General features: G+C 46.4%; 3 protein-coding genes and 1 pseudogene across 7 annotated transcripts; 2 read left to right on the forward strand and 2 right to left on the reverse strand.

Annotated features, from left to right (window-relative positions):
- Positions 1–251,453: 251,453 nt before the first annotated feature.
- Positions 251,454–358,054, reverse strand: MRPL22 (mitochondrial ribosomal protein L22). Of its 2 annotated transcripts, none has more exons than XM_086931241.1 (7): positions 357,924–358,054; positions 317,840–317,885; positions 317,282–317,417; positions 305,490–305,555; positions 304,023–304,100; positions 254,074–254,143; positions 251,454–251,744 (listed from the first exon to the last, which is right to left on the reverse strand). In XM_086931241.1, the coding sequence occupies exons 1-7, from the start codon at positions 357,994–357,996 to the stop codon at positions 251,533–251,535; spliced, it is 681 nt and encodes a 226-aa protein (XP_086787367.1). In that variant the 5' UTR covers positions 357,997–358,054; the 3' UTR covers positions 251,454–251,532. The 2 variants fall into 2 exon arrangements, with proteins under 2 accessions (XP_086787367.1, XP_086787368.1); XM_086931242.1 differs by having other exon boundaries at positions 317,282–317,389; positions 357,924–357,966.
- A 435-nt stretch (positions 358,055–358,489) lies between these two features.
- On the forward strand, positions 358,490–858,674 carry GEMIN5 (gem nuclear organelle associated protein 5). Of its 3 annotated transcripts, none has more exons than XM_086931244.1 (30): positions 358,578–358,706; positions 367,526–367,577; positions 428,592–428,741; positions 479,107–479,261; positions 522,271–522,452; positions 526,558–526,709; positions 527,522–527,635; positions 528,116–528,248; positions 542,200–542,365; positions 553,613–553,825; positions 557,316–557,401; positions 573,180–573,262; positions 575,358–575,494; positions 576,235–576,308; positions 576,399–576,580; positions 617,949–618,088; positions 643,121–643,292; positions 654,834–655,079; positions 655,772–655,900; positions 699,533–699,655; positions 719,515–719,610; positions 719,832–719,969; positions 720,508–720,655; positions 725,360–725,479; positions 726,646–726,856; positions 739,215–739,472; positions 749,626–749,788; positions 782,288–783,479; positions 785,994–786,090; positions 858,107–858,674. In XM_086931244.1, exons 3-30 carry the CDS (start codon positions 428,597–428,599, stop codon positions 858,284–858,286), a joined length of 5,235 nt encoding a protein of 1,744 aa, XP_086787370.1. In that variant the 5' UTR covers positions 358,578–358,706; positions 367,526–367,577; positions 428,592–428,596; the 3' UTR covers positions 858,287–858,674. The 3 variants fall into 3 exon arrangements, with proteins under 3 accessions (XP_086787369.1, XP_086787370.1, XP_086787371.1); XM_086931245.1 differs by having other exon boundaries at positions 358,580–358,706; positions 367,523–367,577; XM_086931243.1 differs by lacking the exon at positions 367,526–367,577 and having other exon boundaries at positions 358,490–358,706.
- A 128,545-nt stretch (positions 858,675–987,219) lies between these two features.
- On the forward strand, positions 987,220–995,182 carry LOC147702572 (uncharacterized; annotated as a pseudogene).
- Positions 995,183–1,010,657: 15,475 nt separating this feature from the next.
- Positions 1,010,658–1,063,811, reverse strand: CNOT8 (CCR4-NOT transcription complex subunit 8). 2 transcript variants are annotated; one of them, XM_086931247.1, is made up of 7 exons: positions 1,063,691–1,063,811; positions 1,061,216–1,061,467; positions 1,057,937–1,058,130; positions 1,056,595–1,056,756; positions 1,021,124–1,021,268; positions 1,019,316–1,019,426; positions 1,010,658–1,011,925 (listed from the first exon to the last, which is right to left on the reverse strand). In XM_086931247.1, exons 2-7 carry the CDS (start codon positions 1,061,330–1,061,332, stop codon positions 1,011,785–1,011,787), a joined length of 870 nt encoding a protein of 289 aa, XP_086787373.1. In that variant the 5' UTR covers positions 1,061,333–1,061,467; positions 1,063,691–1,063,811; the 3' UTR covers positions 1,010,658–1,011,784. The 2 variants fall into 2 exon arrangements, with proteins under 2 accessions (XP_086787373.1, XP_086787372.1); XM_086931246.1 differs by having other exon boundaries at positions 1,061,150–1,061,467.
- Between the last annotated feature and the right edge of the window lie 89,622 nt (positions 1,063,812–1,153,433).

The raw sequence follows: 1,153,433 nt of genomic DNA on the forward strand, positions 1-1,153,433 counted from the left end.
ACCTCAATTTCCTTTGCTAATTGTGTTTCCATTTCTCTACATCCTTTCCCAGGGTGTGCCATTATCGCCACCACCCCCCTCCCGAGACCCATGGGGTGTGGATCTTTTAAATAACAAATGAGAATCTCGCCATTTCCTTTTTGAAAGAAAACGTGTGATTAGAGCTAATATTGTTTCATATCACCAAAAGCCCTGCATTTGGGCACATTGATCGCTGAAGCACGAGTGATGTGATAGTACCTATCCTGTAAGCCGGCAATCGTGTTTCCTTTCCTCAATGCATGCCCCGAGACTGCCTGGCTCCCAGGACATCGCTTCAGGCACTAAGATAGCATTATTTTTCACCATGGGCACGCATATTGACTAGCCCAAGCACAGTGTACTGAGATCAGTGTTTGCAAAATACGCTCCAGTCTTAATGTTAATATTATTCTTGTTGTCTTCTTTGTGTGTTCGTCATTCCCTTTCAGACCACAGGTTCCTCATATTTCGAAGGAACCCTCGCTTTTTCTGGTTTGCTCTTTTTGAACTTAATTTTACACTCAACTTTTTAACTTTCACGTCCTCTGGAATGGGTGGGCCTTAGCACGCCCACACCACCGAGGTACACAGTTACATGGTCCTGATGAAAGCCCAGTAAAATCAATGCACATAAGGGCAGAAACATGTCGACCCCACTCTAAGTGGAAAATACCCAACACATTAGTTGGTAAATTTCCCGACACATATATTTTAACCAATGCCTGGCTAGCCACAGAATAAAGTTTTTTGTCTGGTACAGCTTATTGGCATTTTTTAACTCACTTATTTTTCACACTATTGTCACAAAAAAATCAGCTCCGCAGTAATATGGTGTTGCAGCACACTAAGGAGGCATTCGGCTTCTCCTGGTGGGCCCGATGATGAAGCATGTCACCACCCAGGGTGGTGAGTGAGGGCTTCTGAAGAAATCCCTCAGTGACTCTCTTAGAGGTTGATCTCTATATTTCTTCTCATTTACTGTGCTTTGCGCAAATCTCCTCTGACGACACTCTTTTGTAATATATACAAACTTGTCCACAAATAATCGCTGACCACCCTCTACACTCAAATCCTGGCCACTGTGGTCTATAAATGTCTCTTCAAACGAGTGAAGAAATCCGAGTCACTTTCATCTTTCTTTGGCTTGCACGCGGCCAGCTTATCCCAATTTACTCGCACTGCAGGCATCATTGTCTTCATCAATTCAATTATTCTACCTGGTAGAGCCGTAATCAAATCCTCAGGCTTCGCACCGCCTACTTGATTCGCATTTGCGGCTCTAATAGCAGCCCAATCACCACCTAATTCAGCCAAGTGATTTTCCTTACGAATCCGCACCCATATACCTTGTGGAACCACATTTCCAAATAGCATATCAATGTCGGCCAAATTTATAATGCAGGCATCGACTGTTTGGGACAATTCTTTATAATATCCAGCAGGATTCTTACGGGGGTCCGGAAGAGTGTTCTTAAGCGCTAAAACTTCAGACCTCTTCCAGGGTTCGTGGACCCATATACGCTGGAAATGAGCAGCGACAGCAGGTGGACCCAGTACCGCTTCTCTCCATACAGGAGGAACCTCACGCATCGGATAATTCTTACTACCTTGTTTATTGGCAGGATTAACCTCGGAAACAGACAAGGACAAGAACATAGTGCGGAATGCAATGAGTTTATTCACTGCCTCTTCAACCTCGTTTCCTACAATAATGCCCTTATTAAAGTCCGCCTGCAACTTTAGCAATTCCAAAGGAACTGTATCTGACTCCATATTGTCCCAACCTTTAATAAGAGTTTGACACATAGCATTAAAAACGTATCTCTGCGTAGGTTCTGACCACTGATAGAAGTTACTCATAATATCTGCGGTACTATATTCTAGTCCCTGCTCAATCCATCTACGAGGTCCGTAAGAGGAAGCTGACAACGAGATTGTCATCTAGAGAAAGCTGGAGACAGATTAAAAGACCCAATGAGAGGAGAAAAGAAACTTAAAACAGCATCCGCTATCCTCCTCTGTAAAGTAGGGGAATCCTTCAAAAGAATAGGAGGCATGACAGATGTAGAAGGCAGCGGACTGAAACATAGCAGACTGAAGAGTAGGAGCAGGAGAAGACGGAGGCTGAATCACAGACTGCGAGGATGGAGCAGAAGCAGGCAAAGAAGGATTAATAGGCTGAGCCTGTTGTTGAACAATTGGCAACTGAGCAACCACTTGCTGAGCAACAGGAGGGGGTAACGGAGGTGCGGTAGCATTTTGCACATAGAGCGGAGGGGAATTCAATAAACAAGTCATTAAAGCATCTTCTTCTAATTTCTTATTTTTATCTGAAGAGGAAATAGGCAACATCGGATAGCATCTATCTATCGCCATATGATGTTGTCTCTCTGACACCTCCTTCGCACCATCTTCTTCATTATCTTTAAGCTGCTGGGCAGTCTGTAAAATCGACATGTCTTGTGCTTTCTTATCCTTTTTCGCTTGTCTAATTTCTTTCGGTTTGGCTTCTTTACGCCAAAGGCGAAAGGAGTCAAACATAGCCGGCCGGGCTTTTCTTTTAAACAAAATCGTTTCTAAATTGTCTAATATAGTAGGATCAAAGCTACCATTCTGAGGCCATCTTAAAACTCCACTATTTTACGTATATCGGACCCATGTATTGTTAAAGGTAATGGGACCAATACCATGTTTCGGATAGAGCTCATAAGTGGGGGTTCCAACTGGAGGGATCGGGCCCGATTCCTCCTACTGGGAATCCCTCGTACAACCTAAACAACAAAATCTCTTAAACTTACTCAGCCCAGGCATCGTTACTTCTCTAGACTGATCACAAACAACAAGGGGTATAGATCAGTGTAATAGTACAATCGTGCTCACCCCTTGGCTTCAGCTATTGCAATACCTGAATGTACCAAAAACAAAACAAAACAAAGGTCTGTGGGAGCGACCCACCAAATACTTAACTAAGGATCGTTCTACACCAGCGAAGGTCCGTCTATCGTCTCGCTCTACCAAACGTCATCTGAATGGTCCAAGGCAGGGCGACAGTCAGAGCAGCAGTCGTCATCAGCCGTTGGAGAGGAGTAGCCGCGCTGTCAAAGACCTTCGGTCCACTTCCGACATACAGGGGTTGATCAGGTGGTGCGCCTCCTCTGGAATTTTCTTGCGGGGCTCCTCACGACCCTCGGGCTCAACCGCTACCGCTGAAGTCGCCCCACGTTGGGCACCAGTTGGAGAACCGCAGCCTTAAGGCCCGGTGGTGCAGGGTACGCCTAAATCCCCGGAGTTCACCTGCCTTATCAAATACAGAGACACAGACTCTTCGACTGGCGTAGAAGATGGTATTTATTAGCTGCAGCTAGTACAGTGGTCTTAGAAGTCGTCAGTGCAACGAGGTTCAAAAGAGACTGCCACTTAACTCCGTGGCGCACAGGTTTATATACAGTACAATACAATGCAAAAAGGCAATAACACACGAGCATGAGCTATAGGCAAAAGTTAGAGACAATGTTTTAAGACTAAGGCAACTCAAATTCCCGGTCCCGTTTGTCACTCGACCTCTTAAGTAAATTACAAATGAATCCACATTATTCAGTTTACGAGCAGAGAAAAACACAGCTGTGTATCGTAGGAGGACAATCATGAAACAGGAGAATACAGGAGACATGTAGCGAAGGACAGCAGTAAGATACCCTAAAGAAAACAATGGTGTGAACCAACATGTAGTCCGGACGGGGATTAATCAGCTCAGACAGGAATTAGTGTACTCGGCCAGACCCTGACACTCACTAGTAAACATTAGCAGAGAAGCCACCTGACACGCAAAGGCAGAAACGACAAAAACATCGCATTCGCCAAGCTGCCTGAGTGAGGGCAGCACAAAATGGCGGCGATCACAAAATGGAGGCTGAGTATGAACAAATTCGTAATTTTCAGAACCTCAGAATGCCTTGCGCTGTGCTGCAACACATGTTGCTGCTTTTTTAATTTAGTAACTTTTGATCTGTTTGCACTAGAAAGAATTTCTTTTGTTGAAATCTATGAATTTTGCAGCAGATGATTGATTATGTGGCAAATGTGGTAAATGTGGCAAATCAATAATTGTGCAATAAACTCCACTGCCGCAGAATTGCAGAATTCCAGTGGCCCTGATTAGGAGTTTAATGGTAAATGCTGCATGGTATTACCCGATGACATCATGATGCTATACAAGTACAGGGTGTTACATGCTGCCTAGAGCATGCTAGCAGCCCTGCGGGCTTACCTGCCTAGGTTGACCACACCTCAGTAGGCCCCACTCGTTAATACGCAGGGGTGGGAGACTATTAGATGCAGAAATTCTTTGGTCGGCGCACAGGCTTTAAGTGTTCTATTTGTACTGGTGTAGTGTGCTTCAGTGGTATCACTCTCTACCTCTTAGAGTGTTAAGCATGGAAGATTTGAAGCATCCTCTGTGTAGAGGATGGCCCTCTGGGCACAGCTGATAATCCGCTGTAAAGCGTTCAAAATGTATTAAAGTATTGATCCAATAAAGGTAGAAGTTTCCAAAAGATATTTATTTGAAGGTAATTGTTGTCATTAGCTTCAGGGTTAACTTCATATTAATGAAATTCACATGTTTTTGTTTTTTTTAAATTCCACAAGTTTTTGCAAAGCGTTCCCAATGCATTTTGAGCACAAAGTGCACTTCGTTAGGGGAATCTAAACACAAAAGATTAAATGGACTCAGTATGAGGATAGCATCCTACTAAACGCGTAGGTAAACATATTTGTATCTTCCATCAAATTTAAACATGCAGTCTGGGGAGATTAGAATTGGTGACTTGATAATGAGAGATGTTAGTAAGGGTAAAATATGGCTTGATAAAAGAGAATTGAAGATTCTGAATATTTATCACCGGAGCATTATAACTCTGGATGGGTTCTATTGATTATCAGTGCGTTCGATCACAAAATGGAGGCTGAGTACGAACGAATTCGTAATTTTCAGAACTTCAGAATGCCTTGCACTGTGCAGCAACACGTGTTGCTGATTTTTTAATTTAGTAACTTTTGATATGTTTGCACTAGAAAGATTTTGTTTTGTTGAAATCTATGAATTTTGCAGCAGATGATTGATTATGTGTCAAATGTGGTAAATGTGGCAAATCAATAATTGTGCAATAAACTCGACTGCTGCAGAATTGCAGAATTCCAGTGGCCCTGATTAGGAGTTTAATGGTAAATGCTGCATGGTATTACCCGATGACATCATGATGCTATACAAGTACAGAGTGTTACATGCTGCCTAGAGCATGCTAGCAGCCCTGCGGGCTTACCTGCCTAGGTTGACCACACCTCAGTAGGCCCCACTCTTTAATACGCAGGGGTGGGAGACTATAAGATGCAGAAGTCATTAGCAGTAACATATTGTTTAGACAGCAAATGCTATTTCCACATGCCTTTTTTTTAGAAAATATAGAGTTTTAATACAAGGACAACTTACACCATGCACATTCATAGAGAAATATATCAACCCTAGCAGTGGTAAGTTACCTTAATGTCTGCAGCCCTATATGATTGTCCACCATTTGAAAGCTTTGTCTTATATGCGAGTCTCAATTTCTTCAGCAACAAGTGTGGTTTGCTGTCAATCACTTCCACTTGTATGATGCACCTACACTATGAATATCCTCATCACGCTACCAAGAGCGATTCTTTTTTTCTGAATCCTCTACATATAAATACATAAACCCTGTTTTTTTTCCACTGAAAACGTATGTATGCAGATGTGGAATTGAAATGAAATGAAATTTTGATTTGTAGAGCACTCCACTACCCGGGGGGCACTGTTCCCTCTAACGTGCACGCCTGGGCGGCTGCACACACCATATTCAATCTCCGCACAGGGGGCACACTGTAGCATGCATTTGAAAAGAGAAACCTTTAAGGTCTAAGTGGCGTGCATTTGAAAGGAGAAACCTTTAAGGAAAACAAATGGGGCTAATTTAACCTGGAGAGCAATCATTTGCATCTGGGAATTGGGTGATCTCCAACGTGTTTAGCAGCGTTCAACTTTTATTGCCACGAGTTCTGAAACAGACTAATGCATCTAAACACTATGGAGATCACCCATTCACAGATGTAAATGGATGCTTTTAAATATTTTCAGGGCTAGGATCAAACACAGGCTCTGCCCTTTAATTTGTAAGCTTACCCACCTGTACAAAACTTTGGAGTTTAATGCCATTTTTGAAAAAGGTGGCCGCAAGATTCCTCGCTGTATGCACTGAATTGGTCTGCCAAAATTTGGAGATTTATTTCCACTTCACTACATGCTACAGTGAGATATCCATTTCCACATCGTTTTTTTTAAATTTAAATGGGATGTGTCATTAAATCCCAACGTTTTGTACAGGTCAGCAAGCTAACAAATTAACGAGGAGAGACATGCAAAAGCCAAGTCCTGAACAGATTTATCAGCTAAACTCTACACCAAACATCATGTCAATATGATAACATTTCTAGAAAATTCAAAAAGGTTATTTCTTTAACTTGTGGAAGCTTTAACATTAATGCATCATGTTATAGCACTGCATTGAGAAGCACTCTAAAGAAGAACAATGTGCAAACTAAGAGGCAAAACAATTTTCATGTAAACCCTGTATGTGCCCCAGGATATAATAGGTCAATATGGTAGTTTATTAAATCAGAACGTCAAGGAAGGATTGTTTGTGCTGTTCCTCATGTAGGCATAGAAGAAGTCACTCAAGAGCTGGAAACTACTGTGTCTCAAAGAGATCTACAGTTGGAAATCCATTTGTTGGATTTTATTGCCCTCACACACCCTTTCAGATGTCATGCTTTATCATATGGGCTGCTCCTCGTTGGGTCGGCGGTGCAATACCCAATGGGCTCACCTCAAAGAGGGGCACTTTATCGGAGATCTTTTATCCAACATCCGTATTGTGAAGTGCGGGTATGGGGCCAGAAAAGTGTAGATATGATCGTTAGTGTAAAATAGGGCTGGGAGTGCTTGAATTAGACTTTTATTCTTGGGGTCTCTTGCCCTAGTTAAAAGGAGTATAACCAGCACTCATTGGAATATAATGTCTCCTGTCATGTGTCAGTTAGTGAAAAATAGTTGCAACAGTCAGCATGTTTCTCGCATACATGTCTATTGACTCGCGATTCTTCAGGACCATAAGGAATGGAACTATCTACACTAAACAATGATATGTTTTGTAAATGGGTTCATAAAAAACACAGTGCAACGTCTAGTGTGTCAATGTCCCTGCGATGAGCTGGATCTGCCTGTATTGAAGACACAAGGATGCATACATTACAGATATTTAAATTGATAAACCATGCTAGACGGTGCCTGTAGTGACTTCAAACTACTAGCACTCAGTGGTGTGTGCGCATAACATTTGAGCACAAGCAAAGTATTAAAAATTCTGGTGGTTCGATACCCACAGTGAGCTATGATGGTTTTCTATGCCCATGTGGGATATGCATGATAACATCAGAGGAATTGTATAGGACTCACCTAATAGTGTCGAGATTCCAGGCATCAACAGTACCCGTGGTCAACACATCAGGCTTTAACTCTGATGTATCTTGGGCTGTACATGGAGGGATAATTGCAATCAATAAAAAGCAAAACTAGAATAGTAATGAAACTAAAAAGAACACCACAAAGGATGGAAAAACAACTTGTTTTCTTGAATGCCTGTGTTAAAAGTTTGTGGGTATGCGTAAACCTCGGTGTCTTGGAGGAGTGGCGATCTTCGTGAGACAAGGTAAAGGTAACTCGTGTAAGAGTGGTTCTTCCAAAAGGTTTGTGCTCTCTGCCCTATATATATGTTGTTTTTAAGGCAACAGAGTGTTCAACAATTAATGTCTCCTGTGTGTCCAGCTTGGTACAAGTATTTATCTTAGCCAGAAAAGAAGGTTCTGAGGGCGTGTGGATTCAAAAATATGTTTCTCAACAAGTCATAGCTTAAATCAAATGCCTTGTAAAGCAGAGCCCCTACTTATGCAACTGCAGAATATTAAGAATATGGCTCCTGGTTTGTTCGGTCCTTGAAATAAGAATGTAGCCCTCCATGGGGGCTCTGCTTTACAAGGCGATTTGATTTAAGCTATGACTTGTTGAGCACCATATTTTTGAATCCACAAGCCCTCAGAACCTTCTTTTCTGGCTAAGATAAATACAGTAGTTTCCAGCTCCCGAGTCACTTCTTCTATACCTACATGAAGAACAGCACAAACAATCCTTCCTTGATGTTCCGACTGGGGCACAAGTTCTGTGCCGGACCTCCCACTCCTATTGAGTGGACAATGGCCCCCGTTCCCCTTATCCCTTTCTTTTGAATATAAAAGTTTATTAAATCAAACATAGGTTTTTGTACAACTGTTTTTCTGAACTCACATATTTGGAAGTGCTTTCTTATGCTATAATGAAGAAAAAAAGAGTTTGACTAAAATAAAATATTTGCCTAAGATCACACAATTTAGGCGGGGAAGCCACAATTTATTCAGGTTTCCTGGTGTCACTTGGTACATTTCAGGCAGTAAGAGTGTATCTATTTTACTTTTCTTATGTTACAGATTTGCATTTACCTCTTAGTACACTTTTCAGCAGTTTTTATATGAACACAACCCGAAGGTATTGGTGCGATTTACATGTGCACCAGTTACATTACACAAGGTCACCTTTCATTGTTAATAGGCATGGGGAGATTAAGTGATATGCCCAGAACCACAGATGTTTGAGTTTACTCTGAGACTGAAACCTGGTTTCCCTGCCCCAAAGTCAACAACTCTGGTTGTAACACAACATCCAGGGTACAGGGAGGGAGGCAGGCCGGAGGCGACATGATAGCTTGCCTCATTATGGGCTTGAGGTTCCAAAAAGACCTCAAGCTGAGCCAGAGGCAGTCTTCATGCTCGAGCCTGTCTTGAGCTTTCAGTGGCTTGCCCACCACTAAAGTTTTGTAAATATTTAATTAAAATGGAAACTACTATTCTTAGCTTAACTACCCATAAACACTGTGTATGTATATATCTAAAAATAAATAGTGCTTTAAAATAGGTACAGGTAAACATTTCATTGGCAAAAGAAGATATATATATATATATATATATATATATATATATATATATATATATATATATATATATATATATATATATATATATATATATATATTCACTGAAAAAAACCATAGGTTTCACACCAGGTATAGTTAGCCGCACATTTTACTCATACAAAATCATTGAAATCCCCCCGTTATAGTTAGTTGTACTCACTATAACTCGTGTGCCTGCAATCCACTGCTGATGATGTCACATATTACATTATTCATGACATGGTCAGTGACATCACTGATGACATCTCAAATGACATGACTGATGACATCATCCATGTGACAATCAAATACACCTCATCATACACTAGTATAATCTTTCATCACTCACTGTAAAATAGAAAGTGCCATATTTGAAACCATTGACACAACAATACAAATTTCTAAACACCCACTCAGTTATTCATAGAACTATACACACATCTAATCACTTACCTATAGATTCAGTGTTATATGCAGTGAATAATCAACAGAACACTATCAAATATTCTTGTACGCCTATTTCAACATTACACACCAGCACACATTGTATTCACTTATAAAGACATCCTTCTGACGTATGCAAAAAATTGATTATACTTACATTTACTCACCTACACATTTATACAAACACCACTTCATCTATTTATATAGATAGTAACTCACACTTAGTGTGTTATAAAATCACTATTACAAGTATACAGTTATCCATGTAGTGACTCATACAATCACTAAGTCTTAGGCACACTTAATTAGATATAACTGTCACATACACTGCCTTTTTTAAGTTTAATGGAGATGTACCATTGAGAGAAATATTTCATCACCACCACACCCATAAACATATGCACTCACTGAAACAACTGTTATAATATGTAGTCTTAACCTCATATACCTACTGAATGAACTATTCACACATTTTTTGGCAATCACACACCCCCCACCAAACCACATAGACATTCATTTATCCATACAAATAGTCAGTTAAGAAACCAATAACAATAGTCTTTAACATAGCAATTAAGACAAAGCAATAAAGACTTTCACACAGTTTAGTAACTACACATCATTATATATAGTGAGACTCTACAAATTAGTCAAGGAAACAATCAATGACACTGTTACGAAATCCACCATCCACACATTTATATTTATATATCCACTCATTCTTCAATGCAAAGTAGTGTTTTTATAATACATATTTAAATATCAAAGCAAACCGCATTCACTGGATGATGTCATCAGTGATGTCATTTGAGATGTCATCAGTGATGTCATCAGTTATGTCACTGACCATGTCATGAATGATGTAATATGTGACATCGATTCAGAAAAGGGGGTGGTGATGAACAGAGTGTCTGAATTAAGCAGACCACTCTTACCCAGTCCAAAGATCAGGGCTTGATCCATCACCGTTATTTAGCTCACTGCACCATCCCAGCTCAGAACCTGGCTATATGCAAATCAGTCTGTCCCTGGCCCAGTGCATCATGGGAACAGGGCAGACTAAACTACCAAGCCAATTCTTCACCAGAAAGGAGACAAGCTTCCGGGGAACGGTTTTTGGCATTTCAGCCATCGTCGACCCGGCTTGCTTGAATCCTGATGGTGCAGTGAGCAAGGGACTCATGTCTGAGTATACCCTGCCACACCTATAGTGGCCAAAAACGATTCAGAAAAGGGGGTGGTGATGAACAGAGTGTCTGAATTAAGCAGACCACTCTTACCCAGTCCAAAGATCAGGGCTTGATCCATCACCGTTATTTAGCTCACTGCGCCATCCCAGCTCAGAACCTGGCTATATGCAAATCAGTCTGTCCCTGGCCCAGTGCATCATGGGAACAGGGCAGACTAAACTACCAAGCCAATTCTTCACCAGAAAGGAGACAAGCTTCCGGGGACCGGTTTCTGGCATTTCAGCCGTCGTCGGCCCGGCTTGCTTGAATCCTGATGGTGCAGTGAGCAAGGGACTCATGTCTGAGTATACCCTGCCACACCTATAGTGGCCAAAAACGATTCAGAAAAGGGGGTGGTGATGAACAGAGTGTCTGAATTAAGCAGACCACTCTTACCCAGTCCAAAGATCAGGGCTTGATCCATCACCGTTATTTAGCTCACTGCACCATCCCAGCTCAGAACCTGGCTATATGCAAATCAGTCTGTCCCTGGCCCAGTGCATCATGGGAACAGGGCAGACTAAACTACCAAGCCAATTCTTCACCAGAAAGGAGACAAGCTTCCGGAGACCGGTTTCTGGCATTTCAGCCGTCGTCGGCCCGACTTGCTTGAATCCTGATGGTGCAGTGAGCAAGGGACTCATGTCTGATTATACCCTGCCACACCTATAGTTGGCAAAAACGATTCAGAAAAGGGGGTGGTGATGAACAGAGTGTCTGAATTAAGCAGACCACTCTTACCCAGTCCAAAGATCAGGGCTTGATCCATCACCGTTATTTAGCTCACTGCACCATCCCAGCTCAGAACCTGGCTATATGCAAATCAGTCTGTATCTGGCCCAGTGCATCATGGGTTCAGGGCAGACTAAACTACCAAGCCAATTCTTCACCAGAAAGGAGACAAGCTTCCGGGAACCGGTTTCTGGCATTCCAGCCGTCGTCGGCCCGGCTTGCTTGAATCCTGATGGTGCAGTGAGCAAGGGACTCATGTCTGAGTATACCCTGCCACACCTATAGTGGCCAAAAACGATTCGGAAAAGGGGGTGGTGATGAACAGAGTATCTGAATTAAGCAGACCACTCTTACCCAGTCCAAAGATCAGGGCTTGATCCATCACCGTTATTTAGCTCACTGCACCATCCCAGCTCAGAACCTGGCTATATGCAAATCAGTCTGTCCCAGGCCCAGTGCATCATGGGATCAGGGCAGACTAAACTACCAAGCCAATTCTTCACCAGAAAGGAGACAAGCTTCCGGGGACCGGTTTCTGGCATTTCAGCCGTCGTCGGCCGGGCTTGCTTGAATCCTGATGGTGCAGTGAGCAAGGGACTCATGTCTGAGTATACCCTGCCACACCTATAGTGGCCAAAAACGATTCAGAAAAGGGGGTGGAGATGAACAGAGTGTCTGAATTAAGCAGACCACTCTTACCCAGTCCAAAGATCAGGGCTTGATCCATCACCGTTATTTAGCTCACTGCACCATCCCAGCTCAGAACCTGGTTATGGATCAAGCCCTGATCTTTGGACTGGGTAAGAGTGGTCTGCTTAATTCAGACACTCTGTTCATCACCACCCCCTTTTCTGAATCGTAATATGTGACATCATCAGCAGTGGATTGAGGGCGCGCGAGTTATAGTGAGTACAACTAACTATAACAGGGGAAATTTCAATGGTTTTGTATGAGTAAAATGTCCAGCTAACTATAACTGGTGTGAAACCTATGGTTTTTCACTGAATTTCAAAGGTTTTTTAAATGCTAATTCCTAACTATAACGAGTGTGAAACCTATGGGGCCTTATTTACGAGCCCTTTGCGCCTCTGGTACGTCACTTTTTGTGACGTTCCAGTGGCGCAGAAGAACACTGAGTGATATTTATCAGGCAGGGCTAAGCCACTTTTGGTGGCGTAATCCTGCCTGATAAATATCAGTCCCTTTAACGCAGTGTCCTGCATTAAAGGGGCGTGCAATGGGTGTTGCTGGGGGCGTTCCCAGCAGCATCCATGGACTTGAGTAATTTATAGCATCCTCAAAGTCAGTCTTTCAAAAATTCCAAAGTATAGGACATGATAATCCAAATCCAAATGTTTCTCAAGAAAAGTCATAAACCGTGTCCGTGGGTCATATCTGCCCAAACGCCGATATTCCGAACGATTGAAAATGACTTGTCTTGAGAAACATTTGGATTTGGATTATCATGTCCTATACTTTGGAATTTTTGAAAGACTGACTTTGAGGATGCTATAAATTACTCAAGTCTGCCCGAATTGTGTGGGTAAAATTGATACCTAGTCACTTTGAATAAGAATGTACTTATGACTCGTCTAACATTTGGAAGAAATATCTAGTTATATGACAACAGGATACCGACATAACTTGAAGGAAATAAGAGCGCCCTGAAGAAGTTCTGTTGTACAGAATGAAACGCGTCGGCTGGCTGTGGTACATAAACTTAAGGAAAATACAAGCATTTGAATATACACCAAGATTCAGCGCTTCAATAAGGACTCTAAGTGATATATGATTTGATTGGACTTGTTGTGCAAGTGGTGCTGTGCCAAACTTTGGAATATTCTCCACTACTCTGTACTACTCACTCTCTACTACTCCACTATTCTCTAATACTCACTCTCTACTACTTATTCTCTACTACTCTACTACTCTCGACTACTCTCTCTCTACTACTCACTCCCTACTACTCTCTCTCTACTACTCATTCCCTACTACTCACTATCTACTACTCTCTACTACTCACTCTCTACTACTCACTATACTACTCACTCTACTACTCACTCTCTACTACTCACTCTCTACTACTCTCTCTACTACTCACTCTCTACTACTCTCTACTACTCACTCTTTACTACTCTCTACTACTCACTCTCTACTGCTCTCTACTACTCACTCTACTACTTACTCTCTACTACTCTCTACTCAGCGCTTCTATAAGGACTCTAAGTGATATGATTTGATTGGACTTGTTGTGCAAGTGGTGCTGTGCCAAACTTTGGAATATTCTCCACTACTCTCTACTACTCACTCTCTACTACTCCACTACTCTCTAATACTCACTCATTCTCTACTACTCTACTACTCTCTACTACTCACTCCCTACTACTCACTCCCTACTACTCACTATCTACTACTCACTCTCTACTACTCACTCTCTACTACTCTCAACTCTCCACTTCTCACTCTCTACTACTCCTCACTCTTTACTACTCACTCTCTACTACTCTCTACTACTCACTCTCTACTTCTCACTATCTACTACTCTCTACTACTCACTCTCTACTACTCTCTCTACTACTCTCTCCTACTCTCTCTATTACTCTCTACTACTCACTTTCTACTACTCACTCTCTACTACACACTCTCTACTACTCTCTCTCTACTCTCTACTACTCACTCTACTACTCACTCTCTACTACTCTCTACTATTCTCTCTCCCTGCTACTCACTCTCTACTACTCACTCTCTACTACTCTTTACTACTCACTCTCCACTACTCACTCTCTACTACTCACTCCATACTACTCTCTACTACTCACTCTTTACTACTCTCTACTACTCACTCTCTACTGCTCTCTACTACTCACTCTACTACTTACTCTCTACTACTCTCTACTACTCACTCTCTAATACTCACTCTCTACTACTCTCTACTATTCACTCTACTATTCACTCTACTACTCTCTACTACTCACTCTCTGCTACTCTCTCTACTGCTCTCTACTACTCTCTACTACTCACTCTCAACTCATTATTACTCACTCTCTACTCTCTACCTCTCTGCCTCTCTCTCCACTAGTCTCTACCTCTCTACCTCTACCTCTCTGCCTCTACCTCTCTACCTCTACACCTCTACCTCTACCTCTCTACCTCTACACCTCTACCTCTACACCTCTACCTCTCTACCTCTCTCTACACGCACACATATACACATATATATATATGCATATATATGCATATGCATTTATATATATGAATGTGTATATATATATATATATATATATATATATATATATATATATATATATATATATATATAAACATACATATATAAACATATATAATCTGCATATCTATATAAATAAAAATATAAATGCATGCATACATATACATATATGCATACATATGCAGGTTATTTACATGAAAGTTTGAAAAACACTAATAAAAGCAAAGCTAAAAAGCCACCTCATTACAAACAGAATTGCTTTAACTTAAACGAGGGCGAGATCTATTGCATTTTCAATGCTCGTTTACTTTGGTTCCCTCAAGAACGCATTCAGATGTGTCACACATTTGCCATAAATTCTGAATGTTAGTACTCTAGTTGCTCATTAGATCACTGTAGTAACGCCCTGCTCACCAGGGAAGTCTGCTGCTGGTATTCAAAGTGCATGTTTCAGTCTGCATGTCAGAATTTATTTAATGAAATAGAAAAGGTTTTGAGAAGGCAAAATGTGCCCTAATTTTTCTTTCTTCGGCACTAATCATAATGTCTATGGCAAAATGAACCCCCTCATTTTGTTCCTTTGCAAATTAAATGTTTTAAATTTTACCACTTTATTCCAATCAAGATGACTTCAGGTGTGCCATACTTTTGTCATAAGTAAGACTGTTAGCGCTCTAGTTGTTCTTTATAACACTCTGGGAAGCTGCAGTAGAGCACAAAGGAATCAATTGACAATCTCTGTCCTTGTTGGATGTACATGTTTTACTGAGAATGTCAGACTTCATTCTCACATGGCTTAGAAAAAATAATGTGAATTTACAGAAAATATGCTTTTAGTTTAGCTTATAGCCCCCCTTCCAAACCACTGTGGGAAAAGCAGGAGATAATAGTTTTCTTTCAAACATGATTCATGATATCCCAGCAGAAGGCTTTTTCACATGGTAAAATCACCTTAGAACACACCACAATTCCTAAAATGAGTATGGTACCATCAACAAATGATTTATAATGTAAATAAAGTCCTAAAATCTTCTATTAACTGCAATGCTTTTTAATGAGGTGCTATCATGTATATTGGTCCCAAGATGGCTGCCAACACTTCTTGGATGAAGTGCTGACAGCCAATCAGATCTCACGATGAGATGTGTGGTAAGGCTCCGCCCAGATATATATATTTTTTTTCTTTTGATTTTCTCAGGAACTGCTGGAGGGTTTACACCATTTAACCAAAAGCGTGATCTGCGTACCAGACCCTACCATTTTCCCAAATTTGGTGTAATTCCGTTCAGCGGTACGGGCTGTAGCTGTGTCTAATCGTCCTATGGAAATTAACATGGGGAAAACACGTTTTGGGACCCCCTTTTTTCTCGGCCCCCGCTTGACGAATCTTCCCAAGACTTTCAGGGAAGGAGCAGAGCAGAGCGGGCCATCTTCTTTGAGAAATTCGCGAAGATTCAACAACCGGCGACAAAGTTATTCCCAATAGAATGTTGCGGATTTCCTATGGAAACTATGTCCTAACTTTAACTTCCTATTGGCGACTGCCAGTAGGTAATATATATATTGAAAGGATGGGCTGCTCCGTGCCCATTGCGTGAGGCCGCTCTGAAGGGTCTTGGGCTCCAGAACGGGGGACTTGTTGTGTGTGTTAATTGAGGAGCCTGACCCACTCGTGCCCCCAACCTACCAAGGAAAAGCTAATCAGCGAAAAAGGACGGCGCGAGGAAGAGATTCAGGCAGGATGATTTCCTGCCATGATCGTGCTGCGAGATGGAGTTTTCTTTCAAGTCTGCATTGACAGAGGTACACGAAGATACTGTACCAACCCACCTGACTGTGCCAAGAATTCCCATAATAACATCAGTGCATGTGTGCAGAGGGAAAGTACCATTGAGAAAAAATATCGGAAGATTTCCACTTGAATCATGAACAATCCACACAGTGCACTATGGGACTTGAAGTAAGTTAATCCCAGTCATGTGACTTACCTTTGAAAAAGCGCGCCCTAACACACCTGCGTGTTATTGAATTCCCTCTGTGAGCAAGGCGTAGAGCCGAAACGTTAGAGACTATGGAATGCGGTGCTGCTTAAACTTGGAAAATAAACGTCATCTGCAGTATTGGGCCTCACTTTTTGTGTGCTTCATTTTGTGAAAGGATGGGCTGCTCCGTGCCCATTGCGTGAGGCCGCTCTGAAGGGTCTTGGGCTCCAGAACGGGGGACTTGTTGTGTATATATATATATATATATATATATATATATATATATATATATATATATATATATATATATATATATATATATATATATATATATATATATATATATATATATATATGTATATATATATATATATATATATATTGGCCCTAAGAATGATTCACTGCAAGAAAAAATCAAAGTGCTGGAAAAGAAATCCCGGCAGGAGCAGAGTAAATGGTGGGAATCGAAGTCCCTTCAGAGGTATATCGATGTCAACAGGATACCTCGGGGGCTTCGAATTCTTACCTCTCCCAGTTATGAGAACCCAAACCCGGACCTAATGAGGGGGTGGGCGGATAGTAAACTAGAGGCGTCTAGGCGATTGATACTTATACTAATAAAGTATACTGATGTAGACCGCGCCAAACTCCAGGAGGAAATTTCAGCACTATATGAGGAGCTGGAAACCATGGGTCCAGTGGATGAGAAGGAGAGACTAATCAATGAAATAAAAATAAGACTAAAAAAAGAGGAGGAAAAAATAATAGATCGGAAAATATATAAATTTCAAAGGGACCGAAAGGACTATGACCTCTGCCAGATTTTTACCTTCTCTAAAAGATATGACTCACTGCGCATAGGAGCTGCGGGTGGAGCACAACCCATTACACGTGGCAGGTGGACTCAAAACAAAGCCCATAGAGACCAAGTCGATTCAACACTTTCCGATTTCAGCTCAGGGGCAGGGAGTGAATCGGAGTCTGAACTAAGGAGCGCAGCATCCAATGTGGCAAAGAAAAAACCCTCCCATGGTGAGGAAATCGGTTTTTTATGTCTGGACCAACTTCAATCCCTGAGGCCTGGGACTCGAAAAAATGACAACGAAAATATAGGAACTACATCAGGAGGAAGAGGCAGAGGGCAAGGAAACGCAGGCCAGCCCAAACGACGAGGCCGGGGTCAATGGACCAAGAAATAGCAACCACAACAGGATTAACTATAGTCAATCTTACCCCCATGACACTGACTGACAGGGAGGAGGAAAAATTGAAACTGGGACTCTCCTATGCCCCTAAAACAAAACTATGTGGCAGCCCGAACTGACATCTACAGGGCCACAAGAAAATTGAAATTGAAAAAATTCCACATGATTAAAAATGCGAGCACCAGATCTGAAAACATTGGTCTTAGTCATGAGGACCAAGCAGCAACTCTGTCACAGGAAATGCTGGGTCTATGGATGACTGAGGGAGCTGAGGCAATGTCATTGGTTGACAATAGTTCTATAACTGATATGAACAGCACAGGTAAGGTGCCTTTGACACCATTTAAGTCGCCTTCAACGTTTTGTCCAATCATGCCACGCGATGGGATAGATGTGTTCCATGAGAATGTCACTACGGATTTGAAGGAACTGTTCAGAAAAACTTGTAAAGGACACTACAAACATAATCAACTGACAATGGACTATGAACAACTGGTATCCAAGCTTAATAAGGATAAAAATATTATTGTGCGCCCTAGTGATAAGGGGGGAAATGTTGTATTGTTAACTAAGGCACAGTATGATAAAGAGGCATACGCGCAACTTAACGATCGTAATCATTATGAAAGAGTGAATGCAGGTGTGGTCAAAGGGATGCAGAATGAGTTTCATTTACTCTTGGGCAGATGGAGAGCTATGAAACTACTTTCTGATTCTGAGTATGAATATCTTAAAACCGATTATCCTGTCATTCCATTGATATATTTCATACCCAAGGTACATAAGGACCTCACAAATCCACCGGGCAGACCTATAATTAGTGCCAGGGGGGGTCTTCTTGAAAAAACATCTGTGTACATAGATAATTTTTTGCAAGGCTATGTCCAGTCCCTGGATTCATTTATACAGGATTTAGGTACCTTTCTGTGCAAACTAAAGAACATCCATTGGCAGGCAGGTGATTGGATGCTGGCCCTGGATGTCACGGCCCTATATACAAGTATTCGTCATTGCGACGGAATTGAGGCCGTTAAACATTACCTTGAACGAAGGGACGCCACATCTGATCAGCAGAGTCGTATGCTGATAAAAATGTTAACATTCTGCTTGGAACACAATGTGTTCATGTTTAATAACCTCCTGTACGGACAACGACAGGGCGTAGCAATGAGGGACAGTTTTTCACCTAGCTTCGCATGTTTGCACATGGGAGCTTGGGAAGAACTGGTCCTCAGAACTTGCTTTGAGCGCGAAATGGCTAACAACATCATTGCGTGGTACTGCTTTATAGATGCTTTGTTTGTGGTGTGGAGGGGCAGTCGTGAGGAAACAGTGACATTTGTGGAAGAAATTAATGAAAATCAATATAAAATTAATTTTACTGTCACGATGAGTCAGGTACAGGTCCCCTTCCTGGATATTGAAGTGTATGCGCATAATGACAACCTGGGAAGTAGATTATTCCGAAAGAGTACGGCCAGAAATACTACATTACATGCCGGTAGTACCCATCCGGCACATCTAATAAAAAGCATCCCGTATGGGGAGATGCTGCGCCTGAGTAGGCTGTGCAGTGATGATTGGGAACTGCTAAAAGCTCAGTAGGCAAGCACTAACAGATTTTTGGAAAGGGGTTACCACATCAATACCATCAATAAGGCCAGACAGAAGTCCCTAGAGATGGACCGATCCAAGTTACTGGCCAAACATGATATCTCGGCTGAGATACCAGATCAAGAGGTATTGGCCAGTACGGGTAAGATGGAAGCAGTTGATTCCTTTCGGGTCATTATAGGCTACTGCAATCAACATCAGGAGATTCGCAAAATAATTAACAGGAATTGGCCAATAGTATGTATCACTTTCAGTAAAGCCCCAAATATGAGGGAGAGGGTGGTTGTCATTTGCCCAGAGATGCTAGACAACTCATCGTGGTTAAAAAATAATAGAGGGTTTTTCAGGTGTAAAACCTGCAAAGCGTGTACACACGGTGTAAATAAGTTGTCATACAAGGACGGATTTAGTGATCGTGACCATCAGATCAGTAAATTATTAACCTGTAAAACTGAGTTTGCCGTTTACGTCCTGGAATGCCCATGCGGGCTCAGGTATGTGGGGAGCACAAAGCTCCCCATTCACAAATGGATACTGCAGCATCTTAGGGCAATATCATCTCAGGACAACACCTAACCGGTGGCGTGCCACTTTAAGCTGTTACATCATAGTAACAACAAGGAATTAACGTATTATGTGGTTGACGCAGTTTTATCAAGCAGACGGGGGGCAACAGAGAGGCCAAATTACGCAAACTTGAAACTAATTATATCCTGAGTTTTAACAGTAAGCAGCCTGGGGGATTGAATCTCACTGAAGATCTTATTACTTGTTTATATTAGGATCTTTAAGCAAGTAAGGTGACACCCCCATGAGTACCCTGAAAGTATGAGTTCACTCATATGTATCAATTTTTTCTCTTTTAAATGCTTTTTTAAGAGTTTCTAATATTAATTATCTTGAATATTATCCTGGATTTTAATGTTTATTTATTGTAAATACGGGTACAGAAAATTTGGTATACTGCAAACTGATAGCAATGTGATTCTGATCTCTTTGGGTATTTGGTTTAGCCTACTCTGACTATGAGCTGAAATTTTCATTAATGAGTATTGGAGTGAACTGATCAAATATTGAAGAAGGGCAGGTGGCAAAAGAATTTCCATGTTCATTTATTTATTTTTTTCCCCTCCTATTGTATAAAAATCCTGAAATGAAGGAATTTGTCTAAACTTCTCTACATATGATAGAAGGTACATAAGTTTTAATGGTTCCCTTGAAGTCCTACAGGGATCTGTTTGGACCTATTTAGATTAAAGCAGTGGGGCAATTATGTATAAGCAGCTTACGTGATTGATGAGGCTGGGCTCAGTCAGACTCAATCCGATTTTTTATGTATTTTGAAATTAGAACATTATTTTTGGGTTATCACTTTTTGCATATTTGCACATATTTCTGTTTAGCCTATCTGGTGGTGGTCATTAAGATCCATTACATTAGTAAAGAGGTGGGCACTTTGTGGCCCGTTGGGGATTTAGCCCATCATTTTTATCATTGTTTTTATTGGGATTTAACCCGGCATTGTGTTCAATGAAATATGATGAAATTATCAGTACATGATGTTATTTATTCATTTGTACTTTGCACAACTATCTGGTGCAGAAATGTAATGTGATAAGCTAAAGTCTTTCTTCACTGTTGACTTAAATATTGACCCAATCAATATGTTGCACTTGCACTTTAAATATTCACTATTAGCTCTGATGCGCTGTCATGTGATCAAGGCTTCGGCCGAAACGTTATGGCGACAGCTAAATAAACAAAAGGCATCCTGATACTCTGGTCTGTGTCTGCTTCCTGGTGCGTTGTCGTGAGAGGACGAACGTGGGAGGGAAACGGAGTTTGATTATATATATATATATATATATATATATATATATATATATATATATATATATATATATATATATATACATATATATATATATATATATATATATATATATATATATATATATATATATATATATATATATATATATATATGTATGATGGTCCAGTGGAAGGCTAGGAGTAGCCTAAACGCTTAGGCCGTCCGTTATTTGATGCACGCTAACTTTGCACATGGTGTGTAAATAAAAATATTTATAAACTGACCTGTTGCTGTGCAATATATATATATATTGCACAAAGCTAAAACCCCCAAATCCTGGGTTTACCAAATGAGAGCACTCCAAGCCAATACGGCGTAGGTTCGCCAAGTCTTTTTATAACCTTCTCAGCAAAGATCAGTCTGCAAACGCGTTTCGGCGTTGCCGCCTTCGTCAGTGTAGACTGACACTGTTTTCAAAATACATTTAAAACAAAAACCGTGATTGACATAGGTCACGTGTTCTAGACAGAAATGAACATCAACATAAAAGACGGTACTTGAGGTAATTCATTCATTACTTTCACGGCGGCCATCTTTGAACGACTAATCGGCTCATTCTAATATTTACATTCAGAGGTACACTAGGAGATATATCAACATAATCATACCTGAAATTTCATTATTGCAAGTTTCTAGTGTTCTATGTTTGTTATGTATTTACAGATGACACCTATGCCGAAAGTACCTGAGTGTGTGATTTTCACAGCCAACTCTCGATGAAAATCACTTAAACAGTTCACAGTATTATAGGTCACCAGAAATCAAGACACAGTCAAACAAAGTATTTACAATCTAGCCCTGAATGGGCATAGTAATATGCCTTCAAACATTCAAAAAATTATGATTTCAAATTGTCACTGTGATTCATCCATGAAAAAAATGATAATATATGATAAATTTTACATTTGTGGTGTTGGGTCAAACTTCTCTGTGTAATAGAAAGGGGCTATGTACATAACTATATTTTCAGGTATTTAAGAAAGAAGATTAGGTAACAGGAAGGGATTGTTTAGATGTGAGTCCACATCTCTTCTTCATTATTCATCCCTCCCGGGGTCTTGGTCTGTAACTGGATAATAAATCTTGATTCTAATGTTCTTAGTTTTTTTATCCAGTTGCCCCCTCTTTCTGTTGTCACTAGTTGATCCAAGATAAAGTAGGTCAATAAATTGCTATTGCTGTCATGTACCTGCTCGAAATGGCGGGCTACTGGGTAATTTGGATCCTTTGAGGAGATAGCCCTCATATGTTCTAGGACCCTGAGTTTGGTAGGTTTCACTGTGCTCCCTATGTATCTCTTCCCGCAGGGACATGTCAGACAATAGACCGTATAGTCAGAGTTGCAATTCACCAGTTTGGTTATTTTTCCTTTTCTCTTTCTTCCTGGAATATAGTATTCCTTGACCTTTTGGGAGTTTTTACAGGCCTTGCACTTCATACAAGGAAAGAAGCCTGAAATAGTTGCTTTTCTCTTTCTTTTCTTTTCATAGTGGCTATTTACAAGCTGATCTTTGAAAGAGTTCCCCTTTCTATAAGTGATCAGAGGATAATCAGATATTGACTTTCCGATTACGGAATCTGATTTTAAAATCTTCCAGTTCTTGCGCATTATATTGAAGACTTCTGGAGATTTTTCTGAAAAATCGGTAATAAGTCTGATCTCATTATCTGAGGGCCTGAGTTTGTCAATTAACAGGTCTTTTCTTTCTACTAGTTCACTTCTCAATTCTGCTTGCTTCAGAATTCCTCTTCCATAGCCTCTCTGAGAGAATCTTGTTTTAGACTGCTCCTTGGCTCTCTCAAACTCCTGTGAGGTTGAGCAGTTGCGTTTTATTCGCAAAAACTCTCCCAAGGGGATGTTATTAATGACACTCCGGGGATGGTAGCTGCGTGAGTGCAATATGGTATTGCCCGCTGTGGGTTTTCTATAGACAGCGGTTTGTATTCTGTCATTTTCCACATAGACCCGAAGGTCCAAGTAGAATACCTCGCTTTTACTTACATTGCTTGTGAAGCTAAGATTCAAATTGTTTTTATTCAATTCAGAGATGTATTTCTCAGCCTCATTCTGTGGTCCCCGCCACACCAAAAACAAATCATCGATGTAGCGGGTCCACAGAACAATGTTCTCCATCCACCGGTTGTTTTCCCCTGCCCAGGCCACGTGCTTCTCCCACCAGCCCACGAAAAGGTTCGCGTAGCTGGGGGCGAAGCACGTGCCCATAGCGGTCCCCTGCAGTTGTAAATACAGTTTACCTGCAAACAAGAAAATATTATTTCTTAGACAAAAGTCTGTGAGTTCCAATAACATAGCATTGTGGCTTCTGTACTTAATAGGTCTGAGTTCTAGGAAGCTTTTCATTGCCATAAGGCCGTCTTCGTGTTTAATAGACGTGTATAAGCTGGCAATGTCTAATGTTATTAGGATCATATCCTCTTCCCACTTCACGTCCTGTATAATTCTCAAAAAGTCCTTCGTATCCTTAAGATACGAACTGAGGTCCTTCACGAATGGGGCAATGAAGCTATCGATGTAGCTCGAAGTTTTCTCCAATAAACTGTCTTTAGCAGACACGATTGGTCTACCAGGAGGCCAAATTTTACTCTTGTGCACCTTTGGTAGGTGATAGAATGTGGCAATCTGTGGGAAATCGCACTTCTGGTTTTTCCAGTCTCTCAAGTCAAGTATCCCTTTATCTTTCCATTTCTCAATCAAATCATTGAAGGCTTTAATACTTTCCGTATATTTGGTCCTCTTTATCTCCACGTAGTGTTCTTTATTGTTTAATTGGGACAGGGCCTCATCCTCATATGGACTGCGTTTTAGGATGACAATATTCCCCCCTTTGTCACTGGGTTTTATGATGATATTTTCGTCTTCTTTTAGATTTTGTATCACAGCCCATTCCTCCTTACTCAGATTTCTCCTGTTGTGATTGAAGCTTTCCGTTTGGAGATACTTCAATTCTTCAATGACTAATTCCTGGAAAGTATCTATTCCATCATGGGGTGTCCTCGGATTGGTTTTGGATTTGATAGTCATTCCACTTTTACAGCCTTGTTGCACAATTCCACATTCCTCCAAGGTCTGTGTGGGTTGGATATCCCAATCTTGTGAGTGGCTTGTTCTAATCATCGTTTGTGCCACCGCAATGGCCTGTAAGTCTTTACTTGTTATTATTGCCAAGGGATCAATCCCTTCAATGCTGGTTCCATCATCTACTTTGGGGTTAAGAGTGTGTATCTTCTGCAATTTTAATTTTCTAATAAATCTGAAAAGATCTATCCGTGTCTGGGTGTAATCGAATGCCGGAGTCGGACAAAAGGTTAGTCCAAGTTTTAACAATTCTTCTTCCTTTGAGGTTAGTTCTCTGTCCGACAGATTTATTATTGTGTTTTCTTTTGGATCCATCATGATCATTTCCAGGTCTTCCCTCGGGTGCTCCTTGTGACTACCGGGGTAGATCTTCCTTGGGCGCCCCCGCCTCCCCCTCCTCGTTTTCCTTTTGGTGTTTTTGGTGGGTGTGTGGTTGCTGCGGGTCGCTGTCTGAGTCCTCTGATCACTTCGTACTCCTCGAAAAAAGGATCGTCCTCTGTAGTGTCTGCTCTTGCTGTTAGGTGGTCGTCTCCACCTTCTGCGCCTCTGGATTCCCCCGTATTCTTTGCCCTGACTGACTCGTCCTCAGAAATTTCAGACTCCTCAGTACTGGCAAGGGTTCTATTTTTAAGTCTCTCTTGTTGTAATGTTTTTCTTGGGGCGTCGTATTTTCGTGCAAATGTCAATATTCTCCCATTTGCATAATCCTTTTCATCGCGGATGAACTTAGATTGTTTCCTCAATTTGATTGTATTTTCATAATCAATCAACCTTGTTTTCATCTGATCTCGCAACTCCTCGCACTTCTTTGTATCTTTGTCGTCGCTAATCTTAGCTTCAATTGCCTTAATTTCTTCTTGTAACTTGGTCCTGTCATTCCATGCATGCTTTACCAGCAGTTTGAGCATCCCTTGCATGACATCATTCATAAATTCTGACCACTCTCTTAGAAGTTCATTGTTGGGTTTTTCATAAGAAGGGACTAATAGGATTCTTAATCCCCTTGGGACTCGCCCAACTTCCAAGTATTTTTGTAGGCTGGTGGCCTCCCACCACTTGCGAATCTCTCGCTCATATGTTTTTTCAAGAGTGGCAAATAGCTTTGTAAGCGTATCGGGTGCAGCCGCCGTCTGCAATGGAGTGACTTTTTTTCGTGCCCCAGTTTGGGGAATAAACAGAGAGTCTGCCGCTTGCTCCCTTTCACTATCTGTGAACATTTCCCAAGCTGAGAGGTTGTATTGTTCTGTGCGTGGCTCTTCCTATCGCTCAGGCTGCTCGTGGTCTGCCGGATTATGCCTTAAAGGTAATATCAGCGCCGTCCACTCACCCGTTCCAGAGTTTCCCAATCGCCGAGTTTCCTCACGATCGGTCGTCCTTCTCCAGGCTGTGTCATGGAATACTGCTCGCTTTTTTGAAATTGTGCTCCTCGCACACTTCTCCGGCGGGGCCAGAAGGTAATCCAATTTTTAGGCACGCAGGTTCCACCAGCCGCCGCTCCACTCGACCACGAGTGCCTCTCTCGCACGGTGGAATGCGTTACGTATTGCACAACGCTAAAACCCACCAAATCCTGGGTTTACCAAATGAGAGCACTCCAAGCCAATACGGCGTAGGTTCGGCAAGTCTTTTTATTTAACAGAACCTTCTCAGCAAAGATCAGTCTGCAAACGCGTTTCGGCGTTGCCGCCTTCGTCAGTGTAGACTGACACTGTTTTCAAAATACATTTAAAACAAAAACCGTGATTGACATAGGTCACGTGTTCTAGACAGAAATGAACATCAACATAAAAGACGGTACTTGAGGTAATTCATTCATTACTTTCACGGCGGCCATCTTTGAACGACTAATCGGCTCATTCTAATATTTACATTCAGAGGTACACTAGGAGATATATCAACATAATCATACCTGAAATTTCATTATTGCAAGTTTCTAGTTTTCTATGTTTGTTATGTATTTACAGATGACACCTATCCCGAAAGTACCTGAGTGTGTGATTTTCACAGCCAACTCTCGATGAAAATCACTTAAACAGTTCACAGTATTATAGGTCACCAGAAATCAAGACACAGTCAAACAAAGTAAAAAGAAAATATATATATATATATATATATATATATATATATATATATATATATATATATATATATATATATATATATATATATATATATATATATATACTAGCAGCCCGCCCCAGCGTTGCCTGGGGGCAATGAGGCTTCAGGGCCATCCGCCCGCCCAGGCCCCCGCCCGCCCCGACATTGTCCGTGCCCATGCACGGACACTGACCAGGCCCCCCTCCCGCCTCCCTCCCGCCCCGACTCACTCCCGCTCCGACATTTTCGTCTGTCTGCCTCACTTCACCCCCCCGGGACGCCTCCCCCTGCATCACACAGTCTCGCACTGAGAGTTTAGGAAAAGCTCAAAAACTTTCCCTTTCCTTACCTGTGCGTCCTTTCTTAATGTTGCAAAGTGAACCAACTCCTCGCCCCTCCCTCCACCCACTTCCCGGTCTGCCATCCTGACACCAACTGTCCATCCTAATATATGTAGACTATTGTCTCTATGCGTCCCTTGTAGTTTTTGTGCAGCACCCAAATTGATAGGGTCTGTTCGGCCTTTCGATTAACACGCGCATTTCGGACACGCGCGTATTGTAATCCCACGTTGTGTATATATATAAACACGTGCTCAATCGAATCCAACGTTGTGTCAAAGTTTCAAATCAATCGGTGAAGAACTTTCGGAGAGTTAAGATTTTGTACAAAGGAACATTGACATTTTTATGTGTCTGTACTGGCTTTCGATTAAAAACATGCGCGTATTCGACAGACGTGTATTGGAATCATTTACATTTTCATTTATATATATATATATATATATATATATATATATATATATATATATATATATATATATATATATATATATATATATATATATATATATATATATATATATATATACTACTATTATGAAGAGAGCACTTGCACCTTTTGGCCAGGTAAACTCGGGAACCACAGCGCCAATCTACACACCCGATACATCTATGAAAATGTCAGGGTGTGTAGATGGACATAGGTTATATACATTTTTTTTAAAGTAAATTAAAAAAATTAAGTTTGAAAACAAAGTAGTCCCCTGAAAGTAGCGCCGGCCGGGACCTAGCGCTGGCCGCGACTTGCGTGATGACCGCGACGCGACGTGCGTGATGACGATGAAGGAGGAGCGGCGGTGCAGTGACGAGCAGCTGTGCAGTGAAGAGCGGCAACACAGGTAAGGTAAGGGAAAGTTTTCGAGCTTTTCCTAAACTGTCAGTGCGAGACTGTGTGATGCAGGGGGAGGCGTCCCAAGGGTGGGTGAAGTGAGGCAGACAGACGAAAATGTCAGAGCGGGAGTGAGTCGGGCGGGAGGGGGGCGGGAGGGGGGCCTGGTCCGTGTCCGTGCATGGGCATGCACGGACAATGTCGGGGCGGGCGGGGGCCTGGGTGGGCGGTTGGCCCTGAAGCCTCATTGCCCCCAGGCAATGCTCGGGCGAGCTGCTAGTATATATATATATATTATATACACATACATTAATAACATTTTCTTTCCCTTCTCATGACAATCATTTACCTGTATTCAGATTTAAATGTTGCCATTTATCCTCATGTTATTTCCTTTTTGTAAATATCGTATATCTCTATTTGTTTTTTGCCAGTCTCTTTGTGAAGCGTTCTTATACCTGTTGAGCATTTTAGTTTGCTACACAAAACTACGACGAGGATGCAGTACTTCTGCCTGCTCCCAGGATTGGCGCTTTTGAAGCTGGGCACGCTAGCGCAGCAAGACGATCCTTCCATCCACTTGGAATGAATTAATTATTTTATTTTGGGACTGTAAACACATCCACTGTGATACAAGATTGGCACACCACAAGTACCAGAAAACCTCGCGTGTGGCCACGCCCACTGGGCAGGTATCACCGCAAGCTGTGCCGTGAATCTCGTGCTTGCAGTCCTTCCCCGCCGCAGATGAAGGGAAATGGATTCCCGAAACGCGTCCGGCGTTTTTGACTCTGAGAAGGTTTCTACTGTGATTAGCGGCTGATAGCGCGATGCCAATTAAATCCTCTGACTAAAGTTGCTGCTGTGGGTCTTTCTAAGTTTGAGTGACTGCTTTGGTTGGATATATTGCGGCCGGCCCTGGTCGCGGAAAGACCCCATGTCATTCAACGTTTCCTGCCTGAATACTGATGGTGTTTGGACATTGAGGAAAGCAGCAGGGGCAGGACGAGGATGCAGTACTTCTGCCTGCTCCCAGGATTGGCGCTTTTGAAGCTGGGCACGCTAGCGCAGCAAGACGATCCTTCCATCCACTTGGAATGAATTAATTATTTTATTTTGGGACTGTAAACACATCCACTGTGATACAAGATTGGCACACCACAAGTACCAGAAAACCTCGCGTGTGGCCACGCCCACTGGGCAGGTATCACCGCAAGCTGTGCCGTGAATCTCGTGCTTGCAGTCCTTCCCCGCCGCAGATGAAGGGAAGTGGATTCCCGAAACGCGTCCGGCGTTTTTGACTCTGAGAAGGTTTCTACTGTGATTAGCGGCTGATAGCGCGATGCCAATTAAATCCTCTGACTAAAGTTGCTGCTGTGGGTCTTTCTAAGTTTGAGTGACTGCTTTGTTTGGATATATATATATATATATATATATATATATATATATATATATATATATATATATATATATATATATATATATATATATATATATATATATATATATATATATATATATATATATATATATACTACTATTATGAAGAGAGCACTTGCACCTTTTGGCCAGGTAAACTCGGGAACCACAGCGCCAATCTACACACCCGATACATCTATGAAAATGTCAGGGTGTGTAGATGGACATAGGCTATATAAATTTTTTAAAAAAGTAAATTAAAAAAATTAAGTTTGAAAACAAAGTAGTCCCCTGAAAGTAGCGCCGGCCGGGACCTAGCGCTGGCCGCGACGTGCGTGATGACCGCGACGCGACGTGCGTGATGACGATGAAGGAGGAGCGGTGGTGCAGTGACGAGCAGCTGTGCAGTGAAGAGCGGCAACACAGGTAAGGTAAGGGAAAGTTTTCGAGCTTTTCCTAAACTGTCAGTGCGAGACTGTGTGATGCAGGGGGAGGTGTCCCAAGGGGGGGTGAAGTGAGGCAGACAGACGAAAATGTCAGAGCGGGAGTGAGTCGGGCGGGAGGGGGGCGGGAGGGGGGCCTGGTCCGTGTCCGTGCATGGGCATGCACGGACAATGTCGGGGCGGGCGGGGGCCTGGGTGGGTGGTTGGCCCTGAAGCCTCATTGCCCCCAGGCAATGCTGGGGCGAGCTGCTAGTATATATATATATATTATATACACATACATTAATAACATTTTCTTTCCCTTCTCATGACAATCATTTACCTGTATTCAGATTTAAATGTTGCCATTTATCCTCATGTTATTTCCTTTTTGTAAATATCGTATATCTCTATTTGTTTTTTGCCAGTCTCTTTGTGAAGCGTTCTTATACCTGTTGAGCATTTTAGTTTGCTACACAAAACTACAGAAATAAAAACATGCAGTTTTTTAGACCAAACAAAAAAATCACGAATGGAGCATTGAATTCTACATAACGTCATCACCTGAAATCTTTAGGATAGGAAGGATAGTAGCTTCTAAAGCGCTCGAATGCTGAGGCGTCTTGGCGCTGGGTGTGTGAGCAGGGCAACAACTGTGCAGTAGACTCAGGGGTTATAGTTTACCGGGAACAACCAGGTCTTCAACGATTTCCTGAAAAGCATCCAATTTGGCGGAAGTCGCAGGTTGATCGGTATTTGGTTCCAGAGTTTTGCCGCGCAGTGTGATAGGCTTGACCAGCCCATTTAGCTCTGCATATTTTTGGAATGTTAACAAGGCCGGAGTTAGAGGATCTAAGGGCTCTGGAAGGGGAGTACCCGGAGAACAGCCTTTGGACCTCAGCCGACTCGCCTCCATAGAGCGCCTTGTGCACCATGCAGAGGGCCTTAAATGCGACTCGTTGCTGGACAGGGAGCCAGTGGAGTGACCTTATGGCAGCTGAGGTGGAGTGGCCTTTTGTTATGTTCATCAATAGTCGAGCTGCCACATTTTGCAGTGACTGAAGTTTGGTTTTCTGAGCCTTGTCGATGCCCATGAACAGGGCATTGCAGTAGTCTAGTTTTGAGAGAAAGAGCCCTACTACAACCATTTTTTGAAGCTTCTGGGGAATGAATGAATGAATGGGAAGATCTTATGGAGACTTTTCAGGAAGTAAAAACAAGAGGAGGTTAGGCGGTTGACCTGGGTTGAGAAATTAAGTTTATTGTCAAAGATTATACAGAGGTTCCTCACCTTGTTGGTGGGGAAAGGAAAGTCACCTGCCTGTGTTGGCCACCGGGTATTGTTCCATATTGAATTGATTGTGAATTTGAATGTAACATTGAGTTTTCAGTGCTCTAATGGCACATCTCCACATATGTTTAACAGTATCCACATCTTCTTCATTGACATTTTTTTCTAAAAAACTTTGGAGAGGGAGAGAATGTATAAGTATTTGTGTGACTCAGTTTGGTATTACATATTATGACACTCCGAACATTTCCATTGCGGATCAAAGTCTGATTTCATTTTGGAGAGTTATGCTATCAGTAGCATGAGGGTGTCAGTTTTTATTCAATGAGATTTTTGGTAACTGGGTGAGACAGGAGTTCCATACCAAATTTGATGTGGATGCCCATTGCCCAGCAAATTATGGGTGTTGCAGTTAGCTGACAATAGCAAGTGCTATTGGATTAAAGTATGACTGATTCTGCCTAAGCGAAATAATGAGTAAAATAATATAGTAAGTTGAAAAGTGAAGACGAGGGAGAGCCTTATTATTACACTTTTGCGCTAATGATAATGTTCTGACCCATAATTACCATTTGTGGGGGGGGTGGTAAGTAGCAGGTGTACAATTTGCACCCAATTAGGAGTTGCAGTTCTCAGAATAAGGAACAAATGCAAATTGCACATGATTTCACCCAGTCTGAGGTGTGCAAGCATTATTTTTCACTCTAACCCCCCAATTTGTGCAAGATTTTCCTTGGCATAAACAAATGGTTTATGCCACACAGTTTGCATCAGAACTGTAAACCCAGTTCAGGGACAAATCAAAATTTGCAAATGAAACCGCATAAGATGCCCTATGGTAATCAGAGCCTGAGTGAGCAAACAACTAAAAGACCATGGGTAATTTTGAATCCATTACAGTGTTATTGAGAATACAGAAAGCAGACAAGAGAGATTTAGAATAAGTAAAAGACAGAATCTAAGTAAAATTAGAGGCATGTCAGAGAGCTAGCGAACTAAGGTAGCTCTAAAAGATTATAGGAGTACCATCACCAATTTTGAACAGGTTCAGCACCAAGATCACACGTGCATCTCAGCAGTATCTAATCTGAGTTGGTGGTGGCCAGTGTGCACTGCTGCCATTTATTTATGGGGATTAGGACACTTTAAGTTTGTCCTGCAGGTAGTGGTCCAGATTGTTACATATTAAACATATTTTGCTAGTTTGGCGAGAACCAAAATTCTGAGAGCTGCCCATTAGTCTGCATTGGGTTGATATGCATGTGTGCATTCCACTGAAAAAACAAATACCATGAACCAAGCTGCACTGGTGTCTTATTTTCTCTCAGAGGCCCAGACCAAGACCCCCCTCCAAAATGGGAACACAAAGGTGCCCTTTAACATTATCTTTGTGAGCATACATTGCTTTGGTAAATATTTGTCAAAATTGGGTTTAAGGTGCACTATTAAACACTATGTTTTCAAAAGTATCTTGGAGCTAACTTTGTTAAGGAAGGCAGGCTCACTTGGTTTGTTTGATGAAATCCAGTTTTGGGCTTTGCCCATGCAGGCAGCAAGCAGTGCCAGTGGGATAAGTAGTCTGGCATGGCATCTAGGGTTGAGTTGGGACCCTGGAGGTGCTGCCCAAAGTTATTACCTTTTCAGAAAAGTGTAGAAATATTGTCCTTAAATTTAAGGAATATCTGTTAGCAATTGCAGACTGAATGACAGCCAACTGCTTGCAGCTTAATGCTGCTAGGTCTGAAATTCTTGTGTTGGGGAGAGACAGTGCTCTTTGGTCAGAACAGTGGTGGCCAGATAAACTCAAACCAGCGCCACCACCCAAAGAGGCGGTTAGGAATCTAGGCTTTTGTATAGATAGGGATCTTTCTTTTGATACCCTAAAGTTCTTGCAGGGGTTTGTTTGGACTCCTCAGGGGGTTAAAACCTTTGCTTGGATATTTTGAACCAAATATCCGCCAAACTATTCCCCAGGCTAAAATTTTAGCCAGGTTGAATTATGGCAAATCTCTTTATCTAGGCGCTTACAAATCTTGTATTTTACGCCTCCAAAGACTTGAGAATGCTGTGGCCCGTGCTTTGTTGGCGCTACCTAAGTTTTGTTTGGTAACCAATCTTTTACCTAAGCTTCATTGTTTGCCAATAGCCTAAAGAATTCAGTATAAGTCCTTGTGTGTAGCGCATAAAATTCTGTCACAACAAGGCCCTCCAATTTTAGCGGATTTGCTAGTTCAGTATATCCCGAATCACCCCTTATGCTCTGCCAACTTGGGATTGGTGTGTACCCCCCCATTTCAAAAAGCCAGAGTTGGCGGTCGATCTTTCAAGGTCCAAGCGGCCCAACTTTGGAATTCCCTCCCAATGTCTATCAGAGGACTCCAGAATCATTTGACCTTTCGAAAGGCTTTAAAGACCTGGCTCTTTCCGTTGTAACTGTTTGTGTTTGTTAGAGTGGTATATCTGCACCTGTTCTTTGGGTAGCACTGGGACGCCTCGTTGCTGATGCAGCTATGCGCTATATAAATCTATAAAAACAAACAAAACAACCTTGGTTGGTAGACAGTGTAGAGGATTATTCAGAGAAGAGCATGAGAAGCTGAACCCGCACTCTGGGTGTGTCGGCAGAAAGAAGCCTGGGCAGGGGACAAGCTGCAGTGAACTAGGAAAGGCGCATGTTAAGGAGCTTATGTTGGACTGGCAAGATTGGATGTGGTTGCAGGAGCTGCACCACATCCTCTCCAAAATGTCCCCACTACCTATTTGCCTTTAGACAATGCAGTTTGAATAATAACATTTAAAAACATCATTTACCATTCAGTTTATTTGTGTAAAAAGGTAAACTGTTTTTCAACTGATCACCATCGAGGTAGCAGGCTCGCTGGCAAAATGGCTCATGGTAAGTTCCATTTGCGGACACAACGCAAAATAGTGTGCACAAAGACACTGCATTGCCGCTCACCAAACAAAAAATGAGAGGGAACATAGCCCGGAGAGGGGGGTCTAGGCACTGTAGCGCTAGGGGAAGAAATAAGCTGAACTAAAGCTATAGAGGAAGAAAAGACTAAAACTAAAACTATTTGTTAAAAAGCCAGGTTTTGGAACAAGATCTGGATCAGGTCGTTAAAAATCTGCAGATCTGCATCCACCACTCAATCTATGTTTTTTCTGTACCATACATTGTTTTTTACTCCTATCTTCATTGCTATTTTTACACACTCTGATAACAAAACTTGCTGGCCCTGTGACCACCCATTAGCTGATTTATATCACCTCCTCTTTTCTTGTCCTAACGTAGCCTCATTTTGGTCACAAATTTGGTCTAGGGTCTCAACTATTTTTAATCTCCATACTCCCGTATCGCATACCATTCTCTTCATAGGCAGTCTATCAGAGTCACTTAGGCTACTGTCTCATGAGCGGGGACTCTTCGACCTCATGTTAGCCTTAGCCTTTCAATAGATTACACTTAATTGGAAATGCTCAAACAAACTCTCAGTCAAATCCTGGTGGAACACTCCCATGGGTTGGATACTGCTTTCGCATCCTGTCATAATCCACAGAGAAATAGAGATATATTTTGGTTACCACTAACTGTTTATTTGAGTAAAATCTCCATTGTTCAGATATCCTGTAATTGTTCAGAACATTTCCAAGCTCCATGATTTTCTGTTGTACTTCTTTGCGCTTTTTTCTCTTCTCTTTTTAAAATATTTATTATTATAAATCTATTTGCACATATCCACCTATATTCAATTTGTTCTGATATATATTTATTGGTATTTGATCCTCAGTTGTTGAGCATATCTTATTTCTCCCCTCTTTATCCCTCGCTCGCCCTATTTCTGTTTTCCTTATAAATCCTAAAAATGTGTAAACAGCTTTCTATTATGTTTCATGGCATATTTCATTCCATATAATCTAATTATCCTTGAATATTGTTCTGGTTTTTGCCCAATGTTGTACGATGAATTTTATCTTAATAAAGCTTATTTAACATATAAAAGCCAGGTTTTAACAGCCTTATGGAAAGAGGGAAGCTCAGATTTATTCTTAAAGTCTGACGCCATGGAATTCCATAACCTGGCGGTACATGCTAGAAAGCTTCTTCCACCCCAATTAGCTCTTCTGACTCTGGGGACCACAAGATTGAATACAGATGAGGATCTTAGCGATCTAGAAGGACATACCGCTGAACGTCATGTTTGAAATAAGCGGGTCCCGAACTGTGTAATGCTTTCAAAGCAATGCAGAGGACCTTAAAATCAATACGCTTTTTTATAGGGAGCCAGTGCAGTAAGCGAAGAGCATAGGCTACTAACTGATGTTTAGGGATAACCAGAAGAAGATGGGCAGCTGTGTTCTGAATAGTCTTAAGTTTATTTAAAACACTTTTTGGAATATTGGAGAAAAGTGCGCTGCAGTAATCAATTTTCAACATTATGAGAGTGGACAGAATGAATTTCTGTAAATCGCATGGAATAAAAGGAAACATTTTCCTGACTGTTTTTAGAATGAAGAAACCCGGATGAGTTAGAGTCAGCATGGCCTTCAAAAGAGAGCTTGTTGTCAAAGTAAACTCTGAGGTTTTCTACCTTAGCAACTGGGATAAGAACCTCCCCCAGCTCCTGGGGTCACCACTTTGGAGAGCAGAAAGACACATTTCTGCCAAACAGCAAGACCTTGGTCTTGGAAGAATTTAATTTCAAGCAGTTGCTTGACATTCATTTTCCAATATGGTGCATGCAGTTCTGAAATCTAGAAGTTGTATCCTCTGGATTGCCAGCCACAGACACCACTATTTAAGTGCTGTCACCATAGGGCACTACTGCAAACCCAAAGGACTTAATTAGATTGGCCAAAGGGGTAATGTACAGATTAAAAAGGGTCGGAATCAAGGAGTAGCCTTGAGGGACCCCACGAGCTAAAGAACAGGGGGATTTTAAGCCATTAAACTCAACAAACTGTTCTCTATCTGAGGGAAAAGATTTAAGAAGCATGAGAGCCTTACCCCTGATGCCAATGGTAAAGAGTCGGTCAATAAAAAGACTGTGATTGACCGTGTCGAAAGCTGCAGAGAGGTCTTAATGCAGCATTTCCACCAGTGTCCAACATGTGCCTCATTTCCTCAGAGTCAATGATCAAGGCTAGTTCAGTGCTGTGTTGGCTTCTAAAGCCATATTTTGTATCATTTAAAGGTGCATGGTTACCGAAGAAAGATGTGAGCTCTGCATTGATAGCCTTCTCTACCATTTTGGCAGGGAAGGGATGCAGAGATATATGCCTAGAGTTCTTTGGGTTACTGCTATCCAGGTTGGATATTTTACAACTGGAATAATTGAGGCCATCTTCTATTCTATTGGAAAATGGCATTCCCTGAAAATCTTGTTAAAGATGTCCCTCAGGTGTCTAGCAATGGCATCCGGTGGCAGCTGGAGGATATTAGGAGGGCAGGGATCAAGGGGGGATTCAGATTTAATTTGGCTGAGTAGAGCCTGAACATTTTCTTCTGAAAGAGGGTTAAATGACTGCAAGCAGAGTGTGTGCATGTTTTAACTGTTTCTCACAATAGTGACATCCTCAAATTATTTGGGAATGCATGTTAGGCAAGTATCTTTGTCCAGACGAAGGCTGTATGATCCTGACATGTAACTAAAGTCAACTACAGGCTTATGATTTTGGAGTAATTATTATCTCTACGCGTCACCTCTCTTTCTGACCTTATCAGAGGACCCCACCAATTGTTGGGGATTCCTACTTAGTAATTTTATTATTTCCATGTATGTTCTCTCCTCCTTGTAATATCAAGTGCTCCCTTCAAGTTTCAGCCCACAAAGATGCATTGTCATGCTGGGTGTAAGACTCTATGATGAAGCAGGCTACAAAACGTGGGTGAGAGCCATTTTAAACCACATGGCGACTTTTAGTAGGTGTTTCTATATTCTGGATTAATGTATCAAGTTCCTTTAGATTGGCTATATCTTTGTGGTATGTACATGTATTAGGACGGGAAGGTTATGCAGCCATTGATAAGCCTTCCAGCACCCTTATCTGTGGGACTGAATGATAACACCACATCATTAACAAGGTAAATATGTGTCCTTCATTACGACCTACAAATGATAGTGGTAGACTACAATGCCCTTCTACACTATATATTGGTGAAAATATAGTATAAAATTCTCAAATAGTCTGTCCACTGTCCTCACACTCTCTGGCTAAATGTATTTTGCCCCTGTGGTACACTTGCACTTTGAGTAGCAGTTTCAATATTCACAATTACAGAGAGGTGGTGTTTATGGTCAGGACCTCCACTCTTATTTTATTTATTATTTTATTTATGCGTTTTTATATAGCGTGGACTTTATCCGAAGGTGTCAGAGCGCTTCACAAAAGGAACAGAACTGATACAAGAGAACATTACAAGTGAACAAATTACAAAAGCAAAAGTTACATTACATGAGGCAAAAGTGACAATCGTGAGTGAACAAAATACAAGAGGTAGAAAACGGTGCATTACAGGAGGAAAAAGTGACATGTGTGCAGGTTACAAAAGCGTACAAAGTACAAGTAGACATATAATACTGCAATAAATGGAGGACACTCAAACACAAGAACAAACATTACGTAGGCAATGGTGGCACTTGTGCAAGTATCGAAAGCAAACAAAAAGTAAGAGGTAGCAAACAGTGTGTTACAAGAGAAAAGTGACGTGTGCATGTTACAAAAGAGTACCAAACACAGGTAAAAGGGTAGTACTGCAAAAAATGGTTGTCTCTCAAACCACAAGAACACACTGGGAAGGCACTTCCATAGTCATGGACAATAGAAATTTTCTATACTAAAAGGTCTTCCTTCAGATAATAGAGGGCATGAATTAACTTTGGAAGTGTCTTGAAGGGGGAGAACTTTGAGGTCAGTTTTGAAGGCCTGGGAAGAGGTGGTGGTCCGAAGCTGAGGCAGAAGTGAGTTCCAGATTCTCACTGCGTTGCCTGAAAAGGATTGGGCCATTGATCTTTCCTTCTTGAAAGTGGGAGGTTCAAGCAGTAGATTTTCCGCATTTGTGATGGTCTAGAGCCTCCAGAGAATTTCAGTTTATTCGCCAGATAGCGAGGAGAGGAGGAGTGCAAGGCTTTGTGGGTGATGCAGGCAGTCTTGTAGATAGATCTTGCCTCGATGGGAAGTCAGCGGAGGGTGGTTAACATGGGTGTGATGTGGTTGCTTCTTTTGGCCCCATAAATGACACGAGCTGCTGAATGGAGAACAGACTTAAAGGGGGACAGGTGGGATTTGGGGAGACTAGTAAGAAGAGAATTGCAGTAGTCCAGTCTGGAGAGGACCAGCGATTGGACCAGGGTTTAAAGGTCATGCTCCGGGAAGAAGCGAGGAATCCCAAAAAAAAGGCGCAGTTGGTATCGAGCAGACTTTGCAATTGAATTAATGTGGGAGAGTAGACTGAGTTTAGTGTCGAGTATGACACCAAGGGATTTTGCGCTGTCGACAATGATGGGTTTATTGTTCAGTAGATTCATCTGATCCATCCATGATTGAACCGGGGGAGGAGAAAGTGAGGAGGAGAGGAGGAAGAATTCAGTTTTGGAGGGATTAGGAATCAGTTGATGTGTTGACATCCAGTTTTGAGTGGAGTCCAGAGTAGAGCTTAGGACAGAAAGATCGTGAGTTATTCCACCACCACTGAAGGCAGGAGGTGGTAGCCAGTAGCGATTCGACCTTAGGTGGCGCCAGGGCATCGATCCACCTCCTTCCTCGGTCACTAATTATTTGGCATGTACAGTTTATACATAAAAACATACAATCTCATGGATCATTTGTTTTCATGACAAATCTGTAATTTCACCTTCCCAGCAGAAGACGGCTCCAGTGGTTGTATTGCACATGTGTCAGGTGGGGGCTCAGCCTCACACAGACACAATACATATTGGAGATGCTGCACTAGCATTACACAGTGCAGCATATCAGATAATGAAGCTTCAGGGCTTGTCAATCATGCACCCTCTTGCCCTATCAGAAGTCGGAAAAGAGAAAAAAGGTGTGTCTAGGTACCTCCAACCCTATTCCACCTTCTGATTAGGTGGAAGGTTGTGGGCCTGGCTCTTGTGTGCTGTCACCAAGAGTTGGGGGCTGGAGGGTTGGGGGAGTTGGGATGGCCTGCCCAGCAGATAAAGAGAGCGCATGCTCATTTTGAAGAGGAGCAGGTAAGTTTTGTGTTTAGCAGCCTCCAACTTTGCATGAGCGTGTATTTGTCTGTGTTCCGGCGGATGCATGTGTATGTTTTTGCGACTGTCTTAGTATATGCGTGCCTGAGACTGTATGTGAATGTAAGTTTGTAAGCACAGGCGTGTTTAAATGTAGGTTTCTGGTTGCAATTTGAAAGCCTGTAGGGTGGGAGGTAATGGGCGTGGGGTTTAGAAAGGGCGGGCGACCAAGTAGCTAACAGTAGGCACATATGGGCACTGCTCCTGACAGTGTTGATAGCACTGTAAAACAACAATGCTTTTAGGAAAATTATCAAGTGAGCAGCTTTCTCTCTTCTATACTCTCGCAATACATTTTGCCCCATTAGGGTAACCCGTCAAAAGTGAACAGGGCCGGCGTTAGGATGGTGCGACGAGTAGGGGGGTAGGGATTGGGGTGGGGGCAGGTCGATGTGTGTAACAATAACATAGGTTCTAGAACAGGCCTGGTTCTAGAGGGTGGGCCGGGTGGGCCAGGCCCACCCAAACATGAGCCTGGCCCACCCAAACATGATGTGAGACGTTTTTTTTTACCCCCATCTGATTTCAGGCTGGCTCTCCTGATCCGATTCAAGAGGCTGCTGCAGCCTCTGCGCAGCCCAGCACAGATTATCACGGCCCATTGTCACATATCGAATGACAATGGGCCAAAGCCAGCAGGCACAGCATGTGGTGGGAGCACCTACCCTGGCCTTAGGACGGAGGTCTTCAAACTGTGGGTCAGTGGCGGCAGTCCCAGGAGGGTGCAAATGCCTCTTTAAGTACTGAAGAATGAAGATGGCCTGGAAGAGCAACTTTATTTTTTTGTTGCATTTCTAGGCTGTCTTCATTTAAAGTCAACAGCTTTGCTTAAAAACAACACAATATTTGATAAGTATTTTGTTGTATTTTCACGTTCAGCAACTGCACTTAAAATAATGCTCACGCCTACAAGTGAGTAAAGAGGTGTTAAATAAATGCACATTAAACTAATTGATGGGACACACACATCATGAAACTTGGTTAATGTGATACCCGAAAATGTCTGTATGAGAACAGTCACAAAATTGAATCCAGGATGGTGGAGTGCATAATAGTGACGTGTATTTATATAGTTTTGCTGTCCCAGCATGTAACAGAAAGCAATGTGAATATGTAGGGCATTATTCTAGAATTGTAATAAACACTGTATAACATAGGTTGCCACACAATGATTATGTGATCAGGGCCAATGGAATTATGTGGAATGGGAGCACCATAGACAAATTATGCAGTATAATGCAGCACATTGTTTACTAGTATAACTTAATTATTTAAATTTTTTAGATTTCGACCTGGCGAGGGCACGCAGTGCCCCTCCCAGATCGAAAACTTTTGTCAACAGTATGGATGTTCGGACCGCCTCTGTTTCCCATTGGCTAGCTCCATAAATGGAGGCTAGCCATTGGGAGACAGAGGCTGTCAATCACGCTTTCTCGGGAAAACGCGATTCGGGGGCGTTTCTCGGGCTTTTTTTAAGTCCCGCCCCTTTGTCTCGGGCCGCGCTGTGATTGGCTGCCGGCCCGGGACTTGTAGGCAAAGCTGTCCCGGCAAATTTCAATAAATGAAGCTCATGTCCCAGTTTTTAGAGGGTCAGCTGGAAACGGTGGGACGGTGGGAAGTATCTGTTAGCTGCTGTTATAAGTCAATTTAATTAACAGGCATGCTACTGGCTTTAAAAAAAAAAAGCATTTTATGTACGTTTTTACTTCTGTATTTCTCTGCTAAGGAGCAATTCTGTGCGCTGTGTGCAAGTAAAATTGTAGTCCTTGTATTTTTGGGAAATGTCCCGGATTTTAGCTTTAACATTCTGGTCACCCTACCCGGTGCCCTCTCCCTTCAGGTGCACCACTGATCTCCGCCGGGCCCCGGGCAGCCGCGGCCGAGAGCTCCATCCACTCCCTGCCATTTTCGGCGAAAAAGAAAAGCTTTCCCGAGGAGCCGGTCCGGACCCTCCTCCCGCCTCAGACAGCAGCAGCAGGCCGGGCGGGTGGGGGAGGGGAGGAGAGCGGGCTGCGCTTGACTGCACCGCGGCGTCGGCTGCAGGAGGAGGAGGCGGGGTGGCCCCGGGACTCTGACTGGCCGCCCAGGGAGTGTGGGGCCTGCTGGAGAGAACCGAGCTCCGTCTGCTGGACCGGAGAGCGCCGATCTGGGGCTGTGAGGAGCTAGGGACGAGGGATCCGAGCGGCGGCCGGAGGACGGGACTTTTGTGCGCCTTCCGCCTGGGGTTCCCTGCCCTGCCTGGCCGTTGTTCACCCTCAGCGCTGCCCCCGGGGAGACGGGACTGTCCCGTGGTGTGAGGTGAGTGATCGAGGCCCAGCCCCCCCTCCAGGGGTCCAGCGGTAGAGATCCGAGGATTCACCCCTTTGGCTGGTAAAGCTCCCCTGACTCCTCTCCCCTTGTCCTGTGCACACCACTGCCCCTTGGACATCCCCACCCACTGTTGTGGGGCCTCCCCGGGCAGAGCAGGGCTGCTTCTGCCTGGCACCGCCGCGGGCAGGAACCGCAGAAATGGCTGCAGGCTTGGAGCTGGTGACCGAGACACGACCATATTTCAGTGCACAGAAAATTGTACGAAAACTGAGGAAACGAAGTGCTGAAACCGGGTTTTGATGACTATATTTGTTCAAAGGTGTAAACTATGCCGGACACTAAAGTGTTCCGTAAACTTGGTCGGCAGGCAGGACGTTGTTTGTGCGTTCTTTGAAGTGGAGACCGGACAGCACGTTTCGTCCCCCTGCGTTTTGTCCTGTCTGGATACACTTCCATCTCACTGTGCATTCTCCTTTTAGTATAATGCGTGCCTCCTCCATGTTTCCTTTCACTTTTATATCTTAATTATCTTCCGGCGTTATCAATTCCTATTCTGCTGACCTTACCCTTTCAGCATTCGCCTGTCCTCTTCTGGCTCCAAAGCTGCCCTTGCCTCCTGGGCTTTCAGGTGCCCTTACTTTGTGTCTCCTGCAGCCCTTACCCTTTCTGCCGACGTTAACCTTTGTGTATTCTACTGCACTTACCCTGTGTCTTCTGCTGCCTTCGCCCTTTGTGCCTTCTGCTGCCCATACCCTGTTTGTCTTGATGCCCTTAACCTGTTTGTCTTTGCTGTCCTTACCGTGTGTGTCTTCTGCTGCCCTTACCGTGTGTGTCTTCTGCTGCCCTTACCGTGTGTGTCTTCTGCTGCCCTTACCGTGTGTGTCTTCTGCTGCCCTTACCGTGTGTGCCTTCTGCTGCCCTTGGTGTCTTCTAGTTCAATTAACCTATGTGTCTTCTGCTTCCCTTGCTCTATGTGTCTTCTGCTTCCCTTGCCCTATGTGTCTTCTGCTTCCCTTGCCCTATGTGTCTTCTGCTGTCCTTGCCCTATGTGCCTTCTGCTGCTCTCACCCCGTGTCTTCTGCTGCTCTCACCCTCTGTGTGTGTCTTCTGCTGCTCTCACCCCGTGTCTTCTGCTGCTCTCACCCCGTGTCTTCTGCTGCTCTCACCTCGTGTCTTCTGCTGCTCCCACCCTCTGTGTGTGTCTTCTGCTGCTCTCACCCCGTGTCTTCTGCTGCTCTCACCCTCTGTGTGTCTTCTGCTGCTCTCACCCTCTGTGTGTCTTCTGCTGCTCTCACCCCGTGTCTTCTGCTGCTCTCACCCCGTGTCTTCTGCTGCTCTCACCCTCTGTGTGTGTCTTCTGCTGCTCTCACCCCGTGTCTTCTGCTGCTCTCACCCCGTGTCTTCTGCTGCTCTCACCCTCTGTGTGTGTCTTCTGCTGCTCTCACCCTGTGTCTTCTGCTGCTCTCACCCTGTGTCTTCTGCTGCTCTCACCCTGTGTGTGTGTGTGTGTCTTCTGCTGGTCTCACCCTGTGTGTGTGTGTGTGTCTTCTGCTGCTCTCACCCTGTATGTGTGTGTCTTCTGTTGCTCTCACCCTGCGTGTGTGCCTTCTGTTGTTCTCACCCTGCGTGTGTGCGCCTTCTGTTGCTCTCACCCTGAGTGTGTGCCTTCTGTTGCTCTCACCCTGTGTTATTTAATTGTACCTATTGTAGGTATTTGTCATTTAATTGTACCTATTGTAGGTATTTGCTATCCTTGAATGTTTTAGGTCTTATAAATTAGATAGGAGTAATTTATTACTGTGCTGATTTTTGAAAAATGGCTGATTTTGGAAAACATGACGATTTGTGTTACACTTTGGATTTCCTCATTTGACTTGCTTTCATTTGTTTAACATTCTGCAAGAAGTCTTTCACCCACTCAAATACAAAATCCTGCTGTGATCATTCAAACCCTGCCAAAATAGTCTAATAAAAAAAGTAGAATTGGATAAATACAGTAGCATACGATTAAAAATATGCACTTGTTTTGATCTGCATATATATACGAATTTAGAGTAGATAAAACGGTGCGGTATATCAACCATTTGGCCTCCTGAGATAGATATGTAGACAAAATATTTATCTGATGGGAATATATATAACACCCACCTGTTCATCATAGTAACTTGTGCCAGGAATGAAAAAGCCAGCGTATGGAACATCTCTTCGTGTTCGGCTTGGGTGCAGTTATCTCATAAATGAGATGCATGAAGGAGGGTATTTTTCATCTGGAAACATATTTTTGAAATAGTGATGTACCGTTTGTCTACTAAAATTACTGAGTGTACCTGGGGTGTAAAGTAAACCCTCACGTCAAGAGTATTGCCCTCTCCAGTCCACGTGTTTTTTCCCTTGAATTCTGGGACGTGTACTCCTGGTTTTGTAATGGTATGAACAAGACAAGAAGTCCCAGATTCAAAGAAAAAACTGGAATGCGCATTGTCCTGGGGAAACTTGGCTGGGCTGTAAAACGTGCCAGGCAGAAAAGTATGAATGCATATTTATTAGTAAACTAAATGTAAAAATATACAATTTTACGGCTCAATTTATTCTCAAAATACAAAATAAATATGGGTAAATACCAAAAAGGTGTTTAAAAAATAAATACACCAGTTTTGTGTGTGCCTCTGTTGCCTGCTTGCGACCCGTTTTTGTGTGTGTCTCTGTTGCCTGCTTGTGACCTGGTTTTGTGTGTGTGTGTGTGTGTGGGTGCAAATGCAATAGGTGTCGCATTTGCGAGAGATTAGGCTATTGGCTTTGTAAATGACTGCCATTTATTTATGTTTTCAAAGCCAACACATAAATAAAAATGTTGTCATTTACAATGCCAATAGCTCTAACTTTTCACAAGGCGAAACCGTTGCATTGTAAATGCTTGTTTTTACTTGGTAGAACTGTCTGGGTAAAGATTTCACCCCATTAGTACCAATTTAACAGCCAAATACAGAAATAAGCTACTGAAAGTTGGCAAGTTACCCTTTGAAAAGGGCTTCCAATGCGCGCAAACACGTCACCATGTTTTGTAGTAACTTTTGATCCATTTGAGCTTCAATTGTTTTCTAAATCTGCATGTTATACTGCACGTGGTGGATTATGTGGCAAATACATAATTATGTGAAAAATGTCACAGATGCAGAATCGCATAATTCCAGCAGCCCTGTATCAGATAAAACAAGTGCTTTAGCAGCAGTAATAGCTAACCAGACTGTACCTATTGCGGACATTTTTTATGACCATTAAAAGTACACGTTTAAAAACTCAACAACCTTACATTGCCTCTAAAAAAAATGTTTTCTTTGTCATCATGATGCTTCAAATTATTCCATAAATGAAATCACATTAGACCCCCTCCTTGAACTCACACACAGAGGTACCTCCAGGTACCCATTAACACATCTGGGATGGTTGTTTTTACCAAAGGGTATGGGAAGTCTTTGCAAAATGGGCGCCTTAGTCCCCATACCTCAGCCAACTTGGCCTCTGTTTACATGCAGATGTCCTTTCAGGTGAGTTGAGAGGGTACACGGGAAGAGACCCTGCATTCAGAAGTTTGTGGGTTGAGTGGTGCTGTACGCGGTGGGGATTGAGTGACGCTGTAGGCATTGCGGGTTGAGTGGTGATGTAGGCGTTGCAGGTTGAGTGGTGCTGTACGCGGTGGGGGTTGAACAGTGCTGTAGGCGTTGGGAGTTGAGCGGTGCTGTACGGGGTGGGGATTGAGTGGTGATGTAGGCGTAGGGGGTTGAGTGGTGTTGTAGGAGGTGCACGTTTTCAGCAGGCACACTCCTTCAGCCGTCAGTGCACACTTTCCCCAGGCACACACCACTATCCGTCACTGCACGCTATCACCAGACATACACACCACCAGTTGTCAGTGCACGCTTTCACCGGGCACAAACACCACCAGCCGTCAGTGCACGCTTTCACCGGGCACAAACATCACAACACCTCAGTGCACTCTTCCACCAGGCACACACTCCACCAGCCGACAGTGCACGCTTTCACCAGGCACACTTCCACCAGCCAGCAGTACACACTTCCACCAGGTACACACACCACCAGCCGTCAGTGCACGCTTCCACCAGGCACACACACCACCAGACGTCACTACACGCTTTCACCAGGCACACACACACTACCAGCCATCAGTGCACAATTTCTACAGGCACCTACACCACCAGCCGTTAGTGCACCCATAATTTGTTAACGCATCCACAATTAACTATTGTAGCAATCGCAGTATGGCGCACTTTACTTTTAAACATATTCATCTAAAGCGCAGCATGCCACCATTGCTACAAAAATACATACACATTTTTTTGGCCTACAATTTATTGACTTTTGTTGCAATTGGTGTTGCAATATTTAGCAATGCCAATAGCTCAAATTTAATTATCCTGAGACCTATTGCATTGTAAATGCTTGTTATCATTATATTGACCATGGATGCAAGGCAACAATAAAAATGTCCAGATAACTGATGATTACTGATCCTGCTGGAGAGCAATCCTTTGTTGGTAGTTTTGAAATGCAGATCAACTGTATTTTATGTGGATAGCTCAGTGGGTTACTGTCTTTGTCACAGTGATTCTTGTTTTACTTGCAGCTCAGAAGTTACAATCCTAACATAGAACAGTGACCTATGAACTGTCATCAAAGAGCTGCATACAAACCTGAATGTTTTAGTTAGAACTTCACATTTTGTTTGTGTTGAGATATAGTTAGAACTTCCTCAGTCTTTCATTATTCTAATGTTGCTAAAAAGAGTTAGCGTGGGCAGATATACATTTTTATTAGTATAGCCAACCCACCAACCATTAGGGTATGCTTTAAATCCTGAGTTTGTGCTTCTCCAGACCATACCCTCTTAGAATATATTGCCCACCAGTATGGATGACACGAGTGCTACACTTTCTAATCCTCATTGGTTTATGCGACATTCCGTATAGACTGATTTACCTACTTGCATCATTCATTATTTCTGTATAATGTGTGTGTGATGTGAAGTACTGTGACACCCTACACTGATAGGAGTAGCGCTATATAACAAATGAAATGCATATGAGAGAGGGGCTACAGAGGTATGAAGGGCACTGTTGAAGAGTGGTAGTAATGGTATCTACGGATGAAGAGGTCAATGGTCGGGCGCCAAACAAGACTTTCGCATTAGTGCTAAAGCCGGCCCTGTCATGCCCTTTCGGTTTTTGTTTATTTAATTAGCTGTCAGGTCATGAGTGCACAGACTGTTTGGTCGGCCCTCTAGGGCTGCCCAAACTAGTCATGCCCACTCTGTCTTTCTCCATGCAGGCTGCATTGGCTGCAATGCAGCCTGCATAGAGAACATGGCCTCCACATAAGGCCCTGGCTGGGCGGTGTCCCGACCAATCACAACATTGCTTGCATCTTTGTGATTGGCTTTGGGGAGGGAGCCAGGCTACCTGCATCTTGTTCCTACCAGAGGCAGGAGAGCAGGAGCCGAGAAGACGTGGGTCCCAGCCAACGGAAAGGTAAGCTATATTTTTTAATAATAATTATTATTAAATTAAACACCACCCCGCGTGCCCCCACCCCGCGTGAACCCCCTGCCCCGTCTCTCTTGCCCCACGAGTCATGCCGACTGCAAGTGCCGCAGTGGCCCACCCTAATGCACCATTGGCCCACCCAACTAAAAATTCCTGGAGCCGGGCCTGTTCTAGAAGCACCTACTACAGAGTTCCTTGTGGGTCCAGCTTTCAGGCAGCAATAAAATGGTATGATAACTCTTCTTGTGATTAATGGTCCTGCTAGAGAGAGAGAGAACGTAGTTTTGTCTAGTGGCAGTTTTGACGCGCCATAAAGTAGTGCAGAGGGTTAACGTACATGCTGCAAAGAACATCTGTATTTTATGTGGATAGCGGGATGGATTAATAACGCCAGCCTTTACTAGTGATCAAGTGAAATGTATTAGAGAGAAGGGCTGTGGAGAGATGAGGGGCACAATTGCAGGGTGGTAATGAGAGAATCCAAGAAGGAGGTCATATTGGGGGGTACCAAAAAAGGGTTGTCGCACCAGGCTCCACCAGCGCTAAAACCAGCCCTGAAGTACAGTGCTCACGAGAGAGGCAGAGCACGCACGTGCTCACAACACCAGCCGGCCTTCCCTCGCGCAGTCTCCTCACACTGAAGAACAGATCTGTCCTCGCGAGCCCCAGGCTTCGGCTCACAGGAGCCCAAGCGTCACATTGTCTTTGGACTCAGAGCGTATTGATCCCCTTGTCTTTGCCATTCAATTACCTTAATTAGCGCACATTTTCTGTGGCCTGGAGCCATTCCCTTTATCGACACGAAGAGCAGATATCAAAAGGTCTCCTATTATTTGTCCATTAATAATTTCTTGCAACTCTTGATGTCCTACAGCGTTTTCTCAGAAAAAGAACATTAGGTCTCATTACTTACAGCTGGTGCTAATGAACGGTGACGTCCAGAACATCAGTTTAATGCAGTGAAAGGTGTCACATAACAACAGTAATACGGCAAAGAGGCGTGTATTTAATAATCAGTCCTGGTATCGGCAGTGCAGGCGCCCTTACAAACAAGTGACAAAAAATACACACCTCTCCCGGGTGTACGCACCCCCAGTAGCCATGGGCCCTGGTGCAAGCAGGGAAATTGTCCCCTTTGACTGCTATCCGGGTAGTAAAATACAGTACAGTCAGGATTCAAGGGGCATCTCAGGCTTAAGTGTCCCGGTGCCACTGCGCCTGCTTCACTAGTGGTAGCAACGCCCCTGCACACCTACCTGCCGCAGGAACAGCACAGGCAGAAGAGAGTGCGGCACATAGAGCTTCAGTGCCTGCATCCATCTCTTAGCGCTAGGGACAACAGCGCAGCGCTCTCTCACACACAGAACAGGCACAGTAGATCCAACAGCTGAACTTGAATTAGGAGGAATGCGTACTGGCACTTCTCACCTCTTAACCCTTTAATACAGCAATGACCAGTGTGCCACATCAGCCTCGTCCGAAGGCCCCCCTGCTGTTTTCTCTATTCAGACTGGTGCCAGTGAAGATTCAACACATCCTTTGGGGACCCAGCTGCAGAACTCAACATTGACTTTTCTACCGTTCAACATCCTCAGTGGCCCTAAAATTGAGGCTGTTGGGGGCCCACCTCCAGAATTACTTATCAGCAGGGAAGGAAGCTGGCCAAGCCTTGACGCGATCCATTCTGGTGCACTTGGCAGGTGAGGAGGTTCCTAACCTATTCTTTACTCTCCCATGCACAGCTGATGCGTGTGGCTCAGAAGTAGCTGCCAGTAATAGACAATACAGGGCACGGTCTAACCTAGAATAATAAAGGACCATCCTGCAACAAATGAAATAAGATTCAAACAAACGCCTCAATGTCTTCTATGCTCACCGATATGACCTGACCGGGAAGCGTAAGTTTACTTGGAGAAGGAGATTTGTGCACTGATAATTCAAGGCTGTACTTGTGAGCAGTGGAGGAGGTTGATCCTCAGGAGACCACACATAACAATGTCAACTATGCTCATCATAGGCCTTCTTATGCAAAGCATGAAACTCATCACATATGTAAGCCATATGGGTTACCCATCCTGCAAAGTCTAAACTGGTTAATTCGATGAGGAAAGTCAGCGCTGGCTGGAAAAGCGTGAGAGAAATGCGGCATCCAAGTCACGTCACTGCAAAGGTGGCACCTCACCAGGTGGAGAGCTGCATAGATTCTCTTTTTCATGGCATTCACCTTCAGCACCCACACCTAAAAACCTAAAGATATGCTACAAGAATACTCAGACCTTTTCAAGGAAGATTGTTGCCAGAAAAGCAATTCTGTCAAACTCCACATAGATGCCTCCATCCAATCCATTGCCCTGTGACACCGGAGGATCATAACACATGTACAATACTAAGTAGAAACAGAACTTGTGAAACTCGAGGATGTGGCCGCATTGAGAAGGGGGATCATCCTATAAACTCGGCTTCGCCAACACTTATTTCCCACCATCCCAGACAGCCAAGAATCGATGTCCAAAATAGCGATCAAAAGAGAAAGTCACATGGCCACCACTGTTGACACCATGGTGGCCAAAGTACATATATTGAGGTGGTCCCTAAAGAGTGATCTTAAGGCTGGCAAGCACCAGATTATGCTACATAAATCTTCAAGATAAACTACACCCTCTTCCACACATGTAGATTTCCTGCTCCAGGCATATTAAGTGCAGCAGAAGTATTTCTAAAATTGCATAAGGGGGGTTCGTCAGACCTATGAGGCATAATCAACATCAGTGACAATATATTAGTTCAGGACGACTCCACTGACGGGAAACGGCCACTACAACGCGTCCATTTCTACGCATAACTTAACCACGCATGAATTACAACGCATGCCTGGTTACCACAAATAGGTTTTACCACACATACTTTTTCTCAGAGATACGTAGTAATGGTATGTGTGTTAAAGGCTAAAAATAAACAAGCATTTGCAATGCAATCGGTCTCGCCTTTGGGACCTAATAAGTATTTTTCTTTGCAACACGGTATTGTGGGTACAGCAACATTTACTGCTGTACTGTGCATGAAGCAGTGAAAGGTTGCAGTACCTCAGGCTGTCACTATGTGTCCCTTGGAACCTCTTTTGGCCACATTAGGTACTGCACCCTGGAACATGGTTAGAGACTGCCAGACAGAGCGAAAATTGCTTGTGTTCAATTGAGTGAATTATCCTTGCATGAATAGAAAGGGTGCACCTGTCAGGCCGTGGTGTGCAAGAGCACCCTTTTAAGCAAAGCAGTTTGCATAAAAGCTTCTAACACACAGAGCCATCTAAAAAAACGAGATGCCCTGTTTTGTTGCATGTTATTAACACACATCCATTCAATAAAGTGCAAAAGGAACTGAATCTGTGTTCCTGAGAAGGAGAGAACTCTCTTTGTACGTCAGATCACCAAATACCAAGGTAGCGGAAGTGATGTCACGCAGTTATTATCTTCCTTGTCCCTGCCTTGCCATGCAATTGTCTCCTTTTGCTGCTGGGGTACTGCGGGAAGTACCTAGAGTGGAATCAAGAGAGGAAGTAAACACGGCTCTTCAAGGTTTGTTTTCTTTCTGCTTTTGCCAGTCTCTTCAGGACCCCTTGAGACACGGGGCAGAAAGGGTTTTGTTAAAGTACTAAATGGCTAGAAGCTGCTAGGTCTGATGGCCCCCCAATTTCACTTCATTCCCTTCCCATGTCAAGGTGGGTGGAGACATTAATGGTCCATTGATGACACACTTCTTCATAGTACCACCCACCCAGGAATAAACATGTGCCAATCAACTGAGCTAGCTGTGCACTGGAGAAAACCGCACCACCTTTAACAATTCAAAGAATGAGAAGAACGGCTCAACATAGATAAAAAATAATATTTTTAATTAAGGATAAGAAATCAATCCAGCGATCTTTGGGGTGGGGGCGGGCAGGCAGTGTGGTGCGAGGGAGGCAGCGTAATGAAGATTAAATGAGAGCACTACACTGCAAATCATGTGAAAACGAAGAACCAGACGGGGTGTAGGAAGGAGATTAGGAAAAAGCCTTTGAAGGTCCTCACACTTTACAATGTGTTGTGCTGTTCTCAGAAACATGCAGCTTTCTCGCTTTACAGAAGCAAAATTAATTAATGCATACAAATAATTAAAGGGTCTTCAACAGGGAAGGTTGTGAAAACAGTTCACTTTTCTACTCAGCGGGTTCAACAACCAGCTGTTTGTAGTTAAAAGCAACAAGAGGATTACTGCCATCAGTTTACAGAAAAGACACCAAAGAATGGGATAAAAGGCTAACATCCTCCCCCAAATGTAGGAAAAATAACTAACTAAATAAAACAGGACTTCGAGGCATCAATTCCTCTCGCTTTAATGTGAATACTGTGGAAGCAGGTTCAGCTGAAAGGTGGACTCCAAATTAAAAAGAACATATTACCACTAGGGTTAAAGGAAATAAAAGTCACACTCAAACAGCCAGTCATTGCGCATAAGAAAACAATAGTTCTGTAACACACACTTCATCAATCCTCCATAACGTAATGCAATCTTCTACTGTCCATTGTGAAACAGAATACACCATGATGTACAAAGTCAATAAAGATCAAAAGACAACAATATTTGACACACTTTGCACTGCTTGTGTGGTTAACAGTCCAAACCTTGTGTGTTTTGAGGACAAAATGAGTTTGCAGATATATTTGTTGTATCATTTTGGCTGGCCACTTCATAGTCACAAAACATTGCAGCCAGAGATTCAGCATATTTCAGCAGCAATTCAAAAGTAACCGTGTGGAGGTCTTCTGCTAATAGACGCACCAACTCCAGCCTCTCTGGTCAAAATCCCCCCCTTCTTACTTATTTAAGTTATTTATTCAGTAGACATCTTGAACAAGTACTAAAGAAAAGTAGTGGTGCCCAGCATAGAAGGCAGATGGGTGGTTTACAAGCACCGACGTTAGTTATAGTTTAAGATCATTGGTCTGTAGTGTAACCATAGACAGAAAAGGCACGCACACTTCTTAATATATAACATTAGCTAATATGAAACATCGGACGAAATCGGTACATTTACAATATTTGGAGCTTATGCCAGGGGCTAATTATCCTTTGTCTTCCAGTACCAGGAGATAAATCTTGAGCACTGTTTTAGACCTACTTTGACAGTGCAGCAGTCTGCTGACCTACTGTTACCAATTCTTTAACATGTAGATAGAAATGACTTTGGCTCAGCCCAGAGGATTGACTCGTTAGGAGGCTGCCCACAATGACACAATGGCAGCTTATTGTACGATCATTTCACAAGCTGAGCAAATTAAAATGCCATGGACCTATGTCCACAAATCATGTCTCACAGGAAGTGTAGTGCTATTTTCGACTACCATTATGTCACAGGATGTGGTTTTGTCCTCTATTGCTAATATTTTAGAGGGCAGCAAGTGTACTGTCGCTACTTTTTGTTGGAATTATTTTATGGGACATTACAGGCTGCCTTCTCAAGGAACTTAATATCTGCCAATGAACACATTTGGGAATTCACACATGTGGCTACAGTGCTTGGGTGCTCATTTGTATTTGATTTGTAAACCCTCAGATAAAAGACCTACAACATACTAATATTAGTGCAAAGCCTTAAAAAGGGCTCCGTTTTCCAGTAAAAATAATAAAGAATGTGGTCACCGCGCAGTTTTAATAATTTTTTATTCAACTTTCTATGGCCAGCCTTTTGGTGGTGGTGATGTGGCAAAGTTTGTTCATGCCAGGGTGTAGTGGTACAATATGAAGACAGAGTCTTCGGGAAGAACCAACAAAGTCCTGTGCAGCATAAGACGCAGAATGCATGACAGATGATAGGCGCCTGACCTGTAGCATAGATTGCTCATGAAACGATAGACAATTGTGAGCTGGTTTCGGCGCTTACAGCCTTGCAAAGTTAAAGGTAGTTGTTCTCTAGCCTGAGTTGGAATGGTAAAGAGTTCCACAAGGATAGGTTTTGTACGTGGTGTGTTCGGCCTCTTCAACCAGAGCTGCTGTGAACGAAACTGTCATCTTCTTCGATCTGTAGCTAGTTTGAATATTGATTATTGCAATGTGGTGCTTCAATTCCCAAAGACATTGACCGTGGTTTTTATCTAATCAATCAGTATCCCCTAGGCCCCAGGGCATGCAGACAAGCTAAATTGACACGAAATCGAAAGGGTGCTCTGTATAGGAGTGTGTTGTGACTGCGTGCACTAGGGCCAGACAGTCCAGAGCTACCTACAGTCTGGACTGTGTAATGGAGGCCATGTTCATTTACATCATTAAGCAAGGCCAACCATGAAAGAGAGAAACAATTTGCTTTTTATCAAGTTCTGCAACACTGACAGACACCAATAGGCATTCCAGAACGTACCTTTATTTGATTATGTCAGCTTGGGTTTCCGGCCATTGTTACCTCATTCACTAGATGGCCCATTTAAATTCAGACAGCATGCAATGCCACTGAGCCTCTACCTGAGAACCTAGAACAGGGTCCTGTATGCAAGCATCCTGCCATTGACATACATTAAGGCTCTGCAGCATAAAATGCCACCCTGAGAGCAAACGTGCAAGGCGGTCATGTCTAAGAGCATTGTGCCATCTAAGTGCATTAGGGTCGCACGCCACATAGAGGCAATCCTAGTAGGAAAAGCACTGTGGGCTCCTGGATATGAGGAGTGTGCTTTCTTTATACATTACTGTCTGGCAGCGCCAACCTTTGGAAAGATTGTACAAGTGGAGTTTTCAGATGCTCTTTGTCATGTACATACATTAGGGCTGGGCACAGCACCTAGTCTAATGTGCCTACAGTCACATTTGTGTAATTGGAATGTATTTCTGTGCGCTAATTTATCCCCTTGTGCCCGAGTTGTGACGAGGATGCGTCATCAGAGCGTGCTAAGAATATGTTCTTATAAGAGGCCGTGGTCGGGCTACATATTATGCCTGTTCTATGGGGTAATGGGGCTAATCAGCTCTAGCGCACTCCCTGGCAGCGCTCTGCCACTGTGCAGCTCGCTCGATTTAAAAAACCCCCGTTTTTAGTCTCTTGTGTTATTTTCTGTTAGCACACTATTTTCCCCTGTTTTTAATTCTGCTGGCCACTCTTACCTGCACGCTGCCATCCCCACTTGCACTATAATCGGAAAATCACCGCATTTCGCGGGTCCCTCGCCAGTGTCTCGATGGCGGCCATATTGGGTGAGGGGTGAGTTTCAGCGCGGTCTAGTCCTCATTTAGGAGGCGCGACCAGCTTATATTGCAGCCATGCAGACGCGCAGCGGCATCGCGCAGCGGGTTCGCCGGACTTCCGCCGGAGTTACGCCTGAGTTCAGCCCGTCTGCGCCTGTCCGCGCTGAGGACGGGCTGCAGGTCGGGCTGGCCGCTGCCTTTACCGCTCTTCCACCCTCTGAGGCAAGTAGGCAATACTCCATTTCTGACATCCTCCTACTGAAACCTAGCTTTCAACCCTGTTTTCATCGTTTCACACCTGAAGGGATACTGCTCTCACCCTGTTGCAGGACATGCTCTATCTCTTTTCATCCCTCATCCACTGAGCCTATTAAACCATCTTCTCCTCAAACTAAGCCACCCACACCCCCAAGATCCGGCTTTCTTATAAATGCGCGTTCACTTATTAAGCATAATGTGGCCTTTCACGATTTCGTGGATGAGCGACAACTGGACTGGGTGTTTATTACGGAGACTTGGGCCTCTGACACCTCCGGTCACGATTTGCTCATGGCCATTCCTGATGGCTATTCTTTGCATAGGCAGGACAGACTGCTCCGCAGAGGAGGAGGTATTGCGATTCTTTCAAAATCATCCCTTCCTTGCAAAACCAAACTTTTATCTATGCCTCAAGATCGATTTGAGGCTCTGTACTTTTGCATTACATGTACCCCATCGGCTTCTTTCACAGGAATCTTGATTTATAGGCATCCAGGTCCTAGATCTTGCTTTTCTGCGGACTTATTGAGAATTCTTGAACCCTACTTTGGTAAGCCCTGCTTTACCATTCTAGGCGATCTCAATTTTCATCTTGATGAAGCTAATTCAAAAGATACTGTATCACTAGTTGAGTCTCTTGGAGCCTGTGACTTCCGTCAACTCGTGAATAGCCCCACCCATAAGGCTGGACACATACTTGACGGGGTATTTACTAATGACCTTAGACTTTCTACTGGCCCCCCCTGCCGCTCGTTTGGACAGACCACTTTGCAGTTCCGCTGGAATTTGCTATCCCTGCTTTTTATTCCGGTATCCAGACTACCTCCTCACGCACTCTTAGGAGGAACCTTAGGAACATTACTGATGAGACGCTTGCCCCTCTTGTCTCCCCTGTTGACTCTATTTCCCAAAAAAACGCAGCGGAGGCAGCACATGACCTGATGGATTCCATTTCGAATGCTGTGGATAAGCTTGCCCCTGCCTCCCTTCGCTATGTAGCCCGGCGGAAGCCTACGGCACCCTGGTTCTCTGACCAGCTGAGACTTCTTAGGCAGGGATGCAGTAGCACAGAGAGAAGTTGGAGGAAATCTTGGGACTCTAAAGATCGAGAGGCTCACAAGTCTGCATTGCGGGAGTATAAACAGAGAGTGGTAATGGAGAAGCAGAAATACTTTTCCAATCTTACCAGCTCTCTTACATCTTCTAGGGAGCTGTTTAAAATCGCGGATTCGCTATGCTCCCTTCAACTCCCTGACCCTGTAGTTAGTTCACAGGAACTATGCAATAATATCTCAGACTTTTTTCATAAGAAGATCCTGGATATCCATGTTTCTCTGGAAGCCGATTGCCACTCTTTGGATCAGAATATCTTTCCTGTCATATCCAATCTTGACTCCTTATGTAAAGATCCTCCTAAGTCACTTATGGAGTTTCCCCCCCTGTCTCTGGAGGGACTGAATCTTTTATTGGACAGGACCAAATCCGCTTCCCCCATGGATCCTCTACCTCTTAAAAAGCTCAAAGAGTGTAGAAGTAGTCTTCTTCCTCCCATGCTCATAGCCATGAATAAAGCTATTGCCCAGGGCTCTTTTCCAGCGGTATGGAAGAAGGCTATTGTGAAGCCTCTACTTAAAAAACCGTCCCTCGACCCAGGCCTTCTTAAAAACTTCAGGCCTATCTCCATTCTCCCTGCCCCTGCAAAAATATTGGAGGCGCATCTTAACCTCCACCTGTCCTCCTTTCTTGATGAGTCGGAATACCTGGATAACACACAACATGGATTCAGAAAACACCACAGCACAGAGTCTGCCCTGACACTTGTGGCCGACAACATCCGGCGCAAAGTGGACTCTGGCCAAACTACTGTCCTGGTCCTGCTGGACCTCACAGCTGCATTCGACACCCTGTCTCCAGCCATTCTAATATCTCGGCTTAGGGAGGCAGGGGTCACTGGATCAGCCCTGAGTCTTCTGAATTCCTTTCTCCTGGAAAGGGAGCAGAGAGTAATGCTCGGGAACCACCTCTCCCCTGCCAAGTCTTTGCAATGTGGGGTGCCACAAGGGTCGGCATTGAGTCCGACCCTGTTTAACATCTATGTGGCCCCCCTTGCTAGACTAGTAAGATCGCAGGGGATGGAGGTGGTGTCCTACGCCGACGACACCCAGATTATGGTGTCTCTGGTGCATTCCTCTGTCATGACAACCGCCTCTAGCTTCAGGGTATGCATGCAGTATGTGGCAGACTGGATGACTATCAATTCCCTCAAGCTTAACGGCGAAAAAACAGAGGTACTGGTCTTTGGAAAAGACCAGTATGTCTGGTCAAGTGAGTGGTGGCCTTCTTCGCTGGGCACCTGCCCCACTCCTTCCCAATCTGCCAGAAATCTTGGTGTTATCTTCGACACCTCACTCTCTTTGTCCCTGCAGGTCAACAGGACCGTGGCCACATGCTGGGGTGTGATTAGGATTCTTAATAGAATCCGTGGTTATCTGTCCCCCCAGGCGCGCAAACAAGTTGCAGTCGCTCTTGCTGGCTCCAGGTTGGATTATTGCAACTCTCTATACATGGAGACCAACAAGAGCCTCATACAACGATTGCAAATTGTGCAGAACGCTGCGGCACGCTTTGTTTTGGCCCTTCCCAAGTCATCTTCCGCTACCAAGGCCAGGAAAGACCTCCATTGGCTTCCGGTGCAGCACAGAATTTCTTTCAAAATTCTTTGTTTGGCTTATAGAGCACTAGCAGAGGGATCAACGAATGCTATTAGCTCTTTACTCACTCATTATGTTCCTACCAGAGGTCTCCGGTCCGCTGGACTTTTCCAACTTGTCGTGCCTCGTTTTAGGTTGACCAGATGGGGAGCCAGGGCCTCTTCAGTTGTTGCTCCTCAACTTTGGAATTCCATCCCAATTGAGATAAAAACTTTACCCCCAATTGACCTGTTCAAAAAGGAACTTAAAACCTGGTTCTTCAGGAGGGCCTACCAATGAGGGAAGGCTGCAGGTGGTGACGAGCTGTTATTTTGAAGTAGGCGCCTTGACGCCCATTGGGCAAAGTTTGCGCATAATAAGAATCTCTTCATTCATAATGCAGGACGGGCTGCACTCCAGAGGAGCTGTGCCCACTGGACACAACTGCAGCCAGGCCCAGCGTCTGGTGGGAATGTATAACGACGGTCATACCTGGTAGCACCGGTACTTTTGCATACATTAGTGCCAGGCAACAAGTGTAAATAAACCCTGTGAGGGGATGTTAAATGACAGCTCCATCTAGGAGCCCGGGGCTGTCTGCATATGCAGCGGCGTGCAGCCTACAGTGGTAAACCTAGGAGAGATGGATAGATGCTGATTAACTAAAGAATCCAAACACCAGGCGCGGTTCGTCCATTGGGGCGTGGGGGCGTAGCCCCCCCCTGCCCAACGCCGCCCACAGCTCCCTCATGACAATCATGGCAATGAATCAACATGACGTCAGACTGCCGGGCGGGCGTCATGTTGATTCATTGACATGATAATGTACAGACGGCAACACAAGTACGCATGCGTGGGGACGGAGGGTGAATTTTTACCCGTGCCCACGCAAGCGCACTTGTGTTTTGGCGGTGTTGCGCATGCCCATCAGGAGCCCTAATGGGCATGCTGCAGGCGAGAGGGTACCTGTGCCCCTGGCGCCAGGATTGGCCAGGGGCGCTGTGAGCCTGTGACGTGTGCAGGACCGGCAGCAAGGTAAGAGTCTGTTTTTCGGTGTTTAGCTTGCACAAATGACTTGCGATAGTTCCGTGTGTTAAAGCATCTGCTGCAGAAATGTGTAAATACATGAATGATGGATGGATGCATGGTGGGTGCATTAATGATTGTTCGGTGGATGGGTGGGTGGATGGGTGCATGGATGGATGCATGCATGATGGGTGGATGGATGCATGAATGATGGATGCAGGATGGATGGGTGGGTGTGAGGAAAACGAAATATCTAACGGCGCTAAGGCCTTCGTGTCCCCTGCATGTACCCTCGCCATTTTGTGTAAACCTGTTCCTCCATTTTAGTGCCCAGCCTCTGCTGTAAGTTTCTCTCCTTCAGATACCCTGGGGGCTGCAGTTGCATTCCTCTGACCTTCCATATTTGTGGTTGAGCCGATTCTAAGAAGAGGCCCAGCCTGGGGGGACAAGATAGCAGTGTGCAAAAGAGCTATCTGCTGACCTGACAAACTACAGTTGGGCTTCGAGCAGGAGGCCCACAGAAATGCATCTGCAGAGATAGGGCCCAGCCTTCCTGCCACCACTTAGAGATAAGCAGAGCTCACGGCAAGGGAAACCTCCAAGGCAGCTACACAAAGGACGAACAGGAAGGGCCTAGCCGACCCGCCCCACCAGTTCACTGGTATGAAGCAACCATTCTCCTACAGATAAGAGCCATCTGGGTCATGCCCCAGGCTAGAGATAAAACCAGACATACTGGTCACCCTGACACCCAAGGCCCCCTCCTAACAGATAGGTAGAATGCAGCCCTCCAGGAAAGCTCAGATAAGTTGCGCAAACAGGCAGAGCGAGTTTAGCTGACCACGCAGCCCCCACTATGCACCCACCCACCTATGACTCATTAAAGTGAACTCCTACATGCTCATATCTTTTTTTCTCTTCTGCTTGGAGGGCTCCTCCCTATGTATGCAAAGAATGTATAAATATTGCACTCTGTGAATAAAGTTCAGACCACTCCTGAACCCGCTTGGTGAAGGAGCTCTCCCTTAACTCGAGTTAATGAAATAAAGCCCATTGACTCTAACACCACGGACTCTGCTCCTCATTTATGCTTGACCCTTTTGGTATTTATAGAAATTATGATAGTGTAAATAATTTATTTACCACAATTCTGGCGCCCGAACAGGGACGCATCCCCTTCCCCACGCGCCGGTGATGTAGGTCTGGCCTTGCCCCCTTCCACAACCTAGATGGACTTCAAGTGTACACGCCAGCGGGATTTCCCGCCTACTCCCTCAGACCCACGGAGGAGGCGGACTGCGACCAGACACGAGGCGGTGAGGAAGATTGCGGAGCGTCCTGGCCCAGAGCCCAACCAGTGAGATTGCCGAGTCCAAGGTATTCAGAGATCCGCCATTCCTGCGCAAGCGTCAAGTGTCCGATGACCAGGTCTTCAAGTTCTGCTTCCCGGTGAGTACCACTGAGAACGCATAAAGACGGGTTCATTTAATGAACACGGTAAAGACGTGTCTCCTTCACGAGACCGGTATAGTTGTACTGTATTCCAGTGCATAAGGATATGTCATTTATGTTTTGAGTTTGAAATTGTTTTAATTAGATTTTCAGCATGCCGCTGTTTTCAAAGTTGCGTAAGATAGGCACTAAAAAGGGAAAGTTGGAAGAGCCAGTTAATGTCCCGCCAAGAGATACCCCCGGCCATTTCATGTATAACAAACATGGCCTAGACGCCATTCTTTATTTAGATCTCTGGGTAGATTACACAAAGGATCTAGAGGCGATGCATAGATGGCCTGCTACTGGCACATGGGATTCGGAATGTATTATGAGAGTAGAGGAACAATTATGGAAAAGGAAGTCGAGACCCTCGCAAAAAGAGGCCATTGAATTATGGCGCAAAGAGGCTAATAGGAGGGCCATGAAAGAACTTAACCAAGTCGAGAAAAGCAGGAAAATGTCAGAACAGGCAAAAGAAAGAGTTACTAGAGGAGGGTGAACGGGTTCGAGCTGAGCAAATGGATAGGGAGAGAAATGCTCTTGTTGCTGGTATTTACCCCGTCCTCTCAGAAGAAGTTACAGAGGTAGCTTCCCAAGATGTACCCCCTAAAACTAAACCCACGGCACCTGATGCGTTCCTTTCTACATACCTAGTAGAACATCCCCCAGCTTATATTGATCTGCCATTTCCCCCACCCCCACCAGATGTCATGCTCCCGCCGGCCCAGGATCACCAACAACATAGCGGAGGGGCAGAAGGAGGGGGAAATAAGGAAATAAAGGATGACGTCGAACTCCCTAGATGTATATACGATTTGCAACCAGGTACTACTGATCAAATGCGTGCCATATCAATACGACTAAGGCAAGCCATCGCAGAACTAGATGGACTACCAGATATAAATACGCATTTAGATGCCTTGTACGAGTTCATCAGAACAGGGCAGAACCATGAATGCGTAGCTAGAGCCATGACAAATAGAAAAGTAAAGGCTAGGAACAACATCCTCCGTTTTATTACCATCTGTCTGATCAGGGAACTTGATGAGGGTTATGGGGACGAGGAGGTTACTTTGATAGAATGGAGCGACAGCATCAATAACGGTAAACATGATAAGGGAGCGCAGACAGAAGAAATGACGAACCAGATTAAAAAGAAAATACTAGCTATACGTGAAGCCAAGAATGATGTCAGGGATGGTGCGCCAGAGGAGGGGGATGACAACGAGATGATAGACAAAATGAATTTCCAGGGTATAGCACGGCACAGTAGTGTTGCAAGGTGCCCCCGTCCTCAGAAAAAGAGATTAGTCAAAGAACAGGGTTGTTCCCCTGAGGACCTATTCCAAAGAACTGAAAAGGCACTAGACAATTGGATAGATGACGAGCCACCCCTCACGTCACAAGAGAAAGAGTTGGCCCGGTCCGCAACCCAGTGGATGTCCCAACCATATGTATATAATCCTGACATACTGTCCCAAATGTTTTTGAATCTCACCCCTCTCGAACAACGTCTGGCCAGTATCTACATGGTCCAGCACCTGATCACTATGTATGAGAGTCATTACCACCACCCTGGTAAATTATACAAACTCTTGGAAAATGTGATACTGGACAGATGGATGACACAGGGCCCGGAATTGATTAACATCATTTTGGACCTGCGTCATCGTTATGAACAATTCCTGTCCCCTTCAGTACTACCACAAGACACTCATCCCAGAGGCTCGCATTCTGTTCAGTACCCTTTGCGAGAGGTTCACCCCATAAAAAAGACAGATGGCTCTTTCCAGCGGGTATATGTTTACACCCCTTTGACAAAGTTAGAAATATTGGAAATGAAGAAGCTGTTACCTTCCCATGATAAAGATCCGGGGGGGTTCCATCGCCAAATAAAAGACATCCTCCGCATAGGAGACTATACATATCCTGACATCATAAAGCTACTAAAGGTACTGTTACCAGTAGGCATTTACGAGAAACTTAAAGAGAAAGACTGGGAAGTAGGAGATAAAATACTGAAATGGACAGAGTTGGAAGCGGAAGATACAGGTAGGGCCCCAGGGGAAGGTCTTGGTGATAAAGCTAAGGAACTCCCCGAACTCCTTATACAAATTTTACCAAGACTGTTGATGACTAAAAAGGAAGATTGGGATGCAATTTCAGCGTGTAAACAGAAACAAGAGGAAGACACGAGCGATTACTACACAAGGTTGGAGAAATGCTTCTCTGTCAACAGTGGTTTAAAACACGGTAGTGAGGCATATCCCCACCTTTTTGTGACAAAATTGGTAGATAACGCCCTTCCTCAGATTAGGAATAGAGTGCTGAAGGTTGAAAGTACTTGGCAAGCAAATAGCCCCTCACAAATGTTACAAATGTTGCAATACCACCAAAATAGAATAAGGGAAGAGCAGGAACAAGAAAAGAAGCGCATGAAGGATACAAAAATGAAAGTCCTAGTTGCCCAAACAGTACCTGCAAACACGAACAAGAATGGTACCGCACCCAATAAAGGGACTTGCAATTATTGTAAACAACAGGGTCACTTTGTAAAGGAATGCCCCGTTCTAAAGCACAATATAGCCACAGGCAAAACGAAGGAACGGCCCTATACACCCAGACAGAACAACACTCAACAGACACAAGCCCCCACCCCACAGCAGGTCCAGACGCCCGCTGCTGCTGCACCTCAAATGTATCAGTACACACAGTCAGACTACCCAGAATACCAATATTTTTCATGAAACAGCCTCGAGAGGGTAGATGGCTTGCCCCTTATCCCAGTTCCAGTGGACCAAGAGGGTCCCTATGTACAAGCTCAGTTATTGGGACAGGACAGAAAGTTTCTAATTGACACAGGGGCAAGCAGGACTACAATCAGTCATGATGAGGTCCCAGGGGTACCTCTCTCGGGCTCACAGAATATATCCCTGGGATATTCTGGTAAGCCGATTATTAACAAAGTATCAGAACCAGTCTCAATTGGGGTGGGTCCACTGACACGCATCACAGACCTACTACTGACTAAAACATGTCCAGAAAATTTGCTCGGTATAAAGACACTAAAGGAACTGGGAGCAGTTATCTGTTGCTCACCAGAAGGAGTCAGACTGTTTCTGCGTGATTTTAAAGGACACTTTACAGTAAGAGATTTTGATCCCAGGCTTAAGAACGTCCCACAGCATCTAGGGGCACAAGGTTTGACTGACGTAGGTTACATGAACATCACACCACACCAGGTCACTCTCAAGGCAGGAGTAGTCTTACCCCGGATACGACAGTACAGGATCCCACCTGAGGCCGAAACAGCCTTATTGAAAATAATACAAGAACTCATTGAGCAGAGGGTGGTGGTGGAGACAGACTCAAATGTGTGTAACTCACCCGTCCTTCCTGTCCTTAAACACACAGACCCTCAAGCACCCCCAGTTTATAGACTAGTGGTTGACCTTCGGGAATTGAACAAATGTGTGGTCCCACAATACCCAGTGGTCCCAGACATTTCTTCACTGTTGAATGCTATTGATGCTGAGGCAACATTCTTTACGGTCATTGACCTGAAGAATGCATTCTTCAGTATTCCTATACATCCTGACAGCCAATACCTTTTCGGATTCAGTCTAAAAGGTCGAAGCTTTAAATTCACGAGAGCACCCCAAGGTTTTACAGAAAGTCCAAGTGTTTACAGTCAGGCATTGAAGAGACAACTTGACAGTATTAGTATGCCTACCAACACAGCATTAATACAATACGTGGATGACATTCTCATCACAGCAAGATCAGAATCTGACTGCGAAAAGGCATCCCTCACAGTCTTACATTTTCTGGCTGACAAGGGGCACATAGTGTCCCCTTCAAAGTTGCAATTCTGTGAACAGCAAGTGGCTTACTTAGGGCACTTGCTATCCAAGGAGGGTAGGCAGCTAACACAAGAACGTATTCAATTGATTTCCAACCTTTCACAGCCCAAGACACAGAAGGAAGTACGCGCATTCATTGGCCTCACCTCCTATTGCAGGCAATGGATTCCCCAGTATGCTCACATAGCCAAGCCCCTCATACAGTTGACTATACATGAGGCAGCCACTTCTACTGTCCTCCCTTGGACACCAGAGCACACCCTGGCATTTGAAGAATTGAAGCGGGCCTTATGTCAAGCGCCAGTTTTAGCCACTCCTGATTACAATAAAAAGTTTACCCTGTTCGTGACTGAGCAGGATGGAACAGCATTATCTGTCCTCACACAAGACCAAGCAGGAAAACACAAGCCCTGTGCTTATTTTTCTAGTACATTGGACCCGGTAGCCCAGGCTTTGCCTGCATGTCTGAAATCAGTTGCGGCCACAGCCTTGGCAATAAGACAAAGTGACTCGATAGTGCTGGGACACCCCCTGACAGTACAAGTACCACACGCAGTGGAAGTTCTCCTGAATAGGACAAAGACGCAACACCTGACTGTAGCAAGACTGACAGGATACAAGCTGACACTATTCCAACCACACATAGAGATCAGAAGATGCAACATACTCAATCCTGCGACTCTTTTACCTTCAAACACAGATGACACCTCACCGCATGACTGTGTGGAAGTAATAAATATAGTGACAAAACCAAGACAAGACCTGACAGACGTTGCACTCCCAGACCCTGACATAACGTTTTATGTAGATGGATCATGCATGAGGACAGGGGCGGGAGAACTGGTGGCAGCATATGCCGTGACTACTGACCATGAGATCATAGAGACACAAAGAATAGATATCCTGTCAGCGCAAGCAGCAGAACTCATTGCTTTGACGCAAGCCTGTAAATGAGCAAAACAGTTAAAGGTTGACATTTACACCGATTCACAATATGCTTTCGGTGTTGTCCACGACTTCGGAGTGCTATGGAGGGAGAGAGGTTTCTTGACCTCGCACGGGGCCAAGATACAGCATGGCCCTCTCATACAGGCCCTGTTAGAAGCTATACATCTACCAGCAGCCATAGCTATCCTGAAATGCAAAGCACACACCAAAGCTACTGATATCATTTCCCAAGGCAATGACCTGGCAGACCGAACTGCGAAACAGACAGCTCAGACCCCAATTGACACAACACACTCACAGGCATCATTACCGACTACCACTATGGCAGTCAGGGATCCCTCCAAAGATGTACACGACATACAGACCCATGCAACACCAGATGAAATAAAGAAATGGACTGAACAAGGAGGGGTCCAGACTGACCAGGGTTGGATGACAAAAAGCAAAGCCACATGGTTTCTCCCTGATTCTATGGTACAGGTGATAATAGATACAGCGCATAGCCCAGCTCACCTGGGAGAGAAGGGAATGTTGGACAGCCTGCAGAAAATATGGTTCAACAAAAACTTACGTGCTGCAGCAAAACAAAAAGTAAAGACATGTATGATATGCTGTCAGTTCAATCCAGGAAAGGGTACCCCAGTGGAGCAAGGTGGATTCCACCCCCCTGACCACCCTTTCGAGGTTCTCCAGATGGATTACATCCCAATGGACAGATGCAGAGGTTACAAGTACGTCCTGGTAGTGGTGTGTGCCCTAACTCGATGGACAGAAGCTTACCCCGTCCCAGATTACACCGCAGTAACAACTGCCAAACAGTTGGTAAGGGAATTTTTCCCACGATACGGGTTACCCCGTGTCATTTACTCAGACAATGGCCAGCCCTTCTCTTCCGAACTCATGAAGCAGGTGTCCCTTCTGTTAGGATATTCCTGGAAGTTCCATTGTGTGAGGCACCCACAAGCAGCAGGTCTGGTAGAGAGACACAACCAGACACTCAAGACAAAATTAGCCAAGATCTGTGCAGACAAGGGCGTGGATTGGATGGTGGCCTTACCGGTTGCCCTCTTCTACAGGCATATGGTAGCTCATTCTAGAACTGGCCTATCCCCATATGAGGTGGTTTTTGGCAGACCCCCGAATGTGTGGGGTACGCCGATGCCTAAGAAAATAACTGATGTTGACAGTAATATGCTTACAGATTACCTGGCTTCCTTGATGTCTGCACTACTCTCTTGCCGTTCGCAGGTTGCCGCTGCCTTCCCTGACAACACCAAGGTCGAGGACCATGCCATAGCCCCAGGGGACTGGGTGCTAGTGAGGAACTTCGACCGGACGAGCCCTCTGGACCCCAGGTGGAAGGCGCCAAAGTTAGTCCTGCTGACGACTAGGACTGCCGTCAAAGTCGAGGGAAGAAAAGGGTGGCTACACGCGAGTCACTGTAAAAAGTACTTTGGAGATACTGGAACTTTTTCCAAAAACAAAGACAGTACAGACTTTGAGCCCCCTTTGCTAGAAAACACTACCCAACAAGAGTATACCTCTAAACTAAGAGCTAAGAAGTCGGTTAATGTTTGATTGTCTAAGTCCACCCGGTGGTGAAACGGTTGAACATGATTACTGACTTACAATGGGTCATGAACAGTACGAGCAAAAAGACTAAGATGAAACAAAAATATTGCAAAATACTGCGTGGCAGATATATAGTATTCCTGATCTTTCTGTCTTTATTTTGTATTGTGATGGCTGGATACTGCATATTGTTTTTCCTCCTGCTGTTTCACCTGTGCATTCCTCACTTAATGATACCAAAGATCACACACATAGTGATTTGCCACCTCATGAACTGATATATCGGCTGGCCCTGCGCAACAATTCTTTCATACAGATGCTGCATTATTTCCACCAAACTAGCAATGCGACCAACTGCTGGATATGTGGCCGACTCCCACCTCATCAAAAGGTGAAGGGAGGTATGCCCCTCTTTCCCCTCCCATTCTCTTATAATGGGGCATGTGAAGCTTGGACTGCCCTAAGAAGTGCAGGACTCTATAATTTCACGTCCACAGTCTGTCCCAAAGATAATAAGTTGTGTAAAGGGGAGTGGCCGTGGGGAAACCTGAATATGGTCCTGAATGAGGCTTGTTGCCCAGATGATGAAGGAGACCCACAAGGGAGAGGGACCACCCTTGAAAGTGAAGAGTACGAACAAGGAAATGCGTCCCTCCATTATGCAATGCTGAATGTCAAGCCTAAGAAAAATGTGGGTCTAACTTCTATCTCGGTCCTACCGGTGAAGGGTAACTTGTGTGTACGGAAAAAGGGTACAGTCCAGGTGGGACACAGCGAATGTCACGATGTAGTGGATTTTAAGGATAAAGGAAAATCCTCTTTCCAAGCATCTCGCCATACCTATTTTATTTGCGGACAGACGGCCTATGTGCGTCTGCCTTTAAATTGGGGGGGAGGGGGAACATGTTATATAGCGTTCCTGTTACCACCTGTCTTCTTGGCCCCATCCACCTATCATCGAGATCTACAAGTAGCCCATATCAGGCATAAGAGGGGGGTCGACACCTCCGGGGTTGATCAGACTGAGACTACCTGGGAACAATACACAGACTTCAACAAAGGATTTTTCTTCTTCATAGGCCCCGTCCAGAACAGTAAGCTCATACGCAGGTTGACAAGGACTCTGGAGGCTGTGGTGAATCAGACGGCATCTGCCCTAGGGAACTTAACCCAGGAACAGGCTGCTATAAGGCTGGTTGCCCTTCAGAATCGCCTTGTCCTTGACGTCATCCTGGCTGATAGAGGCTGGGCCTGTAGGGTGATTGGCTCTAGTTGCTGCGTTTTCATTCCGGATAATTCTCCCTCCGTATATGCAGCCATAACTAAGCTCCATAAGATTGCCGAAAATTTGCACCAAGATCCTGGCACTTGGACCTGGTCCAGCTGGTTCTGGGGATTGATATCAGCATGGGGATGGAAAATATTGACCGCCCTAGGGTTGATATTGCTTATCATCTTCAGCTGCTGCTTATGTCTTCAGTGTGGCCCGGCCATCTGTGGCTTGTGTGCCACTGTTTGCGTTCCCCGCCCACATATTCAGAGTAGAGAAAATGAGAAAATTATGGTGCAAGATCACATCGATAGCCTCATGAGAATGGACTTGACTTAGAGGGTACACTAGGGGACAAGGAGGGAATGAGGAAAACGAAATATCTAACAGCGCTAAGGCCTTCTTGTCCCCTGCATGTACCCTCGCCATTTTGTGTAAACCTGTTCCTCCATTTTAGTGCCCAGCCTCTGCTGTAAGTTTCTCTCCTTCAGATACCCTGGGGGCTGCAGTTGCATTCCTCTGACCTTGCATATTTGTGGTTGAGCCGATTCTAAGAAGAGGCCCAGCCTGGGGTGACAAGATAGCAGTGTGCAAAAGAGCTATCTGCTGACCTGACAAACTACAGTTGGGCTTCGAGCAGGAGGCCCACAGAAATGCATCTGCAGAGATAGGGCCCATAAGCAGAGAGTGGATGCATGATGGATGGATGGATGGGTGGGTGCATGAATGAATGATGTATGGATGCAGGATGGGTGGGTGGATAGATGGGTGGATGCATGAATGATGTATGGATGGATGCATGCATGATGGGTGGATGCATGATGGATGGATGGGTGGATGGATGGGTGCATGAATGAATGATGTATGGATGCAGGATGGTTGAGTGGATGGATGGATAGGTGGATGCATGAATGATGTATGGATGGATGCATGCATGATGGGTGGATGCATGATGGATGGATGGATGGGTGGATGCATGAATGATGGATGGATGGGTGGGTGAATGGATGGATGCATGAATGATGTATGGATGGATGCTTGCATGATGGGTGGATGCATGATGGATGGATGGGTGGATGTGAGGTAATATGAATTTTTATGGTCAATTATGTCCCCTAACGTAGACCCCAACGGCTCCATGTACGTACTTCAAGTACATGTATGTTCCCTCCACAACCAGCTATGAAGACGCAAATACATTTGCGTCCAACGTTAACATGTCCTCTTTCAGATCCACCATGAATGGGTCGAATATTCAGTTCCTGAGTATGCCTTGCCACCGTCTTTACATGGTGCACTTTCACGTTTCCCTGGCTCTGGTGAGTTAGGCCCTGATTCCTGCCATCGAGCCCTTTCTGCATTCTGTCTCTGAAAGCTGCAGCCTGCCGCTTCCATGACCCTTGCCTTACTCCCTGTGCGGCGAGCGGTGCCTGGCTCAGCCTGCTTGCCTGCCAAGACTGTATTTTGCCTTCAAGTTATCTGCTCCGCTCCTCGAAAATACATTCCTGTCTAGTGATTTAGGAAAACATCTCTCCAGCTGCAGAGCAAAGGGCCCAGCCTCACTGTCTCCATGCAAGTAATTCACTGCTTCTGTTACCATGGTAGGCCCATGGCCACTCGCACTACATGCAGACACATAGACGCTTATGCACGCCTTAGCAGTCAGTATAGAATAGCCTCTGCCCGAGAGACCTTTACTTCTAGATAATACAGTTCCTCAAATACAAGATATTAGATATGATTTGGGTTTAGGTTGTTCTGACACACCAGACTTCTGTCTCCTCATGTAGGGCTAAATGTCAAGTCCCCTTCACCCTCCAGTTCCACGTCAATCATACGTCATGCTGCTGCGCGCGCATCTCTGCCATGTATTTCTGCTGACACTGCAGGATTCCTCTATGGATCCACCTACCTGTGACACTCTCATGTGACGTTGTCTAGCACACACCTCCGTGTACGCCCTTGTGCACGCCTTCTGTTAGGGACATGTGTTCTTATCTCTTTTCTCTCAGCTGTTACGCCTTCTGTACCCATCACCATTAAATGCATTTACTATATATATTGTAATCTGTTAATAAAGTATTGTCTATCCCTTCCTGAACCTTCGTGGTGATGGAACATGATACCTGGTTCGAACCAATTCCATTTTATGGAATAAAACCCTTATAAACTCAGATACCACGGACTCTGCCTCTCATTTTGGATTGAGCTATTTTATTGAACTTTACCGCATAAATTCCGCATAGGTAATTTTAATTTACCACATAATTGGCGCCCGAACAGGGACCCTCCCCCACCTTACGCGCCGGTGGTGCGTTGCAGGCCTGGTCCCCTGCCACAGCTGTGACGGACAATTACGCGTACCTGCAGCATTTCCTGTATCTCCCTCAGGCCAACGGAGGTGACTGCGGCTGCGATCGACACCCAGACGAGGCGGTGAGGAGTGCGGAGGATCCCGACCAGAGCCCAGCCGAGAGAGCAAGGTCCGAGGTGTTCAGAGGCCCACCAAGTTCCGAAGTTCCGAAGTATCTACGTCACGAGTCGAGTCCAGTCCGGTCCAGTCCAGTGTCGAGTTTCCGAGGCCTTCCGTTCCGTGCTTCCCGGTGAGTACCGTTGCTGGGGACGCATCTAGACGGATGCATTAATTTGTGTCCGGTCAAGACGGGTTTGGGTACACAGACCCGGTCTGCACTGTTTAGCAGTGTATCTGTACTGTCTAGCAGTATATCGAGTATTCAACTATCAAGTTAGTGTTCGTTTTTTCGAAATGTTTAAATGTGTTTTAATGTCGTGGTATGAGTGATTGTTTGATCTTCATTATTGTGTTTATTGTATTAATTGTGTTCAAGTTCGAGTAAGTATCAAGTATCTAGGTGCAGAATGCCTTTATTCTCCAAACTACGACAGATAGGAACTAGAAAAGGGATACTAGAGGAAGCTGTTCCCATTCCACCCAGGGACACTCCAGGGTATTTTATGTACCACAAGCACAGCTTAGATGCCGTATTATACCTCGACTTGTGGGTGGACTACACCAAAGATTTAGCAGAGAATCAGAAATGGCCCGCTACTGGGACATGGGATGCCGAGTGCATCATGAGAGTAGAGGAAGCCTTATGGAAAAAGAAAGCCAGGCAGTCACAGAAAGATGCCATTGAATTATGGCGTAAAGAATCACATAGACGAACGGAGAAAGCGCTCAGAAAAGCAGAGAAAAGTAAAGAGGATTCCGAAAAAGCCAAAGAAAAAGAATTACTAGAAGAAGGAGAACGAGTCAGAATAGAACAACACGACAGAAAGAGTAATGCTATTATGACAGGACTGTATCCAGTCCTGGCCGAGGGCCTGCCCAAGGCGACCCCGGAAATACCGAAAAATCTGCCCCCTCCATTGGTTCCGACTAAATTACGTCACAAGACCGCAGCAGACATTTTTCTTTCCTCCTATTTAGACGATGTAGCTCCCGAATATACCAATGTTCCACCTGCACCTATACCACCCACTAACCGCCTTCCCCAACGACAGGCCACTCCTCCACCACTTCCTGCACCCCCTATTAATCCGCTTAATCCTTTCGGGCCTGACACGGCCCTACCGACAGAACATGCTCAAGCCTCCGCTTCAGGAGGTGCATCAGGAGGTGCATCAGGAGGTTACCAGACCCCGCCACCAGTACACCGATTAAATACTAGAGAATTAGCAATGCAACGTACTCCGAAACCGATTACAACTGAAAAGGCGAAAGAACTTATCACATACTGTAGATATGATCCCATACCAGGCAAAGACGGTTGCATGTTATTAGCATCAATACGCATAAGACGTGCTGCAGATTTTTTAGTTCTGTTTCCAGGAATGATAGCTAATCTAGACAGGATATATCATTTTGTTCAGACGGGGGAGGGTCAGGAATGTATTCAGGAGGCCATGGCGCATCAGAAAGTAGACATTCAGAGCCTACTATTAAGATTCCTCATAAACTGTTTCATAAGAGAACGAGACCGGCCTGGTGTAAATAAAGAAGAGATGAAGGTACTAACTGCATGGGGTCAGAATATTTCAGACGGAAAACATGATAAACAAAATTGTATAGAGACCATGTACAGAAAAATTCGTAAAGAAATAGTAATATTCCATGAAAAGGAGAAAGCTGAAAGGGAAGCAGAATCAGATGCAAATAAATCCTCAGAGGAGGAGGAGCCAGAAGATAGAGGAACGATAGCATACGTAGGAAAGGGTAGATCCTTTAATAAAGCGATACGCCCAGAAAGCAAGAGACTTTTCCACGCTGCCATGTCAAACCCGAAGACTCCTGAACATTTGTTTCAGGCTACCGATAAAATACTTCAAGAACGAATGGGGTACCATGTACTCGATTCCATGGATGAACAAGAATTAGCCAGGTCAGCAGTACAATGGGCTGACAATTCTGACAAATATAATGATGACGCAGTAGCGTAAACCTTTTTGAGTCTTTCCCCAGACGAACAGCGACTAGCTGGTATGTACATGATACAGCACCTTCTTATAATATATAAAAGCCAACACTCTGATCCTGGTCCCCTACCTGATATATTAATAGAGCTACTCATGAATAAATGGAGAGGCCTAGGTACCGACTTAATTAAAGTGATTCTAGAACACCGACACAGGTATAGTGCTTTTCTGAATCCACAGTGTGTTCCAGCTCCACCCCCAGAAAGAAAAATGTATTACATAGACAGACAGAATCCCTTACGAGAAGTACACCCAGTCAGGAATGATGATAATACCCTTAGACGTGTATTTGTGTACACGCCCATAACTAAAATGGAATTATTGGAAATGAAGAAAATAGTGCCTAGCCATGATAAAGACCCTGCAGGTTTTCACCGTGAAATAAAAGACATGTTACTCATGGGAGATTACACCTATCCCGACATTATGAAAATTTTAAAAGTATTACTGCCTGCTGGTATTTACGAGAAACTCAAAGAAAAAGAATGGGAGGTGGGAGACAAAAAGATAGATTGGGCTGCATTGGAAAATGAAGAAGAGACTCGAACCCCAGGTCTAGGTCTTGGGGATAAAACAAAGGCATTACCAGGATTGTTAGTACAGGTCCTGCCACGTTTGTTAGCAACTAAAAAGGAGGACTGGGATGCAATCTCAGCCTGCAAACAGAAACCCGATGAAGACACCAGTGATTTTTATTCCCGATTTGAGAAATGTTTTATTATCAATAGTGGCCTGAAAGCAAGTAGTGAGTCATATCCGCATCTTTTTGTATCCAAATTAGTCGAGAATTCATTGCCCCAAGTTAAGAATCGTGTACTGAAAGTCGAGAGCACATGGCAAGCAAACACGCCTTCACAAATGTTACAAATGTTACAGTACCACCAGAATAGAATTAGAGAAGAACATGATCACGAACAAAGACGTATGAAAGACACAAAAATGAAAATGCTAGTTGCTCAGTCAGTTCCAACTGATGGTAATAAAAAGGGTATGACACAGCCCAGTAATTCGGCAGTTCCCGTGAAAGGGACATGCAACTATTGTAAACAGCCAGGTCACTATATAAACGACTGTGCAGTTTTGAAACACAATATAGCCACAGGCAAAACTAAAGCGAGACCCCGTCCACCTAGACAAGTCCAGGTCCAACAACAAGTACCACAGAATACACAGTCTATGCATGCTCCACAACAGACAGTACAGACCGTAGCGGTACCACCGCCACAACCTATTGCCGCAACACAACATGCGTCACAACAGATGTACCAATATGCACAAACTGACTACCCCGACTATCAGCGATACACATGAAACAGCCTAGAGAGGGAGGTTGGCTTGCCTCTTATTGAGGTTCCTGTAGATCAAGAGGGTCCTTATGTACATAGCCAAGTATTAGGGAAAGATAGAAAGTTTTTGATTGATACAGGGGCAAGCAGGACGACAATAAGTCACGACGAGGTTCCAGGGGCACCCCTCTCAGGCTCACAGAATGTTTCCCTTGGATTTTCAGGCAAGCCTATTGTAAATGAAGTATCGAAACCAGTACCCCTTTCAGTTGGTCCGTTGTCCCGCACTACAGATCTATTACTCACGAAATCATGTCCAGAAAACCTATTGGGTATCAAGACATTGAAAGCTCTAGGAGCTGTGATATGTTGTTCTCCGGAAGGAGTAAGACTGTTCTTGCGTGACTTTAAGGGTCACTATGTGTTGAGAGATATCGATCCCAGATTACAGAATGTTCCTGCACATCTATGGGCACAAGGCCCCACTGATGTAGGTTGTATGCACATCACTCCATACCGTGTCACACTCAAGCCAGGAGTAGTATTACCACGAATCCGACAATACAAGTTACCTCCAGATGCTGTAGTGGCTTTGCTGAAAATAATTGACGAGCTCATTGCACAAGGAGTGGTTGTAGAAACAGACTCGAATCTATGTAACTCCCCTATCATTCCAATTCTTAAACGTACTGACCCAAATGCACCCCCAGTTTATCGATTAGTGATCGATTTACGAGAATTGAATAAATGCATTGTACCACAATATCCCGTGGTCCCAGATATTTCGTCTCTATTGACTGCCATTGATTCCGAAGCAACGTTCTTTACTGTAATTGATCTGAAGAACGCCTTCTTTAGTGTCCCAATTGATCCGGAAAGCCAATATCTTTTCGGATTCTGTTTAAGTGGTCGAAGCTTCAAATTTGCACGCGCACCTCAAGGATTCACAGAAAGCCCCAGCATCTATAGCCAAGCACTGAAAAGACAACTAGACAGTATACACATGCCTGACAACACTGCCCTGCTACAGTATGTCGATGATCTACTGATCACCGCCCGCAGCGAACCTGAATGTGAGCAAGCATCACTGACGGTTTTGCATTTCCTGGCTGACAAGGGACACAAGGTGTCTCCTTCGAAGCTGCAATTCTGTGTTCAGCAAGTGGTTTACCTTGGGCACTTGCTGTCCAAAGGGGGGAGACAGCTAACGCCTGACCGTATCCAGTTAATTGTAAACATGTCACAACCCAAGACACAAAAGGAGGTACGAGCCTTTATAGGCCTCACTTCTTACTGTAGACAATGGATCCCTCAGTATGCATTTCTAGCCAAACCACTCATACAATTGACAAACCAGGAGGCAGCGACATCGACTGTCCTCCCTTGGACTCAGGAACATACACAAGCTTTTGACGAATTAAAGAAAGCCTTATGTCAAGCACCAGTTTTAGCGACACCATGTTACAGCAAGCCTTTTACACTTTTTGTCACAGAACGTGAAGGTACTGCATTGTCAGTACTCACTCAGGATCAAGCAGGTTCATACAAACCGTGTGCTTATTTTTCTAGTACATTAGACCCAGTAGCCCAGGCTCTGCCTGCGTGCTTGAAATCTGTAGCAGCAACAGCTCTAGCAATCAGACAAAGTGATTCCATAGTGTTAGGACACCAGTTGACAGTACAAGTTCCACATTCCGTGGAAGTTCTTTTAAACCGAACACAGACTCAGCACTTGACTATAGCACGACTGACAGGTTATGTATTGACATTGTTTCAGCCACACATAGAAATTAGACGTTGCAATACGTTGAACCCTGCTACACTTCTGCCATTAAGTGAGACAGACCCTTTGGCACATGATTGTATTGAAGTCATTACCATTACGACGAAACCCAGACAAGACTTGACAGACACTGCATTACCAGATCCAGACCTGACACTTTATGTGGATGGTTCATGTATGAGAACAAGCACAGGAGAGTTAGTGGCCGCCTACGCAGTCACAACAGAAACTGAAGTCATAGAAACACATCGTATTGACACACTGTCAGCTCAAGCAGCAGAGCTCATCACTCTGACTCAAGCCTGTATTCGAGCTAAGAACAAGAGAGTTAACATATACACAGATTCCCGTTATGCATTCGGAGTCGTACACGACTTCGGTGTACTCTGGCGAGAGAGAGGTTTCTTGACCTCCCACGGGGCCAAAATCCAGCACGGTCCCCTCATTCAAGCTCTGTTAGACGCAATACATCTGCCTACAGCGATATCCATCATGAAGTGCAAGGCACATACGAAAGTCACAGATACAATTTCCCAGGGTAACGACCTGGCAGATCGAACAGCCAAACATACAGCTCAGACTCAGACTCACGCAACTGACCTGACAAAGACAATAGTCCCGACACCGACACATTGCATGACAGTTAGGGATCCCGCCCTAGATGTAATTGATATACAGACACATGCTACACCAGACGAAATCAAGAAATGGATTGAACTAGGAGGGATCCAAACAGAACAAGGATGGATGACGAAGGGGAAAGCCACATAGTTTCTCCCCGACTCTATGGTTCAAGTTGTCATTAACACAGTACACAGTCCTGAACACTTAGGAGAAAAGGCCATGTTAAACAGTATTCAAAACATTTGGTTCAATAAACATTTACGAGCAGCAGCCAAACAGAAAGTGCGTACTTGCATGATCTGTTGTCAGTTCAACCCAGGTAAAAGCATTCCCGTAGAGCAAGGTGGATTTCATCCTCCCGATCACCCTTTTGAAGTCCTCCAGATGGATTATATCCAGATGGAACGTTGTCGAGGATTCAAATATGTCCTCGTAGTTGTATGTGCACTCTCCCGTTGGACAGAAGCATATCCAGTCCCAGATTACACTGCTCTGACCACTGCCAAGCAGCTGGTACGTGAATTCTTCCCCAGGTATGGCTTGCCCCGTATCGTATACTCAGATAACGGTCAGCCATTTTCGTCTGAGCTTATGAAGCAGGTATCTCTCCTGCTAGGTTATGAATGGAAATTCCACTGTGTCCGACATCCCGAGGCAGCAGGTCTCGTGGAACGTCATAATCAGACCCTGAAAATACGTCTTGCCAAGATCTGTAGAGAGAAAGGTGTTGACTGGATAGTAGCTTTACCAGTTGCACTCTTTTACATGAGAATGATAGCGCACTCAAGAACAGGGCTATCCCCGTATGAGGTGGTCTTTGGTAGGCCACCGAATATGTGGGGGACGCCTCTGCCTCATAAAATTACTGATGTTGACTGTACTATGCTGACAGATTACCTTGCTTCCTTGATGTCTGCACTACAATCATGTCGTTCACAGGTCGCTGCAGCCTTTCCCGACAATACCGAGGTGAAGCCACACGCGATTGTTCCGGGGGACCTGGTTCTCGTGAGGAACTTCGACAGGAGGAGCCCGCTGGAGCCCCGCTGGCAAGCACCGAAGCTCGTGTTATTGACAACAAGGACCGCGGTCAAAGTGGAGGGCCGCAAGGGCTGGCTTCACTCGACACATGTTAAAAAACATTATGGACTGCCTCCGAAACTAGACTCCCAGCCCTGCCCCCTTCCAGAGACTGATACAAAGCTCCCTCTGGTAGAGAAAACTCCCTCCCAGACATTTCGTATGAAGTTGAGGTCTAGCAAGTCAGACAGTTTAATTGTTTAAGTCCTCCCCTAGGTGAATCGGTTAGACAAGTTTCTGACATGTATCCCCGAGACCCCAATAGAGAGAGAGATAGACAGAAACGGATCAAGAAACATGAGTATTGTAAATCTCTCCGTAGTCAATGTATCGTGACATTATTGATTATGTTTTTTCTGAGTCTTCTGATTATTGCTGCAAGTATACTGTTACACATATATTATCCTATTTTCAAGCGTGCACATTCTTCCTCAAATGTCACTGCCGAGCATACTTTCAGTGAACTGCGCCCACACGAGTTATCTTACAGACTTGCGCTGCACAACAATACATTCATCAGCATGTTACATCATTCCCATCAGACCAGCCATGCTACCAATTGTTGGATATGTGGCCGACTACCTCCCTATCAGAAATACAAGGGAGTTCTGCCCCTCTTTCCGTACCCGTTCACACACAATGGTTCCTGTGGTGCATGGTTTAGTTTAATGAACTCTTTAGATTCCAATTCCGTAGTTTACCAGGGTAATTGGGTATGGGGAAATCTGAACACCGTTCTGCATAAAGTATGTTTCCCTGACAAGGAGGGTCTTCCCCAAAGGACAGGGACTGATCTAGAAAACGAAGTATATGGATTAGGTAACTTTACACTTAACCTCATGATTCTGAATGTTGAATCCGAAACCGAACCAGTCTTGCCCGCTATGTCAGTATTACCAGTCAAAGGTGAATTATGTGTCAGAAAGAATGGTTCTGTACATCTAGGTCATAGTAAATGTACTACTGTGATCGAATTCAGTGATAAGGGCAAGTCTACATTTAAAGCTTCCCGTCATTCCTATTTCATTTGTGGTCATACAGCATATATACGTTTACCTCTAGATTGGGATGGTACTTGTTACATAGCATTCCTTCTGCTACCTGTTTTCCTAGCCCCTCCTGATTATCATAGGGACTCCCATCTAGTACACATTAGACCACAGAGAGATCTCCCGATTGTCGACTATACTGAAACGGCATGGGAGCAGTATACAGATTTCAATAAAGGTTTCTTTCCCTATTTAGGTGCTGTCTTTAATAGTAAACTGATACGTAAATTAACCAGAACCCTCGAAGCAGTAGTGAATGAAACTACTTCCGCCCTAGGCAACTTAAAGGAGGAGCAGTCTGCTATGCGGATTGTTGTTCTTCAAAATCGTCTTGTCCTTGACGTCATCCTGGCCGATAGGGGCGGAGCTTGTAGAGTCATCGGATCGAGTTGCTGTGTTTTCATTCCAGAAAACGCGCCATCAGTATATAGAGCCATAACCCGTCTCCACAAGATTGCAAGTCAGATACATCAGAATCCAGGCACCTGGACTTGGTCCGGTTGGTTCTGGAGTGTGTTATCAGCCTGGGGATGGAAGGTCCTATCCTTCCTCGGAATAGCCCTTCTCATAGTATTCAGTTGTTGCCTATGTTTACAATGTGGGCCAGCGATTTGCGGCTTGTGCGCCACATCATGTATTCCCCATTCAAGTCCACGTTCAAAATCTCGTCAGAAAAAAGAAGAGCAAATGATGTTATATGAACAAATTGATAGACTAATGAAGATCGATATCTCATGAAGGGTCCGTAGGGGACAAGGAGGGAATGAGGTAATATGAATTTTTATGGTCAATTATGTCCCCTAACGTAGACCCCAACGGCTCCATGTACGTACTTCAAGTACATGTATGTTCCCTCCACAACCAGCTATGAAGACGCAAATACATTTGCGTCCAACGTTAACATGTCCTCTTTCAGATCCACCATGAATGGGTCGAATATTCAGTTCCTGAGTATGCCTTGCCACCGTCTTTACATGGTGCACTTTCACGTTTCCCTGGCTCTGGTGAGTTAGGCCCTGATTCCTGCCATCGAGCCCTTTCTGCATTCTGTCTCTGAAAGCTGCAGCCTGCCGCTTCCATGACCCTTGCCTTACTCCCTGTGCGGCGAGCGGTGCCTGGCTCAGCCTGCTTGCCTGCCAAGACTGTATTTTGCCTTCAAGGTATCTGCTCCGCTCCTCGAAAATACATTCCTGTCTAGTGATTTAGGAAAACATCTCCCCAGCTGCAGAGCAAAGGGCCCGGCCTCACTGTCTCCATGCAAGTAATTCACTGCTCCTGTTACCATGGTAGGCCCATGGCCACTCGCACTACATGCAGACACATAGACGCTTATGCACGCCTTAGCAGTCAGTATAGAATAGCCTCTGCCCGAGAGACCTTTACTTCTAGATAATATAGTTCCTCAAACACAAGATATTAGATATGATTTGGGTTTAGGTTGTTCTGACACACCAGACTTCTGTCTCCTCATGTAGGGCTAAATGTCAAGTCCCCTTCACCCTCCAGTTCCACGTCAATCATACGTCATGCTGCTGCGCGCGCATCTCTGCCATGTATTTCTGCTGACACTGCAGGATTCCTCTATGGATCCACCTACCTGTGACACTCTCATGTGACGTTGTCTAGCACACACCTCCGTGTACACCCTTGTGCACGCCTTCTGTTACGTACATGTGTTCTTATCTCTTTTCTCTCAGCTGTTACGCCTTCTGTACCCATCACCATTAAATGCATTTACTATATATATTGTAATCTGTTAATAAAGTATTGTCTATCCCTTCCTGAACCTTCGTGGTGATGGAACATGATACCTGGTTCGAACCAATTCCATTTTATGGAATAAAACCCTTATAAACTCAGATACCACGGACTCTGCCTCTCATTTTGGATTGAGCTATTTTATTGAACTTTACCGCATAAATTCCGCATAGGTAATTTTAATTTACCACAGATGGATGGGTGGGTGCATGAATGAATGATGGATGAATGCAGGATGGGTGGGTGGATGGATGGGTGGGTGCATGAATGATATATGGATGCAGGATGGTTGGGTGGATGGATAGGTGGATGCATGAATGATGTATGGATGCATGCATGCATGATGGGTGGATGCATGATGGATGGATGGGTGGATGGATGGGTGCATGAATGAATGATGTATGGATGCAGGATGGTTGAGTGGATGGATGGATAGGTGGATGCATGAATGATGTATGGATGGATGCATGCATGATGGGTGGATGCATGATGGATGGATGGGTGGATGCATGAATGATGGATGGATGGGTGGGTGAATGGATGGATGCATGAATGATGTATGGATGGATGCTTGCATGATGGGTGGATGCATGATGGATGGATGGGTGGATGGATGGGTGGGTGCATGAATGAATGATGGATGAATGCAGGATGGGTGGGTGGATGGATGGGTGGATGGATGGGTGGGTGCATGAATGATATATGGATGCAGGATGGTTGGGTGGATGGATGGGTGGATGCATGAATGATGTATGGATGCATGCATGCATGATGGGCGGATGCATGATGGATGGATGGGTGGATGCATGAATGAATGATGTATGCAGGGTGGGTGGGTGGATGGATGGGTGGATGCATGAATGATGTATGGATGGATGCAAGGTGGTTCGGGCTCGCTCACTGCGCTCGATCGCTGCGGTGCAATATGCAAATTAGTTTACTCCCCACCACTTTCAAATGTCACCAGCCGCCCCTGCCAAACACCCAACCTCAGTCTTCATAATATAAAATCATATCCGATAAACACACCTCAGGGTCATGTGGGTCCTTATTCAAAGGTGGGCGGGAACAAATCATTCACTAGAGGTTCACTGATGTCCTGTTCGCCCACCTCGTGGTTTCCGTGCCTCTATGAAGGTGGGGAACCAGAATCAAGTACCGCGAGAGGCTCAAACTTTCTGTGATTCTGGGCACATCACAATCTCCCCGTGTCTAAAAAGAAAATTAATATGCCCTGATGTAGGACAACTGGTGCTCATGTATAGCGCTCTAAAACCTTCGGGACAAGTTTGCGCTATATGAAACTACAACAACAAAAAATTTATTCTGCTGCCAACTCCACTACCTATAAACCCTCGAATGCAGGCAAATGCTCAAGGAAAGGCCACATTCCCCACACTATGATATTAAACTCCCAGAGCATAACGGGAATACATGTTTTTTCTTTTTTAAATGCGCGTCAGGTCAAACACTGGGGACTGGAACGCACAAGCTGTATATGTTCTCTTTGGCCCGCGTGCTGTTAGTCCAGTGTTGCTGGTTTGCATGGGCAGGTACGATAGGCTATGGATTGGTGGTAGGTGTGTGGGCAAAGCATGTGTGGCAGAAGTCTACACTCCGGTCTCAATGAGTTTAGCTCCTAAATTACCTTGTTACCATAAAAATACTGTATAAATACAGTTTAGGAAACATTTTACATAGAGCACACTCTTATATAGTATTCCTTGAAAAATCCCCACTGATCACTCCTTAGCTTGCCTCCCAACAGTGCACTCCGAGCAAAAAGGCCGACTGACCCTGTCAGGACCTAGCAAAGTCTAACAGGTCCAGCACCGCCGCTTCTGCAGAGACCAAGGTGGGAAGACACAGGGGGTCAGACGGGCCAGCAAATGGAGGTGGCTCCAGGAATAGAATGGCTGCAGTGCCCTGAAGGTGCCCACCCGCAGGAGGCACATAAACTGGGAGCTGTAAAAGTGGAATAAGCGTGGAGTGCTGGACGTGCTACAGTGCGCACCTACTCCGGCGCATGCAGTACTGCACATCCCGTTGGGGTCCATTTAAGAATCAGGCAAATAACTCCCATTGCGACTACGCAAGTAGCTTTAAATGCATTAAAATATTTATTTGCCTGCGAGCACGAAGCGTGTGCTTTTCTGCACTGCTGCAAATCCATTTTGGGGCACACCAGTAGGTGGTGAGGGGGAAGCACTGACACAGACACCAAAATAGTGTGATAAAGGCTGCTTTATTGGAATAAGGTGCACCTAAACAACACCCACCTGGCCTGTGCCGAACAAAACTACTGCTCACTAAATAGCAACTGCCTGACAGCCCCCCACCCCCACCCCTAAAGTTATCCCCAACATTGCAACTGAAATACAAACATCCGCTCAGCAACCTACCCCCCTACCCACCGACTGAATGACCACAGTGACCTCAATGACCTCAACCCCCCACCTACCAATACAGCCCCAGGCCTCCTGCAAATACCCCCCTATCTTCTTAGGAAAGCACCACCAAGACCAGCACCTGTTCCAGCGACACCACAACTCTTAACACCCTAACATCCCAGTGCACCATCCTCCAACAAAGCCCCTCTCAAAACCCCAAGAGCACCCCCACCGGAAAAAACCCCTGGGGACAACCACCCACCCCACGGGGAAAAAACAGGGAGGGTGGGCGGGACAACATTTTTCCACAGACCACCCGGCTGCTGTGTCACTGCACCACAAACGGTGGGCAGTGACACAAAATGTTTGGTTTTAAACAGGACAAGCCCAAAAGGAGCCCAAAGGGAGCCCAACCAGCCCAACCAGCCCAACTACGGCAACCCGCAGTGCTCTCTTATTCCCCCCCACCTGCTGCCCCAAACTTCCCAGGGGGGCAAGCCTCCCGCTGGTCGGCTGCCCCCCCAAATCCCCATTGGGGCACACCAGTAGGTGGGGGAAGCACTGACACAGACACCAAAATAGTGTGATAAAGGCTGCTTTATTGGAATCAGGTGCACCTAAACAACACCCACCTGGCCTGTGCCGAACAAAACTACTGCTCACTAAATAGCAACTGCCTGACAGCCCCCCACCCCCACCCCTAAAGTTATCCCCAACATTGCAACTGAAATACAAACATCCGCTCAGCAACCTATCCCCCTACCCACCGACTGAATGACCACAGGGACCTCAATGACCTCAACCCCCCACCTACCAATACAGCCCCAGGCCTCCTGCAAATACCCCCCTATCTTCTTAGGAAAGCGCCACTCAGAAGTTGCTTACGACTTTCGACCCCTCCCTCCCTAGGACTCCTGCCTACTGGGATATCTGAGCACCCTCAATGCTCCATCCAACGCCTCGTTCAACTGCACCATGTACAATTCCATTCCATACCTAGAGAGGTGGACCCCATCCTCCCTGAAAAAATACACTGCTCCGTAGCACAAATTCGGATGCTCCATCCTCCCCACCCCTTCTTTGGCGCAAAAGTCCCTCATCTCACGGTAAATCTTCCTCCGGGCCCTGTCTATAGCTCCTGGGCACTCCGCTCCCCTCCACACCCGCCTGGGAATAAACTCGGACCAGATCACATGACTGCCCGCCCATTGCTTCTTGATTTCCCTCAGGTCCCTCTTCATTTGTTTGACCAATGCCAGCCCATTACACTGCACCAAGTCATTTTCGCCCAGATGAATCACCACCACATCCGGGCACACCCCCCCCTGACCACCGTATTCAACAAGGGCAACAACTCATGCCAATGCCTACCCCCTTTTCCCCTCCAGTGACAACGGTACAACCCTTCGTCCAATCCCAAATTGAGTGTCCGATGTCTGTCCCACTCCGCCTGTTCTGCCCGCTTGACAAATGAGTGTCCCACAATATACACATTCAAAACAGCCACCTCCGGCCTCGGCACAGCACCTGTAAAGACACACATATCAAATTCGGGAATCAATGTAACAACACCCCATCAGCCTCCCGCAACCTCACGTACGCCCAGTAACAATCTGACTTCCACCATCCCAGCCTCTATATCTCCTCCTTCCTCCAACCTCTCCGTGCCGCCTCCGTCGCCACCCCGATCCGGAAGGAATGCGTCCCGAAAGCAAGTGGGTCCTCACCCATGTACCGCAGGGCCTGCCGCAGAACCCACAATGCCTGAGCCGCCGTCACTCTTTTACCCCCATCTCGACCAAAAACCTCCCCCTCCTTCTCGCCCCAGCTCGCCATCAGCCTCCTCCCCCACGCCGCGAGACACACCTCCTCCCGACCGCCTGGGCCCAACACCACCCAGGTCCCGACCCCCCGTTTGTCCGTCTTTGAGCGACACAAACGCACCGCCACCTCCTTTGTTCGCAACTCCACATCCTCCCACAACACCCCCGCCCCCCTCTCGCGCCCAGCAACTCCGACACTCGAAACGCTCCCAAGAACAGCCAGGACATCAGGGTAGAAAACCGAACCGCCTCGCCCCCATCCCTGCACACCGCCGGCAGCTCACCAATAACTCCCTCCAGCAACTCCACTGTGATGGGACGTCACAACCGCACCTTTACGCCCTTCTCCCTCGCCCACCCCTCCAGCGGCCGGGTCCCTAGTTCCCCCGCCGACGGGGAGAAACCCCACCACAACTTTCCCATGAACGCCACCGCCGACAACTTGCCCGCAATCGTCACCCGCGACAGCCATTTATCCATGAGCGCCAGCATGAACCTTACCACCTGCTCCTCGCACAACCACCGGTCCCCTCGCCTTACCGTGCCAGACAGCAGGAATTCCTCCCAGGCTTGCTCGTGCGCCTTCCATGTCGACACCGCTACGGACGCTTTCACCAGCTGAAAGACCTGGCCTCGCCCACCGACCACAGCTCTTCCGGCACCGGCGTCCTGACCTCTTCCGCCGCCGTGGCTAGCCCATGGAACCACTGTGAATGAGACAAAGCATCCGCAATGTCATTGTCCACTCCTGGGATGTGGCGCACCTGAAACAGGATGTAATTCTCTAAGCAACGCAAAACAAACACCCTCATCAACTTCAGCACCTGCGGGTCCCGGGCCGACTGCCTGTTCACCACCTGCACGACGGCCATGTTGTCCACCCGAAACAACACACGCTTGTGCACCAGCACCCCCGACCACACCGTGACCGCCACCACCAACGGGAACAACTCCAAAAACGCAATGCTCTGCCCTTCTGCTTGCCATTGCGCCGGCCACTGCTCCGCGCTCCATTTGCCATTCCAGTACAGACCGAAACCACCAACGCCCGCCGCGTCAGAGTACATGGTGACATCCCACTCCCAGTCCTCCGCAGGCGCCATGGGTACTCCATTGAACCGTTCCAGGAACGCCAGCCACATGCGCAGGTCCTCCTTCATCCCCGCCGAGAGGCGCACATGGTGATGAGGCAAGGTGAAACTGGACCACGCCAAACCCAAACGCCGGCAAAACGTTCGGCCCGCCCGCACCACGTGACACACAAAATTCAAATGCCCCAACAGCACTTGCACCTCCCTCACCGTCACCTTCCTTTTTGCCAGCATTCCATCCACCAAAGCCAGCATCGCTGACCTCTTTTCTTCTGGTAGGCGTGCTTCCATGGCGACCGAGTCAAGCTCAATACCCAGAAAGGACAACACCATACTGGGACCGTACATCTTCTTTGGTGCCAGGGGAACACCAAAATTCCCCATCAACCCGGCCAAACCGTCCAGCTGCCGCTGGCAGTCCGCCGCTCCGGGCCGCCCCACCAGGAAAAAGTCATCCAGGTAGTGCGTCACTGACTCCGAGCCTGTGCCCCTGGAAAAAACCCACTGCAGGAATGAACTGAAACGCTCAAATAGCTCGCACGAAATGGAGCACCCCCATCGGCAGCGCCTTGTCCACAAAAATGAGTCCCTCGAACTGAATCCCCAGCAACTGGTGATCCGCCGGGTGGACTGCAAGGAGTCGGAAAGCCGACTTGACATCGCATTTTGCCATCAGCGCGCCCCTCCCCGCCGCCGAGACGAGCCTCCGCGCCACGTCGACCGAAGAGTAAGTCACCGACGCCAAGTCCGCCGAAATGTAGGTATTGACCGACTCCCCCTCCGGCCAAGACAAGTGCCCCTCCTCTTTCTTGGGCACCACCCCGATGGGGGAGATGATCAAGCCCGGCTCACAACGCCCTTGTGCACGTTCACTGACTTCAGATTGTCCGCCCAGCGAGCAATCCGATGGCCCTCATAGCCCAGCGAAACCCCTCTCGAAAACCTCGACGCAGCACCGCAGCATCCTCCGCCCGCGGATATGCCGCTAACCAGGGCGCCATCTGCTCTATCTTAACCGGCGTACGAGCCTTTGCCCAAAGTTTCGGCTCCCGCCACCCTGCCCCCCCCGGATTGTGCACCTCCTTGAGCGGGCTGCTGTCCCGGTGGGCCCCCAAGCCCCCAGCAACGCAGCACTGGGTGACGCCGCCCGCATTTCAAGCACTCGTGCAGGAAACGGCATGCAGCCCGCCTGCACGCTCCTCTATCGACGTCCCAGCAGGCCCCGACTGTGGCCTGGCCGCTAGACTCCCCCTTCCCCCCCCCCCCCCACGGGCGGGGGGGTGGGGCAGGCCGCAAACGGGGGCGGCACCAGGGGCAAACCGCTGGCCATGTAGATGGTGCGGCCGAACTTGGCCCCGCCCATCGTCTGCTGGTATAAATCCGAATCCAGCTCCCCCCATTGCACCTCCGGGTCAGCCGCCATGCGCGCCCGGAACTCCTCGTCATAGTGTGACCACGCACACCCGCCGTAGGTCACCTGTGCTCTCCGCACCACATCCATGTATTTGAAAAGCGCGACGGACCGGTCCGGAAACTTCTCACAATACACACTCGCGTATATGAAGAAAGCCGCTGACTAGTTGTCTAGCGTCAGCGGCACCTTTGGGCGCCTAGCCAACTCCTGCTCTTCCTCCTTCGATCCCTCTTAGACGTCAACTCCCTGTGGAGAAGCTTCAAGATATCAATGTACTCCCCTTTCCATATCTTCTCCTTTGTTGCCAACGAAAGGTGCGCCCCCAGCGGCTTAGTCAGCCGCATGTTCGGCAACTTACGCACCGGCACCAAACAACTCTCTTTCCCCCCACCTGCTGAGTCCTTTCCGCCGACGACCCACCACACCCGCCTGACCCGTCGCCACCTGTCGCCGCACCGTCCATGCCCACTCCTGCGTCCTGCACGTACCGTCCCCGAACCAGCCGCTATCCGTCTTCCCCCTCGCCCCCAGTCCCCACCGAGACTTGCACACAGCGCCGCTTGCCACTCCCCGCTCCGTCTCCCACCTTACCTGGCGTCAAGGTCGGCATCCTTGTCGGATCCCGCCGCCTAACCAGTGGAGCTGAGGGGGCCGTCACTCTGGGCACATCTCGCCTTGCTGGAACCTGTAATACACTGCCAACAACATTACTCGCCCCCCTCCTCCCGAATCTCTCCTTCCTCCTCCGACTCTCCATCAGCCGGCTCCACACACCCCCGGCCCCTCCTTGGGGGTTCCAGCCGGCTCAACCCCGCCCTCTCCTGACACACCCGCATCAGGTCAACCAAGTCCACATTCCCAGGCCCGTCCATCACACTCGCATCAAAACCAGAAGTATGTGCATCCATCCTCACACCCCTATCCCTGGCGGCCGTAACAACCCTTCGGGGAGCGGCCGGCGGAGACGACTCCCGCCTCCACTCGCTGCAGTCAGTAGCCAGGTCCCTCGCTGGAGCTCGGCCGCCTGCACCAGACAGAGCCGGCCCATCCTCTCGGTGGTGTGGAGCCGCATGCTGCTCACCCGAGCATCTCGCGAACAGCTCCTGCCAAGGAAAAAAGGTGGAGTCCAGCATGCCAGGTGGAAAAACCCGCCGCCCCCCCGCACCCCCTCCTCCCTCCACGCCACCACTCCCCCATCCCAGCGTCGCCCCACACCCCCACCCTGCTGAGTGGCCTCGGCGCCGCGTCGGAATCCCCCGCCACCCAGGCCCCAGCCCCCCTCCCATTCCCAGCCCCCCGGCCCTCTCCAACCCCCAGAACCTGAACTTGGCCCTGCACCCCCCGCGCACCCCCCCCACAGGCCCCACCCGATGCACCCCCGCGCACCCCCCCCCGTTGCCGCCACCCACCCCGCCCTCCCCCACTCCCCCCACCTCACCTCCACTACCCCAACCGTCCCCCCACTCCACCCTGGCCCACCTCTCCCCCCCACCGCTCCCCCGCTTCCCCACCCTTCTCCACCATTCCCTCCTGGCACGCCAGTCCCCCCCGCCTGGCCCCTTCCACCACCCCTCCCCCGCAGCCCCCGCCCCGGCGACGAATGCCTACGCGGGCCCACCAGGCCCCCTCCCTCCTCCTCCTCCGACGACGAACTCCAATCCAGTTCCGTGTCCTCCCCCTCCCCCCTCCACCTCCGTGTCCTCCCCCTTCCCCCCTCCACCTCCGTGTCCTCAATCAATAGTGGGGAGCCATCCCACCCCCCGTCCCCACCCCCCCTGCCAGCAGCCCCCCCTGCTCCACACGCTGTGCCACAGCTTCCCCCCCACGTCCCGCCCCCCCGCGTCAGCCCCGGCACCACCCCCCACCCCCAAGCCCCCTGCCTCACTCCCCGCATCTACCTCTACTGCCACCACCTGCTCCCCCGAGCCTGCCCCCACCCCTTCACGCCCTCCCAACTCTGTGTCTGTCTCGCGGGCCGCCCTCCCCCCCCAACCCCCCCAGGCACCTCTTCCCTCCCCACCACCCCCTCTACAAACTCCAGCGCCTGTTTCCTCCCTCTCCGCCCGGCCCTCCCAGCCCCTCTCCGCGCCTTCCTACGCAGCGCTGCATCCTCGCGATGCCCACCGCCCCTCCCCCTCCTGCCCCCCCTCCCGCCTCGCAGAGCCGGCCGCGACCGCGGTGGCTCACACGCCAGTACAGCTGCAGCGGCGCCGTTGGCAGCGCGCCGCTGCGGCCTTACCTGGATGTCGGGCCGCACTATGTCCATGCGGCCCGCCTCTTCTAACAGCCGCAATGCCTCGGCCACCCTGGGGTCCTGGAAAGCCGCCATAACTCCCGCAAATACCGCCGCACAGCATTGCACACGCCTGTCGACAACACCAGCCGATCACGCCCGCCACGCACGCCTCAGGCCTAAACCACAACCAGTGTCACAGTACAACATTTTTCCACAGACCACCCGACTGCTGTGTCACTGCACCACAAACGATGGGCAGTGACACAAAATGTCTGGTTTTAAACAGGACTAGCCCAAAAGGAGCCCAAAGGGAGCCCAACCAGCCCAACCACCCCACCTACGGCAACCCGCACTGCTCTCTTATTCCCCCCCCCTCTGCTGCCCCAAACTTCCCCGGGGGGCAAGCCTCCCACTGGTCAGCTGCCCCCCAAATCCCCATTGAGTCCAACTGTCCGGCCCCGGTGGATATGAATGGGGTCTCACTCTGACCCATTGCTGTTTCAGCCATGGTGAGCTGTGCGGTGCCGGGAGCTGGAAGAGGCGAGGCGGTGTCCGGGCGCGGGAGTAGAGGCAGAGATAGAGAGGCGGTGCGGGCGGAAGGGGCAGTGATGTGATGTCAAACATCGTGCGCATGTCAAATGTAAATGACTGCGCACTATTTAACAAGCACCTGCAATGCAATGGAACTCGTGTTTATGCAAGTTCTATTGCATTTAAAACAAGAGTGCGGCTGGGCAAAAAGGCACGAACGGGAGTAGGGGGAGGTGGAGTAATGGGCCGAGAAGTCATGGCTTGCGGGAGGGTAGTGGGGAAGCCAGGGGAACAAAAGAGTTTTAAAAGTAATAGGGCCAGTAGCTATGGAAGTATACATATGACGACCTGGCCATGAGGAGGAGGGACTAAGAAGATCAAAACCAATTGGAAGGCTGCATTTAAGACCTAAGCCAATGAAAAAGATGGGCTGGAGAGTGGGCGGAACTTCCACAAAGCTTCCACACTATAGTGTATTCTGCATGTCTCGCAAAGAGATGGCAGCACATTCGTGCTGTAACGCTAGCGAGACCTAAAAAGGGGGCTTGGGGAGTCTCCCCCCCCCCCCAAAAAAAAATGTGTGCAAAAAAAAGAGGGCTTGGGGGGAGTTCCCCCCCAAAAAACGCACCTGTTTAAGAAGTGATGTGGAGGCAATAGGCGTTGTTAGAGGAAACGAAAAGACACTTCCATTTCCTCTTTACGAAGTGCAACGTTGTAACAACCGGATTCTCGAACCAGATGGGATCAGCTCCTGAGAGCCCCTCCAACCCAGTCGGAACGTAATCACCTCCCTCCTTAGAACGTATTTACAATAGGTATATGTATATATATATGTACCTCTCGTACCTAAGGATGGGGAAAATAGCAATACACATGCATAGATTTTCTACAATATCCCATTCATACCAGCTAGTCTAACGGCCACTCAGGCCCAGACTAATCTACCCTAGGGCAGTTCTGATTATGTACCATTACACACTGATCACCATCAGTGCTCACTCGACACGCAATCCGGCGTGCCATACACACTGAGCTGCAGCCCCAGTGCTCTCTCTCTTTATCCGGTCCACAATCCGGCAGACCTAACAACTGGTTTCCCTCCCAGTGCTCGCTTACTTACAACCCGATCCGCAATCCGGCGGATCTACGCACCAGTCTCCCACCTGGTGTTCTCATTAACGACGCTTACCAACGACGATCACTCTCCTATGAATACCTTTGGAAGGAATCTCTCATTGGCTACTCGGGATGATACTACAATAACAGGAATTAGCACAGCTTGCCAAATTGAATTATGTACCTTCTGCTCTCAGCATCAAATGGTCCCTCTCTCCCTCATTATTCAGTCACCTCTTACCTGACCGGGATTTACATCCGTTCATGAAAACGATGTCTGACTAGAAGACCAGGTTACCCTGATTGAACAAGAATACAAGGCACATGTTGATTCACTAAGAACTGGGGTATTTTATTACAATAATTATAAACACAGCACTATACTATAACATATATCCTGCAAAGAAAAGTGAAAGGTTAGAATGTGCACATTATAGGACAGAGATCACCTTGTGAGCACGAAGTTGGGGTTCAACAGTCATCTAGGTTCCCTTCTCGTCTGTGCCTTGGCTCGTCTCGGAATCACACCTCAGCAGTCACGAGTACACATCTGCACCGCTATGCTCTGTCGTTTCTACTTTTCTCCAAGTCACTGGAACCTTCCTCTTTATTAGCTGCTGTCTCTCTCTGTCTCCACTCGCTCTGCGCTACTTCTCCTTCTCCTTCAATCTTTCTCAGAGAGTATCAGCTTCATGATCTTTCTCGGACTTCAAGATGGCGACTGTCTGCCTGGAAATAATTAATGGCATAGATGCTAACGGCTAGCTGCCGCCTACAGACTGACTGACTCACTACCTAACACTTTCGCTAATATGGAAGCTTGTCCTTTCATGGAAAGTTACGGCCAGTAACCTGCCGCCCACCGAATTCTTGTACCTCCCCGTACCAAGGACACGTTCCCAGCCGGCCGGCCTGATGTTGTGTCTTCGGAGTGGAGAAAAATACAGTCTTTCGATAAGGGCCAGCCTGAGCCGGTTCTCTCCAAGCGAACAACACTTCGAAACTAAAACATTACACTTGGCCTAGAAGCATCTCAAGCTGCCGGGCCAGAAAGCAAGATGGAGTCTCTCCCGTTTGAGGCCTACAAGGCCCGAAATAAGCATAACTCCATAGAAGGTATACTAACACTCTTGCAAAAGGACGGATTATCACTAAAACTAATGAATCTATCCCCTAGCTTAAGTTGATAAGCCCTGATCTAAGGAAAAGGGTACGAAAATGCATTACTATGCCTTATGAATAGGCCCTGTCTGTAGTTCTAATCCCTGCACTAGAAGGGTAATAGGCTGGAGTCACCTTCAATCATTCTCCCTCAAAGGAGGGCCGAAAAAGTCGGTCAGAACAAACGTCAAGACGGAAGATCATAGATAAGAGACGACGTGGAGAGGTTAGGGGAATTTTAGATTTTAAAAAAACGCAGGGGTCCGATTTTAGGTTTGAGGGCAGGGGAGGGGTATTTGGGGGGAATAACCTTTAACAAGAGTATGCCCTCACCATGCATGAATTTACAACGAAAATCGTTGTAAAAGTATGCGTGGTAAAGGAATATTCGTGGTAAAGGTTATGCGTGGGAATGGCATTCGCGTTGTAAAGCATTCGTGGTAAAGGCATGCGTTGCAACGGAATGCGTTGAAACGTCATACAACCTCGACTGCCCAGCATCAAACTCATCTAGTAGCTGTCTGCCAGAATCAAAGATATTTAACTGACACTTCATCATAGTAAGTGAGAAATTCTAAAGTCAGAGATTGAATTCTTTGGGTACAACTTCTCTGCTGAAGATGTTTGTCCGAACCAAAGAAAGTCCATAATTTGAAGAACTGCCTCTCTACTACAAAACCTCCCTGAAATTGACTGTTTCTTGAGGATGGTGACATATTGCAGATATGTATCCATTCCTTAACAAAACATTTCAGATGCCACATGGATGTGGTCAGATGAAGAGGAAGCTGCATTCCAAATTACCAAGGTCGCACTAACAGCAGACATTACCATGAAGGTCTACAATCAGTCATGACCCACAAAACAATCTGTTGACACTACTGGCCTAGGAGCTGTCATTCTCCAATGATCAGTGGGCTCCAGCTGCATACGTGAGCCATTTGCTCCATAAACGCAAACAACAATACTATCATATTGCAAAAAGAAGAAAACGCAATCAGATTGAGTTGTCCCCATTTTCACTTCTGCCTTTATGGCAAACAATTCCAAGGTTACACCTCCAAGCCACCACCTCCATTTGAGAAGTGGACCATACAATGCAGGAGTTACATTGCAGGAGTACATTCATGGCAATTTACTGGGCTCAGATGTGACAACCTAGCTGGCTGCCTGTTGCATCATCCAAAGAGGGGTGACTGCCAAGGAAGCTGAAACAGTAGCTCTCGCCATCAAAGAGGAATGCTTTACCATCACCAAGGCAGAAAAAGATAGTAACAAATAGTGAAATGATCTGCAACAACACTCATACCACAAAGACAAATCCAAGAAGATTATGCAAGCCCTGTAAATATGGAGGAAAATCTATCTGTCACTGAAAAGAACTGTGCTCTGAGGTGGCCACATTGTGGTTCCATCAGCCCTGGTGCCCCAGATTCTGAAGTTCAGGCCAACTCAAGTCAATAATTTTATCCAGTCATAAAAATATGAATCACAAAAGTAAAATAAAAACAAATGCTACAAGACACAAATTACAAAAAATGGTAAAATAACTTGATTTCATGTTGACATTATTAAAAAATGCGGACTATTATCCCCCCTCAATACATTTAAAAGTTCTAAAGGACAAAGATCTCAATGTGCACAGACTACAATAACGTTTAACTCGGAAGCCTACCTAGACAATTTTTCAGCATTCGGATCAAGCCCTGGAAAAATATAAACAGACAACACAGTTTCATCTAAGGCCAAGGATCACAAAATGTGCAGTGTTTCAATGCAATTGTGCAGAAACATATCAATCTTTAAATCTTATCCAAGCAATTTCTTTTCCTTAATCACCAGCCTCAGGAAAGTATACACTGTCAACACAATTTCCTCTGAGGCCAGGGATTACAGAAAGTCCAGTGCTTCAGTGCAATGACGCAAGGAATGTTTAATCAATAGGTGCTTTATAGTATGGAAACTGCAGTTTGAATAAAAAGTGCAAAACACATGATATGCAAAGTACTCTGTGCTGATTTCTGAACTCACAGGCAGGGTAAAAGATCATGGGCCAGATGTATCAAAATTGGATTTTGCGAGTCTATAAAAGCGAATTTTTTCAATTCGCTATTATAGACTCGCAAAATGCAATGTATGTAGGTTTCAGCAATTTTTTTGCCATTCCTACACATTCCTTATTTGCGAGTCGCAAATTGCGAGTCGCAAATAAGAAATAGTTTCCCATTCATTCATATGGGCCTGTAGGCCCATAGGAATGAATGGGAATTGCATGCACAATTTGCGAGTACCCAATAGGCACTTGCAAATTGCGCATGCTATTTCAAGGCTGCAAGGGGGCCAAAAGGCCACCCTGATGCACCCCTGAAATATGCATGTGTGCACATGTGGCGCACATAGATGCCCTATGTGTGCCACATGGCACTTAGAAAAAAGCAAAATTGTGCATTTTTCTAAGAATTTGCAATTTACCACCAATTTAAAGTTGGTGGTAAATTGCGATTCCTTAAATCAGGGTCACAATTTAAAAAGCGCTTCCTGTATTGCATTTAGAGAATTGCAAATTGCGATTCTATAAATGCATTAGCAAAATAGGAAATCGCAAATATTGCGTTTTCCCGTCTGCAAACGGGCCGATTCACAGAATCAGCCCGTTTACGAACAGGAAATCGCTTGATACATCTGGCCCCATCCGTCCAGTCTTTACACCGAGGAAAAGTGACTAGCCTGTGAAATAGGCTAAGCCGAAACCTGAGAAGTAAAAAGTTCTGATAGTGCTGTGCATCATTTCACAAAAAATGTTAAATGTTCCCCTAAGTGGATTAAGCTGCATATATGAGGTGACAGAAGGGGACTCAGTTACTTTTATCCACCTCTTATCTTCCCAATAGGTGTAGCATATGGCCTTAAGCATCGTTTTACCCACCAAAATTAAATACTAAAACTAAATCTTAAAACAAATCCGGCCTGCCTAAGGCTAAAGCCATATCCCTAATTCCCCCTGAACCAGGGAACCTGTAATCCTAGGGTCAGAGACAAACAATTCTCGATTACCATTCTGTTCACTGATAGAGCCTCATTGGTACAAACCTTTATTGGGCTTGTCCTTAGAATGTCCTCAAGGTATAGTAACCCTAACTCCCAATGAAAAATAAAAGGGGTACACAGGGGAAGAGCTAATAGGTGACAGATATATTCATTTTCCATTCCTTGCACGGACAGGGCAGCCGGTATACCCCAGCCTCATAGGATCCCATGTTAGTACATTTTGCCTGATAGATGATCAACATGAGTGCAATCAGTCTTGGCTGCAAAGGAGAAAAGAGCATTAATACTCCTCGCTAGCTGATTGTTTCCATCTTCCAACTGAGGATGTCACTAGCCTCTACAATTAAAGGTTTACCCTACATAACTGAAATTGCATGTTTGTTTTAATGGGCTAGCGTGTAGCTTAAAGTATGATTTCATTTTACTTTTATATCCACGGGACATTACAAATGACTTGGTTGTATTCATTCTGAGATCTAGCCCCGCCATGAAGGAGAAAAGGCATTAAGTAGTAGCTGCAGGGCAACAGGAGTGCGGCCCACGGAGACAGCATCATCAGCATATATTAATGCTGGTATGAGACGCCGTCCAATCTGGGGCAAGGCCTTCACCTTAACACTAACTCTCTCTTGGTATGGTTGATATAAAGGGAGAAGAGGAAAGGCACAAGGACACACCCTTGCCTAACACCTCTGCTTTCTACAAACATCTCGAACATTCTTACCCCAACCTAAACCTGACTACAGCTCTTGAATCGCTATTAATTTCCCTAATGGTGGGGATAATGGGTCTGTCAATGCCGAGATCTTCTATTAGATCCTACAATTTAGTGTGAGATACACAGTGAAAGGCACTAGACAGATCCATAAAACCCACGAACGGGGAGCCGCGCTTAGCAAATGTATTTCCACATTAAGAGGGAAAGAGTGAGACATTGATCCCCGGCCCCATCCCTCTCCTGAACCCATACTGGATGTCTGAGAAAGTACCTGTCTCCTCAACCCATGCCTCAAGGCGGGAGATTAACACATGGCCCAAGACCTTTACCGTACTGCACTGGCTTCCCGTCAACAAGAGGATCACCTTCAAGCTCCTCGCCCACGCACACAAAGCTCTCTACAACACTGGACCAGCATACCTCAACAAACGGATCAGCTTCTACACCCCGAACCGCCAGCTCCGCTCCACCGACCTCACCCTCTCCACCGTCCCCCGCATCAGGAGAGCGACCACCGGAAGCAGATCAATCTCCTACCTCGCCGCCAAGTCCTGGAACACCCTCCCAATCCTCCTACTGCAAAACGAAGACCTACTAACCTTCAGAAGGCTACTCAAGACCTGGCTGTTCAAGCAGTAGCAGCACCTCCTACCCCTTCCCCCAGCTCCTTTAGACCCTCACGGGTGAGTAGCACGCTTTACAAATGTATTGATTGATTGATTTACCGTAGAGTGCAGGAGAGAGATTGGGCAGTAATAGCTAAAGTCCCCTCGTTTTATTTTCTTAATGATCAGGACAATTAACAAGTAGGGCCATGATGGGATGTTGACAGAGAAGCCTACTGCCCTAAAAACGTTGGTCAATACAATGGGGCCTCATCGGGGCCAGATTTCCCACTATGGCAGCATCTTGTAGCCAACACAATGAGATGATGGACGGAACTCTGAAACTTTTCAGTCACTCAACCCCAGTCACAGATCTGGGTTGAATCTATCATTGTTCTTTTGCTCACTTCGCTACCCCAGTTCAGACACAGCTATATGCAAATTAGTTTTGACCCTGTGCCTCGTGGGAACAGTCCAGCCCGAACTGCCAAGCCATGTCTTCCCTGGACTGAAAACAAGCATCCTGGGACCGGTTTTGGGCTAACAGCCCTTATCAGCCAGGCTAGTTTGAATCCAGTGGCAAAGTGAACAAGGGACCCATGTCTTGGCATACCCTCCCAACGTAGTGCGAACAAAGCAAACACAAGGAGAGGATGGACGGAGCGCTGAAACTTTTCAGACACTCACACCCAGTCACAGATCTGAGTTTAATCCATCATCGTTCTTTAGCTCACTTCACCACCCCAGTTCAGACACAGCTATATATGCAAATGAGACTAGACCCTGTGCCTCACTTCTTCCAAGAATTGGCAATATTTGGGGAGGAAGTGCTACTTTACTGCACAAGATGAATCCCTAACTCCTCTCACTCATTTGCTGAATGAAAAAACCTTCCTATAAAAGGTGGCCCATCCGTGAGTGGATACGGCTGTTTCCATAATGGGTTTTTCACGCTCTTTAAGGATCAGTTGGTTTATAACACTCCAAAAAGCTTTCTGATCATTCTCTTTTTTATTTATTTTTTATTCTTTTTATTAACTTTGCTCATGAACTCATTAATTGTACCGCATTGTCCATATGGCTTGTAAGAGAACAACATTGCATCATACCTCTCTGATCATTCTTGAGGCTAGCCTCCAATACATATTCCCAAGCTTCTACTCCAAGTGCATTTTTCCTATTCACAGTTGCCCTCTTTAAGGCCTTCCTGCAACTTGCAACTTCAGGGTCAGACCTAGGTTTTTTATGAAGAAGAGAGGCCAGTAATGCATTGTGGGACCTGGAGCATATTGAATCAAGCCATCCTCTTCTCTTCTTTAAACCCCTGCCTGTTAACATGCATAGTGCTCCCTTTACTGCCTCCGAGTCCGATAAAGTGATGAATGCACTTTTTATATCGGCCACATCAGCCTCTGCATCTAAACAATGCGGTTCCTTTGACCGGCTGGGACAATAATATTTTGACATTAACAAACTCCCATTTATTGCAAAGACCTTTTTTTTTCTTTTGTGCCAAAATATCGGTGACTCGCCTATTTGGACAGCTCACCACGTGTCAGCTGGGAATGTCTAAAAGTAAGCCTTGAGGTTATATTCCAGATGACCTTAGTGACTGAATTGGCAGACAATAATATAAAGTCAATACCTGAATCCTTACCTTTACCCACAAAAGTAATAGGAAAAAAACATTCACAGTATCATATTCATTGCGAAACTCATATTGAATTTCATCAACAGATGGGAGAAATGAAACATAGAATTCCCATTGACATCCATAAAGCCACAGGAGTCCTGGTAGACAGTGGGGCAAAGATGGGCATTGAAGTCGTCCCCCACAACAGACCCTGCTCATTGCCACCTTAGGTTTAAGGGAGTTCTAATCAAAATCCAGCTTTGACAAAACTTAGCCTCTACCTGCTTTAGGAATGTTGTTGTCCAAATTCACAATGCCCAAACGTAAGCCGCTGACACATCATTTCCACGTATCTGGCAAAATGGTGTGTCAGCTTTGTAAAGGAAGGGGTCGATGTTGACCATGGCTGAATTGTATATTGCCTGACCCCACATAGGCCAACCACAGGGAGAAGGAATAGATGCCACTTGGAATGTTTTAAAACCGTTGAAGTGTAAAGGCAGTAAAGCCCATGATTCCTGCAACCAGAGTACCACAAAAGAGCACACAAAGTCAGACCATGTCTAGTTCCCAATTTACCCCCTTATACCTGCCACATTCCAGACCAAGAGTGAACATTTAGAAATGTGCTGATGTTATTAACATGGTCAGGCAGAGAATCAAAGCATCGGGGACAATAGTATGATACATTGTTTTACTTTGCTAGTACCAGCCTTGTGTCAAGTTGCTGGTTCCTCTGGATATGAGGGATATCTAGGGCTTGCTGGGAAAGATGTATAATGGGCGTGCCACACTTAGTTCCTTGTGCCAAGTCTGGGGTTTTGCACAGTGATGAACAAAGTCCAGATGACGCGTAAATCCTTTTTTTTTTAATAAGTACTTTATTAACTTTTTCAAAATGATCAAGAGATTCTGATTCCTTCCGTATAACAATTTCAATTACATATGAAAATCGTACAACATATCTCACATTACTACAGTTCAGCAGGCAGTTTATATCAGATGACATCATGTTTTTGGTCTACACCCCCTACCGCCCCTGTCTCTACATCGCATTTCTACGTGTACCTGCAATTAGATCCTGGAGTAGATTAACAAGTTCTTCCCCCTCTGTGCCAGTACGCATCCATTGGAGCAAGCTAAAAAGGCCAAACCAGACCACATGAGTCTATTCTTTAGGGCTGTTCACCCTCACCGCTTGATCAACAGCGGCGACTGGCACAGTATCGCTGTCCCTGGTTGCCATATATGTTTTGTACAGTGCCCAGATGTTCTTAGGTCTGCTACGTGGTGGAAGCAAGTTCTCGGTTTGTGTGCTGCAATAAATCATGTCTCTCGATCACTGAGCCATACTTAGGGATCGGGCCGTGCAACCAACATATCGCTACCCTGCGCCTAGCAAGTAGCAAGCCAATGTCTACTAACCTTCGGGCTCCTTTTGGCATCAACTTAGAATAGCCCAGCAGGGCCAGCGCAGGTTCTGGGGAAAGTGTCAAATTCGTTACTTGTCCCAATTCTTTGAAAACTAGGTCCCAAAAACTGGATTTCCCGAGGCTGAGCCTGGCTAAGTAGAAGAAATCAGCCTGCTGAGCACTACAGCGTTCGCAATCAGCCGCATCCCTCAATCCATACCGACATAGTGTCTCTGAGGTATAGTAAACCCTGTTTAGATACTTGAAGTGAATCAATCTGTGATGACGCGTTATTCCTGTACCAAGTTTATAGCAAAAGGTGGTGTTGTGCTCATGGATTTGTACTTTCTGTTTCCCACAGGGATTTCATGCACAAACAGACAATTGCATAATTCCCATCCATGAACCTTCCCAATTGGCCTGGTATATTTGAGTATGCACACTGATGACCTCCAAGGGTGCAGGTAAATGCCTTTGGAAATCAGAGCCAATGGATCCTTTCAAGATCCCAACACCTGGAGCATTGAGGATACTAGTGCTTGGTGACAACATGCTAGGATTGCGAGGTGGGAGCACTTGCAACAACTCGATGCCCATGAGAAGAATTTGTCCTTAAGCTGCCACGCAAGGTTGGCTAACCAGGTGGTTATAGTAATATCTCTTCCTCTCAGATTTGGATTTACCTTCAACTCTATTGCCTCCAGATGTGTTGTGTTAGTGTGCCTGGAGCTCTCCAATGTCCCAAGCAGTTTTAGTATTGTGCTCCTATTTAGAATACCGTGCTTATCTTTGGATGCATAATGCCGAATAAACTCTAGCTTTTTGGTTGGAAAAACGAAACTGGATTTAGACTCTTGTCTTGCTGCATATACTGCCCAAATTGTATTTCCGTGATTCTTGCTGGTTTTATCATACTCCTGCCTGTGAGAGGATAGGTCATTGACAGGATAAACCATTGATGATTCAACATGCAGATTGAATAACACAGACTCAACAGTAGGTTGATCTAGTTGACGCCAGTTGACTGGTTTCTGGCATCGCCACTTGAGCCTATAGCTCCTGCATTGGCAGATGGATGGGGGAAAGTAGTGAATCTTCATCCAATGCGGTGAGCCCGTTAAGTCTTAAGGGGCAACACAAGGGCTCTTAGGGTTTCCTTTAACAGGGTGCCTATTTGGAGTTAGCATGTCAATAGCAGACAATAATGGCGAGCCACAAACAGCAGGCTAACTATTCTGTGGCTCTAGTTTTCTACCACTGTCGCTGTCAGTGTTTTGTTTTGGCTTCCATGCTGTGTTGCAGTGAAAGATCGAATACGTTTTTTTTCCCGAGCCTAGCGTTGCAGTCACAGCACTGCTCGCACAGCGCAAGACATCCTGTACGGGCTTCAGAAAGCTCACCACACGCTAGTGCGTGTGGTTGTGCTTTTACAGGCTGCATTTGATTGTAGCGTGCTTTTTAAAAAAAATACAGCACGCACTTGGGCAAAGGCGGGCGCATGTCCCGCCTTTGCTCCGCCTATTCCCACCGGTGTCTAACACGTGCAGCTACACGCGTTCGCCTCGCTGCCGCGCTCCCTTGCCCCCGCTCCTCGGTGGTGCGCGCGCACCACTGGTTTCGAGTCCTGCGTCGGCTCCTCTGTGGTGGGCGCGCACCACAGGTTTCGATTCCATGCTTGTTATTTGTACTTGTTTAAAGTATTGTACACCTCGATGCAGTGTCATGAAGATTTATCTTGCTTGACGGAGGGAGCCTCGAAGTCCTTAACAAGCGCAAATCCAGCACAGACCTAGCACCAAATCCCCCAATCCCTCCTCCTCAGTAGCCTCAGACTTCCCAGCCACAAGAGGACTACCTGTCGTCCCTTCCACTCACCAGTACTCACCCAGCTTCTCACGTGAGATCAACACAGTGGCAGTGGCAGCACCAGCGGCATCAATGGATGATTGGATTGTGAGTAATGAGCAGGTATTTTACAGGTCGGGCCAGTGTGACCAGCGAGTCCTGGTGCAGGCAATTGTGTCTTGGGAGCGCAAGCAGCAGGCAAAAGCAACAATTTTCACAGACCCCCAATGTTGGGGGGTTGGAGAGGGGATAGTGACCCCTCTCTTAGTGCACCAAATCTACTGGTAGCTCCATGGTTATCCAATGGATCTAGCACGCTACACCATCTGGACCATCACAGCGTGTGACATGCAGGCAAATGGGCGTGTAGGTGGGCAAAGGCAACAGGGGAGGGGCAGCAAAAACAGCCTTCAATATATTGTTTTTGCATGGCCAATAAGTTGAGCAAGTATCTTCCATGTTGTTCTTGGTCTTGTCTGGAAACCATGTTGAACTCTGCTTTGGTACATGATGGTATGGTCCCTGCTGGGGTGACCTTCCATTTCATTGTGTGCCACATGCTCTATTTGCATTAAACTGGTGGACGACACAACCTCAACATAATCTCCTACGCCGACGACACCCAGCTGATCCTCTCCCTCACCAAGGACACCCTCATCTCCAAATCCAACTTGCACCAGGGTATGAAAGCCGCCGCCGATTGGATGGAGGCAAGCAGGCTGAAACTGAACGCGGAAAAGACGGAGATCCTCATCCTTGGGACCAACCCCTCAGCATGGGACGACTCCTGGTGGCCAACATCACTGGGAACCACCCCGGCACCTACAAACCACACACGCAACCTAGGGGTCATCCTCGATTCCAAGCTCAGCATTTCCAACCAAGTCAACGCAGTCTCCTCCTCATGCATCCACACCCTTTGTATTCTCCGCAAGATCTACAGGTGGATCCCGACGAACACATGGAAAACCGTCACCCACGTCCTCGTCAGCAGCCTACTCGACTACGGAAACACCCTCTATGCCGGAGCCCCGTCCAAACTCATCAACAGACTCCAAAGAATCCAGAACACCTCCGCACGCCTGATCCTAGACGTCCCGCGCCGAGACCTCATCACCCCCACCAGAGAGACCTGCACTGGCTCCCCGTCGACAAAAGAATCACATTCAAACTCATGATCCACGCACACAAGGCACTCCACAACACTGGCCCAGCCTACCTCAACGACACACCCAACAGGAAACTCCGCTCCGCCGACCTGTCCCTGGCCGCCATCCCACGCATCCACAGAACCACCTCCGGGGGCAGGTCCTTCTCCCATTACGCCGCCAAGACATGGAACTCCCTCCCTCTCTTCCTACGACAGACCACAGACCTCCCGGCCTTCAGAAGACTGCTCAAGACCTGGCTTTTCGACCACTAACTGCAGCTCCCCCCCCCCACCCCAGCGCCTTGAGACCCTAGCGGGTAAGTAGAGCACTTTACAAATCCCTGATTGATTGATTGATTGACGAGAGAGGATCTAGATGAGATAATGGTGGGTTGATTATTTTATTTCTGTGATTTCTTTCCATTTATTCCTCATCTCTTTATTTTTCGTCTGTTCCTTGAGCTGGCCTCTACTTGGGAATATTTCAAATAAGCCCCCCACCCTTGATTTATCATAATTGCTATATGCGCACCAGATAGCAACAACTTTGATATACACAACTGATTAACCTTATGTTCTCGTTAGATATCAAAAGAATCATGTGTAACTGGAGATCGATGAACAAGATATTAATACACACTTTGTGGGAATGGTTGTTCTTCATTAGAAGCACTGCAACAATGTAAGTGGCTAAGCACAGCACAGCACATGGGAGATAAAGTATATACCTAGAGAAAATCAAACTCCCTAACATCTGACGTAAATACACACTTTACCCAAAATACCCTTTAGGTTACTTTGATTCTCTCCCTAGCCTCACCTTCCATTCAACTATCTTTAATAAGACCTTTCTGGTTTTATAAATCATACTTATAATTATTATTTATTCTCGTATTATTAATTTTGTTTCATAAGGATTATCCTTTAAATTATTTTCCCCTTGGGGAGGAGCCAAGATGGCGACCGGAGCAGAGGTGTAGGCTCCCGGCTCCGCCAGCCCTTGATTCCCGCACCGAAATCCTGATTTCTATCCTGTTGTTGTGCTGCAGCGGGTTGTCGGTGAAGATGCGCTGACACCGCTAGCGTTCTCCCGAGGTCTCTGCCTGCCTTGTGCCCGGAGATAATTGCTAAGTCGTCTGGTGGCCTCCGCAGCCCTGGAACCGGGACCTGTGCCACAGTGCGCCGCCGGACTCTGATTGATCAACAGCGGCCAGATTGTCCCTGGCGGTGCTAGCTGTTGGGAAGCTTTGCCTCTTGCAGGAGAAATGGACCGGACTTCGTTGCTTCGACATTGTTCTACGCGCAGCGCGGCCGAAGCACGCTTGTGAGGAGGGGGCTCACTGTGAACACATCTTCTTTGTTGAGCGCTGGAGGTGTGCCGTGCAGACTCCATTACTGCTCTTGCCCGGCATCTGTGGACCACTCCTGCTTTGGCCCCAGCCCCACGTCGGAGATGAGATGGCTCTCTGTGAGAGTCGCTTAATGACAATGGGCCGTGCTAACGCCAGGGACTCGGACTGCAGCTTGCCTATGCCGCTCTCGCCCCCGATTTCCCGTTACTTTTCCGATGGAATGGACGTGCCCGATGGCTCCCAGATTGGGAAAGAACGCTTAATCCTGCCCCGGGAATGTAACAACTTGTCTGGTGTTGAGCTGTGGGACGGATTGCGTGAGACCTCTCATGAAACTGAGATGGGGGGTCCACAGTCTGTACTATCCTGTGGTGTTATCCTAGCTGCCCTTTGTGATCTACGGTCTGCGCTGGAGGATGGTTCCCTTGTACTGGGTAAGAAGTTTGATGCCATCGCGTTCGCACTGGGACGGACACGGCTGGCCGGCTCCCAGCAACGTACAGATTTGCCTTCGCCGGTGATTGAAGGGGCTACTGTGCTTCCACATGTTTGCAAGGGGGAGCGGATTGTCTCTGATTATACTGACGCCCGCGGACGGCCGTCCGCCAGCTCTAACTGCGCTACAATGTTTCTTCCTATTCCGAGTAATGAGTCTTTGTTCATTTCACCACCACTATTGACTCCGGCACCGTCTATGCAGCTACTGGTCCCTTCGCCTACCTTCCTTTTGTGTATTCCGCTCTCCCTGCCGTGGAACTTGTGTCATCGGGCGAATCTGAGGGTGCTATTCTTTGAGGAAGACGGAACTATCGTTGCCTGGCGGAGTCCATTTTGTGTTTACATGCCTTTCTTCCACTGTTCGTCGCCATTTTGTCTCTTTTTTTGGCTAAGGCTGACTTTCCCCATGGGCCACATCTTGGGAGGCATCCACGATCAGGCCAGGGCTAGGTGATTCCCTTTGCGTTTGTGACTGACTGGCTGGCGGAGAATAGGGTTGGAACGCTTATGTTCTAATTTGACTGCGCAATATGTGATGACTCTCCCCATTTGTATTCGTAACTGCCATTTGCTAGTGCTGCTTCTGTTTCATGGGGTGGAGGATGTATACGTGGCTGGGGAGACCGGGAACACACATGTTTGGCCCTCCTCTCGGTTCTTATGTGATCTTTTTTCTTTTTCTTCCTTTCTTTCTCGTCTGTATTTCGGGTACTCTTTTGGGCGACAGACACACTGCAAGGGAGGGGGGGGGGGTAGGCCATAGCCTCTGCATGCGTGTAGGGTGGGGGGTGGGGGGAGGGGTTTCATTTTGTCTTCAGTTCTATGGGCCTTATTTTTCTTCCTTCTTGACTCCTGTTCTCTTCTTATTTCTCTCTTTGGATCTGTGGGGTGGTTAGGTGTGGGGGGGGGGGTAACAATCGGCACGCAGCATACTTATTCTGATTTATCCTTATAAGTTACTTTGTGCCGCCATTTTGATTGTGTTTTCGCTTGATGGATGCCCGCTGGTAGATGTTTCCCTCCCTGGCTCTCGGTGAGCTGTTTGGTCCCTGATCCTCCTTAGTTTCTATTTTTGTAATATACATCAAAATTTAAAAATGAACCTTCATACCTCCTGTTCTCTGCAGTTTAATTATATCCAGTGTAACTTGGACCGATTGTTGACTTGTATTGCGATACTGCTGAGACCTGTCTATCCTGCTAATGTGCTTCTAATGATATCGTGGCCGGCCGGATGGTTGTAGGCCCGTATTTGTTCGCTATTACTGCACAATAAAGGTTTTAAAAAATTAAAAAATATATATATATATTTTCCCTTCTCTGTCCTTTCTTTCATTAGTTACCATGACTATTCACGTGTGAATGAGTTTTATTCCATTACTCAACTGTACCGATAAGTAATTATTGCAGTTTATTCCTTGGTATCTCATTATATTGGATTCTTCAACATCTCTGGTACTATGGATTGGCTAAATTACTTTAACCTGTTTTTCTTGATAATTCATGCTGTTGTTTGCTTAGTGCTTTTATGTTAAAATGAAAAACATCTTTGCAATACTAAAACAAGCATTGTTGTGCCTTGCGCGCACTTGGACACACACAATACTGCTGTTCTTAAAATATGGGCATTGACAGGCATAAGTATACAGATTTTCAGAGTCCAACAGAAACAAGCACCAAAGCAAACGTGATATGTTACGTTAAGCAAGACAGGCTCAGGTTGATGTATTGCAAGATTCACCGAGTGAAGTGCAGCAGGGGACCTCTGAGTAATACCTCAGTAGAACACTTCTCATGTGATTGCTGTATGATGTCCCTTGTGGTGGTTGTGCATCTGGAGGAGAGCTGGAGAATAGTTTATGTACAGTTTTAGGGCATAGGTGTGCGTTGTGGGGGCATAGGTGTGTTGTGGGGGCATAGCTGTGTTATGGGGACAGAATAATGTGCAGAAGAGTGCACATTGTGTTGTACATTGAGGGGAATGTGTCGGTGTGCACCATGCTTGCTGTGCCACTGGATTCAAACTAGCCTGGGTGAAGAGGAGGTGATACCTTGTAACCAATCCCTGGATGCTTGTTTATTTTATTTTAACATATTTATGTATTTGCCTTATTTTCCCCATAATCCATCTGCTGCATAATCTGCAGAATATTTTTGGAAAACTGAAACAGATTAAAAGTTACTAAAAATTCAGCGACACGAGTGGCCACTCGGTGGAAGGCTGTTCATAAAGGTTCACTAGTCTCTTTTGTGTTGCTTATTGCCATGTTTGTGTGTTATGGAACTGTTGAGATGAGACACCGACAATTGCACAGTGTTAACATGTTTAACAAGCATTTACAATGCAATAGGTCTCGCATTTGCGAGAGTTTATGCTATTGGCATTGTAAATGACAATGCCTTTTATTTATTTTTTTCAAAAACCAACACATTAATAAAAGGCATTGTAATTTACAATGCCACTAACTCAAACTCTAGTAAATGCGAGACCTATTGCATTGCAAATGCTTGTTATTTCAGTAGTACACTGTTTATCGGATGATGGGAGTACAGCTGCGCTGTCCAGAGGGACCGCATTAAGGGAGGGAATGGACCGAGAAGGCAGTGTACTGGGATACGAATTGCTGCTGGTACTGCGATTATATCTTGGTTTTCAGAGCAGTGTTTGTTCCCTTTTGGTGGGTGACTTCACAGTAGCGGTTTGTTGCCCTGGCTGTTCTGCCACTCAATGATAAGGCTAGACGTCTTAGTATTAGTATTGCATTTACAGCAAGAAACAATGTTTTCTGGAGGATTTTCACAGTATTCGGTGTAATATTGTGAGTAACTCGTACCTTCTTGCAGCCTGGGGGGCAGTCCCTCCATACCGCCCTCTTTCTTACTGCGAGTGCTATGAAGATTGAAGATCAGAAAAAGCAGGGTGCTCAAGTGCTGTTCCCTCTGGAGCCCTAACAACCTCAGATCTAATAAGAGAGCAGGGCAGTCTCACAAGCAGTCAGCAATCAGAGGCGCTTTTTAGCAAAGAAGAGGTCTGTCTGAGCTCCAGCTTGTCCCGTCCAACTGAAGCAGGAACTGACTGTTGTGCTGCCAGTGAAACCTGTTCCAAAATAGCTTCCAGCATTTGAGGTATCCTTGCAAGAGAATCGACCGTACTAGCGCATGGACAGGTGTGGAATGAGACTGCTGGATCAGACCGAACTCTTGCTATTAGGTCATTCAAGGCCGACAGCTTTGCATCTATTCCCACGTTGTAGGCAGCCAGAGAAATAAAATGTCCACCTGCATATCAAGTTTATCCGAGTGGTACGTCAAAGATTCAGAGACGGCCTCAAAATGGGAAGTAAGGCACTCCAAATATTGACACTCACATTTTGCATAGGCTTTTCCCTAGGCTGGCTGGTGGAAGATTTATTTAGTGAGTTGCATTCTTCCCATAAAGACATAAGATCAAAAAGACCTAAAGAGCAAATTTCATAAGTATTAGGGTTTTCGTCTGCAGAAATGCGACTAGTCAGACCCTTGGCTGGACTAGTAGTTGAAATTGCATTAGTCAGCAGATTTAACTTAAATGGGCTTAATGGAGTGGAGGGGACCAAATGACAGGCAACTTTTCCTGTAGTATTATCACAATCTGGTAGCTGATCAAATGGGCTCTGAGCTAGTCTCCTGGTCTACCTTGGAGAAGTTGGTATTGTTGTTAACAGAGCAGGCCATAAGGCTTGATGAATTGCTCCTGTTGAAGTCTCTCTCTCACATTCTCAATCTCTGCTTCCAGCGGAGGAGAAAAAGAATGGTCAAAAACGGCCTAAAAATGTATATACTGCCACCCAAATGGTGAGTGGCTGATGCATGAACCTGGGCAGAGATGGCTAGGGTTGTGCAGTGCAAATCAAATGGGATAGTGCCCTGCTCAAAGCTTTCATCACCTAAAGTCGATGGGAAGGAGTCAAAACCATCTTATTACAGCTTGAGTTGCTTGACTTTCCATGATCTTAGACTGATTAGGTGCGTGGGGGGGGGGGGGCAGCGCAAGACAGAGATGTAGGCAGAGGGAAAGGCAGATAAAAATGCTGATGTAATCAAAGCCTCACCTACCAGTTCATCGGTGGAGCTGAACATGTATTTTTTTTACCAGGGTTCCTGTCAGGGTTTCTTCCTCCCCCTTCTTGTTGTAATCGCCTGACCCCCAAATTCTCCCTGAACGCATCGTAGTTAAGTTGGTCAAAGATCAAAGGTCGAAAAATTCCTTGCCAAGGTATGCACAATAATGTTTTTAGATTCCAGTGACAGTTGCCACAAGCAGGAGGCGAAAAAGAGGCTAAAACAGTAATAAAATCAGTGATGAGTGGGGTAGGAGGCAGAAAGCTCACCAAATGCCACAGCCGCACCAGAGACTGCCCTGAGCAGGCCTCCGAGGGAACCTCAAGATGGGTCCGAGTTACAACGGTGGCAATACTTATAACCACTGCTCTCTCCTCTCTTCCCTCGGCTCCACTTCTTACTCGGTAAGGTGTTACCCAGGAACACGGCAGCATATACTGCAAACACTGCACAGTCAGGCTTAAAGGTCCACAATTATAAATCCGCACCGACCTAACACCAGCCAGTTCTGCACCACTTGGGATATCTGTGGCATAGGCCCTGCCAGCACAGAGTCACCACCACTCTCCAGCCGAGCGGGAGCCTTCGGGAGCCAACGCCGACACCCAGGCAAGGCTACGGGACTGACCTGCTACAGCCACAAAAAACTCCAGCACTCTTTTGTGTCCTACCACAAGCACCGCCTCACCCCCCTTTGTGTAGTACACAAGAATAAAAAGAGTTCAGGGAAGGGGCACAAACACGCTAGAGTACCCTACGCAGGAGAAAAAGTAAAACTCTTTTCCAAATTTGAAAGTCTTTCAAGCAGCTCTTGTAATTTGCCTGGTCTTGACATTGTCATGCCAAGGACAGGGACACTAGGACCCTGGGCAGAAGGGCAGAGGCCAAGGGACATCGGACACTGTTTCCGGTCCAGGGGAGGGCACAGGAAGGGACAGGGCATTCAGAAGAGGACCTCGAGGCGAGAGGTCATGGGACACTGTATCTGCAACGATAACATAATAAGAGTACCTGGTACCATCATTGTGTCCTGCGTGTTCCTGGGATACGACAACTGGTGACGAGGCGGTGCATCTAGTGCCCAGGAGTGACGAAAAATGAAGAGCTGCCGAGCGTCGACATTACGACCAAGCGTAGACATCAACGAGAACAGGAGCCCACCCTGTCTCGTGCTGCACAAGTGAAAAACGGTGCGGGAGCCCACCCCGACGATTGCGGGAAGAGAAAGAAGCATCCGACATCGGGGACGGTAAGAACCGAATGATGCGAGTAATCGCGCAAATAGAATAAACTTGAGCGCAACATCTCGCGAGAGGAGAGGCGGCCATCTTAGAGCCAGGCGCGAGGACCAATCAGAAAGAAGAAAAGTTGAGTGGCCATTTTGTTAAGTCAGGCAACGACCAGATTGGTCGCGAAATCTCGCGAGACTTCGGCGGCCATTTTGGAGTCAGGCGACTCGACGAATCAGAAGAAAGAACAGCGTGGCGGCCATTTTAAGGTCCGGAAGCAACCGGGAAAAGGGCAGAAGAGTACCAGCACCGGCAAAAAGAAAAGAAAAAGCACTGGCAAAAGCAAATTAACAGATAAAAGAGGTACCAAAGTAATAAAAGAGTGCCAGAAGACACCAAAGAAACAAAAGAGTGCCAGAAAGAAAACAAAGCACAAGCAAAGGCAAAAGAAAAGAAATAGCAAAAGAGTGCCAGCAAAAGCAGAAAAGAAGACAGAAAAGCACAAGCAAAGAAAGGATGGCAGATCCTAAACCGGAAAGGCAAAGTGCACAATATAGAAGACCACTCCCATTCAATTTATCTGAGCCACAAGTAGGAATTTGATGGGAAAAATGGATCAGACGTTTCGAGAGATACATGGAAGCGACTGATGTGACCGATGCAAAATGACTAGGTTTATTCCTAAACTTCGTAGGTGATGATGTTGAAGACCTATTAGTGACACTGCCAAAGGAGGAAACTGCCACCTACGACAAACTAAAAAAGTGCCTAACAGACAAGTTTGACCCACAGAGAAATGTTGACTTCGAGCGTTACACCTTCGCAATCGCGTTTCAAGAACCGGATGAAACGCTAGTTGACTTTGCAACAAGACTGAGAAAGCTTATAACACACTGTGAGTTCGACAAATTCGACAATGAGCAAGCAATCAGACTGCGTATCATTGAGGGCTGCCGTGACACGGCGTTCCGTGCAAGGATTTTAAAGGAACCAACAACATTAGAAAATATCTTCTCACTGGCAAGAGCAGAAGCAAGAGCGATAGCACACGCAAAGGAAATGGAGCGAGGAAAAGAAAAAAGAGTGGAACAAGCACACCGCATGACAAATAACAATCACGCAGGCGGCTGGAAAAATGAGAGAATGAACAGACAGCAAAGAAGCAACCTGAAGGAACATTCTACAGGTGTGGACTTGAATTTCCACATCGAGGCCCATGCCCAGCATTTGGCCAGACATGCAGGAAATGCAATGGGAGAAATCGCTATGCCAGTGTGTGTCGAGGAATGCAGCTCAGGAACGACAGAGGAAGAACAGGAAGACCACAGGTGTCGACAAGCAGGCACGTCAGACATGTTGAAACAGGAACTAGGAGCTCATCACTAGAGTCAGGTGAAGAGGAGGAAGAGGAAAATACCGAACGACTCTATCTTATGTCAGATGTCACTACAGAATCAACTGATGAGGGTGAAAAAGAAGAAAGAATATGCCTGGTAGATAAGAGTAAAATAAAAAAGACAGAGTCTGTGACCATAGGTGTAGGGCCACACAAAACAAAGTTTGTCCTGGACAGCGGTGCGACATGCAATATTATGTGTGTGTCGGAATACGAAAAGATGAAGATGAGGCCGTCCCGAGTGGAAGTCTTCACCTGAGGATCCCGGAAACCAGTGACAAACATGGAGAAATTTACAGAAGAACTGACATACAAAGACCAAAAGACAAAAGAGGAAATTCATGTGCTGAAAGGTGACATCCCAGCACCATGCCTATTGAGCAACATCACGGCTCAGATGATGGGTCTCATGGCCATGGCTTACAACATGTCAGAGAAAAGAAGCATCCTGAAGGAATACCCCAAGCTACTGCAGGGACTAGGAAAACTGAAAGGGCGGCAAATGACACTGCACATTGACGAAACAGTCAGGCCAATAGCGCAACATCACCGGAGAGTGCCAATACACCTGCAGCCACAAGTAGGAGAAGAACTTGAAGCACTCCTCAAGCAAGACATCATAGAACCAGCAGAAGGACCAACGCCGTGGGTGTCACCAATCGTGGCCGTACCATGGAAGGACACGTCAAAAATAAGAATATGTGTCGACATGAGGATACCAAACAAGGCAATTGAACGTGAGAGGCATCCTGGACCACACCTTGATGATATGATCAGCTGCCTAACAGGCACAAGGCGTTTCTCCAAACTAGACTTATGCAAGGGATACCACCAGCTAGAACTAGATCCTCAGTCACGGTACATCACAACGTTTTCCACACACCTAGGTCTCTTCAGGTATAAACATTTGAGCTTTGGAATATCGCCCGCTGCGGAGATATTTCAGGAAACCATACGACAGATAATAAGACCAGTGAAAAATAGTTTAAACTACAGCGATGAGATCTTAGTCTTTGGAAAATCAGACGAGGAACATGACAAAGCATTGAGAGATGTATACTCTCACCTAGAGCAGGCGGGTCTGACACTAAATGAAGACAAATGTGAGCTGGAACGGGACGAATTAGTGTTCTTTGGCCACATCTTCTTCAAGAAAGGAATGCGGCCAGATCGCAACAAAGTAAGGAAACTGGAAAAAGCGAATGAACCAAGAAACGTGGCAGAAGTCAGGTCATTCCTCGGCTTTGCCAGCTACTGCGCAAGATACATTAAAGACTTTGCCACTGTAAGCGCACCACTGAGGGAATTGACGAAACAGGGACAAAACTTCACATGGACTGAAGATTGCAGTAAAGCCTTTAAAGAGATCAGACATGCTGTGACGGCAGTAGACCACCTAGCCTATTTTGACCCGAGGCTATGCACTGAGCTGACTGTAGATGCCAGCCCAGTAGGACTAGGAGCAATACTGGCACAACACCAACAAGGAAAAGACTCCCCAAGACACGTAGTAGCATACGGAAGCAAAAGTCTATCGGACGTGGAAAAAGGATACTCCCAGTCGGAAAAAGAGAGTCTGGCGGTAGTGTGGGCATGTGAACACTATCACATGTTCATCTACGGGAAACCATTCACAATAATAACAGATCACCAAGCACTGATAACAATATACGGGAATCCAAACGCAAAAATACCACCCAGGATAGAGAGGCGGGGGATAAGACTAATGGACTACAACTTCAAGATAATACACAAACCAGGGAAGGATCACAATCCGGCTGACTATGTATCAAGGCACCCCCTGCCACACGCATCCCAAGTGACAACTATGGCAGAGGAATATCTAAACTTTGCACTCAAACACAACACATCGGCAACCATAACAATGGAAGAGCTAGAACAGGAGACAAAGCAAGACCTCACCATGCAAACAATAATGAAAGTGACAAAGTAACAAAGGTGGAGGCACGTAAACAACAACAGCAGCTGGGAAGAGGGGGTAATAAAAGAAGGGCTGTTGGTGTTCAAAATGATCAGTGAAGAACTATCAGAAAGTGAGAACGGAATAGTGATGAGAGGCACCCGGATAGTAATGCCCGAACGCTGAGGAGAAGGACGGTAGAACCAGCACATGAGTCACATCGAGGGATTGTAGCAACAACAAAAAATGCTGCGAGAAAAAGTATGGCTCCCGGGACTAGACAACATGGTAGAAGAGACTGTGATGCACTGCCACATCTGCCAAATAACAGGGTCCCCATCAAAGCCAGAGCCACTGCAAATGTCCACACTTCTAAAGGCAGTGTGGACAGAACTGGCAGCTGATTTCTATGGGCCTCTGGAGACAGGAAATTACCTGCTGGTAATAATAGATGAGTTCTCCAGGTTCCCAATAGTGAGACAAGTAGCATCGACATCAGCAACCGCAACTCTGCCAGTCCTGGATGACATATTCGCAGGCTGGGGCTCACCACAGACACTGAAGACAGACAATGGTCCACCATTTTCTGGGGAAGAATTCAAAAGATTCTTTGAATACCTTGGGATCCACCATCCAAGAATAACGCCTCTGTGGCCACAAGCCAACGGAATGGCCGAACGTTTCATGGGAACGATCAAAAAGGCCATACAGAGGGCAAAGCTAACGCAAATATCCATTGGACAAGCACTGTGCCAAGTGCTGAGAGACTATCGGAACACCCCTCACAGTTCCACAGGAAGGTGCCCTGCTGAACTGGTGTTGGGGGCGATCAAGCAGAACAAGGTTGCCACAAGTGAAAACTGGAAAGGGTGGAACACAAAGAAATAGCTGTAAGAGATTAAGAAGCGAAAACAAAAATGAAGGAATATGCTGATCGGAGGAGACATGCGACAGACGCCAAACTGAAAGAAGGGGACACCGTGGTAGTCCGGCAAAGGCAATCACGGAAATCCGACAGTGCATTCTCACGGGACCCATTGACGGTGACAGAGGTGAAGGGGCCAATGATAACTGCGTCAGCAGGACAATATCACATCACCCGAAACAGCTCGCACTTCAGGGAACTGAAAACAAAAGAAGACGAGCTGCAGACGCGTGGGCTGAAAGAAGACACCGAAGAGGAAGCAGCCCAAGTGGACATCAGAGAACAACGACCAAGAAGAGAATGTAAGAAGACCAAAAGACTGATTGAAGAGATGTAAGGAGACGGAAGCCTGTGGAGACTTTTTCTCATCATCCACATCTCTCTCTCTCTCTTTCTCTCTCTCTCTCTCTCTCTCTCTCTCTCTCTCTCTCTCTCTCTATCTCTCTCTCTCTCTCTCTCTCTCTCTATTTTTTCTCTCTCTCTAACCACAGGCCGCCTCAGACGAAATATTGGTTTGCAACAAAGGGGGAGATGTCATGCCCAGGACAGGGACACTAGGACCCTGGGCAGAAGGGCAGAGGCCAAGACACCGGACACCATTTCCGGTCCAGGGAAGGGCACAGGAAGGGACAGGGCATTCAGAAGAGGACCTCGAGGTGAGAGGTTATGGGACACTATCTGCAATGATAACATAATAAAGAGTACCTGGTACCATCATTGTGTCCTGCCTGTTCCTGGGATACGACAGACATCAGGCGCCAAACAAGGCTAGACGGAACATTTAAGCGCCTTGTAGTTAATAGGTAGCGCGGACAGTACAAGCAGAACAGCCAAAAGGTAGCCAAGGCAACAGAGGACCGAGCAACAGTGCAACAGTGCAGCAGGCGATGGACAATCAGGCAGTGATGCAGTATGGCAGCAGTGATGACAGGCAAATGGCAATGAATAGGTCCTTAGGAAGTGTAGCATCCGATGAGTGGGTGATGAGTGGGTGAACAGCAAGCTGGGACCGTATTACACAAGTGCTCCCGGGGTTAGGGTGACCATCTGGCATGGGTGCAAATTCAGGACGGTGAGTGTAAAAATTCAGGACAAAAGGGCAAAATTCAAGACAAAAAATTGGGACGAAAGATACGTTTTATAGAAACAGCAGAGGAGATTGCGCAATAATATATAAGTAAATAGACAACCGACATAAGTGCCATTCAAAATTGAATATATATAGGGTATTAGGTAAACAAAAGCTCTAACTTGTACAAATGCGTGACCGATTGCATATGCTTGCTTTTAAAAGTAACTGGACAATGTTATTTCCAGCTAATTTGTTAAAAAAAAAATCCTTGCCTTCAGGACCACCACATGCTTAATTGCCCAGACTGGCCCATTGTCATTCTGTATGCCACAATCAGCTGGTAGACAGAAGGACAATGGGTCTATCACAGTCTATGAGAGGCTAGGGAGGGGCTGCACTTGAGCACAGAGGAGTGTGAGTTCTCAGAAATCTGAGGCATTTCAAAGGTGGGCAGTACAGGTCACTGTAACCCCCAAATTACGGACAAATGGCGTCCGTAAGAGAGATCATCACAGACAACGGACGTGACTTCCAATTAAAGGACGGTCCGTGAAATGTATGTACGGTTGGTCACCCTACCCGGGGTGTAACGGGCATATGTACCTGCTTTGCGTGCCACAGTGGCATTCTAATATTACATAAAGTGCTGCACATGCTTGGGTGACCCTTACTGTAATACATATAGTTCTGGTACGCATATTGCGCCAGCGCTGTCATTAGACAGCATTCCCTCATTTGCATGAGCAAATCTCTTTGCCTTTGCACCTTAAGTGTGCACAGGCAGGGCTCGAGTCGGGGTACCACGTGGGTGGACAGCGTCCCCCCACTTATTTTACCGGGGGACGCCATCCCCCCTGCCAAACAGCTGGACTTCACTCTTTGGCCTCTCTGGGACGAGGAGCTCGGCACCTTTCGGAACGTCACTTCCTGTTGTGATGTCACTTCCTGTGACAGCGTCCCCCCACTTCTTTTTTTACGACTTGTGCCCTGTGCAATGGGGAAAACATGTCTTTAAAAGGCGCAAAAAATGTGACGCACTTCCAGTGCGCCTTCTAAATGCAGCCCTCCCAGACATCCCCTTGCAGGCGGGTGCAGACACTCACTGCACCCGCCTGCAAGGAGATCTCTAATTCCTTTTAAAGGTGCAGGTGGGTTGCCGCCTGCACAGAGAAACATGGAGCAGCTTTAAAACAGCTGCTCCGTATTTCTCTTGAATGGGCAGCACGAGTTCGCGACTGCCCCGAGGGCAGCACATTCTTCCTGATATGGCACACTTTCCATGTTTGCACCTGTCACATCAGCTTTAAGGTGCGCCGTGCCTCACTCAAACATGAAATGTGTGCCCTATATGTAATACGGGACCAGGTGCACGCGAGTGGGGCAGATTCCTGAAGAGGGCACAGGCCGCACCGGCCTAACGCTGGCTACCTCCTTGTCGCGAGAGGAGCCTGCAGGCATACACCCCTTTCTAATGTCCGCTAGCTGACTGTGCAAAGGGCCAACCTGGACACGCTCAACGCGGCTCAAGAAGTGGCTTTGGCTCAGCTCCGGCACATGGCGGCCAGCACTCGGGAGATGAAGCAGGACAAGGGAGGGCTCACTGTTCCATTTTCGCCGCGCTCACTGCCTGACCACCCACCTGCCGCCTACCTGCCTCCCGCTGCCATCGCTGTAGACATTGATCAGTAAGTAGATTGCCTGTTATTAAGCTGTCTTCTGTGCTAAGCAACACGACTGAGTATCACTCCTGGTCTCCCTTGAGACTTCATCTAGATCCCCGTGTGTTATGTGCTCAAAAATAGAAACCATTAATAACAAGTATACCCCACTGACCATAGATAAAACTAGATACATTTTATGGACCAGGTTACAAAGCTTAGTCCTGCTCTGTAATAGTTATTCAGGACAATAATAATTATATTAATTTTCTATACACTACTCCTTTCGTTACAACACCTAAACGCAAACTCTTGTAGTAAAAGAAAATGATTCCATTGTTATACAAAGCAAAAAAATCACAATCACGATCCTGCTTATATATCACAGTTAGTAAGGCAACACCTGATGGGGCAAAGACTCTCCTTCACCAAAACCATTTATGAACACGCATAGAAACAGTGTAAAAATGAGGGTCTAGATTAAGGAATAGCACATTTAATTTTCATTTCAACAAAGGACCCGTTATTTTCAAATACCAGATAAGGCCAAAAATTGAACTTTAATATTTTGGTCAGCCGTGCATTAAAAATGTCATTGTGTTTTTTTACAGGTAGTACAGAGAGCAGACACTAGTAAAGTCAGTACAGTATCTTAAAGTTCGGTAGGTTTTCCTGTAGTGCCACATTGATCGCACGGAATGTGGGGTTTATCGTGGGTGCTTCCTCTGTACATTTGTCAGCTCATTTCGACCCTTTGGTAGTTGTTCCAGGGTCTTTTTCAGAACTGAAGTTCGCTTGCTACTATATTTGGAAATGATTCACGTAGCTTGTCTATTCTCGTGAAATACTTAGAGGTGGATTCTTGGTTGAAAGATCTCAGTGCCAGGTCTGTTGCTGCAGTTCTATTCTGTAGTATAGTTCAGCAGCTTGAGGAAGGGGTGCCTAAACAGACTGTGTTCTCCTCTCGCAAACATAAATTAGGGGATAGACAACCTACATGAACAATGTCCCTATTCAGCACCAAGGGGATCACGTACCGAAGGAAATCTGTACATACCATGGCCCACCATCCCAGAGGAGTAAGTTTGCCTCTCACCTCTCTTTTCTCCTCATCACTCACCACAAGAGAATACCACGGTGGCCGCAAGTAAATGGGGACTATAAACAGTATTTTACACATAGCTGAATTGGAACATAACAATACCGAGGAGGCCACCTGTAAATTCCTGTAAAAATATCACAACACTCCTCATGCATCCACCCAGAACACCCAGGCCATGATGCTGCTGGGTCACCAGACTGGAGACACTGTTGCCACACAACCCAAGTGGCCATTGGCTGTACCAGGTTCTGACAGCATAGAGGAACATCACAGACCAAGGAGGGCCCAGATGAGCAACATGCAACAAAGAATGAAAATAACATTATAGAGGGGATACGGATCTTTTGCATGATTGTTTTCCGCTGAGCAAATTTAGAGCCCCCACGCTGGACTGTGGTTTTACGGAGGGGGATGATATCCATGGAATGTCATGATTAGGTAGTCATGTGAAATGTGTCTATTTTTCAAGAAGTTTGATGGTAAACCATTCATTCACTGAGATTTGATAGTGGAGGATTATTTTGGTGAATATGACTCTGAGGGCCAGCTGTCTTCCTCTTAACCACTAATGCACTATGGTACCAAGGCTTATCAAACCCCTGAAACAATTGTGTCTCCTGGACCTCAACCATCAACACCCACTGACAATCTTGGGACATATGGTTCAGTGTTTAGATGTTCCATGAGGCCCCATTCCCCACCATCTCAGAAATACCATGCTTTTGTTCTGTAGTCATGCACTGTGGCAAAAAGCCTATCGGTATTCCATTTTGTATTGTTAGTTCCATAAGGAATTCGTTGGCAACCCATGTTGGGGATGATTGTGGTTCCCATGATGCTGAGAGAGATGCTCCAAGGTTCAGACATAACCCACCCTGAGATTACTTTTGCAATAAATAGCAGTGGCATGGGTTTCAGTGTCCATGTTAACCACAGAAGCTGCTGTGTGTGTAGCCCTGCCTCTGATCACCAACACAGTACTGGTCCCAAGCAGTTTGGCCTGAATCAACAATACTCTCCCGCCACAATTCTGGAATTCTACGGCTCTGTTTAGGATACTGTCGGGGGCAGAGATGACCCTCAGATGCTCTCCTAGAACCTTACTGGCTTACAAAATGGTCTTAATGGGATTTTGATCAGTTGTGCAACATGAATCAGATCTTTTGTTTCAATTAAATATGAGATGCGTTATCTACACGTTGTGGCCTAGATATGAGGGTTTGTTGAAAGTCAAAGGTGGCCCAAAGGTGAGCTTGATCATTTTTGTTATATATTCTGCGGTGCCCTGTGCCTCAAGAGAGGCACTCGCCTCTGATCTCTTTGTTCTTTTGAAAGGGGGTAGCCCCATCTTGAAGGAATGTATATTGATGAATCAGTTTATCACTAACAAGCTCGACATCCGAGGTAGAGTCGTCCGCAATATTGAGCCATCTAGATATCCATCATCTAATCTTCCTAATAGTTTTGTCTGGCAATTTAAATTCCAGAATGGATGAAGAAAGTGGGAGTTCAGACAACCACTTGGGCCAGCACCCCTAGTTAATATCCCACACATGGATAGAAAATCTGATAAACAAATGTGGGGCCAAGCTGACCAGTCTATTCCATCAAAGTGAGCGAATCTGTCTGGGCAAAAGGGCATGGTTCAAAATCCAGGCTCAGCCAGGGCACATGGCATTTTTTTAATGCCATTGCAGGTTTTAATTTATGGGAGGTGATAAAGCACCTCCATGGTCATAAATGGATATCTAAATGATAACGTCACACTAATCATTGTGCATGGAAGGATGGCCAAAGGGCTCAAATCCATAAAGATGATGAGGGCTTTCATGGAAGTGATTCTATTGCATTCAGATAGCCTGAGGGTTTATGAGGTGCCTCCAGAAGCTCTTTCATTGTGCTTGGATCCTATAACTCAGGATTTATTATTGTGTCTAAGTTAGTGCCAATGAAAGCGGGAATATTAACTTTAATATTCAGTGGCATTGCTTTCTTATGATCCATAGAACATCTTTACGGCAGTGATAAAGGATGTCGTTTCACAAACACTGCCTCAAGGCAGACTCAAGGTTGAGACAGACGTTATGGCAGTGCGTTAACAGAGACACAGTAAAAACTACTGTTATGTACATGAATCCACCAAGGTTGACTATCCTGCCAGGCTACAATATTAAAAAAAACTCTATTGGGAGGAGAGCCAGGCAACAATGCAGTCAGACAAGGTATGCTATTTGTGATGCTTCATCACTAATGGTGCCAGGGACCCTGGAAGGAGGGGTGCGGGGATGCTGAGGCACCCCTAAAGTATCCATGCTGGAGTTCAGAGAGTGAATGACCAATAAAAATGTCTCTAAATTTCATTTTCATCTTGTCACATTTACAATCGTTTCAAGAATGGGGGTCAAATGTCAGCCCATGTCTTCTGACAAATTGCCACTTACTCTTTTAACCCCTTCACTGCGGCGGCTATTCCGCCGCAGTGCTAAGGGGACCGGGCGGAATAGCGGCGGGCGCATGCTGGTGACGGAACCGCTCCGTCACCAGCGTCGGTTGCGCTGTGCGTATGACGGAGCGGTTCCGTCATGGCCCCGCCCGCTCAATAGAACGCTCAGCGCAGGCGCGGAATTCGCGCTGCGCATGAGCGGCGGGCGGGCCATGACGGAACTGCTCCGTCATCAGCTCAGCGCCACCGCAGCTGATGACTGAGCGGTTCCGTCATCAGCACACAAGGGGTTAAAAGGGATATTAGTGTTTACTGTTGTTTGACTGCTCAGTGAGAAGATTTTGTAAAGACAACAATGTGGCAATCTTGCTGGGGTACATTAACCCCTTCGGCGCTTATGACGGAACCGCTCCGTCACGCGCCTCGGGTGAGCTGTGCTAGTGACGGAACGGTTCCGTCACAGCATGCTCGACGCGCCTGCGCGGCGCGTTCTATTGAGCGGGCGCGTTCGTGACGGAACCGTTCCGTCACTAGCACAGCTCACCCGAGGCGCGTGACGGAGCGGTTCCGTCACAAGCGCAGGTGAGCCGTGCGACCCCCCCTACCCCCTAGCACTGCGGCGGAATTACCGCCGCAGTGAAGGGGTTAAGTCGGTAATTAATGACTATAGGATGTAATTTTTTCGAACACACCACATTTGAGTACATCCTAAACTGTACACATTTCAAAATATTTCAGCTGCAAGGACAGAACAAATGAGGCACATTTTTTATTCTGAAATTTAATGGAATCAAAGATTTTAACGATCTAAATGAATGTGACACGACTTGGTGATGTGCCACGGATAACTATTTGCTGAAACCTGGTTTCCCCACATTATCAGTTTGGCGGCTTCAATGGAAAATGTATTGCCTATAAATGACACTGCACTACCAATCATGCTTTAGTAATATGTTTGCAACAGTGTGCTCCAAAATGCACCACTGGACCTCTACTACCCTAACCTGCTGAATTGGTGTGGATTTTTTGCTATACTTGTTCTTTGTGTGAAGCTTACATTTTTCACAATCCCTGTGACTTCAATTATTTAACATTGCTGACAGCAACCCCACTCTGATAATTGTTCCAGCACCACTGAATGCTGCTGTAAATGCTAAAGACAACAGCCCTGCTCCCCGCAGGCAAGAATGGGAGTAAAAAAATGGTTTAGCTAAATACACTCCACTTCCAATGGTAGAATCAACTCTTTCCTCAGACTGGCCAGATATGCACTGGGTGAGTGAGTTGGAGTGGCATCTGAAGGGAGTCACGGTCTTTAAGGTAGCACCTTTTACCATGGAGAAGCGTATACAAGGCCCAAAGAGTACCCCAACAATAGTGGCCAACCATACAGTCGGGCCATTGAAGAAGTGCTTGTCAACAGGCTTGAGTCCTTCAAGCTGGAAAGGTAGCTCCATATTTCGTTTACATATGACGGGTGAATCACTGACAAAATATAGAAGGTCAAAAAATCAACCTACAAAAATATGGGAGCAACAATATCGATGTCAAAAATCTCGACATCCTATCTACAACATTGTAAGTACAAAAATATTAAAAATAAAATATTGATGTTAAAAATATAGTTATTAAAAATACAGTTTTTTTGTTAAAAAAAGATGTAAAATAAACTAAATAATACTTATAAATAAAATAAACATAGTTAAAAATATTTAATAATGTTTAAAATTAATAAGTAATACATTTATAATAATAAAACATTATTAAACACATACATATAATATATAATATGCTCTCTTAAGTCAAAGTCTCTCAAACACGCTCTCAGGACAAAAACGAGGTAATCACCAAATCCACAACAGTGCTGTTTATTCCACAACGCGTTTCGCCAAAAAACAGCTTGATCACGTGGAAGAACGCTTGAAAGACATTGGTTTAAATCTTCGTAGGTACATGACATAAACAGAGGACTCACACAATGCTATAAGTTATATGCACATGATTGCAATGTATATATACATAAAACTGTAAATGAGAAAATACATGAAGTCCCATTATCTCATAGACATTCCTAATGTCACAGTAAATAAAGTCTCTGTTAAACACAACAAATTATAATAATAAATTGCATAAATCAAATTCAAGCATTACGATGAATGCAATGAAAAGAAAGAACAGTATGCACAGAATAGGAACGGAACCACCCGCACGTGCGCACAGACTCGGTAATGACCGTGCTAGTGTAACCTACTTTGAACAGATTGTAATCCAACATGCCCACCAATCAGAACACATAACCACGGAGTATGCCGTAACTCCACCCTAACTCACGCAAAATGCGTGTAAGATGGCATGTTGTCACGGGGTGTCAATAAAGCTTGCGGGTCAAAGTAAAAACCCCACAAAGTGACTGGCAATAAATTAATTGCAAGTGCCCAGGAGCTCAAAGATAGTCCATGATAACAGAGACACAGAACAAACGGAGTGTGGTAATCGCAAGTGCTCAAATTCATGATTTAATTAGATTACCGTCCTTTAAGCTTTTCAGCTGCCAGTCTTTCAAGCATGCGAGTGCCCATGTGATAAGGAGATAGAGAAGAGGAGAGATCCCGTGAAGTGAAGTGCTGGTAAAGTGGGCCCCCTCTCTTGCTCCTGAAACATAAACAAATACATAAAAGGTTAAAAACATGTCAACGATGGCACAATCTCTCCATCCCTACATTTGTTAGACATAGGACTCAAACATCTATAAGGTATGGAAGAATAATGAAAAACACATGTACATCATACATATATTAATTCATTCTTTAAATGTACGGCTAATTCCTCATCTGTATTAAGGCCTCCAGGGACCTTACTCTGGAAATCTATGATTAATCTAGACTCCCTCTGGCGCAGTTTAAGAACCCTGTTGCCCCCTCTCGGGTTCTTGGGTATCTGTTCCAAAATGATAAAGCTCAGGTACTTAACATTAGAGAAATGTTGTTCTCTAAAATGTCGTGCAACTGGATATTTGGGGGTCGAAGTTGGTAATGGCTCTGGTGTGTTCCAGAATCCGTTTTTTAGCCATACATGTTGTGCTGCCTATGTACCATTTGTTGCATGTGCAAACAATTGCATAAACGACAAACGTGGAACTGCATGTAAGAAAAGACATGATTTTCTTGTTTACTCCATTGTATGTGACTTCTTTACATGATTTGCTATTGGCACAGGCCTTGCAATGCCCACACGGAAAGAAACCCTCTAGGCCCTGTTCGCTCGCAGAAGGATATGCTGTGATATCACTGCGAACTAACATGTCCCTGATGTTTTTCCCACGTCTGTATGTAATGCTGGGTCTTTTGGGTAATTCCTTGCCAATGACATTATCTGTTTTTAGTACAATTTTTTGTTATTATTCTTTTAATGGCTTGGGAATCCGTACTGTATGTGAGAATGAGTCTAGTGACATTCTCCTCTTCCTCAACTACGTTGGGTTTATCACAGATGGTGTCAGACCTTTTGATGGTATTCGCTCTCTCCCTGGCTTTCTTGAGCACCCAATTGGGGTATCCTCTTGTTTTAAATCTGCTCAATATGGTTTCACTTTCTTCCATATAGGCTTTGTCATTGTTGCAATTGCGTTTGGCCCGCAGCAGTTCCCCAAACGGAATACTCCATTTAAGGTTATCTGGATGACTGCTGAGGGCGTGCAATATGCTGTTACCAGCAGTGGCTTTGCGGAAAAGTTTGGTATGCACCTTGTTGTTAGTAATCTCAATTTTGACATCAAGATAGTCTATGTCTGTACTGCTCTTGGTGCCACTGAGAACAATGTTCAAGGCATTCTGGTTAAGTCTGTCAATGAACATGTCCGCCTCCTCCATGGTGCCACTCCAAACAATGAAGAGGTCATCAATGTACCTCAGCCACATTGATACCCTTTCAAAATCCTGTTGGAAAGTGGGATCAGAACGAATGTCTTTTTCCCATTTACCAAGGAACAAATTGGCAAAACTAGGTGAAAAGCATGAGCCCATAGCTGAGCCGCTGACTTGTCTGCATAACTCACCATTGAATAAAAAGATGTTATTTTTTAAGCAGTATTTAACCATGTCTAAAAGCATGCGTGTATGTTCCCCATACTTTATGGGCCTCTCCTTAAGGAACTCCACACACGCCTCCAAACCTTGGTCATGGTCAATTATGGTGTAAAGGCTCTGACCATCCAGGTTTATCAAAACACAACCCGCCTCCCACTGTAAGTTCTCGATCTTTTTCAAAAAGTCTTTAGTGTCTTTCACGTAACTTTCCAATTTCATAACAAACTCCCTCAGGAAATGATCAATATATTTGGAAACTTTTTCTGATACACTGCCCCGTGAGGACACTATAGGTTTCCCTGGAGGTCTAGTGGCATTCTTGTGTATCTTTGGCAATAGGTAGAGCACCGGGAGAACTGGATAGTCACATTTGAGATATTCAAATTCCTCCCATGTAAGGATACCCTTTTCCTTCCATTCAAACAAAGAATCCCATACTATTCTTTCTTTTCATTGCATTCATCGTAATGCTTGAATTTGATTTATGCAATTTATTATTATAATTTGTTGTGTTTAACAGAGACTTTATTTACTGTGACATTAGGAATGTCTATGAGATAATGGGACTTCATGTATTTTCGCATTTACAGTTTGATGTATATATACATTGCAATCATGTGCATATAACTTATAGCATTGTGTGAGTTCTCTGCTTATGTCCATGTACCCACGAAGATTTAAACCAATGTCTTTCAAGCGTTCTTCCACGTGATCAAGCCGTTTCTCGGCGAAACGCGTTGTGGAATAAACAGCACTGATGTGGATTTGGTGATTACCTCGTTTTTGTCCTGAGAGCGTGTGTGAGAGACTTTGACTTAAGAGAGCAGAATTTTGTCGGCTTTCCTCCGCCGGCGTGCACGCCACCTTTCACGGGTCGCGGAGATCCAGAAGGAGTTGCTAACTTTCATGGATAATATATAATATATATACTTACTTAATAATCAGTTTTAATAAATATTTTATTAACTTATAAATAACTTATATTATAAATTACAAGTACATCTATACACATAACATAAAACAATAACAGAAATAAAAATTAACTAATTATGTGTAATACATTTAAAAATGTAAATTTACTTTGAATATTTTTAAAATTAATTATATACTACATTAGCTAAAATAATACAAAAATATTAAATAGAGGAGGGAATAAAAGTACTATTCCAACAAAAAAAAAATAACAGTTATGAAATTGTAGGGCTTAAAATTAGTATTCCCACTCCAAAGAGTGCAACAGTCGGGAAAGTGTTGGATAGCATAGGGGTAAAAATTACTATTCCAGGTCGAGAGAGTGCTACAGTAGGGAAAACGTTGGATAGCGGGAGGATAAAAATTACTATTCCAACTCCAGAGAGTGCAACAGTAGGGAAAGTGTTGGATAGTGTAGGGGTAAAAATTACTATTTCCACTCCAGAGAGTGCAACAGTAGGGAAAGTGTTGGATAGCGTGGGGGTAAAAATTACTAGTCCCACTCCGGAGAGTACAACAGTAGGGAAAGCGTTGGATAGCTGGAGGGTAAAAATTACTATTCCAACTCCAGAGAGTGCAACAGTAGGGAAAGCGTTGGATAGTGGGAGAGTAAAAATTACTATTCCAACTCCAGAGAGTGCGACAGTAGGGAAAGTGTTGGATAGTGCAGGGGTAAAAATTACTTATCCCACTCCAGTGAGTGCAACAGTAGAGAAAGTGTTGAATAGTGTAGGGGTAAAACCTACTATTCCCACTGCAGAGAGTGCAACAGTAGGGAAAGTGTTGGATAGCCTAGGGGTACAAATTACTATTCCCACTCCAGTTAGTGCAACAGTAGGGAAAGTGTTGGATAGCGTAGGGGTAAAAATTACTATTCCCACTCCAGAGAGTGCAACAGTTGGGAAAGTGTTGGATAGCGTAGAAGTTAAATATAGCATACTTATAAATATTTTTTTTATTTAAAATAGTTAATGATTTAATTTTTAAATCACTCTAAATTATTTACAAATACCCATTAATAATTATTAACAACAAAATTACCAATGAATAATTAATTAACAATAAATTAATAATAAATACCAATAAATATTAATTATTCAATATTAATTACCAATACATATCAAATAAACTATTTTTCATAACAAAAACATATTCATTATTAAAAAGTAATTTATAAAATATTGAACAATTAAAACAAATATACCCAAAATAATAGTTATTAAACATTAATTACCAATTATTAATGGCTTTTAATATACTAATTAAACACATCAATAAATAATATTCAATAATATTGAATTACCAATTAATGATTAATCAACAATAAATTACTTTTCATAACCAAAAAATTATAATGTAAAATATTTACCAATTAATGATTAATGTCCAATAAATTAATTATCAATACCCAACAATACATTTTATTACTTAATTAGATTTCAATTACTTCCAACACTATTCCCCTATAAACAAATAATACACGCCAATAATAAAAACATTCACTTAACATAATTATCAATTAATAAAAGTTCATTACCAATTAATTCAAATTAATTACCAATTAATAAAAAATAATTACCAATTAGAAAAATGTATTACCAATTAATAATTAATTAACAATAATACAATTAGCAATACCAATAAATAAAAATAAATCATTACTTAATTACAATTAAATTACTTCCCACCCAATTCCCCCATAAACCCACAACCGCTACAGAATTTAAATAAAAAAATTAATAAAAATGAATTTATAATTCCTAAAAATTAATCATTAATTTAGTATAATTAAATTACTTCCCACCCTATTCCTCTATAAACCCAGAAGCCGCTCCGGTACTAAAACACAAAATTGACTTAAAAAAACATTATTTAACATGTAAAAATAGTATACATGTAATTTAAAACCAGTAGAACACTTAACAAAAAACATATAACACATGCATATTAAATACATAATAAAATACATAACAATAATATAAATACCGATATTAGTAACATCGAAATTAGCAACATCAATATATTTGATATTGATATTACTAACTTTGATATTATTTACATCGATATAAAAATTCGATATTACTTACCTCAGGTTCGATATTCTGTCCATCAATATTCTTATTTTTTTATAATAACTCTTTTTATTAGTGTGGGTAATCTCTGTGGTCGGTCCGTATATAAAAACAGTATTATTACAGTGGCATCGGCAGGAGCACATACAAAATACCATTATAAAGTCATAGGAGCACAAGATGGAAACATTGTACACCATGTTAGGGGGTAAGTGTTTCATCAAGGGAAGGGATCAGGGGGGTTCGCATAGATTCCCACGGAATTTGTTTCACTTTGACCAGATCACTATCCATTTCCGGGGGCAGCCCAGAGCTACATAGACTGTCTTTTCCTGCAACATACACCAGTCTATGTCCTTTTTCCATGCACCAAGCTTTGGAGGTGTTGCCGCCCCCCACATTCGAGCTATGTTGCGCTTAGCTATCATCAGGCCAAGATTCACCCCGGTTCTGCCTTTCGCTGTCAGGTCTGTGGGCTCCCAGATGTTTATGAGAGTCCACCCCCAGACAGCCCTCATACATTGATGGACTTGCTTCTAGTAGGCTTGTATCAGAAGACACTCCCATATGATGTGGGCGAATAAACCCATCTCTCCTCACTGCCTTCTGTAGAGCCCTTCCGTGCTTCTGCCCATTAATACCAGGGGAGGAGAGCGCTTCCCTCCATTCCTCGTTGTCGATCTCTAGACCATCGTTTTCCCATTTCCGCCTGAGTTCGAGTAGGGGGTCAGGTGTGTGGTGTATGAGTTTTTTGTATGTGAGGGAGATGGGCTTGTCCTGTAAGAGACCTTTCAGCAGTCTGTCCTCCAGGGGAGAGGATTCGAGAAGTGACGTTCCGGGTGGAATGTTTGCAAGGAGCGAGTGTCATACTTGCGCATATCAGAAAAACTCATCTTGTCTGCTGCAGTGAGGCAAATTATACCATCCCTTTTGGTCCCCATAAATCCTTGATGCAGGAGATCCCTATCAGGTCCCAGTTTCTGAACCCTTTGGTGCGACCCAGTGTGCCTAGCTTCTCCGAAACCCAGAGCGGAGTGGCCAGTGTTTTGTGGGCCCAGTGATGGGGCATTTATTGGGTGCGGAGTAAAGAACTGTCTCGAAATTCCCACCCCGGAGAAGCCATCTATCCTTCCCGTAGTTAGGGTCGTCCCCACCGCAGTAAGTGCTCTGGTTTATAGCCGAGAGGTGGGCCGCCCAATAATATTTTCTGATATTAGGAAGTGCTATTCCCCCCCTCATACCACCCCAGTGTAAGCTTATGGAGTGAGATATGTGGTGTTCCCGCCCACAATAGATCCTTCTGGGTGGTCTCGATTTCCTTGAAGTACTTGTTCAAGACTAGGTCCGGGTAGTTCTAGAGGGCGTATAAGAAACATGGCAAGGTCATCATTTTAAAAAGAGCTGCCCGGCCCAGTAGGGACAGCGGGAGCTTCTTCCAGGTGGCAGTGTCCCTTTTGAACCTCTGTAGAGGGGGTAGGAGATTTCTCTCATATTGAGCCGTCAAGTCGGTGGTGATAAAGACCCCTAGATATTTAAAACCCTCTGTGACTGTTTTGATCGGACAATCTCGCGGTACCGTAGGGGGAGTGCCGTGTAAAACGTAGAGCAAAGATTTCCCCCAGTTAATACTGTAGCCAGATTTTCTCCCGAAACTAGTAAAGATGTCTAAGACCACCCTGAGGGATTTGTACGGGGAGGCAAGGGAAAGGAGGATGTTGTCCACGTATAGCGAAATCCGGTCCTCCCACCCCTCAGCCCACTTAAACCCTTGTATTGAGCGATCCTGTTGAAGCCACGAGCGGCTCCAGGGAGAGGGCAAATAGCAGAGGAGAGAGGGGGAAACCATGTTGTATCCCTCTCTCTAACCTGAATACATCTGAGATCTTATTGTTGGTTACCACCTGGGCTAATGGCTCAGCATAGAGGAGTCCCACCCATCCGATGAAATTTGGGCCAAATCCCAGCTTTTTAACGACCACCCTCAGGTATGGCCATTCAAGTGTGCCAAATCCCATTGTGGCCTCTAGTGAGACCACCACTGCATCTTCCTGGATCATGTTTGAGCGTCCCAGTACCTCATGGAGACGTCGTAGGTTAAGAGCGGTATTGCAGTGTGGCATAAAGCCTGACTGGTCCAGGTGAATCAATTTAGTAAGAACCGGTTGGACCCTATTTGCGAGCAATTTTGCGAGGATCTTGGGTTTGGCGTTGAGCAGTAAGATCGGCCTGTAAGAGGCACACAGCTCTTTGGGTTTCCCCTCCTTCAGGATAGCCACTATTGTGGCTATACGCTTGTCTCTCGGCAGTTTCCATAGTGCTTTGCTGTCCTTAAACATACGCTTGAGGTGAGGACCCAGACTGTCGGATTTGAGCTTATACAGCTCAATCAGACGAACGTTAGGCCCCAGGGTCTTTCCAGACCTGAGGTCAGTGATCGTCTTGGTCAGCTCTTCCGCAGAGAGCGCACCCTCCAAGGCCTCCCGATCTGCATCGGAGAGGATAGGCATCTCAATGATGGCAAGGAGAGCGGAGGAGACCTCCTCTGGGAGTTCCAACCCTCTCTGATAAACCTTCCTGAAGTGTGATGCGAATTCTCGCACTATCTAGTGAGGCTCCGACAGGAGGGCACCCGACTCGTCCCTGAGCTCCGCCACCACCCTCTGCGCTTTCTGTTTTTTGTCCAGCCAGGCTATTAATTTACCTGCTTTATCACCCTGATCATACAGACAGCCATCTCTCTAGGCTCCTAGCGGCATCTGTGGCGAGTGCCCTGTACTCAGCCACCTTGAGCTGCATCTGGTGCAGAGCTGCCAGTTCATCCGCTACCTGGGCAATCTCCTCCAGTGCGAGGAGGTCACGCTCAAGAATGAGCATTTACTTTTCTTTTTACCTGCGCTTCCCCGCGATTGCGGAGAGGGCTTCTCCCCTCAGTACAGCGATAAAGGCCTCCCACAGGGTTGTAGGGGAATCCACCGTCCCTTCATTATCTTGGAAATATTGGTCAATCGAACGAGTCATCTTCTTTTTGGTCTCTGGGTTGTGGAGGAACCAAGGATTTATGGGCACCACACTGCCGACCTTTTGTTCCCTGATAGTGAGATGAGCCCATATGTGGGAGTGGTCCGATATACACCGGGGCAAGTGTTCAATCTCTTGGATGTTAGTGTCGTGCTGTAGAGGCATGAGGATGTAATCTAATCTGGAGAAGGTGCTGTGTGAGCCCGAAAAGAAGGTGTACTGTTGTAAGTTTGGGTGGTGCACTCGCCACAGATCTGCCAAACCAAATGCTTCCAGAAGGTTGGACAGCAACATTTGCCCTGTGCTGATGTCTCGAGGTGGGTCTCTATCTAGTTTCCCCGATACTACAGCATTAAAGTCTCCCCCCAGCAGTAGCTGTCCCTCGGGGATGGAAAGGAGACGTTTGCCCAGATCGAGGTATGATTGAGATTGAAGACCGGGTGGGAAATACACTGTCACTAAGTTTAGCATTCGTCCCTCCCATTTCCCGGATAGTACTGCAAAGCGTCCTAGAGGGTCTGTCTCTGTGTGTTCAATGGCGAGTGGGAAGTTCCGGCGCATCAGAATGCCCACCCCTTGGGATCCTGAAGTAAAACCGGCATGTGCCACCATATTGTATCCCCACCTATTGAGAGTGTGACAGTTATTACCAGTAAGGTGTGTTTCCTGTAATAGGACTAAACAACACGAATCCACCTAACTGGGCGTTGTGTTCCCTACAATGGTGGGGAGCACAGAATGTGGGGAACACAAAGTGTTTGTAAAATACCCCTCACACACCAAAAGGACCCTTGGTGTCATGCTTCATCATTGGGGTCTTCGCACCCCTCTACGGGATGCGGCGTGCTACGACCTACGGCTACGCGGGAGCACTATCTCGTGTAGACTATGTGTGGTGTGTGTGAGGGTTCGGTGTGAGTATGTGGTGAGGTAATTAGAGTGAGTGAGTGATTTATTAAAAAGGTACCTGGCTCGTGGGGTGAATCAGAACTACTTTAATGAGCCTCCGGGCTGGTACTGTTAAAAAGGGTGCAGGTTGAAGTGGTTATGTGATATTAAGCACATCGCCTCTCGGGTGCGTCGACATGTTTTGGGGTAAGACCCCTTCTTCAGGACAGGGTGCACCACACCCCACCTTACTCACGTTTTTCTAAATAAAAAATTATTTTTACACAAAAGTAAAGTGCTGTAATATGACTACACAGTTCATCTAGTTCTTTGCTAATATGCAATAAACTTGGTGTTCAATAGTACAATGCCTCATGAGCCTCCGAACGTTGGGGGAGAGTTTGGGTTCACTGGCCCGGGTTACTGCACTGGTAACGTCCTTCTGCCCCTGAACGCGGCTCCGCTGTGAATCAGGACGACATCTGGGAGGTGGCGTTTAACAAATTGTAGGACTATACCCCTTTTAAGCTTGTCCCCCAACCCTTTGACGTTCCAGCTGAGAACCTTTAAACTCTTATCCCACCTTGTAGCCATCTTCGGAAGAAATTTCTTTGCACGCTCCATGACACCTGCAACACCGTACCATATCACAATTACATTTTCTGCCCAACCTACCCACCTCCCCGCCCCTCTCCCCCCACAAATTACCAAACACAAGTGAACAACAACGGAACTGTTGAGCCCCCTGCCTTCCCCCCACCCTGCCACCCTGCCAGGTAGGTTTAGAACGACCCACATTTCCAACCAGCAGAGCGCCTTTTGCCCCAAGAAAAAAAAGGGAAAGAGGAAGAGAGTCCCCTTCCTCCCCGGAACTATAAGTTGGGGAAGTGCATAGGAGCAACCTCCGGCCTTTGGAGGCCCGTCCCCATAAAGAAAGTGTCCTGCCAGGCATGTGCATTATCTCTGCGGAAAGTGTAGTGCAGTGCCCATCACCACATTCGGTTTCAAGTGGGTTAAGATCAAGTCCTCGAGAAAGAGGTCCATGCTGGGCCCTTCGGACCCCTCCGGAACACCCACCACTCCAATGTTGTTCCTGCCGGCCCTAGCCTCCTGGTCCTCGAGCCGCAGGGCTACTTGGCGGTGTTGGTGCACCAGTTCATTGACCCTCTTTTCCAGCTTTTTAGAGGAGGCCTGAAGTTCCCAGATGTTGGACTCATTGGTTCGGGTCTTGTGTGAGGTTTTGGTGAGGTCGGCCCGTATTAATTTCATTTCAATGGACATTTTATCAATTTTGGTCTTGAGGGTGGTCCTCAAGGTTTGGATGGCCGCCAGAATTGAGGTCAATGAGGGCTTGTTTTGCGCCACTTGGTCTCCAGACGTCCCAACCACTTGCGGGCCCACCATTTTGACTGCTTATTTGTCCAGCTTGTAAGTTTGGGTGGTCGCAGGGCCCTTTGGCTTCATGGTAGCCTGTTTCGTCTGGTTCTTTGCCCACTAGGCTTCCTGCCAATTGGTGTGAGGGCCGAGGGCTGGGTCTGTCTCCTACGCCCTCTGCAGCCCGCCTCAATCTTCTCACCGCCTAGCCCCCCCCAGTCTCCGGCTGCGCCAGGCCTCTCCTTCCTGCGCAGTGTCGCTCACTCCCAGGGCTCTTTGCAGCACTCAATCATGTAGGCCACCCCGCGCTCACGCAGGTTCAAGGGCCACCACAACCACCGAGACCGGCCCCATCGCGTGGGCTCAGTGCGCCCCGCCCAGTCTGCAGGCCTTTCTTCGGTCCTCCGGAATTCAGAGAGGTGACCCCTCGACATCCGCCGGGCATATGTCCACCTTACCCACCAGGAGCAGTCGATCGTGCAGGTCTTGGGAGAGCAGTGTAGCCCCCCTCCACGCAGGGGGTGGGTACCGGTCTCAGATGTCACCGCCTAGGGCCCGCCAAGCCTGCCAGCCTCTTCCCTTGCTGGAGCAGGCCAGCTCACTCCTACGCTATTCAGGCCGCACCCCTGTTCCACCTGGGTCGGGCCCCTCTACTCCCCAGCTCTCCATGGGGTCAATCCATCCTGCAGCCACAGGGGTTCTCACTGCCGCCTCTCAGTGCTTCCCAGGGCCAGTGGGCTTGATTGCCAGTTGCACAGTGTGCTGCAGCCTAGTTGGTGAGGGTCCTCCGCTACCGGCCCTCGCCCAGCAGTTCAAAGGCCACACAGGCCCCGGCAGTCCTCCTGCGCCAGCCGCACCAGTGTTCGTGCCCGCGGCGGCAGCGGTGGCGCCGCTAGAGGCAGGGGGCAGAGCGATGATCGTGCCGAAGCGGGGGTCCCTCACTCACTGCAGGCTCCTCGCAGGCCGCAAAGCCGGGCCGTCACGTAGGTGAGGAAGGGGAGTGGCCGCTCTCCGATGCTCGGATCATACCAGTCACCGCCTGGGGCTCCGATGTTCTGCTGCCACGGAGGTTGCACGGAGCCACTTGCGCACGATGTTTGGTGCTGCACACTTTCTTCCGACGTTCACCAGCATTCGTGAACACTGCCTGTCGGATTATAGACGGATGTAATGGAATTTTTGGGCTCGTTCCGGCGGGGGTCTGTTCTGAGGCGGCCATCATCGTTGGCGCCAAGCCATGCTCCCCGTCCATCGATATCCTTGACCTCGATATTCTGTACCTTCGATATTACCAACTCGATATTTGTGTAGGTCGATATTTAGGATTCGATATTTAGACTGTGCACCATGTCGGGTGCCTCGATGACCCCACCTGGTTGGGTTGGTAGCACTTTAAGAAATGGGGGCCTAATATTTAGCCAACTGGTGTCCCAGTATACGCTGAACACACATCATAACATTTCTGAGTGCTTTTCTTCCTACTTATCCAAGCTCCCCCAGGGTTCTGTCTTGTCTTTAGTCATCTTCTTCCTCTAATAGGAGCTTCTTGTGGCTCTACTCACTAATAACAGTCTTATGCACTAACGACAAACAACTCTACTTTCCGCTGCTCCAAGCATTTAACACCTCAAACACTGCTTGTACCTCGCCTAGACTTATATGTCCATCACATACTTGAAGCTCAACCTCATCACAGCAGAATTACTACTGTTCGCCAAGAACATCAAGCTACGACTTGTCCACATTGCTCAACATTATGAATCTCAATGTATTCAAATCCTAACTTTCAACTTGGAGATTCAACTTGGAGAAACACATCGCCAGCGAAACACAAGACAGCCTGGTTACAACTCTCTCTACATAAGAAGGTAAAACTATTCCTGCCAGAAAGAGACTTCCGAATTGCTGTTTAAGCCCTAGTACTTTCATATCAGGATGTTGGCCACTTCTGCTTTCTCTAAGGCTTCCCAGGCTCCACATTAGCTCCAGTATGTCGTGTGCCTCATTATGAAACTGAAGAAATATGACTGTATCACCCCACCTTGATGCAGCTCCACTTGTAGACTGCATGCCTTCAAAACCAGTTGCATCATCTACAAAGCCATCACAACCAGCATCCCACTTGTCTGGTTGATAAGCTCTTCACCTGCCGTGACTCCTGGCATACCAACAGGCAGGAAATAAGACTGGAGATAAAGAAGTGCAAAAAAGAAAACACAAGGCAACAGGCCTTCTCTGATCATGCACAAGTATCTGAAACAACATCTGAGTATCCACCCGCATCACCCCAACACTAATTTAATTTTTGAAAGAGATGAAGACACACCTCTTTAAAAAACACTACAACTTAATGAAGTGATGTAACAACCCACTTCTTCTCTGCCCATCCCCATGGGCACATAATGCTGCCACACCCTAAATTGTGATATTGATAAACAAATCAGAAGCTATGCTCCTTTTAAATGTCCAAAAGATAAAGCTTTACTATTCTCATGCATAATTATGGCCCCATCCCTCAAATTCATCCTCTGCCTAGAACCCTCTTGGATATTGCAAGATTAGTCTAATTTTAACCACTCTGTATTTTGTCGAATGTAAAGCATAGAATGTACTGGTTGACATGTGTTGTGAGTTTTGTCTGGCATTGCTTCTTTAATTGTCTGTGTTCTCTAAGCATGTGATCGAAATATAACTCTTTCTCAGGCATCGCTTGCTGGGAATTCCAGATTCCAGAGTCAGTTGGCAACGGAGGCTGGGATGGCCCGTGGTAGATGCCGTGTGCTGCTATACTGGTGAGTAAATCATTTTGACCTTACACAACTTTTCCTGTCCTTCGTGATACAACACGATAACATGCCTCTTGACTGGACTGGATTATGTGTAATCACTCACGTCACTCAACCAATTAACCTGATAAAAATTGACATTGTTTCCATGGCTAAAAGAAGACATTAACAGCAATTTTTCATAAAATAGCCAACTCTGCACAGATATTGCCCATATCACTCCCAACATTAACTGGTAGCAAGAAATGCCTCTTATAAAAACACAACAAAAGACAGAAAACTTCACATATCCTCAGCACAGGATGGGTGTAAATCCTTGCCAGGGCCACTGACGGGCAAACCATGATATTGTAACGACAGCTGCTTGTGCATAAATATGAATTTGGGTAAATAGCTGTTCACACTTTCTTTACCTTCCTTTTCTTCTTGAAAGAGGTAAGGTAAGGGCAACTTTCGTCAGAAGTCTCACCGCTGTCCTCCAGATTCACTGAGAGGAATGTGAAGAGACACCATGAAAGGCACCTAATAGAGTTGAGCAAGATAGCAAAGGAAACAGATCTATTTAAAAGGGGAAAAATCAAAACAATTGTAAAAAAAAGATACAAATACACAATCAAAAATAGAAAAACATAAACAAACAAAATAATCCTATCACAAGAATTCTAACTAGAACTTAGAAGAAAACACTGACAAATATTTTAACACAAAAGTTCAACCTAGAACACTGCAAGCAGAAACAAGGAAATGTGGTGATGTGAGCTAAGAACACTACAAAGACAGATTCTTGAACGGTGAGATGCATGGAGCATCACACTTTGAGCCCCTGTAAGGGTAAGCAGTGCTGAAACGAAACCTCTTCGAATGATCCAGGAAACGGAGTACTACCTTCTTATATTTGAAAGACAAATAGAATACCATTACACTTCCTATTACTGAGAATCATTTTGGGTTTTCCACCAACCACTAGATGTACATGTCTGCTATCTGTATGTATCTAGCAACTAACAATAAGTGACATTTAGTGCAAGCCTCTTTCAACGCCAATTCAATTTCTAACACAGAATAGTTATATTTACAAGTAGCTAAGGAACGTGAAAACAAGACGAAGATGTTCTTCAAAGTTAGCCTGTGTAGTAGCACAGCAAGGATTACACTATCCAAAGCATCAGTTTTAATAATTAATTGAACTAGAGGTCTGATACAAAGGTCTCTTTTAAATATTTAAAGGCATTATTCACAGCCTAATCCCACATAAAGTCTGACCTTTCTTCAAAAGTCCTATGATAGGTTGCGTGAGTTGAGAAAAATTCTTCATAAATTGCCTATAAAAGTTTGCAAAGGCAAGGAAACGTTCAATCTCCTTGACATTAGCAGGTTCTGTCCAATCTATAACAACAGGTGATTTCTTTGCATCCATAGAAATTCATTCTGCATGAAGAATGTATCCTAACTATTACACTTTGGGAACTTCAAAAATACATTTCTGAGGTTTCCATGCTACATGAGGGGTTCTTAAAACTGAAATGCCTCTCTAACACGTAAATCATGTTGTTTAGGGTCAGACAAAATATTTATTTCTTTATTTATTTATTTATAAATAGATTTATAACGTGCATGGCTGCCTCAGCGACGAGGCGTCCCAGCGCAACCAGAAAACCAAGGAAAGAACAGGGAAACCCAAAAGCGACTAAACATCAGATAGTAGGAAACAGCCAGGTTTTTAGAGACTTACGAAACATCAGAAGATCAGGGATGTCACGAATGTGCGCTGGAAGGGAGTTCCAAAGTTTGGTCGCCAAGAGGCCGAACGAACGGCCCCCAGCCCTCGCTCTCCAGACTCGGGGGACACAGACAAGCCCACGATTGGCAGGTCTGAGAGCACGCCTGGGCTTATAGTGCGTCAATAAGCCAAATAGCCCAGTAGGTGCTTGGTGCATCAAGATTTTATGAGAGATGCACAGCACCTTGAACTGAATACGTTCTTCAATGGGCAGCAAGTGCAGCCTGGGCAGCACATGTGCCACCGACTGAGATCTTGGTAGAGCCACTAACATACGTGCTACCACGTTCCGAACCCTCTGCAGGTGTTTAATACTAGCTTTGTTGTCACCCAGATATAAGGAATTACCATAATCAAGCCTAGCAAGAATAGAGGCCTGCACAATGGTTTGGCACACTCTGTGAGGAAAAAAGCCAAGCAAGAGCCTCAATCCTCTCAAGAGCCCAAAAGCAGACAGCAGCAACAACTCTTGTCTGTTTCTCAAATGTCAGTCCAGTATCGAGCCAGACACCCAAGTTCTTTACAGCCTCCTTGGGTGACGGGGCGGGTTTAAGATGGTCAGGCCACCATTGTTCGGACCAGAGCTCCTGGTCCTTACCAAACAATAGGATCTCAGACTTGCTGGCATTTAATTGAAGACAATTAGTCTTCGTCCAGTCCGAGATGACTGACAGATCCTCCTTAAACTTCTCCAGATTGGTGCAGCAGTTTTAAAAGAAGGCGATCTCCAGCTGGGTGTCGTCTACGTACGACACCAAGGACAACCAAAATATTGTCTAAGCAGACGATTACAAAATAATTCAATAGTATGGAGAAGATGGCATACACACTTTTTTAAGACAGCAGGGGCATTGCAAAGTCTGAAAGGCATCACTCAGTATTCATAATGCCCAAAAGGAGTATGAAACGCCATCTTCAACTCTTCAACCTATTATATTCTTGGCAGATGATAGGCAACCCTTAAATCTAGCTTGATAAAATTTTTGGCATCATGACTAGGCTCTAGAATATATTGGATTAATGGCAGGGGCTACAGGGGCTAAGGGTCCTTAACTCCGAAGAGTCCTCAGGACAATCCTTCTAAGCTGCAAAAATGAAACCACTCCTGCTGGAGAGCAAAACTTAGTAATAAATCCAGTCTGAAGATTTTCATCTACACTCTCTTAATGTCTTCTTTTCCAGTTCTGATTAAGGATGCATCTTGCCAAATTGAATAATAGCATTAGAACCTAAATTAATGTAACAAAGGTATTCCTTTGATGGCGGAATGACTCTGGCAACTCGATCCATAAACACCTCCTGAAAATCAAGATAGTATTCAGAAATATTTGATAGTTTTGCTACTATCTCAGAGGAAAACCCAGGAGACCAAATATGAACAGATCGTACACAATGAGACGCACAAAATTCTGAGGATAAAATCACTTCTCTATTGGTCCAATTAATATAATGATTTATTTGATGACTAAGCCATGGAATTACTAACATAATAAGGAGATGAGGAGAGATTATTAAATTGAAAATAACACATTTCTATAGATTTGCCTATGGACACTTACAGCAATACAGTTCTCTCAGTCAGGGTACTAGAACTTAAAATAGACCCAGCTACTGCTTAAACTATATCAGACGGTTCTTATAGGGCTATAAGAATCTGGCATTGATTATCCCTTACCTTGTCCATAAATAATCTTGTAGCTCCACAGTCTATCATGATAGAAGAGCAGGATAGAGTATCATGTACTAGTAAGGAAGTATTGACAGTGGAAACATTACCAGTTTTATTGACTATTGGTAGCAGTAATTGATTTGAAGTACCCACACACTGCCCTTCCTAAAAGTGCATATTGGAGTTTCCCTGCCTCTTATGGTTAGTTGGACGTATACGTATATGACCCTTTTGAGTACAGTATGAACAAAAATCAGTCAAAATGTGAAATATATTGGTGAGGCATTTAAAATTTCTTAAGCAGCCTCCAGCAGTCCAGCAGTATTACAGTGTTTCAGCAATATTCAGCACCTAGCAATTTGGCAGGTGGCAGGTGGTAGGTCGCGGCAGCGGCTCCCTAAAGGCCATCCGCGTGCCATGCCCCCTCCTGGTGCACATGGAATAATTATCCCAGGAGGGGTTGTGGCGGCACTGGATACCTTGCTCCGCAGCCAGAGCTATAGAACAAGCACCAACTTTACACAGAGGAACAGCTGCTCTCATTTTCTACAAATATCAGTTATAATTGAGAAGTAATTTTTAATAAATACATTTTAGCAAATACTCCAGTGAACTTTTGTGATTGTTATAGTATACCTGATATGCGCATGAGGAGCTCGCTACTACTGAAGTCCCATTCAACCAGAGTAACAAGAGCAGCAGGGGCAAGGGTCATCTCTAGCAAAAGAAAACAAGGAGGACTTCCCACCCACAAACAAGGTGTGGAGACATCATTCCTAAGATATCAAACTATGGAGACCCCGGCAACCCCTTGGTGGGAATTAGGAAATATTATAAAGCAAAAAGAACCACATTGTCAGATCCTGAAAGTGGTTCCCCTTTTTCAGGACTTCCTAATGTAGATCACAACTGCAAGGCCTAGCCAGCCGCTCCCAATCTGGAGGTCAACAATGGACTACCCCATCCAGCATCTGGCAAGAACCATGGGCCTCATCCAGAAGAGAGAAGTGTGCCAGCTCTTTACTCCCTCAGAAGGAAATAACATTTCACACCATGCAAAGGAAGAGGTCGCCGGACTCTCCAGAAGAAAAATACCTCATAGTCCCATTTGGCCAGGTATTGATTATAGCACACCCCTCAGGTGGCAGGACAGGCAGCAGAGGGCCCCCTCCAAATCCTCATTTGACCCTTACCCCTGACATCATAACACTTGCTTAAACAGTAGTCCCTCACAACAAGGATATAGCATTAGATCAATGTAGAGATACAATGAAATCTATATAGAGCTGTCCAACTGGACAAAAGATTTGTATGATTTCTTTTAAACAAGACTTTCAAGTGGGAACACATACACCATAAAAAAATGTTTTTTAAAGAAGAAGAATTCAGGCATTTACAGTAGCTTGGTCAAACATGTATGTACTTAATATGCCAGGCAGGAACGCATCACAACACCATAGCACAATACAATAGATAATTTTAAGTGGTTGTGCCAAGGTGTAAACAGGCGATGACGTTTCGATCCTTAAGATGCGAGTTACTGGGAAAGTCATTAGGATATAAGAATAAAATGCCTGAGACTCATGTCTGTGGGTTTAAAAGGGGAGGGGAGAACAAGTTAGAGACAAATCAAAAATAAGCGATTAGACAGAGCCAGACAGGAAGCTCAACTAGATTCCAAATGAGAGGAGTAATACTTGGCTGTGTACTAAATGAATCACGTATGGTTTGATTTCATGCATCAAAAAGCAGATAGCTGAGGATCAAAACATATCCAGAACAGTGGTCATGAAGGTGAGATACGGGTGCTGGGCGAGAATTAGAAATCAAGCATATGTCTCTATGGTTATTAACCTTCCCTCTCGGGTTGTAACCGGCAGTGATCAAGCTTAGGGCATGTAATAAACAGATAGTTTTATCGCCATAGACGCAAACGCGAGAATTGGGATGGCGCGAGGGAACAGCGTATGAAAAGTGCTTCAAACAAGGTGCAAGGTGAGCTGAGTGTAATAATAGCTTACCGCTCAATTTATAGACTTCATGTGGGCAAGTCCTTCATACGTTGACAAGTGATCATAGAAAGCAAACTTGTAATCTCCTTAGGGATGTACCAGACTGCCACAACTTCAATGGTACAGAAGAGGGCACTTGCAGGCTGCTAAGAATAAAATGGGCAACAAATCCATCATTAGCAGCCTTGGAGGAGATGAGAGAACTCCTGCACACGAAGCCAGGAAATTTCCTCTGTCACCTGCAAACTGGCTGAATTCACTCAAAAAGCTTACTGACTGATTCAGTAACAAGGCCCAAAAGGCAGGAAATTCACCGACCCACGTAGGATCTTCGCAACCCGGCGCTCAGATCTCTCAAGCGAGAACTAAATCAACTTCCGAGATCAGCATGAAAAAGCAGCAATACCCCCTTACAAGTGGTCGAAATCCAGAAGGCAAGGAAGACATATTGATCCAAAGCCTGGGAAATCTCTCTGTGTATATTTAAATCAACCCTCAGTAATTGGGCAGCCCCGCTCAGCCTGCTTTTCAAAAAGTGCATGTGGGGGAATGCAGTGCCTGACACTTGGAGAGGTGCCATACTTAAGCCAATTCTCAAAAAAGGTCCATGTGACAACCCTTCTAACTTCCGGCTCATTGCCCTCCTTGACATGGAGGTCAAATGGTTTGCAAAAATCTTAAACAATGAGTTAGGAAAATGGTCCAGCTCCAAATCCCTAATACCCATTACTCAATCATGCTCAGGCGCAGGCACGGCACTGAAGACAAACTGATCATGTTCTCTTCCTTGATTTAAGCTGCTAACATCAAAAGCCCCTCTTTATATTGTATCTATCGATTTTACAGCCGCCTTTGATAAAGTCGACAGGGGGAAACTGTGGCAGAAGCTATCTAACTGAGGCATCTTGAAAATTCTACTAAGAGCAATCTGAAGCCTATATACCGGAACTAGGGTAAAGGTAAAAATCACAACCAATAGAGTACCAACCCATACAATTTGGACCATGTCAGAGGTAAAACAAGGTTGCATTCTTGCACCACTATTGTTCAGTATCTAAAGCTCTGGTGTGTGCGCGTGCTTTTCCTCCTAAATTTTCCTGCACTCAAATTAATTGCCTTCAGTACGCCGACGACACTTTACTATTTGGCCATACAGCGGTAGGGATGCAGAGATCATTGCCGGCCCTCTCGCTATATTTGTGCACAAAAAAAATTAGACATCAATCATGCTAAAAATAAAATTATGCAAAAACAACAATTGATGGACAGAATGCAGAACAATGGGGTGGTGTGGGGTGCAAAAAAAACGATGGATTTAGGCCCAGATCTCTGTACTGGGGTGAATGTATGACATTGTTCTGCATTCTGTCCATCAACTGTGGTTTTTGCTTTGTCACTCCGAGTGGGATGGGTAAGCTCAGACGTGAGTCCCATGCTCTCCACACCACTGGATTCAAGCAAGCCTGGCTGAAGACTGCTGGAATGCCAGAAACCGGTCCTCGGAAGCTTGTTTCCGGCCCACGGAAGGCATGGCTTGGCAGTTCGGGCTGGGCTGTTCCCATGAGGCACAGGGTCAGATTGATTTGCATACGACCATGTCTGAACTGGGGTGGTGTGGACTGCAAAAAAACGATGGATTTAGGCCCAGATCTCTGTACTGGGGTGAATGTATGACATTGTTCTGCATTCTGTCCATCAACTGTGGTTTTTGCTTTGTCACTCCGAGTGGGATGGGTAAGCTCAGACGTGAGTCCCATGCTCTCCACACCACTGGATTCCAGCAAGCCTGGCTGAAGATGGCTGGAATGCCAGAAACCGTTCCTCAGAAGCTTGTTTCCGGTCCACGGGAGGCATGGCTTGGCAGTTCGGGCTGGACTGTTCCCATGAGGCACAGGGTCAGACTGATTTGCATATTTCCATGTCTGAACTGGGGTGGTGTGGACGGCAAAAAAACGATGGATTTAGGCCCAGATCTCTGTACTGGGGTGAATGTATGACATTGTTCTGCATTCTGCCCATCAACTGTGGTTTTTGCATTTGTCACCCCGAGTGGTATGGGTATGCTCAGACGTGAGTCCCGTGCTCTCCACACCACTGGATTCAAGCAAGCCGGGCTGAAAACGGCTGGAATGCCAGAAACCGGTCCTCGGAAGCTTGATTCTGGTTCAGGGAAGACATGGCTTGGCAGTTCGGGCTGGACTGTTCCCATAAGGCACAGGGTCAGACTGATTTGCATATGGCCATGTCTGAACTGGGGTGGTGTGGAGTGCAAAACAACGATGGATTTAGGCCCAGATCTCTGTACTGGGGTGAATGTATGACATTGTTCTGCATTCGGCCCATCAACTGTGGTTTTTGCAAAAATAAAATTATGGCATGTGGAGTCAAAAAATTACGTACTGCCAGATTTAACTTTACAATGAACAATGTGGCTCTGGATCAAGTGACAAGCTTAAATATCAGTACAAATTGGTCCATAAGAGCTAGCCGGTGGCAGTGGCAGGCTCCCTCCGCTTGTGTGTTAACTGGCCATTTCACTTGTACGCTAATCAATAGCATTCCAATACTGCACTGGATTTTTAAAATTGTAGTGTGCGCTGATGTAGAGCGCTTTTTAATCAATAGAAACGCCTGCTTGTGTGTTTTAACTGTTACGCTTACAGCGTTGCTTGCTAACTTACCTGCACGATTTCTGGGGCTGATATACTAGTCCGGGGGGGTCACTAACCTCCTGCACTCCCGCCCTGTTCCGCCGCGCCGAGTGTGGGCGTTTGCTGCGGAGGGTGAGGAGGAGCCCAGCACTTCCGGGCTCAACGCAGGGAGGTCAGCGCTCTAGTGCGCTGTATGTATTTCCTCTATTTAAAGCAGGTGAGAAAGTGGCCACTTGTGGAGAAGAGCTAGCCGGTGGCAGTGGCAGGCTCCCTCCGCTTGTGTGTTAACTGGCCATTTCACTTGTACGCTAATCAATAGCATTTTAATACTGCACTGAATTTTTTAAATTGTAGTGTGCACTGATGTAGAGCGCTTTTTAATCAATAGAAACGCCTGCTTGTGTGTTTTAACTGTTACGCTTACAGCGTTGCTTGCTAACTTACCTGCACGATTTCTGGGGCTGATATACTAGTCCGGGGGGGTCACTAACCTCCTGCACTCCCGCCCCGTTCCGCCGCGCCCAGTGTGGGCGTTTGCTGCGGAGGGTGAGGAGGAGTCCAGCACTTCCGGGCTCAACGCAGGGAGGTCAGCGCTCTAGCTGCCCCTCCCTCCTAATTTCCGTCTGCCTACTTATGTGTGTGGGACCACGACCGCGCAGTGGACGCGTGCAGCGGGCGCGACGAAGGCGCGCCAAAGTTGCTCCTAAGTTAAGCCCGTCTGCGCCCGTCCGCGGCCGGTCGGGGCTAGGGGCCACAATCCCTGCCCATTTTGGGCGAGTCCCCATCCACTATGATAGTCAGGAGCTTCGTGACCTATGCCCACCACTAAAAAACCCCTGCAGACGATCTATGGAGGCGATTGCGCTTCATGATTGTCCCTACTGCTCCTTTAAATGCATTAGGGAACCCGCCGGCTTTGCTGATGAGCGGAGAGTTAAAGGATGCCTATTGAACTGTCGATCTCTGAGTAAGCACTGCATTCAAATATGGGATCTCCTGTTGGATGAGAAGCTAGACATTCTTTTTCTAATGGAGACGTGGTTGGGCGAACACTCGGACCCGGACATTATCAACGCGGTCCCTCCAGGATATTCCATAGCCAGAATTGACAGGGGAGGAGGAAGAGGTGGGGGGATTGCTATTATTGTAAAGGCCCCATTTGAATGCACTCTACTCCCGACTAAAATAGACAGTAGCGAAGCTGGTACGTTCAATCTGAAGCTTAGTCCACAGGATCCTATATCCAGGATCCTCTTATATTGACCCCCAGGCAGCTACGGAAACTTCAGGTCTAGTATCATTGAGGGCGTCGCTCACCTAGCTATTAGACGGAGCAAACTGTTAGTTTTAGGTGACATAAACATGCATTTAGAAGATACTCAATTGAAAGAAGACCTTTGTAGCAATTTCAGGAACTTTAACTTGAGCTGAAAAACGACTCCCCTACGCATATACTCGGTCACCTATTAGATCCGGTGTTCGCTAGCTGGGATGATGTGACTGTGGATACCCCAATCCCGATTCCATGGTCAGATCACTATTTAGTTCCCTTCGAGATAATTAGCCAAGTATATGAGAACAACATAGCTGACACAAAAAAAATGTTGTATCGCAAATGGAAGCAGTTCTCCCAGAATAGTTTTAATATGCGTATACTAAGCGGGGGTCCGCTGGATGGCACGGATATTGAGAGTGCGAACTCTAAGCTTGATGGGCGCATTCTAAATGCCTTAAACTCCACGGCGCCACTAAGCAGCTCTAAGTCTTGTAGTAAAAGAAGCAGGACCGCCCCCTGGTTTACTCCAGAGTTACAGCTGGCTAAATCTGAGTGTAAGAGGCTGGAGCGCAGCTGGCGGCTGACATCCTGCTGTGGGAGTAAGGATGGCTACAAGTTAGCGATGAGGAAATATCAAAGGCAAGTGCGAGGGGCCAAGGCCGCATATTACCACACGCGGATAGAAGAGGCAGAGCACTTCGCGAAGGAGTTTTTTTAAAAAAATTTAAGAAATATCCCAGGTACCGAGCCTAAACGCCCCGTCTACCGATTCGGTGGCAGAGTGTAACCGGGTGGCTGAATTCTTTGCTGGGAAAGTCAAGAATATTTATGCTTCCTTTTCTGAACAACCTGCTAGTGGCCTTGAGTTTATTGAACCACTGGGGCGGGGAGGGTTGACGGTGAGATTGGAGCATTTCGTTATCCCCCCGTTGGAAGACCTTCGCAGTATCTGCCGCAGTGTAAAATCAGGCTCCCCGCGCGACCCTGCGCCTCCCAGGGTGCTGGCTGAGGGTTTGGAGGTACTTGAACCACTGCTTAGGCAGGTGTTTCACGTTTCCTTCACCTCCCAACAGCTCCCGGCAGACTGGAAGAAGGCTATTGTCCTGCCAATCAGGAAAAAGCCATATGTGGGTATGGAGGTTCTTGAAAATCTGAGACCTATATCTCTGTTTCCCTATTCGGCCAAAGTGGCAGAGAAGGTCGTAAATCGTCAACTGGTGGATCACCTGGAGAGGGCTGAGATTCTTCGCTCCTCTCAGTCGGGCTTCCGGGCAGGCTTCTCGACGGAGACGGCCCTTCTGAGAGCCACTGAAACATTGAGACAGGGAGCGGATGCTGGGCACACCATGGCCCTGATGATGCTTGATCTCAGTGCCGCTTTTGACACTGTAGCACACTCCATCTTGCTGCAGTGTCTTAGCGATGGTGGTGTAACCGGGGCTGCCTTGGGATGGCTAAAGTCATTCCTCACGGGCCGTTTCTTCCAAGTCCAAGTGGGGTCTGCCCGCTCTTCTGAAATGGCACTGGACCAGGGGGTGCCTCGGGGCTCTGCCCTGAGCCCCACCTTATTTAACCTATATATGGCCCCCCTGGCCGGGATCGTTCAGGCGTATGGAGTGGAATTAGTATCATATGCCGACGACACCCAACTGCTGTTATCTCTGTCCCAAGCCCCTGCAATGACAGCATCCAACTTTAAGGCCTGTATGCAGGCTCTGGCTTATTGGATGGACTCCCACTGCTTAAAATTGAATGGCTCTAAAACGGAGGTGTTGATAGTGGGTGGAGATAGTCTTAGTTGGTCATCAGAGTGGTGGCCGCCATGTCTGGGTCCCACCCCGGTACCATGTGAGGAAGCAAAAAACCTAGGGGTGTGGGTTAATCCCACCCTGTCTTATGAGGGACATATCTGACGACTAGTCGGTAAATGCTTTGGTGTTCTAAAAACACTGAATAAAACACTGGACCTACTCCCCCTGCCAGCCAGACGGACCTTGATTCAGGTGCTGGTTACTTCCCGGATGGATTATGGGAATGTGCTATTCCTGGGGGCCACGGAGAATAGTTTGGGGCGATTACAAGTCCTACAAAATTCGGCCGCACGTCTGGTTCTGAGACGACCTAGGAGAGCGGCCTCCAGTCTGGCTCTGGACACCCTTCACTGGCTGCCGGTTAAGAAAAGAGTCCAATATAAATGCCTCCTGATGTGCCATCGTATTGTATGGAAGAGGGCCCCTTCTTATTTGGATAACCTAGTGTGCAGATATGAACCCTCGAGGGCTCTTCGCTCGGGAGGCTCGGGTCAGTTAGTGGTCCCGCGGGCTAATAAATCAAGAATGGGAGGGCGCTCCTTTAGTGTAATGGCTGCCCGCAGCTGGAATAAGCTCCCTCTGGAGATGAGACTAGAGAGCGCGGAAGTCAAGTTTAGAGCATTACTGAAAACTCATCTGTATAGGCAATAGGGGCACGTTGGGGCGGGCAGTCTATGCTAAAGTGTCTAGCTCTTCCTTACTAGCGCGGGGACACACCAGGAAGGTGTTACCAGGCACTTTATAAACTATCTATTATCTTTATTATTATTATAAAAGACGCACCACTAAATTTCCCCCCCCTCAGTACTGGCGAATACATGTCCTTCCAGAAACAGGTCACTGAATTTAGTCATGGAATAAGATGCCAATGTGCACTGGACTAGTTTCTCCTCAGTGATGAGAAGCTATGGATTATTAGCAAAATCCAGTGCACCAAACCATTCCCTTTCATATGGTAAAATCTAACTCTAAAGTTCACTACAAAATTGTTGGTTAAAATGGCCACAATACAATCGGGATTGATAATAAACAAGATCTTTCTCAAAAAACCCATGCCAATCAATGTGAGACCGTGTACCAAGATTTGGGAAAGCATCATATATAGCCAGCCCCATGAAACTGGCCTTTGAAACACTCAAAATGGACTTCCCACATGACATTGCATTAGTATGTGATCTTATTAAATCCTACATTTGTATTCAGTCATTAGCTTCACCAAAGAGATGTCCACCAGATCTTACTGCATTTGGCACTTTTCCAATTTTTATTTATTTGGATCTGTCTTTGATCGTCTGCCTGTAATCAGATTATTACAGTACAGCCATAATGGACGTCTGCCATCTTGTTGCATTTTTACTTTACCTTGATCAAACTTTAAATTTGCACTTCAGCCATTGGCTTCACTGCAGTGATGCCTGCCAGCTCTTACTGCACTATGCACTCTTCCAATTTTAATCTGGCCGGGTCTGTTTTAGATCACTGTCCCTTCACCTCAAGAGAACAAGACTAATAAAGCTCAGACAAAATGGACATCTTGCTACACTTGCACTTTACCTTAATAGAACCATAATATTTACACTCAGTCTCCAGCCTCGCTGTAGAATGCCTGCCAGTCTGCACCAAACTGGACACTTTTCCAATATCAATATGTTCTTTGATCTCGTTCCTTCTATAGAACCCCCTGGCTTATAAGACACTTGCTGTCCAAATAAGATCCCCTAGGGCTCCCGACACCTAACTTGTTACGCACATGCACGGTCGTCACTTGCGTTATATTCACTGGATTATCTAATTCCAGCACGGCTATCTTGGAAGATAACATTGACCCTGTTATGGCAGCTGAAGTTGCACTAATTAACCGTTTTTATCTGCCTGGTTCGTTGTAGGTCATTTCAGCTGCTCTGCATTAGTCTCTAACTTAGAACCCATGACTTTGTAGTCCCGGGCCAGAAGTGTGATGTATCACCTCACGACTTGTACTTTATCAGATCATGGTCTCAACTGGGTGCATTGTGTTTCACTATGATAGACTGGCTGACCATGGCTTTTAGAGGAAAGATGTATGCATGAAGTGAAGTGCCTAGGGTATATTATGTCTTCTCTCCATTTTTATCATTTTAAGAACACTGTTGTCTTATATTGTGATCGTTTAAAATAACTGGTAACAATACATAGCTATTTATCTATCTTTCTATCCATCTAACTTAAGCTGATTTGGGCACCCATCATATTTGTTTTTGGCTATTGCAGCTAGAGGAGGGTCTAGCATATTTGGACTCCTGGCAGCTATTGTATAGTCTAAAGTAGCATTCTCTTCTGTCCAAGATTGACTCTCTGTTTGAGAGATTAAAAAGCCACAAGTAAATCCTGCATTTGATCCATTTTGAAGTAAAATGACTCTTGCAGCCTTTGGCTGCTCAACCTATCAATGGCATTACACACTTACTTAACCTTCTCAAGAGGGAAGATAAGGGTAACCTCCCACAGAATTCTCACCAAGGTTCTCCAAATTTACTGAGAGGAAGGTGAAGAGATACGAGGCTTAGCATCAAAAAAGTTGTGTAAGATGGCGACATAGAGATACCAAGGCGAGTAAAAAGCAAACAAGTTGACGAACATCTCAAAAGATACACAATCAAAATTAAACAAAAATAAACAAAATCCTAAAACAGGAATTCTTACTAGACCTCAGAAGAGAATACCAGCAAAAATCCTAACACAAGAGTCCTAAGAAGAACACGGATAACATAAACAAGACTATGAATTGTAGTGGCCGAAGAATTCAACAAAGATGGATTCTAGAATTTTGACAGGCACAGAGGATCAGACTTTGAGCTCTTGTCAAGGAAAACAGTACTGACAACTCCGCCAATGATCAGGAAAGAGAATGTCACTTTCTTGTATTTGCAAGCCATATAGAATAGTATTATACTTCGTAATATTGAGAATCATGTTGTGTTGCCCTCTGACCACTAGGTTTCCAAGACTTTGTAAACATAGCATTTGCTTTTCTCCTTTTCCGTTGTTTTCAAGAAGTGTGGCCTGAAGAAATAGGAGTGTTGCCTGCAGGTAAGAATGCCGCGTTTCCTCAAAGTCTTGTGTTTCTTGGCTGTGGTTCTTGGAAGCACGTAGGCTCTATGGTTCCTACTGCTCGAGGCAATGAAGGCTCATAAGTTCCGTCCTGTAAGGCATAACATTTTGCTGTATTTTCAACATAATTTAACACCTGCGAAAATGTGCTTTCTCAAACAGATCGAAAGATATTCACATTTCTGAATACTGGATGCAATGGTCAATCTAACGTTGCAAAGTTTAACTGTCCACCTCTCACCAGTTACTTACAGTATTCCTGGATTCAAAGAGGTGAGAAATTTGATCAGACTGCATAGACATCGGCAATTGATGGACCAGGGTAGGGCTTTCATCTGCAGCAGGACACAAAAAAGTACCTAAATGTAATGCACACATAAGAAAGTGTGACTACTTTGTTGTTCAAATTCACTATTCATACAAATTCATGTTTACATCACAAATACTGTTCTCCAGGGAGCTGTTATATGAAGAAAACACTACAATTTCAGAAGACCCATAAATATGTTGCTTGCCTTTACAAAGTCTGATGGTTTGATTTCTTAAGTGCTTTCTAGTTAGACATGTTTACATAAAAGTGCCCTCTGCAGTTCTGCAAGCCTGCTTCTTGAGAGAAAAAGTTGCTTCCTGAGGTCTTGTAGTAAGAACACTGAGTAAACCTGATGAAGGTTTTAAAACATGACTGAGAAGGAACCAGCACATGAGACAGACAGGGCTAGTTTCCTGCTGAGTGCAACATCGTTCATCTTCCGCACATTCTATTTCATTCCTTGCAGTAGACAGTAAGGGCCATATGTATCAAGGCAAAATGGGTTCGCAAACGCCGAAATTCGCAGAATTCCGGCGTTTGCAAACCCCTTTTCGCTAAATGGTATGTATGAAACATTTTTGTTGCAAATTAAGGAATCGTTAAATTTGCCATTCCTTATTTTGCGATTGCATTTAAGGAATTGCAAATTTTGTGATTCCTTAAATGCAATGTATGAAGGAAATAAACATTCCAAAATGCCATTAAGGAATCGCAAATGACCACCAACTTCTAGTTGGTGGTAAGTTGCGAATTCTTTTAAAAAAAACATTTTTTTTTAAATCAAAAGGTGCCATGTGACGCTCATACATGCCCTTAGGGCATGTATGTATGCCATATGTGCACACATGTCATTTTCAGGGGTGCAGCAGGGTGTTCTTGAGACACCCGTTCACTCTTGAAAATATTCACAATTTGCGATTAGCAAATTGCGATTCGCAATTTCCCCTTCATTCCTATGGGCCTCCTGGCCCATAGAAATGAATGGGAAATTATTCCTTAATTGCGATTAGCAATTTGCTAATCGCAATTATGGAATTTTAAGGAATCGCTAAAAAGAAGCGATTTTCTACATACATACCATTTTGCGATTTCTAAATAGCGATTCCTTGAAAATCGCTATTTAGGAATCGCAAAACGGAATGTTGATACATATGGCCCTAAGTGTGTAAAAAATGGCCGACTGAGCTTCCATGCAAGAAGAGACATTCATTGTGGGCGAATAGCGTGTTCAATGGGATGGGCGGAATGTCTTAAAAACCTGTGTGGTTTTAACCTGGAAATATCTGTGCATTATTGAGAGATAAAATATCAATACCGCTAGATAATTACACCACGGTCTGTTCCGCCTAATTCTCTTTATTGACATATTGTAAAGCAAAATTTGGCTTTCTACCCTGCATATTTTGACTTTTTTGTTACAACATAATTTAATCAAACGTGAAACATACTTTGGGCATTCATTGCTGCAAATTTTTAATTACCTCGCTTTGAGCCTGCTTTCAGCAGTGCTGGCTAGTAGATATGCCTCATTTAAACATGCCGATACCAAAGGGGGTAATGGACGGAGCGTTTGAGCAAATCAAACACTCACCCCCAGTCAACTGATCTGGGTTTAATCCATCATCATTCTTTAGCTCACTCCACCACCCCAGTTCAGACATGGCCATATGCAAATCAGTCTGATCCTGTGCCTCATGGGAACAGTCCAGCCCATTCTGCCAAGCCAGGTCTTCCCTGGACCGGAAACAAGCATCCTGGGACCGGTTTCTGGCTAATCAGCCATCATCAGCCAGGTGGTTTCTGGTGCTCCGCACCAGAACTGAATTGTCAGCACTAGGGCCTGTGACAGTTTTCCACAAGGTGGCGCTGTCTGGCTAATTTAGAGATGACCAAAACAGTTAATTATTAACTCAATATATATTAAAAAAGAATATTACCTGCTACCCAATCCATTCTTATAGCTTTGGGGGCCTGAAATAGTCTGAATTCTCACACTTGTAAGAGTGTGAATGTCGGTAGTAGTGTTGTCGCTATTATTGGCGGCACTGGCCGGGTCAATGTGTGGTACAATGTACAGTGGCCTCCTGACGAGAACAGGGGCACTTATTTTTTTTTTTGCAAATTAAGCACTGGCTAAGAGACCATACAAATGACAGACTGGGCACTTTACAAGTGCTAGTACCATTATAACATGTGCAATAGGTATGCATGCTTGCGGGTGAGAGTGTGTTTATGTGCACGAGAGTGTATGAATATGCTAGTCTGTGTAAGCATGTGTGTGTGAGTCAAAGTAAAGGTCAAATGGCAATCAATGGCGCTTCCGCTATCCCTGGCATTTTGGTGAATTGACTTTCATGATGTTGTACAGGTTCAATATGGGCAGGATTGGCATGAGCCTCCCTCACAAACACACATGATTGGTTCACCATGGGGAGCAGCAGTACAAGGCTCCTTTACACATCAAATATGTATAACACATACAGAACTGTAAGCAGTTCTTCAAATAGAAATAGGAAAGCGCAGGTACTCACTACCGTAGTGTATCTGCTTGCTACTGAGAAGTGTGATACTCTCCCATTGGCTACCTGCATTGTCCACAGGGCAACAGAGGCTTAGTGCCACATTTCCCTGCCCTTTTCCCACACCGCTCCCCCTATAACCTTCCACCATGGGGTAGATTTCTCTAGGTTACCGGGGACTTGGGATTCTCCTGAGGTCCCTTCCTGGGTGTGGTCGGCAGCAGGGAGAGAGAGATTTATATCCCTTCAGCCACAAGGATTCTTCCTCTTTGGTGGTCTCTCTTTTGGAGCAGAGGCGGGATCTGATCCCTGTTAGATCATTTGTCCTGCCATCGCTGGCCACCGTTGGATCGCCCGTAAGTTAACGCCCTCACCTTGCCTGCTTCAAATAAACCTGCTGGAATGTTTCCCCAAAAATAATGGTTGTGATCTCGTTTTGAGGTCTTGTGGTCTTTTCTTTCTGATGGCTATGCATTCAATTAACAGTATCAGCGTGTTTGGGTGGGCAATGTGATATCAGCACTAAGCACCAGTGCTGAGAAATGTAAGTATTCTCCCTTTCAAAATAAAGAAGCACAGGTACTCAGAATCTGACAGTGCCTGCCAGTTTAAAGCACTGGGTGCAAGCCTTGTTCATAAACACAAGAAAAGGTGCGTACCAGACAGCCATTGCAGAAGCCCTGCCCACGCAGAATGGTGGCATCCCGGTCAGCAGGGCAAGCTTCCATCACACAGATGACAAACACAGAAGTAAAGGTAGGCGAACCACTGAAAACTAGAGCCAGGCATGAGCAAGATGTCTGGCTCTGGCTCAGCTCGAAGCCCTCTTGGAACCTCGAACCCATAATAGCTGAACTTTTGAAGTTGGGACATGTAGCCCAGTGGGTGTAGCTGCTGACCCCTGAACACTAAGAAGGGTCAAATCTCAGCCTCTGGTCGAATTCCTATGTATCCACACAAATCACTTGTGAATCCTCATTCTTAAAAAAATGGGGGATAACGTGTTCTGTAAGCTGTGACTGTTTTGAAGCGCTTGTATGTCCTTTTTTAAACGTATTGTATTGCATTTATGGAAAGGTGAGCACAAAAATTACATGAAATAGCAACATTTTGCAATTATCGACTGAGAAGTAATAGCTACTACAGGTACAAGCATGTTGCAACTAGGTTTTGGACGCTGTAAAAACATATATTATACTCGTGGACCTGGTAGCATGTCAATTGATCGAATGATACAGAAAAAGAAAACATAAATATCAACAACAAAAATGAAGGGCCGCAAAGCAAAAGGGGGCTTGGGGGGGTGGACGACCGCAGGGAGTTCCCCCCCCCCCCCCGGGCTGTTTGGGAGGGGCGGGGTGAGGTTCTAGGTCTTAGGTGTTTTTTTGTATTGGGCTTGTTTTTTATAGCCCAAAAGTAGCCCAACGCATAAATACGTTGGGCTACTGCTTCCAGCCACCATTTTGTCGTTGGTGACCTGGTCGTGAACTAGTATTTTTTCTGTGAGGTATTGTGGTAATTTAGGTGGTAGTTGAGGTTAGTGGCGTGCCGTTGTTTGCATTCTTGACATGGCAGCAGGTATTTTGGGGGACCATGTCCGCAGAAGACGTACGAGTGCTTGAGGCCCTGCGCCTCCTGAGCAAAGCGGGGAGCCTGGATCTGGTCCTCGGCAACGTGGCTGGATCGTCGCGCCCGGCCCGGCAGTCATCCAAGGGGGTGGCCGCAGCACCTCCCCCAAAAAGCTCAGGATGACGCCGACCTCGGATCGGGGCCTCCCGCGTTCGCGGAAGTCGGCCCCGGGTCGGAGAGTGCAGCCGGAAGAGGAAGCCGGCCCGGCAGAGGTGAGCCAGGGGAGGCGGGAGGGAGGAATGATTGGGGCCGGCGGGAGTGAGGAATGATTAGGGCCGGCGGGAGTGCTTCTGTTGTGCAGGCAACGGCCGTTACTGACACGTTGATTGAGGATTCCATGAATCTCACATTGTTTTTCTTGTCACAGGTTCTGTGGCGGGCCCTCGCTCTCCGGAATTGACCATTTGGATAGAGGGGCACTCTTTCATTAAATGGGCCCTAGTGCAAGCTGGCAGTTCTTATTTTGGGAGATTGTTGAGGTTCAATGAGCGGTTGTTTAAAATTGTTTGGAAGGGGAAAGGGGGGATGTTGTGAAAGGAGCTGGTTCCGTCTTTGAATAAGTGGTTGGTTGGGGGACAGTGCCCGGATGTTTTGTTAATTCATCTGGGAGAGAATGATCTTTGTGGGGTGAAAGGTGTAGTTTTGTTACGGGCAATGAAAATAGATTTGGCGCTTTTGCAGGAGCAGCGGTCTGGTTGCCATGATTTGTGGACAGAGCGTGTGCCGCGCAGGACTTGGAGGGGCGCTTGGAATCCTAGGGCAATCGATAGGGCCCGGAAGAAGGTCAACCTCGATATTTCCAGGTTTTGCAGTAGTCTAGGGTTTGGGAGAGTGTGCCATAGAGACATTCGTTTCGACTCAGTTGAATTTTTCCGGAGTGATGGAGTTCATTTATCCCGGTTGGGTATGGACCCGTTTTTGTTGGAGGTTAGGGAGGTTTTGTCCTGGTGTCTCAATGTACAAGAGTGTGCGAAGGAGGCATGAAGGGTTGTTTCTTTTAGGGTGGGGCAGAAAGGGGGGTGTAGTCTCCTCTACCCCAGCTTTCTGGGTGGCGGGGATTAGTGGAAGTTGGCCAGGGTTGGCAGAGTTTTTGGTGTTTAGTTTAAAGTTGGGTCATTGGCTGGGATTGTTTGGGCAGGTTGTTTGTCGGGGTACTCACAGGGTTTGGGTGATCGTAAGTGGTGAAGGGGCAGGCAGGGGAGTTTTGGAGTGATAGATGTTTTTAGATTTATAAGCCTATGTTTATGCATTGAATTATAGTTTGTAATTAATGTAATGTTGTAATGCTTGGGTGGGGGCGGATCCGTAAAATGTTTAGGGGCGGGGAGGGGGCCGGGGGTAGGTAAGTGTTTTATTTAGTGAGGTTTAGTTTTGTAAGGCATTGGCCGGGGAGTTTATAATGTTATGTGCACCTGTTCCAATAAAGCAGCCTTTTTCACACAAAAAAATCTGGTGTGGTCTTGTTTCCCCCCCCCCCCTCCCAACCCTCCCTCCCAATGGGGGAAGATGCGTGAGCACAGAGCTCCGTGCTGCCCCGGGCAAAATCCTGATGCGGGAGGCTGAATCGAGCCCCCGAAAGGCTGCACGGGTGTTGCTTAGGGCCAGGAATTGAAGTGGCGCCTGCGGCAAACATCCGGACATCGAGGCCCTGGCAATCTCTGTGCTGAAGGAGAGGCAAGGTGGCGATCGGGTCGGTGCAGTAGTGGAGGGGGGAGACAAATGTGAGGCTGTAGTGGGGACTCCGGAGGATGTCGGGTCACGCATTGTTGTGTCCCATTGATATCCCTAATTTATAAGCATGGTGGCTATTTCACTGGTGCGGAGCCCGCTGCGCTGCTGATAACGTGCACACAGATCGGGGCTGCCTCTGCGACTCCGGAGGTGAGGAGGAGCAGGATGAGGCTACTGGAGCAGAAGGCGAAACAGCGAGCCGGTGAGCGGGGGGGGGGGGGCACTCCCGTTCGTGGAACCAGCTGGGAGGCTTGTGGCGCTAATCAGCCTCGGCTCGAGGTGCAGATTGACAAGGAGAGCCGCCACTCTAGGTGCTGGGATAGAAGGCAGAGCAGTGGGGGCGGCGGATGGCATCGCTGGTTCAAAATGAGGCGGGATGGTGACCGGAGGCGGCAGGCTGGCGGCGAAGCACTGCTACAGCACTGAGGGGCAGTGGGGCATTATGCGACTAACGGAGCCCTGCCTGTGAGGCACGTATTATTGTGAAGAGGGACAGAAGGTGGCAGAATAGCCTGGTGAGCTGTGGCTTTCTTGTGCTTGGCTTTGTGAGGCTTGATGCACGAATCTGGTGCAGGGGACAGGGCAGCGGGGTTGCACATGACTGGGCTGATGAGGACAAGCTCCCAACGTTCTCCCCAGTAATAGTAGGCTGGGGGTGGGATTCAGGGGCGCAAAGAGAGATATTGCGGCCTGGGAGGCGGTGCTTGAGAGTGAACCCTTACTAATAAGCACTGAGCTGAATGCAAGCAAACATAAAGACCCGATCTGGTGTGCCCGGAGATGCAGCGAGGGAGCACCTGAGCGCAAGAAAGGCGGCCGGTCTGAGGAAGCACCAAAGATGGGCGAGGACCAACTGGAAGGAGCAGTGCATTTCTGGTAGTCCAGGGGAAGGGATAGTGGCGGGGGCACTTTGTGAGAATCCCAGGAGCGGACTGCCATAGCGGCATGGACATCTGGATCATTCCCTCGGACCTGGGGTGCGCGTTCCTGATGTCCACCGGAAGTGAGGGCTCCTAGGGTGCTCCCGGGGGTGCTACTGAGTGGCTGGTCGGTGTTGGCGGCTGGAAAATGCGATTTGCGGAGCATGGCACGGGCCTTGGCTGGGGGTGACTGAGGCGGCGGCCCGGCGAGGTACCCACCTGTGAGGCGTGAGGAGAAAATTGCGGCGGGGGAACAGTCATTGGGTTGATAGAACCCCGAAGTCATTCGGTGGACTGTGCATATCACCGGGCACTGGATGGAGGCCGGACTTGGTAATAGAATTCGCACAGCAAGTAATTTTGGGGAAGCCAAGAGGAAAACAGATGGGAGCGCCTCCCGAGCAAGAAGAGGAAACGGGAATCCAGGACAAGCAGAAGGAACATCAGCAGCCATCTGAAGGGATGCTGCAACAACAGGTGGATCAAATCCTCAAAGCCATCTCTGACACCAGAGAGGTGCTGCAACTGGACATTGCACATGTGGCGCAAGGGTTAGGGTCCGTGGTGACCACGATAAATTGGTTGACAGGGTGAAACAGACAGAGGCCACTTTGGAGACCCTGGAGCCTGCCCGAATGGCAATGGAAGCTCAAATGACAGATGTCCAGTGCAGACTTCAGGTGCTGGAACAGAGAGCGGAGAATGCTGAAGGGAGGAATAGAAGGAATAACATTTGTGTGGTTGGATTGCCGGAAAGAGTGGCGGGAACCAGCATGGAGGTGGCACCTGAGGGCCTCTCCCCGTTTTACACTCTGGAACAAGCGCATAGAGTCCTGGCACGCCTGTTAGCTTCTGGGAGGCCGCCTAGACAAGTGGTGGCCACATTTCTGCACTGTAAAGACAGGTATCTCTTGCTACACAAAGCTCGTACTGCAGGTCCATACAAGGTGGGAAACGGCTGTTTCCGGACTACACACTCGAAGTACAGCGCAGACGAACATCGTTCCTGGAAGTCAAAAAGGCACTGCGAGACAAGGGCATACAATATACCCTAATGTTCCCAGCACGGCTAAAGATAATACTGTATGGTCAGACATACTTCCACGACAGCCCGGAGGAGGCCTGGGACTGGCTGGAACTGTACAGGTCTGGAGCCGGTAAAGCAGGACGGGCAGGGGGACGCCGGAGGAGGGACAGCGACAGCGACGATTGTGACAAATCCGACGTCGCCGCTCGGAGGCATCGAAAGCCACTGACAGAGAAGGAACACTCAGCTGCTTTACAGGCTGTAGCGGCCATTTCGCAAGAGACAGGCACAGGCACGGTGGCAGAGGAGGCATCACACTCTGAGAAGGAATCAGCGGGGTCGGGTACCGAGGATTCAGACACAGGAAGTGTTCCTCTGCCACATGTGACAGCTGGAACGGGAGACGAGATGGTGGATGCATAGTGCCGGGACTTGGCTTTGGGGGCTGCTGTGTTGGGGAGGGCCCTAGTGCTGGGATGGGGGCATTTACTAGGGGTTTGAATGACGTCTGAGTGATGGTGGTAAGAGGAGTCGGTGTGGCCCGGGGAGTCAGTAATGTGGTGCTCCTGCCTAATTCTCGCCCTGGACGGGGCTGACTAGTTCTACTGGGGACACTGCGCAAGCTGCTGCAGATATAGAAAGTCGACCCTCTGAGGCTTTGAGACCTCCCCCCCTAAATTTGTGTGAGTGGATTCCTTAGGTTTTTACTATAGGACCGGTTTCAGTGGGAGTTTGGATGGGTACTAATGTTGTAGTGCCTGTCCTGGGGAGGGTAGTTGGGGAGAGTTTTGGGGACTGGTTGGGGTAAGTACATCTACCAGTGTGTTTCAATATGTGGGGCAGTGTTTTATGAGAAACCGGTTTCTGTATGGGTTCGCTGCATGATTTGAAATGTATTACCTGGAATGTACGGGGGATCCATTCGATGCTTATACGCCACAAAGTACATGATTATTTGGTACGACGGGGGACCAACATAGCCTTTCTACAAGAGACGCATATTACTAAATCTGAAGGGCTAGCACTGAAACGTAGATGGAGGGGGCAATTATTTTACACAACTTATTCAGCATTTGCTAGGGGGGTGTAAATATGGGTTAGGGCGGGAATTCCATTCCAGCCGACTCAACAATTGATTGACCCAGAGGGGAGGTTTGTGGTGGTGACCGGCTGCCTCAATGGCACCGATGTGACACTGGGCAGCATATATGCCCCTAACGTGGACCAGGCTTCCTTTTTTGGACATTTGTCAAGTAAGTTTGCGCCATATTAGACTGGTTCGACATTGATGGGGGGAGACTTTAATTCCATTGCGGATGTAGGTATGGACAGGTATCACCCCCTGCTGCCGGATGCCCTGATCCATAGACTCTCTAAGGCTAAAAGGGGGTGGCAGAATGATTGGGGATTGGTCGACACCTGGTGGGAGCATTACTTGGAAGAGCGAGATTACTCTTACTATTACTCTTACTATTCCAGCATCCTTGATTTGCACGTGCGGTTGGACTCAGTATTATGCACGCTGGATATGCATGCCAAAGTCAGTCATAGTGGATACCTAGGTAGGACAATATCGGACCATAATCCGCTACTAGTGCAGATCCGATGGGTCCAAGAGAGAGCGGTGATACCGACTTGGCGATTGAGACCAGAGGCCTTAGACGATCCGGCCTTTTGTGCCGATCTCGAAACAGGTATAACCCAATATTTTGCTGCGAATTAGGGCACAGCGACATCGGTGACGGTTGAGTGGGTTGCCTTTAAGACAGTAGTTAGGGGATTATGTATTGCTAAGACGGCGGGAGTGCGGAAAAAGTTATTGAACAATATAGAGGTGGCAGAGTATAGGCTGCGCAAAGCTTAGAGGGCTCGTCCTGAAGATAAGATCATATACAGGGAGGTTATGGAGGCGGTGTGTATCACTTACAACGCAACTTTTACGTCGTAATGCTGTTACAACGCAGCTATTACAACGCAGGATCCATTACATCGGATGCCATTACAACGCATGGCATTACATAGCAGATGGTATTACAACGCATACCATTACATCGTAAGTATTGGTAAGTATATCATTTTTTTTTATTTTATTTAATATTATATAATTGATTTAATTATTATTAATTATAAATAAAAATAAATAAAAATATTTATTTATGTTTTTAAATATTATAAATTAAATTTATTAATTTAAGTAATTTTTTAAATAAGTATGAGTATAGGAGTATATGTTTTTAGGTACTGAGGTATATGTTTTGGGGTGTTTGGGTATTTTTAGGTTTTAGGGCAGGGTTTGGGTTTTGGGGTACAGGGGTGTTTTTAGGTTTTAGGGCAGGGTTTGGGTTTTGGGGTACAGGGGTGTTTTTAGGTTTTAGGGCAGGGTTTGGGTTTTGGGGTACAGGGGTGTTTTTAGGTTTTAGGGCAGGGTTTGGGTTTTGGGGTACAGGGGTGTTTTTAGGTTTTAGGGCAGGGTTTGGGTTTTGGGGTACAGGGGTGTTTTTAGGTTTTAGGGCAGGGTTTGGGTTTTGGGGTACAGGGGTGTTTTTAGGTTTTAGGGCAGGGTTTGGGTTTTGGGGTACAGGGGTGTTTTTAGGTGTTAGGGCAGGGTTTGGGTTTTGGGGTACAGGGGTGTTTTTAGGTTTTAGGGCAGGGTTTGGGTTTTGGGGTACAGGGGTGTTTTTAGGGCAGGGTTTGGGTTTTGGGGTACAGGGGTGTTTTTAGGTTTTAGGGCAGGGTTTGGGTTTTGGGGTACAGGGGTGTTTTTAGGTGTTAGGGCAGGGTTTGGGTTTTGGGGTACAGGGGTGTTTTTAGGTTTTAGGGCAGGGTTTGGGTTTTGAGGTACAGGGGTTTGTGTTTTGGGTTAATTAAATTATATTTACCATTTTTAAATTAATTAAAATATATTTAATAAATTAAATTAATTTTATTTCATTAATTACATTTTTAAATTAAATTAATTAAATTAAATAAATTATTTCAATTAATTTAATTTAATATCAATTATAAAAATATGTACATTAAGTTAATTTTATTATTTTAATTAAATTAAATTATTCCCATTTTTTATTAAAATTACATTTATTAAATAGATATTATTTTATTAAATTAAATTAATGGCTATTTTAAATTGTATTTTATTTAAATTAATTAAATTAAATTAATTAAATTAACTTAATAACATTTTTAAAAAAAGGTATACTTACCTATACTTACGATGTAATGCCATGCGTTGTAATACCATCTGCTATGTAATGCCATGCGTTGTAATGGCATCCGATGTAATGGATCCTGCGTTGTAAAAATTCCGTTGTAACGGAATGCGATGTAAAAATCCGCGTTGTACTGACACCAATCCTATGGAGGCTAGAGAAGCAGTGGCGGCTCAGGTGGAAATGCTACGCTCCTTTGATTATAAGTCATATCAGGCAAAGGTGCATGCGGAGGGAGATAAATCAGGCACGCTGTTAGCGTGGTTAGCTAATCCGTATGTCCGGGGCACGCCTATATTAGGAATAACGGCGCCAACAGGGAACTTGGTGTATACGCAGCAAGGGATAAATAGCCTGTTTTTAGACTATTATACTGCACTTTATCGTAGCCAACTACAACAGGATGGGGACGCCACAGAAGAGTTTCTCTCTGAATTGATATTGCCTAGGTTGGAGAAGGAACAAGAGGATATGTTAGGGCAGGCGGTCACGCTAGGTGAAATTAGGGGTGCGATTAAGAGTATGGCGCACAACAAAACACCAGGGGTAGATGGTCCGCCCATAGAATTTTATGCTACTTACGTCGATTGCTTAGCACCACGATTATTAGCGATGTATCAGGCAGCATGGAAGGAAGGGAGGCTACCAGTAACCACTCGAGAAGCTATTATCATCCCATTATTTAAGCCCGGGAGAGACTCAACCAACTTTTCAGCGTACCGCCCATTGTCAATGCTGACCACTGATTACAAAATACTGAGTAGAATTCTTGCAACCAGACTCCTCCCGTATATGACGCAGCTGGTCCACTCGGACTTCATTCCTACGCGAAACATGGCTATAAATGTAAGGCGACTGCTATGTATCTTGGAGGGGAATCACAGCTCGGCTACTGTGGCTGCGGTCCTCTCCGTAGACATTGAAAAGGCTTTTGATAGTTTAGAGTGGCCATTTTTATTTCAGGTTATGCGAATGATGGGCCTAGGAGAGATTTCGTGAAGTGGACCCGAATCCTTTATCACACAGCAACTGCTCGGGTGAGGACGGGGAGGATGGTATCACTACCATGCTCTGTGGGGCGGGGAACGAGGCGGGGGTGTTCTTTGTCACCGCTGCTGTTCGCACTAGCAATTGAGCCACTAGCGGCGCACGCCAGAACGGGGAACTATTATATTGGCCTGGACCTGAGAGGAGATATGCAGTACATCTCGCTTTATGCAGATGATTTCCTCATGTACCTGGCTAACTCTGCAGAATCCTTGATAGGGGAGATGACGCTGCTGCTCGGGTTTGGCGAGGCGTCAGGGCTTCAGGTGAATTGGGCAAAGACCTGCCTGTTCCCTGTGAGACAGATGGCGGAGAACCTTCATCAAGTGGGAGGTATACGATGGGAATCACGCTGTTTACCGTATCTGGGGACCCACATTTACCATAAGCAAGAGGATTTGTTGGAGAGTAATGTGAATAGAGCATTTAGAGGGATTAAGGGGAGTGTGGCATTTTGGAGCACATTACCACTATCAGTGGCGGGCCGAGTGGCATTGTTGAAGATGGTGGCGCTGCCTCGGTTATTATACTACTTCAGAACACTACCGATATGGATACCAGGTTCATTATTCAAAAGGCTCAGGTCCTTAATGGGGGAGTATATATGGGGGAATGGCAGGCCGCGAGTGGCCTTGACCACAATGATGCGACTGAGAGCGGAGGGAGGATGGGCGGTCCCGGATTTTTTGCAATATTACTTGGCAGCTCAGCTGCAGTGGCTCTCCCAGGCAGTGGGAATTCAGGGGTCCAGATGGACAGGAGGGTTTATGGATACCTCGTCATGTCTTATAGTTTGTTATACTTGGTCAGCGACTGCGGCTTGACACGTTAACGCATGAAGAGTGGACGCTGAGATTATGTTGCCACCGCCGCCAGAAGAGAAGTGGTGTTCTACGACCATATGCGCCGGAGATACCTCTGGGCATGTGCACAGCACTTCCGCATGGGGGAGATTGGTCTGCATTAGCTGCATGGGAAGATCAGGGAGTACAAATGGTAGGGGACCTGTATGGAGAAGGCGTTCTTTTGCCTTTCCAGACGCTGCAAGACCGATACGGACTACCCAGGGGTGCTTTCCTGCTGCATTCAGCCCTCACAGTGGCAATACAATGTAGGTGGGGGGAGGGTTAACTGAGCCACAGACATCTCTAACGTACCAGTATATAGTGATGACGGCAGGGACCTTTAAGGTGATAACGTGCTTATACAGGAGGTTGGGGGAGGACGGGAGACAGCTGCTGAGACAATTGCATGGGAAGTGGGAAGCGGATCTGGGTAAAGAAATCCCTGACACAACCTGGTTGAGCATAGTAGAAAGGGCATAGAAGAGTAGGCGCAATGGCAGGGTTCGGCTTATTAATTTCTATATATTGCACAGGGCGTACTTAACCCCGGCGCGAATTAATAAATATTTTAATGTAGACACAGCCAAATGCCCACGGTGCAACTCGGAAGAAGCTGAATTTATTCACATGATGTGGAGTTGCCCGCAATTAGGGACATATTGGGAGGAAGTGGTTGAGGTCTTATGTGGGGTGACAGATAGGGAGATAGATCCAAACATGGGAGCATGCATGCTGCACTGGTTTCCTCATACAAACAAGAAAAAAGTCACGAATAAGTTCCTGGACCTAGGGCTGATACTAGCTAAAAGCGAATTAACGAAGAATTGGAAATACAGGCAAGGACCTAGCGCTGAGCGCTGGAATGTGGAGTTAACAAGGTGGGCAGCAAGCGAGAGCATGGTAAGGTTCCAGCTAGCTAGGAGATCCAAATGTGAGAAGGCATTGGAGGCTGCCCAAGCATGGGAAGCTCTGGTGGCACCGTTGCTGATACCTGAACCAGAGTTGGAAGAGGAATCGTTAGATACGCCAGTGGGGACGCAATGAATAGGGAGACTGTATTGGGGTACCTCATCATTCCAGGAGACATATTAGCGGAATTAGGAAAGACGGCGACTTGGTTGGATACACAGGTGAGAGAGCTATATGCCCGTTACCAACTTGCATACTGCATGACCTTAGCAGGATGGAAATGTCGAACACACCGGTGGAGAGGGTTAGGGAAGATAAAGGGGTGGGCATGTTTCGTGATTAGAAGGGAACCTTTATTGAACGAGCTGATGGCACATGGATTCACAGAGGGAGCATACCTGACTATAGTTGTCAATTGGACGCTGTGTATCAGAAGGGGATATGTATGCAAGAAAAAGGGTTGACAATGGAACTGAGATGTACCTGTATGCCATGCCAGAGAAATGCGATCTTAAAAATCAAGAAGTGTTCTCATGTACTGTTTTGAGACCAATGTAAGTTGTTGAGTGAAAATCAATAAAACATTAAAAAAAAAAATTAAGCACCCGCCCCTCCCCAACCCGTCTGCCTTGTTGTGTCGTGTACTATTATCGTAAAGTTTTTATGAATAAGATGTGAACGCCCCCACATTTTAATTGTTGTTGGAGGTTGTGTGACATGTCAGTGTCAGGTAAAAAGTCAAACATCAGGGGCGGTGGACCCATACATGTCTGCTGTAGTTGCTTGTCTTGCAATTATTCTGTGTTTGAGCATGGCATCCCAGGTCATGGTTATGGGTTGCTTACGTAGTCTGTGGTATCCCTCTCTGCAGAGTGCTAAGCTCTCAGTAGAGCCCAAATGCCACACTTCTTCACGCTAATCTGCTGCTAAGGGGGGGTGGGGGGGGGGGGGGGGTCCAGTGTCTAGATATTTGCCTCTAAGCGCTTGTCAGTCTTTGAGACAGGTTCGCTCCACAAAAAAGTAGAATTTGGCTTACAAGTGCCGCCTGTGCACTAACGTTAAACGTGATGATCCGCAGACTTTTTATTCTAAGTAATGGGGTGGGCCGGAAGACAAAGCATGATCCTTTCCATTCATGCATACCTCTTCCCGAAGCGCAGCCTACACTCAGTCCCAAGCATGTTTTCCATAAATCTTATTATTGTATCTCTACAAATATTCTACACCTCATTTCAAAGATCACTGCCTCTTGTTGAAAAGTCATACCACTGCAACTTAATACCTAATCTACTATGGTTAATCTTTTAATACCATCAACCAATGCATGAATTCACTTATCCTCCTGTTCTACTGAAGTGTGGATCTAACCACTATTAATGTAATCTACCACATAAAAACTGAACTTACAGCATGGCATAGCTTCCTTAAGAGAGCAAGACTAAACCCAATAATCAATAATAAGCCAAAAAAGAAACCTACCAGCCCTGGATTCCTGAGCAGCGTGCTGCCTAACATAAAGCGCTACAATACTTCTTCAGGGGTAGCAACTGCTATATTAATGCAATTACAATACAATACCGTATATAATACACACTAATGCCATAGCACTCAGAGGTTTGGAAGTTGACTGAAGTTCATACAGACTACATAATAATATCCTTATACTGCTTGACACAAATGCATAACACAAAACTGCTTTGGGTCATGTCCATCACCAGTACTGCACCAGTTCACAGCAATACACCACCCATCACAAACTGAACAGGCATGGAACAACTGAAGAGATCTGCCACATGCTGCTCGCCACCGGAGGACTTTAATTTACTATACCACTGCAGGTCCCAACTAGTTACATGCTACAACCACCTTTTGACATCCCACAATGGCAATTCCACATGGAATGATCGTAACAAAGTCCATCCCAGCAGATCTCTGATCCATGTCTTCCTCCAACGTACGCCTGCTCAGGTTCAAAACTGCAAACAAAATATTTCAGAACGGACAGCCCCCTGCAGTAAGCAGCTAAGTGGACTATGAAAAGAAGAAATACCACAAAGGGCCCTGCAGAGCCGTCAAAGCTGCCATTTTATTGAAAACCATAAACTGCACACCTGTCTCTCACTCTTTCTCATGCAAAACACTTCTAAGCGCTGCGCCCCATTACATGATAATAGCACATCAGTGGTTCTCATGGGCGACATAGAAACACTTCCCACACAGGATCAAAACAAAGGCAATACTCTCAACAGTGTAGCACCATACCCATGTAGGCAAGGGCTTCAGCACCCCACATAGGGGTAGTAAGCACCATATAGATGCTTCAATACAATACAATACAAATGTTGATATGAGAAAGAGATACTCATGGAGTAGTTAAATTGTATAGGCAGGGTGAAACGAGAAAGGTGGCGTCCCTGCTTGACCGACTGAGTGATCGTAGGCAGATTTCACCAAGCCTCCATTTTTCATTGTTGCATACGAGAGCACCTTGAAATACGTGAGTTCAAGATGAGCACTATACAAAAGTCTCTTTTACTCCATCAATTATAAGAATCTAGGCTACTTGTAGGGTGAACCTGAAAGTGACTTCCCTCTTAGTTCACTAATAGCGTTGCCATGCCGCAGGGAGGAACGTTTTCAAGTTCCTATATAAAACTCTAACTTTTAATAAATACTTCTCAATGCAGTAATATACTCTGATGAAATAAAGGTAAACGCTTCAGTAAAGAAACACACATTTTATTAATTTTGAGGAGACTTTATCATATTTTTACATGGTGCTTTTGCTTGATTTACACGCCAAATATTTTCACAGCTGAGGTTGTGCACTGGCTCTTAGAGCAAAGCCAGGCCTCTGACTCGGCGCTGGTTCTCCATGTTAATTTGATGATGTCTCGTCCACCTCTGCGCAGCAGCAGCAGCGACGCAAAAGGTCCCCGCGCTTACAGCATCTCGGTTTGCTGAGGAAATGTTTTGTTTCAGATTCATTGCTTTAGTTTTCACTTACTGCGCGTTTTCTCATCTAAGCCAAAGACAGCTTCTGAAAACTGACATAATTCACCGAAAGACCCGTCGCCTCTGGTGGATGCATCCCTTTGACGAAGAAAGAACATAAGAACCTATTGTTTTTAATTAATCACACGCAGAAGCGTTGGGCTGATGGTGTGCGGGGGGCAGTAAATCATCACCACGCGCCATTGATCTACGAGGCGCTACTTTTATTCCGGAGTTGTTAAAAAAGATTTGATCTATTCAAGTGAAAATTCAATTAGTGCCCCCGTCCCCCCCGCCTGGTGCGAGCGCGAGGCAGCGCGCCCAGTATGCCCCACCTTGCTGCCTGTGTGCTGCACCCACAGTTTGATAAATTAGCCTAATTAACACATTCTTGTGTAAGCAGAACACATCAGACCGGGCCCAGACGGCACCAGCGCCGAGCAGCTGCACTTCTCTCCGCTTTCATGTGGTGGTTTTGATGCTCCTCACCTGAGCTCGCATAAAACGAGCATTTGCAATGCAATAGGTCTCCAGAGTTTGAGCTATTGTCACTGTAAACAACAAAGCCTTTTATTTATGTGTAATCTTTAAAACAGAAGGCAGTTGAGCTGACCATGAAACTTGCTGTTATTTTTCTCAAGAACTGTAAAACATGGAGTAAAACAACATTTTATACTTTTCCTGTCAAGCTACAGGAGCAGCAAGCCATCTAACAGCGAGAGTAGTCACCCTGCCTGATGGACAATACCTTTAATAGCTGACAAATCATTCTGAAACTCCGCCTAAGAGAATAAGTGCCAGTAAACCACTGGTCCAGAGGTGGTCGTTGCTATCTAGAGAATTTGAAGAATATTTATAGCACCTGTAAATGCAACATTGTTTTCAATCGCTACTTACTGGTACTTGTAATGTTCATAGAAAAGCTTGAAAAAAAAGCAACAATACGGCAGCCAGATTCCTTCAAGAGCACAGGGAAGCAATTCACATAACTACTAGGTGCTCTATGACCCCGTAGTCTTTTCTTGAGAAACCATGTTTAGCTATAGATGCCAGTAAACACATCTTGGACAACCAACCATTTAAATATCTCAAACCAGAGCTCAAACACTAATCTGAGATTGACATCCATGGAGCAAAACATTAAAGTCTTTAGAAGCTAGACCACCACCATTGCATGCAAAGATGATGGTGACCACCCCATACATGCAAACGTGACCAGTTTAAGAGGTAGTATGTTGTACCCTGTACAAGTAGACACAGGTAGCCATGTAGTATTTCCAAGTCTTGTTTATTGGTTCCATGTCCAGTTAACATCTTTCTTAGTCCAGCCAGCTCTGGTTACTTCTTTTTCAGTAGCACTACTGCCTATTGATTTGTGCCTGTGACCGAGAGCATTTCATGAAGCTAAGGCATGCATTGGCAATTCCCTCCCTCCAGCCTTAACAAAAAAAAATCACACGAAAATAAGACACAGAGCAGCTACAAGTTAAATGGCCTTGAGACAACTTTGGAAAACTTGCCATGTGAACGTGTAAGTACAGGCTAATTAACTTGCATGCTCTTTGCACTGAAGATGGGGTCTGTGAAAGTAGAAACCCATAGGGGACACAGGGCTAAGACAGCAGACCTTACTTTTTGCTTGTTTCTAACTTCAAATAATATGCGGTTCTGTATCAGGGCGACAAGGTTGCCTTAGCGGGAGGTAAGCTCTTCAAGCTGCTCACCTAGCTATTCTGCAGAGGCACCTTCTGATGAGGGAAGATGATGGACGGCATGTAAGCACTTGGTGTGCAAAAGTAATGCCTTTCAGTGTAGATCTGAGAGAGTAACCGGTCCTGGCACAGAAAGCTTGTATATTCAGGCTTAGTACTACTTTAAAGATGCAGAGCAATAATTTCCAGTGACATCATCATTATGGCCAGGGACTTCTCTGGAGCGAGCAGAAGGCAGCTCAAAGAAATGTTAAAAGAACATGTTTTTATTTATTTTACCTCTTGTAAATCATGTTCTTTTTGAAACACCAAGGGTACTTTACTTTAGAAAATGACTAAGTGACATTTTGAAAATTATTTCTTTGTCACATTCAAAAACGAGGGTTGGTGTATATTTTGTAATGTAAATGTTTTCGAATTATATATTTGATTCCTGCTGTTACTTTTAATAACATAAAACGAAAATATCACTTTTTCAACATTATTAAGCAGTGAAAGAGTCCATCCTGGACAGATCCTCTCTTAGTTAACGCCAACCTAGGCTCTTCTCGAGGAGAAGGTAAATGTTGCATGGTGGGTGAAAACACTGTGCACCAATTGCAAGTATTGTATTGAATTGTGATTGCATTTATACAGCGCTTACTATCCTGACAAGGAGTTGAGGCTTTACGTCAGGTCACCCACTGTCTGAATTCCAAAGTTGATGGTTAGTCCACAAGCTATAAGTCAATGTTGGTTATTTGGATTAATACTGTGCACTCAGGCTCAGGAAACGGTTCCATGCATATTCTCATGTTTCTTTGAAGTGCATTAAGTTAACCGGAGTTAGTAATTGTACTTTAATACGAGTTAGGTTAGATAAGGGTGTATGTCAAAGAAATATTGCAGAGAAGGACTGTTTGTGAGTACACACTAAGGCATACGTGTGCCCTTGGGAATAGTAATGAACATGTTAAGGTGACTGCACGGATATTAAAAAACAAATAATTATTTTTAAAAAGGAAGACCTCTGAGGTTTCTTCAGCATCAGGCAAAGGGGGACAGCCCACCTTAACAATTATGAAGCGGATCTCTAATTTCCCTCGACTTGTTCCCTGAGCCTCCCTCAGTTTAAGTGACGTAACTGAAAACAATGGGCTTTAAAAGAAACGAGATTTTATGTGGCTCTGCCTCCCTCTACTCGAGATCTGATGTTATAGTCAGAGCAGCCGACTATAAGGAATACTTGGCCTTGAGTAATGTAACTGTAGTGTCTTGATAGGAATAACGACAGACACTACATTGCATGTACATCAGGGAGCTTTATTGATTGCTGCTTCCCTCGTCCTGGTCCCTACTCTAACTGCCCTAAGCTCGTCCCTTTAGCCCCTCCTGTTCCTGTTCCTCCCCCTAGCTCCACCCTAACCACTAGACTGCATCCCAACATTACATCTCCCCCCTTGTTAACAAAATAAGTTTAGCATCCACCATATCTGTAGGTCTTCGATCAGCCACGCGGGTCTGCAGGCCACCCGTTTAAGCTATGAAGACACATATCCAGTTCCATGGTGTGGCTTTCTATTGCCTTGACAAAAGTCTCTGTGACTACAGGGATGCATCTTTGAAATTGCGAAATGTCTCGTGTGATCTTCGTGTTCTCAGATTCATGGCGGTTTCCGATAGGGTTCTGGGTTATCCACTCATCTTCAGTCTCCGGGGCGATCACGATTGCCCTTCGTGAGGTGACCATGAAGGGCTCCGCGTGATGGCGGCAGTCTGTCTTCCTTTGGGGCTCTTGTTCGATTGACGCTTGATCTCCTTCATGGGAGGATGTTGTTCTGGTTCACTTCCGAGCACCGGCATATACCTTTACTTCCTTTTGTCTTCTCCAGTCGAGGGCAGCACTGTCTTCCTGCCCAACGTCATGCATACCAGATGGTGATACACCGTTTGGAAAGATCATCCGGGTTTGGTCCGGGGACTCATTTGCTGCCGCTGGTTGATTCACCCACTCCCACTCGCGTTTGGGACTGGTGAATCCTTTGACTGTCTGAACACGTGCATGTTTCCCTCTCCGCTGATGATGATTTGTCTCTGTCAACACGTCAAGTGTTTCTTGCGGAGTGACTGGATAGTCCTTTCTCATCCGGTGTGTAATGTCCCTTGTACCTGTTTTCATGCGGTAGGCCCTTTGAGTCAGCCTCGCTGACCCCATCAGGGGTGACGGTATATTCTTTATGTATCGACATACCTGTGACTGACATGACAGGTTGTCTTGTGATGTGATGTTGTCTTCAGAGACATTGGTGTGAGATGTTTTTCCCTTGATGGGAAGAATATCCTTTGGTTCGATGGCGTGTTCGGGTGATTGAGGCCATGGACGTTGTCGGAACCATGACTTGGTCGACCAGAGGGATCGAGCAGACATGCTTTCTGAATCGGACGAGTCTTTTGCTGATTTCCTTCGAGAACGTTCCTTTGGGTGTGTCTTGAATGGTAGATTTCTGACACAGGTAGACCGTGACAGGCTGCTCGTAGCGTCGGAGTTCTCTTGGGGATGCTTCTCTAGGTACCTTTCTTGCAGTGGCTTCGGTGCCATCTCACTGGAGAAGTTGTTTGATAGCCACATGCTTATTGCTGGTGTTTGATCCCAGGGTACTTCGTCTCTGCCTCTCTCATATAATGATAATGGTCTCCTCCCAGTTTCCTCGTTGTCTCGGGTGTCATGAGTGTGTTTGTCTTTGCCTCTCCGGTGTCTGAGTGAAACACTCCGCATTATGTGGTTTGCTACTTCTTCTTCTCGTTTGTTTGGTGCACTGGCATCCATGCCATGGGGGTGATGTGTCCCACTGCTTGATGCCTCCTCGGACTCATCTACAGAATTTGGCAAATAGTGGGATGCTCGGGGTTGTTTGTGCACCGAATTCCAGTGTTGACATGATTGGTCCAATCGTTTATAGTTTGTCTTTCTCACCCGCTTGTTGTGCAGGCGGTCATCGTGTCCATGGGTGTGATCTGTCCTACTTGATGCTTTGTCCTCTTCAGAATAGTTTGTGCCATACTTTGAATGACTCCTTGAGGGTGAACATCTCCTTGAGGTTGTCTTTCGTATCGTTGACTCGGAGTATTCCATGTCTCTGTCGGAGTATTCCTGACTTTGTCTCTCCCGCTGTCTTATCTCTGGTCTGCCTTTACTCTCCCTCTTTCTGGTTTTGTTTGTTACTTGAGCTTTATTCCCGGACATGAGGGATGTCTCTTTCCGGGTATCTTGTTGTCTTGCATTCGGGTGCACTTCCCTTGATCCGTCTCTTGCTTTGACCCGCGCTCCAACTTCGGCCTTCCTGAGGATTTCTTTTAGCGACCAATGCCCTCGAAGGATCTTGCGCTTTGTGGTAGACCTTGAACAGCCTTCGATTATCCGGAGTCAAACTGCTTCCTCATTTGTAAGTGTGTTGAAGTGGCAGCATTGTACCAGCCTCTGCAAGCGGTTGATGAATTTTGGCAGTGGTTCTCCTGGTTCCTGCCGTGCTGTGTTGAAGGTAATGCGATCATGATCCACGTCTGTCTGTGCATGGAAATGAGCACGTAGCTTCTCTTGGAGTCTCTCATAGGTCTCGGTGTCCTTTTCAGGAAATGTTCTGACTAAGCGTCGGCCCTCATGACCTACTAGCTGGAGGAGTAGTATCAGACATTTTCCATCTCTTCGTTCACCGATTGCGTCAAGAAAATCGTCCAGTGAATCCAGCCACCGGTTCCATTTGGGACCCAAGCTCTGACTGTCAGTCTGTGTCACTGGGGGTGGTACTTCAATGCAAGGATTGGGCCGGTGGGTTGCTTTTACCACCGCCATGAGGGAGGAGTGTTTTCGTCTGCTACCGTTGCAGGATTGTTCGCTTTGCTTCCCGTCTTGTTTGCTGACTTTCTTCGGCCGAGATCCTGTGTCTAGCCGCCTCCTTTGATTTTGGGCAGGTTCACCACTCCTGGATGACTACTGTATTCTGTCCGCCCTTAGCACGACTGTCTCGGTAGGCTTCAATGAGTTAGGCTTGGATTTCCTGATTTCAAAAATGGCCACCACTCAGCTGGTCCATACATGACGCTTGGCTCAGCACCTTCCCACTTTTGTTAGGGTGGCCTGCTAGCTGCAGGTAATTTGGGGCTCTTTTTCTGTTGATCATTTATCTTCGCGTGGTGCGGGAAGTTTACTTCTGTACTTGCTTTTGCTCGTGTTTGTTACGTTCCAGATCTGTTTTTGCTTGGTGCATTCAGGTTGTGCACTTGCCTGTGCTTGCTGACTTCAGGACTTGTATTTGTCCGTGCTTGGTATGTTCCGGTCTGTATTGGCTCGTGCTTGTAGCGTTCTGGATTTGCATTTGCTTGTTTTAGTTCCATTCGGGATTTGTGTGGGTTTATGCTTGTTTACATCGAGGCTTGCATTTGCTCAGGTTTGTTTATACTTGAAGCATGTGCATGCTTGTGCTTGTTCTCAGTGCATCTCCTGCACTTGCCAGTGCTTGTTGTGTTTACCGTTGTCTTTATTTGTATCTTGCATTTACTTATGCTCGTTTTGTTACTCGTCTTGCGTTCGCTTATGCTTGTTCTAATGCACTTCTTGCATTTGCTTGTGCTTGTTTGGCTTTATTATTGCTTTTGCTCGTGCTTATTTTTCTGTTTGCTACTGCCAGTGCTTGTTCATTGTTGGTTACTTGCATTTATCAGTGCTTGTTTATTATGTGCGCCAATGCTTGTTTCCTATGTTCGCCATTGCTTGTTTTATTATGTGCGCCAATGCTTGTTGCTTGTCTTTGTCAATGCTTATTCCCAAACTCTGCTTGCCTGACTTAAAGATGGCCGCTCCCGATTTTCACAGGGATGTCCCATTGGCTTGCCTGACTCCAATATGGCCGCCACTCTCAAACTCTTATGCTTCACGAGACTTGGCTCTTCTTTAGTTTCCCTTTTCAATCAGGCACTCACCCGGCAGTCGCGCACTACGCAGGGCCTGGAAATCTCCCTCAGACGTCCGGTGTCGACGCTATTCACCCAGGAGTGTTCTCCGCTGCAGGTAGGACCGGGGTGGGCTCCCGACGTCCTGACTTCACTCGCCGCGCGACCACGCATCAGGGAGTGAGCACCCGGACTCAGCGCTCGGCAGCGCTTTCACTATCGCGCTCCACGTGGTTTCCAGCCACGGAGTTGCAGACAGGTACCGCTGGCCGCTTCACTCTCGGTGGCGGTTTCTTCAATTAGGCTCCACGCGACCAACCAGCCACGGAGCTACCGGCATCCACCGCTGGCCACTGTAGTTTCAGCGGCGGTGGGTCCCGCGCTCACTTGGCGACACCTTGCCGAATCTCACGCATCGGGGGTGAGATCCCGATGTCATGTGCCACTCGAGCTCCGTTTCGTGCAACGCTCGATGGCACTGGTCAGTAGGCCTTCTTGGGGCAGGGCCCACTAGCAGGGGCAATTCTTTACAACTTGAGGTGGCAGGCAGAGTCGGAGTTGGCTCCCGACCTCTGCTCTTTCAGCGCGTGCCGACTTGCGCGCATCAGGCGTGAGTCGCGTTTTTGGCGCGATCGAGCGCTTCTCTTCTCAAACGCCCCAGCGCTTGTTGCTTCGGCTCCTCTTGGGCTCCACACAGTCGCCAGACTGGGAAATGGGGTCACCTGCTGCTGGCCTCTCGATTCAGGCGCCAGCCTCACTCTTCTGCAGCACTTCTCTACTTCTCTTTTCGGACGCTGCTCAGGACAGGACGCTCCTGCAGGGTTCTGTGGGTGGTAGACTCACCAATCCCACCTTCGTCGCCAGTTGTAGTGTCTTGGTAGGAATAACGACAGACACTACATTGCATGTACATCAGGGAGCTTTATTGATTGCTGCTTCCCTCGTCCTGGTCCCTACTCTAACTGCCCTAAGCTCGTCCCCTTAGCCCCTCCTGTTCCTGTTCTTCCCCTAGCTCCACCCTAACTACTAGACTGCATCCTAACATTACAGTAACTGGTACACCTGTAAAGTAGCAGCTGAACTCTTCAATAGAGAGTTTTCCCAGAACTGTTCCATTGAGCAGAGCGTGCTTGCATGTGGAGAGGCGTCACTGTAGAAACACTTCAGCTCAAAATGCCTGGTCAAAAACATACGGGCCTCAGAGAAGATATTTTTGCAGCTTGTTACTGATGACAGCAGCTACCATACATAAAGTGAAAGTGCGCCAAAAGATCCTTAACAGGAAGCCTCGTAGTAGCTGAACTCTTCAATAAAGAGTTTTCTCAGAAGTGTTCTGTTGAGCGGCGTGTGCCTGCATGTGGAGAGACCTCACTGTAGAAACACTTCAGGTGAAAACTCCCGCTCAAAAATAAATGGGCCTTAGAGATGATATTTTTGCAGCCCGCTAATGATGGAGGCAGCTACCATACTTAAATGTGAAAGTGCACCGTGCCACAAACTAATTAAAAACAAGCATTTACAATCCAACGGTCTTGCCTTTGCAAAAGTTAGAGCTATTGGCATTGTAAATGACAACATTTTTATTTATGTGTTGGTTTTGAAAACAGATAAATAAATGGAATTGTCATTTACAATGCCAATAGTTTAATATGTCGCAAATGCGAGACCTATTGCATTTGCACACACACACAGAGCCACACACATGCACAGAGCCACACACACGCACACAGAGCCACACACACGCACACAGAGCCACACACACGCACACAGAGCCACACACACACGCAGAGCCACACACACACACAGAGCCACACACACACACAGAGCCACACACACACACAGAGCCACACACACACACAGAGCCACACACACACAGAGCCACACACACACACACACAGAGCCACACACACACACACACAGAGCCACACACACACACAGAGCCACACACACACAGAGCCACACACACACACAGAGTCACACACACAGGTGGGGCGAGGCTATGCGGCGGTCACTCAGTCTGAGGAGAGGATGGGGGTTCCGGGTGATGCAGCAGGTGCTGTAACACCAAGGCCTGGGAGCGTGTGAGGAGCGTGTGAGGACCTACTGCAATACGATTGTGGGTGTTTTGCCTTCCCACTCACAGTGCTCGGAGGCCATTTTCCTTGCATTATGGGTTATGCTATCGTACTTAAGAGCAGTGCCGGCTACTCTACATTTCATTTATTTTTTGGCAATTTTATACAGCGCAAACTCGAAAGTTTCAGAGCGCTTTACACAAGTGCCAGTTGCACTACAGAGGGAAACATTAATTTTTTTGTATATTATGTTTCTTGTAGGCACAAGGAGATTAATTGATTTGGCCAGAATGACAGGATGTCTGAGTCTCCCGCCAGACTCGAACCTGGTTCCCCAGCATCACCGTCAGCCACTGTAGCCCTTAATCCACTGCCTGCTTCACCTTACAGAGCAGGCGAGCTTTGTTATTAACCCTACCTCCTAGAGGAGCTCATTTCCCTGGAAACCTCCGTCTGAGAAGGCCCTCTTCGTCTAGCGCCGACTTCTAGGTTAGCACGCTATATCTGTCAGCCACTCAAGGAGAAGCACGCTGTACTGCACTCTAATCCCTATGGCAGCAACGCTGTCCCCGGCACCTCGTTCCTAGAGCAACATACCGTGACCCTATGACTGCTCCCTAGTTCCTAGGGATGTACACTTTTCCTGGTTCCTTCTTCCTAGACCACTCGCGGCGCGTTCTACATAGGATTTAATTAAAATGGAATGCGATTTTATATAGCACGAACATTACCCGAAGGTGTCAGAGCGCTTTACAAAAGAACCAGTTGCGTTACATAAGGACTTTGGAATACATGAGTTCCATAAGAGATACAAACAGGAAAAAAAATTAAATATACAAGTGGAGTGAAAGGAGGGAAAATTTTCAAATGTACAAGATGGCACTCCTTTCAAAGGGTAGCACCGGGCCCTGAACTCCTGCTTATAGGGCTGCACGCCACCCCTGGCCCCTCTTTCGTAGGGCAGTACGGCATGTCTCTGTTCTCTGGCCACAAGCTGCTTGAGAGAATCACTGTATTGTCCTGGCTTCTTGCTTCAGCTGCGCGGCGTGTGAGGGGAAGAAAGAATGGAAAGTTCTGATAAACAGGAAGAGTACTCGGGGGCTGCGGCTACAGCCCCCTCTGTTTGGGATCGCGGTTAGTTGCCGCAGGTGGAATTCCCTTGACGAGGAGAAGCCACCGTGCTCTTTGCAAGATGGCTCTGCTGCAGCGCTAGAGCTGACCGGACACCTCCCTCCTCCACATCCCCATCTGGGCACGTTCTTTCGAAGCGGACAGAAACCCACCCACAGGGCTGTCCGGAGCAAGAGCCGGTCAGAGGGGGGACTGTGGTGTATACAAACACATGTATTAGGCTTCTGCGGGGACAGTGTTAACCCCCCTCATTCAGATGTTTGCAGCCAGTAGGAAAGATAACTAGAAAACGCCATGTAAAGCACACGCCTTACACTTTCACCCACGTCCAGAAAAACGCTTATTTTCTGTGAGAACCCCTCTGGCGTACTCCACATGCTGGTCAGTAGAGAGTCGATAAACAGCTGAAAGATGGTCAGTCAGCCTTTGTGAATTGGTTACAACTTTGCAGAAACAACTCACCATCCCACCATTATTCGCCCGATAGAACGCGGCACTTACCCCCACAGTACTGAGGCCACAGAGTGTACAGCTTAAAATATTATTGTACATATAGCCTCAATATATCGCTGCCCTTACTACTACAGGGCCGATCTCCGCAGGGCCATGCATTTTGCAGTCCCTCCCACCCTATATAACGCTGCTGTTGCATCCACTGTGCTCTTCCGGCGGACCATAGAGTGTGTAGACTTCACCTGCATCCCATCTAGCACCCTCTATTATAACGCTGCCCTTCCTTCCACAGTGCTATCTCCACAGGGCGGTGCAATGTGACCAAACCACTCGCCCCCTAAATAACGTTGCTCCTACAAGCACGTCACATATCTCCAGCAGGGCCATAGCGTGTGGAACTCCAGCCACCAGCACCACTATGCCGCCCCTGATATAACGCGACCCTTACTTTCACTGTGCGGATCTCACGTAGATGCAAAATGCAGACAGACACCCCCTCTGATATAACGTTGCCATGCACTGTGCTGACCTCCCGCAGGGCCATACAGTGCGCAGACATCGCCTTATAACGCCCCTTGATGTAACGCTGGCCTTACATTCGCCGTGCAAATATAGTTCATACAGTGTGCATACAGTACCCCTCCATATAACGCACTATATAAATCTGCCCTTACCTCCACAGTGCGGATCTCCCGAGACCCACCCCGCTGCACATAGCTGTCCAGATGTAACGCTGACCTTGCCCCCACAGTGCGGATCAGAGAAGGATTATGCATATAGCGCTGTCCTTACATCCATCACAGATCTCCTGCAGGACCACAGTGTGTGGAATCCCCCTCCCCACCTGTCACGGCCTGGGTATACCGCTATCCTTACATCCATACTGCATATGTGTCACAGGGTCATACGTAGTGCAGCCTTCACTCCTCCGAATAACACCCCTGGTATAACGCTGCCCTTACATCCATACGGCGTATGTCTCGCAGGGTCACACAAAGTGCAGACCTCACCCCTCCATATAACGCTCCTGGTGTAATGCTAATGCTGCCCTTGCTCCATACTGCGCGGATCTTTCACAAGCTCCTACAGTGTGCAAACTTCGTCCCTCCATATAATGCCCAATCCCATCGTGAACTAAAACAATTCTGCATCGAACTAGGTATCGCTACCACCGGACTAAGTACCAAAGACGATTTTAAGCATGCCCTAGAATCTTGGGCAGAAACCGGGGCTGCCGGAACCCCCGATCAAAGCACCGCAGCAAAAACCACCACGGCCCCTGAAGAGCGAAGAACGGGTCTCTCGCAAGACGAGATCCAGGAAAGAGAAAAAACCCGACTACACGAGCTGGAAATGGCCCGACTCAAAATGGACGTTGAACTTAAGTTGGCCGAACAAAAAATCAACTTAGAGCACCTGCGTCTCCGAGAAGAAAGAGAGGAGAAACAGAGACAAAGGGAGCTCGAGGAAAAGAAACTGACGTACGAACACGAGCGGAACCTAGCTGAGATCAACCTACGCAAGCAGAATAAAGGAGTAGGGGTGCCCGAGCAACCCCACACCCCAGGGACAACAGAGAAAAAGGTACACATCCCCAAGGATGTCGTCCGAGAATACTTCCGAGAGGACGACATCCAGCAATGGTTTAAGGCCTATGAAATCGCTATGACTGCACACCGGATCGATAGAAGCGATTGGGGAGCCGGTCTATGGGGGAGATTCCTCAATGAGGGCCGCGATGCCCTGCTACAGCTCCCGGACCACCAGATGACCTCCTATGACCATATGAAAGCTGCACTCCTCACCCGCTATGGCCTCACACCCGAGATGTACCGTCAGAGGTTCCGAGACTGCACCCGCATCCCGGGTACAACTTGGGTGGACTATGTCAACTACTTTAGCCGAGCCTTCGAGGGCTGGATCAAAGGAAGCAACGTCACAACCTACGAACAACTGTTCAATCTTATGGTATGGGAGCATCTGTCGAACAATTGCTTCATTGAACTCCGCCAGCACCTCCTCGACAGCAAGTTAACGGATCCCCGGCAGCTCGCAGCCGAAGCTGACCGGTGGGAGATCACCAGAGTGGGCCGGAAGGGGTCCTACGAACAGAACCGGAACAACAATGGTCAGCACCGACCCAGAGGAGGAGGAGGGGGCCAAGGACGCGGAAGAGACAACGGCCCGGTCGCCCCCGCTACCAACACCACCCCCCCGGCCAACCGGGGCAGCACCCCGGCGCGACCGGGATACCGAGCCAATGTTACGTGCCATCGATGCCAACGAGTCGGCCACTATGCAAACGACCCAAACTGCCCCCAGTACCAGAGCCCAAGGCCCCGCCAAGTAGCCGCTGCTGCTCTAGGGGAGGAACAGATCACAGAGGAACAAGAGGAATATGAACAAGAGCATCAAGAATGGGAGCCAGCTGCCATGGCTCTAGCATGCTTAGGGGGGAAAGACATGATCCCGCGGGTCCCCCTACCCGCTAACACCCAGAAGTACAGCCAATGGGTGAGCATCAATGGACGCCGGGCCGAAGCCCTCCGTGACACCGGGGCCAGTGTAACAGCCGTCCGCTGTCACCTGGTGACCCCAGAACAGTATCTACCGAACATTCTCTGCCCTGTACGTTCAGCCGATAACTCAGAAAGTCTGTGTCGGATGGCCTGCGTCCCCTTCGAATGGGGAGGGGTCTCCGGCATGTTGAAAGTAACGGTCCGAGACGATGCCCCCGTAGATTGCCTCCTGGGGAATGACCTTGAAAGCTCTCCGTGGGCAGCCGTAGAACGAAGAGAACACCTGGGGATGTTAGGCGTCCCGGACTGGGCGTGCGTCACCACCCGGTCCATGGCCGCCCGTGCCAACCACCGCCCAGAAGAACCCGAATGGCCGGCGCCACCGCCTCCGGTCGCCCCAGCCGAAACCACCGACCGTGACGTCCCCCCCGAACCAGCTCAACCTTCCGACCTCGCTAACCTCGACCAGTGGCCTCAAGAGGGAGGGCCCACGCAAGAACAATTTCGCCAAGAACAGAAGACCTGTCCCTCCCTCGAGGGACTCCGCCAGCAAGCGCTCGCCCAAAGCGCAGGGGATACCTCCGGAACTCACTGGGTCTACTGGGACAATGATCTGCTGTACAGTGAGCAAAGAATCGCAGAGCTGGGGGCCAGCCGAGTCCTAGTGGTACCACTCCGTTTTAGAGACTTTCTGCTAAACCTGGCCCACGATGTCCCCCTGGCAGGACACCTGGGACAAGATAAAACCTACAGTCGCCTAGTGTCCCACTTCTTCTGGCCCAAAATGAGGAACGATGTACACCAGCATTGCCGATCTTGCCCCACGTGCCAAGCCAGTGGAAAGAGCGGCCGCAAACTAAAGGCCCCCCTGCAACCTTTTCCCGTGGTCACCACCCCGTTCGAGAGGGTCGGGATAGACATCGTGGGGCCCCTGGACCCGCGCACAAAACAAGGCCATCGATTCATCTTGGTGCTAGTGGACCACGCCACCCGCTACCCTGAGGCTGTTCCCCTGCGGACTGTGACAGCCCCGGTAGTCGGCCGGGCTCTGATGGGGATCTTCTCCCGTGTGGGCTTCCCCCGAGAAGTCGTCAGCGACAGAGGCACGAACTTTATTTCTAGATATATGAAATCCCTCTGGCAACAGTGCGGGGTTACCTACCGATTCACGACCCCCTATCACCCTCAAGGGAACGGACTCGTTGAGCGGTTCAATCGCACGCTAAAAGGGATGATCGGGGGGTTGGAAGAGCCCCTCCGTCGCCAGTGGGATGTGCTGCTGCCGTGCCTCCTCTTCGCCTATCGGGAGGTCCCCCAGAAATCCCTGGGCTTCAGCCCGTTTGAACTGCTATATGGACACCCAGTGCGGGGGCCGCTCAGCCTAGTCAAAGAAGGCTGGGAGATGCCTCCGCTAAAGAACCCTCCAGATGTCTTCCGGTACCTCCTAACCCTCCGCAACCAGACCCGGCGGTTCAGGGAGCTGGCAAAAGCTAACCTAGAGGCCAGTCAAGAGGACATGAAAAAGTGGTATGACCGGAATGCCTCATCCATTGAATTTGAACCTGGCCAACAGGTATGGGTGATGTCCCCCACCGAGCCATGCGCCCTGCAAGACAAATGGACGGGGCCCTTCAAAGTAGTCGAGCGCAAGGGCCCTGCCACCTATCTCATCGACATGGAATCTTCCCGGAACCCCCTCCGGGTCCTCCACGCTAACAGACTGAAGCCCCACTTTGTGCGTACAGAACTTAGCCTCCTGATGGCCACAGACAATGGGGCTGAAGAAGACTCCGAGCCCCTCCCTGACCTCCTACGGACTCGGGAGCAAGACGGCTCCGTGGATGGGGTCCGACTCTCGGAGGCCCTCACCAGAGAGCAACGCCAGGAGTGTCGAGTCCTCCTGTCACAGTTCGCCAGCCTGTTCTCCCTCACCCCAGGTGTCACTTCCTGGTGTGTGCACGATGTGGACACGGGGGACAGCCCCCCTATCCGCCACCGGGCCTACCGCGTGCCAGATCGGGTACGGGCCTGCATCCAGGAAGAAGTAGCCAAGATGCTCACGCTCGGGGTCATCGAGCCCTCAGACAGCCCCTGGGCCAGCCCTGTAGTACTGGTCCCCAAAGCAGCTGCCCCCGGCACCACACCAGAACTCCGGTTCTGCATCGACTACCGGGGCTTGAATGCGGTCACCAGAACAGACGCACATCCCATCCCCCGGGCAGATGAACTAATCGACCGCATGGGAGCTGCCCGCTACCTCAGTATCTTCGACCTGACGGCGGGCTACTGGCAAATCGGCCTCACGCCCCGGGCGCAAGAACGTTCTGCCTTTTCCACCCCCGATGGCCATTACCATTTCACAGTCATGCCCTTCGGCATGAAGAATGCCCCAGCAACATTCCAACGGCTCGTCAATCAGGTCCTGGCGGGGCTCGAAGGATTCAGCTCCGCCTACCTAGACGACATCGCTGTATACAGCCACCATTGGTCTCAGCACCTCCACCACCTCCGAGCAGTGCTGCAAGCCCTTCAGCGAGCTGGCCTCACGATCAAGGCCAGCAAGTGTCAAATTGGGCAAGGGTCTGTAACCTACCTCGGGCACCAGGTGGGAAGCGGCCTGGTGGCCCCTCTGCAGCTAAAAATTGCCGCCATCCAGTCCTGGCAGCCCCCCATCACCCAGACCGAGGTACGAGCCTTCCTGGGCCTCACGGGCTATTACCGAAGGTTCGTGAAAGACTATGGTACTATAGTGGGGCCCCTCACAGAACTCACGTCAAAAAATCAGCCCAAGAAAGTCAACTGGACCCCAGAGTGTCAAGCTGCATTTGAACAATTGAAAGCCGCCATGTGCTCCGCCCCTGTGCTCCAGGCCCCCGACTACAGCCGGGAGTTCGTCGTCCAGACGGATGCCTCCGACCATGGCATTGGGGCAGTCCTGTCTCAAGTGAACACCGAAGGCCTTGATCAACCGGTGGCCTTCATCAGCCGGCGACTCCTACCACGGGAACAACGCTGGAGCACCATAGAGAGGGAGGCCTTCGCTGTGGTATGGGCCCTCAAGAAGCTCCGGCCCTACCTTTTCGGCACACACTTTCGGGTACAGACCGACCACCGACCCCTGCAGTGGCTGATGCAGATGCGGGGGGAAAACCCGAAGTTACTACGCTGGTCCATCTCCCTACAAGGTATGGACTTCACAGTTGAACACCGGCCTGGGCCAGATCACGCCAACGCGGATGGCCTGTCCCGGTTCTTCCGCCTCGACGAGGAGAGTCCCCAAGAGGATGGGTAACTCTCCCCGCCTTCAGCTGGGGGGGACGCATGTTGGACAGGCCACATGAAGGGCCGCTCTCCCCCGGCCCAACCAGGCCCGAGCCCGGTCACGCAAGTACCACACACCACCATTGCACGCAAGTACCACACACCACCATTGCACGTCCTCCGTCCCCCCAGGGACCCCTGCCCTCGAGCATGTCGACCTCGTGGGTCCGATCCACTGCCGGCCCACGCGCCCATCCTGGGGCGCCATCTTGGACACTCCACCACGAGGCCGCCTGGCCCCCGATCGACCTCAACCCTGGGCCTGGCCCGGCCTCAGACACCCCGGCACCACCATCCACCCAGGAGGTGAGCGGGCTACTTGGCAAGTCAATGGGAGAAGGAGGTGTCGATGGCTCTCCCCCGCCAAGTGCCGCTCGCCCATCGCCTCCCCGGGCGCTGGCTCCACCCCCCTGCTGGGTGTCTGGACTCCCTCATCCCGGACCTCCCGACCTCCAAGTGCGAGGGTCCGGACATCAAAGCACACCAGCCCTATAACTGGGGCAGCTCCAGAGCAGGAAGGCAGTTGTATCTTGGAGTCGAGAGACGCAAAGAGGAACTCATCCTAGACGGACTACTGGCGCTGCCGTAGCTCTGTCTTGTGCACCATCATCCTGCCTGCCGGCGCTGCCGCAACCTTCGCAACCTTCATATCCTTCATCGTCGTCGGGACCTGCTGGCGTGGCCGCGGACCGTTTGTAACCGTCATCTTCACCGGGACCTGCTGGCTCCGCCGCGGACCGTCGTTTCCTTCGTCCATCTCGGGACCTGCTGGCTCCGCCGCGGCCCGATCATCTAGAACGCCGAGCTCGAGGATTGAGAGCTATATTCATCTTTTGGTAACAAGACTGTCCCGCTACCCCTTTTCCCAAACCAGAGACCAGAATCGAGGGGACCCCTGAGTCCAGACCTCCTTGTATCATTTCATCGTAACTTAAAGAATTGCCTATAAAGTCTCGTTGAACTTTAACCTTGTGTGGTGTCCGTCTGTGGGGGGGAAGTTACTTGTCTGTACGATCGCTGGAGACGGCTCTCTCCGGAGACCTCTCCCCTTATTCTCGGCCGACCCTCCCGGTCCGTCTAACATACCTCCATAGTGCGGATCTCCCCTCCACCAGCCCGCTCTACAAACCTTCCCCGATATAACGCAGCTCTTTCCTCCACAGTGTTGTCTGCTCTCCAAACAGCCCACTCCAAACATCTCCCCCGATATAGCGCCGCTCTTACCTCCAACAGTGTGGATCTGCCCTCCACCCAGCCTGCTCAAACCTCCCCCGATATAGCACCGCTCTTAACTCCACGGTGCGGATCTCCCGCTGGGTCAGGTTGTTGGAGGCAGCGCGATGGGTGCTGAGCCCCCGCAGTTGGAGATGGGGATGTCGATCATGTTCTGTAAGACCTCGTAGTGCTGCAGTGCTGCCCCCAGAGCCCCCCGACATCGAACCCTGCCCACCATTCCTGCACCCTGCCTCGGCCACAGCGGGAACCGGCAGCGCCCTACTTTCGCCGCTATACCATCTCCACGGCCCTATCCATCGCTCGGCTTCAGGAAACACCGAGAAAGTCTTCCTTTTGTGCAAAAATGGAGAGGCAGGAAACTGCCAATTACGCTTGATCACAGGTTACAAAGTGTGTCCTGAAAAAGTCTATGTTGCGCTGCTTAAAGAACTCTGCTGCTGCCCAGCCCTGCAGCACGGGGGGCAGGCAGAAACAAGCAACGCCAGGCAAGGAAAAGCCGTCTGCAGCGCGAGGCTGTTTTCAAAATACGGGCGAGTTTACCTAATGATGCCGCGGCGAGCGTCCGTTTCAGGGGGGGAATGAAGCAGCTTTTGTGCCAAGTCAAGTCAAGTCAATCCTTCTCGAGGCTTGCACGGCTTTAAAAAACAAGCAACGCCAGGCACAGCTATGGCACGAGGGGGCCAGGCTCCCGATCGAACTCGCGACCCGCCCGCCCCAGCTCCATGAAAAAATAGCGGCCGCAAACATCCTGAAGAAAAAAAAAAAGGAAACACCCACAATGGGCCCACCTCTTCATGACGGCAAAAAGGGGGCGGTGCTTAAAAAAAAACACAGAAACGCCCACGGGTCTGCTCCGAGAATGATTGACATTATTCTCTTCCAATGGCTAGCCTCCATATGGAGCTAGCCAATGGAAGAGAGAGGCGGGTTCAACCCCAGTAACTGTAAAACAAAATTTCTCGAGCTGCGCGACACTGCTGCGCAGTGTACGCCAGTCGAGACCTAAAAAATTGATAGTGCGCCGTGCCACACACAAATTAAAAACTAGTGAAGCCATACTTCAAAGCGCGCTGCATGTAAACTAAAGCAAGAGGCAGTGAAACAGCTACCATGCTTGGAGTGAAAGTGCGCTGCACGTAAACAAAACCAAGCGCAGCTATCATAATTAAAGTGAAAGCGCGCCATTCCACACATTATCATGAAATTAAACAAGTAGTCCTAAAAGACCACACAACACTTAGGAGTGTAGGGAAACTGTAATATACCGGTGCTCCTTGCGTAAAACCAGGAATGATGTATTGGAGTACTAACAAATAAAATGTCAGGAAATAAAAGTAACGGAGGAGTAAACCAATTGCAACAGGAGGCGGGATTACACCCAGAACAAGGATTACAGCAGGTCTTGCAGACAGCACATGCTCGCTGATGAACGACCTTAAAAACAATTTTGGGTCAAAGTGTGCAAGATCGCCCAATTTCCATTAAAATGTGCGAAATTATGCTTTTGCATGAAAGGTGGTTTGCCAGTATCTTGCGTCACTTTTGTACCCGAGTGGCCACCTCGTGTAAAAAAAAGTCTAGAGCATTACCTCTACATCCCTCACTCGCCCTACATCATAACAAGTGAGGCAGTCCCTGCCGCTCCAGACAGCAACTGCATGACTAACCCATAAATAAAAGCCCTTCCCCCCACTCCTCCTACTCAGACCACAGAACAAAATCAACTCAGTTGTTCGGCCCTTCTGGGAACTAAAAGTGAGGGAGTAGGACTCAGAGTAATACAATTGCTGGTAAGTAATAGAGCAATATTGGCACAAGCCTGGTTCAAACTGAAAATAAATCATAGCGAGATGTTTTTTGGTGCAAATTAATCTCCTGCTGCTGTCTCGCAGGACTGTTTTGACTGGGGGTAGCATCGGGTACAGAAGTTATGCAAAATTAGGTAACGTTATATTTTGATAAAATATTTTAATGTTGTCTGAGATAAAATTAATTATTTCACAAAATCCACAAGCAAAATTAAAAAACTGGCCAGGCCTATTGTTGACACAAACAGCGGCGGCCGCCATAACCAAAGGGTGGTGGAGCGGGAGGGGTCGTGTGGAGGGTGTGGGGGCTTGAAATACTTTATTATTGAGAATATTTAAAAATATTACCTTTTGTTGCCAGCCGCAATAGAGTTGCATCGTGTTGGCTGGCTCTCCTCTTCCTGGGTCCCAGCAGCCCCTGGGACCCAGAATCCCATCCAATCCCCGTGCAGCAGAGCAGCGCGGGGATTGGTCTGGGCAGGCAGAAAAGACGCCCTGCTCAGACTAGGGAGTCTGTGGGGTTTCTCCAGCTGGACTGCTCACTGCAGCTGGGCTGGAGTAAACCTATGTGCGCCTGTGTGTTTTGGGCAGCCTGAGACGGCCGGCCATAACACCTATGCGCACTTAGGGAGTGGAGTGCACGTAGCACTCCTCCTCTGCCTCTCATGACTAGGCCCACCCTTCCCATTACCGCTGGCTAAGAGTCGGCAAATGCTTTGAACCAGGCCGTGGGGCAACGCTCCTCCGCCATTGCAGAGGAGCCTCCTCTGGACACAAACCACAACAAAACAAACGTACCCCAGCTAATATGGCTCTCACCTATGGGAACCAAATATCCTTCATTGGTGAGCCCTTTAATCAATTCAAGATGATTCGAGTCCCAATAACTCCAATAACTAGAGATAGGACCACGGGAAGTTTCCAAAACAGAACGGATGGCCTCACACACCCCCTGGGTGTCTTACTTCATCATTGGCGATACCTCGCTCGCCAGAGAATGATCTAGTGGAAAGCGGCCCTTGTTGAGAATAGAGGGACTATTCAGGGATGATCCTAGGAGTGAGGGATCCTGGCAACTAAAAATCCTGTGCACCTACCCATACTGTCTTCTGTTTTTGTTCTTATAAATGCTAACAAAATTGATTATCAAAAAGAAATGTACAACAATGTTGCATTTGATAGAACAGTACATTGTACTACACACCAGTAGTTGGGACATGTAATACTTAAAATAAAAGGAGAGACCAACCGGCTGTTTGGCGGCCTTGTGAGAATCAGCCATGCCACTTGTGGGGAAGCATAACCGCTTTGTAGAAAAGATGTGCATGCAGTCTTACTTGTAAAAGATGCAAATGGGCGTGGTTAAGATGACGACCGGGTAAGAAGTGCCATCCCGTCTCTCCGTCCAGCCAACCGGGCTCATTTGCCCACGCCTTAAGTTGCTGGACCAGGGGGCCTCCATATCGCAGGGCCTGATACGAGCCACCAGCTGGCGCACCTAAATGATGCTTCATATGGCAGATGCCATGGGACGACAGCAGATTGACTGAGCTGGCAGGCCCGGGCCAAGCATCACGCCGAGAGGCCTGCGAGAAGGCCTGAGGACCCCGGCCTGGGGGTGAAATCTGCACCGGAGCAGTTGAGGCTGCGCCAGACTGCATCCACCCTCCGGGCCTCCTGTTCATACCCCGTCTGCCCATGATGCTGTCCGAGGGTGCCGTCCATGCGGAGCCGCTCCCGTTGCCCCTGGGATGGGGTGTCAGCTGCCGGAGTCGACTTGGGGTGAGGGGAGGAGGTCAACCGGGGCTGGTGGTACCAGGCCCTCTCGGAGCGTGGCTGCAGGTGCCCTGTGCTGCATCCCTCGGCAGGACAGTGGTCCACCTGTGCTGATCTGGGGTGGCCCCCACTGATGAGTGGTCCTGTTCTCATCGGGGCAATTGGAGCACCCTGCCACGCCTACCTTTGCTCCCTGCTCGCCTCTGTCTGCCGGTGCCATGGCGGATCGCCCCCAGCGGCCCGATCCTTGCAGGGGCCTGTAGACCACAGCTCTTGTCTTCTGGACTCTCTGCTGGGCTGCCTGGGAGACCGTGCCACTGGGGAGGTAAGTGTGGCCAATGACAATCCCCTGGGGCCCGCTCCACTCGATCTCCAGCCTGGAAATACCACACCTGCTGCTTCGGGCTGCAGGCCCGGCTCCAGGAATTTTTATTTGGGTGGGCCAAGGGTGCATTTGGGTGGGCCACTGCGGGCTCGATTTGTTGCATATATTTCTGGGCAGGCCTCCTTCAGGGCCCTCCTTTGTCTCTTCTTAGTCTTGCAAGGCCCAGTAAAACGCACTCTTTTCCAAATCTCTTTCTAAATATTATCACTCTCAAAAAGTGTTTTTTCCATGTAATGTTCCTTTGATGGGAAGAGGAGGTTTCTGAGGTGGGAGTATCAGGCAAGTGACACTTCTCGGGCTCCCTCTGTGCGAGCCTTCAGGGAGAATCCCTCTTCGTTACTACCTCCACCTGACCCCAGACTCTGCAACACACTCCCTTACAGGCTTTAATATCCACTACTCCTCTCCAGTGCACATTATGTCACAGCTGACCTCGGGCCGCAGCCCCATATCAGGCACCATTGGGCTCCACTTTCATTTTGCCCGGTAAAAACATTAGAAAAATCACCTTCAAACTTAAAACATTGAACATATCAGTAAATGTAATTAGCACACTCTTTAAATTATGTTCCACAGTAGCCCTTATGACCTGACTGCTAATTAAATAAACAAAAACAGAAAGGCCATGACAGGCCCGCCTTTATCGCTGATGCGAAAGTCTTATTTGGCGCCACACCAATAACCTTTTTCTCCTTAAATACCTTTACTACCACCTTCTGAAAGTGTCCCTCATCCCTCCATGACCCCCCCTATTGACCTCCTTCTCAGATTTCCTCACTGCCTCACGCCACAAGTGCCCCTCATAGCCCCATAGCCCCTCCCCCTCATGACCGCCTCCTTGGAGACCAGTACCTCTTATCTCTCTGTAGCCCCTCTGTAACCCCTCCCACTCATGACCTCATCGTCTGACTCCCTCACTACCTCCCTCCACCAGTGCCCCTCATCTCTCCCCCTCCACCCCATGACCTCTTCCTCGGATTCCCTCACTGCCACCCTCCAAAAGTGCCCCTCATCTCTCCGTAGCAACTCCCCCTCATGACCTCCTCCTCGGACTCCCTCACTGCCACCCTCCAACAGTGCCCCTTATTGCTCCATAGCCCCTCCCACTACCCTCCAACAGTGCCCCTCATCGCTCCATAGCCCCTCCCACTACCTCCTCCTCGGATTCCCTCACTGCCACCCTCCAACTGTGCCACTCATCTTTACGTAGCCCCTCTCTCATATGCATTTCATTTGTTATATAGTGCTACTCATATCAGTGTAGTGTGTGTCAGTACTTTACACCACACACACATTATACAGAGACAATGAATCATAAAAGTATGTAAATCAGTCTACAGGGAATGTCACATAAACCAATGAGGATTACAAGGTGTATGAATCACATGTCATCCATACTGGTGGGTGGGATATTTTAAGAGGGTTTGGTCTGGGGAAACAAAACCTTAGGATTTAAAGTGTATTCCATGGGGATCAGCTTTACTGATAAAAATGTATATCTGTCCAAGCATACTCATTTTAGCAACATTAGAATAACGAAAGACTGGGGAAGTTCTAACTATATCACAAAACAAAAAATGTGAAGTACTAACTATACCATTCATGTTCGTAGGTAGCTCTTAGATGACAGTTCATAGGTCACTGTCCTATGATACGATTGTAACTTCTGAACTGCAAGGAACACATGGGTCTCTGTGACAAACGCAGTAACCCACTGAGCTATCCAGATACAATACAATTCATCTGCATTTATAAACTACTAACAGACAATTGATTGCTCCCCAGAATGTTCATTAATCACCAGCGTTATCTGGGCATTTTGTAATGTCTTATTGTTGTCCTGCACCGGCCATGATCACGATAAAAACCGTTTAAATGAAGCACACACGAAGTATGTGTCCTGCTGGGCCTGTGCAGATTTCAGAAAGAAAAAATGTACAACACATTCTCTTACCTACTCCATCAGTCAAACTTTGTGTCACAGCCTGATGTGATAAGCCACTGCAGGGGTTAGGAAAGGTGACTAAGAATAAACAAATTTCTTTTCGCCTGAGCTGTGTAGAAAAAGAACGCAGCAGGACAGTAGGCAAAGGTTAGCAGTGTCAAAGAAAGGATTCGTCACCATTCCCCATGCCGAGATGAAGGGGTGAAAAAAGTAAACAAAGCCTCGTTAACATGCTAATGGTCTTCAAAGACCTGTGAAGTACTCGGGTGCAGGGCTGCGATAACCTCTAAAACTGTCTGTGTGTGTGTGCCCGGGAAAGCTGTCTCGGCCCGGGCTGACACACACGACTTGCGCGTTGCGCGCCTGCCTTCAGCCCTCACTACTGAGGGCCAAGGCTACTGTTTGGGTGGCCAGGCTTATATTTGGGTGGGCCTGGCCCACCCGGCCCACCCGCTAGAACTGGGCCTGTCGGGCTGATAGGGCCCGCACTTTGCTTTGCCCAAAGGTGTGACCTGCCTTTTGGGGGGCCATGCAGCTATTTCCGGTGTTGCTTGATCCCCCCCCCATGCCTGGAAGTGGTGTGGGGCCTGCAGCCTTTTGCCCCTGCGCACCATTGGCGTTGGATTCCGCCCCAGCTGGAGGACCCTTGGGCCCACCTGTGAGTTCTGTATGGCCGGTTCTGAGCTGCTGGGGGCTGGCACCCCCCACCATTGCTTCTCCACACTGCACCCAAACATCCTGCTGGGGGTGCCCTATGACTTCTTGGCCTGCTTCTATGGCCTAGCGCTGGCTTAGGTGCCCTCTCTGCACTTGGATGACGAGAGGACTCTACATATCAACGGCAGAGAGCCCACACAGTGTGTGAGCCCTGGGCCCTGCTGGCTGCTGCCGTCCCCAGAGCGACCACATTGGACATACACAACTTGCTTACCTCACTGCCAGGGGTGCCACTCTGCTTGACAAAGCCACAGCATACCCTTTGCACTGCCTCACCACTACACTCCTCTCACAATGGCAGCAAGCAAGGGGAAGAAGGACCGCTCAGTAAAAGATGTGCACCTCAAGACTACCAGCTCTCATGCTGAGGGCTCTCCACAAGCCCCTGACCCGCTTGTGTTCTCAGACTTTGCTGACGCCGAAGCCCCGCTTACTCGTTTCATTTATAGAAACGCTCTTCCCTTCCCTCTGTGAAGACATACAAACCATGAAGAAGGAGCTGTACCAGGATCTCAGAGAGGTGAGGCAGGATGTGGACGTGTTGAGCGACAGGGTGGACATGCAGGAGGTGCATGGCAGGAGCAGCAACGAAGAGATCAAGCAACTCCAGCATGAGATCCTCTGCCTCAGAGACCAGCATCTGGACCTGCAGGCCCACACCAAAGATTTAGAGAACTGTTCGTGCTGCAATAACATTTGCATCAGGGGCTCCCGACTGGAGAGGAGGGCCCGGATATCGCCTCTTTTGTGGGAGACCTCTTTTGAGCGATTCTAAAGGTGCCCTACAACCTTGAGGTCAAGCTTGACCGCACCCAGGGCGCTGGTCCGAAGAGGCCTGCCCTCGCGCCCCCTGCAGACATTCCCACCTGTGTCCATGATTTCCAGCTGAAGGAGCGCTTCCTCCAACAGGCCAGGGATGGTGGTCCGATGCAGTTCCAGGGACACAACCCAACCTTGTACCTGGACATCACAAGTCTAATGCGGAGGGCATTTCGGGTGATTACTTCCCACCTTCGTTCCATCAGCATTCCCTACTCTTGGGGACACCCCTTCCACTTGATTTGTCTCTTAGATGGGAAGTTGCACCAGCTCTGATCACGCAAGGAGGCCTGTCAGCTGTTGGACATCCCATACGAATACCTGGAGCTGTCCCCGCCGGCAGGTGAGGTGAATGCAGGCCGCAGTGCTCGCAGGTGGAAGACCACGGGCTGCTCTCTTGCTCAGCTCCGTCCAGATCCAGAGACAATGGCTGGGCGGTGTTGGGATCACTCAGCAAGGTCTCCTCTGAATTGGCACAGTCCTGATCTCTGCTACTGACACATGCTTGTCCTCCCTCCACCTCTCTATCTCTATTTTCCTGAAGGAGTGGTGGGCCCGGGCAGGGTGGGGTGCCACTGGCATCTTTCATCTCTCTCTCATGGGGCGTATTGCCCATAACATCGATAATGTTTACTTTGTTGTGTTGTATATTTGTTCGGGTTTTCATCAGGATGTTTGGTCTCCTTCCACCTCTGGGCTCCGCTGGGGCGGTTCTCTCTACTGACACACCATTGAGTCACCTGCTACGTGGGGTTATGGTCTTGCCCTCTGGCCAACGAATTCCCCTCCCCACATGGCAGCTAGGTCCACTTCACAGTCCCCTCGATGACCCCGGACCTTAAGATCATCAAATTAAACGTGAAGGGTCTCAACAACCCTGTAAAGAGGCGCACTATTCTCTCTTATCTGGAACATTCCAGAGCCTATATTTGCCTTCTCCAGGAGACCCACCTTCTCGCTGGCAAAACCCAGAGGCTCCGATCTAGAGCATTCCCCCACCAGCTTTTCTCCTTCCTTCCCACCAAATCTGCTGGGGTGGCTATCCTCATCTGTTCCATCTTTCCCAGGAAGATTGGTCCAAAGCAGGCAGAAATTAGGGCATGTTATTAGCTCGCTCACTCTCGCGCACCTTTACATTGGGTTCAGTGAATGCCCCGAACGATGGTGAGGAGAGCTTTTTATGCCAGGCGGTGGCGAACTTGACAAAGTCGATCGACCGCTGTTGCTGATGGGAGGGCGACCTTAACTTAGCCTTCAACAACGCAATAAACGGCTCGGCCCAATGTCAGGTGCATTCTGGGGTGCTCACACGCGGAGGGACACCGTGGCTGGAGGAGGTGAGTCTTATAGATTTCTGGGGGGCTCTCCATCCCAATGCCCGGGATCACACTTTCTATTCCCACTCCCACAAGACATACGCGAGAATAGATTATTTCCTGGGCACATCTGGTATTGTATCCTAACACTAAGCAGCCTAAATAATGCCACGCTCACTGTCGGACCACGAGGCGGTAACTCTTATGCTTTCTCTTCCACCCACCTGTCTGCCACCTAGGATCCGGTGTCTCTTAGAAACACTCTTACACCGATCTGCTGTGGTCCAGCAGATTACCACAGCGCTATGGGACTCCATTGACACAAACGACCACCCAGAGACATTGGCCACAACTCTCTGAGAGACTCTGAAAACAGTGAATAGGGGGGAACTTCTTGTGATCGCCTCAGCGGACAATAAGATAAGTAGGGACAAGTGGGACCAACTCTCACGACAGGTCCAGGAGCTGGGGCGTATCTACAAACAGACTGGCACGCCCCAGATCTGGCGACAGTTTGAGGCTGCGTGCACTGAGTTGTCCGGCATCGACTTGGATAGGACAGAACACGCAGTGCTCCGGTTACGACATACCTTCTATGTCGGGTGACAGGTGTGTAGAACTGGGTTGCAAAGGGACCCCCAGCGGTGGAGGGCTTCACCTAAAATCTACAGGTCCACAGGCGTTTCTTTTACCAAAGAAGTGAGGCAGACTCTAGAGTGAGGAGGGAAACAAGTTATTTTATTATACAGAATATAACTCGAGTTATTGGAGAGATTCGCAGAGTCACCTAGGTGAGTCTACGGAGGCTGTGTCTTCTCCAGGGCATGCTGCAGTCTTTATAGGATGTGGAGTTCTCCTTATCAGGTTTGAGGCGTCACTGTGTCTTGGGCTGTTAGTGGGCCAAGACTGCAAGGCAGATGACTCAGGGGCTTCTGACATTGTCCAGATAATGCAATCAACCGGGGGTGGTCTCTCAAGGCTGTAAGGCAGATGACTCTGGAGCCTATGCAATGTCCAGATAACGCAATCAGCTGGAGGTCGTTTCTTATGACGCACATGGAGCCACAGATCGATTGTCCGCACATGTTGTTCTAGTCAACAGAGAGGGAGGAGTTAAGATAAGGTGGGTGCATGCAGCTTGTCCGTCATGCTCTCGTCAACAGAGAGGGGTGAGGGGAGATAAGGTGGGTGTGTGCAGCTTGTCTTCATGTGCAGGGGCCCACCACAGGCAAGGGAGGGAGAGAGTTGACGGGGCAAGGTTTCAGGGGCGAAAAATTACAGCACAACAGTCCCTCCTTTTGCCATGGCAACTTTCTCAGTTTGTTTTAATCAATGTCAATGTTCATCATATAGTCTATTTTTATTTGCACCATTATTTTCTCGTTCTCGAACTGTTGGGTCACTGAGACTGGCCTAATGGCTGACAGGCACATGGAGCAGTGGGCTGGGCCACATTGGATGCAAAGGCAGCACGAGAATAGTAGACCAGTGATGATGCAGAGGCCAGCCAGTATCTTCCAGCCCCAGGTGGCCATCAGGCCCTGAATCCAGTTGGTAAGGGACCAATTGCTTGTTTCTTCGTGGATCTCGGAGGACACTCGATGTAGGTGCTCGATAGCCTTGAAGACTGTGGGGCGTAGTCAGGAATGTAGATGCAGCAGCTGGCCCCGATCAGGCGGCACACTCCTTCACGGTCTGCCAGGACAATGTCCAGCACCATCCGGTTTTGGAGCGTCACCAACCGGACCGCTTGAAGTTCAGCCGTGTTGTTGGTCAGTACGCCAGCGGTGATGTTAATTGTAGCTTCCACAGCCCGGGACAGGTGTCTTATAGCCCGGCTGTTGATCATTGGACCCCACAGAGGAATTACGCCCTTCATAGCGTCCAGAAATTGTTCAGTGAAAGTGTCTGTTTGGTCCACTTCCAGTGACCCTTTGCTTCAATGATGACCTGGGTGAGCAGTGTAGGTGGGTGGAAAGGTAGCAGACCCGGCTCCATCCTACTGGTAACCAAGTATAGGCGTTTGTTCCGCACACAAAATAAGTGTTAGGTGAGGCCAAACGGGACGGTTGACTGGTGCTATTTAGAGCACGGATGATGGTGCAGTGGCTGATGCCCACGTCCTTTCTACCTTTACCTTCCACACAGAAGTGCCCATGGACATTGACGACTGACAGGGCCACTGTCCGTCTTTCGGACACTCTTGTCTGTAGTGCAGAAAATATTGTTTTTCCACTGTTACTGTAAATTCGCATTTCTTCTCGTTCTTGCTCAGGGATGTCTAGCTGTATTGTGTCGTTGATATGCATGTGTGGACAGAAGGGATAAGTGTTATTTCCACTCTTGTTACGCCAAAATTCGCCAGTAAATTGGGAGTGAGTGGCATCGGAAATAGTATTGTCATTGAGTGCTTCTGTTATCAACATCTTCCAGGCCAGGCATTACCCGTGAATAGAAAATGGGACGGGATGAAAGGAATTGCTCTTTCGGCAGAATGAGGCATGAGGCCACATATCCAACAGTTTGTTGTGTTTATTGCCAGGTGATGCTGATGCAACAGCTGCACAAAGGTATTGTTCCAAAATTCCCTACGTCTATTCTGCACATACGGAGGTAGTGAAGCGAATTCATGTTCAATAGGGGAGACTGTAGGTGGCGTAGCCCCATGGGATGTCAACTCAATTGTCCAAAAAATGATAGCGGATAGGAAAAATATTGTCAAAAGTACGAGCAGCAGGACGGTCCGCCCACCAAAAAGTGTCATGTGTTTCGCTTGGTCCCATTTTCTTGTTGATTGTGCTTATGTTTGTGTACTCCACGAGAACCCCCCCCTCCCTTGGTGCTGTCTGTGATTGGTGGTTGCTTCACTGGCCAGTGATTCCAGAACCCTTATTGGCGTTTTACTGGTCCGCTGGCCCAGACAATATCACAGCAGTACAGCCAAAAATATGGGGGGGGGGCACAAGAGGTGGTCAAAGATAAAGTGTCAGGTTTATTTTTTTAATCGGGGGTGGAGATTGTAGCCCCCTTCTGGTTCGTTGATCAGGTACAGTTGTGGTTCAGGATCCACCTCCTCTTCGACCGGCCTGTTCAGGGTCAGAATGTCTTGCTGTGTTTTTAGTTGGTCTTCATTCAGTTTAGACGGTCTTTTGTAGTGCGAGATGTGAATCCAATTCTTTCTCCCCTCCACATGGACTGCGGTGCGGGTCGTCAATAACACCAGAGCTGGCCCTTTCCACCTTGGCTCGAGTGTCGCTCGCCTGGAGAAGTTTTTCACGAAGACATAGTCACCGGCTCTGATGGCATGGCCCGGACCTATGATTTGTCAGGGATGGCGGCAGAGACCTGATCATGAAGAGAAGCAAGAGTATGAGTTAAAACATTCAGATAATCGCTCAATACAACTTCTGGGACATCTGTTAATTTCTCAGGCCTTGGGGTAGTCCATATGTTCATAGGTCATCCGAACACTATTTCATAGGGAGTCAACTGAGTTCGGGAATGTGGAACTGATCTGATTGATAGCAGGGCTAGAGGGAGGGCATCCAGCCACTTGAGGCCAGTGTGATCAGTTATTTTTGCTATTTTATTCTTGGGGATGCCATTGTAGCGTTCCACCAACCCGGCAGACTGTGGGTGGAAAACTGCATGGAATTTTTGTTTAACTCCCAGGCCTTCCAGAATGTGTTTGATGACCTGTCCAATACTCCCACTGTCGCTCCACAGAAGTTTGCAGAGCTCGAACCGGGGAAAGAATTCCTTAAATAATACTTTTGCTGTGGTGATGGCGGTTTTGTTTTTGACAGGGTAAGCCTCTATCCAACGAGAGAAAGCACATACCACCACTAGCACGTACTTTATCCCTCAACACCTCTCCATCTGGATGTAGTCCATTTGGAGGACTTCAAAAGGTGCCACTGGAGTGGCAAAACCAGCCTGGGGACATTTCACTCCCTTTCCAATGTTATGTCGGAGGAAGACCAGGCAGTTTGCGGTGTAATGCTTCATTGTTGATCGTAACTTAGGGTTGTCCCAGACAGGTGTTAAAAGGGAGATCATGGCACCTGCCCTAAATGGGCCGGTAAATGGACTGATTGCACCACTGGGAGGAGGTATTTGGCTGGTAACTTCCATTTTGTTCCGTCCCTTGACCGCCAGCAGCCCTCCTCGTCTCTCAACCCCTCCTCTTCCCACCTTTGTTTTTCCTCATTCGTGGCCATGCTCTGTATCTCCCGAATCTGTGACCTGCTGTCGCTCCATTTTTCTGCCTGTGACCTGGTGACATAGACAGTGGCTTCAGCCATCATGGCGGTGAACCTGGCTGTTTCGTCTGCTAAAGCTTTGCCCTTGCCCACATCATCAGTAACTCGTTTATGGGCAGCGCACTTAATCACTGCCAATTTTATAGGGAGTGTAATGGCTTCCAACAGTTGAGATATAAGAGTAGCATGTTGTATGGCTGAACCATGGAAAGTAGGAAATCCTCTCTCCTTCCAGAGTTTACCAAAACTATGGACCACTCCGAAAGCATACTGATTGTCAGTATATATGTTTACTTTGAGATCTGTAGCGAGGATGCAGGCTCTAGTGAGAGCCACAAGTTCGGCAGCTTGCGCAGAAGTCTGTATAATCCGGGCAGTTTCAATCACTGTGGTGGTCATACTTACAGCATAAGCAGCAGAAGTGGTGCCGTCTTGTCTCTTTAAACAGAACCCGTCGACCCAGAGCTGGCCGTCAGTGTCTGATGAGGCCGTGTCTGTGAGATCAACCCTGCTTTTAGTGTCAGCTTCAGTTTGTACAATGCAGTCATGCAAGGGCGGGTCACCGTTCCCAGAAGGTTGTGTCAACAGAGTGGCAGGGTTAAGGGTAGTGCATCATTTGATAGTAATGTGGGAAGAGAGGAGGGTAAACTCATATCCAGTAAGTCGGGCACTAGTGAGGTGTTGAGTGTGTGTTCTGTTAAGTAGAATGTGGACAGAGTGGGGAACAAACAGTACAAGGTCGTGGCCCAAGACTATCCTTTCTGATTGCCGAATGGAGACAGCGTTAGCTGCCACAGCTCGCAAACAAGGTGGTAAACCACATGCGACTGGGTCAAGGAAGGCAGAGAAGTAGGCACAGGGTCTTTTCGAGAGCCCATGCGTCTTGCAAAGGGCGGAAGAGGCACAGCCACCCTGTTCGTGGCAAAAAAGAAAAAAAGGTTTTGTGTAATCAGGGGTTCCTAAAACAGGGGCGGAGCACAGGACTTGAATGAGGGTGTGAAAAATCGTGGTGTGCTCGTCTGTCCACGGGAGAGGGTAGGGAGTATCATTTGTGAGAAGAGAAAGGAGGGGTTTGATGAGCTGGGAGAAGGCGGGGATCCATTGTCTGCAAAAAGAAGTGAGATCCACCAAAGCCCGGACATCCTCCTGTGTGCGTGGTATAGGGGAAGTGCGCAAAGTGTGTATTCTGTCAGGTGTCACGGATCGTCCCTCCTTAGACAGCAGGTGGTCCAAATAGGTCACCTGCGGTCTACAACATTGAAGTTTGGAACGGGAGACCTTGTGGTCCTTGAGGGCCAAGAAATGTAGCAGGGACAAAGTGGCAGAGGTACAGAGAGGGATAGAATCCGCGGCCAGGAGGAGATCATCTACATACTGGATAAGGGCCACACCAGGGGAAAAGGTGTGCTCATCTAGTTCTTTCTCGATGCCTGACTGTAGATGCTAGGACTCTCGGTGTAACCTTGAGGAGCCCGACAGAATTGATATGATCTATTCCGGATAGTAAATCCGAAAAGGTAACATGAGTCCTGATGGATGGGGATAGAAAAGAAAGCGTTTTTCAAGTCGATGACTGTGGGATCATAGTCTGTATGGTAGTAATGTCTGAGTCCACCGGGTACTCGGGAATGAATTTTTTGTTAATTTCTCGAAGGTCAATTACAAATCGATAGATCTTTTCTCCCATTGCACCCTTTTTGAGGACAGGAACCATAGGGCTGTTACAGATGTTGCTAGAGGAGTGCTGGACCACTCCGACTGCAATCAGGCCATTTATGATGTTCAATAGTGCTTGTTCTCCTTCATGAGATATTTTATATTGTGAAAGGGCGAGGTAAGGGGGCGTTTTGATGGACAGTGATGTGGACCGGTTCAATGTTCATGGTGCCAACATCAGTGTCGCTTTAAGACCAAAGGGAGGACGGGAGGCCAGAAAGGTCAATGGAGTCTTGGATGGTGATGGGCAGTTGATTAGTACCCGTTGTATTGTCAAAAAGAATCACCCGGACATTATCAGGGGAACAACGAATAGTGGCCCTAAAATGTTTCAGAAGGTCAATACCTAGAAGATTGTCGGGGCAGGCAGGGGACAGGAGAAATGAAGATTCATTGATGTCTCCCCCCAGAGTGAACGTAGTTGGAAGTGATAAAGCGTTAAGTGAAGGCTTACCATCGAAACCAGTCGATGTTATTCTTTTGCCAGAAGGGGCAGCCCGATGGACCAAATTACCCGCCAGGGCGCTCCTAGAGGCCCCGGTGTCAACCAGGAAAGTCGCCAGGGAGCCCGCCAAGTAGGCGGATACGTAGGGACCCCGAGGATCGACAGGTACTTCAAGTGGTCCGGAAACCCTCTCTTTACCGCTGTCAGGCCATATTTTACGTACATTTCTTTAGAAGGGGTACCTTCCAGAGGAGCCGGCTGACTTTCTGCCAAGGCATAGAGGTCGGGTCGACAGCAACAACAACAAAACATCCTAAATTTACTGAAAGCGGGCATTTTGAAGACAGAAAACCAACAGCGAAATATCACACCTTTATACTTCTATGTACAATTTAGTACTGATTCTATATACCCACCTTCGGTCTTTGCAAAGAACGAAAATACAGAACTACTGACTACTGCTAACAGAAATATGGGTGTCGAAAGTTCGACCTTACCAGATAATTCATGTCCGTCATTACACGGATATCTGCCTCTGTATAACAGGAATCTAGAAACCAGAACTTGGGACTCCAGTCAGGGTCAGCATAGAAGGGCCCAGAAGCAGGAAGAGGAACGGCATCAGAAGTCAGTCGGGCTATGCAGACGAGGGTATTCAATTTCGCATAGTTGCACTCCCGTCGGGGTTCCACTCGCTGGCCCCCTGAAGCCTCCCGGGCTGGACACGGACCTCTGATGGAGTCCCTGTTCAAGGCGCCAAGTGTAGAACTGGGTTCCAAAGGGACCCCCAGTGGTGGAGGGCTTCACCTAAAATATACGGGTCCACAGGCGTTTCTTTTACCAAAGAAGTGAGGCAGACTCTAGAGTGAGGAGGGAAACAAGTTATTTTATTATACAGAATATAACTCGAGTTATTGGACAGAGTCCCAGAGTCACCTAGGTGAGTCTACGGAGGCTGTGTCTTCTCCTGGGCATGCAGCAGTCTTTATAGGATGTGGAGTTCTCCTTATCAGGTTTGAGGCGTCACTGTGTATTGGGCTGTGGTGGGCCAAGGCTGCAAGGCAGATGACTCAGGGGCTTCTGACATTGTCCAGATAATGCAATCGACCGGGGATGGTCTCTCAAGGCAGTAAGGCAGATGACTCTGGAGCCTCTGCAATGTCCAGATAATGCAATCAACTAGAGGTCGTTTCTTATGACGCACATGGAGCCAAAGATCGATTGTCCGCACATGTTGTTCTATTCAACAGAGAGGGATGAGGGAAGATAAGGTGGGTGCGTGCAGCTTGTCCTTCGTGACCTCGTCAACAGAGGGGGGTGAGGGGAGATAAGGTGGGTGTGTGCAACTTGTCTTCGTGTGCAGGGGCCCACCTCAGGCAAGGGAGGGAAAGAGTTGAGGTGGCAAGGTTTCAGGGGCGAAAAATTACAGCACAACAGGTGTGGGTGGCTTCTAGGCAATAGGCAGAGACGTTTTAAGGCATGGGCAAAGTGGGCACTGGCCCATAGCCCCAACCTCTCAGGGGGCCCCCTGGTGGAGCCGAATCTGTTCTGCACACAGTCCTTTCCTGTCCTGATGACCTTAAATGATTCTTAAACATGGATAGTTTTAAATACCATTTATCTTTAATGTACTTTTCATATGGGTAATCTGTGGGAGTTTATTACAGACATTTAGCAGGGAAATGTTGTGTTTGAATGTTTCACCACAATGCAACATCCATAAAATGTTTCTTTTAGATCAAAACAAGACCTCACCTGTGAGAAACGAGAGGGGCTTCACAGAGATTATTAGCAATACCATTAGTGAGCTTCTGTAGCATTACACTATTGAAAATCCATATTACAGTTCCTGAATATAAGATGGAAACAGATTTAAAATTTAGACCAGTGAGCCTGCACACTGTCTGGGACATGGCCAAAGAGGACATGAAAGAGATGTAATCGGATCATATATTCAAAGTGGTTCCGAACAGTGGCCCACAAAGTATGTTTGGCCCAAGGCCCCAAAAGTATTTAAGATATCCCTGCCATTAGGCTGTGGGCCCAAACCGCATTCGTTTGAGTTCTTATCAGTGGTTGATATGTCTGGGGTGGAATAGACTGAGTGCCCGCATATAGTGCAGACATTCCGTCAATTCTACGCAGACTTCAATGCGGCACAGGCGCTTGCCTTGGATACCCCGCCCTGTTACCTCCAGACCAAGCTGCAAGTCTGGACTCCCTGATTTGGGTTGAGTGAGTGGTGTCTGCTATCTCCCAGCAGAAGCTACATAAATCCCCTGACCCTGATGGCTTTTCTGTGGTTTTTTATAAGTTGTTCTGCCCCATCCTGGTTTCCATACTCACTAGGGTCTACAATGCTATCAGGGTCTCTTCTGTATTCACACTGACCATGCTGGGGGCTTCTATTGTCATCATCCTAAAGCCCGGCAAGGACAAGTGGCATTTTGCCTCTTATAGGCCAATTTCCCTAGTAAATGTTGACATTAAACTGTTCACTGTGACCTTTTCTACGCAATTGACCCCGCTGTTGTCGGGTTTGATAGACCCAGACCAGGCGGAGTTTGTCCTCAATCACCAATGCTGCGTCAATACGAAACGGGTACTCCACATTATCGACAAGGCACAGCGCTTTGATACAGAATCCATGCTTCTGTCCATCGACGCAGAAAAGGAGCTTGACAGGGTTCACTGGCCCTAACTGAGAGCGACCCTTCGGCACTTTGGCTTTCCAAACCAGTTTATCCAGTGGGTCCTGAGCAGTTACCCACGGCCCTCGGCATCGGTGTGAGTGAACGGTTACTCCTCTGCCCCTCCCAATCTGTAGAGGTACGAGACAGGGCTGTCTGCTGTCTCCCCGCTTATTCGTCCTTTCTATGGAGCCCATGGCTTAAAGGACATGCAACAACTCCCTTATATCTGACATACAATTAGTCTATATGCAAATGATGTCATGGCTACTCTGGAGGATCCCATGACCTCCTTCCTGGCATTCAAGGCCGAACTCGAGCTGTTCACCCAGGTGGCGGGATTTAAGGTCAATGTCCATAAGTCCCTGATGCTCCCTAGAGTTCTATATGTGCTGCAGAATACCCTATGCCCGTTGCCCCCCCGGGTGTTCCGCACACTGAATTCGCTCCTTACATCTCTTCTCTGGGCGGGTGGTCGCAGCAGAGTTGCGTTGCGTACGGTGACGCAATGTTGGGATGCAGGAGGCCTTGAGGCCCCGAGATTTGATTTATATTACTATGCTGCACAACTTCTCCCGGCGGCCAGATGGTTTGCTGACACTGAGAACTGGGAGTTGGCAATGTTGGCGGGAGTGGCTTCGGACAGGGTGCTACAGGAAGCACTAATGCAGGGTCGGGGCGCCGACGACGCTCTGCCCTATGTCGCCAAGCATACGGCCCGCATTTGGCAGCATTTCGTTGAACATGTTTTGCGACATGCGCCATTCCATAGGGAGCTCTCCCTTTGGATCCTGGCCCCAATACTCAAGATGGAGGCGAATATGTCCTTCCGAGAGTGGCGCATGGGCGGTTGCGAGACACTTGCGGATCTCTATCCGGACGACTCGTTTGTGTCATTTGAGAGAGCGGCGGACTCGTTTGGACTGCGTGAGGGCCAGTACCTGCATTATGGATGTCTCCGGGATGTAGCCAGGACGACATGGCCCCAATTCCCAGAGGCGCCCGAGCTCACTAATACTCTGGACATCATCTTGTCCTGTGGCAGAGGTAGGAGACTGATTTCCCTTCTTTACTCGGCGATGCGCAGGGACTCGACTCCCCCATTGATGCCGGCTTGGAGGGCTTGGGAGACGGACCTGGGGATTGAACTGGATCCAGCCCAGAGGAAGCGGATAGGAATGTTGACTCGTAAAGTCTCTTGTAATGCGCGTTTCAAATTGATACATTTTAATTTCCTCCATCGCACATATATGACACCTGCCTCCCTCCACCGTATCTCCTCGGACAGGAGCCATAATTGCCCGAGGTGTAGGGCTGAACGGGCGGGATTCCTTCACCTGGCCTGGGAATGCCCCCTAGTACATGACTTTTGGGTGGAGGTGGTGGCACATATTACCCGGATTACACACCTTGCGATCCAACTGGAACCGCTTCACTGTCTGCTGGCGCTGGTGCCCAAACCCAGGAAGAAGGGTCTGTCCTACAAATTACTGCAACTCCTGTTGGTTTTGGCGCGAAGGAGGGTGGCCATTACTTGGATGGGACAGAGGGCGACTGAAATCTCTAGTTGGTTACGGGACGCTAGGGAATGGGCCCTAGCGGAGGAGACACATATGCAGAGCACACACAGGGATGGGAAACTCCAGGAGGACTTACTCGCTTGGAGGGCCATGTGTATCGAGGGGATGGAGGAGGATGACTCGGACCCTACTAGCGCGGAGCTGTTTTCCTCCGCTTCCTCGGAGTCTGATGATGGTGGGGAGGGATCCGGGGTGCAGTGTCTTGAGGTAGTGTAGCAGTCCCCTGGGCCATGCCGATGTTCCTTGTTGCGTACACTTGTTGATCATTGTGATTACCATCGACCACATTCTGCTATGAGGACCGCTCTGTAGTAGGCCCTCGCCTACCTCTCCTTATGTGATTGCATCAATGCCACAAATGCCATTCATGGGGTTCTTGTTTTTGTTATGTTTTTGTTTGGATTGGTATAGCACCATGTAAGAAAATTGGCGAAGGTATTGATATTGACCAGGGGATTCTGGGAGCACAAGAGCAAATCCCTTCATTGTTTTGCAGGTTTAACGAGGTGCCGCCCTGCCCCCGGGATGTGGGCCGCACCTGGCTGTGTACCTCCTTTTTGGATCTGACCTTCTTGGTCCGGTTGTGTTAACTGCTTTTTCATTTGTATAATTTGTGCCTCTTTATTTTCTTCGCCACCAAAAATAAAGTTTAAAAAAAAAAAATGTCCATAAGTCCCAAGCTCTAAATCTATTGCTCCGGACCTCCACGCTTTCTGAGTCACAACAATCTTACCCTATTTAATGGGCCTCGGCCTCAGCCCCCTACCGCAGGTTACATCTCACCGCAAATACTCAAAGCATGGTATCCCTTAATTATAAAAACCTGCTTTGGCAAACACAATCAAACTTGCGCTGTGCTGAGTAGCAGTGGTAAAGATGGCCATACTTCCGAAGATACTCTTCCATTATCAAGTCCTCCCGGTATAAACCACCCCTCCCTGGTCATTACGCACTCTACAACAGGAGATTGATTGCTTTATATGGGCAGATAAGAGACCTCTGTTTCAGACCCCCGAAAGAGGGAGGTCTGGGGGTGCTGAATTAGAGATGGTATTACTGGGCTATGCAGCTAAAGACCTTTGTGGAGTGGTCGCGCCCCAAAACCGAAAAGCACTGGCTTTTCATGGATAGGGCGATGGCGAGACAATCTATGTGGAAGATTCCCTTCCTCCTCAAACTGGCACGTCCCAAAAGCCTATATTTGTCCCCCATCAAGCAGGCCCCCCTTACTGCGTGGGACAAAGTATCTGAGCGAGGGGTCTTACCTCGTTCCCATCACTGCTGACACCCATAGTGCACAAACCTGATCTCACTCCGGGCCTCTGCTCAGTGGAGACAGGAGGGCCATAGATCGATTGGCCATCTCTTCGATGAGGCCGGTCCCCTGTCATTCAAGGACTTCCGCTTATGACAGGGCGTCCCTGAATCCGAACATTACTGGTACCACCTGATCAGACACTGGGTGATGCACTCAACGATTCGACCCCATGCTCAACGTCATCTCACCCTTTATGAGAGGTGGCAGCTCTCCAAAACTTGAGATATGACCCTCTTCACCCCCGCTGCCCGTTCTTAAATCTCCAGGCCAGAGAGATGGGAGTCCGAAGTGGGATGCTTCTTTACACAGCAGGAAAGGGAGGGTATTCATCACTGGGCACGCTACACTGCTCGCAACGTGGCAAGCAGAGAAACAGCAAACAAAATCAGTACTCACTGGTATCTCAACCCCACCCCCTGACTTCAAAGGGAGAACCCCTCTCGCAGCACCCTATGTTGGCGCAACTGTGGTTCGCTAGGTACCCTGACGCATTTGCTATGGGATTGCCCCAAGATCGAAGCCTACTGGGTGCAAATATTGGATAATATTGATGCCCACTTCAACACACAGCTGCTCCACTTCCCAGTCTATACTATCTTAGGCTTACCTAACGCTCTTACATTTTGCCTCAAGTCCCGCAGGGGGCGACAGATTGGCTTGGCACCAGGAGCAGTCCTTCGGAACGTCCTCTCACACTGGGGGTCGATATGCATATACACTCATTTGGGCTGGCTGCCCCGCCATTGGTACATCTTGGGCATGTAACGTCTCTCCCTCTCCTTATCAAACCAAGGGGCTTTGTTTCCAGATCTCTGGCACCCATTCCTATCACTGCTTACCACGGAAGTCTGTGAACTTTCATTCCCGAAATATTTGCGGCTTCTGCAACTCTCAGAGCCCCCACCCGCAGGACCCTAGAAGCGGCCTTGGTATCTATACTCATGACCTGAGATCGAATCGGGATGGGCGGTTGGGGTGTTTCAGGATTGTCTCCTGCCTTGTCTTGCTTTGCCTCTCTTTTGAAAAACGAGTGAAGAAATTTAAATCTAAAACATGCAACACAAGGTGACAATATGCAATTCTCACACAAACCCGAATTTCAATTCTAACCCTTACACTAAATTTGGGACAGTTAAACCTCATGGGGGACTGGGATGAGGTATTGTATTTTATTGTAATTGCATTAATAAAGCGCTTACTACCCCTGACGAGGCGTCAAAGTGCTTTTTCAGCGACTAGCACCCTAATCAGGAATCCATAAAGGATTAGTGTTGAATTAGTATAGTGAAATATGAAAGTAATTTGAGTGGTGGTTAGGTTAGTCAATTATTTTGATTCAGAAGGATAGCGGAGGGATAGAAGGGGGAAAAAGGTTTGCATTTATATAGCGCTTGTTACCCCTGATGGGATGTTAAAGTGCTTTTTTCGTAGAGTAGTACGCCACTCTGGAACCCATAAAGGATTAGTGGTGAATTAGTGTAGTGAAATATGAAAGTAATTTGAGTGGTGGATATTAATCAGTTATTTGGATTGAGAAGGAAAGCGGAGGAATAGAAGAGGGGAAGAGGTTTGCTTTTTTATAGCATTGTTACCCCTGATGGGGTGTTAAAGGCCTTTTCCGGCAAGTAGCACGCTACTCCAAAACTCATAAAGGATTAGTGGCAAATTGGTATAGTGAAATATAAAAGTAATTTGAGTGGTGGATATTAGTCAGTTATTTGGATTGAGAAGGATCGCGGAGGGATTGAAGAGGGAAAAAATGGTTACATTTATATAGTGCTTGCTACCCCTAATGAGGTGTTAAAGCACTTTTTTCGAGGAGTAGCACGCTACTCTGGAACCCATAAAGGATTAGTGGTGGATTAGTATAGTGAAATATGAAATTTGAGAAGTGGACATGCTAGACTGTTATATTGATTGAAAAGGATAATGGAGGGATAGAAGAGTGAAGGATTTAGAGGGTTTTTTTTGGAGGTCATAGCAGTAGTGGGAGGCTTGGGATGAGTAAAAAGGTATGTGGAGGGGAAGAGTCAGAGGAAAGAGTTTAGAAAGGTTTGTTTTGGTGGATCAGTATAGTAAAAGAGGGGTCAGATGGTGCAAGGAGGGGTAGAGTAGGGGAGAGTCTAGAAAGGGCTATTTTGGGGATCATAGTAGTGGTATGGGGTTTGAGATGAATGAGAGAGTTGAAGTAGAAGATATATTGAATGAGGTATTGGGTGATAAATAGGGTAGTGCATTGGATATGCTAAATTAGAAGAAAGTAATAAATGTATAGATCCATAAGTACATCGAAGTAAGTATATGTAGATTAAAGATATTGATAGAGGCATAGGGTGAGAAATAGGGTAGTGCATTGAATATGCTTTTTTTAAGGAAAGTAATAAATATATAGTTGAAGTCAAACACTTAAATAAATGGAGAAAATGTTTTGCACCGTGGGCGCAATTAATATCAGCGGGGGATTGTTTTTTCGGTAGCATAAGCGGATGAGTACAATGACACACAATTTGTCTTAGTTCGTCTGAGGTCTCTCCCTGCCATCAACACCTACTGGTACATCTCCATTCTCCCGATGTTGTAGTGTGGCGTGGCAGCTCGGTTTCGAAGACAAACACAGAAGGGACTCACATGGGCGAGGAGGGCGGTTGCATATGCAATGGCGTGACCTTCCATGAGAGCATGCTGGGAAACGCAGTCCTGTTCACAAAACACTACAAGGAGATTGGCACTGGCAGGCCCTGGGTAATTATAAGCACCGCACAAAATGCAATACAAAAAACGTTGTCTATATTCTCACTTGTCCCTGCCAAGACCGCTATGTGGGTATGACAACACAGAAGATCCGCTTGAGAATCAGTGAACATCGGAGTACAATCCACTGTAAAAAGAGTGCTACCCACATGACAAAACACTATCTGGAAAAACAGCACACAGACAAAGACATCTCATGGGTAATTCTGGAAGTGGTCCCCCATGCCCTTATACCAACATAACTAGTGTATTCCTTGAAGGGGATCAACGTTGGATGTACCATCTGAAAAGTCATATACAGGGACTTAATGACGATATAGCCTGGCTACAAATGAAGCACTGAGTTTCCTTCATTCTACACTACTCGTACGGGTAGGGAATTGGGAGATTATCCCCATACTCCTTGTAAAAAGCGATACGTCCACAATTTAGCAGATCATTCAATATTAAAAATATTTTGCCAATGGTTATGCTATGGTCTATATAATACTCTATGCCCATAAAACTACATATCCTAGACTGCAAACCATCAGGTGCCCACATTGACGGCCATGTTATGGCCAATGCGACTGTCCTCGATGCCTCTAGACTATTGCAATGGAATTTGGAGATTTCATCCTTTTTCCCACCTATACCGTCTTGTGAAAAACGATACGATCATATAGTAGCTGATTCATCTCTATTACAATCATTGTGTCAAAGTCTGTGCTATGGCGTATAAAAATGTATGCCCATGAAACTACACACCCCAGATTGCAACCATTAGGTGCACACATTGACGACCGAGACATAGTCCACGCGACCGTCCTCAATGCCCAAAGACTAGTGCAATCGGTGAGAATGTCTCCAGAACATGGACGGGACTACGTTTCCCAATATGCTCACATGGACAGCCACATCATCGCATAAATGACTGCCCCCCCTTAGCCATGTGCATCCCTTCTGTGTTTCTATCTTCAAAACCGAGCTCCCACATCACACATCAACATCAGGAAGATAGAGACGTATGAGTAGGTGCTGATGGCAGGGAGAGAACTTTAAAGAAGACAAATTGTGCATGCATACAGATCAGTATGCATGCACAATTTGTCTAAACTGCCGAAAAAAACAACCCCCGCTGATATTAATTGTGCCCACGGTGCAACAATGTTGTCTTTTTCTCCGTTTACTTAGGTGTTTGACTACAAGGCTCACCTCATCCAAGTCCTCCATGAGGTTTAACTATCCCAAATTTAGGGTAAGAGAATGCAAATTCAGGTTTGTGTGAGAGTTGCACATTGTAACATTGTGTAGCACGTTTTACGAGTGAGACCACAGACGCACATCCTTTCTACAAACCGGTTATGCTTCCCCATGAGGGTCGGTCGTGCCTTTTGTTTTAAGCATTACATGACCCAACTACTGGTGTGTTGTACAATGCACTGTTCTGTCAAATGAAACTAATGCAACAGTGTGGTACATTTTATGTGTGTGTGCTGCAACATCGTCTCCCCATTATCAAAAGCAGCAGTGCTGGGGGCCGGTTTAGTTAAGCAGCAGTGATTCGCACTTGAACCCTCGCATAACACCACCGCCCCATCCCCCCACCCCTTCACCGGGGGCTGGTCCGAGAACATGTTCTGCTTTGTGTTCTCGGTCCGGCCCTGGCACGTTTGTTTTGTTGTGGTTTGTGATAGTACAAGGGAGAGTGCAAACTTATAACCATGTAATTTCCTCTCTCAATCCCCAGCCCTATAATTGATGAGGGTAGTGTGCAAGACAGGCCTAATGCTGACCCGAAACAGTTATCAAGTGCAAAGGTTTGAATTAGAACGTGTGTCTCTTGCTTCCTTGGCCAACTTGAGAAATCATTCACAATAGGTTCTGTAGTTGTAACATACATTTACGACAACAAAATTGGATTTATGATCTGAAGTGTATACAGCATACAATGCGTTAAAATTGAAAAAATACTGTTCCCAGTGCAGATGTGAATTCGCGCCTTTACATCATTCCAGCAAGAATAATGCCAATTGTTGGGAACATATTGGGCCCAGGGATTCAGAGAATAGTGAACCTCTCATTGGCAAATGGGCAGGTGCCTAGAGAATGGAAAAGAGCGTCGGTTAGACCGATCAGGAAAAACCCTACTATCCCATGGACAGATCTGTCTAATCTACGACCAATATCTCTACTCCCTTTTATGGGAAAATTAGCGGAAAAGTCAGTGAATAGGCACCTATCTAACTTTCTTGAGCAGACCAATTGCTTGGATCGTTCTCAGTTTGGCTTTAGGCCCAAACATGGTACGGTCGGAGACCGCGTTACTATCAGTAACAGATGACCTTCATAGATACCAAGATAGAGGCTTTTCCGTTGTTCTGGTGCTGCTAGATCTGTCAGCAGCGTTCGATACTGTTTCTCACAGTATCCTACTCGAATGATCTGCTGACATTGGGCTAAAGAACATGGCTCTAGCTTGGCTAAAAAGCTTTCTATCTAACCGGACCCAAACGGTTAGCATGGGTAAATTTCGTTCCGCTGAAATGGAGATTGCCAAGGGGGTGCCACAGGGCTCTTGCTTGAGCCCGACTCTTTTCAACATCTATGTGGCCCCCCTGGCAAATATTCTGAGAGAGTTTGGTTTCATACCCGTTACTTACGCGGATGATACCCAGCTACTGTACCCAGACATCTTACGGACGAAGTGAAGGTCTCCTTTTCCAAGGGCATGAAGGCAGTAGCCAAATGGATGTCATCAAACTGCATTCAATGCAACGTAGGGAAGACAGAGGTCCTGCTTCTTGGAGAAGCTAAGATCCTGTGGACCCCGGACTGGTGGCCGCAAAGATCTTGGGCCAGTGCCTGAACCCAAACTGGTTGTGAAAAACCTGGGGGTACGCCTGGATCGAGATCTTTCTCTGAAGCAGCATGGCAACTCAGTGGTGGGCACTTGCTTTCATGTGATCGGCCTCCTTCGAAAAGTTTTCCCCTTGCTACCAGATACCACCAGAAAAACCTTGGTGCAGGCTCTGGTTCTTAGTCGATTAGACTATTACAATGGGCTCTTGCTGTCAGCCAACGAGGGAGTTAAAGCCAAACTCCAAGTTGTGCAGAATACAGCAGCAAGGCTGGTATTAAACGCCCCCCCAAGAACGCCATCCAAACCACTCTTGGATAAGTTACACTGGCTCCCTGTTCGGAAAAGGGTGATATTCAAGACCTCTTGCCTTATCCATAAGAGCCTAAATGGATTAGGGCCAACATACTGGATAGACAAATTTGTACCTTATATTCCGGTGCGATCTCTCAGGTCCAGTAACCAGCTGCTCATAACAGTGCCAGCCGCCAAGAAAGTAAGGCAGGGTGGTAGGGCTTTGTCCGTAGCCGGTCCCACCCTGTGGAATGGATTCCCCCTGCCACTTAGGAAATGCACAGAACACCTGAGTTTCAGGAAACAACTTAAGACCTTTTTGTTTCAGTCATAAATCATTTCCCCTTGGACTTGCTGACAGCGTTCTTTAAGTCACAGGCGCAGAGATACTCCTCCGGGAGTCGATTCGAGCGCGTTACAAACCTACAAATAAATAAATAAATAAATAAACTGAGAACAGTGTATTAGTGTAAGGCGGACAAACTTTTTGAAACTGCCTGCCCACATTTCATCATCGAGGCAGCAACCCGGCCTGCATTTCAAAGGGAAGCAGATATGCCCATGCAGGTGGGTGCAGTGAGCACTGCATCTACCTGCATGGAGGCGCCTGAGTGGTCCCTTTCAAGGGTGCCCCCGAGGGTCGCATTACTGTCACCACCCCAATATGTGGTACAAAGTCAATATGCCACCTAACAGCTCCATTACAGTTTGAATACACAGAATCCCCAGGACACTAGCTCCAGTGCCTAACCTTCTGCCCAACAAGAGAGGGACCTCAAAGTCACGTGCCGAAGTCAGTCCTCAAATAAGTGCTCTCCCTCACTTCATCCTGAGATCGTTGCCTAGTTGGGAGCAAAGCAATACGACTTTGGAGGAGTGCCCCTTTTTTGTTATACATTACGGGAAGGCCTACTGACTCAGCGAAGAAATCCACATGACCACTCACAGTAAAACATTTTCCCACAACTGCGGTTTTTTGGGCAAAATGTGTTGTAGGCGACCGACGACAGTCCACTGCGTGGGCCTGTATTACGCCCCTGTCGGCATCCACTGGAGGGGGTAGACAAATTTACGAATGGTCCACCACAGAGGACTTAAAGTGTACGCTAGTCGAGGGTAGCTATTGCCCTCTGGTATCATCATGCTTTGGAGAGAAAATGGTTAAGTGGCATCTGATTGTAACTAGGGGCCTTGGATTCTTTATAGTAAATTGGAAAAGGCCTATCTGCTATCCCCTATACAATCCTTCCAAACACCCATTTCTAGGGGCACAAATTTTACCCTAAGTGCGTGGACTGTAAATTATGTATGTTCATTATACCTTTCTGTGCAACGTTGGTAGTCTGTGAGCACTTTGAGCATAGTATATGATAGTCCCATCGGGGGGCGCTGTTAAGTAACTGCACAAAAGGGTTGTTCCACATTAGAATGTCTGTATCCTCCTTGAGGACAGAAATCCCTCCATTCTGCTGTCCATAGGACTCTGTCCCTGTGACAATGTAGGTGTCTGGTGTGTTAGTGAGATAAACAATCCTTTTCCTGAACGATGAGACCTGGAATGACCCACCCCTCCATCTGCGAACAGCACCCTCCCTGGCAGACCTCAGGAAGAAACTCAAGACCTAGCTCTTCTGCAGAGACGTCGCACCCACAGCGCTCAGATACTCCTAGGGGTGACAATGCTCCCCTAGACAAATGCTGATTGATTGACGAGACACATCTGTCCCACAAAAGGATTTGCGTTTCCCCACCCTTGCACTGGAAGAGGTGTTAATTAACTTCAACGCTCCTCATTCAGATAGACATAGCCTCTGGCTAGGGTAGGCGGGGAAAGTCTGACTCATGCTGGGGTATGCGTCTGAAGCTGAGACAAGCATCCAGGCAGGCAGCTCAGGTCAGGGCCCAGGTACAACTTCTAGGTTATCCAAAGTGGAGCACCTGTGGCAGCATGTGGCTCCATTTTCATGTAGCACTTGTCTGGTCTCTTCCGTGTGTTGCTCTGCAACGTACTGGCTCTAGTAGCACTACAATGAGAACAGGAGCTTTGTTTGAAGCTTTTGTGACCAAAATAGTGAGGGGTATAATTGTTATGGGTTTTGAAAGTATTTTAATGGGGGTGGTGTACCTTTTCCCGGTGGATAAAGTGAAAGACTGCATGCCTAACTACAAACTGGCAACAGCCAGAGAAAGGGACGCAACTATCGGACTATTAAAGATGGAAAGCTTTCAGGGCTCCTGTGCCCGGCAGGCTCCAGATCCTACTGGTAGCACTTTGAACTGGGCCATTGGTCTTTGCTGGACAAAGACCAAGAGGTGACAATTGTGTAGAATTAACAAAATGCAGATGGGGCAGCTCCCAACAAGAACCATGGTCTATACTCTTTACAATATTGTAAGTCCACTGTACCCTTATATACCATTTGGGAAGCATTCCTGCCACAGGACAGCAGGGGCTCCCCATTAAAATAAAATCAATCAACAGTTTGAATGCTATCTTTTATAGAACAGGGCAAATTTGAAACTCAACTGAAATGAAGAAATAATAAACTCACTTTTAAAGAATGGTCAGGTGGAGAAATGTTTTGAATATTACGAGGTTCAGATCTGCTTTACCAGTATGGTCCATTTACTTCATGAGAAGCGGAAGTGGGAGACTGTTGTTGGAAGGAGAGCTTGCAAACAGTTGGTTCACCTGGAAACATGTTACTCTAGCAATACTTAGAGAGGAAAGGTTTGATTTTTATCACTCTGCTTTTCTAACTCTTTGCACATTACTCTCATAAATGTGGCTTTACGGGTCTTACTTAGCGCAAAAAGTGATGGATGGAAAACATGAATTAATCTCAGCCAAAGTTAATCACTCCTGGCCATATTCCAGTCCATTGTTGAAGTCATCTGTGCCATTACATACAGGGACCAGGTACATACAAATTCGTCTTGGCTCTGTCTCAAAGTCCAGACCAAACTGCTAGAACATGTCTTCTCTGCATGGAAACTCAAGCAACTCTAGACTAAACGACGTGTTGGGCATCACCAGTGAGGTGTTGTTTGAGTTGAATTACACAGCGAGCTAAGGACTCATGTCTGAACCTATCCTCTCTAGCCTGGCGGAGATTCACTTGGCAGAAAAAGTTATAGATGGAATATTTGAATTGGTCTCTACCACTGGTAATCCCACTGAGCTGAACGTTTGACCCTTTTTTGTGCCATTGCAGAGAACTACCATTTGAAAATCAGTCTTGACTCTCCCACTTAAGGACAGTCTAGAGAAAACTGCTAGGCCATGCCCCTCTGAAAGGGAATGCAAGCAACACAAGGCCATCTTAGGCCTTGTTGGGCTTCATCTGTGAGCTTGAGTACTATAGCGTAGCAAGCTAATATCCCTCGTACTTAGGGACACTGAGATTGACAGCGCTAACGGTATTGATAGGATGCTTGATTAAATTTAAGCCACTTTCATTAACTCTTTGATGCATTCCAGATGCATTAATTTTTTTAGCTCATCTGTCCCAACCCTGGCAGGGACCAATCACATGCACATCAGCCTTCATCCTGCTCCAATAGGAACAGTCCAACTCGAACCATTGGGCCACATCGCCTCTCAACAAAAACAAAATGGATGGAAATGTGACCCAGAGCAATTACAGTAGTGGTCAATACTGCTGGAATGTTGGCCTGGCCACACAAACTCATCAATACCCTTGTAATGTCAAATAACATAGAATTTCTCAAATTTGTAATTGTCATTTGAAGGTTTTCCTTTTTTGACCAAATGTATTTTCAATTGTACAATGCAAAGTAATTGACAACAAAAGTATTTCTCAGGAGGCTGGCCAAAGGAAACAATGTATATCTTGACGTTTGCTAGACCCTTTGTTGGAAAGAAACTGAGCTCAAAGAAGGTGTTTCCACCAACACAGCCTCCTAACAAATCAAAAAAGAAGGGTAATTCTTCCATGGAACAAAGGAAGACATCACTGAATGTAAACGGCATGGTGACATCCTTTACTGTAGGCCTTCAGCTTAGTCATTTAATGAATATAGCGCACCACTCCAGAAACTAATTTATTTCATCTTCTACAGATGATGTTAGATTTCAGGATGAGGGTACAGATAGCATATGTTTAAATTATAGATATAATGGTAGCAGCCTGCATTGTAGCGTGCATAAAAGGCACTCAACCATGCATGCATACATGTTATTACCCAATTCACAGGCTTGTCTTTAGAGAAGATAATTTATTGGGACATGTTTATTTATAGTACATTCAACTGATGAATTGTAAATGACATTTGCAACGTTCGAAAGGGCTCGCATTGACGATAACTGCCTGAACATTTCACTCGTTGGCGGCAACCAGTCAATGGAAAAAACAGTAACAACCTATTTGTCTGCCTCCACGAACAGAAAGTTCAGCCAGTTTCTAACTTTTCTTAAACATGTGTATCTTCCTGGCACATGTGAACTCACTGTCAACCTACATTTCCGTATCGGCTTTCTGCACCAGTGCTTAGTCGAAAGATTCTGTTGTAATGTCACGCATTCACAAGTTGTAACTGGTTAAACTATGCTGCTATTCGATTTATATGCAGAATACGGTACAAAATGTATTTCTTTTAGAAATCAGAAGAAAAATATATGGCATCTTATCTTCACTTTTATTAAAAGTCAACCTAACAGCACAATCTAAGCTTCCCAAGAAACGCAGGAACCAAAAAAAAACCCACAATGAACATGTACAGCCAGTGGAGATTCACTTTCTGATGAAGAAACCTCCCATGCAAAATGTATTTATTTTATTTTGAGACTAGTTTTATATAGCGCAGGCTAGACCCGGAGGTATCAGAGCGTTTTACATAAGGTTCCACAGGAATTACAAAATTACATTATTTACACTTTACATCAGTTACTTGAAAAACATTTCAAGAGAGTAGAAGACGATATAAATGGAGCATTAGAAGGGAAAGGGGGAGGGGGAGGCCAAACATTCTTAAGTTTGATTGTCCCACTCATGGTGAACATATTGAATCCTATGTGCTGGGCCATTGGAATTATGCGATTCTGAGGCCGCTGCTTTTTTCACATTATTAGGTTATTTGTCGCATTTGCAACACAATCAATCACTTGCTGCATAATCAGAAGATTTAAACATAAAAAGTGTGTTTCTGGCTCAAACATATCAAAAGTTACTAAAAACATGGCGCAATGGAAGGACCTCCGCAATGATTAACTGGTCCTCTTTCAGTTGCTTATTTCTGTATTTGGTTTCTAAACTGGTATTCAGCAGGTAAAAACTTTGCCCAGGCATAATTACCACGTGTGAAAATTACAAAATAATGAAGCAATATTATCAACAAATTTGCTGCATTATGCAGCATAATTTAGTCAACCATGCCGCATTATTTTGTACTCTGCTGTAGGATAATTCCATTGGTCTTGTCTGTATGTACTTGGAAGGACTTTGGTGCTGCCTCTTTCAGACATTTGCTTTTTTCGCTTAGTAACCACCAGCCATTGATTTTAAACATTGTCTCACTCTGTTTCCTGTTCAGATGCATTCCACTGCCTCTATTGGAATGCATGGGGTACTATTTTACATTTGAAAAGTATGTCTTTACCACACTACATTTTCATCCATGCATTGTGAGCACAAATAAAAAAATTTTTTTTAATTGTTTGCACTACAGCAGACATTTTTCATTGCTTTTGTCAGTGTACAAGTGCAAGCGTCAAACTTTTTAGGTCTCGCAGAGAGACCTATTGCCGTCAAATCACAAAGCTGACTTCACGATGCGGATTTGGAGAAGTGCACGTGCTTGCGAACGCGCTTCTATCCCCCTTCCTTGCTCTTCAAAGGCTCCCCTTACCATTTGCTCCTGCCTCCCCGCCCACTGTTTCACACTTCACGGCTGCCAGGCCGTGACTCGCATTTCTGCCCAGCAGCTTCAAAGGGATCTGCTTTCCCGCCCAGTGCTTCACACTTCACGGCCTGGCGGCCGTGACTCGCATTTCTCCTTCCCCCTCCCCATAGCAATGCCAAGAGCTTGTTAAAGGGGCCAACTGCCATTGTCTTTAGTCTTTCATTGGGGCGAATGCGTTAACCTTTTTGAATAAACTGGCATTTCTATATTTCACTGGTTCACGGCCGTGAGGCCGTGCTCTAGCTCATTCACACTTCACACTTCATTGTTGGCTAGTTGTCCCATGCTGCCCCGAGTGTGCTGAGTGCCTTCAAACCCCACTGCTCGCAATGCTCCCACCCTCCCGCCGCCCGTGGTTTCTTGTTTAATCCCTGAATGTGTGCTTCCAGCATGAACGCATTTGCAATAAATTAAGTTTTTAAACGGCAACTCGAGCAGTTTGCTAACTTTGATGTAATGCTTTTGTACTGTATAGCAAAGTAATAACTGGCATTCAAAAATGGGAGTTAAAAAAAAAAGAATTTATCACCGAACACACAAGTCACGTTTTTAAAGGGGCCCGCGTGCCAGCTGCCATTGTCTTTAGTCTTTCATTGTTGTCCCATGCTGCCGCGAGTGTGCTGAGCGCCTTCAACTCCCACCGCTCGCAATGCTGCCCCGCCTCCCGCTGTCGATGGATTCTTGTTTAATACCTGAATGTGGGCTACCAGCATTAACGCATTTGCAATAAATTAAGTTTTTAAACGGCAACACGAGCAGTTTGCTAACTTTGATGTACTGCTTTTGTACTGTATAGCAAAGTAATAAGTGGCATTCAAAAACGGGAGTTAAAAAAAAGAAATTATCACCGAGCACACAAGTAACGTTTTTAAAGGGGCCAGCTGCCATTGTCTTTAGTCTTTCATTGGGGCGAATGCGTTAACCTTTTTGAATAAACTGGCATTTCTATATTTCACTGGTCTAGTTAATGGGTTCACTTTTCATGTACATGCTGTGTGGCATATCTGCACTATTTAAGCTCGGCTTACATCCTTTCCCCATATCAGCTAAATGCAGTGTTCAGGGGTGGGTGCCTGTCATATTGCATTGACAAGTTGAATGGGAGTAACTTGCTGAAGGCGTGCAAAATACATGCTGACTTGACGTTGCATTTATTTTACCATACCGATAGATTGGACAATGCTTAGCGTCACGTGTGTAATTTAAGCTTACCCGTTTTATTTCCAAGAAGGCCAGTGATGCCTTTACCTAAACTGCCAAATTCAACATTTTACTTAGCAGTGTACCTTTTTTTTACATTTGCCGACATGGTCGAATAATTTAGGTGTGTAATTTAGCGAGGAACCTATTTTCACTGTCCTATTTGTTGTATCACTCATAATAACCACACCGAATTTTCATTGATAGTCATTTGACCTCTTATGGCGACACTGCCTTCACTTGTGCCTTAATATATATTTTGACATTAGTGGCATTATCTAACAAAAACATGAGTTTCAAACTTTCACTAACACACAGGAACTATGAAATACACAGAGAATCCATCAGACTGTTGTACAACTTGCTGAGAAAAGCAGCAATGAATATTTCATTTTATAGTGGTATGCCACATGCCTTGGATTTTTTCTAATTGTAGAAGTAATAGGTGTGAGCGCTTCTGCATGACAGCTGCTAGGGACACATTTTGTGTAGTAAGAGTTTTTTAAAGTAGCATTTCCTCACTATTTCGCCAAAACTTTTAGTATTGTGCAAACTATCAGCTACACCACTTACTTTTATTTTTTATCCTAATGTAGATATTTTGATGCTCTCAGGCAAACCATCACTGGCCTTCTGGGGGAATGTGGGCTTCCGGGTTTACACAAACATCTTTTTTCAAAACTCCTTTGGAGCTTTTTCTGATTTCCCTTTTCGTACAATTACCACAATAAAAAAAATCTTTGGCCACTCGCTCGCACATCAAAGGCTGCTGCTCCCCCGCCACCCCACCCCAACAGCAAAACAAGCGCATCTGTTTTCACTCAGCCCTAGCTCGAGGAGTGTCAAGGAATGGTTCAGGTAGAGTTTCCAAAGGCATCTGCTTTTCAGGCAGTCATGCTGCCTTCATGCCTGCAGCACGAGCCACTGTGGCTCTCTGATTGGGCCGTGGACTCAACAGCAGTAATACCAGCATTTCTTCTAGGCTGCCTCCCGCCTCCGGCTGGTCTGTCTCTCCGTGAGTCCAGCTCTCCCCCCACTCACCCCAGCCGGGCTCTCTTTCCCACCGTCTGCCAGGAGGAGGGGGCGAGGAGGAGGAGGGCTGTAGATGAAAGGAAGCCGCTGCAGCTTATTGACACCACATTAAAAGACACCCAGTTTCCTCTCCCTTCTAAGTCACTATGTATGAAGTTTACAAAGAGCTTCTTATTCAGTGCGCTCCTCATCCAGCAAGCACATAGCGCTTCTTTTAGACCTGATGTCTGTGTATTATTAAAACAAAAGTATGATGGCCGCCAAGATGTCAGTTGATCAAGAATGGATAAAAAAAAACTAAGGCAGATGACAAAATCCAATAAGATACATTCACATTGCCACACCATGATCAAGATGTAAAGTGGGGAAAATAAATAGCTTGATTTTGCTGTCTGTGCAACCTGGGTACCACGTGTTGGAATCCAGTCATGGTTTGCTTGGCACTTAGGGGTTTGAAGGACTGTATAAGGAATATTAGTGAGCTGAGCAACAGCACCCCTCAACGCCACAGAACCCCTCAATGCCACAGCACCTCTCAACGCCACAGCACCACTCAACGACACAGCACCACTCAACGACACAGCACCACTCAGCGCACAGCATTACTAAATGCCACAGCATCACACGACGCCACAGCATCACTCAGCACCACTCAACGCCACAGCACCACTGAACGACACAGCATCACTCAGCACCACTGAATGCCACAGCATCACTCAGCACCACTACATCACTCAGCACCACTGAAGGCCACAGCATCACTCAGCACCACTGAAGGCCACAGCATCACTCAGCACCACTGAACGTCACAGCATCACTCTGTGCAACCACTCAACAACAACTGGTTCTAATATGTTCTTTCAATGTTTCAAGCTTTATTACAAATGTCACGAAAAGATGTTAATATTTCACTTCTGTTCTTGGATTTTCATCACAATAAAATACACTGAACATAATCTTCCTAAAAGTTATTTACAAAGGTTTAAGCTATTGCCATTATAAATTACAATAACTTTTATTCAAGTATTAATTATTAAAAAAAAATAAAAGGCATTGTTATTTGTAATATTAATACATCTAAGTCATGTAAATACAACACATGTTGCATTACAAATGCTATAGGTGTCACGTTTGCGAAAGTTAAAACTATTGGCATTGTAAATGACAAAGCTATTAATTTCACTATTTTCAAAACCAACACATAAATAAAAATGTGTCATTTACAACACCAATAGATCAAACTTTCCTAATGCGAGACCTATTGCATTTCAAATGCTTGTTGACTTTGCCAACATTTGTTCTTTGCTGCTCGCAATAACGTTCAGCACTATGTGCTTCTTCTCCTTTCCAATTAGCAAACTACCGAATCATCAACACAAAAGGTAACTGGAGCAATGCTTGAAATAAATCCAACCACTGGCAATTACTCAGGGTAGCAGTCAACCCCGCCGTTCTTTTGCCCACCAGGCCACCTCAGTCTGGACCTAACCATATGCAAATCAGTGGTGACCCTGCGCCAATAGACACAGTCCAGTCCGACCTACCAAGCAACCCCAACACAAGAAACTCAAGGCCAGTTTTGCACTGACTGGGGATCGTTAGTCTGTGTAACTTGGTTTCAATTGGACAGTGACCCCAGGACCCACATCTAGGCATACTTATGGCCACTTAGGGCATTACATCAAACATACAAGGTAATTTAAGGAATGCTTGCAATAAGAATACCCACTGGCAATCGCTTGGGGTAGAATTCTAATCCATCAGGGCGAAACCAGTCTTGGGTTGCTTGTGTTTTTGATGTTCCTGTCCAGGGAGGACCTGGTCTGTTGGAGCAGGAAAAAAACTAATTTGCATATGGCTAGGTCTAAATTGAGGTGGTTTGTTGGGCAAAAGAAAGATGGGTTGGAATGCTACTCGAAGAAAAAGTATGTGAATCTGTTCATTTGTTCCTTCAGTGTCATTGGCAAGGCCAAGCAAACCTGCTCACAACATCCTTTCAGTCTAATATTAGTGCAGTGATGCCTCAATAATCTGCTGTAGAATTCCAGAAGTCCACAGAGTTTGAATGATAGAACATTGTGTTATAAACTGAATGGGCTCCTCAAATGACAAGAAGTATATTTAGGGTTTCTTTGCGTATTGCATGTTATTCATGTAAACCTCCAGAGATCAAAGTGTACAGCATTCAGAGGCAATGAAACACAGTCCAAGACAATTCTGTTCTATCTCTTGAGTTGGGTAGTTATCCTCCGACATACAAGCTTAAGCTGTGTTTTGTGGCCTACTTCTATATCAAAGCATGCAGACTCTAAATTCTGACTCTTGCAGAAAGGCTGGTCTTATTCAGATGGTATTCTCTTGGACCTATGAAATAAGTTGCAGCAGTGGCTCGACTCTTTGAACACGCTATAGCACAAAAAGTTTCACTTCTCCGTAGCTAGTCTTGGAGTACGAAGCCAGCCAAGCTGGGTGAGATAGAAGAAGTAATCAGTTCTAGACTCGAGGACTAGGGTCCTTAAGGGAGTCTTTTACCAGGCAGAGATCATTTGTTTTACTCAACACTTAATAGGCACCAGGGACTTAATGTATAGATGCAAATGGTACTGCAGACATTTCAGGATTGCATAGACAACCAACTGCACCCAACTGTTTTCCAAAAACTTAGTTCTTGGTGGTTTCCTTACTCAATAAAGCTCTTTCCTTCTAATCTCAATGAGCTTTTGGCACAAATATTCAGTTGGAAACTGGATTCAGGGGCCATATTAATGAGTGCGTTTCTACATTTATGGTTCTAAGGCTTCAGTTCTACTCTTCCTCTAATCAAAAGGATTTCCCTGTCTGGATCATGTGTGCAATCAGGAGGCAACCTAGGTAGTAGTAGTTTTTGATAGTCCAAGGTGAAGTTTTTGACTCTTCCTTAATGTCCTCATTTGCCATTGAATCCACAAGGGAATTGCCACTGTTCACTTACCACAACCTGGAGTACATGGTAAGAACAAAATTCACTTTAGCAAGTCGTAGGCATTTAAGTAGGCTGCAAATGTAATCTGCCATTCATGAGCCCTGGATCTTACCAAGGCTTATAAGGCAGCATGGATGGTCTGGGGTAGTTAGTATGTGGAGGTCAACATTAATCCATTTTCAGCTGATGTTAAATATGTCTAAAATTGCTTGTACTTGATATGTTTTTTGGTAATCTAAGCAAAATACAGCCCCCAATAAGTTTTTTTTTTAGAACTTTTGGTGAAATTAAAGGCTCAATGCTAGCTTACCAGGCAGTCAACTGGGTGGACTGTAGCCCACAAACCACCATTAAACGAGGAGTTGCATCCTGGGTAACAGTATTGAGAGACTCAGCAGCATCTGTTGATACTAAGAGCCAAACGTCTTCTCACTGTGAATAGAGACACACAAGAGTACACACTAGGAAAAGCTTTAATGATTTTATGATACAACTCGCTATATCCCAGTGCACTGTATGTGCTTAGTTGTAACTATAAAACTAATGACTACAATTAATAAACAAAATATTAAAAGGAATTCCAACACTGTAATGGTATTTCAGAATTTCCCTGAATGGAAAAAATGGAAGCAGTAGCTGTTCCTAAACTCACCGCCCTATCCCTCATTCATCTAGCTAAGCGGTCTTAGCACCAAATGAGTTTCTAAGACCCTTCAAACACATACCTTAGTGGAAAAACACAAGTGTTGTTCTGTATGAAGAAGGACGTTGTTGATCACTGTAGTGATGGCGTCCCAGCAAGCCGATAAAGCCAGGCTGGTTCTGAGGCGCCTGTCTGTGGCCATTAACGAAGGATGTTTACAGCTTCTGCTTGATCGATCTCTGTCTCCTAGGAAGTCAAATATTCCTTCTTTCCCTGTACTTCTCTATACACAACTTAAATACATTTATTCTAATTATTATGAAAAGGGCAGGCCTCACGCCAACTGATGTCAAATGCAAGAATAACATATTCATCTTGTTTCACCCTCACTTAATTCAATAAAACTGTATCAGTCATGTGAACGCATATATGTGAATAACTGATACACTATCAAAATATAATAAAGCAAAGGTTGTGAGTTATACATGTGTAAACAACACTAAATGCAATATATGTTTATAAATGAGAAATCTGTAGTCAAAATAAATGTGTGTATATATAAATGTGTATATATATATATATATATATATATATATTTATATTGTAGTGAAGTAATTATAATATATACATCTACAGCCATTGATAAATAAAAACAGACTTGTGTCTAGTTTAATTATGCGACTTGGTGCAAAAACACTAATTATTCCAAAAGGGACCAAGCTAAACAAAGATTGCTTAGGAGGGCTATACAGGCATACAGAAGCAGCTTCAAGTTGTCTTTTCTCTTGTTTTTTTTTTCACAACCAAGTTTATTGAGCAAAAGAATGACAAGCATGAGGCACCTTCCCACACCAAGGTCACCACATCAAGATCAATGTATTGATTACATACATAAGAAATACTAAGCAAGTATCAATGAAGCTCAGCTGTAAAATCCCAACTACCCATCCCAACCCCAACTACACCCCCACCCGTACCCACTATCCCCCCCCCCCTTTCCACACATGTACAGAGGCAATATAAAGATGGGTCACATAAGAAAAGCAGGTATGAAGCAACCTGGGATGTGCCTTTAGGGCCAGAGACAGCGCTGCGATCAAATGTCCTCCTCCGGTTCCGCCGGGGGTTCCAAGGATAGGCCACGGTAGTCAGCCCACCGCTTCCAGATCTTGAAGTGCTTGCGTGGGCAGCCCCGTGCCTCAAAAATCGGTTTCTCAAGACCCATAAAATAGTCCAGTCCCGCCTTCCACGCCGACAGGGGGGGGGCCCTCACAGATTTCCAGGCCCGAGCCAAGTCGCGCTTAGCCACCACCAGGCCCAGAAGCAATAGATGGCGTTTATAAATGTTGCCCCCAACCCCTTCCATGACGTGCAGCAGGCCCAGCCGGTGGGTACGGGGAAGATCCCAGCCCAGGACCTCAGCCAGGCAATTCCAGACACCCCTCCAGAAGCCAGCCAGGCGACCACATGACCATACTGTGTGCAACAAGGTGCCAGGCACTTCCCCACATCGCAGGCACTCCGATGACTCAATCAAACCAGCCCTCCACAGTCGTTCACGCGTGTAATAGGCACGATGCAGATACTTGAATTGTATGAGACGGAGCCGAACCGCGATAGCGGTGCCACGTGGGGACTCCAGGGCCTCTCTCCAGTCGTCCTCGTCCAGGGCGCCCACGTCCGCCTCCCAGGCCTCCCGGAGGGAGCTGAGAGTAGACGAGCAGTGAATAACCAGAGTCTGGTAGATCCTGGAAACCTTCTTGTCTCCCAAGTCGCCCATAAAGACTTTCGCCTCAATCGGGCTAAACTCCGGAAGGGAGTCGAGGCCGGCAATGCTTGGGACAAGGGCATGTCGCAGCTGTAAGTAACGGAAGAACTGGGACTGAGGCATTTGGAATTCCACTCGGAGGTCCGCAAAGGACTTGAGGGTGGCGCCGGACACGACGTGGCCCAGTTGAGTAATCCCAATAGTCTCCCAACCCTCGAACCCAGCCAGAGTCGCTAGCTCTGGAAGCAGACCGTTGTGCCACAGCGGCGTTTCCGCCGTCAACTTGCCCCACCATCCCATGCGGCGCAAGGACTGCCACCACACAGCAAAGACCACCCTTGTCACCGATGGCAACCCACGGCGTATACGCGCCGAGTATAGAACGGTGTGGAGCGTATGGTCACCCATAAGATGCCTTTCCAGGGCATATGCCGGATCACTCCTATCCCCGTACCACCAGTCGTTAAGAACAAGTAGATGTGATGCTTGGTAGTAGGAGAGGAGATCGGACGTGGCCAAGCCACCGCAGTAGGTGGATAGAAAACACGTCTTTAGGGCCACCCTGGCCGCTCCGCCCTCCCACAGGAAGCGGCCCAGCACAGAGTTCACCTGGCGAAACCACTCCATGCCGATAGGGTGCGGGAAATGTTGGAGTTGGTACAGTAGTCTCGGCAGCGCCACCATCTTAAAGATGGCCGACCTCCCAAAGATCGTGAGCGGCATCCTGGACCACGTTTTAACATCCGTCTGAACCCGTTCCCACACCGGCAGGACACTACGCGTCCAGGCCACGGTCCGCGAAGTCGAGAGGAAAACACCCAAGTATTTCAGGCCGTCCGTCGCCACCCGTAAATCCGCAGCCCAATCGTCGGCAACCACTCCGCCATGCAAAACCCATAGGGTCGACTTAGATAGGCTAAGGGTAAGCCCGGAGACTTCGCCAAACCCCCGCATGATCTCTAGAATTCGAGGGCCAGAGCGCCGCAGATCCGTAAGGAACAGGAGGACATCGTCCGCGTAGAGTGCAATTCTATCTGTAAGAGTATCGTTCCAGACAAAGCCACGCAGCTGGGCATCTAGCCGCACCCGCGCCGCGAGGGGCTCCATGGCCAGGGCAAATAGGTATGGGGACAACGGGCAACCCTGGCGCGTACCGCGGCCGATAGGGAAGCGTCCTGAGACCGCGCCTGCCACCCGGACCGACGCCGTAACATTGGTATACAGGAGGCGGACATAGGACAAAAAGACCGGCCCGAGGTTTAGGCGGGCCAATAAGGTGAAGAGATAAGCCCAGCTCACTGAGTCAAAGGCCCGGTCCATGTCCGCAAGGAGAAGTGCGGCCTGTTCATCCCTAGCACTCATGGCGTCGATCGCTGCCTGCGCCCGCCGGATATTGTGTCGGGTGGCCCTGCGCGGCATGAACCCGGCCTGGTCGGGGTGGACCAGGTCGGCTATGAGGGGCAGAAGGCGGTTCGCCAGGGCCTTCGCCAAGATCTTGGCCTCGATGTTGAGGAGGGAGATAGGCCTGTAGGAATCATGGCGGTCAGGCGCCCTACCAGGCTTCAAAAAGACCACAATCTCAGCATGACGCCAGTCAGGTGGCAGCTCGCCCCTAGACCGCGCTGCCTCTAGCGCATTGCGAAAGTGGGGTCCCAGCTGGACGTGGAATTTTTTATAAAATTCGGCAGGGTAGCCACTAGGGCCGGGCGCCTTCCCAGTGTTCAGTTGGCCAAGGGCCTCCCCAAGCTCCTCGGACGTAAGTGGGACCTCCAGGGCCGTTCTAGTCTCCTCCGGGACTGCCTGTGGGAGTAAAGCATCCAAGTACGGGGCAATCCCGCCCTCCCTCAGCGGATCGCGAGGGGCGTATTGTGCTTCGTAGTAGCGGGCAAAGCTGGCCGCCAATCGGTCCGGGTCGGTTATGACCGAGCCATCCCCCGCCGTGAGACCGGGTAGCTCCAGGGGCTGGAAGGTCGCCTGGCAAAGTCTATGTAACATGGTGCAGGACTTATCGCCCCACTGATATACCCTACTGCGCGTGGCGAGCCACGCCTGCCGGGCCTCCTCATGTAGGACCGAGGAGTAAGTCTGCTGGGCTTGCAGGAGCTGGCGCACCACGCCCTCCTCACCCCCAAGTCGACCACGCTGCTCCAACTCCTCCACGCGGGCCGCGGCAGCCACAATGGCCTCCCGGCGCTTCCGCCGAGCGGCCGCACACCAAGTTATGTCGATGCCCCGGATCGTGGGCTTCAGCGCCTCCCACACCACAACAGCATCGGCTCCCCCCACCAAGTTCTCGCGCCAGAAGTGGTCGATTGCCTCCCGTAGGTGCGCCACATAGTCCGGCCGCTGCAACTGCCAGGCGGACATACGCCAGCGAAAAGGTTGCCTTTTAACGGGGAGGGTCAGAGGGGCCAGGACAGGGGAATGATCTGAAAGGCCCCTGGGGAGTATCGAGGCGTCCCTAACACGGCTCAGGCAGGCCCCGGGTACAAACAAGTAATCGAGCCTCGAGAATGACCCATGCACCGCCGATACATACGTGAAGGCCTGTACTGCGGGGTGGAAATGCCGCCACACATCAACCCAGCCCATACTGCGCACCGTTGCACTCAACCGGGTGGGGGCAGCCGCGGGGGGGGGGGGGTCAGACACCACACACGCACGCCGCCGGCGGTCCAGGCCCACATCCATGACTTCATTCCAATCACCCCCCACCACAGTCAGGACCTCGGGGATCTCGTCCCACAACGCAAACAGCCGTTCAGACAGTGCCCATTGCAGGGGGGGAGGGGCGTAGACACTTCCAAAAACCACCGGTTCGGAACCTAGTAGGCCTTTAACAAAAACAAATCTGCCCTGGGGGTCAATCCATTGCTTCTCGTGGACATAGGCCACCCTACGATGAATCAGTATGGCCACTCCCCGCGAGCCCCTCGTAAAGCCAGCATGATAGACCTGGTGGTAGCCGAACCTCTGGAGGCTAAGGGCTTTGGATCCCAGCATGTGCGTTTCTTGAAGCAAAAGAACATCCACCATCTCCCTTTTCCCCCACCGCAGCACGGCCCCCTGCTTAATCTTATCCAGGACACCCCGCACATTCCACGTCACCACCCGCAGGGTCTTCGAAGGAGTCACACTCGCAGCATTAGCCATTATCGACATACAGTCCAAGATCTGGCCCACCCTCCCACCCAGGTGCTACCCGCAGAACGACAAAAAGCACAGCCCCCGACATGTGTGGACCCACCCCCCCAGCCCGCAAACACAACTCCCCCGTTCCAACCCAGAGCCCCCCCAACAACAAGCGCAACACCAAAACACCCCCCCAGACCCCACCCCCACCACCCCAATACCTCAGAAAACAGTGAAGTACCTGTCGCGGCATGGAGAGGCCCGAGCCCAAAACAGAGGACTCAGGGCCCGCCATACCAATGGATCCCCAAACCCCCCCCAAGACGCACACTCACCACCCCCCCAACAACACTCACATCTGTGAGGGTCTGAGGCCCGTATACGGTACCCTCCGAGCCACACAGTGACCCCGTGTCTATAGCTGAAGTCTCCACATGGGAGCCGGCTGGTATATCAAGGACAAAATAAAACAGTCTCACCAGCCAGGGCAGAGCAAGTCCATATGCAGCAGACAGAATGTGCGGAGGCCCAACTGTGTTCAGCTGCCCGCATCGGAGTGTTCAGAGTCCCTGGTGCCACCCGATTGCGACGCACAGGCTGAAGCCGATCTTTTCTTGGAGCGAGACCTCCGATGTCGGCCCTTCTTGGGCTGGCGTTGTGTCCGCTCCGGCGACGAACCTGGAGACCTGCCCGGGTCCAGTCCCGGTTGGGCGTGGGGACGTAGCCGCACTGCCTCATCCGTCCAGCGAAACACCTCCTCTGGCGAGTCAAAGAAGTGGGTACGAGACTGGTATATGACCCGCAGGCGAGCCGGATACAGGAGCGAGTACTGGAGCTTGAGGCCCCGGAGCTTGGCCTTAGCGTCCATGAAGGAGTGCCGCTGTTGTTGCACCATTTTTGTGTAGTCCGGGAAAATCATAATGGTATGATTCTCAAAGGCGAGGGAGCCCTTGTTCCTCGCCTCCCGCAGGATAACATCGCGGTCATGATAGTTCAGCAGGCGGGCTATAACCGGCCGCGGGCGCTCACCCTCCGGCGGCCGCTGGGTCAGGGCCCTATGGGCCCTCTCGATCACGAAACACTTAGATAACGCCCCTTCAGGGAGCCAGCTCTCCAGCCACCCGGTCAGGAACCTCTCCATGCTGTCCTTCTCGCACCGCTCCGGAAAACCAATGAAGCGGAGGTTGTTGCGCCGCGCGCGCCCTTCTGCATCCTCCACGCGGGCCGCCAGTGTCTTCTGGACGCTTTCCACCTCCGCAAGGCGCTTCTTTAGGCCACTAATGTCCGCCTCAGTCTCCGTGACACGGGTTTCGACCCCAGCAATCCGCTCCACTGCATTGCGAAGGTCCTGGCGTAAGAGCGTGACATCCGCCCCGACTGCTCCTATCTTGGCATCGAGCATGTCCCGAGACTGGGTTATGGCCGCTAGGATAGCTGCATTGTCTGGCCCGGGGCCGCCGCTGCCACCGGTCGCCCCAGCGCCACCACTCGGCCCTGTGAATTTATCTATGGGTCCATGTTTGGGCGGGCCACCTCCTCTGTCCCTGGTCATGGCAAGCGCCGGGCAGGGCCAACACCACTCTCGGGCACTGTCGCAAGAACTGAAACGGGGCGGCCCAGAGGAGGCCCCAGGGAGGGACGCTGCGATCGGATGTCGCGAAAATCGAGGCCCCGGCGTCACCCCAGCAGGACAGGCCGCACCCACACTCGTCCCCACAGGCAGCCGTCCAGGATATATCAGGAAGAATCAGCGGGTCCGCGGTCTGTGGGTCGCCGTATCCAGCGGGCTTAGCCAGGGGAGGCGGATCAGGGGGGCCAGCCGACCACCAGTCCAGCCCCGGTCGCCTCCGGGCACAAGGAGTCCCGCCACCAGACTGTCGCAGGGCCCGGCCACGCCGCCACCACTCGCCAGTCGTGCAGGGGAAGAGCCGATAGGTAGGAGTCGCTGGTTTCGCCTCAAACTCCAGGCGATCGCGGGCGGAGAGATGAGCCCAGGACGGCGTGGCGGATGCCACCCGCACCCGCCAGGTCACAGCCGCCACCAGGCGTCGCGAAACTCGAGGACCCCGGTCTCCGGCCGGCCACCAGGCCGCACTCTGCCGCCGACTCCCCTCGATCACAGGAAGGGAGGAATCACAGGATCTACACACCAATGCAGACTGGAGACTTCACCAGATCGAGTACAGGCACTGGGCACCAACAGTGGGCTCGGGGGTCAGGATAAATGATCGAAGTTAGTCCGGGCCGGCGGGAGCTCTACAAAGCTGCGACCGCCATCTTCGCCCGCCAAGCCACGCCCCCCGTCTTTTCTCTTGTTTTACTGAATTTGTGTCATTATAAAAAATAGATGGAAACTTTCAAACATGCACAAACTGAGATGTTTGTGTGTTTAAGTCCCACTTGCAAATAGAACAAGCATTAAAAATGCAATAGGTTGTAGTGTGGTTGATGAGCCTCTTTTTTTGTGCATGTTAAGTTAGCATGGCTTCTTAGAAGTTTAAACGCCATTTTACCTTTTGCTGCTTTTTGCACACGACACTGCTTAGTTGTTTTTGCAACGTTAGCTTTCACGAAGTACATGAGAAAAGGTTTGTTTTTCGACATCTCTAGACATACATCGTGCCCCCAGTCTGTACAGTGAGTGCTGAGCCGTCAAGGTTATCATAACATGTGAGCCTGTTTATCAGCATGTCCGTGTAACACATACTAGACACAACATTTTGGCAGTTGCAGCCCGGGTACGATTCCGGCGCCTTTATCATAGCACACTTGCCATCATTCCACACACTTGGAAGATTCCAGGGATGTGGAGAGACTCGACAGGGCTGCAGAATCAAATCACTTGAGTAATCACACTCACGCTATGACATGCCATGCGATGCATTGGTAAGCCAAATCCGCCACCCCCCTACACGAGAGGAGATCGTTAGAGCTCATGGGTACTGCGAGACCACTAGCCCACACGCGCATTTTAGCGCAATTGCCCCTTCTTAATGCCGTGACCACATCAACTAGACGCACGGTTAGAATTTTTCTGGAGATAGCCTGTCTATGCTAAACCGTTTTTCGTTTATTCTGCACTCTCTCTCCCCCGTCGAATAGTCACGGGCTACATGATCCGCACTCGTGACCTAGAATTTTAGTACTATAAAGAACCATCACTACCTTACCAGTCGGTTCAACGCGGTATTCACCTGGCACAGTAAGCCATGCACGGTGCACGAGAAGTCACAATTTTTCCTTGTTGTTTTTATTATTTTTAGTGTTTCTATTCTAAAGTGTGTATTTTTCCTTCTTTTAGGCAAAGTAAGGTTTAATGAAAAAGGCAATATTACTGTTTGTCCTGATGATGGTTCCCATAACTCTTTAAGGGGAACCGAAACGCCGTCGACTTGCTTATGCACCCTATACAGATGATTGATTGTATAGTTTGTTGTAACGGTGCTTAATGATATTTTCTGTGCAATGTATTTGTAATACAGAAAAACGCTTGTTGTTTGCCTTCAAACCTTTCCTATCTTCACTAACGGTAATCAACCCGCGAGTGTTGGGCACAGGCTTGTGTACCACACAGGGGTTCTGTGGAAGGTATTCTTGTTCCACTTGTGCAATTCTTGTTTATTCAGTAAACTTGAAAGACCTCTGTCCGGCTGGACAAGTCTTTCCAAAATATAGGTTTGATTTCGTCTATATTTATTGTTTGTGTATATTTTTTATGCACGGGACCATTGTTGTTTTTAAAAAATAGGAGGGCTATACAGGCATACAGAAGCAGCTTCAAGTTGTCTTTTCTCTTGTTTTACTGAATTTGTGTCATTATAAAAAATAGATGGAAACTTTCAAACATGCACAAACTGAGATGTTTGTGTGTTTAAGTCCCACTTGCAAATAGAACAAGCATTAAAAATGCAATAGGTTGTAGTGTGGTTGATGAGCCTCTTTTTTTGTGCATGTTAAGTTAGCATGGCTTCTTAGAAGTTTAAACGCCATTTTACCTTTTGCTGCTTTTTGCACACGACACTGCTTAGTTGTTTTTGCAACGTTAGCTTTCACGAAGTACATGAGAAAAGGTTTGTTTTTCGACATCTCTAGACATACATCGTGCCCCCAGTCTGTACAGTGAGTGCTGAGCCGTCAAGGTTATCATAACATGTGAGCCTGTTTATCAGCATGTCCGTGTAACACATACTAGACACAACATTTTGGCAGTTGCAGCCCGGGTACGATTCCGGCGCCTTTATCATAGCACACTTGCCATCATTCCACACACTTGGAAGATTCCAGGGATGTGGAGAGACTCGACAGGGCTGCAGAATCAAATCACTTGAGTAATCACACTCACGCTATGACATGCCTTGCGATGCATTGGTAAGCCAAATCCGCCACCCCCCTACACGAGAGGAGATCGTTAGAGCTCATGGGTACTGCGAGACCACTAGCCCACACGCGCATTTTAGCGCAATTGCCCCTTATTAATGCCGTGACCACATCAACTAGACGCACGGTTAGAATTTTTCTGGAGATAGCCTGTCTATGCTAAACCGTTTTTCGTTTATTCTGCACTCTCTCTCCCCCGTCGAATAGTCACGGGCTACATGATCCGCACTCGTGACCTAGAATTTTAGTACTATAAAGAACCATCACTACCTTACCAGTCGGTTCAACGCGGTATTCACCTGGCACAGTAAGCCATGCACGGTGCACGAGAAGTCACAATTTTTCCTTGTTGTTTTTATTATTTTTAGTGTTTCTATTCTAAAGTGTGTATTTTTCCTTCTTTTAGGCAAAGTAAGGTTTAATGAAAAAGGCAATATTACTGTTTGTCCTGATGATGGTTCCCATAACTCTTTAAGGGGAACCAAAACGCCGTCGACTTGCTTATGCACCCTATACAGATGATTGATTGTATAGTTTGTTGTAACGGTGCTTAATGATATTTTCTGTGCAATGTATTTGTAATACAGAAAAACGCTTGTTGTTTGCCTTCAAACCTTTCCTATCTTCACTAACGGTAATCAACCCGCGAGTGTTGGGCACAGGCTTGTGTACCACACAGGGGTTCTGTGGAAGGTATTCTTGTTCCACTTGTGCAATTCTTGTTTATTCAGTAAACTTGAAAGACCTCTGTCCGGCTGGACAAGTCTTTCCAAAATATAGGTTTGATTTCGTCTATATTTATTGTTTGTGTATATTTTTTATGCACGGGACCATTGTTGTTTTTAAAAAATAGGAGGGCTATACAGGCATACAGAAGCAGCTTCAAGTTGTCTTTTCTCTTGTTTTACTGAATTTGTGTCATTATAAAAAATAGATGGAAACTTTCAAACATGCACAAACTGAGATGTTTGTGTGTTTAAGTCCCACTTGCAAATAGAACAAGCATTAAAAATGCAATAGGTTGTAGTGTGGTTGATGAGCCTCTTTTTTTGTGCATGTTAAGTTAGCATGGCTTCTTAGAAGTTTAAACGCCATTTTACCTTTTGCTGCTTTTTGCACACGACACTGCTTAGTTGTTTTTGCAACGTTAGCTTTCACGAAGTACATGAGAAAAGGTTTGTTTTTCGACATCTCTAGACATACATCGTGCCCCCAGTCTGTACAGTGAGTGCTGAGCCGTCAAGGTTATCATAACATGTGAGCCTGTTTATCAGCATGTCCGTGTAACACATACTAGACACAACATTTTGGCAGTTGCAGCCCGGGTACGATTCCGGCGCCTTTATCATAGCACACTTGCCATCATTTCACACACTTGGAAGATTCCAGGGATGTGGAGAGACTTGCCGATTCAGATGTAATTTACACTTACTGAGCGGACAGGTAATGGGGTCCCCCAAAACAAGCTCAAGAGACCTTCTATATAGTTTTATCATACACAGCTCCTATATAGGGAGGCAGAACTATCTTAAAACTGGCTGTAGAGCTTCAGGAACAAATACAATGTTCTAGCTTAAAGCTCCCAGCGTCAATATTGGAAATCGCTGTGGTTCAAAAGTTATTTGCAGCACAGTGTGGCGAGAACGGAATCAGGCAGCATCAAGACCACGCATGTGAAGATAGTTCTGCGGTCTGGTCATTGCAGTCACATTGATTGTGTTCGTCTACACCTACCTCTTCCAAAGAATAAAGGGCTTTTTCCTGCAATAATCAAATGTCCTGATGATGCTCTTATAGACTTATGTTGCAAAGACCGAAACGTTGAACTCTTCCTCATCTCCAAAAGAAATTTATTTGTTCAAGAGTAACGTTCTTACATTGTTGTTTTTTGTTGCTCTTTTCATTTCCAGGAGTTAATGTTTGTTATGAACTGCCTTTGTGATAATTTACTCAGACATCTGTTCATGACTTCTTGCAATTGATTCATTTTCTGTATATATATCCCCGTGAATTCATGTTTTAATATATGAAATTTTGAAATATACATTCATCCAATACAATCAGGGTCTTCCGTGTGCTTTTCATTGTTCTTTTCATTAATTGCTGTTGTCCTATGGACACATATGAGTTTGATCTTATGACTTACTCTTTGAGTTGAATCAAAAATCTAGTTCAGTTATACTCCAAATAAAATCCCTTGTAGACTCTCCTACATATTGTTCATTGCCCATACCTACAAGGGTTTATTGGGTGTCCCATTTGTTCTTGTGGTTACTAATACAGTGACTCAAATGGGCGCGCGTCAGTCATTGCATTGTCTGCGTGGCCTGTGTGCCTCCACAATCACATGACCTAAACTGTGGCAAAGGCGAGCGGAAAGCGCAAAAAAGTAAGAAAAAAAAGTGCACACAGACTAATGATGTGTACTGCCGCTGGTAAAAGATCAAATCCCGGTGGGTGGGGCTAAAAAGAGACAAGGTGGCAACAAGGAGGGACTAAGAAGCCTCCTTTTCAATCGTGAGCCAGCGTTTTGCATGCAGGATCACGCGAACAAATTAAAAAGATGGGCGGGCTTCACTCCGCCTCTGAGAGCTTTGGAATGCTTTCGCCAGCCGAGACCTACAAAGTAACATGGTAACATTGGATCATACCAAACTGACACATTTTGTGTACTTGTAAACCCCTAGTAAAGTGACACTTCCTGTGCCCAAGGCCTGTAAATTAAATTCTACTAGTGGGACTGCAGCACTGATTGTGCCACCTTCTTAAGTAGCACTTTAAACATGTCTCATGCCTGCCCTGCAGAATGTGCCTGTGCAGTTTTAAACTGTCACCTTGACCTGGCCAAATAAACCTTTTACCAGGCCCAAATCTTCCTTTTGATTACATATAAGTCACCCCTAAGGTAGGCACGGGACAGGCTGCAATGTATTTAAAAAAGTGGACATGTCTTTTGAGGTTTAAATGTCCTGGTAGTGAAAAACTCTTAAATTCGTTTTTCACTACTGCAAGGCTTACCTCTCACCTGGATTAACATTGGAGTTGCCTTATTCAAATTTATTAGTGAAATCTCCAAATGAGAGCAGATAACCAGTTCATGTTTGGTGTCTTTGGAATTGTAATAAACAATCCTAATTTATGGTGAAGTCGGATCTGAAATAACAATTTTGCAAAGGGAAGTTTTAGAAAGTTGGCATTTTCCTGCCTTTGCCATTTGGTGCCTGCAGTCTGTCTCTGGATCACATACCTGGGTTTAGCTCCAAGACAGCAAGACACAATAGGGTGATTAGGTGTGCCTGAGTGGGCCATCACTGGCAGGGTGAGAGGGAGGAGCTGGCAAAGCCCCATGTACACTTGAATAGGCTGTGTCCTACCTCCACACAAAGGGCTGCATACCCCCTGTAGTTACTCTGGAGCTAGGCCCAGGAAGGTAGGGCACATGTGCACTTCAGAGGCCTGTTTCTAGAAGCTTCCACCCACTTCAAATGCACAACTGGGTGGATATATATATATATATATATATATATATATATATTTATATATGAAATACAACTTGCCCTTTGCATTGAGAAGGCACACTGCACTGCTCTGCCATCCGGCTATAATCTGCTTCCTGCTTTCTCCTCTCTGACCAACATTAAATTTTGCCGACGCGTTTCTGGGCATCACGCCCCTTCTTCTTGGGCTGGGAGAAAGCACACACGAAATGACTGCTTGTTATTGGCTTTATTTAACAGCATCCCCACCTGAATTGATTGCAGTGCATTATGGGGGTAGAAGTTCTGCATATGGGTCGATTTCCTCGCAGTCAATTCGAGTGTGCCATAAATCTCCATGTTAAAAGTCCATTAAATACTCTGAGTGAGTTTCAGAGGAAGACAGGCAGAAATACATGCATTTGGAGTAAATGCGCTGTTTAAATGTTCGGAAAAGTTCTGAACTTTCAGCCTCTGCAGCCCGTGGGTGGCGTCTCCTCAGGCTGCCGATGGTGCTCTTCCCCACGGCCGGGTCGCCGTGCAGACATGAAATACAACTTACCCTTTGCATTGAGAAGGCACACTGCACTGCTCTGCCATCCGGCTATAATCTGCTTCCTGCTTTCTCCTCTCTGACCAACATTAAATTTTGCCGACGCGTTTCTGGGCATCATGCCCCTTCTTCTTGGGCTGGGAGAAAGCACACACGAAATGACTGCTTGTTATTGGCTTTATTTAACAGCATCCCCACCTGAATTGATTGCAGTGCATTATGGGGGTAGAAGTTCTGCATATGGGTCGATTTCCTCGCAGTCAATTCGAGTGTGCCATAAATCTCCATGTTAAAAGTCCATTAAATACTCTGAGTGAGTTTCAGAGGAAGACAGGCAGAAATACATGCATTTGGAGCAAATGCGCTGTTTAAATGTTCGGAAAAGTTCTGAACTTTCAGCCTCTGCAGCCCGTGGGTGGCGTCTCCTCAGGCTGCCGATGGTGCTCTTCCCCACGGCCGGGCCGCCGTGCAGACATGAAATACAACTTGCCCTTTGCATTGAGAAGGCACACTGCACTGCTCTGCCATCCGGCTATAATCTGCTTCCTGCTTTCTCCTCTCTGACCAACATTAAATTTTGCCGACGCGTTTCTGGGCATCACGCCCCTTCTTCTTGGGCTGGGAGAAAGCACACACGAAATGACTGCTTGTTATTGGCTTTATTTAACAGCATCCCCACCTGAATTGATTGCAGTGCATTATGGGGGTAGAAGTTCTGCATATGGGTCGATTTCCTCGCAGTCAATTCGAGTGTGCCATAAATCTCCATGTTAAAAGTCCATTAAATACTCTGAGTGAGTTTCAGAGGAAGACAGGCAGAAATACATGCATTTGGAGCAAATGCGCTGTTTAAATGTTCGGAAAAGTTCTGAACTTTCAGCCTCTGCAGCCCGTGGGTGGCGTCTCCTCAGGCTGCCGATGGTGCTCTTCCCCACGGCCGGGCCGCCGTGCAGACATGAAATACAACTTGCCCTTTGCATTGAGAAGGCACACTGCACTGCTCTGCCATCCGGCTATAATCTGCTTCCTGCTTTCTCCTCTCTGACCAACATTAAATTTTGCCGACGCGTTTCTGGGCATCACGCCCCTTCTTCTTGGGCTGGGAGAAAGCACACACGAAATGACTGCTTGTTATTGGCTTTATTTAACAGCATCCCCACCTGAATTGATTGCAGTGCATTATGGGGGTAGAAGTTCTGCATATGGGTCGATTTCCTCGCAGTCAATTCGAGTGTGCCATAAATCTCCATGTTAAAAGTCCATTAAATACTCTGAGTGAGTTTCAGAGGAAGACAGGCAGAAATACATGCATTTGGAGCAAATGCGCTGTTTAAATGTTCGGAAAAGTTCTGAACTTTCAGCCTCTGCAGCCCGTGGGTGGCGTCTCCTCAGGCTGCCGATGGTGCTCTTCCCCACGGCCGGGCCGCTGTGCAGACATGAAATACAACTTGCCCTTTGCATTGAGAAGGCACACTGCACTGCTCTGCCATCCGGCTATAATCTGCTTCCTGCTTTCTCCTCTCTGACCAACATTAAATTTTGCCGACGCGTTTCTGGGCATCACGCCCCTTCTTCTTGGGCTGGGAGAAAGCACACACGAAATGACTGCTTGTTATTGGCTTTATTTAACAGCATCCCCACCTGAATTGATTGCAGTGCATTATGGGGGTAGAAGTTCTGCATATGGGTCGATTTCCTCGCAGTCAATTCGAGTGTGCCATAAATCTCCATGTTAAAAGTCCATTAAATACTCTGAGTGAGTTTCAGAGGAAGACAGGCAGAAATACATGCATTTGGAGCAAATGCGCTGTTTAAATGTTCGGAAAAGTTCTGAACTTTCAGCCTCTGCAGCCCGTGGGTGGCGTCTCCTCAGGCTGCCGATGGTGCTCTTCCCCACGGCCGGGCCGCCGTGCAGACATGAAATACAACTTGCCCTTTGCATTGAGAAGGCACACTGCACTGCTCTGCCATCCGGCTATAATCTGCTTCCTGCTTTCTCCTCTCTGACCAACATTAAATTTTGCCGACGCGTTTCTGGGCATCACGCCCCTTCTTCTTGGGCTGGGAGAAAGCACACACGAAATGACTGCTTGTTATTGGCTTTATTTAACAGCATCCCCACCTGAATTGATTGCAGTGCATTATGGGGGTAGAAGTTCTGCATATGGGTCGATTTCCTCGCAGTCAATTCGAGTGTGCCATAAATCTCCATGTTAAAAGTCCATTAAATACTCTGAGTGAGTTTCAGAGGAAGACAGGCAGAAATACATGCATTTGGAGTAAATGCGCTGTTTAAATGTTCGGAAAAGTTCTGAACTTTCAGCCTCTGCAGCCCGTGGGTGGCGTCTCCTCAGGCTGCCGATGGTGCTCTTCCCCACGGCCGGGCCGCCGTGCAGACATGAAATACAACTTGCCCTTTGCATTGAGAAGGCACACTGCACTGCTCTGCCATCCGGCTATAATCTGCTTCCTGCTTTCTCCTCTCTGACCAACATTAAATTTTGCCGACGCGTTTCTGGGCATCACGCCCCTTCTTCTTGGGCTGGGAGAAAGCACACACGAAATGACTGCTTGTTATTGGCTTTATTTAACAGCATCCCCACCTGAATTGATTGCAGTGCATTATGGGGGTAGAAGTTCTGCATATGGGTCGATTTCCTCGCAGTCAATTCGAGTGTGCCATAAATCTCCATGTTAAAAGTCCATTAAATACTCTGAGTGAGTTTCAGAGGAAGACAGGCAGAAATACATGCATTTGGAGCAAATGCGCTGTTTAAATGTTCGGAAAAGTTCTGAACTTTCAGCCTCTGCAGCCCGTGGGTGGCGTCTCCTCAGGCTGCCGAGGGTGCTCTTCCCCACGGCCGGGCCGCCGTGCAGACATGAAATACAACTTGCCCTTTGCATTGAGAAGGCACACTGCACTGCTCTGCCATCCGGCTATAATCTGCTTCCTGCTTTCTCCTCTCTGACCAACATTAAATTTTGCCGACGCGTTTCTGGGCATCACGCCCGTTCTTCTTGGGCTGGGAGAAAGCACACACGAAATGACTGCTTGTTATTGGCTTTATTTAACAGCATCCCCACCTGAATTGATTGCAGTGCATTATGGGGGTAGAAGTTCTGCATATGGGTCGATTTCCTCGCAGTCAATTCGAGTGTGCCATAAATCTCCATGTTAAAAGTCCATTAAATACTCTGAGTGAGTTTCAGAGGAAGACAGGCAGAAATACATGCATTTGGAGCAAATGCGCTGTTTAAATGTTCGGAAAAGTTCTGAACTTTCAGCCTCTGCAGCCCGTGGGTGGCGTCTCCTCAGGCTGCCGATGGTGCTCTTCCCCACGGCCGGGTCGCCGTGCAGACATGAAATACAACTTGCCCTTTGCATTGAGAAGGCACACTGCACTGCTCTGCCATCCGGCTATAATCTGCTTCCTGCTTTCTCCTCTCTGACCAACATTAAATTTTGCCGACGCGTTTCTGGGCATCATGCCCCTTCTTCTTGGGCTGGGAGAAAGCACACACGAAATGACTGCTTGTTATTGGCTTTATTTAACAGCATCCCCACCTGAATTGATTGCAGTGCATTATGGGGGTAGAAGTTCTGCATATGGGTCGATTTCCTCGCAGTCAATTCGAGTGTGCCATAAATCTCCATGTTAAAAGTCCATTAAATACTCTGAGTGAGTTTCAGAGGAAGACAGGCAGAAATACATGCATTTGGAGCAAATGCGCTGTTTAAATGTTCGGAAAAGTTCTGAACTTTCAGCCTCTGCAGCCCGTGGGTGGCGTCTCCTCAGGCTGCCGATGGTGCTCTTCCCCACGGCTCTGAAACTCACTCAGAGTATTTAATGGACTTTTAACATGGAGATTTATGGCACACTCGAATTGACTGCGAGGAAATCGACCCATATGCAGAACTTCTACCCCCATAATGCACTGCAATCAATTCAGGTGGGGATGCTGTTAAATAAAGCCAATAACAAGCAGTCATTTCGTGTGTGCTTTCTCCCAGCCCAAGAAGAAGGGGCGTGATGCCCAGAAACGCGTCAGCAAAATTTAATGTTGGTCAGAGAGGAGAAAGCAGGAAGCAGATTATAGCCGGATGGCGGAGCAGTGCAGTGTGCCTTCTCAATGCAAAGGGCAAGTTGTATTTCATGTCTGCACGGCGGCCCGGCCGTGGGGAAGAGCACCATCGGCAGCCTGAGGAGACGCCACCCACGGGCTGTAGAGGCTGAAAGTTCAGAACTTTTCCGAACATTTAAACAGCGCATTTGCTCCAAATGCATGTATTTCTGCCTGTCTTCCTCTGAAACTCACTCAGAGTATTTAATGGACTTTTAACATGGAGATTTATGGCACACTCGAATTGACTGCGAGGAAATCGACCCATATGCAGAACTTCTACCCCTATAATGCACTGCAATCAATTCAGGTGGGGATGCTGTTAAATAAAGCCAATAACAAGCAGTCATTTCGTGTGTGCTTTCTCCCAGCCCAAGAAGAAGGGGCGTGATGCCCAGAAACGCGTCGGCAAAGTTTAATGTTGGTCAGAGAGGAGAAAGCAGGAAGCAGATTATAGCCGGATGGCAGAGCAGTGCAGTGTGCCTTCTCAATGCAAAGGGCAAGTTGTATTTCATGTCTGCACGGCGGCCCGGCCGTGGGGAAGAGCACCATCGGCAGCCTAAGGAGACGCCACCCACGGGCTGTAGAGGCTGAAAGTTCAGAACTTTTCCGAACATTTAAACAGCGCATTTGCTCCAAATGCATGTATTTCTGCCTGTCTTCCTCTGAAACTCACTCAGAGTATTTAATGGACTTTTAACATGGAGATTTATGGCACACTCGAATTGACTGCGAGGAAATCGACCCATATGCAGAACTTCTACCCCCATAATGCACTGCAATCAATTCAGGTGGGGATGCTGTTAAATAAAGCCAATAACAAGCAGTCATTTCGTGTGTGCTTTCTCCCAGCCCAAGAAGAAGGGGCGTGATGCCCAGAAACGCTTCGGCAAAATTTAATGTTGGTCAGAGAGGAGAAAGCAGGAAGCAGATTATAGCCGGATGGCAGAGCAGTGCAGTGTGCCTTCTCAATGCAAAGGGCAAGTTGTATTTCATGTCTGCACGGCGGCCCGGCCGTGGGGAAGAGCACCATCGGCAGCCTGAGGAGACACCACCCACGGGCTGTAGAGGCTGAAAGTTCAGAACTTTTCCGAACATTTAAACAGCGCATTTGCTCCAAATGCACGTATTTCTGCCTGTCTTCCTCTGAAACTCACTCAGAGTATTTAATGGACTTTTAACATGGAGATTTATGGCACACTCGAATTGACTGCGAGGAAATCGACCCATATGCAGAACTTCTACCCCCATAATGCACTGCAATCAATTCAGGTGGGGATGCTGTTAAATAAAGCCAATAACAAGCAGTCATTTCGTGTGTGCTTTCTCCCAGCCCAAGAAGAAGGGGCGTGATGCCCAGAAACGCGTCGGCAAAATTTAATGTTGGTCAGAGAGGAGAAAGCAGGAAGCAGATTATAGCCGGATGGCAGAGCAGTGCAGTGTGCCTTCTCAATGCAAAGGGCAAGTTGTATTTCATATATATATATATATATATATATATATATATATATTGCGTTCAAGAGATGCAGGCCCAGTCCTTCTCTCTAGGCTGCTACTCTGAAGGAACTGCTGCCCCGGCGTACTGACCTGCTGCCCTCTTGCCTGGGTGAGAAGGACTGGAACTGCATCTCTTGAACCCAGAATCCAGAGTGACTCCAAGGGCTAGTTGGCTGGCTACCTAATCTGAAGCCTCTGGGACATAACAGGCTTTCAACCACCTTACACCTGGACTCTGCCATCTGAGTCCACCCTGCCAGGTGGCACCACACCAGTCCTAGACCTTTGGAAGTGAGCTCAAGGTGCTCTGCCAGTTTCTGTAGATCCAGCGGAACGGACTCATCTCCTCTGCTGCGCGATGCAACCCCAAACAGAACTGACGCATCTCCGGTGCTGTGTGAATAGGACCCGTCGTAAAAGACCAGAATCATGCCCGCAGCCGGCAAAGTCTTGGTAACCACCACTGCGTGATGCATCCTAGATGCAGACCCTTGCATGCCTCAGTGACAGCAGCCTTGACCATGACATCGGACTTCGCACCGCAGCCTCACAGCTCTTTGGAACTCCTGCATTGCCCCGAATGCGCACTGCATCCTTGACGCCAGACTTTGCATCGCAAGTCCCATCGATGGGCTCTTCGGCGATGACGCAGGCCCTCACATTGCAGCCTTGCCTGATCTTGAATCGACGCCTTACTTCGGCTGTGCAATGCATCTTCGATGCAGATCCTCCGAACGCTCGCAACCAAGGATTTAAGGTACTTTGTTTAGTAGGCCTAGCTGGGTCCCTGTATCCGGCCTGCGCTCCATCCCTGTCAGCCAGAACTTGTGACTTTGTCTCAGCCCAGCGTGACCTGATATCCACAGTTGGCTCTTTGTTCTTTTTTGTGCTATTATTACTAAAATCTTTATAATTGTATATCTCCGGTTCTACCGATTGGATTTTTGTCATTTTGGTCTTGTATTTATTAAATAAATTTCTATTTTTCCAACTTGGTGTGGGATCCTTTTTGTGTGCTGTGCACTTTACTACTGTTTAAATCATTGCACAAATACTTTACACTTTGCCTTTAAGTTAAGCCTGTCTACTCTGTGACAAGCAACCGGAGGGTTAAGCAGAGGTTAATGTGAGGCTGGCTTGTGCTTTACCCCAACAAGGATTGCGGTAGCTGCTTGACCAGGGCTCACAACTCAGTTAACCAACAACTCAATTTCTTAAATGCTTTGAATATGTATAACTGCATTACATTTCAGTACACCTCATGCTCTGTGATGTTATGTTAAAATAACTTGTAAAGTGCACATATTCCAAAAAGTTGTCTTGGCAATGACTGCTCCTGGTACGGAAAAAAAGCCTACTTGTTAAATAAGTTTTAATTGTTTCCTGAAAGCAATATGTAGGGGAAGGGGTATGATCTGAGGAGGAAGAGTGTTTCATAACTTTGCAGTAGCAACCACAAAGCTTCTGTCACCCCGGTTGGTTCTATAGGTCCTGGGGATGGTTAGCAGGTTTGCCCAAAAGGAGCGCAGGGGTCTGCTGGATGTGTAGATCTTGAAGGAGTTCTTTAGAAACTCTGGCCCAGAGCTGTGAATTGCCCTATAGGCAATGCACAGTGCTTTAAATGTTATTCTGCTTCTAATTGGCAGCCAATGGAGTTGTCTGATAACCTTAGAAATAGAATTAAATTTAGGGGTGCCAGAAAGCATCCTAGCGTCTGCATTCTATACCATCTGTAGCTTCTTTAAAACCGATTCCTGGGCATTGATCAATAAACTGTTACAATAATCTACTTTGGACAACACTAAAGTGGAAATGATTGTCCTCCAAGCTTCAACTGGAGTAAAAGGTACGTTTCTTTACCATTCTAATAATATATCAGCCGGAAGAGACCAAAGAGTTGCCCTGGCACTTATAAGTCAACTTGTCATCTAAGATTACACCCACATTTTTTGCCTTGGTCACTGGGTCGGGAGGAGGCCCTAGTTTTTCTGGCCACCAGCAGGATGACCAGGCAAGGGATAAGTTTCTAAAAACAATCACCTACGTCTTTGTGGAACTCAATTTGAGGTAATATCTGGACAGCCATGAGCTGATTGCTAGCATGCCATTATGAAAGTTGACATCTGCCCCGTTTTTGTAGACGGAGAACACAATTTGGGTATTGTCTGCGTATGACGGGAGCGCTAGGGCAAAAGATTTGATTACCCATGCCAAATCGGTGACATAGATATTAAATAGAATGGGCCTGATGGAGAAGCCATGTGGTACTCCACATGGGAGTGAGAACGTGGGAGAGTCGAAGTTGCCCAAGCTCACTGATCGAGAGCGCTCAGACAAGAAGGATGTTAGCAGAGATTTGTCCCTATTCCTGATACCTAGAGAGGAGATACGGTTGATCAGGAGCCAATGATCAACCATATCAAGGGCCGCTGATAAATCTAGCAGAACAAGAACAGCTGCCCCTTTTCTGTCTAGAGCGAACCTTATCTCTTCAGTAGCTTTGATGAGTGCACTCTTGGTACTATGGCCTTTTCAGAAACCAAATTGGGTTTCGTCCAGCAACTTGTTGTCATAGCTGTATTGAGCACGTTGGACGTTAATTACTTTTCCAACCAGTTTAGCAGGCAAGGGGAGACGTGCGATGGTCCAAATTGAGTTTTTTTAGCAACGGAAGAATAGAGGCATTTTCCATTGAGTGGGATAAACACCTGTGATAAACATGGTGTTGAAAATATTTGCCAAGTTGATACCTAAAAGGTCCGGAATAAGTTTCAAGACAGATGGAGAACAACGTTCGAGTGGTGAACAAGGTTTTGCAATGCTCACCTTCTCGCCTATATGATCCGAGGCGACCGGAAAAAATTCCCTAAAAGAAAAGCTTTCCGGTAGATTGATGTTTGTATCAGACAGGCTCATGGTAGAGAAGGAAACACTAAAGCTGGAGAAGATTTTATCTAGTTTGGCCTGAAAGCTAAGGACTAAAGAGTCACAAAACGCTTGACTCACTGTGTTAGAATGGTTTCCAGATGGAGCCGCAAGTTTGGACACCACCTGAAAGAGTTGTTTGATGGAGTCCTGGGCAAACTATTTCTCGTGTAAAATAGTTGCTTTTTTCCTTTATTAGGAGGCTTCTGTAATGGGCCAGAGCTCGCTTATAGTGTGTTTTCTCTTGGCTGTCAGAATGCAGATGCCAGCGTCTCTCTTGTCTCCTACAATGCTGTTTCTCAAGCTTTAGAGCCTCAGAAAACCATGGTGCGGATGGAGTTTTCCTATTTTTTGAAATGGTCTTATAAGGAACTAGTTCAGAAAAAGTGTCTTGAAGTCAATTCATATAACTCAGAGCAGCCTGCTCAGAGTCAGGAGAAAATTCTGGTTGGTATCAGACAACCGCTGCATAAGGAGAGCACGGTCTAGGCTGTTCCAGGATCTAAATTGTTTGGAAGGCTCAGGCATTGTGTGAGAGGGTTGATGTATCAATAAATACACTTGATCAGTCACGTTACTCTCCATCAATCAACAGGAAGTCTAGCTTTCTGTTCCTACAGAATGTTCAAGATTACAATTTGAAAATAGCTTCAACACTGAAAGAGAGTCTCACCCGAGGAGGTTCACATTTATTAACACAAACTTCAGTGTGCACTTAGCTTAGCAAGCAGTTCTTATCAGAGAGTAAAGGCAGCAGCTCTGGATAATTGATATTCAGTTGGGTATGATACATTTCCATTCATGTTGACTTTTATTTCCTCAGCAAAAAAAAAGCTACATTTCACACCCCTACAATGAGAAGAGTAATTCAGAGTGTCTCTCTAATTTCTTTAATAGTCTCACAAAGTCAATGAGGAACCAGGGTCAGATGAATTAGTTTACAACTCCACCACCCTTTCAGGTAGATCTAAGTTCTGTGGCATACACTGGGACATTGAAAATCTCGTATGCTGTTCGGCCATCTAGTGCTCCTTTAGGCAAATGATTTGGTGCTCTATGAGCCCCATACAGGCTATGGAGTAATGTCAATCATATATCCAATCAGTAGTCCAGGCTTGCTTATGCGTCCTGTTGGCTCACTCAACCAGGCTGTTTGATTCCAGGCGAAAAAGGTGCAAGTATAGCAGTCATAATCCCAGAGCAGATATAAACACCTTAGCAGCGAACGCACAACCATTGTCACAATGAAATAATGAAATACTTCCATTGCTACTAGGTACTCCAAGTCTTCTATAACTGCTCGAGCAGTGGTCATCTTTTGTGACTATACCTAAATGAATTTAGAGCAAGAATTGACTTCAAACAGTTTGTACTTATATCGATTGACTATCAGTAAAGGTCCAATTTGGTGGAGGAAAACAACATTAAATGCTTTGTCAGATATCGTGAGGAGAGTAGGTGCTGGTCTTACTGTAGTTGAGTGCTTTATATGTTGCGAGAGTACACTGCTGTATGTCCTTCCATGCATTCAGGGGCAAATATGATCACCAGTAATATTACTGTAGCATTAATACAGTAGCACTGATGTCCCCATGAGCCAAAGCTATCCCTTAATGAGCTACCCTAATTAAATCTAATCTAGCTTGCTCAATAGGTATAGGTATCCCCAATCCCAGCTACAAAAACTGCAGGAACATTGTCTCTGCAGAGGCTATAAGAATATTTGGAAGGGAAACCATAAGGAGCCACTGCACATTTCAGTGTTGCTTGTAATGCCACCATAAAGTCCACACTGATCTTAGTTACTGATCAATTTACAGCAGCTAACTTAAAGGTTTTCACTGCTCTTTGCAGCAAAGTTACAGTACAGTTCCTTTTAGCGGGAATTCCTTCACTTTTATGGGCTGTGGTGTGTTGTATGTTGATCAAAGCAAGCGTGCCCCAAACAGCCCGCCTTTTCTCAATATATCTTTTGAATCACTGAATCCACTGTGGCAGCCTTAGACACAGTATGCCAAATCTGGCATGATAACAGTGGGAACTGATGGATCCGTTTTTTGAAAAGCAAGTAGTAGGGCATATATTTCTACAATCTATGCCGTGGAATCATCTAAACCTTTGGTGTGTGTACACAGTGCCTTGAAGTCGCCACCCTCATAATTTCTCTGCATTACAAGCCATGGAATATTTCTCTTTAGCATCAACTGCAGGCTGTGTAGAGCCATCTGAACAGAACAAGCTCTTGTACTTAGGAATTGGTAAAATATTTGGAGTTTCTGGAATGTTCCGTGTATACAGTAGAAATTATTGAGTCTGAAGAGTCGGATAGTATTTATTTTATTTTATTTTTATTTTACTATAGAGTTTTGTATAGCGCGAACAAGACCCTTGGGTATCAGAGCGCTTAACATAGGAGAGGTAGAAGGTTAACATATATAAAAACATTTAAAGTACAGCACTATATATTCGTAACACGTGAGGCGTTCGCGTTAAAATATGCTATGGCTAAATTAGTAACTAAAACAGGTATATATAACAGATAACCAATATGAGGTAGCTCGGTATATGTTCGTATGGGGTGCTGTTCTCGTGATCTGTCAGAGTATCCATTAGTGTTGGCCTTTAGGTTGTTCTCATATCAAAGAATATGTGTTCCTTTTAGTATTGATTATGCTTCCCTTACTAGTGCCATACAAGTTCAGTACTAAGGCATTAGTATATCAGAATCGTGAACAGTGATCTTCACTAGGTAATGTATCTATTCATCAGTAGGCTCTTCACTTCCCGCTTGAATGCAACCAGATTCTGGATCTTCCTGATATTTTGAGGGAGTGAGTTCCATATTCTGGGGGCAGCTCCTGTGAACGCTCTGTCATAGGTTTTTTTCTTTCGGAAGATGGCTGGCCGTAGCAGCAACTCCTTAGCACTCCGGGCTGGTCTGTTGCCGCCGGACAGTTGAACTTTCTTGGCTAGATACCTTGGTGTGTTGTCGTGTAGCGCTCTGTGTGTGATATATGCTATCTTCATTTGGATTCTGGCTTCATAAGGTAGCCAGTTTAAAGCTTTCAGGTGCGGGGATATATGATCATATTTCCTGGTTCTGGTGATAAGTCTTGCCGCCGCGTTAAGGCAGGCTTTTAGAGGTGCCGTAGACATTTTTGGTAAGCCAGCTAAGGTGGTGCAGCCATATTCAATCCTCGAGATAACTAAGGATTGGATTGCCAGTTTGAGGTCCGCCTCTGTGATGAATGGTTTCAATTTTCTTAAGTAGTTCAAGTGAAAGCGGGCACTTTTCGCCATTGAGTAAATGTGGGCTTTCATATCCAGATTCTCGTCTAAGGTGATTCCTAGTGATTTAGCCGAGTTGACCAGGGTAGGGGTGCAGTTCAGCGCAGTCACGACTTTCGTCCATTCCTTTATTTCTGAGTTGTTCCTTGGTGGTGAGATTAGTAGGAACTCTGTTTTATGTGCGTTCAGCTTCAGATGGTTTGTGGTTAACCATTGAAGTGCCATTTTTAGTGTCTCATTCATTAGTTCCAAGTCTTTTAGGGATGCGATCTTTAAGTATATTTGCGTGTCATCAGCATACATGTGATAGGATAGTTGAGACTTTTGGAGAATTTCTGTGAGTGGTTCGACGTATAGGTTAAAAAGATCAGGGGATAGAGTCGATCCTTGAGGGACTCCTAATGCGATCGGGCATGGCAGTGAGATTGATTGGTTAACCAGGAAGCGCTGCGTTCTGTTCTGTAGAAAGGATTCGAACCATTTCAGCACAGTTCCCGACAATCCCATCCTGTCCCGAAGCCTGGTCAGTAATGCTTCATGATTTACCGTGTCAAATGCCGATGACAGGTCAAGGAGAATCAGTAAACATGCTTGATTTTGGTCAAGAGCCTGTAGCGCATCATCAACAATATGGAGGATCGCTGTTTCCGTGCTGTGCCCTGCTCTGAATCCTGACTGGCATTCATCTAGCAAGGAGAACTTTGTGATATGTTGGCTCAGTTGGTTCTGCACACATTTCTCAGTCAGCTTGGCCAGTAAAGGGATGTTGGTCACTGGGCGAAAATTGTTTGGATCTGATGCATCCGCTGTGGGTTTTTTGATTATGGGTACGACTTGACCTGTTTTTAGGCAGTCGGGTAGGATCCCTTGTGAAAGTGAAGCATTTATTATTTCGGTCCATATTGGAATCAGGATGTGGTTGATCTCTTTTACGCATAGTACATAGTACTATTACATTAAGTACTTTTACATAGTACTTAAAGTTTACATCAGTCATATTTTGGGTCCTAGCCCAGTGCACCCCAACAAAGGTGTATGACTTGCACATAGCTTTAGTAGCTGCTTCAAGCGTAGGCATAGAGAAAACTACAAACATTTGCTCTCCATGGCAGGAGGTCGTTCCTATAAAATGGACATCTGAAGTTCTTTGTGAGCTTTTTGAGTATGAGTGAAGCATCCCTCTGCAGTCGAATATAAGTGTGATCTGTAAGCAATAGGGGTGTGGAGTCATCTGTCCCTCATTGAAACTACATATGTGCAGCCTGAAGTGCCAAGTACATTCCTACTGTATTTGTTTTTTTGTCCTAGGTCATTACGTTCTTTACCTCTAACAAGACTGCTTCCAGTCCACGTAAGATAGTTGTGTGTTTTTGTCCAATTCTTTTCACAAAACTCTGGTGTAATTAATTCATAGAAGGGCGTAGCTCACTCAACAGAATGGGGCAAGTCAGCTCTTCCGAAGTTCAGAAATACCATCTAGGTGTGCAACTTTCTCAATGAGCTTGGAGGTTGTAAAGTAGAACACTTTTGTAGTAAGTCAGGTGTCAGTCCTTTACCCTCACTGGATTATTCATATCCAAGAAAAATCACGTTAAGTTTCGCAATTTTAGTATTTTAAAGTTCATTTTGTACCTAAACTGGGTTAAGAGTGTCACTATTCTATCCATCTTATCTAAGTGTCATCATCTGTGTTGCATAAGTCATCCATGAAAGATTACACCGCTAGATCTTCTTGCAAGGTCTTAATTATTCTTGCAGGAAAGAGTCCACTGCAATTCTTGTACCTCTGGGGTAATATTATACATGTATACTAAAATCCGCCAAACAAGAAAGCTGTTGATACTTCAATTCAAACACTATATTTTGGCTAAAGAACTAGTTTGCGATCTCTAATAGCGTTTTATATTTTTTCCTAAGTTTGTCATCAGTCTAGTACTGTGAGAAGTTTGCATCACATGTGCGCATTCACATTTCTATAATGTAAAACAATTTTAAATGAATTGTCGGGCGACAACATCAGAAAAAGGGGAGTGTTTGTGGTTGAATGACAAGGCACAATTACAGCTTGATGATTTTGTAACATTAAAGGGTTTTCATGTTGTATTTAGCTTCTAACTTTAATTGGTATTGAGCCTGAATTTGGGGCTCACTACATAAGGCAATCACATGTGGAACTTATTTTTTGTCTCATTGCATTTGGATGGCATACAGTGGCTGCCCACTGCCCAGTACCAGGTCCAAACGTGCATGCCAGAAGTGGTCAGCCAGAATCTTTTTGCCCAGTCTATCCTACTAGGAAAGAGTCACCTCTAACCAGGGCAAGAGAAGTGCTTTCCCCGATTTCTGATCCTGTATCCTTTTTAGGGACACATGCAGTCCCTTGGGAAAAATCCAATTTGTTATGAGCTACCTGGAGCACATTCCATTTCTGTAGACCAGTTAAAAGGAAATCAGAACCATTGACTACATCCGTTTAGCCGGAATTGATCTTGAGTTGCCCTGGTTAAAGGATATAGGGGGACTTCAATTGCACCAGTCCTTAATTTGAGTGTCCTGTTTTGTGGAATGCACCTAAAAGTATGAAGGTCTAGTGATCACACGGTGGTGCCCCTAAACTTACAGGTCCTGAAAGAAATCAACAAGCGTTAAGATGTAGGCCCGTGTACGATTAGATCACAGGACCTCTATCAGTCTTACTGGTGAAGCAACACTCAACCAGATGTGCACATGGACAAAATTACTGTTTGATTTTTGTTGCTAGTTTAACCGGGGTTTCCTTTTGACAAATGCCATTTGGTGAGCCATGGTAAACCAGGGGCGAATTTAGGACAAGGGACTGGAAGAAATCATTTTCCAAATATCCTGTGTGCCCTTTGATTCTTTGACTGCTACAAGAAAGTGCTGGATACTGGTTCTGCGTTTATATTAATTTCTCAGTAAAAATGTGTGGCTCTTTTTGGAAAACAGAAAAGTTCCCAGGTTTACCTGTCCACTGATTGTGATCACCTGCTATTTATTTACAAAGGAGTTTAGATTTAGCACTGAGGCACACAGAAACCACCAGCATGTAAAGGTGAGGTTAACATTTGTATAACATATCTGGATGTAGCTCTGTCGCCGAAAGTGTTGGTAACTTGGAGAGCGCGAAGGACATGTTTGACTAAACTTTTATCTTTGTAAATGATTCTACATTATTTTTATAAAGACTAAATCTACCAAAACATTTGATTTTTGTTTCTATTATCAAGCCACCCTTTCACACAGTGGATATACCACCCAATCATGTTGGGCATGATTACTGCTCTATAGCGCTGTCCTTTCATAGTCAAGTTCAACTGTAAAATAAAGAGATCTTGGCACTTTTAAGTACTATCAAGACGCATAACTGATAATTCTGAAATGAGTACTGCGCCATATCCCCCATCAAAATCCCAGAACCAGGAGACAGCTTTTACCAGCGTCTACAGCTTCCTTCTTATGGGAGGATCCCGGAAATTCGTGCATTACATATGCAGACTAGGCAGTTTTCAAACTCAGGTTTATCCTTCTAGGTATCTCCAAGAACAAAAAAAACTCTTTAAGTATCAAATGTCCTCGCGTTACAACAACAACAACAACCTAAGCCCGTTCTTTGGCATCTGTGGGGGAAAAAGCAGAAAAATACAAATTTAGAACTCTAGGTATAAAAGCTTCCTTCTCATGGCAACTTCTAAAGAACATAGCAAAGTATTCATGCTAATATTGGGTAGCTCGGTTAAATGGATTACTAATGGCCAAACATACGACCTCTATCCGGGCTCATAGAGACAGGGCTTCTGAGGCTCGCTGGGTGTGTGTGACAACAAAGATATACTTCGCTCATTTAGACCACTGTATCATGCTTCGAAGATGAATTGTCTTAAAGTCCAAATTTCCTAACTTGGTAGTAGAAGAAAGTTATTATTTTACTAAAAGACACAGACACTAAAAGTTTCCAGCCCCTTCTACGTTTAGCTTGTAAAAATATTTCTGTTTCTTATTCTTTCCAACTCCTGTCGCTATCACTACCAACACTAACTGAGAAGCCTTATATCTGATGGGCTGTTATCTACCCATTGTAGTTTCTGCTTTTCCATCTATGTTAACCCCTTCAACGCTCATGAGTTACGGCTCTCGTACGCTCATGACGAGCTGAGCTCGTCATGAACCGCAGGTTTTTAAAAAAGTCCGCGCACAGCAGGAAAAACCGCTGCGCGGATGGTGTTAACTAACATGTTCTTGAGTAAAAGACAACACTTTGTTTGTAAGACCGAGTAGGTATCAGAATGGGAGATCTCGTTGGTTACCTTCGGTGGCTTTTCGTTGGCTCTTACTTGCTGGAAATCCCTGTAAAGTGTAATCCGCAATACTAATTTGACTGCTGTGAATTAAAAAGGTAAGATAAAAGACAATAATAATTGCCTTTGTTTCATTATTAAAGTCTTGACTTTCAAATGATAGCTTGTAAGTAAACATCACACTCAGAATCCTCTCTCCCCTCAGAAACTCACACCATTCAAAACAAGCATGTTGGTTTTATTTACAAATTTTGGATACTCTACATATACACAGCACAGGTGTTCAATCGGCCAAGTCAGAGCCCATGAATGATGGTGCGGTCCCTTAGCTGCTGCACATACTTCTTGGCCTGGTCAAAGCCTGTTACAGCAGGCTCCGGTGGAGGAGGGGGCCCTTCAACCAGCTTGAGGTAATAATGACAGTATACCCGGTCCATTATACCGAACATGCCCCGGCCGTGGTAGCGGATCCGCTTCAGGTATTTACCTTTATTGGCGATAGATTGATCTGTGGGAAGATGAGATTGGGAGACAGAGGAGTATCAGTCACAGATAGTAGAAACAGAAGAGAGGAACTTCAAGTGCATCAGTCAATCGAAGAACAGTTTCACAAGCAAATCCCTACAACCTTCACACTGGGGGAGGTCAGCTACCAAAAACTAAGCCTAAAAATGTCACCTCCTGGTATATAGCAGCCAACTTCAAACTAATTGTACATCACTCTGTATTTCTATCAGGCATGAATCAGGAAGGTGTAACCCCTTTCATTCCCTCTTCAAAGAAGTCCATCTTATCTGGTGTCCCAGTAGTACTAGGGAGATTCCTGCTTCCCCGTTACCGAAAGGGGTTAAGCTGCGACCGTAAACCATACGTTTATTTTATGTATGCCTTGCAATGCAGTGATCTCTGGTCAGTTTATTTACTTTGAAAGTGCTCATTTATCTCCCACTAGACTCCATCTGGGAGGCGTTGATCTCGACAACAGGAGAAAGGAGGCAAATATTCCCATGATTTTACTGTTTCGTATTATTTTGGTTACTGTCACCAAAGTAAAATGAGAACAATTATATACAAAGATATATTAGGGATAAGTGATACCAGCTAGAGAGGAGGAATAAACTATAATCAACATCAATGAACAATATGGAGCACAGATGAGCATGGTTTGTTTGCACATTAAGGGTCGTTTTCAGTACCTATACATCGCAGGTAAGCACAGTTGAAAAAGTATTTTTAATTGTCATAACGGTAGGTATATACATATATATATATATATTAAAGCCCCATTTTACCAGTGATCTCGGGGCACTCGTTGGCGGTATTCTAAACCGTTACCCCATAATTGATTGTATAAATCGTAGCAATTTTAAGTGCTTTGTTTTAAGGGCGCAGGTTGGGTAATTATGCCAGTCTTATGCCGATACACGGCAAGATCATAGTTTTGACTGGCAGTGGATGTTGGCCAATTGTGATGTTTGCATGTTCAATAGGGATCGATCCTAAACTACAACATCGCTCTCATGTACGATGAACCATTAGATAATGGCCGCCACGTTTTACCAGCGCTCTTTAACGCATTGTGATTGTATTAGAGTATAGTCCGTCTTCACTTCATTGCAGTGAAGGCGGGCACAAAAAGAGCCGCGCGCAGCGTAATGTTGACACTGAAGAAGGACTTTGTCTGAAACGCGTTTGTCTACATCACTGTTGCTGCTGGTGAAATAAATCTTTGCCACCTACTTGGAGTGCTTAAATCTTTTTCAAGAATCGAAATCGATTACTGAGCTTGCACACACACACATATATATATATATATATATATATATATAATATATATATATATATATATATCTGCAAACATGCCACTGAGATCTGGGACACCATCACCTCCCTCACCCTTGACGTCGTCCTCATCGTGACAAGGCTCACTCCGCACCCAACATCGCTACAGCCGCACCCAGCAGTTACAAGATAGCACACCGGGACCGCATTAACAAATATGGAGGTGGAATCGCCATCTTCCACAGAGAAACCATCCACTGCACCACTGCCACAGACACCCCCTCCATCATGGAACACCTGAACTTCCAACTCAAAACTGATGGCAAAACCACCATCAGTGGCACTCTTACCTACAGGTCTCCAGGACCACGCCCCAGCAGCAATGCATAAGCAGAGCCAAAAGAAACCTCTGCTCAAAAAAATCAAAATCCAGTTCCCCACCTGGCTCCTGCTTTATCCAACCTGCCTGGCCGTGAAGGAAGCTGTACAACCTATAAGGCTGTGTACTGTCTGACAAACTATCATTAGCAGTGAGAAATGTACATGCCCCAATTCATTTATTAAGAGTCCCTGAGGCTTCTCCTTAACAACATCTTCTGACTATGACAGTGATAGCACTGATGTGATTTTAAATGTGACCGGCAAGTGGAGCAGAAGCCATCTCCCACTCTAACACCGCTTCTTAAACCGCACTGTCCAACTGGATGCTTTTAGCACTCCTACCTGTTCCATAAACCCTGTCCATGCAATGCCATAGTTCATATAATTCCTCTTCCCAAACCTACAGCAGTAAGTCTCTACACAACACTTTCTTTAATTCCTATGTGATCGTCTTCCATATATAATTTAGCGACCTCTTACTTGGATCATCTGACATCTTTGCACATTACTGTAGATAGTGATACAATGGATTTATGACTGACTTCCGTAACTTGCCTTTATTCCAAGAACCTTGACATGTTGTATTGAATTCTATGAAGCCTTGAGCTTTGGCAATTAGAAATGCAGAATACCACCCGAAAGAATTTCAGTGTCTCAGGGAATAAAGACCTTACCTATGTAGAGGTTAGATTTGTACTCTACATTGTGGTTCCTCACAGCCAAGTCTTGGGCCTCTAACAGTACCTGTGGAATAAAGGACAACACGAGTAATAAGCCAAAGAGTAATAAGCCAAGGAGTAATAAGCCAAGGAGTAATGTAGGGACTATTCGACTAGGCCAGTGTGTGATTGACATAACTCCGAAAATTCAAAATGGGTGCGTTAAGCTTACATTTCACTGACAAACAAATGGAATAAATGGTTGTGAAGAGACGCACAGAGCAAACATTGTTAACAGTACACAAAGACACACATGGACTCTCAAACAGATGCACATTTTGTAGCAGCAGAAGTCTGTTGTCGGCTGAACATGATAGTTTCTTAGTGACCTGCGTAGGTGGTACTGTATTTTAACCAGTAGTCTTTTGGACGCAGCAATTGCATTGTGAGATTTCTATTGATAAATTGTCCGTCTTTTTTCAGGGGGTACCTAAAGTTCACACCTTGCAATGTATCTTTTTGATCGGAAAGGTGGACATGACACAGGGCTGCTTGGTGGCTCCAAGTCAATGGGGTTCCCCGTGATTACGTTTCTGATTATTTTTTAAATATGGTAACAAATGTAATACATTTAATTATTGGGTGGATTATTTAGTTGTCACATTCCCTGGTCGATATTTTCAACTATTAAATAACCACCGTCCGCCACTCAAATTTATTTCATATTCCACTATACTAATTCACCACTAATCCTTTTTGGGTTGCGGAGTAGCCTGCTACTCGCCGAAAAAGTGCTTCAACACCTCTTCAGGGGTAGCAATCGCTATATAAATGTAATTATAATACAATACAATACAATACAATACAATGGGACTAAGATGAGTAAGGGATTGCCAACACTTGGAGAAAGTTACAGGACGAATTGAATGATTCAGGCAGAAAATTCAAGTATAAATTGCTGTAGTGGGATTGGGGACGCTGCTCAAACACGTACAAACAGTTTTAGTGGAAGTGGAATGTGCAAGTCAGTGACACTTGTAAACAGAAGTGGGAGTGTTAAGTGCAAAGCAGTACGGACATATGTGAACTGCTGTTGTGAAACTGGATATAGAAGGCAGACCAGTTACTGATGAACAGCTGTAGAGGGACTGGTGTGTGCACAGTGGTGCAAACACTTGAGACCAGCTGCAGTGAGCCTGGGATTTGCACAGCAGTGCAATCACTTAACAGCTGTGTGGGCTGGTACTGGGAGCCTCAGCACAAGCTAATGTACCACTTCCTTCCCAATCCAGCAAGTGTGGGGTTTGTGTCACACACCCATGTCGTGATGGGAAAGGATTGTGCCTCTACGCAAGAGGTTCTCAATCGGATTTCAAATCTGGAGCCTATATTTACGGATTAATATACCAAAGTGGTAAAAGCTCAAACAGCCACAGTACCATCACTAACAGAACAGTACAAATACTAATGATAAACACGCTGTAAGGTCAACAATGCCGACAAATAGCGTAGTAATCACAGGAAGAAGAATGCTGCTGGAATCCCCTCTGCCTCCATTTTTACCCTCGTCACTCGCCCAAGGGCTCTGACAAAGGCTTGTCAGGCTTAAGGCTCATGTCCACTGACTGCTTACCAACATGTGGTTCCAACCGACCACGAAAGGAACATTATCAGTTAATATGGTTGAAGCTATTTTTTAAGACACACATCAATACTTACTCTGATGTTTCATACATAAGCACATAATCTCAAAGAACTATAAAATCATACTTTTCACAGATCAAATTATCAACACAAAAAAATTTAAAAGGGCAGAATTCAGACAGAACTGAAGACCAGTATAAGATCCAGAGTGATTTCAATTGTCTGTTAGCGAAACTACCTTTGATGCATATTTTTTCAATTTCAAGACAATTTTTGCAAAAACATGGAACTAGAACAGGATCTCCATTTTCTCGAAGTACGCCATTCTTATACGTTGATAACTTTGAGAGGCATTATGTTCTTTGTGAAGCAACGCCATCCATCACCCAGGTGAGACTGTGGTGTCCCTACATAGTTGCCAAGGCAATGAAAAGGAGCTACTACACTATATTAAGTGGATTAACACCTGTGACAATAATCTAAAGTTATGTATGTGTCATGATAGACTATGCCAATTCTTGATATTCCATAACGAACATTGAAAATAGACTGTATGCTAACTTATTTGCAAGCCCCCTGACAGAAAGTAATTGCTTCATTTTGATATGGCCCATATTGCCAAGCTTTTACAACTTGTGTAGAACTCTTCATTTTTTAAGTAATACGATAAACATGTGGTAGGTTTACAGATACAATTATTAGCAAGGGACTACCCAAGACATGTAATAACAGTAGCATGAAATAGGGTAAAATGTTATGACAGTGAAGCGCTTTTGATTCAAAAAGACATTAAAAAAAGGATGCTAAACTAATTGGTTTTGTAAAATTATGGAACCTGGTGTGACTAGCTGTAGCCAATTTATGAAGATGCCACTGGGCGATTTCAAATGTTAGTAGTAAAGACATTCTGGAATTACCATTAACTGCTTACAAAAGAAAAAGAATCCTAATAGACTATTTGGAGCATTTAAGTCTCCCAACAAAACCAAACACTGATAAAATCACTGAAAGTTGGGATATACACAAAATTGAAGGACATTTTCGCTGTGGGAACTACATGTTATGTAGGTTTACTAGTAACACAGCCAAAATATGCATCAATGGGACTCATGTTACTCAATCAGTGAACATGAATTGCATTCAAAAGATGATGTATATGTTATACATTGCCCACTTGGGCTGCCATAGATAGGACAAACTACCAGGCCACTTGCATGCATAATTATTGAACGAAGATGAAACATCAAAAATACAATATAGACAGCACCTCTTGTAAGAGAGACACTGTTACAAAACAACATTTTAAGAGTATTTACAACTGTGGATAGTTTATAAAGTGAAAGCAGATAAAATAACATGATTTGACTAAAAGAATGGTTTTAAAGTAAACCTGCTGGATTTTTGGAATCAATATTGTAAACGTCAGTCTTAATGAGGAGGTGGCCTGATGAAAAGTTATTCATGAGACAAAAAACCTATGGCTCATGTCTTGACTCTATTGGGCTAACTGCTCTAATTAAGTGGTCTACAGTCATACATATAGCAGTCAGATTAAATTTAGTATAAGAATCCTAATATTCGTGGTAAATGGTCAAAAGTGACCTTGATGTCATGGAAAAACGATCATAAAACATTATATAACAGGCAACATTAACAGGTAGTTATTATCCTGGTCACAAGAACATTTAATCACTCAACATGATAATCAGTAGAAGATTAAACCTTACATAGTATAACACAAGACATGGTATTATGGGCTCAGAAGAAGTTTACAGATTTTCGAGTATATGAAGTCCAAGTAAAGCCAATGCCATACTGCTGAATAACACTTCATTTTAATATTTGACGGCAGGTGGAGTAGCAGTCTTTTCAATATTTAAAACACTAGATATTAAAATGCTTTCATATTCCTTTGTAGTCAATTAGACATTATGAACCTATCAAACTTGTGTTCACATTGGAATAAATAAAGAAGCAGGGGAGCTCTTATGGTCCTTTCTAGAGGAGCGCTGGTTTAAATTGAGCTGATCCGTGTTCCAAGCGGCAAATAAGAAAATAGGACTTACAAGCCTCCCCAATACATCATTTTCAGGTAAAGACAGGAGAGTATGGTCCTGGCTTGACAACAAAAGGCTGCATTTATCAAAGTTATGAAAAACGTAGGATAGAATTATAAAGAGTTACCGCAATGGAATGAACGATCGCAGACATGCTGACAGCTCGGGCCTCAATCGCTGAAAGAATGACTCCCATGGAAGCTAAAATCCGCACACTTGAATTGAGAGTAAAAGATGCCGAAAATCGCACCTGCCGTAACAATATAAAAGTGGTGAGACTGCCAGAGAGGACTGAAGGCACCAACATGGTGAAATACCTAGAAAAATGGCTGAAGGAGGAGGTCACCATGGAGGGACTATCGGCCTTGAAAGTACTCACCGTGTTCCATCTAAACTGCCACTTTCAGGAAGCACCCATTCCGATTGGTGGCCTGCCTATTGTACTTCAAAGACGTGGACCACATTCTGATGCAGGCACGACACAGAGGATAGCTGCAGGTTGAAAATTCAATTGTGAGAATTTTCCCATACTTTTCAAAGAAAGCACAAAAATGGAGAGCTTCCTTCCTGGATGTGACTAGGAGGTGTGGGACTGGCTTGATCAGCAGCCGAGACCCACTGGCAGCCTATGAGAGAGGTGGCAGCATAGATACTGCTCACTGAGAGAAATCAGAGCGTAGTTCTGCTGCTCCTTCGTAAGCTGAGGTACTGTTGGAGCTAAGACAGACGATGGAGGTGGTGGTGCAGCTATGCAGCGGCGGGCACAACACCCCGATGCCTGATATGGAGAGTGTCACAAGGGATTTGGATTCTGACTACAGCTCTGGGGTGCCTCGAGTGTTTGGATGCCAAAAGTCACCCCGGGAACAGCAGACAAAATCATATAACTTTCGGAGTACCACGATGGGAGAGCGAAACAGAAGCAGGAAAAATCGATGCACTGAAGAGATGAGAGAAGTATGCACCGGACCTTCCCTAGAGCTGGGGGTCACTGATTATAACCCCCTCACTGGATGGAGAGGTCGCTGTAGGTGCGGAACGCTTGACTCGCCCCTATCAGATATCTGTGGGAATCCACCCGTACTTTGTTGTTTGTCTACTTAGTTTGGATGGGGGTAATTACTTGCTTCTCTTGGGGAGTTGAGGTATTTATTTTTTAGGAAAATGTAGGAGATCCTCGAGCTGCACTGGCATACTTGAACGTCTACCCCATACAGGGGAGGAGATGGGGGAGTGGGAAGGAACCGGGGTACCGAGCACAAGCTCTAACATGTGATTTGTTTAGTCCATGGCTGCCCCCGATCTAAAATTGCCTTTCTCAGAATAATCGAGTGATGCACATATTGCCCAAGCGCTATAAGGTGCTTTCTTACCTGAACAGGAGAGGCTTCCAAATAGCATTGTTGCAGGAAACACACCTGACCGAACAGGAGGGTAGAGCGCTTCAGCACCTTTGGAGGGGCCAAGTTTATTACATCACATACTCTTCCTATGCGAGAGGGGTCCTGGTTTGGATCAGGGCAGGAGTCCCATTTCAGTGTCTTGGCACTCTGGTAGACCCAGTGGGCAGATACATAGTTCTTTGGGGGCAGCTGGAGGGTCGGGACCTTACTATTGTGAACAATTACGCCCCAAACATAGATCAGAGCTCCTTCTTGGATTGTTTGTCGAGACAGTTAGCGCCACATCTGACTGGATCGACCATGCTGGGAGGCGACTTTAATTGCGTCGCGAATACACAGCTTGACAGGTCACACCCCCACTGAGGGACTCCCAAACCAACCACACGGCCACATCATTTCCACAATGGAAGCAGCACCGATGGCTCATCGATTCCTGGAGACAGAAGCACCCACACAAACCAGAATACTTCTTGTTCTCTGGCCTGCACGAGGTGCATGTCAGACTTGATACCTTTCTTTGCAATCCAGAAGCCCACAGATCGGTGCACTCTGTGGAGTACCTATCACGCACAATATCCAATCACAACCCCGTGTTCTTGTGTCTTCAGTGGGCTCCTCAGCACCCCTCCGTACCCACTTAGGGATTGAAACCCAAATCCCTAGAAGACCAGGTATTTCACAAAACGATTTGGACCAAACTGATCCAGTACTTTGCTGATAATGAAGGCACGGCATCCTCGCCCCAAGTTGTAGTAGTCATATGCAATTGCTCTGTAGCAGAGCCCAAGGGGTTCCGGCATACCATACAGGGGGAGATTAAGTCAGCGGAGGCCCGACTAAAAAACCTTGAAATGCAAAAACTGGGGCACCCTGAACTGCAACCTGACCTCTTGGAGGCCAAGGAAGCCCAAACAGAGGCTTAGGTGCTTCAATTTTAGACAGTATATGGACAGAAGGCACAATGATGGGGACAAGTCAGGATCTCGATTGGCCTGGCTGGCAAATCAGACTAAACAGGGAACTCCTATAATGGCACTGGAGACGGTGGGAGAGAACGCAATATACTCCCAGGATGAGATTAATGCCCACTTTGCTCATTACTACATGACCCCCTGTAAAAGTGCCATACTGCATGACTCCGCTGAGCTCCGGGCCCATCGCGGAGGCTTAAATATACAAAGCTTAGAGGAGATAGAAGCAGAGGAACTCTGAAGGGAAATAACACCGCAGGAGATAAAATGTGCCATCAGAACCATGGCCAGGAACAAACCTCCTGGAACAGATAGCTTCCTGGTGGAATTTTATGCTGCCTGCTTGGAAAGACTAACGCCTAAATTAGTGGATCTCCATGAAGCAGCTAAGGAAATTGGGCGCTTGCCAACTACCACCTGCAAAGCATTCATATAACTCATTGTGAAACCTGGGAAATTGGCAATGGATCAAACAGTGTATAGACCGCTATCAATGCTAAACATAGATTATAAAATATTCAGTCAGATACTGGCGACTAGGCTCCTGCCATACATGACTAAATTGACACACACTGACCAGGCAGGATTCATACCGGGGAGCAACACAGCTACTGTTGCGTGCTTATCTAGGTTCCTGATCGATACTGTGACCTTATGCCCCTATTCGGCTATAAATCCATTTATTCCCTATATTGGCATAACCGTTCAAGTGCGATTTTCTGAAAAGTCATCTCTGGCCTCACACGAACAGAGCCACATTCCAGCATGACTCTCTGCTACTTCCTTTGCGACCAATTAGTGCAATGACAGAGCAGCAGTCACTATCTGATATTCCTAGATAACACTCCGAGTTCTTCAACAAGATAAAAACTTAGCAAACCTGGAAATCCCCGCTTGCTATGTTTTGATTAGTAATGGAACTCTAATGAGCAACTGATAACTGTCACTTCCTAGTGACATCTTTAATTGACGTCTTATGTCCAGCAAACTTGCGTCAAACCCGGCACCTGTCAGGTATAAATATTACCAACGTTGCCTTAAGCAATGTGAGTTTGTTGCCTGTTGCTGATGCCAGCTGCCTGCATGACCCTGTGTTGGTAAATCTAGCACTCTGTCGCTGCAGCCTGCTATCCTGTGGTGGTGAAGCTGCTGATTACCATTATCGCCGCTACAGCGCGAACTATGGTGCAGTACGCTTAAGGAGCTGAAACAGTCGTCCTCTGCGAAGACATCCAGCAGATTCCAGCTGCCCGCGGACGCTGTCACCCCTCCTTCCTCGACGCGCTGAAGAGAAGCCGCTGCATTTCTCGTGCAGAGAAATCCAGTCCCGGCGCTTCCGGTCTACCCTCGCGGGTGACTGGGATATCGAGAGAGACCCCTGAAGGAGATACCAATCCTCCATCATTCTATTCAGAGGTATGGTGTTGACTAAACCCTTAGACGAGAATTCTTGAAACAAACCTTGGCAAAACCAACTTAACTTAAAGCTACTTACTTACTCCCCTTTCACGTGTTAGGCTTAGGTCAGGCACACTGGGGTAGGCGTAGTTAGAAGCACCAGTTGAGTATGTTAGCCTAATGTATATATGACTGTATATATGTTTTATTACTTTTAAACCATTGTATGGCTAAGAAACCATATCAATGCTTTTACAGTTCTATTTCGCAATACTTATCTTACTGTACGTACTTTTTATAATAACAATTATTGCAATTGTGGCAATACATTTCTCTTGTACGAGAAGAAAGACTGTTCAATAAATGTTAACCTTTATTGATACACGCCCGTCTCTCTATTCTCTACATCTCGTGAAAGTAAACTGCACTAGACTGACTGAGTGAAATCTATGTCTATTGTTTCACACGACCCTAGAGATTGACTCTTGATCTGAGGAGCAAAGTTGTCATGTTGCACGGTTGTTGGAAAACTGAATCCCTTCTTGTCTGTGCCAAGGAAGCTGATCACTTCCTATGCAGAGAAGAAAGTTTCCAGTGACCTCTGAGCTAGTTGGTAACACAACCCAATTAAGTTTAGCATAGTCAGTGGAGGCCTGGAATATAAGCAGTTCCACGTCGATACTACTGTTTATGTTATTCCAATGCGCAGGGCCTAGTGGGAAACTAGGAACTACACTACATGGCGCCCTAACGTTTGGTAAGGCGATAAACTAACGCAAGACTTGTAGAGTAACTCAGTCGTGCATATTTCACACCCCTTTCTCCCGTAAATACTCCAATAGACGTCTGGAGTGGGTGAAAGGTTAAAATCCGCCCGACCTTAGTAGGAAGAGATTCCTATGTAAAGCTCTGGTTTATTCAACGTTGAAGGATACAGTGTTCCAAAATATTGTGCATCTAATCTTTGTCTCCTTGGAGACCTACTCTGCAAAAACTGCATTTATACAATGTCAGTAGAAAACAACGGCACCTCTGGGGCCGCAGCAGATGCGACTCAGCAAGACCCGACCCGGGTGCTATTATCATCCCGGTCCAGTTAAGAAGATCTATAACTTTAAAACTTATAGAACACGGACTGACACCTCAAGGTGGTACAGTAATTTTCGTGATAGAGGCTCACGAGTATCGGCAGACAGAGGTATTCTATTCATGGATAAACTTTCCAGCGGTAAACGCTACAACACAAGAGTTTCACTATTACAAAATAGAGAAACCTCCGGAAGAGTACGCTCCTTTCGAGGAGATTGAAATTCCTCTTAAATTTCAAGAGCACCTGCTCTGGTTTAATGGCGCCCTAAAACACACTGATCACATAACTAGGCTCGGTCCACTAGGTAGACCAGGAGCCACGTGGCCGGTTCTAGCCAGCTACACACCACATCCTGACATTGCAAAAATGTCAAAAGAAGATCTCTTATTTAACATAGGAGAATTAACAAAGGCTTATAGAGAGTTAGTAAAATTATTTATTAAAAATAATTTAAACACTCCTAAAAAGAGCTGGGATGGAAATAAACAATCCACTCCAAAGGAAAAAGTTTTCCAGTCCAGAGGAAGGTCTCCTCGACGGAGGGAAAGAACTCCGACTCGAGAACGCCAGTCTCCCCAACGGGAGCCCTCTGAGAAAAGATATAACCTTAGAAATAGGGATAATCTAAAAAAACCTGATAGATATCAAAGTATTGATACACGTCCCTCTCGATCTCTTCCACAGAATTCGGAAAGAAGAGGACGGTCAGACCCAGGAGAGCACACCAAGTCCAAAGACAAGGAGCCTGCTCAAAATAAGAAATCTCAATTTCAGAGAAAGAAGGTAGCCAGTATTAGAGTAATCAACCATGCCGAGAATACTGAGGACACAGTTGAAAAACGGGGAGTGGGCATTGACAATGTTGGACAGTGCAGCAGAAATCAGTATAGCGCGCAAGATCTTGATGAGTCATCTGGAGACAGTGGACACGAATGAATTCATTCAGGTTGAAACTGCCGACGCCAGACTTAGCGAGCCCCATAAAATATACGAAATAACATTGCGTATAGAGGGTGATAAGACTAGGAAAATTAAGGGTCTATTTTGGGATAAGCTCTCAAAAGGCTATGATATTCTGTTAGCTGAAAAAGATTGGCCCCCAGAGTTTGTCAGGGAGTGCCCACGTGGCGAAGAAGTGATTATGCCTGCCTTCTCGAATCACATACCGATTCATAAAAAATACACATATGCAAGGAAATGGGCAGTAGCCCAGGCACCTGCATTATATGAAAATCATGTAGGATGGGATGAGGATTCACCGCCTCACAAAATCCAACTAAAAAGTGAACCAACTGCCCAACGGCAGTATCCCATAAAGCAAGAAGCTAAAAAACAGGTCAGGGAGATCTTAGATCAACTTGAGTACCAGGGGGTGATTGAAACATGCACCTCTCAAATGAACAATCCTTTGTTTCCTGTCTCCAAGCCAGACAATTCATATCGTCTAGTTTTGGACTACAGACATCCTAATACATGTTGCAAAACCTTTGCAGTACAAAACTCGCATAGTGCAGCCCTAATGAATAATATAGTTAGGAAAAAATATAAAACGACATTAGACATTTCTAATGGTTTCTTTTGTCAAAACATTGCACCAGAAAGCAGATATTTGACCGCTTTCTCCGCATTTGGGTCGCAGAAAAAATTCTGTCGACTCCCACAGGGGTTCAAGAACAGCCCAGGACTATTCTCAGCTAGGGTAACAGAGTTACTACAAATCTATGATGATGAAGCATTGTCTTACGTAGATGATATTTATCTCACAGACGACGACTTGGATACTCACTTGAAAAGAGTGAACACCATTATACTTGGGTTCGCAGCAGAGGGTTACAAATTCAACTTTAAAAAGTCCCGAATTGCCCATCTGACAGTACTGTTTTTAGGGTACGAATTATCAAGTGAAGGGAAAAGCCTAGCGGACAACTTCTTAGAGAAGTGCGCTGTACTCCAAGCTCCAAAAACGCTGAAGAATTTACAATCAATACTAGGTTTTCTGAATTTCGGAAGAACTTACATTCTAAATTACGCAGAGAGGGTTAAACCTCTCTACGAACTAATAAAACCTGATTTAAAACAAATCAATTGGACTCAAAAACACACAGAGATTTTGAGATCACTGCAAACAGACACGTTAGCAAAAACAAAATTAGATACACGTGACAACACGATCGATCTTGTAATCCGAGTCATCCCAGGAAGATGCGGATTCACGTACCTAACCTCTAATGAGGGAGAAAAGGTACCAATTTCAATTAAATCTCACTTGTACACACAAGCAGAAAAAACATTCAGTCACACAAAAAGAACTGTGAACGCAGTGCAAATCGCATTAGCAAATGAACGAGAACTAGCACACGGCAAACGGATTAATATCCTTACAGCGGAATCCGCCTTCGAGGCGCTATTCAGCCCAGTAAACCTGCCTACAGTGTCACTGGATCCGAAATGGATACAGTGCATAGATTCTCTAGGAGCGGAAGATGTGAAATACTATTTCGCCCCGCAATACAAAGAACTGAATGATTTAGAATATGAAGAAGAATATCCTCTGCCAATCGAAATCCTGCCTCTCCCACAATACGCCTGTATAATCTATACAGATAGCTTTGTACAGCATTTCAATGTAGAGAGTAAATCCTACGACGCAGCATGTGCGATCATTAAAGGTCGTTGGCTGTGCGGTAAATTCAGACCGAAAGTAACAAAAACTGAATCTGTAAGAAACTGTTCGGTTCAAAGAACTGAAATCAGATCTTTAAAGATGGCGCTCGAAAATGCAGAACGTGAATTCCCGACACTTATAGTGTGCGATTCTCATTTTTGCGTCAATTCTTACAACAATAAACTGCAGAGTTGGATCGAAAACGACTACAAAGATGACACAGGTGCCACAATAAAGCATAAATTGCTCTGGAACAAGGTAGGTCTTTTACACAAAGAACTACAAAAGACTCACGTGATTCACGCACAGAGTCTTCGACGTGATGGCGTTCACGTTGCAGGGAATTCATTGGCTAATACAGCCAAAGCGGAAGCAACTAAACCGGCTTCCGTAGCCACAAAAAAGCGTACAGATAAGTACATAGACGGGGAAACCATGCTGGCAGTAAAAACGACCGTAAAAGGCGACTGTGCAGCACTACCCGTAAACTATCCACTCAATTATGCATACATAATCGATGCAAACTCCGTTCCTTTTGCTCGAATCCCTGGAGTGGGGGATAGAGTAATTCCAAACACGAACAGGAGAATATTTTTAATAGCAGACGCACACATGGGTTTGGGTCTACGGCACAGAGAGATCAAGGAATCACTGACTGAATTACAATCAGTATTCTGGTGGCCGGGAATGAGTGTAGAACACCAAATATATGCAAACAACTGTGAAAACTGTAATAGGGATCGCAGTAGCGAACCTTGCTACCGGCTACCAATCAGAAAGAGCGTAACGCTGCCTACACCCCATCCTGCGTCCTATTAATAGTTAAGACGAAAAGCACTTAAAAAATTAGGCCACCAGCGCTCGGCTGACGCTAGAACGGTTATAAAAGATTTGCGAGTCAATATCGGCACATACGCAATTACCACGTTCCATTCTGACCAGGGTCCTGCTTTCAGCTCTCGAGCCTATAAGGAGGCCATGGCTAGCATGGGAATTGGGTTGCGGTATTCTTGTCCGTCGCACCCGGAAGGGAATAGTGTGGTAGAAAGAAAAAACCGTGACATAAAGCAATCTATAACAGCGAAGGTATTAGGTTCAGGCGCTGGGTGGGTCAAACATTTAATAAGTGTCCAGACTAGTCTTAACAACATGCCAAGAAATTCTCTAAAAGGTTTCAGCCCATACGAACTATTGTTCGGAATTAGAATGAACGTTCAGGACCTCGATAGTCAGATGTCAGTGGTACAAGAAGAAACAACGCAGTTTGATGTAAAAGACCGTTTGGCTGTTTTACAGGAACTGAATGAAACAAGAAAATCCTTAAGCAACATAAAGTTAAAGCAACAGCCAAGTACCACTGACGAGGCACCACCCGCAACAGCCCCAAGCAAGGCCTGTCTGGATTCCAAAGATTGGGGATCTAGTCAGAGAAAAGATCGCGGTTAAGAAGGAATTTGGGCCTTCTTACAGAAAAGCAGTACCTGTCTTAGCAGTCACCGGAACAAGATCAGTTGTGCTACCGCCCCTTGCTGGTAAAAAGGAGAACAGAGTCGTGTCCATCGATCTGGTAAAACCACAAGCATGTGGCCTATAATCAACAGTAGGCCCAGTGGACTCCCAAGAAACAACAGAATACCCAAACTTGCAACAATCCAAGAAGTTCAAACTGAAAGACTAATCACATTCGATCAGCCTGCAGTGCACAATGAAGGACTATGCAATACAGCCATGGAACTCGTGCCTCTTGAAAAACAGATTGAAACAGTTCGTCAAGAAACAACACCAGTCTACAATGATGTGGCATCAGAAAGTGCTACCGATAGACAGATTGAAAGAACAATCCCATCAATTGACAGAACTGCTTCTGGTTATTTCATCAACTTCGACAACTTCTCTGAAGATTTAAACGATCCTGAAGTGATGCCAGAAACAAAAAAGTCTTTTAAAGAAAAAGCAACGGAACTCTTTCATCAACTGAAGGAAATCTACCTCATTTCCCCTTGGCTAGAGTTCTGGTTCGGTCTAGGTGTATTTTTCCTCTTGCTTTGGCTCATCATGGTACTGTGTTTGGGAAAATTCATTGAAGGAAAATATATTACAATGGACACAGCAAGTCAGAACATCAACCTAGTCCTGAAACCACACAGATCATCACACGTGAAGAAAAGAGAACTGTCAACAGTAAATGTCACAGCAATTCCAATACCTGGTGGGGTAGTATGGGAGAAAACAGACTATGAGATATATGGTCCGGTCGAAATCCTGAATTATCCTCATCAACTAAAGGTTTCCTTAAGTGACTTTGTGACACCTAGTACATTCTCTGATGATTGGGACTTTAACAGTATTAATGACATGATGTCTGATTTAGTAATGTCAGCTAGATTCACAGATCATGATTATTTACAAGGTTCATCTAGTTATGAGCAGTTATTCTGTTACACCCATTATGGGGATCATTACTTGCATAAATCTGCACAGCCTAGAAATGTTTTTATGTATAACCAATGGGAACATTGTTCTACACCACCTAAAAGCAGTTCTAAAGCATTTTTTGAGAAATTCAAATACTTCTCAGGGTTTAACACCAGTGATGCAGAAACGTTTTATTATAAACTGTTAGATAAAACAGGAATGAAAACAATGCTGACAAATTCTAAATTGATATATTCAGAAGCATTTTATGACAAAATGATGACATTTGGTTTTGATTATTGGAAAAATAATATTGAAACGAAAACAATTTGGGGTACAAAAGATTGGCAGGTGCAAGGCATAGAAGCACTATTTAGAACCTGCATGATACCTGAACAAATGTTATTTTTAAATGACACAATACACCAAACATCTTGTCTTGGCCTAGCTAAGATCAAAGACCTTAAAACACCGTCTATACCGAAGCCAATACCTGAGAATACAACAGCTGATATTGAGTTAGACGTGTCATAAATTTTACATTTTAACAGAACACATCCTGATTGGAAAAAGTGGTTAATCTGGCCTACAGACACAAATAGCTGTCAAGATAGGTTCCTGAATAAAACACAGGGGTTAAAAATGACCAGATTAGACCCTAGATACTCCCAGAGACAACATCCAGGGATTATAACAACATACAGTGTAGGGAAACTCTGCCTTGAATGGCTAACCTCGTCCACACTGGCTGAAATTAAGCAACACTTGTCTTTATTAAAAGATGGTGCTGATTTGCGCGATTTCATTCTTGGACCACGCAAACAGCGTCAAAAGCGTTTCATAGCGACCAGTATCTATGCTGCTTACAACGAGGCTTGGAAAGTAAAGCAAATTGAAACTGCTGAAAAAATACGAGAAATTGATCGTATTAATTTGGAGAAATCACTTTCTGTGGTAGACAATGGGTTAATGACTCTGTCTTCCAGAATATATTCTTTGGACAATATTGTATCCTCTGCCTTTGATGTGATAGACAGAGATTTGCTAATGTTACAACATGGCCAGTCTCAATTACGCTCTATTATAGAATTAGGCTGGACGCTGCAAAATCTTCGTTCAGGCTATGTGCCTTGGCGTTTAATCAACACAACGTCATTATTTTCTAGTTTTAACCTTACTGATAAACAGATCAGTTTGGCACAGAAAGGAGCAGACTATACAATCCTGAGCATCGAAAAACTCGAGAGATTACCATTGACAATGTCAGAGAGTCCTGTCATTGAATGGATAATACACAGAATTATCACAATTCCGATTACAACTTTCCGATTTAAAAAGTGCCTTGAGTACATACCTGCTGGCCAATATGAACAATTGGGTAAAGGATATGTAAAATCCGAATGGAAATTACCATACACTCATTCTTGCTATAGTGACAGCGACAAAAATGTATTTCTTAGTGGTGACAACTGTAAACGCTCACTAAGCGGTATACTTTTGTGTCAGGGTATTAATTTACACGGAGCATGTGATGGAAATTCAAACAACCTTTCATGCCACCAGCTAGTCACACCTGCAACTCAGATAGAGCCCTTCTTTATGCAACTCGCAAACGGGAGTTACATTCTTAGAACGGATCAAAGATGTTGTGGCCTCGCGCCAGGGAAAAGTTATCTAGTCCAAGTAACGTCCATGGTCAAATTTTGTATGCAAGCATTGTTTCCGAGCGGGCCTCCAGACATAGTGACTCCCCTCTGGCCTCGTCTGAATCTCTATTCTATACGAATTGATACATTAAGCAAAATGAAATCTGTACTTTTACAGACAACCGTGCCTATAACGTCATCTAAAGAGACGTATGATCTTCTAGTCGCAAGGACGGCTACTGAAGTCCATGACCTTTTATCAACAAATTGCCCCGTGCATTTCGTAGAAATGTGCAGCCAACTCCTTAACATGTCTAGTGCAACAAGCATCCCAGGCATATTTAAGACAGTCTTTACGGGACTGCTAACACCCTTCCAGGCAATTTTGGAAATCTTTCCTAATTTTGTGCACTCCATTTTTGGCGGCATACCACTATTTTTGGGACTCGTTGCAGGGATTCTATTTTTGACCCTCCTGCTACGTTATGGCAAGCCTCGGCTCAGACATAGCTCCCATGGGAATGGAAGAGACAATCCTAGCAATGCGCTACCGGGACAGGATAACTAACGTCCTCGGATTGGCCAGGCTGAGAGATCTAAACATGACCTGGTTCCTTTCATTCAGACCGATATGGCAAAATTGCATTTTACCTGTGCTACGGTGTATGCTTTGCGGCGATGAATGCGTGTTGGACATCTGTCTTTCACTTCCATCAGCAGTACCAATGGACGTCGATACTTTGCTCAGTCCAATAACGGCTCACGCATTGTGTTGTCCCCAGCGGCTACCAATCCTGATGACGGCATTTGTGGAGACTCCTGTACTACAGCCAAGTGGTAACAGTGGAGCGAGTGACAAAAGCAACATCATCCAGGTACAACGTTCTGTGAGCATTGCTGGTCCCGACTTCGATGACAGCAATCATTCTCACACCTGCCAAGTTACAGCGCTATCTAATTTGGTTGAACTATCACCTGATTTTGTAGACCAATTCTTTGAGAGCCTGTCTGATACGATGTTCTCACCCATAGAGAAACAATAACTTTTGAGAAGCTTTCCGACACACAGTGTTCCCATGAACTCTGAATTCGGCCTTCAGTTTTGATCAACAAAGACTGCAATAAGCTTTGGAACTCTATGTTTCCCCGTTCAAGCATTAAAAATATTTTTTTTGAATTGGACATTTTTAATAATTCACCTTTTTTGGCACGAATAATTCTTTGCTTAACGTAAAAACTATTCTTAGAGAACAGAAGCTTCACACTTCTATTTCTAAGCACATCTAGAGACATAACAACATAACACCAGCCTCTAGCACACATGTTATTACAATGCATTTTTATGTGATGATTTATCTCGCTTTTCTTCTGTCAGAGATACTTCATGTATAATTCTTTTTGCATAATCGTTCATTGATTTCATATGCAATACTTTTTTGAATGATTACTATGCTTTAAAAAAAACGTACAGTACCTAAATTCCATGTATTACAAGTACGCCTATTTCAAATGCATTTATGTATTTTGGGGTGGGCAATGTTACACATGCATCTTATTGCTTAGTTTTAGTAATTTTGATGGACATGAAAACGTGGAGTGGGTGTTGCGTGCTTATCTAGGTTCCTGATCGATACTGTGACCTTATGCCCCTATTCGGCTATAAATCCATTTATTCCCTATATTGGCATAACCGTTCAAGTGCGATTTTCTGAAAAGTCATCTCTGGCCTCACACGAACAGAGCCACATTCCAGCATGACTCTCTGCTACTTCCTTTGCGACCAATTAGTGCAATGACAGAGCAGCAGTCACTATCTGATATTCCTAGATAACACTCCGAGTTCTTCAACAAGATAAAAACTTAGCAAACCTGGAAATCCCCGCTTGCTATGTTTTGATTAGTAATGGAACTCTAATGAGCAACTGATAACTGTCACTTCCTAGTGACATCTTTAATTGACGTCTTATGTCCAGCAAACTTGCGTCAAACCCGGCACCTGTCAGGTATAAATATTACCAACGTTGCCTTAAGCAATGTGAGTTTGTTGCCTGTTGCTGATGCCAGCTGCCTGCATGACCCTGTGTTGGTAAATCTAGCACTCTGTCGCTGCAGCCTGCTATCCTGTGGTGGTGAAGCTGCTGATTACCATTATCGCCGCTACAGCGCGAACTATGGTGCAGTACGCTTAAGGAGCTGAAACAGTCGTCCTCTGCGAAGACATCCAGCAGATTCCAGCTGCCCGCGGACGCTGTCACCCCTCCTTCCTCGACGCGCTGAAGAGAAGCCGCTGCATTTCTCGTGCAGAGAAATCCAGTCCCGGCGCTTCCGGTTTACCCTCGCGGGTGACTGGGATATCGAGAGAGACCCCTGAAGGAGATACCAATCCTCCATCATTCTATTCAGAGGTATGGTGTTGACTAAACCCTTAGACGAGAATTCTTGAAACAAACCTTGGCAAAACCAACTTAACTTAAAGCTACTTACTTACTCCCCTTTCACGTGTTAGGCTTAGGTCAGGCACACTGGGGTAGGCGTAGTTAGAAGCACCAGTTGAGTATGTTAGCCTAATGTATATATGACTGTATATATGTTTTATTACTTTTAAACCATTGTATGGCTAAGAAACCATATCAATGCTTTTACAGTTCTATTTCGCAATACTTATCTTACTGTACGTACTTTTTATAATAACAATTATTGCAATTGTGGCAATACATTTCTCTTGTACGAGAAGAAAGACTGTTCAATAAATGTTAACCTTTATTGATACACGCCCGTCTCTCTATTCTCTACATCTCGTAAAAGTAAACTGCACTAGACTGACTGAGTGAAATCTATGTCTATTGTTTCACACGACCCTAGAGATTGACTCTTGATCTGAGGAGCAAAGTTGTCATGTTGCACGGTTGTTGGAAAACTGAATCCCTTCTTGTCTGTGCCAAGGAAGCTGATCACTTCCTATGCAGAGAAGAAAGTTTCCAGTGACCTCTGAGCTAGTTGGTAACACAACCCAATTAAGTTTAGCATAGTCAGTGGAGGCCTGGAATATAAGCAGTTCCACGTCGATACTACTGTTTATGTTATTCCAATGCGCAGGGCCTAGTGGGAAACTAGGAACTACACTACACTACCAACATCAGAAGACTTCTGGCCATACTTGAAACTGGAGCGTAACACTCACCAAATGTTGCTGAATTTGCTGTCAACATAGAAAAGGCGTTCAACAGCCTGGAATGGCACAAACTTTATGAGGTGATGCTCCACATGTGCCTGGGTCCTGGATTCCTTGCCTGGGCAAGGCTACCTTATTCTGACCCAACTGCTAGAGTCCAAAACGGAAGGATTGTCTCTGAAAAGCACCCCGTGGAATGCAGGAATGCCCCTTGTCCCCTTTACTCTTTGCGCTGGTCATGGAACCACTGGCTGGTCGCGCGTGACAGGGACAAGAGTCAAGAGTACCAAGGGCTGACTGTTCGGGGTCAGCTGCATTGCATAGCACTATATGCGGATGACCTCATCCTTTTTCTTTAAGACACGGATGGGGAGCTGCAGGGGGCCCGATCTATTCTTGAGCACTTTGTGCTCCTATTGGGCTAAAAGTGAACTACTGCAAGTCTCAGCTCTTCCCGATATTGCTGCACGGTATCCCACCGGAAGGACTAGAGAGGCTGCACTGGAAACCCCAATGCCTGATGTACCTGAGGGTCAACAGCTATCATGATCGCCAAGATCTCCTAGAGGTTAACATAGGGCGGGCCATCCGTTCTCTCCGATCCCACAAGGACTTCTGGAAGACCCTCTAGCTGCCCACGGCAGGTCGGATTGCTCTTTTAAAAATGGTAGTACTTACTCGCCTTTTATATTTTTTCAATGCACTCCCGATCTGGATACAGCGGGCGACATTAATGGACCTTGACTACTTGATAGTCGCTTTCATATGGGGACCGGCTTGCAGGCAGATAGCTCTGACAACACTGCAACATTCCAAGACAGCTGGGGGGTGGGCAGTGTCTGACTTTGAGACGTATTACAGAGAGGCGCACCTACAATGACTCCTACATTGGGTGGCAGCAGAAGAGACACGACCAGACCTCAGAGCTCATGGGCGCCTCCCGTTGCAGATGTCGTCAGGATGTGTGTCAGAGTGCAGCATAAGGCAGCCGGGATACACAAGAATTCCAAGTGATCACCAGAAGCTGAAATCACTGCCTAAAAAAACTGCGTAGCAAAGGACTATAGTCCCCGGATACACCCCTTACTATGCTTAGAGAGCTTCCTCATTGCGGAGGCTGGGGGGAATGGACCAGTGGGTGGAGGCAGGGGCGACCAAGATAGGGGACTTATTCCGAGAGTCAGAGATGCTCCCATTCTAGGAGTTCCGGTGGAGTTTGTTTTGCCGCGTTTGTTTCTCCATAGGGCGATCACTACTATTTTTTGGAAGCACTGGAACATTGGCTCTACTGAGCCGAATGCGCACTGGAGATGCCAGTATATGGCCCTTTTTGTAGGCACTATAAATGCGGTCTCATGTTTGTACAGAGCGGTGCAAGAGGACCTTCAGTGCCCACTGGAGAACCTGCCCTGCTATGGGAGGCAGACCTGGGAGACCCCAGTGAGGTTAAGCAATGGAATAAGATCCTTGAAAGTTTCCAGAAACGCAAGATTCAAACTCATCAACTATTTCAACTATTATGTCCTTCACAGATTGTACTTAATCCCCGAGCACATCAAGAGGTACTTCCAGATGGCTGAAGCAGCTTGCACCAGATGCTGGAAACAGGGAGCACACTTCCTACATATGTTCTGGACGTGCCCTACACTTGGCATCTTTTGGGGGGAGGTCACGGCCACGGTGGCAACAGCTATAGGTAGAGAGGTCCCTACTCTACGGGCCACTGTCTCCTGGGATGGTTCACACACACTGCTAGAAATAGAATCACAAACCAATTCCAAGACCTGGCTTCAGCCTGGCCAAAAGAGAAGTTGCAAGGCACTGGAAAGCACCAAGTGACTCAAAATAGTCGCATGGAGGTGGGAGAAAGAGAAGTGTGCGGGCTGATAGTGTAGATTACTCTTGAGGGAAGCCAGATGAGGAGTGGGCTCTATTGATGCAGACCAAGCAAAGGGACACACTAGTGGACAGCTTTACTAACCCTGACTCTAACACTCCCTCCATATCGCCTGCAAGGTCCTTAGTAAAAACCCTTCAGAGCGACTCCTACAACTAATAAGGCTGCTTCGAGACACTACCGAAACCTAGAAGGACCCGGTTCCTGTTGGGGAGTTCCATTATCCACCCATCTTCTCTCACCAGGCAACAACACACCCAAACAGGGGGCAAAATACCAGGCATCCAAGGCAAAGTATGGGCTCAAGGGGGGCTGGGATTGTTTTGTTAACAGGGGGTGGCTTTAAAAGAGTATCATTAACTGCTGTGTTTAAAAGCTTGCTTAACATGTGGTCCCAGACAAAATTCAATTCAAATTAATTCAAAAAGAATAGATCCTTTAGAGTGCAAGGTGTTTTTATTTTCACCGCACCAAAGTCAATCAATGATCAAAGAAACTCAAAGGAGAATGTACACACAATATACACAAATTCAATATGCCCACGGGGAAAGGGGAGGATGGTACTAGGAAAAAGGGGGGGGGGTACACATTTAATGGTAGTTTAACATCACTAATCAAAGTTGTTCATGTGTATGAATCTGTATTACCATCATAAAAGTTAATAGATCCCCATACATGGAGTCAAAAAACAATATGCAAACATCAAACCAACATTTCAAATAGAAGCTCCTATTAAACTGTATACATCTTGCTTTTCATAGGAGTTCTAAATTGTAGAAAGGAGTCTACGTTTCGACCCTGGGATTGTAGGACATTAGATCCTTACTACGCGGGTCTTCATCAGGACGTGGACGGACGAAGGGAGGGAAGGGTGGAGCTGTTTCCTAAACAAAATAAAAGTATATTAAAAACGGTCTCAACAGGAGTCCCAAGAGTAAAACTAAACAGGAAGGCCTGTTACGTTCAAAGAGTCTATATTTGATTTAAATAAAGCTGCATAAAGGAGAAGGAGCTTATACTGAGGATAGAAACATGACTATCATAAAGTTACCTGGTGAGGAATCAAAAGGTGGCCTGAAAAGACGTGTCCCTTGTCGTTGTCGTACCGTACTTATGCCAATGTTAGTCCTTATCTAAAAACCATGATAGAGAATGGTGACAGGGGCGCCAATTACTAACTATTTATCGCCACAAGAACAACAAACTGACAAAAAATCGTCAGCGTTGTTTGATGTAAGACCTACCCTTGTGTGAGGGCGTGCTTGTCTCAAAGGAATCAATCACATAATTTGTCACATAGCACCTCCATCATTATGGTATAAACGGACTGTCACTCATTGCATCTAAAAATGTAAACGGTAAAAAAAGGAAGTCATGACATACATATTATGGACTGCCTCATGTAGCAGTAAAGTAGCGCTGTTAGAGCACCCACAGATAAATGCCTTAGGATCACTCACCATGGTGAAATGAATCAATCGTAATATTCTTAGTTTTCACCTGCGTCGTGGCCGGGTGAAATTGGGAAAATAGGCGTGTCACTTTAAATCTAGGAAAAAGAGGTAAAACGCCGATATCAGGGTATGCATAAACTGGCGGCTACCTTAAGCACAATGAGAGAGCGGGGGCATTGGCCCACACAGACCGCCCTTAAGGCACTCACCGTCAACTGGTTTTCTTCCGAGCGAAAAATCGTGGCGTCTTGCTCCGTCAGGCTAGCACCAGGAAGTGCTGCCTTGGTAACCAGCTAGGTTAACCCAGTTCGCGTGAAAGCAGACTCGCGTTACCATGGGGACACCGATGCGGTCGAAGAAAGACTCCCGTTTTCGGGAGAGCGCTACATAAAGTTAATATAAATAACTAACTATTGTGATCCTGCTAGTAAACAATGCTTTATAAAGCATTGTTTACTAGCAGGATCACATTTTCGCTCGGAAGAAAACCAGTTGATGGTGAGTGCCTTAAGGGCGGTCTGTGTGGGCCAATGCCCCCGCTCTCTCATTGTGCTTAAGGTAGCCGCCAGTTTATGCATACCCTGATATCGGCGTTTTACCTCTTTTTCCTAGATTTAAAGTGACACGCCTATTTTCCCAATTTCGCCCCGCCACGACGGAGGTGAAAACTAAGAATATTACGATTGATTCATTTCACCATGGTGAGTGATCCTAAGGCATTTATCTGTGGGTGCTCTAACAGCGCTACTTTACTGCTACATGAGGCAGTCCATAATATGTATGTCATGACTTCCTTTTTTTACCGTTTACATTTTTAGATGCAATGAGTGACAGTCCGTTTATACCATAATGATGGAGGTGCTATGTGACAAATTATGTGATTGATTCCTTTGAGACAAGCACGCCCTCACACAAGGGTAGGTCTTACATCAAACAACGCTGACGATTTTTTGTCAGTTTGTTGTTCTTGTGGCGATAAATAGTTAGTAATTGGCGCCCCTGTCACCATTCTCTATCATGGTTTTTAGATAAGGACTAACATTGGCATAAGTACGGTACGACAACGACAAGGGACACGTCTTTTCAGGCCACCTTTTGATTCCTCACCAGGTAACTTTATGATAGTCATGTTTCTATCCTCAGTATAACCTCCTTCTCCTTTATGCAGCTTTATTTAAATCAAATATAGACTCTTTGAACGTAACAGGCCTTCCTGTTTAGTTTTACTCTTGGGACTCCTGTTGAGACCGTTTTTAATATACTTTTATTTTGTTTAGGAAACAGCCCCACCCTTCCCTCCCTTCCTCCGTCCACGTCCTGATGAAGACCCGCGTAGTAAGGATCTAATGTCCTACCATCCCAGGGTCGAAACGTAGACTCCTTTCTACAATTTAGAACTCCTATGAAAAGCAAGATGTATACAGTTTAATAGGAGCTTCTATTTGAAATGTTGGTTTGATGTTTGCATATTGTTTTTTGACTCCATGTATGGGGATCTATTAACTTTTATGATGGTAATACAGATTCATACACATGAAAAACTTTGATTAGTGATGTTAAACTACCATTAAATGTGTACCCCCCCCCTTTTTCCTAGTACCATCCTCCCCTTTCCCCGTGGGCATATTGAATTTGTGTATATTGTGTGTACATTCTCCTTTGAGTTTCTTTGATCATTGATTGACTTTGGTGCGGTGAAAATAAAAACACCTTGCACTCTAAAGGATCTATTCTTTTTGAATTAATTTGAATTGAACTCTGTGATTCTTGGCGAATTCGTTGTGTTTTGTCTGGGACCACCATTTGTATACCTACCAATTACCCAGGTCCCACTGACTATATGGGTTTAACCCTACTTTCTATAATATGCTTAACATGTGGAGCATAAATATTACAATAGTCTGAATTGAGAAACACTTCAATAAAGCTAGTTTAGAAAAAAAAGTAGGATATAATTATAAATTAATGATTCCTATATTTTTGGAAAGAAATACACTTTTGTGTAAACACTGAGTAGTGTTCATATGTCTACATATTAAGAGAACTTGGCACTATCATATATGATGCGCTAAAATTAAGGTATTGATGATTTAACCAAATTGGACACCAGTCTAAAATCATGCGAACACCAATTTAAAGGACTCAGACATCTTTTGGAAATATGAGGAACCTTAAGTTATTTTGGACGTAGGACGTACAAGGAAACTTATGTGTTATTAATATTACAAAACATAATTCAGTGGTATGTGTAGGGGCAGATTCAAAGACACGATGAACATAATCAAAAATAGATGTACCTAATGATTATCGGATTCCTATTGAACAATAATGAATTTAATTTAGTCTAAAACAATCAAATAAGTAAGGGTTCAGTAGTTGCCCCTTGATAATTATTTGCCTAATACAGTTATGAGCTTTATAACCAATTATGTGAGACATATACATTAGAAAAATATAAGCTAGTATAAAACAATATCTTGTCCTGATACTAATGTTTGGGATTAATATACAATAAATGAATATTGAAATACAGTTCTTCGTGATGATTCATACTGGCTAGAAATGCAGTTTGATTACTGACTAAAGCAGTGCCATGAACAGTAGATTGTTATCTACTTCCGATACAAAATAAATGTGTTTTTATAGGGCCAGACGTACTATCTATTATTGCAGCCACAAACATGCCAACTCAAACTTGGAGACCGCAAGTATGATTTTTCAAATGTTCAAATCCCATTTTAGGAGTCAGTAAAGTTTTACCGTCTCCTAAAACAGGATTGCAAATGGCTACTGGTTCAATATTTGGAAGGGGAGTCTTGTAGGAAGGCACCCTTTCCAAATACTGAATTACTATGAGATGTATCAATGTTTTGTGAACGAAATTCGGTTGCAAACCATTGAAAAATTACTGGATTCCTGACTTAGGGTGGTGAGTCATTAATACAGTTTGTGACTGTTAGAGAAAACTGGGGTAAACCATTCACAAATACAGTAAAAAAATGTTTTAAGTTAGTTTGAAAGTAGGCAGTGGTCCAAATAACTCTCTCACACAAACTTTAAAAAGTTACATTTCTTTTTTAAACACAGCTTTGTTGTCACCTTTAAGGAAAATGAGCTGCATTTAAAAGATGATCACAGACATGGTGGCCTGTAGGCGAAACTAGGCTAAAATCACTGCAATGGCCGCCAATCAGAGTGAGTAGCAATTTGTGACCAACCTAATGAATGTTAATGAAGAGGCTTGGATGACGACCAGCTCGGATTTGGAATTTCATGAACTGAACTATTTGAACATAGGTCGGTTCATAAAATTAAATACTGCTCGGAAAAATACTGGTCTCAAATTGCAACCAAAATTTAGTACATCTGCCCATTAGTTCTTTATGAGTATATATATATATATATATATATATATATATATATATATATATATATATATATATATATATATATATATATATATATATATATATATATATATATATATATATATATATATATATATATATATATATATATATATATATATATATATATATATATATATATATATATATATATATAAATTCACTGAAATAACCATAGGTTTCACACCAGTTATAGTTAGCTGGAAATTTTACTCGCATAAAACCATTGAAATTCCAACGTTATAGTTAGTTGGACTCACTATAACTTGCGCGCCTGCAGTGCACTGTTGATGACGTCACATATTACATCACTCATGACATGGTCAGTGACATCACTCATGGCATCACTGATGACATCTCTAATGACATCACTCATGACATCACTGATGACACCATCCAGTGAATGTGTGTCTTTCAGTAAAATAAATATTTATATTTACATATGTATTTGTAAAGGTCGATGGAAGAATACATTTTTAAATAAGTGTCTAAATGGATGTTTTTTAAAAAAAAAAAATTATTGGTTAACTGGCTTATTAAGTGTATCTTAGTGAATACATATATTAGCGAGTAATGTTTAAATATATGTATCAGTGTTTCACTTTGTGTATAAGTGGCTGCATGGGTTAGTGAGTAGCTACTTGTGTGTGTGTATGGGTTATTAGATTTTTTTTAGTATCAGTATGAGTGTCTGTATGGTTTGGTGGGGGTATTACTTAGCACATAGATGCATCAATGACTGACTCACTGTTTGTATGTGTTTTGAAGACAGCATATGTGCAGGACTGTATGGGTGGATGAGTGTGTATATGTGTGTGTTAGTGAGTGAATGACTGTCTGACTAGTGTTTTTATCAGTAACTACATATGTTTTAATGTAGTATATGTGAGTATTGATGTATATAAGTGAGTATATGTGAGAGTGAGAGATTGTAAGAGTTCCTGTTTAAATAAGTATGTGTTTCTATAGGTGATTGTTTAAGAGAGTAAGTATGTGTAAGTTTCCTTAGAAGTAAGGTGGTAGTGAGTGTCTATAGCTGTATATGCAAATAAATGGATGTTCAATCGTTTATTTGCATGTGTCAGTATGTGTGTGAGTAACTTTTGGATGACTGTCGGTGTGTAACAGGATGTACAGGTGTATCACTACATATGATGAATGAGTATATGTATGAGTGACTATATAGAACTGTTGGTGAATGAGTGGATGTGTATATAGATGGTGGAATTACTGAATTGGTTGTTGTATCTGGTATGGGTATCTCCATTTTTTTGAAAATGTTAGTTTCTATTTTTGAATATGTGTTTCAAGGGTTACATTACACTGAAAGGCGGTCTGTCACTCTGTCACAAGGATGGTGTCATGAGTGATGTCATGAGTGATGTCAAAGACCATGTCATGAGTGATGTAATATGTGACGTCATCAGCAGTGCATTGCAGGCGCGCAAGTTATAGTGAGTCCAACTAACTATAACGTTGGAATTTCAATGGTTTTATGCGAGTAAAATTTCCAGCTAACTATAACTGGTGTGAAACCTATAGTTTTTTCAGTGAAATTAATAGGTTTTTAAAATGCTAATTCCTAACTATAGCTGGTGTGAAACCTATGGTTTTTTCAGTGAATTTCATAGGTTTTTTAAATGCTAATTCCTAACTATAACTGGTGTAAAACCTATGGTTTTTTCAGTGAATTTCATAGGTTTTTTAATAATAAATCTCTATAGGTATGAAATGTAATATTTTTTATGATGAATTTTATATTTTATAATTATGTAATACTATTTTATTTATTTTTTTAATTTGTTTGCCCCGGAGTGCTCCCGGGGCGCGTACCGATGCGCTCACCGGTGAGCGCACTGCTACGGCGCGCCCCGGGGCGCTTACCGGGGAGCGTCCCGTTAGCGCTAATGCCACGAACGAAAAAATCTTCGTGATGTTTTGCGTAGCTGCGTCCGCGGGATACGCACGGCGTAAGCGCACCCGGAAGCACCCACGCGCATACGAACGCCCTACGTAAGCACCCCCGGGCGTGCCCGGGTGCGCGTAGCGTAAGCGCGTCGGGTCATGTGACCTGAAAATAACACTTTTCATTGGTTCAGAACAGTTTTTTTTTCTCCAAATGATGAAAGTCCCCACCTTTTTTCCTCATTCTCACTTTATTCTTTGAGTGAGGAAGACCTGCTTTTTTCTTACAGATATGGCTACAGTGCTATCAGCAGCTGGAGCATCTGCCCCACCACCACCACAACCACAAGGACCACCAGAAGATCACATTGGTGGTCAAGAAGAAGAGGAGGAGGAGGAGGAAGAGGAGGAAGGGACAAGGCAGTTCCTGTATGAAGACAATCCCCCATACAAACCAAGAGAGCACTTCATATGGGAGTTTTTCAAAATCCCAAGGGGTTTTAAAAAAGTAAACGCTGCAAAGGTGACTTGCCTCATCTGTAAAGCTGTGCTATCCAGGGGGAACCCTGCTAAAAAATATTCCTTTGGGAATCATACTATGATACGACACATGCAGCGTTTACACCCTAATAACTATTCTGCAGCAGAGGTGAGGGAAATCTGCAGTAACCTACCCCAATCATCACCCAGAACCTCTACAACTCAAGAACCCACTCCATCGGGTCCAGAAGCAAGTGAAGTGATTCCAAATATACAAACAAAGTTTGGGGGATACAAAATTGTTTGTATTTATTGTAACAAAACCATTAGTGTATGGTGAAAAAAGCATTACACTAATCACTGTTGCTATGGATCACCACAAATGCCCGAGGAAACCATAATTTTTCCTGGTTTTTTTTGTGCTCCAGTTAAGCCATTTTCAATTCCCTTTTTGTTGTTTCTCCCCATAAAAAATACAAACAAAATATAAAACTGTTAAGAAAAGCCAAAAAAAGAAAAAAATGTTCCAAAAAATATTTAAAAAAATATAAAACAACAAAAAGAATTAAAAAAACAGTTATTTTTAGAACTACCTCCAATTTATTAAAAAAGGCTTCATTTTTAAAAAACTCTTTCATTCTTTTTTCCTCATGGTACGCTCCCCGGTGCGCGTACCGGGCGCTCCCCCCCGCAAATATCGAAAAAAAAAATGTTTTTGCCCCGCGGGGCCCTTTTATAGCCCCCACATCAAACCTATGGGGTCAGGGGGGGTCTACCCTGCCCCCTTTTGGTCATTTCCCCCTTTGTTTTTGCCACCTCTTGTGTCTCGATCCTACCGAGACACAAGATGGCGGCCGCTCCGAACTGTTTGGAATGTTTACAGACACCCGAGATCCAATCAGCTTTCCGCGTGCAAGTCGCGTAGCTCGCCCGGAGCGCTCCCCGGGGCACGGCCATAGATATATATATATTTTTTAACCTAAATTACTCAAAATCCACTGGAGTACATATCTTGAGACATAGCAAAGGCACATCGGGCTACCACTCCCTACAATTTTGCCAAGTTTGGTGGAAATCCATTCAGCCGTTCGGGCTAAAAGTGAGGTCGACCGCCCTATGGAAATTAACATGGGGAAAACACATTTTGGGACCCCCCTTTTATCTCGGCCCCCGCTTGACGAATCCCCCCAAACTTTCAGGGAAGGACCGGAGCGCCGCGAGGCAAATATGAGGAAATTTTCAGGCAGATTCCTCAAACGGAGCCAAAGTAGGATAAATATATATATATATATATATATATATCCAAATCAAAGAGAGTTGTCCCCTCGAGTAAGGCCACACACAGGAAAATAAATTTTCGGCGCTTTATTGAACAACAGCAACAGTCGAGGTGTCAGGGCAATTCATCATGAAGTTCAGGAGCCCGACGCGTTTCGTGCTATGACGCACTTCTTCATGGGCTTGGAATTGCTAACATCCGCGGCACAGTTTTTGGAGCACCTGATATTCCTGAAGGCACCGCCCCAGTGGGCGTGTACCGTCGCAAGGTCCGCTGGCCCTTGTAGTGCTTCTCCATCCTTCTCCAGTGAGTTAGGGCCGCGCTATTAATTTATGCAAACATGATTCCCAAGTGGGGTATGACGACAGTGTCCCGAACAACTCATTGTGCTTTCTTGCTGTTTTCGGCCTGTCTCCTGTCCATTTATGTGCCACATGCCTTCTGCATCAGCACTGGTCTGTTCTCTGCAGCAGGGCCTTTCTCACGGCAGGACGGGCCGTAAATATCCAAATCAAAGAGAGTTGTCCCCTCGAGTAAGGCCAAGGATGGAGAAGCACTACAAGGGCCAGCGGACCTTGCGACGGTACACACCCACTGGGGCGGTGCCTTCAGGAATATCAGGTGCTCCAAAAACTGTGCCGCGGATGTTAGCAATTCCAAGCCCATGAAGAAGTGCGTCATAGCACGAAACGCGTCGGGCTCCTGAACTTCATGATGAATTGCCCTGACACCTCGACTGTTGCTGTTGTTCAATAAAGCGCCGAAAATTTATTTTCCTGTTGTGGCCTTACTCGAGGGGACAACTCTCTTTGATTTGGATATTTACGGCCCGTCCTGCCGTGAGAAAGGCCCTGCTGCAGAGAACAGACCAGTGCTGATGCAGAAGGCATGTGGCACATAAATGGACAGGAGACAGGCCGAAAACAGCAAGAAAGCACAGTGAGTTGTTCGGGACACTGTCGTCATACCCCACTTGGGAATCATGTTTGCATAAATTAACAGCGGGCCCTAACTCACTGGAGAAGGATGGAGAAGCACTACAAGGGCCAGCGGACCTTGCGACGGTACACGCCCACTGGGGCGGTGCCTCCAGGAATATCAGGTGCTCCAAAAACTGTGCCGCGGATGTTAGCAATTCCAAGCCCATGAAGAAGTGCGTCATAGCACGAAACGCGTTGGGCTCCTGAACTTCATGATGAATTGCCCTGACACCTGGACTGTTGCTGTTGTTCAATAAAGCGCCGAAAATTTATTTTCCTGTGTGTGGCCTTACTCGAGGGGACAACTCTCTTTGATTTGGATATTTACGGCCCGTCCTGCCGTGAGAAAGGCCCTGCTGCAGAGAACAGACCAGTGCTGATGCAGAAGGCATGTGGCACATAAATGGACAGGAGACAGGCCGAAAACAGCAAGAAAGCACAGTGAGTTGTTCGGGACACTGTCGTCATACCCCACTTGGGAATCATGTTTGCATAAATTAACAGCGCGGCCCTAACTCACTGGAGAAGGATGGAGAAGCACTACAAGGGCCAGCGGACCTTGCGACGGTACACGCCCACTGGGGCGGTGCCTCCAGGAATATCAGGTGCTCCAAAAACTGTGCCGCGGATGTTAGCAATTCCAAGCCCATGAAGAAGTGCGTCATAGCACGAAACGCGTTGGGCTCCTGAACTTCATGATGAATTGCCCTGACACCTCGACTGTTGCTGTTGTTCAATAAAGCGCCGAAAATTTATTTTCCTGTGTGTGGCCTTACTCGAGGGGACAACTCTTTGATTTGGAGATGGAGATGGAGATGGAGATGGAGATGGAGATGGAGATATATATATATATATATATATATATATATATACACACACACACAAGAGCGCATGTTATGCCGTGTTAAAAAAGAAGAACTAACCTAGACTAATTAAGGGAAAATAATTAAGAATGCCCTTTTGGTATACGTTACCACTATTGATAATAACGGTTTACAGTGTACACCATATTTAATATTTTATGTACCATCATTTCATGCTGTTCAGGTTCGCTGGCGTGACAAACATTCTTAACATTTCCCTGCTGATTAATCTCTCACAAGGCACAACTGCCATAATCCACCTTATTCAATGAGAACTCGTAAGAAATCAGCTGCAGGTAATACCACCTAAAGACTAATACCTCCATACATGAATATTTAAATAAATGATTTGAACCTCTGCGTGTAGGCAGCTCAGCTGTATTGGCTGATGAGGATGCTGCCCGGTCTATTCAGGAGCTGGAAATCCCCCCATTAAGAAATGGGTCTCCCCTAGGAGTTCAAATAAATTCCCAAACACTAAATCATGGGCTTCTTGCTTGCAATGGCAGGTCAGTCTCTGATAAATCTAGCAACCATACGTTTAATAGGGTGAATCATACTAGTTTAATTGATTTTATAATGTTGGATATAAAATGATGGCCATTCTTGATGGATATGATAGTTCTTATCCGTTCTGATAGTGACCACAATGTCCTGATCCTCAAGTTGAGCTTGCCCATTAGTATGCAACATAATACCTTAGGGGAGCCTTTCGATAGAAGATTGAGAGCTACTAGTAATAGATGCCGGGATAAATGGAGTAGTCTAAAACACTGCCAGGAGTGTATTAGAAAGATTTATAGATTGGCCTCTATTTGTATGGAGGGTATGACACTATTGGATTTTGCAGGAGATGCTTCTGAGTCACTGAGGGCAATAGCGGAGATCCACACTTGGTCATATCAAAATCTGAGGAAACACTTTCTAATCGAAACGGTGAATACTGGAGAGGAAGCACCCCCAATCTTGGTTTAACAAATTGAGAAAAGTTTGCAAGTCCAAATTGGTCCTTGCGATTAAACAGAGAAATAGATTGCAGCTCCTCCAGACGGTCTTATAGGAAAGCGTTTACGATGGGCAAAAAAGATTGCGAGCAGGGGATATGGGAGGCCCTCCTAGCTGCAGCTAGATCCAATGGCCATTGTGCATGTTAGAACTTGGTATTCTCTGGTGGCAGGGACAGGTCCGTTCCATAGAAAAAAACATTGCAGCTAGTAATTGGGTGGCACATTTTTCAAGCCTATATATGCAGAAGAGATTGCAGCAAGATACTGCATGGAACTTATTGGGCCCTGGGCAATTACGTCAGTTGTACAGAGGTAATGGGGAGGTGGCTGTGAGCCCTATGGCCTACTCCACAGGACCTATTATATGCATTCAAGAAGTGAATGCTAAAATAATCGCATTGGAGGAACGGAGTACGGCAATCAGGGGAATTGTCCCAACAAAGCCCCGGGCCTAGACAAAATCCCAGGTGATTTGGTTCTTGAACGAGATAGACTTCTGGAGTGCTTACTTTTCAGTGGTATTTACAGCTCTTGTGAAGAGGACTCCTATTCCATCAACATGGAGAGAGCAGAAATAATCCCCATCTTCAACAAGCATTTGCAATGCAATAGGTCTCGCATTAGGAAAGTGTGAGCTATTGGTATTGTAAATGATTTTTTTTTAAAACATGGGTTGGCTTTGAAAATATCTAAATTATTAGCATTGTTATTCACAAAGCCAATAGCTTAAACTTTCCTAATGTGAGCCCTATTGGCTATGGCAATGCTTGTTGGTAGCAAGCAAGGACAGTGCTGTTGTGGTGCTGAGTGGTGATGTGGTTGGGCTGAGTGATGTGGTGGAGTCCCAGAGTGATGTGGTGGTGTCCCAGAGTGATGTGGTGGTGTGCCCAGAGTGATGTGGTGGTGTGCCCAGAGTGATGTGGTGGTGTGCCCAGAGTGATGTGGTGGTGTGCCCAGAGTGATGTGGTGGTGTGCCCAGAGTGATGTGGTGGTGTGCCCAGAGTGTTGTGGTGGTGTGCCCAGAGTGATGTGGTGGTGTGCCCAGAGTGATGTGGTGGTGTGCCAGAGTGATGTGGTGGTGTGCCCGAGTGATGTGGTGGTGTCCCTGAATGAAGTGGTGGTGCCCCTGAGTGATGTGGTGGTGCCCCTGAGTGATGTGGTGGTGTCCCCGAGTGATGTGGTGGTGCCCCTGAGTGATGTGGTGGTGTCCCTGAGTGATGTGGTGGTGTTCCTGAGTGATATGGTGGTGTTCCTGAGTGATGTGGTGGTGTCCCCGAGTGATGTGGTGGTGTCCCCGAGTGATGTGGTGGTGTCCCCGAGTGATGTGGTGGTGTCCCCGAGTGATGTGGTGGTGTCCCCGAGTGATGTGGTGGTGTCCCCGAGTGATGTGGTGGTGTCCCCGAGGGAAGTATCCTCTTAATAGACCTGTAAACAAAACCCTTGTTATGTATATAACATTGATTAACAAAACATGGGATGTGTTATGAAGAGAGACGAGTAGGCACAGATCAATACTGCAATGATTTTCCTAGCCAAGAATGGAAGTATGTCTGCGAGATGAAGAGAGGGTGGTAAATTGGATGAGGAAGATGAATGAATAGGAGACAGGAACAGTAAGCGCGGGAGAGGCGAGGGAGAGAGGAAAGAGGAGGAGGGGACAAGATCCAAGATCAGCGAGGGAGGAGGTTGGAGCTAGGCCAAAATTCATAGGAGCAAAAGCAGCGAGTAACAGAAGTGATCCTGTATGGAAGAGAAGAGCCAGGGCAAACAATATGAAACAACAAGGTTGAAAGCGAGAAAGAGGGGAAGAAACAGAGGTAAGGAGAGAGAGAGCTGGATGAAGAACAGACCAGGAAAACAAGTAAATAAAGGCTCACGAGAGCGAGGCAAGCAAGTTCGGGAGCGCATTCCTTTGAAATCTGATGGGGGGGCGTGGGGGAGCGGCTTCCTTTGAAGTCTGATGCCGAGGAACAGACAAATGGTGGTGCGCAATGTGCACGCGGGGGCGGGGAGCGGCAGCCTTTGAAGTCTGATGCGGAGGCACAGACAAATGGTGGTGTGTTATGTGGCTGGCGATGAAGTGCACGCGTATAGATCACATAAACTGTATACGATCCGCAGCAGTTTTGTTAGACTTTTCTTTTCCGCTTACTATAATCTCGCCGGAGCAATGCGCAAGCGCATTGGCTCAGGCGAGACCTAAAAAGGGCTCCTGTGATTTGCCTACAAATTACATACTTCAAAGTCTAATAGATAGTGTGCAAAAACTTTTTAGCAAGGTGTTCCTTGGGAGGCTTCAGGATTGGCTATCTACCTATGAGATTCTGACACCTCTCAAGGCGGGCTTTGGAGAGTCCACAAGTACAATCAATCAAGAGCTCGGTCCACAGATGCTGTACTCGAAGACTGTTACACTGGTTGGGGAATAACTTTATGTCGTGTTGGAGATCTGCCTTGAGCCTTTGATTTAGTACCCAGATTAACGCTTTGGCGGGTCCTTTTCGAGATGGGGTGCACAGTTATTCACTACTCATTATAGTCAGACTGTACATCAACAACTATGCGCAGGTTAGGTTTGTTACCGCAGGTGAACTAAGTGATTCCTTCGCTGTTAGCCGAGGAGTCAGGCAGTGGTGTATTTTGGGCACTAATCTGTTTATTCTTTAATTCAATGGCCTTGTAAATTTTTTAATCAATGTGACAATGATGCACCATGATTAACAAACATGTTGGTTTCTGCCCTCATGTGGCATAACACTGACTGAACATCTGAGGTGGAACCTCATATAACCCAATGAAGATTAAAAATGGAATAAGTGGCAGGAGAACTTCTAAAGAGGTCGCGTATCTCACAGTATCGCCCCATTTAGCCAGCCCTACAGATATATAACCAGCAGTCCCTTGGGTCAGCTGTCTATGGTGCCAAGTTGTGGGGAAATCTGGGTGCGACTTCATTAGCAATGGCGGAGAAATCGCTTCTTGGTAGGTGTACTCATAATTACTCCTTTGCTTCCACTTAGGCAGGACTTTGGGCTGAGAGCACTCTCTGATCAATTAGGTCTGTGCCCCTTACTTTAATGGAGGAGGATATCGGCCACCCCGGAGCTTCTACCTTATCGACAAGGGCTAGAGGGAATTCTTTCCCAAGAAGGCTCGAGTGAGATTCTATGGGTTAAGTATTTGAAGGGTACATTGACAGAAATTGGCCTGCCAACCTTATGGAGTGCCCAGGATATGGCTGGGGATATTACCAGTTGACACATGGAACATTAACAGATGCCTTTCTTGCGGTTAAGGATTCCTTTACAAAGAAGGTCTTTTTGGATGAAATAGAACCTCCATTTGCTAGGCGTTTATACCTGCAATTTCGATATGATACCCTGCGCCTCCAAATATTTGCTGCCAAGAGGGCTTGAGTGCCTCGGGCGGTCGAGCTTCAGTGCCCAGCTTGTGGTGCCACAAAGGAAACTTCGAGCAAGTTATGTTCTTCTGCCCAGCCTATGTGCATTGTAGGAGGAGCTGGATTATTGCATTATGACCTAATTTAGGCACTAGGGAGCACAAATAAGTCCTCAATATAGTAAGATATGATACTGGCAAATTGATGGTCATTGATCTTTCTAGATTCCTGATGGGTGTGTGGAGAGTAATGCAAAAATTGTGCACCATTTACATTAATATAGGAACTTCAAAGTGTTTATGGATTTTACCTTTTAGTTGCTGGTCAACTTATTTTTATGCTATTTTAAACAATTTATAGTTTGATTCAGACATACGAACAACTGGTTGTGCAATTCTATTAGACCCTGCAATATCTCTAGCCAGAGAGCTACTTCACTTTTCTTTGCTCTATTGCCTAATTTACTTTCATTCTATTGCAATGTATTTATTGTTCTAAGACCATCGGGCAGCTTAGCTTGAAATATGTATAAGTAGAGTATTCTAAATGTGACTATTTTGTCCTACACGTTTTATCTGTTTTATTACGTCTTTTTTTCTCTCCTGCTTTTATGGCTCAGTGTCGAAATAAAGTTGTCTGAATCTGAAATAAATACCGAAAATGAAAACTATAAACTGAATTAAAATTAAAAAACCATATTCCTGATAATAAAATCTCACAATACAATGGATATGAAAATAAAGAAATTGAATTACTCCATTACAAACTACATTTTTGTAATTATTAGAAATTGGTGAAATCAATTTACATTTTACTACCAGCTACTAGCCAAAAACAATGAAGCATTTGCGGTATAAGCAAGCCACACATTCTCTAGTGCACAAAATGTACTTCAGATGAAACAAAGAATTAGAAGGTAATACTGTGGTCATCGGAAAGACCAAAACGCTGTACTCTCCATAAAATGATTTTCCACAGCCCTTTGTGGAACACTACTTAGAACATAATCGGTTTCAATAGTTTCGCCCATATAACTAAACTTACTTTTCAAAAATGTTAAAGTTCTGTGATCAATTTTAGGTATGTGTGTTGTGAATGATTTTTATTTACTAAGTCTAAATAGCCTGAAAATCCTACGTTGCATATAAAGATTCACACTGCCCTCTGGTGTAAATGCATAGAACCGCACCCTTGAGATAACATCCGAATGGAAATGGAAATGGAAATATATATATATATATATATATATATATGACATCTATTGACCGTAAATTGGAAGGAAGGGTGTCTGCGGGTCTTTGGACAGGCGTGTCGCCCCTGTCTGGACAGCCCTGGATGTTTTTCCGCAGTGAGCTTAAGAATCCTGTAGTCTCACTAGAGGTGTGCTTTTTATATGCTAATTTTGGTCAAGGCAAGCTTGGCTCGGATTTTAAGGTCGCTGGAAGCGTACCCCAACTTGAAAGAGAGGGGCTATTGCCCTTTCAACCATGACTATGTAGTGAGTGGTGTTTGAGTGTGTCTAATGAACAGCAGAGGCCTTTTTAACTGAACGCCTGTGGGAGACTGCTGGCAGGCTCTCTCTTCTGTAAAAGGTATGCAGTCCCGTTAACGAAATACATCATGTCTGCGAGATATGTCGTGTCCTGTGGCATGTGCGGGTTTGAGTGTATTTAAAATCGAATTGTGAGTTGTGGGGTTTACTCGCCCCTGCATATATGGGGATGCCCATCTGCATGTACACACTCACTCCTGCTGCCCTCCCAGAGTCTAGTGTACCTGGTGAGTGGGAGGAGTTCTCCTTTCAGCCATTTCTTTTGAACCCAAGTGCAGGATTCCTCTGCCGAGGGCAAGCCTCCATCGTTTCCTGTGTAGCGGCCCTCTCCCCCGACAATGGCGCACCAGATGCAGGCTAATAAACTGCACCACCTCCAGATTTAACTAGTCTCGGTGTAACAAATCGAGAGGGCGTCTGTAAAGGTGGTCAGCAAATGCATTGGCAATGGATATGCATTTGTGGGGAAGCGAAGAACTGTAGAATAATATTGGTATAGGTTAGAGGGTAAGGTGAAAGCTGCACTGGCAAGCCAGACCTAAAAAATCCATGTAGGGGAATGACTATCCTCCTCCCGTCTGTACTGCTGCTTGAGAAGAACACCATACATGAACTAGTTACATAAGACAATTTAATAGTGTTAAAGTGTTAAGTATGTGCCCCTGAAAGATCAAGCCCAGGCAATTCGATACATAAACAAAATCATCACAGCTATGAATAGGGCAAACAATGTTTTTGTGGAAGTACACAACTTCTGCCCAATCAAAACACATTCTCCTGACTCCCAACGTGTGGGCGGACACAAAGCTCCTCTACAGGTCACTCACACATCAGAGTCTGTCAACAGCTGCGCGGTTGAGCCAGGCCATAACAACTATTCCACCCAACAGAGGAGCAGACTTCAAACGTTCTAAAGTAGCAGACCCTCTAGTTAGCTTTCGCAGCCACCATGGCTATTTCCGCTTTCTCACCCTCATGGCCTTCCATGTGTTTTTACAGGAAAAGGTGGATCTGGCCGTTGTGGAGTTCGGCATCGGGGGAGCCTATGACTGCACCAACATCATCCGGTATTGAACCTCGTACCTTCTCTGCACACGCTTCAGTCCCCGTTCATCAATGTGGGGATGTAGGCTCTTTCCTGTCACTAGCAGCAGAACCCCGATGTCCCTCCTCCTTTCTTTGTTTCTTGAGACCCGATGATGATTGAATATTTTCTAGGACTAGCCTGAATAAGTAAAATGAAGAGGAAGGTTTGTGATAACCCCGCTTTAACTAATCTCCCAGACCCCCTGATGCAGCTACTCGTAGTTAATAGTGGGCTGCAACCCTTAGTCCTCTTTAAATGGAGCTGGGCAAGCCACAACGCTCAACCCGGGTATGAGTCTACCCCGGCCTATGGCCCTCCTAAACAGTTGATGTAAAGTTGATCTTTAATGTGGTATCCAAACAAAATGTAAAATTGGACCAATGGGTCTACGCCAGTCAGGCCTTTGGCTACTAACATGCAGCCAAGTAGAATGCATGATTTTCACTGCAGCGCCTCACTTCAACATCAAAGGCCACTCTCTGGTCTGATGGAGGTTCAGGGAACGTCATAGGTTGATTAGTGCTTGTTGGCACAAGCGTGCTTCAGTGAGCTAAAAGAGCTTTCCAGTGCATGTTTACTCAATGATGGATTTGTACAGCCATCAGGTTAGCCGAGCTCCTACCTGCCACACAAGATGAGTGGCACTGAGGCCTATTTACTCTCCCCTACTTGTGTCCTTCCCAAGCACTTCACCATTCGGTGGTATCTTGTGCCCTTCCCGGGTCTGCTGTGAGTAGCTGAACCAGTCCCTGACAACATTGCCTTTAATTGTCCAAGAGATCTTGATATCAAACCACTTATGGGAATTTTTTGGGATTTTGTTGCTGACTGGTCGTTCCAAGCAGCCGCAACTCTCTCCTCATCAGTCTGGGCTACACACGGGGAGCGTGGCTAGGCACGCAATGGCGGAGGACGCACTAGGGTAGAGCTCCGTGCTAAGCTCCCCTTCCCTGAGCCGATTCTCCGCCAAATTTCGTTGTAGCCGCCCAAAACTGCAGGCGGACCTCTCCGGAGATCTCAACGGCATTCTGGCCGACTTTCGACTTGTGACTCCGACGGGGCCGACCCCGACCTATCCTGCGGCCCTCCTGCGGGACCTGCTGCCTCCCGGCCGGCGGGGCAACCAAGGGAGACCGTGGCTTGGGCCCAACACACAGGCCCCAACCTGCAGGCCGCACCACACTATCCGAGGCCCCCTGGCCGGCAGCCGCCTCACCGGGAGCAACCACCGGTGGCTCGGAAACTGCCCCGCCTCGCTACAGGACACCAGCGACAGGCCCAGACTGAGAGGGGAACGGGCGCCCACCGCCCACATCGCGGCCGTCGCGTGACTGTTGCCCCGCGAGTGGAGAGACCTCGCTGGGCTTCCTGGCGGCGTACCCGGAGTGGCCGAGGGGCGGGGATCGATCCCGGAGAGGCGCCGGAGAGGTGGCGGCCCGACTGGAGGGGGCCCTTCCCCGGGATGCCACGCTGAACCCGGAACCACCCGGTGAGTCCCTCTCGCGCCTACCGACGCAGAGGAGCCCGCGCGAAGCGGCCGCCCCCCAGCCTGGCGCCACGGGCCCGAGACCCACAGAGGGGCAGCCCGGCCCCCCAGCCTGGTCGCCACACCACTGCCGGAGAAGGACCGACCGCCCCCCCTGTACCGGGGGCACACGAAGGTGCATTCCACGCTGAACCCGCCTGCGGGCCCCCCCCACGGAGGTAGTGGCTGCCTGGGGGACAGTGAGGCGCACGTGGCGCTGTAACCCGGACCGGACCTGGTGGCCAGCTCTGCACACGACGCCCGGACCCCCTGGACCCACACACCGCGCTCGCCTCCCCGGCCCCCACTGCAACTGGGGCGGTGTGGCGGAGCTGTGCTGAGAGAGGGCGAAGACTCGCCTGACGGACCCCCCCCCCCCCCCCGGACACAACGACGACGGCCACGACCAGAGGGGCGGCTGCTGACCACCGGGCCCCCCCGCCCAGAGGGGGTGTGACCCCGGAGGTGCCGCCGGAGTGGCACAGGTGAAGACTTTGCTAGACGGGCGCCCCTGCACATGTCCGGAGGGGTGCGGACCCGCACCGGGACTGGTGGGGCCCCGCCAAAGGGGAAATCAGACAAGCTACTAAATAAAATGGCCGCCGAACAATTAGCTACGAGACTGGACAGCTTGCTGGCGGCTGTGGAACGCATGGAACAGTCACTCCAGCAGACCAGAACCTCCCTGGAGTCCAAAATAGATGGTGTCGCTGTGGACCTGACCCTCCTACGGGACGATCACAGGAAACTATCCGACTGGACCAAGACCCTGGAGGGTGCGGTGAAGGAGATTGAGCCCAAGGTTGCCCAGACAGACAGGCAGGTGCAGGACCTCCTGAACAGGGTGGAGTTCCTAGAGGACAGGGCCGAGGATGCGGAAGGGAGGGCGAGACGCAACAACATCAGACTCGTGGGGGTCCCAGAAAAATGGGAAGGGAACCACCCCGCTCAGCACGTGGGAGATTGGCTTAGGACCCTTCTACCCGAAGGCACACTATCGCCCCACTTCGTAGTGGAACGTGCACACCGAGTGCCGACGAGACCCTACACCACCGGCGCTAACCCGAGACCACTGCTCTTCAGGATACTGATCTATAGGGACCGGACGCGGTGCTGCGGGAGGCCGGAAGACTGGGCGAAATCCGCATAGACAATGCAGCGATCATGTTCTTTCCCGACTACACCATCCACGTGCAACGCCAAAGACAGGACTTCATGGAAGTAAAGCTGAGGCTACGCACCGCAGGCCTTAAATACTCCCTGCTCTTCCCAGCAAAACTGAGAGTGGTGGTGGGGGACAATACCTACTTCTTCAGCACCCCCGAGGAGGTCAGTGAGTGGCTGGACGGGGGCACGGACACGGCACCCAGACAGCCTCGAGGAGGTGAGGCAAGGCCCAGAACACGCGGGCCACGGCGCCGCCGCAGACACAAAACACAACAGTCCCAACGAATGGAGGAGGGGTCGCAACACTCTCCCCCGATGGACCAGATGCTCCAGGAACAACGCAATGCGCTCCGGAGGGTTTCCCAGCTGAGCAACCCACCTTCCCAGGAGACGATCCCCGAGGACGGCCAACAAGCAGCACCCAGCGATGAGGACGAGGCCATATATGGGATCCCGAACTCACAGATCTCAGTGGACCTGCCAGTCGTCACACCGCAAACTGCTGACCTGATTCACTGACTCCACAAGAGAAATTTGTGAAGTTTTTGCCATGGCGGGGGGGGAGGCGGCAGAAGCGGACTAGACGCTGAGGCGCGGCTGCTGCCCGACACTGCTGGGGGCGCCCTCTCCCCCCCCCCCCTACCTGCCGATTGGACAATGGACATCTGGAACAGTGAGTACTGCCTTTGTGGCACTGGTGGTCGGCGGGGATGATGGGGGCGGGGTTGTCTTTTGGCCAGTACTCATCCTTAACCACCTCTAAATGAAGGCCCAGGTGGGGGGGGGAACCCCTCTTGACAGGGGATTAGGGTACACATCGCACCTCATCGTGCCCCCCTCCTGCCGGGACCGGCATGAGCCAGGCCCCCTACGGGCAGAGTGGCGCCACACACCGGGACGCGGACAGTGGCTACCAGTTGCTTATTACATAAGGCTCAGGGACGGATCTTGATCCCCTTAATTGACTGAACATCTTATTTGCCGAGACCGTGCTTAGCGCACGCTACCCCTTAGACTAGAAAGGTTGTCCCTCTCAATCGAGATTATGGACGGTGGCCCGTTTCACCACTGCCCTTTTGGCATTTTAGTGGGGTTCACCCACAGTTGGTTATTGTTGTTCTTTGTTTTTCCCCTTCCTAATGTCTTCCTGAACATTGCTGAGTGTTCTGTGGGAGGTGGGTGCGGGAGAGCTGGGAAAAAAGATGCAAGGGTACTTGGTGGAGCTGCTGTTCGTAGACATGGTGGGGAGGAGTACACACTGCTAGAATGACTGAGATAAAGATATGCACTTGGAATATCAGGGGCATGCACACACCTGCGCGTAGATATCAAATATACTCCTACCTGAAAAGGCAACAGGTGCACATTGCACTCCTGCAAGAAACACACTTATGTGGGGCAGAGGTGGCTGCGCTGCGGCGCAGATAGAGGGGACAATTGTATGCCACAGAGTACTCCTCGTTTGCCCGTGGGGCGCTACTGTGGGTAAGGCCGGGCACTCCCTTCACAATGTCAGATGTTCTCACGGACCCGGAGGGGAGGTATGTCCTGGTGAAGGGCCGCATGGACGGGCAACCAGTAGTCCTGGCGTCCATTTACTCTCCAAACACGGACCAGGGAGGCTTCCTGACACGCATTTCGGAGAAGCTGGTGCCCTGGCACGGCGTCCCCTGGATACTGGGGGGGGGGGGGGGGGGGGGGGGACTACAACACGGTGCTGGACCCTGTGAAGGACCGCTCGGTCCCTCCCAGGCCGGACGCAACATCCTTGGGAGCCACGAGGGCACTCACACAGTGGGCGGCACAGTGGGACCTGAAAGATGCATGGCGCGCGCACAACCCCAACACCAGGATATACTCTTACTACTCAGGGGCGCACGCGCTACACGTCCGCCTTGACAGATACATGGTGTCAACGGAAATACTGCCACACATCACTGACTCTCAATATCTTGGCCGGACACACTCGGACCACAACCCGCACACGCTGCACATGGCTTGGGAACGCCCACACCCGCCCATCCCTACATGGCGATTACAACCTGCTTTACTACTGGACGCCCCCTTTAGAGATTCCCTGCAGGCCTGCGTAGCACAATACTTCACAGACAACTCGGGCACAGCGTCCTCCCCAAGAGTGGAATGGGACGCCTTCAAGGTAGTGACACGGGGACACTGTCTAGGCGCACAGGGAAGTATGCAGAAGAAATTAGAGGCAGATTTACGCAGGGTGGAAGCGGACTTACTCCGCTGGGAACAGGAAGCGGTGGGTGGAACGGGAGACCGGCTAAAAGAGGCCCGAGCGGAACATGCAGCATTGCTGGAACGACTGAGGCACATTAATTTCGCTGCCCACTCGACGCGAGTGCACCAGCACAGCGACAAACCCGGGAGATTACTGGCCTGGCTAGTCAGACAGGAGAACCGCACGGAGCCAGTGTCCGCCATTCGCACAGCTGAGGGAGAGATAGTGTACACACAAAACAAGATACATCAAGCATTTGTGGGGCACTACCAGGCCCTATACAAATCAATACTGAGGGCCTCCCCGGCATCCATTGCGGATTACCTTGTAGACATTCAACTGCCTTCCCTCACGGACGCGCAACAGGGGGATCTAGGAGCACCATTCACCCAGGAGGAAATGCGCGAGGCCATTTTCGCTCTGTCCAATGGCAAATCCCCTGGCCCGGATGGCCTACCTGCCGAATTCTTTAAGGCATGTTCAGCCACGCTGATCCCGGAGATGCTCAAGGTATATAACACCGCGATCGAGGATTCAGCGCTCCCGGACTCGCTCAATGAAGCCAACCTGGTCTCACTATTGAAGCCAGGCAGGGATGGCACATGCATGGGGTCCTACAGGCCATTAGCCATGTTGAATACCGACTATAAAATCTTCACCTCCCTGTTGGCCCGTCGCTTGGCCCTAGAGGTCCCGACCCTGGTACATAATGACCAGAATGGTTTCATGTCGGCAAGGAGCACTTCTCGTAACCTGCGCCGCCTCTTTCGAGTCCAGGAAGAAGCCACGCGGCACTGGCCGAGATCGGGGTGTCTAGTATTAGACCTTGAGAAGGTTTTGACTCCGTGGAGTGGCCCTATCTAGGGGCGGTGCTGGACAGATTTGGCGTAGGCGAGGCCTTCGCGGACATGGTCGGACTACTTTACCAGAGGCCCAGCATCCGTGTGAGGACGGGCGGGCTGCTCTCGGAGAGGGTGCAGGTACGCAGAGGCACCCGACAGGGTTGCCCCCTGTCACCCCTCCTTTTCTCTCTGGCCATTGAGCCCCTGGCGGCTCTACTACGGGACAGGGGAGCGGACTGGGGGATCCCGCTGGCTGATGGAGTGCACACAGTCTCGCTTTACGCGGACGACCTGCTGCTTTATGTGCGGGACCTTACCGCGGTACCCGGCGCGCTGTCGGACATTTTCCGGACCTTTGAGGAAGTGTCGGGTCTCAAGGTCAACTGGACCAAGTCCGGAGCATACTCGTTCAGCCCAGACCTGGGGGAGTGTGATGTGCACCTTGGGGGCACTCGGCTCACATGGTACCCGACCACATTCAAATACCTCGGGTTATACATCTACAGGGACGCGCAGAGCATAATGGAGGGCAACCTGGTGCGCGCTATCTCCTCGTTGCGAGCCCAGATGGCCTTCTGGAAGACTCTGTCATTGAATGTGCCCAGCAGGATCGCACTATACAAGATGATAGCTCTGCCCAGGCTACTATACCACTTTGCAAATATCCCACAGTATGTTCCCACAAGGATATTCCGCGACCTGGAATCAATGCTCCGCGGCTTGATCTGGAACGCAGGACGCCCCCGCGTGGCCCTGGCGAAGCTGTACTCCCCGACTGCGGAGGGAGGGCTGGCAGTCCCCAACATGGAGCTATATTACGTGGCTGCGCAGCTACAATGGGTGACGTACTGGCTCAGCAGCTCACATCTCGACGACACAGCCACCGCAGATTACCAGTGGACTCACCCACAGGTATGCGCCTTGTTTCACCCACTGACCAAGGGACCCCGCCCTCTACCCTTGCACGTGGCTGTGGCCTGTAAATGCTTCATCCGTAGCCTGAAACTGATGCAGAATGTCAGGCCGTATGCCCCTGCCCTCCCCCTGATGGGCACCCCCCGGAGGGGTGGGATGGTGACACCACGTAATCTGGAGCACTGGACCGCAGCTGGAGTGGAGACCATGGGTGACCTGCATGCAGACGGGGCCCTGCTCCCATTCGCGGAATTGTCGGAGGGCACAGGTCTGCCGGCGGGGCAATTCCTGCTCCACGCGTCTGTACTGCGGGCGTATACGGAGTCCTGGGGGGGATATCCAAGATGAGCCACCGATTCATCACCTAATACAGTACCTGCATGTTATGGGCAGAGGCTCACACATTATACACTGGCTGGCACAGGCACTCCTCATGCACACACAAAGACCCACACAACCGATCAGGGACAAATGGGCAGCCCACCGCGGGAGGGACTGGACGGATAAGGAATGGAACCTGGTTCTGGCCAGCCCTGTGAACATCCCACGCAACTCCCGCTTCCGAACCATTCAGCTGTACATACTGCACCAGTACAGACAAAGTGGTCCCAGATGAAACACAAGTCACTAAACAACAATTAAATACATACAAGGATACTTATAACAGCATTGTTTTTAATCACAACGTGTAGTTAAAAAAAATGTCATAAAATTAAATACATAGTCAATCGCATTGAATGCCCCTAAAAGAAGGAAAAGGAGAGGGATGGTGCTGGACTGGTGAAAGTATAGAAACTAGAACATTGGTCACTAAGACCGAAATGTACCAACAGCTGTGCTAAATTAACACAATGGCAAACAAATAATTTTAAACTAGATCAATTAATCATGCCTCAAATAAAATCACAAATGATAAATGTGGAAGGAGGCTGAATGCAAACAGGAAGTGTCGACGTTTCGACCCAAGTGAATGCTTCTTGGGTTAACCCGTGTTGTTTACAGTACATACTGCACCAGGCGTACTTATCGCCAGACAGAATCAATAGATACTTCATGACCAACACCGCCGCCTGCCCCAGATGCGACCTGCTAGGCGCAGACATCTTGCATATGCTCTGGCACTGCCCATCTCTGGCCACATACTGGGGGGAGGTGACATCTCTACTGACACATAGCACAGGCCCGGGGTTACCTCACACGTGGGAGGCATGTGTACTTGGGCTATACAAGAGGACTAAACTAAATAAAACGCAAGCTCGGTTCTGGGATCTGGGCCTCATCACAGCCAAACGACTGCTCACTAGGCACTGGAAGAGAAGGGAACCACCGACCCCCGCACACTGGTATGCATCCTTCACTAACTGGGCTAGAGCAGAAGGCACGGCGCTACGCCGGGAGGAGATTGCGGGCTTGAGGCAGTTCCCGATCGCACAGCTCTGGGAGGATATCCTGGGGTCCCTAAAGAGGGAGGGCACGGCTAGAGGACTCACATAGAGACCGCTAAGATGGGCGGGCACAGCAGGAGTGGCAGCTTAGTGGACAGGGCTACACATCGCATCCCCCCTCCCCCCCCCGAGCGTGTCACCAGCCCTCAGGCGCGCAGGCTATTGACACAGCCAGCTACCCACACGAGGGCTCTCTAGCATGCGTCGACTCGAAACCTGCCCCCAGCACCTCCCCTCCGACACCGATCCCACGAGTACACTCCCCCCCCACCCCCCTCTTCACTCTTCACCCCTCACGTATTCCCATGTTTACGGTTTCGGACTCCTGCTTTCCAGCTGTAGCCATAACCCCCTTCCACGCCACATTAGAAAGATGCAACTGGCCACGTGTCCGGCCGCGAGACCGGGCGCGGGCAGCATCTTCCGAAACCGCAGCTAGGCTACACCATCCGTCTGCTAAGCGCACCACACACTAGGCCGACAACCAGTGAGGCCCTACTGCACACTAAGGCTGTCCTACATCAGGTCTAAGGCAAACTGTGCACACACACCAATAGCCCCCTGCTTCACTGGCACGTCCTCAGTGATCACTGCTCCGTTCAGTGGGTCTTGGTGCCGTGCACGCCGGAAGGGCACGAGGCAGCGCAGCTACGAAAAAAAATGGGACACACCGAAACGAACTGTTCTGTTTTGTTTGCAGAGTTAACGGTTTATTTATAGAAAAAATGAAAAATAAGACGTCACTTACAGGACTAATTGTGTGCTGAACAAGTGTGATAAGACCAAAATACCTGAAGACTAGCTCACTGAAGAAAAGTAAGGTACAATGGAGCACCTTCCCCTGTAAACCCTTACCCTCAAGATCCATCGCCTTGTTGCAGACGGCCCGCAGGGTTGTAGGCTTTGCTATATGTATTGCACCTTTGAACAATAATAAACGTCTTAAAAAAAAAAAAAAAATCAGTCTGGGCTACACACTGCAGGGTCACTCTAGGATGAATGTGGTCCCCACTGCTATGCAACATTTGTGGCTCCATTGACTGTGTTCATCTAGCCGCATGGGTGCAACATTTGTATTTATGCTAATGACACCTAGATCAAACTAAAGATCTCAGGCACTCTTAATGACAGGTCATAGTCTCCTATTGGTTCTAGATTTTAGGGCTAGTGTGATTAGATAGTGTTGGGGCTAGGGTTCCCATTGGCTGAAGGGGTCACCTGATTACTAGGGCTATAAAAGGCCAGGGTTAGAACGTCTCAGCCCGGGCGTCGAGGCTAAGGGCAGAGAGGACAAGGGCAGTTGCCTGTTCGAGACTGACCAGGGCCAGAAATGCTGCCCAATATACTTACCTCCTTTATGTATCTACATACTTTCAATGTACTTATTGATCTATATATTTATCACTTTCTTCTAATTTAGCATTTCAATGCACTACCCTATTTCTCAGCCTATACTTCGCTCAATATATCTTCTAGCCCAACCTTCTGACTCATCTAAAACTTCTTTCTACTACTCTTTCCAATGCACTACCCTATCTCTCATCCTATACATCTATCAATATATCCTCTACATCCACTCTCATTTATCCCAAACCCCATACCACTACTATGATTCCCAAAATAACCCTTTCTAGACTCTACTACCTTACCCCTCCTTGCATCATCTGACACCACTTTACTATACCAATCCCCTAAAAAAAACTTTCTAAACTCTTCCCTCTTTTCTACCTCTCCCCAACCCTTCTCGATCCAAATAACTGACTAACATATCCGCTACTAAAATTACTTTCATGCTTCACTATACTAATTCTACAATAATCCTGATGGGTTCCAGAGTAGCGTGCTACTTCAGCTTCAAAACCCCATCAGGTGTAGCAAGCGCTATATAAATACAAACCTCTTTCCCTCTTCTATCCCGCCACCTACCCTTCTCTACCCAAATAACTGAATAACATACCCACTACTCAAATTACTTCATATTTCACCATATTATTTCACCACAAATCCTTTATGGGCTTCCTGAATAGTGTGTGTCAACATCCCATCAGGGGTAACAAGCGTTATATACATACAAACCTTTTTCCTCCTCTATCCTTCTGCTGTCCTTCCGAATCCAAATAACTGACTAACCTATCCACCACTTAAAATGTACATGCATGTTTCACTATACTAATTCAACGCTTGCACTGGCCTAGATAACCTAGAAAAGCAATGATAACAAAACATCCATACAGAGGACCTGCTTCCGTGCATTCAACATCAAGAATGTTGAGTATGCATCATCTCAAACCGCCCCATGGAATGCCTGTACCTAGCTACCTCCCACCGTCAAAGGAACCAGGGGAGAGTTTGCATGGGATCTGGTTCCATCAGCTGGAGGAGTTTGCTCGAATCCTAAATCATTTGAACCACTGTTTTGACTGTATGGTTCCAGAGATATTTCTAATTAACGTCTAAGTCACCCGTTCCTCCAATCTGACCAGAGGTAATTGGTGCCACTGAGACTTGCTAAGGATGTCCCAAGTACCTGGGGGCATCCCATCAGCAGGAAATGTAAACTGCAACCGGTAGATTGTAAGTTCCAGGCACCCGTAGGAAAGGCATCTTTGGAACTCGTGGTGGGAACTATATTCTACTTGTCTCCATCACAAGCAAAGGGACCAGTTGGCCCCTGAATGCGAATAAATGCCCCAGATCCCTTGAACGGGCACCAGTGACAAGACTTTGCATGACCAAGGTCCTTACCAGGAGCACCCAATACTATTCATGTGGGGAGAAGGGGAGATGTGTTGTTTTAATTAAGGGTCTTGGATCAGGGCATTTGTATTTATTTTGAAGACAGCTACTACAAAAACAACTTTGGTATCTGTATATCTGCCACTTGGGTACCAGTATATTTTCTTGAATCCCACCATTCACCTCTATACGTTTCTAAGACACATGAACGCATCCAAAATCACTTTAGTCAATCCAAAGCATACTCCATTATGATAGCACTGGCCAACAAGCTTAACATGAAGTGAAATTCCAGTGTTCGGTGGAAGGAAGTTCTAGTTATTGAGTATTATCTATTGTGGCACACAGACCTGATTCTCTACTTTAATCCCCTCCACCTCTTGGAGTAAGCATGGAATTGCTGCACTTACTGTCCTGAGAGAGTTAAGTGTGTAAAGGGAGCCCATTGGCTATCCAATTTGGAGTGCAAATATACTGAGGCAACAGGACACTTTATAAATAACTAGGTACGGCCCAGGATCCTCAGACTGCCCCAGAACCTTAACAAAATGCCTCATGCTCTGGAAGACAGAGGGTAACGAGTGAAGCAAAAACACAAAGAAGCTAGAAGGAAAACTAGCAAAGTGGAGAAGCAGTATAAGTCACAGAAGAACAAGGAAGAGAGGAAAATGAGATGAAGGAAAGAGGAGACTGAAAGACAAAAGACAGGAAGTGATGGAGTTAAACGAAATGAGGGGAGGGAGAGTCAAGAGGGTGATGAAGGCAACCAGAGAGAAAAAGGTAGAAATTGGAGAAAAAAAGCAAATATGTGATTGAAAAATAAGACTGGGTGGAGGGTAGTATAAATAGAAGAAATGAGACATAGGTGTGGGAGAGTGGAAAGACTTAAAGGGTAAGTGGAAAGATTGATAGGATGAGAAAGTATGAGGGAGTAATAAGGAATCAGGCAACAAATATATGGAGAAATACATGGGGAGAGAATAAGGTTGAGGGAGAGATGCTCTTGACCATATGAGACCGCAACAGAGGTTTGCACATTCAGGGTTGAATCGGAATACCACAGTGCACAGTCACTCAACTCTCATGATCCAGCACAGCCTGGTCGCAGTGGGCCCAATCAGAGATGATTGTAACCACTAGAATCACCCAACAGCATTACCATTTAGAGGTCAGACACTTTGGGGCTTAACCTGGACGCTTAAAGCACACCCACGACTCTATTCCTCTACTAGGAGATGGTATACAGAAGGTAACCTCTCTTCCTGATCAAGCAAAAGATAAAATGTATCCTCAAAGAGAGATCTATCAGCCACTCACCTCTCGCATGATTTTAGCCCCTTTCTTGTCATTAAACTCAAGTTGAGCGAGTGCCTGGTCAATGGACATGCCCCGAATCTGCAAATATGAGGACAAGCATTTATTAGCAAGCTATTATAAAGCAACATACCAATCTGAGCACAACTTTCATCCACACTAAAGACAATACATAGGTGTTTCACTGCAAAAAATGTAGCTCGTTTTACACAAGATGGGACCCCAAGCAAGGAGATGATCTGGCCCTCCAAGCTGCACTAGGGTTTCATGAACCGGCCTGGGCCCTACAATGATTGCCATACAACTATCGCTCACCTGCCTTTCAGGTGTCTTACGCGTCATTTATTTAGAAACCAGTCAGGCTATTTGTTGCTTCCCATGGACGCAAGGAATACAGATCTCAGGAGAGATTTTACAATTCTTAATAAAGTAAATCAATTTTCCTAAGATCGAGTAGGCAGTGTTGAGTGTGGGAACGGACACCCAACTTACTAGCCTTGAGCTAAGGAATGTACCTCACTCTACACCCCTTGCACATAGCTTCTAAGGACCACCTACTGAAGTACATGGGTGAATGTATTTTGTAGAACACACAGCAAATCTCTAGGTGTTTGAGCAGATTTTCTTTAGCAGTTTTATATAGCGCGAACTCGACCCGAAGGTATTGGAGTGCCTTACATGAGCACCAGTTACGTTAAACAAGGACACATTCAAGTGATTTGCCCAGAATCACAGGATGTTGAGCCAACACCGAGGCTTGAACCTGCTTCCCCAGCGACAAAGTCGGCAGCTCTGGCCGTTACGCCACATCATCCCCCCAGATTGTAAGGTGCATATGGTGCTGGTCAGACAGACAGAAACCACAGCAAAATAAAGCGCTCCCCAATAGTTCATGTTACATTACAGCGCCTAGCGGTTACCAGCCCTGCTCAGGAAGGTCAAGGAGCATTACAGATTCAAGGTCATTTAGTATCAATATACTCTGCAAACCCACAGACTTCAGGGGGAGGGTAGGGGGAGAAGCAAGTGTGGCATTTGGGTCAACTGGATCTCGGATAGCCTGTAAGCCAAATGGGCAAACCAGTTACATACTACCGGCCTTGCTACTTGCTCACTAACGAGGCATGCTACACCATGCAGTCTCTTTTCACTACTTGCATACACAATCGAGAAATATGCACTGTGGCCCACAAGAGTGCAGAAATGTGGTCCTCCAGAGTCCAGACCATCGCGCCTCATTTTTTATCATTCAATGCCCCTTTAAGCCCCTCCCTACAAGAAATATAAATAAATAAACCACTCAAAACATCAGACTCTCTTGACTCATAAGAAAGTCTTGATACTGCAATTAAACACAAGCACACTTTGGAACTAGGTGAGGGAGACACATTTAATGACAGGCAATACTTTATCCTACCCACAAGTGTATCACCCTGCAAACTCCTTTGAAATAGAAACACAGCATCTTACCATTTTTGCCAAGTACCACATCTTATCTTTGCTGTATTTAATTTGCTTTCGGCAATGAAATATTTCCTGGGAAGAGAAAGGAAGATATTTTGAAGATATATATAAGGCTTTCAGCTGTGTGGTTATATACACGAGTGGCGAGTGAGCATTGTTATGAGGAGTGAGTCTAGGACAATGGCAGTACGATACAAACAAAAAAACGAATTATATATACACATTATTGTACATGGACTACTAGGAGTCGGGCAGGCAGCTGATCATCGACTAGAGTAGGCTGGTCCTCTTGCTTGGAGAGGCATAGTTTAGGAGGGAGTATCCCCAGGTCACAGCGTCCTAGTGATTTGTAGAAATGGAGAGAGATACAGTAAAGAAAGGATTCTTTCTTTATTTAAGAGACCCCATCACTCACCAACCTAGTTGGTGACATGCTTCATCATCGGGGTCCACCCAAGTAGCAGAGTGCCACTTGGTTGTGCTTCGACGCCTGTAACTACAGCGGAGCTGGGTTTTTTGAAAGTGTGAAAGCATTGTAAGTGAGTGAGTTAAAAATATCTTTGTTGTACTCTCTAAAAATGTTATTTGGAGTCACAAGACACAGTTAAAACCAAGTGAGATACTTATATTGGCTTAATTGACCAGGAAGTATCAGTGCTTTCGTGAAAATATGGTCAACATGTTTCAACCTTTAAAAATAATAGCGCAAGGTTTTCTTCAGGACCAGGTTTATGAACCAGGAGGTCTGCGCACGCTAAGGCGCACCCTACCCTGATTCACCAAATTGCCAGACCGTGTACTTACGATTCCGCACCCTTACAGCCTTTTTTGCAAGCAAAATAAATTTGGGGGAAACTAACTGAAGTTTCGCCCCATGGAGACCGTGAGGGAGCTGGTTATAGATGCATTGTCATATAACTGTAGAGCCCGTCGAAATACCTTCCGTGAGGACCCACTGCAGGTATTTCGACGGGCTCTAGACCAACAGTGAGTTTGAAATCAAGGAGTACATTGGTACAGGAGCAAGGTCTGCCACAGAAATAAGCAGTTGGCTACTAGTTTTTCACTCATCATACAGAGGCTGCAGACAGATCTTTACTTTTTCTCCCAAACACACCACTCAATACATACTCCTATAAAGTCCAGAGCTGAAGAGAGTTAAGGGAGGGTCAGACATGACAATTTGGCTCAGTAACTCTTAGTTAGCACAGGGTTCTCTGGTGTTAGCTTGCAGACCATGAGAATGAATCCCCAGGTTGCCAGGAATCTCCTGCGGTGCTTTAATTTCTGATAGTATGTCTAGGTTATTGCAATTAAGAAAATATATTTACAAATAAAACAAAATGATGCATTAATAGAAAGGACAAAGACACTTCGGTGCAATACTAATGTATCTTTTTTTCAGGAAGGAAAGAAGGCAAAAAAAGATTTAAACATAATGTACCCTTACAAAAAAAACCTGACCCTTTTCCCTTATAACTCAACAGCCAAATGTTAGCTAAAGTTTTGGCATTTGAAAAAAGACAAAACTTCAGCTCTCATCTAAAACGACCAGAAACACGTGTACTGCCTGAAATGGTTAAGCTCCCCACTGTGCCTCTGCAGATAGCGTGGCAGACCTCAATTCACCATTTGTCAGGGATAACAGAACTGACAAAACTGGTGAGCCAGTCTTAGGTCAGAGGTTCAATGGCTATGATCACCTTGCCAGTGCTCTCTTGATATTGTCCATCTGAGCACAGAGATTATAGAGTGGCAAAACTCTAGGTGCTCACGATTAGTGGCTAATAGTAGCAAATCGAAGGGACACGTTTCTTGTGCTTGATTATTACCCCACCAAGTTTAGTTATGCAAATTTCTCATTACATTCTATAAAAAATAACAACTGAATTGCGATTCGAATTCTACATACTATACCAAATGGACTGCATAGGATGATCACGACTGTGGATGCACACTGGGGCTAAAGGGTGGTCAGAGTTGGCTGGAAAGGCAGGCAGGAGGAGCGTGGGGAGCATGGCCAGGAGGTTTGCGGTGTACAACTTACTCTCAAAGCAGTCAGTGGGTGAGACATTGTATGGAGATGCTATGCACAGCATGGTTTAGTATGTGTATACTAGGACTGTGTGTGTATTTCGGAGTGCGCGCACATGGTGGTTGGCATGTACAACATGCTTGAGAATGTGACTGTGTCTGGGATATTTCAGAACCCGGCCGAGTATCTCAGAATATGGCTGAGGTATCTCAACCTGCAGTGTAGGGATTGAATAGTCTGGTGGAATTATCTTATACCTCGCTGCTGGATATACCAAGCATGCTGAATGATGTAGGGAGTGTGGCAGGTGGTGCAGAATGAGGCAGAGGGGGGTGCAGGTCATGGCTGGGCATACACGGAGTGATGGAGGGCATGCAGAGTGCGATAAAGGGCGTGAAGCAAGTTGAGAAGGGTGTGCAGAGCATGGCCGGAGTTGATCAGAGCACTGCGGTTGGTGTGCTGGGAACTGTGCAGTGTGTGTGTGCAGTGTATCATGGTTAGCTTGCAGCGGAGGTGTTGCAGGTAGACAAGGCATGGCTAGAGTTCAGCAGGGTTGCATGCCTTGATTTATGTGTGTAGTGTGTATCTCAGTTATGTGTGTGAGGCGGGAGCCATGAAGGGCGGGGCTGATGGGTAGCAGCTCATAGTTAACAATGTCTGAGGGTGTGTAGAGACAGTGGAGGAGAACAGGATGACTCGCTGCATGCAACAAAAATTAATAGAGGGGTCAGCGCCTAAAAATACAGGTGCAAAGATGCCAGTGGACTACTGTTGGACTGACAAGGCATGAATAGTATGTAAGTGAAGCGGGGTGTCCAGTGTGTGTCTTATTGTTTGCAGTCTGTGGGCTGAGGCTTGCTGAGCTAGGGCTTTATATATGCCATGGCGGGTGATCCGGTGTCCAGTCAGGGGGCAGAGATTAGGACTTCCACCACTCTGGTGGAGGACAAGCGGTCATATTTAGAGATCCCCGCCTCCCTCACTGTGAAAGGAGGTACCACTGCGGGGGTTCCTTTTCACAGCAGCGGAGTTTGCCATGTTCAAAGCACCCTCTCAGCAAACCATTTTATTTTCAAGTAATAAAATCTCAAAAGGCGAGTTTGTTTCTTGAAAACAAAACTAATGTTCTTGATGCACCAGGAGCTTTTTTCGTGCACGTTGGGACCAATAGTCATTATTGCTAGCCACACAGGGACAGGGAAAATGAATGGCAGTCATCCTGCTTTAAAAAGGGAGGGATTACCTTCACTGTGACGTGACCCTGTTGTTTTGCTTCCGATGGGTCAAGAGTTGCCACCAGAAGAGCCAATGGAGGCTCTGCCGGCGACTGCTCAGCATTTTCCTGAACTCTATATAGAGTGGGGAACCCACAAGTTTTTGTCGAAGTTGGAGAACTCCAATTTTATAGCGTTGGTGAGCATGAAAGTGCACAACACAGTTAAGAACAAACAAGAGACGGATGATGCGCAAATGATGACTGCATGCTCCACCATGTGCAGTCTGTCCCTGAGGGGCTGCCTAGAATCTCAAATGTATTTTGCAAGGTGCTTGAGGGACTACGTAGAATATCAAGGGTAGTGTGTTAGGTGTGTAAAGCATCTAAGAGTGTGTAGCACATGACAAAGGAAGCGCGTTGAAAGGTGAAGTGTGACGTAGGGTAGAGGCGGTGCAGAACTTGTTAGAGATGGCAGGTGGGATGCAGAGCATGGTGGAGACCATGCAGATCATAGGGTGGGCAGAGCATGGAAGAGAGAGGGCAGAGTATGGAGTAGTGTGGGCAAAGTATGCACACAGACGAACGGCAATGTCTACAGAGACCATAGACAAGACTATATGAGGGAAAACAGCCTTTACAAAGTGGTCGGAACCACGCATTCCCTAACAATGCAGGCTTTACAATGCATGCCTTTACCACTAAAGCTTTTACAACGAGATTGCCCTTATCACGAACATTTAAGTATTTCACAGGTAAGTAGAATATATATATTATATATATATATATATATATTTATATATATATACACACACATACACATGCACACACACACACACACACACACACACATACATGCATACAGGGCACGAGTCGGGGGTACACGCGAATGGATGGTGTCCACCCACTATCTTCACAAGGTGAACACCGTCCACCCAGACAAGAATTTGGGCCTCAGTGAACTTGTCCCGGTGTAACTGCCAAACACCAGGAAACGTTCAGCAGCACCTGCCCTTTGTCTGCTTTTTATCTGCAACAAGCAATAACATGCAGGCGGGAACAGGGATTTCTTATTTAAGACTCCTGCTGGCCCCATATCAAAGGCCGAATTTGAGGGGTCATAGGGCCTCCTTTTTTTGTTCGAGTCTCCTGGCTGGAAGCAGTCAGGAGCATCACACCTGATGCAAATGAAGTGGAGGGGAAACAAAGGCTCACACCTTGTTAGCACTTTGCACATACTTAAGAGAGGCAGCTTTTCACTTTGTTCAGTCCCTGTTTAGGAGATATGCATGGACTGGAAGAATGTCAGCTGTGTTGGTCTTTCCCAGTATTTACACAAAGCAAATTGCATTTATATAGAGAACTTACCACACCTGAGGAGGGGTTGAAATAATTTAATTACCACTATTTTTTTTGTATAGCCCTACTAATCCCAATGCAGGGTGTCAGAGCGCATTTTATCAACGCGTGCATATTACATGTACAATAAAATATATACGTTTGTAAATTAATGTACAGGATGTGTTACATAAAACTGGGGGATTGCAAGGTGTAGAAGTCACATATCATCTTCCATAGCTCACAGTGCTATTATCCTCGCGATGCGCTCAAACATACACATAATAGACATGCTAAACATATATGTGAGGGCTTTAGATCTGATGTCACTTCTTGTGATGCCACTTCCTGTAAAGTCTAGCTTGTGATGCCACTTTCTAGGATGTCAATTCTTGTGATGCTATGTGTGATGTCATGCGCCGCGATGTCACGTGCATACTGCCTAGCTTGGTTAGTCCCCTGCCTAGCTTGGTTAGTCCCCCACTTCTTTTTTTAGTGGAGGGGGGGGGGGGGGTAATGGGTGTGTGTGTATATATAAGCGTTGCGATTGGTCTGAGTGCTGTGACATGGCGCTCAACCAAGGGCTGTAGGTGTGGGCATGTTCTCCATGCAGGCTGTAATGCAGCCTGCATGGAGAAGAGGAGAAGGAGAAGAGGAGAGTGTGCATGACTGTTCGGGCGGCCTGAGAGGGCCGACCAAACAGTCATTGCGCACTTGGGAGTGGGCATACCACTCCTCCCCCGCCCAGCTCCCTGACAGAGTAGCCCTACTCGCCCACAAAGGAAACATAAAATGATAATAACTTACAGTTATTATCATTTTATATTTCCTTTCCACTGCTCAAAAGCAGTGAGGCAATGGTCCTCCGCCAGAGCGGAGGAGTCGCCACTGGGGTCTAACACTCGCAGCCAGTGCTAGCCCTAGAACTGGTCGCACACGGTGCAACAGTCTTTTTGGTGCCTCCTCCACCATTTCCTCCTTTTCCATAAATTCCCTCATTACCACTCACCAACAATGCACCTCATCTCTCTTTTTCTGACAAACAGTTAATTTTCTGTGTAGCGCTACTCATAGTTTACTCACACTCAGGTCTGTGATCTGCATGGTACACATTCTTTGTAGCAGGCACACTAACCCTCTGCACTGTGTGGGTGGCAGGAGTGCCCATGTAGGTGCACGGTGAGCAATGTGACGGTGTGAGAGTAAGGTAAGAGGAGTGACTGCAGGGTGAGTGAGGTGACCATATGATTTTGGGTGCAGATGTAAGTGAAGAGTGGGACGAATTCATGCATGGTTAGTGATGGGCTTATTTGAGTGAGATTGCAGATTGATCAGTGAGGGGGACAGCTGAGTGTAGTGTCACATGAGTGCAGGGTGAGCAGTGTACTCGTGGGACTGCAGGGTGAGGTACAGGGTACACAGCGCAAGTGCTTTGTGAGTGCAGAGTGACCACTGTGAGTGCAAGGTGAGCGGGTAAAAGGTGTGAGTGCATGGTGATCAGTGTGATTGCATTGTGATCGCTGTGAGTGCAGGGTGAGCGTGAAAGTGAAGGGCGAGAATGAGGAGTGTGTCTGGGAATGCACCCTGCATTGAGACAACACAAAGTAATTCTGCATGTCATTAACGGCGGCGTAGGGTTTAAGATACATGGGCGGAGGGTCCATCTACGCTGCCTTTGTGGACCTTAAGTCCGCTTTTGATCTTGTGCCTAGGGCAAAGTTTTGGGCTGTCCTGGGTAAGTTAGGATTGCCGTCCGAACTGGTAAGATTGCACGAGGGCAATTTTGCTAAAGTGAGGTGGGGGAGACAGGGGCAGGTGACGGACAACTTTCCCGTAACGCGGGGTGTCCGCCAGGGGTGCGTTTTGGCACCGACCCTTTTCCTACTATTTATTAACCAGGTGGTGAAGTTTTTTGCAGACACCCCAACTGATGCACCCACATTGGGCGGGACTAAATCCCCATTGCTCATCTTTGCTGATGATACATTACTCCTCTCCAAGACACGTAGGGGCCTTCAAATGGCAATTAACAGATTTGAGGATTTTTGTAAATTAAATGATCTGCAAATAAATGTGAGCAAGACTAAATTCATGGTTTTAACTAAACATCGCCCCATTAAAAGCCACGTTAGCATGAATGGAGTCGACCTTGAACAGGTGGATGTCATGATCTATCTTGGAGTGACTCTAGACTATCGCCTACGCTGGAAGCCTCAGGTTGATGCTCTCCCCTTAAGATTTGTACGCCTTACGGGATGCTTAATCCAGGAGCAAAGAATGTCTTTAACCAAAAGGGTATCACCTGCACTAAAGATTTATGAAGCAAAAATTAGTTCTGCCATCTTGTATGGGGCTGACCTGTGGGGTTTTATGGACCTAACCCCCTTGGTAAGAGTCCAAAATAAATTCTTGCGCAAACTGGTAGGATTACCCCAATCCACACTAATAAAACCTCTTCTGTTGGATATGGGTTGTAAGCCGATAAATGAGATGGCACAGTACCGGCTGGTAGCATTGTGGAGACGGATTTGGACGTCGTCGGATCTAACCCTTTTTGCCAATGAACTCGCGGAAGTGAGATCAATCTTGGGTTCTGGTAATATTCCATGGCTCCGTGAGGTGAAATTAATCTTGGAAAGTATGGGACTTAGCCAATTGTGGGCTAACCCGTGGTCTACTGCTTTCCCCCCTAAACAAGAATTTAAAATGCTCTATTGGGCATCTGTTAGATACCAATCTGTTGTGCTGTCAGATGCAGCCACCCTAACGGGTAACCTCCTCCTCAGCCCGACCCGCCTCCCAGCTGAACCGCCCTCGCCCCTCCCCTTCCTCTGTCCATTAATGTCAGATGGTCCCACGCGCAGCGTCCACGCGCTACGTACACGCCGAAGGTGTGCCAAAGGTAAGCCCGTCTACGCCCGTCCGCGCCTGGACCGCGCCCAGCGCCAGACCGCCCCTCGCGCTGCCCAGCCCTCCCGCATTACCTACGATGCCACCACCCTCCTAGCCCTTAACCCCGGTCGCGCCCCCAACTGCGTCCAAGCCGCTCCTGGACACACCCATGGACCTTTCTCCTGCTACTCCTGCAAATTTAGCGGCACCGACAACATCTCCGCTACAACCACACCACAGATTCCCGACCCCAACCACCTACATTGCATCCTTCTCAACACCCGATCGGTGCACAGGCACGCCATTGACCTATGGAACCTACTAGACTGCTTCTCTCCAGACGTCGCCTTCCTAACAGAAACATGGATGAACGCTTCCTCCTCACCAGACATCACCATTGCCATCCCTGAAGACTATAAGATCACCCGCAAAGACCGTACCAGCCACACAGGAGGAGGAATCGCTATCGTTCATAAGAAATCAATCCGCATCTCAACTAGCTCTGACGCCAACCTCACCAACTCCGAACACCTTCACTTCCAGATCCACATCGACCCCAAGACCACACTCAGAGGCACTCTCCTCTACAGACCACCAGGACCTCGCGCAAAATTCAGTGAAGACATCACGGACTTCATCACCCCACACGCGCTCCCCTCCAAAGACTACATCCTTCTGGGAGACCTCAACTTTCACCTCGAAAAGACCAACGACCACAACACCGCCACCCTCGTGGACAACCTCGCCAACCTCGGACTTAAACAACTAGTCACTTCCCCCACCCACATCGCAGGTCACACACTCGACCCCATCTTCACATCCAGCAATCATGTCTCCTTCAGCCACACTACGGATCTCCTATGGACCGACCACAGCTGCGTTCACTTCACCTACAACAAGCCGAAACCCATCAACCACTCCCAACCTACCCTGCAAAGAAACTGGAACAAAATCACCACGGACCAAATCTCCGCATCGCTCCTTCGAAACTCCCCAGCCCTCTCTTCTAACGCCAACGAAGCCGCCGCCAACCTCACCCTATGGCTATCCAACACCGCCGACACCTTAGCCCCACTGAAAAAACGTCAAAGCAAACCTGGCAACAAGAAAGCCTCATGGTTCAACGATGATCTCAAGAAGTCCAAGAAACTCTGCCGCTCCCTTGAAAAGGCCTGGAAAAAAGACCCAACCACCAGCACCAAGGACGCCTTCAAAAGCGCCACCCGCACTCACCACCAACTGATCCGAAAAGCCAAGAAAACAGCATTCAAGGATCGACTTGACAACAACGCCCACAACAGCAAGGAACTTTTCAACATCGTCAAGGAATTTTCCAATCCCTCGGCCAACTCCAACGACATCACCCCCTCTCAAACCCTCTGCGACTCCCTAGCCTCTTTTTTCCACAACAAGATTGCAGACATCCACAACAGCTTCGACAACCAACCCGGAAACCAACCCACCCTACCATCCGCTGACCATCGTCCCCCCGTGAACACCCTTAACGCCTGGAACCCAATCTCCACTGAGGACACCATCCACCTGATGAACTCCATCCACTCAGGATCCCCCACAGACCCATTCCCTCACCACATCTTCAACAAAGCAGACTCCGTCATAGCACCGCACCTCCGAGACGTCATCAACTGCTCCTTCAACTCCGCCACCTTCCCGGAAGACTGGAAACACGCTGAACTCACCGCCCTTCTGAAAAAACCAACAGCCGACCCCACCGAACTCAAAAATTACCGCCCCATCTCGCTTCTTCCATTCCCGGCCAAAGTCATCGAGAAAGCCGTCAACAACCAGCTCGCCGCCTTCCTCGAAGCCAACAAATCCCTCGACCCCTCACAATCTGGCTTCCGAGCAAAACACAGCACTGAGACCGCCCTCATCGCAGCAACAGACGACATTCGAACTCTACTGGACAATGGAGACACAGTCGCCCTCATCCTCCTCGACCTCTCTGCAGCATTCGATACAGTCTGCCACAGCACCCTTCTACAACGCCTCAATAACATCGGAATCCAAGGAAAAGCACTTGAATGGATCACCTCGTTCCTCATCGGAAGAACCCAGAAAGTCCGCCTTCCTCCATTCAAGTCCGAGGCCTCTGAAGTCATCTGCGGCGTACCTCAAGGATCCTCACTCAGCCCCACCCTTTTCAACGTATACATGAGCCCCCTCGCGGCCATCGCACGCCAACACATCCTCAACATCATCTCTTACGCGGACGACACTCAACTGATCCTTTCTCTCACCAATGACCCCAGCACCGCCAAAACTAACCTACACGAAGGAATGAAAGAAGTTGCCGAATGGAAGAAACAAAGCCGTTTGAAACTGAACTCAGACAAAACAGAAGTCCTCATCTTAGGTACATCCCCCTCTGCTTGGGACGACTCCTGGTGGCCGGAAGCCCTCGGAAAAGCACCCATCCCGACAGACCACGCACGGAACCTTGGCGTCATCCTGGATTCTTCACTCTCAATGAACAGACAAGTCAGTGCCGTATCCTCTTCCTGCTTCAACATTCTCCGCATGCTCAGGAAAACATTTCGCTGGATCCCCTCCGAAACAAGGAAAACAGTCACCCACGCTCTGGTCACGAGCCGACTGGACTACGGAAACACCCTCTACGCAGGTACCACCGCTAAACTCCAGAAGAAACTCCAACGAATCCAAAACGCCTCAGCCAGGCTCATATTAGACATCCCACGCAACGAACACATCTCTGGTCACCTTAAAGACCTCCACTGGCTACCCGTCAATAAAAGGATCACTTTCCGACTGCTTACCCACGCACACAAATCACTCTACAACATCGGACCAGATTGCCTCAACTCTCGACTGTCCTTCTACACTCCCTCCCGCCAACTACGTTCTTCCAGCCAAGCCTTCGCCACTGTACCTCGCATCAACAAGACCACCATGGGAGGCAGATCCTTTTCATACCTGGCTGCTAAAACATGGAACTCACTCCCCGCTTACCTTCGCCTCACCCAGAACCACCTAGCGTTCAGAAAGCAGCTTAAAACATGGATATTTGACAAATAATCCTCCTCCCCTTCCTAAGCGCCTTGAAACCCTCTGGGTATGTAGTGCGCTATACAAATTTCATGACTTGACTTGACTTGACATTCTTGGTGCACAAACTGGATCCCCTATTGGAGAACTACTGGGATGTTATTACCAGGAGTTTGTACAAAAAATTATACCATCAGTTTAGAGTTGGGTCTCTGCCAGTAAGGTCCTTTTCCAAGAAATGGCATGGCAGTTCAACTCAGCACTGCCCCTGGTGTAATGATCAAAAGGAGAGTGTGGGTCACTTTTTCTTTGCTTGTCCTGCCTATTCAGCCCCAAGGAATAAATGGATTAGGCCCATTTGTTGTCAGATGAATATTGCAGAGGCACTGTGGGCTCTAAGAACAAATACCTCAGAGATTGTGATCATAGGTGTAGCAAAGTACCTAGGGTGGGCTTGGGTAATCAGAGCTAGACACCTTCATGTATCTTGATTATCAATTTTAATTATGGGTATTTTTTATACTGCGTCTTTAAAATCACTGTTTAATCTTTTTTTTTAAATGATGAACTGTTTTGGAAGAAAATATGATGTTTTGAATTATATGTATGTAAGATCTGGTTTTATTCCTTTTATGTAGACTGTCTTTTATGATGTAAAAATCGAAATAAAGACGTGTGAAACTGATACAAGTTAAACTATTGCTATTATGGCATTAATCAGGGATTGAGGGTGGAGGACATAAATTATGTGCTGATCCTGCAACAAACTTCCAGTCTTATGATTAGGGTTGCCAGCTCATTGCCAGACGATACAAAAAGAAACAGTCGCCTAAAGCTGTATCTTCAGCACTTATCTGTGCATACTTCGAACAGCAAATATTAATAGAAAACACTTTTAATTGTGTTCTAGGGCTGCCTGAATGATCCATGACTGATATCAAAAGGGAACAAAGACAGAAAAGTCACATTACAAATGAATATTTATCTTATATTGGAGACATATATCTCACTATCACCAATTTGGTCCATGACAATGTGACAATTCAATTGGTGCTGGTGTCGGTGTCTTGATCACCAAAAGAATTATACGCTGCACTCCAGGAGGGTAATGTATTAATTTCTATTTCTTAGTGACCCATATTGCCACCAACACACCACCACTGATGCGTTTCGACCACAAGGTGTGAGTGAGGTTTTTTTTTTTAATCAAACGTATTCTAAGGGTTTTATAGACAGCACTGTGGGACCAAAACACCCTGGTACATGGTCTACCAAATAAAGAAGGGAGCTCACCGCTGGTCTCCTGGGTTCCTCTGGAGTCTGTGGAGGGTACACTGTTTTGTTTTTCATCTCCCAGTTCCTGCTTCTCTCCACTGCAGTGCTTGTGTGAAACTGGGAAAGCTGAGAAACATTGCAGGAGGCCAATAATCTGCAAAAACAAAGCATTCACATAAATAACAGTCACAGGTCACCCATCACCAGCACAACAACTACCACCAGCAGCACAATACCAGCCTCCTTCTAGAAAGCAGAAGCTTTCCTATGGTTGAATAGGTGGTTTCAAACCCCAGAGCTGAACTTCTTCTAGACACCAGCGCACCACATTCATCAGTACCATGAAGCCCATCAGAAGAATAGTGCTACCAAAGGTTCAGTCAACAGCATAACTACAGCCACCACCAGCACAATGCCCTCGGGTCTTTCAGTAGTATGGTGCCAAAACGCTGCACAGCATTAATCACTAACATAACAACGACCATCTGGACACTGTTAAGTAGTAACATACACAAGGAAGTTGCTGGCTAAGGGAGCAGGAGAGTAAATATAGTCAAATAAAAAATTAAAACTCACCGAGACCTAGACACCCATGTCAGCATCCTATGCAGCAATGGCCATCCTGCAAGATGAAGAAACGTTTAAGCTATTCAGGTTTACATCTTCAGTGTATCCTATATTGTACAGTCTAGAGGGATCAGAGCACCAACTTGTAATACTAAAGCTCCACACCCTCAACCTTGAGAAACTAGACCCCTCATGTCCAAAGTACTATGTAAAGTAAGAAGAGAGGCAATAACCCTTTATTTGCTTTCCTGCTATCTCTCCTATCCGCCTATCATCACTGCCAACTCCATTCCTTGCTCTGCCTTTGTACTTGTCTGCTCCACATCCTGTCCAGATTCAGTCTTTTCACTCTCTAATTCAAAAGCACTTTTTTCACTTGCGAACATCACCAATAAGAAGTTGAACAGAGGAGAATTTGCAGTCCGAAAAAGGTTTTCTTTCTGACTTTCAAAGTAAGTAGAAAGTAAAAAGTGATTATTAAAAAGAACAAAGGATATGCATGTAAAATAATTGCAGTTCTAGGTCTAAACATTGGGTCTGTCCCTTCTGAGGAGGCGCAGTAGAAACAAGCATTTGCAATGTAACGGTCTCGGCTTTAGTTAAGCTTAAGCAATTCCGATTGTAATTAGGTAGCTTTTTGCTTTGCTTTTATTATTGTTTTTTTAAACGTTTATGTACATACTATGCATATGTATGTATATGTATTGATGCATTAATAGTAGTATTTATTTAAATATGCAGATGTTTATATCGGTTTGTGTGTGTGTCTATATATACATATATGCACCAGCCATTCCAACCACTTCCGTTTGTGCAGTGAAGCAGGAACTCAGACCGACCACAGCGTATTCAGGCAAGGTAAAGTTTTATTTTTGTTCTTTCACAGCCAGCAAGACGCGTTTCGGGCCCTTGATCACATATATATCATATATATATATACACATCATATATATATATATATATATGCACACACATGTATCTGCATGTTATGTACATGAAAGTTTTACAAACACTAATGAAAGTAAAGCTAAAGAGCCACCTGTTTACAAATAGAATTGCTTTAAGTGTAATAAAGATGAGACCTATTGCATTGACCCTGCAGGGCGGCTGCAACAATGCGGGCCAGAGCAACCCGTCATTAAAAACAGAAGGGCGAAATACTGAAACAATGTGCGATAGTCGGGACAGGCCTTCCCATCATGTGTTGCACTTTTCACACACTGAATCCATATCGCGATACTGCTGTGTGTTGGCGCCGCCAACCTGTTCTTCCAGACATGCCCGAAGCTGCCAAGAACTGCTGGGAGTTCAGGCAAGAAACTGTGTCCGGGTTTGAAAGGATCATGCATCGTGCACAGCTCTCGTGTGGGGCGCCTCGAGGTACATACAGAGGCACAGATTGCAGGCCCGCAGTTCTCACCACCAAGTGTGGTACCAAAGTGCAGTGCAATATTATAAAGCGCGTAGCTGCACTGCACCATAAGTACATCCATTTAGCACAGGAAACATCACCGACCCTTGAAAAAAGTCATCTTGTATAGCGCCCTGATGTACAGCAGCAAAACGTGCAGCACCCGCCATGCTACTAAGCGGTACACGTCACATCACCAAACACAAAGTGCAGCGCCACATGGCATAGAGTCTGTGCGTACCCAGCATAACTTGTAGCACAGCGGTGTTCAGCAGCTTAATACGCACCAACAAACGTTACAGCACAACAAAGTGCAGCGTAATCTTTTACAGCGCCACTGTACACCAGTGCACGGTGACACGCTACATCATTGCTGCACTGCACGTTATCCTCGTGTGCAACACAACACACCACATTCTGCAGAAGCACCAAACGCACTGCGTGCAACAACCTACCGCAGCGCCCTACAGCGGAGCAATCCCTTCAAAAAGAAAGACGCGTGTGGGGTCCCGCGGTGCACGCCCAACAATGCACAAGTGGGGCGCGAACACTGCGGCACTGCACATCAGCGAAGGCTGAAGCACGCATGGCCACCGCCCAGGCCTTTGGGCAGCGACCGTCGGTCGCCAGCGCAAGGTTCGAAACATGGCCCAAAAGGCAGGATTTCTGAAATCTTCATGTAACTGTAGTGAAAAAACGTGAAGAGGAAAAAAAGAGCGATTGACGAGTTGATAGAGGAGGAAGGAAGCTAGGCCAGAGTGAGCCCAGAGCGTCGCATCATGAAAATATGCGGAACAGCAGCAGAGTTCCAGTGAGATGGGCAACTAAATGACCTGTAACATCGCCACAAAGTCTCTGAACTATACAATAAAGCGCTATAGAGGTGAATGTTATAGGATTGACCATTAACGGACGGAGCCAGGTGAGGGTGGGAGATGCGCCCCGGTCCTAGGACAACCACAAATCAAAATATGAGGGCCAAAAAGAAACTCTTCTGTCCTAGAAGAGCCACACAAATCAGAAGCAATGCCACTTAAATTCGCCATAAAATGATTTTCAGCTACGTTGTGTCCGTCCCCCCTAATATTTATCTACATAATGCCGGAGGTCCACCCCACACAGCCGGACGCACCCGTGCTGTGCGCCTCTTCCAAGCCCGGTGCACAGCCTTCTACTGTGTGATCTGCGGCAGGAGTTCCACACTCACGCCTTGCATGAAACCCACAATTCGGTCCAGCACGCAGGGATTTCTTTTCACGAAGCTGCACACGCTCTTGTGAGCTGTTCGACAGTAGGACTGGGTCTGCTTGTTTATTGTGCAGTGGGGGTTCGAATCTTTCCCCTACTACGCTCCCTGTCCCTTACAATACACATTAGTTGCAACGCTACTCTCGATTGTCAAGCAGCAATCCAACAGCGCGCAATGGGTCAGAATCTATACTACTATTATAAAGAGAGAAATGTGTCCTTTGAGCCAGGTAAACTCGAAAAGTACACAACCAATCGCAACACCCAATACAGCGTTGGAAAGGGGGGGGGGGGTCCTGTAGATGGACATAGGCTATAAAAAAAATAAAAATAAACGTTATTTAAAAAATAAACAAAAAAAAAGTAGTCCCTAAAAAGTAGCGCCGGCTGTGTGAGCAAACAACGTGGACGTGCGTGCTGACATCATCTAGCACGGGGAGGAGCGGCGGACAGCAGCGGTGAAGTCGGGCTGAGATAGATGAAGCGCGGGGAGGAGCGGAACATGTGCGGCTGACTGAAGCAATGGGAGGAGGCGGAACGAGGAGCGGTGAAGTCGGGCTGAGATAGGTGAAGAGTGGGAGCGCTGGGAGGAGGCGGAACTTGTGCGGCTCAGTGAAGTGCTGGGAGTAGGCGGAACATGTGCGGCTAAGTGAAGCGCGGGGAGGAGTGGCCCGTTAGCGCAGGGAGGAGCGGTGAACTGTGTGCGGATGATTGGGGGCCATGAAGGTGGCGGTTCGGCTGATTGGGGGCCCTGAAGGTGGTGGTTGCGCTCCAGGGGACCCCGGGACAACGTCGGGACAGGCTGCGGCCCTGAAGCAACCTTTTGCTCCCGGACAACTTCGGGGCGGGCTGCTAGTATTGAATAAATTGTTCAAGTGGTGTATGTACCTCGTCCAAACCATGTGAGCGTGTATGCATTGTGTACAGTTCGTGTGCCCACAAAGTACTTGTTTCGACATGGACAGCTGTTTTGTGTTTTTACCAATGTAGTGAAAGGGTGTTTAAAACAGAATTATCGCAACAGGGTTATGGGAACGTTTGATGGACGCCTTTCGTTACTGATCTGCCTGCACGCAAAAACATAGCAGTACAAAAGGGGCTGGTGATGAACGGAGCATCTGAACCAAACAAACACTCACACCTAGTCAACAGATCTGGGTTTAATCCATCACCGTTCTTTAGCCCACTCTGCCACCCTAGTTCAGACATGGCCATATGCAAATCAGTCTGACCCTCATGGGAACAGTCCAGCTCGATCTGCCAAGCCATGCCTTCCCTGGACCGGAAACAAGCTTCCTAGGACCGGTTTCTGGCATTCCAGCCGTCTTCAGCCAGTCAACAGATCTGGGTTTAATCCATCACCCTTCTTTAGCCCACTCTGCCACACCCAGTTCAGACATGGCCATATGCAAATCAGTCTGACCCTGTATGCATTGTGTACAGGTCGTGTGCCCACAAATGACTTGTTTCGACATGGACAGCTGTTTTGTGTTCTTGCCAAAGTAGTGAAAGGGTGTTTAAAATGGAGCTATCGCGACAGGGTTTTGGAAACATTTAATGGCTGCCTTTCTTTACTGAACTGCCTGCGCACAGAAACATGTTGTGTAAGAATGCAGGCGAGGTTCGCCGCCCCGTGTGATCCTGTGCGCTTCCTTTCAGCACCACATCGATGATATACCCAAGCTGGATTCAGGGAGAAGCCGATCCTATCTGCCAGGTTACACCGCAGAGTCGTTTGATCAGTTTAGATAAGCTGGCACATTCCCCACAGCGCTCTGGTGCAAGTGTGGAAGATTTTACTTTTTTTTTTTAATTTTATTTTATGCGTTTTTATATAGCGCGGACTTTACCCGAAGGTGTCAGAGCGGTTCACAATAGGAACAGTAATGATACATGAGGAGAAAATTACAAGTGAACAAATTACAAAAGCAAACTTTAAGTTACAAGAGGCAAAAGTAACAATTGCGAGCAAACAAAATACAAGAGGTAGCAAACGGTACATTACAGGAGCACAAAAAGTGACGTGTGTATGTTACAAAAGCATACAAAGTAGAGGTATAATACTGCACTAAATGGCAGACACTCAAACACAAGAACAAACGTTACGTAGGACACGTTTGTAACCTTCAGTACTCCGCGTATTGTAGGCTGCAAATGAAAACACACGCTCTCCCCCATAGACCCTGTCACCCCGTCCACCTCTCGAGCCCGGCATGCCGCCAACCTGCAACTCTTCTCCCACCCCTGTGCCAAAACCAGAATCAACACCTCCAGAGCATCATATTTGTCACCCAGCGTCCTGTGCAGGCGAAGTCACTCCGAGCCCCCCTCTCCTTCCCTCGCCCACTGTACCCGGATCACCTACTAAGGACTCCAGCAATTCCCTTAATCCTCTCCCTATGTGGGCTGGATCCTACTACCCCCCATATTCCTGACCCCAGGATACAACTCCTCCTTCTGGATGCCACACCCACCAGTGCCAGGCACTGCGACCCAAAGCCTCACCTGAAAGCTGTAAATCGACTCTGTCCCGTTGACGAACTCGACTGTATTGGAGCGCTATACCTGAGCACCCGTTGCATCACACCAGGACAAATTCATTTTGGGGAACTCACGGCTGATATCGCACTGACCAGCAAGTATGTCCATGTATGCCATCCTAGCAAATTACTCCAGCGCAACTCAAACTGAGCTACAGGCCGCTCGAGAAAACCGCCCCCTTCACGAGCGGTGTCCTTGCACCAAACCCTTCTGCGTACCCCCGCTTGCGTATGCATCATTCTACCATTCTTCACCCCCTACCCCAAAAATTGTACTCGGGCTTTCCAAACCCCCCCACTTGCTCTCCCTGCGTATTTTAACTTCCCTGGACTCATCCTCGTCCGTTGTGCATGCCCTGCTATCTCCAGTATGTGCTACGGCCAACCTACCACACACTAAACCTCCATGTTCCCCCTATCTCGTACATACCTTTACTCGGACGGCCCACTTTCCTTGTAGCTAAACCCCCCACGCTGTGCACTGCGCTTTACCAAAGCCAGTGTACTACCAAATCCCAACCATTCCCCATTTAGGGAGTGGGGGTGGGGGCTAACATTTCCGCTGCCAGCACCCACCGTCCAACGCTGCACTGCAACTCCCAAACACACCCACCACTAGGCCAGCGCCCCTCTCTCTCTCCCGACCTGCAGCAGCCCTAGAACTCTCACAGAGTCCCCCCCCGCCGCCATGTCCCTCTCCTAACTGAATACCAATCTCCGCCAACCCCATATCCGCACAGCAGCAACACCCCCCCACCCCGGTTCTCACAATCTGGGAATAAAGTTCATATTAATTACTTTCTTTTGGATGCCCGCAACCCCAGTCACCTCAACCGTCCATGCCTACCCCCAATGTCCTGCGCAAGAAGGCACTCTGATCCAAACACCCTCCCCCCATCGCACCAACTGTAAACTGTACTCGTACCCCCAGAGCCCTGCTGGGATCTGTGCGAGCCGTCTGCAAGGCAATGCCGTGTGTGTTAATTACTCGACCCATCTTGTCCAGTTTTTTGCTGGACCCGTTTGATCAAGGAGAATGATGACCGGCAACGGTGGATAAACCTGCTGTTGTCAACAACCACCCCAGTGCCACTAGGCCAGGTAGACGAGGCATTATATAAACGCAGCCTACCGTCAGTGGCAGCAGCACAGGAGTGCTCCTCCCCAGCACCAGGGTTCCCACTCTGCGGTCCCACCGCCTGCACACTCCGACCAAGAGCCCCATCCACTGCAACCCCTCGTTTTTCGGAGAGAAGCGAGAACAGAGGGAGACAATGAGGGACTACCAAATTGTACCCGTATGACAGGAGAGGGGTGGGGAAGAGCAGAGAGGAAAGAAGAACCTTTCCACAAGTATAGTGCGCTGGAGTGTGGCCCGCATCCTGGCTCAGCTGCAGCCTCCCGTGCGGTCCTAGCACCCACCGCACATGATACCTGCAAAGGGCTCCCCACTTTACACAAAGAGCACATCCAACACCTTTCACCAAAGACTCAGTCAGCGCTTTTGTGCCAAGTGTTGAATGCAACGGGCCCCCGATCACCTTTACACAACGTGCCCACCCAGCACAAATTCACACCCATGAGTGAAGCCTTCTTGCAGTTAGCTGACGGCGGCCTCCTGCATACTTTGTAGCGTGGAGTCTGGCACTTTCACCAGGGCACGCACCAGCCCTCTCTGCAGCTGCAGCCTTAGAGTGCTCCCACGCCTGGTTTTGTCTGCTGGGAGCTGCGCAGTGGAGGGGGGGGGGGTTCCTAGACGGCAATTTTTTAGGGGAACCGGTCCGCGACATTCGTTTGCATTATTTGCCCTCTGGAAAGGTCCCTGACCTTCGTTTGCATTGTTTGCCCTCTGGAAAGGTCCGCTACATTCGTTTGCATTATTTTCCCCCTGGAAACCCAAATGCTCTCACCTGTAGACTAATATGTGGCCACTAGCCACGGTAACAGCATTTCAAGCAACCAACCAATACGGCAGCCTCTAACAGCACCCGGCGTCTCTTTCCAATGCCTGCCATCCCGAGAATCGCTTTCTCAGAGCCCCGCAGAATTTCCTTTCTGCCGCCAATGATGCCCCGCACTTCAAAGTCACTTCCAAATTCAATTCACGCCCACTCCACCATGTGAAGGAAGACCTTCCACTACAGAAAGGTTTCCGAGCTGAGCTGCTGCTGCCATCTCAAAAGTCCCCACAATACATGCGTTATTACTGAATCCGCAATGTGCGCTGCCAGGGAGCAAAAGCAGGCTGGTCCGTGGATGGAGGGAGTGAAGCTCCCCAGACTCGAGAGAAGTCTCCTATGGCAGGACACGCGCTGGTCATGACCGACACTTTGTAGTCCGTGACTCGGCCGGACTTCCTGCTGACGTAAAAGGTTCCTTAGCTTCTTTATGGGGCCATCTGGATCCATAAAGAAGATAAGAAACCTTTGACGTCACAATTAAGTCAAGAAACCGAGTCTGAAAAGGACGGGGCTTACAGAGAAAGAAGAACGTCACTAGGACCTCTTCTGCAATGGCTGGCCACCGTTTAGCATGAACGGTGACGCCAGCCAATGGAAAAGAGGGGCGGGGCTTAACCTCGCTAGTGAAAATCTCTCTATCTCATTAAATCTTGCCAACTTGACTGCGCATGTGCGCAGTCTTTGGCAGGCAGAGACCTAAAAACTAGCCACTGTAGGTGAATTGCATCAATCTGAGGTCAGTGGGTGAACAAGAATCCTTCATGACCTATCACCCCTGTGAGCAAAGGTCACCACTAAGCAAGAGTCGCTCATTACAAGACACTTATGTTTAATGGTGACCAACAATAAGCAATCACCATTTTAGAGTGAAAATCAATATAATAGCCAGCTAGTGCCACTGCTGCACATGTGACACCCTGTGACTGACTGTCCCTGATAACTAACTTCTAAAAATGAGTGCTATCAACTTATCACTCAGTGGAGGCAGTCTAAATGTGCCTACTCCTGTTATGCCAAACACCTTTTCACTGACGTTCTCAACCGTAAACAATTATGTTGAAGCTCATTTGACACCTCCTGTGTAAATAGCACAAACTTGCCGTCTCCGTTTTGCCCGGTCTATGAAACTGTTGACTGCAATAGATCCCAATCACCTCAGCATTACCTTTTGATCGAAAATCCTGACTCCAGGAGACAAATTGGCCTCAAGATCTGTTTTTCATGAAATGTGGGTGGTATCTTAAATTTACATTGAAATGCATTGGGCTAAAAGAATATTTTTGAGTGCCATTGAAGTCCTAATTTAATTACCCAAAATTATCTTTAATTCACCTCCACAGCCAGTATGTTGTGGACCTTACATTGACTACCTATTGAGCGCTGTGTACATTTTAAGACATTGTGCTATATGTACAAATGCCTTTCAAACACCGGACCTGTTTCTCTGAGAGACTTTGGGTCTCTGTATTTCCCCCGCATGCTCGTTGAGCTCTAGTCATAGGAGGTTGCCCGTAATTCCTAAAATGAGAGCCTCCTGCCAAGGAGGTTAAGCATTCTTTTTCCTTGGACTGAGACTCTGGAATGATCTACCTCCAACACTGTGGGAGTGTCAGGCACTCTCTAGGTTTCGCTGCTTCAACTTTTGGAATCTTTCCAACTTTGCATTTTCTCTTGATGACATTCTGGTTTGATCTATTTTCCGTAACTGAGCCTAGCGCTGGGAAACCTTTTGTAGGTAGCCATGTGCGTTACAAATTGCGCATAATAATAATAAGAGCTGTACATAAAAGAACAACGCAGAAGTAGTAGGGGTGCGCTAGGTGGAGCATGAGCAAGATGGTTGCACTGATGTGAGGCTCCTGCAGCTCGGCTCATAAATCCACCCATTAATCCTGTTCAGACAAACTGTTGCATAAAAGTTATCGCCATACGAAGATGGAAGCATATGGCATCCTCGATGAAAAACTGGAACATGTGGAGTGAATGGAGCCGCCGCTGTGACTGCATCGAGTAACTGCCGCCACCTCAGCTGAAACCGCCTGGAGCCACCGACCGGCAAAGTTCCCTGGCGGAGTGAGGCGAGGCTGTAGCTGAGTCGCCCTCGTTAACAGTAACAACAGCAGATACAGATGGTTGGCAATCGCCTATATTCACTTCGCTAACACAGAGCGCAGTCGCTGCTAATTCCTTGCTGTGCAAGGGCCTACGGGAGACCTGAAACCCGACGGGGCGTGAGCCCACCACTGCGCCATGAGGGACCAAACAAAGAGTTAACCATAACAATAGCATTCGCTGACTATTTGTGCACCTTGTGAAATGCACAGCCGCCGCTAAGGTCTTGCTCAGTTCGGGCCCACTGTAGGCCGGAGAACCAAAAGGGACGCGTGCCTGATATTGCACTTCTGTGGACCAGCCAGGGAGCCTGCGGAATGCTGGACGCCGCGGAGGTATGCGTTAGGGACACTAATCCCTGTTGCTTGACGCCCATTAGAGTGTGCCACCGGGGGAGACACGAGAAACGTAATTACTGACATCAGCCTGGCGCCTATAGCCATAGACTGGCAATGGAACTGTGAGTTGTGAGGCTCAAGTAGTACACACTATTGCAACAGGGCAATGTGCGCATACTGGATGTGGCGGGGCATGTAGTTTCACGCATACCGTAGCAGAACTGTGACCCTACAACACGCACATGAGGGAAATTGCCCGAGTTGTGGTATGGAGCAGCAGGCACCTTTAGCTCACCTCACTGAGGCTGACAAGACTTCACACAGTAAGAAGACCGATTGATCATAAACTCTGAAGGCCCAATATAGCTGCTGGAACTAGACTAGCACACCGCAACAACATGTCACAGGGAGGAGAAAATGAATGCAACGGGCCAATAATTACGCGTTAGTGCACGACAACTGACCTGACGGATCGCATTAATTCAGCACGACGAAAAGAGACCGAAGGGGTTTGAGATGATCCGCTCTCTACACTTCCAGGAGCACCCACACTGACTGGACGAGAGGAGGGGCCAACTAGGATATAGCAGGCAAGAGACACAGTCAAAATCCTACCCAGGCGATAACCAGCAGCAGCAACGGAAGGTAGGGATTGAACCCTTATCATAATGACTGTGACCAACACTGGCACTGGGATCTGTGACAGGGCGAGACACCACAGCTAGTAAACTTATGGGGAAGCCGGACGCAAGACAGCCACGGCTGACCTTTGAAATTAAAAAGAGCTCCCGACATCATCAAGAGGTACAAAATACGGCAGGGACGGAGACCACAACCAGCTCAGGGCAGGAATCCTCCAACATGTCAAGCAAGGACATGACAACCATCCTTCAGGAGGTCAGACAAGGCATTGCTGCAATAGCTGACAAAATGGATGCCATGACGACGCGACTGGATGCCATAGTCCATAAGCTGGATAGACATGAGGAAAGCATCACAAACGTCATGTTTCTGACGCAGAAGATGCAACCTCAGACCCAGACGAGCTTGACACAGATGGACAAACTTTTGAAAAAAATAGCAGCCAAAAATTAACACCTTGAAGCGCGCAGCAGGCGTAATAATATCTGCGTTCTTGGGGTCCCGGAAATCACCAACACCGGAAAAATTGAAGAATACAGCGATAAGTCTATTCGCGTCTAATCATTGGTCGCCTGCTGAATTTTAGAGATTGTGATGTTGCACTTAAAAAGACATCAACTGTGCTTCGATGGAGTTACATTCTCCATATATCCTGGCTTTACGGCAATGGTGCAGGAGGAGAGAAGGAAATTCATGTCAGCCAATCAAAAACTGAGACAGGCCCAAATAGATTATGCACTGCTGTACCCGGCACGCCTAAGAATCACGCATCAGGGGAAACAGTCATTCTTCACTAAGCCTCAACAAGTAGACGAATTTCTGAAACGCCTTAAACGTAACAAAGCATCTAACTATCCCCATGGCACATGCACGCGCTCACCATTCCCTCCACCAAAGGCTGAATTGCACTGAAAGTACAACGAAAACTACAAAAAGGACTGGGTGGTCGGCTGACCGCGACGCTTTCAGGACATGGCTCAGCATGAACTCTGCAGCGCATTAGACAATGACCACTGCAAACCAGATAAGTGACATACGGGGCTTACCTCGTGTTTGCTTCCCTCTTCTTTTCTGCTTTTACCACAAGAGAGAACCATGTACGCCAAGCACCCCCAGTCCCCCCCCCCCCCCCCCCCCCGAGATCGATTGTACCACCACCTCGGTCCGTTAAGGGCGTGGGGTCATTGTGCATTCACCTAGGGGTACCCCCCTCATGGATATTCCCCCAACAGAACTTTGCTGCATAATACAAGCAGCATGGGTTTCCTTTTTTTTGGGTGTTTGGGTGGGGGATGGGCATTATGATAGTGGCGTGTTTGGGATGCTTCAGTGGGTGGGGAATGAAGGGTAGGGGTTATTCAATACAGAAATCAACATATATATGGCACACGGAATTGGACGGAATGATAGTTACAGCCTTGTTTTAGCACTTCTTTTTGAGGCCATAGGGCCCTGTACCACGAACCAAATGGACTTATGGCTGACTTAACTTCACGTGAGAGCTTACAGCTAATTACCTGGAATGTTATAGGGTTGGGAGACCCACGAAAAAGACGCCAAATTCTGGCATATTTGGATAGGCACCAGATCCACATTGCTATGCTACAGGAAACGTACATTGACCCCCTGCACAACAATAATTTTGCGCACAGATGGGCTGAACACAGAATATTCTCTTCCTACGCCTCCTACAGCAGAGGAACAGCTATACTCATCAATAAATGCACCCACTGCGCCTTAGCAGGCGCTTCTTGGGATTCACAGGGGAGATACTATCTGGCTTGGGGTAGGCTGGGTTCAGAGTCAGTCCCACTAGCTTGCTGCTACGGCCCCAATGTTGATACACCTGAATTCTATGCCTCACTATGGGGTAAGATAGCGGAAATAGGATCCAGTCATATAGCTTGAGGGGGGTGACTGTAATGTAACATATAATCCTGCTGCAGATAGAGCGAATATATATAAAGAAGGCACACACTTCACTGCACAAGCTTCATCCTGGGCATGGTTGGATTACTGGCTATTGTCACAGGGTTTGGGACCTGCCATAACCAAAGTAACACAATTGGCAAGAACATACTCTGATCACGCTCCAGTAAGACTCACATTAATCTCACCAGGCTGTGTTCCCCCCCTCATTGCATGGAAGTTATAGCCCTCCACTTTATTGGTCGAGGTCTTTCAGACTTAACTGGGGGAGGAAATCCAGAACTTTTTCCACAGGAACAGGGGGTCGGTAGATAATGTAGAGATCATTTGGGAAGCGTTTAGAGTAACACTCAGAGGATTTTGCATATCAAAAAGCTCAGGAGTGCTTAGAGATATCACGAACACATTGCAGAGACTTGAAATAGAGCTCGAAACACTCGAGACACAGCTGTTGTCGGGGCCAGACAGTGACACCCAACAAAAAATTTGAGAGAAACTTACAGAATACACAGATATGGCTGATCGCGAGGCACGGTTCAGGGGTACATACTGGGTGGCTCGCCGTTACGGAGAAGGCGAACGGCCGGGTAAAACACTGGCAGAAACCATTCGGAAACAACGCTTCTCCAACTATATTTTGGAGCTGGCCACACCAGGGGACATACTATTTAGAGATACAGCAGACATACTAAATGCCTTTACTGCCAGCTATTCACAGCTATACACATCTATCAGATTTGAATATTTGGATCTTGAATACCTGGGAGATGTAGCATTGGGGTGGCTGGGAGATACACAAAGATAGTTCTTATGTCCTCCCTTCGAGTTGGATGAGGTACGAGAGGCCATTATGCACATGCAATCTGGTAAACCTGCCGGTATGGATGGCATACCCATAGAATTTTACAAAACGTATATAGATCAAATGGCCCCTATCCTCGGGGAGGTGTATGAGGAATCGCTGGAAGCCGGCAAACTTCCGTCATCCATGAGGGAGGCGCTTATCATGTCCCTAATCAAATCCGGAAAGTCACCTCTACATTGCGATTCATATAAACCACTGTCCCTACTCAACTGTGACACCAAAATACTGGCCAAATTAATAGCTAACCGTCTTAGTTTCCTGATGGAAAAGCTGATCCTACCCGATCAGTCGGGTTTTGTGTCCTGGAGGGCTACGTCACATAATTTACGTGCCCTTTTCACGTTCAATAATGTGGCACCCGAGTTACCTCTGGCGGCGATATTTCTAGATGCCACTAAGTCATTCGACTCTGTCGAATGGGACTACCCCCCACTATTTTTATCCTGGATCCAGATTTCGTACCAATTACCGACTGCTAAAGTTCTTATAAATGCTCATTTATCCCATGCTTTTTCAATCACAAGAGGCACCAGACAAGGGTGTTCACTTTCCCCCCTCCTTTTCACCTTGGTGGTTGAACCATTGGCGGCCAAGCTGAGACAGCACCATCAAGACAAGGCACTCTGCTGTTACCAGCGCCCGATTCTAGTATCTCTCTACGCAGATGACATTACCTTGTATATCAGAGACCCACAACAAAATTTGAATCCGGTGCTCAGGGAGTTTATTGTATTTGGAAAACTGTCTGGAGTCCAGATAAACTGGGGGAAATCCTACATCTTCCCCCTAATGGAGGCAACGTCTCGCTTCCCCTTAGACTATCCACTGGAATGGTGTGACTCGGACCTGCGTTATTTAGGCATTTGCATCACTAGGGACAGGGAGGAGATGATGCGCCCTAACTATGGCACTGCTCTGGATCGCATCAATGGTTATGTCAGGCGTTGGATCTCCTTACCACTATTGTTGGCAGGAAGAGCATCTCTAATTAAAATAGCAACACTCCCTCAACTGCTGTACCTTTTTTTAAATATCCCATATCATCCGGGAGGGTATTTCTTCAAAACACTCCGATCCGAAATGATCAAGTTGGTGTGGTGTGGGGTTGGGGGGGGGCGGAGGCAAACTGCCAAGGCTACAGTGGAGCATATTTACCCCGCCGTATTCTAAGGGTGGTTTCAACATCCCCAACTTCGAGCTATACTATATGAGTGCACAAGCTCATTATGCCTACTACTTGTTACATCCTCAGCGATATATGCCGCCGGTAGCAGCGGAGCATTGGCTGGCCGACCTATACCTATAGATGGCATGCTATACGCCATACCTTGCCTCAGGGATAAAAATCCAACCACTGTTACATGCACAATAAACGCTTGGAAGCGCATAGGCCACCTGCTGCAAAGTCCAATGCTCTGTTCCCCACTGCTCCCACTCACTTATCACCCCAGCATGCCCCTCCTCCAGGAAACAGCATTCCACAGACTTAGAGAACGGACTGAACTCACCACGTAGGGGGACCTTTATCATAATGGATAATTTCCAACATCCAAACAGCTGTTTCACGGGCTTTTGCCATCTCAATTAGAGGTAGCCCATCTCCATTAGAGGTCTTCTTATATATACGACTTCGGCAGGGCGTACGGTCAGTTACCCCAGTGTTCCCCAAGGAACCCCAGCTCTTACACCCTTACAAATGCTGCTAAGTGCCACGTCTCCAGGGCATTTAGTCTCCACCATATATCACACTGTACACTCACAAAGGGAAATACCTCCGACCAACTCACGCGCGCACTGGAATTCGGAATTGGGCTACGAATTGTCGGATGACCATTGGGATTACTGTTGCACACAAACCAAGAGCATCTCTGCCAGCAGCAGACTACTCATAACACATTTTAAATTCCTTCACCGGCTTTATTACACCCCAGTTAAGGTGCATAAATACAAGCTAAAGGACCCCGAAACATGTGATAGGTGCAAAGCCCGAGGGGCCGACTTTCTACACTTGGCTTGGGCTGCCCAGAGGTACACGAATACTGGAATCAAGTCTTTGCAGCCATACAATTAATGACAACGCATAATATTGAACGCACCCGCTGCTAGCCCTGTTGGGTTATACCTAACTAATCTCCACACCACACAGGAGATATATTGCTGCTGTACTTCTGATGGCTAAGCGGTGCATCGCATGCCGCTGGGGCAGGGGAAAGGCACCTAAATTTAAGGACTGGCTCAATGACTTGTTATTCTGCCAAGAGCAATTGTCCACTTATGCAGAGCTACTCCCGTGCACCTCCCAGCCTAGGGACATTTGGGGACCCCTTAAAAGTTACCTCATTGCCTACCCACGCGATATCCCGGACATCGACCCTGGGAAGAGCACATCTCAAAGCACTGCGGCTGCACATCAGAGCTAAGACTCAAACACCATCTGAAGGTTATTACCTTTTGCAACACACCCTTCACAAGTCGTTGTTTAATCCTGACACTCCCAACTCGAGATATACTTGATAAGATGTGCATATTACAGGACTGATTAGTAGCGGAAATATGTTACAGGTAATGTGCCTACAATGCCATAAGGGATCATAAAAGGAGCCATTGGAAGTAAAAGTCACTAGAGAAGAACAAATACGTGTTTAACTTTCCACACTGTTGAATCTCAACTGAACATTAGCACTGTAACCTTATGTACATGTACTGTGCCTAACTTGAGCTGCCTTTATTATGAATGTACTGTTCTATTGAAAAATGTATGAAAATATATATTTTTTTAAAACAACGCAGAAGTAGTAACATGTATGGTAAAAATTGTGGCAATAACCTGAGAAATCTAATCCTGCGCGCACCTCAACAGTTCTCATGTCTTGTTCATGAGGCCTTCATTTGCCATTTTCACTCTCATATTAGTCAGAAAAATACAATTCTTCTCTTGTAACACTCCAAAGCATTCGTTCCCCAATGCACTGTTACCCAATAGTATGTCCTGGGGCTAGAAAAAAAGGTAACTGAAAGCGATCAGGAGGAAAGTGGAACTAATGTCTATCAGACATGGTTGTTCAACATTTACAAAACAATGAATGATTAGATTCAGCATATACAGTGAGAGGGAGTTAATTCCAGTATATGCGGCCTATGTAATGAAAGGCGGGCCTTGCATAACTTCGAAACTGAGAACTGCATAGGATGACAGGACCACACAAGGCGAGAGGGTTGGTAGTGAATCAACTAATTTAAGATGTATTTAACTTTGACGCCCTAGTAAGTTCTGTGACAAAAGCATAGGTCTTTAAAAGGCAACATGTTTGTGGATTTGTGTTTTTCCCTCTGCTGCAGGCGATCAGGGCAACTGATTGGCCATTGCAGACTTCAATCCCCCGAGTGACGGAGCTAAGCGACGGGGCACTCATTTGAGGCTGGTACAAAATCAAAAGTCTCCCCTTCTGAAGCACTGCCACCAAAGCCTTCCGGGCCAGATGGAAAATTGCGTGCAACAGATTCGTACAGAGAGTGCGAGTGACAGGAGCCTCTTTAAGTCCCCATCTGCTGCATAACTTGAGCAAGGTAAAAGGCTCCAGGTTAACGGCACCTGCTGTCTGGTTCTGTTAGGACTTGGAAAAGATCACGGCCTGAAATTCTTCTCTTCTAACCTAAAACCAGCAAGTAAGACTCCTGCTCCCCATAATCAGTAGGTAATAATCATACATCTAGAATAGCCACTTTTGAGTACAGCAGACAGCATTCCTAGTAAAAGGATAGTCACTTCAGATATGGCCCACTATCACGCTACAAGGCGAGACTACTGGCTCCTGGCCAACCACTTGGGTACAGCCAAACCTATCCTTACAGGTCCCAAACAGTACTTACTTACTGGGTACAGTACACTTTTATTCCAGACGGTGGAGGTAGTTGATCCTGGGCACAGCCTACGGTAAAAATAGAAGAGGGGATAGGCTACAGACAGACTACAGGGTGGAGATAGATATTCCTGGGTTTAATATACAGCCACAGTAGGAAACACAGGGTGAGAGTAGTTACAACTGAACTCCAAGAGATCAACCTCCATAGATCCTCAAAGCAGGGTTAATTGGCACAGGATATTCAGACTCGCTATGCCCTGTGTACAGCCCCTTAGACCTCATGGGGGATAAATACAACTTATATTAATGGACCTCCATCGACAGAACAGCCTGCCTACAAATAAACCATGCCCCTCTATGGACCTGCCCCCCATCACCATATTCAATGCAACCTTGAAACTGCAAACCAACACCCCCATCTCCCATTACAGCCCCTTCAACCTTACCCTCCGAGTTCCTCTTCTCTCACACCAACAGGGGTCCTTATCATATAGACTTGCCCTCCAACTCCACTTAAGGCCACAGACACAACCCCTTCATAAATGATTCACACTCCCTGCACCCATCTCTACTTCAGAAGAACTCCATCACAATAAGAAGACAAGGTCAATTCAACTAAGCTGCCTGCTATTCTGCTGAGATATATGAACAACAACCATTTTAACATATTTATTTTACTCTCAAATGCAGCACTGGACCTTAGATTCATCACAGAAACATAGCTCAGCAATAATTCAGTGTCCACATACCACGAAGTCATCCTGCCTAATTACATACAGCATCGTCAAAAAAGATGTTGGCAAGATTGGAAAAGACCAACAGCCATCATCTTTAAGAAATAATTAAAAAATATCCTGCATCAATGACCTCAGCATGACCAATTGCAAATACTTGCATATAAGATGTCAACCCACTGCAAACTTCACCTTCTCCTTCCTACTGATTTACAGGTCGTCTCCCAGCAACAAAAAGTTAACGCTTTACCAGACAAAGTGTCCATGACTCTACTAAACTAACCCAACCTCGAAAACCTCAACATTTGGTTTGACAAGAACGATTTAACAACGCAACATAATTACATCAGGTATAGAGGCCTTCAACCACCAACAAACCATATTTGCCCCACTAAGACCTCCAGCAACAAATGAGATACCATATTTGCCCAACCAGCACATACCTCAGTGACTGACAACTGCCCTGACATCAGGAGTGACTACGTCATTACTGTCAAGATTTGTCTACTAATCAATAATAACAACTCAGCGCTCGTGGCAACCCTCAACAACATCTCTACATATGAACAACTCGCAAAGAGATTAAGCTACCAGCACTTAACTACCACCAGAGGTGCAATTGTTGTGCGACCACAGGAATGTATCCATCTTTTACAAATGGATTTCCTCTGGACTGGGCAACCAAACAGCACTAAAATACTCTATCTGGGTTAACCTTAAATGAAAAAAAAAAAAAAAAAAAAAAAAGACAGCTGGGCCAAAGTAACCATCAAACCTACCAAACGACATTACCTACCAAACGACATTACTACTTCAGGTGCACAAAGGATGTGGTGGACTGCGCAGCTCCACAACACTCTAGCATTATTCTGCAATACAAACCACGGAGACTCCCACATCAAGCTTTAAGTGGCAAAATCACTGTGGAACTCATCTCAAAAACCATACAACTGGAAACTACCTTTAGGACAAAACTGAGCCTCTGTCAAGACACCAATCTACAATCTCACCACAACTTGAAAGTCCCTTCTGAGGGGGAATTCTACATTATCAACACAAACAGCCATATTTCATCAGGATCACCTTCAGAACCCAACCACCTCACGACTAGAAAAAAAATCTTTAAAGCACCCTTCAGACAACCTGTGCAAAAGAAGTAGCTAGAAATACAGTAAACAAGTCACTAGAGCAAGGGTAATTCTCATACATCAAACCACTCCTCAAAGTGGAGAAACAATCTGTTTAACACAGAAAACTACTACTCAAAAGATTTTTTTTTCAGCTCTCTAACTTTACTGAGGAAAATACCTGTGAAGAGACCCACGGGAAAATAGGAGAGAAAAAACCAGGACTTTGGAAACTATGCTCTAAAAATAGAAAAAAAACTATATTGTTTTATCTACAGTTTTATTTACTACCCAAGTCTCAAAGAATATTTAGTTATCAAGTGTAAGCTCATCTGGTTTATCATTATTATAAAAGAAATTGTGCACACTATACTGAGCAATAAAAATATTCGTCATAAAATTAAAAGCAAAAAAAAACATTAGTTATTTTTATATGTAGGAACTAAAACCTGGTACTAAGTAGTCTATCCTAGTTCTGAATCCCATTTTATTTATCATGGTAACAAATAACTACCCAGAGCAAGCCAAACCCTTTAGTAACCCTTTAACAATCAATCTTCACACCATGAAAGTTGTAGGTATACAGGTATATCCACTAAGAATTCTAATTCCAAATCCTTTATAAGACTTCTTTAACCGCTCTCATTAAAAGATCCATTCTCTCACATCCTTGGCTCAAGATGTTCCATTTAAATGAGAGAATAAATGTGCCAGTGGAAGATGAAGGTTTTTTTTCAGTCTCACTTTGGCATTATTTTTTCTGTCAGAATCCGAGCAATCCTTCAGATCTCTATGCCTAGTTCTAACAAACAGGGGTTTATAAAGAGAACCCCCCTGTCTAATAAGAATACCTACACACATATCGTTGTTTCTGCGCTTATCAAAAGTAGATTGTATCAAATAAAAAATCAAGAAACATATACACAGGCTTGAACATGTAACATTTGTTTTTTGACCAATATATAACATTCTAAACTGAAGTTCCACTAACTGACCAGTTCGAACCAGACAGAACGAGCTAAGAAGACCCATCTTTACTTTTTTCTTTCCAGGGTAACTCTAGAACTTCACACATAAAACGGCATAACCAATAGGAAATCATCCAAAAATTTCGCAATGCCTTTCTTCTAAACAGACACACTTCTAAAGTAAACAAAACTATTGTCTCAGGCACTAGATGGCTCGCCTTTTGGCTAAAAGACTTCCAAAGTACTCCAAATACTGCTACTTCATTCTAAAATTGTGTCAGGAAGCATTAGGGTGTGAGCACGGTTTGTTAATGCTCTCAATGCAATAGCAGCAACAATGCTGCATGTTAAAACTATAGGCATAAAATCTAACTCAAAATTAGATGTTAATGCTAATGCTAGAGCACGAGGCTCACAGTTCGATCCCCAGCGCCAGCGGCAGCTCAGCCCAGCACCATGCAACTCTTGGCAAAAGCTTGCTTAATCTCCCCGACAGCCCACAGCGCCTGGAGACCCTTAGGGGTGATTAGTTTGCGCTTTACAAATAATGTTTGATTTTATATAGTTTTATTATGTTAATTAAAAGAAGGAACTCTCAACAGCTCCCCCTTAGAATTAAAATAATTTAGGCTAAAAAAAGTGTTACCCCTTCTGTTAATGAAAAGAAAAGGCATTGTATAGAAATGTCACAAGCCTAAATGTTAGAGTGTACTCAATAATGAATGCATGTATGAGTGCATAAAAACTGAATGAAAAAAAGAAAATCGATCTTCTTATTGTTCTTCGTCTGGCAACAATGACATCAAAAGCTGCATCAGTCTCTGTACTTTGAAAAGAAAGGCCTGAAGCAAAGCAGCAGGTTCATGGTCAAGTAGTGGTGAGATGATATATCCAGGAGCTGCGCAGCCAGTGGCGGCTGGTGACAGTTGAAAGTGGTGAGGCGTAAGCGGAGAATCATACTGCACCGTAGCGAGCGAGCGAGCCTGAACCTCTTAAGGAGGGTTCGGGGGGAATTCCCCCCGAGAAAATTTTGAAAAAATTGTGGAAAAATGGTGCATTTTCAAGCATATTTGAGAAAGCAGGAAGGTTAATAAAGCAATTGTGAAAGTGCAGGTATTACATTATTAAAGAGCTGTCATATAACATAGGCGTGAGTCAGCCAAGCTTTAGCTCATTAGGATTGGCTGATGAGTGGATCCCTCTTTATGGGTATTCTTGCAAGCATGTGTCAGCCAGCTTTAGCTCATTGAGATTGGCTGATGAGCGGATCCCTCCTTATTGGTATTCATGCAAGCGTGAGTAAGCAATGCTTTGCTCATACTATAGGGATCGGCTGAAGGTGTTTAGACATTGCCAGTATTGCATGACGTCTCACTCATACCTATCTCTAAGGTTACTAAATGGGCCTCTACAGTGCGCAGGAGGGTGTAAAGAATAAAGAACATAACAACATAACGTTAAGTACATCTCAATCAGGGCACCCAAACTTCCTATGATCCCTCTTTCAAAGCGCAGCCTGATGCAATTATATCTGCGGATTTATACCCCGGCATGTTGATTACATGAAACATAGGCCCGCCAGTAAATATTCATGATCGGCGTGTCTCGAGAAAGACTATTGCCGGAAAAGACAGCGTGTACCGCGTTTATTAACACGGAAAAGACTACTTAGGGCAGTGGTCTTCCAACTTTTTGATGCCGAGACCCCCTTGTAAAACCTTTTTAGGCGTAAGGACCCCCTTCCGACAAAAGTTTCTAGAAACTGATACTCCTCATCATCAACTTTTGACAACCATAAATGCGCCTGTTAGACCTCATCACATCCATCCATCCATCATTCATCCACCCACACTTTCACACATCCATCCATCCACCCTTTCATCCATACATCCATCCATCCAATCTTCCATCCATACATCCATCATTTACCCATCCACCCTTCCATCCATCCACCCATCTTTCATCCATCCACCTTTTCACACATCCATCCATCATTCATACATGCAACCTTTTATCCATTCATACATCCATCCACCCTTTCATCCTCCCATCCATACATCCATCCTTCATCCATCCACCCTTTCATCCTCCCATCCACACATCCATCCTTCATCCATCCACCCTTTCATCCTCCCATCCATACATCCATCCACCCTTTCATCCATACATCCACCCACCCTTTCATCCATCCATCCACCCATCATTCATCCCCCCACCTTTTCACACATCCATCCATGCATCATTCATCCATGCAACCTTTTATCCATCTATACATCCATCCACCCTTTCATCCATCCATCCTTCATCCGTCCACCCTTTCATCCTTCCATCCATACATCTATCCTTCACCAATCTATCCTTCATCCATCCACCCTTTCATCCTTCCATCCATACATCCATCATTCATCCATCCACCCATCTTTTTACACATCCATCCATTCATCCATCATTCATCCATGCAACCTTTCATCCATCCATCCATCCATCCTTCCATCTACCCTTTCATCCATCCATCCACCCTTTCATCCATCCATCCACCCTTTCATCCATCCATCCACCCTTTCATCCATCCAACCACCCTTTAATCCATCCACCCACCCTTTCATCCATCCACTCATCATTCATCCACCCACCTTTTCACACATCCACTTCAGCCTTACATCCATCCATCCACCCATCATTCATCCACCCACCTTTTCACACATCCACTTCAGCCTTACATCCATCCATCCACCCATCATTCATCCACCCACCTTTTCTGTGCCTCTCTCATGGGGGATGGGGATCAGTATCTCTCTGCTCTTCTTCCTTCTTCTTTCCATCTCTGTGCCTCCCTGCTGGGGGCGGGGGACGTGTCACGGGACCCACAGCTCCAGGCGCGCAACATCCATTGAACTCAAAGGGCTACACTACAGCCTGCTCCCCAAGCCTATCCCCCTCCGCCCCCCGCTCCCTCTCCCCAGCTCGTGTATGTGAGCCCGGCTGAAACAGCTTCAGGGACACACACACAGCCACACCTGAGTACTTGACAGGTCTTTAAAAGACCTTATACTTGTTAATGAGGTGTTGATGTTTTTCACACCTCGGTGTGAATTAGGCCTCCGCCGTGAGCACCCTCAATCAGCCCAATGCCAGGAACTGCACTCTGCAGAATCTGCGACCCCCTTCCCAGGACTCCACGACCCCCCTGGGGGTCACGCCCCACAGATTGAAGACCTCTGACTTAGGGCGAAGCATCGGGGGACCGGTTCCCCAGGAGCCATTGTACAAACACCTTACACTGGTCCGAAAAAAATAATAATTGAGCCACCATTTTTAGAGCAAAAAATATTTGTACCAGTGTAAATGTGACACAAACTGATTTGACACTGTTTGTGCTGTGTTTGTAGTTCAAGAAGTGGGGGAAATTAACGTACTCTCCTTTTCAAATGTGAATGCGGCGACTATGTTTAAGTCAAAATCATTTGTTCCATTTTTTTACTTTTTAAGCAGCCTACACAGTGTAAAATCAGTTGTTCTGTAAGTAGTGTTTATTCATTGACTTAAAGGTCTTTGAATGTTTAAATATCGTTACACATTATAGTGCACTGTTCACGACTTTCACCAGGTTACATACAGAATACTCACGCTTCACACAGGCCGTGTCTTTCACTCAATATGTCATACACATTGGTTTTCCCTTTAACCCAGCTTACTCAAACCGTGCTGACCACTGACAGTTATCTCCATGTCTTTAAACTACTATACTATATTTCAGAACACCTCAGCGCTTCTACTGGGCAACTTGTTAACACACCGGCAACTTTAAGCATACTGCCAAAGTCACATGCACCATTGCAAAGAAGACACAGAATCCATTACAAGCCCGGAGCAATATCACGTAGCATGAACTGCATGAACAGGCATGTCACCCACCACGTTGCATGAACTGCCAGCTTTAGCGAGGCATGTCACATGCAACGCTGCATGAACTGCTTTCTTTAACCACGTGTTACACAGCACATTACATGCACTGATAGCTTATAAAATGGGATCCCAGCTACGGTTCATAAACTGCCTGCTTTACAAGGCAAGTCACCTGCTACGCTGCATGGACTGCTATATCACCATGTGTCACACATCATAATACACGCGCTGACTGCTTATAAAGTGTGACACCAGCTACGGCGCATGAACTGCCTGCTTTAAACGGCATGTCACCCATCACGTTACATGAACTGCCAGCTTTTACCATGCCAGTCACTCGCCTGGTTGCATGGACTGCCAGCTTTTGTCGGGCCCTTTATCCAATGCTGCATACACTGCCTGCTTTTACCAGGGCTTTCACACTCCATGTTGCACAAATTGCCACCATGAACCATTCATTGCGTACTTGCCCCGCCACCATGTGTCTTCTTCCCTTAAACCCACGACGTTACGTGCACTGGCAGTTATTACCATACATGTTCATCTAATATGCTACATGAAATACCAGCTTCCGCCTTTTAACCACATTGTTACATATGCAACACCCCGGCAGTTTTACCTTGCCTCTAAACTCAATATGCTGCGATTTCACACCAAATCTAAGCCCACTGCACTGCCTGAGCCGACACTAGAATCCTTTCACGAACCGTACCTAGTACACATTCTGCTACTTCCTATAATTCTTCTGTTTTAGAACCTCCCACAAATATCTAGTCGAACCTTCATATCCTCATAGATGCAGCAACAGGCGCGTTTGTTTGCGTAAGTGACTGTCACCCTCTGATTGTAGTTGCAGTTTGCCTTGAACTGCACACATTTCATTGGGACCACAGTCACAGTGAGATGCCTGCTGCAGTGAGAGACCCGGATCATGCTATGTGCTCTGAAGAGAGTCATGCATTATCAGAGTACAGTAAAGGCGGACTGCATCAGACATGGCTATGCTGAAGGGGACGGGGAAATGTGAACTGCAGTGATTTTACTTGTGGCTTCTTCTGCTGCAGCTTTTAAAACGTTTACTGCGGAGTTACTGAGGGAGTAGATACTCTTCTGAAGGAAGTTGCTCAAATTACAAAAGATTTTTATGGCACGTTTCATAGATATGGTTGGATTTTAAATCATTTAACATTTGGGACAAGATATAATTGTAATGCTGCAAGCCACTACTTAACCCTCTTGAAACCTGCAAAGTCTACGTTTTTCACTTAGAAAGTGCAATATAAAAATGTGTGTTCACTCGGCTTGAATTACATTTCAGACAGACACTTTGCATTGCATTTGCAAAGACCCTGTTTAGGCTACCTCAAGATGGCATATATGACGCACGTACATCAAAACATGCATTTCATACCGGAGCACACCAATATCCGACGACGGTGGGGACTGGAGTGTATTCCTAACAGAAGCTAGCTACCATCAACCTCCAGCACCACTCAGCTGAAATCAACACGCGGAGAAGCAGGTCCGTTTAGCAAATTAGCCAAAAGGTTTGATTGTCATTTAAATACAGCTCACAGGCACAGAGGCATAGCTGCCAAGGTTTCAGATTGCTATGTGTGACATTTTCATAATTTCAGTGCAATTATGAGTGACATTTCAACGACTATGAGTGACACTTTCTCGCAAGACGACAGCATCATATAAATATCCGAAATTATACCCATTTGAGCAACGAGAAACTCTAAGATCTTACAACTGCTGCAAAGCCCTAGAACTAGAAGGGCAATGAGGGCCCAACTTTACCACATAGGATGTGAGAGGCCAAACTGCCTGCAAATTAACCTCACTGACCACAAAAACAGGATAGATCTCCCATGGGTGGACTTAATCAGAACCAGGTGCCTCATCCTCCCTCTGCAAGAACTGATCAAACTGTGCTGAGAAGCCTCAGAATGTACCAGCACAGTGTATCCACGTCCCATACCATGTGACCCTCAATGCCATTTTCTGACACATCACCTCATAAATAGCCTAAGTCCTTAATAATAATAAGTGACAACCCGGCCTGGTTTGGCTCAAATGCTGTAGCAAATTATTCTCAGTCTGCACATTCATAATCCTCCCAGTAATAAACACCTGTGTCTGACCAGGGCTGGACTAGCCTCTCTGGATTATTGCCTTTATTAACTGAAACAGTTCACAGGTATGTCCTCCTGAACTGGCCACTTACCAGTAGAGTTACCAGTAAAAACAAGAAGATGAAATCACTTTGCAATATTCTGGAGCTGCCAACTTAATGATCAATGCTAGTAATTAAAGTAAACAGACAGAAAGGTGATCTATAAAAACGAATCAACTTTATAAAACACAATTTGTATAACACTGTATATCATTTTTGACTCTTAAATCTTAAAACAAGGTGAACAAATAGCAGGTATTTATTTGTAAAAAATGTCAACCCTACTTACCTGTGGTTACTATGCTACTTAGGCTTCCACAGTACGGAAGGCAGGGGCACTATCGGAGGCTGTCCCTCACTGTCTTGGAGCACAGAACAGGTCCAACTCGCCGCAAATCATGCCCCAGAGCAGTTCACAGCTTGCTGGCCTCAGGCATTGCTGCTGGTGAGCTGCTACAGGCTGAGGGTCTCTGGCCGAGGCAGAGCGGCCCAAGTGCTGGCAGAATGGAGTCCAGTCACTGGCTCAGTGAACCTGGCAGGACCCACAAGTGTGCCTCGGCCCGGCCCCTCGCACCCTTACAAGTGGGCAGATTGTTTTCTAGGTCAGGTGGGGGAGCTGAGAACTGCCCTCCCTCCAACAAGTGGAGAGCTGGGCATATGAAATTTGCTTCCATCCATTAGGTTCAGGCCTCCTACTTGACAGTGGCGATTGTCAGTAACTCAGCATGGGAGGCCGGCTTTCACTCAGTATTTAGGACATTTTACAATAAACATGCTCGTTATCGTGTCCAATGCTGGCGAGTTTAAGTCATAAAATTTGAGCGGCAGGCAGCTGATGGCGCTGTAAGCAATAATAAGTACATTTGTAGGTTAACACGTGGCTGCAACTTTCTCACTGACATTTTTGTCATAAAGTCTGCCCATTATTTTGATTACTAAAAAGCCACACAATCTACAGACACGTGGCTGGAACTGGCAGCAGACACAGGCGGTACTTTGAACGAAGGTAAAGTTTTGTTGGACTTTCTAATTTACTCTCACTGCTACTACCTCCGCTCCTTTCATCATGCGCGGCAGGCAGAGAATACATAGTACAGATTATGCTCATCCTGCACTGCCCGGAGAGTTCGACGGTGTTGACAGTCTGTGTAAGAATTTTAGTAGATAGTACAGCACTGCAGTCTGTGCATATTAGGCTAATGTGTACATCAAGACAGTGGGGGTCGTGAGTCGTGCAGGGACTTTTGAATTCAAAGCTTTATACATCGCCAGCGCGCCGGCGAATGATTTATGCCCCTCACTGTTGAAGGCACAGCACTGCTAGCGCTATCCAGTGACATGTGTAGGTCAAGCAGCAGAGTGAGAGAGAGTTCTCACTCCAGGCTGCATTCACTTTGCTTTGAGGCGCGGGGCAATTATTTGCACAGACCGCCTCAGCACACAGTTAGTTACACTGCCGGCGGCCCTACGGCCTAAGTGGTGAACCACACGGGGTCACCAGACTCTCCCGCGATCTGGAGGATCACGATGCCTGATGCGTGGGCCCATTGCTGAGACTAGACAGTAGTGACAGTCAGTGAGGGTCGCGGCCGGGCGCCGGTAATATTTCATTTTAAATTATGCGCAGGCTGAGAGGCAGCAAGCACTCAACTCACAGGACTTCAAGCTCACCTTAGTGACATCACCCACATTGCTCCACGACTCTTTACAACATTGGTCTGATCTAAGGAGAACCCCTCGGAGCTGCTGAGTTGTGAAGCCAGAGCACATCAGTACTGCTGCGTTCGCCGTCTCGCGTGGTGATAGCATGGACGGCCCTCATGCTTCCAGACAGTGATTCATTCACTTTCATGATCTGAGCTTCAGGAAGTACAAGGCCTCACGATCCATGCCAGCAGCCAGATGTATCCTTGAATCAGGTGATGGGCGCCACGCGTGTCGGTAACTCAGCCAATCCTGGCGCAGAATAACATCGCCACTGCGCCAGGACTGGTTAAAGAGCAGGGCTAATACTGCCCATAATGAGACCCGGCTCCCCCGGGTCTCTGCCTGTGTTCGTGCTAGAGGAGGAGGAGGAGGGAAGGGGCTACTGCGTGTGTGCGCATGCGAGGGCAAGTCAAAAAAATGAATTGTCCTAAATGCGCACACATGCTGCCCTCCCTGCCACGCTGCCATCTGCCAGCCTGCAGTGCCACTCACTGTCACAGGCCCGCCCCCCACCCTTCCGCGATCGGGATGAGGTCACTACAGTTAGTGACTTCGGACCGAAAATGAATCATCATGACTGTCGGCGCTGGCCGCTCTGTGCTAGTACCGTATTTTCCGGCGTATAAGACGACCCGGCGTATAAGACGACCCCCTACTTTTCTTGACAAAATGTAGGTTTCGTGCTATACTCGCCGTATAAGACTACCCCCACTTCCTAACATCCTACAGTCCCCTTTCTATCTCCATGGACTGAGGAGATCATGTGGTACTGACGCTCCTCTCCTTCCGATGAGCGTAAGAATTACGGAAGGAGAGAGAGATCAGCACATGTGGAGGAGCGCCTCGTCTGCCTGGGGATGTGCATCTGCAGTCTAGGTAGGGCTCACGGCGCCATTTGTTTGCTTTTAAAACTTGCGCAGTGTTTGCCGGTGGATTAGAAGGTTTGCCAGGCGTACTACACTTACCACTTGATAAGTCTGTTGTGGAGGGGAGGGTGATTGCCCAGGACATGCTATGGACACAGCAGCACGTTAGCAGTTTATTTTGTAGCTGTTGCATGTAGCCATTGAATTGTTAAGTAAGTAAGTAATATAAGCTTTATTCGATTTTCTTCGAAATCATAAAAGCACAACCATTTTTTTTTTTTTTTATTGCGGCATTGATCATAGTCTGTATCTGGGCCAAGGGTGTTGGTGTGATTGAGTGGGCAAACGATGTCTCCTTAGCATAAGTGCCTATATCTTTGTCCGCAGCATGATTCCTTTCACCAGAGGGGTCCTGGAGAGACATTATTGGGTTCATGTTACTTAATTCTGGTGGACCGAGAGGAGACTCCAAGAGGTTTCCATAGGGTGAGCATAAAGAACTGAGGTGGGGGCTTGAAATGACTGTAGGACAAAAGGAGGCGTTGGTATGCTCCGATGTCGACTTAACGGCCGCGTATTTGGTGTGGCATAAGCTGTTAAGTTCCTCCAAGAAGGATGAGTTTGGAGAGGCGACGATAGACTGAGGCTGAGGGGGAGTAATGTCATTATTGGGACGGTCGATAAACAATTGATCTTGTGCTAGTCTTACTGGTTGTTGAACAGTGGACGGTGCAGTATGTATTAGGTATTGTACCATTGACCCCTTGGCCCGATCCCTAAACCCAGTATGCAGTTTCTTGGCCCCTTTACAAGACATGTTGTCAGTAGCAGCAGGCACCTGAAGGGATTTGAAAGACTTAGCACAAGAAATCTTACCTATTTCAAAGGAACGGCCAGGGGGGATGGCCCGTCCCGGCCTCCTCTGGCCTATGATGGCCTTAGATGGTCCCGCCTTGTCCCGGCCTTCTCCCGGCGCCGACCCGCGCGCGATCCCGCGACGCGGGGGGTCGGCGTGCTTTATTGCGCCTCCTGGCGCGAGTCAGAGCGGCTTCCTGCCGCTATGGACGCTGGGGACTGTAGTTCCCTGTGGCGATCTCGGGCGCCGTTTCTGCTGGGCTCTCCAACGAGCCCCCACTTTCCCCACCAAACCAGCAGGGCTCCGGGCTCTCGGTGATGTGACCCCCGCTCCACCGGGGGTAGGCGTGCTTTATTGCGCCTCCTGGCGCGAGTCAGAGCGGCTTCCTGCCGCTATGGACGCTGGGGACTGTAGTTCCCTGTGGCGATCTCGGGCGCCGTTTCTGCTGGGCTCTCCAACCAGCCCCCACTTTTCCCACCAAACCAGCAGGGCTCCGGGCTCTCGGTGATGTGACCCCCATTGAATTGTTGCTTGCTAATGATTTGTGAAATGTCACCACAGTCTCAGTTCGTACCCTTGAGTGTGCCCTAGGCCACAGCAATTTTTGATAACATAAGTGGTTACTAGCTTGTCTTATAGGAGAAGCGGTCTGACACCTTCGGGTGAAGTCCGCGCTATGTAAAACATACCGTCAATTTTGGTACCCAGCATATAAGACGACCCCCGACTTTCCAGAACATTTTAAGGGGTTAAAAAGTCGTCTTATATGCCGGAAAATGCGGTAATTTTAATTTTTGTTATGCGCTGCGCAGTGTCCGTGACGGTCGTCCATGGCTAGGGGGGCAACGCCCCAACGCCCCCCAATGGACGAACCGCCACTGTCAATGCAGCTGCATCCAAATCTAACAGGTTGTCATCGTTTTGAGCATAAGTGTTTATAGGAACCTCTGCAATCATTATTCCTGACAAAGGTCAGCCATTGCAATCACAAGTCCGTGAACCACAGCATCTCTTTCGGGAATGAGAAGTAATTATAGCGTTAATCCTTCACTTGTGTTAAACTTTAAGCTGCTGCATTGTCAATCATGTCAATTAGTATCAATTTTGAGACATTTGCAGTCACAGCACCTCTCTCAGTTGTATTCTCTGTTCGAATTCTAACTCAGGTTCCTGGTAAGAGTTTGGTTTTTTCAGCAGAGGTAGCTCCTTTTTAGGTCTCAGCTAGCGTAGGCTGCGCATGCGCACTCTCGCTGGCGAGATCTTATGTCTCAGAGTAGCGAGGCTTAAACCCGCCCCTCTTCTCCATTGGCTGGCCTCCTAAACGGCGGACAGCCATTGAAGAAGAGGTCTCTGTGACGATCTCTTTTGTCTGTAAGCCCCATCCTTTTCGGATTGAGGGGCGTGTTTTTTTCGTTTCTTTTTTTCTAACGAAAAACACGCCCCCCAATCCGAAAAGCACAGGGCTTACAGACTCCTGCTGCCCATCTGTTTTGTTTTCTAATGTGAAACCGCCCTAGACAAAGAGACACCGACGCTGCAGTCAGTCAGATGTGCATCCGGGCCAAGCCAGCGTTGTCCAACTCCTAACAAACTAAAATGTGATTTTACTCGTGACTGCGTCATTAACCGTCTCTCGTTCTCCCGAATGAGTCTTGCATGCCAGTCCGCGAGCCACTGCCAACCAAAGTGAGGTAAAAGGAAAGCGTTGTTTGTATTGAGAGGGGGTTGGGTAGCATTTTTAGGCGTAAACAGAAAAATATCATAAGTAAAACAAAAATGTAGGTGCCAGCAACGTTATGATGAACCTTTTCCGTTCACTATATGCAAAATGCTATGTTTCAGGACACGAAGTTCAGTGGCAGGTTGCGCAGCAGACTACGGGGCTACTTTCATATCTGGATTGAGTGCCCCCTGGCCCGTTTGTTGCAGCGATTGATGTTTATAGTGATGCTTCCTTCTTGCATAGCACAGTCTTGAGTAGGGAGAGGGTCTGGTATTGCAAACACATATCATGACCCGCACATACGAGGGTGCATCCGTCCCACAACCATTACCTGCACATATGACCCGCACATACGAGGCGCATCCGTCCCACGGCCATCACCTGCACATACCAGACCCGCACACAGGAGGGCGCATCGGACCACAGCCATTACCTGCACATACCATGCCCGCACACACGAGGGTGCATCCGGACCACAGCCATTACCTGCACATATGACCCGCACACACGAGGGCGCATCCGTCCCACAGCTATCACCTGCACATACCATGACCCACACACACGATGGCGCATTCGGACCACAGTCAACACCTGCACATACCATGACCCACACACACGAGTGCGCATCCGGACCACAGCCGTTACCTGCACATACCATGACCCGCACACACGAATGCCCCTGTTCCCTCATTGTGCTTGCTTTCCTGCCCCATGTTCCCTCGTTGTGCTTGCTTTTCTGCCCCCTGTTCCCTCGTTGTGCTTGCTTTCTTGCCCCCGGTTCCCTCGTTGTGCTTGCTTTCCTGCCCCCTGTTCCCTCGTTGTGCTTGCTTTTTCTGACCTCTGTTCCCTCGTTGTGATTGTTTTTTCTGGCCTCTGTTCCTCGTTGTGATCGTTTTTTCTGGCCTCTGTTCTCTGTGTGTGGCTCTCTGTGTGTGTGTGTGTGTGTGTGTGTGTCTCTGTGTCTGTGGGGGGGGGGGCTCTGTGTGTGTGTGTGTGTGGCTCTGTGTCTGGGGGGCTCTGTGTGTGTGTGGGGGGCTCTGTGTGTGTGTATGGGGCTCTGTGTGTGTGGGGGGGGCTCTGTGTGTGTGTGGGGGGGGCTCTGTGTGTGTGGGGGGCTCTGTGTGTGTGTGGAGGGGTCTGTGTGTATGTGTGGGGGGCTTTGTGTGTGTGTGGGGGGGGGGCTCTGTGTCTGTGTGTGTGGGGCTCTCTGTGTCTGTGTGTGGGTCTCTCTGTGTCTGTGTGTGGGTCTCTCTGTGTCTGTGTGTGGGGCTCTCTCTGTGTCTGTGTGTGGGGGGCTCTCTCTGTGTCTGTGTGTGGGAGGTTCTCTGTGTCTGTGTGTGTGGGTCTCTGTGTGTGTGTGGGGCTCTCTGTGTGTGTGTCTGTGTTTGGGGCTCTCTGAATCTGTGTGTGTGGGGCTCTGTGTGTGTGGCTCTCTGTATGTGTGTGGGGCTCTCTGTGTCTGTGTGAGGGGCTCTCTGTGTCTGTGTGAGGGGCCTCTCTCTGTCTGTGTGAGGGGCCTCTCTCTGTCTGTGTGAGGGGCCTCTCTGTGTCTGTGTGTGGGGCTCTGTGTGTGTGTGTGGGGCTCTGTGTGTGTGTGTGGCTCTGTGTGTGTGTGTGTGTGGCTCTCTGTGTGTGTGTGGCTCTGTGTGTGTGTATGTGTGGCTCTGTGTGTGTGTGTGTATGTGTGGCACTGTGTGTGTGTGTGGGGGGGGGCTCTGTGTGTGGGGCTCTGTGAGTGTGTGGCACTGTGTGTGTGTGTGTGTGGGGGGGCTGTTTGTGTGGGGGGCTCTGTGTGTGTGTGGGGGGCTTTGTGTGTGTGGCTCTGTGTGTGTGGGGGGCTGTGTGTGTGTGGGGGGGTGGCTCTGTGTGTGTGTGGGGGGGGGGCTTTGTGTGTGTGTGTGTGTGGCTCTGTGTGTGTGTGTGTGGGGGGGGGCTCTCTGTGTCTGGGGCTCTCTGTGTGTGTGTGGCTCTGTGTGGCTCTGTGTGTGTGTGGCTGTCTGTGTGTGTGTGTGTGTGTGGCTCTGTGTGTAGCTCTGTGTGTGTGGCTCTGTGTGTGTGTGTGTGGCACTGTGTGTGTGGCTCTGTGTGTGTGTGGGGCTCTCTGTGTCTGGGGCTCTGTGTGTGTGTGGCTCTGTGTGTGTGGCTCTGTGTGTGTGTGTGTGTGTGGCTCTGTGTGGCTCTGTGTGTGTGTGTGCGGCTCTGTGTGTGTGTGGCTCTCTGTGTCTGTGTGTGTGTATGTGTGGCTCTGTGTGTGTGTCTGTGTGTGTGGCTCTGTGTGTAGCTCTGTGTGTGTGTGTGTGGCACTGTGTGTGTGTGTGGCACTGTGTGTGTGTGGGGGGGGCTCTGTGTGTGTGTGTGAGGCTGTGTGTGTGTGTGGGGCTCTGTGTGTGTGGGGCTCTGTGTGTGTGTGGGGCTCTGTGTGTGTGTGGGGCTCTGTGTGTGTGTGGGGCTCTGTGTGTGTGTGGGGCTCTGTGTGTGTGTGGGGCTCTGTGTGTGTGTGGGGCTCTGTGTGTGTGTGGGGCTCTGTGTGTGTGGGGGGCTCTGTGTGTGTGGGGGGCTCTGTGTGTGTGGGGGCTCTGTGTGTGTGGGGGCTCTGTGTGTGTGGGGGCTCTGTGTGTGGGGGAGGCTCTGTGTGTGTGTGGGGGGACTCTGTGTGTGTGTGTGTGTGGGGGGCACTCTGTGTGTGTGGGGGGGCTCTGTGTGTGTGTCTGTGTGGCTCTGTGTGTGTGCGTGGGGCTCTCTGTGTGTGGGGCTCTGTGTGTGTGGGGCTCTGTGTGTGGGTGCAAATACAATAGGTCATTGTAAATGACAATGCCATTTATTTATATGTTTTAAAAACAAAAACATAAATAAAAATAATGTCATGAGCAATGCCAATAGCTCTAACTTTAACAATGCCGAGACCATTGCTTGTAAATGCTTGTTGTTCCATGGTTACAGACCGAAGCTCTGTTTGCCTAAAATCAGGTACTTTTTCCTTTTTTGAAGCCTTCGTCGTGATGTGGTGCCAGGATTACATCAAACTGATGTGGAAAATGTAACTCAGTTCCATTGGCACATTCAGCACTATCTTCTATGCACACCTCAAGCATAAAATACCGGTTTGCTGGTACAGTCAAAATTTTATTGAAACTCATAGCATAGAATTGGACTAAATACTGCATCCATGGCAATATGAATTATCATCCAATCCTGTCTTTGCAGTTCTCAACTGGTGGAAAGCTGTTCATTTTCTTAGAAGCAAGATATACTCTGCTAAAGTTGCGTAATTAACTTATCCATGTATTTCATGTGATCAGATAAGTCATCTGTAACGTAGACATCATCCACGTATGATAGATACTTCCTATCATACTGTAAAAGTTTAATTGTTCTTGCAGAGAACATGCCAAGATTATTTTATGCCTTCTAGGCAACCTTTACAAGGCATACTCAATTCCATTAATTGAAAACGCAGTAAGATATTACAATTCAGGAGGCATCCCTAGTATTAAAAAAAAAAAAGCTTCTCACACCACTGTCACTGGGTTGTGTCAGACCTAGCTCTGGGGGGCTATGGGGCAGGAAGGACTGGGACTCAACCATGTAGGTTGAAATCATTTGCCAAGGATTTCCAGGGGCCAGATGTAAATTGCCTCAGCAAACTGGACCAAGTACAACCCTTTGTGTACTTGACTCTCAGGCTTGCAAGGTCGAGCAGTCAAAGGCTTCTCATGTGGAGGGTGTGGGGATGCTCGAGCTTAGCACTCAACAATCAACCAAAAATCACAATTTAATTGTTGTCCAGCCCAATGCTTAGCTTTACAAGAATTAAAGTAATTGACACAGTTGCACTACACATGTCAAAGAATGCACACAAGACAGTTATCCTGGGTATTATCTCCTGCAGGCACTGCTCCCTCTTTGGTGGCCCCCTCCCCAAGGTTTTCTTCCAGGTTTTGGGTTCTTCCATGTGTAGTAATCAGGAGTAGGGTGAATCAGATTCTGGGTGGTCATTTGGTAACCAATGCACTCAGTCTTTTAGCTATATCACTCCTTCTTAGGGTTGGCATTCTCTTGAGTCCTTTCCAATGCTGCCATGTATGAGGGTTGTCCTACCGAACTATCAACGGAAGCCTCTGAGAATAAGCTAGTCATTTGGTGTTCAATGAATTGAGCATTTACCACGTTCAGCAGTGAGCCCACCCATTTTCCACTGCAGAGACCCAGTGCTGGGTCTTGCATAGCTGAGGTTGCAGATTCAGCTACGACTGTCTTTGGTGCTGTGGCTCTGCATGAGTGGGTGCAGACTGCGTATCAGGTAGTCGCCAGTCTTGAAAGGATGTAGTCCTGAGCTGAAGGAAGGTAGGTGAAATCTTTGGTGGGCCAATGGCAAATAGAAGCTGAGCACCTGTCCAAGTATACAGCAATCAGAAATATGCAGCCCCAACTGACTTAAGGGTACTCTGGCAGTTGCAACCCTCATTTGGGCCTAGAGCAGTCACAGAGTTGCAGCCCAGACCAGGCCTTCAGCAGCCATGCAGTGGAGCGGTCATAGTACCCACCAGAAACTGAAGTGTGAGACTAAGGAATCCAAGGGGACCAACACTACTTATTCCAAGGTAGCGGTACAATACACTGTGGATAATGGCACACAGCGTCGGACAATGTGGTGCACTGTTTGAAACATCCCTGATATGATGATCATAGACTACGTGTGTGGGATTTGTCAAATTGTTGACTGCTTATTTTAGGTCTCTCATGTTTTTGGATGACATCTAATGGATCAAAAGTTAGCCCAGTGATTCCCAAACTGTGCGCTGCAGCACCCCGTGCGCTGTAATGAGGTGCCTGGGGCGCAGCGCGCACACTGTGGGAAATTGCTACCAACGGCCCTCAGCCGTCCGTCATTCGGCGGACAAAGTTTGGACGGGAGTGAGACACACATAACGTGAAACTGTGAGAGAGAGCGTAAATAAAAAGGAGAGAGAGATGGAAAATAAAAAGACAAAGGCACCAAGAGATAGGTAAGTGTGACAGAGAGAGAGGCAACGACACAGAAAAACAGAGAGATCAGGACACAAATAGGGAGTGTGAGAGAAAGTCTTCGTAGAGAATATATGAGTACTAATTTGTGGAGTTTTATATAGCGCAAACTTGACCCGAAGGCATCAGAGCGCTTCACAAATTTTGCATAGAAGTAGTTATAGGTTTACAGATTAAGGTAGACCAAGAGATCAAAGCAATGGCGGTACGTGAGCAAGACGGCATGATTATCAGTATCAATATGTTTGTTATGCTGTGAGACAAGACTTAAAGATATGTTTAAGCATTGTGCTGACTTGTTTCCTGGGACAGAGAAAATCAAGTAAAATCTAAATAACTTTTAAACAATAAATGATAAACAATACATTAATTTGTACAGATACGTAGTTTTGCATACAATGCAGGTCATGAGAACGTGAACCTCAGTTTGGATCCCGATTTAAAATATAAAAGGTAAAAAAAAAATAGACTTGTGGACACCCCGGCACTGTGGAAGACATGAACCTGCTTGTTATAGGAGCGCCTAGCTCCCTCCTGAAAGGGGGGCGCTGATGGGGGGGGGGGGTCCAAAATCTGTAGGAAGGGAGGTCCATCCTGCTGAAAATGTCTGAGGATAGGGGAGAGGGGGTTATGGGTGTTAGGGTGGGGGAGGGGCTGGCTCTCCCTGACGTCTTTCCTTCTGCTCTGAGGTGGGATCAGAAGTCACCTTTCAGGTGACCTCAGCATCCCAGGACATGGTGTACAATGATGCGGTGCTTCAAATAACCCAGTGGCTTGCCACTGGGGCCTTGTTGGTTAATATAAGACTTTTACATTGGATTTGTGCCGCTGCTGGCACAAATCCTGCAGCTCTGGTGAAACAGCCTTTGTGGCACGTGGAGGGCGCCCTTGCCGCATAATTCTGCATCATCACCCGAAGCTTATTTGTTAGATTTCAAGGCCCTGTAGGCGGGGGCTTCCATAACCTGAGATCACGGCTCTACCGCAACGAGCTCTGTGATCCTCTGGTAAACGGGGGGCCTTTCAAGAGAAGCACAGGAAGCAGGCTGGAGGACTGAGCACCCATCGCCCCCTGACCACCCACAGCAAGGTGTGCCACCTGACCACCCACTGAAAAGTACACCACCTGACCACCGACAGCAAGGTGTGCCACCTGAACACCCACTGCAAAGTACACCACCTGACAACTGACCACCCACAGCAAAGTACACCACCTGACCACCCACAGCAGAGTACACCACCTGACCACCCACTTCAAGGTGCACCACCTGACCACCCACAGCAAGGTGTGCCACCTGAACACCCACTGCAAAGTACACCACCTGACCACCCACAGCAAAGTACACCACCTGACCACCCACAGCAAAGTACACCACCTGACCACCCACAGCAAGGTGCACCACCTGACCACCCACAGCAAGGTGCACCACCTGACCACCCACAGCAAGGTGCACCACCTGACCACCCACAGCAAGGTTCGCCACCTGACCACCCACAGCAAGGTACGCCACCTGACCACCTACAGCAAGGTGTGCCACCTGACCACCCACTGCAAGGTGCACCACCTGCCCAATGACCACCCACTGCAAGGTGCACCATCTGACCACCCACTGCGAGGTGCGCCACCTGACCACCCACTGCGAGGTGCGCCACCAGACCACTCACAGCAAGGGACACCACCTGACCACTCACAGCAAGGGACACCACCTGACCACCCACTGCAAAGTACACCACCTGACCACCCACTGCAAGTGGATGAGATTAATAATTCAAGCATTCCAACCATCATTGCATCCCAATTACTTTAAGGAAGACAACAGGAAGTACTCCTGAGGTCGGGCTTACATCCCCTTCATCCGCCCATCGGTAAAAAAATGGTGGCGAGCCACGGCCAAATGCCGATTATGTCAAGGGAGCCACAGGTCAAAAAAGTTTGGGAACCCCTGAGTTAGCCCAATGTTGTTGTTCAACTTGTCTTAATTAGAAGGTGGAAAACCACTTGCCTTAATATGTCCAAAGTTTTTTCCCATGGGTTTTAAAAAGTTCATAAACAATAAAAATGTTGCTGTCACTTTCGCTTAAAGAAACATTGGGTAGAGCCCGGTAGGGGTGATGCCCTTGAAACTGTGCTCTAGGGCACCAACTTACCGCTGAACAAGTACATAATGCGCCACTTGGATGTAATAGGACAAGAGGTAATCAAGGAGATCAATGAATAAATAGTGCAAAATAAAACATAGTAGACGATGATTGGCAGGAGCAATGCAGAGCCCCAGAGAAATAGCAATACGGGGCAAATTTCGATTAATCCAGTTACGAATTTTGCACAGAACATACTACTCCTGTACACTTTTATATAGGATTGAGCGTGCAGACTCAGATCAATGCGCGAGGGGTTGTGGTTTACCCGGCACGTTCTTTCACATTATATGGGAGTGTCCAGTGATACAGCGATATTGGTCAAGGGTGGCTGGTGTGATGACGGGGGTGTTGGGCATACACATACAACGAGAGGCATGCTGGCTCTTACTGGGCGTCACTGGGGAGGATAGATGGCCAACACACACAAAAAAACTGGCTAATGCTAGCGGCTGGGGTTGCTAAACGCAACATTACACGGCTGTGGAGTGCACGTATGCCTCCCAAATTATCGGACTGGATGACAGACATGGACTGATGTCGCACTGCTTAGAGGGTGGTGTATGAGAGCAGAGGCTGCCCTAAGAAGTGGGAAAAAATATGGAACCCCTGGGAGAAATACAGAGCTTAAGAATAACGGGACTAGATGTGTGAGGAGATGAATGCACAAAACGACTCTGGAGGTGATATGTTGACCCGCTCAGGATGTATAAACCTTACTGGTCTGCACACAGCAGTACCCTCCGCATATTGTACTTTGTAATTCAAATGCTGACATGATATATGCTGCTGCATATCTGACTGGAACTGTTTTCTTCTTTCTGTTCAGTAAAAATACTTTCCCTAAAAAAAATAACATAGTAAATATGCACCTTGGTGAATAAGTGGGGTATAGTGATCTCCTCAGATCGATCACTAAATTAATCTTTTGTCCTGAATTGTTACCGTCTGTCCTAAATGTTTACAGTCACTGCCCAGAATTTACCTCCATGCCAGATGGTCACCCTAATACGGGGTAGAATTACGGCATGTCACTTTCAAAAGTCATAGGGAGCAAAAGGGCAGTGCATGTGCAGAGGCAGCAGGAGCAGAGCTTTAGAAATTAAACCTGTCACACTTCTCTTCCCCCCTCCCCTGTACTTGCCCAAAACCGCCTCCTGCTGCTAGAATCTCCGAATAAACACTTTCTAAGCCCTTCCCTCTTCTAGCTCTCTGGTATGCTTTTCATTCCAACTAACAGACTCATATGTTCACCACTCAAATTGATATGGATTCCGGAGTAGCGTGCTACTCGCCAAAAAAGCTTTTTGATGCCTCATCAGGGGTGCCTAGCACTATATAAATGCAAGCCCGTCCCTCTTCTATCCCTTCACTATCAGTTTTCAATCACAATAACAGACTCACACGTCCATCACTCAAAATTATTTCATATTTCCCTATATCAATTCACCACTAATCCTTTTGGAGTTCCGAAATGGCGTTCTACTCGCCCAAAAGTGCTTCGACGCCTCATCGGGGGTAGTAAACGCTATATAATACAATTTCAATAACCACGGCTCTAAAGTCACCACGGAAGACACGGAAACACTTTTTTACCCCACATAGTAGCAAAACATAGAAAACACCTTACCATTCACACACCTCGACTGGTACAGCGTACAATCCCTCATGTATGAGTACTAGAGTATAGAAAACCACATTGGAGTAGCAAGCGCTATATAAATGTTGCTACATTTTGCAAAGCCTGCCAGTGTCACCCATTTCAGACGTGTCCTCCTAATTCTGTGACTGGTCCCCTCGTGCCACTTGTGTCCTTGACCGCCCTGTGCATGAACAAAAATCTCCTTTGGCTGCCCCCAAAATAACAAGCGAGCTTTTCTCGTTACAACTGCTTCTCACTGAGTACTCCCTGCTACTAAACTGTAGGTTCCTCGCTTGTGTGACCCTCGCTTACCCTGTGATCCTGCCATTCTCCACTCTGGTGTGCGGGATGCCTGTCTCTGCCTGGCCCACCCCCTGGAAAACATCTCCGGTCGCCATATTGGAAAGGGCAAATGCCGTAGGTCTATATTGAAAAATTGTATAAAACAGATATGGTTTCTGTTCTGATAATACCCGCGTGTACACAAAAAGGGTTAAACCTTGTGTTCTGACATGGGGCCCTGCCTGGGGTACTCCGGCTATATATCTATGAGGGAGACGGCTATGAGTAAGGACAGCTTACGAAGTGGCACGTTTTACAGTGCATCTCTCCGAGTAGTCCTTGTTGAAATGAAATCCCTCCAAATTCAAATGAAAAAACACAGGTGTTTGTTTTATTGTACACCAATGATTGAAAAGCATTTGCTCGTTTCTTGGTTTCGATTCAAAACGTCTTTAACAAAGTGAAAGCAAATCATGGTAATTGTACCGTGATTGACAGGTAGGGAGTCGAAATATTGAATTACAATAGGTTGGGTAAAAAAAGAGAAACATCCGGCCCGGAAAAGATTATTCGGCTACCCCGGAAAAGACCGCCCCATCCACACGCGGGCTGGCTGTCACTCCAGGCTCGTGCAAGGAGAGCCTAGTTTAATTGTGAGCCGCATAGTTACTCGTGGTGAATGAAGATAGCGCTCAGCAATCCAGTTACAGGCGCAGGGAACTTCACAGGTGGAGACTGCGCTTCAGACGAAACGCAGCGGGGGTTCGGCAGCATCTTTTGAGCATCCCAGAGCGGGCACAGCGAAGGGATCAGGTCAGTATGAGCTTTTGGTGCATCCTAGTTACAAGTAGCTCCATTCCTCACTCATATGGGAAACTCGTAGCCCGCGACTGATCACCTGTGCAAGTCTTATAGAACTTTTCGTTCGTGGAATTTATGCGAGATTTACATGTGAATGAAGGGTACAACCACAATCGGACCCAAATGACGAATGTTTGATCAGAAATAACGGAAGTGAAATTAGAGTTAAATCAGCTAAGATGAGACTCCCCATCCGATATTATTATCCACAACCCACAGAGTCAAATTCAATTATAATTAAATCGCAAAAGTCAACAAACGTTACAAAATAAGAGCCAGAAATGACATTCTGTAATTTGTGGGTGATAGTATAAATGAGCATGACAGTCTATTCTTTTTAAAATATTTTTAAATACTTTTATGTATACAAAAGGTATAATTAAACTATAACATATAATTATTTGTTTACAGTGTTTTGACTCAATACACCATGTTTTTTTTCCACATGTTTCTTCAATTTTCAAATTTATTTCCAGTAAAACTGTTTTTCTATGATACATTTGTTTTCCAAAAGTGCTATGCGATCTAAAAACTACATCTGGCACGTGTTCTGCAGTGCATGCTCCTATAACAACGACTTCAGGGTGTAAAATATGAGATAGTGCTTCCTTATATTCAAAGTACCTTTATTTCTGAGCATCATCAGTGGCACCTTTTTAGGTCTCGACCTCTGCCAATGCGCTTGCGCTTTGCAGATGTCGAGACATATAGAGGTGGAACAGCCAAGCTTACCAAGCGGTTTTTTCAATGCGGATTACGTGCAGTTCATGTGCTCCACTCGTGTGCACGTCAAACCCATCAGCCTGCCTTCAATGGAATGCGCTCCCAAGCTGCTCCCCCACACAGCAATGCAAGCCGCTACCAAAATTGTACATTAATGAACATAGCACACCTCCCTACATACTTACCGCAGGCCACACACAAGCCCTAAACAACTTTTTTTACTATCTCACACACTAACAAACTCCTGAGGCGGAAAGCCGGGAGCGCTGCTCATTTTACTTGTTTTTAAAATTGTATTTGCACTGCTGTGTTTGACAACTCACCGGCATCTTGCCACGATCCTTGCCTGCTTCTAGAGGTCCCAGACAGCCGATTTGAGCGCTGCCTTGGGGAATCCTCCCTCGCTGCCGCCATCGACCGCGAGCGAGTAAGCTCTGCCCACTTTGCAGGCCAAGCCCCCTTCCATCTGTTATAAGGGCGCGCTGATCACTAGCGCGTCCTACTAACAAACTCCTGAGGCGGAAAGCAGAGAGCGCTGCTTATTTCACTTGTTTTTAAAATTGTATTTGCACTGCTGTGTTTGACAACTCACCGGCATCTTGCCACGATCCTTGCCTGCTTCTAGAGGTCCCAGACAGCCGATTTGGGCGCTGCCTTGGGGAATCCTCCCTCGCTGCCGCCATCGACCGCGAGCGAGTAAGCTCCGCCCACTTTGCAGGCCACGCCCCCTTCCTTTTCCTCTCTCCTTCTGATTCCCTCATAAAAGGATGTGTTTGGGCCGGAGGCGCAGCGGACGGGCGCAGCGGGCGCGACAATTGCGCGCCGAAGGCGCGCCTAAGGCAAGCCCGTCTGCGCCCGTCCGCGACTGTCCGGGGCTAGGGGCACGTCACTCTGCCCCACTCACCACCTATACCCCCGACCATCTACGCAGCCTCCAGGGACCATGGACCCTACCAGCCTCCATCTGCTCCCGCATCTCTTCCCTCGGCCTATCTCCTACTGCTCCCCTTCACATCCCCCCTCCTCTAGTCGGCCCCCCCCACTCTCCTAGAGACAATGCTCTCCCTGCAACCTCCAAAACTCTTACGGCATTCTACCTCAACACCCGGTCTGCAGTAGCCCATGCGCATGAACTCTCGGTACTGCTAGACCTTCACGCCCCAGATCTTCTTTTTCTAACGGAAACCTGGTTCTGCGATGACTCCCTCCCTGCCCTACTAGCCACTTTACCAGCCCCATACTATGCCCTCCGGGCAGATCGCCCTACTGGCAGAGCCGGGGGCGGCGTGGCAGTCATCGCACGTACCGACCTTCCTTTCCAAACCCTGTCCCTGCCAGACATCGCGACCACCGAGTACCTTGCTATCCGCACTACCTCCATTACTTCCCCTCTTACCTGTTTTCTTATCTACCGCCCTCCTCAATCCCCTTTACCGTTTCTCTCTGACTTTCTGGAAGTTCTGGCTACAATTACTGTTAACAACTCCTCTATCCTACTTCTTGGCGACTTCAACTTCTGGCCCTCTGACCCAGCGGAATGTTCGTCTTCAAAAGAATTTTCTGAAACCCTCCAATCCCTTAACTTCACACCTCATGTTCATTCTCCTACCCACATTAAAGGTCACACGTTAGACCAGATCTGGTCCCTGAACTGTCCTGTGGAGTCCCTCTCAATTTCGCCTTGTACTTGGTCTGACCACCACCTGATCTCATTCGCCCTCCCCATTCACCCTCCAACCAAGCCCCCTCGCCCCAAAGACATCTGGGTCCGAGCCTGGGGCCGAGTTAACCCGGAAGATCTATCTTCCCTACTCATCACCTCCCTCCCTTCCCTGCATGGCCTATCCACCCTCTCCCAGGTTAAGGCCATTGAACAGTGGCTCTCCTCAGGCTGCGACTCTGTTGCCCCGCTAAAACGAATTACCTCCAAGCGTGAGAAAGACGCCAACCGGTGGTTCAACGAAGAGCTCAAGGCCACCAAACTAGCGGTACGCCGCACGGAGCGGGCTTGGAGGAGAAATTATTGCCCCGCTTTACGATTGGAGTTTATCAACACCCTGACCCAATATAAAAAATACATCTTGGAGGCCAAAACCACCTACTTCTCCTCCAAAATCCTCGCTGCAGAAAACCAGTCTAAGGAAATATTTGCGATCGTTCACAACCTGGCGTTCTCGGATAGAACTACCCTAAAGCCCGCCCCGTCCAAAGAACTCTGTCACTCCCTCAATAACTATTTTATCCAAAAAATAGCTACCATCAAAGCCAACATCCCCCCCCTCCCCCTCTTTTGTTGACCCCCCAATGTCCCCCTCCTAAGGGAGAACTCTCCACCCTCCCCCCTATAACTAAGGAATCTCTGACCTCCTTAGTACCCCTCGTCAAATCTGGTTCTCCACTAGACCCCTGTCCTGCCCATATTCTCCGCCACATCTTCATCACCTGTCCAGACCCCCCCCTTCACCTCCTCAATAGCTCCCTTTCTCAAGGCGTAGTACCGAACCCCCTAAAATCTGCGGTAATTGTGCCCATCCTGAAAAAGCCGGGTGCGGACCCCTCAACCCCTGCCAACTTCCGCCCCATCTCCCTCTTGCCATTTCTGGCAAAGGTGCTCGAGCGCCATGTCACCTGCGCTCTGAGCTCCTTTGTGGAGAAGCATGGAGCTCTTGCTCCCCGCCAGGCCGGGTTCCGCCCCGCACACTCTACGGAGTCCGCAGTCATGTCGGTCTTGGACAACCTCAGGGAGGGTATGGATACTAACCAGCCCCAGGCCTTGGTGCTCCTCGATCTCTCTGCCGCTTTTGACACGGTGGATCATACCATCTTGCTTTCCCGTGTCAGGGCGGCGGGGATCGGGGGCACCGCTCTGGTCTGGCTATCCTCCTTCCTGAGCGACCGCACCCAGGCTGTCCGCCTGGGTGACTTCACTGCGGACGTTCGGAAAGTTCAGTGCGGGGTCCCCCAAGGCTCTTCCCTTTCCCCTCTTCTGTTTAATCTTTATATCGCCCCTCTTATCTTCTCTCTGCAACAAATGGAGGTCGCCGTATTTAATTATGCGGATGACCTCCAGCTTGTTTTCAATCTGTCTTCTTCCCCCTCTTCTGTTCTAAATTTCCAATCTATCATGCTCCATATCCGGGACTGGATGAACCACAACCACCTGAAGCTCAACCCCGACAAGACTGAGCTGGTGTTGACGGGTGGTTCATCCAGTCCCTGGTCCTCTTTATTCTGGCCCCCCTCTCTTGGCCATTCACCTGTTCCCTCTACCTCAGTCAAAACTCTAGGCATAAAACTCAATTCTCAACTTACCCTTCACTCCCAGGTCAGCTCTGTGGTTTCTTCTTCTTTCTTATCACTGCGCACCATACGCAGGGTGTCCTGTTTCGTTTCCTTTACTGCTCTCAAACTTATCATTTTGGCCATGGTGGTGTCCCGCCTGGATTACGGCAACGCCCTATATGCAGGTATTCCTGCATATAGCTTACGGCGTCTGCAACAGATCCAAAACCAGGCGGCCCGCCTGGTCTTCAAACTCCCGAAATTCTACCACTCCACCCCCCTCTTGAAGTCCTTACATTGGCTCCCTGTGCGGGCTCGGGTCCAATTCAAGCTCGCCTCCATCACCTTTCTGGCTCGACTGGGCTCGGCACCGGCGTTCATCTCATCTGAGATCACCCCTTACGTTCCCACCAGGGAACTTCGCTCATCCTCCCAGTCCCTTCTCACCATCCCTCGTTACCGGAGAAAGAAATGGGGAGGCTCGAAATTTGCGACCCTTGCCCTGCTCCTCTGGAACTCCCTCCCCCTTGAACTTCGAACCCTCACTCTGTACCCACAATTTCGGAAACACCTCAAGACTCATCTGTTCATGAAGTCCTTTGACTAAAACCTTCTGCAGTTTATCCTTGTCTTTGGGCCCCGGACCTTTGTTAGCTGTAGCACCAAGAAACCGCTGGTGTATGTGCGCTTTAAAAATAATTTTAAACTCAAACTTTTAAACTCAAACTAATTTATAGCTCCTAAACACACAGATTCCCGTTTGCCCCTTGCTCGCTCCCTCCCACCTTGTACCCCGCCTCCCTACATTGTATGCCGATCTTGGTCACACCCGGCGTGGCTATACACGAATGCTGTACTGGTTTCAAGCCTTATGCTCGTTCCCTCCCACTCGCTCGCTCCCCTGCTCTCCCGCCCCCCCACACAGCAATGCAAGCCGCTACCAAAATTGTACATTAATGAACATAGCACACCTCCCTACATACTTACCGCAGGCCACACACATGCCCTAAGCAACCTTTTTTACTATCTCACGCGCTAATTTGTAGCGCCTAAACACACAGATTCCCGTTCGCCCCTTGCTTTCTCCCTCCCACCTCGTACCCCTCCTCCCTACATTGTATGCCGATCTTGGTCACACCCGGCGTGGCTATACACGAATGCTGTACTAGTTTCAAGCCGCTGGCAAAACAGTAAAAAAATATACATAGCACGCATTCTGTCACTGTACAAGCAGTTATCTTAAGGCTAGCCACAGTGCTACAATAAAGATCTTCTAATGGAGCATTATCCTAAAGGGCAGGACTACCCATATGCTAATACGCTACTGCACCTATAATTTTGCCCTTAAAAAATAATTTTACCCTCCATACTTTCCGCAGGCCAGATACATGTCCTAAGCACTTTTTTTAACTACATCACAGGTTAATTTGTAGCACCTTGCCACACAGAATCCCGTTTGCCCGTCGTTCCTTCCCTCCGCACGTCGGGCCCTCCTGCTTCCATTATATGCAGCTGCTAGTGAAAGCTAACCGTGGCTATAGACAGACGCTGTACCAGTTTCAAGTCCCTACCACAACAATACACTAATGTTCATAGCACGTGTTCTGTCACTGGACAAGCAGCCATCTTTAGCCAGCCGCAGTGCTTTAAACAATTTTTTTTCAAACGGGGCATTACCCCACGAGGTAGCGTACTACCCATTTGCTCATTCACTACTGTACCTTTAATCTTGCCCTTAATAGATCATTTAGTTGTTAATACTTTTCACAGCCCACACACAAGCACTTTTTAGGTCTCGTTGAAGCAATGCGTAAGCATTGTTGGGTCTCGTTGAAGCAATGCGTAAGCATTGTTAGGTCTTGTTGAAGCAATGCGTAAGCATTGTTCGGAGAGATTATAGTAAGCCAATCGGAAAGTCTACCCACTGCGGAAGTAAGCCATTCGGAAAGTCTACCCACTGTGGATCCCATGTAGTTCATGTGAGAAAAGCGCGTGCACAGGAATCCGCTCCCCCTCCCACCAAGCAAGACAAGCCAAGAACATCAAAGCGACCGGCCGCTTTGCTTCCATTTGCCACCAGCCACTTCACGCGCTCCGCAGGTCATAAACAGGACCATCTGCTGCTTGCCCAGCCCCCCTGGCTCATGCATTCTTTTGTCGTCTTTTTTGCTGCTCAGCTTCAACCACTGCTTGACATCGCACCCCAGTTCTACGCTCCTCACATGTATCGCCCTGCCCCACCAGAGCTCTCTCTACCACCACTGCATGACCCCAGAAACTCTGAAACCCTTTAATCCCATTTCCACCTTCTCACAACCCCTTCGAGCACTGTTATCTTAACATTTGTGTTTCTCTCTTATGATGTCTGCCCTGCCACCATTTGCGTCGTACCCTCACCCCTCCTCACCCTCAATCCTGCTCACCCTCACCCCCCCTCACACCTCCTCACCCTCACACACCCCCTCACACACCCTCAATCACCCTCACTGCCTCACCCTCCCTCACACCCACACACACCCTCACTCACCTTCACACCCCCTCTCCCACCCTCACCCCCTCATCCTCACACACCCTCTCACCCTCACAACCTCCTCACCCTCACATCCCCTCACCCTCACATCCCCTCACCCTCACACACCCACTCACCCTCACACACCTACTCACCCTCACACCCCCTCACAACCCTCTCACAACCCTCTCACACTCATACTCCTAACCCTCACACACCCTCACCAGCATAGCATAACAAAACATAGCATAGCATAGAATAACAAAACAAGGCATAGTATAACAAAACACAACAAAACATAGCAGAGCAAAGCATAGCAAAACATAACATAGCATAACAAAACACAGCACAACATAGCATAACAAAACATAGCATAACAAAACATAGCATAACAAAACATAGCATAACAAAACATAGCATAACAAAACATAGCATAACAAAACATAGCATAGCAAAACAAAGCATAGCATAGCAAAACACATCAAAACATAGCATACATAACACAACAAAACATAGCATACATACAACAAAACATAGCATAGCATAACAAAACAAAGCATAGGATAGCAAAACTAAATATAGCATAAACAACAAAGCATAGGATAGCAAAACAAACCGTAGTATAGCATAACAAAACATAGCATAACATAACATAACAAAACATAGCATAACAAAACACAACAACACATAGCATAACAAAACATAGCATAGCGTAAAAAAATAGCATAGCAAAACAAAACATATAATAGCATAGCAAAACATAGCATACCAAACACAACAAAACATAGCATAACAAAGCACAGCATAATAAAACACAACAAAACATAGCATATCATAACAAAACATAGCATTGTATAACATAGCATAACAAATCAAAGCATAGGATAGCAAAGCACAGCATAACAAAACAAAACATAGGATAGCAAAACATAGCATACAGCAGCACTCAGCTCAACCACAGCATCACTCGGGGGCACCACAGCATCACTCGGGGGCACCACAGCATCACTCAGGGGCACCACAACATCACTATGCGCTACCACAGCATCACTGAACGCCACAGCATCACTCGTTCGCCATCATGACATTACTCAGCACCACCACAGCATCAGTTTGTGCAACCATTCAACAACAACTGGTTCAAATATGTTCTCTTAATGTTTCAAGCTTTATTACAAATGTAAGAAAAATATGTTAATATTTCACTTCTGTTCTTGGATTTTCGTCACAATAAAATACACTGAACATAATCTTCACAAAAGTTATTTACAAAAGTTTAAGCTATTGCCATTATAAATTACAATAACTTTTATTTAAGTATTAATTAATAAAAAAAATTAAAAACCACTGTTATTTGTAATATCAATACATGTGAGTCACGTAAATACAACACATATTGCATTACAAATGCTATAGGTGTCACATTTTATAACTATTGGCATTGTAAATGACAAAGCTATTAATTTCGCTATTTTCAAAAATAAAACATAAATAGAACATTTGTCATACAATACTAATAGCTCAAACTTTCCTAATGCGAGACCTATTGCATTGCAAATGCTTGTTGATATTACTGTTTCCAACTAATTCTCCTTGGGCACACGTCTGTTCAACACACACTTTTATGATTCGATATGAGGGATAAGCCTTCAAATACCATCTCCCCTCAGTTGTTCAATTATTAGGCCTCTCTTCTCATAAGAGATAATGCAACCTGCGATGTGACCGAGCCCACATTTACATTCTGCACCCTGAAGAAGCAGTCCTAGTTACATGTCCCCCAATATACGTGTTGCATGTTGACTGTATTTTTTAGGCAAGTGGTTCTTAACCGTTTTACCTTTATGGACCCATACTAAATCATTGTTGGAATTCGGGAACCCTCACTGAATCATTGTTGGAATCCGGGGACCCTGGCTGAGTTATTACTGGAAGCCAGGGACCCCTGTATCACCATTTTCGATTATTTGAACCATACAAAATACACAAACAGTACAGAAACATGCATTCCCCAAACAACCGTACAAAATGATGAAATATTTTATGTAATTCACAAACAAATATATTGATATCCTTTATTCTGTTTGGTGCACTTACACTGCTCCCATGAATCAATCTGAAGATACAAACTTACATTTTAGCCTCCAATTTCAAACTCCTTAATATTTACAAAATGGTTTAAAATTTTCAATCGTACATTTTGCTTCTTTATTTATTCTCCCCTTATTAAGGTGTTATTATTTAATTTTCCAAGCAGTCGCAGATGCCCTGAGCAGGCTTCACTGACGTCCAGGGTATTCAGACCACAGGTAAGATCACTATTTTAGACCACTTCCCACTTTGGAGTTTATATGTATAATTGAGAGAAAAAATAGTTGCTTTTTGACAAGAAATAATTAAAAAATTCAAGTAACGTGGAAAGGAAAATTGGTGTGTTGATGAAAGGGACTATGAAAAAATAATTTTGTCATTATTTTATTATTACTTTTTTGAATGAATAAGAGTAAAAATATTTTTTCAAGATAATACTGGAATTGTCCTTTATACGTCTCCTGCCACCCCCCCTTCCAAAATTACAGTGTTCAATTTTTGCATTTTATTATTGTTTGATTTAGAAAGGCTATATGTCGGTTGGGTTCAGATTACGTTCAGGGTCAGTGATACACACTTCTATTAATGGATGTCATTACATAAAAAAAACGCTATTGAGTCAAATTTCGAAATTAGTTTTAAAAGTTTTCCTGAAACCCATGGAAATGTGTGGATGTTCCATAACCTTGGAGCTCAAGCTCCGAGGATCTCTGACCTCCTTCCCTCATATTTCTGATAATTGAAGACGTTTTAGGAGGTCGCATGTTTAGTAGTCTAATTGTATTGTCCTGGGAAAGCCATAGAGATGTTAACGTTTTTGTAGGTAGTACCATGTGCCCATAGCACAGTTTGCTTTGTGTGCAGCACAGAGACTCACACGTTTAATTCTTTCCTCGATGGGGCAAGTTAAGGAATTTCGGGTCATATTTCGTACGATCTTTGATATATTCCGTAATTCAAAATTTGCAAACATTCGTGACAAGAATTTTCAATTCTATTAAGGACTAGGAGGCGAGGATTATGCTTAGTCTCATTTCTTTATTGAAATGCTCAGCAGCCAAGTAAAAAACCACATTACCCAGAAACACTTGGGTAATAACCATAGAGTCTTGTTAGTATAAGTAGGTGTACAGACAATCCCACTTCCTCTTTCTTTGGTGAGGAGAGTCCAGGAAAACAGCAAACAATCCAAAAGTCAATGCAACAGCAAAGAACAGTCCATTGAAGGTAACGAAGGGAGACATCCCAAACAGCCGAAGGCAGAAAACCAGGAGACTTCTTTAGAGAAGAAAACAGGCGCTCCTACGAGGAACTGGAGGCGCATCACTTGGGATCAGAACCTGAAAAAAGATACAAAGCCGTAATAGCCATCCCAAGAATCATATATAACTTGAAGTAAGGGTGGGAGAAGAAGACAATGCAATATATACAGTTGTAACAAAGTAATGCAAATCAATTGTCAGTAATACAATGTATAATCTATGGGTGGGATAATCCTCGCCTCCTAGTCCTTAATAGAATTGAAAATTCTTGTCACGAATGTTTGCAAATTTTGAATTCTATTGCAGGACAGGAGGCTCCGATTATGCTTGTTCAAAGCTCATCCAACACCACAGACGCAACCGTAGGCACAGGCTTAAAGTAAAAAGTCTTAAACACTGAATCTGTTGACCAATCAGCAGCTTTCATAAGGTCCCCTAATGTGACCCCCAGTGAAAAGGCCTTAGAGGCCATGGCACCACGAGCAGAATGAGCTCCAAAAACAGAAACATCAATCCCTGCCTCTCCCATAAGCCACCGTACCCAGCGAGCCAACGTAGCTGTAGTAACAGGGCGGAAAGGCTTCAGCAATGCAATTAACAGTTGACCCTGCATATCAGAACGAATAAGAGAAGTACTCACCTCATAAGCTTTCAGGCATTGGACCACACAAAGGTTGGGACGCGCCGGAAAAGAAGGGTAAGAGACAATCTCAGTATCAGTCTTGGTGCGCCGGGAAAGGCGAAAAGTAACCCCTTCAGGAGTAAAACTCCGACCAGCAAGATCCAATGCGTGAACGTCAGAAATCCGTTTGCAAGAAAGCAAACATAACAACATGGTAAGCTTGGCCGAAAGTTGTTTGCGTGAAAGCAAGGAATTAACCGGCCAGGCCTCTAAAAATCGCAAAACAACCGAAACGCCCCATAAGGCCACATATTTGGGACGCGGAGGGACAGCCATACGAACGCCCTTAAGAACTTTGGACACTAAAGGATGTTCTCCTACAGGCCTACCGTCAATCGGAACATGACCTGCTGAAATAGCAGACCGGAAATTATTGATAGTACGGTACGCTAGACCAGAAGCCGAATACAGTGAGGCCAGAAAATTGACAATTAAAGAAACATCTGCTGATGTTGGATCAGCTTGCCGTTGAGCACACCAGTCACTCCAACGGTTCCAGGAACCTCTGTAACGCTTGTGGGTATTTGGTGCCCAGGCGTTGCTGAGGAGTCTGGTAGCGTCCGAAGAAAGGCCTGACACAGCCCACCGTTCCCCGAAATTCGCCACGCCAGGAGAAGGAGAGAGCCTGACTGAACTAGGGGATGCGGATTCTGAAGCGGATCTAACAGGAGATTCCGCTTCTGAGGCAGAAGATACGGCAATGCGCAAGTCATTTCCAATAGAACAGGGAACCAAGGCTGAGCTCGCCACAGAGGAGTGATCAGAATCAGCTCCGCCTGAAAACGTTACACATATGCCAGAACCCTGGGGATCATCATAAAGGGGGGAAACGCATAACACAGGGAGGTCGGCCACGGTTGAAGGAATGCATCCGTTGCCAGGGCCTCCGGGTCCGGTCTCCAGCTGAAGAACCGGGGAAGTTGTGCATTGAGCCGGGACGCAAAGAGGTCGATCTGACAAGGGCCCCAGGTCCGTAGAAGTTGTCGGAACACCCGCGGATGGAGTCTCCAGTCGCTGAAATCCCTCAGGTACCTGGAATTCCAATCCGCCACCACATTGCGACAACCCGGAAGGTATTCCGCAATAACTGTGATCCCGTTGTGCAGACAGTAATGCCAAAACTCTTTGGCTATTTCCGCTAACAACCTCGAGCGAGTCCCTCCGAGCTTGTTGATATAACGGACCGCTGATACATTGTCCATTCGGAGAAGTATACAGCAGCGGGACTGAAGGGGAGACAGACATTTGATCGCGAACGATCCCGCCAGCAACTCCAGACAATTGATGTGGAGACAGCGTTCCTGGGGGGACCAACCCCCCTCAGTCGTGACCGGACCGCAGCGGGCTCCCCAGCCCCATTGACTGGCATCCGACTCGATCACAATCTCCGGAGAGGATCCGAAGAGGGCCCTGCCGTTCCAGGCCTCCATGTGATTCTACCACCACGTCATCTCCAACTTCGCCTCCTCCGATAGAGGGATGCAATCGGAATAGCGAAGGCCTCTCTGAAGATGCTGGATCTTCAAACGCTGCAACGCACGGTAATGCAGTGGGGCCGGAAATATCGCCTGTAGAGAAGACGCTAAAAGCCCTACAACTCGAGCTAATGATCTCAACGACACCGTCGGACTCGAGACAACAGACTTCAATTCCCGTTTGATGTAACGAACTTTCTGACGAGGTAGCAGAAGTTGACAAGAAAGGGAATTGATTTGAAACCCCAATAAATCTATTACCTGAGTAGGATGAAGTACAGACTTGGGAACATTCACCAAAAACCCCAGAGACTGGAGCAGGTCTACAGTCCACGTCAGGTGAGACATAAGTTTTATCGGACAATCCGCTAACAGGAGGATGTCGTCCAAATAAATGATCAAGCGAACTCCCCGACTGCGGAGAGATTCCACGACCGGACGTAACAGTTTCGTGAAGCACCATGGTGCTGACGAAAGGCCGAATGGAAGAACCTGATATTGATACCACATCCCCAGCCACTGGAATTGAAGAAAGCGGCAATGGGGCGGAAAAATCGGAACCGAGAGGTATGCATCCTTGAGGTCTAGACGGACCATCCAATCCCGTTCCCTCAGGAGATCCCTCAACAGATGGATCCCCTCCATCTTGAAGTGGCGGTAAACCACTCCCGCATTGAAGTCCTTCAGGTTGAGGACCAACCTCGATCCCCCTCCCTTCTTCTCCACAAGGAAGATTGAGCTGACAAAGCCCTGAGGGTGGCGCACCGTCGGTACAATCGCCCCTTTGGCTTCCAGAGACCTGAGTTCCTCTGTGATGAACTCTTGACTTTGGTTTGAGAAATGGAGAGGAAAAGGAAGACGGGACTGACGCACAGGATGATAAAATTCCAGTTTGAAGCCCTGAACTGTCTCCAGCACCCATGCATCGCTGGAGATTGATCGCCAGTTCTCTAGGAACAGGCGAATCCTGCCCCCCAGAACAACACTGCATGCAGGAAGAATGCTCACCTGAAGTGGCGGAATCGTGGTAGCCGCCGGAGGATCCACCAGCACGTCCTTTTTTGAACTGGCCACGTCCTTTTCTTGAGGGGTAGAAGTTTGAACGAGGGGTATAACCCGAGTCCTGTTGACCTCCTCTCTGAGATTGGTAACCCTTCTGGGAGGACTGTTGCTGACCTCGGCCGGAAGAACGTCCTCTACTTCTACCGGCCCTGTTGAAAACCGGACGAAGGGTCCGGCGGAGAGACGCCTGAGCCTTATCCAGACCGCTGAATGTATTGACAAAGTTGGTTAGCTCCTTCAAAAAAGGTTGCCCAAAAAGAAGACCCTGAGCCGCAGGACCCGACTCAGAAGTAGCTAATTCTTGCAACTTAGGATCCAGCTTCAGCAAAATGGATCTGCGCCTCTCAGCAGAGAGCGCACAGTTGGCATTACCCAACTGGCAAATGGCGCGTTGAGCCCAATTAATCAGTTCATCTGGATCCACCATCCGGTTAGTACTTTTAGCCAGGAAACCAAGGTCCAACATTTTGGTGAGGGGACCCAGGAGATCTAACACCTTGTCCTGGCAAGCCCGCCAGGACCTATCTAGACCCTTTTTGGGGTCTTTTGCAAACTTGCGGAGGTACGTTGTCATAGTTGGATCAATCTCAGGAGTCTCCGCCAGATGATCAGCCAAGTCTGGCCGCGGGCACTCAGATCGGAGACGGGCACGTACCTCCTTTTCAAAGGGTTGGCGGATGTGCTGCTGGACGTACTCCGTCACAGCCTGGGAAGGAAGCCAAGCCGTGGACTGGGGATGAATAATGTCCTCCGGCTCGAAGGTCAGGACTGGAGGATGCGAAGACGCATCAACAAAATGCTCCTTGCATCTCTTTTTCTTGGGCGGGGGAGGAGCGGGGTCCGAGGAAGACGATGACTGCAGGTCATCGCTCTCACCTTCTTCAACAACAACGTCTGACTTGGCAGAGGATAAGGACAGCGCCAATTTTTTGAAGACAGAAGAATGTGGATTGGCAGGAGAAGACGACGACTTCTTAGCCGCAGGGACCCAACCCCGCTGTTCAGCATACTTAGTCAAGTGCCTTTTGAGAGGCGTAATAGCACGCACTAGTGCTCTATTCATTGAGTGTTGGACTCCCCGGTCCAAAGCATCCACCAAATGTTGCTCCATGGAGTCCGGAGCCTCCTCATCATACTCTTCTTCATCCTCATAAAAATATTCACTCATGATTCACAATAGATGTGAAAAGATATGCCAACAAATGAGGAATGCAAATATAAACAAGCCAAAGGCTCAATTAAGGGGGGTGAAAAACCCTCACAGCAAGCCAAAGCTGTAGAGACTACAGGTGAAAATATATATAGAGAGTGGAGGGAAGGCTTACTGTCACCAAAAACGCCACCCTAGCCAAAGCCTATGCAAAATTTTACAACCAGCGTCCTTTTTTAGACACTGGCGTTGACAGGGTCAATCCTGGAGGCTCGTGGGCGTGTACGCCGCTGGGGACGACCTTCTGAGAAGCTCCGGTGAGGCAACAACACGGAGCGCCGGAAACACCAAAACGCGCATGCGCGTTAAACCGGCCGCCTGAACAGGAAGGAGAGGAGCTCGCGCGAACAGCGCGAGGCAGCCCTGACCCCTATAAACCACTCCACAAGTAATGAAAGAACCCAGGCACAAAGCGCCCGACTTCAGGGTGGAGATGCCTCGCACCCAACCGCGCCGCCACCGAAAACACAACGCGAACGGAATGGCGAAGACAAGCGCAAGCAGCGCGATACGCGCGGAAAACAAAGCGGCAGATATGAGAAACAGGCGCCGCTTAAGCAATACAAAGTGCAAGGCAAATAACAACAATAAGGTAAGAAGCACTTAACTGGCTGCGGAGCAGCAAAGAAAGAGGAAGTGGGATTGTCTGTACACCTACTTATACTAACAAGACTCTATGGTTATTACCCAAGTGTTTCTGGGTAATGTGGTTTTTTACTTGGCTGCTGAGCATTTCAATAAAGAAATGAGACTAAGCATAATCGGAGCCTCCTGTCCTGCAATAGAATTCTATCTGCTGGTTTTGAGTATTTGCAGGCTATTGGTGAGTTAGATGATCTTGCTGTAATCCAGATGAGCCATCAACAGGGCTTTTGTCAGCTAGACTTTGAGAGTGGGATAAGTTTTCAAAGCCACGAAAGCTCCAGATTCTTGTCCTTTGTAACTTTGCATTGAGGAATGAAAGAAGCTCAGAGTCCTAAAGCGTTTCTAAATTCTTCACTTTTGCTGGGTTGGAAGTAGGTGTACTCCTCCTGCATAAGATGTAATCTCCTTTTTGGCTACGTTTATGCAAAGCAAGCTCTGTTGCCTCCAAAAGAACATGTGGTTCAGGCATCTTGGTATGCGATCATACAGAAGTTGATTTGGGTGTCATGAGTGTAAATTTGAAGTTGCATCTTGTATTTGTCTAGGAACTGAGCCATAGTGCACACATCAGTATTGAATCAAGAAAAGGACGGGGAACACCAGCATAATGTACAGTACTGCAATTTAAAAAAAGCTCATATCTTAGAGGCGAGGTTTGTAGTTCTCCAAGATAGTGATGAAGCCTCAAAGTCCCCATTATTGGGTCCTCATTTTCGCTCGCATTGGCTGAACCAGATTACTGAGTTGCATGTTGCAAGTTATTCTCTCTGTGCCATGATGTTCTGACCTGAATGGAGCAGCTGTACAGAAACACAGGCCCAGGAAAGTGTTGGAAGCGCTGATTGAGTGAGTTCCACCTCCCCACTGCATTCCGTAGAGACAACAAATGAAGTTGGTGTTAGCACACCTAGAACACCTCACAGCTCTATCATGACCTAGAATGTAGAGGTACAGCCGATTCTCCTCTGTGCCCTGCAATTGCACAATGTTCTGTTTTCCTGCATACAAAGAGGCTGAAGGGATAGCAAATGTGCCAGTGACAAATTATTTCATGAAGAGCTAAAGTCCCATACATGTCAATAACCCCGATCCAGGCAGGAGACTTCAATTTTTGAAGCCAAAAACGATTTATTTTTACTGTCTCCCACCTGAAATTGCTTCTCTGTCAATATAAATCAATGGGAGAAATACATTCCCCCTATTTTTTTTTTTTTTTTTTTTTTAAATCTTCTGCTTTCCTCGTCTAAATATTTGGAATGTATGAAGTCCCAACCCCTTTGGGGGTACTTCGGACATTGTACAGTTCATGGCTGTGCATAGCTGCCAAAGTTTCAGAATGCTTGTGTGGCATTTTCATAATTTCATTGTAATTATGAGTGACATTCAATGACTGTTGCCACCTTCTCGCAAGCAAAAATCAAGCAATGAAGGCAGGGGAAACCAATTTATATCAGAACTTGCACCCATTTGATCGACGAGAAAATCTAAGATCTTACAACTGCTGCAAAGCACCAGTAACGGGGGAACACTAACTGACATGAGAATCAGACTGCATAGCTGCCAAGTTTTCAGAGGTATTATGTGTTAGGCTTTCAAGGTTTGAGTACGTATGAATGACATTTAACCAGTAAATGTGTGACACTTAAAGTGAAACTTTTTTTTACAAGAAAAATTAAGCAATTAAGTCCATGGAAAGAGATAGACATAAGGAATTGCACTAATTTGATCAAGAACAAGCTATAAAAGAACCAGAAACTGCTGCAAAGCACCTGAATTTAAAAGGTACTATCCTACTGCCCTTTGCAAGCTGATCCTACTGTAAAACGATTGTATACCCACGATCTATTCACATCCTACTTGATTTTACACGTGTGATCACTGCAGCTGTTTGCAGAACCATGGACAAATTGCATGAACGGTGCTAAATTGCCGGACCATGTTTGGCTATGGAACACCTTATTGCTCTTAGATCTGCAGTCCAGCTCCTTTTCTCACTGTAATCAGTACCTTATTAAGTGATGTCTCCCTAAACACGAACGTCACTGACTCTAGTGCTTGCTTCGCAGTGTAACAGGCCACTTCCTAAATTTGCTGGGAAAATCCTGCCTCAGGCCAACTCTATACTTGTAGTTTCTAAGCTGCAGTTGCGAACTCACACTGCTTACAGCTTCACTGCTGGGTGCTGCTCACAGACTGTGCTCTGCTTGAGCCAATGGGGTAGTCTGTAGACCTCGGCACTTAGAATGAGGCAGAAAGGGCAAATGTTCTGAGCAGTAGAAGATGCAGTTAGTGAGCCTGTCCTTGACATGGCTTCTCATACCACGCGGTGTCTTTTAAAGATATCGCTCACTGTGACAGGAAAAAAGTTGAGATGCTTCTGGCCCTGCCAGGGTTTCACAATGTCTTTCTGGGGGCGGGCAGGACTTGTAAAAATCATCCTGGCTGGTTCTAGTCACACGCCACCATTTAACACCTGACCAGCACTGCCAACGCGTCCGGATCGCACCAGGTGGACATGAGGTGCCACTCTGGTGGCGCAGCTAGAAAAAACAAAGCTGCTGTCAACCCTGCAGTTATGCCGTATAGGAGACCCACAGTTACGCCGTATAGTAGACCCTGCAGTTATGCCGCATAGAAAAATGTGTTTATTTATGTGGGACTCGCTACTATGATGCTTCATGTGAGGCATTCGGGCTGAGTGGTGAATTGATTCAGTGCAGCCCCCAGGCTGCAGCATTGCATCATTTTATAAGTAAGTATGTATCAGCCATGGCCTTCAAAGTTGCAAATTAACTGTGTATGCAGGATCTGTCTCAGTAGCTTCACCACAGTACGCTGACAGTAGTGCACTCGAGCTGCTAATGCATCTCTTCTCATCGGTCAGTGTGCAGATGACTGACACACTCCTGAATGGCCAGTGAGAGCTGCCCCTGACACAACGCACGGCTGCGTGAAGACATAGAGCCGGCTGCCAGCCCCGCCACAGCTCTGTCCCATTCCTCCCAGCCTGCCAGTATGCAGACCATCATGGCATGCTCCTGACAATCCGGTCACAGCCGCCTGGCTACTGCAGTACAGATTCTGGCCTCTGCCATTTACTGCAGCCCACCATGGCTCTTCACCCCAGTCCTCCCTGCCTGCCCAACATTGACGCTGTTTCACAGTGTGAGTCTCGAACCGTGCCGCAGTGCAGTGCGACCGCGGCAACGCATTTGTCACAACTTTATACTACCTGCCTTTAATTTACCCAGGCTCACCGGTGAAGGTGCTGAAAATGCGAGATAATGCATTTTAATGCAGTGATGCAGACCACCACATTAAAATGCATTAGTCTAACACCTAAAGGATGGTACTTAGCAGGGCTGCAGGCTGTGTCACCTTACTGTGGCAGCAGTCAAGAGCCTGAGTTTCCCCCTGAGGTACTGGGTTTTTCAGAACCGGTACTAATCCGGTAACCCAGCGGTGTCAGGACAACACCCGAAGACCCCGGATTCCCCTGTCTTGGCAAACAGAGACACGGGATACTCCTTGATGCCGTCAAAGACAAAAGTTTATTGGTTGCAACCAGGAACAGAGATCTACGAAGTACACACGGGTAGTTCGTCAGAGACTGCACACTTAGATAAACGGAGCTCGGTCTTTTATGCCGAACATTACGCCTCTGGCAATATCACAATTTACATTTGGTGCATACAAACTGACCAATAGCAATGTAGCATTTCAAAAAGTAGCAAATGACGACAGGCAAAAACAATCCCCTTTTCCATTGTCCAGCCCACCAAAAACGATCACACACATGCTTGGTTTCCTGTTCGATCAGGCCGGACAAACCCATCATAAACCCTTCAACCCAGATCGATGATCAAGTTGTAAAGGAAAGGCAGAAACAGATGGAAAGGAGATAAAGGAGGTGGGAACGGTGTATCATAAACTCGGGCACGTCCTGCCCTTTGATCTCTATCAGGCCAGCTGCCGCACAAGGAACTGGCTCAGCGGGATTCGCCCCAGGCGAAGAGTCAGTTTGGCCAGGTCAACCAGAAGTCAGCTAAGGCGTACGTGTCAAGAACTTTCTCGGCCGCAGTCATCGGGCCTATGTTAGGGCAACCACACAAAATGGCTGCCACATACAAAATGGAACCCTGAGGTTCCGACTAAATCCTCAAACGCAGAGTGTTCTCCTATATCGATTCCTACGAAAACACTCAAACACGTTACACTCGCCATTTGCGGTCTGTCGAGACCAAAATCGTCCATTTCCGATGATCTTTATAAATCGGGTTTCAAAACTTTCGAACCCAATTCAGAACTACGGAACCACAGACCCTCCTTTTTGCCCTATCATAGGCAATAAACCCAGACCCATTTTAATCTGAATCCGGATCTATATTCATCAGATCATCGATATGCTGCTGTAGCATCATCCTATTACCAAGCATCTTTCTCTGGACAGGTTTCCGTACACACAAAGTAGCACAAAGGCCACAAATAGCAGGGGCACACTGTACACAGAGACAGAACATGAACAGAATTGCTAAGACATCCCAATGACCATCAGAATCTTCAAACCCCAAGTGGATATCAATCCCCATAACCATCCCATCAAAGACCAATCTCCTTTGTCCAAATGAACAGAATCGGAGATTTTGTGCAATTTGGAAATGGCCTGGAAGACTGATGGAGCGTTGTCTGGAATAAAAACACAGCAGCTCGATTGAATCAATCTACAGACTCCACCTCGGTCTGCCAAGATAACGTCCAGGGCAACTCTATTCTGAAGTGTCATAAGTCTATCCGACTGGAGCTCAGCAGTCAAGTTACCAAGGGCACCGGCAGTTTCAACTATAGTGGATTCAACCACTCTCGTAAGCTGACAAATATTCCTACTATTAGCCATAGGTCCCCAGAACGGCAGAAAACCCTTGACGAAATCTCCCAATTCTTGACCTGGAGTGTCTTCCTGGCTAAAGATACCTCTAGCAATTCTCGTCTTGTGGTAATCCGCCGCCGCTGTAAAAGTGGGGCTAACAGAAAGGAAACAAAACATGTGCCCGAAAAGTCAGGGGGCAACCATGTATAGGCTTTGTCGTAGCAAACAAAGTAGGTACCCTTAGCAGCTAGGAATGCTGGGGAAGACTGAGACGGAAACACATAGGTCTCAGCACAAACACTCTTCCCTAACTGAGCCTTCGGATTCTTACCATTGCCCTGCAGACAATAGTAGCCTTTATGGGGCACTACCCAAATCGGTGGAGAACTTTTCGCTCGCTGGTTAATACTCAGACTCACTCCATATCCAGTTACGTTCCAACCACTATATGGTTGCCTCTCATCTTTCGGAATAGTCTCTACTGCATTAGTCCCTTTAATCATATCGACTATGCCTCTAGCTATAGGACTATTCTTCGGATTGTCTTTCGGTGAACGTAAGGGGTCAACGCTGTGGGTATATATGAATATGGTTCTGTAAGCTCGAATCGAACCATTCAGACTGAAGGGCCAAACTAGATAAGGAATACCCTTATCGGTTGTATGGGGCATCAAACCACAAATCCAGCAGTTCGTTGTATTGATCACTAACTGATGCTGGTGCAAAAGCTGTATGAAAGAATTATTGGAGAATTCCAAACGTCTGACTACTTCATGTTCAGGCAAAGGGTGGAAAGAATGAGAAGAGATAGTAGGTGAAGGTGTAGGTTGCACAGTGGAATTAGACGTCATTTTAAAAACAAATGCTACATAGCCAGCTATGAATATCATGACGCTTAATAGCAAAAATATACACGTTATCAATAAACATTTCTTCGACATTATTTCGCATATACGTTTTCTAAAAGTCAATGTCTGCACAGGTCTCTCCAGCTCAAAGAAATCCATCCTAAACTAAGGGTGCTGCCCGCGGTGGTTGGTTGATTCTGCTTGAGAGTGCCTCTGCTGAACCCAGGAAGGTTGCCTCGGGCCAACAGAACCCTCGACCTAGTGTCTCAGGCTTACACCCCCAAGACTGGTAGCAAACGCGACCCTAGCAGCGAGAACCGGATGGCAGTTCAAGAAAAACAAAAATGAGTAGATCCTTGGTGGAGAGTTAACCTGCAAACAGGAAAAAAATCAACTTTATTAATCTTTATTTGTCCTTAATTCTCGATCTCAAATTGTATCGGTTTCTTCCAGATAATTCTTGATCGGTGAACAAGAGATGAGGCTCGGTAGTGTCCAATTGCTCTGCGGGAGGTACTGTTGCTTCTAAAAGACGATCACTCTCCTGTTCTGAGTTAGTTCCAATCAAGCGAGCATCACTGAACGGTACAAACTTCGGGATTGTCTCAGTTTCAGAATCCGCGAGACACTCCTGGACCCACTTGTCATAAGGCAAAGGCAAAGGTGCCTTTTTGGTATGGGAGCCGTGTGTCCAATGACGCTTCCCACACACTCGCACCGCAGATCTTGTAGATGGCAGCACCTGGTAGGGTCCAGTCCAGCGGGGCTGCTCGTTCTTCGTACGCTGGAAGTTTCTGACAAAGACCCAGGCACCAGGTTCAATAGCGTGGCCTGGATCTTCTGTAGCTTGGGGAAGAGTATCGTATACCTGTTGGCGTAAAACACTCATTTTAGTTGTCAATTCACGCAAATAGTCAAGCAAAACAGGGTATTCGAGGTCGCTAAACCTCGTCGGTCTTGGTACGCCCCAAACATTCGCCGGGCGACCAAACACTACCTCGTATGGACTCAAACCAATTCTCGAATGCACAGTCATTCGGGTGGACAAAAGTGCTAATGGCAGAGCATCTGGCCATTGTAAACCAGTGCTTTCCTGGATCTTTGCTAATTTTAACTTTAGAGTGCCATTGTAGCACTCGACTAAACCAGCTGATTGGGGATGATTTGCAGCGTGGAATTTCTGCCTAATTCCGAGACCATCACACACTCTCTTCATAACTTGACCCACAAACTCACTTCCGTTATCACTCCAAATGATTCTCGGCATACCAAATCTCGGGAAAAACTCTTTTATCAAAACTTTTGCTGTGGACAAGGCAGTGTTGTCCTTCAGAGGGTAAGCCTCTACCCATCTAGAAAAAGAGCAAACAACCACTAACACATACTTTAAGTTGTTGCATCTTTCCATATGGATAAAATCTAGCTGCAAAGCCTCGAACGGATACGTAGGAGGAGCAAAATGACCAGCTGGTGTTGGAGTTCCCTTACCAGGATTATGCATCAAACACACCATACAGTTCTTAACTAAATTCTCCGCACATCTGGGAATTCCTATATTCTGCCAAACCGGAGCCAACAACTTGCAAATCCCTTTCACACTAATGTGTGCCATTCCACGTGCCATTGTAACAACTGGAAGCACATATGCGTTAGGCAGCAACCATCTCTGATGTTCGGACAAATCAGTCCAACACCCATTCGAGTCTAACCTACCCTTACTTTCTCTCCATTCATCCAACTCTTTCTCTGTGGCCTCACTCTGAATAACCTTCACGCTCTCAATGGTGTCTTCCACATACTCTTCTCTGGAACCCATCTCGCCGGACCTACAACATACATTCGACTCATCATATTCCTAGCAGTTTCTTTCGCAACTTCATCCGCAAACGCATTACCACGACCAACATCATCCGTAACCTTTTTATGGGCACTGCATTTCACAATCGCCACTTGCAAAGGTAACGTAAGAGATTCAAGAAGTTCATTCACCAGTTGTCCATGCTGGATTTTCGTCCCATGCGATGTCAAAAATCCACAGTCACGCCACAATCGTCCAAAACTATGGGCCACACCAAACGCATACTGACTATCTGTATACACATTCACTCGTTTTCCTTTCGCCAACACACATGCTCTCGTAAGTGCAATCAGTTCAGCCGCTTGCGCGGAATTATGTGGGATACGTGCAGCTTCGACAACTGTATGTAAAGTCGTCACAGCATATGCTACAGTTGTATCACCATTCGGTAATTTGAAACACGAACCATCAACCCACAAAGCATCATCACAGTCAGGGAGAGGAGTATCCTTCAGATCTATTCTCCCTTTCGTCTCTTCTTCGGTTCTCAAGAAACAATCGTGTTGCTCTTCGCTATCATCGTCTGTCTCAAGCGAAATCGGCAACAATGTAGCCGGGTTTAGAGTACTGCACCTCTTAATGCGCACATGACTCGCTAACAACGTGAGCTCATACCCTGACAACCGAGCACTAGTTAAGTGCTATGTCTTCGTACGATTCAACAAGGTATCCACTGCATGTGGAACCATAACCACTAACGTATTGTCCATAACCAAACCCGCAGACTGTCGAATCGAAACAGCCGCTGTGGCTCTCAAGCAACTCGGCAACGCTCTAGCTACAGGATCTAAAGTCGACGAAAAGTACGCACATGGGCGTTGCTTCCCGCCAAACTGCTGAGTCAAAACCGATAATGCACATCCCTCTCTCTCATGGACATACAATGTGAAAGGCTTACTGTAGTCGGGTGTACCCAACACAGGAGCCGAACACAGCGCATTGCGTAATTCAGAAAAGCTCTTTCGACATTCCTCAGTCCAAGGAATAGGATGTGGAGTATCCTTAACTGTAAGAGCTATCAAAGGCTTCGCTAAATGAGAAAAATTCGGGATCCACTGTCTACAGTACGACGTAATCCCCAAAAACGCACGTACTTCTCTCTGTGTCGTAGGGACACTCATTCTCGCAATAGTCTGAATTCTCTCTGGGGTCAGTTTCCTTCCCTCCTTCGATAAGAGGTGACCTAGGTAGGTAACTTCTTGGCAACAGAATTGTAATTTCGAGAGAGAAACTTTATGATAGCAATCAGATAAATGAGACAACAAGGACACAGTGGCATCCTTACAGATGTCTTCAGTATCGGCAGCGACCAACAAATCGTCAACATACTGGATAAGAGCTGCACCGTCGGGAAAAACTAACAAGTCCAGTTGAGTCTGCTAAAGAAAGCATTCTTTAAATCTATTACCGAAAACCAAGTAGCAGAAGCAGGAATCAATGTCAGTAATGCAGTAATGTCAGGCACAACAGGAAATTGTGGAACAACAATCTTGTTCACTTCACGGAGATCGATAACAAACCTATAAACAGGAGGCTGTGAAGAATCAGTTCTCTTCAAGACAGGCAAGACTGGACTATTACACACATTACCTTGAGTCTCTTCAACAACACCTTTGTCAATCAGATCATAAATGATCGCCAAAAGTGCACGCTCACCATCACTTGAAATACGATATTGTGGAATGCGCGGTAACTTAGCATTCGCCGTCAACGTCACAACATATGGGGGAATATCTAACAGGCCCACATCATTCGGACCCGTATCCCACAATGAATCCGGTTTCGAAGACAATTCAGGTGGGAGACAATCCTTCGAAACATATATTGGAGGGATCACATTTTCACCTAGAGTAAGATGTACTCCTAACGGAGAACAGTACAACGTCGCATACAACTCTTATGGGTAGGATAGCGCTCATGAAAATGGTGGTGCTCCCCAGATTCCTCTTTCTATTCACGAACATACCTGTGGTCCTCTCCAAAGCTTTTTTCCGGCAACTTACCCAGACACTTATACGACTTGCGTGGGGGGGCAAACAGCCGAGGGTGCAATGGCAAACGCTCCTTCTTCCGTATGAGCAAGGGGGTCTTGGGGCTCCGGACCTGGAACGGTACTACAGGATCGCACAGGGGGCACATCTTCACACATGGATTCATGGGGATCCTGGCATCCCTCACGTGAAATTGGAACGCCTCTTTGCGGACCCTATCCCTCTCCCGGCCACGATATGCTATCCAGCCGATCGTAGGGTCGGTAACTTGGACTCTATCGCTGCCACGAACCATGCTTGGCATGCACTGGTAAGCTCCCGAGAGAGCGTGCTGCTGTACTCTCCCCTGCTCCGAGTGGAGTGGGCAGTATGGTTGGCCCCGCTGACGGAGAAAGGCGTCCTGAAGGCGTTGCGAGAGTTGGGCATTGTCACGATGGGAGATCTCTTCTTAAATGGCAATATGAAAACGTCGCAGCAGGCCCTCCAGTCCTGCCCTGGGGCGACGCTGTTACATAGCTTCCAGTATCATAGGGTTCGTAGAGCGGCGCTAGTCACACTGGGTCCGGACTTGGCGGAACCGCAGGAAGTGCCTGAGCTCACGTATGTAATCAAGACCCCCTCTTCTCGTAAACTGATCACGGCTCTTAAGAAACTGGGTGATGGGCAGCGGCAGTGCCCCCCCTCCAGGGCCCGGTTGGCCTGGCAAGCTGACCTTCAGACTCCTATCTCGGATGAGATGTGGCGTTATTGCTCCGCGAACACTAGGAAGATTTCGCTCAACAGTAGGCACCGCCTGATTCACTTTAAGTATCTACAGCGTGTATATTACACGCCTGAAAGACTGCACAGGTATGGGCTGCGGGAGTCGGCGGAGTGTGAGCGCTGCCACTTTCCCACGGCTGATTTTCTCCATATGGCCTGGACTTGTCCTAATATCCATAAGTATTGGATAGAGGTCTTTGCGGATCTTAGCTCTATACTAGGTAAGGAGATTTTGCCCTGCCCGGCGCTGGCATTGCTCGGGTTTTCCAAGCCGCTGCCGGTGGCATTGAGGCGGCTTGCGGACATGGCGTTGCTGGTGGCCAAGCGTCTGGTTGCATTGTGCTGGATGAGGGGGCCGGTTCCTACGAAGAAGCGCTGGGAGGCGGAATTACTTTACTGTTGCACGCAATCGGAGGTGTACAGTGAACTACTTCCACCGAAGAGTCGCCCCAAGAACTTCTGGGGGTTGTTTAAGGCGTTCCAGAGCGCGCAAGGGGACAGTGAGTCAGACCCAGAGGGGGAGGAGTTGGATGAGCTGCAGGAGAATGGGGTGGCTGTGGTTGAATCTGAGGAGAATGGTGGCTGAGTGTTCCTGAGTTGTCGGTGGGTGGGGGATCCCGCCTGAGTCTTGACTGTGCTATGTCCTGGGTGGGTGCTTGAGAAGGCTGTTCTGGGCAGTGGTTGGCGTAGTCCCTCCTGAAATTTGCTCCGCCCTCATGGGCCCTTGAGTCAGCAGCTATGGATCTCGAGTTTGACTGTGGACGTGGTGATTGGTGGGAGTGGGCGAGTGGACACGGTTTTAGGCAGTCTGGCTAGTTCGTGGGGTGGGGGGTTTGTGTTTGAGTGAGTGTTTAGTGGTTTTCTACACCTTTTCCTTTTTCCCTATCAAGAGACTTTATCCCTTGGTCTTCATGTAGTTGGTTCCATATGTTTATACTGACCGTACTATTTCTGCACACCGAACTGCGCTTTGGAGTGTCATCACCAGCGCCACTGGTTGGACTTTACTTTGCCATATTGAGGTCAGTCATCACCTGCTTCCATGATTCGATATTATTTCACATTTCTTTTCCAGCTTCCGTTGCGCCGCCAGGCCTCCGGGTTGTTGGTGTCGTGGCTGTGTGTGTTACCTCTACTCAGGGATCTGGGTGTGACCTATTGCTGCCGCCGGCCTCCGGGTTGTAGGCGATGACGGCTGTGTGCACGATTTAAAGGTGTAATAAAGTGCAAATTTAACAAAAAAAACAAAGTCGCATACAATCTCTTCAACAAGATTCAAGGCCTAGCAAGTTCTCATTACAACCTGTAGTCAAAAGAAGGGGTGCTTCAAACCTACGAGGACCAACAGAAAGAGGCAATGGAAAGGAAATCGGATATGTAACGGGGGCGCCAGAATAACCTATAGAAACATTATTAAAGCCAGACAAAGGTGGGCCAGGGAGCTTAGAACGCATAATAGAACTCTTCGTAGCACCAGTGTCTAGCAGAAAAGGCTCTGACACACCTGATGCGATCACTTCCACGTAGGGTCCACTGTGATCTACTGGAATCGAAACAACTCCCTCTCTTTGTCCATGGCTGTCCTAGCAATCATTGCCTTGCGCTGCATCACCTTCAACATAGTAATCATCTATGTAGTACTGTGTAGATCTACCAGACGAATTCTGCTGTTGGTCAAAACTATTCATTGAATTCTGCGGAGGCAAAGGGCGCGCGTTCTATCCGCGACCTCTACCTCTAGGCGCTTGTTGAGCACCTCTACCTCTCACACCAGGAGCACTATTTGCACGTTGCAACAAAACGGGACAACTATTCTTGTAATGGCCCTCTTCTCTACAATACGCACACTGATTAGGCCCATACTGAATACGCTGTTGAGGAGTCTCGTCTCTCTGCGAGTTCCTCGAATACTGTTGAGGCTGCTGATACTCGCGTTGACTATTAACACGGGGTGGATAAGCTTGTTGTAGAAGAACTTTAGTCTTCAATTCCTTAGTCTTCTTATCCGCTTTCTCTAACTCATCCTTACGCCTATTCTCGTAGTACTGAGCCGTAGCTAGAATCTGTGCCGAAGTAGAAACGGGCCAAGCACTCTCGGAATCCTTCAACTTAGTACACAACTCAGGAAGAAGATTGTGCACAAATTTATCAACGAATAATCTCTGGCCACCCTCGGTAGCCATATCCTGACCACTATGGTCGACGAACGTTTCCTCGAAACGCGAGAAAAAGTCCGAAACAGACTCATCTTTCTTCTGCTTACAAGCAGACAATTTGTCCCAATTAACACGGACCTCAGGCATCAAAGTCTTCATAAAAGTGATAATTCTCCCAGGAAGTTCAGTAATAACATTTTCAGGCTTAGCACCTCCAACTTGTCTATCATTTGCCGCTACAAGATTCACCCACGAGTCACCCAATTAATTATCATGATCCGTATGTCGAATGACATTCCAGATGGGCTGTGGAACAACGTTCCCAAACAGCATGTCTATATCTGCCAAATTCATAACGCACGAACTCACAGTTTGCGTAAGTTCTTTATAATATCCTGCTGGATTCTTCCGCGGATCAGGTAAAGTCTGCTTAAGTGCTAAAACTTCTGCACGTTTCCATGGAACATGAGCCCACACTCGCTGAAAATGCGCAAGAACAGGTGGATGAGCATTAGGATCGGCAGGTCTCCATACCGGAGGAACCTCTCGCATCGGATATTGACGCGCATGTCTCCTAACTGACGAATCTGGCTCAAACAGCCGTTCAGTAGGAACATCACTGCGAAGCGACAATAACGTCGACACCGCTTTCTCGATGTCGAGTAGACTCACAATCGTTCCTGTAGCAAACTCGGAACGCAATCGGAACAGTTCCGCAGGAACTCTACCCACTTCGTCCGTCCATTGTTCATGGAGAAAAGCACACATAAGCTCAAAAACATAACGTTGCTTTGGTGCTTCCCATTGTCGGAAAACATCCATAATACCCTCGATCGTACTGGGACTTATCCGTCACCCATCTTCGCGCCATATGATCCAAAACCACTCGCTCATCAGTATCAGGCAGTTGACTACGCAACTGTCTACGCTCACTAGCAGGAGACATACCCATTTGTCCCAACAAAGGAGTTAGAAAGTTAGAAAAGGCAGCGGTCATCCGCTGTCTAGGAGAAGGAGTAGTCGAAAGGACAAGAGGAGACGAAACAGTAGTAGAAGGATCCATAGTCGGAACAGGCATAGAAACAGTAGTAGCAGGAATAGGCAAAGGTGGCAACCCTTGAGGAGGCTGCGCATAAGGAACAACAGCCAACGAAGGAGCTGGCTGTGGAGGAATAACAGGAGGCAAAGCAACAGGCACTTGCACAGCCACAACCGGTGGCGGTGGTGCCATAGCAGTCTGCACATAAGGTGGCGGTGAATTTAACAAATGTGACATCAAAGGGTCTTTCACAAGATCCTTCTCGTCTTTCTGCTCTTTAGCCGGCAATACCGGGTAGCATCGGTCTACCGCTAACTTCTTCACACTAAGCTTCTGCTCACTTTCCTGCTCTTCTTCATTATCTCTGTATGCAACGGCAGCTTGCACCATTGACCTACACTTTCTATTTTTCTTCGCTAACTTAATTTCCTTCTGTTTGGCTTCTTTGCGCCATATGCGGAAAGAGTCAAACATCGCCGGCCGGGCTTTCTTCTTGAACAACTTCACTTCAAGGTTATCTAGGACTTCTGTCTCAAAACTACTGTAACGGGACCACTGTAGGACACTGTCACTCTTCGTGTATTTTACCCAAATCTCATTGTAGCTAATAGGACCTACACCATGTTTCACATACAACTCGTATGTAGGAGTTCCGATCGGAGGAACCGGACACGAATCCTCTAACCGGGAATCCCTCAAAGTACCACAACTGAACAAATTCCTAAGACTGCTAAAACCAGGCATCTTACTCACTAGTCTAGCTTCAAACAACAAGGGGAATCTAAAAACGATAATTTCGTGAATACACGAATCCCTTGGCTTTGGGGCCTGCAGGTACCAAATCAAAGCTATCCACTCAAGGATACAAAACAAACTAAGGACTAGGAGACGCTCCGTTCATACTTAACTGAAATGTCGATGGCGTCACCAGAAGGCCCATCAATCGTCTCGCTCTACAAACGTCTAAGGCTCCAAAACAGGGCGACAGTCACGGCAGCAGTCCTTCGTAGCCGTCGGAAAGCGGGAAACCTCGCAGCAAAGACTTTCGGACCACGGCGACATACAGGGGTTGATGAAGTGGCTGGCCTTCCTCCAGAATTTCCTCACGAAGCTTCTCACGAACCTCTGGCTTGGACCGGTACCGCTAAAGTCGCCCCACTTTGGGCGCCAATTGAGGTACTGGGTTTTTCAGAACCGGTACTAATCCGGTAACCCAGCGGTGTCAGGGCAACACCCGAAGACCCCGGATTCCCCTGTCTTGGCAAACAGAGACACGGGATACTCCTTGATGACGTCAAAGACAAAAGTTTATTGGTTGCAACCAGGAACAGAGATCTAAGAAGTACACACGGGTAGTTCGTCAGAGACTGCTCACTTAGATAAACGGAGCTCGGTCTTTTATGCCGAAAATTACGCCTCTGGCAACTTTCACAATTTACATTTGGTGCATACAAACTGACCAATAGCAATGTAGCATTTCAAAAAGTAGCAAATGACGACAGGCAAAAACAATCCCCTTTTCCGTTGTCCAGCCGACCAAAAACGATCGCACACATGCTTGGTTTCCTGTTCGATCAGGCCGGACAAACCCATCATAAACCCTTCAACCCAGATCGATGATCAAGTTGTAAAGGAAAGGCAGAAACAGATGGAAAGGAGATAAAGGAGGTGGGAACGGTGTATCATAAACTCGGGCACGTCCTGCCCTTTGATCTCTATCAGGCCAGCTGCAGCACAAGGAACTGGCTCAGCGGGATTCGCCCCAGGCGAAGAGTCAGTTTGGCCAGGTCAACCAGAAGTCGGCTAAGGCGTACGTGTCAAGGACTTTCTCGGCCGCAGTCATCGGGCCTATGTTAGGGCAACCACACAAAATGGCTGCCACATACAAAATGGAACCCGGAGGTTCCGACTAAATCCTCAAATGCAGAGTGTTCTCCTATATCAATTTATACGAAAACACTCAAACACGTTACACTCGCCATTTGCGGTCTGTCGAGACCAAAATCGTGCATTTCCGATGATCTTTATAAATCGGGTTTCGAAACTTTCGAACCCAATTCGGAACTACGGAACCACACCCCCGTCCCCTGAGGAATATTGTCTGTGATGAGTGTAGTATTCTTACCTTTCCATTCCAATAGAATTGTTATTGTATATTCCTGCTTCTACGTTCTATATGTGGGAGTTGGGTAGGCAAGGTTAGACATCTGTTGGAGGTGGTTGTTTAAGCTGTCTCTCTCTTCACTAAACTATCTACAATCAACTTCTCTGTGTATCTGGAATACATCATAATTTTGGCGACGATCGGAATGCTTTTGAAGATAGAAGAAAGAACCCATCTATTTCTTCAGAGATTTTTTTTTTTTTAATAGTTAGAAAAGAATTCGAGAGACAGCGTTCACTTTCGCAACAGAAAGGAAAAAGAAGGCATTTATTTTATCCTGTGTAGATTGATTTCACCTGCGGCAGTTTTTACTTAAGTGCTTTGATTGCACCAGCGGGAGTTAAATACTTGTTTTTGTATTATTTTCCTATCGCACATAAGGAATTTGGAAGATTTAACTGTGACGCTGATACTGTGGAGTTTGAGGCTATCTTTGTATTTTAACTATTGACATCTTTGTTGTATTTTGTTTAGTTACAACGCGTTTATTATATCCAGCAATGCATTTTACGAAACGCATCTTTTAAAATTTACTGAAGTATTAAAACAAACAATCCTTACTTGCCGTTCTCGAGTCTGGACGAATTCCACAGCGTAACCAAACAGCGTCAGCACACGTTGGCATTTCCTGGAATTGTGCATATTACGCACTACGTTCTCATGTATGTCTTTCAGTGGCCATTTTGTTTTTGCGAGTTGTTTGTTTCCATGGTAACCGGTACGACCTCCGTCAGAAACCTTCGGTAAAGTTTATTTCCTCCCGCCTTGAAATGTGGAAATATTTGTATTTCGTCTAACGAAGTGATGGTACAACATTTTCAACAATAACATTGGCAAATTACTGAAACTAATTTGCTACATTCTTCTTCGTGGCCACTACTAACAGTGGACATTACCTCTTGCATTATTTTCTATTTTTGAATGTAATTTTAATCCTATAAGCTTTTCTTTACAGGTATTTATTGTTACTAGGACTATATATATATATATATATATATATATATATATATTTATTATTATTATTATCATTATTATTATTATTATTATTATTATTATTATTTTTTTTTGCTGAGGAATACATTGCTGAACTGAATAAAAACAGTCTGAACCTTAGCTTCACAAGCAGCATTAGCAAAAGTGAGGTGTTCTACTTGGACCTTCGGGTCTATGTGGAAAATGATTCAATCCAAACCGCGGTTTACAGAAAACCTACCGCGGGCAACACAATACTACACTCACGCAGCTATCACCCCCGCAATGTCATAAATAACATCCCACTGGGAGAGTTTTTGCGGATAAAACGCAACTGCTCTACTGCACAGGAGTTTGTGAAAGCGAAGGAACAGTCGAAAGAGAGATTTTTACAGAGAGGATATGGGAGGGGGATTCTGGACCGAGCAGAAATGAGAAGTGCATTAGTTGGGAGGAAAGACCTGCTAACTGATAAACCCAGATCCCTTGATTCAAAGATCAGATTAATTACAGACTTTTCAGAAAAATCTCCTGAAATTTTCAATATAATGAGAAAAAATTGGAAAATCTTGAAATCAGATCCTGTAATCGGAAAATCCCTATCTGATTACCCTCTCATTACGTATAGAAAGGGAAACTCCCTCAAAGACCATCTAGTGAATAGTCACTATGACAAGAAGAAAAAGAAAAAGATTACTGTTTCAGGCTTCTTTCCTTGCATGAAGTGCAAGGCCTGTAAGAATTCAAAGAAAGTCAAAGAATACTCCATTCCAGGCAAGAAAACAAAGAACAAGATAACTAAACTGTTAAACTGCAATTCTGACTACACAGTGTACTGTTTGATATGTCCCTGTGGACAAAAATACATAAGGAGCACAATAAAACCGACCAAACTAAGGGTCCTCGAACACATGAGGGCGTTCACCTCAAAGGATCCCAGCTACCCTGTAGCTCGCCATTTTGAGCAGAAACACAACAGTAACAGCAATTTGTTGACATATTTCATTCTAGATCAACTAGTCAGAACCGAGAGAGGGGGTAACTGGGTCAAAAAACTGAGAACTCTAGAATCAAGATTCATTATCCAGTTACAGACCAAGACCCCGGGTGGGATGAACAATGAGGAAGAAATGTGTACCCACATCTAGTAATCCCATTTTAGAATGCACTGTTTTCTTTAAAACCTGGAGAAATTCATTAGCACATACTTAGCAATGTCTGCCTGCTTACCTTACACGAAAGTAATTTCTTTTAAGTAAAATTGTATTTTGTATATGGTGAACCAAATGAACATCTCCAGGAAGATGTTGTGTTAAGATACATGATATGAAGATCCTCATGCCCATTCAGGGCTTGATTGTATCAGATTGCAAGTAATGTGGATTGTTCAATTGTGCACCGTATAACTTGTGAACCCCTCATGTGAACTCATGAAAAAGTGGCAATGAGTTTCACATTTTAAGGCATTAGTGACATAGGCGCCACCACACAACAAAATGCATCCTGAAACCGGTTAACTAGAATGACTCAATTCTGTTCAATAATGATGATATGGCTTTCATTTAAAATGACACATCTTCAATCATATATCGGTACATAATGCAGTGTGAATAATGATTAGTATTTAGTTTTAACCATTATAAGATGGCCGCCGTGCGATCAATCAAGAAATGACTATGCATATGCCTTTCTTTATTTTTGTTGTAAATTTTGTTGGTAACATGTGACATATGGTCACCTAGGTTACATTTAAATAATGAAAAAAACGAACGCCAGTTTACACTGACGAAGGCGGCAACGCCGAAACGCGTTTGTAAACTGACCTTGAACTGCAGTTAAGTTCCGAAATAAATACTTGGCGAACCTACGCAACACTGAGTGCTCTCATTTTTTAAACAAACCCCGAGGATCGAGGGATTTTCGTGTTGTATGTGTGTATATATATATATATATTTGTCCAGAGAACAATACTGTAAAGAATCTCTACGACAATTGGAAAACTTGGAGAATTATCTTATCACCAGTGAAGAAGAATATGAATGCAGCAAGAAATTATATCATGATCTTCTGACGAAACGGAAACGGCGGAACAAATCCATGTTGGATATGGACGAATTCCTGTTTTTGCGCAATCCTGAACCCATAACTCCTACCTTTTATCAGCTTCCCAAAGTGCACAAAATCCTCCGGGACGACCTATTGTGTCATCCAAAGGCGGATTGACGGAGAATTTATCAATCTACATTGACTCTTTTCTAGCAAAATTTGTGGTCAACCTGAAATCGTATGTGAGAGATACGAAACACTTTATTGAACAGATTGCACACATCACATGGGACAACTCTTTTTTGCTCATTACTCTAGACATCACTAGCCTGTACACCTGCATAAAGCACGACATGGCGGTCAAGGCTGTCAAATATTTTCTCGATATGAGATCTGGGAAATATAGAGAGCATGGTACAATGTTAATTGAGATGCTAGAGTTCTGTCTACAAAATAACATCTTTTTGTTTCAAAACACCTTCTTTAAACAAACCTCTGGGACGGCGATGGGAACCTGCTTTGCCCCCAGCTACGCGAATATATTCGTGGGCTGGTGGGAGAAGCAGGTGGCCCTTGCCGGCGAAAACAACAAATGGGCAGAGAATATTGTGATGTGACGTCGCTATATTGACGACTTGTTTGTGGTGTGGAGGGGCTCCTCCACAGAAGCGAATAATTTTGTCAGGGATCTGAATAAAAAGGATTTACATCTGATATTCACTGCCGATAGCAGCAGCGAAGAAGTTCATTACCTACATCTAAGAGTCTTTGTGAGTGAGGACAAATTGCAAACTTCCCTTTACAGGAAACCCACGGCAGGGAACAGCATACATCATGCTAAAAGTAGTCATCCACCAAGCCTAGTAAAAAGCATACCCTATGGTGAACTTATGAGGCTAAAAAGAAATTGCTCCCGAGATGTAGATTTCAGGATAGCAGCAAATGATAGCGTGCAGAGGTTCCTTATGAGAGGATATGATAAAGATATGCTAGATCGAACCCTCAGAAAAGTGACAAGGATTCCCAGACACCAACTACTGGCATGTAACCCCAAAAGAACTGAAGACACTGAAATTGTAAATAAATTCAGGATGATTACAACATTTTCAGAGGGTGCTAATGCCCTGAGAGGTATGCTCTCCAAAAATTGGCACATACTACGCATGGATCCAGTGATTGGGTGTGATGTTCCTGATAGACCACTTATCACTTTCCGTAAATCACGATCCATAAAAGATATGGTAGTCCATAGTCACCTTACACCAACGAAAACAACTGGACAGGGCACGCTGAGAGACATGGCGGGGTTTTTCCCTTGTGGCAAATGCCGCGCATGCGAACATAGCCGAAGGGTACTCTCCTATTCCATTCCAGGTCTAACCCGACCCAAAAAGATTAAACATTTCATTACCTGCACGACACCATACGTGGTGTACTGTCTTCTATGTCCCTGTGGTCTCAAATATATAGGGAGTACAATTAATGGGGTGAAAATGCGAGTATTGGAACACCAACGGGCCATAATGAATAAAGATGTATCTTATCCTGTGGCCAGACATTTTGCCCAAGCACACCAGAGCAATCGGGAGCTACTCCAATACTTTGGCTTGGACCACGTACCATCTAATCCTAGAGGAGGGGACAGACTGACACGCCTACGCAGACTAGAATCACATCATATAATTGACATGCAGACGAAACAGCTGGGTGGGCTTAATATTGGAGAGGAACTTGGTGTACACCTGGGAAAATAACTAGCCTGATGGGGGCAGATTTTGTAAATAGATCAATGCAAGTAGATTTTCATGAATTAAGAACTGTATTCCTTGCAGATGTTTTGTCCTTAAACCTGATCTATTCTCCTTTTTGCATTATTGAACTTCTTTGCTGAAGTTTGTACTCACTTTTTTCCTTTTGTCTTTTCCTCCTTTCCTTAACAACTCTTCTTCTCTCTCTTATCTATTTTCGTTCTCTTTTCTTTCTCGTTATATGAAGTTTTGCTAATCGGATACGGGTATAAGTCTTACTTTGACTCTCTTCTGTTGTATATTGATTCATATGAGTTGAAATCTGAGGCTGTTGGGTCTATGATTTTCCTAATTTGGATTGAACCAGACTTGGCTCTGACACATGACAGTCTTTCTGAAACTGGAATTTGGGTTTTTATGAATCAATGAATTTTGGTAAAGCCGATACACGGCTTAATTATGAGTGTGCAATTTGTTATATCCCGGAAATATTCCCTTGGCATTTCCTATTGGAAGCATTAATGCATTGGTTTAGAAATGGTATAGATATTGTGAATTTGAAATATTATGCTACAAAGGTGATGGCTTTTTGTGGACTGCGATCTTGCCGATGTTGCCCCAGTCAGTGATACGCCGATACAGGGCGAGATTACATCCATTTTCACCGACTTGGGTTCAAGTCATATGTTAATGTAATAATGATGGTAACAACTTAACCCTCAGTGCAACCGGATGATGATCGTATTGTCCGAAATGGTGTATAAATTGTACATAGTGTAAATATTTTGTAAATAGGGCTATAGAGATGCCATGACACGCTGATACACAGCGAGATTATTATTATTCATTGCAATGCAGTGAAATTGGCATTAGTATAACACAGGGGTCAAAACACATTGTAAATAGTCACTTTGTGAAGTATCTGACCCACTTAGTAATGGCTGCCCTTTTGTAAATATTTGCATGATTTGTCCTTTTTTCCTTCCATCTGACAGGAAGTGAATTGTATATATTGTGCTGGGTAACGCGGCACATACGAACACTGACGAAGGACTTGAAGTCTGAAAAGCGTCTGCTTGTCTTGTCAGAAAAGCCGTAATAAATCTTTGTAAACATACCCCCGTGAGTGCGTTATATATATATATATATATATATATATATATATATATATATATATCGCTCCAAACATCCCAGGATCGTCGGTCCTTCAGGAAAGTAGCACACACAGGGGAGGTTCCACAAAGATTTTATTGCAAGAACCAACAGCAACGACGCGTTTCGCCTTGGGGCTTCGTCAAGTTGTGCAAAGAGCCGAGGCGCCCGTCTGTTTAAAAAGACGTCATGCAACTTGAAGGAAAACAAGGTAGGACTGTGCAATGTATACATGGCCGCCATCTTGGAACGGCCTTCGGTACATAGCGTCTACATGCAAGAAAGTTAAATAGCATTTTAACATTGTTAGGATCGCATGTTAAGAATTATGTGAAATACATTAATCAAGAAATGCAATTGAAAATAGCAAATAAATCTAACTCAAATGGAGTAAACACAGTCGCAAACATTGTGATAGGGCTAATCTAGCCCTGGATGGGCGTGCGTGTGGAACCATATATGAAATTCATGATACTAGATAGTAGTAATGCAGTGGGGGACTATCGCGGTGGTATTCCGCCACATGTACATGTCCCATGCATATACATTAAAGTGCATGATGCCTAAGTGAATACACAGATAAATATGGAACCACACTACAACTCTATCTCGCCCTGGATGGGCAAATGCATATTATTTCTTCAAGTTAAGCATGAATAAAACAAATTCATCCAAATGCCATCAGTACAAAAAAGTCAATTAAAAATGAATATATATGTATACAATATCACCAATATTCGTACTGACTAATCATGGTTCCAATAAAACATGGATGATTAAAGATGGGGGATAAGGAAAGATACAGTCAAAGATATCAACGGTTTCATGTAATACAGGTAATACAGAAAGTCAATGCCCAGCCAATCAGCCTAAATGTACTGATAGCTCCTCATGCATGTTAAGGCCATTAGGGTGCTTACTCTGTAGATCAATTATATATCTTGATTCAAGTCGTCTTAGCTTAAGTAGACGATCACCCCCTCTAATACTAGCTGGTACACTATCTATGCAAATATATGCTAACAGGTCCCTGTTGCTTTTATGCATTTTAGCGAAATGCCTCGCTACTGGGTAGGCATCATCCTTTTTGGCAATCGCACGCATATGCTCTAAAACTCTAAGCTTCACTGCGTCGGTAGTGCTGCCAATGTAGTTCAAGCCGCAAGGGCATGTGAGGCAGTAAATGGCATAGGGTGTGGAGCATGTCAGAAATTTCATGATTCTTTTAGGATTGGCAACGCCTGGTATCTTATAAGTAAGCGTCCGCTTACTATATTTGCAGGCCTTGCAGCGACCGCAAGGATAAAAACCATTTAGTACAGGCAAATTAGGGGTCTAATACTTGCTGGTACACTATCTATGCATATATATGCCAACAGGTCCCTGTTGCTTTTATGCATTTTAGCAAAATGCCTCGCTACTGGGTAGGCATCGTCCTTTTTGGCGATCGCACGCATATGCTCCAAAACTCTACGCTTCACTGCGTTGGTAGTGCTGCCAATGTAGTTCAAGCCGCAAGGGCATGTGAGGCAGTAAATGGCATAGGGTGTGGAGCATGTCAGAAATTTCATGATTCTTTTAGGATTGGCAACGCCTGGTATCTTATAAGTGAGCGTCCGCTTACTATATTTACAGGCCTTGCAGCGACCGCAAGGATAAAAACCATTAAGTACAGGCAAATTAGGGGTCCTTTCTGGGGCAGAGTAGTGACTGGAGACTAAGTGATCCCTTAGTGATCTGGCCTTTCTAAAGGTGACAAGGGGGTTCGGTGGTAAGTCTGCCTTGATAGTGTTATCAGACAATAAAATGTTCCAGTTCTTTTTTAGTATTTTCTTAATTTGACCGGCATTGTGGGAGAAAGTGGTGATGAGTCGGAAACTACCACTGTTCGATTTAATAATCTTTTTGGATTTAAGTAGCTCATTTCTTCTCATCTTCATAGCTCTCTCATAGGCCTTTGATAATACACTGTCACTATAGCCCCTTATTCTGAACCTTGGCATGTTGGCATGAGCCGCTTTCTGAAAGTCACCGTCATTGGAGTTGTTCCTTCTTATTCTTAATAACTCTCCATAAGGGATGCTGTCAATTAATTGACGAGGGTGACTACTGGTAGCAAAGAGCTTGGAATGCCATATAGAAACAGCCAACAATTTTGTAGAAGCTCTGAATGATAATGAGATCAATCTAAAATTTTCCGGACAAATCAGCCAGACTTCGGTAAACTACCTTGACCTCACTGTCTACATTGACAGCCATGGTAAAATGCAGACGAAATTGTTTAGGAAAGAGACGGCGGGTAACTCCACGCTCTTTGCTACCAGTAGTCACCCTCGTCAATGACGGTGACTTTCAGAAAGCGGCTCATGCCAGCATGCAAAGGTTCAGAATAAGGGGCTATAGTGACAGTGTATTATCAAAGGCCTATGAGAGAGCTATGAAGATGAGAAGAAATGAGCTACTTAAATCCAAAAAGATTATTAAATCGAACAGTGGTAGTTTCCGACTCATCACCACTTTCTCCCACAATGCCGGTCAAATTAAGAAAATACTAAAAAAGAACTGGAACATTTTATTGTCTGATAACACTATCAAGGCAGACTTACCACCGAACCCCCTTGTCACCTTTAGAAAGGCCAGATCACTAAGGGATCACTTAGTCTCCAGTCACTACTCTGCCCCAGAAAGGACCCCTAATTTGCCTGTACTTAATGGTTTTTATCCTTGCGGTCGCTGCAAGGCCTGTAAATATAGTAAGCGGACGCTCACTTATAAGATACCAGGCGTTGCCAATCCTAAAAGAATCATGAAATTTCTGACATGCTCCACACCCTATGCCATTTACATGCCATTTACTGCCTCACATGCCCTTGCGGCTTGAACTACATCGGCAGCACTACCAACGCAGTGAAGCTTAGAGTTTTAGAGCATATGCGTGCGATCGCCAAAAAGGAGGATGCCTACCCAGCAGCGAGGCATTTCGCTAAAATGCATAAAAGCAACAGGGACCTGTTAGCATATATTTGCATAGATAGTGTACCAGCTAGTATTAGAGGGGGTGATCGTCTACTTAAGCTAAGACGACTTGAATCAAGATATATAATTGATCTACAGAGTAAGCACCCTAATGGCCTTAACATGCATGAGGAGCTATCAGTACATTTAGGCTGATTGGCTGGGCATTGACTTTCTGTATTACCTGTATTACATGAAACCGTTGATATCTTTGACTGTATCTTTCCTTATCCCCCATCTTTAATCATCCATGTTTTATTGGAACCATGATTAGTCAGTACGAATATTGTTGATATTGTATACATATATATTCATTTTTAATTGACTTTTTTGTACTGATGGCATTTGGATGAATTTGTTTTATTCATGCTTAACTTGAAGAAATAATATGCATTTGCCCATCCAGGGCGAGATAGAGTTGTAGTGTGGTTCCATATTTATCTGTGTATTCACTTAGGCATCATGCACTTTAATGTATATGCATGGGACATGTACATGTGGCGGTATACCACCGCGATAGTCCCCCCCCCTGCATTACTACTATCTAGTATCATGAATTTCATATATGGTTCCACACGCACGCCCATCCAGGGCTAGATTAGCCCTATCACAATGTTTGCGACTGTGTTTACTCCATTTGAGTTAGATTTATTTGCTATTTTCAATTGCATTTCTTGATTAATGTATTTCACATAATTCTTCGCATGCGATCCTAACAATGTTAAAATGCTATTTAACTTTCTTGCATGTAGACGCTATGTACCGTAGGCCGTTCCAAGATGGCGGCCATGTATACATTGCACAGTCCTACCTTGTTTTCCTTCAAGTTGCATGACGTCTTTTTAAACAGACGGGCGCCTCGGCTCTTTGCACAACTTGACGAAGCCCCAAGGCGAAACGCGTCGTTGCTGTTGGTTCTTGCAATAAAATCTTTGTGGAACCTCTCCTGTGTGTGCTACTTTCCTGAAGGACCGACGATCCTGGGATGTTTGGAGCGTAATTTGAATACACGGGCACACCCCCGTTTTGTGTGCACCCACTCGTGTGTGCAGCCGGTTGGTGTCTGGAAGCTGTTTATATATATATATATATATATATATATATATATATATATATATATATATATATATATATATATATATATATATATATATATATATATATATATATATATATATATATATATATATATATATATATATATATATATATATATATATATTAAATGTCGAACAATATCTCTTCACCTGCGCATTTTCTGCCTGTGGCTGGTGATCCCAAGATGGAATGGGATTTATGGTATCCTACATTTTTAGCATATGTAGATGTAGTAGAAGAAGATGGGTGTTCGCCAAAAAGGAAATTGGCATTGTTAAAGAACTGTTTGGGAGGTGCAGGGCTTAAAGAATTGGAAAATTTACCTCCCATTGAAAATGTAGGTGCTGGAGATTTAAATATTTTTGAAATTGTTGTAAAACAATTAAGCATTAGATTTGGAAGGAAGATTAACCCCTTCCATGCTGATGACGAACCCCAGCCGTCATGCACTACGGTGCTCGTGTGCTGATGACGGCTGGGGTTCGTCACGGCCCGCCCCTGTTCGTGCTGTTGACAGCTCACCAGGGGAATCGCGGCCGCATGGAAGGGGTTAATACGGTCATGGAAAGATTTAAATTTTATTCCAGAGCACAAAAAGAGGTTGAGTCTATTGAAAAACTATGTGGCTGCATGTGCTTTTGAGACTATAAACTTTGAACAAGTTTTGAGGGATCAGATTATGATGCGTACAAAAAGTAAAAAGATTCAAGAACGTTTGTGGATGGGGACTGAATCTTCTCTCAGCGCAGTGTTAAACATTGCTAAAGGGATTGAACAATCTGAATTATTTGTGAGTGAAAATAGAGGTCAGGAAGTTAAAAACAAAGTAGTAATTCCTGAAGTTTCTTTAGTAAAGAATTTTATTAATTACAAAAAATCCTCTTTTCCCTCTGCTAAAAAAGAGATTGTTGGGAAAGAAAATAAAATGTTGGGGAAAAAAATCTCAAGTGGTATGTTACAGATGTGGAGGTAACGATCATGTAGGAAGCTACAGGGGTTGTCCAGCATGGAACAAAATATGTTTAAAATGTAAGAGACCAGATCATTTTAACAAAATGTGTAAATCATCACAGAAAGTAAATCTGCTGTCATACGAGGAATGTGAAAATTTTGAGCAACCTTCATAAATTAACAGTCTATTGTGTGTTGGAGATACCAAATGTAAGGGTTTTCCTAGTGATATCATTATAATCAATGGGGAAGAAATACCTATGCTCATTGATTCTTGTGCCTGGTATACTATTGTAGGTAAAAATGTTTTCAACAGACATTGGAGTACTATGAAATTGTCACCACCTGATGTACATCCAGGTGGCTATTCTGGAAAAAAATTGACTTGGAGGGGTTTTATTTGCGCTGATATTAAATTTAAAGACAGAACTACTAAGGGCAAAGTGTATATTGCTACTAATGGTGCATCAATTCTTAGTTGGCATCACCAACAGGATTTAGGTATCAAACTTGACCCTAATGCCTCACCACCAGTATATGTGGTACCACGTGAAAATGATTATTTAGTTCAAATGAAGAACAAATTTCCATCTATTTTCACTGACGACTTGGGGGTATTTGTTAACACCTTAAGTGCTGCGCCCGTTCAGCGGCCGACGGCACCACTACCTCCGTAGTGCTGCCGTCGGCCGTTGAACGTTTGAACTGCACCTGCGCAATGGAACGTCCAGCACTGGAGCTGGACGTTCCATAGCTGCTAAGGTGGTAATTTTAAACACCAAATTATTCTTAAAGAATCAGCTATTCCCATTCGACATAAGGTCAGGAACGTACCCTTAGCGTAACGTGACAAATTGAAAGTAATTTTGTCTGATCTTGTTGCTAAGAAAATTATTGAACCTACTTAATCCTCACCATGGGTTTCGCCAGTAGTTTTATCCCTTAAAAGCAACGGCGAACTCCGTTTATGTGTAGATCTTCGTAGTTTAAACAAGGAGATCTGGATTGATAGGCATCCCTTAACCCATATTCATGAACTCGTTTCCACTCTTTCAGGTGCCTGCGTATTTTCAACATTAGACTTGGCTAGTGCTTACCATCAGGTGGTTTTACATGAGGAGCAACATTTTTAACCACTTTTATTACACCTGAAGGTATGTTCCAATTCTGACGTATGCCATTTGGTTTAGCCAGCACGGCATCCCTTTTTCAAAGACTCATGAAAGCAGTTTTGGAAGGTTGTGAGGGAGCTATTGCCTTTCAAGACGATATTCTTGTTTATGGTAAAAGTTTTGAGGACCACGACAGGAATCTTGAAAGGGTTTTGGAATGTGTACAAAAAAAGGTTTGACCTTAAAATTGTCCAAATGCAAGTTCAGACAGAGCAAAGTGGAATATCTTGGTCATGAGATCTCTTCTCAAGGTATTAAACCCAAGTTTAATCATATTCAGAGTATATCAAAAGCACCATCAAGTAAGGAACAATTAGTGTCATTCTTGGGTCTCACTGAATTTTTTAGCAAATGTATTCAAGATTATGCTTCAAAAGTACATTAGTTGAGAGCTCTGCTAAAAAAAGATGTTAAGTTTGTATGGATCAATGAGCAACAATCCGCATTTAATTTTCTGAAACAAGAAGTCATTAATGCTCCTTTTTTAAGACCGTTTGAGTTGGGTAAAGAATGCATTGTATGTGTGGATGCAAGTAACGTAGGTCTGGGCTCTGTGTTAATGCAAAAGGACAGAGGCGAAGAATATGTGGTTTCTTATGCATCTAGAACCTTACGGGGTGCTGAATACAATTATTCTACTATTGAGAAGGAGTTATTGGCATGCACCTGGGCTGGTGAACATTTCAGACAATTTATTTGGGGAACAAAATTTCGGTGAAGGACAGACCACAAACCTTTAATAAACATGCTAGCAGCTGGTGGTGGTAGGACTCTAACTGCGCGTTTAGCACGTTTGGCTGCCAAATTGCAAGAATTCCAGTGCATAGTTGAGTATGTCCCTGGTCGTCTAAATGTACATGCAGACTGCATGTCCAGATTGCCTTTAGTCAATTGCATCAGTATTCACAATTTAAAAGGTGATTCTGATGTTGTTTTTAACATCGATGATGTTAATGATAGTGGTATTGGAGAGGTGTCTAATGGTATTTCTGAAGCTAAATGGAGAGAAGCTATGAGCAATGATACTGATTTATCATTTGTTGTAAGTTATTTACAACAAGGGTAGCCTCAAGAAAGAAATTTGTCAGGTGATGTATTATCTTTTTATAAGGTGAAAGATGAACTTATGTTTGATCCAGGTTTCATAATCAGAGGTGACAAAATAGTTCCTCCAGTTGCGTTGAGGGAGAAAATCATTTCTATGGCTCATGAAGGCCATATGGGAATGTCTAGTACAAAGAGCTGTATTCGTGAATTTTATTGGTGGCCTAGTATTGATAAGATGGTGGATAAATGGGTCGGTTTTTGTTCTTCTTGTGCTAAAAGTGACAAAACTGTTAAACCATTGACGGTGGGTGTTTCTCCTATTGAATTTGTCACGTGTCCCTGTAAAAAGTTAGGAATTGACATCATTGATCCTCTTGATCTGTCTACTCATAAGGATGTTTTTGCATAATTTTGATTGATTACTTTTCGAAATGGCCAGAGCTAAAAAAAATTTGACAAGATTGGTTCAACTCAGGTGATTCAGTTTCTAGATGAGGTTTTTTGTAGGGAAGGCATTCTGTCATCGGTCCTCGATCGGTCTACTCATAAGGATGTTTTTGCATTAGTTTTGATTGATTACGTTTCGAAATGGCCAGAGCTAAAAATTGTTGACAAGATTGGTTCGACTCAGGTGATTCAGTTTCTAGATGAGGTTTTTTGTAGGGAAGGCATTCCGGCAGAAATTGTGTCGGACAATGGTCCGCAGTTTATTACTAAAGAATTTGTATCTTTTCTTGAGAGGTGTGGTATAGTGCACAAGAGTGTCAAATTACAATCTGCAGGCTAATGATCAAACAGAACGCTTCAACAGAGTTGTTAAAGAATCCATTCAATTGGCTATTAAAAGTAAGTTGGATTGGAAGAAAACTTAACGTGCCACATTATTGTCTTATCGTATTTCTCCTAATTCTGTTACGGGTCTTTCTCCATTTGAGATGCTTAGGGGTAGAAAACTTGGTTCTAAGCTTCTTCCTAGATGGATGAAGGTTAAAAAATTTTGTGAGGCTGCATTTGACTCTTCCAAGGTGAGAGATAGGGTTTTGAAATACCATGAAAAGTAGTTATCTGACTTCAGGCAACCGTAGTAGCAAGATCAAGGTTGGAGACTTTGTGCGTGTTAAGTTTGGCAGGGTTTTTGGCAATAAATGGAACAAATGGTCTGATCCATGTAAGGTAACAGAATTTTTCTCCAAGGCAGTAAGAGTTGAAGGGGGTAAAATATGGAATTTTAGACGGATTTCTTTATGTAAAGCTTGGAATTTGGAAGTAGATCCACAATCTGGTTCACCCATAACCAATGATGATCCTGTGTTGGATCATGCTAAGAACAAATTAATGAGTCCAGATAAAGAAAATGATAAATCTTACTCCGCTATGCTTGATACTTTTGGGTGTGAAAATCATAATTCGGAAAATCAAAATTTGGATTGTCTCATTCCTGCAATTGATAATTCCACTCAAGATGATGTTACAAGAGCTATTAACAATGAAAGTGTTGATAATATTGTTGTGCAAAATACTGATGTTACAGATGTTGTTTTAAGGAAACGTGCCCGTGTCAAACACGTTCCTGTGAAGTTTCGTGATATTTTCATTGAGTTATTTTATTATTTTTATATTGTTTTTTTTAATTTTATTTATTTATTTATTTTCTCTTCTTGTTTTTTTCAAAGGGTGAAGGTGTGTAGTATTCTTATCTTTCCATTCCAATAGAATTGTTATTGTATATTCCTGCTTCTACGTTCTATATGTGGGAGTTGGGTAGTCCAGGTTAGACATCTGTTGGAGGTGGTTGTTTAAGCTGTCTCTCCCTTCAATAAACTATCTACAATCAACTTCTCTGTCTATCTGGAATACATCAATGAGTAGTGCTATATAACCGGCTCGAAAAATCCACTCTCATTGTCGAGCAAGATTTATTCAGGACGAGCTGTTTTTAGGGACTCTTTTAAGATGTAACGAGATAACAGTTGACCCCAAGAAAGAAGGAAAGAAATCACGTAGAGTGAGAAGTGATTGATATATTTTATGATATCTCGGCATCAGAGCTCTCTTGTACGTTAAGCATTATATGGATCGTGAGACGAAGGTGTATCATACCTCAAAGGGCGTGGTTACAGATTTCACATATACTTATAGAAGGTCCAAAACAAAAAAAGTGCAGGGAGTTTAAGATGGGATCTAAAGAGGAGTGATTTTGAGGACATTCCAGAAAAGTGTGCTTTCGCCAGTGCCTCAGATAGACCGAGCATTTGATGTTCTCTAGAGGCACAGATAGTGTGCAAAAATCCCAAACCAAGGTAATCTAGTGAAACAAGACAAAAGCGTAAGAGCATAATAGACAATATGTAATGATCATACCTATTTCCACATATACAGCGTATATTATTACTGATTCCAAATTGACAAAATCCAAGAGACAATAGTTTCAATACTCGAGGAGCAAAGTTCTTCTGGAAGTTCTGATAAGAGATATATACAAGTTGTTTGTGGCCTGATGTTATGCCATAACAGTTCATACAATGCATGCAGTTTATCACATTGAAAATCTTTGAGAAGCATGCATATGGTGAGAGGATATATAGAGTGCAGGTTAAACAGGCATTCATGTGTTAGGGCTTGGGTTTTGTTATATGTGAATACCTAAGGGCAGACCCATCATTGCTGGTATTGATTCTGTCTGCTCAAATTTGGGAGCAATTATTGACGCAGAATTGCAACCTCTAATGAGATCTCTTCCGTCCTTTATTAGGGACACAAAAGACGTACTTCAAAAACTTGAGAACATAACATGGCAAGAAGACTTCTTCTTAACTGCAATTGATATCACCAGCTTATATACCTCAATAAAACACACAGACGGTATAGCTGCCACTAGAAAATATTTGCAAACCCGATCAGTCCACCTAACGGCACGCAATAGAATGGTTCTTGATTTTCTGGAATTGCCGAGATATCATAAAATATATCAATCATTTCTCACTCTAGGTGATTTATTTCCTTCTTTCTTGGGGTCAACTGCTATCTCCTTACATCTTAAAATAATTCATCTATCTTTCCTTACAGCCTTGAGAAAGCCCCGGCGCAACTCGCCAATAGGGGGCGAAACACGTGTCGGCTGTCCATGTCTCACTATAAAATAATAAAGATGTCACACTGCAACCTGAAATAGTTCTGTCCTTTGTATGATGATTTGAAAGAACGGATATTAATCCAAACAAGTACAATTGTGTTTTCTCATGGAGTACACACTCTCCACCTTTCAAACTTGTATTTCTTTATGAAGCAGAAGAGGTCCAGAGTTTCGAGTGTGTCTCCATCCACCTACAAAAGCAGCTTATCAAAGCGTTGTTTAAACCTTGGAATCCTTGGACCTTTCCTGTCTTGCTGGTAACTGTTTTTAGGGACTACTCGCCCTTTCTGGTGATTTGAAAATCCTCTTAACTTCAGTCACAGAATAAAAAGTAAATGTAGGAAGACCAACTGACTTTTGACCTCTGTCTCTGAAAGCAGATCAAATATGACAAGATAAGAAGGTTTAAAGGCATTTGTATCTTGTCATATTTGCTGAGTTTCAGAGACAGAGGTCAAAAGTCAGTTGTCTTCCTACATTTTGTTTTCTTTCTGTGAATAAAGATAGAGGATTTCGTAAAGTGAACTGTGTGACAACTGAAGTTTGCAAAACATGTTAAAATGAAAGGCTGTGAGATGTCAGGTTTTTTTCTAACAACACTGAAAAAGCTAAGTGAACTGTTCAAACATTTTGAATATATTTCACTAGTTAAGAAGACCCTTTTTTGTAATTTTGTGGTGGAAAAAATGTTTATAGGATCAAAACAAATGAGAAAGCTTTAGTTGGTGATGTGCAAATTTTAAATATTTTTGCTGAAACCCAATTACCAAATATTGTTTATGCGCTATTGTCAGTACAACTACATATTAATAGGAAAGTTTTGTGGCCATTTCAATGGAAAATATGCTATCTGTGAATGTCAGTGGACTACCACATGATGCTTTGGTAATATATTTATGAAAAGTGAGTTTTTAAACTTGAACTGGGAATTATTACTGCTCCTGCCCAGATGACATTGCTGTTAGTGAACTAAGAGGCAAGCAAGGGATCGTGTGTACCTTATATATGGGCTAGTTTTTTTTATATATGGAGAAAACATTTAGTCTAGTAAATAAAGAGTTTTTGTACAGTAGAAATAGTGAACTTGCATATTTGAAGGTGCTCTCTTATGTGATAATAAAGAAAAAGGCGACTCCAAAAGACAAAATATTTGCCTAGGATCATACAATTTGAGACCAGTTCACGGGTCAAGTACATTGGTTAGGTCAAGTAGATTATTAAAGTTACTAAACCTGTAGGTCTAGTAACATTTTTATGATTTTTCGATCCCATACCAGGTCGGGAGGGTGAAGAAGGCCAGAACGGGTGGCAGAAGGTTCTCAATAAATGTGTCCACCTTGTGGAACTCACTGCCCCTACAACTGCGCTCGGAAGCCAGTCTTCTTCGGTTCCGTAAACTTTTCTGTTTTCTGCTTAATCCCTGCATTCTTTTGATAGTGTTATTTTCTGGTGAGCGCTGGGATGCCTACGGGTAACCAGGCGCTATACAAAACTCAGAATAATAATAATAATAATCATACCACTGCTACTGGAAAGAAATCCAAGGGAAGTGTCAATGATCACAGTGAGGAAGAGGCACATGGAACAATCTGCGTCAGCTTATCTGGTCCCATTAACTTTCTAAATGAGAGAACCTGCTCTTCAAATCTGTCAACTGTCTCCACTCCACACAAATATGATCGGAGGCCGGAGAGCAGTTTGTACAGGCCATTGAATCAACCAGGAAGAAATTTTCATGGAGAGTACTAGCTGTGGAAGACTTGTTTACTGGGCTGGAGTGGCAAACTGGTTCATTGCCATTGTGGCGGAGCACAGTGGCAATGGCTTTGCTGGAGTCTAGTGATTATAAAGACTGTATTTTGGTGAACATTTTGACATTGTGTATATCTAGAATGGGATCAAATATACTTTTATTGGAAATTGTGATCTGCCTCTCCAGTGGTGGTGGAGAAGATGATTGAAAAAAATATTGTTGCGCCTCTACGATGACACAATACATGAGTAGGTCCGTGTATCGGGAGGAGTTTGCCTTCTCCCCACCATAAGTTTAAAGTAGATGAAGAGGGTGGAGTTACAGTGATGGTGGGTGGTACAGGACCTTCATTGTGCAGTCCTGTGAAATGGAAGAAGCAACAAGTACCCTTCCTTTGAGTTGCTCTGCTTTCACTTGTTTCCTGCTTTTTGCCCTGAGATCATGAAAAGAAAGAGTGTATGCATGAGAATGAAAAAGGAAGTGATTGACATTCACATGGCAGCGACACAGGGTCACCCAATGAAATGGAAGATTTGCTTTGTAGGGACAAACTACAACACATGTCCCATTTCTTAGAGTGTTTTGTGACTGATTTTATTTGAATCACAGATTTCGGGTGCTGCTACTTTTGAATGAAGATAGAGTGTTTTTGCTTGGGTGCAGCTGCTTATCTTAGCTTGGGGACCTCTGGGATTTTCCTGCTAGAGAACAAAGCTAGGATTGTTAGGTAGCTTGCTCCCCTACGAGCTGGGATGTTGTGGGATAATTATCTTTGTCTTTCTTCTTGATTTCCTTATCCAATTTCATTCCTTCTTTGGGCACATGATATCTTAATAGTTACTTTTGGGTTCTTGTGTGTTTAGTAGTGTTTTGAAGTAAGGACAGACGGATGGTGATGGATTAGAAAGGGTAAGTAGTAAGTTGTTACTGGAACTACTGGACATGTGCCCATGTTAGTTGGATAATTTTGTCTAAAAGGGAGGGGGGACTTTGAAAAAGGAGTTAGAAATTCATAGTAGTTAGAAAGGTTTGGGATGAGTCAGAGAGAAGATGGATGGGACAAAGAATGAAAGGAGTAGATAAAAAAAACCAAATTGAAATAAACACATACAGCTGCCGCCGCCACCGCCATCACCACATGAAGTTTTAGTGGCTCAAATAGACCTCTCTGAATACATACCCATCTGTACATAGAAGAAATATTTGCATGGCCTGATATGCACATGTATCTTCCGAACTATGCAAACATTGTTTTAAACAAATAACCGAACTTATACATACATATAGACTCATGACACGTAGTAAAGTTTTATTAGCAGATATATATATATATATATATATATATATATATATATATATATATATATATATATTACGCTCGACTCTCCCAAAATCCAAAAGAAAGAGGCAGCACTCGCGGACCAAGGTCAAACCAGGGTTTAATTAGAGGGAAAAAGAAAAGCACAGACGCGTTTCGGCGTGAGCCTTCGTCGGTGTGTCATTCGTCCACATCTAACAGTCCATGTTATAAACAAACAAACAAACCATAAGCATTGTCATGGACATAGGACTACACCCCTTACGCCGCTGTGGGCGCCATCTTGGAATGGTGTTCTCTCCAAGGGTCTTTACAGATTTAAACATGAAGTGATCATGGTTAAAATAAAGCCGTGGATCGGCTTGTGTCCTATGACATATATGTACAATGCTAACATAGTCACATCAGTGCACAAAAAACACATATAAGAAGTCGCACAAATCCTCAAGCACATGAAAGCAAGAAACGAAAAGAAAAGAATTAGTACCTGGCCTATAACAGCCAATGAACCAATTATTCTGTCATAATTCATCATGGTTCCTAGGTAATGCTATTTACAGGATATATAACAGGAAAATACTCTTTTAGATTCAAGGAACTCGCAAAGGAAAGGTGTATTTACACTATTTACAGAAGTAAAGTTGGACTAAACCATATCTAAGTGTGTGTAAAAATGAAAAATATAATAGGTTGTCAAGATGGATACTTCCAGGTCACAATTTTGTGTGATTGTCCTAGTGCTGCAGTATCGGTCGTAGCAAGGGAGACAAACCTATGGTTCAAAATTATACCCTACATCCGGTTATTTACACGTACATATACAAATGGAATCCCACACTTTTCATGTATAGTGTATGTATATGTCAGTTGAGATTGAATGTCTATGGGTATATTAACACATCCATGGTAGTCCATACTCATTTTCGTCGGGGGGCAAAAGTATATAGGTATCATTATTTACATACTAGTTCAAAAAACAGATATACAAGGTATACAGAAATTCATAGGTCAGGTTCATAGATCTCATAATTGGAAGACTGCCGACAGAACAGATTGAGAGGGGTGCTGCTGATCTTACAGAGTCCACATACATATTGTCCCATGGAGCATATCTGTTCTAGTTGGATTTTCATTACAGTGTATATGACTTCCTATGGGAATGGACACTCAGCTTATCCTATGTTGTTACTTGCCCAGGTGATATGCTAATTCCTCCCCGCTGTTGAGCCCACCAGGTTGTTTCGTGGATAAATCTACAATATATCTGGACTCTAATCTGCGGAGTCGCCTCAGCCTATCGCCTCCTCTTACATTCGGTGGGACCATGTCCAATCCGAAGAATCTGAGTAGCTTACGATCTTTGCTATGCTCCTCTGCGAAGTGCCGGGCGACCGGATATGAGATGTCAACTTTCTCAATCGCCCGTTGGTGCTCCAGGATCCTCAGCTTGAGCTCCTTGATCGTGCTGCCTATGTAGCGTAAGCCGCACGGGCAGACCAAGCAATAAACCACAAACTGGGAGCTGCATGTAATGAAGTGCTTGATAGGCACTTTCTTCCCGGTATCAGGTATGTCGAATGATAGCACCCGTTTGCTGCCACTGCAAGCCTTGCAATGGCCGCAAGGAAAGAAGCCTGCCATCCGCTTCAGGGAGTTAGCTTTTGGTGTTGGTTTCTTAAGGTGGCTTGACACAAGCATATCACTGAGTGACCTACCCCTGCTAAATGTGATTAAAGGGTAGGCAGGTAGGTCGTCTGCAAGAACACTGTCGGTTTTTAAAATGTTCCAATTCTTGATTAACATGGCTTTCAGATCCCCCGCTCCTTTTGAATAAGGAGTGATGAGTTAGAATTTCTGTTCCTTCCAACTATAGGAGTTTCAATGGCCAAGAGTTGCGATCTCTGCATCTTCCTTACTTTTTTAAGGGTCTTAGTAAGTAAGGTGGTACCGTAACCCCTCATGGAAAATCTTTCTATACACTCCGAGGCAGCCGCCTCGAAATCGGAATCCTTGGAGCAGTTCCTACGGATCCTCAATAGCTCTCCGTAGGGAATGCTGTTCTTGAGTGGGGTGGGATGACTACTGCTGGCAGAGAGTGTAGAATTGCCAGCAGTGTCCTTTCTATGCAGGGTGGTATGCAACTGATTGTCTTCAATGTACACTCTCAGGTCTAGGTACTCCGCTCTCACCGGACTGACCGAGCCTGAGAAGTGCAGATTGAGATCGTTGTTGTTGAGGATCCTGATGAATTCCTCTGCCGAGTCCATCCCTCCATCCCAAACAATGAACAGATCGTCAATGTAACGATACCAGCTTTTTACCTGCCCTGTCTCCGTCCCTGCCGTGCAGCTCCTGGGTACCTGCTCCTCCCACCAGCCAACAAAGAGGTTCGCGTAGCTGGGGGCAAAGCAGGTACCCATCGCCGTCCCAGATGTTTGGATATACATCTGATCCTAGAAGAGGAAAATGTTATTTGTGAGGCAGAACTCAGTGAATTCCAAAATCATTTCGTTGTGGCATGCATATTTCATTGGACGTTGGCCTAGAGCATGCTTTATGGCTTCCAGACCCTGCCTGTGATCTATACGAGTATAGAGGCTGGTTATATCCAGCACCATGAGCAGGTATCCAGAGTTCCATGTCAGTTCCTGGATCTTAGTCAGGAAGTCTTTTGTGTCCCTTATGTAGGATTCAAGTTTTATTACTAAGGGAAACAAGATGTTATCCACGAAGCGTGACATGTTCTCGGTCAAACTCCCAATTGATGATATTATCGGTCGTCCCGGAGGTTTTTCCATGTCTTTGTGAAGTTTCGGGAGATGATAAAAAGTTGGTAACATGGGGGTGTGGTTCCTGAGACAGAGGTTTTCATCCTTCTCGAGCATATTCTGGTTGTGCCATTTCTGTACCAATATTTACAACAAGGGGTGGTGAGGGACAGAGTCTCTGAATTAAGCAGAAAGCTCTCACCCAGTCAAGAGATCAGGGCTAGATCCAACACCGTTTTTTAGCTCACTGCACCATCCCAGTTTCAGAACCTGGCTGTATGCAAATTAGTCTGTTCCTGTCCCAGTGCATGATGGGAACAGGGCAAACCAAACTACAAAAGCCAATTCTTACACTGGGAATATTTACAACAAGGGGTGGTGAGGGACAGAGTCTCTGAATTAAGCAGAAAGCTCTCACCCAGTCAAGAGATCAGGGCTAGATCCAACACCGTTTTTTAGCTCACTGCACCATCCCAGTTTCAGAACCTGGCTGTATGCAAATTAGTCTGTTCCTGTCCCAGTGCATGATGGGAACAGGGCAAACCAAACTACAAAAGCCAATTCTTACACTGGGAATATTTACAACAAGGGGTGGTGAGGGACAGAGTCTCTGAATTAAGCAGAAAGCTCTCACCCAGTCAAGAGATCAGGGCTAGATCCAACACCGTTTTTTAGCTCACTGCACCATCCCAGTTTCAGAACCTGGCTGTATGCAAATTAGTCTGTTCCTGTCCCAGTGCATGATGGGAACAGGGCAAACCAAACTACAAAAGCCAATTCTTACACTGGGAAATGCCAGAAACCGGTCCCCGGTAGCTTGTCTCCTTTCTGGTAAAGAATTGGCTTGGTAGTTTAGTCTGCCCTGTTCCCATGATGCACTGGGCCAGGGACAGACTGATTTGCATATAGCCAGATTCTGAGCTGGGATGGGGCAGTGAGATAAATAACGGTGATGGATCAAGCCCTGATCTTTGGACTGGGTAAGAGTGGTCTGCTCAATTCAGACACTCTGTTCATCACCACCCCCTTTTGTAAATCGATTTTGGCCACTATAGGTGTGGCAGGGTATACTCAGACATGAGTCCCTTTCTCACTACTCCATCAGGATTCAAGCAAGCCGGGCCGAAGAGGCTGAAATGCCAGAAACCGGTCCCCGGTAGCTTGTCTCCTTTCTGGTAAAGAATTGGCTTGGTAGTTTAGTCTGCCCTGTTCCCATGATGCACTGGGCCAGGGACAGACTGATTTGCATATAGCCAGATTCTGAGCTGGGATGGGGCAGTGAGATAAATAACGGTGATGGATCAAGCCCTGATCTTTGGACTGGGTAAGAGTGGTCTGCTCAATTCAGACACTCTGTTCATCACCACCCCCTTTTGTAAATCGATTTTGGCCACTATAGGTGTGGCAGGGTATACTCAGACATGAGTCCCTTTCTCACTGCTCCATCAGGATTCAAGCAAGCCGGGCCGAAGAGGCTGAAATGCCAGAAACCGGTCCCCGGTAGCTTGTCTCCTTTCTGGTAAAGAATTGGCTTGGTAGTTTAGTCTGCCCTGTTCCCATGATGCACTGGGCCAGGGACAGACTGATTTGCATATAGCCAGATTCTGAGCTGGGATGGGGCAGTGAGATAAATAACGGTGATGGATCAAGCCCTGATCTTTGGACTGGGTAAGAGTGGTCTGCTCAATTCAGACACTCTGTTCATCACCACCCCCTTTTGTAAATCGATTTCTGTACCAAGGCATCGTATCTCATTATGCTGCTTTGATATACTGCATTCGTGCATTCCCTGTAATAGTTGTTATCTGCAAGTTGCCTCAAAGCTTCAGCTCGGTATAGTTCTCGACTCATAAGCTTGATGACAATAGATTCCTCATTCATCAGCCCCTTCAAGGCTTGGCGTTGATCCTCGGTGATATTGTTGGTTAGGATTGACGGTTTAGATTTTCTGTAGGCGGTCAGGTCTCTTTTCATTGCCTCAGTGAAGACGTCTATTGCGTCCCAAGGTGTTTGAGGCACAAAGGTCGAAGCAGGCTTGAAAGTGCTCTCCTCTATTTCTTGTTCGACCCCTTGAAGAACTGCCCGTTGGGCAGTGGACAGGTTTGTCTATTCTTGTTGCAAATCCTGCTCCAATCGTAAGTCCTCTAGTGCCTCGATAGCTGGTAGATCTCTAGCGCTCAGTATGTCCATTTCATTAGTTTTGGGGCCCCTCTTGGTACTTCTCAAGTGTGGGCGCATTTTGAAATGTTTATGTAGCTTCAGCTTCCTTGTGAACCGAAATAAATCGATCCTGGTCTGTGTATACTCGAAGTCATTTGAGGGACAGAACATGAGACCCAGACTCAAGACTTCTAATTCAGCCTCCGTCAATCGTTTGTTGGTCAGATTCACTACAGTTAGGTTGGTTTGGTCGGTACCAGTTTGTGGATTCATAGTTCTTATTTTTTGGCTGTTTGGCGGCTCGTCCAACGGGACGCTCTTGCGCTTCCTCTGCCTGTTTTTCCCGCCGCCTGCCCTCCTCGTCCTCCTCCTCTGGCTGATGATACTGTCGCACTGGCACCTGCATCCGTGTTTGCTTCCACGTCTGGCGGTTTGTTTTTTCCGCCCCTTAGCCATGTGCTCTTGATGACCTCGTTTTCCTCCTGAAAAGGAGTCATCTCAGGTAGGGCATCTTGCGCACTTTGCCGCACGCCTTCTGAATCCTGGTCATTCTGCCTCCGTTGTTCGTCTCCTGACTCATTCTCCGTCAGGTCCGATTCTGATGTGGCGGGTTCGGTTTCCAGCCTGCTGCCTGCCGACGCTGTCAGCGTTCTCTTCTGGAGGGCTTTTCGGGGGGCATCAAACTTTTTTGCGTACGTTAGAACGCGCCCAGTTGCGTAGTCGTTGGCATCGCGCTCGTATTTTTCCTGTTTGCGCATTCTGATTTTTTGCTCGTACTTTGCCAGCCTGCCTCTCATCTGGTCTCTGTGCTGGGATATTATTGCTTTGGCCCCCCTGTCCGTTTCTGCATCAAGCTCTTCATTGATAGCGTCAATTTCCTCCAATACTTTCCCCCTATCGCTCCAGGCATACTTGACTAGAATTTTCAATGTGCCTTCGCAATAGGAAGCTGTATGGTCGAACCAGTCTGTTAGGAGTTGGGGGTCAGGATGTTCCTATGAGGGTACTGTGTGCACTCTCAGCCCCCTGGTACTCTTTTCTCCTCAATGTAATTTGTGAGGCTCGTCGCCTCCCACCACTTGCGCACTTCGCGCTCATGTAATTTCTCCAACTTGGTGAAAATGTCCTTTAATTTACGTTCCTGTGTGGATTCGGCGGGGACTGCTGTTTTATCCACCGCCTGTACTGGAGCCCCCTTGCGTTTAAACATGTCCTTTGCTGCATTCATGCGCTCTGAATCGGAAAACATTCTTCCGTGTTTTTCGACTGTAGACGGGTCTTGGTAACAAAGGGTATTGCTCAGACTGTTGCTAAGCGACCCCTGGTGCTTGTTTCCCTCGCGCCCGGCTGACCTTAATACCGCTGACGTTCTGCTGCTCGGTGCTGCTACACGCTAGGCATCATGCGTGATAAACGGAAAGAACGCAAATAGCTCACCAGCAGGTTTGTCGGTCTCAGGAGCCCTGGAGCAGTCCAGCGCTACCCAGCCACGGCGTCCTCGCCGGTTCCGACGTTATCTTTATGTTGTTGTCCAGCAGCTGCAGCGGTGCACAGCGTTACTCCTCCTCGGAACACGCTCACTTCCCACAGAAAGGCTGTGCACTCAGGAACGGGTGCTGCTAGCGGCTCGTGGGGAAACCGCTTCACATTACGCTCGACTCTCCCAAAAGAAAGAGGCAGCACTCGCGGACCAAGGTCAAACCAGGGTTTAATTAGAGGGAAAAAGAAAAGCACAGACGCGTTTCGGCGTGAGCCTTCGTCAGTGTGTCATTCGTCCACATCTAACAGTCCATGTTATAAACAAACAAACCATAAGCATTGTCATGGACATAGGACTACACCCCTTACGCCGCTGTGGGCGCCATCTTGGAATGGTGTTCTCTCCAAGGGTCTTTACAGATTTAAACATGAAGTGATCATGGTATATATATATATATATCTTAACAGGTACTTCATTCATCAGAATAAACGTCACCGACACTCAGGAAAATGCTGTGGAAAGTTGAAAGTGGAAATGTGGAAAGTTTTCCTGCCAATTAAATTTTCGTGCACAGCATTTTCCTGAGTGTCGGTGACGTTTATTCCGATGAATGAAGTACCTGCTTAGATATATCGGGTGACCGGGAGCCCCACGCCGACTCACCCGTGAATGTGACTGGTTTGGACCAGAACTTTGGCGTTGTTGTAATATACATATATATATGTATATATATGTATATGTATATATATATATATATATATATATATATATATATATATATATATATATACACACACACAGCAATATGGACACAGAAGCAGCAATATTTACATGGTCTGATAAACACATGTATCTTGTGGTATAAGATACATTTTCTCTCCTTATACTAAAGTATCTGCGTATAACAGGAAGCACATCTCCGTGTATGATTGCATGGGAATAACGGCAACCTCCTCTCCATACAGTGAGAATCATAGTTTGTAATGTTAAAATATGCTTGCATTGTCTATATCTTTACAAACACACACATGCAGAGAGGTATCTGTAGTAATTATTGACAAACTGTGACATTTGTCTATTGTTAGAAAAAGAGGTCTAAAGGTATATACACACATTCCTCCACTTATAACTTATGTAAGTAAGATGGATTCAACATGTACTATGACAAATGTATATATGTAGTGCAATATATATATATATATATATATATATATATATATATATATATATATATATATATATATTACCTACTGGCGGTCGCCAGTAGGTAGTTATAGTTAGGATTTTTTTCAATGTTAAATCTCAAAATTCTATTTGGAATAACTTTGGCACCGGTTGACGAATCTGCCTGAAAATTTCATGAAAATGGCCTCGTCGAGCTCCGGTCCTTCCCTGAAAGTTTGGGGGGGATACAATAAGCGGGGGCCGAGATAAAAGGGGGGTCCCAAAACGCGTTTTCCCCATGTTAATTTCCATAGGGCGGTCGATTTCACTTTTAGCCCGAACGGCTGAATGGATTTACACCAAACTTGGCAAAATTGTAGGGACTGGTAGCCCGATGTGCCTTTGCTATGTCTCAAGATATGTGCTCCAGTGGATTTTGAGTAATTTAGGTTCAAAAAAATATATATATCTATAGCAGCGCACCGGTGCGCGCACCAGGGAGCGCTCCGGGCGCGTGACGCGAGGTGCGCATGGAAAGCTGATTGGCTCTCGGGTGTCTGTAAACATTCCAAACAGTCCAGAGCGGTCGCCATCTTGTGTCTCGGTAAAATAGAGACATAAGAGGTGGCTAAAACAAAGTGGGAACTGACCATAAGGCGTCCGGGATAGACCCCTTTGACCCCCTAGGTTTGATGTGGGGGCTATAAAAGGGCCCCGCGGGGCATTTAAAATATTTTTTTTTTTCGTTTTGCGCGGGGGAAGCGCTCGGTGCGCGCACCAGGTAGCGCACCGGGGAGCGTAAAATGAGGGAAAAAGATGACAGAGTTTTAAAAAAATGAAGTTTTCATTTAGAAATTGGAGGTAGTTCTTAAAAGAACTTTTTTTTTTCTTCTTTTTGTTGTTTTATATTTTTTTTGTGTTTTTGGAACTTTTTGAACTTTTTTTGGCTTTTCAAAACAGTTTTATATTTTTTTTTGTATTTTTTAGGGGGAGAAACAAAAAAAGGGAATTGAAACTGGCTCAACTGGAGCAAAAAAACAAAAAACCCAAAAAATTATTTCTTTTTGGGGCACTTGTGATTATCACCTGCAAGGACGATGAGCTTAATACTTTGTTCCCCATAGGAGATAAGCTTGCCACAAGCAGTGCAAGTAATTTTAAAATCAGCAAATCTCGGCTGAATGCAAGGCATCACCTCAGATGTTTCTGGTTGCGAGGAAGTGGGTTGGTTTCTTTGGGAGGGGGTCCTTGATGACTGGGGGAGGTTACTGGCCAGTTCCCGGAACTCTGCACGAGAGTAGTTGTTTGGATGCTTTCTTGTCATGTGCCGAATCATGCTATAGTTACCAAAAGAATATTTCTTGTTTGGGTTGCCCCGTGAAAGTTCATCATTGCAGATGAGGCAAGTCACCTTGGGAGCATTCACCTTTTTTTTCCCCTCTGGAATTGAAAAAAACTGCCAAACAATGTGTGGTTTGGGTTTGTAAGGTGTATTTTCTTCTGGCAGCCATCTTCTTCTCCCCTCCTCCTCTTCCTCTTCCTCCTCCTCCTGTTCTTGACCACCAATATAATTTGGAGCTGGTCCTCTTGGTGGTGGTGGTGGTGGTGGTGGTGGGGCAGATGCACCAGCTGATGCTACTACTGAAGCCATTATTTGGAGCAAAAAAGTAGAGAGAGCAACAAACAGGTCTTCCTCAGTCAAAGGACAAAGTCAGAATAAGGAAAAAAGGTGGGGTCTTTCATCATTTAGAAAAAAAAACTGTCCTGAACCAATGAGAAGTGTTATTTTCAGGTCACAAGACCAGGGGCTTCATCATTATGAAACTAAAACTGTTATGAACCAATGAAAAGTGTTATTTTCTGCTCACATGACCCGACGCGCTTACGCTACGCGCACGGGGGCGCGCAGCGTAAGCGCGTTGGAAGTTTACGTTTTGCGATCGTATTCGCTCGAGTACTTCCGGGTGCGCTTACTCCGTGCGTATCACGCGGTCGCGGCTACGCGATACGTCACGATCATGTTTTCGTTTGCGATATTGGCGCTCACGAGACGCTCCCCGGAGCGCGCCCGGGGGCGCTTTTCAGAAATACGCTTTTCGGGGCGCACTCCGGGGCGCGCTCTGGGAGCGCTCCCCCCAAAAATTAAAAAAAAAAAAAATGGGATAATTGTAGAGACAGGTAGCCCTATTCTGAAGTGGTTTGTAAAAAAATTAACTTTATAAAAATATGTATTGTGCTACATTGGGCTTAATATATGTTAGAGCCAAAATGTAGCCCAAATGTAGCCCAAAGTAGCCCAATGTAGCCCAAAGATGGCCACCAGAGAACAAAAATTGTAAATGTAGCCCAAAATTCAACTAGATGTAGCCCAACTGTAGCCCAATGACAGAATGTACCAGAGTGTTAAAAAGAACAACTAGAGTGCTAACAGTCTTATTTATAAAGTGAAACTTATAGTTAGGAATTAGCATTAAAAAAACCTTTGAAATTCACTGAAAAAAACCATAGGTTTCACACCAGTTATAGTTAGGAATTAGCATTTAAAAAACCTATTAAATTCACTGAAAAAACCATAGGTTTCACACCAGTTATAGTTAGCTGGAAATTTTACTGATATAAAACCATTGAAATTCCCACGTTATAGTTAGTCGGACTCACTATAACTTGCGCGTGCAATGCACTGCTGATGACATCACATATTACATCACTCATGACATGGTCAGTGACATCACTCATGACATCACTGATGACACCATCCTTGTGACACAGTCACAGACCTCCTCTCAGTGTAAAGTAACCCTTGAGACACATATTCAAAAATAGAAACTGAAATTTTTAAAAAATGGACATACCTATATCAGTTACAACAAGCAATTCTGTACTTCCACTATCTATATACACATCCACTCATTCACCAACAGTTCTATATAGTCACTCATACATATACACACTCATCATATGAAGAGATACACCTATACATCCTGTTACACACCGACATTCATCCAAAAGTTACTCACACACATATTCACACGTGCAAATAAACTATTGAACAACCATTTATTTGAATATAGAGTTATACACACACTTCCACCTTACTTCTACTGAAAATTACACATATTTATTCTCTTAAACAATCACTTATAGAAACACATACTTATTTAAACAGGAAATCTTACAATCTCTTACTCTCACATATACTCACTTATATACATCAATATTCATATATACTAGATTAAAACATATGTAGTTACTGATAAAGACACTAGTGAGACAGTCATTCACTCACTAACAAACACATATAGACACTCATCCACCCATACAGTCCTGAACATATGCTGTCTTCAAAACACATACAAACAAAGAGTCAGTCACTCATGCATCTATGTGCTAAGTAATACCTCCACCAAACCATATAGACACTCATACTGATACTACTAAAAATATCAAATAACCCATATACATACGCATGTAGCTACTTATCAACACATGTAGCCACTTATACACAAAGTGAAACACTAATATATGTATTTAAATATTTAAACATAACTCACTAATATTTATTTTTCAGAAAGACACATATTCACTGGATGGTGTCATCAGTGATGTCATGAGTGATGTCACGGACCATGTCATGAGTGATGTAATATGTGATGTCATCAGCAGTGCATTGCACGCGCAAGTTATAGTGAGTCCGACTAACTATAACGTGGGAATTTCAATGGTTTTATATCAGTAAAATTTCCAGCTAACTATAACTGGTGTGAAACCTATGGTTTTTTCAGTGAATATATATATATATACACTTATATTTGTTTTTATTTTTTTTCCCCTTTTTTGCAATATATCAAATAAAATACAAATTGCATACTTGACCACCTATCTAGATCTAACGTAATTCTTTTTTTGTGCTACTGAATTTTGTATGTTATTCCTCAGTGAAGGTGGCACGCATTCACTGCCCTGTTGAATGTGCCATTGTGTGCAACATGATGCCATATGTTCCCTTGCTGTGAGAAAATGACCCCAATATACAAATGGGCTGGCAAGAGAAAAAGACAGCACACACCTTTAACACTTTGATCCCATAATGTCAATTACATTTGTTTCCCTCTCCATATAAAGCAGTTTGCTGAGTGCGGAGGGAGGAACTCCAGGTCACTGGTCTTAAGTATGAATTGAACATTACAGAACTTTTCTCAAATTGAACTCGCAGGCCAGTCCAAAATCATGAATATTAATCCTCTGGCATTCTTGTGAGTTGTTAGCTTGGTCCAGTATCCCTTTAGTCCAGAATCTGCTGCATATCAAATGTTTCATACAGTCAAATGTTTTTTGTTTCCAGCTGCTCAAAAAGAGTAGGTCTCCATTGACTTCATCTGGTTCAGGAAGAGGTTACATGAACTCAGAGTTAGTTATATACAACTTCCAAATGTATAGAATAGATCCCTAACTGCTTAACACTGATGATCCACCTGCTGAAACATGTAAACAGAGTACTGCATCATGAAATGGTATGTACCGAAATGTATCTCTAAGGTACCAAATGGAAAGAGAGCGGATATCAAATAGTAATGTATTTTACACAGTTAGTCCTCCACAGGTGAGTCTAACCGTGCAGTGTAGAATTTCCATGTAACCAATGTGTAAAGAACTGATGTGGGTCAAAGGGAATTGTTAAACCAGGGACACCACGAGTGAACCAGATCCATGGTGTGGAAATTAGAGAGCATCCACATTTCACATACCATTAATCATGAAGTACAGAAGCTAATTAGATAATACATTAAGCATAATAAGTATTGAACTGCAATAGTTAAATGAGTTCTAATGGTACAAGTAATACGATTTGACTTTTGCTAAACATAAGGATAGGTCAATATGATACATGCCTAAGTACACTGAAACGTTCAATATGGAAAAATTAACTATTAAGCATATCGGACGACTGTCTAATAGTGTGGTCTGTCGTGCGTTGTATGGTATCTGAACTCCTATAAATAATCAAGGGCAACTCACTGGAATGAGCGTATCCTCATGAACCCAGGAATTAGAAAATGCTTTCTCCTTGTGCCTTTCAGCATTTTGAAAAGACGCAATGTGTAGGACCTAAGGCACTGAATAAGAAATAACTATTGTGAGTCCAAAGCACAGTAGATATAACACAAGGGGTCAATTGTCGGTGAGTCAAAATCCTAACCAGTTATATGATAGTAAATGACTAAAATGCTCGTTCAACATCCTATTAGTTCATGGAAAGAGATGTATTCACAAGCAGTACCAACAGTGCAAGAAATAAAATCCCATCAATGCATGAAACCGGAGAGCTAAATAAGACAAAAGGTGTCAGCATAATTTATAGGACCATGCGTGTGTGGTGCACATGCCTACAAAACAACGTTGCAGTTGCATCCTAGGCTGTTTTGTATTCCATTTTAGGTTTTGCCTAGCCAATGCGTACGAAGTACGCATGTGCTAGGAAAAACCTAATGAGTATAGTATAGGGGTTGGAATCCGCCCCCGTCTTCCATTGGCTAGCTCCATAAATGGAGGCTAGCCATTGGAAGACACGTTTGTCCGTCCATGCAGGACCAGATTCGGGGGCGTTCCCGAGAATTTTTGGCTTTTGGCGACGTCAGCCGAAAGCCTGTTCTCGGGCACGCCCCCGAATCTGGTCCGGCATTGAGACGGCACCCGCCTTTCTGCTCATAGCGCTTTTCTGCCCTAGCGAGTGCTCACCTCGCTTTTTTGTAATTAAACTGTCTCCTGGCAGGCGCCCAGGGACCTTGCCGCTATTGTTTATTTTCACCTCGAGGGAGCCCACCCCTCGGTGAATTCACTCCCCGCCTGCAGTAGCTGAGACGGGCCACCGCGCTGCCCGCGACGACCCGGAAGCTGAGGGGGCGACCCGGAAGTCCCGCCCCCCCCAGCGCGGACAAGGAGAAGCAGCTGCACCCACCGGCAGGGCTCCATGGTGGAAGAGGAGCCCCGCCGCCGCCCGTGAGAGCACCCGGCCCCAAGAAGCGGGACCGGGTGAGGAAGAGCTGCAGCCTTGCAGCCCCCCACGAGCTCCCGGGACCCGAGTGAGCAGATTGAAAGGTGCGTGCCCTTGAGCGTTTGCTCCGCACCACACCTTGCCCCTGAGGCTGCGCCGCACCAGCTGACCTGCCGGTACAAGTTGTGCCCGCTACTGAGTGCCGCCGCGCCGCCTCCCCTTCTTGCCTGCTCCCCGGTATCCGGCCCGTGTCACAACGCCGGTAAAGTGTATTTACCCGACCCGCCCCAGAGGGAATCCCCGAGGCTGCGCCACACTGAGAGGAGCTGCCCTGTACAAAGGAGTACGGGCCGCTCTAAAGTGCACTTCCCGCCGAAGGATTTCCCTGCAAGCTTCGCATCGAAGAAGCCAGGACATAAACAGCGCCCCTGACAGCTCGCAGAGCCCCCCCCCCCCCCCCGAGGCCCCGCTCCAGCGCCGAACGCCGCCACGAGCCGGACTCACCTCAGGCGCCCTGATGAGACTCGACCCCACTTGCTTAATCTTCCCGACGGCCCCCAGCGACTAGGGACCCTTATGGGTAAATTGCTGCCTCTTTACAAACGTGGATTATTATTATTTGGTATGGGGTCGACTAGAAATTTCTAAAATGGTAAAGCTAAAGTAGGGGAGTTACTGTCTAGTCCAGAGTTTAGCATTCCCTCGAGACTCACCCAGAGGAGGCCCCGAGCATTTATATATAGAACACGAGGACATTGCGAGTCACGAGAGCTGTCTCCGGTAAATATTCGGCTGAGAAGATTTGGGAGCCGCAGACAGTGATAGCTACACCTTATTGTGGCAGCCGTATGACTATAGCACAGAAGTGGGGAAGTATTGACCCCCCCCTGCGATACATTTAAAAAAACAAACAAAAAAAACCCCACTTGTTTCCCATTCATGTTTTGGGAGCGAGCCTAGCGCCCCTCACCCGTCATTTCTCACAGCCATGCGCCTTCTCAATACAGGCATTCGAGACGGAGGTCGCGTGGAAGAGTGTCCCCGTGTGAGAGGACTACCCCCTCCGGCGTGGCCGGCTGATGGCAGTGCGCTGCTCTATTGTTGTAGAATGTGCTTTATTAGCCCCCAACCAGGTTTGTGCAGCACTACTTAAACACCAGCACTACACATCTGCAATGGGCAGAGATGGATTAATTAAGTGTCCGTAGCCATAGCGTGTCCAGTACAGCTGCCCTTCTAATGATGTTATGTGCACTACAGCATTTTTCACGGAAAAAAAACTACAAACGCAACAATTCAATGAATAAATAACATGCGTGGGTTGTTCATTTACATACTAAAGCTGCATTTAACAGTTCCCGTTTGTTTTTGCCGGTGTTCTAAATCTTAATGTGGCCCATGCTGGTAGGAGATAAGTTTAGGCGCTTCACCACACTGGTGGTTCAAGCAGAGGGCCTCTGAAAGAAAAATCACCACCCTGGCCGAAATCAGTCAAAGATAGGCCAGCCAGTGGGCCTTCCTGCTTGAGGTTGTAGGAGCCCTATGTGCTATTAGTTTTACTCACCGTGGTCGCCTTGCCTTTGTTTAAAATGTCACGAATTTTACAACTGTGATACTGCCACAGTAGTGGTGGATGATTAATGCAAAACTAGAACCCATCTGCCAACTGCACAAACAGTGCAGCCATGAATCTAGGCACCTCAATTAAGCACGGTGCACAAATTCCGTCGCCAGCCTGGTTACACGTGTTGAAATTCAAATTATGTTCTTCCCTGCACTGTAAACGGTGTCAAAGTCGCATAAGGTGTGACAAGGTTTTAATGAAAGGAGTAGTGTGCCAGACTTCCCAAACAAAGGCCTCCCTCAGCCACAATTGGATTTGAGTAGTGGATAGGTTATTGTTGCTATTACTTAGAAGGGGTTTTCCAACAGGAAATAGACAAATCCAGTAAGATACAAGTTTAATTTAGGAGTAGCACATTTTGAAATAATTTCAAACAAACATTTAGCTTTCTATATAGAGCTTCCTACAACACTACTGTTGTTTACAAGAGCGCTAAATAACAGCCTTTACAGTTACCTCATTTAATGATAAGAGTGTAATATTGGTATGGAATACATGTTCTATCAGGAGAGAACGTGTCGGTGGAGTGCGTGAGTGTTCTATCTGGTGAGGGATAGACAGAATACGTGTGTGGTGCTTGTGGTGTCCGTTCATGTCATCACGCATCTCAAGAGCACATCAGGGTTTAGCAGTCAGTGTCGGCCATCTTGGGGGAATAATGAAAACAAAGTAGGTGCAAAAAGAGGTATTCCATTTCATCCAAGTGCTGGTAGAGGCTCCAAATACACCATCAATTTTCACTCACAAACTATTTTTATTTTGTAGTATTATTTTTAAATATGTGAAGTTCATACCTAAAGGACCTCGGCAGGGTTTTGCCTTTTCAGGTCTCACCTACATACATCTTTACATGTTAGTACTCTAGTACCTACTAGCCACAATGCAATACAGAGTGGGCTGCGGTTCAGACACTTGGTTAGGATTGCATGGTTTTCTTGTCTATCTCGAATCCCTGATCCATATTCTACGCCTTTCTTCCCTTTTCTTATATCTGTCCGGCCCCAGGAGCAATTCTGCTTCACTGTGTTTTAAGATGGAGGACTTGCAACCTTCCACTGTTGAAGTGAGGGGATGAATATTTTTTTTTGGGTTTCAGCACTTCATGCGAGTGCATCACTTTCTCCCCCCCACATGCCCACTCACTACCACCTACTACTCTTCCAGTGCTTCCCGACACTACTGACAACCTGCTTCACTAATCTATCTATCTATCTATCTATCTATCTATCTATCTATCTATCTATCTATCTATCTATCTATCTATCTATCTTTTCAGTTTGTGCTTGAGCTTCAGTCTGGCCCAACTGAATGCGAAAAAAGGCTACTCAAATTAAAAGCAAAAAAAACAAACACTCAAGCAAGCACTTGCTCAATAGACAATCTTCTTCACAACAGACGAAGGGCGAGGGACGGGTGGGAAGAGTGTAGTGTAAGAGGAGGAGACCGTGTGGGAAAAGTACTAGGGGAGGGAATTGAAGGACGAGAGTGTGCATGAAGAGCAGTGCTTGAGGAGTGCCAGGGCATTCCCCGGTAAAGTCAACAATGAACACTGAAGCAGACCCTATGGGGCACTCTACTTCCGTCATTTGCCAGCTGAAAAACACGACCTTCTCGTATGTCACAGGCTAGTGATGCAACTCGATGTCACCACACATTCATTTCATTATTGGTACTTCTGTGAAGCGCTCTGACACCTTCGGGTAAAGTCCGCGCTATATAAAGTTGCATAAATAAATAGATAAAAACACAGGGACTGAGACAGGCGGCTACGTGTGTTTACCATTGGTGTTCCAGGGCCTAAAGCATTATTTCATGGCAACTGAATAACTAATGTACTGAAACTTTTAAATGCCTCTTGGTGTAATTGCTTGTGGTCCTACGTAAAGGTGCTATGTTTGTGGTAAATCCATGAATATTTGGGACTTGCATTTTTTAGGTTTTGCCTGGAGGGGGCTCGCAGTGTGTGGGGGGGCTCTGTGTGGGTGTGTGGGGGGCTCTGTGTGGGTGTGTGGAGGGCTGTGGGAGGGGCTCTGTGTGGGTGTGTGGAGGGCTCTGTTTGGGTGTGTGGGGGGGCTCTGTGTGGGTGTGTGGGAGGGCTCTGTGTGGGGGCTCTGTGTGGGTGTGTGGGGGGCTCGCAGTGTGTGTGGGGGCTCTGTGTGGCTGTGTGTGGGGAGCTGTGTGTGGGGGGGCCCTGTGGGTGGGAGCTCTGTGTGGAGGGGCTCTGTGTGGGTGTGTGGGGGGGGCTCTGTGTGGGTGTGTGGAGGGCTCTGTGTGGGTGTGTGGGGGGGCTCGCAGTGTGTGTGAGGGCTCTGTGTGGGTGTGTGGGGTGGCTCTGTGTGGCTGTGTGTGGGCAGCTGTGTGTGGGGGGCTCTGTGTGGGGGGCCCTGTGTCTGTGGGTGGGAGCTCTGTGTGGAGGGGCTCTGTGTGGGTGTATGTGGGTGGCATTTGCGAGAGATTAAGCTATTGGCATTGTAAATAACAATGCCATTTATTTAGCTGTTGTGCTGTAGCTATCATGGGACAGCGAACGTGATCATTTGTAGCTCGTCCATGTATTTTAGGTAGTGTGAAGTCCTTGCTCCTGTGTTCTACTGGGTGCCACCAACTCGAAGAGTGCCACTGTGTTTTCAAGGTGAAACATTATAATAGAGGCGAAAGTAGAGCTTTACGGTAACAAGTGAAATGCATGTAAAGAATGCCAACATCTATTGCTGACATTTCTGCTTACCGGCATCAGGATATCAATTAGAACTGAAGTTCCATGGGTCTCTTAAACACAAGTTCATTCACATTTTAGCCTCTTGCACTCTTACATGTAGGCACATTTTCAGAACAAAGAAAGGGGCAGTTATTTAATGAGGAGAAAAGATAATGGGCCAGAAGGTGTGTGGGGGGGCTCTGTGTGGGTGTGTGTGGGGGGCTCTGTGTGGGTGTGTGTGGGGGGCTTTGTGTGGCTGTGTGTGTGGGGGGCTTTGTGTGGCTGTGTGTGTGGGGGGCTCTGTGTGGCTGTGTGTGTGGGGGGCTCTGTGTGTGTTTGGGGGGGTTCTCTGTGGGTGTTTGTGTGTGTCATTTGCGAGAGATAAAGCTAGTGGCATTGTAAATGACAATGCCATTTATTTATGTTAAAAAAACCATAAATAAAAATGTCAAGAGCAATGCCAATAGCTCTAACTTTAACAAAGGCAAAACCATTGCATTGTAAATGTTTGTTTTTGCCATGCTGCACTGCATGGCCAAAACCATTAACAATCCAAGAAGTCCCAGAGGCCAGATCTAGTGGCTTAGCTGCCAATGCTTGTCTCATCTCGTTATAGAGACATAGCCATTTCACTAGCGCTGTACATTTTATCTTCATAAACCTGGTTTTGTAGGTCAATTGCCATATTCTTTGTACTCTAAATTATATACTGTGTATTTTGGAAGGAATGAAAACTGATAAGCACTGTCTAATTCAGATGTTTTACTTATAAAGCCACAAAACAATTTAAGAAGACGAAGGAAACCGCTTGCAAATAAAAAAATATTAAATTATACATGCTATCATTTTTTTCCTTAGATCAGGCAGTTGATTCTGTTAGCGCTTGATATCTTCATGTTATGTATTATGTTTCCATTATTTAGTTAAATATTCTTTTCTCCTTTTACATTTCAAACAATGTTCTTAAAATTCAAGGTGATTTTGAAGACCAATTACATTTTAAATCAAGCATTGGCAACGCCAATCGGTCTGGCTCTGGGAACTGGTGTGATTTTTAAAAAAATCTTTTATTTTTATTGCAATCATACATAACTTAAAAAGAACAACAAACAAGGATTTGCAATGCAATAGGTCTCGCATTTACGCGAGTTTAGCTATTGGCATTGTAAATGACAGCGCCTTTTATTTATGTTTTAAAAACGAAAACATAAGTAAAAGGCATTGTTATTTGCAATGTCAATAGCTCAAACTTGCGTAAATGCGAGACCTATTGCATTGCAAATGCTTGTTATATCCAGCAATACCCGATTTAAAGGCTGACTCCTCAGAAGGACACAAAGTCACCTCTTCCTATGTCTTATCTATTTTGCACCAGCTCATGCTGTTTTTCTATTTACCCAATGTATATTTGTTTGTGATACATTTGACCTTGTTAAGTAGCTGCTCCCCTGTATAGATAGGTAGACCTTTATTGGACAACTGAGGTCCAGACTACCGATGTGGTATTACTGCAACATGAATTATCTGTACCATGGCTATCTTTAATTCCAGGATGCATGAATATCGCAGTTTTTCAAGTAATACCTTAAACGTGTCTTTAGAAAGGATAAATTACTGGGGGATCAGAGGTAACACACTAGATTCCCATGGTAACTCTGCGTTTCGCATGTGGGAATTTGACTATATTTCTGTTACTGAAAATACAATCTGACTTGTATTTTTTAGTGCTCTCAGTAAAGGGAATTACCAGATGAATCTGGAATTCCAGCCTACTCGGATTGAGGCCCTGAGTACAGTTACACCTATGTTGTAAAATACACAGAGTTCGAGAGACGGCTGAGGGAATTTTGTATTAATCAGTCTGATTCTTGCAGATTCCTCAGTAAAATTTTGTTTTTCTTTCCTGAATGTTCTTAACAGAAAAGATGTCGCATGTTGATAAACTTTTGGGAGCTTCTCCAAACTGGTACTGCAGCCGATCCAGTGATGCTGCCAATGGCATATTTGGATTTGGAGCACGGAACTCTGTCTTCCTCGTGTATATCGCACCCCCTGAGCCGCGCCTACATGGTAAGAAATGCATGCTTACATGATTTAAGACCTGTGTACAAATACTATATACATCATACTTGTCACTCTGAGGCTACTTGCATCTTGCCTCTATCAGAGACCGAACCTATACTCACAGTAAAGCAGAGAGTAAGAAAATCATTTTCAGGCAATTGGTTTAAGAGAAACTAGAGTCCTGATGCAACCTAGTCAGTAATAAGGCAAATTAGTCCATGGGCTATAGATATTATGGTCCATACAAATATTGATCTAAATTTAGTGCAAACTTCGACTTAATGATGGAGTAGAAACGGGCATGGCCTGGCAAGATGGCCACTCAGATGCTCTGAGCCCGAGATTTGGTGCACCCAGTCTCTAATTCTCTGTAATCTTCTTGTACACACACTGAAATGCTGGTGAACCGGGTTGACTGAACGCCGGTAATATACCCTTACCCTGTGATATCTTTCCTGTAAAGCTCTGAGACCTGTCAATGGTGGGGCGGCTCTTCCGGCTCAAAGGCTGTGTGACTGGTCGAATCGCCTGCAGAGTCCAGCGGTGTTGTAGAGGGACGTGGAGGTGTCCCCGAGAGTCGGTGTGGCTATTGTGGCTGAAGGAGTGCCTACACACCAGAGGGCAGTCCCGGATCTGTGTGGTGTGTAAGTCTGCCGCAGGAAACAGCAGGGCTGGCCAGAACTTGTTGGGTTGCTGGAGGGGATATTACCAAGGCTTTCGATAATCTTGAACGGACCTACTTAATGCAGGTACTCCAGAGGATGGGGTTTGAGCCCCGTTTCATCTACTTGGTGAGGCTGCTGTACACAGCTCTTGGGGCCAGAGTGCAGAGTTTGATGGGGATACATGTCGGGGCTGCTCAATGTCCCCTCTCCATTTTGCTTTGCCGCTGGAGCCTCTGGTGGTGAGGCTTCATAGTGAGATGTGGGCCCTTGGTATCAGGGTGGGGGACTCCACTCACCTGATCTCCCTATATGCAGATAATCTTATTTTATTTCCCACAGCCCTTCGATGCGGTGCCGCTCCTACGGGCGCTGTTGGAGGTTTTTAGAGCGTTGCAGGACTGAGTATTCGCAGATGTAAATAGCTGCTTTTCCCATTGGGGCACTTATTGAGAGTCCAATGTAGTGTCTCACGACTATGTGCACCAGGACCCTGCTGTTTCGGGGGGAACTCAATGAGAGAATTTTGTAATCGTTTGGGGAGGTGTCAAGATATGGTTAGGAGAAATTGAGAAGTTCATTTGAATGGGTGAATCAAGATGTTGGTTACAAGCTCTCTGACTGGCGTGTTCATTTTGCATGCTCCCCAGCTGGGGAGGACGCTACAACGGGCAACAAGTGCGGGATTTGTGCCCCAAATAAACAAGACCGATGTCCTGAAGGTTTGCAATTCTCTGCTACAGCAAACTGCTTGTGTGTGCCACGTGTGCCTCTTCGATGAGAAACAGTTCTAAGTTGCTGTGTGTGGAATCGAAGCCCCACTTCAGCCCATATATAGCCCTCAAAAAAGTTGAAGGCCCTGCAAAGGAGTATCCTTGAAAGCACACCAGAAATTATTTGGTAAAACTGAAAGGAGAGATCCTGTACCACAGATTATCACAGAGCCATCATCAATACAAAGCGAAAAATCCAGATGGCAGCTACCACCACGTACCAAGCACGCGCTCAAGGTATTGAAAACCAGTTGCGAGATTCGCTTACCAGCGAAAACAGGAAAAGTGCTGTAAGACCTCAAGATTGGGTGAAACAACCCAAGTGCATGCAGAAGGTACAGTTCCTGTAGATGCTTATAAGGCCTTCAGGATTCTGAAGTTCTTCATTGGCTGTTGGCGGGAGTGCGAAGTATGACGCAGCTGCATTCTTGAAACCACCACGCCATTCGATGCTTCAAAAAAGCAGAATTTTGGCGTCAAATGGACCACATGGATTTAGGCCTTGGATGGTTTCATAAATGCTCTGGAAATAGTAAATGATGAGAAAGATCATTAAATATTTAAAATATGTTGCTGGTGATGGAGTAAAAGAAGTGAGAAAGAAAATCTCACAGACTGGGATAATCTTCTACCATCAAATCAAAGAAGCATTAGGAGCCAAGTTCAATCCGATAACAAATTTTGATTATGAAAGGTATATTTTTAATCAAGCGAGACAAGTTGGTGAAACAATATATGAGCTTGTCGAGAGACTTGATGTGCTTATCAAACAGTGTAAATTTAGCAATACGGAACGTGCTGACATGCAGAGGCAGTAGTTAGAGTACAATGGGGAGTGGGGGTTAATGAACCAATATTGAGGGTACTACGAGGTGTACAGGAGGACTGTACGGTATGGAGCTAGCACCTACCTCACTGGGAGTTTGGTTGTTTCAATGATTGGAGACTGATGATAACAAATTTATAGCATTAGAGGAGAAAGGAGTGAGACTGAGCGATCGGGAGGGAAGGGTCGAATCCGTGGGGCTTTCTGGAACCAGAGATTAAGTGCACACAGAGTTACTGTAACATTTGATGTATTTTTTTGGGTTATTGATGGTTGTACTGCAATTGTGTAACTGTGATTTGTGGTTATATGTGACCATGGCAGTGGACCTGCTCAGCAAAAAATAAATAGCTAATAAGAAAAGTTTAAAAACATTATGGATTAAAAAGAAAGCAACCTGAATAAATTACTGGAACTATCTAATAAAAAACATATCAACTAAATGTAACTAAATGTTGAAATGGAAAATGGCAGCAACCATGATAAAATTACTTAGACTTTCTAAGCAAAAACTGGCGAAATGCCTAAAGCATCAAAATATAGCACAGTTGTGATAAAAAATTCCTTAACCGTTTTACTAAATAAAAATCTTTTTTGTAGTCTTAAAAAAAATCTAAGTGTGAAACTGAACATGCCAATAAATCGGCATTGGGCTTCTGGGAACTCAATCAACTGAACTCTAAATAATCTGAATTTGGGGGGCGATTCAGAGATTAGTCCCTCTATTCTTCCCCAAACGCATTGGAATTTAATTTGTAGGAATGGACAAATGTACAGAGGATTTATATTTGTTAAAGACTTGACTGGGAAGGCATGTTAATGATGCTTATTTTGTGTCTGTGGTAATCTTTCTATTTGTGTAGCGAGCAGACCACGTATTCTAAGGTAGAAGGCAAAATTGTGTTTCTAATAGATGTGGTAAATGGATAATTCTTGCTTTACGAAATAGGACAAGACACTCACACAACTAACCCCTCTTGGGATGGTCAATGACTACCTTACACTGCTCGATTGGAGAGCTTTGAGAAATGGGACTGAATTGAAATCACAACCCTGGGAGATATCTGGCATGGAGGAAACTTAGAATCATTCCAGGACCTAAAACGCAAGTTCTAGCGATCATGTATGCGATCATGTATGCAATTTCACAAATGCTTGCAACTCCGACATGTCCTGTGAATTATCTTCAAAACTTCACTACACTCCCTGAGCACAGCCCTCTTGAGGCCAAGCTTCTCATAGGCTGCTTGGAGCAAGGTGCAATATCCTGCATATACCGCCATTCATACTCTGTTTTCTCCAACGGATTTATGACACTTAAACAGAAATGTAAGGAACTGACAGGCTTTCTTGAAGAAATTGACTGGTGTGATGCACAGATTGCTTCCAGAGGTGTAGTTTTTTCTTCCAAATTGTGATTGATCCAAATACACTACCGAAATACCACTGACCTTACACCTAGATGCTTGTAGCATGCCGGCAAACTTCATCAACCTACCTGCTTCTGCTGTAATTCTTTCACAAGGTATGTTCTTGCCTCAGGATAATAAACTCCTGGAAGGGACTTAAAAAGCCTTTATCTCGAAACCTAGAGCGATGTGTGATCCTGATTGTGAGAGTGGGGCTGTTAGACCTAATAGAAGACTGGGTGGCCCTCGCTGTGAACAGACAAAGGTTCAGGTGGCCACAACTGTCGCCAAACAAGATATTTCACGCAGGTGAGATCCCCTCATTCCCTACCCTAGTTGAATGGCCAGAGGTGGTAGATCGTTGCTCTGAAATGGAACAGCCTATTTATCAAGATAGGGTATGTCCATGAAAACACACTAAGATCTGGGGCAAGTGGTGGGCATTTTAAGGACTAAGAAACTATGGGTGATGGCCCTGTGGGTGAGGGTGACATGCTAAGGTGGATGTAGCTTTACAATGTGTCCAATTCTGAAGTGCACTGTGCTGATGGTTATTAAAAAAAATCATTTATCAAAAACATAATAGACAATTCTTTGTCCAGCTAACAGCTGATGGCAAGGTAAGCAAAGCTGCTACTTTTCTTTCTTGAAGTAAATGCAGTTTACCTTGATATACTAATTGTCGCAAGCTAATTAAAGCAGGCCACAATTGTAGTCTGTTCTGTGCATGCATAGTAAAAGGTCTAGAGTCTTCTGCATAAGGCAATAGTCTGTTTACTATAACGATTGCAAATAGACTATTCATTGTGACTGACAAGAGGCAAGTAACATTTCTTTTTAAATTCTATAGTATTTATTATCTTGCCTTCTGCTGTCTGTGTCAAAGTGAGCTGCAGCATAGTCCACTGGAGCCATAGTAAGAAAATGATTTTATTCTCATTTAGAGGATGATGGTTTATTTACTCCTAGAGCATATAATCAGACTACCAGTGCATAAGGAGCATGGAGGAAGATGCTAATGGAAGTCAGTGGAGTGAACGGTTTATAGATGAGAGGGAGGGCTTTAAGATTATTCCTACTCCTCTCCTAGCTAAATTTTCCCGGTAACTCTGGAGCTACAATTACCTATCGAATATTAACAGGTTTTGCAGATTCATCAAGAAACCTGCAATTATTGGTGGGTTCATCTGTTTTTCTTCTCCCTACCAATGGTCCTCTAAAGTGTATAGGAGGGTTTGCAAATTGAATACAGTAGAAGTCTGAGAACTGTACCTTCAGACACACTTGTCAACTGTTTCCCATTCAAGAAATTCTGCATGTCTTGGTCGTCAGACATTCTGGCCTTATTAGGTTGAAGTCAGCAAGGAGTGTAGGCTTAACCTGCTAGGAAAAGTTCCTTTATTTCTGGCTTTGTGGTAATGACAAAACACATCCTTTAGATTCTGTTTGAGCTTGCAACAAATAAAATTGTCCTGTACTGTACTTATTCTAACATAGCTGCGATTGATGCTAACTTATAGCCCTTCCTGTGTTTCAGGCACGGCATCTGATGGCAGTACTCTTTAACTAAATGTCATTATGCTAGTTTTTCCTTAGAAAATCTTTACTTTGAGAAGACAGTTCATACTTGCCTCGTAACTGGGTGCTAGTGTACCACATCTAGGCAATACTACTTTTTAGGCTATCAGGCACTTGGTCTCCAGTGAAGTCTTAATTCCAGTAGTAAAGGGAGGATACCTGAAAGTGCTGGATGCGAAATAAGTCAGCAGAAATATGGTGCTCAGAAAGCAGTTGCCCATAATGCAAGAAAGATGGCATACCCCATAACATTTGCCTTACGTTGGTTTAGAGCATGGACTCTCTCCAACTATTTCCCAGGGGCTAAAAAGTATAGCCTGTGGTATGACCGAGGGCCACACTGATAACAGTATGGTGGGAGTAGAGCAACGGGAGTGTTAACCGGGCATATGGAGGGTGAATTGTCTACACGGTGTGAAGTTTGAGCCATGGAGTTATTTTGAGGGTTTCATTCTATACTGCCCCTAAATTAGATCCGACTCTCTAGAAGATACTGAAAATAGATTTGACAATACTGTGTTAGGCTGTATCTGAATTGCTATCCCTCTACCACAACCTGGAGTAGGCCCTCGCGATCTCCAATTTGGCAAGTAAAGCGTACAAAGGAAGAAACTTGATTATTAAATCTAAATGAATTGCAACCTTAGGCCTCACAATCTCCTAATGCCTTTTGTTGCTTATATGTAAACATTAGGAGTACTTAAAAACAGGCAGCGAGCATTATAAAAATAAAAAAAATCTGGACTAAGACTGAATTGGGCAAACGCAAACACCTGCCCTCCTCTGCTAGATGTGGTCAGGTGGGAAAGTTTTAGCCATGGCCCTAGGAGACTTAACGTTTATTCGTGGCTTTACCACTTGGCTAAAACATGTTGGTTGTTGTGAACGCCGTTTTAAATGTCTGTCCGTGGTCCACAACACAGTGTAATGATTTTGTTGAGAGCAGTCCCTCAGTCTCAACATTGGAACTACTTACGCACCAGTTGTTGTGTAATGGCCAAGAGGGAAACTCTGTAATCTAAAGAAATGGCTTTAATTAATCCTGGTCCCCACTTCTGACAATTTGTCATAACAAACACTTTTTGAGCATGTTTCACCACGCTTTTGTTTATCAGAGATGCGAAGAACATAGCTCAAACTAAACACTGGTAGTATGTGATAAGAAAATAGGACTGTAGCCCCACAATCATTTGATTTTACCAATGGGGAGAGAACACCCAGTCTCATTGCCCACTCCTTAAAATGTGATGCAGTGAGAAAGTAATGGACCTTCAAAGGAGGGATTCTGCCTGTGGTGGTGTTATTCCTGCTTCACAAATTGTTTGATCGTGGTCTAATAATCATGTTTTTCCGATACCTCTGTGCCCTTAATTGGCATCAAGGGGTAGAGCTGGGGGAACCACTGAAGGCCTTAGCCAAGCTCAAACCAGATGTCTGGGTCTTGGTCAGCTTGAGGTCCTCTTGGATGCAAAGCACAAACTTTTTGTGTATATTGAGACAGAGAAAGAGGTTCCCATCTAATTGCCTACCAGACTGAATAGCCTTCTGGTTGTGAAATACTTCCTGGGGGACATTCTGAAAGCTGACCTAGGAATGCATTCTGCCCATTAGTTACCATTAGCTTTGTGTTTTGTCACTCACATTTGTTTGATTTATTTGTTTTAGCACCTTGAGCATGTCTTTGCTCTTCCCGTGGAGCATAGGCTTTTTACCATGGCTCTAATGGCTCCTTCTATTCTTCCACTAGTGTGCACTTTTCAGGATTTTTTTTTTTGTGCGGACCTCAATATGAGTGCATGATATTTTTTGCAGGCATGCCCGTTTTATGCTTTTCTCTTCCCTGCTCTTTCCTTTCAAGCTAAGTGTGCTTCTCTGTCCCCTCACGTCAAAATTGTGTTGCTCATGATCTTCTGTACTCCTCACCCGTATTGCTCTCTTGTGTCCTATGTGCTTCTCTGATTCCACCTGTGTTGTTTATTGTAGCAAACAGTAAACACAGGTTAATCTTGCCCAAAAAGATTTTAGGGCTAAGCTGCTGTTTCACAGGCGCACCTAATGATCATAGTCAGCTAGCTAGCTGCTGACTGTGGCTGCCTGCCATCACCCGTTTGTTTTTGTTTTTTCAAACTCTTTGGGACGCCTTTTTTATTTAAATCTGCTACTCCAGTTTGGCTCAATAATTAAAAAGATTCCTTACGGGTTTTGCACATCTGTTTTATGTGTAGTGCACATGCCTACAAAATGATATGGCCTCTGCGTCATAGCACCTTTTTGATTTGTTTCCTCTTTAGCCTAGCTGTAAACCATTTGCAAAGCCAATAGTTCCAAAAGGCGAGACCAATTGGCTTTGCCAGTGCTTGTCTTGGTTAGCATATACGAGAGCACCTTGAAATATAAGGGGTCAGCATGTGCGCTTTACCAAAGCTTCTCAAGTTTGAGTAATAGACTAGAATGTTGGCATATATAATAAATAGGCTACAAAGAGGATGCATGTGACAACTGACTTGCCTCTTGGTTCACTAATGGCATTGTCATCAGATGGGAGAAAGAATAGAAATTTGCCTAGCCTACGAGAAGGTAAGGACGCTGAGGTGAGGATTATGGTCATTCTTTCTTCGCATTTATTAACAAAATTTCAACAGCAGCTTACCACCATCTTGTAACATAAACTACATTTCCCACAAAACTAGCAAAATAAAAACAATGTCCATGACTCTCAGCCAATAAATCGTCTTGCTAATTCCTGCACTTCCACTTCCTCTTTCTTCGCTGGAGGTTCTCTCCCATGTTTACGCATTCTGTTTCGCATTTATGTTTCCTGAAAAAAACCACACCGATTAATCACGGCCTTATCACCACAGAAAAGCAAATGCAAGCAAACTGCAACTTCAATTATTATGTATAAGTCGATACTGTAAACACAAAGGCAACAACTAGCTCCACATAAAAGACTGCCAGTCTTATGTCATGAAACTCTGAAATGGAAAAATGATTACTCACATCCATGCTGACAGAGGGGAAACTGGAGGCCCTTCCGAGCCTCCTTTGAGGGTGTGGTCACGTTCACTGTGATCTTGAGTACCGTCTTAATAATGCACTGAGAAAGGAGGAACAATGAAGTGAGATGACGATATTTCACGTTGGAGTGGCACTTTATTACACAAAAACATATGGATTTCAATAAAATGTATTGCTAAAGAACACGCTTAAGAAAACCTGGCTTCACTCTGCCAGGGGTACATGCTAGATGAAGATTGCTTGCAAAATGCCGCGAGGTGATTAATTATTAAAATGCGAGATTTGATTAACTTGAAACTTTAAGAAGACATTGAAAACCAGTTCAAGACAATATTTCGTCGTCCCTTAAGTCTCCTGGAGAGAATCATTTTTGCAAGTTTAAGCATTTCAGAAAGAACAAATGCCAGAGGCTAAGATCCTTAAAAGGCATAATTGAATTTAGCTGAGTTATACAGAATACATTTTTATCAGGCCTAGTGCCTTAAAGCACCTAACTAGGAAGAGTAACCCTACAGGATCTAATGCTGCTAAGGTACCTTAAGAATATAAGGGATTGGGTGTGGATGGAAAAATCCTAGGTAAAGTCAAGAATTCTAAGAGAGATAGAGGTATTATCTTATCTGGGAAGGCATCACCTGATAGAATAGGCTTGGCAGTCCAACATCAGATAAACGGTCGACGGGAGAATCTCACCAAAGGCAGCTGGAGAGTTCTGCCTTCTGATTGTGATGCTGAATCTTTTATACCTGAAATTGCAGAACTGACACTGTCCTGACGTATTTTCTGACGCAGGTGGCTTGACCGCATTGTCCTAGGACAGTGGGGAGGCGTTCATGTGTCCTAACGGTTGGTTGGCCATGCTTGACCGCATAACATAAACAAAGAACATCTTGTCCTGTACATATTTCTAAAAATGTATGTGAGAGCTGAACTTACGCCAGGTGCTAGTATTGCAAGATGTTGCGGCTTATATTTCGTCAAGCTAAGTTTCAAAACAATATTTCAGTAAAAAGTCCCAAGATGTGCCAACTTGTACCAGCTGGGTTTGTGTACGTGTGTGGGCGTTGGTTTTGATGCTGTGGAAAATTACTGTACTTCGTGTTAGCCCAATTTACCACATTGTTTTCAGTGAACCAGAAATGCATGTTTTTTTTTAACTTTATTTTCAGTTTTAATGACACTAAAAACGTACACAGCTAATCAACCCCGCCTCCCCCCACCCCCCTAGGCATCATACATAACATTTGGTCACAGTTCGATAGGGTCCACATGGCACCATACAGGGCTGGACATCACCAGAAACAGCAAAAAAGCAATTATAGCATGAATTCAAGGAATTCAGACATTGTGAAGGTAGATTAGGCACGCCCCAAACTGTACCCGCTTCAGGCATCTTCCCCACGCTCCCCCCTACCTTCCCCCTCCGACTCAGACCCCGGGGCGGAGAACAATTCACCACTAGTTCCCTCCGAATCACTATTTGAGGAGTGTTCGTCAGTATTAAATGCCGCTATGCACATAATGCGCCATGCTAGCAGATCCTCCTGCAGTTTCTCATCCTTCCGGGTGGCCTGCATGTGCGTTTCCTCTGCCAGTGTCCACTCCCTCGCGTCCTGAAGCCAAGCGTCCACTCCAGGGGCCCTCTGCCCCATCCAAGTGATGGCCACTCTACGCCGAGCCAGCACCAACAGGAGCTGTAACAATTTAAAGGGAAGCTTCTTCCGTCTGGGTACCAAGCTCAGCAGGCAGTGCAGGGGGGACAGGTCAATGCCCGTCGCTGCCGCTATACGAACAACTACCTCCGACCAGAAACTCCCCACCAGCGGACACTCCCATGCCAGGTGTAAGAATCCCGCTGCCCCCTCTCCACATCTGGGGCAATTGTCCCTCCTGTCATTAGCAAACCGACACAGCGATTTCGGAGTAAGGTAAGTGCGGTGCATAAAGTTGAAGTGAATGAGCTTGAAGCAAGCGTTACAAGACACCCGCCGCGTCAAGAGCCCCATTTGCCTGCGTTGTCCCTGGTCCAGAGGAGCCCCTAGGTCCACCTCCCAGGCCGCCCACGCCGGCGGGACCGGAGGAGCGGAATTACGCTTCATAGCCGCATATAATAAAGTGATCAGCCTGAGTCCTTGGCCGCAGGATATGTAATGTGTTAGTCATCGGGGGTATCTCCGGGCACTGCGGCCAAACCGAGCGCACCACCGAACGCAGCCCCTGATAATGCAAGTATCTACCCCTCCCGAGGCCGAACGACTCCTCCGCCTGCTCATAGGTTAGAAAACACTCCCAGGGGTACAGGTCAGCAAGGACCTCACATCCCCCCCTCCCTCCAAGCCTGGAAGGACATGTGCTGTTCCAGTTCCACCATAGGTGCCAAGATCCAGATCGGCAAGTCCCCGTGAAACGGGGCCTTGCGCAGCACCCTTTCGATAAAGCGTTGCCAAACAGCAGCAGTCTGTCTCACCACATAGGGGAGCGCCTAGTCCGCGCCGGCCCCTCTCATCAACGCCACTCGGAGCTCCTGTACCAAGGCTCTACCCGCCAGCAATCGCGACTCCCACGTGTCCACAAACCACCGAGCCGCCGGGAGGAGCTGTGCGGCATAATAATAAAGATCAAATCGTGTGGCCTCCAGACCCCCCTCCTCAAAGGACCGCACCATGGTTCCCAGGGCCACTCTACTGCACCGCCCCGCCCAGAGGAGGGACGTGAGCAGTGTGTTCAGGGTCCGAAACCCCCTGGGGGGAAGGGGACACAGTGAGTTTTGAAGGACATACAACATCCTAGGCAGCATCACCATTTTGGCGATCGCTAGCCTCCCCATGAGTGACAGGGGTAAGGTATTCCAAAATTATATGGATTGCCGGAGGGACGCTAGCACCCTGTCTGCGTTACGAGTAAGGGATTGTTCCTCCGTCGAGGTCACATGTTACCCAGGTATCGGAAACTATTCAGTTCCCATTTTAGTCTTAGCTCCGGTAAGTCCTCCAGCTGCACTGCCCCAAAGCCGGATAACGGGAAGACGAGGGACTTCTACCGGTTGAGGCGAAGACCCGACACGTCCCCAAACTGATCCAGAAGTCGCAACAGGCTCGGCAGCGCCTCCCTAGGGGCCCTCAGGTAGAACACGTCGTCTGCATATAAGGAGAGGACATTACAGGTGTCCCCCATCTGCACGCCCCACTGCTGTAACTCTGCCCGAACCCGGACCGCAAACGGCTCCATGGCCAGGGCAAAGAGCAGCGGCGAGAGGGGGCACCCCTGTCTCTTGCCCCTACCCAACCGCCACTCCTTAGACCGAGTGCCCCCCAGATGAACCCGCGCCCTAGGGGAGCTATAGAGGATCTTGACCCAGCGCGCAAAGTTGGGCCCGAAGCCCATTGTTCGGAGAACTTCTTGCAAATAACCCCAGTCGACGGTGTCGAAGGCCTTGGCGAGGTCTATAGAGACCAAAACCGTCTGTTCCTCCCTGGTCCGTGTTTCGTGCTGGATGTGCGCCAACCTTCGTAGGTTCATCGCCGTATTGCGCCCCGGGATAAAGCTGCACTGGTCCTGGTGCACTTGGTGCATCATATGAGGTGCCAGCCGGTTCGCCAACAATTTCGTAAGAATTTTAACGTCCGAATTTATCATTGTAATAGGCCGATATGAGGAGGGATCATGTTTGTCCCCCCCCCTGGTTTAAGTATCAGACAGATTTCCCCCTGGGCCATGCTCTGTGGGAGTTCCTCACTCTCAAACGCCTCGAGGAAGACCTGTAGAAGGAGTGGGGCCAAAATGTCCCGAAATTCTTGGTAAAACTCAGCGGGATACCCGTCGCTTCCCGGGGACCTAGCACGCCGGAGACGGGCCAATTCCCCCTGAACCTCCGGCAATGTGAGACAGGCGTCCAACTCCTCCCTATCTAAATCCGAAAGAGTTGGGACAGAAGTACCTGCAGATAGGGGGAATAGGAGTCCTCAGTGACGTTCGTGTCCGCGGAGTATACCTGCTGCAGGTGGGAGCAGAGGACCCCCAGGAGGGCCCGTTCAGAGTGGACCAACTCGTCGCCACCGTCCCTGAGGGCAACTATGCGCTCGGGGGTCCGCTCTCGCTTCAAAATCCAGGCCAAGAGCCGCCCGACTTGTCTCCTTCTCTATGGAGGTGCTGCCTTTAGCGACCTAGGGTGTATTTGTCGAGTCTATCTAAGGTGTCGTGCAGTTGCGTCCGGGCGGTCTGCTCTTTCCGCCGCTGCAAATCAGTGGGGTCTACCACCTGTTGGGCGCCGGGAAGGGCATCCTCCGCCATGTGGAGATGCCGGAGTAGCTGTTTCCTAACCCCATAGGTGAGTCCCATACAGGCACCCCGCACCACCGTCTTCAGGGCATCCCATTTGGTGGCCAGGGAAATGTCACTCTGTCCCCAGTTAATAGTCCTCAATGGCCTTACCTACGTGTTCCTTCCCTACCGGGTCTTGGAGGATATCCGCCGGAAGCCTCCAAGTCCGGGGGCGGACAACTCCCGGCCCCCATTGCACCATGCAAGCCACTGGAGAATGGTCGGACAGAAAGCGGGTATGATGTGTTATGTCAACAGTCATGGCTGGGTCAGTGTTCGCTATCAATACTCTGTCCAGGCGACTGTGTGTACTGTGTGTGAGGGAGAAACATGTGTACACCTTCTGTGACGGATGCCTAAGGCGCCAGGCGTCCGATGCCTAAGGCGCCAGGCGTCCACTGCCCCTATATTTCCCATCACTTCTTTCAGCTGCTTGGTCATCCGGGGTTTAGTACCCGCCCGTGGTGGGAACCTGTCTAATTCGGGATCAAGGATGCAATTAAAATCACCGAACCAGAGCAAGGGGGTGTCCAGATCATGAACCAAGGCATTTTGCAGAGACCCATAAAAGAGCGGATCATCTTTGTTAGGTGCATAAGAATTCAAAATCACCAAGTCCCTGCCATCTAACTTGGCCCTAAGAAGCAAGTAGTGGCCCTGAATGTCCGCCTCCATATACTGGATTGAAGTTCCGGGCCCCCCAGTTTCAGGGACCGCCGCAGCCGTGAACACCATGCTCTCCGCCGTGCCTTGCAGTGTTTCCGGAACCAATACATCCTCCTGCTCCTGTGGCTTCAGAGCCTCCGGTTCGGCTCCAGCCTCCGATCCGGCCAGTATCATTCCCCACAGTGATTCTGTGGCCTCCCTCACTGTCTGCAGCTTCGGAGCGGCGTCTCCTCCTGCCCGAATGCTGCCTCGGCGGGCGGGTCCCCCAGCGCTCACGCTGTGCCCCCCTTTCACCTGGTGGGAGGTCATCACCCCTTATCTCCAGCCACTCCCACACCTCCTCCGGAGACAGAAAGAAATGCGCCTTCCCCTGGGACAGCACCTTAAGTTTGGCAGGGTACAATAGCATATATTGCAGGTGCATCTCCCGGAGCTTCCGTTTAACACCCAGGAACGATTTCCGCTGCTCTTGGACTTGTCCGGGTAAATGGAGACCCTACTATTTTCAAAGGTGAGGTTCGCCGTTTCCCTCGCCGCTTGTAGTATACAGTCTCTGTAATTTAGGATCTTAGCGACGAGGGCCTTGGCGGTGCACCCGGACGCGGCGGGGGGACCAGCGCCCGATGAGCTCTTTCTATAACAAAGACCTCAGAGAGGCCCCGCGGGCACAGCGACGTGCCTATCCAATTCTCTAGGAATCGTTCCGCGTTGCCCGCCTCTGCCTGCCTCGGCACCCCAAGGACCCTGATGTTACTGCGGCGCGCCCACCCCTCCGCGTCCTCCGCTCTTCTTTCCAGGGCTCCCGTCGCGGCCGTCAGCTGAGAGACTGTCTTCCTGAGGGAGGCCACCTCACTCTGTAGCTGTGCTATATTACCCTCAGCATCGGTGACCTTGTCCGCAACTTTACGCAGGTCCGTTCTCAAAAAGTTAACATCTATGGAGACCGTCTCTATTTGGCGCTCCAGCGCAGTGTGGGACCCTTGGATCGCCTTAAGCAACTCCGCCCTGGTGGGCTCGCCTCCGCACCCTCGTCCTGCCCCGACTGCCTCGTTATCCGCTGCGACGGTAACCGCTGGGTGGTGTATTGCGTAATTGTGTTGGACTGCGTAGTGCGGGTGTGTCCTATCTTTACGCATTGCCAGAATGCCGGGTCTCCGACCCAAAGTCCAGAGGAGTAAGTAGGGCAGGTCCTTGAACGCCTGGTCCGCGGTGGTGCAGGGAGTCAACCCAGGCCCCAGCCTCGATGCACAGCTCCTCACCTGCGTGCGCCCCTCATCTACTGAAGAACCACCACCAGCCAGAGGGCGCCCTCCAAAATAGAGTCCCAACCGCTCAGTCTCGCAACCACAACCAGGGCCCAAGCACACCGCCACGACCCCTGCCCAGGAGCGGGGGGTAAACTGTAGGATCCCTGCTTCAGCGAGCCCCTAGGCGTGAGTGCCCGTACTGCTGCTTCCCACACTTCAGGAGCGCCACCGACTGCCACCGGGGGGAGGCCTCCACTCCCAGCGCAACCCCACCTGGGCAGGAAGATGCACACAGCCAGGGGGCCCCCCCGACGGAGGCTCCCGCCAGGGTGCGAGGACGTAGTCTGTCACCTCCGGAGTCCGTGGCCGCAGAGGCCACCCAGTATGCAGGGCCCCACGTGGGCTAGGCTCTTCAGCCGCAGCTCGAGTCTGTGCCCGCACGATGTTCCTACCCGCATCCACGGGCCTCCCGGACAAGCTCCCACACCAGCTGGAAGTCCACTGGGGGCGCCCAGGCAAGCGCTCCCAAGCAAGCCGCAACGGGCCACTCGAGGGTAGGCACCTCCCGATGACCAAGGCCGCACTCACCGGGATCAATGCGTCGCCTCCAGGGGTTCAATGGCCGCAGCCCAGGATCCGCCTCCGGTGCGGGCCGCTCGCAGTGTCCCCCTCGCAGGCAACGCGGCAATCCGCTGGGGCCCCCGAGCCAGACAGGGCCCCAGCCCTCAGAACGCACCACCCGGGGCAGGCAGATACCCCTAGGAAACGGGGGGAGGGGCACCGGGAATCCAGAAATGCATGTTTAACATTATTGTGGGCCTAGTGCATTTTGTTAGCCTCAGGCATGTCTTTTTGGCCTTTGCCTTGGGTCTATAACCCCAGAATTCAGGGGACTTGTGGGATTTATTTTGCTGATCATACATAGCAAAAGGTGAGGGTTTTAAAGCATATTTCAGATTCTCCTGGGTGGGGTCATATAGCACTTTTATGCTACCAAGGTAGATAAGAAATGCTCTTTCTGGTGGTCAGTTGGTAGAGCGTGATTTTAACCCTTCATCATCTCCCCCCTCTTGTTCATTTATGGACACACTCTTAACTGAGTATATCGGTGACCCTTCAGCCAGTGGGGGTACCCAGGGCATGTCGTTAACATAACACTTAAAGCTGTCTTGTAGTGGCCCTTGTTGCCTGGCTCTTTCTCCGATTTGCCTACCTAGTATTTCGGCATAATCTGCACCTTATTCATTTAGCAGACATTCATATTGAACTGCTGCAGTATTATTCTTTAGTGTGTTTCTACCTGGGGGAAGTGGGGGAGCACTTGGTATGCCATAGTGAATGTCTGGTTGCGCTAGCTCGTCCATTTCTAAGTGTCCTCCAGTCCCATCCCCAGAAAACCTATCCATGTCTTCATACTTTGCTACCTCGTAAATCCCTGTGCTAGCATAATTCATCCCTACTGCCTTGGTACTTAATCTTTTAATACAGTGACTCCCAATCTGAAAGGCGCAACACAATCCCAACTATGGGTATCACTAATTTCAGTATTGCTGTGAGCCATGAGGGCATCCAGCCAAAATCGAACCAGTCCGCTGGAATAATGTCTGTAGGGGCACCTCCTTCAGTTGTCATTTCTTTTCCTAAGTTGATCAACTCCTCAATGGCCCTTGCTATTGATCCGTTATCCTCGTCATTTCCTGATATGAAAGTGCAGCAGGATTTTCCTATTCGATGACACAAACCACCATCTTTGGCAGTTAGCATGTCCAGGAAGTAGCGATGCTCCAGAACCATCAGTCTTAGGGGGCGTAGTTCTTCCCTAATTGCATTCAGTCCGTCCCTAGTGCTGTTGATGGCTTTCATGACCTCATAGCGTGTCACTTCCAGCCAGCGAGCATTAGCCTGGGTTTGGAACATTGGAACTACCCCGCCAAAGAAAAGCTGGGCCTCGTTGAAGAGGCGGAATTCTTCTGGAACTTTACCAAGAGCCTCTGCTGCGAAGTACTCCGCTGTTAGCCGGTGTCGGTGGAGGAATGTCACATCGCCTGACATGGGGTGTGACAGTATGTGGTAGGCATTCGATGCCGGCACAACCATATGTACTTCATGCAAAGTTACCAAAGAGCACAGTCGGAGCCACTGAGGAGGAAGCTGGAGATAGATGTATTCTCCGCACGCCCAGTAGTAGTCCATTAAAGTGGAGGTGCCGAACTGCATATCGAAATTGAAGATAGTTGTATTGCAGTCTGCGTTACGCCCAACAGATACAGAGCCGTTACCTATGAAACAAAGAGAAGGGTTTTTTAGTTTAAATCCTTTTTTATGTTCAGACCTTGCTTCCCCACCCCAGGTATATCTGCCACTTTCCTGAGTCCATATCTGTTCACAGTCCTCATCAACTTTCCAGTCAACGTCTCCCTCATAATCTGTTTCTCCAGCCCAAGGGAGACCTAAGCAGGCTGCTCTACATACTAGGCCATCAACAGGGACCCATTTGGCCTTTGTGTACACCTGTGCTGATAGTTTCAGTACCGTCCTATCGCGGCATGGACATGTGCGGTCATCATGTGGTAGGGAATCATCGCAAGTGGCTACGGGCACTGATACTGTAAACCATCCTTGTTCCAGGATGGCTGGTCATTGAAGGTTCATTTCCTCCGCATTCTTTCTATTGCCTCTTTCAAGGCAGCTGTCTCTGTGATCACCTTGTGTAAAATGGGGGTATAGTCCCACGTTGTGGCATTCGCAAACACTGTAGCTAATTCAATTTTACTGTTCTGTGTCTGTCCTTGTATGCGGCAAAGGTACAGGTGCAGAAGGCACATAGCAACTGGAGGTGGGACTTCTTTAGGGAAAATTAGGTGGTCAGCTCCTACTGCATGAGGGATGTATGAGCATACGTAGCATGATTCATTTGTTATTGTCTTCCCTACTGCTGTCATCTCCCTGTACCAGGAGTTGTCTACTAGAGAGGAGTGGACCGAATGATCTCTTACTGACGGCTGTAGGCCTAAAATGGGCCCTCGGCCTCTTTGTATGTCTACGAGATGTTGGAACGTTTTATGCCCTGCCCTCTTATTCGTAGGCTTGCGGGGGACAAGGGGCTTTGTCCTGTGAGGAGAAATAGCAAATCTGGGAACCCTGTGGTGATGAGGGGCGCTGACTGGAAACTGGCTGTGGTACAGTGAAGTTAGCAGACCTATTCCATGAACTATCCTTTTCGTCTGGGTTGAAGGGTGAGAGTTCAAGACGCACACTAGTGCATGTATTACTAGCAGTGCTACTTTCTGGGAGTTCAGGACCTAAAGTGCTGTGTGTTGTTTCCTCTGGATTGAGTGTGACCGCTGGTACAGTGGATGGAACAGTGGATAGTAAGGCATCTTGGCTACTTCTATCATTATAACTTTTTACAGCAAAAAAATAGATACACCAATTGAACGTTATGAGTGCCACTCCAACAATGGTACAAAAGGGGGTGGTGATGGACGGAGCATCTGAATCAATTGAACACTCACACCCAGTCAAAAGATCTGGGTTTAATCCATCACCGTTCTTTAGCCCACTCTGCCACCCCTGTTCAGACATGGCTATATGCAAATCAGTCTGACCCTGTGCCTCATGGGAACAGTCCAGCCCGAACTGCCAAGCTATGTCTTACCTGGACCGGAAACCAGCTTCCGAGGAACGATTTCTGGCATTCCAGCCGTCTTCAGCCCGGCTTGCTTGAATCCAGTGGCAAAGTGAGCAAGGGACTCACGTCTGAGCATACCCTGCCACACTTATGACGGCCAAAAGCGGTACAAAAGGGGGTGGTGATGGAAGGAGCATCTGAATCATTCAAACAGTCACACCCAGTCAAACGATCTGGGTTTAATCCATCAGTCTGACCCTGTGCCTCATGGACCGGAAACAAGCTTCCGAGGAGTGGTTTCTGGCAGTTCGGGCTGGACTGTTCCCATGAGGCACAGGGTCAGACTGATTTGCATATAGCCATGTCTGAACTGGGGTGGCAGAGTGGGCTAAAGAACGGTGATGGATTAAACCCAGATCTTTTGACTGGGTGTGAGTGTTTGATTGATTCAGATGCTCCGTCCATCACCACCCCCTTTTGTACCACTCCAACAATGGGACATAACATGAATGTGATAAGAACACATAACTTCGCATCACGGCTGCTGTATTCACGGAACAGCTCGGGAGTGTCTTCTTCCTCTACTTCTTCTTCGGCAGTGGACGGAAAGCCACTGTCCTCATTCAGGGGGACCATGGGCATGTCGCTTTCCTCTCTTAGTCCATTGTCTGTTGCTGCGGAAGCGCAGGATTGAGCCAGACGTCCTTCCGATGGATCCATGCCTTCCTCTCGGCTATCCGGACGGCAGTTGGAGAGGAATCAGTCACAGCAAAGGGTCCGTCAAACTTGGGGTCCTTCCAGCGCCTGACGTGCCTCCGGATGAAGATCAGAGTCCCAGGACGAATCGGTGGAAGTTCTGGATCGATGGAGCTCTTCTCCTTCCTCTTGGACACCTGGGCAGAAAGGAAATGCGTAGCGCGGGTTAGTGTGCACAAAAATTCATAGAGCTCCGCTTTAATAATTTCAGAGGATGATTCGCTATCTGTTTTGGGCCTGGTGGAGGGTACGGTTACATTTATGGATCGTCCGGTGACAAGTTGGTGGGGCGTGAGGCGGTGATCCGAGCTTGGAGAGTTTCTTAGTGAGTAGAGGGCAAGTGGGAGGCAATAGAGCAATTTTTTACCGATGGTGGTGCTAATTTTGCTTATTTTATTTTTGAGCAAGCCGTTGAGGCGCTCACAAATACCATTGCTTTGGGGGTAGTAGGCAGATGTTAGTTTGTGTCTGATGCCTAGCATTGTGGTCAGAGAGGAGAAGATGGCATTTGAAAAAGGACTTCCGTTGTCTGTCCTAATGGCGTCCGGAATTCCAAAGCGGGAAATGACGTCACGGAGTAGGAATGTGGCTGCTGCTTTGGCATCGCAGTGGACGCAAGGTCCAGCTTCGATCCAGCGCGAGAATGGGCATACCACCACAATGAGATATCGGTAATTTTGGCACCGATCAATCATGTCGACATAGTCGAGGTGGAGTTCTTTGAAGGGGCCAGATGGTTTGGGGATGGTGGAAGCGACTGTTTTGAGTGTTGGGTTTGGTGAATACTGTTGGCAAATAAGGCATTAATTAACAAAGAGTTGTATTAGCTTGTGGGCATTGGGGATGAACCAGTCTGCTTGCAACGTTGTGGACATGTTATCTCGGGAGACGTGTGGGAAGGTGGAGTTGGTCCAGTGCCACCTGCAGTAAGGCTTGTGGCATGACAGGCTTCCCGGACAAGGTCTGCCTGTAAATGAAATCAGCAGGGTCCTGCTGTACTCCCCTCTTCTTCCATAGCTCTTTCTCTTGTTGTGGTGCACTTTCTTGTATTTTTCTGAGATGCAGTTGGGCAATGGAATCGTATTGTTGTGTGTTATCTATCAGGCAGGAAGCATTTGGGTCAAGAGTCTTATTGTTGTCTGTGTAATTGTTGTCTGTGTGCTGTGCTAGAGCTACACTGTCTTCATGTGTCTTTGTCTGTTCTGCTGGTGCTACAGCTTGGGCAAGTAAGATTGGGGCTTTGTACGGATCAGGCTCAGTGAAAGGTAAGGTGGGTCTGGCTGCAGCTTTGGCTGCCCAATCTGCCAGAGCGTTACCTCTGGAGACAAAGTCCTGTCCATTCGTGTGCGCTGCACATTTGACAACTGCTACCTCAGTTGGAAGTGTCAGGGCCTCAATCAAGTCCTCCAGCAATTGCTTGTGGCACATAGGTGTTCCATCTGATTTGAGAAACCCGTGCCTCTTCCAGCGCAGGATACTTGAGTGTGTTGTAGTTGTGACATATGCAGAGTCTGAATACACTGTGATGTGGTCGTCAGCCCAGTGGTGCAAAGCGGCAATTAATGCCACTAGTTCAGCAGCTTGGGCTGAGTAGTATGGGGGCAATGCAATTTGTTGTACAATGTCTAGGGAATCGGAGGACTCATGCTGCTGGGCCCTAACCACTGCGGCTCCTGTGTACCTCATCCCTGTTTCTTGATCAATGGTAGAGGACCTCACTGCGGCTCCTGTGTACCTCATCCCCGTTTCCTGATCAATGGTAGAGGACCCATCAACAAAATATACAGTACTGTCTGGCAGGGGTCCTCTTTTGCTGCTCCTGACTCATCAGGAGGGTATGTGGCACAGTCATGCGTGTCGTCATCTGAGGCTGCAATGGGATGGGCAAAGAATGTGGCAGGATTGACAGTGTGACATTTGACAACCTTCAGTGACTGTGTAGTCAGTGTTGTCTTGGCTTTCTGAATTATAGCAAAGACAGCATGCTATGTGTACATGGTCAGCGAGGATCCCATGACAATGGGGGGCTCTTATGTACAGCAAAGGCTGTGGCAGCGGGAGCTTGTTCGCAGGGGTAATGGCCTTTCATGACTGAGTCTAGCATGCCGCTGAAGTAGGCAATGGGCTTGTGGCCCATCGGGTATTTCTGAGTAAGGAAAGCAGTCATGACCTGACCATTGAGTGAACAGGTAAAATTCTTTTGTTATGTCATCTTTGAGCTGCTTAAAGGAGGCTGTCATTTCAGGTGTCCAGTCTAATTTGTTGCTGTCCTTGGCTGCTTTGACTGCCTTCAGCAAGGGGGCAGTTATCGTGGAGAGGTCAAAGACCTATTGACAGGCATAATTGACAAGTCCAAGGAATTTCTGCATTTCTTTCACAGTTTGGGGCTCTGGGGTGTTCCTTATGGCCACAAACCCTGTCTGGTGTGACTCGTCTCCCTGATGCTGATAGTACCTGGCCTAGATAGTGTACCTCTGTTTGGCAGTACTAAAGTTTGTTTTTGTCCACTTTATAGCCTCTGTGAGCTAGTGTGGTGAGCAGAGAGATGGTGTATGTTCTGCACTGCTGTTCTGTGGTGCTCCAAAGCAAAATGTCGTCGACATATTGCAGCAGCGTGCTGTCACATTGGAAATTTGATAAGTCCTCTTTGACAACTCTGTTGAAGACGCTGGGGGACTCACAGTACCCCTGTGCCAATCTTCTGTAGCTCATTTGCACCCCTCTGAAGGAGAAAGCCAATAGGTACTGACTGTCTGGGTGGAGGGGGACACTGAAAAACGCATTTTTCAGGTCAATCACGGAAAATTATTGTGCATTCGGGGGAACATTCGTTAGGATGACAGAAGGGTCTGGGACGATGGGAAACTCTGGTACCACTATGTTATTTATTGAAAGCAGGTCGTGTACCAAACGCCATTGATTGGTCTTACCATTGTTTGTAAACAGGAAAAAGACAGGTGGTACAAGGCGATACACAGGGATATTTGACTCCCTGATCCAGTAGGGCCTGTATGGTAGGGGCAATGCCCTCCTCTGCTTCCTTGGATAGTGGGTACTGTTTAATTCTGGGTAGGAATTGCGCCTGGTTTCAGTGTTATTTTAAATGGGGTGGCAGAGCGAATAAGACCTACATCATTGGGCCCAGTAGTCCACAGGTGCGGCGGGACTTGAGCCAAGTCCGTTTCACGCACTGAATCATATTTTTGTGGGGCAGTGGGTGTTCTCTTTTCCACTGTCACCGAGAGGGATACCTCATACTCATAGGCGATCTGTTATGGGATATTCATCAGGATCACCAAACAGCTGTTCTTCTGAAATGTCCCTCATTTGGTGTCCGGGCTCGATGAATATTACACAGGCCCAGGAGCACATGTTGTCGTCTCCTGCTATGAATGCTCCGTATGTAGCAGTAACGTGAAGAGCGTGTATGACTAAGATCATGTTTCTGTCTGATGTCTGGGAGTTCTGGGACTATTGGCGGAAGAGGAACTCTTTTGGGAGCTGGACAGTGCGATTGTGCAGTTCTGGTGTGTTGGCTACAATGATGTGTACCGCAGTGGAGAACGCTTGCTCATCCACGGGGCGAGCTCTTATTTGATCCTTCAAGGAAGAGTCAATAGTGAGTGCCATCATCCTTGCTAGGGGTGAGCCTGGTATAGAACAAACCATTGTTCCATTCTCATGGAAGTGAATGGTCATGTTCAATTTTGCCATGAGGTCTCTCCCTAAAAGGTTAACTGGAGAATGTGGCGAGTAAAGCAATGGTTGCTCCAGAATCCGGTCTCCTATTCGTAGGGGTACTGGCTTGGTGAAGGGGACCCTTGTTATTGCCCCAGAGAATCCCTGTGTGTACGGTACTTGATCAGAAATAGGCAGGTGTCCGCCTGTAATGCAGGAGTATGTGGCGCCTGTGTCAATGAGGAAGCTATATGTTTTGTTATTTATCGTGACCAGGACGGTGGGGTCATCTTCACCGCTCATGATGCATGATAAAACTGGGCACACAAGAGTTGTCTGTGGGCTGTCCTAGCAAGTGTATCCTCCAGCTTGGTATTGATGGATAGTGCCTTGTGTGAGGGTATTGTTGGGGGTAATCACCACTCCTACTTGGGGTGCGGTGTTTCGGGCTTGAGGCATCATTTGGTATGTGGATACTTGCTGTTGCGGCTGCAGGGGGGCTTGCATCTGCTGGGGTTGCATAGTTTGCTGTGGGGCAGGTTGAGCATAGGCATACAATATCTGGGGCTGTTGTGAATACATCAGTCGTTGTTGTTGAAATTGTTGTGGTGCTTGCTGAATGGGGCCCATGGGTTGTTGGCCTTGCTCTCGAAGTCTAGTACGACATTATCTTAGCATGTGGCCCGGTTTGTGACAATAAAAGCAGGTGCGTGGCCCTGCCTGTAGTGGGGCCCTTTGCTGTCCATTCCATTTCCCCTTCCCTGCATGCCTGTGTTTCGGTAGATGTTTTTTCTATCATTGTTGTAGTGCTGTTGTTGGGCACTTCTGTAAGCAGGTAGTGGTGCTACGTATTGTACAGGGGGCTGTTGTACGTACTGCACTGGAGGGTGTGGTTGGGCATGTACATACTGTACTGCTTGTTGGGGTGGTGTCTGCACGTACTGTACGGCTGGCTGTGTTTGTTGTTGTGTCTGTGCCTGCACATATTGTATGGCAGGCTGCTGCACTTGTGGTGTCTGTGCCTGCACATATTGTATGGCAGGCTGCTGCCCCTGTTGCGGAGTAGACTGGGTATTGGTGGCGAGCGCGTTTTGAGCGGCCTGTGGAAAGGTGGTGACTGCCGTCATTTGGCTGACAGGTGCAGCTAACATGACATTGTCTAATGCATCTTTTTTCTTGTTAAGCTTCTGCTGTACCAGTTTTGCAGCTGCATTTTCAATAGCTAGCTGTCTACTTTTTTCCTGTTCTATTTTCTTTTTGCAGAAATGTATGATGTGGTCTTGGATCTCAGGCCATGGCTTTGCCTCCATGGCTACTACCCCATCTAGTTTTTCCTGCACGTCTTCTGGCAGTCCTCGCTTGACCATGTGGTAAAAAAGCCTGCTGTTTCCTCCAGTTGTATTCCAGGAGTCACCTAACTCCTGGTGCCATTTTCTTTCATTCTGGAAATAAAGTTAATCAGGTGTTCATTTGTTTGCATTGTCAGTGACATGAGAGACCCAATATCTGGAACATCAGGGTATTTTAGTCGCAATTTAGTCCAGACTACTGCCCTTATTTTATCGAATGGTTCTCCATCGTACTTTGTGTCGTTCATAGGTATTAACCCTCTACTGATACTTGTGAAAATTTCTTCTGCTTCCCCTCCCATGAGGGGAAGATTTGAACCCTTCATCAATACGGGGCAGGACAGTAACCAACGCGCTTGCTGGGAGGGATAATCCACGCCTCCGAGTCTTTAATAGAATTGAAACTTACTTTCTTGTAGGCTAGGCAAATTTCTATTCTGTGTCAGGACCGGAGGCGAGGATTATGCTCCTTTAAAGCTTATCCACGGCCACTTGAACCACATTCAGCTGGTCCTCCAAGCGCACACCAATGCTGAACGCCTTTGAAGCCATCGCACCCGAGCGGAATGCGCACCGAAAGCTCTCGTATTAATGCCCGCCTCTTGCATGATCCACCACACCCAGAAGGTTATAGTGGGGGAGAAAACTGCTTTGATAGGCTTCTTGAGGGCTATCAGGAATTGTCGCTCGCCCGGAGGGCGAACTTCCTCCGTGGCCACCTCATAGGCTTTTAGGCATTGTACCACTCAGAGCTTCGGTGACTCTACAAAAGCAGGATAAGAAATCGTGCGAGTATTGGATTTAGTGCGTCTACTCACAGTGAAGGTAACTCCCTCTGGGGAGAAAACCCTTGCTGTAATATCCAAAGCTCGGTCGTCTGATACTCTCCTGCACGACACCAAACATAATAACATTGCCAATTTGGCCGACAACTCCTTCCTGGAGAGGAAACAATTCAGTTGCCAGGACAACAATAAATTCTAAACGTGGTTCACGTCCCAAAGGACAGATTAGCGGGGTTCTGGAGGTAAAGATAACCTAATGCCCCTGAGCAGTTTGCAAACAAAAGGATGTTCCCCCAAAGGGGCTCCATCCACTGGAGCATGCCCTGCTGAAGTAGCCGAACGGACTGTGTTCACTGACCTATACACCAAACCTTTCTGAGCCACATCCGCTGGATAATTCAGAACATGTGTAAGATCTGCGACCATGGGATCCACTTCCCGTCGCATACACCAACATACCCATCGCGTTCAGGCCGATTTGTACCGTTTGGACGTGCTGTCAGCCCAAGATCTGGACAATAGGAGCTCAGCGTGTCTTGAAAAACTCAGCAATCTCCACCGTTGCCTGTAATCCGCCAGGCCATAAGCTAGAGTGAACCTTCCTCCACCAAGGGAGGAGTCGGATTGGAGAATCCTAAAAAAGTTCAAGTAGAACCGGAAACCAGACTTGCGACCTCCAAAATGGCGTTATCAGAACCACGAAGGCTCCCTGCCTGTGAACCCGGGCCGCCACCCGGGTGATCATGGAGAAGGGAGAAAACGCATATCCGCTCTCCTCACTCCATTCCTGGCTGAACGCATCGGATGCTACCGCCAGAGGATCCGGCCTCCAACTGAAGAACCGGGGAAGTTGCCGGTCTAGGCGACAAGCAAAGAGTTCGATGGAAAAAGGACCCCAGAATTCCTGCAGGTACCGAAAAATCACGGGATCCAGCTTCCAAACACTGGCGTCTCGGAAATAACGGGAGTGCCAATCCACCACCAAGTTCTCCCTTCCCGGACGATACTCCGCTATGACCAATATCTGATTAGAGAGGCAGAACTCCCAAAACTGCTTTGCCATGTTGACCAAGGCCTTGGACCTAGTGCCGCCCAGGTGGTTGATATACCTGACTGCTGACACATTGTTCATTTTTAGGAGAAACGAAGCTTGTACACGGTCCTTGGTCCAGCACCGGACTGCAAAGGAACCTGCCAGGAGCTCCAGACAATTGATATGAAGTTGTTGCTCTAGAGGAGACCAACTTCCGCTGGTGGAGAAATCCCCACACCGCGCTCCCCAATCTGCCCAGCTTGCATCCGACTCTATCACCAAGTCGGGAGCGGAACCGAAGATTGCTCTTCCGTTCCATGCCTCCATGTGGGAAAACCTTACGTACCTCTTACGTCAGCAGAACCACCTGAGAATACGCCAGTCCCTTCCGCAGATGGTGCGCTTTTAAGCGCTGAACAGCCCGATAATGCAGTGGACCCGGAAAGATCGCTTGAATAGAGGCCGAGACGAGACCTACCAGGCAGCTATCTGCCGTAAGGAAGTCCCCTGCTTGGCCAGGGTCTGACTGATCTCGTGACGGATCTTCGCCACCTTTCTGGAGGGCAGACTGAGCGTGGCGGAGATGGAGTCTATCACAAAACCTAGAAAAGAAGCCTTTTGGGTCGGGACCAGGAGGGATTTCTGTTTGTTGATTACGAACCCCAAATCCTGAAGCAAGGACACTGCCCTCTGTAGATGTCTCCGCAGCTGTAAAGGGCACTGGGCCAGGATTAGAATATCGTCCAAGTAGACGATCAAGCAGAGCCCTGCGCTCTCAAGTATTCCACCGCTGGCTTGAGGACCTTGGTGAAACACCACAGGCCGAAGAAAGCCAGAACGGAAGACATGGGAACTCGTAAGCCTGTCCCCACCAAAGCAACTGAAGGAACCCCCTGTGCAGTGGAAAAATCAGCACCACCAGATATGCGTCCTTAAGGTCTAGCCTCACCATCCAATCGAGTGGCAGGAGTACGTCTCTGAGCAGATGAATGCCCTCCATCTTAAAACATCTGTACACCGGCCACTTGTTGAATTCCTCAAGGTTGATGACAGGCCTCCGACCCCCGTCGTCCTTGTCCACCAAAAAGATGTTGCTGAGGAACCCCGTGGGATGAACCTCCGTCCGGCACACCGCCCCTTTGCGGAGCAACTCGGCCGCTTGCTCGTCTACCATAGCCGCATCTGCCGCACAGAAATCTATTGGACGGACACGAATGTCCTGGCAGGGAGAACCGTAAATCGATCTGAAACCCCCTTACCGTTTGAAGTACCCAATCGTCCCCAATAAGAGCTTCCCAAGAGGGGAAAAACTGCGCCAGCCTGACCCCAACTCGCGCCTGCGGGGCGGGCAAAACATTCACTGTTGACATTTCCGTTGTTGCCCCTGTAGCCTCCTTGGCCTTGGAAGCGATGCCCCCTGGTCGGGTAAAAGTTGTTAAATCACTGGTCTGTCTAGTACTGTCCACATCCGGAGCCTTGCCCCCTGCCCTGGGGGTGCTGGTTCTGAGCACGGCCGGGCGGGCGGCTCCTGCCCCGACCGGCCCGCTGAAAACCAGAGGGCTAAAACTCTCTTGATATTTGCCTGTGCCTTATCTAAGGACGTAAACTTGGCAACAAACTTTCCCAGCTCTGTAATAAAAGGTTCACCAAACAAACCCCCTTGCGCTGATGCCACCGCCTCTGAACATGCTAGATCACCAATCTTGGGATCAACTTTTATCAAAAGTGATCTACGCCTCCCATCGAGAGAACCAAGTTTTCATTTTCCATAAAGCAAATTGTGCGCTGCGCCCAAGCTGACAAGACCTCTGGGTCAATTAGGGAACCCGAGCTACGCCCCCCCTGCCATGTCCAATATCTTCATCATTGGGCCATGCCCAGCAATTTGTTGAGGCTCCTCACTTTATGGGAGCCGTGTGCTCCAAGAAAGCCTGCTTAAGGCGCTCAAAAGCATCAATGTCAACCCCCCTCCACAATTTTTCTTTGGGGGAGAGGGTCCCTCAACGTCTGTCTAGGTCGGCCCTGACTTTCCAGATGGTACCGGGGCTGCAGGGCGTGGGGGAGGCCCCACCTTCGCGCACAACTGCTCTATTTTGTCGGCCAAGCGCTGCTACATCAGGGTCATGAGTTCCGTGACTGCCCTATAAATTGATTTCTCCACCTTATTATAAAAGTCGTCATCCCATTGCAAGTATGCCAAGGAGTCCTCCTCCTCATAATATTCATGCTCCATATTGATACCAATTACTAATAATGAGCATGGACTAGTACACTGGGCAACACCAGGGATCACCCTCACGTGTAGCGCGAGGAATCAATAACTGAGGGTCTCTCTGGAATATAGAATGGCCAAAGGCACAGCTTTAATGGGCAGTCAACCCCAGGACACCACAACGCCCACAAATCCACCCGGAATCAACTGCCTGCCACAGGTGTCCGTGTGCTCCACCGGCCCAAGGCCCCACACACTCTGTTACCTACCCGTCTCACCGGGCATGAAGAGAAGAACTCTCACGGTGCACCGCACCACTACCGACCCACCAAGCGGGCGTGAAACAATACTCTGGGACAGTCCTGACCCAGGAATACTGGGCGATTTTACCTGCAGTTACAGGCGCCGACAGTATTTGGTGACCCGAGCACGTTTCACTCATTTCTGACTGAAAGGTGCTCCGACAACACAGTCGCGTCGCCCCCACAGCACCCTCTAGCGGGCGGAGGACCGCACTGCGGCCCCACCAAAAGGAAACCAAGCCGCGTAAGGAGCGCACTAGAGTTCCCGCGGCAGACAGGGGATATGTGAAGAGAAAACCCAAGGCTCACGATCCCCACCAAGCACCAATCCAAATAAGAGCAAACACTGCCTCCGAACAAGAAACAATGAAAAGCACTTAACTCTAGCTGCCGAGTAGCGAAGAAAGAGAAAGTGCAGGAAGTAGCAAGACGATTTATTGGCTGAGAGACATGGACATTGTGAAAGGACTTCATAAGAGACTGTTTTTCTTTCCCTAGTTTTGTGGGAAATCTAGTTTGTTACAAGATGGTGATGAGCTGTTGTTGAAATTTAGTTAATAAATGTGAAGAATGAATGAGCATAATCTTCGCCTCCGGTCCTGACATAGAATTAATGTTTCTAAGTTTAAAATCTACCACTTCTAGTAAATGCCTCTCAATGCAGTCATGTAGTGTGATGTATGAATGTGAAACACAAAGGAGGGTATGTCCCAACTCTGGACATAGATTACCTGTAAGGCATCTGTTCTCCACCATTACGCATGAGATATTAAGACTTCTTAAATTGTGAGACAAAAGTCTGCATGCTGCTTATGCTTTTGCACTTACTTGACTGACAGATGTTTGTCATTCGTGACAATCACAGTCAAAAGCTATGTACACCCTAGACTGAGGTGACCAAGTGCCCGATAGAACAAGCATCCTGTTACTCTGCGAGTCAGCATTGAGGGTAAATGGATCCAGGCTGAAGTACTGTATGAAAGAATCAACAACGGCCCCGTACTCTTCATCTCACTCACCCATGGCAGCCTTTCCGTACATAAGCGCTATATGTTTTTGTCACTTTCGTTACTGTTGCAGTTCTGCTTGGGTTATGCAGGCATGCTTTCTGTGTAGTAACAGGGTTTATAATATGGTATGATTGTATGACCTCACCTTATAACAGACCTACCAACCCTTTTGGACCCTAAAGTTTTCTTTGTCAACCCTTCAGCTCAAGCCTGAGTAGCTATTGGTCTTAACAGCAAGGTTTTTGCAAAGGAACAAGTGTAAAGCATTTAAATACCACCAAAACAATTGAAGAAGAAATCAGCAAGACCCTGCAGAAACCCAACACCAATTAATAAAAATAGACTGTCTTTTTAGATGCCACAACACATAGATTTACTGGAGATGTAGAATTTACAAGGTCTGATTAATCGAAGCATTTGACATAACTATGAACAAGCACTGTCAAATTAAAGGAATTTAACACTTTAAAAACGTTTTTCACTAAAAAGATTAGACTACTTGTAATATGGTCACTTTAGGTGACCAATTCCAGTAGGGAGCCAGTCGGGGAGGCCAGCAAGATCTTCAGAAACGCTTACATCAGTAGGTGAAGCAGTCTTCAGTCAGGCCCGGCACTTTTTTATCCTTTGGTGGGCTTTCCCATGAAAGCAGTCCTGATGCAAGTGATGAAGGATGTGTAGGATGCTCAAAGAAAGCTGGTGATGTGATTCAGTCGATGAGTGTCTTGCTGCGACTACTCCTCGGATGGGGTGAGGTTATCCTGGTCATATCGTAGTCATTTCGGTGCCGGCAGAAGTCCTGTCACCACTGGACTACCGGTCACCTAGTATCGCAGTCATCGGCTAAGCCGTCCTGGCTCGATAATGAATTCTTTGGAGGTCCCAGCTGCACTCTGACGACACTCCCTGGCTCAGCAAACTCTGGTGCAACTTTGTGCATTGGGTCCGTGTCCCTGGTACTCAAGGCAGCGGTTGACGGTGGGTTGAAGACTTTAAGCTACCAACGTGCCCCAACAGGCTTATTCAGCTGTTTTGTCCCTGTGCTGTGAACAGGAGGCCTGTCAGCTGGCCCTTGGTGTCTCTTGGCTTTGGCTTGGCTCTGGAGAGGACTTCTCCTTGAGCAGGGCACATCAGGCACAGTCTAGCCACCAGTTGCAGCAGGTGCAGTCCATGTCGGTGCAGCGTCTCTTTGCCGGGAACTTGGTGCATCAGGGCAATCCTTCCTTGGTACTTCTTCTAGTCCAGTTGAGATCTCAGTAAGGGGTGCCTGGGGTGCCCTACTTATGCTCAGAAAATGTCCTCAAGGCAGTATGCACTTTGTAGCAAACAAATTACCAGGTTCTCTTCCAAGTTTTACCCATTAGCCCTTCAAAAGGAGCTTTTATATTGAAGCTGACTTTTTTGGCCAACCCCCATGAGGCTTCCTGCAGAAGGGAGGTGGCACTTCCTTCGAGAGAAGATCCCTATTGTATCTTTTCCTGGGAGTTGTTCACACGTCTCCCCAGGAGGGCAGAAAGCTGTCTCAGTGGCAGGACCCAGTATGCAACTGTTATTGGAACAGGGGTCTGAATGTAACAAAGTGGCAAATTTGCTAAAGTTGCACACTGCAGCTGGTTACATTAATTTCGACTTGAAAATCAATTTGGGCTTAATGTAACGAGTTGTTTGATGGATGACTTACTTTGGTCGCACAGTTCCAGAGTTAACACAGCAAAGGGGGTAAACATGTGACCCTGTACTCGCCAATTGTGCGACCAAACCTTTTCACAGTAAAAACAACATCTTCACATGTTTACTATAGGGACATGTAAAATACATGTTCAGCCCGTTAGATATGTTCCTTCCTGTTTTCGGGCTCGATTGGAATGTTATAGGAGTGAATTACATGTATACCAGAAGAAAGTCTGACATTGAAATTATCCTAAATGGCAAAGTCTGGATAGCAGTTTTTAACTTCTCTTCCAGCCTGCAAATGTTGGGCTGGGCATCTTTTTACTCATATCACACCCAGGGTGGCACAACCTGTGCTGCAGCCCCGGGGGGTAATAACCCCTTAACTTGCATGCTATGTATACCATTTGCTAGGGACTTCTAGGCAGGTTAGTGTAGCCATTTGGGTTTGAGCATTTTGGCAGACCTCTTTAAGGGTAAGGGAACAGGCACCGAGGTCTTAGCAGGCCTTAGCGCATTCTCGGAATGGAAAACCAGCAGCATCTAAAAATTTGGGGTGACCATGATAACAGGCATTTCCTTACACTTTGCCGCCGTTGGATGTTTGGCTGTCGTACAGTGACAGTGCAGAGATTAGTGTTGCCCTTGACTTTCCCTTGAAAGTGTTAGTCATTTACTGACACCCGACATATTTTATGTTATCCTTAGACTTCATCTTTGGTTTTCATTTGCTCCTTCATTTTGAGTGGAGGTGATGCTGAAGGATTCTTTATTTTTATTTATGGTCAAAAACAATGTTATGAAAACATTGCTTCTAATATCTGTTTCCTATTGTCTGTTGCTGGTTGAAGTAACATCTGTTCTCTCTCATAGGATCTTCATTGTCATTCATAAAAATTGAATATTATTGCCCAACTTGCAATATCCCGGAACACTCTTATAACTGACAGAAAATATGTCTCTTATTACATCAAAGACGATGTGTATGTAAATGCGACATTATCTTACTATTTGCTATTATTTTTGTCTTGTCAAATGGCAACATCATGTGGAAGTCTCCTGTGTGCAAAACAGCAGTAACAGACAGATTCTAAATCTCGGAGTTAGAAGTGATGAACGTGTGCACGTATGCTGTTTAAAAGTAGGAAAATTAGACCACTTATTAAAAATTGGATAGAATAAATATCAATAATAAAATTGAAAACTTGGTTAAATGCTGAAAGCAGTTTTGCTACCTGAGCCGCTATTCATTTTCCCCTCTTCAAAAGGAAAAAAACAATGTTAATTGTTACCATAGACGTGCAGTCTGGCATATAGGAAAAACTCTTATGGTCCACCACAGTTCCAGCTTGCAGCACAGTGACAACCTTTCAGTTTTCTTTCTAGGCTATATGAGTAGGATCCCATATCATAGCAATACTTTAGAAATTTACCAGGGTGGGGGATACCTGTTGTTCCACATATCCTCAGAGTTTTGTCACCTTTGGATTATGTTATGTTGTGGGAATGGTGTTTTTCATAATCATGATGTCTCTGATGGGTAAAATGTTAACTATTGCTGGGTTGGGGGTAAGCAGCAGTTTAGGTTTTGTAACACAAGTTTTTGAGGCTAGGTGATAATAGGATCATGGAGAAGCTGTGCTACCACCCAAGTTCTTCTGGCCCGCTCTGATACCTCAAAACGGCCCCTACTATTTTTTCCCCCATTTTATTCTACCTCTCATGAAATTGACTCTTGACTTCTTATATAGGTCCTGGACATGTAGAAGGGTACTCTAGGAGTCCATGGTTCGGAGGGGAGAACTTTTGAGGATGAGAGGCTGCATTTTAAGACCAGGTTGTGGTGTGCACCTGCATTGTACAGAAAACCTTGGCACAATCTACCCAGTTAAACAAGCTAGCGGGCTACAATGTCGTTGTGCCAGTTACCTGGACTGCGAACTGTAGTGGGCACCATGTAAGGATGGAGGTGTTAGTCATCATAGAATGCCATTAAATGGCAATGCAAATAGAAGAGAGCTACAGTGAAGAACATGCCTCCACAAGGTTTGCCTCCAAAAGACCTATATCACCTAAAGGATCTTCACTGGAGGACACAATGCCAAAGTTAACACTGTTGGAGAGAGTTTTGCTACCTTGCATTTTGATGATCTGGGACCCTCATTTAGGTATTTATCCAAAGACAAGTTACTAAGGGCCCCACACACATAGCTACCACTCAGAGATGTGCAGTTATATGGCTGCATGTAGAAAACTACACCTTTTAAAGGACTGGGTTTGCAAAGGATGATCCTCAAATGACTAGATTGATTGTAGTTCAGGCTGTTTGATGACCACAATGCTAGTTAAAGAAGCAAGCAAACACAAGTCCATGCAGGGGACACCTGAACTTCCACAAAAAAACAAATGCTCAAACTCCTTCTAGGTTGAGCAGGGAGGAGATTAATTGATCCTTATGTTGCCTAAGGGGAATATGTGGTCTTCACCAGAATAAAGCTTTTCAAGTAGTAATTGCCTATATGTTTTTTCGTGTTTGGGCCAGAGAAGGAGAGGAGGTCTGATAATATTGTGTTTTCAACTAGATTGATGTATCACAGTGGAGCTCAGTATGGCAGGCCTGAAAAAGCCCAGCAGGGAGCAACAAATACTTTATTGGCAGATGGGAATGCCAAGTCTGTTTCAAGCAGACAAGTAAGGGACCCAACCAGCAGCTATATAGCACAGTACTCGGAGCGAAAGCTAATAAATAGATCCGGGGCTCTCTGGTGTGAGTCCAGCAGAGATTGCTGCAGATCAAATGATTGTCAGGAGTGAATCTCTGGAGGCTCAAGGCATCGCACTTAACATGTCCGTAAGTGAGGCAGAACTATACTGCTTCTTTAGTTACCAGACTTCAGGAGTTCAACTCCGGAAAAACCTGGGCCTGCAGACCGCTTTAAAGGACAACTGCCAGTGTGGGAAAGAAGAGTCTGATCGAAGTACCAGCATAGAGAGCAGCAATGGAAGAAGGGCCAGTGACCTAAAAATGAGGGTTCTTAGAGTGGACGTGTGCCGTACCATCCCATTCTAAGCATAACTTCCAAAAGTGTTGGCCAGGAACGTACAGATGGCAAGCAGATGGGGAGTCAAGTGCCCCCCCCTAAAGGGCATTCTGCAGTGCAGTAGTACCAAAAGACTTGCAGTTTTGGGTATGGGACTCTACCAGGCCAAGCAGCTGAATGAAACAAACACCAACCCTTTCACAAAGCAATTCTTCAAAACACATTAAAGATGCGATTATTTTAGACAAAGTGGATTTCTAACATGGACTACAAGATGTGAGACAGGACATCTATGACCTGGGAGATCAGCGACAATATCTAGATAAAACTGGGTGTTTGATTTCTGTCACTTAAGCATCTAAGAGCCTGAATCCTTTTCTTTGAGAAGCATCAACATAATCCTACAGGAAAAGCAAGAAAATGAGTCTAGAGGGAAAGCATCCACATGCGAGGATTCTTGAAAGGGCCCACGTGGAAAGACATTATGAGGTATATGCAGGCCATATTAAAACAAACAGGAAACCAGCCAATCCGGGTCAAACATGTACACTCAGTGGCTCTCATGAAACTTAAGAGCAATATCCGTCCTATTCTACCCCACAGAAAACATCCTGATAAATGCTACAAAAGCATTATTTTGAACCCACCAATGATGGAGAACAGTGGGTCACAAGTGCAGATCTTTCATGGCCTCTCCCTGGTCATAATACAGAAGAAAACCCAGAACCTGTAAGGGTGTTTGAGTGATGGATCAGTAAAATATGGGGCCACTCATTCTGTCTCATTTTTACATGAAAGGGCAAGTCACTCCAAGTCACTGGAAGAGGCATGTGATATTCTACACCTTGATAAAGGAGGTCATGCAGAAACAAAAGCTGACCTCTCGGAATATCAGCTTGGAAAAGTGACCTCTAGGCAGAAGGTATCACGCTGAAGAAATAGCAAGAGCTTGGACGACTAGGAGATACTCTGACAGCAGGACCATCATGTACCTACAAGTTAGTGAATCTGAGTTGATGACCGATGATCCCTCTTAACTGTAATAGAGGCAGGTACACGAAGAGTCAATTTAATTTTTAATTGGGTACCACACTGGTCTGTGAGTTGCTGTGGACAGATAAACCAGTCAAGTACTCTGTAGTCTGTAGTCTGTGGTCTGGGGCAGGAGCAGAGAAGACAAAGGGGTACAAAATTGATTTGTCTCTCAAGTTTCCTATTTTCGTAGGAGAGAGTGTAGGTGTATTTTAGGAGAGAGTGTAAGTGCAAAAGAGGTACTGTTTAGTAGCGGATCGGGGTGGCGGGGTAGGCCGGGATGTAAAAAAAATGTACCTCATTGCCACTCTCATCTACGTCGTCTCAGTCTCTCTTGGGCAGAACAGGAAGCAGCCAGGCTCCCTCCTCTAAGCCATTCACAATGATACTATGCAGCATTGTGATTGGTCTGAGCGCCGTGGTTTGGTGCTCAGTCAAGGAATGGGGGCCTCAGCTTGTTCTCCATGCAGGTAAAGCAGCCTGCATGGAGAACATACGAAGTGCGCATGACTTTTTGATCGGCCTTAGAGGGCTGGCCAAACAGTCAGAGAGCAGAGCAGCCCGACCCACCCCGCAAAGCTGCACAGCAGGACAAATACTGTGATTATAACTTTGAGTTATTACCATTTTATTTGTTCTTTCTTTCACTGCTTTGCAGCAGTGGGTCGACACTCCTCCACCTTAGCGGAGGAGTCACCACTTGAGTAGTTTTAGTAGTGAGCATGGTTCCAATACAGCTAACCATGTGTTTGGGTTTTTTATGACGTGGGGTTTTGACTGGGCTATTAAGAGGTGGATTAAAAGGTAAGGGGCAGGTCAGGGAAGTATGTTGCCTTTTACATTGAATTCCTGTGAATGGTATAGTGCAAGAAAAATGGATATAGAGAGGAGGTTGACTGATGCACAGCCCAGGGAGCCTATTGGCTTACTAAACAAAAATATTCATATTTGTGGCATGTGCAGCTGTAGATACGCATGCTTTGCATACTCCTGTCATATAGTGTTGGACTCAGATGTGCACAACTTCTTTTTCTTCGAAGAAGACTTGGAATCATGATGTATAGTGACTCCACCTATTACTGGTAATGGGCAACCACTCCATTGCTAGGATATTTTTGTTTCACTGTTGGGTTCGGCTCTGCTTGAACGGAGCTCTGGGTTGACGCCTCTCAGTGTTCGTCTCGGTCTCCTTCGAACTTTTCAGTACCTGTAGGGAAAGAGATACCTTTATCTGCAGAATCTTTTGTGTCACCGTGACCTTTGTTGGGATAGGCGACTGGGCTGTTCTTGACGGCCCTTTGGGGTCTGTGCCCCTCGGGGTCTTCAGCCTCCGTCTTTGATACTCAGGAATACGATCATCATAATAGAAAGGACCTCTTTCCATTACTGCCCACAGTGTAGAGTGAAGGACCCATGGACAGACCTCCATCAAGTTTGCAACCTCTCTCTGATCCCGGAGTACAACACCACCTCCTGCTAAACCTGCTTTGCCTTCCCCTCCAAAAAGAGACTGAGGTAACGAAGAGAATAGTATGTTGCTCGACGTAGCATGGATAAGCAACAAGGGGACTATACTTCTGACCTCTTCAGGGACTGCAACATGAAGGAAGGATAAAAACTAGAATACTCGGCCAAGCAGGGCGCCCACTTCAGCCCAGAGCCTAGTGTTGTGTATCGATTTAGATTCCGTATGCATTTCCCGATTCATGCCCTTATATAGGTATAATTCACATTGCCCTTATATAGGTATAGAAATCCAGACCTTATTTAGGCATAGCCCATGCTACCCAAATACAGGCATGGCTACTTACATCCGTTCATCTACGTCACAACAACTTCTTGGAAAACCAGACTCTTAAGCTGTCTTATGATTGTAGCAGTTCATATCTCTTGCATGAGAAATAAGACTGTTCAATAAACCCTTTTTATCGAAACGCCTGTCTCTCTGTTTCTGTGCAAACTCTGTAGAAACGAAGCATGCACGATTGACTGAGTGAAATAGTTATCAATTGTTTCCACGACTCTGAAGATATTGTTCCGACTCTAAGGGAAACAAAGTTGTCATGTTTATGCGGTTGTCAGAGACTAATCCCTTCTTGTTCATTCGAGAAAGTTTCTAGTGACCTTAGAGTTAGTTGGCACACAAAATTAAGTTTAATGTACTCGATGGAGACATACTGACCTTAGTCCTATGTCAAATCTATAGTGTATATTATTCCAATGCGCAGAACCTATTAGGGATATAGGAACTACACTACATGGCGCCCAACGGTTTGGTAAGGCACTAATTTAACGCTAGATACTGAAGTAACTCAGTCGTGCTTTTCTTAGAGACCCCCTACTCGTAATACTCCAATAGACGTCTGGAATGGGTAAGGGATAAATATCCGCCATAGCGGACTAGGACGAAAAATCCTATGTATTAGCTTTTTGGTTTGTTCAACGTTGAAGGATACAGTGTTCCAAAATATTGTTCACCTTATCTTTGTTTCCTTGAAACTTGCTCTGCAACTTTCATTGAAATGGCAGACCAGGATAACGCCTCGACTGCAGCTACAGGCGCCAACGCCAACAGAGTTTTAAACATTACAGGTTTTAATGAAACCGATGTGAATGCTATAATCATTCCTCCAAATTTAAGGAAAGCCACAACTATAAAACTTATAAAACATGGCCTATCATCAAGAGGTGGTAGAGCAGTTTTTGTGATAGAGGCACATGAATATCACCAGACAGAGGTATTCTATTCATGGATAGTATTCCCAGAATCAAATCCAGTAACACATTTGTTTCACTTCTACAAAGAAGATGATCCACCAGAGGAATATTCCTTTCGAGTATATTGAAATTCCACTTGCATACCAGGAGCATGATCTCTGGTTTAAAGGCGCCCTAAAACATTTAAATCACATTACCAGGCTTGGTCCACTAGGTAGACCAGGAGGAACATGGCTGGTTTTAGCTGGCTATACACCACATCCTGACATTCAAAGAGTTAATCAAAATCTACAGAATATTAGTTCAATATGTCATGCGGACTCTCACAGTCCAACCTCCAATGGTTATTCCACAACAAACCTCTCACCAGGGAAATATACTAAAAATTACACCACAGACTTTACACGCAGTCATGGGTAAATTACCCACACAACGTGAACAAATTCCGTTCTGGATAGCTCAGAAAATTACTTCAATCGAACCAGTATTTCCTAATACTAGCCCTCATGAGAAACACAGAATTTTAACAATCTGTTTACCAATGGGGATCACACCCCATCTGGAGGACTGCACCACTTGGGGTACAGTCTTCGCTGCTATCTACACTAAAACACATGGTGTTCCGTCTATGGCGGTAATACCGGACATCCTGAAACAGATTCAAAACGAATACGGGGCTGAGCCTGCTCTAAATTTAGGTATGAAATTACTGAAAATTTTTAACCAGGTCTCATTAATAATATTATCTAATATTAAAGGGGAAGCAGCATCAGTGGCAAGCTGCCAAAAATTAAGGGAATTTGATGTAACAGAAGAACCAAAAGAACTAGCCAGAATCTTTGAAAAATCCTATGAAGAATTAAGCAGAGACAATCTGGGTGGGAAACCAGTGAAACCACAACTGTCTGAATGTCCTGAAAAGGTCTTTACTAAAAAAACCTCCTACCTCCTCTTCTAAAAAGAAGTGGGAAAATAGCAAACAAACTTCCAAAGAGAAGCGTTCTCATTCCCGCGGTAGGTCTCCACAAAAGGAGCCCTCTGAAAGGAGGTACAACCTCAGGAATAGGGATAATTTGAGAAAAACCTGACCGGTATCAAGATACTGATGAAACTTTCCTCTCATATCTTTCAGACTTTATCACAGAAATCCGAAAGAAGAGGATAGACAAAAAATAAAGAATAAGGCGTGAAATCCAAAGACGATCAACATGTTCAGAAAAGTAAGCCAAAAACCTCAATTCACCAAAAAGAAGGTAGCAGGTCTAAAAATAAGACATGCCGAGGATCTTGAGGACACAACTCAAGAACGGAGAATGGGCTCGGACAATGTTGGACAGCGCAGCAGAAGTAACAATAGCTCACCAGAACCTGAAGGGACTTCTGGAGACAGTGGACTTGAATGAAGGCATTCAAGTTGAAACTGCTGATACCAGGGTTAGTTCTCCACATAGGTTATATGAAATAACGCTCCGGATGGAGGGAGACATGCCAAGAAAAGCGAAAACATCATTATGCCTGCCTTCTCTAACCATATTCCTATACATTTAAAATATACTTATGCCGGAAAATGGGCAGTTCCCCAAGCCCCAGCATTATACAAAAATCATGTAGGATGAGATAAGGACTCCCCTCACCATAACATCCAGTTAAAAAAATCAACTTACTGCACAAAGGCAGTAACCAGTTAAGCAAGAAGCTAAAAAAAAACAGGTCAGGGAGATCTTAGATCAACTTGAATATCAAGGGGTGATTGAAACTTGCACCTCATCAATGAACAATCCTTTGTTTCCTGTTTCCAAACCAGAAAATACATATTGTCTAGTTTTGGATTACAGGCACTTAAACTCATGTTGTAAAACATTTGCAGTGCAAAATGCATATTGTAAAGCATTAATGAATAACATTGTGCAGAAAAAATTTAAACCACATTAGATATTTCAAATGGTTTCTTTTGCCAAAATATTGCACCTGAAAGTAGGTATTTGACCGATTTCTCAATAATGGGGACACAGCGTCACTTCTGTCTTCTCCCTCAAGGATTTAAGAATAGTCCTGGGTTATTCTCAGCGAGGGTTACGGAGTTACTAAAAACTTACGATGACTAGGCATTGTCTTATGTCGATGATACAATGACCTGGATAGGCACTTGAACAGCGTGAGCACTGTTATATTTGGCTTCGCCTCTGAAGGGTATAAATTCAACTTAAAAAAATCAAGAATTGCCCATCTCAAAGTACTTTTTCTAGGATATGAACTATCAAGTAAAGGCAAAAGCCTGGCAGCCAACTTTTTAGAATAGAAAAATGTGTGCTGCTCCAACCTCCAAAAACGCTGAAAAACTTAGTCAATTCTAGGTTTCATAAATTTCGGAAAAACTTACATTCTTAACTACGCAGAAAGGGTTAATTCTCTCTACGAATTAATCAAACCTGATTTTAAAATCATTCATTGGAAAACAGAACACACAGAAATTATGCGTTCACTCCAAACAGACCTGTTAGCAGCTAAACATTTACAAACATGCGTAAACGTACGCAACTTAGTGATCCGAACATTCCGGGTCAATGCGGATTCACCTACTAACTTTTAATGAAGGTGAATAAGTACCAATTGCATACAAATCACATTTGTATACACAAGCAGAAATGAAATTCACTTCTACAGAAAAAATTCTGACAGCAAAAGAAAGAGCTCTAGCACAGGGGAAACGCATTATGGTCATAACTCCTGTACCTGCCTTAGAGGCAGTGACAAGCATTCTAAGTGCTAAAGATTAAAATCTGAGATGGATACAATGGGTTAATTCCCTTATTGCAACTGATGTTGAATATGTTTTTGATACATATTTGAAAACACAAGCAGTCCTGCAATACAAACACGAATGTCCTCTGCCTACTGAAATTCTGCCTCTAGACCAGTATGAATGTATAATTTATACTGGCGGATCAGCACAACCTGCTACGGGGGGTAAACAAGCTTATACTGCTGCATGCGCGATCGTTAAAGGTCGTATGGGCGATGGCAAATTCAGACCTATGGTGACAAACGCAATCTCTAGGAGATTGTATAGCTCAAGGAGCTGAACTACAAGCATTCAAAATGGCACTTGAAAATATGGATCACGAATTCCCCACACTCAGTGTGTGATTCTTTCTATTGTGTTCAATCTTATATTGAATATTTACAGAATTGGCTTCAGAACAGTTTTAAAGATGCAAAAGGTGGCACAATTAAGCATAAAATGCTTTGGGAACAAGTAGTTCAGTTACGAGAAGTACTACAAAACACTCACGTGATACACATGCTGAGTCATCAACGTGATGGCGAACACATTGAAAGGAATTCATTGGCTGATGAAGCCGCAAAGGGGGCTGTGCAATCTGGTTCCGTAGCTGCAATCACTCGTTCAAAAACGAAAATAGTCCGTGAAATAATGCTGGATGTAAATGCTACAAGCAAAGGCAGCGGTGCAGTGTTACCTAAAGGGTTTCCACTCAAATACTCATATATAACTGATACAAACAATGTTCCGTTTGCTCGAATCCCTGGAGTGGGGGATAGGGTAATTCCAAACATAGATTAGGACTAATTTTAGCAGCACATGACGTGTTCGCCTCTGCTCATGCAGGTGTTTTCGCCACAGTATCATTATTAAAACAACAATACTGTTGGCCCGGCATGAGGAAACAGACCAGAAACTATGTATTGGACTGTGAAATATGCTAAAAGATGAAAGTCTCTACTGTGAAACGTCCTGCGCAGACACCCCTGTTAATTTCAGATAAACCATTAGCTTGTGTTTATCTGGACCACTGCGGTCCCTTACAAATACGCAATTGGCACGCTACATTCTGACCAGGGTCCTGCGTTTAGCTCTAGGGCTTACAAAGAAGCCATGGCTAGTTTGGGCGTTGCATTGCGGTACCCTAGTCCATTCCATCATGAGGGAAATTCGGTTTTGGAGAGAAAAAACTGGGACCTAAAGCAATCTATAACAGCTAGATTTCGGGTGACAGGTGTGTGAAACATCTAATACGTGTCCAATGTAGTCTTAACTTGCCAAGAAGTACTCTAGGGGGTATCACTTCATATGAGGTCCTCTTTGGGACAAGAATGTTTGTCTCAGACCTTGATTGTCACACATCAGTGGTGGAACAAAAGAATTTTTGATATCAAAGATCGTTTGGCTGTTTTACAGGACTTAAATGAGCTAAGAACCAAACAAAGCAACGTGTTCCTTAAGCCAACTACCACTGGGGAAAAACCAACCGTCCCAGCAAGGCCTGTCTGAATCCCAAAGCTTGGGGATCTAGTCAGAGAAAAGATCGCGGACAAAAAGGAATTTGGGCCTTCTTACGGACAACCAGTACCTGTCCTAGCAATCCACGGATCAAGAGCAGTTTTGCTGCCGCCCCTTGCTGGTAAAAAGAGAGCAGGTTTGTGTCTATCGACCTGTTTAAACCACACTATGTGGCCGATACTAAGCATTAGGCCAAGTGGACTCCAACCAAATAGCAGACGCACTCCTCTAGCTACAATCCAAGAGGTTCAAATTGAGAGACTTGTCACCTTTGAAGAATCTGCAGTGAGAAAAGAAGGACTATGCAACAAAGCTATGGAACTTGTACCTCTTGAGACCCAAATAACAGTTCGTCATGAAACACCTGTCTACAACGAAGTAACAAGTGATTAAGTGGTTCCAGCGATTTCAACGAATCCTGATGCAATTCCAACCATTGACAGTACTGCCTCAGGCTATTTCATTAACTTTGATACGTTTTCTGAGGATCCTAGCGAACTTGAAACAACGCCAGCAAAAGGAACTTTCAAAGAACAAGCAACTGACTTTTTCCACCACCTGGAAAAGACTTACCGGGCTTCACCATGGATTGAACTTTAAATTGTGTTGGGAATATATTTCTTCTACTTTGGTTAGCTCTGGTAATAACTCTGGGTATGCTGATAAATGGAAGATATGTCAAAAGGGACACAGCAAGTAAGAACGTCAACTTACTCCTCAAACCACACAAATCATCTCATTTTAAACAAAGAGACTTGTCAGCAGGGAACATCACAGCCGTTCCTATACGTGATGGTATAGCTTGGGACAAAACAGAATATGACATTTTTGGCACATCGGAGCTGTTGAAGATTCCACCCTTATTCAGGATTTCATTGAGTGACTTTGGTTCATCTTGTACCTTTTCTGATGATTGGGACTTAGAGACTGTTAATAGTAGGATGTCAGATCTATAAATGTCTGCAGTATTCACAAATCATGAATATTTAGAAGGTTCATCAGACTATAAACAAATCTATTGTTATAACCATTATGGTCATCATTTCTTGCACAAATATGCAAGTCCTAGAAATGCATTAATTTATAACCAATGGGAACATTGTCCTACACCACCAAAGGGTAGCTCAAAAACCTTTGCTATGAAATTTTCATACTTTTCAGGGCTCAATGTATCCAATCCAGAATCATTTTACTTTAAGAATGTAAACAAAACAGGACTGAAGAGTATGTTAACTAACACCAAACAGATTTATTCTGCAGCCTTTTTTGCCCAACTGTCTAGACCAGGTTTCGACTTTTGGAAAGACAACATTGAGATAAAAACTGTCTGGGGTACAAAAGATTAGCAAGTGCAGAGGATAGAAGCTATGTTTAGAGCCTGTATCATCCCTGAGCAAATTATGTTTTTGAATGACACTGTTCAGCAGACGTCTTGCCTTGGGTTAGCCAAGATCAAAGACATGAACATCCCGTCTATACCTACACCTACACCTGAGAGTGATAGCACTTCAGAGGGGGAGGTCGACGTACATACTATTTTGCTTCACAACAAAACGGATCCAGATTAGAAAAAAATGGTTTAGCTGGCCCACAGACGCAAGCAACTGTCAAGATAGATTCCTGAACAAAACACAAGAGTTTAAAATCAATAGGCCAGACCCAAGATATGTTCAAAGACAGCATCCTGGAATAGTAACAACATACAGTGTAGGGAAGCTCTGCCTTGATTGGCTAACAAGATCTACACTTAAGGATGTAAAGCAACACTTATCTTTACTTAAAGATGGCCCAGATTTTAGGGAATTCTTGCTAGGACCAAGAAAACCGCGTCAAAACGTTTCATATTTGCCGGTATATATGCTGTATATAAAGAAATATGGAAGATTACGCAAGCAGACACTGCAGAGCGAATACAAGAAATTGATCGTATTAATTTTGTGAAATCTCTCTCTGTAGTTGACAATGGGTTAACGACTCTGTCGTTCAGGATATATTCATTGGACAGCATAGTATATTGTGCCATAGACATCATGGAACAGGACTTGGTCATGTTGCAACATGGTCAGTCGCAACTACTTTCTATCATGCTATTAGGCTAGACGTTACAAAACCTTAGTTCAGGCTATGTGCCTTGGCGTTTAATCAACAATACATCACTGTTTTCACAATTCAATCTCACTTGCACTAATGGGAGCAGACTATACGGTGCTGAGCATTGAAAAACTGGAAAGATTGCCATTCATGGTAGCAGAAAAAACAGCTACTGAATGGATAATACATGGAACAATCACTCTGCCTGTTACAATTTCTCATTTTCAGTATTGCCTAAAATACATACCAGCAGGCACATATGAAAGGTTGGGTAAAGAATACATCAAGACATCCTGAGATTTACCATACACACACACATGTTGGAGTGGGGGGCCTGAAGTGTTTCTTAGCGGTTCTAACTGTGAAAACGCACTAAGCGGTTCTATCCTTTGTCAGGGTATTAATTTACACGGGCCTGTGATGGTTCCAATAACAACTTATCCTGTCACCTGCAAGGTTCACCAGCTGCGGTGATTGATCCAATTTTTGGACAACTTTCGAATGGGAGTTTCCTTATGTTGAACGATCACAGCTGCTGGGCCATGTTGCCAGGTATACCATATCTAGTAACTGTGTCATCCATGGTAACTTGCTGTATGCAAGTATTGTTTTCACAAACCAAGACAGTCAGGGAGTTGCCTCTATGGCCTTCACTGAACATCTCTTCTATACGAATTGATACTCTAAGCAGAATGAAAGCCATTTTTTTGTTTTTTTAAAACTGCGCCACTGATCTCGGCCAAAGAGACCTATGATCTACAAGTCAAAAGGACTTCTGCCGAGATACATGCCCTTTTGAGTACAAACTGCCCTATAAATTTCTCAGAAATGTTAAGTCGTATCTTAAACATGTCTGATACGAGCGGTATTGTACATCTATTTAAGAACGTATGTTCAGGACTGTTAGCACCTTTTCAAGCAGTCCTTGGAATATTTCCCAACTTCGTGCACTCTGTGTTTGGCAGACTGCCACTACTTTTTAGACTCGTTGCAGGGATACTATTTTTGCTCCTACCTCTACGATATGGCAAGCCAAATCGCCAACGCCACTCCAAGCACCATAGAGGGAGCTCTATTGGAGATGAAGTGTCGTGAGCGCATCATTCAAATTTCAGGCTTACCTCATTAAGAGAATTAAATACCACATGGTTTCTGTCATTTAGACCAATCTGGCAAGATTGCATCGTACCTGTTCTACGCTGCCTGCTATACGGTGAAGAATGCATGCTAGACATCTGTCTAACACTCCCATCAGTCATGCCTACGAATATCGATACTCGAACCGGTAACGGCCCATGCTCTGTGTTGTCCCCAGAGGCTGCCAATTCTGATTACGGCATTCATTGATATCTCACAGACGCAAATTGCAACTGCTAAGGTACGGGAGGAAACCACAGGCACGCAGGTAACATCCGGTACGAACATTGCTGATGCGGCCAATGCTGAAGGCGATTTTTCACATCTATGTGCGGTTAATCTTCTAAACGAGGTAATCCAACTTCCCCCTACAAAGATAGACAATTTTTTGTCAACAGACATAGAAGATTTCATGTTTTCTCCAAGCCCTAACACTGACTTTTGATTTTGGCACACAGTGTTCTGAGAGACTTGAAATTTGACCTTCATTTTTCAAAAACAAGGTACTAACTTTGGAACTTTTTCCTATGATAAATTTTTTTTCCAAAATTTGTATTTTTCATTTTTGGGCACAAGTAATCTGCTTATAGTAGAACTATTCATAGAGGACAAGAATTATTTGAATACTTACAGAGACAATAAATGACCTTGTCCACAAACAAACAGTTTAATGTAATCTGACATGAAATGGTTTCGGCCCTTTTTCTTCTGTATTTACGAGCCATTTTATAAATGTATATTTTTATGATTCATTAAATTTGCATTTCAAATGTCTACATTTGATTAGAATGAAACATTGCTTTAATGTGTACAGAACCAATGCAATGTTATGCTTACAACTAGTTTTGATAGATTATTTACAATGTGTTTGAAACATGCTTTTAGCACTTCGTGTGTAGATACATTTTAGATATGTTATCATGTTTAGAATTTAGTGACGTCTTGCATACGAAAGTGGAGTGGGTGTTGTGTATTGATTTAGATTCCGTATGCATTTCCTGATTCATGCCCTTATATAGGTATAATTCACATTGCCCTTATGTAGGAATAGCAATCCAGTCCTTATTTAGGCATAGCCCATGCTACCCAAATACAGGCATGACTACTTACATCCGTTCATCTACGTCACAACGACTTCTTGTAAAACCAGACTCTTAAGCTTTAAGGACTTCTCCTTGCCTCAATATTGATTTCTCCAAGAATTCATTTACTATGCATGAACATCTGTTCCTTAGGGGATCATTCATGACGTTCAAATGCCCGACTTTTACGTCAATACTGGCATTCCTAAACACCTTCAAGGTATAAATATACCTTCACTTGCTATGACAAAGCACAGTGTGGTTCGGTGCAGTTCGACTACCTACTTGCACGACGCAACTCGCCACAGCAAGTAACGAAGGAAACCAACTCCCCAGCTGACGCACTGACCAGAAGCTGTCATCCTCCTACCGAGAATCCAGCTCCAGTGTTTCTGACTCCCCTTGCAGGGTGTTGGGAAATCGAGTCCCAGGAAAGAGATACCAACCTCTCTCATTCTAAGGTATGGAGCTGATTAGAACCTAGAGAAACCTTTGGCAATTCTTGGCAAAACTAAACTATAGCTAAGACAGCACCTCCTTTTTCCCTTGTACTAGACCTAGGTTAGGTACATTGGGGTAGGCGTATTTTAAAAGCACCAGTTGAGTATTTTAGCCTGTGTTATTTATGTATGTATTTTTATATATTCATAGCAACAGACAATGCTATTACAGTATTATTTTATATTACTGTTTACGCTGTACGCGTTATACTTTGCATTCTGTCTTACGATTGTAGCAGTTCATATCTCTTGCATGAGATAGAAGACTGTTCAATAAACCCTTTTTTATTGAAACTCCTGTCTCTCTATTTCTGTGCAAACTCTGTAGAAACGAAGCATGCACGATTGACTAAGTGAAATAGTTATCTATTGTTTCCACGACTCTGAAAATATTGTTCTGACTCTAAGGGAAACAAAGTTGTCATGTTTATGCGGTTGTCGGAGACTAATCCCTTCTTGTTCATTCAAGAACGTTTCTAGTGACCTCTGAGTTAGCTGGCACACACAATTAAGTTTAATGTACTCTATAGAGACATACTGACCCTAGTCCTATGTCAAATCTGTAGTGTATATTATTCCAATGCGCAGAGCCTATTAGGGATATATGAACTTCACTACACTAGCTTGCAATCTGAGATGGAAGAACGGCAGGTTTTTGAAGTCTTTTCGAAGAAAATGCCAATCTTGAGTACTACCAGCAAGCACTACATGCCTCAAACAGATGCGTACATGGTAAGTAACATTTTCTTTCATGTTTGTTGCCTATGTTTGAGGGTTGAATGCTCCACCAAATCACCTGGTGGTGAGATTGATGTTGGTTAGTAATTTACATTTGGGTGGTCACCGCTCACAGTGCTAGCGTTACGTGCCCTAAATAGGACTGAATGGTTTTGTCCACATGGCTGTACGTGCAATTACTAAGTGCCCGAGTGGCCCGAACTTAGTTATGTGTGCCTTACCTGATGCCAGTGACCAGTCAGAGGCTTGGAAGACTGGCCCTATTATATCAGCCTATTGATGCTTGGTGACACAGACAACCACTCAAGGTGGAATACTCATACTCTGAAATACACAAAAGCTATAGAAGGATTGACAATATCTTGCTATACAGAAGCCTCCTGATTAATAGGTCACAAGGAAAGTCTCCTACATCCTGAGAGCCTTGTATATGGACTTGCTCACACCATTCAACTTGGCACTTTCAGAGGACTACTGGCCACTGAACAAGTACTCATGTTTTCCAAGGAACAGGGGAATTGGAATTAACATAGAGAAAACATCTGATGATCTGGCTCAGTGGACTTCCATCTGTTTTTAAGAAACAAATGTGAGGTGATACCTTCTCGATAAAACAATTCCTTCTCTTTTGCTTCTGTGAGAAACTATTACTTCCTTTACCTTATTCACTAGGCTTCATAAGACTCAACTGGTCTTCAGTTTCCACTTAAGCAGCTACAAGGATAAAAACAACTACAGCTTTTCTATGCCAAATAGTTTTCATAGAAAATACGACTTCTCGTTAAGTCATCCTTACCCATTTCTTTTTACATAACTTGTTGATTCAAAATTTAAATGTACCGTGACCAGACCACATTCAAAGAATTCATACAAGCTCAATTATACCAGCCTGAATGTTTCAGACTTCCTTTCCAGAATATACACAAACGTTAACAAAATTATTCAACCATAAGTTTCATCTTTTAGCGTCTTAAGCATGACCCACCATCAAAAACTGTGAAGTGTATTATGTTCAAGTAGCTCTCAGTTCCCCTTCACAGTTACTTACAAGGCAAACTTAATTCCTTCTGCTATCTCCAAGTAGTCTGAAGAGTCTGACTGGGTAGATCCCCCAAATTCTTCTACTTCGAGACGCAACTTGGCACTTGGAATCTGGATGTGCTTGTTTAAAACACAAAGCATTTTGTTTATTTCCTGACTCTCTAACTTCCAGAAGACTCACACAAACAGAGGCATTAGATTTCCTGTACCCTCGCTAACAAGGATCGAGGCTTACCGGGGCAAGACTCTTGCTATATCCACCCATTCTTCTGATTTCAACCAGTACAACATCTGGTCATAACAGGATATTGGGGAAGTAGCGAAAGGGTTCTTGAGTCTTTCGATCATGATCCACTGTAATGTTCTCTGGATTGGGACCAGTAACCTACAGAGAGTGGCAGGGTGCATATATCTGAATAATGCTTGTTTGATAATCTTTATGAGAATGGGATCTTTTCACAAAGCTAAACGACAATGGAGTGGTGAGCCAAGTTGTAGCCTGGGATGTCAAGGCAGTGATACAGGGCCATTTCATAGAGATGGCTTCAGATCAGCATGAGGCCACTTGGAGGACCTCATGGAAGACATAGGGCAGCATAAATGCACAGTCACAAAAGGTGTAGTAATTGGTGATTATGACGATACAGACTAAAAATCCAGAAGACTGCTTAAAAAATGTATCTTAGGTGTTCAGACTTTGCTGATATGTGTTCTGCTTTAGTTCTTTTCAGCTGCCCTACCCGCTTTAGGAAGGGGTGAGTTTACTATTCCATTAAGTGTTTATGAACATTAATTAAGATTTCATGATCAAGAAAAGGGGACATTCTTAGGTGTAACACCAGTTCTGTATTGTGGGTATCAAGTAAACTTCTAAACGGCCTTTCCGCCACCCCTTAAGGATCCTTAGAAACTTGGGCATTAGATGCTACATCTTTCAGTAGACCGGCAAAATCAACTGAGGGGATAACTGTGAGTGTGCTGTGTCTAGGTTTTATTGTCATCTTTGGTTGCCTTTAAGCAAAAGTGCAATTTTTGCTATAAAAACTGCATTGTTGTGGAAGGAACATACATTCCTTTCCCCTTGTAAAAGAAAAAGGAATACATGAAACAAGTATTTAGGAGCAGAATTTGCTATATATGTTTAACCCCATTCCATCTGTTGTGATACAAATTTGAATGTTATGGATGTTTTTTATTAAACATAACATATATAAAGAGAATGTTGAATTTCCATAGGCATAGTTTTGTACATTTGTTTTCCTCTTCATTGACTAAATTTAAAAATAAATAACAAATTCCAAGATTCCGCATGTGGACTGAAATATTCAAGGTTTGTGGATTTAATAAAAACTCACATGATGGCTAACTGGTGATATTGGGAAGTAACTTTTCTTTGTTATTAATGCACTATTGTCCTTTCCTCGAGAAGATAGACAGCAGACTGGAAGATAATTTTACAACCTGCTGACATTCTGTCTCAGCAGACCCAAGCATGAGCTGAATTTTATGGAATAATGGTTCTGCTCCTTGTCTGAAGCAGAAACTGATGCAGTGTTCTTTCAAACTGACTTCGTAAATGAGCACCAGATCATTACAGAATGCTTGATCCAATTTGAGGTACTGGGTGTCCTAATGTAGAGTACATGCATTCGAACATTTAGATTTGGCACTTCGCCTGATTTAGCATCTAAATTTATTAGGCGCCACGTACAGACTGGCAGTTTGCCAATTTTAGAAACTCACTAATTTCTGTTAACAATTTCAGGAGAGTTGGTCGGCCACACTGACAGGGTGTCTGGTTTCACCTTCTGTCACTACCCTGGCCAGACCCATCTGTGCGCCAGCAGCTCTGATGATAAGAGCATTAAAATCTGGGACACAGTGACCAAGAGTGTCCTTGCAGAGCACAGCCAGCACCAGGTATGCGGACAAGTGTTTTATTAAGTGTGATTTTTCTGTGTCAGTTTCTGCGACTAACGATTGGTGACTGTGACTAGTATATTGTTCTAGTTCTCGCAAGTTGTTAGAAACACGCTTATAAACAACTGCATTGTTTATATGCATTGCATATATATATATATATATATATATATATATATACTGCTCCAAAGGTACACCGATAGCGAGTCACTCTAAAGGCGGGTGCTGTAGCACGGCGGTGTACCGCGCCAATATTCAAGCTTCAAAGGATGTCCTTGCCAGTTTCACTCCAAAGACACACAGCACTCGCGGGGTCGTAGAAGCGTTAGAACGCCAAACTTTATTTCCACAGACGCATTTCGGGAAAACTCCCTTCGTCAGTGTCATAAAGAAAACATTTTGCGGCTCCATTTTTAAAGTGCAAGGGTTGTCGGGAATAACATAAACAACGGACTTAGCCTCAGAATTTCATGCGGGCGCCATCTTAATACCCAAAACACAGCGATATTAATGTTTTGGGTATTATTTTGTTACATGTGGTAACTAAATCCCTTTTGAAATGTTTAAACAGTATGCTAACTGTATGAGATTGACACTCTCTAAGATGGCGCCCGCATGAAATTCTGAGGCTAAGTCCGTTGTTTATGTTATTCCCGACAACCCTTGCACTTTAAAAATGGAGCCGCGAAATGTTTTCTTTATGACACTGACGAATGGAGTTTTCCCGAAACGCGTCTGTTGAAATAAAGTTTGGCGTTCTAACGCTTCCACGACCCCGCGAGTGCTGTGTGTCTCTGGAGTGAAACTGGCAAGGACATCCTTTGATAGATAGATATATATATATAGATATATATATCTATATATATATAAGTCCATATGTCGGCAGGGATAATTAGCAAATTTTCAGTGTGCCAGCAAAGCATTGATAAGGATCTTGTATTCAGTATTTTGCATGTAATTTACATTTCTAATACATTGGGAACTGTTAAAAGGGTTCCAATAACTGCTGTGTTTGTTTCTCTACTTATTAGAGTTACAGTTTATTGGTCTTTCAGACTAGACAGTAGAAACTGTTGGTTTTAATAACATGAAAAATATTGCCTCTAATTTGTTTTGCTCCTCTAGATGTCTGTACAGTATGCATTCTTTATTTTGTAAAATGAGCTTTTATTTCTTAACAGGCTTATTTTAGAACAATAATCAACCTGTGTTTTTATGACACTTATGCTCAATGTTTGCAGCAGATTTCCCAAAGTGACTTTGATAGCCTAAATGTACAAAAAGCCAAAGTGGGTTACTTTTCATTTGATTGGCCTTATTATTATCGCGAAAGTCTTATTTTTATAATGGCACACTTCCTATTTGATTTATCTTCTACAACATGCAATAATTACTTTAAAAACCTGTTGTGTCGGACCCTACCTATATTTAACTGTGACGGACCCTACGGATATAGCAGCCATTAAGAATTATTTGCTTGTGGTCTCTTCCACTTGACACCCAAAAGCGTACCCCGGTGATGGTCTGCATGCATCTAAGCAATGAAAATGCTTCTTATATCATGGTTAGCTATGGAGAATATACTATTGATAGAGAGAGTAAGAGTTGGGGATAGAAAACGACAAACAGTGCTTTTTACATCAGTAAGTGCTGTGTGTGTGCATGTGTATGTATATATGTATATATAGGTGTGTGTGTGTGTATATATTTTAGACATTTCGGCAAGACTGTGCTAGAATTGGTTTGTTATGTATTTTTCCAATGCCTATTTCTGTTTCTCATTTGTGGTAATGGTTTGCCATTTAGGGCAGACCGCTACCATTTTAAACTGTTTAGCAAATTGTCATGTAATAGTATCGATTTCAGAGAACTCTGAATTAAGTTAGCATTGATTTCACAAAGCTTTTCTGTTAAAAGTCAACATACTGGAGATGATCACCTAGACAACCTCCTTCAAAATCCGGGGCAGCTGTTTTAGAGTTTAGTTGACTCCTGAGGCGGAAGACGGGAGCTGTGTTTTTGCACCTTGCAATAGGCGCTGAGCTGCTACATGCCCTCTGAGGCTGCCGGACTTAGCGAGCGGCCATCTTGGGGAGGTACGCAGGGTAGCGGGCTGGGTAGCGGGCTAGTCTTGGGATGCGCTCTGCGCCAGCATAAAAGAAGACGTCATGCCTCCGCGCAGCGGATGCGGACAGCGGACGCGCCATCTTCGCGCGGAAGGAGTGCCAAAGGAGAGCCCGTCTGCGCCCGGACGGGCCCAGGGACCAGAACCTCTGGACAAACTTCTGCAGGGAAGCTTTGTTATAGCAAGGAGCAGCTTCTGGGGAGAGTCACATGAGTTGCTCACACACCGTTTCCCTTGAAAAACGGCAGATTTCCTGTCCATGTTGTAATTTTAATATCATACCCCCTGAATCTCCCCAGGCAAGTACTCCGAAAGTAAAATCATATTGCTTATCACTTCTGAACTGTCGCTCCCTTCCCAAGCATGCGAAATGCCCTGATGTGCTTTTTCTAACGGAAACCTGGATGAATTCAGATTCAGACCCTGATGTAGTCCGGGCCTTACCTCCTAACTATGCCATTGTTAGGCAAGATCGGGAGTGTGGCCGGGCGGAGGCATCGCTATCATTTATAAAAATAATTATAGCTGCAGAACTACTAGCTGCCTCATTTCTGAGTGTGAGAGCATTTCCTTCGCTCTCAGCTTCTCACCCACCTGTACTTTGGCAGGGATTCTCCTATATCGCCCCCCCGGAGGGCACACCAATTTTTGCAATAGTCTCCCCGACATTGCTATAAATTGTGCTAGTCTCACCCCCAATTTCTTAATTCTGGGTGATTTTAATATTCACCTCGATGAACCTGATACCCCCGCGTCTGAAGGTCTCATGGCAGGCCTTGAGGTGGTCCAACTCACACAAATTGTCACAGGCCCTACTCATAAAGTAGGGCCAACATTCACTTGAAGGACTCTATTATCGTCCCTTGGTCAGATCATGCCCTTCTTTCCTTAATCTGGGCCCCGCCCGACCGGACACAGCCCGCCATAAAAACTAAGAAACTTAGTCGCATTTGGTCCAAGCTCCCGGTCGAAAACTGGGTAGTGAACCTCATTACTACCACTCCGGCATTCTGTTCAAATCCCATCCTGGCGAATGCCTCCTTTAATACCTGTCTAGAATCCTCACAGGACCTCACTCTCCCTAAAATAGAACTCTGTCACCGTACTGGCAATAACAAAAAAAAGTGGTACACCTCTGAATTAAGATCACTTAAACAAGTCTGTAAGCAGTTCGAAAGGAAATGGAGGAAGGATTTCTCCAAGGCCAGTAAGGATAATTATAGATCCGCACTTCGGACTTATAAAACTAAATTAAACACTACACAATCCAGCTACTACCAGGATAAAATAACCTCAGCTGCCAACGCCCGAGGGAAATTTTAATTTTTTTTAAATCACTGGTCACTCCCCCCGGTTCTCTCACTGAGCCACTAAACGCACAAAAACGGTGCGACGAACTGGCACTCTTCTTTGCCACTAAGGTTGCCAATATCTACTCGCTGTTCCAGCAGGTGGAGCTTACTCTGCACCCCCCCTCCCTCTCCCCATTGGACCTGCATGCCGGTTTAACAGATTTTGCTCAGCTTGATCTGCCCAAGCTGCAGCAACTTCTGGAGAATCTGAAATCAGTCTCCCCATCTGACGCCGCGCCCCCTTCCATCCTCAAGCTGGTCTCTCAGACTGTTGCCCAGTCATCAGGGTTATAATCAATTCCTCGCTTGCAGCGGGCCTTGTCCCCCAGCAATGGAAACAGGCAAAAGTGAAGGCACTTTTGAAGAAACCCAATCTTGACCCGGAGGACTGGGTTAATTATCGCCCTATCTCTCTGTTACCAGCTATTGGAAAATTGGCTGAAAAGCATGTCAACTCCGTTTTAGCAACTTTTGTTGAAACTAATAACGCCCTGCATTCCACTCAGATGGGCTTTAGATCTAAACAGATTCAGAAAAGGGGGTGGTGATGAACAGAGTGTCTGAATTAAGCAGACCACTCTTACCCAGTCCAAAGATCAGGGCTTGATCCATCACCGTTTTTTTAGCTCACTGCACCATCCCAGCTCAGAACCTGGCTACATGCAAATTAGTCTGTTCCTGTCCCAGTGCATGATGGGAACAGGGCAAACTGTCCTGTTCCCATGATGCACTGGGCCAGGGACAGACTAATTTGCATATAGCCAGGTTCTGAGCTGGGATGGTGCAGTGAACTAAATAACGGTGATGGATCAAGCCCTGATCTTTGGGCTGGGTAAGAGTGGTCTGCTTAATTCAGACACTCTGTTCATCACCACCCCCTTTTCTGAATCGTTTTTGGCCACTATAGGTGTGGCAGGGAATAATCAGACATGAGTCCCTTGCTCACTGCACCATCAGGATTCAAGCAAGCCGGGCCAACGACGGCTGAAATGCCAGAAACCGGTCCCCAGAAGCTTGTCTCCTTTCTGGTGAAGAATTGGCTTCGTAGTTTGGTCTGCCCTGTTCCCATGATGCACTGGGCCAGGGACAGACTAATTTGCATATAGCCAGGTTCTGATCTGGGATGGTGCAGTGAGCTAAATAACGGTGATGGATCAAGCCCTGATTGTTGGACTGGGTAAGAGTGGTCTGCTTAATTCAGACACTCTGTTCATCACCACCCCCTTTTTTAGATCTAAACAGGGCACTGAGACCGCCCTCATTGCGGTAGTTGAAGAAGCCAGGAAAATCATGGATTCTGGAAGCTGCGCTGCCATTATTTTATTAGACCTCAGCGCAGCTTTCGACACGGTAAACCACTCCATCATGATTCAGAGACTGAGGGATGTGGGGGTATCAGGAACAGCCCTCAAGTGGCTGAAATCCTTCCTTACGGACAGAACTTTTGCTGTGTTCGAAGATGAGGCAATCTCAAAACAGTTCCCCTTGCAGTATTGCCTCCCCCAGGGATCGTCTTTAAGCCCCACCATGTTTAACATCTACATGAGGCCTTTGGCTGAGGTGGTACTCCCCTGGGGGGTCCAACTGGTCACCTATGCCGATGACACCCAGTTGGTGGTCTCCCTTTCCCGGCATGATTCTCCTGACAACAATAACCTTACCTCCTGCCTAACTAAAGTACTAAACTCAATGGCGCCAAAACTGAAATCATGATGTTAGGACACAAGGCCCCTTCCAATTTAGATCCTTGGTGGCCTAGTTGTTTGGGACAGCCCCCCTCCCCTAAAAAGCAAATCAAAAGTCTGGGAGTCTGGATTGACCCTAAGCTTAGTTTCCTCGCACAGGCCCGTAAGGTCGCGGCCACCTGCTACAGCCTGATTAGATTGTTAAGGAAGATCCTGAGTCTTCTGCCTTTTGAAGCCAGGCGTCTTCTGGTACAATCTCTAATTTTACCGCGCCTTGATTACGCGAACGCAGTTTATCTGGGAGCACCACAGGGAACCATCGACATCGTGCAGACTGTGCAGAGCTGCGTGGCCCGGATGCTTATGGATGTTCCCAAGCGAAGTTCTGCCAAATCTGCTCTTCGCCAGCTACACTGGTTTCCGGTTCAGCAAAGGATTTGGTTTAAGGCCATGTGTACTATCCACAAATCCATGTCTGACAAGGGAACAGCCCTGATCCAGCCTATGTTTCAACCCTACCAGATCACCGGGACTCTAAGATCCAACCATAAGAAACTTCTAAACATCCCCAGGATCAAGAGAGTACGCATGGGTGGCCGCAGATTCTCATTGCATGCTGCAAAACTCTGGAATCAGCTCCCTGACTCTATTCGGAGGGAACCTAATTATCTCAGTTTCAGGAAGCTGTTGAAAACCTCCCTTTTTCCCTGAATTTTGAGGAGTGCCTAGGTGTCTTGATGCGCTGGGATGCCTCCGGGTAGCCATGCGCTATATAAATACGTACTTATTCATTAATTCATTATTTATACTCGCACAAAGTGTCCGATTTGGAATGGTGCAAATACTCTGTATTGTGTAGAAAATGTGATTTGCAAATATCAAAGTTTATATCTGTTGCAAATTTGGAATGGGTTATTGCTAAACACTTTCAATGCTAAGAATTACTACTTTACATTCAACTGTAAATTCCTATAACACAGTCATTCACTTTATTTTGACCTCCTTATTATTTGCAGCTGTGAGATTTGCTTAACTAGTTGCTCTGCAGTGGTTGCAAGAAGTCCTTCTCCTTGAAGCAGAGATATCAATGGTGATGCGAAGAGTCTGATTTTGCAGTTTTGCACAAGATAATCCGATACCTTTATTCTATATTAATTTTTCCAATTGGTTTGTAGGTGGTCTTGAATATTTAGTCATCTGCAGTATGTGATTGGCTAAGGAAAACGTTGTAAATACTCCAGTATCTTTCTATGATAATGTTACCTGCCAAGTGGGAGGTAGTGATTACTGCTTCAAATTCAAAACCGGTGTGATACAGGGATGTGTGATGTCAGTGTTGCTCTTCAACCTAGTCCTCAACTGGGTGATGCGATGCACAACAGAAGACCTACCAGAGTCCCACCCACCAAAGACGCTGAGTCCCCAGGGGCAAGATGGCGGCTGCTTAGAGGTAGAGTGCAGCACTAGCGACGCCAATCTGGGTCAACTTACGATGTGAAGACCCCTACAGGCTCGCGGAATGCGGTTAACAGTTTAAAGGACTCGGAAAATACCCTCCAGACTATCCTATGCTGGGGCCGCGGAACTCCCGTAAAAGACTTTGGGCACTTGCTACAAGAATCGGGCTCCGGATAATCAGGTGCTCCATCTCCAAGTTTTTGTCTCACCTGGTGAGCCTGGGATCTTGGAGTAGTGGCGCCGAAAGTGGCGACGAATGCCACAGGCTCCAAAGCAGCAGCAGCGGTGCGAAAGTTGCGTGGCGAGCCGGCCGCGTGCTTAGCGGTGCTGGAGCAGAGCAACCCTGAACAGGCACCGAATGACCTGCAGCAGTCGAGCAGGGGGAGAGGCGGGGCATCTGGAAAGAACCATCCAGCTGGCCCCTCGGTAGCCGACCTGTTGATGCGTGGCAAGGAACATCATACGGAGGCAGCAGGGGCGACAGCAGCTCCGACAGCAGTTCCGAATACAGAGAAGAATGCAAGAAGGAAACTGAATGAGGAGGTGAGCCCGGGCAGGTCTATTGAAGTTTTTCAAAGCTTGAAATCTAACCCAGCCACTAGGGATTCTAGTAATTCCGCTCCACCCGCTGCTGAGCTCCCACGCAGTGACAGTGATACCGGTCATGAGGGGAATGTCCTTCCAGGAGATAAGGTGGGGGGTGGCACAGTAGATCTACCCATTGTATCACTGGCCCCCTCGGGGGCAACACAGAATACAGAAGCAAACAGCAAGAGTGTAGATACTCTGGATACAGCCTCTTCTTCTGAAGGAGCAACAGATGTTAGGGGGCTACAGCAACCTGCCTCAATGCTGGGGAGTGGATCTTCTAGCAGGGGATAAGGACAGACCAGATCTGGATAAGGATAAAGAGCTCAGTGACTGTTTTTTTTCTGTCTCCGACGGGGCTGAATGGTCTGATGACAATCAGAGCTCATCATTAGGGGGCAGTAACTTGGATTCAGACCTTGAGGACAGCGATCTATACCTCCCCACATTAACTAAGAAATCTAATGTGCAGTCAGACTCACAAGACACACAAGGTCGAGGTAGAAAGGACTTGAGATGGGACTATTCATCCGCTACCCCACTTTCTGGTAAACTCCCCCGTTAACTGGCACTACCCGCCCTATGCTGGAGGTTATACATTAGGCCATCCTCTCCCACAGGGAAGAAACGCGTCAGGACAGTCGCAAGGCGCAGGCCGCCATGAGAAAAATGCAAGGGGTTTTCAGGAAGCTCTCCAAGGCCTGTTTTGATGTAGGTGAGAGAGTGACGAACCTAGAGGAAAGAATAGCTGAGGCAGAAGCAGCCAGCACATCAACCCAGGTGGAGGCTCAAAGTTCACAGATCAAGGACATCCAGTGGAAGCTGGAGGAATTCGAGAACAGGCAGAGGAGGAATAACCTTATGATATTGGGGATGCCAGAGGGAGTGGAAGGATCGGACACTAGGGTATACATAGTCGAATTGTTTAAGTCCGCCTTTCCTGAGCTGCTGGAATGGAACTGGACTGCTGAAATCCAAAGAGCACATCGTACTCCGTTTAAACTACGAGCCCCAGCAAGAGAGCGGGACAAACCACAAGCAATTCTGGTGTTCCTAGGGAATTTTCTATTGCGGCAGGCTATTTCAGAAAAGGCAAGACCAGAAGTAAAGAGATCTAGTGCGGGGGTCTAATTTTTCGTTCGCCCTGACTTCTGCCACTCAACGGTAGAGAGACGCTGGAGGCTGATACAGCTGATAAAGCCGTTCCAGGAAAATAATTTCCAGGCTTATTAACCCGGCACAACTCAAGGTGTTCTATGGGGGACAGACACACTACTTTTCTTCAGAGATAAAATCCAGAGAACATCTGGACGCTGTGGACAAATAAAGTTTGGGTGTGAAGTGAAGAAAGGGAGGTTGAAAAGATAAAAAAAAACTGGTCTTTGAGGTTCTACGGTTTAACGGGAGGATGGGTGGAGGGGGGGGGGGTGTTAAGAAACTTTAAAGTTATATATATTTTAGTTTGTGTTTTTTTTAATTTAATTGGTGTCTAAGATTTATGTTTGGTAGGATCAAGGGGGTAAGAGGAAGTCACAGTAATTAGTTTAGAAGGACCCAGATCGCTAATGCTGCATACATCACATGCACAGACCTAGGTCTGAGCGCTTCATAAGGCTGGTGGGAATGGGGGGAAGAGGGGGGTGGGAAGGATGGGGGTTGGAGGGGGTGGAGGGGGTTGGGAAGGAAGGGGGAAAAGCTGAAAAAAGGAAAAGTACCTGGTGATATTTTTATGATGATTTAGGACTTGTGGTATTTAAACAGATGTTAGGGCTGGTTCAAAAGAGATATTGCACCTCAGAAAGGTTAAATGGGGAAACTTAAGATATGTACAGTGAATATCGGGGGTTTAAATAACTGGAGGAAGAGGCAAATGATGAGGTATTTTGTAAGGTTGAATCATATTGATGTCTTATGTTTACAGGAGACCCATCTACCATGGGCAAAAAACATCTATTAAGGATAAGTGGTTTTGAGTTGCTGGCCTGTACCTCACAGACATCCACAGTTAGAGGGGTGGCAATACTGGCTATATCCACTTTGGGACGGGCTAAGCGTCATCTGGTAGATTCCCATGGGAGGAGGGCACTGGCTAAACATGATCCAGGGTTTACAATATGTACGATTTGTGGCTCCATGCAGGATGACCCCGAGATATTTGAACATCTTGAAGTGGAATTATTGAAGTGGCCGAGACCTATTATAGTATGCGGAGATCTGAATATATGCAGGGCGTAATCCCAGGGTATTCGAGCAGTGACCTCATTATGGGAATCACATGGATTGGTAGACGTCTGGGGATATAAGGAGCCTAATGACCCGGATTTTACATATTATTCATGCCCCTTCAAGAAATATACGAAGTTGGACTATTTTCTAATCTCTCCATCAGAAATCGAGAAAGTTAGTATTATTAAACTCCCTTAAGTGCTGTCTGACCACAGTCCATTAATTCTGGAGTATGAGTTAGATACTTTAAAAAATAAAGTATTTAAGGCGGACCTCTGAGAGGAAGCTATTAGCTGACCCCAGATTTTTAGAGCATCTGAGGAAGTGGGCCCAAGATTATTTTGATATGAATCGCTTTAGCTCATCCAGAAATAATGTCTGGGATGCATCCCAATAATCTCCAATTAAATATCCTTGTTAAAAGTAGTGTTCTTACCCCATTTTTTATTTTTTCACCCCCATTCACAGAGTCCCACATTGTTTAGTCCTGACGAGACCCATTATACTGTCTGGGTCGAAACGCCGTCGACTCCCCCAGAAAACGAACCTTAAAGAACAGTGCCTATGATTATTGATAGCCATTGTTACAAACCATTGTGTTCATTATTAATTGTTGGTCGTTTTCTTGTACTATTATTCCTTTTAGAAACCTTATATGTCACTCTTGTTTGTATTAGTTTTGTATAATTGTTGTACTTCCTTGGTTCTTACTTTACACTTTGGGTCACTTTGCACTTAATTTTGTAACACTAAGAATATTTATTGATTGTTGAAAAAGAAAAAATCAAACAAAGAAACATAAATTTAATGATGATATGATATCTTCCGTGTAGAGTCGTTTCTCTGTCGGATACCCTCCTTCAACCCTTTTATTGTTATTAATTAACATATACTGTATTGACTATCAGTCTTACATTTATTGTGCCGCTGGAACCGTTGTTTTCCGGTATAAAGTACTGACCCTGGTTCCTTAGTGGGTAGGGTTCCCTTGTCTCTTTTGGGATGCATTTAAGGCAGCCTTGAGAGGGGAGATGATCAGCTTCTCGGCTGGGCTAAAAACAAGAGGCTCGGCGAGAAAATGAGAGATTGGTCTGCCAACTAGTAGCGGCAGAGGGACAACATATAAAGGATATTGGGCAAATGTGCGAGGCTCCAGGGAGCCAGCAGAATATCCTTACTATTAAAGCAGAGCTGCATAAGTGGTTAGCCCAGAAAGCTGCCGATGAGTATCACACACATAGGGGCAAGATGTATGAGACTGGAGAGCAGGCAGGCAAGCTATTAGCACTCCGGATCGATCAAGAAAGCAGCAGAAATATAATATCAAAAATACAAGAGGGGGTCGGGATTCTATGGAGCCAGCTGATATATTGAAAGTTTTTAAAAATGTCTATCAAACACTGTATAAAGAAGAGGGTGGTCCAGAGGGTGTTAGTCTAGGGTTTGAAGATATAGGCCCCCAGCTGGGTATGGATAATGATCTGGTAATAGGGGAAGTGGTGGAAGCATTGCAGGAGCTAGCCGCAGGAAAGGCTGCGGGGCCGGATAGTATCCCACTTGAAGTATATAAAAGTATCTAGAATGAGATTGCCCCAATGCTACTGGATTAATTTACTGGTATGATAAGCTCCGGTCAAATCCCAGAATCTTGGAAGGAAACAAATATTATTGTGTTCCACAAGAAAGGAAAGCCTAAGGAGAACCCCTGATCATATCGTCCAATATACCTCATCAATACGGACACTAAGATTTATGCCAAGGTTCTGGCTAGAAGGCTGGGAAGGGTCATAGGCGGTCTGGTTTCCCCTTGGCAGCATGGGTTTATCCCAGGTCGAGGGACAACCGACCACATCAGGCGGGCCATTACACTTGTTGATGTGCATGGTGCCACGGGGGGCAGATGGCCATGATCCTTCTAGACGCAGAAAAGGCCTTTGAACGCATCACGTGGAAGTATTTGTGGGGGATATTAGAACAAAGGGGCTTGGCCCTAAAATAATGGGGGCTATCAAAGCTGTGTATTCCAATCCTAAGGCCAGAATTCAGATAATGGGAGGAAGCTCGGAAAAAGTTCATATTTCTAGAGGGACACGTCCGGGTTGTCCCTGCTCACCAAGTCTCTTCGCCCTGTACATAGACCCGCTGGTACGGAGATTATTAGGATGTAATGAAATCAAATCAATAGTTTTTAATCAATTTGAGACTAAACATAGGCCGATGACCTGGCCATAATTACTCAGGATCCAGATACGGCATTGACAGCTATTACAGGGATCGCCAGGGAATTTGGACAGTGTACGGGGTATCTGCTGAACGAAAGTAAAACTCAGATAATTTGTACTAATAATATCACAAGGCGAGATGTAAGATATTCTATTTCAGCTATCTATTTGGGAGTTAGGGTAGGCTCGGTAACAGATACAACTATAAAAGATAACTTTACCCCGCTCCTAAAATCAATTGCAGCAGATCCCCGGGAGGGACTCCAATTTGTAAGAAGCTCTCGGGTGAGATCCCTTATATCCTTTTTAGGTCTCGCCCTGGCGATTACAGCGCGAAGCGCTGTCTCGCCGCAAGACCTATATTTAGCGGCTCTGCTTCCCAGGAGACAAGAGATGGGCACCCGCAGCATGCTGGAATCTGATCAGGTAGCGCGTGTGAACACGCGCTCCGATTCCGGCATGCTGTTCACATTCACAATGGATCAGGACGCGCGCACACACACAGATACACACACACACACACACACACCTCCCCCCCCCCCTCCCCCCAACTCACTGGGCTCTTTCCACGTGTCCCTCTCTCCCTCGGCAGCGGGTCAGTCTCGGCAACAGGCGGGGCTCTCCACTAGCACGGGAGCCCCGCTAGCTCACACGCTCACTTCCGGCTGGCTTCACGGGTACAAAAGCGCGGGGTAGGCTCCCATCTGCTTCCTGTCTTTTTGCGGCCCGCCCCGTCCAAACACAGGTTGCCTGGCTTCCTGTCCAAGCCGGTCTGCTGCGGTGAGTTTCTCAATACCTGACTTGTTTCTTCTGTATCTACCTACGTCTGATTGTTTCTTTCTGGCCCTCACTCTCTTTCTATCTCATACTCCCCTCTTTATTATTTTCTTCTTTCCAATAGATGACCTAATTCCTCTCTTACTCTTGCCCTGTCTTTCTCACCTTGACTTCGTTCTCTCTTTCTTTACTACTTTACTTGTTGTTTCAGTGTTACTTATGGTTGTCCAGAGCAAAGTCACGTACTAAATATTTGTCGTCTGAACTGTATTTCTTCTCGTTAAACATACAATACTATCAGAACACATCAGGGGATATCGCATACCTTTCTTAAGAAGCAAAAAAAAAGCGATATATTACATCACTAAGACAACTGTTGCAGCTACGCCCCTGTGAAGGGGGGGGGGGCTATGAAATTAAAGTTTAAGGTTGGTAAATTGTGGTCTGAATAATCCTGCTTTTAAAATTTCTCGGATAGCATAACAATTTTTTTGTGTACATCTTGCTGGTTCCTAGTATTTTAAGTAATTTGTTAGGAGATAGGGTGGGGAAGCATTTCGCATCCTGTTAGACTTGTCTGCCGTTTGTGTGTAAATGGAGAAATATTATTCTGCAACCGTGCTAATGAGTCCTTTGTGGGGGATGACAGACTTGCTTATTAGGATAGTGGTTTAAGTGGCTTGCGTATTTGGGATTTTGAATGGGAACAGTACAAATGCTAAAATGTGTGCATTACTGGCAAGTGACTGGCCATTGCTTCCACACTGTCTACATGTGTTTAATGGTTGCCTCGAATCGCTGCTGGGGAGCTTGGTGTGCTCTTTTGGCGCTGATACACGAGGAAGAGTCATGCAGTTAAAAACCCATTCCATGACTAGCCATGAGAGTGGTTAGCAAGTGGAAGACAATCTGCAACAGTCGTTGGTGTTCCTGTGTGGTGTATTGCCCAGACCACTGACGTTATTAAGGCTGCAGCGTTAACAGCATAATTATGAATTTACTCTTCACGCCATATGATTCAGTTGAATGCATGGCTTGCGGACTTCAACATCGTTTCTAGCTAAAACATGACATTTTGGTTAAAACTCGTGCTACTACACAGTGGCAGGTCTTTACGAAAGCAAATTGTTTTTTAGTTCAATTGATTGCTGTATGCCTGTGTTGGACTGGTACTGATGAGGTGAACATGTTCAAACTGTATGCGTGTTAAAAATGCCACAAAGGCTAAATAATACGGTTACGAAACCTGCTCCATAGTTTGGTCCTCTTATGCTGGCTAATTCCAGTGGCTCCGATACCATGTTGTTTTTTTTTTAACTGTCGCCTGCCCAAGATCAGGAAGCAGGCATACCGAACCGGCACCTCCTCACCACTTCTTGTCAGCCAATAGCAACCCCCATGCCCAGCATACACAGAGAACTACACTGCTATGGCACAGCACTACCAACTGCCTACTTCCTGCCCCTACACTGTTACCCAGCGGTGCAGCCACAGGGCAGTGGCTACATTGCCCGTGTCTGCCCCGCAACACGTTGTTCCTGCCATGAAGGTTTCCCACAGCTGGGTGCAGTTAATAAATACAGGGACCCAAAGATATGTGGCATCGCAGGATAAGAACGGACCTGGTACAGGTAGGCTTTTTTTAAATTTATTTATTAGTTTTCACTTTTATATAGCGCAAACTTTACCCGCAGGTATCAGAGCGCTTTAAATCAGCATGCTTATAACAAGCAAGACTATCACTCTATATTACTGCTAACCATGGTTAGCATAAGCAACAGCTAACCATTCACAAACAATGTTTATATACCAATTGCAAATTAAAAAAAATAAATTATGCAAAGCATTGTCATTTACAATGCCAGTAACTCAAACTTTAATGCTGCGAGACCTTTTGCATTGTAAATGCTTGTTTTCTATATTTACTAGCCCTGATGGGTAATGGAGCGTTATTTTTACCTCTCTATGGACTTATCAGCCCAGTTTTACTATGTAATAATGAAATATTCTCTAATTTTTAACTGTTTTGGAAACTCATGCCCTAATAGATTTATTGTATAATGTACTGACTTATGTATATTGGATTCTTAGTAATATTGCAATGTAAACTGTATTTATTATCTAGTGTACCAGGTATTTTTTCACAATAACAAAAAAAAAAAAGACCAAGCCACAGGCATCAGGTGGACCTTATTCTCTGAACTGGAGGACCTTGGCGAAGCGGATGATCTATCCTTGCTCTCTCGCACATGCCAACGAATGCAGGAAAATGCATTTCACCTCAACATCTATGTACAGCAAGTGGGGCTCAAGATCAACAAGAAGAAATAAGAAGTCAGGCCACTCCGTATTCGAAGCCCTTCACTGATCAAGGTGGATAGAGAGGACCTAACCACGACTAAAGAGTTAACCTACTTAGGCAATACTATCCGGCATGCTGAATGGCAGGCAGTGACATCAAGAGCAGAATGAACCAGGCCCGGAATACCTTCAGGTTGCTGAACAATGTGTGAAGGTCATCTCGGTACATCACCAACACAAAGCTGAGGCTTTGCCATAGCTGCTTTCTGTCCACACTCTTGTATGGATCAGAATTCTGGGGGATGACGTAAAGCAATATCACAAACTGTCGGCCATCTACACCAGTAATCTTAGAAGAATCTTTTTCTGGCCACGAACCATCTCCAACCAGGAACTAGTCACCAGATGCAAGTATGAGAGCATAGGGAACCATCATTATTGGAAAAAGATGGAGATGGATAGAACATCACATCAGAAGAGAATAAGAGTCCACCACAAGAATAGTTCTCCACTGGACCCCAGAAGGAACTCTGGAGAGAAGCAGGCCAAAGAACACCTGAAGGCGATCTGTGTTAACAGAAATAAAGGCCTTGAGCCACAGCTGAGTCTCTGTACAGAAACCTGCAAAGACAGACAAATGTGGAAGTCCACCAACGATGTAATTGACTCTGGGGCTCATTGTTGTTGATTGCTGTGCCCTCTGTTTCTCCACTCGCGGCCGGGCTTGGCTCCGCCCCCTCAGCATCACGAACGACCGGCCGGGCTTTGCTCCGCAAGTCCAACGACTGCCTACAACCCCCAGGATCCCTCAGGGCAAACGCCCACGCCACCACTGATCGCGCCAGGAGGCGCATAAAGCTGCGTCAGGGGCCGAGTCCCCTGAAGTCCACCGACGCTGTAATTGACTCTGGGGCTCATTGTTGTTGATTGCTGTGCCCTCTGTTTCTCCACTCGCTGCCGGGCTTGGCTCCGCCCCCCTCAGCATCAGGAACGACCGGCCGGGCTTTGCTCCGCCGGACCAACGACTGCCTACAACCCCCAGGATCCCTCGGGGCAAACGCCCACGCCACCACTGATTGCGCCAGGAGGCGCATAAAGCTACGTCAGGGGCCGAGTCCCCTGAAGTCCACCGACGCTGTAATTGACTCTGGGGCTCATTGTTGTTGATTGCTGTGCCCTCTGTTTCTCCACTCGCGGCCGGGCTTGGCTCCTCCCCCTCAGCATCACGAACGACCGGCCGGGCTTTGCTCCGCCGGTCCAACGACTGCCTACAACCCCCAGGATCCCTCAGGGCAAACGCCCACGCCACCTCTGATCAAGCCAGGAGGCGCATTAAGCTGCGTCAGGGGCCAAGTCCCCTGAAGTCCACCGACGCTGTAATTGACTCTGGGGTTCATTGTTGTTGATTGTTGTGCGATCTGTTTCTCCACTCGCGGCCGGGCTTGGCTCCGCCCCCTCAGCATCACAAACGACCGGCCGGGCTTTGCTCCGCCGGTCCAACGACTGCCTACAACCCCCAGAATCCCTCGGGGCAAACGCCCACGCCACCACTGATCGCGCCAGGAGGCGCATAAAGCTGCGTCAGGGGCCGAGTCCCCTGAAGTCCACCGACGCTGTAATTGACTCTGGGGCTCATTGTTGTTGATTGCTGTGCCCTCTGTTTCTCCACTCGCGGCCGGGCTTGGCTCCTCCCCCTCAGCATCACGAACGACTAGCCGGACTTTGCTCCGCCGGTCCAACGACTGCCTACAACCCCCAGGATCCCTCGGGGTAAACGCCAACGCCACCACTGATCGCGCCAGGAGGCGCATAAAGCTGCGTCAGGTCCCTCGTCCCGCGAGGACGCGCCGGACGAAGCCCGGACAAAGGGCGGACAGTCTGAGACAGTCCGTGACTGTGCTGGGCCAGGATCCCTGTCTGTTGCTGCCGTGGTCTATCTCTGGTATCCCTCAAGTAAGACTTATCGTTGTCAACATATCTTTGGAACCCTTGTGTTTCTATTCAATTGGCAAACTCTATTTTATTGCCTGGCTTTGGGTTGCCAGTTCTAGCTCACTACTATCTCACTGTGTCCGACATGTCCAAACAAAGGTCTTCTTCTGTACCTAATACTATGGACAATTACCTGGTGCAGGTTGTGAGTAAAATCAATAGCACATGAAGGATATCGCTGGGCTTGAGCTCACCACCTATTATCCCTACACAGAGCTCTCTGTTAGAACCTACTGTGTTAGAAGTCCCGATACAGGTGCATTTCAGTGATACTTCAGAAATTGAGTTTTCCCCTGATGTCAATCTTGATTTAAACATATCTACTGCTGTTAATCTAGCCAATGATCCAGCTGACCAGTCAAACACGATAGAAGATAATCCCCTCCCCTGTGTCTGTGCCTGCAACTAGAGCTATTAGAGCATGCAGAAAGGGTCAGAGCAAACGTGGTGGGTTACGCTCTAGCAGGAAAAGAACAGCGTCTCCACCTAAAAATACAGCTACAATAGAGACTAATGGGGAGCAAGGTGGGAAGGAGATATTAGATGATGAACTTATTAAAAAGCTAGTGAGTATGATCGACTCCAAGATGAAATCGATAATTAAACCATTGGTAGCCAAAATTGACCTGCTAACAGCTGAGGTAAATAGGCTAGAGGGACTGATAGACAAGACAGTGGAGGAGGTGGGTAACATACCAACTTTAGTCGTTATTAGAGTTGAATCATCTACGAATATCCTTAGGGGTGGTGCAGGGGGTAGGGATGAAGTAATATCAGATCCGCCCCCTATTCAGCACCCAGTAGCCAAAGATGCTCAGGTAACAGTCAATGAAGACTTACCATCAAAATCCACAGGGATGGGTATAGATAAAGGCCCGGTTCAACTTATTGTAGAGGCCTCTCCTCTTGTTCTGGTCCTGGCCAATGTACCTCCCCTAAAACCAGGTCAAGTGGAATCTACTTCTTCCTTGATTAGCAAAGCATTTCACTGGCTATGTAATAACATGATGATATCTCCAAGGGGTAAACAGCAGCTAGCTGGGGAAATTACCATGGCAAGAAGGGTGGACTGGATAGGGAACAGTGTGAAAAAATGTAAAGGAGATTGCGTAGTTCTGCATTTTTTAAGTCCAGAAGTACTCCCTGAGCTTCTAAGAAACATATTTCCCCCACAACGTAGGAGCACTGAGATTATTCCGCTAACTTTGGATTTTTTCTATCGGAGAGGTAGTACAGTGAATCCAAACATATTAAGGACAAAGTGGAACTCGGTGACAAATAAGTGGGGTAGGGGTGTACAACCTAGCGAATGGGGAATCAGCCTTGAAAATAGATTTGCGGCACTGTCAGACCTGAATGAATGCGATTGACTTGAGAGGGCAGGCAGTGTTGTGCTTAATGATCTGGCTGAGCTAAACATAACCTATATTTCTATTGTCGAGGAATTTGGCTTCACAAATGTTACTTCCATGTCCCAAGGAAGATTAGCAGATGACATAACTTCTTTTGCAAACAGTAAGGAGTATAAATACACTGAGCTACCGTCCAATTTCACTGCGATGACTGAGCCTGAAGTGTGTGTTGTTGCTTCTATAGTAAGTCCTAACTTTGAGAATGTCTCTGAGAGGGTAGATGACACTAATGTTATTTGTCACGAAGGCATGCTAATTGGAACTGAACAATAAATTGTCAGAGGATAATTTTGTCAAACCTTTATTGATGGACCTGGATGGTATCGTGGACAATGTGGGGAAACTGTTTTCATGGAACATTGCAGGCCTGGGCTCTAAACTGGACTCTGGAGAGTGGCTTCGATTTGTTAATTCTTTTGATCTATGTATATTCCAGGAGACTTGGTCATGTGAACCATCTTTTGCGCAGGGATATTTGAACTACTCTGTGCCTGCATTAAAAGGCCCAAAAGGGAGAACAATGGGTGGCCTAACCATTTGGGTTCGACAGTCCCTAAAAGTAGATGTTAAGATAACGGAGACTAGCCACAGAGACATTCAACTAATTACAATGCATTCAGACATTCTGGGACCATTAGACATCTACAATGTCTATGTGAGGAGCACCAGGGGTGGGAGGTCAGAGGTTCTAGCGGCCTTGGGCTCCCTCCTTGATACTTACTCTCAAGATAATAATATTGTCGTTGCAGGTGACTTCAATCGAACATTTGAACCCTTAGCCACAGACGACGATTTCCTTGGGGATGAAGAGGATTGGCATTGGAGAGTCCCAAAACTAGAGTTGAAACCAGTTGTACGCTGGACCGAGGATGTGATTAGTATGAATGCCTTATGTTTTGAGAAAGGTTTAAGAGCACTAAACGGAAGGACGTTAAGTGACAAAAATGGGTCTTTAAGGTTTTCAGCTGGAATGTCGCGGGATTGCAAGAAAATTGGCTCTACCGAATTTTACTGCCTGGGTTGATGAGCACTCCTTGTGCCTCTTCCAAGAGACATGGAGCCTGGTCCCAGTCCATAGGGTGGGATTTTCTTCCTATTCCTCCCCTGCACAAGTCTCGGAAACAGGGAGAGGGCGACCTTCGGGCGGCCTTCTCATCTGGGTCGCGGCTTCTTTAGACTGCAGAGTAGTGGAGTTCCCCACAGGTTCCCCGGACATACAAAACATCACCCTAATAGATCAAAGGGGAAGAATTGTCTTAAATGTTTATAACGTTTATGCCCGGGGAACCAAGGGTGGGAGAAAGTCTCCTGTAATATCTCTCCTCGAGACCTTGCTAAATAATACCCCTCACAAAACACGTACATTGGTTGCAGGTGATATGAACTGTACGTTCGAGCCTTTGGGCTCGGACGTCTCCCTCGACCAAGACGAGGAGGATTCCAGGATGGGGATCCCGGTACTAGAAATCCCACCAATCAGAAGGTGGACAGAAGTGGCGCTCCAGTTATACTCACTGAGCCTTGAATTTAACTTAAGGGCAGCTAACGGGAGGACACCCTCGGATAGGGGGGGTGCCCACACATACAATAGACCAGGTCACACCTCTAGGCTAGATTATTTCCTAATAGATGTATTCTTATGGCCTTATGTAAGGGACATGCAGGTGGTCCCCTCGACCGAAAGTGACCACAATTCACTCTCCCTAGGTATGGTCCACTGGTGGCGCACTTTAAAGAGGGATAATATTAACCTGGTAGCCGCATCCCCGGATGAGTCTGAAGTTTCCCCCTGTGGTAGACGAATAAAATGGGCGAAACTGGTCTTATCCGAGGCAAAGGTAGGGGAAATTCAATCCCTTTTAAACCAAGCGGTAACAACCCTCGGAACCTCCCTAGAAGGGGTGGGTAGAGCGAGTGGGCTTTTTGTCTCCCTGGTAGAAGCCTTAACTAACGTGTGTGTACGTGGGGATGTGGCGGACCGGAATACCAAGCGCGGAGGCCGTATATAGTGGGCAATGTTTGGTTTATTTCTATAGTTCAGGTCACAGTAGGGTTTTTTATCAGGCTTTAATGTTCCACAAAATAAAGTCACAGCTCCTCGGATGGAAGAAGGGTCGGGGTTCGGTATCCAGCGGGTTCGGTGTCCAGCGAGTTCTCCTGGTGTTCCGGTCTTGGGGATATCCTCGGAGGTACCGGGAGGGGAAACAAAGAAACAAAGAAAGGAGCCGTTAGTCCTGCCGGACTTTCTCGTCGGATCCCTTTTGCCAACACCTGGGGCTCTGAGGGGTTATGAAAGCGAAAGTGAGGAGGGGACGGTAGGGTCGGGGTTGGTATCAAAGACAGACTGGGTAGCGAGAAGAAGTAGGGGTGTTGGGTGGTGGGGTGTGAAGGGTCGGGTTTCTTTACCAAGTGGAGAAGTGCTTCACAATATTTACACAGTGCTACGGGTGACGTTGTGAGCCTAAAGGGGGGGGGAATATCTATACAACGGGAGTTATTTACACTGCACCTTATGTGCCACAAGGGTTCCGAGTCACTCACCCGGTCCGCCGCAACTCTCCAAGTTGAGTTGCGGCCGCTCCCCAGCAACCTCCGGTGGACTCCACCAATCTTCGGACCAGTCTTCTTCCTCTTCGGTCGTCTTCTCCTTCGCTGCTCCGGTCGGGGTCTCCTGCCACAAGCTCAATCCGACGTCCGACTGTTCCCTGGTTCCGGCTTTTCCAGTGTCCGGGTCACGTGAGGGGGAGGTGCTTCCGGGGTCGGGAGGTAGCACTTCCGGGCGTCCGCCGTTCTGGATTGGGTCCTGGAATAGAGGACAGAGGGTTGGACCTTTGGTGGGGCGGGTCGTTGCTATGGACGCTCTGGCCGGGACCTCTGTCTTACGCGAAGGACTACAGTGACTGGGACCAAGACGGGTATGCGAGGACGCCGCATCACATCCCCTTCCCCTTGCTGTCCTTCTAGTACGGGTTTGAGACATGGGGTATCGGGAGAGGAAATCGGCGTTGCCCTGTTCGGTTCCTTTACGGTGAACAGTCCGGAATCTGTATGGCTGTAGGGCTAAGAACCAACGGAGGACCCGGTCATTGTGTCCTTTATTACGAGCCATCCACTCCAGAGGGGCATGGTCAGTATAGATGATGAACTCCCTCCCCTCCAGGTAATACCTTAAACTTTCAACCGCCCACTTAATGGCCAATGCTTCCTTTTCTACGACAGCATAACTGGTTTCACGGGGATACAGTTTACGGCTCAAGAACAATATAGGGTTCTCGTTCCCCTTGTCGTCTTTCTGGGACAGAACCGCCCCTAGGCCCTGTTCTGAGGCGTCTGTCTGTAAAAGGAAGGTCCGTGAATAATCCGGACTTACCAACACTGGTTTGGAGGTTAAGGCAGTCTTGAGCCGAGAGAAGGCTAGTAGTAAAACGGGAGTGGGATTCTTTAGGATGGTTTCGGTTTTGGACGACTTCTTTAAGAGGTCAGTGAGGGGAGCTGCAGTCTGGGAAAAATTGGGTATAAACCTACGATAATAACCAAGTAGGCCTAAAAAAGCCCGGAGGTCCTTTCGTGACTGGGGGAATGGAATGGACTGAATGGCCTCAACTTTCTTGACTTGGGGACGTATCATACCCTCGCCTAGGAGGTAACCAAGGTACTTCACCGATTGGGCTCCGAGAGTGGTCTTTGCGGGATTGATGGTGAATCCAAAAGCACCCAACGACGCTACAACTTTACTTAGATGATCGAGGTGTTCCTCCCAGCTATTGCTATAAATAACAATGTCGTCGAGGTAGGCCCCGGCATATCCTGCATGTGGTCTTAATACATGGTTCATCGCCCTTTGGAAGGTGGCTGGTGCACCGTGTAACCCGAAGGGTAACACTGTAAATTGGAATAAGCCATCTGGAGTGGAAAAGGCAGTTTTCTTTCGGTCCTGGGCTCTCAGTGGTATCTGCCAGTAACCTTTGCAGAGGTCTAATGTGGAAATGTATCTGGCTTTCCCTATACTTTCGACCATCTCGTCGACCCGCGGAAGGGGATAGGTGTCGAAGGTTGATATTTTGTTTACCTCTCGGAAATCTATGCAAAACCTGACTGACCCGTCTGGTTTAGGCACTAAAACAATGGGGGAATTCCATTCACTGATGGATGGTTCAATGATCCCCATACTCAGCATTTGTTCGGTTTCTTGCCTGATCACGTTCCTACGGGCTTCAGGGACCCTGTAGGGTCGTAGCCGTACAATCTTTCCAGGTTCTGTTTGTATGCTGTGTTCAGTGATGGTTGTATGACCTGGTGATGAGGAAAACACACTCTGTATGGGTTGTAACGCCTCTCGTAGACTCTGTCTCTGCCCTTTGGTCATCTCGGAGTCAAAACAGGGTTCGAAAGAGAGAGAGGGTTGCGGATCAGTGGCGGATAGGACGGGTCGGGGTCCCTCCCACTTTTTAAGAAGGTTGACATGATATACCTGCGTGGTTCCCCGAGTGGGGTCGAGCTCCAATTCATAGGTGACAGGAGTTACTTGGCGAAGGATCACATAGGGTCCTTGCCACTGCCCCAATAATTTGTGGTCAGATGACGGTCTCATCAGTAGAACCAGATCTCCATCGCTAAAAGAACGGGGTTTGGTACCCTTGTCATATTGCCGTTTCTGGCGGGCTTGGGCATTTTCCATGTTCTGGTGGACTATATCGCGCAGTTGTGAGAGATGGGTCTTTAGGTTGTCGACGTATTCTGGCAGGGGTCGAGTTCTGTCAGGTTCTGCCTCCCACGCTTCTTGGGCCATATCAAGGAGGGTGCGGGGTGGCCGACCGTAAAGCAATTCGTATGGAGAATATCCTGTGCTACTCTGGGGTTTGCAGCGTATGGCAAACAAGGCCAACGGCAACATCTCCTCCCACCTCTTTGCCTCTAAGGCCAACATTTTCTTCAGAGTCAACTTAAGGGTAGCGTTGTAGCGCTCTACCAGCCCATCCGTCTGGGGGTGGTAGGCGGAGGTGCGAATCTGCTTTATCCCCAGGTTCGAGCACACTTGTTTCATCAGGGCCGAAACAAATGGGGTGCCTTGATCCGTAAGGATCTCCCTGGGAAACCCTACTCTCGAGAATATGGAGATGAGGGCCTTGGCTATGGCTTGTGTCGTGGGTTGACGTAAGGGTACTGCCTCAGGGAAACGAGTGGCGTAGTCCACCAGAACCAGGGCGTATCGGCAGCCACTACGGGAGGGAAGTAAGGGGCCTATAATGTCCATTCCCACCCGGGTGAAGGGGATGTCAATGAGGGGTAAAGGGAGTAAGGGAGCCCTGGGAGGTCGGTATCTGCTGTTCCTCTGGCATACAGGGCACTCCCTGCAGTATTGTTTGACCTGTTGATGTACCCCCGGCCAGTAAAACTTCTCCAGGACGGACAGACTGGTTTTTTCATCACTGAAGTGGCCCCCTAGGAGATGGCTGTGGGCAAGGAAGAGTACTTTCTCTCTAAAGGGTCCGGGGATCAATAATTAGGGTGGTTGGTTAGGATTCCCTTTTCTGTATAGAAGTCCGTTCTTTTTAAAAAAATAGGGACATACGTGAAGGGGGTCTTCCTGTTCTACGGCCTTTCCCCAGGCCTCTTGCAGGACAGGATCTTCCTGTTGTGATGCCCGGAATTCCCTGTCTGTTTGCCAGGGATGCACCTCAGGAACCACAGGATAGGCGGTGGTGCGATTTCGCTTCTCTTTTCTTTTCTGGTTACGGGATTTTCGGGTTCTTATCGGTTCTTCAACAACCGGTTGTTCCCTAGAAAAGGGTGCTTCTTCCCACCATTGGTTCAGTGAGTCTGTAGTGTCCTGTACTAGTCTAGGAAGTCCAGCATAGTCACTCCCTAGGATCACCTGCTCCGGAAGATTCGGTATCAGGCCCACAGTAAGATCAGTTCCGGGATCAGCCGGGTGCCGTACACGTATCTGGGTGGTTGGGTACTTTTTGGTGTACACACTGTATGGCGACCATGCCTGTGGGTGGTCTCTGTGGAGTAGGTAAGTCCTGTGGACGTAGAACACTCTGGCGACAGCCCGTGTCAGCCAAAGCCAGGAGGGGATGTCCGTCCACATATATGGGACAACGGAACGGTGGGGGCGTTTTTCCAGGTGTTGCACATACATAGTTCTGTACCAGACCTACCTCCATGGGCTCGTCTTTCTGTGGACATACACGAGCTATGTGTCCATAGCCGCCGCAATTGTAACACTGTGGACCCGGATTGGGAGGTCTGTATAATAGCGGAGCTGGCAGTAGGGGAGGTGGATCCGCTTTCCGTGGAGGGGGGGGTCGGTGGGGTCGGACTGCGTTTAAATGTGGTCGGTGGGGATGTTCTTCTCTGCCCCGGGGTGTTTCTTGGGCTCGACTGTAGGCACTCGCGATCTCCACCGCGCTGTCCAGGGTGAGACGGGCATGTTGCCGTACCCATCTTTGAGTGGCCGGATGAAGGGAGGCCAGGAATTGTTCCAAGTACACTTTAGCCAGGATATCTTCTTTTGTGGAGGTATCTGGGCGTAACCAACGATTAGCGAGGTCCTTAATGCGGAAGGACAGGGCCCTCGGGGTTTCCTGTGGCCCTTCCTTGGCTTGGCGCAGTTTCACCCGGTAGGTCTCATCATCAATACCCAGTCTCTCTAATATACACTTCTTGATATCAGCATAGGGCGTGTCGCCCTGTATATTGGCTTGCTGATACGCGGCTTGGAGGTCTCCGGTCAGCAGGGGTCCCAAGTATTGTCCCCATCGGTCTACTGGCCATGAAGCGGCCTGGGCTAGCCTTTCGAAGTTTGTAAAAAAATAGTCCGGATCCTCCCCTGGGACGTATTTCTGTAGAACTACTGATGGTAGTGAGGTTATGGGTCGTTGTTGTTGTTGACCGAGGACGTCCGTCAATTTACCCATGGCCTGGTCGTGGGCATCCCCCTGACCCTTGAGGACGTCGTGCAGTTGTCCCTTGTCCTCCTCGGCCGTTTTCAAGAACCGTTCCATCAGCTTTCCTAACATCTCCTGGGACTCGGCCATTTTCTGTACGACGGCCTCCATGCTTCCGGATCCCACTTCTGACACCAACTGTGTACGTGGGGATGTGGCGGACCGGAATACCAAGCGCGGAGGCCGTATATAGTGGGCAATGTTTGGTTTATTTCTATAGTTCAGGTCACAGTAGGGTTTTTTATCAGGCTTTAATGTTCCACAAAATAAAGTCACAGCTCCTCGGATGGAAGAAGGGTCGGGGTTCGGTATCCAGCGGGTTCGGTGTCCAGCGAGTTCTCCTGGTGTTCCGGTCTTGGGGATATCCTCGGAGGTACCGGGAGGGGAAACAAAGAAACAAAGAAAGGAGCCGTTAGTCCTGCTGGACTTTCTCGTCGGATCCCTTTTGCCAACACCTGGGGCTGTGAGGGGTTATGAAAGCGAAAGTGAGGAGGGGACGGTAGGGTCGGGGTTGGTATCAAAGACAGACTGGGTAGCGAGAAGAAGTAGGGGTGTTGGGTGGTGGGGTGTGAAGGGTCGGGTTTCTTTACCAAGTGGAGAAGTGCTTCACAATATTTACACAGTGCTACGGGTGACGTTGTGAGCCTAAAGGGGGGGGGGAATATCTATACAACGGGAGTTATTTACACTGCACCTTATGTGCCACAAGGGTTCCGAGTCACTCACCCGGTCCGCCGCAACTCTCCAAGTTGAGTTGCGGCCGCTCCCCAGCAACCTCCGGTGGACTCCACCAATCTTCGGACCAGTCTTCTTCCTCTTCGGTCGTCTTCTCCTTCGCTGCTCCGGTCGGGGTCTCCTGCCACAAGCTCAATCCGACGTCCGACTGTTCCCTGGTTCCGGCTTTTCCAGTGTCCGGGTCACGTGAGGGGGAGGTGCTTCCGGGGTCGGGAGGTAGCACTTCCGGGCGTCCGCCGTTCTGGATTGGGTCCTGGAATAGAGGACAGAGGGTTGGACCTTTGGTGGGGCGGGTCGTTGCTATGGACGCTCTGGCCGGGACCTCTGTCTTACGCGAAGGACTACAGTGACGGGGACCAAGACGGGTATGCGAGGACGCCGCATCACAACGTGTTTTCTATGTACCCAAACAAGTCGGGTAACAAAGAATTTAAAAAACCAGTCGATGGTTGGTATACCCAAACTTGTAGGGTTCACAAGACAAGGCTAGTTGAGGCGGTTAAACTTAAGTCCCGAAGTGTGATACAGGAGGCAAGGAAGGCCTATAACAAATCCCTTAAACTTGCTAGGAGGGAGTGGGAAGATAAATTTTGGGATGACCTGCTCCAGGCTAGTAAAATCAGGGATTCAAGGGCCTTTTGGAATCTAATAAGCACACGGAATAAACCCGATGCATTTGTAAGACCATGCAACATCCCGCCCCAAAACTGGGTAAAACACTTTGGGACCCTATACCTCCCTCCTGATGGGGAACTGAACGTGGGAATCGACCTTATACGAGAAATTGAACCTCATGCCTATGATCTCTTCACTCCCCTTGAGATTGAGGGGGTTATAGGTTGGGTAGCGCCCCGTAAGGCAGCGGGCCCAGACGGCCTTCCGGGGGACCTTATGAGGGCATTCCCAGCGGAGTGGGCAAGGGTTATAGCAGCTCTTCTAAACGATATCATGATGGGAGGGGCAGTGCCAGAATCCTGGAAAGGGGCAGTGGTGGTTCCGATTTACAAAAAAGGGTGCAGGGAAACACCGGGGAACTACCGCCCTATAAGTCTGATAGACTCCACCCAAAAGATAGCTGGCAAAGCTATCCTCGGAAGGATTCTCCATTGGGTGGAGGAGAATAAAATCTTATCAGACTTTCAGGCAGGTTTTGGGGCTGGTATGGGGACAATAGAGCAGGTGTTTAGGCTGGCACTACTGGGGTGGAAGGTGGTGGAACTAGGCAAGGGTAGTCTTTATTTGGCCTTTATAGACCTGAAGACTGCCTTTGACCTGGTCCCCCGGGAAGAGCTTTGGAGGGTACTCTATGAGTTGGGACTACCCCCTTACATCTTGTCCCTTCTCATTAGCCTTCATACCCATACCTATGCACAGGTCCGCTGGGGTAAAAACGGAGAGCTCACTGAGAAGATACCAGTCTCCAGGGGCGTAAGACAGGGCTGTATCTTGGCTCCCACCCTTTTCTCACTATATGTGAACGGGGTGGTAAAACATCTTCAGCAAGAACCAGCCGACGCCCCCTGTCTCGGAGGAGTCCGCATCCCCACCCTACTCTTTGCGGACGACACGCTCCTGATTTCGAAGACCCCACAAGGCCTGCAGAAATTGCTAACGCGATTCCAGGAGTTCTGTAACGCAAAAGGGTTAATAATAAATGTGGACAAAACAAAATACCTAGTCCTAAATCCCCCTAAGAAACTGGGCCGCCCACCTACACTTAACTCGATCCCCTTAGAGAAAGTAGCCGAATTCGATTACCTCGGTATTCGGATCACGGATAGGATGTCCTGGGCAAATCATATTGATAAAATGGTCCTCAACCATAGGAGAGTAGGAGGAGCTCTCATGAGTGAATTCAGGGCCTCACCTAGGAGATCACTTACACCAGTAATCGATATCTACAAGGCCAAAGTAGTGTCATCAGCCTTGTATGGGGCAGAACTGTGGGGCCACTGCCGAATGGACGCCCTAGTGACAGCGGAGAGCAAGCTACTGAAATCCATTATCTCCATTCCACTGAGCACTCCATCTGTACCAGTGTGGTTGGACACGGGCTGTAAAAACATCAAAGACCAGGCCCAGCTTCGCCCGCTCCTGCTATGGACACGAATCTGGAGGGGTGAAGAACTAAAATCCTATGCTGATGCCCTGGGGTAAATAATGAGTCTGGGGGGTTGGGCTAAGATAAGATGGTTAAGAGAAACTAAAAAGCTTCTGGAGATGATCGGATTAGGAGATTGCTGGTCATCACGTTCAGCCCCTCCAAAAGAAGTTGTTAAGGCGCTTTATTGGAAATGGACTTCGGAGCGTCTAATTACAAACTCTAACCACTGCAAATCCACTATTGCCTTTTTACAAATTAAAGATATTGTGGCCTTTGAACCCTACCTGGACATGATCACCCACCCCCTTGACCGAGCCCTTTATTTTAAATTTAGAGTTGGATCCCTCCCGCTAGGTGCTGTGGTATCAAAATGGACATCAGCGGCCCGTACTTCCCCTAATTGTGCATGTTGCCCGAGCAGGGTTGAGTCCATTGCGCATGTCCTATTTGAATGCCCGGATTATGCAAGGCCTAGGAGCTCTTGGCTGAAACCTCTTTGTCGGAATATGGGCACACGTAACCACCTAGTAGCCTTGCGTATCTTAACCACGGACACTTCCCCCCCTATAGTGTGTGGAACAGCAAAATCTTTAAAGCAGTTTTGGCTTATTCGTTGTAAGAGATTGTCAGTAGCTGTTTAATTCATTTTTTAGCTAATTTATTAACGGGCACTTCATGTCCTTTTATCTTTTTTAATGAGTTTTATACTGGCTTCTTGTAGCAATGTTTTTCTTTTTGGAAACTGTAATGTTTGTATTCTAAATGTGCTTACAAGATATCTTGCATATCGAATAAAAGCTTATGACTGACTGACTGAAAAATGGGTCTATGACATTTGACAATGGGCGGCACAAGAGCAGAATAGATTATGTACTCTGTAGTTTGAAACTATGGCCGTTGGTATGTGACATGGAGGTTGTGTGGAGGAGCGAGAGTGACCACAACCCTCTGTGTACACAGCATAAATGGTGATCACCTCCCAACAGGACCAGCGGCCCTACTGCCCTTGTTCCACCCTTAACTGTCCCCACTAACGATATGCGTAGGTTGAGATAGATAAATGTAGCGACTAACCAACAGGCCATTTGTAACATCAATACTGAAGATGATAAAGCGATATCAGTCATGGAACATATTAATTCTTCTAGTTCTGGGTTGAGTAGCCTGGTTGAAATTCATGATACCCTCTTCTGCGTAATCAAAAACCACTTCTTGAAGCCTGTGAAGGGCAAGGGTGAGAGAGTTCCTAAGAATGCAAAATGGTATAATGCCCATTGTAGGGATGCACAAAACGCCCTAGGTACTACTCTAAAGGGTAGGGAGACCATGGCTATTCAATCTGCTAGAAAGGAATATAAAGCCAGTATAGCGAACGCAAAGAAAGCCTGGGATGAGCATCACTGGTCCGAACTAAAAAGAGCTAGTGATAAGAAAGATTCTAGACTGTTTTGGAGCATTGTCAAGTGGGGTGGTGAGGGGACACCTGATCCCCCAAATAACAATGTTCCGGAAGAAGAGTGGGTAACATTTATCAGAATTCAGTATGCCGAGGCAAAACAGGTTACATCTCCAGCGGACACACGTCATACCCACTTCAAAGATAATTCCTTCAGTCAGAAATTCTGGTGGCTTTGAGTTCCGTGAATAGCGGGCGCGCCCCTGGCATAGACTGTGTTCCTGCCGACGTCTTTATTAATGACCAAGAACGTTGGTGTAAGTACATTTATTAACAATATTGCTAAGGGTGCAGAGGTACCGACATCCTGGCAGGGAGCAGTAATTATACCAGTGTTCAAGAAAGGTGACAGATCCCAGCCCGGCAATTACAGGCCGATAAGCCTTATTGACACCATTCAAAAGATAATAGGGCGTGTGATTGTGAACAGGCTTCTTGACTGGGCTGAGGATAATGATGCGCTGTCACCATTTCAAGCGGGATTCCGTAGGTCCACAAGTACTGTGGATCAGGTTTTCCGCTTTAACTTACTCCAATGGAAGACCGTGTTGCTGGGCGGGGGCAGCCTATACGCGGCTTTTGTCGACTTACGGGCTGCCTTCGATCTAGTACCGCGGTCGAAGCTGTGGTCTGTTCTTAAGACCCTGGGTGTACCAGATGATCTATTGACACTGATAATGCGGCTCCATGAAGTAACCTTTGCTAGAATCCAGTGGGGGGGGGGCAGGGCATGGTGACAGCGGACTTCCCGGTTGAGCGGGGCGTCCGGCAAGGCTGCTCAATGGCCCCCACTCTTTTCACACTGTTCATTAACGGTGTCGTATCCCGCATGTTATCTGCAAAGTTGGACGCTCCTTCATTAGCTGGTACAAAAATACCTATTTTAATCTTCGCAGATGACGCGCTTATCCTATCAAAGACCCCAAGTGGCTTACAGCGTGCACTGTCTATCTTTGATCTATTTTGCGGTGAGCATAGCCTGGAGGTCAATGTGACCAAATCAAAACTTATGATTTTTAATCCCCATCGCAGTTTTAAATCTAAAATTATTATGAATGGTCGTCCTTTAGAAGTGGTGAACACTTTTACGTATCTGGGTATCCACATCTCAAATAAGAGCGGATGATGCCAACATATAGATATTGCTACATTGAGGCACAGGCAACTATCAGGTGCTATTAGTTCCGAGCACAGAAAGTCCCTGACGAAACCTGTAAAGCCTGCTCTGCAGGTATATGAAGCAAAGGCTCTTGGCTACGCACTATATGGTTTCGAGAAGGTGGCTGCCCTACAAATATCACAAAATAAGTTCTTCCGGGCAATAACTGGTGTCCCGAAAAATACTCCCTTGCTGCCCCTTAGTTACGATCTGGGCAGAAAAGCGGTTACAGACTTGGTCAGGCTTCGACCTATTCTGTACTGGAGAAGGCTCTTGACCACGCCTGAGCTTTCCCATTACGCTGAGGGGTTTTTAGATATCATCAAAGCGGATATATTCATAAAAACGGGTGGCTTAAATCGTTGAAAGCAATCTTGAATGAGCTTGGAATGAGTTCGCTTTGGTCAGACCCAGCTGGAGCAATATTCCCTACTAAAAGTGCTCTAAAAGAAATTTATTGGGAAAAGGTAGCCTCCCGGGGTTGGAGTAGTACTAGTTCAGGATCTATGACTGAAGGATTCTTAGAGGCTAAGTTGTATCCTTCTCTGGAACTCTACTGGGATAGTATAACTAGACCTGGTGATAGAAAACTTATTTTCCAATTAAGAGCAGGTTCACTCCCCCTTAGATTTTTGACAGCTAAATGGGAAGGTGGGTTGAGTGTTAGTTGCCCTGTTTGTGGTTCCACTAAAGAAACTACGGGCCATTTTTTATTTTCTTGCACAGCCTATTCGGACCCAAGACGTGTATGATTAAAACTGATGTGCAAGAATTTAGGGACTACCAGTAGTACAGTTGCCTTGCGTATTATATGCACTAGCAGTGAGATATGGATATCAATAGCAACTGCCAAATATCTTGGATGGGCATGGTCGATCAGACAGAGACTGCTAGTCATTTGACTATTCTCTGTCTGGGTAAACTGTCCGTATGTTTTATGTATGTTTTTATGACAAATTTGTCATACTTGGGTGTTTTTTAACTTTTTTATTATTTTTAAAAATGGTTAACTTCCGTTGTATGAAATTGTTCAAAATTGGAACTGTATATCGAGTCATAAACTGTAAATATTATGCTTTAGTTTTTTTTTTAATATAATTGATTGAAAATGTAATTGTATTTTTAAATTTAGACTGTTCTTGCATTTATGAGTGAAATCTCGAATAAAGCATATTTTGACTTGACTTGACAAATGTGGTGTTCCATTGTTGCTGCCCTACATACCAGTCGGCATAACGGGCAGTAAGTAATTAATCTGCCATCTGGTCCCATGAAGAAAAGAGGCAGACAGAAGGAAAGGGAGATAAGTATGTAGGTTTCATGAGAAAAATATTAATCATTTCACTTGGTCTTGTCATGTTCATTGTTTCCTGCTTTGGGTTCTATCAAAAAAGAACCACGCAAGAGTAGGTACAAAAGTTGAGGTTTACACGTCTACTTCAAAAGAGTCCTTTCTTTAATGAGCCCAGGTTTAAAAAATTGAATTCAGCAGACTTCTCTATCAACAAGGGAAAGCCTCTATTTGGTTTAACGTTTATTTATGATTGTCAGTCCTTAAGTGAAGGTTAACAGTTTCACTGGCTTGGATGTTTCTTAACTAAAGATAGGCTGACCAGGATTGTTGTGCTTCAGAACCATACATGTTTTTTCCACAGATGCGGGGGAAGGAGGAAGGGGTCACTGTAAGGAAGTGGGTTTCTGTTGCAGTAACCCCCCACTTTTTGCCTGATACCTGATGCACTTTTCCTTTGTGTGCCCTGGGTCCCTGCCAATCAGGTACCCAGGGCCTGTGTTCCTTCCCTAAAAACTGCAGTAAAGCCTAAACCCAATTGGCATCTCTGGCCACATGTCAGCCCCTAGTAAATGGTACCCTAGGTACCCAGGGCATTGTGACCAGAGAAGAGCCCCAAGGGCTGCAGCACTTATTGTGCCACCCTTAGGGGCCCTGTACCCTGAAACACACTGCCTTTGCAGGCTGAGTGTCCTGGTGCAGAACTAAACTAAAAGTCGACATGGCACATATCCCTGTGTGCCATGCCCACAAACCAACTGCCCTGGCATACATCAGCCACCCCTCTAGCTGGGTGCCCTATGCCAGAGGTGTGGGCACAGGTGCATACCCTGGGCCATTCCTGGGCACTGTAAGTACAGTGATGCCATTAGGAGTATATGGTGCTGGGAGGTTGTCATTATGAACTCCACAGCACCATAATGGCTACACTGAAGACTGAAAAGTTTGATATCAAACTTCTCAGCACATTAAACCCACACTGATGCCAGTGGGGAATTTAATGTAAAATGCACTACAGAGGGCATCTTAGAGATGCCCCCTGAAACCTGGTGAAGCATGACTCCGGGCTACCGCCATCTTGAGGATGGGGAACCTTACCCACTCACAGCTAGGCTCCTGCCCCCCTCCCACAGGAGAGGAGCGGGTTAGGGGGTGTTCCTGCCCTCACCCTACCTGTAACGCCCCTACATTTAGTATTTAGGGGCACCCTGAACCTTCCTTCCTCCGATCCAGATTCCGAAACAAGAAAGAAGAACAAGGAACAAGAAGACCTGCCGTGCAGCTGCAAAAAAGAGGAAGACACCAACTGATTTGGCCCCAGCCCTACCGGCCTGTTGACCTTCGAACCTGCTCCTGCTAAACCCCGGCGACTCCAGTGGTCAGCAACCTCAAAAACCCCGGAGGACCTGACTGCCTTGTGACTCTGACTACCTGGGTCTCCCGCGAGCAGTGGTACTCCCCGCAGCAAGTAACTAGCCCTGGCATCAGCCTAGAACCGCAAACCCTGCACCCTCTGCACCCGCCAAGCCTGGCCTGCGCCGAAGTGAATCAAGACCACGAGGACGTCCCCCCCGGAGACTGGGACCCGAAGTCCAGTGCCCAAAGACCCCCCGCGACGAACCAGAAAACGCCTGCAGCCTCAGAACCAGGGACCCCCTCTACCATGACCAGCTGAGGGTAAGATTTCCCGACGCCAAAAGACACCCCTGCACCCGCGCCCCACGACCTCCTGTGCCCAACTCCTGGGTGTCCACCCCTTCTCCAGCTTCCCAACTTACCTCTCGAAGTGGTGGTCGCACCTGAAGAATCTCCGTCCCCGAGCCTTCAGCCTTTGTTCATTTTCCAAGATCTCCATTGAATAACATTGAGCACCCGACGGCTCAAAAGCACCCAGCATCCAGCCGCCCGAGTGCCCCTGGGAGTGCAACCTCTATCCTATCTCACTTCCCCACTTGCCCTGAGTAAGTGACCAAGAGCCCATCTCCCGCAGCCGCGAGGCCTGCTAGCCAGCAGTCACCAACCAATGGCCCCCTGCCGTCCGTAGGATAACATTGGGCCTAACTACCTCTGCACCTGGCTACCAAGCTACCACGTTAGAGAGTAAGGTTATAGATAACTTAAGCCTCTGCCAAACCTGTGGGGTCTGTGGACTCTGTGCACACTGTACCTATTTGGGAACAGTATATACAGAGCCACTTTCTCACAGTCACCTGCCTTATAAAAAGGCTGAAATGTGTCTAGCATTTTTTATTTGGTACAGAGTGAAGGGGCCATGTTATGTATGGCTCTCTCTTACTCCTTTGCCTCCTTGTAGGCACTGAAAGAAGGATCCATACAGGGATGTTTTTCACGTTGGCATTCTGAATGTCCTCGTAGTCCATTCGAGATTCGCTCTTGTTGTTTTGATGTCGCTCAGAACCTTTCTATGAAAGACATCCCTGTAATTCACTCTTGCTCACCTATAATTCGATATGCTACGTATGGCTTTGGCAGAGACACCTAGCATGAATAACTGGATTCAAATCAAATATCTCACTGCTATGTCGTAGCAACAGTTGTTAACAAAAGCTGGAACCCATTGTTGCGACATCATAAATTCTAGCCTGCTCTGGCTGGGCTTTTTGGGAGTCATCTCAGGGAGGATGCTTTTGGCAAGCCACCGCATTGGCCACTGCAGTTGAGCTACTGCATAATATCGCTCATAGTTTGGGGCACTCAGGCCGCCATCCGACAATGTCTTGTGAAGTTTATGGAGTGCCACCCTGGCCCTTGAGTTTCCCCCTGTAAGGGAGACCAATAAGGATTCCAGATCCCTGAAAATTCTCCAAGGTAGATGGTAGGGGAGTGTATAGAAGAAATACAGGCGGCAGGGAAGGACTAGCATCTTTGAAATGGCCACCCTGCCCATAGCGGACAGGGGAAACTCCACCAAAATGGGAGAGTCGATCGGGCCCGTCTGAGGCTCCCATCCATTGTATCTGTCCCCAGATGGTAGATCTGGACCCCCAAATATTTGAAAGTGTTGAACAAGCATGTCAACGGCGTGTCTGGTGCCATTGGTCTCTGTGCCGGTGTCATTGGAGCCATTTGGAACACCACCGACTTAGTCCAGTTGACTTGAAGCCCGGAGACACTTGCATGTGTATTTGAAAGGTCCATAATCAATTGTAGTATCTCACCCCTGTCGCGCAGATATATTAACGCATCATCCTCGTACAGTGACACTATGTGCCACTGTCGATCGACCTGTAGGCCCCAGTTTCTGACCCATTGCCGCAGTCTGCACACCAATGGCTCCATGGCCAAGGCAAAAAGAATCTGTGAATAAAAAAAAACGGAGAAAAGGTGCAACCCGTCTTTACTCTGGCCTGTGGTCTAAAGTACAGCAGCCGTATCCATCGTATAAAATTGGGGCCGATACCGAACCCTGTCACTACCGCCAAAAGGTAAGCCCAGATTACAGTATCAAATGCCTTCTCAATATCTAAGGAGGCGACCCAAGGCTTCTCCGCCTCACCCTGCGCCCTGTCCAGCCATTTTGGTCCTCATGGACCTACAGGGTAACAGCAGTAATTAACCTATCCGCTAGTAGTTTTCCAAGGACCTTATAGTCGACATTCAGCATCGATAGGAAGCCATTTGGTGAGGGTTTCGGACCGGCTTGGGCAGGACCACTAGTGTTGCTTCCCTCAAAGTGGGCGCCAGCGCGCCCGTCTCGTAGGCTTCAGTGTACACCTTGGCCAGCCTGGGCGCTAGTTGAATGGAGAAAGTAGAATAAAATTCCGCTTGCCACCCATCCTTCCCCGGTGTGTTGCCCGTTGTCAATTGTCCAATTGCGTCTGATATCTTCAAGCACAATGGGGTGTTCTAGAACATCATAGTGGGCTGGCGTAACCTGTGGGAGTTGTATCCCCGTGAAAAAATCTTGAATTGAAGTGTGGTCCTGCATGGCTGGGACCGCATACAGTGCTGTAAAGTATTCATAAAATGATTGGTTAATGGCGTCTTGCGTGTTTACTAGGGTCCCAGCGGACGTGTATATGGCAGTGATAGGGGGTTGAGCTGTGTCAGATCGCAGTAGCCACGCAAGTAGTCTCACCACCTTTTCGCCCTCCCTGTGTCTGCGTGCCAGGTGCGCTTTATAATCTAACGTGCAAAGGTCATCCATCGCGTTTCTATATGCCATGCGAGCGTGGGACCAATCTGGGGGTCGGTATGGATGCTTTGCTCACAGCTCTGTATCGCTAGCTCGTGTGTGCAAAGCGCAGCGGTCAGCGTTTTGCAGGCGCCATATGTAGTCTTAATGCTATGTCCTCGGAGAACAGACTTGAAGGCATCCCACTCCACTCCTGTCGACGAGGCAATTCCCTCATTCGCCGTAAAATAGGATGCAATGGAGTCTAGGAGGGTGGCCCGGTAAGATGAGTCAGCAAGTGCATCGTTGGGTAAGCACCAGGTCGAGATCGTGGGGCGCTTCACGCCCCAGGCCAAGTTAAGTTGTAGCAGGCGTGATCGGAAAGCGCACATGCCAAATAGTCAGCATGTATTACACTGTGGAGGGCATTATCAGCGCAGAATACCATGTCTATCCGTGTGTACAAATCGTGCAATGCCGAATAGTGCGAGTAGGTGCGCGCCTGGGGATTCAGCCTGCACCATACATCGTGGACCTGCATATTAGCTAAACATTCTGACATGTGTTGTGCTAGTTTAATAGATTGCGCCTCCAGGAGAGGGGGTCCGGAACAATCCAGGTCGAGATCCTGCACGCCAATAAAATTGCCACCTCAATACATGGGGGCTGAAGGGTCTGCAAGCAAGGATGGTGTGAGTGTTTGTAAGAAGATGGACTGGCCCGTGTTTGGGGAAAAAAAGAGATACCAGTGCCAGGGGGGATCCGTTCAGGAGTCCCTCCATAGTGACAAAACAGCCCTGTGAGTCCACTCTGGAATGTTTAATTTGCAGTGGAGTCCCCGGCGCAACCCATATAAGCGCTCCTCAGGCGTATCCTAAATACGCTGTGCCCAGAATTATACCCCTCCAGCGTTTGCGAAGTGATGCAAGTGTTTGTGTAGTGAGATACGTCTCTTGTAGCAGCACAAACGTGATCCAGTGGCTGTGCAAGTATTGATAAACGTTGTGTCGCTTAGCGCAGCCCGCCTGCCCTCTCACATTCCAGGTCATTAGAGAGTAATCCCCAGGCGCCATCTACTTGGTTGTAGGGTATAAAAGTGGTGTGTAGCATACCACTGACAGATATTCTCCATCCCCCCTTGTAAACCACCGTCCCCACGTAATATGACCCAGGTGTAGCCCATACGCAGACACCATTGTTTGCAGACATACAAAGAGATCAACATAATAATCAGAGGTTCCCATCTTCCCACCCCAGGCCTGTTTGCCAACGGGAAATGGGCCATTCGCACTAAATTGCGGATCAAATAAAACATAAAACAAATATACATAAAACAAATAAGAACAAATGTTTTGGTATAGCAACTACTTATCGTTTGTTGGGGGAGGGTATTGCAGAATCGGCGTACAGTGTCCTTGCCACCTCCCGTGATTCAGCCTGACACTCAGTAGGTGTATGTAGGCCGTCCGGCCGCTGCAGTTGAAAACAACTCCGAGTTCGGAAAAACCTACCCAGTTCATTTGCAGTGTGTGGCGTGAGAGCCGGACTGCCCGACAACGCCTTAAGCTGCGAGGCCGTGATGTGCAGTGTTTGGTCCATGATCACAGCGGAGTACGAGTCCTGTCTAGGAGAAGAAGCAGGGGATCCCATGTGTTCCGCCGTCTCGTTGGCTTGTGTCCCTTCCTGGGCCGCCTGTGCTTTCGTTGGGCGGCGCAGCCGACCTCGGCCCCGGCCCCTGAGTAATTCGACTAATGTCCATGGTTTTTTTCTCCCTCGGAGTTTTATAAAGCGCGAACTCGACCTGAATCGGGTATCAGAGCACTTTACATAGCACCAGTTGCATTAAATAAGGACACATTAATTTTTATTAGGCAAGGGGAGATTAAGTGATTTGCCCAGAATCACAGGATGTTTAGCGTCATTGCCGAGACTCTAACCCAGTTCGCCAGATCCGAGGTCGACCACCCTAGCCGTTAGGCCAACTCCTCTCCCCAAGGTTGAGGGGGGGCTCGTCGATAGTGCGGGGGGCTCATGTGCCAGGCCCTATTGATTGATCAAAGTCCATGTCTCTTTGGGCGTATTGCAGAAGACTGTGCCCTCCTTGTGACGGAAGCGAAGACGCGACGGGTATTGGAGGGAATATTGAACATCGTGGTCCCTCGAGCATTTCTTGACCTCCAGATATGAGGAGCGACGGCGTTGCACAGCTGGAGTATAGTCTGGGTAGATATGAACTGTGGCGTTGTCGATTTGCTAAGGGCCCCTGGCAAGGGTGACTTGCAATATGGGATTCCTGTCACAGTAGTTGAAGAATCTAGCCACCACCGGTCTAGGAAAAGCACCCGGGTGGGGGTTTGGTACCCTGTGTGCCCGCTCAATTGAGAAGAACTTCAACATCTTACCCTGCAGGACATCTCGTTAGAACAAATCTTCAAGGAAGAGCTCCATGTTGGGGCCCTCTGCCCGCTCGGGAAGACCCACGAAGCGTACATTGTTCCAGCGTGAGCGTCCTTTCTGGTCTTCCACACGTGGTTTAAGGAAGTCCACCTCTTGTTGGAGGGATTACAATTGGGTGGTCGCTGCATTTACCGTTGGTTGCAGCGACGCCAGCGTAGACTAGGTTTCTTTCACTTGACCCTTTAATTTCTATGGTCCTTCCGCAAGTGACCCACTTCAATGCTAAGGGAGTCAATCTTCGGTCCCAGAGTGGTTTTAATATCCAGTATTGCCGCTAGCAGTTCATCAAAGCGATGTGAGTGATCACTGCGGTCTTCCCGAGCAGGATGGCGCGAAGGGTCCGCACTCCTGGCTTCCGGGGGCGCTGATTCCACTTCTGAAGGTTGTGTCTGGGTCTTCTCTGCCCTGGGTTTGCCCATTGCACCCTCTGTGGGAGGCGACGAGCTGGGTGCCGGGAATTGCAGAGGGTCCCGTAGCGGTGCCTCCGCGTGGCGCAAAGATGGGGCGCAAGAATCAGCAGTCGGGGCATCACAGGTAGCTGGATTGAGAGTATGTGCTTTATCGAGTTTAGGGTGTCTCGTGTTGCGGGCCCCAACAGCAGTAACCATCGCGTCAGTAAAATTTCCAAGGGGTTCTTCACTCTATGACGACAGGGATGTGGTCCATGCTACCAGGTTCATATGCTTGGGAGCTTGCTGGCCGTTCCTCACAATAGACATGAGTACATTCCTCATTTTTTAGATTGACCGGTATGGCATTTTTAACTAATTTAATTTCATGGGAAAACCCTTTCACCTTTCCTAATTTGTTGTTGAAAATATCACTAAATTGACTTAATACGAACTCAAAAGGTTGGGATATTGTCAAACATAAAATGGATGTATCAGTGCCAGGTTTCCCACGTATCCCTGAGGCCTCCATCCTAATAAGTGTTTTTGAGGAGAAACGTACATTTTACCTAGAAACAAATTTTGTTTAAACTGAAGGCCAGAAACCGAAAATCCAATCAAGTCAATCGTGTTCCATCAACAAGAAAAAGCCTTAATATTTAGGTCAATTAAATACACATTAACCCAGTTTTTGGCAAAAAACACACCAGAAATGACAGTGCATAGAGATCCAGAGTAAGCTACAACTGTAGTTTGCACTTTGTCAATAGAAATCTCACATTGAGGAGGAATATAAGGTTAAAAAAATCCATATTTTTCACTAAATCCAGATTGCAGTCAATAACAGAAATGTTTTTTGAAGTACTGTGGTTTTGAAACCAGTCCCCTGACTGAGTTTCTTTTTTATACAAACCTTGTCGATCACAAGTGGGGAGTATCATATTGACCGATATCTCTTTATCTTCATCATCTTGAATTAAATATTAATTTTTTCAAACCATTGTTACAAACAGATGCAAAATGTCCTTCTTCTTGCACTGCAGTCGTTCCTTCCCTACAGCTGGGTAAAGTTTAGAATAAATGAGTGTATGTTCCACATCTGTAACATTTACGTAGAGAACCAGAAGCTTTTGCAGATTCCCCACTCAATTCATTTAGACCTTTAGCTGGTTGTCTTTTGACTTATCTCCATTTTTATCAGATGGATTCTTGTGTTCGATTATGCCAACTTCTTCATTAATATTTTTGTTTTCAGACCTTTAATAGAAGGCATGGCTGTCTCAGCACATTTCACAATATCAATGGATTGTGATGGCTCTAAAGTTACTCATGAAGTTTTCTGTTGTAGCAATGTACAACAATTTGATCACTGATATACAGATCAAGAGTTCCATCAAATTCACATTGAGAAGCTACAATCCGTAGAGCTGCAACATAAGTATCAATTGGTTTATTAGATAGTTCATGATTTGTATGGAATTTGTCTTTCCATTAGTGTGTGGTTCTTTCTTGAACTGTATTTTCAACCTGTCAATTGCTTCTAAATAATCCTCGTAATCTCCAGACTATGACCCTGGGGAAGGCTGACAAGGAGGTAAATGCTCAAATATTTTTTGTGCTTCTTTCCCCAAGTAAGTTCACTAATAATGTTTTTTCTTTCTTTCCACGCGAACATTTTTACCATCCATTGAATTAAACTAATTGTCAAAAAGTTTAGCCCAAGAGGTTGATCTTGTACATGGTTCCTCAGGAATATCCAAAAACAAAAAAAGATGAAGGGCCAAAACAGACCGAAAGCTCAGGATAAAGCAGTTTGTTATTGCAGAATTTTCTAAACTGGCTGTAAGAATGTGTAGGTTACCCAAAGAAAAGCAAATACAAATATCCCACTGTACAGCTTTGTTCAGGTGGAAGAATTTGCTGAGCAAAATGATGAAATATTAAAATTCTTTTTCCATTATATTATTTGTCCAGTAGGTGGCAGTACACACAAAATTAATAATTCATCCGACGTGAACAAATGCAATTTCTTTAATGTTAATATTATCGATTGAGTCTTTATAGACAACTGATGCTTTGCAATAGTAGCTCTGATATATATATATATATATATATATATATATATATATATATATATATATATATATATATATATATATATATATATATATATATATATATATATATATATATATATATATATATATATATATATAAAATAAAAGCAACATCTTGCCTGAAGCCGTGGGGTCTGTCTCCTTCTTTCGCCGCGCCGTTGGTGTGGAAGTTAGAGGATATATATATATATATATATATATATATATATATATATATATATATATATATATATATATATATATATATATATATATATTCCTAAAACGAAGACTCACTCGAAAGCACTTCACCTGGCAGAAGCCCTATCTTAAAGACCGCACGCAGAGGGTCGCTCTTCAGCCCTTTCAGTCAGAACCCAAGCCACTAAGGTGTGGGGTACTGAAGGAATCAGCCCTGCGCCCGCTTCTCTTCAACATCTATCTCAACCCCCCCCCCCCCCCCCCCCCCCGTTTTCGCTCATAGCAAATTGGGAAGTGAAGGCAATATCATACACAGACGACACCCATCTGGTGTTTTCCTTCAAGGCTCATTCTGCGGGTTCCTTCATCAGGTTTAATGGATGCTTGAGGGACATCTCTTGTTTGGATGAACAATAACAAACTTAAGCTTAATGCTGAGAAGACTGAGGTATTGTTCTTTGGCAAGGCTCTCCCGCCAGCGGCTGGACTTTGGTGACCGGCAGAAATGAGCCTGCCACCTACTCCAGCAATCACCGAAAAAAACCTGGGCGTAAAATGTGAAGCTGATCTCTCATTCGCATCCCAAGTACTGCAGATTGCAGCTTCATGATTTGGCAAATTGAGAAGCTTAAAGAAATGTCTACATCTACTGCCAGAGGACTGTCTTGGAGTCATTGTCCATGCCACAATGACATCTTGGCTGGAAATTGTCTGTACCTGTGTTTTCCCGCCTATCTGTCAAGAGACTACAAATGGTACAAAATGAGGCTGTGAGATTAATTAGGCTAGTACCGTTTCCGCACCACATCTCTTCACATATAAGACAGCTCCACTGGCTGCTGGTAGCGAAAGGATTGATTTTATGGCCTTAACAATGGCCTTTCGAGCGCTGCATGGCAGATGTCCTAGCTACCTTAAACACCAGTTATGCTGCTACCAACAAAAACGATAATTGAGGTCCAACTCTCAGAACTTGCTTTGCATATCTCGCTTTGCTAAAGCACGCATAGGGGGCAGATCCTGGACATCTACTAATCGTTTAGCTATTACTCACTCACAGCCTATCCCTCTCCCAAGTTTGTGCCCGTCTTCGTATTCAGACAAGCATAGATCTAGTCACAGCAGTATTTCTGGGCAAGGCATGTACTGGTTATTCACCAGCAGATGGCAAACAAATGATCAGGATTCTTGCATAGGAAATGACAGTGGTTGCCTGTCATGACATGTATGTCATCAGTAGGTGTCTAGCAGAATATCCTGAAAAGTAATTTTCATTTATAAGGGGTGGCAAGTTAGTCAAGCCTTGCCTTGTTCAGTTAAAAGGCATGTACTTCTCCTGGAGTAAGTGGCTTGGGGTTTGGATTTAGATGATACTTATGAATTTGGCATTAGCAGAGTTTGATCTTGTTCATTACAGGGGGTTACAGAGAAAGTAGGAAGTCAAGTGCATCTAGGTCTGATTTTACTTTTTCTCGTTCGTAGTTCCCACATTTCTAGATGTGTGGCCGAAGCAGCTTTGGATTTCTTGAACTCTTCAAAATTCAGCCCTTTTCCATTAGACAACCTCAATACTGCCAATCGAGAAATAATATGACTGTCTGCACTCGCCAATGAACTCAATTTCTTCTTTCCCTTGGCTGTTGCGAGTGATCTCACCCAAAAGTGCCATAAAGGCCTGCAACACAATATGCTGTGACACTCCCACACAATTGTTCCAGAGCTAATCTTACGCAGTGTGTGTATCAAACGCCATCTGATTATGAATCAATTGTATCTTCCTAGTCCTAAATGTATTTCTGTTTTATAGCCAATTAATATGCTGATTGCCGTACTGTCAAGAGAGATTTAGATTAAAGTTTGGCTACCTTTTCACCTATCTGCTTGCTCTTCTACAGAATACCATCACAGCTGTGCACTGGTCGCCACTTGTCAAAGACTTGATTGTATCTGGGGATGAGAAAGGTGTTGTGGTTTGTCATTGGTACAAACGTGATGAGCCTCAGCGCCTTTTCCCAGAACCACGATCCATATTTTGCCTGACCTGCTCACCACACCATGAAAATTTGGTAGCTTTGGGGTAAGTGTCTCCTTCCATTAGCCCCTTGTTTAGAACTCTAATACTGTTGTAATTGTTGTGACTGAATGCATAAGACTTTCTAATTTTTGTGTACATATTTTTCTATTAAATCACTGCTGAATTGTTTGTCCCATATATAACTTATCCAGAAGATTGGGGAGCTGCATTTTTCTGCAGTATTTTAGTGTTGCTGTATGTTTAGAGGGATGCAGTTAGCCTAATGTATAGTTAACAGCACTTGAGCATTTTGTTATTTTTATTTTTGCTATGTTTTGTAATTGTACTATCGTTTCTCAGGATAAAGAATTCTTTACTCTGGTACAATTATGCTGTCAAAAATATGGATAGTATAGGATACGATCAAGGTCGGAGAAGGAAGGACTGAAGCCATGATTGACAATAAACACAGAACAGCTTCAAGAACTAGGCTAAATGCATTGAATTGGGATCCCAACAAGCAGAACCACTTCTCATGTAGCCAAGCCTGTCTTATGCATATCACATGCAAACAGTGGGAATCGGGGTCACAGTTATGGCCTACTGTACTAACTTACCTGGGAGAGCTTCAGTCGATTTCCCATCTTAGGTACAGATAAAATAGTTTGTAGTCAATTACTTTAATCTGTTACCCCCGGCCTTTAGTAACTTCACGACGTGGGTATGGGGACGCCTACCACTCCTTTTCACAAAAAAATATTTATATACATATATACTTTAGTTCAACCCTTTTTCACCCAACAGATTCTAGCATGCTGTTGGTGAGCAACACAGTGATATCCTATAGAGCACATGTCAGGAGACTACATTACATGGGTCTCTTGCATAAAAAAATATACTGGGTCTGCCAGAATGATAAAATAAGCAACAATTCATAGTAAATTCACGGGCACCGCACCAGGGACTTACAACCTACCTTGGTAACTTTCCCAGTAAACTCTGAAGTGTGCAGATCAAGTGAGTGGTAACTTATTGTTTCAGGTTACGCATGAGAGCCTAGGCGCTACTGGTTAGGGGGTGCCCCCAAAGTGTACCTTCACCAACAGGTAAAGTGGTCTATTGCACCCTTATATCAATCTGTTGTGTGACTATTGGTTGGTTAGGGGTACTTTTTGATCTGCAACTTTCATTGAGAGCTGCTTGCTGGCCCTCCTATGTAAAATTGAACAAGTCCTATGTAACCAAGGTCCTTCCCTTTCCTACATTGTTTGTGTGGTGTTATGTTGAAAAGGGTGTGTTTTGGACCTAGAGATTGCAGACAAGTTGAATGGTGTTTATAGAAGTGAAGGTGTAGGCACAAGATTGCGTTTCCCTGCTGATTGCCTTCATTCCAGGCTAAGGCAAGAACTTGCATTTCCTTAGTTCCTGGGCCCCTGATCTGAACTACTTTTAACTTGAGAGCCCATTCAGTCAACCAAGTTTCATGGGTGTCCTCGCAATATGAAAATCCTGTTCACAACTGCCTATTCTGAAATGGAGGCCATTAGTGTGTAGTATCCCTGAGGGACTCTGCTTAGGTACCCTACTTCTGCTACCTAGATTGCTCCCTCTCACTGATGGGCTCTTCCAGTGATGCTGCCAAGTGCTCTATAATCCATAATTACTGGCTTACCAGATGCCCCACCATAGTTTGGACACAGACTACTGAGCTTATCTTTGAACGCATGATTTTTTCAAAATTGGGTGGGAACATCTTTCTTTTTTTAGTTGGGGGAGTAGGGGTCGGAGTCTGTGGATTTTACTATTATTGTGGCTCTGTCTCCTCCTACAGATGACTGCTTTGACAGCTTGAGTTTGCTAATTCTGCAGAGTTAAGTTGCCAAAGGCAATAATGTAGATATTCAGTTGGAGTGCACCAATAATGGTAGCTCTGAGACACCAGTGGTAAACGGCCGTACCCGCCACACAGAACTGACCAGTATTTATTGAGTGCTGTAAAAACACGGGATAACCCAATAAGTCACTGGGACCTGGGTGAGTAAGTGGTATAGACAAAGTGGTCCCAAGTACTATCGATAGATATTATCTTAAATGGCTTCAAAAGAAGAATATCACAACATTGTTTTAATCACAAAGTGTACAGTAGAACAAAATTCATAAAATACATCAACAATTAATCACAATTAATGCCCCTGAGGGAATAGGAAGGGAAGGTGGTGAGTGGAAAGTGAGGAAACTACACAAATGATGAAACACTGGTCATGATGACCTCGATAAAAATTACTAATAATTGATTATGACAAACTAAAAATAGCATTTCATAAATTATTTACTTCAATAAACTCATGCCTCATGGGAACAGAATCATAAATGATATATCAAAAAAGAGGCTGGGATAAGGAAGGAAGTGTCGACGTTTCGACCCAATTTAATGCAGGTGTACGATGGAACCTTGCTAGAGGGTCTTCATCAGGGCGGAGACGGATGAGGGGCAGGTAATCTGCGTAAAAAATTATATTATTAAAGTTAAAAATGGTCCAACTGATCCATAATCAATATAAGAATATTTTGCAAGGTCAGTGAGAGAGAGTTATCCTAAAAGCACTGTTAGTCTTGACTTGACTTAACTTGGCACTGTTAGTGAACTAAAGGCAATTCGAGGACACTGTTTTCACCTTGTGATGTCTCGTTTATCTCTCGCTGATATTGAACATATTCCTCGAATTGCCTTTAGTTCACTAACAGTGCTTTTAGGATAACTCTCTCATTGACCTTGCGAAATATTCTTATATTGATTATGGATCAGTTGGACCATTTTTAACTTTGATAAAATAATTTTTTACGCAGGTTACCTGCCCTTCGTCCGTCTCTGTCCTGATGAAGACCCTCTAGCAAGGTTCCATCGTACACCTGCATTAAATTGGGTCGAAACGTCGCACTTCCTTCCTTCTCCCAGCCTCTTTTTTGATATATCATTTATGATTCTGTTCCCATGAGGCATGAGTTTATTGAAGTAAATAATTTATGAAATGCTATTTTTAGTTTGTCATAATCAATTATTAGTAATTTTTATCGAGGTCATCATGACCAGTGTTTCATCATTTGTGTAGTTTCCTCACTTTCCACTCGCCACCTTCCCTTCCTATTCCCTCAGGGGCATTAATTGTGATTAATTGTTGATGTATTTTATGAATTTTGTTCTACTGTACACGTTGTGATTAAAAACAATGTTGTGATATTCTTCTTTTGAAGTCATTTAAGATAATATCTATCGATAGTACTTGGGACCACTTTGTCTATACCACAGTATTTATTGAGAGCATCAAGATTACGAAAACAGGCCCCATTACCTCGACAATGTAGCCAGATCATAGCCGGTAACTGACACTGTTAACCACTAGACTGGGAAAGCTTGGATCTTCTGTGTGTCACTGATATCACCCCAGAACCCTTGTCTAAGTGCAGAAAAAAACTCACATATCCGCAAAATACAATACTATAGCATAAATTATTCTAAACACAAGCATAAGCATCCAGAATGCTCTGCCATGAGTGTAAAGGTACATCACAAAATAAAGTACATTGACAAGTCTCCAGAAAGTCATCCACAAGCAGTTTAAGGAAGGGAATTCACGTTCATATGGTGCATTCAGCAAAAGAAAAGCCTTACGTGTGTGTTCTGAACACCTTTAAATTTGTAAATGAGCTTACAATGTAAGGTTATGAATTTCATAGCTTGGTCTCAAAACTTTCAGCAAATTATCTTTCTCTCCTCGACCTGTGAAACTTGGTTACATCTCAAAATCATAAGATTATTATTCTGGTTTGATTGTAAAACTCTTGTTGGCTGATAAATTTGATTGAGTAACTATGCCTCAACTATGTCAGCAACTGGTTACATTCCCTCACCCATCTTAACTTTGCATTCTTAATTGCTATCTTGGTCTCTTCTGTGCTGTGAATATTTAATTTTATACATGCCTGCTGTTGAGGGAAGAGGATAGCCTCTGTGCATAAGAGAGTCAGTGTTTCAGATACATTGCACCACTAGTACCTGTTTGAGCAGTTGATACTTCTGAAACTTAGAATACGTTTTCTTTTCTTAATGGTCTCATTGTGCCGAAACAACTTAGTTCAAGAATTCTTACTTTTCTGCTTCTGTATTTAGATACAAGGATGGGATGATTGCCATTATTGACATCAGCCGGAAAGGGGATGTCCTTTGCCGATTCCGTGGGCATGACGATGAGATACACTCCATAGCTTGGTGTCCAGTGCCAAGAGAAGAAGTATTGTATCAGCGTTCAGAGGATGGTGTGGGTAGGATGGACTATGTACTTACACGCTGCATTTCAACATGCAACTGCTCCCAAGTGCCCCAAAACACAGGAAAGCAAAACAAAAATTCATATTATGATCTCTCCAAGGCTGAAAGATTATTCCCGCCTTACCCCCTAGTTTGCAGGACACAGTGCATATTGCCTTTTTAGGGAACACTCGTCAAAATTCCTTTCCTGACCCTATGAAGTTCCTCGCTTTTTCAGGAGCTATTGTAGATCACAGTTATGAGGATTGCCTTGCTGCAAAACCAGCCAGAGTGCATGTTAACCTTACAAAAGCTGTTGCGGTCATGACCCCCAAATGTCCTTCACCACTGCAGCTGAAACACTTGATGGGGCTCTAGATACTTATTTAAAATACTGTGTTTTGGCAGGACATTCACTGTTGATGCCTTGTCCTATTTGCTAAATGGAGCAACACTACAGACAGCGGGCCCCAATGATAGTTTTAGAAGTGCTGCATTTTGGGAGACCGAGTTGCATGTCTGCGGTTTCAAGAAGTATCAGAGACAGAGGGAGTTCCCGACTGCTTTTATTCAGTGTTGGTTCAGTTTTTTCTAGTCAATGGGTGGACTCTGTAAACACTTCAATTTGGTCTACATAGCAATGTTGCGTTGTTGGCAAAATGGTTATACTGTGCCTGTATTAATGTTGCAGTGTGTGCCAAGAAAACCTAGTGCTCACTTGTCACACAAGGGTATCCTGGGCATTGAATACATTAGTATTGCATTATGTTTTTGTTTCTGGCATTCCCTCTTCACTTTGTTTCTGTCTTCCCTTTTATGCTTCCAGATCCTGAGGTTACAAATGGGGATCTCCTGCCAGATGTAGAGAGCAAAGGCTGCTACCTAGCCTCTGGCAGCAAAGACCAGACCGTCCGTATTTGGAGCTTTGCTAAAGGCAAAGGTGAGTTTACGCTTGGTAGAAGACTGTCTGATCAGATGGTACGATGCAGAGAGCAGAAGTTTATTACAAATGCTGCATATGTGACTTGTTACAATGGAATTCAGACTGAACACATACCTATGGTAGGACAAGAAGATCACCAAGTAGAGTGCACATGGCAGATAAATGTGTATACTGACTGGGGAAGAGCGGGCACAGATGGGTGAAATATGAGTAGAGCGGACTGGGCAGAAGCATGTAGACTTCAGAGTGGGGGGTAATAATATATCAAAGGGGAATACAGAATGAGCAGAGAAAGTGATTAACTTTTAACATGGAGACCTTCTGGTTCACTGTGCGGCCAAGGACAGACAGGCTTGTAAGGATTCATATCTAGGGTTGGGGTACTTGGTTAGGAGGATAGATTAGGTTGTAATGTTAGCATGATGAAAGGTTGCATTTCTTATTCCTACTGAACATTTCATTGTTGCTTCCCTCTAGGGATGATGACTCTTAAGCTGCCCTTCTTGAAGAGGCGGGGAGGGGGTGTTGACCCCATGGTGAAGGAGCGCATTTGGCTAACTGTCCATTGGCCTCGTGGACGACCTACACAGATTGTCACCAGCTGCTTTGGGTAATTCTGCAGTCATTGTCTTCTCAGAATATAAACTGATTTCCTTAAATATATATTATATTTTTCTGTCAGCTTGGGATGAAAATAGCATTGGTGAGGATGTTGTGTGTGTTTGTGCACACCTTAGGTGTTAAGGATGAGCGTGATGGCATTAGGATAATGCACTACAGAGAATACTAGTATGGGATTATAGCCTGTCCTTGAACAGTTGACTTGTCTTGTTTGTTGGTAGGTACATTTGCTTATTGTAAATATTTTGTTCTAGTAGTTTTTTTTATAGTGCACTGTGACCACAAGTGGTTTCTATTTGCTGTCAAGAATCTTGCCCAAAATCTGCTCTAAAGCAAAGGGTATGTGATGTCTACCTTCCACATCCACAGGGGGCATCCTTTTCAAAGAAGGTCAAAGGAGACTATGTACATGCCGAAGAAGATGCCCAGCACAAAGGAGTCCATCGGGGGGAGGGGTTGGCGGGTTCTAGTGCAGCCCAGCACTCACCAGTTCATTAGCAACACACACATACCACAGAACTCTTTTCCTAGGCGAAATCATGTGGGCATTCTCCCCACAGTGATACATTTAACAAGGTCTTTGCGCCTGAGTATAATCACAACACCACTTGCCACATAGACTTGTTTGCGAGTAGTAGCCACTCTCCCTCAAAGAGGTGTATACTTTGGTGTCTCTCTTAAAGTAGAACCCTACTCGAAAAATGTTGAGGCATGAAATCATTGAGATGCAGTGGACTTGCATGCTTTATTTGCCAAATTTGTTAAGTGTGCTAATGCCTGGAGGCATGAATTCTTCTGCTTAATTTGATCCAAAAGCTAGATTCAGAGTTGACTGACCCACTGTTGGAAAAGTCAAGTTTTGAAGGCTTTCCTGTGCTGCATGTACCTTAGGATGGAGGAAAGGTTGATAGGCAGAGAATTCAAGAGGGACGTCATCTTAAAGGAGAAACCTTGACCAAACTTCCTGATCCAGGCAATTAGCAAAAGGAAGGCAGAAGTAGAACCCGGATAGCATGAGTGTGTATCATTTGAATAGTTGTTCAATGTAAGAGGATCTATTACGAGGAAAAGTTAAAAATGATGCACAGACCTTTGAACACAATGGGTGTAGGAAATCTGCCTTTTCTTTGTGGTCGCCCCAGATTTTTTCCTTTTGTTGGACCCTATATTTTTGCTGGCTTTTGAACCCTATGAGCATTACCTCCCCCTCTAAGTATGGTCAAATTGGCATATTCTTAATTGTTATAATTAACTTACCTATAAGTCCCTAGTATTTGGTACCAGATGTAAGCAGGGGTTGGAAGTTAAATACCACTAGTAGACTACAGCACCTAGTGTGCTATCTGCTACAGTGGCAGTGGAAACATGACTTCAGGCCTACCAGTGTAACCTGACTGTTGCAGTGCAAAAACGGCATCTTGACCTGTCAAAATAATCCCCTTTGAAAGAAGAAAATCTCCTTTTTTAGGTAGTAATAAGTCACCCCTTGTGGCTCACAAAGGAAGATGCGTGGTATTTAAAAATAGGTAAATTAGGAAATTAACGTTAACACATCCTTATGGTAAATATCCTTCAAAAGCAATTTTTAGGTCTCGCGACCTTTCAATGCGCGCAAGCGCATTGAGCGGAGCGAGAATTCATGTCTCGAAAATCCTCGTCAAACCAAGGGCTTTGTTCCTGCAGTTTTCTTTAAGTTCACGTGAATCACGTGACCAAACAAGCACGCGCATTCACGGCCAGCCCAGCACATCAAAGGGCTTCTCCTCCCCTAATTATTCGTACTTTCAGTTTCCCGGCCGCTCTGCATTCATTATCAGGTACGTGTTGTTTTCACTTTGTCTCCGTACGTGCGTCTCCCTCGTGGTTTTCCCCCACCACTCGTGTTGTTCTCTTCCTTGTGAACCCAACCCACCCCCACCCCCCCTTGTTTCAGATAGTGTGTATTTGGTAACCAAGCTAGTAAAAGAAGAAGATGCGTTCATTTCTTAGTTTGATTGACGTGCTTGTGTAACATTTTCGTAAAATCTTCACCCTTGCAAATTATTAAAACATTCTTGTGTCCGAGCATTTCTAAACCTCGCAGACATAACTCGTGCATTGCATTTGCACCCGGCCCCCGATAGTTGTTCGGCTGCTCACTGAAGCGAGTGGAGGGAGACCGAGTGCTGCTGGCTGTGTAGTGATCTCTGCACAGGCCTGTTCATGGTCTGTCCCAGCATACCAATGTGTTTTTTTGCTCCCAAATCAAAAGGAACATTCCACAAGCACTGGACGCTTTTTTTCATCATTTTAACTATTTCGAAGGGAGAAGATGTATTTTTTTCACACTTTTGAAATTGAATTTACTCTCCATGTACCAAAATAATTCATTCTCGAGATTCGAGAAGATGGTAGTACATATATTTATGCTAGGAACTATTTTTGTTTCACAAAGTCATATGCTGAGGTGATTATTCTGACTGGATCTGCACAACTTTCAAACAATAGATCTCTCCGACATTCTTTATTTGTTAGCTACAAGCATTGGCATGAAAGAGCTAGACAGATTAATTCTCTGTAAAGCATTTTCGACGTAGGTATAGGTCTACTTCGAATACTAAATAGCAATAAAAAATTGCCTTCAAGGTGGCAGAAGCTGCCAAAAAATAATGCTTTTGAGTTTTTATAGTGTCTGCAGGGTGCAACGCAGCAACGGTATTAACAATTATTTTGAACATTAAAATTTGCAGGTGGGTTTTAAGATGTGCGCCATTTGCGTTTGGCTAAAATGAAGACTTCATTCATTTTCCAAGTGAATGGCAGTCCGGAGGTTTTCTCAAATTATATTACTGCACGTAACACACCATATGAGCGCTATTGTGGCAAAGAGGCTTTACATAAGGATAATAAAAAAAGTACGTCCGTGCTGCAGCTGTGAGGTGAGTGGCATCCTCAGATATTCATTAAGGGCTGATTAATTTTGCATGAGGTTTTCATTTTAGCTTTGTGGTGCATTGTCACTGAGGCAGAACATTACTTCTCAAGTTTGAACAACCACTGGCCAAGCCAACAGATCTCGGTTTTCGAAGTGGCATTTGAACAAAGAAATTTAAAAAAGCATTGGCGTTGCCAATAGGTCTCGCAGTAGGAAAGTTGGAGCTACTACAATTGCAAATAACAATGCCTTTTATTTTTATTTTCAATATAAAAACATAAAGGGCTTTGTCATTTACAAAACCAATAGCTCCAACTTTCCTACTGCGAGAACTATTGGCAACGCCAGTGCTTGTTCACTGTGGCAGCCCTAGCTGTGCCATGTAGAAAACCATAATCTGGATTAAAATCCTAAAACTCTATCTCTGGAATGAGACTAGCTAGAAAAATAATTAAACAACCATTTTAATAAGTTAAGATAAATCCAATTCATTGGTGCAGTCAGATTAATAATTAAAGTTAAAGATCAATAACCTCTAGAAAGTTACTTTTTCCCTGCCTGAAATTTCTGGAGGCTTATTTTCATATACTCTAAAACTTCACCGAACAAGGGATTAAAATTTGAATGGGTGTGAAACGGGTGTTAAATGTCCACTAGGAGCAAACAATAGTCTGACCTTAAAGTGCAATAATGAACCTCATAAAATATGAAGGGGGGTCTGTGAGCATCCTTTTGACATTACAGTGTCAAATACTGCATGACATGTGTGCTTGGTTTAAATATAACATTTTGGGGCAGAGGACAGGAAGCCAAGATAAATCTTGTGTATCCACTGTCTGGTTGCTGAATAATCTGCTTTGGTTTACCAGACTTCTGTCTTTGGGTTTTACATATAAGGCTGGGAGGCACACTTAAGAGAGAAAACGGGATGGCGAGGCACTTTTTGTGTATTCACCGTTTGGTTGCTAATAAACCCTGCTTTGTCCTACAAGATAAATGTTAGTTTGAGACGGAGACTAGGATTGCCATAATACCCTCCCCACACACCCCTTCAACCCTCCCAGCAAGTGTGGTTGAAGACCTTTGCCATCTTGAAATTGCCCAAAGTGGGTAAGGTTGGCCCTGGGAACTTTTAACCCATTGGTTAGGGCATGTCCAGGATTCATTCCCACCCAATAGCTCATTCTAGGCATAAATGTGGCATCTCCAGGCACCCACTTGAGAACACTTTCTGGAACTGAGGAAAAACAGAAGAGGACCTGCTGTCTGTGGCCTAGGAGGAGCCCTGAACCTGCTCCCTCTTGTACCCAGGACAAAGATGTAACTCCAAGCATTGTAAGGCTGACTTCCTGTTTCAAGATATAGATATGCAACAAGCTACAAGCAGGATTTCCTGGAACTGCTCAGTTTACCAGGGTCCTTGACTGAACCCTGCTGTTTGCGTGTGCCTGACAACCTATGAGCCTCTAAGTGTCTCCTCTGAGGTCTTGGGGGCTTTAGAAATGAGCTCCTGTGGTGGATTGGGACTTAAAGGACCAAGGGGGCCATTTATAGTTTGGCGGCGAAGTACCCATACCACGGTGCCGAACTGGAGATCCGCCTGCCTCATTTAGAGTTTGGGAGGACCTTTAGCATACAAAAAGAGGAGAGAGGGACCCAAAATTCCCACAGGGGTAGGGTACCAAGAGACAATTGTCTAAACAAAATTCCCCGGGGAAACCAGTATAATACATCAATATAATACACCACTCTTACAGCCACTCAGCATCCAACAGAATATCTGTAGCACACTCAGGTTTATTCTACCCTCATAGTGAACCAGAAAAGCAAATCAAAAGTAACAGCGATATTAAAAAGGAATAAGCAGACAGTTTATTAAAAATGTGACAACAGCAACTATATAGTTAAAAATTCATAGTACATTATGAATAACAGGTTAAAACATTTCACAGAAACACAATAATCATAACAGTGGGACAGAAATACAGCAAGACACAATGTATATCAAATCAGGGAAACAACATGGTACTGAGACCTATAGATAAGTAATTTTTGATGCAGAAAGACTCTAGGTAGAAAACATATTAAACTAGATACTCAAGAGCGTATAAAATGCATCAGTCACGTATCCGTGGAGTATTGCCAGATAAAAAGCATCGACGCGTTTCGGCGGGTCCAAAATAGATAACTGCCCGCCTTCTTCAGGATAACAATTTAATCTTCCCACATTGCATTATAACATCTATTGAAAAAACATATAAAACAACATACATGTTAGAATACAAACTAATAAGATTTGATTTGCTGGTTCACAGAATAAACCAACTATACATACTGCCCTATTGGCTGAACCATCATGCATCATTCTTATAAAATTATTCTTATATTATTCAAACGTTAGAGGACCGAAAAACTCTGATCAAGGGATTTGTCTAATAAATAGTACCAGTGTCTGGATTAAACACCAAAGATAGGGGTTCTAATAGTACCTTATACCTTCAGGAGTGTTCTCTTACAAGTGCATTTTTAGAGAAAGCAAGTTCCAGATTATGTGATAAAGAGCCGTCAATCGCAGTTAAAACTAAACAAGGAATAAAACAAGGGCAATGGTCAAAAACCCACAGATCAATACAATTAAAAATGGGGAATGTACTGTAACTCCTCCTAAAATACCTACAGGGTAGATACGGGCTAACGGTATATCCACTTCTGCAACTTCTCAGTGGTTCAAATGATTAGAGAAGTACAGGACAATCTAGAGGGAATAAATACCAATAGTAAGCTAGATGCCTGGAAACCAGTTACTGCCTATTCTCTGTCAGACTAGACTAGAACACAAACGAATTGCCACATACCTTCTAAGCCGAACACAACGAAATTATCATTTGAACTTTTCTCGTTATGCTGGAAAAATGTAAAGGTTTGTCCCGGGAGCACCTTTAGCATACCAGCGACTGAGACTATTCCATCTCTGCTGCCAAGATACACTGCATCAGTCTCTTACAGTAAGGGCCATCCGAGATTTGGCTATTTGTCTGCCCCCCCCTTTTTCAGAGTGGGCAGACAAATGCCCTGCATTCACTGTCCGTCACACCAGGAAAACCTAAAGGTAAGGGACAGTGAAAACCTCCTCGCCATGAGAGAAACCTTATGTGACAAGGCGGTGATCATTGTTTTTTTTATTCTGAAAAGCAGATCTTTCTGAGGAACAAAATGTTTTTTCCCCACATCTGTGTTTCCTGTAAATGTAAGAGATGTCTGCTGGGCCAGCAGACATCTCAAAATTTGGTGGGAGGCTACTCCCTCAGAGTGACTGTACTCCATCGCCTTGAGTAAATACCTGTCCACCTAAATCAATGTCCGAATCAGAGGCTTCAATTATGCTTCTCTTTCTTTACTCTTTAATTTTTAGCAGTCAATCAAATGTAAACTTTTAAAACACTACATTTCCCATGACTACCATAGTTGTATGTCCCAACCATAGACACAGCAGCCCTATATAACCCTCTTTTATGAAGATAACATTTATGCTGTTTCTAGTTATCACAATATGATTGTAGTATCTTCTACTTTTGCCAATATTATTGGTTTTACTACCGATCACTTATTGTATGTTTACACAGGTGGGCTCCCCCGCTGCGCTTGCGCTTCATTTGCCATTAAGATATTTGTATTTGTGTTCTGCACTGTATCACTAGCATGGCTTGTGTGCATTCAAAGGAGCGGTTTTCTCCTCCCAAAGCAAATCGGGTTGCCGGACCTGCTTTAATCTAGTGGAAGGGGAGAAATGGAAGCGAGGACATGCGGATGCCTTCCATGCAGTCCTCTTTTTATGTCTGCAGCTGGGCTCCTCGCTTGCATGCACAGAGGCTGTTTAATTGAAGCCTCCGAATACGGAATGAGGTTCCTCGCTGCCTAAGCCCGTTCTGCTGCTCCATGGCAACGTCCTGAATTATTATAATTCATCAAGGTTGGAAAATTACACCAGGCTCTGCCTAGTGTGCTGCAGGTCCTCCCTGCACATTTTGTTTTTGCTCCAGATTAGTTGGTTTGTCTCAACAACTACTATTTAGGTCCATCCTTCACCTCCTGAAGCTCTTGAATACTGACTTGCCAAGCCCTGACTATATATGAGTATTTAGATGGAGATATGGAGAACTATTTGGATGACCATGAGGGGGCTTTGGAGCATGTTCAATTGGAGGCACTGGATGCTGGGGTGCAACAGTCTTTTACAAGAGTCTGGTTAAGTCAATTGGCCCCTGAAATTACACTTATGTGGCTACGCACAACAACAGGGTTGGATCCCTGCACCCCCACTGATGATTGCAATTCACTGTCCGTCACACCAGGAAAACCTAAAGGTAAGGGACAGTGAAAACAGCCACTCAAGACAGCCTGGCACTAAAACCCCTAAGGGACCTCACACTGAGGCTTTCGAAAAATTGGTAGACTCCATGTCTAGAGATCTCACCTATAGTGTCCCTCCTCTCCACACTCCTGCCCCAACCCCGATCCGGGTTCCACATCCTCACAGAGCTCAGACCATGACGACAAACCTGGCCCAAGTAAGCGTAAGCTCAAATCGCGATACACAAATGTCCAAAAGCTGCCCAAGGTACTTAACTATGAACCAGGGGATATTATTCATCCAAGATCTACTGTCTGGCTACACCTGCAAGAATTGCAGACAATGTGCAATCATGTCTTCACAGGGTTTTGACAAAAAATTCAGAGCACGCCTACACTCCGAATGCCCCAGGACGGACCTTCCCCGCAAAGTCACAGACACCCCTGAAGTTGACCCTACGTTAGTGACTTTCCTAAAGGAATACTCTAAGGAGCCTAAGAAGGTCCTAGATTATGCCAGGTGTAACTGTCAGGACAAGCGGCTTGATATATCAGGCTCACTTACTAAGATCCTGGAATTGGCATACCAGGTTAAGGAGGCCACAACGCCCATAGACCTGGACCTCTTGGTTGGCTGAGCCGAGTGGGCTGTGTGCCAACTAGGCAATGCAAATTGTACCATATTCAGTGAGTGTTGACGATCCATCACTTTAAAATCAACCCGAAGCTCACTGAGCTTTCGGCCGTTGCTGCCACCAAGGTCCGCAACGAGACGTCTACCAATGAAGTAGAGGAGGTAATCAAGATTCCTCCTATAATTCATTCCTATAATTCTACCACTGCCTTTCCCTTTGCCACCCAGAATCGCTTCAGGAGAGGGCGATACAGCGGTGCGCAAGGATCCTTCGAGGAATCTGATTCCACAGTTGAGAATTATTCCACTTTCTGGAATCTTACTGGGGGGCAGAACAAAGTTATTTCTTGACATTCGCAAGGTCTAACACAAGAGCTTTGGGTTCTCAAATCCATTCAGGGATATAGGTTAGAGTTTTACAACACCCCCATCCAACCCTGCTCCCCTCCCATGATATAATTTTCCTCACAAGAGCAATAGTTTATCCCCTCAGAAATCCAAGCTGAAATGGAAAAAGGAGCTATAACAGTCTCATCTCCCCGCCTAAACGGGTTGTATATTCCTGGTAGAAAAGAAAGGGAGTGGGTCACGCCTAGTGTTGAACATGAAGGACTTCAATGGGTGGATTGTCTATAGTCATTTCAAGATGGATGGTATCCTCCTTTTGAGGGACATCCTCCAAGAGGGAGATTGGATGGTTCAGTTAGATATAAACGCTGCCTACTTAACCATCCTCATTTATCCTCCCCCTCTGTGTTTTCTTCAATTCTTTTGGCAATGTCCTTGTTACAAATTCAGAGTTCTCCCTTTTGGTTATCCTCCACTCCATGGAGTTTCACAAGGATCATGAGGTCTGTCATGGAGTTCCTGTGAGCTCAAGGGGTTGTCTAATCATCTGTTAGGCAGCATCATTATCATGTCCTAATGTCCGCAGTTAGCGTGGACTCCTCTAGAATGGACGATTCTTCTCCTTCAGGATTTGGGTTTCATCATAAATGTTCAGAAATCGATCCTGTCCCCATCCCAGTGTCTAGAATTTCTGGGTATTCAGGTGGATTCTCTGCTGTCTCAGCTGTTTTCACCACCCCACAAAGTCCAGAACATCAAAAAAGAGTTGAGGTCAGCCTTGAGCATGCAGACTGTATCCTTGATGTCGATAGTCCGCCTGGTGGGACTTGTTGGCCTCATCGAATGAGGCCATTTTTCCTGACCCCCTTCACTATTGTTCCCTTTATTCAGCACCTCCACAAGGCTCTCAGCTATTCAGAACAGATAATTCTATCAGAGAAAGCCAAGACAGAAATGTCTTGGTGGCTAGACCACAAGGAAGCCTTGAATGGCAATTTATGGCTCAATTCCAGAGATGATATTCAAATCGGATGCCAGCAGTTAGGATTGAGGTGCTTAATGCGGTCTGATCTACACTAGGGGTCACTGATCCAGAGTTGAGCTGAATCTACATATCAGTTGTCTAAAGCTCCTAGCTAGTTATTTTGCCATGCAATGTCTCTCTCCGGAGAGGACGGATTGTTGCATTCGCCGACCTATGGACAAAGTTTCTACGGTCAGGTATGCCAACAAGTTGGCTGGGACCAAGTCTCTCTCATCCTGACCAGGATAGCCAAAGATCTTTGACATTATTGCCTTTAGCATCGAATGTTGATGGTGGCAGAATATCTCTCTGGTCAACGCAATACGAATGCGGACTGGCACTCTCGCCATCTATTAGATTTTAGGGACTGGAGGCTTCAACCAAAATTCTTTCATGTGCTTCACAACCGTTGGGGGCCGTGCTCAATAGACCTTTTTGCATTTCACCTCAATCAGCAATGTCCAACCTTTTTGATTTGGCTCCCGGATCCGGATGCCGAAGCCACGGATACATTTCTCCCAAACTGGTCCCCCTCCCTATGCTATGCTTTTCCCAATTTCATGAGGATTCCCAGTTTTCTTGCACAATTGTGATGCCAGAAAGCAGCATTGATCTTAGTGACCCCGCTCCAGCGAGCTCAAGCTTCAGTTTCCTGTGATTCTGGAACTGATTTGAGCGTGCCTAGTGCTGATCCCCCTACCTTTTGCAATCTCTTTGTGGATCCAGTGGGCCATCCACATCCACAGATCCTCTCGGAACACCTTTCTCTGGTGGCTTGTAGGGTTTTCCATAAAAATTGAATCTCCCAGGTCTTTTGCAGGAAGATAATTCAGTCAAGCATGATCTTTCGAAACACAGAAGAGATCTGCTTCAGCATTTTGGTGAGGGTGTAATTAGTGCTGTGAACAAAGTGGGAATTCTATTGAAGCGGATTGTAGTTTGTTCATAAATTTATTGTTGTCACTAGACTCTGCGGGTGTGGCTTACCGTTCAGTGAACAATTTCAGATCTGCTATTTCGGCAGGTGATCTCCCGGTTGACGATAAACCCTCTGTCAAACATCCAGTGGCGTGTAAGTTATTGTGAGGGATTCGAATGGTGAAACGACCAAAGTATGCTGTCCTTTGAGTGTTAACGTGGTTTGGGATTTTTTGGAATCCTGGCCAGATAATAAATTCCTATCTAGGAAAAAACTGTCAGCCAAATTGACTATGCTCTTATCTCTAATTTCATGTACAAGAGTGTCTGATGTGCGAGCTCTAGATATTGCTGGGAGATTTTTTTTCACCAGAAGATGTTATTCTATTTTCAGATGGATAATATGCAATTACAGGTTAGTATCCTACCCGGCTTTTCAGGCACACTACGAATTTCGTAATGTGCCCTGTATCAATGGAGGGCACGCTACAAAATTCGTTTTGTTAATTAAATTGTTTGCTTACCTCCAAATATCCATTTGCCGGTTTTTATCACCCCCCACCCTGCCCCTCCTCCACCTGCCACTCTGGCCCACCGCAACTCCCTCCACGGGCCGTGGCTGGTTGGTTGTTATATGAAGTGGGCATTGATACCCATGTCTTTGGTGCTCACTCCACTGGAGGGGCGATGGCTTCTAAATAATTTGCGTTAGGTTCACGCTTGGATGACATCTTAAGAGCGCCAGATTGATCATCAGAATCCACTTTGAAGTCATTCCATTATAAACCAATTGTTGATGTAAATTCTGTAGTGGTGGCTCAGCTTTAAACAAGCATAATCGGAGCCTCTAGTCCTGGCATAGAATAAAGAAAATTCTAGCATTTGCGTCAAGAATTTTCAATTCTATTAAGGACATGGAGGTGAGAATTATCCCACCCGGTCATTTGCACATATTGATATTGGAATAGATTATGTGATGTATGTATTTTCCCTCCCTCTTAATGTTGATTATTTCATGTTTTTTTATATATATATGAGCTAGTGTTTACGGCTTTGGTGTATCATTTCTCCAAGGAAATGAGGACAAGTGATTCTTATCAGATAGATGTTCAGTCTTTCTGGAAGTGTTTTTCAATGGTGACAGAGTTCCTAGTGGGATGATCTCCCCGCTGTGGCAAGCAGAGGACTTCCTATTCTGGGACTCAAGACATTTGAGTCAGGCTGTCGTTGAGCCGGTTTTGGTTCTGTTGGTGATCCTTCTTTTTAGGGTCTCAGACTGTTGAGCTGTTTTTCTGGTTTTGAGGCAAAGAAAGAGGAAGCTGTACAGCAGCATTAGGGTTATATAGAGATGTGGCTGTGTGGTTGGAACATGTGACTAGGGTGTCCATGGGAAATGTAGTGGTTAAAAAGTTTACATTTGATTGATTGCTGAAAATTAAAGAATAAAGAAAGAGAAGCATAATCCTCACCTCCCGGTCCTTAATAGAATTGAAAATTCTTGTTTTGAATGCTAGAATTTGTTTTACTCTCGTCAGACCCTAAGTCAGAAGGTAAAATCTTCGACAAGGACCAACCTGGTTGGCTTACCGACACACACTCTATTCCGGTCAGCCTCTACTGTGACCATTGACTATCATTAAAATAAAATCCATAAAATATTTTATTGTTTTGATTATGCTTAAACTTTTATGGTTTTTATAAAAACCAAATAAAGAAATTGTTCATCATTGGCACTTTGTGCTTCTTGGTGCTATTCCTACTTGAAAAAAAAATGTAAATCTCTGGTTCCCATTACTGGATTTTTGTCATTTTGGTGTCGTTATGTTTATTAATGTTTACTCTATTAATTCTGGTTGAGTTATTTTTTTGTTTGTTTGTTTTGCATTTTGACTTTATTAATGTCTTTGGTTCTGCATAAATAATTTACACATTTCTGTAAGTTAACCCTGTCGCCCTGTGCCATAGCTACCAGGGGGTTGAGTTCATGTTAATGTACTGATTTTAAGGATTGACCCTGCGATTATTCCTTGAGGTGGTTATTTACCCACCCCAAATAAAAATCCAATTTCTTAGAATGGGTTTATGAACTGAAAACTAGTGTAGTTTCTTTAAGTGAATGTTAGTTGTAGAGCTGGGATGAAGTTTATTCCGTAAACAAGCTGCATCATTTTGTACCAAATGGAGTGAGGAAAGAGTAGATCCTGAAAGACCTAAATAAAGGGCATTAGGATAGTCCAGAGAAGAGCCATCAATGGCCTGGTTGACAGTGAAGCCAATGGGATTGGGAACAAAAGGAAAAATGTTCTTGCATCAAGCCCTGGCGCACACATAAATTATAGTCCCTAATCAATGACAAAACCCAGGTTCCTTACTACATAGAAGGTGGTGGGCAGAGTCTCAAAGATACAGGCTAAATGTATGTGGACCAAAAACAGGATCACGTGTTTATCACTTTTATTTATCATGTCTCTAGGCTGCAGTGTCTGATGCAGTCCATTAAGAAGCAAATTACTAGGTCTAAGATTAAACCTGCATATTGTGATCTGTCTGGCCTTTCAGAAAACTACACATACCAATCGGAATTGTACACTCATGGTAACAAAATACTGACCAGTACTAGGCTCTGGGGGGGAGGGGGAAGGGGGAACGTCCTGCTGCTAAAATCCTGGCTTGGAAGAAGAGGAGCACCAAAGGCTTTTGATCAAGAGGACAAATTACGAGATCAGGCTTACTGACGTCTGCATGCAGGAAGTCACCAGATATTGAGCTTCAGTCTCCCGTGGCGTCAGAGTAGAAAATCTGCAGCTGCAAGACCTATGGGTCATTCTAATACACTCCTTCCAGGACTACAAATGTGGTGACCCTGAATTGTTGCTGACTACTGGTGCCCTTGGAAGGATGTCTGCCAAAATTCAGGTCAGCTGAGGTGGAGTTTTCCTTTTGAAACCATGTACTGGGGTATTGTCTATTGCAGTAGCCAGTTGCCGTGATTCCTGAAGACTTTGATCAGTCTCCTAGCTATAACCATTATGTACTTATCTACGATTATAATTCTTGCCGGCCACTTACACTTAATCTCAGCTTGGAATTTCAGAAGGCCATTGAACACCTGTTGTTTCCCCTTTCGAATAACAATGGCAATAACTCTTAGTATAAAAAAAAATCTGTTGTCTTGCACATGCACATTATAAGCGTTTTGCACTTATATAAACACTATAAGTGTTTTGCAAATAAACACTAACGGTTTTGGAGGCTATCATTTTAACTGTTGTATTTTAGCATTATATAATCAAAGATGTTTTACTTTTGGAAGTAATAGCTCTCACTGGATGTTGAGTTTGGGTGTAATTTACTGTCTAAATTTCAAGCCCACCGCATCTCCGGCACCTCCTAGAGTAACTGGACTGCTCTACTTAAGTATTCTTAACAAGTAACGTGGGGTTAACTAGGCCAGTATGAAGGAGTGCAAAGTCAATTCCTTTTTGGCTCCAGGATGCTCATGGAAAAACACTTCCTATGCACAGATACTGGCCATTTACCTCTTATTTTCTATAGGTCTTCCGGTTGGCCAGTACTCTCTTCTGCATAGATTGGCGATCAATGTTTGTTTGTAGCTGTAAAGGTTTTGTTTTGTGTTTTTACTTGGATATGTCGTCTGACAGAAGATGTTGCATGGGAATATTGTTTGCATTTGTTAGTTTATTAGATTTTTCATGTTTGTGCCTTTTGTAAAACTATCATTTTCCTCACAGGGGTGAGCTGCTTCTCTGGGACTTGACCAAGTCTGGCAAGCAGAAATGGTCACTTCTGGGCTCTTCAACAGAAGGACAGAACCACTCACGAATTGTCTTCAATCTCTGCTCATTGCAAACTGAAGAGGGCCGGGAACTGTTGCTCTCCATCTCCCTGGACAGAGAAGTAAGAAAACCTCCACTTAACGTCTGTTCGCTTCCTGTCAGCATTTTAAAATTGTAGCCCCTTTTTTCAAAGTGAACATTTTCCTTACAGGTAGGAATGTAGCTCTTTAAAAGGGTGATTAAACTTACTCCCCATATTTTGTGGTATCATCTGTTAAACAATGTATTTCATAGTTGAGAGGAAATTTAGGGATGGACATGAATTACCTTATTAAACAAGTTCAGGCCCAAGACCAAATTGGCACAAGATATCCAAGCCTAAGTGTCGTTCCACTTAGGAAGTGACGAGCTGAACTGCATACAAGCGCCACCCAGGCAAGCTTATGTTACTTGGTTTTGAAGGCTTGTCTTCACCCTCTGAGGCAGAGTTTATTGGTGTATTAGCTTGACCAGGGGGCACATCTCTTGTTTGGGATGTTATTAGATGGAAAAGAGTCCATTTCTCACACTGGGGAGGTCACCCGGTGAGGAGTCTGCCGCATCCACTAGAAAGTCAGTTACTGAAGATAGGCGACTTGTTCTTCTGATGGATACTTTTAACTGCAGATTTCTCACCAGGTGAATAGATACCAACGCAGGACCTCCCCTGGTGATATGTCTGTGAAATGGCTCAGACCAATAAGTCCTACACGGTCAAAGGGGCATAATGCCCATCCCCACAGACCTGACTGCTATCACAGTAGTGTTTTTTAATGTGTGCACTGATACCCACCTAGTACATTGGTGAAACTCCATGTCGCTAAACATTGGAAGACTCCTCGTCCTGACTGATCAAAGGCAAAAAGCAGGTCCTGTTCCAGCTCCTGAAGTTGTTCTTGTTGCAGATCCTTGTCACTTTGAAAGTTTTCAGAAGGTCAAATAGAAAGCACAAGTTCTTGTGGGAATCTGCTCCTTCCTGCCGCTCTAAAACTCCAGAGAGGACGTCAACAAGTCACTCTTTCTACCAAACTCCTGAAGAGCAGACTCCGAATTTGGTCCCGATGCAAATTAAAGTTCACATATTTGACATAGAAATTTCAGAATCAAATGTCCTGACCTGTAATCATAATAACCATATTGCCAATCTTGATCTTTTGGTATCTAAATTCGATATCCTTCAACACAATTTTGGTTACCACAAACAGAATTTTTTATTTTTATTAAGATTGAACCAATTTGTATTCCTCCAAGAATGGATTTTTATGATCGACATATTACACCCTGCCAGGTCCTGGGCTGTGTTCTATCCAAATGGGTGTCTTCAGTGTGTAACTATAAAACCATGCTACTACATACTCCATGAGCTAACGTGCTTGACATGGTGTTGATATTAAAAAGCATAGGAGCTGATTGGCACCTCAACTTATGTATTAAGAACTAAGCAAATGCAGAGGCTGTTCATTTAGCTAGTAGTGTGTGGTCATCATGGGTTTTAAACTCTGCCAACAGATCTAATAACATTAGAAAGACGCAGTGGCCTAGGCGACTAAACTGACTATGAAGCTAAAATGAATTGTTAGAGGTCTAATACTGCTGCCTCACTCACTCTTATTGGTCAAAAGCTTAACTCCCATTCTTCCATGATGCGTTTGGCTTTTAGGCGCACTTGTAGTTACAATGTAGCCACCTTTTCAATGTTCTTCGGCAGTATTTAGATTATGGTTATTTATCATAAGGTCATTCACCTTATATTAGATCCAGAGCTCTTTCGTTTTCCTCTTTTAGGAGGCCAGGTCTCACAAAAACTAGAACCAACCCAATCTGAATTGAACAGTTCAGGAAGTTTGTAATCAAAGACAGTAACCCCTTACTACTTTCATTGATTACAATATGAGAAGAAGGGTCTTCAGGATTCAAGTTCTTCATAATTACTTACTTTGTTCTTCATGACCATGTGAAATAAGAACAGAGGTCATATGGTGATGTTTTTAGAACTCTGCCCTGAATCCTGTACCAGGAAGTTCTTGTCAGGTTGGCATTTTACAAGCTGACCTCTACTGCCTAATTTAAAAAAAAAAAATATATATATTTTTTAAATTTGTTTTTATTGCAGAATTAAATACACGACATCGAGATGAGTCAACCATTACACTCATGGCATTGCATAACACATCCATTGCTGTTTAAGATTGTACACAGCCATTTAGCCCACATCCCGGAGGCTGGGCGGCGTACCAGTTCTTTCCTGCAATCCGTCATGGTGGACATCTCACAGAGATGACTGGGTGACAACACAATCTAGTATCTGCTTTTTACCCCAAACTCCCCCTCCCCCACTAGCCGCAGACCAATGCAGTGAAGCCCCCTGTGTGGTCAGCCCTAGTGACAATAGTGCGCACTGTAGCGGGGCCCGGTCAGTGTCGTACTTCAATGGCTAGCTCTAAGGACTGTCGACCATAACTCACTCCTATTCCTAAGATGCCGCCTAGTACCTCATGTCCCGTGTCCCCAACCCCCGAACCCTCGCTTCAGGCACTCCTCCTAATGGTCCTACGGTACCCTAGTAACAACCCTATAACCCCCCACCCTCCCAACTTGCTGCTGAAGCGGGTTATAGATGTCAATCGTGAAAGAGGGGTTCACCACTAGTCGGGCGTGTGCAATCTGTCTTCCTATCTCCACAGAACTCCGCCCTCCGAATGTGCCTATTCTTCGTCCTCAATCAGGTAGTCTCGCAACGCCTGCACCACCACTTCCCAGGCCCTCGCCATCTCTAAGCTCTTCTCATTGTCCGTTCTGGTCGCCTGCCGCATTCTGACCACACTCTCACAACTGGCCCACTTCAACAACTCATTCGTCCATCTCCTCACTGATGGGCCCTCTCTGGACTTCCAGTGCCAAGTAAGCTCTCTCTGGGCCAGTATAAGTCCCAGGTCAATAAACTTGCTCGTAACTTTAGTCTTCGTTGTGTGGGGGAACCAGAGCAGCAAGCACGCCGCCATATCAAATTCCACCTCCCTATCGGTAATTGCATTCAGTAGTTCTCCCACTTCCGGCCAGTAATTCCCCAGCTTCGGGCACCCCCACAGCATGTGATCCAGCTCGACCTCCGGTGCTAGACACCTCGGGCAGGCCGCACCTTGCACGTGAAAGTGTCGCCTGAGTTTCCCCGGGGTTAGATAGGCTCTGTGCAGTATGAAGAAGTGTACCTGTTGGAAGCGGGCGTTCCTGCTACCCTTCCACGTCCGTTCCAATATGAGACCCCAGACTGTATCTGGTATGGGCTTGCCTATGCTCTCCTCCCATTTCAATTTCAGTGTATGCAACGGCTCCAGACCCTCGTTCAGCATTCGAGACTGGAGGCAAGTCACTGCTTTAAATGTGCCCGCAGCCATCACCACATACTGACAGGCCATGGTCACATCCGGTTCTGCCAGCCCACCCTTCCAGTGTTTTTGAATCGCTGCAACCACCGCCGCATGCAGGAGATAGTGCCCCTCCGGGAGATCGAACTGATCTTGCAATTCCCTGAAGGGAGCCAGCTCCCCATCTATATAGAGGTCCCCCACCATCTGTAGTCCCAGCTCCTCCCATTCTAACAACGGGGACCAATCACCCCCGTGCGGGAGCGCCGTCAGCATCCCAAGAGGGATCTCCGGAGCGTACGGCCGGGCCACCTTCGCCCGTTTCAGACTCCTCTGCCAACACAACCAAAGCGTCCTTTCCTCCATGGTGAGGGCTCCCAGCTCTAGCCTCTGCTGCATTACGATATACGACAAGACATGCCGCTGGATACCTGTCCCCCTCGATTGGACCGGGCCTCTAAATTCTCTAGCAATACTTTGGGTCAATACCTGCAGTTGAGCCGCCAGGTAATACAGTTCAAAGTCCGGTACCGCCAAATCCCCTTCCTGTTTGGGCTTGACCAGGGTGTCCAATGCCACCCTATGTCGTCCATGTCCCCAAAGGAAGTCTATAATCATTGACCTCAAATCCTTAAAAATCCGCGGAGGGATCCAGATTGGTAGGGTACGGAAGTAGTACAACAGCCGTGGCAGCGCCACCATTTTCAACAAGGCCACTCGGCCTTGTACTGATAGGGGGAGGGAGGCCCAGAAGGACATGCTACCCTTCAGTGCCCTTATGCTTCGTTCCACATTCCCCTCCAACAAGCTGGCAGTGTCGTTATAAACTCGGACTCCTAAATACGTGAAGGATGTGTCCTCCCAGACCACCTCTACCGCGAGAGGAGGGTATGGCACGCCTACTCGCAGCGGGAACACGCAGGTCTTGTTCCAGTTCACTTTGAGGCCCGAGAGCCTACCAAAGCTGGACAACATCTCCACTGCCCCTTCCAGCGCCCCCTCCGTATCCTCCAAGTAAAGCAACAGATCATCTGCATACAGGGAAATGTAATGCGTCTCCTCGCCCAGTCCGACCCCATCGTACATTGCCCCCTTCCGTGCTTGCACCGCCAGCGGCTCCATCGCCAAAGCGAACAACAGAGGAGATAGAGAGCAACCCTGTCTCGTCCCTCTACATACTGGGTAGGCCTCGAAAACCACTGATCCCAATCGCACCCTGGCCGTGGCAGAGGAGTATAGAACTCTCGTCCAACGCCCAAATCCATCCCCCAGCCCGAATTTCTTCAGGACCTCATCTAGATAGTTCCATTCGAGGCTATCAAAGGCCTTCTCAATATCCACCGACAGTACCGCCGGTTTATGTTCCGAATCCTGGGCGGCATCCAAAACCCGGATCAGGCGGCGGATATTTATGGAGGTATTCCTCGTCGGGATAAACCCCGCTTGGTCTTCGTGGATCAGTGTGGTCATATGTGGCAGCAGCCTGGTAGCCAGTATACGACTTAAGATCTTATAGTCCACCGTTAACATGGAGAGGGGCCTATAAGACTTCACATCAGAAGCCTCCTTGCCGGGCTTCAGCAGCGGTACTACCAGGGCCTCACTCATTGATTTAGGCAAGTAGCCCAGCGCCATAGCCTCAGAGTACACCGCCAGTAGTTTGGGCGCCTGACTATCTATATATTTCATATAGAACTCGATCGGAAGGCCATCCACTCCCGGTGTCTTATTTCTAGCCATTTGCTTAATGGCCACCCGAAATCTCCGATAGTGTTATTGAGCCTCCCAAAGTCTTCGCGTCTTCATTATCCAGTACCGGAAGACGGGTCGCCTCAAGATAGTCACTTATCTCCGCTATCTCCACCCCAAGCTGACTCTCATACAGTGTTCTGTAATATGTTTTGAAGCGTTTCAGAACTGCTGACTGCGAGTAGGCCATCTCCCCTGACTTCTCTAAGACTCAGGACAGGACAACCCCTAGGTTCTGGTGTAGCTAGTTTCGCCAGCAGTGTGCCCACCTTATCTCTTTCTGCATGTACCTTGGCATTGTAAAGCTTGTTGTCATAACATCGCAGCCGCTCTGTCTCTTTTGCTACCAATTCCTTCGCCTCCAGTAACCGCTCCTGCAGTTCCGGTCGCTCCGGTCTACGCCTCTCTAGTTCCCTCAGCTTGCATTCCGCCTTATCTAGATCAGACAAGACCGCCGTCCTAGCATTCGAAAATCTGCCCATGCAGACACCCCTCACCACCACTTTCATCGCATCCCATTCTATTGACCTCGTAGCAGCCGAACCCTCGTTCTCAATAAAATAGTGCTCAATACCCTGCTGGATCGCATCACTAAACACCAAGTCCTCCAGCGTGTCAGGCCGCAGCTTCCACGTGGGGACCGCCGACCTCACCTGTTGCCATTGCATCCACATTAATAAGGGGTTGTGATCTGAGATGGTTCTTGCTAAGTACTCCGTGTGTGTGATCAGTGTGGCTAGCGGCCCAACACACAGTATTGAGTCTATCCTGACATGTAATGCATGAAGAGCCGAGTAAAAGGAGTAGTCCCTAACCTCCGGATGCTGCGTTCTCCACACATCTACAAGGCCCCACCTCTCTTGCCAATCCCTCCTGTGTGTGGCTAGTTTGCGGACCGGGGAGTCAGCTAATGCAAGATGCGACCGATCAAGCGCCACATCAACGAGTTGAAGTCCCCTCCTATAATGGCGGGACCCATCAGGAAGTGTGCGAGCGAACCAGTGAGGACATCAAAAAAGCGGGCCTGATCAGCGTTAGGAGCATACACACTACATAAGACCACATCCCTGCCGTACCCTTCCACTGCTACATATCGTCCTTCAGGATCCACAAGCTGGTTCGTGACCTCGAACGGGACCCCCGCTCTCACCCAAATCAGCACCCCCCTAGCAAAAGCAGAGTATGTGGTACCGAACACCTGCCCATGCCATCGTTTCTGTAATGCTGTACATTCCTGCTTAGTTAGATGAGTCTCTTGCAACATTGCGATTTGGACACCACGCCTCACCAAATAGGCATGTACCTTATACCTTCTAGACATCGTTCGTAGTCCGCGGACATTCCATGTGACACATTTCAAATTAAGTAACGTCCCCATAGCAGTAAAGTTCCCTCCAGTTCCACAATGTCCGTTGAACACCCCTATCAGAGCAGCATGACCCCCCCACTCAAAACCCCCCAAAAAACTTCCCCAACCCCACACCCCAGAAAAGGACCTAATAACATAACATCAGCCCCCATCCAAACCTGTAACACAGCACACATTCTTCTATTCTGTAGTCGCCACCACAGAAAGCCTTAAGGGCAACGAGAGGGTAGTTCAGGGCCGACCAGGGGCAAGCCAGGCACCCGCCCCACGCCCACAATCCCATACTGCTGTTACAACACAGTACCTGTCAGTACGCCAATTTCCAATGCAAGTTAGTCCCACAGGGCCAGCCAGCAGAGTCCTCACCCCATCTATCATTCGTTAAACAGTCCATCAGCCGTCTGTGGGGTGACCTTTGGACCAACAGAGCTGTCCACTTCTGAGACGTCACACGATTTCCTGCTGTCGTCTTCGGTGTCTGAGCCCATTGAGACACTCCCTTGTTGCGACCCCGTGATGATTGCTGTCACCGCCACCGTTCCCTTTCTGTCCGCTGTCAACTGATCCTCCCGCATCGCTCTTTTGAGTCTGTTTTTCTTGCGGTTGCATTGCGATTTTCGAATAGGGACAGATTTCGGACGCTCTCTCTCTCCCCTATTCTGGCGGTCCGTGCCAGCACGGTACAGTTCGAGCCATGACCACACTTCGTTAGGGGTCTGAAAGAATTGGGTCTTACCATCCAGGATCACTCTCAGCCTAGCCGGGAAAAGCAAGGAGTATTGGAAGCCCTCTTCTCTCAGTTTCCTTTTGAAGGCCAAAAAGGACGCTCTGTTCTTCTGGACCTCCTGGGTGTAGTCCGGGAAAACTGTAACTGAGCTATTGTCCACCTGGAAGGGGCCCTCCGAGCGCGCCCTCCGGATCAGCAGGTCTCGGTCCTTAAAGTGTAACAGTCTAACTACCATAGGTCTGGGTGGGCTACCCAGCATGGGTGGGCGGGCCGGGACCCTGTGCGCCCTCTCCAGGGAAAAGAAGGGCGAGAGGCCCTCCGGGGCCACTACTGTTTTAAATCAGGTCTCCATGTACGCCACTGCGTCTTCCCCCTCAACTTTCTCCGGCAGGCCCACGACCCTCACGTTATTTCGTCTATTGCGACTTTCGGAATCCTCCACGCATTTTTCCAGCGTCGACAAGCGACCCAGGATATCAGATAGTTTATGTTCTGCGGTCACCACCGCTGGTTTGAGCTCCTGCAGCACCTGTTCAGAATCCTTTACCCTGTCTGAGAGTTTGGCGTGGTCCGCTTTGAGTAGGCCCAATCCCGTGGCGACCTGTGCGATATCGTGGTGCAGTGACTCCTTAGTTGCAGCTATTGCCTCCAGTATTCCATCCAGTCTTTTGTTCAGCCGCTGTTCCTGTGCATCAGTGTCCGGGGCAGCCTGTGATCCACCACTCGCTTCTAGATCGCGTGTCAGGTCTGTCCTTTGCTGCCCTGGTAGGTCCCCTCCCTTGGCCGCCATCTTGGGCTCAGTGCGCCCCGTCAATTGCTTGGCCCCCGGAGGGTTCCCTTACCCGCTTCCAGCCGCTAGATGAGTAACAGGGCCTGGTATCCGCTCGCTCCACAGTTATGGTGACTTCCACACCCCTGCAGCCGCTCCCCTTCCAAGAGTTCAACTGCCTACTGGTCCGGCGCACTTTCGCCTGATCAAAATGGCCGTCCTTTACAATCCAGCTCTCCCAGCTGCCTCTCAAGCAACCCCGTAGCCCAACGGGTATCTCCCAGCGTGGTCACATCTCAACCTCACAAGGGGGTCGCAAGGGACACTCTTCCAGGTCGCAGAGAGACTTACTGCATGGGGCCGGATCAACCGGCAGAGTCAAAGAGCACCAGAATGCAGCCTACGCCAAGGCGCCACCCCTCCACTGCCCGGCACCTCAGAAACTCACTCCGACGAGTCGCCTCTCCACAGTTGTTCCAGTGCGCCACCAGGAACCGGCGGGCTATACCAGGCAGGGCCAACCGCCAGAGCTCAATCCTGAGCACCGCACGCCCTTTTCAGGAGCACCCGCGGCAGCCCGCAACCAGTCAGTGAAGACTTTCTCCCTCTCTCAGCGCTCCTACCCGGTCAATGTGGGCAGCCCCGATATCAGGCGCAAGTCAATTTCTTATGCTGCAGCACACCCTGCTCGCAGGTCCGCTCGCGTGAGGGTCGCGGCATGCGAAGGGCGCCCCCTCAATTGCGGGGCCGTGCACAAGCTGCCTCCACGGCAATGGTGGGGGATGGGCGTCCTGTCCGCCGAGACTAAAGGCAGCACCGCGCTCTCACCGTCGTTCCCGCTGCCACGGTAGTCCGCACTGCCGGGACCTCCTGCTGCCCATTCCTAGCCGGCCTCCGCCGGCACTGCAGTCCTGCTGCGGGCCGCTGCTCCTTTCTATTCCGCTCGGCTGCTGCGGGTCCGGGCCGCCGCCATCTTAACTCGCCTGGCCAGCGCCGTCCGATTTCCGATCACGGACTCCTGCACCGTCCTTCGGCCCCCGCAGGCTCTTATCCTCGGCTCCCCACCTCCAGGACGCTGCAGGCACAAATTCCTCGCCCCGACCGGTGCTCGTAGGGCGAGTCTCAGGATAAGTTGCGGGACCAGGCGCGGAGCTTCAGGCTCACGCCGCCATCCCGATCGGCGTCCAAACCACGCCCCCCTACTGCCTAATTTTATGATTTTGTTTCTCAAAAATAGTGATCTTTGGTCACTTCTGAGAATGTGTGATTCACCACTTCTTGTAGTGTGCAATTGTGCTATGTTTGTGGGTTCAGTAAAGGATAAAGGGCCACATGTACGAACAATGGTAATAGGGATTACCAAATAGCGATTTGTTTTGCGAATCGCTATTTGGTAATCGCTATTACTAATGTACAAAGGGGTTATTTAGCCCGTATTCATTAAATAGCGCGATTCGCTGCCATCACAGAGATGTTGACCCATTGTGGTCAGCACACCGCCATGCCTGTGATTGCTTTTAAATAAAGCAATCTTTTTTTTATTATTTTTTATTATTATTGTAGCCCATTTTCCTTAAAGGAAAACGGTATGTGTTTAAAAATAAAAAAATAAAACGTTTGTTTCATTTTTTTATGAGTAGGCAGAACCTGGTCTTAAAAAATATTTTTTTTTAAGCATTCTCATTTTCGAACAGGTACCACCAACTTTGAGTTGGCGGTAAAGTGTAAATGTTTTGCGACCGCATTTTGGTTGCAAAAAATGTGTACATTTCAATGCGAATTGGTATTTGGAAGTGATGCCACTTCCAAATACTAATTCACAAACCCAAATTGTGTTTCGGTAACAGCTTACCAAATCGCAATTTTGGCTTTGTACATTTAGAAATGCCTTATTGCGTTTGCAAACAGCCCAATTCTGCAAATCAGGACATTTGCAACCAAAAAAGGCTTTGTACATCGCCCTCATAGCCATATTGATCTCCTGGATGGACCACTCCTTATCTGTTGGACATTATTATTTCCCTATCTCCTAGGCAACTCTTATCCTAGGCATATTATCACTTTATCATTTTCCATTTCTAGCATAAGTTTTTGTTGATTGCACATTCTCTGCTATTTCACAATATCAGTTTCTTAATGGTGCCCATTTTAAAGACAATGCAATAATGAAATGCTCAGTGGACCTGCTTTGATTTAAACCTGTGACCACTTGCTTAAACCACAGCTCCTGCAGCAAATGTATTAGTTCACTGAGCCCCCAGATGGTCTTTGGTACTGTGAACACTAGACTACAGTATAATGCAATAAAATACCAAGCTTTGCCAAAGCCTGTAGCTCTGGCGTTGGCTGCCAGCTTTTGAGCTTTGTCAGTGCTTGTTTTGTCATGGTTTTGGCAAACCTGTATTGTTGAAGAAACTACAGAGCCCTCGTCAATCTAAAAAATGTGTGACATTTCCTTTTGTGTAACTAAATGAAATTTCAGAAAAAAATTACATGAAATGGATTTCTGGTATTTAGTGCTATATTCTAGTGGAAAATGCCTCTTTGAGATTATTCTGGGCACAAGGTCGCATTTTGTCGCAGAGCAACCTGCCATAAAATATGCTGAGAACAATAACGCTCACATACTTGTTGGTGGCAGCGTTCCTTTCTTCCACCATACGATTTCCACTCAAACGGTCGTAAATTGCATGACCAGGCGTAATTGCATAGTTTTTTTTAATGTCATGTAACGTATAATGCAAAATGCCGGAAATTATGTAGTATTACGACTGTGTAGTGAAAATTTCACTTGAGCCTAGAGAAAAGCTTTGACTTTGTGTGGTGTGAAAAACCCCGTTAGGAAATGTCCTCTATGACATTTACTAATGGTTAGAAGGGGGGAATCAATAGCCAGAGCTCAAACTTAGTGCTCGAGAAGAAAAATTCTGGTGGTAAATTGGTTTGTGTTTGTCAACAATCCTAAATGGATTCCTAACACTTATTACGAGGCAGCGTGGTGTCCAAAGCCCTGGGCATACAGCACAGTGCTTGCTAATGTCAAGGTTAAGGCTGTAGATTCTGACATAGCCTGTCTCCTATGATCACTCTTTCTGTGCTGGATTGTAGAGATGCCCCTGCTGATTGTTTATAAAACCTCCTGTCTCCTCTGCTCATCCTGTTTTTGTTCTGAATATCTGTAACCATGTGCCTCCTTCTAATGTTTTTTTCAACTTATGCTGAAGTTTTCTCGAGCCTTCTGCTTCCTTTACTTGCGTCCAATCTGCAAAAAACAATTTCTAAAGTCGGTGGACTCTTCTGATTGTGCTGAAGATTTCTGTGTAACTGCTGATTCTTTTTTCTGCACACAGGTGAAGTGCTGGGATCTGTCTTCCTTGGAATGCTGCTGGACGCTTCCTTCACTTGGAGGATTTGTGTACAGCCTGGCCTTCTCCCCTGTGGATGTGGGTTGCCTCGCCATTGGTGGTGGGGACAGCATGATTCGGGTGTGGAACACATTGTCCATTCAGAATTCATATGACGTCAAAACCTTATGGCAAGGGATCAAGAACAAGGTCACAGCTGTAAGTCTTGGTTACTCTCAAGGACTACGATTGGGTGGGTATATCACTTTCAAATACCATTTTCACAGAAATGCCTGAATGAGTTCTGGAGAAGCTTCGACATCTGTGGAGGCTTGAATTTATGTGAGCATTAAAGACTGCAACTTTTATCCCCTATGTGCTTATTGTTTTGGAAGGGTACATTCCTGACTCAGGATTACAGCCTGCATAGCAAGTGGAGCTTTCCAGATTCTATAGTGTAACATATGTGTGATGGCATATAAAACCTATCCTTTTGTGCAATGAGTGGTTCCATATCTGTCATAGTAATCAATCAATCAATCAAACAGCATTTGTAAAGTACAACACTGTCACCCCGAGGGGAATGTGGGCGATGTGTCTCTATCGATGAGCCCAGGTCTTGAGTCTCTTTCTGAAGCCTGCTAGCGAGGATGCTGTACAGAGCTGAAGGGGCGGTAGTTCCTAGTCTTGGCAGCAATGTAGGAGAAGGAGCGGCCACCGCTGCTGTTGTGAAGGATTTAGCGGCAGAGGTGCGAGGGTGAGTAAAAAGGAGTGCAAGTGTCTAGAGGGTTGGTGGAAGTTCATGTATTGTTCATCTAGGCAGGTCCTAGGTCGTGGAGGGCTTTGTAGGCATGCATGAGGATCTTGAACTGCATTCTCTTCTGGATGGGCAGCCAGTGGAGGCCTCTCAGGTGGGGGGCGATATGGGTGCGTTTGAGGCGGTCCAGGATGAGTCTGGCTGCCATGTTTTCTATGGTCTGAAGTCTTCTGAAGGGCTTGGTGGAGATGCCGACATGGAGGGCGTTGCTGTAGTCAAGGCGGCTGGTAACAAGGAGTGTCTAGAGAAATAAGCCCAGATATTGATCTTGGACACAAGACTCCAATTAAAAAATTATCAACATAAACAACAGTATATACAAAAGTAGAAATATTTTATTAAAACAATGTTATCATAAATTTAAAAAACACATACACAAAGCTTAAAAATAGAGTTTATCACTTCTTACAATACTCAGTTAGACATAATCAAAAAATTGTATGTAGTTCATGTATATCCTATCTAGACAGCAATGTTGCGACAATGTATAAGAAAAAAACCTTTTTAGCAAACATACTCTAATTCATCCAATGTAATACAGTGAGGGAAGGGGAGAGAAGAAAAAACACAGACATAGACAATTTGTCATACAGTTATGCACATTGAAACCCTGACAGACATCGATGTGGACGAAGTTACGAGGTCGGGTGCAGACAATAGACTTACATCAGCCGAGCGACGCCAGCCTAATCAGATAAAAGATCGCAGCGTCTTGACCATATACACCCACCCGATCCCAGGATACGACAAAAAGAAAGACCGGACTATAACGCGAGGCACAGAACATCAGCATAGGACGAGGTGCGAGCGGGGCGAGGTATCAAGGCCAGCTAACGTGGATAACACAACAAAGAAGGCAGGTACTTGCCGATCCCCCCGCACTCAGACTGAAGGTGTGATTCATGATACAGAGATACCGAGGGATCTTTTACTTAACAGATCTAACCACAGTTATAAGGGTGATGATGCAAATATCCTCCCATAAGAAACCTAGCAGAATGAACCCGACAAGGACCATGCAATAAGGATCTCAAGGCATAGGCAACCACCCAGTGCCTAAATAGGAGAGAAGCATATTAGAAAGTCTTGAAAAAGATGGCCCACATCCAATGAGTCCATCGAAACGCTTCGACGCCCTTCTTTTGCATAATTAAACAACCCAACTCACCCCACGAACATTGAGAAATTAAGACAAGTCTGGGTTTGAGTTTTATTGAGGGTTTCAATGTGCATAACTGTATGACAAATTGTCTATGTCTGTGTTTTTTCTTCTCTCCCCTTCCCTCACTGTATTACATTGGATGAATTAGAGTATGTTTGCTAAAAAGGTTTTTTTCTTATACATTGTCGCAACATTGCTGTCTAGATAGGATATACATGAACTACATACAATTTTTTGATTATGTCTGAGTATTGTAAAGAGTGATACACTCTATTTCTAAGCTTTGTGTATGTGTTTTTTAAATTTATGATAACATTGTTTTAATAAAATATTTCTACTTTTGTATATACTGTTGTTTATGTTGATAATTTTTTAATTTGAGTCTTGTGTCCAAGATCAATATCTGGGCTTATTTCTCTAGACAATTCACCAAGGGAAACTGTTTAACTCTACTATTTGGTAGTACCCTATTCCCCTGGTTTCCTAAGGGGTCTCTCTCTATTTTTCTCAAATCTCAGGCTGGTAACAAGGGCCTGAGTGATTGTCTTTCTGGTGCTGGTTGGGATCCATATGAAGATTCTGCAGAGGAGTGTGTGGAAGCAGTGTGGAAGCAGGAGGAGGCGACTGCGTTGACTTGTCGTTTAATGATCAGTTAGCTGTAGAGGATGATACCGAGGTTGCGTGCATGGTCGGTGTGGGTGTAAGTCTGAGTTCTGCCGGCCACCAGCTGTGGTGCCATGCAGAGGTGTTCTTCCCGAAGATCAGTACTTCAGTTTTGTTTGAGTTGAGTTGGAGGAAGTTTTCTCATCCATGTGGCTACTTTGGTCATGTTCTTGCAGAAGTTGGTTTTGGCTTTGGAGGGGTCCTCGGAGATGATCAGTTGAGTGTCATCTGTTTAGGAGATTATGTTGAGTCCGTGGGATCTGACGATGTCAGAGAGGGGAGTCATGTAGATGTTGAACAGGATGTGGGGCTGAGGGATAATCCTAGTGGTATACAGCATATCATGTCTTTGGGTGTGGAGGTGAAGGGAGGCTGTTGGATGCTCTGTGTGTGTCCTATAAGGAAGGGGGCAATCCACTTGAGGGCGTCTTGCTTTATGCCTATGTTGTGGAGTCTGTTAAGGATGTTGTGAGAGACTGTCGAATGACGAATATTCACACGTGCTGCTGGACTTTGGATATCTCATTCACATAGTACTTTTAGGTCCGTTTTTGTTTGTTTCTTAGGTTTAACAATACTCTAATGATTTTTTTTTTTTTTTACATTGACATTAGTGGCTGGGGCCGCTTCTAAAAAAAAACAAAACCTGAGAAACAAAGAGCTACACGCTTTCTGCTGGTTAGGTGACAGCAAATGGTGGTGACTTTGCCTGGCAATGCTGCAGTAGTGTAGCATCACAGGGTTATGGGAGAGCCAAGCTCTTTCATGCTTATATGGTTGAGCACGCAGCTAAAATAGGGCATGGGGAAGTAAAGTAAATCACTGCTATTAATGGTCTTCAGGCAAGGCTTGGAAGGCTTCTTAAGTGGCATCCTCTGGGAGTGCGAACTAAGTACTTCTCTTAGAGTGGCTCCTGCTGGCCGGGACTAGGATTGTCAATGAAGTAAGAGCTGAAGTGAAGTAGACAAATATGTTTTTTACCAAAACTAAATGACTGACTGTGTGGCTTGTAGGTAGCCTGTTGTCTGCTCTGTCCCGGGACTGAATACAGTGTTTGTTTCTTCCAGCTCTCCTGGCACCCTTCAAGAGAAGGCTGCTTGGCTTTTGGGACTGAGGATGGCAAAGTTGGCATTTATGAAACCTACTCCAACAAGTAAGGATCCTTTCTCTGTAGTACTGAAACTTGTTGGAAGTTAGTTAAAACAATAAATTACTGTTGAAAAACTTGTGATCTAAAGTGGGGAACTACACCACTGGTGGACTTCTCTGTTCAGTAATAAGAAGCACAGAGGCCGTTTTGTTGCCCAGGCCCAGACCTTATCCATTTGTGAACCATTAAAGTGACTTCTACCCAATACAGTTCAGTGGTTTTGTTGACTTATCCCTAAAATATTTTCAGTTTCCTCGCATAATTTATGATTCCCTCAATATACGCCAACGCCCATATGCTACCTGATTTTCTTCTCCTGTCACTATATCAGATTAATTTGTCCTCCATCTGCACGGTCTAACTTTAGACAACTCAATACATTCTCTCTTTCGGTTTCATAGAAAATGCACATCTTCAGAAAACCAAGCTCTGTGCCAGTCTGCAAAGCAATGATAATATGCATGCTCATTTGCCATTTCTACAACTCTTCGCACTCTTCACCCCCAAAAAATGAGTGGTCTTCCATCTGTAATAAAATTGAGTAGAAGTCTGCATGGGCTCTTGCTGCTTCACATCCAGATGTTCAAAAATCATGGTTCATTGGCAACCATTGATACTGAGGATAAACTAGGGAGTACCTGTTTAAAAGAAAACAAGATGCACTCTACATGATGCTAGCATGTAGAAATGAGACAAAGATGGCAACACGGCATTCGTGGTACTTGGTCATTATTTAAACACACAATCTGTGCGGTTTGGCACAAAGTCTGAGGTTATAGTTGAGCACAGTGGGTTTAGTACTTCTGTTCAGAACCACACTGGTGCTACTGCTACTCTTGCCAGGAATTTAAACAAGTGACTAGTGTGCTTGGGGCAGTTCTTGATGGGGTCTCATGGCTGCTACAGTCTGCACCCTCTTTCGAATTCTGTCTCGGGTATCTTCTTACTACCCTGCCCTCAGTCTCTCTTACATTCTCAAGAATGTATTTGCCCTACGTACACCATTATGTTTTTGCTTGTGTGTATCATATTTTAACTACTGATAAATGTGTTTACATGGTGTCTTTTGGATTTGGAATAAGTCTGGGTAATACCAGAAAAGAGACGGCTGCTCGAGATCAAGCAGTACGATTAGTTTTGTAGTTACCATTCTGACACTCCAAGACATGCAGCGCTCCGCTCTGCATAATCCATTAATTCATTTGAGAGAATATGAAGTCTGGTAGGCTTGTGTGTGCCTCACAGCAGGCCGATATCACCAAAATACTAGTCTGGCGCACACAATTCCCTTTATCCTGAAAGCTATCTTAAGATTGTGTTTATTCCTCCATCTGACAGACTGCTTCCCAATGCCTTTTTTTTTTTACTGTACCTAAAGGTATATTTCTTATAGATACATAGACCAGGCAAGAGTGATCAGAAAATAATGCAAAAATGTGTTTATTCCAAGTGCAACATTCATGCCTTTTGCCCCAAGGCACCGACAATCATCTGTGTCGAAGCTAAAAATAAAAACTACAGTTATCTGTCGGGGTGGAGGGTTTCCCATCCTTTCCCTTGGTAGATTCCCCTGCTCAGTAAAGCTCAGTGAAACTCACCCAGTGTTCCTTTAGCCAGTGTTAACTTACTGTCATCTAGCAACTGACCTCTCTGACAGCACTTATCTGAATCATATATACATTTCGAATGTCACCACTTCTCCCTGATCAGTGTCTACCTGAACCCAGTAGTCACACAAGCCCCTGAACAAAGGAATCTGTGTGTTGCTCGCCTTCTAACTCTTGGAATGGAGATGGAGGTAAAGGTACACAAAGGAAGAGTGTCCGTTAGGGAAAGGTTCAGAATGGTTGTAGCACGTGAAAAATGAGGCCAGTTATAAGTGGTCAGATGAAAAGACCAATTTCAAGAAAAAATACAAGATTTTTTCAGGAAACCCTCACTCACCCTAGTGTTGACATGCTTCATCATCGGGTCCACCGGGAGAGATCGAATACCTCCCCGGTGTGCTGCGACTCCAGGAGACTGCGGAGCAGGTTCTTGTGAGGGAAAAGAGTGAAAAAGTGAGTTTAAAAATGTCCAAGGTTGTACCAAATAATCATTTATTAGCTGGTCAACCTGACATAATAAAAACTTGCTATGTGTAGGGAAAATTAACCAAATACAATATACTGGTGTTTCCCTTTTAGAGAAAGGTCAACATGTTTCTGCCCGTGGTATGTGTGACTTTACAGGGCTTTTTTCAGGACCAGTTTGCGAGTGTCACCTTGACAGGTGTGGGCGCGCTAAGGCCCACCCTGCCAAAGGCGGTGAAAGTTAAAAATAGCACTATGTGTAAAAAGGTGCAAAAAAGAAACAAACTTGTAAGTTTGGGGAATTACCTCTGTTACGAGGAACCTAGAAGTTTGTAGGAAAAATGAGCCACGCCCCATGGAACTCAGCGAGCTGTTCCCTCGCTGGATGATCCAGCGAGGGAACAGCTAGGTACCGAGAGGGTGCAGAGCGTTGCGGGCGGTGTGCCATTGTCGCTCCCACCCCCCCTCCTGAGTTCTATGGGGCGAGGCTCATTTTTCCTACAAACTTCTAGGTTCCTCGTAACAGAGGTAATTCCCCAAACTTACAAGTTTGTTTCTTTTTTGCACCTTTTTACACATAGTGCTATTTTTAACTTTCACCGCCTTTGGCAGGGTGGCTCCTGATTTGAAAGAGGCGCCAATATATAGTACATAAAGTACTATGATTTCACAAAGGTACGATGAACCGTAGTGCAGGACTGGTTATATTTCCCTTTCCCATCCCAGAGGTCTATTGACGGACAAGACAACTTTATTATAGATTTGGATGTAATGTGGCATGCTTCATCATTGGACACCTTATCCCACCCTGGTAATATTGTACTACCACGTCAGACTCGACCTCTACTGTGAGGGAGTTTTTAAGATGTGTTCGTGTCTGGATAAGACAGGGATCCAGTTAGATGTAAGTATACCTTAAAGTATACTACAATAGTCCTCTTTATTAGGCAGTACCTTTTGGTATCGTTAAAAGAATAAAATAAATTATTTGTAGATGCTTAGGGGGACAATGACTCAAACAATTTTTTACTGTACCAACATGTTTCTGCCTTTCCATGTGCCATATACTAGTCAGGGGCATTCATAAAGGCGTTTATAGGGATCCCTACTTCTAGAAGAAAGTGTATAGACACCAGGTGAGACAGGGACTTCCTATCTTCACAGATGTTGTCATCCAACCTAGGATGGAAATTCAACAACATTATCAGGGTTCATTGGTACTCGGAAACATGTTCTAATGGTACCAGTGTCATAAACACTTTTATATCAGCACATGACGACACTTTATGGTCTGGCATGGAATGATGCCTCCTGTGGATTTTTTAAGGACACCAGTCAAGTGGCCTAGTATGACCCATCCCACTAGTGTGGTGAAAAATACACTGTATGCCTTAGGTCCACAATGTTGAAACAATTAATCACCAATGAGGAACTAATTCCATTAACTATTAAAGTGTGCGACTGCAGGAAAATCAACCCTGTGCCAAACATGAAGCGATTGAGAACACTGAGTAGGGTAGGCTTAAAAAGATGAAGGAATGCATGGATTTGCAACTTCTACCAAGCAATATGCATGTTGTTTGCTCCTGCTGTTTTCAGTGTTCATTCCTTGTCACATATGCTGATGTAAAAGTGTTTGACAGATTACTAAGATTTAAGTATGTTTCTCGGTATATGTGAACCCTGGTAATGTTGAATTTCCAACCTAGGTTGGCCGACCACATCGGTGAAGGTTGATAGTTCCAGTCTCAACTTGTGACATCATTACACTTTCATATAGAAATAGGGATCTTCTATTGATAAGGCACATAAAAGGACAGATACATGTCTGCACAATAAAAACATGGTTGGGTCATTGTACCTCTAATCCACATATAATTAATTTTTCATACCTAAGGTACCACCCAATGAAGGGTACTCCTGTGGTATAGCTTAAGGTATTCGTAAATCTAACTGGATCACTATTCATCAAGACATTAACGTATCTTAAGAACTCCCTCATAATCTGCCCTGGTAGTTCCATTTTACCAGCGTGGGATGAGGTGGACAGTGATGAAGCATGCCCAGTCACGCGAGTGAGGCGTCCTCATCCAAATCTATACCTATCCAGTATTAGGGGTGTCTTTCATAGATTCATATGCCTGAATCATTCCCCGTCGTCGGAATGGGAGTCCCCGGTACATAAATAAAGTAATGTCCTATTAGACATATAGAGAAATCGGCCCAAGGGCCTCACATTAGTAACATATCCATGTCCTTTTGTAGAAAGGACCAAACTCTAGAGAAGAGCCAATCAGCTTTCACCTCCCTCTAGAACCCTCCTGGAAGGAGCTCCTGTTCCTCAGATCTTCTACTGCACGTTGTGCTAAGGGAGTCTCCTCTGAGCTCTGCTCAGATTTCTTCTCAACTGGATTTCCAGTGTTCTCTGGTGATATTATTTCATTTTAGACTGTAGTTCCTGCTATCTTCATGGCTGAGACACTGAAAAAGGATCTTTTTAGGCCCTGTGGTTCCTGTGGGAAGAAAAGGCTACATATAGATGACCAACATCAAAACTGTCTATATTGCCTGTATCAGACCATTCTTCCAAGGATTGTAAGGTGTGTCGTACCTTCTCCGCTGAAACCCTCAAAGATCGTGAGGGATGCCTCTTAATTTGTCTTCAGAGGCTGAAAGACTGGGACCAGCTGGAATCTTCTGAGGAAAGTGAAGGCTCTTCAGTCTCTTCCAAGTCTTCACAGAAAAGGCCAAGGGTGGCGTCTCCTGGCCCTTCGGTACAGCCTCCTCAAAATAAGACGCTAAAAAAGTCTTCAGAGGTCCACTCCGAAGATCTTTCATCGAAGGTGTCCTCTCAGGAAGTCCCCACCTTCAAAAAACCTACTTCGACTCCGTCAACGACGACTTCATCGTCGAGGAGAGCCGTGTCTACAGCATTGCATATAACTACGTCAACGACTACTGTTTCCACGTCGATGGCAGTGTCGTCATTGACCTCGTCGACGATTACGACCCCATCGTCGACGGCAGGTAAGACTGTGTCATCGACGATAAGCATCAAGAAGACACCGTCGACGTCAAAGACATCGTCGACGCTGCGCTCGCCGACGACTTAGTCAACGACCTAGACGACAAAAACACCATCGTCGCCGTCGACACCATCGTCGACGAAGACGCCATCGACGAAGACGCCATCGACATTTACATTTACATATGTTCCAAACTGCCATAAGCCCCTCTGAGCTTAATGTAAAGTATCAAGAGAGTTCGAATGAAGAGGAAGAACAGGAGGAATATAATCCACCTCCTCCTCCTCCAATGGTTTACCTTCCAGCCTCTTTAGTCACTGACTTGCAGTTCCTCATAACCGATTAGAAGCAGAGGTTTCTAAACTCACCTTCACCTCAACCCTCAGCAGTATCTCTCTCACCAAGACCATGGCCTCCACCTTTGAAAGTGCAGCCGGATCCGGTCGATGGGTCACACCCTCCGTCTACTGATGAGGACGAGGAAGAAGACCAACATGAAGAGGGAGAGCTTCAGGACACTTAATCTAACTACGATGAATGGGATGACTATGTCATTCCTTGCCCTGCTTCTCCAGTACCTGCTCAAGCAGACTCTCCACCCGGAGACATCGGAGTGTTCCATCATGTCATTGAGAGGGCAGCTCAACGTTTTCAAATTCCCATGGTTTCTCTCCAGCAGGACTGCTTCTTATATGATTTTAAAGAACCTTTTAAAAAAATCTGTGAAATCGATACCCATAATTGAATACTTGTGGGGTCAAGGTGTTAAAATTATGCAAAACCCCTCCTCAGTACCTCCGGTGTTACCTCGCTTGGACAAGAAGTATAGAGCACCTGATTCTGCGCCGGCTTGTTTAATAGATTTAGAAAAGGGGGTGGTGATGAACAGAGTGTCTGAGTTAAACAGACCACTCTTACCCAGTCCAAAGATCAGGGCTTGATCCATCACCGTTATTTATCTCACTGCCCCATCCCAGCTCAGAACCTGGCTATATGCATATCAGTCTGTCCCTGGCCCAGTGCTTCATGGGAACAGGGCAGACTAAACTACCAAGCCAATTCTTCACCAGAAAGGAGACAAGCTACCGGGGACCGGTTTCTGGCATTTCAGCCTTCTTCGGCCCGGCTTGCTTGAATCCTGATGGAGCAGTGAGAAAGGGACTCATGTCTGAGTATACCCTGCCACACCTATAGTGGCCAAAAACGATTTAGAAAAGGGGGTGGTGATGAACAGAGTGTCTGAGTTAAACAGACCACTCTTACCCAGTCCAAAGATCAGGGCTTGATCCATCACCGTTATTTATCTCACTGCCCCATCCCAGCTCAGAACCTGGCTATATGCATATCAGTCTGTCCCTGGCCCAGTGCTTCATGGGAACAGGGCAGACTAAACTACCAAGCCAATTCTTCACCAGAAAGGAGACAAGCTACCGGGGACCGGTTTCTGGCATTTCAGCCTTCTTCGGCCCGGCTTGCTTGAATCCTGATGGAGCAGTGAGAAAGGGACTCATGTCTGAGTATACCCTGCCACACCTATAGTGGCCAAAAACGATTTAGAAAAGGGGGTGGTGATGAACAGAGTGTCTGAGTTAAACAGACCACTCTTACCCAGTCCAAAGATCAGGGCTTGATCCATCACCGTTATTTATCTCACTGCCCCATCCCAGCTCAGAACCTGGCTATATGCATATCAGTCTGTCCCTGGCCCAGTGCTTCATGGGAACAGGGCAGACTAAACTACCAAGCCAATTCTTCACCAGAAAGGAGACAAGCTACCGGGGACCGGTTTCTGGCATTTCAGCCTTCTTCGGCCCGGCTTGCTTGAATCCTGATGGAGCAGTGAGAAAGGGACTCATGTCTGAGTATACCCTGCCACACCTATAGTGGCCAAAAACGATTTAGAAAAGGGGGTGGTGATGAACAGAGTGTCTGAGTTAAACAGACCACTCTTACCCAGTCCAAAGATCAGGGCTTGATCCATCACCGTTATTTATCTCACTGCCCCATCCCAGCTCAGAACCTGGCTATATGCATATCAGTCTGTCCCTGGCCCAGTGCTTCATGGGAACAGGGCAGACTAAACTACCAAGCCAATTCTTCACCAGAAAGGAGACAAGCTACCGGGGACCGGTTTCTGGCATTTCAGCCTTCTTCGGCCCGGCTTGCTTGAATCTTGATGGAGCAGTGAGAAAGGGACTCATGTCTGAGTATACCCTGCCACACCCTTTAGTTGTAAATATTTTTGTCCACCCTAAGCGTGGAAGGGTATTCTCAGATGTGAGACCCTTGCTCATTGCACCATCAGGATTCAAGCAAACTGGGCCGAAGACGGCTGTAATGCCAGAAACCGGTCCCCGGGAGCTTGTTTCCTTCCCAGTGTAAGAATTGGCTTTTGTAGTTTGGTTTGCCCTGTTCCCATCATGCACTGGGACAGGAACAGACTAATTTGCATACAGCCAGGTTCTGAAACTGGGATGGTGCAGTGAGCTAAAAAACGGTGTTGGATCTAGCCCTGATCTCTTGACTGGGTGAGAGCTTTCTGCTTAATTCAGAGACTCTGTCCCTCACCACCCCTTGTTGTAAATAATTTTGTCCACCCTAAGCGTGGAAGGGTATTCTCAGATGTGAGACCCTTGCTCATTGCACCATCAGGATTCAAGCAAACTGGGCCGAAGACGGCTGTAATGCCAGAAACCGGTCCCCGGGAGCTTGTTTCCTTCCCAGTGTAAGAATTGGCTTTTGTAGTTTGGTTTGCCCTGTTCCCATCATGCACTGGGACAGGAACAGACTAATTTGCATACAGCCAGGTTCTGAAACTGGGATGGTGCAGTGAGCTAAAAAACGGTGTTGGATCTAGCCCTGATCTCTTGACTGGGTGAGAGCTTTCTGCTTAATTCAGAGACTCTGTCCCTCACCACCCCTTGTTGTAAATATTTTTGTCCACCCTAAGCGTGGAAGGGTATTCTCAGATGTGAGACCCTTGCTCATTGCACCATCAGGATTCAAGCAAACTGGGCCGAAGACGGCTGTAATGCCAGAAACCGGTCCCCGGGAGCTTGTTTCCTTCCCAGTGTAAGAATTGGCTTTTGTAGTTTGGTTTGCCCTGTTCCCATCATACACTGGGAAAGGAACAGACTAATTTGCATACAGCCAGGTTCTGAAACTGGGATGGTGCAGTGAGCTAAAAAACGGTGTTGGATCTAGCCCTGATCTCTTGACTGGGTGAGAGCTTTCTGCTTAATTCAGAGACTCTGTCCCTCACCACCCCTTGTTGTAAATATTTTTGTCCACCCTAAGCGTGGAAGGGTATTCTCAGATGTGAGACCCTTGCTCATTGCACCATCAGGATTCAAGCAAACTGGGCCGAAGACGGCTGTAATGCCAGAAACCGGTCCCCGGGAGCTTGTTTCCTTCCCAGTGTAAGAATTGGCTTTTGTAGTTTGGTTTGCCCTGTTCCCATCATGCACTGGGACAGGAACAGACTAATTTGCATACAGCCAGGTTCTGAAACTGGGATGGTGCAGTGAGCTAAAAAACGGTGTTGGATCTAGCCCTGATCTCTTGACTGGGTGAGAGCTTTCTGCTTAATTCAGAGACTCTGTCCCTCACCACCCCTTGTTGTAAATATTTTTGTCCACCCTAAGCGTGGAAGGGTATTCTCAGATGTGAGACCCTTGCTCATTGCACCATCAGGATTCAAGCAAACTGGGCCGAAGACGGCTGTAATGCCAGAAACCGGTCCCCGGGAGCTTGTTTCCTTCCCAGTGTAAGAATTGGCTTTTGTAGTTTGGTTTGCCCTGTTCCCATCATGCACTGGGACAGGAACAGACTAATTTGCATACAGCCAGGTTCTGAAACTGGGATGGTGCAGTGAGCTAAAAAACGGTGTTGGATCTAGCCCTGATCTCTTGACTGGGTGAGAGCTTTCTGCTTAATTCAGAGACTCTGTCCCTCACCACCCCTTGTTGTAAATATTTTTGTCCACCCTAAGCGTGGAAGGGTATTCTCAGATGTGAGACCCTTGCTCATTGCACCATCAGGATTCAAGCAAACTGGGCCGAAGACGGCTGTAATGCCAGAAACCGGTCCCCGGGAGCTTGTTTCCTTCCCAGTGTAAGAATTGGCTTTTGTAGTTTGGTTTGCCCTGTTCCCATCATGCACTGGGACAGGAACAGACTAATTTGCATACAGCCAGGTTCTGAAACTGGGATGGTGCAGTGAGCTAAAAAACGGTGTTGGATCTAGCCCTGATCTCTTGACTGGGTGAGAGCTTTCTGCTTAATTCAGAGACTCTGTCCCTCACCACCCCTTGTTGTAAATAGGCTTGTTTAATAGGACATCCCAAGCGGACTCAGTAATTACACAGGCGCCTCTGAAAAAGTCCAAACATCCTTCTGCTCCGTTGTCAGCTCCGCCGGATAAAGAAGGCCGAAGATTAGACAACATCGGAAAGCGTTTTTCATCGATGCCTGCATTGACAGTGAAAGTGGCCAATGCCTTAGCGCTTTTGGGGCGTTACAATAGACAGTTATGTGCGGACATAGCCCCATATCTGGCGGCCTTACCCGAAGAATCTAAGGAAGAGGCAAAGAAAATATTACTAGAAGGTGAAAGGTCAGCGTCAGAGATAATAGACTGTGCGATGGATATCGCAACAACAGGTTTTCGACAGCTTGCCGGAGCAGCAGTATTGAGACAACAAGGTTGGTTAAAGGCAACTTCCTTTCGTCCCGAGTGTAACGTGGTGCTCCTGGGACTACGTATGGTCTCGATGGGGCGCGTGGCCTAGCGCGGGGGCAGGAGCGCTGATCATGAACATACGGGGTCACACAGATTGCCAGCTCGGAAATGATGTGCCACGTGCGGCCGTCACCCATTAATTAACTCCTGGCCTCCGGATGTCAGGGGTGCATGGGTGCAGCAACTAGACTACCAACCATTACACCAAGATACAGACAAAAATATTGGATATGCCTTATGATGGCCAATTTCTCTTCGGTCCGCAGATTGATGAGGCGTTACGGAGTATAAAAAAAGGACACAGACACGGCCAGAGCATTGGGTACTCTACAATACAAAAGTCTGTCCTTTCGTGGATCAAGAGGGAGAGGACATTCCTCTTTTAAAGGAGATTACCAATACCGGTCATCATACTCTTCTGGTCAGCATCAGCCCCAGTATCAACAGCGCCAGCAGCAGAACCAACAATCCTCTTATGGCAAATAGTCCTTTCGTGGTAAAGGCCAGGGAAAAGGCATCTCCATCCTGAAAAATTTGAGGAAAGATTTCCCATTTCCTATCAAATTGGAAGCAAATTACCACGGACCGTTGGGTTCCACAATTGGTTTAATTCGGCCATTCACCGGAATTTGTGCACATACCTCCCCAAACCCCTCCCCGATCCATGCTTCACAAAAATCTACGCCGTCTTCTCCAGGAGGTTTCTCTTATGCTCCAGAAGGGGGCGATAGCGAAAGTCCCTCTGTCTCAACGAGGTAGGGGATTTTATTCCCGCTTCTTTCTAATTCAGAAAAAAGAGAAGAAGTGGAGGCTAATTTTAGACCTCAGAGCCCTCAACAAATTCCTAAAGAAGCAGTTGTTTCGTATGGTAACAAACCGGATGTCTTGCAACTCCTAGATGGAGAGGATTACATGGTGTCTCTGGACCTTCAGGACGCCTACTTTCACATCCCGATTCACAGAAATCACAAAAAATTCTTAAGATTTGCAGTAGCGGGCAGACACTTTCAATTTCGCATCCTGCCAGTCTGCACCTTGCATCTTTACAAAGTGCCTCTCTCCAGTGGCTGCATATCTCAGACAGCCGCACCATCAAGTCTTTTCATATCTGGACGACTGGCTGATCAAGGCTCCATCCTTAGAAGACGCGTCCAGGTCTTCCAACGTTTGTCTGCAACTTTTCAATCGCTTAGGACTCACACTCAATCAGGAAAAATCAGTCCTTCTACCTTCTAAGCGTATAAACTTCCTAGACGCTACTCTCGACACAAAACTGAAGAAGGCTTTTCCGTCTCCGGAGAGAAAGAACAAGCTTTTGTCACTGACTGTTCTCGTGGCTTCAAAGAGGACCTTGACGGTTCTCCTCTTCGAGTCCCTACTTGGAATGATGTCATCATGTATCCTACTAGTTCCTCACTGCCTTCTGCCGATGCGCCCTCTCCAGGAGGCGCTCTCTGCACAATGGGTCCAGTGCACAGGGTCATTCGACGATCTCATAAAAATTACTCCTCAGATGGTCAAAACTCTACAATGGTGGATGTCTCTTCAGAACCTTTCTCAAGGCTTGCCCTTCTTGCTTCCAGCTTCACCACATATCATCACAACAGACGCCTCATTAGATGGCTGGGGAGCTTTCCTCCAAGAACTACAGATAAGCGGAAAGTGGTCCCCCTTCGAAAAAGGGCTTCATATAAATCTCCTCGAACTGCAGGCGGTCTTTCTCGTCCTTCAAGCTTTTCTCCCAAGGATCAAGAATTCCCTAGTGCTCGTTCGTACAGACAATACCACGACGATGCACTATCTCAACAAACAGGGAGGGGCTTGTTCTCTTTCACTCTCTCACGTGTCGCAGAAAATCTGGCACTGGTTGATCCGACACAATATATCCCTTCGGACAGAGTACGTTCTGGGCATGGACAATGTACTAGCCGACTCACTAAGCAGACAGAAGACAACGCCTCACGAGTGGGAACTGGATCAGGGGATCCTCAAACAAATCTTCTCACAATGGGGCACTCCTCTTATCGATCTATTCTCCATAAGATTAAACGTCAAATGCCGCTACTTCGCAAATTGGCATCCCCAGAAAGGGTCTCTAGGGAATGCGTTTTCGATCGCATGGTGCAACGTCTTTGCGTAAGCCTTTCCACCATTTCCAATGATTCCCAGAGTCCTCAGGAAATTGAAAGCGTAGCCTTGAACGCTCATTCTCATAGCCCCAACTTGGCCTCGCCAGCATTGGTTCACAGAACTTCACCTTCTTTCTCTGGAACCGCCAATACGACTGAAGCAGTTTCCATCCCTTCTCACAACGAACAACCAGCAAGTCCAGCATCCGAATCTGGCATCACTCAAATTAGCCGCCTGGCTCCTGAGTTCAAAGAACTTCAGAATTTAAATATTCCACCAGATTGTAGGGCCATCCTGGCTCGAGCACGAGCAGAAAGTACCAACAAGATATACTCTTTAAAATGGAAGAGGTTTTGCATTTGGTGTAAGACTCCGAAGATACATCCTTTTTCTTCTTCTCCAGAGCAAAAATTGCCTTACCTTCTCCATTTGGCAAACTCAGGCCTTGCTCATGCTTCCGTCAGAGTCCACTTGGCTGCGATCTCCCGTTACAGAAGATCTCCTACTGGTCCCTCTCTCTGGTCTCACAGATTGATCAAACAGTTTCTAAAAGGCATTTGTATGACTTTTCCCCCTGTGAAAACTCTGCCACTTTCCTGGCAACTTAACACAGTCCTTAATCAGCTCACGAGGCATCCCTTTGAGCCGGTACACAGGGCTGATCTCAAATACCTCTCTTGGAAGACAGCGCTCATTCTCGCACTTACTTCTGCAAGGCTTGTGAGTGAGCTCCAGGCCTTCTCCATTCAGGAGCACTTTCTGCAATTCAAACAGGACAGGGTAATATTACGAACAAATCCAAAATTTGTACCAAAGGTCCAGTCGGACTTCCATCTCAACGAGCCTGTGGTCTTGCGCGCTTTCTTTCCAAAACCCCATACTGCAGCGGAAAGAGCATTACATTCTCTGGATCTCAAACGCTGCCTAAAATTTTACATTGAGAAAACATAATCCTTCTGTAAATCAAACCAGCTCTTTGTGTCTTACAGTAGACCCAGGAAGGGCCTTCTACTCACCAAGCAAAGTATTTCTCTCTGGATTTCCCCACCTATTTCATTCTATCATGAACAGGCAGGACAATCCCTGCAATCTAATGTTCGAGCCCACTCTACTAGAGCGATGTCTACATCCATGACGCTTTTCGCTGGTGTGCCCATCATAGACATTTACAGAGCGGCAACATGGGAGTCGCCACATACCTTCACCAGGCATTACTGCCTGGATACAGAACTCATGAAAGATGCTGCGGTGGGACAAGCAGTACTTCGTCATCTGTTTCGGTAGAGGTGAGCCTTCTTTTCATCTCACCATCCTTGTCAAGTTCGCACATTTCTCTATTGTATTGTTTGATGGTATTTATGCTTACAACTGAACGTTTCTGTATGTCACTTGATATGTTATTATCTAATGACGTGTATATTGTATACCATCCGAAATGTGCTTATCATTGGTTGCTATTCTGAGTCAGGCATGTGAATCTATGAAAGACACCCCTAATACTGGATAAGAAATCCGTTACGTACCTGTAACTGCAGTTATCCAGTATTGGTGTCTTTCATAGATTCACATGCAACCCTCCCACCTCCCCTGGAAAGACTCATCTAATTCTCTCAGTAGTGCACTCACTCTACCATCTCGCAATTTAAGATCTTGTCTGGGTTATTGGTCTCGAGTACTGATTAGCAAGAATTGGGGCACGCTCTCCGTCAGTGATCACCGCCAAAATCTCGAACTCTTTCATTGGCTTTACGTTCCCAACTTCGCAGCTTCTAGGAAAAACATCAAAACTTTCTTGTTCCTGAACAACATCCAATTTACAGCCCTTCTCTCTACACTAGGCTGCCTATTTCTGGGTGGTCTTTCTGCTTCACTTTGTTTCAACTCTAGCACCAGGAAACTTTGTTACAGAACTAGCTGTTTAGTGCTTTTACAAATGTGTTAACTCAGTCAATCGATCAATGATAAATACAGGCTCTCTGGACCAGTGGCAATTACTTAATTCTTCGCCTGGAGGAGTCTCTACACACCAGTCGAACTCAGAGTTTATAAAGAGCTGAGGCATTGCTGAAGATATGTCCTAATGGAGGTTGAGACCAGACTGGGATACTTGGAGATGAGCAGGATTGTGTAGAGAGAAGCTGATCCCTGAGTTCCTTTAGGGCCAGCTGACTGATAACTCTGCCTGTAGGATGCCTGCATCCAAGCTAGTCTTGAGAAAGACTCAGACCAAAACTCTGGTCATGGCTGTAGCTCCATCACTGTACGACGTTTATCTAGAGTGAACATAAACCATGGCTGCCCTGCCCAGTGCCATTAGAAGGTAGTATCTTCTTTTTTCCAACCCATAAGAGGCTTTATTGTCTTCACACTGTGTAATTAAACTGTGTTCTGCTAGCTGGGGCTGGTTGTCCTGTTTCTATGGCTACTTAACCATTAAGGTTCCAGAAATACTGTAGTTTAAAGCCATGGCTGGACCTTAACACTAATGTCCAGATCCCACTTGGAGCTGGTGACTTCGTTGGAGTTGAGTGCAAGGACCTTATTTGCCAAATATTTTGGTGTTCCAGATTTCACTTTGGGAGTTGATCCACTTCTATGTATACCCTCAATTTCAAGAGCTGGAAAACCAGTTGGTTCTTTGACTGGAATATGTCTGAAATGTGCGCTGGCTGGGCACAGACTACTGCATCACCAATAGTCCACTGTAATGGAAACTCTTGACACCATAAAAGCCTCCATTTGCTTCACTTGTTTGTGTATTCCTTGTTGTTTGGTAGTTGGTGTTCGGAAGATTAGATTTGAAATTTTTATAGTGGAATCACTAACTGTGGGCCTCCGCTCTCTGACTTGTCCAGTTTACACCTAAACCAGAGACAATAGACACAGAGGGTCAAACATATTTGGAAATGTTACATTTTATTTCCTTGCCCAGCATTTGTCACATTGACTGAGACTGTTCATAATACTAAGATTAATCCGACAAGTCTCTTGTAATGGCCAAGATCTCACAATCACTTGCCTATATTGATTATGTTGCATTTTCATTTTTGCAAATACATGAAAAAACAAAATGGAAATGTAGTCTCTGTGAGGTTTTAAAGAGTGAAAACTGACACTGCTCCTATGTAGAATTCTTGAATTAGCACAGCCTCATCTGCCCTGACGGTACAGTGAGGCTGGTCATTTTTAAAGGGTAAAAGGATCCTTTGATTTCCCTAAACAGAAAACAAAATAGCAAGCTGAAACTTTGCCTCATTGGTAGGGACTTAAAAGATACTGTAGAATATTAACATCATGTAAGTAAACAAGCTACTTATTGACGCTTGACCCATGAGGCCTTAGAGGCAGAATATATATAGGGGTATGTAATGTAGTCATTCTTGCTATGATATTACTTCAAAAGTAGCCAACCTATAAATGTCTGGAACTTATCTCATGAGAGCGGCTGTGGCAGCTTCACTGCTGGTAGAATGAAATTTAAGTTCACTAAGCAAAAGTAATTTAAAAAAAGAAATAAATGAAAACATTGCCTCTTAAAGGAATGTTTATTTAAATACACTGTATGTATTGTAAAAAATAAAACCAAATTGGTAATCAAGTAACTGTGCTAGTGCTTCCACAACCTTGTTCGGCTCGCTGTGGCTCCAGGTGACTGTCGGTGCACCCACTGAACGTTTCAGATCTCTTCCAGGTGTTATTGTCCTGCATTAGTAGTGGTTTAGGTCTGTATTTATTATGTTTGAATGCTCCACTAAGACTATTGTGTGTTACCAGCCATCAGATGCGATTTCTCTTGTTTTCTCACCTACACAGGCCACCACAGATTTCCAGCACATACCACCGTAAGACTGTGTATTCCCTGGGATGGGGCCCCCCACTGCCTCCGCTCTCCTTTGGTGAGTTTAGCGGGTATGAACAACAGGTTTTTAAGTGTGTGAATCCTGCACTTCCATACCAGTCTCAAGTGTTTTTTCTGGTTAAGAATTAAAAAGCTACATTTTAACCTACTGTACTGATCATTAATGTATGCACATGTCTACAGGCTGGTCCTCAGATTACAATACTTGAGGTTCATACTTGAGGTAGCAAAGCAGTGTCCAGTTACGTTGATTATTACAGGCTGAAAACCAATTACCATGGTCATCCAAATGGTTACACACCTCCAGAATACCTCAAGACTTCAAAAGCATGACATGTCCCCAGGTTGCACATCTTACAGTTACATGCCTCCACTATAGATGTGCCTTGGCTTCCAGTTATACAGCTCTTAAAACTTAGGTTTCAAATTGAAGATATGCCTCCCGTTGATCTCATGTGCTGCAGACCTCTTGGCAGCCTATACTGTACCCTTCTGTAAATATTTTTGTGTTCGTATAGAAGTGCCTGGAGAGTTTGGCCATGGCTGCATTACAGGTTGTTAGTCACAGTACATTTATTTGTGAGGGAACTAAGATGGAATCAGAGGCAGGACAAAGATAAAAGAAGCAGATATTTGTATGAGCCTATGCCCATGTGGCCTACTTAAATAGTGAAAGAGGAATGCATGACTCATATACTTGAATAACCGCCATGGGTAGGAACAAGTACTCTTAAGTCTTAAGGACACAGAAGGTTGGTCTTCCATATGGTTTGCTTACTTAGCCAGAGGACTCAAACAATATTTGTGAAACATTTGTGCAGCGCACTGAAACAGTTAGAAGTCAGTAAAGGGTAGGAAGGGATTTACCAGAAGAATAAGCTCTAAAAGGTACCAAGTACAAGTTCTACACACAGCATACCTGACACTGTAGCTAAATCAGTCTAGGACCGGTGTATGGGCACAAATAAACTGTAGTCCCAAGTTCTGAATTTCAGGTTACACAGTACTAGAGATTTTTAGAGAGTACACAAAGATTTAGCTTACAAAAATCTAGAAACACCTTGCAGGGGAATAAAGAATCAAAGTACACTGGGAGGGGCTCAGTAAGGCCATAACCTATAGGTGTATCACTTTTGGTATTCTTGTGCAACATCCACTATCCTTTTGTGCACAGGACACTGCTTGAAATGACGGTGCTAACAATTTGTACCAATTCTACAAAATGCAGAATGGGAATATGAGCATAGAATGCAGCCTACCTCTTCAGAAAACTAGCATTAGCAAAGCCTTCTAAGGTCCTTTTGGAAAAGGGTCCAGCTGAAAGGGAACAAAGGGAGCCTGACTCTTATAGAGGTACAGTAATGCTGACAGTAATCCTTCAAGGCAGAATATCTGAAGACAAAGAAATTGAAAGGATATATTACTCTAAAGTTGACTAGTTAGCAACTCTGAGATAAAGCACACTTCCCCAGTGTCTCTATTCTGTGCATGGACCAGCATCGACCTGCTTTGTTTTCTAACCCTCACAGTTCAAGCTTGCCCCTTCTCTAGCATTGTCTTAAGAGCCTGATCCAATGTAATGGCCAGGGTCCCCTCCTACTCTTGAGCTGTCACATGGCGATTGCAACGAGGAATCTTTGTAGAGCTATTCCACCACTCTTGATTTAATAAGTCATGTGGTGTTTGGGGCAGTGAGAGTCAAAAACTGATATAGAGCTTAAGGCAAGCACTGATCAAGGGATGAAAAGTAAACTACATCATATATTTTTATAGTGACTAGCTTTGAGGGCTGATCTTGTCCCTACTTGTGATTTGGCCTTGATAGATTAGAAAGTCTTATTGGGCTTTTATTTGTCTCTGTGCTCTCAAGATCCCACCACCAGCCTCTTTCAACGAAACATGCTGTAGCTGTGAAGAAACACTTGTGTGAGGTCTGGGCTGATGCATGTAATATAGCCTTATTACTGCTGGTGCCAGTGAGTGTGTCCTTTCCCTACCATACGCCTCTTTCTCTCTGTCATGGAATTAGGAAAGTGGAGTGCTATAATAAGTAGTGGGGCCATCCACCTCTCAGTTTGTTTGTGAAACCCATGGTCTGCCTGCATTCTAATGAATAACTGCTATTTTTGCAGGAGGAGAAGGCGACAGGCCCTCTGTGACTTTGTACAGCTGCGGAGGAGAGGGGATAGTCCTCCAGCACAACCCCTGGAAACTGAGCGGAGAGGCCTTCGACATCAACAAACTCATCCAAGATACTAACAACATAAAGGTGCTGTTTGAGCAGTATATCCGAGGGTTACAATATGCAGGGGTAGAAAGCTAATTTGTGCATTTTGCATAAAATTTCATTTTGAGAAAGTTTTACCATAATTTCGGTGTATATTACTGAAGCCTATAAAAGCAATGAATGACTGAATCTGGTGCCAAACGCTCACTCTTGCCTAAGATCAGACAGTCAAATCAATTGATGTAACATGTCAGATAGCTGAAAAGCCTCAATAACTAAAAGAGATAAAACCTTTCTTTAATCCGAAAGGTAATAGATGTGCAGGGTGATGTTGTTCTGTCACTAAACATAATATCTGTTACCAGTAAAGATTATGCCTCTAGGGATGTTTTCCAAAGGCATGATTTTGACATCACTCTGGACGCAGGTTCTTTGAAATACTGTGGAATAAGTAGTAAGCGGAAGTAGTAAGCCAATAATAGTGTGACTTTTGCCCCTACTCTCCCAGTAGCTCTGTGTACCCCCAAGCTGGCCCTCTGGTGATGTACTTTACTGGATTTGATGCCTAAAGTAGTCATCTGAGGGACATCGAAGTGTGATAACGATACTTGTCCTTGGAATATGCAATGTCCAAAATAAAACTTGCTGTTCAGGGATTTCTATTTGAAAATCCCAATTGCTGCTAATATTCAACCTCTGCAGCCACTGGGGAGTGCCTGTTCTTCTCACATGAATGTTGTTTTACTAGTAGGTTAACATATGTACTTTTTTCACTGTTTAAGCACAAGTTGCCTGGGCGCACAGAACTGAACTGGAAACCTGACGGCACTGTCTTGGCACTGGGCAACGAGGATGGGTATGTATGGCAGTGACTGGCCAGTCTTCTTTTATCCATTCTGTGCATTGGGAAAATAAAGGTTTATTCTGACATTTGTGTTTATTTTAGATCCATCGAAGTCCTGCAGGTGCCAAATTTGAGGTTAATCTGCACCATACAGCAGCATCATAAACTGATAAATGTTGTAAGGTGGCATCACTCTCATGGAACACAGCCAGGGCTAGAATATATGCTTGCCTCCGGTTCCAACAATGCAGTTATTTATGTGCACAACCTAAAGAGTGCCCTCGGTAAGTGTTCACATGATTTCTTTCCCCATCACAGTCCATTTCTCATGGGTGGTTAAATATTCTAGTGCTTTTTCAGGATAACTGCATGTTCAGGGGTACATTACGTATTGCGTTAGTCAGAACGGAGTGTTTGTAAGTCTTTTGTTGTATTTTGGGTTGTAAACAGAAACCTCTAAACCCAGGGTTCATTGGTGCGTATTACAAGTGTTTGTGAGCAATATGGTAACAAATGATTCTTAGTCCCGTGAGTGCTTGTGGAGAAGAGCCTTTCCCCGTACCACCTTTAGTTGAAAGGGAATGTCCTCTCATTGTTTTATATTTCCATCTTTTTTGAAAGAGGAACTGTTTACTTGGTCAGCAGGTCCTTCTAGGTAATCTCAAGATGAATAATCTGTATGTACTGCCCATCATGCACTGACTGTTTCAGGAACTCAAAAAATACCTCACATTGGTGGGCAAGCATAGAGATCCCTAGATTTCAGGCGGCATTCAGTACTACTCAACCGTAATCAATGCATTTGCCACCGGAGGCCAGTTAATAAATCCTAATAAGCAAATGTGAAATGAATCTTCCTTGAAGGTAACATTTCTGAATGAAATTTGTAGGATCACTGGGCTTAACCCTCCTGGTGCCCATAAAATATATCAACTTCCACCATTCTGGCCTTCTTTCGGGGAGGGCGCTTCAAATTTAGTGACGTGGGGGAGATCAAACCCTTCAGAAAGATGAGAGCTCCAGCATGCTAGATGTTCGTGTCTCACCAGATAGCTGTTTGGCAGGCAGATATCTGCCCCACGTTGGTCCCAGTTGATAGAAAGGCTGGGCCACCAAGTCTATTCCATGTTCTGAGAATGTAAGTTTAAAAGGGCCAGATAAGGTGCACTGCTTCCATAGCTATTGGGTCACTAATCTACTACATTATGGGGACAGAAATACTAGCATGGCTTTAAAACTTGAAAATGTGTGCCACACTGCCCTTAAGCATTTTGGATTGTAGTCTTTTTTTCTCTAGTGGATTTGAGAGCCAAGGAGTCCACTGGATATGTCCTCTGTTCTGTCTGAACATTAAACTGCAGAGACCAGGCTCTTTTACTTGGGTGTTGTAACCAAAATGTACCTTCAGCAGCAGTCTACTGCCCCCTCATACCACAGAGAGGAAGGTCTTTTTTACTTTTTCACCACAAGAGGTGAAGGCCTACTGGCCATCCCCTGCACACATTGGATGGGGTGAGTTACTGTGGTGGTGTACGTATGGGTGGGGAGTGTAGGGTGTGGATTAGGGATTGGTCAGTGGAGTAGCTGAGATAGGTGGGTACATGGGGATGTAATAACAACAGGCCATGTGCAGATTGAATGGTCCATTGAAGATACAGTGTGTAAGCTTGTACAAAATGAGGATTTTTCTGCACGTTGCCTTCTTCCTCTGTTGACAGGAGAACCTGCAAGTCCTTTATATCAGGATTCCTGGCCCAAACTATAGCGTTCTTTTAAACTGTGAAACCGTTCCTCTCCACTGCTCCTGAACATAGAGTCCTCCCCCTTTCCTCTGTCCCACTGGGTGTTGCCTACCAAGAATAGACCCCTAGCTGAGGATGTCTGGGGTCAATCCACAAACTATCATGACTAGTTGGGAAGTCGTTCTTCCTGTGCCTCCCAGGCCATATCCCAGAAAAGAAATGAAAAAGCCTGGGATAGACTCACCGTCCTAGATACAGGAGCATATTTCCTAGCTGTAACCATTTCATTCATATCTCTAACTGTCTTTTAGCCGCTGGCCATAAATTCCAGTCCCCAGTCTCTGCAGTTTCAAAATCATGTTTTTTTTAGATTAAACACCCATAATTCCATTGCTCCAAATGACATCATCAAAGATACAAAAAAGAATGAGCTTAAGAAAAGCATATATATGTGTGTGTGTGTGTGTGTGTGTGTGTGTGTGTGTGTGTATATGTATATATATATATATATGCAGGGCTCAAGTCCTAAAAAAAGAAGTGGGGGGACGCTCCAAGTTAGGTGGTGTCACCGGAAGTGACGTCACGAAATGTAGTCCCCTCTAATTATCAAAGGTTACAAGGCGATGGGGGCAGGTTGAAAGGGCAAAGCAGAATGTTTACTTTGGAATTCATCACCGTAGGGGAAATTAAAGCTGCGCTTGTTCAGTGCGTGTTTATTGCCCACAGTAAATTTGCCGGTCTCCGTCAATAATGCTGAATACATACTGACCTTTTCTAATATACGGCTACGAGCGCCAGTATAACATACTGAACTGCTCCATCAACGTGAAACAACTTCGTCTTCTCTCGACAATAGGAGGTGAGGTTTGGTGAGTGCTGAGCTTGTGTGCAGGACAGGTGCAGACTCGGGTAGCGGCTCTATCTTTTGGGCAGGGGGGACGGCGTTCACCCGGTAAAGAGCCAGTAAAATAAGTGGGGGGATGCCGTCCACCCGCGTGGTACCCCGACTCGAGCCCTGTATATATGTATGTATGTATGTATGTATGTATACCTACCTACCTACCTACCGGTGGTTGCCAAAGGGTAGTTCTAGTTAGGACCTTATTCGTATTCAAAAAGCTTTTTTTCTTTTGCCAATATATTTGGCGCTGTGTGACACATCTTCGCAAAAGTTTCAAAACTAATGGCCCACGCACTTCAGCTGGTGTGTTGAAAATTTTGGGGTGATTCATCAAGCGGGGGCCGAGAAACACGGGGGTTCCCAAAAAGCGTTTTCTGCAAGTTAATTTCCATCTGAAACTTTAGACACCCGTACAACCCGAACTGCTGAATGGAATGACACAAAATTTGGCAAAAATTGAGGTTTTGGTTCATAAAGCACTCTTTTTTGTTAAATGGTGTAAATTTCTCTGATATACAACTGGGGACGCAGAGGATCAGCGAACCCTCCCGATCTCGGGTCTGAAAACTGAATGGCTGTCAACACTTCAAAACCAGGAAGTGTTTGCAGCCATCTTGTGAATCTGTTGAACGGAGTCACAAGAAAAAAGGTGGAAAACCCTGAAAAAACAAGAAAAGAGGGCAGGGTAGAAACACCCTGACCCCCTAGGCCTTCTCAGGGGGGCCAACAGGGACCACCACGGCCAAAAAAGCATTTAATTTTCAGCGGATTCGCAGTGGATCAGCGAATCCAGACAAAATATTTTTGAAAAATGAAGCACATCCTCCTGCGCTTCGTTTTCTTTAAGCCCTGAGTGGGCCAGATCCCGGGGGCAATCATGAAATGAGTTGCAGGGGCCCGCTCAGGTGCCCCGCATGCCCCGGGGACTGCCACCTCTTCGGGGCTTACAGATTGAATGCGGGGGGAACTACACAGCCCCGGGGACCGCCACCTCCCCGGGGCTAGATTTCTAAAGATGGTTGGGGGGGGGAGGGGGTGCTGCAGCCCCCCCCCCCCCCCCACCTCCCCATGGTGTTCCATGGACTGCCACCTCCTGGGAGCTATATGTAAAAGTAAAGTGGGGGGCTCTAGTCCCCCCCTCCCACCCGCCTACAGCCCCGGGTACCACCACCCTCTTCCCAGGGGCATAAATACTGTTGGAGGCCCCCCCCCCCTTCTTTTTTCGTTTGTCCTGATGAAGACCCCAGCCTAAGGCGCCCATCGTTTACCTAGATTTAGAAGGGTGGAAACGTTGATGATCTTCTACCCTGCCCATCAATTAACCATACTGTCCTATTAATTTAGATGGTTTTATATTAGGAGGCTTTGTCTTAATGGATGTAAAATAACATTTATGTGTTGAATGTGGCTTAATTTATAAGCCAACACGCATTGATATTTGTGTACAAATTGGGTCTAATAGACCAGTGTTATGACACTTATCCTCCCCTGAACCTACACTATTCCCACCACCACCCCCTCCCTTCCTAGGGCACTGTTTTTTGGTCCTCTATAAAATTGTGGAATTTTTGAATGCTTATATTAAATTATGAATCATGGATTGCTTTCAAGACTCTATGTGATTAATTAACATTGAATCTCTAAATTAGCTAAATACTGTTTTTCCTGCTGCTATTGGTTTATGTTTTCTTTTTTACCTTTGATGGTTCTCACACTGGGACCACATATTTATGTACTACTTACAACCCAGGTCCCAGTGACTATTTTGGGTATACCCCCTTTCCTTGTAACATTCTAAATTGTGATAACACAGTGTTTTTAGATTTGCTGGCCACTTCATCTGGAAATCCCTTGTTTCACTAATATGGGCAGGAATGTCCAATAACATGTCTTCAGAAACATATTTCCTCTTATTGCCCCTTATTCTCCATTGCGCCCATGGAAGACTCACCCGATGAATCCGAACTTGAAATACCTGAATATAGTTCCTGCACACCTCCAGACTGCGATCCTGCTTTCTTTTTCTTTAAAGTAGATAAAGTATCCAAATTGACCTCTTAAGCCTCTCCTACTCACCCAACTTCTTTTTTCAAGGGAAGTCGTTTGCACAGGACTCTCCATTTAAGACAATGACGGGGAACAATGCCACCTCTTCCTGTATGTTTCCCCATATTGCAGCTAACAGTTAGAGCTTCACACACCAACTTAGCTCCACCTAAATGCCAACCATTGAAAAGCTAAGCAGCCATAAATAACATACTAAAATATCTCGCAAGTTGCTCCATGAAGGGGGCTCCAAACTCTAGCAGGGCAGCTTCAATGTGGCAGGCACTGAACTACCTGCCTTTAAATCCAAAAATACACAACACTTCTCTGGCAATGAAACGCTTTGAAGCCAAATTCCGTGGAGTGCAAGCACTTTATTGAACACAATATAATCTTTAGGTAGCCAGCAAAAATAAACTTGTTTCATCGCTGCTTCCGAGCCTTGCTCATGGGAAAATTAAACTTGCTTTCAGAAATGACCATGTATTTAAAGGACTTCTTAATTGAGTGATTCACGGAGCCTGAATATCATTTACATCAGAAAGCGCAGTGAGTTTAAATCGGCACTTAATATTACTCTGCAGTGTTTAAGATCCTCCATAGCTTTCATTTTCCTGTGAGCAGGGCTCGGAAGCAGAGCTGAAATGCGCTGGGACAGATATTTTTGCTGGCTACCTAATTTTTTAGGTCTCGCCTACGCAGCACGCCTGTGCAGCATAGGAGGTCCTTTAGCCATCGCTCTACTCTTTTTGGAAGCACATACTCGTACTTGTAGCGGCATCCACCTTGCGGGAGCAAGCAGGGGCGTGCCACGAGTATGTGCTTCCAAAAAGAGCAGACTACGCACGCACGCACCACTCTTGTGCTTGTTTTCTTGTGCAGCTAAGCCGTTATAGTGCGGCAAACTGCGCCTTCGAAGCTCCATATTTAATTATTTTTTTAATATGCCTCCAAGCATTTCTTTCTAGACTCCACTCTTCATATTTTTTTTGTACGTGAAGCTAAGCAGTTACAGCGCAGCACACCGTGCTTTCAGTGCTCTTGAGGCGCTCGTTTTAAGAGCACCGCTCTTTCTTTTCACTACAAGGTTGTTTCAAAAACAACCTTGCCTTCCTTTTCAGCGTAAGGCTTGTTTAAATTCCTTGGCACGTTCATTGCTTCTGGTTTGCAGTTGACTATGCAAGGCCCCTGTGGTATGCTCTCAATTGCCATTCATCACTTGCAGGAACTCTGCTGGCTCATTATAATGGAGTCACATAGCAGCATTAACACCGCTGTGCGTGCCTCCATTAATAAAAACCTGGCAAAGCCTTAGCTGGCTCATTCCACTGGAGTCACATAACTGCATTAACACCGCTGTACATGCCTCTGTTAATAAAATCCTGGCAAAGCCTTCATCAATGCAGTAATCAGTCCACTATAAAATAGCCTTTCCAGAGCTAAAAACAAAATGCATTCTTTTGATAACTGCACATATCATCTTTCAGCTCTTGCTGTTTTCCCTCAGGTAGTCTTGAAACTGGAGGCGTTGAATGCAGCCTCTACTCCACTTCAAAACATGCATCAGTGCCTCCTTTGAAAGAATTGGTGATGTTTTGCAGTGCAAAAAAAGGCAACCGCCGTTTTGGAATACAAAAGGAGATTGAGATGCGGAGCGTATGAGTGGTACAGCAAGCTACATCCAATCAGTGCAACCAAGCTGCATTACTACAGACGATGAAAGCATGGCAAGATTTACTCTAAAATTAGTGTTACTAGAACAATTTTCACAGTGTGTGTGCTCCCATCATAACATAGCATACATTTTTATTGATCATTGTCAGGTGTCTGCTTGTACTTTATCCAGTGTCTCATATTTAAGCTGCACCTATTGTTGGGCTGCTGGCCTCCATATGTCTATTAAATTATTAAGATATGCTGATTATGGGACTGGCTTGTGTTTGTTTTCGTATTGTCTTACATGTGTAACTGTTTAAGATGTGCTGATTGTGGAGCTCATTGGCGTTTATTTTTTATTAGGGTCTCTTGTAATCTCCTAAAGATACGCATTTGTAGTCCATTGCTTTAGAACCTCTTACTCTTGAGTGATGTGTGTGTTACGTACCTTGTGAAGGACCACTCTGTAGTTCTCTGTATCACTGTAACTTTAGTATAGGCACACATTCAGCATCACGCTGCAAATGACTGCTGGACTGAACAAAGCCATCATTTTGACGTCCTGTGGCATACATCCTCATGCTCATAGCCAATAGGTCTCGCCTTTGGGACCTTATAAGTGTTTAGCCGTGCAACAGTTAATTCTGTTGCAGTAAGGATGTTGTGCTGCATAACTAAATACTTATAAGGTCCCAAAGGCAAGACCTATAGGCTATGCCAATGCTTGTCTTGAAGGGCCATCACCGTGGAATGGCTAGGCTCTAGTTAGGATTTTCCAACCGCCTCCCTCCCCCTTCCAAGTTTGTGCATGTACACAATTGTGTCATTCTTTTAGCCACACCCCTCATATATGGCAAGCTGTAACTGTTGGACTATAGCGCACAAGCAGAGCGTGTGCTCCCGCTGTCATGCCATCTGTGCCCAGCACCAGGGATCCTCGTTCTGCAGCCTGTATTCAGTATTCTGTATTGCGGCTTAACGCTGTTTTAGCACTGTTAAACTACCTCACCAATGAAATAGATTTAATCTCACACTCTGTTACATGTAATTCCTTTGGTTTTCACTGCTCACCTGATACTGTTAGCTTTAATTCGATCAGTCTTTGAGTCTCCAAAAAGTAAAATCAAAACCTTGTCTGAATTTCTAACGAATGCTAGATCTCTTGCTAAACATAATCTAGAAATGGATGAATTAATGGATTCATACCTACTAACCTTTTGTTGTATTATGGAAACATAGTTTAGTAAAGCATCAGGCCCAGATATTGCCTCAGTCTTACCCAAAGTCTATTGTATGATCAGAAAGAATCTAAAAAACTAAGTAGGAGTGGCCATCGAGCTTCAAAATACCCTCTCTTCCACACTTATACTTGATGCCTTTCCAGATGCAAAGGGGCTAGCATTCTCTATCAAAGGCAGTTCCATCTGTACCATCACTGGAGAATGTATTTATCAGCCTTCAGACCCAAATCAAAATTGTGTAATAGCATAACTGCTTTCATGGCACCATATATATATTCTACCTTCATCTTGGTTCACCCTATTAGGAAATGTCAACTTCCATTTAGAAGATACTTATAATCATGGTACTTGTAACTTTTTGGAGTACAAGTTTGCTCCAGGCCTTAAATAAATAGTAAAGGACCTGACACCCAGAGCAGGAGACACATAAGTTGCAACCTCTTCTCTAACATCGACAGACCATACCTCTAGTCCACTCGCAATTTATTATGTAAGCCCAGCAAAAAGCAATACTAGTTTTACATGCCCAACACAAGTGCGCACATGATCTATAATTACTGCTCCGAATTTCATGGCAGCAATTGCCAAACCGCGCCTCTCCCTCAGCCTGCTCCCCCCACCCCCCCTCTCCACCCCCCCCCCCCCCCACCTCTTTATTTCCAGCAGCATTAATGATACAGTGGACAATTTTAAACAGTGGGTGTTTTCAGCCCTTAGTATTCTTGATCCTTTGCTTACTGTAATGTCCATAATTGGTACACCAGTGTCCCCTGGGTTTGCATATAGCTTAGTGATAGGCAAAAACTGCAAAGGACTGGAAAAGAAATGGAGGAACAACTTTGATCCAGGACTAAAAGAACACTATTGTATCCAGATTGGCAAATATACACAGCTGATTAAAAACATCAAACCTATTTCTCTTCACTGCCTTCAAAGGTAAAAAATACAACTCAAACTCTTTTCTATCACAACACAATTTAATAACTATGAGGCCTGCAATGTCAAGATACCTCCTTCTCAATCACTTTGCAATAATTTCAATTATTTTTTTTTAAAGGAGAAATCCATTTAAATTTCCAAAATACCTACAACAAGATACCTACTGAAACATCTCTCTTTACAGACTTCTCTTCTTAAATGGGTTCCTCACTACATGACTTTGATAATTTATCAGAACGAAATTTAGAACTCCTGCACACAACTAAATCAAGATCCCCATTGGATCCCTGTCCTTCCTATGATTTTAAAGTAGCTGCATATATGATTTGCCCTGTTGTCTCCCAAATGTGTAATCTCATGTGACAAAACAGAAATACTTCAGGATTGGATTAAAAAAAAATGCACACTATTACCCCATTCTTAAAGATGCCATCTCCTGATCTGTGACAACTATCCAATTTCAGACCCATACCTTTACTACTTATGCCAACTAAGGATATTGGAAAAGCAGTCAGAGTTTAACTTTCTGAGTATGTGCACCCTCACGCTGTGCTTGATCCCTCCCTATCTGGTTTCAGAAAGGCTCCGAGTACTGAGTTTGCCCTCCTTGTCATGATAGACGATCTGAGATTGATCCTGGATATCATTATGGCAGCTTGATCTTCCTAGACCTGTTGGCAGCATTCGGCTCAATCACTCATCCCGTCCGACTATTGAGGCTTATGGCATTTGTAAGAAAGCTTTCAGATGGTTACAGTCTTTTCTTTTAGATAAATTGAGCTCCATGTTATTGAATATCTATATATTTTCATTATCTTCCCTGGTAAGATCCTATGGCTTCAATCTGGTTTCCTGTGCCAATGACACAAACATTATTGTGTCCATCTCAAAACAGTTTCACGATACAAGATCTAACTTTAGAAGTTGTATGCCTGGAGTAGTTGCAAGGATGAGGCTGAAAACTCTCGAGCATAAATGACAGAAAACTATAAATGCTATATGTTATGTGCCTGGTCTCCAGACTGATGGGTACAGAGCTAGAGGTACCTACACTAATAAGGCAAACATTTGGGAGTGATTAGTGACACCCCCTTAACACTCGCCAAACAAAAATTGCTATTGCGGCTTCCTGTATCTAGAACTTAAAATCCAAATACCACGTTTCCCAATTTACCCATTTCCTCCTGGAAAATCATGATCCAGGCCCTTATTTAATTGAGAATGGACTATGGAAACCCTAATGCACAAAGTGTTCCACCCAAGACCCTACCAACTTGACAGACACATTTTCTCTTTATGTGCAGAGTTGTATCCTTCGATCATCTGGTGAGCATCTGATAGTTGTTCTGAAAATCTTACGTCCTAGACTTATAGTTCTGTCTTTTTTCTACCTCGTGGCTAAGCTGTGGAGCGTTCTATCCCGTTATCTAAGAGAGATGGGCAATCATCTTTTTGGAAAAAATGTTAATAAGTTGTTATCCAGCTGAAACTTTAGTGCGCTTCACTCCATTCTTAGATGAATCTGTAGGGCGACTATGCTTGTTAGGTAGATGTGTGTTGTAAAAATCATATTGATTGATTTATTCAAAAATATCCTCTCTAGAGAATACATCTCTCATATTTCCAAACAGCCCCATCTCGATTTCTTCAGAGCAGTATCCTGTGTGGTAGAGGTCTAAGCTGGACATGATAAATGCTCAATGTCCCCAACGCTTCATAAAGAAGTAGAGTGGGGCTAGCTTCAGGAAGAGATAAAAGTGCTCTGAAGGCTGTGAAATTGCAGTCACTAAACTTGTGGTTAAAGAACTCCAAACTGGTCACTGTTGGACACAAAATATTCCCTGTAGTTCTGATAAGTGTCTTCTGTCCCATATGTATCTCTGCCACACAAAGATCTTACAGGGCCTGAGATATACTTCCCTTAAGTTTGATACCTCCAAGTAAAATTGTCTGCACCTTCTTCATCTGGCATGCAGTCCCCCTAGAGAGACTTGAGACCAGTTGAGCCACTGGTTCATCACCGATAACCCACTGCATGTGGGAATAAATGGAGCCCAGTGCACCAGCCCATCTGACAACAGACTCCCCTGTAGCTTAATTAGCTGGACAACAGGGTGACTTGTGAATTGGATTTTGGCACAACAAACAACATTTTAAACATCACTGGTGTCACTGATCCAGTTTGTGCAGCAAGCATTTGCTTTTACTATTTTTGGTGTGTAACCCATCTATGCAGGCTCAAACCCAATGAGTTGTACCATCTACTAAAAAGACCCTTTCGCATACATGGTAGACTTATCTAAGCAAACATATTGCATTACTGATTTTTGTCTTGCACCACCACCCCATTTGCTGACAACGAGGAAAAAAACATTGTAGTAAACCAATGCCTTCTGAAGGCTGTTGAAACCAACACATTTCTGCCACCATCTTTAGAATGTAAAATATTGGGTATATGGTACCATGTTTTATAAACCTTTCACATAAACATTTATAAAAGTTTTGATGACCATTTCCTGCTGCCAAAAGCAACCTAGTTTCCTCTCATTTAACATTTAAATCAAATCGGTCTTAATTTAGAGGTCTGGCTCTGTGTCTGGTGTATTTGTGCTGTGCTTGGTTTTGTAAGCCACTACCACCTTCCACAATAAACATTGGCTGCTGGGTTTTACTATTCCTAGAAAGTGTAGTACTTTAAGGGAGTAGCTTGGTTATCCAGTTAGTGCAACAATGCTTTTTAACTTTGAAAAAACAGTGGTAAATGCTATTCTCTACAGATTCCGCTCATTAGTGACCTCTAAATGCTTCAGATCCAAACAGGTGTCACATCTATGTCATTCACTGGTAATGATTTTATTTGGGTATTGAGCCATAAAAGCAAACAATTTGTGGATTAAAATACAATCGTACACGAATTCCTTAATTATAAAAGTGAAAATACTCCAAAGGAAATTCAACATATTAAAGTACACTTAACTTGGCACATAATTAGACCAATTTCGTATTGTGGTGTGGCACGCAGAGTGAATAACTTCAACATTTTACTAAGTATATCACAATGCCCTCAACCCATTTTGGTCGGCCAGTCAATCCCCTTGATCAATGCTTTACCAGAAATAACTATAATTCTTAGTCAAAACATGGAAGATTACAAGCATAATTACGCTGAAAGTGCCGAAGGTAATTCTTGCGCTCCATGCATAGTTAACAACACTAAAATGAATCCACATGATTAAATAATATTTACACAAAACAATAGCGTGATACTAATTCCTACTACTGTGCTGGTTAAAAGTAGGTTTGAGTTGATGCAACCTTATTTAGGCAAAGTGGGTAGGATGGTCAGCCAAAATATTGGTAGTAGATTACATTACAATTGGGCAATAGGCACTTAAATGTTAACTTAAAGAGGAGGTAAAGATGGGATAAAATATCTGAGGTTGACCTAGTGTGTTTCCAGGTCTTGAATCTGCACCCAAAAAAGTGTTTTTTTACGTTTATTAGACCAGCTATTAAAGGATGCAAGGAAAGCCCTCTGGTGGCCTTCTGATCTGGATAAGCAAAATAACTTTTATCTGGTATAAATTCACAGGAAGCAAAAGCCTAGATCTTCAGATTGTTGCCCTTGTGACTTACTGTTGCTAGAAATGTAAGGCTTACTATATGCAGTGTTGGTTGAGGTTGAAGTGTTCTCATTTGGATTTAATAACACTTGGAATTCAAGATAAAGTATTCTGTCAAGTTAAATCTAGTTCATCACCTAGCCAAAAAGAATCCTGTTTATCCGATGGGATTTTAATTCTGCTTCTATAGATGTCTGCAGTTCTCCTTTCGGGCATTGGAAGCAGATCTGTCTCTGGGAATCCCATTAATCCCTTTAACACTTATTATGAAACAAAAATGTGAAAATTGTCTATGGACTCGTTTCATTTAAAACTTATGTGTATTTTTCATTACTTAACATTACTGAGCAGTTCTTCTTCAACTAATCTCACTTGATGTTCATTAGCACTGATTAGTCCCATCCTTGTGTGGAATCTGGATGTCTGTATTGGCCAATTTTTGGCCAAAAAAGAAGCCAATTCTGATGTCGCTACATGCCAATGGTAAGCCAAACATTCACAAAACGTTTGTAAAAGGCAAAGGTAAAGAAAACAGGGCTTGATGGCGTGAGAGGCTGGATGCAATGACTCTTATTACGGCGTAACTCATGGAGAGGGAACACACTGCAGCGAGCGTTTGAAACACATACGCACCAGGTACAAGAATAGAGAAGTAACGTGAAAGAAAAAAAGTCCCCTGAGGAAGAGCAGTCATGCTTGAAATGCATCGGGCATTTAAGGAATAAGGAAATGTGATGAACTTGAAAAGTTAATGATTTAAAAATTAACATACCGATGGACATTAAAGAAAAAGAAAGCATAAATAATATGTGAAGACAATCATTTCAAAAGAGTATGAAAGTATATTCTGAGTGCTCATGTGACAGTGGATCTTGGGTTCAAGAAACGCGCATTCATACATAATACTACCTCCCATGCTCAGTGGGAGAATCCCATGAGGCACCCACCACTTTGTGAATTACATTACAAACTGTGAACATTGTAACCTAAAAATTTATAGAGTGCGGAGCCACATCCCAATTGGTCCTTTTTCTTATTACAGCTTCACAGCAATGCCTGATGCATGCAAGAATGCCCACACTAGGGGTGGCATGGAGAAGTAGTTTCTAATCTTTGAATTGTGGCTTGGAGAAGCTTCTTGATCGTGCAATCTGATAACTGATGTCCTGTTATGAGAATTTTTAGAGCGCAGCTAATCACTGGTGAGGGTACCCAGGTGCTGAGTAGGGCATGCCTGAGGGGGTAGAAGGAGATCATGCCTGTTTAGTCTGGAAGAGCCATTCTTCCTGAAGTCCCTGAGAGAGGGGAAAGTTCTGCTGTGGTTTGGGAGAATGTTCTAGGTCTTGGCTGTGAGGTATGAGAAGAAGCATCCTCCACTTCTGGTCTTCTTGATGCGAAGGGGGTGTACTCTTGCCTAGGACACAGATCAAAGGTGTCTGGTGGATTGGTAGAAGTTGAAGCGATGGTTGAAGTAAGCTGGATTGGTGTTGTGGAGAACTTTGTAGGTGTGGCTAAGTAGCTTAAACTTCTATCTTTCCTGAAGTGAAAGCCAGTGGAGATTGTTGAGGTGTGGAGAGTTGTGGTGTGGAGAGTTGTGGTTATTTCACAAGATGTTCCGGATGAGTCTTGCGGCGGCGTTCTGGATGGTTTGGAGTCAGCGTAGGACATGGGTGGGGAGTTCTCTGTAAATGGCTTTTCCGTAATCAAGTCTTCCTGTGATAAGAGCCTGGGTGACCATTCGTCTGGTGATCATTGGGATCTGCTTGAAAATCGTGTGTAGCTTTTGTGGAATGAGGAGACGGCATTGATCAGTCTACTCATTTATTTAATTTATTTATTTATATCAATCAATCAAGGCATTTATATAGCGCACTTCTCACCCAGAGGGTCTCAAGGCACTGGGGGAGGAGGGTCCACTACTGCTCGAACAGCTAGGTCTTGAGCTGCTTCCTGAAGGCGAGGTGGTCCTGGGTCAGGCGGAGGTGGGTCGGGAGGGAGTTCCATGTCTTGGCGGCGAGGTAGGAGAAGGACCGTCCTCCTGTGGTGGCTCTTCGGATGCGGGGGACGGCGGCGAGGGCGTGGCCGGTCGATCGAAGCTGGCGTTTGGGAGCGTAGAAGTTGAGCCGGCTGTTGAGGTATCCTGGTCCTTGGTTGTGTAGGGCTTTGTGAGCGTGGGTGAGGAGACGGAAGGTGATTCTCTTGTTGACCGGGAGCCAGTGCAGGTCTCTCAGGTGTTCGGAGATGTGGCTCCGACGGGGGATGTCCAGGATGAGTCGTGCTGAGGCGTTCTGGATCCGCTGAAGTCTCTTCTGGAGTTTGGCGGTGGTTCCTGCTTAGAGGGAGTTGCCGTAGTCCAGACAGCTGGTGACGAGGGCCTGGGTGACCGTCTTCCTGGTCTCGGTGGGGATCCACCGGAAGATCTTACGTAGCATGCGCAGGATGTTGAAGCACGACAAGGAGACGGCGTTGACTTGTCTGGTCATGGAGAGGGAGGAGTCCAGGATGAAGCCCAGGTTGCGTGCGTGATCTGTTGGTTTGGGTGCGCTGCCTAGGGCGGGGGGCGACCAGGAGTCGTCCCAGGCAGAGGGTGAGGATCCCAGGATGAGGACTTCCGTCTTGTCTGAGTTTAGTTTCAGGCGACTGTTCTTCATCCATTCGGCTACCTCTTTCATCCCTTCGTGAAGGTTGGCTCTGGCAGTGGCGGGGTCGTTGGTGAGGGAGAGGATCAGCTGGGTGTCGTCAGCGTAGGAGATGATGTTGAGGTTGTGGTGGCGTGCGATGTCTGCGAGGGGGCTCATGTAGACGTTGAAGAGGGTTGGACTGAGCGAGGAGCCTTGAGGAACGCCGCAGATGATTTCGGTGGCTTCCGATCTGAACGGGGGGAGGCGAACTCTCTGTGTCCTTCCGGCGAGGAAGGAGGTGATCCACTCCAGTGCCTTCTCCTGGATTCCGACGTTGCTGAGTCGCTGCACTAGTGTACGGTGGCAGACCGTGTCGAAGGCCGCGGAGAGGTCTAGGAGGATGAGGGCTGCAGTTTCTCCGTTGTCAAGAAGTGCTCGGATGTCATCGGTGGCTGCGATCAGGGCGGTCTCGGTGCTGTGGTTGGCTCGGAAGCCAGACTGCGAGAGGTCGAGGAATCCGTTTGTCTCGAGGAAGGCGGCCAGCTGCTTGTTGACGGTCTTCTCGATGACTTTTGCAGGAAACGGGAGCAGCGAGATGGGGCGGTAGTTCTTGAGGTCGGTGGGGTCGGCTGATGGCTTCTTTAGTAGAGCGCTGAGTTCGGCGTGCTTCCAGCTCTCCGGGAAGATAGCGGTGTCGAAGGAGGTGTTGATGATGTCACGCAGGTGGGGTGCGATGGCAGCATCGGCCTTGTTGAAGACGTGGTGAGGGCAGGGGTCGGTAGGAGATCCGGAGTGGATGGAGTTCATCGTGCGGATGGTGTCTTCGGTGCTGATCTGGGTCCAGGCGCAGAGGGTGGTGGTGGGGGGCGGTGGTTCGGTCGCGGCGTGCGTCGATTGAGTGCTGAAGCTGTTGTGTATGTCCGCGATCTTGTGGAAGTAGGAGGCGAGGGAGTTGCAGAGGTCTTGTGAAGGGGTGATGTCGTTGTTTCCGGCGTTGGGGTTGGAGAGCTCTTTAACGATGTTGAAGAGTTCCTTGCTGTTGTGTGCGTTGTTGTCCAGTCGTTCTTTGAATGCAGTTTTCTTGGTTGCGTGGATGAGTTGGTGGTGTTTTCGAGTGGCGAGCTTGAGGGCAGTCATGTTGTCCGGTGTTGGGTTTCTAGCTAGACCCGTAGGTGTCAGAGCGATTTACATGATTGTGATAGAATACAGTAATGAAGACATACATTGAACATATGGGTCGAGAGTTCAATAGGCAAATGGTACCCATCACGTGCTAGTAGAGTGACCAACACTAAAGACACAATTCGACAGGATCTAAAAGTCAGCGAAACACAAAAAAGAGAAAAAGCGAACTGCTGCTTCAGACAGAGGATCTAGGTCTGATAAAGCGACACTTTACTAAGATCCGTAGACTAGGAGTTAAAGTATTTGTTTGAGGAGTAGGAGTTTCAGGTTTCTCTTGGAGCAAGGAAAGGAAGGGTTGTATCAAAGGTCACACAGTAGGGAGTTCCATATGCTTGGAGGATTTCCAGAAAAAGAGAGCGACTTGGTTGCTCTCTTTTTAGGTCTCGCCTGTCGATGCGCATGCGCATCGAGCAAGCGAGACTATTGCGAGTTATCCACTCTTTATCCACACTGCAAGGAATCGTGGCGATTCCTTGCAGTGCCCGTGACTTTTAAGGTCAATGCGCATGCGCATTGAGCTTATGCGCATGCGCATTGACCTTAAAATCGCGTGCGCGTGCACGTCCGTCTCCTAACAACACACACACACCCTCTCCCCCGCTCCGCCCCCTCCCGCCGTGTCGCATTTCTCTTTCTCCTCCCCCTCCCCTCTCTCCCCTCCGTCTCGTTTCACACACACCCTCTCCCCCGCTCCGCCCCCTCCCCGCCAACACCGCCTCGCGAGCTCGTCATTCCAAACCCGCCCTCCCCCGCCTGACCCCGAGCCTAGTTTTCCTGGTCTCTCACTATCCGTTCCAGCAAATGTATCACATTTCAGTTTTCTGAGAGGGCTGACTGAATATAGCGGCAGATACATTTTCATGTTTTTGAGTTAGGATCTACAAATCAGGCCCTAGCAGAAAACAATTTAGTTGTCACAGATGATACTGTGAGTAAAAGTTACATATAAACCATTCAGTGAATAATTGTCTGTGTTTTCGGTGCGTGAAATTAATTAAATTGTTTGGTCCATCGACACACCCTCTCCCCCGCTCCGCCCCCTCCCGCCGTGTTGCATTTCTCTTTCTCCTCCCCCTCCCCTCTCTCCCCTCCGTCTCGTTTCACACACACCCTCTCCCCCGCTCCGCCCCCTCCCCGCCAACACCGCCTCGCGAGCTCGTCATTCCAAACCCGCCCTCCCCCGCCTGACCCCGAGCCTAGTTTTCCTGGTCTCTCACTATCCGTTCCAGCAAATGTATCACATTTCAGTTTTCTGAGAGGGCTGACTGAATATAGCGGCAGATACATTTTCATGTTTTTGAGTTAGGATCTACAAATCAGGCCCTAGCAGAAAACAATTTAGTTGTCACAGATGATACTGTGAGTAAAAGTTACATATAAACCATTCAGTGAATAATTGTCTGTGTTTTCGGTGCGTGAAATTAATTAAATTGTTTGGTCCATCGGTCAATTTAAAATGTCTGTCTATTTTTGAAGAATTTCCCAGCTTGGAGTTTTTAGAATATGGTCACCCTAGTTCAGGCTCCTACACTATGCTAGCTTAAAACACTCCGACTAACCCTCAGTAGCCCTCCTTACAGGCCCCTCCTGTTGCAATCTATGGAGAGCCCCCGTCTCCCTGCTGTGGGAGCCGGAGGATAGAGGCCGGAGAGGTCACTCCTCCAGGAGCTCTGAGATTGCTGCCATGGCCGGGCTGGGCTGCACGCTCTGTTCCTGCTCTTGGTGAGTGTTTATGCCACCGGTGTTAAAAGGCTGCCTCAATTCCGGTGTACGCTCTTCCCTGGTTAGAAATTGGTGTCTTGTTTCTAGGGAGAAGTTTTCGGGTGTGGAGTAAAAACATTTTTTTCCTGCACTAGTTGGAACCACTGAAGCCGGTCCCTCCAGCGGGAAAAGAGGCGTGCCGCGGGCTGCTAAAGACCAGTACACGGATGCAAGTAAAACTGCGCCAGTGGCTCGTATGACCTTGAGCGATCCATTCAAATGCTTCTCTGCATCTATCTGCTGCTACAGCCATAACAATGTCTCTGCTGGACTCGGGTTTAGCCTGCATGTTATTGGCTCCGGCGCCAAAGGTGGTGGTTTTCAATGGTGCATTATCTGAAGGTAAATTCACATACCCATGTTGCCGTGGTGCCCTCTCGGAGTCAGCCCTTATGCTCTGTTCTGCTCCTTGCAAAGTTGGCGAATGCTTGGTATGCGCAAGACTGCTTTGCACGTTCAAATCAACAGAGACATTATTTGTTTACTTACATTTCCTTGATGATAATACTTTCTAAAGCAGGCGTCTGTTTATTGCTGCAAATCGGGTGTAACTTGGGCAAGCTTTAAAAAAATTGTCCAACAATAGCGACTTTGCGCAGCATGACCGGATTTTTATCCCTTTTTTCATATTTACCTTTGCAAAAACTTGCACAGAGCGCAGACGATGTCAGGAGTGAGTCAAAGGGAGAAAGCTTGGGAGAGGATGTGGTCTGACGGCTAGAGCTGCTGACTTTGGTGCTGAAAACAAAGGTTCAAGCCTCGGGGTCGACTCCACATCCTGTGATTCTGGGCAAATCACCTAATCTCCCCGTGCCTACCAGAAATTTAAAAAAACGAATGTGGCCCTTAGAGCTACTCACCCTCACTCACCCTCACTCACCCTCGACCCCTCACTCACCCTCACTCATCCTCACTCATCCTCAACATCTCACCCTCACCCACCCTCAACCCCTCACCCTAACTCACAATAACACTCTCTCACCCTCACCCTCACTCACTCTCACTCACACTCACCCTCAACACCTCACTCACCCTCAACACCTCACTCACACTCAACTCCTCACTCACCCCCACCCTCACTCACCCTCACCCTCACTCACCCTCAACACCTCACCCTCACACAGTGCAATAGGTCTCGCAGGATTTTTAGTTAAAGCTTTTACATTTGCTTATTGCTTTTTTGATTTGTAATTCTTTTGCATTGCCTACAAAAAAATAAAATGCAAAAGATTTACAACAAAAAACCTATAAACAATTCTAAAAGCACTAACTCTAATGCTGCGAGACCTATTGCATTTCTAATGCTTGTTTAGAATGGGAGGTTGGAGCAGAAGAGCATTTGAGCTTCTCAATGATCAAGTAGTTCCTGCTTTCGTCAGCTTGTTTTCTAAGTAGTTGAGTGTATGAGAGTGAAGAGCTTTCTGGATGATACATGCAGTCTTGTAGGTACACCTTCCTTCAATAGGAAGCCAGTTGAGACTCTTGAGTGCATGTGTGATGTGCTCAAACCGTTTAACGCCTGAGTTGATCTGGGCTGCCATGTTAAGAACTGATCTCGGGGGGAGCGGGGGGGGTGATTTAGGCGTCCCAGTGAGCGTGGCATTACCATAGTCTAGTTTAGAGAGGACCAAAGATTGCACCACGTTTTTTAAATCATCAGCAGGAGTGACCCCAAAATATCTTCCCTGGTCTTCTACCCACGTGGACGTTACCGCTAGGGGAAGTGACTTCTTGATCATTTTACCCGCTCCACAAGAGCTAGTTGTGAAGCCAGCATGGGCTACCATGACGTAGCCATATCTGTGTAGCGCCTTGCATGTGTTCCCAACCAGGTGGGTTTCTTGAAGCATGACAATATCGGGCGAGAGTCGTCGGATGTGTCAGGGTTATATGACCTCCAGCCATCGACAAGTCCCATGGCCTTGAGAAAGTCAGGCAACCATCGGGGTGACTGTCCCAGCACACGGGGAGGCTGTCGGTCCAGTGTACCTGAAATGAACCCACCGAGCACCAACAACCCATCTGGCTGTGTCAACAAGATAGTGCTTAAGTCTTTGAACGTAGTGGCCTGTAGACCTGGTGGAACATGAATAGACATAAATGTGGCGGTTTGGCCCTCCCAGGTGCCTGTGACCCCAACATATCTTCCCTGGTCTTCAACCCACGTGGACGTTACCGCTAGGGGAAGTGACTTCTTGATCATTATACCCACTCCACGAGAGCTAGTTGTGAAGCCAGCATGGGCTACCATGACGTAGCCATATCTGTGTAGCGCCTTGCATGTGTTCCAAACCAGGTGGGTTTCTTGAAGCATGACAATATCGGGCAAAAGTCGTCGGATGTGTTGGAGAACCACCCCTCGTTTTATCTTGTCCCCAAGCCCGTTAACATTCCAACTCCATATTTTAGAATTTTTGTCCCACTGCGTACACATTTAAGCCTAAACAAATGGCGACGTCTTTCACAACCCAGTTAGCCTTTCTTGTCAATGAAGAAATCTCAATCATACCCAAAACAAACCCACAACCCCATGCCTCCCCCAAACCCAACTACCCCCTCCCTGCTTCCCTGCACTCTGGGCGCAGAACTGCGTATTTAAACTTGCAGAGTGCCTGTCACCCAACTGATGAACTAAAGGAAGAAAAAGGTGGGGTGCGACACTTATACCCCCCCTACCCCCCATATTGATAACATTACATAGAGCTCAGCCTACTAGTGTATTGATCATCCAGACAAATAGTGCCCCTGTGTAGGGAGCCCCCCACAAGTCTCACATACGTATACAGCACCATGCCGGAGTCAGTCTTTGCCAAGGAATAGCCGCCACTCGTCAAGGCCGATTTCAGTCTCCTTGCCGAACCTCTGCACGGTCTCCACGAGTATGCTGTCCGGGATTGTGCTCTATCTGGTTGTCCAGTCACTCAGCAGCTGCATCTGGTTGCTCGAAAAACCAAGAACGTCCCCCCGCCTCCACCCTCAGTTTCGCTAGTTACAGCATTGCATATTTGAATCCACGGTCTTGGAGGTGCTTCTTCACCGCTAGGAATGACTTTCTATGCCGCACCATAGGGGGCAATAGTCGCTTACCTGCCACGCTCCGATGTGCTGGAGGGGGGTAGGGGTTTGGGATCAGAGTATCACTGCCACGGGTTGTATCCCTCCACTCCCCTGCGGCTTTGGTCGCCACTGACCTCTTTCAGGGAAATCGGTCCCCGCCATGTCGATCTCCAGGGACCTCAACCCTGATCTAGTCCGCAGTGGGTAAATGGGCCTCACTGTAGCAGGCCTCGTATCTCTGGCTCCGAACCTCCAATCTGTGTGGGGTTGCCTCGCCTCTACTCAGCGCCCCTTCCGATTGAAGAATTTCAGCCAAGCTCACGGATTACTGTGGCGGATAGTAGTGGGGGGGATATCCGGGACGGAGCTCATGCTCTAAGCGCCTATCACGCTGCGCCGCTTGGCCACGCACCCAGTTTCTTGAGGTTTTTGAGTGTGTACATTGCTCCTTTTGCTGTAATCTTGATGTGCTCTTTCATTGACATGTTGTTGTCCCGGACAAAGCCAAGTGATTTTGTAGAGTTTGATAAAGTAAGAGAGCACTTTAAAGCATTTTGGTCGATGAGCCATTTGTGTATTGGAAGGTGGTTACTTTTAGGGGAGAAAAGAATAAATTCTTTCTTGATGGGGTTTAGCTTTAAGTGATTTGCTTAAAACCAAGATTGTTCGGTGTGGTTGAGATGACGAATGTCACTGGGTAATTTGATTTTGTAGTAAAGTTGGGTGTCATCAGCAAATAGGTGGTATTTGATCTCTGCCTGTTGCAAGATGACAGTTAAGGGTTCCATAAAGAGATTAAAAAGGGAGGGGGATAGAATTGAGGGTTTAGACAGGCAAGAGTTGATTCTGATTTGTTGCGAGCTGTGTTGAAGGTAGGAATAGAACCATTTTAGTACAGTGCCATTTAAACCAAAACGCAACTTCAAAGACTCAAGTAGGGCTGGGTGATTAACCGTATCGAATGCTGCGGATAGGTCAAGTAGAATAAATAGCAGGCATCACCTTCATCTAAGGCTCTGTGGATGTCATCAGATTTGTTCAGCATGGCCATTACAGTACTAGAGCCTTTCCTAAACCCGGATTGGAAAGTGTTGAGGAAGGAGAATTTTCGTATATGATAATTAAGTTGCTGTAAGACACATTTTTCCAAAGTCTTGGCCAGGAACGGTAGGTTGTTGATAGGTTTGAGGTTGTTGAGATCGTTGGGGTCAGCCCTGGTATTTTTGGGACTGGGTGTGATTTGTCCTAGTTGGAGCGAGATCTGCACACAACCTGTGGCGAACGATGTGTTTATGAGAGTCCAGAACAGGGCGAGGATTTGGTTGAGATTTTTCACTATCGTGGATGGGAGGGGATCCTTGGTGTGGGTCGTTGGGTTTAGATTCATGATTATATTGAAGACTTCCTTTTCAGTCAAGGGTTTGAAATTTGATCAGTTGGCGTTGTTTTTCAGTTTGGCGAGATTCATGAAGTTGTTGGTTATTATCGTGGTTGTTTGGTCCGCAACGGGCTCTGGAGGTGGATAGGCTGTGAGGGGTGGTGGGATGGTGAAGGTGGAAAGGATGGAGGGAGGTGAGGAGACTTGCAAGAAAGTTTGCTCAATTTTTGCGACTTTGTCAGCAAAAAAGCTAGCGATTTCTTCACATCGTCAGTTTGTGGCGATTATAGGAGGGGGTGCTGATGTAGTTTGTTTTCTAACAATGTTAAAGAGCTCCCGAAGTCAGTTTTTGGCACGGTCTAGTTGGTTACGGAAGAAGGAGGCATTTTCTCTAAAGATGTGTTTTTTTTTGTTTTTTTTAAGACAGTCTTGTTGTTCTAAGTAGTGCTAGGTGATAAGTTGAGGGGTTTTGTCTCCAATTAATTCAGCTTGTCTGAGATTTTTTCTTTCGCGGTTGAAATCAGAATTTAACCAAGCTTTTGATTTTGAACATGTCTGTAAATGAAAACAACTGCCTCCAGCTCAACACAGACACCCCTAAGTCCTAATCTTCGGCAACAAGTGTTTGTTGCCGAAGATTAGGACTTAGGGGTGTCTGTGTTGAGCTGGAGGCAGTTGTTTTCATTTACAGACAGGTCGCTCCCCACGCCGCACACCTCCACCAGATTGTGCCTGTGCTCCCCCCTCGCTGCTGCTGCGAGTTCGTGCCAGCCCTTTGCTCTCTCTTCCGCCCGTCCGCCGCTTTTTCTCTGCTTTTTCATTTTTCACTCCTATTGCTCTATTTGTCTCTTCTGCTCCTTTTTACCTATTGCTCCTTTCTCTCTTGATCGGGATATCTGTATCCTCCCCTTCCTGCCGTTGCGGCCCTGCACCCCTCGCTCACCCATTCGCTCCCCGCTCCGGCCACCCAGCTGATCCTCCCTCCTACCTACCTTTCTTAATGGCAAGCCCGTAGGCGCCTGGACCATACACAGTGCCAGATCCCCTGGCCCCCGTGAGTGCCACGACACCCGACACCACTACAATGCCAACCTCCTCCACGCACTCACCCCCCGGTATTTTATCCGCCTGCTTCTAGGCCATCCCGAAGCTTACCCACAGACCCTTCAACTGCCGAAACTGTAGCTTCACCAGCCAGCTTACACCTGCACATCCTGCCCCTCCCACCAGGGCAGGCCACAACCACCTCAGATGCATACTACTCAACACCCGCTCAGTCCCCAAGCACGCCATCGAACTCTGGGACCTTCGACTCATCCTCCCCGGGCGTCGCCTTCCTGACGGAGACCTGGATGAACCCCTCCTCGGCATCCTATATTGCCATAGCTGCCCCAGACGGCTACAAGATCACCCGCAGGGACCGCACCAACAAACCAGGAGGAGGAATCGCCATCGTCCACAGGAATACCCTCAGAATTTCAACCAGCACCGAAGACACCCTCAGCACGGCCGAACACGTACACTTCCAGATCCACATCGACCACAACACCACCCTCAGAGGAACCCTCGTTTACAGACCCCCCGGACCCCGAACACAGTTCAGCGACTCCATCACCGATGTCGTTAGCACGCACGAACTCGCTTCCATGGACTACATCCTCCTCAGAGACCTGAACTTCCACCTTGAGAACGCCAACAACAGCAACTCCACCACCCTGCTCGACAACCACGCCAACCTCTGACTCAAACAGCTCGTCACGACACCTACCCACTCCGCCGAACACCCATTCGGCCCCATCTTTACCGCCAGCAACCACGCCACCTTCAGCCACACCACCGTACTCCACTGGACCGACCACCGCTGCATCCACTTCTCTTTCAAGAAACACAACTTGCACAACGACCCCCAACGAATCCCCTACCGCAGATGGAAAAAGGTCACCGAAGACTAGCTAATCACCTTCCGTCGCCCGAGACCCACCCACCAACACAGCCGCCCGCAACTTCAGGCAATGGATCGATGACTGCACCAACACTCTTGCCCCGATCAGGAAACCCTGAAACAGACGCACCGACAGGAGAGCCATCTGGTTCACCACCGACCTCCAGGCATCCAAGCAGACTTTGCGAAGACTCGAAGAAGTGGCGCCATGAACTGACGCCAGAAAACCACGCGGCTCTCAAGAACGCCAGCCGCAAGCACCACCAACTCATCTGAACCGCCAAAAGGACCTCTGTTAAATTCAGTAAAATAAAGATGATGGGTCCTTGTTGTAATGTTCATGTAGTATATTTATTCTTGGGATTAGATAGTCAGGTACAGCATTCAAGTAGGAATGTAATATGGTAAGAAACCCCACCAGGAGCAGATAACTTCCTGCTCAGCCTCCAGGTAACTGATAAATCCCTTGAATAGCAACAGGTAGAATCATGGATGACATCACAGAGACATGACATAGACAAGCAGACACTAACACTAAGGAGGGACAAAGATAGAGGAAGAGCAGGATATAACAACCTCCTTCAAGGAACGCATCAACAACAACTCACACAACAGCAAAGAGCTCTTCAACATTGTGAAGAAACTCGCCAACCCCAGCTCCAACGACATCCCACTGTCTCAAGACCTCTGCAACTCCCTAGCCATCTTCTTCCACCGCAAGATCGCAGACATCCACGACGAAGACACCATCAAAATCATGAAAACCATCCACTCCGGCTCACCATTCGACCCCTGCCCCCACCACATGTTCAACAAAGCGAGCTCCATCATCGCACCCCAACTTTGGAAGATCATCAACAGCTCCTTCGAGACCGCCACTTTCCCGGAGAGCTGGAAACACGCCAAGATCAATGCCCTACTCATGAAACCCAAGTCGGACCCAGAGGACCTCAAGAACTTCCGGCCCATCTTCCTGCTCCCATTCGCGGCGAAATTCATTGAGAAGACTGCCAACAGAGAACGGACCCACTTCCTAGAGGAGAACAGCATCCTTGACTCGTCCCAATCCGGTTTCCGCAGCAACCACAGCACCGAAACCGCCCTCATCGCTGCCACCGACGACATTAGGGCCGTGCTGAAAAATGGTGAAACCCGCGCCCTAATCCTCCTGGACCTCTCGGCCTCTTCGACACCACCTGCCACCACACCCTACACACACGCCTCCACGACGGAGGGATCCGCAACAAAACCGTGGACTGGATCACCTCCTTCCTCATTGGCAGAACCCAGAGAGTCCACTGCCTCCCCCATTCCGATCCGAAGCCACCAAGATCACCTGCGGTGTACCCTAGGGATCATCCCTCAGCCCGACCCTTTTTAACGTCTACATGGCTCCTCTTGCCAACATCGTCCGATCGCACAACCTCAACATCGTCTTGTATGCCGACAACACCCAGCTGATTCTCTCCCTCACCAAAGACCTGGCCACCGCCAAAACTAACCTCCACGAAGGAATGAAGGCTGTCGCAGAATGGATGAAGACCTGTCGCCTGAAGCTGAACTCTGACAAGACGGAGGTCATCATCCTCGGCTCCACCCCCTCCGCCTGGTACGACTCCTGGTGGCCGGTCACTCTGGGAGCTGCACCAACACCCACCAACCACGCATGCAACCTGGGGTTCATCCTGGACCAAAACTATTTATGACCCAACAAGTCAACGCTGTCTCCTCCTGCTTCAACACCCTCTGCATGCTTCGCAAGATCTAGAGATGGATCCCTACCGGAACCAGAAGGACGGTCACCCAAGCCCTTGTCAGCAGCAGGCTGGACTACAGCAACTCCTTCTACGAGGGAACCACGGCCAAACTCCAGAAAAGACTTCCAACGCATACAGAACGCCTCCGCACGCCTCATCCTCGACATCCCCCACCACATCCACATCACTGCCCACCTTAGAGACCTGCACTGGCTCCCCGTCAACAAGAGGATCACTTTCTAGCTCCTCCCCCACTCTCACAAAGCATACCACAATGCCGGACCAGCATACCTCAACAAACTACTAACCTTCTACACCCCAAACCGCCAGCTCCGCTCTACTGACATATGCCTCGCCACTGGGCTCTATGTCCACGAGGGGCTTCATATAGAAGTTGAAGAGGGTTGGGTTGTACAACTATCCTTGAGGGTCTCCGCAAATATGTTTCTGGGGTCATGAGATGGGGGGTGGAGTATAACTCTTTGAGTTCTGTCCGTGGGGAAGGAGGACATCCATGTGAGGGCCAGCCCCTAGACATCCAGTGCTGAAGCTTTCTGATAAGTGACTTGTGGGAGACCAAATCAAAAGCTGCAGAGAGGTCGAGAAGGATGAGTGCCGCCATATCTCCTCGGTGGAGGATTCTTCTGATGTCATTGGTGGCCGCAAGAAGGGCCTTCTCTGTGCTGTGGTTGGTGGGAAAGCCTGATTGAGAGCAGTCTAGGAGTTGATGGAGTTTTAGGTGGTCTGCGAGTTGGGTATTGATAGCTTTCTCCATGACGCAAGCTGGAAAAGGCAGGAGCTAGATGGGCCTTTAGCTGCTGAGTGTGTTGGGGTACACTGTTGGTTTCTCAATAGTGCTTTGACTTCTGCATTTTTCTAGCTAGACTGGAAGGTGGTGGTGATTATGGAGGTGTTGATGATAGCGGTGCTCATGGTGGAGATAAGGGTTCTTCCAAGTCCGAATATGAAGTGGGAAATGGGTCTGAGGGGGCCCCCGAGTGGATGATGTTCATTAGTGCAGCGGTTTCTTCATTCGAGAGGGACTTCCAGTTGCTTAGCTGCTGTTTGGTGATGAAGGAGGTATTCAGCTGTTTGGAGGAGTTAATATTGGTATGCTGTGGGTCAAACCTTTTGTAGATCGTGGCAGTCATTTGTTCAAAGAAGTTTGAGAGGTTGTTGCAGAGTGCTTGGCATAGGATGATGTCGTTGTTGGCTGCTGCATGATTGGAGAAGTCCTTGATGATGGTGAAGAGTTCTTTGCCGTTGTTGGAAATGGCTTTGAGTCTGCGAGTTAGGACTTTTTTCTATGAGTCTCGTAGTTGGTGATGGAGGTTGAGGTAGGCTTTGCATGTGGACCTTGCAGTGGTGTCTTTGTTGAGTCTCTATTTTCTCTCAATGTGTTTGCAATGGTGCTTGAACTCTGAGGTAATTTGTGTACTAGTTGGGTCGTTTGTTGTTTTTTGTCGGTCTTGTTTCTGGTGGTGAGGTTGACTCAGTCAGTGAGCCGTTTATTGAAGAGCTTGGTGCCGACATTGAGGTTCCCATGGGGTTGGGTGGGCATTCCTGTACGGTCCTGGTTTGGTTTTTGGTTTTTCTGGTGGGCGGGTATTTTGAAATGCATGATGTAGTGGTCGGACCATGTCAGCGGTGTTGTGGTCATCCTGTTGTTGGAGGAGAAAATAGAGTTGATGGTGTGACCTCCTTTGTGGGTTAGTCCGTGGATGAATTGGGTGAGTCCAACATTGCTGGAGCTGTTAAGGAAGCTGTGGAGTTATGGGCCGTGGTGTCTTCCAAGTGGAAATTGAGGTCCCTGAGGAATATGTAGTTGGTTGATCTGATGGAGAGGGGACTAGTGATGTCTGTGATGCGGTTGCAGAATCCAGCCCGGCGACAGTAGGCAAGGGTTGCCTTAAGGGTGGCATTATAGTCCGTTTAGATTTTGAAGTGGAAGTGTTCCATGAGGTTGGCGTTAGAGTCCGTGGAGGTGGTGTGGTCAGTCCTGTTTTTGTAGATGACCGCAAGCCCTCCGCCTGATTTGTGGGTTCGGTCATGGAGAATGATTTAGTAAACAGGTGGGGTGGCTGCGGCGCTGTCCGGGTGGAGGCTGGGTTGAGCCATTTTTCAATCAGAAAGAGAAGGACAGGTGTGTTGCTATTGAGGAGGTCCCAAATTTTGGTGGAGTGTTTCCAGAGGGAACAGACATTGATGAGCATAGAGGATAGTTGGCTGTGATGGGGTGGTGATGGTGGCGGCTTGCATCAGTTGATTGGAGGTGGTGTGTTGGCGTCTGAGGTGTTGCAGGTAAAATCACAGTGGGTGCCAGAGAAAGGTCTTAACATGGTGCTAGGTGATGCACGGCAGCAGCATGGTTGCCGGTGTGTGTTGTTGAGGTAATGGGGGATGACGGAGGATTAGTGGCGGTGTTCATTGGTTCAGGTGGCGGCTGTGGTGTTGCACTGGATGATCGTTGGGCTAGGGTCCCAGGCACTGGGCGCAGACCTCCTGTAATTATGCGATTTACAATCACAGATGCTCAAGCCTTCTACCAATTAATTTGGCTGTAAGTACAAGATGTGCAGTATTAGCATAGATTCTATATCCGGAAGGTGGTACACATATTTATCCAATTTCTTCCATTCTTTGCAGTTTCAACATTATTTGATGGAACAGGCTGTTCCCTTACTCCCCCAATTTCTGGAGCCATTGAATTTATGCACAAGCTCCCCTGATTAGAACATAGTATCTTCTTTGGATGCGAGTATGGCATGTGACATCCTTTTTTTGTTTGTATATATTTTATTAGTTTTTCCAACAGTTAGAAACAACTTACAATTATGCTCATTGTAAATGTGAGATAAAGCATTTAGGTTGTTCAGCAGCATAGTTACATTACAGAGTCACATTAAATCATGTCCGATTCGCTTTCACATCTCACTTTGTATCTCAGCGTAAGTGACGGAGCACCACCGAAGGTGGTATGTGGTGTATAGCATATGCTGATGCTCTGCAGTGCTACCATCACGGTCTGAAATGTGGGGATGAGAGGTGGCGCGGGGAGGCATGGTCTCGAAGTGACGCCTCCATCTCCAACCCTCCCCATCCGTCTGTATGTGGATCACTATCCAGTGCATTAGTGATGCAGGGGTATCAATTGTCGGGCAATTAGTTCAATATATACCAGTTTATAGCGAAGCTGTACATGTTGGGGATGTCAAAGTGTCTCAACAAAGGATGCTATTGGAGAGGCCGCTTGGGACCAAGTGTAGAAATGAAGAGAGGAAAATATACGCTTAAACTACACTTATTAATGGGGGGGTATGAACAAGTATGGAAAAGGAAAAAAAAAACTTTTTGAATACGAAACTAAGAAGAGGATATGGAGAAGTGAATGCGTCATACTGAGTGTCAATGTATTGCTGTGGAGATCTGTCTGTGTCCTTTGCCGGATTGTTGTGCGGTGGGGGTCCTGCGAGGTGCGGGTGTTTCTAAGGAGAGGGGGGGGGGAGAGGGACCATCAGCGGTCGGTTTAATCACGGTGTTGGGGTCTTGAGCATGGGGGTGTTCAGTAGTGATTGTAATGCAACACCATGTGAGTGTCCCTCTGTGAAGGTAGACATCCCTTCTCGTGACGTGTTTAGGTCGCGTGTGTGCCATCGCAGGTGTGTGCGTCGTTGTTATGCTTCATGTACAAGGCCGGCTCTGAGAAGGTTGTGATTACGTTATGCCCTGGTCTAGACTTGCCCTCTGGAGGGACAGTACGGTGTCATCCAAGAGTTTGCTATGGGGAACTTCCTCTCGGTGGAGAGTAGCGCTTTCCGCCCCTGCCCAGTTGGTAAATGATGCATACCAGTGCTTAGCATGAGGGGGTTCAGTCCATTTCCAGTGTTTGGTGAGCAAGCGCTTGGCTGTGATAGTTCCCAGATCCCAGAATCTAGCCGGTACCTTATTCAGTCTGGTCCTCTTATACAGCCCCAGCAGGCAAGCTTCCCATGTGTGTGGGATCTCTTCACCCGTGCAGAGCGCTAGTAGAGTTGTGACCGTAGTCCAGTATGTTTGAATAGAAGGACACGTCCAGAGCATATGTAGAAGGTCCGCTCCGGCCAGAAAACATCTCGGACACTCAGCAGTGGCAATCGAGAAATATCTGTTTATCTTGTCTGGCGACAGGTATGCTTGATGTAAGATATAGAACTGTATAGTTTTAAAGCAGGCGTTGCGCGGGACGTTAACGGGGCTGGCCAGCACCATTTTCTATTCTTTGTCCGTCCATTCCCGTCCTCTGTCTGTCGCCCATTTTTCTCGGAGCTGTTGGGTAGAGTGTTGTGTGTGGGTCAATTGGGCTTGTGCTAGCCAGTGAATTACATGGGAGCCATTGCCCATGACATTTAGGTATTGTATGAAATGATGCATCGGCGGTTCCTCAGATATGTCGCCCCATGAGTCAGAGAGCGTGCGTATTATGGACGCGTGGAGGAGGAATTGTCCGGCTGGTAGATCAGTGTCCCTGGCCAGCTCTGCAAAGGAGAGCAAGACGCTGTCTGCGTACAAATCCGCTAGGGTCTTCACCCCCGCTTGCACCCATCTTTCGAGCGCGGCCTCCGTCACTGCGCCACCCCCTCCGGGGGTGACCAGCAGGGGGAGCACCTGGGCGTACGGTCGCACTTCTCGGGTCAGTCTTAGGCTGCGCCGGAAGCACCTTCGTGCCACTGCCACGTGTAGTTGTGAAGGGCAGGGGTCTCTGGTCAAGGGGTGGAGCAGCGTGCAGATTTGCACATGGGTCCAAGCGTCGACAGTCGTGGCAGTATCTCCCAAATTTCTGCCGCTGAGCCAGCCCGACACCCACTGCAGTTGTGCCGCCAAATAATATAGTTCCAGGTTGGGGACCGCAAGGCCCCCAGCTTCCGTGGGTGTGTATAGCTTCGTCAGCGCTGCACGGGGTCTTTCAGTGCTCCAGATGAGACTCCTAAGTAGGGTCTCCAATTCGCGAAAGACCCGGGTCGGTATATATATCGGGATATTGGCGAAGTAGTATAATAGTCTCTGTAAGACTATCATCTTCGCCAGCGCTACTCTGCTTGGCACATTCAGAGGGAGAGTCTTCCAAAAAGCAATCTGTGCGCGCAGCGAGGAAATGATTCGAGTCCGGTTCCCCTCCAGTATATCTAGTGGAGTTCTATAGATTAGTATCCCTAAGTACCTAAATGTGGTGGGATACCAGGCGAGTCGTCCATCATTAAGGCTGATCTCACATTCCTGCGTTTCCGGGCTAAATGGATATGCACCTGATTTGGCCCAGTTGACCTTCAGTCCCGACATGGCTTCGAAGGTGCTAAATATTGTCGATAAGGACTGGGGAGCACGTGTCAGGTCTCTGATTTATAAGAGCAGGTCGTCCGCGTACAGTGAGACCACATGTGTGCTATCCTCATTCTGCGCCCTGCGCCCTCAGTAGCGCTGCTAGTGGTTCTATGGCCATAGAAAAGAGTAGCGGAGAAAGGGGGCAGTCCTGTCTGGTCCCCCGGCACAGTCGGACAGTGTCAGATAGTAGCTGTCCTGTACGTACACGCACAGTGGGCCGCCGGTATAGTAACCCGACCATCTCGATATAGTCTTCTCCTAGTTCATATTTTTCCAGTGTTGCTCTGAGGTAGGGCCACTCTACGGAGTCAAATGCTTTTTCGAGGTCCAGCACTAGGCACCCCGATCTCGGCCAGCGTTTGGTGGCATATGTCTGCACTCTGAGCAGTCTGCGTATATTGGAAGAGGTGCTGCGTGTGGGTATGAAGCCGTTTTGGTCATGGTGGACAAGGGTGGGAACCAAGGGAGCTAGTCGCTGGGGTAGGGTTGCAACAAGTATTTTGTAGTCCGTGTTGAGCAGGGCTAGAGGGCGATAAGAGCCCAGGCGCGTGCCGTCTGTCAGGCTTCAGGATGGAGATAAGATTGGCTTCATTTAGCGTGAGGGTGAGGGAGGAGTCCTCCACCGCAGCCATGTACATGTTGAGCAGTGCGGGGATCAGGACGTCGGAGTAGGCTTTATAAAATTCAACGGGCAGTCCATCCGGGCCGGGGCACTTGCCATTAGATAGATTAAAGATAGCAGTGCGTAGTTCGTCAGGTGTGAGCGGCGCTCCGAGGTCGCCTTGTTGCGCGATGGTCAAGTGTGGTATCTGTATGTCTGAGAGATACTCAGATATATCCGTCTCGGGTATTTGCAGCTGAGAGCGGTACAATAGGCGGTAATGGTTTGTGAATGCCTCATGGATTCTGCTCTGTATGTACACCACCCCACCCTCGTCAGGACATATTGCAGTAATAGGCGCTGCGCGGTCTTCTTCTTTAATGAGCCAGGCCAGCAATCTGCCCGGTTGTCACTGTGTTGATGTGTACGTGGCGAGTGTGCTGCATAGTTAATGTGGCGAAGTCGCTCTAGCAATCTTGTGTGTTCTGCACGTGCCGTGAGTAATGGTCCCTCATTTCCGTCTTCTGTCTCCTGTTCCTGTTGGAGCAGGTCAGTTTCTACTCGTGCTAGGTCTTTCTCTAGTCGCGTCCGCATGTGTCCCTGTGTACCCAGGCAATGCCCCCTGATCACCACCTTGAAGGCGTCCCATTCGATCTGGCGACTGGACGCTGTGCCCGTGTTTTCCTGTGTGGTCTGCGTGAGCAGGGAGCCCCGGAAAGGAGCATCTAGGAGCATAGCGGGCTGTAGCCTCCCATGTAGGGATGGGCGGGTGCGGACGCTCCCATGTTATATCTAATACGTGCGGGTTGTGATCAGAGTGGGTACGGCCCATGTAGTGGGTGTTCGTGATGAGGGGTAGTAGTTCAGCGGTGACAATGTACCTGTCTAGTCGAACATGTAGGGTGTGCGCTCCCGAGTAATAAGAGTACGCCCTAGTGTTGGGGTTGTGGGTGCGCCATGCGTCATGAAGGTCCCATTGCGTTGCCCAGTCGGCAAGCGCCCTCATGGCTCTAAGCGCTGGCGCGCCGGTTTAAGGCGGGGAGGAGCGGACTAGCGCTGCATCCAATATGCAATTGTAGTCGCCCCCCAGTAGCCAAGGGATGCCGTGCCAGGGCGCCAGTTTCTCTGACAGCTGGTCTGTGTTGGGTGAGTACAAGGATGCCAGAACTACTGGCTGCCCGTCCAGTCTGCCCTGAATGATCACAAATCTACCCTCTGAGTCAATGTGCGAGTGCGTAACTGCTAAGGGAGACCCCGGTTTCACCCACAACAAGGCCCCACGTGCAAATGAAGAGTATTCAGTGGCGTAAAGCTGTCCGCGCCACCTGTGGCGCAGCGCCTGCACCTCCCCTTTATTCAGATGCGTCTCCTGTAGGAGAGCTATGTGAACATGATGGCGTTTAAGGTAGGAGTAAATTTGGTATCTGCTTGATGGTGTGTGCATGCCTCTAATATTCCAAGTACACAGTTTTATTGCATTCATCGCATCAGTTTAGGTGTACACAGTTCCGCTGGCCCATCTCTCCCCCAGCATGTGTCTCCACTTCCTGACCCCCCGCATGGCCCTTCGTGGCTGTATGTAAGACAGTCTCGTTACCAATTGACAGATATCCTCATAAAAACTATAGGAACATAAATACAAAACCATAACAGGTCGGGAACGTCCAAACAAGTAGGCAATACCAAAAGGTCGGTTGCTAAACATGCTGCCGTCCAAACTCTCAATCGAGACAGAGAACCTTGCAGTTTTATGGGGTGCTGTATGCTAGGCGCAGTTGCGGTAGAGTTACAGTGTGCTCGATAGTAAAGGCTATCACCCTTCCCAGGCCTTAACAAATAGGCGTTCTTCAGCAGGCGTTGCGCTGGGCCTCCCCGTCTCAGTTCGCCTCATGTGTGTTCGTACAAAGCAGGGCATAACTTAGGAAGTAATGTTTTGTCACGCACCGTGAGCACGGCTCGGATGCCAGTAGTCTAGGTGCAGTGAGTCGAGGCAACAGGGTGGGCGCCAGTCGCCCAGTATCGTGGCAGCGAGCAAAAACACCTGGGGTGGTACTCACTGCGTTTCTCCGTCACCTGCTTCCGATGCTTTGGAGGTTTCGTTCTGGTCGTCTCAGGGTCACAGACCAGCGAATGCCCAACTGTCTGTGCAGGTCGAGAATGTCCAGCCAGGCTCTCCTCGCTATGGGTCAGCGGGACCCCTCAGGCGATCAGGTCCGCCGTTTGCGGTGTGACGTCTGGTTGGTCCACAGATTGTTGGGAGTCCGGAATACCATAGATCTCCTCATCATCACTCTGAAAGGCCTGTGGGCTGGTGTTTGGAGCATGGTTCGACGGTGGTGAGCTGCTGATCTCCGTGACCCTGCGTAGAGCATCTTGCTGTTCCTGTAGTACCTGTTCCGCAGGTGGGGAGTGTCCTGTCGCCCCCTGTGACGGGCGGGTTGTTGACGATCTGCGTCGCCGCCGCGGGGCCGCACGCGCGTCGTCGCAGCGGATCCTTGCGTTCGCCTGGGCGTTGAGCCCACGCCAGCATCTAGCCAGGCCTCAGTTTCCTCTGGGCTGGTAAAAAAATGCGTTTTGTCTTGCGTTACCACTCGTAGCTTGGCGGGGAAAAGGAGAGAGTACTTGAGTCCTATTTGTCGCAGTCTCTTCCTTCACATCAAGGAAGGAGTGTCTTTGGATGTCACCCAATTTCCTGGATTCACGCAAGATCGTGTTGCGATCTCGGTAGTTGAGGATCCGGAGAAGTAATGGTCTAGGGTTGGAGCACGTGGGGAGAGGTCTTGTTGATACTCGGTGTGCTCGGTCCGCCACGAAGTACGGCAAGTGAGGGACCCCGCAGGGTGCGCAAGAGTTGTCAGTGGTGGGAGTCGTCGTGGCGTCCGCCTCGGAGGTCGCGATGTCTGGGTTATGGCGGCCCTGGAGGGCTATCAGGCCGGCAATGTTCCGTTCGCGCTCCTTTTATTGAGCTTCGTCTGCCCTAGGCGATAGCGGCTGTTATGCCCTCAGATGCCTGGCCACTGTATTGTGCACCTTGGCGTGTGCGCCAGTTATCGGTTACCTCACTGCGCGTCCGGTCAGCGCGCGGACCGTTGTTGTGCCTCGGATAATCCCTGTCCACGCTACTAGCGCCTGGAGTGTGTCCGCAGCCAGTCTCTTCGCGGCGCTGTCTGTGTCTCCGGCTTCGCCGTCGGCGCCGATTCCCCAAGGTTGTTAATCCTCCGTGTTAATCGTCCGCGCAGTGGCTGGGCGGGCTGGGGATGTGGACGTCCCCCGTCGCGGCATAGCGTCTCCACTTCAGGTCTCAGCCTCTCAGCCTCGCAGGTGCAGCGGGAAGAGCGCCATCCTCCGCCCCCGGCGCGCGAGGTCCCGTGCCAGTTCCAGCGCGGGGTTGCGTCTCCCAGGAAGACGCACTTCGGCAGGCACCAGGTCTCCGCCGGCAGTCACTCTCTCTCACCTCGCCTTCACCCCCGAGCGCCAGTCGGTGGGGAGTGTGGCGTGTCGGGGCTCCGGTGTCCAACAGTAGTGTCCAGCTCCTTACTGGCACAATGATTCACCAAGTTCGTCAGCCCCTGACAGCTTGGTTTCCTGCATAGGCCCCGTCCGTGGGCTGCGCTCCATCGCAGGATCTCCAGTACCGTGCAGTCCATCTCCCCCAGCAGCCAGGGCATCACGGTTCAGAAAGGCCCCAGGCAAGAGCCGTTGCAGGTCGCTCACTCTGTCAGGAGGGTGTGTGCCGTCCAACAGTCCGGTCGCTCATTACCATAGACCACTCTTTCAGTCAAGATTTATTATCAAAGTTAAATTAATTTATTTTGATTTTCTTTTTCTTTTTGGGAGGAAGGTTTTTTTCTTTTATTAGCAAACAACAGAATGTACAATTTTGGCTTCATTCTAATACATTCATTGTGAACAACATAGGAGGACAAATAACAGGTCTTTGGGCTGAAGGATTTCTGAAAAGGAGGGCAGAAGTGCCAGGGAGTGGGGAAGGAAGATGAAACACTTAACACATTTCACTCATGGACATCAATTGATGACAGACAACAAGAATAGTGGTGAGAAGGGGGTGTCTTCTAACAGGGATTTATTTTATATTATAGGCCCTTCAAGGGTTCTGTTTGTATTGGCAGGTAAAACCTACTCCACTCAATGGAAGGATACAAAAATACAATTATATTCATGAAATAGACCATCAGTCATTATTATATTTACAATACATATTTGTAAACGATTGGTCTATACAAACATAGAAAATGATAATAAGGTCGAGCGACTCTCAACTTACATTCGGCTCTGCATATACTCAGATCCTACCTGAACTTCTTTGTAATGTCTTCACGTCCGTGAAGCTAAAAGAGAAGATAGCAAATTTGTCTAACGATATTTTACTCAAATGGGACTTCTTTTAAAGCAGTCAGTTAGTGCTGTTACTTACTTAAAAGTTGGTTGAGTGTTTCTTACTTGGTCTACTTGATTTAAGACTCCAGATCCGTCACGTCTTATTTTTGAATTATTTACTTATCTGAAAAAAATCAATGGTTTCTTGTAAGGTCTGCAGTCTAAGTGTGAAGTATACAAACTTTTTATACAAATGGTTGCGTGTTTCTTTGTGCCGTAATTTCGTCCTTGGTTAACATTTTATGTTATTGCTAATGGTGCTATTATTTGATCACATAAGGAGTGGCCATTTCGAAGTATAATTACAAAAAAGGCATGGTGTTGTCACGTAGAGGGTTTTAGCATGCACACGGCTGCCCTTGGTTATCCGCTTTGATCAAGTTCAACATTAACCTGGAGGCACGTATTTGAAAAAATTGTTGGCGAGTCTATATCGCAAGACTCGAAAAATATAGTTCACGGCAAGCGTTTATGTGGTGGCAAATGTCTAAATAACCAGCAGTTGATGTTATATAAAATAGCCAGTCGTACGGGTTTACCTTCAGTGTTTTCCGGTATCCCCCTCAATGCATCGCCGCCATCAATGCAGATTCCATTACCTAGTTCCGGGCTAGACCGTTTAAAAATATATCTGACTTCCGGGTTGGCGTGCAAGTGTTACTGGGATGTGTAGTTTTATGGTATGTTGTATACAGCTTCAATAGAGTTGTGTAATCCATGGCTGGATTACTAGTTATTTATTTAGGGTAGGAAGATATCTTAAGGGTCGAGGATGAACTCGAATGGTTGATTGATCTGTATTCACGCATTTGACCAAATTGATTTTCATTTGATGATAAAACGTGAGCCTCGAACGTCGGCTATCTGTATATTAATTGTGCAGGTAACTTGATGAGAGAATATGCACATCACTAAAATTTGGAGGTTAAGACTTCAATCGGGCTCCATATCACATTGTAGTGTTTTTTTGGGGGGGTTTTATGGGGTGTCTTGAAGATCGAGCTCTAACTCGGAATGTTTGTTTCACGTGTTTATCGGTTTTACTTGTCATTATGTATTAAAGCATGGATATCTCACCTCTATTGTTTATGTATTCAATGCTCAGGGTATTTTTTTTTTTATTTTTTTTTTTTAAAAGAGAGAGATATTGATGGAACGGAGACTAGTGATTGCTTCGAGTTTGTGGAGAATTGATCATAAATGTAGATTCTTTGTTGATCACAGTAGGATTCACTCTGGATGTTACAACATACTTGAAAGAAGGTGCTTCAAAAGAAGTTTTAAAGGTTGTACAATTCAGACATCTCATTTAAGCTTCGGATGGTGGTGTTGAATTTAAGAATAAGCCTTGCTTCTCGCTGTCTCAGTTTGGCCTCTACATCGCCACCTCTTGGGTCTGGGTCAATCTTCGATATTATTGTCCATCTTAAGTCATTTTCCCCATGGGATTCTTCAATCCAATGTTGGACCAGGGGAGCTGTGAGTATTTTCTTCTTTATCCTGGATTTGTGCTGTGACATCCTTTGCCTGGCTTCCTGATTAGTTTTCCCAATATAAAGCTTGTTGCATGGGCAAATTATTCCATAAACGAGGTTTCGCGTTTTGCAATTTGTAAATTGGTCATGTTTCCATGATATGCCTTCGTGTTGGAACAAATTCCCTTCAATGGTGGAGGTGCAACACAAACATGTGCCACATTTCCGATGTCCAGTGATTGGAGGGAGATTCACATAGTCACGTAATGTGAGGGCTCTTGCTTTGGGTACAGCTGCTCGGACGATTTGATTGGCAATACATTTGTCCTTTTTAAAGGCGAAGAGTGGTGCTTCTTTAAACTGGTCATCAAGATCTTTTAATAAGTGCCAGTTTTGATGGATGTTTTTTTTTAGGAAATTAGATGATGGACAAAGTTGAAACGCAAACTGTGCGTCTTAGTTGTTTCTTTTCTTTCTTTTTAAGCAGTTCTTCTCGTGGAGTCCACCAAGCTCGTTTAATGGCTTGCTTCAATAATTTAACTGGATAACCACGGTCCAGTAATCTTTCTTTTAAGGCGTTGGCATGGTTCATGTACTCATCCTTGAAGGAGCAGTTCCTCCGAATGCGGAGGAACTGTCCCACAGGTAAGTTCTGTTTTAAGCTCCTCTGATGATTGCTTGAGTAGTCTAGTGCTTTGTTTCGATCAGATTTTTTCCTGAAAAGGGTAGTCACTATTTGGCCATTGGAGCAATATACTTCAACGTCTAGGAAAGAAAGTCGGGTCTTAGATGCTTGAAGGCTGAATTTGATGTCTCTCATCCTATTGTTAAGCCATTCATGAAATTCCGAGAACTGTTCTGAATTGCCGGACCATGTAAAGAAGACATCATCAATGAAATGGACCCATCCACCGATCCATTGATGAAACAGGTTGTTATTATGAATGAATGCATCCTCGTATTGGCTCATGAACAATATTGCCAGTTCTGGGGCAAATGGACAGCCCATTGCGACTCCCTTTATTTGAAAATAAGGTCATCCTTGAACTTGAAATAATTTTTTGTCAAAGCCATTTTGGCTAATTCCAGGATAAATTCCGTGGGTATTTTGAATGGCCTTTCCCGCTTGTTCAGGAAGATTTCCAAAACCTCTAAAGCTTGGTCCTGAGGAATTTGCGTGTATAATGAGACAATATACATACTAACCAAGAGGTCATGATTCTCATTGAATGGCAGTTGATGTAATTTGTTTAAGAAGTCAGTGGTATCTTGGAGAAAGGATTTAACTGTCGGAGCGGTTGTCGCTGTCCCACTCGCCCCAGAGTTGGCAGGCAGGTGGAGGATGCCGGATCAGCGCTCCGTCCGCATTTTCTGCCTGTTGCGGATAAGCTTAGCAGATTTACGGGCCAGGAAAGGGGAGCTCGGGCCGGAGCTCTACCCGACTGTGACCGCCGCCATTGCGTGCCAAGCCACGCCCCCCCATGGTATGTGACATCCTTGCCGCCTCTGTCCCTTTGCATAGGTGGATTGGGCCATTAACAGTTGTTCATTTATTTTTCTTTTGGTTCTCTGATTGTCCTGATCTTTATCTTTCTTTCCTTTTTTCCCTTTTTTTTTATATAGAGAAAGATTTTGACCAGCATTTTTTTCTTTTGAATTTTAGATACCCATGTTTATATATTCTTGTTTTTAGATGTTTTATTGAGCTGGTTCGGACGCTTATATAGTTATCGTTTGTCCTGATGATGACCATTTAGCTCTACTATGGTCGAAACGCTGTTGACGCACATATGTGGCCGAAATTGAAGAGGAAGTTTTGTTTGCTTTGTGTTGTTTCAGTATTGTCCTAAACTTCTTATTTTTGTAAACTTTTTCCTCAGCCACTTGTTTGTTCACACACTTTCTTGTTTATAGGTTGTTTGTGTATTGTGTTCAGCGCCATTGTCTTACATGTTTTAAGATTGAATTATTTATCATTGTTAATAAATTTTTCTATGAATTGTATAAACTTATACTTGGGTTCTTTCTTTTCTGTTATAAGGTTTCTGTTTCTCTTTAGAATTTAGATTTTTTCTGGTTTTGATTAATATTTGATGTACGTGTTGTGTTAACTTGAACCCTTGTTAGGATTCCAGTATTGTTTGCCCCTGATTCAGGTTCTCAGGCCTGCCCCTGTTGTTGATAACTAATTCTTTTCTTTAGAGCAGGTCCTCAGTCTGAATCTATGATTGTAGCAGCAGCTCAAAGCAGACAGTGCTACGGCAATCATGGAAGAGATGCAACGGCTTTCTATGGATTTTTATGCAGCAGTCTACAGATCATATACATAGTGATAGATGTGCTGCCAGATCATATACATAGAGATAGATGTGCTGCCTTTCAAGCGGTCCTCAATGGAGGCATGATGCTCTTGAACCAAGTTATCTGCGTAGTTGCAGGCTCTGCTAAGTAAGTTGGACATGGACATTGTCATAGACTTACGATAGTTAGATACTGCTGGTATCTCTTGACATCTGGAAAAGCAGATGTCCAACAAAGAACCCTTAATCCGACATTCCCTGGTAACACTGTAAGGTACACTGAGAAGGAGATTCAGCACATCCACACGGTCCCCTGCAGGCATAGTTCCTTTCCGTTGTTCTTCCCTGTTTCCTTTGCATTTCTTGCTCATACATGCTTGCTCTGTCCACTGCCCTCTGTCTCCAGACTTGTTGTTGATACACTTTCTGCCTTAGATGTTCATGTTTATGCTAATGTTCTTGCATTCATGTTTAAACTCCCGTTTTATATGGAATACCTATACCGTGATACAGGACTACAGTTGGTGCTGTTCTCCTCCAGGTGTGGGCACCCACCCTACCATCTCAACATACTGTGAGATCTCCATGCTCGCCTACGCCCTTCCCCCCTCCAACCCCTCCCCTGCCTCCTTCTCCTTTCGTCTCCAGACCTTGGCTTCTGTGTGGAGGGGGCCACCTTGGAAGACCCCGCTACAGATGAGACCACTAAATATCGCACCTACCACCCCCCATTGGGATGACTGGCCCAAGCGCAAACAGCCCGTCCGTCATCTCCACAGCCCCACCCTCTGCAACTCCACAGCCCCACCCTCTGCAAAACGTCCCCCAGTGCAGGGCACCACTCTACTCGCACTCCTTCAGCCTCCAGTCCATACACATTTCCACTTGCTCTCACGTCCTGACTACAGAAGTCCACTGGAACCTCGTATGACCTCCACAACTGACCATCGGGAGTAATCCCTCTGTTCGCATGGAATGTCCGGCTGGCGACAGTTATTGCAGCCCCACCTGGCCTTACGGCTTTGCTTAACCGTCGATTGGAAACCTATCCGGAAACCATGGCGCCTTAACAACGCGCACTTCAAACGCCCTTGGGAGATTCAGCACATGAAAGTGGAGGCAGAGCCTATAACGCCTGTGGGGCTTGACGAAAAGGAATTTCGAAAACATCAGTACAGTACAATATTTTTAACAGAATTTAAACCCCAACAACCGCACCAATCGCCGTAAAGGCAGTCACTAAAGCTCTGTGAGCAGGTGTAAATGTATGTGGAGACCTCTGGGTGGGTTTGAAAGGGGGTGATGGAAGTAGGAGGGAGAAGGGGAAGGGATTTTCTGGCAGGAAGAGCATTTTATGTTTCCCCCATCTGAAAAAAATGGGGACTGAGGTCCTGCTGCTGCACCCAAAGCTTCATTACACTTTTCCATCCAAAAGTACCAATCAAAAAAGTTGGGCTGGTTCTCCAACACAGAAGGAACGGGTGTGTGGAAAACCTACCAACCCAAAATCAGGTGGCAATCAATTTATTTCTGTAATTTTGCTCCAGGAAACTGAATCGGGCCGTCCTCTGGTAATCCTATTTACATTGAGTTCTAACCCTTTCGATCTGAGACTGTTCGTCATGAAGTGCCAGTGAAGCAAACTATTTTATGTAGCTCCTTTTTTTTCAGAGGGCTCCTTGGAGACGCCTCCGAATATCACTGAGCCGTTCCGCACCCTGTCAGGACACACCGCTAAGATAACTGGCCTGGCATGGAGTCCGCACCACGATGGAAGGCTGGTGTCCGCTTGCTATGATGGCACTGCACAGGTGAGCAAATTTTAGTTCTTTACAGACTTCTTACTGGGGCAAGTGTCCTTCCTGCTTTATTCCCTGACGGCACTTGGACCAGAAAGCTTGAAGTTGGCTTTACTAGTACTTTTCCATCCCATCTACTTATTTTGTCAATAAAAAGCAGTATCTGCCCATTATGGGCACAAAATATTTTAATGTGCATCTTTCCTAAAGGTGCAAACTGTACCACCTGAAAAGAACAGTTTAATGTTGATATGGGTGTTGCTTCATTTTTCTGGTGTCACCCAAAACAGATTTTCTTTTAGGAATCAAGTGAGGGCATTAAGTTGCTGAAACTAAAACACAATCCTCACTACTAAGGAATACTTTACTCTGGGCAAACTCAAATTCCAACTATTACCTCCTGTCACTGGGAGAACAACAGCTTCTCTTGGTCTGCAGCAGGCCATACAATCTTGATTCATGTCTTGGAGTAATCTGCCTGTTGCAGACCAGGGTTGTGTGATATCTAGGATTGATGTATGGAATTTTCATTTGCAAAAACGTGTAGCAAGTGTCGCAACAATTTTTGCAAATGGAAAGGAATTTTGCAACCCAACCTTTGCACTGATTAGGCAATTCACAAAAATACAAATTGTATTGAGTTTTAATCAGACCTAATCCATGATGGGTCAGCAGACCACCATGCCTGTGATTGCCTTTCAGTCAACTTAAAAAAAAAAGTGTTTTTTGTTTTTTGAGTGTTGGTATTGGTCTCGTGGACCAATGCCTACTACTAAACAGCTTTCCAATTTGTGAATTGGATAACACATCCAATTAGGTGTAATCTAAAACACAATGTTTTGCGACTGGATTTTGGTTGCATAAACATTGCTACTTGCTAAATTAATCACTGTTTGGAAGGGGCCCCTTAAACAACCGACACCCAATTAGCGATTCTTTATGGGTTTTGCAATTCTGGTAACATGTTCCCAACTAGGAAAATAGATTCAGTACATAACAAAAATCTATTTTGCACTTCACAAACACTGTGAAGTTAGGAATCAAGGGATTTGCGCCCGCAAAGTGGCTTTGTACATTAGGCCTTAGATTACCTAATCTTTACTGTGTGGAAATGGGCTATATGATATTGTAAGAAAGTGCCATCTTTCTTGCATTGGTATGCCCCCACTTTTTGCTGAATTGCTGATGTGCTTTGACTGAGTGTGCCCTGGGCTCCTGCCAACCAGGTGCCCAAGGCCTATGTTCCTTCCCTAAAAACTGTGTTGAAACTAAAACCCAATTGGCATCTCTGGCCACTTGTCAGCCCCTAGTAAATGGTACCCTAGGTACCCAGGGCATGGTGACCAGAGAAGACCCCTAAGGGCTGCAGCACTTATTGTGCCACCCTTAGGGGCCCTGTACCCTGACAAACACACACTGCCTTTGCAGGCTGAGTGCATAAGGTACAGAACCAAACAGAGTTGACATGGCACACATCCCTGTGTGCCATGCCCACAAGCTCACTGCCTTGGCATCCATCAGTCACCCCTCTAGCTGGGTGCCCTATGCCAGTGGTGTGGGCACCGGTGCATGAGCCCTGTGCCCCTACAGTACCCAGGGCCATTCCTGGGCATTGTAAGTGCAGTGCTGCCATTAAGAGTATATGGTGCTGGGAGGTCGTCATTACGAACTTCACAGCACCATGATGACTTCACTGAAGACTGTGAAGTTTGATATCAAACTTCTCAGCACATTAAACCTGCACTGATGCCAGTGTGGGATTTAATGTAAACTGCACGACAGAGGGCATCTTAGAGTTGTCCCCTGAAACCTAACCAACTCCCAGTGTCCTGACTGTGTGGCTGCAGAGGCATGTTTCTGGACCCCTGGGTCGAGAGCCTGCCGCTCTTGGGGGCCTGAAACAATGCACATCCTGGGACAAGGTGCCAGGCCTCCTCCCCCAGGATGGGCAGGGGAAGCTTTAAAGGCATACCCCCTTTGTGAGCTTCTCCAGGCCACTTGCTGTACTCAGCAACTGGCCCCAACCAGTTCTGACCCCCACTCTGGCGGAAAGAACGGTGGGAAACCCTTAGTGAGGAAAGGGGGTGTGAGGGGGGAGAGGCGAGGTGAAGCACAACTCGGGCTCCAGCCATCTGGATGATGGGGAACCCTGCCCAATCACAGCTAGGCTCCTGCCCCCTCCCAAAGGAGAGGAGCAGTCTAGGGGGTGTACCCACCCCAGGTCAGGGACCGATTGGTCCCTGCCCTCGCCCTACCTGTAACGCCCCTAAATTTAGTATTTAGGGGCACCCCGAATCTTCCTTCCTTAGATCCTGATTGTAACAAGAAGACCAAGAAACACAAAGACCTGCCACACAGCTGCTAACAAAAGGACGACGCCCACTGACTTGGCCCCAGAGCCCTACAGGCCTGTTGATCCTTGAACCTGCTCCTGTGAAACTCTGGTGTCTCTTGCGGACAGCAAGCTCGACAACCCCGGAGGACCTGCCTGCCTTGAACCTCTTAAAGACTGGCACTCCCACGAGCAGTGGTTCTGCTCCAACAGCAATACCCCTGGTGCCAGCCAGGAACCGCGAATCCAGCCCACTCTGCACCCGCCAAACCCGGCCTGTGCCTGAGTGACCCAATACCACAAGGACGTCCCCCTGGCAACTGGAACCCGAAGTCCAGTGCCCAAAGACTCAACTCGACGAACCAAACACCCCTCCAACCGCGACCAGCCGAGGGTAAGATTTCCCGACCCCAAAAGACACCCCTGCACCCGGTGTCCTGCGGCCCCCTGTTCCCTCCTTTGGGGTACCTACCTCTTCTCCAAGATCCCAACTTACCTCTCAAAGTGGTTTTCGCACCTGAAGAATCTCCGTCCCAGAGCCTGCAGCCTTTGTTCACTTTTTAACCTTGCGATTGTATAACATTGAGCGTCCGACAGCTCAAAAGCACCCTGCACCCACCCGCCCGAGTGCCGCTGGAAGTGCAGCTTCTACCCTACTCTACTTCCCCACTTGCCCTGAGTAAGAGACCAGGAGCTCAGCTCCCACAGTCGCGTGGCCTGCTTGCTTGCAGCCACCAACCAAAGGCCCCCTACCCTCCATTCGATTGCATTGGGCCTACTCTCTCTGCACCCGGCTGCCCCTGTGCCGCTGATGGTGTAACTACTGTACCTTTCCGACCCTGGGAGACCCCTGAGGCTATACCCAGAACCTTAACTCTACCAGTCGAGTACTTACCTAAAAGCTGATAACTCATTTTCCTTCCATAGGTTAACATTGACTGGTTTTCACTGAAATTTCTTCTAATTGTGGAGTTTTGAAACTTTAAAATATTCACCTAAAATCAGCTGAATAACGAATTCCGAAGTACTCACCTGTGATCAGGGGAGAAGTCAGTACTGTACCTTTAAGCCCAGTGCTGAACCGCAAAAGTAGTCTTAACTGTACATTTTCTTCTATAGGAAACCATTGACTGATTTTCTGTGACATTTCTTCTGTCGATTTTTGCAAACTACAAATATTCTTTAAAAATCATACCAAGTACCAAAATGTAATTGCTTACCTATCTTAGGTAGAGGTCTCAGTAAGTACTGAGCTTAGGAGCCCAGTACTGGACTAGAAAAGTAACAAGAGCCTACTTAACCTGTGACTTGAATTTCCTTCCATAGGATAACATTGCTTGCTTTTCACTGAAAAGTTTTTGTGTCCACTTTGAAAATACATTTATATTCTTTAAAAATCACAACGATAACCAAAACACTTTTACTCAACTGTTTACAGCTTAGGTCCCGGGACTGAAGCCAGATCCAGTCCTGTGGTTAGAAAAGTAATCCTTAAAATAATCAACTGCATTTATGTAGAAAAACCCATTGAGCTCAATGTTAAATTGTGTTTAGAATTGTGTTGCCAATTGCAACCACAGTATCTATTGTACTTACCAAGTCTATTGCCTTTCTGCAAAGTAATTACCTAAAGTCACTCATATTGAGAAAAGTATATTTTGATACCTGTTGGTTCTAAAATAAAACAACTATATCTTTTGATATAAAACAATTGGCCTAGAGTTCAGTTCTTGAGTGTGTGAAACCTTTTACTGATTGAGTGTGTACAACACATGCTTCACACTGTCATCTGATACTGCCTTACTGCTCGACCAAGCTACCACTTTAGAGAGTAAGGTCATATCTGACTTTAACCTCTGTCATACCTCTGGGGATTGAGGACTCTATACACACTGTACCTTACTTTGGTCCAGTATATATAGAGCCACTTTCTTACAGATATAGTGTGGTTGTGCAACCTCACTGTGTAATACACTTACCAGTCCATTTGGGACCATTGAGTTTCACTTGTCAAACCTTCAGCTCACCCCTGGGTAGCTGTGCCTATGAGCAACAAGGCTTACAGGATGGAACAAGTATAAAGAATTTAACCAGCACCAAAGCAGTTGAAGAAGTTGGCAAGCCAAAAAGATCCCCTGTTCTCCAAAGAAATAGAATTCACAAGGTATAGTAAATCGATTTATTTTACTGAACCACGAACAAGCATTGGCAAATTCAACGAATTTGACACTTTGAAACGTTTGCACCAAAAAGTTTAGGCTAGTTGGAATGTGGTCACTTAGATTAACTTTAGGTGACCAGCTCCAGTAAGGAGCCTGTCAGGGGAACCAGCAAGGTCCTCAGAATCAGTTACCTCTGCAGGTGAGACCGGAAACTGTGTTTTTGATGCATTACCTCCTGTACCCCACCCACCACCCTTTTTGCCAGGTATTTGATGCAACTTTAACTGAAGTACACTGGGTTCCTACTAACCAGGTCCCCAGTGCCAGTGTTCTTTCCCCAAAACAAGACATCTGGTCACTTGATCCCCAAGACCTTTAGACCTCTGGAAGTCCCTAGTAAGTGGTACCTCAGGTACCTGGCACATAGGCACTAAAAAGGCCCCCTAAGAACTGTTGCTTATCTTGTGCTACTCTAAGGGACCCAGCATGAAACTCATACAGACTGCCACTGCAGGCTGGGTGACAAGGTGCTCCAAAAAGGAAAAGCATGACATGGCACACACGTGTGTCAGGTTCCCTAACACTGCATCTAATATTTGTAAGTCACCCCTCCTGCAGGCCTTACAGATCTAAGGCAGGGTGCATTATATTACATGTGAGGCCATATCTGCATGAACAGATATGCCCCTTTGCTGACCAGTTCAATTACTGACAGTACAAGTGAACAGGAAGGTATGTACTGGGCACTGGTCAAAACGAGTTTCCCAGCTACATATTGGCTTCACTGAAACCTACAGTGGTTGGTATCAAAAGTCTTGTATTAATAAACTCACACTTATTCCAGTGTTGGATTTATAAACACCTGCACCCAAAGGGTACCTTAGAAGTAACCAATGAAAGCTACCAGCCCCCTAGTGTTCTGACTGACTGGTCTTGTCCTGCCTGCCCCAACAGACCAGTTTCTGCCCAGTATGTTGTTAAATATAAATTATTTTCATTTTAAAAAGTGGGCACTTAATGCAATTTCTGAATTCTGCAATGTTCTCTTATAGAAAGAAGAACACGTTCTGCAAACAGGTATAGTACAGTGACGTACAAGACTAATCTCCAGGAGTTAAGGTGAGTAGTGGGCAAGGTTCAAGGCACCACCACAGGACACTACCAGCGGCACAGGGGTGGCCGGGTGCAAGGTGCAAAACAGCGTCGGCAGCCCAATGTATTTCAATAGAGATCAGTAATTGTAATTGTAATTGTAATTGTAAAGGTTCTTCTATAGCACATGGCTACTCGGGAGCATCCCAGCGCTTAGTACTAACCAGAGGGAGAAGGATATCAGAGGGTGCAGAGGCCTAACTCATCTAGGTCTTGGGGAACAGTACAGTTTTTAGTTTTTTGCGAAAAGTGAGTAAGTTAGGCTCTTGCCGGAGAGGTGGGGGGGGAGCATTCCATAACTTAGCCACATTTTGCGAGAAGAGGCGACCCCCTGTACGGGCCCTATTAATCCTGGGGATTATTAGCAGGTTTTGCTGGTTTGAGCGAAGATTCCTGGGTGGTTTGTATGGCCTGATCATGTCATTTTAGGATGGGAGGGCCCTTCCCATAAAGAGTTTTATGGACCAGACAAAGGGTTTTAAAGTGAACTCGCTCCCTTATTGGAAGCCAATGCAAGGTACTCAGCGAGGGTACTGCTGATGTACGGCGGCTGGTACCCGTAAGTAACCTCGCTGCAGAGTTCTGGGCAGTCTGGAGTTGCCGAGTAACCGAGGCGGGGGCTCCCAGGTAGAGCGCATTTCCATAGTCCAGCCTGGATAGAATAAGGGACTGGACTATGGTTTTCTTGGCTGTTTCGGGTAGTTGAGGGAGGATTTTACGAATTGTCTTCAATAGGCCAAAGCAGGTGGCCACTGTCTTTCTTGCCTGGGTTTTAAAAGACAACTCCATATCCAGCCAGAAGCCGGGGCTTTTTATCTCGGACTTTGGGGAGGGCCCAGGCCCCATACAGGAGGGCCACAGTGTGGAATTATTGAATGTGGCTTTTTTTCCTAGTAGCATCAGCTCAGTTTTCCCCCCATGCAACTTCAGATGGGACGCATCCATCCATTTAGCAACTGCCTCCAGGCAGCTGCAGAGGTTGGTCGGAAGGGGCTAAGGGAAGAACCCTGTGGTACCCCACACTGTAATGGCACTGGAAGGGAGCAGCTGTTCTCTGAGAAAACCTTAAAGACTCTGTCGCTAAGAAAGGACCCGAGCCACATAAGGGCCTTTCCCGTGATCCCAATCCTTTCCAGGCGAGATAAAAGCACACGGTGGTTAACCGTGTCAAAGGCGGCACTGAGGTCCAGGAGGATAATGGCTGCGCTGCCACCTGCGTCCAAAATCCTCCTGGAATCCTCAACCACCCTCAACAGTGCTGTCTTGGTTCCCTGTCCTCTCAGGAATCCTGTTTGAGTAGGGTGTAGCAAATCATGGGTCTCCAGATGAAATGCCAGCTGTTTATTCACCCATTTTTCGGTGAGCTTACTAATGCCAGGGAGAAGGGAGATGGGGCGGTAGTTGGAAAAATCGTCGGGGTCAAGATTTGGTTTTTTCAACAGGGCCTTAACCATGGCCAACTTCCAATCTTGTGGTACCATACCTGACTCCAGCGAGGTGTTAACTAAATTGATAATGTGGTTGCTGATGTGGGGCAGAGCCAGGTTTAAAATGGTCATAAGAGCAGGATCGAGCGGGGAGCCGCTCTTTATAGAGTTAAAGAGAGGGGGCAAAAGTTCTGCACTAAGCTGGGAGAAGGATGAGAGGTGAGGCGGAGTGAAATCAATATCACCTACCAGAAAGGGGGTTGGGCCAGCCATAGGTAGGGGGGGAAGAGAAAGGAGGATAATTTGAATTTTTGTGGCAAAGAAGCTTGCTAGTTTATTACAGCGGACACCAGATTCCTCGGAGGAAAGTGCCGATGATGGCGGGTCCGGGGCTTTTAGCAGAGTTTTAATTATCTTGAACATCTCTCTAGGGGCATTAGCACAATTATCAATTTTTTCTGCATAAAAGGTAGATTTAGCTGTGTTGAGGGCAGATTTATATTTCTTTATAGTAGATCTGTATTTTTTTTTTTCTCCTCATCGAAATGTTTTTGCCACTGCCTCTCCTCCCGTTTACATTCCTGTTTAAGGGACCTTAGGTCTGCATTGAACCAAGGTTGTTTATTGGGGCCTTTTTTATTTGTGATACATTTTTTTGGGAGCACGCTATCCAGTGATTGTTCTAGCCATTGGTTGAAGTCTTTATTTGCCCTATCGATGTCCTGGTTGGCCGAAGGCTCGCTCTGCTTCAGTGTTTCTAGCCAATCATTAGGTTCTAGTTTCGTCCAGCGCCTACCTAGAGCTTTATGAGGAGATTTGGTATAACTGGGTCTGCTTATCTTCCATGTAAAAGGGATTACCATGTGATCTGACCAAGGAATCGAATATGGTTCAGCTGATGTCAATTCTGCAACATTTGAGAATATGGGATCCAACAGATTCCCTTTAAAATGAGTGGGGTGCTGAACAAGTAAGTCCAATTCGCAAGCGGCCAAATCTTTAGTCAATTCCATTGCAATGGTATCTAAAGGATTATTTAGATGGAGGTTCAGGTCTCCTAGCACTATAAAATTAGAGACCATACTAGCTAGCTCCAAGGTGGTTTCAATTAGTCCTTCTACAAATTGTCCTATTGGGCCAGGTGGACGGTAAATTAAGAGGCCAGAGAGTGACCGTTCTGAAGATAATGTAATAGAGAACTGTATACTCTCACAGTCTGGGGTAGAACTATCAGTCATACGACAGATTAAATGTTCCCTATAGAGAATAGCAATCCCTCCTCCAACCTTAGGTCCTCTATCCCTGTGTTGGATCAGGTATCCAGGGGGGAGAGCTCGGACAATGTCTGGGCCAGAGGTGGATCCAAGCCACGTTTCTGTTAAAAAGAGAATGTCCAGGTCCAGATCTTGAATTAGTAGGGAGATTTCAGTGGCATGTTTTGGTAAGGAGCGACAGTTTACCAATGCCATTTTCAGAGCAGCCTCTGCTTTCCTTATTTTGGTAGTTACCTCGGTTGCCCTAAAAGGACAATGTTGACAAGAGAAGCAGCCAAGCTCAGGGTCCACAGAATGGCTACAGGAAAGTGGAAGGACCCCCTTTAGAGTAAGAAGTGTCGAGCGGGAGTATGATAATGGGGATAAGGCTGGTGAGGCAGGGGAATCAAGGAGAAAGTATTTGATCAGGTATAGGCTCAGTTTGAGTCCAAAATTGAGGCAGGGGTCCTGGGCGCGAACGGGCAGGACTTTGGCACGACTCCGGCGCAGGTCCGGCGCGTCCGCAATACACGTCCGCTACGCAGAGCCATGCCTGTTCTTTTAATGGCGCTGCTAGAGCGCGTGATCTGCGTGTCCCACACCCAATATGGCCGCCAAGATCACAATCCCAGCCCTCGTAGTCGATACTCGGCCGAGGGTCTGGTTCGGAGGTAGGGGAGGGGGGAATGAGCACAAGGCGCTTAGAAGCGCTAAGGGGGGTCTCTAATCTATGGCGCTTAATTATTCAAGCGCGGTCGAAATACACCATACAAAGTGCGAAATACACAAAATTAAAACTTTCAGAGAAATAGTTAAAAACTACAAAGTAAAGACAGAGACCACCCGGCTTACGCCTCAGGAGGGAAAGGTTGTTTCTGGTCGTAATCACCAGGGGATATTCCTGATTCCCTTTTATGGCGCTGCTAGAGCGCGTGATCTGCGTGTCCCACACCCAATATGGCCGCCAAGATCACAATCCCAGCCCTCGGCGTAGATACTCGGCCGAGGGTCTGGTTCGGAGGTAGGGGAGGGGGGAATGAGCACAAGGCGCTATGAAGCGCTAAGGGGGGTCTCTAATCTATGGCGCTTAATTATTCAAGCGCGGTCGAAATACACCAAATAAGGTGCGAAATACACAAAATTAAAACTTTCAGAGAAATAGTTAAAAACCACAAAGTAAAGACAGAGACCTCCCGGCTTCCGCCTCAGGAGGGAAAGGTTGTTTCTGGTCGTAATCACCAGGGGATATTCCTGATTCCCTTTAATGGCGCTGCTAGAGCGCGTGATCTGCGTGTCCCACACCCAATATGGCTGCCGAGAACACAATCCCAGCCCTCGGCGTCGATACTCGGCCGAGGGTCTGGTTCGGAGGTAGGGGAGGGGGGAATGAGCACAAGGCGCTTAGAAGCGCTAAGAGGGGGTCTCTAATCTATGGTGCTTAATTATTCAAGCGCAGTCGAAATACACCAAATAAATTGTGAAATACACAAAATTAAAAACTTTCAGAGAAATAGTTCAAAACTACAAAGTAAAGACAGAGACCTCCCGGCTTCCGCCTCAGGAGGGAAAGGTTGTTTCTGGTCGTAATCACCAGGGGATATTCCTCATTTCCTTTTATGGCGCTGCTAGAGCGCGTGATTTGCGTGTCCCACACCCAATATGGCTGCCAAGAACACAATCCCAGCCCTCGGCGTCGATACTCGGCCGAGGGTCTGGTTCGGAGGTAGGGGAGGGGGGAATGAGCACAAGGCGCTTAGAAGCGCTAAGAGGGGGTCTCTAATCTATGGTGCTTAATTATTCAAGCGCAGTCGAAATACACCAAATAAAGTGCGAAATACACAAAATTAAAAACTTTCAGAGAAATAGTTAAAAACTACAAAGTAAAGACAGAGACCTCCCGGCTTCCGCCTCAGGAGGGAAAGGTTGTTTCTGGTCGTAATCACCAGGGGATATTCCTGATTCCCTTTTATGGCGCTGCTAGAGCGCGTGATCTGCGTGTCCCACACCCAATATGGCCGCCAAGATCACAATCCCAGCCCTCGGCGTTGATACTCGGCCGAGGGTCTGGTTCGGAGGTAGGGGAGGGGGGAATGAGCACAAGGCGCTTAGAAGTGCTAAGGGGGGGTCTCTAATCTATGGCGCTTAATTATTCAAGCGCGGTCGAAATACACCAAATAAAGTGCGAAATACACAAAATTAAAACTTTCAGAGAAATAGTTAAAAACTACAAAGCAAAGACCGAGACCTCCCGGCTTCCGCCTCAGGAGGGAAAGGTTGTTTCTGGTCGTAATCACTCACTGCATAAAGAGATGAATACAAGGAAAATTATAACAACATTGTTTTTAATCACAACGTGTCCTGTAAAATTATTCATAAAAGTCGATACACAATTTAATAATATACAATGCCCCTAAAGGGTAGGACAGGGAAGGGTAGTGTTGGGATAGTGAAGGTATAGGAATTCTAGTACAAATCAATTGGATCTAAATACATCAAAAATCATAACCGGTAAACACAATAGAGAGAAATTTATCAGTCATTTAAACAGTCATGCCTCTGAAAAAATAATAAAATCACAAATGATATGTCTGGGAAGAGGCTGAACAGAAGAGGGAGTGTCGACGTTTCGACCCAAGTAGATGCAGGTGTGGTTTGTAGAGCACTTCAAGACTAAACAACATTCACCAGAAAGTCTTAGGTGGGTTATTTTGGAGAAGGTCACATTGGGCCCCAGAGGTGGTAGCCTTTCCAATATCCTTAACATCCGTGAGGCGAAATGGATGATTCTCTTTGATTCTGTGAGGTTAGGACTCAACTAAACAGAAAGTACGTTTGCACAAATGGCTAATCTGTAACCTCATTTACCCACCATGAATACTGTATAACCTGTATCGCACGCGGCTTTTACCATCATGTTTGATAGGTATGCCGTACTTGTCCTCCAATTATCCACTCTATATTGTACCGTTTGGATATTTATGAATACTGTATAATCTGTATCCCACACGGCCTTTACCATCGTGTTTGATAGGTACGCCGTATTTGTCCCTCATCTTGTGATTTGGTTAAACATGTTTATCAAGGAGGTGACTAGCTCTACTTTTGAAATGCTATGACTAACTGTTTAATGTATCCATACTGGTGGTAGCTGTCTGTTCTGTGGCATCATTCTTGAGATAATGAATGTGTCCTGTGACTATACTGTTTGTACTGATGAATTGCCTTTTATTAGTGATGGATTATACACTGACTTTGATCCATTATATAAACTCATGCAGGCCAGCATCTGACAAACTTTATATTTTCAGTGACTGCAATATAATTGGGGGGTCCGCTTTACAGCTGTTTTGAAATATAAAATTTGGAAATCTTTATGGTTCCCTTTGGAATATACGTAAGGTTCCATGTTTGAATCTTGCGCCTTTCGACATTTAGAAATGTATAGGATCTTGTGATAGCACTAATGACGAGTGTTTCATAGTCTCTGTACACAATCTTGGAAGCAGTTCGTTTTCTATTATTATGACAACACGTATGTCATGTGACTAGGACGTTTCCCGGAAATCTAAACATAACGCTGTGTTGTATCTGCCCATACCGAGGACTTCTGCTCTCAGCTATCCCGCGCACCGAACTATATACAGGTATGTGCAGCGTAGCATTCATCAACCACTTCAGGTTTCCCGTATGTTTTTCGGGAACTAACGAGAGCTTACTGGTTCTGTTATTTCACAGACTCGTTTGCTGTATGCACCGAACATACTGCGTCTGCCGATTCATTTCCGTATCGACGCTGTATCTTCATAGACTACCTTATTGGAACCCCACCTGCTTAAGGCGCCTGTCCCTGTGATTCCATGTATGTGCATTCGACTGGCTGATCAACATATGCCAAATCACTAGGCTAATACATTATGCACCCCTCTTGGGTGACCGGAGCCAGTAATGACTGTATCTCTCCCTTGTACATTGTCCCACTGACCAGCTGGACATCTTGTTTAAATTCAGTGACACAACATCGTTTTACGACACCGCGTATAGGTAGGTGCTGTGTAATTTCTTTTATGTAACCTCTTGCATTCTCCCGACAAACCGAGTGCTTAAAGGGGCTCTGTTATTACTCTCTAGACCCAGCTGCTACGTGAGCCGTATGTACAACCCTTACTGATTTACCCAAAGCCATTTCCCTATCGGCTCAGTATCACTATATCGGAACTCCACTTGATCAAGGTGTCTATCCATGTGACCACAGGTATGGTCGATATATAAACAGTGTACCTCATATATACTAAGCAACTTTCTTTCAAGATCTCAATGACTAATGGATGTATTTCTCTCCGATAGAGTGTGTATTTGAAAGCTAGGACGTCTCTTTTATATTCAGAGACACAGCATCACTTAAAGGTATATTTTCCATTGCTTATATCCATCTGGTATTTGCGGTACCGTTATATACGGTACTCCCTGGTGGTTCTGTTTGACATCATACAGATCCTACTTTTTCTGTGTATGGCCTGTGATTCAACACCTGCACAACCTTACTAGAGTACGACAATAATTCTCTATGTATTGATGATGCTAATTCATATTATATAGCGGATTTTTTCATATTCTAGGCGCAGCCATATTCTGAGTTCTACTGAGAGTTTCTTTGTACCCTACCGTGTTTTAACAATTACAGGTGGGCATCTGGACTATTACTATGTACGTTCACTTCACTTAAGTCTCTTTTTAAGTGTTCTTGCCATCCTTGTTGCCATATTAAAATCAGCCTATCTAACGTTTTTGACACCACTTGCTGTTTTTAAATTTTGATTTCGTCATTAGAATAAGTACCCTTTCTGGGCTCCGGATAAATGACGATGTTTGTTGGTTAAGTCCTTCACTGTAGGTGAAACATTCTTTATTAATGTCAACAGACACGTCCTCTTGTATTCCTCGTATGATATATTATTGTAATTTCCCTCCGCGGCCTTTTATAATTTTAGGATTATTAGGGATCTTTAATTGACCCTCAATAACAGTAATCTATTAATTTTTTGTACAGATCCTTTGCCCCATTCTCCTCGCTCCACTGTCCTGATGAAGACCCTCTAGCAAGGTCCAAACCACACCTGCATCTACTTGGGTCGAAACGTCGACACGCCCTCTTCTGTTCAGCCTCTTCCCAGTCATATCATTTGTGATTTTATTATTTTTTCAGAGGCATGACTGTTTAAATGACTGATAAATTTCTCTCTATTGTGTTTACCGGTTATGATTTTTGATGTATTTAGATCCAATTGATTTGTACTAGAATTCCTATTCCTTCATTATCCCAACACTACCCTTCCCTGTCCTACCCTTTAGGGGCATTGTATATGATTAAATTGTGTATCGACTTTTATGAATAATTTTACAGGACACGTTGTGATTAAAAACAATGTTGTTATAATTTTCCTTATATTCATTTCAAGTGATTTTGATTGATTAACTTTCTGGGACCACTTTGTTTGCATCAATCATTCACCCAGGTCCCAGGGACTTGCTGGGTTAACCCGTGTTTTTACAGCACTGCATAAAGAGGCGGCAGGCTCTGGCCAGGATGCCAGTTGGGCTGAACCAGCATGTGGGCTCAGGTCTTGCGATTGTCAGGGGACAACTTTGGTCCATTTCTCCAAGGCTCCGGTGCGATGGGTGCAGGGGTGTCCTTAGATGTTTGCTTGTTTCTTACCAGAGCAGTCGCAGTTGAAGGGGCTTGCGTGCAGAGGCTGCAGGTGATGTCAGGGAGTCCAAGAGGAGTGAAATTATGATTGATCGAGCTTTGGAGGGCTGGGGGACCTTGTTGACACTGGTGGCCCACTTCAACTTGGAAACACAATAGTAGGCCCCTGGGTCTAATCCAGTGTTAAAGTATTGGGCTATCCCTTTCTTAGGACAGTTCCCGCTCACCCACCCCTAGGTGGCATGCTTCATCATAGGGCATCTCCTCGCACTACGAGCCTAGTCGTAGTGCAGGATACAACCCCCTCACTGAGAGGGAGAAGCTCAGGGATGTTTTGATAAAGATGGTGAGGTGTACAAAACCTCTTGATGAGCAGGGTGTGGGGAGGGGGTGGGTGACGGAGTAAAAGTGCCTAAAATTAACTCTATGACATGCTGGACAATTTTAATATTGAATTCATAGGTCAGGATTATTTCACTTATTCCCCTTATATCACTATGCTCCATCATATAGCCCACTCCTTGTTAACTCAGGTTTTTTTAAAGAAATGAATTATGTGTGCACTATTTGATTCAATGCCTATTATACTTCCCATGTTTGACTAATTGTTTGATTAGTTACCTTTCCCTATAATTGTAAAGCGCTCTGATATCCTTCGGGATCAAGTTCGCGCTATATAAAACTTTATAAATAAATAAATAAATTAACTAAGACTGAGGGAGATTTAATCTGTCAAAGTTGGGAAGGTCGACATGTTTTAGCCTAGCGCTCCCCGTAGGGATGCAGCGGCTTTCATGAGGACCAAAGTGTGTATAAAAAGTGAAGTGCCAATAACCACTTGGATTGCCTTGAAACAGTGGAAAAGTGTTTATACAAAACCAGTAGTTGGAGTGTGGTGAATCACTCAAACATAGATTATACTGGTCAGCAAGGTACCCGAAATTTCGGGTGAGCACATAGATACCTGTAACCTCAGTATAAAAGACTGAAGGCGGTATCCAATACTTTACTGGCAGAAAAACACGGCCTCAACGTAGCCCCGTACCTGTTCAACTTGAGCTGGTGCAGTTGTGGTTTTGTGTGTCGCGTGTCTGGTTTTGGCTGTTCCGGAAGCCTCAAAGTCTTCTCTTTTGGAGTTTCTTTAGAACAGGTCCGCTGTATACGGGAGTTCTTAAGTCTTTTTGGAAAGATAGCAGTTCTCCCAGGTTTCTGGAGTCAACAGCTGCAGTACAAGTCGAGTTTGGTGCAGTTTTCGATGAGGGATGCAGACAGGCAGACTGGGTTGGTACCAGGTCAGCTGCTTCTTCCCTCCTTTGGCGGCTCTTCAGTGCCCTTTCTCTTCTTAAGTAATCAGGATCTGTTTCTCTGGTGCCAGGGGCTTCACTAAAAACTGAAATCTGATAGAGACGTCTAGCCGCAGATTCCTTAACTTAGACGGCGTCAGACTGGATCCAGAAACTTTCCGCAGCAGTACCTCTGCTCGCCGGGGGCAGCGCTGCATGGCTCTGCGCTGACGTCGTCCACGGACGTGACTTCAGCAGAGCCATATATGCCCCTCCCGGAGCACTGACGTCCGTTTTCTTCTTTTCCGCGTCCCAACGTGGATCCTGGAAACCAGCAGTTCCTTGACCAGAATTCCTAAGTATGCCATCACAAAGATGGTTACTTATGAAAAATCGTGTCCCCCTCACAGTAGCCCACCTTGGGCCGGCACTAGCCTGGAGGTGGCACACCTACCTCACTGGCTAATTTTTCCACCTGTCCAGGAGCCCCTGGACAAAGGGGTCGACTTCCTCTCCTGTGAGGCGGCGACGGATTTGCATTTCAAAGGTGGCAGCCCTTTGATGCTTGCCACTCAAAGAAGGCTAATCAGCAGATAATCCTGTGGGAGGGGGTGTTACACCCTCTTCCCAGACAAGCTTTTGTTCTGGGTTTCCTGAGAGGAGGGGCTCTCTCCCTTGGCGGTCAGAACAGTGTCTCGGATGGCAAGCTGACAGAAACCAGCCAGCAAGCATACCAGAGGCTGGTAGGTTTTCAAGCGGCACCTCTAAGGTGTTCTCTGGGTGCATGTATTGGTAAATCCAACACTGGTATCCGTCTGGGCTTACTAATGTGAGATGTTTGATACCAAACATCCCTATTTTCATTGAAGACATCATGTAGCGGGGAAACTTGTTTTCACCAGTGTCCAGCACATGTTTTAAAATGGCTTCCCTGGTCACTTCTACTGGCAGTAATAGGACTGGCCAGCACAGGGGCATGTCTGCTCATGCAGGTATGCCCTAACATATAATATTCAGCACCCTGCCTTAGGGCTGTCAGGCCTGCTGTACAGGTAATATTGGGGGGATGCGTGACATGTGTTTTCACTTTTGTCTGCACCACGAAACACAGGCTGCAATAGCAGCCCTGCATGTGCTTGGTGAGGGGTCCTTTAGGGTGGCCAATTCTAGCTGCTTTCCTTAGGGACCCTCTTCCATACCTCAGGCCTTGGTTTCAGGGGTACCATTTACTAGGGACTTTAAGGGGGTGCTAAAGCTATTGCCAATTAGGTAAAACAATTAAACATTTTTAGCCAAAGAACACTGGTACTGGGGACCTGGTCAGCAGAAACACAGTACACTTCAGTCAAAGTTGCATCAAACACTAGGCAAAGGCGGGGGAGGGGGTACTGCAACCAAAACCCAGTTTACTAGACCCCCTTGACCCTGCAAAAGACTCCAGCACTGAATCCGACACCAAAAGACACCACTTCAGCCCGAGAAGTGGACCAAAGTTGTCCCCACGTGCCCTAGAATCTCAAGGGTTTCTCCAGACTGGGCCCCCATTCTCAGCTTGCAGCCTCTCTCCAACCAGACCATTCTCCATTGAAGTGAATGGGACACCCGACGACGTGAGACACCTCTGCACCCGGACGCCCCAGGCCTCCTGAGGTGACCTGTTGGTGTGGCTTTGGTCCTTGCCCCATACTAACCTTAAGTCTCAGGGAACAGTCCTGTAAGTCACGAAGTTCCAGAATGCAGTACATGATTTTCCCCCATAGGATAGCATTACCGCTCCCAAAAATTGCTGTAAGTATCCACTTTTGAGAATTGTAAAACTTCATAACACGAAAAGTACTTGCTTGATTTCGATGATCTAAATTCATATAAAAGTAGGTGTTATTTTTATAAATTGGTGTTGGATTTCTTTTAGTGTAGTGTTTGTCTCATTTACTCTCTGTGTGCAATAAGTGCTTAGCACTACCCTCTGATATGCCTAACTGCTCGCCCACACTACCACAGAAGAGAGCATTTGGGGGGGTCATTTCTGCCCCTGTAATTTCTTTGGGGTTTGCCCGGACTCTTTCCACAGGGAACCTCATTTTGGTCAATTATATAGAGAGCCAGCTTCCTACAGTCTTCTGTCAGGCACAGGCACTTTTACCCTTTGCAGGGCTTTCTTTTGGAAGTGGTCCTGATGCAAGATTTGAAGGATACTGAAGATGCTCAAAGGATGCTCTTGATGCAATGCAGTCGATGGGGATCTTACTGCGAATACTCCTCTGGCCACGAAGGGGTTGAGGCGGTGCTGGTCACATGTCGACATCTTTCAAAGTCCTCTCGATGCTAGCAGAAGACCAGTCACTGGGCTACCGTTCGTCCAATATCTCGGTCACATGCCAGTGCTTCCTAGGTCAATAACTCCTCTTCTGGGGGGTCCCAGTTGCAGTCAGACAACACTAACTGGCTTGGCGAACTTAGGTGCAACTTTGTGCATCGGGTCCCGATCCCTGGTGCTGTATGGCAAGGGTTGTTGTCAGGTTGAAGACTTTGAGTTACCAACTTGCCTGAGCAGGCTTCTCAGCTGTTGTGTCCCTGTGCTGTGAACAGGAGACAGCTCACTAAACCAATGGACTCTCTTGGCTTTCACAGGGCTTTTGGATGAATTCTCCTTGAGCAGGACATGACAAGCACAGTCCCTCTTCTTTGCTGGGCATTAGGTTCAGAGGGTGTAGTCTACGCTAATGCAGCCTCCCTTTGTTGGTTCCTCAGAGCAGCAGGGCAATCCTTTTTTCATCCTCTTCCATTCCAGTCGAGATATACTTCTGCATCAAAAATGTCCTCCGGGCAGGATGCGGTTGGTAGCCAATGGGCTACTAGGTTCCCCCCCACCTGATGACCACTTTCTGCGAGGTGTTGCATCAGGGCATTCCCAGATGCATAATTTTGTCCGCTTCCAATATGGCAGGACTTTCTCCCGACATATGGAGCTCCTTAGCTCAACCCAGTGGTGTGGCTACCAAGGGGGCTACACACCCCTGGAAATTCGGTTTGACAGCTGGCTTTCACTCACCAGTCCCAAGTGCCAGCAGGTCTGCCTGAACAATGGCAAAAAGACCAATTGATGGACAGAATGCAGATAAATGTCATACATTCACCCCAGTACAGCGATCTGGGCCTAAATGATCTTTTTTTTTTTTCTCACTGTGCCATTCCAGTTTGAACCCAGCCATATGCAAATCAGTCTTGACCCTGTGCGCAATGGGAACAGTCCTGCCCAAAGTGCCAGGCTAGGTCCTCCCTGGACTGGAAACAAGCATCCTAGGACCGGTTTTGGACTTTCAGCCCTCATCAGCCAGGATAGCTTGACTCCCGTGGCATGGAGAGCACGGGACCCACGTCTGGGCCTCAGGGCATCCCAAGATGCACCATTCTGTCCGCTTCCAATATTGCAGGACTTTCTCCTGAAATATGGAGCTAATTCGCTCCACCCAGTGGTGTGGCGACCAAGGGGGCCACACACCCCTGGATATTCGGTTTGACAGCTGGTTTTCACTCACCAGTCCCAAGTGTCAGCAGGTCTGCCTGAACAATGGCAAAAAGAACAATTGATGGACAGAACGCAGAACAATGTCATACATTCACCCCAGTACAGAAATCTGGGCCTAAATCCATCGTTTTTTTGCCCACCATGCCATTCCAGTTTGGACCCAGCCATGTGCAAATCAGTCTTGACCCTGCGCCCAATGGGAACAGTCCAGCCCAAACTGCCAGACCAGGTCCTCCATGGACTGGTAACAAGCATCCTAGGACCGGTTTCGGGCTTTAAGCCCTCATCAGCCATTACAACAAAATGATTCCTCATTGATGCATCTTGACTAACAAATAATCCCTCATAACTTATGACCAATCGACCGTGAATCTAGCCTTGAAGAAGTCACTTTTGTGACTAAAAACGTGTTGGCTGTTTTCCCTGGTTTTAATACACGTCACGGTCAACAACCATCTGGCTTCTGTCTTCAATTTTAGATTCAGTAATTTTGCGAATACAAAGTAATGTGAAGACTTGAAACTGTCCCCTTTGACTGTTTTAGAGAGTGCTTTGGTACCACCATTCTTCATGTTTGCACAGAAGTGGTTGTACCAATGTTTTTTTATGCATCTAGGATAGTAGGATGGATTACCCACTTTGGTCTCAAAGCTCCAAAGTGAGAGTGCTTTGGTACCACCATTCTTCATGTTTGCATAGAAGTACTTGTACCAATGTTTTTTATGCATCTAGGATAGTAGGATGGATTACCCACTTTGGTCTCAAAGCTCCAGGGGGTAGCACAGCTGAGGGGTCAACATTGAACTCTGCACTCGCTAATTGGGTGACCAAGATTTTCCACATCATGGGTACACCATGTCATCAGACCTGGGATCAAAGAGAACATCCAGCAAACTGCCTCATTAACTGACTGTAGTCCCTTTGTTGCTGTTCTTTTTTGGTGGAGAAGAGAACTACTCCTTCCACACTTCCATCCTGGCAATTAGAGGCTAATAGGTCAGGGAGCCGTTCACTCTCTTCTACCTCTCCATCAACATGAGGAGGTCTGCCCTGTCATGGTGTAACTTGAGCATGTTCATATGGATGTCCCTTTGAGGGCTCCTGAGCGTACCAAAGTCCACTAAGTATGTGACTTCCCCATTTTTCTCTATGATGTGTTATGGCCCAGTTTGCTTGTCCTGCTGTGCCCTAGGTGCCACAGACTCTTAAATATCACCAACTGTTCTGGCCGGTATTCAACCATAGAGGACGTCTGGTCATACCTGTGCTTCACAAGTTCCTGGCTGACCTCCAGATTATTTGCCTGGCCTCCAGCATTCCGTTCATCAATTGTTTCTTTTGCATATGTCGCACAAAGTGGGAAGGGTATTGCCAGACATGGGTCCCGTGCTCACTACATCACTGGATTCAAGCTATCCTGGCTGATAAAGGGTGATGCCCTGAAACCAGTCCCAGGATGCTTGTTTCCGGTCCAAAGAGGACCTGGCTTGGCAGTTCGGGCTGGACTGTTCCCACAAGGCACAGGGTCAAGACTGATTTGCATACAGCTGGAACCAAACTGGGGTGATGTGGTGCGCAAAAGAATGATGGATTAAACCCAGATCTTTGTGACTGGGGGTGAATGTTTGCATTGTCCAGCATTCCGTTCATCAATTGTTTCTCCTTCATATACTCATATGTGCATAGTCCACAATGTCCTGCTTGAGACCGAGGGGTCTCTCCCAAACATCTCTAACCAGGTTTGATGGACACCTTACAGGGTGTCCATAAAGTAGCTCAGTGGGACTAAAGCCAACTCCTTTTTGGAGGACCTCCCTGAAGGCGAATAGTAGGCATGGCACAAGGACATCCCATCTCCTCCTGAGTCTCTCGTGCAAACCTTGGATCATGCATATCAAGGTCTTGGAATCTCCTTGGGGATGGTAGGAGGCGGTGAACTTATAAGTCACACCACACTCCTCTCACTTGGCTTTCAGATAGGCAGACATTACATTTGGGCCCCTGGCTGAGATTACCTCCTGAGGGAACTCAACTATAGTATAGATTCCAAGGAGAGCTCTAGCCACTGCAGGGGCTGTGACTGTCTTAAGGGGAATAGCTTCGGGCTATCTGGTGGCATGGTCCACTACCACCCAGATAAATGTATTCCCTGATGCTGCTGAGGGGTGGGTCTACAGGACCAGCAATGTCAATCCCCACGCTCTCGAAGAAGTCCCCACCTCAGGAGGTGGTATTGGGGGAGCCTTTGGTTTCCCCTCTGCCTTGGCAGGTGGGCAGAAGCGTCAAAACTCATTGACCTTCGCCGATATCTGAGGCTAGTAAAAGTGATTGACCAGCCTCTCCCAGGTCTTGGTTCGCCCCCGGTGTTTAGTTAAGGGAATGTCATGGGGCAGGTTAAGAGGGAACTCCTGTACTGCTGAGGGTGCCAACAGAATGACGCTGGTTCGGGGTCCCTTGATTCGCTGTCCAGGAGCCCCTCTTTACAGTTTACCATATGGGTAACACTGGTATCTCCTCGTTTCTTTCTGACAGCTGTCAGGGCAGGTTCTTGGTCCATTATTCAGACCCTCTGTTCCATGGAGCTCTGCCAGATCTGGAATGTTTCCAGGAGCAATGTGTTTTTGAGGCACCAGGCCTTCCCCCTGAAGCTCCTTCTGGGCCTGTGGACCTTTGGAGGCTGGGCAGCCTGTCTTCATACCCCTCTTCATGGCTTTGGGGACTAGGCCTATTGTTTCAGGCGCCTGTATTCCCTGACTGTTCTTCAGGGTATTTTGCGCTCTTGTAGTAACACACACTCATTCAAGTACACCCAGCATGGCTCCTCCTTTCTACTTATGTCGAAGCAGAGGTTTCCATGACATCCCTGAGTAAGCATGCTACAGGGATAGCAGGGGACACAGCTACCTTCTTTGAGCCAGTAACTACTCCCCACGGAGTCAACCACAGTCATAGGGTGTGATTTTGTGACATTCTCAGCATTTACAATCTTGTGCAACTCCTCTGTTAGGATCTGGTCCACTGGAACAGGTTTAGCCATAACCATGGTCACTCTGGCACCTGTATCCCTCAGAGCCTTCACCTCCACTTCATTAATGTTTGTACACTTTTGGTATTTCTCCATACTTGGAGTCAAGTGAACCAAAGTTTCAGTGTTCTCCCCACCCAGGGACACTAAAGTACCTGTGTTGGGTTCTCTTGGGGGGCAATATCCTGCCCCATCCCTACTCTGACCAAACCGTTGGACTGGTGACCAGTGTGTGCCTTTTTGGTGCATACTGCATCCCTCCTCTTGTGTCCTTGCAAATTGCAGTCAAACACAACCCAGCCTTCAAGGGGTGAAACACCTTTCCCTGATTCCCCTTTGAGTGGGAAGTGGCTCAGGGCTTCCCCACGTTTGCAACTTTGGGACCATCTTTCTTTTTATCCTTACCCCCTCCTCCCTCTAGAGGTGGGCCTGCCCACCTTTCTTCTGGTTCCCTCCCAGAGACTTTTTGGGGACCCTTGGCGACCCTGGTATGAATCTGGTGTTCAGTTGTATTGCCCAGTTCCCTGGGGCTAGCTAGCTTAGAGTCAGCCAGATGCTGGTGCAACTTCTCCGAGTGACAATTTGTCAAAATGTGCTCTTTAACAATCCGATTGTAGAGTCCTTCAAATGTGTCTACTTTGTTGCCTTTAATCCAACCATCTGCCATAACTGAAGTGTTGTTAAAGTCTACCCGTGTTTGTGTTGCCCTGTTTTGTGTTGAGTTTCTGTCTATACTCTTCAGGAGTGAGATTAAACAATTCAACAAGTGCTGCCTTCGTGTGGGCAGAATTCTGTGACCTCATCCTCAAGTGTATGCAGTCTGTTCCTAACAACTACTGGCACTAACTCTGAGTAGTGTCTCCCAGTGTTGTGTACCCACCATCCTCATCTTGAAAGCTCTCATATGATGCCATTCATTTTCTATGTAATCCCCCTGGACATTAATAAGGACAATCCCTTTGGACAGCGTTACATTATGGGATCCTCTGTCAACCCCTCCGGTTACCATTCTGCTGCCACCATCTCTTTTGGAGTCAAACTCCAGTCTAGCCCTCCTCTTTTCCAGGGCCAGTCCTCTTTTACCCAAGTGTTTAGCTCTTTCCTTTAGGCCCATTGCTGCCAGGTTCTCTTGCAGGGACCTCTGGATAGTGACAGGGTCTGATCTAGAAGCCACCATTGCCCTGGTGTCGGGGAGCAGGCTCCCACGTGCTCCCCCAGCAAACGATTTTATCACTAGAAGCTTTGCAACAACTTTTTCAAACCCTTCGAAAGAAAGGGTTTCCAATTCTTTGGAACAGTTCTTTTGAAGTCTACAACATCTCAAAAACTACTTGGGAGGCAAAAAAACGATTTTGTGTGTGTCCTGTCTAGGTGGGTTGTCAGTGTCTCAACTTCAACTACTGTATGGTACTGTTAAACACAAGTTCCGGATCCCACCACTAGACACTAATGTGAGGAAACGAGGTGTATTATAGGGTGTGGTTGTGCAACATCACAGCGTAATACACTTACCAACTCATTTAGGACCCTTAGCTTTCGTTTGTCAAACCTTCAACTAAACCCTGGGAAGCTGTGGCTTAGAGCAGCAAGGCTTATTCAAAGGAACAAGAGTAAAGCATTTAAACGGCACCAAAACAATTTAAGAAAAAATCAACAAGACACCAAAGAAATCGGACACCAATTTATAAAAAATAGACTGTATTTTTATGTATTTTAAGACCCAAAAATGAAAAAGATCCACCAGAGAGCTCCGGAGATTTACAATGTATAGTAATTGGGGTTATTTCACCCAACCATGAACAAGCATTGGCAAACAACAGATTTGGCACTTAAAAAACGTTTGCACCAAATTGTTTGGAATAGTTGGAATGCGGTCACTTAGATTAACTTTAGGCGACTGGCTCCCTCCTGTAGGGAGCCAGTCGGTGGGACCAGCAAGGTCCTCAGAATCAGTTACCTCAGCAGGTGAGTCCCTCTACAGTCCGTTCAAAGCACCTTTTATCCTTTTCAGGGCTTTCATATGGAAGTTGTCCTGATCCCAGGGATGAAGGATGCTGAAGATTCTCAAAGGATGCTGTGGATGTTATGCGGTAGACAGGGGCCTAGCTTCAAATACTCCTTGGTCCTCAAAAGGGGTGAGCCGTTCCTGGTCACAGGGTTAACACCCCTTGAAATCCTCTCGGTGCTGGCAGAAGTCCAGTCCCTCTCCTTTGCTAGTCACCAACTTTAGTAGGAGCAGTCAACATCACTGCAGCTTCTCTTTGCTGGTTCCACAATGCAGCAAGGCAGTCCTTCTTTGGTCCTTTTCCATTCCAGTCGTCCTCTGAATTCGGGTTGCCAGGGGTGTACTACGTATGCTCCAAAAAGGCCCTCAGGGCATGAGATGGTTGGTAGCCAATTGGCTACCAGGTTCCCTCCCACCTGATGACCACTTCCTCTAGTTTGGCATCTGGGTGAACAATTCTGTCCACTTCTGGCTTTCATGCCCTGGGTACCATTTACTATAGACTTACATGTAACCTAGCTCAGCCAATTAGATAAAACCATTAGCAAATTCGACATATCAGTTTACGGGTAAGGGCACAAGCACTGAAGTCTGGTTAGCAGGCCTCAGTGCATTCTGAGTCGAAAAGCTAGCAGCATCAGTCCAAAAGCGTGGAAGTGACCATACAAATAGGTGCATTTTCTTAAATTTACATTGGTGCAGTGCAATTCGGAGAAACTAGGTTTGTGCCAACCAAGTGGTGTAAAAATCGCATGGTTGCATCAGTGTTGGTGCATAATTTTACTGCACCCATGCACTGTTGGGTAATGTTGCCCAATGTATGCTATCTTGTTCTGCTTCTGAATGTCTGATTTGTCTCATTAATTCAACAGTTTGGTAGTTTGGATACTTGCAGACTTTCTTACTTGCTCACAAATGCATCGATATGAACAATTTCCCTGCAAATAGACCCTGAAAGCCATGTGATATACCCTGAGATCCAGTTCTGGCTTCCCCCACTTAACCCTAGAAAATAATTTCCTCCAGCAATACTGAGGTCTAGTTATAATTAAATACTACACAAAACTCTCCATTGGTAGAGTCCAGATGACTCACAAAATCCTAATCGGTGGGGCTCCTGTGAGCATTTGTAGATTTGTTTTTGACTTTTTTTTTCTTTTCCCTGTCTAAAGGTGTGGGACGTCCTGAAGGAGGAGCCACTGTGTAACTACAGAGGCCACTGTGGCCGGCTTCTGTGTGTCCAGTGGTCTCCGGTGGATCCAGATTGTGTGTGGACTGGAGCGGATGACTTCTCTGCGCAGAAATGGCTTATTTCTAAGCAGGAGCACACTAGACCACCACGAGGTCAGTATCATCAGAGACAATTTGATGCATTGTAAACCCTGGTGCTCTAGGTGGAGTAAATAGTCATATATTTGTAAACTAGAAAGTGCAGGTAGTCTGAGAACCTCACAGAAATGGTATGTTCTTTTTATTGTTATTGTAACAAACAATTCGACCTTTGACAGTGATAGTTTGGGGCTGGCTTTCATCATATAATGAAGATTCCATCCCAGACTGTAGAGTGATTCTGTTTGTGGAAATGTGAAGTCAGTGTAGTAAAGGGTGGTGCTTCTTTCAGGTGAGCGTGCCATCCTCGCTTATGTTTTTTATTTAAAGCCTGTCTTCTCATTCAGTTGGCATGCCTACTACCCAGCAGATGTTTGTTAGCTAGAGGAAGCAAGAGTTTGACTACCATAGTGTAGCCAGTTCGCTGCATATTTGGGCAATGTTAGGTGTATGTTCAGGATTCTGCATGTCTATTCTGTTGGACAACAGTGTGTGTGGGATGTCTGTGAGAAGAGTGTTGTGCATGCAGCAATACTCAATTATGTGGGTCCATTGCATGGGTTCCAGGGCAGTCTGATGTTAGACGTGCAGCTACATTGTTGCACTCCCTGTTAGGACTTGGCAACGCTCTCTTGATAGTTTAGTCGAGTAGTCAAGGCTTTTACTCTACACTGTATTGTAGGTTAGAAACTCATAAACAGTATGGCACTTTAAATAAAGAGCACTTTAAATAGCACTTAATATATTTAGTGTCCAGGTAATTCTTTACAAAATAAATGTAACTTGTTACAGGTTAGTTTAATATTTTACACTTTGTGCTTCCCAAAGAAAGCTAGAAAGTTCTAGCACCTCCTCAAGTAAAAAGTTTGAAGTGGAAAATTATTTAAAGCGCCTAGATGCTTAGTTGTTATTTAACTTTGAGCTTTCTTACAATTGTTATCCTTTGTAGTGACTGTTTTTGTTACTGTGGCCTTCCATTTCAGACTATCTAACAGTAAAGGGTGTGGCTCTAGATCAGTAAGGCTGAGCACTTCGAACCAGAACAACAAACTAAATGCCAATACTGATCAACAATTTCACCTCTTTGAAAAATAGCACCTGACCAATGAAGTAATGCGACCATAAGCTCGTCAGTAACTTTTATTTAAATAGCACATATTTTTTGTTTTCATATTCCAAAGGAACACACAAATTCATACAATAGACCTCACAATTAATAGTTTTCACGACTTGCAACCTATATAAAACAACCTACATACAAATTTTTTGAATACCCTCATCATACTTAATCCCACTCTTACTCACTCTCTTTCATTCCTTGCATTCAAACCAAACTCCTCATACACCCTACTCATTGAGCCAACAAATACTATACACGTCCTAAGGGCCAATATATTCCAGTCTCACTGATAGTGATGGGCCCCATAGCACAAACCAAACAAAGTAATGGTTGAAACCCAAGTTTTTTGTGCACAAAATACCCTCCTAAGAAGTTCACAATTTTATAGAATCATTGCATAAGTATGCACACTATAACCAAAACAAGTTTAGCAAACAATTGCTTGGCAACAACAAAACAAACAGGGTCTGCGCGTTTCATACCCCCTAGTTCCCGGGGTACTCATCAGGACGGAGCAACACTGTAAAAAGAAGAAAGAAAATTGAACTTTACCACTTCAAATTGCCACAGAGTCCTACGTCATTAGCCAACTCCGCCATCTCTTACCTATTCTGTTATAGCCCGAAGGTCAAGGTTACAAAAAAGGCTGGACTTTTTTGGTGCGACTCTAAAGAAAAAAAGAGAAAGAAAGAAAAACTACCAAACGTTCGTCTTGTCGTTCTGTCACGTAAGTGCTGAAAGATACAGAGCAGTGATGGGCACACTTCCACTTACTTGGTCGTCCCAGGGTCGTGAAAAGCAGCAGCCACTGCTAACCTGTTCCCTCCAATTGTCACCGGTTCCCTTCGGTGTTCCAGACTGTTGACGAAATAATAAGCTTTTACTGAGCTGGTATAGGAATTAACCTTCCATTCTTTCTTTTCTATGTGAGTATCATAGTTCTCGTACCTCGTGCGCCGCCCGGCGCTCTTTGGAATCTGGCGGCGTAGGGCTCAATCTCCTTGTTCGCCCAACTGTTCTGCGGTGCTGTTAAAAGCGGAAATTAAATCTGTTAGCTGGCTGCTTTATCGAGTACCAAGTGCAGTCCATGCTTCAACTTCCCGCTGTCCACGGACTGCTTTCCACAACTGCAAAGTGCAGTCCCTACTTCTAATCCCCTCCAGGCTAACCGATTTCACTGACAGCGTTCTACCATGGCTCCAACAATAGTTTTTTCGAGCGTGAATGGCGTAAAACGCTCACTCTTGTAAATACCCCCTTCGTTAGCCGAGCATTCTGGGATATGAAGTCCACCACTAATGACTGTGCGTGAGTCCAATGCGCTCTCCTTGTTGCAGTGCACAATTACATTTTTTGAGCCCACATATGTTAACAGGGGCAATTGTTAAAACTTGCTGACACTTGAGATTAGAGGTATTCTAAAACCATCTCTCGTGAAAGTTCTAAACCCTTCATCCCGGTATAACCACTAATGCACTCCATTAACCGGGCATTAAGGGATTTGGGGTCCGCCCCTGTATAACGTAGGCGCTCGCTCTCCTTGTTATGGTGCAAAGTTTGTTTGTGAGCCCACATGCATATGCACGGGGAAACATGAAACTCTTGCGAACACTTTAAGAGAGGCGAAATTGTAGAAACATATCTCATGAGTTTTCTGCTTCACCCGTCCGAGTGTGGACGAACCCTTCTTCAACACTAAAGGGGGGAACCTAGGAACCATTGTGCTGATGCCAAGTCCTCATGGGAGAGGGCCCCTTTCTAACTACATTGGGATCCCCCAGTGTGGTCCTGTTAAACAAACGAACAATTCAGGGATGTGATATCTTCATAATTTATATAATTCTGAAATCTCATTCAAGCCTGACACCGCCGTGTCGAATTTCACAATGAGCATGTATAGTTCTAATTCAATGTCACCCCCTCGAGCGTCTCGTTCGACTTTAGAAATTATTGTCCAGCTTAAGTCTCTTTCAGTATGTGATTTTTTTTTTATTCCAGTGGTTCACCAACGGAGCGGTTTCCACATTCCTTCTGTTACGAGACTTGTGTTGAGTAGTCCTCTGGCGTACTTCTTGGTTCGTCTTTCCTATGTACAACAACCCACATGGGCATGTTATTCCATAAATGACATATTTAGTTTGCAATTAGTGAAAACCTCATGCTTCCAATGTACGCCCTTATGTGTGAATACAATCTCCTCCACCGTTTGATCACAACAGACACACGTGCCGCACTTATAATGTCCCTTGACCGGTGCAAGTCCCATTAAGTCCCTTAGTGATGGTTTGGGAGTTTTTTTCATTGCGGCCCTAACTAGGGGATTGGATAGGCTCCTTTCTTTTTTGAAAGCAAACAATGGGGCAGTTGAAAAGTCCTGATCCACATTTTTGACAAGATGCCAATTTTGATTGATCACTTTTTTGATCTAATTTGAGTTTGGGCAAAATGTCGTCACGCAAACTTGACGTTTCATTGGCGGTTTCTCTCGCTTCTCTAGAAGAGTCTCTCTAGGTGTCCACCATGTGCGTTTCATCGCCGTTTTTACCAATTTCTTTGGGTAGCCGCGATCCCGCAGTTTCTCAACCAAGTTATTGGCATGCATGCTATATTCATCTTTTTAAAAGTAATTTCGGATGATCCTTAAAAACTGTCCGTACGGCAGATTTTCTCTGAAATTTCTTGGGTGGTTGCTTGAAAACAAAAGTGCCTTATTCCTGTCTGTAGATTTTTTATACAGTGTTGTTACCAGACCACCTTCGCCCGGATATACTTCTATGTCGAGGAAGGAAATTTTATTTGCTGAATGGGAAATGCTGAATTTAATATCTGATGTTCTTAGATTGAGCCAGTTGTAAAAATGCATTAGTTGTTCTTCGCTCCCTGACCATACCATAAAAATATCCTCGATGAAACGTAACCAAGTTGTTATATATTGAAAGAATGGATTGTTATTATAAACATATTTTTCTTCGAACATCGACATGAACAACACGGCTAGTTCTGGAGCAAAAGGGCACCCAATTGCTACACCTTTTGTCTGATAAAAAACTCATCCCCAAAAGAAAAGTAATTTGTCTTGAGAGAAAACGAGGCCAAATCATCAATAAATTGTGTTGGAACTCGAACAGGTTTGGGTCTCTTTTCTAAAACATAAGTAAGGACCGCCACTGCTTTGTCCTGTGGAATTTGAGTATATAATGCGGTGACATCGAGAGTCACCCTTATATCTTTATCACTCTCGAATTCTCGAATGGAACCCTCACCAATTTATTGATGAAGTCCGTTGTATCTTGGAGGTAAGAAGTTACCTCTCCCATAAACTCTTTCAAAAATCAATCTACGTATTTAGAGATTGGCTCAATCAGGGAACCACAGCCAGAAACTATCGGTCTTCCCGGTGGGCTTGTCGCATTTTTATGAACTTTTGGCAATACGTAAAATACTGGAACTCTTGTATGTTTATTCTGCATGAACTTGTATTCTTTCTGACCCACAAAACCTTGATCAAAGTCATCTTTCAAGATGGGAAACAGATGAACTTGGAGTTCTAATGTTGGATCTTTTGGAATTCTTTTATAGCATTCGGGGTTGTTCAATTGTTTCATAACCTCACTGGTGTAATCAGTTGTTCCCCATCCCACAATTGAACCCCCTTTATCCGCCTGTTTTATAAAAATATATAGTAGATAAAACAATTTTTGTCAAATAGAATCACTTCCTTTGGTATTTTGCTCCCTGGTGGGCAAAAAGTAGATTTTGTCCGGAGACCAGTTACTTCAATTAATCCAGTGATACACCAGGATCGATTGAAGTAACAGGTCTCTGGAAAAAATCTACTTTTTGCCTACCAGGGAGCAAAATACCAAAGGAAGTGATTCTATTTTAAGAAACTGTTTTATCTGCTATATCAGAGATGGAAAAACAACGAAATACATAAAACACAACATTTCAAAGGAGCAACTGGAGGCTCTTGTCTCTTTCAAAAATGACTCCTCTGTTATTATTAAACAGGCTGTTTGTTTTGTTGTTGCCAAACAATTGTTTGCTAAACTTGTTTTGGTTATAGTGTTCATACTTATGAAATGATTCTATAAAATTGTGAACTTCCTAGGAGGGTATAGTGTGCACAAAAAACTTGTGTTTCAACCATTTCTTTGTTTGGTTTGTGCTTTGGGGCCTATCACTATCAGTGAGACTGGAATATATTGGCTCTTAGGACATGTGTAGTGTTAGTTGGCTGAATGAGTAGTAGGTATGAGGAGTTTGGTTTGAATGCAAGGAAATGCAAAAGAGTTAGTAAGAGTGGGATTAAGTATGATGATGGTATTCAAGAAATTTGTATGTAGGTTGTTTTATTTAAGTTGCAAGTCGTGAAAACTATTAATTGTGTGGTCTATTGTATGTATTTGTGTGCCTTTGGAACATGAAAACAAAAAACAATATGTGCTATTTAAATAAAAGCTACTGGCAAGCTTATGGTCGCATTGCTTCATTGGTCAGGCTTCCATTTCAGAAGCATTGTGGTTATTCTTTTCGGAGTCAAATGATTAGAGGGACAAGCTAACGGTTTTGTTATGTTGAGATTTGAGCTAAAGAAATGTGCACCGGAATGCACCACTGTTCACTTTCCTAGAACCTAAACAAATACTCAAAGACCCCTTCACCTAAACAAATAAGTGCCATCACTACAAAATGGAGTTTGTTGGTGTGTCCCTGTTCTCTTCCAAGTGAAGTCCTGCTTTGACCGAATGTTTGGCATTCAGTGTCCAATTGAGGGGCTTATTCAATATTACTACTTTGGAGAGGATAGTGATTGGCTAGATGTACCAGCACAACCTAGAGTTCCCTTTTAAAATAATAATGGGGTAGGAGTTACTTTGTCTCAAACCCACCAGCTGTGATCGTTAGCTACTGATCACAGCATAGGGTCTGGACCGGAGATTTACCCTGATATTACAGGAACTATTTCTCCTAGGTATACAGTTCCAGTGATTGCTGAATCTGAGCGATGACTTGCCCCAATAGAATCGGGACCTCAGGTCCTGGGTTTAAGTAAATGTTTTACAAGACATCGATGGATGGTCAAAGAGGAAAGTACAGGCACCCCATGGGTGCACGAAGGGCCGTGGTGAAGCACTCTCACCTCACCAGCAGCCACCATTAAAGAAGACTGTAATTATAACTGCACTGAAGGTAGACATGAGATACATAGCCAAGCAGTCTTAAAATCAACTCAAAACCCTGTCAAAGAGGTCGGTCTCCGTCTATCCCTCATTGACTTCTAAACAAATTTGAGAATCCGGGTGTACTGCTGCAATAAAACATTCAATGCTAAAAGGAATTTTGAACATGCTTCCGTTTTATACGGTTCTGTAGTAGGGGATCTCTGTGTATAGTCATAATCTAGTGAATAGTCCCGCCCAACTGCGGGGACCCCGGAGCAATAAAAAATAGTCTCTTAAGTTTTCTTCTTCTGCAGTCCTGCATAGACACTTAAGAGAAAATCAAAGACAAATAATGCAGCCTAAAGTACAAGGCTACATTGGCCAGCACTTCATCATGAAGTGAAAAGGATAGCCAAATAAAATCTAATTTTATACATTTTGCCAAGTTTCACACATAGAGAAACTCCCCTTCACACAAATCCTTTGAAATGATAGAGAGGAAGGGTTGGACAGACAAGCCCCATAGGCTGCCATTATGTGTCTGAAAAAGGGATACCGTGCCTTTAAGGAACTTTCCAGAGACCCTCAGTACCTCAGAATGCACAGCCAAGTCATTTTACTTTAAGTTCTTTTTTCCGGCTCCTGCTAGCAGGACCCTGGAGCATTAGCTCTTCATTTTGTGAGCTTTTTTATTCACTTTTAATGATTATTTCTGGATTTTTAAAGCTGCACTCGACGTCTTTGGCCTTTATCTACATTCTGCTGTGTTTTTTTTGCAGAAATTCTGCAGTCTTCTTGTCTTTTATGCCATTTCTATCTGACAAGTGCTTTGACTGCAGTTGAAATAAAGACCAAAGCTGAAGCTCACAGAGTTTGTATTCTGTGCTTGCCTGTGTCTTGTGGCTTTGACACCTGTCTTCTCTGTGAATTATTTTCCAGGAGGCTTCGGCTCCCAGGTTTGGAGCAGGGTAGTTTGAAGGCATCTTCTTCAGCCGCTGGGTAAGGAGAGGTTAGGTCCTCTACCGAGTCCCATGCTGTGACCTCTGGGGTTCCCCCCAGTAGGAACGCGTCTGAACAATGACGCGGTTCTGGTCAGCGGCGAGGCGGCAACGTCGAGAGCAGGTATACTCTCCGTCAACCCAGGACTCCGGTCGACCCAACGTTAAAGGTCGACGTCTAGGAGTAGACCTGGAGGACCTAGACATTGTGGTGATGATCGACGTCGACGTAAGGCTCAACGTCAAGGTGAAGTGTGCTCAACGTCATAGTGTGCTCAACGTCAAAGAGCAGTGTTGCTCGACGTCGAAGTGCAGTGATGCTCGACGTCGAGGAGAAGTAATGCTCGACATCGAGGAGCAGTAATGCTCAACGTCGAGGAGCAGTAATGCTCGACGTCGAGGAGCTGTAATGCTCGACGTCGAGGAGCGGTGATGCTCGCCGTCTCAGTACAGTGCTCCTCGACGTCGAAGTGAAGTAAAAGAGTGTTTGACACCGTAGTGACGTTTTGACGTTGTGATGTTGGTCAATGTCGTAGAGACAGTCAATGTCTTTGTGATGGTGACATCGTAGTGATGTCGACGTCATGGGTTACAGCCGCAGGGTCATTACCGGCGCTTGACGCCTGGGTCCTGTTCCTGGCCTTGTTCCGTGGTGAGCCTATCCTCGTCGGCAGGGACTTTGTGTTCCCGGCAACGTCGACTCTCGCCGCCGAGCAGTGGATCAGCGTCGAGGAAGCCTTCTGATGGGGAGTCTGAGGCTACTTACCACTCGTAAGCGAGGGACATTGGTCCCTTTACTTAGTTTTGAGCATTCACATACCTACTCATCGTCTAGGTCGCCTCTTGCTCTGCCCCCACTGGTGATCCCACCGGGGATGCCTCGGAATTCTCTTCGGCCACTCTACCACCCACCGCCTCAGGGGCCTTTGGCCCCTCAGTCTGGGACCCCCCTTGGAACCTTGATGACCTAGAACGAGATCTCATTTTGGGGCGTTGGTCGCAAGGGCTCCGCTGTCTTCCATTAGGTCCGGACGTCACCGTTATGGAAGGTCTCAGTTCAGGCATGCCAGGGATGCATCTTCCATGAGTACGGGGAGGTGCTCTCCTACTCTTACAAATTTCCCTCCTAGCCGGTTGTTCACTGGTTGGCGGTACTTAACTGTCGTCCACTGCCACCTGCCAGGAGGTTCTGGCTTCGAACCTACTCCTGACTTTGTCACAGGGGTGGCGGCATGCAAACAGCATGCTGTGGCCCGCTCTTGCTGGGCTGTTGTGATAGATCCCTGTGTGTGTGTGTTTCTTCACCAATTTGTGGATCTCCTGCCGAGAGACAGGAGGGAAGCCTTACAAGAGATAGTCTAAAGGGCCTGATGGTTTCAGATCTAATCATCTGCGCTGGAGCGGATATTTTTCTACTGTCGACCCCCAGGTACTGCCATGGTTTCGTTCTAGGGGACATACTTGTATTCGTCTGACATCTCTGCGGCCTGCGGCACAGCAGTGTGCTTCTAATCTTCCGTTCTTTGGGCAACCCTTTGGCTTCCAGCGAGTAGTCCGCATGAAGTCTGAATCGGAGACTTTTGAAGGCTGTAGGTTTGGGGAAGCATGGAGAACGGCTTAAGGCCTTCCGCCCTTTCTAGCGGCATTTTTTCCTCCCAGAATTTGTCTGTGGTCCCGGCCGCCATTGAATAATTCACAAGTATATTGTGCGCAGTGGATACGCGGGAGAGCTCAATGCTCCTCGGCGAATAAAGACCAAGCCAGGTCTAAGCGCTGAGGAGTTACTTCCCCCTCGTCCGTTACCCGCTCCAGTGGGGGGAAGCATACAAAATTACCTGGCAAAGAAAGAAAAAAAAATGACTCCGGACAAGTGAGTGCTGAATATTGTTTGCGATGGAATACAGTCTTCATTTTGTCAGCCCTCCTCCAGCAATTCCACAGGGTCGCTCGCAGTTCCAGCTGCGCGAGCACCAAGCGGAGGCCGATACCCTGTTAAGAAAAAGGGTGATATAAGACGTCCATCTGTCTCAAAGGGGAAAGGGTCTTTACTCACGGTTCTTTCTGGTGCGAAAGAAGGACAAGAACAAGTTCAGGCTCATTCTGGGTTTGCGACAAGCGAACAAATGGATTCGCAGGGAGAAGTTTCGCACGCTGTCTTTGCGCCAGATTTATCCTAAGCTGCAAAGAGGAGACTGGCTTTGCACTATAGATCTGCAGGATGCGTACTTCCATGTGCCCATTGCACCGAAACACTGGAAGTTCCTGCGCTTTCTAGTCGGCACCAATCACTATCAATACACCTTACTACCGTTTGGACTGAAGTCTGCACCCAGGACTTTTTCAAAATGCATGGCAGTGGTGGCAGCGCACCTGAGAAAGAACAAGGTGTTTGTCTACCCGTACCTGGACGACTGGTTGATCAAAGCCTCCACCTTCCAGGAAGCGCAATTGCGCTTCAACAGGACGGTCGTTCTGCTGAACCAGCTGAGGTTGCGCATAAACAGTCTGTTCCGACTCCTGTCCAGTGCCTACAGTACTTCGGGGTAATAACAGAGATACCCCTACTACAGAACTGGAGTTGCAGGTAAGAAACTACTCCTTTCCTTGCAACAAGCAATTACTCATCTTAAAGCCCCTTCTCTGGCCATGTTGACTTAGGAAAAACTAGTCCTCTCTCAGGGCTCCATTTTGGGATACCCACCACTTCTTTAATCCTGTTGGGTCAAGGGGTATAGGGTCCTATTTCACTAGAGGCTAGGAAGCACTCTTCCCCTCCATACTAGGTACCCTTCATCTCCCCTCCCCAACCACTGCATGGCTTATTGGGATGTGGAAAGACCAGCCCTATTGGAGAGTTGGAGGGATCCTACGCCAGTTGTTAATAATTTCGCTTGCGATCTGCTAGGTGTAATATACCTAACAGCGAACCTGGAGGCTTCGCAGAGTCTGCTCTGATAGGTTCCCTCCCCCATAAGTTTTTAGCCGCCTAGCTGATGTGCAGCACGCACCTTGCATACAGTCGGATTTGAGATTAGCAAAACCCTGAACGCTTCACTAGTTCCTTAATACACGGAAGGTGCTATTCTGGGGCTCTGGTCCGTTCCAGTTAACTTTATCCATGTGTCCTCATTTCTGCAAATGACCTTGAACTCCTCATCCTGGAAACTGTTGTTTCTAGCTGCTTGTTATTTAGCCCAGTCTAACTTCTGCACGTGTTTTAGCCATACATATGAGTTATCTAGTGGATTGGTTCATACTTTCGTTTTTATAGAGTATCACTGCAAATTAATTTCCCCTTATACCATATTGCAACAGGATACCATAGATAGGGAAAGCATTGCAAATGCAATTCATCCTTTTTGGGTAAATGGCTTTCTAACAGTTATTCATCGAAGGAGTCCAGTCGTTGCTTGATAGTGTGTTTCTGATGGATAATTTTAACTGCAGATTCCTCACTTTGTGAATACGTCCCAGGCGCCAGACTGGACCTGGAGATTTTTCTCAGCGTTGCTCTTGCGCTCTGCAAGTTGGCGTCATGCAGCTCCGTATCCACTTCGTCCCACCCCAGAAGTGACTCCAGGGACCACATATGCGCCACCCCTGTGGGCTGACTACAGTTACTTTCATTCTGCCACAACTGGCCTCTGCGAGAAAAAAAAACCTCTTCTAAAATCTTGATAACACCTTTTAAGGTGGTAGTTAGGAGGGACTCCGAGATTACACAACACAGAGAGAGGATGCTATTCTTCAGTTGCTGGCAACTCCCACTTCTCCTGACCCAGTTTCAGGAGGCTCGCACAACACAAGATCATAATTTGTTTTCTTTTAACTAGGCAGTTTGCCACATCATTACGGTCTGTTTTGTGTGTGTGTGTGTGTGTGTGTGCCTGCGTGTGTGTGTGTGTGTGTGTGTGTGTGTGTGTGTGTGTGTGTGTGTGTGTGTGTGTTTTGGTCCGCATTCCCTCATGACACTGCGATTGTGTGCATATCTGTTGACTCTGACAGCAGATGCATTATGAAACTTGGCTTGGCTCAGAGGTTCCGTTTTATTGGTGGCCTCCTTTTCATTTGATTTACTTGGATACTCGGTCTGTAATTTGAGGCTCTATGCTGTTGAACTAGTGGAGCCTTTCCAGAGACAATTTCGGTGACAGTTGCACAGGTGACCCTCTCTGGAATTCTGTTCTCTTTAACTCCCGTAGTGTACACAGGCTAATGCTGCTAACCAGTTAATTGACTTGGACACACATTGACAAAGCATGACTTTTCACAGGGAAGAAAAGCACAGAGCTGGAGAAGAAGCGTACTTTTCAGCCTAAGTCCAAAGCCAAGAAGAAGAAGAAGGTTGAGTCCTCATCAGAGGTCATGAAAGAGCCAACAAACAGCAGCACAGAGCAAGGAGGGAGCAAAGAAGGGACCGGCGAGGGCAAGGTAAGCCCGGCAGACAATGGCGCATCGGACCGAGAAGAAGAGATGGAACCAGTGGATCGTGGTGCCCCTCGATCCACCCCTCAGGAAGGTATGAAGGAGTGCTGCTGATTAATTAGTCCCTTGACTCACATACAGGGTATCTCTCTCTCTATATATATCTTCCTCTCTCTCTCTCTCTCTCTGTCTCTCTCCCTACCTCTCTCTCTTTCTCCCTCTCTATGTCTCTCGCTCTCCTTCTCCCTTCACCTCATTCCCTCTGTCTCTCTCTGTCTGTCTGTCTCTCTACCTCTCTCCCTCTGTCTCTCTCTCTTTTCCCGGTCATAGAACAGCTAAACCATAGGCCAAACATGCCTCACATACAGTAGCACTGCATGCTTCACTTATGCACTGTACAGCCAAAGCACTGGGCACATTCGCAGATGGCATCCATCCTCATTATGAAACCTGTCCAGCAATGGAAGCATACCTCTTACAAAAACAAATGCATATGTAATGGGAAATATGAATTGACAAATCACTATATCTTTACTTTGATGTCCAGTTCAGTCTCTATTCAGTTCTTGACCTATCATCAGAGAAAAATGCATGTAGGGAGGAGAGTAGAGTTTGGCATGCAGGTCCCCCTTCTCAAGGGATATATTTTTTAAGAGGATCGTTTAATATAACCATTCATTCATTTAATTGTGAAATATTCTGTATTTTTGCTACAATCCTCTTTTAAGTTTACCTTGGAGCTTTTATTCAGCTTCTAAACATTTAGAGTTTATTGTATCATTCTAGAGTCAAAGGATACAGCATTGCAGCTGGTTGTTATGTCGGTGTCTGAAAAACCAACGCCGTCATTGCCCCATAGAAGTATCCCCACTAAGAAGGAGTCACTAAAAGAGGAGAGACGAAAGGAAAAGCCAGGTTTGTGCGCAATGCTTGGGAGAGGCATCTGGAGCGATAGTAGGGGGTGGGATTGGATATTATCCTGTGTGTGATGCGATGCGCAGGCATGAAAAGAGAAAACCGGTTTGTACAGTGCTTGTCACAAACTGATATAAACCAGGTATGTACCAAACATTAAAGACAGCAGGGTAAAATACTAGATGTGTTTATAATGTGAAGACATGAGAGCAACATTGTGTGATAAACTAGCAGCTCCGACATGAGGAGAAATTAGGCCTTTTTGATGTATAGCACATGCAGAGGGAAAGAAGTAGTTGTGTGTGTATTTGTGGTGTTCATTGAAGCAGATGTGTTTATTGCCTAGCAGCACAGTGTCGGACGGACATTAATCATGTCCTGCATTATGCATGTAATAAAATAACTAGGGGATATGCATTCAGGGAAAGATTAAATAAGTATCTGCAATGTGTAGAGCTAGCAGATGTGAGAAGCCAAGTATTCGAATGCACATCTCAAGTCGAGTATCTCTTCTGTGCCGGTGTATCTAGAATATTTCAGCAGGTCTGTGGGGGTCACACCATTCTTATCTAAATTGTCGCCAGTGTTGCACCCTGCAGCTACTCACAGCCACTGGAATTATGGGAATCTGCGACCACATTTTTTTCTGCATAATTATGGATTTGTTACATTTGCCACCTAATCCATCATGTGCTGCATAATCTGCCGGGTTTCAACAAAAGAAAATTGTTTCTAGCTCAAGCGGATCAAAGATTACAAAAAACTTTACATATACCCCAAAATCTGTGCGGCAATTGAACAATCCCTTAATCTGGATTGGACTCGGGTCGAAAACAGAGCAATATTCGCTGGCATTAATGCCAAATTTACACGCTCTGCATGATATGCACTAGTGAAATCCAGTCTTGTTGGATAACCAATTAATCTGATTAACTACCTCTGGGCTAGATTTAACTAGAGAGTCCCTCATAGAGGGAGCCCTTCTAAAGGTAATAGATGGCTCTTCTGGTAAAATGGGGGCTAAACTAATGTCTGTTTTAAGCAGCGGCCAGTGTTTCTTCAGTATACCTCTCACTTTCTTTCCCTCAGTGTTGAAAGTGGTAATGAGACTGATTCTATAAATTCCTTTACTGTGTTCTTGGTTGCTCAGTTTTCGCTTGCAACTGCTAATGCCTGCCAGGCATTCTTCACGACTTCTTCTTCTCGACTCTGACTGTTGGCTTTATCTTTCGAACGTTTGAGTTCCATGGGGCAATAACAACGGGCCATGAATCTTTTAAAAGCCTCTGTTTGGCATGCCTCTAGATCTCCATCTAAACTGCATATTCTACGCATTCACAGGAACTCACCATAGGGTATGCTTTTAATTAGGTGACCTGGATGTGCGCTGTTACCGTGCAAGATCGCATTCCCTGCTGTCGATTTCCTATGGAGCCTAGTTTGGATTGTGCCATCAGAGGTATAAACCTCCACATCTAGGAATTGAATATTTGTTGAATATGTGTTGTGCTTATTTGTGCTGTGAATTTCATATTAAGATCATTTTCATCATGTAAACACGCATAGGTTGGGGAGAAGCATGCCCCCAAAGTCACTCCTCTCTGCTGTTGGTAAACCTCTCTATTAAATAAGAAATAATTGTTAGTTATATATATATAGTGAAAAATGGTTTGAACTGTTCTCGGCAGGGATATGTGCGTGTATATGTATATGTATATATATATATATATATATATATATATATATATATATATATTCGAGGCATATGAGCTGCAGATTGCACACTGTGCATAGATCGCCACCTAGTGTTGGGCTCAGATGTTTGCAGTTTGTTGTCCTGAAAAGTTCTTTGGAAGTCACGAGATAGGTGACTCCTCCTTTGGACCACATTGCGCATGGGCATCAGCTCCATCCCCAGATTGTTTTTTTCCGCCATCGGGCACGGATGTGTTTCCTGCTCTCCGGTTTGGAACCGAATTTCCTTCGGCGCGCAATCCTCACCCAGTTCGACGGTATTGTTTCGATCGCTCTCCATCGAAGCGATTCTTCACTACTTGGAAGGCCTTCGGGCCTACCTAGACCTTACTTCCTGGCTCATGCAAAGGACGCCATTCAAAAAGTGTCCTCAATGTGTGTCAAAGTTTCCCCACACCAACCTACATGAAGTGTGTAACCTTTGCCTCTCACCGGAGCATGAGGCCAAAGACTGTTCTGCTTGTGCCTCATCCCGCTCCAAGAAGACGATACGGGACCGACAAGCTCGAAGAACTATGGCTCGCTCGTCAGCTTCCATCCCTGACGACCTCTTCGAAGAGGGCGTCGACGTGCCAGAACACCAGCACACCGAAGAGAGTACCGGCTCCTCCGATGCCGAAGACTCCGACGTCGAGGAAGTCACTCCAGCTCAATAGGTCATAAGTAAAATCGTCAACCCCAACTCTTCCTCGACACCCTCCAAAAAGGCTTCGGACACACCCTCACCTTCGGGCCCGGGTGCACACCGAGAGACTGCTTCTCACGCCCCGTCTTCGGGCCAGGCAAAGATGCCTACTAAGCCTTCAGGCAGCTCGGGCTCGAGCCAGCCTATCCCTGGTGCCGATCCTACACTGACACCGAAGAAAAACCCATCTTCCTCAACCACGCCGACCGTTGCTCCGACACCTAAGCACTCGGCGCCGAAGACTAACAGCGGCTCATCGATGGCAAAACCGCACTCTGAGCCGACTAAAATACCGCCTAAAGCTCAAAAACACGCTTTGGAACCGAAAAAACACCCAGAACCGAAGAAACAGGTTCCGGTAAACGACATTTCAAAAGGGCACACTTCTAAACCAAAAGACCCAAAAGCAGCTACCGACTCGGTGCCAAAAAAACCTACAGAGCCAAAATCCTCGACGCCAAAGGGTTTGCCCTATTCAGAGGAACTTTTCACACCTGATCCTACCCAAGAAACTCTTGTAAAGGATCCTAAGACTGGTCACTTGACTCTCAGCTCCAAGAAGAGACCACTTGAGGCGCCAGCACCTCCTCCTCCTCCAAAGAAGAGACATTGCAACCTCTCCATTAAGGGTCCCTTCTCCACCACCTCCCCATATTGTTCCTCCTCCCACACCTCCTCCACCTCACCATCCCCTAATCCAGACTATGATGCAGACATAGACTCTGATGACACAGGTTGGGAAGCACATGACCCAGCAAGGACCAATAGTCCCTCTCAGTCACCTAATCCATGGGATGATTACAAAACCCCTGATGTGCCTTATGTCCCACAAGATGATATATACCCTTCTAGACTTTCCCCACCAGAGGACACTATAGGTTTTAACCTACTAGTCCAAAGAGCTGCCCAATATCATGCGGTGAAGGAAGATTTCCTACTAGACACTTTTGATAACACACAAAGGTCTACTGACATCTTGCCAATGCTTAAGGGTGTCATCAAGCACGCAAAAGAAGTTTTTAAGGATCCTGGCAGGGCTAGGGTCCTTAGTCCTTGCATTGAGAATAAATATAAAGCTGCCCCTACAGACCCCATCTATATTAAAGGTCCAGCACCATTAGACTCTTTAGTAGTGTCTAATGCACGTAAACATGCTATCAGACATCAGGTGAGGCCTCACCACCAGACAAAGAATCTAAGCTACTTGACGCCTCCGGCAAAAGAACAGCGTCACAAGCAGCTAATATCTGGCGCATTGCCAATACCCAAGCGTTGCTGGCCAGATATGACAGAACACATTATGGTGAACTAGAGTCCTTAATGCAGCATCAACCAGACAAATACAAAAATAGGGCCAATGAACTTGTACAGGAAGGTAAAAATATTACTAATACTTCCATTCATTGTGCCCTAGATGCTGCAGATACCTACCGCCTCAAGCTCAATCCATACCAGCACATATACTAGGTAGACATGCTTGGCTACGTCTTTCAGGTTTTAAACCTGAGGTCCAAAACTCCATCCTTAATCAGCCATTTGATGAGACACATTTATTTGGCCCAAATGTTGACACGTCTTTAGAAAAGATGAAAAAAGACACTGATACAGCAAAATCTATGGGAGCCTTGCAGCAGCAAGCTCCCAGACGTTCTATTCGTCGCTCATCATACAGAGGCAACACTAGAGGCTACTCCTCGGAAAGTCCCTCCACTTCTTACAAAACCCCTAGCCAATCCACATTCACTAAGGGCTACCAGAGAGGGGGTTACAGGGGTAACAACAACACAGGCAGATGCAAAACCAACAACTCCCGCTCTACCCCTACCCAATGACTTTTCTCCCCTCCCCCACAACATTCCACTCCTGTGGGGGGGAAGACTAAAACAATTCCTTTCTGCCTGGACCAACATCACATCAGACAGTTGGGTGCGACAAATTATTTAGTCAAGTTACTGTCTAGAACTAACATCTACACCCCCAAACATATCACCCAAACAGCGTCCAATGTCATAAGAACATCTATCACTGTTAAAGCAAGAAGTAGTATCTCTGCTACAAAAAAGTGCAATAGAACCAGTTCCTCTGCAACAACAAAACAAAGGGGTTTACTATATTTTTTAATCCCAAAAAAGGACAGCTCTCTAACGCCAATTCTAGACCTCAGACCGCTAAACATATACATACAGTCAGACCATTTTCACATGGTCACACTCCGACAAGTCCTTCTGCTCCTGTCACAAAATGACTTCCTTGCTACTTTAGATCTCAAGGACGCATACTTCCACATTCCCATTCATAAGGCTCACAGGAAGTATCTCAGATTTGTGATAGGCGGGCAACACTATCAATTCAAAGTACTCCCGTACCTCGACGGCTGGCTCATATAAGCCAGCTCATACAACTGATGAGTGGAACACACTCATGCCACGATACAGCTGCTCCACAAATTGGTGTTCACAATAAACCACACCAAGTCCCCTCTACAACCATCCAAGGTACAACAGTACCTCGGTGCCACAATAAACACCTCAACAGCGCTAGGTTATCCCACTCCAGCAAGGATAGCCAGCATGCAAACTCTTCTAACAAAGTTTCAGCTACAACACTCCCTTCCACCAAAAGTGTTCATGCAACTCATAGGGATGATGGCCTCTTGCATTTTCATAGTGCCCCATGCTAGACTTCAAATGCGTCCGCTACAAGAATGCTTATCACGTCAATGGAACCAGGCTCAAGGTCAATTAACAGACCTAGTGTTGGTAGACGGTCGGACTCCTCGCTCTCTGCAGTGGGGAAACACCAAAAACATTTCCAAGGGACGACCGTTCCTAGAGCCAGTTCCTCAGATAATCTTGACTGCGGACGCATCGCTCTCCAGCTAGGGAGCCCACCTACTGCAACACACCATGCAAGGCTCCTTGGAGCGACAGTGCGCTATACAAATATCCCCACATAACATAAGGCAGGTGGACACCGCAACAAAAGTTACTCCATATCAATCATCTGGAGTTACTAGCAATATCCCTAGCACTAAAAGCTTTCCAAAGGCAAGTATCAAACAAAGCTGTGTTAGTCTGCACAGACAATATGACAGCTGTGTAGTACATATAGAAAGAAGCAGGGAGGGACACTCTCCCTGCTGCTCTCTCAACTAGCACAGGACATATGGCGGTGGGCTATACATCAAAACATATTCCTTCTAGCCCAGCATGTTCCAGGAGTACAAAATACCATAGCGGATCTGTTAAGTCAACAAACACAACAGGCCCACGAGTGGGATCTTCATATACAAGTTCTTCAGCCATTCTTTCAGATGTGGGGACAACCTCACATAGACCTACTTGCCACCCACGAAAACGCCAAATGCCCAAGCTTCGCAGCCAGATATCCACACCCACTGTACAAAGGCAATGCGATATCGATGAATTGGTCAAACAGATTTGCGTACACTTTTCCACCTCTACCACTCATGCCACTAGTAGTACGCAAACTACAGTAGCATTCTCTCACCCTCATCCAAGTTGCTCCAACGTGGGCCAGACATCAGTGGTACACCACACTGCTACAACTGTCTGTAGTACCACACCAAAAATTGCACCTGTCCACATCTCTTAACACAGAACCGTGGAGAGATCAGGCACCCGGACCCAGCTCAGCTCAACCTTGCGATCTGGCTCCTGAAATCCTAGAATTTGGATATGTCATTAAAGATGCTAGACGCCCAACCACTAGGGCATGTTATGCAGCCAAGTGGAAACGATTTGTAATATATTGTCACGGCAACAATATTAATCCTCTAGATGTGTCTATTCAACACATCATAGGATACTTACTGCATCTCCAAAGATGTAATTTAACCTATACCTCTATTAGACTACATCTCGCTGCAATCTGTAGATACATAATCTGTGCATACCTCTGCCATCCAGTGTTTGGCTCGAACGTGTACAACTTATTTTTCTAATAAGCAAGTCTTTTTGATTCATGGGAATTAGTAACTCCACCTTTTAGTGGTATTTGTGAGAAAGTGCCATCCTTCTTGCATGGTATGCCCCCACTTTTTGCTTAATTGGTGCTGTGCTTTGACTGAGTGTGCCCTGGGCTCCTGCCAATGAGGTGCCCAGGGCTTGTGTTCCTTCCCTAAAACTGTGTTGAAGCTAAAACCCAATTGGCATCTCTGGCCACATGTCAGCCCCTGGTAAATTCTACCCTAGGTACCCTAGGGAATTGTGACCAGAGAAGACCCCTAAGGGCTGCAGCACTTATTGTGCCACCCTTAGGGGCCCTGCACTCTGACACACACACACTGCTTTGCAGGCTGAGTGTCCTGGTGCAGAACTAAACAAAGAGTCGACATGGCACACCTCCCTGTGTGCCATGCCCACAAACCCACTGCCCTGGCATACATCAGTCACCCCTCTAGCTGGGTGCCCTATGCCAGTGGTGTGGGCACAGGTGCATGAGCCCTGTGCCCCTACCGTACCCAGGCCAATCCTGGGCACTGTAAATGCAGTGATGCCATTAAGAGTATATGGTGCTGGGAGGTTGTCATTACGAACTCCACAGCACCATTATGGCTACACTGAAGACTGACAAGTTTGATATCAAACTGATGCCAGTGTGGGATTTAATGTAAAATGCACTTCAGAGGGCATCTTAGAGATGCCCCCTGAAACCTAACCAACAATCCACGTCTTGTCTGAGAGGCTGCCTAGTCTGCTACACAGCAGACATGTTGCTGGACCCCTGGGTAGAAAGCCATCCGCTCTCCTGGACCTGCAAAAGTGCACGTCCTGGCGAGGTGCTAGGTCTCCTCCCCCAGGATGTGCAGGGGAAGCTTCAAAGGCATGCCGCCTTTGTGAGCTTCTCCAGGCCACTTGCTGTACTCAGCAACTGGCCCCCAGCAGTTCTGACCCCACTCTTGCGGGAAGACTGGCAGGAAACCCTCAATGAGGAAAGGGGGTATGCCAACTCCACCCTCAGGTGGAAGAGGTGAGGTGAAGCACAACTCCGGGCTCCAGCCATCTTGAGGATGGGGAGCCCTGCCCAATCAGAGATAGGCTCCGGCCCCCCCTTCCACAGGAGAGAAGCAGGATAGGGGTGTACTCACCCCAGTACAGGGACCTATTGGTCCCTGCCCTACCTGTAACACACCAAAATGTAGTATTTAGGGGCACCCTGAACCTTCCTTCCTCAAATCTGATTCGAAAACAAGAAAGAAGATCAAGAAGAAGAAGATCCGCCGTGCAGCTGCTAACAAGAGGACGACACCAACTGACTTGGCCCCAGCCCTACAGGCCTGTTGTGAGAAGTTGGCCTGATAGGTAGTGTTTCCAATTCTGGAACCACTGGTTATCAGTCCAAACAAACCCCAAAGATGTCAGGTTGTAAGTCAACCTTGTAGACAAGCTATCCTAGTGGTAGCATGGACTAAGCAGCCTTAAAGGCTTAACTTAAGAGGTCGTGTTAAGCGAGCTGTTTTACCACATACAATCCTGTAATCAAATGAAAGGACACCACACAAGTATATATTATAAAAATATATGTATTTATTACTAAATTACTCCCCAGTACTCTTTATGAGGAAAGGGGCACAAGCGTTAAATCAAAAGCACTGTTACACATATAAAGTTGCACGTTTACTCCAGTATTGGAACTTTCATAGATTCCCATTGCTTGTATCATTCCCCGTCGTCGGAATGGGAGCCTCGGTAATAATATATATATATATATACCTAGGTAAATACACCCTAAAAGGTGTAAAAAAGGTAAAAATTAGGCCTAGGCCTCATTATCTTTTGCAGCCTATTGCTGTCATTATGTAAAAAGACCCAAAGTCCCCTTAGCAACCAATCAGATCAGCCTCACCCTGTAGAACCTTCCTGAGAAAGCTCAGAGCCTCAGATTTTCTACCGCTTCGTTGGTGACATTTTGTCTCCTCAGTCGTCGACGATGGAAAGGAGGGATGAAGTAGTGTCTGGCGATTCCGTCGACGAGGGCGACAGCTCCGTCGACGAGCCCGTCGACGGTGGACCCGTCGACGATGACAGTTCCGTCGACGATTCCGTCGACGGTGGACCCGACGACGATGATGGTCCCGTCGACGATGCCGTCGACGGTGAAGGGACTCTCGTCGACGATCCCGTCGACGACGATTCAGAATAAGGTAACGGTGGATTTATTTTCAACGCCGTTGACGACAGGAGCGCCAGACAACAGCAGAAGGAGGAGGATAACCCCAGATATGACTTCTCCAAGGAAGGTACCATCATTGCCTCCACCCCTTTTGTTGGATGAGGATGACTACTCAGAAGAGGAAAATGAGATGTATGGGGATGCTTACAGTCCATCACAATTGAATCTGAAATACCATGATTCGGATTTGGATGAGGAATATTATTATCAAAAGGAACAGCGGCCAGAGAGACAGGTTGCATACCAAGATACCCAACCACAGCAGGGCATGGTATCGATGCCTATGAGTCTTTTGACAGACTTAAGGGCAATGCTGGAGGAGTATAGGAGCAAGAAGGGGCCGCAACCTGTGGAAGGTCAAGCACAGGTTCAACCGCAGGTGGTGGCAGCACAGTCAGTGCGGCCTGCACAGGAAGAACATGAGAGGGCATATCCTCCGCAAGTCCAAGTGGATACCTCGGATGAAGATGAAACGGGACAAAACCAAGATCAAGACCAGGAGAGTGAATGGAACCAATATATAGCTCCGGATCCGGCTTCACCAGTGCCAGACCCGGTCGACTCGCCTCCGGCTGATGTAGGAGGTTTCTTCAGCCTGATGGAAAGAGCCACAGCGCGCTTTAAGTTAACGATGCCTACAACATCTACGGATTGTTTTTTATACGATTTCAAAGAGGCATACCGTAAGGCCGTGCGCTCGATTCCCATTGTGGATCACATATGGGAGGAAGGGAAGAAAGTGATGCAGACCCCAGCGACGGTCATTCCAACTCTTCCGCGCTTGGAGAAAAAATATAAAGCTCCGGATGACAGTCCCGCCTGTTTGACTGGACAACCTAGACCTGACTCGGTCATATCGCAGGCGGCACAGAAGAAATCGCGGAATCCTTCGGCCACCCTCACGACTCCGCCGGATAAGGAGGGTAGAAGGTTGGACAACGCTGGGAAGCGTTTTTCGTCGATGGCTAGCTTGCTGGTCAGAGCGGCGAATGCCTTGGCGATCCTAGCAAGGTACGACCGCCAGATGTGGAGTGATGTGGCACACTATGTGAATCTGCTAGCGGATGACCAGAAAGTGGAAGCACAGAAACTTCTGGAAGAGGGACAACGTTCCTCTTCGGAAATGATTGACTGCGCGATGGACATCGCCACCATCTCTTTCCGTGCCCTAGGCAGTGCAGCGGTTCTTCGGCGACAAGGATGGCTGAGAGCTACATACTTCCGGCCAGAGGTCCAGAATAGGATTTTGGATTTGCCTTTCGACGGGGACATGTTGTTTGGGAAACATGTCGACGAAACCCTACAGGGTATAAAGAAGGACACAGAGACAGCAAGGGCTCTGGGGAACCTGCAATATAGAAAAACACCGTTCCGTGGAGCACGAGGAAGAGGTTTCTCTTCACCCAGAGGAGGTTATCAGCAACAGCGATATTCACAGCAGTCGCAGTCTTACAGGCCCCAGTATGGCAATCAATACTATCAGCGGCAGTCGCAATCCCAGTCTTTCTCTCGCCAGAACGCTCGTGGACGACAGGGGCGTCAGGGCAAGGACGCTGGCAAGCGTCAATAGCGGCCTCCCGACTCTGCCAACTGTTCCTCCGCTTCTGGGATCTCCAGTGGGCGGCAGGATATCACAACATCTGAGCAGCTGGGAAGAGATTACATCGGATCAGTGGGTATTAAATATCATCCGGAATGGGCATACTCTAGAATTCCAGGACTTTCCACCTACAAGAGCTCCCCACGCCACTACTTCCAACCATCTGAACCTTCTTCAAGAGGAAGCTCAACAAATGCTTCAAAAAGGGGCGATCCAGCGTGTTCCCCTATCACAAAGGGGAGAAGGTTTCTATTCCAGATTTTTTCTGATCCGAAAAACAAAACAAAAGTGGCGTCCTATCCTGGACTTGAGGGAGCTCAACACCTATCTCACGAAACTATCGTTTCGGATGATTTCACTCCAGGACATATTGCGCCTCTTGAACCCAGGCGACTACATGGCAACATTAGACCTGGAAGATGCCTATTTTCATATCCCGATCCATCCAGCTCACAGACGTTTCCTTCGCTTTACAGTAGGCAAGAGTCACTTCCAGTTCATGGTGCTCCCATTTGGATTAAAGTCCGCTCCTCGGATATTCACAAAGGTGCTGGCACCGGTAGCGGCATTTCTGAGGAGACAGTCGCTGGAAGTATTCCCGTACTTAGACGACTGGCTGCTGAAGGCCCCAAGCTTGCAAGAGGCATCGAAGGCAGTGGACACGTGCTTGAACCTCTTTATTCATCTGGGTTTACAACTCAACAAGGAAAAGTCAGTTCTTCAACCTGCAAGTACGGTGAAGTTCTTGGGAGCGATACTCAATACTCAGGAGTGCAAAGCCTTCCCATCGGAAGAGAGACAGATGAAACTCGTATCGTCAGCCACCCGTTGCCAAAAGAGAAGTTGGATGACGGTCAGGATGTACAAATCTCTTCTAGGGTCGATTTCATCCTGTATTCAATTGATTCCGCATTGCAGACTGCGAATGCGCCCCCTGCAGGAGGAGCTGGACCTTCAGTGGAGACAAGTAGAAGGTTCGTTCGACGACAGGGTGACGATAACCCAGCGGATGAAACGGTCGGTTTCATGGTGGATGAAAAGATCTCACCTCACTGTGGGACTCAGTTTCAAGGCTGCAAGGGCTCCTCAGGTCATTACCACGGACGCTTCTCTTCAAGGTTGGGGAGCGGTCATGCAGGACCTCCAGGTCAGTGGTCACTGGACTCCGGAAGAACGTCGTCTACATATCAACGTTCTGGAGCTAAGGGCTATTCGACTGGCAATGTTGGCTTTCCTCCCAAGGATTACAGATTCAGCAATCCTGGTGCGGACGGACAACACCACCGCAATGCATTACGTCAACAAGCAGGGAGGCACAAGATCGCCACTGCTTTCACAGGAAGCCCAAATACTGTGGGAATGGGCGATAGCGCAGAACATCACACTCGTAGCAGAACACCTTCCAGGAGTATGCAACACGAAGGCGGATACGCTAAGCCGCCTGAGAGCAGTCTCGCACGAGTGGGAATTGGAGGACGCAGTGATCAAGGACATCTTCTCCCGTTGGGGGACCCCAGCGATCGACCTGTTTGCAACACCGGGGAACAAGAAATGCCGGTGTTACGCAAGCAGGGAACACCATCGAGGGTCACTGGGGAATGCCCTTTCGATGTCCTGGTCAGGCGCGTTTGTTTACGCCTTTCCGCCATTTCCCCTAATTCCTCGAGTCCTCAAGAAACTCAAGATGGACAGGTGCAGGATGATACTAATAGCGCCTGCCTGGGCTCGCCAATTTTGGTACACGGAGTTGCTTCTTCTATCAGAGACACCACCCATTCATCTGCAACCCAAACTGACACTTCTGTCTATGTACAACGGCCAGGTTCTTCACCCGAACCCGAGCTCGCTTCAGTTGGCGGCTTGGCTCCTGAATACAGAGAGTTTAAGGATTTGAACATCCCAGAGGAATGCAGGACCATCTTGGCACAGGCACGAGCCCCTAGCACTAATAGGACATATAGAGCGAAATGGAAGAGGTTCCATTTGTGGTGTCAGAGGGAAAAAGTACATCCTTTCTCGTCAGCTCCGCATCAACTCTTACCATATATTCTTTCATTGGCACAAGCAGGTCTGGCTCATGCTTCTATCAAGGTTCACTTGGCAGCTATTTCCAGGTATAGGAGAACAAGATCGGGTCCCTCTCTATTATCAGCGAGAGTAATCAAACAATTCCTGAAAGGACTGTTTAGAGTTTTCCCGCCAGTTAGGCCCCCACCTCCGGTGTGGCACCTGAATGTGGTCCTGGCTCAGCTAATGAGACCGCCATTTGAGCCAGTACATAAAGCGGACCTGAAGTTCCTATCATGGAAAGTGGCGCTTCTTTTGGCACTCACCTCTGCAAGGAGAGTAGGAGAGCTTCAGGCTTTAACCATCAAAGAACCCTTCTTACAGTTCAAGAATGATACAGTTATCCTGCGGATGAACCCCAAGTTCATTCCGAAGGTACCGACAGACTTTCATCTTAACGAGCCAGTGATTTTGAAATCTTTTTTTCCTCGGCCTTCAACCCAGGCTGAGAGGACACTTCATTCTCTGGACGTTCAGAGATGTTTAAAATTCTATCTACAACGCACAGCTGGATTTCGAAAGACACCCCAACTGTTTGTGGCTTTCGGAGCCCCAAGGAAAGGATTTCCTTTGTCAAAACAAGGGATATCTAGATGGATAACTAGTGCGATCCGGTTCTGCCACCAGGCGGCAGGCAAACCTTTACAAGGACAGGTGAAGGCACATTCCACAAGGTCGGTCTCAGCATCAGCGGCGCTGTTTGCTGGAGTATCTATAAAGGACATCTGCAGAGCAGCCACCTGGAGCAGTACGCACTCCTTCACGAGACATTACTGCCTGGAGGCGGCTGCAAAGGAGGATTCGGCTGTAGGACAGGCAGTCCTGAGAAATCTCTTCCAATAAGAGGTGAGCTTTCCTCTCTTCCCTCCTCCTGTTTTTTCAAACATTTCGTTTATTATGCTTTGTTACTGTTTTATAGTTGTTATACTCAGTGATGTCATTAGCTTCTAATGATTCTGTGCTGTGCACGAAATGTTTGAGGTATGCTAACTGCTATCTACTCTGATACAAGCAATGGGAATCTATGAAAGTTCCAATACTGGAGTAAGAAACAAGTTACTTACCTGTAACTTTAGTTCTCCAGTATTGGTAACTTTCATAGATTCCCATGCGCCCACCCGCCTCCCCTGGGAAAGCTCACTTTAGGGCTAGGTGATTATGTGGCAAAGCAACGGCTACGAAAATCTGAGGCTCTGAGCTTTCTCAGGAAGGTTCTACAGGGTGAGGCTGATCTGATTGGTTGCTAAGGGGACTTTGGGTCTTTTTACATAATGACAGCAATAGGCTGCAAAAGATAATGAGGCCTAGGCCTAATTTTTACCTTTTTTACACCTTTTAGGGTGTATTTACCTAGGTATATATATATATATATTATTACCGAGGCTCCCATTCCGACGACGGGGAATGATACAAGCAATGGGAATCTATGAAAGTTACCAATACTGGAGAACTAAAGTTACAGGTAAGTAACTTGTTTCTTATGGATGAGGGCGGGTGGCCACTCAGACCATATATCAAAAAAGTGGTATAAGTAACACTTTACGAACAATGGTTAGGCCTAGGGCCTAGAGATTCGCTGGGAGCAGCCAGGACAAGCAATGAAGAAGTCGGGAGTCGCCCACAGGAGACGGGTGCAGCACGGAAAGTGCAGCGCGCACCAATGCACTGTCAATGGTGCGTAAAAGTCAATTAAAGTGAATAAAAAGATACTTCCGCTGAACCTAGGAACACAAAACTTTAGACACAGACCCTAGAGGTGTGTACCAGTGTAAAGACACCGGCGTTGCAAAGTTACCTCACCCACAGGCCGTGGGTGCACAGGGTCGAAGTGGCGTCGGGTTCTGTCACGCAGGTTCTGGGTGCTTGGAGCTGTTGCAGCTGCAGGCGCTGTGAAGCAGAAGTGTCCGGTGCGATCCAAGGGTGGATCGATGTAGAAAAGTACCTGAAAGCAGAGGGGACAGAGTCTGGGTCACTCAGCAGTGACCAGGGTGGAACCAGGACGGAACCAGGCAATGTCGGGCGCAATCAGGCGGGTGTCGATAGGCTTCTCTCCGCTGTCACGTGGGCTCTGGGGCATCTGCGACGTCCAGGAGCAGGTCACGATCTGTCCCACGTAGGCTCTCGCCGTCAGCACCGTCGGCTTGAAGATTGTAGCAAACAGCACTTGGCAAAAGCAATCCACGCGGAACCGGGAGATTGCTTATCACTCGAACCAGGAGGGTCAGAGTGGGTGCTCCTTTTCACAGGAGCTGGTGCAGATCTGGAGCAACCAGAAAAGCAAGTCGGATTTCAAAGTTCGTCGGCACAGGGGCCACAAGCCAGCTGGCAAGTGACCGGGCCAACGCGTCGAGCGCACACGAGCAGAAGGGCCCCACGCAGCACTCAGCGAGTGTGGAGGGGTGAGCTTTGGTGCAAGTGGAGCTCGGGGCTGGGGCTTCTCAAACCCCGGTGTACAGCTTCGAGGGTCACTCGTGGGCCGCACGGTCAGCGTCTCGTGGCCTTTTCAAGATGGCGTGCCCCACGCTTCCGGTCGCCTCCACGGGTCTCAGCTCTGCAGGGACTGTGGATCGGGCAGGTAGGAGGCAGGCAAGCTTGATCTCGTCGATCTCTGTCGCTCGAGTTCCGGCGGGAACTGCAACAAAGCAAGGGTCGAGGGCTGGATGGTGCCTGTTTGCACAGGGTGGTCACTCCTTGACCACAAGGGAGATTCTTCAGTCTTCTCACGTCGTGTAGAAAGTCGAAGGGTCCAGATTTCGTTTCTTATGTTTCTTCAGGATGATCTGAGGTCCGTTGGGACTGCTCCCCCTCTTATTCGAATCTAGGGGGTTGGACATCCTGCTAGGTCCCCTCCTATGGGTGGGACCCAGGAAGGGGGTGGTTACACCCCTCTCCTTTGATCCTGGCCGCGCTGGGACAGGGGCTGGGAGGCCCCAGAACCGGTTTGGCCGGATCCTGCAAGGGGCAGCCTTGTGCTCCCCAGGCAGTGTCTGGTTTCATTGAAACCTCCCTACTCCAATCCACTATCTCCTGTCTGGGGTGGTTTGACACCGCCCTGTGACAGGAAACTCTTTGTCCAGGCCTCCTCTGCCGGGTTTCGGTCAGCAGCAGGAGGTCAGACCCGTGTCTGTGGCAGGGGCATCCATTTTGTGGATCTGAGGCTCATTTTAAATCAACCGCGTTTCAGTAAAGTAACATGTCTTCTCCCTCTAGAAGGGTGGAATGCTATCCCCGTCGCCAGAACTGGCGAGGGGATAGTATTCCAATTCGTATGACACCTTACACGACATGTTTTGATAAAGCCAAACCAAAGTTGCTATATAACCGCGAGGATTATAATGCGCTTAAGAGTATATGGTATGGCATTATCCCGGATCAGCTTAGGGAGTTGTTCCCGACAGCTGCAGACAGGCTCAGCTCATGCCAGAGCACCATCTCACATAAAACCACGCACTCTGCCTCCAGGATTGATGAGGCCTTCCATAGGAGTGGCTTACAGGCTATATATGTGTCCAGATATAGGTTTAGATATAGGTATACTATATCTAAGCAAGGGGTGATTACACCCACTTGCCCCAGCTGAGTGTTCAGCCAGTTGTGTCAATTTAAGAACCAGCCAGGGGTGGCAAAAGCGATGCTTCAGCCCCTGGTAGGCCTTGGTGGCACCTATGCCCTGGGCACCTATAGTGCATGGTACAGGGGCTGACAAGGAGTCCATTTCCAATTGTGGTATGTACCTATAGCACATGTATTATGAATTTAGAGAGAGAACAGCAGGCTGGGGGTCTGATTAGCAGGCCCACAGCCTCAGTAAGTCGAAAACCAGTGAAGCAAAAAGCAAAAATTGGGGTGACCATAGGATAGCAGACCCTACTCTCCTACATAACCCCCCCCCAAACGCAGGGACATTAAACTTAACCTTGACCAGATAAGTCTTCATGTTCTAAGTGGAAGTACCTGGAGAGACCATCTGCATTACCATGGTCAGTCCCTGGGCGGTGCTCCACTGTAAAGTCCATCCCCTGTAGGGAAATGGACCACCTGAGCAGTTTGGGATTTTCACCCTTCATCTGATTTAGCCACAAGAGGGGCTTATGGTCTGTCTGAATTAGGAAGTGAGTACCAAACAAGTATGGCCTCAGCTTCTTCAGGGCCCAAACCACAGCAAAGGCCTCCCTCTCAATAGCTGACCAACGTTTCTCCCTGGGGGTCAGCCTTCTGCTAATAAAAGCAATGGGCTGGTCTTGACCATCTTGATTAAGTTGTGAAAGCACAGCTCCCACCCCCAACTCAGAAGCATCTGTCTGTACAATGAACTGTTTGGAGTAGTCAGGACTCTTCAGGATAGGTGCAGAGCACATGGCCTTCTTCAGGTCATCAAATGCCTTTTGACAGCTAACTGTCCACTGAACCTTTTTGGGCATCTTCTTGGATGTCAAGTCATTCAATGGTGTCACAATGGACCCATAGTTCTTTACAAATTTTCTGTAATACCCAGTCAGGCCCAAGAAGGCTCTGACTTGTGTCTGGGTAGTTGGAGGAGTCCAGTCCTGTATGGTCTGGATCTTGCTCTCCAGTGGTTGAACTTGACCCCCACCTACTAGGTGGCCCAAGTACACAACCTTGCTCTGCCCTATCTGGCACTTAGTAGCCTTGATAGTCAGGCCTGCCTTTTGCAGGGCCTCCAGAACCTTCTTCAGGTGGATCAGGTGATCCTCCCAGGTGGAGCTAAAGACAGCAATATCATCTAGATATGCTGCGCAAAAGTCATCCAACCCAGCAAGGACTTGGTTCACCAACCTTTGGAAAGTGGCAGGTGCATTCTTCAAACCAAAGGGCATTACCACAAACTGATAATGTCCACTAGGGGTAGAGAATGCTGTTTTGGCTTTTGACTCTTCAGCTAGTCTGATTTGCCAGTAGCCAGCTGTCAAATCAAATGTGCTCAGAAACTTGGCAGAAGCCAATTTATCAATGAGCTCATCTGCTCTTGGAATGGGATGAGCATCTGTCCTAGTGACAGCATTGAGACCTCTGTAGTCCACACAAAACCTCATTTCTCTCTTCCCATCTTTGGTATGAGGTTTTGGCACAAGGACCACTGGGCTAGCCCATGGGCTCTCTGATGGCTCAATCACTCCAAGCTCCAACATCTTTTGCACCTCAGCCTTTATACAATCCCTGACATGGTCAGGTTGCCTGTAGATCTTATTCTTCACAGGCAGATTGTCACCAGTATCCACCTCATGGGTGCACCAGTTAGTCTGACTGGGTGTGAGTGAAAACAATTGTCTGTGGGCCTGCAACACTTGTCTGCAGTCCACCTGTTGCTGCTCAGTGAGGCTGCCTGCCAAGGCTACTCCATCAACTGAACCATCATCAGGGTTCTGGGAAAGCAGGTCTGGGAGAGGGTCACTCTCTTCCTCCTGTTCCCCATCTGTGGCCATGAGGAGACTCATGTCCTCCCTGTCAACAAATGCTTTCAAACGATTGACATGGAGCACCCTGTGGGGGCTCCTAGGGGTGCCAAAGTCAACCAGGTAGGTGACTTCTCCCTTCTTTTCAATGATAGGGTAGGGTCCAGTCCATTGGTCCTGGAGAGCTGCTGGCCCCACTGGGTCCAACACCCACACCTTCTGCCCTGGCTGGTACTCAACCAGAACAGCCTTTTGGTCATGCCAGGCTTTCTGTAATTCCTGACTGGCCTCAAGGTTTTTGGATGCTCTCTCCATGTATTCAGCCATCCTGGAGCGGAGACCAAGTACATAGTCCACAATGTCTAGTTTAGGCTTTTTGAGAGGTAACTCCCATCCTTCCTTCACCAAACTCAATGGACCCCTCACAGGGTGGCCAAACAAAAGTTCAAAAGGGCTGTAGCCAACCCCCTTCTGTGGGACCTCTCTGTAAGCAAAGAGCAAGCAGGGTAAAAGGATGTCCCATTTCCGCCTAAGCTTCTCTGGTAACCCTTTTATCATTCCCTTTAGGGTCTTGTTGAACCTTTCCACAAGCCCATTGCACTGTGGATGGTAGGGTGTGGTAAACTTATAGTTTACTCCACACTCTTTCCACATTGCTTTTAAGTATCCAGACATAAAGTTGGTACCTCTGTCTGAAAGAACCTCCTTTGGAAAGCCCACTCTTGAGAAAACTGCAATGAGGGCTTTTGCCACCACAGGAGCTGTGGTGGTCCTCAGGGGAATTGCTTCTGGGTACCTGGTGGCATGATCCACTACCACCAGTATAAATCTGTGCCCAGATGCTGTTTGAGGATCCATGGGACCCACAATGTCTATTCCAACTCTTTCAAAGGGTACCCCCACCACAGGTAGTGGTATCAGGGGGGCCTTTGTTGTGCCACCTGACTTACCACTGGCTTGGCAAGTGACACAGGAGCGACAAAACTCCTTGACATTTTCTGACATGTGAGGCCAGTGAAAGTGTGGAACAAGCCTGTCCCAAGTCTTATTCTGGCCTAAGTGTCCTGCAAGGGGAATATCATGGGCCAAGGTAAGAAGGAAGCCCCTAAACTTCAAAGGTATAACCAACCTCCTGGTTGTGCCAGGCTTGGGGTCTCTAGCCTCTGAATAAAGGAGTCCTTCATCCCAATACACTTTATGGGTACCTTGAGCATTCCCTGCAGCCTCAGCAGCAGCTTGCTGTCTGAGGGGTTCAAGTGAAGGGCAATCTAATTGGGCCTGCCCCAGGTCTGCCCTTGAGGGTCCCCCTGTCCCCAGAAACTCAACCTGATCAGGTTCAAGCTCCTCTGAGACAGTCTCCTCTTGGACTGCAGAATCAGTTTCCTGTGAAACCTGATCCTCAACCTGGGGCAAGTGGGAAGGCACAGCCTTAACCCTCTTGCTCCTTCTCTTGGGTTGTGGTTGGTCTATTGTTTCAAGATCCACCACTGGTTCAGGAAGGCACTTCTTAGCCTGAGACCTTGTCACTGCAAGGACATGAGCTGAAATCCCTAGCATTTCTGCATGAGTCCTGTACTCCACTTCTGACCAAACTGAGCTTTCAAGATCATTGCCTAACAGACAGTCTACTGGGAGGTCTGCACTCACAACAACTTTCTTTAGGCCATCTACCCCTCCCCAGGAGAAGTTCACAACAGCCACACTATGGGAAGTAGTGGAGTTGCTTGCATTGGTCACTAGGTAACTTTCACCTAGTACAATTTGTCCAGGGTCCACAAAGCCAGGTGCCACCATTGTGACACTGACACAAGTGTCCCTGTAGGCCTGAGCCAGTTTCTCATTAATTAAGGGAGTCTGCCTATATTTGCCCAGGTTACTGGGGCTTACTGCAGTGGGCAATGATATGTCCACATCATATAGGAGAACTGCCTGTGTGGGGATTCTGACTAGGCCAGATTCCACCTCAGTACCCAGGGTCAACCCTACTAAACCCTTTGGCTGTGTACCACCACTGCTGACTGTACTAGGGGGTGCAGTTGCTTTAGGAGCTGCAGTGGTGGGGACTGGATTTTTCTTAGTGCATTCACTGCCCCAGTGTGAAACTGATTTGCAGGTATTACACCAAGGTTTCTTTGGGCCATCATTCTTCTTTTTCTTGTTTCCATTTTGGGAACCCCCCTCCTTATTGCTAGTTTGGGGGCCTGAAGACTTCTGGTCCTTTTCTTTATCTTTCTGATTCCCACCCTTCTGGTCTGTTTTCTTCTGGTCACCTTGGTTCTGGTTTTTCTGCTTAATCCTTGTTCTGACCCATTTGTCTGCCTTCTTTCCCAATTCTTGGGGAGAGGTCAAATCAGAGTCAACAAGGTATTGATGCAACAGCTGGTTCTGACAGTTATTAAGGATCTGTTCTCTCATCATAAGATTGTACAATCCTGTATAGTCTGAAACTTTACTTCCCTGCAGCCAACCTTCCAGAGCCTTAGTGGCACAATCTACAAAATCAGTCCAGTCCTGAGTCTGTGCTTTTTGGGTGTCTCTGAACAACAACCTGTATTGCTCAGTGGTTAGGCCAAACCCTTCAATAAGAGCACTCTTCAGAACAGAGTAGTTTTTGGCATCCTCAGGTCTAACAGTGAGGAGCCTGTCCCTCCCTTTCTCAGAAAAGGAGTACCATAAAATTGCTGCCCACTGATCCTCAGGGACCTGCTGTACCATGCAGGCCCTCTCAAGAGCAGTCATCCATTTGTGGATATCATCCCCTTCCTTGTAGGGGGGCACAATTTTTGTCAGGTTTCTATTGTCATAGGCCCTGTCTTTTTCTTTAGGAACTTTGCTGCCACCAGTGGCATCTAAGCCACTTATTTTCTGTTCCCTAGCCAAGGTAAGTTTAGCTTGAGCTAAGGTCAGTTTAGCTTGAGCCAGAGCTACCTCCTCCCTCTCTATCTGGAGTTGGACAGCCCTCATCCTGGCCCTATGCTCTTTTCTCTGGGAGGAAGTCATTCCTCTTTGAGATTCTCTTGAGGCACTAGAAAGGTGAGAGTCCCTTGACAGAGATCTCTCCCTTCTATTACCTGGGAGAATTTGGTTATGAGATCTGGAGTGGTGCTGGCCCCCTCCATTCCCATGTAGGTCCAAGTTGGCCTGGTTAAGCCTGGCAACCTGTACCTGGTTTCCCCCCTGATCCTGATCTTCAGGCTCATCTATATCAGAGCCGTCTTCTGGGTCTTCCTCTTCCTCCTCTATTCCTTCTTGAAGATCCTCATTCTCAGGGGAGTTTATCCCTTCCTCTGTTTCTAAGGGAGTCTGACTCACCTTGTCTAGGTCATCCTTTTCTAGGAGAGCTACTAGGGAAGGAATGGTAGGGCCTCTGCCCTTTTTTAGCCCCCTGGCTGTGCACAAGGCACTCAGGTCTTTGTGGCTAAGGTTGTCATATCTGGATGTTGTCCCTATAGGATCAACTATTACAGGAGCAGAGCCTGAGGCTCTATCTGTATCAGACATGACTGCTAGTGAGGTGTAAGTGGTGCACTTACCTACACTAAGTGGTTTCCTACTGTACCTTGCTAGTGAGTTGTAGTCAGGGTGTGCTAATCCCTTTAATCTACAACTACTAAGTTCAGTAGAACTTAATATGCTAAGCTTTTGATTTATATGTACCTATAGGTACTTGATGTGATCTTTCAATTTGATAAAGATTGCAATGGTAAAACAAACAGCAAGCTCAAATCCGCACCGCTGCACACCAATGTGAGAAGTTGGCCTGATAGGTAGTGTTTCCAATTCTGGAACCACTGGTTATCAGTCCAAACAAACCCCAAAGATGTCAGGTTGTAAGTCAACCTTGTAGACAAGCTATCCTAGTGGTAGCATGGACTAAGCAGCCTTAAAGGCTTAACTTAAGAGGTCGTGTTAAGCGAGCTGTTTTACCACATACAATCCTGTAATCAAATGAAAGGACACCACACAAGTATATATTATAAAAATATATGTATTTATTACTAAATTACTCCCCAGTACTCTTTATGAGGAAAGGGGCACAAGCGTTAAATCAAAAGCACTGTTACACATATAAAGTTGCACGTTTATGGATGAGGGCGGGTGGCCACTCAGACCATATATCAAAAAAGTGGTATAAGTAACACTTTACGAACAATGGTTAGGCCTAGGGCCTAGAGATTCGCTGGGAGCAGCCAGGACAAGCAATGAAGAAGTCGGGAGTCGCCCACAGGAGACGGGTGCAGCACGGAAAGTGCAGCGCGCACCAATGCACTGTCAATGGTGCGTAAAAGTCAATTAAAGTGAATAAAAAGATACTTCCGCTGAACCTAGGAACACAAAACTTTAGACACAGACCCTAGAGGTGTGTACCAGTGTAAAGACACCGGCGTTGCAAAGTTACCTCACCCACAGGCCGTGGGTGCACAGGGTCGAAGTGGCGTCGGGTTCTGTCACGCAGGTTCTGGGTGCTTGGAGCTGTTGCAGCTGCAGGCGCTGTGAAGCAGAAGTGTCCGGTGCGATCCAAGGGTGGATCGATGTAGAAAAGTACCTGAAAGCAGAGGGGACAGAGTCTGGGTCACTCAGCAGTGACCAGGGTGGAACCAGGACGGAACCAGGCAATGTCGGGCGCAATCAGGCGGGTGTCGATAGGCTTCTCTCCGCTGTCACGTGGGCTCTGGGGCATCTGCGACGTCCAGGAGCAGGTCACGATCTGTCCCACGTAGGCTCTCGCCGTCAGCACCGTCGGCTTGAAGATTGTAGCAAACAGCACTTGGCAAAAGCAATCCACGCGGAACCGGGAGATTGCTTATCACTCGAACCAGGAGGGTCAGAGTGGGTGCTCCTTTTCACAGGAGCTGGTGCAGATCTGGAGCAACCAGAAAAGCAAGTCGGATTTCAAAGTTCGTCGGCACAGGGGCCACAAGCCAGCTGGCAAGTGACCGGGCCAACGCGTCGAGCGCACACGAGCAGAAGGGCCCCACGCAGCACTCAGCGAGTGTGGAGGGGTGAGCTTTGGTGCAAGTGGAGCTCGGGGCTGGGGCTTCTCAAACCCCGGTGTACAGCTTCGAGGGTCACTCGTGGGCCGCACGGTCAGCGTCTCGTGGCCTTTTCAAGATGGCGTGCCCCACGCTTCCGGTCGCCTCCACGGGTCTCAGCTCTGCAGGGACTGTGGATCGGGCAGGTAGGAGGCAGGCAAGCTTGATCTCGTCGATCTCTGTCGCTCGAGTTCCGGCGGGAACTGCAACAAAGCAAGGGTCGAGGGCTGGATGGTGCCTGTTTGCACAGGGTGGTCACTCCTTGACCACAAGGGAGATTCTTCAGTCTTCTCACGTCGTGTAGAAAGTCGAAGGGTCCAGATTTCGTTTCTTATGTTTCTTCAGGATGATCTGAGGTCCGTTGGGACTGCTCCCCCTCTTATTCGAATCTAGGGGGTTGGACATCCTGCTAGGTCCCCTCCTATGGGTGGGACCCAGGAAGGGGGTGGTTACACCCCTCTCCTTTGATCCTGGCCGCTGGGACAGGGGCTGGGAGGCCCCAGAACCGGTTTGGCCGGATCCTGCAAGGGGCAGCCTTGTGCTCCCCAGGCAGTGTCTGGTTTCATTGAAACCTCCCTACTCCAATCCACTATCTCCTGTCTGGGGTGGTTTGACACCGCCCTGTGACAGGAAACTCTTTGTCCGGGCCTCCTCTGCCGGGTTTCGGTCAGCAGCAGGAGGTCAGACCCGTGTCTGTGGCAGGGGCATCCATTTTGTGGATCTGAGGCTCATTTTAAATCAACCGCGTTTCAGTAAAGTAACATGTCTTCTCCCTCTAGAAGGGTGGAATGCTATCCCCGTCGCCAGAACTGGCGAGGGGATAGTATTCCAATTCGTTTGACACCTTACATGACATGTTTTGATAAAGCCAAACCAAAGTTGCTATATAACCGCGAGGATTATAATGCGCTTAAGAGTATATGGTATGGCATTATCCCGGATCAGCTTAGGGAGTTGTTCCCGACAGCTGCAGACAGGCTCAGCTCATGCCAGAGCACCATCTCACATAAAACCACGCACTCTGCCTCCAGGATTGATGAGGCCTTCCATAGGAGTGGCTTACAGGCTATATATGTGTCCAGATATAGGTTTAGATATAGGTATACTATATCTAAGCAAGGGGTGATTACACCCACTTGCCCCAGCTGAGTGTTCAGCCAGTTGTGTCAATTTAAGAACCAGCCAGGGGTGCATAGACTGTAAAGCAGTCCTCTTTAAAGGGTAACTTAGCCCGGGGATGTTGCAGAAGACTGGAAAAGAGTACGTAGGACAGCCTGGCCAGCTCTAGCTTGTCTTGCCAACCACTCAGTAGTGTTTGGTAAAGGTATGAGGGGTGGACCAAGTAACTTCTTTACAGATGTCAGCTAGTGGTATATTACCAAAGAAAGCCATGGAAGCCCCATTCTTACGAGTAGATTGAGGTTTGGGTGGGACTGGCAGGGTTCTTTTAACTTTTGAATAATAAGTCTGTGTGCATTTGACCACCGAACATGCAAGACCGTCCTTGGAAATGACACACCCTTTGTGTGGTTTGGAGTATGACATGAAAAATTGTTGTTTTACAGAAGGATTTTGTTCTGTCAATGTAGTACATTAGTGTTCACTTGACGTAGAGAGTGTGTAGAAGCGTGTTTGTCTACAGTCCCTGGTTGAGAAAAAAAGACTGGAAGCTTCATTGTCTCGTTAATGTGAAAACTATAGACTAATCTTGAATTTGGTCCTGAGGACCAGCCTATTGTGGTGGGCCTGGAAGAAAGGCTCTTCTTTCATTGTAAGAGAGTGTATTTCGCTAACCGGTCCGAGAGAAGTTATGGCTACAGGGAAAGCCACCTTCCAAGAGAGAAATTGCAGTGGGTAACAGTAAAGGCGTTCAAAAGGCAGGCCCATGAGTCTTGTAAGGACTAAGCTAAGGATCCACGCAGGAGAGATCCAAGGTAAATAACCCTTTTGAGGCTTTTCATAAAGGCTTTAATGACTGGTATTCTGAACAAAGAAGCATGTCGGCTATTCTGCAAGTAGGCAACTATTGCAGCCAGTGTAACCTAATGGAATTTTTGACAAGGCTTGACTTCTGCAGGTGGAGTAGGTAACAGACAATATCTTATACTGATGCTGTGAGAGGATTGATAACGTTTAGGGAGACATTGGTGCACAAAATCTTTCTGTAGGAAGCTGGCTCCTTATATAGTGGACCAAAAGAGGGACATTGTATAAGGAGTTCAGGCAAACCCCAACTGGTTTACAGAGACACAAATCACACCTCAAATTCTGCCTTTTTTGGTGGTGTGGCGAGCAGTTAGGCATATCAGAGTGTAGTGCTAAGCATTTATTGCACACACCAAGGCAGTAAGTAAGAGACACACTCAAAGAAGAAATCAGACGCCAATTTATAAAAAATACTTATTGTTTATACAAATTTAGATAGCAAGATTATCGGAATCAGGTAAGTACTTTTAGTGATATGAATTTACACGGGTTTCAAAAGTTGAAAGTGCAATTTGTGTAGAGGTAATGTTATCCTCTGGGGGATAAACATGTACTGCATTCAGGCACTTTTCAACGACTTACAGAACTGTTCTTCTGGACTTAAGGTGATTATGGGGGACAGTTCAGAACGCCGCTAGGCTCCGATCAAGACACTGGGGTGACGCCTACTCTTCCTTTTATTCTAGGGGCATTGCGATTTTAATAAGAAAAGGCCTGCCATGGCACCCCGCTCATACTGTCATAGATAATGAAGGCTGTTATGTGTTCATTATGGGCACTCTATATGCTCAACCCGTTATCCTACCAGCTCTCTACGGCCCAAACTCTGAAGTCCAGAATTCTACATCCATATTTGGAAACACATCTCCTCCTTTAGCCAACTCCCACTGCTATGGAGCAAAGATTTCTACATTGCTCCACACAAACACACTAGACCGCTCTGGCCCACGCATACTCCACCCACAGGCCACCCTGCACTGCATTGTACAGGACAACTTGTGAATCGACGGCTGGAGACACCATCACTCTGAAAACCACGAAGGCACTTGCACTTCCCACAACTCATGGTCCTGCATCGATCTTTTGCTAGTCACCCGCAATGTACTGGGCTGGATCACCTCCGCTTCACACCTTGCACGTACACTATCGTTCCATTGCACCTTCCCCCCCACACACTTCCCGATGCAGTGTTTCGAGAAGAGCTCCGTGAGGCCATGGTGGAATTCTTTGAATTAAACATTGGCTCAGTAGATTCCCCTTCTACTCTCTGGGAAACTTTCAAAGTCATGATCAGAGGTGAATGTATTCCATGGCATGGGGTCCTAAAATCTCTCAGGGGTATTCTGTACAGACTAGAGGCAGAACTTAAACAGCTTGACCTGAATTACGCCAGCAACCCTTCCCCTTCCCTACTAGCCATCATACAGCAGAAATATGACCGAATACCAGTCTGAGGCCGAATGCGAGATCACATACCTGGGCCGCGAGACACGGGGGCACCGATATGTTGAGAGTGACCACCCCGGCAAGACCCTCACACATTTGCTAAGAAAGTCACACACCGCCTCCTATATTATGAAACTACACAATGACGATGGAGGCAGAATCATTTCTCCTGAAGGCATACTCGACAAAATCTCTGCATTTTACTCTAACTTATACACTGCTGGTACCGAGACTCCTTCGGACGTCCTCACACAATACTTTGACACTATTGAGCTGCTCTGGCTCAGTAATGCACATCGCAAATACTTGGAGGAACCCTTTACCTCCCAGGAGATTGCACAGGTGATCTCCGGCCTCGCCGGAGACAAGCCGGCTGGTTAAGATAGGCTGACTGCAGCTTTTTATAAAGAATATGCGCCCATCCTCATCCCGCATCTTGCCGCAATGTATATATAACAAGTCCATCGAGGTGGGCCACTTCATGATTTCTCTCCGCAAGGCATTAATTACTCTCTTACTCAAGCCTGGCAAACCGCAGAATCCTGCAACTAGTATCGCCCACTCTCTTTCATTAATAAGGATACCAAGATTTTATGCTAAACTACTTGCTAATTGCCTTCTACCCCTCATGTCTCATCGCTCGCCCAGAACAATCCGGTTTTCCTCTTCGCACAATTTGCGCACCATCTTTTCCTTTATGCACCTGATTAATCCTGCTCTTCCAGCTATCACAGTCTTGTTGGATGCCACTAAGGCATTCAACTCTTTACAACGGCCCTTCCTCTTTGCCCTTAAAGGCCGCCTGGGGTTCAGTCCACCCTTCATTAGTAAAATCAAGCTATTATACACACTGCCAGCAGCACGGATCCGTGTAAATGGCCAACTTACAGAACCTAAACGTTTCACCAGAGGCACCAGGCAAGGATGCCCTCTGTCTCCTATGCTTTTTGCCATTGCCATGGAGCCACACGCAGCCTGCAGCACCACCACACGCAGAGGGGCATGTGGTTTTCATCCCATGGTCTGGTCACGTCTATGTATGCAGATGATGTGGCACTCTTCATTCGTGAACCTCAAGAAAATTTAGCCCCTATGACAAAAGAGGTCATCCGGTTCAGCAGCTTCTACTCCGGAATACAGGTCAATTGGGCGAAATCAGTCTTGTTTCCTCTAACCGACTCCACCCATCCCTTCCCCACCTAAAACCCGATGCAGTGGGCAGCTGGCCCGACTAAATACTTGGGCTTCCAGCTCACAAAGGATACAGAAGAGGTGTGGAGAGCAAAATACGGCAGAGCGATGGATTGGCTAGAGTCTAAAATTCTTACTTGGAAAACCTTCCCACTCTCACTAGCGGGTAGAATCGCTATTGCCAACATGGTGATCCTGCCCAAATTCCTATACCTTTTTTAAAATATCCCCATGCCGCTCACATCTTACTTTTTCCAGAGATGGCAATCTAACATGATTTTGCTTTTTTGGGCGGGCCGCCACCCACGCATAGCATACGAAATGCTGACACTGCCTTTTTCTCGTGGCGGGATGGGTGCTCCCAACTTCAAACTCTATGCCTACTCAGATCAGGCTAGCTTTCTCTACTTTTGATTACACCGCACACCTTTCCAACCTCTTTGCGGTCGAAACCGACCTCGCCTCCCCATGGCCACTGCAGACAACTGTGTTCTTCCCTTACACGGCCCGGGCATGACACTGTAGAATGCATGCCTTGGACCTGGGACGGGATTCGTAGACACAAGAGTTAAGACGTTGTATGCTCCGGCTATGCAACTGGCAAACAACCCCTCATTCCCTCGTCTGCAGAAGTCTGGCATGGCACGACGAGGTGCCACACTAGGCATCAATATCAATGCTGATCTATATCCCAATGGTCAATTTGTCTCTCTCCCAGAGAACGCAACCCCACTAGACAAATTACTATGCTATCAGATAGGAGCTACGTGCAGGGCTGCGAATGATACCTTCCCCAATTCCCCTCCCCCGAGCGCTGCACTGTAATACATTCATACTGCCACTTCCCGCAAACTGGTTACTAGGCTCTATGCACTGACACTCTCGGCCTCCCCAGATGATACCGAACGGGCACGCCTCGCCTGGCTGACTGATCTAGGAGACGAGCCAACACCGGAACAGTGGCTATACTGCTGCAACCAAGCTCAAAAACGTTCTCCCATCTATCGATTGCTCATTATACATTTTCAAATACTTGCATAGATTGTACTGCACACCCACTGCTCTCTACAAAATGGGACTGACCACAGACGCAAACTGCATGCGATGCTCGTCCCCCAATGCATCATTTGTGGACTTGGCTTGGACATGCCCTAGAATTGCGTCTTTCTTGCAAGACATTTGCCGTATCATCAGCGAGATCACCACGGACACCATTGCGCCAAACCCCATGACTTGTCTTAGGGTATTTTGAAGAGATCCCAGACTCCAGGCGACGATTGGTCTCGTTGTTGTTGATTCTTGCCCAGCAGGTTGGCAATCTACTGGGGCCTGAAACCGGCACCATCCCCCAAGGCCTCGTTGGCTGACGCTGCACACTGCCAAACTCACTTAAGCGAATACTGGAGCCTAATGCCCCCCGCAAGCAGACCACACGACATATGAGCTCCCTTGGTGTCCTACCTGCAACGGACTGCTGAGGACAACCAAACCATTGACAACGCTACAGCCCATTCCTCCACAACTGACCTGGTTGAGATGGACAAGGTTGATTCGAACCCCTATGCAGGTGTGATACTGTGAATCCTGAATGTTGTTCTTATGCTCAGTTTTTTTATATGTTGACATGCGCAAATGTTAACTGTTGAGGCTTTCTTACCCATGATTCAGATGCCTGAAGAGTAATTGTTTATTCATATACATAACTTGTAATGTTACTTACCCTAATAAAGTTTTAAAAAAAGGGAGTATGGGGAAAGGTCCAAAGCAACTCCAGCATGTCACTTCAGGCTGCACTGGGGCAGCCGGGTGCAGAGGTTCGGTACAGCGTCAGGTACCCCATTCACTTCAGTGGAGATCTGTTCGGTTAAAAAGAGGCTGCAAGTGTGGACTGGGGGGCAGTCTGGGGGACCCTTGAGATGTGAAAGTGGGTTTCTGTTGCAATAACTCCCCCCCCCCCCTTCCACACACACACACACACTTTTTGCCAGTATACTGATGCACTTTGATTTGATGTGCCCTGGCTCCCTGTGAATCAGGTCCCCAGGGCCTGTATTCTTTCCCCAAATCTAACCCAATAGGCATCTCTAGCCACAGGTCAGCCCCTGGTAAATGGTACCACAGGTACCCAGGGCACTGTGACCAGGGAAGACCTCTGAGGGATAGAGCACTAATTGTGCCACCCTTAAAGGCCCTGTACCTTTACACACACACACACACTGCCTTTGCAGGCTGCGTGTTTTGGTGCAGAACAAAGTGAAGAGTCGACATAGCACACATCCCTGTGTGCCATGGCTACAACCCACTGCCCTGGCATAGATCAGTCAGCCCTCTAGCTGGGTGCCCTATACCAGTGGTGAGTTACAGGTGCATGAGCCCTGTACCCCTACAGTGTCTAAGTCCATTCTTAGACATTGTAAGTGCAGTGCTGCCATTAAGAGTATATGGTGCTGGAAGCTTGTCATTATGAACTCCACAGCACCATAATGGCTACACTGAAAACTGAGAAGTTTGGTATCAAACTTCTTAGCACATTAAACCTCCACTGATGTCAGTGTGAGATGTAATGAAACATGCACACAAAGGACATCTTAGAGATGCCCCCTGACAAACGGCCAGCCTCTGGTGGGTTCCCTGACTGGTACACACCAGTCTGCCACCACAACACATGTTTCTGGCCCCCTAGGATGGGAGCCTTTGCTTCCTGAGCCCATAAACACACCTCCCCCAGGCCAGGAAGAGCCATCTGGGGCAGGGGAGCTTCAAAGGCCTGGCAGCCTTTGTAATGCGACCCCCAGCCTCTCCTGCTATCAGGAGCAGGCCCACTTCCGATCTCCCTTGCTTTTCGGCGGGAAGAGAGGTGGGAAAAACTAGCCAGCCCAGAAGGTGTGCCCACCTCTGCCAACTCCACCCCTCCGGTGGGGCAGGCGAGGTGACGCCCACTCTTCAGTGCCTGCCATCTTGCAGATGGCAGGCACTCCCCAATCAGGATTAGGGATTGTGCTCACTCCCCCACGTGGAGTGAGCACACCACGGATGTAGTCACCCTAAGGTCAGCAGCCCATTGGCTACTGACCTAGAGATCCCTAAAACGCCCCCTAAATACAGTATTTAGGGGGCAGCCCTGAACTAAGAAAGCAAACAAGAACCTGCAACAAGAAAAGAAGAACTGAACAGCCGCGCCGAAGCTAACAAGAGGAAGACTCCCACTGACTTGTCCCCAGCCCTACCGGCCTGTCTCCACCTCGAACCTGCTCCTCTGAAATCCTGGTGTGTTCAGCAGCCAGCAACCTCAAAAACACTGGAAGACCTGTCTGCCTTTAACCACAAAGACGTTGTCTCCCGTGAACACCGGATTTGTTCATCTGAAACCTCTGGCCCCGGTGCAAATTCGCACCACTCTGCACCTGCCATCCATGGCCCGCGCTCGAGTGGGCAACCACCACGAGGAGGTCCCCTCAGCGATTCTGACCCAAGATCCGGCGACCCCTAGCCTGCCTCAAGCCTCCAGCCAACGTCTGCAGCCTAAATCCAGAAGGTCCCCCCAACTGCGACCAGGAGCTGGTAAGAAGATCCGACCACAAAAGGCACCCATGCACCCGACTCCCCATGGCCTTGAGTGGCCAAAACGACTGTGCCTAACCAACCCCCAACTTTCCTCTCGAAGTGGTGGTCGCACCCAGAAGTCCTCCGTCCCCAAGCCTGCAGTGCCTTTGCAAACTGGAGGTTCCCCATAGCAAACAGGGCGCCCAACGTCGAAACAGCACCCGGCCACCCGAGTGCCGCTGAGGGTGCACCTTTGGTGCTACTTATTTCCCCATTTGCCCTGAGCTAAAGTCTAGGAGCTTGGCTCCCACAACCAAGTGGCCTGCTTGTCAGCAGCCACCAACTGGAGGCCCCCTATCTCCCGTTGGATAACATTGAGCCTCAGCACTCTACACCCGGCCGCCCTAGTGCCGCTGAGGGTGTAATAAGAGTGCATCCTTTACCCTGGGGGACCCCTGGCTCTACCCCAGAACCTAAACTCCCACTACCAAATACTTACCTTAAAAACGATAATACTATTTTCCTCCATAGGATAACATTGTCTGTTTTTCTTGGAAGAAAATGTGTAGAGTTTGAAAACCTAAAGAAATTCTTTAAAATTGCACTGTTTAACAAAAACGATTTACTTACCTGTTTACAGAAAATGTCCCAGAGTAGTATCTAGGTATACTACCCTGTGTAAGAAAAGTAATCCAAAAAGTAACTTACCTGGTATTTTCCTGAAAAGCCCATTCAAGTCTATGTACTGTATTTACAAAGTATTGCATTTCTCTGCAACCATACTGTAAGTCAGAACAAAGTGCACATGCAATTACAATTCAAACGGTTTACAAACTGCATTACTACTGTAAAGTATTTATTGCTTACCTGTCCCAGGCTTGCTTGGTTCTAGAAAATAAAATAACTAAAAGAATATTTTCATACAAAAACAATTGGTCTGAAGTTCAGTCTTTGAGTGTGTGAATTAATTTGCTGACTGAGTGTGTACAACAAATGCTTAACACTGTCCTCTGATACTGGCTTACTGCTCGACCACACTACCACAAATAGAGAGTGTGTTGCTATCTAACTTTACCTCTGCCTACCACTGAGGTTCCACTGCGCACACCATTCCTCACTTTGGTATACTATATACAGAGCCAGCTTCCTACAAACCGTTGGTCCACTTCTTCCCAGGCTTTGGGGCTCAGGTGTATTGGTGTCTTTTGGCGTCAGTTCGAGTGCTGGATTCACTCACGGTAAGAGGGGGCCTGCAGAAAGAGGTTCCAGGTGGCCACTGGAAGGCCAGTCTGGCCAGACCCACAAGAGCCGACCCCAACCTTGGGTGTCAGGACCATATGGACACTGTCCACTCCTTCAGACTTGGGCTCCTCTTGAGATAAGCTGCTACCACGGCTAGACATTTGGTAAAAACTCTTGGGGCTGTGGTAACCCCTAAAAGAAGCACTTTGAACTGTTAATGTTGTCCACTCACCACAAACCTCTGGTATATTCAGTGCGTATGTGGAAGTAGGCGTCCTTCAGATCAGGCACTGTCATGAAGTCACCTTGCTGGAGTAGTGGTATGACGTCTTGTAAAGTCACCATATGGAGATGCTCCAACAAATGTATTTGTTGAGGGGCTTAAGATCAAGGTAGCACGGTGTCAAAATCATCCAACTGCACCCAGAGTATGTCAGGACAACTGTGCTATCTATTTCAGTCATCCCACCTCTGCCTTAGGTGTATAACAGATGCCTCCTGCAAGGCATGCTAACGGGGGATGTCACAGGACTGTCCCTTCTGCTTGCCCTTCCACAACATCCTCAACGCATTATACTGGTAGTGACCCTGCCTTCTCACCCTACACCAATGGAAGAGATACTTAACTCTCTGTAAGTGAGGAACCTGGTGTCTTCAGAGGGCCATACTGCAGGAGCAAATTTGGGTGGGGGTGTCAATCTTGGCTACTACTCTCCGGTCGGAGTGGTTCACGCATCCAAGCTGAAACGTGGGTTGAGTCATCGCACAGTGAGGAGCAGTGCTATTCTAGTACGAGGACGTTGATTACTGCTCGGGCCATAAAGCAAAGACCCTGCAAGGCTCCTACCTTCACCATTATAGCTTCTAATTGTCTGCACCTGAACCATGTACTAGCTCATTGGCTTCTGAGGTTGGTTTCTATCCTAGGCAGCATTTGCTGTGCTGCATTTATTTTAATGTTTACACTCACTGCACATGGGCAGGAAATGTTGGCTTGTCAAATGGGAAGCCCAGGACAGCAATGTCAATTCGTAAGGCAGCAGGATTGGAAAGGATGGATGTACGTCATTACGACGCACACTTTTACAACGCGTTCCATTACAACGCGGTTGTAACAACGCAAGTCGTTACAACGACTTGCGTTAGGGGGGGCGCAAATTAAAAAAATTTAATTAACTATTCCAACACGAGTCCCCGTGGATAGTAGGGAAGGTGTTGGGATAGTAAATTAAATGATTTACTATCCTTGAGCGCCCCCCAGCGCAATTCGTTGTAACAACTTTCGTTGTTATGACCGCGTCATAATGGAACGGCGTTGTAATGGTTGCGTCGTAAACGTCGCATACCGAAAGGATGGCACAAAATATCCTGGCGCCCAGAAGCAAGTGCCATTGTACACCACTGGCAAGCAATGGGCCAAATTATGCATGGAGTTTGGTCTTTTGTGCTTGAACATGTTTTCCAGACAAATAAAGCATTTGTTTACATGATTTCTTTTTCAGAAGTTTTATTGTATTTAAGTCACACAATGCCAGGCATCGCTTTCTGCATTGTCAATTAACAAATTACATTTAACATTTACATTGGGGGGCGCTAGGTGGCGCACTTACGGAATGGCCGCGGCGACGTGAGGGTCCCGTAGTCCGGTGTTAAATCCTATAATTATCCTGTGTTCCCAGTCTTAATTATTGCCTGCAAATAGCACCGCTGTGCGAATATATGATGTCAGACCACAGACAAACATCCCCCATACCATCATACCGCAAATTTGATCCCGCAAGTACTATTAGGCCGCAAATAAGGAGAACGAATACTTTTAAAACGAATATGCCTTTAACACGCATGCCTTTATAACGAAAAGGCATGCATATTAAAGGTATACTCGTTCTTAAAGTAGTTAAGGTAAGTAAGAGTACCCTACCCAACCCTACACTACACTGTAATGTAGTACCCCCGCACCACCCACCCTTGACACACAGTCCTTTTCCTACATTTACACAACCCAGCACGACCCCCCCAACACTACCATAAAGCACTTTACTTCCCTACACATACACTACCTTAATACACTACCCCCAGCATGACCCTACACAAACACTACAATACTACCCTAAACCACTACACCCCAGCATGACCCTACACTACACAAACACTACAACACTACCCTAAACCCTAAAACACTACACCCCAGCATGACCCTACACTACACAAACACTACAACACTACCCTAAACTCTAAAACACTACCCCTACATTACAGAAAAACTACAACACGGCCCTAAACCCTAAAACACTACTCCCAGCATGACCCTACACTACACAAACACTACAACACTACCCTAAACCCTAAAACACTACCCCTGCATGACCCTACACTACAACACTACCCTAAACCCTATAACACTTCCCCCAGCATGACCCTACACTACAACACTACCCAAAACCCTAAAACACTACCCCCAGCATGACCCTACACTACACAAACACTACACCACTACCCTAAGACACTACCCCCAGCATAACCCTACACTACACAAACACAACACTTCCCTAAACCCTAAAACACTAGCCCCAGCATGACCCTACACTACACAAACACTACATCACTCCCATAAACCCTAAAACATTACCCCTGCATGACCCTACACTACACAACACAAACACTACAACACTACCCTAAACCCTAAAACACTACCCCCAGCATGACCCTACACTACACAAACACTACATTACTACCCTGACCCCTAAAACACTACCCCCAGCATGACCCTACACTGCACAAACACTACAACACTACCCTAACCCCTATAACACTTCCCCCAGCACGACCCTACACTAAACAACCACCACAACTCTACACTACACCAACACAACACTACACTACACAATAACTACCCCAGCACAACCCCCACCTCGTCATCGTGGTTTTCAAAACGCAAATGCATTTACCATACATGCCTTTACAACGTAATTTGTTGTAAAGGCATGCGTGATAAATGCACATGCGTTTTGAAAAAATGCGGCATGATGGTATGCGAGGTTAATGTCCTTGCGGGTAAATGGTATGCGGCCTGAAAGTCCGCGGGATAACAAATGCGGGATAGTGGCTGCAAACCCCGCTGTGCAGAGGACTACTGGGGGCAGCAGTGGACTGACTTTTAGCCTCCCCTCCCACCTCTCGTGCTGCCGGAGAGCAGAGAACCGATTGCTTCCTGCGAGATACGTCGCCCTGCGGTGTGGAGCCTGGAGGCAGCCAGAAGTCTCACGCGAGCGCCGGGGTCCCCACGTGGCAGACTGGCCGTGCGGACGAGCTCGCCAGAGCTGCGTGGACCGACACACAGTGAGTACTGCGGTGGTAATGTGGGGCGGATAACGAGAGCTCTGGCAGCATTGCGTGAGGACTTGCAAGCTCAAGGGGACGGCTGCCCTGGTGTTTAAGCCGCGATCCTGTTTGCCGGTTTCCATATGAGTGGCAAGATGGCGGCGATGGAGGCCTGGGCGTGGGCTGTGTGATAGGTGGATTCCTACCGTTGTGGACGCTCGTGGCGCAGTAACCTATGCGGCGATAGTGGAGACGCTATCCTTCTAGTGAGCCCTTCTATGAGATTGTGCTATTTCTGCCCACAGTTACCATGACGCTGAAGGGCTGATACTTTGCCTTGGTCTTGCTAAGTCGCTCCCTAATGCACGCGCTGTAGGGGGTTAGACGGACTGTGACGGCATTGTGGCTCGGCGCGTGCTCTGGGCCCTCGATGACTGGCCTGTCAACCACGCATTGCACGCTGAGTGCGGAGCCACCCCTGTGACTGCGCTGGGATAGAAACCTCTGGACTGCACAGCACTGGGGATGCTTTGGTTGTCACTGTGGCGTTGTAGGGTCTCAGCCCTATAGGAACATCATTAATAAGGCAGTAGTGGAGGTCGTGCTGCGCCATCTCTGACCAGGAGGCTGAGCCTCAACGGCTTGATCCACGTTTGGCTGGGCATCATCAGATTCTGCCGCAATATTTCAGAGTGACCCAGAGGGTTCCCCCTTGGCACAGTGGCACTGCATAATGGATAAACTGGATGCACGACAACCGCGCCTCACCTTTGAGGCCAAAAAGGGGGCGAAACAGGCACAGGTGGACAGTGAGAGGGACGAGGCGGGACATATGGCTGATAACGCTCAGGGTCCACACACAGATATGCAGACCATTTTAACGGAAATGCAACAGGGGTTTGCCACAATCGTTGATAAAGTAGACACCCTCACCACCGAATGGATTCTATTGCCCATAAGTTAGAAGCTCATGACAATCGACTTAAGGAGGCGGAACAACGAATTTCTAATACTGAAGACATCACGGAACAGCTAAAAAAAGGGTATGACGCAAATGGATAAACTCATGCGTGTTATTGACGCTAAGAACGAGGATATTGAAGCTCGCAGGCGGCGTAACAACGTCCGCATCCTAGGCGTACTGGAGAGCACCAATATGGGGCACCTGGAGCACTATGTCGAACGGATGTTGACTGCCACAATGGATGAAGGCCTGCTCTCATCTCAATTCATAGTAGAATGGGTGCATAGGTTCCTTGGCCGGCGAACGCCTCCTGGGGCTACCCCTAGACCCATTATCGCTTGTCTATTGAATTATCGAGACAGAGATGTAGTGTTGAAGATGGCCCGCGAGAAGAAACAACTCACTTATGAGGGGGGTCACATTTACCATCTTCCCTGACTTTACCATGCGGTCGCAAGAGGAGAGGAAGAAATTCAATGGTGTAAATCAGAAGCTTCAACAAGAACAAGTGGACTATGCACTGTTATACCCCGCGAGGTTACGGGTGGCGCACCAAGGGAAACAGACTATTCACACGTCGCCCCAATCTGTGGAAACATTCCTGAAGACACTGCGAAGCCGAAAGAGGAGTACTGCCGTACAGGAGGATACAGATGAGCCACTACTTTCTGATGTGGCGTGATGAGATGTGCTGTGTGGAAGCGAGACGTATTGCTGTGAGATCCATTAGTAACTTGCATTGGGAATGTTGATATGGTTTATATGGTGGCCACCTGCATGTTGGCTTTGCTCGGCCTACTGGCCTGGAACTGTAGGGCGTTGTATTGAATGCTTATTATGTACTTGTTGGACTGAGTAACACCTTTTCGAGTTGAACCAGACACCCTTGCCGCTGTATGGACACTGACGGTACTAGTTGGTTTCCTGTTTAGAGGCAGGGTTTGCGTGCGCTACCTGGTGTGATACCCCAATGGGCGTACCCCTACTGCATTATGTATTGGTTGTTTTGTTGGGATGGTGTGGGCGGGGTGGGGATGTGCTGGCATGTTTGGGATGCTTCAGTGGGTGGAGGGAGGGGGCACGGGGAGTTAGATGTGGAATGTTATACGAGTATGCACAAAGGGAGACGATGGACAATGGTATTTTCTGAGGAAGGGCACACCCAGTACGTGATCTGTGGAGTTGTTATACATGCATGGTGAATGCTCGTGGCTGGCGAGCATCTTGATTCTACTCTTAAGGTATTATCCTGGAATATTAGAGGGCTTACAGATGCCAGAAAATGTAGGCAGGTGTTGGCTTATTTGGATTTTCATAAGGTGCAAATAGTTATTTTGCAGGAAACACACATACCCCCTCATTCTAATACTACATTTGCTAGCAGATGGGCGAGTACTAGATTGTTCTCCTCCTATTCCTCTTATGCTAGGGGCACTGCTATCTTCATTAAAAGGACTGTCCCATTCACTCTACTAGGTCGGCTGATGGATCCTTGTGGAAGATATGTTATACTGTGGGGGCGGTTGGGGGATGGTACGGTTACCATCGCTAATTCCTATGCTCCAAATGTGGGCACACCAGAGTTCTTTACTATGCTTTGGGGCAAAATACTGAATGTTGGTTCCACGCACATCATATGGGGGGGGGGGGCGACTTCAATGTGGCATTAGTGCCTGCACAGGATCAGGCGGATGTTCTGGCACATTATAATTGCAAGGCGAGAGAGGATCTGCGGGGTGTTGTAGAGGAGGGAGGACTGGTGGATAGTTGGAGGCACCTTTACCCCATGAGACAGGAAGGCACACATTTTACTTCATATACGGGCACATGGGCATGCTCGATTACTGTTTACTCTCCAAAGGCCTTGCAATTGGAATGACCGGTGCAACGCACCTAGCCAGAACGTACTCTGATCACTGCCCTGTTCTGGTTACTCTAATGATTCCTGGGTATGACCGCCCTAGGCCTACGTGGCGCCTACAACCCACTGCCCTTCTGGTTACAGTCTTTAAGGCGGAACTCGGGGACGAAATACAAGCTTTTTTTCCTCACAACAAGGGGACAGTTGACAGTGTGGAAATGGTGTGGGAGGCCTTTAAGGTCACAGTCCGTGGGTAGTGTATAGCCAAAGGTTTCGGGGTGCTCCGGGACATACAACGCACGCTACACAAGTTGGAAACAGACCTGAAGGGGTTGGAGAGGAGGTTACACCGCGGGGACATTGAAAGTGCGCAGCAAGAACTCCGGGCTAAACTGTCAGAATATGAGGAGGTCGCGTTGCGACAGACCAAATTCCGAGGTAAATACTGGGTGGCACGGAAATATGGGGAGGGAGAGAGACCTGGAAAGGCTCTGTCTGAGCTCATCCGCAATGCAAGATGTCATAACAGTATAATGGAAATTGCCAACCCGGAGGGAGGGGCCTGTAGAGATAACGCACCCATCTTGAATGTCTTCACAACACATTATGCATGGTTGTATACAACGCGGAGTACTGGGGAAACCGATCTGGCAGGCTTCTTGGGGGAGGTTGCTTTATGCTGGCTGAGCGATGTACACAGGAAGTTTCTGAGTGCCCCCCTAGAATTGGATGAAATCAGGGAAGCGATCATGTCCCTAAAAAATGGCAAGGCGCCAGGATTAGATGGGATACCTGCAGAGTTTTATAAATGCTACATAGACATCATGGCACCGGTGCTGAGGGAGGTGTTCGAGGACTCACTGGAGACGGGGATACTGCCTCAATCTATGCACGAGGTGGTGATCACCTCATTATTGAAGCCGGGTAAGGACCCCGCCATATGTGATTCCTACCAGTCGTTCTTCCTGAGCAACTGTGATGCGAAAATCTTGGCTAAAGTCCTGGCAACTCGCTTATCCCTCCTAATGACCAAAATAATACTTCCTGATCAATCCGGCTTTGTTCCGAATAGGGCGACCACTCATAACCTGCGCACTCTCTTTTCGCTTATACAAACGGTGGCGCCGGAGTTCCCGCTTGCTGCTGTATTTCTTGACGCCTCCAAGGCGTTCGATTCGGTAGAGTGGAGCTATCTATTTATTGTTTTACAAAAGATGGGATTTCCCCCTATCTTTCTGTCATAGATACATTTGTTATATAACGAGCCCACGGCCAAGGTACTAGTGAATGGGTATTTATCAGCGGCACTGTCGATAACCAGGGGCACTCGTCAGGGGTGTCCGTTATCTCCCCCCCCCCCCCTGTTCGCTATAGCGATAGAGCCCTTAGCGTGTAGTATACGGCAGCTACACAGAGACAGTGCATTTCGGTGCTTTCAGCGCCAACTTTCTGTATCACTCTATGCTGACGACGTGACGCTTTATGTAAAAGTGTCTAAAATTAACTCTATGGCATGCTGGACAATTTTAATATTGAATTCATAGGTCAGGATTATTTCACTTATTCCCCTTATATCACTATGCTCCATCATATAACCCACTCCTTGTTAACTCAGGTTTTTTTTAAAGAAATGAATTATGTGTGCACTATTTGATTCAATGCCTATTATACTTCCCATGTTTGACTAATTGTTTGATTAGTTACCTTTCCCTATAATTGTAAAGCGCTCTGATATCCTTCGGGATCAAGTTCGCGCTATATAAAACTTTATAAATAAATAAATGTCGCTGATCCTCAAAGCAACTTAAATGCTTTATTGCGAGAGTTCCTGGTCTTTGGCGGGCTATCCATTAAGTGGCATTGTTCACGGCCCTTCTAGCACCCTGGAGACACCGCCGACTACGGTGTCCTGCGCGGTTGATGCCTGGCAACGTATCACACGTAAATTACAGGTCACGTTGCTCTATGCTCCGCGCATGCCACTTACCTACCATCCAAGATTAGAGATACTACAGGAAACTGGCTTTCAGAAAATGTGCAGGCGCCTTCACATAACTACGTGGGGGGATCTTTTTTGTAGCGGAGAGTTTCGTTCTATGAAGCTCTTCTTCGGGGACTCTGCCCCCACTCCTTTGGAGGTCTTCTATTACGTACGGCTAAGGGAGGGCTAGAGAAATCTACTCCCGCACTTCCCACTGAATGCGTAACTCCCCTACATGTCATGCTCTGCAACACTGATGGCACTCACCTAGTCTCCAGCATATATAATAGTTTCAGAACACACGTACAGGGGGTGGAGGGCACAGCCCGTAGACACTGGAGTGGAGACTTAGGGACAGACATCACTAATGAGCAATGGGAATATTGTTGTACAATCACAGGGAATATAACCTCCAGCTGCAGATTTAAGGTCATCCACTATAGGTTCTTGCAAAGGATATACTACACCCCGAAAGAAAATACAGATTTCAACTTGCGGACGCAGATCGCTGTGAGAGCTGTAGATGTCCTGGGGCTGGGTTTCTACACTTGGCCTGGGGGTGCCCTAATGTGTGGTCGTACTGGACACAGGTACATGAAGCTTTAGAACACATGCTAGATCTCGAATTCGCTAAGGACCCTTTGGTCCTGTTATTAGGTTATACTGCGTATATCCCCAAAAGCAGCAGAAAATTCTTAGATGTCGCACCGTTGCTGGCTAAGCGGCGCCTTGCGTGTTGATGGGGGAGGGGCAGAGCCCTGAAATTCAAGGAATGGGTGCAAGACATGCTATACTGTCAGGAACAAAGCGGGATATACGCTGAGACTCAACCCATTGCATCTAGGCCCAAAGATATCTGGGGACCCCTACAAGGCTATATATTGCGCATGGGAACGAGCCAGACTGCTAAAGAGACTCAAGACATGGGGCATGGTGAAGGGGTAGGGACTAACTTATTGATTGATGATGGCTATGGTTCTAGGTGATAATTACCTACAGCACCATTGGAGGTCCGCAGAGGAGGACACCTCGACTAAATGTAATGCAATACTTGATAATTCTATTGTCCTTATATATGCACTATTACATTTTTTTTGTTTCTTTTGGACTTTGCGTGGTCACTGCCGGCGTCTGTAGTGTTGTTCTGTACAACTCCTGTATATTCACGAGATTCACATGCTTGCTGACTGTGCCATTTCTGCTATGTAAGTCATCAGGTGTCACCTTTGTGCTGAATGTATTGTATTTGCTTTTTCGTGTATTGAAATACCCAAAAATAAAAGTTAAAAAAAAAAACATTTACATTGTGGCAGTCAACAAGTATCAATGACATCCGTTCTGAACTCTCCCTTTCAGACTCCCCAGCCCCACTCCCCGGTTCTTACTGGTCATCTGCCCTCTGTTCAGCTGAAGCATTTCCCAGTGCCCTCTCCATAGGATCATTGCGTTTTGGACTCCCAGGTGGAGACTCTCCCGAGTCCGACCCAGGGTCTTTCATTCTGTCAACTAGCGCCTCCCAGGCTCTGGAAGCGATCGTTTACATGATTTTCAATATCTACTCTTGCTTGAATTTGAGTTCCCATAAACACCTGTTATACCAATCGAAGAAAGGCCAGGAATCTTTTTGCGACGGGGCGTGCTGAGTTTAATGCGTGGCACCTTACCACCAACTCCTGGCTTATTTCTAGGGTTTTTGTACAAACTGGATCATAATATAATACACAGAATTCTATAATCCCTGTATTTACGGAAGTCATATATTTCCTTATAATCGGCAACCTGTGATTCACCAAGTTGCCGATTATATAAAAACAAAAATTAAATGACGTGAGAACTAGACCCTTATAAGGTTATAACAGTTGACTTCTGATGTCACAATGCCTGCTGCCAGCGCCAGCAGCTGAGGTGAAAGACAGGTCAGGTCATAGAGCATAATTAAAACAGCTGTTTAAAGCAAAAAAGAAAACATTGCTTTACTTTCTTCTGCACAGTTTTAATAGCTTACAATGACGAGCAGAGAGCATATTTATTTTTTGCGTCCCTCACAGAAAAGCTAAAATCTTTTTGCATGTTTTTTCACACGTTCGGAGCTACTGCAGCCTTTTTTGTTTTTTTCAAAAACTGACTTGTATTGAACTATTGCTAATATCTATTTGCAACAAATATCTAACTGGATTTTGATGTTTAATTTTGTACTAGAAGTGCAAATGTGCTCGCTCTTTCATAAGAGCAACGCACCAACGTTTTAAGTGGTTTGTGGGAAAGGTGATTCTGGGACCATGTATTATATGCGATTAAGTACTCCCGGGTGTACATGATAAGTATATTGCAAGTTACCGAGCAGTTCCATAACCTTATAGAGGAACTCTGCCTTTGTCCTCATTTCTTTATATGGTTATGGAACTCCTCTGTTACTTGCAATATCCCTATAATGTACGGGAGGGGATTCTTTATCCCTGATATAATTCCATAATATTATTGATTAGATTGTAGGTTAAAGAATCTACTTGTTCAGTAGATTCGTACACCCCATTTCAGTGTGAGTAAAAGAATCTGGAAATGTCTCCTCAGGATTCTGCTGACAGAGTGGACTCAAGAATGCATGTAATGACTATAATGTACTGAGATTTCACAAATAAGAAACCACAGAGAAACACGTCCAATAAACGTAAAGATTAAAGATTAAAAATAAGCTAGAGAAATGAGTTCTCATCAGCAGCCAAACTCCTTGACTGAGTGCGAAGCAGTCAAGAAGCATGTTAGGTCTGAATAGTATATGAAATTGCGGAATAATTTTATAGCTTTTGCCGAACAATGCATGCTACCATGGGCAGCTGTTGTGTGCGTACCAGAATCAACAAATAATGTGTGATCTAAACCAAATCAAGAAGCCAGAAAAAGAGAATATGTATGGGTGAAGCATTAAGCTTAGTGGGCTGTTAATTGAACAAATCCACAGCTACATTTCTCATTGCCACCTTCATAGGATGGTTAGAGATAATATATCCATCCAAAGGATGCTTCAGCGTTAAGAGGATTCTCCATCATTACAGCTCGCTCAATTCAGTGGGTGAAGCCATAACCCACAGCTGTCACTGCCACTTTCATAGTACATTACACTTCCATTGAGTGGACAGAACCCAAGCTATCACTCCCTTTGCCGTAACACTAGTGGTTTCTGCAGTCATTGGGCGACGACCACCTTCAAATAATATCCACATCACTTCACAGGCCAATTCTTCCGTAGTGTCCACAGTGGCTGGCAATTCAGGGCTTGTTCGGTATGCTGGACTGGCACTTATCTAAAATCTTGATTCATTTGTACAACTTACATTTTCTTTTCTCTAGAGCCTACAGCGAAAAAGAAGAAGCCTCGATCTATGCTTCCCATCAGCACATCCATGGACCATCGGTCTAAGGAGGAGCAGCATATGGACTGTCTTGCTCTGGCAACATCTGTACACTGCAAAGGTAGGTCCGGCAGTGCTCCAAAAGGTACAGAGGGGACGTTCTGGAGCACGGTTTGAACACTTTGGATGTTTGGAACCTGTACACACTGTAGTTCGTGTAATACTAGAAGAGTAGGGTATGTGTAAATTAAACAGCTGTGCAGTATACAGAACAGCAGAATGGCCTGGAATGTGTATGATGGCGAATACGCTGTGATGTATGTTGCAATTCTAGCTGCCTGCAGGGTGACTGGCTGCCATTGATAACAGGCAACATGTTATATTAACCCATAAATGTTTGATGGTAGAATTCCATATTCAATGTTTCTCCTTTCCATCATCTCTGTGTAAATACAAATTGATGCTCGTCTATGTTTGAAGACCTTATTCCTGGCTGTTTGAAATTTTTTTAACAGCACTACAAAGTTGTTCACTTTGGCTTTGCCACAAGTAAGTACTAAAATACACATTGCCAGTTTTGCAAAGTTCCTGGTTCTTTTTTAAACAATTCTCATGCTATAAAAGTTTCAGAGAGATCACCTCCTAGAAACCTGGTGGATCATAACCCCAAATCCCTGGTTACTTTGATTTATAGACAGTCCTAGGGCTGTTTGAGACTTTAAGTCCCATTAGTGCCAGTAGTCCCCCCAGTGTCTGTCAACTAAAAATATTTACACCAAATAGCTAGTTTCTAGATGCATGCCCCTAACATGTATTACCCAAGTGGGGCATCATTGTGAGTGCTGACTCACTGCAGGCTTTGCTTTCTACAGGAAAACCTTAAAAGACTGCAAAATGTGAAGGTTCCCTTATCTGGTCTTGCTCTAAGCTGAATGATGCTGGACACCACCTACTGGAATGTTGCTAGGTTTATTCTTTTAACTAGAAGCCACATTTTTTGACCTTATTCTTGTTTGGGTGGCTCTTTTTAAAAAAAAAAAAAAGAATGTTCGTGGCATATGAGCTGCAGATAGTACACTTTTGCATAGATCGCCATCTGGTGTTGGGCTCGGATGCTTGCACCTTGTTGTTGTCTTGGAATACTTCTTTTGTAGTCACGAGATAGGTGACTCTTCCCTTGGACGATATTGCGCATGGGCATCGACTCCATCTTCAGATTGTTTTTTCCGCCATCGGGTTCGGATGTAACTTCTGCGCTCTGGTTCGGCACCATATTCTGCAAACCTTTTCGACGCACAAACCATCATAAACTCGACGGTTTTGTTTTCGATCCCGTGATCTTCGGCGCGCTCTTCAAATATTCCATTCTGACGTCGAAGCGGGCCGCTAGGCCTAACGGCACTGTTCGATCCTACCGCTCATTGAAAGTACTCCATTTAAAAAATGCCCCCAGTTTGGAGCTAAATTTCCACACAGTGACCACCACAAGTTCTGTAACCTGTGTCTCTCGCCAGAGCACGACGAGAATAATTGCCAGGCCTGCGCCTCCTTTCGATCCAAAAAGACCATCCGTGATCGCCGGGCCCGACAACACATCATGGCGCAACAGGCAGCTCCAGTACCGGAGGACATCTTCGATGAAGGCCCTGATGTCCCGGAAGAGGATTCTGAGGATCTGGAAATCGTGTCCGAAGCACTGTACAAAACCTGCCAATGTTAAAAGGTGTCATTAAACATGCCCCCGACCTATTCAAGGACCCTGTTAGGACTAGATTTCTAAATCCAAGTATTGACAAAAAATATAAACCCGCTCCCAGTGATCCCGCCTACATCAAAGGTCAATTCCCTAGTGGTAACTAACGCTAGAAAACGTGCCAACTCTCAAACCTCCAGTGTAGCGCCACCTCCAGACAAGGAGTCTAAATTATTAGATGCTTCTGGCAAACAAGTTGCTGCCCAAGCAGCTAATAACTGGCAGATAGCCAACACGCAAGCATTACTTGCTAGGTATGATAGGGCTCACTATGACCAATTAGAACCCCTATTGCAACATTTACCTGATCAATAAGACCAAGGCCAATGATTTAATTCAAGAGGGGAAATTAATAACTAATGCATCAATCAAATGATCCCTTAATGCAGCAGACACCGCCTCTAGGGCCATCAACACTAGCGTGTTACTCAGACGACATGCCTGGTTGCGCATCTCTGGCTTCAAACAGGAGATACAAACAACTCTACTCAATCAGCCGTTCAATCAGCAACAACTTTTTGGACCGGCTATAGACGCCGCTCTAGAGAAAATGAAAAAGGACACTGAGACTGCTAAATCAATGGGAGCATTGCAGTCTCCATCCCCACGTGGTTCCTTTCTTCGCTCCTTCTATAGAGGAGCATCCAAAAACATCAGTGCAAACACTGCTTTATACAAAAACACCACACAAACATCCCCCAACAGGAGACATTTTAGAGGTGGATACAGGGGAAATAAAAACAAAGGAAGAGGATAAGGTAACAACAACACTCGCATCTCCCCCCATTAATAAGCAGTGACTTCCCTCCACTCACTCCAGACCATTCAACTCCAGTAGGAGGGAAACTATCATAGTTCCTACCTGTCTGTAATTCCATCACTACAGACAAGTGGGTAAGACAAATTATCCAGCATGGTTACTGCCTGGAACTTACTGCTACTTCACCCAACATACCACCAAAACAGAGCTCAATGTCTGGGGAACATCTAACAATCCTCAAGCAAGAGGTCTTTCATTGCTTCAAAAACATGCAATAAAACTAGTTCCCATACAACATCAGGGAACAGGGGTTTACTCCCTGTATTTCCTTATCCTCAAAAAAGACAGGACCCTATGGCCAATACAGGACCTCAGACCTCTCAATTTGTACATACAATCAGATCATTTTCACATGATCACTCTTCAGCAAGTTCTTCCACTCCTTCAACAAGGTGACTTCCTTGCCACACTGGATCTCAAGGACGCCTACTTCCACATTCCCATACACCCTGCTCACAGAAAATACCTGAGGTTTACAGTAGACGGCCAGCACTATCAGTTCATGGTCCTTCCATTTGGGGTGACCACAGCACCCAGGGTGTTCACAAAGGGCCTTGCAGTAGTAGCAGCACACTTGAGAAGACAACAAGTTCACGTATTTCCATACATGGACGACTGGCTGATAAAAGCCAACTCCTAGAACCAGTGCACTCACCCCACTTAGCAAACAATCAACTGTTACACGACTTGGTGTAGTTAAGTGTGAACACCAAGTCCCACCTTCAACCCTCCTACATACATCAGTATCTAGGAGCCACAATAGACACTTGCAAAGCTCTAGCATACCCCAATCCAGACAGGATAGCCGGCATGCAAACTCTCATCAACAGGTTTCAACCTCAACACTCTCTCCCAGATAGCTCATAAGAATGATGGAATCTTGCATTTTCATCGTACCTCACGCAAGACTTCAGATGCGCCCTTTACAAGAATGTTCAGCACATCAGTGGAACCAGGCTCAAGGACAACTTACAGATCTGGTGTTGGTGAACAGCTGCACACATCGCTCTCTGCAGTGGTGGAACATAAAACCTTTCCAAAGGGCGGCCGTTCCTAGAACCGATTCCACAGATAATGCTAATAACAGACGCATCACTCACCGGCTGGAGAGCCCAACTCCTAAACCATACAATTCAGGGTAGGTAGACCACTCAACAAAAAGTGCTTCACATCATTGATTTAGAACTACTGGCAATATTTCTGGCCTTAAAGTCATTCCAAGTACATCTTCTCAACAAGACTGTCTTAGTCCAGGTGGACAATATGACAGCAATGTATTACATACAAAAGCAAGGAGGAACACATTCTCTGAAGCTCTCTCGCCTGGCGCAAAGCATATAGAGATGGGCCATTCCACAAAATATATATCTCCTAGCGGAACATCTTCCAGGAGTAAACAATCAGGTAACGGATCTGTTAAGTCGTCAGAGTCAACAAATACACAAATGGGAACTTCATCCATAAGTTCTTCAACCTTTGTTCCAAATGTGGGGCCAACCAGATATAGATCTGTTCGCCACACACCCAAATGCAAAATGCCCAACCTTCGCCACCAGGTTCCCACAACCATTGTCCAAGGGCAATGCGATATGAATGAGCTAGTCAGGCAGATTTGCGTACGCTTTTCTGCCACTCCCCCTCATTTCACTAGTAGTACGCAAGCTCAAACAACAGTCTCTCAAAATGATCCTAGTTGCTCCCACATGGGCCCGGCAACCATGGCTCCAACACTACTCGAACTATCACTAGTCCCTCATCAAACATTACGGCTCTCCCCAAAGCTGCTGACGCAGAACCATGGAGAAATAAGGCACCCAGATCCAGCACAAATAAATCTAGTGATCTAGCTCCTGAAGTCTTAGAGTTTGGTTACCTGAACCTCCCACCGGACTGTATGAATATTAAGGAAGCTAGACGCCCCACTACCAGAGCTTGCTATGCAGCCAAATGGAAAAGATGTGCTATTTACTGCAAAAACAACAAAATTGACCCATTAGATGCTTCAATACAAAACATTATTTGCTATTTGCTCCATCTACAAAGATGCAATCTTGCATTCTCATCAATCAGATTACATGTGGCTGCCCTCGCCGCCTACTTACTAAACAGACATTTGTCATTGTTTCGAGTACCTGCAATCAAAACCTTCATGGAAGGCTTAAAGGAATAATTCCACTCAGACTGCCACCATCTCCGGTGTGGAACCTAAACATTGACTCATGGGTCCCCCATTTGAGCCTTTACACAAATGCGAATTACAATTCCTTACATGGAAAGTAGCGTTGCCTTGTCACAATCACCACTCTTAGGAGAGGAAGTGAGATCCAGGCTTTAACCATACAAGAAGCATTTTTACAAATACATCCAAACAAAGTGGTTCTTGGAACAAATCCAAAATTTCTTCCAAAGATAATTTCTGCTTTCCATCTTAATCGATCAGTAGGGTTACCAGTGTTTTCCAAAACCCTGATTAAGTAGCAGAGAGAGCTCTTCACACGCTTGACGTCAAAAGAGCTTTACTTTATTACATAGACAGGATTAAACCCTTTAGAGAAACAAAACAACTGTTTGTAGCTTTCTCGCCACCTCATAAAGACAACCCCATCTCTAAAGCTGGAATTGCCAGGTGGATAGTGATAGTCAAATGTATTCAAATATGCTATCAAAAAGAAAAATGCACTTTAACAATTCCCCCTAGAGCCCATTCAACACGCAAACTAGGGGCTTTCATGGCATTCTTAGGGAACATTCCCTCAGAACACATTTGTAAGGCAGCAACTTGGTCTACTACACATACCTTCACCAAACACTATTGTGTTGACGTGCAGGCCAAGCAACAAGCTTCTGTAGGCCAAGCTGTTCTTAAGACACTTTTTCAAACTACTGCAACAATTACAGGTGACCACCGCTAAGGGAGACACTGCTGTACAGTCTATGCAAAAGTGTACTATCTGCAGCTCATATGCCTCGAACGAAAAATGCTCTTACCAGTACGCATCTGCTCTTGGCATGTAGAGCTGCAGAGTAGTACACGCCCACCCACCTCCCCGTGACCTGTATCTGTTCCAGTTTTTATCTTAATTAGATACACTTACATGGACATCTATTCTACTTCTTACAAACTCCATAATTTCCCTTCATGGCGAAAAACAATCTGAAGATGGAGTTGATGCCCATGCGTGCTATCGTAAAAGGGAGGAGTCACCTATCTCATGACTATAAAAGACTTCTTCTAAGACAACAACAAGGTGCAAGCATCTGAGCCCGACACCAGATGTCGATCTATGCAAAAGCGTACTACTCTGCAGCTCTACATGCCAAGATGCATACCGGTAAGTAGCATTTTCCATATGCTCGAAATTTCAACAAACCTGAAACCTAAGATTTTCTGCTTTGCACCTAGAGCTATTTGGGCAGAGAGCCCTATGTAGTTCATATACCCCTATCTGGCAGGCATAAACCATTGATTAAGTCCATTTACAACGATTGTTGAAAAAATCCTCAGACCAGCCTGCCTGACAGTGAAAGTCAGTCTTTATGGCAAAATGTTATTGTGGAGTGAAACAATAAGTGGTTTCCTATTTTAGCTCTCGTAGGACATTATGCCCTCACCTATAGTCTGAACTGATGGACACCAAACTTGGCAGGAAAGTGGAACTTTACTCAAATCGTGCTTGTTTTCTTGAGCGTTAATCTGTTCAGACGTTCTTGAGATATTTTGTTACAAAACAAAGGCGCAGAGAGGATAATAAAGAGTTAACACATTCATATTTCTCAGCCATCTAAACTCTGGAGTCTATCAGATTTTCAAATTTTAACACAATGTGCTTGGCTGCATTGTGGATGAATTTTATTTTCGTTTTTTTCTGACCATCTTGAAACTCTTGAGTCTGCTCTCATTCATGAGTTTTGCTCTATGCAATACATTTTTTACAGCCATAGGTGACCATCTCCAAATGTGCTTATTCCCAGGGCAGTGGTGGAAGGGACCGAAGCGTGGAAAAACCAAAAGAATCCCTTAAGAGTAATTTTTGTAGCAGGGCTCTTAAGTCAAAGCAGATTGGTGAGATTATCTGCAGCCATTTTAGGTACTTAACTCTACCACCATTTTGTGCCTGATTCTGATTCAGCTACTCATTTTCAGGTACTATAAAAGCAAGAAAATATTTAAAAAAAAAAAAAAAAAAGCACAAGCAAAGCCAAAACCAAAGTAAGTGTCTGACTTAGACTGGAGGTCAGTGGGTCAGACCGTGGCTAAGTGCAGGGTAGGTCGGATGACCATTTGGGTTTGAGCACAGAGTCTCACCTCCATCCGACCCAGGTGTGTGAGTATATGTGTGTGCGTGTGTGTGTATGTATATATATATATATATATATATATATATATATATAGAGATAGATAGATAGATAGATAGATGTATATATATATATTCACTTAAAAAACCATAGGTTTCAGGCCTTGTATAGTTAAGAATTAGCATTTAAAAAACCATTGAAATTGCTCCTATATAGTTAGTTGTACTGACTATATTTCGTGCACCCGCAATCCACTGCTGATGATGTCACATATTACATCATTCATGACCTGGTCAGTGACCTCACTGATGACATCTCAATTGACATCACTGATGACATCATCCAGTGACTGTGTGTTTCTGTAAAGTTTAAATATGTTTTACATATTGAAGAATGAGTGGATGTATAAGAGTCTGGATGAAGGATTTAGTAGGTGTGTGACTGACTGTATGAGTGAGTGATTAAATTTGTCTTGGGTTAGTGACTAAACTGTCTGAATGTGTGCATCAGTATGTCTGTTGTTGTGTAAGCTGCTGCATGTGTTGATCAGTAGCTATATGAGTGGCTATATGGGTTATTGATTGGTTGCCCAAGTATTTGAATGGGAAAATGAGTGTGTGTGTGGGTGGCTGGGAGGTGTGTGACTCTGTGCATAGATGTGTGAGCAGTTGATTCACTAGGTGTACGAGTTCAAGAGTGCATGTGGAAACAACTATATGGGCGGTTGACTGTGTGCATGGGTGTGTTGGTGAGTGAATGGATATCTCAGTGCTACATGTCCAAGTAAGTACATATGTAAAACACAGTGCATGTGAGAGTTGGCATATATAAATGACTATACATGAGAGCCAGTGAATGGGCGAGTGGCTGTATGGATCATTGTGTACTTGTATCAGTGATTGTATAAGAGAGTAATTATGTGTTAGTATATGTTTGAATAAGTAAGGTGTTGTGTGTATAACTGTATAGTTGAGGAAATGGAAGTGTGATTGATTCTTTGCATGACTGACTAGGTGTGTGAGTAACTCCATTGATGAGTGGCAGTGTGTGTGTGTCTGTATAGGTGTATGAGTGCATATGATAGTGTTGTATTGATGAGTGACTGTATGTATTAGTGATTCTATGGGTGAATGAGTGAATGTGTGTGTAGACCTAGGAATCAGTGAGTGCGTATGTAGCAACTGGTATTGGTGTGTCAATGGTTTCAAGAATGGTAGTCTGTATTTAACACTGAGTGTATCAAAGGTTATATTAGAGTGTGAGGAGGTGCATCGTATTATCACATGAATGATATCATCAGTGATGTCATCAGTGATGTCATTTGAGATGTCATCAGTGATGTCACTGACCATGTCATGAATGATGTAATATGCGACATCATCAGCAGTGGATTGCGGGTGCGCGAAATATAGTTAGTACAAATAACTATATAGGAGCAACTTCAATGGTTTTTTAAATGCTAATTCCTAAATATATAAGGCCTGAAACCTATGCGTGTACGGTGAGCGCATATAGATATATAATTTGCTCAAATTCAATTTTCTCAACAACTACTGGAGGGATTTTCACCAAATATAGAAAAGGCACTACTGCATACCTGTCCCTACCATTTTGCCAAGTTTGGTGTAATTCCATTCAGCCGTTCGGGCTGTAGCCGTGTCTAAAGGTCCCTATGGAAATTAACATGGGGAAAACACGTTTTGGGACCCCCCTTTTTTCTCAGCCCCCACGTGACGAATCCCCCCAAAACTTTCAGGTAAGGAGCGGAGCGAAGCAATTTTAAGGAAAATTACACGCAGGTTCCTCAATCGGCGTTAAAGTTATTCCCTTTATCTACACATCAAGGTCCAAATGACGCGTTTTGACCACCAGACATGCGGCCTTGATATATATATATATATATATATATATATATATATATATATATATATATATATATATATATATATATATATATATATCCAACAGAGTTGCCTGTCTAAAGGAGCAGCCTCTTAACAAGATGTTCCATTGCCAACAATTCTTTATTGAAGGGTTGCAACGAAGAAACCAACAGCCATGTCACCTCAAATGTAAGTTCAGCCTGACGCGTTTCGTGGTCTCTCCACTTCCTCAAAGGCCCAAGACAGGCAACTCTGTTGGAGATATATATATATATATATATATATATATATATATACATATACACACATATTCCGCTCCTCGTCCCCTTCCTTTACCAAAAGAGACACAGCACTCGCGGGGGGAAAGTCATATGATTTTATTCGACTTTCAAACGCACCAGACGCGTTTCGGCATACGCCTTCCTCTGTGGTACCACAGAGGAAGGCGCATGCCGAAACGCGTCTGGTGCGTTTGAAAGTTGAATAAAATCATATGACTTTCCCCCCGCGAGTGCTGTGTCTCTTTTGGTAAAGGAAGGGGACGAGGAGCGGAATACATTGCGGCAGCACTTCCCGCATTAACAGCACCCGTGTACGAGTGCGTCAACAAAGTGCAACAGGAGCCCCTGCCCTCTTTCTTGACCACTCTGCAAGCGCGTCTCCTGACGCACTCCTGGTTGGCTGATTAGACTCCCAGTTTCCTTTTATTGTTTATGTGTAGGATTGGGGATTGAAACTGGATGGGTCTCTAAATATTCTCCCTAGGACCCCCTCTCTCTCCCTCCCCGGGAGTTGAGTTATGTGTAATTAATGGCTGATTAAGTCCCCTTGTCTGCTGAGGGTCCTCCTTAGGAGCCAACAAGACCTCCTGTTACCTCCATTAAGCCCCACACAGTGGGATTGCCGAGAGGTGGTCAGAGCACTCTACTGTGAGTCCCTGGGCATCAAAGGAGAAGGAGGGAGACCGGCTCAAGGGGCGTTGATAGACTACCAGAGGTAGCCAAGTGGACCAAAGGAAATACCAGGACACAATTAGGGGGTCCTGAACTAGAGGTTGCTGTGGCAGATCTGGTGAAGTTTCTGAGAGAGAGCTACTCACCCTGAAAGCCAGATATCCCAGTACCAATGTGGCCTTGTAGCCTAACGCATTACTGCACATCTGAGTTATTTCCTTACAGCATACATGTGCAGAGCGGCAGGTCTGCAATCCCCTGCTGCTCCTGCAACCCACTGAACTGTCGGGCTGAGACACCCTTTAGTGAAGCCCCTTAGCAAAGTGCTGAGAGCTTGTGAACGTCTGACCACTCAACAGGGAAGGCAGATAGAAGAAGGTACAGAGATAATTTGTTTGAACCTTTAAGGCTGTTGAAGAATGGTGGAGCGAAGGAGTTTTCTCAGGCTGGAGAAGATAAGGCTTTGTCACAGGATGAGAAAGTATTGCTAAAGTCTATAAAGTTGGTACACAACAACCAGAAATCAAAACTATGCAGCATTAAATTGACTTTAAAGGAAATGATAAAAGAAAAAGGAAGACTTGTGCTAGCCTATCTTTAATGTGTGGCTTTGATTGTGGTCTATCTGTAGGTTGGATAGGGTTGTGAGAATCAATGAGGTGACAGTATTGGTATATTTATGAAGCACGAGTTCTTATTCAGCTTGTCGTTATTCTCCCTAAAATGGAAATTTAAACCTATAAGGGTGTACGTAGTGCTTAGCCTTTGACTTCACTGTGGCTGGAGAATTTGTTAAAGCAACCGAAGGCTATAATTTAGGGTTCGAGGCATATGAGCTGCAGATTGCTCACTGTGCATAGATCGTCACCTAGTGTTGGGCCCGGATGTTTGCAGTTTGTTGTTGTCCTGAAAAGTTCTTTGGAAGTCACGAGATAGGTGACTCCTCCTTTGGACCACATTGCGCATGGGCATCGGCTCCATCACCAGATTGTGTTTTTCCGCCATCGGGCTCGGATGCGTTTCCTGCGCTCCGGTTTGGAACCGAATTTCCTTTGGCGCGCAATCCTCACCCAGTTCGACGGTATTGTTTCGATCGCTCTCCATCAACGAGATTCTTCACCACTTCGAAGTCTTCGATTCCGGTCGTCGACGAAGGCCTTACTTCCTGGCTCATACAAAGGACGCCATTCAAAAAGTGTCCTCAATGTGGGTCGAAGTTTACCCACACCGACCTATCTGAAGGGTGCAACCTTTGCCTCTCACCGGAGCACGAGGCCAAAGACTGTTCCGCTTGTGCCTAATTCCGCTCCAAGAAGACGATCTGGGACCGATGAGCTCGAAGAACTATGGCTCGCTAGTCCGCTTCCATCCCCGACAACATCTTCGAAGAGGGCATCGGCGTGCCAGAACACCAGCACGCCGAAGAGAGTACCGGCTCCTCAGATGCCGAAGACTCCGACGTCTAGGAAGTCACTCCAGCTCAACGGGTCGTAAGTAAGCTAGTCGACCCCAACCTTTCCTCGACACCCTCCAAAAAGGCTTCAGGCACACCCTCCCCTTCGGGCCCGGGTGCACACCGAGAGACTGCTTCCAATGCCCAGTCTTTGGGCCCGGCAAAGAAGCCTACTAAGCCTTCAGGCAGCTCGGGCTTGAGCCAGCCTATCCTCGGTGCCGATCCTATACCGACACCGAAGAAAAAGCAATTTTCCTTAACTGCGCCCACCATTGCTCTGACACCTAAGCACTCGGCGCCGAAGACTGGCAGCGGCTCATCTATGCCGAAACCGCACTCCGAGCCCACTAAAAAAAACGCCTAAAGCTCAAGAACACGCTTCGGAACAGAAAAAGCACCCAGAACTGAAGAAACAGGTTCCGGTAAAGGACATTTCAAAAGGGCCCACTTCTAAACCAAAAGACCCAAAACCACCTACGACTCGGTGCCGAAAAAACCTACAGAGCCAAAATCCTCGACGCCGAAGGATTTGCCCTATTCAGAGGAACTTTTCACACCTGATGCTAACCAAAAAACTCTTGTAAAGGATCGTAAGACTAGTCACTTGACTTTCAGCTCCAAGAAGAGACCACCTGAGGCGCCAGCACCTCCTCCTTCTCCAAAGAAGAGAGACATTGCAACCTCTCCATTAAGGGTCCTTTCTCCACCACCTCCCCATATTGTTCCTCCTCCCACACCTCACCATTCACCTACACCATCCCCTAATCCAGACTATGATGCAGACATAGACTCTGATGACACAGGTGGGGATTCACATGACCCAGCAGGGACCAATAGTCCCCCTCAGTCACCTAATCCATGGGATGATTACAACACCCCTGATGTGCCCTATGTCCCACAAGATGATATATATATACCCTTCTAGAACGTCCCCACCAGAGGACACTATAGGTTTTAACCTACTAGTCCAAAGAGCTGCCCAATATCATGGGGTAGACTTACACACTGATGTGGTGGAGGAAGATTTCCTACTAGACACTTTTGATAACCCACAAAGGTCTACTGCCATCTTGCCAATGCTTAACGGTGTCATCAAGCACGCAACAGAAGTTTTTAAGGATCCTGTCAGGGCTAGGGTCCTTAGTCCTTGCATTGAGAATAAATATAAAGCTGCCCCTACAGACCCAGTCTATATTAAAAGTCCAGCACCATTGGACTCTTTAGTAGTGTCTAATGCACGTAAACGTGCTAATTCTCAGACATCAGGTGAGGCCTCCCCACCAGACATAGAATCTAAGCTACTTGACGCCTCCGGCAAAAGAACAGCGTCACAAGCAGCTAATATCTGGCGCATTGCCAATACCCAAGCGTTGCTGACCAGATATAACAGAACACATTATGATGAACTAGAGTCCATAATGCAGCATCTACCAGACAAATACAAAAATAGGGCCAATGAACTTATACAGGAAGGTAAAAATATTACTAATACTTACATTTGTTGTGCCCTAGAGGCTGCAGATACCGCCTCAAGAGCAATCAATACCAGCACTCTACTACGTAGACATGCTTGGCTACGTATTTCAGGTTTTAAACCTGAGGTCCAAAACTCCGTCCTTAATCAGCCATTTGATGAGACACATTTATTTGGCCCAAATGATGATGCGTCTTTAGAAAAGATGAAAAAAGACACTGATACAGCAAAATCTATGGGAGCTTTGCAGCAGCAAGCTCCCAGATGTTCTTATCGTCGCTCATCATACAGAGGCAACACTAGAGGCTACTCCTCGGAAAGTCCCTTCACTTCTTACAAAACCCCTAGCCAATCCACATTCACTAAGGGCTTCCAGAGAGGGGGTTACAGGGGTAACAACTACAAAGGCAGAGGCAAAACCAACAAATCCCGCTCTGCTTCTATCCCTACCCAATGACTTTCCTCCCCTCCCTCCCCCAACATTCCTCTCATGTGGGGGGAAGACTAAAACAATTCCTTCCTGCCTGGACCAACATCACATCAGACAGGTGGGTGCGACAAATTATTCAATCATGTTACTGTCTAGAACTAACATCTACCCCCCAAAACATACCAGCCAAACAGCGGCCAATGTCACAAGAACATCTATCACTGTTAAAGCAAGAAGTAGTATCTCTGCTACAAAAAAGTGTAATAGAACCAGTTCCTCTGCAACAACAAAACAAGGGGGTTTACTCTCTATATTTTCTAATCCCAAAAAAGGAAGGCTCTCTAAGGCCTATTCTAGACCTCAGACCGCTAAACATATACATACAGTCAGACAATTTTGACATGGTCACACTCCAACAAGTCCTTCCGCTCCTGTCACAAAACAACTTCCTTGCTACTTTAGATCTCAAGGACGCATACTTCCACATTCCCATTCACAAGGCTCACAGGATGTATCTCAGATTTGTGATAGACGGGCAACACTATCAATTCAAAGTACTTCCATTCGGAGTCACAACAGCACCAAGTGCTTAGCAGTAGTGGCAACGCATTTACGAAGACAGCACATCCATGTCTTCCCGTACCTAGACGACTGGCTCATAAAAGCCAGCTCATACAACCGATGCGTGGAACACACTCATGTCACGATACAGCTGCTCCACAAATTGGGGTTCACAATAAACCACGCCAAGTCCCATCTACAACCATCCAAGGTACAACAATACCTCGATGCCACAATAAACACCTCAACAGCGCTAGCTTATCCCACTCCAGCAAGGATAGCCAGCATGCAAACTCTTCTAACAAAGTTTCAGCTACAACACTCCCTTCCAGCACGAGTGTTCATGCAACTCATAGGGATGATGGCCTCTTGCATTTTCATAGTGCCCCATGCAAGACTTCAAATGCGTCCGCTACAAGAATGCTTATCACGTCAATGGAACCAGGCTTAAGGTCAATTAACAGACCTAGTGTTGGTGGACGGCCGGACTCATTGCTCTCTGCATTGGGGGAACACTAAAAACCTTTCCAAGGGACGACCGTTCCTAGAGCCAGTTCCTCAGATAATGTTGACTGCGGACGCATCTCTCTCCGGCTGGGGAGCCCACCTACTGCAACACACCATGCAAGGCAAGGTGGACACCTCAACAAAAGTTGCTCCACATCAATCATCTGGAGTTACTAGCAATATTCCTAGCACTAAAAGCTTTCCAAAAGCAAGTATCAAACAAAGCTGTGTTAGTCCGCACAGACAACATGACAGCCATGTATTACATACAGAAGCTGGGAGACACACTCTCCCTGCAGCTCTCTCAACTAGCACAGGACATATGGCGGTGGGCTATACCTCAAAACATATTCCTTCTAGCCCAGCATGTTCCAGGAGTACAACATACCACAGAGGATCTGTTAAGTCGTCAAACACAGCAGACCAAATACAAGTTCTTCAGCCATTCTTTCAGATGTGGGGACAACGTCACATAGACCTATTTGCCACCCACGAAAACGCCAAATGCCCAAGCTTCGCCGCCAGATATCCACACCCACTGTCCAAAGGCAATGCAATATGGATGAACTGGTCAAACAGATTTGCGTACGCTTTTCCACCTCTACCACTCATGCCACTAGTAGTACGCAAACTACAGCAGCATTCTCTCACCCTCATCCGAGTTGCTCCACACTGCTACAATTGTCTGAAGTACCACACCAAAAATTGCACCTGTCTCCACATCTCTTAACACAGAACCGTGGAGAGATCAGACAACCGGATCTAGCTCAGCTCAACCTTGCGATCTGGCTCCTGAAATCCTAGAATTTGGATATCTGAACCTTCCTCCAGACTGCATGAATTTCATTAAAGAAGCTAGACGCCCAACCACTAGGGCATGTTATGCAGCCAAGTGGAAACGATTTGTAATATATTGTCGCAACAACAATATTAATCCTCTAGATGTGTCTATTGAACACATCATAGGATACTTACTGCATCTCCAAAGATGTAACTTAGCCTATACCTCTATTAGACTACATCTCGCTGCAATAGCAGCATATCTGCAAAACAGACAACATCTATCTCTATTCAGAGTGCCTGCCATTAAAACCTTTATGGAAGGCTTTAAAAGAATAATTCCCCCCAGGGTACCACCTTCATCTGTGTGGAATTTAAATGTTGTTCTTACACAGTTAATGGGATCTCCCTTCGAACCCTTACACAAATGTGAACTACAATTTTTAATGTGGAAGGTTGCGTTCCTAGTAGCCATTACTTCTCTACGGAGAGTTAGCGAATTACAAGCACTAACCATTGAAGAACCCTTCTTGCAAATGCATCACAATGAGGTAGTTCTGCGTACTAATCCAAAATTCTTGCCCAAAGTCATTTCCTCCTTCTATCTCAATCAATCTGTGGAATTGCCCGTTTTCTTCTCCCAGCCACAGCTACTAGCAGAAAGGGCTCCTCATACCCTAGATGTCAAAAGAGCATTGCTATACTACATAGAGTGGACACAACCCTTTCGTAAGACAAAACAACTTTTTGTGTCTTTCTCACCACCACACAAAGGTAATCCCATTTCAAAATCTGGGCTAGCTAGATGGATTGTCAAATGCATACAGATTTGTTACCACAAAGCTAAACTTACGTTATCTGTTCCTCCTAAAGCCCACTCTACAAGAAAAATAGGGGCTTCAATGGCATTTTTAGGAAACATTCCCCTAGATGACATCTGCAAAGCAGCCACATGGTCTATACCGCACACATTCACAAAACACTATTGTGTAGATGTGCAAAGTAAACAACAAGCTAATGTGGGCCAGGGTCTATACCGCACACATTCACAAAACACTATTGTGTAGATGTGCAAAGTAAACAACAAGGTAATGTGGGCCAGGCTGTTCTCAAAACATTGTTCCAAACTACTGCAACAGATAGGGGTGGTCCCCGCTAAGAGTGGGCACTGCTATACAATCTATGCACAGTGTGCAATCTGCAGCTCATATGCCTCGAACGGAAAATGCTACTTACCAGTATGCATCTGTTCTTGGCATGTGGAGCTGCAGAGTTGCACACGTCCACCCGCCTCCCTGGCTACCTTTGTCTGTTCCCGTATTATCTTTTTTTTTTTTTTTTTTTTTGGAAAACCTTTATTTACTAAAACAAAGTACACCGCTATTCAGCCGTACATCCCGGAGGCCAGGCAGCATTGTGACTCAATTCGAAAACATGTACAAAACAGAAATACAGGAGTAGTCCGGTTTAATTTTATGATATGAAGAAATCTAAAATAACGAGAGAAACCAACAAAGCCAAGAAAAGAGAAGAGAGGAGAGGGAAAGGAAGAGAGAAAAAGAGAGAAGAAAACAGCAAGGCTAAGGAGCATAAAAATGGTAAGGCACATGTCTCGGGGGGAGGCGGGATCGATACATCATACAAGCATCAGGACACAAGACAATCATATGGACGGGGAGCAGAAAATCAGGATTAACCACGTGGAACCTAGGGAAGGGAGAGCTATGGAGAAAGGCGGATCTCCGGCTGAACCATCTCCGGGGGTGCACAAATGTCTCCTCTATATGAGTTCCAGGCACTCCAAATCAATCCCCACATCTTGGGCTTACCCCGGGCCATGTAAACAGTTTTCTCCCGGAGCATGCACCAATCCATATTGGTTTTCCAAAGACTAACAGTGGGGGGGGTCGGAGCACCCCATCTCTGGGCGATGTCCCGCTTGGCTATCATATTGCCCAGGGTGACCCATCGGGTCTGAGCCGTATTGTAGTCAGTCGGACCCCACACGTTCAACAGACAGCGCCGAGCCTCCGCATGCAGGGTCACACCAGTCACAACTCTCATTATCGCATGCACACGCTCCCAATACGAAGCAATGACGTGACACTCCCAGATTATATGCATAAAGGTGGCCGTTGCGCCACATCCTCTCCTGCAAAGGCCATCCTGGGAGAGTCCCATGTGAATTAGTCTGGGGCCTGTGACATAGATCCTGTGGAGCACCTTCAACTGGACCAGCCGCAGCCTGGCAGAGATGGCCACCTCCTTAGGGGAGGAGACCGCTGACTGCCATTCCTCGTCATCCATCTCAATCCCGTCATTCACCCAGAGGTCACGCAGTCTCACCAATAGGTCCGTTCGCACATTTATAAGTTTTTTGTAGGTCAGGGAAATAGCACTGTCGGGCATATGGCCGTCCAACACCCTGTCCTCCAACGGGGACGATTCAGGAACCTTCTCTCCTACAGGCATAGAAGATGAGAGTGCGCGTCGTAGCTGTGCGTATCGAAAGTGTTCCGTGGCCCCCAATTGGAACTCGGCCTGTAGAGCAATGAATGATTTGATTTCCCCCCTGGACAGCATATCTGCGACCTTGGAAATGCCAATGAGGTCCCACCGGTCAAACCCCTTGGAGTGCCACAGTTTCCCCAGCAAGTCGGAATCATAAAGGGGAGTAGCCATGGTGAGCCTACCCTGCCAGCCCAAAGTTTTGGTCACCACCCTCCACAAGTGCACCGCAGTCTTAGCGGGTCCAGTCAGTTTCCGGTCCAGAGATCTAGAATACAGCGCCCTATAGTACATCCCGTCATTCATGAGCCAGCGATCCATGGCGTATCCCGGGTTGACTGCCGGTCCGTAAAAACCGTGTGTAATAGCCGCCAGCTGAGACGCCCAATAATAGCGGCGTATGTCCGGCAAGGCAATGCCCCCGTCGTACCACGGTATAGTCAATTTAGCAATAGAGATCCGCGGTCTGCCATCCCACAATAAGGTGCGCTGCAAGCTCTCAACCTCTCCAAAGTACTTGGACGGCACTGGGTCTTGTGTGTTCTGGAGCGCATAGAGGAACCTCGGCAGGGACATCATTTTAAACAATGCAGCGCGGCCCAACAGGGACAGCGGCAATCTCTTCCAACCCTCCACATCTCGCCGCAAGCGCGTCAGAGGGGGGAGTAAGTTGTTCGCATAACGTGTACGGGCATCAATGGAAATGTAGATGCCCAGGTACTTGAATCCCTGTTGCGAGACCTGTATAGCGCAGCCTCTAGGGAGGCGCGGGGTGTCCCCACACAGCACGTAGAGGTAGGACTTGGACCAATTGATGACCAGGCCCGAGTAACCACCAAAAGTACCCAGTACGTCAAGTGCCACAATCAAGGACCGACAGGGAGAAGTGAGATAGAGAAGGATGTCGTCCGCATAAAGCGAGACGCGATCCTCAAAGCCCGGCAACCATTTGATACCAGCAATATCAGGATGTGTACGGATCCATGCGGCCAACGGCTCAAGCGCTAAAGCAAAAAGGAGCGGCGACAGCGGACAACCCTGTCTAGTACCTCTGCGCAAAGCAAAGGAGGCTGACAAACGACCGTTCACCGTCACATTGGCCATCGGGGAAGAGTAAAGGAGCCGAACCCAACTAATGTAGTCAGGCCCAAACCCGAATTTAGCAAGCACCGCCCAGAGGTAATTCCACTCAAGCGAGTCGAATGCCATCGTCGCGTCAAGCGAGGCAAGCACAGTCGGTTCAGTGAGCATGTGAGCTTGCGCCATAACCGCGTGAAGCCTGCAGAGATTAAGGGCCGTGTTCCGATGGGGGATGAAACCAGACTGGTCCGGGTGAACCAAGTCCGCAATCACGCCCACAAGCCGATTGGCTAGCAGCTTCGCCAGGATTTTAGGCTCGGCATTTAACAGGGAAATAGGACGGTACGACCGACATAGGTCTCGAGGCTTCCCCTCCTTGTGGATGACCACAATGGTGGCCAAACGTTGATCAAGCGGGAGTTCGCCGGCGTCCCGAGCTGCCAGGAACATATTCCTCAGGGGTGCAGCGACGGTGTCCGCCTTGGTTCCCGTATTATCTTAATTTTATGGGCATCCTTCCTTTTCTTGCAAAGCTCCATCATTCCCCTATGGCGAAAAACAATCTGGGGATGGAGCCGATGCCCATGCGCATTGTGGTCCAAAGGAGGAGTCACCTATCTCGTGACTTCCAAAGAACTTTTCAGGACAACAACAAACTGCAAACATCCGGGCCCAACACTAGGTTGCGATCTATACACAGTGTGCAACTCTGCAGCTCTATAGGCCAAGAACAGATGCATACTGGTAAGTAGCATTTTCCTTTCCAGTTGGCATGCAATAGTGTTTGATTTGGGACAGGTGGTAAGCAGCAGTTCTGACACTGGATACTGCCCAGTAACAATTAACTGCGCTTTGACTGACAGTCCTTGTTGCCAGTGTCAAAAATATTTGCAGACCTTGTACATCCTGTTTCCAAAACACTGAAACTCCTGTTGGTGATTTGAGTAGGGGGGGCACAGCCCACAAAGATGTTTTTGCATGCAAGAAAGTATATTTCCCACAAGCTCTTCCCAAGGGAGGTGTACATGTTTCAAGCTGAAATCAAGCGACTTGGCCACAGATAGTATCTCAAGCTGGTAGTTGCAACTCATCTCAGGCATACCAGCTTGTTAATTCATGGTAGTACTCCATTTAACATAGGTTGAGAGTTTAACCTTTGCCGCCATTGTCCTGTCTGCTGTTCTTTCTGCACAGGGGATGGCTTTTTTCTTGTATTTGCTCAGTGAATTTGAAAGAATGTAAAGAGGACACAAATCCCAAATCCATCAAAGGGATGTAATTTGTTTGTCAAGTTTCCAGTCTGGAATTCTCTTAATTCTTTTTTTTCTCTCTCCACCCCTTTTCTCTGTACATTTTCTGTATTTATCCTCTAACCTGTCTCTTTCGTGCTCTTCTCCTTCTTCACCTCCCTTTGTATCGTCTTCTCTCCTTCTTGTCTTTCCCCTTCCTTTGGCTCCTATCTTTTTCTCCTAACCCTCATAGATGCTTGTGAGGATGATTCTTCTGAGAGCAGGTCCCTGATGCACCTTGGCCTTTTTGCAGACCGCCCAGCACTTTATCGCCTGATAGAAGCTGAAGGTAGGACCTTTTTAGTTCCACAGCTATCTGGCTTGCACAGAGCAGGCCCAGGGAGCAAAGGAGGGGGGAAAGGGAAGAGTGGGCTGCTTGCAACACAATCCTGATTCAGACACCATTTTACTTTATGACTGAAAGTTATTGACTCTGTAGATCAGGTGTTCACAGTTGTAGTCCATGACTGTCTCCATCCGCTATAATGAATTTGCAATACTTTTGTACAGGCCAGAGCCACCTCGAAAGTGGGCATCCAGAATTGCATCACCAGCTCATGGTGTGGAAGGGCGATCTTAAGGCAGCGCTGCAGTTGGCAGCTGAGAGGGGAGAACTTACGGACCAGTTGCTGGCGATGTCCCCCACGGGTATGTTCATGAACCCCTCTTGTCTTTTCCATTGAAGCGTAGGCAGTAGTGGCTGTGGCTTTGGGCAAGGGGAGGCGGACCGTGCTTTGATTTGGGGGAGGGTGTGCTTTTATTGGGTGGGGCTTGTGCTTTGGGTTGGACGGCACCAAGCTTCAGTTTGGTGGCAGGAATGCCCTTTGGCTTTGCAGGGTTTGATCTTTGTGTTGGGGATTGGTGTGGGGCCCAGTTTGTGTGGGCGTGGGTGAGGAAGAGGAGGATGGGACTTACAGGGGCCATGGGGCTGTGGTTTAGGTTGGGGGACGAGCTTTGAATCTGGGGCAGAGGTTTAGTTTGATTTTGTGTGATAGGTGTGACTGAGCTGTATCTTATCAGTAGTGTATGAGGATTAGACTTTGGCAGTGCCTTGGCTTTCAAGTTGTGTTCAGCAGTATGGGGTGGTACCTGCAAGTTGAGGACTTCCAAGTGGATCCATTTTTTGGCTATGGGTTGCACTTTGGACAGAGAGTGATGCTTTGTGCTTTTCTCTCTTACTTTTCAGCTGGGTACAAGGTATGGCTTTGGACGGTAGAAGCTTTTGTGAAGCAGCTTTGTTTCCAAGAACAGTATGTTAAGGCTGCCTCCCACCTCCTTTCCATACACAAGGTTTATGAAGCCATAGCTCTACTGAAGGTGCATCAACACTACAGGTTGGTATTACTGATTTAAACACAGACTTTGCTTCATATTTCTTTATATCGGAATTGGCCTGATATTACCACAATAGTGGCTGGTTTTGGGCATCTAAAGCTCTTTCTGAGTGCTTTATCTGCCCAGTTTATAAGATTGTTTTGCTTATGTTGTATTTCCTACCACTATATCACTGATCTCGCTCAGCCTGAAAGCCAAAATGTGTCTTTATCAGAAAGATAAACCGACATGGGCGTCTATAAATAAAGGTTTGAATTTGTTAGATTTCTTGTTATGGATCAATTTGTTTGTTAAATGTTTTCTAAAACTTGTACAAAGGCTCCACCTACATCTAGGATGCTGGGCGGGAATCAGAAATTAAAGATAAGAAAGGTAAGAAAAAAAAATCAAAAGAAGAAACAATATTTTTCTTCACCTCTCCATCTATAACTCATGGTGATATGTACGACTGCCATCTCCTTTTTAAGCCAATTCCAGTTTTATCTTATTCCTGTGTAAAGTAATGTCTTTGTAGTGCTTGCTGATCAATATGGAACCCCCAGATCCTTTATGTAGAACTGGTCACTATATGTAGTAGCTTGAGTTACTAAGGGCGCCTACTGTCACCTACTCAGCGCTTAGATTTCCTCACGGGCGACGAGCAGCGCTCTGCAAATCCACCTTACCTTACAGTACATTACAATTCCCAGAAACCAAGAGGACAGCAAGAGCAACATGCAGCCAAGTCTCCCGCCTCTCCATCAGCCTTAACAGCAAAACCACTTTAGTGTGTCCATGCTGACACAAAGCCCCCCTGTCTGTGCTAGGGTTTGATATTCCCTCCAGGGGTGGTAGGCCATCACAACCGACAAATGGATCCGGCAGATTGTGTGCCTGGCGCTATGCATGTAGGGCAGCTGATAGAGGACCATTTGTTTGCCTTACGGCAGGAAGTGCAGGCCCTTCTGGCCAAAAGGACAAAAAGAGGGTTCCGGCCTGGGAAGTAGAAACTTGCTGTTGCTCTTGCAATTCCTTGTGCTGAAGCACTGAGGCATTTGTCCTATTATAAGATCTTCGCCCTCTCATTGCCTTCCTGCAAAAGTAACAAATTCAAGATAGTCACGCTAGCCCAGGTCCTGTCTGCCCCGGACCTGCAGGACACTTATTTTAACATCCTTTTCCTGCAAGCTCACAGGCGTTACCTGTTGTTCATGATGGGCCGGGAGCGTTTTCAGTGCTGCCTTTTTGGGATCACCAGGGCCCCTCGGGTGTTCACAGAAATGATGGTGGTCGCAGTACATCTACAAAGGTTGGGGATATCAGTCATCCCATCCCCCCCCCCCTCCCCCCCCTCCCCCCCCCCCCCCCATCTCGACAACTGGCTGTTTAAGGTGGGCTCAACCAAGGCTGTTGTCAAGAACATCCAGATGACGGCAAACCACCTAACATTGTTAGGGTACACTAGCAATGAACCGAAGTCACACATGACTCCTTCGCAGACTCTTCCTTCAATCAAAGCCATTCCGGATACTGTACAATTTTGTGCCTTTTCCCTGGAACAAAGTCCAGTACATTTGGGCCATGATCAAATGTTTCAGACTCTGTACTGGTTCTTAGTATGGATGACTGAGGCTGCTGGCATTGTTGGCCTCCTGCCGGTATTGCATGCCAGATTGCACATGCAGGCTCTACAGTAGGACCTAAAATTCCAACGGACTGAACATCTGGGAAAATTTGCCAGATTGTATTCAGATATCAGTGGAATCTGCAAAAGGTCTGCAGTGGCCACGATTGGGTCAGTGGCAGGCCCTTCGTCTTATCCCACCTAGTGCTTACTGTGATCAGATGCATCACTATTGGGTTGGGGAGGCCGTCTAGGTGAGATGGGGATCAGAGGACTGTGGTCTCCGGCAAAGACCTGATTTCACATCAACTTATTGTAGTTCAAGCCGATTCGCTTGGTGTTGAAAGCCTTCCTGCCACCCATCAAAGGCAGGCTGGAGCAGATGCTCACTGACAACACCACCACCATGTGGTACTGCAACAAGGAGGGTAGGGTGAGGTCATGAGCCCTGTGCCAGGCCTTGCACCTCTTGAACTGGCTGGATCAGCAAGGGATTTATCTGGTGGTGAACTACATGGTGGGATCTTTAAATGCCAGCGCAAACCAACTCAGCCGCTGGTGCCTAGTGAATCACAAATGGCAGTTGGTCCTAGAGGTGGCACAAGCAGTCTTCCAACAATGGGGAGAGCGTTGGCTTGATCTTTTCACCACTGCCGAGAAAGTGCACTGTCAGAACTTCTACGCGCTAGAGTTTCCAATGTAACTCTCACTCGGAGACCGAAGCTCTGGACTCCTTTATGCCTTCCTGCCACTGCCTCTTCCGCTCTGAGTTCTGAAGAATGGACCTAGATATCCTAATGGCACCAGATTGGCCAGGAGAGTGTGGTAACCAGAACTTCTGAGCATGTTTATCTATCCTCCAAACAAGGTACCACTGCTGTAGGATCTTCTGTCGCACAGTCAGGGTGTTTCACCTGGGGCTGCAAACCTGGCATCTCAATGTTTGGAGATTGTACAGTGAAAGTTGAACTCCTTCGTCTTGCTCCCTTAGGTCATTGATGTCATCTTGGCAGGGAGGAGTCCCTCCACTCAATCAGTGTATGCCAGCTAATGGGACAAATTTGTGGATTGGTGTGGCGCTCAACAAATTGACACTTTCCAGGCCAAATAGTCTAAAATGTTACTGTTTCTCCTGTCCCTACCTACGCAAGGACTTGCCTTTGGCACCGTTAAGGGCTTCTTATCAGCTCTTTTGGTCTTTTTGCAGGTGCAGTGTCAGTCTTCATTATTTAAATCACCAGGTATGATGGAATTTTATAAAAAATTGTGCAACACTTGTTTCAACTGAAACCCATTTTGAGATGCCCCAGTGGGACTTGAACTTGATCCTCGCATTCTTGATGTGCACCCTTTTGAGCCGTTGCACAGTTGTTTGTTGAGATTTCTGCCCTTTAAAGACTGTCTTTCTCATCCTCATAACATCGTACCAAGGAACATTGAGTGGATAATCAGCTTTTACTAGACTTTTCCAGATGCAACGCAAAAAAGGACCATCTCCTGGTGGATTGTTCTCTTCATAAAGATTTAATATGGACTGTCAAAAAAGCAGCCCCTGAAGGCTTACGAGCTCATTCCTCCAGGGCCAAAACTGCTGCCACTGCATTGGCAAGCGGAGTCCCTGTCCTGGAGATTGTTCAGGTACCCTAGAAGGCTTAGGAGCTCATTCCACCAGGGCCTAAGCTGCTACCGCTGCCTGGTATGTGAAGGGCATGTCCTGGACATATGTCCGACAGTACACACAATTACGAAGCACACCTACCGTGACAGTCAAGTCCCTCGAAAGTGGCATTTTCCTTGCTCAGGCCTGCAGCACGTTTTTGTCTGAGCCCATTCACAGACCCATCACCTTAGGAGGTACTGCTATGGTATTTAGTCACACGGTGAGGAATCTGCAGTTAGAAATATTCCTCAGACGAGCAAGCTACTTTCCTCTGATGAATATCTTTCTGATGGATACTCTTGCAGATTCCTCACCGACCCTTCAAACTCGCCGTTCTGTGAACTGGACTCTTTTCCCCTCTAAAAAGTTTCTCTCTATATATATATCTATGCACACTGATCATACCAATTTGCTGATGTGCTCTGCGTCTGAGAACACAGACAGCCTGGAAAGCAACTGATGTCAGTGTGCAAGGGTTGCGCTTATATGCAGCTCCACTTGTCACTTTTGGAGCGGAACTACGTAGGTGGGCTGCCGCATGACACCACCTAGTGGCACGCATGAGAACTGCTGTGAAAGTTTACGGATCCCATCTGACGTCTGGGGATTATTCTCAAGGTGAGGAATCTGCGGTTAGAGTATCCACCAGAAAGATAGTTTCTGAAGGTAAGTAACTTGTTTATTTAAGCTTCGTGTTTTAAGCCATTTCATATATTGAAACCCATGTTTTAAAAATGTACTTGCTGCTCCCACCTCCCCCATGCTCTACTTTTTTAGGGTGAAAGAGTAAATGTACGTTATTATTCAGCATGGAGCTAGCCAGTTTTTCTAAGTGTGTTTCCTAATCCAGGCCTCAAGTCTGCATGTTTGTGTCCAGAAAGCCATTATCTCCTTCAGATGTTTTTGTTGGTTGGGTTACATGCTTTAATCTGCTGCACTATCATTCACACTGTTAAAGTTGGTGATTGGCATGATGAAGTGGCTTACCAGTGGTAAACATTCCATGCCGTTGCAGAATTTAATAACAGCATAGAACCAGCCCTGTGTAAATTTAAGTGATGATCTAACCATATAAATGCCAACTAAGGGTGTTCTATATGAGGAATAGGTCTCCCTTAGCGTGACTAAGCCAGAGCCCTTCTCATCTTGGAGCTTATTTTCCTAATGCCACTTCCAGACTCTGGAATCCTGAGGAATTGAAATATGGGTATTGATGCATTCAGAAACTGTGGTGCATTGCCTACAGATTGTACAGATTTTTCTTTACGGCTCACTGGCTCTTCTGTCTTTTGATAATGTGTGACAAGAAAATGTGTCCTTCGTACTATTATCTACTCCTGCTGCAGCAATGGCGGCTGTGAGAGAAGAGTGGTAATCAATGTGTAGATTTATTCACAGAAGGGACGTCTATTTAGCCATTGCCTTCTTTGTTTCCATTAGAGAAGCAATTGCAATCGCCAAAGCCAGGCTGCTACCAGAAGACCCCGTCCTGAGAGACCTTTATACCAGCTGGGCAGCAGTTCTGGAAAAGGATGGCCATTACTCCATGGCGGCTAAGTGGTACGTTCTGAAAGTTGATACACAATCTCGGTGTGTGAAAAGTTGAGCACTTTGGATATGTCTGTTTGCAACAGATGGTCAGGCGAACATCCCTTTTACTATGTACATTTCAAAGGACCAGACTGACAAAGCTGCACATTCTCCATTATTAGTCTTGCCATCATCGCAATTATAGACAGATCTCCCAGCACTAAACACTCATGGGCTCACATTCATGAAACCAAAGCCAACTCTCCATACTACTAGATCCTCATGACCCACACTTGAACTCCAAGTTGAAATCCTTCTCCCTCTACCCACTTCTGCACGCCATTGGGATCAGACCTAATGACTGTAGTCTAAATCCAACCACATACAACTCTTTCGGATCCTCACTCACTGCAATCTAAATACTAAGTCATACAGTCAAGCGAGTTTCACAAATACGACACATCACTGTGCTCTTCCCCCAGATCTAGAGCCTTATGGGCCCAGAAAAATTGATGACAGGCTGAACTGAGCTTCACCCACTACTGCTTTCTCATGGATCTTTATTCACCAATGCCAAGGTAATTCTGTATAGTACTAGATCATCAGGCGTCCTAATCTCTGATGCCAACCAAGTGCCCCAAAGTGATAGTTTCCTTGGCCGTACTGTCACTCGCTGCAGGATAATCTCTGCCAGATACTACATCCTAACAAAAGTGGTGTGACCGCCTGCAATTTTCACCAATGAGACCTCCTTAATGCATGCCACCCAAGACAGACAAATGCATTTTGTTAATCAAATCTCAAATTAGCTGGGCTGTCTTAAACACTCACTGCTATACGTACCTTGTGATCACACCATACTGATACCTCGCTAGCACTGTGACCATCGGACTCTAAATTCACTGATGCCATACTGAAGTCAGTACAGCATTAGAGCCTCTTGGGCCCCACTCTCGCAACACTGAGTGGATTCAATCCAATGCCACAGTTTTATTGCCCCCAAATTGCCAATACCTGGCTAGCTTCTCCCTTTTACCACTGACTTGCTTCTGTCACTCCTTCAATATTGAATGGGTATTGCAGATTCTGAAGGAGAGAGAATAGTGATCCGCTGTGTGGTTGAAAAAGCTTTAAATGTCTCTGCCCTTAATACACTATCATGTGACGTCAAGAGTGGGTTGTTTTTGTTTCCACAGCTACCTGGGGGCTGCTTCCCCCTATGATGCTGCAAAAGTGTTGGCCAAGAAAGGGGACCTAATCTCTCTCAAGGCTGCCTCTGAGCTGGCTCTGATTGTTGGGGAAAATGATCTCTCTACATCCTTCTCAATCCGTTGTGCCCAAGAGATGCTCTCGGTTAGAAATTGGGTGGGCGCACAAGAAGTCCTGCAACAACAGGAAGGTCTGCTGGTGAGTACACTCTTTTTAGACTGCATGTATAGGCCCTTGGGAAAGCACTCTGCCAGTAAAGATCCCTGTGAGTTAGCATCTGCGAAGGCAACCACTAGAATGTTGCTAGAGAGGATTCTGTGTGCATCTGGCTGGGGGGTGAGAAGACTGTGTTTACCCATGTTTCTCTTTTTGAGCAGAATCTGGTATCAAATTGACTATCTGAAGCTGCCTCTCTTTCTACTGGTGAGCTCTCTTTGATTCTCTCTGCTTTAAGAGGACCCACTCCTTGGCTGTTATTATGAGGTTTGGTGAGAGCCGTCAGCTGCATGCTTTGGTGTGTTTTTCGATTGTTTGGTGAGGATCCTTTGTGTATATGCTGCTGAGTGCTCCTCTGTTATGAGGAAATATAAATTTTATGGTCAAGATTGTGTTCCCTAGCGTGTACCCCACCGACTCCATGTACCAGCTTAAAGTGCATGTAACTTCCCTCCTGTGCCAGCTACGAAGACGCAAATACATTTGCATCCAACGTTAACATGTCCTCTTTCAGACCCACCCTGAATGGGTTGAATAGTCCGTTCCTAAGTATGCTATGCCAACGTCTTTTTGTAGTGTACTTTACACGTTTTTCAGCTCTGGCAAAGTAGGCCCTGAATTTCTGCCATCGAGCCATTTTTCTGGCTTCTGACTCTGAAAACCTCAGCCCAGGCTGCCTCTGTACCCGTGAACTCTGACTTACTTCCAGCGCGGCCCACCGTGCTCAGCTCAGCCTGCTGCCTGCCAAGACTGACTATAACCTTCGAGTTATCTGTTCCGCTCCTCGAAAATACATTCCTGCCTACTAGCTTCAGTAAACATCCCCCTCATCTGCAGAGCAAAGGGCTAACCTGTCTCCATGCAAGTAATTCATAGCCTCTGTTACCATGCTCCCATGGAAGGCCCATGCCCCCACGTTTCTCATGCAGACACTCAGGCGCTTACACACGCACTCACAGTCAGTATAGAATAGCTTCTGCCCCAGAGACCTTTCCCTCTCGATAGTATGGTTCCCAAACATCAGATATCAGATATGATAGAAGTACAAGTTGATCTGACATGCCAGACTTCTGTCTCTTTCCGTCAGTGTAGATGTCAAGTCTCCTGCCCCCTTCCAGCTTCACGTCAATCACACGTCATGTAGCTGCGCGCGCATCCAAGTCTCCGATTTCTGCTAACATTGCAACATTTCTGTTTCGTGCCACCCACTTGTGACACCTGCCTGTGACACCTCTAATTCACGCCTAGTCCACGCCTTCTGATTACGTACTAGCAACACGTGGATACTGTTATCTTGTCTTCTCTCAGCTGTTACGCCTACTATACTGTTTTCTATGACATGAATTAAGTATATAAGTTATGTACTGTCAATAAAATGTAGCGCGGCATATGCTCTCTATCCCTTCCTGAACCCTGTGTGGTTGCGGGAACATGATAGCCAGGTCATGACCATTCCTTTTTAAGGAATAAAACCCCTAAGAACTCTAACACCACGGACTCTGGTTCTTTCTTTCCGATTGAGTTATTATTGATTAAGTACTTACCTGCATAGAAATTATGATAGTAAATTAAATATTTACGACATTTTGGCGCCCGAACAGGGACCCCTCCCCCACCTCACGCGCCGGTTGGTGCGTTGCAAGCTCTGTCCCCTGCCATCAGTTAGAAGGAAACTACGCGTACTGGCAGGATTTCCTGCATCTCCCTCTGGCCCACGGAGGTGACGAAGACTGTGATCAGTACCCAGACGAGGCGGTGAGGAGTGCGGAGGATCCCGACCAGAGCCTAGCCGAAAGAAGCAAGGTCCGAGGTGTCAAGAGGCCCACCAGTTTCCCGAAGTTTTCCGAAGTTTTCCGAAGTATCCACGTGTCGAGTCGAGTCCAGTCCAGTTCAGTCCAGTCGAGTTTTCCGAGGCCTTCCGATTTCCGTGCTTCCCGGTGAGTACCATTGCTGGGTCGTATCAAGACGGGTTTGGGTACACAAGTCCGGTCTGCACTATTTTTAGACAGTGTATCTGTGCTGTTTAGCAGTACCTCCGTTATTTCAAGGTCTGCACTGTTTTTAGACAGTGTATCTGTGCTGTTTAGCAGTACATCAGTATAAAGGGGTAGTGATATATGTTTTAAATGTTTTTCATGTGATTAATGTCGTGGTATGAGTGTGACTGTTTTTAATGTGCATTATTGTGTGTTCTTGTATAAATAGCTGTATTCAGTATTAAGTAGGTAAGATCGAGCTTTCAGTACTAAGTAGAAACAAGATGCCGTTTTTCAACAAGTTAAAGCAGATAGGAACTAGGAAAGGGATACTGGAGGAAGAAATTCCTATTCCCCCTAGGGACACTCCAGGAAACTTCATGTACCACAAGCATGGCTTAGATGCCATATTGTATCTAGATTTATGGGCCGATTATACAAAACATCTAGACGAGAGACACAGATGGCCAGTTACTGGAACATGGGATGCTGAGTGCATCATGAAAGTAGAGGAAGCACTATGGAAAAAGAAAGCCAGACAATCTCAGAAAGACGCCATAGAGTTTTGGCGTAAGGAATCACATAAGCGTGCTGAAAAAGCACTACGTAGAGAAGACAGACTTAGAGAATCAGATAAAGCCCAAGAAAACGAATTAGTTACTGAAGGGATCCGAGTAAAAACAGAGCAAGTAGACCGTGCACGAAATAACCTCGTAAACGGTATGTATCTCGCGGCCGAGGGTTCGCATGAGGCCATTTCAGAAATACCGAAAAATCTGCCGTCACCATTGGTGCCAACTAAAGTAAATCACAGGACCACTAAAGACATATTCCTGAATTCCTATCTAGAGGATGTAGCACCCGCTTACACCAATCTGCCTGTCCGCGCCCTGCCTAACGACAGGGATAGGGGTGGTAACCCGCCCCAAGATCATATTCCGCCAGTACCACAACAGATTCCTCCACCTCCACCACTTCCCGCAGCTAAAATAGATCTACCGAAACCACGTCTACCTGACGCTACCAAAGGACAAATTCAAGTTCAGATACAGACTCCACAGAGAGATAATGCCCAAGCTTCCGCCTCAGGAGGTGCGACTGGGGGTCTTCACACCCCACCATTGACACACAGAGTAAACCTTAGGGATATGCAGAGTCCTCTCACGTTCAAGTCACCCCGTCTTGACATACTCAAAGAAAAACTTTCAGTTTGCAGATATGATCCAGTACCCGGCAAAAACGACAGAATGATGATGGCCTCACTACGGTTAAGATCTGCTACTGATTTCCTGCTGTTATTTGCAGGGATGAAGGAGCGCCTAGATAGAATATATCAGTTCATTCAGACTGGTAAAGACCCTGACAGTGTTAAGGATGCCATGGAGCATCAGAAAGTTGACATTCAAGCACAGATACTACGTTTTTTCATAAATTGCCTAATAAGAGAAAGAGACAGGCCTGAGACAGATCAGGATGAATTAGATGGACTCAACAGGTGGGGCCAAAATATATCTGAAGGAAGACATGATAAGGGGGCTTGCATAGCCAGTATGTACAAGAAAATAAGAAAAGCAGTGATAGAGATGCACGAAAAAGAGAAAGAAAGGGCCTCCTCCGAGGAGGAGGAAGAACTCGAAGAATCAGAAAAGACTACAGATACTATAGCGTATGTAGGTAAGGGAACTTACCTTAGGAAAGGTATCCGTCCGGAAAGCAAGAGAGTTTTTCTCTCTGCCTTAACCAACCCGAATTCTTCTGAACACCAGTTCCAGGAGACTGATAAAAGACTCCGAGACCGAGTGGGGTACCACATACTAAATTCAATGGATGAACAGGAATTAGCCCGGTCAGCCATATTATGGGCTGAAAATCCGGATATGTATAATGATGACACCGTAGCACAGACATTCCTGAACCTCTCCCCAGACGAGCAGAAATTAGCAGGTGTATACATGATGCAGCACCTCCTCACGAAATACAGAAATAAACATTCCGATCCAGGTCCCTTACACGAAACTCTAGAAGCACTACTCATGGATAGATGGAGAGGTCTAAGTACCAAGTTAATACAAATAATTCTAGAACAACGACATAGATATGACACTTTTGTAAGCTCTGAATATGTTCCCGCTCCACCCCCAGAAAGAAAAATGTATCGTATGGAATGCCTGAGTGGCATTGAAAGTCAGAACCCCTTACGAGAAGTACACCCAGTTATGGGTGAGGATAATGTCTTGAAACGCGTGTATGTACACACGCCACTGACTAAGTTAGAACTGTTAGAAATGAAGAAACTAGTACCCTGCCATGATAAAGACCCTGCAGGTTTCCACAGAGAGCTTAAAGACATGTTACTGATGGGGGATTACACATATGAAGATATCATGAAAATGTTAAAGGTACTGCTGCCTACGGGCATATACGAGAAACTCAAGGAAAAGGAATGGGAGGTGGGAGACAAAAAGATTGTATGGGCAGAAATAGAAGACGAAGAGAACAAGCGTGTCCCAGGGGTAGGCCTTGGGGAGAAAACTAAAGCGTTACCAGGTTTGATAGTACAGGTTCTGCCAAGATTACTGACAACTAGAAAGGAAGACTGGGATGCCATCTCAGCATGTAAACAGAAACCCGACGAAGATACTAGTGACTTTTATTCAAGATTCGAGAAATGTTTCATTATTAATAGTGGTCTTAAACCAAGTAGCGAGTCGTACCCGCATCTTTTTGTATCAAAGCTAGTCGAGGATTCCCTGTTAGCAGTTAAAAACCGTGTATACAAAGTCGAGAGTACATGGCAAGCAAATACGCCATCACAGATGTTACAAATGTTACAATACCATCAGAATAGAATTAGAGAGGAACAGGATCAGGAACAGAAACGTATGAAAGACACAAAAATGAAAATGTTAGTAGCCCAGTCGGTCCACACCGACGGAAACAGAAAGGGTACGACCCAGACAAGTCACGCCGCAGTTCCCGTTAAAGGGACATGCAACTATTGCAAGCAGCCAGGTCACTACGTACATGAATGCCCAGTTCTGAAACACAATATAGCAACAGGTAAAACTAAAGAGAGACCGCATCCACCAAGACAAGATCAGGTCCAGCAACAGACCCCACAGAATGTACAGACCTCACAGAACACACAGCCTATGCATGCTTCATCCCATACAGCACAGACAGTAGCGTTATCTCAGCCACAGCCTCTTGCCGCGACTCAGCAAGTTTCCCAACAAATGTACCAGTATGCCCAATCTGCTTACCCCGACTACCAGTGATACACATGAAACAGCCTAGAGAGGGAATTTGGCTTGCCTCTTATTGAAATTCCTGTAGATCAAGAGGGTCCTTATGTACACAGTCAAGTATTGGGAAAAGATAGAAAGTTTTTAATAGACACAGGGGCAAGCCGTACCACTATAAGCCATGACGAAGTCCCAGGGGCACCCCTCTCAGGCTCACAGAATGTTTCCCTTGGTTTTTCAGGACAGCCCATTATAAATGAAGTATCAGAACCAGTCCCCCTGGCTGTGGGTCCATTATCACGTGTTACAGACTTGTTACTTACAAATCATGTCCAGAAAATCTGTTAGGTATCAAAACATTGAAAGCTCTAGGAGCCATAATTTGCTGTTCCCCGGAGGGGGTTAGACTCTTTCTGCGGGATTTCAAGGGTCATTATGTTTTGCGAGAATTCGACGTCAGATTGAAAAATGTACCAGATCACTTGTGGGCAACAGGCCCAACTGATGTAGGTTGCATGCATATCACACCATACCGTGTTACACTCAAGACAGGAGTTGTTCTACCACGAATCAGACAATACAAGTTACCACCCGATGCTGTAGTGGCTTTACTGAAAATAATTGAAGAACTGATTGTCCAAGGAGTGGTCGTAGAGACCGACTCCAATATCTGCAATTCCCCTATCATTCCGATTCTTAAACGTACTGATCCCAATGCACCGCCAGTATATCGGCTGGTGATTGATCTGAGAGAACTGAATAAATGCATTATTCCACAGTACCCTGTGGTCCCCGATATCTCTTCTCTATTGACTGCTATTGATTCAGAAGCAACGTTCTTTACTGTAATTGACCTCAAGAACGCCTTCTTTAGTGTACCGATTGATCCAGAGAGCCAATACCTCTTCGGATTCAGTTTAAATGGACGAAGTTTCAAATTTTCACGCGCACCTCAAGGATTCACAGAAAGCCCCAGCATCTATAGTCAAGCACTGAAAAGACAACTAGATTGTATTCAAATGCCAGTTAACACTGCTTTACTGCAATACGTCGATGATCTGCTGATCACCGCACGAAGTGAGCCCGAATGTGAACAAGCATCACTGACAGTTTTACATTTTCTGGCCGACAAGGGACACAAGGTGTCTCCTTCGAAGCTACAATTCTGTGGTCAGCAAGTTGTATACTTGGGTCACTTGCTGTCCAAAGTGGGGAGACAGCTCACTCCCGATCGCATTCAGTTAATTGTAAATATGCCACAACCCCAGACACAAAAGGAAGTGCGGGCCTTCATAGGCCTCACCTCGTACTGCAGACAATGGATTCCTCAATATGCATTTCTAGCTAAACCACTCATTCAGTTAACAACACAGGAGGCAGCGACTTCGATTGTCCTCCCTTGGACTCAAGAACATACACAAGCCTTTGAGGAACTAAAGAAAGCATTATGTCAAGCACCAGTTTTAGCAACACCATGTTACAGCAAGCCGTTTACACTTTTTGTTACAGAACGTGATGGTACAGCATTGTCTGTCCTCACCCAAGATCAAGCAGGTTCACATAAACCTTGCGCTTATTTTTCAAGTACATTGGATTCAGTAGCCCAGGCACTCCCTGCGTGCTTAAAGTCTGTAGCAGCAACAGCATTAGCAATCAGACAGAGCGACTCAATTGTTTTAGGGCACCAGTTAACAGTACAAGTTCCACATTCTGTAGAGGTTCTTTTAAACAGAACCCAGACTCAGCACTTAACTATAGCACGACTGACAGGTTACGAGTTAACGCTATTCCAGCCTCACATAGAAATCAGACGCTGCAGTATTCTGAACCCCGCAACACTGTTACCTACAATTATGACAGATCCAGCCCCGCATGATTGTATAGAGATCATTAATGCAGTTACAAAGCCTCGACGAGACTTAACAGATGTTCCACTGACAAATCCAGACCTGACACTTTATGTGGATGGTTCATGTATGAGAACAAGTACAGGAGAATTAGTGGCCGCATATGCAGTGACCACTGAAACCAAAGTTAAAGAAACGCATCGTATTGACACACTGTCTGCTCAAGCGGCAGAGCTTATTGCTCTGACCCGAGCCTGTATTCTAGCCAAGAACAGAAATGTTAACATATACACTGATTCCCGTTATGCGTTCGGAGTTGTACACGACTTCGGCATGTTATGGCAAGAACGAGGTTTTCTGACCTCTCATGGTGCCAAGATCCAACACGGTCCCCTCATTCAAGCACTGTTAGAAGCAATACATCTGCCATCAGGTATATCCGTCATGAAGTGTAAAGCACATACTAAAGTTACAGATTCTGTTTCCCAGGGTAACGACCTGGCAGACCAGACAGCAAAACATACAGCATTGACTCACACTCAGACAACTGACATGACAAAGACAATAGGACCGACAAATTGTATGACAGTCAGGGATCCCACACTAGATGTAATCGATATTCAGACACATGCTACCCCAGACGAAATAAAGAAATGGATTGAACTAGGAGGGATCCAGACAGATCAAGGTTGGATGACGAAGGGAAAATCTACATGGTTTCTCCCTGATTCTATGGTTCAAGTCATGGTTAATACAGCACATAGTCCAGCACACCTAGGAGAAAAAGCAATGCTAGACAGTTTACAAAATCTTTGGAGCAATAAACACTTACGAGCAGCAGCAAAACAGAAAGTGCGTACTTGCATGATCTGTTGTCAGTTCAATCCAGGTAAAAGCGTCCCTGTAGAGCAAGGTGGATTTCATCCTCCCGATCACCCTTTTGAAGTCCTCCAGATGGATTATATCCAGATGGACCGTTGTCGAGGATTCAAATATGTCCTCGTAATTGTTTGTGCACTTTCCCGTTGGACCGAAGCATACCCAGTCCCAGATTACACTGCTCCGACCACTGTCAGGCAGCTGGTTCGTGAATTTTTCCCACGGTACGGCTTGCCTCGTGTCGTGTACTCAGATAACGGACAGCCATTCTCATCTGAATTAATGAAGCAGGTTTCCTTGCTGCTAGGATATCAGTGGAGATTCCATTGTGTCCGACATCCCGAAGCCGCAGGCCTTGTAGAAAGGCATAACCAGACATTAAAGACACGCAAAAATATGTAAAGAGAAAGGGGTCGACTGGATAGTCGCCCTGCCCGTGGCACTATTCTACATGAGGATGGTTGCCCACTCGAGATCAGGACTATCCCCGTACGAAGTGGTCTTTGGTAGACCACCGAATATGTGGGGGACGCCCATTCCGAAGAAGATTACTGATGTTGATTGTAATATGTTGACAGATTACCTTGCCTCCTTGATGTCTGCACTCCAATCATGTCGTTCACAGGTTGCCGCAGCTTTCCCCGACAACACTGATGTAAAGCCACATGATGTCCGTCCTGGGGACACAGTTTTAGTACGGAACTTCGACAGGAAGAGTCCGCTGGAGCCCCGCTGGAAGGAGCCAAAGACCGTCCTTCTTACAACAAGGACCGCAGTGAAACTGGAAGGCAGAAAGGGGTGGGTCCACACGAGCCATATCAAAAAATACAATGAACTGAAACCAGATCCAGGCTCGTCCACCCCCACCAAAGACTGTATCAAAACTAATGATTTTAAAGTCTCCGAACGAGAGAAAACTCCACAAGAAGAATACAGACTTAAGCTCCGATCTAGCAAGTCAGACAGTTTAATTGTTTAAGTCCTCCCCTAGGTGAATCGGTTAAATAGTTTCTGACATGTATCCCCTAGATCGAGATAGAGAGAGAGAAAGACAATTAAAGAAACGTACATACTGTAAATCACTACGTAGTCACTGTATGGTGACATTATTAATTATGTTTTTTCTAAGTGTTCTGATAATTATTGCGAGTATACTGCTCCCCATCTATTATCCTATTTTCAAGCGTGAACAATCTGCTTATAATGTTTCTGCTGAACATTCTTTTAGTAAATTACCTCCACATGAACTTTCTTACAGACTTGCGCTGCGCAACAACACATTCATTAGTATGTTACATCATTCCCATCAGACTAACAATGCTACAAACTGCTGGATATGTGGCCGACTCCCTCCCTACCAGAAATACAAGGGAGCTCTGCCCCTCTTTCCGTACCCGTTCACTCACAACGGTTCCTGTGGTGCCTGGTTTAGAATAATAAATTCCGTAGATCCTGATATTGCTGTTTTCAAAGGGAGCTGGGTTTGGGGAAACTTGAACTTAGTTCTGCTTAATGCCTGTTATCCTGACAAGAAGGGACTCCCCATTAGAATAGGAACTGATCTAGAAAATGAAGTTTATGGATTAGGTAATTACACAATTAACCTTATGATCCTTACTGTTGAATCCGAACCTGCTCAAGTTCTGCCCGCTATGTCAGTACTACCAGTCACTGGTGAATTATGTGTCAGCAAGAAAGGTTCAGTACCCTTAGGCCATAGTAAATGTACTATTGTGGTCGAATTCAGTGATCAAGGCAAGTCTTCTTTTAGAGCTACCCGTCATTCCTATTTTGTTTGTGGTCATACCGCATACATACGCTTACCTCCAGATTGGGATGGTACCTGTTACATTGCATTCCTTCTGCCACCTGTTTTTCTAGCTCCTCCTGACTATCACAGAAATACAAATTTAGTAAAGAATAGGCTCCGAAGAGATCTCTCGCTTGTCGACTATACAGAAACAGCATGGGAACAATACACCGATTTTAATAAAGAATTCTTTTTCTTCTTGGGTCCCGTCCATAATAGTAAACTAATACGCAGATTAACTAGAACACTTGAAGCAGTAGTGAATGAAACTGCCTCCGTCTTAGGTAACTTAACAGAAGAGCAGTCCGCCATGCGGGTTGTTGTTCTTCAGAATCGTCTTGTTATTGACGTCATCTTGGCAGATAGAGGTGGAGCCTGTAAGGTCATCGGGTCAAGTTGCTGTATTTTCATCCCAGAAAACGCGCCCACAGTATATCAAGCTATTACACGTCTTCATAAAATTGCAAATCTGATACATCAGAATCCAGGCACCTGGACTTGGTCCGGTTGGTTCTGGACAACGTTAACTGCTTGGGGATGGAAGATCCTATCCTTCCTAGGCATTGGCCTAGTCCTAGTATTCAGTTGCTGCCTGTGCCTACAGTGTGGGCCAGCGATTTGTGGACTGTGTGCCACATCGTGCATTGAAAATTCCAGTTTCCTCTCAAAACGTGAAAGAAAGAAAGAAGAACAAATGATGTTACAAGAACAAACTGATCGATTCATGAGGATCGATATATCATGAAGGGTCCGTAGGGAACAAGGAGGGAATGAGGAAATATAAATTTTATGGTCAAGATTGTGTTCCCTAGCGTGTACCCCACCGACTCCATGTACCAGCTTAAAGTGCATGTAACTTCCCTCCTGTGCCAGCTACGAAGACGCAAATACATTTGCATCCAACGTTAACATGTCCTCTTTCAGACCCACCCTGAATGGGTTGAATAGTCCGTTCCTAAGTATGCTATGCCAACGTCTTTTTGTAGTGTACTTTACACGTTTTTCAGCTCTGGAAAAGTAGGCCCTGAATTTCTGCCATCGAGCCATTTTTCTGGCTTCTGACTCTGAAAACCTCAGCCCAGGCTGCCTCTGTACCCGTGAACTCTGACTTACTTCCAGCGCGGCCCACCGTGCTCAGCTCAGCCTGCTGCCTGCCAAGACTGACTATAACCTTCGAGTTATCTGTTCCGCTCCTCGAAAATACATTCCTGCCTACTAGCTTCAGTAAACATCCCCCTCATCTGCAGAGCAAAGGGCTAACCTGTCTCCATGCAAGTAATTCATAGCCTCTGTTACCATGCTCCCATGGAAGGCCCATGCCCCCACGTTTCTCATGCAGACACTCAGGCGCTTACACACGCACTCACAGTCAGTATAGAATAGCTTCTGCCCCAGAGACCTTTCCCTCTCGATAGTATGGTTCCCAAACATCAGATATCAGATATGATAGAAGTACAAGTTGATCTGACATGCCAGACTTCTGTCTCTTTCCGTCAGTGTAGATGTCAAGTCTCCTGCCCCCTTCCAGCTTCACGTCAATCACACGTCATGTAGCTGCGCGCGCATCCAAGTCTCCGATTTCTGCTAACATTGCAACATTTCTGTTTCGTGCCACCCACTTGTGACACCTGCCTGTGACACCTCTAATTCACGCCTAGTCCACGCCTTCTGATTACGTACTAGCAACACGTGGATACTGTTATCTTGTCTTCTCTCAGCTGTTACGCCTACTATACTGTTTTCTATGACATGAATTAAGTATATAAGTTATGTACTGTCAATAAAATGTAGCGCGGCATATGCTCTCTATCCCTTCCTGAACCCTGTGTGGTTGCGGGAACATGATAGCCAGGTCATGACCATTCCTTTTTAAGGAATAAAACCCCTAAGAACTCTAACACCACGGACTCTGGTTCTTTCTTTCCGATTGAGTTATTATTGATTAAGTACTTACCTGCATAGAAATTATGATAGTAAATTAAATATTTACGACAGTTACTTGAGTCGAAGACTCCTCCATCACAAACGGTAGAGATTTTATATTTTTGTGGTAGAGAGAATGATTTGGTCTCTCTTGCAATCAGAATTATTCTTTCTCCATGTTGGAGAGGTCCAGCTCCTGTATTGTCTCTAATCACACCTGATCTGTGTGTTTTGATCATGTATTATACCTGGGCTCAAATTTCCACACCATCTCAGTAATCACTCGTCATTGCTAGAATAATTATTTTTAAGATAAGGCACTGGGTTCAACCTACAGACACATGCTATTTCTTTACTATCTCTGTATTACCCACTGATTCCTCTGTAGGATCTCGGGAAGTCCTTGGTTTAACATTAGGCGCTGGCTGTGCTCAGTCTGTGGATCACATGAAATACTTTTACGGTGAACAAGTACTGCTTCTGCAAACATGATTTCTCGCCCTTCAGATGAAGGTTCTGAAAATATATAAAGTAACTGAAGTCCTGCATTGTTTCCTTATTCTCAGCTGTAAAGATGCACCATCACCAATCTGTGGTTAGTTTTCTTTGGAGTCATACAAACTATTTTCTCTCACACCTGTCTACTTCTTGACATTCCAGGGACAAAGACTTGTTTTCTGCACAAGTGAGGTGCTGTACAGGCTTCTGAAGGAGGGATCTACATTGGAATGGAAGAGCCAGTCCCCACCCTGCCTGCACACATGGATAGTGAGGCAGGAAGAGTTTTTTGCTGAGGCTTTAGCAAGTCTGTGGAAAAGTGAATTTGGTGTGAGTACTGATGATCAATTGAGAGCTGCAGCACTGCAACTTTATGGCAAGGAACATCCACCAGCCACGATCAACACCAGCGCTAAACAGGTAATGTGGGTGTGATTAAATTATCTGTGGGGCACACTTTGTAGAGGCATTTCTTGTTGAGAAAGACATTTCAAGGTCTGCAGAGATGTGCCTGGAGTTGGTGATAAAAATAAAATCTGCTACTTGGGAGTCAATATACAAATTCACGAAACGCTACTACCTTGACAGTCAGATCTGTGGGGAAGGCCATTTTGCCCACTTGGTCCTGCTAGATTTGTAAATGTCAATCCACTCCTCAGACCCTCCATCTTTGGGAGGTACTGAGGTACTTACTCTAAAGGTGAGGTGTTCAATCTGCGGTAAGAAGTATCTATCAGACGCAGTTATTTACTTTCAGTATTGCTCTTTGTGGTGGAGACTCTATCTAATTGTAGATTTCTCCCTGCTCTCTCACCACCCCTTTCTGTTAGGTGAACTCTTGAACAACATAATACATTTTCAAGCTTTATTTTAGCATACTGTCACCTGCAATTTGTTTGAAATACTACACACCAGAAGGTGCGGAAGGAGAAAAATTAGGAAACTGTCAGCACGCAGGAATGAGGCTTATATGCAGCTGTGCTCCATCACTTCTGGGGTGAGACACAGCCACCTATTGACTTGGGCGAGCATTGCTGTAAAATTCCTAAATTCCAGTCTGACACCTGTGGGTAATCTAAAGGTGAGGAATGTACTGTAAGGAAGTGCTTCTTGTGACGTGCTATGACCCACATTGTCTTGTGAAATAATGTGGAAAAGTGGTTGCTCTTCTGAGACAGTGAAAGTTTTTCCACCATTCAAGAAGTCATGCCTTCTGCATCTGAATTTGTTATCCAGCACTGGATAGATCATAGATTCACATCTCATGCTTGGAATTTTTCATTGTGAAGATGGGAATCCCTGTTAAAATGTGATCGCAGCATTTCAGAAAAGCTTTAAAATTAACAGAATAGTATGTGTCGCCTATCGACATGGAATGCTTAAAACTCCTCGGCAGGACATTTCCTTGAGGTTTTCTCCCAAGTGACATATGAAGGAAATCTATGAAGCAGATGCAGCTTTATTAAAGATTTCAGCTGGGCAAGCCATATTGGGAGAAAAAACTCTTGCTGAGGTTGTCTTAGTCTTACTTGCCAGATAAGAGACATTTAGAGGTTTTCTCTTTCTCCTCTCAGCTGCCCGTTAGTGCCTGTACCTGAGTTGCTGAGCCAGAAGAAAGTCTGTTTCAGTTGGTGAATTCCTTCCAAAGGTAAAAGTCTCTAATTAGAAGATCAGGGACTCAGGATAGTATCCGTTATTTTTAAGGAACGTATTCATTGTTTGTATTCAAACATGTTTCTCAAGAATGTGTATTCTTTTGGAGGAAAAAAAGCTCTCTGAAGAGACATATTAGTTCTTAAGGATCATACCCATCTTTGGAATTGCCTGTCAGATTAGCAACACAGCTTCTCAGGCAGATACAAAAGAGAAAGTACTTGTAAACTTCGTTTTGGGGTGAAAGTTTGACCTTAGCGTGCTTTCTCAGAAATCTCTTGTCGACAGGACAGACTGCTGTTAAAAAGGCAGCAAAATGCCTTGTGCTTTTAAAATTAACCATTTGCTTGTCAACTGTCTTTCTTCACCTGACCCTCAGTATACCACATCTTCTTCTATCACTACCTTATAAATGACTTCTGTGTTAACAAAACTTTTGTTAGCTATTTCCTCTTCAGTAGTACCTTTTTCGATGACTGCTCTGTCAAAAAGTCTTTCATGACCTCCTTCCAACTCATCAACTACCAGGAAGACTTCTATTTATTGACAATAACAATAAAAGCAAATCCGACTGGGCTAATAAGGGAGTTGGATTATTAAATATATAAATGCAAAGGAAATGAGAAGGATGCATGTTTCATTGAATGAAAACAAATTAATAACAAGCATTTACAATGCAATGGTCTCGGCATTATTAAAGGTAGAGCTATTGGCATTGCTCATGACTTTTTTTTGTAATCATAAATAAATGGCATTGTTATTTACAATGCCAATAGCTTAATCGTTAAATAAATAGCATTGTCATTTACAATGCCAATAGCGTAATCGCTCGCAAATGCATGACCTATTGCATTTACACCCACACAGAGCCACACACACAAAGCCATCCACACACACATACAGAGCCACCCACACAGAGTCACCCACACAGTCATTCACATAGAGCCACCTACACAGAGTCACCCTCACACAGACAGAGCCACCCACACAGAGCCACCTACAAAAAGCTATCCACACAGAGCCACACACACACACACACACATAGCCACACACACACACAGAGCCCCACACACACATACACACACACAGAGCCACACACAGAGCCACACACACACACAGAGCCACACACACACACAGAGCCACACACACACACAGAGCCACACACACACAGAGCCACACACAGAGCCACACACACACACACAGAGCCACACACACACACACACAGAGCCACACACACACACACAGAGCTACACACACACGCACAGAGCCACAAACACACACACACAGAGCCACAAACACACACACACAGAGCCACAAACACACACACACACACACAGAACAACTTCTAGAATTAACAAAGTTTCAAAAGACGAATATCCTTTTTGGACTGTGGTCACTTGCTTGCACAGTTCAAGAATAAAGCAAATGTGTTCATATCAGTTCCTATGAAGTTCCCCCCATTTTTTAGGAGAAGGCAATAAGAGAAAGTGGAAAAACAGGCAGATGTTTTTAGAGCTCCAGAAACTTCAGAAAAATTCTGACATTTGAATTGAAAGCGACGAAGATCATCAAACAGAGTTTTTACAGGCCAAATATTGAAAATGTAGGTCCTCTCTGAGTGAACTTGAAATCTGGATTAATCATTTGCATGAATATTTAGAGTGCCTTCATTATGAATTATTTTTTCTTACTGCTCGAACTACATAAATCCACAACTTAAAGAGAAATGTTCTTGCCATGCAAACAAAACTAATTTCTCCCTCACAAAATGGCCTCTTAGACTGTCTTACAACACAAAATGTTTTTTTTAAAAAAAAGGTTTTTGGCAATATCTACAAAACAATACCTGTGTATAAAGATTTTGATAGTAAAGCCCCTTTATTGAAATACACACCTTTGCTGCCCATCAGTTCAGGATAGCGCGCATGCGAATGTGGGTGAGTCCAGATATGTAACTGGGACAAACAAGACTCGCCTTTATCAGGCCGCTGTGCCTGACAGGGTCCTGAGTTACACTAGTCACAGGCCCCATATTCTTATAGTTTAGTAACATTTATATGACAATTAAACACTACAGTGGCTCTGCTTGAGAGCTGATTGTACATGCCAAAATCTCTACTGAATGCTAAAACAACTGTTGGGTAGGATGAAAGCAAATTAAGTTAAGATTCGACTTCCCCACTACCACCAACAGGATCCATGAAGTCTTTATGGCTGAGCGAATAAAAATGAGAAAGCTGATTCTGAAACCTTCAATCTTAAAAACGTATGGGGGGGGAAGGTGGATCTACCATCATCCCAAGAGGAGGTGATTATTGATACAGATGGCTGAGTTGAGGAGTTGATTTCGGACAACTCGATCCTTTTAGTTCACCTAGGAGAAGAGTTTAGATAGCAGGTGTTCAATAGCTCAGAACTCTCCACGATGACAAGACTCATAGCACAGCTGCCCACTGTTGTCCCTTTGGTTTCTAATGAATAATGAATTTTGTGAGTGAAAATGTGGACGTTACGCATTTTTCAAGTAGTCATTGATGCAGGATACAGGCAGCAGAACATATACTATGTACAGCGGACAAAGTGATGTTCTAGTGTGATCCTGCTCGAGTGCTCCTCTCAATTTCACTTCTTTTGAATTCATATGAAATGTAATCAAGTCACAATTTCTGGCCCCCAGCCCTCAGCTCCCCCCCTGCCCAGTCAACTCTGCGAAGAGCCTGGGTGTTATTATTTCCAGTGACCTATCGATGAGGCCCCAAATTAACGCTGTCACTTCGGCCTGCTTTTATCACCTTCGCAGAATTGGGAAAATCCGAAGGTTTTTATCTTCGGAGGCTCTCATCCTTGTAATTATGGCCCTGGTCACCTCACGTATTGATTATGCTACCTGTCTGTACGTGGGGATCCCTGCATACCACCTTCACTGGCTCCAGCTGGTACAAAACCAGGCGGCCAGACTGGTCTTTCAACAGCCCAAATCCCAACATGTTAGGCCCTTGTTGAAAAGACTACACTGGCTCCCGGTAGCGTACCGCTGCATTTTTAAAATGGGATGCACTGTTTTCACATCTCTATCCGCTTCTGCCCCTGCCTTTATTTCTCTCAGCCTCCACCCTCACGTTCCCTCACGGCACCTTAGGTCCGCTGCTCACAATCTCTTGATCACTCCCAGGTTTAAACGGAAGAAACACGGTGGTGCCTGCTGTTCTTTCCTTGCTCCTTCTACCTGGAACTCCTTTCCTCTCTCAATTCGGCTCACCCAGGACTACATCTCTTTTCGTAAATACCTGAAAACTCATCTGTTCCACCTAGCTCACGATTAGCCCCTCTTACCCTCCTGCGTCCTTTCTCCACCTGTCTCTGAGCGCCATGAAACCAATTTGTGACCGTGCGCGGTAACAAGTATTTTTAACATAACATAACACAAGGGTGCTCATAACCAAAAAGGACTATGATGACATTGGGAGAGAGTTACCGATGGAGAGTGTGAAATTAAGTAGGGGTAATTATACAATCACATCAGTAAGTGCCCCACCTCCTCAAAAGGTTGGAAAAAGTGGTGGTTAGAACACTGGGTATAAATCGAAGAAGGGCGTGTTTCCTCCCTTCAAACATGGCCACCGTGTATGCTCTAAAACAACCATGGATCTGGATGCCTCATGCCTATATTAATATATGTTAGAGGATGGTGTGATTAGTGCTTTCAAGGCATACATTTGGATAAGATATAAACTGGAACTGATGTCTTGGGGTCGTGCAGCCAAATGTTTCCATTCGAGATCATTCATAAGCGGGGTGCGAAAGCTAGAAAGAACTGAATCAGGAGGAACCACCACCAGGAGTCCGTGTGTTGCAGTTGCCAGAAGTTACTTGGAGCTGATCATTGTGATGGTGTTGTGATTTTGTTTTAAATACAAAGATAGGTTAGGGCCACTACTCAAACTGAAGGTGCGTCATGTGAACGTTCGCGAGGTTGGGCAACCAGTTAAATGCCCCCACTCAAAAAATAGTTTAAAAGTATTTGTTATGTATGTCCCTTTTTTGCAGAACCCCCCTGAGGAAAAAAATACAAATGGCATTCTCCCCAGAATAAGTAGTAAACGGAAGCCTACAAGATCCAGTGAAAGGACACACAAGCTTGTGAAATCAGGCATCCATTTATCATTAGGCCCGAAACAAATAAATCTCGACCGGTGGCTTGTTATTTTATGGAAGTAATGCACATTTTAAGGGCTCATTACTTTATACGGTACGACAAAATAATATTTTGTGTTTCAAGTCAAGTTTTTAAAATGTCAGAGACAAACAGTTACAGCAGGCCTGTAATTACTTTCAACAGAGGAGCCTTTTTACCCTCATTTCTCTGCATCCAGACAGCACTGCGAGTTAAACGCTGCAAACCCTCCCCAGGAATGGGAACAACACTGTGGCAAAATAACAAATATTCCTATAATTAAACCTATTAATAGGCAACCATGCGACCTTTTTAATTCACTACTATTTATATATCTTTTCAGTCTTTGAGCAAACAGGTATTAACAGGCAACGGTGTGCAAAAATAGCAATTTTGAAAAAGAAAGCAGGAAATCACATCATTAATTGAATACAGTGATTGTTCTAACACATTAAACACCGATAACAGTATTCCTAAGACTCGGCATTAGTCCTCGCTGCAGCAGCGTCGTGTGCTCAGTTCAGCTTCGCACCACTATTTATTGCAATTAGACAAATTAGCGGCGTAAGCCTCGATGGGGATGCATTTCGACTGTGGGTATTCCCACTAGAAATGTTGGAAAATATGACATACTGTTTTTATTCGTCCCGCTTTTGCTCTCCGCTCGCATTATGAAGCTGCTCCCCACATTCAAGTGCTCAGAGGAAGGGAGGCAGGGCTGTTCTGGATTGGAAACTGCAGTAATTTCTGAAATGGCTAACACAACACGATTAAAACCAAATAAAAAGGGTAGGGTGTGTTTTTTTCTATTTATTTAAGAGACATGGAGAGCCTGTGACTGCTAACAAGTAAAGATGAAAAATAATAAATAACCTAATAGAGCCAACCTATCCGCTATAGTGGCAAACTGGTTGGCACAACAATTTTGTGGCATTGAACTATTTCAAATGCACAATAAAAATGCATGTAACCGAAATCAGCAGACACTGTATTGCTGACTGTCTCCAGGTGATCTGGTCCACGTGCTGCCTTGTGGGATTTGTAGTCTACTTGTTTTATTATTAAAATGTGCCCGTAATTCCCAGATGGTGTGTGATGTTAGGATACAAGCACTGCAAGGGCTAATGGTGAAGTGGGCCTGTTGGCATCTCTGAAAATCAGTAGTAGTTTTGGTGTAATAGCAAACTGTTTTGCAAGGGGTTGTGCATTGGGTTTGATAATCCTAACGCGCAAGTCTGTCAGTTTTAGCTTTCTATGCGGCTACTGCACAAATACAGAAACAGAAACAGAAAATGAACCTAAAGTGCGGGCAGAACCTTCATACAGGTAAGCCAGAATTACTAGAACTTCAATCTCACTTCTCCTTCCAGTGGCCTGAAGCTAAGGGAGTAAGGTGGGCCGTTTTACTCCCTATGATCGGGCAAAATGCCCATCAGGACGAAAAAGCAGCAATTAAGGGAAATTCTATGCAAGCTTCCACACACTGTCCTAGTAACATGTCTAAATCGGTAATATCAGTAGTGTTGTGGTACAAGAACATATTCTCCGTGTGTTGTTGTGTGGTTTAAAGAGGGCCGCTCAAGGTAAAAAATATTTTTCGTATAGATGAATTTCCAGCTAGAAAACAAGCAATTCTAGCTTAAGGTTAGGTGCCCATGGTTACAAATTTCAAATAGATTTTTAGTTTTCTAAATGCTAAAATACACTTCCATCACAAAATTACAGTTACTATTTTACTCCTTAAAGATTCGTTTTACTCACAACTTCCAAAAGTAGGAAATAGAACACTCATATTTGAAAACGTTTTTTTGCCACCCTGGGTGTAACCGATTAGATTGCCAACTGCCAATTTGGATACATATATAAAGTACTTTCTCTTTATCTCGTTATCGTTTAGAAGTGCGTGTTAATCTGGCATATTTTTTACCTAAAGGCGGGAGGCGTTCCTGCCGTTTAACTTGGCATTGCCAGCTGCATGTGATGTTTGTGTGTGCCATCACCCGGAGGACATCAAAATGTAAGTTTCCTATTAAAATCTGATGAGCGCTACAGCTCTCAATCTTGAAACCCAGCGAAGCCAACTTAGACATTCTTCCTTGTGAAGCTGATAAACTGAGAATCATTACATTCAATAATAGTAACAAGTAAGTAAAATTGGCAAGCTTGTTCGGGCCGGTACATTAAACATGCAAGGTTGGTCCTACCTGCTTGAACTGCTCCTCGTAGGTCCACTCGGGGTGCCCCTGCGCCCCAGGGGGGAGAGGGGAATGCGAGTGTCCGGGCATGGGTGTAAGAGAGGGGTAAGAGACAGCCCACTCGGTGCTTCTTCTCTCTTCAAATGACTGTTCCGGGTTGTAAAAGACAGCCCAGCACGGGATGGGTGTGGGAGACGGTCCAATGCACATACCGCCTCACACCCACAGACTGTGGAACAGGCAGCGCAGCGCGCTTCCTTCTGACAGGGGTGAACTCGAGACTATAAGAGACCGCCCAGGGCCACTTCTCCCGCTCAGAGGCGGTGTCGGGGTCTAAGAGACACCCGAGAGCCACTTCTCATACTCGGAGACGGGCTTGAGTGGAAGGGACGGCCTATGCAGCTGCCTCCACACAGGTACTCTGTAGAAAGACAAAGACTGTAGGAAGAGACAGCCTCGAAAGGCCTCACTCAAACCATAGACAGAGAACGCATTTTATTAGAGAGACGGATGCCAGGGCGAAATAGACAGGTTGGTGGCGCTCTGATAAGTCTGTGGTAGGGTCACTTGTAGGAGACAGCCCCTTGTCTGTCTCTCCCCTTGTACATTGCAAGCAGTGTCTCGCCTCCGCTCCGCCCGTGGGAATCGCCCGCACTCGCAGCAGTGCAAGTTGCAACACAATAGCGCCTAGGGTGACTTCTGAGCGGAACCTGCTCTACAGACTTGTGGGGCCGGAGGGGGGAGAGAGAGGCGTTGCATCTCCGCTGTCACTCTTGGATCGGCTGCCCTGGCTCGCCGGAGCAGCCCTGCTCATCTTTAATCCGTTATCAGATCGGGACCGGTGCCAGCCTGGCAGGCGACCGATGCACAATCACCCGACCCACGGCTGCACCCGCCGCGATATAGCGCCTTGGAGCACTCCTTCGGTGCAGAGACGCCTGTCTTGTGCGGGGCACACATCACCCTGAGAGAGGGGAGGACGGGGAAAGTTTTGTATGAGGCGGAAAGTTTCCCTCCCTCCTGAGCCGGAGTCTCACAGCTCCGACAGCCACCGAAGGCTCTACCCACCCTCGTGATCACCCAGCCCGGGTAACCACCGCTGCCAGGAGAGAGGGCACCGCCAGGGGGAGACCTCGGAAGCCTCAGTTTGTAGTGTGTGCCAGGCGAACCACAAATTGTTTAAGGAGAAGCACTGCAGCTTTGGGGTGGCGTGTGTTGCGTCAGGCTCCTGGCGGGTGCCGCACTTCCGCTCCCGTTTTATGAGGCGCAATTTGTGTGTCCATCTCCGCGTTTCCGAGTAGGATAGCGGATAATTTCAGCGTTTAAAGAATAAAAAAAACAGAGACCTTGAAAGACTTGGGCTTGAAGTGCTTTGCATTGCACGTACACCTTTATCATGGCTTTTCTTGTCTGCAAAGGACAAAAAAAACACAAGAGAGGAGCGCTCCACACGACCATGTTTCTCCGAGGCAAGGCGGAAATGCCTCGGAGAAACACACGGCCATTTTCGGATTCGGGGGTGTGTTTTGCTGTCCTGAGTGACGGACGACGTCACGAGCTAAAGAACAGCAAAAATGACGCCCCCGAATCCGAAAAAGACGGAGCCTATTTGGAGGGACGGCTCTCTCCTCCAATGGCTGGCTTCCATTTAGGAAGCCAGCCAATGGAGAACGAGCAAAAAGAGGGAGGGATAAATGCAGCACTCTAAGAATCATTAAATCTCCGACATCCGGTTTCTGCCTTACGGCAGAACCGATAGTCCTCGACCTAAAAAGGGTTGACTATAAAAGTTATTACAATTTAATCCAGTTAAAATAAGTGACCTCCACCAGTGAATCAGACAGACATTAATTGCACAAACGTAAGTCAGAATTTGTGTAACTAAAAAAGACAACATAAAAAAGAAAATACAAGCTTGTAATGAATCCGAACTGATGATTCAAGCAATAAAAAGAGGGTTCCGGCCACATTGAAAAGTTGCAGTGTATCAAAGCAAATATATATGAAATGATCAAGATTTGTACAAGACAGACACCAGTATAGCTTGTATTGGATAGGGCAAAACAGTCCATTGCTAAAGATTTGGGACTTTTCAAACAGGACGTTTGAGTTGAAAGAGTTTTTTATTTCTTATACCCCCAGGGAAAAGTAAAATAAGGATTAATGCAATGCAGTTTCCTTTCCATAATATCGACATGTTTTGACCCTCTTGTGGCTTTAGGGGCGCCTCATCAGCAATAACAGTAGAGGGTTACAAATATCTAACTGCTCCTGTGATGCTCTTGGTAAGTCTCTTCACAGTACAGCTTGGAAATCTTAAGGAGATAACCTCCAGAAAGTGGAGTTCTCAAATGCTACTTATTTCCTGGCTGACAGACAATGATGTTGATAATCTTCTGCTACTAATATGTATGGATTATAAACAATTCAAAGCATGTGAATATATGACAGATGCCACCTTTGGAGCATTGTAATACAGGCAGTTATCGTTTTTGCTGTAAATTGTGTATGTTTTGTTTACGTATTGTATCTCTATTTCTACTGCTTACAGTTGCTGTTTCATCTCTCATACGATGTGACCCTGGCAGTGCTCAACTCCCTAACTTCCATCTGGGATGAAGCAGTAAGAGCCTTCCTCAGGGTAGTGACACGGTGCTATGATGCTGGACAATTCAACCTCATGCAGGAAATGTGCTCCCTTCTTCTTCCTCAAGGTATGCATGGGTTGAAGGTGGGTGGAACACATATGCCAAAGCTTATAGCTTCATTCGAAAGCCAGAGAAAGGAGTAGTTCTCTGTCCAAAGGTTTTCATTAATATTCATAAACACTAGCTAGCCCACCCAAGCACAGATCCAGAACAGTTATAAAGGTGGAGAGAAAAAAACACAAAAAAAGACAACACAATAAAAGTTAATCCTTTAAATGGGCATGACTTGCTTCCGGATTTATTTATTTTTTAAAACCAAATTAGATATTTTAAAATTCCATAATAAACTTAGAGGTTTCAAAATAAACATATAGCAGCATTGCTGCTCTGAAACAACTCCTCTAGTCCTATTTTTAAATTAAGAAAATGGAAGTAAATTGTCATAGGCATGCAGCCTAGCATAGAGAACAAACTGTGTAGTAATTTAAATTTATATTTTTAATATGTTTAATTCAAAGATCTGAACATTTTCAGCAAATGTCATTTTGCAGACTATTCTTGTTTTCTGCATTTTTGGAGAGTTGTATTCTCTATGCTTTTAAGTGTTCTGTGAGCCACCATTCGAATGTTTAGAATTATTAAAGAAGATACCCTTGAAAGAGAACTGGTGTTAGGGGCAACGTTTTCTTCTTTTATTTCTTACCAGTGCATGTTTGACACGCATACAAAGAAACCAATGCTGTAATTATTTGACATGTGAGTAAGCCGCCACTTCTGCCACCCTCTCACAGTGTGAATGTTTTTTCTGTTGCCATTAGCCCTGGGAGGGGGTGTCGATTAAGTGAGAGGAAGAGAAGCGAAGTACCGCCAGTGGCATTCTGTACACTTTTCTAGCATCTGATAACATGGCGTGATGCATACCTTCCATCAGGAGGGGTACTGACACCAAATAAAAACTTCATGGTGCTGGGAGGTCGTCATTACGAACTACACAGCACCATGATGGCTTCACTAAAGACTGAGAAGTTTGATATCAAACTTCTCAGCACATTAAACCCGCACTGATGCCAGTGAGGGATTTAATGTAAAATGCACAACAGAGGGCATCTTAGAGATGCCCCCTGAAACCTATTCAACTCCCAGTGTCCTGACTGTGTGGCTGCCACCACCAGACATGTTTCTGGACCCCTGGGTCGAGAGCCTGCCGCTCTCAGGGGCCTGGAACAATGCACATCCTGGGACGAGGTGCCAAGCCTCCTCCTCAGGATGGGCAGGGGAAGCTTCAAAGGCATAACGCCTTTGTGAGCTTCTCCAGGCCACTTGCTGTACTCCGCAACTGGCCCCCCACCGGTTCTGACCGCCACTCTGGCGGTAAGAACGGCGGGAAACCCTAAGTGATGAAAGTGGGTCTGCCAGCCTATGCCAACCCCACCCCTCAGGTGGGAGAGGCGAGGTGAAGCACGCTTGAAGATGGGGAGCCCTGCCCAATCACAGCTAGGCTCCTGCCCCCCTCCCACAGGAGAGGAGCAGGCTAGGGGGTGTACCCACCCCGGGACTGGGACCCTTTGGTCCCTGCCCTTGCCCTTCCTGTAACGCCCCTAAATTTAGTATTTAGGGGCTCCCTGAACCTTCCTTCCTCAAATCCCGATTGCAACAAGAAGAAGAACTAGAAACAAGAAGACCTGCCGTGCAGCTGCTAACAAAAGGACAGCGCCCACTGACTTGGCCCCAGAATCCCTACAGGTCTGTTGATCCTTGAACCTGCTCCTGCGAAACTCTCGCATCTCCTGCGGACAGCAACCTCGAAAACCCCGGAGCACCTGCCTGCCTTGAACCTTCCAAAAGACTGGGACTCTCACGAGCAGTGGCTCTGCTCAAACATCAATACCCCTGGTGCCAGCCAGGAACCGCGAATCCAGCCCACTCTGCACCCGCCAAGCCCGGCATGTACCTGAGTGATCCAAGACCACGAGGTCATCCCCCCGGCGACTGGGACCCGAAGTCCAGTGCCCAAAGACCCTCCTCAACGAACCAGACGACGCCTGCAGCCTCAGATTCTGGGACCCCTCCAACTGCGACCAGCTGAGGGTAAGATTTCCCGGCACCAAAAGACACCCCTGCACCCGGCGCCTTGCGGCCCCCTGTGCCCTCCTTTGTGGTACCTTCCTCTTCTCCAAGATCCCAACTTACCTCTTGAAGTGGTGGTCGCACCTGAAGAATCTCCGACCCAGAGTCTGCAGCCTTTGTCCACTTTTTAACTTTCCCTTTGGATAACAGTGAGCGCCCGACGGCTCAAAAGCACCCTGCACCCCGCCGCCCGAGTGCTGCTGGAAGTGCAACTTCTACCCTACTCCACTTCCTCACTTGCCCTGAGTAAGTGACCAGGAGCTCAGCTCCCACAGCCCTGTGGCCTGCTTGCTTGCAGCCACCAACCAAAGGCCCCCTACCCTCCATTGGATTTCATTGGGCCTACTCTCTCTGCACCCGGCTGCCCCTGTGCCGCTGAGGGTGTAACAACTGTACCTTTCCAACACTGGGAGACCCCTGAGTCTATGCCCAGAACCTTAACTCTATCAGTTGAGTACTTACCTAAAAGCCGATAACTCACTTTCCTTCTAAAGGTTAACATTGACTGGTTTTCACTTGAAATTTCTTCTAAGTGTGGAGTTTTGAAACTTTAAAATATTCTTCTAAAATCAGCCGAATAACAAATTCCGAATTACTCACCTGTGATCAGGAGAGAAGCCAGTACTGTACCTTTTAGCCCAGTACTGAACCGCAAAAATAATCATAACTGTACTTACCAGTAACCTGAATTTTCTTCCATAGGAAACCGTTGACTGTTTTTCTGTGAAATTTCTTCTAAGTGTCGATTTTTGCAAAGTACAAATATTCTTTAAAAATCGTACCAAGTATTAAAACGTAATGTTCGAGGCATATGAGCTGCACATTACACACTGTGCATAGATCACCACCTAGTGTTGGGCCCGGATGTTTGCAGTTGTTTTTGTCCTGAAAAGTCTTTGGAAGTCACAGGATCGGTGACTCCTCCTTTGGACAATAGTGCGCATGGGCATCGGCTCCATCCTTAGATTGTTTTTTTCCGCTACCGGGCTCGGATGTGTTTCCTGCGCTCCGTGTTGGAACCGATTTTCCTTCGGCGTGGAATCATCACCAGCTTCGACGGTATTGTTTCTAGCGCGTTTCCAATCTACGCTACTCTTCAACGTCGAAGTCTTCGATTCCGGTCGTCGACGAAGGCCTTCGGGCCTACCTAGGCCTCATCTTCCAGCTCATGGAAAGGACGCCATTTAAAAAGTGTCCTCAATGTGGGTCGAAGTTTCCATGCACCGATCTCCATGAGGTGTCCAGCCTTTGCCTCTCACTGGAGCACGAGGCCAAAGACTGTTCCGCTTGTGCCTCTTTCCGAACCAAGAAGACGATCCGGGACCGATGAGCTCGAAGAACAATGGCTCGCTCGTCAGCTTCGATCCCAGGCGACATCTTGGAAGAGGGCGTCGACGTTCCAGAGCAACAGCAAGAACATGGCTTCGACAGTAACTCAGAGGCCGAAGATTCAGGCGTCGAGGACATCACTCCGGCACAGAGGGTCGTAAGTAAGAACGTTGACCCGACCCTTCCTCAACACCTTCTAAAAAGGCTGCGGTCACACCCTCGCCCTCGGGCCCGGGTGCACACCGAGACACTGCTTCCCATGCCCCGCCTTCGAGCTCGGCAAAGAAGCCTAATAAGTCCTTGGGCGACTCTGGCTCGAGTCAGCCTACCCCTAGTGCCGGAGCACACCTACCGGCACCGAAAAAGAAAGCATCGTCTTCCTCCACGCCAGCATTTAAGCACTCGGCGCCGAAGACTAGCGCTAGCTCCTCGGCACCAAAACCACACTCTGAGCTGAGCAAGAAATTGCCACCCGACTCCCACGCTTCGGAGCCGAAAAAACCATGGATTAAAAAAAAAACATCGGAACCATTGGAGCTGAAAAAGACAAATGTTCCACCAGCTAAAGACACTGCCAGAGAACATGTTTCAAAGCCGAAAGATCCTCACAGCTCGGTGCCGAAAAAGCCCTCGGCACCAAAGGATCTACCTCCCACAGAGGACTTATTCCATCCAGACCCTATTTATTTATTTATTTATTATGCAACTTATAACGCGCAGACTAAACCCGAAGGTATCAAGGCGCCTATCAAAATCAATCAACAAAGACCCTACGCAGAAGACTCTGGTTAAAGATCCAAAAACTGGTTGACTAACTCTTAGTTCTAAAAAACGACCATTGGATACGCTTGCACCTGCTCCTCATCCAAAGAAAAAGGACTTTGCAACCTCTCCTCTAAGGATACCTTCTCCTCCTCCACCTCATATCCCTTCACCACCTCCTCCCCTACCACATCACTCCCCTACACCTTCTTCTACTCCGTTACCAGACGATGGTAACACGGATGACAAATCTGATGACAGAGGGGGTGGTGCAGATAGTGAGCCACCAGATCCTTCTAGTCCTCCATTGCTCACCTGACCCTCAGGATGATTATAGCACCCCAGATGTCCCTAACATCCCACAAGACGATATGTATCCCTCCAGGCCTTCCCCACCAGAGGGCACTATGGGATTTAACCAACTAGTGCATTGGGCTGCCCAATACCATGGGGCTGACCTGCATACTGAACCAGTAGAAGAAGACTTCCTTATGGATAACTTTGACACCGCACAAAGGTCCACTTCAATTTTACCCATGCTTAAAGGGGTTATTAAGCAGGCGCCAGAAGTCTTTAAAGATTCAGTTAGGGCTCGAATTATCAACCCCCAAATTGAGAAAAAATATAGGGCTGCCCCTTCAGATCCAGCCTACATTAAAGGGCCTGTACCATTAGACTTCCTTGTAGTCTCTAATGCACGCAAAAGAGCAAATTCAGAAACATCAGGCGAGGCTCCCCCACCAGATAAAGAGTCTAAGCTCCTTGACGCATCAGGTAAAAGAACAGCGTCACAGGCAGCAAACATTTTACGTATTGCCAATACTTAAGCATTACTGGCAAGATCCGACAGAGCACATTATGATGGGTTAAAATCAATAATGCAGCACTTTCCAGATAAATACAAAAATAGGGCACATGAGCTTATGCAAGAGGGTAAAAACATCACAAATACCTCTATTCGTTGTGCACTAGATGCAGCAGATACTGCTTCAAGGACAATTAATACCAGTGTCCTGTTGCGTAGACATGCTTGGTTACGCATTTCAGATTTCAAACCTGAAGTACAAAGTGCCATCCTCAACCGACCCTTTGATGAGCAACACTTATTTGGGCCTAATGTGGACGTATCCCTTTTAAAAAAATAAAAAAGATACAGACACGGCTAAATCTATGGGAGCCTTGCAGTCGCAAGCTCCCAGACGCTCCTTTCGCCGCTCATCTTACAGAGGCACCACCAGGGGATACTCCTCAGACAGTCTCTCTACTTCTTACAAAGGCCCTACACAATCCACCTACAGTAAGGGCTTGCAAAGAGGTGGTTACAGAGGTAACAATAATATGGGCGGAGGCAAAACCAACATCTCCCGCTCTGCCTCCACCCCTGCCCAATGACTTCCCTCCCCTTCCCCCACCACATTCCACTCCAGTTGGGGGAAGACTACAACAATTCCTGCCAGTCTGGACCAACATCACATCAGACAGGTGGGTGCAACAAATAATTAAGTCATTTTACTGTCTCGAACTAACATCTATCCCCCCAAACATACCACCCAAACAGCGTCCAACGTCACAAGAACATTTGATACTACTCAAGCAAGAGGTAGCATCCGTCCTACAAAAAAACGCAATAGAACCAGTTCCACTGCATCAGCAAAACAGAGGAGTTTACTTTCTAATTCCAAAAAAGGACAGATCTCTAGGGCCTATTCTCGACCTCAGACCCCTGAACCTGTACATACAATCTGACCACTTCCATATAGTCACACTCCAGCACGTTCTTCCTCTCCTTTTACAAAACGTCTTCCTTGCCACTATAGATCTCAAGGACGCATATTTCCACATTCCCATTCACACAGCTCACAGGAAGTACCTCAGATTTGTACTAGATGGTCAGCACTGTCAATTCAAAGTACTCCCATTCGGGGTCACAACAGCACCAAGAGTGTTTACCAAGTGCCTTGCAGTAGTGGCAGCGCACTTTAGAAGACCGCACATTCACGTCTTCCCATATCTCGACGACTGGCTCATAAAAGCCAGTTCATACAGTCAGTATGTACAACACACTCACACCACCATCCAATTACTCCACGACTTGGGGTTCACAGTAAACCGCACCAAGTGCCACCTACAACAATATCTAGGTGCCACAGTAAACACCTCCACAGCGCTAGCTTATCCCTCTCCTGCCAGGATAACAAATATGCAAGCTCTTCAAACCAAATTCCAACCGCAACACTCTCTTCCAGCTCGCGTGTTCATGCAACTCATAGGAATGATGGCCTATTGCATATTCATAGTGCCTTATGCAAGACTACAGATGCGTCCTCTTCAGGAGTGCCTAGCACGACAATGGAACCAGGCTCAGGGTCAATTAACAGACCTAGTGTTGGTAGACGGTCGAACGCACCGCTCTCTGCAATGGTGGAACACCAAAAACCTCTCCAAGGGCCGACCGTTCCTAGAGCCAGTTCCTCAAATAGTCATGACAGCGGACGCATCGCTCTCCACCTGGGAAGCCCACCTCCTGCAGCACACCATGCAAGGAAGGTGGACACCGCAACAAAATTTACTCCACATCAACTACCTGGAGTTACTAGCCATTTTTCTAACCCTAAAAGCATTCCAAAAGCACATATCGGGCAAAGCTGTCTTAGTCCGCACGGCCAGCCATGTACTACATAAACAAACAAGGAGGGACACACTCTCTGCTACTCTCTCAGTTAGCGCAGCAGATATGGAGATGGGCTATACCTCAGAACATCTTCCTTTTAGCCCAACATGTTCATGGGGTACAAAACACCATGGCCGATCTGTTAAGCCGTCAGACACAACAGATCCACGAGTGGGAACTTCATCCACAAGTTCTTCAACCGTTCTTTCAAATGTGGGGACCACCTCAGATAGACCTCTTCGCCACCCACGAAAACGCCAAATGCCCAAGCTTCGCCGCCAGGTATCCACACCCGCTGTCCAAAGGCAATGCGATATGGATGAACTGGTCCGGCAAATTTGCGCACACTTTTCCACCTCTCCCACTGCTTCCACTAGTGATGCACAAACTTTAGCAACATTCCCTCACTCTCATTCTAGTTGCTCCAACTTTGGCCAGACAACCTTGGTACACCACACTGCTGCAACTTTCTGTGGTACCGCACCAAAAGCTACACCTGTCTCCACCCTTCCTAACCCAGAACCATGGAGAGATCAGACACCCGGATCCAGCTCATCTCAACCTAGCGATCTGGCTCCTGAGGTCCTAGAGTTCGGTTATCTTAACCTTCCTCCTGACTGTATGAACGTCATTAAAGAGGCTAGACGTCCCACCACTAGGGCATGTTATTCAGCCAAGTGGAAACGTTTTGTGATATACTGCCATAACAACGACATCAATCCTCTAGATGTGTCTATTCAACATATCATAGGGTTCTTACTACACCGCCAAAGATGTAACTTGGCGTACACATCTATTAGACTGCATCTTGCTGCCATTGCTGCATACCTACAAAATAGACATCTATCACTTTATGGAATACCTGCCATAAAGGCTTTTACGGAGGGCCTCAAAAGAATAATTCTTCCCAGAGCACCACCTTCACCTGTGTGGAATTTAAACATTGTTCCCACATGGGTAATGGGACCTCCATTTGAACCTTTACATAAATGTGAGTTGCAATTCTTAACTTGGAAAGTTGCTTTCCTAGTAGCTATTACTTCTCTGAGAAGAGTTAGTGGGCTACAAGCATTAACCATTCAAGAACCTTTTCTGCAAATGCATCATAATAAGGTTGTTCTCCGTACCAATCCTAAATTCCTTCCAAAAGTCATTCCCCCCTTCCATCTCAATAAATCTGTAGAGCAGCCAGTATTCTTTTCGCAGCCACAGAAAGAGCTCTTAATACTTTAGATGTAAAAAGAGCATTGCTTTACTACATTGAAAGAACACAATCCTTTTGTAAGAGTAAACAACTTTTTGTGTCTCTCACCATCACACAAAGGCAACCGCATATCAAAATCGGGGATAGCTAGGTGGATTGTCAAATGTATACAAATGTGCTACCACAGAGCTAAATGTACATTACCTCTTAAAGCCGACTCTACTAGAAAGATAGGGTCTTCAATGGCATTTTTAGGGAACATCCCCCTAGATGACATCTGCAAAGCAGCAACATGGTCTACACCGCACACCTTCACAAAACACTATTGTGTAGATGTGCAAACCAAACAACAAGCTACTGTGGACCAGGCTGTACTCAAAACACTGTTTCAAACTACTGCAACAGATACGGGTGGTCGCCTCTAAGAGTGGGCACTGCTATACAATCTATGCACAGTGTGTAATCTGCAGCTCATATGCCTCGAACGGAAAATGCTACTTACCAGTATACATCTGTTCTTGGCATGTAGAGCTGCAGAGTTACACACGCCCACCCGCCTCCCCGGCTATATTTATCTGTTCCAGTATTATCTTAATTAGATACAGCATACATGAGCATCCTTCCAGTTTCTTACAAAACTCCATCATTTCCCTGCTGGCAAAAAACAATCTAAGGATGGAGCCGATGCCCATCGCACTATTGTCTAAAGGAGGAGTCACCTATCCCGTGACTTCCAAAGACTTTTCAGGACAAAAACAATTGCAAACATCCGGGCCCAACACTATGTGGCAGTCTATGCACAGTGTGTAACTCTGCAGCTCTACGTGCCAAGAACATATGCATACTGGTAAGTAGCATTTTCCTACTTACCAGTCCTAAGTAGAGGTCCCAGTACTAAACCTAGGAGTCCAGTACTGGATTACAAAAGTAACGAGAACCTACTTTACCTATGACTTGAATTTCCTCCCATATGAAAACATTGCTTGGTTTTCACTGAAATGTTTCTAAGTGTCAACTTTGAAAATACATTTATAATCTTTAAAAATCACTACTGTAACCAAAACGCATTTACTTAACTGTCCCGGGCATGAATCTAGGATGCAGTCCTGGGATTAGAAAAGTAATCCATAAAGTAATCAATTGCATTTATCTAGCAAAACCCATTGAGCTCAATATTGAATTGTTTGAAATTGCGTTGCCTATTGCAACCACTGTAGCTATTGTACTTACAAAGTCTATTGCCTTCTTGCAAAGTAATTACCTAAAGTCACTCCTATTGAGAAAAGTATATTTTGATACCTGTTTGTTCTAAAATAAACCAACTATATCTTTTGATATAAAACAATTGGCCTAGAGTTCAGTTCTTGAGTGTGTGAGACCATTTGCTGACTGAGTGTGTACAACAAATGCTTTACAGTGTCCTCTAATACTGCCTTACTGCTCGACCAAGCTACCACTTTAGAGAGTACGGTTATATCTAACTTTAACCTCTGTCATACCTCTGGAGACTGGGGACTCTATACACACTGTGCCTTACTTTGGTCCAGTATATATAGAGTCACTTTCTTACACATGCTAAATTATCATCCCAGGTTGATACTTTTAACTTTGTTTTTTCTTTCATGGTCTAAAGGTAAATCAATTTTACTTAGAGCCTTGCAAATTACTTTAGTGCCAGTAGGTGAAATATAGTTTCAGGAGTATGCTATCCACCATCCTGCCTAGTTACTCCTATCTGATAGTCTTCTACAGTAAATTCCTTACCTTTGAATATCCCAGACATCAGACTGGATCAGGTAGATTTTAAAGCAGTACCCCTTCGTACTGGTAGGTGGTGTTGTTCAGTTCTGCACCAGAAGTGACATAAGCTGTACCTTCATGGGTTCTAACTCGGCACGCTGATGTCATTTCTTTCCTTTCCACACAATATAAAGCTGATCCGGATTGAGCTACCCCTCATTCACTTTGTGATTGTCCTTTTTTTTTTTTTAAATGTTTTTTTTTTTAACCATTTTTCTGGTGGGAGGATGTTACCCAAGAATCTAGCTAGTTTCAAACCATGAGGGGCCTGACATGGGCAAATGTCGGGGACAGACCCCCGCTTGGTGTGTTTGTGGTGGCTGCAGCTGGGACACGACTCCAAGGCGTGTGAGATTTGCCGCAACATGCACCCGAAGGCGCTGAGGGAGCGATCTCTTAATCTCCTCGCTTCCCAAGGCCAGTCGACTCCGTGAAACCCAAGGACACGTTCTTGTTTGAGGTCCTGGGACCGTTCGTGGAGCCTGTCCCAACATTCCTCATCTCACTGTAATTCATCGGCAAGTCGAGTAAGTCTCACAAGCACAAGAAGTCATAGAAGCCCAAACTTTCTTAGACTTCCTCAAGTGTGTCAGTCATCCGACGAGATGAGGGAGCGTCGGCACTCCAGGTCCTGCAAGTCAGCGGGGGTCTGAACTTCGGTCCGTTTCGCGCTTTCTCGAATTTCCCAGATCCGGAGTGACCCCTGCCTGAGTTTTATGAGGCTATGCGCCTCCTTTTTGGATGGCCCGGCCCCCTACTGGAACCAAGTCAGTGGGTTCGTCCTCGCCTTGGTGCCAGTCGGGTCCCTCTGTGTATCTGGAGCTGAGCCACGGGCGAGACGGAGACCTTCCTCGGTGCCTACTCCAGTCCCTTAGGCAGTACCATGTCTACCGTCATCCTCCGCTCTGATACGAAGCCAGATGGGCATCGTTCGACACCGCATCCGCCACAGACCGAGGACATCGAAATTGGATAGACCTGTAGAGGGAGAAGTTTGGGAGGGGTCTATGGACCCGTTCGGAGCAGAACCGGTTGAGGACAACTGGTATGAGGAACTGGGTGAGGCCAGTAGGTTAGACACCTCACCTGACACTGGTGTGGTTCCCCTCCTGATTTTGCCATGGAAGAATGAGCCTCTTTTGCTATTGTGGTGCACAGGGTGGCTGAGTTCCTGGACCTTATCCTGCCATTAGTGGCAGTCAAAATAAAAGTTTTGACAGAGGTGCTTCAGCCGGCAGTTTCCACTTCCGAACCTTTACTCCCATTTAATGAAGACCTTAAGGACATCCTTTTGGAGCCTGGTCCAAGCCCTGCACAGGTGCTCCTATGAATAGGACAATTGACCGCTGCCATCGTCCCACTTCCGGGGATCCCAGTTTCCTTACCCAGCACCCCAATCTGTAGAGCTTGGTGGTCCAAGCCCCCTCATCCCACCTTCACCCTGGTGTATTCCCTATCACTCCATTGTATATGAAATCCAAAAAGCTGGACACCTTCAGTAAGAAAATTTTCTCTTCCACCAGCTTGGCACTGCGGTCGGTGAACACAGCGTGCCGATTGTGCGGTTGTTCCCATACTCTATAGGAATTGTTGCCCAAGTGCTACCTATGGCCCCGGAAGATGGCAGGGGCCATACTTTCACAGGTAGTTGCCGATGGGCATGATGCAGCAAAGTTCTCCATCAGATGTGGGCTTGGCATGACCAACTTTACTGGGCAGAGCCACTTCATTGTAGGTGGCCCTTCAGCTCTACGAATATCTGTTTTTTCACGGGATGTCCACGTTTTCAGCATAGACATGCCCTTTGATGGCTGTTGCCTATTTGGAGACAAGACTGATTAAGCGCTAGCGTGCTTTAAGGACTGCAGAGCTCCAGCCAGGTCCTTTGGCTTTTCTATGGCCCTGTGTCCACCTTAATCCGCCTTCCACGACTTTCGTAACTACGGAAGAGGTGTCTATCCGCGGCCATACCCTCCCAGGCATGCCCATACCCTCCCAGGCATGCCCATACCCTCCCAGGCATGCCTATAACCTCCCTGGCATGCCCATATCCTCCCTGCCACCCTGTTCAGCAGGCTTCCAAGGCTTTTCATGGCAGAGAGTGGTTCCTAGCAACCACGTGGGACAGGCCATCAGGTCAGTCCACCAACCCCCTCGGCAGTCGCTGCCTTAAAGCCTCTTTGGTCCACCCTTGGACTATCATGTGTACCCAGTGGAAGGCAGGAAACACCATCACTTCTCCTACTGGCAGTCCGGAAACAGGCCAGTGGGTACTACAGATAGTCCAAATGGGCTACTCCCTTCCCTTTGAGACACTCCCTCCGTCCATTCCCACACTTGCACTGGCTGACAGAGGACCATCCTTCCCTGCTCCATCAAGAAGTGCAGGCTCTCTTGTCCAAAGGAGCAATAGAGAGGGTAGCAGCATCAGAATTAGGTCTTGGTTGCTGTTCCCACTACTTTCTGGTACCAAAGCAAGACGGAGGACTTTGTCCTATCCTAGACCTGCACTATCTCAACCTGTTCTTCAAAAAGGATAAATTCAAAATTCTTACACTTGCCTAAGTGTTGTCTGCTTTAGATCCACGAGACTGAATGTAGTGTTGGACTTACAGGACATATATTTTCACATCCCCGTCTGCGGAAGTCAGGGATTACAATCTTCCCCCTACATCAATGACGGGTTGTTGAAGGCAGGCTCCTCCCAGGCAGTCGTCTCCCACCTTCAGACTATCGCGATCCTACTGCATGTGCTGGGTTTCACTATCAACATATTGAAGTCACACCTGACGCCCTCTCAGACACTCCCTTTCATCAGGACTGTTCTGAACACAGTGCAGTTTCGGGCCTATTCTCCCGAGCGGCGAGTCCAGGATATTCAGGCTATGATACCAGTGTTTCAACCTCTATCCTGGATTTTGGTGAGACTGGTTCTGAGTCTGTTGGGCCTTATGCATTCTGCTGGTGACACATGCCCGCTGGCATGTGCAGGCTCTGCAGTAGGACCGGACTGCCCAATGGGTGCAGCATCAGGGGAATCTCTCCGACATGGTCCAAATCTCGGAGGGATCTGCTAGGATCTGCAGTGGTGGCTAACAAGCCACGATTGCGTCAGTGGCAGAATCCTTTCTTTTCCCCAACCAGAAGTGACTGTAGTGACAGATGTGTCACTTCTCAGCTGGAGTGGCCACCTGGGAGAGGTGAAGATCAAAGGGCTATGGTGTCCGGTGGAGTCCAAGCTTCACATAAACCTGTTTAAGCCATGGGCGTTCCGATTGGCATTTAAAGCCTTTCTTCTGATCCAGATATCTGGGACTAATAATTTTCTACAGACAAGGCCCAATTTCATTACCCTACAAGTCACTTCACACTGTGTTAGTGAATTTCTAAACCAATACCAAACTTACTAATTTCCAATTTGTATCTTCATTTCTAATATACCAATTATGGCATTGCGATCATTATATAGTTGACAGGGTTTGGCAAACTAATACTTGGTTCTAACAATACTCATAAAACTAGAATAAACACCTCTAATGAAGACACTCATTTATATATTTATAATGTTTATCTAAAATAATGTGAATAAATGCTCTTCAAATACCAACATACAGTACAAAATCATAGATCATCACAGAGTAACAATATCAGAGAAAAAATGATGAAAACACATCTCATCAGACCGTGCATAAGGGAGTGGAAAGGTGAAGAGGCAAAAGGTTCAGAGACGAATACATTTGCAAATGATTATGCAAATTCAGTTTTCTGCCTATACTAACCCAATTGAAATAGGAAAACTACTCCCTGGCCATGAGAGCAGTAAGGCCCCTCAAGAAGAGTTTAAGAGGCAATGACTCATTAGACCGGAACAGCCAGCTTAAGAATAGGAGACAGCAAACCAGGCCTCTCCTCACGCAGGTAGGAAAGCAAACCACCATCTATCCTAACCCCTCCCACAAAGAACCTCAATTATAACCTAAAACCCAGGTCTCCAACCCACATCAGTGTCAGAACAGAAGGTTTCTCTACACATGATTGGTTAAGGAAGGGGGTGTACTGTCACACCACACTTGTCATGTCCATCTCACTCAATGTCTTATTGTTTGTTTATTTACTTCATCTACTTCCACCCCAAGAAATACAATTCTGTAGTAGGGGATCTCTGTGTATAGTCATAATCTAGTGAATAGTCCCGCCCATGTGCGTGGACCCCGGAGCAATCAAAAATAATCTCTTAAAGTGTCGAAAAAATGCAGAACTGCACCAGACACTTAAGAGAGAATTTAAAGGAATATAATGCAGCCTATAAACAGGCCACACTGTCCAGTACTTCAACTAGAAATTCCACCAAAAATCCACAAACAGCTAAGCCTGTCCAGATTTCCTTTGCCCTAGCAGCAAAAACCCTCTGAAATGATAGAGAGGAAGGTATGGACAGACAAGCCCCATAGGCTGCCATTATGTGGCTCAAAACAGGGTACTGTGCCTTTAAGAGAACTTTCCAGAACTTCACAGTATCCCAGAATGCACTGCAGGTCCCTTTTACTTTCAGTTCTTTTTTCCGGCTCCTGCAAGCAGGACCCTGGAGCATTGAGCTCTCCCTTTTTAAGGTTTTTTGGTGATTTTTTCACTACTTTTCTCAAGTTAAGTGCTTTATTGTACTTTGGTGCCTTTCTCCTTGGTTCTTGCACTCTATTTTTTGTCAAATATGCCTGCTTTATTTGATAAATGCCCGGAGTGCTCCAGGAAGAAGGCCAAATCGGATCCCCATAAGGTGTGTATCCTCTGCCTTCCCTCTTCACATATCCCAGAGGAGTGTGTGATATGTCAAGGCTTCTCTGGCAGGACCCTGAAGGACAGGAAGAAGATCAGACTTCAGGGCCTCGAGGAAAGAAGATTGAAGGCACAAGGTGGGTCTGGAGGGGCTTCTTCTGCCCATGCTGAGGCCTCTGGGGGGCTCCCCAGGGGCAGGAAGGCCAGCAAACGTCACCATTCTCCGCCTGGGTCTGTTGCGCCCACTACGGCGTCAAGAGTAATGACTGCGGTCTGCTCCCCATCGTCGGAGACCAAACGACGTTGACGCTCGGCGTAGAGGGATGTTACTAGACCATGGGAGTCCCCGGTGACTGTCTCTTCGTCGTCCTCGTCGGCGTCGAGCTTTCGACGTCGACAGGCCAGGCGTCGGCGCTCGCCGTCGAGGCGACACCGCCGTTCGCCGTCGGTGAAGAGGTGGCGTTCGGCGTCGAGGGAGTCCTCGTCGTCAAGGCCGCCGTCGATGTACAGGTCGCCGTCGAGGCACAAGTCGCCGTCGAAGCACGGGTCGACGTCAAGGCCCAGGTCGCCGTCGAGGCATACATCGCCGTCGAGGCATGGAAGATCGCCGTCGAGGCATGGAAGATCGGCGTCGAGGCACAGACGGTCGCCGTCGAGGCGCCTGAGATCGCCGTCGAGACGCCGACAATCGCCGTCAAGGCGCCGACGTTCGCCGTCGAGGCGCAGAAGGTCGCCGTTGAGGCGTAGAAGATCGACGTCGAGGCGAAAGCGTTCGTCGCCGGAGAAGAGGCGCTCGACGTCAGGAGGCCGACGCTCGCCGTATGGTCGCCGTTCCTCGACGTCAAAGAGAGGCGGAAAGAGGCCTGACGCCGTGGGAAGTTCGCCAACGTCCCAGGCGGGTAAAGATGGAGGTTCGCCGGGCTCGGTGTACTCCGAGGTGTATACCCCGTCGGGGAAGGTGACTCCCCCTCCTCCATTGCCGAGGGACCTCCATTGAGGACTCCTACTCCTCCTCCGTTGCCTCCACCGCAACCTGGACCAGGGCTACCAGCAAAGCCGCCTCCAATTCCACCGAGGTCGACTTCATTGCCTATTCTTCCTACGCCTCCCAAGGGTACGCCTAAGCCAAAGGCCCCGTCCAAGCCCAAGTCACCCGCTCCGGTGGATTCGGTTGATCGCCCTCGGCCGAGGAGGTCACGTTCTCGCTCCGGGCGGAGAGGAAGATCTAGGAGTCGTCATAGATCCTCCACCAGATCAAGGCGTCGCCATAGGAGGCGGGGTTCTAGGTCCCGCATGGACTCTTCCAGGACCCATTCCTACTCTCCGACCTTATCTGACTCCCCAGAGACCAGGGTTTCTCCAGTGGATGACATTGCCACTTTCCAGGAGGTCCTCCTGAGGGGGGCTGCGAAGTTGGGTATCGCTGTGACGGCTCCTACACCTTCGACGTCCGTGATATTCGAGAAGCTTCACAAGAGGCATCTGTCTCGCCCCTTGCTTCCACTAGTACCTGGATTGAAGGAACATGCAGAGGAGCTGTTCCTCACACCAGCGGTGGTGAAGGCCACTCCCTCCCGACTTCTAAAGAAGTACAGAGCCCCGGATTCGGACCCTGCCTTTCTGAGAGTAGATCCGGTACCGGATTCGGTGATAGTGACGGCGGTCAGGAAGCTACACTCTACCTCCCCGTCCTCCACCATGCTGCAAGATAAAGAGAGTCGATGGATCGACTCAGCTGGGAGGAAGGCTTGTGGGACCGCCTCCACAGCCATTAAGGCGTCCAGCGATGCAGCTCTGCTGGGACGTTATGACCGGGCACTGTGGGACTCCCTGCAACAGTTCGTGGAACTGCTACCAAGAGACAAGAGGGAGGACTTCCAAGAGATCCTCAAGGAAGGGATGCTGGTGTCCAATCAGGTCATCAGCGCGGCTGTGGATGTCTCCTTGTTGGCTGCCCATGGTTACTGCCATGGAATCAATCAGCGACGACATGCCTGGCTCCGGCTCACGTCACTCAAGCCGGAGGCCCGGCAGCGGGTTGCCAACCTGCCTTTTTCCGGAGATACTTTGTTCGGAAAACACGCAGATGATGAGATGGCCCGCATGAAGGCGGAGGCGGAGACCCTTACGGCTGTGGGCTTGGAGAAGCCCAAAGAGAAGAAATCCTACAGGCCGTTCCAGAGGCGCTACGGCGCACAAGGAAGAGGACGGGGGCAGTCTTCGGGACAGGAGCAGCAACAACAGCAGCAGTTCCGGAGACCCTTCCAGAAACGACAGAAGGGTAGAGGGGGACAGCAGTCCTCTACCGCGAACAAGGGCCCAGCCGGGTCTCGACCCTGAGCGGTTACTTCCCCTTCATCCGTTACCCGCTCCGGTGGGGGGAAGCGTTCAATTTTTTCTGGCAGAGTGGAGAAAAATTACTCAGGACAAGTGGGTGCTGAATAATGTTTGCAATGGATACAGTCTTCGGTTCATCAGCCCTCCTCCAGCGATCCCTCCGGTCAGCTCGCAGTATCAACTGCGCGAGCTCCAGGCCGATATCCTGTTAAGGAAAAGGGCGATAGAAGACGTACCTGTCTCAAAGAGGAAGAGGTCTGTACACCCGGTTCTTCTTGGTTTCTCAAGAAGTACAAGAACGAGTTCAGGCCCATTCTGGACTTGCGGCAGGCAAACAAATGAATTCGCAGAGAAAAGTTTTGCATGCTGTCGTTGCATCAGATTTTTCCTCAGTTGCAACAGGGGGACTAGCTTTGTGCCATAGACCTACAGGATGCGTACTTCCACATGCCCATTGCGTGCAAGCACAGAAAGTTTCTGCGATTTCAAGTCGGCACCAATCATTACCAGTACACAGTGCTGACATTCGGGCTGAAGTCTGCGCCCAGAACATTCTCGAAGTGCATGGCAGTGGTAGCGGCACACCTCAGGAAGAACAAGGTGTTTGTCTACCCGTACCTGGACGATTGGTTGATCAAGGCCTCCTCCTTCTCGGAAGCACAAGCACACTTCCAGAAGACATGCGTTCTCTTGAACAAGTTGGGGTTGCACATCAAAATGTCCAAGTCTGTCCCGATCCCGGTCCAGTGCATTCATTACTTGGGAGCCACCATCAATACGCTGTCAGCAAGCGTGTCTCCTTCGGAGGAGCGACGGCGATCGATCCTTCGGAAGGCTCAGGCTCTTATGACCGCTCCATCTACAACAGTGAGGACGGTGTCTTCTCTACTGGGGTCGATGGCCTCTTGTATCTTCCTCACTCCTCATGCACGACTACACATGAGACCTCTGCAGGAGTGCTTGGAGGACCAATGGGACCAGAGGAGAGGATCTTGGGACGACAAGATACAACTGTCTCCGCATGCTCGTCAGTCCATGAAGTGGTGGTGTTCAGCGGAGAATCTCCTCAGAGGGGTTCCCTTCCACAAGGACATTCCCACTCAGACTATCGTGACGGATGCTTCTCTCCACGGCTGGGGAGCGCATTCGGGAGACTTACAGATTCAAGGCACGTGGTCTCCGATGGAGTCCACGTATCACATCAATTTCCTGGAACTCAGAGCTGTTCACTTGGCACTGAAGGCTTTTCATCCGTCCTTCCAGACCACCTCTCTGCTTGTACAGACAGACAATACGACCACGATGTATTACCTCAACAAGCAAAGGGGCTCGAGATCGCGCACCCTGTCTCGGGAGGCACAGACGATCTGGCACTGGCTTCTGGCCAGAGGATTGACGATAACGGCTACCCATCTACCAGGTGTGCAGAATGTTCAGGCAGACGCACTGAGCAGACTGATTCAGGAAACCCACGAATGGGTCATAAACGACGAAGTACTAGGAGAAGTCTTCGAAAGATGGGGGACTCCAGACGTAGATCTGTTCGCCACCGCCGAAAACAGCAAATGCCGAGACTTCGCCTCCAGGTACTACCAGCAAGGGACGCTTGGGAATGCTCTCTGGATCAACTGGTCGAACAGCTTTGTGTACGCTTTTCCACCCATTCCCCTGATTCCAGCGGTGCTCATCAAGCTGTCTCAGTCCAGGGCACGGATGATCCTGATTGCCCCGGAATGGCCCAGGCAGTGGTGGTTCACGGACCTGCTTCACCGGTCTCTCCTTCCTCAGAAACGGCTGCCATGCAGGCCGGACCTTCTCACGAAGTTCGGGGGGCAGATGTTGCACCCCAACCTCTCGTCTTTGAGTTTGGCGGCATGGCTCCTGAGATAGTGCAATATGGCCATTTGAATCTGCCCGAAGATTGCATGGACATACTGAAGGAGTCTAAGCAACCTTCCACTCGGACCTCTTATGCTTACAAGTGGAAGAGGTTTTGTATCTGGTGTGCGTCCAAGAACTTTGACCCAACGACGTGCAAGGAAGATGTCATCCTTCCTTACCTTCTACATTTGGCGCAGTCTGGCCTTAATGTTCATTCCATTAAGGTTCATCTCGCTGCATTGACTGCCTACAGGAAAAGCCCTTCACAGACTTCCTTCTTCCAGATCCCTGTGATCAAAGACTTTTTGGAAGGCTTGAAGAAAGTGTTCCCTCCTGTCAGGCTTCCTTCGCCTTCATGGGAATTAAATGCGGTGCTGTCCAGATTGATGAAGGAGCCTTTTGAACCCATTCATAAGGCTTCGTTGCAGCACCTGTCCTGGAAGGCGGCGTTCCTCGTGGCCATTACATCGGCCCGCAGGGTGAGTGAAATTCAGGCGTTTTGTTGCCAAGAACCTTATACTGTCTTTCATGCTGCTAAGGTTGTTATGCGTATTCACCCTAAATTTCTTCCCAAGGTTATTTCTGATTTTCATGTCAACCAGACTATAACTTTGCCTACGTTTTTTCAGAATCCTTCGTCTCCAGCGGAAAGGTCCTTGCATTCCCTGGATGTTAGGAGGGTGCTGAAATTTTATCTGGATAAGACCAAAGATATTCGTAGGTCAGACCAATTGTTCATCAATTATGGATCAGTCAGGACGGGTCTTGCGACCTCTAAGCAGTCCATCTCTAGGTGGATTGTGTCCTGCATACAACTGTGTTACCAGAAAGCTAATTAGACCTTAGGAGGTAAGCCTAAGGCTCATTCCACCAGGGGCAAAGCTGCCACGACAGCCTTGCTCCGTAATGTGCCGATTGCAGAAATATGCAAGGCCGCCACGTGGAAGTTGGTTCATACCTTTGCTAAGTATTACTGTCTGGACACTGATGCCAGAGCAGATGCTCAGGTTGGACAGGCTTCGCTGCGGAATTTGTTCGCACAATAGTGGTGTTGATTTCTTTCTCCACCGCCGCTTTGGTGTGGGGATGGGCTTGCCATTCTATTCACTAGATTATGACTATACACAGAGATCCCCTACTACAGAAGGAGTAGTTTCTTTTCTGTAACTCCAGTTCTGTAGTAGGGGTATCTCTGTTATAGTCATAAGCGCCCGCCCTCCTCCCAGGTGGAGAGATATTCATGTAAGGAATGCTACAGGTCTGGCGTGTTACGCCTTCAAAAAGAACTGAAAGTACAAGGGACCTGCAGTGCATTCTGGGATACTGTGAAGTTCTGGAAAGTTCTCTTAAAGGCACAGTACCCTGCTTTGAGCCACATAATGGCAGACTATGGGGCTTGTCTGTCCATACCTTCCTCTATCATTTCAGAGGGTTTTTGCTGCTAGGGCAAAGGAAATCTGGACAGGCTTTGCTGTTTGTGGATTTTTGGTGGAATTTCTAGTTGAAGTACTGGACAGTGTGGCCTGTTTACAGGCTGCATTATATGTTTTTAAATTCTCTCTTAAGTGTCTGTGCAGTTCTGCATTTTTTCGACACTTTAAGAGATTATTTTTGATTGCCCCGGGGTCCACGCACATGGGCGGGACTATTCACTAGATTATGACTATAACAGAGATACCCCTACTACAGAACTGGAGTTACAGAAAAGAAACTACTCCTTTCAAGCTACTGTCCTAGTTTTCATTTCCTTCATTCCAGTTATGTAGCAAATTCTGTGTCTCATTTGTCCATCCGTGCCGCATTCAGAAGAAATGTTCTTTTACTCGATGAAGAAACTGTTTCTTCCAGCTGACTCTTGGCAGGCACACAGGACCCATGAAGGACACTCGTCTTTAACTTTCCCCATTTCATTCAATATTATTTTCTGAATGTATTTTTCATTTCATTAACCCAAAGGTTTCCTGCTGAGCTGAAAAACCAGCTTCTACCTAAAACTAAGACAGACATTATTAATCACTTATCCAGTATTTGGGTGTCTTTCATAGATTCACATGCCTGAATCATTCCCCGTCGCCGAGACGGGAGCCTCCGGTACATAAAAAAGTAATGTCCTATAGACATACATAGAGAAAATAGGCCTAAGGGCCTCCCCTTAGTAGCCTTTCTTCGTCCTTATGTAAAAAGGACCAAACTCTCATAGTTAGCCAATCAGCTCCGACCTCCCTCTAGAACCTTCCTGGGAGGAGCCTCAGTCCCTCAGATTTTCTACCGCACGTTGTGCTAGGGAGTCTCCAGCCTGAGCTCTCCTCAGGTTTTCTTCGAAATCATCAAACTTTCTTTGAAAGTGCTTCTTCGATCTCAAATCTTCATTAGACTGCTTCACTACACTGTTCTTACAGTACTTGTTTCCCTTCCACTGCCTTATTCCATGTCGGAATCGCAGAAAAAGGCCTCTTCCATGTCGGAATCGCAGAAAAAAGCCCTTTTCAAGGCCTGCTCTTCATGTGGAAAGAAACGGATCCATGCGGATGATAAGCACGATCTGTGCTTGTATTGCCTGTACCCTGACCATGTCTCGGACAAATGCAGGGTATGTAGAGCCTTCCCTAAAAAGACTGTGAAGGACAGAGAGGCTCGCCTTCTCGTATGGCTCGACAGGCTTAAGGACAGAGACACTCTGGAATCTTCAGAAGGCAGTGTTTCCAAGTCCTCAGAAGTCTCTAAAAAGAGGCCCAGGGTAAATTCCCCTGGCCATACAGACACTCCTCCTAAGAAGGCACACAAGAAGTCTTCAGAGGCAAGGTCTACGACATCTTCAGTGTCTGTTCGAGACGATCAAACTTTCAAAAAGCCTGCTCCGTCAACCACTAGACATGCCCAGAGGACTACCTCGGTCACGACCACCGTGTCGACGACTTCAGCGTCGTCGCCCTCAGCGGCGGCAACCACGACTACATCCTCGTCCTCAAGTAGACCTGTTTCCTCTATCATTCTGCTGAAATCCTCGTCGAAGACGAAGACCTTGTCGGCGACGGAGTCCCCGCCGACGACGTCAGCGTTGACGAGCCCATCGTCGTCAAAGTCGCTACCAAAGAACCCACCGTCGACAAAGAAGACGTCGACGGGAGGCTCGAACACGAAGCCGTCGACGAAAGACTCGACGCCGAAGACGCAAGTTACAACGGCGGTGTCGACGAAGGCACCGATGACGGGCTCACCGTCGATGGGTGCATCGACGACGACATCATCGACGTCGAAATCGTCGCCCGCGACGAAGGTGCCGTCAACTACCCCGTCCTCGGTCAGGTCATCGTCGACGACAGAAACTCCGCCCACGGGCGAACCGTCGACTGAGATGGCGCTGACGGCGCCATGGAAGAAATCCAAGCTGGTCGAGGTGTCGGCCCTCTCGTTAACACCGTCAACGGCTCCCTCGACGGCGGCAGGATCGCAGTCCACGTCTGGCAAAACTACCAGGGTGCAGATTACCCCGGAATCAACGTCTCTGAGCAGAGTTGTAAAGCAGCCACCTCAGGAAATCTTCCAAAGTGAGGAGTCTGAAGAGGAGGATCAGCCAGGTCCCGCTACCTCTATCTCGGACCTTAACGTCAAATGCCAAAGTACTGATGAGGAGCATGAGGAGTTCACTTATCAGGAACACTCCGTACACACTAGTGTACGCACGGAGGTCACCCCAATGATATGCCTGCCGGCGACCCTTGTCAATGACCTGCGGTACCTAGTACAAGATTACAAACAACGCGTCCCAGATGCAGACGGTGGGATTCAGACGCCTGTCACACGTGCCCCGGCGTCCGCCCCAAATCACCCTCCCGCTCAAAGCAACCGCGAACAGGTCCGGCCTCAGGTGGTGAGACCCCGTGACAAGGTCCAACCTCAGGCGTAGGAATCCTCAGAAGATGAGGAGGAGGAGGAAGAATTAGAGGAAGGAGAGGTCCACGACGTCCACTCGGACCAGCATGACGAAGATGAATATGTAGCGTCCTCCCCAGCTTCGTCGTCTCCAGCTTCGCCGCACCCACGCCAAGCAGACTCGGTGCCTGCGGACATTGGCGAACAGGGCGGCGGACAGGGCGGCTAAGAGATTTCATATGGTCGTGGAATCGACTGAAACGGAATGCTTTTTGCATGACTTCAAAGAGCACAGCCAAAAGTCGGCTAAATCTATTCCAATTATAGAGTTTCTATGGGAGCAGGGCAAGAAATTGATGCTAACGCCCGCTTCTGTGCCCGTGGTGGTGCCACGCCTGGACAAGAAATATAAAGCCCCACTTACGGCGGCGGCTTGCCTCAACGGCCACCCTAAACCGGATTCGGTAGTGACTCAGGCGGCCCAGAAACACTCCCGCAACCCGTCCTCCCCGCTGTCCGCGCCTCCTGACAAGGAGGGCAGGAAACTGGACACGATAGGAAAGAGGTTCACGACTACGTCAGCCATGACCATCAAGGTGGCCAACTCCATTGCCCTGCTGGGGCGCTATAATCGCCAACTCTGGGAGGACATTGCCCCTTACGTGCAAGAGCTGCCCGACGCGGTCCAGAGCGAAGTCAAGGCTCTCCTTGTGGAAGGTCAGAATTCCGCTGCGGAGATAATCGACTGTGCTATCGATGCAGCCATGACTGGGTTCCGTCAGCTCGCTGGAGCTGCGGTTCTCCGCCGTCAAGGCTGGCTAAAAGCTACATCTTTCCGCCAGGAGGTTCAATCGAAGGTGCTGGACATGCCCTACGACGGCCAGCATCTTTTTGGTGAAGAAATCGATGCGGCACTGCAGGCCATAAAGAAGGATACTGATACCGCCAGGGCGCTGGGCACCTTGCAGTCACGAAACAAGTCCTTTCGAGGCGGCCGCTCCAGAGGTCAGTCCTCCTATAGGGGTTCCTACCACAACAGGTCCTCTTATTCGTACAATAACAGAAATCAATTCCAGCACAGGCAGCAACAAGGTAGATAATCTTCCTATGGCAGATCTACCTTCAGAGGCAAAAATCCCAGGAAGGGCACTGGCGGCCGCCAGTGACCGATTACTCCAGCCAGTCCTACAACCATCTCCATCCTTTCAAATTGGAGGAAAACTGACCCATTTCCTCACCAATTGGCACCAAATTACCACGGACCGGTGGGTCCTGCAAATGATACGATTCGGACATTCTCTCGAATTCACCAACATCCCTCCCAATACGCCTCCCCAGAGACGGGCGCGCAAGCACCTACGCCTCCTTCTCCAGGAACTATCTGTCATGCTACACAAAGGAGCGATCGAACGGGTTCCAGCATCCTTGAAGGGGACGGGATTTTATTCCCACTTCTTCCTTGTGTGACAGAAGGAAGACAAGTGGAGACCCATCTTGGACCTCCGGGCGCTCAACACCTTCCTACGGAGCCAATCATTCAGGATGGTGACAATCCAGGAAATCCTGGGCGCACTGGAAAAGGGAGATTTCATGACTTCCCTGGACCTCCAGGACGCCTACTACCACATCCCCATCCTCAAGCGTCACAGAAAGTTCCTGAGGTTCGAGGTGGCAGGCCGACATTATCAATTCAAGGTCCTACCGTTCTGCCTCAAATCCGCGCCACGGATTTTCACAAAGTGCCTTGCACCGGTGGCGGCTTTTCTACGTCAGCTGGGTCACCAAGTCTTCCCCTACCTGGACGACTGGCTGGTAAAGGCACCCTCACCCGAAGGCGCAGCCGAATCCTCCAACGCCTGCACCACTCTTTTTCAGAAACTGGGATTGACCCTCAATCTCAAAAAATCCTGCACTACTCCTACGACAAAAATTACCTTCCTCGGGGCTACCTTGGACATGGAGTGCGCAAGGGCCTTCCCCTCGAAGGAAAGGACGGACAAGATACTGTCCCTGGCCACGGCTGTGGCAGCAAAGACATGCCTCAAAGTCCGGACTTACACCTCCTTACTCGGAATGATGTCTTCCTGCATACTCCTCATCCCTCACTGCAGGCTCAGGATGCGCCCCTTGCAGGAAGCTCTCACGAGACAATGGACTCGAGTACTGGCTCGTTCGAGGACACGGTAAGGATAACGCCAAGTATTTCCAAAGGTCTGCAATGGTGGAGACATCGACAGAATCTTACAACAGGCTTGCCGTTTCTCCTTCCGGCGGCGCCTCTGGTAATTACGACGGATGCCTCCCTGGAGGGCTGGGGCGCTGTTCTCCAGGACCTTCGGATCAGCGGCAAATGGAAGGATCAGGAGAAACTGCTCCATATAAACCTTTTGGAGCTGAGGGCAGTATATATTGCTCTACAAGCCTTCCTGCCACGCATCCAGAATTCCCCGGTTCTCGTCAAAACAGACAACACCACGACGATGCACTATCTGAACAAGCAGGGGGGAACGCGGTCGCTCTCTCTATCACGCGAATCGCAGAAAATCTGGAACTGGCTGGTGTTGCACGGAATCTCGCTCAAGGCGGACTATGTTCCCGGAAAGGACAATACCATCGCGGACGCCCTCAGCAGGCAGAGATCCCTCTCCCACGAGTGGGAAATAAACGACGACACTCTGGCTCACATCTTCTCTCAGTGGGGTGTCCCGAAGATCGACCTCTTCGCAACCAAGGGGAACGCCAAATGCCTAAGCTACGCGAGCTGGCATCCCCAACAGGGGTCACTGGGAAATGCTTTTTCCATCGGCTGGTCCAGCGTGTTTGCGTACGCTTTTCCTCCGTTTCCGATGATCCCAAGGCTCCTCCGGAAGATGAAAGCGGAGCCTTGCACCCTGATCCTGATTGCTCCGTTCTGGCCGAGACAACACTGGTTCTCGGATCTGCTTCGCCTCTCCATCAGGCCTCCGATGCGCCTGAGGCAGCACCCGAACCTCTTAACGATGTCGAACGGACAGGTGCAGCACCCGAGCCTCCGCTCGCTCAAGTTATCGGCCTGGCTCCTGAGCACAGAGAATTCTGCAACCTAGATATCCCGCAGGACTGCAGGGAGGTTCTGGCGAAAGCGAGAGCAGGTAGTACGAACAAAACCTACTCGCTCAAGTGGAAAAGGTTCTGCATTTGGTGTTCGGACCAGGGCCTGCGGCCGCTTGATGTCACCCCTGAACAGATATTGCCATACCTCCTACACTTGGCACAGTCAGGACTAGCACATGCATCCATTAAAGTTCACCTGGCAGCTATCTCTAGGTTCACCAGAACTTTCACAGGGCCTTCTCTATGGTCAAGTAGGCTGGTCAAACAATTCCTGAAGGGACTCTACAGATCATTTCCAAGGCCTCGGAAAGTCCCTCCGACCTGGCACCTGAATCTGGTACTCAACCAACTCATGAGACATCCGTTTGAACCCATTCATCGGGCATCTATCAAACACATCGCTTGGAAAACAGCACTCTTGCTCGCTCTGACATCGGCCAGGAGAGTTAGCGAGCTGCAAGCATTGTCCATTCAGGAACCATATATGCAATTCAGGCAAGACAGGGTGGTGCTGAGACCGAACCCTAAATTTATACCAAAGGTGCCTTCGGACTTTCATCTCAATGAACCGATTGTCCTTAAGTCCTTCTTTGCGAACCCTTCCACGGCGGCGGAAAGGGCACTGCATTCTTTGGATCTCAAGCGATGCCTAAAGTTCTACTTGGATAAAACCAAGGATCTCAGAAAGTCTACACAACTGTTCGTGGCATACAGCAGCCCAAGAATGGGCCTGCCTCTTACAAAACAAAGCATCTCCAGGTGGATCTCCTTGGCGATTGCATTCTGCCACGACCAGGCCGGACGGCCTTTGACTGATCGTGTTACTGCTCATTCCACCAGGGCGATGTCCACGTCGGCGGCGCTATTCGCTGGAGTGCCAATCTTGGACATATGCCGGGCGGCGACCTGGAAGTCTCCGCACACTTTCTCCAGGCACTACTGCCTGGATATCGAGCTTCAGAAGGATGCGGCAGTGGGCCAGGCGGTGCTACGCCATCTCTTTCAGTGAGGTGAGCCTTCCTACATCCCACCATCCAGGTATGCACATTCATCATGATTGTATGTTTCTGCTTCCGCTGTTTTTACCATGTTATTGATGATATGTATATTGTCTGACATGACTGCAGAACTACTTGCTTTACAAACGTGCATATATATATATATATATATTGCTAGCTACTCTGATTCAGGCATGTGAATCTATGAAAGACACCCAAATACTGGATAAGAAATGCGTTACTTACCTGTAACAGCAGTTATCCAGTATTGGTGTCTTTCATAGATTCACATGCAACCCTCCCGCCTCCCCTGGAAGGTCTCACATCCCTCTCTAACAATATTACGCCAACCTGGCTGGGTGCGTACGAAAATCTGAGGGACTGAGGCTCCTCCCAGGAAGGTTCTAGAGGGAGGTCGGAGCTGATTGGCTAACTGTGAGAGTTTGGTCCTTTTTACATAAGGACGAAGAAAGGCTACTAAGGGGAGGCCCTTAGGCCTATTTTCTCTATGTATGTCTATAGGACATTACTTTTTTATGTACCGGAGGCTCCCGTCTCGGCGACGGGGAATGATTCAGGCACGTGAATCTATGAAAGACACCAATACTGGATAACTGCTGTTACAGGTAAGTAACGCATTTCTTATAATGCTTTCCATTAGACACCCTCCCAAGGCTGCATTTATCCATGCGCAACCTGAGTTAATATTATTTTCCTAGCAAACGTTAATAAAGCACACAAAAGCAGCATTAGTCTTTTATTTGTCAAGAAGCATTTGCGGCGTATTTCAGTGCTTTTAGTACTCGCTTGCGCAGTATTATTTTCCCTTATGTAAGGCTCTTTTCCGCATTAGCAGACTGTTAATAAATGTTACTGAGGGTTCAATTTGAGCAGGTTTTATTTAGCAAAAACTCTGCTCCATCACTTCCTTCAATCAGGGTAAGACTGGTGCAGGTGTTTACAGACAACATCACCTTCATGTGGTTCTGAAACAAAATGGGCGGGGTGGGGTCATGGACCCTGTGTCAAGAGGTTCTACACTTTTAGACATGGTTGGAAAATCAGGGCGGCATTTCCCTGGTGAGTCAACACCTGGCGGGCTCTCTGAACGCCAGGGTACGAACTCAACCGAAGATGCCTAGCAGATCACGAATGGCGCCCCCACCTAGAGGTGGTCCAAGGTCTCTTTTAGCAGTGGGGAGAGCCATGGTTAGATCTGTAAGCCACTGCCAAAAACGTGCTGTTTCAGCAGTTCTATGCGCTATTTCCAAGGAGGCTTTTGCTCGGAGATACTTTTTATCTGAAGTGGAGCTCCGGCCTCCTGGATATCTTTCCACCAATACAACTAGGGCCCAGAGTCCACAAGAAGATCAGGAACAACCGGGCTCAAGTCAATCTTGTGGCTCTGGATTGGGCACAGAGAGTCTAGTATCCCAAGCTGTTGAGCATCACTATCGATCCTCCGATAAGGCTGCCTGTTTGGGACACAGCAACAGGGTAGGGTCCTACACCCAAACCTGCGGACGCGCCACCTCCAAGAGTGGCGATTGAGCATGGACAGTTGACTGCATTCGACCTTCCTCCCAAAGTCTGTGATGTTGTTCTGGCAGCCAGGCGTCCCTCCACCAAGACTGTACACGCCAGCTGTTGGGAAAAATTTGCATCATTGTCTGCCTCTCGTGATGTTGACCCCTTGTCTGCAACTCTATCATGAGTTCTTTTGTTTGCACTGATCTGGCCCAGCAGGGCTCTGCTTTGGACACAATTAAGAGTTTCCTGTCTGCCATCGCAGCATTTTTGCAACAGCCGGACAAACCTCTCTTCAAGTCACCGGTTGTGGCTAGGTTCCTTAGAGGCCTGCTGCATATGTTTCCACCTAAACCCTTTATTATGCCTCAGTGGGACCTCAACCTTGTTCTTACCTTTCTCTTGTGCGCCCCATTGAGCCTCTACATAATGTCCTCTTAGGCTGTTGGCCATCAAAACTGCCTTTTTCTTGGCAATAACATTGGTCACAAGGGGCAGCGAACACCAGGCGCTCTTGGCGCACCCTCCCTATACCACCTTTTAACCATACGAACTGGTCCTAGGAACATGTTCCGCTTTCCTGTAGGCCAAAACATCACCCTGCCTACCTTCCTTGCTCCTCCTTATCCCTCCAAAGAAGAAGAGGGACTCCACTGCCTGGACCCAAAACAAGCATTGTTTTTCTACCTTGACCACACAAAGGAGTTCTAGGTGGACAATCCACTCTAATTGGGTTATATGGGAGCAAAAAAGGAGAAAGCTGTACAGAAAAGAACCATCTCTTGATGGATTGTCCTGTGTATTAAGATCATTCTACGCATTGGCCAGGAAACTACCCCCTGTGGGCTTGCTTGTTCACTCTACCAGAGCCAAGTCGACAACCACTGCATTAGCCTGTGGCGTTCCTCTCCTGGACATATCAGCAATGTGGGTATCCCTGCACACCTTCACAAATTACTTAGTCAGTTTTGTTGAAACAGGCATGTTGCCTGTTTGGTCCTGCAGGACTTTTTGATTTAATTGGTTTCGAAGACTCGCCTCTAGGGAGGTATTGCTTGGGTATCTATTCAAAAGTAAGGTATCTGTGGCTAGAAGTCTCTATCAAATTAATAAGTTACTTGCCTTCTATAACGCCTTATTTGGTAGAGACTCTTTCCAGCAGCAGATTCAATACCGACCTTCCCAACCTCCCTGCTCTGTGTACTTGGTTAGGTATGAGGGACACTCCCTTTCAGGGCCTTAGTCTTTTCCACACCACAGATCTGTTTTTATGGTGGCTCTGCGCTCCTGGCGTAGAAAATCACAATAGTAACTGACGTCAGTGGGCCGAGGTTGCGCCTGTATAGGTACCGCACACTTCACTTCTGCTGCAGACAACGCAGTCATTGCATGAACTGAATGACATCACCTACCGGCGCGCAGGAGTACTGCTCAAATCTTCTGGATCCAATCTGACACCTGGGCATATTCAAAGGTAAGAAATATGCGGCTAGATAGTCTCTACCAGAGAAGGCGTTACTGAAGGAAAATAACTTCTTTTTTGCCTTTCCCAAAAGCATACAGGTCTGCTCAGTTTCTTCAGGCCGGGCACACACACGTTTTAGAATCCAAAGAAATGCTTCTCCCTCGTGTTCCCATCAACAAAAACTGAAGCAGTTCGTACGTGGTAGTTCCTTCTTCATGCCCAGGATAATGTGGCTGGAACTTATGCTAACGAATATTAATAGTAAGCAATATTAGCATGCATTCGGCAAACAAAGTAACTTTTTTTAGTAGCACATTTATCAAATTCAAAACTGCCAAAATGTCAGCCAGTGAAGTGAATGCACTGATCACTTCACTGCCTCAAAAAGTCCCATACTTCACATGTCTACTGCATATCGTGTAAGGGGTGTCCTTCAGACCTCTGCTCTTAAGTCATCAGATACGTCTGTTTTCCTGTATTAATGTCCAACATTTCCCTAGAAATCACATACTGTACTCTACTGCATCCTTTAATGCTGATGAGTGTTTCAGGGGGTTTTGGTCCAGGCAATTGTGTTCAGATCAAAGTTCGACTTCAGAGGCATAGAAATCTGATTACAGGACCTGTGCTACCTGGAGCCTCAAGAAGATATAGTGTGCGATCCTCACAAAGAGAGCCTGTAATCTGCGCACCCTCATTACAGTTATGCCACACTTCCTCAGCAAATATTGACCGTAAGTAGGGAAAGAGGTTGGCTTTAGCTCCTTAGAGAAGTACCCCCAAAAGATGCTGTCTCTTGTATGGTGGTTTCAGCGAGGAGTTCTGTCCCTGGGCCTTCCTTGAAGGCACAAACAAGAAAATTAGAATTTAACATTTGTAAATCTTAAGTACCAGAATAAGTAACCTTGCCTGGAGAGCTGGCTTCCTGTTTCAAGGAACCTCTCGCAAACCATCAAAAAACATTACAGGATCTTCAAGGATGGTTTTAGTTCCCATTACACTTACAGGGTTCCTGGCCACCCCTCCGCTAATAAAGTTACTTTTGAATCAGCCAAACTAGTTTTGGAAAACTGAAAGTTCAGATTACAGCAATGGTGCAGAGGCTTTTGATTCCTTTGATAGTCCTACAGAGTGAAATATATGCCAGAGGAAAGGAAATACAAAAAAGATCCAGAACACTGTCATAAGACAGAATGAATTAAGTTCGGAGAGAGCAGCCTTGTCTACCTGCAAGGGAAGGTACTTGGAATACTGTTACTGCTATGTCTTAGAGGAACATCCTCATTACCAGGAACCTCGGATGATTTTGGTCCTGGCAGACCTTATAACAACTTTACAGAGCATGCCCTTTATGCTAATTCACCAGATCCCCTACATCCCCAATGATCATGGTAACCCCTTTAACCTCTGGTACCTGGCACTCTGCATGCTGAAGAAGGCACAACAAGGGCAATCAACATCTGTCTGATTGGTCAACAGCCAACCTGGCTCCTGCAGAGTTCCATAGCCTGGAAGAAGGAACAGGCAAAAGATTAGCTCTACCCTTCACATCGCTTAGATACCTCGGGGTGATATAGCGCTTTATAAATGAATAATAACATAACATAACATCCCTGCTTAATTTGAGCCGGTAGTTGCCAGTAGATCCTACCAGCACACATTTTGGTGACTGGCACTTATTTTAACTCATTGTACATTTCTCAAGAGAAAGAGAGGGAAAAGCACACAAAGGGGAAAGGAGAATGGGAAAGACCAAAAAATCATCACAAAGGGAGAAGTAGAAATCTGCAAGCGTGAGATAAAAGGACAGGGAGCGTCTGGCAGTCGATGAATGAGGTGTGTAGTGAATTCCAGTGTGCGGTGAATTCCAGATTGCGCAGTCTTGGTATTCTGCGCACCCATGCCAGCTGAGGGCTTCTCAGAAGAGCTTTGAGTACCTGCACTTCTTTTTCTACAAATTAACCACTGACTATTGGCTAAAAGAAACTAACAGTTTAAATATGATTCATCCTTGTGAGAAAGAAAAGAGGGGTCTAGCACTGCATCCTTGAACCTCACCTGCTGAATAAATTCATGAACAAACCATTGTTCCAGATGGTAACCCTACAAATGATCTTACAGATGCTTCAAGAGGGAGAATTTCTAACCTCATTAGACCTGCAGGATATAGGCTTCACATCCATGTTCATCCAAAACACTTACTGCTCTTTGTTTTTCCGTGGCCTGGTGAAAATATGCTTTGTGTTCTTCCCACAATTCTGGAGGAAGGCTGAGCTGGCTGGCTGGATTGGTAAGTAGAAGTCAATGAACTTAGCAGGAGTAGTCCATAGATCCCTTTTCTGCATAGGGCCACCTACCTACCCTGCTCTTACCTACGTGGCTCTGCCTTTATTTGAAAGCATAGTGAGGACTTGGCAGCCTGTGTGCGTGTGCACATGGGAGAGAGAACTTTGACAAAGACTGTCCACACATAACTATGTTCCTTAATCTTTTTATTTTTTTAAATCATCTTTTGGACACAATTATCTGTTAGTCCCATGGGTTTTGAGGAAGATGGATCCAGGGCGCCTTATGCTTTTTTTCCAGACTACCACTTTGATTGCCCTATGGGATTTATGCTTTTCTCTGGTTAGCAGCTTAGAAGACCTGTGAGTGCCACTTCATAATATGTAGTAATTCATGTTCTTCTCTAAGCTGAAATTCTGTTTTCTTTCTTGCATGCCAGGCTGTGATTTCCTTACAAGTGTTCTGGAAGAGAGAAACGATCGGAGTATGGCTGCCTTGACGAGTCTTCAGGCTTTCATCTCTTATGGACTACTTTACGTGCAATGGTGGAGTCAGCAGGCCCCTGGAAACGGGCTGGAGATGGCTGTCAAAGCTGCCCCCAGTCTTGAGAAACCACATACCTCTGAATTGGATTCCAGTCCCGTACAGACCTGCCCTGATGAGGCAGAGGAGCATAAAGTTGTTGCCCCTTGTGATCACACCACTGTTGACCCACAGCGGTTGGATGTAACCGTAGCAGGCATGGTAGGTGGAATGCCTTTCACAGACATTAAAAATATTGAAGTTAATCTAAGTGACCTGGACTTATCACATGTAGCTCTGGGAGAGGACAGTTCTGCCTCAGCAAGCAACTACATTGAAATTGAAGCAACCAACACAGACATAAGTGCATCTTGCCCAGAAGGCTCACAGGCTGCAGCCAATGAGAGCATAAGTGAAGAAATGTGTGAGACTGAGAGCACTAAGGGACCCACTGGAGACAACTTACTTACCATACACCCGGAATGCAAAGTCGTAGAAGAAGGGCAGATTGACAGCAGCTCAGCAGGCAAAAGGGATTACTTGCCTGTCACAGCCATTAGGAGCACAGGTAAAAAAGAAGGAGAAATAGACAGCACTTTAGTTGGCAGCAGTGATGTGCAGCTTGACCCAGTAACTGTAATAGATAGCACTTTAGCAGGCCGGACTAACAGCCTTCCTGTCACAGCAACTGAGAGCACAGAGACAGAAGCAGGCGATGCAGCGAGGTCCTTGGCAGGAGTGGGTGATTGTCCAGTTGATATATTCACAAACGTGCAAGCAAGCGACACTGAGAATGCAAGTGCCGATATGGAAGTTTGGCACTCTGATACTCCGAGCAAGGACCAAAGGACAGCTCTGGGCATAAAAGTCAGTGCGCAACCCAGTTGTGAGAAGCCGCTGCGGTTGCAGGGCTGCAAAGTTCTGATTTCTGACATCCATGCTGCATTCCAGAATGTGCAGAGAGAGGTTGCTTCCGTGCAGGAGATGTTTGCAGGCCTTATACAACAGCACCAGAGAACCCAACTTCAGTCCTCTGTACATGAGAGCAGTTCAGAATCAGAACTTCCAGCCCAAGTGGCATCTGGTACACTGCAGCAAAACACTCCGAGGTAGGTGATAGTACTTATGGCTAGCTAATAGTACACCATGGGAGAAGATTGTTGCTAAAGGTTGGTTAGAGAGTGTATGTGTAGAATGAGTGTACTGGAGTATGTATGCAGCTATGACACTTGCTAGAAAGGCGCAGGCACACTCTAAATAAATAGTGTGGAGTATTATAGGTGGAAAAAGACAAAACCATGAGTTTGAAGCTTAGCAGTGGGCAGAGCCCAGCAGTATGGGAATATGAAACTGTTATGGTGATAGTGGAGTTTCTAGAGCTCTAGTTTAAACCAGAGTTGAAGTGGTATGAGGTATGTAGGTGGATGTAGGAAATGGGCACATGTTTAGGGAGCAGAACCATGTGTTTGGAGGTGTGCAGTAGGAGTAGAACCAGTCATAGTGATCTGGGAAGGCAGCATAATCAAATATACAAAGTTTTGTGTCATGAAGTGCGGGAGGGGATGCAGAAACAGAAGAAATTAACTGGACGGCAGACTAAGGATATAGCCAGGTATAGGGAGCCTGGGGACAGAACCGGATGTTTGCAGCTGTGGTGGGGCGAGCATGCAGAATTATGACTGGAGTTTGGGTGAGGGATACAGAAGAAGTAAGGAGCTGGGGTGAAGGAGTTGTGGGTCTCACAAATATATTTGGACTTTTTGATCTAAATATGGTGGCTAGATGCACTTAGAGGTGGGTAAGCCACTGAAGGATCAAACCAGATGCTTGGTGCAGCTTGAGGACCTCTTGGAACCTCATGCCCAAAACAAGAGGAGCTTTCATGTGTTTTCTGCCTGTCATCCACCCACTGCCCTCATGCGCTAAGAATTAAAAACAAATCCAAAACCTTTGATCTTAAAAAGAAATGAGATGGCCACGAAATGGCTGAATTGAATAATGTAAAACTAGACAACCCAGAATCAGTCCCGGCTTCCCAACATGACCAAATAGTGTGATCCTAGGCACATTTTTTATTTCACTATCACTCCTTTTAATTTGTTCTCATGTTTGAGAGCACCTCCAAATACATGCGTTCAGGAAGTGCGCTGTACAAATAATTCTTGTTTGATTTAATGGTCTCTAATCTTGCTCAGTGTATAACATCGGGCTTGCTTCTTAGTTCACTAATGGCATTTTCGTCAAGGCAGCGGGGGGCAAGATGTTTCTACGTTCATGTTTGAAAATTATCACTTTTAATAAATACCGCTGAATGCACTGATGTATTAAGGTGAAACGTATCTGCATGTTAAAAAAAAGCACTTTTTATAGACTTTAGCATATTTCCGCGCTTGTTGCATTGTTTACAATGCTACTATTTTCAAGGCTCGTCTGCATGGGCTCTTAGATTCAGAGCAGGACCTTGGCTCAGCTCTCTTTTAATTTGTTGGCTCGCCCATCTCTCTACATGCACTCCCTCTATGAGTGCTGAAGTAAGCAGGCTACCGGGTGCTGAAAGTATTGGAACCGTTAGGTTGAGTAGAAAAAAACACAGGTGTAAGTGTAGTCGTTTTAAAATCACGTAAGTCGTAAGTTAATAGAATGTGCTGATCAGATTTGAATATTGCGTTCTTGAGCCGCATCAACAGGTATTTGCTCTGTGCTTTAAGATTTTGCCTTGGGATAGTCACTACACCATCCCTGTATAAAGATCACGTATTTTGATTATCTGGCATTACAACGAACGCTGTACAGGTTTAATTTTCATACAACAACCTGTACCACCTTTGTTAATAATACCCCTCCGACATAGTCGACTCCAGGCACAAGCAATGGGTCGAGTAAACTCCAAGCTAGGGTTCTTACTCAAAACGTGCTATTTTAAGCAATTTCATTAACACTAGATGGAACCAGGGTTTAAGTTGAGCCGATGGTTACAGAGTGGCTCACCGGTACTCATTATTGGGGACTGGCACTTATTTTTAGGCATTAGACATTGACACAGTGCAAGAGCGACAAAAAACAAAAGTGGGAGAGAAAGATAGATAAAAACAAAAACAGGAAATGAGAAAGAGCAAGATGCTGAAATTGTGAGAAGGAAAGAAAGCTGGGACGAAGAGGAACTTAAGAGTTCTGGTGGTGGCTTGAAGAGGCAGGAGGTGGTATTGGCAACTCGACCTCCCTCGGGGTTCTGAACAACAGATGGGACCGGTACTCTTTCTTTTACACTTGGAGCTCTGGATGGAACCGCTCCTGAAAGTCTGTGTGCGCACCAGGCGTTGTGACACTGCAACACATGTTTCATCTGCTATGATGTGATGATCCAGTGAGTGTGACCGAAGCCATGGTGTGTGAAAGGAAAATGTGTACATTTGCTGATGTGAATGTGCACAAGTGTGTATATACAATATGTGGCACTGGGTTACGTGTGTGCACCTGTGTAGTCTGTAACTTTGTGTGTGCATGCAATTACATGTAGTTCCATGTTTGGGCATGATTAATGGGCTCCAGGGTGCAGCTTGCCTGTGCTTTATATCACGCATCACTAGACGCCTAACTCCGCATCCCTTCTTCACCTCACACAGGAGCACTGAGCAAGAGGAGTCCCTGACCCTGCCAGCACTGATGAACATGCTGGAGCAGGCCAAGCAGAAGCTGGCAGACTTTCCAGAGTCAGTGGCGGTGAGTGATCATCTGTGCAGAGATTTGTGAGCGAGTGGAGCTTTGTGCAAAGGTACTGGGATCTGTGGGATGCCCAATGCAAAGGTCTCTGAGATCTGTGAGCGAGTGGCATCGTATGTAAAGGTATCTGGGATTTGTGAGCGAGGGGTGCCCCATGCAAAGATCTGTGAGTGTGTGACCCCCTGTGCAGTATGCCAGAGGAAGATCTACGTGGTGTGTGAGTGGCAATTGCAGTGGTCGGCTTGACAAAAGTGATCACAAGAAGGATGTCCAGCATTTTGCTGTTGGGCATGTACAAAGAAAATAATGACTTCTCCGCGCTCCCAGTCTTTAGATTTCAGCCGCACTCTTTAACTGACTTGCGCATGTGTGTCTGAAACTTCGTACTTCCTATAATCTGACAGATAACACTCAACAGAATAAAACAGAGACAAGTGGATACATATGATAAGATTCTTCATTTTCCTACCTGGTATGAGGAGGGGTTTTAAGGTGAAAAAGCACATTTTCATTTGAATGACTTTCTAACCGCCAAGAATGTAATAGTTAAAAAAAATATATATGGTGCAGGAATGCAAGTGTTAAAAATATTTTTTTTTAAATATATAAAGTGTAAAATTAAGCAGATGTATCTAAATTTGTTCCCACAATTAAAAAAAAGTTTCTGATGAGGAATCCAGATTGCTTTTTTACTCCCTTAGAAATATCTTTACTCTCAGCTTCCTAAAGGTTGGGATAAAATACTTCTTATTTGGAGCCCCATTTGAGTGTGGCGAATGGTTTACAGTAGAGACCCAGAAACCATTTTTTCAGAGCAGGGGGCTTACCAGTGCCCGCACAATCTCCAGATAAATGATGGATACAAAACACAGAGCAAAATTCTTGCAAACATACCTTTTGCGTATGCTTTACAAATCTTACTGCAACCTTTCTTAGCCTTAGCAAGTGGCTGTGAAATTTCTGGCGGAGAATTGACATGGTCTTACTTCCACCTAACTAGCTCTGGCTCCACAAGCTGCATTAATTTCAGGGCCACTGAAATTAAGTGGTTTTGCGGCTGTGGCATTTACCACATTATTGTAGATTTGCTGCATTTGCAACATAATCCATCATGTGATCATTAATCTGCAGATCTTAACAAAAATTGTTTCCGGCTCAAATGGATCAAAAGTTACTGAAAACGTCACAACCTATCCTGCACAGTGGTAGGTCCATCTTTCAGTTGCTCATTGCTGTATTTGGTTGTCCAACCTTTTATGTAAACCTTTGTGAGTCTATTCTAATATTACGATATCACCTGCATATAGAAGGGAGGTCATTTCCTCACGGCCTACCTTTAGAGTGCCTCGCCTGTGTGAGGAAAGAACTCCTGGTAGATCAGATATGTATAGGGAGATCTGATAGAGACGTCTAGCCGCAGATTCCTCAACTTAGAATATCCCCAGGCGTCAGACTGGATCGGGAAAATTTTCCGCAGGAGTACCACTGTGTGCCAGGGGCGGCGCCGCACGACTCCCCCCTGACATCGTCCACGGACATGACGTCAGCGGATCCATATATGCCCCTCCCAGCGCGCTGACGTCAGTTTTCTCAGGATCCCGGAAAACCAGCAGTTTCTTGCCCTGGCACAGGTGTTTCTACACTTCTGCCTTGATCTTACTGTGATCTTTCATGGGGCGTATTTCTTCAGAATACTTGCTTCTTGTGGTCCAGGGCACTTACATTGATCCTCACTGTTTCCACTGTCGTGCCTGGTTCTCTCCCACCTGGCTTGCAGGGGACCGCGATTCCTCCCGGGCGAGGGGAGGATGTTGCTTATTACCTTATCTAGTTTCTTTCTTTCTCTTCTGGATCTGCTCTGTCTTGCACAGAGTTTGCATGTGGGTTCCTTCCTTCATGGCGTGTCTGTGGTCACTGACCTGGTCGGCTTGTGCCACCACCGCTATGTGGTGCCCGGCTGCCTGGTGTCCCTTTTGGGCCATTGCCCTCTTCATGTTGTGCGCATCTGAGCTGCTCATGTTGCCCTGCAGGAGGTCTTTCCTTTCTTCGTTGGGTTCCAACCTCCACACAATGTGCATAGGTGCCTTCCGGTATGCTTAGATATTTTATAGTGTTGCACCTACTTTGACGCTAGGCTGTGTGCCCTTGGCCTTTCGCCGGTTGTAACGGACCGCCAATGTCTTGGCTTGTCTTCCTTTAACTACCGTCCTTCTAGCCATTGTTTGATCACCTGCCAGTGTTGTGACATGTGTCTAGTTGCTGAAGCTTGTACAGTGCTTCTCTTGCTATTCTACATACTGGGCTCTTATGCGTTATCTGTCATACCAGTTGCCATTCCTCTGGGTTTTGCTTCCAGCGATGCATTGCATCTGGTGGATCTTTCAAACCCTAGGTCCAGTTCCACTTCTGGCGGTGTCATGAGATTCCTTTTAACTCCAGCATATCTAGTATGTGTTTTCTTGTCTTTGGCTTCCGTTGCACCATGTATCTACCAGGTGCAGGTTCAACAGTGTTTTTTCCACTGTTTTGCCTGGTTGCCGGTAATCATCTTTTGCTTTCTGTCCACACCTTTGATCCTCCGGATCTCTCAAGCCCTAGGCTTGGTTCATCTTCCCCTTCGAAGTTGTGAACTCTAGCTTCAGTACGCGCATTTTGGCTCTGGGCTTTCCCTCTCTCAACCCGATATACACAAAAGAGGTTTTCGTGTTGTTCTTGTCAGCTTGTGGTACATTGGCCTTTCATTGTTCTCCGCTCTCTTCAGAGCTTTATGGTCTAGAAGTTAGCTGCGCTGACATTACTGTCCCCACTGTGCTTCATCACATGCTTGACGGCACTGTTTTGGTCACATTATTGACGGCTAAGTTCTCTCTGGAACTTAGTGGTGTTTAGTCACAGACCCGCCTCCTCTACGGGTATGGCTTTGGTATCTATTCTAATTTAAGGAATCTGCGGCTAGACATCTCTATCAGATGAACGAGTTACTTACCTTCAGTAACGATGTATCAGGTAGAGACATAGTCTAGCCTCAGATTCCTTAACGCCTGCCCGTCCTCCCCGTTCTGCTAGGACCTTTTCAGGAGGGGCTTTCTATACTCGCCCCCTCTAGGTGGCTTGACATTTCTTTTAATTCCGACACAGAATGCTTCATCTATTTTCATTACTACTCCGCCCATTCTCTGGATTGGGCAGTATGCTCATATGTCATGTGTACTTTCCAGTCATCGGCCTGGATTGTGTGGTGTGAAATCTTTCATGTTTTTCCCCCATTCTGCTCTCCCCTTCCCCCTTCGCCTTGGGGTCTTTTACCACCCTGGTGACCCATTGGTTCAAATCTATTGGCTCTGCCACATTCTATGGGTCTCTTATTGGGGTTACTACGTCTGTCTCTGGTGACTTCTTGTGGTGAGTTATCCATAACCCTGTGTTCCGGACTTGTCCTACATGGTTATACATTAAGGTAATTTGTACGGTTGTTTTTCAGAGTGGTGCTCTGCTCTTCCTTTTTCTACTTTTCAACATCCAGTGCCTGGCACTGTCCTTTATGGTGCTGTTTTTCACCTTTCAATTTCTTTTTCATCCTTTCTGCACACTGTTTCCATATTCTCACAGTTTTTGGTGGTGGCTCCGTGTTGTGATGCGGAAAAGTTTCTCCAAAGAAAACTGATGTCAGCGCGCCGGGAGGGGCATATATGGCTCGGCGACCCCCGGGCGCAGAGGTGCTGGTGCGCAAAGTTTTCCTTATCCAGTCTGACGCCTGTGGATATTCTAAGTTAAGGAATCTGCGGCCAGACTATGTCTCTACCAGATACATTGTTACCGAAGGTAGGTAGGTAACTCGTTCATTAGCAAGGAGGCTAGAAGGCAACTTTGCAGTAGCCCATTTTTTGTTAGAATCTTTGTTGAGAGGACTTAGTTTCCTCCCTAAAGAACCTGACACCAGATGGCTGAGTGAAGGGCCACTATTAAGTGGCATAGAGTTAAGGGATTCCTAGGGTGGGAAAGTTCTTCAAAGGGTGGGGTCTGTTGACCCTGTAAAAAGCGGTGGAGAAGTCAGTAGGCTCTTGTCTTTACTTACTTTTCTGTGATAGCCTGGATTATTATAATATTATCCAGTGTGGCACAGTTTAACCTAAAACCTGCTTGTTTGTTACGGAGAACGCCGGTGTCCACTTTCTACCCTTCCATATGTTTTAATCGGTGGTCGAAGTGGGGGGAAAGAAGAACAACTGTGCGCAGAGAATAAGAGCGCGGGAATAACCCAAGGATTGGATCAGTGTGCGGAGTCAGAGGTGTGGCCAGAATGTGAAAATCACCCCATTTTTAGAATTTGTTTGGAATTTTACTGACCAGTTACAGCTTATGTTATTTAATATACACATGATTATTTAAGGTTTAAAATGAGTTGACATTAAAATACATGCCCAAAGTGAGATATGTTTCCAGTCACAGAATGTCCCAAATAAGCTAACTGTGGAAGCACAAGCCATTTGTTTCCGAGCATTGGAGTTTCTGTTATCAGCACGTCTCCTCCCTTTTTCCGCAAGAATAGTTAAAACATGAATGGTAAAATATTCTAGTTTGCAAATGTTTTCTACATAATTATGATGTTGCCATATTTGCCACATAATACAACACCTGCTGTATAATCTGGCAATTTTATCTAATAAATTGTTTGTAGCTCAAACGGATCAAAAGTTACTAAAAAATGTGACTTGTGTTGCTACGAAGTGGATGGCCCTTTGCAAAGGTTGACTGATCACCTTTCTCACTGCTGCACTTGTATGTTACACTAGTACTAATACGGCAACATCTTTCCAGAGTCTGTTCGCATGTGTAAAATGTAAAAATAAAGGATCAGAAAATATACTGCATTGCACTGCAGCATAATTTTGTCCTCCTTTGCTGCATATTTCCAGTGGCCCCAATGTAGGCAGCACATGTTAAAAAAGTGAATGTGCATGAAGCAGAGAGACTGTGAAGTCTATGAACTTAGTTTGATGTGCGTGCAAGTCCTGCATCGCTGACCCCTGATGAGTTGCAGCTACTACTGCTGAAACCAGGCCAATGGAGGACCCAATGTGTGAGCGGACTGGCCTCAAGGGCTGGGCCAGCTTTAGCGGCACCCTGTGCAACAATGTTTGTTGGTGCCCCCCAATGACCACCTCCACCACGTATTCCTTCACTACCACCCTTTAACATTGCTTCTCAAGTCTCCATAACCACACTCTCTCAGATGCATTTAATTTGATTTACAGCGCCAATCATACCAGTGTAGAGTGTCAGAGCACATAACATCACACACATTGCCCAAAGACAATCAATTATACGTGTGTAAATCACTGTATAGGAAATGTTACATAAGACCAAAGACTACAAGGTGTTGGAGTCACATGCCAACCATACTAGTAGGAAGTATAGTTTAATAGTGATTGGTCTGGAGAAACACAAACTCAGAATTTAAAACGTAATACCATGTTAGGGGTTCAAACATAAAGCTCTAATATATACCTTGCAGATTGTATGCAGCTCTTATATGGCAGTTAATCGTTCACTGTTCTATGTTGGGATTTTAACTTAATAAACTGCAAGTAACACAAGGAACTCTCTGGCAAAAGCAGTAACACACTAACCTATTCACATTATGTGCTCTTTGCAGCAGGCACATCAACCCTCTGTGCTATCTTTCCATGAGTCAAAATGTCCACTAGAGAAAACTCTGATCTCTCTCTCTAGGAAGAACATTAATCACCTGAGTTATCAAGACATTTTTATTGTTGCCGAAAATTGCTGGAGGCCAGAAAGGAGACCGCAGGCCGTTTTAAAACCATAATATACTTTCAATCACAACACTCCCCCCAAAGTCAGTGCCCGTTGCGGTCACACCAAGCCGGCCCTTCCCTAGGGTCATGTGACCTCAGTGGTAGAGTCACTGTCACTCTAGGGTGTGCTGCTTCATAGGCCTGCCCGCAAGACTGGAGGCGAACTTCACGCATGGATTGTGGTGGACAGGCTTTCAAGGTTAACCCACACTTGCCACCGCTAGGGTCCACTTGCTAATGCTAAGACGCCAGGGCTTCTAAAGTCTTGTGGGGCCTTCCAAGGTCTAACACAGGAATGTGCTCCCTCAGGAAAGTGGTCTTGGGGACTGGTCATAAAGGCTGAACCTGGTTCCTCCGTTCCAAATTAACCCCTTCCCTGCGCATGACGGAACCACGCCGTCATGAACCACCGGCAGTGTGTGCTCATGACGGCGTGGTTCCGTCATGCTGCGGCTGCTCTGTCCACGCAGCACTGATTCTCCGTCTGTGCGGGTTAATTAGTGAGTGGGCGGGGTCGTGATGGAACTACGGCGTCATGAGCACAGCTCGCCCGTGGCTCATGACGGCGTGGTTCCGTCACAAGCATGGCGGCGCAGGGTTCTCCCCCCTCCTCCCCAGCGCCGCGGCGGAATTAGCGCTGTGGCCAAGGGGTTAAGCAGTTCTGACCGTAGTCCCAGATTCTCTCCCCCAAGGAACACCATATTGCCCCACTGAGAGAAATATACACTGCCTTTAACTATAATCAAATTGTGACCCTCTATAAACACCTGGATGCAACTCAATTCAACAGCAGTATGCTGCCTAATAAAATAGTAACATCCTGGAAAAAGCAAACACTCATAGGGAATGCAAGAGAAAGTAAAACATGGGAAATGTAAGCAGGAACAACATGGTTACCTTAACGCTTTTACACTCACTATTCAGAAATCAGTTAGTGCTTTTGCCTGAAAAGTTAAGGACAGGACTAAAGGGCCCATAAGGGACCCGTGTCAATGTCCATTGCTTATATCCATACAAAACGTAAGCAGTGTGGTTTAAAAAGACCACATCCGTGAATAAAGAGCCGCTGTACACATTTTTTTTCCAATCCACCCATCAATCGGGCTTTGCCGTACCTCCAGGATTGGTGCACTTCCCCACCCGGGGAAAACAATGCTGTTCAAAGAAAGACAAGAAAGCAAAAGCAGCGCTTCACTGGCAAGCGCTGTAAAGTGGCGCTAATGTGTTTGGGGGTGACTAAAACTACTCTGGCCACTTTACGACCACTCTGTCTTGCTTTATTTAGTTATTTATTTATTTTTCATATTTTTAACCTTTTATTCCTGAGGCTGCGCTTTAGAAAAGAAAAATGTCAGAAAAAAACACATTTCCATCAAAAGTGTTTTTCATTTTTGTATCCATTTCACAGAGGAACACATTATGGAAAGGATGAAAGAGGGTAAGAACCGTTTTTTGCAGTCGCGGTTTTCAGTAAGTGAATAGGAGAGAGACAGAAAGAGGGAGGGGGCAGCTGCTAGCGGCAGAGCAGAAGCGGACACTGAAGAAGAATATTTTATTTGATCAATCACTTGAACATTGCAACAAGTAATACAATTTAAGATAATAAAAACTTTTCATAAAACAACAATTTAAAAATACTAGTTAAAAAGCATTTGATCCCAAGACCTTTTAGCAGCAAACTTAATTATGAACAAATTAAATAAGTCATAATTCATCAGTCAATGTGTTCTTATACGGGCATAGTCACATTCAAAGAAACAGTTACAATACATCAGCGTCAATTTAGGGGGAAACAACTTTTACAATGCACTACCATTACAACGAAACTTTTACAACGCAACATCCATTACAACGCATGTCATTACAACGCAACATCCATTACAACGCATGACACTACAACGCATACCACTACAACGCATGTCATTTACAATGCAGTCATTACAACGCATACCATTACAACGCATAGTACCCTTACACTATCCAACACTTACCCTACTGTTGCACCCCCCTGGAGTTAGAATAGTAATTTTTACCCCTACACTATCCAACACTTACCCTACTGTTGCACCCCCTGGAGTTAGAATAGTAATTTTTACCCCTACACTATCCAACACTTACCCTACTGTTTCACCCCCTGGAGTTAGAATAGTAATTTTTACCGCTACACTATCCAACACTTACCCTACTGTTGCACCCCCTGGAGTTAGAGTAGTAAATTTTACACCTACACTATCCAATACTTACCATACATGCTATGTAATGGTATGCGTTGTAATGGTATGCGTTGTAAAGTTAGTATGCGTTGTAATGGCATTGCGTTGTAATCGAATGCGTTGTAATGGATGTTGCGTTGTAAAAGTTTCGTTGTAATGGCATGCGTTGTAAAAGTATGCCTTGTAATGACATACATCAATAGAGGGGAAACAACCTTTACAATGACATACATCCCAATATAGGCTTATATAAACAATATCGAGATCATAATCTATCCCCAGAGCAGATTTGATAATCTTGGATCTCCTCCACCAAGCAAATAACAAATAAGTGGAAAAAGCAAAAGCCAACCACCTCCTGGTGTCAGATGAAAATATTCTAAATGCCTCGGCTGGCCTACTGCAAGACAGTAACCTACAAACTGGTACAATCCATTGTCTCCTATGGTCATCTTATGCATGGCAATGAAAAAGAAAATATATGTTGGACTCCGGTGCAGAAAGGCACGCAGGGCATAGTGAAGTCAAACCAGTGTTTCTCCATTTTGATCTCCAACTATTAAGGGGCAAAGTCCCACATCTAAATTGGAGAAACAATACTCTAGCTTAGGGCGGCTCAATATCATCCAAACATACCTCAAAATCGTAACAAGCCTTCACATTTAAAAAGCTAGATGTCAAGGAGCCATGTACATTGCACTCAAGACTAGATCAATCTTGGAATTCCCAGTACCTTTGTTTTAATGTAGGAACCATTCTTCTTTTAATCGAGCCATAATCCTCCCATAGGGAAGCCAGATTTAATCTGAATAACCAATCCCTGATCAGATTTAGCCATTTTATACGCCCTGATTGTTTGTGAAGACCAATCCGCTCTATCAAGGCTTCCTTTAAGGGAACTTGTGTATTACTATCCCAGTTCTTGATCCAAAAAATCAGGGCTCCAAGGATTGCATAGTGGCCAATCGTTCTGGGCCCCAGGTCCAATCTCAATGGTAACAAGGGAGTATTCTTTGGCAGATTCAGAATGGCTCTAATGAATTTATTCTCAACAAGATTTAATTCCTGTAGATTTTCGAAACTCCACAGCTCCGCTCCATATAGTGCTGCTCCCAGGTCCTTGGGCCCTGTGCAACTCAAGTAGCTGAGAAATGGGTCTAAACAGTGATGTTCTGGATCTCTTGGCGGACACTGGCCTTGTCTTCTCTGGGCAAGAAGGAAAAGACAGCCAGAGTCCTTTTCCTTCTCTCCGTCCCTGAACTGCTATGAACGTCAAGCCAATCTATAGGCCTCGGCTATTTCTGCCGTCCTGGTACGCAGGTTTAAAACTAAAAAGGTAGAGGAACGGAATCTATTGAAATAAAGAATTAGGGGCAAGCTGTGACCTGCCGATCCTGCCCACTTCAACGACTGGTTCTAATAGACTTTTATCAAAGATTTTCCCACTACAACTAGGAGCGCTATTTGACTATGACTGCTGGGGGAAGCTCTGTTACCCTTTTTCTAAAGAGGGACGATAATAGTGCTTATCCGGGAAGGAGCAACTCTACATTCCTCACATAATAATATTTACAAATCTGAGGAAGGAAAGAGGACCAAAGCAGAGCCTTTGTTTTTTTTAAACAAAAATTGGTATCTCATCTAAACCCATTGCGCTAGAGCATTGTGATTTCAAGTAGAAAGTTTTTATCGAAGCATGTTGGTTCATATTCACAGAAGAAGTTGGCATTACAAGCCTCCACCACGGAGCCTGCACCTGGGATCTTCTTGATGGTTGCATACAACTTTACGTATTGTGCTCAGATTGAGCTGAGGATAGATGAGGATGTTGCTACTTTTCTGGTTACACATGCCTCAGCAACCAAGGACCAAAACTTCCTGATGGTGTTAGAAATCACGGACTCTCCAGGGGCAATCCATTTTAAATCGGCTTGTCTTTGCTTAGAGGCAGGTCTGAATCTATTTCTTTTTTTCTTTAGGTTCTTGAATTGTTTTACCTCTTGCTTGAGAATGAACCAAAAATTTACATCTATTCATCCTATTTATGACCCTAGGTCTATCTCTAATTTCTTTGTATTCCGGGCGGCAGTGTGATTGCAGGTTAGTTTGCGTAACTAAATTAGCCCTGGATGAGGCTGTTTTATTCCTTGCAAATGCTTCCATCTTGTGAGTACACTTCTCTAGAGGGCTATAGGGAAAACACTTTAGATCTTCTTTGGTTTACTAAGTGAAGTATTTAAGGCAGCCACTCTACCATCATCCTAGTGTGTACGCCCATTACATATGTTCAGAGAGACATGCTTCCTGGCGAGTATTCCTCAACAGGAATATCTCATTTAAAGCATAATAAGTTATTATCCCTCAATGAGTTACTGATGACCATAAAATTAGATGGTAGCCCAAATAGACTGTAAGAAACAATTACATAATCAAAAATAACATGACATGCAATGTATTGGTTTTTGTAGTTGGCAGGAATGTCGTTTCAATTTCCCAATTAGAAATGAAACTGTCCTTGTTCCCCAAATCTTTCAAAAGCATTTGCCCTCTTCTATCCAATTGACATGTGTCTGGAAAGGATGGACTCTGGTTGTTCAGGGATTGAATTTTTTCAGTGTCTTCCTAATCTTCCACTGCGAGTTGGATACCTTGGCATTCAGGTTCCCAACTATGAGTAACAATGCCCCTTCAACCAAAGAAATGATTTGTGATATCAAAAAAAATATTTTGCTATACAATTATTCCTGAGGCCAGGTGGAATCTAAACATTCATCAATAGAATTGTATGTTCAGCTGATGACTGGGGCAGATGTCCCTTGAATCTTATACCAAATTAGAGCCATGCATGAAACTAGAGTAATGCCATGCATGCTCAGTGTTCAGTAGTGTCGAAATTCCCCCACTCGAGTGGCTCCTACACAAGGATGAAATGGGCAAATTAATTGTAATATATATTAATCTAAATAAACGCCAGAATACCGCCATTTCTTCTACATACAAATATCAGCCATCAGGCTGGAAAGAAGTGCCAATTTGTGTTCTATCATTTTATTTCAGACCATGTTCGAGGAGATAACATTTAGGCCTGTGTTAGGGTTTTGTGGGATAGCAGCTGATTGTAATTTAATGATTTAGCCAGTCATTGCCAGTTTCAGGACTCTTCCGATAGAGATGCAGAGAGCAAATCATCCATGGGAGAGAGGGTTACCGGTCTCTGTGAAGGGGTCAGGGTGACTACTGTGTTCTTCGCTTTCATGAAAGAAACAGCTTCCTTGGTGGCTATGTTTGAGTTTGCGGCAGTATAACCACCTGTTCTTAAAGCGATTATGTTACACAAGGGATGCAGAAGGGGTTTGGCATTTATATCTCTTCATAGAAAATAATCAACAATTTCCATAACGAGATTGCCTATGAAAAATATAAACTGACTGAATGTCACTAATATTTACCAATGCCAACATGTCGATTTAAAAAAAGACACAAATGCCTAGACCACATCGAAGGGAAATAATTTTGCCATTCAGGAATAAAATGGAAACATCAGGATTTCTTAAATTGCAGAACTAAGCATGTGACCTATGTGATACAGTGTCCGTGCATGTTGATTTACATTGGCAAAACAAGGCAACGCATCAAGAAGAAAGTTATGACCGCACCCATGGTTGAGCACTTGGTCGAGAAAGGCCACGATGAACATGACTTCAAATGGTCTATCCTGTTCACGGCCAAGCAAACCAATCTCTGTCTTGATGTAGAAAGAGTCCTTTTACAAAAGGAAGCTTACCTCATTCTAAACTTCAATAGTACTCAGACAGGGTTGAATAACCTATCTGAAGTTGCAAGACTATGAAATTTCATCTTCACTTGGACCGAATGGGCAGTTAGTGACCACTGACCCTCATCTCATTTTAATCTTTGGGTTTGAGCCCTCCTCCTTAATGAAAAACGGTGACCTTGGGGCTGCGCGGTTTAAGGCACTAGCCACTACGCACAGGAAGCCCTTCAATTCACATACTGCGTTTTAGTGGTAGGCCCACACGGTAGGCGCAAACTCAACATGTCCTTGGGCATAATGAATAACTACATGACTAGCTTGCGACATTTCTCTAGCCACACATACCTTTAATCCATATCCCACACTGCAATCAGGGATTTTAATTGAAAAGATAGATTTCACTATAAGTACCACAATCCTCGGGTCTGAGCATGACATAAAGCACACCCACAAAACGAGCGGCCATCTTTGTTGAGATCGACCGGGACGTGTGTTACATCCAGAGTGATTCGAGAAATAGGTAAGCGCTTTGTCAGATTTGTGGTAAAACCAGCTTGACTAAGCGCGCTATCCAAAGGGGTTACAATGTTCCCCTTTTGTCTTTTACAGTACTCTAACGTGTGTGGCAGAAAACCGCCGTATAAATCACTTTAGATGATCAGGTAAGGGCCTCATTGCTCCAATGGAGCACCCCAATAAGCTAGAATTGTTTGAAAGGCAGGACAGCAGCATTGAAACGTTTTTAAATGTTTTGCAGCTCTGTATTTTCACGACATGGAGTTTTTGAAAGTGTACATGTGTTGAGTAAACTCCACATACAACGCGAAGAATCAGAAAGGAATCTGCTAACAACGAATGCAAAGGTAGGTCACATAATGGCTTTCACACTAGGCTAGAGCGGCTCTAGGTTTGAATAATTTACACTTCGCATTTTGTTAACAGCCCCCTGCACCTTTCACTGCCAAAACGTTGGGGAATTAAAGAAAGAAAAATTTCCGAGCATAACAAGAGGTTCTTCCACAGTCCACCTCCTAAATCTGGTATGTAGTCTTAAGTCAGAGACATTGCATTGGTCATTTGTGCAACTGTAATGGCGATAAACAATGAGATTTTTAAACACAAAACTTTATTGTTTTGTTGTTCACATCATACAGACAAAAGAAAAAAGGCCCTGAGGAGATTCCAGGAACTGGTTTCCTGTAATCGAAACGCGTCGGCATACTTGGAGGCACAGGCACACTTGGAGGCACATTTGAAGGAATAATTTACTCACAAGAACTATTTGTTAGGTGAGGAGCTACGTCACCAACCAAGATGGCCGCATAGTCCCCCGGCTCCGCCGACCTCCGTCTTTCGGTCTGTTATCCTGTTGACTATCCTGATTTCCCGCACCGGATCCGTGTGTGTGATCTGACCTGCTTTCCGGTGGTGCAGTCCCGGAGTTTCTCTGCAGCCGTGGAGCGGAGATACGTCGATGGTTGTGTGAGGCCTAACCCAGCGGGGACGCCGGGGTCTCGAGTGCAAGCTCTGCCGGGTCCGAGTTGAACAACAACGGACTGCCGACTGTGGTAGGGTCCGCTCTCCGGAACATTCTGACTTTTTGATTGGTATGCTACTGCCAACTGCCTGGTGTTTCAATAGTAGGTGAGGAGACGAGTGATGCACGGTATTGTGTCGCGGGGGTCCCTGACCGGGGGTTCGGCAATCGCTCGTCGATCCCCCCGGGTCGGTGCCTCGCTGCGTATGATTGATTGCTAAACGTCAGTCCCTCATGGCTTACTCCTGCTCCGTCTAATTTTGCCCCGGAGAAGGCGCCACTCCGTGGGGACTACCATGCTGGAGGAAGAAATGCAGCTAGCGGAGCAGGCTAGACCTGGCCCGTCATTTCGAACGGTGCTGGAGGCACTCACTGCACTCAGAGGAACCATTGCAGTCCGGACTTGCAGTTTGTTGTCTGCGACTGATGGCCTCGCAGATCTGCGAGCGGACCCTGACTTGATACCCACGCCCCAGCAATCAGCCTGCATTTTAATATCTTTCTCGGAGACTTGTCTTGACCCGGCGCTGGAAGCGGTGTTTGCTCCTCCTATACCAGATCTACCTGACTGTACTGTGCCCGATCGCCCTATGGAGCCGTTGAAACCCCCGATTGTGTATCCCCTGGAACACTTGCAAGATATCCCCATTCTGGAATTGTCTACTTTTTATCCTTTGCTGTTTTGGACCTTGTTGACTCCCCTCCCCTGTCGGTCTCTCAAGATGGCGGATGGACTACAACTTGGCTTCGGAGACGGGGAGGGGCGTCATTGTCACCAATCATCCATATTGAGAATTGCCGCACCTTTTTCAGCTTCGTGGACATGGCTTTCTTTAACTAATGACTTTGGTGCATTTGATAGACGGGGCCAGGGTTGAGATTGTTATTTGGGTCTCTCACTGTCGCATAGGTTTAACAGGACTGTGTCTTTTTTGATCTAACGGAGCCCGGGGCGGGGTTAGTTAGACGGGGGAAGGAGACCGGGAGTCCGTAGTAACATGCCCTCCTCCGATTTCCCTCACAAGTAGGGTCTTTCGCCTTTTCTTTCTCTCTCCCTTCTATATTTGGGGTTCTATTATTGGGCGACAGGCACGCTGCTAGGGGGGTGGCCGTAGTCATCAGCAGGGGTGCAGGGTGGGGGAGTGTGGGGATGGGTGTTCGTTTTTTGTTTTTGTTCTATGGCCTCTTCTCTTCCTTCTCTTTTCTTGTCCTTTTTTCCTTTCTTTTTCGGGTTAGTGTAGTGGGTTCGGCTTTCTTGCATCCTGGTCTCTATACCTGCACCTTGCTTATTCAGGGTTTTGGGGCTCTGGGGCGGTCAGTACTGATGGAGTCGGCGTACAAAATGTGCTAGTATATCCTGATGACTCATGTCCCAACTTCGTTGACTCAGTGGATAGCGAGTTTCGTTATAATACGTTGTTTCTCTGCTCGCCCTCCTCTATGATCCGAGACACTGTGCGATACCCGACTCTTCTACTTATTATTTAAAAATGAAAACCTCCTATCCTGTGTTTACATCGATTTATCTTTGCAACCGATACGCTTTTGACTTGAGATCCTATGATTAGCGGCCAGCCCTGGGGGTTGTAGGCCCTTGTCTGTATTTGATTGCAAATGTTCAATAAAGGTTTTCAAAAAAAAAAAAGAACTATTTGTTAGCTTTAACACCATGAAAGAGTATCAATAATTTGACTCTATCCCTTACGCTCTCCTTCCTTCCTGCCTTTCTTTTCCTTCTTTTGATTTTGTGTCTCATTTATTGAGATTAAGTACACATCAATTTAATGTGTTTTTTGTTGTGATGTTTTTTTGAGTTTGTGTAGATACGTTGTGACATGTTTTGTTTATAAATTGGGTTGCATAGTATTGTAAATATATGTACAGTTTGTCCTATCTTTGCTAATGAATATATATGTAAAAAAACTTTGAAAGTAAAAAAAGAAGTCAAAGGTATAAAATATAAGTACATGGTCAGAATTCAATAAAGAGTATTCTTGGCCTTCATTAATTGTTCTTGTTTTTTTTAAAAAAGAGTGGTCTAGGCATTTGTGTGTTTTTTGCATTTGTATATGGTCCAGCCTTGTACACGTCTAAAAAGGACCTAACTCCTTTGGTTTATAAAAAAAAAAAAAAAAAAGTCGATTTCGGCAAAGTAGCTTAGCAACGATGAGATGTTGACTGCCCTGACATTCTCATCAAACAGGATGATAAAGTCTAACGTGTAGAAATAATTCACCAGTTGAGCATTAGGAAAATTACAGCTTTTCGGGGCTTTACTTAAAGGTGTGTCGTTTGAGTAGTTAGGTTTTTTAAACTGTTTGAGTTTTGGGGCACGAAGGGCTTAAATGTATTTGCCCATTAGTTTAGCCCTGCTACAGGGGCTTCACTCTAATCCACTGGTTCCTTAAATATTAAATCAACATTGGTATTAGTGAACTCTGGAACTTGTTTAGTTGTCAAAGGAGTGCCCCTTATGGCTGCTGACCCTGACCGAGAGGAAGTGGTGTGGGAGACTCACTGGCTTGATCAGCTCCTGAGTCTGCAAATTGAATTTTCCTGACACCCTTTTTACTTATTCGTCAAATTTTTCTGTTCCGTTTCCGAAGTCGAGACTTTTTGTTTCTTTTGGGTATTGAGGTGATAGTATTGGAGGATTCAGATGTACTGCTGTTTTTCTCCAAGTGTCTTCTCTTTTATTTGCCCACTCGATTTCTTCTTCAGAAATATGCGGAAAAAAATGGATGGTTGCAGCTAATTCAACTTAAGTTTCATCTTCCCAAACTTTGAACAGGGATCTTGGTGAAAAGATTCTGTTAAGGTTCTGTTAAAATTCTTCTTTGTTTCCTATTCTTCCTCTTTATTATGGTCTCCTCTAAAGACGCATAAATTATGCAATAAAGGAGGAGAGAACTCTGGGTAGTTTGAGGTGAGCGGATCTAGAGTGTCGCTGGTGTTGAGAGTGCTCTAACAGGAGCTGCTTTCCACCTAAACTGGAGAACTACCCAGAGTTCTCTCCTTCTTTTTTGCATAATTTATGCGTCACTCTATGCCTGAAAGGATTTTGTTTTGACTTAATACTGGGTGTTCCCTTGTGTCTGGACAAAGCTATACCTCTCTGAAGAACTCTAATTAGAGCGAAACAATGTGTCAGGGGTTGCTTTTACTAATTTCAGGTTGGCTTGAGTTGGTATTTTACCAATTCAAAGCTGTAATATTGTGCCTGGAGTGATAAATGGCTTTTGTGATTTTACAGCTCGGCAAGGACAGCACTGTACTAGTCCTATGCTTAAAGACTTTGCTGTATAAATAGCAAAAGACTTTGTCATTTTCTATCTCGGCCTGGATAGCACTGTGCTAATCCTATGCTTAAAAACTTTGATAGAAAAACAGACATTTGAGGTGAGCGGATCTAGAGTGTCGCTGGTGTTGAGTGTGCTCTAACAGGAGCTGCTTTCCACCTAAACTGGAGAACTACCCAGAGTTCTCTCCTTCTTTTTTGTATAATTTATGCGTCACTCTATGCCTGAAAGGGTTTTGTTTTGAATATATATATATATATATATATAGAGAGAGAGAGATTTATATATTTATATATATAATCACACCACTGCACTCGTCCAGCATGAACCAGCACTCCCCAATGTCCCGGGGCAACGCCAATCCAAAAAAACGAAAGCTGACCCAGTCTTAAGGTGTGAGAAATTATTTTAATTCAGTTCTGTTGCATCGCCACCAGCATAACGTTTCGGCCTGCTCATAGGCCTTGGTCACATGACGCTAAGGGTGGGACAGGCTATTTTTAAAGTGCTAATGCATGGTTACAAAGACACATCATTGGTTGAACACAAGTGCATGGTAATAGACACAGAAGACATGTAAGTAAACACGTTAAAAAGCCAATGAATGTACAATATTGAAAATAATTTACAAATGTACAAAGGGCAAAATAGATTTTAAATGCATAAAATCCATCCAACGTGCAAAAATAACCCCGCATGTCAGAAGGGGTTAATTACGATGAATGTCGTCACAAGCGGAACGCAGTAAACTATAGGAGTCAAAACAATGTTTAATTCCCTAACATAATTTATATATTACCAGCATACCCGCATCGGCACATCCAGGCCATATGGCGTTTTTAGATACAATATAACCCAAGTGGGTTAATAAAACATGTCATATCCGATTACTATGTCAACCAAGCCAACTGTGGCACTGCTTGAATGCTTATATTAACAGTTATTGTAACCATAGTATCAACCATAGTGTGTCAACCAGGAGAAAATAAAACAAAGGGTGTCGTTAACAGTGATGACAAAAATAAATTGATAACATTAAAACCCCTCCCTTGATGGATGATGGGAGTTTGTACAAGTAGTCATAATAACTCTTATTTCATTACAGGAAAGCTACGGCAGCATTATATACATTTAAAAAAGAATAGCGATATCCGGATCGGCACTCACTGATGTGCAAAAAAAAGCATCTAAGTAATAACACTGATGTGCAAAAAGTAGTGGCTATGCTGTACCGCCTGGGAAGGATTGCACAGCAAAGCTTACTGGGATTTATAGATGATGGGGAAATCCACACTGGTATTTAAGCCTGATGGTGTCTTGGTGTCGAGGTCAAGGATGTATTTGGTTTCAAGAGCCCTTAAGATAGCTTCACGGTTACCACCTCTGCGAAGAGGCGGGACCGAGTCAATCGCGAAATATTTCAGCAGATGACTGTTTATCGTGATGTTCCTTAAAATGATGTGCCACTGGGTAGGTGGGGTCCTCAGTGTTGATGGCCCTAATGTGCTGGAGTATCCTCTTGTGCACCTGCAACTTGGTACTACCCACATATCGCAGGGCACAGGGACACTCCAGCACATACACTGCGAACTCCGTTTTGCACGTTAATTGCTTGGTGATAGGCCGGGGAACATCAGAGAAAGGGGTTAGGTACTCAGTCATATTCATGCCGAGCCTGCAAGCCTTGCAGGCCGAGCATTTTTTAAAACCTTTGATGGCTTTGTACCAAGGCGTTAATGTCACAACCTCGAGACTGGACTTAACTAATGCTTCACTAAGGGAATAGGCTCTTCTACAGGAGATATCCGGTCTAGCTGGCATGAGATGACCAATCACTGGATCAGAATTGATAAGATTCTAGTTTTTGGAAATGATTTTCCTTAATGCCTGAAATTGACGGTTGAAAGTCAATACTAATCTCACCGGTTGATCAGCATTATCTGCTTCTTTATTTATTGATCTCCTGGGTTGTAGGGCTATCTCCCTGGGTATGGCATTCACCTTTCGAATTGCTGAATCAATTGAGCTCTGAGAATAACCCCTGGCTAAAAAGCGGGCTCTGCTGTCACTTTGGGCCTGACTGCATTGCTCCACTGTGCTACAAATTCGTCTGATATGCAGCATCTCCCCGTAGGGGATGATACGAATCAGGTGTGCCGGGTGGTGACTCCTGGCGTGGAGCACAGTGTTTCCGCATGTCGGTTTGCGGAACAATGTAGTGTGTAAATTGTTGTCAGTGACCAGGCCCCTGACATCCAAGAAATCAATACTTGTTTGGCTCATACTGTGGGTGAACTCTAGGTTGTATGCGTTGTTGTTTAGTTGTGCAATAAACTCGATTACCTCGTGTTTGGTGCCCCGCCATATTAAAAATATATTGTTAATGTAACAATACCATTGGGCTACCTGTTTAGCCATGATCAGACTGTGCGTACCCATGAGGACCTGCCTCTCCCAGAAGCCCATATGCAAACAGGCATAACTGGGAGAGAAACAGGCCCCCATGGCCACACCCCTGATTTGTTGAAAAAATTGGCTGTTGAATTGAAAGTAATTATTATTCAGACAGAAGGAAATCATAGCAATTAACATTTTGTTGTGTTCAACATATTTCACAGACCTGTTCCCCAAGAAAAATTGTATGGCCCTTAGTCCGTCAAGGTGCTCGATACTGGTGTATAGTGACGACACGTCAAGCGTGATTAACCAGTAATCTGACTCCCACTCCGCAGTCGCTAGTTTTCTCAAAAAGTCACTTGAATCTTGCACATATGATGGTAATGCAGTGACAAAATCTTGGAGAAAAAAGTCGATATATTTCGTGGCATTTTCCAAGAGACCATCTCTGGCAGAAATAATGGGCCTCCCCGGCGGTTTGTTGACATCCTTGTGTACTTTTGGGATCAGATACAGCACCGGTATCACAGGAAAATCCTTCTTCAAGAACTTAAATTCATCTAAGCTCAGGAGGCCATTGCTTTTCCACCCTACCAACAGACTGCCAAGGTTCCTTTGTGCCAGTTTGATCTCCGAGAGGTCACAACGCTTATAGCAGGAGGCATCGCTCAGTTGTGCATAAGCTTCCTCCAGGTAGAATATATGTATATATATATATTATTTTCCCACACATCAGTGCAGCCTCCAGTAAGACAAAAAGGCTAATCAATGCACTGACAAAAATGTTTTTGCCGCCATATAATATAGAACAACAGGAGGAAAAGTATCACTTGAACTCTCTTTAATGCTTTAATGAGTAGAATTAAAAAAACTCCATCTGCAAAACAGCAGTCATTATTAGCCTACAGGCTGCATTGAACAACACTATAATAGAAAATGAAAGTAATAGTAAACATAAAAAATGGCACCGTGCCTTTAAGGCAGCCATGACTCCCAGCTTCCCATCATGCCTCAGGGGTGAAAGTTAGGTCAGTTCTTTCCAGCTCCTTCAGTCAGGGCCCTGGAGTTTTCAGCTCTGACAAATTTTGACTTTTTGTCAATAATTTTCACTTTTATTAGTGTTTTTTTTACTTTTCACGTCCCGTTTTTCACCTTGTAGAGTGAGGTACTAACTTTTCTGACAGAAACTTAGTATTTTTCTTTCACAAAATGCCTTCTCTTTTTGACCCTTGTCCCTCCTGTGGCAAGAAGATCGCCAAGACTGACACACTCAGTGTGTATATTCTGCCTACGAGAGTCTCACTCCTCTGACGCTTGCCAGCACTGCAAAAAGCTGTCTAGGCGTACTCTCAAGGAGATGGGGAGAATTTGTCTCTATGGCCTCTCAGAAAAGCAGAAATCCACTTCCAGAGGAAGATCTGTAATGAGGCAGAAGAAGATGAGGTCCAGATAACCATCGAGAAGTAAGGTCTCGATCTGTTCCCCATCGGCGTCGAATAGACCTCCAGAGGCAAAGAAACTAGTACCATTCGCTGTCGAAACCTCCACCATCGACTATATCGGTACACCTCAAGTCGTTGAAGAATAGTCCGTCGGATCAGCCTCCTCCGTTGACGTCAACTTGGCAGCGTTTAACGTTGAGGAATCTGTCTCCATTGCGCCAATGTTCGACTCAGTCAGCGGCATCACATAGACGTTTGATGTCAAAGCACAGGACTCCGTCGACGTCCTCACATAGACGCTTAGAGGCACAGGGCTCCGTCGGCGTCTACACATAGGCGCTCCCTTCCGTCGACATCAACCAGGTGACAATTGACGTCAAGGCCAGATCCACACTGGAGCGACGTCGGTCAACTTCCAGTAGACATTCTCCTTCGACAACGCATCGCCCGATGACGAGATAACGGTCTCCGTCTGCATCTCTTAGATCGACGTCCAGGCATACACCATTGCGATCGCCATCGAAGGCTATAACACAGCTGGTGCACCGCTCACCTTCGGTTCCTTCTCTCCCAACGCCGAGACTTCAATCGCCTTTGGTGGCCCAAGAGACACCAACTCCACGTTCGACGTCGAGACACTCGCTCCAGTCGATGTCGACCCATCATTCTGTCCGATCAAGGTCAAGACGCACAGCGTCATCAACCTAAAGGTCACTGGAGGTTATCCTATCGACGTCTAGCAGCTCAGCGTCGTCTCCTGAATGTCCCCATCCACTTGAAACAGGGGCCCCTACACAAGAGGAGACAAGAAGGCACAAATCTCCCTCTGTGCATCTCTCTCCTAGGCGGATGTTACCACTGTATCACTGGCAGAAATCCACAACAGGGCAGTACGGGAACTACAGGACCACTCCAGTCCCCTGCACAGGTCACCACTGGCTCATCTGGTTCATGCAGTAGATCTCTCGCCTAACACTCCTTCAAGGGGTCGAGATCGGGCACGTACAGAGACATCTTTCTCAAGAAGGAGGTCTACATCTCGTGGGCATCGGAGAAGACACAGATCACCGACACATTTGCCTTCTTCGACTCTGTCTTCGAAAAGGGACTATTCTCAGACCCTAACAGACAGTCAACCTTCGAGGATCTCTCCAGTGGATGATGTCAGTACCTTCCAAGATGTACTGGCCAGGGGGGCAACAAAATTGAGCATTGATATGCCTACCTCCCAAACTTCATCCCCTGGGATTCTCGAGACATTACACCACAGATCAGTGGCCAGACCTTCGCCTCTGGTACCGGGTCTTCTGCAGCCTGTTATAGACGTGTTCCTCACATCAGCAAGGAGCTTTAAAAAATATAGGCCTCCAGAAGAGGATCCACTATTCCTTCGAGCTGATCCACCTCCAGAGTCTGTGATCATCGCAGTGGCTAAAAAGACACACTCAGTGGCTTCCTCCTCAACAGTGCCTTCTGATAAGGAAAGCAGAGCATAGGACTCTTGTGGAAGAAAGGTCTGTGGTACTTCGGCCTCCATGCTGAAAGTTTCCAGCGCCTCCGCTCTATTGGGGCGCTATGATAGGGCTTTGTGGGACTCTTTAGAAACATTTAAGGACAAGCTTCCCATGGAGGACCGCAGAGATTACGAGGAGGTGCTGCAAGAAGGAGGATTGGTAGCTAATCAAATCATTAAAGCTGCAGCTGATGGAGCTACCCTACCTGCTCATTACGATGCACATGGGATCTGTGCCAGACGTTCATCCTGGCTTCAGATTACTGCACTAAAGCATGAGGCTCAGCACTGGATCCTAAATCCCCCTTTCTCAGGATCTTTCTTATTCGGCACGCATACAAATGACAATGTCAAGAATGAAAATGGAGCTAGGCATCTTGAAAGCGGTGGGTCTTGAGAAGAAAAAAGGAGTTCAGGTACAGATACAGGCCATATGACCGCCACTCTTTGCATCAGAGGGTTCAAACCCCTCAGTGGCAGAGGCACCAACAGCAACAGCACCAAGCCAGAACCCACTATCAGGGGCGTTATAACCCCAGAGGGAGAGGGGCTTCATGTCAATCTGCTACCTCAGCAGAAGCCCCATCAAAACAATGAGCAATCTCTTCCCCGTTGCCGTTTCCCACTCCAGTGGGGGAAAGCATAGCTAACCACCTCTAAGAGAGGCGCAGCATCACAAACTATCAATGGGTATTCAGTGCGCTGCAGAATGGGTATTCTCTATGTTTCCGTCATCAACCTCCAGAGATCGCTCCAGTGAAGAACTGCAGGTACTACAGCAGGAAGTATCCACTCTCCTACGAAAATCAGCCATCGAAGAAGTTCCTATATCTCAACGGGGTTTGGGAGTATATTCAAGGTATTTTCTAGTGAAAAAGAAAGATCAAAAATCTGAATTCAGTCCTATCCTAGATTTGCTCTCTCAACAAATCCAAAAACAACAATTAATGTGCAGAATGCAGAACAATGTCATACATTCGCCCCAGTACGGGGAGCTGGGCCTAAATCCATTGTTTTTTAGCTCCCTATATGTAGCGACCGGATTTTCATACCTTGTTATCAGCTTACCAATTATAGCACACCCAGCCGCCACGTACCACCACCCTTCTCAGACCCTATAGAGCACAACACCTAAAATACCTACCTGAGAATGGGGAAATGACCATAAACTAGAGGAATATTATTATTAGTTGGACTTTCCTGCTCAAGAACGGATCTCACTTCTATATCAGCAACTACCCATTGGAGGGGAAATAACCCGTCCCTCCGTGAGCATTCGGTAAAGAAAGGTCTCAATACTCCCAAGCAAGAACTGTTAGGCCAAATTATTCTCACCTGAAGTTATTCCTTGACATGAACTACACATTCTACTATCATCAGTTACCTGTAAGAAGGGAATTGCACATCCTTCTATACGTCAGCACCTGGCTAGAGAGAAAGGTTAATTCTGCCTCAGAAGTAACATTCAAATGCAATGGATAATCATTGGAGTCTATTTATTATATAACAATAATAAGGTAGAAAGAGCAATAGCATTTATGCAAATGGAAAAGCTAAGCACAACCTAAAGAGCAAAGAATAAATGGTTATGTATCATACTCTAACTAAGAACGCCCCACCTTGGTCCTGCACATTCCAGCCTTGGCAGTCGAGCTGGCCCCTCTCTCACTGTTGCTTCGGTTTATTCGGAACTCTGCTTTGCAATCACGGGGACACATCTGCACCGCAAAGCCTCATCGAAATTGCCACCTTCTTCAGCATTCACCAGCTATCTTCAAACTCCAACTGCAGCTACGATAACAATTGCTGCATCCATGGGGACAACTATTGGTACTGACTACAGCGACTACTGGAACTGAACTCTCCCTCTGCTCCACCGCACCTCGATAATATAGAAGGCCCTCTCTTCATGGAAATTTCCAGCCAGCAACTTGCCTCCCACCGAATTCCTGTACCAAGCCCTGCACTCCCTACGCACCCACAGTGGCCAGCTGCTGTTGCGTCTGGAGCCTGGGAAATAAGCACATTCCTTCGATAAGAGCCGGTCTTCACCGGTTTCTAACTAGCGAACAACAAGTTAAAACTAAAGCAATACCTCTGACCTACAAGCACCTCAGAGAATCAGGGCAGAGACAAGATGGAGTCCCTCTAGCTTAGGCCTTTAGGCCCGGGAAGAGGCGAAAGAGACATGACATCATGTCCAAGCATATAGGTAAACCTTGCAAATAGGTAGGAAAAAGTCGGAAATAAAGGATTCATAATTATATACTGAGATGGCGGTGGACAAAGGTCATTACCACGGAGGCCACGGATGGAGGAGGAAGCACATAGAGGCTGGGAGTTGACTGGACCCCCCCAATACCCTTCCATCTACTGTTGGCCCATGAGGCACTGTTCCTCATCATAATAAGCATACTACATGAGTATCTTGTTAGTAAGGGATGTGTATTAAAATATTAATTTTATATCCATACACATAGTTCCCTTTACCTTCACTTTTTTGTAAATACACCCATTGTGGCGACTTTCTAATGAGTGACAGGGGGATCATTAACCCCGGTCCTGACGAAGGGGCATGGAGCCCCGAAACATGTCGACCCACATAGGAAAGTAAGCACATAACCCCGCTTATCCTTTCCGACTTCACTTTTTTAACAATACCAGCCAGTGTTTATTAAATAGGTTTTGTATCACTAGGCCAGGTATTTTTTAACATCACCTTCCTATCACTCCTGACCTCACTGACACTCACTCCATTTCACTCACATAGCACCCACATTAAAAAGGTGCTCCAGCGTAGTCGCTTGTCGCAGCACTGCCCCGTCCGGCAGCCGGGCGGGAAGACCCCGATGATGAAGCATGACACCAAGGGCCCTTTTGGTGTGTGAGGGGTATTTTAAACAAATGTGTGTATTCCAGAAACACCTGGATACATACAAACAGACCCCCTTTTGAGGTGGACCCTTTTGATTATAGTTAGAGGTGGACAAAGGTCACCACCAGTCCAATTGGTACAAATTATCCTGTCGCTACATCATACCATTCCAGTTTCAACCCAGCCATATGCAAATCAGTCTTGACCCTGCGCCCAATGGGAACAGTCCAGCCCGAACTCCTAAGCCAGGTCCTCCCTGGACTGGAAAAAAGCATTCTAGGACCGGTTTCGGGGTTTCACCCTTCATCAGCCAGGATAGCTTGACTCCAGTAGCATGGAGAGCACAGGACCCACGTCTGGGCATACCCGTCCCACTCAGGGTGACAAATGCAGAAACAACAATTGATGAACAGAATGCAGAACAATGTCATACATTTATCCCAGTACACAGATCTGGGCCTAAGTCCATCGTTTTTTTTGCTCCCATGCCATTCCAATTTGAACCGAGCAATGTGAGCAAATGAATGATGGATTTAACTCAGATCTCTTGACGGGGGGGGGGTGAATGTTTTGATTTGTTCTACATTCTGTCCATCAATTGTGTGTTTTTTGCTTTCTTGCTTAAGTGCTCCGGGTATGCGCAGAGGTGGGTCACTGTGCCACTGGATTCAAGCTATCCTGGCTGATGAGGATGCCTGTTTCCAGTCCAGGGAGGACCTGACTTGGCAGTTCGGGCTGGACTGTTCCCATGAGGCACAAGGTCAAGACTGATTTGCATATGACCTTGTCTAAACTGGGGTGACATGGTGAGCAAAAGAATGATGGATTTAACACAAATCTCTTGACTGGGGGGGGTGAATGTTTTGATTTGTTCTGCATTCCGTCCATCAATTGTGTGTCTCTTGCTTTCAACAAATCCATCCGGAAGGAAAGATTTCGTCTGTTGGCTCTCCATCAAATATATCCTCATCTCCAGCAAGGGGACTGGATGTGTTCAATAGACCTCCAAGATGCATATTTTCACGTCCCAGTCAACCAACGTCACAGGAGGTTCCTGCGCTTTCTAGTGGGAGCCAAGCACTATCAGTACAGAGTTCTACCCTTAGGATTGAAGTCAGCTCCTTGAGTGTTTACCAAATGTATGGCAGTAGTAATAGCAGCTGCTCGAAGGCGACAGGATGTTTGTTTACCCTTACCTCAACAACTGGCTTCTGAAGGGCCCATCGCCCCAGTGTGTGAGGGCGCACTACCAACAATGTCTAGCCCTTTGCCAACGGCTGGACCTTCATGTCAATTTAGAGAAGTCATTTCAACATCCTACTCAACGAATCCACTATCTGGGTGCCGCAATAGACTCCGCAATAGGAAAAGGGTTTCTTTCAGAGGAGAGACTATCCTCTATCACTCTGAGGTGCAAGCAGATCCATCGCACTACCTTTCCTTCTATTCGACAGGTTGCCTCTCTCCTAGGGTCGATGGCATCCTGCATCTTTCTTGTCCCCAACGCCAGGCTGAAGATGCGATCTTTACAGCAGGATCTTGAAAACAAATGGAAAACAAACAGCGCTCAGGGTAGTTTATGCGCTATATAAATGTAATTTTCATTTCATTCATTCATTTCATTTCATCAACGGACTGCTTGATGGGACGACAAGATCCATCTGTCGAGAGCAGCCACATCATCCATTCCAAGGTGGATGCGACAGGAGAACCTCTTGGTGGGAGTTCCTTTCCATCAGCCTCCTCCAACACAATTGCTAATCACAGATGCCTCCCACTAGGGGTGGGGAGCGCATATGGGGTCCCTGCAGACTCAAGGCCGGTGGTCGGCAAAAGAACGTCGTACCATATAATTATGCTGGAGCTAAAGGCTGTGCACCTAGCCCTAAAGGCTTTTCTACCCTCTATTCAGACCAGCTCCATACTAGTCCACACGGACAATACGACCACCATCTAGTATCTAAACAAACAGGGAGGGACTTGATCATGTTCTCTGTCCCTGGAGGCTCAAGCGTTCTGGCATTGGCTCCTAGCAAGGAAACTGTCGATCACAGCGATTCATCAACCAGGAGAGCAAAACTCTCCAGCAGATTCCCTCAGTCGTCACTTCGATGATCAACAAGACTGGATTCTACACGAAGAAGTAGTGGAAGGCATTTTTCGAGAGTGGGGTTGTCCGAACATCGATCTTTTCGCGGACGAGACAAACAAAAAATGCTGCGACTTCACGTCAAGGTTCTACCGACCAGTGTCGAGAGGGAATGCCCGTTTGATCAATCAACTGGTCAGGGGGCTTTGTTTACACTTTTCCCCCTCTTCCTCTTATCCCGAAGGTGGTAACCAAGCTCTCCCACTCCAAGGCGAGAATGATTCTGATCGCTCCAGACTGGCCACGACAGTGGTGGTACCCGGACCTCCTACACCTATCTGAATGTCCACACAAGAGGCTGTCGTGCAGACCAGCCCTACTGTCCAAGATGAACCGGAGCATTCATCACCCCAACTTTCCCTCGCTGAACTTGGCAGCATGGCTCCTGAGGTTCTCCAGTATGGACACATAGGACTTCCTCGGGACTGCATGGGCATTTTGAAAGAAGCAAAAAGGCCTTCTACAAGACACTCTTACGCATTTAAATGGAAATGTTTCTAATTGTGGTGTGTATAGAATGTTTTTCAGGCTACCAGCGGGCAAGAGAAGGTCATTTTGCCCTATATACCCTTACGGGATACCCTTACCTAGATACCCTTACCTAGATACCCTTACGGGATTGATTCCTGCGCTATAGAAGAAATTAAAATAAAAAATAAATAAATAAATAAAATATATTCTCCATTTAGCCAGGTCAGGCCTTAAATTCTCTTCCATAAGGGTACACCTGGCGGCCATTACGGCATACAGGCGGTCTCCTTCTCAACCTTCTTTCTTTCAATTGCAAGTGGTGAAGGGTTTCTTGCAAGGGTTAAAGACGTTTTACCCTCCTATCCGAACTCTTTCACCTCCCTGGGAGCCTAATCTGGTTCTTTCCAAACTTATGGCTCCCGCTTTTGAGCCTATTCATAAAGCATCCCTCCAACACCTTACATGGAAGGCCGCTTTTTTGGTAGCAATCACTTCTGCCGTAGGGTGAGCAAGATAAAAGATCTCTTTTCAAAGGAACTGTACACAGTTTTTCACCACAACAGAATTTTTCTGAGGACCCACCCCTCCTTCCTTCCGAAGGTGGTGTCGGCCTTCCACGTTAACCAATCCATCTCGCTGCCAACATTTTTTCTTCCTAATCCCTCTACACCAACTGAGAGGTCGCTTCATTCTCTAGACCTGAAAAGGGTTTTGAAATTCTACTTGGACAAGTCTAAAGCTATTAGGAAATCTGATCAACTGTATGTAAATTATGGTTCCATCGACAGGTTTCCAAGCCTCTCAGCGTTCCATCTCTAGATGGCTAGGATCATATATCAAGCTGTCTTATCAGTTGGCTCAGAAACCACTTGGTTCTATTCCCAAGGCTCATTCCACTGGAGGGAAGGCAGCTACAGTAGCTTTTCTGAACAATGTGCCGATTGTTGATATCTGCAAAGCATCTACTTGGAAATCAATACACAAATTTACGAGGCACTATTGTCTCGACTTGGATACCAGAGCAGACACTCAAGTAGGCCAAGCTTCCTTGAGTAATTAGTTTCAATGCTGAATCGGCCATGATAGTTTTGGTTGGTTCACTTCCCATTTGTCTGCCGGCAGAGGATGGGCTTGCTACTCGATTCTGTGCTTATGACTATTGTTGAGGATCCCCTGGAAGAGAAGTATAAGTTACTTGCCTGTAATCCTTGTTCTCTTCTTTGGGTATCCTCATCAAAGTCATAAGCACCCACCCGCATCCCCAGGAAAATTAGATATTTTCTTTAAACCATATCTTTGTGCCCTGACCCTCGGGTCTCCGCAAAGAACAACTGACCTGTCACCCCTGATGCATGATGGGAAGCTGGGGGGTCATCGCTGCACGTTTCTATGTTTACTATTGCTTTTTCATTTTCTATGCTAGTGTTGTTTAATGCAGCCTATAGGCTAATAATGACTGCTGTTTTGCAGATGGAGTTTTTTTAATTTTATTAATTAAAGAGAGTTCAAGTGATACTTTTCCTCCTGTTGTCTATGTTCTATATTATATGGTGGCAAAAACAGTTTTGTCAGTGCATTGATTAGCCTTTTTGTCTTATTGGAGGCTGCATTGATGTGTGGAAAAATAATATTTAGAGCTGTGTACATATGTTTTCATATATCTTTTTTTTATAGTTTTCTGGGGTCCCAGCGCATGGGTGGGAATATTCCCTGCTCATGATTTTGAGGCTACCCCAGGAAGAGAACTAGGAATTAAGGTAAGTAACTGATCTTTACATACCTTCTAAAAAATTATGGCAATTTATTTGCAGTAATTTTAGCTGGAACTGAAGCCCACCAGGTGGAGGTTCCAGGTTAGTTTTGGTTCCCCTGAGTAGACACCTCTCTTTTGCTACTTCAGCTGTAAAGTGACCACAGCCTGGACCCAAGACTTGCAGATGAATTAGCTGTGAATTTGTGATGCTGACCCTCTCAGCAGGAATTTCCAAGTTAGATGACCAGCAGGATAACAACCAATCAGAGAATCATTTTGGCAGGAAAGCATGGAATGAACTTGGGCGTTAACGCACCGCTCCTTCAGGTCCAAACTGAAGGAAGAGCCTTCTCCCTCGACATAAGTCTCAAGACGGCTCCCGCAAGCCACTCTAGTGCCGTCTTCCCTTGCCTCTCTTTTATACCCTGCCTGAGCTGGACTGGTCATGCTCCTCCTAGGCCATCCACACCTCTGCCAAGCCTTACAAACTTCACCAAACCTATTTGCAAAGCACATCTGCCAGTAGCCTCTACTGCTATTGCTGGGGTTTATGGAGAAGTCAAGATTACTGCTATCTCAGTCTGCCTCGCCGCCAGGTAAGCGAACAGCAAAGCGGCGGACAGAAGCAGGACTAGAAGGCACGCCGGTCCATTGGGGCTGAGGGGCCACGCCCCTCCACCTTTTGCCCCTCACGAACAGTGTCTGTCAGGCTGAACAAAGGTCAGCCTGACACACTCCTAACTTTCAGTTCAGGCAGCCAGGCTCCTGACTGCCTGAGCGGAACTTTGCTGGGTTGAGGAAGTCACAGCTTCTGTGGGCGTGACATCCTCAGCTCAGAAAAGGTCCCTGAGGCCCTCCCCTCAGTAACGAAGGGTAGAGTTACTGATGGACTCGCACCTGGGCGCTTCAGTTTTAAGCCCTGAAGCACCCAGGGTCGAGTGTCAATCAGTGACACTTCATCACAGAGTGGGGTGGGGTCAGTAGTCTCACTGACCCCATCCCACTCTGTGATGACGTTACCTTAGGTCAGCCAATGAGGGAAGGCAGCAGTCCCAAGCCTTCTGGAACCACCAAGGCAGAGCTGGCTGCATGTACGTGTGTGTGTTTTTTTCTTTTTCATTTTACATTAATATTTGGTGCATGCGTGTATGCATGAATGTTTGATAAAGAGTGTTGTGAATGGATGTGTGTGAGTGATTGCATGGTTGTGAGTGTTACATGTATGTGTAAAACTTACCACCCGCCACTAGAGACTAGGGTCCAAGGTGAGCTGGGATTGAAGGTGGACAGGCGGATGACTACAAAAAACAGACAGACCAGGCACAGGGACACCACAGCTTCGGCTAGCAGGCTCATTCTACAGTGCACAAGCACACCATTTCAGGGGACCACCGTGAGGGTCTCTTCTGCCTGGGCCGACCATGGCACAGAGTCGTGTTCCCACTGCTGGGCCATGGTCCTGAAAAAACTTTGTGGGAGCGGTCCCGAAAGTGGCTGGAGACCCGAGAGTCGCCCCACTTTGTTCCAGGCCCCGGTCCAGTGGGAGGTCGAAGGCCCGGTCGCATAGCAAGCACCATCATTCAAAGTCTTCGCACTCGGAGTCAGGTAAGGCGAAGCACAAAAAGTAAAAGAAGCATCGCCGCTCTTCGTCCTCGCCGGTCGCGGGACATGGCTCAGGGGACAGATGGCACCGCCCCTGCGGCTCCGACGGAGCCTGAGCAGTTACCGTTGCCTTACTCACCTTTCTCTGGTCCATCAGCGACTCCGGCCGAATTGCAAGAGTTTGTGTCTGCAATGGCACGTATCTTCGGCCCGTGCGGCCCCTTCGGCACGCCTTCGGGCCCCACTGTTCCGCGTTCCTCGGCGTTGCCAGCTTTGGCCCCACGTCATCGACGCCTAGAGGTCGCCATGGCTCCGGCCGTGGCTCCCTGTTCTTGCCGGTGGAACCCGTACAGCCCCCACCGACATCACCAACGCTGCCGATACCGACGCCGGCATTGACTTCTTTTCTGACGTCTGCACGGTGCTAGAGGGATGTCTCCCGACGCCGATCCTGACGCTGATGGGGGACTTTTACCCTTTTATTCACCCACGTCCTCGTCCACTTGTGAACTGGGAGGGGTTTGAAGACTCTCTCGCAGCACAGTGTGAGTCTGTCCCCAACTGGGATAAGGAGGCGGAGGCCGGTGGCCCGGATACACTTCAGCGCCTGGTTCACCATCCCCTTCAGCTACTATGGAGGAGAGTGGTTCCTTTTCTACGGTGCTACGTAGGGCAGCCGAGGCTCTTGGCCTCGAGCTCCCTACAGTGGCTGTCAGGATCAACCTACTGACTGAAGTGCTTCAGCCAGCTTCATCCTCTAGAGAACCGCTGTTGTCATTTAATGATGCATTTACTGATGTGCTTCTGGGCACTTGGTCCCGGCCCAACACATGGGCCCGGTGGACAAAGGTGTGGGCTGACGCCATCCCCTGGCCCCAGGTGACCATGCCTTCCTCACCCAGCACCCTACACCTGGGAGTTTGGTGGTTCAGGCCTCGACTTCCCCGAGTGTGTTTTCTTCTGCTCCACCAGACAAGGAATCCAAGAAATTGGAGCAGTTTAGAAAGAAGATTTATTCTTCCGCAAGTTCTGGACTGCAGTCTGTGAACACTGCCTGTCTCTTGGGCCTCTATTCCCAATCTGTATGCGATGCGGTTGAGCAGGTGCTACCTCAGTGTCCGTAGGTGGCCCGCACAGTCTCTCCCGAGCTCTTATGGAGGGGAGAGATGCGGCCAAGTTCATTATACGTTGTGGTCTTGATACCGCTGATTCGCTGGTAGGGCGTTTTCCACAACAGTGGCGCTACGTCGTCATGCCTGGTTGAGGACAACTGGCTTTTCTGCAGATGTCCAGAATACTTTGATGGGCATGCCCTTCGATGGCGCTCACCTCTTTGGTGATAAGGCGGATTCCACATTAGAGCGTTTCAAGGACTCTCGGGCCACGGCCAAGTCCTTAGGCCTTTCAGCCACACATACTCTTTCTGCTTCTAACTTTCATTCCTTTCGAAGCTCCGGAAGGGGCGTACAAACACGTTCATATCAGAACAAGCCAGAGCAGCAACAGTCCCAGCGCAGCCGCGGACATGGGGCTCGCAGAGTCGGGTCACAGGGCCAGCGTGCGCGTCAGTCCACCAACATCCCCGCTGCCAGTTCCTCCACGCCTTCCTAATCCAGTGTTTCAGGCCCACCAGACGCCAGAGGGTGGCAGGATTCGTCATCACCTCCCCCACTGGCCCACCATTACTTCAGACAGGTGGGCTCTGGAGATTGTTCGATGGGGCTGGCCCCTCCCCTTCGAGTCTACCCTCCCCCCAGCCATGCCACCGCAGTTCCCCCGCATGTCGGGGGATCATTTGGCACTTCTCCAGCAGGAGGTTACGGCCCTCTTGGCCAAGGGGCCATCGAGCGAGTTCCAACGCCGCAACGCCAGAAGTAGGTCGTGGTTGTTATTCCCACTACTTCTTGGTTCCAAAGAAGGACAAGGGTCTACGTCCCATCTTAGACATTCAGAGTGTAAATCGTTCCTCTGGAAGGAGAAGTTCAAAATTCTCCCTCTGGCTCAGGTTTTGTCTGCTCTCGACACACAAGACTGGATGGTGACACTGGACCTGCAGGACTCTTATTTTCATATTCCCGTCCTGCCAGCCCATCGGCGTTACCTGCGATTCATGGTGGGCCAGGAGCATTTTCAGTTTACGGTGCTCCCCTTTGGCCTTACCAGCGTCCGTTAAGTGTTCATGAAAGTGATGGCCGTGGTCGCAGCTCATCTGCGCAGATCAGGGGTTTCAGTCTTCCCCTATCTCGACGATTGGTTGTTCAAGGCGGGTTCGCCCCAGACAGTTGTCTCCCACCTCCAGAGTATGGCCGACCTCCTGCATTTGCTGGGGTTTTCCATCAACGTGCCGAAGTTGCACCTGATTCCCTCCCAGAAGCTCCTCTTCATCGTAGCGGTTGTGAACACAGCGCAGTTTCGGGTTTATCCTCCCGAACAGCGAGTCCAGTACATTCGAGCTATGATTCCGATCTTTCAGCCCTGGACCTGGGTTTCGGTCTAGGCGACCTTGAGGCTGCTGGGACTCATGGCCTCCTGCATCCTGCTGACCAACCATGCCAGGTGGCACATGCAGGCTCTGCAGTGGGACCTAAAGTTCCATTGGGCACAGCATCAGGGGAACCTGTCCGACTACGTCCAGATCTCGGAGGGCACTGCACAACAATTGCGGTGGTGGCTCTCGAATCAGCATTGGGTCAGCGGCAGGTCCCTCTCCCTTCCCCAACCGGAGCACACAGTGGTGACGGATGTGTCCCTCCTCGGATGGGGCGACCACATGGGAGAGGCAGAGATCAGAGGCCTCTGGTCTCTGGCGGAGTCCCGGCTCCATTTCAACCTTCTGGATCTTCGGGCGATCCTTCTTGCACTGAAGGCATTCCTTCCCTCTGTCAGGGGGAAGGTAGTGCTGGTGTTCACGGACAACACCACCGCCATGTGGTATTGCAACAAACAGGGCGGGTGGGGTCGTAGACCCTATGTCAGGAGGCTCTGCACCTCTGGACATGGCTGGAACATCACAGCATTTTCTTGACGGTTCAACACCTGGCAGGTTCTTTAAACGTCAGGGCGGACAAACTCAGCCTCTGGTGTCTGATGGATTACGAATGGCGTCTTCACTCGGAGGTGGAGCAAGGTCTCTTTCAACAGTGGGGAGAGCCTTGGTTTGAACTATTCGCCACTGAAGAGAACGCGCAATGTCATCAGTTCTACTCGTTGGAATTTCCAAGGCGGCACTCGCTTGGCAACGCTTTTAGTCGCGAGTGGAGTTGCGTTCTGTTGTACACCTTTCCGCCTATACCACTTCTGCCCAGAGTGCTGAAGAAGATCAGGCGCAACCGGGCTCCGGACTGGGCTCGAAGAGTTTGCTTTCCAGAGCTATTCCGTATGAGCCTGGATCACCCGATCCGGCTGCCTCTGCGGGAGGATCTTCTGTCGCACCAGCATGGGACAGTTCTCCACCCGAACCTGCCCAGCCTCCACCTACATGCGTGGAGATTGAGCGGCGACAGTTGATTCCATTTGACTTGTCTCCTGAAGTCTGTGGTGTCATTCTGGCAGCCAGGCATCCCTCCACTAAATCGGTTTACTCCTGCAGGTGGAACAAATTTGTGGCATGGTGCACTGCCAAGACTGTGGATCCCTATTCTGTCCCTCTTTCTGAGGTCTTTTTGTTCCTTCTTTCTCTGGCCCGGCAGAGCACTGCTCTGGGCACTATCAAGGGCTTCCTTTCGGCAATTTCAGCCTTTGTGAGGCTTTCAGATCGACCTTCTTTTTTCAAGTCCCCTGTTGTACAGAGATTCTTTAAAGGCGTTACGCATATGTTCCCTCCTGTTCCTTTCATAATGCCTCAGTGGGACTTGAATCTTGTTTTGACTTGTCTCATGTGCGCTCCCTTTGAACCGCTTCACAATTGTCCTTTACGTCTTCTGACTTTGAAAACTGCCTTCCTGGTGGCTATCACCTCTGCCAGGAGAGTGAGTGAGCTTCAGGCTCTTTCTTGTAAGCCTCCTTTTCTGTCTGTTCTTCAGGACAAGGTTGTCCTTCGCACTCGTCCTTCCTTCTTGCCTAAAGTTGTCACTGCCTTCCACATCAGGCAGACTATCACCTTGCCCACTTTCTTTCCGCCTCTGCATCCTTCCAGAGAGGAAGAGAGGTTCCACCGTCTGGACCCAAAACGTGCACTCTCCTCTTACCTGAATCGCACATGAGCATTCCGGGTGGATGACCAGCTCTTTGTTGGCTACGCAGGCGCCAAGAAAGGCTGGGCTGTTCACAAGAGGACTATCTCCCACTGGATCGTCTTGTGTATTAAGGCCTGTTGTTCTATGGCTAAAAAGGAACATCCGGTGGGGCTACGTGCCCATTCTACCAGTGCAACAGCAGCCACTACGGCATTGGGACGAGGTGTCCCCCCTGCAGGACATCTGTCAAGCTGCCATGTGGGCTTCACTGCACATTTTTACAAAGCATTATTGCCTTGACTGTCAGGTCCGGAGGGACGACTTCTTTGGCCTTTCTGTTCTCCGTGACTTTCTGGTGTAATCTTATTCGCAGACCCACCACCGGGGTTGATATTGCTGGGGTATCTATTCTAAGGTAAGGAATCTATCACTAACGTGTCTTTTTCAGATGCACAAGTTACTACTTGTGTAACAATATATCTGTAAGAGGCATTAGTGATAGATTCCTTACCGCCCCACCCATCCTCCCCGTTCTGCGAACTGATTTCTAGGGTTCAGGTCATCCTTTCTGGCCCTCGTTTCTATGCACCAGTGGTCGGTATCTTGCATGGCTCTGCGTTCCTGTAGCGGAAAGTTGTGTACAGAACTGACGTCAGCACGTGTGGCGTGTCTAAGTAGCTCCAGTAACGTCATCTCGGTGATTAAGACCGCAACGACGCACGTGGAGCCGAACTACGACACCTATTGGCGCGCAGCGGTACTGCTGACGGTGTAAAACGACCTTGAGATATTAAAGGGAAAGGCATTAGGCTCAGTAGGAAATGTAGCAGTAGTCCTGCCTTCTTACGTAAACACGACCGCTTGGCATTGAGGAGGAAGCGGTGGGTCCCTTTGGGATGTCTGCAGCCCAGCTGATGTCCAGCCTGAGATGATGTCCAGGAGTGTCTACGAAGATGATGATCAGACTACTTGGTGCCTTTGGTGTTGACACCAGCAGGTTCCCACAAAAAGAAGACACTGAAGGGCAAGCTTACTACGTCAGAAAAATAAAATCCCACTCATTTAAGCACCCTTATGTTGAGGCAGATCACTGGTCCCTGGGAATCCATGCATAAAGAAGGCTTTTGCAAGGTCCCAGTAAAGGCCGTCAAGCTGTGACACTCCTCGATCCCCCTCGTGAAAGTTACTGAACTGCCCCCTTTGAGCCAAAATAAACTTTAAGAGCGCCTCTAAGAGTTGAAGCGGAGATTGGAGGTATCTGAGACTTCCAGCCTGTGGAGGCTGGCAGATAAACTCTATGCCAGACCGAAGAAGCTGTTCCTTCATCCAGGTACCAGCAAGATGTTGGCTATGTTGCCCCTAGTAAAACCACGGACCATGCACTGCTGCAATTCCCAAAAAACGAAGGCTAACTTTTGAGGAGGAGCTCACCTTCAATCCACCACTACATCCGATGCTCAAGAGGTATAAGGACACCGCTACAAGACCTCCTCTCCAACCTCCCACACCCATGCATTCACAACCACTGCCACAACCATACCCTCCACCTCTATCAGAATCTCCTGAGATGTCAGTTTGTTCTTTTTCTGACCCAGGCAAACCCATACAGGAAGGGGGGCACGTGTGACCAGCCTGCTGGGGAAAGCTACTGACTACAATGTCCACACAACGGATGATGAGATCTAGACCCTTAAGCGGCCAAGACATCTCTACTGGATGCTACCACGGAGTATCCTACAGTCATTCAGAGAGCAGCCTGCCAACTGCAAGTCATATAGGAGGAAGACAACTTTTTCGTGGAGATCCTCTCCAAGACCGAACACACCATCCAATTCCTAGCAATGTTTAAGTCAGCCCCTTACAACTTTACATACCTGGTCAGCGCTAGGGTGGTCATGCCACGGGTCAAGAAGCATTCAAGCTTCTCTCAGTTACTCTTTTTATATGTGATGTCCGGTCTCCCCAACTCCCTGGTGGTTTATACAGCACAAATGTAGCCTCCGCTCAGGAAATGTGAGACCCATGTGGCCACCCCCACACACACACACAAAGATAAGAACAGCATGCACCTCTATGTTGCTGGCAAGCACATAGTGGCTGGTGCAAAAACCCACTGACACATCACAACTAAGTTGGTCGTCTGTTGAGGCATGACAGCTTTCACCGGTGCAGCACCTCTCTGAGACATACTGAAAGTCCATGGGCTCCCGGCAGTCTGCCAATCCAAGGGGCACCTTTCGTTGACAGCCCATGTTCCCCCCCCCCCCATCATGTACTCACTGACTTCTACAACTCTACTATCCATGGCATCATGGATTCCATTGTTCCACTCCAACAATAAAATGTCTCAACAAAAATATCCAAACCGTGATTCAACTGCAACTTAAACTCAGAACGACGCAACCTTAGGGCAATCGAATGATCCTGGAGATCCAAACCATCCTCGGACCAGCTAAAAATCCTTAGATCGGTAAGGAGCTCCTATAACAAACAAGTAGAGAGCGCTAAGGCCGACTACTTCAGATCCCAACTTAATCAAGCCGCTAATCACCCCAAGATTTTTTTGAGCTAGTTAAACAACAATCGGTGGAAGCACCAAACCGCTCTGACTCTGGAGTCAGCCCACCTTCATGCGATGATCTGGCTGCTTTCTTTACTGAGAAATCAAGACTCATCAATATTGATCTTGATTCCAGGAAGGCTCTATTGTTATCACATGGGTCTGCACCCCTACCAGCCCTATTAGAGAAGATCGAACCAATTAGCCTGAGCACTAAGAACAATGCCTCATGGGGCACCTTTACTTCCCTCAGTGAAAGAGACATTAACAAGATTCTTCAGAGTATCAACCCATCAAATGATTAACTTCAGCAACCCGTTGCCACCTCCCATATTCAAAGAAATCAAGGATGTCGTCACCCCCATCTGGACAATGATTGTCAACACAATCCCAGAGTGCCTAAAAGCAGCTCAGGTAACACCTATAATAAAAAAAACTAACGCAGATAGTGCTGACCTTTACAACTTCCGCCCTATCTCGAACATCCCCACTCTAGCAAAACTCCTAAATAAAATTTAAAAAAAGGCGTCCAATCTCAACTCTGTGCTCACATCGAGAATTTCCATTTCATGGACCAACATCAATCTGGCTTTCGGAGTGGGCACAGCACCGAATCTGCTCTCACTCACTTTATGGATGACATTTTAAAAATGCTTGACCAAAATTAATCTTGCCTCCTTGACCTTTCCTCTGCGTTTGACAATGTCAATCACGACAACCTCCTATTCATTCTGGAGCACAGGATTGGCCTTTCTGGTCTGGTGTTGCAATGGTTCTCGTCCTTCCTCCACCTCAGATCCCAAAGAACTAAGGCGAACCACTCTCTCTCTCTCTCTCTCTCTCTCTCTCTCTCTCTCTCTCTCAGCCATCACCAGTATCCATGGGGGTCCCCCAAGGGTCCGCCCTATCTCCCATACTCTTCAACTTGCTCTTGGAACCGTTAGCTAATACACTAAATTCTACTGACATTCTCTTCGATATGTATGCGGATGACACGCAACTTTATCTGGAAATCTCCTCCCGGATAACCTCATATCACTCAACACTACCCTGATGAATACTCAAAATTGGGGTTAACTGAGAACCACCTCCTGCTCAACACCTCCAAAACAGAATTCCCTCTCGTTTCTCCTCCGAATCACATCCCCAAGTTAGACCTTTGGATGAACCACCTCAATGCCTTCAACTACTCCCCCCTCATTATTGACTCCGCAAAATCTCTTGGAATCACCCTGGACAAGCATCTGAACATGAAGAATCATATTAACAATGTATGCAAGGGAGCTAATCATCTAATGAGAGAATACTCCGGCATCTCAAACCTTTCCTCCCAAAAGCTGACTTCAAGCAATTGGTCCAAGCTCTTGTTTTGCCGAGGCTAGACTATAGCAGTGCTACGCTCTGTGGCCTCCCCAAATAAACCTTGGCCTCACTAAGGGCTTCATTGAATGCTGCTGCCAGATTGGTTACGGGAACCAAAAGAAATGCACACATTTCCCCAGTCTTAAAATCCCTAAATTAATTGGTACGAAGCAAGAATACAGCTAAAGATTGGCTGCCTGTCTCACAAAGCCCCCCATTTCAACCCCCCCGTTATCTTGCGCAAAAAGCTAGAATTATCCAGAGGGGGTTAGACCTTCAAGGAGTGCTAACTCTCTCCTCCTGAAACCACAGATCTTTCGTAAAAAGAGAACGTGTCACCGAGCTTTCTCCGGCTCTGCTCCAAAGAACTGGAACTCTCTTCCACCGGAAATACGTAGAATCTCCTCCAAGGTGGCTTTCAAATTAGAAGTAAAAAGATTCCTTATGAACAAGTTCTTACCTTAAAAGGGTTTTGGAATGTCTGCGCTGGCTGCTTTTCTTCTTTTACTAATCATTTGCTCCCCTCCTAGTTCACTATGTACCAGTTATTATCTTATTCTTTTTTGACCCCTTTTGTTTTTAACTGTTTTGTTTGGTATTCCTATTTGATATGTTTTGTTTGGTATTCCTATTTGATGCCTGTACTGCAATTATTACCTTCCTTTCCCTCCAATCATGAAGCTCTCTGATATCCTTCGGGATCATGTTCGCTCTATATAAAATCTTATAAATAAATAAACATCAATGGGCCAAAGGCACTTACTCTCTGTCCTTCCTTATTCATAAGAAGGATGGCTTACTCGGGCGCATTTTACACTTGTGCGCATTAAATAAGTATATCTTGTCCAAGCACATCAATATGACCATGATGTAGGATGTCACCTTGCTGCTCCACCAAGGGGTCTTCTTGACTGTGTTAAACCTCAAGAAGGCCTACTTCGAAAACCCATCCACTTCCCCCATCACCCATACCATCAGTTTGTGGTAAGCAGGCAACACTACCATTTCACTTTCCACTTACCACTTACCATGGCTCCAAAGTTATTTACCAAGTGTCTGATTATTGTTGTTGCTCATCTACATGGAGAAGGCATCCACATATCCCCATACCTCAACGACTGGCTGATCTAGAGCAGCAGCAGACCATGCCTAGCATACACTCAGACAGCTCTAACCCTGCTTTACTGCCTAGATTCATCATAAGTGCAAATAAGTTCCACCTTCAGCCCCAGCAGATCCAGTTGTTTTTGAGCTCGATATTAAACACTGTTTCAGGAAAAGCATACTGTAATCAGCCGAGTGGGATGGCATTCCAACAGCGGCTACTTCTTTTTCAGTCCCACGTCCGCTGACTGTAAGAACTGTAACGAAGCTCTTGGGCAAGATGCTGTCATCCAGAACTATTGTGCTGCATGCCAGATTGCACAGGTGCTCTCTCCAGTGGTGCCTTGCAAGGCAATGGTCACAAGTGAAGGGTGGCTTGAAAGATCTAATGTTGATAAAGGCCAGCACTCCGTGCTTTCTGCAGTGGTGAAATAAACTGTTGCTCAGCCGACCTTTCTTAGATCTTCTCCCACAGTCACAGGTGATCATTAATACCAACACATCTCTCACTGAGTGAGGTGCACATCTTGGTAATATGACTGTGCAAGGTACCTGGACCCCTCAGCATGAAGGTCGACACATCAACTGTTTAGAGCTGGAACGGTGTGGGCTAACAGATGAAGATGATGATCAAGCTTTCTGAGCTCCCGCCGTGACAAATCTGACATATCTGAAAGAGACACGTTAGTGATAGATTCCTTACCTTAGAATATCCCCAGGCGTCAGACTGGATCTGGAAATTTTTGCGTAGCAATACCCCTGCGCGTCGGTAGGCGTCATCTGCGGCTCCGCGTCCGTCGTCGGCGTCGTTAGCGCCGGAATGACGTCGTCGGAGTACTTAGACGCCCATGCGGGCTGACGTCAGTTCTTCTTTTTTCTGCGCCAGCTGGCGCAGATCCAGAGAAGCTCTACCCCCAGTCAATTTTTGACTGAACTTTTTGATCTTTTGATCACTCTTTTTTGTCGAGTCTTCGACTCTATCGGTGCCGGTAGGGATGCCCGGGTTCAAGCCCTGCTCGAAGTGCGATCGACTGTTGTCGGTCAAGGACCCCCATCGCCGGTGCCTGAAGTGCTTAGGCCTCAACCATGACGATCGAACCTGCTCCGACTGCCGGGCCCTGACGTCGAAGGCTAGGCGGGAGCGGTCCCGCAAGCGACTCGAGCTGAGGCAGTCGGCCCGCGCCGCTCCAGGTCCCGGTCCCGGTCCCACGGGAGGTCGAGGGACAGGTCACGAGGTCGGAGTCATCGAAGCTCCGGGAGTGGACACCGGTCGTCAGGTTCCAAGTCCTCAGGTAAGAGGCATGAGAGGTCGGAGCGACGTCATCGGTCCTCCGACCCACCCCGACGCTCGCATGATGCGGCCGGGGGCTCGGGCGACACCGCCCACGCGGCTCCGCGGGAGTCGCTAGCGTCGCCGCCTGCCCCACACCTTTGGGTCCCTGGGCTCGGCGCGACGCGACGCCGGAGGAGATCAAGCGGTACCTCATGGCCATGAGGGCCCTCCCTCCTCAGTCGGTTCCCGTGACGCCTTCGGGCCCAACGGTTCCGTCTGGAGGTCCTAACGGGTCGGGTGCTTCGGCCCAGACGCCGTTGGGTGCTTCGGCCCCGGCGCCGCCGGTGACTTCTGTCTCGGCGCCGCAGGACCTCACCGGATCCGGCTCCGGATCCGGGGCGTCACCGGTCGACCTTACGACCTCACCGGCGCCGTCCCCACAGGTGTCGCCCCCGGCGCCCACTGTGGTTGCCGTCCCCAATGTTTCCTGCGGTCCGACTCAGGCGCCGGAAGGGCGCCGCTGGGCGCCGATTCCGTCGGCCTTTGGAGATTTTAATCTCCACGAGGAGGCCCTGTCTACTAATCCTGGTTTACAGGACACAGGTGACGAGGAAGATTGGGAGGGGTCCGAGAACCCTCTGGCAATGGATTGCCAGTCTCAATAGGACTGGACATATGAGCTTGGGGAGGCCAGTGGTCTTGACACTTCGCCAGACACTGGATTTAGCTCCCCTCCGACTGTGGCTTCGGAGGCGGGCTCTACATATAGTGTAGTGTTGACGAAGGCAGCTAAGGCCTTAAACCTTAAGCTCCCCGTCGCGGCCGTGAGGACTAACCTCCTCACAGAGGTCCTCAAACCGCAGTCAAGCTCCAGTGAGCCTCTGCTGCCATTCAATGAGGCCTTGTGTGACGTTTTTGTGGGCACTTGGTCCAAGCCCGCCACAGGTCCGCCTGTGGATAGGAACGTGGCCAGACGCTACCGCCCGGCCCCGGGCGACCCATGCTTTTTGTCCACCCACCCCCGAGAGTCTGGTCATCCAGGCCTCCAACTCCCAGACCGCATTCCCGTCGGCCCCGCCCGACAGAGAATCCAAGAGATACGAACAGTTCGGGAAGAAGGTGTTCTCATCTGTTAGCTTAGGGCTGCGGTCTGTGAATACCGCCTGTCTCTTGGGCCGCTACACCCACACTCTGTGGGACACAGTTGCGGAGGTGCTGCCACAATGCCCGGAGGAGGTCCAGGCTAAACTCGGCCAAGCCCTTGCGGAGGGCCGAGATGCAGCACGTTTTTCTATCCAGTGTGGGCTGGATACAACTGACTCACTAGGCAGGGCGATGGCAACGACAGTGGCGGTTCGACGCCACGCCTGGTTGATGTCCGCCAACTTCTCGGCCGATGTCCAGGCCACACTCCTGGACATGCCGTTTGATGGCCGTCGCCTCTTCGGCGGCAAGGCAGACCATGCACTAGAACGTTTTAAGGACTCCAGGGCTACGGCCAAGTCCTTGGGCCTCACGGCTCCACGCCAGCAATCGGGTGCCTTTCGCTCCTTTCGTGGCCAGGGAAGGGGCGCCCCCCCACGTACTGCCAGCCACGCGCCGCAGAATGTTCAACAGCGCGGTGGCGGGCATGAAAACTGCCGTGGCGGCGGTCGGGGACCACAGCGAGGCCAGTCCACACCTCCCTCAGCAGCACCCGCCTCAAAACCTTCCTAGTCCGAGTTTTCAGGCCCATGTGACGCCTGTGGGAGGCAGGGTTCGCCATCACCTCTCCCACTGGCGCACAGTCACTTCGGACAGGTGGGTGCTGCAGATCGTCCGAAGGGGCTACTCCCTCCCCTTCGAGGCGTCCCCTCCATCCATGCCACCGCAATGCCACCGCTTGTCGGGGATCACTTGCAACTTATGCAAGAGGAAGTCACGGCCCTCTTGGCCAAGGGGGCCATCGAGCGCGTTCCTGGGCCAGAAGTAGGGTCTGGATGTTACTCCCACTACTTCCTGGTACCCAAGAAGAGCAAAGGGGGCCTACGCCCTATCTTGGACCTGCGGAACATCAACGGCTTCCTCCGGAAGCAGAAGTTTAAGATGCTGACTTTGGCTCAGGTCCTGGCTGCCCTGGACACGGAAGACTGGATGGTAGCGTTGGACCTGCAGGACGCTTATTTCCACATCCCCGTCCTGCCGGCCCACCGGCGTTACCTGCGGTTCACGGTAGGCCAAGAGCACTTTCAGTTTACCGTGCTCCCCTTCGGCCTTACCAGCGTCCCACGGGTGTTCACGAAGGTGATGGCGGTAGTCGCAGCTCATCTGCGCAGGCAAGAAGTGTCAGTCTTTCCCTACCTCGACGACTGGTTGTTGAAGGCGGGCTCGTCCCAGACAGTCGTCAGCCACCTCCAGACTACGGCCGACCTCCTGCATTTGCTGGGGTTTTCCATCAATGTGCCGAAGTCGCACCTGTGCCCCTCTCAGAAGCTCCTCTTCATCGGAGCGGTTCTCGGCTCGGGCAGTTTCGGGTTTACCCTCCCGAACAGCGGGTTCAGGATATACAGGCTCTGATTCCAATCTTCCAGCCGTTATCCCGAGTCTTGGTCAGGTTGACGCTGCGGCTTCTGGGGCTGATGGCCTCCTGCATCCTTCTGGTGCATCACGCCCGGTGGCGGATGCGGGCTCTGCAGTGGGACCTGAAATTTCAGTGGGCCCAGCATCAGGGCAACCTGTCCGATCATGTCTTGATCTCGGAGGGCACTGCGAGGCAACTGCAGTGGTGGCTCACGGACCGCGACTGGGTTAGTGGCAGATCACTCTCCCTACCCCACCCGGAGCACGTGGTTGTGACGGACGCGTCCCTCCAGGGCTGGGGAGGCCACTTGGGAGAGGCGGAGATCAGAGGCCTCTGGTCTCCGGCGGAGTCCCGGCTCCATATCAACCTTTTGGAGCTGCGGGCGATTCGTCTAGCACTGAAGGCATTCCTCCCCTCTGTCCGGGGGAGTGTAGTGCAGGTGCTCACCGACAACACCACCGCCATGTGGTACTGCAACAAACAGGGCGGGGTGGGGTCGTGGGCCCTATGCCAGGAGGCTCTGCGCCTATGGCAGTGGCTGGAACATCAGGGCATGACCCTGGTGGTTCAACACCTGGCAGGCTCTCTGAATGCCAGGGCGGACGAACTCAGCCGTCGGTGCATGATGGATCACGAATGGCATCTGAACTCGGAAGTGGCGCAAGGCCTCTTTCAGCAATGGGGAGAGCCTTGGTTAGATCTATTCGCCACAGAAGAGAACGCGCAGTGTCATCAGTTCTGCGCGTTGGAATTTCCAAGGCGGCACTCACTCGGAGACGCTTTTCGTTGCGAGTGGAGTTGTGGTCTATTGTACGCCTTTCCGCCTATACCACTTCTGCCCAGAGTGCTGAAGAAGATCAGGCGCGACCGGGCCCAGGTTATCCTTGTGGCTCCGGACTGGGCACGAAGATACTGGTATCCCGAGCTACTCAGCTTGTCAGTCGATCCCCCGATTCGTCTGCCTCTTCGGGAGGACCTTCTGTCGCAGCAGCAGGGGACGGTCCTGCACCCGAACCTGTCCAGTCTCCACCTACAAGCTTGGAGATTGAGCGGCGACAGTTGAGGCCATTTGACTTGCCTCCTGAAGTCTGTGATATAATTCTGGCAGCCAGGCGTCCCTCCACAAAGTCGGTATACGCCTGCAGGTGGAACAGATTTGTGGCATGGTGCACAGCAAAGGCTGTGGTTCCTCTCTCTGCACCCCTTTCTGAAGTTCTGCTCTTCCTTCTTTCCCTTGCCCAGCAGGGCTCTGCTCTGGGCACTCTTAAGGGGTGCCTTTCTGCTCTTTCCGCCTTCTTGCGGCTACCTGATCAGCCTTCCTTATTCAAGTCCCCCATTGTAAATAGATTTCTGAAGGGCATCACACACGTTTCCTCCTGTTCCCTTTGTGATGCCCCAGTGGGACTTGAATCTTGTTCTCACTTATCTGATGTGTGCTCCCTTTGAGCCGCTCCATAACTGTCCTCTCCGTCTTCTCACATTGAAGACTGCTTTCCTGGTCGCCATCACCTCTGCCAGGAGGGTGAGTGAGCTCCAGGCTCTTTCTTCTACCCCACCTTTCCTATCTGTTCATTCGGACAAGGTGGTGTTGCGTACACGACCTTCCTTTCTGCCCAAGGTTGTCACAGCCTTCCACATCGGGCAGTCCGTTACTTTGCCCACCTTCTTACTGTCTCCGCATCCCTCGAAAGAGGAAGAGAGGCTCCACCGTCTGGATCCAAAACGTGCGCTCTCCTATTACCTAGATCGCACACGCCAGTTCCGGGTGGATGACCAACTCTTTGTTGGTTACGTGGGCGCGAAGAAGGGAAAGGCAGTACACAAAAGGACCATTTCGCGGTGGATCATCTTGTGTATTCAGGCATGTTACTCCATGGCGAAAAAGGAGCCCCCTGCTGGATTGCGGGCTCATTCCACTCGTGCCACGGCAACAACAACTGCCCTGGGCCGAGGAGTCCCCTTGAGGACATTTGCCAGGCAGCTACGTGGGCCTCGCTGCACACGTTCGCAAGACACTACTGTCTGGACAGTCAAGTCTGGAGGGATGGCTTCTTTGGCCGTTCCGTCCTCCAGGACTTTCTGGTGTGATATTGGTTCGCAGACCCACCACCGGGGTTGGTATTGCTGGGGTATCTATTCTAAGGTAAGGAATCTATCACTAACGTGTCTCTTTCAGATGCACAAGTTACTACTTGTGTAACTTGTGAGACATTAGTTAGTGATAGATTCCTTACCGACCCACCCATCCTCCCCGTTCTGCGAACCGATATCTAGGGTTAAGGTCATCACCTTTCAGGGCCCTAGTTTCATGGCACCAGTGTTGGTTCTATCATGGCTCTGCGTATCTGGCGCGGAAAAGCTGTGTATCAGAACTGACGTCAGCGCGCATGGGCGGCGTCTAAGTACTCCGACAACGTCATTCCGGCGCTAACGACGCCGACCACGGACGCGGAGCCGCAGAAGACGCACAGGGGTATTGCTACGCAAAAATTTCCGGATCTAGTCTGACGCCTGGGGATATTCTAAGGTAAGGAATCTATCACTAACTAATGTCTTTTACAGATATATCGTTACACAAGTAGTAACTTGTGCATATGGGGGCAATCCGCACCAGTGCACAGATTTAGCCCCCAGGAGACCCCTCCTGCCCCATTTGCCTCTAGAGGAGAGGGGGTGTGCAAGCTACACCCACCCTGCAGTGGTCGCCACGAGGAACAGGTCGGAGCGAAGGCGGCCCGAGGCCTGTGGTGCTGCTAGATCGGGTGGTAGCTCTTGGACTTGTTGCTTAGGGTGTGGGGTGCATCCCCTCCTCACTTTTCTCCACCAGCTGGTGGAGGTGCGGCACGCTAGTGGGCAAGAGGCGGCTGTGGAGAAGTGGCCATGCTGGGTGGGCTGCTGCTGCCGTGGCAGCCCTCCAGGGCGCCATCCCAGGGAGGTTCAGAACCCATTGTTTTTGGCAGCACACGCATCCCAATCGCCGGAGCAGAATACACCAGGTAGCCTGGTACCGCGAGGCTCACCCTGGAGTGTGAGAGGAGGTCCAGATGCAGAGGGCAAAAATCCTGGCCCACATTGAGAGACCTACTGCAGGGAGAGGTGCGGGTGACCAAGAGAATAGTTGGAGGCCCCATGGCACCAGCGGCTGCATGTGCCCCTCAGGTGCTGCAGAGGTGAGGTGGGCTAACTGGAGAGGCGGGGTACCTGAGGACCTAGGTGGACCCGGAGCAGGAGAAGCAAAAGGGGACGGAGTGTGCTACTATCTAACTCAGGAGATGGTAAGTGCCCCTTCCACCTCACCCTCCCAATGCACCGAACTGCTGGAGAAGGATGGGGCACTGACTCCCTGCGCCAGTTCCAACTGAGGGAACCCTTAAGTACACCACAAGGGAGGCGCATTGAGACCCTCTGTGCCCCTGACCTGATACCCAAAAACAGGGATCGAAGGGCCCCACGTGAAGAAGGAACGACAAATTCTAGACAAGTACACCAAGCAGGCACCCTCAGCAGGAGCGTCTGACAGCAAGTCCATACAGGATGCACATTCAGCCTGAAGCATTATTCTAATCTAATCTAATCTAATCTATTGATTTAAGGAATCCAAATCGTCTTTAGGAAGTCTCATTGATGGAGTATGTACGGAGGTCTCCCTCCTACGCTACGACTTCCAAAGTGTAGCTGACAGCATGACAGAGGTGGAGGCATTGGTCGCCTCAGCAGAAGACAAACTAAGATCCCTCGAAGACAACCTTATAAAACTAAGTTCAGTGGCACTGCAATTGGAGAGACGTATAGAGAATGCAGATGGCCATTATTAGCAGAACAGTGTCCGACTGGAAAGGGTCCTGGGGTGCTCTTTAGAATTGTATTTTACCTTTTGGTTCCGCTCCTGGATACCAGAGGGGGTTCTTTCTCCCAGCCTCATCATTGAAAGGGTACACCAATCCATGGCCGCCTGGTGACCAGACCGCCACCAGGAGCTACCCCAGGTCATTTATTCTACACCTTCTTAACTACGTAGATAAGAAGGCTAACTTTGTAGAGGCCAGTCACCAACGACTTGTGCTGATAGTCTAACCACGTGATGCTTTTCCTGAACTATGCACTATGAGTGCAGCAGCAACGACCGATCTTCACGGAGTTGAAGCAGAAGTTGACAGCATTGCAAATGAACTATCTGCTGCGGTACCCATTCTGACTAAGATGATTTGCTAGGGAAAGGCAAATTTTTTCGATGCTCCAGAGAAAGCATGGCAATGGGTCAAAGTGAAGCCACAGCTAACTAAAAGGTTCTCCACAGGGGCTCCTCCGGAACTAGACACCTAGCGAAGGGTCCTGCCACCTAGGGCCATCAGAGGCGGGCAAAGTCTGTGAATACCCCTCATAGATGAGGCCGGTAGATGCACCAGGAATCTTCCCCATCAGGAGAGAAGGAAGACACTAGGATGTGCCAGGGTTCAATAGGCAGGGCATACAATCTCCCGACCTCCTGTCAGCCCCCACCAGACACCGGTCCAGAGGAGTGACCACGTTGATCAGCATGGAGAACCTTGAGGAGGGCAGGTGGCCAGTGGGGAGCCACAAACAAAGCTGTCGACTGAAAAGACTAACATGCTGGGGAGAAGGCCCCTGAGCAGATGTGTTGAGTAAACCAGTCATGTGGGGGTATTCCCTTCACATTTTTTTTTCCTACATTATATTGGGGAAGTTGTACTATGGAGCGGCAGATACGTCCACTGTAAAAGTGTGTGGAGGGGGCATTTGTTTACAGGTTCCATTTACACCCCAACACATGACAGTTATTCTTCTTTTTTTTTTTTTGATTGTCCCACATGACAGTTCTTTTAAGCTTACATTGTTGTGCTTGATGTTTTTTCACTTGATGTTTCAAACCACCAAGAGTAGCAGATACCGGGCCGGTAAGAGTCCTGGCCCTGGTTATACCAGAGGACTTAACTAGACAGTGGGTGCTCACCACAATCTGGGGTAGGAAGATGGATACCCGGCCAACGAATGACTGCTGCAGCAGTGACTTCTTATGCGTGGGAGGTAACCATCACCAAATACGATGATTTCATAGCCCCCCCCTACAGAACGAATAACACAACCCATCTCACGATCCTATCATGGAACGTTAACTGCCTCATGAATAAGATTAAAAGAGCGGTGGTCGCACAATACATCAAGAAACAATCAGAACATTTGTAGAGCGTGCTGCTCACCCGTGAGGGTCTCAAGGCGCTGAGGGGTGAGGGGGGGGGGGGGGCGGGCGGGGGGAGGCAGCTACTGGTCGAACAGCCATGTCTTAAGGCGTCTCCTGAGGGTCAGCAGGTCCTGGGTCTTACATAGATGGGCGGGGAGGGTATTCAATGTCTTTGTGGCGAGGTGGGAGAAGGATCTGCCGCTGATGGTTGTTCGGCAGATGCGTAGGGAGAGGTCGGCGGAGCACAGTTGGTGGTTCGGGGTGTAGAATGACAATCGTTCTTTGAGGTTTGCTGGTCCGGCGTTGTGGAGTGCTTTGTGTGCGTGGGTTAGGAGTTTGAAAGTGATCCGCTAGTTGACCGGGAGCCAATGCAGGTCTCGTAGGTGGGTGGTGAAGTGGCTATGGCAGGGGAGTCCGAGGATGAGACGTGCGGAGGCGTTCTGTATGCGCTGAAGTCTCTTCTGGAGTGTAGCCGAGGTTCCTGCATAGAGTGCATTGCCGTAGTCCAGCCTGCTGCTGACGAGTGTCTGGGTGACCGTTCTCCTGGTTTCGGTGGGGATAATTTTCGTAGCATTCGGAGGGGGTTGAAGCAGGAGGAGGAAGCGGCATTGACTTGCTGGGTCATGGCGAGCGTTGAGTCCAGGATGAAACCAAGATTGCGTGTGTGGTTTGTCGGTGTAGGGGCAGCTCCCAGCGCGGTTGGCCACCAAGAGTCATCCCATGCGGAGGGGGTGGAGCCGAGAATGAGGACCTTCGTCTTGTCCGAGTTCAGTTTCAGGCGGCTGGTCTTCATCCTTTCCGTGATGGCCGGGTCTTTGGCGAGGGAGAGGATCAGCTGTGTGTCGTCGGCGTACGAGACTATGTTGAGGTGGTGTGCTCGGATGATGTTGGCGAGCAGTGCCATGTAGATGTTAAAATAGGTTGGGCTGAGGGATGATTCTTGGGGTATGCCGCAGGTGATCGTGATGGCTTCAGAACGGTATGGGGGAAGCAGACTCTCTGGGTTCTGCCGGTGAGGAAGGAGGTGATCCAGTCCAGGGTTTTGGTGTGGTGGCAGACTGTGTCGCAGGTGGCCAAGAGGTCCAGGAGGATGAGGGCCGCAGTCTCAGCCTTGTCTAGTATAACAGTGATGTCGTCCGTGGCGGCGATGAGGGCGGTCTCTGTGCTGTGGTTGCTGCGGAAGCCGGATTGGGAGGAGTCCAGGACGTGGTTCTCCTCCAGGAAGAGGGTCAGTTGTCTGTTGGCGGTCTTCTCAATGACTTTTGCGGCAATGGGAGCAGGGAGATGGGCCTGAAGTTCTTGAGGTTCTTTAGGTCCGCCTTGGGTTTCTTGAGGAGGGCATTGATTTCATCGTGTTTCCAGCTCTCTGGGAAGGTGGAGGTCTCGAAGGAGCTGTTGATGATCTTTCGAGTTGTTGTGCGATTATGGTGCTTGCCTTGTTGAAGATGTGGTGGGGACAGGGGTAGGAAGGTGAGCCGGAGTGGATGATGTTCATGATTTTGGCATTTTCTTCATCGTTGAAGTTGGTCCAGGACAGAAGAAGATCAGTGCGTTCGGTGGGTGTTGGTTCTGGGGTGTTGGCGTCTGTCGTTTGCGTCTGGGTGTTGAAGCTGTTGTAGATGTCTGCAATCTTGCAGTGGAATGAGGTAGCCATGGAGTCGCAGAGTTCTTGTGACTTTGGGATGTCATTGGAGCTGGATCCGGGGGTGGTGAGTTCTTTCACGATGTTGAAGAGCTCTTTGTTGTTGTGTGCGTCGTTATCTATACGTTCCTTGAAGGAGGTTCTTTTGGCGGATCTGATGAGGTGGTGATGTTTGCGTCTGGCATTTATGAGGGCTGCGTGGTTGTCTGGTCCTTGCACCATTGCTTCTCGAGTTTTCAGCAGGTATGCTTGGAGTTCTGGAGCCATCTGGTCATTGAACCAAGTGGCTCTGATGTCGGTGTGTCTGTTCAAGGGTTTCCTGATTGGGGCGAGGATGTTGGTGCAATTGTCGATCCATAGTATGAAGTTGTGGGCTGCTGCGTCAGCCTCGGAGGACTCGGTAGGAGGGTCTCGGGCGAGTGCGGTGATGAGCTGGTCTTCGGTGACTTTTTTCCAGCTGCGGTGTGGGATGTGTTGCGGTTGGTTGTGTACGGTGTGTTTCTTGAAGGACAAGTGGATGCAGTGGTGTGGCTGAAGGTGATGTGGTTGCTGGCGGAGAAGATGGGGTCGAGCGTGTGTCCAGCAGAGTGGGTGGGTTTCGTGACGAGTTGTCGGAGTCCGAGGTTGTCGATCAGTGTTATGGAGTTGTAGTCGTTGGCGTTCTGTAGGTGGCAGTTGAGGTCTCCGAGGAGGATGTAGTCTGTGGAGGCGATGGCGTGCGTGGGTTATTTGTATTGGTCAACGGCAAATAGACCAGGTGATGGAGAGAGGTTGCAGTCCTAGCCAAAAAAAAATCCCCAGTTCCAAGTTGTGCGGACATGGCATGACCCATTGGGCAGATTTGTAGGAGCCTGGATAACGTTTGTAGTGGACTGGCAGCTGACACCCAATCCAAACAATTAGATATAAGTCAATAAGGACACTCAATGAGGAGCAATACACCAATAGTGTGCACAAATTAGCTAAGTATATGGGTTAGCACAAAAACAAGGTGATTTGATACATTTTTGATAATAACAATCAAAAGATCAGATTCACTAAAAGAAACTATGATTGTATACACAAGTATGAATTCACTAGAATAACATTCAGGAAGCTCAGTCGCTCAGTGTCCAATACCTAATTGATAACTATATAAAAGTTGAAATACCTTTCCCTTGTTCCTGACTTGCAAAACAGCATTAATCAACTGGCTATGAAGTGCACAACGACTACTCCGTTACATTGAAATATCCAAAGCAGGTCTGCAAACTTATGAATTAGAATGGAGCATAATACATTTGATCACAAACACCACAATGACACTTTGATCAATTAGAATAAAACAGTGAAACAAAGGCCCTTCATTCCTGGGTGGAACTTAAGATGGAACTTAACTTATCAACAGTGCTGGGAAGCCCTCTCCTTTCTCTCGAGTTCCTCTCTCTCTATCGAGCGTCACAGCCAAGGAACAGCACAGCCAGGGAGGCAGCTACATGGGCGATGGCAGTTTGCACAAGTTCATCTGCGAGCTTCAATCCCCCACGTGTGCCTCTGCGCTTAAATATCCTGAAGTTTGGCTTGTTTCGGATTCTATTCCTTTCTCGCAATTTCTAGCTGTGTTATCAGTGCGTGTCCTTAGGCTGCCCTGACTCTCAGTAATCATCTCTTTGGACATCTTTTGGCTTTTTCCTGAACTCTTTCTCAGGGATAGAACAACCTTCGCCTGGATCTCTCCCACACTTCCTGCTTCTCGTAGCTTCTTAGTGTATTATAAGTAACATGCAGGCCGCAGATAACTTTGTCTATGGAATGCTGAAAACAAGTTTGGAAAAAACAGTGTGAACCTTATGCTCTGTTCAGGTTTTCTGCATGTATTACCGCTATTCTACACTGTTCAAACTAATTAACCCTTCACGTCACAATGTCTTCCCCAAACTATCCCTATACTACACAACGTTATTGGTACCTCTACTAACCGCTGCATCCCCATCACCACCTTGCCTTCATAGGCAGGTGTTTGAGGCTCTAAGCCCAATCCTGCTGGAGGCGGCCGCTGATATACACATAGTGGGCGGGGCCTTCAACACTTTAATGGACTGGTCCCCCAAACGCCCAACACTTGTGCAGAATCCGTCACCGCTAGCACAGTTTGCATTTGCAATTGATCCCTTAGACATGTTGAGAGCCAGACGCAATGAAGAAAGGTACTACTCATTCTTCTCTGAGGCTCACAGATCATTCTCCAGATTAGATTAAAATTTGTGCCAATGATGGAGTGCCCAGATAATATAGCAGTAGTATACCTATCCAGAGGCATTTCAGACCATGCTCCACTTAAACAGGTGCTCCGGGCTGGATCTGGGTCATGGGGGCTACGTGGAGGCTGAACAGCTGGGACCTTCAGGACAGTGAGGTAGTGCACAAGCTCCAAATTGACACTGAGCTTTACTTGCAGGAGAACAAGGACTCAGTGAGCTGCCCAGTAATACTGTATGAGACCTTTCAGTTGGTACTTCGAGACAAAGCCCAAAACATGGTTTCTCGCAAGAAACTGTAAAGAAGAATCCAAAATGACGAGGAAACAGGTATTATGAAGAGCGTGGTTTATTCGCATATCTCACTTCATAAGCACAAGTCAGAATGCCTGTAACCATCATCAACCTTGCCTATATCTCCCCAGCATCTATTCAAACCCATACATCCCACGCGGCACTATTTCAAACCATAGCATACCGCGTGGAATATTATTGAAGTTCACTCGAGTGCATGCGCGCTCGTGTCCACTTCAAATATCAACACATATAACACACCTCCCCCCTTTTATTTAACAAGATAATAATAAATATTATAGTTAAGAAAGCACAAAATCTTTTAATTTGATGGGTAACCTGCGAACTCTTGAACTTCTTGTTGAACATGCAGGAGCAGAAACACATTGTTCACTAATAGATGATTCATTACTTGAATTGCTTCCACTATCTCCATTCACATCCAGAAATACATTTGAAGAAGAAATGTCATCACAAAATTCCTTTCTGCCTTTATAAATTGAGACTCTGTTGAAATTCCAAACACTCCCATCTTCCACTCGTACTGCATTCTTAAACACTTCTACCACTTCCATGGGATCAGACCAATTAGACAACCCCTTCCATACAATACCACCTTTCTTCAACCGTACCAAGTCTCCCACCTTAATAAAAACATTCCTGACAGTCCTGTTTCTTAGCAAATCATCCTTCATTTTCCTTTTGTAAGCATCCATTTTACGACGAATTTCCTTAAAATCTATCTCCGCAATCTCTGCTTGTGTTTTGTTCTTGTTCCTTAACCACCATGGAACTAATTTTGTACTAGGTTTGCAACCTCTCAATAATTCAAAGGGTGTTAACAAAGTAACCTCATTAGGAGCTGTTCTATAAGAGAAAAACATGGATTGTAGAGCTTTATTCCAACACAACCCACCTTTAACAGCCAATTGAATTGCTTCCTTAACAACTCTATTGAACCTCTCTATTTGGCCATTTGCCTCTGGATGGAAAATTGCAATCCTTTAATGAACTATACCACATCTCATTAAGTATTCTTCCATCTGTTTGCTAATAAATTGTGGTCCATTGTCAGTGACAATCTCTTGCGGAATGCCTTCTCTACAGAAAACATAATCCGAAAATTGTATAATGGCTTCAGAAGTAACTTCTCTGACCATTTTAATCTCTGACCATTTCGAAAAATAATCCATAAGCACAATACCAAATAAATATTGAGGCAGTAAAATACTGAACTGGCCAATTATGTCAATGCCTAGTTTGCTCCACGGTGCAGCAGGTAAATCACTGGTTGTGGACTGGCACTCGAAGCTTTGGCTGACGTGTCACTGTTAGCACACAAATTACATAGTCTCACCTGATGCTCAACATATGAGTCTATCCCTGGCCACCAAAAACTATCTTTCAAACGTCTCCTGGTAATGGAGATACCAAAATGCCCCTCGTGCGCAACATCAACAAACATCTTTCTGAGACCAAGAGGTTGAATAAATGTATCCCCTCTTAAAATAATGTCATTCTCTATGGCCAATTCATCTCTAATCTTGTAATAACTAGCGAAACTCCCTATGAGCTCTTTCTCTTCTGGCCAATCGTTTAATATAAACTTCTTTACTTCTTGATCTTTTTCCATTTCTTCATTCCACAATTGCTCGTGAATGACAGACTTGTCATCAAATAACAAATTCACATCACGCACAACATGTGCTACCTCACTTTCATCAGTATCAAAACTGTCTGATTCCCTACTCGGGAGAGGTAACCTTGACATACAGACAGCATGAAAATTAGTTTTGCCAGGAATATACTCCAATGAATACCGGAAATGTTGTAATCTTGATGAAAGTCTAGCTAATCTTGATGACAGTGTGTGTCCACCACCAGGTGATAATATATGAACCAAAGGTTTATGGTCAGACTTGATGGTGAACGTGGTCCCCCATAAAAATTATCTAAAATATTCAGCACCCCATACACATGCTAATAACTCTCTTTCAATCACTGAATAATGACGCTCAGACTCTCGCAATGTCCTTGAAGCATATGCTACAATCCATTCCTTACCCCATTCCTCTTGAATCAGTACAGCACCTAATTGCTTGCATCTACCATTACAATACAATGTTTGCCAATGACAAAAGGTTTAAGACATGGAACCTTATAATCATTTCCTTAACAGCAGAAAAGGTTGTTGTTATAATATCAGTCCAATTAAATTTCACATTCTTTTTTAACAGATTCCTAAATGGTTCAATTACAGTTAATTTGGAATAAATTTGGCATAGAATTCTACTAAACCTAAAAAAGCAACTAATTGTTCCTTGTTCTCAGGAATAGGAGCTGTACTGATATTTTTCAAATGTGACATTTTAGGTTTAATTCTATCTCAGCTGATACTGTGTCCCAAATATTCAACTTCTTGTCTTTTGAATTTGCACTTATCTGCACGAAGTGTTAGACCTTTTTTTGATAAGACGTTCAAAACTTTTATTAAATTGTGATCATGTTCTTTGTCATCTTTCCCAAAGACTAAAATATCGTCTTGAAATGCTATAGCTCCAGTGAGACCATCTAGGGTTTCTTTCATCAGCCTTTTAAACACAGCAGCATCACTAGCTAAGCCAAAACACATCCTGCAAAATATGTACAACCCCTCTGGAGTTGTAAACGCAGTCAGATCTTTCGATTCCTCATGGAGAAGGACTTTGTGGTATGCGCTAGCAAGATCCAGACTTGAAAATACCCGTGCATCAGCTAATGTAGAAACCATCTCATGTAGATTGGGAAGTGGATAGGAATCCACACAGATAGCATTATTAAGACTGCGCAAGTCTATGCATAAACGAGGATCTCCTCCCGATTTAATGGAAATAACAACTAGTGAAACCCAAGCGGATGACTCAATTGGTTCAATTATTTTCTTACAACACACATCATTTAGCATTTCTTTCAATTTGTTCCTATAGGACAAAGGAACATTCCTTACCTTGTGACATACAGGTATAGCATTGGCATGTACTTTTATGCAATGTTTAAAACCCTTGTACTCACCTTGTTTGTCACTGAATAATGTGGGGAACTCATTCTTTATTCTAGAAACCACTGACAGGTAATTGGACTTGACCAAAGTTGACTTTGTGGTAATTGTATCAACTGAATATACAGGAGGGTCAGCATTAGGGTCTATTTTTTTTACTTAGTTTCTTTTGATGTGGCCATCCTAAAAGCGATTGCCCCACTTTGGTAACATAAATTTTCCCACGTGTGCTGGGTTCATGAAAAGACAAATCAGCAATAAAATACCCAATAAGTTGCAGTTTGTGACCAGTGTAACAGCTTGGTGAAATGTCAGGGAGTGTAACTTCTACATTAGGCCAATTAGAGCAAACAAGTGCATGAGGCAGAATAGTATACCATGAACAAGAATCTACTAATACTTTTGTGGAAATTCCATTAATAGTAACATAGCATGAGGGAAATGTTTTTGTGCTTATCTCTTTAGTCACACAAAGTATGGTATTTACATCATAGTCTTCATCATATGAGTCTTCATGATCTTGAATAACATTAACGCTTCTTGGGGCTGACTTACAAACTCTGGGAAAATGTCCTTTTTTCTTACATCTGGCACACACTTTTTCTAAAGCAGGACATGACTTTGAATTCCCTAGATGATAGCTACTACCACATCTAAAAAAATAAATACTGTTCCACCTAGAATCAGGTATTTGCCATTTGTTTCTGGTTTCATTTTTGTGGTAATTTTCGTTTCTTTGAGTTGTGATTTTTTTTTTGTTTAGCAATTTTTTTTATTTATCATTCTCTTTGTTGACAACATGTATATCAGACTTATTGCACGATCTAATTTCATCCACAAACTTTTCTGAATGTTCAATAGATTCCGCTATTTCAATAGCTGCGTTAAGAGACCTATCAGAGGTTGTACACAATCTTTCTTGTATTTTTTTATTAGTGCGCATGGGAATTTGGTATCCTAAAACTTGGTCATAGTTGATGTGTTCAAAATCACATGTAACTGCTAAGGCTCTTAAAGCTGATACATAGTTGTCAATAGTTTCATCAGGTTTTTGCTTCCTAGAGTAAAATTTAAATCTTTCCATGACCATGTTTATTTTCTTCCCATAGCGAATTGAAAGTTGTTTAGATGCAACTTGGTACACATTTAAATCAGATGCATTGGTTAAAGGAGGTACATTTTTATATTCTTTAAGAGCAATACCTCAAAGACAGTGTTTGAGTAAGGCTAATTTCCTGTCTGCTTCACATTCCTCCCCTTCCAGGACATCAACATACGCAAGAAACATTGCTTCCCATATATCCCATTCAATTTGGGGTTCACCAGGCAATGTGAGAAAGGATGGAGGAGGTTGAATGCCAGACATGACTGTATCTTTAAATGTTTCTTAGATGACTTGAGCCCAAAATTGTTTTAATGTGATGCTAATTAACAATGTGTGCGTGTCACAGTTGATTTACATATATTGAAATAGCATTAGATTGACACGCGTAATAGTTTATGTGCGTATCACAGAAGCAATATTCCACCAACCTGAATTTAGCTTCCTCCGTCGATCGCGCTGTAATTGCACAATGAATCAAGCATGTTCGTTTGGAGAACAACTGGGCTAAACACTCCGCATGTTCAAACAACCAGAACACAGAGAGTTAACCCAGGAAATGCTCCCGAAGGCGTCGCTGACGTGTAGGGTTGGTTCCTTTGAGTTTAATATCCAATGGAGGCGCAAGAAAAGCTGAAAAGTCAATGGCCAATAGTAGTGCTAGGATGCGATGAAAAGCCAATCACAATAAATTGCTGAAAAGTTGGTGAGTATGGTTGTAGAGCACACTTCCTGTCCGCCAATTAGAACTGAAAGCGTTGTGGTAAAAAAAAATGAAGTCTCTTGAGTTTACGTCCGTAATCTGAAGATTATAGTTGAAGAAAGGAAGTTAATGAAAAAAATTGTAGATAATCCAAATTTGGACGCATGAGAACAATCCCGGATCGTCGCCAGTGTAAAGAAGAATCCAAAATGACGAGGAAACTGGTATTATGACGAGCGTGGTTTATTCGCATATCTCACTTCATAAGCACAAGTCAGAATGCCTGTAACCACCATCAACCTTGCCTATATCTCTCCAGGATCTATTCAAACCCATACATCCCACGCAGCACTATATCAAACCATAGCATACCGCGTGGAATATTATTTGAAGTTGACACAAGTGCATGCGCGCTCGTGTCCACTTCAAATATCAACACATATAACAGAAATCATGCCTTAAGCTCTACCTACTAACACTAGAGCACCACATCCGGACCACTGGGACGACCTATGCTGACTCGGGGAAAAGGGCGCAGCTGAACTGCTTGTCGGCCCTAACAAGGTAATACCACAACCTGACTCATGACTTGGCTAACCAATAGTTCCTAGCTACCCAACAAAGACTGTATGAGGTAGAGGGATTTGCACATTACTACCAAAAGCTTTATAGGCAGCGGGCCCTGGCCTCTGAGGCAGACCTTGAGGCCTTCCAGGGGGAGATACCCCTCCCACGGCATTCATTGAAGAATATGAGAACTTTAGATCAGGAAGAATCTCCAATGGAAGAATTAACAGAGGCACTAGGTCTGATGCAGTCGATGAAGACGCCAGACTCCAGTGCACCCCAGTGAAATGTTATTTTAAAAAAGATATACTTTTCGGTATTGGGCCTATGTTCATAAAGTCGCTGAAGCTGTGGGAGCTCCCCTCAGACCTACATACAGCAAGGACAGCTTTGTTGCTCAAAACTGGAAAGCTTGCTAACAACTGTTCTTCATATAGGCCAATACCCCTTCTGAACACAGAGATAAAGATCCTGGCTAAAGTACTAGTGATCCGACTAGCAGAAGGTATCCCAAAGATAGTTCACTGGGACCAAACGGGGTTTATAACTCAAACAGCTACGCAACACAATTTCTACCTCCTCCACTGTTGGCTGGACTATCAAACAGACAGGCAGATACCCCTTTGTGATTGTATCTCTGGACGTGGAAAAGGCGTTTGAGTCCATGCAGTGGGAATAGACCCGACTTACCGTCCCTTGGTAGCACTCTAAAACCACAACCCGGTGGCAAGGTGAAAGGCACCTTCTCTGAGGAGTTTGGACTGGAGGGAGGACACTCCAGGGAACTTCCGTCTCGCCGCTCTTGTTTGCTGTGTATTTGGAGACTCTAGCCTGCTGGCTGAGCATCAGAGGAGATGTGATAGGCTTTCCGGAAGTCACAGGAACACTAGAGAAAGTTTCCCTGTATGTGAATGATAAATTATTGTACCTTTCTGGCCCGCTTGTTTCGATCCCAGTGGTCCTTTTGGTGTTTAGAAATTTTGGGAAGTATGCAGAATACAAAATCAACTGGAATGAATCAATACTATACCAAAAGGCTGCATGGCCCCGGAAATATTGATCCCGACTCAGATGGTGACAACCAGAGAGGGTTTTTGCAACCTGGGGTTTGAAAAAAGGCCTTCTAAACGGCAGTTCCTTGAAGAGAACAAGGAAGCAGCTTATCAGACCTTTTAGCATGACGTCGGCCACTGGAGGCAATTGTCACAGTCGATCATGAGAAGAGCAGGCTTTTTAAAAATGATTACCCTGGGCAAATTTCTGTATGTGATACAAAACACTCCATGGCCAATACCCAAATAAGTTTTTTAATAAAGTTGACAGTACACTTCGGAACTTACTCTGAGGCGGTGGAACTCGGCGAGTTGCCCTCCGAACCCTGCAGAGAAACGTATATAATGGGGGCATCTCATTTACTTATCTTAGGGCATACTACTGGGCATCCCAACTCTAGGCAGTCCATAAGTGGGGCTTCATAACCTCGATCTGACCCATTTACACGACTGGAGAGGTCAGTCATGAAATATAAGTCCTATGTGCACTACATATATGGCACAAGTTTCTGTTCACACTTACTTGGTCCCACAGAAAGTACCCTGGAGACCAGGGACAAAGCGGTCACCTATGTAGGTTAGAGAGATAAACTCTCTTATGACCCCCACACTGGATCGGGAACACTCTGAAAGGGCTCTGAAGGCCTTGAAAAAAGACCCTTTGGGACTTGATCGGAGTCTCAAAGCTCGATGGGCTGGGTGGGAAGGGGAGTGATTAAACTCTTCCAGGACCTACAGGTAGAGTACTACCTGCATGACACACACATTTTCTGATACATTCAAATACACCATGTCTTGCAAGCAGATGAAATACCGTGGTACACGCTGGATGACAGGAGCCCCCTAGAAAGTAGGATACTCTGGAATGAAATGCCCTCAAAAGCCATTTCATTAACTTATTGCACTCTCCTCAACAATAGGCAAGATAACCTTTGTTCACTAAGAACAAAGAGAGAAACAGACCTGGGACCTCGTGGACGACATTGACTGGGAAGCAGCACTGATGCACTCCCTGGAGGTAGCAATAAAATCAAGCTTGATGCTCATACAGCTTAAGGTCCTTCACAGGGTATATTATAATAGATTGCAATTGTTCATAATGGGAAGGGCACAAATCCTCAACTGTCTACGATTTGGCGAGGACGTGGGCACCTTTATACATATTATTTGGTCATATCCACTCATATAGGCCTACTGGAGGGTAATAGTTGAAGAGCTAGCTGATGTTCCGGAAGCTGATATCCCTTCCACAATACAGTTCTTAATTGTGGAAATAACGGGCAATGTAACCCTCCCCAGAAAGTAACTCATACTATCTGCCCTGGGTTTCTAACTAGGAAAAAGGCACATTGTCAGTAAATGGGAAGCTATAGTCCCCTCCCCCCCACAAAAAGCCAGTGGAAGACCGGCTTGATGGGCTGCATGGAGTTAGAGAGGGTGGTTTAGGAGGCGAGGGGTTGCCCAAGGAAATTTCAGAAAGTGTGAGTACAATGGCAAGCCAACCATGATCTGGACTGGGAAATCCAAACTTCGTCGACCGATCCACCATGAGCTGAGTAGAGCGGCATAGCCAGAGATGATAGGAGCCTGAGATAGATCTTGGACGCCAAGAGTCGGGCGGATAAAGTAGGCAGGACATCCAGCCTCCTGACCCCGACGTTTCTTATGCAATACATACGCTTGATGGCAATTGTAAAAAACTACTCATGCAATTGTAAAAGATTACTCAGGTGATCTGGTAATTACTACATGTGAAATGGTGGTATGTTTTATTTTGTTGTTTTTGTGAAAAAACTAAAACTAATAAAAAGTACTAAGGGCCATATGTATCAAGCAAATTCACATTCGCAAAGGTCGAAATTCGCAGAATTTTGGCCTTTGCGAATGCGAATTTTCTAAATGGTATGTATAAAGCAAAATCTGGTGCAAAACAAGGAATCGCAAAATTTGTGATTCCTTATTTTGCAATTGCGTTTAAGGAATCACAAATATTGCGATTCCTTAAATGCAATGTATGAAGCAAAGAATATTTGCAAAATGTCCTTAAGGAATCGCAAATTGCCACCAACTTCTAGTTGGTGGTAAGTTGCGAATTCCTTGAAAAATGCACTTTTTTGCATTTTTCAAAGTGCCATGTGATGCACATACATGCCCTTAGGGCATGTATGTGCGCCACATGTGCACCCATGCATATTTCAGGGGTGCAACAGGGTGTCCTTTGTGCACCCCTGCACCCTTGAAATTATTCGCAATTTGCGTTTAGCAAATTGCGAATCGCAAATTGAAAATAACTCCTGCCCCATAGAAATTAATGGGAAAGTATTCCTTAATTGCGATTCGCAATTTGTTAATCGCATTTAAGGAATTTTAAGAAATCGCAAAAAAAAATAGATTTTGTACATACATGCCTATTTGCGATTCTCAAATAGCGATTTCTTAAAAATCGCTATTTGAGAATCGCAAATCAGGTTGATGATACATATGGCCCGAAAAACGCTATAACTGTTTAGAGCTGATGGCCATTCGCCCAGCCCTTTAAACCTTCTACAGGCTTGCCCACTTTAGTGTTGTCCTCATAGAGATGAACAACATTACAGTCATTGGGATGTACCCACTCTTCCCAGCTGTCTGCACAATTCTCTACAAAATCCATCTTGTAGCAGAGCTCCTACTAGGGGTGGGCGGCGACTTTGCAGACCTTTCTAAGCTTGACATATCATCAAGGCCATGAGCAGGACTTTAACTGGCAAGTCCTCTGCAGGTACTTCCAGTGGTGGGAACACCAGCCATCAACATGTTTGCCATCCCTAGAAAATGCAAATTTCCCAGGCTTCGTCTCCAGGTATCCACAGCCAGAATCCATAGACAATGCACTATCGATGAACTGATTAGGGATATTTGCCTATGCTTTTTTAACTTTTCAAATTTCCGAAGAAGGCATTGTAAGGTGAATTGTCTAGCGAATCGAGACTTGCTATGGCAAAGGAAAAACAGTCACTGACCATGACCTTGTTACTCTGACCCTATCCTAACCATCTCAATCCTAACACCGACTCTATCAATAAACTTGATGCTTACTCTTAAACCAACATGACCCTATCCCAATCTTGTCCCAAAGCAAGACTTTAACTTTAAAACTAAAACTCACTCTCTTGTTAACCTTAATCCTTACCCTATTCTTTATCGTGTTATCCTAATTTTAATTATATATTGCTACCAATTTTTTTCAGTGAAATTACTTTTTCAGCAAAATTCGTTTTCTCTGAAATGTACAGGATACAATTTTCTCCCCTTTAAAGTGTCACCACGCTAGTGTTCGCTTTACTACTGAAATACTGAAGTTAGTTTTTCCCATAATGTTTATATTTTAATTTTGCAGATAAGACTAGAAACATAAAACATTTATAGTTGCTCGAAATAAAATGATGGGGCACTGCCCCTTCTAGATAACGCGATTCATCTGGTACATTTCCCCTGTTCCACCCATCCTACCACCCAATCTCTACATCCCACCCCAAAGTATGTTCCTTTTACAGAATGTCCCATCCGCATTGCATGTAGCATAAATATCCACCGCTAGCACAATCACCTCAGTTAGTCTTGGTTAGAGAGGGTATGCAACTTCTGGATTTTTGCCTCGATAGCGAAGCACTGGTTGCCAGCCATCCAGTATTTTTGACTTTCTGTCACCGATTCAGGCTGTGGTTCTTTCCCTAGTCCTTACATCCCGTAGTTTGTTGTATCAATTCTCCAGAGTTTGAGGCTTTGCCCTCTTCTATCATTTAGCAGTAATCATTTTCGCTGTCAGTAATATCGGAAATGAGAGGACTTTTCCCCTAACTTGAGTCTGGTTTGAAAGATATGATTGTTTCAGGAGTTCCAGAACAGGGTAGCTCATGCTCTTTTATAGCAGGAAGTAAATATTTTTCAGTATCCTTATATGTGAAATGCAGTGTCCTTACATACACAAAGCCTTATGTATCTACTTGCAGTTCCTGGAAATAGGTTAGTTTGTCTAGCATTAGGTTCCATCCATTTCTTGTCTACTCTTTCCTGCTTTGAGGGGATGTGTTAATCGTAGCAATGCCTTTCAAATGACCCCCTCACCCCCCACCTCTTCTCCACCACAGACACAAACTTATCATCTTGAGTTGTAGTTCTTATGTTCATTTCATTTGTTCATCTGCTTTCTCTCATGGTCCAGATTTGTTTCAGAGAGAGTCTTAACACTAGGCCACTCGTACACTGAGCCACCCTTATGAAAGTCTTAAAGGATAGTCTAAACCCACTTTGGAGTTCCTTATCTGAGAGCCCAAGTCTCCACTCCTGTAATTTGGATAGGTACGGCCCCCTGTTCACTTCTGAAAATTTTGTAGATCGCTTTTAGTAGGAGTGGATATGTGGTAAGCAGTTTTTGTAATCCTATGATATCACACATATCTAATAGGGTCTTGTGATGTGGCTTTTGTGTAGGGTCTGAGGCCTTTTTGAGCATCCCCATAGCATCCCAAAGGGACTATGAATGCGTGGTCCCAGATAAACCTACTTACCAGCTCTTCTCAGGGCCATTTCCCCAATACACTCACTGCCTTGGGGCCTTGTGAAACAGGGACATGACCCCTGTCTCAGGTGCGTTGGCATTTCAGCTGCCTTTCTGCATCATGATACACAGATATATAGATATATATATCTATATATATATATAGATACTCTAACCACTAGTATATGTAGTAGACCCTTGTACTCACTACCGTTCCTATGTGATTCTTAGAGTTTATCCATTTGTATCTCTTCCTTGAGTGACTTTACAACTAGTACATTTGCATTTTTTTCCCTGTATCTTTTATGTAACTCATGTAATCCTAAGTCCTTATGTATCGCAACTTGTTCTTTTGTAAAGCGCTCTGACACCTTCGGGTAATGTTCGCGCTATAGAAAATCGCATTAAATAAAAATAAATAAAATAAAATAAATCGCAGTAATAGAGCCAGGAAGACCTAAAGTAGCCTGGATACCACATTCATCTTCAGGGCTGCACACCTTCCTACCCGAAAGATATATCCACTTTCATACACACATGCACTGGTATGTTTGCAGAATACTATGTTCGAGGCATATGGGCTGCAGATGGTACATTATGAATAGATCGCCATCTGGTGTTGGGCTCGGATGATTGCACTTTGTTTTTCTCTTGGAGAGTCTTTTGTATCTTGGTGACTCCTCCCTTAGTTGGTAGTGCGCATGGGCATCGGCTCCATCCTTAGATTGTTTTTTTCCGCCATCGGGTTCGGATGAGGATCGAGACGCTCCAGATCAACTTCAGAAGAAAGTGATTTATCGGCGCGTATTCCCTTTCCAATTCGACGGTATTGTTATCGAACGCGTTTCATTTCCATTCCGACGCGTTGCAAATTCAAAATCGAAGAGAAAAACTTGAATCTACGTCGAAGAACAGGAGGCCTTTCTCGACGCAGTCAAGCCCGGAGTCCATGGAAAGGACTCCATTCAAAAAATGTCCAACGTGTGGTGCTAAGTTCCCACACAAGGACCTACACGAGGTGTGCAACCTCTGTCTATCGCCTGAACACGAATCCAGGGACTGCGAAGCCTGTGCAGCATTCTCCTCCAAGCTAACGATTAGAAATCGTCGAGCTCGAAGACACGAGGTTTCCAGAATGCAGGCGGAGGCGATCCCGGAGCTGTTCGGAGACGAGCAAATCGAGGAAGAAGAGGACCAGTCGGGGTCGGAAGGGGACCAGTTGGAGGTTGAAGAACTCATCGAGCAACAAACCGTGAGTGACGACGTCCCCTTACCGAAAAACCGACCCCGTGCGGTGACGACCCCGCCCTCGGGCCCGGTCAAACCGCAGAAAAAAGTTTCCGACGCCCCGCCCTCGGGCCCGGCAACGAAACCGAAACTGAAACCGAAACACTCGGACCCCCACCATGTCGGATCCGAGAAAAGGGCGACATCGACTTCGGCACCGAGGCTACATACAAGGGAAAGCTCGGTATCGAAACATTCCATGTCGAAGCATAAATATGATTTATCGTCCAAGATACACTCGATTCCCAGAAAGTCGGAATCGAGCAGACATTCGGTGTCGAAAACAACAAGATCTGACGATCGAAAACAAAAGCACCTCTCGGAACCAGGACCTTCGGTACCGATTCAGGAGCAACAGACAGATCCCAAACAAAAGATCTTGTTTATTGATCCGCAAACTGGGAAAGTGGTCACGAAGAAGAGAAAGAGTGAACAGTCAGAAGATAAACCTCTTCCTTCAAAAAAGAGAACAATGGGGACAAATATAACTCCTCCTGCTTCTCCTCGACCTAAAGTCACACCCTCTTCTCCTATTCCTCACAATAGGACAAATATTCCTACACCTTCCACACCAAGACCAGCTACACCTCAGTCAGATGTAGACAGTGATCTAGGGGAGGGAGAACCTCAAGGGGATGACGAAACTATCCCAGATGAGGAGGACCCATGGGAAAACTATGATGTAGGGTCAGATGAGGACAACGACCCAGAGCTATATCCCTCAAAGCCTTCACCACCTGATGATAACACAGGTTTTGTGCAGCTCATTAATAGGGCAGCAAAATATCACAAACTAGATATGCATACAGAACCTCAAATAGAGGATTTCTTGTTAGAGACTCTACCTAATGCACAGAGAACATCAGGTACTCTTCCTATGTTGAAGGGTCTTCTTAGTCACACAGAGGAAATATTCGAAAACCCAGTGAGAGCCAGGGTGTTAAACCCAAGAATTGATAAAAAATATAAAGCGGCTCCAAAGGACCCAATATTTATTAAAGGGCATGTACCTCTAGACTCGCTGGTGGTCTCAAACGCTCGTAAAAGAGCAAACTCATTATCTACAGGAGAGGCTCCTCCACCAGATAAAGAGTCAAAGTTAATAGATGCATCAGGCAAAAGAGTAGCATCACAGGCAGCTAATAGCTGGCGTATAGCCATTACACAAGCACTACTCGCACGTTATGACAGGGCACATTATGATGAGTTAGAGAAACTTATCACACATCTCCCCAAAGAACATCAGAAAAAGGCAGATCAATTAATACAGGAAGGTAAAATAATAACTAATACCTCCATTAAATGCGCACTAGACGCAGCAGACACTGCAGCAAGATCTATTAACACTAGTGTCATGCTAAGAAGACATGCATGGCTTAGAATCTCAGGATTCAAACAAGAAGTACAAACGGCCCTACTGAACAAACCATTTGATCAAAAGACACTGTTTGGTTCAAGCACAGACGAGACCTTAGAAAAAATGAAGAAAGATACAGAAACGGCTAAGTCAATGGGAGCATTGCAACAGCCAACACACAGAGGTTCCTTTCGTAGATCCACCTATAGAGGGGGCTCAAAGAATACAGGAACAAATCAGCAATCCACCTCTTTCACACCAACATCACCCAGAGGTAATTCAAGAGGCAGTTACAGAGGTAACAACAACAAGGGTAGAGGCCGCGGAAATAATAACAACCGCAACGCCTCAACACCAAAACAGTGACTTCATAGAACTCCCCCCAGACCACATAACACCGGTCGGGGGACGTCTATCACAGTTCCTACCTGTCTGGGAAGACATCACATCAGACAAGTGGGTGAGACAAATTATCCAACATGGTTATTGCCTAGAACTCACAGCTACCCCACCAAACATCCCCCCCAAACAGCGGCCAATGAGTCAAGATCATCTGACATTGTTAAGAGAAGAAGTTCTAGCACTTCTACAAAAGCATGCAATAGAGAAGGTCCCAAAAGATCAACAAGGAACAGGAGTATACTCTCTATACTTCCTGATTCCCAAAAAGGACGGGTCCCTAAGACCAATATTAGACCTCAGACCTTTCAATGCTTACATAAATTCGGAGCATTTCCACATGGTCACGCTCCAACAAGTACTCCCTTTACTGAAGAAAGGGGACTTTCTTTCTACACTGGATCTAAAAGACGCTTACTTTCATATCCCAATTCACAAAGCCCACAGAAAATACCTAAGATTTGTGTTAGAAGGACAACACTATCAGTTCAAAGTCCTTCCGTTCGGTGTCCCAACAGCACCAAGAGTTTTCACAAAATGTCTAGCTGTGGTGGCAGCACACCTAAGAAGACAACAAATACATGTCTTCCCATACTTGGACGATTGGCTAATAAAGGCCAAGTCAAAAGAAGAATGTCTTCACAACACACAGAAGACAATTCAATTGCTGCACCACCTAGGGTTCACGGTGAACTACAAAAAATCGCACCTGCAACCAAACCAGATTCAGCAATACCTGGGGGCTACAGTAGACACAGAAAAAGCAATAGCATACCCCAACCCAGTCAGGATACAAACAATGGTCGGGTTAATACAAAGATTTCAACCACAACACTCACTACCAGCACGAGTGTTTATGCAACTATTAGGCATGATGTCCTCATGCATACTGCTAATACCACATGCCAGACTTCAAATGCGTCCACTACAGGAGTGTCTAGCGACACAGTGGAATCAGGCTCAAGGTCAGATTACAGATCTGGTGTTGGTAAACGACCGGACGTACCGCTCTCTGAAGTGGTGGAACACAGAAAACATTTCCAAGGGACGGTCGTTCCTAGAGCCAATTCCACAAGTAATAATAACAGCGGACGCATCGCTCTCAGGATGGGGAGCGCATATGGACAAATACACAGTGCAGGGGAAGTGGAGTGTGTAGCAAAAGAAACTGCACATCAACTACCTGGAACTATTAGCAGTGTTTCTAGCACTAAAAGCTTTCCAAATGCAAATAACAGGCAAGGCAGTCCTGATCAGAACAGACAACATGACTGCAATGTATTATATTCAAAAACAGGGGGGGACACACTCTCTCCAACTATCCAAACTAGCACAGGACATCTGGAGATGGGCCATTCCTCAAAAGATCTATCTGTTAGCAGAACACCTACCAGGAGTTCAAAATCAGATAGCAGACATCCTAAGCAGACAATCAGAGCAAGTACACGAATGGGAGCTGCACGACCAAATACTGCAGCCATTCTTCCAAAAATGGGGGCAACCAGAGATAGATCTGTTTGCCAATCATCAGAACGCAAAATGCAAAAACTTCGCATCCAGGTACCCACACCAACGGTCCCAGGGCAACGCACTATGGATAAATTGGTCCAACAAATTTGCTTACGCGTTCCCTCCTCTACCACTAATTCCGTTACTGGTTCGGAAGCTGCAACAACACTCAATGACAATGATACTAGTGGCACCCACGTGGGCAAGACAGCCGTGGTTCACCACACTGCTACAACTCTCACAAGTACCACATCAAAAGCTAAGATTATTACCCATGCATCTTACACAGAACCATGGAGAAATAATGCACCCAGATCCCAAACAACTGAACCTAGCGATCTGGCTCCTGAGGTCATAGAGTTTGGATATTTAGATCTACCACCAAAATGTATGGAAATCATTAAACAAGCAAGACGTCCTACCACCAGAGCATGCTACGCAGCAAAATGGAAAAGGTTTGCTATACACTGTAACAGTAAGCAAATCAACCCTCTGGACGCATCCACTAAACAAATCATTTGCTATTTACTACACTTACAGCAATGTAACTTAGCATATACCTCTATAAGAGTTCATCTCGCAGCTATAGCGGCGTACCTACAAAACAGGCAACATCTTTCCCTGTTTAAAGTACCAGCAATTAAAGCTTTCATGGAAGGACTCAAAAGAGTCATTCCACCAAGAAGACCACCTTCCCCAGTCTGGAATCTCAACATAGTACTTACCAGACTAATGGGGCCACCCTTTGAACCTATGCATAGGTGTGAAATACAATTCCTCACATGGAAGGTGGCCTTCCTCATAGCTATCACGTCACTTAGAAGAGTAAGTGAACTGCAGGCTTTTACAATTCAAGAACCATTTATGCAGTTACACCAAAATAAGGTGGTTCTTAGAACAAACCCAAAATTCTTACCAAAAGTAATTTCAGCATTCCACATCAATCAGTCAGTGGAATTACCGGTTTTCTTTCCAAAACCACAAACAGTAGCAGAAAGAGCCCTACATACATTAGATGTTAGAAGGGCCATATTGTACTATATAGAAAGAACACAAACTTTCAGAAAGACAAAACAGCTATTTGTTGCGTTTTCTCCAACACACAAAGGCAATCCCATCTCTAAGGCGGGCATTGCCAGATGGATTGTAAAATGCATTCAAATATGCTACTTAAAAGCAAAGAGAACATTAACTGTTCCTCCTAGAGCTCACTCTACACGTAAACTAGGAGCATCTATGGCATTTTTGGGAAACATCCCACTAGATGACATATGCAAAGCAGCTACCTGGGTTACACCACACACCTTCACAAAACACTATTGTGTAGATGTGCACACAACACAACAAGCTAGAGTGGGACAAGCAGTATTAAAAACTTTATTTCAGACAGTTGCAACAGACACTGGCGACCACCGCTAGGGAGAGAACTGCTGTATAGTCTATTCATAATGTACCATCTGCAGCCCATATGCCTCGAACGGAATATGCTACTTACCAGTATGCATCTGTTCTTGGCATAGAGGGCTGCAGAGTGGTACATGCCCTCCCAGCCTCCCCGGAAACCTGTGTCTGTTCCAACATTATTCTTATTTAGATACACTTACATGGGCATTCTTATCTGTATTCTACTACACTACTCCATCTAACCCTACTATGGCAAAACAATCTAAGGATGGAGCCGATGCCCATGCGCACTACCAACTAAGGGAGGAGTCACCAAGATACAAAAGACTCTCCAAGAGAAAAACAAAGTGCAATCATCCGAGCCCAACACCAGATGGCGATCTATTCATAATGTACCACTCTGCAGCCCTCTATGCCAAGAACAGATGCATACTGGTAAGTAGCATATTCCTTATATGAATCAGCCTGTTGATTGGCGATTTTAAGTTCGAAACTCAGTGACCTGGTTTGCTACATCAATACAGCTGTGCCTGTTTCACCAGTTCCTCTTATTGACAGTAAAAAATAGAACTGTGCCTTAGCTTCAGGTTACATATAAAATATAAGCTAACCTTTGACTAATTCAATGCTAATTCAATGCTAGTTTCCACTACAGATGCGAATCTTTGAAAAGTGTCTTATCTATAGATCTCTTAATAGGCAATCCAATACATTTTTTGTTGGGTAAAAACAGCTAATCCAACTAATTTGTATGTTGCTAGTTTTTCAAACTTTTTGAAATATTCTAATATACAGAGCTAATCTATCAATCTAATATTTACGTATGCTTTCATCATTTAACTTGGATACTTTCATTTTGTATGTAAACGTTGTAAATGTATGTGAGGCATTTTCTTCGAATCCGATGGTTGTTCTGTAACTGAGAGTGCTGGGCTCACCACAATGTTTGAGGGTCATCAGTGATATCACACTCCAATTACATACAGCATCCACTTCCTTTTGGGCACCTGAATCTAATCAACCACATCATTTTTGTTATGTTTATGGCTGTCGTGCTTCACAGTAAACTATTGATGCCAATCCATGAACAAAAACAATTGTAGAATGTACCAGTATTCATTCTTTAAGCAAAAGTGTGCAGAAGAGGATGTGAAATGCCCAGTATGAATAATAAAAGCAAAAGTTATTCAGTAGTGTACTATGTAAAGAAAAAGAGCAGAGAGTAGAAGCAGTGCATCAGAGAAGAGCAGAAAGTAAACTAGGGGCAAAACTGTGTCAGCTTAACGATCCTGGACAGCATATCAGATGGTAGAAAGCAATCGTTAGGCTGATGGATCAAGACCATAGGTTTATTTGAAAGTTGAGTTTGCAAAGTATTTGAGAAGAAAGAGGAGGCCAGGTGACACCTGGCAGAAGAGAAGAGGAAGAAAAAACCCAAACATTGATGAACAAAGCTGTAAACGTCTGATGCGCTGGAAGGGCTGATAAAGTAGGCACGCAGATAAAGAAGTGTAGCACTGTATTGCACAAATAGGAATGAAAAAGGCTCATCAAACTAGAAAGAAACGTGCGAAATGACATGGACAAACTACAGGAAATATCTCAATAGAAACTACTTTATGGTAAAGTAGACTGATAGTCGCGGTTTATAAATAATATAAATATATATATATATACACACATACTTGAATCTATGTCTTATGTGCATGCTGTTTGCATTGTTCGCAGGCACTGGGGTGCTTAGAGGTGGTAAGCATTGTATTCTGCGACCTGCTGACATGGTGGTCTCTTGTGTCTTTGATCTTAGCTCTTCCCATTCCCGGATGTGCTTGAGAGCTGTTTGGTGCTGCTGCACATTGGATCTCAACACCCTTTGGATCTGCCAGATGATGTAAAGCTGGCGGCACTGGACATCCTGCAGAGGCACAGCAAGGGAGTGTCTGTTTACCACAACGCCTGCAAGAAGTTTCTTTCTGGAACATGCTAACTATCTTGCAGCATGCAATGCATGTTTTGTCTCTTTCCCTAGAAACTGCATTCAGAGGTTCACCTGTTACTCCTGGGATCTATTCTGTGAACTGTGCATACTCATTGCCTGTGCCATCTTACAATACTTTTTTTCCCCTTCCCAGTTTTACAGGTCACTACACATCCGTCAATTCTGTCTACAATGTTTTCTGTACCAGAAATCTGAACAGTAACAGGTCTCCTATCACAATAATGTTACACAGAACAAAAACTGTCTGGTTCTATGTAAGATAATTTATTTTTTCTACACCCCTGCGTGATAATAAATTATGCCTACTAATGTGCACATGCTCATGGCCAAGCAACTGTGAAATGATGGAATACTTTAATAAAGCCTGATTCCATTCTAATGTGTTCATTTTACAGCTGAGATACTGAGGTACAGCGAGTGTGTGGTCTTGACCATGTTACAGTGAAGTGGTTAGGATGGCGCTTGAAACTTCTGACTTCAAATTAGTTCCTTTAATGTAAGACTTTGCGAATGCTTCTGTGTAAAAGTTGGCATCTATATCAAATGTCTTGACAAAGAGAAGGGGAGATACTGGCAGCTTCCATTTCTCCTTCAATCGGTTTAATATGCAATCATGTGATCAACACCTAGGAAAAATGGTGTTCCAAGCAATTGTGGATATGTGGAACTGCGTAAGCATGATTTAATTTTTTTTAAATGTTCACAGTGCAGGAAGTAACTAACTCTATGCTCTAAATGCAAGAGTTCTAAACCGCATTTTGAGTAGTGAGGAAAACATGATTTCATTAATGTGTTTGCGTCTTACATGCATTTTCTCTGCTGCTACATTTTCCATAACTTTTTTATTTAATTTTTTTTACAAGTTTCATAATTTTTGATTCGAGGTATATGCCGCAGTAGCTTTCACAACATGTCAACAAAGTTCAGTTTTCACTTCAACATTACACATAATATCATTCAGTAGAAGTCTTCATTGGCCCTACTTTCTATTCTTTTTTGAACTATGCATTACCTACATAACAACCCATCTTAGCAAATTTCTCCTATGATGCTCTGTAGGGTAAACCTATTGTGCCATTGTTAAAAGTACACCTTTCTTCAATGACACTTTTATTAAACTAACTACTTAAATTTAATTCAGCCAATCTAACTATTTACATGACCCCCAGAAAATAAAGATGTGAGGGGAAGGACAAAAATCACCCCAAAATCAAATAGCACCACAACCCTGCACACGCCAAACCAGGTCATACCCTATAAGCAAATCTCTTCAGCCATGGAGGAGTTCTTGTGCAAAGTATTTGTCTTCTGAGCACTTTTATCATCGACTAGTGAAGTACGTATTATGTCCCATGTTCTTGTGAACTCCAATTTACCCTTCCTTCTTTAGGTCTCTCTAAGTAGTATACATTCATATCCTTCCCATACAATTAACCTCCTTTTCCAACCTTCATGCCTAGGTCCCACTACAGATATCCGTTTTATCGCTACTAGTTCTTGTCTGTGACTAGTGCCAAATCTATAAACCTGGTTGTAGGTTTACAGTTTTCTGGGGTGTGGCTATACACCCATACGTCTCAAAGAAGGTTATATGTCTATCAGTTGCTACAGCAATAAGGTCAACGATCTCCTCCAATATGCAGCAAAATGTGAACTGTTGCAATGGTCTGCTCACACCTAGGGCATGTAGCAGGTGCACCTGTGAAGCATTTCTTAATTCTGCGCAGGCTAACATAGGCCTTGTGAATATGGTTATAATGAGTCTGCTTAAGTGTACGTTCCGTCAGAACTTAGGGGCATAAACCAGCACATGAATGAAGGAATGAATGAATGAAGGGAGTCTTATATCGCGCAACTTAGCCCAAGGGCATCAAGGCGCCTAAACAGGTCAAGTAATGTATAGACACCAGTGAGAACTTTTACCTGTACACTTCAGAAAAATATATTCAGTATTCTTCCCCAGGTGGTTTGTTCATATTTTTCGGCCACTTATCCCAGAGCACATCCAAAGAGACATCAATGTGCTTCATCAGTGTGTGATACAATAGCATTATTGCCCTACAGCTGTCCGAGGTGGCATACATCAAGTGGAGGCCCAGGGGTATGAGAGGTTCTGTCGTTTCGGTCTTCCATGTGTCTTTCAATGCTGCCACTACAAAACCATTCCACAGGAAATGTCCAGGAGGCATATCAAATTCACTTGTTAACTTCTTGTACCCCAAGAGTACGCCATCTCTAAAAAGGTGCCATAATCTTTATACACCATGTTCCATGCATAATTCTATCTACTGTCCTTTGTAAGACAAAGCTTGCAGACAATTCAATAAGCTATAAAGTGTGTAGAGGACCACCACACCTAACACAGATACAGCAATACAGCACCTCTCTTCTAACCGCCTCTCATCCATTGGACAATTTAGAACATTGCTACATGACCCACGTGCTGCACCTCCTCCCCCGACTCATACACCTTCCGCCTTAAACACACGCAAAAAAATATAAGCAACATGCCACACCTCACAACTTTGCTTCCCCATGTCTACTTCACTGCAATGTTACACCACAAAAGCAACACAGCACTCCAACTCACTCTCAAACACCATCTCCTACACATACCCCCGCAGACCCATCAAAATGCCTTCTTAGCAGGCTGGATGAGGAACACGATACAGAACAGCTACACGATTGCTATCCTAATACAGCTAATACCAGTTCTAAAAACACCTGCTACAAACCCACACAATACTGATCACTCTTCTACAAAACAAAGTCCCACTATCACCAAAGGCCACTCTCTACACTGTCTGCTAATAAATGCTCGATCACTCTCTAAAAATAGGCATCACATCTACGACCTTCTCACCGATGCAAAACCAGACATACGATTCATAACCGAATCATGGTTTGGAGAGGATATGGCTCCAGTCCTGCATGAAGCCATTCCTCTAGGCTATCAAATAATCACCCAAAATGGTATAGCCAAAAAAGGAGGAGGTCTAGCTGTTGTATTCAGGCAAACAATACATATCACAAAAATTGACAACATCTCCATAAAGAATTGTGAGATTCTTCTAACAAGATGCAATCCAACACAGTCTTCCTCCTGTAACTTCCTGCTCCTTTACAGACCTCAACCTAGCAAGGCAACATTCCCAGACTCACTTCTAGACACATTTTCAAACCTGATAACAATACACTCCAACCTATGCATCAGATTGTCCACAATGCGGCACACACAGCTGGACATATCCTAGATGTAATTTTTGCTAATACTGAACTAGTTACCTTTCAAACTATAACTCCAGTCACATGGTCAGACCACCACTTGCTTGCTTTCCAACATAAAACAACGCTAAGCGACTCACCTAAAACTACCTTACATCCATCCATCGATCGGCCGTGGAACAAACTCAATTTGGAACACTTGGAAACACAACTAACATCCAGTACAAATCTGGAAACCATAAATTCTGTTCAAAATCTATATGAGAGGCTGCAGGAAGCTTTTGACATCCTGATACCACTCAAAACCACAAAACAGAACAAAAGAAAAAAAGTGCCTTGGAAAAACATAGAAATAAAAGACATAAAACAACAAATTAGAAAGCTGCAATGTACCTGGCTCAAAACAAATGCCAAACAAGACAAACTTCACCTACAGATAATTAACAGATTATACAAGTCGGCTATCAAAAAAGCTAAGAAAAGGTACAATTAAGACAGAATTCAAAACGCTAAATGTGCAAATAAAGAATTCTATAAAATACTCAATGAAGTTCGCAAACCAAATTGCCTAGAAGGAACTCATCCTGTTACTCAAGATTTCACAGACAAACTGGCAAATCATTACACGGACAAAGCAGACACGTTGGACTCGTACTTAAAACAGAAACAAAGCACCAGCACTAACCCTTGTACAAAACAACAATCCAAGAATGCTCTAATCAAGCCTCTCCATTCCTTCCAACACATCTCACACGCTGAACTACTTTCAGACTTACAAACCGGAATCTGTCCGGGAAGAGGCACTGAATCTGCCCTCCTTGCCATCTGGGATGACCTAAAGAATACAGTTGATCTCAACGGGGTTGCTGCACTACTCCTCTTGGACCTCTCAGCTGCCTTTGACACGGTTGACCATGACACTCTGAAACAAAGACTTTATGAAGCCGGCATAGAGGGAACTGCCCTAGACCGGATCGCGTCCTACCTTCGAAACAGAACTAATTTCATCCATACCCCACCTTTCTCGTCCAAACCGTACTCCACAAAAGCAGGGGTCCCTTAAGGTTCTATCATCTCGCCCATGCTTTTCAACATCAACATGAAGTCATTACCAGTACTGATCAATAAATGTCACCTCACATGCTACAACTATGCAGATGACACGCAAATACTCCTTCAACTGGAATGCCCCAAAGACATTGGAAAATCACCAATTTTCAGCTGTCTCAGAGCCGTGGATCAATGTATGAATTGGAGCCATCTCAAATTGAATGCTTTAAAAACTGAAATACTCATATGTGGCGATTGGAAAAATTACAACCTGCTTGCCGCATGTCCTGATGAACTGGGATCACTGCCTAAAGTATCGAAGGAAATAAGAAACCTCGGAATGACCATGGACTCCAAGCGGTCGATGAATGCCCAAGTGGACAAACTAGCAAGATCAAGCTTTGCTACTATAAAAACGCTGCAACAAATTTTCCCTCATTTGGGATTTCCACACAAGGTTCAAGCTGCCATCTCCCTTGTTCTGTCCAAACTCGATTACGCCAATAGCCTCTACCACGGATCACCTTTAATGACCATGAAAAGACTACAACGGATTCAGAACTCGGCTGCCAAACTACTCTTGCATATCAAACCACGAGACCATATCGCCCGGCCTTGAAAGCCCTGCATTGGTTACCGGTTGCCAGAAGATCCACGTTCAAGCTGCTTTGTATCACCCACAAAGCAATACATGGAATAGGACCACTCTTCATCAGGAATAAAATCACCAAACACATTCAACAAAGGAACCTCTGCTCTAAAGGAGCATCTCGCCTCAAAATCGCACCATACAAGAAAAAAACCATAGGTGGCACATCCTTCTCTGTTCAAGCTACCAAACTATTGAACTCTTTACCCCCCAACATAAGATCCACCGACAACCACCCTATCTTCAGAAAACTACTCTAGAGTTGGCTCTTCGCCACATAAGCACCATACGCAAACATAAATTTACAGCATATCCCTCTGTATATAAGCATTTGTTTTCACTAAAGATATGTACCTATCTTTGTGTATTACTTTGTATAAACATGTAAAATAATTATGTTAAGAGAGAAAAAAAAATCATCTTTGGTCTATATGTACATACTTCCATTGTGCATCTATGTCTTCCATGTACTTGGATCTGTGTGTCTGTTACTGTTCTCCTAAAAAAGCATATCCAATTCTCTACCCTATTTCTCATCCTGTGCCTCTATCAATATCTGTAATCTACATATACTTACTTCCTTTATGTATCTATATACTTTCAATGTACTTATGGATCTATATATTTATCACTTTCTTCTAATTTAGCATTCCCAATGCACTACCCAATTTCTCAGCCTATACTTCGCTCAATATATCTTCTAGCCCAACCTTCTGACTCATCGCAAACTTCTTTCTACTACTATTTCCAATGCACTACCCTATCTCTCACCCTTTACATCTATCAATATATCCTCTACATCCACTCTCTCATTTGTCCCAAACCCCATACCACTACTATGATTGCCAAAATAACCCTTTCTAGACTCTCTCCTACTCTACCCCTCCTTGCATCATCTGACACCTCTTTTTACTATAGCGATCCCCTAAAACAAACCTTTCTAAACTCTTCCCTCTGACTCCTCCCCTCCAAAACTTTTTTTACTCATCCAAAAGCCTCCTCCTACTAAGACCTAAAATTAAAAAAACCTTCACTCTTTTATCCCTCCACTATCCTTTCCAATCAAAATTAACAGATAACATGTTCACTTCTCAAATTCCATATTAAACTATACTAATATACTACCCAAATAACTGAATAACATATCTACTACTCAAATTACTTCATATTTACTTCATATTTATACTATACTAATTTTCAACACTAATCCTTCATGGGTTCCGGAGTGGCGTGCTACTTGCAAGAAAAGCGATTCAACGCCCCTCAGGGGTAACAAGTGCTATATGAATGCAAATCTTTTATCCCTCCGCTATCCTTCTCACTCCAAGTAACAAACTAATATCCACCACTGAAATTACTTCATATTTCACCATATTAATTCACCACTTATCCTTTATAGCCTTCCTGAAGAGCGTACGTCAACAAGCGATAAATAAATACAAACCTTTGTCCTCCTCTATCCTTCTGCTATCATTCCAAATCCAAATAACTGACTAACCTATCCACCACTTAAAATGTACTTGCATGTTTCACTATACTAATTCAACGCTAATCCTCTATGGGTCCCGGAGTAGCGTGCTACTCACCAAAAAAGCGCTTCAACGCCTCGTCAGGGGTAGTAAGCGCTATATAAATACAATTACAATTACTCTCTCCCAGCACATTGACGGAATGTTCCAGAAGGCTTTCTAAACTCTTTGCTGTAATGTCTGCTGTAATATTCCCATCTAGTAAATATTTCTGATCTATACACACAGATCCCCAAGTACCATATGGATGTGGTTTCCCATTAGTGGTCTCTTACTAACTGCACCATTGGTTCCCCTTCCTGTGGCTTCCACACCTGAAACACCCTGAATTTATGATAATTGCAATCCTAACAAGTCTCCAAACTCGTTCAAAACCTGCATGGCCATCTCAATATCCATATGTACACCTATAAGGAATAAAAACACATCATCATGATATAGTAATATTTGATGAGATGTATCTTTTATCATTATTTTTCGATAAACATTCCTCTGTCTCTCACTAATCACCAGAGGATCTACCTCCAGGGTTAAAAGCAGAGGCGACAGTGAGCAACCCTGCTTCATACCGCTCTCCACTGCTTATGAACCAAAAACGACTCACCCTGTTTTGACCCAAGCAGTAGGTGTCACTATCTATAATAGCATATAGATAATGCCATTGTAGGTTGATGGATGCCTTTTTGACAACTATTGGCAAAATTAGGACATCAGGGTGTGCGTTTGTGGGGTATTCTAGGATTTCAGTGATCCTCCTTGCCGGAAGCTGGCTCTGCATATACTCTACCAAAGTGAGGTATAGTGTGCACAAAGTCCAGTGAATCCCCAGAGGTATAGCAAAGGTTTAAGTAGATAATAACTTACTCTCTTGTGTGGTGGTGTGATTGAGCAGTTGGGCTTATCAGGAGAGTAGTGTTAGACATTTGTTGTACACACTCAAGCCAGAAATGTCACACACTCAAAAGACTGGATACAGACCAACTGTTGCATAAAAAGTTATTTTGTTATTTTATTTCTAGAACCAAGATTCATAGCAGGTAAGTTAATCTCTTCATACAGTGTTACATTCAACAAAACAGTGAAGACTGGTTTCGCAGGAACATTTAGATTACTTTTTGCAGTTGAGTAAACAGTTAAAAAATGCAGGCAAGTACTTTTTGATTACTTTTAGATTACAGTTGTGGTTTGGCGTGATACATACTCCCCACAAAGGTTACACAACACTGGACACTTGTAAGAAGGTTACGTTCTGTGCAATCAATAGATTACTGTTTGTGCAGTACACGACACTTCAACACTTATTTTTATAATTTTTAAAGAAAAGCCCACCATCTAGTCCTATGGGAAAAATGAAGTGTAGGTTACAGGCGAGTGAATCTGTTTTGGGACTGGAGCATTGGGCGGTAGAACCAAGGTTCCCCACTGTGCAGGTTGGCACTCAAGGGCCACCTCCAGCGGCACTAGGGCGGCTGTTTGCAGAGTGCCAATGTTAGCCAGTGGAACTAGAGGGCGCCTTGGTTGAGAGCTGCTCAATTGCATGCCACTCCGTCTCAAGAGCCAAGCTCCTAGGGTTAGGATCAGGGCAAAGGGGGTCCCAAATCAGCACCAAGACCACACCACCACAGGCGCAGGGGCGGCCGGGTGCAGGGTGCTTGGGAGGTGTCAGAAGCCCAAAGCAACCCAATGGAGGATGTCGGTCATGAAAAGGACTGTAGGGTGGAGCCTAAAGACTTGACAAAAGGAACCAATGACTGGAGGATGAAGTTAAATAGTTGCTGGATACCAGGACACAGTCGGTGGGGCACGTCAAGTCACAGGGGCTGCGAATGCAAGGATAACCTTTCGCGTCTGGTCCTTCTCACTGGTTCCGGTCGTGGTTTGGGAGACTATTCGATTGAGGCTTCAGGCATCAAGATGAAGGTCAGTGGAGGTCGTCCAATGATAGATCTGGTCAGACCTCGCTGGGGTGTTGAGGCACTCGGGCCATGGGCGTCGGGTGCAGAGTGATGAGGACTCGCGGATCCGGCCGTATCTGGAGTCTCTGGCTTAGGTTGGCATTTTGACAAATCTGGTGTACAGTGGAGATTGCAGTTCTTTGTGAAGGCAAAGCAGGTCTCCGGGTTCCTTGGAGACTGTTGGCTGCAGGTCATACACAGTTCAGCTCGCAGGGGTTCAGAATAAGAGACAGGCTGGTAGGACTGGGCCAAGGCAGTTGTCGTTGTCCTCCTCTTCTGCAGCATGGCTCTTCTGTCCTTCTTCTTCTTGTTGCGTCGAATCTGAAGAAGCAAGTTTCAGGGGTGCCCCTAAATACTATATTTCGAGGCATTAGAGGTGTGTGCAGGTTGGCACCAAATGGGTCCCTTCCTTGGGGTGTCTATACCCCCTAGTAAGCCACCCTCCAGTGGGAGGGCGGTATAAGCCTCTTCCTGATTGGGGGTTCCCCCTTATACAAGATGGCGGGGCTGAGGTGTGTGCTTCACCTTGCCTCCCCCACCTGAGGGGTGGGGTTGGCAAAGGTGGGCACACCTCCCTTCCTGGCTAGGTTTTCTCACTGGTTCTCGCTCCCAGAATGGGGCACAGAACGGTTGGGAGCAGATGCTAATAGCCGCAAAAAGGCTGAGGGTAGCTAACAAAGTCGGCAGGCCTTTAACTCCTTCGCCGCAGCGCGAATTTTGCCGCGGTGCGAGGGGGGCGGGGTTGGGCGTGGTGCTCAGGTACTTATGACGCCTCCCAGCCGTCATAAATCACGGTGGGCATGTGCTCATGATGGCCGGGAGCCGTCAGAACTCCGCCCACTGATTAATTCTCCCGCTAAGGCGGGGAATTAACAGCGCGTGGGCGGAGCGGCAAAGTTCTGACGGCTCCCAGCCGTCATGAGCACACGTCTACTGTGACTCATGACTGCCAGGAGCGGTCATGAGCACCAAAGGTGTAAAGCGCCCTCTTCAAGGACCCTGCCCATCTTGGGGGAGGAGGAATGACACCTCTGCCCAGGATTAGCTGGACCCAGAGAGCGGAGCGCTTTACCAAGGGGTCCAGAACCCTGTCTGGTGGTGGCAGATAGCTGGGAGCCAGTCAGCAACCACACCAGAGTTGGTTGTTTTTCAACAGACATCTTTTAAATCCAACGCTGGCATCAGTGTGTGTTTAATATGCTCGGAAGTGTGATACCAAAACTTCCCAGACATCAGTAAAACCAGCTGTGGAGCTTGTGTTGACAGATTCCCAGCCCATGCACTCAGAATGGCTTCACTGCACCTACAGTGTCTGTGAATGACACAGGCACTGTAGCGGTATATTTCTCCTGCAGCTGTGCCCTCACCTGGACATGGTGCACCCTGCCTTTAGAGCTGTAAGGCCTGCTAGAGGGGTGACTTGGTGGGCATGGCATACAGGGATGTGTACAAAAGAAAGTGGTGCAAATCTATGTACTCAAAAGTTTTCCATGCTTGACTTCTTCAACACAATAAAGGCGTGCATTTGTGTTTCGCACTCCGCCCAACTGCTCTCCAGTTTAAACGAAAAGGAAGGTACCTACTTAGGTTCCTAAACACACAGCACAGCCACCCCAGTGACTGAATTAATCAAATCAATTAAATTCTCAGTTTAATCTTCTTTTTGACCATCAATTATTCCTTTTCCTAATTCATTTTTATCTCTTTCTATGCTTTCTTCACTTCATTTTATTAATTCCAGTGCCATGCAAAGATGTTCACATAAGCGAAGAGGACACCAAAGATTCCACATGTCACTTCTTTATTTAAAAACACCCAATGCATTTCAGGATACTTCCTTTCGTTAGAGGTGTCTACAATGAAAGATTGCAAAAAATATTAAACACTACCATCAGCATATTATTATGTACTTTTAAAACTGGATAACGCCCCTTAATTCATTTATGTCATTTTAAATACAATCATCTTGTAAGTGGAACCTGAACGCCTAATTTTCAATACCTAAAACATTGCTATTAAGGTAACGTTCATAGGTCAGAGCTCTTATGTAACGCCCCAATTCTTAATGGACCCATAATATGCATACGACATAATAATATGCTGATGGTAGTGTTTACAAATTTTTGTAATCTTTCATTGTAGACACCCCTGACAAAAGGAAGTATCCTGAAATGCATTGGGTGATTTTAAATAAAAAAGTGATATGTGGAACCTTTGGTGTCCTCTTCGCTTATGTGAACATCTTTGCATGGCACTGGAATTAATAAAATCAATTGAAGAAAGCGTATAACGAGATAAAAATGAATAAGGAAAAGGAATAATTGATGGTCAAAAAGAAGATTAAACTGAGATATTTAATGGATTGGATTCATTCAGTCACTGGGTTGGCTGTGCTGTGTGTATAGGAACTTAAGTAGGTACCTTTGTGTTTGTTTAAAGTGGAGTACAATTGGGCCAAGTGCGAAACACATGTGCACGCCTTTTTCTCAAGTGTTAGGGGTGTCTTTCATAGATTCACATGCTTGAATATTCCCAGTCGTCGAAGTGGGAGTCCCACGGTAAATAAAGTAGCAATAATGCTAATATATATATATATATATATATATATATATATGTAATATCATAATACATAATAAAACAGATAAAATATACCCTGAAAAACCTCAACAAAGGTTCCTACATAGGAATGCATTAGAGAGAAAAAACTCATTTGCAACATATCCGTGTCATTATGTTAGTCCAAACTGCAGCCAATCAGGATCAAGCACCCTCTAGAACCTTCTCCTGAGAAGCTCAAACCCTCAGATTTTCTACCGCACGTCGTGTGAAGGGAGTCTCCCTGAGCTCTGCTCAGTTTTCTTCATATCTACTCAGTGTTTTTCTCAAGATGTCAAGTAAGAAGTCTTTATTTAGACCTTGCTCTTCCTGTGGGAAACTGCGTTTATTTGAGAAGGACCCCCACTAAAAGTGTATTTACTGCTTGTATCCAGAACACAAGGTGGCTGACTGTAAGTTCTGTAGAACTTTCCCTGCTAAAACCCTCAGAGACAGGGAGGGTCGTCTTCTGTTATGGCTGAAGCGCCTTCAAGATAAGGACGCAGTTTTATCAGACGCAGAAAGTTTCCAGTCAGGTCCTTCTACTGTGGCTTCCAAGCGTGGCATGGTTCAGGAGTTACCATCTCCTTTTCTAAAGAGGAAAAAGCTGGCCTTGACTGTAGCTCCAGTAAAACCTACTGCTACTATGACTGCTGTGTCTACGCCCACGAGACCTGGCTCTCAGGCGTCTTTTCCAGCCTCTATAAGTGTTGTTACACTTATGACAGCGTGGTTGTCGACGGGCTCGTCGACGACCATTCCATCGACGAGATTGGCTGCTGTGGCTTCGTCGACGACTACTGTCACTACGACGTCGGCGGCGGCAAGGTTATCGTCGACGGCTTTCACGACTACGAAAGCCTCTACCTCTTCAGTCTCGTCGACGATCCCTATTATATAGTCGACGAAGAAGCCAACGTCGACGAAGAAGTCATCGTCGACGTCGAAGATCCCGTCGACGGCTAAGCTCCCGTCGACGTTGAAGACTCCGTCGACGACACCGTCGACGTCGAAGACCCCGTCGACGACCCCGTCGACGTCGAAAACACCGTCGACGTCGAGGACCACGTCGACGGCGAAGATTTCATCCAAGGATTCAACGATCCCGTCGACGAAAACGACGTCGACGGTTGTATCAAAGCCTTCAACGTCGACGAATACATCCAAGACATCACCGTCTCCGACGACTGTTTCAAAATCATCGTCGTCAACGCAAATGTCTACGTCAGCTGCTGTGTCGACGACAGCGTTACCATTACCGTCAGGGTCACAGCCAGAGGACGCAGCATCCACTTCAGGATCACTGTCCTTCGCCAATATGCCCTTAGTGCCCTTGGACATTTCAGTCCCTGCAGTCGTTACGGAGTCTTCTGTCAGCAATGTTGAGGATTCTGCTCTCCAACTGCCAACTCCTACTCTACAGCCACCTTCTCCATTATTTGTAACGGACCATGAAACGGAATCCGTTCCGGACGACACTGTTTATGGTGATGCTCTGAGTCCATCAGATTTGATAATCAAATGTCAGGATACTAGTTCTGAAGAGGACGAGGATGAGGCTGTAGACCAGCACAAAGAACAATATGTGCAGGTTCCTATGGCGACTTTTCCAGTATCGCTATTTTCCAACCTCCAACATATGTTGGATGATTACAATAGAAGATTTCCGCCTACCCCCCAGGGTACTCCAGGACATGTTACCTCTGACGCCGCAATGTCTTTTCAGCCTCAGCAAACTCTTCCTAGGCAGGCTGCTCCATCAGAAGAGCCACGTCCAGCTATCCCCACTAATTCACAACAAGATGTGGATGATGAGTCGGAGCCGGAAAGAGAGGAAGGGGAAGTTAATCAGGATACAGATGATGAATAAGATCCAGATATGGCGGAATTCGATGACTATCGAATACAGACACCCTCGCCACAACAGGGCGATTCCAGTGATTCACCTCCGGTTGACATCGCTAGCTTCCATAAATTGATGGATAAAGCGGCAGACCGCTTCAAATTGCCTAGAGTGCAGCGAGAAGAAGACTGTTTCCTTTATGATTTTAAGAACCAGCCTTATAAGCAAGTCCATACCATACCAATCATCGAGTTTGTTTGGAAGGAGGGAATGAAAATCATGCAGGCTCCTAACTCCTTGCCTGCTCAAATACCTCGATTGGAAAAGAAATATAAGGCCCCTGCGGGCTCGCCTGCATGTTTACTCTCGCATCCTAAGCCAGACTCTGTAGTGACTCAGGCAGCGCAGCGTCGTGCGCGCAACCCGGCAGCTCCTATCACTTCCCCTCCTGATAGAGAGGGTCGACGTTTGGATGCAATTGGGAAAAAGTTTTCGTCCATGGCGTCTACTTCAGCCCGTGCCGCTAATGCTTTGGCCATTTTAGGTCGTTTCGACCGTCAAATGTGGTCAGACATTTCCGCGCTGATTGCGCTAATTCCGGAAACATCCAGAGCGGAAGCGCACCAGATCCTTCAAAATGGGCAAAGGGCTTCGGAGGAAATAATTGACTGTGCTGTGGACGTTGCGGGTACTGCCTTCCGTATTCTTGCCAGTGCTGCGGCGCTCCGACGCCAGGGTTGGCTGAAATCCACGTCGTTCCGGCAAGAGGTCCAGTCAAAAATACTTGACATGCCGTATGACGGAGAATCTTTGTTTGGTTCTCACATCGATGAATCGTTAGAGTCCATAAAGAAAGATACCGACACGGCAAAGTCGCATGTTCCTTACAGTTCAAGAAGCAGCCTTTTCGTGGGGCGCGTGGACGGGGCACCTCGTCCAATTTTTCACGAGGAGGACAATCACAATACCGCCAGTACAATCAGGGGAACCAGCGTTACTCAAACCAGCAATCTTCTCGTCAGCAACACTCCAAGTCCTATAGAGGAAAGTCTAATTACAGAGGATCCAACAACAACAACAACAAACGTCAATGACTTTCGAGTTCAGCAGAATGTTGGAGGGCGAATCTCGCAGTTTTACTCCCAGTGGTCTCTAATAACATCAGACCAATGGGTTTTGGACATTGTGCGCAAGGGTCATGCCTTGGAGTTCACAGAGATTCCTCCACATTCTCCGCCTTCGGGCCCGCCACCTCCCCAACTAGAGGAACTGCAACATCAAGTTCTTCTTTTGTTAACAAAGGGTGCAGTCGAAGTGGTTCCTGTATCTCAGCGAGGGGAAGGTTTCTATTCAAGGTTTTTCCTCATTCTAAAGAAGACGGGGGAGTGGCGTCCCATTATGGACTTGAGAGCTCTCAATCTATTCCTCAAACAACAATCTTTCCGCATGTTGACGTTATCGGAAGTCTTGCGACTTCTCTGCAGCGGAGATTTCTTAACGACAATAGACCTGCAAGACGCCTATTTTCATGTGCCAATTATCCATCGACATCGGCAATACTTGAGCTTCAAGGTGGGTCACGTTCACTATCAGTTCAGAGTCCTACCTTTTGGCCTCCGATCAGCTCCTCGTGTTTTCACGAAGGTTCTGGCTCCGGTCATGGCTCATCTGCGTCTTCAGGGAGTTCAGACATTTCCTTACCTGGACGATTGTCTTCTAAAATCCCAATCCTCGCTACAGTTGGCTCACGACACACGTTTGTGCCAAAACCTGTTCAAGTCTCTAGGGTTGACCATCAATGTGGAAAAGTCACACTTCACACCTCTGCGGAAAAGGAACTTCCTCGGAGCAATCCTAGACACAGACGTGTCAAAAGCCTTCGTCTCCATCGAACGGCGACAGAAGATAGTTCGTCTGGTCTCAATCATCAGGTCAAAGCAGTCAGTTTCTGTGCGAATGTTAAAGTCGTTTCTGGGAATGGCATCATCTTGTATGGCACTGATCCCAAATTGCAGGTTACGTACCCGTCCTGTACAGGAGGAATTGGACCTGCAATGGCGACAAGTGTCGGGTCGTTCAACGACCAGGTGACAGTCACACCCCGCATGAAGACCAGTCTGCTCTGGTGGGAACAACACGCCAATCTAGACGAAGGGATTTCTTTCCTTGCCCAGCCTCCGGATCTGACATTGACCACGGATGCGTCCATGGAAGGTTGGGGTGCTCATCTCCTGGACCTTTCCATCAAGGGAAAATGGAGGACGATTCAGCGAGCCTGGCATATCAACCGACTGGAGTTGATGGCAATCTTCTTAGCGCTCAAAGCCTTCTTGCCCGTGGTGCAGGGGGAGTCGGTGCTGGTTCAAACAGACAACACCACCAGCATGCACTACATGAACAAACAGGGCGGCACAAGATCTCAGCCTCTGTCTCGTCTAGCTCAAAGAATTTGGGAATGGGCACTTCGTCACAACATTTCTTTGACGGCAGTCCATCTGCCGGGGGCATCCAACATACTGGCAGATTCCCTGAGCAGGTCCTCGTCATCCACTCACGAATGGGAGTTGCATCAACCAACTCTAGACCTGGTGTTCCGCCGATGGGGTCATCCCAGGATAGACCTCTTTGCAACCCCAGTGAATCGGAAGTGCCAGACTTTCGCAAGTTGGCATCCTCATCCAGAATCCAGCGGCAATGCCCTACTCATGGATTGGAGCGGACTGTTTGCTTATGCGTTTCCACCGATCCCATTGGTGCCAAGAACATTGTGGAAGATGCGCAGGCAACCCTGCCGCTTGATTCTAATCGCCCCACGTTGGCCCAGGCAGGCTTGGTTTTCGGAACTCCTTCTAATGTCACAGTGCAAGCCCATTCATCTGCATCCACGTTCGGACCTCCTGACGATGGACGACGGTCAAATTTGCCATCCAGACCCATCGACGCTTCAATTGTCGGCATGGAACCTGAGTACGTTGAATTTGCCTCCTTAAGTATGCCCCCAAGAATGTAGAGACATTCTAGCATCTGCAAGAGCTCCATCAACCATCAAAACATATAAGTTAAAGTGGAAGCGTTTCTGTCATTGGTGCGCTGCATCAAATGTTCATCCAATTGACTCCACTCCGGAGCAACTTTTGCCTTTCTTTCTGAGCCTCGCTCAGTCTGGTCTCTCGCATGCCACCTTGAGAGTGTTTCTGGCAGCTATTTCACGCTACCGCCATGATGACTCAACGTCTCTCTGTTCATCCAGAATCATCCGACAGTTCTTTAAAGGTCTTTTCAGGAAGTTTCCTCCGTTAAGGCGCCCTCCTCCGGCATGGCACCTCAACGTAGTATTGTATCAACTTATGAAGCCTCCATTTGAGCCGATTCACCGAGCACACATTAAGTTTCTTACCTGGAAGGTTGCTTTACTTTTGGCTTTAACATCGTCTCGTCGTGTAAGTGACCTTCACGCTTTTACCATCAAGCCTCCGTATTTACCGTTTAAGCCCGATGGAGTGTCACTTCGTACCAATCCTACGTTTCTGCCGAAAGTACCTACTGACTTCCATTTGAACGAACCTGTCTTCTTAAAAACTTTTTTCCCGGATCCTAAATCTCCAGCAGAACAACGACTACATTCTTTAGACATCAAGCGTTGTCTAAAATTCTACATTTCAAAAACAACCCCTTTCCGTAAATCCGATCAGCTATTTATAGCATATGGACAGCTGCGGAAGGGGCATTCAGTGACTAAACAAACAGTTGCAAGATGGCTCTCTTCAGCCATATCCTTTTGTCACCAGCAGGCTGGCAGGCCTTTACCGCGTCCAGTGAAGGCACATTCAACGAGAGTGATGGCCTCATCCACCGCGCTGTTTGCGGGGGTGCCTCTACACCAGATTTGTCGGGCAGCGACATGATCCAGCAGGCACACCTTTACCAGACATTATTGTTTGGAAGCTATCAACGAAGCGGATACCGCAGTGGGGCAAGCAGTGCTTCGTCATCTTTTCAAATAAGGTGAGCCTCTGTTCCCTCCTCCATTTCTTTGAGATTGCCTATGCTTTTAAGCTATATGTTGTTCTTTTCAAGTGTTAAGAATATATTGCAATCTCAGCTTCTAAGGAGGTTACTGCTATCTATTCTATTTAAGCATGTGAATCTATGAAAGACACCCCTAATACTGGAGAAGAACAATTGTTACTTACCTGTAAACAGGTGGTTCTCCAGTATTGGTGTCTTTCATAGATTCACATGCGACCCTCCCTCCTCCCCTCAGAGGCTCTTTTCTCCTCATACGCTCTTATTACTTGTGCTACGAAAATCTGAGGGCTTGAGCTTCTGAGGAGAAGGTTCTAGAGAGTGCTTGAGCCTGATTGGCTGCAGTTTGGACTAACATAATGACACTGATATGTTGCAAATGAGTTTTTTCTCTCTAATGCATTCCTATGTAGGAACCTTTGTTGAGGTTTTTCAGGGTATATTTTATCTGTTTTATTATGTATTATGATATTACATATATATATATATTAGCATTATTGCTATTTTATTTACCGTGGGACTCCCACTTCGACGACGGGGAATATTCAAGCATGTGAATCTATGAAAGACACCAATACTGGAGAACCACCTGTTTACAGGTAAGTAACAATTGTTCATTGTGTTGAAGAAGTCAAGCATGGAAAACTATGAGCACACAGGTGTGCATCCCACCACTTTCTTTTGTGCATTTCATGATGTTTGCGCCTACCACGGTGAAATTGCACCCTTGATGAACTTTAAAATTACGATGATTTAAATGACAAGAAAGACACAAAGTGGACAAAAACTTCCATGTGTACATCAACCATCTGCGGAGGAGCTAAAGTTTGGACACTATTTTCTACCATGAAGAGGCACGAAAGCGATTGTGTCCTTGCAGTTAATTTGTTGATGCCAACTAGGGTGACCAACCGTCCCTTATGTGAGCATCTTTGCATGGCCCTGGAATTAATAAAATTAATTGAAAGCGTATGAAGAGATAAAAATGAATACGTTAAAGGAATAATTGATGGTCAAAAGGAAGATTAAACTGATAATGTAATTGATTTAATTCATTCAGTCACTGGGGTGGTTGTGCTGTGTTTGTAGGAACCTAAGTAGGTACCTACCTGTTCGTTTATACAGGGATGCGTGCCATGTTGACACTTTGGTTTGCTCTACACCAAAACACCTAGTCTGCATTGGCAGGGTGGGGGTATTCAAGTGAGAGATTTCTGAGGATGGCATAATAAATGCTGCAGCCCTCAGAGGCCTTCAGTCACTATGCCCTTCGTAACAGAGGTTTTTAGGAAACAACACAGGTGCTTGGGCCTGGTTAGCAAAATCCCAGCACACACTCAGTCAAATTGGCATAATGTATCTGGCAAAACGTTAGGGGGTAATCATGCAAAAGGGGGCACTTTCCTACGTTCTTTACATTCATTGTTGTATTTCTCCACGGGATAAATATATTCTGATCTAGTAGCGAAGCGCATATGCCCGGTCCTGGCTGTGCAGGCGTTTCTCTGCTGCTTAAAGTTGTATGAGGGAAAGGCCCTCCCTGGTGAGTTGCTGGTAGGCGTCCACCTGTCAGCCACCCAGTCCAGTATTATTGAGGTGGAGATGTAACGCCGTGCCCTGATGAAATTGCCGCAAAACCGTAAGGCAATGAAACATGTCAAACGTTCAGCTTGAAATGGTCTAAACATGCAGTTTCTAATAATTGGGTGTGAACACTAGACAAACATTAAATACATATGATAGGTGTTTACAGCCTATTTTAATGGAGAGTTCAGTTGATTCAGTGTTGCACATTACGGGGTAGAGATGGTAATTTGCACCATTAGTTGTTACACCTTTCTCATTTTCACATTTATTTGAGTTGGGTCACTTTTATTATTTATTATTTTTTTGTCACGAAAGTGCTGTTGATGAGAAGGTGAGCAGACTGAGTACTTACCAACAGCTGTTTGGTGGTTGCTTACGTGAGGCACTTTCTGACCCACCTCACATTTATTTTTATATTTCTTCACATTCTTTATGCATAGTGTGCCAGTATTATCCTTAATCTTGATGACTATTGGGATACATTTGTGGTTGAATGTTTTATTTGAAATAAATGTACACACATGGGGGTATGACTAAAATAATAGAAGCATAGCCTTACCCAGGAAGTATAGTTGATACCCAGTGGATTAAGAATACAAATGTTTTCTGTGTGTCAGTCGCAGTCGGGCCTTTTTGTTGTTATACAGGGATGTGTGCCATGTTGACTCTTTGGTTTGGTCTACACCAAAACACCTACTCTGCATTGGCAGGTTGGGGTGTTCAAATGAGAGGTTTCTGAGGGTGGCATAATACATGCTGCAGCCCTCCGAGGCCTTCTCCAATCACTAGCCCTTGGTACCAGAGGTACCTTTTACAAGGGGCTTACAGGTGGCCCGAGGTGTGCCAATTGTGGGTACAAAGGTACAGTTTTTAGGAAACAACACAGGTGCTTGGGCCCGGTTAGCAGAATCCCAGCACACACTCAGTCAAGTTGGCATCATGTATCTGGCAAAACGTTAGCGGGTAACCATGCAAAAGTGGGCACTTTCCTACATTCCTTACATTCATTGTTGTATTTCTCCACAGGATAAATCTATTCTTATCTGGATGGATGAGGCGCTGCATATAAGGCAGAAACCTCTTAGCTAGTATTTCACTCAAAAGTTTATAATCAACGTTAAGCATCGACATTGGCCTATATGTAGGCTCATCTTTCTGGTCCCTGCCCTGTCCAAGCAAGGAAATCACTAATGCCTCTCCTGTTGTGTTAAGGAGACCACTGGCCTCTTCAGCCCTTTGATATGCTTGTAATAATTTAGGGGCTATCTGTTCTTTGATCTCTGCATAAAACTGAAGTGGTACGCCATCCAAAGCCCTAAAGTTCCCTCTCTCCATCCCGTTCATTGATTCTTTTATTTCTGCCTCAATAAATTCATTCCCTTATTACTTAACTACCTCCCTCCAAGGACAACCTTGTTAATGGCACTCCTAGAACACTTTCCATTTCCTGCCCCCCTCTCTTTCCACCCATGATGTTCTGTATTACTGCTCAAACGTATAATTTATCGCAGATTGAGAATGAACCTGCTCTTTTTGTTCAGTGTTGATCCATAGAATCTGTGAATCTCTTTTGTATGGAATGACTAACCAAGCTAGTAATGCACCAGTCTTGTCCCATTCATCATGTGCTCAGTACAATCAATGTAGTCTTTCTATTAGGCCTGCCAACAATCCGTTTCTGTCAGTAAGTGTGCTTGTTTCAGGGCATCCAGGGCACCACTTGTCAACCTCCCTTAGGAGTCACTCTTGTTCACCAAAACCACATACTTGTATGATGGTCCAACACCTGCAGTGTAGGCAATGCACTGCCAACGGATTACTGTTGTAAAATCCTCCCACACTCTTAGGACAGATGAAGCTGTTTGCACATCCCCTGCAAAGTAGGTACAAATAGCCTCTCCAATTATTTGTCTAATGGACTTATCCTCCAGAGAGTAAACCTTTAACCTATATCTTAGTATTGCTGTTGAAGGTTTACTCCCAGGATAATGTCAAAAGAAGGGAATTGCAGTCTGACAGTGTTCTAACAATGTACTCATTTGCTACCTCAGTGTGCTTGTGGGGGTTGTATATAAATGTATCCAAGCGGGCATGGAGATCGTGTAATATAGAATAGTAAGAGTAATCCAACAATGGGTTGTGCAAAAATCAATCAATCCCCATTGCACCTCCAATTTCCTAGATAGTCTCATAGCGGATAAGCTGGTGCAGATGAGATCGATCCAATACCATGTCAGCCACACACATAACATCACCCCCTGTGATCAATGAATGTGGCATAATGGAAGCTGTCCACCTGGAAATTGTTTCTAGGAACCCCAGCTTGTTTGTATTGGGAGCAAACAAATAACTATGGTTAAATCTCTCCCGTCCAGTTTCCCTCCTACTTTTTATATATCAACCCGCCTTGTCTTTGTTCCTTGAAAGGAAATCCCTGGCCTAATGCAAATGAGCTCCTTCCCTTGCAAAAGCAAAATAATCAGTATTAAAGAAGTTGCCCTCACCAGCGTTTCTATAATGCCTTTCCTTAAGATAATATCAGAAGGGTTTCCTACAGAAACACAATCTGTACCCCTCTTCTCTTCACATATGGTTATATTATATCTCTTGCACAAACTATAAAAGTTCCGTACATACCAGGGTACAATTTTGATTTTAGGAATTCACCATCCATACAAACATTATTCAAAAGTTAGAAGCAATTGTGCACAAGGGTCAAGAGGATCTAGTCCACTTCCATCCCCTAAATTAATCCCCCCAAGTGTTCATCCATCTAAAAAACCTCCACCCTGGTAGCATAACATTTTTCCACCACACCCCACCTAAGACAGCGTAGCAACGGGCCCCCTATCCAAACCTAGTATGGAACAATCCTTGGATATGTCGTTAGAACCCATCTAGGAATATCTACGACCAGTCAGTAGTGGTGTGGAGGAGCAGTAATGCGCTGTACTGCCAGGCCAGCCAGCACAGCACTGACTATCTATCTTTGTTATACTGTACCTCATCTGCTGACCCCACCATGATACTGCGCAAGTTCATTTCTTGTTCAGAGTCCTGTATTGAATCTGTCTCATCATGAATGATGCCTGATCCTGATCCATCTCAGTGTCTTCTGGGCTTGACCTCTTGAAGGACTTCCTTGTTGCACTCCAGTGATATTGTCCCTTGTGTTCCGTTGCAACTGGGATCTTTGTTCTTGTTTGATTGAGTCTCTGTTTACTCCCACGTCTCATGTAGGTGTGCGGGATAACTTGGTTCCCTTATCAGTTCTAATTCTCCATTTTGCTGGAAACTACTCGGACATTTTCTCCAGCATAGCGCAAAATTTTCACCTCACGTCAATGAAGGATGTTTGTTTGCGCTGCACTGCAGCAAGACATTCTGGGAATGTCATCACTTTCCGATTTTCAACTGCATTCTCCCCTTTCTCCCTGCACTTGTTGCAATTTATTATAATCCTGGTCTCAGTAGTGGAGAAGCCTAGCAATGACTGAAGCTGACCGGGGTGTCAAGTGGTGGTGGGGGGCTGGGGGTCTGTCCGGGCTTCTGAGAGCTCACTCAGGCGCAAAGTTGGGCAATAATCTCTCTGGGGCCATCTCTTGTTTCAGGCAGTTCTCTAGAAATGTAACCATACATTTCCCTTCAGTTTTTCAAAGAGGGCCCGCTGCCCTTGCGTTATTCCTGCGGACACACCTTCAGCTCGATATTCCAGATTGCGCACACTTTCATTCAGATCTTTCAGTGGCCCCTGTAGATCCACAGTGACAGGTTTGAGATCCGATATCCCAAGTTCAGTTTGAGTAATCTGCTCCATCATTCTGAGTTTGTCTTGCAATAATTGATGGCCACCACCACTGTATCTATGTTCAAGTGTCTCTGGTGGCCTTGATGGCGACCAGGATGGAGTCTAGCTCATGACCTTGATCTGCATCTTTACCCAAACCAGCATGAGAAGAGGGTGCTCTCACAGCCATCTCCTTCTGCCCCAGGGATTGTTCCACTGTTTCCCTTACCTCCCATTTGGAATAACTCCCCAATAGTTCAGAAAATGTACCACTTGTACGTAGAGCTTCCAGTTGCAGTGCCAATTCCATAGAACAGATGCTGACAATCAAGTGTCCCAGATCCTCTCTGCCCGCTTGAATGAATGATTGAACAGTTTTTTATAGTGTAACAGCTGCTCCAGCAAGAGCGTCCTTGCTCTAGGTTGTAGCACAGGAGAGCTCACTAACAGAAACTTTGACCATTAAGCCAGATCAGCGCTCTTAACCCCTTCCAAGCTGATGACGAGCTGGGCTCGTCATGGTGTAGCCTCCTCGTACACTGATGACGAGCCCAGCTCGTCATAAAACAATGAAATAGAGCAAATCCCAGCACAGGAGGGGAATTGCCTTAGCAGCCATGGGGTTAAAGAGGTGTGTAAGGGAATTGATCTGCGAGGTAATGGAATGGATGACCCATTTACGAATGTGCCGTGGACAGATGTCTAATAGAGAGCCAGATGTGGCTTTGTGGATGAGGCTTTCAGAATCCTACGGGGAAATCTGCTCAAAAGAAGTGAGTTGAGGGATCTTAGTCTGAGAAACAGGATGAGGCATGGCGGTGAGGCCTGTTTTGTTATTAGTACATTTTTGAGTAGATTTTGTGAAATCCTTCCTGAACCCCACTTAAGGTAATCAATCCCTCCCGTCAATACTGGAGTTTGTCAATAATATGTCGGAATTTTTCCAAGATGAAGTTTTCAATTTTGAAAATAATCTAAGTTGTTATCTGCCTCCTCTATTTCTTTAGCGAAGACAGGCTTTGTTTTTATTGTATTGTTTCTGAATTTTTTAAGGACAACTTTATAGATAAGGTTACCTTCCTCACTGAAATCATGTTGCCAAGTACTCTCCAGCTTTTTGCACTTCAATCTTTCAGCTTTCAACGTGGCAGAGAACCGCAAGGCTGAGGTAGAAGTCCTTTTATTGCTGTCCTTCTTCAAAGGCACTATTTTGTCAAAACTCATCTTAAACCTGGCGTCAAATAAGGTGACCACCGTATCTATATCTGCGGACTGATTGACCTTAACTTGCAAACAGGCCACACTTAATGTTCGGTTGGATCAAATGTGCCATGGGTTATAAAAAGATGCTTTCTTTCTCTTAGGGCCCGAGGAAAAGAAAGTTGTAGGTGAAAAGGTACTAGTTGGTGGACCAGGCCAGAGGTACCAAAGGCCAGACTTCTACAGAAGGGATGTTGGGGAAGATGATGTCTAACGTGTTCGTGCTCATATAGTGTAATGTATCATGTTGTTGTATGTAGCCTGGGAGACAGTACCCTCATTCGGTTCCAGCCAAACCAGTTGTGCCACTTGCAACTGCATTTACTCTCCATGTATAAGTCCACTGGTATAATATTGTGATTGACCTTATCCCCCGTAGTGTCGCCTCTCGCGTCAATTACTCTACTAACCGTGGGTGATAGGTGTGTCCCAGACTTCATTGGACATTAACTCCGACTTTCAGATCTTTCTCCCATCTGTGTCAGATTCCATATGATGCTCTTTGTCTTCAGTGCTCAAAATGTGTCCTTCATAACCGAACTGACATAGTAGTCTCGAGTTCCCCCTTTAACAGTCACTCAGTTTGTCCTTTGTGGATGAGCCTACCGTGCTGTTCTTTGCACTGGCTTTCAGCTCCTTCCAATCATATCCAATCGCCTTCTTATATATAACCTGTCATGGCGCCTCCCCAGTACTATGCTCTCACAACCTCCATCCGTCTTCCACCTGTCTCCTAAGTTGGTCCGTGTATCACCAGAGGTTGCTCCTGCTTCTGAAAAACGCCCAGGTTCTCCACCAATGTACATTATTACTATTTCTTCTGTTCACTGGCGACTGCCATCTTGATTCGGCCTCCCACCAGAGGTGCACTCAGTGCAAAAGAATATTAAAGATGTGCGGAAGCCATAAATTCTCTCCCCACACCAAATTGTTCTGGGCAACCCCCTCAGCTCATATACAGCAGTGGTATCCCTTTCTTAGCAGGATGATGTTGGATGGTGGTGGCCAGCCAGGAGCCAATTGGCCATGTGTTATGCCTTTGCATCAGGCCATGTCCTCCTGCTGCCGTTTTCTACTTGAGTACCTCAAATATAGTGAAGAGTCTCTGTAACGCTTTGTGGAGAAAGTATTCTAGTGAAACCTGTAATTACTTCCATAGTTTCTGCAGCAGTGACTTGGCGCAGTTTGTGAAGTGAAGCAGGTCTGTCTCTGTTAATTGGCAGCCTTTAGAAAGCTTCTGTCTCTAAAAGCAACGTTCTGAACAGTGCTGAGGAGCATGGATTTCCCCAGCATGCTATAGTCTCAGATTAACATGCTGTAATATTTTAACCTGCAAGTCGAGAAGGATCTCAGGACAAATCAGCAAAAAGCACTCCTCCCTGTCATGGTCGTTCATATCATTCGGGGATATTGCTATTAATGCTTTTGACCTAGAATGTCTATACCTCAGTGTTGGATTGAATGGTCTCATAATTTCATGAAACTGTCTTCTACCCTTAACGTTTTTCTGGACTACTTTTCCACCCCTGAGCATACAAATCATATGACCCCACTGGAACTTCTCCATGTCAATTGAGGTTTTGTCTACATCAGAGAGTGTTGTCAGGGTACCCCAAGTGTACTCCCTTCTGTTCTGAGTGTCGTTTTTAGGTCTCAACTATTATATCCCGCAGGGATAGATAGGCGAGATTATAGTATGCAGTTCAAACACTCTACCAAACTTGCGGATTGCGTACAGTTCATGTGAGCTATGCGCGTGCACGCCATCTCCAGCCACGTCACACCACCATTTGTCTGTGCCTCGCATCAGACTTCAAAGGCTGCCGCTCCCCTGCCTGTGCACATCGCGCACCACTATTTGTCTGTGCCTCGCATCAGACTTCAAAGGCTGCCATTCCCCCGCCCAACCCCCCGCCACAGCAATGCAGAGAGCTTGTTTTTTTTTGTTTGCGTGCAACTGGCATAGCGCTCAATTGGCCATAAGACCGGCATCTGCGTGCTTTTGTTTGTCCGGGGATAGCATCTGTGCTGTGGCACATGTTACTCCAGCTAAGTTACTTGTGGCCTTTATATTTTTTTATAGATGACAGCTGTAACACACTCATGGAGTTAAAACTAACCGCTTGAAATAAATATCAAATACATTCAGCAATTAGTCTCTTTGTGCATGAGCATCGAGTAAGCCGTTGGTACTCGTTTCTTGACCTGGGGAGGATTAAGATGTAGGTCGGTCTTGTTCAAGGCTAGTTCGACCTCTGGCATGTGATGTCAGCCCTCGTCATCGGACAATGGTGCACCCTTTCTCCTTCAGCAACTCGTTACTGCTTTTTACACTCTCATAAGCCCCTTTTTCGTTGTGTTCCCTTCTCTCTTCTATTATTCCTGTGCCCTCTCACACATGCAGGCTATGTGTCCCCGTCCTGTCACTGTCTCTTCCCTTTCTCTCTTCTTGCGACCCTTTCTTCATTCGCTCCCCATGTCAGACTGCTCTCATTATCCCATTATAACAGTTTCCTCCATATTATTCATCTCCCACTCCCTTACCCACTGTCTTCCCCTTCCTTCATCACTGTTGTCCCCTGTCCTTGTCTCCCTTTCCCTATTACCTTCCCACTTTGTGGTATATCCTTCTTCTCTTTCAGTTTTAGAGTCTTAACATGTCATTGTAGAGTGTTACCCATGTAATTGAGAATGTGTTATGTGTGGTGTTCTAAATCAGAGAAGCGGTTGGAGCTTATCTGATTTAGACGCTCTGCTCTGTGCTCCAGTGGGTCCTTGGATTAAACTTAATAAATCCATACTTTTAAACCTTTACTGCCTCCTCCGCATCTTTACAATGGCGACGAGGTTCTCTTAAATATTATTGGACCCACTGTGATTTTGAGCACCTTTTAAATTTTTGACGAACTTATTTAAAAGGAACGGACTTACGCTGCAATCCTGTTCAAGTGCTGTTTGTGAAGCCTTTTAAGGTGATGTCTTTTGGAAGCCCTAAGGTACTGTAAATCTTGAACTATTTGGGGATTTTCAGTCGCTTTTCGCTAAAGCGTCTCTGTGGCAGTTGATCTTATCGCGTTCCTGCCTCTTCCCATTTGATGACGTCCGTGATTCACAACGGACTTCTGGGACGTATTGTTCTGGTGAAACGTGGCGGCGCATTGAGCACGCAACCTCACTCCTATTTGGAATTTGATATGCATCACTGAAACGCAGCGCGCATCATTGAAACGCAGCGCATCACGCAGCGTAGCGGCCATTTTTATTATTCACCATCAGCTGTTTTCTGTCATCGGCTTCATTTATACAGCGTAACGACGTTCTCTTCACAACGTTTTAAAGCGGCAAATTGAAGATTTTTACTGGCGAATTCAGTGATTCGCTCACTCTTATTTCAAGCTGGTAATTCATTAAATAACAAGTGCAGGTGTGGTAAGCTGGAGTGTTCTAAGTTTCTTTCAGTACTTCAGCTGTGTTCACTTGTGCTGGTTGCAGTCATTACTTCTGTGATCTGCACACAATTTTAAAGCATTTTACTATTTTATTTCTACTGTGATGTGCACACAATTTTAAAACAGTTTCTTTACTTCAGTGATGTGCACACTTTACTTTTATTGAAAAGTGCATTTTGCTATTTTACCTCTACTGTGATCGGCACACATATAATATTGCAATTTTATTTATTTGTTTATATTACTGTTTGAAATGGCAGCATCTCAGATCTGCAATCAACCTTCCATATTTTTACAAATACCAGGCAAACCAAAACTTAGGTGGAAAAAATGGTTTGACACATTTGAAAATTACATAGTTGCAATTGATGGTACTAAACTTTCAGCGGAGAGAAAGAATGCCATTCTTTTCAGTTATTTGGGAACAGCTGCCATTGAGATCTTCAAGAACCTTATACCCATTGCACCACCAGTCGAAGGAGGTGATGGATGGAATGTTTTTGTTGAAGCTGTTGCTAGACTTGAAAAACAATTCGAAGATGAGCCTAACGTTATGATTGAAAGACATTCTTTTCATAAGAGGAAACAGCTAGCAGATGAATCTGTTGAGGATTATATTGCGGCTCTGAGGGTGTTAGCTGCTAATTGGGAATTTGGTGCCTATGTTGATACTGCTTTAAGGGATCAATTTGTTTTTAATTGTGCAGCTAAAAAGGTACAAGAACGACTCTTAGCTTGTCGCAATCCCACCCTGGCAGAAGTAATTGATTTGGCCAAAGGGATTGAGAGATCTATTGAGTCTTCTAAAGTCATTGCTGCTAATGAAAACAAGTGTACTAATGATGCCTCTGTTTGTGCTGTTCAAATGCGTAATAAGAATAATTTTCAGTCTGATAGAATTTTAAGCTGTTTTAGGTGTGGTTCAAAGGTACATTTGGCGAATTCTCCAGATTGTCCTGCTCTCAAGAGGAAATGTACCAAGTGTGGTAATATTGGTCATCTTGCATCTTCTTGTAGGATTCAAAGGAAGGGCGGTAGATCTGACACCGCTGTTTCCAGTGTTTCTTGGGTTCATGATGATTTGGAGAATTTAGTCATTACTATTTATGATGATTCCTTTGACAGTCACATAAATAGTGTTTCTCTTCCCTTCAAAGCTCCCTTAGGGATAGTTCATGTTGGGAAAATTGCCTTTGAAGCTATGGCTGATTCCGGTTCGCCTGTGACCATTTTATCTGATGTTTTCTTTTATGAGAAATGGAAAGGTGTCAAACTGGCCGAATCTGATATTAATCCTAAAGCTTTTGGTAATTTTAAGATCAAAATGCTAGGCTTCTTTGAAGACTCATTAAAATTTGAGTCCCGTGTCATTTTTACCAAAATTTATGTCGCAATTGATGGGCAGAACATTGTTGGTTGGTATGATCTTGGTAAACTTGGCATCAATTTATGTCCTGGATCTGATCATCCTATTCAGTTGAGAGAAATGCCTGTTCACAGTGTTTCTTTGGATTATCCTATTTCTCCTATTCTCAATAAGTATAAGAATGTCTTTGAAGATGTTGTGGGGGAGGTCAAAGGCTTTTCACACAGGATCAAACTTAAAAAAGGAGCTTTACCCGTACAACACAAGGTTCGCATGGTACCGTTGGGTGTGAGACAAGCTTAAGTCGCACTTGGACGGTCTCTGTTCTCAGGGTATCATAGAACCTACTGATAGCTCTGAATGGGTTTCGGCTATCGTTATTGCTCTTAAAAAGAACCAAGAAATTAGGCTGTGTGTAGATCTTCGATCTCTCAATAAAAACATTGTAGTAGAAACATATCCTTTGCCCAGAATACAGGAAATATTGGCTGCTGTAAATGGAGCAACATTTTTTTCTATTATTGATTTAAAAGCAGCGTACCATCAAGTCACTCTGGATCAGGATTCTAAAGATCTGACGGCGTTTATAACTCCGTTTGGGTTATTTAGATTCCTGAGGATGCCTTTTGGTCTCGCATCAGCTGCCAGCGTTTTCCAGAAATTAATTGAAAATGTGTTCCATGGTGTGAACGGTGTCCAGTCTTTTCAAGACGACATTTTAATTTTTGCAAAGTCTATTGATGAACACATGTCACTTTGGAAATAGTCTTAAAAATTCTTAGCAGCAAAGGCATGACTGTGAGCAAAGAGAAATGTAAATTTCTTGTTAAAGAAATTGACTATTTGGGTCATAAAATCACTCAGGAAGGGATCTTTCCTAAAAAGGATATCATCAGTAATCTTGAAAATGCCAGTAAGCCTCAGGACAAGGATGCTTTACGTTCCTTTCTTGGGTTTAGGAGAGTACTACGCTAAATTTGTTAAAGGTTATGCTTTGGTTGTCGAGCCTCTTAGACAATTACTTAAAAAAGGTGCTAGATTCATTTGGACTGATGTTCATGATTCTGCTTTTCAGGGTGTCATCAAGCTTATTGCCAATGCCCCGGGTCTTAAAACTTTTGATCCTGAGGGGAAGTCTTTTGTAACTGTGGATGCCAGCGCAATTGGTTTGGGAGCTGTTTTCACGCAGATGGTTAATGGCAAGGAGAGAGTTATCTCATTTATTTCAAGGGCTGTTAGAGGTGCTGAGGTGCATTATAGCACGATCGAAAAGGAGGCTCTTGCTTGTGTGTGGGCTGTGGAGAAGTTGAAGAATTTTTTGTGGGGTAGGCCTTTTGTTTTGGTGACTGACCATAAACCGTTAGTCTATATGATGGATGGTGTCAGGAGTGGTAGTGCTTCCTCAAGGTTGGTTCGGTTGATTGCAAGACTGCAGGAGTTTAATTTTGAGATTCAGCACATTCCTGGTGGTAAGAATTTTGCTGCTGACTGTTTATCCAGGTTGCCTCCACTTGGTGATACCCATGATGAAGTCACTGATCTGCATGAGTGTGTTGTAGCTGCTATGGATGCTGTGGAGTCTAGCAATTTTGGTATTGATGCGAGTGAATGGAACGATCATGCTTGTAAGGACAATTTATTAGCTAAGGTCAAGTCTTATGTGGTTAATGGTTGGCCTTCAGTTAAAAATATTGAATCTTCTTTGAGGAGTTTTGCGCAGGTAGCGAACGAGTTATCCATTGAAAAGTATATTCTGTTGAGGAATGATTTATTTGTTCCACCTGGTAGCCTTAGAGAAAAGATTGTTAGGTTGGCACATTCTGGTCATCCTGGTGTTTCTGGTACATAGAGGATACTTCAGTGTCACTATTGGTGGCCTGGATTGGATTCTTTTGTTGAGAGGTTTATCAACAACTGTGCCGTTTGTGTCAGGTCTGACAAACATTGGAAGGTGTCCACTGAACCGCTGTCTGTTTGTGAGGCTCCTACTGGTCCGTGGGAAAGGCTTTCTATTGACTTTTCTGGACCCTATGATTGTCTTGGCAGGGAGAATAGATTTTTAATTGTCCTTGTTGATGATTTTTCCAAGTGGCTACATTACTCTTTTGTGGAGCATCCTAGTACTGATGTTGTCATTGGTTTTCTGGACAATGTCTTCAGAATTGAAGGGGCACCCATCTCCATTAGGTCTGACAATGGTGTTCAGTTCACCTCTAGTAAAATGGGAGCGTTTCTTAAAAAGTTTGGTGTGTCTACTAAGAGGGCTCCTCTTTATAGTCCGCGTTCAAATGGTCAGGTTGAGAGGGCCAACAGATTTTTTAAGGAGGGGATCCAAGCTGCTTTGGAGAGTGATTTGGACGTTTTTGACTTTTTAAAAGACAACATTTGGAGTTATCATATCACTCCTAATACCTGTACTGGAGTTTCTCCTTTTTGTCTCATGAGAGGCAGACAAGCTAAATCTTTATTTTTACCTCAATTTACAAACAAGAGCTGTTTGTCTGGGAGTTTTGAGTCCTCTGTCTCTAAAGCTAGGGATAACATCACCTCTGCACGGTTATCTGGCAAATCTTATCATGACGGGTTTCATCATTGTAAGAGCAAAGTTATAAATATTGGTGATTGGGTCAGAATTGTTAATCCCTCTCACACTTCCAAGGGTTTGTCCAAGTTCAGTAAGCCCTTCTTGGTTGAACAAGTTTCTGATTCCTCTGTTTTTCTCAAGGGCAGAGGGTGGTAGTGTAAAAGTTCTGTGGTGGTTCCTAAACCTGGCCAAGAATTTTTTTTATAAAAAGGGAGATGGTGAGGATGATGTCTGGTTTGATGACTCATGTGATTCGTCTCTCAGTCCATTACCTGTGGACTCATGTGATTCTTCTCCTAGTCCTTTTCCTGATCCTGTTTTGGATTCACATGTTCTTGTTGATGATGCTGTTTCTAGTTCACCTGTTCTAGATTCTCATGTTACCCCCAAGAGATATGTTAAGTTGCCCAAGAAATTTGATGACTATGTTTTGGATTAATTTTTCTTTCTTTTGTTTTTACTTTTCTTAGTTTTTTTTGTTTTTATTCTTTTTTGTTTTCTGTGAAAAGATACATGTGGTAAATCCTTCTTCTCTTTCAGTTTTAGAGTCTTAACATGTCATTGTAGAGTGTTACCCATGTAATTGAGAATGTGTTATGTGTGGTGTTCTAAATCAGAGAAGCGGTTGGAGCTTATCTGATTTAGACGCTTTGCTCTGTGCTCCAGTGGGTCCTTGGATTAAACTTAATAAATCCATACTTTTAAACCTTTACTGCCTCCTCCGCATCTTTACACACTTGTCGTTTCTCTACCTGCCTGCTGTCTACCTGCCCCCGACTTTCCAATTCTCTCATTTCCCTCTCTTTCTCTATCCTATTCTCCACACCATGTCGTCTATGTGTCTCTCTTACCGCCTCTTCTCATTTCTTTTCCATCCTCTGGTTTCACTTCTTTTTCTTGCTCCATTTATTTTCTTCTCACTATCTCATTTCTCCTTTCTGCTCTCACTATCTCCTCTCTCCTTTCTACTCTCACTCTCCTCTTCCACCTCTCTTTTGTACTTGCTGTTTGCTTAACACATTCTCCTCTTCCCCTCCCACGGCTCGCTCTTCGTTCCTCTTCTCTTTCTTGCATTTCTCGTTCTTTCCCTTCTTTCTCAGTAGTTAACCTTCTTTTGCGCTTATCTCTCTCACAGTTGTCTCTCTTGTCTCTGTTAATCCCCTCCTTTATCACTTTGTAACCCCTCCCGACCCCTTTAATTTGATTCCCCTCTCACACTGTCATTTCTTCTCGCCTGTCACTCCCCATGCTCTTATTTTTCTTCCCCTGTTTCCCTTTGGGTTCCCATGTCTGTCTCTCATCCCCTCTCACTCTGTAGACTCACCAGTCCCCTATTCTTAATGTTCCTCTCCTCTTTCTCACTCATCCCTCTCGCTCCTTCTTGCCCACATCTGTCAAAGCACAAAGCCACACATGTAGAGCCAGACATCAGCAACTCTGACTAACCCGGGGTAAAATGCCCTTTGTCCGGGCGTGAGAGACACCCAGTGAGCAGCAGAAGTGATTTTGTAAGAAATGTCTGCACTTAACCACGAGCTGTTGCAGGGTGGACCGTTTGCCTTGGATTTGCTCAATGCTATGCATCTTGTGCCCGTTCACAGAGGGAAAAGTTGCATTTCTTTGCTAGGCACTGATTCCAATGGCTGTACCGGTGTGAAACTGGTTCAGAGTCGTGCTCCGCCATCGCCAGGACGAATCTTGAACTCAGTCCAGCCCACAGCCGCGAAGACCAAGGAAGTGCTGCCGGCAGGACTCAAGGCGCGCCTGTCGTGAACTCATGGCCTCCGCTTCCAAGTGCCTACGTGTGCTTCGTATGCAGAGTAATTGATATCGCCGTCTCTGGAAGGAAGAGTCATCCCAAGTATGATGGGAAAACTGCTTGTACTGGCAAGTTGGGCATCCGACGAGATATATTTATGCACATTCCGCGCCGTCTTATCTCTGCCGCCATGGCTACAAGAGAAGCAAAGCTCTGGCCGTCATGGTGAGGTGGGTACACACATACAGAACAACAGATTGCAGTAACCAACATGCCACATTGAACGCTTTGCGGGACCGCCATATGTGTGAGGGCACGAGGGGGTCGTCCTCCCCACGTGATATATATACCACAAGTCAATTTAGATGCATTGCTTTTGGCCCCGTCAGTAAGTACCAATAAAATACACGATTGAACACTCGGAGACCGATACAAGAGCTTAACGAAAAATAACTATATTTGAACAGATTTGATTATAAAAATAAAAAAAACTGGCAACTCAGTGCCCAATAAATAAGACCCATTCCTCAGGACATGAGCGAGGACCTTTGCTGAAAAATTCCAGTTCTCCATATGTGAATTATTTCTGCTGAGCTCGGATGCAGCACGGGCATCTTAGGACATTGCATTATGTACTGTATATGAAGCAAAACAAATGGAAGTGTTACTGGTTTAAACAGCGTTTTCACCAATAACAATTCAATGTGTAATCAAATTGAACTTTCTCCATATCACTTCAATGTGAGTCTAAAGATTTGCATTGTGTACCGAGGTGAACTGATGGAATATATACTAGGATAAAACATTTATTAACATTATCTACCATCATTATAGTTCACAATTACAAAGCTTCATGGCGAATAATGTCATGAAACGTGCTTTAGATATATGTCTACAAAGCTGTACCTCAAAAGTGCCCTTGTGTTTATAAAAGATAAAAAAACACCTTTTAATTGGTTATTGGTTGTTTAAAAATAAATACTTAATAAATATATATGCTGGAAAAAGTCATCCACCACCACACCCACCACCACATTCACCACCACACCCACCACGTCCACAACCACCACCTCCACCACCATGTCCACCACCACCACATCCACCACATCCACCACCACTACATCCACCACCACCACGTCCACAACCACCACGTCCACCACCACCACGTCCACCACATCCACCACCACTATATCCACCATGTCCACCACCACCACGTCCACCAACACCACGTCCACCTCCACCACATCCACCACCACCACGTCCACCACGTCCACCACCACCATGTCTACCATGTCCACCACCACCATGTCTACCACGTCCACCACCACCATGTCCACCACGTCCACCACGAGGCCACCTCACTTGATCTATCTGTTGCCCACTCTATCTATCGCCCTCACTCTATCTACCTATCGCCCTCACTCTATCTACCTATTGCCCTCACTCTATCTGTCTCCCTCACTCTTATCAACGCCCTCACTCTATCTATATATCTATCTATCGCTGGCAGACTCCTGCAGGATTACCACCACACCTACCTCCACCACCACCATGTCCACCACCACTACCACCACGTCCACCACCACCACGTCCACGACCACCACATCCACGTCCACCACCTCCACCACGTCCACCACCACCTCCACCACCACCACGTCCACCACCACCACAGCATCACTCAGGGGCACCACAACATCACTCTGCGCTACCACAGCATCACTGAACGCAATAGCATCACTCGTCGCCGCCACAGCATCACTCGTCGCCACCACAGCATTAATCTGTGCAACCATTCAACAACAACTGGTTCAAATATGTTCTCTCAATGTCACAAAAAGATGTTAATATTTCACTTCTGTTCTTGGATTTTCGTCACAATAAAATACACTGAACATAATCTTCACAAAGTTATTTACAAAAGTTTAAGCTCTTGCTATTATAAATTACAATAGCTTTTATTTAAGTATTAATTATTAACAAAAAATAAAAGCCATTGTTATTTGTAATATTAATACATCTAAGTCACGTAAATACAACCCGTATTGCATTACAAATGCTATAGGTGTCGTATTTGCGAAAGTTAAAACTATTGGCATTGTAAATGACAAAGCTATTAATTTCGCTATTTTCAAAACCAACACATAAAATAAAAAATGTGTCAATTACAATACCAATAGCTCAAACTTTCCTAATGTGAGACCTATTGCATTGCAAATGCTTGTTGTTGTTGTGGTGGTGGTGATTGGTGGTTGTAGTAGCATTATTGGAGTACAGGGTGACAGCCAGTTTGAAGGTATTGTTTGCAGCCATTATTAGACTTCATTAAATAATCTGGTAACAAAGAACCTTTTCTGGCACGTTCAATGTTTTTCTCTTGCTTTGTCTGCCAGTAAATTGCTTTAATGGTTAGAATGTGAGACATGCTGATTTTGTCCCAAAAATCAACATAGCCAATTACTTTTGACCAAGGCATGTTTTTGCCTTACGCCTTAGCCATAAATTCTTTGCAGACCCCTCCAAGCCCATAATGTTGAGACGGGTATTTAGGTACAAGTTGGTAGGGGAGTCCACTTATTCTCTGGTCCTAAGTAATGCACAGGTCTCCGTTGAATCGCGTCTTCTATACAGTTAACCCAAGTACAGTCTTAGGTCCTTATGAGGAATGCTTGGCCTCATCCACAAGAGACTTATGAGGGCAAGATGTTACTTTTTTTGTAACTATGGAATTTTATGGAACCGCCATAGGTCTGTGCCATAGGTACCCACCATAGCTGCTTTCATCCTGTACACTTCAAGGATTGCCTCCATCAGTTCTGTTTGCATAAGAGGAACGCACCAATATTCTCACTGATGATGCATGCCATTGTATCTTTTCTTGGGTTCATCTTAATTTGAGGTTGAACCTTATATCTAAGTAATCAAATGTTGAAACGTTCCGAGCAGTGCTCCATTTACACTTAAGGTTCACTTTAACTTGAGATTTGTTTTGCTTGCATTGATGTCTCATTTTTTGACATGAAGTTTCAGAATCAGTAGATGATTCATCAACAACTCAGAGAGAAAAGCACGGCATCATCTACAAGAAGGACGATTGCTACAGTGCTACTATTTCTCTTCACAACTTCGGTGGGTCTAAATTCAAGTAGAGCATGACACTGCCCACATTGTTTATGTACAAATTAAATGTAGTGGAGTCAGTACACATCACTGATTTATGTGATGTTTTTTTTTTTAACGCTCTTTATTGAATGAGTTTTTTTAACATTAAGTTCAAACCCCCCACTCACCACAATACAGGCAATTTTAAACAATACAACAATCCTTATCAGCGTACATTAAATAAACTAGACAAAATAAACTACTATTACAAGAAAACAATAATACTGATATTTTCAACAAAGTAATTAAAGTCATTACTGTTCTAGACATTCAATCCTGTGAGCAATTGGGTACCAAATTTCTAGTCCCTTCTTTTTCATACCCTTTCTACTGTATATAGCTTTTTCCAGGCTATATGTCAATAGTAATCGTGCCCGCCATTGTTGGAAAGACGGAGGAACAGTGTCCAGCCAGGCCGAAGCCAGACAGATTCTTAGCACGGCCATAGAAATAAACAGGAGTCCCTTTCTATTGTCTACATCAATGTCCCACCCCCAATATTATTTCTGATGTAGTGATCTCCATTTGTGTGTCAAATAGTTCAGAAAGAAAAGTAGAAATCTCACCTCTAATGGTACAGAGGGCCCCGCATGTAGCAAACATATGAATTAAATCTACTTCTGGCATCGCACATCTGGGGCAAGATGTCCCTTTGCCTGTACTCCATTTAGCTAGCTTGTAGGGGGTGTGATATAAATGAAAAAAAGTTTTATAGAATTGAGCTTGCAATTTAGAGGACATTAATAACGAATGAGAAAATTGAAATGCTTTCTGGATAGAAGTAACTGGGGTTCCTAGTTTAATCTGCCATTTGTAAGTATGTTTATCCAGGTCGTCGGGAAAGCCAATGATTAGGTTTTTATATATTTCCCCAATTTTAACGCCACTACACTGAACAACTGTTTCGATTAACTCAATTTTCTTGAATCCCACCCTACCACCCCCCTTCTTCATTATAAAATCCCTAACCTGTAAGTATTTGAAAAAATCCTGATGCTCTAAGCCAAATTTTTGTTTTAAAGATTCAAATGAGATAAAGCCTTCTGGCTCATACAAAGAGACAAATTGAAATATACCTAGTCTGATCCACCGAGTCAAACAGGTATCCGAGAAAATCTCTGGGAGGTTTTTGTTACTAGTAAAGGTCGTGTAGTACGAGAACCTGCCTACCCCAGATGCTTGTGAACACAATTCCAGGCAGCGTAGATGCCTTTAGGAGTTTTAAAGCGCACTTTCTTAAAATGTCAATCGTAAGTCAATCGCCACAGATGTGCGCCTGCTTGCTTACCAAGAATGAGTTCCTGGGGAGTTGGAACTACGCTCTCTAGAGAATCAACCTGATTTGAGGTTAGCAACAGTCTACTGTATTTAAAAACAGTCGTCCACCAATAAGCTTTAAGGTTAGGAAGTGCGAGGCCTCCTCTATCTGTTGGCAGGGTAATATATTTGTTAGCTCTACGGGTTCTTCCATATCCCCATATAAAACGGGCAAAGATACCGTCAATTCCCTTAAATAACAATGATTCAAAGTTTAAACAGATTGTGCAAAAAAGATATAAGAATTTAGGAAAAAATATCATTTTGATTAAGTTACATCTTCCTATGATTGTTAGATGTAGATTATGGAACTTTTTAAAACTTTTTTCAGTTTGTTTCATTAAAGGGTCCATATTAAATTTTACCAGATTATTTAGATTAGCGGTAAGATTAACACCGAGATACATCGCTTTATCCGTCACCCTTTCATCCGCATAGTTGCATTTGCTATTGATAATAATTTGAGTTTTGTTCTGGTTCAGTTTATATCCGGATATTTCGCCCAAATTTTTTGCCTCTTGTTCCATTGCATCTACAGAGACGTTTGGGTCGGCTGTAACTATAGCGATGTCATCGGCGTATGCAAGGGACTTGGTTTCAACATTAGGAGTCTTAATTGGCGTTATATATGTATTCATTTCTAACCTATGGATAAATGGGTCAATAAATATAGAAAATAGCAAAGGGGAGCATGGACACCCCTGCCTTGTTCCTCTAGATACTTTAATGATGGCCGAGTTTTCACCGTTTATCGAGACCACTGCTTCTGGCTTGGCGTACATCATCCGGACTGCATTAATAAATACATCCCCGATCCCACTCCTTGACATAGCAGTCCATAGATATTTCCAGGAGACCCTATCAAAAGCTTTTTCGGCGTCTAGAAGTATTAATGCCATAGGGTCTCCTGTAACGTCTGCTATGTCAAAGAGTGTGATCACCCTCTGGATGTGATAGGTGGTGGATCTGCCTCGGACGAATCCATGCTGCCTGACGGAGATAATTTTGTGAATTACCGGGGCGAGTCTGCTAGCGAGTAATTTAGAATATATTTTGGCATCATTATTTATCAGTGTAATGGGGCGATAGACCCCTAGTTCCGTTGGGTCTTTATTCTTTTTTGGAAAAACAATGATCTTTGCTCGATCCCAGGATTCTGGTGGTCGTCCACCCTGGAAGAGATGATTCACCAGCTGAGTTAAAATCTCTTTTAGTTGTTTGTTAAATCTAGCATAAAATTCCACCGGAATTCCATCTAGGCCAGTTGCTTTACCGGTTGGGAGGCTATTAAAAGACAGGAGAATTTCGACCCATTGTGGAGCCTCTGTAAGGGTATATTTATCTGTTTGGGGTAGTTGGGCCCCCAAACAGAAATCCAAGTATGTATCTATTTTGGATTGGCTCTTCCCAGACTCGGTATATAAATCCTCATAATATCTATGAAACGCTTCCCTAATCTCTTTGGATTCACAAGTAAGGCCATAAATGGGATCTCTAATTTTTTTGATTGTATTGTCACTATTCTGCTGTCTTGTACAAACTGCCAACTGATGTCCAACCTGCTCACTTAATTCGTAAACTTTCTCCCTATTCAAAGTGGCTTTATATATCGCTTTTGTAGTAAGCATTTCCGTTATTAGGTTTCTTGTGATTGCGACATTTCTTACTGCTCCTTCTATGTTAATATCACCCTGAACTGCTATCATCAGATCTTCTTCTTTGCTAGCAAGATTATCCTGTAAGTTTTTTAATTTGTGTTTTGCTTCCTGATTATTTTTGATAGAAAACCTGAGGGTTTCTCCCCTTAAACCAGCCTTTAGTATATCCCAGACCACCTCTAATGGGGCACTCCCCAGATTGTACTTTAAAAATTCAGGGATCCATTTTTCTATAAGGTTACAATATTTTACGTTGAACAGTAGGGCCCTTTCAAAAGTCCAGTTACTGCGGTCTACTTGCTGGTTCCCTATTTCTATGCTAACAGTTAGAGGGTTATGATCGGAGAAAACCCTTGGTAGTCGATCAACCGAACACTTCGATATAATGGAATCTGAAACAAAAAAAAATCCAATCTTTCGAATTTAAGGTGGGGATGTGAGAAGAAAGTATACCCCGGATTAGTTGGGAATTTCATCTCCCAGCAGTCAGAGATCGCATGAGTATTACAAAGATCCCAAAGGGCTCTAAATGTTTTAGGTTTCCTTCCCTGATAGCTAAAGTTATGCACAGATGACCACTTAGACGGGAGATTTAGATGAATGTCGCCACAAACAATCATAGGGACAGGCCAGTGTGCTAATTTGTTAGCTAAAAAATTCAGGAGATCGGGATCGTCGGTGACACACCCATATACTGAACAGACAGTAGTTTTTCTCCCTTACCATATCGGCACTCAGAGATGGCCCATCGACCAGATTTATCAGCTGCGGATCTTAGAAACTGGGCCCCACCACCCCGTGCCAGAATAGCCACCCCTCTGGTTTTGTTTGTCTGAGTTGTAGCTGTAACCACTCTATATCCTAATGTTTTCAGTAAATGTATTTGGGACCCCTCAACATGAGTTTCTTGCAGACAAACAATGTCTGCCCCGATTGATTTTCGACCTATTGCTATTCTTTGTCTTTTTTTTTTTATATCTTTTTGGCCCACAGATGTTGATGGTCAAGATTTTCAACTTAGCCATTGGTACCAATCGGATCTGTATTGTCTTCTAGAACATCTCTCTTCATGATAGATCGAGCTATAGCTTCTGCCACCAATACTTTGCCTGTATCTACACCCCCCACCACTAAAAGCCACCCGCCGCCCCTCTCCCCATCATACCTTGAGGTTTCCTGGGTCATAGGGCACCCAGGTGTGGGCGTCCGAGTGATACATATGTCACTGCTCGCTAAGGTCGCCTGAAGTGAGAATATATGTGAAGTGGATAGAAAAAGACTGATGGGTTTAATATGAGACTAATCTCATTTGTCTTTTTCCCAATAGCTTAATATATTTTTCTATGTACACAACTAAAGTAAAAAAATAATTACCTTATCCCCATCATTCTCCCCTTCCACCTATACATATTGTGCCCCTTCAATTGTAACACATCTAATATTGATTTATTTTTAGATGTCTGTTAATGTTTATCCTTCCCCACCCCCCTCGGTTTTCCAGAGTCTGAAAGTTCTTGTAGATAAGACTCCGCCTGAATCTCACTGGTAAAGTTCTTGGTCACTCCTTTATATATCACTCTTAGCCGTGCTGGGTTTTGCAGGTAGACCGTAGCTCCAATCTGCTCAAATGGGGCTAAGAGTTGCCGCATCCTCCAGCGGCGTTCGACCGTTGCATGCGCAAAATCTGGGCGCGCGAAAAAAATAGATCCTTTTACTTGTTGGTCGAGCAATATCGTAAATGGCCTCTCGTTGGAGAAAGTTTCCAAAACACACCAATATGGCCCTTGGGTACTGATTTTCTCTTTGAGAATGCTTGGGAAGTGTTAAAGGAAAGCGATGGGCTCGTTGGACTTCTCGATCCAGTTCCCACGTTTGAAGTTCAGGCAGGGCAGTTTTTAAGAGATTGATTATGAAACCCTTTGGGTCATTGCCCTCTGCCTGTTCCGGAATTCCAAGAATGCGAAGATTGTTTCTTCGGCCTCGGTTTCAAGATCTTCTACTTTTGCTATTAGATCTTCAATGATACCAGCCTGGGCCTTACCACGAGTTTGAAGATTGGTGACATCTGTCTCCAGGTTTTCGGTGCGCCTTTCGACTGAGGCCATTCTGTCCACTATCTCTGAGCAGGTATTGCCCACTTATTGGATAGCACCTTGGAGTTGTTGTATGGCAACATGATTCCTTTCGCTATCCATTTTCACGTCTGTATGAAAATCCTTGATGGAGTTTAGTACATCTCCTAATGAGGGTTCTACAGGCAATCCTGGATTACCAAGATCTCTATAAGATCTATTTGTGCCAATTTCAGTCCCCCCGTTGTTTTGTAGTATACCGCCTGCCTCTCCTGATGATTTGGGGGTTGAACTTTTCCGTATGTGCTTGGATTTTTTCCTTGCTTGGTCCGGATTGCTCCCCTGATCGGTAGTTTCATCGTCAATTGGTTTGTGAAGTCTTCATGCTTTGACCTCTTTTTTCCACTCTTTTTCTTGGGTTCATATCTTGACCTGTTGCGTTGGTGTCCTTAGTGCCTGTGTTGGAAGACACCTCCAATGTGATTACGTCCAATTTTTCCTCATCGCTTATTGCGCTCGTTCCTGCGGTCTCACTAGAAATAGACATTCCGGTTTCATAAATATCGGAGTTGGAACCCTCCGAGGTGTCTTCATTCTCCGATTGTGGCCTTTTACCAATAGTAGTTTGTCCCATGGAAGACATATGGTCGACTTCTTTGCTTGGAATTACTACTTCGGAGGGGTCCAGGTGTTGAGGAAGGTCTGCGAATGATTCTGTACCAGTATGGGATGAATCTGCACTTATTTGAGTGCTTGTACCGATTTCGTTTGTTAGTTCTCTAGACAATTTTGATTCTTATGTGCATCCGATGTTGTTGCTTGTTGCATACCACATTTCATGTCAGTTTTCGTGCTTTCTTTCAGTATTGGAGCGAATATATTGGAGATCCTTGGTTGGGTCTCGCCCAACTGGCCTGTTGTTTTAGCTGCGGCCTTCAGGTTTTTAATAGTTTGTAGCCTTTTGGCTTTTTTGGCCATGAGTTCCGACTTTTCATCAACCCTTTTCATCTACTTCATCTTCAGTATTATGATGCTTCTGATGCTCAATTACCTGGTTCTGTTTCTTTATTTTCCCCTGCTCATTATCTTTCACCTTCTCAGCGTTTTTATTCACATTTTTGCTTTTAGTTTTGTCCTTACTTTTAAATTTCCCGTTGCCCTCATTTCCAGTCTTATCTTCTTTGTCCTCCTGGGCCTTCAACCCTCTGGTTTCAGGTCTTCTACCAGTGTTATTTGTCTTCTGCATACTAGTCGCCATTTGGAGCAGGTATGGTCCTGGGCTGTTAGTGTATTTTTAGGTGCAGATGTTGCCTCATCGTTTGGTATAACCTCGCGACTTTCTTGGGCTACTAGCTTACCCTGTGTCTCGGGAGGCCAAATCCATCATAGGTTCACACCATTCACACGGTCTCAGATTATCCTCCTGGGCCGTCTTTGTGGCAGTCCTTAAAGTATCTTTTGTACCTTTTGTAGCTGGCTTCCGCCCTACTTGATTTAGTTTGGACTTTTCTCTATGGAGGCTTCTTTTACTCTTGACCTCTGATAGAACGTGGAAGTCTTTAGTATTTAATAACCCCCGCGGTCCGAGACGCAATCCTCGGGGCCAAGTATTTGTTTGCGCTTGGCTTGCCTCTTTCCTTCTTGCCTCCAAGCCTTCTTGCTAGCAGTGAATAACGGTGCGGAAACTAATAGCAAGTTATGTCGCTGAAAATACAATGATGCTCCTGTTTTTTGTTCAATTAAATTCATGATTTAATTTGACTTTTTATATATATATTTTTTTGATTTATGTGATGTTGATAGTGCATATTCCACCCTACCTATACCTAACCTTGGCTGGTGTTTGCTGGTGCAGGCATGTCAAGGCCTCGAGCAGCTGCTAACACATTTCCTACTCCTGCGAACGAGTAGAAGGCTGTCACAGTAGTTGTAAAATTAAGGAACAAAGAGGGGTTTTTCAGTTAAATTTAGTTTATGCATAACAGAAGGGAGCCTCCTAGCCTATTCTGTTTTACTCTTCCCTTTCCTGATCTGGCCTAGATTTCAATCAATGAATTTTTGGTTTTGGCCAAGGCTTATATCTGGTCCTGTAGGTGTTTTTGGCCAAGGCTTATATCTGGTCCTGTAGGTGTTTTCCATACATTGTTCCCACCTCATCCAACAAGGAGGTCATGTGATAATTTTCTGGATTGAAACGACTGCCTTTATTATAAATTATGAAAATTATTGTGTGTCTTCAGGGGCGGGGAATGTAACCACTACTATAAACTACATTGAAGATTGTAGTCAAGACCTTTGCCCACAGCTGGACCCAGGCACGGTAAACATTGGAATTATGTCAGGGCCAAGGTTCAGAAGCCTTTGGCTTTTGATTGTGAATTACAAAAAAAACCTCTTTACCTGTAAACCTCAGATACCCAAGTTCAGATTTGTCTCGCCTGGTCCGTTGAGAGATCCATCAATTAGTAATCCATTGGAACATCAACTTCATTTATGTTAATTGACCTCTGCTTGTCTAGACACCAGCTATCTTCTGTATTGTTACTCTTGTATAGAACTATGAAATATTTAAGTCCCTCATGTGTCCCAACTCCCAGTTCTAGGCATAAGTTGCCACCCTTACACCTCTCAGAATTCTTCTCAGCTGTTCACATGGATGAGGGTTTTATTTATGTATCTCAAGCCCTAATTTGAATCTGCTGCTTCTTTCATTTCGTTACATTCCTATACTCTCTCCTACACAGTCTAGGGGCTTACTTCCCTGTTGGAGTTGTCTGTCTGGACGTTTCCTGACAACAGTCTTCTTCAAATAAGATTAGGTTATTTACGCTGATGTTACCCGTTGCACGATATTTGTTTGCAATGTAGTTTAGAAGATCAGCTCAAGTAAACTCTACATTCGTCCCTGCTTTACACCCTCCCCTGTTTCAGAATAACCATGCACAGCTTCTTTGACACGTTTTCCATACCCTGGCTGAGAGAATCTTGGTTTTCAACTCTCAACCTTACAACCATCTTATTTGAACTTAAAGCAAGTTTTACTTGGGGTCACCAACTGCTCTTTAGTAGGGGCGGTATGCTTTAGCCAAGGCAAAGACACATAGACAACGTGCAGATCATGGTCACTTTCCATCTTGGACTGCATACAATGTCTGTTACTGCATGCCACATTTCAATATTAATCAGTACATAACCAGTAATGCTCTTTCTATTGCCCGCACTGTACATGTTTCTATATGGGGCATCTGACCTATTTTGACCATTAAGCATACTCAATCTTCGGCAGCCATTGTTTTTATGAATTTGCCCCCTTTCCTATTACTACACCACAGCATATCGACCTCATGTAGCCCACATATCCTTTCTGCCGCAGTCTGCTCCTTTTTCACTATTCTTTTATCTGGCCTAATGGTGATGTAACCATAAACTAGGATGATTAACTTGTCGAGGCCCTGGAATTTTTCTATTGAATCTGTAACAGCTGTTTTGAGTATTGGCAGAGCAGATTCTTCTCCTTTGCACTACCGGGGGGTTATCCATTCATATTATAGATGCAACTTAAAGTGTGCCATCTCCTTTTAGTGTTAAACACTTATACACTGGCTGACAAAGTAATATAAACCCAGATCACAAAGACTCTGTTTGGTCTCCCTTTCCTGCACTTTGTTGGTGGTACACAAGTTGTGAAACCATCCATGGGGATCTCCATCTGAAAGAAACAGGTTACTATTATATTCTTTACCTTAGAATATCCCCAGGCGTCAGACTGGATCCGGAAACTTTTACGTAGCAATACCCCTGCTCGTCGGTAAGCGTCGTCTGCGGCTCCGCGTCCGTCGGCGTCGTTGGCGCCGGGATGACGTCGCCGGAGTACTTAGACGACGCCCTCGCGCGCTGACGTCAGTTCTTCTTTTTTCCGCGCCAGCAAGCGCAGATCCGCAAAAAGTGGTACCCCTTAGTCAATTTTTGACTAAACTTTTTTGATCATTTTTTGATCCTTTTCGAAGTCTAACGACTCCGATGGTGCCGGTAGGGATGCCCAGGTTTAAACCCTGCGCGGACTGCGACCGACTGATGTCGGTTACCGACCCCCACCGCCGGTGTCTTCATTGCCTGGCCCTCGACCACGACGACAAGACCTGCTCCGATTGTCGAGCCCTGACGTCTAAAGCTAGCCGGGAGCGGTCCTGCAAGCGACTCGAGCTCCGGCAGTCGGCCCCGCGCCGCTCGAGGTTCCAGGCCTCGAGGAGGTCGAGGGACCGGTCGCGGGGTCGGAGCCACCATAGCTCCGGGAGTCGTCCTCGGTCTTCGGGCTCGAAGTCCTCAGGTAAGCACAAGAAGTCGAAGAGACGTCATCGCTCTTCTGACTCCCCGGACGCTCGCGTGAGTCGGCCGGGGGTTCGGGCGGAGCCGTGGACATCGCGACCTGCTTCATACCCGTCGGTCCCAGGGCAGAACGCGACGCCGGGGGAGATCGAGGCCTTCCTCACGGCTCACTCCTCCGTCGAGCTCCGCGGTGCCTTCCGACTGGGTGTCCCAGCTGGTCGGGCGCTTCGGCTCCGATGCCGTCGGGTGCTTCGGTCCCGACGCCGCTGGCGACTTCGGTCCCGGCGCCGCAGGCCCCCACAGGGTCCTGGTCCGGGTCCGGATCCGGGTCGTGGCCGGTCGACATCACGACCTCGTCTGCGCCGGCCCCCTGGGTGTCGCCCCCGGCGCCGCCTTCGGGTGGCGCCGTCCCCGATCCCTCCCTCGTTTGGAACCGGCGCCGGAACGGCACCGCTCGGCACCATATTCAACACCGCTAGGAGATTTCTACTTCTATGACCCGGCCCCATCCTTTGGTCCTGAGTCTCAGGAGAAGGGGCGCAAAGGGGATTGAGAGGGGTCTGAGGACCCCCTGGCACAGGAGTGCCGGTCTTAACAGGACTGGACAGGTGAGCTAGGGGAGGCCAGTGGTCTGGACACCTCACCGGACACTGGTTTTGTCTCCCCTCCTACCGTGGCTACGGAGGAGGGGGGCTGCCTATAGTGTGGTGCTGACGCGGGCGGCCAAGGCCTTGGGCCGGGAGCTCCCCGTCGCAGCCGTGAGGACTAACCTCCTCACTGAGGTCCTTAAACCGCAGACAAGCTCGGCTGAGCCTCTGCTGCTGTTTAATGAGGCCCTGTCTGACATTCTTTTGGGCACTTGGTCCAAGCCCGCTACAGGTCAGCCTGTAAATAGGAACGTGGCCAGACGCCACCGCCCGGCTCCGGGCGACCCTTGCTTCCTGTCCACCCATCCCACCCCGAGAGCCTGGTCATCCAGGGCTCTAACTCCCAATCCGCATTTCCGACGGCTCCCCTCGATCGGGAATCCAAGAGGTACGAGCAATACGGGAAAAAGGTATTCTCCTCCCTAAGTTTAGGGCTGTGGTCAGTCAACACTGCATGCCTCTTGGGCCGTTATACCCACTCTCTGTGGGACACGGTCGTGGACGTGCTGCCACAATGTCTGGCAGAGGTCCAGACTAAACTCACCCAAGCCCTTGCGGAGGGTCGAGATGCAGCACGGTATTTCATCCGGTGTGGACTGGATACCACGGACTCACTGGGCAGGGCGATGGCAACGACCGTGGCGATTCGTCGCCACGCCCGGTTGAGGTCCGCCAACTTTTCGGCTGATGTCCAGAACACCCTTATGGACATGCCTTTTTAGCGACAAGGCAGACCATGCGCTAGAGCACTTTAAGGACTCCAGGGTTACGCCAAGTCCTTCGGCCTCTCGGCCCGCACCAGCAAACGGCTGCCTTTCACTCCTTTTGTGGCCAAGGAAGGGGCGCCCCCACATGTCCTGCCAGCCACGGGCCGCAGATTACCGTCCAGCGCGGTGGCGGACGTGGAAACCGCTGTGGCGGCGGTCGGGGACAACGGCGAGGCCAGTCCACACCCGCCCCTGCAGCATCTGCTTCAAAACCTTCCTAGTCCGAGCTTTCAGGCCCATGTGACGCCAGTGGGGGGCAGGGTTCGCCATCACCACCTCCACTGGCGCACTGTCACATCAGACAGGTGGGTGCTGCAAATCGTCCGAAGGGGCTACTCCGTCCCCTTCGAGGCGACCCCTCCAGCCATGCCACCGCGATACCACTGCGTGTCGGGGGATCACTTGACACTTCTACGAGAGGAAGTTACGGCCCTCTTGGCCAAGGGGGCCATCGAGCATGTTCCTGGGCCAGAAGTAGGGTATGGTTGTTACTCCCACTACTTTCTGGTTTCCAAGAAGGGCAAAGGGGGTCTACGCCCTATCTTGGACCTGCGGAACGTCAACGGCTTCCTCCAACAGGAGAAGTTCAAGATGCTGACACTAGCTCAGGTCCTAGCTGTCCTGGACCCAGGAGACTGGATGGTAGCGTTGGCCTTGCAGGACGCTTATTTTCATATCCCTGTTCTGCCGGCCCACCGACATTACCTGCGGTTCACGGTAGGCCACAAGCACTTTCAGTTTATCGTGCTCCCCTTTGGCCTTACCAGCGCCCCACGGGTGTTCACGAAAGTGATGGCGGTGGTCGCAGCTCATCTGCGCAGGTTAGGGGTTTCAGTCTTCCCCTACCTCGACGATTGGTTGTTGAAGGCAGGCTCGCCCCAGACAGTTGTCAGCCACCTCCAGACTACGGCCGACCTCCTGCACCTGCTGGGGTTCTCCATCAATGTGCCTAAGTCGCACCTGTGTCCCACTCAGAAGCTCCTCTTCATCGGAGCGGTTCTGGACTCGGCGCAGTTTCGGATTTATCCTCCCGAACAGCGGGTTCGGGATATTCAGGCACTGATTCCGATCTTTCAGCCATTATCCCGAGTCTCAGTCAGGTTGACGCTGCGTCTTCTGGGGCTGAAGGCCTCCTGCATCCTTCTGGTGCATCACGCCAGGTGGCGGATGCGGGCTCTGCAGTGGGACCTGAAGTTTCAGTAGGCCCAGCATCAGGGCAACCTATCCGACCATGTCTTGATCTTGTAGGGCACTGCAAGACAGTTGCAGTGGTGGCTCACGGACCGCGATTGGGTCAGCAGCAGATCCCTCTCCCTACCCCACCCGGAGCACGTAGTTGTGACGGACGTGTTCCTCCAGGGCTGGGGAGGTCACATGGGAGAGGCAGAGATCAGAGGCTTCTGGTCTCCAGCGGAGTTCCGGCTCCACATCAACCTTCTGGAGCTGCGGGCGATCCGCCTTGCACTGAAGGCATTCCTCCCCTCTGTCCAGGGGAGTGTAGTGCAGGTGTTCACGGACAACACCACCGCCATGTGGTACTGCAACAAACAGGGCGGGGTAGGGTCGTGGACCCTATGCCAGGAGGCTCTGCGCCTCTGGCAGTGGCTGGAACATCAGGGCACGACCCTGGTGGTTCAACCCCTGGCAGGTTCTCTGAACGCACTGCCGATCGGTACGCCCTGCCATTGTGCAGACGCCATTACTCACGGGATTGTCCGGAGTTCACAAGTCTTACTAAAGAGCCCCACATACTTCGGTCACCTTGTTGGCAGTGAAATTTGGTTCATCTACAGCACTATTAAGTGCCCAGAGGTTTTTTGAACCGTGGACAAGTTACATGTATTGGTAAAAAGTCGTTCCATTACGAGTATACCAAATTGAGTCACGACAGGGGTCCCGGCTGGGATCTCTGTGAGTTGCTTTCATTCACTTTCATCACAGTGTCACTGTCTTCAGATACATATTTTACCAGCATTGAGCAGGTGCCCCATATACAGTCAGTCCTGAAGAGACCTTTTATCCATACAAGGTCGAAACGTCGTCGACAACTTGTAAAGAAGCAGACCGTTTTTTAAGTTGTCATTATTGGTCAACTTGAATATTAATTTTGAAATTAACCAATAGGTCGCCTCTTTCTTTTCCAAAAAACGAATTCACAATAGAAACCCTATCTCACTCTTTTTTCAGTATGAATGTTTGTAAATAAGTTTTGTTTTTTGTTAAAAATTATTCACTTGGGACACAAATTCACTGTTTTCAATTTGTATAAGTGTACATAAATGTGTATATTGTTTATATGTGTAAAATCAGTATTTAATTTGGCTGGTAGTCAAATATATTCTTCCAGTGCATATACCACTTACTTGCCTTTCGTCTGTTTTCAAATCACCCACATTGCCATTGTGCAGTAATATTACCATATTATTTGAGTAATTGTCCACAGGAGCCATTGTTTTTGTAGTATCTCTGAATGCCAGGGCGGACTAACTCAATCGTCGGTGCATGATGGATCACAAATGGCGTCTGAACTCGGACGTGGCGCAAGGCCTCTTTCAGCAGTAGGGAGAGCCTTGGTTAGATCTATTCACCACAGAAGAGAACGCGCAATGTCATCAGTTCTGCGCATTGGAATTTCCAAGGCGGCACTCGCTCGGAGGCGCTTTTCGTCACGAGTGGAGCTGCGGTCTGTTGTACGCCTTTTCGCCTATACCACTTCTGCCCAGAGTGCTGAAGAAGATCAGGCGCAACTGGGCCCAAGTTATCCTTGTGGTTCTGGACTGGGCACGAAGATCCTGGTATCCCGAGCTACTCAGTATGTCTGTCGATCCCCCGATTCGGCTGCCTCTTCAGGAGGACCTTCTGTCGCAGCAGCAGGGGACGGTCCTCCACCTGAACCTGTCCAGTCTCCACCTCCATGCTTGGAGATTGAGTGGCGACAGTTGAGGCCATTTGACTTGCCTCCTGAAGTTTGTGATGTGATTCTGGCAGCCAGGCGTCCCTCCACAAAGTCGGTTTACGCCTGCAGGTGGAACAAGTTTGTGGCATGGTGCACAGCAAAGGCTGTGGATCCCCTTTCTGCCCCTCTTTCTGAGGTTCTCCTCTTCCTTCTTTCTCTTGCCCAGCAGGACTCTGCTCTGGGCACTATCAAGGGCTACCTTTCTGCCCTTTCCGCCTACTTAAGGCTACCTGATCAGCCTTCTTTGTTCAAGTCCCCGGTCGTTAACAGATTCTTGAAGGGCATCACTCATATGTTCCCCCTGCTCCTTTTGTGATGCCTCAGTGGGACTTGAACCTGGTACTTACCTTTCTGATGTGCGCTCCCTTTGAGCCACTTCATAACTGTCCTCTCCGTCTTCTTACCCTTAAGACTGCTTTCCTGGTTGCCATCACCTCTGCCAGGAGAGTGAGTGAGCTCCAAGCTCTGTCATCCAAGCCTTCCTTCCTTTCTGTCCATTCGGACAAGGTTGTGTTGCGGACAAGACCTTTTCTCCTGGCCAAAGTAGTCACAGCTTTCCACATCGGGCAGTCCATCCCTTGCCCACCTTCTTTCCGCCTCCGCATCCCTCTAAAGAGGAAGAGCGGCTCCACCGTCTGGACCCAAAACGTGCGCTCTCTTTCTATCTGGATCGCACACGCCAGTTCTGGGTGGATGACCAACTCTTTGTTGGTTAGGTGGGCGCTAAGAAAGGTCGGGCGGTGCACAAGCGGACCATCTCTCGGTGGGTCGTGTTGCGCATCAAGGCATGCTACTCCTTGGCTAAAAAGGAGCCTCCTGTTGTGCTGAGGGCCCATTCCACTCGGGCCACGGCGGCTACTACTGCCCTGGGCCGGGGAGTCCCCTTGCAGGACATCTGTCAGGCAGCTACGTGGGCCTCACTGCACACGTTCGCAAGGCACTACTGCCTGGACAGCCAAGTCCGGAGGGATGGCTTCTTTGGCCGTTCTGTCCTCCAGGACTTTCTGGTGTGATTGTTGGTTCGCAGACACACCACCGGGGTTGGTATTGCTGGGGTATCTATTCTAAGGTAAGGAATCTAATACCTGTTTCTTTCAAATGCACAAGTTACTTACCTTCGGTAATGATATCTGTAAGAAACAGTAGTTAGTATTAGATTCCTTACCGCCCCACCCATCCTCCCCATTCTGCAAACCGATATCTAGGGTTAAGGTCATCCCCTTTCAGGGCCCTAGTTTCATGACACCAGTGTTGGTTTTTATCATGGCTCTGCGTGTCTGGCACGGAAAAGCTGTGTATAAGAACTGACGTCAGCGCGCGAGGGCGGGGTCTAAGTACTCCGGCGACGTCATCCCGGCGCCAACGACGCCGACGACTGATGCGGAGCCGCAGACGACGCCTACCGACGCGCAGGGGTATTGCTACGCAAAAGTTTCCGGATCCAGTCTGACGCCTGTGGATATTCTAAGGTAAGGAATCTAATACTAACTACTGTTTCTTACAGATATATTGTTACCAAAGGTAAGTAACTTGTGCTTTACAGCCAATGTCTCATGGCAGCAACATATGTCAGATTTCTTTACACATGACAACTGTAAGAAATTGGAGTTTATCTGAGAGAGTAGGTGCCCATCTTGGGTAATAACCACACTCTTTGTCCTGGTAAACCAACACTCAATTAAACTGAGCTCAACCATGTGGTAGCTATGGCCAGAGTAGAATGCTTGGCTCAGATGCAATGTGTAAAGTATTTAGGCAGTACTAAACAGTACAAAAAAAGTCAAAATGCAAAATAATACAAACCCCAAAATGAATTCGAAAAATAGAGTAAAATGTTATTTTAAAAAATGACACCAAAATGATAAACATCTAATTAGGGCAATCAGAGATAAGAATTAAAAAAAAATGTTTTACGTAGAAATAGTTCCAAGAAGCACAAAGTGCCAATGATAGGCAATGGTCGAGGTAGATTAGGACCTAGGCCAAATGTAACGCTGACGGCGATGGAGCATGGTTTTGGCATACTAACCTGGTACGTCCTGGTCAAAGATGACATCTTCTTACTTTAGTCCTTTATGTACCAGACCATCACAGGAGTACACTATGAACTCCCCCAAGGCCTCTTGGGTTGTCCCTTAGAGACTCACAGGGTGGCAGGCAGAGGCCAACATGGGGCCCAGTCCAGGTCCAGGTGACACTGGTCACTTGGGCAGTTGCAGGAAAAGGCTTCTTGTGACTAATTGTGTCACTATAGCTTGAACAGGAGGTCAGCCTTGGAATCTACTTCTTTGTCATGGATACCAGAAGGGGTGGTGGTCCAGTCTTCTAGGCTCGTGTCAGGTCTCAAACAGCATGTTCAGTCCTCTTCTGACCTTCCATAGGTCCAGGAGTGTTCTGAAGTGGGTGCCTGGAAATGTCACATCTATGCCTGGTGTAAGGTAATGGGTGGGAACAACCTCTGGGAACGCCCTAACCAAGGAGATAAAGGTTTCTTCGACTAATCCTACCCACTTTGACCACACTAAACTTTGGCTCAGAAGGCTGGGTGTACTATGGTAATTTTAGGGTCCTCTCACATCTAACACTAAAATCCAGTTTGAGGCAGGTCCTATACCCACAACAACCTCAGAGACCGATGTCTGTCAGAACTAAAGCTGTGTCTTCAGCAATCAGAGTAGATACACAATAATTGTTTTGGCATCCTATTTCCCTCCTTTGCAATGCACCCCAAGTGTTCTATAAAAACCCAGCAGACCTGCCAAACATTGTTTGACACTGTAATGTCAAAAGAGGCCCACAGTGATTGGAGCAGGCACGGCTGGGGGAACAAAAGATGGGACTTACCCAAGTGTCAGCTAACATTTGCCTGTGACAGGGAGGCCTCATTGAAGCTCACCCCACATATCCTGTGAAAAACCCCAGTAGACATATTGAGCAGGATTTGACAGTCAAGCAGGATTTATCACATTAAATGTAAAAAAAGTATGATTTCATAGACTTCTGGCTGCAAATTCCTTACCTTCGAATATTCCCCAGGCGTCAAACTGGATCTGGAAAAAGTTGGTGATCAGTACCCCTGCGCTCCAATAGGTGGCGTCCTCTGCAGCAGAAGTGACGTGCATGGTGCCCCTTTGACACAGTTCTTTTCTTTCCTCGCCATTGAGTGTAGATCCGGAGATAGTTTGCCCCAAAACACTTTGTCTGGTGTGCAGGATGTCCATCAGAAAGTCAGGTTTTAAACCATGCAGAGTCTGTCACCATCAGATGTCAGTGACAGACCCGCACTTGGTTTGCCTCTGGTCTTGAGCGAGATCACAATGCCAAGACATGGGAAGATTGCAGCGCCATTCATACCAAGGAGCTGAGGGAAAAATCCCACAAACTTCTGGCCGCCTACGTCGAAAGACTGCGCCGCTCCAGATCTCAGTTGCAAGGAAGATCCTGAGATAGTTTACAAAGCCAAAGCGGGCAATCCTCGTCCCATTCCAAGTCTGAGAAGTTGGGTAAGTCCCACAAGAAGTAGTCAAAGATGTCTTTGACTTTCCCCTACAAGTCTTCAGACAAGTCGCAGGAGTGTTGGCACTCAAGGCATAGTTCTGTGGTGGAGCCTGCTCCTGGGTCTTCTCTGTGCCTTCCTGAATTTCTGGAAGCCAGAGGGACCCCCACCTAACTTAAAGAAGTCCATGAGGCTATCCACCGCATCTTTAGGCGGCCCAAACCCTCTGGAGCACCCTTGGGCCCCACAGGTCCAGGAGGGGCTCCTTCTTGTCTTCTGCCTTTGGAATTGTCCTCCGTGCCTGTCGGGCCTCAAGGATCCATTGAAGAATGTGGTGTGGTGTCAGTCGAGGGACCTCGGCTTTTCCCGGCAGCTGTTTCATGCCAGGCGCCACCAACGTGTAACTGTGATGCTGTCCCCATCATTCCTAACTCCGATATGGAGGCGGACTGGTGTTGTCTGAAGCTGACCAGGAGCAGACGCCTCATATTGGAGCCAGTGTCTTATTGCTATGACAGGCCTGGATTGGGTGATGAGTGGGATAGGTCGGCGGACCCTTATGGTTATCAAACAGAAGATCCTGAAGACACCTGATACGAGGATGTGGTGGATGCCAGTGAACTGTACAACTCTTCAGACACTGGGCAGGTCTCTCTCCTACCATGGCTACGGAGGAGGGTGACTCATTTGTAATGGAGGCGCAGTGAGCAGCTGAGGTCTTGGACGTTACCCTTAGTGGCAGTCAAGACGAACATCTTGAAGGAAGTGCTTCATCTGGGAGTTGCACGCACAGAACGATTACTCCCATTTAATGAAGCCCTTAAAATGGCCTACTCTGGGCCTGGTCCAAGCCCTGCACAGGATTTCCTGTGCATAGGATTTCCTGTGCATAGGACAATGGCCCACCGCCATCGACCCGCCCCAGGAAACCCGTTGCTCACCCAGCACCTCACCCTGGAACGATTGCTTGTCCAGGCCTCCACTTCCAAAATTAACCCAGACGCATTCCCTACTGCTTAACTGGATAGGGAATCCAAAAGGTTAGATACCTTTGGGAAGAGGATTTTTTCTTTTGCCAGCCTGGCAATCTGGTCGAGGAACACTGTGCGTCTCTTGGGCCGATACTCCCATACGATCTGGGACTCTGTTGCACAGGCGCTGCCCACGATCTCTTAGGAGGCCCGAGCAGTACTCTCGCAGGCAACTGCAGATGGGAGATATGCAGCCAAATTCTTAAGGTGTGGGCTAGACTATTGTGCATAGGGTCCTGATAAGTCGTCAGCACATGTTCCCACCAGCGCCTTTTATTATGCACCAGTAGGACCTCAATCTAGTTCTCACTTTCTTGATCTGCGCTCCTTCTGAGCCTCTCCTCAACTGTCTACTCAGGCTTCTGACCATCAAAATGGCCTTTCTATTGCTAATACCATCTGCCAGAGGGTCTGTGAAGTACAGGTACTCTCTGTGCATCTTCCATATCTTAGCTTCTACCCTGACAAACGGGTTCTTCGAACTAAAGCATCCTTCTTACTGAAGGTGGTTTCCATGTAGGCCAGTCCATCACTCTGCCTACTTTTTAGGCTCCGCCTCTTCACTTTAAGGAAGAGGAGAGACTCCACCGGCTTGATCCAAAACGAGAGTGGTGTTCTACCTTGATTGTACACTGAGTTCCGGGTGTTGGGTCAATTCTTTGTACGGTATGTCTAAGCCAAGAAAGGGAAGGCGGTGCAGAAGTGGACCATCTCGTGATGGATAGTTCTCTGCATCAAAATCTGCTTTGCATTAGCCAAAAAGCAACGCCCTGAGGGTTTGCGTTCTCGCTTCACCAGAGCTTAAGCTGCGACCACTGCATTAGCTTGCAAAGTTTGTGTACTGGATATATGTCAAGCAGCAATGTAGGTTTCCCTACACATGTTTGCGAAACACAACTGCCTAGACATTCAAGTCTGGCATGACAGCCACTTTGCCTGTTTGGTCCTACAGGACTTCTTAGTATAATCCGTATCACAATCCCTCCTCAGGGAGGAATTACTTGTGTATCTACACTAAAGTAAGGAATAGGCAACTAGAATTTTCTATTAGATAAACAAGTTGCTTACCTTCAGTAACGCCTTATCTGGTAGAGGCTTTATCTAGCTGCAGATTCCTTAGTGACCCACACATTCTCCCTGCTCTGCGACCAGATTATAGAGTTAATCCCTATAAGAGCCCTTAATTTGCACACCAGTGGCCAGTGTTCCTTGTAGCTCAGTACTTCTAGTGTGGAAAGTTATTTATTTTTTATTTTTTGCAGAGTTTTATATAGCGCGAACTTGACCCGAACCGGGTATCAGGGTGCTTTACATAGCACCAGTTACGTTACATGAGGACACACATTCATTTTTGTTAGGCATGGGGAGATTAAGTGATTTGCCCAAGAAACTGATGTCAGCACGTTGAGGTAGGTCCTACATAGGCACAGTACACATCACTTCTGGCACAGACAATGCAGTTGATGCCACGTAGAACTAAGCAGGCCCAGGGGTATTGCTCACCAAAAGTTTCCAGATCCGGTCTGACGCTTGGGGAATAATCTGAGGTAAGGAATCTGCTGCTATATAGAGTCTCCATCGGATAAGGTGTTAGCAACAACAATTTGTTATGAACGGACTCAATGAAGCTATGTTGGGAACAATGCTCACTTGCTGTGTGTTGGATAATGTTTGATCTCCTTAGAATGAATGTTAGGAATACTCATAAATGGCTAATTAAGGATGACATGCTTTATCTCTGTGGTTAATGGACCTATTTGAGTCATATGCAAAAAAAAAAATCCAAAATGTTTGACACGTTTTTGAATACATGTTTACCAATTAGCCATTTTGTTGAGAACAAACTCAATGGAGGAATGCTAGGCAGACTGCTCGCTTGTTGTGTGATGGATATGGATTAACCTCCTATGAATGAATGTATGTTGTGTTTACATGTTGAGAAGCATTTTTATGTTCTGGGTATGGGATTTAGGAAAAGAAGCACGGCGCACTTTGGTGGTGCAATAATTCATAGGAACAAAAAAGTAAGAATGATGTGCTCTCTGCTTTGTAGATGATAGACCTATCTGAAAGAGACATGTTAGTGATAGATTCCTTACCGTAGAATATTCCCCAAGCGTTAGACTACAGCCGGAAAGTTTTCTGCTTAGCAGTACCCCTGTGCGCCGGTAGGTGGCGTTGTGCGACTCCGCGTTCATCACTGGCATCGCCAGCACAGAGATGACGTCACGGAGACTACATAGATGCCACCCATGTGCGCTGACGTCAGTTCTTTCTTTTTCCGCGCCGAAAGCGAAGATTTGGATTGAGCGCGTACCTTGGTCATTTTTTCCCACTTTTTTGAGACTTTTTGTCTCCTTCTGTTGTCTCCTGGTGCACGTAGGGATGCCCGACTTTAAGTCTTGTGGGTCATGCCACCGTAATTTGTCGGTGGTGGACCCCCAAGATGTCTGCCTCTACTGCCTGGAGACCGAACATGACTCCCGGGATTGTCGGGACTGCCGTGCCATGGCCCCGAAGGCCTTACGGGAGCTGCGCCGGAAGTTGCTGGAGGTCCGGCACGCCTCTCACTGCCGCTCCGGGTCTAGGGGCCGTGCGCTGGACTGCTTGTGGGACCAGGGCCGTCGATCCTCAGACTCTTAAGACCTTCAGATTCCGGTAAGTAACACCATAAGAAGAAGTCAAAGAAGCATGTTCGCTCTCCGACGTCCCCCCCGTCGCTCCCCGTCGGGGGACGTGGGGGACAGGGGCTCCGGCCCTGCGGCTCCTCCGAAGCCTGGGAGTCCCGCAGCCTACCCGCTATAACCGGGTCCGTCGGCAACTCCCGAACAGGTGCAAGAGTTTCTTGCTGCCATGGACCCCCTGTTTAGGCCTTGGGCTCCCGCCGGCGCGCCTGCAGGCCCCGTGGTCCCGTGTCTATATCCTGTTGGCCCGGTGGCACCGCCTCTGGCACCAGCCCCAGAGCCACTGGACCCAGCGCCCTCGGCTCCGGCGCCACAAGGTGCAACACCGCTGGCTCCGGCCACGGCGCTGCCCTTGGCTCTGGCCCCAGCGCCGCCACAGGCGCTGCACTGGGTGCCGTTTATCCTGCCCCTGCCCCGGTCTCGGACCATTTCGTTCTGACCTGGGATCCACATTGGGAGGTGGCTCCGGTTCGGCCCCGGCCGGCACCGCTCCCGACGTCGCTCCTGGCGCCGCTTGCCCCCTCTCCTGCTCTAGCCCTGCCGCCGCCGCTGGCTCCTACTACTCCAGTGCTGGATGAGGATTGGGACGGCTCCGAGGACCCCCTTACGCGGCAGTGGGACTCCGAGCAGGATTGGATTGGGTGGATGACCTTCAAGATGCGGGTTAACTTGATGTGTCTTCTGACTCGGGGTTTGCCTCACCTCCGCCTACTATAGAGGAAGATGCATCCTACACTATGGTGATTTGTCGAGCCGCCGAGGCTCTCCATCTCGACCTCCCTACGGTGGCCCTTAAGACCAACCTCCTTACGGAGGTGCTCCAGATGGCGTCAACCTGGCAAGAGGTTGTTCTCCTCAGCCAGTTTAGGGTTGAGGTTGGTTAATACTGCCTGCTTATTGGGCCGTTACTCCCACTCAGTGTGGGATTCGGTGGCAGAGGTTCTGCCTCAGTGCTCTGAGGAGGTCCAGGCTGTCCTTTCCCAAATGGTTGCGGAGGGCAAGGATGCGGCGAAGTTTGCCATCACGTGTGGTTTGAGCACCGCTGATTCGCTGGGCAGGGCGATTTCCACGACGGTGGCGTTGCGGCGCCATGCCTGGTTGCGTTCCACTGAGTTCTCACCCAATGTCCAGAGCTCATTCATGGACATGCCCTTCGATGGCTCCCGCCTCTTTGGTGATAAGGCTGACAATGCCCTGGAACGCTTTAAAGACTCTCGTGCCACAGCCAAGTCTTTGGGTCTTTCCTCGAAAAACACTGCCACGCCGAGGTTTCATTCCTTTCGTGGCCAGGGCAGGGGTACCCAAGCGCACTCTTCCAGCAAGCCTGTGCAGAACTGGCCTCAGCGAGGCTGCGGACGTGGGTTCCGCAGGGGCGGGTCTGGTAACCAGCGTGTGGGTCAGTCCACTTCCACTACCGCTACTTCTGTCTCAAAGCCTTCCTAATCCGAGCTTTAGGGGACCCCCACACCAGTGGGTGGAAGGGTTGGCTCGACCTCCACTACTGGCACGAGATCACATTGGACAAGTGGGTGTTGCAGATAATCTGCCAAGGTTACTCGCTCCCCTTTCTGTCCTCCCCCCCCCCCAGGCATGCCACCTCGGTAGCACCGCATGTCGGGGGATCATTTGGCTCTTCTCAGTCAGGAAGTCTCGGCCCTCCTGACCAAGGGGGCCATTGAGTACGTTCCCGATCAGGAAGTAGAGAGTGGTTGTTATTCCCACTACTTTCTGGTTCCCAAAAAGGAAAAGGGGGGCTTGCACCCCATCTTGGACCTCCGGGACGTCAATCACATCCTCCGGAAGGAGAAGTTCAAGATGCTGACCCCGGCTCAGGTCCTACAGGTTTGTCTGGGCAAGATTTGATTTATCTGTTCTGTTCTGGAAAAAATTCAATCATGCACCAGTTTCTGTGTAGGGTGTTTGTAATAATGTTTCGGACACTCTGTTTGTAAGACTCAGTAAACAACAAACAACATACAACATGTGTTTCACCCCTTTACATGGCCGTCCGGCCTGGGGCTTCCTCAGGGTGGGTAAAATATGTATGATATCCCTCAACGTCGTAAAAGTAGTAGGTCCTAGAGTTCTCATGATAACAGCATAATGCGCATCCGTGTTGTGGGGGTTTAGGCTGGAGTCGGCAGGAAGTTGGGAGTGGTTGTTATTCCCACTACTTTCTGGTCCCCAAGAAGGCCAAGGGGGGCCTGCGCCCCATCTTGGACCTCCGGGACGTCACTCGTTTCCTCCGGAAGGAGAAGTTCAAAATGCTGACTCTGGCTCAGGTCCTGACTGCCCTGGACCCTGGAGACTGGATGGTAGCGTTGGACTTGCAGGACGCTTATTTTCGCATCCCCGTCCTGCCGGCCCACCGGCGTTACCTGCAGTTCACAGTAGGCCAGGAGCATTTGCAATTTGCCGTGCTTCCTTTCGGCCTTACCAGCGCCCCTCGGGTGCTCACGAAGGTGATGGCCGCAGCTCATCTGCGCAGGACTCAGAGGTGTCAGTCTTCCCCTACCTCGACGACTGGTTGTTGACGGCGGGCTCGCCCCAGGCAGTTGTCTCCCCGCTCCAGACTACGGGCGACCTCCTGCATTTGCTGGGGTTCTCCATCAATGTCTTGAAGTCGCACCTGAGCCCCTCTCAGAAGCTCCCTTTCATCTGAGCGGTTCTGGATTCGACGCTGTTTGGGGTTTATCCTCCTGAGCAGCGAGTCCGGGATATTCAGGCTATGTTTCCGATTTTTGAGCCTCTATCCCGGGTTTCGGTCAGGATGACCCTCCGGGTGCTGGGCCTCATGGCCTCCTGCATCCTGCTGGTGACGCATGCCAGATGGCTTATGCAGGTTCTGCAGTGGGACCTGAAGTTCCAGTGGGCACAGCATCAAGGCAACCTGTCGGATCACGTCCAGATCTCGGAGGGCGCTGCATGACAGTTGCAGTGGTGGCTCACGAACCACGATTGGGTCAGTGGCAGATGCCTCTCCCTTCCCCAACCGGAGCACACATTGGTGACGAATGCATCTCTCCTGGGATGGGGAGGCAACATGGGAGAGGCGGAGATCAGAGGCCTCTGGTCTCCGGCGGAGTCCTGGCTCGATATCAACCTACTGGAGCTGCGGGCAATCCGGCTTGCACTGAAGGCATTCCTTCCCTTAGTCCGGGGAAGTGTAGTACAGGTGTTCATGGACAACACCACTGCCATGTGGTATTGCAACAAACAGGGCGCCTCTGTATATGGCTGGAACATCAAGGCATTACCTTGGTGGTTCAACACCTGGCATGTTCTCTAAACGCCAGGGCGGACGAACTCAGCTGCCGGTGCTTGGTGGATCACGGATGGCATCTGAACTAGGATGTGGCGCACGGTCTCTTTCTGCAGTGGGGAGAGCCTTGGCTAGATCTATTCGCCACCGAAGAGAACGCGTAATGTCATCAGTTCTGTGCGTTGGAGTTTCCAAGGCGGCGCTCGCTCTGAGACTATTTTCGTCGCAAGTGGAGCTGCAGTCTATTGTACGCCTTTCCGCCTATACCCCTTCTGCCCAGAGTGCTGAAAAAGATCAGGCGCGACCGGGCCCAAGTCATTCTTGTGGCTCCAGACTGAGCTCAAAGAGTTTGGTATCCCGAGCTACTCAGTATGAGCGTCGATCCCCAGATCCTTCTGCCTCTTCGGGGAGGATCTTCTGTCGCAGCAGCAGGGGACGGTCCTCCACCCGAACCTGTCCAGCCTCCACCTCCATCCATGGAGATTGAGCGGCGACAGTTGCCACCTTTTGATCTTCCTCCTGAAGTCTGTGATGTCATTCTAGCAGCCAGGCGTTCCTCCACTAAAACGGTATACGCCTGCCGATGGAACAGATTTGTGGCATGGTGCACAGCCAAAGCTGTAGACCCCCTTTCGGCTCCTATTTCTGAGGTTCTTCTGTCTTTGGCCCAGCAGGGCTCTGCTCTGGGCACTATCAAAGGTTATCTTTCTGCTGTTTCTGCCTTCCTGAGGCTTCCTGATCAGCCTTCTTTTTTTAAGTCCCCGGTTGTTAACCGTTTCCTCAAAGGCATTACACACGTTTCCTCCCATGCCTTTCATACTGCCTCAGTGGGACTTGAATCTTGTCTTGACTTTTCTGATGTGTGCTCCCTTTCAGCCTTTTCATAACTGTCCTTTGCGTCTTCTTACTCTAAAGACTGCTTTCCTGGTTGCTATCACCTCTGCCAGAAGAGTGAGTGAGCTCTTTCTTCCAAACCTCCTTTCCTTTCTGTTCATCCGGACAAGGTGGTTTTAAGGGCCCGTCCTTCTTTCTTGCCAAAGGTTGTTACGCCCTTTCACATCGGGCAGACCATCACTTTGCCCACCTTCTTTCCACCTCTGCATCCTTCCAGGGAAGAGGAGAGGCTCCACCGTCTGGACCCAAAACGTGCGCTTGCTTTCTACCTGCAGCATACACAACAGTTCCGGGTGGATGATCAACTCTTTGTTGGCTACGTGGGTGCCAAGAAAGGTCGTGACAAGCAGACCATTTACCGGTGGGTCATCCTGTGCATCAAAGCATGTTACTCCTTGGTCAGGAAGGAGCATCCTGTGGGGTTGCGTGCCCATTCGACCAGGGCAACTGCAGCCACTACTGCCTTGGGACACGGCGTTCCCTTGCAGGACATTTGTCAGGCAGCTACGTGGGCCTCGCTGCACACGTTTACAAAGCACTACTGCCTTGACAGTCAGGTCCGGAGAGACGGCTTCTTTGGCCGTTCTGTGCTCCATGACTTTTTGGTGTAATCCTGTTTACAGACCCACCTCCGGGGTTGGTATTGCTGGGGTATCTATTCTAAGGTAATGAATCTATCACTAACGTGTCTCTTTCAGATGCACACGTTACTACTTGTGTAACGATATATCTGTAAGAGACATTAGTTAGTGATAGATTCCTTACCGCCCCAACCATCCTCCCCGTTTCTGCAAACTGATTACTAGGGTTAAGGTCATTCCCTTTTTAGGGCCCTAGTTTTATGCATCAATGGTCAGTTTCTTGCATGGCTCTGCGTTTCGGCGCAGAAAGTCGTGTACAGAACTGACGTCATCGCGCATGGGTGGCGCCTAAGTAGTCTCCGTGACGTCATGTCGGTGCTGGCGACGCCAGTGACGGACGGGGAGCAGCACAACGCCACCAACCGGCGCGCAGGAGTACTGCTAAGCAGAAAACTTTCCGGATCCAGTCTGGTGCCTGTGGATTATTCTAAGGTAAGGAATCTATCACTAACTAATGTCTCTTACAGACATATCATTACACAATTAGTAACTTGTGCATTAGCACTGTATGAAAGTAAACATTTAAAAATGGCCGACAAGATTCTGATACCTGTTTACCAATTAGCCGTTATGGGACCATAACGTTTTGGGAGTAAATTTGTTGTTATGTTAGGAACAATGCCCACTTCTTTATCCGGCTACTAGACATAAATTAACAACATTGAGAAATTCTATATTAGGGATTATGATGTGTGAACTTTGTGAATGTATGACATTCTAGATTTGGTTCTATTCAAGTATTCACCGTTTTAAAATGGCCGACATGTTGTGGGGGAACAAGACCAAACTATTTTGAGTTTGTTGACTGCCTGTAAATATGAGGTAGGATGCCCATTTCATCATCTTTGTTCATGCGCCCCCACAATCGATTACATACAAATAATTTTCTGTGGTTGAGAGAAAAAAAATTAGGTTTCAGATTTATGCCTCACCGTGCTTTGTAGTAATGTTCAGCTAAACTGTATGGGGAATACAGTTAGGTATATCAATCTTTAATGGCCAAAACAATTGCATGGATATGTTTGAAGGACTTTTCCTCACGTGAGTTTAATTTATGTTAGTATCTTGGATATTTAAATAGCGCTGAGTACAATGTGTTTTTTGGAGGGGAGGAGGGGGAGATGGGGTTGTTGCATATACTGAAGATGCTGTGATGTCGGATGGGACACTGGTAATTGTTCGGGGATATGGGACTTGCGTTTGGCTCCGCAGCGACGAGCGGCGCGAGACGTCTCCCCCTGCGGATTTTTGCACAGATGGTAGGGTCCAGGAGCACGAGTCAGGGAGAGCGTTAGGGCAGATTAGACGGCGTTTTTTAGTGAGGAGAGCAGGCGTAGGTAGATAGAGAGGGCGTTTTTCAGTAAAAACAGAATAGTGAGCGTAGATAGTGTTTATATTGATATTACTGTAGAAAATAGGGTATTTAGTGAGAGAAAAGGAGGGTTTTGTTGAAGGGGAGAAATGGATATGAGTGAAAATGTAATAGCTGCCTTAAGGGTAATACAGCAGGAAGGTAGGGAGGACATGCTGACACAAGCAGCACTTGAGGAAATGCTCCCCCCGAAGCGCCCACCACGGAGACAAGCGGCAAAAGGGGTTCAAATTGCTATTGAAGCCTGTCAACCGGCTTCTGTCAAGAAGAAGAAGGTGAGAGCTCGTTCCTTGAGCGCAGGTGCGGAAGCAGCCTTAAGACCTGTGGAGATAGAAAGGGGTACAGAGGAGCGTAGAGCGTCTTCCCTCACACGGCAGAAGGCAGCAAGTGACTTTGGAGCTGAGGTAAATGTGCAGGTGGCGGGGGTACCTTCAGGAGCGGCTAAGAAGGGTACACAGGTATCCCTGAAGAGAAAAGGGAAAGAAAAAGCGATTAAGAAGGTGGCCCTTACGCAAGACAGAATAGGTGAACAGGGGTTGGCATTACCTTCCCACACCTTTAGCTGTCTTCCCGTGCGGGATGCGACGGGCAAGGACTATATGCAGAGTTCTGCCAGTCAGAACTTCATCAACAGAGGGGGGTCAGGTTCTTTAGTGGCATATTCAAGCGACAGCGAAGAAGAAATAGTTTATGACACGCAACCCACCAGTGCCCCCCTCATTCAGCTGATTCCTATCCCTATACCTCAGAATAGTGCCAGGCTGACAAGAGTGGTGGAGACTGGAGCGAGGAAGCCCCCATTGGATTCGGCGGTGGGGCATCAGACAGGTCAGCGAGAGGGCTCAGGTCAGGGGACTCAGGATGTGAGTGATTCTGAGGTAGAAGAAGACTATTATGAAGAGACTGACTCAGAAGTAGAGTGCGAGCAGGACCAAGGACATGGACTTTTGTCTAGGGATCAAGACGCCGGGCAATGGGACACTCAATATGTTTTTCCACGTGCACGCCCTTCACCATATGATATTCCACACAGGAAGAGCGCGCAGGGCGAGAGCGGAGACGGTCAGTTGCTTTGGGTGGAGCGCCCAATGTTCACTGACAAACAAAATGTGCGCCATGTGTCCAGAGAGGTGGCTAACTCGAGAGCACAGCGCGACATGGTTGAAGCGCAAATGGTGAATTCTTTGAATGGGCCATTTGTTAATGCGGCTGCCCCTATAGTGTCAAGGTATACTGGGGAGCTTGATCAAGTTTACTCTAGCGAATCCAGAGCGGATTTTGTGCGATCAGATAGGCCTCAAGAGCGGAGTGCAAGTCTGATTTGGTCACAGTTTGATGGGGGGGTGGGAGACGGGGCTTGCCCAGGGACTAGTGCTGGTTTTCAAGGGAGTGGTGAGTTTAATCAGGCATCCAGGAGTCAGGCTGGGAATTTCAAGAAAAGCAAAAAGAGTGTAAATTCAAAACAAAGTGTTGGGGGCAATGTGGGGAAAGAAGTCAGGATTGGGGGGGGGGCAACAAATTCTTCTTTGTAGTTCCAGAGGTCAAGTGCGGACTCTTCGGTTCAAAAGGTGACACCACGGGACTATCAAGAGCGGATAGCTCCGACTGAATTACAGCGGCGGGCAGGACAGCTACCATGCCGTAAGCATCAATGGTGGGCAGTGTGGGATGAGGGAAGGAGCGACAGAGTGAATATCAGGGAACTACCTGTGGTGGAGTTTGTGGGGGGAGGAGAGGGCAGAAAGATTGTGGTACCACGTGCCGCGGCAGTTCCAGGTAAGATGCCGCCCAGTACAGCAACAGGCACGCTAGATTTGCCCCAGGAGTTACCGGTCGTGGTGGGAGGGAATACGAAGGAGGCGGCGTCCGATCAAAGAGTAACTGTTAATGTTAGGCAGAAGCTTCCCTATATGGGTCTGGCGATGCCGTTGGGTTCCCACTTATCAGAAAAAACTAAACTGCGAATTTGGAATCACGAGTTTGTAGACATATTCAAGTTGCTTCACCGAGATTTACAGGCCAAAGAGGGGTCAAAAGAGGAAGAATGGGAGTTGGCGCGACGTCCCAGGGTGCCTCGCACGATTGAGAACTGGACCTCAGCTTTCTTGATTTATGCGAGCATCTACTGTGAAAGGTATCCTGAAAGATCTGTGGCTTTGTACAAATATATGGACATAGTCAGGAAGGCACATTCACATTTTGGTGGATACTCTTGGCTGAATTATGACGAGGAATTTAGAGCTCGTATTAGCATCTGTGTAGAAAAGCCTTGGGGTGATGTGGATTCAGAGTTGTGGCTTCAATGGATGTCCACGTCTAATCCATCAGCTACGACGCATACAGCGAGTGGCTTGCCAGTCCCATACCGGCCCTTTCTATGGTGTCCCGCTCAATTTGGAGCGGGTACAGGGGGAAGAGGTTTCTCTTCAGGTACAGGAGCCTGCTGGAATTACAACAGGGGCATGTGCAACAGGCCATTATGCCGTTTCAAACACGACTGTTCCCATTGTGGGGGACGGCATCCGCTTACGCAATGTAATGCACCGGCAGGGAATTTCGGTGGGTACAGAGGCGGTGACCAGCAGCGGTTCCCAGAGCAGGGGGGCTGGGCAACAAGAGGCAGAGGTGCCCCTTTCCATACTTTCCTGAAAGGCGCCTACTCCAATTAAATTGAACAACTTAGTGCCCTGGTTGAATAGATATCCTGATACTGATTCAGCAGCTCGATTGTTCTGGGGGTTTCAAGAAGGTTTTAAACTGGGATACCAGGGACCCAGGCAACAGAGGTGGGCTGACAATTTACGTTCGGCAAAGGAACTGCCGGAGGTGGTCCGTAAGAAGCTTGCAACTGAAATCAAAGTTGGTAGAATAGCGGGCCCTTTCCGGCATTGCCCTTTGCCGAATCTGATGGTCTCCCCTCTTGGAGTTATTCCCAAGAAAGCTGCTGGAGAATATAGGATGATACAGCATTTATCCTGGCCAGAGGGGGGATCTGTCAATGATTTTATATCAGAAGTCGACACATCAGTATCCTACACAACAGTCGATGAGGCAATGGAGCTTGTGACGAAAATGGGCAAGGGAGCTGAAATGGCCAAATGTGATGTGCAATCTGCTTTTCGTTTAATGCCAATTCACCCTACTGACTTTGAACTATTAGGAATGTTCTTTGAAGGACATTATTTTGTCGACAAGGTATTGCCAATGGGCTGTGCGGCCTCTTGTGCGATTTTTGAAATGTTCAGCACATTCATACAATGGATTTTTTCCCAGACGTGTCCTGAAAGTGTCAGTTGTCACTACTTAGATGACTTTCTGTTCATAGGAAAAGCAAACACTGGGCAATGTAAACAGGCATTGATGCATTTTCAGAGATGGGCTGAAGTTTTGGGGGTCCCGTTAGCACCAGACAAGACCGAGGGACCGGATACAGTCATAACCTTTTTGGGCATAGAGTTGGATACCAAACAGATGTATGCGCGCCTACCACGGAGTAAAATTTGTGAAATTAAGGTTTTTCTCCTCACGATTATGGATACCACTAAGATTGAAGTGAGGCAGGTGCAGCGTTTGTTGGGTTATCTGAACTTTGCTTGCCGGGTGGTGAGGGCAGGGAGGACGTTTTGTCGACGTCTAGGCATGGCTTTATCGGGAGCGTATCTCCCACACCACAGAGTGCGAGTGACGAAACACATCAAGGAAGATTTGCGAGTGTGGCTGTGCTTCCTGGACAATTTTAATGGTGTACCTTTACAGTTTGTGGATGACAACTTCATTTGGCAAGTTCAAATATACTCAGATGCAGCGGGATCCATTGGTTTTGGTATCTTCTGGGAAGGCAGGTGGTGTGCAGAGGGTTGGCCAGTACATTGGAAGAGTCAAGGCAGGAGCATAGCCTTTTTGGAGCTCTTTCCACTGATTGTAGCATTGCTAGTGTGGGGCAAAGAATTTCAGAACAGGTCAGTGTTATTTCATGTTGACAACATGGCAGTGGTGAACTTGATAAATAACCAAAAGGCTAAGGATGTTAGAGTGTTGCAACTACTGAGGATGTTTATGCTTTTAAGTCTGAGTTTCAACATGATGTTTAAGGCTAAACACGTCCCAGGGGTTAATAACTCCATCGCTGATGCTCTTTCCCGATTTCAGTGGCAGAAGTTCCGCGAGCTGGCGCCAGGGGCAGATTTCCACAAAACGACAGTGCCGCACAACATATGGGCCCTAGGGGAGTGAGGATACGTCAGATAGTCGAGCAGTCCATTGCCCCTTCGACTAGAAGAAGCTATGTGCAGGCGTGGCAAGAGTTTGTACAGTACTCACAGAGTTTGGGCAGATCTGAGTCAGTGGGGAAGGTCAAAGGTAGTATCTGTGATTTTGTTTTGACTCTCATAGATAAAGGTTTGTCACATACAACCATAGCAGGAAAACTGTCAGGTTTATCATTTTACGGTCAGTTGTTCTGGGGTTTTGACCCGGTTGAGGATCAATTAGTTAGAAGAATGTTGAAAGGTGTACAGAGGGAGTCAAGTGTTGTTCAGCAGCCGCGAGCTCCCATCACGTTTGACTTATTGCAGAAGTTGTTAGATCAGTTGGGTTTAATTTGTTATAATCTTTGGGAGGTGGGGCGTTTTAGGTTAGCTATGATTTGGATGTTCTTTGGGGCTTTCAGGGTGTCGGAAGTTTTGGGGGTGGGAGAGGACACAGGTTTATCCAGTGCTGAGATTTCGGTAAGAGAACACAGATTGGGAATTTGGGTGAGGAGGTCGAAAACAGATCAGCTAGGCCGAGGGACGTGGGTCTTTCTGAACAAGAGTGGGGTAGCAGATTGTTGCCCGGTGCAAGAGTGGGTTCATTTTGCTTCTGGGGACAAGTTTCAGAAGGGACCGATTTTCATACATGAATCTGGGAGGAAGATTACAAGTTCTCAATTCCTAGCGGTGTTAAGAAAAGCGCTGACCTTTATGGGGGAAAACCCGCAGTCTTTTGCCACACACTCTTTTCGGATAGGGGCGGCTACAGAGGCTGGCAGGTTGGGTTTAGGTGTGGATGTGCTAAAACGCATAGGCAGATGGAAATCTAGCAGCTACAAACGTTATGTTAGAAAATGATTTTGCTGTTGTTTTTAAAAAACTGATAGGTTGTGTGGGTCTAATTTTCATTTCATTCCAGGTACAGTGCGGGGGGTGAATTCGAAGTTTAAGAAACAGACCTGGATGGTGGGACATTCGTTTATAAAGTGGGCAGCCCTGTTTGCGGAGAAGCAGATTTATGGACGGTCATTGGGTATCCCTAGCGCGACGCACGAGGTAGTATGGAAGGGTAAAGGAGGAATGAAGTGGGTTGATTTGTTTCCTACTCTATCGCAAATGTTCCACGTACGAGGATGCCCGGATCAACTGGTAATACATCTGGGTGAGAATGACTTGGTTAAAATGTCAGGACTCACGCTCATCAAGCAAATGCAACTTGACTTGACAGTTTTAAGGATAAATTGGCCGACCACTCGTGTGTTTTGGACTGAGTTCGTTTACAGGCAATCGTGGCGGCAGGCCAGGTCCCATGGAGCAGTCGAAAAGGCCAGGAGAAAACTAAATAAAGCCATGAAAGTATTTTGTAAGGTTATGAAGATTGGGGTTTTGCGACATGAGAGCATCTCGGGTAGCGAGAGCCACCTTTTCCGGGATGACGGGGTCCATCTGTCCCAGATAGGCATGGCATACTATTTAGTGGAAATAAGAGACATGCTTGCACAAGAACTACAGGTCAACGTTTGGTGCAATTCCAAGTTATGAACAAGATGTTTGTGCTATTTTAGGTGGGGACAGGAAAACTCGTTGGTTTTCCTGGGTGGCATAAAATCCCCAGGGAAGAGAAGCCTAGAGCGGGCTCCTCTAGTTATTAGTTAGATAGAGGGAATTAGACACAACAATGGAGGGGAAAAATGGAAGGAAAATGTTGGGGAAGTTATTGATGATTAGTTGATGGTTTCGGTATAAAGTCTAAATTTTGAATGAAATGAGATAAATAAATAAATAAATAAATGGTTTGCGTTCAAATGCCAAAGTTACATGATTGATGATCTGTTGGGAAATTTTATGATTATTTATATCCTGAATAAAGTGGCCTTTTCTGCTATAACAAAGCGAGTGGTCTGAATTCATGGGCAATGGCTCCGCAGGGGCGAGCGGCGCGAGACGTCTCCCCCTGCGGATTTTTGCACAGATGGTAGGGTCCAGGAGCGCGAGGCAGGGAGAGCGTTAGGGCAGATTAGACGGCGTTTTTTAGTGAGGAGAGCAGGCGTAGGTAGATAGAGAGGGCGTTTTTCAGTAAAAACAGAATCCCACCCACCCACCCCTTTTTAAAAAAAAAAAAAAAAAAAACGCATGATGTACTTGTTGGAAGGCTGGTACATTCATGAGTTAAGAGTTCTAATCTTAGTTGCCACTTCAGGATGCGTTTCCCAAACAGATGGCTGCGGCATAAAATCCCCAGGGAAGAGAAGCCTAGAGCGGGCTCCTCTAGTTATTAGTTAGATAGGGGGAATTAGACACAACAATGGAGGGGAAAAATGGAAGGAAAATGTTGGGGAAGTTATTGATGATTAGTTGATGGTTTCGGTATAAAGTCTAAATTTTGAATGAAATGAGATAAATAAATAAATAAATAAATGGTTTGCGTTCAAATGCCAAAGTTACATGATTGATGATCTGTTGGGAAATTTTATGATTATTTATATCCTGAATAAAGTGGCCTTTTCTGCTATAACAAAGCGAGTGGTCTGAATTCATGGGCAATGTTGACTGCCGTTTCTCATAAAATTCTGAAGGATATATGAAATTGCTTGCCGGCTCTGAGGAGTCAGCTTGTATTTCTTGGCTGTGGTGGACAGTGGGCTTAATAATGTGTAGTTGCTTGCTCATCAGTTCAGTGAAAGAGACTATAGATTTATATGAGCTATTTTTGCAATTTTAATATCATGTGCTAGGGGACTGTAAGTGCTGGGATATAGTGATGCAGCCGTGTATGATTGGAGGCCAAGACAGAAATAATTACCGAGCTATTGGAGTTGATTTTGCCTTGCCAATCATGATAAATGGATTGCTCGATAATACGTGGCTGAAAGCTATGGTATTAAGATGAAAAATGTTGGTTAATATGAGCGAGCATTGTAACCATAATTTCCTGTGCGATTCTGATGGTGTTAATATTCTACTGCGTTTTTGTTTACAGGGTAAAACATGTGACACATACACATATTTTATCTTTTAGGGACTCATGTTTTTAGAACTGTTTAAACACCTCTAATACCATTGTGAAATATGATTATAAGGTATACCATTACGATATGTTTGATAAGCAATAATTTATTTTGGGATATTATAGAACTGATCTAAAGAGATCTTTTCATGTACCACTAGTTAAAATCGAATACACGTTTGGTGCAGTGTGCAATGGGGAAGGCTAATGGTGGGTATTATTGCTCATATGTATTTTACATGGGACACTGTTATATGAGAAACTGATTTCTGGTGTCTTATTCCTTTAGGTGAATATTTATCCTATACGTACAGATGAACCCAGCAGTATTGTAGAGTGTGCCAATGTCGGCCTTTCCTTTTGATATGTTTGGTATAAATGCGAAGTATGGATTGGTGTTGTTCCACTGTTTATATAATATCTTTCTTGGAGTAACTTGTGTTCCCATCTCTGTAATGCTGTAACTACTTTAAACCATCTCAAACGACTACTTTTGACATACTGATTACGATTTACAGTAAGCGGAATTTATAGAGACTTTAAAACTGTGGATGTTTCACCACTGCAAGATATATATATATAGATTTAAAATATCCTAACTCCTCCTCCTCTATTTTGCTAAATGTATTTCTATCATAGGTTATGTTATACCTTTGGATTTAATTCTTTTTGGAATATAATCCTTTGCCTGACATAACTGCACTTCACTCCTCTTTTTGGACTTGGTTGTTTCCAATCATGGGGTTTTCCTAGTTTTGCCACAATTGCTGAGCAGTTGCAGTTTTCTACTTTTGCCGGTTGATTCAAAGTAGACTCTGCCACCAGCTCCCCAACAAAGTCCAACCTCCTGTTGATGGCGGAGTGGGATTGGCTATCTCTTGCAGAACCACATCAACCACATTCTGGGTGTGCCACCAAGAATTTTGAGGTCTTCGAGCCAGCAGCTTTCGTTGATTCCTTGGTTCTCTCGCTCTAGCCTGGGTGGTCGTTCCCTTCAGGTGGTAGCCTCTCTGCTTTGGAACAGCCTGCCGCCAGCCTTATGTTAGGCTTAGGATCTCCTCAGTTTTAGGCGAGGTTTGAAAACCTGGCTTTTCTCACCGTAAATCAGCTGTTAGGTAGGTGCCTGTACTGCTCTGTCACTGGTTCTCTTTCTCAGCGCCGGGACACTCCAGGGAGTAGCCGTGCGCTTTACAAGTGCCCAGTAACATTAAAATAACATTAAGCTTCACGGATTACCATGTAACACTCCAACAATTGTTCCCAGAGTTCTCCACATTGATTTAAAAAATATATAACGAGATTTCACAGGGTGTTTGTCACATCGGATATTTATATGTTCTCTAGTATTTAGTAGCTCACCAGTCTCGCTTTGAGGTTAAAGGCAGAACTATCCAATTGCAACTTCCTCCTTGTTCAATGGAGGGTGTGGTTTCAACAGTTATCAGCCTGGGCTGATTCTAAATTGTCTACCCCAGGCAAGAAGTCTCCAAGCCATGATTTCTCACTTGGGCGTAAATTGGCAACCAAAGTTCTTCTAGATTAGAAGATCTATTTGGAGGAGAGGGAAGAATCGGTTTAAAGGTTTCTTGTGTGTTTCTACCAGCAAACAATCACATGCTCTTTTGGAATTTGTAAACTCAGTTCGTCTCCTTGGTGAGCTTCCTCACATCTTCATCTAGGGCATTGTGCTTTTCTACTGCTGGCCACTGTACGATGCTTCTTTCATCTGGGTTAACACTACCTTTGCTCTTCTTAGCATAGCTCCTTATGGTGAACGAGCTCTCTGATTTGAAGTAGCTGGGGATTTTATGTGTAGGGATTGTTTTCAACTTTGTTTGCATCAGGGTAGTTCAGATTTATTTGGTTTGGACCACATTTGGAATAATTGGGGTGTTCAGGGGTAATATGAGCTGTTGCGCACCACGTTTATTCAGTATTTTTCATCCATTGTTACTTTATCTGCTGAGTTATGTTTTCCAGTGTTATTTGCATTTTCTTTTGACAGCTCGTGAGCTGAGTTTGATTATCCTCGCGCATATGTGTACTTGGTACTGGGGCAACTCTTCCTTCAATGTCCTTTCTGTAGCTTTCTATAGGTGTTCTGAAGCTGGTATATTGGTATCAACCCTGATACCATACAATGGCGACAGTTAGTGGCACCCACAGACACCAACAGCAACTAACAAAGCCGGTGGGGTGGACAGACTGACCTATGGTTGATGGGAAATCCAGTAGAGTACGATACAATTGATTTGGCAAGTTGTTTTGTCAATTTGTTCTCCTCCTTCAAACTAACTCTGGACTCCAGGTGAGCTCCGAATAAAAACGAAGATCACTCATTTGGTTTTTATTTTGTGCAACTAATCCCCAGATTTAATTTCTTTTTAAGTGGCTCTTCTGGGTTTAAGCCTGAATTTGTATCACTTAAAAATTGCAAATTATAGCAATAGCGATAATAGCTGTAATTGTAGTGATTGAAGCACAAGTTTGCCTGCTTCTAGGTGCCCTTTAAATCCCAAGGTGGAACAGGAGTGTAGGTATAAATCTACAGTTGCCCGTTTATTCGCCTCTCCACAAGGACTTATCACTCCATGCTCAACAATGCACATCATGCGCCGTTCATCATCTGTGGATCACGCAAGACTGCACAAGGTGGCTTACACTACAGATCCACTCAACTCTATTACATGCGAACACTACCTTCTTCCCCCACAAGGCCCCCCTCCCTAAAAAAGGATAGGGCGAGGGGCATACGCCCACTACCTCAACCTATTACACCAAGGCACTCTCCTTTCTATTTTTTCTAATCACACGACCTCAGAAGGGATCGGAGGCGGGGAACTAGAGGCAGGGGTGCTAGGAGAGGCAGCCTCCAGACTAATATCTTTACCACAAATGAGCCGCTCCTAGTAGGAAGACCTAAGTGCTAGAGTAAAATAGTGTTAATTTGTGAGTTTAGGCATCTCACAAAAAGTGAAAGACTAGTCTCACACACCACCTGGTGTCATGCTTCATCATTGACCAGTCCTCGCCCTCTAAAAACTTGGTTTGATAGAGGGCTGGCATACACCGGAAGACAGGGATGCACTTCTAAAGCTAAGTGGGGGCCCTTACATGAAAGTGAAGTTAAAAAGCCATTACAGATGTCGTACTTCTTTTTATGTAACTGGCATCTGTATGGTGTTTAAAAACAAAGGTCGGTGTGATGGGGATTACTATTGTCCCCCCACTGTACTATACGTGGTCAACATGTTTCTGCCTGCTGGCCCCAAAAGGGGTCCATGGCATTCGTCAGGACCTATACTATTTAAATAGGCTCCGCCCTTACCATGGTACACAGGTGAGGGTTCCACTTGGTGGTGGGAAAATTGCTCGCCACCGCGTATGCGGTATAATTAAACGCCTGTTTGGAAAAGAAAACAAAAAGTGAAGTCAACACATAAGTAACAAAATAGAACATCTAGCAATGGTCATCCAAGATGCTACATACTCATGCAGATAAGTGCGTGGCTATAAGTGCATCCAGTAGTGTCGTTCATCTGTGCATTTCAAAGTAAATGTAAAGGGGAACATGATTCCCAAAGCTTACCCTAACAGTTGGGACCTACTAGCCCCATAGGAGAGTAAGGAGGGGAGACCCCCTTGGTCAAGCGCTATGGAAATGAGGAGAAAAAAGAGAAATCCCAATTTTGTATGTTAAAACATATTACAAAAACATACATATACCAGAGTAGTTTGTTTCCATATTAAAAATGTCAAACAACAAACAGGGTTGATGTCAAACAGAAGGAAATGAGAAAGTGGACACACTCATACAATCGCCCAAGCTCTTACTGTACGTGAGAGGAAATCCCGCCTCTACACCTGCATCCGTTCTCTTTGCTTCCTCGCTGGTAAATGGTGGATGCTCACCGTGCGTTATTTATAACCCAAACCCAGCTCTCAATGAGGAAGTTAATTAGGTGGGAGAGGAGATCCGGTGTCACGAGCCGTGATAGTTTAAGTAATGCCTGGCGTGCCTGAAGCTCGTGAAGGGTTCTTAAGGCCCTTAAATGGACATCCGCTGTCCTTACCGCGATTGCCTGGAAACGTGGGGATGGTAGTAATGGTAGTGCCTGTTCTGCCTATGCAAAGCCGCACTTGCTTAGCAAATGTGTTGTCGCGTTCACATCTAGCGCATGCGCGTTATCTCGAGCGACGGAAATAAAAGTGTTTGTCAGGCGTGCATGCGCATTAAAGTCTACATCGCATGTTAGGGCTGGAGCTTACGCCTGAATCTAGTACAAGTGTTGTATATAAAGTGGTCCCAGTTGGAACAACATACTACACATACATAACAATAGTAAACACTTTTATAAATCAATTATGTAAACAGATTAGTGTGAGTGATGTTCTTTAATATACATCCTCACTGGCAAATTAATTGTCTGAGCAATCAATACATAGTAAACATATTTATAGTCTCAGTGTCAAAACAGGGGGAAAAGGGAACAGGTGAGGGAGGGGACCGTGATTAGGATAGTGTGAAAGTAGAAGACAAATGATAACAATGGCAGGTGGTCTTATGTACATTCAAAGTTCAGTACCACATTGACATGTATACATCGTCATAAATAATTTGTTCATTAAATAATCCTATCCCACATAAGTAGTAACACAGTCACTGAATGTTCTGTTGTTTAGAGGGTAGGAAGAGCAAGGTATGTCGACGTTTCGACCCCATAAAGTGTAGGCTAATTCCTGCCCTACTGCGGGGTCTTCTTCAAGACAAGTGAGGGAGGTGGGGGGGTGACAAAGGGCACCTGAGAATAATAATTAACATTCAGTTAGGAAGAAAACGGTACAACGCTACTGCCAAGTGCAAGAACAGTCACAATATATAGTGAGGGGTGGGCCGAAGAGGCTCCAAGGGAGGGGAGAGCGTGCGAACCTAAAAAAGAAATTAGGTTACATTAAGAAAAGTGGGCCAATAATCTGAGCGTCCCACATTAGAGTGGAGTCATATCAAAACAACGTGCTTCGTTTGAATAGCATCCAAGAATACCCAGCCGGGTTAAAATATTAGAACCAGTCATACACACGAGGAGTGGCCAACAAGTGGCTCATCCAAGTAAGACCGTCACAATTAAATACACCATTGAGACTATGACGGTAATTGCCATCTAGCTCAAAACCGCCACGTATTATTATCAAAATGACTTGAAATGCAAAAGGTGACCTGTTTCATAAGTAATACTAGGCAAATGTCAGATTACATCTGCCCCTGGACAGCTATTTGGACCGTGTAAGTAACCTCGCGGGAGAGTTAAACATATATTTACCCGAAAATCATAGGCTCTACCGAGGCTTCGTGGGCGTAGCTTCGAAGGAAGGTGGGTATCTGTCAAAGACTCCAGGAGTATTAGTAGGGCCTGTTTGAAAGTAAGGGAGGGAACTGATCAGGATATTGCAGGGACGGGACATAACAACACTCGTCGTGTGCGAGTTCAACCGAACTTAAAGTATATATTTACCCAAAATTCATAGGCTCTACCCAGGCTTCTTGGGCGTTGCTTCGGAGGAGGAAGGGTATCTGTCAAAACTTCAGGAGTATTTGTCGGGCCTATTTAAAATAAAGGGAGGAACTGATCAAGATACTGCAGGGACGGGACATAGCATCACTCGTCATGTGCGGGTTCAGCCGAACGTACCACATTCAGTCGGCTCCTGTTAGCAATAAATGCATTCACAGAGGTCCCTGAGCATCCGTCTCTGGACCGTAGGGTGAAAGCTCTGACTCATCGGGTTTCTTAAACCCGAGCGGGGCTAACGCGTCGCGTGGATCGCGGGCGTGTGTGCAGCAGCTGGATGGCTGCATCTCAATGAACCAATCATAGGTCTTCAGTAGTTTAACGAAGAAAGACTGCCGAATTGTAGTTCGGTCCGGTTCAAAATAAGCACACCACGGTGTGTTAAGCAAATGTTCTATAAACAATGGATGCTTCTAAAAAAGGGGTATTATCTATTGACGTCAAATAACTAAAGCGCCAAAAAATAAAGTTTGTACACAGTACTACCAGTATCAGGTTATTTGTGGTATATAGTACAGAATAGATAAAAGTTGCATAAATATATGTTGAGCAATTGTTTAACAACATTGTAATGGTTATAATGATTCAGTGCATAGATAAATAAATGGGCACACAAGACATCATTATATATTGCTGGTCCAATTGGATAGTTGATCAAATACATTCATTTACATAAATTGACATATCAAGGAATCTAAAAAGATTCAAATTGCACGACATGTTTTGTGGAGCAGAATCAATGTAAACATGCTAGCTGAGCATAACTAGTATCTAATTCATTCAACCCACTTTTTACGGTATCCAAACGGTTTATCCATTTACTTTCTCTCAGGTCCAATATGGAAGTGATGTCACCACCCCTGGGCCCTAGGGACACTTTTTCTAAAACCACCCATTGTATCTCTTCAACAGTGTGGCCTGACCTTCTGTAGTGATCTACTAATGGTGCCCCAATTACCTCACATCTGATCCTACTCTGATGTTGAAGAATGCGTGCCTTTACTTTTTGTTGTGTCTGGCCTATATAGGCTAGGCCACATGGACATAGAATACAGTAAATGACGTTATTTTGTACCATGAATCTAGTACAAAGCACCCTGCATACACTACCTAAAGAGCTGACAGTGTGTGCTGTGATGTGGTACATTACTCGAAGAGACATTACATTATAGTGGTTGGGAATAAGAATGGGAGGGCAAAATGCCTGTAATGTATCCAACATACACTATACCTAGATGATAAGCCATGTAAAAAAAAATTGCAAAATAAGTGACATGTTATCACATGAATATATTACACGAAAGTCGGCTGTCAGCTGACATGATGGGAAGCATAAGAGTGACGGAGTTATCAATGTGGCTCAATGATGTTAAAGTGTTTGTACATACGGTTGTCCCCTATTCAAACTATCACCCAAAAAAATCTGTATTGGCGAAGTGGTCACTGTTAGCGTATTACTAATTTGAGGAGGATCACATCTTCAACCCCAACAACCCCTTTGCTGAACAAATAAAAACATGGAAACGTTACATTGATGACGTGTTCATCATATGGAGAGGAGAGGACACAGCAAAGAGGTTTGTCGAATGGGTCAACACTAAAGACAGTCATCTGAAATTTACCCATTCCATCAGCAAACAACATGCAATCTTTTTAGATCTGGACATCAATATGACGGAGAGAGGAATAAGTACGAAGGTACATAACAAACCAACTGACAAAAACAGCCTGCTTCTATATGAAAGCTAGCACCCCAAAGCACTGCGTACCAACCTACCAGTAGGCCAGTTCCTTCGAGTCCGCAGAAACTGCTCTGAAACAGGGAACTATACTATACAAGCGTAGGAACGTAAAAAGAAACTACTAGACCGCCACTACCCGAAGAAAATGATTAGAAAAGCGAAAAAGAGAGCTAGAAATAATGACCGCGAAGCCCAGCTGGAAGACAACAACAAGGAGAAACCAGAGCGCGTAATATGTGTGACCACAAACACACCTATTTCCAACAGGGTACAGAAGATCAATAAAAAGAATTGGCACATTTTGGATGGAGCTGATAAACAATGGACGCCCCCGCTTTTTGCCTTCAAAAGGAGTACAAATATTAGAGATGTCTTGGTACATGCCAAAGACCCACCTCAACCAGTGGATAACCAGGTCACCCTATGGAACACTCAGAGGTCTGTAGGCCACTACACATGTGGTAACTGCGTGGCATGTCCACTCACTATGACTACAAAAGAGGTGGACATTGGTACAGGAAACCCTTGGAAACTCAACACGTTCGGCAATTGCAACACTGAGAATGTGGTCTACCTCCTGACATGTCCCTGTAATCTCATGTATGTGGGAATGACCACCAGAAAAATAAAAATCTGCATCAACTAACATCGCAGCACAATAAGGTGTGAAAAAACTAACACCAAACTCACCAGACATTTTTTGTAATCTAATCACAAGGACAGTGACCTAAAATAGGTAATCTTGGAAGTTATGAAGAAACAGAATGTTGGACAGGCCACGTGAAGGGCCGCTCCCCCTCTGCCCGACCAGGCCCGAGCCCGGCCCCTCAAGTGTCACACACCACCACTTCACGTTTTCCGTCCCCTCCGGGACCCTTGCCTCTGAACATATCGACCTCGTGGGCCCGATCCACTACCGGCCCGCGCCCCCAGCCTGGGCGCCATCTTGGACCCTCCACCACGAGGCCGCGTGGCTCCCGATCGACCCCAACCCTGGGCCTGGCCAGGCCTCAGACATCCCGGCACCACCATCCACCCAGGAGGTGAGCGGACCACTTGGCAAGTCAATGGGAGAAAGAGGTGTCGATGGCTCTCCCCCGCCAGGTACCGATCGCCCACAACCTCCCCGGGCGCTGGCTCCACCCCCCTGCTGGGTGTCTGGACTCCTTCATCCCGGACCCCCCGACCTCCAAGTGCGAGGGTCCGGACATCAAAGGGCACCAGCCCTATAACTGGGGCAGCTCCGGAGCAGGAAGGCAGTTGTATCCTGGAGTCGAGAGACGCAGAGAAGAACTCATCCTTGACGGGCTATTGGCGCTGCCGTAGCTCTGCCTTGCGAACTATCGTCCTGCCTGCTGGCGCTGCCGCAACCTTCGTAAACCTTCATCGTCGTCGGGACCTGCTGGCGTGGCCGCGGACCGTTTGTAACCACCAACTTCATCGGGACCTGCCGGCTCCGCCGCGGACCGTCGCTTCCTTCATCCATCTCGGGACCTGCTGGCTCCGCCGCGGCCCGTCCATCTAGAACGCCGAGCTCGAGGATTGAGAGCTATTCCATCTATCGGTAACAAGACTGTCCCGCTACCCTTTTCCCAATCCAGAGACCAGAATCGAGGGGACCCCTGAGTCCAGACCTCCTTGTATCATTTCACCGTACTTGAAGAATTGCTTATAAAGTATCGTTAAACCTTAACCTGGTGTGGTGTCCGTCTGTGGGGGGGAAGTTACTTGTCTGTACGATCGTTGGAGACGGCTCTCCCCGGAGACCTCTCCCCTTATCCTCGGCCGACCCTCCCGGTCCGTCTAACATTGGTGGCCAGCGGCGCGATCCGAATCACCGCATAATCGTACAGAAAGTAGCTCACCCCACGACGAAATCACGATGACAACCAAAGAAAGCGGATCCACCGAGAAATTTCAGATGGAGAAATTGGACGAGTACAGCCATCGTGAATTAAAACAATTCTGCATCGAACTAGGTATCGCTACCACCGGTCTAAGTACCAAAGACGATTTCAAGCATGCCCTAGAGTCCTGGGCAGAAACCGGGGCCGTCGGAACCACCGACCAAAGCATCGCAGCAGTAGAAAAAAACACCACGGCCCCCGAGGAGCAAAGAAAGGGTCTCTCGCAAGACGAGATCCAGGAACGAGAAAAAACACGGCTACATGAGCTAGAAATGGCCCGGCTCAAAATGGATGTTGAACTTAAGTTGGCCGAACAAAAACTGAGCTTAGAGCACCTGCGTCTCCGAGAAGAAAGAGAGGAAAAACAGAGACAAAGGGAGCTCGAGGAAAAGAGACTGGCATATGAACACGAGCGCAAGTTAGCGGAGATAGACTTACGCAAGCAGAACAAAGAATTAGGAGTGCCCGAGCAACCCCCCACCCCAGGGACAACAGATAAGAAGGTACACATCCCCAAGGATGTCGTTCGGGAATACTTCAGAGAGGACGACATCCAGCAATGGTTCAAGGCCTACGAAATCGCTATGACCGCCCACCGGATCGATCGAAGCGACTGGGGAGCCGGTCTATGGGGGAGATTCCTCAATGAGGGCCGCGATGCCCTGCTACAGCTCCCGGACCACCAGATGACCTCCTATGACCACATGAAAGCTGCCCTCCTCACCCGCTATGGGCTCACACCCGAGATGTACCGTCAGAGGTTCCGAGACTGCACCCGCATCCCGGGTACAACTTGGGTGGACTACGTGAACTATTTTAGCCGAGCCTTCGAGGGCTGGATCAAAGGAAGCAATGTCACAACTTACGAACAACTATTCAATCTCATGGTGTGGGAGCATCTATCAAACAATTGCTTCATTGAGCTCCGGCAGCACCTCCTCGACAGCAAATTGACTGATCCACGGCAGCTCGCAGCCGAGGCTGACCGGTGGGAAATCACCAGAGTGGGCCGAAATGGATCCTATGAACAGAACCGGAACAACAACGGTCAGCACCGTCCCCGAGGAGGAGGAGGGGGCCAAGGACGAGGAAGAGACAACGCCCCGGTCGCCCCCGCTACCAGCACCGCCCCCCCGGCCAACCGGGGCAGCACCCCGGCGCGACCGGGATACAGAGCCAATGTCACGTGTCACCGATGCCAACGAGTCGGCCACTATGCAAACGACCCAAATTGCCCACAGTACCAGAGCCCAAGACCCCGCCAAGTGGCCGCTGCTGCCCTGGGGGAAGAACAGATCTCCGAGGAACAGGAAGAATATGAGCAAGAGCATCAAGAATGGGAGCCAGCCGCCATGGCTCTAGCATGCTTAGGGGGGAAAGACATGGTCCCGCGGGTCCCCCTACCCGCTAACACCCGGAAGTACAGCCAATGGGTGAGCATCAATGGACGCCAGGCCGAAGCTCTCCGTGACACCGGGGCCAGTGTAACAGCCGTCCGCTGTCACCTGGTGACCCCAGAACAGTTCCTACCGAACATTCTCTGCCCTGTCCGTTCAGCCGATAACTCGGAAAGTCTGTGTCGGATGGCCTGCGTCCCTTTCGAATGGGGAGGGGTCTCCGGCATGTTGAAAGTGACGGTCCGGGATGATGCCCCCGTAGACTGCCTCCTGGGAAATGACCTTGAAAGCTCTCCGTGGGCAGCCGTAGAACGAAGAGAACACCTGGGGATGTTGGGCATCCCGGACTGGGCGTGCGTCACCACCCGGTCCATGGCCACCCGTGCCAATCCCCGACCGGAAGAACCCGAATGGCCGGCGCCTCCTCCCCCAGTCGCCCCAGTCGAAGACACCGACCGTGCCGTCCCCCCAGAACCAGCTCAACCTCCGGACCTCGCTGGCCTCGACCAGTGGCATCAAGAGGGGGGGCCCACTCAGGAGCAGTTTCGACAAGAGCAGAAGATCTGTCCCTCCCTCGAGGGACTCCGCCAACAAGCCCTCGCCCAGAGCGCAGGGGATACCTCCGGAACACATTGGATTTACTGGGACAACGATCTGCTATACAGTGAGCAAAGGATCGCGGAGCTGGGGGCCAGCCGAGTGCTAGTGGTGCCCCTCCGTTTTAGAGACTTCTTGCTAAACCTGGCCCACGATGTCCCCCTGGCTGGACACCTGGGTCAGGATAAAACCTACAGCCGCCTAGTGACCCACTTCTTCTGGCCCAAAATGAGGAATGATGTACTCCAGCATTGCCGATCTTGCCCCACGTGCCAAGCCAGTGGAAAGAGCGGCCGCAAACTAAAAGCCCCCCTGCAAACATTTCCCGTGGTCACCACCCCGTTCGAGAGGGTCGGGATAGACATTGTGGGGCCCCTGGACCCCCGTACAAGACAAGGACACCGGTTCATCCTGGTACTGGTGGACCACGCCACCCGCTACCCCGAGGCTGTTCCCCTGCGAACTGTGACAGCCCCGGTAGTCGGCCGGGCCCTGATAGGGATCTTCTCCCGTGTGGGCTTCCCCCGAGAAGTCGTCAGCGACAGAGGCACAAACTTTATCTCTAAGTATATGAAGTCCCTCTGGCAACAGTGTGGGGTCACCTACCGATTCACGACCCCCTATCACCCTCAAGGAAACGGACTCGTTGAGCGGTTCAACCGCACGCTCAAAGGGATGATTGGGGGGTTGGAAGAGCCCCTCCGTCGCCAGTGGGATGTGCTGCTGCCGTGCCTCCTCTTCGCATATCGAGAGGTCCCCCAGAAGTCCCTCGGCTTCAGCCCATTTGAATTATTGTATGGACACCCCGTACGGGGGCCCCTCAGTCTAGTCAAGGAAGGCTGGGAAATGCCCCCTCTAAAGAACCCTCCAGATGTCTTCAAATACCTCCTAACCCTCCGCAACCAGACCCGACGGTTCAGAGAGCTGGCAAAAGTAAACTTGGAGGCCAGTCAAGAGGACATGAAAAAGTGGTATGACCAAAATGCCTCCTCCATCGAATTTGAACCCGGACAACAGGTATGGGTGATGTCCCCCACCGAACCCTGCGCCTTGCAAGACAGGTGGACGGGGCCCTTCAAAGTAGTCGAGCGCAAGGGTCCCGTCACCTATCTCATCGACATGGAATCTTCACGGAACCCCCTCCGCGTCCTCCACGCTAACAGACTGAAACCCCACTTTGTACGTTCAGAACTCAGTCTCCTGATGGCCACAGACAATGGAGCCGAAGGAGACTCCGAACCCCTCCCTGACCTCCTCCGGACTCGGGAGAAAGATGGCTCTGTGGATGGGGTCCGACTCTCGGAGGCCCTCACCCTGGAACAACGCCAACAATGTCGAGACCTTCTGTTGCAGTTCGCCGGCCTGTTTTCCCTCACCCCAGGTGTCACTTCCTGGTGTGTGCACGACGTGGACACGGGGGACAGCCCCCCTATCCGCCACCGGGCCTACCGCGTACCAGATCGGGTACGGGCCTGCATCCAGGAAGAAATAACCAAAATGCTCACGCTCGGGGTCATTGAGCCCTCAGACAGCCCCTGGGCCAGCCCAGTAGTACTGGTCCCCAAAGCAGCCCCTCCCGGCACCACACCGGAACTCCGATTCTGCGTCGACTACCGGGGCTTGAATGCGGTCACTAAAACAGACGCACACCCCATCCCCCGGGCAGACGAGCTAATCGACCGCATGGGAGCTGCCCGCTACCTCAGTATTTTCGACCTGACGGCGGGCTATTGGCAGATCGGCCTCACACCCCGGGCCCAAGAACGATCTGCATTTTCCACTCCTGATGGCCATTATCATTTCAAGGTCATGCCCTTCGGCATGAAGAATGCTCCAGCAACATTTCAGCGGCTCGTCAATCAGGTCTTGGCTGGGCTCGAAGGATTCAGCGCCGCCTACCTAGACGACATCGCTGTGTACAGCCACCATTGGTCCGACCACCTCCACCACCTCCAAGCGGTGCTACAGGCCCTTCAGCGAGCTGGCCTCACGATCAAGGCCAGCAAATGCCAAATTGGTCAGGGGTCCGTAACCTACCTCGGACACCAGGTGGGAAGCGGCCTGGTGGCCCCTCTGCAGCTCAAGATTGCCGCCATCCAGTCCTGGCAGCCCCCCATCACCCAGACCGAGGTACGCGCCTTTCTGGGACTCACGGGCTATTACAGACGGTTCGTGAAAGACTATGGTACCATAGTGGGGCCCCTCACAGAACTCACGTCCAAAAATCAACCCAAGAAGGTCAACTGGACCCCAGACTGTCAAACAGCCTTCGAACAACCGAAGGCCGCCATGTGCTCCGCCCCTGTGCTCCAGGCCCCCGACTACAGCCGGGAATTCGTCGTCCAGACGGATGCCTCCGACCACGGCATTGGGGCGGTCCTGTCTCAATTGAACACCGAAGGCCGTGATCAGCCAGTGGCCTTCATCAGCAGGCGACTCCTACCTCGAGAGCAACGCTGGAGCACCATCGAGAGGGAGGCCTTCGCTGTGGTATGGGCCCTCAAGAAGCTCCGGCCCTACCTCTTTGGCACACACTTCCGGGTGCAGACCGACCATCGACCCCTGCAGTGGCTGATGCAGATGCGGGGGGAGAACCCAAAACTACTACGTTGGTCCATCTCCCTACAAGGGATGGACTTCACTGTTGAACACCGGCCTGGGCCAGATCACGCCAACGCGGATGGCCTGTCCCGCTTTTTCCGCCTCGACGAGGAGAGTCCCCAAGAGGATGGGTGACTCTCCCCGCCTTCAGCTGGGGGGGACGCATGTTGGACAGGCCACGTGAAGGGCCGCTCCCCCTCTGCCCGACCAGGCCCGAGCCCGGCCCCTCAAGTGTCACACACCACCACTTCACGTTTTCCGTCCCCTCCGGGACCCTTGCCTCTGAACATATCGACCTCGTGGGCCCGATCCACTACCGGCCCGCGCCCCCAGCCTGGGCGCCATCTTGGACCCTCCACCACGAGGCCGCGTGGCTCCCGATCGACCCCAACCCTGGGCCTGGCCAGGCCTCAGACATCCCGGCACCACCATCCACCCAGGAGGTGAGCGGACCACTTGGCAAGTCAATGGGAGAAAGAGGTGTCGATGGCTCTCCCCCGCCAGGTACCGATCGCCCACAACCTCCCCGGGCGCTGGCTCCACCCCCCTGCTGGGTGTCTGGACTCCTTCATCCCGGACCCCCCGACCTCCAAGTGCGAGGGTCCGGACATCAAAGGGCACCAGCCCTATAACTGGGGCAGCTCCGGAGCAGGAAGGCAGTTGTATCCTGGAGTCGAGAGACGCAGAGAAGAACTCATCCTTGACGGGCTATTGGCGCTGCCGTAGCTCTGCCTTGCGAACTATCGTCCTGCCTGCTGGCGCTGCCGCAACCTTCGTAAACCTTCATCGTCATCGGGACCTGCTGGCGTGGCCGCGGACCGTTTGTAACCACCAACTTCATCGGGACCTGCTGGCTCCGCCGCGGACCGTCGCTTCCTTCATCCATCTCGGGACCTGCTGGCTCCGCCGCGGCCCGTCCATCTAGAACGCCGAGCTCGAGGATTGAGAGCTATTCCATCTATCGGTAACAAGACTGTCCCGCTACCCTTTTCCCAATCCAGAGACCAGAATCGAGGGGACCCCTGAGTCCAGACCTCCTTGTATCATTTCACCGTACTTAAAGAATTGCTTATAAAGTATCGTTAAACCTTAACCTGGTGTGGTGTCCGTCTGTGGGGGGGAAGTTACTTGTCTGTACGATCGTTGGAGACGGCTCTCCCCGGAGACCTCTCCCCTTATCCTCGGCCGACCCTCCCGGTCCGTCTAACACAGAAAAAAGACCTTTTAAAACCACTACACATAAGAGAACAAAGGTGGGCCCACAGACTCCACACTTGGGACAGGGGACTCAATGACGAGATCCCTTGGCTTCAGATGGCCTAACTGTAATGATGGTCTCAAGGGTGGTATCCTAGCATGAAAACCCAGAGCCAATTAGTAATACGCTAACAGGGACCACTTCGCTGATACTGATTTTTTTGGGTGATAGTTTGAATAGGGGACAACCGTATGTACAAACACATTAATATCATTGAGCCACATTGATAACTCCGTCACTCTTATGCTTCCCATCATGTCAGCTGACAGCCGACTTTCGTGTAATGAATTCATGTGATAACATGTCACTTATTTTGTAACATTTTTTTCATGGCTTATCATCTAGGAGATATGTGCCCTACTCGTAGTCATTGTAACACACGCCCCATGTATAGTGTATGTTGGATACATTACAGGCATTTTGCCCTCAAATTCTTATTCCCAACCACTATAATGTAATGACTCTTCGAGTAATGTACCACATCACAGCACGCACTGCCAGCACTTTAGGTAGTGTTTGCAGGGTGATTTGCACTAGATTCAGGCGTAAGCTCCAGCCCTAACATGCGACATAGACTTTAATGCGCATGCGCACCTGACAAACACTTTTATTTCCGTCGCTCGAGATAACGTGCATGCGCTAGATGTGAACGCGACCACACATTTGCTAAGCAAGTGCGGCTGCGCATCGACAGCACAGGCACTACCATTAACACCGTCCCCACGTTTCCAGGCAATCGCGGTAAGGACAGTGGATGTCCTTTTAAGGGCCTTAAGAACCCTTCACGAGCTTCAGGCACGCCAGGCATTACTTAAACTATCACGACTCGTGACACCGAATCTCCTCTCCCGCCTAATTAACTTCCTCATTGAGAGCCGGGTTTGGGTTATAAATAAGGCACGGTGAGCATGTAAATGTAATCTAAATTGACACTTGTATAGCGCACTACTCACCCGCAAGGGTCTCAAGGCGCTTGTACGAATACCGCTCTGGAACTCATCCTGGCTTTCCCTGTGAGGCGTCCACTCCTGGGCACCCCCAAGGTGGAGGCCAGGCATCCTTAGCGTTGTGGGCGCCGTTGTGGAGATTAAGCAAGCTATTGTCCAGAGTTGCAGAGTGGGACTCCATGATTGGAATAGGCACCGAGGCGAGAATTACCAGGTCCGTGGAATTTTTTTTGAGCCCAAGACCCGCTGAGGCGGGGAATTGAACCCTGGTCCCGGGCTAGACCTCTGCATCAGGGTCTGCCGCTCTAACCATTGAGCCACACTTCTCCACCATTTACCAGCGAGGAAGCATGGAGAACGGATGCAGGTGTAGAGGCAGGATTTCCCCTCACATACAGTAAGAGCTTGGGCGATTTCATGAGTGTGTCTACTTTCTCGTTTCCCTCTGTTTGACATCAACCCAGTTTGCTGTTTGACATTTTTAATATGGAAACAGACTACTCTGGTATATGTATGTTTTTGTAATATGTTTTAACATACAAAATTGGAATTTCTCTTTTTTCTCCTCATTTCCATAGCGCTTGACCAAAGAGTTCTCCCCTCCTTACTCTCCTACGGGGCTAGTAGGTCCCATCTGTTAGGGTAAGCTTTGGGAATCATGTTCCCCTTTACATTTACTTTGGAGTGCACAGATGAATGACACTACTGGATGCACTTATAGCAACGCACTTATCTGCATGAGTATGTTGCATCTTGGATGACCATTGCTAGATTTTCTATTGTGTTACTTATGTGTGGACTTCACTTTTTGTTTTCTTTTCCAAACAGGCGTTTAATTATACCGCATACGCGGTGTCGAGCAATTTTCTCACCACCAAGTGGAACCCTCACCTGTGTACCACGGTAAGGGCGGAGCCCATTTAAATAGTAAGGGTCTGACGAATGCCACGGACCCCTTTTGGGGCCAGAAGGCAGAAACATGTTAACCACGTATAGTACAGTGGGGGGACAATAGTAATCCCCATCACACCGACCTTTGTTTTTAAACACCATACAGATGCCAGTTACCATAAAAGAAGTACGACATCTGTAATGGTTTTTAACTTCACTTTCATATAAGGGCCCCACTGAGCTTTAGAAGTGCATCCCTGTCTTCAGGTGTATGCCCGCCCTCTAACAAACCAAGTTTTTAGAGGGCGAGGACTGGTCAATGATGAAGCATGACATTAGGTGGTGTGTGAGACCAGTCTTTCACTTTTTGGGAAATGCCTACACTCACAAATTAACACGATTTTACTCTAGCACTTAGGTCTTCCTACTAGGAGCGACTCATTTGTGGTAAAGACTCTCCTTTCTATGCCACCACCTCCACAAACTCACAAACCACCTGAACAAGTAAGAGGTCAGTACATTCATTATCAGCCGCTATGAGCAGTAAACACTCTGATGAGCCTATAGTGCCCAGCGATGGGGATGAACCTGGGAGGACTATGCCATTGTCTCTACAGACTACCAAGACACAGAGACTTACCTCGCCATACCATCTCTGCCTGGTGACACTACCTCCTACTACACAGTATTTAAAGAGTAAGTCATCACCACAAGTGGAAACAACCTACAAGAGGTAGAGGATTTAATTGTAGAAGCATGTTCTAAGACTGAAAGAACAGTGATGTTTATACCCATGCTACAGTGCTTCTTGAAGACTGCCCCAGAAAACTTCAAAGATCCCATAAAGGTAAAAAATAGTCACTTCAAGGGTAGACCAAAAGTTCCAGGCCTTAGCCATTGACTTGCTCTACATGTGGGGCCAGAGCCCCCAGACTCTGTAGATGTGCATATGGCACAGAAGTGAGCCTCTGCACACAAAAAACAGGTGATGCCTGTAGAAAAGTGTCCCTTTTTGCATGTTTTCCCCCCACTTTTTGCCTAATGTTGATGCACTTTGAGTGTGCCCTGGGTTCCTGCCAACCAGGTAACCAGGGCCTATGTTCTTTCCCTAAACTGTACTGTTGCAAAATCCGATTGGCAACTGTGGGCCACATGTAAGTCCCTTGTAAAAGGTACCTTAGGTACCAAGGGCACTGTGACCAGGGAAGGCCTATAAGGGCTGCAACATGTATTGTGCCACCCTAGTGGCCCTGTACCTTTACACACACACACACTGCCATAGCAGGCTGTTTGTTTTGGTGCAGAGCAAAGTGAAGAGTTGACATGGCACACTTCCCTGTGTGCCATGCCTACAGTCCACTGCCCTGGTATAGGTAAGCCACCCCTCTAGCTGGGTGCACTACACTGGTGGTGAGGGTACAGGTGCATGTGCCCTGTGCCGCTACAGTGTCTAAGTCCATTCTTAGAACCTTGCCTCCTCAGAAAAGAAGAAATAAGAAGGACCGAAGAGCCCTGCTGAAGAAGAGGACACCAATTGACTTGGCCCTATCCCTAAAGTCCTCTCCCGACCTCGACTGACTACAGCGAAATCCTGATGTGTCCTGGAGCTCCGAAGAACCCGGAGGGCCTGCCCTGCCTTCCCTACCAGACTTTGTCTCCCGTAAGCACCGGATTTGCTCAACCACAGACTCTGGCTCTGGCCAAATCCAAGAGTCTGCACCACTGCACCTGGGGCCCACGGCCTGAGTTCAAATGGCCCAACACCACGAGGATGTCGCCCCGGTAATCCTGACCTGGGATCTGGTGATCCCTGACCTACCTCAAGTTTCCAACTAATGCCTGCAGCCCCTTTCTGGAGGATCCCTCCAACCACGACCAGAGTCAGTAAGAAAACGCCAACAGACACCCCTGCACGCAACTTACCACAGCCTTGGGTTGCCCAACTGACAGTGTCTTGGCATCCCAAGACTTCCCAACTTACATCTCCAACCAGTGGTCGCCTCCAGAAGATCTTCGTCCCCAAGACTGCAGTGTTTGTTGCAACCGGAGAATCCCTATTAAAACCAACAGGGCGCCCAATGCCAAAACAGTAGTCTCCACCCGGCCGCCCCTGCGCCGCTGTGGGTGCACCTTGCGTGCTAAATCGAATTTCTCTTTCCCTTAGCTTAACCCCTTCCATGCGGCCGCGATTCCCCTGGTGTGCTGTAAACAACACGAACAGGGGCGGGCCGTGACGAACCCCAGCCGTCATCAGCACACGAGCACCGTAGTGCATGACGGCTGGGGTTCGTCATCAGCATGGAAGGGGTTAAATCTAGGAGCTTTGCTCCCACAACCTTTTGGCCTGTTCTTGAGCAGTCACCAACATGAGGCACCCTATCCCGCATTGGATAACATTGAACCTCAGCACTCTGCACCTGGCTGCCCTAGTACCACTGAGGGTGTTTTGAGAATGCATCCTTGACCCTGGGGGAACCCTGGTTCAGAGAGTGCATCCTTGACCCTGGGGTAAAGCTGGTTCTAGGTTCTAACCCCAGAAAAATAACTCCCAAACCTAAGTACTTACCATTAAGTAAATAACATTGTTTTCTCCCATAGGACTACATTGACTGATTTGATTGTGAAAATTGTTGCAAGTGTGGAGTTTGTATGAAACCTTAAGAAACTGCAAAAGTACTAAAACGTATTTACCTACCTTTCCTCTAGGAACTGTCCGTGTGATATCTAGGCATATCACACTGAGTAGAGAAAGTAATCTGAAAAGTAACTTGCAAAGTAATCTGAAATGTAACTGAAAAGTAATTCAAACTGCATTATAAACAAATAACTTACCTGTAACCAATCCACTTGCATTCAAATTCAATTTAAACTGCATTATTATTGCAAAGTATTATTATACTTAACTGTACCAGGCCTGGCTTGGTTCTAGAAAACAAAATACAACTAATGTTTTATACAAACAAATTGGTCTGAGTTTAGTCTTTGAGTGTGTGACATCATTTCTTGCCTGATTGTGCACAATAAATGCGTAACACAACCCTCTGATAAAGCCTTACTGCTCGCCCACACCACCACAATTAGTGTAAGGTATTATTTACTTTTACCTCTGCCTACCTTTGGGGTTCCACTGGACTCTGTGCACATTATACTTTACTTTGGTACAGTATATACAGAGTCAGCTTCCTACAATGCCCCACCAATCGGACAAAGAGACTAAGGGTGTCAATTCGTCCCACAAAAATAAAGCAGGCAAGTTACAATAGATATCATTGGGAGGAAACAGAGTAACTCATAAAACATCTCCTGGAAACCCTTAGAGATGACAAGAGCCTGCGGCCAAGGGGAAGGTCATGTCAAATGCAAATATCCACTATGCGCTAGACACAGCAGATACCACTTCCAGAGTCATTAACACGAGCATCCTTGTATGCGTGGCTCAACAATTCAGGGTTCAAGACTGAGGTACGTCAGTACCACCTCACTCTTCCATTTGATGGGGAGTTTCTCTTCAGCCCTTACGTCAATGTGATGCTAGAGACTCAGAGAAAGTGAGGTCCATGAGTGACCTCCATTCTGCTACCCAGACAGTTGTTTTTTCCTCAAAAAGCAGTCCAGAAGTGAGCAAAGACCACTCTTTTTTGTTACTATAACTTTATTGCGTGATTTATAAAAACCCTTGCTATGATCTACAATGTAGAGAATCATTACTGTATATAAAATAGTTATTATGATTAAAAACTTTGCATACAATTAAAATTCAGCCGTCATCATGACATATAAAACTCTGTTGCAAATGCACTGTCCTTATCTTTCGTTAGATTGTGTTCAGACAAGGAGACGGCAATCCCATTTAGACTAGAGATTTAAGTCCCAGACCGACTAGCCTATGCACGTCTCCCCTCCTTTTAGCTTTTTTTCTTCATTTTTTTTAAAGCTATCTATGATGCAGGCCAGGTCACAGGTAAGGATGGAGTACAAAATACAAGAGGACTAGGTTCCAGGCCGAGAGTCCAAAACAGGTCTCACCTCCTCTAGCTTTTTTGCAAAGCGGTCCATGAACCTGACCAAGGCGCAGTTTAGTATGGTGTTCCCGGGGTCGAAGCTGGCCTGCACTGCTCCTCTGCAAGATCTAACATCCTTATCGATCCAGCCACTTTGTAATAGGGTTCTTCCATCCTCTAGGAGATTAGGGCACAAGCATTGCACATGCAGTATGTCTTCCCTATGTTGATTGCAGTGCCGGCATGTTTCCTGAGCACGGTCCCTTTTCCATTTAGGGAGATGGCAGTTCAAAGGAATCACCCCCATTCTCAGCCTTAAGAACTGGAGCTTAGTACGTGCATTGAAGGTAGTCGTTAGGTAGCTCTGAGGTTTCAACTGTGGATAGGTGCGAAGGATCATCCAACCGGGACTCCGTGCCGAAAGGCTGGCCTTGTCTTCTACTGAAGAAAGTTGTTTCGCACTGAGTTTTGCTAGTCTCTTAAACTCTTGCTGGCTTGCATGTGGGGCTCAGAGGTTGCTCAGGTCAAGCGTGCTAAGGCCGCAGGGCAGATATCAGTTCCCTGCCTGCCATCGACTTGTGTCCAGCTGGCTCCAATGGTGGTGGGCCAAGCTGCCTTCCTTTGACGACCTCAATTTATGGCAGCTTATAAAAATAAGTACCCAGACGGCCCAGTGACTGTCTACAGATTCCAAATTCCAATCTGATTTGTGCTGGTGACATGTAAGGAGGTAGCTGGAAGATCGTTCTGTACATTTTTGCGACTGTTTTATCTAATAGCGCGCTATCCAGCCCTTTTAGCACCTCGCACCCGTAGGTTAGTTACAATCGTAAATCATACGTTCTTATATAGCGCCTTTCAGCGTAAGGGCTCAAGGCGCTTGCTTTGGGAACCCGTCCTGGCCTTTCCCTGCGGGATTACCCCTACTGGGCATCCCCAAGGTGAAGACCAGGCATCCTATCGCGGTGGGGCCGTAGTGGAGATTAAGCAAGCTATTGCCCAGAGTTGCAGAGTGTGAACCCACGATTCAAGTAGGCGCCGAGGCGAGAATTATCGAGTCTGTGGACATTTTGAGCTCAATGCCCTGCCGCGTCGGGGATTGAACCCTGGTCCCAGTTCTGACCTCTGCATCATGGACTGCCTCCTCTAACCGGTGAGCCACACTTCTCCACAATGACCTTTGGCTGGGCTACCTGGAGTTTTGGAGCAAAAATTGGGCCATTTAGTATTTTTTTTGTTATGGAGTTAAGTGCGAATGATAACGCAATTCCTTTCTTTTTCAATTCACCCAGCTGGTTCGCATATCTGCCGTTGTTGTTAAAAAAGACTCCTAAATACTTATGGCATCTGGTTGCTTCTATTCTTTCCTGATTTAGGAACCATGCCGGATTTTTGGGCCCCGATGTACGGACCACAATAATTTTAGTTTTCTTGTAGTTTATCTGTAGCCCATTCTTGTTAGAATACAAGGCAGTTGCATCCAAGAGACATTGTAATCCTATCTTGGTATGACTAAGAAGGACCAGGTGGTCGGCATACAGAAGATTGGACAGGCGAGGCTACCTATCTTGGGTAGATGTGAGTTGACTAGATTGAGGTTTGCCGGAAGATCAGACAGGAATAGATTGAAAAGTGTGGGAGCAAGGACGCACCCTTGCTTGAGGCCTTGCATTGTTGGTACTGGTTGAGAGAATCGTGAGCCGTCTCTTATCTTGCTTTTTGGTAAGGCTCTGGAGTATTGGGCACACGACTGGTGGCTACTCAACCTGGGCCCCTGCCCAATCCCCAAATGGTTTGTAACCTAGGTTTCTACATGGACAACCAATTGTCCATGGAAAGCCAAACCAACCATATCATTGGCACCTGTGTTGAAGTTATGCGCAGTTTGCGGAAGGTTTTCAAATGGATTCCTACCGAGGCTAGGAAACCATTAGTCCAGGGATTCATTATAAACCAAATGGACTATGGCAATGCCCTACTGCTTTCAATAAATGAAAGACATTTAAACAGACTCCAAATTTTGCAGAACACTGCTGCTAGGTTAGTCCTAGACCTTCCGCATAGATCTTCCTCTGCTCCTTGTTTAAGAGCCCTTCACTGGCTCCCAGTGAGAAAACAAATTATCTTTAAAACCCTCTGTTTCACACATAAGCATATGTATGGAACTGCCCGAGATACTGGTCCAAGAAACTATGTTGGTATCAACCACGTAGAGTGCTCAGATCCAGTAATGAACCATTGCTTACCCCCCTCAGAATTTGCACCGCCAGAAAAGGAGGTAGGTCTTTCTCCTTTCTTGCGCCGGCAATCTGGAACAAAATTCCTTCACACTTACACACCATCCCTGATCATAACTGCTTTAGCAAGAAGCTGAAGTCATGGCTATTTTATCATTAATATAAAGCAAAAATGAATATAGACCCAGTCAGTTCTATATTAGAGAAGACGTGCCCAGCTGGGCAGAGGTCCTCAAAGTTTATATTTAAATATAGAAGTACAAAACACAATAACACCTTCAACAATTCACGTACGTGGGGCACAAGCCTGTACCAACCCACGACAATACAAAGACAAAAAACATACACAAAAGGGCTTATAAGGCAAAGTCAACAGTCTCTGTAAGTTTCCAAATTATTAGCAGAGAATTACTCATGGGTACCATTACATAATTTTGTATAGAAAATTCCACAAGTATATGGTACACAGTAGGTCGACGACGTTTCGGACCCCCTTACTAAATGATGGGGTCCATCATCAGGACAAAACAGTGGTTGCCTTTTTTGTTACTAGCCTCTTTAGCCTAAGGGGAGGGAAGGAGGACAAAATATACATTATATACTTTACACGCATAATGATGGTGACATTGTGCAGTGCAATTCGAGCTAGTTCGCATGTATCCAGGCGGAAACAGCGAGTGACCTTATTCACTGTGTAAACAGGCATAAGACTGGGTGTGGATGCACATGCTTGTAGTGACCGGGTGCGTGCATACTGGTGACTGTGTGGTTCTTAGAGTAAGAACCTAGGTCAGTTAAACAGTGGCGCATTGATGTGGGTGCTTATTGGTGACTGTGTGTGGTTCTTAGAGTAAGAACCTAGGTCAGTTAAACAGCGGCGCATTGATGTGGGTGCATACTGGTGACTGAATGGTTCTTATAGTAAGAAACCAAGGGTGAAAATTAGAGCAGTTAAAAACGGCGCATTGATGTGGTCGAAGTTAAGGAGGGGGTGGAGAAGTGATTGAAGGTGCAGCAGTACATTTATACTACAGAAACATCATAGTAAGGTGACACAACGGCGCAGTGATGCCAAGTGAGTTTAGAAGTAGAAGGTATGCAGCTCACCAGGGGGTATATGGAGGGAGAGCTCATATAAGTGCGCGCAGGCAAGAAGTTAGGCTAGGAGCGAATAATTATTTCGGTCCAATTGGTTTTCCTAAGAGAGGAGGTAATAGCCACAGTTTTAGGAAGGGGGACAGCCGTTTAGCAAAATGGGCAGTTAGTGAGAGAGATATATGAGGAGGCTTACCAGGGGGGAGAGAGAGCTCATATAAGAGCGCGCAGACATAGAGTTAGACCAGGAGTGAATAAATATTTCGGTCCAATTGATGTTCCTAAGAGAGGAGGTAATAGCCACATTTTTAGGAAGGGGGACAACCATTTAAAAAAATATTGGCGGGATATATGAGGAGGCTTACCAGGGAGGAGAGAGCTCATATACGAGCGTGCAGGCAAAAAGTTAGACCAGGAGCGAATTAAGATTTTGGTCCAATTGAGTTTCCTAAGAGAGGAGGTAATGGCCACAGTATTAGGAAGGGAGAAAGCCGTTTAGCAAGATGGGCGGTCGATGCGAGATATATAAGGCGGCTTACCAAGGATGCATTTATAGCGAGGGTCCAGGGGCGGGTAGGGTTAGTGTTCCGTTTCCGCATGAACCTGCGTGCAAAATATGCATTTTAGGGGCAGGAATATAGGTAGATAAACAGCATAGTAACTACAGTAAAAGCCGGGTAGGGTTTACCTTAGACGCCGGATAATGCCGGTAGCGCCGTGTTGCGCTAGGGTCCTGGACCAGGAATGCCTGTCAATGCAGAAACAATTGGTCAACCATGGGACAGGGTAACGCGGGGAAGTAGAGACGAGCGTTGCGCGGGGTTTAGGCTTACCGGATCAGTCGGCACGACTGGATTTCCTGGTACGCCGGGTTGTGTGAGCCCAAAGCCTTTAAGCTCAGTCATTGGTTCAGAGAAGGACACCGGTATGGCGGCCATGTTAGGGAAGGGGAATCAGAGCTCTAAATAGGTAGGGATACCTTAGTTAAGACAAAGTGCACCATAGTGACAATTGTGAAAGAAGAAACAGTTGTGAAAAATTGCAAAACAACATTACATCAAAATTACTAAAAACTAAAATAAAAAGTTAGAGTACATTAACTTTACATTCGGAATCTGTGTTGGCCAGAAAGTTTTTAGTTATTTCACTAGAGTCTTTTCAGATTAGTGTAGTCCAGTCCTCCTGTTGGTTAAGACCAGAATTCAAACTGTCAGTCCTTATGATCCATTTTAGTTCCTCTTTGTTCAGCAGGAGATTAAGATCACCTCCTCTTGTTGGTAGTGTGACTTGGTTTATAATCGTCCAGCGGATATCATTATCCGTGTGTTCCTTTTCAATGAAGTGTTCAACCAGTGGCGCGTTGGCGGTCTTGCAACGTATTCTACTCCGGTGTTGGGAAATTCGCAGTTTCACTTTTTGCTTAGTTTGTCCAACATAAATAAGGTCACATGGGCAAAGGATCGCGTATACAACATTACAACTATTACAGTTTGTAAAGGTCTTCAACACATTTCTAGTATCTTTGTAAGTAAATTCTTAACTTTCAATAGTGAGGTCACAAACCACGCATGTTCCACATTTCGCATGACCCCTAAGGGGTGTTGTAGCCCAATGGTCATTAATTGTTCTTTTTAATGGGGTAGACGAGGGTAAGGCTGCCCGCACTAAATGGTCTTTGATATTCCTGTTTTTCTTAAAGGCAAACAAGGGGCGTTCCCAGTTAAGTTGCCCAGTAGGGTAGGCTATCTTTTAAGGCCCTAGGGTGACAGCTATCGTAGCTGTCACCCTAGGGCCTTAAAAGATAGCCTACCCTACTCACAGTTCCTCCGGCTGAGAAGGAACAGTTTCCACAAAGAGGATTATTTCCACGAAGCCGGTCTCCTAGCTACTAAACTGAGACAAAGAGGCTATCCTCGCCGCCTCATTAAAAATTCTATGAAGCGGGCCTGGTACTGCCCACGTGAGACCCTCTTGGTTAATAAATCCAAGCCCACTACAGACAAACTGGTGTGTGTCACAACCTTCTCCAGCGTGTCCAACAAAATCACGAAAACCATTAAAAAAAACTGGCACATACTAAACTCTGGGCAACTTAACTGGGAACGCCCCTTGTTTGCCTTTAAGAAAAACAGGAATATCAAAGACCATTTAGTGCGGGCAGCCTTACCCTCGTCTACCTCATTAAAAAGAACAATTAATGACCATTGGGCTACAACACCCCTTAGGGGTCATGCGAAATGTGGAACATGCGTGGTTTGTGACCTCACTATTGAAAGTAAAGAATTTACTTACAAAGATACTAGAAATGTGTTGAAGACCTTTACAAACTGTAATAGTTGTAATGTTGTATACGTGATCCTTTGCCCATGTGACCTTATTTATGTTGGACAAACTAAGCAAAAAGTGAAACTGCGAATTTCCCAACACCGGAGTAGAATACGTTGCAAGACCGCCAACGCACCACTGGTTGAACACTTCATTGAAAAGGAACACACGGATAATGATATCCGCTGGACGATTATAAACCAAGTCACACTACCAACAAGAGGAGGTGATCTTAATCTCCTGCTGAACAAAGAGGAACTAAAATGGATCATAAGGACTGACAGTTTGAATTCTGGTCTTAACCAACAGGAGGACTGGACTACACTAATCTGAAAAGACTCTAGTGAAATAACTAAAAACTTTCTGGCCAACACAGATTCCGAATGTAAAGTTAATGTACTCTAACTTTTTATTTTAGTTTTTAGTAATTTTGATGTAATGTTGTTTTGCAATTTTTCACAACTGTTTCTTCTTTCACAATTGTCACTATGGTGCACTTTGTCTTAACTAAGGTATCCCTACCTATTTAGAGCTCTGATTCCCCTTCCCTAACATGGTCGCCATACCGGTGTCCTTCCCTTATTTCCATGCCCCCCACTGAACCAATGACTGAGCTTAAAGGCTTTGGGCTCACACAACCCGGCGTACCAGGAAATCCAGTCGTGCCGACTGATCCGGTAAGCCTAAACCCCGCGCAACGCTCGTCTCTACTTCCCCGCGTTACCCTGTCCCATGGTTGACCAATTGTTTCTGCATTGACAGGCATTCCTGGTCCAGGACCCTAGCGCAACACGGCGCTACCGGCATTATCCGGCGTCTAAGGTAAACCCTACCCGGCTTTTACTGTAGTTACTATGCTGTTTATCTACCTATATTCCTGCCCCTAAAATGCATATTTTGCACGCAGGTTCATGCGGAAACGGAACACTAACCCTACCCGCCCCTGGACCCTCGCTATAAATGCATCCTTGGTAAGCCGCCTTATATATCTCGCATCGACCGCCCATCTTGCTAAACGGCTTTCTCCCTTCCTAATACTGTGGCCATTACCTCCTCTCTTAGGAAACTCAATTGGACCAAAATCTTAATTCGCTCCTGGTCTAACTTTTTGCCTGCAAGCTCGTATATGAGCTCTCTCCTCCCTGGTAAGCCTCCTCATATATCCCGCCAATATTTTTTTAAATGGTTGTCCCCCTTCCTAAAAATGTGGCTATTACCTCCTCTCTTAGGAACATCAATTGGACCGAAATATTTATTCACTCCTGGTCTAACTCTATGTCTGCGCGCTCTTATATGAGCTCTCTCTCCCCCCTGGTAAGCCTCCTCATATATCTCTCTCACTAACTGCCCATTTTGCTAAACGGCTGTCCCCCTTCCTAAAACTGTGGCTATTACCCCCTCTCTTAGGAAAACCAATTGGACCGAAATAATTATTCGCTCCTGGCCTAACTTCTTGCCTGCGCGCACTTATATGAGCTCTCCCTCCATATACCCCCTGGTGAGCTGCATACCTTCTACTTCTAAACTCACTTGGCATCACTGCGCCGTTGTGTCACCTTACTATGATGTTTCTGTAGTATAAATGTACTGCTGCACCTTCAATCACTTCTCCACCCCCTCCTTAACTTCGACCACATCAATGCGCCGTTTTTAACTGCTCTAATTTTCACCCTTGGTTTCTTACTATAAGAACCATTCAGTCACCAGTATGCACCCACATCAATGCGCCGCTGTTTAACTGACCTAGGTTCTTACTCTAAGAACCACACACAGTCACCAATAAGCACCCACATCAATGCGCCACTGTTTAACTGACCTAGGTTCTTACTCTAAGAACCACACAGTCACCAGTATGCACGCACCCGGTCACTACAAGCATGTGCATCCACACCCAGTCTTATGCCTGTTTACACAGTGAATAAGGTCACTCGCTGTTTCCGCCTGGATACATGCGAACTAGCTCGAATTGCACTGCACAATGTCACCATCATTATGCGTGTAAAGTATATAATGTATATTTTGTCCTCCTTCCCTCCCCTTAGGCTAAAGAGGCTAGTAACAAAAAAGGCAACCACTGTTTTGTCCTAATGATGGACCCCATCATTTAGTAAGGGGTTCCGAAACGTCGTCGACCTACTGTGTACCATATACTTGTGGAATTTTCTATACAAAATTATGTAATGGTACCCATGAGTAATTCTCTGCTAATAATTTGGAAACTTACAGAGACTGTTGACTTTGCCTTATAAGCCCTTTTGTGTATGTTTTTTGTCTTTGTATTGTCGTAGGTTGGTACAGGCTTGTGCCCCACGTACGTGAATTGTTGAAGGTGTTATTGTGTTTTGTACTTCTATATTTAAATATAAACTTTGAGGACCTCTGCCCGGCTGGGCACGTCTTCTCTAATATAGAACTGACTGGGTCTATATTCATTTTCGCTTTATTTCTCTTCATGCAAGGGACCACTGTTGTGTACATATGACTAAGCTCCCCGAGGTCCCTCGCTGATACTTATTGGGGTCCCCTTGTTGTTTAAAATAGATATTTTATCATTAAAGCATTTCTATCAGAGCCGTCTACAAGCGCCATGAGACTTCCTGAGTGATGTGTGCGCTGTACAAATGTCCCTGATTTGGTTTGATCCTGACCCACGAGTCCTGATGCAAGAGCTGCTAGGTAAGATATTTTGAATGTTCAGTAGGAAAATATTCTGCCACAGCTTCGTCCTGTTGACCTTGTAAAAGGCCGATTTGTAGTCTATGAACCCCATGTATATGGGGCTAGTACTGAATTCAGCCTGGTCGATCAAGACAGAAAGTGTGATGAGGTTGAACATTGTGCCAGTGTGCTCATGAATACAGTCTGATTTGGGGAATTATTGAGCTTGCTTCGGCCCATTCCCATAGGGAATTTAGCAATATGCCTGCAAAATATTTTGCGTCATTGTCAATTAAGGCGACCAAGCGGTAGTTACCTGGACATTTGTTGTCGCCACCTTTGAAAATCGGAACGAGGATCAATCCTTGCCATGAGGCCGGGATGGTACACTTTTCTAAGATGGAACGGTAGAGTGGGGCTAGCTGAGTGGCCCAAAAAACTGGATCCTCCTTAAAAAGGGCTGGTGGAATGCCGCCCCGACAAGGGGCCCCGTCCTTGCGACCTTTTACGATCTGCTTTTGAATTGTTTTCACTGTGTATGAGAAGTGACTTGTCGTGAGGCAGAAGTTGCGCCTCCGGGCCCAGGCTGCCCTCAGTATCATTAGTCTGTTTGTGTGTCAGATTGGGCTGTGAAGGGTCATTGAAATGGTTATATAGAAAGAGGTACCACTCAGACTCCAGTATGTTGGACGATGCAACTTTGGGGGCCCTACACCCTAAGCTATTTATGGTGCGCCAAAGTCTGGCCCAAAAAGAGTTCCAGGAGTTCCTTTGTTGTTCCTGTTTGGCCACCTTCAATTGACAACGTGCCTCTCTTAGTTTAGTTAAAGTAGTTGGATCCATTGGCATCGTTTTCAGTTTCCGCCACAACCAATTCATGCTTAGTTTGGCAGGCCGTATTGCGGGAGCAGGAGAGTTCGGTTGTTTGGGCCCTATTGCTTGTACATGCTGTATCGGTTTTGCAAACCTGGCTGCTAGGCAGTCCAAGAACTTTGCCCAGTACACAATTGGGTCCTCCGTTGACCTACGGGTGTTCACAATTATTTGCTTTGCTTCTGTTGCCAGGAGCTGAAGATTATTAGCTGAGCACTTGATACGTTTTAGATTGGTGAAGCTTTCGAAGCCCTGGTCCACTGCCTGATCATACATGTCTGAGCATACCCTGCCAACTTATGGCGAACAAAGCGGTACAAAAGGGGGAGGTGATGGACGGAGCATCTGAACCAATCAAACACTCACACCCAGTCAACAGATCTGGGTTTAATCCATCACCGTTCTTTAGCCCACTCTGCCACCCTAGTTCAGACATGGCCATATGCAAATCAGTCTGACACTGTGCCTCATGGGAATAGTCCAGCCTGAACTGCCAAGCCATGCCTTCCCTGGACCGGAAACAAGCTTCCAAGGACCGGTTTCTGGCATTTCAGCCGTCTTCAGCCCGGCTTGCTTGAATCCAGTGGCAAAGTGAGCAAGGGACTCATGTCTGAGCATACCCTGCCAACTTATGGCAAACAAAGCGGTACAAAAGGGGGTGGTGATGGACGGAGCATCTGAACCAATCAAACACTCACACCCAGTCAACAGATGTGGGTTTAATCCATCACCGTTCTTTAGCCCACTCTGCCACCCCAGTTCAGACATGGCCATATGCAAATCAGTCTGACCCTGTGCCTCATGGGAATAGTCCAGCCTGAACGGCCAAGCCATGCCTTCCCTGGACCGGAAACAAGCTTCCGAGGACCGGTTTCTGGCATTTCAGCCGTCTTCAGCCCGGCTTGCTTGAATCCAGTGGCAAAGTGAGCAAGGAACTCATGTCTGAGCATACCCTGCCAACTTATGGCAAACAAAGCGGTACAAAAGGGGGTGGTGATGGACGGAGCATCTGAACCAATCAAACACTCACACCCAGTCAACAGATCTGGGTTTAATCCATCACCGTTCTTTAGCCCACTCTGCCACCCCAGTTCAGACATGGCCATATGCAAATCAGTCTGACCCTGTGCCTCATGGGAACAGTCCAGCCTGAACTGCCAAGCCATGCCTTCCCTGGACCGGAAACAAGCTTCCGAGGACCGGTTTCTGGCATTTCAGCCGTCTTCAGCCCGGCTTGCTTGAATCCAGTGGCAAAGTGAGCAAGGGACTCATGTCTGAGCATACCCTGCCAACTTATGGCAAACAAAGCGGTACAAAAGGGGGTGGTGATGGACGGAGCATCTGAACAAATCAAACACTCACACCCAGTCTACAGATCTGGGTTTAATCCATCACCGTTCTTTAGCCCACTCTGCCACCCCAGTTCAGACATGGCCATATGCAAATCAATCTGACCCTGTGCCTCATGGGAACTGTCCAGCCCGTACTGCCAAGCCATGCCTTCCCTGGACCGGAAACAAGCTTCCCAGGACCGGTTTCTGGCATTTCAGCCGTCTTCAGCCCAGCTTGCTTGAATCCAGTGGCCATGTCTGAACTGGGGTGTGTGGAGTGCAAAAAAACGATGGATTTAGGCCCAGATCTCTGTACTGGGGTGAATGTATGACATTGTTGTGCATTCTGTCCATCAACTATTGTTTTTACATTTGTCACCCCAAGTGGGATGGGTATGCTCAGACGTGGGTCCTATGCTCTCCACACCACTGGAGTCAAGCTATCCTGGCTGAAGACGGCTGATAGCCAGAAACCGGTCCTAGGATGCTTGATTCCGGTCCAGGAAAGACATGGCTTGGCAGTTCGGGCTGGACTGTTCCCATGAGGCACAGGGTCAAGGCTGATTTGCATATGGCCATGTCTGAACTGGGGTGGTGTGGAGGGCAAAAAAACGATGGATTTAGGCCCAGATCTCTGTACTGCGGTGAATGTATGACATTGTTCTGCATTCTGTCCATCAACTATTGTTTTTGCATTGATCATATTGCAGCAGCCTGATGTTAAGGGAATGTTCTTGGGGACGATGATCGCTATCCATTTTGTTGCCAAAACCAATAAAGGAGACTTGGTTCGACAGGGGGAGGCTGGCAAAAGAGTAGTCAATCAGAGAAGCCTCTGTTTTAGATAGAAATGAGAGACCAGGCGGCTTATCGGGATAGAAAGATGTTCCAGATTGCCCTGGAGGGCTCGACCCTTTAGGTCCACTTTACCCCACCCGGGGCGATCCTGTGATGGAATTGCCCAGTTGCCTTCCTGCAGCATTGTTACCTCGTTCCGTTGAAGGTCAAACATCTGCCACATGTTGAAATCTCCAGACACCAAAATGTCCACGTTAGGATTTCCAGATCTCACATTTAGTACAGTAGAAGTCAGCACGTCGGTTAAGGTTGACCTGGAAGCCGAATTTGGGCGAATGTAAACATTCATTATAATTAAGGTTCTCAGCTGACCATTTGAGGTTCTAATTGAGGTGTCTACTATCTGGAGCTCCTGGGAGTTGCTTACTAGATCCCAGGAGCGAATTGTACTGGTGGCCGATATGTAAATATCTGAAAGAGACACGTTAGTGATAGATTCCTTACCTTAGAATATCCCCAGGTGTCAGACTGGATCCACAAAGTTTTGATTAGCAGTACCCCTGAGCGTCAGTAGGTGGAGTCCTGCGGCGCCGCGTCCGTCACTGGTGTCGTATGCGCCGAGATCACGTCACGGAGACTACTTAGGCGCCGCAGATGCACGCTGACGTCAGTTCTTTCTTTTTCCGCACCAGCAAGCGCAGATCCAGATTGAGCAAGTACCTTAGTCACTTTTTGACTACTATTTTGAAACTTTTGTCTCCCCCCTTTTTTCTCCTGGTGCACGTAGGGATGCCTGCCTTTAAATCTTGTGGGGCCTGCCGCCATAATATGTCGGTAGCGGACCCCCACAATGTTTGCCTCTACTGCCTGAAGACTGATCACGACTGCCGGGACTGTCAAGTCATGGCCCGAAGGCCTTGTGGAAGAACGCCGGAAATTGCTGGAGGTCTGGCATTCCTCTCACCGCAGTTCTGGGTCTAGGGGCCGTTCCGGGGACCGCTCGTGGGACCGGAGCCGTCACTCCTTGGGCTCCAAGTCTTCAACCTCGGATTCTTGTAAGTAACGTCATAAAAAGAAGTTGAAGAAGCCTGTTCACTCTCCGACGTCCCCCCGTCGCTCCACGGAGACGGACGAGGGGGACAGGGGCTCTGCCCCTGCGGCTCCTCTGGAGCCTGAGAGTCCCACGGTCTACCCGCCCTACCCGGGTCCGCCGGTGACTTTCTTGCTACCGTGGACTATCTTTTCAGGCCTCAGGCTCCCACCGGCGCACCTTCGGGACCCCGGTCCAGTGTCCGGATCCTGTTGGCCCGACAGCTCCACCAGCGGCTCCAGCCCCGTCGCCACAGGATCCTACGCTGTTGGCTCCGGTGCCATGAGGTGCAGCATTGCCGGCTCCAGCGCCGCCCTCGTCTCCATCCTTGGCGCAGCACTGGGTGCCATTTATTCCACCTGTGCCCCGGTTCCAGGACCATTTTGTTCCGACCTGGGATCCGCATTGGGAGGTGGCCCCGGCCGGTGCCGTTCTCAGCACCATTTCCGACGCCTTTTGTTCCTTCTCCGGCTCCGGACCTGCCGCCGCGATCAGTCCATCCGGCACCGGAGGCAGAGGAGGACTGGGAAGGATTCGAGGACCCTCTTGCCCGGCAGTGTGATTCTGAGCAGAACTGGATGGACGATCTGGAAGACGCCGGCAATCTCCATGTCTCTTCTGACACGGGGTTTGCCTCTCCCCCGCCTACTATGGAGGAGGGCGCTTCCTACACGATGGTGCTCCGTCGGGCTGCTGAGGCCTTCAACCTCGACCTCCCCACTGTGGCCCTCAAAACTAACCTTCTCACCAAGGTGCTCCAGTCGGCGTCTACTTCGTCAGAGCCGTTGCTTCCCTTCAAAGACGCCCTTACCGAAGTCCTATTGGGCACTTGGTCGCGGCCGACCACAGGGGCCCCGGTGGATAAAAACGTCGCCAGACGCCACCGCCCGGCACCTGGTAACCCGGCCTTTCTGACCACCCATCCCACGCCTGAGAGTCTGGTCATCCAGGCCTTGACGTCGCAGAGTGCCTTTCCTACGGCTCCCTTGGACAAGGACTCTAAGAAACTGGAACAGTTTGGTAAGCGGTTTTATTCTCTTCAGCCAGCTTACGGCTGTGGTCGGTGAACACCGCCTGCTTGTTCGGCCGCTACTATCACGCAGTGTGGGATTCCGTTGCTCAAGTGTTGCATCAGTGGCCTGAGGAGGTCCATGCTGCCTTTTCTCAAGCGATTGCTGAAGGTAAGACTGTGGCTAAGTTCGCCATTCGGTGTGGTGCGGACACTGCAGACTCGTTGGGCAGGCCGATTTCTACGATGGTGACGTTGCGACGCCACGCCTGGTTGATTTGACTGGGTTCTCGCCCGATGTCCAGAGCTCGCTCATGGATATACCCTTTGATGGCACCCGTCTGTTTGACGATAAGGCTGACATTGCGTTGGAGCGATTTAAGGACTCGCGGGCCAAAGCCAAGTCCTTGGGTCTTTCTGCAAAGAATCCAGCCTGGTTTTTCATTCCTTTCGTGGCCAGAGCAGATGCACCCAGGCACATTCCTTCAACAAGCCTGTGCAGAACCAGCCTCAGCGCTGCCGTGGTCGCGGCTTCCGCAAGAGCGGGTCTGGGAATCAGCATACGGGTCAGTCCATCTCCACCCCGCTGCTCCTACCTCCAAACCTTCCTAGTCTGAGCTTCCAGTGGGTGGCAGGATCCGCCACCACCTCCCCCACTGGCACGATATCACATCAGACAAGTGGGTGCTGCAGTTAATCCACAAGGGTTATTCCCTTCCCTTTCAGTCCTCCCATCCAGCCATGCCACCTCGGTGCCACCGCATGTCGGGGGATCGTTTGGTTCTTCTCCAACAGAAAGTCACTGCCCTCTTGGCCAAGGGGGCCATCAAGTGCGTTCCGGGGCAGGAAGTTGGGAGTGGTTGTTATTCCCACTACTTTCTGGTCCCCAAGAAGGACAAGGGGGCCTGCGCCCCATCTTGAACCCCCGGGACGTCAATCGCTTCCTCCGGAAGGAGAAGTTCCAAATGCTGACTCTGGCTCAGGTCCTGGCTGCCCTAGACCCTGGAGGCTGGATGGTAGCGTTGGACTTGCAGGACGCTTATTTTCACATCCCCGTACTGCCGGCGTTACCGGCGTTACCTGCGTTTCATGGTGGGCCAGGAGCATTTTCAGTTTGCCGTGCTCCCCTTCGGCCTAACCAGCGCCCCTCGGGTGTTCATGAAAGTGTTGGCGGTGGTCTGGGGTGTCACCAGCAGAATCAGGCCGACCTCCTGCTTCTGCTGGTGTTCTCCATCAATGTGCCGAAGTTGCACCTGAGTCCATCTCAGAAGCTCCCCTTCATTGGAGCGGTTCTGGATTCAACGCTGTTTTGGGTCTATCCTCCCTAGCAGCTAGTACGGGATATTCAAGCTATGACTTCGATCTTTCGGCCTCTATCCCGGATTTCAGTGAGGATGACCCTCTGGCTCCTGGGCCTCATGGCCTCTGGCATCCTGCTAGTGCAACATGCCAGATGGCATATGCGGGCTCTGCAGTGGGACCAGAAGTTCCAGTGGGCACAGCATCAGGGCAACCTGTCCGATCATGTCCAGATCTCGGAGGGCACTGCTCAACAATTGCAGTGGTGGCTCACAAATCACGATTGGGTCAGTGGCAGATCCCTATCCCTTCCCCAACCGGAGCACACAGTGGTGACGGATGCGTCCCTCCTGGGATGGGGAGGCCACTTCGGAGAGGCAGAAATCAGAGGCCTCTGGTCTCCGGCGGAGTCCCGGCTCCATATCAACTTTTTGGAGCTGGGGGCGATCCGACTTGCACTGAAGGCATTCCTTCCCTCTGTCCGGGGAAGTGTGGTGCAGGTGTTCACGGACAACACCACCGCCATGTGGTAATGCAACAAATGGGGCGGGGTGGGGTCGTGGACCCTTTGTCAAGAGGCTCTGTGCCTCTGGACATGGCTGGAACATCAAGGCATTACCTTGGTGGTTCAACACCTGGCAGGTTCTCTGAAAACCAGGGCGGACGACCTCAGCTGCTGGTGCTTGATGGATCACAAATAGCGCCTGAACTCGGACGTGGCGCAAGGTCTCTTTCTGCAGTGGGGAGAGCCTTGGTTAGATCTATTTGCACCGAAGAGAATGTGTAATGTCATCAGTTCTGCACGTTGGAATTTCCAAGGCGGCACTCGCTTACGCTTTTCATCGCGAGTGGAGCTGCGGTCTGTTGTACGCCTTTCCGCCTATACCACTTTTGCCCAGAGTGCCCAAGAAGATCAGGCGCGACCGGGCTCAAGCCATCCTTGTGGCTCCGGATTGGGCACGAAGATACTGGTATCCCGAGCTACTCAGCATGGCAATCGATCCCCCGATCCAACTGCCTCTTCGGGAGGATCTTCTGTCGCAGCAGCAGGGGACGGTCTTCCACCCGAACCTGTCCAGCCTCCACCTCCATGCATGGAGTTGAGCGGCGACAGTTGACAACTTTCGATCTTCCTCCCAAAATCTGTGATGTCATTCTGGCAGCCAGGCGTCCTCCACGAAAACGGTATACGCCTGCCGGTGGAACAAGTTTGTGGCATGGTGCACAGCTAAGTCTTCGGATCCCCTTTCTGCCCCTTTTTCCGAAGTCCTTCTGTTCCTTCTTTCCTAGGCCCAGCAGGGCTCTGCTCTGGGCACTATCAAGGGTTATCTTCCTGCCATCTCCGCCTTCCTACGGCTTCCTGATCAGACTCCCCGGTTGTTAACTGTTCCCTGAAAGGCATTATACACACGTTCCCTCCGGTCCCATTTAGAATGCCTCAGTGGGACTTGAATCTTGTTTTGACTTATTTGATGTGCGCTCCCTTTGAGCCGCTTCACAACTGTCCTTTACGTCTTCTCACCTTAAAAACTGCTTTCCTGGTTGCTCTCACCTCTGCCAGAAGAGTGAGTGAGCTCCAGGCTCTGTCTTCTAAACCTCCTTTCCTTTCTGTTCATCCGGACAAGGTGGTTTTAAGGACCCGTCCTTCTTTCTTGCCAAAGGTTGTTACGCCCTTCTACATCGGGCAGACCATCACTTTGCCCACCTTTTTTCCGTATCCTTCTAAAGAGGAGGAGAGGCTCCACCGTCTGGACCTAAATCGTGCGCTTTCATTCTATCTGACGCGCACCCAGCAGTTCCGGGTGGATGACTAGCTCTTTGTTGGCTAGGTAAGTGCCAAAAACAGGTCGTGCACAAATGGACAATCTCTTGGTGGGTCGTTCTCTGCATCAAAGCCTGTTACTTGTTGGCTAAGAAAGAGCCTCCTGTGGGGCTGCGTGCCCATTCCACCAGGGCAACGACTGTCACGCAGCTACGTGGGCCTCGCTGCACTCGTTTACCAAGCATTACTGCCTTGACAGTCAAGTCCGGAGAGACGGCTTCTTTGGCCGTTCTGTTCTCCGTGACTTTCTGGTGTAATTTTGTTCGCAGACCCACCACCGGGGTTGGTATTGCTGGGGTATCTATTCTAAGGAAAGGAATCTATCACTAACATGTCTCTTTCAGATGCACAAGTTACTACTTGTGTAACGATATATCTGTAAGAGACATTAGTTAGTGATAGATTCCTTACCGCCCCACCTATCCTCCCCGTTCTGCGAACTGATTACTAGGGTTAAGGGCATCCCTTTCAGGGCCCTAGTTTCATGGCACCAGCAGTCAGTTTCTTGCATGGCTCTGTGTTCCTGGCCCGGAAAGTCGTACACAGAACTGACGTCAGCCCGCATGGGTGGCACCGAAGTAGTCCTCGTGACGTCATCTCGGCGCATACAACGCCAATGACGGATGCGGAGCCGCAGGACGCCACCTACTGACGGGCAGGGGTACTGCTAACAAAACTTTCCGGATCCAGTCTGACGCCTGGGGATATTCTAAGGTAAGGAATCTAGCACTAACTAATGTCTCTTACAGATATATCATTACACTACTCATTACATGCTACTAGACCACCAGTGCAGTGGCCGGGGGACTTTGATTTGATTGCGGGGACTTGATGGATTGTGAACCCTTCCAAGTGCTGTGGTTCCAATAGCCATGATTCTTGCAATAGGATGGTTTCGAGAGAGCGTAGATAGGATACTGTGGCCTCGTCCCCCAGTTTGTTTGCTAGGCCATTAATGTTCCAAGAACATATCTTTAGTGAGCTGCCTTTGTGATCATTGTAGCCATTTTTTGTCTTTGCAGCAATCTGGTTGAGTTTAGAGACCCCACCAGCCGTTACCAAGTTTCAGCTCGCTCTGCTCCCATAGTTTGGGTAGTTTGACCATCACTTGAATTTTTTAGGCTTGAGGTAGGTGTTTTGCTTAGTGCGCTCCTCAAGACCGAATACACCAGTCTTGGCAATGCTTCGGCTGGCACGTTGTCAAAGACATAGGGGTAGCCTGGTTCCTTCCCGGAGATAATGGAAATGCCCCACTGTTTGAACGTTTCCATGTGCCTCAGAATCTTGTTTGCTGTCCGCGCTGATCGCCTGGTAACTTTAGTGGATTCATTTGACTGACCATGGCCTGGCGTGATAAACTCAATAAAGAGAATCTCTTGCGATGTTACTTCTTTCATCAGGCCTGTTGCTTGTATCAGCTTCAAGATGTTCCCACGATTTAAAATGTCAAAGCTACCTTTTGATTTATACTCTGAGTAGAATAAGGTGTATACGATTGTCCTTCGGGCTTGCTTGCAGGTTGATTGATCACTGGATCGCAGCTGGAGTGGCTTCTTTGGCCGGGTTCCCAGAGGGGGTCTTCCCACCCCAAGGTTACCACAGAGAGCCCCAAAGATATTCCCGCCCCATAACCACAGAGCATAGACGAATTTCCTGGGGACATGTTGGAGGCCAGAACCATTGTTGCTTTTGGAGAGAGTGGGGGGGGGGTTACACTGGATTTCCTTGTGCTCCCGGGTCAATGTGCATCCCAGTGGGTTGGGCGGGATCAGGTAAATTAACGCTGCCAGATGGATCTGCTAGCCAGGTGTGCCTTGGCCCCTATGCTCGGCACGGAGGTGTAGAATCCGAGGCTTGCCCTTGGGTATTGTTGGGAGCTCCTTTTTTTGTGATCTCAGGGTCTTCCCCAACTGCTTCAGCCTTCGACAGGGTAAGAGGTAGAGAGAGTGACTGCTGCTTTTTTGCCTCATTAAGTGAAGGAGTTGGGTTGCCCGCTTCTTTTACTGACTCATGTGCCCAGTTTGGATCCTTGTGTCCAGTCAAGTCTGTGCGTGTGCGAATGTTAAAGAGTGACTAAAGGTCCAAGTCATGTGTGATGTGGCAGATCTTGTTGTGAACCTTTCTCCTTTTTGTACGTTTCCCTTTGTGGTTAGCATCCTCCATGTCCTGGGATAGCAGAAGTATGGAAGTGGACCCCAAGTTGTCGACAGCTTGGGGCTCTTGTGGGTTATTGCTGCCGCTGCACATGTCCAATGATCACGGGGGCAACAGTGACGCCATCACCTGGTCCCTCCTTGCCCCTGGGTCTGGTGCCCCTTGTGCATTGCTTACGTGTTTTGTGCCGGCGACACCGGCACCTTCGCCGACACCTTCACTTGAAGTGGCAGACTTTGAGTTAGTGAATTCCTTTAGGTCTGCCAAAACCGCCAACCTCACCTCTGGGAGTGCACTTTAATTTGCCTATTATTGGAGAACAATCACAGATTTGGCACGGGTGGTCGGCAGCCGCCTGAGCCCGTCTAATAAAATTGTTTAAGTTTGTGATTTTGTCATCTATATTGGCGACTTACATGGCCCGTTTGTTTAAAAGATGATTTGAACGTCCATTTTGTTGACTTGGTATGTCATAGCGTCTACTGACCTCTGTAAGATGTTAAGTGCTGTGTCCCAGGCCGATTCTTGTTTGAATTCCTCCTTCCCTTCGTTTGGAATCGATGAGGGAGCAGGGTGATTAGGGGCATCTTTCCCATATGATGAGACCATAATTCCCCACTCTTTAGATTGACTATAGGAAATGTCCTTGTCCGGGTCAAAGGCGTCATCGACGGAGGGAGATAGTAAGATCCGTCCCTGCCCCTGCAATTGAGGTGTTCTTGGGACAGGCTCACTCACGCCATCCCTGAATTGTGGTGGATGCTCTATTAGTTTGTTTAATACCTTGAACGATGTCTCCAAGCTTCCCTTCTTGCAGAGCACTGGACACTTCTCTACCTCTTAATCCAAGCTAGGAGAACCAAGTGGAATTGCGCCACCTTCTTGCGTTGATGAGGATAAAGGCTGAGTGCCGTTCCTTGTGCGCGGATTAGTCGAAGTAGACTTACAATCTAAGCAGGCGGAAGGTTTAACTAAGAGTGTGTTGCTTCCTGTGGAAGGCCTGCTGTCTCCCCAATTTTTTCATGCCCTTCCATTGACCTCTGACCCTGCTCGCAGGCAGGTCGCTCCCCACGCCACCACACGGCCGCCAGCTGCCTCGTACCCACTCCCTGCCGCCCGTCTGTTTTCCCGCCGTTTCCCCGCTCCTTCTTGCCGCTGCGTCCCCTCAGCCCCGCCCCCCTGCTCCCAATTGGCCACCCCACTCCTGCCTCCCAGCTGCTCCTTCCTCCCTATCCCCCCTGTTATGGAGGCCCCGCACAGCGGCCGCGCCAAAGGCAAGTCCGTCTGCGCCCGTCCGCGCCTGGACCGCCCCCAGCGCCAGAACGCCTGGACCCCGCGAACGCCACACCAGACTCCGCTACGACGCCAGCACCCTCTACGCACTCAACGCCGGCCGAAACCACACCTGCTTCCAAGCCGCCCCGAAATGAACTCACGGACCTTTCTCCTGCCACACCTGTAGCTTCACCTGCGACAGAGCCACCAAACCTCCAAGGACTGGACCCAACCACCTCCGCTGCATACTCTTCAACACCCCCTCTGCACGCAAAAACGCCGTCTAGCTCTGGGATCTGCTGGACACCTCAGCCCCAGACATGGCATTCCTGACCGATACCTGGTGGAATGACTCCTCGGCGCCTGACATCGCCATAGCCATCCCGGACGGCTACAAGATCACCTGCAGGGATCGCGCCAACGGAATCAGAGGAGGAATAGCCATCATCCACAAGTCCACCCTCAAGGTCGCCATCCACATAGACGACACCCTCAACACCACCGAACCCCTGTACTTCCGGATCCACACTGACCCCAACACCACCCTCAGAGGAACACTCATCTACAGACGCCCCGGACCCTGAGCTCAATGCAGCGACTCTATCGCCAACCTCGCAGCACCCACGCACTCGCCTACACGGACTACATCCTCCTCGGGGACCTGAATTTCCACCTCGAGAACAACGACGCCAACTCCGCCACCCTGATCGACAACCTCGCCAACCTCGGCCTCAGACAACTCTTCACCGCACCCACCCACGCCGCTGGCCACATGCTGGACCCCGTCTTCTCCACAGGCACTCACGACACCTTCGACCACACCACCGAACTCCACTGGACCGAACACCGCTGCATCCATTTCACCTTCAATAAACCAACCACGCACCACCACACCCAACAGCTACGTCGCCGCTGCTGGAGCAAAGTCATCGAAGACCAGCTGATCACCAACCTCGCCCAAAACCCACCCACCGATCCCACCAACCCAGACACCACAGCCCGCAACCTCAGACAGTGGATCGATGACTGCGCCAACACCCTCGCCCCACTCAAGAAACCCTATAACAACCACGCCAGCAAGAGAGCCACCTGGTTCACTGACGAGCTGCAGACCTCCAAACGCGTATGCGGAAACTGGAGAAGATTTGGCTCCACGAACGCACTCTGGACAACCACGCAGCCCACAAGGACGCCACCCGCAGACATCACCACCTCATCAGATTAGCCAAGAGATCCTCCTTCAAAGACCGCCTGAATAACAACGCACCCAACAGCAAAGAGCTTTTCAACATCGTAAAGGAACTCTCCAACCCCAGCCCCAATGCCAACGACATACCGCCCTCACAAGAACTGTGCAACTCACTGGCCATCTTCTTCCACCACAAGATCGCTGACATCCATGACCGCTTCAACACCATGATCGCCCCGACTACGCCAGACCCCACCTCCCCGGTGAACACCACCAGCGCCAACTGCCAGACCTCCTGGTCCAACGTCAACGACGACGAGACACGCAAGGTCATGAACTCCATCCACTCCACGTATTCAACAAAGCAGACGCTGCCATCGCACCCCTACTACGGAAGGTCATCAACATCTCCTTCGAAACAGCGACATTCCTGGAAAGCTGGAAATACGCCGAAATCAACGATCTCCTCAAGAAGCCCAAGGCGGACCCCAAGGACCTCAAGAACTTCCAGCCCATCTTCCTGCTCCTGTTCCCTTGCGAAGGTAATCGAGAAAATCGTCAACATGCAACTGGCCCGCCACCTGGAAGACAACAACATCTTGGACCCGTCCCAGTCCGGGTTCAGACAAAACCACAGCACTGAGACAGCCCTCATCGCCGCCACAGATGACATCAGGCGCCAACTAGACAACGGCGAAACATCAGCCCTCATCCTCCTGGGCCTGTCAGCCGCCTTCGACACGGTCTGCCATCGCACTCTAAAGACACACCTCCTAGAAGCCGGAATCCAAAAGAAGGCCCTTGACTGGACCACGTCCTTACACTCTGGCAGAACCCAGAGCGTCCGCCTCCCGCCCTTCCGATCTGAGGCCACCGACATCATCTGCGGCGTCCCCCAGGGCTCATCCCTCAGCCCGACGCTGTTCAACGTCTGCATGGCCCCCCTCGCACAAGTGGCCTGCCATCACGTCCTCAATGTCATCTCCTACGCTGACGACACCCAGCTCATCCTCTCCCTCACCAAGGACCCGCACACCGCCAAAACCAACCTCCATGGGGAAATGAAGGCTGTCGCCGACTGGATGAGGAACAGCCGTCTGAAGCTGAACCCGGACAAGACGGAGGTACTCATCCTCGGACCCACCCCCTCAGCCTGGGATGACTCCTGGTGGCCAACCACACTGGGAACAGCATCAACACCCACCGACCATACACGCAACCTAGGATTCATCCTTGACTCCTCCCTCTCCATGTCTAAACAGGTCAACGCCATCTCCTCCTCCTGCTATAACACCCTCCGCAAGCTCCGCAGGATCTACAAGTGGATCCCAACCGAAACCAGAACGGTGACATAGGCCCTCATCAGCAGCAGACTGGAGTACGGCAACGCACTCTACGCAGGAGTCCCAGCCAAACACCTACGACCACTACAACGCATCCAAAACGCCTCCGCCCGACTGATCGTCAACGTCCCCCGCCGCAGCCACATCACCCCCACCTGAGAGACCTACACTGGCTCCCCTTTGACAAGAGGATCACCTTCAAGCTCCTCACCCACGCACACAAAGCACTCCACAACACCGGACCAGCCTACCTGAACAGCAGACTCAGCTTCTACACCACCACCCGCCTGCTCCGCCAGCCTCGCCCTCGCCGCTGTTCCCCGCATCCAACGAACAACCTCCGGTGGCAGATCCTTTCCTACCTCGCCGCCAAGACCTGGAACACCCTCCCTACCCACAGACGGCAGACCCAAGACCTTCTCGCCTTCAGAAGACTCCTCAAGACCTGGCTCTTCGAGCAGTAGCGGCACCCCCTCCCCTCAGTGCCTTGAGACCCTCACAGGTAAGTAGCGCACTTTGCAAGTACTCTGATTGATTGATTGACATAGCCTCAAGACTGGCCAACAGAGTACTTGGCAGACCCCTGTGGGATGCGTCAAGGTCTGCAAGATTGTTTGTGGCTAGATGATTTGCTGGATTACCAATATGAAGATTGGCGTTAGTGCTCCCCTTGCTAGCAATCACAGTTGGGCTCAAGGGAAAGGGTGAGCCCTTAATACTTATGTTACTGGAGAAGACGGTGGAGCCAGCCTCTTTCAGAAAGGCAAATTTGGTCATGATTTTTGGTTGCAAGGAGACAGGCTTGGGACCTACGGGTCCAGATTCCAAAGTGTGAGGGTAGGGAGTGTTTGCCATATTACTGGATGGTAAATTTAGTGTCAGATCGAGTATCTCGTCGGTATCTACTGTAGATTTTCCATGAGCCATCTTCTGCTTTGTTTTATTGGGTGGGGCCGCTGAACACCTGTTTCCCAGATCGCATGCTGAGATATGGCTAGATGGATTTACTGAGGAGTTGTGGTACCTGTAGGTTCAGTAGATTTGACTAACTAGGGGTTGTGGGTAGGGGCGCAGGGCCAGAGAGGACGACGAGGAGAAGTCACAAGGAGTCAGAAGCGCAGGGGGTCAAGTGAGCAAGGGAGCAGGAAGCAGAGAGTAGTGCACACTGGCGAGCCGCCAGCGGCACCCAGCGTAGCTGGGCCGCTTCTGCGGGCTCCATGGGCACGCACTCCGCAGCCTCCCCTCTAATGGCGGCAGTGCTCTTTTTCTTGCTTTTACCTGCTGCTGATTGCTGCTGAGTACTGCTGCTGGGTGCTGCTTTCCGCCCTGTGGCTGTCCTACTGGTCTGCTTTCCACTCTGCCTCATTCGTGTCCAGTCCCTTCTGAGCAGTGGTGCTGTTTGGAAGATAGACCAGGATGTGGAGTGCTGAGTGCTGGTGCTGAGTGCCTGGAGCAAGGGGCTGTCTCAATCCCACAAATGGAGCAGATTAGCAGTGAGCTCAGACCATGGGCAGTCTCGATTCCGGTCCCGGTCTCTGCTCGTCTCGGACCGTTTCTTCCAAGGTGCTCCACTCCACGAACGCTCCACATCGCGCACCACTCCTCACGGGCTCCTGTAGGGAGGCTAGATTCACCAAACGGAGACCAACATAAGTTTTAAATTGTATTTATTCCGGAGCGCCGGGAAACACTTTTTCTCCCTGACGCGGTCGGCACCAACAACCTAAAATGGCTGCCTTCCGCTTCCTGTCCCGCCCCTTCCGTTTCCGGGACGCGGAACGCTAGGCCGTCACCACAGCTCCCGGCGGCCCTTCGGCCCCTCGGCCCCTTGATCCTCAGCCCGCTCCGTGCTTCACCACTCTTTGCTGCTGCTGTGCTTGCTGTACCCGCTGTACCACTCACCGCTCTGCTCCGCTTCCTCTCTGCTCCCAGTAAGGTCCAAGGCTGTCCGCACCATCAGCAGTCCTTTCAGAACTCCCAAACAGCAAGGGTTACACCATAGGGGGTGTTCAGAGGCAATAGCCACAGGAAAGGTTGCGGTGTCTCCAACAGGGTAATCTCTACTGCCAAACAATTCCCTTCCCCTGTTTGGAAGTAGCTCCCCACCTAGTGGTGGGTGCTCGCAGTATTAAGATAGGGTTACCGCATCACGTTGCACACCACACACCCAATAGCCCACTATTCCCTCAGCAGATTCCAACTCAGGAAGTAGTAGTTCAGGCACTCCTTGTGAAGGGCACATTACAGCTGGTGCCTTTACATTAACGAGGCAAAGGAGTGTACTCCCACTACTATTTGATTCCTAAAAAGGATGGTTCCCTTCAGCTGATTCTAAATCTCAGGTTGCTGAAGTACCATGATGACCACCCAGCAGGACGTCATCTCGCTGCTTCGTCAAGGAGACTTCATCATGGCACTGGACCAAAAGAACAAGTTACTTACCTTTGGTAATGATATATCTGTAAGAAACATTAGTTAGTGCTAGATTCCTTACTTTAGAATTACCCCCAGGCGTCAGACTGGATCAGCAGTAACCCTGCCCGTCAGTAGGCATCATCATGTGGCTTCGAGTACGTCGCTGGCGTCGTTGTCGCCGAGATGACGTCGCTGGAGCTACTTAGACGTGCCAACTTATGCTGAAGTTAGTTCCGTACAAGACTTTCCACACCAGGAACGCAGAGCCATGTAAGATACTGACCACTGGTGCATTGAAACTAGTGCACTGAAAAGGGATGACCGTAACCCTAGAAATCAGTTCGCAGAATGGGGAGGATGGGTGGGGTGGTAAAGAATCTATAACTAACTAATGATTCTTACAGATATAGCATTACCGAAGGTAAGTAACGTGTACATCTGAAAGAAAAATGTTAATGATAGATTCCTTACCTTAGAATAGATACCCCAGCAATACCAACCCTGGTGATGGGTCTGCAAACCAAGATCACACCAGAAAGTCACGAAGAACAGAACGGCCAAAGAAGCCGTCTCTCTGGACTTGACTGTCAAGGCAATAATGCTTAGTAAAAGTGTGCAGCGAGACCCATGTGGCTGCCTGACAGATGTCTTGCAGGGGAACACCACGTCCCAATGAAGTAGTAGCTGCTGTCACCCTGGTAGAATGGGCTCTCAACCCCACCGGAGGTTCCTTTTTAGCCAGAGAATAACAAGCCTTGATACACAAGACGACCCAGCAGGAGATAGTCCTGTTGTGTACAGCCGGCCTTTCTTGGAGCCTACGTAGCCAACAAAGAGCTGGTCATCCACCCGGAACTGTTGTGTGCGATTCAGGTAAAATGAGAGTGCACGTTTTGGGTCTAGATGGTGGAGCATCTTTTCCTCTCTGCAAGGCTGCGGAGGAGGAAAGAAAGTGGTTAAGGTAATAGTTTGCCCGATGTGGAAGGCAGTGGCAACGTTTGGCAAAAAGGAAGGATGAGTGCGAAGCACAACCTTATCCGGATGAACCGTCAGAAAGGGAGACTTACAGGAAAGAGCCTGGAGCTCACTCACGCACCTAGCGGAGGTGATGGCAACCAGGAAAGCAGTCTTCAAAGTCAATAAACGAAGAGGTCAGTTGTGAAGCGGCTCAAAAGGAGCACACATCAAATAAGTAAGAACCAGATTCAAGCCCCACTGCAGTATTACAAACGGAATAGGAGGGAAAAGGTTTGTAATGCCTTTGAGACATCTATTTACAACAGGGGACTTGAAAAGAGATCAATCAATCAATCAATCATGACATTTGTATAGCGCGCTACTCACCCGGAAGGGTCTCAAGGCGCTTGGGGAAGGGGTCCGGTACTGCTCGAACAGCCAGGTCTTCAGTTGTTTCCTGAAGGAGAGGTGGTCCTGGGTCAGCCGAAGGTGGATGGGGAGGGAGTTCCATGTCTTGGCCGCCAGGTAGGAGAAGGATCTGCCTCCGGCGGTGGCTCTTCGGATGCGTGGTACGGTGACGAGGGCGAGGCTGGCAGACCGTAGCTGGCGGGTGGGTGTGTGGAAGGTCAGGCGGTCGTTAAGGTACTTGGGGCCCAGGTCGTGGAGAGACTTGTGTGCATGGGTGAGGAGCCTGAACGTGATCCTCTTGCTGACGGGGAGCTAGTGCAGGTCCCTCAGGTGGCCAGAGATGTGGTTGCGTCGGTGGGATGTCCAGGATGAGTCTTTTCTGTAGCTTGGCTGTGGTTCCGGTGTAGAGGGTGTTTCCGTAGTCCAGTCGGCTGGTGACGAGGGCCTGGGTGACTGTCTTCCTGGTTTCGGTCGGGATCCATCGGAAGATCTTGCGGAGGGTGTGAAAGCATGAAGAGGAGACGGCGTTGACTTGTCTGGTCATCGAGAGGGAGGAGTCCAGGATGAAGCCCAGGTTGCGTGCGTGGTCTGTAGGCTTGGGGGCGGTGCCCAGGGCTGGGGGCCACCAGGAGTCGTCCCAGGCGGAGGGTGATGGTCCCAGGATGAGGACTTCCGTCTTGTCTGAGTTCAGTTTCAGGCGGCTGTTCTTCATCCACTTGGCGACGTCTTTCATCCCTTCGTGGAGGCTGGTTCTGGCGGTGTCGGGGTCTCTGGTGAGGGAGAGGATCAGCTGGGTGTCGTCGGCGTAGGAGATGATATTGAGGTTGTGTTGGCGTGCGATGGTGGCGAGAGGTCTCATGTAGATGTTGAAGAGGGTGGGGCTGAGTGATGATCCTTGCGGGACGCCGCAGATGACTTCAGTGGCCTCGGATCGAAACGGGGGGAGGCGGACTCTCTGTGTTCTTCTGGCGAGGAACGAGATGATCCACTTCAGTGCCTTCCCTTGGATGCTGGTGTTGCTGAGGCGTTGGACTAGGGTGCGGTGGCAGACCGTGTTGAACGCTGCGAAGAGGTCCAGGAGGATGAGTGCTGCTGTTTCCCCGTTGTCGAGCAGGGCTCGGATGTTGTCGGTGGCTGCGATGAGGGTGGTCTCGGTGCTGTGGTTGGCTCTGAAACCGGACTGCGAGGGGTCGAGGGATCCATTCGTCTCGAGGAAGGCGGCAAGTTGTCTGTTGGCGATCTTCTCTATGACTTTGGCAGGAAAAGGGAGGAGCGAGATGGGGCAGAAGTTTTTGAGGTCGGTGGGGTCCGCTGTTGGTTTCTTCAGTAGGGCGCTGAGCTCGGCGTGCTTCCAGCTCTCCGAGAAGGTGGCGTGTCGAAGGAGGTGTTGATGACGTCTCGGAGTTGGGGTGCGATGGTGGAGTCGGCCTTGTTGAAGACGTGGTGGGGGCAGGGATCAGTCGGGGATCCGGAGGGGATGGTGTTCATCGCGCAGGCTGTGTCTTCGGTGGTCACCGTGGTCCAGGTGCGGAGGGTGGCGGTGGGGTGCGTTGGTTCGACGGTTGGGAGCGTGGATGGTGCGCCGAAGCTGTTGTGGATGTCGGCAATCTTGCGGTGGGAGAATGAAGCGAGGGAGTCTCAGAGATCTTGTGAAGGGGTGATGTCGATGTTGCCGGTGCTGGGGTTGGAGAACTCCTTGACGATGCTGAAGAGTTCCTTGCTGTCGTGGGCGTTGTTGTCTAGTCGGTCCTTAAGTGATTTCTTCTTGGTGGTGCGGATGAGCTGGTGGTGCTTGCGGGTCATGAGTTTGAGGGCGGTCATGTTGTCAGTGGTCCGGTCGAGGAGCCAGGCTTTCTCGAGGGTGCGGCAGGTCTTCTTGGAGTCCTTGAGTTCGTCGGTGAACCAGGGGGCCTTCTTGCTTCTGGGTCTGCTGGGAGGGTTCTTCAGTGGTGCGAGGTCGTCGGCGCAGGCGGTCAGCCACTGCGTGAAGTTGCGGGCCGCTTTGTTGGGGTCCGGTGTGCTGGCCGGTGGGTTTTGGCTGAGGGAGGTGGTGAGCTGGTCGGCGGTGATCTTGCTCCAGCTTCTGTGAGGAGCCTGTTGCGGGTGGTGGTGGGTTATGGTTCTTCTGAAGCTGAAGTGGACGCAGCTGTGGTCGGTCCAGTGGAGTCCGGTGGAGTGGCTGAAGGCGATGTGCTTGCTGGATGAGAAGACGGGATCAAGTGTGTGGCCGGCGTAGTGGGTGGGGGTGTTGACCAGTTGCTTGAGTCCGAGGTTGGCGAGGTTGTCCAGCAGGGTGACGGTGTTGCGGTCCTTGCTGTTCTCCAGGTGGAAGTTGAGGTCCCCTAGGAGGATGTAGTCGGCGGAGGGGAGGGTGTGTGGGCTGATGAAGTCTGTGATGTCTTCGCTGAATTGTGCGCGTGGTCCCGGGGGTCTGTAGATGAGGGTGCCTCTGAGGGTCGTCTTTGGGTTGGTGTGAATCTGGAAGTGGAGGTATTCGGCTCGGTGAAGGTGTCGTCGGCGTCGGTCGTGATGCGGATGATGTTCTTGTGGACGATGACGATTCCTCCTCCGGTCTGGTCGATGCGGTCCCTCCTGATGATCTTGTATCCATCCGGGATGGCGATGTCGGGGGCTGAGGAGGCGTTCATCCATGTTTCAGTGAGGAAGGCGATGTCTGGTGAGGTTGTGTCGAGCAGGTTCCAGAGTTCGACGGCGTGTCTGTGGACGGAGCGGGTGTTGAGCAGGATGCACTTGAGGTCGCTGCTGGAGTTTGGCTTGGCGGGTGTGGTGCCTGATCGGAGGTAGGTGAATTTGCAGGTTGTGCAGGTGAAGGGTCCGTGGAAACGTTTCGGGGCGGCCGTGCAGCAGGTGGGCATCCGGCCGGTATTGAGTGCTTTGAGGGCGGCGGCGTCGTAGGTTTGTCGGGTCGTCTTGCGTCGGTGGGGGCCAGGGGTCCTGGCACTGGGCGCGGGCCAGGCGCGGATGGGCGCAGACGGGCTTGTCTTTGGCGCGCCTTCGGCGCACAATCGGCGCGCCCGCTGCGCGTACGCGCGGTGGCCATTTATGGCGAAGTGGGAGGGAGGGAGGAGCAGCTGGGAGGCGGGAGCGGGGAGGGCACAAAACAAAAAGGGGGCGTGTCCGCTTGGACGGCGGCGGGAAGCGGGGAGCAGGGCGGGCAGGCACAGGGGGACTGGGTAACAAAACCTAATACAGCAACGTGCAGGGGGACAACAGGGACAACAGTACAGAGGCAAATAAAACAAATAGGAAGAAAAAGGTTATTCAGGCACGCGAAAACACGCAAATACAGCGGAGGGGCGAGGCAGGCACAACGAGGCTGCGGGCAGCAGCGAGGCGGGGGCACACACACAGCTGGTGGCCATGCGGCGCGGGGGTGTCTGCGAACAGGGAGGATGGCTGATCAGGGAGCATGAGAAAGGCCGAAATTGCAGAAAGGTAGCCCTTATTAGTGCCCAGAGCAGAGCCCTGCTGTGCCAGAGAAAGAAGGGACAAAAGGACTTCTGAAAGTGGGCAGAAATGGGATCCACAGCCTCTGCTGGGCACCATGCCACAAATTAGTTCCACCTGCAGGCGTATACCGATTTAGTGGACGGACGCCTGGCTGCCAGAATGATATCACAGACTTCAGGAGGCAAGTCAAATGGAATCAACTGTTGTGTGGAAATAATCACAGAAGGCCCTACCTTGCCGCTCTGGGAAGCGCCTTGACACTGCACAGCCACACGCCGTGAGGGAAACGGCAGGCAGTCCACGAACGCCGTGAGGGCAACGGCTGTAGTTCCCATCGGGGGACTACACTTCCCAGCACCACCCGGGGCCGGCGCACACCTCACACGCCAGCAGCACGCCCGGAGGCGCTTCAAGAGGCTCGCGCTTCACGAGTCCCTGGGGGAAATAATCACAGAAGGTCCAACCTTGCCGCTCTGGGAAGCGCCTTGGGACACTGCACAGCCACACGCCATGAGGGAAACGGCAGGCAGTCCTTGAACGCCGTGAGGGCAACGGCTGTAGTTCCCATCGGGGGACTACACTTCCCAGCACCACCCGTGGCCGGCGCACACCTCACATGCCAGCAGCGCGCCCGGAGGCGCTTCAAGAGGCTCGTGCTACTCTCGCCCCGCGAGTCGCGCGCGGGAGCTGCCCGGGAGAAGCCCGGGACAAGGGCGGGCCGTCTGCGGCCGTCAGAGGCCAAAGGAGGCCGGGCTGGGCCACGGACTTTGGTACTTTTTTCCTGGGACTTCTAAGAACTGTGAGTGCTAATTGTTGAGTGGGATTACTGACCGCTAAATTGAGCCGGTCTGTCATGGCTAAACTGCGTTCTTGCAAAACTCCATCTTTGTCTGGGCCACTAGATAACTACATGGTAAAAGTGGTGAGCAAGATCAACACAGCAAGTCGTATGTCATTAGGCCGAGTCAGCCCGCCAGTTTCACCCACTAACGGTCCTGCACCTGTAGAGCTTTGTGATCTAGTTTCAGGAGGCTCTCCAAGTACTCAAATAGATGCAGATGCAGATACACCTGTTAGTTTAGTTCCTGCTGTGGTTCTATTAGATAACTCTTTATCTTCCTCCATTCAACCGTTGCCTATAGCATCCCCGAAATCCTCCCCGGCTCCCCCGCTGGCACAAAGGAAAGTGAGATCCTGTAGAGGTACACAAAGTAAACGTGGAGGGCACAAGAGAGCTAAGAGGGTTGTTACTACTCCGGCTGACGAAGGGGGAGTTCTCCCGGATAGTTTAAAGGAGGAGGGTACGTTTAAACTGAATAGTGAACAACTCAACTCCTTGATTAATATGTTTGCACAGAAAATGGAGACTATGCTTAGACCCCTGGCAGACAGAGTTGAACAGGTCACAAAAGAGGTATCCAAATTGGGCACCCTTTTAGCTTCTCACCTAGCCACCGCAGAGATAAACCCCCACAAACCTAATGTTGGCTCTAAAGAAACCAAGGGCCCTGCAGTTTCCAGTAAAGGGGTTGGGGATAAAATGGATCAGATGTCAAAGGAGGTTTCTAGGTTGGGTGTCCTTCTGTCCGCTCATTTGTCTTCATCCAAAGCAGACAGGAACATTAACACGGGCACTGCCGTAAATGAGGGGGCCTTAGGTTCTGGTAGTGGGAGTCATAATGTAACAAACACCACCCCAGTTGTAACACTTGTACAGCCCCCGAGTAATCAACCTATTCCTCCTCCTATCCTGAAAGCTAACCCTGTCCCTTCTGCTGCAGTGAATAACTCAGGGTTGAGGGAGCGCAGGCAAAGACCCCTAGTTAACCTACCACCAGATTGCGCTCCTTACATAGTAGTGCTAACAAACGTTCCTGGTATAGATTCACAGTTGAATGATGTAAGTGGGGAAACGATGGATTCTCTGAATCATTAAGTATTGGCATGGCTGAGTAAATACTGTGGTTTTCCTCTTATATTTCGAAATGACATTATATTGACACTCAGAGTGGGCTGGATTGGCAACTCTAGAAAAACAACCAAGGGAGACTGCATTATTGTAAACTTTAGGCACCCACAGCATGTAGCTACTGTTCTTCTGAGGGTGGCCTCTTTACCAATTACAGAAGACTTTATTTGTGCGCGCCCCCTTGGGTTTTTCTATAACCATCTTAGTAACATCCCTAAATCCCATGTTGCTCAACAGAACCCACCACCATCTACCTTTATACAGAGCGCTGGCTTGTGTGCCTATCCTCGTCATCAAACTCCTTCGACAACGGACTCCTTTTGTTATGCTTTGTGTAGGCCAAACTTTCAAGCCGAACAAATTCTTCCACTTTGTAATTGGTTTGCGCCCTTGGCATCCCTGGAGGAAAATGATTGACTTGTAAACAACCCCAGGTCTAACCCACAGTCCTGCAGAATCATGACTTGGAACATTGCTGGGATTAGGGCCAAAGGTGAAAATGAAATATGGATTGACTTTTTGAAATCTTTTGACATCTTGGCATTTCAGGAGACTTGGGACACAATGAATAGCTTCTCCTTGGATGGTTATAGTCATTTTTTTTGTTCCGGCCACAAGTAGCATGGCAGGCCGATCAAAAGGAGGATTACTAAATTTGTTCAAACTTGACTTAAAAGGAGTGTTAACCCAGCTTGATTCAGGTTGTGAAAATTGTCTAATCGTTGAATTGAATTCCCCCGATTCATCAAATATTCTGTTTATTAACTTTTATAACGCAAATGCTAATGAAAATACCAGACATAATCTGGATTATATTGATAATTTTTTGTCGGTCTATAGAACCAAGGTAAATTGTTTCGAGATCATTCTTTTAGGAGACTTTAATATCCACCCCTGTAACCAAACTTGTGCTAACTCAGTAGAAGAGGCCCCCCCCCCCTGTTCTACAGTTACGCACTTTGAACACTCAAAAAGAGGGGAGGCACTTGAGGATTTTTTGGCGGTGTGGAATCTTTATGAATCTGGATGCGGTGAGAGTGAAGATAGAGTCCCTACTTTTAAAGGATTTGGTGATGGTACAATTATTGATTTTATCTTTAGGTCTTGTTTTATACTAGGTAAAGTGGTAAGGTATAAAACAGTGGTTTCAGCCTTCAGTGACCATAACCCAGTCGTGATGGAGGTATTGTCCAGGGATTTTTTAACTATGAAATTATTGTCTAATAAGGGTGGCCGAAACGTGACCCCTACAGACCAAGGCCGTAGGTTAAAGTGGTCGAATATAAATCCTGAAATCATTGTCGAGGAAGTTCTGGTTAGGGCGGAGGATAATGTAGCTATCTGCCTTGATTCAGAGGTATTAGGCACTCAAGTAGTTGTGGCGTTTGATAATATCTGTAAACAAATCAATCAAAGTTTAACTGGGGCAAAAGGGCCCTCCAAAACTCATGTGAAGAGATGGTTTGATCATGCGTGCTCTAAGGCCCATGCCGATTTACTTAGGGCCTTGAAGACTAGTCCTAAAGATCGCGCCCTAATAGCTAAGTTAAGAGTATATTATAAGAGCACAATACAAACTAGGAAGAACGAGTTAAAAGAAATTGCCTGGTTAAAGTTACTTGATCCCATGACATTAAAAAACAGTAGTCAGTTCTGGGAAGTTGTAAACCAGCCACTTTTCTCAAACGAGGATATTCGCCCTCTTGAGTCCAACATACCCGACGAGGCATGGATCAAACATTTTGGAAGCATATATGCTAACACGGCACAACAGGACTGTCTAAATGAGTTTACCTACAGAAAGGAGGGTTCTTGTGTTACCTTTGATGTGCAAGAAGTCGAAAGGGCGATAGATCAAACCCTGACAAACAAGGCTCCTGGCCCCGATGGGGTCCCTGCCGATATTTTTACACATGCCCCAAAATTGTGGTCGAAGATCCTATGTAAGGTTTTTAACGCGTTAAATCCTGATAATATCCCAGCATCTTGGAAACAATCCATTATTGTTCCAGTTTTAAAAAAAAGGTAATAGGGTAGACCCAGCCTGTTACCGACCGATATCTTTAATAGATTCTCCTGTTAAGGTTTTGGGTCGGGTTATCTTGCATAAACTACAGGAGTGGCATGACGATAAAGGTATTTTGTCAAATGCCCAATATGGATTCAGATCCAAAAGAGGTACTTTGGATCAGTGCCTTACTTTACAATTGCTGGTGGATAAATATACTAAGGCTAAGGATGGGTCCCTATACCTGGGGTTTAAGGACCTGTCCTCAGCCTTCGACCTTGTAAATCGCACAAAACTTTGGATTATTTTAATTGACCAAGGTCTTGACCCTGTTTTGGTAAATTTCTTAGCCGATCTACATTCTGATCTTTTAACTTCAGTCAGGGTGACTACAGAGGGGCGCTGTTCTAGTCATTTCAAATCTGAAAGAGGGGTCAGGCAGGGATGCATCATGGCCCCACTTTTGTTTACAGTTTATATAAATGCCCTTGAGCCGGTGCTCAGGGAGGCCGCGTCTGATATTCCGCATATAAGGGAACTTGGTATTCTAGTTCTCCTGTATGCGGATGACGCTGTCCTTCTAGCACGGACCGGTGTAGGCCTCCAACGTTTGTTGGATGCTTTTGGTCTTTTCATGATGTCCCTGGATCTTAAAATTAATGTAAAGAAATCTCAAATTATGATTACGGGAAAAGGCAAAAGAAAGACAAATTCGAAAACGTTCTTTTGTGGCAAGGAGGAAATCTGTAGAGTCCCTACATTCCCGTATCTGGGGATTACTTTTGAGGAGAATGGGAACTGGGGACCACAGATTAAAAACAGAAATGTGGCCTTTGCTAGAACCTCCTCAGCAATCACGGGCTTCAGTAGAAAATTGGGGGCCAGGCCCATAAAGGCTTTGTTGAACATTTATAAAGCAAAATGCTTGACTGTAGCCACATATGAGTGTTCAATTTGGGGGTACAGTGCAACAGACTGTTTACAATTCACTGAAAATAAATTTATGAGAACAATTTTATCAGTGCCACAGTCTACCCCATCTTACACGATTCACTCAGAGTTAGGGGTCGGTTTTATCACAGATGCGATCAGAGTGGCCCCCTAATATCCTGGTTGAAGACTTGGCTGAATGACGAACTCTCTTTGAATCATGTTATCATTAAAGATTGCCTCTCATTAGACAATGTAAATAAAATCAAGTGGCTGTCTTATGTTAAACATTGGTTTTATAAACTAGGGAGACCTGAGCTCTTTCTCTCACCTGACAAAATAACTCGTAAAGACATAGCACTAATAAAGGGGGCTATGTTACAAATACTGATGTGAAAAAGAGAGGAAGTTGAGCTTAGAAAACCCACTGTAAGGAGTAACCCTATTGTTGCCAATCCCCCAGGACCTGAACTTTACCTTGTTTTAGTCAATCGTCCTTTCCACAGGTTTCTTTTGACACGCTTCAGTTTTAATATGATTCACTTGAACTTAGGTCACTTTCCTGAATGGTGTAGTCCTGAAAAGGCACCACCGTGTTCCTGCGATAATTTTTCAACGCAGGACACCATGCATTTTCTGATGTTCTGTGGTAACTACATGGCAATGAGGACCAAGTTCCTTGTTCCTATCCTTAAGGAGGCAGGGTTCTTACAAGTTAAGCCCGCTCTCCTACATCTGCAATTACTTGACACGCTTCCGTTTTAATATGATTCACTTGAACTTAGGTCACTTTCCTGAATGGTGTAGTCCTGAACAGGCACCACCGTGTTCCTGCGATAATTTTTCAACGCAGGACACCATGCATTTTCTGATGTTCTGTGGTAACTACACGGCAATAAGGACCAAGTTCCTTGTTCCTATCCTTAAGAAGGCAGGGTTCTTACAAGTTAAGCCCGCTCTCCTATATCTGCAATTACTTAACAGCCCCAGTATTATTTTTCATGTCGCTAGTTATTTGATGGGTGCTGTTAGGGTTAGGAACAAGAGAATGATAAACTGTAATTGATTGAATTTTTAGTACTGTATATATTGGGCTTTTAATAGAGTAATGTAATATGGTTGTTATATTTATGTTAAATGACTTTTTTTTATCAATTTTATGAATTCTGTGGGATATTTTTAATACATGAATTGTAATTGTTTTTAATTTGTATTTTGAATGTATTGTATGCTTTCACCTTCTTTTTATGATATTGAATTATCGAAATAAAGTACTTTGACTGACTGACTGAACTGTTGTGATTCTATCTCCACGCATGTAGGTGGATGTTGTGCAGGTTCGGGTGGAGGACCGTCCCCTGCTGCTGTGACAGAAGATCCCTCCCGAAGAGGCAGTCGGATCGGGGGATCCATGCTCATACTGAGTAGCTGAGTGTAAATCATATGCCGGTCTCTGTCCAGTACTTGCCTTCTACTGGCACCCCGCCACTAGGGGTTTATAGCCTTAGGCTGGCTGCTCGTTATCAGTGCATGACATGGGATGGTCCTCTTCTCACTCCTAAGATTGACCCTGTAGGGCAGTTCCATACCTCCCTGTGACTGGTCCATGCACACAACCACTGTCCCATTTCTCCTGGCCTGATTTTATTGAGCTCTATTTGAGCCGCATGTATAGCTCCTGGGTAGTCCTTAAAGACAACATGCTTTGCAGATTGTCTCTTGCACAAGCTTTGGAGTTGGTTCTGATGAACTCTCAAGATTAATGACCAGGACTGCTGAATGCAGTACATGCCCGATGGAAGCTGAATTTGTTGCTCTGGGGAATGTATAGCTTTGTCCAACTGAACATATCCTGTACATCATGTGCTGCTCCTCTGTCACTCCCAGGTGTGCCCTAATGAGATCATAAAATGGCTGTGTTCTATCACTCACTCCTCTTCCCACCATAACAAGCACAGGCACGGAGACCAAATAGCAGAGCAGCAGTATGGTCATCCATGGACCACACCAACACTTCCACACAGGCAAGATAGCAGTTAAATTCTCTTCAAATCAAGCAATCCTCCACAATGTGTGAGCTATTCTTCCTCTAATGCACTTCAAAGCCCCAAAGGAGGAAGGAAGTTCTATATAAGTCCAACTGTAATAGCCAACTGGGTTCCAGATAGCTGACCTGATTGGTCAAGAAAATGGATGAAGTGAACAAAATAAAAATAGTCAGTACAAACACTGGTGTGCTCACCACGCTGAGTGACCACCATCTCACAAAGTTTGAATTTTCAGCAGCTCCAAACCAAATGGGTCGTACTGCTTAGTTTTGGATTACAGACATTTGAATTCTCATTGTCGCACCTGTGCGGTTCAGAATACCCATACTTCTGCTCTAGTGGACAGTATTGTTCGTAAAAAATATAAAACTACCCTTGATATTCCCAACGGCTTTTTCAGTCACAAACTGTTACCTGAAAGCAGTCAATGGACCGCTTTTACCGCGGCGGAAAACAGAAACAATTCCAGTGTTTGGCCATGGACTATAAGAACAGCACAGTTGTATTCGCCGCCCGTGTCGTCTGTTTGTTAGACGGCATAGACCCTGATGCGTACTTGTACGTTGATGATATTTATCTCCCGGACGACGAATTATGGCCGCATCTTTGTTGAGTTTAACTTTGCAAAATCACACATTGCAGAGTACACAGTGTTGTTCTTGGGCTACGAGCTCAATAATGAAGGTAGAGGCTTGGCGCCTCACTTCTTGGAGAAATGTGCATGTTTGCGACCTCCTACAACCCTGAAAAAACTACAGTCTTTGCTGGGATTTTTAAACTTTGGTTGAACCTATTTTCCCGAGTATGCTCAGCGTATCAAACCATTGTATGCTTTGATACAACCTACTTTTTCAGAAGCCTGCTGGTTTCTGGAACATTCAGCTATCCTGCAATGTTTGCAGTCTGATCTTCTTGAATCTAAATACTTGTTGACACTTGATAACCACACTAACCTAGTGATACGTATAGTGCCAGGCGCGGTGGGTTTCACATATTTGACGTTTAATGAAGGCTACACAATGCCTATTGCCTACAAGTCACATTTGTACATTTCGGATGAACTGCGGTTTTTCAATGTTAAGAAGATCTTGACAGCTGTCCAGATGGCGATCCTGAAGGAATGCGCCCTGGCACAGTGGAAGCGCATTTTGGTTGTGACACCATATCCTGCTCTAGAAGCAGTGACAAAGGCAAGTGTACCAAACTCAAAAGCATTGCATCCACGTTGGATACAATGGGCTACTTCATTGACATCTTCAGATTTCACCTTCATCTTCGACTCCTCCCTGCAAATACAGGAGTTTTTACAGTGTGAATTTGTTCATCCTGCTCCTCTGTCTATGCGTCCGTTGGAGGAGTACCATTGTATCATTTACACTGACTGTTCAGCGCAACCGGCGACAGGGTCAAATCATTCTTATTCAGCAGCATGCCCAACTGTGGCAGGTGCCATAGTGAACAGAGAAGTCAAGTGTTGTTCACACTCGGGCACTAGGAGACTGTACCGCCCAATTAGCTGAGCTGCGCGTCCTGGTGCTCGCACTTGAGTTTGCAGATCCAAATGTGACTACTCTAATTTTATGTGATTCTTACTACTATGTTCATTCTTTCAATGACAACTTACTCTTTTGGTCTCAAAATGGCTATCGTGATTCTAAAGGCAGCGCAATTAAGCATAAGATGCCTTGTGTTCGAGTCGCAGATCTTAAAGAACGTCTGCCTCTCACACATGTAATTCATACTCTTGGCCACCAGCGCGTAGGAGTACACGTGGTTGGCACTAGTTTGTTAAAGAAGCAGCTAAATCAACAGCAGCCAAGTTTTCAGTTGGAGCCGTTACAAGATCCATGAATAAGATTGATAATGACATCTTAGCAGCAATTGCTGCTACAGAGAAGGGTGGCAATTATCCGCAGGGTTTCCCTTTGAGATACTCTTATCACTTAAGTCCCGATAAAGTTCCTTATGTGAGGATTAAGGACGTTGGTGACAGGTTGATTCCTAAGGCAGACTGCAGACTTTCACTGATAACAGCCGCACACGAAGGCTTGGCTTCAGCCTATGCTGGAGTGTCTGCGACTGTTTCTATCTTACAGCAGCGTTACTGGTGGCGTGGTTTATATAAACAAACCCGTAATTATGTGCTTTCATGTGACATTTGCCAACAGATTAAGCCATCTACGGTAAAACGTCCACCACAAACACCGCTGTGTATATCTAATAGACCTTTTGGATGTGTTTATTTGGATCACTGCGGACCATTTTCTTCAGCTACTGCCTATAAATTCATCTTAGTTGCAGTTGATTCATGCACACGTTTTCTTTGGGTGTGGCCACAATGCAGTGCTGACGCTCGAACTGTCATCAGGGATTTGCGTGACTTTGTGGGATTTTTTGCATGTGGCACTTTCCATTCAGACCGGGGTCCAGCGTTCGCCTCTAAGGAGAGGCATACAAAGAGGTCAAGAGGCCTTTGGGTGTGCAGGTCAAATTTTCGTCTCCATACAGCCCTGAGGGTAATTCAGTTGTGGAGAGAATGAACTAAGATTTAAAGCAATCCTTGACAGCTAGGGTCTTAGGTACTGGCAGGAACTGGTTCGCCCATTTGTATAGCGTACAACGTGCACTAAATAATCTCCCTAGAAGATCTCTGGGTGGGCGGACACCGTATTAAATGCTCTTTGGCATGAACATGTTTGTACCAGACCTTGATGGTCTAGACATGACAGCAGCTGCCGCAGCCTTTGACGTGGAAAATCATTCTGCTATATTACAGAAACTACAAAAGACCTGAGGCAGTTTTGCAAAGGAACATTTACCATCGGCCACAGATGCAGCACAGCAGATTCTGGTAGTCGGCTGGCTACCTAAAGTCGGAGACATGGTCTGAGAGAAGGTGGAGAACAAAAAAAGAGTTTGGCCCCGCTTATTGTGCACCTGTCTCAGTGCTTGGCATGAAGGGAACTCATTCAGTAATTTTACCCGCACTTCCTGGTCGGAAAGACAACAGAAACGTCGCCGTGGACAATGTCAAGTTACAACATCTGGCCGATCCTGAATAGTATAACACCAGCGTCTTCTTGTCCGGCGATTTCCAGGAATCCAGTGTTGGGCGCTTCTGACGCCATGCAGCGTGACATTGCCATAGAGATGGACTATGTCATTAACCCATTGCTAAACCTCACTACTTCCAGTCTTAATGAAGAAACAGAGTATGCGTATCCCACTATTTCGTCATTGCCTGATTTGTAACTGGATACTCTTATCCAGTCACGTTTCTCTTATGACTCGAATTCTACATTATCATTGACCCCTACCAAATTCTCTATTTTTGTGGCCTGGTTTAAAAAGACTTATTTGGTTTTACCTTCGACATACATCTGGATGGTCCTTTTTGCCATTTTTCTATTTATGTCAATTGGATTTGTGACATTCTTTTTCCTTCTCATAAATAGTCACTACATACCTCAACGCTCTGCTGTGAAACTGGTCGATGGAACTTTGGCCCACATTCGTCTTCTCACATCATGAAAAGGGATCTGACTTTTGTCAACATCTCTGCCTGGCCAGTTGCAGATGGCATGGTTTGGGATGCAGTGGAGTTCCAAATTCATAGCCCTACAGAGATGATTAACGTACCAAATGTACTTCGTGTTTCCATGGGTGATGTAGTGAAACAGAACATACACTGTGATGAGTGGGATGTACATGCCATACAATTTTTGTTTTCGGGTTTGAAGTATTATGCTGCATTTGATGCTGAAGATTTGTATTTGAATACTGCAAATTATGCTGATTTGTTTTGCCAACAGCAGTATGGCCATCCTTACCTGCATAACGCTAATACATTTAGAAATGTTTTTAATCACACACAGTGGGAACATTGACCAACTCCATTGGAAGGTAGCTCAAAAACGTTTTTGAAAAAATATACATATTTTACAGATTTTGATCAATCCAAACCAGAATTATTTTATTTTAAATTAAATGTTTCGTCCAATCCTAAGGTGATGCTCAACCACACCAAATTAGTGTATTCCCAATCCTTTATTAAAAAATTGTCAGTGGGTGGCTATGATCTTCGGAAGGCCACAGTAGATCTTAAATCTGTGATGGGTCTAGATCCTGGCAGGTGCGGGGCACTGAAGCTTTACATCGGCGAGCCTCATCCAACTCAAATTTTAACTTTGAATGATTCAGTCTATCAGACTACGTGTTTTGGATTGGCTACTTAAAAGCAAATGAATGCCCATGCCATTTCTGCTCTGGCTAGATATCTGAACTGGACCAATCACACTGAATATTCCATTGACAACTTGCAATCCTTGTTTCAAAATGTTACTTTTAATATTTCTGCTTTAGACCCCCTAGGTTGGTTGGTTTGGTAGACCAGCTCGGATGATTGCCAACTCAGTTTCCAATGCAAGGCCGCTGGCTATACACAGGATAGGCCTGATCCACGTTTTTCTAACTCCCATTCGATTTCCACCTACTCTGTTGGTAAATTATGTCAAAACTGGTTAAAACGCACGACACTGTCGTCAGTAAAACAACATTTGTCATTATCAGGTGACATTGATTTGACAGATTTTATAAAGGGGCCTGCAGTTGCTAGATCGAAACGATTTATTTACGCAACCTATAATGAAATATAGAAGCGGTCTCAAATTGAGGCTGCTTCCCGTTTAAGGGCGATGGACCAGGCTAATTTAGAAAAAGTCCTTGCTGTCGTTGATAATAGTATTAACACACTTTCTTCCCGCATTTACACGTACAGTTTTGTACCGCTTTGTTCGCCGTAAGTTGGCAGGGTATGCTCAGACGAGAGTCCCTTGCTCACTTTGCCACTGGATTCAAACAAGCCTGGCTGAACATCGCTGTAATACCAGAAATCGATCCTAGGAAGCTTGTTTCCGGTCCAGGGAAGGCATGGCTTGGCAGTTCGGGCTGGACTGTTCCCATGAGGCACAGGGTCAGACTGATTTGCATATGGCCATGTCTGAACTGGGGTGGCAGAGTGGGCTAAAGAACGGTGATGGATTAAACCCAGATCTGTTGACTGGGTGTGAGTGTTTGATTGGTTCAGATGCTCCGTCCATCACCACCCCCTTTTGTACCGCTATGAACCCTTAGGCAGGGCTTTCCTTCAAGAGGTGTGGTCATTACCATTTGCTTACAGATGCTTGCGGGATGACAAAGTTTATCTAACTGGGGAATCATGCTGTTCAACCATAGGTCATTCTCTGGTTGTACGGAGCCTGTAACCTTACGGCCTTGAATCTCGCATGCATTCTGAAAGGTATTCCAGTGCCAGTTATTACACCTACTTTCACTCTGCTTGCAAACGGTAGTTATCTGCTTTTGAATAATGAGGAATGCTGCGGTACCGGCATCCCTTACATTGTGACGGTCTCTCAACGTGTGCTTTGCTGTAAAAATTTACTGTTTCCGCCCCCACACGGGAAACTCGATAACTCGGTCTGGCCTTCCATTCCGATTTTGAGGGCAGACTTCGATAAGTTGAGCAGAATTAAAGCATTGTTATCCAAAAAAGAAGTTTCTCTCACATCTGCACGTGAAACATTCGTCCTTCATGTGGCCAATACCCGATCAGAGGTGCAAGTCCTTCTTAATACTGACCTCCCACTGCATTTCAGTGCTTTAATTCATACCATTTTCAATGCCTCTCACAGGGCAGGTCTTCGAACTCCTAGGGACCGGGGCAAAAGGGAAGGTGTGAGGCCCTTCTAATTGCCTTGTAATTTTGCAGCCGGCATGACTTGTGGGTGGAGGGTCGTTCGGGAAACAGGAAGCATGCAGCCTCCTTCCCCTCCCCTAAGCCAATCACAATGCTGCAATGGCAGCGTTGTGACTGATCAGGACACCGACCAGCCAGGCGCCTATGGGGAGGCCATTTCCTCCATGTAGGCTGCATTGCAGCCTACATGGAGAAAGGCCAGAGTGCGCATGACTGGTTTGGTCAAACAGTGAGCGCCCTTAGCAGTTAGCAAGGCACTCCTCCCCTGCCCTAAAGCAGACCCGCCCACCCCCAACCAAACACTTCTGCTTTCTCGCAGTGCTAGAAGTAGAAACATAAAATGGTTGTTTTAGCATTTTGTGTTTCTGCTTTTGCGAGAGAGTAGTGGGGCGACGCTCCTCCGCCCTAGTGGAGGTCCCACCCTTGGTAACATCACAAGGAGTGACATCACAGAAAGTGACATCACAGGACTATTGATCTTATTTGGCATCACTGAAGAGACCTAACGTTGATATCAGTAACATGGACAAAAAGCTAAATATACAAATGAAATAAGTCCATATATTTTAAAACTGTTAAATTGATTACATTTGTCTCAGATTGAAAAGCTAGGTGCAGGTCTCACAAAGATGCATATTATTTACTCCTCGTTAACTGATTGTTTCCAGATGAGTGCATGATACACTTTCCAGTTCTGCCTCATAAAGGGGGGAGATCCTGTTGATGTAATGAGGGGCGGGATCATTCAAAATATAAAATGACACAAGAGAAAACCTCTCACACCATGGATATAATTGCAAATTTCAAAAGGCTCCCTTATCTTTCTGCACCATTATTGTGCTACCTTAGGATGACATCAATACTTCGTAATTTGTTTTAACGTAAGTCCTCTCACCAGAATCCCACACTCTCATGCTAAAAGACGTAGGACAATCTTTTTTGTGTGTGTGCTCTTTAGTCCACAGAATTATGTTAAGTGCAAAAACACAATACATATAGTACAAAATTACAAGACACCATTGCAAACAAATAAAGATTGTACATAAACAAAAAAAGACTTAGAACAACCGAGACCACTGCTAAATCATACATGGACTTGAAGGTATGCTACAGATTCAAGGGGTTGTCAAATCAACGTTTTTGATTTGCTGTTAGAACTGTAGGAAGTAGAAGTGGCCAGCTTTAGCGCTGGTGGAGCCCTGTGCGACAAGGTTGGTGCCCCCAATGACTTGCTCTGCCACGGATTCCCTCCCTACCACCCATTAACAGTGCCCCTCAAGTCTCCATAACTCCACTCTCTCTCAGAAGCATTTAATTTGATTAACAGCACCACTGATACCAGTTTAGAGTGTCAGAGAACTTTATATCACACATTACACAGAGACAATCAATCATACCTGTGTAAATCACAATAGGTAATGTTACATAAGACAAAGGACTAGGAGTCACATGACAATCATACTAGTAGGCAGTATAGTTTAATAGTGATTGATCTGGAGAAACACAAACTCTGAATTTATAACGTAATACCATGGTTGGGGGTTCTCTTTAATAACCAGAATTCATTTCTGTTGAAATGAACCCTTTTTGCAACATTATGTTAATCAAAGACTGGGGGAAAAAACATAATGATGTAATTTATACCTTGCACTTGGCATGCAGCTCTTAGTTGACAGTTAATAGCTCATTGTTAGGATTTTGACTTATAAACTGCAAGTAACAATAGGTTCTCTCTGGTTGAAAAGCAGTGACCCACTGGCCTATTTACATTATGTGGACTTAGTGATCTGCATGGTACATGTTCTTTGCAGCAAGCACATTAACCCTCTGCGCTACCTTTCCACAAGTCAAAACTTCCACTTGACAAACCTCCATCTCTCTCTAGGAAGAACATTAATCACCGGAGTTTCATGACGTTTTTATTGTTGCCGAAATTTGCTGGAGGCAAGGAAGTAGGTAGCAAGTGCTTTAAGAAACAGAATATACTCGCAAACATGACCCAAAGTCAGCGCTCAGTGCGATCTCACCGTTTGCACCACCCTAGAGTCTCCCTGCTCAAGGGTCCTGTGACCTCAATGACGGAGTCACTGTTGCTCTAGGGTGTGCTGCTTCGAAGGCCTTCCCAGATGACTAGAGGTGAGCTTCAATAGGGGTTGTGGTAGACAGGCCTTCAAGGTTAACCCACACTTGCCAATGCTAGGGTTCACCTGCTGGTGCTAAGACATCAGGCCTTCTAAGGTCTTGCGGGTCCTTCCAAGGTCTAGCATGGAAATGTGCTCTCTCAGTAGAGTGGTCTGGTGGACTGGTCATAAAGGCTGAAGCTGGTTCCCCAGTTCCAAATTTGGCAGCTCTGACCATAGTGCCACATCTTCACCCCCACTGAACACCATACTACCCCACTGAGAGAAACTCGCACTGCCTTCAACTACAACCCAATTGCGCCCGCTACAAACACCTGGAGGCGACTCAATTCAAATTACGCACTAGACAAGAGGAGACACGCTTGCAGTTGCAGAGAAGCTGGTTCCGGGTGACGCACTTGGCCAATGTTCTTTGTCAACAGCGTTGGTGTTGGCAATAGACGGATGGATTGTGCTTCCGAGAGAAGGAGTTCCGTATACCAGTGCTGTCCGGGCCACCTGGGGGCTTTCAGGAGAATCCTGCAGCACTCCCATTTCATCTTTGTGAGGACCCTGCGTCTCAGCGGAATGGGGGGAAAGCGTATGCATAGATCTCTGACCAACACATCAAAAGAGCATTCCCTCGAGAGTTCGGGAGTGGGACACTGCTGGCGAAGAACCAGCATTTTGAGTTTAGTTGTGTCGCAATTAGGTCTACCGCTGGTTTTCCTCAGATTGCAAATATCTTGTCCAGCTGTGCTTGTTCCACCTCCCATTTGTGACAACTGTCGCTCGTTCCGCTCAAGGTATCCGCCAAGGTGTTTCGAAGACTTGGGACATGTTCCACTGTGGAGAAATGCGATGGAGCGCCAACCAGTTCCAGAACTCATGTGCATCTTGAGACCGGGTCAGGGATTTTGTACCTCCTTGCTTGTTTATATAAAACATGCTTGTGGTGTTGTCCGTGCTGATCAACACTGACGATCCCTGTATTCGAGGAAGGAAAGCTCGAAGAGATAAGAAAATAGCTTTGAGCTTGAGTCTGTTTATGTGCATCTGCCGCTGAGTAAAGGACCAGCTTCCTTGTACCTGTAGGTCCTGCAAGTTTCCTCCCCATCCTTCCATAGAAGCATCTGTTGTGACTACGAAATCCGGAAGGACTGGGAAGAAAAGACTGTCCTTGCCTGAGATGAGAAGTCAGAGTTCACCACTCGAGGGCTTCTTTCATCCGAGAAGTGACCCTGATTACATCATCGAAGGAGCCTGAAGTTTGAACCCATTGACTTTGTAACTCCTCTTGAAGAGGTTTCATGTGTAATCGAGTTAGAGGTACAAGATCTATTGCAGAAGAGAGCATTCCCAGCAGAGATTTGTTCATTCGCACTGTAACACACCTTTTTCTGTACAGTTTGAGTGCCAATGCTCTTAACCGCTGTTGCCTTTCCTCTGAGAGAAAAGCCTTGTTTTGGATGGTGTCTAGTTTTGCTCCCAGAAATGTCATTATCCGATCTGGGTAAATTGAAGATTTTTGAAAATTGACCGAAAGACTCAGCTTGTGGAAAAGAGTGAGGCAATCCTTTGTTGCTTTTTCCACTAAGCGAGAAGAAGGTGACTTTAGCAGCCAGTCGTCGAGGGAATACCTGATGACCTTTGTTTCTCAAGGCTGCCGCCACTGGAGCCAGGAATTTTGTGAATGTCCGTGGAGCCGATTTGAGACAAGTTCAAGTTCAAGTTCAAAATTTGTATAGCGCACTACTCACCCAGAGGGTCTCTAGGCGCTTGAGGAGGGGGGTGTACTTTACTTATCGAATATCCAAGTTTTTAGTTGCTTTCTGAAGGAGATGTGGTTCTGTGTAAGGCGGAGGAGGGTGGGGAGAGAATTCCAGGTTTTGGCCGCTAGGTAGGAGAAGGATCTTCCCCCCATGGTGGATCTATGGATGCGCGGAATTGCGGCGAGGGCTTGATTGGACGATCGTAGTTGGCGGGTGGGGGTGTAGAAGGACAGGCGCGTGTTGAGGCATTCGGGTCGTAGAGGGCTTTGTGTGCGTGGGTGAGGAGACGGAATGTTATTCTCTTGTTGACGGGGAGCCAGTGGAGGTCCTTCAGGTGACCGGAAATGTGAGCTTGGCGGGGGATCTCGTATGAGTCTGGCTGAGGCGTTTTGGATGCGTTGGAATTTCTTCTGTAGTTTGGCTGTGGTTCCGGCGTAAAGGGTGTTTCCGTAATCCAGTCGGCTTGTGACTAGTGCGTGGGTGACCGTTTTTCTTGTTTCGGTGGGGATCCAACGGAAGATTTTTTTGAGCATGCGTAGGATGTTGAAGCATGATGATGAGACGGCGTTGACTTGTCTGGTCATCGAGAGGGAGGAGTCTAGGATGAAGCCCAGGTTACGTGCGTGGTCCGTAGGTATGGGTGCTGTTCCCAGGGCCGGTGGCCACCATGAGTCGTCCCAAGCAGAGGGGGATGAACCTTAGATGAAGACCTCCGTTTTGTCCGAGTTCAGTTTTAAACGGCTGTTCTTCATCCATTCGGCAACTTCTTTCATTCCTTCGTGTAAGTTGGTTTTGGGGGTGGTTTGGGTCTTTGGTGAGGGAGAGGATCAGCTGGGTGTCGTCTGCGTAGGAGATGATGTTGAGGTTATGTTGGCGCGCGATGGATTTGAGGGGACTCATGTATACGTTGAAGAGGGTGGGACTGAGTAATGATCCTTGTGGTACGCCGCAGATGACTTCGGAGGGCTCTGATCTGAAAGGGTGGAGGCGGACTCTCTGGGTTCTTCCGGCGAGGAACGAGATGATCCAGTCCAATGCTTTTCCTTGTATGCCGATGTTGTTGAGGCGTTGTATGAGGGTGCTATGACAGACTGTGTCGAAGGCTGCGGAGAGGTCAAGTAGGATGAGGGCAACTGTTTCTCCGTTGTCCAGTAGTGCTCGAATGTCGTCAGTTGTTGCGATGAGGGCGGTCTCGGAGCTATGTTTGGCTCGGAAGCCGGACTGTGAAGGGTCGAGGGATTTGTTGGATTCGAGGAAGGCGGTGAGCTGGCTGTTGACGGCTTTCTCAATGACTTTGGCAGGGAATGGGAGGAGCGAGATGGGGCGGTAGTTCTTAAGTTCAGTGGGGTCTGCAGTGGGTTTCTTCAGAAGGGCGCCGAGTTCGGCATGTTTCCAGCTTTCCGGGAAGGTGGCGGCGTTGAGGGAGCAGTTGATGACGTCTCGGAGATGGGGTGCGATAATGGAGTCTGCTTTGTTGAAGATGTGGTGGGGACATGGGTCGGTTTGCGATCCTGAGTGGATGGAGTTCATCAGGCGGATGGTGTCTTCAGTGGTGATAGAGTCCCAGGCGCAAAGGTAGTTAGAGGGGGGTTTTGGTTCGGAGGTGGGTAGAGTGGACTGGTCTCCGGACTGGTTTTCAAAGCTGTTATGTATGTCGGCGATTTTGTTGTGGAAGAATGAGGCTAGGGAGTCGCAGAGGTCTTGGGAGGGAGTGATGTCGTTGGTGCCGGCGGTAGGGTTGGTTAATTCTTTGACGATGTTGAATAGTTCCTTGCTGTTGTGGGCGTTGTTGTCAAGTCGATCCTTGAATGCTGATTTCTTGGTGGATCGTATTAGTTGGTGGTGTTTGCGGGTGGCGTTCTTGAGGGTGGCCAGGTTGTCAGTGGTTGGGTTTTTTCTCCAGGCTTTCTCGAGGGTGCGACAGAACTTCTTGGATTTCTTAAGGTCATCGTTGAACCAGGGGGCATTTTTGCTACCTTGTTTGATTTGATGGTTTTTCAGGGGTGCTAGTTCGTCGGCGCTGTGGGTGATCCATTGTGTGAGGTTGGTGGCTGCTTGGTTTGGGTCCGATGATTTGGCAGGAGGGTTTTGGTGAAGCAATGTGAAGAGTTGGTCGGTGGTGATTTTGTTCCAGTTTCTTCTGGGAATTGGGTGTGGGTGGTTGTGGGTCGTAGTCTTTTTGTAGTTGAAGTGAATGCAGCTGTGGTCCGTCCAGTGGAGAGCTGTGGTGTGGTTGAAGGGGATGTGCTTGCTGGAGGTGAAGATTGGGTCGAGCGTATGCCCGGCATAGTGGGTGGGGGTATCAACAATTTGTTTGAGTCCGAGGTTGGCCAGAAGGGTGGTGGTGTTGCTGTCGTTTTTCTTTTCCAGGTGGAAGTTGAGGTCTCCCAGTAGAATGTAGTCTTCGGAGGAGAGGGCGTGTGGGCTGATGAAGTGTGAACCTTAGGAACTTCCTGTGCTTAGGATGAATAGGGATGTGGAAATATGCATCCTCAAGATCTAATGACGTCATGTAATCGCCCTTGTTGAGGCGACGTAGGATGTCTGAGAGTATCCATCATGAATGTTTGACTCTTAAGATATTTGTTCACTTTTCTGAGGTCTAGGATAGGCCTCAAATCTCCTGACTTTTTGCGAATGAGAAAGAAGCGGGAATAGAAACCTTTCCTCCTTTGGGAAAAAGGGACCTTTTCTATTGCCCCTTTCTGAAGCATGACACATGCTTCCTTTTTGAGTAAGTGAATGTGAGTGGGGTGCGATCCCCTGGGGGGAGTATTGGGCGGTTTTTTGGAGGAATTCCAATGCGTGGCCATAAGAGATGAGATCCAGGACCCGCCTGTCTGTAGTGATGTTTCCCCACTGATCGATATGCTTGGAAATCGTCGCACCATTTTGGGGGAAAGAATGAGCAGCTGGTACCCCAATGAACTCACTGCTTTCGGTCGGCATCACGACCCTGTGACCCCGCTCTGCGTTTGGAATCTTGTCTGGAGAACCAAGCTGTATTTGCTAGTCTGTAGGACTGCTGCTGATGCCCTTGACGGTATTGCAGCTGATAAGTCTGATAAGATTCGGATCGCTGATTATTTCCTCTATAATTGGAGTCGCCCCTACCTCGGGCTCCTCGAAAGGGCACCTTGCGATACTGCAGGGTACCAAGAGCCTTAGCTGTGTCAGTGTCTTTCTTAATGGCATTAAGTGCCTCATCAATATGGCTTCCAAACAAGCTTTCACCATCATAGGCCATATCCAATATCTTGGTTTGGACTTCTGGGCGGAAATTAGTTGCCCTCAACAAACCTTGATGTCACAAGACAGTAGCTCCAGCTAACTGTCTGAAACCAGTAGTGGCAATGTCCATAGCTTTATCAAGGATCTCAGAAGCTGCTCTCTCTCCCTCAGTGAGCAACTTAACAAACGCTTCCTTATTAGTATCTGGAATTACCTCTTTCATTGCACCAATGTCGGACCATGTTTGCCTGTCATAACGGGCTAGAATGGCTAAAGCGTTAGCCGCCCTAACAGAGACTGCCGCCATAGAAGAGACCCTCTTTCCAATTGCATCCAGGCATCAATCTTCCTTGTCTGGTGGAGAGAGGATAGGTGTAGATGGATTTTTCGAGCGTCTTTGCGCTGCCTGAGAGATCACTGAGTCAGGCTTAGGGTGACTTGTAAGACACGCTGGAGGGCCCTCCGGCACTCTATATTTCTTGTCTAACCTGGGAAGCACAGGAACTACAGAAGCTGGCGCCTTCATGACTTTAATCCCTTCTTGCCAGATATGGTCAATTATGGGTATAGACCTGACAGTTTTCCTTTCCTGGTCCTTGAAATCGTACAGGAAAACAATCCAACTGATGGACCACCGTTGGTAAATAAAAAATGGTTAGCGGCTCTGTCCATAATATTATGGAATCCTCCGATATCCTCAGGAGGCAAATCCGAAGGATGATGAGGCGGCGGTGAAGGCGTTTGCGCTATGTAATCATCCCACTCATCCGCTGGTGGAGAGGTGTCTGGTAGCTCACCTTCATGTTCCTCTTCAGACGTTGTAGGATCGTCTCTAGGAGGAAGAGGAATTGTGGGAACTGGTGCCATTACAGGAGTGGCCAGAGGTGGAGGTATTGGTGTTTGTGGAGCTTCCTACGGAGGTGGAGGAGGCAAAACAACATCCTCCTGAGGAGGAAACCTTCATTTATAGTCCGCCAATATGCTCTGAAGATCCATGATCACTCCGGAGGGAATTGAGCAGACTGCTGCCTGAGCTGTTCAAACTATTGTTGGTACTGAATTGGAGGGGCAGGATAATGATTTTAATACTGATCCTCCTCGTCATCCTCCTCCTGATATTTACGTATAGCTCTGAAGGCCTACGTGTAGCTCTAAACTGGCCCTCATCATAATCTAAATCCTCTACATCTAACAGATGGCTAGGAGGAAGCGGGGACATTCTTAGTGTCTAAACTTCTGTTGTGCAGGTCGTTGAAATGGTGTTGATGGACCAGTATAATAAACTGGATGTTTTATTGTCGGTGGTGAAGCTTTCGTCATTGACGGTACTGTCACAGTCATTGGGAATGCTGTTGCCACAATTTAAGTCGACAACGGTTTCATTGTCGACAGTAGCGTTGCCTTCGTGGACGGTGGTGTCGTCGACAGTGTCTTCGCCGTCGACAGTGGTGTCGTCATCATTCTCGACGTCAACTGTCTCGTCGTCAATGGCCTAGTCGTCGATGGTGAGGTCTTTGTCAATGTCTTCGTCGTCGACAGCTTCGCTGACAGGCTCGTCGACGATGTTATCTTGACTCTCGTCGACAACACAGTCGTCAATGACAAGGGCAGCGTCGACGGTATAGAACCTGCAGAACTCACCGTCGATGTGGTAAGCGCCGTCGACAATCTCGACGACGAGATAGTCACTGTGGTCGTTGTTGAAGTGAGAACAGGCGTTGATGGAGAACCTGCGCCTGATGAAGACTTGTGTCCATTCTTACCGTTAGAATGACCAGAAGACTCTGGCTTTTCCTTAGATGTTCCTGGAGTCTGAGGGGATCCGATCTCAAAAAGGAGAAGCAACCTTAAATCTCCTCTTAAGAGATTCTTTAGGTACTTGACCGGTTTTAGATTGCTTCTGCCTCTCTTCAGCCTGACCCTCAGGCGACCTTGGCCTCTTGAGTGACAAAGAGGAAGTGTCGCAGTCAACATCCAAAGACGCACTGTCTTTTCTTCAGCCAAAGTAAAAGCCTCCCTTCTCTATCCCTCAAGGTCTTAGTGGAGAAAGTGCAGCAAATTTTACAATGCTTTGTCTCATGGCTAGGATAGAGAAAATAGATACAATCTTTGTGTGCATCGTCAATATGCACCCTCTTCTTCCCACAGGATTTGCAGGCTCTAAATAATCCTTTCTAATCAGACATTCTTCGCAAAGAAATCCAAAAGAAACGTATCTGAGAAATTTGTAGTAAACTGAGCAGAGCTCAGGGAGACTCCCTTACACTACAAAGTCCGGTGAAAATCTGAGGGACTAAGCCTCTCTTGGGAAGGTTCTAGAGGCTGCTGGGTGCTGAGTTTTCAGTTTGGTCCTTTTTGTAAAAGGAGACTAATAGGCTATAGCAGTGGCTCCCAAACTTTTGACTTCTGTGGACCCCCATTGAGTCACCGCTGGAAGCTGGGGACCCCCAAGCAATTTGTAGGATTTAAATTTCAAACATTAAAACAGTAATTCAAACAAAGAAAACACACATGTGCACACAAAAGAAAAACTCGACTTACTAAGGATTTTAGGGGCATATTTACAAGCCCCTATCCCCATGGGAACGTCACTTTTTGCGATGTTCCCATGGCGATAGGGGCTTTGCCATATTTACAAGGCAGCGTTGAGCCACTTACCGTGGCTTAACGCCGCCTTTCAAATAAGGCCCCCTTTAAATCAATACTTAGCCTGAAAGAGGTGGGCAGTGGGTGTTGCGGTGGGCGTTCCACTGCAACACCCATTGATTTTGACGCTGCCTCCTGGTCTTAACTTGGCGAAACGAGGAGAAATGCTTTATTTCGCCTCGATTTTGCTTTTTCCATGTGTGCTGCCTTATGCAGTACACATGGAAAAAGCAAAACTCCTTGGATTGTTTATGTTCAGGAAGGTGACCCTTACTGCACATACACAATCTTTAAAAAAATTACATTTTGTAACTTCCTTGTGTGCTACATTAAGCAGAACACATAAAAGTGACAAAACAGCATTTCAAGATTGTTTATGTGCAGGAAGGAGGACCTTCGTGTACATCAACAATCTTCCTCTGCACGCAGACACATGTGCACTATGGTGCAAAGGTGCCTGCATTGGCGAACCCTAAGTGTAGCACCAGCGCAGGGGGAAACGCAGGGCTGCACCATATTCTTGTAAATGAAACCAAGTTACTGACCTGTAATTACAGTTATCCAGTATTGGTATCTTTCATAGATTCACATGCCTAAATCATTCCCTGTCGCCAAGGCGGGAGTCCCACGGTAATAATATATACAATAGCAATGCCTAAGAAAATGATTTGTAGTAGGCTGAAAGACTATAGGCTCAACAAGGCCCAAAACCTAGCAGCCTATCTACCTCATTATATAAAAAGAACTGAAAAAGAAGTTCCAATCATTCAGCTGTCAGCACCCTCTAGAACCTTCCCAGCAGAGGCAGTTCTCCTCAGATTTTCCCAGCACAAGTGAGAAGTATGTATCCCTAATAAAGAACTGCCTTGCCGGGGAGGAGGGTGGGTGCATGTGAATCTATGAAAGATACCAATACTGGATAACTGTAGTTACAGGTAAGTAAATTGTTTTCTTATCCAGTATTGGGGTATCTTTCACAGATTCACATGCCTGAATCAGAATAGTAAGCAGTAACACTATATCTGTCGTTTGCGGAAGGTGGGAGACAAAGCGTTATTCTACATATTCCCCACGCAACCGGAAGGTTATAGAGCACTAAAGTAAAAATATACATATATGCAGAAAACCTTCTGAAAGGAATAATCACATTAGATAATATAGTTCATAGTAAAGACAGCAGTTAACAATCAAAACGTTACAGTATATATACATACTCTTATGACAGCAATATAATGTGAGAGACCTTTTAAAAGTCTAACCTTAATGAAGAAGATGCTGCAGCACCGCTTCTCCAACTGCCGTATCATCCTGTAATGCCGACTGCAAACAGTAATGCTTTGTAAATGTATGGACACTCTTCCATGTAGCAGCTCGGCAAATGTTCTCCAGCGTGACTCCAGCAAATAAAGCTGTTGACGCCGACATCATTCTGGTGGAATATGCTCTGACCTTTCTGACCTAGAGGTCTATTAGCCTTTTCATGACAGAATTGTATCACTGAGGATAACCATCTAGCTATAGTTGCTTTCGTCACAGCTTGTCCTAGCGTGACCTGTCCATAAGCAATAAATAGCTGGTTAGATTTTATTATGTCCTTAGTTTTTTGAAGATAAAACTTTAAACATCGTTTGACATCAAGAGAGTGCAGGGCCTTTTCTGCCGGTGTGACAGGATCCGGGAAAAACGTCTTCAACTTTACCGGCTGGTTTAAGTGAAAATGAGACGGTACTTTAGGTATGAATTTCGGATTTGTTCTCAATGTGACATAATCCTTCGAGAAATGGAGGAAAGGTTCTGAAATGGTGAAAGCTTGAATTTCGCTAACCCTTCTGCAGAATCCTTGGTATTAACGGTATCGGGGGGAAAAGCGTATGCATAGATTCCTGACCATCTCATGGACAGGGCATTCCCTCTTGACCCCTGTTGAGGAAATCTGCTGGCATAGTACAGGCATTTGCTGTTCTGCTGTGTCGCAAACAGATCCAGAGTTGGTGTGCCCCAACTTCGGAAGATCCTGTTCTCCTGTTCCAGCTCCCATTCGTGGCAAGCTGTGAGGGATCTGCTGAGGTTGTCGGCTAAGGAGTTTTGAACCCCTTGTACATGCTCCGCTCTGAGTGTTATGCTGTGTTGTATAATCCACTCCCACATCTCTTGAGCTTTCTGCGATAGGGATAGAGATCTCGTTCCCCCTTGCTTGTTTATGTAAAACATGCTGATGGTATTGTCCGTACGCAAGAGTACTGAAGAATTTGCAATTCTCCGAAGGAACGCTTGCAGAGAAAGGAAAATGGCTCTTAATTCGAGACTGTTGATGTGTTTTTGCCGATACTGATGAGACCATCGTCCTTGAATCTGGAGGTCCTAAAGATGGCCTCCCCATCCCTCCATTGATGCATCCGTAGTCAGAATGAACTCCGGGATAGTTTGAATAAATGTGAGGCCCGGAGACAAGATTGCTTTCTTTCGACCACCATTGGAGAGCTTGCCTCATTCTGGGTGTCACTTTTATGCGATCGTCGAAAGATCCTCCTATTTGTTGCCATTGTTATTGCAATCCCTCCTGCAGTGGCCTCATCCTGAGTCTTGCAAAGGGAACTAGGTTGATTGCTGAAGAGCACATCCCTAGAAGAGACGCATATGTCCGGACAGAAAGTGACTTTTTTGCTGAGATCTGTCTTGCCAGTCTTCGGAGTCTGTCCTGACGTTCCTGAGACAAGAATGCTTTGCACCTTTGAGTGTCCAGTGAAGAACCAGAAAGTTTAACACCTGTAGGGGTAGCAATTGTGACTTCTTTGCATTTAGAGTGAGGCCTAGACTTGAGAATAGACGAAGGGCGCTTCTGACCGCCTGTCTTGTGATCTGTTTCGATGGTCCTTTGAGCAGCCAATCGTTGAGGTATGAAAAGACCTTTATCCCCTGGGACCTCAATGTTGCAGAAACTGGGGCCAGGCATTTGGTGAATATTCTTGGTGCCGACTTCAGCCCGAATGGAAGAACCTTGAATTGAAAGTGGACGCCAGCCACTGTGAATCAAAGGTATTTGCGATGTTTGGGGTGTATAGGGTTATGGAAGTAAGCATCTTCCAAGTCCAGAGAAGCCATAAAATCTCCTTCGTTGAGACAATTGAGCACTTCTGTCAATGTCACCATGCGAATGCACCGTTTCTTCAAGAATTTGTTGAGCTTGCGCAGATCCAGAATCGGGCGCCACTCTTCCGACTTTTGCTTTATTAGGAAGAAACAAGAGTAGAATCCTCTTCCCTTCTGCGTGATTGGAACCTTCTCTATCGCATTCTTGCGAAACATGTTTAAGGCCTCTTTGAACAATAAGTGAAGACGAGGGGGACCCTTGGGCGGGGTCGTAGGTGGTTTCTTTAATAACTCCAAAGTGTGTCCTCCTTCTACTAAGTCGAGGACCCACCGGTCCGATATGATGTTCCGCCATTGATGGTAAAAGGCAGAGATCTTTGCGCCCACAGGGAGGAAAGGATATTGGACTGGCGTCCGACCTAGCTCATTGACGTTTGTTTGCATCTCGTCCTTGATTGTTTGATCTTCGTCTCCCTCCCCGACGAGAGAAATTACTCGAGGTAGACTGTCGGTACGATGACTGGTAATACGGTTGCTTGTACTGCGTTTGGTATTGCCTGTTCTGTTGATTATGGTAACTTCCTCTTGAAGAAAATCCACGTCCCCTTGCTCCTCTAAAAGAGCCTCTCTTGTATTGCAGGTTACCAAGCGATTTTGCGGTGTCAGTATCTGTTTTGATGGCGAACAAGGCATCATCTATGTGCTTACCGAAGAGCGAGTCCCCGTCGTAAGCCATATCGAGGATTTTTGTTTGCACCTCAGGTCTGAAGGTGGTTGCTCTGAGCCAGACCTGGCGTCTGAGCACCGCAGCACCCGCTAACTGACGGAAATTAGTATTTGCGATGTCTAGGGCGCAATCTATTATTTCTGAAGCCGCCCTCTCTCCTTCAAGTAGTATCTTACGTGCCTCTTGTTGACGATCCTCCGGTATAAATTCAATTAATTCAGACAGCTCCGACCACATCTGTCGGTCGTAGCAGGCAAGAATCGCAAGAGAATTTGCTGCTTTGATAGAAGATGCAGCATTGATGGAAAACTTCTTGCCTATTAGGTCCAATCTTCTGCCCTCTTTGTCCGGCGGCGTCGAGATAGGAGTGGACGGATTTTTGGATCTCTGTTGAGCAGCTTGGGATATCACAGAGTCCAGACGTGGGTGGCCTACAAAACAGGATGGAGTTTCTGGCGGTGCTCTGTACTTTTTCTCAAAACGAGAAAGTACTGCAGGGATGGAAGCGGGTGTCTTCATAATTTTAAGACATTCCTGCCAAATAATGTCTATAATGGGTATGGCCCTGGTAATCCTCATATATCCCTCTTTACAATTGCGTAAAAAGCAGTCCGACTGCTCAATGGTAACTGGCAGTTTAAACCTTGTAGCAGCCCTTTGCATGATATTATGAAATTCGCCAGTGTCCTCCGGTCATCCCACGGATCCGCAGGAGTGTTGTCTTGAGGCAGCTCCCCTTCCTCTCTTCCCTCTTCATCCGAAGAGGAAGTATCCCGTCTCTCTTGTGGTGTGGGTTCTGCAGTGTGTCTAGGTGACACTGGAGGCTGCTGTGGAGGAGGGGCAGGTACGTCCGCTGGTACCGGAGGTACAATTGGCATGGACGGTGTCGGTGGGAACCTTTGGCGTTAGTCAGCCAACATGGCTTGTAAATCCTGTATCAACGAAGGAGGGAGATGACTTGTCTCCTCCGAACGTGGAGGTATGTATGGCTGTCTATAGAAAGGTGTAGACAACTCCACTTGGTAGTAATGCTCTTGAATATCCTCTTCGTCCTCTTCATCCTAGCATTTTATATATAACTCGGATGGATGGCGTGCAATCCCAAAGGGACCTTCATTATCTCCGTCATCATCCTCAGAATCCTCCTCCTCCTCTACATATGTTTCTAAAATCTGCGATGGTAGCAGTGGAGAAATATTGGAGTAGTCTTGCTTATGATAGGTCTTGATCTGAAAATGAGTATAGGCCACAGGTGAAACATGAGACACCTGAGATGGAACAGGCCAGGGTCTTGTTGGCGGAGTCTTGGGTATAACTAGACTCCCTGTGGATTTAGGCGTCTTAAGCTGTGTTGAATGCGGCTGGCTCATTGGTGGAAGTGCCGTCGACAAGCTCGTCGTCGATGGATTCGTCGTCGATGGATTCGTCGTCGACGGTGGTACTGTCGATGGACTTTTCGTTGACGGGGCCGTCGTCGACGAGGCCGTCGTCGATGGGGTCTTCGTCGACGAGTCCATCGTCGACGGGGCTGTCGTCGATGGATTCTTCTTAGATGATCCAGTCGTCGACGGGCTCTTCGTCGACGAGATTTGTCGTTGTTGAAGGGCTCTTCATCGACGATGATTTTGACGTTGACGGGGCTTTTGTCGTCGAGGACTTCGTCGACGAAGGAATCGTTGTCGATGCAGTGGTCGTCGACGATGATTTTGCGTCCTTAGCCCCTAAAGATTTTTTAGAGGAAATCCTAGCTGATACAATAGGTGAGGTAATGACAGATGTAGGTACCGACACAGAAGAGCTTGAGATGGCAGAAGTCACAGAGACTGTGTGAGAAGACACCAGAGAGACAGTCTTAGCCTGGGTTTTACTCACAGTTTTAGATGAAGATCCTGACGGAGAAACTGGAGATTCAATAGGAGGAGAGGATGACCTCCTTGAGGGTTCAGACCCTCCATGAGAGGATTTGTGTTGTTTTTTCCTCCCAGGAGAAGAGCTATCCCTGGATCTGGCTCTTTTGCTGGATGTTGAAGCTTTGTCCTCATCATCTGTGGAAGATGATTTGAGCCAAAGTAGAACCCTTGCCTCCCTGTCCCTGATAGTTTTGGCAGGGAAGGTGCGGAAAATCCTGCAATCCTTCACAATGTGAGAGGGATGCAGGCAGTAGATGCAGTCCTTGTGGTGATCATCCACATGGACCCTCTTCTTATCACAGGTCCTGCAGGCCTTGAAAAGAGCTTTCTTCTCAGACATTCTGAAGAGAAAAGTAGAAAACTGAGTAGGCACTCAGGGAGACTCACTTCCACACGACGTGTGGTGAAAATCTGAGGAAAACTGCCTCTGCTGGGAAGGTTCTAGAGGGTGCTGACAGCTGATTGGTTGGAACTTCTTTTTCAGTTCTTTTTATATAATGAGGTAGATAGGCAGCCTACTACAAATAATTTTCGAAGGCACTGCTATTGAATATATTATTACCGTGGGACTCCCGCCTCGGCCACGGGGAATGATTCAGGCATGTGAATCTATGAAAGATACCCCAATACAGGATAAATGGTGCAGCCCTGCGTTTCAGTAGTGGTGGAGCGTGTCGTTAAGCCAAGGAGGCTAACGACACGCTCCTCCACTTCTGTTGTAGATATCCCTCTTAATATTTTATATTGAAAGAATTTGCAAAAAACTAAATAATTTAATGGGAAGATTGGTGCTACATAACAGTGACTTAACTTTTAAATAGCTGATTTTATTTTGCAGTACAAGGCTCCTGCTCCTGCCAGGGCCAGACTGTAAACCAAAAGCAGCCCTAGAAAATGTTTTCAGACCAGTCCCCATACGGTGCATATCAAGTGCAGTGAGTGAGCCTGGCCGCTACAGAGGGGGCTTTGGAAGGCTCTCCCCCAAATATTTTTGGGAAACAATGGTGCAGTCTACAGCACATTTATCATTACATATTGAATTTTATTAGCTTTTAAAGAATAGTAAATAAAGAACTTACTATGCACCAGGGTACGACAATCTGGTAAGAAAAATAAGTTACTGACATAAGCAGTAACCCACTGACCTATGCACATAAAATACATTATATTTTTTTAATGCACAGTACATGCTCTTTGCAGTAGGCATATTAACCCTCTGTGCTACATTAGATAAGTTAAAGCTGCCACTGGACAAAACTCTTGAATCTCTCCAGCAGGTACATTAATCACTGGCGTTATCTTGACACTTTTATTGTTGCTGGAAAACTGCTAATTATACAAGAAACTTTGCAGGGCTTTTAAAACTGCTGCAAGCGGACCCCCTGGGAATGAGTCAAGGACCCCTGGGGGTCCACGGATCATAGTTTGGGAAACACTGGGCTATAGATTATATGGTTGCTACCATAATAGCCTACGGAAAGGTATTATCTAGTACTTATTACTTTGTTATTTATGTACTGTGGTGCTCCCACTACGACCACTGGGAATGATTCAGGCATGTGAATCTATGAAAGATACCCCAATACTGGATAAGAGCAAGGCTCTCCCACTGGACCACCAGGGATGAGGTGCAGGCAGGAGCTTGCGGGTGGAGGAGGCCCTCGAACACCTACCTGTAATCACCGAGGTGCTAGGGGCAGCGGTGCAACGACGGAGCTGCACAAGGGGGGGAGCAGTTTCCCTAACCGGGAGGTTTGAAGTCTTGCTCCCAAATGAGCTCACTTCATTATGCTTTTCAACAGAAAGTGGGCACATCACTAAGGATGTAGGCAAGTTAGAAAGCTACTCTCATTACAAGCCATCCACCCATATTAATTCAGAAGTGTTACCTCTGAAATATAAAAAACGGAAATGTCAAAATTGCCAACCTCGAAAAATCGAAACACTTTAGATTAGCATCAGATAGCCCATTCATGACATCAAAAGTTACTTTTCTGCATTCACCAGCATTTGTAGAATAGGTTTATAACATTTCTAGTGCATCCTAGTGTTTTTGCAACTCAGGGAGTTTGCCCTTGGGCCCTGTTCTGTAGTTTCTTGATTACACAGTACAACATTCATTGTTGTAAGGTCGGAATAAGGTAAAGACTTCAAATAGTACTTCACATATGGTCGGATATTGAAAGACTTTGTAACATACCAATAAAAGCTAAATATAAACAATGGAGCAACCCTAGTTTGGAAGTGGTATTTTTGGACCAAGACACAGAGGTCCCTGGAAATTGTTGGCCAGCTTTTTGATGAAGAAATATTTCATGAGATTCAGACACAGCCAAACATATACAGCGCCAAACATGCAGTCTAAATGAAACTGTAGCATTTAAGAGCAGAAACTGTAGCATTTAAGAGCCCTAGTTTGGAAGTGGTATTTTTGGACCAAGACACAGAGGTCCCTGGAAATTGTTGGCCAGCTTTTTGATGAAGAAATATTTCATGAGATTCAGACACAGCCAAACATATACAGCCCCAAACATGCAGTCTAAATGAAACTGTAGCATTTAAGAGCAGTCTTTGACATACATTTCAATATATTATCAATGATGTTGGCATACAGGTGTAAGATTCAAGTGTTATCAAACATAATGGTATATCCTAAGCATAGATTAATATTTTGAGAATAATACTGCACTTTTGGGGGCTACTATTAGCAGACCAGATAGCTCAGGGTTTAACACTAGATGTGGCATCTGGGTGACCTACAGGTCAAGAATTATAATCCTAAAGAGGATAACAGTTAAATAGATAAATTGAGTACCATTAAATTGGTTAATAATACAACTGCTATTTACAGTGTTTACAAAATGTGAAAACTGCAGTATTAGGCACAATATAAAAGCGAAGTATTATCAGCTGAAGTTAGTGGTCTAGATCTGGTACATACATTTGCTTACTGTAACTCTCAACTGAAATGGTTAGCAGTCAAAGGAGGGATACTCTTTAACCAGAAACTTATTTGGGGTACAATATGCTGCTATCACTGTGAAGAAACAATCTAGACTCTAGAGGATCAAAGATAAGATTGCCACCTTCAAACTTATTCAGGCAAATTAGTAATTAAACAGAATCAATTTTCTTCCTCCAAGATGACCTAATGTAACGTGCTGAACGGACATCACCTAGTTTGCTGTAGCTAAAAGTAACAGACTCCGTTTTCTACTTCCACTCATCACAACAAATGCACATGATCAGTGGGGGCAAGCAAAAGAAGGCAAATTTGCACGAGCTGGTTAAAAAAAAAATCTTTATTTTACATATTTAAAAACATAAATAATATATACAGACATTTTAAATACCACCTGCTACCCATGGGCCTCCTCTCTGTTCGCTTTAACAACTTCAGCTTGATAAAATATATAGATGTGCACCACTGATCTCTTGTCTCTTTTGTAACAGGATGTGGTGTACATAAAACATGGAGTAGTCCCACAAGGGATGCATGAGAACTTCCACTCAGAGGCAAGAATTTTTTTTTAAAACATAGGACGTGTAGTTTACAAAAGTCATTGGTAAAAAAGAACCCTCACTTTAAGATTATGAGGGCCTTAAACATGAGAACTTTGGCAACAGTTAATGAACCGCTCTATCTATGCAACCACTGCATATTGAAAATGGGAATGTACTTTGTTTTCTCTGAAAGCATTTTCGAAACAGCATTGAGAAAGAAAGTTACGTTTTAAGGCCAAATCTTTTGTTTCAATAAGTTGAACTATACTGTTAACGTGGTACAAACATGCTAAACAGTTGCAAGGAAAGCAGAGCATGAGTGTCAGTACTATGCAACAATCCCATGACACAAGGCGGTGGTCCAGGGTGATGAAACAACGTAAAAGAAATGAAACTCTTGAGACGCAGTCTCGCACCATTTCAACATGTAGCGGCAGAAAACAAACTCAGAGGGCAGGGCAGGAGAGGTTTTTAATCTTCCACCAGTGCATCCCAAGTAAAATAAAATAAAGGGGTTCAAATTGTAAAACATTCCAGCAGCAGAAAAAAGTAAGAGGGATTTTCAAGTTAAAGATCGAGGTGACACTTTACGGAGGCCTTACTTTATGGCAGAATCAATCGTGCACACCTATAGTAAAAGGGTAAAGAGGAGGGAGTTTATATTTACATTAAGGAATGTTGCCTTACAATGTCCTGCTGGTATAGGAGAGCAATGCAAGTCCAGTTGCTGACATTTGGAGTCTCACAAGTTGACGCCTTAGAGTGGGCGCCACTTTCAAAACCAAGAGCTCATATGCAAGTTCTTCCTGCAGATGCTTGATGTTAGCATAGGCGTCTGAGGAAGCTCCATTCTTTGGGTGTGAAGTGGCACCTGTAGAAATCACAATGGCTGTCTAAGCACTGTCCTTGGCTATTGCTGCCCATTGTTTATTAAGGACAGGATGCTCATCTTTTCCTCTACCTCTTCATTGGACTTGGGCGCCACGCCAGTGCCTAGGCCGTACAACCTCCCACAGTACTTGGCATCATCAATGTGATCTTCGAAAAACAACTATTCAGAGGAGAGAAGTGCAAGAAATTAGTGCCATCCACATGTGAGAAAACAAAGGTTACAAATGTCTAAGGCATAAAAAAAACAGAAAAGGATTACAAGCAGCTTCTCTTGTCTAAAGAAATGGAGTGATAAAACCGCTAAATATGTCAGCTGGTGAGTGACACTAAATTATCCGATGAGCAATGCCCCTGGGTTCTCCCATGTTACCTCTGTGGTTTTAGTATTAATGCTCCATAACAAGGAGGATACTGTATGCATTAAATACCCTTTATTCATGACCTTTATTTAACATAACCTTGCTACATTTTCTACTGCGCCATACATGCCCAAATAACCCTGTCACAATGAGAAGCAACAATACTGCTAAGGATTTCTGCACCTATATTGAGAACATTTATTTCTGACACCCCACTAAATTTTAAAAAGCGGTCTCTATTTTCTCTTGGATATCAATAAAATTGCAGATTTCATACCATCTGCAATGTACATGATAGTTTAAAGGTTTGTAAGACTACAAGATTTATGCAAGGTTTCATCAAAAGGAAGAAAGTCATCAGAGCCCTTTAGCTTATATTGTATAAAATATTAGTAAAAAGAAACTGGGTCATTTAAGACCAATAGGAACAACACTTCAAGAATTTGAGAAAAGAGTGCCCTTACCCATGCAAAGCACTAAAATGCTAAGTGATAATTCTCTGGCAATTGTCAAAAGAAGCTGTGAAAAGTAACTGAAAGGTTTACGTCATTAAATTGTCTTTTCAGTTTTAAAAGGGCCAGTTAGCCACACTAGAAAGTTTGCTGGGTAACAGGATCCAAGCCCAGCATCCCAGACATCAGTCCCCTCTGATTTTATTCTGATGTTATTCCCAAAACGTCAACCAAGATGAAGGAGCTATATTGTATGCCACTGTAAGATTTCAGTGGGAGTGTCAACTGAACAATACTAGTCAGTTGTCATTTCCATTCCACTGATGGGTGCCAATCGGACATAGCATAGGAAGATGTAAAATAAGGTGACTCTACAGACAGCGGTTGATCAATAATTCTCTGGCAGCACCCCTGCTCTACCCACCCCATTGCCTAGCTAATTGCAACTCTCTACCCAGACTGAACAAACCACCTTATGACTATTCTTTAAAACCTGAGAAGTTTTGACACAACTATGGTGACTTACAAGCCCCTGATACCTATTAGAAGCCTGTTTAGATGGTTTGGACAGGAATGTTTAGATGAAACAGTAAGTTTTTCTCCGCCTTCAATTAAGCCAATTACCTTTTAATGTTTTATGAAGCATGTTTCTTCACTTTAAACCCGTTTAAACAAATGGTTGTATTTTTCTGTAATAAACATTGCACCTTGTGTACAGACCACTGGGATCAAGATGCCTGGTTTTTGTAAAAGTGACACTAGGAAATGGGATTAAATTTAAATGATGCGTTTTATGGAATCCCTATAAACAAAGTTAACGATTCAGTTTAATTGTCTCCCATTTCAAAGTGTTGCCTTTACACACAGCAGATATCTTGCTCCCAGTGGCTGGTAGACACAGTGCCATATTTATATCTGAAAATACATCCATATTTTTTTTTAAGTGGGAGAAATTTAAAGTGTTCCATAGCATGAACATTTTTGCGGAACATTTTCTGTTTTCTAAATTTCTCCCATTAAAAAAATAAATATATGTTTGCATTATATATGTAACAGTGCCACATATGATGAAAGGTATTCCAATGCCACAAGCCCAGAGGCTCTCATTCACCCATGCACATTTATACTAATAATACACACACATGTTCACACATCCCCAAAGACCACACTCAAAGACAAACATGACAGTCCAGTCATACTGCCCCTAGTCAAAGTATTTTGTTCAAACCATAGCATCTGGCTCTATGGACATTAGGCTTAAGGTCAATGAAGATGGGTGTCTGGTAACAGCTCTTGAGTTGCTTAGCCTTCAATAGCTCACAATGATTTTCACTGATCAGAAGTAGCTCTTACTACAGAAATTGTTAGAGACCCCCTGCTCTAGACTAATGTGCTCCTGCTCCCCTGCGTGTTGACCCCCCACACTTTCCCAGAGTCATCGTCCCCCCCCAGTCAGACCCTCCTGCTAAAATTCCCCCGCAGCCCCGCCCAACTGATGACCATCTAGGGCAATCGGTTCTTTACTCCTGGCCAACAGCTCCTACAGAGTTTCTGGATTATGCTTTCACGTAATCTAGTTTTTACTGGCCTCCTGGTTTACTTTTTCCCTCAGATATGAGTTCGTATTCTGGACTACCACCTTATGCTGTACATTGGTTTTAAATTGTGCCAATCATCTGGTATATATGGAGATATCTCGGATCTGGCATAACCCCCCATGACTAACGGGCATTGCCCAATTTGTACATCCTTTTATGAATTGATGTACAGCTTTTTCGTAACTCAAATATTCCTAGGCGACTTCAATCTCCATTGGAATGACATTAACGACTCAATGGTCAACAGTCTCAAAAACTTCATCGGCGCGCTTGACCTCACCTAAATTTGCAACAGCCCCACACACAACAAAGGTGCAATCCTGGACTTAATAATTTCCAAAAACAACTCCATTCAGCTTGACTCAATCCTTCCCTGTGATTGGTCAGACCACCACATCATCACTTTCTTCATCAGGGAAACCGTAAAACTCAACGCAGCCCAATCCACTAAAGCAAAGATATGAAAAAGAGACTTGAAAAAACTCAAGCCCAACACTTTGCCCACCCACTCCCATAAATTATTCCAGCCTCCGGATGGCCTCTCCAACGTACATGACCTCACCAACCACTACCTTAACTCAATGTCTGCGGTTATCAGGGATGTGGAATTCCTACAGCCTGACGCCCAGAACATATTGATAGGGGTCAAGGCCAAAAGATTTTATGTGTATTTTGTCCTTGGGACAAGTAGGACCAACCCCCTGCAGCACAAACCCTTTGGCTGCCAGTTTGCAGTACTACATTATGGATCAGGGAAGGGCACTGTCTGCAGTTAAGGTAATATTTTTGTCCATATATTAATGCAGATCAAACTTGTATTTATGGTTCATTAGTTGAAAGCCTTTATTATAAGGGTGAGCACTCTAAGTAAATGTTGTAAGTTCTGATTGCACTACTTACATTGGTTCCAATATAAATGTGTACACACATTTTTAGTGTTTAGCAATATGAAGCTACGTATACTGCTCCCAGAATGCTCTCCGATTTAGATGCAAATATTTGCAGAAACTAGAAAGCAAGATATTTGATTCTTTGCTTTCAAAATAAAATTTTGCAAAAACATTTCACTAAACTACTGTAAAAGTTTTGGTGCTAATTATTTGCAGCTTCATTTAGTAAAATGTGTTAACGTATGCTAGTATTTCCCAAAAATATTGATAATGGAAAATCAGTGTAAACAGTTTTAATAAGATTATGGGAAACATAAAAATAAACAAGCACTGGTAAAGCCAGTGGGTCTGAAATGGTTGGTCAGCCTTTTGGGTTTGTCAACGCATGACTTGTTTTGGCATGGTTTTTGTAAGACCTCATTGGTGTGGGAGATACCGGGCCCTTCCCATTATAACAAACATTGGCAAAAGTAAAAAAATTGCTTCAGTCTCAAAAAGCACACATTGCCACAGTAGTTCCTGGCACTGATCAAATTGGCTGTGTATTGATATGCTCCTTGTGAAAGAACAGACTGTTGTCACTCACAGTGAAGCTAGCCGATGGAGACAAAATTTTAATAAACACAAAAGGTGATGATTAAATCCAGACCTAATTAAGGGCCCAATTATTAAATAAAGTCTCAAAAGTGCACCCATGTCCTTGTATTAAGTGCAGACATACGACTTCCTTGAATTCACAGACTTTACAAAAGTAGGCCATGAAGAACAAGTTACTTACCTTCGGTAATGCTTTTTCTGGTGGATACAGTATCTGCCTGTGGATTCCTCACTTTGTGAATATCCTCTTGCGTCCGCAACATTCGGAAATTCTTTTAGTAGCTTTGCGCCGACGTGGGCGACGTCACAGAGGCACGACACCGCGCGTCTCCGCTGACGTCACCGACTCCATAATAGGCCCACGCCGGCGTGATGACATCAGTTCCGCCCTTTTTTCCGTGCCTTCGAGGCACACGGACAGACCAACATCAGTAGGTATGTACACAGTATACATAGTACACAAATGTCAAGAAAACACACATAGTGTGAAACCAAGCAGAAAAGCAATAGAAATAAAACTTTTCCTTCAACAATAAAAAAAATATTAACATCACAGTTACTCAGGTATAGAAGAGTGGACAACGGGAAGGCGGGTGGGTCAGTGAGGAATCCACAGGCAGATACTGTATACACCAGAAAAAGCGTTACCGAAGGGAAGTAACTTGTTCTTCTAATGGATACATCTACCAGTGGATTCCTCACCTTGTGAATAGAGTCCCAAAGCAGTCCCCACTCCTGGAGGAGGGTGTCTACTCCTCTATACCAGAAAGTCCTGAAGGACAGAACGCGCAAAGTGGCCTTCCCGCCTCACCTCGGTATCCAAGCAGTAATGCTTCGTGATAGTGTGGAGGGAGGCCCAAGTTGCCGCTCTACAACTGTCCTCAACAGGAACACCCCTAGACAAAGCAGATGTCGATGACTTTGCTCTAGTAGAGTGGGCTCTTATACCCTCTGGAGGTTCCTTACCAGCCAGGGCGTAGCAGATCTTAATGCATAGTATTATCCATCTTAAAGTGTGCGCTTGTGCCCGGCTCTTCCTTTTCTGCAGCCAGCAAATCCAACAAACAGCTGGTCATCCACTCGATAGTCCTTCGTCCTATCAAGATAAAAGCTCACCGCCCTCTTAGGGTCCAGACGGTGAAGCCGCTCCTCCTTCTTGGAAGGGTGAGGGGGAGGATAGAAGGTAGGAAGGATAATAGACTGTCCTAGATGGAAGGGAGTTACCACCTTAGGCAGAAAAGCAGCCCTGGTCTAAGAACCATTTGCTCAGCATGAATGGTCAAGAATGGGGGCTTTGAACTAAGAGCTTGAAGCTCACTTACCCTCCTTGCCGAGGTAATTGCAACTAGGAAAACCATCTTAAAAGACAACAACCTCAAGGGACAATTATGTAAAGGTTCGAAAGGAGAACCCATTAGAAAAGTTAGCACCAGATTCGAGTCCCATTGAGGCACAATAAAAGTTGGAGGAGGAAATGTATTTATGAGGCCCTTCAGAAATCTTAAAACAATAGGAGATTTAAATAAGGACGGCTGATCCGGCAAGCAGAGAAATGCCGACAAAGCCGAAAGATAACCTTTAACTGTAGCCACAGCAAACCCTTGCTGCGCTAAAGAAAGAGCAAATAAAAAGTATATCTGACAAACGAGCTCTCAAAGGGTCAATGAACTTCTCCCCACACCAAGTCACAAATTTAGACCATCTGTATGAATAGATTGACTTGGTAGAGTCACGCCTGGCCAATAGAATGACATCCACCACATCATGTGGGAGAGAAAAGGAATTCAGGTTGCCCTGTTCAATCTCCATGCATGAAGGTGTAAGGTCTGGATGTGGGGGTGTAGAACCTGCCCCTCCATCTGAGAGAGGAGATCTACCCTGAGAGGGAGACGGAGCGGCGGGCACGAGGAGAGGTGGAGAAGATCTGTGTACCACACCCTTCTTGGCCAATCCGGGGCGATATTGTCAGAACTAACGGCCCGCGACTTCGAACATTTCTTCAAACACTTTACTCTAATTAAAAGAACTGTGTGTATACATGCGTGTAAGCAGCGCAGGGACTCTTCAAATAACGGAGTTCTGGTACTCAGCGCCCTCCGATTTATAGCACTGCACGCACCTCTTTGTAGTCGCGCGGTTTTCCATCTCTCCTCACTCCCTGAAGTCTCCGGATAGGATTTCCATGAGCAGTGAAAGGAGATGATGCAGCAGAGCGGCTGCAGTTGTGTCTCCTGTGCCACTTACTTCACAGTGGGAGAGCCGAAATACTCGCAAACTTCAATGATGGACAGGACATTCAGCTGCAGGGCCTCCGCTGGCAATTCGAGACTTCAGATGTCTTCGTGTAGTACGAAACCCTATAAACATGCAGGACTACTCAGGTGCAATTACAAATCCTAGGCAGAACAAGCACTGCATGGGCCCGAAACCGCGGTGGGAGCGCACAAGACGCCGTCGCTGTGCACGTTGGCTGACCCGGCGCAAACTGTGGATTGCGGAGAAGACACGCCGAGCCTGCTGCCGCCAAGAGTGCTCGGCTGCGGAGGGAGAGGGACATACGAGAAGAGCCCGGTGAGTGAGAGTGTGGGGGAGGGGGGTAGAGGGAGGGGATGTGTGTACGCGCGCGCGGCGGCTGCTGGGGGGGCGGGGGGGTTCTCTGTGTGTGTGTGTGTGTGTGTGTGTGTGTGTGTGTGTGTGTGTGTGTGTGTGTGTGCGCGCTGCAGCAGGGAGGGGGGTTTCTATATGTGTGTGTGTGTGTGTGCATGCGTGCGTGTGTGTCTGTTTACAAGGAGCCATGAGACACAGGAGATCTCGGTGAACGCGCGTGCGACCTGATCCGATTCGGCAAGGTTGCGCGTGCACATCACTTGTCTCCTGTCTCCTTGACGCCTTGTAAGCAGAACTGCTTACAATAGAGTCTCACAGCGACGATCGCTTCGCGATCCGATCGCAGGTGCGATACCTAGAAACAGCCGTATTCCTCATGGTGGGTGTGGATCGACTACAAAAGGCACTGGGACAACCTGACTTGGCTCAAGTGCAGCCGTGTATCAAATGGGGAAAAACTCTGAGATAGTCGGGATCACTTTCTAGAGAAAGCAGAACCACTCTAAGGACAGGATAATGGCAGTTCTGCAGTCCACCTGCAGAGGCTGCACCCCTGCTTCCCATATGAGCTTTTCTGTTTTTTACAACTCTTTCCAGCGCCTACCCACAAACTTAACAGCATGTGTAGCAATATGGAATTCTTCAATACAGCTTTCAGATTCCAACATCCCAGCCAACGGCAACAAGCTCTTAGGGACACTTTTCCTTCACCCTCCTATCTGCTTTCATAGATAATTATTGCATGTACTCCCTGGCCACTCTAAGTCAATTGATTTTGTTTGCTATGTCTCTATGATAGTTATGGCATTCGAATGGTATGTGGAAAGCTTGTGACTGGTCTACTCAGACCCGAAGAAACGCCATGAAACAATTAGTGATGTGAACTGGGACCTTTTTCGGGCATGTCTGAATTGTGTTTACTATATGAATGAAAAAGTGGAAATGCACTTTTAAAACAAGAAAGGAAGAAGCGTATTGCTGCGGTTCCCAATTGTCAGAAAATCCGAGGAACACTATGGGTAAGCAAGAGGCCTCACATTAATGTACCTCTTTCATACGGAAGAAGGCCATCCCTGTAAGCAAGGAGTCAGAGCCTGCCTGGTGCTGACGGCCAATGCGCTGGAGGTCCAACTGGTCTGCCACCTCCTGGAGTCCCCCCTGGGAAAACATAAAAGAAATAAAACTTTATGCCATCCAGACAATCAAGGAGCTTCAACATCTCTGTCCTCAGCAAGTCAGAGAACAGGGACTACTGCTTGTCCACACAGAGCTTTTATACCTTTATGCATAGCCTTTCAAGGAGTCTAAACACCGGTCAATACTGTACAATGACAGGTAGTTTAAATGACAGCATGCTGCCACATGACATTTATTAGGAGCACACAATGTGCTGACGACTTTCAATAATCATCTTTTACGATACGCAAGATTGGGCCTCAAAGGGATTTCAAACCATTCTGCTAAAAGTTTATGTACCAGACAGTCCCTACTCTTTTACTTCCACCTTCCCAGACCTAGAGTTCCTGCATCTGACCCATCGCATTGGTAAAGCGACCAATATAAGTGATGTGGGTGTTCTAAATTGTCTTTGTGACATTGTTATTCAAAAGCGTGTTAGCCAGCTAAGCAGACAAGTGGCACAGAAACTTCAGCCTCCAGCACTTCTTGCATCAGGAAAAGCAAGAAAGAAAACACCCACCTACACAAAATACACAAACTCAATTTTGATGGCAGACAATAATAAATACACCTTCTGGTTGCAAACCTAACCTAAAGGTCTCCAGTGCCCATTCTTCAAATCATTTTCTGATTTCAAAAGTTGAAAGAACCCCTTGGTAATGCATGTAAATTCAGCAGCCAAAAGGTGGACATTACCTGTGCCACAAATACATAAAAACTGCAAGTACAGGTTTTTCCCAAATTGCTTCCTAAATAACACACTGAATTTCATCCAAAGCCAGTGGCATTTACATTAACGTCAGAAGAGAGCAAGCAACAGGGTCAACCAATGCTCTTAAGAAAAGAGCAGGGGGGAATGAGAGTAGCCAAGTCAAAGCTACGCTTCTACCCACAAAAGGTGTATTTGGTTGTAACAAATCGAAAAACGGTAAATGTGACCTATAAAAAGAGGAAGGGGGCAGTGTCCTCAACCTGCATTTAAATTACAAAAATTATTACATTAACAAGAAAAGAAGCATCTTAAAAAAGTATGAAGTTAGTGCCCTGAACAGTCTCTGTAGAAAGACACGAAGGATCTGGATTCGAAGAGGCCCCCTAAAGTGTCCAAAATTCCTACAAGTGGGAATTACTGATCCAGCTAGGATTGGTAATTCCTCCTAAATAGAAATTGTAATGCACCGATTCCTACAGGTTTCCCTCACATTCCAACACATTTGCCCAAGCAGTTTTCAGCATGTATTACTTGATTAATAAGGTGCAGGCGAAATGGGAGGACTGCAGTTTTACATACTTTGCTTAGCAGAAAACAACATAGTGGTGCAAATCCATTAGAGTCCATGCCAACGCCCCCCCCCCCCCCCCAACGCCCTAATTCCCTCAGAGACTCTCACTTCTGGGGGAAAAAACGATACAAACATGCCAAGTCAGATAAAGAGTGGTTTCTCGATATTTATGTAGTAAAACTAAACAATCACATAATGGATATTCAATTCTTTCAGAGGTCTTCTCCTCTGGATGAGAAAAATACATCTATAAATATCCAAAGAAACAGACAGCGCAATTTTGGACAATGGTGGCATGATAAAACTAAATTAAGCTTGTGCGCCATATGTCTCTTGGCCTCCCAGCCAGGCTCCCCAACCCATACAATTCCCACAGGACAAGACCGCTCAAACCTTCAGATTTTTGCAGCTCTTCATCAGATACTTGACATCGTAGATGGATGGAAAGAAGAGATTCAGAATATGGAAGAACTCGTGCTCTTCTTCGGGCAAGCGAGAGTCAGTCAGCAGTTTCACCATGTAGCCAAAATCATAGCCGCTAGCATACAGAGAAATAATGAACATAGCAGAACTGTTATATACCATAGATAGAGGAAGTACACACAGCTCAAGGAATAAAACGGATGCAAATCACAGCAGGACCAGGAAATTTAAATCATTCTGCTACCAATATGAAGGTCAGTGTGCCATAGGTCAATTGATCCTTGCAATAGTAACTAGTACAAATACATAATTTGACAACATAGCAGACTAGTCGCTCTGTCATGCATAACACTTCCAGCAATTCTGGTATTTCAGCCAACAACACTTTGTGTGCTGGGATTTTGAGCCTATGATAAAACAGTTAAAAGCAAAACTACAAGCCCTGTGATGCAGAATGCTGTTAGTCGGAAAAAACCAAAAGTAGACGGTTGTATCTTGTCATGATGCCAAAGCGCAGAGTTGTGAAAATAAAAATAAAATGTAGTTCCTAGCATGGTTCCTTTTACTCTTGTAGCCAAACGAAGGTTTACAGCCTAATACGCGAGAAGGGAAAGGTAGCCAGTCAGAATCAAATGCCTGCATCTTCCTGCTAATGGATTAACATTAAACCTCCCTTGAAAACCAAGGACATTGTTTTACCAGAACAATGCAAAAAGCAAAGGTTAGACATATCTGGAGACACAGAGAGATGAAAAAATTGCCTGCTCCCCCACCCCGCCCCCCACACCCCCTCAAAGCACATCCTTGGTCTTGTCGATGGAGTATTTTAGTTAGGGAGCTTACAAAACTACTGTGAAGCGCCCACCATTAAACAAAGACAGTATGTGGTGCAGGTGCCGCCCCGCGAGAGCTGCCAGTGGGGGTGTGCATATTTTTCAGAATAAATATTTGGTCTGTTATTTGGTTGGCCCTCTCTTACACACGTAATCTCCCTGGTTGTACTCCTTTTTAGGTCGAGCGTTCGAGACCTTTTGTATATTCTTCAGTGTATACTTATATGTGTATGTACTTTGTAGGCTCTGGAGATCAGCCCTAGGACTTGTCCGCTTCCGCTTAGGGACTTTTTTTCTGTTCAACTGGCTCTATTTGATAGAAAACGACCAGTAGAGGTCAATAAAATACCAGAATTGCTTTCTGCTTGTTCAAACTGCCTCTGTTTAACTGTCTTGATAGAAAAGTACCTGCAGAGGTCAGTAAAATACCAGAATCTCTTTAGCATTCTCTAGATTCCAGTCCTAGGAATTGTCTTCCATGAGCACCCGTAGACAATAATATTTTTTTCAACTCTTGTATTTTCAGTGATATGGCCACCGAAGGCCCTGATTTTATGTTAACCCCTTCCTTGCTCATTACGAGCTCAGCTCGTCATGCAGTACACTGCTCGTGTGCTCATGACGAGCTGAGCTCGTCATGAACAATGGGATTCAAAAAAGTGCAGTATCCGGGATGAATTGCTGTAGCATTGAAGGTGTTAAAAACAGAGCTTTGGACTATACCATTTCCAGCTGAAAGTCAATACTTCTCTCCATGTGTTCTCATAACTGGCGTGTCACGCAGTTTGGTGCTTACTTTCCCTCCATGTTAAAGAACAGTAGATGTTTCAGCACCCTGGCTAAAAAGCTGTATAGGTAAATACATATTAGGTCCCAAAGGCGAGACCTATTGCATTGCAAATGCTTGTTTAACTTGGGTGTATATCTGTTTTATTAGGCTTTAGCTTTATTTTTTTCCTGTGTCCACAGATTGATCCCATTAATCATTTAGTAAGTTGTATCTATGTTTTTTTAATTTGGATTTGAGCTTTTATTGGCCTAGAGGTTTCGAGATTCTTTTTTTTTTTTTTAGATTAGGTACCCCACATATTGGTCTGATCTCGGACATACGTGTCCTCATATGCTGCTTTTCAAGATTTACTAAGTTTAATAAGTCTACACCGCGCTGATGCTTATTTATTTGGATACACAAGATACATTTGGCAGTTGACTGCATGGTTGTGGGATAGCTCGTTCATGTCCCACCTTGAGCTTGCGGAATCTTTTTCAGCTTCCTTCTTTCCTTTTTGAACCTGGATTGTTTGCAGGCTGATTCACATCATGGTTTTATTGGTGGCATGCTTCAAGAAATGTTTTCGCTTTTATCATATATTATTGTGGCATTTGTTGTTCTACAGGTAGGCTGTCTTACATATAAGAGGTCTTATATATTCACTTCAATGTTGACATCAACACATTGTACTGAAGCTGGTCTCAAGTACTCTTGAAAAGCTCAGAGACCCAAACGTCGACGAAAAGACCACCACTACTGCCAAACAATAAACTTGCCTTGATAATTGAAAGAACGTTCATGGACTATTGAGGAGCAATTGGGTGGTCGCCCTATTTGTCTCAGATCAGTCTCCATAAATTATGTGAATTTTGAGATCACTGTTAGACAAACTGCCTGTGCTGCCATTCTGACCATTTAAGATAACTTTATGTGGTTTGATAGCAATTAGTGTTTCGATTGTAAAGAAGCATGTCTTAAATCACTTTTGTGAAAATAAGTAATTCATGGATTATTCTCTCGACAACAACCTCTTAACACCTCAATGGTTTACAAAAATGTTTTCCCCCTTCAGGAGGCCCTTTGTGTTTACATTAAGGAAGCATTATACTGGAGCCGGACTGAGATTGCAGACCATATGCTGGTAACCACATTATGCAAAGATGATATCCCTCTTCATGTTTCAGACTCAGAGGAGAATCTGAACCAGATTCTTCATAGGATAACTACATTTAGAGGCCTGTCTAGGCTTTGAATAAATAGTGGGGAAAATAGGAGATGTTCCTGCTAACCCCAAAATCCACTGATCATGATTGACTTCACATTGCAGAGGAGGATAGGCCCTGCGCAATTTAGGTCTACTGATACATAAATGAGAGAGAAGAAATATTTTACTTACCTGTAACTATAGTTCTGCAGTACTGGAAGCTTTGATAGATTCACATGCTTGAATCATTCCCCGTCATCATGATGGGAGTCCCCATTAGTAGACTGATAGGTAAAGACTAGAAAAGGCCTAGGCCTCTTAGTTTATTAACCTATCATAGTCATTATTTTATTTTTTTTAAAAGACCAAATTTTGCCTTAACTAATCAACATGAATCACCCTCTAGAACCCTCCAGAGAGAAGCTCAGTACCTCAGATTTTCGTTCACTAGTGCTAAAGTTAATATGCTGAGAAAGACAAAGGTGAGCTTTCCCAGGGGAGGAGGGTGGGTCGCATATGAATCTATGAAAGCTTTCAATGCTGGAGAACTATAGTTACAAGTAAGTAACTTATTTTTTTACTCCAGTATTGGAACTTTCTTAGATTCACATGCTTAAATCAGAATAGCAAGCAGTTGAGTAGAACATGTACCATAGCCTTGACCAGCTTAAAAGAAATATACATGAATAAGACCTGCAAGTAATTACTAAACAATATGACAACCATTATCATATCAATAACAATTAAGGAATAAATTCCTTTAAGGAATAAAGTAAATAGTTTACCCTATGGAAATGTGATACAGCAAAACGGGTAGGGGGTAGACCGGGATGGCTCACCTTAATGGAATAGATGCTGAAGTACTGCTTGACCCACCGCCGTGTCGTTTAGAACTGCTGAATCCAAGCAGTAGTGTCTACGAAATGTTTCTCTTTTCTTCCACGTTGCTGTACAGCAAACTTCTGGAGGTGAGGCTCCCGCAAATAAAGCTGTAGACGTAGACACAGCCCTTGAGGAATTGGCTCTAACTCTCCAAAACAGTAGTTGGCCTGCTTTATGGTGGCAATATTTTATCGCACTTGAGATCCAACTAGAGATACTGTTTAGAGAACGGAAAACCTTTGCTTGGAGCGCTGTATGCTACAAATATTTGTGAAGTCTTGCAAAAAGCTTGTGTCTTTTGCAGATAAAGCTTTAGGCAACGCCTGACATCCAACGAATAAAGAGCTTTTTCAGCAATAGACGATGGATTCGGGAAGAAAGTCTTTAGTAGCACAGGCTCATTAAGGTGGAAATCCAATGGAACTGATGGAGCAAGGATTCGCATATGAAGTGACTTGCTTGTACTCATGAACCTCGCATAACGTTAACGGAGTAACCAACCTGTTTGTTTTACTAATTTCGCACATCTTACATTTACATGGGGTATCCGAGCGAAGCTTGCTTATGTGTTTTCTAATCCTAAAATGCTTGCAAACTAAAATGGCTGCTGCTACACGGGAATTTCTACTGCACATGCGTCTGTCATACCCACGTGACGTGACGTACTCGCAATTGTGGAGGGAAGTCTGTCCCATCTGCGCACTAGTGTTAAAATTGCTGTTCTATGTTTTCACATGCAAGAGAGGCTTGCATTGCTGCTTTTGCTAAGCTGTTCTTTCTGCCTAATCCTAATGCTAAAAGTTTATTATAAAGTAATGGGTATAGTGTAGAAATTCATGGTATACAGTGTAATTATTGTTTCTGTGTTCTAAAATGTTTCCTTTTACTTTCATGTATCATATTCTTTGGGCCTGGGAGGTGCTTATTACTCCATCTTGGAAGCCTTTACTGCGCATGACAGTCTGCCACGAGAAGTTGAAAACATTTGACATTGAATGAGAGCCAAGAAAGCCACAGCCAAGATGCGCCTAGGAAGCTAACCCATCACCTGCTAGAAAAAGCTGAACTGTACTGAAATTATTACATTGTATTTAATGTTAAATTCACCATTGTTAGATGGAAGGAATATGTCACGAGAACCTGAAATGTAATAGGCGTAAACGAAATTTGAATAAAAGACAGAGAAAGTCTAAAAATGTAGGTGGTGTTGTAGGAGAGCAGGGTCTGCAATCCTATGATCACCCCAGATTTTTGCTTTTTGCTTCACTGGTTTACGACTTCTCTGGCTGTGGGCCTGCTAATCAGACCCACAGCCTTGCTGTTCTCTCACTAAATTGACACGTGTACCTTAGGTGCATTTACCAATTGGTACTGGGCCACCTTATCAGACCCTGTAACTCAGGGCATAGGTGTACCCAGGGCCTACCAGGGGCTGCAGCATGTATTATGCCACCCCTGGCTGGCCATCTAAATCTGACACAACTGGCTGCACGACAGCTGGGGCAAGGTGGTGTAATCACCCTTTGCTTTAGATATAGTATACCTATATCTAACCCTAAAATGGACACCCGTATTCCGATCAGTCACTCCTATGGCAGGCCTTGACAATCCTGAAGGCAGAGTGCTTGGAATCGTGTGAGATGGTGCTCTGGCATGAGCTGAGCCCGTTTGCAGCTTGCGGAACCAAGTCCTAATAGCTGTTCCATGATAATGCGTACCATATACTCTTAAGTGCATTATAATCCTCGCGGTTATATGCCAACTCTGGTATCGCTTTATCAAAACATGTCGAGTAAGGTGTCATACGAATTGGAATACTAACCCCTCGCTAATTCTGGCGACGGGGTTAGCATTCCACCCTTCTAGAGGGACACGACATGTATGTAACTGTGAACCCCGGTTAAAGTTAACTCAAGCCTCAGCATCACAAAATGGATGCTGCCACCACAGACACAAGTCTGACCTCCTGCTGCTGGGAGTCCTTCCAGCGAGGGAGGCTTGGACAAAGGGTTTCCTGTCAGGGGCGGTGCTAGCACCATCCCAGACAGGGTTTTGTGTATCCTGGGTAGGCAGGGCTTTAGAGGAAGGTGACTGCAAGTGGCACCCCGGTGCTCACTATGCATCTGCCGGCTAGAACCAGTTCCAGGGGCACACCAGCCCCTGACCTGGGGAAAGTCCGGCATGGGAGAGGGGTGTAACCACCCCCCTTCCTGGTCCCACCCATGGGCAGGACCTAGTCGCGTGCCAGCCCCTTTTCTTAGTATAAAGATAGGAGCGGGTCCCCTTCCAAATTAGATCATCTTTGAATCCTGAAACTACTTTCTACGAAAGGAACTCAAGACTTCTTCCTAAGATTTCTCCCTTGTGACTAAGGAGTAGTCACCCTGTATCCGCAGGCACCATCCAAGCATCGCGGTCTGCTGTAAGTCTCTCCTCCGGATCAAGACTGCCCAGCTTGACGAGAACCGGCTTCCCTGGCACCTCTGACCTCAACCTGCATCATCAGCCCAGCTGAGATTCGTGGGTGTGACGAGACCTCGAGGGACCGGCCATCTTCAGGACTGCACAACGCTTGCCCAGCACGACCGCCGAGGGATCCTCGAGTGAGTGCTTTGGGGTCCGAGAAGCCCCAACCCTGAGCAGCTCCAGCACCGAAGTTCAGCCTCCACGAGATCTGCGTGGGACCCTTCTGCTCTTTGTTGCTCACCGCGTTGTATGGCTACTAGCCTGCTGGCTTGTGGCCTTCCCGACGACGAACGACGACATCAACACCGCTGGTCTGGTTGCTCCAGGCTGGCCCTTGCTCCCCTCCAACAGAGGAGCACCCCGGACCCTCCTGGTCCACTCCAGACGCCATTTTGAGTCCACCGCGTGGGCTTGCATTTGCCAAGACTTGTTGCCCCAATCCTGGGTCCAGCGACGTCGACAGCAGATACCATCGTGGGACATCTCGCACCTCCATCCTGGTCACCGATAACGCCTCCTGGTCCGTGAGACTGCAGAGCCCAGCGTCGCCCACTCACCTGGTCGAGGTGACTCCATCCGGTGCCATCCTGGTGCCCATCTAATCACTGGCTAGTGATTCAGAACTTGGTCTCCTCTGCTTACAGGCGTCTTCCATCTTCGATCCAGGCTTGGATCACTCCGAACTCCAACACTGGTCGCCTGCCAGCAACTTCTTCTTTCAGGCTCCATAGACTGCAACGAGGATTCCCGACGTCTTTCCAGACCTATGCAGCCGCAGCCCCTGGGCTAGGTAACTTCGGCATTTCGGTGCCCCAGCATAGCCTCACTATCCAAGGGTCCAGATCCTTTTTCGTTTCAGCTCTACCTAGTCGGATTCGTCCGATAACACTAACTTTGTAATTCCTAGCAACCATAGACTTTGTCCCGCATCCCGCGTGAGAGTGCACACTCTGCACCCGATCTCCCTAGGCCTCCTGCTAGTAATCTGAATGTTCAGTAGTCAAGTCCTAGCGATCCTAAAGTCTAATAGAGTAGTACTTACCTGCTAGTAATTTCGCCTTCCACTTTTAGAGTATATGGTTTTTCGTGCCCCTCGGGCATTTGTGTAAATTGTGCGATTTGAGTATTTTCCTAAGAGCTTTATATTGTGCTTAGCACCCTGTCCTCATAAAGAGTCCAGGGTTGTTGTGTTCTAAATAAATGTACTTTATTTTCATAACAACTTGTGTGGTGTCCTTTCACTTGGTGTTCAAGGGGTATATGTGATGGTATAACAGCTGGCTTAACACGCCCTCTAGAGTCTAGCCTAAAGACTGCTCTTGTCCATGCTACTAGGATAGCTGGTCTATCGGTTGACTTACAACCAATCATCAATAAGGGTTGTTTGGACTGATACATAGTGATCACTAGAATAGTGAGCACTGCATATCAGGCCAACTTCTCACATTGGTGAGCAGCGGTTGGGATTTGAGCTTGCTGTTGTTTTACCACACGTATCCTAAGAATATCATTGTGGAAGATCACATAAGTATTAAGGTACATATAACTTAGCTTAGAATACTCTGAGTTCTACTGAACCAGCTGTTGTAGTTCAACAGGGCCTAGCACACCCTGACTACAACTCTTAGCAAGGGATCAGTAGGCAAACATATAGTGTAGGTAGGTGCATCACTTACACCACACTAGAAGCATGTCAGACAAAGGAGGGAACTCAGAAGCCCCCCTTCTGTCAGTTGACCCTCCACAGGTCACTTCCAGATATGCTGCTCTTAGCTTCCAGGAGATGAGACAAATCTGTACATTCAGGAAGCTAAAACAGGGTTCTAACCCTACCATTCCCTTTCTGATTGGTCTCTTAGAGACTTATGATGCTAGGAGGTCTGCTAACACAGATTCTTCTCATCCAGATGGGAACATGCCTCCCCTAGAGGGAACCACTGGTGACCCTGACCTCCACCTCCAGGCAGCAGATGATGCAGAGGAGGAGGAAGAGGAGTTATCAGGGGATGAGGCAGACAAAGGTCAGGTAGAAGTCAGTAGACTAACCAGGACCAACTTACGTAGGCATGAGAATGGATTTGGGGGACCCCCAGGGCCACTCTCAGGGGGACTTAACATTGGGAATGGACGAGTTAGGCGAATAGGCTCTCAGACCTCTTCTCATAGAGGGATGTCATCCCCTAAGAGGAGAGAGCATGAAGCAAAGATGAGGGAAGCCAATCTGAGGATTGAAAGGGAAGAACTTGCCCTGGCCAAAGAGAGGCTTGCCTTTGCTAGAGAGCAAAAGTTAAGTGGGCTAGATCCCACTGGTGGCAGCATTTTACCTAGAGAAAAGGACAGGAGTTTAGACACTAGACACATGAGTAAGATAGTGCCCCCCTTTAAACATGGGGATGATATCCACAAATGGATAACTGCTTTGGAGATGGCCTGCACTGTCCAGTGCGTCCCCCAGATTCAGTGGGCAGCTGTCTTGTGGCTCTCCTTTGAAGGCAAAGGTAGAGATAAGCTGCTCACTACTAGAGCTGAGGATGCTAACAATTACCAAGTCCTGAAGAATACACTGATAGATGGGTTTGGCCTAACCACTGAGCAGTACAGGTTGCTGTTCAGGGATACCCAGAAAACTCAGTCTCAGGATTGGTCTGATTTTGTGGATTGTGCCACTAAGGCTTTAGAGGGCTGGTTGCTGGGCAGTAAGGTTACTGATTATACAGGATTGTACAATCTGATCATGAGGGAACAGATTTTAAACAATTGTCAGAACCAGTTGTTGCATCAGCACCTTGTTGACTCAGATCTGACCTCTCCCCAAGAATTGGGAAAGAAGGCAGACAGATGGGTCAGACCAAGGGTTAAGCAGAACCAGGGTGGTCAGAAGAAAGCAGACCAGAAGGGTAATAATACCAAAGGTGAACAAAATGACCAGAAGTCTTCGACAGGTCCCCAACAAACCAAAGAGGGTGGGGGTCAGGCTTCCCGGAAGAAGACGACTCAAGAAGGCCAGTCTAAAAGGTGGTGCCAGTACTGTAAAAGTAAAACTCACTGGTTTAGTGAGTGCACCAAGAAAGGAGGGCAAACTCCTGCCACTGCAGCCCCTAAGGCACCTGCACCCCCTACTACAGTCAGCAGTAGTAGTGCACCTCCCAAGGGATTAGTTGGGTTAACCTTGGGTTCTCAGGGGTATGACAACTTAGTTGGCACACTCACTCAGGCTGTCCTTGTCTGTACAGGAGATGTGGATATATCCCCTGATGCCAGTCCCAATACTTTGGGCAAATACAGACAGACACCTTTTATCAATGGCAAGATGGCTCAGACCTACAGGGACTTGTGCCAGTGTCACAATGGTGACACCTAACTTTGTGGACCCTGGACAGATCATGCTAACCCCAGAGTACCTAGTGGCCAATGCCAGCAATGTCACTACCCACCATAGTATGGCAATTGTTGATTTCTCCTGGGGAGGGGTAAGTGGCCAAAAGAAGGTTGTTGTTAGTTCAGACCTCCCAGTTGAATGTTTGTTGGGCAATGATTTGGAGTCATCCCAATGGTCAGAAGTGGAGCAGAGGACTCACATGGAAATGTTAGGCTTGCCAGCACATGTGTTTGCTGTGACTAGGTCACAGGCCAGAAGATGCCCCACTGAACAGGTGCTGGATCCTGGAACAATGGACCAGACAACTTCCAAGAAGAAGAGCAGGAGGGTTAAGGCATTGCCTTCCCCCTTGCCCCAGGTTGTGGATCAAGTCTCAGAGGAGGCTGACCTCAAAGAGCTGAGGGAAACTGAGCCTAAAGAACTTAAACCTGATCAGGTTGAGTTTCTGGGTTCAGGGGGCCCCTCCAGAGAAGACCTGGGGAAGGAACAGTTAGCTTGCCCTTCTCTTGAACCCCTCAGACAGCAGGCTGCTGCTGAGGCTGCAGGGAACGCCACAGGTGCCCACAAGGTATACTGGGAGGATGGACTCCTGTACTCTGAGTCAAGAGACCCCAAACCTGGTGCAACCAGGAGGCTGGTCATCCCCTTGTCTCTGAGAGGTTTCCTTCTCACCTTGGCCCATGAGATTCCCCTTGCAGGACACTTAGGCCAGAATAAGACTTGGGACAGAATTGTCTCACACTTTCACTGGCCTCATATGAATGAAGATACCAAGGAGTTTTGTCGCTCCCGTGTCACTTGCCAAGCCAGTGGTAAGTCAGGTGGCACAACAAAGGCCCCCCTTATAAAAAATGCCTGTGGTGGGGGTGCCCTTTGAAAGAGTGGGGATTGACATTGTTGGTCCAATGGAACCCCAGACAGCATCAGGGCACAAGTTTATACTGGTGGTGGTGGACCATGCCACCACGTATCCTGAAGCTATTCCCCTTAGGACCACTACAGCACCTGTTGTGGCAAGAGCCCTAGTTGGAGTGTTCTCCAGAGTGGGCTTCCCTAAGGAGGTTGTCTCTGACAGAGGTGCAAACTTCAGGTCAGGATATTTGACTGCTATGTGGAAGGAATGTGGTGTCAACTACAAGTTCACTACACCCTATCATCCACAATGCAATGGGTTTGTTGAAAGGTTCAACAGGACCCTAAAAGGGATGATTCATGGACTACCTGAAAAGCTCAGGCGTAGATGGGATGTCCTGATACCCTGCCTTTTGTTTGCTTACAGAGAGGTCCCACAGAAGGGGGTTGGCTTCAGCCCTTTTGAACTTCTGTATAGGCATCCTGTAAGAGGACCCCTATGTCTGGTGAAGGAAGGATGGGAGAGACCTCTCAAAAAGCCTGCAACCAACATAGTGGACTATGTACTTGGTCTCCGCTCCAGGATGGCTGAGTATATGGAAAAGGCTTCTAAAAACCTTGAGGCTAGCCAAGAACTCCAAAAAGCTTGGCATGACCAAAAGGCTGTCCTGACTGTGTACAAGCCTGGACAGAAGGTGTGGGTGTTGGAGCCAGTGGCCCCAGCAGCACTCAGAGACAAATGGTCTGGGCCCCACACAATCCTTGAGCAAAAGGGAGAGGTCACCTACCTGGTGGACCTTGGAACTCCCAGGAGCCCCCACAGGGTGCTCCATGTGAACAGGCTCAAAGCATATGCTGACAGGAAGGACATGAGCTTGCTCATGGCCACAGATGAGGGACAGGAGGAAGAGAGTGACCCTCTCCCAGACCTGCTCACTCAGAATCCTGATGATGGATCAGTAGATGGTGTTGTCTTTTGTGGCAGCCTCTCTGACCATCAACAGAAGGATTGTAAACAAGTTCTTCAATCCTTCAGACATATGTTCTCTCTGACACCCAGTCAAACCAATTGGTGTACCCATGAGGTTGACACTGGTGACAGCCTGCCAGTCAAGAGTAAAATCTACAGGCAGCCTGATCATGTTAGAGACTGCATTAAGACAGAAGTGCAGAAAATGTTGGAGATGGGAGTCATTGAGCCCTCAGATAGCCCTTGGGCTAGTCCAGTAGTTCTAGTGCCAAAGCCTCACACCCAGGGTGGTAAGAAAGAGATGAGGTTTTGCGTAGACTACAGAGGCCTCAATGCAGTCACTAAGACTGATGCCCACCCAATACCAAGGGCAGATGAACGTATAGATAGATTGGCTTCTGCCAACTACTTAAGCACATTTGACCTGACAGCTGGGTATTGGCAAATCAGGTTAGCTGAGGATGCCAAGCCCAAGACAGCATTTTCAACCCTTGGTGGACATTATCAATTTGTGGTAATGCCCTTTGGTCTGAAGAATGCACCTGCCACCTTCCAAAGGCTGGTGAATCAAGTTCTCACTGGGCTTGATGACTTCTGTGCAGCATATCTTGATGATAAAGCTGTCTTTAGTTCCACCTGGGAGGATCACCTGGTCCACCTGAGGAAAGTGTTAGAGGCACTGCAAGCAGCAGGTCTCACTATCAAGGCCACAAAGTCCCGGATAGGGCAGACACAGGTTGTATACTTGGGCCACCTTGTAGGTGGAGGCCAAGTTCAGCCACTGGAGAGCAAGATACAGTCCATCAGGGACTGGGCTCCTCCAACCACCCAGACTCAGGTTCGAGCTTTCTTGGGCCTGACTGGTTACTACAGGAAATTTGTCAGAAATTATGGATCAATTGTGACTCCACTTAATGAACTGACAAGTAAAAAGATGCCAAAGAAAGTTCAGTGGACAGCAAGCTGTCAAAAAGCATTCGATGACCTAAAGCAGGCCATGTGCACAGCACCTATCCTAAAGAGTCCAGACTACTCCAAACCATTCATTGTCCAAACAGATGCTTCTGAGTTGGGTGTGGGAGCTGTTCTATCTCAACTGAATTTTGATGGTCATGACCAGCCCATTGCTTTTATAAGCAGAAGGCTGACCCCCAGAGAGAACAATTGGTCAGCTATTGAGAGGGAGGCCTTTGCTGTGGTTTGGGCCCTGAAGAAACCGAGGCCATACTTGTTTGGCACTCATTTCAAGATTCAGACCGACCATAAGCCCCTCTTGTGGCTAAATCAGATGAAGGGTGAAAACCCCAAACTGCTTAGGTGGTCCATTTCCCTACAGGGGATGGATTTTACAGTGGAGCATAGACCTGGCACTGATCATGGCAATGCAGATGGGCTCTCCAGGTATTTCCACTTAGAGCAAGAAGACTCACCTGGTCAAGGTTAGTTTATTGTCCCAAAGTTGGGGGGGGGGGGGTCATGTAGGAGAGTAGGGTCTGCAATCCTATGATCACCCCAGATTTTTGCTTTTTGCTTCACTGGTTTACGACTTCTCTGGCTGTGGGCCTGCTAATCAGACCCACAGCCTTGCTGTTCTCTCACTAAATTGACATGTGTACCTTAGGTGCATTTACCAATTGGTACTGGGCCACCTTATCAGACCCTGTAACTCAGGGCATAGGTGTACCCAGGGCCTACCAGGGGCTGCAGCATGTATTATGCCACCCCTGGCTGGCCATCTAAATCTGACACAACTGGCTGCACGACAGCTGGGGCAAGGTGGTGTAATCACCCTTTGCTTTAGATATAGTATACCTATATCTAACCCTAAAATGGACACCCGTATTCCGATCAGTCACTCCTATGGCAGGCCTTGACAATCCTGAAGGCAGAGTGCTTGGAATCGTGTGGGATGGTGCTCTGGCATGAGCTGAGCCCGTTTGCAGCTTGCGGAACCAAGTCCTAATAGCTGTTCCATGATAATGCGTACCATATACTCTTAAGTGCATTATAATCCTCGCGGTTATATGCCAACTCTGGTATCGCTTTATCAAAACATGTCGAGTAAGGTGTCACACGAATTGGAATACTAACCCCTCGCCAATTCTGGCGACGGGGTTAGCATTCCACCCTTCTAGAGGGACACGACATGTATGTAACTGTGAACCCCGGTTAAAGTTAACTCAAGCCTCAGCATCACAAAATGGATGCTGCCACCACAGACACAAGTCTGACCTCCTGCTGCTGAGAGTCCTTCCAGCGAGGGAGGCTTGGACAAAGGGTTTCCTGTCAGGGGCGGTGCTAGCACCATCCCAGACAGGGTTTTGTGTATCCTGGGTAGGCAGGGCTTTAGAGGAAGGTGACTGCAAGTGGCACCCCGGTGCTCACTATGCATCTGCCGGCTAGAACCAGTTCCAGGGGCACACCAGCCCCATACCTGGGGAAAGTCCGGCATGGGAGAGGGGTGTAACCACCCCCCTTCCTGGTCCCACCCATGGGCAGGACCTAGTCGCGTGCCAGCCCCTTTTCTTAGTATAAAGACAGGAGCGGGCCCCCTTCCAAATTAGATCATCTTTGAATCCTGAAACTACTTTCTACGAAAGGAACTCAAGACTTCTTCCTAAGATTTCTCCCTTGTGACTAAGGAGTAGTCACCCTGCATCCGCAGGCACCATCCATTGCGGTCTGCTGTAAGTCTCTCCTCCGGAGATGTACAGGAAGATCCTGCTTAATGCAGCACACATGGAAGTTACAAAATGTAATTTTTTTAAAAGATTGTGTATGTGCAGTAAGGGTCACCTTCCTGAACATAAACAGTCCAAGGCGTTTTGCTTTTTCCATGTGTACTGCATACGGCAGCACACATGGAAAAAGCAAAATCGAGGAGAAATAAAGCATTTCTCCTCGGTTCGCCAAGTTAAGACCAGGTATTTCCTGGTTTTAATGTTGGCGCAGCCTCCTATTTACGCTGCCCTTGTAAATAGGAGGCAGCGTCAAAATCAATGGGTGTTGCAGTAGAACGCCCACCGTAAAACCCACTGCCCACCTCTTTCACGCCAAGTATTGCATGAAAGGGGGACATATTTGAAAGGCAGCGTTAAGCCACAGTAAGTGGCTCAACGCTGCCTTGTAAATAAGGCGAAGCCTCTATCGCCACGGGAACATCGCAAAAAGTGACGTTCCCATGGGGATAGAGGCTTATAAATATGCCCCTAAAATCCCTAGTAATTCAAGTTCTTCTTTTGTGTGCACATGGGTGGGTTTTTTTCCGTTTGAATTACTGTTTTAATGTTTGAAATTTAAATCCTACAAATTGCTTGGGGGTCCACAGCTTCCAGCGGTGACTCAATGGGGGTCCACAGAAGTCAAATGTTTGGGAACCACTGCCATAGAGTACTAGGTATAGGCCCATGCAGCAGGGATTTTATATTACCACATCAATTAGCTGGTATTGGTGTATAATCTGGTTAATTGCCTTACCGGCAGCTCAATGCTGAATAAATGTAGTAGCAGACCTGTTGTGTACAGGATCTAATGCCATAATAAAATCTCCATCCTTATCACACTGTAGGGGTAGTCTTTCACACATGTGGCCATCATGGTATCGAAAAATATAGAATGATCAGTATTCGGCCATATGTATTGATGAACATAATCAATGTAGTACATAGTAACCCATGAACCATGAACCAGAAGGAATCTACCTCTATCATCTATTAACGCTCTATATTTAAAATGATGCTTATTATAAGAATATCCACACCTCAGGTAGGTAATATATGACAAATAGAAGCAATGTATTTTCCACTCAGCTGCTTCTCCTAAAGTAAGGTAAATCGGATTTTATGAAGAGTCAAGTAAGCCAGCACATGCCTGGCTTTTTTGCTGTCATTCAGACCTCCAATATTCCATAACAGTGAACGTACTGTTGGGGGCTCTTCTGTCATTATCCTTTTGCACAGGATATTGTATACTACAGGATGTTATCCATCCCAGAAACTGTAACTCATACACGTTATCGCACTAGGAGCAGACGGATTGTCGCGCGCTGCCTCAGAGCCACTGGGTCGTTCACACAAGGTACTATCCTTGGGAAAAATCGCCCTCCAGAGGGCTGCAACTATCCTTTTTGTACAACTCTGCGCTCCACTGCAAACAGGCACAGCCCCGGTTCCACTGGTTCACTATGAGTAAACTATTTTACTCCTTCACTCACCTAGGTCTCACTTCACTTCACTTGTGACTCAGCACTGTCATATCCAGATGCCCCCATATCCTCGGTCCCGACGAGACCCTCTATCCCAAAAAGGGTCGAAACACCGTCGACGATAATAGAGAGCGAACCCTGCATACAGCACTCATGATTGTATAGAGTGTCTCTTTATTTCTTCTGTTTGAATATTCAGAATGGTCGCTTTCTCAGAACTAAGGATTTACGCAACCTTGTAAATATTGTCACATTTAGTCACATTAATGTTGTTTGATGTTGGTTCTTCTTGTTACACTGGGGACACCATTACACTGGAACTATTTTTATGATTGTACATATTGTGAATTGTTTTTGAAAATACAAGCATACAGTTTAAACTCCCTCCGCGTCTGCTGCCTGTGTCTCTCTCTGACATCGCTCATAACCCTTACATTTTATTGGCTATTAGGCATTACTGTTATTAGAATAAGTAATTTTATTACTCCACTGGAACCGCTGTTTCCCCATATACAGTTCAGTGAGCCACTGAAAACTGCATTTGATTATTTAGCGCATGAAACTGTAATTTAAGAGACTGGGAGAAAGTCACTACCACTGGCCCATAGAAGGATCTTAGTGCCATTGCATTTACGCCAGTTAGCATACTCTATAGCGGCTTAAGATGGGAGGAGATGGTACAGGTATGCAGGGGGTGTTGATTGTATATGTGCCGGCTCCTTGGCAGTGGGGAATCAGGCCTTTGAGGGGGGTGGGGGGGTGGGGGGGGGGGGAGGAGTAGGCACTGGTCCCTTCGATCCTTCGATGTCCTATGAATTATTGCACTTGCATTTTATTTCCTTCTGCGTTTCATTCCTCTATGTAAGAGTTCTTTAATGATACCTAATTACATTGGGAGGTTGCAATAGTTGGCGGCTAATGTATGATGTACTATGGTGATATGTGGGAGTTTCTGGGTGGGTTAATGTCCTGCAAATGTTGTGTACAGTGGAATGATGTGATGATCACTACTTGCCCATACTGGTTTGGACTTCTGCTTCTCTGAAGCATCACATGTGCGACCGATTATCTCTCGTTCAGAGAGCCCCATGTGTTATGTTGTTAAAATTTGAATAAAGAAATGCATGAAAAATAAACTGTATTTTAATGGTCCAACAGTAGGACACCCCTTGACATATATGGCATTTGCAGACTACAAATCACAACTCACAGCAAACCTAACTGTAACAAAAAAAACATTTTCTGCAAGGACTATTGGCGCACTAGAACAGGAGAGAAGCCATCAGGCTAACCTTAAAGGGGAGCAGCATCACAAAATAAAATGGACTAGGTGTTGAAACTTTTCAAACACTGACTCCCAGTCACAGATCTGAAAAATGCAGTCTAAATACCAGACATTGAAGGCAGAGAGAAAAAAGGAGCTGATCGTGTGGATGCAACCCTTCACACAATGCCTTATACTGGCAGTTGCCTCCCACCACCAGTTCTTTTTTACAGGTAAAAGGTAAAAAGATTGCAGATCATCGCACCGCCCACAGCTTTAAACGGCAGGGGTAGTATGTGGGTCTCTTATGACTTCAATGAAGATTACTACATCAATAAATGGATATACCTCCAGGACATTTAACTTGGGGAGGGGTATTCGTCAGGGATTCCCTCTGTCTCCGTTGATATTTGCTCTTTTGTTAGAACCTCTTGTGGCGTGTGTGAGAAGTTGGCCTGATATTCAGTGTTCACTATTCTAGTGATCACTATGTATCAGTCCAAACAACCCTTATGGTGATTGGTTGTAAGTCAACCGATAGACCAGCTATCCTAGTAGCATGGACAAGAGCAGTCTTCGGACTAAACTCTAGAGGGCGTGTTAAGCCAGCTGTTATACCATCACATATACCCCTTGAACACCAAGTGAAAGGACACCACACAAGTGTTATGAAAATAAACAGTGTATTTATTTAGATCACAACAGCCCTGTACTCTTTATGAGGACAGGGTACTAAGCACACAACAAAACTCTTACGAAAATACTTTAAGTTGCACAATTTACACAAATGCCCGAGGGGCACGGAAAACCATATATTATGGAAGTGGAATGCGAAATTACTAGCAGGTAAGTACTGGACTAATAGGCTTTGAAATCGCTAGGACTACGTTACTGAACCTTCAGATTACTAGTAGGAGGCCTAGGGGACTCGGGTGCAGAGTGTGCACTCTCACGCGGGATGCGGGACAAAGTCTATGGAGGCTAGTAAAAGCAAAATTAGTGTTCTCGGGCGAACCCGATAAGGTAGGTTGAAAACGAAAGTGGATCTGGACCCTTGGATAGTGAGGCTATGCTGGGGCACCGAAATGCCGAAGTTACCTAGCCCAGGGGCTGCGGCTGCATAGGTCTGAAAAGACGTCGGGAATCCTCGTTGACGAACCAGGAGCCTGAAAGAAGGAGTTGCTGGCAGGCGACCAGTGAAGATTGTTCGGTGGATCCACGCCTGGATCGAAGATGGAAGACACCTGTAAGCAGAGGGGACCAAGTCCTGAATCACTAGCCAGTGATCAGATGGGCACCAGGATGGCACCGGATGGTAGTCACCTCGACCAGGTGAGTGGGCGACGCTGGGCTCTGCAGTCTCACGGACCAGGAGGCGTTGTCGGCGACCAGGATGGAGGTGCGAGCTGTCCCACGATGGTTGATGCTGTCGACGTCGCTGGACCCAGGATTGGGGCAACAAGTCTTGGCAAATTCAAGCCCACGCGGTGGACCTAAAATGGCGTCTGGAGTGGACCAGGAGGGTCCGGGGTGCTCCTCTTTTGGAAGGGAGCAAGGGCCAGTCTGGAGCAACCAGGCTAGCAGTGGTGATGTCGTCGGTCGTCGTCGGGAAGGCCACAAGCCAGCGGGCTAGTAGCCAGACAACGCGGTGAGCAGCCAAAAAGCAGAAGGGCCCCACGCAGATCTCATGGATGCTGGGGGGCTGGTCTTCGGTGCTGGAGCTGCTCAGGGTCGGGGCTTCTCGGACCCCAAAGCACTCACCAGAGGATCCCTCGGCGGTCGTGCTGGATAGAAGTCGTGCAGTTCTGATGATGGCCGGTCCCTCGAGGTCTCGTCGCACCTACGGTTCTCAGCTTAGCTGTAGAGGTAGGTAGAGGTCAGAGGTGCCAGGGAAGCCGGGTCTCGTCGTGCTGGTCGGTCGTATTCCGGAGGAAGGACGTGCAGCAAACCGCAGTGTTCTTAGATGGTGCCTGCGGATGCAGGGTGACTACTCCTTAGCCACAAGGGAGAAATCTTGAGAAGTCGAGAGTTCCTTTCGTAGAAAGTAGTGTCTTGATTCAAAGATGATCTAATTTGGAAGGGTCCCCGCTCCTGCCTTTATCCTAAAGAAAGGGGTGGGTACGCGACTAGGTCCTGCCCTAGGGGTGGGATCAGGAAGGGGGGTGGTTACACCCCTCTCCCATGCCGGACTTTCCCCAGCTCAGGGGCTGGTGTGCCCCTGGAACTGGTTCTAGCCGGCAGATGCGTAGTGAGCACCGGGGTGCCACTTGCAGTCACCTTCCTGTAAAGCCCTGCCTACCCAGGATACACAAAACCCTGTCTGGGATGGTGCTAGCACCGCCCCGGACAGGAAACCCTTTGTCCAAGCTCCCCTCGCTGGAAGGACTCCCAGCTGCAGGGGGTCAGACTTGTGTCTGTGGTGGCAGCATCCATTTTGTGATGCTGAGGCTTGAGTTAACTTTAACCGGGGTTCACAGTTACATACATGTCGTGTCCCTCTAGAAGGGTGGAATGCTAACCCCGTCGCCAGAATTGGCGAGGGGTTAGTATTCCAATTCGTATGACACCTTACTCGACATGTTTTGATAAAGCGATACCAAAGATAGCATTTAACCGCGAGGATTATAATGCACTTAAGAGTATATGGTATGCGTTATCATGGAACAGCTATTAGGACTTGGTTCCGCAAGCTGCAAACGGGCTCAGCTCATGCCAGAGCACCATCTCACACGATTCCAAGCACTCTGCCTTCAGGATTGTCAAGGCCTGCCATAGGAGTGACTGATAGGAATCTGTGTGTCCATTTTAGGGTTAGATATAGGTATACTATATCTACAGCAAAGGGTGATTACACCACCTTGCCCCAGCTGTCGTGCAGCCAGTTGTGTCAGATTTAGATGGCCAGCCAGGGGTGGCATAATACATGTTTCAGCCCCTGGTAGGCCCTGGGTACACCTATGCCCTGAGTTACAGGGTCTGATAAGGTGGCCCAGTACCAATTGGAAATGTACCTAAGGTACATGGAATCCATTTTAGAGAGAGAGCAGTAGGACTGGGGTCCTGATTGGCAGGGTCCCAGGCCAACTAAGTCGGAAAACCAGCAAAACACCAGGCAAAAAAATTGGGGGCAACCATAGTCAGGAATCCACCTTCCTACAGCGTGGATACGCCAGGATGTTATGGTGCATGGGATGAGGTGGGCAGATGATGTAGAAGACTGAATATCCTTATATGCGGATGATGCACTCCTATACTTGGCTTCCCCATATAAATCAATATCGGTGGTGCTCGATATCTTTACGAATGTTGGCAAGTATTCCGGGTATGCGAATAACTGGCATAAATCCGTGTTGTATATGTTGTGGGGGCAGGTCCCCAGACTTCCGGCGGACTGCTCCATAGTGGTGGCGAAAAATGGGTTTAGATACTTAGGGATCTATGGTACATCAGATCCTAATTTGTTCTACAGCTCTAACTTGGCCCCTCCGCTGGCTCGACTCCGAGCGGATGTGAAACATTGGCGGTCCCTCCTGCTCTTACTGATAGGCAGGGCGGCACTGTTTAAGATGTTGACCCCTCCTCGATTTTTATATATCCTTCAAAACTGCCCGTATAAAGTTCCGGATTCTTATTTCAAAACGGTGGAAGGGGAGGTCCGTAGGCTATTATGGGATGGGAGGGCACCAAGTGTGGCGCTAAAGAAACTGACGAAGAGTTGGTATGATGGGGGCATTGCGCTCCCCGACCTACAATTATACTATTGGGCAGCACAATTAGTGACTGTCAATCTCTGGATCTACTGCCCTCCGGAAGACCCCACATACGCACTCGACCATTACCAAACTGACCGGTTTTGTGAGCCCTGTACTTTAATGACATGAAAAACAAGGGGTGCTTTTTTGGCCTACATCGCACACGTTTGAGATCTAACAAACGGTAAACTCTCGACTGGGGTGGGCTGGCATTCTTACTAAGGTGGCCCCACTCTGGTATACGCAGAAACTGGGCATGCTCTGTCATCAGCCCGGGTTCGACAAATGGGACCTAATTGGTATCCCTGTAGTAAAAAGACCTGGTCAAAAAGGGGGAGATACTTTCATTTGAGGAACTCCAGAAACAATATCAACTAGCTCAAGGAGAAGCGTATAGATAATTGCAAATCCGCCACGCCCTTAAGGCGGCTTTCCCGTCTCTCACAGATATACCAGATTCATCGCCACTAGAGGACAGATTGTTGGATGGGCCACTGACCTCAAAGGCCATCTCCCTTATGTATAGGAAACTATGTAACAACCTTCCTGATGCTTTCCCGAGACTTAGAGAGATGGCAGGATGATTTGGGAGTGCTTAGTGACGAAGAGTGGCAGGAGGCCCTGATGCCTCCTCGGGAGGCGGCCATTACGCAGAAATTCAGGCTAATCCAACTTCGGATACTGCACCGCTCATATATGACGGGGCAGACTCTGGTGAAAATAGGTTCTAGATCGGATGATCTTTGTCTCCGGGGATGTGGCCAACAGGCGACATTTTATCACTATGTGGAGCTGCCCGAGGTTGCGTGTCCTGTGGGAGGGGGCCTCTGAACACATGCATAAGGTCCTATGTAAGGAGATTGTCCTGACGCTACGACTGGGTTTGTTGACAGTATGGGAGGCGACTGACCCGACAGAAGTGGAACAACAGTTTACTACGCTCGTTTATACGCTGCTTAAACAAGAAATAGCGAAATGATGGGGAGGAGCAGCTATTCCAAGCGACTATATGTGGGCGAAAGAACTTGACAGATGCATGCTGGCAGAAACTGAGGTCTTTGTAGCGAGGGGATGCCCCAAGAAATGGGACCGGAAATGGTCCAGCTGGAATAAATATTGGGGTGATATAGTGGTATCCCCGACGGTAGAATTGGAAATGCGTAGAAACACAGAAGGTGTGAACACTATGTAATGTATAAATGCTGTTTGATAACTGTCCAGAACTGACAGATGTAGGAGTCAGTAAACTGGGGGATTTGATTGGGGTTAATGGTGTTTTGCAGTTTTCTGATATTCAGAGGACTTATGGTATTTCTAGAAATAGTTTTTTTACGTTTCTGCAAGTTCGGAGCTACCTTACAAATAAACAGAGGGGTGATGTTGGGTTTGGTAAAATCCGGATCTTTGACACAATTGAGGGGGGGGGCAGATTGTTCAATTAGGAGATTTTATGCAGAGTTGGCTGCGCTTAAGACGGATGATTTGGAAAAATATGGTAAGAAATGGGTAGATAAGTTACAGGTGGACCAGGAAAGTTTTCAGAGCTCTCTCCAGATGGGGCAAACCCTATTATGTTCTGCACCCCTACAGGCACAACATTACAAAACAATATATTTTCTGTACCATACAACTGCTAGGATTTCGCAGTGGGGAGGGACTACAGGACTTTGCTGCCCCCTGTGCGATAGTCCAGCGGCTGATATCATACATCTGTTTGCAATGTGCCCTCAGCTTGGTCAGCTGCATAAAGCAATTGAATCCTTTCCGGATCAAACTCTAGGAATTAAAATTACGCTTACGCCAGTAAAGATTATGCTCGGGGTGGGGGGGCAAGCAATAGTGCCAATACTTTTTGTTCATGGCTATGGCAGTTTTAAGAATCTGTGTAGCATCTGCATGGTTGGATAAGGAACCCCCACAATTTCACCTATGGTTGGCTAATTTACTGGCAGTATATAATTTAGAAAAAGGGATAAATGACAGGAAAAGGAAACAAGCATTTACAATGCAACGGTCTCGCCTTTGAAAAAGTTAGAGCTATTGGCATTGTAAATGACAACATTTTTATTTATGTGTTGGTTTTGAAAATAGATAAATAAATGGCACTGTCATTTACAATGCCAATAGCTTAATCTCTCGCAAATGCCACACACAAACACACAGAGTCCCACACACATACATACCTACAGAGCCACACGCAGAGACACACACACACACACACACACACACACACACACACACACACAGAGCCACAGAGAGCCACATACACAGAGCCACACACAGCTACAGCCACACACCCTTCATCCACCCACTAAGTCCATCCACCTAGCCACCACTCAACTCCATTCATCCACTGACTCCATCCACCCAACCACACCTAGTCAAGGGTAGTAAGCACTATATAAATACAGTTACAAAACAATAGATAAAACGAACGTGTGGAAGTACATGACACCTTAACGAACCACAATCACTTGCTTTGCCTTGATCCATGCGTAAAAGCCAGTCGAGACCTAAAAATAACAACAGCTGGTAACAGTAAACCAGTGAATGTTACGGACACTCCCCCTAGCTGTGTTTTTCAAACCCCCCTGAATGTGCGGTCTATGCCATACAAAGTCTTTTCTGAGAAATCCAATGTTTTAACGCTACCCGGAATTTATTCAGACATTACTCTCGGATTTACCCTGTAGACAATAGCACAAGGAAGACGGGGTCACTGGGTCAAGAAAGCTGAGGGCGCTCACAGCTACCAGTGGAGGGTCAAGGAAGTTTAGACAGGCCACAGCTACCAGTGGAGAGACAAGGAAGCGTAGGCAGGCTTGCCTCAACATAGCCAGACACAATATCCGGTGTCCCTTCTTAGGGCAAATCATCGCTGCTGCCATCCCTGGCTGCTCCCAGCAACCCATGGGATCGGATGGAAAAGTCTAAGTCGCTCTTCTGATAAACTCACTTGTGTCACCCCTGATGACATCACCCAGCACAGGCCTGACCCGGTATGGCCATGGTGGCATCCTGACCAGCATCACCCAGCCCTCCTCTAATGACAGACTCATCTGCGGCACAGTGCTGGCTGCAGTCTCGGGTGTGCGAGCCTGTCTTCTTTATACCAAAGGAAGCAATGTCGCACGGGAACCCACAACAAGTGATAAACTCGCCAGCATCACCCAGGCCCCACTGACGACAAACTCACCTCTGTGAAGTTGCGGGTCACCTTCCCGAAGGAGTTTGGAATGCAAAGCAGGACTGGGGCGCTGAAGTTCGAGGACGACCGTCGCCTCCGCGCCCCCAGGCCCACCGCCCAGTCCAGGGCCACACGCCCCTCGTCTCTGAGCTGCAGGTGCTCCCGCACGAAGTGAACTCTGCTGCTTGGGGGGGCCAGGAGGGACACTGCGGTCTGCAGGGACGGCAGGGCCCACCAGGGCCAGCCGCTCCAGCTGGGGCCCCGGAAGCTGGGGCAGTGCACGAGCAGGTAGCTGGCCAGGGCGGACGGCGTGCACCTGAGCACTGGCTCTGCGGAGGGGTCCTGGGCAGGTGCGCCGACCCCGGTCTGGACGAGGCCCGCGGGAGGCAGGACACCGGTCCGGAGCAGCAGGAAGAGGGTGGCACACAGGAGCAGCAGGGCAATCACCACAGTCCAGGACCAGAGCAGGCGGGTGATGACGAGGAGCGCAGCGATGGCGAGGACAACGGCCACGCACCTGGGCTGTGGAACTGGGGTCCAGGACATAGCGCTTGGAGCCAGAGCGAGGAGGGCGCGCTGCGTACTCTGTGAGGAGAGGGCACAGGTGGAAGGGGTGAGAGTTGCACAAAATGCAGAGACAGGAAGACAGAGAGGAAAAGGTGGTTCGTGCGCGAAGCCCTGAATAAACTCCAGGCAGAGAAGAAAGAGTCTGCGAGGAAGAAAGAGAGAGCAGGCGACAGACGCAGCAAGGAGTGCGCCTGTGTGCGAAGAAGCTCGCAACGACACCAAATAGCGCGGACTGTTAAACCGCTGTAAAAGAAAGCGCAGAGGCCGAATCTATGCACTCTAGGGAATCGGAGAACATAGATGAACAAATACTGCGTGAAAACTGTAAAGCAGTTGAACTATTGGAAAGTAGGTTTCTTTTCCGATTGGAAGAGGACTCGACAGCATTTCTGACGACGCAGCACTTTTAAACTTTCATTTCCGATTTAATCACGAGTCTGAACGTATTGCTTCCTGTTGGGTCGGAGTAGCAAAAGCATCGAATCTTCTCCAACAGAGGCCTGTCTGAGGCAAGGAAACGGGAACGCTGGGACTTCCACTTAAATTGGTACTTCTTACAAAGAAAAGGAAAACAAGCTCTTAAAATAAAAATAAATAAAAGTGGAGGCAAAGTAAACAGGTCAGGTCCCGGGCCGGCAGCCAATCACATCGCGGCCCGGGACACACGGCAACAAGGGGCGGGACTTAAAAAGAGTTAGAAACGCCCACGATTCGCGTTCTGAACGGGAAAAAGTGATTGACAACGATGTCTTCCAATGGCTAGCCTCCATTTATGGAGCTAGCCAATGGAAGAAGGGGCGGGTTCAAGTCCCCCATACTGTTCTAACATTAGATTTCGCCTGCTCGAAACGCTGCTTGCGCAGCTTTCGACAGGCGAAACCTAAAAAGGTACAATTCTTGGGAAACGTATATGGGAACCTATTATGAGATGGAAGGAGAATACTGTGGATCCTAACATCCTGCTCTCACGTCTAAGACATCTCGGAGTCACAGGGATGGCTCTCACCTGGCTGCAATCTTTCTTGGAAGATCGGGTGTTTCAGATCTCGGAGGGTGCTACTCAATCCAAACTATGGCCCCTCAATTGCGGGGTCCCTCAGGGTTCTTCTTAGAGTCCCACCCTTTTTAACATTTATAATGAGCCATTAGCGGATATAGAGCGTCCCTTCGGCATTGAAATTGTCACCTATGCAGATGACACCCAACTGGTGGCTGCCTTCAACCACCCTGAGGGTTCATCTAGCACCCTGGGTAGCTACCTTGAAGCAGTAGCCGACTGGATGGCACTCTCCCATCTAAAATTAAATGGGGACAAGACAGAACTGATATTCCTGGGCAAGACCCAGTCACCCAGAGCAGCCATAGACTGGCCGATTTGTATGGGCACTCTACCGGAACATAAAGATCAGATCAAGAGTCTTGGAATATGGCTGGACAGCACCCTATGCTTCAATCATCAAGCCACCAAGCTCTCTGCCACTTGCTTCAGCCTGATGAGGATGTTGAGGAAAATTCTACCCCTTCTCCCTTTTCAGGCCCGTAGGATCATGGTGCAGGCTCTTATCTTGTCCCGCCTTGACTACGGGAACGCCCTGTATCTGGGCGCTCCAGCGAGTACCATCAAAAAACTTCAGGTGACTCAGAACTCTGCAGCACGCTTATTGCTGAGGCTGCCACTGAGACATTCAGGGTCAGCTGCCTTGGAAAAACTCCACTGGCTGCCAATACAGGCCAGGATCCAATTCAAGGCGATGTGCATAGCCCATAAAGCTATGTGGCACGCAGGCCCTGCGATGATCTGTTCCTTAGTGACTCCTTACCACCCCCCCAGAAATCTGCGTTCCAGTACTACCTTCCTGGCAGTATTACAGAAAATCAAACGAGCTAGATGGAGGGGGGTCGTTCGTTCTCCTGGATTGCTGCCTCCTGTTGGAACTACCTGCCCTTTACTTTGCGTAGCGAACCAGACATACTTAAGTTTCGCAATCTTCTGAAAACCTTCCTCTAACTGCACAGTCTGATTGTTGTCTCCGCCCACCCGTCCTAAGCGCTACGAGGACTCAGGGTAGAAGTGCGCTCTATAAAACTCAATTTCATTCCATACTTAGGCGGGGGGAAAAGCGATGCGGACGGTTTCTTTCTTTTTCTCTTCTTTGTTTCTTCTAGTTTTTGTTTGGCTGTAACTAGAGATTGTTTAATTATATGTACTTTTTTCTCTCTTTCTTTTTGAAGATGCATCTCAGATAAAGTGATAAAATGATAAAGTGACTGTGCTATATGTAAAAAAAAAAATGTTTTTTGTTTAACTGGAAATGGAAAAAATTTAAATATATAGAACTGACAGATGTATATGCAAAAAGTATGGCCCTAAAATGCACACGGTTGGTTGTAACTAATAAAAAGATTTTTTTTAAAAAGGATTACTACATGGCAGAAACAGGACTACGGGTGCAAATCCTTTTCCTCTACAGCATTGGTTGTTTTCTAAAATATCTACAGTAGAGAGTTCTCACCATCATCACAGACTGTTTTCCTTTGCCCTGTCCTGATGAAGACCCAGGGTGATGTTTAGGAATTACACACATGATGGGTCGAAACGTCGACGATAGCTACCAGCACTCCCTTAACCTGACAAGCTTCTTCCATCTCTAATGTAACAAGCATTTGCAATGCAATACAGCTCGCATTAGTAAAGTTAGAGGTATTAGTATTGTAAATGACACATTTTTTATTTATGTTTTTGTTTTGAAAATAGCGAAATTAATAAGTTTGTCATTTACAATGCCAATAGTGTTAACTTTTGCAAACGTGACACCTATAGCATTTGTAATGCAATATGTGTTGTATTGACATGACTTAGATGTATTAATATTAAAAATAACAATGGGTTGTATTTTTTTCAATATTTAATACTTAAATAAAAGTTATTGTAATTTATAATGGCAATAGCTTAAACTTTTGCAAATAACTTTTTGGAAGATTATGTTTAGTGTATTTTATTGTGATGAAAATACAAGAACAGAAGTGAAATATTAACATTTTTTTGTGACATTTGTAATAAAGTTTGAAACATTGACAGAACATATTTGAATCAGTTGTTGTTGAATGGTTGCCCAGATTGATGCTGTGGTGGCTCTGAATGATGTGGCGGCGACGAGTGATGCTGTGGCGTTCAGTGATGCTGTGGTAGCGCATAGTGAGGTTGTGGTGCCCCTGAGTGATGCTGTGGTTATGCGATGGATAGTGAGGGCGATAGATAGAGGGAGGGCGAAAGATAGATAGAGGCAGGGTGAGAGATAGAGGCAGGGTGAGAGATAGAGGCAGGGTGAGAGGGCGAGGGATGGAGTGTGGGCAAGGGATGGAGTGTGGGCGAGGGATGGAGTGTGGGCGAGGGATGGAGTGTGGGGCGGGGGATGGAGTGTGGGGCGGGGGATGGAGTGTGGGGCGGGGGATGGAGTGTGGGGCGGGGGATGGAGTGTGGGGCGGGGGATGGAGTGTGGGGCGGGGGATGGAGTGTGGGGCGGGGGATGGATGGAGTGTGGGTCGGGGAAGGGATGGAGTGTGGGTCGGGGAAGGGATGGATGGAGTCAGGGGAATGGATGAAGTGCGGGTATGGATGGATGGAGTGCGGGTATGGATGGAGTGGGGGGGATGGATGGATGGAGTGGGGGGGATGGATGGATGGAGTGGGGGGGATGGATGGGTGGAGTGGGGGGGTGGGTGGAGTGGGGGGATGGATGGGTGGAGTAGGGGGGATGGATGGATGGAGTGGGGGATAGATGGATGGAGTGGGAGGATGGATGGATGGAGTGGGGGGATGGATGGATGGAGTGGGGGGGATGGATGGAGTGGGGGGGATGGATGGATGGAGTGGGGGGGGATGGATGGATGGATGGAGTGGGGGAGCCGAAGGCAAGAAAAAAAAAAACGAGTACAATCAGGGAAGTAGAAGTCAAGAAAACGAGGGCAATCAGGGGAGCAGAAGGCAAGAAAAATCAGGGGAGCAGAAGGCACGAAAAACGAGTACAATCAGGGGAGCAGAAGGCACAAAAAACGAGTACAATCAGGGGAGAAGAAGGCACAATACCACCATAATTATGCATGTACTGGAAGGGCTTTCTCGAAAAACATTTTCTTTCAAGAGAAACAACAAAAAAGTGTGAATGCACATTTGTGTTACAATTTGTATGCAGACTAGTACACCTTGTATGCCTTGCCTTCCACATGAGAAAATGTTATGCATCTGAGTACTTAAAACAAAAAACGAATCCACACCAAAAAAGCAATAATCCTGCAGCAGCACATTTCTAAAGTGGCCTTTTCAAATCGTGCACGATTGTTGCGAGCCTGAAAAGGATGTATAAGCCTATCTTAAGGCCTTACTGCTTCAGAAAAATGAAAAGCACGAGTGGGCATGAGGAGACATGCATCGGGACAAACTGCGCACAGAAGTCTCCCACATGTTGCTACATTCTTTCACAAAGGATGGCCGTGTTACGCAGATTTAAAAAAATTAAAAAACAACTTCAGCAAACTGTGCAACAAAAAAACATAATGCCATGATGAAACAACATTACACCCATGTGCGTTGAAACAAGGATTTTCACATCACACTTAAGGCACAGGCAGCATCTCGGCCTATGCAAATTAGTCTGGAGAAACGCGTTTTATTTTTTTAAGCGGTAGCTCAAAATGAAATCTCTGCCTCTACCACGTGTGACCTCAAAGGAAGGTTGGGAGGGATATATATGGGATAATATGAATCTAAACAAAGAGCACGGAAAGGAAGCAGCTATTACTGGAGGTGTCTTTCTTTGATCTCTGTGAGTGTATGAGGGGTCAACAGGCTTTACAGAAGGAGGCTGGGAGGGGGGAGGAGAAATGCGAGACACGGCCTGGCGGCCGTGGACAAAAACATAGTGGGACTGAAAGCCAAAAACGGAGATTAGCATGCCACTAAAAATGAGGGTTGCAAATAAATGAGTTTGTATGCCTACATGCATCCGATATCAAAAGATGCACGTTAAAAGTAGTACCGAAGTGAACCCCATTAGAGGTTAAACACAAAACATTTAAGAAAAAAAATGCCCTCTTCATGCATTTCTGTGCATCGGATTCTGAATGAAAGGGCACACAACCAAATAACAAATATGAATCAAAACAAAGAGAGCACGGAAAGGAAGCAGCTATCACTGGAGCGGTCTTTTTGATCTCTGCGAGTGTATGAGGGGTCAACAGGCTTTACAGAGGAGGCTGGGAGGGGGGAGGACAAATGCGAGACACGGCCTGGCGGCCGTGAAAGTGAAGTGAATAATTAGGGGAGGAGAAATGCCTGAGGCCGAGCGCACGCTGTGTGGAGCCCTTTGAAGTGAAGCTCTAGGAGGCAGGGGGCTCGGGGAGAAGCGCGTTCACGAGCACATGCACTCCTTCAAATCCGCTGTTGGTTTGAGAACGATTTTGCCCACTAAAATTCTCCCCTATCCATTCCTTGCGGAATGTGATAGACGAGCCCTAAAAAGGACCTCTGCTTGTACAGTTATCCGTTTCTTTGGGATACTCTCAAAAAGAATCTTTTCTGTAATAATTGTATCTGTGTATATGTCAACTATGTCTTAACTGTAAGATTTGATGTACCGGTTTTTTCTTTTTTTTCTTTCATATTGTGTATGTTTCCCAACAGCCCTGTGTGACCTTATGTCCTGCTATTTTGTACATCACTTTACGGTATATGAATGATCATACACCTTGAAACTTTAATGTGTTAGTGTCCTATATTATTTTGTCTTGCCCGATTGATCTGCCTTGCCAAATAGAATGCTTGCGAGGGATTCATTCTCATGTTAAATAAATATTACCTCCCCCATACAACCAACTGTTGCTGCATACTGCTACATTTCCCAGGTTATGAGGGATACTGGTTCACCCCATTATTTTTAATGGCGGTGTGGGTCTTAGCAGGGTGGGAAGGGTAGTTAAGGCAATGCAGCCTTTCCAAGAGCATCACAGGCGTGGAGCCGCACCTACACCAAATAAGGTCTGCTATGCGGTTCGTGCACTGCCTTGGTTTTGAGGTGTAAAAGTCCACGCTCAATGTGCAATATGTCTTTCTCCAGTTGCCGACGCATGTTCCAATTGACTCCTAAACAGTGGCCTCAGAGCGTCACCTTAAAAGCATCGCACTCAGTTGACCTTGCGTCTACAGTGCCGCCATTAAGATCAAAGTAATCATCAATGGCTGAACCATTAAAATACCAAAACAATGGATCCTCCATCACGACAGACTGTAAGAACCAGTTAGGGATAGAGGGGAACCTGTGTCCCATGTAAGTTGAAGGTAATGAGGATCATAATCTGAGTAGGTGTGGCCCAGAGAGTCAATGTGGGTGACAGACCGGTGTACACCTTGGTGGAGGCATTGTGAAGACGCCATATATCGGTGAGGTGCCAGTTCTGCAGCCAATCACCAAGTGTGTGAGTGTTACAGGTCACAGCTGTGTGGGGAACCAACAGTCCAGGTCAGTAACCAGTACGCTATTAAAGTCCCCTCCTAGCAATGATGGGAGCCCACTCCAGCGGGACAAGATCCCCGATATTGCGCGCAGGAACGGTGTTTGATCTGTATTTGAAGCATATATGTTGTCTAGAAGTATATGGTGGCCATCTAGTCAGCCTTTGATAAAAATATAACAACCCTCTGGGTCGGTCACTACATCATTCACCACAAAAGGGGCCACTGGCCGGATCCATATCAATACCCCACGGGCGTAAGAGAAATCAGTAGTAAAGTTGACCCCACCATCATCGCTGCAGCTTGGTTGCTTCTAGAAGCACCAAATTAGATTCCTGGAGCAATGCTCTATGTGTGGATTGGCGCTTAAGAAGAGTAAATAGCATGGCAGCGCACAGGGGTATGGACATCACACACATTCAAAGTTATCACTTTAGTGTGTGCCATGTGCCCTATGACAGAAGTGGCAGCAGTTGACCATGTGAAATGTAGCTATGGTTCGGTGTGCACATAGGAGTAATGCTTCATGAGTGGAGGGGACACGTACGGGCCACATAATACATAAACATTTAAACAGTAAAGACATGTCTAAAAACAGTGAATACCACAGAGCAGTGCACAAAACAAGTGTCCTCCCAAACCATGAAACAATGTACGTCACTCAAACAGTTATGGTATCAGTATAGTGGCGGAAAGGGTACAAAAACTAGAGCTAAAGGAACCCCAACTGATGAAAGACAACCAAGAACAAATATTCTTTATAGAAGTAAAGCCCATATGTCATTCATATGTAGGAATACCTGTGAAGTAAAGGGACATGGTTAGACAACTGCAAACAAGGCACAGCGGCAATGCAAACTCTAGATTGATGGAAGCTATGCAATATGAATCAAATAGTGGTGTACACTGTTTGTGGAGTCACTGCTGGCAGGGTCGCCGACTTTAGCCAAGAGGGCCAAGTGGCAGTGGAGCTTTCGTCACTAGAAGATCGAAGTGACTCTTTTTCAGGACTGGAATGCTGTGTGGCGTCAGCATTTGCAGCAGCCCGTTGCAACACGTGTCTGCACTCTGCGGTCATCTGCTCAAAGTCAGGTGTAGTCTTGGGAGTCGGAGAATGATGCAGTTTAAGTCTGCGCACGGAATGGCAGCCCCCTTAGGGAGTGCGAGTTGTGCCAGTGCCGGCTGCGACAATCAGGGCACCCAGGTAGCAGATGCCTCCAACTATCCCCATTCATCTTCCGGCGAGTCACAGAAATGCATGGTTCCACCCACAACCACCAATAAGCGCATCGGAAAGAGAAGCAGGTAGCACAAGTCCAGTTCACTGAGGCGTCGTTTCACAGCAAGAAAGGAGTTCCCCTGGAGCTGTACTGCAATGGTATAATCCGAAAAAACATGATGCAGGCGATGTCTTTGATCTCAGTGGGCTTCTGGATTTCATGCAGGATGGTATCTCTGTCACAATAATGAAGTAAACGGAGCACCAATGTTCATGGGCTGGAGCCAAGGGTGGGATTTCGCTGTGGGACACAGTGTACCCTTTCAACGGAGAAGGACTGTGACAAGACAGCTGGAGGTCACTCCGCCATCGCTCCATAATAGTGACTGCATCGTGCTCCCCACGTTCTCCTGGGGGCCCACAACGTGACCATTGTTTCTCCTTGAGCTCCCCTCTGCATGTTCGTCCCTCTGCTCCAAGGTTTGGACGCACTCCAATAAGGTCTGTATGGAGGATTCTATGTGTTGGGACTTTGGCCACAGGTCTGCAAGGATCCGCTCCGCTGTGTCAACCAAATCAGCAAGCTTGCAGTGCTCAGCATGTAGCAATGTGACGGCCGTAGCCACATTATCTATCTTGGCTTCTAGGGAGGTCCTAGTGCGTTCAGTAGCCTCCAGGACGGTGTCCAATTTGTCTTCGAGCGATAGGGAGTGGTCACGCGGTACTGGTCGCCGCAGTAGTTGCAGTCGAAGGGGAGAAAGGTGTGCCCTGTGTAGATGAGCGTAAAAGCTACACTTCAATGTAGCGTACGCCATGGTCCGCTGGTGTAGTGGCTCTGTCCCACACTCTTAAAGGCCCGCTTGCTGGTGTTAAGTTGTCTTTGGGATACCGCAGCACAAGCAGCCAAGTGCAGTAGGCAGGGAGCAGCTAGTATAGGTGGATCAGGCAGGCGCCGATCGAAGGGAGGATGATGAGTTGTAGGCCACAAATCAGAGAAGACACGAATGATAGCGCAGGAGTCCAAGGAGGGGGCAAGGCATGCAGGGTGTGTTAGCCACAAGCTGGAAGGGTGCAGAGTGGTTCAGCGGGCAAGTACACACCATGCCGTCTGTCAGCGGATGCTTTAGAGCACTCAGCTAGATATGTGCTGGGGGAATTCATCTGGTTATCTGGACTGCAATCAATGAATGCTGTGCGGGCTCACGGGACAGTCAGCATTAGCTGTGCGAATACAAGGTATGGTTTCTAGCTACCACCTCGTGGAATTTCCAGCCACATCACTCAGTATACTCAGGCATCAGCAGGAAAATCACACCTCGTGCTGTGAGCATATTGGACACACGAAGCAGGGGAGGAGGGATAAAGTTCCTCCCCATACCGGCTGATGCAACACCCCACCAAGAAGGGAGAATAAACTGGTACGCAGCGTAGACCACTAAATGAAGGGGGAGTCGAGGGGAGCAGAGCAGGCACAACATGCAGCAGCACATCATACTTATAGGCAACAGAGAGTCAGGACAGTGTCAGGCAGGTAATACAGTTCTGGGGGTGGAGGGCACTGCAAATACAAGCCCTTTTAGCTAGTCAGCCTGCAGGGCAGAGCAGCGTGGTGTAATGACCCCAGTACAGACTTCTCCGGTGCCTTGTGTCTCCTGCCTCTCCCACTGTAGTGTCTGGGCCTTTGGGGGCAATAGTGGAGATGGGCCAGGGCAGCAGACACAATTGCGGACCAACTGTCTATCTCAAGCGTGGCTGTATGAAGATAACGGTCATCGGCTGGGCATTGGCCGGTACCGACCTCCGGGTCCCACAGCCAGCGCGCAGCAGGGCAGAGCGGTTACAAAGCAGCCCAACAGCACCTAGTCCTCCCAGCACAGCCGAAAGGTCGCAAGGCCGCTCCGGAGCATCACACAGCGACCCCCCTCTCAAGAGGCTCGGACTGGAGGCAGTTTGGGGGAGCGGACACCAGTGCAGGGGCTGCTGATCCTCTAACACAGTCTCTTCCTGCAGGTGCAAACAATCGCCGAACACAGCCTAGGTGCGCCATAAACCCCCAGACCCTCACAACCGCCGCGCAGTGCGGCAGAATGGCAGTACTGTAGTGAACTAGTCTCCCCGCTCACACCCGGTAATCCAGCGCTCCAGTCAGGGTTGCCAAGTTGGTTGGTGCCTCAATGTGCCTCCGGCCTACACGCCCACTCTCCCAAGGCTCAGGTAGTGCGTCGCTATTGCATGGCAGCACCTTTGCTGCAGCAGGCCTCCCCTGGTGCAGGGGGTGTCTCATCAAGTAGGCAAGGGACTCCCAACCTCCATGGGGCACTTTGCCACCATGAAAAAGCGAAGCTCGTCCACCACACCCAGCCACCGCCTGTCACCATACAGCAGTAGGCCTAAGCCAGGCCAGTACTCCGGTGTCGCCCCAGGAGTCCAAATGTTGCTCAAAATGTATTTGGCTGGTGTGCGGCAAGGCCAGGAACTCAATGGGGCAGGTTTAAACGGCAGATGGCTGTCAAAAGTGAGGATAATCTGCAAATAACGGTTTTAGGTGTATCGAGCCATTTTAAAGTGCTTCTTTAAAATGGCTCGCAATGGCTATCTTGCAAGTCATTCCTCCCTCCCCCCTCTCCCGATATAGTGCATAGTAGTGGTGTTTGAATCATGATGTAACAGATGTGGTGAATGCTTTCAAGGCCATTGATACAACTTTCTGATCTTAAAAAGTGGAATGGTACATTTTTTATTGGCCCTTAATTGTCAAATTGGGGAAATAAGCCTCCCAACCTGATAATGATGTGTCTGTTACTACGATCGGTCTCGAATTTCTGTCCCCAAAAAATTATTGCTGCACCACCATGTTAGTGATTGTGAGGCTCATGTTGTTAATTGGAGAATGTCCTCCCAATTGCCTCTCTTTTGGCGAATTATGATCCTCGTGACACTGTTGTAGCGGTCTTTACGGTGTTTAGCAAGAACGTATGATTGGAGAGATATGGGGAAATTATGCCAGGTGGTAGTGAGAATCCGAGGAGGCGGTCATGAAGTGTGGGGGCACCAAAATGGATTGTCGCACCGGGCGCCACCAGCGCCCTGCTGGTACTTTATAAAATATGCCTCATGCCAGTTTATAATATTATGGGTATTACACATTTTCGTCTTACACAATTTGAATTCCATAAACCATAATACATGTAAGTCTTGGTACTGTTGGTTGTGGTAAGAGTAACTGTGTGAATACTGTTGATTGTGGAATGAGGAACTATATGTGCGAAGACAATATTTGACGTCCGTAACTGTATGATGTAAAAAGAAATGTACTGTAAATAAAACTCGTACATGATCACATACCACCATCAACTTTAACGCACACAACACAGATACATACCTATGAAAGGACAGCCACTTGACATTGTCACAGAGAACGACTCCAGAGGTCATAAGGAGTTCAGCAAACCGCAAAGTGTCAATTCCCTCTTCTTCATGCTTCTGGAATTGCAGCCCCGAATTAGCTAGAAGGTCGATGGAATCCTGAGAGTACATATCCTCACTGGGGAGTGAAAGAGTCAGAGATAAGAATGGCCAGAGTACATGAACAAACGCAGCTACAGTGTGTAGAACATGAAGGGCAAACATTTGTTGGGTTGATAGCCACTGTGCTATTGAGCAAGAATGTAAAGGTTTTGGGGGAATGAACAGTAAGATATGGAGATGTGACACTGTGAATGAAATAAGGGGGAGAGACAATGAGGAAGAGACTCCCAGCATGGGACCTCGTGGTTGGGCTACGTTTAAACACACAGGATTATAAACAAGAAGCCTGGGTCTGAGCTAATAAAAAGGAGCACATGCTAAAAATCATGAAATTCGTTGAGCAACACCTGAGGGAAAGAACTTCAATTTGAAAGAAGGGAGGGACTTTGCTAGCAAGCGGTTTGGAGGCACAAGTATATTATGAACTTACAGAGGGCGGTGTAGCAGGGTCCAGTTGAAGTTTACTGACAAATGCATGTGCCTATGTCTACAAATGGAATAAATGTCAAAATGTTTGTAACTCACCAAGACTTGTAGGGTTTATTGTTTTTGAAAATGAACCAAGTGCTGCAACTTTAAATAGTGATATTTGTGAGCCTATGAGCAATTTGGGAGGACAAACAATTTAGCAACTCAAGCCCAGAGAGCTCAGTGTGCGCTTTATACAAAGCTGATTCGATCTTACACAAAGCTTGGAATTCAACACTGATTTAGTAGCCAGGATTTATTGTGGAGGACAAGAACCCTGTAGAGAAGAAGGGTATATAAAGAATCTCACATTTTGAAAACACCAGTCTACAGACCCTGCAGAGCCAATCCCAGAAGATTAGTGTAGTGTGAAAAATAGAATTCCACTTTTGTCACTAGATGTTGTCACAATACCTATTAACCTCAAAATCTCAACCACTCTCTCCTCAGAAGCATTCACCGATAATGATGAAAGCTTTAAAAGAAGGATCTAGACATTGAGGGGACTGTTACACTGATAAAAGGAAGGTGAGGGTGGTAAGTAATGTAAGTGATACATTGACGTGTATCACGAGAAGCAAGTCCCTTGTTAGCTTTTTGTCACATATAGGAGATTCACAACCATCAACAGCAAAATTCAATATTCTCATTGGCAATTACTATATATGAGTTCTCACTTGGAAGTAACAGCCAGCAGATACAGTTGCCTTCCTCTGCTCTTGACTTACGTGAGGTTAAACCTGAAGTTGAACTGCCAGGTGTTGGTCCCAGGCGGATACTCCCCCTTCTCATTCATGAAAGTCAGACCGAGCTGGATGATTTTAAGCAAGTCCACGTTACAGCGCAGAAGCTGATACTGATAGTCAATGGTGCTGCGGAATTCACCGATCGGCCTCACCACCACCCCAGGAAACTCTGTATCCTAAGGACAGCAATTAAAAGAACACTTAACACTGCAGAAAGGTTGAAAGAAAATTGTAGAACGCAGCTCTTTCATCTCCCTCACTTCAACTACCGTCCAACAATCAGAAAGTTAAGAAAAAAGCTACTACTTAACTAGTTGCCTTTAAAAGACAAGCAATTGCACAAACAAATTGATCTTAATAAGCTAGCCGCGCCACCCAGCCTTAAAGAGAAAACCACTGCCCTTCTACTTCAATATTAGCAATCACAATTAGATATTGTGAAAATAAATGTGTATTTTAGTTACCGAATGGGAAAGGCCAAACCCCTTCATAGCTCTACCCAAAGCACGGGTACAAATCAATGATGAAATCATTCAACAATGGCAAATTATGCCTAGAATCCAGACTATCCCCAACCCTGCACAAAACAAAACACATGACGGTCAACACTCTGAAAATGTAGCTAAGAGTTCTTACCAATAAGTCATTTTAAAGAACTTTAGGGAAGAAGCACTTTCTAACCTTGACGGATAAGATCCGGAGGCAGTTGCAAAATAAACAGTGCTCTGATCACATAGCCTGTTGATTTCGCGGTAATTTAGATTTTACCTACCAGATAATGCTGGTTGCATGCTTACTGAGATCATACAATCTGTTGGCATCATACTTTCAAACTGCCCTTAATGCATACATGTGCCAGGGAATTAAATTCACTAGATCGTCATTGTTGGCTCTCCCACGTTTCATTACTACAGTCTATCTGTGGCTGAGCAGTGCTAGCTAATCATTTACGACAGCTGAGAGCTCTCATTTTAATCATGCATGCAGTAGCCTGTTCACAGGTTTTTGCTATTGTCAATGCGTCTCACCTAAACCAGTTTTTCTTGAACCATAGGTCTTTTAATTTGAAGAGGAGTTTCCATGTCCCATACACTCCCTTTATAATCTTGCAGTTTCCAGACATGCGCTTTTCTTGTTGCTGTACATTTTCTGAGTTCTTATGTCAGCTGGGCACTGCCCTTTCTAATTTAACACCTTTGTCAACTTATTCTCTTCAGACTACACCTTGTTTTCTGCAGAGCGGTTTTCTTCAATTTCTAACCAACACCAGATTTGAATTGAGTGATAACCTATAGACTGCCTTTACTGCCTCTAGGTGTAGTTCTGGCCAATAAATGTAATTCCTCGTAATTCCCCTCGTTAGAGTTTGTTCTCATGTATATAATGGGCTTTCCTTCACGAAGAGTACAAATCATACCCTACATTAGTTTTATAACATGTGAAGAGTCGGTCCTCTTTCCATTACTGTTACGCCCCACCAATGGGAAGACACTGTTCTGTATTTAAAATAGACGTGTGAATCCGTTTATTTGAACCCACACTGAGGAAGGCAGACACGCCGAAACGCGTCTGTGGGGTCTATTTCAATAAAAGAGAGTGGTATTAATCCTGCCTGAGTCTTGTGATGTCATGAATTTAATATGCAGTGAAACTGAGCTGTGTCGGAGTCTGTTACATTTCGAACAGGCTGTGGTGAAGGATGTTTCAAACAAGCTGCCCGAACTGTTACCGACACGGCCTCTTAGTCAGGCGCTCCACAGCGACGGGAGAGAGTGAAGATTGTATGGAATATACACGCTGTAGAGCCCCCCCGGCGCTGGAGTTTGAGGTATGCGGTTATGCGTCTGGTATTGGCATATGCCGGTCAGCAGGCCGCCCATCAATAAAATGCATTGGGGAGAGAGGAGAGCATTATTTTATTGCACAATGGGACACTGCCTGAGCATGAAAGACAATAACAAGACACTGGTGGAGCACACGTATAAGACTGCTGCACTCTGAGGCAATTTCGGAACATTATTAGGTGTCTACACAGAGGTGACTACACCTCGCGTGTAAACAGCAGCACTCAGGACGGCATTCTGTTCGGAGTCATTTACTCTCAGAGAGGGACGCATCAGTGGAGGTATATTTTATCAGGAACATCAGGAGGTAGGACTGCGATATAAGATTCCACAAGACACAGACTAAATCATTATCAACAAGGGTTGGAGGATTACCTGAAGTTGTTTTGGCCAAAATCGGGCACAGGCCACGGTTAACTGTTTAGGCATATGGTAGCGGGTTGTTATGGCTACAGGAAGCATCACCAGGACAAGGAGCCAGTCCTCTTTCCATGACTGTTCCGCCCAACCAATGGGAAGACACTGTGCTGTATTTAAAAATCGATGAGCGAATCCCTGTTTATTTGAACCCACACCGAGGAAGGCAGACACGCTGAAACACGTCGGTGGGGTATAATTCAATAAAAGAGAATGGTATTAATCATGCCCGAGTCTTGTGATGTCATGTCATATGCAGTGAACATGAGCTGTGTCGGAGTCTGTTACAATTCAAGCAGGCTGTGGTGAAGGATAGATATATTTATTTATTTATTTATTTATTATCTACTGCCGGTCGCCAGTAGATAGTTATAGTTAGGACCTAGCTTCCATAGGAAAAGCGTTATTTCTTTTCCCAATAACTTTGGCGCCAGTTAACGAATCTTTGCGAAATTTTCAAAACTAGTGGAGTGCTTTATATATTAGCATCTCCCAATACTGAACAACTCAAGTCACTTTTCCGGGTACCAATGCTTAAAAAATAGTCATTTGTACCTTTCAGCCGGTGTCACATTTCTACTTGTAACAAATCTATCCAGAGGTACTTGAACAACCAGATCATTTGCTTCTTCCCCAGCAAATGGACAGTCCTAGTTTGAGTTTGTGTGTTCTATATTACACGGGTCATTAGCAAATATATTTCAGATATACATTAACTCATTTATTTTGAATTAATGGCTAAGCCAACATATATTACAGGTTTTCCACATCCTGCCATCTTAGGAACGGTCATGCAATGATCTTTTTTGCTCAGTCATTCAATCTTTGCTTGCCCCCAAATAAACTTACTAACTACTCCATAATCCTAAGCCAATATGCTTAGATTTCGTTTCTACAAAGAATGTTCGCAGCCCCAGCTTTTTTTTCCACCTACTGCATGACCAAATCCCACTGCTGAGGAGCCACAGGCCATGTCATCCATTGGGTGAGGCCTGCTCACCATGGCGATGTAGCTGAACGTGCGCACCATCTCGCGGATTTTCCTCATTTCGTCTTCCAAGTTGACAGCCCACACCTCGCAGATAACTTGGGTGTTATCCACGATTGCAGCGGGCATGCTGGGGGCGTTGGCGGAAGGTGCAATGCTGGGAAGTTGATGGGACACCAGGACTGACCACAAAAAAAAAGTACTGGACTCGGAAGAGGGCCAATAAGGCTCAATGTATGGCGGCCCAAGGACCGCTGCTGGAACCTGAAAAAAATGGAAACAAAACATCAAACCAGTCTGGTGCAAATTAACTGACAAACAGGTTGCTTTACCAAATACAGGAATAACGTGATTTGACTATGATCAGTAAAGAAATGTCATAACTCTCATGGTTTCCCAAGTCTCTGTCTGAAAAATGGTTCCACAAGCTCCATAAAACTTTACTAAGCAACAGATCTGAATGGAATATTCCTTGAAGTGACAATGAAAAATAAAACAATATTTTTCATGTAGTGTCTTCACGTATGGTTGGTACAGCATGCTAAATCTCTTTCTGTCAAGTTACCCGGACAGTTGTGAATACGTTTTAGTTATCTACACTTTGAGCCAGACTGCTGATGCCAGTTACTGTATTTGGAAACAGTGTTTACTGCAGATCAGTTACAGAAAATATAGCGCAGAGAAGCATGTAAAATGTGCCATAGCCAAATTCACAGCAAGTGCATGTTCAGAAGGCAGTGTCCAGTAATATTGTTATAGTAGAATATAATCTTATATTAGGAAGGCATCCAGTACATATCAGGGCATATTTCGTTTGAGTTCAGCTTCAAAGTGGTGTAAAGTACACAAAATTGGGTTAAAGGAGTTATTGCTCAGTCTCGTATGACGTCTTGCTTAGCCCCATGTGTAGAGTGTTACAGTCCAGTTTTAGATGATGTACGGTATAGCCCTTTGCTCAAAGCGTTGCTGTTCAGTGAAGAGAAGTCTTGATAAGTACAGCAGTGACCACAGCATATTATGATCCAGATAAAAAATAAGGTATGCAGGACAGTTTAGTTTAATAGCCGTGTCATCTGTACAATGCTCAATGGGTTACTTATAGTTCAGTCTTAGGTGACTGTATCCACACAGAACAGACAGATGCTCAATATGACATTAACCACTTTATGCAAACCTTGGGGCATGGGGACAATTTCATTTCATTTTTTTAACTATATAATGGTTTCCCTCAATTCATACTATCTATCTTATAATATACGGATGTATTTTTTAATGGTAACTGCGAAAGGATAAGTGGGCATGAATACATTCTGACTCCTGTATCAGCTACTGCCAATGGTTGTCCTTCTAATGGGCCCGAATACCCATTGTATACAATGCCTCACTGGCATTAATGGGCAGCAGAATCCTGTTGCAGAGGGGTGTGATAATTAAACGATTCTAACTGAATATATGCACGTAACTTTATGTGAACTAGAGTATTTAGCAGGCGATGCAATTTGGCCTGACGAAAATTAACAGAGAACTTTCACTATAGATATCAATTTCTATAGGATCACAGACCACCTCTTGCAGAAACTGCAAAATGAAAAGGTTAGCTAACCACCAACTGCAGCGATGGCCACATGCACAGGCCTAGATGCCTACGCTAGACTTTTATACCGGACATCAAGCATCCCGGTAATATCTAATACTCCATACAACTTTAAATGATTGCACAGCCCCAGACACACTAAGGGGCACCCCCAGACCGCCCCTCAGAACAAAATGCCCAAGGGATTCATTCGCATTTATTCAAAGTGCCCCTGCACTCATCTGAAGGTGTACGTGCCCCCTCGTACTCCAATGAATGCCCAAGTGCCCTTCTGCACTGCTCTGTGGGACCCTTGCACGTCTCTGAAAATCTAGGTTCCTCCCTTTAAACTTCTGCACTTCTCTGAAGGTCCACACTCCTGTGTTGGGAAGTTCTAATTGCTATATAGTCTTCGAAATGCCCAACTGGACTCCTCTATGGAACTCTGTACGCCCTCTCGAGCCCTAGTACACCCACCTAACCCAATTAAGGTAAGTACAAGTGACGCGCACATTTTTCTAAAGGTTCCCGAACCCATCCTACTCCTCCGAAAGCCCAAATGCAACATCCACTCTTGAATGTTCATGTTGAATCTCAATTGTACAGGATACTCGCCTACTAGCCTTACCCTTTACTGTATATTTAGGACTGATATATACTTTAGTTGTCTTGTAGGGATCGAGAACAAGTGTAGAGCGCTTTAACACCTCTGAATAATCACCGTGCCACATAAGGCTGCAAAAATAAAGTGCACCCCCAACTACTCTAAAGGTCCCAGTAGGGAGGCCTGAACATTTTCCCATTCTAAATAACCTAGTTGTCTTTTGCATTCCTCTAAAGATCCGAGTAATCTCTACCCCTCCTCTTAAAGTCCTAGTGTCATCTACCCTCCTCCTCTAAAGCCCCCTACTTACACGAATCGTTCGTATTTTCACCCTAATACCCGTTGTCCGTTGTTGATCTTTTAACGGATGTCATTTGTCTGTGAATTCAGCATTTCCGGGTCGCGTAACAACCAATCACACATTCTCGAAGTTGTTTGGGAGTGGAAAACTATTGATGTGTAAGATGACCTACGATTGGCGCATCGTTACTACGTAAGCCAATCCTAGTGCGCCGTCCAGAGTTCCGATGTGCTGATTGGCTACAGATGCACAGAGTCTGTATGTATGCATCTCTATCCGAGACAATGTGCGATAGTCAGTGGGTGGTGCTGCCCACCCCAATTTGGAGATTAGATACATTTTAAACGGAGAGGCGGACACACGCTGTGTCAAAGACCAGGGATTACAGCCCACCGGTTTCCCTCAGGGGCGTCGGAGACATTAATTTTCTGTGGGGCAGTCTTGAGAATTTTCCATTGACACTATACAAAGTGTCCGTGGCTACTTAGCCGCAAGCTCCTTTTATCGAACCGCATAGCTCAGAAGTGAAATAGAAAGGCAGGCATGTAGTTATAATTTGCAAGAATGCTTTAATTTTAACCACATTCAGCAATAATGCAAGTGTGGACATGTGAAGTGAAGCATAGGTTTTGTATTGGACGGGTATTGTTGAACACGTTTAACACTTTTTTGGGTATTCTGTAAAGTGCAGTATGCATAGTATGAAAAGTTGGGAGAAAACAAAACGGTTCACAAACTTTATGCATTGTCTTGAGGAGGCATTCGTTTTTGGCACAAAATCCTGTCTACTCTTTCGATAGCTGGTGCTTTGCATCAAAAAACATGGGTCATTGCACAGGAGAAGTTGTCAGTTTTTTGTGGCAGCCTCTCTGTTGGAAAGTGGATTATTAGTAGTGGTATGTATGCCTCAACTGTTGGCAATAAGCCATTAACACAGTCTAGGGCTAATATTAGATCTCAGAAAATGATTCCCATGCCCAACACTTGGTAGCTTGGCTCCGACCAAGCAGGCAGACAGGTATGTTAAGCATTTAAAAACACAAATTCAGTAATTAATTAAGGCGCAACATACAATAAAAAATCAAACACCAATTTATAAAAATAGGAAATATTTTTATCTTCAAAATTACACCAAAACGAAAAAATCCAATGTAGGGAACCTAAGAGATGATTTTTTAAAGAATAAACACTTTCTAGCACTTAGTCACCTTATGGTTTTTTTTCTCCCAAAGTTGCTCTAAACTTTTCAAACTTCTGGAACTTCTTTCTGAAGTTCCTCTTGGGGGTCCAAAGGGTCCAAAACAATCCAAGGTTCTGGAACCTCCAAGATGGTCCTGGAAAGTTTGGGACCACAATTCCCACAATGCACCTGGCCAAAATCCTTGAAAGCCCACTGGATGCACTCCAGGCAGGGGACTCTTGGTGGATTTGACACAGGTGAGCTCTGTTAACCGTAGCTTGCAGGGAGCCCATTCTTTATTCCTCTTGACACAAGGTACATCCAAAGGGCTGTAGTGCCAGATAATGCAGCAGGTGCAGTCAGTTGGAATGCATGGCCTGATGGTGCAAATCAAGTTTCCAGCATGGCATCCACTCTTTATTCCTCTAGAAGCAAGGTTAATCCAAAGGGCAGTTGTTCCAGATAATGCAGCAGGCATAGTCGGTTAGAATGCAGAGCCTTATGGTGCTAATCTAGTTTCTAGCTTGGCAATCCTTATCTCAGTTTCAAGCGACAGAGCCGAGAGGCTCTGCGCCTCTCAGATACGTATTCTGTGTTCTCTAGGGGTCAAACAGAAGGGCATTCATGTGCATTAAGGTGAATGGCAACTCCCCAGGGCAAGACCATTTCTTCCAAGAAGTAGTACAAAGGTTTCCAAGAAGCACTTTTTTTCTCAAAAATTCAATATGACTGAAGTCTCAGCAGAGAGGCAAGATAGCTAAACCAATCTCCAGGATGGCTCATCTCTATAGTCTCCCTCCCTCTGGCATCTGTACATTCCTTAAGCCTGCCACCTGGCTGGGTTCAGAGGGGATGGATGTAGATGGACCTGTCTTCTTCTGCCTGTCTCCTGCCTTTGAAGCTCATGGTTTACGACTCCTCCCCTTTGCTCTGGTATTCCAGGGTAGCAGAACCTGCTCCTCCCAGGTTGCTCCTCACCGGGTGCCACTTATCACTTTATTAAAGCAGCCTGGCTAATCCACTTAACTCTGAACAATCAAGACAGACCACTAGAAGGCTTAATTTTAGCTCACAGACAAGAAAGTCTTATAACTTATTTTCTATACATCATAGGATAAATCCAACATCAACACATTGTTGGATTTATCAATACCATTCTCCTAAATCCTTGAATGATATTTTTTCGATGTCCTTTGCCATAGTTATTAATTAATAAACTATTGCAATGTTAACCTATGTGGCTGGGGATCTACAATGGAGAAAATGAAATGTCCAATTTCTCCAACACCAGGGCCTATAACGCACATTTTATAAGGACCCTGCTTATAATACACGAGTCACCACACCTGGGACACCCAGGGGAGACTTTAGGGGTCCTAAATATACAAAATAATGTAGATACTCACCCCACAGTGTTCTTAGCACAAAAGCTGATTTTGGGAAGCACTTTACTACAATGAGGGTTGTGAAATGTGCAATTTCTCTATCCACAGGGCATATAAAACCTCTTTTATAAGGGTCCTCCTTAAAAGTACCTACCCCCACCCTTGGGACACCAGGGGAGACCCTGGGTGTACCTAACATGCCAAAATATGGTTGATGGAGCAAGGATTCGCACGTTAAGCGACTTGCTTGTATTCATGAACCTCGAATAACGTTAATAAAATAACCAACAGGTTCGTGTTACTAATTTTGCACATTTTACATTATACGGGGCGACCAAGTGAAGCTTGCTTATGTGTTTATTAACCTTAATACGCCTGTATATTAAAATGGCTGCTGCTACTCGGGAATTTAGACTACGCATGCGTCGGTCATAACCATGTGACGTGACGTATTCAATGTCTTGGAGGGAAAACAGTTGCACATGCGCAATAAAACTAAGATGACTGCTCTGTGTTCTCACATGCTCAAAGCTTGCATTGCCGCTTTCGCAAAGCTGTCTGTTCTGCATAATTAATAATGCTTTAGTTATTATAAAGGAATGGTGGTAGTATAGAGATTCATGGTATACAGTGTAATCATTTATTACTGTGTTCTAAATTGTTTTCTCTTGCTTTTCATGTATTGTATCCTTTGGGCCTGGGTGGTGCTTACTACTCCATTTTGAAAGTCCTTACTGTGCAAGTCACTTTGCGGAGGGAAAAGAACTCTGCAGCAGTGGTACCCAGCCAGCTGGCAGCCACATCCAAGATGCTCCTGGGAACCTGACCTGTGACCTAGCTAGAAGAAGCTGAACTGTACTAGGATTCAATACATTTGTATTCACTGTTATATTCACCATTGTTATACGAAAAGCATATGTCATGAGAACCTGGAATTTGAGTGGCGGGTACGGAAATTGAATATTAAGCCTGAGAAAGTCTAAAATTTAGGTGGTGTGATGACCTGTTCTCCTCCTTTGTCCAATCAAAATTGGGGATCCTTACACTTGCAACATTTGGGGGTGGTACACTGACCCGAAAAAAAAGTATAACTAGCGTAGGTTTAGCTAGAGAAATTGTCAGACTTGTCCGAATAGCTGACCTGTCACTGACCCAACGCACTAAATAGGTGACTGAATTCAGAGAGCTGCGAAGCACTCTGTTGGGAGGTTCGAGAAACCCATTCGGGGTTTTGCAGAATTGAAAGTGCTGGCGAAGCACTTTGCTGGGAGGTTCGAAAACCCAGTAAGGGTTATTGGCAGATTCCTTGCAGAGAGGGAGTAGCGCAGGCGTTGCAACCGAAGCTGCGGGTGTTGGTCGTACCCTTTGGTGAACTCGGTCCTAATCCAAATTCTGGGGTTATCCTGTCCTGATTGTCCATGAGCTGTACCTGCTCGCCTACTGGCACCTAAGTCCTTGAGGGTTCTTCCCGTCTTTCCAAACTGACCCGTGGCCAGGGTTGGTCTTCACTCTATCCTAGGTAAATATAAATTCTGTGTGGGTGATTGTTTTCCTAGAATTTCATTTCTAACATTCTCGAATAATTGCAAAGCTTAATTGCATATGTACCTTTTTCTTCCCTTGTCTCTTGGTAAAGGAGATATTCATGTATTTCTGATCTTAGCATGTTCCATTTTCCCCCTTACCATTAGTCAATGCTAAATCATTTCTATTTTAGTATATGTTCCTTATCTTACCCTCCCTTTAGGAGATAAGCTGAATTTAATAGTATGTTCCAATCTTACCTACCCTATAGTATTGAGCTAAATTGAATCTTGAATTGAAGTTTTCTTTAACTGCTATAACGTATTTGGGTATAGCATGTTCCCTTCTTTAACCAATGTTGTGAAAGATTGTTATCTAAATATAGCATGTTCCTTGTTCTTACCTTCCCTTTTCAATTTAAGCACATAAATGCTTAGCATACCCTATCTCTTGCATAGTTATACGTTGCTTATGATTTTGATTATAGATAGTTTAATTTGCTTCAACTTGATGCTCATGACATATGATGATGAAGATGATTAGATAAAGTTTTGAACCTACCCAGAATCTGTGGTTATTTCATTTTACAAATGTTATAAATGTTCTTGACTACCTGATTTATAACTCAACTCCCTGATCCTAGGTGTTTAGGTTCCTAGAGTCTACATTGCTAGGTTATAGATATAGGAATCAGAAGTATAGAAATCTCAAGTTATTCTGATAGTAGAGCGTGAGTTACCCAAGTGATGTTAAGATGTATGAAAATTATGGGCCCAGGTGAGTATTAGTAAAAATTTCCTAGCTGGGTGACCTGCGCGCTCTATCAGTATACTTTTCTGGTAAGCAGAGGATGGTTAGGGATTAGTTAAAGTTAGGTAGGTAGTTAGTTAGTAGGTTAAAATTCATGTTTTATTGATCAATCAAATGTGTTATTATTGAAATGTTTATTTTGATGCTGCTATATTGAAAGTTCATGTACTAACTACAATTGTGCGTACCTGTTATATGTTTTGTCTGGAATCCCCGGGGGCAGAATAGTGGGTGGTAATAGAAACCACATCGCAGTGAGGTCAGTGGCTCGAGGAAAATTAGTGTATGGTTAGGCAGAACTGGAAGCACTAATTAGGGTTTTCTGTATGAATAATTGAATAATTTATAGCAACGAGTTCGCTAGCAAAACTTCTATTGTGATATAACCTAGTAAGGGTCACACAGAAGGAGTAGCAGGTTCGTCTGAGCTTGATTGATAGCAAAAGGGTTCGCTGGTGAAACTTTAGACTTAGTATATATCCCAGAGTGGATGAGTCGAGAGAGTAGCAGGTTCTCTAATGCTTGAGTGAAGGATAGGCAGAAGGGATCTATCCGCAGTATATGAAAAGTAGACAGAAGAGGTTTACTTGCAGTGAAATAAATCTTTCCTTTCTAGACACTCGAGTACAGTGGCAAATGTTTTACATTGTAAATTAAATAAAGCACTTGCACTTTAAAGAAAGAAATTGAGTTTCAGTTACCTTGTGAAGGAGGGAGTCAGTTGCGGAGCTGCGCTGACATCACTCAGTGCCGCGCTGGTATTGGTCGAAACAGCGGGCGTGTTTCTGAGATAGTATTGTAAAGAATGAGTGAGAGCAGGAGTGTGGGAATTCATCTCATGAAAAGGCAGCACATCCATTGGTTGAGATTATTTGTAACCACAGTGTTGATTGGTTGTCGAGACAAATAAGACGCACTAGTATTGGAAGTGATTTTGTAAACAAAGAAAACTTGTAGAAAGTATATGTGGTATCTAACTTTTCCAGAGATTAGACCTGACCCCAGATACCAGGGGTTTGCTTTTGAACAGTCGATACGAGGTAGACCTCGCAAAATGTACGGAGGCAAGAGGAAAATGACTTTCGTAGACAAAGTTAAAAATTATTTCAAGAAAGACAAACCCATTAAAACTAGAGAAGGAGGGGCGTGGCTAGCAGCCAAGGATGGCGGCTGTGTAGCGGAGGAGCTCTGTGAGGAAGGCGGCCCCATCCCGTAAATCCGCTCAATTATCTGACATAATTCCACCTCTGTGAGCAGATCCCGCAGTCGGTGATCAAGCGGCACCATCCGGTGAAACTCCGGACGAAATTCGACACCGAGAACCGTAAGAAGCGAGACCTCTACAGTAACGGCCTACATGCGGAATGGAAGCACCGAACTAAGGTACCCATCTGCCCGACCGGAAGTGAAGGCAAGACGGGAGCGTCGATCGGAAGCCGGCCCTGGTATCTGCGGCACGTAAGACCTTCGATGTGACGCGACCCGATCGACAGTGGCAACCAGGGCACAATAACAGCGCGGACCCAGCGGGGAGAGACCGGGACACCTACGCACAGCTAGCACCTTTGGGAGCGAAGGTACATCGATCGCGCTCCGCCGTGGAGGCCTGGGTGGACGGACCTAGCTGCGGAGAACTAGGCGGCAATAGATCCTTTGCAGTGGACCTTCCGCCACACGCATACTTCCCCCCTCCATCGGACATCACCGGCACACAGAAAACACACATCCGTTTCCAGGCGGAGCACCAATGTGTCAAAGGGTGCGTGAGCCACGGAGAGTGGTAAAGAACCTTCCTCGACCAGCAGTTCCGGCCGGAGTGAGCCCACACCCCGCACGCAAGCCGCGGGAAAGGAACAAGACGCCCGGTAAGGAGGCAAGTTGGTGAAACAGCCAAAAGGGTGCAACAGGGGGACTCATGGTCAGCAGTGGCGATATGGGCACTTAAAGGGAAATAACGCGACCCAAAGGCTGGGGCCCTGCATGCAACGTGGCCTGTCTGGGGAAACGGAAGCGAGTAATACAGTGCTATCAAAGGAAGAGACATTAAGAGGGCAGTGCCTCCCTGGGAAGAGCTCGTAGCAGCCACCCCTGACGACGGAAAGAACAAAACAACCCTGAGGACCCGGCCACGGGGGCGGCACGCAGTGAACGACCACAGCAGCACCTACATGAAGGGCGCCCTCGCACTGGGGCACTCGCAACGACACGACCCAAAATACTGAGAACAGTACCTGAGCCAGTGAAAAGTAGACGGACTCCTGCGAACCCGGAAAGACGAGCGCCATGGCGGGCAGAGGGCCGAGAAATACCACGACACAGGCAAAATTAGACAAGTACGCCTATGATAAACATACTCCGACACAGACAGAAAGTCGCACTTCCACAAGCAAAAACTCAGAAGGAGAGGGGGCCAAAAAAGTAACACTGGAGGACATAATGATAACCCTATCCAATGGGCAGACGACGGTGGGATCAATCTCCACAGATGTTAACCTACTACGGGCAGACTTTCACAAAATGACAGAACGAATAAAACAAGTCAAGGTGGTCACGAAGTCCCTGTTGAAGACACCTCGGAGCTGCAGCAGGCGATGGAGCGCATGGAAGCCGTGAATAAACACCTTAAAGAGAAGCTGGATGATCAGGAAGGGCGCTCGAGAGGGAATAATTTACGGATTCTTGGGGTGCCGGAGTCGAAGGGCAAACGAGCGATGGACCTATATGTCGAAGAATTGATCAAGACCAGACTGCAGCCCAAGGGTTTGTCACATTTTGTCTCAGTGGAAAGAGCGCACAGAGTACCAGGTGGCGCGCCAAAGCCAGGAGCGGCTCCGAGACCGGTGTTGGCCAGACTGTTTAATTTCAGGGACAGGGATGCCATCCTTCAAGCAGCAAGGATCTCACCGCCAATCAAGATACAAAACGCAACGATTGCCTTCTTTCCGGACTACGCGGCCAAAGTGTCCCGTCGCAAGAAAACTTTCATAGAAGTGAAGAAAGCATTGAGAGCGAAGGACCTGCCTTACTCGATGTTATTCCCGGCAAGACTGAAAGTAGTTGCCGATAACAAGACATGGTTTTTTGACACACCTGACGCTGCACAAGATTGGTTGGAATGGTGCCGACAAGTAGGAGCTCCGCGCCATACCAACAGGAATCAACGGAACCAGCAGGGTGAGGACCTCGCAGGAACACAAACGTTAGGGAGGGACAATCTGGAAAACCAGTCGGAAGCAGGATCAGTGGGCGGCGATCAGGGACCAGACTCCTGAGGACCCGGTTCTCACACATAGCAGTTGTCCGCTGATATGACGGACGTGTTGCCCTTGAGTTCTGGACAGGGGGAAGTCGCGGAGGGCAGGAGGGGCCGCTGCCTCGAAGGGACTCCTAACCCCAGCAAGCAAGTACAATGGTTTGGGATAGGGATGAGTACTCTGCTAAGTTGGGGAGGCGGGCGGTTTTACGTCCGTGGAGCAGGGAGGCAGGGAGGGGGGATGGGGAGGGGGATTTATCTGTTCTTGTTCAAGTTACACACGTTACGACAGGATACGACAGAGCATGCACGCGCACCACTACACAGAGAAGTGGATATATCATACTGACAAGGGATGACTGGCAGGATATACTCAGAACACCTCACTATGACACACTACCCACGATCCACCGCACATAGCGGTATGACACAACAGACCACGGTTCAACCTCTACGACTACTAACCTGGAACGTAAGGGGGTTGGGAGACAAAATCAAACGAGGGCTCGTACTGCAGGCTATCAAGCGATAAGGCCCAGCATTGGTCCTGTTGCAAGAGACGCATCTCACTGGACGGGTGTAACAAGCACTAGATAGATGGGGTTACCGAATGGCAGCACACTCAGAATTCACCTCAGGCTCAAGGGGGACAGGTATCCTGATGAAGAAATCCTCTCCGGTTATTCTTTTACAAACCAGGGTGGATGACCAAGGACGTTTCGCAGCGGTTCATGGACAATGGGAGGGCCGAATTCTAAACATTGTGTCAGTTTATATACCTCCTACACTCCACACAGTTGCCCTGCCAGTACTGGGACAATTCCTGTTGAATCTCCCAGCAGGGGACACCGTCATTGGGGGTGACTTCAACTCAGTAGTAGATTCAGCACTAGATAAATTCCCGATACGGGCCCACACATCCGGTCCTTCCGGTTTCCAGGGTTTCCTGGAGGCTATGGGAATGGCAGATGTCTGGAGGCACAAGCACCCCACCACGAAACAATATACCTACCATTCAGCAGTTCACAACAGTTTGTCCCGAATTGACTATTTCTTGATGCTCGGGGACGGTATGCATAATGTAGACACCATAGATATATTGCCCAGGGGAATTTCTGACCACTCTCCGATAGTATTGACTCTCTCCAGCAGGGAGAAGACTCGTAAAAGAATATACCCCATCTACCCTAATTATCTGAAGATCCCCAAAATTAAGAAAGACCTCAAACAAGCGACAAAATATTACTTTGACGAAAATGTAGCGTCGGTAGCCTCGCCCTCAATTCTTTGGGAAGCCTACAAGACAGTTCTTCGGGGCCAAGCAATAGCATCCATCGCAGCGTACAAAAAGTCACAGCAGCAAGAACTCTCAGAATTGGAATTATCATTACACACGGCGATCATGGCTCATATGGCAGATCCCATGGCAAGCTCAACACACACTCTGCAATTACGCAAGCAGCAATATAAGTAGCATCTTAGACTATGGGTGGTCGACAGTATCTCGGCCACGGCACATAAAGTATATGATGTGGGCGACAAGGCCGGAAAAATGCTAGCGTGGTTGGACAAGAAGGGGGGGGCAAGGGAGGCATACAACAATTACACACAAGGGGGGGAACACTTCAGACACACCCAGAGGAGATAGTGAGCGCCTTGGCGGAACACTTCGAAGCAGTTTACACCCCAGACAGAGAAGTTACGGAAAGTGCAGCACTGGACTCCCTTGCACACATCGTGACTCGGACACTTCCACCAGACGCAGTCCAAGACCTAGACACCGACCTCACGGTCGAGGAAATACAAGCAATACATGCGATACAATCGGGAAAAGCCCTGGGTCCAAACGGGATCCCCATAGAATGGTATAAGCACATGTCTGACACGCTTAGCTCTTCGCTGCTGGCAATGTACACAGAGAGCCTGTCGAAAGCGGTACTTCAGTTGGACCAAAGAACCGCAACGATAGTAGCAATCCCAAAACCCAGTAAGCCGCCGAGGGATTGCTCGTCTTACCGCCCGATCTCTCTTCTTAATGCAGAAGCAAACATCCTCGCGAAACTACTAGCTACTAGATTAATGGCCCATCTCCCGCTGCTGATACACCCAGACCAATCGGGCTTCATGCCCAATAGGAACACTGCTCTCAATCTCAGGCGTGTGCATGGAATCCTGGCTCGAGCCCCATTATTATTGGAGCCGGCAGTGATCCTTTCACTAGATGCGAGGATGGCGTTCGATATGGTAGAGTAGGGACACCTCTTCGCAGTCCTGTCCCATATGGGTTTTGGCCCTAAATACATAGTGTGGATCCGCCTCCTGCACGCCAATCCGGTAGCTCAGATCACGGCTAACGGCCATATCTCACGCACAATCCAGCTGGCGAGAGGAACCCGTTAGGGATGTCCCCTGTCACCCTTGCTGTTTGCTCTGGTTCTGGAACCGCTAGCAACGCTAATTAGATCAACTCCATTACTGAAAGAGATTAGTTGGAAAAAGGGATGGGAAGATCGTGTATCGCTCTACGCCAACGATATGTTGATATATTTGACAGATCCAGACAGGAGCATACCAGCACTCCTCGCACTTTGTGATGCCCACGGGAGAACGTCGGGCTACCCTTTGAATTGGTCGAAATCTGTACTCTACATCCTGAAGGGACCAGAGCCCTCCCTCGCGGCGGACTGCCTACTTATGCGTGCCGTGGGCTCCTTTAAATACCTAGGCATATATATCACCAACAGTCCGGCTGACTTCTTTGACAAAAACCTGAAACCACCCATGGAACGGCTGCGTAGCGACGTGAAACACTGGGCGTTGCTGCCCCTAACGCTCCTTGGAAGAGCAGCACTCTACAAAATGATGGCTCTCCCGAGATTTTTATACGCACTAGAGAATACTCCGTACCCGGTCTTGCCACGATTCTTTCAACAAGTAACGGCATTGGTATCCAATCTCTTGTGGGGCAACCGCCCAGCACGCATTGCACACGTCAAACTAAACAGAAGTTGGCACGAGGGAGGGATTGCGCTGCCCAACCTGCAAATGTACTACTGGGCAGCACAGCTTAAAGCTATTAACCAATGGCTTCATGCGCCTCAGGAAGACCCAGCTTATAGGGCTGACAGGGCACAATTAGGCACAGACAGCATGCTATCAGTACTCTATGACAGAAAAATTGATTGGGCCCACGAAACACACAGCCACTATATGGCATGCAGCACAGGCGAAACTGGGTTGGAAGGGTACGATTACAAAGCTCATCCCGCTCTGGGATACCAAGGCGCTGGGACGACTGCGGCGAAGTAAGGGGTTTGCACAATGGGACAGCATCGGAATATCCACGGTGGGAGACCTGTGGGACAGGGGAACAGTGATCCTATTCACCCGGCTCCAGCAACAATTTAACTTAGGAACGAACGAAACGTACAGGTACGTGCAGATCAGACACGCAATGCTGCAGGCCATACCGCAAGACACTGACGTCCCGGAATCCTCTCCACTAGAGGACAGGCAACTTACTGAATACATGCAGCATGGCGCAACTTCTCTTACCTACCGAAGGCTGACCAATAACCTACCAGACCCTACACTGCAATTACGAGAGAGATGGGTGGAAGAGGTGGGGACATGGACAATACAGAGTGGAATGAGGCGCTGGCGTCCCCGAGGGAGGTGGGAATTTCGGCAAAGTTCAGACTGGTACAACTCAAAATCCTACGTAGGATATATTACACTAGAACCACACTACACAAGCTGCAAAGGGCACCACATCCCTATTGTCTTCGGGGATGCGGGGAGGAGGGGACACTAATCCATACCTCCTGGGAATGCCCATTAGTAACCGACTACTGGAGACAAGTGATGCGTACTATTTCACAAACACTTGAGGTCTCGCTAGTACCAGAGCCACGTAAATGTATCTTGAACGTTTGGGAGCCGAATGACTTATACAGATATGGTCAAATATGGGGCACGTTGGTCATTATGGTGGCAAAGAGAGATATAGCACAGAAGTGGGGTGCGTCGGAACTACCTACCTTAGCGATGTGGAGCAGGCACATGGACATGCTTATGATTACAGAACGTGCAGTGTATGTAACTAGGGCTAGCCCTCGCAAATGGAACAAAGTGTGGACTCCTTGGAATGTATATAGGGGGAACATATGTGACCCATTGCCGGAAGATGATGTCTCTAGCTCCGATGAAGATGATGAGGAAGAGGGAGGGGAATAAGACAAGTATCGGGGGGTAGTAGACCTAAGCAACATGAATAGTGATATATCGCGAATGATACTGTAATAAGAAACTTCGGGTGTACATGACTGTCTATTTTCATCTCTACAGTGCTATTGTCGTATTGAATGTCAACGTGTATGTTTGTTACACTGAAAAATAATAAAAATTGTTAAAAAAAAAAAAACTAGAGAAGGAGTTATTATTCCACCACCAAACACTCCTGCATCCTTCATGATGTTTGACAGAGGTTACCATTCTTGTGTATGGCTAGAAAATTGGGTGGAATATACCAAAGATGACGGAATTTTAGCATTCCCTTTAAACTGTACCTTTAATGGGAGAATTTTGTTCAACCTGAGAACCGGAATGAATGATTTACATCCCAGGCCTCGATTGACACAATATGAGGCGTTTGAGGAATGGGAAATAGAAGCTTTTGAGCGGGACAGACCAAGAATTGACAAAGGGTTAAGTAAGTTTTACCCAAAAGTTAAAAGAGATACCAAAGAAAAAAGAATGAAAGCATGGAGACAGAATATGCTAGTGGAAGGACTGTACCCAGTTCTAACGGTAGGGGAGCCTGTGGGAGGTAAAAGGACTGAGAAAACTAGACATTTAATGACTAGTGGGGATTCCGATGATGATTACCTGGAGGATTTATTAATGAAAAATCCACCACCGTATAGTGAGGAAACGAGAATAGTAAACCCAATAACCCGTTCTTTAGGCCTCCCTGTAATGAGGGGTGAAGTACATCAAATCCGACTGCCCCGTTCTTTAAGCCACCTTTAATTCCGCAAGTGATTCATGAGACCTCTATCGAGAGGGCATTACAAGAAAGAGAGAAGGAAGCTTTACATAAACAGAGAAGTTAATTAATTCAGAAGATATCCCAGTTAAATACAAGTCCTGAGGCTTTGACAATTCCAGTAACCATTGGCCCAGTTGTTCCATTGTACGGAGATAAACAAGCAAGTCTACAAGCTCCAGTTATAACAACATCAGTAGTGCAGCCAAGAAAATAAACCCTGATAGTAGATGATCAGGCAAGCGAATGTGAATCAGTGATATCCTTAATGGATTTACCAATACGAGAACCAGAAAGTGGTTCCATGAGAAAACCCACTCCTGTACCCGCAAGAGAAGTACAGATAGAGACTTCATCAGGAACGAGAAGTGCCACTGTAGTAACTCCTGAAGAATTAGAAAGATGGACCCGAGAAATAGAGAGACCAAAAATGCAGCCCAAGCCACTAGACCTATATAAATTAAGAATTGAAATAGAAGAATTGATGTCGGGAAATGTGGGTTTGGAAAGACTAAATACACTTAGTGAAGACGAATTGCTGTGTCTGTAAAAGCATGAAAAAGCATACCCTATGCACACACTTGAAATGTAAAAATTAGAAACAATGTTCATACGCAATAGTCCAATGTGAAACAGAGAAACAACAATAGATTGTAAATTGTGAAGATGAATAAATATTTGTCAATAAAGAAGTCTTGTTCTCCTTGTTTTATTCAAACACAGCATGTGGACAACCAGCCGACACGTGTTTCATCGCGTCTTCGCGACTCTTCAGGGCTCCAATGGTTGTGTTTAGTCTTTACGGTCGCAATTCCGGTGATATTTCCGACCCGGAAGGGCCCAGGACCATAAGAAGTTTATTGCGAAGTAAAGTGCAAATGCTTGCAAGCGAGTGCGCTTGTACTGTGTCGCCCGGGGGAAGGATATTAGTGTCAGTCTTTTTTTATCTTAGCTTCTGGTATGCCGAAAATAGAACGTGATATTCCGTAGCCTCGTCCGGACTTGGTGTCTCAAGGGCGTTGTGGATTCTTTTCCTTCTTCTCCCGGGTCTCCGTTGTTCGCACTTCGAACAACGGAGACCCGGGAGAAGAAGGAAAAGAATCCACAACGCCCTTGAGACACCAAGTCCGGACGAGGCTACGGAATATCACGTTCTATTTTCGGCATACCAGAAGCTAAGATAAAAAAAGACTGACACTAATATCCTTCCCCCGGGCGACACAGTACAAGCGCACTCGCTTGCAAGCATTTGCACTTTACTTCGCAATAAACTTCTTATGGTCCTGGGCCCTTCCGGGTCGGAAATATCACCGGAATTGCGACCGTAAAGACTAAACACAACCATTGGAGCCCTGAAGAGTCGCGAAGACGCGATGAAACACGTGTCGGCTGGTTGTCCACATGCTGTGTTTGAATAAAACAAGGAGAACAAGACTTCTTTATTGACAAATATTTATTCATCTTCACAATTTACAATCTATTGTTGTTTCTCTGTTTCACATTGGACTATTGCGTATGAACATTGTTTCTAATTTTTACATTTCAAGTGTGTGCATAGGGTATGCTTTTTCTTGTAACTTTGGAGTAGTTTAGCTTGCTTGCTTCTCCTAGAGTGGTTATATGGTTGTCCACTCACCCAGTTGCACCATAATTTACCTAGCTCTATAGTGCTACCATACAGGCAGTGCGCCCATTCTCTGACACCCTAAAAACCATCCCTTCTTCATGTCTGTAAAAGCATCACTAGAAATACAAAGGTGTTTCACAAAAAACTAATGGATATGGCAGCTAGCATGGGAATTGACATTGGCAAATCTAAACTGTTGCAGAAACCCTATCGAGTAGAATTTTCTGACAAAGATTTAGAAAATATGAATGTGTCAGGGAAAAAGGTCCAGATCAGAGAACTGATGAATGTAAAGCAGAAATGGGGTGAACTAGAGAAATGGAAAGCAAGATGGGCAAAGAAAAAGGAGGAAGTGCGATTAAGACAATTGGCTTCAGAATATGTCTTAAAAGAGGCAGAAAAGGTAGAGAAATTATGTCCCATGCGAGAAGTACCAGGTGGAGGATATGTACACGTGCCATGGTCCAGACAAGATATTGTATCATTTACAAATGACTTCCCAAAATTGTGAGAGAAACCTGTAGAGTGGTACAGACAGGTCGAGAGATTTGTGAAAGTTTCAAAATGCCTCCTGAAAGATCTAGATGGGTTCTTTGACATTGCAGTTCCCGTAGATTTGTGGACAGAATGTAAAATTGCTGTTGATTGGCCAAATGAGGAATACCCTCGAGACCCAAAGACAGGGGCTCTTTCCGAAGACGTTATGAGAAAATACAATCAGGTGATGTTGTACCTGAAAGGAAAGGTGCCTGCAAAGGAGACAGACTGGACCCGAATAGATAGAACTACTCAGAATCGCGATGAAACTATACATTCATATTATGAGCGACTGTTACAAGTGTTCAAAACGTACAGTGGGGTAGATAATATTGAAATGAAGGATATGACCCACTTCATTTATTGACTTGTGTTAGGATTAAGGCCTGAAATCTCACAGTGGATCAAAGATAATAAAATCTGTTGGCAAGCTAAACCAATTGATGAAGTTCTTAAATACGCCAAGTACTGTGAAGATGAGCTAGAAAATAAGAAAAAGGAACTGAAAGAAAAAGTCATGTGGGCACAGGTAAAATTAGCAGAGCACCAAGAACAGCAGTTAAGTAAAATGACAAATACTCAGAATCAGAGCCCTGGGAGTGGGGGAAAACCGAGGGTAAAGATGAGCAGAGAGGAGGTCAGGAAGAAATTTCCCTGCCACGGGAGCGGAAAGATGGGGCACTGGAGGGACGAGTGTAAGGCTGTGCAGAATGATAATATACAAATTAATGATTTAAATCCGCAGGCGCAAAATGAGGTACCACGGAAGACACAGCAACAGGTAAAACAGAATCAGTTGCCTCGTGCACCTAGGCCAAATTATAGGAGCAAAGCACAACAGGGTGAAGATACCAAAGTTTGGGAAGGAAGGGAGGATAGAAATGCAGCAACTTCGCAATTTCTGTTAAATGATACATTCCTCTGTGACGAACCTTACTGACGGTGACTGAGGGGGGAGGACAAGGAGTGCGTGCTTGGCGCCTCCTTGCCGGTGGACCAGTCAGGGCCATACATTGAAGGAAAGGTTGAAGGAAATGTTGTCACCTTTCTGTTGGACACTGGGGCTACCCGTTTTACTGTGAGAACAGCAGACGTTCCAAACCTACCCCTCTCGGGAGAAGCAATCCAAGTAGTGGGCGTTTCTATTAAATTAATTAGTACCCCAGTTACAGAACCTATGGAAATTACAATAGGGAATTTCAAAGAGATGCATAGATTCGTGGTTTGTGATTCAAGTCCTATGAACTTATTAGGACGAGATTTGCAGTGCAAAATGAACTGTACCATCTTTTGCACTCCAAATGGCGTTGAAATTCAGACCCCAGATGAAGACGGAATATATAAATTAATGTTGATAAGACCTGACTCAGAAATTAAAAGACTGACAATGCAAGACTTACCTGAAGAACTCCAACAGACAGTAAAACCAGAGGTATGGGATTTTACTGGAAAAGATGTAGGATTAATGGCAAATGTTGACCTAATAAAAATTTCCATAAAAGAAGATGCAGTTTACCCGAATACACGACAGTATAAAATGAGTGCAGAAGTAAAAGCAGGGGTTGCTATTGAAATAAAAAGGTTGTTGGAAGCAGATATCATACAAGAAGTGTTGAGCAGTCCTTGTAATTACCCATAATTGGAATAAAAAAAAACAGTGGTAAGTACAGGGTAGTACAGAACATGCGCAAAGTAAATACAATTGTTGTTCCTTGCTGTCCTCTTGTGCCAAACCCTGCAGTGATCTTGTACCAAATACCATGGAATGCTGGATGGTTTACTGTAATCGATCTATGCCATGCATTCTTTTCAATTCCATTGCATCCTGACAGCAAATTTCTTTTCTCATTTGAAATTGACAGTCATGTTTACGTTTGGAATCGTGTTCCTCAGGGGTACACAGAGAGTCCTTCGATTTTTAATCAAATTCTGAAAAAATGCCTTGAATCCTTGGTATTGCCTGGAGAATCAGTCCTGGTGCAATACATAGATGACCTCTTAGTGGCGTCTAAAAGTAGGAGAGACTGTGTCGGGGACACCATTGCCTTACTGAACCATTTAGGTGAAGGGGGACATAAAGTGTCGCTAGAAAAACTACAGTTCTGTACCTCCTCAGTGAAATATCTGGGGCACCAGATAGAGAGAGGTATCAGGAAGGTTACCACAGAAAGGATTAGAATAATTAGAAACATGGAACTGCCCAATACCCAGAAAGAAATAAGAATAAGAATGATTGATGTATCTGCGTATACATGCTCCCCTCCTCTGTAAAGCGCTCTGATATCTGCGAAGATCTTGTTCGCGCTATATAAAACTTTCAAAATAAATAAAAATAAAATAAGAATGTTTCTTGGGGTTGTAGGATACTGTAGGCAGTGGATTGTGGGATTTGCAGTCCTAGCAAGACCATTGATAAAAATGACAAAGAAAGGAGCAAAAGACCCAGTGGAGTGGGATGACAAAAGCATGTCAGCTTTCACAACGTTACGGGAATGTCTGTGTACAGCTCCCGTACTGGGAATGTCTGACTACTCAAAGGAGTTTGCACTGTTTTGTGACACATGAGACAATTGTGCACTTTCAGTCCTGACTCAAATTCATGGTTTAACCAGACGTCCTGTAGCATATTTTTCCTCTACTTTGGATTCAGTGGCTGCTGGATTACCTGGATGTCTGAAAGCAGTAGCTGCAACTTGCATGAGTCTTGAACAAAGTGAATCCATTAATATGGGACATCCTGTAACTGTGTATGTTCCACATGCAGTTGTAATTTTGTTGACCAGAACCAAAACTCAGTATCTCACACCTAGTCGGCTGACTAAGTATGAGAGAATTTTTGTGGGGGCAGGAAATGTAACCATTGCCCAGTGTAATATTTTGAATCCAGCTACCCTACTACCAAATTCACTCACAGCAGAAGTGAAAGGAGAAGTTGAGCATGACTGCCTTGATCTGACTGAGTATAGCACAATACCACGTCCAGACATAAATGAAGTGCCCTTGACTGATGAAGACTACAAGCTGTTTGTAGATGGCTCATGCATGAGACATGAGGATGGAGGCTTAAGTGCTGCTTATGCAGTATGCACTTTGGGAGGTCCAGTGGAAGCATCCTATTTACATGGAGTCAAGTCTGCACAAATAGCTGAATTGGTTGCATTGGCAAAAGCATGTAAATTTGGGAGGAACATGAAAATAACCATATACACTGATAGCCAGTATGGTTATGGGGTTGTGCATGACTTTGGCCAATTGTGGCTACAAAGGGAGTTTCTGACTTCTTCAGGTACTCCTATCAGAAATGGAAATTTTGTGCAAGAGTTCCTGGAAGCAATCCAGTTACCAAAAGAATTGGCAGTGGTCAAGTGTGCTGCTCACAAATCTGACGATGACAAAGTGACAGCAGGTAATCGATATGCTGACCAATTGGCCCAACATTGTGCAAAGTACAAAATGGCTATTAATAACAAGATGGGGGTAAACGGAAACAGCTGCCAACTTCTGGTGCTTGAGGGAATAAAAACATGGGAAGAAGTGAGAGATTTGCAGAATGCAGCAGAACCAAAAGAAAAGGAAAATTGGAGAAAATTTGGTTGTCAGAGAAGGAAGGAGGATGGTGTCATTGTTTACCTTGATGATATGCCTGTGTTGCCAGACTGTCTGCTTGCTCCTATGGCTAGACTGATACATGGAGACACACATTTAGGAAGAGATGCCATGATTTGCATCTTTAGGCAAACATGGTTCAATTCGAAATTCAGAAACATAGCAGAGGCACTCTGCCAAAGGTGCCTGGTTTGTTAACAATTCAATCCCGGAAAGAAAACTGTAGTTTTGCCAGGAAAGATTGGAAAGGCAGAAGGCCCTTTCATACGATTACAACTTGACTTTATTCAGTTACCCCCTTGTCGAGGAATGAAATATGTCCTTGTCATTGTCTGCCTATTTTCAAAATGGGTAGAAGCTTACCCTGCTCGCAGAAATGATAGCATTACTGTAGCCAAACTGTTACTTAGGGAACTGATACCAAGGTACGGTTTTCCAGTCACAATTGAATCAGACAGAGGTGGGAATTTCCATAGCGAAGTAATAAGACAAATCTGTGAAGCATTCAAAATTACGCAAAAACTGCACTGTGCATATCGGCCAGAGGCTTCTGAAGTGGTAGAACAACTGAATGGCACTATCAAGTCAAGATTGGGAAAAATGTGTGAATCTACTCAAATGGAATGGCCAGATGCTTTGCCACTTGTTTTGATGGGACTCAGAAGTATTCCAGACCGAAACACAGGCTTGAGTCCACATGAGATACTGATGGGAAGAGCAATGCGGCAAGCATATGTGCCAGGATACAAACTGATAAGCATATCTGATGATTTGGTACTAGAATACTGCAAGCAACTGGGTGACCAAGTGCGTTCTGTCTTTCACCAGATTGGGGAAGACGCAGTCGCCAGACCAACAACTCCAGCACATGACTTGAACCCAGGTGATTGGGTTGTAATAAAGAAGCATACTCGGAAGAGTTGCCTTGCACCGAAGTGGGGAAAACCAAGACAAGTAATCCTGGTTACCACAACCGCTGTGAAGTGTGCAGGTGTGCCACGGTGGATCCATGCCAGCCATACGAAGAAAGTGACTGAACCTGAAGAAACTGAGGCTGAAGGTTGTGCCGCTGAGGGGTCTCCAGAAATTGGTCCTGAAGTAGCTGAAGAAGAACAACCGAGCTCCAGTCAAGATGATTGGGCCCCAATAATCGACCTAACTCTAGATCCAATAAGAACAAGAAGACAAACCTACTTAGATAGAGAGTGGGATAGTGAGGACGAGACAGGAATAGAAGAAGATAATCAGATCATCGAAATCCAAATCAAATCTGATGATGAGGAAGACCAGATAGGGAAAGAACAGATTATTGACACTCCTCCAAGAACTCCAGAACCTGAAAAGGGACAGATAGAAATTAGAGCGGAAGTTCAAGCGGAAGAAAATCAAAAGTTCGAAGTGCTTGAACAGGATCAGATAGAACTAGATAAATGTGTTCAGGAAGAAGAAGTTGAAACAAAACAAAGCCAAATCCAGCATATACCTGAACATGGCCAGTTTAGCAACCAGGCAGGAGAAGCCGAAATAAGACCTGGAACTAGTCAGACAGGAAGGGAAAAAGAAGACAATGAAATAGATGTGCCACAACTGAACGAGAATAAAAGAGCACTTGAAGAAAGCCAAATTACAGTGCCAGTTAAAAGATTCAGAAAAGGAGATAAAGTACCTAGATTTGTCAAAAGACTGAGATTAAGACTAAAGACTATCGACGAAGAACTTGAGCAGGAAAATCAAGACTCCGGTAAAACTGATCAGTCTGTGATAAAGCCCAAGAGAAGAAGTGCCCGAATAAAGAGACTAAATAACAAGTATCAGAGTCCTGAATGGACTTATCTGGTGTTGGAAGACTTTGAAAACCTTGAAATAAGTGACAAAAGTGAAGAAGAATTGATTACTGACCAGACTGACGAAGAAGTGAAACCAACCTGAAAGTTGCCCTGAGTAAGCAACCTGTGCAAAGTTACAAAGAGGGGTTGAAGCTTCTTTTGAGCCAAAATGTCTGATTCCTCTGTGAATGAAAGACTGAGACGAAATTGTTGTAAAACATGCTGCAAAGTATGTTTATCTAGTGTAGCATTAGTACTTATATTGTGGATAGGACTAACAATAAGAAAACAAGTTACTTACCTGTAACTTTGGTTCCCCAGTATTGGTAACTTTCATAGATTCCCATGCTTTGTATCATTCCCCGTCGTCGGACTGGGAGTCTCGGTAATAAAACATATCATAGTAGTAGGTACAAAAGAGAAAGGAAAGGCCTAGGCCTCATTCCCTTTTGTAACATATCAGCCTCTTTTTGTAAAAGAGACCAAACTCTAGGCGTCAGCCAATCAGAAGAGCCTCACCCTTAGAACCTTCCTGAAGGAACCTCAGAGCCTCAGATTTTCGTAGCCGTAGTGTGCTAGACACCATACTTGCTGAAGGCTGAGCTTTCCCCGGGGAGGTGGGTGGGCGCATGGGAATCTATGAAAGTTACCAATACTAGGGAACCAAAGTTACAGGTAAGTAACTTGTTTTCTTGCCCCAGTATTGGAACTTTCATAGATTCCCATGCTTTGTATCAGAATAGCAAGCAGTAAACACCATAAACACATTTTGTAAAGCAGTACATCATAACATTAGCAAGAACAGTACAAAATGTGTCCCCCATGGAAGGTGGGATAGGAAGGAAAGCTCACCCATCACTTAAAGAGGTTTCTCAGGACAGCCTGGCCCACAGCCGCGTCATCCTGCTGCAATGACTCTAAGCAATAATGCTTAGTGAACGTGTGCACGCTGCTCCAGGTAGCAGCCCTGCAGATGTCCTTGACATGTACCCCCGCAAAGAGGGCCGTAGAGGAAGCCACTGATCTCGTCGAGTGAGCACGGATCTTGCCCACCAGAGGTTTTCCTGCTAACTTGTGGCAATGAAGAATGGCACTTGAAATCCATCTCGAGATCCCCTGTTTGGACAGAGGGAGGCCCTTGTTTGGACCGCCGAAAGCAATGAATAATTGCGAAGATTTTCTAAAGTCTTTGGTGCGGTCTATGTAGAACTTTAGACAGCGTTGCAAATCCAGAGTGTGCAATGTTTTTTCTGCTGGAGTGACTGGGTTCGGAAAAAATGTCTTTAGGATGACAGGCTCATTTAGGTGAAAGTCCGTGGGGACCTTGGGAATGAACCTTGGGTTCGTCCTTAAGATGATAGTGTTCTTTTTGAATTGCAAAAACGGTTCTTGGATAGTTAGGGCTTGTAACTCCCCCACTCGCCTCGCTGATGTGAGGGCCAAGAGTAGAGCTAACTTCCATGATAAGAATTTTAGATCTGAGCGGTGAATCGGCTCAAAAGGTCCCTTCATTAGGTGAGCCAGGACTAAGTTTAGATGCCATGTCGGAGGAGGAGATCGTACTGGCGGATAGACTCTAAACAGGCCTTTGAGGAATTGCTTGACAATTCTTGCTGACCACAACGAAGGACCAGAATCAGATCTTCTGAATCTCGAAATCGCCGCTAAATGAACCTTGATAGTAGAATGGGACAGATTAGACTTAGCTAGCGAGAGTAGGTAAGGTAGGAGCTGATGAGGTTTTGACGTGAAAGGATCAATCTTTTCTTTTTTGCACCAAATGCAAAATCTCTTCCACTTCAATCTGTATGTTTTGTTTGTAGATGGAGCTCTTGCCTGAGAGAGGATGTCTTTGACCTCATTGTAAAGATGGACATTCATGTATTCTCGCTGGTCAGGAGCCATGCAGTCAGGTGTAATGACCTTGGGTCTGGATGCCAAACCTGTCCTCCGGACATTGTCAGGAGATCCGGAACATCCTCCAGCTTTATCGGAGGTACTAGCGATAGCAGGTGTAGCTCGGTGTACCAGAATTGTCTTGGCCATGCCGGGGCTATCAGGATGAGCTTGCATGGTTCCGTCCTCATTTTCCTGATGAGTCGAGGAAGCAGGGGAATCGGTGGAAATGCATAGAGAAACCTCCCCATCCAGGCTAACGATAGGGCATTGCCCAACGAGCCTCGGTGATGGAGCCTGCTGGCGTAGGCCCGACACTTGCTGTTGGTGGGTGTTGCAAAAAGGTCCACCTCTGGTGTGCCCCATTTTTGAAAGAGTAGATCTAGAACCTGTTGTTTCAGCTCCCACTCGTGACTGACAGAGGCGAGCCTGCTCAGCCTGTCTGCGCCCTAGTTGAGCACTCCTGGTAAGTGCTCCGCCTTTAGAGAAATTCCGTGAAGAATTGTCCATTCCAGAATCTGTTGAGCCTCTCGCGACAAGGGGAGCGACCTCGTCCCTCCTTCCTTGTTCACATAATGCATAGCCGTGGTGTTGTCTGTCCTGACTAGCACTTGTGAACCCTGGAGACGCGGAAGAAAGGCTTGAAGGGCCAGCCTGATCGCTCTCAGCTCCAACAGGTTGATGTGTAGCTTTTGGTCGCTTGGAGACCAATGGCCGCTGACCTGCAGGTCCTGCATCACTGCTCCCCATCCCTCCAATGACGCATCCGTCGTCAGTATGTGAGGCGATGGAATGCTTGCGAAGGATAGACCTTGGCATAAGTTTTGTGGATTCGACCACCAAAGCACTGCCTCCTTCATTTCCCGAGTGACTATTACTTTGTCGTCGAACGATCCGTGGACTTGTTGCCACTGGAGGTCCACTTGCTCCTGCAGGGGGCGCATCCGGAGCCTGCAATGCAGGATCAGGGGAATACAGGATGACATCACCCCCAACAGCGACTTGTAGCTGCGTACAGAAAGACACTTTTTTCTTTGAAGGTTGCTTGCCAATCTTTGCAGTTTCTGTATCCTTTCCTGAGTAGGAAACGCCTTTGAGAGCCGCAAATCCAACATCGCTCCCAGGAACCGCGCTGTCCGTGACGGCAGCAGCGTGGATTTTTCCCTGTTCAAGGTGAGACCCAGATTTTGGAACAGAGTGGTGCAAGCCCGCACCGCGTCCTGCGCTAATGCTCTGGTCGGGGCCTTCAGTAACCAATCGTCCAGGTAAGGGAAGACCTGGAAGTGGTGTTTTCTCAGAAATGCTGCTACAGGTGCCAGCACCTTCGTAAAAATCCTTGGAGCAGAGCGAAGGCCGAACGGCAAGACTCTGAACTGAAAATGGCTCTTGGCTACTGTGAAGCGTAGGAACCTTCTGTGCGCTGGGTGAATTGGGACATGGAAGTACGCGTCCTCCAGATCGAGTGTGGCCATATAATCCCCCGGGTTGACCATCTTTAAAACATCCTGTAGGGATACCATCCTGAAGGATAAGGAGATGAGATAGGCATTTAGCTCCCTGAGGTCCAGGATGGGACGCCATTTCTCCTGCGTTTTTCTCACTAGGAAGAACCTGGAGTAGAAACCCTGGCCCCGTTGATTGGAGGGGACCGGTTCTATCGCTCCCTTGCGGAGCATCTGTTGGATCTCTAGCCGTAGGAGAAGCAGATGTCTTGATGGGATGGCTGATGGGGGTCTGGGTGGAGGAACTTCCGTAAACTCCAAGGTATGTCCTCGTTTGATGATGTTGAGTACCCAACGGTCCGATGTAATTTGGGACCAGTTCAGAAGGAATTTTGACACCCTGCCTCCAACTGATGATCTCTTGGAGGAGGGAGCAGTAGGCAGAGCCAGGAGGCCGCTATTGGCGTTTGGACGAGTCTCGTCCACGGGCAGCTTGCTTGCCTTTATTGTAAGGCCGTGAATAACCAGAGGACTGGCCCTGTCTCTGTTGGTAGGACTGGCGGCTTGGCTGGTATCCAGAGCTGTTTGAAGAATAGCGCTGTTGTTGGTATGCGCCCCTGTAAGTGCCACCTCTGCCTCTCGCACCCCTAAAAGGAGTCTTGTGGTACTGGTGCGTTCCCAGCGACCTAGCCGTCTCCGTGTCTTTTTTGATGTCCTGAAGCGTGTCGTCGATCAATTTGCCGAAGAGTGCCTCGCCGTCAAAAGGTAGATCAAGAACCTTATTTTGGATTTCTGGCCTAAACCAAGTCGCTTTAAGCCACCCCTGGCGTCTTAACACTGCCGCTCCTGCCAAAGCCCTAAAGGATGTTGTGGCAATGTCCATGGCACAGTCTATGATCTCTATGGAGACCGCTTCACCTTCTTGCAAGGTCTTCTTGGCTTCCAGCCCTGATTCTGGTGGAAGTTGATCCAAATAGGGAGCTATATCGCACCACAACTGGCGATCATATCGTCCCAATATTGCCAAAGCATTGGCGGCGCGAACCATAAGGCTAGCAATGGATGAAAATCTCTTGCCTGTGCTATCCAACCGCCGTCCATCCTTGTCAGAAGGGGTCGTCAAGGGAGCAGAAGGGTTCCGTGACTTCCTTTGTGCTGCCTGTGAAATTACAGAGTCCGGCTTGGGATGACCTGTCAGGGCAGCAGGTCCATCGTCCGGCGCTTTATACTTTTTGTCAAGGCGCGGCAGCACAGGGACCACCGTTGCTGGGTTCTTCATGGTCTTCAAACCCTCCTCCCATAGATGTTCCACAATCGGAATGGACCTCGTAGTCTTGCGATGTGTGTCTTTAAAATCGTACAAGAAACAGTCTGTGGTTTGTGCAGGCAATACCAACTTAAATCGGCCGGCTGCACGTTCCATTAGTTGGTGAAAACTGCCGATGTCAGCAGGAGGAGAATCACCTAGGTCCTGGTGTGGTGAAGCTGGATCCGGGTGGATGTAGTCATTGTATTCATCCCCTTCCTGATCCGAGTCTTGATCATTACCGGATGACCCATCCGTATCATTATCATGATCCCCATCCGGATCGTCTGTTGGTTCAGAGATAGCCTGGGGCACTGGCCGCTGCGGTGGAGGAGGAGTTTGTACCGGGTATACAGGTGGGACAACTGAAGAGTGGTCTTTCACTGGAGTTGACGGAGCAGACCTTCTCGGCGCTGGGCGCTCAGCTTTGGATTTATAGTCTTGCAACATTTTGTGCAGGTCATGTAGAAAGGACGTCGGGACTGAAACCATGCCTTGTGATGCATATTCCCTTGGGAGGTCTGTTTGTGGGTAGTCACTTCCACCTTGTTCATATGCCTCCTCCGAGTCCGTCTCTTGACTTTTAATGAGAAGCTGAGATGGGCTATTAGCATAATCAAAGCTATCCTGACCGTCTCCCTCAGAGTCCTCCTGGTCTAGTAACATTGTGGGAGGTAATGAGGACACCCTCCTTGGGGACGTAATTTCAGGCGTGATCCTTGTGAGGGAAATCGTCACCCTTCTCTCCGCAGCCAGTATTATTGGTTTGTCCGTCGACGCCGGTGAAATCCTCGTCGACGAGATAGGCAAAGAAGAGGTCGTCGTCGACGCCACCGACGACGAGCCCGCCGTCGATGTAGAAATTGTTGTCGTCGTCGAAGCACTCGTCGACGACATGACCGTCGTCGACACCGTCGTCGTCGTCGGCGTCGTCGTCGTTACTGCCGTCGTCGACGTCGTCGTCGGTACTGCCGTCGTCGACACCGCCGTCGACGACGATGGTTTCTTGGTCGACGATGTCTTCGTCTTCGTCGACGATGTCGTCGGCATAGATCCCGTCGACGCCGTAGTCGTCGAGCTCTTCTTCGACGACGACGGAGCTTCCGTCGTCGACCCCCCCGTCGACGAGCCCGTTGACGGGACCAATTGGATCTTGGGCTTCATTTTCGTCGTCGACGGAGCTACCGTCGACGAAGTCTTCGTCGTAGAGGACTTAGAACTCCTCTCTGAAGAGTGTGATGAGGGTTTCTTGAAGGCTGGGTCTGTCTTCTCACCCTTAGGAGGCGAAACCAGTTCTGCCTTGCCCGACCCACTGCGGTGGGGGGAACCTCCTGAACCCCGGCCATCAGACTCCCTGGGGGTCTTCTTTGAAGCCTTAGAGGGGCGCCCAGTAGAGGAAGATGGGGAACCTCTACCCCTTTTCACTGACCTTCTAGAAGAAGCACAGGACATCGATTCCTCCTCATCACTGGAAACTCCATGTTTCCTTTCTTTCTGCCTCTGCAACCATGTAAGAAGCCTTCCAGCCCGATCTCTCAAGGTCTTGGCGGAGAGAGTGCGGCAAATCTTACAGGCCTCTGCCTTGTGATCTGGATACAGGCAATAGATGCAATCCTTGTGTTTGTCTTCCACAAATAGCCTTTTCTTCCCACAGGTGGAACAGGGTTTGAAAAGGGCTTTTTTCTTCTCAACCTCAGACATTTTGATGAAGAAAGAGTTTCCTGAAGAAATCTGAAGAAAAATTTGAAGAAATATCTGTAGAAATAAGCTTTAAAGAGTAGAAATAGAGCAGAGCTCAATGGAGACTCCCTAGCACAACGTGCGGTAGAAAATCTGAGGCTCTGAGGTTCCTTCAGGAAGGTTCTAAGGGTGAGGCTCTTCTGATTGGCTGACGCCTAGAGTTTGGTCTCTTTTACAAAAAGAGGCTGATATGTTACAAAAGGGAATGAGGCCTAGGCCTTTCCTTTCTCTTTTGTACCTACTACTATGATATTTTTTATTACCGAGACTCCCAGTCCGACGACGGGGAATGATACAAAGCATGGGAATCTATGAAAGTTCCAATACTGGGGCAACTATTCCTTACATGATGAGTAAAGATGCTAATTTGTACCCTACTAAATCAGTGATAAAGGACACAGAAGAGTTGCAAACAAAAGATACACCACAAAGAGTAGACACACAAGAGAAAGCACTTAGCCTTAGACAAACTAGAATGGACTTAGATGCACCAGATGAGGAAGGACTGCATTATCATAGAATCAAGAATAGAACTCATTTAAATGTATTTGCAAACCTATTAGTACATTACGTAGCAGCAATATAGATAGAAGACTTACGTCTGTTTGAAGCTACCTATTTCAGTAGCTGAGGGTGTGACCTACCATCACTTGCCACTAACATATGGAATTTCCTGTAGTATTTTAGCGAGTTTATTCTATAAGAGAGGACCTTTACAGTATTATTACTCTAATACAGATGTGATATTTTCTGAACTTCCTATACGTGGAAATCTGAATCCTGTACATACTAAGAGTGATGTAACACGTTATATGGGTGAATACTTTCTAACTATAGGTACAATAGATTTAGGTGAAGCACATAGAGATAACTTTACATGTTCATTTCACGAACAAGAGAAAATGTTTCTAAATATGGCAGAGAAAAGAAAAGAAAGTTTCCAAAGAAAAGCAAATGACAAAAGGCAGAAAACTCCTAAATGGGCTGAAAATATAGGGATCACCTCAAATGGTGGAGCTAATGCAGCTATGTTGCTGGATTTCGAATAGAAGGGGAAACTTTGTCTTCACAGAGAAAAGACTAGTTACTATAATAACATATTCATTGGTTCCAGTGAATGCGAACACAATTACAAGGTAATTGGAGGTTGGGGTTTCAAAAATGGTTCAGAACCTGTGTTTCCGGGAATGTATTACATATGTGGAAACAAGGCTTATTTCAAATTGCCAGATCATTGGTATGGAAGCTGTTATTTTGGTATTGTCTTCCCAAAGATATACCATGTAAATGAAGTCGCTGGAAGCAATGAAAACACTAATGGATTAATACGTAGTAAAAGAGAAAGTGTAGGAGAAATAATAGGTGATATATTTAGTGCATTGATACCTACAGTGGGAGTGGCTCTGAATACACTCAGAATCTGCAAATTTTCAACAGTAGTAGATCGGTTATCAACTGATACTGCTGGAGGTTTCCTGATGGTCAATACCGAATTGGTTGCGATCAGATCTATGGTTTTACAAAATCGACTTGCTCTTGACACCCTATTGGCAAGAGAGGGCGGAGTCTGTAGAATGTTGAAAGCCCAACATTGTTGCACGTATATTCCAGACAAAAGTGTTGAAATTAAAAGGTATGTGAAAAGTAAAATTAATTTGGAAAGAGAGCTCAAACCACTGTCCAGACCAAGCACTCCTCTGTTGTTGCCGTAGTGTGTGTATCGCGCATGCGTGCCCGGTGACCCAACGGCCCTAACGTGTTGTGGACGCCGAACGCCGAACGCTGGAGCTGAAAACCGGAGCGGGTGCAGAGCTTCGTGAAAAGTGAAAAGCGGGAAGCCAATGGGCAAAACCAAGTAAGGAAGCGGAACGCGGAACGCGGAACGCGGACCCTAAGGACAACTGAGGGCGCTTTGCTGGAAGCGAGCAAGTGAGCAGCGGGTGACGAGCGGGAGACGAGCCGAGAGGCTTACTCCGTGTGAGAAAACGGCGCCGAGGTAAAGAGGAGCTCGGGGCCCGAGTCCTCGCTGGAGTGCGCCTAAATATAGAATCAGTGCCAGACACCCTCCACCAGTCACGCAGCTGCCTCGCTAAGGTTTTGCTGAGGCTTGCTAGTGTCTTGGGAATTCACAGACACGGGCAGGCAGAACCTCATTTAAAAATCAAGAATCAAGCAAAAGCTCCCACGCCTCTGCCTGAGCCCATTTGGGTTACGGAAAGGTAGAGGGGGGGTAAGGAAGTAAGTAGGAGCTTAGCTTTGGGTGAGTCTTTGGAGTGACTTTGCAGCCTCAAACATAACCATAAATAAGTAAAGTTTTGAGTGGAGAGAGAAGCTATAACCCTACAAAAGAGAAACGGAAAAGGGCACGTGCAAGAGCGCAAGCACAAGAAGAAGGCACAACAGAGGTAAGTGAAATATTAGTTTATTTTAATTGAATAATTTATGAAATTCGACTCTTTCTGAAGTGTTGAGTGATTCACAGAGGGAGTAAAATGGCACCACGGAAAAATAAAAGCACATTAGGGAATACAAAGAAGGCAGAACTGAATGGGGGTAATCAACAGGTTGCCCAGGAGAGCCCTTCTCCCCGGAGGGTAAAGGAAAAATCAAAACGCCCCCAAAAATTAAAAGGAAAAACTCCCAAGGCTCCCAAGGAAGTGCAACATGGAGAAAGTAAGGTGAGCATAGCATCTAGTACAATTAAGGAGTTCATGGGAAAGCACTTTAAATGGGTTTTTTCTCCTGCAAAGACTATAGAAACGGAAGAAGTGGAGGAAACATGGAAAGAGGGATCCTCCCTAATATTCGATGGACATTTGGTAGACTCCACAGATCTGGTTAACCGATCAGTCCTGTCCTTGACTGGCAGAAGGGGATAATAATGTCACCGAGACTTTTTTCCTCCCCAAGATTAACTCAACAGGTGTCGGAAGAGTAAGAGGAAGATAGTCTGGCCCTTAACCACAGTGACGATTCTGCCCAGAACCCAGACGGTTGTCCAGTTGGATTTATAAAGAAGGTCTTGGGGAAGTCAATGACCAGGAAGGCCTGGACAAAATCAGTGACACAAATGGTGAAAACCGGTCACTGGATGTAAACTTGGAAGTATCAGAATACCCGGCAGTTTCAATGTTAGAAATGATGTTAATGGTGCAAAAATCGCTACAAGGATTGTTAGAAATAACAATGCTAAACCACGATGTCCTGAAAAGTAAAAAAACATACCTCTCTAAAATTGAGGGAGAATTACAGGGCATTAGAGGTCAAATGCCTTCAATGTTGAGACCTGTCTTAGACCCGGTGGTTACGGGTCAAAGGAGGGAGGGGGATGATAGATTAGCTGATCTCCCATTTGTAAGCCAGGTTGATGAAGCTCACATTGATGGCCATGAAGTTTATTTGTCAAGATGGCCAATGTTGGTAAAAAGGAGAGGTGAATATATGCATTATGGCCACTCTAAACGAATAAGAGGCTCAGGTAGTGATGCACAAAGAAAGTTTAATCTAAGAGCAACGAAAAAAAGAAAGGGAAGGAAGGAGTCATTAGAAGAGGTAACACATAAGCTTAAGTCTCAATCGAATAAAACAACGAGGGATCAGAAAGGCATAGATTCTGAGAAATGGGCCAGCTTCCCAGCAAAAAAAGAGAAGTATAATAGGAAGCAAACCCAACAGGATAATGAGAGTCACGTAGCCTCAAAACTAGCAAAGACACAGGCCCGGAGGCCCCCCATCAAAAATAAAAGTAATGTAAACCGGGAAAGTAACCCGAAAGTGATACCTAGATTAAACATACAACACTATCAAGGTGTTACAAAGTCAGAAGAAGTGGTTGACAGAGGGAATAAGTGGCTTTATTTTGAACAGGTAAAATTGGGAAGGGGTGGCAAAAAATTTAAAAAGAGTGGGTATTTAAATAGAGCACACCTACTCAATGTTTTTGCCCATTGCCCAAATCTAAATGGAATAGGTTCTCGAGATCTAAGAAAGGTGGGATTCCAAACAATTGGGGATGGCAAGGAGGTCACCAAGGTACAGCTTTATTCGGGCTTGGTGACGTCCGCAATAGAAAACGCAGAGCAAGAAATCCGTAAAGAGCGGATTCGTCTAGTGCCCAAAGAAGAGTTAGCGCTAGTGTTTAAGGTGCCCCAGCAGAAACCTTTTCTAAGGTACCATGCGGGGCTAAGCAAGAGGCAGGTGAAGCTCCCAGAGAAGGAAATAGAGGAAGGGAGTGAAAAATTTAACATAGTAATACACAATACAGATATGCTGGAGGCATGGAAGAATTGGAGTAACACCTCCAGCTTAGCAGGACCCTCATATGGTTACAGGGAGGATTCCGTAGTGAATGGGCCTTTAAGTGGGGTAGAATAGGCAATGGGGCAGCCACAGAGCACACAATTGGTCTCTTGGAACATAAATGGACTGGGAACACATCTAAAACATGAAGCTGTGAAAGAACTTGCAAAAAAGAACAAAATAATAAGTATATAAGAGACCTGGCTCTGTGGTGTACCCCTTGTAGTTGAAGGGTTTCGACAAGTCCATCGTGCAGCTTTAAAATCGAACTCTGGGCGCCCTGCAGGTGGCTTGTTGACAATGATATCAACAACTTTAACAAGTAAAACCATTTTGATATCTGTAAAGTGTAAGTGGCTTTTAGCCTGCAGAATCGAAACCACATTCGCGGATAAGAAATATAAATTCATGCTGATCTCTTTATGTGTATATGCAATGGAACTCAACGAAGGAATATGGGGTCGAATTGTTACATTTTAAGAATGATATGGATGCACTTTGTGATAAGTATGGAAATGACCTGATTGTGTTAACGGGAGATTTTAACCATAAACTAAATCCAAAATTGTCTGATCACTGGTACTCAGAAATTCTAGAGGCTTATGATATAAAAAATGCAGAGTTTATGGAAACAAAAACCTCTACTGATGCGGTGGAATTGGGTAACTATTTATCAAATAAAAGTTTCTTTTGTCTAAATGTGAGGATAGTCCAAGACCGCCCGGCAAAGAAATCTTTTAAATATGGGGCACATAATTGCCCAATAGACTATGTGTTTATGCCGGCATGGAATTTCGAGTTAGTGAAAGATTTTAGCATTAACCCCATGGAATGTAGTGATCACAATTTAATAAAGTTAGAATTGGGAATAGCACAACATAAGGTTTTCGACAGAGTTATCTGGCAAGAGACAGAGTATCCGAAGCGGATGACCACTAGGTTATCTGAAAATCTATCGAGAAGTTAGCAAGTCTGCAACACAAGATTTAGTTAGGCAGTTTGAAGGGCCAAGACTTATTCTGGTTTGTGGAAAAAATAAAACAAGTAGTGGAAAGTATAAGTATAGAATTAAGGCCCCCTGCAAATGACCTGAACAAGAAAGGAAATACCCAAAGTAAGAAAGGAACATGGTTCAATCAGGATTGTTTAATGAAAAAAGAGAAATTAGGAGAGAAGAGCGTAGCCTACGTAAAAAATTTACACGAGCAAAGGCGGAAAACCTAGTAAAAATAAAGAGAGAACATAATATGTTAATCCGCTAACTAAGAACCTACGGCAATTCTGGAAGCTAATACAGTCAGCTAGGGAACCTTTGATTGCCCCAATGACTTGTGTAGTGGAGCTGAGTATATTCAGAAATTGTATGCCCCGGGGAGGATATCTGATAATTTGGTACCAAAGAGATCTAGTAGAGGATCTCAAACATGATTGCTCAGTAACAAACGTCCTTAGGATAATTAGGACTTTAAATTTAACAAGAGCGGCGGGCCCGGATGATATGCCTGCCCTGATATTAAATTCAAACCAGCTCTGGTGGGCAGAATTCTTCTAAAAAATGTTTACTTTAATACTAGAGCAAGGGGTAGTACCTGCAAACTGGAAGGGTGCAATAATAAGGCCAATGCACAAGAAAGGGGATGTACATGCCCCTAAGAACTACAGGCCAATTAACCTATTAGATATAGGAGAAAAGATTTTTGTTAAGATGATACTCGGTAAGCTAAAAGCGTGGGCGGAACTTCGGTCAATCGTGCCAGTGGAACAGGGTGGGTTTAAAGAAGGCCACTCCACGATTGATCATTGTTTTGCCCTGTGGGCTATAGCTAGGAAATCGATTGAACAAAACGTCAAACTATGTTGCTGTTTCGTCGATTTCCGAGCGCCCTTTGATTCAGTAGATAGAAGCAGCCTTTGGGAAGTGCTAGAAAACTATGCATTGCCGGAGGGTATATTAAATATTCTAAAAGAATTACATAGTGACAATTGGGCCCAGGTCATTAGAGATTCAAAGGGCTCATTAACGCAGAAAATTCCTGTAAAGAATGGCTTGAGACAAGGGTGCGTCTTGGCACCCTTGCTCTTTTCAATCTTCCTAGCAGATCTTCCTGTGGTTTTGGAAGTTGATAAGAGTGCGAGCCCGCGCATGAATAGTAATAAAGTTGCATGCCTTTTATATGCTGATGATCTAGTGATCATGGACCAACCCGAAATGGGCCTCCAAAGAAAATTAAACGCTTTTAAAACATATTGTGATAAAAAGTTTCTAACGGTGAATATGGAGAAAACAAAGATCCTATGTTTTGGGAAGAGGGTAAAACATTTTTAAATGGTTTTTAGGTTTAGAAAATTAGAGGTAGTAAGTGAATATAAATATCTAGGCCTTTGGTTTGACAGTGCATTAAAGTGGAATACCCACGTGGCGGCACAAACTTCAAAGGCGTCCTCATCGGTCTGTGGATTGAAAAAATTTAATAAGGACTATTGTGACATGTCTCACAGACTGTTACTAAAGGCATTTGAAGCTATGATACCCCCACAAGTTCTCTACGGCGCTGAAGTGCTCTATCTGAGTTGTAAAAGGGGGTGGGACCAGGAGGAAGGAAAGATAATTAAAATGCTGTTGTCCCTACCTAACGGTTCCCTGTTGCAAGCTATTAGATTGAAGGTAGGCTTGACGGCATGGGAGGTAAAGGCACAAATGTCATTGCTAAGATTTTGGAACCGCCAGACGCCCGGTGGTGAACAGAAGGTGTCAATTTGGTGCAGAAAGGAAATACAAGCAAGCAGCTTACATTGGGCACGGGAAGTGAGGAAAACCCTTCAGTTAGTAGCTGCGCAATTAAAGTTGACCCTCGAACAACCTTCATTGGATTTCGTTTTTACTAAGAAAATGCTTAGTGACCGAGGGCACGAACATTCCAGATCACAAGACCTGGAGTACCTGAAGTTAAAAAAAACAGTGAACTGGGTAAGGAATGAATGGGAAAAGGAGGTCCGGTTTCCATATTTGGATGTGTTACCCAGTAAACGGTTAAGGTACGAAATCATGAAGGTTCGGGTAGGCTTAAACCCATGGAAGATTGACAGTAAATTAAAAGTAGCCCTGATCTAACCTGATGGTATTTGTAAATGTGGCCTAGGTGTAAAGAATGACATTTTACATATACTACTGGACCGTACATTGATTTTAACAGCGCGTAAAATGTTTTTACGTCCAATATTTTTAAAGTACAAGGTGAACACACGATCGGAAGGCTGTTGCTCTCCTTACAGAAATGTCGTCTTTAGATATCACAATTGCGTTGGGGAAATTTTTGAAAGCAACAAGAGAAGCTGTAACGGAGGCATCCAAGGAAGTTGGGAAATTTTAAGACATTAAGATTTTAAAATACGGAGAATGTCAATTTAGTGTTTTTATGGTTGTAAATGTGTATAGAGTGTTAAAATGAACTATGATGTAACATTTTTATTGCTAAGTGGATCCATGGTCTTGTGTATGGTTTATAGACTATTGTCTAAATAAACTTTGTTTTTACTACTACTACACTGGAGGTTGATAGTGCCTGGAAGAGACTAACTAATGGTCTCTCCTCTGTAGTAATTGGTTTTCTAACCTAGGTAAAAGTCTTGTGAGTAAAATACTGATGCCAATAGCAGGAATAGGTTTATTAGTGTTCACTATAATAATTTGCTGAAAATGTCGAAAAGCACAAAAAGAAATATACTGTCAATAGAAGAGGGATAAAAAGAAATGTGTAAGAACTCGAATTAGAAGAAATGAATAATCAAATTTATAAAAGAGTGAAAAATTTGCATCCCAATAAATATGCAGAGAAAAAGCTAAATAGAAAGTTTGAAGAGATTGAAATGGGTGAAATGTGAAGAGTTGGCATCTGGTTCCATTAATAGTGATGATAGTAAATATCATCAAAGAGGGGATTGATGGAGCAAGGATTCGCACGTTAAGCGACTTGCTTGTATTCATGAACCTCGAATATAGTTAATAAAATAACCAACATGTTCGTGTTACTAATTTTTCACATTTTACATTATACGGGGCAACCAAGTGAAGCTTGCTTATGTGTTTATTAACCTTAATACGCCTGTATATTAAAATGGCTGCTGCTACGCGGGAATTTAGACTACGCATGTGTCGGTCATAACCATGTGACGTGACATATACAATGTCTTGGAGGGAAAACAGTTGCACATGCGCAATAAAACTAAGATGGCTGCTCTGTGTTCTCACATGCTCAAAGCTTGCATTGCCGCTTTCGCAAAGCTGTCTGTTCTGCATAATTAATAATGCTTTAGTTATTATAAAGTAATGGGGGTAGTATAGAGATTCATGGTATACAGTGTAATCATTTATTACTGTGTTCTAAATTGTTTTCTCTTGCTTTTCATGTATTGTATCCTTTGGGCCTGGGAGGTGCTTACTATTCCATTTTGAAAGTCCTTACTGTGCAAGTCACGTTGCGGAGGGAAAAGAACTCTGCAGCAGTGGTACCCAGCCAGCTGGCAGCCACATCCAAGATGCTCCTGGGAACCTGACCTGCGACCTAGCTAGAAGAAGCTGAACTGTACTAGGATTTGATACATTGGAGCACATATGGAGGGGGCGTCATGCTGATGAACCGTCCCCGAGCTGGGAGTAGAACTCCACCAAAGACAGAAGGTTGATCAGCAGTGAGAGCGCTGGAAGAACAGGTGCTTCACGAGTGAGCAGGCAAGGCCTGGTGAACCCCCCATGCAGGGCAGTCAAGAGGAACCAGCGGTGCAGCAGAGCTGCAATTGACAGCAGTGTCTGAGGCAGAAATAGGACCGGCATGTGAAGGACAGAGCAGGGCAGAAGTAAAGTGACCTCGTCAAAGCCAGAACGACAGAGAGGGCGTTGCCAAAAGCGGCGTGGTGAGTGACACCACCTGGGCACTTGACCGTGGTATGAATCAGTGACTGGATCCTGGAAAAGGAGGGATTGCTGGCTGGGAGAGCACCCTGAGGAGGTGTGGAGGCCTACTTGGGCACCAGGGAGCTTCTCTGGAGGTTCAGGAGCTTGAGAAACTTGGTGGGTGATGCCTAGGTCTAAATGCACCATACTGCCTAACTTGGACTGTGCTGCAGCATTAATTGTCAGAGCCAAAAGTCGGGGAACACTCTTATAATCACCAGACATGAGGAGAGCCGCGCATGTTTGACTGAGGGCCCTCTCATGTCGGCGACGTGAGCAAACTCCCAGGCAAAGGGAATGCCAGTGGGCAGACCGAACCCAAAAATCATGAAGAAAGCACAGGCAAATATGCAGGAAATTTGTGAGCCTGTGACACAGTCATTACCGAGAATTCTGGAAGGGGGTGTCCCCTAAGGAATGTTAAGCAGGACCTGTGTGCTGGCCCACAGACTTAATAGTGAAGAATTACCACTAGCATGAGAAGGATTGGTGAGGCCCAAGGGACAGGGAGCACCGACCCCTGGTGCATGGTACACGTCAGTGGTACTAGCAAGTGAGTGTGGCCTGACATGTTTGACCCCAAACACCGCTGACACTGTCGCAGTCATCAGACCTGCAGTCTTCAAAGGGAAAGAAACGGTGGGCAACGTCTCTCCCAGGAGTAACAAGAGTATAATGTCCCACACGTTCATCCTACAATGGTGAAACCCAAAGTCTCCAAACAGATGGGGGGTAAAGACATGTTTGACCAAACCTCAACATCTACTGGGCGGTAGGCCCCCTGATGCATGTGGGTTCTACTCCAGAGGCACACGTATGTAAAGTAAAACAAATATTGCATGTCAGTCAGTTATAATAACTTTATTTTGCCGCAAAATACGGCATAAAAAGTATTCTACAACAATCAATTATTAATAATAAAACATTATAAATACAATAAGCAAATTTCAATATAATTACAGTTAAATACAATACAATACAGGTAAATACAGTTAAAATCTAAAAAATAGAATAGGTCATGTTAAAACAGCAGGCAATTCATGAAGATGTAAACAATGTTGACATCTTTTCCCTAAATATATATATTGCATCCAAGCTACAAAATTAATCTTCTCCTTCTTATAGCAGACAAAAAGAACAAAGTGACACAGTAACAGACAAAGGGGTTAGCTAATAACTGAAGATAATATAAAGGCGGGCAACACTATTTAAATTTAAGTTCACCCATAAGCGATAGGATGAATCTCTTTCTTTCCTCAACATATAACTTACAGAAAGAAAAAAAATGCAAGTCAGTCTGAGAGGATTGCGCGTCAGATGGACAGGCTGAGAGGGCGTCAATGGAATATGTATTAGCCGGATAACCTAGCATTAGAGGGATATATTTCAAACGGAACCCCACCAGTACATATCTATGTTGGAGATGAAAAACAACTGTCAGACATGAATACACAGCGTGGTTTATACTTGGTGTTAATTGGTATTGCTTAGGCGTAATCTTGTTACGATTGAGTTCCCACCTATTTCTGGCCAACCAATCCAATAGTCGGCCTTTTAATTCATTTTTTGACATTGTCGGGCAAAGATTCGAATCCTTAAACAAATTATCTAGGCCAATTGCTCTAAAAATATTTTAACCATTGTATTTTAATTGCCCCGTCTAATATCAGGCAGGAAACGAACAATAGTTACTTACCTGTAATCTGTGGTTCTCCAGTATTGGTGTCTTTCATAGATTCACATGCCTGAATCATTCCCCGTCGTCGGAGTGGGAGTCCCACGGTACATAAAAAGTAATAATATGCCTATAAGAAACCAAAAACCTTAGTAATAACCAACCAGGAAGTAAAGTAGCCCTAAGCCACAATGCAAAAAACTTCCAAACCTATGACTATACTAGTCATTTTGTATAGACCAAACTGCAGCCAATCAGGCAACAGCACCCACCAGAATGTTCTCCCCAGAGGCTCAGGCTCTCAGATTTTCTCGCACAGGAGTGAAAGCAACATAATTGCCTGAAAGAGCCTCTGAGGGGAGGTGGGCGGGTGCATGTGAATCTATGAAAGACACCAATATTGGAGAACCACAGATTACAGGTAGGAACTATTGTTCTTCTCCAGTATTGGGGTGTCTTTCATAGATTCACATGCCTGAATCAGAGTAGATAGCAGTACAAAAACATCATGCTCATTAGACGGTTCTCATATCACAGTATACATGTATGGTTAGAGAAAGAGGCTAACATGTAAGAATCAGCGTCTAAAAAAGAGCAAAGAGGAGGAGGGAGAACAGAGGCTCACCTTATTTGAAAAGATTGCGTAGAACTGCTCTTCCCACTGAAGTATCTGCATCACTTGCAGTGTCCAAACAGTAATGCTTGGTAAAGGTATGCCTGCTGGACCAAGTTGCTGCCCTGCAAATTTGATGGAGAGGCACACCAGCGAAGAGAGCGTTAGAAGAGGAGACCGCTCTTTTAGAATGCGCTCTTGGCAAAGATTGTAGAGGTCTTCCCGCTCGCTGGTGACACAGGCTAATCGCTGAGGACACCCGCTGGGCTATAGTCTGTTAGGATACAGCGTATCCCTGATGTAGTCTTCCATATGCTACAAATAATTGATCTGTCTTCTGCAACGTAGCAGTTCGTAGGTAGAATTTGAGACATCTTCTGATGTCTAGTGAATGCAAGGCTCTTTCTGCCGTTGTTTGCAGATTTGGAAAGAATGTCTTAAGAATCACCGGCTCATTAAGATGAAAGTCAGCGGGAACCTTTGGCATGTAGGTTGGATTGGTACGCAGCACCACTGAATTTGAGGTGAATTGCAAAGAAGGAGTTTTGGTCGTGAACGCCTGAATGTCACTGACCCTCCGTGCTGACGTCAGTGCTAAAAGTAAGGAAACCTTCCATGAAAGGTACTTGAGATCTACTTTATGAATAGGTTCAAAGGGTTGACACATGAGCTAAGCGAGCACCACATTTAAGTACCAGGATGGAGGTGGACGCCGAACAGGAGGAAACATCCAGAATAATCCCTTGAAAAATTGCTGAATTATTCTTGATGAATAAAGGGAAGTAGTTCCGTCCTGACGGAACCTGGAGATGGCAGCCAAAAATACCTTCAGAGTGGAATGAGATAGACCCGATCTAGCCAGATGAAGAAAGAATGGCAAGATCTGTTCTGGTTTCGCATGAATCGGATGAAGATTAGCCGAGTGACACCAGACACAGAACCTTTTCCATTTGAGCTTGTAAGTCTTAATCATGGCCGGCATTCTAGCATTGGCTAGAACGTATTGACAATCCGCCGGGATCCCTAAATGGGCGAATTCAATGTGTTGAGGAGCCATGCTGCTAATTTCAAGGAGTGTGGGTCCGGATGGCAAATTCGGTATTGATGGCAACTGAATGGGATTGCACTCCGAGAGGAGGAGAAGTTCGGTGAACCAATACTATTGAGGCCATCTGGGGGCAATGAGAATCAGGCAGCATGGTTGTCTCTTCATCTTACAGATGACTCTGGGAACCAAAGGAATTGAAGGAATGGCGTATGCATATATCTGAGACCAGTTCATCAAAATCGCATCCCCGTAAGAGTTCCTGTGGGGAATCCAGCTTGCAAAGCGTAGGCATTTGCGGTTCTGATTCGTTGCAAACAAGTCCAGGTCGGGGTGACCCCACTTCCGAACAACTCGATCTAGAGTCGGTTGGTGGATCTCCCACTCGTGATTGGATATTGCAGACCGACTGAGGGAGTCTGCTAACACGTTGGAAATCCCTGGAACGTGAACTGCTGACAGATTGATTTTGTGATCCAAGGCCCAATCCCAAATCTCCTGCGCCTGCTGAGATAGTAGGGCCGACCTTGTACCTCCTTGTTTGTTTAAGTAATGCATACTTGCTGTATTGTCTGTTCGAATCAGAACTGTGGATCCCTCGATGACTGCTCGGAAAGACTTCAGGGCTAGAAAAATGGCTCGTAGCTCTAGGAGATTTATGTGCCACTTTCTCTGTTGCACACTCCATTTTCCGTCATTCCCTGAAGGTGTGCGCCCCATCCTTCCAGGGAAGCATCCGTGGTGAATGTAAACCTTGGCATTTCCGTCAGGAATGCACATCCCTTTTTTAGATTGTCTCTTTGCATCCACCATTGGAATACCTCCCTCATTCTAGGAGTTATGTTGATCATGTCTTCGAACGACCCTGAAACTTGTACCATTAGAGACTGAGTTCCTCTTGTAAGGGTCTCATTCTGAGGCGACAGTTGGGAATCAGAGGTCTGTAAGAGGAGATCATCCCTAGGAAAGACTTGAACAGCCGAACGGAAACGCACTCTTTTTGTAGTAGTTGGGAAGCCATCTTGTAGATCTTGAGTTGCCATTCTTTTGAAACGAAAGCTTGAGTGAGCTGAGTGTCTAATGTGGCTCAAAGGAAAGACTTTCTTCGAGCTGGAGTTAGATGGGATTTCTCGAAGTTGACTGAGAGACCCAGAGACTGAAAAAGTGAGAGGCAACTTTGAACATGACCCTTTGCTGTTCCTAGAGAACTGGCCTTGATAAGGCAGTCGTCCAAGTATGGAAAAATTTGAATGCCTTCCAAACGAAGATGTGCTGCCACTGGAGCTAGTATTTTCGTGAAAACTCGGGTAGATGAACGAAGCCCAAATGGGAGAACCTTGAATTGAAAGTCCCTGCCAGCCACTCTGAATCTTAAGAACTTCCTGTGCCTGGGAAGGTTGGCCAAATGGAAATAAGCATCCTGAAGGTCGAGGGTTGCCATGTGATCCCCTTCGGAGAGAAACTGGAGAATTTCTTGAAGTGTTAACATCTGAAAGGACAGTTTTTTGAGGTATTTGTTGAGGGCATGCAGGTCGAGGATAGGGCGCCATTCTCCTGACTTCTTGCGTATGAGGAAAAATCTCGAATAAAACCCTTTTCCTCTTTGCAATTGAGTTACCTTTTCGATCGCTCCTTTCCGAATCATTACATGTATTTGGGAGAACAGCTCCTTGAGATGAGCTGGTGGTGGACCCTTTGGAGGAGAATTTGGAGGGGATTTGACGAATTCCAATGTGTGGCCCCTGGCTACTACATCCAGGACCCATTTGTCCGTAGTAATTTTTAACCAATTTGATAAGAAACAGGATATTTTTCCTCCAATTTTCGGCTTTGGAATGGGTAGAGATGGTGGCAGGTTGTCCGTCTCATTTATTTTTGGAGGAGTCTCTTCCTTGATAAGAAGACTTTCTTCTTGCTTGAGAATATTTGTTTCCTCGCTGACCGTTCGTTTGTTGTTTGTACGGTTGGTACCTCTGATTACTTTGAACGGTCTTATACGAATGATGTTGAGAGTATCCCCCTCTGTTGGGAAAATTGCCACGTCCTCTTGCACCACTAAAGGACGACTTACGAAATTGCAGACTCCCCAGCGATCTTGCCGTCTCCGTGTCCTCCTTTATGGTCTGCAATGCTTCATCTACTTGCTGGCCAAAGAGAAACTCCCCATCATAAGGCATTTCTATGATCTTAGCCTGAACCTCTTGGCGGAAGGATGTCGATTTTAGCCAACCTTGCCTTCTCAGCACCGCTGCACCCGCCAATTGCCTGAAACCAGTAGCTGCTACCTCTACTGCAGCATCAATCATCTCTGCAGAGATACAAACTCCTTCGGGTTCTGGAAGCTTATCAATGTATGGCGATATGTCCAACCACATTTGCCTATTGTATCTCCCTAATATCGCTAGGGAGTTTGCAGCTATAGTCGAAACCTTTGTGCCGATAGAATACAGACGTCTGCCATCCCTGTCCGATGGAGCGGTTACCTGCGAAGATGGATTCCTGGAGCGTCTCTGAGCCGCTTGGGTGACAACTGACTCCGTCTTCGAATGTCCTATTAGGCATGCTGGCGAAGTGAGATGTGCCTTGTATTTCTTATCTACACGAGGCAACACTGCAGGGAGAGAATTCGGTGACGACATTATCTTTAGACACTCTTTCCAAATAAAGTCAATTATTGGAATTATCTTAACTTGTTTCTGTGGTTGAACCTTAAAATCATACAGGAAACAGTCATCCTGTTTAGTTTCCATTGAAATTAAAAATCTTTTTGTCGCTCTTTCCATTATAAGATGGAATCCTCCGATATCCACAGGTGGAGAGTCTGCAGCAGGTGAGTCAGTTGGAGAAGGGGTTTGTGTTAGATAATCGTCCCACTCCGACAGCACTGATTTATCATCCACCTCGCCTTCTTCTCTGTCTTCATCAGAAGTGACATCCCCTTGTGTATGGTGAGATGGTATTGGCGAAGGAGGGACTGTAGGTTGTATCTCTGATGCTGGTACCGGAGAAGATTGCCTTTGAGGTCTAAACGCTGCCGTAGATGCTTGAGGCATAGGCGTAGAAAGGTGTGATTCGCCCGATTCAGGTGGTGTCAACCGGCGATAGTAGTCGTTTAATATATATTGTAAATTGTTGAGGAGATCTAACGGCATCTGTTCCGTAGGCCCAGAGGCAGGAGCCCGACTTTTAGGTTCAAGGCACTCTTCTTCTTCCTGATCCTCATCTTGGTACTTTATAAGCAGCTCAGATGGACTCCTGGCTGCACGAAACCTCTCATCCTCCTCAGAGTCTAACAGTTGTTCCGGCAACTTCAGCGGGGAAAGAACCGCCAAGGAGGAGCTCCGTCTTTCCAATAAGGAAGCTGTCGTAGACGGCGAAGCTAATGAGACTGGAGACGGCGCAGCAGACCAGACTTGTAGCTCCTTACAGGCTGAGAGAGGAGCAACGACGGAACAACCGCCGAGGGTGCCGTCGACAGAGAAGGAGTATCGATAGTGACCGTCGACGGGACAGTAACCTTCGTCGACGGGACATTCATCGTCGATGTTTTCGACGACGTCTTCGTGGACGAGGCAATCTTCGTCGACGATGTTCTTGACGAGGAAGTGGTCCTCGTCGACGACGATGTACTCTTCATCGACGATGGGGCCATCAACTGCAAGGTGGTCTTCGTCGACGAGGGATCCGTCGATGGGATGACTTTCGTCGACGAGGTCTGCGTTGTCGAGGTATGCTTCGAAGACGATGCGCTCGTCGACGGCACCTTTAGAATTCTCAACGATGATGGGTCGTCGGCGATCGGTGGCATTACCTTCGTCGACGAGATGGGTCGAAATGATACTGAGACCAGCGTCGACGGGGAAGAGGCTGAAGACATTACCATCTTTGACTTCGGCGATGAAAAGGTAACCGTCGATGTTGAAGATGCATCAACGATAATAATCGTCGACGGAGAAGCCGTCATCGACACTGCCGTCGACGAAGTCATTTTCTGAGGTAAATTTTTTTGAGATAGTCTCTTGGAAGATGAAGACTTTCCAGACTTTCTTGGGGCGTTCCAGGTCCAGCTTTAGAAGGTGGAGATGCCTTTTTTGAAGTAGAAGCCAAAGGCACGCCAGAATCCGTGGAGGATTGGGCTGTTCTCGACACCTTTGCCCCAGGAGAAGTTATCTCTACCTCAGCTTTCCTCTTTCTAGAGGACATAGTAGACCCCGAGGCTATACTTCCTACCTCAGAAAGGGGGTTATCCTGGTCCTTGATCTTCTGCAGCCACAGGAGAAGACAACCTCCCCTGTCTCTGAGGGTTTTCTGAGGAAATGTTCTGCAGATCTTACACTCCTTTACCTCATGGGATGGATATAGGCAATAAATACATATAAACAGCCTAAGCTTTCCACAAGATTCACAAGGTCTGAAGAGAGATTTAGAAGATTACATCTTCAAGTAGGAAAAAAACAACCAAGGTTGTGAAGTACTGAGCAGAGCTCAGGGAGACTCCCTTCACACGACGTGCGGTAGAAAATCTTAGAGCCTGAGCCTCTGGGGAGAACATTCTGGTGGGTGCTGTCGCCTGATTTGCTGCAGTTTGGTCTATACAAAATGAATAGGATAGTCATAGGTGTGGAAGTTTTTTGCACTGTAGCTTAGGGCTACTTTACTTCCTGGTTGGTTATTACTAAGGCTTTTGGTTTCTTATAGGCATATTATTGCTTTTTTATGTACCGTGTGACTCCCACTCCGACGACGGGGAATGATTCAGGCATGTGAATCTATAAAAGACACCCCAATACTGGAGAAATCTCTGGTTAATCCTAATGATTCTTCCAAATTGAGTGCCATAATAAGACCGGAGCAATGCAGATCAGTACAATAAGGTAAGGTAAGTTCAAGATGACAATTATAAGAGGAACAGGTTCGCGGGAGGCCACCTAATCTTTTCAAAAAGCCATCCTCTATAGATTGCAATTTAGAAATATCAGTTAGACCCTAGACAGCTGTCCCATAGGAGGCAATGGAACCTATTTTTTCCTCGTAGATCTTGTTATTATGTTGACTGGCTTTGATTCAAGTTTATTAATAAAATTAAAAAGGCCTCCAATGCTTTTTTCCAGTAGGAGCCGTCTATTAATCACCATGTTTTGCCAATTATTTTCTCCATTAAACATGACTCCTAAATAATTAATTGTCCACAACTTACAGTTTACGCCCCTCTATGAATATTCTAGGATATTTTTTAAGAATTGACCCTGACACAAAGCAGATTTTGGATTCACCAACTTATAACCCAATGCAGCTGTATTTTTTTAACCCTGGCGTAGAGCCTCTGCTAGTTGACTTCCAGTGACCGTATATTCATGATCGTTGTCTCGGTTTCTTTCCTAAACTCAATTCTGTCTCCATACAAACTGTTGCGTGAATCCCCTTATACTGGCCTTACAAGCATCCCAAATCACCGTAGGTGAAGTAGAATTGTTATTTATTTAAATAAACTCTGTCAGATGTTTCTTAAGTTGTGAAATAAGCTCTTTGTTTGAGAATAGATATCTGGGGAACGAGAAGGGCCTTGGACCCTGCCTTTTTTGCGAGATATTAAAAGAAAGGAGAATTGGATTGTAGTCAGAAGTGACCCTTAGGCATATTTCCATAATACTGGTCTCCAAGATCTTATCTGAGACCCAGGCCATATCTATACGTGAGCATAGTTTATGTGCTGCAGAGTAATAAGTATACCCTGCTACATTTGGGTGTATTGTACGCCATGCGTCCTTTATTTTATGTATAGGCCCCAGTTCTCTAATGGCAGCACATGACCTGCGCATCCGCTGAAAAGCTCCCCGTCTTGTGGTGTCTATGTCATAATTCATTATGCAGTTAAAATCCCCCATACTTATGCGCTTTCCTTCCCATTCCAACAGCTCAATATTCAACCGGTCAATAATAGAAGGACCGTCTATATTTGGTCCGTATATAACACAGAACGTGTATTTACGATTTTCCAAAACTAGTTGAGCAATAGCCCATCTTCCCCCATTATCCAAAGCAGTTTTAGCAATTTCTACTCTAAGTTGTTTCTGTTTAAGAATAGCAACACCTCGTACTGAGACATTCAATGCTGAGCAGACTATTACATCATAGCCTTATTGTCCCAATAACTTCCGGTCTTTATGGGATATATGTGTCTCTGATAGTAGAACTATTTGAGGGTTATACATTCTTAGCTCCTCAAAAACTAGCCGTGTCATGCCTGCCAGCTTGCCAGCCGAATTGCGCTATCCGACGAAGATGGCCGTCCCATACTGCGCATGTGCACGGGAGTCAGGCAGGATCTTAAGCCTGACTTCCCCTTTGTTTGATGCTTCGCGCTCTAGTGTTTCGGGAACCTGGCGTCGCGTCACTTCCGCTAAGCCGTCCGTCACTGTACCTTATTGAATCCTGCCGTTCGGACCCGCGAGTCCATGTTTCCTGATCCTGGAATTATCTGGTGCCTTATCTTCAGTTGGGGGCCGTTTCGCTACTTTCCTTTAGCGATATCCCACCTTTCCGCCTCCGTTTGCTTCCTTAAGATGGACCCGGAATTCCCTGTTCCCTTGCCTTCCCCTTGCCGGCTTACCTCTCCCCGTTCCTCTGGAGCCTCAGCCTGCGTCTCGCGGTTCCGCCCACCGGCCGGACTTGTGTTCCGTCGGTTCGCTAGACCAACTGGGAGCAGGCGGGGAGGTCATTCGGATTGTAATGTTGTTTAGGGGGAGTTCGCTTGAGGATTTCGCATGAGGATTTCCCTTATCATTTTTTCCCCTGTTACGATTTATATGTACTCCTGGGCATTCCAAAAGAGTGCCTGTCATCACAGTATACCGAAGACAACGACCGGGTAAAGCGCTTTAGCGCTGCTATATCCAATTATCGCTTTTGATTGTTTCAACTATCTATTTATGTTGGTGATACTGTCTTTGTAGTTGTCTTAATCCTGAGATTCAAGAACTAGACAAGATCATCTACACAGCTGTAGCCTTGCATGACAAAGTAAGAGACAAGTAGTATCTAGAAACCTTTCATCATATATTGCAATGAAGAGAGGCAACAGTCTTTCTTCCATCCAAGCAATGAGCAATTCTTTCAATATCATTGAAGAGAGAAACATCGCACTGAAGTTCGAGTAGGACATTGCATATCATATAAGTATTGAGGTGAATATTCAGACATCACAACATTTATTATGCATCATTGTTTATTCTTCTTTATTTAACCTTTCATTCTTTCTAGCTGCTGCTTCCACTTGGAGAGTACCAGTCCGTGGAGTCTTATTTTTTCCCCTGCCTTCCCATGTTTTGTTCCCTCCTTTCCCTTCATATAACCGTTGTGTTCTAGAGTTTGATAGACACAGCTGGTGTAGAAGTGAAGGGCTGTGTTTATCTTCGGTTCCTGGCACTCCTGCGGAAACGGCTTGTGGATCCTTACAGACGTCTCTTATTTCTGCTGTTGAGACCCGCTACGTTCCAAGCTAGACATCTCAGACGATGCATCTCATTGATGTGTTACCCTCTTCCATTCTGACTGTACACATAACTATCTCCCTATTACCCAATTTTACAAATCTTATTCTCATGTTGTTACTTTTTTAAAGAATTTGTAACCCCCCATGAAGCCAACCACCCCTTTGGCCACTTGGTCCACCCTCCCCATAACCCACCCCCTTGTCCCTTTGAGGAGGATACCCCTCTATAACCTGCTGCCGCTGACTGGGCAGCCCTGCAGAGTAGCAGCATTGGCGGTCACCCCTGCACCTAAGAATGTGTCTAACAAGTTTACCAATTAAGTTGTAGTTTATTATGATTGTAAATAGATAAGGATAGAAGAGAGAAATTGCCATATAGCCTGAATGGGGACCAGAGCAAAAACGGAAAAAAAGAAAAAAGGGATAGAACAGGTCACCCATTAAATAAACCTTCATAGAACTTCATTACTATGTCTCCTTAAAAAAAAAAATAGGTAGTCCCTGCCTGACCATGACATATGAAATTCAAAGTAACCCCTGACATACTAAGTATAAATCTGTATCTTCCCCACGTGTCTTTAAGATGCTAATTTAGACAATGCTTGCTCAGCTTCCTTATCATCTGTGAAGAAATATGTATGGCTGCTGCTGATACAGAAACCTTTTCTGTATCGTTAATTACTTTTAAGCGAGTTAGTTCTTGGAGGAAGGCCTGCGCCCCAAGAGCTTTAAATGGATCTATAAGCTGGCGTAAATTCCAGCGTCTTTCCATTGTTGCTTTGCTTAAATCTGATCGTACAAAGAAGGAAACAGATTCTATTGTGACAGGGGAGTTAGGTCTAGCTTTCAATGAGACGGCCTGTCTCAATAAGTAATTCCCAAAATAGATCAGAAAAGGGCGAGGGAATTGGCCCCCCTTATTTCTCTGTTTTAGCGGAAGTCTGTGGACCCTTTGGAGCTGTGAGTCCCAGTCCCAGTCAGAAAGATCCGGGAACGCCTTCTGGAACAGTTGAACTTCATATGCCCTCGGGTCTGCTCCTTCTGACCCTTCAGGTATTCTAAAAAGTCTGAGATTTTGTCTCCTTTGCCAGTTCTCCATGTCCTCCAGCTTAATCTGCAAACTCATAATCTGTGCCTCGTGTTTATTTGCCAAAGTCTCTGTACGAGCCAACAGTTCTTCCGCCCCCCACAACCCTTTGTTGTAATTCTTCGATCTCATGGGTCATTGCACCAAGTGTTTTTCAGCCATTTCCTGTAGAGAGTTTTGCATTTTACTATTATCTTCTCTCAGCTGTAAGAAGTGTTGTTGTGCTTCTTGTCGATGGTCAGTTAATGTCTGTATTATCAGATTAAGTGAGGAAAGACTATCTTCTTGATCTCCAGGAATCGTTGCACTAGTTGTAGGCAGAGTAACCACTTGGGTTGGTTCAGGACTTGAGATATTATTATTCATCCCAGTAACAGCCCCTGAAGCAGGCCCTAATGCTGTTGCTGCTGTTGTAGATATAGCTTGATTCTCCTCTGATAAGGCTACGTTTGAGCTAACAAGCCCAGTAGATACAGAAGATGTAGTAGGGCCTAATGAAGATAATGAATGATCTTTCACACTGTTGCCCTCCGTAGGACTGGTACCAGAGAGGCGCAGTGCCATGCTCTTAACTCCACCTTTTGCTTGAATCCATTTCCGAAGAGGGCTATTATCATCAGTAAGTTTCCCCCGTAGTGTAGATGTAGAGGTGGAGGTATTAGCAGTATTGAGGTTCTTCCCTTTCTTGGTTTTATTCTTTGCCTTCACCCTCCCCTTCTTACGGCCAGAGAATCTAGCTGAATCTACCGGAGAACTGGTCGCGTCTTCTGTCTCTTCAACAAACTCCTCATAGTCCTCGTTGGAGTATAACTCTTCCCCTGCGCCAGTTGCGTCCATCAACTCATCTATAGCCAAGGATACCTTTTCCACCACTAACTCCACCACTGACTCGTTTCCCTCAGATTCGCCAGAAGCAATCACAGAAATACACCCCTCATTTAATGTCTTTGAGACCTTTACTAGCTCTGTTTCCAAAGGGGATTCAGACAGTGATTTATCTGATAGCTCTGTTAGCTCAGTGCCTCCTAAATCATTATTCTCTGCCTTTTCGATATTGTTTTGACTCCTCGAGTCTACATCACGAGATCTGGTTGTTTTATCTACTGTGGTGGATTTGTGAGTTTTGGGTGCTTCTGGCAGCTTAACTGCGGAAAGACTAGCATTAGAACAGGCAGTCACAGACTGAGCCTGAGTGGAAACGTTGTTGCCAGTTTTAGCAGGGGTAGTAGCCTCTGCCCCTTCTATGGTCAGACCATTTTGTAGTGCCATTTTCGTGGGAATTCTATTCTGAAAAAACCAAGGCATCCTGTCCCCGTATACTTCAAAGGCCGTGGCCTAGGCTATCGGTAGAGAATCTGACAATTGCTCTCGAACAATCGGCACCCCTTGCAGAATCTGATGTCCTACAAGCAGATATAAATTTTCACGACTGGCTCACTAAGTCCTTGGACTCGGTTCTGCCCCTTAAACCTAGCACTAAAAAGAGCAATACTTTTAAATCCCCTTGGTTTTCGCCCGAACTAAGAGAACTCAGAAAAGATTGTAAGAGAGCGGAGCGCTTGTGGCGGAAAGACTGGGCACCTACTAACAAAACCGCTTATAAAGCTGCCCTAAGACTCTACAAATCGGCACGGCATAAATCTAAAGCAGTTTTTTTTGAGGAAAAAATTAGACTTTCGGCCAACTCCGCCAGAGAAACATTTAAAATTGTTAACCAGCTTCTCAAAGCTCCGGCTCCAACTTTGGTTCATAACGACCCCGTACTAAAATGCAACCAGCTAGCAGAATTTTTCGATGCAAAAATACGGAAAATCCTTGATAGCCTCCCTCAACCCTCTGTTACAGTACCCATTGAGGCTCCTTCCTCCGGACCTTCCTGCCCTCAGTTTGAGGCATTCAGCTGTATTTCCAGGGAAGACTTCTGTAACATCCTATCTAATATAAAAAGTGGTTCTCCCTCTGACCCAGTCCCGATGCATATTCTAAAACAAATCACGAGTACTATTGCCCCAGTAGCCACCGAGCTACTTAACGCGTCACTATCTACGGGCATAGTGCCCCCGAGCTGGAAGCAGGCCAGAGTCAAAACGCTCTTAAAGAAACCGGGACTAGACACCTCCGATTTGGCCAACTTTCGCCCAATCTCCCTTCTACCTGGATTGAGCAAAGTAGCCGAAAAGGTAGTGAATAGGCAGATCTCAGAGTTCCTGGAGTCTAACCACCTCCTAAGTGACTCCCAAACGGGCTTTCGCCCTGGTCAGGGCACAGACACCGCCCTCTTAGCGGTGACTGAAGAAGTAAGATGCATCTTGGATTCAGGGGGATCAGTAGCCCTGATCCTCCTGGATCTAAGCGCTGCATTCGATACCGTAGACCATGTAGTTCTGGCTCAACGCCTTGCCAAGCTGGGAATTACAGGGTCAGCCCTTAGATGGCTGCAGTCCTTCCTGGACAATCGATCCTTCAGGATATGGGAAAATGGCTCTATGTCCAATTCCACCCCCCTCCAGTGTGGGGTGCCGCAGGGCTCCTCCCTCAGCCCCACACTGTTTAATGTCTATATGGCCCCGTTAGAGAAGGTAGTAGCCCCATTTGGGATCAAATCTATCAGCTACGCAGACGACACTCAGCTCGTCGTCTCACTGTCACAACAAGGGGGCCGCCCGGATGACCTCCCGAAATGCCTTATGGCCATTTCCTCCTGGATGTCTAGCTCAAAACTTAAATTGAATGGAACTAAGACCGAGATCATGTTTCTGGGCAATCAAATCACCTCCCTGCCCCCTGAGTTGTGGCCCCCCTGCATGGGGGACCTTCCTCCCCCCAAGGAGCAAATTAAAAGCCTGGGGATCTGGTTTGAACCCCAACTAACCTTTAAGACCCACGCGCAGAAGGTTGCAGGAGGTTGCTTCGGTCTGCTACGAGCAGCCCGGAAGGTTCTCCCCCTCCTTCCTTTTCAATCTAGAAAGCTGCTAATCCAGGGCCTGATTCTGTCCAAACTGGACTATGGCAATGCCCTCTTCCTGGCGGCTCCCCTTGCCACTATCAATACTCTCCAGCGAGCCCAGAACGCTGCAGCCAGGTTGCTTATGGGGGCGCCTAGACGAGCATCAGCCAAACCATTGTTAAAGGCCCTTCACTGGCTCCCTATTCAAGAGCGGATCACTTTTAAGTCACTCTGTATTGCCTATAAAACGTTGCAGGGCAAAGGCCCTCCGGCCTTGAGAGGACTGATTCGCCCCTACAAGTCAGCCAGGGCCCTCCGCTCAGACAGGGAAAATCTGGCCATCATACAAAGAGTGAGGAAGGCACGCACTGGAGGCCGCCGGTTCTCGCTGAATGCATCAAACAAATGGAACGCCCTTCCTAGAGATCTCCGAATGGAACCCGTTCACCTTAAATTCAGAAAAGCTCTCAAAACCTTTCTCTTCCCTACCACCCCCTGAATCCGTTCCCTCTTGAGCTCACTATGTTCAGGTCATTTTCAGCGCTGGGACGCTCCAGGGCAGCCATGCGCTCTATAAATCTAAATCTAAATCTAAATCTCTACTCGCAAAGTTATCACAGTTCTTATTAGCAGTAACATTGTTTCCAAGAGTCACTTTTCCCCCATTGACAACTGAAGACTCCGTTGGAATAACAAACTGCGGGGTGCGAATCAGCTGCTTACCTAGTTGCTGATCGTTTTTCGCCGAGGATGATACAGCTGTTACCACCGTGGTGTCCGCTACTTCAGTGGTGAAGCCTAACTTTGCTGTGGCGGCATTACTTGCCGCCCGAGTGCCCCTCGGAACAGTTTTTGGTGCCATTCTCGCTCGTAGCGTTGTGCTTGCTACTGCCGCATCGGAAAGGATCGCAGCTGGAGCAACCGGCGGTAGCAGACTCGACAAGCCGAGCCCCGACCGGCTAAGCAGCCGTGGAATCGGCAGAAGGGCAGCCCGTAGCAACCACCCGATTCGCCCTTCGAAGAATCGACACATCCGTTGCGCACGTACAAAGCAAGTTACTTTTCGGCCAGATGTAGGTAAATCCTTTTTTCCGACTCTTAAATACTGACTCATACCGAATCGGTATTTTAGAATCGGAAAACGGGATGTAGCTAATAAACCGGTAAAATTTACCGATTCGGTATCATTCGGAATTCCAAATCGGTATTTACCGAATCGGTATTTACCGAATCGATTCGGAAATACCCATTCATTCCTATGGTCCTTCTGGCCCATAGGAATGAATGGGATTTACTGAATCGGTAAATACCGATTCGGTAAATACAGGTAAATACCGATTCGGGATTTTGAAAAAATGACATGTGAGCCTGTAAACCAATCAGGAACACCCACCACACCCCACAACCAAGGCACAGAGGAACCAAACAATCAGAATCAAGCACCCCACACCCATGCAGGGGCAGAGCAACTGAACTGTTTGCAGAGCAGGAGGAAACAGAGAGGAGCTGGCTTTCCAGAGCTTACCTGATCATCAAAATGGAGTCTCAGGAAGGGCAGAAGGATGCAGAAGAGCGCAGAAGGAAATTAAAATTCAGCCCAGCAGAACTGCAGGTGCTTGTTGAAGAAGAGGTAAAGCACCACACCCAAATTTTCGGTAAACAGTCTCTGCATGTTGCAGAGTCTGTAAAACGTAACACATGACTGGACATCCAGACAAAGGTCAATGCCATTGGGGTGACGCACAGGGAGATCGACGACCTCAAGAAAAGATGCTACGACCTGCGCATCATCGCAAAGAAGAAAATTGCTGCCTAAAGAAAGGAAGCTGGTGTCACAGGTGGGGGGAAAAACAGAGCTCCAAGACTAACAGAGCTTGAGGAGCTTGTAGAATCCACCCTGGAGCCAGAAAGCATCCATGGAATTGGGGACATGGATAGCTCTGCCAGAGCTTCAAAGAAACAAGGTAAGCTGCATGGACAGTAATCCCCACCCATTATCCTGTCCCCCTTCCCCACTGTGTGTAAGCATAACACTTCAGAACAGCTTTCACTGATGGCCAGTAATGCATCATGGGAGACGTAGTCATAGGTACATACATGCAATGCATACACCATAGAATCCAGCAAGGCATGCCACACACAACTTTGAGCAGCTGATGTAGACTAGGCAAATGTGTGATATAAATGTAATTTAATAGTGACACACAGGTGAACGACACCAATGACCCTATGTCCATATCTTTTCACAGGAGAGTCCTCACGCAGTACAGCACCAGAAATGGAGTAGAGGGCACCAGTACCTAAAAGGAGGGAAAAGGAAAAACAAAGTGCAGATCACAGCGCTGTAGAGAAAGAGAACACCACATCACAAGCCTCAACACCTGAGCGAGCCACAACACCACAGCTGCATTCCCCTCTATTGTTTGGAACACCTGAGTTGGAACCAGCAGCACCTTCGCCAACACCAACAACACAGTCATCCATGCAGGGAAGGGCAAGGAGGCTTGATGTGCCCCCTCTGAGGATTCTGCAAACCTCAGATGAGGAGGATGAGGAGGGTGAAATGCAGAGAAATCCACTTGTGGCTGACAAGGCCAGGCAGCAGAGTACTGCAGGTGCTGTGCGGGCCAGTGTCCTTGGCAAAAGGGCACGGGAGAGTGGTGAAGGGTAGAAAGGAGAGGGGGTCTTCTGTGGACTGGAGGCCACCATGGTAAAGGTGCAGCGCCTGCAGGCGAAGGCAATGTTGGCAGTGCACAGGCAGGTGCGCAGCATCAATTACAAACTATCAAACATTGACCATGGAATAGGCAAAATGGCTGGGAGCCTGGAGGCTCTTGCAAAGGGGATGACAGACATCACACAGTACATGGGTGCTCTGTGTGACAAGTTGGACAGAGACCACTTAAAGCGTCGCAGAGAGCGCCAGTGTATGCAGCAGCAGTCTAAGGCCCTGAACCGCTTTGCCACATACACCTCACTGCTATGTCAGCGTTCCATAGCTATGCAGGATGCAATAATGCACTGCTGCACAGATTTATCAAGGGGAATGGGGAGAGTTACCTCTGCCATGGAGCAGATGCTCATTAACCAGGCAGGCACTGCTGGTGACACAGGTGTGGATGAAACAAAAGGGTCCACCAGCAGGAGTGGCTCCAGCACACCTGTACCTGAGATGCGTAGGAGCGTCAGGCACAACATTTCTGACCCAGCCACCACCCAAAGTGTGGATAGCCAGCCTTGTGCATCCCGCACAGTAGTGCGTGGGCGAAAACGTTAAATATTGCCCTCACCCCACAGGACAGGTCACAGTGAGGGTAACTGACCACGCAGTCATGGACACAGACATTGTGGGACAATGGTGTTGGATCTTTTGCATGCTGTAGTGACAATTAAACTACATACTTCACATACTACACCTGCCTGTGTCTCATTAATTACCTAGAAATATCGACGTGTGATCTCTGCCCGTCTCAATCTCCCATCTGTTGCTGCTGCTCCTGTTGCATGGGGCTCTGCCTGTTCTTGGTCATCATCAATGTCCTCGTGATGTATTACCTCCACCTCTGTGCCTTCTTTGGTGGCAAGATTGTGCAACATGGCACAGGTCGCTATCATCTTGCAGCACAGGATGGGGGTGTACTGCCGTGCACCTCCACTCTTGTGGAGGCAGCGGAACCTGCTCTTGAGGAGTCCAAATGTGTGCTCCACTACGTTGCGAGTAGACCTGTGAGCCACATTATAACGCCTCTCACTCCTGGTATTTGGATTGAGGTAGGGTGTGAGCACAAAGGAACGCAGGGCATATGCACTATCGCCTAGGTGGTAAAGAGAGGTCCATTAGTTACATACGCATGGCACATACATCTGCCATGACTATCAGGGTGTGTCACACTTATTTACCTAGCAGGTATCCGTCCCCAAACTCTCCAGCAACAAGCCGTGTGTATCTCCCACTATTCTGGAATATGTAGGAGTCGTGGGTGCTCCCAGGAAATTTGGCCACTATGTCTGTGATGATGTTGCCAGCATTGCATATCACCTGCACATTGATGGAGTGCGTTGACTTACGGTTCCTGTAGATGTGTTCAGTGGCTGCAGGTGGACAGAGTGGAATGTGGGTGCCATCTATGCAGCCTATCACGTGAGGGAAGTGTGCCAGTTGATAGAAATCAGTTTTTGTTTTTGCAAGTTCCACAGGTGTGTCAGGGAACCAGATGTAATGTTCCATTCTCTGCGCCATGGCCTCCAGGAACTTCCGGAAAAAACGTGACAGGCAGCTCTGGGACACACCACCGACTGCAGCAATCACACTCTGGTAGCTCCCAGAGGCAAGCAGGTGTAGGCTACACAGCACCTGCACATGGGGTGGGATGGCGTGCGTAATAATAACAACATGAACGGGAAGTTCCCATTAATCTATAGGACAAATAAGTTCCGGTATGTACAATTGCCCACAGAGACAGCTGCTGATATCAAATCATTTAATTATCATATACAAAAATATTATCATTTCATTACTTCAGGAAATCTATAGGCATTCTATATTGAAGTAGTGTCTACCCAGACCAACAACGGACAATAAAAACAATTTATATACAATAGTCAATCATTTTTTTTTTTTTTTTTTTTAAATATATTTTTATTGCAGGAATTAGTAAATCGTTACAGTATCGACCAGCTTTGTATCATAGGCAGTATCAACAGTAGAAAGCCCCTCGGCCCCCCACCTTCAATCCCAAACACAGCCATCCGGCCCACAACCCTGGGGTCGGGCGGCGAAAAAACAGAGGGGGGTCCGTAGGATGCTTGAGCTGGTCCGGATGATACACTGTCCGTCATCTGCTTTTCTAAACAAGCCTATAAACCCAAAAGAAAGGAAAGAAAACCCCCACCCACAAAATTCTAAGCAAAGAAACCCCACCCCACCCCGCCATCAGCGCTAGGGAGCCACCCATATAGGATCTGCCTTGGGACCCACGGGGAAAGCAATAGGACCATCAGTACAATCGTTTACTGGGACTCGGGGCGAGTCGCTTCTTCACTTTCCGAGTCGCTGGGGGCACAATAATCCCTGAGGGCCTGAACCAACATTTCCCATTCCAACGCGGCCTCCTGCGCCTTCTCATTACACTGCCTCCAAGCTAGTTGATACCTCAGCGCGCTCTCCCCCGCCGCCCATTTCAAAAGCTCACTGTGCCATCTGCCGCCTGTCGGACCAACCCGTGCCTTCCAGTTCCTGGTCACCTCTCGCTTAGCCAGGAGGAGCCCTAGGTCGATAAATTTACTAGAAATTTTATTTCTGGGGGTATGGGGGAACCAGTGCAGGAGCCCCACTGCCGCATCGAATGACAAGGCTCTCCCCGTCACCTCCTCCAGGGTCGTCTCCACTTCCCGCCAGTAAGATGACAGACCTGGACAGGCCCATAACATATGTAGGAGGTCCGCTTCCGGCGCCGGACACCTAGGGCATGCCGCCGAATTCGTGGCAAAATATCGCCGGATTTTCACCGGAGTTAGGTACGCTCTGTGGAGAACGTAATAGTGCACCAGCTGGAAACGGGCGTTGCGAGTGCCCTTCCAGGCTCGTCTCACCAACTGGGACCAAGTCGTCTCTGGGATCTCCCTACCAATGTCCTCCTCCCAGCGGTGTCTGAGAGTGGAGAGAGGGGCTAACCCTTCGTTGATCAACCTGCCGTAGAGGCAAGTGACCGCCTTCACCGTGCCCGCCGACATCATCACATACTGACACACCTGAGATAAGGGGGGTTCCTCCTGCCCGTTCTTCCAGTGGGCCTGGATCGCTCTCGTGATGGCCGAGTGTAGCAGAAAATCACCACGGGGGATCTCGAAGCGGTCAATAAGATCTTGAAAGGGTAAGAGCGCTCCGTCCTCGTATAAATCCCCAACCAGCTGTAAGCCGGCATCCTCCCAGGCCGCCAAGCGCGACCAATCCCCGCCGTGGGGGAGGGCTGTCAACATCCCCAACGGTAATTCAGGCGCGTACGGGATCCTCAATTGGCCCCGGGCGTGGGCCCGGTTCCAACACAGGCGGATAGTCCGCTCCTCCATCGACAAGTCCCGAAGGGCCAGTCGCTGTCGCAGCGCTATAAAGGATAGAACATGCCTGGCTATGCCCGTTCCCCTCCCATCCTCCGGGCCCCGGAATTCCCTGGCGACCTCCTGGGTGAAGGTCTGGAGCTGTGCCGCTAGATAGTACTTTTCGAAGTCCGGCACCGCGAGCCCCCCCTCGTCTTTCGGTCTCATCAGGGTCTTGAGGGCCACCCGCCGGCGGCCCGATCCCCAGAGGAATCCGACCACCATGGAGCGTAGCAGTTGAAACGTGGCCGGTGGGACCCAGATCGGTAGAGTCCGGAAATAGTACAATAGCCGAGGAAGCGCCACCATTTTAAGCAGGGCGATCCGTCCCGCCACCGAAAGCGGCAGCGTGGCCCAAAAGGCCATGCAGCCTCGGAGTGCCCGAATGCTGCGGGCAATGTTCCCATCTAGGAGGTCAGGTTGGTCGTGATAGACAAACACCCCAAGGTACTTAAAGCAGTCGGGTTCCCACCTAATCTCCCTACTTAGAGCAGGGGCAGGAGTGCCCCTGCGCACCGGAAAAAGACAGGTCTTGGGCCAATTCACACGGAGCCCCGAGACCTCCCCGAACTCCGTAAGCGCCTCCGCCGCTCCACGTAAAGCGTCGATCGGGTCCTCCAGGAAGAGCAACAGGTCATCCGCATACAGTGAAACATAATGCGGGCCCGCAGGTGTCCACAAGCCCGTATAATGGGCTCCCGATCGAAGATGCAGCGCGAGTGGCTCCACCGCCAGCGCAAAGAGAAGTGGGGACAGCGAACACCCCTGCCGCGTGCCTCGTTCTACCGGATACTGCGAGGAGATCAGCGGTACCGCCCGGACCCTGGCCGACGCGGAGGCATATAGAACCGTGGTCCACCTGATAAAGCCCTCTCCGAGGCCGAATCTCCGCAGTACCGCGCAGAGGTAGTCCCACTCCAGGCTATCAAAAGCCTTCTCTAAATCCACCGACAGGACAACCGGGGATGGGGCATCCACAAAAGGTTCCCCTAGCAAACGGAACAACCTGCGGATATTCATAGTCGTGTTCCGTCGTGGGATGAAACCAGCTTGGTCCACATGTACTAGGGAACTCATGTGTCCCAGCAGCCTCGAGGCCAGGATGCTGCTCAATATTTTATAGTCCACCGTCAGCATCGATAGAGGACGGTAAGACCCCGGGTCGGATGAGTCGCGGCCTGGCTTCAGGAGAGGAACCACCAACGCCTCACACATCGAGCTCGGGAGTCGCCCCAGCCTCTTCGCCTCCCTGTAGACCACCAATAGCCGAGGGGCTAGGAGGTCAGCGTAAGCTGCATAAAACTCTACCGGCAGGCCATCTAGGCCCGGGGTCTTGTTTCTCGCCATCCGTTTGATGGCCCCACGGATCTCTCCCAACTCAATGTCGGATCCCAGGGCTTTCGCCACCTCCTGCTCCACCGTGCAGAGCTCCAGTGGACGTAGATAACCCTCAGGTCGGTCAGGGTCTCGAGTGGAGCGACTACGGTATAGACATTCATAATAATGCCGGAAGCAGCTAAGAATCTCGGGTTGGGTGTGCACCTCGGTGCCGTCCGCCCGTCGCATACTCGTCGTCGATTGGGATTGGCGCGTAGGGTTCGCCAACCATGCCAACAACGCGCTCGATCTGTCCCCCTCTGCAATGGATCGGACCGTGTAGGCCTTATAGTCAAAACAGCGGAGCCGTTCGACCTCTGCCGCCACCTTTTCCCTCGCCTCCGCCGTTGGTACTTGCAATTCCGGGTGCCCGGGGCGCCGAAGTTCAAGCTCACGGAGTTTCCGATCCGCTGCATCCAAGTCAGCCAGGATAACCCGCCTCATGCCCACCTTTTTAGAGATACAGTAACCCCTCACCACTACCTTAAAAGCATCCCACTCTAACGCTCTGGTACTCGCGGTGCCGCCGTTGGACGCAAAAAATTCCCCCACCTTGTCCCCCAGGTCCGCCCTGAAAGCACTGTCCTCAAGGGTCTCGGGTTGCAGCTTCCAGGTGGGTACCGCCGGCCTCCCGGGGAACCAGCGAAGGTCCAGCAGGAGGGGGTTATGGTCCGAGATGGTCCTGGATAAGTACTCGGATCGGAGCGCCGCCGAGACCAGTTCGGGCGACCCCAGAAAGCCATCGAGTCTGACATGTAGCTCATGAAGGCTCGAGAAATATGAATAATCCCGAGCTGCGGGGTGATGCGCTCTCCAGATGTCCGTCAACCCCCAGCGAGTCTGCCAATCCTGGCGACCCTTAGCTGTGCGGCGAACCGGAGAATCGGGAAGCGGTGGATGCGAGCGATCAATGTCTACGTCCACTACGGAATTGAAGTCTCCGCCAAGCAGAAGGGGCCCGGAGAAGAAGTGGGCCAACGAGCCCGATAACCTGGAAAGGAAGGCAGTCTGGTCCACGTTAGGAGCATACACACAGCAAACGTTCAAGTCCCTCCCTCCCAGTGTTCCCGAGATGGCCACGTAACGCCCCTCTGGATCTACCACTGTTTTCGTGACCTGGAAGGGGACCCCCGCCCTGATCCATATTAGCGCCCCTCTGGCATAAGCGGAGTACGAGGTGGAGAAGACCTGCCCCCGCCATCTACGCTGTAGCGCCGCCCCTTCCGCCTTGTTCAGATGAGTTTCCTGCAGCAGCGCCATTTGCACTCCCCTACGCACTAAGTAAGCGTGGACCTTGTGGCGCCTGGACATAGTATGAAGCCCCCTTACGTTCCAAGTGACACATTTCAAATTAGCAACATCAGCCATTGTCCCATAATGTTCTCGCACAGTCTCCCCATCCGGGTCCCCACAATGGAAAAACATCATTCTTCCCAGCGCTGATGGCGGCCATTTCCCCCAACCAAAACCAAACCACCCAAGAACGAACCAAACCCTCACCCACCCGCCCCAGAACAGGACCCAAACTATGCCATCCAGATCCCATCCAAACCTCGCCTTCCAGCAACCCAATAACCCCAACTAATCCCACGGTCGCCACCGTGGGAAGGCCTTAAGGGCCAGGTGCGGGCTGGGCGGAGGCAGTGGGCCCTCGACGCTTAGGCCACCAGGACCACTGTAAGCCCTAAACAGTGTCGACAACCTCTCCCGGGGCAGAAGCAGGGCCCCCCCCCCCCTCGTTGTCAGCAACTTATGGACGGCAACCGCCTCCCCCCTGCCGGGCCCCCACCCAAAAGAAGGCAGCAAACCCTGTTACCCTTGGCCATCCAAAAGGTCCTCCACCGATTTCGGTGTGATCACCGGAGTATGGGCACTATCAGTTATCGAGTCCTCCGAGTCCGATGGTGCCACCTCTTCACCCGGGTGTTCCTCCTCCTCGATGGCTTCGTCCCGGGCACCCGACAACTCCGACAACACTTCCAGCACTCCCCTCCGCTCAGATGATGTCTCTGCAGTGGAGGGCCCACCCGTGCGGCCACGGCGATTCCTGATCCTCCTGGATCGCCGCCTCTGTTCCGGCTCATCTGCCTGTTGGGACGAGGAGCCGAAACCATCTTTCCCCGCCCTATATAGCTCGAGCCAGGCACAGACATCCTCCGGGGTGTCGAAGAACTGAGTTTTGTCGTCTATTATGATGCGGAGCCTCGCAGGGTAGAGAAGTGAGTACTGGATGCCCTCGCTCCTGAGCTCGCGCTTGACCGCCAGGAAGGAGAAACGCTTGCGTTGAGTCTCGTAGGTGTAATCCGGAAAGATGTTCACCTGACTGTTCGCTACTTTGAATGGACCATCACGCCTGGCGGCGTTGAGGATTAAATCCCTGTCCCGAAAATGTAATAAACGCGCCACCACCGGCCTCGGGGGGCGTCCTTGTTGCGGCGGCCGCGCCGGGACTCTGTGGGCACGCTCCAGAGTGTAGAAGGAGGATAGCCCCTCCGGAGCCACCGTGTCGCGGAGCCAGGCCTCCAAGTATGTCACCATATCGCCATCTTCGATTTTTTCCGGGAGGCCCACGACACAAATGTTGTTCCGCCTGTTGCGGCCTTCTGCATCCTCTGCCCTCTGCTCCAGGGACGCAATTCGGGACAGGGCATCCTTCATCGTCGCAGCCAAGGTTCGCTGCGCCGGCTCCAAGGTCTTCACCGAGCCCTCCACTTCTTTGACCCGGTCCGAAAGTTTGCCATGGTCCGCTCTAAGGAGACCAAGGCTCGTAGCCACCTGGGCAATGTCTTGTTGGAGGGCCGATCTCGTAGTCGTTATCGCCTCTAGGACGCGGTCAAACTGCCGTTGCATCGACGCGCCATCAGAACTCTTTGGGTCCCCAAGCTCTTCTTTGTCCTGGGCTTCCGAGTCCGAGGCGGTCGGGGTGGGCCCCTTGGCTCCCCTAGGTTTCCCCATGTCGCCGGGGGCGCTCCGTGAAAGTCCCGGAGTAGGCGTCTCCGGGCGCAGGTGTCGACCACGACCCTCCCGGCTCCTGGTCCTCGGATCGAATATAGGAGATCTCCGTCTCCAGGGCCTGTGGAGACTCCTCCGCTTCGACTCACGCCACCGCCACGGCGTCCAAGGGCACCGATGAGGGGGCGGAGACAGCCGTCGTCGTGCCAGGCAAGCCCGCTCACCCGCTAGAGATCCAGGGTGAGGGTCCCCAACCCCACTGGACGATGTGTAGCGCCAAGGTGTCGCGCCTCCCATGGAAGTGGGCTGGCCGGGAAGATGTAGCTAGGTGCGGAGTCGCGAGACGGGCCACCGCCTAGAGCACAGGGCGTCCGCTCCCGGGGTCCCCTACAACGTGGGCACCCGCCCGGCCACCCAGCCGAGTGCAAAGTCGTCGTGAGAGATCCGATCCAATAGACAGCCAGTGCACAGAGCAGTCGGGGATGGCGAAGTCGGGCGCAAGTCGCCGCTCGCTACGCTCCTCCAAGTCAGTGGGTCCGGCCAGGGGGACAAAGAAGTCCGGGCGCCATGTTGGGACATACTCCGCGACTCCGCAAACTTCGGTTGCGCTCCGGAACAACCCTCGTCTGAGCTCCACCAAGGGCCCCGGCAGGTCTCCGTCGGTCCGCTCAGCCGAGTGCGGGGTCTGGGGTGCCCCGCAGCCACCGATTTACAGGATAAATCCGGGCTCAGTCCCGGAGCCGAGCTCTCAGGCGACCATCGCCATCGGCGCCCAAGCCACGCCCCTTACAATAGTCAATCATACCATCAAACATACACACATCCAAAAAAACACCATATACATCAGAATTACTATAGACTATAAACACATTCTCAGCCCACAAGCAGAAAGAAGCGCCCTTGGTGTTGGGTGATCCAGGTATGGGTGGGGGTCCATAATCAAGTCCAGGATGGTTCTGGGGTGTAGCCTGTACCTCTGTAGTATCTCTGGCTCAGTCAGTTGGAATAGGGTGATCCTCTGCCTGTAGACCTGCTCCTCCCTTCTCCATACCCTCTCTCCTGCTGCCTGTAGCCGTAGCCGCCTCGCAATCACGTAGAATGCCACCATTCTTGCAAAACTGTTGCATTTTGGGCCCTTTTTTTTAGCCTGCACCTGGTTATCACCTGCTTTCAATCCATGGTAAATACCGACTCTTAAATACCGAATTTCATGGAATTTGGTATTATTTGCCTTTCCTACATCTCGATGGGCCTTTTTTACCATTTCTTATTTACCGATCGGTAAATAAGTACTCGGTAAATAAGGATTCGGTAAATACCGAATCGGAATAATACCGACTCTTATTTACCGATTCTGGTACTTTCTGGCACCTACATCTCAAATTCCAAATACCGGTCGGTAACGGCCGAAATTACCGAATTTCGGCATTACCGACCGGTATTTGGCCACCTACATCTGGCCCTTTATCTTTCTCTTCTTTCCTCCTTATGCTACGACCAAATAGACCACCGTTAGGCTGAAAATAAACTTGGTCTCTGAATCTCTCATAGGAACAGGGGGACCTTCCGATTTAGCTGCAGCTCCATGGCGTCTTCAGTCCGACATCTTGCTCCTCCCCGACTTGGCTCCCATGTTCAGGGAAAATAGCAGCGTAAAACTGCATAAATATCATCTGACTCAATATGAGGGTGGGGATAAAATTGGTAAGATCTTAGCATATAAAGTGGCGGATGATAAGGCCAAAACTTTAATAAAGACAATAAAGGGACCTAACAATCTGATATATAGCCAGCCCGCACAGATACTGAAACAATTTGTTAATTATTACAGAGCCTTGTATACTCCAGAAAGTTGTCCTACTATGAATAATATGCAAAGGTATTCGGATGCTAATATAATAAAGACTAGGGAAATAAAAGGATTTGACTCACTGACCGAGAATTTAACTATGGCAGAAATCTGACTTGCAATTGCTGCCCTGCCATCTGGTAAAGCTGCTGGGGAAGATTCGCTACCACTAGAACTATATAAAATCTGTACTGATGAATTACTCCCACTTCTTAGCCAGGTAATCGGCTTAATTGGAGCAGGCGGAAAAGCCCCCAATTCATGGAATACCACAAAGATTGTCTTCTTCTTAAAATAAAATAAGCCAGCTGATGAGTGTGGGTCATATAGGCCCATTTCACTCATAAATACTGATGCAAAAGTGTTCGCTAAAGTTCTAGCCACGCAATTGGCGCCACTTATGCCTAATTTGGTAACCCCTCAACAGCATGAATTTGTTATGGGCAGAGAAACAACGGCTCATGTAAACATGGCTGTACCAGTATTTGATGTGGCAGAGACAAATTCCACCCCACTCGGTATGATAAAGCTTTCGACCGAGTAGGGTGGGATTATCTCTGGGCAACAATGACAGCCCTCGGTTTTAAAGGCCAATATTTAAGGGGATACAAGCTTTATACGATCATCCAATTACTAAAATCAGTTACGCAGGGATTTTATCCCCAATCTTTATAATATCTCGTGGTACTTTCTCACCCCTGCTGTTTGCACTTTCTATGGAGCCATTTCTCTTTGCTCTGCAAAATCAATCCCGAATAGCTTCTTTTGATCTTGGCCCAAATTCGCTTAAAATTACAGCTTACGAGAATGACATTGCGATATATTCCACAGATGTGGCAGAAGCTCTGCAGGGAATAATTCAGGAGGCTCATAGGTTTGGGGCAGTCTCTGGATATAGATTAAATACAAATAAAAGACAAGTATTAATGAACTATAAATCCTCTGTCCCAATACAAGGAGTATGCAGAGCTGCTACATATTTAGGTGTCAGAATTTCCGCTAAAAAAAGTGAAATAATTGTACTTAATTATGAAGTTCTACTCAAGGAAACAGCCGTCACACTTAAGCATGGGCGAATTGTGCGAATCTGGCGTTCGCGAATTTGCGTATTTGCGAACTCGCAATCCACAAAATCCGCGAATTCTCGCGAATTTGCGGATTTTTTTGTTTTTATAGTGTTCGCAAGGGTTTCTGCCAGTTCGCGAGGATTTTGTACCAGTTCGCAATTGCGAACTTAATTGTCAGCACGCAACGGTCGCGACTATGTTGTTTCTACGTCTGATTCATCATCACAGGTTCACAGCACCCTCTGTTTCAACACTGCCACCCTCTGTTTCACCCATGCCACCCTCTGGTACATCAATGCCACCCTCCTGTTCATCATCATCACTGTAGATTATGGGGGGAAAAAGCAAGCACACCTGCCCTGCTTCAACTGACATGAATTAATTTGGGGTTGATTTATTAATGTGTCACTGTTTTAAAATTCCAGTCTGGCACCTGCTTCCTTATCTGTAATTTGCTTTCTGTTGCAGTGCAATTTTTTTTTCCAGGACCTTTGTGGCCTACTTGTAGCTATTCTATGATCCGGCTGTGAGGGTCAGAGCAGGATCATGCAATTGTTGCAACTAGCAACTGAACTCTGGAGGGGCCCCAGTCAGGAAGCACTACAGGGAATGGTTACTAATGATGAATTTGAACTTTTGCACCTGCTGAGTGCTTTCAGTTTAGCAAAACTCGTTTTTCTGCAGAACAGCAAATGTAATGCCCCAAACAAACTTACTTGTCCAAAAGTGATCCAAAGAAAGTCAAAAGGCCTCAAATCCAAAAAAGGGCAGGCAAATGTCAACCTGAGGAGTTATTCTGATAAAAATTATCATTTTCAGAAGGTCTATGCTGCTTGCTAGTGGATTTCTTGTGCAGAATTGCAAATTTTGTAATTTCGCGAGTGCGAGATTGTTGCTGCCCGCCGCACCTACATGTTCGCAATTGCGAACTTACGCCGCACGCCGCAAAATTGTATCACCAAGAAAAAAAAATCCGCTGCGTGCGAATTTGCGGATTTTCGGTAAATTCGCGAGCGTTCGCGGATCGCGAATTTACCGAAAATCCGCAAAATCCGTGAGCGGAACGGATTTTCCGCCCATGCTTAGTCACACTAAAAAGATGGCATAAGGTGCCGCTTAGCATTATTGGCCGGATTAATTTAATTAAAATGAAGGTACTGCCTAAGTTGCTTTACTTATTTAGGTCCATTCCATTATATATTAATAACTCTTTCTTTAAACGATTAGACAGGATTTTTGCAGTTTCATTTAGGGATATAAAAAGGCTCGCTAATCAATTGCCTTGCTTAAGCTTCCATTAAACCAAGGGGGGCTTAATTTTCCTGATTTAAGGTTATACTTTCTGGCAGCCTTCCTCAGTCGTCTCAGCAGTCTATTTAACCCCAATAACCAACATTATTTTGATAGATTTATGTTGGGTGAGGACTCCAATATGTTTCTATCTAAAGTTAGTGACCCTAATTACTTTAAAAGGGTTAAATGCAAAACTGCGAGAAAATGTGCTAACATTTTTATTTTGATTCTTACAACTTGTAAATCTTCGTTATATCACCCTAAACTCCCCTTGTGGGGCAATCCAGGACTCCCTGAAATCTTTCATGATGGGGTTGGCAATATTTGGGCTACTTCTGGAATATAAATGTTGGGGGACCTCTATGGTCACAGTGGCTTTATGGATTTTGAAATACTAAAGATTCTCTACAATTTAACTCAAGCTATGCGGTTTAAATCCGTGATTATCTTATTTACAGTATGAATCTGACTAAGATTTCAGACTCGGATATTTGGAATTGTTTTTATTCGGTTAAGAATAAGTCACTAATTAGCGAGGGCTACAGAAGCCTTAACTCTTATAAGGTTGATGACTGTGTGAAATTTGCTGAGAAATGGAGTGTAACATTAGGCACAAATATAACTGCTAATAAGATCTCTGCCGCTTTTGGCAGTATTATTAGGTCAGTACAGTCCTCTAGCTTAAGGCTACAACAATATAAAACAATATGCTTTTTATATTATACACCAGAAAGGATATCAAAATGGTCCCTAAATAGCCCAACTAGTGACCGGTCTAAATGCCCCAAATGTGATTTAATAGCGGCCGACTTAGAACATATGTTATTTTCTATTTCCAGAACTGACTGACTTTTGGCAAGGAGTTGCTCAAGTCTTGAATCAAAAACTTGATAGACCCTTTTCTCTTACAGCATTAGTGGTGTTGCTAGGTGGACAGACTGAATAGTCCTCAGAAAGATCTAATAACCATTCTACTTGCCTGTGCTATATTGATTATTGCCCGGGTGTGGATACCACGGAGCCCACCCTGTGTTATGGAGTGGTGGTCTTTGGTCAAAGAAACATATGGTATGGAGTCCTCACTAGCCAAAATGAGAGGAACTCAATTGTTAATGAAACTGGATAACATTTGGGGTACATTCATTTAACATTTAATATTTATCTGTTACCTTTGCTTTGTTATCGACCTATTTTGTCTTGGAAAAGTATTATTTGTCTTTCTGCTTAAGTAGCTTTTTTTTTCTTTTTTCTTTCAAAATTCCTATTACACATCTGATTGGATTGTATTTCTCATGCTGTTAATAAAAACGATTGAAAAAAAAAAGACCCTGCCACAAGTACAAAAGATTTAGATTCATTAACTCTTAAGGCCAAGTTGTCCATAAATTTTGTATACTCCGCAATGAGTCTCTGCAGTGCATTGCCAGTACATGTCGACAGCACTGCCTCATCTGCATACAGGAGTATTGGGACATGGGTGAGCCAATGGAAGGGACGTCTGTAGTCAAGCCAACCAGTGCCAGTTCTACAGCATTTGTATATAATTAAAATAAAAAGGGGGCAAGAACACACTCCGTCTAACTCAACTAGTAATATTAAAGTGTCTTGTGCATTCGCCCTCTCTACCTTAACGGATGATGAATTGTCCCCTTGCCTTTCCCGAAGCCATAATAAGAGGGAATTATTATATTCCTTTCAGCTGCCCATTCCTCCAATCGATTCAAAAATGCCCCATTAATTGAGCCGTACTATCCAGTAACGATATTGGTCTGTAATTTTTAGGATTGGCCTTATCTTTTTTTTTTATAAATCGGGATTATAACCGTCTTTTTCCAGAAAGATAAAACACCTGTATATGTTATAGTGTTCAAAACATTAGTGAGAAGTGGGGCCCAGAGATCCTGATTATCTAAAAAGAAATCTATTTGGACGCCATCAGTTACAGATGCTTTTAATCTCCTACACTGGTTCAAGGCATTGTTGATTTCCTCCAGGCCAAAAGGAGTAAGACCTCTTCTGGTACATATGGGTGAGTCTATAGATAGATCAGTTATCTCTCCTGGTTTCCCAAAAACTGTTTCAAAATGTGCCATCCAAGCCTCCTCAGTCACATATGGTTCGAGTGAGATTTCTAACCCTTCTTTTAAGAAGGGGGCATTAATTATACTCCAAAGGTCCTTGCTATCCCTTAATGCTGCATTACTTTCTATCTTCTCCTACGTATCCTCTTTCAGCACCCTCAGTCTAGCTGTTCTCGCTGCTTTATATGAGTGACGTAATGATCTCACCAAGTTATTATCTCTTGGACAAGTTCTCAAGGCAACATGGAGGGTTTTTAATGTTTGGAACAAGCGGCATCAAACCACAGAACTTCTCTACGGTTATTATGTAATTTCAGGCGATGTAAACTCTCTTGAATTTCTATTAGAATATGCTCAAAGGCTGCTGTTATGAGATTATCCGCTATATTTAACTCTAAGCATTTTACTATTTCCTGCCTCATTTTAAATACAATGCCCCAGCAAAGTTTTGAGTATCAACCTTTTCCCATTTCAAAGTGACCCAATTTTTTCTTCCAATCTATGGTTTAAGTAAAGAATTTTTAGTGGATTTTAGATTTTGTCCATACAGCATATGGCAAGTAATTGCAGCATGATCTCTAAAAGCATTAAAACTTGCCTTAATGTGGGAGAAATACGCTCTAATGGATTCTGAGACCAATATATAATCAAGTACTGAGTAATAAGACCTAGTAGAAAACGTGGAGTCTAATTGGCCCGTTTTATTATCACATGAATTGATTATCTCAAGAATAAGACTCATCAATAATCTGTTCAGAAAGTTTCCATATTCGTTGTGCTGGAAGTGAGGGAAACAATCCCTGTTACCATCAGTCATACTGCATACAGTGGAAGCCATCTTCCTACAGTTGTGGGCATTCAAGCCGCCCAACCAGCTTACATCGAGGATTTTATGGTGAGGTTTCATGAATTGGGCAATATCCCTGTCCAAAGGTTCCAGTACTGTTGTCATATTGCCTCCAAAGTTATTATTATAGAAGTTAATAAGAATCCAGTTCCGCCCTTTATGGGGCTCACATAAAAGAATATGGTAATAAGATGAGCTATTCAATAATTGTATTACCTGAAGCCGGATTGCATTAGCTACTAAAGTTATAATCCCCCCCCCCACTATGACGGCCAGTATTAGAATGCACAGCATGTGCCTGATAAGAGCAATACCCATCAATATGGATGTTATCAATTTCCCATGTTTCTTGAAAACATAAGATATCATACTGATTCACCAGAGCTAGCCAGTCAGGATTACTTCGTTTCTGGCTGAAACCCGCTATGTTCCAAGAGATAATTCTTAGGGGGTCAGAATTACTTCCAACTAGATCTAGATTTTCTATTATTAGGACCGGGCCACTTATACCGGGAAGTTTTACTGAAAGTGTATTGAGTGAGTCACACGCTTCAAGATCTTGCAGTGATGTATATCTGTTACTGACTGGTACAGAATGGATAATCTGGACAAAATGAGAGCAGGAGGAAAGGAGTTAGGGGACATCCACCTAGGATATAGAGGAGTAATCATACTAGGCGGTTTATAAAAAAAAACATAGCAGTAAAGCAAAAATTTCAGTATCAAATGATGTGAAGAACCGGGGTGTAACCCAGCGGCGTCAGGGGCACGCCTAAGATCTTCGAGTTCACCTGTCTTGGTATACAGAGACACAGAATATTTCTGGATGGCATCAGAGACCAAGTTTATTAGCTGCAGCTAGTAACAGTGATCCTAGAAATACATAACGGTGTAAATTCTCAGGAGACTGCTCATTTTACTAAGGCGAGACGTCTCCTTTTATACCCAATATTCACATTCACATTATAAATGTACACCCACTGCACAAAATTCTACCCAGTAAGGTACATTTTCAAACAAAGTATCACATAACAAAAACTTGCAGTGATGTATATCTGTTACTGACTGGTAAAGAATGGATAATCTGGACAAAATGAGAGCAGGAGGAAAGGAGTTAGGGGACATCCACCTAGGATATAGAGGAGTAATCATACTAGGCGGTTTATAAAAAAAACATAGCAGTAAAGCAAAAATTTCAGTATCAAATGATGTGAAGAACCGGGGTTTAACCCAGCGGCGTCAGGGGCACGCCTAAGATCTTCGAGTTCACCGTGATCCTAGAAATACATAACAGTGTAAATTCTCAGGAGACTGCTCATTTTACTAAGGCGAGACGTCTCCTTTTATACCCAATATTCACATTCACATTATAAATGTACACCCACTGCACAAAATTCTACCCAGTAAGGTACATTTTCAAACAAAGTATCACATAACAAAAACTCAATTTACAGTATCCCAACCCAAAAGTTAATTATTAGGAATGTCCCAAATTCAATCTCCACAAGCCGGACAAACCTATAATTGAAAGCATAACCCATGTAATGAAGAAATATAAAAAAGAAACGGTAACAGATGCTGAACAAGGTAAGGCATGTGCAAGGAAACTAAAAGTTAACGATGTCCTGAACATTGATTGGCAATCTCAGACAAAGATCGATCAGGGAAATTGGCTTTGCGATGTCAGTTTCAGGTGAAGAGGTCAGTTTCTTACAGTTCATTTCAGAGTCAAAAAGAAACCTAGTTAATGTATACATGAACTAAGAAGGCCAGGCCACTTTGTTCGCCAGGCTACCTTCACAGACCTACGTGAGGGCAACACAAAATGGTGGCACAGAACAAAATGGAGTCAGACTCGAGAATTACAAAACCTCAGACCCTCCTTTTGCCATTACGTAGGCAATAACCTAAGACTCATGTTAATCTAAGTCTATGTCGATATTCATAAGGTCATCAAGGTGTTGCTGTAGCATCATCTTATTATTCTCTACTTCTCTCGGGACAGGTCTCCGAACACACATAGTAGCACAAAGACTACAAATGGCGGGACCACACTGGATGCAAAGACAACAAGAGAAAAGGATGGTTAAACCCATACCAAGGAATGTCAGAGTCTTCCATCCCCATTTGGACAGCAGTCCCCAAAACCATCCCGTCAATGACCAGTCTCCTTTGTCTACATGGATAGACTCAGAGATCTTATACAACCTAGAGATGGCTTGGTACACTGTAGGGGCATTAACTGGTAAATACAGCAACTGGATCCAATCAATTTACATACTCGTCCTCGATCTGCAAGTATGATGTCTAATACCATACGGTTCTGCAAAGTCATAAGGCGGTCCGCTTGAAGCTCAGCTGTAACATTACTAAGAGCACCTGCTGTCTCATTAATAGTAGCTTCAACAACGCGCACAAGCTGTCGAATATGCCTACTATTGATCATAGGACCCCAAAAGGGCAGGAAGCCCTTGAAGAAATCTCCTACTTCGTGTGCTGCAGTATCTTCCTGATTGAAGACACCTCTACCATATTGCGTTCTATGATAGTTTGAAGCAGTAGTGTATGTAGGGGGAAGTAGAAACGCCACATAACACGTTCCTGAAAAATCAGGTGGCAACCATGTGTTGGCTCTGTCATGACAAACAAAATATGTGCCTTTAGCTGGCACAAACGGTGGCGAAGTCCGAGATGAATAGACATAGGTTTAAGCACACACACTCTTACCTAGCTGAGCTTTCGGATTCCGACCATTACCTTGCAAACAAAAATGGCCTCGGTGGGGTACAATCCAAATAGGGGGAGACCTTTTTCATCTCTCCTTCTCTGTCAAGCTGGTACTATATCCAGTCACGTTCCAACCAACGTAAGTCTGCACCTCATCCTTAGGGATAGCATTATATGCATCAATATCTCGGATCATAGCTACTATTCCCTTATTAAGGCACTATTGCTCGAGTTATCTTTAAGGGAACGTAAGGGCCGTACCTCATTTGCATAGATAAACATGGTCTGAAAAGCCCACACAGACCCATTAAAAGAAAAAGGCAAAACCAAATATGGCATAACTTTATCTGTCGTATGAGGCATAAGACCACAAACCCAGCAATTAGTGGTATTTATTACTAACTGATGCTGATGCAACAACTGTATGAACGAGTTGTTGACAACTTCTGATCTCCTTGTCTGTTCATGTTCAGGCAATGTATAAAACTGGTGCAAAGAAACAGTAGTGAAAGAAAGTATAGGTTGGGAGGAGGGTGCAGATGTCTGTTGTGTAGCATAGACAGTCCAACCCACACAAGCTAATGTGATACTTAAAAACATCAAAAAGCACAATATTATAAAACATTTGCTATGTATCAATGTACAAAATCTTGTCTTAAGATCTATTCTCTCAACATCTCTTTCAGTTACAACAGACTCCATCCTCTAACGTGCTGCTCGCGGCAATTTTCCTTCTTCACTCAAGTGTGCGTCCAGGCGTCCTAGACGTCCCTAGAACCGCAGACCTTTCGTCAATACACGGGCCACCCCTTAAGTCTTATACCGCGACCCTGCAGCTGAACCCGGATGGTGGTTCGAAAAAGAAAAAGAAAAATAGTCTCTTGTCTGAAAGAGTGTAATTCACCAAAAAATTCTGATTTTATTTGTCCTTTTTAGACATTAAGTTGTAGCGTTCTTTACCAGGCACAGTTTGATCCTGAAAGAGTGTCTCTGGGTGCGTAGTTTTAAGTCTCAAACACGGCGGCACAGCTTCTTGCAAGACTTCATCATCCGCACGTTCTGACTGAGTCCATTCCAGATGTTCATCGCTAAAAGGTACAAATCTCGGATCCCTTTCACTCTCGGAATCGGCAACACCTTCCCGGACCCACTAATCGTACGCTAAGGGCAAAGGTATCTTCTTGCAATGGGTACCATGTACCCAGTTTTTCTTGCCGAACACCTTAATAGCAGTCCGAGTTGATAACAGGACTTGGTATGGACCGGTCCATCTTGGTTCCAAGTTCTTTGACCTCTGGAAATTCCTGGTTAGAATCCAGTCGCCAGGTTGAATCGTGTGGCCTGCGTCTACAGAAACTGAAGGCAAAGTGTCATGGACCTGTTGGTGAAGAACACGCAATTTAGCAGTCAAATCATGTAAGTATCAACCAACATAGGGTACTTGATATCACTGTACTTCTTAGGCCTCGGCACACCCCAGACATTCGCCGGGGGTCCAAAAACAATCTTGTATGGGCTAAGTCCCACGCGAGAATGTACTGTCGTTCTCGTGGACAAAAGTGCCAATGGTAATGCATCGGGCCATGTAAGACCAGAGCTCGCTTGCACCTTGGCCAACTTCAGCTTCAGAGTATCATTATAGCACTCGACCAGGCCTGCTGACTGGGGGTGATTCGCAGCGTGAAATTTCTGTTTGATACCCAGGCCCGCACATACTTTCTTCATAATCTGACCCACAAATTCACTTCCATTATCACTCCATACCATCCTCGGCAAGCCATATCTGGGAAAGAATTCTTTGAGCAAAACCTTGGCTGTAGACAAGGCAGTATTATCCTTTAGGGGGTAGGACTCTATCCATCTGGAAAAGGCACAAACAACCACAAGGACATACTTCAAGTAATTGCATCTTTCCATATGAATGTAGTCTATCAGCAGCACCTCGAACGGATACGTTGGAGGAGCAAAATGACCCGCTGGAGTTGGGGGTTCCCTTTCCAGGATTATGCATCAAGCAAATTATGCAGTGTTTCACCAAATTCTCAGCACACCTAGGAATTCCACCATTCTGCCATACCGGAGCCAACAACTTACATATCCCTTTTGAACTAATGTGAGCCAACCCATGAGCCATAGTAACCACCGGAAGCACATATGCATCCGGCAACAACCATCGCTGGTGCTCTGACAACTCAACCCAACAGCCTGTTGAATCCAACATTCCCGTACTCTCTCTCCACATACTCAATTCTTTCTCAGTAGCTTCTGCCTGAATCATCTTCACACTTTCTGTTGTATCTTCACACATTCCTCCTTCCACAACCCATCTGGCAGGACCTGCAACATACATCCGACTCATCACATCTTTCGCCGTTTCTCTCGCTACTTCATCTGCAGATGCATTCCCTCGACCCACATCATCCGTAACCTTCTTATGCGCACCACACTTCACTATCGCAATTTGGGTCGGCAAAGTAAGTGATTCAAGAAGTTCACTCACTAATTGTCCATGCTGAATTTTCGTACCATGGGAAGTAAGAAATCCTCTCTCTTTCCACAAGCGACCAAAACTGTGAGCCACGCCAAATGCGTATTGGCTATCAGTATAAACATTCACTCTCTTTCCTTTTGACAACACACACGCTCTAGTCAATGCTATCAACTCCGCTTCTTTCGCTAAATTCTGTGCAATACGTGCTGTTTTAACAATCGTGTGCAAAGTTGTGACAGCATATTCTGCAGTCGTCTCTCCATTCGGAAGCTTAAAGCACGAACCATCTACCCATAGGGTACCATCAGGATTCGAAAGAGGAGTATCTTTCAGATCAACTCTACCCTTCGTTTCCTCCTCTGTCCGGAGAAAACAGTCATGCTGTTCCTGACATCTGTTTCTACAAAAATCAGCAACAATGTAGCTGGATTCAATGTGTTGCACTGCTTGATGTGCACATGGCTAGCCAAAAGCGTCAACTCATAACCTGACAAACGTGCACTGGTAAGATGTTGAGTCTTCGTTCTATTTAATAGGGTATCCACTGCATGTGGGACCATCACAATCAATGTATTATCCATTACCAAACCAGCAGACTGTCGGATAGAAACAGCCACTGCCGCTGTAGCTCTTAGACAACTAGGCAACGCCCTAGCTTCCGGATCTAAAGTAGCTGAAAAATACGCACATGGGCGCTGCTTGTATCCAAATTGTTGCGTCAACACTGACAATGCACAACCTTCTCTCTTGTGCACATAAAGTGTAAAAGGTTTACTGTAGTCGAGGGTACCCAACACCGAAGCAGAACACAATGCATCACGCAATTCAGAAAAACTCTTCTGACATTCGTCAGACCAAGGAAGAGGGTGTGGTGTGTCCTTAAGAGTAAGTGCCAACAAAGGTCTCGCTAGCAAAGAAAAATTTGGATTCCACTGTCTACAATATGAGGTGATGCCTAAGAAGGCACGCACCTCTCTCTGTGTGCATGGCATAGTCATTTGGGCAATCGCTTGAATACGCTCTGGGGTCAATCGCCTTCCCTCCTTCGACAACAGATGACCTAAGTAGGTCACTTATTGGCGGCAATACTGCTACTTCGAAGGTGACACTTTATGATGAAGGTCAGACAGGTGTCGCAACAAAGAAAGAGTAACTTCTTTACAAATCTCTTCATCATCAGCAGCAACCAACAGATCAACAACATACCGGATAAGAGTAGCACCAGAAGGCAATGCAAGAGTATCAAGCTGAGTTTTCAAAGCCTGACTATAAATGGAGGGACTCTCACAATAACCTTGAGGAGCGCGCTTAAACCGGAAACTGCAGCCTCCTGAAGAGAAGCCAAAAATATCCCTACTTTCCTCAGCAATCGGAATACTGAAGAAAGCGTTCTTCAGATCAATAACAGAAAACCAAGCAGCTGAGGCAGGGATCATAGTCAATAAAGCAGTAATGTCCGGGACAACAGGAAACTGTGGCACAACGATCTTATTGACCTCTCGAAGGTCGATCACAAACCGATACACATGTGGCTGAGAAGAGTCAGTACGCTTAAGGACAGGCAGAACAGGACTGTTACACACATTACCTCACCTTTCTCAACCAAATCATAGATAATCACTAAAAGAGCTCTTTCGCCATCACTGGAAATTTTGTACTGAGGAATGCGAGGCAACTTAGCATTCGACTTAAGGGTAACAACGTAGGGTGGAATCTGCAAGAGACCAACATCATTGGGACCTGTAGCCCAAAGTGTATCAGGGAGAGAATGCAGTTCCAGTGGAAGGCGATCCTTAGACAGATACATCGGGGAAATCATTTTTTTAGCCACCGAAAGATGTACTCCCGAAGGAGAACAATGTAATGTTGCATGCAATCTTTTCAACAAGTCCAAACCCAACAGATTCTCGCCACAGCCAGTCGTTAGAATAAGGGGAGCCTCCAATTCACAGGGACCAATAGAAATGGGCAAAGGACAAGAAACCGGGTTACGAACTGGGGCGCCAGAAAATCCTACTGAAACATTGGTCAAGCCAGACAAAGGGGAGTTTAGAGTGCATGATAGAACTCTTTGCTGCACCAGTATCCAAAAGAAAAGGTTCTGCCACACCTGATGTAATCACTTCAACATAAGGTCCACTCTGGTCTACTGGAACTGACACTACTCCCTCCCTTTGTCCATGGCTGTCCTAATTATCATTAAGACCAGCACTTTCACTTCCAACATAATAATCATCAGTGTAATACTGAGCGGACTGGACGGTCGGAACATTCTGTTGGTCAAAATAATTCATAGAATTCTGAGGGGAAAAGGAACGTTCATTCTGGGGAAACGTACCACGTCCCCTACCCCTAGGTACTTGTTGGAAACCACCACGACCTCTCAGACCAGACATACCATTCGCACGCTGTAGCAAGATCGGGCAACTATTCTTGAAGTGACCTTCTTCTTTACAATAAGCACACTGATTAGGGCCTAGCGGGAGTCGCGAAGCAAAAGACTCAGGCTTCTGCAACAGTTTCTGAAACTGTGGGGGTTGCTGAAACTGACGCTGATTAGGGCGAGGCGGATAAGCCTGCTGCAGAAGAACTTTCGTTTTTAATTCTCTAGTCTTCTTCTCTACTTTATCCTTCTCATCTTTATCTCCATTCTCATAGTATTGTGCAGTAGCCAATATCTGGGCCGAAGAAGGAACAGCCCATGAACTCTCAGAGTCCTTTAACTTATTAGAAAGTTCAGGAAGTAAATTAAAAACAAACTTATCTACAAACAACCTCTGACCACCTTCTGTACTCATGTCCTGACCACTATGATCAATTAATGTTTCCTCAAACCTAGTGAAGAAATCAGACACACTCTCGTCTTTCTTTTGTTTGCATGCTGCTAACTTGTCCCAATTCACCCGCAGAGGAGGCATCATAGTTTTCATTAAATTAATAATCCTACCAGGTAGTTCTGCAACTAAGGGTTCAGGTTTGGCACCTCCTACCTGCCGACCATCTGCAGCAGTAATATTAACCCACGTATCTCCTAACTCTGGCGCGTGATCCTCGTGACGGATCTTCGCCCACAAGGGTTGAGGAACTACATTACCCATCAACATATCTATGTCAGCTAAATTCATAACACATGCATCAACTGTCTGAGACAACTCCTTGTAATAACCAGCAGGATTTTTACGGTGGTCAGGCAAGGTCTGCTTAAGAGCCAGGACCTCAGCTCTCTTCCAAGGGACATACACCCACACTCGCTGAAAATGAGCCGGTGCAGCCGCAATACCATGATCGGCATCAGCCACAACTGCCTCTCTCCATACAGGGGGAACCTCTCTCATAGGATACTGCTTCACTTTTCTCCTAACAGAAGGGTCAGGTTCGAACAATGACTGAGGTGGAAGTCTAGACCTAAAAGTGAGTAGTGTCTCTACCGCTTCCTCAACATCGGAACCCACTATAGTCCCTTTAGCAAATTCAGACTGAACATTAAGCAATTCCAGTGGAATTGAACCAACTCATTATCTTCCCACTCCTGATGAAGGAAGGTACACATGACATCAAAAACATACCTTTGTGGGGGCGTGGCTAGCAGCCAACGATGGCAGCTTAGGGAGGCTCCTGCGGCAAGGCGGCTTCCCAATTAAATCTGGCACATTAATCCACTCACTTATTCACGCTTTTGGGGCGGAAAGGGTCTGGTGACCGTGCGGCGCCCAGCGTGTAAGTTTTGGAGCAACAGCGGCCCTGCAACCGACGGAACACCGAGGTGAGAGGAGGGGCCTGTGGTCTTCGCTGAGACAGCGCTGTGGCCTGTGGACGGCATCCGGGCGGAAGTGTGGTGTGGACGGGTGCCGACGCCGGAAGTGGCGGTCCCCCGGCTGACTCACCGGCAGCGCGGACGAAAAACCTCCTGCAATATTCTGAGGACCGGCGGAGGGTGTGGGCGCCGGTGCCGCTGTACCAACGCAGCTCCGGAGGTGGGGCCGTAGTCGGTTGCAGCTGAGCGGCGCAAGCATCGGCATTTCTGCAACTCGGACATACAGGCCCTCAAGCGGGTAGGTCCGCAACTAAGTGCACGGGAGGGGGCAACGGAGGTGTGAGGAGCGGGGAACGAGAGGTGAGAGTCTGCAGTGAGCCGCGGGACTCAGCGCGGCACCAAGCTCCCCCCTCCCCCACGTTCTGAAGTACCGGGCAGCGCCGGAGGCGGCCGCCCAATGGTCTCATCGACCCAGCTATCGCGCTGAGGCCCCCCCGCGGACAGCGGAGTCTGTCCCAACATCGCACAGCACAGGGACACTGTGAAGGGAGGCAAGACCCATAATCCCTGGACCACGGCTTAAGGATTACCCCGGGTGTCGGCGGTCTGTGAGAGTTCATACTTGATCCCGCCCTGGGCACAGTGGACACGTCGGCGGGCTACAGCACAAGTGTGGAGGTTGACACAAGTTCCAAGCAGCAACTACCGCGCACGCAGATACTCAGGAGGCACGAGTAGGACTTCTGCCCGACCAAGTAGCAACCCCAGTTGGCGATCAAATCATTTGCTGGCTGACCAAGATGGCGAATAGGGGCCCTAGGCACAGCTCCACACAAGCCAAATTAGACAAATTTGCCTATGACAAGCAAACTCCCCGGCAGGAACAGCGCAAGCAAACCGGGAAAATGGCGGACGCAGAGGGGTCGAAGAAGGCGACACTGGAGGACGTCCTGGCGGCACTGGCTCAAGTGCAAGCGACAGTGGGGGCGACGGCGACGGAGGTTACCCGAATTCGCGCGGACCTTCAGAAGATTAATGAGAGAGTGAAACAGGTTGCGGTGGTGACCAAGTCCCTGGTCGAGGATGTGTCGGACCTCCAAATTGAAATGGGTAAGCTGCAGGCGGACAACAAACTCCTCAAGGAGAAGCTGGACGACCAAGAAGGGCGTTCGCGATGGAACAACGTCCGCATTTTAGGGGTACCGGAATCGGGAACTACGGGAGCAATGGACCTCTACGTGGAGGATATGATCAAGAACCAACTACAACCCAAAGGCCTCTCATACTTCTTTTCAGTGGAAAGGGCCCACAGGGTGCCAGGGGGAAAGCTGAAAACGGGAGGACCTCCAAGGCCGATCTTGGCAAGGCCCTTCAACTTCAGAGACCGGGACGCCATTTTACAGGCAGCTAGGGTGGCTCCGGCCATTCAGATTCAAAACTCTAAGGTGTCATTCTTCCCGGACTACACAGCGGAGGTCTCCCGAAGGCGGAGGACCTTTCATGAGGTGAAAAAGACACTACGAGAAAAGGAGCTGCCCTACTCCATGCTATTTCCAGCCAGACTCCGAGTAGTTGCTGACAAAAAAGTTTGGTTCTTTGACTCCCCTGAGGTGGCTAGGGATTGGCTCGAGGGCTGGCATATTACGGACAGGTCCCGGAGGAACCACAGACCGAATAACGGACAGCGTGCTGACAGCCGGACGGGGTCACAAACTTCAGGAAGAGGAGGACCGGGAAGGTCCCCAACTCAGGACCTTGTGGAAGCAGATGGAAATGAACGCTCGGAATGAGGAGTAGTGAACCGCTGTCTCTTATTTAAGGAACTACTGTTTTGTAGCTGCAACTGGACGCTGGCCTGATTTGCCCCGGAAGTGAGCAGGGATGCCGCCTGCCAGGGGAGACACTCTCCCCCCTATACGCAAGTACTCTGGTTTTGGGATGGGATAAGCACTCTGCTCAGTTGGGGAGGCGGGCAGTTGGAAGTCCGTTAAGCAGGGGGGCAGGGAGGGGGGGTTGTTTTGAAGTTGATTGGAACACACATGTATGGTCGAGAACTGATATTCAATATTCAACTGGTGTAACAAAACATTGGTTTGTACGAAGGTGGACAGGCTTTTCTGTCAGAATGCAGGCTAAACATTATAGAGACTTTGTAGCCATAAATGGCGGATAACCTATCAATTGCACGGGTGACATAGACCCGAATTCGCAGGGTTCGCCCTTAAGGCTAATGACATGGAATGTACGAGGGCTAGGGGATAAGATCAAACGGGGACTAGTGCTGACCACACTGAAAAGACAGAAGCCCACTATAGCACTGCTACAAGAGACGCATCTAACGGAAGGGGCTACCAAGGCCATGGATAGGAAAGGGTACAAAATGTTAGTCCACTCGGAATTTACGTCCGGATCTAGGGGAACCGGTATCCTAACACAGAAATCTTCACAGTTCATTCCACTACAGACTAAGATTGATGATCAAGGGTGCTTCGCGACAGTGCAGGGGCAGTGGGAGGGTAGACTCCTTAATCTGGTTTCAGTATACATTCCCCCTGCGCTCCACTCGGTGCAGCTCCCGAAACTAGCTGACTTTTTACTGGCCCTTCCCGGGGGAGATGTGATTCTGGGGGGTGACTTAAACGCCATTGTGGACGCTCAGCTAGATAGATTCCCGGCAGGGGCCCCCACCGGGGGACCTTCCCACTTCCAGCGCTTCATGTCAGCCATGGGTCTCATCGACATATGGATGCGTTCCCACCCCCAGTCCCAGCAGTTTACCTTCCATTCCGCAGTACATGGAAGCCTATCGAGAATTGACCACTTCCTGACCCTCGGTAACAGCACCCAACACATAGACACCGTAGACATTCACCCTAGGGGTATCTCTGACCACTCCCCGATCACTCTGACGATATCCACCCACGAGAAGGCACGCAGGCGAATATTCCCTATACACGCTGCATACTTAAAGATCCCCCGGGTCCGTAAGGCTCTTAAAACAGTGACGACACAGTATTTCACTGAGAATGTAGACTCGGTGCGTTCCTCGGAGGTTCTGTGAGAGGCGTATAAGACGGTGCTCAGGGGGCAGGCCATACCCTCGATCACAGGTCACAAAAAAGAGAAAGCCTTGGAGCTCACTAATTTAGAAATCACTTTACAGGAACTGACGACAGCACACGAGAGACAGCCCACATCGGCTACAGCACATGCACTTAACATCCAACAGCAAATCTACACGGACCATTTAAGAACTCAAGTGAAGGGCCACATCTTTGACACGCAGAATAGGGTCTATGAGGTAGGGGATAAGGCGGGTATGATGCTGGCCTGGCTAGATAAGCGGGAAGGTAGCTCTAGGGGCATCCAGCAAGTGAGGAACAGTCAGGGAGAGACCCACGCGAGCCCTGAACTCATAGTCGAGGCGCTGGCGGCCCACTTCGAGGGGGTGTACACCCCTGAGCGGAATGTAACGACTGAAATGGCCAGAGAGGCATTGGAACGGATTGAGGTCCGGACACTCTCTGCGGAGGCTGCTGCGGAATTGGAGGCGGACATCACGGCAGAGGAGATACAGCTGGCGATTAATGCATTGAACCCGGGCAAGGCACTTGGCCAAATGGCATACCCATAGAATGGTATCAATCGAAGCCTGAGATACTGAGTACTCATCTTCTGGCTATGTACAGAGAATGTCTAGACAAGGGAATACTTCCACCAGACCAAAGACTGGCTACTATAGTAGCCATCCCCAAACCAGGGAAACCGCCGGAGGACTGCTCCTCTTACCGTCCCATCTCGCTGCTTAATGCAGAAGTTAAGATCCTCGCCAAACTCTTGGCGACCAGACTTGTACCTCATCTGCCCAATCTTATACACCTGGATCAGTCCGGGTTTATGCCGCATAGGAACACGGCGCTAAATCTGCGTCGGCTACATGAGGTGCTGGCACAGGCAGAAGTGATCCCAACACCAGCAGTTATACTGACACTAGACGCCAGGATGGCCTTTGACCTCGTGGAGTGGAATTACCTGTTTGAGGCTCTGTCTTGTTTGGGGTTTGGCCCCAAGATTATTGCGTGGATTAGATTATTGTACACTGACCCGGTTGCCCAAGTGGTGGCCAATGGCCATATCTCGCGCACGTTCCTTCTGGAGAGAGGCACTCGTCAGGGGTGTCCGCTTTTGCCATTGTTGTTTGCAATTTCCGTTGGCTACCCTAATACGAACCACGCCACTGATGAGGGGGATCAGCTGGGCGGAGGGCTGGGAGGACCGGCTCTCCCTTTATGCGGATGATATGCTGGTATATCTAACAAATCCGGATCGGGGGGTGCCGGCCCTTTTACGACTCTGTGACAGCCACGGGAAAATTTCAGGCTACACGATAAATTGGACCAAATCGGAGATGTATGTCCTGAAGGGTCCGACTCCAGCGCTGAGCGTAGATTGCCCTCTGAGGATCGCAGGATCCTCATTCAAGTACTTAGGTATCCACGTCACAAGGGATCCAGCGGAGTTTATGGATAAGAATTTGGGGCCCCACATCGAGCGGCTAAAACAGGATGTTAAATTCTGGGCGGGGCTGCCCCTCACATTACTGGGGAGGGCCGCTCTGTACAAAATGATGTCCTTGCCCCGATTTCTGTATGTACTCGAAAATACTCCGTATCCGGTGAATCCTAGATTCTTTCAGAAAGTGGCGGCACTGGTGTCAAATCTTCTGTGGGGCAACCTCCCGCCACGTATCGCACAAGCCAAACTGCACAGGGGGTGGTATGACGGAGGAATTGCGCTCCCTAACTTGAAATTGTACTATTGGGCGGCACAACTGAAGCCTATCAACTACTGGATACATACTCCACAGTCCGAGCCAGCATTTCAGGCAGACAGGGCACAACTAGGCACGAATAGTCTACTGGCCCCATTATATGACCAGACTAAAGTGCGTAAATTGGAGGGACCTACCAGACTAACCGCGGCGCTGTGGCATACGGCAACCGCGGCATTGGGCTGGAAGGGGAAAATAACGAAGCTCACGCCACTGTGGGACTCACGAGCCTTGGGAAACATGAGAAACAGCAGAGGTTTCTCTCACTGGGACACCATTGGGATTTCCACGGTTGGGGATCTTTGGGAAATGGGTGCAGTAGTTACTTTTGACAGATTGAGAGAGCTATACGACCTGGGAGAGAGGGAACTATACAGGTACATTCAGATACATCACGCGCTACTAGCGGTCATTCCCCCTGACACTGACTTGCCGGAGGCCTCCCCACTTGAAGACCGGCTTCTCACTGAATACATGGTCGAGCGCGCGACCTCCCTTACATACCGCAAATTACTGAACAACCTACCGGACCCACTGGCCAGGCTAAAGGAGCGATGGGAGGGTGTCGCTGGGGAGATGGATGAATATGAGTGGAATGAGGCGATAGCATCTCCTAAAGAAGTGGGTATCTCGGCACGACTGAGACTAGTACAACTGAAAGTCCTGCATAGGGTTTACTATACTAGAACCATGCTACATCGCATACACAGAACACAACACCCTTTCTGCCTTCGTGGGTGCGGGGAAGAGGGCACATTTTTTCACACTATATGGGACTGCCCCCGTATCCAGGAGTTTTGGCGACAAATAATGCGGACAATATCACAAACGTTGGAGATTTCGCTGATGCCCGATCCGAGGCGGTGTCTCCTAAATGTATGGGAGGCGACTGACGTATCTAGACATGGTCAAACCTGGGTTACGGTGGGCTTAATGGTGGCTAAACGAGACATCACACAGAAATGGGGAGCGGCTGACGTACCGACGACGGCACAATGGTGTCTTAACATGGACAGGGTTATGGTGACAGAACGGGCAGTGTACTCCAACAGAACATGCCCGGGGAAGTGGAACAAAATTTGGTCCAAGTGGAACATGTATAGAGGGGAAATTTGTGATCCCTTACCAGAGGATGAGCAGGACGGGTCTGAAGAAGAAGAGGATGCGGGTTAAGGGACCCCTTAGAGCCCATGAGGGAGAGGGCTCACAGATATTAGATTACGTCAGAGCACTCCGGACTAGTCTTGGGCGTCAGAGTGGTGTGGACACCGTAGGAATAATACCCGGAAGGTCCCGCACACACACGACAATAGGTCTTGGGGTTGGGTGGAGGTTTCAGAAGGGAATTTTTACTGGGAGGGAAGCTTCCCTACTTAGCCATGGAGCCTAATAACCAACAATGAACGACCATAATGTGATTCCTTAAGTTTTTATTGTTTTGTTCTTGTTTTTGCAAAAAAAAAGAAAAACCAAAAACCATACTGATTGACTGAACAATGGAACAGTAGTGCCTTTTCTCTGAAGCGGTGATAATGCATTGCAGAAGACGTACCAACCGGATTTTCATCGGATATTACTGCATGCTGAGTATGTTACTGTGATGGCGGCCAGCCCGGACGGGTTGTAGGCCAATAGCTGTGTAAATTTAAAGGTGCAATAAAGGTTTTTGAAAAAAAAAAAAAAACATACCTTTGTTTTGGTGCCTCCCACTGTAGGAAGATATCCATAACCACTTGTGGACTGTACTTGGAGGTATTTGAAACCCATCTACGAGCAAGGAGATCTAACACTGCCCGCTCTTCGGGACCAGGGAGCTGACTAGGTCTCTGCTTACGTTCAGAAACAGGGGTCATATTCAGTGACCCAAAGAAAGGAGACAAAAGACTAGTGACAGTCTCAGTCATTCGTTGCCGAGCAGAAGGAGAAGAGGTGGACATGAGGACAGGAGACAAAGTGTTTTGAGGTGACAGAGACGTAGGGACAGAAATAAGAGAAGTCGAAGATAAAGGAGTGTAAGGCAAAGGAGTTTGAGGCAAGGCTGGTGGCAAGGCTGGCGGCCCTGGAGGGGGCTGCGCCGGGGGAGAAGAATCACCTGCGAAGCAACGGGTGGCTGAACAACAACAGGGGGTTGAACGACAACAAGGTGTGCAACAACTGGAGGTAACGGAGGTGCAGTAGCACCCTGCACATAAGGGGGTGGTAATCTCAGTAAATGTGACATCAAAGGATCCTTTTCAGGGTCTTCAGTCACATTTGAAAGGGGGGTGGCAAAGCCGGGTAACATTTATCAATGGCCATGAAATGTTGTCTATCTGACACTTCAATCGCACGATCTTCTTCATCTTCCTTAAACTGCCTAGCAGCTTGCATTACCGATATATTCCTTTCCTTCCTATCTCTCTTAGCTTGCTTAATTTCTCGCTGTTTGGCTTCCTTACACCAAAGGCGGAAAGAGTCAAACATCGCCGGCCGGGCTTTTTTCTTAAATAGCGCAACTTCTAGGTTATCTAAAACATCTGATTCAAAACTACCATGTTGGGGCCATCGTAAAACACCATCTTTCTTTGTATAACGGACCCATACTTCATTAAAGGTAATGGGACCTACAACATACTTTGAATAGAGCTCATAAGTTGGAGTTTCAACCGGAGGTATCGGACACGAGTCCTCCAATCGGGAATCCCTATTACAACTACAACAAAACCATTTCCTAAATTTGCTAAAACCAGGCATCTTTTAGCTCACTAGTCTTGCTTCAACCTTCAATGGGTTATCAAAAATGATACACTCGCAAATATACAAACCCCTCGGCTTCGACTATTGCAATGGCAGAATCAAAACCAAGAAACAAAACAAAGTCGTGGAAGCGACCCACTTATACTTAACCAAAATGTCTGTCACGCCACCAGAAGACCGTCTAACGTCTCGCCTTACAAATCATCACAAGAGGGTCCAAGACAGGGCGACAGTCAGGGCAGCAGTCCTTCGCAGCCGTCGGAAAGGGGAAGCCTAGCAGAAAAAGACCTACGGTCCACGTCGACATGCAGGGGTCGATGAAGTGGCGGCCGTCCTCCAGAATTTCCTCACGGGGCTCCTCACAATCTTCGGGCTTGGACCAGTACCGCTGAAGTCGCCCCACGTTGGGCGCCAGTTGAAGAACCGGGGTTTAACCCCGCGGCGTCAGGGGCATGCCTAAGATCTTCGAGTTCACCTGTCTTGGTATACAGAGACTCGGAATACTTCTGGATGGCATCAGAGACCAAGTTTATTAGCTGCAGCTAGTAACAGTGATCCTAGAAATACATCACAGTGTAAATTCTCAGGAGACTACTCATTTTACTAAGGCGAGACGTCTCCTTTTATACCCAATATTCCCATTATAAATGTACACCCACTGCACAAAATTCTAGCCAATAGGGTACATTTTCAAACAAAGTATCTCATAACAAAAACTCAATTTACAGTATCCCAACCCAAAAGTTAATTATTAGGAATGTCCCAAATTCAATCTCCACAAGCCGGACAAACTTATAATTGAAAGCATAACCCATGTAATAAAGAAACATAAAAAAGAAACGGTAACAGATGCTGAACAAGATAAGGCATGTGCAAGGACACTAAAAGTTAACGATGTCCTGAACATTGATTGGCAATCTCAGACAAAGATCGATCAGGGAAATTGGCTTTGCGAGGTCAGTTTCAGGTGAAGAGGTCAGTTTCTTACAGTTCATTTCAGAGTAAAAAAAAACCTAGTTAATGTATACATGAACTAAGAAGGCCAGGCCACTTTGTTCGCCAGGCTACCTTCACAGGCCTACGTGAGGGCAACACAAAATGGTGGCACAGAACAAAATGGAGTTAGACTCGAGAATTACAAAACCTCAGATGGAGCATTGGGTAATCTTCTCAACAATTCACCAACAAATCGCTGGTTGTTAAAATTGATAACTATGCAATCCCCTCCTATTGTTTTAGTTGCAAACCCCACCCAGTTTAATCTTCTGGCCATAATAAGGTGTCGATAGATACATCTTAGCCTACCCATATAAAATCTAGTCAGCCAATATAGGGATGTTGATTCTGACTGGGTGGGATTCAATACAGGAATATTGGCCAAAACACAAATGGGGACGCTGCAGAGGGAAGACCTAAAGTCTCTCCATGCTCAATCAGCTGGACTCGGTGAAAATTTAGATACCCTGGTCACTAGTATCCCTTTCTACTATGTACTCATTGTCCCCACTAGGGGCTAATCTTCTACCCCCCTTCCCAGATGCCCCTCTTCCTTTACAGTTGAGTGGGGTTGTGATGGTTTCGGAATTAATACATTATTGTATATAAGCAACCCAAGTTCAGAACTACTTTCCCTCCTGGAAAGCAAGGATATGTGCTCTATTTTAGTCAGTCTAATTATAATTGGTTGGAGGTGGGTTGAGAAAAGGAGTTCTAATATTTGGCATAAATCAGCAGTAAGAGTTGGTAAAGTGGATCTGGAGACAGTACTTAAGAGTGTGTCCACCGATATGTCCCAATGGGTATTCCCGTTAATTTTGGCGGGCTTACTTGTAGTAATATTTTTGCCATTTCGCGCTTCCTTTTACCCATGTCTGGGTTAGGATCAAGTTCAGGGACTTTAGAGAAGGCGGGCAAGGCAGGGGCAACCAGAGATATATTACAGTTTAATGGAGGTGCCCCCATCATTTAAAGTGAAATGATTCTTACCTCTTTCAATGAGAGGCGCTGCTGCACCAGTTCAATTTCCTTTGAGACCACAACCGCTGCCTCATCAAGAAGGGGTCCAGTGTGTTAGTTATTGCAGCTCCTGACTCTATGGTTTTAGTGTTTCTCTTAGCCATACAGTAAATGTAAAAAAAGTTATCTAAAAGACAGCACACACACGGGGCGTGGCCAAGATGGCGGAGTGATCGGACGCTCTTTATTCGAGCTCCGTCTCCGCCGGGCCTATTAGCATCTTCATAGCACCCCTATCCCCTTCTTAACAACACCGGAGGCAATACCGAGGTGAGGACACCAAACAGAGGGAAGAGGCATCCTCTGCCAGGACCCGGCACTGTCCTTTGCGGCGTGGAGCGGAGCTCGGGCCTCTCGAGGGCCGCCATCTTGGGCAGTTGCTGGTGCCGGTGACTCCTATGGCCAGAATACTCGAGGATCTATCCCGGCGATCCCGATTGATGACCGCCTCTGCCCCGCCCGCTTCGCTCCGGAGGCACGGAATTAGTGGTGGGGGTTAGCGGGGCTGCCCCGGGGGAGTGCGTAGGAGACGCTGACCTGGATCCGGCTGCCCAAGTAATCATTCCTGCAGGAGGCTTTCATGTAATGGGCCAGGCACGGCCGATGGAGTTTGTGGCCTGATCTGGCTCACCTGGGGGGTGTCTTGCTCCTCACCACATCCAAGAGGCACTCAGAGTCAGCAGTGCTCACGCAGTAGTGCCACGATACCAGCTGAACCTGGGGCCACTGCGGATCGCCTGAGGCGCGGCTTAAACGGACTGCCCGGCACTGAAGGACTTCCCTTCTTTGATCTGACCGGTAAGGACTCGCCGCATGGGGGGCCGCTGTGGTCTACGCCCGGGGCCCGATGAGGGAGGGGTTTGAGGCACAACCGGCGCTATACCCCTGAAGGGTCATGAAGCAGAGAGGTTGATCTTAGGGGACACATACATTCTTGTGGGGTGCTCCACCGGGAGACACATGAACACTTGGAGGACATTGAGGAGCCCCTGGACGGCACAATTAGACTGGCCCTACACAGTTGTACCCGCAGATACTTAAGTTGAGGCATCCCTGGATACACCGGGCGGTTCCCAGTGCGCCCCCCCATAGAGTTGTATTAAGAGGGAACAGCTGTCGCCGGTCGCCTTCCCCTTAACTACATGTGGTGATGAATAAGAGCCTAACTAAAGTGATCTGTGTGTGATTGCAGGTCCCTCCGCTCGCCAGGATCAGGCACACCGGCTAATGGTTTGGGCCTAGCCAGTGATCTCCCAGAACGTAGCAGCCCAACCTGTTTGGTATAGCACTTCTTTGCTGTGGCCTAGACTCATGATATCATAGCTTGGAACCTGGCTCTGTGGTCTCATTTCCCTGGGACATCAACCTCTAGTGCCCGCCTGCATTGCGATTAGGGACCCTGGGGCGGCTCCAATAGTATAACACTTAGTAGAGGTCTGACTTGTATCGTGTGCAGAGGTTCACATATTATCGCCACTAATAGTGGCACTGTAGCATACAACTCAGGAGCTGCTCGCTGCGTCGCTTGTTCCCCTGCTGGGCAACTTCTACTACTGGCATCCCTAGCCCTGATTCACTCGCCCTACTGGAACCGACGGAGCAGGGATCATGGCTACTGCCAAGGTGAAAAAAGAGCGGTCTGTGCATGACCTTCTTTTGAAGGACACTGGGGATCAGCATAGTGCTGGGCAGACCAGGGGAGACGATGGCCCCTACGTCGCAGTGACCCATGAATTTTTGGAATCCCTGTTCGCCTGTCTTCGGGAGGATATCCTGAAGCAGGGACATCTTAAGGATTTTGGGGGCCCTGAGCCAAACAGATTTTGGGGGCCCCTGCTCAGAACAACTTTGAATTTAAGATCCAATTTCAAATTTTTCATGACCTCTTTGTCCAGGTCACTGACAGCACACAGATACACTCATCCAAATTTTAAATGTGTTTGCATCTAATATTTAGGGATTGTGACTTGTTTTCAATATTTAACTCAGCAGCAGCTCACTAATGTTACTGCAAACAATCTCTGTGACACCTTCCCATTTGTCATAGGTGAGGTCCTGTTTTGATCTAAAATAATCTTTTTTATGGATGTTACATGAAAGAAGCACAGCTTTTCCCTTTAAAAAAGGCCCTAATAAACTCACACATCTCCCACATTAAACATAAATGAAAGGAAAACGTTATTTAAAACAATTGATTTAATAATTACGCAAGGTCATTAGGGTAAGACTCTCTGCAGGACATAGCTGGGTCTATATGGGGGCCCCCTGAAAGTCTGGGGCCCTGGGCCAGAGCCCACTTTGCCCATGCCTTAAAACATCTCTGTCCTGAAGGTGAAGACAGACTTGC

Source organism: Lissotriton vulgaris, chromosome 7 (genome assembly GCF_964263255.1).
Source record: "Lissotriton vulgaris chromosome 7, aLisVul1.2, whole genome shotgun sequence".
NCBI classification, from domain to species: Eukaryota; Metazoa; Chordata; class Amphibia; order Caudata; family Salamandridae; genus Lissotriton; species Lissotriton vulgaris.

Bases quoted from the DNA above. Each gene is read 5' to 3' on its own strand.
- MRPL22 (XM_086931241.1), bottom strand. From the start codon at position 357,996: ATGTTTTCCAGGGGGTGGGCCAGGCAGAGACAGGCATCCCGCACACCA. The intron at 317,418-317,839 runs GTGAGTTTTAAT...TTGTTTTTGCAG, and splicing joins ACATGGGTGTCTAGGTCTCG to ATTATTGGCCTCCTGCAATG. The intron at 304,101-305,489 runs GTAAGATGCTGT...TCATATTTGCAG, and splicing joins TGTGGTACTTGGCAAAAATG to ATTCGGGGCATGTCCATTGA.
- GEMIN5 (XM_086931243.1), top strand. From the start codon at position 428,597: ATGTCGCATGTTGATAAACTTTTGGGAGCTTCTCCAAACTGGTACTGC. The intron at 528,249-542,199 runs GTAATTCTGCAG...TTTTCCTCACAG, and splicing joins ATTGTCACCAGCTGCTTTGG to GGGTGAGCTGCTTCTCTGGG. The intron at 719,611-719,831 runs GTAGGACCTTTT...ACTTTTGTACAG, and splicing joins TCGCCTGATAGAAGCTGAAG to GCCAGAGCCACCTCGAAAGT.
- CNOT8 (XM_086931246.1), bottom strand. From the start codon at position 1,061,332: ATGCCCGCTGCAATCGTGGATAACACCCAAGTTATCTGCGAGGTGTGG. The intron at 1,021,269-1,056,594 runs GTATGTATCTGT...TCTGTATGCTAG, and splicing joins AAGTGGCTGTCCTTTCATAG to CGGCTATGATTTTGGCTACA. The intron at 1,011,926-1,019,315 runs GTACATTAATGT...TCCTCTGAATAG, and splicing joins CCTTCTTCCGTATGAAAGAG to TTGTTTTTCGAAGATCACAT.